Source organism: Oryctolagus cuniculus, chromosome 5, assembly GCF_964237555.1.
Source record: "Oryctolagus cuniculus chromosome 5, mOryCun1.1, whole genome shotgun sequence".
NCBI classification, from domain to species: domain Eukaryota; kingdom Metazoa; phylum Chordata; class Mammalia; order Lagomorpha; family Leporidae; genus Oryctolagus; species Oryctolagus cuniculus.
Window position 1 is genome coordinate 102189574 of NC_091436.1, and position 1153433 is coordinate 103343006.

At 38.8% G+C, this 1153433-nt stretch overlaps 4 protein-coding genes, 2 long non-coding RNA genes, 1 other non-coding gene and 3 pseudogenes across 28 annotated transcripts; 5 read left to right on the forward strand and 5 right to left on the reverse strand.

Annotated features, from left to right (window-relative positions):
• Positions 1–5730: 5730 nt before the first annotated feature.
• On the reverse strand, positions 5731–131552 carry FAM135A (family with sequence similarity 135 member A). Of its 17 annotated transcripts, none has more exons than XM_070073902.1 (24): positions 131458–131552; positions 131087–131143; positions 129391–129479; positions 114824–114917; positions 112974–113086; positions 98724–98803; positions 68151–68290; positions 67974–68044; positions 67068–67241; positions 62948–63074; positions 62127–62280; positions 58090–58167; positions 54971–55020; positions 44785–44940; positions 34401–34474; positions 32528–32682; positions 29979–31722; positions 28795–28955; positions 25695–25786; positions 25108–25205; positions 21908–22059; positions 19438–19548; positions 8413–8526; positions 5731–7157 (listed from the first exon to the last, which is right to left on the reverse strand). In XM_070073902.1, exons 5-24 carry the CDS (start codon positions 113048–113050, stop codon positions 6952–6954), a joined length of 4014 nt encoding a protein of 1337 aa, XP_069930003.1. In that variant the 5' UTR covers positions 113051–113086; positions 114824–114917; positions 129391–129479; positions 131087–131143; positions 131458–131552; the 3' UTR covers positions 5731–6951. The 17 variants fall into 17 exon arrangements, with proteins under 17 accessions (XP_069930003.1, XP_008261312.3, XP_069929999.1 ...); XM_008263090.4 differs by having other exon boundaries at positions 29979–32310; XM_070073898.1 differs by lacking the exon at positions 131458–131552 and adding an exon at positions 131343–131386 and having other exon boundaries at positions 29979–32310.
• On the reverse strand, positions 105480–105646 carry LOC127493291 (U2 spliceosomal RNA; annotated as a pseudogene).
• On the forward strand, positions 106335–106440 carry LOC127489544 (small nucleolar RNA SNORA49). The gene has a single exon (XR_007917452.1). It is a non-coding gene; the product is annotated as a small nucleolar RNA SNORA49 (small nucleolar RNA).
• A 133276-nt stretch (positions 131553–264828) lies between the features above and the next one.
• LOC103349842 (zinc finger protein ZPR1 pseudogene) lies at positions 264829–265824 on the reverse strand (annotated as a pseudogene).
• A 7274-nt stretch (positions 265825–273098) lies between these two features.
• Positions 273099–374013, forward strand: COL9A1 (collagen type IX alpha 1 chain). Of its 4 annotated transcripts, XM_008263089.4 has the most exons (38): positions 273099–273112; positions 273577–273650; positions 274819–274896; positions 275025–275157; positions 282430–282826; positions 297873–297956; positions 298646–298666; positions 299916–299990; positions 300275–300310; positions 300407–300469; positions 306900–306953; positions 307191–307226; positions 309591–309614; positions 309938–309991; positions 311225–311278; positions 311937–311969; positions 312718–312774; positions 314064–314117; positions 322060–322113; positions 324332–324385; positions 327783–327836; positions 329142–329195; positions 329316–329369; positions 329500–329553; positions 329986–330039; positions 331547–331591; positions 333599–333652; positions 333756–333809; positions 341726–341779; positions 342365–342436; positions 343296–343331; positions 343974–344018; positions 345675–345707; positions 355775–355921; positions 356098–356152; positions 357865–358053; positions 364385–364462; positions 373469–374013. In XM_008263089.4, exons 1-38 carry the CDS (start codon positions 273099–273101, stop codon positions 373651–373653), a joined length of 2766 nt encoding a protein of 921 aa, XP_008261311.2. In that variant the 3' UTR covers positions 373654–374013. The 4 variants fall into 4 exon arrangements, with proteins under 4 accessions (XP_008261311.2, XP_017200717.2, XP_069930009.1 ...); XM_017345228.3 differs by lacking the exons at positions 273099–273112; positions 273577–273650; positions 274819–274896; positions 275025–275157 and adding an exon at positions 281294–281416; XM_051855529.2 differs by lacking the exons at positions 273099–273112; positions 273577–273650; positions 274819–274896; positions 275025–275157 and adding an exon at positions 281443–281866.
• A 159-nt stretch (positions 374014–374172) lies between these two features.
• COL19A1 (collagen type XIX alpha 1 chain) lies at positions 374173–789513 on the reverse strand. Of its 2 annotated transcripts, XM_051855527.2 has the most exons (54): positions 786974–789513; positions 777595–777721; positions 766728–766802; positions 764330–764429; positions 730012–730135; positions 728106–728381; positions 723251–723331; positions 718915–719040; positions 717970–718032; positions 680591–680644; positions 663224–663268; positions 660936–660980; positions 603905–603958; positions 593170–593223; positions 591626–591661; positions 563312–563365; positions 528125–528178; positions 504978–505031; positions 495532–495573; positions 487356–487418; positions 482558–482593; positions 481041–481076; positions 480892–480945; positions 480147–480200; positions 477939–477992; positions 476862–476951; positions 475742–475786; positions 475526–475603; positions 468152–468187; positions 467992–468036; positions 467843–467896; positions 466417–466458; positions 460248–460352; positions 460112–460165; positions 459803–459856; positions 455024–455077; positions 453572–453625; positions 450959–451003; positions 447637–447687; positions 447496–447540; positions 447035–447061; positions 443194–443247; positions 437657–437701; positions 430930–430974; positions 430765–430827; positions 424336–424371; positions 424165–424209; positions 421444–421614; positions 418943–419009; positions 404646–404774; positions 390447–390524; positions 390197–390313; positions 374702–374782; positions 374173–374289 (listed from the first exon to the last, which is right to left on the reverse strand). In XM_051855527.2, the coding sequence occupies exons 1-53, from the start codon at positions 787067–787069 to the stop codon at positions 374724–374726; spliced, it is 3645 nt and encodes a 1214-aa protein (XP_051711487.1). In that variant the 5' UTR covers positions 787070–789513; the 3' UTR covers positions 374173–374289; positions 374702–374723. The 2 variants fall into 2 exon arrangements, with proteins under 2 accessions (XP_051711487.1, XP_051711488.1); XM_051855528.2 differs by lacking the exons at positions 374173–374289; positions 374702–374782 and having other exon boundaries at positions 383179–390313; positions 786974–789512.
• Positions 785728–787316, forward strand: LOC103349791 (uncharacterized). The gene is made up of 2 exons (XR_007923241.2): positions 785728–786238; positions 786557–787316. It is a non-coding gene; the product is annotated as an uncharacterized lncRNA (long non-coding RNA).
• Positions 789514–869373: 79860 nt separating the features above from the next.
• Positions 869374–872509, reverse strand: LOC138849649 (uncharacterized). Its single transcript, XR_011388652.1, has 2 exons — positions 872375–872509; positions 869374–869460 (listed from the first exon to the last, which is right to left on the reverse strand). It is a non-coding gene; the product is annotated as an uncharacterized lncRNA (long non-coding RNA).
• Positions 872380–1021354, forward strand: LMBRD1 (LMBR1 domain containing 1). 2 transcript variants are annotated; one of them, XM_008263085.4, is made up of 16 exons: positions 872380–872925; positions 879237–879413; positions 891035–891095; positions 913755–913852; positions 918555–918622; positions 924802–924890; positions 930235–930308; positions 952093–952218; positions 955102–955254; positions 976773–976837; positions 977183–977285; positions 978140–978244; positions 984741–984890; positions 986610–986688; positions 1020446–1020537; positions 1020681–1021354. In XM_008263085.4, the coding sequence occupies exons 1-16, from the start codon at positions 872848–872850 to the stop codon at positions 1020792–1020794; spliced, it is 1632 nt and encodes a 543-aa protein (XP_008261307.2). In that variant the 5' UTR covers positions 872380–872847; the 3' UTR covers positions 1020795–1021354. The 2 variants fall into 2 exon arrangements, with proteins under 2 accessions (XP_008261307.2, XP_069930010.1); XM_070073909.1 differs by lacking the exon at positions 872380–872925 and adding an exon at positions 873077–873207.
• On the forward strand, positions 879997–881312 carry LOC127493182 (tRNA N6-adenosine threonylcarbamoyltransferase pseudogene; annotated as a pseudogene).
• Positions 1021355–1153433: the final 132079 nt, after the last annotated feature.

Sequence of the window (1153433 nt, forward strand, 5' to 3'; positions counted from 1 at the left end):
CTCAATAGTTTTGCTCACTGAACTATTCAGCTCACTAAACTATTCAGCCCACAATGGATTGCGTTTGGTGTTTAGAAGCCCTCAAGGGGGCCGGCGCCGCGGCTCAATAGGCTAATCCTCCGCCTTGCGGCGCCGGCACACCGGGTTCTAGTCCCAGTCGAGGCGCCAGATTCTGTCCCGGTTGCACCTCTTCCAAGCCAGCTCTCTGCTGTGGCCAGGGAGTGCAGTGGAGGATGGCCCAAGTGCTTGGGCCCTGCACCCCATGGGAGACCAGGAGAAGCACCTGGCTCCTGCCATCAGATCAGCACGGTGCTCCGGCCACAGTGGCCATTAGGGGGTGAACCAACGGAAGGAAGACCTTTCTCCCTTTCTCTCTGTCTCTCACTGTCCACTCTGCCTGTCAAAAAAAAAAAAAAAAAAAAAGCCCTCAAGGCACAGTAGAAGGGAGAAAAAAAAAAATTCCCCGGAGGGCAGAATTTGGTTTACCATCTACACCTTACCCTAGATGGTGATCTGGCTTGAGATAAAGATCTACATCACTTCACAGGCAGCAGGGAGTGGCATATTCAGCTAGTCAGGGACAAGGAAAGGTTTTGGAAGAGGATCTCTCAAATCGGTCCCAAAGCATGAGCATTTGGGTCCCACTGAATGTTCAAAAAAGACTCCCCAAAGGGCTCATCATCAGAATAAGATTATAAATTAAATAGTGTTGTTTAACAAATTATACCAACATTTTGTGGATCTAAACAATAATTATTCTCTTTTTTTTTGGGGGGGGGGTTAGGAATCCAGAAGCCACAGTCCCTGGCTTGAGCAGACTCTGGCTTCAGGTCTTAAGATGTAGTTGCAGCCAGTGTGTTTGAGTAGTCAGGAGTAGGTGAAGATCTACCTTCAAACTCACAGGATAATTTGCAGGATTTAGTTTGGACTGCAGACTTCTCTCAGTTCCTGGCCACGTGGGTTTCTCCAAAAATCATCTCCCAACATGGCAGCTGCCTTTCCACAAAATCACCTCAAATGGAAGGCATGACTGTTATGTAATCTAATCGCAGTAGTAGCATCCTACTTCTTATTCTATCTTCAGGTCCAATCCCCTCTGAGAGGTGATTACACAAGGGCTGCCTGCCGCAATGGCCCATCAATCAGACGACTCCTACCACAGCTGAATTTTCTCAGTGGAACCACTAACAAGGTAGCCATGGTGCAAAGAATGGAGACATACATTTAGTTCTAACATCCTCTTTCCTCTGCAAGGTCACCATTGGACAATTACAATGACCAGCTTTCTTCCCTGATACTGTTTAGTAGCCTAGGTGGCAGATACAATTACAATGAAATCCTGCTAACAGGAAAGAGGGAGCAATTTATTCTCATAGGAATAATCCATGCAGCTTGTCTGTTTTCCCTGACTTATGCTTCTTCCTTTTTTTAAAAAAAGGATTAATTTGAAATTCAGAATTACACAGAGAGAGAGGAGAGAGGGGAGAGAGGGGAGAGGGGGAAGAGAGGGGGGAGAGGGGGAAGGGGGGGAGAGGAGAGAGAGGAGAGAGAGGAGAGAGAGGAGAGAGGAGAGAGAGAGGCGTCTTCCATCCGCTGGTTCACTCCCCAGTTGGCTGCAACGGCTGGAGCTGCACCAATCTGAAGCCAGGATCTTCTTCGGGACTCCCACTCAGGCGCAGGGGCCCAAGGAGACTGGGCCATCCTCCACTGCTTTCCCAGGCCATAGCAGAGAGCTGGATCCGAAGTGGAGCAGCCAGGTCTCGAACCGGCGCCCATATGGGATGCCAGCACTGCAGGCAGCGGCTTAATCTGTTACGCCACAGCAGTGGCCCCTTATGCTTCTTTAATATACTCTGAGTTTACTGAATTCTTTATACTTCATATCCCTTATACAACATCGCATACAACCTTGCTTCCAACAAAGAACTCATTTCCTGCAAAAATGTTTAGCAGGGACTGATACATACACACAAATATCCCCAGTTTTATCAAGTAGCTCACCATCCAGAAGCAACTGAGGGTTTAGTGTTGCAACTAGGTAGGAAAATAAACTTTGAGATTATATCCTAAAATATGTTATATGCCCCCAAATAAGTTAACAGTATTCAGTGATACCTCTTCTCTTGACAGATTAACAGAAGCCAGAGTAGAGGACAGATTGGCTGTTACATCTACCACAATGCCCATGTTATCTTTCTTTCCATTGTGGGAAAAAAAGAGAGTCTGCCATGGGTCCTAAGTATCCCTGTATTTTATTGTCAATTGGGCCACTCTGCAAGGACCAACTGAACCTGATACTGAACAGTTTCTACACCTGGTCATTTAGGCAACGAAGTAGGGCAAGGCAACTATAGAACTACCGCCAATAAATTGCCGTGATGGAGAGTGGCTTATTTATAACTTATTCAAAAACTGCTTGGTCCTTGGCTGTGACTCTCCCTGTAATGCAACTCACCATGAGGGCAGGTGTCATCAGGCCCTCTGCAGCACACACTGTGGCAATAGGGCTCCAGGAACTGATGCAAATGTGCTGATAATAGAGCTACTTGTTTCTTACCCAGGATGTGAGCAACTATGCAAAATAGGAGGCAAACATGTTGGCTTGCAAGTAGGCTAAACTCTGATCCACTCACTGCTCTCATAACCCATTTCCATGATTTCAGGGTCTGTTGGTGTAATAGTTTTTGTACCCAGAGGAGGAACACTTTCATAAGGGATTTTTTTTTTTTTAATTGGACATTGGAGTTGCCACTTCACATTTTTAGCTTCTATCTTAAAGTAAGGAAGTCAGAAAAAGTGATCATGGTGCTAGCTGGTGATTGGCCCTGATGACTATGGTAGGAAAAAAGAAACAGGGAGAAGAGTACAATTAGAACTCAGGAAATAGGGAGAGGAATACAGTTAGTAGTGCATCTGGATACCTCTTCACATGCTATATTTATTTTTAAAATACCATGCTAAGTTGTGGCCAACATTGTGGCACAGTGGAGTAAGCTGCTGCCTGCAATGCTGGCAACCCATATGGGTGCCAGTTCAAGTCCTGGCTGCTCCACTTCTGATCCAGCTCCCCGCTACTGACCCTGAAAAAGTGGCTGAAGATGGCCCAAGTGTTTGGGCCCCTGCCACTCACGTGGGACATCAGGATGGAGTTCTGAGCTCCTGGCTTTGGCCTGACCCAGTCCTAGCCATTGTGGCCACAAACGTGAACTGGCAGAGGGAAAATCTATGTCTCTCTTTTTTGTTACAGGTTTGAACTGGTGCCCATATGGGATGCTGGCATTGCAGGTGGCAGTTTAACCTAGTGGGCAAAAATGCCAGCCCCAAAATCTTTTTTTTTTTTTTTTTTAAAAAAGGTGCACAGTGGGACTGTGGCATAATGGGTAAAGTTGCTGCCTGCAGTGTTGGCATCCCATATAGGCGCCAGTTCAAGTCCTGGCTGCTCTATTTCCAATCCAGCTCTCTGCTAGGGCCTTGGAAAGCAGAAGATGGCCCAACTCCTTCGGCCCCTGCATCCACGTGGGAGACGATGAAGCTCCTGGCTCCTGGCTTCAGATCGGCTCAGCTGCAGCCCATTGCAACCATTTGGGGAGTGAACCAGTGGTTGGAAGACACCCTCCCGCCGCCCCCCCCAACTCTGCCTTTCAAATAAATAAATCTTCAAAATGTAAAAATGAAGGAAGGACTATCGTAACTGTATGTAGACAGGATCATGAATACCTCAGGACATCCCCTAAAGAAATCTGATCAGCTGAAGTGCTGGTTGAACATGGAGGAAATGGCAAGTAGGTGGTCGTGGCAGAGACCAATTAGCAGCCAAGTTCTAACCATCTAGAGCTAAGATCAGTAGCAGAACTGAGAACTGTATTTACTATAGTCTCCCCCCCCCCCCCCCGGCCCCTTAACCAGAGAAATCTGGGCATCGTCTATCTATATGCTAGCCTGGAAATTCTGATTCAGTCTGTAATGGGGCCCTAGAATTTGTATTTTTAACAAGGAGTCCAGGAGATTCTCACCAAGGAAGCTTGCAGCACACTGCCCTGTATTTACTTACTGGCTCATGCATGTCAATATTTTTTCTTCCTGTCTTATACTATTATTGAGTACAGGGCTAGTGGTTAAGTCACAATTTTGCCTACAGGTTGTAAACAATTGAGGCAACATCATTACAGAACCAGCAGACATTTCACTGAGATTTAAAATTTGAAGCTGGATGTTGGATAGATATTACATCAGGGGGCAGCATTTTTTTTTTAAAGATTTTATTTATTTATTTGACAGGTAGAGTTGCAGACAGTGAGAGAGAGTGTAGAGAGAAAGGTCTTCCTTCCGTTGGTTCACACCTCAAATGGCTGCAACAGCCGGAGCTGCGCTGATCTGAAGCAAGGAGCCAGGTGTTTCTTCCAGGTCTCCCATGCAGGTGCAGGGGCCCAAGCAGTTGGGTCATCTTCTACTGCTATCCCAGGCCACAGCAGAGAGCTGGACTGGAAGAGGAGTAACCGGGACTAGAACCGGCACCCATACAGGATGCCGGCACCACAGGTGGAGGATTAACCTAGTGTGCCACAGCGCCGGCCCCAGGGGGCAGTATTTAAAATAAATATGTGTACTGGGAGGATGGTACATGCAGATGTTAGAAAGATAAAAATATGAATTATATTAGCCCTTTGTTATGTTTTTATATTTGATGATGTCATCAAACTAATTTCCTGTTTGATGTATCTTGGTAGAAGACACTGTCTCATTTTCTACTGTGGAAGCTGAGAGGCTCACATACACAAATACTTGACAATCTTTGATGACAAAATGTCAGAGCAACACAAGACTTTTCAGTCAGCTGGACACTCCCACTAGATTTTGATTCTGGTGTAAGTAAACAGTAAGTATTTTGAGCCAACCCAGTTTTCAGGAGGATTACTGCCAGCAGTATACACCATTCTCTAGGTCGTCTTGAAATCAGAACTCAGCTATGATTTTGGTCATCTCGATTTCCTTGGTTTCTATCTGTTGTTGGGAACCTGTTTCTCCAGTCTGTCCAATTCTATGAACTACCCGATATTCTGCCAATAAACTTTTTTCTGCTTAAGGTAATCAAAATTGCTTTTTGTTATCTGCAGCCAAGACTCCTTATTGGTATACTTCAAGGAAATGCATTCTCTACCTATTATCCTATTTCCATTATCCTACTATTCTATCTCCATTACCCTATATCAGATCACTATTTGCTTTCCTCAATCACACATAATCTGAATTCAGAGGTGAATAGCATATGATGGCTTCCCTTCTAAATCAGATGTTAAGTCCGATTGTAAATGATGATCACTGATATGCCTTTAAAACTGTATTAAAATAAGCAACAATCAGTCAACCAACTATGATCCTAAGAGTAATTTACCATTAAATTTTATATATATTATTAGGAGTAAGAACGAGTCCTCTGACAAACCTGGAAGTCATCCAAAGTTATAATATGCATGCTATTTCAAACCCACAGCCAGGATCTATGAAAATGAAAAATGTCTGTGACAAAAATACAAGGATGGATATAATTATATCTTCCAGATACAATGCACTTGGTATATTATTGTTTAGTTTATGGAATTTTCAAGTATTTTCAAGTTATATAAGTGTTAATTTTATACTGGTCTATATAGAGAGTTAATTAATATGGTACTACCAATTATAAATAAATTTATCTCTAGTATTCTGAGAATAAACAAATGATTACAAGCATTTTAGCTGTTCCTCCAAACAGTCATTTGTTCATTTATTAACACGAGGCAATAACATGATGCTAGAAAACATGCAACAATTATACAATACATATTACAAAACCTCTGTCCACCAGACGTGGTGAATGCAACAACCTTCCACCCATCCTTAGTGCATCATTAGTTTCACAAGTAGAACAGGAAGGGAAATAGTGAATTTTATGCTATTCAGCACCTTTAGTAAAGTCAAAAGACTCTATATATCTCCATATATCAAAAACATTTGCATCTGTTATCACCAAACATGTAAAGTCACTTTGCTTCATTTTCAATGTGAATTATTTTATTTACACTACTCTTGAATTCAATAAATTTTAACATTTAAAAAGTAAATTCATAAAAGATTTTCATAAATTTCAACATTTACTTATTATGTACATAAAAGGAAGTCCATGACAAAAGTTAAAGAAATATAGTCAGAAAGTTCAAGCAACATTACCAAATTTAGCAAAATTCCAACCAAATCAAGGCAGAGGGCATTCAGACATTCAAAAATCTTTATATGCAGCCAGTATGAACATGAAAAGTTCCAGTAGTAAAAGTCAATGAGAAATAATGTTGAAATCACCAGTAGAAAATATACTTTAATAGGCATGACATATATTTAACAGAACAGTAATGACTATAGAAAACTTTTATGACATCATATATGAACTACCTGGTTTGATCATATGATAAAGTTTACTTTAGGACTAAAGGAGTTGATTTCAAAAAATATAGTTTAGCAGCCATAATTTAATTTCCAGTTAAAATGCAGTAAAATGTTAAAAGTAAAATTTATAACTAACTGAACAATATCCCAATACTAGAAAATTTAAAATCCCATGCTATTCTAGCAACAATGGCAAATATGATGTCATCTGACACATAGAGTGTGGAAAGCCAATAATAAACAATCAGACATATATAGGGGTTTAAAGTTTCACTGAAAAACTTAGGTAGCAAAATATATGAAAAAGTAATAGAAAAGTAAAAAGATAAAATTAAAAAAATATTGCACAGCCACATTACCTAGAAAGTAAAGTTGACGTTTAAAAAGCTCTAAACATGGATGATATAAATTATCTTCCATATAAAAAGGTATAAATATTTCTTAGAACTTCATATCTACATTTTAATATAATACATTATTTGAATCATTGTTGAATGAGGTAATTGTCAAGTCTCTAATAATATTTTTATTCTATTGGAAATATTTGAGGGCAGCCACCAGGAAGAATTTTTCCAAAAATATTTCTGAATCCAGAACAGCTATATGTGCAGCCCTCCCAATAAGTGAGTCAGCTGTATTAGGCAATGCATTGATGACATTATAGCGAACCAAATTACAGTCCTTGCTTTGCAGAACTGGGCGAAGCAAATTGTGAATCATTTCTGAATATATCTGTCCTATGGAATAAACAGGAAAAAGGAAAATTAGTTCATATGAGTAACTGAAAAAAATTTTATGTCAACTTTTATATTATTTATAAAATAGTTACATTTTTCTAAAAGTATGATATTTTTAAAAAGGTTTCACTTTTCTTCAGCTATAATTTTTGAGACTTTCTTATAGAAAAGATGAATAATCATATGATTTATCAGGCCAAGTAAAAACAGCACATTTATTATACTCTATTCTTGTCGAGTTGATAGTTTCAACTCAAGGCAAGACATACAATAAAGTAAATAAATTTTCTTCCACATAAAGTTACTTATAGCTTATTAAATAATTATGAAAATAAGCTGGCTAGTGTGAGACATTAAAAAGTCTACAGCAAGTACTTTAACAGTGTTTGTATGGCAGTCAACATTTACAAATTATTTTGAGAAAGAATAGAACTTCCTAAATAAGAACAATGTGAATTTGGCTCTACTCAAAGAACAAACAAGATTCATTCTATAGTCAGAAGATTTATTTAATATATGGGTCTGCTTTTAATTCAAAAATGTCATTCTTACAATGACTTTAATGAGTTGATGGTAAGCTTAAAAGATAAAGACTAGATTTACATACATAGAAATGTACAAGCTGCCTGATAAGGGGCAAAATATTGTTTACAATGCTTATGCACAACTCTTATCACTAAAAGATGGTTTAACCTACCCACGGAATGTGTGAATTTTAGCAAGGGAGACATTAAATTTCAGAGGAGAGGTAGGATGCAGCTCTGATGAAATGATAAGAAGGCAACAATACATGGAAGTACAGTCAGAGAGCTTGCGAGTTTCTCAAAAGATATCGCACAAGTTAGTAAACAATACTTTTCATTCCCACCTCTTTTCTTGCTTTTCATTGTGAATCAAGTTGGATTTCTGGTTCCATGCTATTTAAAAAATATATTTACACAGGAATAAGTCCAAATAAATCTTCATTAGACTCCCTCTGTCCCCAGAGTCACTGAATCTTATTATTAAAACAAAAGACACTTATCTAGTTTTAGCTATTGATTTGAAAGGTTAAGACTTTTCTGAATTTTTCCCTAAGTGGACTCTAGCTTGCTGAGAGAGAAAGGAAACAAAATGTACCGTAGAGTTATTAATATCCAGCGTGTAGAAAAGGAAATAAAAAGAGAGGGGAGGGTGAGAGAAAGGAGAAGGTAAGTTGATAAGAAAAGTTTGGGGAAAAGCTAATTTACAGGTATAACTTAATTTACTTCCTTACCTGACTGTTTGTCCTTTAATGCTGTCTTACACATTTCAATGCGGGCAGAGTGGTAAGGAACATAGCGATCCTGTAGAGATCCCACCAGCACAACATTTTTGAAATAATGAAGCCCTATGAACAGAAAAATAATGAATCATAATGCAACAATTAACTAGATTTAATACAGCTTACTACTATCACACTAAATGATCAAAATATAAATTTCTCCAGCAGTACTATTTGTGACTCCATATTTCTGATGAACTCTTTCTCCAAATTTCTCTATGTTCCCTACAAACCTTACCTTCACTGTATGTTGTCTTTGTGTTAGTATGAGATATGTGCACTGCAAGCAAACATTGTGGTATGGTGGTGTAGAGGTAGGGAAGAAATTAAATATGGTGGACTAAGGTTCTTTTTGAAGTATTTCATGACATTCTTACCTGCCAAATACATGTATCCATGTATTTTTCAATATTTAGGAATTTTTCCAAAGAAATATGTAAGTTCTTATTATTTTTATTTTTTAGTAAACTGGGTGAATTGATTTTAGGACTTTAGGGTACTTTATTAAATGATTTAAGTACTGAAATCATGTTCTTTATCTTTTTAGTATCACTAACATTCTAACTTTATTATTGGCTCAGACTAGATGTATACAAAATTTTATGTCATTATTAAATGACATACAACTAATGGTAATATATTAGACCTGGGGTGTATAGTATGTGAAATTTTGTCCTGGAATGGTCCAGGGTAAAATTTTGGTATTTATGCTTAGTGAAATTCAAATTCTTAGAGATAGACCAGTTTTGGGAACTACTGTGGATCCTTAATGGTAGTCCTTTGTTGATGCTCTTCTTCCCTACAACTCAAGTATTCTTCAAGAGAACAGTATGGTCTAACACAGTAAGGTGACACTGTATGATAGACATAAGGCCAAAAATCACAACATCCTATTCTTTGTTTTCTAAGAGAAAACACCATTTTTTGGGGTGTGCGTGTGTGTGTAATGATCTGAATATATACAATTCTAGGGATATAAGTGTAACAATCAGATATTTATTATAGGAATTAAACAGCTGCATACACAGAACATTTCATGTATTAAGAAAAACAATTTTTCTCTTTATTCTACCATTTCATGAACAAAATTTGCTCCAGTTTTGGCAACAATTAGCACACCAATGTCTTCATCATCATTAGCACTACTTTGAGAATCATCCATGTATCTAAGAATATTAGGTCTTCAAATTAGTGTACATTTACCACTGAATAACCTTAAGTCTCATCATGGTGTACTTGGGCATGTACAACTATTAAGAGGTCTGATTTCCAGATTCTAACCTACATATGAACCCTTTTCCAAAAATGACTTGTCTTTCCTACTTTACAAGACAAAGGTATTTATTTCACCAATCTATTTTAGATCTTATCAAGGTATATGGCCCTAGGGTGTAAAAGCAAAGTATGAAGTCTTAACTTCATCTCACAAAAAGTAAGCTTGAGTTGACGGATCATTTAGCAATGAGAAATGAATTTTCCAATTAGATTTTATGACACACACTCTCCATGAATTAACTGAACAAGCTTCATCTGTAACTTCAATAGAATGAACTGAGTTTCTATATTTTTATGAAAATACAACTAAAGCATATGTGTGTGTTTGTGCGTGTGTATGTATCTCAGCCAAAATGCCAGAAAAAATATATATATTTCAGCCAAAATGCCAGAAAATAATCTTTGGAACTATTTAAACTTATAGTATATTTTTTGGGTGTCATATTAAAATTATACAAGGGGGTACAGACTTTTTCAAAATTCTTTTAAGGGGTAAACAAGCAAAGGACGTAAAAATCACTCTCTGTAATCTTCACTTGTATCCAAACTGTTTCATCACTGTACTTTTTGAATCTTCGTATTCACGTGTATCCAACTTGTTTTAGGCACTGTACTTTTTGGATCCTGAATATGACGCCATTTCTGAAATTTTATTCCAAGCTGCACTGAACCAGTTATACAACATCAGCACAACTGGCTTTTTTATTTATCTAAAAGCTGTATGCTGATGTTCTCCATAAAGGGCTCCCATACTGCATAACTCCAGGGGTGCTATTCATGAATAAAACTCCTTGGAGCCGTGTACCTCATGGCCTGTGGAAGCATGCTCAACAAGTTCATTTTTATACTTCTTATTTCTCCTCAAACCATCGTCACCTTCTTCCTACTTTTCACTCTTAAGAGGCAGAGAGAGACAGAGAATGAGAGAAATGAGTGAGAGCACAAGTGCTTCCGTCTCCTGGTACACCGAGCAAATGCTCACAATGAGTGGGTCTGGGCTGGGCCTAAGGTGGGGAGCCGGAATGCAATCCAGGTCTCCCACACGGTTGGCAGGAACGCAGTCATTTGAGCGATTACCACTGACTCCAAGAGTAGCAGGGAGCTGGAGTCAGGAGCTGGAGCTGAGCATCAAACCCAGGCACTCTGATGTGGATGTAGGCATCTGAACCACTAGGCTACAAGTCTACTCCCTTTATAGCTCATTCTTATCAGTATACAGAAAACTACAATATCATTTCTTAAAACATAAAAAACAATCAATGAACATGTCCCAAGATCTTATATTCTACTTCTTGGCACTACTTTATGGTAAAATTCACCAGGAGTTCTATATATGTTTGTTGTCTCTTTTTTTCTTTCCTTCTACTGAACCTACTCCACAAAGTCTTTCTTCCTCATTATTCTGGAGAAATGTCTCTAATCAATGGCCTAAAAATCTACTGCTGTATTCTCAGGCCTCATCTTATTTCACCAAGTTTTAGTTCTGTTAGATAGCCTAAATTTGCATACAAATGTTTATTTTGAGCCAGCATGTCTTCTCCAAACAAATGAAAATAAAGCACTGAGAGATCACCGTGTATTAGTGATTCTGTCCGCAACTAGAAAAAACTCTGCCCCTCATTTGTGAGGGACAATTTTTGGACAGAGGATATAAATATACCTTGTTTCTAGGTGTTTGTGATACTCCTCTCTTTTGTTAAACCCATCTATTCTACTTTCAACTATCACTTTTATATGTGATTCCCAAATTTGAATTTCTGGCCTGCTTTGTTGGCCAGATAATTTGATATGAAACTTTGCGAAATGTTAACATTCACCATTTCTAATGCCAAATCCTATTTTCCAAATTTTGCTTGCTACCCTGACTTATATTTTTAAGCTTATCCTTATTCTAGTAAAATAAGAAATATTCATCTTTAATTTCTCTGCAGTTCCCTCCTGTCTAGTAGGTCATCAAGTTTTGCTTTCTCCATTATGTAACATCTTTCTTCCCACTCTCACTACTAGGTCGGTCACTTTGTCTTCATATTAATATCACTGCAATTCTCCACTTACTAGGTTCACTAATTCTAATTTGTCTACTGACAATTTTATATTTCATGTGGTATTCAGGTGCTTCCTTTTAATAAAAGGATGGCAACTTTTAGAAAAATTCATATCCATTATAAAATATAAGTCTGCAATATTTCTGGGAGGATAAAAAGAGTGACCTATCTTTGATTTGCTCCAGTTAAAAGTGATCAGAGTGGTTTTTTTTTGTTGTTGTTGTTAAGATTTATTTATTTATTTGAAAGAGCTAGAGAGAGAGAGAGAGAGAGAGGTATCTTCCATCCACTGGTTGACTTCCCAAATGGTCACAATGACCAGGGCTGGACCAGGCCAGGAGCTTTCTCTGGGTCTGCCATGTGGGTATAGGGGCCCAAGGACTTAAGCCATCCCCGCCGCTGCTTTCCCAGGAGCATCAGCAGGGAGTTGGATTGGAAATGGAGCAGCCGGTACTGATATGGGATACTGGCATTGCAGGCAGTGGCTTTACCTTCTACACCATAATGCAAGCCCTTGTCAGTGTGTTTTTTAACTAATATAAAGTGCATGCTTTTCCTTAAAACCAAACAATATTGGCTCCCAAGTATTTACAGACTAATGCTCACTCAAATTAATTAAGTAGTCTGTAACTTCAAATTCTAACTTCCAGTGGTAGAGAGCTTATTCAACCAGAGACAGACTAATTGAGAGGAAAGAAAACAGTGTGCTAAGGGTCACTTGACTATTTCATGGTTACAGTGCTTAAAGTATTCCTGTTAACATTATATTTCAGCATAGTCTTGTAACTAATGCTAATGAACATCAACATAAATTAATCAGCAGGTAAAAGGAGAAAAAGTTTCTATGGTGTACAGAGCTGAGTGGGACCAGAATTCGATCCCCTCAGCATTCTCAAATGACTGAGTTGAGAAGTTTCCAGACAAGTCCTCTCCTGCTGGGGAAGAACCTGGTTGGTTTATCTCACAATAAATTCTATTGTGCTTTCAAAATACAGTAATTTGTTATGAATGCCTGCCTTAATGTGAAAAATTGGGCTGTGGATGAGTGTCATGTAACTGTACACTTCCCTAATCCATTCTTGTGTCATCTTTCTCATTTTAGAATCCAAGCATTTTTATTGTTTCTTTTTACCTAATGAAAAAAAAAATGTGTTTTAAAGTATTCCCTCCCCCTTGATCACCTTCTCTTGCCTACACCCTTCATTTGCCAATGACACAGCTAATGGTTGCATGTATCATTCCAAACTCCTTTATAGGAACACAGAAGACTTAATTTGAAGACATATAAATGGGATTATATTATTTATACATAAATTACTTTGTGTCTTGCTTTTTAAATATTTAAGGGACGGCTCTTCTACAAATATATGTACCCCATTTTTTAACGTATCTCCATATCTCCATAATTACATTTTAGTATATTTCCTATTTCTCTACTAATGGATATTTAGATCCATTGCTTTTTTTTTTTTTTTTATTTTTTTTTTATTTTTGACAGGCAGAGTGGACAGTGAGAGAGAGAGACAGAGAGAGAAAGGTCTTCCTTTGCCGTTGGTTCACCCTCCAATGGCCGCCGCTGCAGCCGGCGCACCGCGCTGATCCGATGGCAGGAGCCAGGATCCAGGTGCTTTTCCTGGTCTCCCATGGGGTGCAGGGCCCAAGCACCTGGGCCATCCTCCACTGCACTCCCTGGCCATAGCAGAGAGCTGGCCTGGAAGAGGGGCAACCGGGACAGAATCCGGCGCCCCGACCGGGACTAGAACCCGGTGTGCCGGCGCCGCAAGGTGGAGGATTAGCCTATTGAGCCACGGCGCCGGCCTGATCCATTGCTTTTCAATGGAGAGGGGACATAAAAACAAAACAGAAGCACTACAATGAAAAGCCCTTACCTAAATCTGTGTGAAATTTTTGTAGGAAAAATTCCTAGAGTGTAACTGCTTAGCTTAGCTCATTCTTAAAATTCTCATAAATGGGAGCCAGTGCTGTGTCGCATAGGTTAGGCCTCTGCCTGCAGTGCTGGCATCCCATATAGGCACTGGTTCGAGTCCTGCTGCTGCACTTCTGAGCCAGCTCCTTGCTAATGTGCCTGAGAAAGCAGCAGAAGATTGTTCAAGTCCTTGAGTCCCTGCACCCACATGGGAGACTCAGAGGAAGCTCCTGGCTCCTGGCGTCAGCCTGGTCCAGCCCCAGCCATCTAGGAAGTGAACCAGCAAATGGAAGATCTCCCTCTCCCTCCCTCTTTCTCTCTGTATCTCTTTCAAATAAATAAATAAATCTTAAAGAAAAATTCTCAAAAATGTACCCTCCAAAAAGGTCACATAATTTCCCCTTCTGCCATTAGCAGATAAACATATCTGTTTTCCCATTTACTCTTCCATATTGGATATCATCTTTTTAATTTCTATCAACCTAACTGGCAAAATGTCTAAATTATAACTCTAATGTGCATTTCTTTGATTATAAATAAAGTTTTAGAAACTATGTTTATTGCTTTCTGTATATTTTTTTTCTGGTCACTTCTTTTTTTTTAAATATTATATTTTTTTAGTTTTATTTTTTATTTTTGACAGGCAGAGTGGACAGTGAGAGAGAGAAAGAGACAGAGAGAAAGGTCTTCCTTTGCTGTTGGTTCACCCTCCAATGGCCGCCGCGGCCGGTGCGCTGCAGCCGGCACACCGCGCTGATCTGAAGGCAGGAGCCAGGTGCTTCTCCTGGTCTCCCATGGGGTGCAGGGCCCAAGGACCTGGGCCATCCTCCACTGCACTCCCTGGCCACAGCAGAGAGCTGGCCTGGAAGAAAGGCAACCGGGACAGAATCCGGCGCCCCGACCGGGACTAGAACCCGGTGTGCCGGTGCCGCAAGGCGAAGGATTAGCCTATTGAGCCACAGTGCCGGCCTTCTGGTCACTTCTTTATCTTTAATCTACTTTTTTCTGTTGGGTTGTGTTATGTAGCAGGGACAGTACCACACATAAAACTAACACACAAAGAACGTGATGTCACCTTCAACTATGCTCTATAAATCATGCATTTGTCAGATTACATGATCTGTTTCTTCATAAATTCTCCACTGATCAAGATTTTAACAAGCTTTATTTCTACAGTTTATACTATGAGAATAATAGATACTACATCTTTCCAGGTAAAGTCACATTCATATAGTCTTCAAGCTAGCAGCTCTTTGCAGAGATCCTGAATGCTTCTCCAGAGAAAGGACACTGAAATTGGGAACTGCTGCTTTATTCGGAGGTCCTAGAGGGAAGTATCTGGACCTCCTCAGGTTCAGGCAGCTCAGCTGAACTATGCAAAATCAAGACTAACTAGATGATAAAATTTCTAAGATATTCTTTCACTTTCAGATACCATGATGATGAAATAAACTGAATAAAAATTTCTCATACTGACATAACATACACTATAATGTCTAATTTCTAAACATAACTCTTAAATCACATATTTTAAAAATGTATTTTATACTTAGTAATCAATCTTTTAAAAATTTCTTTTTTTTGTATCCTTTTTTTTTTTTTTTTTGACAGGCAGAGTGGACAGTGAAAGACAGAGAAAGGTCTTCCTGTGCTGTTGGTTCACCCTCCAATGGCCGCTGAGGCCGGCACACTGCGCTGATCCGATGGCAGGAGCCAGGTGCTTCTCCTGGTCTCCCATGGGGTGCAGGGCTCAAGTACTTGGGCCATCCTCTACTGCATTCCCGGGTCACAGCAGAGAGCTGGCCTGGAAGAGGGGCAACCGGGACAGAATCCAGCGCCCCGACCAGGACTAGAACCTGGTGTGCCAGCGCCACAGGAGGAGGATTAGCCTATTGAGCCGGGAACCGGCCTTTAAAAATTTCTCAACCAAAATGTATCAATACCAGCATTGTTCTTTTCACACAGTTTTACTTTTTATATTAGCTAAAGGCCAATATAGTTGCATATGGCCCATTTTGAATCTTTTGGTTTCAACTTCTTATCTAGCAGTATTGGCTAGAAAGGACAGAAACTCAAAATGAAGTATGGCCAATTGGTTAATCTTCCGCCTGCGGTGCTGGCATCCTATATGGGCGCCGGATTCTGTCCCGGTTGCTCCTCTTCCAGTCCAGCTCTCTGTTGTGGCCCAGGAGGTCAGTGGAGGATGGCCCAAGTGCTTGGGCCCCTGTACCCGCATGGGAGACCTGGAAGAAGCACCTGGCTCCTGGCTTCGGATCGGTGCAGAGCGCTGGCCGTAGCGGCCATTTGTGGGGTGAACCAACGCAAGGAAGACCTTTCTGTCTCTCTCACTATCTATAACTCTGTCAAATAAACAAAAGAAAAAAAAATGAAGCATGGCAGGCCCCAGAGTTGCAATGCTGGCAGCAATTACAGCAGTACCTCATCTGAGCTGAAGTCCAGCTAATAAAAATGTCAAACGGCTTTATTTTGGGAGTCATTCTCTGTATCCACCTTGATTCCGCCTGCTCAAACACAGCCCAGTTCACTGGACAGAGTGTTAATATTTTACTCAGCCCCTGAGGTGATATTTAAAATTACCTTTAAATTGTAGAAGTTACAAGATTTCCCCATCTACAGAATTAGAAGGGTTAGCTGGAAATAGTTTTAATCACTTTACTTTTCAAGATACCAAGAAAAGGATTAAAATAAATCTTTGATGTTTCTCTGGCTGATATAATAACATCATTTATGTACAAATACCTGAGTAACAACTTTTATCCTTGGTATTCTTGACACTTTGGCCATTAATTTTTTCTGAAATTTTACTGAGTTTTATAGCAATTCATGCTGTCATTTTATGGTTACTCTCTGGAACTGGTTAAAGCAGTGGTTCTAAACATGATGAACACGATCCAAATGTAAGAAGACATTTTTGTTCATCACAACAAGAAGTGGGAAACCAGAAAGGTATGGTTTGCTATGTTGGCACAGGATGGATAGAGGTCATAGATGCTGCAAAATATCCTACAGTGGCACATGACAATTCCTGACAACAAAAGAACTATACATTCCAGAATGCCATTAGTGCTAAGAGTGAACAAATCTTGTACTTTCTGACATACTCTAAACAATATTATTCTTATTTTTAGCAATTTCTTTTAAATACATTCAAAAGAATTTACCTCCAAAATAATTAGCTGATTCTAATTATCTTTCAGAATTAAAATATAAGTATTATTTATAAATAAGTATTTTTATAAATCAAGTGACATCTATTATGAAACATTTCTGTAACTGGAAAAAAGATTATCTTGAATGGTACTAACACAGTAGGAGATGTCTTTAATTGTTATACTTTATTTGTCAAAATTCATCTACTGATAAAGAGATTTTATGCAGATGTTTTTAGGAAAATCTTAAAACAAGGATATTTTGTTTTTAAAATTTCAATAATGAATATATTACGGCCATTTCTGTGCCCTAATTAAGGAATGTAAGTGTTGCCATGATCTCTCTCTATACTCTAGTAACGTCTTGTCTACTTCAACACTGGTGTTACCTAATCTATATATATCACACATTTTGCCTGCTGTGTCACTCTGGCTACTTCATTTTCTTTTTCCCTTGATAGTCAACACTGAGATGCTAGTATACTAGTATTTTTACATTGTACACAATACTTATATATTCTATCAGAAATCTGATGAATGCCATAGGGTGTTTTGGTCAAAAGTTGCAATAAAATTTTAATGAATATTTAAATCATGTCTTATTCAAAAAAGGGGTAATTTTCTTTTAAAAGTAACATTTCTGAAACCTTTAACCAGATTTATTTTGTTCACAAAAAATACTAAAAATTTAATGATTTTGGGCTGTAAAAGCATAGAACATATATGATAGGGAATATACTTAATAATCAGTTATTAAGGGATAAAGAATAATATTCATCCAGTAGTGAGAACTGTAGAAGGGATAACTATTAATAGTTTAATTTCTAACATTTTCAAAAAATGCTTGATAGTCCTGGAAATGGAAGATAGAAAAATATGGTAAAGCCACTATGGAAGACAGTATGGAGATACCTATTCCACTACTTGGAATTTACCCAAGGGAAACGAAATCAGTAAATAAGAGAGTTATCTGTACCCCAATGTTTACTGCAGCTCAATTCACAATAGCTAAGGCATAGAATCAATCTATGTGCCTGTCAACTGAAGACTGGATAAAGAAATTATGAGATATGTACACTATGGAATACTATGCAGTGGTTAAAAAAATGAAATCCAGTCATTTGCACCAAAATGGATGAATCTGGAAAACATCATACTTAGTGAAGTAAGCCAGTTCCAAAAGGGACAAATACCATATGTTCTCCCTGATCTGTGAGATCTAATAGAAATCTGTAAAAGTAAAATTGACACTTCCAGAAAGGATGACTAGAGCTGCCCTTGTATTTACTGTCAAGGAACAGTTTTATTTTTTCTTCATAATATTTGTTGAACTTTTTACTTAACATAGTTAATCATATGTATATAAAGTCAATTGAGGCTGGATCTCATTAAAAATAAGAGTGAGAATAAGAGAGGAAGGAGGAAGTTTGTAAATGGAAAGCTGTATAGTTCTACATACATTACTACAGACTTACTTCTAAGGGTACAGATTAAAAACTTGCCAAGGGACCCCAAATCCCATTAAGCTGGGTGGTAAAAATGCCATCTTAAGTGTTAAAGTGAACACATAGATAGGATCAAGTGTTAAAGTGATCACATAAATAGATCAAGTGTCTGGTAATAATAATAGATAGAATGAAAGGAGAGAATGTTCCAACATGGAAAGCAGTCCACACAACAGACTCATAGAACGATAATCACTTTAAGTAGCATTCTGACCTTTAAGGCATCCTAGTCTGGCTGAAAAGCCCATGAGAGCATTTCAGGCATGGAAAGCCAATACACTGTGGCAAAAAATGTTCTACATGAAGGATCTCTGTGAGTGAGACCCCAGTGGAAAGAAGTGGCCATCACAGAAGGATGTACTTTTCTTTAAAGGGAGGAGAGGACTTCTACTTTGTTTATGGCTGTGTCTAAATACTGACAGTTTGTGGATTCAAAAGGCTTCCATAGGCTAGGAAGGTCATGTCAAGAGCCTCAGGAGGTCAGGGACGTCAAACATAAGAGTGTTAATTGTTAAATTAACAACAGGAGTCACTGTGCACTAACTTCCCATGCAGGACTTCTGTCCTTAATGAGTTGTATTATGAAAGTTAACTATAAAACTTGTTCCCAACAGTGTGTGTGTATGTGTGTGTGTGTATGTAAATTGCTGAAATCTTTACTTAGTATAGGGTTGGTCTTCTGTGCACAAAGTTAACTGAAGATGAATTTTAATGGAGAATGAGACTGGAAGGGGAGAGGGAGGAAGATGAGGGGTGGGAGTGTAGGTATGGTGGGAAGAATAACTATATCCTAAAGTTGTACTTAAGACATTTGTATTCATTAAATAAAAGGTTTCTTTGGGGAAAAAAGAAAAAAATGTGCAGTTCATAAAATATAAATACAATCACTAACAGTTAAAGAACTACTCCATCAAATCCCAGTTGTGAGTCTATTAAAAGAAACTGCAGTAGACTGAGACCTTCTTGAAAACCAGAAAGACATGTTGGTAATTTATTTGCTAACAGCTTTTTTAAAAAAAGGTTTCTGTGTTCATGTTTTCCAAGCTGTTACTTACCTGCTTTATTACTAAGCTTATATAAAAAAGTTTGACGAGGGTCTGAGTGATCTCGACATGTTAATTGCAAAAGAGAACCTGATTTTTTCCATTTCTGCATAAACCAGAGACCTAGAGAGTTATACATGATATATCAGTATAAGTGGAATATATAACATGACAAGTTATTAATTTTAATATATATTTTACTTCAAAACATGCCATTTGCCAAATTAGCATTTTTCTGGCTAATAATGAATATATTTTCAAAATATTTCCATGTTCTAGTAACAAATATAAACATATACATATACACATAGTTTAACTATGGGTTAATGGTAGTTGTTGAAAGGAATGCTATTTCTTTCAAAAATTCTTACCAATATAAAGAGAACAGATTTTGTACATTTCATAGATACAACTCTAAGATGACCTTACGTCCCTCTCTTCTTCTTCCGTCCCTCATCCCCCTCCTTCCTTCCTTTTAAAAAATTTTTGGCAAAACATAATTTCAGTCCATTCTATAAGCACAGGCTTGCTGCACCACAAACCATAATATTCAACAAGTAAAATAAATAGAAACACAATTCCGCAGGAATTTAAACAAAGCTAAAAACAATAATCAAATCTCAAAAGCATATGAAGAACAAATTTGGGAAAATTATACTTTTAGATATATTTGTCCATATTATAAAGGAAAAGAGGGTTAAATACTACATGTACAGTGGTAGTTCCAAATGCTAAGACTGAGTTTTCAGTCTATATAATTATACTTAAGTTATGGTAGACTAATTGTAAAAGGACCAACTCTTTCTAATAGCTTAAGTTTCATATTTCATTGTATTTCATTAAAATTTTAAAAATTCATTTAAAATTTATTTGAAAGACCAAATACACAGAGAAAGAGAGGGATCTTTTTTCTGTTGGTTCACTCCCAAAATGCTCACAACAGTCAGGGCTGGGCCAGGCTAAAGTCAGGATCCTGGAACTCAACACAGGTCTCGCATGTGGGTTCCAGAGACCAAAATACTTAAGCCATCACCTGATGCCTCCCAGGGTGCACATTAGTAGAAGTTGTAATTAGAAGTGGAGCTCAGATTTGAATGCAGGCATACCGATTTGAGATGTAGTTGTCTTAACCACTGTGCCAAATGCCTGCCCCTAATTCTATTTCTTTATATTATCAGTAAGGCATATTTAAATGTACCTTCCCCTTGTATATATGAAAATAAAGTGAAATCCCCATTACTCTGGAGCACGTTTCAAGACTGTGGAATATTCATTTCACTTTCATTGTTTCTGATATTATAAAGGGGAACAGGAGAAAGAGATGGCAAAAATGCTTTCATGGATTAAATATGATAGTTATAAACATTATCCTATTCATGCTGGGTTCTATTTCATATTATAAAAGGATTTCATTTTTCTTATCACCTCTTTTTTAAGCTGCAAAAATCCAGAACTGGCTATATTTTGAAATCACCAATTTGAAATGAGATATAGAAGAAAATGATATGGTTTGTTTGTCAATGAAAGGAAATGGATATAAGAATTTCAGAGCTCAATGAAAAGAGACAGAATGGAATAAAATTTGTTCTCCAAATGGAAATGAACTGACTCAACAATGAAACATTTTTAAAAATCTAAGGGAAAAATCAAGCCAAACAAAAAGGTAAACCAAGTACCAACTGTTTCTCCATGAGAACATTATGAATCTTCAAAATTAGGGTCTTAATTTTCATTTTAATTTCTTTAGAAAATTTGGATCAATTTCTTCAATATTATTTTCTCATAATCGGTTTTAAAGTTACCAAACCAGAGAGTCAATATTCTACATAATATTTTATAACTTTATAACAAATATAGGTATTAGTTAGCTGCTCAACTAATTAAATAACGGAATAGTTTCTTTAAGTTAAATATTTACTGCAAACATTTAGAACTTAAGGGGAAAATGCTGCTATAACTATTGACAAATGCCATCTCATTGAGAATAATTATTTTCAGAAATGATTTTTTAAGGTCTTATTTATTTATTTGAGAGGTAGAATTGCAGACACAGAGAGGGAGGGAGGGAGAGAGAGAGAACGATCTGTTGGTTCACTCCCCAAATGGCCACAACAGCCAGGAGCCGGGAACTTCATCCAGGTCTCCCACAAGGTGGCAGGACCCAAACACACTTAGGCCATCTTCTACTACTTTCCCAGGCTATAGCAGAGAGCTGGATCAGAAGAGGAGCTGCCGGGACATGAATTGGCATGCCAATGCTGCAGGAGGAGGCTTAGCCTACTATGTCACAGTGCTGGCCTCCTGAAATGACTTTTATTAGCTTATTTTAAGTGTATAGCAAAGTAGAAAATTATCTGCATGTTTTGCTCATGAAATTCCACGTATGTGCCTGGCTGGCTCTAACATAAACATCGGAAAATGCTAAATTTGTGTTTACATTTCCTCCCTATGCCATATTTTTTTTGTATAGAATAAAACTTACCTGTATTAACAAGAGCGCTGCTATTATAGAGCGTACCAAGGTGAGGTCCAGAAAGAGACAGAAAGGTATGAAGTTTGTTGAGGTAATATTTAAACCTTGGTCTTGTAAGCACTGAACGGATTATTAAGTTGCCCAAAGAATGTCCAATAAAACTTTAAGAGAAAAACAAAAAACCAAGACATTTATCCCACAGTACTTTTTTAATAACAAAAATAAAAGCCAATATACCATACATAGATATAAAATGCTAAGAATTTAAAAATTCTCATTATGTTTAAAATAGTTTGACATTTCAAAATGATATAGTCTACATTTTAAAGGAAAAAAGAAAGCAGGTAAGATTTTTATTACTGTATAAATTAAAAGGTTATAGAAACAAGATAATATCTGACAAATTTTGCTCAAAGTTTCTAAATGCTTAGTAATGAAAACATTTATAAAATAATATAATGAATTGACAATAAATTTGCATCCTTGGGGACACAAATCATTTGCTTGTTAAATGATAATTTCAAACAAAATAATGAAGTTGTACTTATAAAGGATAACTTAGGAGAACCTGTTCCTCTTACCAAACACTCTTGTCTATACTTCATAGCTGGACAGTTTTGCAACTAACAGTACTCATGTTTTCGAGATATAGGTAAACACATGCATTCTTCTACTATAAGATTAAAAGAAAACACTAGGTGATAATATAGAGCACTTCATTTCTATTAAGGAATAGCTCAAAACAAAAAGCCCGTTTCCTTATATTATGTTATGATAGATGATGTAAGAAACCCTGGGGAGAATTAACAGTGAAAAGAGAACTTGAAAGTTTTCTAGGTTGGCGCAGCGGCTCCTAGTCCTGGTCGGGGTGCCGGATTCTGTCCCGGTTGCCCCTCTTCCAGGCCAGCTCTCTGCTGTGGCCAGGGAGTGCAGTGGAGGATGGCCCGAGTACTTGGGCCCTGCATCCCATGGGAGACCAGGATAAGTACCTGGCTTCTGCCATCGGATCAGCGCGGTGCGCTGGCCGCAGCGCACCGGCCGCAGCGGCCATTGGAGGATGAACCAACGGCAAAGGAAGACCTTTCTCTCTGTCTCTCTCTCTCACTGTCCACTCTGCCTGTCAAAAAAAAAAAAAAAAATTGTCTAAACACTGGGTTATAGGTTAGTGAGAGCTCATGCCAACTTCTCTTCCATACTGAAATTCCTAAAGCTGCAGGATAGGAATTACAATGGCAGGTAATTGTTTACAATCAACCAGATCAGGCTTTTGGAAAAACAGGTAGTTGATTATCATAACTGACAGCTTAATTTAAAAGAGGGAATTACTTTCATGGATTGAATGAAAAACAGATAGTTGATTATCATAAATGACAGCATAATTTAAAAGAGGGAATTACTTTCATGGACTGAATGGAAAAAACTGAAATATCATTTCTCATCATATAGTAATAAATCAATAAAAGTAATACAGAATCGCTGTAGAGAATTCAGCAATCAAAATGCTTATTAAGGGCTGGTGTTAAGGCTCAGCAGGTTAAGTTGCTGCTTGCAATGCCAGCAGCCCTTTGCAGAGTGACAACTTGAGTCCCTGCTGCTCTGCTTCTGATCCAGCTCCCTGTCAATGCACCTGGGAAAGGAGTGGATAACGGATTTGGGTTCCTGTTACAAAGTGGGAAACCACAAAGTGGGAAACAGGTTCCCGCTGTAGCCATCTGGGGAGTGAACCAGGGAATGGAAAAGCTGTCTTTCCATCTCTCTCTCTCTCCTAATCACTGTGCCTTCCAAATAAATAAGTAAATAAATATTCTAAAAAAAAGTGTTTTGACATCAGGACATGAAAAGAGTAAATGGAACAAGAAAACAGCCTCTTCTTCAGATATATAAGCACTTCCTCCCATATTTTAACAGAATTCTGTTCTTAGAAAATGTCTTCAACTAAATACTGCATGTCTCTTCTCTATATTTCAAACTTGAAACAAAGTTTAAAAAGCTTACTGTAGCAGAGCTAGCTGCTTCTTCTAGCTTAGCTGTATATGAATATAATGTTTATGTAACTTTCCTGAAGTAGGAAGAACAGTTTTGTCTTTTTAATTCCCATGAGACATCTTTCTTCCCTAACTATTCACAATATCTAATTAAACAATGAGACATTAACTTGACCATCATCGCCTGCTTGTGGAAAACTGACTCATGTCGTTTTTATATATGTCATGAAATTTTGCAAATATTTTGTTTTCTCTCTCTCTCCTCTCTCTCTCTCTCTCTCTCACACACACACAAGCATATGTGATTTTAAAAAAATTCATAGAAAATGAGTATTATGAAAAAGCTTGCACGGATTTCGAAATTTTTTCAACAAAATAAACTCATTTTCACTTACTATTATTTCAATTTTAAAATTTCTTTTTATTTATTTGAGAGGTGGGGAGAGAGGAGAGAAGACAGAGCAAGAGAGCAAGAAAGAAAACAAGTGCACCCATCTCTTGGTTTACTTTCCAAATGCCCACAAGGGCCATTGGGACAGACCTAACGCCAAGAACACAATCCAGGGTCTCCCAAGTGGATGGCAGGAATCCAGTTAATTGAGCCATCACTGCTGCCTCCCAGGGTCTGCATTAGCAGGAAGGTGGAGCCAGGAGACAAAGTCAGAGCTGGAAACTGAACCCAGGCACTCTGATGTGGGACATGGGCATGACAAAACATCTACCTGAAACTTATTATTAAATCCATTTTCCATCAACTTCTTGACCTGCCTTCATACATATTTGAAATATATGTCCATTTCTCTGTAACCTTTTCTTGGGGTAACAATTTTACTGAGGTATAATTCACATGTCATATAATTTATCCATTTAAACTGCACAGTTCAATTAACAGTTGAAATCATCACTGTGATGAATTTTAGAGCATTTTTACCACCTCAAAAGAAAAACCTATATATTTTAGCTATCACCCTCCCCATTCCTTTCATCTTCTACAGCCCTACCCAATCACTAATCTACTTGCTGTCTCTATAGATTTGCTTATTCTGGACATTTCAAATTAATCAATCAATTAATCAATCACATAATATGATCTTTTCCTAAAATGTTTAAATTTTTAAAAAATTAACTCAAATTGCAGATTCTAATATTTCAAAATAATACACTGTCAAATTGTTTAGTTTTTTATAATTCATAGAAACAAAATTAAACTATTATAGAAGTTACCTTATTTTTGAGACGTTTAGACTATATATCTGAATATATTGAATTATCTCATCCAAAAGTCGATCAGTCATGCTATCAAAATCAGCAAAAGTATCATTCTAAACAAAAGCAAAACAGATACATTATATACTGAAATAGGTATAATCACATAAAACATTATTTTTAATTTAGGTATTGAAAAAGTTAAATTTCTTAAAAGGGAAGTTAATGAATATTAATATTCATTATATTAAAATAGGCAAGAAGAATGAGTTTCTAGGGAAAGAAAGATTCAGTGGTCCTAATAACAGTTGCTTCTTTGGTTATTTAAATTTTTAGCCTGTTACCAGAATTAAACAGTTATTTCTGATGGCTTAATTGCTGAAATAGTTGTATAGAATTGTGAAATTCTAGAAATAGTTCATGTAAAAACTTTAAAGTCAAAATGTAAATCATGCTTTTGTACATGTGTTTAAGTTAAATGTCACAGAAATTAGAGAAAATTATTTCTATTATTACAAGCATTTTATAGGAAGCAAATATTAAGGTATAAATTGGTAAAAGAAAAAAAAAAACTTTGCTCCTATGAAAAGACTGTCAAATTTTACCTGATTTCTTTCAGACATTAAAAAATCAATTCTTCCCCCAGGAAGTCCAAGCTCAATATAGGTTTTTACTAAGCGAAGATCTGCACTATTACCTAGAAAATGAAAAATGATGTTTAAAAGGATGAGATCAAGTAAAAGGTATATTATCATACATTTTTATAATTTTTAGAAATAAGCTTACAGCTTACATCATTTGTGAACAATGTGCTCTGAAATAAACACATCATCATTATTAAGCCACAGCTGAGTTCCATAAGTTAGACACTGTCTTTTTAAAGATTTTATTTATTTATTTGAGAGGTAGCATTACAGAGAGAGGGAGGGAGAGACAGAGAGACAGGTCTTCCATCGGCTGGTTCATTCCCCAAGTGGCCACAAGGCCGGAGCTCAGCCAGTCGGAAGCCAGGAACCAGAAGTTTCTTCCAAGTCTCTCACCCAGGTGCAGGGGCCCCAGCACTTGGGCCATCTTCTACTGCTTTCCCAGGCCAAAGCAGAGAGGTGGATGGGAAGTGGAGCAACCAGGACATGAACTGGCGCCCATAAGGAATGCCGGAACTGCAGGTACTATGCTACAGCACCCGCCCCAACACTGTCTTTTTAACAATTTGCTTCTCGGAAGGTTTTGGTCATATTGATGTTTTCATTTTTCACCTGACAGTATATTTGTTTATCAAACTATTAACCATCATTTTGCTAACTGGTGGCTCTACTAGCTGTAAATGACTGATTCCCTACCATCACCACTTTAGGTGAAATGTTAACAAACCTGAAATGCATTTTGTATTTAATCTGTTGACTTTCTTTGATGGTATTGGTACAGACTGAGAGAAATAAAAATCCATTCAAACATTTGAAGGAATTTATTTTAGTAACTATTTACTTGAATATATTTATAATGTAGATATAAAATATATAAATATAAACGATTTCTAAAAACTAATTTCAGTAAACTAACTTGGTTAATTCTTTTGGTTTATTAACAATAAAAATTTAATTTAAAAGGAGCATTTCTAGTGCTATTTAAGGCTTGCAGTTTTATGCTTAGTTGTCATAATTGGGAATGGGTATTGAATAGTTTCTTATTTGATTTGCTGATACAGTATATTTTATTAACTTTTTTTAACTTTATGAGACTTCAGTTTTGCAAATACATAGCTGTTACAGCACATGGTATTTACACGTCAAGGTCTTTTTACAAAATTATGTATGCTATTTTGAGAGAAACTGTTGAGATCATGATCTCATGGAATCTGGTGTGCACAAATCTCCCTTATAATGATTTAACAAAATAATGGTGAATGTGAGGGCTCACCCATATATAAAAATACTCAGTGGTCAGCCAGAAATGGTCTGTGTCCAGTTGCAGGGGCAGGCACTGTGGCACAGTGGGTTAATGCCCTGGCCTGAAGCACTGGCATCCCATATGGGCACTGGTTCATGTCCTGGCTGCTCCACTTCCAATCCAGCTCTCTGCTATAGCCTGGGAAAGCAGTAGAAGATGGCCCAACTCCTTGGGCCCCTGCACCCGCGTGGGAGACCTGGAAGAAGCTCCTGGCTCCTGGCTTCGGATCAGTGTAGCTCCGGCTGTTGCAGCCTATTGGGGAGTGAACCATTGGATGGAAGATTCTCTCTCTCTACCTCTCCTCTGTGTAACTCTGACTTTCAAATAGATAAATAAATCTTTTAAAAAAAAATCCAGTTTGGAGCCTGTTTTTGTACAGAGCTGCAAGCTAAACATTGTTCTTACAATTTTTGAAGAAAAAAACCTAACCAACAAAGAAAAGTATGTGACAGAGACGTATAAAGCCTGCAATCATTTATTATCTGGACTTTTAAATTTTTTAAAATGTTCTTACCTGTGCAATCTCAGAATTCAATTCTGTTTGTCATAGTAATGTACTTTAATATATTGATTCTATTTGCTAAAGTTTCATTAAGTATATTTATTGTCAGAGTGTTCCATTGTTTTTTTGGGGTGTTGGTGCAATATCTTGATAACAAAGTTGGGTAATAAAGTTAGATTAACTCTCAGGAAAAATATGGGGTGCATTCCATATGTTTTCTATTGCTCTAGAAGACAGGAATAATATGTCTTGAAAATTTCAAAGAAGTATTTGTCAAAGATAATGCTAGGTCAAGTCTTCTGTAGGAAATATTTTAAACTTTCTATTATTTCAGGAGGAAGTAGAAAGGTTAGTCTGTTTTTTTTTTAAAGAAAAATATTCAACTTCATGAGGATTTAGCAGCATAAACCTTTGCTTAGTATTTTATTATCTATAAATTTATCATATTTTCACAGAATCACATTATAATACTGTAATAGCCTGTTAATCTAGATATTTGCATCTTCTTTTTTCAGAGAGAGAGGTCGGTTCACTCCCTAGATGGCCGCCAGGGTTGGAACTGTGCTGATCTGCAACCAGGAGTCAGAAGCTTCTTCCAGGTTTCCCAGGCAAGAACTTGGGCCATTGTCTACTGCTTTCCAAGGCCATAGCAGAGAGCTGGATTGGAAGTGGAGCAGCATGGACTTGAACCGGCACCCATATGGGATGCTGGCACTGCAGGCAGTGGCTTTATTCACTATGCCACAGTGCCGGCCCTTTGTATCTTCATATATCCAGAAAAAAATATATATCCAGCAAAAATATATCCAGAAAAAAAATTTGATTGAACATAATAGTTGTCAAAACCACAGCACTGAAGCCAGGAACTTAAAATTTAATTTATATCTAAATTAATTAATGAACCTTTAATTTTTTGGAATATTGATTTTTCTAGCCTGTAACATTTAAAGTAGCAAAGTTAGAGGGAACTAGGAAGACTATCAAAAAGAGATAAAATAATTGCCATGAGGTTAACAGCTGACAAAAGCAACAATAAGAGAGAACAGAAAAATAGAAAAAACATAAGTACAACATTGGAATGAGTGTTTCTACGGAAAATGTCCTTAATAGGTCAAATATTACACTTAGTAAATTAGGCATCGTAAATTTAGAATGTATTTAGGGTTCAAATAGTTTAAGCAACCCAAAAATTGCCTTTCATTTCAAAGATTAAATACACTGAGTTGCTATGGGTCACATCAATGGATGTCACATACCATCTAAGCCATGCACACAGACAATGAGATGTACTCCATTTTCAGAACCATCCTCCTCTTCCATGCTAAAATAAGGTACTGAAGATGCCAACAGAGGAACATCACTGTACATGAACCCAGGGAGTTTAAGTTGCTTTAATTCTTCTTTTGCCTGAAGGAAGCTGAAGTAAAATATTATTAAACAAAATAACACAACAGAAAACAAAACCAAATCTCTTTACTGAAGATTATATTCAGTTTTTAGAACACAAAATGTAGAGATCTACAGAGGAGGAACCTAGTAATATTTGGTTTTAAAATCAAGAAAATATGTGAGATCACTTAATGAGTTATAAGTCAGGGGACAACTGTTATCATTTTCAATGACAAAAGAACAACTCAGAGCCTGATGAGCACTATACTGAGTAGGATACATCGGGAGAAGACATGCAGTCATTGGTTTCCGAGGAGTCACAGAAAGTTAGAGGCACCCAAAAGGTGGAACACCCTTCAGCTTCCCAGTATATTACAAGTTCTAGTTGGCCATTGTTGCCTCACTGGCTTCACTAGCTTTATTCTTTACAGATATTAATTTTATGTATAAATCAGAATAATTGGGAATTTAAATAATAAATTAATTTAAAACTCCATTGTACACATGCCCAGACAATCTGGGCTGAGGCAGTAGATATTCTGAGGACCAGTACCTGCTATAAGCCTAGAAAATCTATATAATCCCTCAGTTTTTCTAGATATTTTACTGGTTCATAAAATTTTAATTCTGGACATCACTAACTTAGCTGAGGCAATTAAGGTAGGGCAGATTTAAGAGGTTTCTACTAACCTGTTCTTCATGTATATAGGTATATTTTCCTAGGTGTACTCATAAAACTTTTATCTGGGAGTTACTGGAGGAGAATTGAGTTACTGATGAAAAAACAAATTTCTAATCTCAATTATTCCATATTTCAAACACAAAATGACCAATGGAAGATTTGTATGAGGAATGTATAGACTACAGAATAGGGCAATCATTTGTGAACTAGAGATCTATCTGTGAAATGATGCAATGCATTCATTTCTAGATTTTCTGTAATAAAGAAGTGCTAATCAGAGAATGCTTTTGGTATTGTAGAAACTGGAGAACACAGACACTCAACCCTTCAGCATTACAGTAGCACATGCTACTGTGCTCCTTTACTTACGCCTGTATTTGAGGTTTTGGTGCATTTTCATACCAGGAAATCGAAGAAGTGGAGTTGTAAGAAGTGCTGCTTGGCTGCTTTGTAATGGCATCAGGTTTACTTCTAGAGGAATATTTAACACTACAAGGAGACTCACGTGGTGCAGATGGGAAGGACAAACAACCAGAAGTGCAGACGGTAGGCATATTTATACCATCCCTCAGATAGTCACTCGTTATTTTTTCAGATTTTGTAAGTCTTTCTTCTGCATCTCTGCTTGCATAATGAGCATTTATTGTTCCATCCAAAGCTGAATAATCTGTTTCTTCATAATACCCATTTTGGACCATTTGTTGATCCTGCTCTTCCTCCTCATCTTCTTTTCCCTGCATGTGCTGAAGATTGCTAATTTCTTTTTCAGAAGTTTCCTTCTGAGGACTAACTGAACTGCTGTAGCTAACAGCACACGTGTCAGAAAAATCCGTACTGCTTTGAGAACCAAAATAATTTTCCACAAGCCCTTGCTTTACCACATCAGTACTGGGGTCACTCATACTCAGATGAGTTTCACTTTCAACTGCAGAGGCTTCCAAAAATATCTGTTTACGATTTAAATCGTGACTATTTTTTCTTCTAACTTCACTAACTTCTGTGTTAGTAGAAACAGAACCTGAAACAACACAGGGGGTGCCTACACAAATCAGTTTTGGATTTAATGTGATTGCTGTCCCTGCAGAGTCATCAGATTTATCAGGACTCTGGGAGCCTTCAAACCTAGTGTCCGAGTTGGGTCTGCAGCTGCAACTACTTTTCACATCACTGGAAGTATCTTTATCTGGAAAAACAAATTGTAAAGCGTCTTTAGTGCTTGAATTTAAGGAATGTATTGCTAAAGTTTCATTGTCCAAATGCCCTGAAAATACAACACTCTGCTGTTGCAAAATAATACTTGATTTTTTAGTGTCATCACATTTTGGCAAATCGATTGTTCCTAGATTTAAAACAGTTTTGCTATCACTTAGATGGCACTCAGGTACAACAGATTTCTTAGAATTTTCATCAGGTGACAGTTCATCATCAGAAGGTAAAGAGTTTATGGATGTCAAAGATGACTGTATTTCACTTAAAGCACTTGTACTCTCAGTGCAATGACTTCCTAATGAAAATTTTACGTTATAATCAGGTTTCATCAAAAGCTGAGGAAATAATCTTTCATTATTGTAAGGACTTTGTCCCTGTACAGTTTCAGAGACTACATCAGGGTTTGGATGTGTTGCAAAAGAACTTGGTTCACTTTCAATACCTGAATCTGAAAATCTAGATGAGGCATATGTGACATTATCTGGTAATTTAATTGTGTCTCCACTGACTACCACATGATACTCTTTTGTAGAAGCAGCAGGCAGATTACTTCTTAATTTACTTAATGAGTCTCCAATAGAAGGGCACTTAGCTTCTTGCAAACCTTCTTTTTCCACTGTTATTTCTACAGACTCAGATTTACTATCAGATTGTAAGGACTCAAAGTTGGGTAGGGAATTATCCACAGATATTTCATCTTGCTGAAGCTCTGTCCAAGGTCCTATTTTAACAGTTATTCTCTCTCCACTTAAAGGATCCTTATTATAAGGCTTTACTTCAGTTGTTCTAGCTCCTGAAGATGGAGTTGTTTGATGATCATGGCAATCGTCTGATGAACTTCTGAATGCCAGATTATGTTCCATGTGTGTAATTTCACTATCATCATGGGAGATATCAAGTTTACCTGAAATGGACAAATTTGCACAAAGATTTAGGCTGCCAGAGTTCAAAGGATCAAACTGGTCTGGTTGCATATTTTCAGTATCTGGAGACTTTTGTTCAGTTGCCTCTGTATTAGTTGGCAAATAGCTAGCTTCCTTTTGACTTGTCTCTCTGCTGTAGGTCTTTGGGTCAAAATTATATCCACATATTGTGGGATCCAGACCTTCCTTCTGACTATGCGAAGGATTGCCTTCAAAGCATTTAGTGAGATCATTGGATGCTGTACTTTTCAAACATTTGTAGCCTACCAAAACCACAGAATCCTTAGAGTTCTGTTTTATTAATTTTTTTGGGTTTTCGGGTTTCATTGTTTTCATGAGCTTAGTAACCTTAACCTTGGACTTAATTGATTCTTCATTCTTTCCTTTTAGAGATTTTGTTAGCTGCTTTTCACCTTCTGTATACCAAATAGTGGAGGCACCAGCAGATTTGACTTTCAACTCTGGGCTAGAAAGTCCTGCTACAAAGCTTTCTTCAGTTTCATATTTATCCATTCTACTGGATTCTGATCTCTGAAGACTCTGAATTCCCATCCAAGGTGCATCTAAGTCTTTTATCCAAAGAAAAAAAGATTCAGGTTTAAAACAAAATGTGAGAACTCATACGATTAAGACTACTTTTTCTGACTATAACTTTCTAATAATTTCCTCAAAAATAAGTAACACTAGTGGGGAAAATTGTTTCATATTAGGGAATGGTTGTATGGCTATTAGGAAGAATATACTGAAAATTGTACACAAAGCTTGTATATTTTAGATTATACTTACCTTCAATAACTGAATCTAAATACCTATCTTCAAAGATTATAGGTAATGAATTGAGATCTCCATCTAATTCACTACATTCAATAGGTAGGGGTGGAAGAGAACTGCAGAAGGAAGTATTTTTGATAGCGGTGCACATCTGTAGATGACTCTGAGCACTGAAAAATATTTCTTAAGTCAGATTGTAATGAAAAAAATTATACTCAGCTCCATTTTACATATTACCCCTCTCTCTTCCCCAACCATTGCTATTCCTCCTCCTCAAGATGTAACCTCATCATAAAATAACTACTTAGTCAAAGAAAAAAAAACTGGTAAAATAAAAATTATGATTTGTTAACAACAAAATGATAGCTTGTGGATGAATTATTTAATTTCCATTATATTCTTTTATAAGTTCTTATATTACTTCCAAGTGAGCACCTATTCTTAATGTTTGAACTTCATATTTAATATGAAGAGCACACAGGAAAAATACCAGAAGCCCAAATGCTTACTAATAATTTGATAGTGCAGTAAAAAAAAAAAAAAAAAAAAGTGCTCCAGTGCTACTGTTCTACTGAACATATATTAATGGATAAAATTAACAGCTACTTAAAATAAGCTGCATAAACTTTCCAGTTTTTTTAAAGCCCCTTTCCATGAAAATTTCAACAAATCAAAGTAAACAGAAGAGTATAAAAAACTCATGTAGCCATCAGCCAGTTCCAACAATTAAATTGCCTTTCTTGTTTTATCTATACCTTAGCACTCACTACCTATATCCATACTCTACAATTATCTACAGTTTTTTTTTTTTTGAGGTATAATTTATATGCATGAAACATATAAATGTTAGCTATGTGATTTTGACAGACACAAGACACAGCACAATTCCTTCTACTCAAGGTTCCCTGAAGTCTTCTCAATCTCCAGCCCAAATCAACCCTAGACAACCACTGTTCTGATTTTTTTCACCTTAGTTTTGCCTGTTCTAGAACTTCATATATATAGAAACATACAATATTCACTCTTTTATATGTCTTGGTTCTTTTATTCAGTGTAAGATCCTTAAAATCTTCTTTAAAGTCAAAGAATACCACATCTAAATATATTCAGTGGGAAAGCGAGAAGGCATTTATTCTATACATTTTAATCATAAATCATTTACATAATGAAGGGAAGTTGCTGGTCAGCCTACCTGTGAAAATCTGTAATAAAGATAATGAATATAAGAGATTCTGACCTGTGAAAATATTTTTAAATGCAGAACAAGATGGCCTTGGGTTTGGCGCTGTGGCGTAGTAGGTTAAGCAGCTGCCAGCAGTGCCAGCACCCCATATGGGTACTGGTTCAATTTCTGACTGCTCCACTTCTGATCCAGCTTCCTGCTAATGTGCCTGGGAAAGCAGTGGAAGATTGTCCAAGTCCTTGGGTCCATGCCACCCATGTGGGGAGACCTGGAGGAAGCTCTGGGCTCCTGGCAGCCCCAGCCATTGTGGCCATTTGGGGAGTGACCAGCGGATGGAAGATTTTTCTCTTTCCCTATGTATCTCTGCCTTTCAAATAAATAAATAAAAAAAAAAAAAAAAAAAAGAACAAGATGGCCAACTGGAAGGCTGGAGCCAAAGCTGTAAGGTACTACACCAAAATTATAGGAGAGTTGATATAAGGGGAGGGGATTGGTAGGGTATATCTCATTAAGCTTCTTTATAAAATATGGGAGATTCATTAAGTAATTAAATCACAACTTGATTAAGAGAGGCTTTCAGGAACTTCAAATTCTCCTAATTTCTTCTACTGTAAATTCTGTATATTTTGTGACCAATACATTTTGATAGGTATATTATATAAAAAAAGAATTAAATAATTTAAATTTTGTATTTATGTTACTCACTGAAGTTCCTGGTATGCAATGGCAGCTTCTCTTGGATGTTCAAAACAAAAGAATGCCTCAGAGAACCTGCGTACCTAAAAAATTCCAAAAGGGAATATTAATAACATGGTATATTTTAAAAGTCAATTTGGCATAATATGGTTAAGAGAAAAAAAAAAAAACACCCCTATTCCATTAGGGCTTCTATAACTACCTCAGTGAGAATTAAACACTGTATTTTTGTATTACATGGAATAAAAGGAACAACAGAATCTAGAATGAGGTATTTAGGTTTATAGTCTGGATCTCATTTATCTTTCTTGAAGACAGAGATTGTGTTTTCTTACCTAGAACAGTGTCTATGACATGGGAAATCATGATAAAATCTTCTAGCTACCAGGTGGCTAACTTCTAAAATGCCACGTGCTAGGTATTCAAGGCCATTTGAATTGACAGACTTACTAGTGATAACTTTTCTAATTATGGGTAACATATAGGCTTATTGTGAAGAACAAACAAGATAATGTATGTGGTAGAAGTTTATAATCTAGAAAATGTACTTAAATAAAAGCTATTATAACTGCATTATAATAGCATTTACCACCTTTCACTTTAGAACAACTGTTTATGCAGGTCATCTCCCCTCCTAAAGTGTAACCTCTTTAGAGTTGGAGCTATGTTTTGATGACCTCTGTAACCCTCAAAACATATTACATGCCATGTATGGACATAAGTGCTTGGTAAATACATACTGAACTTAGCTGAATATTTCTTCCAATATACTTATATTTTGATCTGTTCATTTTAATAATAAAAGTAAAGGTTTTGTCAGCTGTTGGGGTATTATTAAGCAACAGTTAGGCAACAGAAACGATACTGGAATTATATAACATTGGGGGCTGTCGCGGAGGTGTAGTGGGGAAAGCTGCCAGCAGCAATGCTGACATGCCCTATGGGCAGGGGTTCATGGTCCGGGTACTCCACTTCTGATCCAGCTCCCAGCTAATAGCCTGGAAAGAGCAGCAGAGGATGGCCCAAGTGTTTGTTCCCCTGCCACCCATGTGGGAGACCTGGATGAAGCTCCTGGTTCCTGGCTTTGGCCTGGCCCAGCCCTGGTTGTTGTGGCCATCTGGGGAGTAAACTGGCAGATGGAAGCTTGCTCTCTCTCCCTTTAATTTTGACCTTCAAAGTTAATAAATCAATCTTAAAAAAGAAATTGTATTACATTTAAGATTCATTTCTAAAGAAAACTATGATTTAGGGATCTAAATTTAAATGCACAATGAATCAGAGATCTATTTTAATCATAATCAAAATCCAGTCAGATGAATTTTTGATTTACAAGTTAAACTTATTTCCCTAAACAGATGACCCTGGGTCTAGGTAGTAAGAGGGAAGAATGAACAATTAAGAAGAGATGTCACCTATGTCTTTGTTTTTAAGTGGTATCCAATGGCCTCTTTTTTCTTTCCAACACTAAGAGAATGAGGAAAAATAACTGTCTGTCTGTCTATCTATCTATCTACCGGAGATGTTTATCTTGGATGCTGTAAAGCATGAAGACAAGTATCTATGTGTTACCTGGATTCCTGCAGTTGCAGCTGGGCCTGCAGAACTGGCTAGTTGCAGTTGCATCTCTCCCTACCATCTCTAATTCCTAGCACAATTGATCATTCTCTACAAATATCCAACCTACTAGGATTTATGCAAAGAGCTTTATTTTCATTCTTTGATTTAAATCACAGAAAATTCTATGAAATAGATATTATCATCATTTAATAAAGTGAGGAAAACTAAAACAAAAAGAGGTTAATTACTTAGCCAAGATAACAAAGCTAGTAAGTGATCAGGCTGAGATTAAAAAAAATTTGAAAAACTCCAAATCTTGTGCTCCAAACTATTTTTCTCTTCTGCATTTCAACTTGCTGTTATTAGAAATCTTTCTTTTCTTCTATACACCCATATAATGTTCTCTAAAACTCTCTCATATTAACCACACTGTGGCAATGTGTAATTAACAATCCCACTAACTGAAGTATTATGTAGTCATAACTACAGTATGACTGCCACCTGATGGCAACAGAATTAAGCTTTAGACAAAAGACATACATAGAAAAAAATGTTAAATTTATAACTTTAGGCTGGTGCCACAGCTCAATAGGCTAATCCTCCGCCTAGCGGCGCCAGCATACTGGGTTCTAGTCCCAGTTGGGGCACCGGATTCTGTCCCGGTTGCCCCTCTTCCAGGCCAGCTCTCTGCTGTGGCCAGGGAGTGCAGTGGAGGATGGCCCAAGTCCTTGGGCTCTGCACCCCATGGGAGACCAGGAGAAGCACCTGGCTCCTGGCTTCGGATCAGCGCAGTGCGTCGGCCAGGCAGCGGCCACTGGAGGGTGAACCAACGGTAAAGGAAGACCTTTCTCTCTGTCTCTCTCTCTCACTGTCCACTCTGCCTGTCAAAAAAAAAAATTTATAACTTTAAACCTAGGGTATATATGTTTATAAAAATGGGTTTTATGTATGTTCTCTAATTTTCTTCTTGTAACTCAGTTATTGAGCAATATCAACTATTCAAAATTTAGCAACCAGCTAGGAAGATGAAAACCCTGAGCATACAAAATAGTATTTACTAATAGTTCAATTTTCTTTCATCTGTGTTCTTCCTAGTATGCTGTTCAAATTGCTAATATATTGGGGCCAGCACTGTGGTGTAGCAGGTGAAGCCTCTGCCTGCAGTGCTGGCATCACATGTGGGCAGCGGTTTGTGTCCCGGCTGCTCCACTTCCAAACCAGCTCTCTGCTATGGCCTGGAAAAACAGCAGATCTCCCAAGTCTTTGGGCCACAGCACCCGCGTGGGAGACCTGGAAGAAGCTCCTGGCTTCAGACTGGCACAGCTCTAGCCCTTGCGGCCATCTGAGGAGTGAACCAGCGGATGAAAGACCTCTCTCTCTCTGCCTCTGTCTCTCTGGAACTCTATCTTTCAAATGAATAAATAAATGTTTAAAAAAATTGCTAATATAATAATTATTATAAGGTAGTTTTACATGTGTCCATCCAGGTTAGATATTAATCTACTGAGTACAAGGTCTATATATGATATATTATAACATCTCTACTACATTGAAAACAGCAGGTATGTCAGAAATATTTAGCAAACAATCTTTGAGTGCTGGCATTATGCTTATAGCAAGATGCCATAAATCCTTTTTATTACACAATTGACTAATGCTTATAAGTTATTTGGTATCTCAGTCCACAGCACAGGAGGTACAGATGGAGTTCCAGGCTGATAGCTTCAATCTGGCTTATGTCTGGCTGTCACAGGTATTTGAGGAATGAACCAGCAGATGGAAGATCTATCTCTATTTGTCTCTCTCTGGCTCCTTGCCTTTCAAATAATAAAAAAGAAACAAATAAATTTAAAAGCACAACTTTAAATAAATCAGTGAATAAATAAAAGAACAAAGTAAACGAACTGTAGAGGTAAGTACAAGAGAATGCCAAGAAGTTCATGAAAAAAATGGAGAGACCATTTGTATTAGCATCAGGTAATTTAAAATGCTCAAAAATAAATGTAAGACACTGAAAACTAAAACAAAACAAACACTTCTAAGATAAACTAAAGTCCTAAAAACATAGGGAACTGAATAAATGGGGAGCTATTTCATGTCCACAGATTATTTGACTCAATTTGGTTTAGGAGGCAACCCCTAAACTAAACTACAGATTTTACTCAATTTATATCAAAATCTGAAAAGGACTGTTTTTTAACTGGAAATTGACAAATGGATGCAAATTTATACAGAAAAGGAAGGGATCTGGAATAGCTAAAACAATCTCATTAAAAGAAGGAAAACTTGAAGGACCTACAACTACCTGACTGCAAGACTTAGCATATATTGGGGCCAGTGCTGTGGTACAGTAGGTTAATCCTCCATCTAGGGCACCGGCATCCCATATGGGTGCTGGTTCTAGTCCCAGATGCTCCTCTTCCAACCTAGCTCTCTGCTATGGTCTGCAAAAGCAGTGGAAGATGGCCCAAGTCCTTGGGCCCCTGCACCTGTGTGGGAGACCCAGAAGAGGCTCCTGGCTCCTGGCTTCGGATTGGCACAGCTCCTGCCATTGCAGCCATTTGGGGAGTGAACCAAAGGAAGGAAGACCTTTCTCTCTGTCTCTTCCTCTCATTGTCTGTAACTCTCTCTCAAATAAATAAATAAAATCTTTAAAAAAAAAGACCGTATATAAGAGTAATAATGAAGTTAGTATGATATTAATATAACAGGTCAATCAATCAGAAAAGAAAGTCAAGAAATAGATCCACACTTATTAGTCAACTGACTTTCAACAAAGATGTTAAGGCAAATTAACAGAAAATTTTTCAATAAATGATGCTGCAACAATAGAATGGGAAAAAAAAAATCATGAAATCCCCCACCCTCTACTTCATATCACAAAGGTCATGTAATATGATTTATATGAAACATTTAGAATTAGTAAATGAGACTAGGGGTTGCCAGAGAGTGGGGAGAGGGAAATGGCAGATGACTGCTGAATGGGTATGAGCTTTCCTTTTAGAGTGATGAAAATGTGTTGGAAGTAGACAGAGGTGATGGTTGTACAATATTGAATATGCCAATGCCAATTTACTATAAATGTTAAAATAGTAATGTTTGATTCATTATGTAAATTTTTTAACCTCCAAAAAAAACTATCACCTATGCTTTTGACTCTTCTACTCTGGTGGTACTGTCAACGAGTGCTCTGAATCTGTAGCTATTAGACAATTACTTTAGCATGTTCCACAGTATTTTTTTTATGATTAATTCTAGCAATTAAAGACAAACTGTATATTCTCTTTTGTATTAAACTGAGAAAAAAAGACTTAATTTGTTTAATTTTTGATACTTTGCAAATGCATGGGCAATAGATGAAATATGGTGTTATCAGGTTTGCATAAACTGTCTGGGCTTATGTATCCCATCTCTGTGGAGAGTAGCTCCCAGAGATTTGGTAGAGTCCCCTAAGACAAAAAGAAACTCCCAAGCTATGCCCAACCTACAAGGGATAACTCCTGGACCACAGAAAAGTTTTCCTAACTGAGGAAATCTGCAGTTGCAAGTACACTACTTTGATTGTAGTTCATACAATCTCTGTCCTACCTATTGCTTCCTTATGAGCATACATTAACGGTCACCCTAACCAAAAAGGGATTGCAGCTATAGGTATATCCTCAAGTTATGTTCCACAATGTAGCAGTTGTGAGCCCCTACCTGGCCTGCCTGCAGCGTCCTTACAGTGTATTCAATAAATTGAGTTCTTCTATGTCCTCTGGTGAATTCTTAATCTGTGATGCCTGCCTCAGTTGCTCATGTTCTGCAATAATCTCTACTATGCATAAGCTGTGCGACTTTGGCCATATTATTTTACCTTCCTGACCTACCTCAATGATCCTTCTGTAAAATAGGAATGATACATATTTACTACATTGGATTATTCTGGTGATTAATGTGGTTAATATTTGTTAAGCAATTATTACCTGGTAGATAATAATTACTACATACATCATTTTTTCGAGGTAAAATTACAGAAAAAATTATCATGGTCTTTGCATGAACATTCTACGGCTTAAGAAAAAGCAAACCCAAAATGTTTCCCATCCAACCACTAAAAGAAACACATTTCTTTCCTTCTAATCTGTGGATGAATTCTAAGGTTTACAGTCAATCCTCCTAGAAGGATAACTATAATTTCAACAAAGTGTTACAGCTTTTTGCTATGTACTAAATAGGCAATCATAAAGCGAGAGAGAAGTTAGCCAAAGAAAAAGAAGAAAATAAGCTTATGGGACAAATGATTGGCACAGCTATGAAAAAAAAAACAGAGGTAACAAAATGGCATATAATGAGGATAGAATGCCCAAGGAAAGGTTTTGCTAAACTCTCATTCTGATGATTGTACATATTGTATGAAGGCTTACAAAGCAAAAGATTTTCATCATATAGTCCAAAGAAAGGTATAGTAATGTGAAGAGTTTAAAGGAGCAATATCACAGAATATTAAATAACTGAACAGAAGAGTCACCACTTCAATTAGGATCTCTTTGCTCTAGAACACAAATAATAATGCATATGAAGTAAAGGCATGTGTTTACCACACATTCTGCTTCAACAGAAGGATAATAAGCACAAAATTAGTTTTCTTTTTGACCAAAGATTCTGTTTTCTGCACCTCCTTAAGGCATACTTCATTTATATAGAAATATATAAAGTTCAGTTAAATCTTTTTTTGATGCTTTAATAGGCTATTTGATAGAGCTGTATTGAAAAATACTTATAATGAAATAATATTTACTGTTCATTTGAAATCCAAATTTAACTGGGAATTCTATATTTATCTGGCAACCCTATGTATTTGGCCTGGGCATCATTATTTATGAACATCTGGCATGACAGAACTAAAGATTTATAAAAGATGGCAATAAATATTTCTTCAAAAAGTTTGCTAAATCAACTGTTATTTTGACTCCACTAGCCCTAAAAAGAGCTTGTTCAGAGCAGGATACAAGTCTGTAAATGCTAGCAAAAACCAGTCTAGCTCTCTAAGTCCACAACTGAATACACTGATCACCTCAGTAATAGACTCATACAATATAACTCCAGCTTAAGTTATAATCAACATTATATACTGCATCTCTGATGCTATAATTGGAAAGCTTTTAACACACAAGTGTTACTAGTGCTTCTAAAGCACCAGCAACAAAGATCAGGAAAATTGTTGAGGGAACAAACTTCAATCAAAGTAAATTCTCTATGAGACTTACTATTGAGGGGGCTGGCATTATGACACAGCAGCTTAAGTGGTTGCCCTCAACGTCAGCATCCCATATGAGGCCAGTTCAAGCCCTGGCTGTTCTACTTCCAATCCAAATCCCTGTTGATATGTACTCGAAGGCAGAGGAAGATGGCTGTGTACCTGGGTCCCCGCCACCCATGTGGGAGACCCAGATGGGGCTCCAGGCTCCTGGCTTTGGACTGGCCCAGCCATTTAGGGGAAAAGCAGCAGATGGTAGATATCTCTGTCATTCCCTCTAACTATTCCTTTCAAATAAATAAAATTAAAAAAAAATTAAAGACTTACTATTGGGAGCAATTCTCCTGCATTTTTCGTATTGTGAGCAGAAGCACTGATTGTCTTTGTTACAGACTATCTTTTTAAGAATGCCTGTACTGGGAAGAACCTGGAAAGATAACTATGTCTCCCTTTGGAGCAAAGGACAGTTCATTTTCAGTACTATAGGTACAGATCCCTTGGAGCAAGGAGCAAATATGTTTCCCGTCTATTATAAAACATGTGCAATCTCTAAGCACTGAGTTTTTCCTCTGTACAATAACTCACTGATGTGAACCTGATGTTCTTTATGTTTGGATGTGGAAACTGAGGACCAATGAACCAGCACAAATAATACTCTGGCTACTGTTATTAGTGACCCACAGCTCTCAGATCTTCTGCTAGTAACCATGAATCAAGCAATGGTAGACTAAGGTATGGGTAATTGTATGTAGGATGAAACCTGATTCTTTGTAGCTCTCTCTCTCTCTCTCTCTTTTTTTAATATTTATTTATTTGAAAGGCAGAGTTAGAGAGAGAGGTAGAGACAGAGAGAGGTCTTCCATCTGCTGGTTCACTCCCAAAATGGCTGCAATGAGTGGGGCTGGGCCAGGCCGCACCCAGGAGCCAGGAGCTTCTTCTGAGCCTCTCATGTGGATGCAGGGGCCCAAGGACTTGAGCCATCCTCTGTTGCTTTCACAGGCACATTAGCAGGGAGCTGGATCGGAAGTGGAACAGCTAGGACTTGAACCCACACCCATATGGGACGCTGGCATTGCAGGCCAGGGCTTTAACCTGCTGAGCCACAGTGCCAGCCTCTCTTTATAGTTCTTGATACACATAATATTCAGTATAATTTCAGAATTTTTTGCTTTTTATAAAAGTCATCTCACTTGACCATTTCATTTTGCAGTTTGAAATGACAAAGACCTCTTTCAGTTTACCACAAATATCTATTATCTTTTTAATTAGTTTGAGACACTAGGAAACATTAATACTCAAGCTTATATGCTGTAGTATGATGGCATGTAATTACAGAGTTGAACAATTTTAGATGACTTAATTTGCCAAAAATTGGAAAACCATCACTTTCAGAATCTCAGTATCAAATAATATGGTTGAACCAATATTAAAGTATTCTTTTCGAGTACAGATTTACATGTCTTGTTTTTAGTCCAATTATCTACTTCATTACTTGCTTTCACATCAACGAGGAAAAGATTTCATATCAGAAGTTCACTTATGAGACTTAATTGTACCACTTCTGAATACAGTATCAGAAGTATCAGACAACCTATACACTTTATTAAGGTCAAGCCTGTTCCTATATGAATGTTGAATGACCTATGGACTGCTTTGGTTACTTTAAGTCTTGCACCATACTCTTAGAACTGCAAGATACTTGATGAGCAAAGTTCCTATTAAACTGTTTAAAAGGGAGCCAGAGGACATAATATACTACCATTTCCATTATTTGTGATAGACCGCAGGGAAGGGCAAGACTTATTCCTGTTTAAGTAAAATTAGAGCACTTTCTCTGCTTCTTAATTACTCCTCTTGGATTCCTTTAGGATTTAAAATGGGCTCTACCTTGGTATCTGCAATGGGGTGAGAAAAGAGAAGCTCCAGGTAAAATGCTGGCAGTTTAATTTTCTGCAAACCTGATTTTTGTCTTGGGCTCCCTTCTTTGCCCATTTTCTTTTTTGAAATTTTATTTATTTGAAAGTCTGAGTTTCAGATAAGAGAGAGACACAGAGTCTCCTATACACTAGTTCACTCCCCAGATGGCCACAAAGGCCAGGGTTGGGACAGGCCTAAGCCTGGAGCCAGGAGCTTCTTCCAGGTCTTCATTGTGGGTAGCAGGGGCCCAAACACCTGGACCATCCTCCGCTGCTTTATCCAGGCTATGTGTTTCCCCCCACCCTCCCTGTAGCTCTGCCTTTCAAATAAATAAATCTTAATCCAAATGTCCGTCAAGAGTAGACTGAATAAATAAAGTATGGTGTATGCAAATGGAATATATCACAGTCATGAAAAAGATCTATAGCTACCAACAAAAACATGGATTAATCTCACAAAGCCTTGAGTGAAAAAACAAAGATACAAAAGAATACAAACGTTATGATTTCATTTTATGTAGAATTCATTAACAGGTGGAAATAATCTGTATTATCTAGTATGCATCACAAAAAAGAAGGGATGGTGATTACTTATATTTATCAGGAAAGGATACTAATTGGAAAAGCTACGTGTTGACAGTGTCCGATTCCTTGATCTAGGTAATAACTGCAAGGGTATAATGCTTTTAATTATTTGATAAAATATGCAGTGCAATGCACTTTTATGATTTTGGTCATGTTATATTTTATAATTAAGAAAGAATAAACATCATATTTGGAGTAATTCCTAGTGGGTGAAAGAAAATTAATGTATATGCAGGGTATATAAGGAAATGAGACCGAAAAGGTAAGTCAAATATATAACATGTCAAAGTCTCTTGAGGACGTTACACTATAAAACTGTATAAAGATTTCATCCATACTAGGCCTCCAGTAAACACGAGTCTGTAATACACATTCCTGTATGAGGAGAGGAGAAAGGAGGGAAGGGAAAGGGAGGAAAAGGGGAAAGAGAAAGGTTCTTAGTTCCTGGTTCCAATACCTGATAGATCCTGAGTACAATCCCTGTTCTTGGGTTCTGGGAGCTACACTATCTCCTATATTTTTATGAATGGGTGGCTTATTATACTAGCAGGAGTTGTAATTGAGATAGGTCATGCTCTCAACTATATTGCTCTATGATTATCTTTGGAAATTAAACAATAACACAATGATATATGTGTCTTTTCTGATTTATCAACACATACGTACAAATAAGGCTTTTTATTAATAAGAAATTTCTAAAAATAAATAATACTTAAAATGTTCTACCATATTTCTTTTTTTGACAGGCAGAGTTAGACAGTGAGAGAGAGAGACAGAGAGAAAGGTCTTCCTTTTTCCGTTGGTTCACCCCCCAAATGGCTGCTACGGCTGGCGTGCTGCGGGTGGCAAGCTGCGCCGATCCAAAGCCAGGAGCCAGGTGCCTCCTCCTGGTCTCCCATGCAGGTGCAGGGCCCAAGCACTTGGGCCATCCACCACTGCCTTCCTGGGCCACAGCAGAGAGCTGGACTGGAAGAGGAGCAACCGGGACAGAATCCGGCGCCCCAACCGGGACTAGAACCCAGGTGCCGGCGCCACAGGTAGAGGATTAGCCAAATGAGCTGCGGCACCGGCTGTCTACCATATTTCTTTAACTTACCCTCAAGGTATGGTGTTCTTGTGCTAATAATATTCTTAGTTCTTCATGTAGTGTTATAACTTCCAGAAACTGTCCCCATAAAGCCATTAGAAGTGAACAAAGTTGCGCAAGATTCATGTTTATAAGTTCTGCCAGCTCATCAGGATTTTCTATTTTCTGAAATGACAAGAAAAAAATAACTTCACTGCTTCGGGAAACTTAACATAACTACACATAGTTTGTTATCAAGAATATTACATAAAGACAATTTATGGTTAAAAAAAAGTGTGTGTTTGTGTGGTGTATACATATGTGCAGAGAAAAACCAACTTTTCTGCCTCATCATTCATGAAGCAATTTTCAACAACTTAAACCAGTATTTCAATATCTGAGATATTTTATGACACTAATAATATAAAATACAAATCAAGGTTTGAACTTCCAATTCTAAAGTAATGGTAACTTTAAATACAATATACAAATCATGATGCAACTAAACAATTTTTCTGAAAGATAATACAATCTTCAAGTATTATTTTCTTTATCAGCTAAGTAAAGCACCTAAAAGACTTACACTTCTTAGAAAAGTTGAGATACTTTTTCTTTTAAATGAAGATTTATATTTATTTGAAAGGTAGCGTTGCAAAGAAAAGCGAAGAGACATTTTCCATGTGCTGGTTTACACCCAAGATGGTTGTTGCAGCTGGGGCTGGGCCAGGCTGAAGCATGAATGGCAGGGGTTCAAGTACTTGGGACACCTTTGGCTGCTTTCCTAGTCACAGTAGCAGGGAGCTGGTCTGGAAGTGGAGCAGCTAGCATTCAATCCAACATCCTTTTGGGATGTTAACATTACAGATGGCAGTTTAACCCACAGCACCACAATGCCAGCTCCCAAGATAACTTTCTGAAGTATTGTTCCGTAGCCTCTACTTTCTTAGGTTCTTAGCCTCTATGTTCTTTCTTCACTTTTGGGTAAAACTTTTACAGAATCATTCAACACTTTCTTTCTCTTTTCTTTATTATTTTTTTTATTATTTTTTTTTATTTTTTGACAGGCAGAGTAGACAGTGAGAGAGAGAGACAGAGAGAAAGGTCTTCCTTTTGCCGTTGGTTCACCCTCCAATGGCTGCCACAGCCGGCGCGCTGCGGCCGGCGCACCGCGCTGATCCGATGGCAGGAGCCAGGAGCCAGGTGCTTTTCCTGGTCTCCCATGGGGTGCAGGGCCCAAGGACCTGGGCCATCCTCCACTGCACTCCCTGGCCACAGCAGAGAGCTGGCCTGGAAGAGGGGCAACCGGGACAGAATCCGGCGCCCCAACCGGGACTAGAACCCGGTGTGCCGGCGCCGCAAGGCGGAGGATTAGCCTAGTGAGCTGTGGCACCGGCCTCTTTCTCTTTTCTAACAACATTTACTATTGAGTATATCTTAAATGCTAGGGCCTATATTCTAGAGATGCAAAGATTACTATAAGAAATTCATAGTCTAGTGAGGAAAGAAAAGCCATAAACAAACTGATATAAAATATTATGAGTATCCTAATGGAATAAATTATCCTATTATGAGTATCTAATAGTGGAATAAATTATCCTAATAGTGGAGTAATTATTTCTCTTACTAAAGTAAAAAACTATATATTGAATGCTTCTTTAGGGGGCAAGTGTTACTTTTATGAGGATATGATTTTCACTAATTCATTGCAGGTACAGCCAATTTTCAGGCAGATAATATCGTGTTGCAAATATTAGTATTTTAATTACTGGAAACACTGGTAAATCTAGCTTAAATAAAGGGGGTCCTTAAAAGTTCATGGAAATGCACTTTACACAAACACTATGCATGCATTTCAAATTCTTTCTGCACCAAAATAAACTTGGACTAACTTGTCACAACATGTCTGTACAAGATCTAGTTTGAGGCACTAAAAAAACACAGGATATCAGTTTGCAAAGCAAACTAACAGAGCAACATGAATTCTACTAAAATTAAGGCAAGAACAAACTTCAAAATTGTGAGGAGAACAATGGTGAAATCTTTGATCTCAAAGTTCATGGGGAAAATCTCCTAAAGAAACCAGCAGTTTAACACATTTTGAAAAGCATGAGACAGTGATGAAGACGAAGCCTGAAATGTCAGGCTATCCACATCAATTTGTGACCAAAAAAATTATCATTGTCCATGCTCTAAATAAAGCAGATCAAGGATTAGCAGCAGAAAATATAACCAACACCACAGACTTCTCAATTAGTTCAGCTTACACATTCTGACAGAAAATTGAAGCTGAGCAAACTTTCTGCTTGACTGATGCTGAAACTGTTGTGCCCAGAACAGCTGCAGACAAGAGCAGAGCGTTCAGTGGAAATTTTACACCGGTGGATCAAGGTCCTAAAGCATTTCTTCCAGGAATTTTTAAACAGATGACAACATGGCTTTAGCAGGATGATCTTGAAGACAAAGCACAATCAAAGCAACAGGTACCCAGAGGGAAGTGATCGAGTTACAGAAAAAGTAGACCAGTCAAGAGCAAAGGTCATGGCAATAGTTTTTGGGTTGCTGAAGGCATTTTGCCTGCTGACTTTATGGAGGGCAAAAGAACAATAATGTTTGCTTATTAGCAGAGTGTTTTTGGAAAGTTAGCTCAAGCCTTAACAAAACAAAAACAAGCAAACGAAAAACTCCAGAGGGCACCATCTTTTGTTAATTCATAGTATTTTTAATAGAAAGATTTTATTTAATAAACATAAATTTCCTTATTACAACTTTTGGATTACAGTGGTCTTCCCTACATACCCACCCTCCTACCCGCAAACCATCCTATCTCCTACTCCCTTTCCCATCCCATTCTTCATTAAGATTCATTTTTAATTATCTTTATATATACAGAAGATCAACTGCATTGACAGGGTTAAATTTACAGGACCCTTAGTTCATTAAGAATATATACTAAATAATTCGATGGAGCTTATGTTGAAAAAAAGTTTAAATTTTTAATCTTTTAATTTCCTTTTACCAAGAACTTTTTGATGTCTCTCATATATGGATGGATGCTGACTTCATTTCTCTACTAGAAAGCAGAAGTAGCCTATGCAAGTTAAAGTTGAAAGCCACTCCTTTAGTTTTAATTACCACCTATATATCAACCAATGACTGCTGAATCAATTTTTCTCCTGCACTCCAGATTCATTACCTACACCTGAACTAATTATAGCTCCACTCTCCATAGATTTTGCATTTAAGAAAATTTTGATAACATATTAAATATATTTTGGGATATATAGGGCATTTTAAAAATACATACAAGTATACATCCCTAAATGCTGCTTATCACAAATGTCACTCTCAGATTTTTAGTTCATTCCCTAAACATCCATGACTAAACCGGAAGTTAGAATTCAATCAAGATCTCCCACACATATGGCAGGAATCCAACCTGAGCCAAATTTGTTGCCTCCCAGGATCTATGTTGAAGGCAGGAGTCAGGATCCAGAGCTCAATATTGAGTCCAGGTAGTCATATATGGAACATGTATCTCATCACTAGGCCAAAAGCCTACCCCAATTTTTGCTTTTTTTAAAGCCTACAACCACACATGCTTTTCTTCCCTAACCCAAATCAAGCTTCCATTTATTTATCTTACTCAGAAAACATAAATAAAAAATCAGCAAAATTATCAAGAAGGGTAGGGATTATAATCACGAACTATTCACTTTTGTGACTATGGTTTCTGGTATACAGTAGTTACTCAATATTTACTGAGTGAATAAATGAATGATTGTGGAATTACAGACTCAAACTAAGAAAAAAGCTCCCAGAATTTATGAAAAACTCGGAAAATGCTTACAAGGTCTAGAATTCTGTAATGGATGCTAACAGGGTGAAGATGTATTTTACCTCAAGGAACAGTCTAAAGTAAAAAGTTTTTCATGTTTCTCTTAAAACACATATAGAGATTACAATGTATGCTAAAATAAGCTGACAGCTGCAGTGTTACTGTTCCACAGATGTTTTTATTTTTAAAAGATTTATTTTTATGTATTTGAAAGGCAGAGGTAGAGAGAGGGAGAGACAGGAAGAGATTTTCCATCTGCTGGTTCACTCCCCAAATGGCTGCAATGGTTGGGACTGGGCCAGACTGAAGCCAGGGTCCTGTTACTCCTAAGGAACTGGATCAGAAGTGGAGCAGCTAGGACACAAACCACTGCTCATATGGGATAATGGCATCACATGTGTCAGCTTAACCTGCTGTACCAGCCCCCAATCATGTTTTTACTGTAGTGTAGACAAAGAAGAGCTAGAGGAACATTTGAGAGTAATTAAATAGTATAGTGTAATGCAAGCAATATACTTAGTGTAGTGAACACAAAAGTAGAAATAATTCTTTTGGCCTTACCGTAAGCTGAATGAAGTATACACTTTGTCAGTCTCTTCAAGTATAAATAATTGGGGCTGGTGCTGTGGCGTAGCAGATAAAGCCGCCTCCTGCAGTGCTGGCATCCCATATGGGCACCAGTTCGTGTCCCAGCTGCTCCACTTCCTATCCAGCTCTCTGCTATGGCCTGGGAAAGCAGCAGAAGATGGCCCAAGTGCTTGGGCCCCTGCACCCACGTGGGAGACCCAGAGGAAGCTCCTGGTTCCTGGCTTTGGATCAGCACAGCTCTGGCTGTCATGGCCAAATGAGAAGTGAACCAGTGGACTGAAGCCCTCTCTTTCTCTCTGCCTCTCCTCTTTGTGTGTAACTCTGATTTTCAAATAAATAAATAAATCTTAAAAAAAAATAAATTACTCCCCCAGCTTATACAAACTTCAAAAGTTCATTTTAGTATATACAGTTCCATTTTTTCAACCTTAAATCATACAGTTTTAAGCTATTTTCACCTACTACAGCATCAAACATTTTTTGAGAATACCATTTTTGAGGTAGTCTAGATTTGTTAGATTATAAATGTCTCAAAATTTGTTTAACCATACATTAGATATCTAAGTTACCATTCTCAGAATCATAACTTTCCATATGTGTGGGGAGCAACTGAGACTAGACTAATTTATTGGAACTGCTAGGACTAATTCTATGCATCTGATCTCCCACAATATGGCGCTGGGGAGGAGTAAACAACTTCTACGCAGCTGCCTCGCCAATTTGACTGATAAGCTGCAGGAGCTGATCCTGCTCCGGATTGGAGGAGAGCAGCGTGCTCGGCGTGTGGGCAGCAGAGCATGGATTGGTGGAAAAGGACTATAAAGGAGGAGAGAAACAACATGCACCAGGAACATCTGAGGGAAACATCTGAGGAACCCCTGAGAGCCGGCTGGCGGTGTGCTGCTCCTCCGTGGAAGCAGGAAAAGCGGCAGGGGTGCCGCCCCTCCGCAGGGAGCGGGGGACCGGCAGCTAACCCGGGAAGGGCCGGGCAAAAGGAACAGCGCAGGGTCTGGTGTTGTTCCTCCGCAGGAGGGGGAGCGACACATATGAATCTCTGATTACTTCTTTGGTATATTATTTGTTTGCTACATACTGAGAAGAGATATTCTTGGGCTTTAGAGATATCCTGCCAAACTAATCTCTGGAAAGGACTACAAAGTATGAGTATCTGTAAAAATCCTCAGCCAATAGTAGGCTAAAACGGTCCTGGAATACACTGTTTCTTTGATAATAAGACTGAATATTTTTGATTTATTACTTAGTCTTTCTTGTAATTGGAAGTCGATGCTATGCTAACACGAAAAACGATTATTACATGTTTGGTAAGAGCTCTTTAAATATTGTCATTATACCATTTTTTATCAATTCTATGCTAATATGAAACTAGCAATTACATGTTTTTATTAAGAGTTCTTTACTGTCACTTTACTTTGTTGATGCATATAGTGTCACACACATACTAAAATTTAAATGTGTACTTAAAAAATTATCAGCAATATATATAAAAGATTTAGTAAAGATGTATATAATATAAATTCTCTTCAGAATCTTCATCCTTCATGCCATTCTTTTCTGTATTACTCTTGTATTTTAAAAAATTATTTTTTTTTATTTTAAAGGCACAGTTACAGTGAGAATGAGAGACAGAGAGGTCTTCCATCCACTGGTTGACTCCTCAAATAGCTACAACGACCAGGGCTGGGCCAAGCTGAAGCCAGGAGCCAGGAGCTTCTTCCAAGCTTCCCACATAGGTGCAGAGGCCCAAATTTCCACTGGTTTACCAAGCACATCAGCAGGGAGAGGAATTCAAAGTGCAGCAGCTGGACCTAGAAAAGGTCAGTGCCCATTTGGGATGCCAGCATCACAGGCAGCATATTTACCTGCTGCATCCCAATTCTGGTCCCTTCTGTATTTATTTATTTATTTTATTTATTTGACAGGTTATGGACAGTGAGAGACAGAGAGAAAGGTCTTCCTTCCGGTGGTTCACTCCCCAAAAGGCCGCTTCGGCCGGCACTGCACTGATCTGAAGCACTGATCTGAAGTCAGGAGCCAGGTGCTTCCTCCTGGTCTCCCATGCGGGTGCAGGGCCCAAGCACTTGGGCCATCCTCCACTGCCTTCCCAGACCACAGCAGAGAGCTGGACTGGAAGAGGAGCAACTGGGACTAGAACCTGGTGCTCATATGGGATGCCGGCGCCACAGGCGGAGGATTAACCAAGTAAGCCATGGTGCTGGCCCCCCCCTTCTGTATTACTCTTAAGAGCTTGAACTATATCTTCGAATATTTCATATGTAATTATATAATCAATTTCACACATAGCTTTTTGGGATTTTTTTGCATATATGAAATATTTGTTCATAATTTTATTCACTTTTGATTCCCTATTAATATGTCCTGAAGACTTTCACCATAAAACCAGTACCTGACCAACAAATACTTCTGGAATTAAATGATCCATGGTGAAACAGAGAGATTCACTTGATTCTTTTAAATATATTTCTCTTAAATGCATTTATAATAATTAATGTTGAAATTTTTGCATTAAAGATGTCCTAAATAACACTCTGGCCTCAGAATCAGCCCTTAAGGCATTCAGATCTGGCTAATAAGCCCACGAGAGTATTTCAGGCATGGAAAGCCAAGACACTCTGGCAAAACAAAAACAAAAACAAAACCTAAATGAAAGATCTCTGTAAGTGAGATTCCAGTGGAAAGAACAGGCCATCAAAGGAGGCACCTTTCTCTGAAGGGAGGAGAGAACTTCCACTTTGACTACGACCTTGTCTAAATAAGATCGGAGCTGGCAAACTCAAGAGGCTTCCATAGCCTAGGCAACTCATGACAAGAGCCTCTGGTGATTCCTGATGTCATAAATAAGAGTGTCAATTGTTAACTCAACAACAGGAGTCACTGTGCACTTACTCCCCATGCAGGATCTCTGTCCTCAATGTGTTGTACAATGTGAATAACGGTATAACTAGTACTCAAACAGTACTTTATACTTTGTGTGTCTGTATGGGTGCAAACTGTTGAAATCTTTATTTAATATATACTAAATTGATCTTCTGTATATAAAGATAATTGAAAATGAATCTTGATGTGAATAGGATGGGAGAGGGAGTGGGAGATGGGATGGTTGCAGGTGGGAGGGAGGTTATGGGGGGGAAAAGCCGCTATAATCCAAAAGGTGTATTCTGGAAATTTATATTTATTAAATAAAAGTTAAAAAAATAAAAAAATAAATAAAATAAATTTTTGCATTCATTTTTTCACACACATGAGTATTTTTTAAAAATAGAATATTAAATAAAAGCTGCTGTGTGGAAGGTAATGTGCATTTAATAAATGCTTTTAAAACAGATTGATAAATTGAAAAAAAATTATACTGACTTAAACTGTCACCAATAATGTATGCAAATACTAGGTTCCCTACACCACGAACAATAGAGAATAGTAGTCACTTTGTTTTTTTACAAATTTCATGAGCAAAAAACCCACTTTACTATTTAAATCTGCATTTTGGTTTTCAGTAAGAGCAAGTATCTGCTAAGAACTGCTTATTTGTACATTGCTTCTATATATTGCTTCCTCACAAAAGGTAATGTTTTGAAATGGATAGATGGCAGCTCCTTAATGTTGTGAGCATTAATCATTTGTTTTTGATACAGCAAAGATTCTCTTATTTATTCCTTACTTTCAACTTTATTTATGGTGCATTTTGTTATAAAGACATTTCAAATCATCAATATCTTTTTTTCTTTTTTTTGTTCTTTACTTTAGTCTGAAGAAAGTATTCCATATTCCAAGATAAGATTGCTTATATTTACACACATATGAAGCTAATTTCCTCCTAGTATTTTTGGACATTTAACTCCTTAGTTCATTTAGAACTGCTTCTGTAGCTTGGAAAGCAGAGCTAAGTTTACCATGCTATTTCTTTCCTTTTTTTCCAAGATTTATTTATTTACTTAAAGTCTGAGTTACAGAGACAAAGGGAGACAGAAAGAGAGAGATCTTCCATCTGCTGGTTTACTCCCTAACTGACTGCAACACTAGGAGCCAGAAGCTTCATCCAGGTCACCCACATGGGGGTTAGGGGTCTAAACACTTGGGCCATCTTCTGCTGCTTTTCCCAAGCTATTAGCGGGGAGCTGAATCAGAAGTAGAAAAGCCAGGACACGCACTGGCACCCATATGGGATCCCATGGGATCCCAGCATCACTGGTGGTGGCTTTACTTGCTACTCTATGCCGGCACCTACCACACCATTTATAAACTTCAATATTCTTGACATTTTATTATAAACTCAATTATTAAATATACTGATGACTATTTTCAAGATATTTAGTTCCATTTGTCTTTAAATTTTCTTAGAGTAGAAAAAAAATCTACCTTTTTAAAAATAATTCAATCATTTAAAGATTGATTTATTAATTTGAAAGGCAGAGGTATAGAGAAAGAGAGAGGAAGAGACAGAGAGATCTTCCATCTGCTGGTTCACTTCCCAAATGGTCATGACAGTGGGAACTGGGCTAATCCAAAGACAGGAGTTAAGAGCTTCTTCTGGGTCTCCCACGTGGGTGCAGGGGCCCAAGCACTTGGGCCATCTTCCACTGCTTTCTCAGGTGCATTAGCTAGGAGCTGCATTGGAAGTGGGGCAGCTGGGACTAGAACTTGTGACCATACGCGATGCTGGCGCCATAGCACCAGCCCCTTACCTTATTTCTATTATTATAGTCTTATAAATACTTTAGTGTCCACTTGGGTGAGTTCTTATACATTTATGTTATTATTTATTTAAAGGTTTTCTCTTAACTATCCTTATGTTTTTTATAATGATTTCAAAAATAAACGTAAAATTCTCACTGGGATTTCGATTTAGACTTATTAATATGATACAGTTAAAAAACATACTTTTTGGTGATTGTCTATGCTGGCATATCATCTTTACTCAAGTTTTATTTAAATTCAGTGAATCACTAGATTTTTCATATTAATTAGATACATTGTAACATTATTTTTAAGCATTTACTATTCTTTGGAGCAACAATATTATAAGAACATTGGTGATTTCTCAAAGAAAATATTTATCTTCTTTGAATTATGTTAAAATTTCTCGATAGTTAACAAAATTTCTTATATAGCTTGCACATGTATAATTTTTAAGAAGATACATTTATCAAAAGTCTAGTTCTCATTCAAATTTATAATAGAAATACATTCCATATCAAAAACATATTTTCGTTTGATTTATATCGCTGATTTTTTCCCTTAATAGTTGACCAAAAGCAAACAGTGAATTTAAAATAATGAAAATATTTAATTTCTTGACAAAAAAAGAAAAGAAAAATTTACTCATGTAATTGCAAAAATGAACTGGAAAAACAGTCTGATACAAAAATTAATTTGCTGAAATAAAACAATTTTCATTTTTAAACAATAACATTTTATAAAATTATGCACGTTTAAGTGGCATTTTAAAAATCTGTCCAGAAAATGTTCGACTGAAGTAGAAGAAATATACAAGAAATATACACTTTTGGTTGGTTGATATCTTTGTTATATCATTTATAATAATAATAATACAGTTTTAAAAAGATAAGTTAACTTCATGGTAAAGTCAAATGCATTTAACCAACTAGGGTGTGGTTCTACCATAGTTGACCACTTCATATTTGTATTTTGGGAAAGATAAACAATTACTTAAAATTCTATCTTTAGACAAAATATTTAGAATAGGAAACAGTCACTCAAATAAGTTAATAATGTGAATTTCAAAAATCCAAGTACCTTTACTTCTTCACATAGTTCAGTAAGTCGAGCTTCTACATCCATTTCCTCTGAAATGAGTAAAGAGTAATTAGAGGAAATATTTCAATGTTAGATCCAAAAATTATCTTGGAAATTATAAAAGTAAATTAAATTCCCTTTTAAAACTCCATAATATTAAGAACTATCTGGACTATATTCACTGAATTAAATTTCAATGTAGTGTATTTTCATGAACACACTCATTATGTATATAATGGGATAATCAACTTAATTCTTTGTTGTGATTATAAAATAGTGTTTTATTTTTCACAAGAAGCCAACGTTATCAAGAAAACATTGACTGTATCTGTAAAGTAACTTGCACAGCTGTGTCACAGTAAAGACAAAACATCTAAGTAGGTTTTACTGCATTTCATATTTTGTTATCTCCACTAAAGTTTTGTGTTATATGTATGTGTGCCTGTTTTAACAAATGCTATTCCTAAAAAGTTCAAATAAATTTCATTTTTATAACAGAATCATTTTTAAAAGATATGTGGAGTATTGGCTATTTAATAAAAATGAAAGACAAAATTCTTTTCAATAAAAAGTTCTTCATTTGGTTTAATAAATTTAGCTTTCCATGAGATTCTTAAACTTGGGCAAATTTTTGCCTAATATCCTGGCTTAATGAATGCCACAATTATCTATAAAAGAGTGTAGGGATTTGTAATTAAAACTGATAATATAGAGTACTTCAAAAGGTCCACAGAAAACTCAAATTTAAAGTTTGTTTTAGTGCAGATGAATTCTGAAATCCACGCATACAAGGGGTCTTCAAAAATTCGTGAAAATGAACATTATAAAAAAAGTAAGCAAGGATTTAAAGAATTCCTTGTACCAAATAAATCTGTCTTTTAATTCTATTTTCCATGAACTTTTGAAGTTCCTTCATAGTTATAAAGGCTTACAAAAACCAAATACAAAGATTTATTAATTAGTTATTTTTATGCAGGGAAGGACTCACACTAAGATCTGAAACATCACCTTTAGATATACTTAATTTTTAACTAGAATTCAAATTTAAATGCATTCTTGTAAAGAACTGTAACAGCATAGTAAATCATTTCATTGTCAGAAAAATCAGTGACTTCTAATATCGGCTTTTCCAAAACTATACGGATTAGCATTTGACCCTACATTAAATTCACAACTTCTATACACTAATATCCATTTTCATATTATTCATGATCTTTCATATGGTAGAAGAGATTCAGTAAAATTGGGTTTAATAGGTTATATTTCAACTTCTGAATTTAAAAAATCAAAAATAAACTCAATATATTTTTCTAATATTTACACACTAGATCCTGAATGCATAAAGTGGTACATTTGATGTGGCCAGTGTTACTTCAGAGTTATTTCAATGCAAACAGTATTTTAAAGAATATTTAAAGGCAAAACCTAATTTCTAAATTTTAGAATTGAAATGATCTCAAACGACTTAGAATTTTTAAATGAGTTTAAAATCTAGTTGTACACAAATGTATAAATGTGACAATTATCTTATAGAAGTCCTTTTGGGGAGGTGGAGGTTGGCTCCTTCTGATAATCCAAAGTTACAATCTAAAACATATCCTTCAATATTTTTCAAATACACACACAAACAAAATTAGTTTTGGAGTCAGATTTTGTAAGAATAAGATAGCTACATAATATTTCTTGATGTAGGTGCATCAGAATTTCTTTATTCCAACCTTTACCCAAGTAATGAGAATTTTCTTATTTATATTTGTAGTGTTTTGCCACTATCAACAATACTACAAAATGCTTATACATCTATCTTTATATACTAGTACATCATTTCTCTGATATAGGCTTACAAGAAATGGGGCTGCTAAGACAAAGAACCTTATACTTATTTTCTAACTCTTTCCATCCATTCATCTATTCAATCTCTCAGCAGGTACTCATAAACACAGTGCTACGTTTTAAGGATAAAAGACATCTCAATAGAAGTGTTTGTAAAGTAACTTTATTGTGTGTTTTAGTCAAGTCCTTTTCCACTCAACTAAATCTGGTTCTTTCTGTACACATATCTTAATAATGATATTAAGTGGCATTCTGTTCTACTATTTAGAATGCTCACACACAAATCAACAGGAAGGCAATACAACAGTTTAAACTAGTAGTATGTTTAATCACTAAAAAGAACAATAAAACATGTTATAAATAGCCACAATTTCATAATATGAATTCTATGATTTTACAGTAATTTTATATGAGAGTATAAAGCTATATTCCAAAAAGGATTATAATAAATTTTAACTTTTCTTTTTTCCATTCCAAAAAAAAATTGGTTTCTCTTATTAGTTTTACTGAAAACTACACAATTTAAATATTTAGTTTTTATCTGAGAAATACTGAGGAATCTGGCTTCTTAATTTCCTTGTTTGTATTTCTGAAAACCGAGAAATGTATATATTGATTCTATTTCATTTTTCAAATTTCTATAGCTCTCATCATTTAAAAAAATGCAACTGAGAGTATACTAAACACAAAATAAAAGCTTTCACATTCCTGTAAAGACTAAATTATGTACTAGCACTATTTAAGAAAATTCTAAAATATATAAATATATAAATAACAAGAATAATTCCTGTAACATATGTAACATATCTGGATAGTTGTGAGCCAGTGTTATTTTAGCTTTTTTTTAATTTAGAATGAAAACATCACTGCAAAATGATTAAAACATTTAAACCAAATCTTTATTTCTGAAAACCTTAAAACTAGCTTTACTTCTTAAATCACATTTCATTATTATTAAGTCTATCCAAAGATAAGATTACTTTGAACAAATTTTAGACAGTATAAACTATCAAGTTCTTGCAAATTTGAAAGAGCTGAGTAGAAACTGTAAGACATTTTTACATTTAGCATTTCCAGTTTTAGATAAAAAATTCAATATTACAAATTAATTAAAATAATCAAAACTTATTTACAAACCAAATTGAATCTAGAGGTAAGTTCTCAAATAAAAGTGGTGGGAACACACTGTACCAATATATAAATATTGATGAAATTTGATACTAATTTAAAGAGAACTCACAAACTAATTAAACGGGATTATTTACTTAACCTAATTGTAAACGTACCTACACAGGTGTCTTTCTGGGTTCGAGGCTGTTTTCTTCTGAGAAGGCGTTCATATAGGACCTGCATGTTGGTCTTGGCTAGTTATAAGGATTGCACACAGTACTAGTTACCATACTCCTTTTATAACAAAATTTACTAGAATTTTCCAACCTGTTAATAATAGACTTAGTATTGATCTGACAATGCAGTGTTAGTTAATTAGCATATCAGAATTACAAATGATGTACATTCAAGGTTATATTACTTGTTTTTCTATTTAAATGAATGTGCTACTCAATATTTTCATCATTCAATTTTTTTTTTATGTTTTAATCTCTTAGACTCAGAATTTTAGTGTTGGCAGGGATCTCAAGATCAGCTAGGACAACTCCTTGCTTTAACAAGTGGCTCAGATGGTTATTTGACTTGCCAAAAAAAAAAAAAAACCCTAGATTCCAGAACACCTGATTCTCATTTTTTCTAAGTTCCTTACAACAAAACTGCTACTCCATTACATGTCATCAAAAAAATGTACATCATTTATTTAGGGCAAACATAAAGGTAAAGAAGAAAGGAATTTAAAGTAGTATTATTTTAAAAGAGGGAACAAAGTTTAGATAAAATTTTTAAGCATGGTAAAGTTTAAGAATTCTAAATATATGCTTGAAAACCCAGGGAAAGTGTTGAACAACAGAAGGAAAAATACATTCTCTAATCAAGAACTATTTTATATTCACTTATTAAAATTGTGGGATATAGAAGTGCTTATTAAATAGTGTATTATGGAAATATATTAGTGTCCACAATTTTATTTTGCTAGGATAAAAATAAGCCATGTAGATAGTTCACAATATGCAACAAATGCTTTTATTTTGAATTGTTAATAGCATTTTTAGATGTTCTCCTAGAGGATGCATTTAGGAATAAAGTAAAATTCCTAAGAAAGAGACAGGAAAACATAATGGCAAAGTAAAGTCTAAGAACAATGCAAAGTATCACTAATAAATATTGCTGAAGATGAATATTGCTTTTAGAAATCTCTAGGAAGCTGTATAAGCTATGTGTTGATGCCTATACTTTACCAAGTAATGAGAACACTACTGTGCTATTCCATTCATCCATTCATTCATACAACAAATCTTATTCCATTATTTACTAAACTAAAACTAAAGTTTTTTTTCACAGGCAGAGTGGACAGTGAGAGAGACAGAGAGAAAGGTCTTCCTTTACCGCTCGTTCACCCCCACAATGGCCTCTGCGGCGGGCGCACTGCACTGATCCGACGCCAGGAGCCAGGTGCTTATCCTGGTCTCCCATGTGGGTGCAGGGCCCAAGCACTTGGGCCATCCTCCACGGCACTCCCGGGCCACAGCAGAGAGCTGGACTGGAAGAGGAGCAACCAGGACAGAACCGGTGCCCTGAACGGGACTAGAACCCGGGGTGCCAGTACCGCAGGCGGAGGATTAGCCTAGTGAGCCGCGGCACCGGTAAAACTAAAGTTTAAGTTTGCTTTAGAATTCTACTTCCTGATCAAATATTTTAAATAAGTGATTTGGAATAAAGTTCACTTCATTTAGTAACTGACTCCTGACTCCTGTATTAGATCTGTAAGCCCCAAGTAATATAGAGGACACAAAAGCCAGCTGTACCTGAGAAAAAATTGAAAATCTTATTAATAAATGAATTACCATACTAAAATTAGGTAAACAAATTGGTAATAATATGCTAACATTAGGCTGTAAAAATAAATATTTGCCTTTGCAAAGAGAAACTTTTAAATCACTAGTTATAAATATTACTAATAAATATGTTTCCTTTCAGAGAAACACTTTTTCTAGGTTAGGTTGTGGTTCATGTGTTTATTCATTTGTAAATATTACATATTAAGTCTACCTGAAAATTATATGCATACATCTTTCTTACATAACCATTGTCATATACTAAAACCATAATAAGCCTTGTCTTCCTATGAGTTTCTCCTGCCCACTCCCGTGTTGGGCTGATTTCTTACTACTTTTGCTGTGAGAGGACATGAAGATAAAATTCTTAATAATAGTGACTTAAAAATAGTGCCCATTGTTCCTGGGCACCTAGAACAATGCCTTACACAGTAGGTGCTCATAAAAAACTCAAGGGAATTATACTGTTCAGAAGTGTTATTCCTGTAATTCCTTGACTTCCCTTGCCTTTGGGTATCCTTACCTTTTCTTACTCCTGTACCACTCAATTCTTTTCAATCTCCTTACCTTGCAAAGGGAAACTACTTCTTATTTATAAAACCAAAATGAGTAAGTGACATCACTGTCTCCAAACTTGCACTTTTAAGCACAAGATAATGATTCCTGAATTCTACTGCAGTATTCCACACTGAAACCATTAACACATTTTCTTGTAGAAACATCATTAAAAATGGCTTTTTAGGTTTTACATTATTACTTTTCAGGTACATGATTTTATCCTTCATTAATATTCTAGTTTAATAAATCTAACTAAAATTTATAATGCAATTCTCCAATGAAAATGTCTTGGAATTACAAATCAGTAAATTAAAAAATATTGGTACATAATTTTTTTTGTTTACTGAGGATAAGGGAAAACCTAAATTAGCTCTACTTCACAAATGATTCTTTTGTTTTCAAAAGAGAACATTTAAAGAAAATTTACATTGGAGACAGTAGGCTCCTCCAGAATTTATCTGAAGTGGTAAGGAAAAAAGAGAAAGTTTTAGAGAATAGAGATCAAAAGGTGATCCTTTCCCCACTACCATTTTTATTTTGAAGAAGAATGCATGGTCAAAAATGAATTAACTCATTTTCCTACTTCTTGCCTATCAGCGTAAACTTTTGGATTACTGACTCCAGCATTCCAAACAGTCAAATTAGTGACATCAGTCTGGTCAAGTCACAGCACTGTGACCTGAACTGACTGAATAACTGGATTAACCAAACCCATGTAGTCCCTCAGAGGCTGTGCCACAGAATCCACCATTTTTTCAGGTGGAAATGAAATAGGGTACAAAATTCTCATACTTTCTGGCAGTTCTTTTGTCACCTAAAACAACTAAAACACCTAAAACAACTATAAACACCTATAAACACCTAAAACAACTATAAAAATTGCCTAATTAATCTCAAACCCAATAACTATTTTCACTGACAGTGATTATTTTACAAAGTACATGAATATTATTAAAAGATCATAAGGAACAAAGTTATAAACAAAGAATTTTGATTAAGTGAAACTTGAAAAGTGATTCCTGATCTATTCAAATATATAATAAAAAATGTAGTCTGAAGAGATCAGTAAAATGTGTATTTTAGTGATAAGTTGATACATGAAAATAAAAGCTTCCAAACTAACATAAAAAGTCTGAATAAAAACATGTTTTACAAAATCATAACAATTTATCTTCTATGAAATGATATATGTAAAAACATTTTTCAAAATACAAATGGTATAAAAAAGGAAATATGATTTTTCATTATGAACTGCAGCATATATGCAGATACTACATTTGGATTAAAACTGAAGCTTGTTTTTTTAATGATTTAAAAATTTCTCAAAATGTTAAACCACTGAGTAATGTCATTATCCCCTAAAGTAAAATAAAAGGAATAGAGATTTGAGAGATCTTAAAATCAAATGTATATAAAAATGGCCCAAGTATTTATACTCTGTTTAGATTGTAAAATATCTGAAAGTATCGATTTAATTTACCTTCCTATGATTCTGTAGGCAATTACATTTGTTTTCTAGTATATTTCTTGCTTAAGTATCAAGAGGAGTAGTATATTAAGATGTTCTCTTTAAAAAATTTATCAAAAGACTCAGTTCAAACTTAGCACCAACATGTTAATTCTCAGTAGAATGAAAAAATTTTAAAAATTGGATAAAGTGATTATTAAAGTTTGAAAAAGAAGAAATAAAGAAGCAAAAGTGAATCATGTGAACATTATAGTTTTAGTATAGAAAAATTATGGTGAAGCTGATGACTAGCAATCTAAGAATGAAGGGAATGGCTTGAAATGTATGATAGGTCTGGCTACTTTTAACATACCCAGTTCTAGTTTCTGACAAGAGGGAATCTCTTCTGTTACCGTAATGAAGTAGCTGTGCAATCCCTTGAAGGCCAGCAGCAAAGTGGCACAAAGTGTATAATGAAACCGATAGGCATGATGCAGGAAGGAATCTGCAATGATGAAGCTGCAACCCTAAACAAAGAACAGATTCAGGATACAGAGTGTTAGTAACTAAACATTTAAAAATACTACACGTGAAACTTGGGAAAATAAAAAACATATGCCAAAGTATCTGTCAGTTACAGTTATTCTAAAACATATATGACATTCAGCAATACTTTAGAATTATTCATACAATTTAACAAATAACACTATAAATTCAGTTATAGTAATTTTTAATAAAAAGCAGACTAAATTAAGATTTTTTTAAAATCACATGAGATTCATATTATATTTGGACTAAAGGGCAAGCACTCTGCTTTTATAGCATATTGCTCCTTTCCTTTGATAGTAATAACTATACATGCGCTACTCTAAGCTGGGTTTCAATTCTAACAATTGTTCTTTAAAGGCTCTTTAGGAATAATTCTACCAGGTCTGTAAGGAAGCAAGGGATGACAGCACAAGTCAATAAAAGAAACTAGCTGTCAAAGATCTCTTGTACAAAATGTTGTAAAATGTTGAAGTATCAGGTTAGTTCTCATAATAGTCAATTGGAACAAACCAATTTATAAAAATCATATGTAATTAGTTGCTGAGCTCAAACAATGAAAGAAATTACATCCACAGATAAAATAACTATAAATATTCCTTTCAAAATAAGAAAGAAAAGTAATTTATAAACATATTCAACTCTTACATCAGGTGATAACTGTTTTGTGTAGTTAATACCAAAGACCACACTTTCAAGAGTAGGAATCACAGAATCTTTGTTTTGTGCTGGTGCAGTTCTATTTAACCAAGTAGTCTTCACAGGGCGAGGAAAGCTGGAGGAGTAAGTTTTACATTATTACTGTCTTAATAGTATATTTAAATGTAAGTCAAATATTTATAAAAGAAAATATCTTACAAGAACAGAAAAACAAGGGTTTTGCAAGGTTATGAAGGCACAAGAATTCTTAATTTTATCTTTAATAATCTGAATAGTTAAGAAAAAATTCAATAAATATTTTTTAAAACCCAAAACTAGATGCTTAAGATTATTTCTCTATGACTGGGTTTCAGAAAGTCTCAAAGAACTCTAAAGACAAAACAGAATGGATCCAGAGTAGCTAAATAACAAATAAGAATCTAACTTTAATTTGGAATCCTGTCAGAACTAATTATCAAAATTTAAAATAAAAAAGCTCTTACTTGAATGTAGCAAAATTGCTAAATTTCTCTGATGACTATTTCTCAAAAATAAGATTTTCTTCCCCTTAATTCTCTTCACTAAAAAGCTATTAGCTCTATCGAGACAACTTTCATAAAGTTTCAAGGTATACTTTCAATCATACATTACATAAACTACCTCTGTTAGTATAAACAGTGCCTTTAGCATTCCATACAGTCCACAGAGTAACAGTATATTTCTTTTTGAATGTTTAAAGGTCATAAAAAATTATAAGCATTTGGGCAGTTTGGGAGTTTAGAAATAGGGAAAAGACAGGAAAGTAAATCAACGTTGACTTAAGCAGAAAGCAGCCTTAGCAAAATTAATTTGCCTTGCAAAAATAAAATATCTTTACCCCAGCAAAAAAAGGGAGTTACAAGTCAATGATAAATTCTACTTGCTACAGTATAATTTTTTTTTTTTTTTTTTTACAGGCAGAGTGGACAGTAAGAGAAAGAGACAGAGAAAGGTCTTCCTTTTGCCGTTGGTTCACCCTCCAATGGCTGCCGCAGCTGGCGCACTGCGCTGATCCGATGGCAGGAGCCAGGTACTTCTCCTGGTCTCCCATGGGGTGCAGGGCCCAAGCACTTGGGCCATCCTCCACTGCACTCCCGGGCCACAGCATAGAGCTGGTCTGGAAGAGGGGCAACCGGGACAGAATCCGGCGCCCTGACCGGGACTAGAACCCGGTGTGCCGGCGCCGCAAGGCGGAGGATTAGCCTAGTGAGCCGTGGCACCGGCTCAGTATAATTTTGAAAACTGAATCACTGGGGCTGGTGCCATGGCGCAGCAGGTTAAAGCCATCGCCCGAAGTGCCGGCATCCCATATAGGTGCCGGTTCTAGTCCTGGCAGCTCCACTTCTGATCTAGCTCTCTGCTATGGCCTGGGATTGCAGGTCCTTGGGCCCCTGCACCCATGTGGGAGACCCAGAGGAAGCTCCTGGATCCTGGCTTCGGACCGGCATAGCTCCGGCTGTTGTGGCCATCTGGGGAGTGAACCAGCAGATGGAAGACCTCTCTCTCTGTCTCTACCTCACTCTGTTAACTGTCTTTCAAATAAATAAAATAAATCTTAAATACATAAATAAATAAATAGAGTGAAAGAGTGGACAATGATTTAAAAAAAAAAAAAAGGAAATTGAGCCATAAAAGCTACACTTTAAAAATTCAAATATAAGACATGTAAAACACAGGCTAAGAAAGAAATATGAAACCCATCTATTTCAAATAATTGATGTAATCTCCATAGTTGGGGTGACCATAGAAACTGTTTTATATAAAGCTGACATTTTAAAAGGGAATGCTATCACTTAAAAATGTTTACGTGTATTTAGAGGGTAAAAATTTATGATAAGAGAACACCAGGAAAACTTGTTGAAGCGCAATAGTGAGCAAAGTGACCCTCAGACATGACCCCTCTACCAGCAGGCCACCAGCAAACGCTTTCCCTTCCCCTTCCCTTGCTCCCCATTTCCAACTCCTCATTTATGGGCAGAGGAAGTCAGGGAAAGATGCTGCTTCTTTCAGGGCTAAGTTCCAGCAGCAAAAGAGGGGAGACAAGGGCCCACAGCTGTAAGGTAAAGAACAGCAACCTCAGCTGCTGCAGGCACCTTGTTTCCCTTTCCAGTCACTGACCACAGCCAACAGTTCATTCTCTTGGCCTTTGATTCCCAGCCAAAAATGTCTTCTTCCAGCACATGGTTTCTAAGAGATGAGCTGCCCCTTTCTCCCATTAGTCTGTGGCAAAAACTGCTACGTTGCAAGAGGAAGCAGACATTTAAACCACTAGGATTAGTGATGTGAATATCACCATTCTGTTTAACCAGGCCATTAGAAAGCAACATTAATAACCTGTGAAGAGTTCTATGAACTGTTTGCATAATCTTCAGGAGAAAAACTCAGCCAGTTTTTTAAAGACAGTCTTGGTAAGTTTTTTAAAAGGAATGATGAAAACAGTTTAATTAGGGATTCTTATTGAAACTACAAAAAGAAGAGATTCAGAAAACTACAGTAATGTATTTCGTAACAAGACAAACTTTTAGCATTAAAACCTAACACATAAATCAAATAAAAGCAATACTGTATGTTACTTATTTTAAAGTTACATTGCAAAAAAAAATTTTCTTATACAATTAGCTTCATTTAGTTATAATCATATTACATACTAACCTATTCCAGAACTTCCAAAAAGTTTTATAGAGGTTTACAATAGAATTACATGTAATAAATACCTTCACATTTACAAAAGCTGTCATAACTGAGGACAACCTCTCAAAGGTCTAAGAGCTAAAACAAAGATGGCAAAACACTGGTAAAAAATTTCACTATAGGCCGGCACCGTGGCTCACTTGGCCAATCCTCCACCTGCGGTGCCGGCACCCCGGGTTCTAGTCCCGGTTGGGGCACTGGATTCTGTTCCCAGTTGTTCTTCTTCCAGTACAGCTCTCTGCTGTGGCCCAGGAAAGCAGTGGAGGATGGCCCAGGTGCTTGGGCCCTGCACTCGCATGGGAGACCAGGAAGAGGCACCTAGCTCCTGGCTTTGGATCGGTGCAGTACATCAGCCATAGTGGCCATTTAGGGGGTGAATCAAGGGAAGGAAGACCTTTCTCTCTGTCTCTCTCACTGTCTAACTCTGCCTGTCAAAAAAAAAAAAAAAAAATTCACTATAGAAGACAGAAGGTAAAGCAAGTAATCAGGAGAAATATTTTTCCTGGCCACGTGCTCTTATGGAACTGGATCAACATGATCTCTATGTAAGAGATTAGGGAGCAACACAATGGAAAGGGTTCTCAATTAGTTTTTAAAACAATGCAAAGATCTGCAGGAGGCCATTATTTGTGATTAATATATTAAATTATGTTGGGTTTCTACAAATTCTGAGGGTAATTATGCAAAATGACCAATTTAGGTTCTGATAAATCAGCCTACCATCACATCCCTTAAACATCATCTCTATATTAGTTGTTGCAATCAGATAAAGTCTACATTTCAGAAATCAAATAAATTTTGGTGTTTTACATAAAATACTGCTTTTATGTGTCAATCCATACTACAAGGATGATGTTTCATTGTAAGAACTGAAGATCTTGAATTGTATTCTTAAATTAACAAAAGGTAACCTATCACCCCATGGAAGTAGAAAGAAAAAACAACTATCTGAAAACATTACAATTCAAATTATTATATACTTTTAAGCTAGAATATTACATGGTATCATTTTAAAAGGCTTAATAAAAAGAATCTATAAAACTGGCAAATAGCTTACAAAGAAATAATTACTGTGGGGGATAGAGTGAAGGAGGTAAAATCAGTCTATCCAAAAGAGACAAAGAAAAAAACTAAGGGAAAAAATTAATATATTTTTCCAGAGAATGAGCAGCAACTGAATAGCACTGCACAAAAATACAGGTATAGACTAACAATTTTGTATGGTTACTTCTAGGTCACATTTTTTTTCTTGGTCAAATTATTTGGGATTGATAAAGATTACCACAAACTTCCATAAAAAATTTATCAGTCTAATTTTCCATACTCTTGATTTTTATTATTTTATTCTTTTAAGCAAAGATACTACATTAGTAATGACCAAAGTATTGGTTAAGTTTACCTTATTAGTGGCTGGTGTAGTGCAACCAATGATGCATGGATTGTAACAGACACAACAGAAAGGTGGAAATAGTCAAACATAACATTAACATGATGATGGAGGCCTCTATGGAGGTTAAAGTGCAGCTTCAATGTTCGGCTACTTATTAGTTGCAAGGCATTCAAATCGTCTGCCCTATAAAAACACAACATATTTGCATGTAAGCATGAAATATTTAGTATTTTAAACTATTAAAAACAATTAATTTTTTTAAAAGATTACTTAAAATTTATTTTTTTTGCCTTTTTCAACTTTTATTTAATAAACATAAATTCCAAAGTGCAACTTTTGGATTATAGTGGCTTTTCCCCCCATAACCTCCCTCCCACCCTCAACCATCCCATCTCCCACTCCCTCTCCAATCCCATTCACATCAGGATTCATTTTCAATTATCTTTATATACAGAAGATCAATTTAGTATATATTAAATAAAGATTTCAACAGTTTGCACCCACACAGAAACACAAAGTGTAAAATACTGTTTGAGTACTAGTTATAGCATTAATTCACATTGTACAACACATTGAGGACAGAGATCCTGCATGGAAAGTAAGTGCACAGTGACTCCTGTTGTTGAGTTAACAATTGACACTCTTATTTATGACGTCAGTAATCACCCGAGGGTCTTGTCATGAGTTGCCTAGGCTATGAAAACCTCTTGAGTTCACCAACTCTGATCTTATTTAGACAAGGCCATAGTCATAGTGGAAGTTCTCTCCTCACTTTAGAGAAAGGTACCTCCTTCTTTGATGGCCTGTTCTTTCCACTGGGATCTCACTCAGAGAGATTTAGGTAATTTTTTTTGCCACAGTGTATTTTCAACAGTCCTGAGTACCTAAGGAGTTTTTGTTTGATCATCTACTTACGAATAATCTCCATCTGTGAAGTGTAGATCTAAGGATAACAGAAAATTCATTTCCTCAAGAGTTTCTTCAATCTGAAGAGAAATTGTAAGATACTTTTTGAATATTTATAGAAATTTAGAAATATGCCTTCAGACTTTACAAAAAAATGTATCTAAATGTATATAAGGACATGCTTACCTTTTTTTCATCCAACAACATTTTAACTTTGAAGATCATAACATCATTTAAAACAACCTCTTCATTTTTGTAAAGAATTTGAAATGTTTTACTACAAATCAGAGAATCATGAACTGAAGCTGGAAAGGCTAAAGTTATACCTAAAACAAATAAGATATATAATTGACAGGTAAAAGGCAAAGTACAATACTGTATGTAAATTAATACATTTCTTTAAAATACTTTAAGATTGAATATATTATTATTCTGAGGGCATTACTATTTTATATAGTATTGGAACAATTCTGAAAGTTTACTAATTTCTTTGATAAAATGGAATAAGTTATAATTACAAAATTAGTTTATATCTTACCTTAATTTGCAAGATAAATAAGTAGATATTTAAGTGGTCTGTATATCAGTTTTCTACAGCTGAATGGTAAATAATTTGGCTGGGGAGCCAGCACTGTGGTATACTGGGTAAAGCTGCTGCCTGTGATGCAGGCATTCCACATGCGTGCTGGTTCTAGTCCCAGCTGCTTCACTTCTAATCCAGCTCCCTGCTAATGAGTCTGGCAAAGCAGCAGCAGGTGACCCAAGTCTTTGAGCCCCTGCACCCACATGGGAGACCCAAAAGAAGCTCCTGGCTTTGGTCTGGCTCAGCTCTGGCTGTTGCAGCCATTTGAGGAGTGAGCCAGCAGATAGATGATCTGTTTCTATAAAATAAATCTTAAAAAAAAAAAAAAAAAAAAAAGAACCACAAAGAATTTGGCTGGTATTTGTCCTGATTGCTAGGAAATAAGCTCTAAACTCTCAGGATAAAAAATGTGGCTAGCCAAATTTTCCCCAGGTTTTGGGATGTAGCCTCTAAATATTTGGTGAACTTTGATAGTTTAATAATGAATTGAATCATGGTTGCCCCTAGATAGTTTATGCTAAGGAGATGATTCAAGATGGGGGCTGGTTATACCCACAAGAGCACCATGTGATTAGAGTTGTTTCCTAGCCAGATGATGCAATTTCAATATCCAGAGAGGAAAGGAGGACTGGAGACTGCTCCGTGGTGGATGATTCAAATCATCTTGCCTACATAACGAAACATCAATAAAAACTCTGGATGTTGCAGTGACTGAGTGTCCCCAGTTGGAAATATCCTGTATACATACTGTTACTTATCAATGTTAAAGGATAGGAGGGGGAATGCATCCTGACTCCATGGGGAGAAAACAACAGTTCCCATCTAGGACCCTCCCAGACCAGCGCCATGCAGCTTCTCTTTTGGCTCATTCTGATTTGTGTCCTTTGACTATAATGACACTGTATCAAGTACAGCACTTTCTGGAGTTAGCTAAGTTGTTCTAGTGAATTATTACCCATGGGGGAATAATGGGAATATCTGCTTGTAGCCAGGTAGTAAGAAGTGAGGTTAGATGGTAGATTACTGGACTTTACTGATATCTGAAGTGAAGGCAGTGTTGTGGAAGTTCACATTCTCAATTTGTGAAATTTGGTTTATCTTTGGTCAGTCATGTCAGGTCATTGCAATAGTCCACTTATTGTCATCTTAATACCCTATCTTCCAGAAACTACATGAGAAACAACTGAGGGAAACTGTTAAGTATTCAAGGTAGAGAACAAGCAAGGCAGCCTTGGAACCAAAAGTGGCATATCAGAGCCCAGCTGAAGAAAGCAATGTGTCCATGTTGGGTGGCAGCCTGATGTCACAGTCCATGTGAGTAAGAAGGGCAGCTTGGAATGAAGTGTCAAAAGCTGATCAGGGTGAGGAGGGCAACCTAATTGAAGGGGTAACTGAGAGTAAGATACTGGAGCCAAAGTAAGACAAGGAGAGAAAGTGAATGGTAGGGCATATAAGCCTTGGGGGATGGAACCCAAGTAAGGGTGTTCTTGCAGAGAAGTGGCTTGGTGAAGGGTATGGGAGTCCAAAGTAATGAGAACATTTCCACATGCAGATGGGGGTAGAAGGGTTGAGAGAGGCAGCTTGACACTCTACTGGAGTCTAAGTAAGGTGAGGACACACCTGAAGAAAGATCTGGCACAAGACCTTGGTGAATCCAAGTCAGGTAAGAAGCGTATCCACAAAAGAACATAAAGTGGCCTGAGATGAGTCAAAGTAGAACAAGGGAAGCATCCATGAAGGAGAAGGAGCACTGACAGGAGACTGGCACATATAAGGAGTTGGTCAAATAAGAAAAATAGACTCAGGATAATAGAAGCCAGTTTTCTTAACCATCAGAGAAAGTGTATACAAATGTTGAAAAACTACTTTTAAAACATCAAGAAGAAAAAGTTCTTTATATTGTAACTTTTCTGTAAGTTTGAAATGCTTCAAAAATAAAGGGAAGGGAAACACAAGGGGTCAGAAACTCAATTTCTGAATATTTCAGGGAAGAGTTGAGGAAAGGAAGAAATTTTCCTCTATAGAAAGAGCACATTTTGGGGTTGGTGGTGGGGCGTAGTGGGTTAAAGCCCTGGCCTGAAGCGCCAGCATCCTGTATAGACGCCGGTTCTAGTCCCGGCTGCCCCTCTTCCAATTCAGCTCTCTGCTATGGCCTGGGCTAGCAGTAGAAGAATGGCCCAAGTCCATGGGCCCCTGCACCCGCGTGGGAGACCTGGAGGAAGCTCCTGGCTCCTGATCGGCACAGCTCTGGCCACTGTGGCCACTTGGAGAGTGAACCATCGGATGGAAGACCTCTCTCTCTATGCCTCTACTCTCTCTGTGTAACTCTAACCTCAAATAAAGATAAATCTTTTGTTTTCTTTTTAATATACTTTATTATTCAATGATCAATACCACTCAATGTGTATATATATATATATTCGAGGCACACATCTAAAGGTCAATATCACTCAATCTGTCATTAGTCCACAGGTCATAACACACATCTAGGAGTAAGGCGATTTCCAGAAGTATCCTATCCAGCAATGGTAATAAGTATAAAGCATAAAAGCATAACCAGCTTGAACACTCATGGCTTAAGGATGTAATATAGGGAACGGCGCTGTGGTGCAGCGGGTTAATGCCTTGGTCTGAAGCTCAAGCATCCCATATGGGTGCCGGTTCTAGTCCCGGCTGCTCCTCCTCCCATCCAGCTCTCCGCTATGGCCCAGGAAAGCAGTAGAGGATGGCCCAAGCCCTTGGGCCCCTGCACCCGCATGGGAGACCTGGAAGAAGCTCCTGACTCCTGGCATCAGATCGGCGCAGCTCCAGACATTGTGACCATCTGGGGAGTGTACCAGCGGATGGAAGACCTCTCTCTCTGGCTCCACCTCTCTCTGTAACTCTGTCTTTCAAATAAATAAAATAAATTTTTTTTTAAAAAAGGATGTAATATGAATGCTGCGTTCTCAAGGTTGGTATCATGGTCACAAAAAAGTCAAAGTTCAAAGTCTCCCTTACTACTTGGAGAAACAGATCTCAGAACAGTCACTTACAGGCAGGAGTCATGGGACAACTGGCACTATCTTTAAGAAAAAAAAGCACATTTTATTTAAAACATTCAAACAATGGATTCTCTACTTGCTCTTCCCTAGGAAGGCTGCTTCTCACTCCGGTTGGAGCTGTTTCCTCCTCTATACTCCTTTTACTGATGAGTTAGAGCTTCTTTGTTTCGTACTGATGCTTTCAGATGTTCTATGGCATCTCGGAAACCACCTCCATCAGTAGCTTTGAGCTCATGTGATCAGGCAGTTCAGGACAACTCCACATCTTGCTCACGTTTGCAGTCTCTACAAACCTCTGACAGCCTTCCTTTCTTTTTTGTCCTTTTTTTTTCTTTAAGCCTTCATTTCTTGAAGGTACTGTTTCCTTATTCATTACTTTCTCCAAAACTACTTTAGTCATTCCTCTTAGTGAATTCAACAGCTTATGTAGATAAACCTTCTAATCCTTGACTTTCTAGGTTCTTTTTCTAACTCTCCTTATGTGTTCTTGCCCTCCAGTCCTCCTTAGTTCCTTACCCCTAGGGTCACTTCCTAGACTTTCATGTTATGCAGGACTGTAACTCATTTGTAATGTGAATTTCAATCAACTCCTCCTCTCATACCTCCAATCTTTTCAGCTTGCTTACTCTACCACAAATTCAAAAATCCTTTGAATCCACTGAGGAGTTTTTATGAATCATACTCTTTACTATTATCCCTTTATTTTCTCTGAAGTTCTCAATTTCTTCCTTAAATCCTATGATCCATCATAACCACATACTCTTGCTTACTTCCTATTAAAGACATATGCTACTCTTGTTTTGTCATAGTGGCCTAGATCAATCCCAGCCTTGATAAATGCAGCTCTCTGCCTAATCCATACTTTTACTCATAGCTGATTGTGCCTGGGGAAAAATATCTAAGTATTCTGACTGGCTATACTTTAAATTCATGACCACTAATCTTAAGTGAGTCCCTAGGCTGCATAGCAATCACACTATATTTTCCAAATCCACTTTATTCCCACATTCCTAAATGACCATTTCATATTTTTTTTTCTTCTTCTCAATCCTAGCCATCAGACTGATACCTTTGTTTCTTATTTCATGAGAAAACAAAAATAATCAGAATTTCTGTTAAGTTCTACCACTGCACCTATCAGGACAAACTCCCTATTTCACTGCTTTCCTTTCTGGCAAAACTCCTCAAAAGAGTCTTTGGCATTTAGTACCTATAATTCATCTCTCATTAGTCCATTTGGTGATAGCCAGTCTACAAAACGGCCACCAGTGACAGTCTACAAAACAGCTGCCAGTGATTCTTACTTCCTGGAATTCACACTCTTGCATAACTTTCTCCTACAAAGTCCAGGGTTGATCTGTGTGCATACAGCAGAAGTAATGGTTGATTTGTGTGAATGAATGTAGCAGAAGTAATTGACTACAACCTCATGAGAGACCCTAAGCCAGAGCTATCCAGCTAAATCACTGACACAAAGAAACTGTTTTGTTGTTTTAAATTAAGTTGTAGTTAAAGTTTTACATAGCAATACTTAATCCACATCTCAACAAGCCTTTTATCTTGTCATGGACACTAATGACTTCTGCTTGTTCAATCCAACAGTCAGTTCTCAGATCTCATCTTACTAGACTTATAATCAGCACCTGTCACAGTTACACATTCTCTCATTCTTGGAACAAATCTTTACTTTGTGTTCACCACAATCTTGTGATTTTGCTCCTAACTTTATGGATCACCCAATTTTCCTTCCTCCCTCCCTCCCTTCATTCCTTCCTCCCTTTCTCTTTTTTTCTCGTATTCTCTCCCTCTCTCTCTCTCTCTCTCTCTCTCATTTCTTCTGGTTTATTTCTCATCAAGAAGCAGTATAATACAAAAGTTAAACACACAGACAATGGAGCCAGACTGTCTGTGTTTAAATTTGGATTCTGGCTCTTCCTACTTCTATGATCCTTATTAATCCTTTTCTTTCTTCCATGCCTCACATCCCATTCTTCAGTAAGTCCCACTGGCTCTATCAGCATATACAGTATTAACTGAGTCAGAATGCTAGAAATGCTCAAACAGAAAAAAAGAAGAGTGCTTAAGAGAATGCCTTAAAAGGGACTCTAGCACCAGAGTAAGAAATTCTGCACAAAATAAGTAATTCTAAATTGCTTTGAAATGAAGAACAATAATTAACCTTCAGTTAAAGTTACCTCTTTCCTCACTGACATCAAGATTTAAAGCTTTTTAAAAAAGTTAACAATCTCTGGGGCTGGTGCTGTGGCACAGTGCCGGCATCCCATATGGGTGACGGTTCAAGTCCCAGCTGCTCCACTTCCAATCCAGCTCTCTGCTGGCCTGGGATAGCAGTAGAAGATGGCACAAGTCCTTGGGCCCCTGCACCCATGTGGGAGACTGGGAAGAAGCATCTGGCTCCTAGCTTCGGATAGGTACAGCTCTGGCTGTTGCAGCCAATTGAACCAGTGGATGGAAGACCTCTCTCTGTCTCTGCCTCTGCCTCTCTGTAACTCTTTCAAATAAATAAATAAATCTTTTTAAAAAAAGATAATAATATTTTAAAGTTAATAGACTTGTTTTTCATTCATTCCCAAATCAATAACTATGGGCAACTGATGTACAACTCCCTTCTAGTCATTCATACACCCATCTAATCAATGGATATTTGTTGGATACCTATTATGTGCTAGATTCTTGCTAGGTGTTGGGGATACACACTAAAAGGAGGGATTGTTAAAAACAAGCTGATTCAGAATTTACATTATAATGAGGGAAAAGTGGAGGAGATTCCAAGATGGCAGATTAGGGAATGACATACTGCACTAGGCCAGGGATAAACAGTCAAAAAAAAAAATATATATATATATATAGGAAATGCACTCTCAGGGGGAGAATTGGAGAGAAAACCATATTGGAAATCCAACAAGAGGAAGAGGAATGCTGTGGATCTGTGTGGAGGGTGCAGATACGCAGCAGGAACATGGACACAACACACAACTGTAGTAGGAAGAGCCACAGTGAGTGGCAGCTTTGAGACAGAGGTGAGACTGGACTGTAGCAACCCATGGGGATATAGCCAGAGAAGAGCATGGTGTGAGTCCAGAATGGAGCCCTGGTGGGCTAGTGATTGCTAGTAGTTGCCAGTGGACCCAGTGGAAGTAGAGGGGGCCTGTTTACCCCACAATAGCACCCACTGCCTGGCTGAGAAAGGGCAGCTGCCATTTTGTGTTTGAATGGGAGCTACGGAAGCCTTTGCGCATGTGTACACCAACCAGCTGAGACAGGACACCATCTTCTCAGCAGTACTGACAGCAGTGGCAGGGAGAGAACATTTGGCCAGCAGCTCTTGTGTACGTGTGTGATCCAGAGATTCTAGCGGAGGGAAAAATCCACAATCCCAACTGACTTTGAGCCTGGCTGGGAGGTGCCGCAGTCACCCAGGATCAAGATGCCTAAGCAGAGCTGGTTCAGGGAACATCTGCCTTTCTATTGACTGAACAGGCTGGCAGGGCAGAGCAAAACATCTGCACCCAGCAACTGTGGGAGCCTTGTGTACTGAGAACACGGGGGACTCGGCAGTTACATGAGAGGGCACAAGGTATAGCTTGGTCACTGGGCAATCACTGGGTGCGGCTGCACATGCTTGGGACTCCTTGATAGCCTGGCGGTGGGGTCATTGCAGCAGGAACTCTGCTCAGGGAAAGGTATGTGCAGATCATCTGTGCGGTTTGTATGGCAGCACGGATGAGTGCTGAACACACTGGGGCTAACACCCAGGTATTGTTCACTTTGGAGGAGAGGAGGTGAGGGTATAATTACACCAACATAAGTGATTACCTTCTGTTAACAAGAGGATTATATTCTGTTAAAATTTTACCCCTTCTGTTAACAAGAGGCGATCTACCATATTCAATCTGGGTGCTACCCTGGATACTTACCCACCCCTCTAGCACTGACCAGAAATCCCTGGCCACACCGACCACCCACCACTTGTTATTCACTGAAAGTGCAGAGATTCCAGTAAGCCACAGAGGCATAGCTCAAAGATAAAAGTCATCAGAGGAAAAAAAAAATTAACTCCATAAATGCCTAGAAATAAAATAAACACAGAAATTTAAGAACCAACAATGAGGAAGACACCATGAAATTCCCAAAGGAACACAACAATATTTCAATAATAGAATGCAAAGATAAAGAGACTGATGAAATGTCAGAAATGGAATTAAAAAATTAATCCTAGGAATACTCAAAAGCAATCAGAAGCAAGTCCATGAACTAAATAAAACCATACATGACACGAATGAAAATTTTCCCCATGAAATTAAGATTTTAGAGAGAAATCAAAATGATTATTAGAAATGAAGAATTCCATTGATCAAATAAAAAATGCAGTGGAAAGCCTTAAACAGCAGACTTGGTGAGGCAGAAGAAAGAATATCCACACTAGAAGGAAAATCTTTGGAAATCTTTTAGACAAACAAACAAACAAAAAAAAAACAACCAGCCAACCAACCAAAAACTCAAAACCAAAACAAAACAAGAAAACAACAAGAAAGTAGGAAACTTAAAAACAGTGTTGGAGATTTAAGGTATACTATCAAATGACCCAACACATGAGTCTTAGGAAGTCCTGAAGCTGTGGGAAGGGAGAATAGACTGGAAGGCCTACTTAGTGAAATTAGCTACAGAAAACTCTCCTGATTTGGAGGAAAAAAGGGACAAGCAAGGAGAGGAAGCACATAGAACTCATAACAGACATAACAAGAAAAGATTCTAAAATGTGCATGACTGAAATGCCAGATTACTTTCAGAGGATCTCCAATTAAGACTCACAGCTGACTTCTCATCCGAAACCCTACAGGCTAGGAGAGAATAGAGAAACACAGTCCAAGTCCTAAGGAAAAAAAAAAAAAAAACAAAAACAAAACTGCCAACCCAGAGTACTGTACCCTGCAAAGCTCTCATTTATGAATGAAGATGAAATAAAGACCTTCCATAACAAACAGAAATTGAATTTGTCACCACTCATCCAGCCTTACAAAAGATACTTTAAGATTGTGCTACACATAAAAACACAGAAACAGGGTCATCACTGAAAAAAAGTGAAGGAAGAAAATCTCCCAGTAAAGGTACAAAGGAAATCCAAAGTAAACAGTAAGAATATTTATGGAAAAATAGCAGGATGAAGTCATTACTTATCAATTAACTACTCGAGACACTCTGAAACATATGCGAACACATGAAGTCTGAACAACATGCTCCCGAATGAACAGTGGGTCACAGAAGAAATCAAGAGAAATAAAAAAATTTCTGAAAACAAATGAAGATGACAATGCAACATACCAAAACTTAAGGGCAGCAAGAGCAATGTGAATACTGAAAGTTATAGCAATTGGTGCCTTCATCAGAAAATTGGAGGGGGCCAGCACTGTAGCAAAGTGGGCTAAGCCTCTGCCTGCATCGCTGGTATCCCATATGGATGCCAGTTCAAGTCTCAGCTGCTCCACTTCCAATCCAGCTCTCTGCTATGGCCTAGGAAAGTAGTAGAACGTGGCTCAAGTTCTTAGGTCAATGTACCTGCATGGGAGATCCAGAAGAAGCGCCTGTCTCCCAGCTTCAGATTGGCTCAGCTCTGTTGTGGCCATCTGAGGAGTGAAGCAGCGAATGGAAGACCTTTATCTCTGTCTCTCCCTCTCTTTGTAACTTTATAGCTCTCAAATAAATAAAACAAAATCTTTTAAAAAATTTAAAAAGATACAGACTGGCCAAATAGATTAAAAATCAAGACCCATCAGGCTGGCGCTATGGCGCAGTGCGTTAACACCCTGGCCTGAAGCACCGGCATCCCACAAGGGTGCCAGTTCAAGTCCCAGCTGCTCCACTTCTGATCCAGCTCTCTGCTATGGCCTGAGAAAACAGTAGAAGATGGCCCAAGTCCAATGGCCCCTGCACCCACGTGGAAGACCTGGAACAGGCTCCGGGCTCCTGGCTTCGGATCGGTGCAGCTCTGGCCATTGTAGCCAACTGGGAAGTAGACCATGGATGGAAGACTTCTCTCTCTGTGCCTCTCCTCTCTCTGTGTAACTCTTTCTAATAAATAAATAAAGCTTAAAAAAAACACACACACCAAGACCCATCAATTTGTTGCCAACAAGAAACACATCTCAGCAACAAAGATACATGTAATAACCAAGACAGAGGCTGAATCAGTAATAAAGACCCTCCCAACAAAGAAAAGTCCACGATTGGAGGGCTTCACTGAATTCTATCAGACATTTAAAGAACTAATTCTAATTCTTCTCAAGCTATTCAATCAATTGAAATTGATTTGAAACGGGATCCTCCCAAACTTCTTCTATGAAGCCTGCATAATTTTAATTCCTAAGCCAGAAAAAGATACAACAGAGAAAGAAAACTACAGGCCAATATTCTTGATGAACGTAGATGCAAAAGGCCTCAACAAAATATTACCTAATCAAATCCAGCAACACATCACAAAGATCATTCACCCAGAACAAGTGAGACTTATCCCTGGCATAAAGGGATGGTTTAATATTTGCAAATCAATAAATGTGATACACTGTATTAACAAACTGAAGAACAAAAACCATAGCGTTATCTAAACAGATGAAGAGAAGGCATTTGATAAAATACAACATCCTTTCATGATGAAAGCTTTAAACAAATTGGGTATAGAAGGAACATTCCTCAAAACAATCAAGGCAGTTTATGGCAAACCCATGGCTAGCATCCTATTCAATGGGGCGAAAGTTGGAAGCACTCCCCCTAAGATCCAGAACCAGACAAGGATGCCTACTCTCAGCACTGCTATTTAATATATTCAAGTTTTAGCCAGAGCCATTAGGCAAGAAAAGGTAATCAAAAGGATACAAACTGGAAAAGGAGGAAATCAAACTATCTCTATTTGCAGATGACACGATTCTAAAAAAGGGATGAAAAGACGCCACAAGGAGACTATTGGAACTCATAAAAGTGTTTGTTAAAGCAGCAGGATATAAAATCAACACAGAAAAATCAATAACCTTTGCATACACAGACAATGCCATGACTGAGAAAGAACTTTTAAGATCTGTCCCAAAGACCTGCCTCCTTAGTGCAGTAGGTAGCACATCAGTCTCATAATCTGAAATTCTGTCCCATTCACAATTGCTCCTCAACAAGGATGTCAAAGATTTCTATGATGAAAATTATAAAACATTATAAAAAGAAATAGAAGACACTAAAAATTGGAAAAATCTTCCATGTTCATGGATTGAAAGAATCAATATCATCAAAATGTCCATACTACCAGAAGCAATTTACAGATTCAATGCAATCCCAATCATAATACCAATGCCATTCTTTACAGATCTAGAAAAAAATGCTAAAATTTATATGGAAACACAAGAGATTGCAAATAGCTAAAGCAATCTTATACAGCAAAAACAAAGCTGGAGGCATCACAATACCTGATTTTGTGACATACTATAGGTCAGTTAAAATCAAAACAGCATGGTACTGGCACAAAAACAGTGTTGTAGACCAATAGAACAGAACAGAAATCCAGTGATTGATCTACAACCATCTACAACCAACTTATCTTTGACAAAGTAGCTAAAATGAATCCTTGGAGCAAGGACAGTCTCTTCAACAAATGGTGCTGGGAAAACTGGGAAAAGCTGTACCAAAAACAAACAAACAAAAGAAACACATCTATCTTTTGCAACAAGATGGATGCAATTGGAAAGTATTATACTTAGTGAAATAAGCCAGTCCCAAAAAGTTCTCCATGTGCAGAGGTATAAAACTAGACTGCTACCTTACACCTTACACAAAAATCCACTAAAATGGATCAGTAACCTAAATCTACAAATCAAACTCTGTAAAACATCAGCATAGGGAAAGATTTCTTAGATAAGAACCCCAAAGCACAGGCAATGAAAGCCTATATTGACAAATGAGATTACATCAAGCTGAAAAGAAAGAAACAGCAACCAAAAGAATGGGAGAAAATATTTGCAAACTACGCAATTGATAAAGGATTAATACCCCAAATATATAAAGAGCTCAATCAACTCAACAACAAAACAAACAATCCAGTTAAGAAATGGGCAAAGGACTTGAACAGGCATTTTTTCAAGAGAGGAAATTCAAAAGGCCAACAGGCATATGAAAAAATGCTCAGGATCAGTAGCAAATCAAAACCACAATGAGGTTTCACCTCACTCTAGGTTACAATGGCTCTCATACAGAAATCAACAAACAATAAATGCTGGCAATGATGGGGGATGGGGGAAGGTACCCTAATCTACTGTTGGGTGTATATAAACTAGTGCAGCCACTGTGGAAGACAGTATGGAGATACTTCAGAAATATAAATATAGGCTTAGCATATGACCCAGCCATCCCGCTCCTGGGAATTTACCCAAACCAAAAGAAATCAGTAACTCAAAGAGTTATCTGTACCCCAATGTTTACTGCAGCACAATTCACAATAGTTAAGATATAGACTCAACCCAGCTGTCCACTGTTGACTGGATAAAGATTATGGTATATATACACTATAGAGTACTACTCAGCTGTGCAAAAAAAAAAAAAAAAAAAAAAAATCTTGTCTTTTGTAACAAGATGGATGCAACTGGAAACAATTATACTAAGTGAAATAAGCCAGTCCCCAAAAGACAGATATCATATGTTTCCCTGATCCAAGGTTAACTATAGAGTACCTGACATGTAACATATTGGAGTGAAATAGACATTTTGAGATTCGATGATTGTTTACAGCCTTTGTTTCTTCCATTAAGGAACAGTGTTTTTTTCTTCACACTATTTGTTGAACTCTTTTACTTAGTGTAAGGTTAACTTTAGGATCATTAAGTAAAGTGAAAATAGATCTTTGTAAATATGTGAATGGGAGAAGTGTGAATGGGAGAAGGAGAAGGAAGAAGGGTTGGAGCGTGGGCAGCAAGGAAAGTGGGGTGGAAAGTATCACTATGTTCCTAAATCTATATTTATGGACTACATGAAACTTTCATAACTTAAATAAAATTTTAAAAAAATAAGAGCTAAAATTATTAAAGTCTTAAAAGAAAATAAAGGCATAAATCTTTATGACTCTGAATAAAAATGAGGGAGAAGTGATAGAGAATATAGTAAGAAAGTAATGATACAGTATGCTTGGAAGTAGTAAGTGCTATGAAGAAAAATAGAGAGGAAAGAGGTAAAAAAGATAGCAACTTTAAACAGAAGTCAGGCAATGCTTTTTGAGAGGTGATCTATCAGCCAAGAACAGAACAGGGTCCTGTATTCTTTCCCAGACTGCATGCCATTCGCTTGCAACCACTATCAGCCAAGAACAGAACAGGGTCCTGTATTCTTTCCCAGACTGCATGCCATTCGCTTGCAACCACTATCAGCCAAGAACAGAACAGGGTCCTGTATTCTTTCCCAGACTGCATGCCATTCGCTTGCAACCAGTCTAGAGGTTTACTCCTTGCAGAAGATACAGTAGAAGCCTTCCAACTTCAAAGATACCTGGAAAAACTGAGAGTATGAGTATATAAGCATGGGTATATTGAATTTTAAATGCAGATTCCCAGACATCCTCCTTTACTGTGCTTCTAGAAGGCTGGCAGCAAGATTCTTACTCTCCAGGAAAGATACAGACAAAAGCTTTCTCTGGTAGTTCTAGAACTATAGAGTCTGAGACTTTATCCTACTTGCAAGCTAACAGCTAGCTTGCAAAGGTTTCATAGATTCTTGGAAGAAACATGAGACTCCTGGGTGAAAAACAAAAGATTTTACTAGTCATAGTAACAACATCAACTTCTGTTTACACTAGCTACCCTTCTACTCACTTCCCCAAGTCCCATGGCAGGGATATTGCTACACATGTAATGGGTTTTTGGTCATGATCAGAAACTCTAGGCTCATATAACTTCAATCTTTTTTTTATTTTTTTATTTGACAGGTTGAGTTATAGACAGTGAGAAAAAGAGACAGAGAGAAAGGTCTTCCTTCCGTTGGTTCACTCCCCTAATGGCCGCTACAGCAGGCGCTGCGCTGATCTGAAGCCAGGAGCCGGGTATTTCCTCCTGGTCTCCCATGTGGGTGCAGGGCCCAAGCACTCGGGCCATCCTCCACTGCACTCCTGGGCCACAGCAAAGAGCTGGACTGGAAGAGGAGTAACCAGGACAGAATCTGGCGCCCCAACTGGGACTAGAACCTGGGGTACCGGTGCTGCAGGTGGAGGATTAGCCAAGTGAGCCACGGCGCTGGCCGCCTCAATCTTTTATAAGGGAAGGGGCTATAAGAAAACCTTTCTAACCTTTGCATTGGAGAGGAACATCATCAACATTATACTGGACAGTAAGCAAATGTGCCTTCTGCTCCAGCCATTTGTTACACAAGCATCCATAAAAAATTAGTTTGTAACACAATACTGACAAGTATCCCTGTTCACAAATGACAGAATCATGGGAATTCATGCAGAAGAAATTTCAACAACGAATAGGGTAAAATTTGAGATTCTTCACAGTTCTTGACATGGGGAATTTGATAAACCCAATTAAAAAGTGCATGGATATTGCCTTTAGAGATTTTGTAGTTAATGACTATCACCTTAAAGTGAAGCTTAAATAGACTGTCCCATGTAAGCCCTCAGAACTTCCAATGAGCCTTTCTATCAGTCATGTAGACAACTGGGGCCCATAAGACATCTGAAGAAAGTTTTTAACATTTAAGTTGGAATCCGAAACAGAGCAAAGAAAGCAACTTGTAAAAGCAAACAAACAAAAAATACTCAAAAAACCCATCTATTAATCTATGAGTATTGTTCTTAGAGAAGATATTGCATTAACTAAACAAGAAAACACTGCCATAACAAAAGAACAGTCAGAAAACAAAGAGCACCTGACTTTAAAAGAAAGAGAAGGATATGTATTGTGGCACGATAATTAAGCCCAAGTCTGGGACCCCACATCCATATCAGAATGCTGGTTTGAATCCTGGTGTATCTGCTTACACTCCAGCTGTCTCCTAATGTGCACGCACAATGGGAAGAACAGGTAATGGCTTAGGTGCTTAAGTCCCTGCCACCCACGTGGAAGACCCAGATGGAACAGATGAAAATAAATAAACATTACAAACAAAAGAGAGAGAAGGGATAATAAAGAGGGAGGGAGGAAGACAAAGAAGGGAAGAAAGGAGGGGGTAAGGAAAAGTGGAAGGAAGGGAAGAGAGAAAAAGCACAGCAAAAAGCTAAAAAACAAAAAAAAAAAACAAAAAAAAAACAAAAAAAAACCCAAAAACTGGCTAAAGATAAAGTTGAGGAAATATGCCAGCAAGAAATGGGAAAAAGAAAGGAAAAAACTAAAAATTCAAAGAATCAGTAATGATCCACCATCTAAATCACAGAAGTTCCAAAAACAAAAGAAGACAGGAGACAGATAGGAGATAATCACCAAGAAAAAAATAAAATCAGAGCCGGCGCCGTGGCTCACTAAGCTAATCCTCCGCCTGCGGCACAGTACCCCGGGTTCCAGTCCCGGTTGGGGCACCAGATTCTGTCCCGGTTGCTCCTCTTCCAGTCCAGCTCTCTGCTGTGGAGGATGGCCCAAGTGCTTGGGCCCTGCACCCACGTGGGAGACCAGGAGGAAGCACCTGGCTCCTGGCTTCGGATCGGTGCAGTGCGCCGGCCGTAGCAGCCATTTGTGGGGTGAACCGATGGAAGGAAGACCTTTCTCTCTGTCTCTCTCTAACTCTGCCTGTCAAAAAAAAAAAAAAAAAAAAAATCCCAGAACTGAAAGACATGTACACACAGATTAAAAGGGCTTAAAGAGTACTGAAAGACCTGAGGTACATTATTATATACCATCAGAATACAAGAGACAAAGAGGATATTCCACAATATTATTGAAATGGATAAAGGATTAGCACTCACAAGGCTTTTGGAACTCTAAATTACAATCATGTAAGACAAAAGGCAATGGAGAAATATTATGAAAATCCTGAAGGAAAATGATTTTTAACCTAGAATTCTATTCTTGGCTAAACTTTCAAACAAGTGAATAGGACAGACCAAAGACATTTTTAGACACTGAAAGCTTAAAAATATTTATGTTCCATGCCACTTTTCTCAAGTTATCTGGAGAATAAGCTCCATCAAATTGAGAAAGTCAGTCAAGAAAAAGGCAAAACAGATGTTAAGAAACAAGGGATTCAACACAGGAGAGAAGCAACTGGGGAAGATGATGAAGGAAGACCCCAAACATCTTCTATAGACAAAGAAAGCAACCAGTATGGATTGGATTACTGTACTTCAAGAAGTGTAAGATCAGTCATCTCACATTCCTTCTGCCATGCTATCATTTTTTTACCCTAAAGACAGATTAAAAGCTTAGCCAAATTCTTTTCAATATTTGTGTCGCTAGATGGTGTACTAATGGAGTTTGTGCCCTATTACCTATATTATCTAAGAACACTTTTCATCTCACAAAGTTTTCTGCTTTGACTTGTTCCTGAGAGTTAAGAGGAAGGCCATGAAAAGTTTAGATGCAAAACAGCCGACTTCATATGTTGGATATCTGACAGCTGATCGCATTACAACCTTGCAAGAAGCTTCCAATGTAGTTAAGCTCTAAATTTTATACAATTCACACTGCACCTTGCCTACTAACTTACCCAAAGGGAGTCTTAAAATCTTTCAGGTACACAGAAGTATACCATGTCCCAGAGACCCTGTCAGCTTTCTTTTTGGTAACCTTCTTTTAATAGTAGTACTATCATGCTTTCCTACATAACTGAGTTTGTGCTTACTACTTAGTTTTTCCAAAATTCAACTAGATATTTCCTTGGGATACACTCATAAGTGAAAAAAATATAAAAGACCAAAAGAACAATCAACACAAAAGTCAGGATGGACAAACAGGAGAATTTTTAAGTTACTAGTGGTTTCTTATTTCTTTTTTTTTTTTTTAAGGTTTATTTATTTATTTGAAAGGCAGAGTTAGTGAGAGAGAGAGAGAGAGAAAGAGTTCTCTTCCATCCATTGGCTCACTCCTCCAAATGGTTGCAACAGCAGGGGCTGGGCTGGTATGTAGCTAGAAGCCAAGAACCTCTTCCAGATCTCCCAGTGGTTTGCAGGGGCCCAAGGACTTCGGCCATCTTTCCCGGTAGCAAGGAGCTGGATGGGAAGTAGAGCAACTGAGACTTGAACTGGTGCCCATATGGGACTGTCAGTGTTGCAGGCAGCATGTTTACCAGCTATGCCAACAACACTGTCCCAGTTTTCTATTTCTTAAATGAAGGGTTGAGTACTTAGGTGTCTACTTACTGTTTTATATAGTTTTTAAAACGTATGAGGAGCTGGCACTGTGGCATAGTGGGTAAAGCCACTACCTGCAGTACTGCCACCCCATATAGGCACTGGGTAAACTCCCGCCTGCTCGACTTCCAATCTAGCTCTCTGCTATGGCCTGGGAAAGCAGTAGACAATGGCCCAAGTGCTTGGGCCCCTGTACCCACATGGGAGACCTGGAAGAAGCTCCTGGCTCCTGGCTTCGGACTGACGCAGCTTCGGCTATTGCAGCCAATTAGGGAGTGAACCAGCGAATGGAAGATCTCTCTGTCTCTGCCTCTCTATAACTCTGCCTTTCAAATAAATTCATAAATCCTTAAAAAATGTATGATATACTTCACAACAATTATTTATTTATTATACAGTAGTAACTCTGTGCCATGGGTTATTCTAAGCTACATGGTCTGAATCACATTAAGCCAAACAAGCTACTTCCCTGTCCTCATCTAATTCTGTAAATTATACTTGGATTAAGTGTTACCAAGGTTAGAGTGTCATAACAAGTTATAACATAGGGCTGATCCTAGACTGTAGAGCCAGATAAGGCTTTGTTGACAATATAATAATCCAGGTGAAATAGTCAAATGAAGGTAAGAAGGAAGAGCATTTCAGGACAAAGGAATGGAAACTTCTTGAAGGCAAGGTCCGGCACTCATTCGTAAGTATTTCTTTTTTCATACAGTGTTATGAACATGGTTGGCACTCAGGGATGTGGAGGGGCTGGAACCTTTGTGTACTGTTGGTAGCAATGTGAAATGGTGTAGCTGCCATGGAAGAGAGTTTGGAGGTTCCTTAAAAAGTTAAAAATAATTCTACCATTTAACTCAGCAATCACATGTGTAGCTATTTATCCTGAAGAATTAAAATTGCAAACAGGTATCTGTACCGCCACGTTCACTGAAGCATTTTTCACAAGGGACTAGAAATAATCTAAATGTTTATCTACAGATGAGTTGATAAAGAAAATGTGGTATACACATATATGAAATATGAATCATCCTTAAAAACAGAAATCCTGTCATACGCGGGAACATAGATGAACTTTAAAAACACTAAGTGAAGTGAAAAAAGTCAATCACAGAAGGGCAGATACTGTATGATTTCACTTACATGAATTATCTGATCAAACTCACAGATATAGAAAATAGAATGGTGACTACCAGGTCCTAGGTGGAGGGTAAATGAAGAATTGCTGTTCGATTGTACAGTTTCAGTTATGTAAGACAAAAGGGGTCTAGAATCTGCTAACAGTGTGTATATAGTAAATAAGATTATAATACATACCCTAAACATTTAAGAGTAGGTTTTATGTGTTTTTTTTACCACAATAAAAAACTAAAAAGAATGAATGCTTTACTCTAGAGTGTTAATGTCCCATGGCAACTTAGAGAAAAGCCCTGAGGTTTTTGGCCCAAGGTAAATAGTAATCTTCCTAATATTCTGCCCTTGAAGTCGAGATTCTCAACTACCATAGCTGACTCAATTACAGGCTTCCAACTTGTCTCAGTTCTCAGGTCTACCTCTCACTTCCCATTATCTACTCTACCTGCCCACTTTAAAGCCTGAAACCTCCTCAGAGTCGGGGCAGGGAGAAAGAGAGGTATCCCAAAAGGCAGCTCAGCTCCCACTTCCACTTCTCTTTTCCTCCTTTCAATGACTTATTGAAATATTTTTATTCTATTTTAGTTTAATTTTTGGCTGACACGTAACAATTACACAAATTTATGGGGTACAATATGTTTTGACACATATATACATTGTGTAATGAAGAAATCATGGGGCCAGCGCCGTGGCTCACTTGGTTAATCTTCTGCCTGCGGCGCCGGCATCCTATATGGGCACCGGGTTCTTGTTCCGGTTACTCCTCTTCCAGTCCAGCTCTTTGCTGTGGCCTGGGAGGGCAGTGGAGGATGGCCCAAGTGTTTGGGCTCCTGCACCCACTTGGGAGACCAGAAGGAAGCACCTGGCTCCTGGCTTTGGATCGGCGCAGTGCCGGCCATAGCGGCCATTTGGGGAGTGAACCAACGGAAGGAAGACCTTTCTCTCTGTCTCTGTCTCTCTCTCTCACTGTCTATAACTCTACCTGTCAAAAAAAAAAAAAATCACAGTAATTACAGTAGCTGTTACTTCAAATTATTTTGTGGTAAAACATTAAAAATCCTCTTAGCTATTTTGAAATACGTATACAATATGTTACTGACTATACGCACCCTTTTACTGCAAGATCGATAGAACAGCAGAATTTATTCCTCCTGTCCAAATACAGCTTAGTATCCACTGACCAACCTCTTTTTCCTCCACCTTCCCTTCCTTCTTCCTTATCCAGTATTATAACCATTATTTTACCCTCTCTCTTTATGATACTCCTTTTGCACTTTTATATTGCCATTATAAAGGGTCTTGCCAACAAGATCAAAGCAAGTGTAGAAGCACGTGATGATAAAATGTCCTGACATTTGTTTTTCTCACAGTTTTGAGACTGAGAACTGCCTTACACCTAACTGGTACCCAACAGGTATTTACTGAATAAATGAACTTTCATCCAGCTAATTCAGTGCCCCTTTTCCTTGTTCAAATAACTGTTTTCATTTTGCCTATCAGTTTTCTACTAAAACAAACATTCAGATCTATACTTTTAGAGAACTGTGATAGAGGCCTACAAATACTTGTATTAAGTCATGATCATTTACATTTATTCTTATCATTATCTTCCTACATTTTCATTTCTTCTGGTTAAACAATTAGCATTGGAATATCTTATTTACTTTGCAAACAAGTAAGTATTCATTTAACTTTAATTTTTTTTGTCTCTGAGTTTCAGGAACTAAGAGGTAAGAACATAAATAAAAACCAGGCCCCTTTTTCAGAGTTCCTAGTCAGGTTTGGAAACACTAAGCAAATAATTGCAGTGTAATGAGACAATCTCTTTAAATCCCTATTTCAGCAGGCCAAAACAAAAGACAACATAATTATCGCTTTCTTAAGCCAGGTAAAAAATATAATTAGTGGCTTCAACAGAAGGAAGCTGTAGAATCTGGGGAAAGCAAAACGTCATATAATGACAAATGAAAATAAGTTTCACCATCTGTGCAAGTTTACCAAAAGATCTAACTTTACAGTGAGTTTTCCATTCATGACTACTGAGGTTATTCAGTTACTGGTAACAGTAATGAATTAATGACATAGTATGATCTGTCTCTAGCTGTGCATTTCATTAAACTTTCCTCACTTTTTACCCTGGCCTGAAGTGCTGGCATTCCATATGGGCACCGGTTCAGGACCCGGCTGCTCCACTTCTGATCCAGCTCTCTGCTATGGCCTGGGAAAGCAGTAGAAGATGGCCAAGTCCTTGGGCCGCTGCACCCACGTCGGGGACCCGGAAGAAGCTCCTGGCTCCTGGCTTCGCATCAGCGCAGCTCCGGCAGTTGCGGCCAACTGGGAAGTGAACCATCGGATGGAAGATCGATCTCTCTCTGCCTCTCCTCTCTCTGTGTAACTGATTTTCAAATAAATGAATAAATCTTTAAAACAAAGAAAAAACCCCACTGTTCTATAATGTGCTTGAAGTCTGATTAGATTTCTATATTTTAAAAACTAAACAAGGGGCTTGCACCATGGCTCACTTGGTTAATCTTCCACCTGTGGAGCCGGCATCCCATATGGGCACCGGGTTCTAGCCCCGGTTGCTCCTCTTCCAGTCCAGCTCTCTGCTGTGGCCCGGGGGTGCAGTGGAGGATGGCCCAAGTGCTTGGGCCCTGCACCTGCATGGGAGACCAGGAGGAAGCACCTGGCTCCTGGCTTCAGATCGGCATAGCTCCGGCCATAGCAGCCATTTGGGGGGTGAACCAATGGAAGGATGACCTTTCTCTCTGTCTCTCTCACTGTCTAACTCTATCCGTCAAATAAATAAATAAAAATAAATAAAAAATAAAAAATAAACAAAACAAAACATATTTTAGGAGCCAAGAGAGTTACATAGAAAGTGCTACAACAGCACGGCAGAGGAGACTTCTAACTGCCTAGTAGAATTATCTGACTTTAAAACAAGTAGGCAATGAAGAGAGGAAAGCATCTACATAATATGAGGTAAGTTAGAACCCATCAAATTTGAGAAACTGGAAGTAGTGCCATAGAATCCAAGGTAGAATGATGGGAAAGAAACTCAAACATACAGGATAGGGTAAATCATGAAAAATCTTAATAGTTCAGCCTAACTATCCAACATTTCAGTGACTCTAAAAAAGTGGATGGGCAAAATTTAAGGACACAACTAATAGAGGAGAAATACAATTCTGCTAGCAGCACACAAAAGTACTTGATTTATTAAAAGTGGCCACTGGTAAGGCAAAACAACTGGGACAACGTCCATTTACTTTGATAACTAGCCCTTATTTATAGCCCTCTTTTTTGCTTGATACTGATTTTTAAAAAATTTATCTGAAAGGCAGAAAGACAGAAAAGAATGAAATGTCTCATCTGCTGGTTCACTTCCCAAATGCCTGCAACAGCTGGGGCTGGGCCAGGCTGAAACCTGTAGCCAGGAACTCAATTCAGGTCTATCAGGGTGGTGGCAGGGACCCAAGTACTCGCGGCATCACCTGCTGTCTCCCTTTGTATTCATTGGTAGCGAAGCCAGAGCTCAAACCAGGCATTCCATTATGGGATGTGGGGTCCCAAGCAGTTTCTTAACTGTAGTACCAAACACCTGCCCCTGATGTTTTGTTGTTGCTGCTGTTTTAAAATTTCTATCACCTACATGAAAGCTGGGTGTTAGCAAGGAAAAGAATGAAATCGATTTATAAAGAGTATTATCCAGGACCCAGGGATGGCCTTGGGAAAAACCCTGTCACATACAAGTAAGCGGAAATTTCTTTTTCTAACCAATCCAGGTTGATTTCTTGTCAATGTAAATGCTTATGCGGCTGTAAAGCTGCTAATACAATGGGAAATATTTTTTAGTAGTAAGACTTTCTCCACACATTATTGCTCAAATTTGTGTGCAATTTCCCTTTCCTTGTCCTCATAAGTGGTAGTCTTAACACTACTACCTACAAATACAGGGGACTTGCTTTGTCCATGGTACTGTGCTTCCCATGGTTATCATTACTACCCTTTTGGCAACCTTATTTTGCAGGGTTTTATATCCATTTTACAGACATCGCAAGACTATGATCATGTAAATAATCTGCCAGGAAACAAATGCCACAGCTGTTTACCCCAAAGCTTGTGCTTGGCCTTCTCTGTCACAGGGATACACTAGTTCAAACATTTGTTTTCTCATCCATTTCACAGAACTAGTAGAGAACAGCTGTCTTATGGGGAAGGAAAGACTCAAAGAGGTGTAAAAAGATTAAACCATATGAAAGGCCTTCAGAAAGTTCATGAAAAATGGCTTAAAAAAAGATGCATAGATTTCATGTTTTTTTTTTTTTAACAGCTAAATAAACTGCCTTGTATTACATTTTCCGTGAGTTTTTTGAAATCCTCTCCTATCAATCAGTAATCCTGCCCACAAGCAAGGCTAACTCTTGAAAACTAAAATTGGAAAAAGATATAAATGGCTCCTTCTTCACAGGCTAGCTTTCCTTAAATCAAGCTAGTTCTGAGATCCTGTCGTCTACTTTTATTTCCACACGGGGAAATTCAGGACAGAGAGAGCAAGACAAATGAAACCAGTATTTATTGAGCATTGAACTAGGTCTCTACACATCTGTAAACTGTATTTTCACAAACATACTATGAGACGGGAATTATTTTCACTTCACTGATTAGGAAAAAAAGGCTCAGAAAAATTACACAATTGGCTAGCCCATACAGCCACAGTAGCAGAGCAAGGCCTTAAACTAGTTATGTCCAAATTCAACCATCTTCTTCAGATTAAGCTACTTTTTATAAGCATAGAAATGTAAGCCCAAGTACCTAGATTTCTTTAATATGTTGTAAAATCAGAAATCTTTTCAAGTCCTCTTCTTTAGTTTTCTCTTCTTGCCCTTGGCCATTTTGTTCATACTTATCTCAGAAATGGCCTTTTTTTTTTTTTTTTTTTGACAGGTAGAGTTATAGACAGTGAAAGAGAGAGACAGACATCCCATAGGGGCACCCGTTCTGGTCCCAGTTGCTCCTCTTCTAATCTAGATCTCTGCTATGACCTGGGAGGGCCCCTGAACCCACGTGGGAGATCCAGAAGAAGCTCCTGGCTCCTGACTTCGGATAAACTCAGCTCCAGCCATCGCGGCCATTTGGGGAGTGAACCAGCGATGGAAGACCTCTCTCTGTGTCTCTACCTCTCTCTGTTAATGCTGCCTTTCAAATAAATAGAAAAAACTGGTAACATAATTCCAAGTTGCTATTTTAACCATATCAGAGCTACATGTCTGAATCAACAGTTTGAAAAATATATATCTTACTATCTCTATATTACAGTGACTCAGATCAACACCAAAACCAGACTTGCCTTAGCTGTCCTAAAAACTTGAGATCCTTTTTCATGTCAGATATTTATGTTAATGCTGTAAACCATTTGTTTTTGCTATTTACTTTTAACTGTTTTGAAATCAAGCAACAGACAAAACACAGAAGACTTGTCTACAACTGCCAAAGAGGATATGTATAATAGCAACCTTAATATAAAAGAAAGTATATGGAGCTGGCATTGTGGCATAGAAGGTAAAGCTGTTGCCTGTAACACCGGCATCCCGTATTCGTACTGGATTATGTCCTGACTGGCTCCACTTCCAATCCAGCTCCCTACTGTCGCTCCCCCTCTTCGTGGAGGAACGACACTAAACCCTGCCTAAGTTTCCTATCCGAGTCACGGCACCATTATGTCGCTCCCCCTCTTCGTGGAGGAACGACACAAGACCCTGCGTTGTTCTTTTGTCTGCTCGGCCCTCCCCGGGTTTGCTGCTGGTTCTTCCCGGGTTGGCTGCTGTCCCTTCCACCTCCGTGGAAGGGCAGTTCCCCCTGCCACATTCCCCACTTCGGCAGGGGAGCAGCACACCGCCGGCCGGCTCTCTCGGGGGCTGCACAGGTGTTCCCCTTAGATGTTCCCCTTAGATGTTCCTCTTAGATGTTCCTGGTGCATGCCGTCTCTCTCCTCCTTTATAGTCCTCCTCCGCCAATCCTAACTCGGCTGCCCACACGCCGAGTACGCTGCTCTCCTCCAATCAGGAGCAAGTCCTACAGTTTATTGGCTGAACTGGAGGCAGCTGTGTAGAAGCTGTTTTCTTCTCTCCCAGCGCCATATTGTGGGAGAGCAGATGCATAGAATAAGTCTTAATTCCAGTAACTTAGTCTAGTCCGAGTTGCTCCCCACACCTACTAATAACCTGGGAAAAGCAGTGAAAGATGGCCAAGTCCTTGGGCCCCTATACCCACATGGAAGACTCCTGGCTCCCGGCTTTGGCCTGGCCCAACCATGGCTATTGAAACCATTTGGGGAATGAATCAGCAGACAGAAGATTCTCTCTATATAACTCTTTCACATAAATAAATAAATAAATAAATAAATCTTAAAAAAAAAAAGTAAGAAAGAGGCTCTAACAGAGGGTGTACATGAGAGAAAAGTTGAAGAAACAGGTAAAAATGCTTACATCTTTTTTTTACAAAACGAGGGGTCTGTTGTCACTGTTGAAATAGGAAATGTAGCTTTACTATATTGCTTGAAGCTACAGAGATGGTCAGAGAAAGATATAAGAATAACAGTATCTTTTGAAAGATGGGGAAAGAGAGACAGGAAGTTGTGTAAAAAAGATAAATTGTCTTTTGTCATAACAGGAATGTATTAACAATGTCTACATTGCAATCAACACAAGGACTGCAGAAACAGTTAAAACCGGCTACATCTAGAAAATGAGATAAGGTTTTCACTGCAATTTTTTTCTGGACTAACTGATCTTAACTATTTTCTTGTATTATTTGGATACAATTTTTTTCAGAAAAATAGCTGGATGGACATTAAAAAACAAAATACATTTTGTTTTAATAATACTATAACTAGAAATGGAAAGTCATTATTTGAACTTTTTATTAAAACTGAACATAATATTTCAAAATGAGTACAGCTTCCTAGAACCAGCAGTGACTTTGCTGTTAAAAGTCTATGAATGCTTTCTTATTAATCAGTTTTAAACAGCCCAAAGCTACTCGTTGTCTTTCATGGCTGATGTTATCACAGATGACAGATATTTCCTGACCAACTCTCTCACTGTCAGCAGTCTTGCACAGGAAAAATTTTGATATATTACAATGAGCTGTAAACTACCATCTACTTCCCATGCCATCCAACCTGTCCTACTGCAACTCACAGACAAAAGTCATCATTTTTTTCTCCCTTTCCTAAAAGTTTTCTGGAAATATACAAAAGGGATACAAGTTATGGTGAAAACACAATGCTAGAAATAAAAGATATAGAGGTGAAAGTAAAATTAGAGTCAAAACAAACAGGGTAATTAAAAAACAAGCAAAGAGAAAACCCAAGCGTTTAGAAGAAATCAAGAATTTTCAAGGAATAGAAAGAATAAAGGGAAATTATCTTATATGAGAGCTTCTACTTTGCTTGTGGCCTTATCTGAATACTGTTGGAGTCTGTAGATTCGCAGAGCTTCCATGGCCTACGCAGCTCATGTTGGGAGCCTCAGGTGGCCACTGACGTGGTAAACTGGAGTGTTCACAGTTAGGTTAGCAGCATGGGTCACTGTGCACTAGCTTCCCATCCAGGACCTCTGTCCTCAATTAGTTGTATTATGACAGTTAACTGTAAAACTTGTTCTCAAACAGTTTCTCTGTGTGTATGTGTGTGTGTGCAAATTGTTGAAATCTTTTACTTAGTATGAGTTAGTCTTCTGTATATAAAGTTAATTGAAAATGAATCTTAGTGGAGAATGGGACTGGGAATGACAGAGGGAGAAGGGGTAGGAGTGTGTGTATGGTGGGAAGAATCACTATATTCCTAAAGTTGAACTTATGAAATTTGTTTCCCTTAAATAAAAGGTTTTTCTGGGGGAAAAAAGAGATACTTGTGTTATCAAGGATGAGGCTAGAAATCTATTATATACATTTATTAAAAAAAAGTTGGGGCCTGCAGTGCCAGCATCCCATAGGGGTGCTGGTTTGAGTTGTGGCTGCTCCACTTCCAATCCAGCTTCCTGCTAATGTGCCTGGGAAAAGCAGAAGATGGCCCAACTGCTTGGGCCCCCGCATTCATGTGGGAGACCTGTAAGACACTCTAGGTTCCCAGCTTTTGTTAGCCCAGTTCTGGTTTTTGTGGCCATTTGGGGAGTGAACCAGCAGATGGAAGACCTCTCTCTTTGCCTCTGCCTCTCTGTAACTCTGGCTTTCAAATCAATCAATCAATCAATCTTGGAGAAAAAAGTTAATTAAATATATAGCAGCAGGTACTGGAGGCAAAAAATATTCTGGAAGGATGCCTCTGCCTCTGTAACACTGCCTTTCAAATAAATAAATAATTTTTTTTTTTTAAAAAGGGAGAACCTGACTTAAGATTTAACTACTACTTCTGAGTCTCTAGCAAACTGCCACACTCCATCAATCACTGTCCTCTATAATTTACATATTAATTTAATATGATAGAGGCCGTTCTGGAGTACACTGGCAAGAAATACCAGATCCCTTATCAGATTTACTTTATCATAGAGGATGAAACAAAATTCAAAAGTAATGGAATACCACACATACACAACAGGTGACCATGCTGGGAATGGTGGTGGTGTTTTTTTTTTTTTTTTATGATTTTATGTATTTATTTGAGGGGGTAGAATTACACACAGTGAGAGGCAGAGACAGAGAGAAAGGTTTTCCATATGCTGGTTCATTCCCCAAATAGCTACAACAGCTGGAGCTGGGCTGTTCTGAAGCCAGGAGCTAGGAGCTTCTTCAGGGTCTCCCACGTGGATGCAGGGGCCCAAGGACTTGGGCCATCTTCTACTGCCTTCCCAGGCCATGGCAGAGAGCTGGAGCAAAAGAGGAACAGCTGGGACTAGAACCAGCACCCATATGGGATGCTGGTGCTGCAGGCAGATAATTAATCTACTGTGTCACAGCCCTGGCCCAGTGGTAGTTATTTTTAAAGTTGTTTTCATAAACAAGAAAACCAACATATCCTAAGTTAGAAATTTAAAAACAAAACATGCTGACATAATATACTAGGAATAAAAAATATTGAGAAGTCATATTTGGTAATACATTTCAGATATGACACACAAAAGTTTGTTATTTTGAAAGAGAAAAAAAGTATGAGGGATTTTATGCATACTTTTTCTTCTATTCAAAATCTAGTTACTGTGTTTGTTATTTTGCCTGCTATAAATTTAATAAAATAATGCAATTGCTTAAAATATTTCTGGTATAATGCTATAAAAATACACACATAACATTTCACATAACAATTATAGGGGCCGTTGCAGTGGTACAGTGGGTTAAGCTGCAGCATGCAATACTGGCATCCCACCTGAGTACCAGTTCAAGTCCTGGCAGCTCCACTTATGATCCAGTTCCCTGCTAATACACCTGGGAAGGCAGCAGAAGACGGCCCAAGTGCTTGGACCCCTGCCACCCACGTGGGAGACCTGGGTGGAATTCCAGGCTCCTGGCTTTGGCCTGACCAGTCCCAGCCTTTGTGGCCAATTTGGTGAATGAACCAGCAGATGCAAGATCTCTCTCTATAACTCTGCCTTTCAAATAAATAAATAAACCTTTAAAAAATTTAAAATTGTGTATCATGGAAATGAATAGCTTTCTAAAACTAGGCTTCTCCTTCACAGAGTGATGTCATCCACATTTATTTAAAAAAATATAATATTGTAATGTATATTATTAATATATATATATATAATATTTCTAGGACAGGCATTTGGTGTAGTGGTCAAAATATTCCTTGGGACACCTGTAACTCATACTGGCTTTCTGAGTATTTGAGTCACAGCTCTGCTTCCAATTCTAGTTTCCTGATAATTTGTACCCAGGGAAGTAGTAGTAATGGTTAAGTACTTGGATCACTGTTATTAATATAAGAGATCCAGGAGCTCCTGGCTCCTGGCTTCAAACTGGCCCAGCACCCATTGCAGGCATTTGGGGAGTGAACCAGTAGATGGAAGCTCTCTCTCTCTAACTCTGCTTTTTAAATAAATAAATAAATCTTTAAAAAAATTAAAATTACATATCATGGAAGTCCATAGCTTTCCAAATATTTATTTTTTTCCAAATACTTATTTCTCAAACATTTATAACGTATTAATATGTATCATTAAAGTATATATTAATATCCCAACTCTGCTTCCAATTCGTTTCCTGCTAATTCGCACTTTGGGAGCTAGTGGTGGTGGTTCAACTAAATGGGTCACTGTCACCAATCTAAGAGATCCTGATTGAACTCCTGGCTTCAACCTGGCCCAGCCCCAAGAGCCATTACAGGCATTTGGGGAGTGAACCAGTAGATGGGCAATATGTCTCTCTCTTTTTCTTTTTAATAAATGAAAAACAAATGTTATAGTTAAATAGAAGAGATTTCCTTTCCACACACTATTACACCATCAGACCATCCATATAGTAGTCAATAAAACACAGTTGATAATGTCAGAATCTAGAAACTGAAGTGGCAGCAATAATGATTAATTCTGGACTCATAATTAAGAAAAACAAAAATGACTGTCTCTAGGAAAAGGTTAGGAGATGGTACCCTATCTTTGCATTTCTGAAACAAAATTTGTCACAATGCCTAAACAACAAAATTTGTCACAATGCCAAAATACTGTAAATTCATTACTTTGTATTTCTGCCATACAAATGGCCTAGATATTATAAACTATAATCTGTGATGATTTTTGCAATTTATGTCAAGTATCTTGCTATCTTAAAAAATATCTCACCAACTGAAATCTAAGGTTTTTTTCAACTGGCAATTTCAGGAGATAAAATGAATAAAATATCTAGTCTACCAGTTTTAAGGAAGTTCATAAGGGGGAACTAAGTCTAAATCTTGTAACATCAATTATTTTACTATCTATGTGTTTCTGCAAAGTAGGTTTACGAAAAGACTCCATGATGGCAATAAACAGATACAGTAACACATATATCAGGACAAAAGTTTAGCTTTTTTTTTTAGGTGGGGGGTGTGGAGGAGAGGAAGTTGTAAACCACAGGCCTCCCTGAACTTCTGACCATTACAGGAAGATAGGGTCAATTCTCTATTGCGTACAATTGATTAATATGTAACATGAATCAGCATTACTATCTATAGTATGATACAACTCAAAATTCTTCAAACTCTCAACACATTTTAAAATTCTTTACTTTGATTTATTTAAAAGAGCGAGAGAAAGAGAAAGGAGACACAAAGAGAGACCTTTCATGCATGTTCATTCCCTAAATACCTACAACACCCAGGGAGGGACCAGGCCAAAGCTAGGAGTCTAGAAGTTACCCAAGTCTCCCGCGTGGATGACAGGGACCCAAGTACTTGAGCCATAACCTGCTGCCCCACAGGAAGCACATTAGTAGGAAGCTGTATCACAAGTGGATTGAGAACTCAAATCTAGGAACTATGATGTAGGATGCAGGTATCCCAAGAGACATGATAACCAATGTGACAAACACCTACCCAGCAATATATTTTCTTTTTAAAATGGTCTAATTATGCTCTGTATAGCTTTAATGTTAGGGATATTTTTAAGATTTGAAATCTAGTAATTCACGTAAGGCTTATATAACTTTTTAGAACATTTTATTAACCATTTCATTTCCTAACAATGTGGAATAAAACAGCTTCCAGGCATGGTTGTTTGACCTAGTAGTTCAGAGGACTACATCCCATAGTTGCACCTGAGTGCAACAATGGGCTCTGGCTTATGATTCTAGCATCCTGCTAATGAGAACCCCAGGAGGGTCAAAATGTACTGAAGACCCAATTTTAAGACTTGAAACTATGAAACTACTGGAAGAAAACATAGGGGAAGTGCTTGAGGACATCGGGATGGGCAAAACCTAAAACAGACAAATAGGAGTTCATCACACTAAAAAGCTTATATACAACAAAGCAAACAACAGAGTAAGACAACTTGTAGAATGGGAAAATATTTGCAAAGTGTACATATCACAAGAGCTTATTAAAAAGAAAAAACAAGGTGGCTTCAAAGTATTCAGGGAAATTTTTGTGTTATCTTTTAATTTCATGTTTAGATTTTGTTTTTCTGTATATTCAATCTTTTTACCATAGTGAGAAAGCAGGAAAATGTCCAGTGATGTCAGGACCACTAGTTTTAGCTCAAATCAATGCTGGTGTCTCTCCTGAGAATATGAGTAAATAACAGAGCTGCTATCATGTCTATCTTATACCTTCCTACACTGCCTTACTGCTCTTTGTTCTCTAATTAAAGTAATTAACCCAGGAAAAGTTTTGGTTAAAAAAGTACTATCAAATATATGCCATAAACTTATCATAAACAACCTACGCAATCAGAAGTCAGATTATGTGTTCATATTCACTGTGTATCTTTTAAAATTGCATCTGATGTGCTCTGTTTCCAAGGAAATTTCATATGTATTCTTTCACATGCTCATTGTAAGAAACTTAAGGATACATGGTATATATAATCAGGTCTGTTTTACTGAGGTTTCAAATTTATTTCTTATAAAAGACATCATAATGATACTGTTTGGCTTCTTATATCTGTAGTGAAAAAATACTTACGAAAAATTATTGACAATTATAATGTTACTTCAGTTCTTTTTGAAAGAACTTGAAAATATTTTCTACTTACCTGTTGCATGTAATAAACTAGCTTCTACTCTGTGGGGGATTCTTGGTGGAATTTTCATAGATGCACGAATCTGGTAAAAGCTAAAATAAAATAAGGAAGTCATTTCAAAACATTTTTAAAATATGCAATGCCCCACTTCTATGTACAACTAATAAGGTTGGTCTAATTGTATCAGTCTCTCATTACTTTTACCATCTGTGGAAAAAAAGACATCAGATTCACACGTCAACTATTAGCTAGGCATAAAACCAAAAGGGAATGGCAGCATGTCCAAAGGTGAATGAAAAAAAAAAAAAAAACAGAAGCAATATACTCATATATGGTATTTAGTTTATATGAGAGGGTTGTGATAACAATCTGTGGGATCAGAGGCATTTATGACTTTTTTAATCTGGCTTATTTATTTTTTCTGTAAATAGCTAATAAAAAGCAAATCACTCAAACATTTTGAGAAAATATGGGATTAATCATAAATGGTTCTTAAAACTTGGCTTCAACAACAAATAACAAAGATGTATTTGGTTTGAAGAATTCATTGTTTTCAAGGTGAGAGCTATTTGTTTATGTATTTTTATTTGCTTACTTATTCTTCAAAGATCTTGAAACATTATATATATTCAAATATTTCCCAGTCATTAGTAGTACTTTAAGTTAGAAAAAGTATGAGCTAAAAACATAACAGGGTTATTTTATCATTATTACACTATAAATTTGTGTATGTTAACAGAGAATATACACATATGTGTATATATGTACATATACATATACACACACAATTACCAGATGTTAAATAAACTTAGAAATCAGGGATAACTTTAGATGTTATCTAAATAAGTACTAGGGACCTGAGTATCTAACTTTTTTCTTTAATAATTTCCCAGAAGGGAGTTTAAAGTTAAATTTGCAAATAAAACAAAGATTAGAGCAATGCATGCTCACGTTGCAGTGGCAGAATTAAACAGTCTTTGAAAGTAGTGAATTTAGACTCTTGGGACCAGACTTGTGGCATAGTAGGGAAAACAGCTATCTGAAAACGGCATCCCATATGGGTGCTGGTTTGCATCTCAGCTGCTCCACTTCCCATCCAGCTCCCTGCTAATGGCCTGGGAAAAGCAGTGGAAGATGGCCCAACTCCTTGGGCCCCTGCCACCCATTTAGCTGACCCAGAAGAAGCTCTTGGATCCTGGCTTCATTCTGGCTCAATCCTGGCTATTGTGGCCACTTGGGGAATAATCACAATCCTAAAATTTGTATGGAAACAACAAAGATCCCACATAGTCAAAGCAATCTTGAGCAAAAAGAACAAAGGTGAAAGAAATCACACTCTCTAATTTCAAAATATATAAACAGTTACTGTAATCAAACAGCATAGCATGGGCATTCAAAGAGACACATGGAGCAATGGAACAGGATAAAAAGCATAAACATAAACTCATGCTTTATGCTCAACTGATTTTTGACAAAGATTCCGAGAACAAATAATAGAGAAAAGACAGTTCCTTCAATCAATGGTGTTGGAAAGTAAGATATCCAAACACAAAAGGATGAAATTAGGCTCTTAACTATCATATAAAAAAATGAACTCAAAACATAAGACCTGAAATTTTAAGACAACAAGAAAAAAACATGAGGGAAAAACTCTACAACATTGGTCTGGGCAATTTTTTCTTGGATATAACACCAAAAGCACAGGAAACAAAAGCAAAAATAGACAAATGGGACTACATCAAACTAAAACTTTCTGCATAGCAAAGGAAACAATTAACAGAGTAAAGAAATAATTCAAAGGTAAGAAAAATATTTTTGCAAGTAATACATGTGATAAGGGGCTAGTACACAAAATATATAAGGAGGAGCCAGCACTGTGGCATAAGGGGTAAAACCACTGCCTGCAGAACCAGCATCCCATATGGGCACTGGTTCGAGTCCCGACTGCTCCACTTCTGATCCAGCTCCATGCTAATGCACCTGGGAAAGCAGCAGAAGATGGCCCAAGTCCTTGGGCCCCTGCACCCACATGGGAGACCTGGAGGAAGCTCCTGGCTCTTGGCTTTGGATTGGTGCAGCTCTGGCCATTGTGGCCAATTGGGGAGTGAACCAGTGGATGGAAGACCTCTCTCTCTCTGCCTCTTCTTCTGTCTCTGTGTAACTCTGAATTTCAAATAAATAAATAAATCTTTAAAAAATAAAAATGAACACTATGAGAAACGGTGACTTGGTCAGCCCTTGCCCTGATGTTGATGAACAACTTAATACGTTATCCCTCTTAGTACTTTTTTTGTTTGTTCTACTTAATAGTTTTGGTTGAATACTGTAATCAATACACAGTTATTCTCAAGTGCTGAAATTTAACTGAAAAGTGATCGCTGTTAAATATAAGAGCGGGAATGAGAGAGGGAAGAGATGTGCAATTCGGGACATGCTCAAGCTGACTTACCTCAAACGGTAGAGTTAGAAACATACCAGGGGATTCCAATTCAATCCCATCAAGGTGGCATGTACCAATGCCATCTCACTAGTCCCGGTGATCAATTTCTGTTCACAATTGATCATAATGATAGGACTAAGAGCCAAAGGGAGCACATAAACAAGACTAGTGTCTGTAAATACTAGCTGATAGAATAAAAAAGGGAGAGAACGATCCAACATGGGAAGCGAGATACACAGCAGACCCATAGAATGGCAGATGTCCTAAACAGCACTCTGGCCTCAGAATCAGCCCTTAAGGCACGCGAATCTGGATGAAAAGCCCATGAGAATATTACAGGCATGGAGGCCGGCGCTGCAGCTCACTAGGCTAATCCTCCGCCTTGCGGCACAGGCATATGGGGTTCTAGTCCCAGTCGGGGCGCCAGATTCTGTCCCGGTTGCCCCTCTTCCAGGCCAGCTCTCTGCTGTGGCCCGGGAGTGCAGTGGAGGATGGCCCAAGTACTTGGGCCCTGCACCCCATGGGAGACCAGGAGAAGCACCTGGCTCCTGCCATCGAATCAGCGCGGTGCGCCGGCCGCAGTGCGCTGGCCGCGGCGGCCATTGGAGGGTGAACCAATGGCACAGGAAGACCTTTCTCTCTGTCTCTCTCTCTCACTGTCCACTCTGCCTTTCAAAAAAAAAAATAATAATAATAACTTACAGGCATGGAAAGCCAAAACACTCTGGCAAAAAACAAAAACAAAACAAAACAAACAAACAAACAAACAAAAAACACAACTAAATGAAAGATCTCCGCGAGTGAGATCCCAGTGGAAAGAACAGGTCATCAAAGAAGGAGGTACCTTTCTCTGAAGGGAGGAGAGAACTTCCACTTTGACTACGACCTTGTCTAAATATGATCAGAGTCGGTGAACGCAAAAGGCTTCCATAGCCTTGGCAGCTCATGACAAGAGCCTAGGATGATTACTGATGCCATAAACAAGAGTGTCGTTTTGTTAAGTCAACAACAGGAGTCACTGTGCACTTACTCCTCATGTAGGATCTCTGTCCTTAATGTGCTGTACATTGTGATTTAATGCTATAACCAGTACTCAAACAGTATTTTTCACTTTGTGTTTCTATGTGGGTGCAAACTGTTGAAATCTTTACTTAATATATGCTAAACTGATCTTCTGTATATAAACAGAATTGAAAATGTATCTTGATGTGAATGGAAGGGGAGAGGGAATGGGGAGGGTTGCGGGTGGGAGGGAAGTTATTGGGGGGGAAGCCATTGTAATCCATAAGCTGTACTTTGGAAATTTATATTCATTAAATAAAAGTTAAATATATATATATATATATATATATATATATATATAACTCAAAAACTCAATCCTCAAAAAACAAACAATGCAATTGAAAAAAACCAATAAGCAAAGGACCTGAAATGACATTTTTCAAAAGAAGACATTCAAATTGGCTAACAGATTAATGAAAAAGTGCTCAAAATCTATTCATAAGGGAGATGTAAGTTAAAATCACAATGAGAATCAACTCATACTTATTAAAATAGCTGTTATCAAAAAGATTAAAATGATCAGAAAAGGTCGATTCTTATTGCTTGATTATCTAGCCAAATTTATTGGTTACTTCTTTGAATACATCTTTTAAGTTGTAGGTGGAACTCTAAGATCCACACACATAGTAGCTGTGTTCAATAATACTCGATTCATAAGTAAATTTATCCTTATGTACATTGTTTCATAAATTATATATTTACAGAGATGAATATTCAGCAATAATATGGAAATAGACATTGTATAGATTGTTAATTAATACAAAAATTCATGTCTAATTTTTCTCTTCCCATAAGGGTTTGCAACACATTGAAGTTACATCATTCATGCTTTGATTTTCATGTAGACAGTCTTCGTAATAGCACACTGTCCTTTAATGCAAAGGTTTTCTTACAGTTAACTGATAATTAAGTAATACTGAACTTTTTCTGTTTTCTGTGTTTTTTTTCTCCTGCAAAGCTCCTAATTTGATCTCTTTTATTTATTTATACTTTAAAAACAGTTCAAAGCCAGTAGTGGCAAAATATTGGGATATTCAATTACTTTTGATTCTACCAATGACTACTATGATCCATTACTATGTAGACACCCTTTCTTTCCTACATCAAAGAATGACAAAAATAAAAACAAAAGGAGTTTGAGACTTTGAGAACAAGGGGGAAGAAAACATATTGACAATTATGATTTTTTACAACTTTTTTTTCATATCTTTAAACTATAAAAAATTCCTAAATTATATAACAAATCATAGCAACACAACCAACTAGTCCCTTGAATCCAATGACCCTGGCACTGCACTGTATCTGTAAAATGTTGACTCAGGCTAAATGCAGACCTATACCATCACACAGAGTGAATCAATGAAGGACTGAAATTAGTGCAATGATGAAATATTTTTGTTCTAATAATTGATGTGAATTGTCATAAGAAAACAAATTACTGAGTATAGAAGTGGTTGATTTCTAAAGCTGAGAAAGTATTCAAATTCTTACACAGTATTTTTCTTTTATTTTACTGAAGACACTTGACATTTTTGGATAGGTTACTACTTAAAACAATACATATACTGATGCATTTCTGAAATGTTATCAAACTGTATCACAAAGTCCACAATTTATTTCAGCTGATCATAGCAAGACTCTTTCAATTAAGAAAGCAGTGTATTAATTTACATTCTGGAAAAATTAACTCATCTCTTTCTGAACCAGTAACAAGCCACTTGGAGATGAGCTACTATGAATAGCAGTGACCTAACAAATTGTAGAAAAAGATATCTAATGATTTTTGCAATGGTCTCCAAAAAGAGGAAATTTTTACCCCACTTTAACACCTAATTTAACTGTTACAGCTTCAACTTAATCCCATTCTTATTCTTTATATAAACGAGAATAGACATTCAGATATAAATTTTTCCCTATGTATTTTGAGGTTAGTATTTCCTCCCCTTTTGGAGTCCTCTTGAAAAGTTACCTGGGAAGTCTATCGTCTTATAATCCGGTAATCAGATTACACTTCTATTACAATAAAAACCCTAAGATAAGTTATATTTTTTATGTATAAGACACATACCCATATTCTATTTGATAAACAAATTTATCATCAATGATATAGAATTCTGATTTTGTCTTCAATATTTATAAATCTACTATATTACAGGATAGGTTAAAATTAAAATAAAACCTTTTTTTAGATTGTTAGTATCTGATTTATTTTTAAAACTTAAGTAAAAGTAATGTAGTTAAACTACTATGTAGATAAATAAAAAATGCATTATTTCTAAAAGCAAGTAAATCTTTTCTTTTTTTTTTTAAACAGATTTACTTATTTTAAAGATAGAGAGTTATGGGGACCAGGAAGTGGGTTGGGTGGGTGGGATGGAGAGAAAGACACAGAGAGATTAATATTCCATTCGCTGGTTCAATCCCCAACAGCTGGGGCGGGGCCGTGCCAAAGCCAGGAGCCAGTAACTCCATCTGGGTCTCCCACATGCGTGGCAAGGGCCCAAATACTCTGCCCATCTTCCACTGCTTTCTCAGGTGTATTAGCAGGGATCTGGGTTGGAAGTGGGAGCAGCCAGGACTCAAACTGACACATGGGATGCTGGAGTTGCAGGCAGCAGCTTAACCTATATGCGCCACAACCCTGACCCCAAGTAACAAATTTTTTTAAATAACTTTTTAAACCACTATCATATCCAACAATTTTAGGCAAATAGGTAATTTTGCAATTCAATTAAAAACAAGAGTTGGTAAGTTCAGTCTGGCCGGCCAAAAGATGAGACTGTAAGGAGAAGTGAGTAATCCCATCCAACATCACTTTAGACCCACCTGCTGACCACAGATGCTTGAGCAAGCTTAGCTTATATCAGCCCAGCCAGCCCCATCATCTAGGAGACTCAAGAGAAACAACAAATAATTATTGTTTTAAGTAACTTTAAAAAAAAAAGTTGAGACTTGTTTAAGGAATTTGATTATACAAGGATTCCTGTATGCCCTATCTGCAGAACTTTTAGTTTTCATCTGTTGGCTGGGAATATTATTAACAGTATCTTCTTTCATTTTAAGTGTCTTCTTTCATTTTAAAAAGTATTCAGATTTGGTCAATAAATTATTTGGTCACCCTATCAAAACATTTGTGTTTGACCTTTACAATTTGAAATATCTACACAATTTATAAGCTATATAATTTCCTAAACCAGATGCTATTAACTATTTATCAATAGTCTCTACAACTCAGGAAAATTAAAAAGAAGTAACTATTATGTTAATAAAGTTAGAATCATAAAAAGGGAAGTATAACTATTCCTAGTTTTAGGCTTCTTTTAGGACTCAAAAGGGGATTATCAGAAATAAAACCTATAGTAATTACTAAGAATATTAAGTTGCACAGATATAAATGCTACACTTGATCTTAGCCAAAAGGCCGAGAAGCGATGCACAGATATAAATGAATATATGAAAGCGAATTTCTTCCTTTATATTAAAAAAAACAGAAAATACTATGGAAGAAAATATTTGAATTACAAAAAAATGTATAGATAGAATCAATTTATCTATAAAGATTCAAACACAAAGAAATAATCACTCAGGTGATCTATTTTTCTGTCATTTCTTTCTTTTTCTTTTTTTATTTGAGTTGCACAGAGAGAGGGAGAAGGAAAGAGAGGGAGAGAGAGGGCTTCCATTCATTGGTAAACTCCCAAAATGGCTTCAATGGCTGGAGCTGGACTGGTCTGAAGCCAAGAGCCAGGACCTTTTTTCAGGTCTCCCATGTGGGTGCAGGGGTCTAAGCACTTGGGCCATCCTCAGCTGCTTTCCCAGGCACACCACTAGGGAGCTGGATTGGAAGTGGGCCAGCCAGGACAGGCACCAGTGTCGTGTCACAGGGAGTGGCTTTACCTGGTAGGCCACAGCTTCCCCTCCTCTGTCAAAACATATCTTATTTATTTCCCACATCCTGTTAAATAAAACGTAAAGACTAATCTTAAGCAGGAGCATTTAAGGAAATAAAAATGGCGCTTTATGAACAATGTTGTGTTAAGTGCTATTAATCAGAATAGTATGCAAGAAAAAGTTGCAAAGGACCATAAAACATAGTCATAATGTTTTATTATAAAAATTTACTGTTTTAGTGCCCTGGCATTGCCTAAGGATAGATAAGAAAGCACAAATCCCTTCCCACGAAGATTCAAACTTCTTCTTCTGAGGCCTACAGATTGACCTAATAGTAAAAAAGAAAGAAAAAAATTTGTTTTGCTTTTGCTTTTCTTATTTTCCCACTTCGTATTCTTTCACATAAAGGAGAAGCTAAAATGGACAATGATGTTACTAAATCTTGAAAGAATAGTCAAATGAGAAAGTACTACTCCTTAGTACACTTTTACAGAGGTATAGCAGATGGTGAAAGGAAAAAAAATTAAATGTCTATTTTTTGTCCTTTTGTGGAAAGCTGAATTTACTTTTGAGGAAAGAATAAGAAAACTGAAACTAGTGGCTAAAAAAAAATGCTTGTGAATATTCTATCACTATTTTTTTTCTCTAAGAACTCTGATAGTATTATTTATAATCTATGAAATTAAAAATTTAAGTGGTTAAAAACATGTATAAACATGATTTTAAATCACTATTTAGAAATAATTTCATATTTTATGTTATATAATTTTATATATAAATTTTTGTTCTGTATTATAACCTTATAATTTTATAAGATTTTATAACATTATAATATAAAGTTTAGAAGAAGCTACATGAATATAAAGTGTCTTGTAAATGGCAGTTAATGATTTTCAAAGAATCATTTTTTTTCTTTAAGTAGGCAATTTGTTTTCTACCTACCCTCAAATCCAGCTACAACACTGAACTGTGTTTTAAGTATTTGGTTTTTAAAAATCATGAAGGGAGAAGGAAAGGAAGAAGGGAATATCATTATGTTCTTAGAATTCTATCTACAAATCACACTGAGTCTGTTAAAAACTAAATAAAATAGGCCGGCGCTGTGGCTCACTAGGCTAATCCTCTGCCTGCGGCGCGGGCACTCCGAGTTCTAGGCCCAGTTGGGGCGCCAATTCTGTCCTGGTTGCTCCTCTTCCAGTCCAGCTCTCTGCTGTAGCCCGGGAGTGCAGGGGAGGATGGCCCAAGTGCTTGGGCCCTGCACCCACGTGGGAGACCAGGAGGAAGCATGTGGCTCCTGGCTTCGGATCAGCACAGTGCGCTGGCTGTAGCGGCCATTTGTGGGGGGTGAACCAATGGAAGGAAGACCTTTCTCTCTGTCTCTCTCTCTCTTACTGTTTAACTCTGCCTATCTAACTCCAAAAGCTGTACTTTGGAAATTTATATTTATTAAATAGAAGTTAAAAAAAAAAAAAACAGATGGTATTAAGAGACACAGTATTAAGTTATGTAATTTGGTACTTAAGAAAATGTCCAAAAAACATTTGACATAATGTTAAAATTAAATGAATGAATGAATAAGACAGGCAAAATTAACCATATAAAGTACATGTTACCTAAAGCAAGCTACAGATTCAATTGAATCCCTATCAAAATATCAATGACATTCTTTACAGAATTAGAAAAAAACAATCCTGCAATTCATATGGAATCACAAAAAAACAAAATAGCGAAACTGATCCTGAGCAAAAAAAAAAAAAAAAAAAAAAAAATCAAATGGGAAGCCAACTGACTTAAAAGCATACTATAACACTGTAGTAATTAAAACAGCATGATACTGGCATAAAAACTGACACACAGATCAATGAAACAGAATACAGAACCCAGAATTTATTCCACATATACAGCCAACTGGTTTTTGACAAAAGTGCCCAGATCATACAATGCAGAAAGGATAATGTCTTGAATAAATGGTGCTGGCAATACCAGATGTATTTATGAATAAAATCATTAGGGTTTTGATAGGGATTACACTGAATCTGGAAATCAGTTTGGATAGTAAACATCTTAATATATTAACTCTTCTGATCCATGAATACGATATATGTATCCATTTGTCTTAATTTTTATCACTATTTTAGTTTTATTGTAAAAGCCTTTCATTTCCATGTTTAACTCCTAAGTACTTTGATGTCACTTTAAAAGTGACTGTTTTCATAATTTCCTTTTAAAAAAAAGATTTTATTTATTTATTTGAAAGTCAGAGTTACACAGAGACAGAAGGAGAGGCAGAGGGAGAGAGGTCTTCCATCCACTGGTTGACTCCCCAACTGGCCACAACAGCAGGAGCTGCACCGATCTGAAGCCAAGAGCCAAGAGCTTCTTCCGGGTTTCCCACGCAGGAGCAGGGGCTGAAGGACTTGCACCATCTTCTACTGCTTTCCCAAGCCATAGCAGAGAGCTGGATTGGAAGTAGAGCAGCTGAAACTTGAACTGGCGCCCATACGAGATGCCAGCATGGCAAGTGGCAGCGGCTTTACCTACTATGCCAGAGCACTGGCCCCCACAATTTCCTTTTAAGAATGTACATTGTGGCTGGCGCCGCGGCTCACTAGGCTAATCCTCTACCTGCAACGCTGGCACCCTGGGTTCTAGTCCCGGTTGGGGCACTGGATTCTGTCCCGGTTGCTCCTCTTCCAGTACAGCTCTCTGCTGTGGCCCGGGAGTGCAGTGGAGGATGGCCCAGGTCCTTGGGCCCTGCACCCGCATGGGAGACCAGGAGGAAACGCCTGGCTCCTGGCTTTGGATCAGCGCAGCACATCTACCGCAACGCACCGGCCATAGCGGCCACTTTGGGGGTGAGCCAACGGGAAAAGGAAGACCTTTCTGTCTCTCTTTCTCTCTCTCACGGTCTAACTCTGCCTGTCAAAAAAATAAATAAATAAAAAGAATGTACATTGTTAGTGTGTTTGAGAAATACAACTAATTTTTATTTAAAATAAAAAGAAATGAGGATAGTGGTTTCCTTGGGTAGATGAAATGAACAGAAAGGCAGGGAGACTTAAGAAGTCCTATTTCTTGACCTGGATGCTAATTACAAAAGCATATTCACTCTGAAAATTCACATAATTTTACACATCAACAAAAAGGTATATATAAAATTCAGAGGCTGGCACTGTGGCACAGTGGGTTAAAGCCCAGTCTGCAGTTCTGGCATCCTATATGGGCGCCAGTTCAAGTCTCAGCTGCTCTACTTCCAATCCAGCTCTCTGCTGTGGTCTGGGAAAGCAGTAGAAGATGGCCCAAGTCATTGGGCCCCTGCACCTATGTGGGAGACTCGTAGGAAGCTCCTGGCTCCTGGCTCAGACCCACACAGCTCTGGCTGTTGTGGCCAATTGGGAAGTGAACCAGCAGATGGAAGACCCCTCTCTCTCTTTCTGGTCCTACCTCTCTCTGTAACTCTGTCTTTAAAATAAAAAAAAAAAAATCTTAAAAAAAATAAAATTAAATTAAAAAATTACATTTTCAAAAGACCGATCCACAAAATGGAACATGTAGATTAAATTAAAAAATCTCAATTTTTTTTTTTTTTTTTTTTGCTCTTCACTACATTCATACCTCTTAAAAGGTGACCTTCACTAGGAACTTGAATGTACTTTCCATCCTTCTTAAAGGTCATTTCAGCTGACATTATTTATGACTTGTTTAGGCCAATACACTGTGGTAGAGGTGACACAGTGTGCCAGTTCCAGCCTTCCATATTAAGAGGTATTCTTGCATAGATTAGGATCCCTGCCTCTAAATGAGAATAAGCTACAGAACGAGAGACTGTAAAAAACAGCTGAGTCCGTCTAGTTGAGGCTATCTGCATTAGTTAGCACCAGGTAAACCTGCCAGCTGACTGACTGCAGATTCATGAAAAAGTCCGGCAAAGATTAGCCAAGCTAGCCCAGATCAGCAGAACCATTCAGCTCACCTACAGACTTGTAAGCAAAAACAAATGTTTACTATTGTAATGTCATTGAGGCTTTGTGCTTGTCATTAGCTCTTACCTATGGTTAGCTGCATTAATGAGGCAACATATATCTAACAGAGAAACTGATATCTAAAAGTGGTGCATACCATAATAAAAATGTAGTCATTGACTTTGGAGTCCAATTATCAATTAGAGAAGGTGGAAAAATAATGAAGAAACCTACAGGAGACTAGAACACTGGTAATCCATGTTATGTTGTGATGCTATATCCCATTTACAATAACTTGAAAGAAGTCAGACAATGTACGAAAGAAACTTTTGGACTTCAGCAAACTAATTTCCAGGGAGAATGCTGAAAATGCCATCTGGTTACTCTTAGCTAAGTGTATTAGGTTCTCTAAGAGATGTTCTAAAGAAAGAACATGTTATTTCACATGAGAATCTAGAAGGACCAGGACTTGCTGGGATGGAAAATAAGTGTTTCCATCTCTTAAGAGATTTTCCAAATAAGGTGAAACTTGTGGAGAAAGATCAAATCAAGGATGCAGCTGTAGATTCCTTCCTTAAAATCACCAAGAGTTAAGGCAGGGTCTAAGTAGAAACTCTCAGATTAACACAAGGGTTTTTAGGAAATTAATGGGCATTACTGCACAGAATCCAAGTCTCCAAGTAGTAGGGATTATATTAGAGAGCAAGCATATGTCAAAAAACAATTGTGGGTATGATTTTTAAAGCATAAAAACGGATTATATCAGCCATCCAGAAAGCCCACAACATTTTCTAAGTGAATTGTACCTGCCAAAAGTCAACAGTCTGGACTCCTAGCCAGGCCTCCTGACTTGCTTGGCCAACATAAGCAGTGAAAGTAACACTGTGTCAATTCAAAGGTCTTGCATCTTCTGCTCTCTTTATTGGCTTCCTGCCTCTGCTATGATAAAAAGCACAGGTTGGCCTGCTAAGTGATGAGACACTACAGCATCAGAGCACAGCACAGCTGTTTTTACTTTTTCAAGATGGCAAAGCCAAGCCAGAAATACAGAAAAGCTCCCATCCTACTCCTCCTGTTTGTCAGCCTCATTACCACCATTCTTAGTGCAGATCTTCAGATTTACTTTTTAAGTTACTACAAGTGCCTCTAAATTGTTCCCTGTGCTTTTCTTTTCCATAAATTTAATATACCATCATCTCCATGTGATAGTAAGTGAACTAACAATAATCTTTTTTTTTTTTTTTGACAGGCAGAGTTAGACAGTGAGAGAGTGAGAGAATGACAGAGAGAGAGAGAGAGAGAGAGAGAGAGAGAGAGAGAGAGAGAGAGAAAGGTCTTTCTTTTTCCGTTGGCTCACCCCCAAAGTGGCCGCTATGGCCGGTGCGTTGCGGACGGCACGCTGCTCTGATCCAAAGCCAGAAGCCAGGTGCTTCCTCTCAGTCTCCCATGCGGGTGCAGGGCCCAAGCACTTGGGCCATCCTCCACTGCCTTTCCGGGCCACAGCAGAGAGCTGGACTGGAAGAGGGGCAACTGGGACAGAATCCGGCGCCCCAACCGGGACTAGAACCTGGGGTGCCAGCGCCGCAGGTGGAGGATTAGCTTAGTGAGCTAGTTTCTTTACTTGGAAACTACTGATGGTTATTTTTCTTTTTGACAGGTAGAGTTAGACAGTGAGAGAGAGCGAGAAAGGTCTTCTCTCTGTTGGTTCACTCCCCAAATGGCCGCTAGGCCATCATTATGCCGATCCAAAGCCAGGAGCCAGGTGCTTCCTTCTGGTCTCCCATGCTGATGCAGGGTCCCAGGCACTTGGGCCATCCTCCACTGCCTTCCCGGGCCACAGCAGAGAGCTGGACTGGACAGCCAGGACTAGAACCGGTGCCCAGGACATAGAACTGGTGCCACAGGCGGAGTATTAACCAAGTGAGAAACAGCCCCATCCCCTTGATGGTTATTTTTCTCCAAACGTTTAAAGTCCTGCACAAACACAACCTTGCTTTTCTTTACTACCTTTTATAATTCTCCAAGAAAATATACAAACTCCTAAATAGTCTCAAAAATAACACAGTCATGGGGCAAGTATCTGGCAGAGCAGTTTAAGTCATTGCTTGGAATGTAAGCATCCCATCAGGGGTGCCTGATTCAAGTCCTGGCTACTCTGCCTCCTGTTAACGCACATTCTGGGAGGCAGCAGATGATTGCCCAAATACCTGAGTCCCTGCCACTTAGGGTTCCTGACTCCTGGTGTCGGCTTGGTCCAGCCCTGACTGTGGCAGACATTTGGGAAGTGAAATAGCAAGTGAAAGATCTCTTTCTCTGCCTTTCAAATAAACTGGAAAAAAATAGCAATAAAAATGTGTCTTTAAAAAAAATGTTCATTCTTATTTCCAATACGTGATTCGTACTGCTCTCTGACTAAAGGCCTCTCTCACTTAATCCTTTCCCTAAATCTTACCCATACTTTGATCCTGTTCTCCATGTCTTTCCTATGATACTAACCCAAAAAGATAGCTTTCTGCTCTGATTCCCAGAGTACTTCCTGTATATGCTTATTGAAGTATCATTATTTATGCCTTTTTTATTTCTACATAGCTGCTTTTGTGTATATAGATTATTTTCAGCATTATAAATTAAGAGCAAAAATGGAATCACACACACTTTCATTAAAGTCCTCTCAATGCTCAGAACAAATTCATAAATATGTTACATATATTCTGCATTATCACCAAATCCATGTGAGGAAATCCTAACTATGTATTTAACAAATAGAATTTCTCTGATAAAACAATTACTTGAATATAGTTCATTATTTTTATTACATATGCTTGAACAAAAGTATGCAATTAAGCTTAAATTAAAAGTACATCTTATCCTATGCAAAATATAAGATTTTCACATTAAAATACACACCCTCTCTGAAATAAATCCACATTGTAGAATTTGTTTAGCTCCACGGAGAATTCTACCATTGCTTGAACTTCAGTCATTTTTAATTTAGACCCAGAAGAATCTGGTACCAGCACCTTGGTAAAGAAGGGAAAAATCAGGAAAAGCAAAATAAAGATGCTAAATTATAAAACTATTATTTAAATATATTCCTGAGTATAACACATATGCAGAAGACAAAAACGGAGCAAATTAGTTCATTGTTCCCCAACTAAACAGCACCAGAATCTTTATTTTCTAAATAGCACTTTTCTCTATAATTTAAAAATTATCCTGTTTGAGTGCTTTTCTAAAATGTTTCCCCGATAACATCTATGTAATAATAAATAATTTAACAAAGGAATAAAAGAAACTTTTGACTTTATCTCTTATAGATAATGATTTTTAAAAAATTAAGCTACCTACTCTCTTCTATTTCTGTCTTGCATTTAAAGGTAATTCCAGAGTCAAAAAGAGAATTACTTTTTTTTTTTTTTTTTTTTTTTTTTTTGACAGGCAGAGTGGACAGTGAGAGAGAGAAACAGAGAGAAAGGTCTTCCTTTTGCCGTTGGTTCACCCTCCAATGGCCGCCACGGCCAGCGCACCACGCTGATCCGATGGCAGGAGCCAGGAGCCAGGTGCTTATCCTGGTCTCCCATGGGGTGCAGGGCCCAAGTACTTGGGCCATCCTCCACCGCACTCCCTGGCCACAGCAGAGAGCTGGCCTGGAAGAGGGGCAACCTGGACAGAATCTGGCGGCTCGACCAGGACTAGAACCCAGTGTGCTGGCGCCGCAAGGCGGAGGATTAGCCTAGTGAGCCGCGGCGCCGGCCTGAATTAACATTTTTTTAATCTCAAGTAAATCCACATAAAATTTTTCTGCTAGGTTAAGAAAGAGTTCTTAAATACCTATTCTATTTTAAATAAAACATATTTGTATCCTCCATTACAAAAATTTAAAATATTCATTTTCAAAGAGATTTTTTAAAACCAGACAAGAGAAAGAGGAAACACAACTCCATTCTTTTAAATACACACGTTGGTATGCTTTCTTTATGTGTGTACATTTAGTATAGCTTTTATAAAAGTGGGATCAAACCATATACACATTTTATAATATGCTTATTTCACTTAATTTTCTCATGAATATCTGAATAAATGTAGTTTCACAATTTTTTTTAAATTATAACTATTTCACTGGGATATGTAATAATTTAGACAATCATCTATTGTTGGGTATCTCAGTGGTTTCCATCTTTTTACTATTTCAACATAACAATTTAACAATCATCCTTAACAACAGTACATATTTTAAAAACAATAAAGATAGCAGTTGGAAGGTAACTCTCCCTGAAACCTTGGTGTTGCTGCATGTCTTGCAAGCAGACACAGACAACCTTTGTTCCAAGCTATCTTTTCAAAGACAAGCAGTCTTGAGAGTCAGAGGCAGGTTGCATACTAGAACAAAGGGCAGATTTATTTACTGTTCCGTACAATAGAAATAAACTCTCCCATCAAAGCAAAAATCAGGTGGGCTTACTATCCATTATAAAAGATTCAGGTCCCTATTCTATAATACAACCTAATTAGTATGTAGGTTTTAAACGGTGCTCTAGCTACTGTTACTGTGAGTATAAAACAACTTTTCTTTGAGCTGTGAGTCTCATGTATTCTGCCAACACACACTGCACTGAGCCAGACTAATCTATTAGCTCGCAAATGGGGTAAAAATTTCAGACCTTTCAGTTCTTGAAATGGTTCTTCATAGACATTTGTTAAATGCTCATATTCTAATCTATGATGAATTAAATGCAAAAGAAATGTCATATTCTTACCTCTGCCGATCAAAACTTCATTTTAACATTATCAGGTAAACCAATCTGGTACTTCTAGTTACTGATTCTCGTTGTTAAAAATATATCGTTTGTCCTATAAGAAAAAATAACATCTCAAAATAGTAGGCATAAAAAAAGTCCACCTTAAGGAACCCTATATTTTGTTAGTTACTTAATAGTCTCAATTTATATAATTTGAGTCTCAATTTATATAAGGTTTAGGAAAATAGTTACAATTTCACTGATATCAACATTAACTATTATTTCTTTATTAAGGAGTCATTTAAATATATTTCGAAGTACTACAGCAAAGGAACACTTTCTTAGCTCAGTGGCACAGAAACAATCTTCCTGAATAACTAAAACATCATAAGCTTATTAATTTTTAAAATTCAGGGTAATTTTTAACTCCCTGATTTCTGAAAATTCATATAAATGTGTGTATATGTAATACATATGTATGTTTGTATATACAAAATTAGCTATCTAAAACATTTTGACAAAAAGGTTGCCCAAGGGGCTGACATTGGCCTAGTGTATTAAGCTACTGCCTGCGGCATCTGGCATCCCATAAGGACATCAAATGGAGTCCTGGCTGCTCCACTTCCAATCCAGCTCCCTGCTAATGTGCCTGGGAAAGCAACATAAGATGGTCCAAGTGTTGGGCCCCTGAACCCACAGGAGACTCAGAAGAAGCTCCTGGCTCCTTGCTACTGGCTGGCTCAGCCCAGGCTATTGTGGCCATTCGCACAGTGAACCAGCGGATGGAAGATCAATCTCTTGTTCTCTCTCTGTAGCTCTGCCTTTCAAATAAATAAATAAATCTTAAAAAAAAAAAAAAAAGGTTACCCAAATATGCTAAAGTGACTTTTTTCACATTTCAAATACTACTTAAATTTAAAAATGTATGTCTTTTGCCCTTGGCATATTATTTTATCAGCTAATAAAACCACATTCAACAGCTTTTTTTCTTTTCTTCATCATAAAGATGTATGTAGACGTTACCAACTTCCATAACAACTACACTAAACTTTAATTACCACATAAATAACTGTCATTATCAACGTAGTAACTAGTCCTAAGAAGATAAAAAAGGCTATCTTCATATAAAATGTTCTCTATTTCATGGAAACGACATCCTAAGATAGCTTCTATACACCTATTTTTGTGTGCAAAATTTAGAGTATGGTTCTTTCCTGAGGCAAGTTTGATAAAAACTTAATGCTTTAATTTACTCAGATTAAAAAAACAGGTATTTATTCAAACATTTATTGAGTATCTACTATAGGCTAGGAATTGCAATAGACACAAAGTACAGCTTAATTTTCGATCTCAAAGAGCTAACTAATCATCAGGAAGCAATAAATATATACAAGTATAGCATAATGGTTAAAATAGGGGCTTAGGGCTTAAGCTCATGCCCAACATTTTGGTAGTTGACTTCTCTGCATTTCCTGTGTGGAACACAGCACCCCTAGCACCTAGATCAGTAAGCCTGTTTCAAGGGAGAGAAATAGACTGTTTTATCATGTAAACCATTTTATTGGTAGATCCCTAATACAGCTACTTGGCCTTTTTTTTTTTTTTTTTTTTTTTTTTTTTTTTTGACAGGCAGAATTAGTGAGAGAGTGAAAGGTCTGCCTTCTGTTGGTTCACCCCCGAGATGGCCCAAAGCCAGGAGCCAGGTGCTTCCTCCTGGTCTCCCATGCGGGTGCAGGGCCCAAAGACTTGGGCCATCCTCCACTGCCCTCCCGGGCCACAGCAGAGAGCTGGACTGGAAGAGAAACAGGGACAGAACCGGCGCCCCAACCGGGACTAGAACCCGGGGTGCTGGCGCAGCAGGTGGAGGATTAGCTTAGTGAACCGCGGCACTGGCCATGGCCTCTTCTTTAATAAGGAAATAAATACCAGAATCAGGTATTACTGTAACAAAATCCTAAAATACATGGCACTATTTTAGTTTAGGCACCAGACAACAGGGAAACATAATACTGGAATAATAGAGACCTATATTATACTTAAAAAAACTGTTCTCTATAATAACCTGTAGTACTAAGTAGCCATAAAAAGCCCATAGCCCTCTGGAAAAATGGATAAAAACTGCCATGATATTGCTTGTGTTGGTAGTCCTCTGTTTCATTTGCTTATGTAAGAACTGGCAGTCTGTAAGCAAAGATGGAAGGAAAGACAGCAGAAATGTGGGGTCTTGCAGCCACCACACATCGGGATTAAGTATCTTTTTCAACAGCATTCTTTTATGACTCCATGACAAAGCAAAAATTAGATTAACACTAGGTTAAGGTTAGATTAACAATGCTGCTATTCCACCAATGTCCACTGTATCAAGCATCAAGACAGTGACCATTAAGGAGGGATGAGGATGTATCTCATTAAAATGAGAACATTAAAACATGCTGAAGGACTAACCTTTGGCCTAGTCAGTAGGATGCTGGTTAAGATGGCCATGTCTCATATCAGAGTATGGGAGTTCAATACTAGCTCTGGCTTTCTATTCCACATTCTGCCAATGCAGACCCTGGGGAGCACTGAGTGAGTCACAGCTCAAGCAGCTGGGTCCCTGCAACCCAGGTGGGAGACCTGCATTGAATTCCCAGCTCTTGGTTCTGGCCCCTTCCTCAGCCCTGGTCCAATCTCAGTTGTTGCAGGTATTTGGTGAATACACCAGTGGATAAGGGGTCTCTTTGTCTATTGTCCCCTTCTCCCCCCGACTTTCTAATAAGGAAAACTTTTTAAAAAAATTGTATATATAGAGAGAAATAAGTAAGGTAGACTTATGGACCACATCGAGAAAAAACACTGGGTAGCATTACTGGCACACAGAACTGAATGGAGGCAAACATGTAAGAATCCTATTACATTTCTGACAGAATTGTAGCTGTCAAAGAAATCAGCTAACCTGCAGGCTGGCAAAGTGGAACTTATGGGAAGTAGGCAAAGGAAATGGACCCAACTTTGAATACTACCTTCAAGTGTGGCAGTGGAGGTTAATGTGAAGAACTATCCAGTCGTAAAGTCAAGGAACACAATGGCAGCAAACACAGGCATTCTTACCAGAAAGGAGAACTAAAGTTATTATTCCACTGTCAGGACATGGAATCATCATCATTCCAAGCCAGCAATGCTCTCAGTTTATTTCTCATTGTTCACTTTCCCAACGGGGAGATTTCATTACCATTCCCTGTTTCTCAGCCCACTACAACATGTTGGGTACATGTGGGAAGGATAGAGAACAGAAAATGATGTTTTGTTTATAGGTGACCAGACTTGTTGATCTGACAAACAGTACTGTTCCTCAGTGAGCCTGGATTAATGTGACAAGCGGATGGCACCTAGGACTGTTTCCCCAGGGGAAGGTAGGAGTCACTTCCAATAGACAGGATGAAGGAGACACATGGATATCTGGCTGGCCAGAGTGGCAGATTGTGGTAGACTGCTTGTCATTTTCATGTTCCTCTTCTTCCTAGCCAGAGGGTCACCCAGACTGAGACCCCATTTCCCAGCCTCTCTGGATGCCAAGTGATCCCACCCAGGAATGTGGCCAAGTGATTCTACCCATGGAATGTAAACTGAAGTGATACATGTTGCACCTGCCTCACTTGTTTAAAAGGAAATTCTTTGTGCTGACTTCATCTACCTCCCTTTTACAGGCTGGAATACTTTTCTTGAAAGAAATCTAGTTTTAATGACGTGGATTATGATAATACTCTGAAGAACGGTAAGCAAAAAGATGGAAGGATTCTGGATTCCTGAGTGCCTTACCTACCTAGACTGTTTAGACTTTTTTCATGTTTTATAACTCTGATACAGCAGATACACCAATTATATATATACTGTAATATATTCCTATTCTTCAGGCTATTTTCAGAACTCTCTCTCCTTTACTCCAAATCCTCAGAGACTTCCCACCTCATTTAGTAACAGTGACTAACACTGGCCTATAAAATGGCATTATGAAGTCTGGATCTTCCCTAACTTCTCTGACCTCCATCCTACCACCCTGCCCACTCCAGCCACACTTACTTCCTTTCTATTTCTCAAACACACCAAATGTATTCCTGCCTCAGGGCCTCTGCACTCATTCCCCCGATCATTCCTCCCTCCTGCCAGGTACACACAACTCATTCCTTTCCCTCTTTTTGGTCTTGACTCAAATACCAACTTCTCAACCAGGCTTTTCTTGGACAGACTAACTAAAGTCTTAGCTCTCTGCTCCTCCAACATTCTATTGCTTTTCTTCATCAGCACTTACACTGAGTTAATTTACTAAAGATTTTACATATTAATTTTTGTTATTTCTTCATCACTAAAATATAAGCTCCATGAAGGCAGGATATCCTGACTAGTCTGTTCACTGCTGTGTTTCACCACCCAGCACATGGTAGCTACTCAATTTTATATCTAAGAAAAAATTAATAAATTAACATTAAAACCTCCATAAATGGGGCTGGAACTGTGGCACAGTGGGTTAAAGCCCTGGCCAGCAGCACCGGCATCCCATATGGGCTCTGGTTCTAGTCCCTGCTGCTCCTCTTCCGATCCAGTTCTCTGCTACAGCCTGGAAAAGCAATAGAAGATGGCTCAAGTCCTTAGGCCCCTGCACCTATGTGGGAGACCTGGAAGAAGCTCCTGGCCCCTGCCTTTGGATGGGCTCAGCTCCGGCCGTTGTGGCCATCTGGGGAATGAACCAGTGGATGGAAGACCTCTCTCTCTGTCTCTACCTCTCTCTGTAACTCTTTCAAATAAACAAAATAAATCTTTAAAAAACTCCATAAATATTATTATTTTCCCCTATTTAAATGAAAACAACTTGGAGAAAGGCATTATTACACTGATATACTGAAAACAGACATGCAAGAATAAATTTTGGTCATGATATTCCTTTATAATTTCAGTACCTGCTAGCAGTACCCTCTACTCTTGCATTCTGCTATACTTTTAGGTCTATTATTGCTTAGTTTTCCTTAAATCTACCTCTTTTATTGATCATCCTCTAACTGGAAAAAAAACCATGTATGCACAGATACATGAGGAGTCTTTAAAAGTTCACCGAAAATGCGCGTTATCTTTTATCTAATGTTTACATGAATTTGCTGAAGTCCCCCTTATAGACAGGGTTGCTGACAAACCTGTTTTTTATCCTTCCTCTTAAAACAAAATCAAGCAGGAAAGAAGAATTATTTTTATTTCCATGTACAGAATAAAAAATTCAAAGAAGGAGCTAAAGAAAGGGAGAGTAGATCAAGAAGAAAGGAGGGTTGCTGCTGTGTTGTAAGAGGCTAAGCCTCCACCTGTGGCACCAGCATCCCATCTGGGCACTGGTTCTAGTCCCGGCTGCTCCTCTTCCGATCCAGCTCTCTGCTGTGGCCTGGCAAAGCAGTAGAAGATGGCCTGCACCCGCATGAGAGACCCGGAAGAAGCTCCTGGCTCCTGGCTTCAGATAGGCCCAGCTCTGGCTGTTGCAGCCATTTGGGGAGTGAACCAGTGCATGGAAGACTTCTCTATCTGACTCTTTTCTGTAACTCTGCTTCTCAAATAAATAAATAAAATCTTAATTTAAAAAATGGAAAAAGGAAAAGAAATTCAGCAGTCTCTCCTATCTATAGGAGGCAACTACTACTTAGCTCCAGCCAATCTTTGCTGCCCTTATAACTATCAGGGGATTCTACGTTTTCAAGAGTAAGTTACAAGTTTGTTTTTTTTTTTTTTCTTTTCCTAAAGGCAAAAAGGTCTGCCTGCTCTCCTTAAGTGTAGATGTTGCCAACTATTTAACAGACAAACGGAAAAACTTGTGTATTCCACATCAAATTGACCCACAGAGCAATAGTCAACCTGTGTGCTAACAATTTGAAATCTCTGACAGATTTTTTATGCCATTCGTAAACCAGGAAAACTCTGGTCTGTCCTTTCAAGAAGTAAAGCTGTAGAAAGGACTTCTTTCCTTTTACCCAGCTAATGCATAGGAGACTCTGCTAGAAGGAACTCTGTATCCTCAAGAAGTCATAAATTTCATGACGCTCCCGTACAACCTGCTGGCAGGCTCAGAACCTTCACTTCACTCTGAGCCTTTGACACAATCAGCAGACTTACCTGAGAATAAATCCTTCATTCTGTTTTTCTGGCCCTAGGAAAATGGCAAACACCTGAATAATCTGGCAGTCTAGCCAAATAGCGCTCTTTCCTGGGCCATTTCATAGGACACTAAGAGAGAATTCAGCTGAATAAACTATGAACCCCAATCCAAGAAGCCAGACAGGAATCCCAAACAAGAATTAACTCTAACGTTAAAGACGGCTGCCACCATGGCTCACTAGGCTAATCTTCTGCCTGCGGCTCCGGCACCCGGGTTCTAGTCCCGGTCATGGCACTGGATTCTGTCCTGGTTGCTCCTCTTCCAGTCCAGCTCTCTGCTGTGGCCCGGGAAGGCAGTGGAGGGTGGCCCAACTCCTTGGGCCCTGCACCCGCATGGGAGACCAGGAGAAGCACCTGGCAGAGAGCTGGACTGGAAGAGGAGCAACCAGGACAGAACTGGCGCCCCAACTGGGCCTAGAACCCGGGGTGCCGGAGCAGCAGGCGGAGGATTAGCCTATTGAGCCGCGGTGTCAGCCACATCTTGAATATTTTTATACACTGGCTAAAATTAACTTTACCTATTTACTTTTACTTTTAAAATGTAGATACTAGAAAATTTTAAATTACACATCTCACATATTTCTATTGGATAACACAGTTGATCTAGTATCAAGCCATCTCCTCAACTCTTGGAGTATACAATAACTGTCCCAGACATAGTTCTAGGTACATAAAACCATGCATAGCTCCCAAGACCACAGAGATGCTCTCTCCCATTGGATTAGCAAAGACATAACTGCGGTCCACAAAGGATAGTTCAGACATGGATATCTGGAAAAATATGGGAGATGCTCCTGACATCTATACTAAGCCTAAAACAGCAGCTAACAACTTTGAACTCAGAATTCACCCATCAGTGCTTCAGAACCTAACAGAGAATGTGGAAACATCCTAAGAGACACAGCTCCCAAGATGGCAACCATGGGACAAATGGGTTCAGAGTCTGTAATACTGATACACTGAATATGATACCCAAAAGATACTACATGAGACAAAACTCCACTATGGGCCAACTTATCCTTTACAATCTCTCAGAAAGGCTCCATGTTGGCAACTGATCCATCATTTCTCGTTAAGTACAACAGACTAACTTCTTGCTCCAGCTTTAGGAAAAACTTCAGTTCTTTAACTGATCGTTACATAATGTAGCAAACTTGTACCCAATGACCATATCATACAAAAAAAAATACATACCTTTAAATGTTCATAATGTAGCGAGAGGCCTGCATTATGACAGATATATTAGAACTGACAGCAAAAGAAGGAACAGTAGATTCGCATTCAGTCAGATGAGGAATTCACAGTATGACAAGTTATGTGGGAACTGAAACTGACATTTATGATCTTGGACCAACAAAAGGAATAACTTCTAAATTGTGTAGTTAAATTAAAAATGCTAAATAGGAATACCATAGGAACAGAGAAATTTCCTCGATCTAGAATGAGGTTAACTCAATACATTAAATATTAGCTAGTGTAATTTTGGCTCAATTTCTCAGCCTTTGCCAAAGGAAAAAGTTGTAAGCCCAAAACAGAAGCACTCCTAAAGCCGTCAGAATGCTGTTTTGCTGTGAATAAAAGATTCTTACGATAGACAATCTTTAGCAGATTGAGGAGAGGAGGGAGACAGGTCTGTGGTGAAGGTATACTTGACTGCCACCTTTCCTGAATGCTCACCTAGGATACAGAACTCCAATTCACATAAATCTCTGGCCCTTACCGTCTTTGAGCTAACTGTGAGCAAGCCAGACCACACAGCAACAAACTATAACCAATCAGCCAGCAATATCTGTATTAACCTTGCTATCTGTACATTTTGGCCATGTGACTAAGTCAGCAATGATCAGTTTCATCTGGATTCCTGAGCTATGATTTTATTTCCCAATATACATTCAGTTCCCTTTTTGGCTGGTTGAGACCCTGACACCTTACCATCTTTGTAAAGTCCCTCTTGCAGGAACTAAACACACTGTCACTGGATTCTTTTTTTTTTTTCCTTAAAGATGTATTTATTTACTTGAAAGTCAGAATTACACAGATAGAGAAGGAGAGTCAGAGAGGGAGAGAGGTCTTCCATCCACTGGTTCACTCCCTTTGGCTGCAAAGATCCAAAGCCGGGAGCCAGGAGCTTCTTCCCGGTCTCCCATGCAGGTGCAGGGGCCCAAGGACTTGGGCCATCTTCTACTGCTTTCCCAGGCCATAGCAGAGAGCTGGATGGGAAGTGGAGCAGCCAGGTCTCAAACGTGTGCCAATATGGGTTAGAAGCACTGCAGGCAGCAGCTTTACCCACTACGCCACAGCGCCAAACCTGGATTCTATCTTGCTCTAAAATGGACAAGCCATCAGTCACTTATCTGACTTTAGATTACCACCATCCAGATGGCTTTTAACCTTCTTTCTGCCTTAAATTCACACATGCACGACATTCCTTTACCAGTAACGTATCTCAGTTTAAAAAGTGATTCACAGGAAAACTGACCTTTGATTACAGCAGAGAATACTTAAAGGAAGGAAAATCACTTATCTAGAGAGTGTTGAAGGGGGCCGGTGCTGAGGCATTGAAAGTAAAGTTGCTGCCTGCAGTGCCAGCATCCCAAATGGGTGCTGGTTCCAGTCCCAGCTCCTCCACTTTGATCCAGCTCTCTGCTATGGCCTGGGGAAGCAGTAAAAGATCATCTTGGGCTCCTGCACCTGAATGGGAGACCCAGAAAAAGCTCCTGGTTCCTGGCTTTGGATTGGCCCAGCTTCAGCAGTTGCAGCAGTTGAGGAGTGAGCCAGCAAATAGAAGACCTTTCTCTCTCTGCCTCTCCTTCTCTGTGTAACTCTTTCAAATAAATAAATAAATCATTAAAAAAGAAAAAAATAAAGTGTTGCTGCCTCTTCTCACATATCAAAATGAGTTCCTGAGGGACAGCAGTACATCACATGGCACAAATTACAGAAATTAAATTAAATTAAATAGTACTCTACTTAAGAAAACAGAGTACTATTTTTTTTTCCCTTGGGGAAAGGAAAAAGAAGAGACTCAAAAGAAAACATGAGAAAAGCTTGACAAATTACATTTTGAAAAGCAATTTATCTGTTAATGATATAAAATACATACTAAATAGCAATGCTAAACAAAAACCAAATACAGACACTGAAACTGGCACACACACTCTTGCACCAGTATCTTTAATTATGCTATTTCATTTCATTCTTGTAAAAATCTAAATTGCAATTATTACTCTATTTTATAGGCAACAAAACTAAGAAACAAAGTTAACATATCCAAGGTCACACAGTAAGAAAAGAATAAAAAGGAAAAAAAGCTAGACTGTGTCAAAGTTTATGCCTTATATCTGTACCTGCATACCTCTAAAATCCATATCCAAATTGCTGGAGGAAATAGTCAATGATACTGATATATGTGCTCCCACCAAAAGAAAAACTGAAATTAGAATGTTAGTGGGAAAAAAAACCCCACTCAATAAACAATTTATATTCAATTTGTCAGGTAATTAACATTATTTCCTAATTATAAAATCTTCAAGTTTCTCATCTGACGCCCACAAGCACAAAATTGTAGTTTAAAGGCAATGTTCTTGTCCAATCTCTTTAACAGTTGTATTTAAACAGTTGTTTTCTAATTGTTATGTATCTTAGAATTGGCATTTGAATTAAGAAATATTCAGGGGCCAGCATTGTGGCATAGTGGGTTAAGCTGCCACCTGTGACACTGGCATTCCATATTGGAGTGCCAGTTCAAATCCTGGCCAACTTCCTGCTAATGCTACTGCTACAAAGTGGTTGGGCCCCTGCCACCCATGTGGGAGACCAGAAAGGCATTCCTGACTCCTGTCTGGCACAGACCTGACTGCTGTAGCCATATGGGGAGTGAACAAACAAATGGAAGATTTTCTCTCTGTCCCACCTATCTCCTCCCTCGCACCTTTTTCACTCTGCCTCTCAAATAAGTAAATAAGTCTTTTTTTTTTTTTTTTAAAAAAAGATTTATTTATTTACTTGAAAGACTTACACAGAGAGGAGAGGCAGAGAGAGAGAGAGAGAGAAAGGTCTTCCATCTGCTGGTTCACTCCCCAGAGAGGCGCAATAGTTGCAGCTGCCCCAATTCAAAGCCAGGAGCCAGGAGCTTCTTCCAGGTCTCCCATGCGGGTGCAAGGGCTCAAGGACTTGGGCCATCTTCTACTGCTTTCCCAGGCCACAGCAGAGAGCTGGATCAGAAGTAGAGCAGCCGGGACTCAAACTGGTGCCCATATGGGATGCCAGCACTGCAGATGGCAGCTTTACCCACTATACCATAGCATCAGCCCCAGTAAATAAATCTTAAAAATAAAAAAAAAAACTCAAAAAAAAAAAAACATGGTTAATTTTGGGTAACTATATTAACATGATGGAAAATCCATAATAAAGAATTTTAAACATAATATAGCAGGAACTTTAGTAAACTCAGAGTATTTTCATGGTTCACTCATTACATGTGCATTAAATAAACAACTTTTATTGCTCAACATGTGACAATGAAAGCTACGTCTGACATTATATGGATTATGGGAAAATAGTATTTAATTTATTAAAAGCAGTTCACACTAATTTTTAGAGACACACTTGTTACAAAACAAACCTACTAGCAACATAAAATGGAATAACTTTGATTATGTCATGTTATTATATACCTTAAAAATCTCAGAATATCTAAGATCACCAAAAACTTGTTATTCCTTTCCAAAGAAAGATGAATTAAGAAAGAACCACAGTCATCATCTACAATCTAGTTCCGCTATCTGTCTAGCATTGTTCAAAATATTTTTCTAACTGGTTATCTTAACATAAAACAAAGCTCAGAGCCAGAATAAGAATTACAATCCTGTTTCTAAAAAATAGTCTTAAACAATATTGTCTTTTTTTTTTTTTTTTTTTTTTTGACAGGCAGAATGGATAGTGAGAGAGAGAGACAGAGAAAGGTCTTCCTTTTTGCTGTTGGTTCACCCTCCAATGGCCGCCACGGCTGGCGCAAACAATATTGTCTTGACATCTTGTGCTTTCTTGTTTTAGTCTACCAGGAAGTTTGCTGAAGCCTTAGTTTTCTGAAGTGGAAGTAACACTCCTAACTTAAATGGTAGGCCTTAAAAAGTTAATATATATTCCAAGCACTAAACACAGAACTTGGTACATAATGGTTAGTACAGAGGTAACACTGTAGTTTTATTTCATCTCAACTTAAAAATATGATTTTATTCAAGGAAATATCTACTCAAAATAATGCAGCTGAAGTGAATATGCTATTATAAGTTTCACCAGGACAGCTTGGAAATATTTTCATTTATAGGCCATATGACCTCAAACGGAGATTTTAAGTGTTATAAAGATTAGGACCATCTTAAGTGTTGGGGAAAATCAGGAAAAGACCAGTGAGTACTTCAACTGTCAATTCAAATAATTTTACTGATTTCATTTCTTTTCAGGTCTCTGACTCTCCCTGTCTAGAACTCATCTACTGAAAAGGGGTCCTTCACATGCATTTTTGTATTCTTCTGTTTTTATACTTTGACAGGGGTGGGCCTGGTGGTACAGTGGGTTGGGCTGCCGCCAGGGACACACACATCCTATATCAAAGTGCCAGGGATTCAGTCTTGCTTCCACTTCTGATCCAGCTACGTGTTAATGTGCCTAAGGTAAAACATATGATGCCTAAGTACCTGGGTTACTTGCTACCCATGTGGGAGAACTGGATGGAGTTCCTGGCTCCTCATTTTGGGTTGACACCAATCCGGCTGGTTGCTGAGGACATTTAGGGAGCAAACCAGCAGACAGAGGTCTCTCTCTCTCTCTTCTTGCTCTGTCACTCCACTTTTCAAATTTATACTATGACAAAACAATTATTAATTTTACAGAAATGGTCTGGCGACAGTGTACATTTTAACTGCATCTGCCTGGGAGGGGGGTAAAAACACTTTTCATTCATAATGTAAAGGTAAGTAAGGAGAGTATTCAAGCTCTCAATTCCAAAAGACAAAAGTTAAGGCAAAGGGTACACAGGCTTCCATAGTCTTAAGTTGTAGCAGGCAACAAGTCCTGATTTTGTTGCAGAGAACTTAGTAATGTTTCCAATGACTTACTGGCAATTTCAAAACATCAAAAGCAGTTATCACTCTCTGTGATAACCACTCAAGATAACCATGAATGAAGATAACAGTGAATGAAACAGCTGCATCCTACAAGGGAAATTCAGGGGGATTTAAAAAAACGGGGGTAGGGGCATACTTAATCTAATCCAATTAAGAACTGTGGCAAAAGGACATTTCCTAAAACTTAACAGAAATATTGCAAACTATGATTAACAGGCTTCGATATTGACAACATAATTTAGAAATACTTTTGATATTCTGGATGCTCGTATAGAAACCTAATACCGTAAAAGAAAATATGCTATAATCTCAGAACAGTTTTTCAGCTGAGAGACAGTTCATAAAGTCTGTTTCATCAAAATAAGAGCTAATATTCAAATAGGAGATATCACTTAATGGCACGATATGTCTGATTCATTTATATTTCTATTAAGAAAAAAGAGATTTGTCGAGTACTCAAACAGTATATTTCACTTTGTGTTTCTATGGGGGTGCAAACGATTGAAATCTTTACTTAATGTACACTAAACTGATCTTCTGTAAAAAAAAAAAAAAAAAAAAAGAAATTATCAATTCCCAACTTGACTCTCACTGGGATTAAACATGACAATAGGTCTGATCTGATTTCAAAAAAAAAAAAAAGAGATTTGTAATTTTAAATTTAGCATATCATTGTTAACCAAAGATACACCTGTTAAAAAACGCCACCATCTTTTTTTTTTTTTTTTTTTTTTTTTTTTTTTTTTGACAGGCAGAGTGGACAGTGAGAGAGAGAGACAGAGAGAAAGGTCTTCCTTTTGCCGTTGGTTCACCCTCCAATGGCCACCGTGGCCTGCGCGCTGCGGCGGGCACACCGCGCTGATCCGATGGCAGGAGCCAGGAGCCAGGTGCTTCTCCTGGTCTCCCATGGGGTGCAGGGCCCAAGCACCTGGGCCATCCTCCACTGCACTCCCGGGCCACAGCAGAGGGCTGGCCTGGAAGAGGGGCAACCGGGACAGAATCCGGCGCCCCGACCGGGACTAGAACCCGGTGTGCCGGCGCCGCTAAGCGGAGGATTAGCCTAGTGAGCCGCGGCGCCGGCCAAAACGCCACCATCTTTAAAAATTAAATGATGAAACTCATCGTGGGGCTGCTTCAGTTCTGAAAAACCTAGACCTATATAACAGCTTGTGCCTTGTGACTTTTTTGGGAAAATCATTAGTTTCATTAAGAATGCTTTCTTCTATATCATTCTCTGCTTCTTAGTCCTATTAATTTATTCCTACCAAAAAAAAAAAAAAAAACCCTCAAAGGCAAAAAATAACTCACTTCAAATCTGTACGTCCCCATCACTGCCATTTCTCTCCCCTAAACAGCCACATTTATTAACCCATTCTCAAAGGTCTACATTTTTAGTAAACAAATAAAAAATAAAAAGACAACAGAAATTAAGAAGGTAACCACAGACGTATATGTAACTCTTACATCTCTTTTCAGTTTCAAATTCTGGCAAACAAGGAGTATATCCCTTGTACATACTGAATGCTGCAGTGTCTACGCCACAATATATGAACATTAATTAACGTTAGTTCTCAGTTTTAACATTCTAGTAGACTTTTCACAAAAGTCTGAAATAAAACAAAAAATTCTAAGTTCCAGTTTGAGCTGAGATTTAAGCTGTAAATTATACTCTAATAAAGTCTAAAATTAAGAGATAAAAAAATAAGTATTTATGCAGCAATTTTTGTCTGTGGTTGCCCAGAGCAAGTTTAAATGATCATGGCTTCACTGCTCACAGATTACTGATGGGCCACCTTTATTATCCACATTTCATAGGTGGAGATACTAGGTTTAGAGGTTAAGTGGCTTCTGCAAACTAATGTCATGAGTCATAAGAGTTTAGAACTTCTGACTTATTAGTCCTATGCCGCTGTCTACCACTAATCTTACTTTAATTTCTAAGAGCACAGAATCAACTTACTAAAAAAACCAAGCATTGATATTTATTTCTTGTAATGAATAGTCACCTAAAAATAAAAACACCAGCATTTCAAGAAAGAGGAAGTTTCTTTATAGAAGCAGCAGTAATCTCTCCATATGCATTTGAAAAATCATTTTAAAAAAAATCTGAAAAGCTGAGGAGTTCATCATCTCTTAAACATACACAGTAATTACTGGTTCTTCTAAGAGAAGTGTGGTTCATGAAACTAAAGATCTTCCTATGTTCACCTCAAGTCACTCTGAATAAAGAACTACATTCCTTTTGCCTTGGGATTTCCCTTCTTAGAAACAGAAAAACTTAATTCCTACCTGACATAGACAACATAAGGAAGAATTTACTGTTTGTGGACTGCTTTGAGATTCCAGAACGAAATACATAATCCAGATGATCTTCAACCCTAGAATAAAGGCAAACTTCACTGAGAGTAGTTGCTTCTGCAGATGCCTCCAAAATAAGACAGCATATTTATACAGAGGTACGTTTTACTTAAACCAAGTCTTCATCACAATAAAGTAAGGAAACAATTTCCAAAACCTTTTTTCCCAAAACTCTTTAGAAAAAAGTTCTGCCCAACTCAAAAATGTAATACTTCTGTTCTCACGCATTTCTCCTTCAGTAAGCATACTAACTTTATTCTTAAGTTAGCAGAAATCATATGCATTTATTAAAGGGAACAGACTCTCAAGAAAATGATGCAATCAACTGCAACAGCATAAGTTTAAACTGTCTAATAATACATTTTGTTAAAATTCATTTAAGATTAGTTCTCAGATAACTACATGTACTGGAGGACAGTAACATTTTCAAGTGTTCAGCATATGTTTGTAGGTTCTCCTTTAGCAAATCTCAGCCCTTCGTTAGTTTCCTGAAATCTGAACTTGAACTCCTTCTCCTGAGTCAATGTCAGATAAACATAATTCTTAAAAATTAATGCATCAGTCACGAAGTTTAACAGGTTTATTGCTACTGTCACTCGTTTGATGATATTTCCAGGTGGTGAAGAAAGAATGAAGAGACTTTAAGAAACTGGAAGCTGAACTACATACAGAGTGGATACGTAGCTTAGGTAGAAAACAGAATAGAACAGATGGGCATGTTAGAAAGAATTCTCCGGGATTTAATGAGAAAAAAAAAAAAAACCATACGTTTGAAGTTAAGAGGCTCGACCTAGGAAAATAAGATTGGTGGTGGGGAGAGATGGATCAAGATTAGAGAGCAGAAATGGGACGAGGGTGGAAAAAGACAAGGGAGGCAGGAGCTATTAGGCAGTAAGCGAAGTACGGTACCCAGAGAGGGGCTTCCGAAGCTAAGGTGGGGCACAGAACCAAGTCTGGGGCAAAGCGATGCTTACACACACACACACACACACACACACGGCAACCAACAGAAGAGAATGAAGTTCCGAAAGCCACGGAAGACCAATTATGGAGGTAACAGAGTGAGCACCCAGGTGGGCGAGGGTAAGACGCTCCGGGTAGGGAACCGCCAGGCTGGGCAGGATGCACAGCGACAGGAAAGAAATCCAAGGGAGCAAAAAGCGTACACCGCTTCCAACCGAGGGACCACCAGGACGAAAAGGCACGTGGGAGGCGCGGGATGAAAACGCAGAAGCACGCAAGGCAGGTAAAGCAGGGGCCGGGGGAGGGTCGAAGCTGGAGCAGGGGGCGAAGGGCAGGCTAAGGTTGGGGCACGGGAGGCGGGAGGCTCAGGAAGAGCCGGCCGGAGGGACCCGCGGCTGGGGCAGGGGCGGTGGAGAGCGCCGGGCGAGCGCAGCGCCGCGGTCCCTCGCCTCCCAGATAGCGCCCAGCACCGCCGTCCCCACCGACCTTCAGCGGGGCCCGGGCCGGGTTTCGGCCGCGAGCAGCCGGGACGCGGGCAGCAGCGGGCGAGCGCGGGACGGGGAGAAGGAGGCCTCTTCCTGCCTGGCCCCTGGGAAAGAGGGACGGAGGGAGGGTCGCGGGTGTCTGCAGCCGGGGGAGCCGGAGAGGAGGGTTACGGGCTTACCTCTCGCCGGGCTTGGCCTCTTCCCTCGCCCGTCGGACAGAGGAGCTCGTCGTCCAGCTGGAAGAAGAAAGCCCTACCCGGGTCAGCACCATCCCGTCCGGGGCCCCCTCACTTCGCCATCGCAGCAACCGCAACCACCGCAACCGCCGCAACCGAGCAGCCTGCTCGTCACCGCCGCTCCGCGACTGGCCCAGCGCCACTAACGAGCATGCGCAGTCGCCCCACTCCCGAGGGATCCCGGGCCAGCCGGCTCTACCTGCGATCAACAGGTCCGTGGCCGCACGGCCCCGCCCCCGGTCTCTCTCACCTCCCCCTCCCGCCTCGTCCCTCCCCTCTCGGAGACGAGGCCACGCCCCTCGCAAGCTCCGCACCCCGCCCTCAGGAGCCCCAGCGGCCGCTCCACTTCCAGCGCCAACTGAGATTTCGAGATTCGTTCGCCCTGCGCGGCTCTCGCTCCCAAGATCCCGCGAGAATGGGAGTTTTGCGTCAATAAAAAGCGCGAGCCCAAGCAAAGGGCAAGGCTGTGGGTTTAAGGGAGCGCTCCGGGGGCCGGTGAAGACTTGGGAGCTAGAGGGAGGCCTGAAGAGGAAAGGCTGAGGCTCCAGCTGTTTTTCTCACTTTGTTCCCTCCACTCTTCTCAGCGCTATCCTGCCGTCTCCTGTAGAGAGCCCGGTCCCTACCCTACCAAGTTTGCACAGTAGGGAAAGGAAGCCGCGGAGCATCCGCGCTGGCTCGGGACAGCGGCCTTTGGAGACCAGGACCGAATTGCGTTTTGGCGAAATGTGGGTGCTGATCCAGTTGCTTCTCGGTTGTGACGCCCGGAAGGGCGAAAGAGGATTGAGGAAGTGAGCCTCTAGCTCTTAAACTCCATTAACACAAGGCCTTGAAGGCTAGTCCTTTATTGATCTTTTATTTCACTTGTTGGGACTCAAAACAAAAAATACTGGGACTTTGACATGCCGACAGGTCTTGAGAACCTTCAGAATTAGGTGCCTCTGACCTTTGCTTTTCGCATTCAAGCGTGAGGAGAGGCTTTCTGAAAATATTTTTTGCCCAAAGACAAGACCTGCTGAAGAAGAAACGATCACCTGTGGTCTCCTTCCCACTCACTCCAACGCCCCCGAGCTTTTAATAACTAAACTCACATCACTGAAAGAAAGACACACCTGGAAGTCTGTCAACACACTGGACTCACCTGTCCGTTCTGCGGGCAGATTCACAAACCATTAAGTTTCCCTAAAAATCATTTACTATGCCCCTCAAAACTGTCTAAATTCCTCATCTTCCCCTGCTCCATAAAAATGGGGTATATAATAACTTATGAATAATTGTGATAGTGTATAATCGCTCGTATATTTTCCCCGTGCTGTGATTTGTCCCTTTTACATGTTAATAAATTTGTATACCTTTTCTCTTGTTTTGATTTTTCCTTTGTGTGTCGTTCCTTGTTTCTGAATGTAATCCAGTAGAACATTTTCTGGTGCATAAAACTCAATATGTAGCTAAAGCAGGGTTAATGAAGAAAATTATGGCTTCAGCTTATAGTTAAAAATGAATTAGAAGGGGCAGGTGTTTGGCCCCGTGGTTAAGATGCCACTTAGGGCACCCGCATTCCATCTCAGAGGGACTTCCTGCTAATGTGCACCCTGGGAGGCAGCAAATAATGGCTCAAGTGCTTGGGTCCCTGCCACCCATTTGGGAGACCCAACTAGAGTTCCAAGCTGCTGGCTTTGGTCTGTACAAGCACTAGCTGTTACAGACATTTGAGAAGTGAACCAGCAGATGGAAGGTCTCTGCCTGTCCACCTTTCAACTAAAAAATGAAAATAAATAACTAAAAAAATGAGTTAGGAGGCTGGATCATGGTGATGGTTGCACAGTAATGCGAGTGCACTCAATGCCACCAAACTATGCACTTTAAAAATGACAAATTTTATGTATATTTTACTACAATAAAGATTAGAAAAAGCTTTGCGTATTCATACAGGAGTAGTGGTGATGTCTTGTAACCTAGGCGGTTCAGGGAGCAGGCTTGTACTAGAGTTTGACCTCTTGTTTATCTTCATCTTTGTATGTGTTTGGAACATGATTGGAAGTGATGTTCTCCAAGCATTTGCGAGAATGACTTGACTTTCCTGGTTTCTACTCTGTCCCTTCCTCTATAGCCCTATGCCATTTTACTGCCCTGTCTATAAAAGTTTCTATTGCTGGTTTTGTAACTTAAACTGTAGCTTCACAATGAAAGGCTTTTTCTATTATTCTAGACCCAACTGTCTTTTGGAAAGATGTACTAAACAACCAATTATGTGCATTTCCACTTTCATCCATCCACCCTAAAATATAACCTGTGCCAAGTTTATTTCCCTGTTCAATGTTATTTTTATTCAAATCACATTTTCGAATTATCCATGTACCAGGCAGTGTACAAATCTTGGAAGACACCAACATGAATAAAACAGAATTTAGGTGGAATATTTGCATAATTACCTTATGGAGTGGTATGTGTAGTGCAGAAAAACACACAAGGAATTATGAATCTCAGAGAAGCAATAATCCAATTTAGGTTGGCAAGAGGTCATGAGTCAAGAAAGACTTCCAGAAAAGATATGGTTCCAGAGAGCTAATGAAGTAGAATATTTGGTGGTTGGGCAGCAAAGAGGACTGTTAAAAAAAATGCTACGCAAATGAGAAACTAATCTTTTCACTGAAACAAAACTAAGGGCACTTTGATATCACTGCTTGGGGATGTCAGACAGAAATGGGCAAGGATCATTGTGAGCCCTTTAATGAAAAGTCAGATCAAGATCAATTCCACTGTTATTTTTTATTACTCGTGTGTGTCAAAAACTGCTAGTTATTGATGGAGCACTGAAGATTAAGTCAGTCTCAAGGAATTTGCAATCTAGTATAGGGATACAGACACATAAAATATCAATAAATTCTGAAAAAAAAGTTAAAACTGGGGTAAGTTGTTTGAGAACCCAGAATCAATTAACCTAGAGATTTAGGCAAGACTTCTTGGAAATCATCCGTTGGTAGAAAGAGTTAAATAATTTATTAACGAAAAATAGAAAAATCAGGTGTGTAGCACACTTTAAACTGTCAGATTACCAGGGTCCCAGTTCAAGATTCTCTGATAGACTGTGTAACATTGAATTTCTTAACTATTGTAGGTTTCAGTTTTGTCTCAACAGAATTTAAATTCCTTTAAACATTTCTCCAATAATATGATTCTAAATTTGCTTCCCATTTATCTCCCCAGGTTTTATATCACCTTTTATGCTGCTAATAAACATTTTTATGCCATATTTAATGTACATTAGGCTAAGTCTTATATGTGTTGTTTCCAGTCTAAGAGCTCAAAGAATGCAGGGTTTGGAATTCTTGCCTTCCTGTAATTGGTTTACATGATTTGACCCTGGTGCAGAATGTTTTTGAATCTCTAGTAAACCCTTGTTAACTGGAGTATTCTTGTAGGCTAAAGATTAAGTTATCTCTCCCCTGAATATTTGCACAATATTGACTCAAAGATTGAGACGGTAGAAGAAATGTATGTTGTAAATTTGAAAACAGCCTCATGGAAAGATAGCTCAGATTTGTCAGAAGTTAGACATTAATTCCCTAAGCAAATATGTTTGCCTTCCTGAGATTTATGATCCTTAAAATATTCCTGTTGCTTTAAATGTGGTCACTCTCAACTTTGAAATTTTATATTAAAAATAAGATATAATCAAAATATTTTTTTTAAAAAAAGATTTATTTATTTGAGAGGCATAGTTACAGATGGGGAGAGGGAGAGACAGAGAGAGAGGTTGTCTATCTGCTGGTTTATTCCCCAAATGGCCAGAACAGCTGGAGCTGGACTGATCTGAAGCCAGGAGCTTCTTCTGGGTCTCCCACCCAGGTGCAGGGGCCCATGGACTTGGGCCATCTTCTGCTGCTTTCCTAGGCCATTAGCAGAGAACTGGATTGAAAGTGGAGCAGCCAGGACTCAAACCAGAGCCCATATGGGATGCTGGCACTGCAGGCAGAAGCTTAACCTACTGCGCTACAGCACTGACCCCATAATCAAAATGACTCTACAACTTCTTCCAATAATGTGATTCTTTTTGGAATTTTATACAGGGGACTTGGAATTCTATTTTTGATAAGAATTAGGTTATTCTCTAATAAGTAAAGTATTATAAATATTAATTAAAGTATTAACCCTCTGTCGCTCCCCCTCTTCATGGAGGAACGACACTAAACCCTGCCTAGGCTTCATATCCGAGTCACGGCACCATTATGTCGCTCCCCGTCTTCACGGAGGAACGACACAGGACCCTGCGCTGTTCTTTTGTCTGCTCGGCCCTCCCCGGGTTTGCTGCTGGTTCTTTCCGGGTTGGCTACCGACCCTTCCACCTCCGTGGAAGGGCAGTTCCCCCTGCCACTTTCCCCACGCGGGGGAGCGGCACACCGCCAGCTGGCTCTCTCGGGGGCTGCTCAGGTGTTCCTTCAGATAGATGTTCCTGGTGCATGTTGTCTCTCTCCTCCTTTATAGTCCTCTTCCACCAATCCCAACTCTGCTACCCACACGCCGAGTACGCTGCTCTCCTCCAATCAGGAGCAAGTCCTACAGTTTATTGGTTGAACTGGAGGCAGCTGTGTAGAAGCTGTTTCCTCCTCTCCCAGCGCCATATTGTGGGAGAGCAGATGCATAGAATAAGTCTTAATTCCAGTAACTTAGTCTAGTCCGAGTTGCTCCCCACAGATCCCCCTTTCTTTTTATTTTTGGCGTTGATATGCGCCTGTCTTTGGTGCCCCGCGGCACACACTCTGCTCTGCTTGCTAGAGTTGCCCACAGGTGCTTACAAGCCCTATCAATCAGGCAAACCGAATCCGGGTCCTCTCTTCGCCATGTTGTGAGGAGGTTTTTAGGCGCTGATGCGTGCCTGTGTTCGGTGCCCTGCAGCCACCCACAGGTGCTTATCATCTTACTAATCAGGCAGACTGAATCCAAGCTCCCTCATTGCCATGTTGTGGGGAGGCCTTATTTTTCTCTATTTCTCTATCTCCGGGCATTCCTATTTCTCCTATTTTACTTCTATCTGCCAGCATTCCTATTTCTCTCATTTTACTTCTAAACTTCTGTTTCTCTTATCCCCGTGGCTTCTCGGCGCCTTGCCCCGCGGCGGCTTCATCCTCCCTAACATATTTTTCTCTACCCGGTATGTTTCCTAACTTTTCTTCCAACAATATTCCCCTCTCATTTCTCCTGGCTTCTCCCCACAGTCCATATCCGAGTCTAAGTTTCTTCTAGGTTTCACTTTCACTTTCAATCTCCTAGCTTCCCGGCCATAGTCCGCATCCGAGTCTATGAAAGCTTTCACTTTCGCTTTCAATCCTAACTTCTTTCCCACAGTCCATATCCGAGTCTATGCCTAGGCTTTCGATAGCTTTTTCCGGCACCTTTTCCGTCCGGCTTTCCCCTAGGCTCTTTGCTAATCTCTCTCTCTGGTATTTTCCCACTTCTTCCCGTTTCTTCCCTCCTAGGTTTCCTATCCGAGTCACAGCACCATTATGTCGCTCCCCCTCTTCATGGAGGAACGACACTAAACCCTGCCTAGGTTTCATATCCGAGTCACGGCACCATTATGTCGCTCCCCCTCTTTGTGGAGGAACGACACTAAACCCTGCCTAGGCTTCCTATCCGAGTCACGGCCCCATTATGTCGCTCCCCGTCTTCGCGGAGGAACGACACAGGACCCTGCGTTGTTCTTTTGTCTGCTCGGCCCTCCCCGGGTTTGCTGCTGGTTCTCCCCGGGTTGGCTACCGTCCCTTCCACCTCCGTGGAAGGGCGGTTCCCCCTGCCACTTTCCCCACTTCCACGGGGGAGCGGCACACCGCCGGCCAGCTCTCTCGGGGGCTGCTCAGGTGTTCCTTCAGATAGATGTTCCTGGTGCATGTTGTCTCTCTCCTCCTTTATAGTCCTCTTCCGCCAATCCCATCTCTGCTACCCACACGCCGAGTACACTGCTCTCCTCCAATCAGGAGCAGGTCCTGCTGTTTATTGGTTGAACTGGAGGCAGCTGTGTAGAAGCTGTTTCCTCCTTTCTCAGCACCATATTGTGGGAGAGCAGATGCATAGAATAAGTCTTAATTCCAGTAACTTAGTCTAATCTGAGTTGCTCCCCACAACCCTCCTTTAGGAGCACTCTTTCTTCGAGCAAATTCTAGATTTAATCATTTGCAGCTATTTCGGTTGGTGTCCACAGAACTCAATAAGTTTTTTTAAAGGAGATTCTGTTACTTTAACAACAGATATGAGATTGAGCAAAACAGTTTCAGTATGGAACTTTCATGAGTTAGTAACAACTACAAACCAGAACGACAAATGTTATTACTTCATAAGTTAATATTATTTCATGACTTAATAACCATGGCCTTTCTGGAAGAACCATGATAGAAAATTCAATTACCGCTGGCACCGCTGCTCACTAGGCTAATCCTCCGCCTGTGGCGCCGGCACCCCAGGTTCTAGTCCCAGTTGGGGCGCCAGATTCTGTCCCGGTTGCTCCTCTTCCAGTACAGCTCTCTGCTTTGGCTCAGGAAGGCAGTGGAGGATGGCCCAAGTGCTTGGGCCCTGCACCCGCGTGGGAGACCAGGAGGAAGCACCTGTCTCCTGGCTTCGGATCGGCGCAGTGTGCTGGCCGCAACGCACCGGCCATAGTGGCCATTTGGAAGACCTTTCTCTCTGTCTCTCTCTCTCTCACTGTCTATAACTCTCTCTCTCTGTCTCTCTCTCACTGTCTAACTCTGCTTGGCAAAAAAAAAAAAACAAAAAAAAAAAAACCAAAAAACCTTAATTAGCACGTTTTCTTCCTTGCAATGTATTAGCAATCCTGTAGTCTTTTTTTTTTTTTTTAAAAAAAAACTTACTTTCACCTATTATTATTATTATTATTATTTTGACAGGCAGTGTGGACAGTGAGAGAGAGACAGAGAAAGGTCTTCCTTTGCTGTTGGTTCACCCTCCAATGGCCGCGGCCAGCGCATGGCACTGATCGGATGGCAGGAGCTAGGTGCTTCTCCTGGTCTCCCATGGGGTGCAGGGCCCAAGCACTTGGGCCATCCTCTACTGTACTCCCTGGCCACAGCAGAGAGCTGGCCTGGAAGAGGGGCAACCGGGACAGAATCCGGCTCCCCGACCGGGACTAGAACCCAGTGTGCCGGCGCCGCAAGGCAGAGGATTAGCTTATTGAGCTGCCGCGCCGGCCCACCTATTATTTTTTAAAGCTAACAATGTTGGTTGCTTCTCAGAGGAAAACCTAGAAGCTACAGTGTTTCATGAAGGAAGAGAAGGGAAACTTCTGATTGTACGCTCTAAGTTGCACTCTAGTAGATGCGTTAAAGTGAAAAATTGTATGATGAGTAGTTTAGAACTTGGTTTTAATAAGATATTAAGTAAGAAACTCATACTGCATATTGTGTGAACTGCAGTTATCTTCACAGTAAGGAGTGAAAAGGGGCAAACGGTGGCCTCTTTGTTGCAGTTCAGACTACCTAGGTTTCCCGGTGACAGAGTGCTTGGATCCTTCAGCGTGAATCTGTCAGACAGAAGACATTCCTCCCACCACTACCCTGCTGAACATTCTTGTGAAGTATAATTATCCAGGATCAAGTGACAGCCACCAAATGATTTCTAAATTATTCTCCTCTTTATATACCTGAAGCTTACCATGCTTGTTTTTTTTTCTATGTAATATTTATACTAATTATTATTCACTCTGTGATAGCAAACACATGAGGACAAGTTTCTTTCCTAAAGATGCACACATTCTTATCTAGAGTCCTGATCTTTAAGCCAATTCAAGTCGTGTACCTTCTGCCTCACACCAGACCATTTCACTTAGGTAGCCTGCTGAACCTTCTTATTCAGCGAATCCCAAGGTGGACTCATTCTGCTGTCCATTCCCCATCACACACAGCTCCAGCTCTTTCCCAGCCTGCTGGTTTGTCATTGTCCTCTCCCCTCCCATTTACTAAGCCTAGAACCTCACAGCCACTTCAGATGCTTCCCTTCATTTCCATGCCCTATTTCAGTGTTCTTGAAAAGTATCACTGTTATTTCAAAATTCTTTTCTACTATGAGGAAAATCTAGACTTGGACAAAAGAGGAACATTTCTTCTCATGAAACTGGAGGAAAGGATTTAAGTCACAGTCTGAATGGAAATGAAGGATATGCAGCAATTTTTTTAGCTGGATTTATTTATTTATTTGAAAGGCACAGTTACAAAGGGAGAGGGAGAGACAGAAACAAAAAGACTGATCTGAAGCCAGGAGCTTCTTCTGGGTCCCCCATTCAGATACAGGGGACCAAGGACTTGGGCCATCTTCTGCTGCTTTCCTAGGCCATTAGCAGGGAACTGGATCGAAAGTGGAGCAGCACTTATTTTATTTATTTATTTTTTTGCCATCCACTAGTTCACTCCCCAAATGGCTGCACTGGCCAGAGCTAGGCAGGGCCAAAGCCAGAAATCAGGAGCTTCACTGGGTCTCCCACGAGGGTGGCAGGGGCCCAATTGATTGGGCCATCTTCTACTGCTTTTCCCAAGTCATTAGCAGGAAGCTGAATTGAACATATAGGCTCCAGGACATGAACTGGTGCCTACATGGGATGCCTGTTCTGCAGGTGGCAGCTTAACCTGCTATGCCACAATGCCAGCCCCAATTCATCAATTTAAAATCTACAGTTTATAGCAAAAACAAAACAAACAGGAAAGAGTTTAGTACAACCGTAAGCTAACTTAATCACATAAGCTACCATAATATCTTCTAATTTTCTTATGTCAGTGAAAGTAATAATAGATAATTTTTATTGAACTCTTATCAAAATCTTAGTATTTTACCAGTATCATTTATGTATCTCACAAAATTTCGACAAGATAGACATTATAAAAACCACATTTACATGAAGAAACTGAGCAAGCCTACAGCCAGTAAGTGGAAGACTGGAGTTCTAACCCAGTAATGAGAGATCCTATCCAGACACTGTGCCACCACACTGCTTCTGAACAGATGGCTGTCAGTAGACTCATTTTATTATGTTGTCTAAATAATCAAAGAATTGTTTGAAAAGGAACTTAAACATGATTACTTATTATTTAAATGTAAGTTTATACCTAAATTAAAATCTGAATGAAATATTTTACCCTCAGAAATCAAACTGTTTTCATTTGTAAAAAGACATTTATTTATTTATTTGAAGGGCAGAGCAACAGAGAGAGAGAGAGACAGAGGGAAACATCTATCCACTGGTTCACCTCCCAGATGGCTACAACAGCCAGGTCTGAACCAGATGGAGGCCAAAAGTCAGGAACTCTGACCTTGTCTCCCACATGGGTGGCAGAGGAACAAGCACTTGGGTCATCTTCTGCTACCTTCCCAGGCATATTAGCAGGAAGCTGGATCAGAAGTGGGGTAGCCAAGACTCAGACAATAGTCCAATATGAGATGCCAGCATCTTAAACAATTGTTTAACCCACAGAGTCACACCATCAGCACCTGTTGCTGTTTTTGTGGATGTTCCTTCTCATAGATGCTTAAAATAAATCCATATTATATTTTTGTTTTCTTGGGGCCAGCACTGTGGCATAACAGGTAAAGCTGCCACCTTTGGTGCTGGCATCCAACATGGGCACTAGTTTGAATCCCAGCTGCTCCACTTCTTATCCAGCCGTCTGCTATGGCCTGGGAAAGCAGCAGAAGATGGCCCAGGTCCTTGGGCCCCTGCACCCTCATGGGAGACATAGAGGAAGCTCCTGACTCCTGGCTTTGGATCAGTCCAGCTCTGGCAGTTGCAGCCATTTGGGAAGTGAACCAGTGGATGGAAGACCTCTTTCTCTCTCTCCCTCTCTCTGTCTGTAACTATGCCTCTCAAGTGTTAAGGTTGAGATGCGTCTACCGCCCGAGAAACGACTCCAAGAGACTCTCCCATGCAAATTGCAAAGGGTTTGTTATTTTTCCAGCATGCTGGGGCTCTCTGATCATGCCAGAACAGAGCAGCCCCGAGGAACTAAAGTACAGGGTTTATAAAGGCAAAAACCGCAAAATCGGGAGGGGGGCTACACGGTTGCTAAAATCAAAAGAGAGTACATAGTTACTGGGGTCAACATAACCTAAGACCTCAGTGAAATTAATATCCATTATAATCTTGACAATACTAGTTACAATCTTAGAATTATCAATTATGATCTTGACATTAATCCAAATTATAGGTAAGACATAGACAAATCACATCTTTATCATTAACCCAGGTGCAACCTTTCTACTTTCAAGCTTGAGCAATCATGCTAGGGGGTTTTTGTGCTCTGCCAAGGGTGATGTAGTGCACTGCTATTGTCCGACTATTTGAGATCATAGTTTCAGACCAGAGTCTCATGGTGGGGGGGGTGCTTTCCCAGAATGGAGTCTCAAGTGCTCCAAAATGGAGTCCCTACTGTCAAGGTGCTACTTCACAAGTAATAAATAAATCTTTAAAAAATAAATAAAAATGTATAAATTTCTGGGTATTCCTGGCATTAGTAGGAATAATGAGAAGCAATGATAGATTAATAGATAAATTGCACTTACACTAGTGCTTAGATCCCTCTTAAAAATAAGATATACAACTGTAGCTGCTCATGTCCACATGCAGACTTCCATACAGAATGAAAAATTAGTCTCACATGTTTTTTTAAAGGTTTATTTATTTATTTGAAAGAGTTACACAGAGAGAGAGGAGAGGAAGAGACAGAGAGGTCTTCCATCTGCTGGTTCATTCCCCAGATGGCGGCAACGGCCGGAGCTGTGCAGATCCAAAGCCAGGAGCCAGAAGCTTCTTCCCGGTCTCCCATGCAGGTGCAGGGACCCAAGGACTTGCACTATCTTCTACCGCTTTGCCAGGCCATAGTAGAGAGCTGGCTTGGAAGAGGAGCAACCGGGACTAGAACCAGCCCTGTATGGGATGCCTGCGCTTCAGGCCAGGGTATTAACCCACTGCACCACAGCGCCAGCCCCAGTCTCACTTGTTTTAAAATCTCTCTGGCAGAAAAACTTTCCTTTCTATTTCTTAGTTTTTATGGGAACATAGTTGATATAAAAAACACAACAATAAACTCATATTTCTATATTCCAGTTTTCATTATGGTCAATGACAAATTTACTTATTCTTAGATTTTTAAAAAATATGTATCATTTGCTATATTTCTTGGGTACAGAGAAAGAAACACGAAAAACATGAATGTAATTATTTCTATCATGTCTTTAAATGCTGTTTAAGTCACTTTTTTAATGTTTCTTCAGCTAAAAGCAATTTAAAGTGATCTGAGTAGTGACCACATTTTTAGCTTTTGGGTGATTATATTTGTACCGACTCCTTAAAAAGTATGCCTATGTGCTTGGTTTTTGTAGGGTAAGTGAAAATATTCTTGGCAATTGATCTTTCTTTCTTTCTTTCTTTCTTTCTTTTTTTTTTTGTTTGAGAGGCAGGGGGGAAGGGGAGCCAGATGGGGAGGGCTCCTATCTGCTGGTTCCCACAATAGCCAGCCTGGAGCCAGAAGCCAGGAACATAATCCAAGCCTCCCATGTGACTACCAGGAACCCAATTACCCATCACTGCTGCTTCTCTGGGTCTGCCTTGGTCGGAAGTTGGCATCAGGAGGCAGATTCAGGAAGCAAGCCCAGGCACTCCTATATGGCACACAGGTGCTGTGATGTGTCCAGCCTCATTTTTTTCCCCTCAGGATCGCTTTGTCTATTCGTGGTCGTTTGTGATTCCATATGAATCTTAGGATTTTTTTTTCTTTTTTAAAATTTATTTACTTATTTATTGGAGAGGCAGAGTTACAGGGAGGCAGGGGCGGGGGAGAGGGGGAGGTTTTCCATCTGCTGGTTCACTCCCCCAGATGGCCGCAATAGCTAGAGCTGCACCAATCCGAAGCCAGGAGCCAGGAGCTTCTTCCAGGTCTCCAATGTGGTTGCTGGGGCCCAAGTATTTGGGCCATCTTCCACTGCTCTTCCAGACCATAGCAGAGACCTGGATCAGAAGTGGAGCAGGGCCGGCGCCGCGGCTCACTAGGCTAATCCTCCTCCTGCGGCGCCGGCACACCGGGTTCTAGTCCCGGTAGGGGCTCCGGATTCTGTCCCGGTTGCCCCTTTTCCAGGCCAGCTCTCTGCTGTGGCCAGGGAGTGCAGTGGAGGATGGCCCAAGTGCTTGGGCCCTGCACCCCATGGAAGACCAGGATAAGTACCTGGCTCCTGCCATCAGATCAGCGCGGTGCGCCGGCCACACGGTGCCGGCCGCGGCGGCCATTGGAGGGTGAACCAACGTCAAAGGAAGACCTTTCTCTCTGTCTCTGTCTCTCTCTCTCACTGTCCACTCTGTCTGTCAAAAAAAAAAAAATTAAATAAAATAAAAAATAAAAAAAAGAAGTGGAGCAGTCGGGACTCGAACCGGTGCCCATATGGGATGCCTGCACTGCAGGCAGAGGCTTTACCCACTGTGCCACAGTGCCGGCCCCAGGATTGTTTTCTCTAACGAATGCCATTGATACTTTGACGGAATTATGACGGAATTGCATTGAATCTGTAATTGCTTTAGGTAGTATAGACATTTTACTGATATTAATTCTTTCAATCCCTGAATAAGGAATATCTTTCCATTTATTTGTTTCCTTAATGATTTCTTTCATCAATATTTCATAATTTTCATGGTAGAGGTTTTTCACTTCTTTAGTTATATTTATTCCTAAACATTTGGTTTTTTTTGTGGCTACTACTCTTTCTTGAGTTCTCTTTTGGTGAGTTCATTATTAATGCATAAAAAAGCTACTTGGTTTTGTGTGTTGATTTTGTAACCTACAACTTTGCTACATTGGGTTATCAGCTCTAACATCCTTTTGGTGGAGTGTTTAGGTTTTTCCAGGTATAACATCAAATCATCTGCAAGCATGGATATTTTGACTTCCTACTTTTCAATTTTGATGCCCTTTATTTCTTTCTCCACCCTAATTTCTCATCTTAATACTTCCAGTACTATATTGAATAAGAGTGGTAAAAGTGTTATTCTTGTCTTGTTCCAGATACGAAGGGAAGTGCTTTCAGCTTTTCCCCATTCAGTATGATGTTTGGTGTGATTTGTCATAGACAGCCTTTAAAGTTTGAGGTTTTTTTCCACTTATACCTAATTTGTGGAGGTTTTTTTCCATCTATACCTAATTGTGGAGGTTTTTTTTTTTTTTTTTTTTTTTTGAAGTGTTTGAATCTTATCAAATGCTTTTTCAGCATCTATTGAAATGCCCATATGGCTTTTGTTTTTCATTCTGTTGATGTGATTTATGAAATTTAATGATTTACAAATGGGACCAACTCTTGCATTTCTGGGATAAATCCCAATTGAATGTGATATATGACTTTTTATGTGGTATTGGATTCAGTTTGCTAGCATTTTGTTGAGAATTTTTGCATCTATGTGCATCAAAGATTTATGTCAATAGTTTTCTTTTTGTGTTGTGTCTTTGATTTTGGTATCACAGTGATGCATGCCTCCTAAGAGTTTGGAACAGTTCATCCTTTTCAATATTTTGAAATAATTTGAAAAGTATTGGAGTTAATTCCTCTTTAAATGTTTTTAGAATTCAGCAATAAAACCATTAGGTCCTGGACTTTTCCTTGATGGAGGACTTTTAATTACTGCTTCAATCTCATTGCTTGTAATGGGTCTGTTTAAATTTTTCTATATCTTTTTAAGGTAATCTTTATAGGTTAAATATACACAGAAATTTATCCATTTTTTTGAGGTTTTCCAATTTGTTGTCACATAGTTGTTGTTGATAGTTGCCTCTTACTTGTATTTTGGTCCTGTCAGTTGTAGTGTCTACTTTTAAATCTCTAATTTTATTTGACATTTTCTTTTTTCTCTGTTAATCTGGCTAAAGCTTTGTCTATTTGTTTTATCTTCTCAAAAAACAAACTTTTTATTAATGTTTTTTTTAGTTTCAATTTCATTTATTTTTGTTCTGATCCTTATTATTTCTCACCTCCTGCTAATTTGGGGCTTGGCGTGCTCTTGGTTTTCTAAGTCCACAAGATGCATCAATAGAGCATTTTTTAAAGATTTATTTGGGGGGCCGGCCCCGTGGCACAGTAGGTTAATCCTCCTCCCACTGCACTGGCATCCCATATGGGCGCTGGTTCTTGTCCCAGATGCCCCTCTTCCAGTCCAGCTCTCTACTATGGCTTGGGAAAGCAGTAGAAGATGGTCCAAGTCCTTGGGCCCCTGCACCCACATGGGAGAACAGGAAGAAGCTCCTGGCTCCTGGCTTCGGATTGGTGCAGCTCTGACTGTTGTGGCCATTTGGGGAGTGAACCAGTGGAAGGAAGACCTTTCTCTCTGTCTCTCCCTTTCACTATCTGTAACTCTAACTCTCAAATAAAATAAATAAAATCTTTAAAAAAAAAGATTTATTTGGGGCCAGTGCTGTGGCACAGCATGTTAAAGCCCCAGTCTGTAGCTCTGGCATCCCATATGGGCACTAGTTCAAGTCCGGCTGCTCCGCTTTTGATCCAGCTCTCTGCTATGGCCTGAGAGTAGAAGATGGCCCAAGTATTTGGGCCTCTGCACCCGTGTAGAAGACCTGGAAGAAGCTCCTGGCTTTGGATTGGCACAGCTCTGGCCATTATGGCCATCTGGGGGGTATACCAGCAAATAGAAGACCCTCCCCCCATTTCTCTCTCTGCCTCTGCCTCTCTAATAAATAAATAAATTTTAAAAAAAAGAAAAAGAAAAAAAGATTCATTTATTTATTTATTTGAAAGACAGAGGGGCAGAGGAGGAAGAGAGAGAGAGAGAGAGAGAGAGAGAGAGAGAGATCTTCCTTCTGCCGGTTCACTCCCTAAATGGCCATAAAGGCCAGGCGGAAACCAGAAGCCAGTAGCTTCATCTGGGTCTCCCATTTGGGTCCAGGGGCCCAAGTACTTGAGCCATCTTCCACTGCTTTCCCAGGCACATTAGTAGGGAGCTGGATCAGAAGTGGAGCTGCTGGGACTCAAACTGGTGCCCATATGGGATGCCAGCACTGCATACAGCACCTTTACCCACTAAGCCACAGCACTGGCCCCTATATCATTTTTTGAGAACTTTCTTTTTTAAATGTAAGCACTTAATGCTATAAACTACCTTCTGAATACTGGTTCTTCTGTATCCCACAGGTTTTGATATATTGTGTTTTCATTTCATTTATTTCATAGTAGCATGTTGTTTAAATTCCATGTGTTTGCAAATATTCTGTTGTTCTTGTTGCTGATTTCTAGTTTTATTCCTTTGTGGTCCGAGAAGATACATGCTATGATTTCAATATTTTTAAATTTACAGAGATGACTTGACTTTTGGCCCAATATATGGTCTATCCTAGAAAATGTTCTATGTGCTAATGAGAAGAATGTGTGTTCTGTAGCTGTTGGGTGAAAAGTTCTGTAAATTTTTGTTAGGTCCATTTGCTCAATAGTGTGGTTCAACTCCAACTTATCTTTGTTGATTTTCTGTTGAATGATCTGTCCACTGATGACAATGGGGTGTTGCAATTTCTCATGATTTTATATAAGTCTATCTCTCCCTTTAGGTCAAAAAGTATTTTCTGTATATCTGGGTGGTTTTGTGTTGGGCATATATACATATATATATGTATATATTTATGATTGCTATATCTTATTGGTGAATCAATCCTTTGTCTCTTTTTACAATTTTTGATTAATATCTGTTTTGTCCAATGTGAGTACAGCTACTTCTGCCTTTTTTTTTTTTTTTTTTTTTTCCCCGGGTCCCGGGTATATCTCTTTCCGGACCTTCAGTGTATGTGTATCTTTCTTTGTGAAGTGAGTTTCTAATAGATAAGAACTAACACTCATCATTTTATTGTTTGGTATTTGATTTGTATCTCCTTAGTGAATTTTTCATTCATGTTACCTGTTGTTTTCCTCATTTCTTTGAGTTGTCTATCTGTATTCTCTTTCATTGCATTGAGTTCCCTAACAATCATGATTTTGAATTCTGCTTCTTACATTTCCTAGATTTCCTTCTGATCAGGATCTGTATTCTGGAAAACTATTGTGTTGTTTTGAGGTGTCATGGTTCTTTGCTTCTTCAAGTTTCCTATATGTTTCCCTATGTTGACATTTGCAACCTCATGTAATACTCACTTCTTCTTTATGGAGTAGGTTTTATTGGGACAGAGTTTATTGTTTAGATGGAACGAGGGGATCACTTGGCATGTTGCTTTGTCTTTGGTTCGAGGTAAGCCCTGAAGTATAATTTCTGAGTGATTGCTTTCACTTGAATCAATGTCAGCTGTGTCTATAAGTGACACAGTGGTATAGTCTGCAGCAATTTGTAGGGGTACAGGTGTGACTTTGAGGTGAACGTGGGCTTCCTAGGGTGTGAAAGGACACAAAGGGGGATGTCTCCTTGTCCCATTGGCAAACCTGAGTAATGCTTATTCTGAGTGATTTTTATAAAATATAAATCTTCTTGTGTTATCATACTTATGATTAAAATTATTTGGTGGGTTTCTAAGGCCAGTGCACATTTCTTAGCAAAGCTTAAACAGTCTTATAAAGTACATACCTGGGATGGAAGGAATACTGGTAAAAGAAGTAAATAGGGTTCTTGGAGCAAATGAAAACAGGAGTTTTAACTGAGATGGGCTGAGGCAGCTTTTACAGAGATGAGAACTTCAGTTGTTAACTGGAGAGATTTTAGGTTGTTTTTTAGGCAAGAATTTCTTCAAATTATGAAAACAAAAGATGAACATAAAAGACAAAATGGAGTTAACAGATGCAAAGTATTAAGTAGTACTCCTCTTTTATATCAAAGGGCTGTGTGTGTGTGTGTGTGTGTGTACACAGGAATAGCTGGGTGATTTAGAAGAGAGAGAATTTCACAAGGCTTTCACAACCCATCCCCTCTTCCCATCTACATTTCCAGATCTTCTGGATGTTATCCTTTCTTCCCTTCACCTTAAAACCTTTGCAAATGTTGTCTTCTCTTCTGACACTCACATTCTTTCTAACTGAAACTCTTCCTGTAAATATCCACTGCTTGCCCGCATTCTCCTTGCTTGCTTTCTTTCTGGCTGCCATACACACCATTCACACCTCTGCCATCCTCACACTCTTACTCATATATAGGCTGTCCCCAGTATTAGATCCACATTCCTTGAATTCATGGCCTATGTCTTATTAATTTTTTGGCCTAAATATATATTGCAGTGTTGATGTATAAAAGTTAACACATGAATTTTTTAAAAAATATTTTTATGTATTTGAAAGTCAGAGTTACAGCGAGAGGAGAGAAACACAGAGAGAAAGATATTCCATCCACTGGGTCACTCCCCAAATGGCCACAATGCCTGGGGTAGGGCCAGGCCGAAGCCAGGAGCTTCTTTCCGGTCTCCCATGTGGGTGCAGGGGCCATCCTCAGCTGTTTTCCCAGGCACCTAAGCAGGGAGTTGGATTGGAAGTGAAGCAGCTGGGTGCCCATATGGGAGGCCCCCATATGGCAGGAGGCGGCTTAACCTGCTGTGCCAGAGTGCACGTGACTTTTAAATGAATGTGTTTAAAAGTTCCTAATTTGTTAACTGATTAATTGCCTCCATGGCTCAAGTTAAAGTTTGTCACGGTCTGACTTTCCTTTCTGATCCTGTCTTTTGTGTCTTGGCTCTTTTTCCTTGCACTCCTGCAGACCAGCATCTCATGCCACTTCCGTTTTTAAAGGCCTCCATTTTGCCATTTTATTCTTTTTCTTTGCTTAGACAGACTCAGCGCCAGGAGTGGTGGTTTAACAATAGGACTGTTGATTCTGTTGTATCAAGGAGATTTAGGTAATTCAAACCAAGGTATGAATGGTGCTTAACCAATTCTCAAGATATTTACATTTTGGTTTGTTTTTAAAATTAATAACCTTTTTATTTTTTAAAAGTTTATTTGTGGCAGACACCCAGAAAATATGACAGCAGAGGGAATAAAAATACAAACATCTGCTACCACAGAGTTTTAAGTTCTAGTGGAGGGTGATGGACAGCATACCAAACAAATAAAACAGGCCATCCAGTAAATTATACCAGAGTGCCTGGGTTTGAGTCCTGGCACCAGCTGCTGACTCCAGCTTCCTGCCAGTGTAGACCTTGGGAGGCAGCAATGATGGCTCAGGTAGCTGTGTTCTTGCCACACACTCGAGAGATCGGGATAGAGTTCCTGGTCCCCAGGTTTGGCCCTGACCCAGACCTGGCCATTTTGGGCATTTAGGAGTGAACTAGCCAATGGAGTACTCTGTCTCTGCCTCTCTGATTAAAAATAAAAGGCATTAATTATTATAATGCTTAAGTGCTTCTGCAGAGAGAGACAGAGAGAGAGAGAGAGAGAGAGGGGTGAATAGATATCTCCTCATTGTAGTTGGTAGGTTGCTGAATTATACAGGACCACATCTCTACCAGATGGCAAAAGAACTATGCCTCACTCGTATTAGGAGACCCTAGATTTTGAACTGAACACAGTGAGTAGCTAGAATTTTGAATTGTCTCTATTGGGAAGCAGTAAGTAGGTACTGTGTGGGAAGAAGAGTAATGAAAACTATATGATAAATAGGAAACCAGACTCCAAAAGGGCTGGACAGCTGTTCACCAACACTTTTTTTCCTGTTCTCCTGGCACACAGGTAGATGACATTTCCTGGCCTTCTTTGCATGTGACTAAGTTCTAAGTGGGATGTTAGTTTACTGTGGGTGTTTAAAAAGTTAGGATTGGCAGGGCTGGTGCTGTGGCATAGCGGGTAAAGCCGCCACCTGCGGTTCCGGCATCCCATATGGGCGCCAGTTTGAGTCCCAGCTGCTCCACTTCCTATCCATCTCTGTGCTAAGGCCCGGGGAAGCAGTAGAAGATCAGCTCCACTATTGCAGCCATGCTGGGGAGTGAACCAGTCTATGGAAGACCTCTCTCTCTCCCTCTCTCTCTTAGTCTCCCTGCTGTCACTCTCACTCTGCCTCTGCCTCTCTGTAACTCTGCCTCTCAAATAAACAAAATAAAACTTTTTAAAAGAAGTTAGGATTGGCTTTAAATTTGTTAGATTCTCTTTTAAAATCTATTTTTACTTTCTCCTTTGGCCTGTAAAGACCATGTGTATGTCTAGCCTCCTACACTAAACTAAACTTCCATTTCAACAATAAAATTTCCTAGATATCGGTTGATTTTTCTTTTAATATATTTTTGAGTTTAAGTCATCAGAAATTTACATACATAGCACTTCTCTATCTATGTTCATAAATGCTACCATGTGTAATTTCCTTTTCACCCTTTTTTTGTCTCCATCCCTCTTATATTTCCTTTTTCTCCTCTTCTCAGCATTTATAATCTTAATATAATTTTAAAAGTTGTATGAGGTTTGTAACAACTTTTAAAATAAATTTGCAAATGTTTTTAAGAGTTATATCACATAGTATTTTAAAATAATTTATTGTTACAACCATGGGGCCCTACAATCCTTTTATATTTTCCCAGAAAAAAAAGTTAGTTAAGACAGGCTTCTATCTAGTGTATGTCCTTTCTAATATTCTTGGTTTTGCCTGAGTTCATACACAGAGTTAGAGCATATGGTTCCCTAGGCCATAAGTAAGGTAAGGGTAATGCCCAGAAGTTTTGCATCGATATTAATCTCAGCTTTTATAAATATATTTTTATGTAAAATATTTTAGCACAAATAGAGAAAGGAGAAATGCAGTTTGGTGAATATCTGAGCCACAGAGGTAACATTCTTAGTTCTTTTTGTTTATAAACTTCAGTGGATCATGGCTTTTTTGAAAATGAATCTTGATTCTGCCTTATTACGAATTTATCTATGTTTTATAGAATAATTTCTCTTTGCCTTAGAATATTTACTTCGGAAATGCCATCATCTTTTGATTTTAAAATGATTAAATTTACATCAAACAGGTGATTAGGTGTAGAAATTTGTATATTTATATTGAAATATTTATATTATATATTTAACACATTATATATTTATATATTATATGCACTATATTAAAGTATATAAACTATATATATTTATATAGTCTATATATATGCTACATGTTAATAATGTTAGTTTCATTTTATTAGTTACTATATAGGCAATATAACACCCTTATCAATAGTACTGACTAGGGCCGGCGTCATGGCTCACTTAGTTAATCCTCCACCTGCAGTGCCAGCACCCCGGGTTCTAGTCCCGGTTGGGGCCCCGGATTCTGTCCTGGTTGCTCCTCTTCAGTCCAGTTCTTTGCTGTGGCCCGGGAGTGCAGTGGAGGATGGCCCAAGTGCTTGGGCCCTGCACCCCATGGGAGACCAGGAGGAAGCAACTGGCTCCTGGATTCGGAATGGTGCAGCATGGAGGCCGCAGAGCCCATTTTGGGGGTGAACCAGTGGAAGAAAGACCTTTCTTTCTGTCTCTCTCTCACTGTCTAACTCTGTCAAATAATAATAATAAAAAAGGCAGTTGATGCTCCTTTAAAAAAAATAGCACTGACTTTTCAAAACGAATGAAACCTAATGCTCTGCCTTTTAAAAACAAGTGAAACAAAGTCTAAATTCTGGCTCAGTTATGCAACCCTAGGCAAGTTACTGTCCGAAACTTCTTCACTTATAAAATGGTAATAATGGCAACATAGAGGGTTGTTGTGAGCAAAAACATGTAAGGTGCTTCACTCAGCACCTATTGCACAGTAAGAATTCAATATAAAATTGAACCATTATTTGATTTTAGGAAAAATTTTCTCCTAAAAAAAAGAGTAAATGTCCTTTATGTCCTGACACTTAGAATTGTTTGTTCATGTTGTCCTTGTTTTCCAAATAGATACGAATACAACACATTTGTCCAATTTCCTGTGACCTCTCAGATTCTTCTTGCTTCCCATCCCCCTCCAGCTTCTCCCTTGGAACAAGTAGATGCCTGGCTGGTGGAAGGGGTGTTTTTGAAGTTGTGTCATTGTTACATACAGGGCCGCTACAAGGAAAGCATGGCAGTAATACCGGTCTTTTCTCTTAGTGGAGAGAATGAATAGCTTACACTCAGAATGCTCTTTCTTTCTCTACCAAGGGGAGGAGCAGTTTGTTAGTTCCATTTAATCACCATGGGTTCTCACTGGAGAATTCCCACTTCCATTCTCCCAAAGTTAGGTTCTGTGTTTGATGATAACAGCTCACAGCTTCATCAAATTTTTTTCTATTTTTTTTTTTTTTAATTTGACAGGTAGAGTTAGACAGTGAGAGAGAGAGAGACAGAGAGAAAGGTCTGCCCTCCGTTGGTTCACTCCCCAAATGGCCGCTACAGCTGGCACTGAGCCGATCCGAAGCCAGGAGCCAGGTGCTTCTCCTGGTCTCCCATGTGGGTGCAGGGCCCAAGGACTTGGGCCATCTTCCGCTGCCCTCCTGGGCCACAGCAGAGAGCTGGACTGGAAGAGGGGCAACTGGGACTAGAATCTGGTGCCCGCAGCTTCATCAAATTTAAGTGAGCAAATATTTATTTATCTTTGATAACAAAACAAGGCAGTGTTGCTTAAAACACAACAAAACAGAAATGATTCTGTTGATAGTAATCTTTTCATTTGTTGGGCACAGTGCTTTTGTAGCGATAGAAATGTAATGGTAAACTTTCCAAGGCATTCAGCCCTCAGTCACAGCACTGGAGGCAGATTACTGGTTGCTGAAATATGAATATAAAAACACCTGACTCACCAAATTATTTCCTAGAATAGTTAGCTGGGCGGAGGCTTACCAAGCTAATAGCTAAACCCAACCCTCAAGTGTATTGGCAAAGGGCATATTTCAGTTTAATGACCCTGTATCCGCCCAGAAAGATAAAGGAGGCTTTGAGTTCCTGCCCGGTTGACTGGGAAGAGGAAAATGACTCATTGGGCACCTGGGACACTGCATAAGTGGCCTGCACTGGAAACATTTTGAAAGGTGAGCTGAAGTTCTAAACCAGTCTGTCAGAGCCTGGACTCCGTGAAGCCTGAGGCACAGGATGAGTCAAGAAATAAGACTTATAAGAGAGAGAAAAATCTTACACAAGAGAAACACAGGGCGGAATGAATAATGCATTATGAACATGTAAGTCAAGGATTATGCTGGCTTGGAAAAAGAAACACTACTCAAACATCTCTACAACTTTAAAACATTTTCTATGTAATTAGAATGTTAAATGTTTGTAAATAGCCTCTATTCCAGTGTCTGGCTGGTATGTAGTGTCACTCAATATATATTTCTTCCCTTTCTCTCTTATCTTTGCCTTTTTTATTTTTGTATTTTTAAAAGAGAAATAGTACTTTAAGATGATAACTCTAGGGGCCCGCACTGTTGTATAGCAGGTAAAGCCACTGCCTGCAGTGCTGGCATCCCATATGGTGTCCCGGCTGCTCCACTTCCAATCCAGCTCTCTGCTATGGCCTGGGAAAGCAGTAGAAGGTGGCCCAAGTCCTTAGGCCCGTGCACCCACGTGGGAGACCTGGATGAAGCTCCTGGCTTCTGGCTTCGGATTGGCCCAGCTCTGGCTGCTAAGGCCATTTGGGGAGTGAGCCAGTGGATGGAAGACCTTTGTTGTCTCTCTCTGCCTCTGCCTCTCTGTGACTCTATAACTCTGCCTTTCAAATACATAAAATTTAAAAACAAGATGATAACTCTATATAATTTCCTGTAAGTTCACATTAATATTTACAGTCTCGCTCTCTTTGTTGGTTTAACTGTTAACAATAACCAAAAAATGACAGCAAATTTAGTCATCTATGTCAAACTTATGCCATATGGTTCAGAAATTATTTGGAGAGAACATTTTGGGATGAAAACTGTTAGCTAACTTTGGTACACTTAATTATGATTTTGCAAGAAAAAAACCTGTACACATAGCCAGAATATAAAGTTTTAAAAAATCACTGGCAACTCTGTAGTAACTCACTTTTGAATGTTAGATTACCAGAGTTGACATTTAAATTTGGAAGCAATCTGCTTGGATTTGATCTCTGAGAAAATAATTGGTGTTTTGAAATATTAGCAAATTATGGCAGCTTTTCAATTCTTGCACAATAAATTACTTTTCAAGCTAGAAAAAAAATTATACCACAAATACCATCACAAGACATTTCATTCTGAATCGGGGTGACAAATGCTCTCATATATAAAATTAAATATGTATGAGGAATGAACAATTCAAAACATTTGTGTGCCTCTTTTTTTTAACTTCTTTTTAATAAATATAAATTTCCAAAGTACACCTTTTGGATTACAGTGCCCCCCCCATCACTTCCCTCCCACCCGCAACCCTCCCATCTCCCGCTCCCTCCCCCATTCCATTCACATCAAGATTCATTTTCAATTATCTTTATATACAGAAGATCAATTTAGTCTATATTAAGTAAAGATTTCAACAGTTTGCACCCACACAGAAACACAAAGTATAAAGTACCATTTGAGTACTAGTGATAGCATTAATTCACATTGGCCAACACATTAAGGACAGAGATCTTACATGGGGAGTAAGTGCACAGTGACTCCTTTTGTTGACTTAACAATTGACACTCTTGTTTATGGCATCAGTAATCACCCTAGGCTCTTGTCATGAGTTGCCAAGCCTATGGAAGCCTTTTGAGTTCACCGACTCTGATCATATTTAGACAAGGTCATAGTCAAAGTGGAAGTTCTCTCTTCCCTTCAGAGAAAGGTACCTCCTTCTCTGATGGTCTGTTGTTTCCGCTGGGATCTCCCTCACAGAGATCTGTTATTTAGGTTTTTTTATTTTTTCCCCAGAGTGTCTTGGCTTTCCATGCCTGAAATACTGAAATACTTTCCTGGGCTTTTTAGCCGGATCCGAATGCCTTAAGGGCTGATTCTGTGGGTACCTCTTTTTTTTTAACTCTACCTAATCAACTATTTCATGTTTACTGTGTAATACCTTTAAAATATTTGGGACTTCATTAGCCTTAAGTGTATGAGATAATGTCCAAATAATTTTTTGTGAACAACGTCTAACTGTATATCTCTCAATGATGTTTTATTGAAATAAACTTTTTGCTTTCTAGAATATGTTAATATTGCTATTTTCTAGAAATATTGGTTTAAAAAAATCAAGATTTTACTTGACTGAGAACAGATAGAATTTTGATCAGTCGCATTTTAACTCTTTAGAATCTGCCTTCCTATTTCACACAAATCCCTTCTCTCTCTCTCCTCACCTTCCCCCAGAAAGAACCCATCACTCTTTGGGGCAATTTTAACTTCAACAGATACAAGCCTGTTGTTGGGCCAGTCTGTCTACAGGCAGGATGTAACTTGCAGGAAGGGGCAGTCCTGAGTGCCAGGAGGATTGAGCTGCCAGCTGAGACCAGTTTCCTCATCCTTTCGCTTTGCTACCAAGTGTGCGTCTACAGAAGTAGGCCGTGTAACCCAGGAGCTCAGCAAGGGGAGCTGCGGCTGACACTAGGCTCTTTGTAAGGATAGGGGGGAACACAGGCTGCAGGACCACTGGCTCCTGAAACGAGGAGAAAAGAATGGATGGTGTGAAGAATTCAGACTTGGTAACTCAATTTTCTTCCCAGGCCCTGTGTGTGTGTGTGTGTGTGAATGTGAATACAGGAAGGAACCAGCATTGTGAAATGACCCCAAGCACTGCAAACACTGCTTCCGTTTGAAAAACTACAATAAAAAAACAAACTGCTTTGAAGAATCTCATAACAGGAAACAACACAATGGACATTGGAGAACTATTATGCAGAAAAAAATCTAAGAACTTAGAACAATAAAGGCAAAATAATTGATTGAAATAATGTGCACACATGAAGTTGAAGTTGAGAAAAAACATAAAGGGAGTCAGGCAGATAGTTTAGTTTAATAGGCCTCAAATAAGCTGATCAAAGTAAATAAAAGTCATCCATTTGCTAGGTTTTCAGATGTATCAGTAGATTTTCATGCTTTCATCTTCAGCTATATTTTCTTTACATTGCTTTTTTTTTTTTTTAACAGGCAGAGTGGACAGTGAGAGAGAGAGAGAGAGACAGAGAGAAAGGTCTTCCTTTGCCGTTGGTTCATCCTCCAATGGCCGCCATGGCCGGCGCGCTGCGGCCGGCACACCGCGCTGATCCAAAGGCAGGAGCCAGGTGCTTCTCCTGGTCTCCCATGGGGTGCAGGGCCCAAGCACTTGGGCCATCCTCCACTGCACTCCCGGGCCACAGCAGAGAGCTGGCCTGGAAGAGGGGCAACCGGGACAGAATCCTGTGCCCCGACCGGGGCTAGAACTCGGTGTGCCGGCGCCGCTAGGTGGAGGATTAGCCTATTGAGCCGCGGCGCCGGCCTGCATTGCTTTTTAAAATTCAAATAGTAGCAGAAAAGAACTGAAAAGGACTGATTGCATTGACTTAAGAAAAACTAAAGTGTTGGTAATTTTGATAATCTGGTAAAGATGAATGAGTTATTGCATAATAAAAAGGCCTGCATGCCATATTTTACTTTAATCAAATTAGACAAAATTTCTCCCATTATTACAGTAGTGATAGGATGTTCATTAGTTTTTGAAGAGTCATTGGTTTATTGTGATATGACCTGTGCTAAGAACATTATGAGGGGCTGGTGCAGTGGCATAGCGAGTAAAGCCGCTACCTGCAGTGCCAGTATCCCATATGGGCATCAGTTCGAGTCCTGGCTGCTCCACTTCTGATCCAAATCTCTGCTGTGGCCTGGGGAAGCAGAAGATGGTCCAAGTCCTTGGGCCCCTGCACCCACATGGGAGACCCGGAAGAAGCTCCTTGCTCCTGGCTTTGGATCAGCACAGCTCTGGCCATTGTGGCCAGTTGGGGAGTGAACCAGTGGATGGAAGACCTCCCTCTCTCTGCCTCTCCTTCTCTCTCTGTGTAACTCTGAATTTCTTTTTTTTAATTTCTTTTTATTTTTTATTTTTATTTTTTGACAGGCAGAGTGGACAGTGAGAGAGAGAGAGAGACAGAGAGAAAGGTCTTCCTTTTGCTATTGGTTCACCCTCCAATGGCCGCTGCGGCCGGCGCACTGCTACCTGAAGCCAGGAGCCAGGTGCTTCTCCTGGGGTGCAGGGCCCAAGCACTTGGGCCGTCCTCCACTGCCCTCCCAGGCCACAGCAGAGAGCTGGCCTGGAAGAGGGGCAACCATGACAGAATCTGGTGCCTCGACTGGGACTAGAACCCGGTGTGCTGGCGCCGCAGGCGGAGGATTAGCCTATTGAGCCACAGCGCTGGCCTCTCTGACTTTCAAATAAATAAATAAATTTTTTTTAAAAAAAAGAACATTATGAAAATCATTTAAATCCACATCTAACCTGGATGACAATAGGAAGAGTATACTTAAGTTAAGTACCACTGGCTGGCGCCGCGGCTCACTAGGCTAATCCTCCGCCTTTCTCTCTGTCTCTCTCTCTCACTGTCCACTCTGCCTGTCAAAAAAAAAAAAAAAAAAAAAGTTAAGTACCACCACACAAACAGTACCATGATAGGACGTGCCAACAAATAAAGTTCTTTCCCAATCAATTCTAAATAATTTCTTTTTTTAAAAAAAGATTTATTTATTTATTTGAAAGGCAGAGTTACAGAGAGGCAAGGGAGAGAGAGAGTCCTCCCTCCACTGGTTCACTTCTCAGATGCCTGCAATGGCCAGAGCTGTGCTGATCCAAAGCCAGGAGCCAGGAGCTTCTTCCAGGTCTCCCACATGGGTGCAGGGGTCCAGGGACCACAGGGTGCACCATCTTCTACTGCTTTCCCAGGCCATAGCAGGGAGCTGGATCAGAAGAGGAGCAGCTGGCACTTGAACCGGCACACATATGGTATGCTGGCACTGCAGGCGGTGGCTTTACCCACTATGCCAAAGTGCCAGTCCCTCTAACTAATTTTTTTTTCTGACAGGCAGAGTGGACAGTGAGAGAGAGAGAGACAGAGAGAAAGGTCTTCCTTTGCCATTGGTTCACCCTCCAATGGCCGCCGCGGCTGGTGTGCTGTGGCCGGTGCACTGAGCTGATCCGATGGCAGGAGCCAGGTGCTTCTCCTGGTCTCTCATGGGGTGCAGGGCCCAAGCACTTGGGCCATCCTCCACTGCACTCCCTGGCCACAGCAGAGAGCTGGCCTGGAAGAGGGGCAACTGGGACAGAATCCAGCACCCCAACCGGGACTAGAACCCAGTGTGCCAGTGCCGCAAGGCAGAGGATTAGCCTAGTGAGCTGCAGCGCCAGCGCCCCTCTAACTAATTTCAAGACCTGCACTTCCCTGTTCTTTTTTTAAACACAGAACACCTCTGTTGTGTTCCCATGACCTCTTTTTCAAGTGGCCTTTGCCTTGTTTTATTGACCTGTTTGGTTTTGAAGAAGAATGGCAATAAAGGTAGAAGTAGGGAGAGGGACTAGAAGGCGTGCTGTTGCTGAAAACATATTTTATCTACTTGCCAGTTTTACCTGGCAGGAGGCCTGCTAATTGTTATTTGAACTGCCCTCCCATAGTTAGTGGAAGTGTATGGGGAACTCGAGCTCCTCATAGGTGCATTGACCAGAGCTTGTTTATTTTGAAGAATTTGCCTTACACATTTTGGTATGAAATATACTTTGCTATTCTTGCATTAATTCCTTTGTTCTCACTTTATTCTTCATTCTTTCTTTCTTTGCCTCAGTTTGAATCAGTATCCTTTAGTAACTTATCTTGTCCCTCTTTATGGATTCAATTTCTAAATATACATATATTTTTAAAAGCTTTATTTATTTGAAAGAGAGAGAGAGAATGAATCTTCCATACAGTGGTTTACTCACTAGGTGGCTACAACTATCAGGGCTGGGCCAGGCCAAAGCCACATATTGGGAGCTTCATCTGAATTTTCAACATAGGTGGCAAGGGCCCAAACACTTGGGCCATCTTCTGCTGCTTTCCCCAGGCCATTAGCAGGTAGCTGGATCAAAAGTGGAGCAGCCGGGACAGGAACCAGTGCCCACATGGGATGCTAGTGTCACAGGCAGTGGTTTAAGCTGCTGCACTGGGGCTGGTATTGTCATAGCAGGTAAAGCTGCCACCTGCAGTACCAGAATCCCATATGGACACTCTACTTTTGATCCAGCTCCCTGTTAAAAGCCTGAGAAAGAAGCAGCAGATGGCCCAAGTGCTTGGGCCCCTGCACACACATGGGAGACCCAGAAAAAGTTCCTAGCTCCTGGCTTTGGATTGGCCCAGCTCCAGTCATTGTGGCCATTTGGGGAGTGAACCAGCAGATGGAGGATGTCTCTCTCTCTCTGTGTCTCTGTCTCTATCTCTCTGTAACTCTGCCTTTCAAATAAAATAAATAAATCTTAAAAAAAAAAACCTGCTGCACCGTAGTGCTGGTCCCCCTTAAACATGTTTCTTTATATTGACATCTACCTCCTTGAAATGATGGAATAAAGGATTAATTCTATTGACTAGGAGGCTTTACATTAATCCTATAATATTATTTTGTGAATAACTGAGATATCTAATGAATTATATCCTTGAAGTGTTCATTGATGAGCTTGCCTATTTACACTCAAACAACTTACAACAAAGTACTTAATGCCCACACTAAACAAAGATGCATTTATTTACAGGAGCTCCTTGTAAGGATTAATTTTAAAGTGTTTGTTATGCCAGTAGTGCACTGTGTGAGACTTAAGCCAGAAAGTTATTAGACTGATGTTTCCTTAACTAACTCCTGTACTTTATATAGCTTGTTATACAATCAGTTATGTAATCTTTTAGAGTGGCTGAGAGAAAGGTTATTAAAATAATAATCTTTCAATCTTGCTTTTCTTTTTCAATAAGTAGCTTACAGGTTAATCAGCATATTCAAGCTTCCTTCTCATTCATTTTTTAAAATTCTAGGAAATACTTTCCATTGAATGCTGTGACAGATTTTATTATAGGTTTAAATTTACTTTGGCAATGAAATGATAAGGGATACAGGCAGGGCTCAGGTATTCTGTCTCAGAAGCAAACACTATATGTCAGGTAGCATTTAAAATGGACTACATTTAATGATTTTCTACTTTGTTTCATGCAAAAGTAGGCATGTTGTAAGTTTTTTCATTCTGTATCTTAACTCAAATTCTCCATCATGGACCAATCTGTCTCATTTCTGAATTCAGAACATCAACATAAGGCCTAGAAAAAAATGCAAAAGCAACTTTCTGGCTTGCAAAACTGCAATTTATACTTTTCATTCAATGTTTCCTGGGCCTTCAACATGACTTATGCACCTTTTTCTTGAGAGAGGATACTTCTGCCCATCTTCCCTTCATTAACTCCACCTAGCCCTTACTGCATCACTGCTTTCCTGTACTTGGTCACAGATGGCTTCTTTCTTACTTGACAGGTGACACTGAAGTACCAGGGGCAGGTGCAAACTCTCTGAGCTTTACCCACCGGAATCCACAAATGTATCTGCTTCCTCACACACCCTTACAGTTTTCCTTCTGTCTCAGGGGAAGAAGTGACCTCCTTTTGAGGAAAACTAACCCATTCATCCGTGCTCCTGGCCACAGAATCTCCAGTGGCATAGCATTCATCTTCTCCCGCTTCTTTGTTTTTCACAGGTCCTTTGTCACAAGCTTTGATTCTCTGCACTGCACATAAGTGAGGATGTTCAATTCAAAGTCATTTTCTTATCTTGTTGTGTATATCACAAAGAAGATACTATCTATATTCACATTAAAGATACCTATATCTAGTCCTGACTGCTCTCTATAACCCTGGGTATTTCTACCTGTCTTCCTGAAAATACCTCAATCTTAGAATGTTCAAAATGGTGCAATTATAATTGGTAAATTTTAAAAAAGAATCTTCTCATGAGTGAATGGCACTATGATTGTACAGTCTTGAAACCTACATGTCATCTTTGTCTATTCCTTCTCATTCTGCCACCTTCAGAGAATTATTGACTTTTGTTAAATTTAATTATAATAAATAGTGGTGAATATAGGCAAGTAATTTCTTTTCCTTTTTTAATTTTGATTTTTTTATTTATATAAGGTGAACAAATTCATGTATTTCATATATACAGCTTTGGAACATTGTGAAGTTTCCTACCCTACTCATACTCCCACCCTCCCTCCTCCCTCCTTTCTTATTCTTTCTTTTAATTTTTACAATGACATACTTTCAACTTATTTTGTAATTATAAGATTAACCCTCCACTAAGTAAAGGATTCAAGCATAGCAAGAAAAAAAAAACCCACACTGTCCCTCAACAGTAAAGACAAGGGCTAGAAATAGTAATTAATTCTCAAAATGGGGGCTGGCACTGTGGCATAGCAGGTTAATTTTCTGCACGTGGTGCTGACAACCCATAAGGGCACCTGTTCAAGTTCCAGCTGCTCCTCTTCCAATTCAGCTCTCTGCTGTGGCCTGGGAAAGCAGTAGAAGATGGCCCAAGTGCTTAGGTCCCTGCACCAATATGTGAGACCTAAAAGAAGCTTCTGGTTACTGGCTTCTGATTGGCACAGCTCCGGCTGTTGTGACCATTTTGTGGTGATCCAGTGAATGGAAGATCTTTGTCTCTGTCTCCCTTTCTCTCTGGCTGTAACTCTGCCTCTCAAAAAAACAAATCTTTAAAAAATTCTCAAAATGACACTTTGTTCACATATCTTACATTATTTTGTACTCTATTGGTTGCCACAGATCAGGGAAAACATATGGTATTTATCTTTTTGGGGACTGGCTGTATTCACTAAGTATAATGGTTTCCAGTTGGATCCATTTTATTGCAAATGGCAGGATTTCATTTTTTATAGCCTCGTAGTATTCCATAGAGCATATATACCACATTTTCTTTATTCATTGGTTGATGAGAATCTGGGTTGATTATCTTAGCTACTGAGACTTGAGTTGCAATAAACATTGGGGTACAGATAACTCTTTAATATGCTGATTTCATTTCATTTGGGAAATTCCCAAAGTAGGATGGCTTGGTCATATGGTAGATGTATTTTTAGATTTCTGTGACATCTCCATACTGTCTCCCACAATTACTGTTCTAGTTTGCATTTACATCAACATTGGATTAGGGTAATTTTTCTACCACATCCTCAACAACATTCATTGGTTTTTTTGTTTGTTTTCTGTATGAGAGGCATTCTAACTGGGGTGAGGTGAAACCTCATTGTGGTTTTTACTTGCATTGCTCTGATGGCTAGTGATACTGAGCAGTTTTTCATGTATGTGTTGGGCATTTGAATTTCCTCTTTTGAAAAATGCCTGTTCAAATCTTTTGCCCATTTCTTAACTGGGTTGTTTGTTTTGTTGTTGTGTTGAGTTACTTAAGCTGTTTATAGATTCTGGATATTAATCCTTCATCAGTTGCATAGCTTGCAAATATTCTCTCCATTTCTATCAGTTTCCATTCACTTTGCTGAGTGTTTCCTTTGCAGTGCAGAAGCTTCTTAGCCTGATGTAATCACATTTGTCAATTTTTGCTTTGATTGCTTGTGTTTCTGGGGTCTTTTTCCAAGAAGTCTTTGCCTATGCCAATGTCTTGCAGAGTTTCTCCAATGTTCTCCTCTAGTAATTTCATGGTTTCAGGTCATAAATTTAGATCCTTGATCCATTTTGAGTTGACTTTTGTATAAGGAGAAAAGTAGGGGTTTTGTTTCAGACTTCTGAATACAGAGATTCAATATTTCCAGCACCATTTGTTGAAGATACTGTCCTTTCTCCAGGGATTGGTTTTAGCTCCTTTGTGAAAGACTAGTTGGTTGTAGATGCATGGATTGATTTCTAGGGTTTTTATTCTGTTCCATTGGTCTACATTGTGTACCAGTACCAGGCTTTTTTGTGTTTAACTGCCCTGTAGTATGTCTTGAAATCTGATATTGCGATGCCTCCACTTTTGTTTTTGTTGTTGAAGATTAATTTAGCTTTTTGGAGTCTCTTGTGTTTCCATATGAGTTTTTTTTTAACTTTTATTTAATGAATATAAATTTCCAAAGTACGACTTATGGATTACAATGGCTTCCCCCCCATAACATCCCTCCCACCCGCAACCCTCCCCTTTCCCATTCCCTCTCCCCTTCCATTCACATGAGGATTAATTTTCAATTCTCTTTACATACAGGAGATCAGTTTAGCATACATTAAGTAAAGATTTCAACAGTTTGCTCCCACACAGAAACATAAAGTGAAAAATAATAGATGGTTTTTTAAATGATGATGAAATCAGATCAGACCTATTGTCATGTTTAATCCCAGCGAGAGTCAAGTTGGGAATTGCTAATTTCTTCTTCTTCTTCTTTTTTTTTTTTAACAGAAGATCAGTTTAGTATACATTAAGTAAAGATTTGAACAGTTTGCACCCCCATAGAAACACAAAGTGAAATATACTGTTTGAGTACTCGTTATAGCATTAAGCCTCAATGTAGAGCACATTAATGACAGAGATGCTACATGAGGAGTAAGTGCACAGTGACTCCTGTTGTTGACTTTACAAATTGACACTCCTGTTTATGGCATCAGTAATCTCCCTATGCACCAGTCATGAGTTTCCAAGGCTATGGAAGCCCCTTGAGTTCTCCGACTCTTATCTTGTTTAGACAAGGTCATAGTCAAAGTGGAGGTTCTCTCCTCCCTTCAGAGAAAGGTACCTCCTTCTTTGAAGACCTGTTATTTCCACTGGGATCTCACTCACAGAGATCTTTCATTTAGGGTTTTTTTTTTTTTTTTCCAGAGTGTCTTGGCTTTCCATGCCTGAAATACTCTCATGGGCTTTTCAGCCAGATCTGCATGCCTTAAGGGCTGATTCTGAGGCCAGAGTGCTGTTTAGGACATCCGCCATTCTATGAGTCTGCTGAGTATCTCACTTCCCATGTTGGATCACTCTCCCCTTTATTTATTCTATCGGTTAGTATTAGCAGGTACTAGACTTGTTTATGTGCTCGCTTTGACTCTTAGTCCTTTCATTATGATCAATTGTGAACTGAAATTGATCACTTGGACTAGTGAGATGGCATTGGTACATGCCACCTTGATGGGATTAAATTGGAGTCCCCTGGTATGTTTGTAACTCTACCATTTGGGGCAAGTCAGCTTGAGCATGTCCCAAATTGTACATCTCTTCCCTATCTTATTCCCACTCTTATGTTTAACAGGGATCACATTTCAGTTAAATTTCAACACTTAAGAATAACTGTGTATTAATTACAGAATTAAACCAGTCAAATTAAGTAGAACAGACAAAAAAAAAAACTACTAAGAGGAATAATGTATTAAGTTGTTCATTAACAGTCAGGGCTATGCTGATCAAGTCACCGTTTCTCATAGTGTTGATTTCACTTGAACAGGTTTCCTTTTTGGTGTTCAGTCAGTTGTCACCGATCAGGGCGAACACATGGTATTTGTCCCTTTGGGACTGGCTTATTTCACTCAGCAGCATGTGTTCCAGATTCCTCCATTTTGTTGCAAATGACTGGATTTCATTGTTTCTTACTGCGGTATAATATTCTAAAGAGTACATATCCCATAATTTCTTTATCCAGTCTACCGTTGATGGGCATTTAGGTTGGTTCCAGGTCTTGGCTATTGTGAATTGAGCTGCAATAAACATTAGGGTGCAGACCGCTTTTTTGTTTGCCAATTTCATTTCCTTTGGGTAAATTCCAAGGAGTGGGATGGCTGGGTCGAACGGTAGGGTTCTATTCAGGTTTCTGAGGAATCTCCAGACTGACTTCCATAGTGGCTTGACCAGTTTGCATTCCCACCAACAGTGGGTTAGTGTCCCTTTTTCCCCACATCCTCGCCAGCATCTGTTGTTGGTAGATTTCTGTATGTGAGCCATTCTAACAGGGGTGAGGTGAAACCTCATTGTGGTTTTGATTTGCATTTCCCTGATTGCTAGTGACCTTGAACATTTTTTCATGTGCCTGTTGGCCATTTGGATTTCCTCTTTTGAAAAATGTCTATTGAGGTCCTTAGCTCATCTCTTAAGTGGGTTGTTTGTTTTGTGTTTGTGGAGTTTCTTGATCTCTTTGTAGATTCTGGTTATTAACCCTTTATCTGTTGCATAGTTTGCAAATATTTTTTCCCATTCTGTTGGTTGTCTCTTCACTCTCCTGACTGTTTCTTTTGCAGTACGGAAACTTCTCAATTTGATGCAATCCCAATAGTTGATTTTGGCTTTGACTGCCTGTGCCTCCCTGGTCTTTTCCAGAAATTCTTTGCCTGTGCCAATATCTTGAAGGGTTTCTCCAATGTTCTCTAATAACTTGATGGTGTCAGGTCGTAGATTTAGGTCTTTAATCCATGTTGAGTGGATTTTTGTGTAAGGTGAAAGGTAGGGGTCTTGCTTCATGCTTCTGCACGTGGAAATCCAGTTTTTCCAACACCATTTATTGAATAGACTGTCCTTGCTCCAGGAATTGGTTTTAGATCCTTGATCAAATATAAGTTGGCTGTACATGTTTGGGTTGATTTCTGGTGTTTCAATTCTGTTCCATTGGTCTATCCATCTGTTTCTGTACCAGTACCATGCTGTTTTGATTACAACTGCCCTGTAGTATGTCCTGAAATCTGGTATTGTGATGCCTCCGGCTTTGTTTTTGTTGTACAAGATTGCTTTAGCTATTCGAGGTCTCTTATGCCTCCATATAAATTTCAGCACCATGTTTTCCAGATCTGAGAAGAAGGTCTTCGGTATCTTGATTGGTATTGCATTGAATCTATAAATTGCTTTTGGGAGAATGGACATTTTGATGATATTGATTCTTCCAATCCATGAGCATGGAAGATTTTTCCATTTCTTGGTATCCTCTTCTATTTCTTTCTTTAAGGTTTTGTAATTTTCATCGTAGAGATCTTTAATGTCTTGGTTAAGTTTATTCCAAGGTATTTGATTGTTTTTGTAGCTATTGTGAATGGGATTGATCTTAGAAGTTCTTCCTCAGCCATGGCATTGCCTGTGTATACAAAGGCTGTTGATTTTTGTGCATTGATTTTATACCCTGCTACTTTGCCAAAATCTTCTATGAGTTCCAATAGTCTCTTAGTAGAGTTCTTTGGGTCCCCTAAAGAATCATGTCATCTGCAAAGAGGGATAGTTTGAGTTCTTCCTTCCCAATTTGTATCCCTTTCATTTCTTTTTCTTGCCTAATAGCTCTGGCTAGAACTTCCAGAACTATATTGAATAGCAGTGGTGAGAGTGGGCATCCCTGTCTGGTACCAGATCTCAGTGGAAATGCTTCCAACTTTTCCCCATTCAATAGGATGTTGGCTGTGGGCTTTTCATAGATTGCTTTGATTGTATTGAGGAATGTTCCTTCCAAACCCAGTTTGCTTAGAGTTTTCATCATGAACGGGTGTTGTATTTTATCAAATGCTTTCTCGGCATCTATTGAGATAATCATATGCTTTTTCTTCTGCAGTCTGTTAATGTGGTGTATCACATTGATTGTTTTGCGCACATTAAAGCATCCCTGCATACCAGGGATAAATCCCACTTGGTCTGGGTGGATGATCTTTCTGATGTGTTGTTGCATTCTATTGGTGAGAATTTTATTGAGGATTTTTGCATCTATGTTCATCAGGGATATTGGTCTGTAATTCTCTTTCAGTGCTGCATCTCTTTCCGGCTTAGGAATTAAGGTGATGCTGGCTTCATAGAAAGAATTTGGGAGGACTCCCTCTTTTTCGATTGTTCTGAATAGTTTGAGAAGAATTGGAGTCAGTTCTTCTTTAAATGTCTGGTAGAATTCAGCAGTGAATCCATCTGGTCCTGGGCTTTTCTTTGTTGGGAGGGCCTTTATTACTGTTTCAATTTCTGTCTCAGTTATGGGTCTGTTTAGGTTTTCGATGTCTTCCTGGTTCCATTTAGGTAGGTTGCATGTGTCCAGGAATCTATCCATTTCTGATAGGTTTCCCTGTTTGCTGGCATACAAGTCCTTGTAGTAATTTCTGATGATTCTTTTTATTTCTGTGGTGTCTGTTGTTACGTTTCCTTTTTCATCTCTGATTTTATTGATTTGGGTCTTTTCTTTTTTTAGTTAGTTGGGCCAATGTGGTGTCAATTTTTTTTATTTTTTCAAAAAACCAGCTCCTCATTTGGCTGATTTTTTGTAATTTTTTTTGATTCAATCCTGTTGATTTCTTCTCTGATTTTAATTATTTCTCTTCTCCTACTAGATTTGGGTCTGGTTTGCTGTAGGTTTTCTAGATCCTTGAGGTGAATTGAAAGCTCATCTATTTGGTGCCTTTCCAATTTCTTGATGTAGGCACCTATTGCTATAAACTTTCCTCTTAACACTGCTTTTGCTGCGTCCCATAAGTTTTGGTATGTTGTGCTGTTATCCTCATTTACTTCCAGAAAATTTTTGATTTCTCTTTTAATTTCTTCTATGACCCATTGTTCATTCAGGAGCATGTTGTTCAATCTCCATGTGTTTGCGTATGCTCTAGGGATTCCTGAGTTGCTGATTTCCAACTTCATTCCTTTATGGTCTGAGAAGCTGCATGGTATGATTCTAATTCTTTTGATTTTGCTGAGACTTGCTTTATGGCCTAGTATGTGGTCAATCCTAGAGAAGGTTCCATGTACTGCTGAGAAGAATGTAAAATCTTTAGCTGTAGGATGGAAAGTTCTGTATATATCTGTTAGATCCATTTGGGCTATAGCGTCGTTTAAATCTACTGTATCCTTGTGGATCTTCTGTACTATTGATCTGTCTATTTCTGAGAGTGGAGTATTGAAGTCCCCCAGTACTATTGTATTGGGGTCTAAGTCTCCCTTTAAGTCTGTTAACAAATCTTTTAGATAAACCGGTGCCCTGTAGTTAGGTGCATATACATTGATAATTGTTATATCTTCTTGTTGTATTGATCCCTGAATCATTATGTAGTGCCCCTCTTTGTCTCTCTTAACAGTTTTTGTGGTAAAGTTTATGTTGTCCGATATTGAAATGGCTACGCCCGCTCTTTTTTCATTTCTGTTGGCATGGTATATCTTTTTCCAGCCTTTCACTTTTAGTCTGTATGGATCTTTGTTGGAAAGATGCGTTTCTTGTAAGCAGGAAATAGATGGGTTTTGTTCCTTAACCCAATCAGCCAATCGGTGTCTTTTAACTGGACAGTTCAGGCCATTAACATTCAATGTGACTAATGATAAGTGGTAACTTTGCCCTGCCATTTGCCAAAGATAAGTTCTACTATATGCTTTGAATTCCCTGTGATCTTTTGCTGTGAGGTTTCCTTCCTTTACCTTCTTTCATATTGATGACCGTGTTTCTGTGTTTCTGTGTGTAACACATCTTTAAGCATCTTTTGCAGGGCTGGATGAGTGGCAACAAATTCTTTCAATTTCTGTTTGCTATGAAAAGTCTTTATTTCACCTTCATTCACAAATGATAGCTTTGCAGGATATAATATTCTGGGCTGGCAGTTGTTCTCTCTTAGTACCTGGCTATATCTCGCCATTCCCTCCTAGCTTGTAGGGTTTCTGATGAGAAGTCAGCTGTGAGTCTGATTGGAGATCCTCTGAGAGTAATCTGACGTTTCTCTCTTGCACATTTTAGGATCTTTTCTTTATGTTTCACTGTGGAGAGTTTAATTACAACGTGTCGTGGTGAGGATCTCTTTTGGTCGTGTTTATTAGGGGTTCTGTGAGCTTCCTGTACTAGGATTTCTCTGTCCTTCTCCAAACCTGGGAAATTTTCTGCTAATATCTCACTAAAAAGGCCTTCTAATCCTTTCTCCCTCTCCATGCCTTCAGGAACTCCTAGAACCCGAATGTTGGGTTTTTTAGTAGTATCCTGAAGATTCCCAACAATATGTTTTAGATTTCTAATTTCCTCTTCTTTTCTTTGGTCTGACTGTATCCTTTCCTGTTCTCTGTCTTCTAAGTCCGATATTCTCTCTTCTGCTTCACCCATTCTGTTTGTAAGGCTCTCTATTGTGTTTTTCATTTGATCTATTGAATTCTTCACTTCATTATGATTTCTCGTCACTATCACAGTTTCCTGTTGTACTAGTTGTTTCATTTCATTTTGATTCCTCCTTAATATTTCATTTTCACGAGAGAGATTTTCTACCTTTTCCATTAAGGATTTCTGTAGTTCAAGAATTTGTTTTTGAGAACTTCTTAATGTTCTTATCAATTTTTTGAGATCTGCTTCTTGCATTTCTTCTATCTCATCATCTTCATAATCTTGAATTGGGGTGTTTTTCATTTGGGGGCGTCATGGTGACCTCCTTGTTTCTATTATCTCGGTTTTTGCGTTTGTTATTTGGCATATTGGAGATATTTGGTTTCTTCACTGTGGTGCTTTTTCTTGTTATACTATGACTCTAGATTAAGTGGACTGTCTGTTTTTGATGGAGCCTTAGAGGCTTGAGATGGGTGTGGCCTGAGAGCTCTGTTTGGTGTGCCAAAGGTGACACTCCCAGGTTAGGCGTGATAGATCTCTCTCTCTCTCTTTCTTTTTTTGATTCAAAAGGGAAGTAATTCCGCACAGCTGAATGAAGTTGGAGGTAGTTAGCAGGCAAGTGATATACCCACAGGAGCCAGAGATCAGAAGGTCTTTCCCAAGGACCACACAGGGAATCTGTTCTGCCTCAGAGTGGGCTCAAATTCTCCTTCAGTCTCCCACTGGGTTGCCAAAGTTACGGAATTGTAGCGTCTCTGGAGAGTACTCACGTGAATTCTGTGAGTTCTCTCCCCCACCGTCTCTGTTTTCACAGTCTCAGTTCAGTAGCACCACAAATTTACTAGGTCCTAATCTCCTGTTAATTTCGCCCCGCCCAGAGTCAGGTTTTTCTGCTAGGCTCAGGGCCGGTGCAGACCTGAGGTCGCTCTGCTTATGACGTATGTCCAAGATGGCGCCTGCTCTTTGTCTTGCTCGCCCTTGAGAGGTGAGCGGAGAGAGAAACCCGTGTCCTTACCAGTCACCTTTTTTTTTTTCTCTCTCTCTCTCTCTTCCAGTTAGCCTGGTGAACTCCATCCCCCCCCCCCCCCGCGGGTCGTTCCCTCTAGTCTCCTCTCTTCGCTTGCCTGCCCATGTCTTGGGCTATTGAGGTTCGGCTCACCTCGCGTTCCAGCGCTGGTGTGTTGAGTCTGCCGCTGGTGTCCCGAACTGTGGGTTCCCACGCTCTCCATGCGGGTCCACTGTGAATCACGCGTTCCGGAAGAGTTTCTTCTGCTGTTTCCTCCCCTACTCTTCCTTGAACCTACAGTATGTCCACTTTTATTAAACTGTCTCTCCCCGGACTATCAGTGTGCTCCCTTCCTATTCCGCCATCTTGCCTCTCCTCCATTTGAGTTTAAGTATTGGTTTTTTTTTTCTAGATCTGAGAAGACTGTCATTGGTATTTTAATTGGGATCATGTTGAATCTATCAATTGTTTTCGGTTGTATGGACATTTTGAATATATTAATTCTTTTTAAAAGATTTGTTTATTTATTTGAAAGGCAGAGATACAGAGAGAGAAGACACACACATGTGTGAGAGAGTGATCTTCCATCTGCTGCTTCACTCTCTAAATGGCCTGAAAGGCTGGGATTCAGCTAGGCCAAACCCAGGAGCCAGGAGCATTTTTCTGGGCCTCCTATGTGGGTGCTGGCACACAAGTACTGGGGCCTTTTTCTGCTGTTTTCCTAGGCACATTAGCAGGGAGCTGGATTTAAAGTAGAGCAGCTGGGGCTTAAAACAGTGTCCATAGGTGTTGCTGGTACTGCAGGCTGAGGTTTAACCTTGTATGCCAAAGTGCTGGACCCTGAAGATAATAATTTTTCCAATCCATGAACACAAAAGATTTTTCCATTTCTTTTTCTATTTATTTCTCTGATGTTTTATAAAAAAATACATGGTTAAATTTATTACAAGGTATGCAAATTTTTTGAAGCCGTTGTTAATGGGACTGATCTTACAAGTTCTTTCTCAGCCATGGCATTCTCTGTGTATATTGATTTTTATATGTTAACTTTATATCTTTCAACTTTACCAAAATCTCTTATGCATTCCAATGGCCTCTTAGTGGAGTCTTTTGGTTCTCCTATATATAGAACCATGTCTTCTATAAACAGATAATTTAACTTCCTCTTTTCCAGTTTGTATCTGTTTGATTGCTTTTTCTTGCCTCATGGCTCTGGCTAACACTTTCATAACTATATTGAATAGCTTTCATAACTATATTGAAGAGCAATGGTGAAACTGGGAATCCTTGTCTGGTTCTGGATCTTAGTGGAAATGCTTCCAACTTTTCCCCATTCAATATCATGCTGGCTGTGAGTTTGTCATGTAATGCCTGAATGTGTTGAGGAATGTTCCTTCTACACCCAATTTGCTTAAGGTTTTTACCATGAAAGAATGTTGTATTTTCCTGAATGTTTTTTGTGCATCTATTGAGATAATATGGTTTCTGTTCTTAAGTTTGTTAATGTGATGTATCACATTTATTGATTAGTGAATGTTGAACTATTCCTGTGTACTAGGGATAAATCTCACTGGGTCCAGGTGATTGATCTTTCTGATGTGTTGTTGGGTTCTATTAGTTAGTATTTTATTGAGGATTTTTACATCTATGTCCATCAGTGATATAGTTCTCTTTCTTTGTTGTATCTTTTTCTGGTTTAAGAATTAAGATGATGCTGGCTTCATAGTGGGAGTTTGGGAGGATTCTCTCCCTTTTCAATAGTTTTGAATAGTTTGAGAAGAATTTGAATTAGTTCTTCTTTAAAAATCTGGTAGAAATCATCAGTAAAGCCATCTAGTTCTGGGCTTTTCTTAATAGGGAGAGTCTTTATTACTGGTTCCATCTCTTGTTTGTTGGCTTGTTTAGGTTTTCTATGTCTTCATCAGTCACTTTTGGTAGATGATATATATCCAGGAATCTATCCATTTCTTGCAGATTTTTCTATTTGTTGGCTTATAGCTGTAGTAATTCGTGATGATTCTTTTTTATTTCTGTGGTATCTGTTGTTACATCTTCTTTTTCACTTCTGATTTTGCTGATTTGGGTCTTCTCCCGCTTTTTTTTTGATTAATTAGGCCAATGGTATATCAGCTTTTTAAAAATTTTGTCAAAAAAAGCAGCTCTTCATTTCACTGATCTTTTGTAATTTTTAAATTCAGTTTACTATTGTTTATGTCTCTATTTTTCATTATTTCTTTCCTCCTACTAATTTGGGGTTTGGTTTATTGTTGTTTTCCTATGATTTGGAATGCATTGATAGCTCATTATTTGATTCCTTTCCAATTTCTTGATGTAGACAGTAATTACTATAAACTTCCCTCTTAACACTATTTTTGTTGTATCCCACAAGGTTTGATATACTAGACTGTCATCTTCATTAATTTCCAGGATTTTTTTTATTTCCTTTTTGATTTTTTCTATACTTACCTCTAATGCAGGAGGGTGTTGTTCAGTCTCCATGTGTTTGCATATGTTCTAGAGATTCTCCAGTTGTTAATTTCCATCTTCATTCCATTTTGGTCAGAAATGATACATGGTATGATTTCAATTTTTTGAATTATCTGAGACTTTCTTTATGTCCTAGCATATGGTCTGTCCTAGAAAAAGTTTCATGTACTGATGTAAAGAATGTGTATTCTGCAACTGTGAAATGAAGGGTGTAGATACCAGTTAGGCCCATTTGATCCATAGTGTTCATTAGGTCTGTTGTTTTTTTGTTGGTTTTCTGTCTAGTTGATATGTCCATTGATGAAATTGGGGTTGAAGCCCCCTATTACTATTGTGTTAGAGTCTATGTCTCCATTTAGATCCATTAACATTTTTTAATTTTTAATTTTTATTTATTTATTTTTATTTGACATGTAGAGTTAGACAGTGAGAGAGAGAGACAGAGAGAAAGGTCTTCCTTCCATTGGTTCACCCCTCAAATGGTTGCTACAGCTGGCACACCACGCCGATCCAATGCCAAGAGCAGGTGCTTCCTCTTGGTCTCCCATGTGGGTGCAGGGCCCAAGCACTTGGGCCATTCTCCACTGCCTTCCCGAGCCACAGCAGAGAGCTGGACTGGAAGAAGGGAAATTGGGACTAGAACCTGGCACCTATATGGGATGCCGGTGCCACAGGTGGAGGATTAACCAAGTGAACCACAGTGCTGGTATGTCCATTAACATTTCTAAATAGCCAGGCACCCTAAACTGTTGAAATCTTTACTTAGTATAGAGTTGATCTTCTATATTTTGTATATAAAGATAATTAAAATGAATCGTAATGAAGAATGGGATGGGAAAGGGAGTAAGATGTGAGATGGTTTGGGGGTGGAAAGGAGGGTATAGGGGAAGAACCGCTATATTCCAAAAGTTGTACTTAAGAAATTTATTTTTATCAAATAAAAGCTTTCTATAAAAAATAAAGAAAGAGTAACTAAAAAAAAGATAAATAAATAGCCAGGCACCCTGTCACTGGGTGCATATATATTTATTACAGTCACATCTTCCTGTTGGATTGTTCACTTAATCATTAATATTGACCTTTTTTGTCTCTTTTAACATTTTTTGTGTCAAAATCTATTTTTCTGATGTTAGAATGGTTACCCTTACTTGTTTTTGCTTTTCATTAGCATGGACTATATTTTTTAAAGATTTATTTATTTATTTGAAAGTCAGAGTTACACGGTGGGGGGGGGGAGATATTGATCTTCCATCCACTGTTTCACTCCCCAATTGGCCCAAAGGCTGAAGCCAGGAGTCAGGAGTTTCCTCTGGGTCTCCCACGTGGGTGCAGGGGCCTAAATTCTTGTGCCATCTTCTACTGGTTTCCCAGGTTATGGCAGAGAGTTGGATTGGAAGTGGGGCAGCTGGGACTTGAAATGGCACCTGTATGGGATGCCAGCACTGCAGGACGCAGCTTTACCTGCTAGGCCAAAGTGCCGTCCCCAGAATATCTTTTTATATGCTTTCACTTTCAGTCTGTATGTATTTTTGTTGGTGAGGTGTGTTTCTTCTAAGCAGCAAATAGATGGGTCTTGTTTTTAATTCATTCAGCCAATCTGTATCTTTTAAATGGAGAATTTAGGCCACTTACATTCAAAGTTACTGTTGATAAGGAACAACGTGCCCCTGCCATTTCCCCCTACATATTCCTATTGTTTGCTTTGGATTTCCATTGTACTTTGATAAGAAGATTTTTTGTCTTCACATTCTTTCATAGTGAGGACTATCTGTGTTTCTTTTGCAGCACATCTTTAAACATCATTTATAAGGCTGGACAAATTCTTTCATATTCTGTTCATTATGGAAGGTCTTTATTTCACCTTCATTAATAAATGAGAGTTTTGTAGGGTACAGTATTCTGGGCAGATCTGTTTTTCTTTTAAGACTTGGACTATGTTTCTCCATTCTCTTCTAGCATGTAGAGTTTTTACACAAATCAGCTGTCAGTCTAGTTGGAGTTCCTTTGAAGGTAATCTGGTGTTTGTCTCATGCACAGTTTAGCCTTTTTCTTTAAGTTTTACTGTTGAAAGTTTAACTACAATGTGTCATGGTGAAGATCTTTGCTGGTCATGTCTATTAGGAGCTCTGTGTTTCCTGTACTTGGATGTCCCTTTCTTTCTGCAAACTGAGGAAGTTTTCTGTTATTTCACTGAATAGGCCTACCCATACGTTTTCTCCACACCTTTAGGAATTCCTAAGTTCCATATGTTGGGTCGTGTGTTAGTATCTCATAAATCTCAAACACTGTGTTTAATTTTTCTAATTGCTTCTTGTGTTTTTGGTCTGACTGATATATTTCGAAAGATTTGTCTTTTAGTTCAGATATTCTTCTGCCTCACCAAGTCATTTGTTAAGGCTTTCCATTGTATTTTTTGTCATATTGAATTCTTCATTTCTGATATTTGTTCGATTTCTTTTCAAAATCTTTATATCACAGGAAAGTTTTTCATTCATGTCCTGTATGGATTTCTTTGCCTCCTGAATTTGTTTTTCATTGTTTCTTCTTTTTTTTTTATGAACAATAATTTTATTTGTTTAACTTTTATTTAATGAATATAAATTTCCAAAGTACAGCTTATGGATTACAATGGCTTCCCCCCCAATAACTTCCCTCCCACCCGCAACATTCCCCTTTCCCACTCCCTCTCCCCTTCCATTCACATCAAGATTTATTTTCAATTCTCTCTATATACAGAAGATCAGTTTAGCATATATTAAGTTGTCGCTCCCCCTCTTCATGGAGGAACGACACAGGACCCTGCGCTGTTCTTTTGTCTGCTCGGCCCTCCCTGGGTTTGATGCTGATTCTTCCCGGGTTGGCTACCGACCCTCCCACCTCCGTGGAAGGGCGGTTCCCCCTGCCACTTTCCCCACTTCCACAGGGGAGCGGCACACCGCCGGCCGGCTCTCTCGGGGGCTGCTCAGGTGTTCCTTCAGATAGATGTTCCTGGTGCATGTTGTCTCTCTCCTCCTTTATAGTCCTTCCACCAATCCCAACTCTGCTACCCACACGCCGAGTACGCTGCTCTCCTCCAATCAGGAGCAGGTCCTACAGTTTATTGGTTGAACTGGAGGCAGCTGTGTAGAAGCTTACTCCTCTCCCAGCGCCATATTGTGGGAGAGCAGATGCATAGAATAAGTCTTAATTCGAGTAACAGTCTAGTCCGAGTTGCTCCCAGTTGCTCCCCACATTAAGTAAAGATTTCAACAGTTTGCACCCACATAGAAACACAAAGTGAAAAATACTGTTTGAGTACTAGTTAGAGCATTAAATCACAATGTACAGCACATTAAGGACAGAGATCCTACATGAGGAGTAAGTGCACAGTGACTCCTACTCCTGTTGTTGACTTAACAAATTGACACTCTTGTTTATGGCATCAGTAATCACCCTAGGCTCTTGTCATGAGTCGCCAAGGCTATAGAAGCCTTTTGAGTTCACCGACTCTGATCATATTTTGACAAGGTTGTAGTCAAAGTGGAAGTTCTTTCCTCCCTTCAGAGAAAGGTACCTCCTTCTTTGATGACCTGTTCTTTCCACTGGGAGATCACTCGTGGAGATCTTTCATTTAGGTCATTTTTTTTTTTTTTTTTTTTTTTGCCAGAGTGTCTTGGCTTTCCATGCCTGAAATACTCTCATGGGCTTTCCAGCCGGATCTGCATACCTTAAGGGCTGATTCTGAGGCCAGAGTGCTGTTTAAGACATCTGCCATTCTATGAGTCTGCTGTGTATCTCGCTTCCCATGTTGAATCGTTCTCTCCCTTTTTTATTCTATCGGTTAGTATTTGCAGACACTAGTCTTGTTTATGTGATCCCTTTGACTCTTAGTCCTATCATTATGATCAATTGTGAACAGAAATTGATCACTTGGACTAGTGAGATGGCATTGGAAACTTCGCTCTAACTCTCCCTTAGGAATGCACTTCCTCTGCTTTTCTTCTGCTATATTCCCTTGGTCAAAATCATGTATTTTTCCTATTCACCCATTTTGGAATCCCCAGGAATTTATTTTTCTAAGAGAACTAAATGTATTGTCTTATTTAATATTCACAGTTACTGTATTATGTGGGTGTCTATTATTATGATCTCTTTTTATTTAAGAAACCTGAGGCACACAGAGACAAAGTAAGTTACTTACACATTTAACTATAGAGCTGGCTTCTTAACAACCACACCATGCTGGACTTTCAACATTCCAGGATCCTAACTTGCTCTTCAATTAATTTTCTACTATTCTTTCTCATTTTGGTAGACCTTGTATATATATTCCTTATTTATTGCCTGTGTATCTTCCTACAGTCTGTTACCTGAGATCCATTTTGTTTTATATTTAGTCCTGATAAAATTTGGGAGGGGGGTGTTGGCTAAACTGCTAACTTTATAATATGTAGATTTGAACATTCATTTTAGGAAATTTTATTCAATTATGTATTTGAAGTTTTCCCATTCTATGTGTTCTTGTCTTCCCCAACAGTGAATATTTGTATGTTGGCCATATTCACCGTCTTCACTATCATTTTATCTTTGTCCTTTCCCATTTCATTTTCTGTTATTTCCTCAAGACTGTCTTCTTTGTCCTAGACTATATTTTTATCCTTATCTTTTTTTTTACCTTTTGTTGATTTTAATGAGAATTTCATCTCTGTAATGATTTAATTTTATTCTTCTATTCATCCCTGAGCTCCATGGGCTCACTTTTCATCTCCTGTTCTCTCCTCATCTCTTTTAGGATCTGTTGTTAGTCCCTGAGGTTTATTTTTTTAAGAAATTCCAACTTGCTTTTAAAATCTCTGGGTATAGGGAGAACTATTTGCTTGAAATTAACTTTTTTTCTAGAAAAAGGTCCTGAAATTCTGTGTTCCTCATATGCCTATCTTTTTTTTTCCCTTCAGTTTCTAAGCTTCCACCTAGGAAATGAATGTGTCAGAAAGAACAAAAAGACAAGTGATAGCTTATGAAATTAAAACATAAATGTATATGATGAGTTTTGTGAGAGCTAACTTCATAAATTCTTTAATCATTCCATTTAACAAAGCAAGTCTGAGTCTGAATGGTGTAGCATTTAGAGTTCTCCTGTAGTATAGAAAGGATATCCTTGGCCAGTGGTAGTGAAGTGCTACTAAGCAGAGAGAGGAGATAGAAGGCCCAAGGACTCCTGTCAGGAGTAGCTAAGAGGAGGATGTGTTAGGACTGCCTGTCTCAGAAGAAAGGGGCAGGAATTCTTTTTAAAAGACTTTATTTTTTAGATAAGTCCTAGATTCACAGAAACATTGCAAGGAAGGTACAGAGAGTTCCTATGTATCTAACATTTCAACAGGTGCACAACCCCCCCCCCCCCCCGCAATCTTCAACATCTACCCCACCATGGCACGTTTGTCACAACTGATAAACCTAAATTGACACAGAAGAATAACCGATAATTCACAATTTACAATGGAGTTCACTATTGATCTGGTACTTTCTATTGGTTTGGACAATTGAACAATAGCATTTATGCACTGTTACAATGTCATACAGAGTATCTTTTGTGCCCTAAACCTCCTCTGTGCTCTGCATGTGTATTCTTCTAAGCTTCAATCCCTGGTAACCATAAAACTTTCTATTGTCTCTGTAATTTTCCTTTTCTAGAATATCCTATAGTTGGACTCATACAGTATGTAGTCTTTCTAAATTAGCTTCTCTCACTAATACGTATTTAAGGTTCTTCCATGTGCTTTTATAGATCGATAGCTTATTTCTTTTTAGTGCTTGTCTTAGTACATTTTGTGCTGCCATAACAGTGTATTGGAGACTAGGTGATTTGTAATAAGCAGAAATTTGTTTCATGGTTCTGGAGGCTGAAAAAGCCCAACACTGAAGAATTGGCCTTTGCTGAGGATCTTGTTACATCATCCCATGACAGAAGGTAGAAGGCAAGAGAGGATGAGATAGAGTAAGAGGGGTCAATATCATCTTTTCCTAAGGACTCCAGTCCTTAGAAAGATATGAAGAGGCCGGCGCCGCGGCTCACTAAGCTAATCCTCCGCCTTGTGGCGTCGGCACACCGGGTTCTAGTCCCGGTCGGGGTGCCGGATTGTCCCGGTTGCCCCTCTTCCAGGCCAGCTCTCTGCTGTGGCCCGGGAGTGCAGCGGAGGATGGCCCAAGTGCTTGGGCCCTGCACCCCATGGGAGACCAGGAGAAGCACCTGGCTCCTGCCATCGGATCAATGTGGTACGCCGGTTGCAGCGCGCCGGCCGCGGCGGCCATTGGAGGGTGAACCAATGGCAAAGGAAGACCTTTCTCTCTGTCTCTCTCTCTCACTGTCCACTCTGCCTGTCAAAAAAAAAAAAAAAAAAGATACGAAGAGTCACTCTCAAGGTAATGGCATGAACCCACTCATGAGAACCTGCCCCTGCCTAATCACCTTTTAATGATCCCATCTTCGAATTGGAGGTTGCTATGAATTTCAGGTACAAGTGTTTGTGTAGACATAAGTTTTCAACTCCGTTGGGTAAATATCAAGGAGTGTAATTGCTGGATTATTTCTAGTTGTTTATTGTTATTTTTCAGAAATTGGCAAACTTTTTCAAAGTGGCTGTGCCATTTTTACATTGCCACCAACAATGAATGAGAGCTCTTCCCCAGCTTCAGTGTTAACCCCGTCTTGGGTTTTGACCATTCTGAAAGTTGTATGGTGGTATTATGTGTCAATCTGCATTTCCACGATGAAATACGAAGAGGGGTATCTGTTAATAAGCTTGTCATCTGCATATACCTCCTCTGGTAGGGTGTCTATTAAGGTCTTTAGCCCATTTTATTTTTTAGAAGATTTATGTATTTATTTGAAAAACACAACATCTGAGAGAGAGAGAGAGAGAGAGAGGTTTCCACCTGCTGGTTACTCCTCAAATGACTACAACACCCAGAGCTGGACCAGGCTTAAACCAGGAGTTGGGAACTCCATCCAGGTCTCTCACATGGTTGGCAGGAACCCAAATACTTGGGCCATTCTCTGTTCCTTTCCCTGGTGCAGCAACAGGGAGCTGGGTTGGAAGTGGAACGAGCAGGACTCAAAGTGAAACGCTGAAATGGGATGCCGACATTGCAAGCAATGGATGGCTTAACCTGCTATACCACAAAGTCAGCCTCATAGATAACATTTTTTTTTGAACAAGGATATCTAGTTCCAGTGCCATTTGTTGAAAAAAATTATCTTTGCTCCATTACCATTATATTGTCTTTGCTCCTTTGTCAAATATACGTTGGCTCTATTTATGCAGACCTGTTTATGAGCTCCCTATCCTGTTCCATTGATCTACTTGGTCTATTCTTTCACCAATACCACATTGATTATTGTAGCTTTATATTGAATCTTGAAGTTGGGTAGTGTAAGTCCTCTGAATTTGTTCTTTCAAGATTGTGTTGACTATTCTGGATCTTTTGTTTTTCTATGAACTTTAGAATTAGATTGTTGATAACACATAGTAGTTTTCTGAGATTTTGATATGGATTTCATTGAATTATAGATGAATTTAATAGCACTGAAATAGTGAAAATATTGAGTCTTTCTATTCAAAAACATGGAATATATCCCCATTTAATTAGTTCTGTAATTCATTTCTCTAGAATTGCTAAATTCATCAAATAAGTGGAAGTAAAATGTAAATTTAGGCAGTAAAGAATAAAAACTTACATAATCACTCTGGCCAACAACTTGGGATTGTCTGGTAAAGTTGAAGATATACAGACCTATAATTTAGGAATTCCACCCAGATATTCAATCTAAAGAAAGTTCTGTAAATCAGCACCAAGAGACATGTCTAAGTATGTTATACTATCATTTTTTGAATATAAAATCTAAAACTGGGAGCAATCTCAAATGCCTTCTTTATAAATTAAGAATGCATAATCTGAATGGGCATTGTGGTGCAGCAGTTAAGCCACTGCCATAGGTGCCCACATTTCATAATGGACTGCCTGGGTGTTAGTCCAACTCCATTTCTAATCCAGGTTCTTGCTAATGCATACCCTCGGAGGCAGTATGTGATGGATCAGGCACTTGGGTCCCTGCCACCCAGATCAGAGATCTAGATTGAATTCCTGGCTTCTGGCTTCAACCCGGCCCAGCCTCAGCTGTTGTGAGCTCTCTCTCTGCATTTTAAATACATTTTTAAAAATAATTATTTATGATATATATTTAATATGCTGCATTTAAAATAAATGAAGTAGAGACAGATTTGTCAACATGTAAATTTCAAAGGTATAATGCTGGATGAGAAAAAGGTATTTAAGAATATTACCATGTCTTACATTTTATAAAGTTTAAAAATAAGTAAAGAAAAATTATATTTAGCACATATAATGCCTGATATAATGCTTTTGATGCAGATGCTATATATTTTCAAGTCCTACTCTCTAGCTTCCTTGCCTTTGCTTAGAATTTCCTTGCCCTTCTTTTATGCTTGCAAATTAACCTTTTATAAAAATTAACCACTCAACTGTGGAAATGGTGGAACTGGCCTATGGATCCCTGATTACAAGACTCATGAGGTCATTTATCTCCCCTACAGATAACAACTTGGTATTCAGTAATGATTTGAGGTTTTGTTTTTTATTTTATCCAGTGTGGGGAGCAACCCGGACTGGACTGAGTTACTGGAATTAAGACTTATTCTATGCATCTGCTCTCCCACAATATGGCGCTGGGAGAGGAGAAAACAGCTTCTACGCAGCTGCCTCTTGCCAACTTGAGTGATGACCTCCAGGAGCTGATCCTGCTCCTGATTGGAGGAGAGCAGCGTACTCGGCATGTGGGCAGCCGAGTTAGGATTGGCGGAGGAGGACTATAAAGGAGGAGAGAGACGGCATGCACCAGGAACATCTAAGGGGAACATCTACCTGAAGGAACACCTGTGCAGCCCCCAAGAGAGCCGGCCGGCGGTGTGCCACTCCCCCGCGGAAGTGGGGAATGTGGCAGGGGGAACTGCCCTTCCACGGAGGTGGAAGGGACGGTAGCCAACCCGGGAAGGACCAGCAGCCAACCCGGGAAGAACCAGCAGCAAACCCGGGGAGAGCCGAGCAGACCAAAGAACAGCGCAGGGTCCTGTGTCGTTCCTCCACGAAGATGGGGAGCGACATAATGGTGCTGTGACTCGGATAGGAAACCTAGGAGGGAAGAAACGGGAAGAAGTGGGAAAATACCGGAGAGAGAGACTAGCAAAGAGCCTAGGGGAAAGCCGGACGAGAAAGGTGCCGGAAGAAGCTATTGAAAGCCTAGGCATAGACTCGGATATGGACTGTGGGAAAGAAGTTAGGATTGAAAGCGAAAGTGAAAGCTTTCATAGACTCGGATGCGGACTATGGCGGGGAAGCTAGGAGATTGAAAGTGAAAGTGAAACCTGGAGGAGGCTTGGACTCCGATACGGACTGTGGGAAAGAAGTTAGGATTTAAAGTGAAAGCAAGAAGAAACTTAGACTCAGATACGGACTGCAGGTTGAAAGTGAAAGTGAAACCTATAAGAAACTTAGACTTGGATACGGACTGTGGGGAGAGGCCAGGAGAAATGAGGGAGGAATATTGTTGGAAGAAACTTAGGGAAACATACCAGGTAGAGAAAAATGTTAGGGAGGATGAAGCCACGAGTGCAGGCTGAGGCGAAGACGTAAGCCATCTTGGAATTCTTCAAGTCAGCCTGGGGAGCAAAAGGTGAAAATCTGGAACCAGAGGCAGAGACGTGGGCCGCCAGGTTGGAATTCGCCAGGTTAGTCCGGGGAACTTGGACTGAAGGCCGATGGCGGAAACATAAGCTGGGGCTGTGTGACTCACGGAAGCCGCCGCGTGCAGAGAGAGCACGGGGTGTGAATAGATAGGGAACGCGGGGCTGGCGCGAGGCCGTGGTGTGGACGCGAAGGGCGTGGAGACCGCAGAGCGTGTGAAGCCAAGCCACGCAAAGCCGGGAAGCCGCGCAGATGGGAGAAGCGCGGGCTGAAGCGGTTCGGAGCCGGGAAGCCGCCGAGAAGCAGCCTCGGGGCGGGCGCCGGGAAGCCGCAGGGATAAGAGAAACAGAAGTCTAGAAGTAAAATGAGAGAAATAGGAATGCTGGTAGATAGAAGTAAAATAGGAGAGATAGGAATGCCCAGAGATAGAGAAATAGACAAAAATAAGGCCTCCCCTCAACATGGCAATGAGAGAGCTTGGATTCGGTCTGCCTGATTAGGGAGGTGGTGAGCACCTGCGGGCGGCTAGCAGCTTATGCGCCGCAGGTCACCGAAGACAGGCACGAATTAACATCAATAAGTCTCCCCACAATACGGCAATGAGAAGGCTTGGATTCGGTTTGCCTGATTGCTAGGTTTTGTAAGCACCTGCAGGCAGTTCGAGCAGAGCATGCGCTGCAGGGCACCGAACACAGGCACGCATCAGCGCCTAAAAACCTCCTCACAACATGGCGAAGAGAGGACCTGGATTCGGTTTGCCTGATTGATAGGACTTGTAAGCACCTGTGGGCAACTCTAGCAAGCAGAGCAGAGTGTGTGCCGCGGGACACCGAAGACAGGCGCGTATCAACGCCAAAAAAATAAAAAGAAAGGGGGATCTGTGGGGAGCAACCCGGACTGGACTGAGTTACTGGAATTAAGACTTATTCTATGCATCTGCTCTCCCACAATATGGCGCTGGGAGAGGAGAAAACAGCTTCTACGCAGCTGCCTCTTGCCAACTTGAGTGATGACCTCCAGGAGCTGATCCTGCTCCTGATTGGAGGAGAGCAGCGTACTTGGCATGTGGGCAGCCGAGTTAGGATTGGCGGAGGAGGACTATAAAGGAGGAGAGAGACGGCATGCACCAGGAACATCTAAGGGGAACATCTACCTGAAGGAACACCTGTGCAGCCCCCGAGAGAGCCGGCCGGCAGTGTGCCACTCCCCCGCGGAAGTGGGGAATGTGGCAGGGGGAACTGCCCTTCCACGGAGGTGGAAGGGATGGTAGCCAACCCGGGAAGGACCAGCAGCCAACCCGGGAAGAACCAGCAGCAAACCTGGGGAGGGCCGAGCAGACCAAAGAACAGCGCAGGGTCCTGTGTCGTTCCTCCACGAAGACGGGGAGCGACAATCCAGGAGCCCCAGGCCTCTACCACCTGACTGACTAGAGCCCATCTTACCACCATCAGAATTGAAATGAAAATGATGTTGATGACTAACTGAAGGGGGACTGTGAGCAAGAGGCCAACCAGGAACATGGACATGAGCTGAACACATACCTTTCATCTTCAACTTCAAAGCATAAGAACTTTTACTCCAACCTCTGGAGGAACCCCAGGATTAATAACTGTATGACTTCTTGCTCTGCCCTATGCAGTAAATGTTTTCTTCTACTATGCTGGTGTAAGTAGTTGGCTTGCTATGCACCAAGTAAATAGACCCAGTTTAGAGGATTGTACGGCAAATTCTCCAACCAGTTCTGGGAGTGTTCTATAACAGATTGGCAACTACGGAGTGACTATAGTCCAAATAAGCATCTTGCCCATGGCCCACAGTCACCCTTGGGAGCTGCCCTGTAGCTTGGGATGGTCTAGAAATGCTGACAAGGTGCTGTTGGCCTATTGCACTTTTTCGGTAGAAGAAACTAGGTCTGAACTTGGATTGGAATGTGGGGAGATGAGTCTGGTACATAGCAAGCATGACAATGCTAGGGTACATTCTTTTTTGCTAATTTGGTTCAGTCACTGCCAGCCATTGGATTTTAAAGAGATTTTCCTTATTTTAGTAGATGAAAAAAAACATACACTGATCTGACAGAACACTTTGTAACTTAGTAAACGTAGAAAAAATTCGAATCAATATAAAGTAATTAAAATTCAAACCGGGGCCTGCGCTGTGGTGTAGCAGGTAAAGCTGCCGCCTACAGTGCCGACATCCCATATAGGCACTGGTTCGAGTCCTGGCTGCTCCACTTCCGATCCTGCTGCCTGCTATGGCCTGCGGAAACAGTAGAAGATGGTCCAAGTCCTTAGGCCCTTGCACCTGTGTGGGAGACCTGGAAGAAACACCTGGCTCCTGGCTTCGGATTGTTGTGGCTTCTGCTGTTGTAGCCAACTGGGGAGTGAACCAGTGGATGGAAGACTTCTCTCTCTCAGCCTTTCCTTCTCTCTCTGTGTAACTCTGACTTTTAAATAAATAAATAAATCTTTAAAAAAATTCAAACTATAAAAGGGAAAACAATTGTGTATGTAAAAAAGTAAAACATGATTGTAATAGGTGAAATTATGAGAAATAAGAGATGTGCTTAGGTTAAGGGAAAAAATGATAATTTTTGTCATAAAGGAAAATGACTATTGTTTCACAAGGAAAAAAAGGAAAAGTGTAGGGCAAATAACTAAAGGAATATAATAAGGCTGTAAAAGTTTTATAATAGATAAATCTTGGGGCTGGCACTGTGGCATAGAAGGCTAAGCCTCTGCCTGCAGTGCTGGCATCCCATATGGGCACCAATTCGTGTCCCAACTGCTCCTCTTCTGATCCAGGTCTCTGCTTATGGCCTAGAAAAGCAGTAGCATATGGCCCAAGTGCATGGGCCCCTGCACCCACGTGGGAGACCCTGAAGAAACTCCTGGCTTCTGGCTTTGAATCTGTCCAGCTCTGGCTGTTGTGGCCATTTGGGAACTGAACCAGCAAATGGAAGACCTTTCTCTCTGTCTCTCCCTCTCTATGTCTGTAACTCTACCTCTCAAATAAATAGAAAATCTAAAAAAAAAAAAATTTGTGTGGTAGGCTGGCTGAAGTTAAAAGGGAATTATTTATAAGATTTTCTAAAAAATGAGTAGTAATGAACAAGGTACACTCATATAAAACTAGAATTTGGTTTCCTGTATCAAAGCAATAAGGTTTTCTTAAAATTTTGATGTATTAGTGAAATTTTATAAAAAGTTTTGATCTTTAAAATTTATTTTTTAATTCTTTCAAACTTCTGAATTTCTTTTTGTTTTTATTAGCTTCTATTTAATTGGTGTCTCCCTTCTTCAACTTTATATTAAAGTCCTATAAACTCTTTTCCTCTCCAGTTCTGCTTTAGTATGACCTAACAGTAAACATCTCTTATGAATTGTTTCTTCGTTAGTGGCTTTTCTTGATGTATTTAAATTGTTCTATGTAAACAAGCAATATCTTGAGTTTTTACTGTCTGAGAATCTTCTTTTACTCAAGGTTTTCCTTTTTATTATCTGACCACAACAATGTTTGTAATAGGGGAACTTGATTCTTTACTCATGGCTTTACCTTTTAGTTACTGCATAAGGAAAAAAGTTAGGTAAACTCCTGCATTTTCTGCTATTTTTATAGGTTTAGATTGCTTTGGAAAATTGAGTCTTAAAGTAGCTAAACTTTTTTTAAAAAAATATCTATTTTGAAATATTTAAGTGATGGCTTTATAATTGATTGAATCTGGCATATAACTGTAGTGACATCATCCTGATTAAATGTATAACTATTGTTTCATAATGATCGAGGATCCTATTTTGACCAAATGTTCTAAACCATTTGACATCACTGGCAAGCTTTCTCAGATTCAAAGTTCTAAATCAAGTCTTTTAACCAAGATTTCCAGCTGGGCCCCTGGAGATCTTCAAAGGATGTATCTTTCATCTTGAAGAGACAATAACTAATTAGGTTTATTTTGATTACATAAAAATTGTGAAATATATATATATATATATATACACACACATATTTGAAAGGCAGAGTGACAGAGAGAGCAGAGGGTTTGTCTGCTGGTTTGCTCCCCAAATGTCTTCAATTTCAGGGCTAAGCAAGGAAGAACTAAGGTTCCAGGAATTCCATCCAGGTCTCCCATATGGGTGGCAGAAACCTGAGTACTTGAGACACCATTCACTGCCTCCCAGGAGTATTAGCAGGACATTTGGTCAGAAGGAAAAAAACAGCTGGGACTTGATCCAGGTACTCTGATTTGGGTAATGGACATTTCATGCAGCAGTTTAACTCACTGCATCACAACACCCGCCCCTTAGTTATACTGGCTTGTAATTGTTGTAAATATTCTAGGAATTATATAAAACTTATGAAAGTCTGATGGTCCTGATTTGATGTTATAATGCATAAATATTATATCAAAAAAGACCTTGGGGGCCTTTCAGGTATTTTTGGGACTGCCCCTCTCATCACAGGCCATGGGGCCTAAAAGGACAAATATTTTGTAAAACCCTACAGGTGCTTTCTAAAATGCTATATGCAATAAATAAGCAGCTCCATTTGTCAATTGCTGAGCTATTATCAAAATTTTAACACTGGCAATTTTAAGTGTTTTGTCCATGGTTCTGATTTTTTCTAAAAATATGTCCAATCAGATTCATGAAAAAAATTGTCAGAGATACTTTTGAATACAGATTTCTGACAACTTTATTATCAATGAATTAAGTAAGAATTTCTAGGACTCTGATAAAAACCTGATGAATTCATAAAATTGCTTTATCAAAAAAGACAAGAATTAACTACAGGAGACTGAATGAAATGATGAAATTTGTAGGTTTCTGCGTACCTTATTTGAAATAGTTTTATCTTCTATGTTTAATAAAACCTTTCCTTGAGATTTCCATGGTTTACAGCACTTAATAAGGCATTCTTTTGTACACAAAGATGGAAATGTTTACTTTTTATACTACTTAATTCCTCCAAAATTCAAAAGCTGTTTATGAATATGTTTGTTTTTCATGGCAGTGTGATTATTTACACTAGTTCAGGAAGAGATCTGTTCATAACAGGATACAATTGTAAACACTGATAAATCAGTGGTTCCTAACCTCATAGTGAAAATGATAATTGTCACTTAGTAAATTCCAAAACACTGAAAGATTATGTATTATAAACAAACCAAAGAAACTAAAAAAAAAAAAAAAAGCCCTAAGCCTCCCTTAGTCAGGCTTCTTAACATTCAGAATTTTCTAAATCTGAGATTATTATTTAGTTAAATAAACTTTTACTACTACGCTTACTACTACGCTTACTACTATGCTTACGCTTACTACTATGCTACGCTTAATAGTCAACCCCAAAGCTGTAATAAACCTGCTATCAAATTGAAAATCTGCTTGTTTTTATGATGCAAACTTGATTTGTTATGCTTTTTTTGATTTTGTTTTGCACTTTAATTTTGACTTTTATGCTTGCTGATTATCAGAATTCTACAGAAGTACAATTTCTAACAAAATAATGCTGGCCCAGTACATTCAGATGATGACTAGCCCCTATGGAACTGATAAAAGTCACATTTAACCATAGATTCCAAGTAAAGTTAGCTTAAAAACAATGCCTTCAAAGTTTCCTGTAGCTGAAATATGGTTAAAAGGGTTTTTTGACACTGACACCTGGCTGTCAATCACTTCCCTCCAATGTGGGACCAGATTAGACCAACAACCAGGGCAAGTCCATCTGAAAGCAAGGGATAAACACAACCCAGCTACATGATCCATTGTTGATGTTTTCAGAAAAAGATCTTGATCAGAAGGAGGTAATTTAAAAGTTGTCAAAATGAAGATGGAGTCACTGGTGTCAACCCTAGACATAGATAAAGCTCAGAGGTTATAAACAGAGGGTTCTTATGCATGATTGCCTGATAGTAACTATCACATATGATTCTGACAGAGTTGCAACCTTTACAGAAGGCCACCACTTCAAAAAGAAATGCTAGCTGGATATGAAGATTGATATTTTCAGACCCAATGCTAGAATCCATAAGTGGCTCTCACACTGAGATGTTGAAGAAGTCCTTTGACCTCTGTACATGAGAAGCAAGAATTAGGACTCAAAATTTGGGGAAAATTAAAAAGCCTGATGACACACTTTTAAACCAATCTGGACTTTATCTTGCAAGGCTGGCCGATGTGTCTGACAATGACAGCAGCCACTTGCAATGCACTACAGGAGGCAGAGTAGTTCATTCTGGTGCATCCCACCACAGTGCATACAGCTTCCTGTGTCCAGCCACTTCTTGAACAAAAGGGCTATTTCTCGCTCACTTCTAGCTGCTTTGGGAAATACAAAGTCTTATTATTTAATAACTTAAATATTACTATAAAAATTGTATAATCTTTACATCTGGCTATTTTGTCACTAGACCTCACTTGGGAACATATGCATGACTGCTTATAGGTTATTCCACAAGTATATTTCACCAGGCTAGACCTGACGAATGTCCCTGAGAGACTCCAGATCTGGAATGGTTTGCAGATGGAAGTAGCTTCATTGACCAGAAAAATCAAATGGCTGGGTATGCAGTAGTAACTCTCCAGAAAACTTCAGAAACAGAAGCATTGCCATCAGATATACTGGCCCAAAAGTTTGGACTCATAGCCCTCACATGTACCTGATGCTTGAAAGAGTTAAGACACTAAACATTTTTACCAACTCTATGAGGGAAATGGAATTTTGACATCAGGAAAGCAAGAAATAAAACACGATCAAGAGATTTTACTCAATTGAAACTGGACTATTCCCCAGGGGGAAAAGTGATCCCAGAGTGGGGTTTTCATTCCACAGAACTGAAACCTGACACCTGGCTAATAACAGCCAAGAAATAACTTTGGTGCCTGAGCACCTGGTGGAGGATACAACTAAGCTTATACAATAGAATATCCACTATGGACAGAATGCAACACTCCAACAGATTCAAAGGTATGTAACTGGCTCAATGTCAGGGCTCAATCAGTAGCCACACCTCTGTGGAAGTAATCAGAGCTGCACATTTGTAAGGTATTAGTCAATAATAAGAGGTAAAAATGAGTATTTCCAAACATGGGATGAGTATATATGTCTGACCCTTACTTTAGGGCATTTAAGCCAGGAGATCCCCTAAATTAGGAACAGAGAAACCATTTTTATGATAGCTGGCAAAATAACCCCCTAGAAATGAGTGGAAACCTATACATCACTGTCAACAACAAAAAATAATATTATGGTCTTATAGGCACATGACTGGTTTACAACTGACTGGAAATGCAGGCCAAGAATACAGTGGCCAGCTCTGAACAGAGCCCAGTGGCTATGTGGTATCAGCTTGTAGTCTTGCATCCCCTGGGATGATAGAAAATGCACCATTAGCCTCCATTAGGTTCAATGAAGATTGATAAACATATCCAGATGGCTGGCCACCTTTCAAATTTGCTTTATAGATAGGCCAGATCTGTCTTCCATGGCTATGATCACTGCCATCCATCTTTGTGCCACTGACAGGACGAGAAAATGTGATTTGGCACATTGAAGCACTGACACATTATATTCAATGTGTGCTAAATGACAGTTCCAGATGACTGTCCTTATTAAATACTGAGGTTTTCCTAATAAGGAAAGCAGTTCTCTGAAATCAAATGGCTCTGTATGTCCTCATGACTGCCCAAGGGGCAACGTGTTCTCTCACTAAAATATAATGTGAGGTATACATCCCCAGTAATTCTGGAAACATTTCCTTAGATTTCCAAGATATACACCAGATTAATGCTATGTCTGACCAGATTAATGCCATGTCAATATCTTGCAGAGTTTCCCCAATGTTCTCCTCTAGTAATTTGATGGTATCAGGTCGTAAATTTAGATCCTTGATCCATTTTGAATGGATGTTTGTATAATGTGCAAGGCAGGGATCTTGTTTCAGACTTCTGCACGTGCAGATCAATTCTCCCAGCACCATTTGTTGAGAGACTGTCCTTTCCCCAGGGCCTGATCTTAGCTCCTTTGTCAAAGATTGGCTGCCTGTAGATGCATGGATTCATTTCTGGGGTTTCTATTCTGTTCCATTGGGCTACATGTTTATTTTTGTACCAATACCAGGCTGTTTTGATTATAACTGCCCTGTAGTATGTCTTGAAATCTGGTATTGTGATGCCTCTAGTTTTGTTTTTGTTGTTTAAGGTTGCTTTTGGGGGGCCAGTGCTGTGGCATAGTAGGGTAAGCCTCTGCCTGTTATGCTGGCATCTCATATTGGTGCCAGTTCGGGTCTCCGCTGCTCCTCGTCTGACCCAGCTCTCTGCTATGGCCTGGGGAAGCAGTGGAAGATGGCCTAAGTCCTTGGGTCCCTGCATCTTTGTGAAAGACCTGGAAGAAGCTCCTGGCTTCTGGCTTCAGATCAGTTCAGCTCCGGCTGTTGAGGCCATTAGGTGTCGCTCCCCCTCTTCGTGGAGGAACGACACAGGACCCTGCGTTGTTCTTTCGTCTACTCGGCCTTCCCCGGGTTTGCTGCTGGTTCTTCCCGGGTTGGCTACTATCCCTTCCACCTCCGTGGAAGGGCAGTTCCCCCTGGCCACATTCCCCACTTCCGCAGGGGAGCGGCACACCGCCGGCCGGCTTTCTTCGGGGGCTGCACGGGTTCCCTTAGATGTTCCCCATAGATGTTCCTGGTGCATGCCGTCTCTCTCCTCCTTTATAGTCCTCCTCCGCCAATCCCAACTCGGCTGAGTACGCTGCTCTCCAATCAGGAGCAAGTCCTACAGTTAATTGGTTGAACTGGAGGCAGCTGTGCGGAAGCTGTTTACTTCTCTCCCAGCGCCATATTGTGGGAGAGCAGATGCATAGAATAAGTCTTAATTCCAGTAACAGTCTAGTCCGGTTTGCTCCCCACAGATCCCCCTTTCTTTTTATTTTTTTGGCGTTGATACGCGCCTGTCTTCGGTGTCCCGCGGCACACACTCTGCTCTACTTGCTAGAGCTGCCACAGGCTCTTACAAGTCCTATCAATCAGGAAAACCGAATCCGGGTCCTCTCTTCGCCATGTTGTGAGGAGGTTTTTAGGCGCTGATGCGTGCCTGTGTTCGGTGCCCTGCAGCGCATGCTCTGCTCTGCTAGAACTGCCTGCAGGTGTTTACAAAACCTATCAGGCAAACCGAATCCAAGCCTTCTCATTGCCGTATTGTGGGGGAGACTTATTAGTGTTGGTTTGTGCCTATCTTCGGTGACCTGCAGCTCATACTCTGGTAGAGCTGCTTGCTGGCGCTTACCGCCTTAAACCAGGCAGACCGAATCCAAGCCTCCTAATTGTTGCATTGTGGGGAAGCTTTACTGATGTTAATTCGTGCCTGTCTTCGGTGACCTGCGGCGCATAAGCTGCTAGCTGCCCGCAGGTGCTCATCGCCTCACTTGATTAGGCAGACCGAATCCAAGCTCTCACATTGCAGTGTTGTAGGGAGGCCTTTTTATTTCTCTATTTCTCTATCTCCGGGCATTCCTATTTCTCCCATTTTACTTCTATCCTCCAGCATTCCTATTTTTCTCACTTTACTTCTAAACTTCTGTTTCTCTTATCCCTGCGGCTTTCCGGCACCTCGCCCCGCCGGCGGGTTCCCGGCTCTGCGCCGCTTCAGCCCGCGCGCCTCTCTGATCTGCGCAGCTTCCCGGCTTTGCGCAGCTTCCCGGCTTCGCGCGCTCCGCGGTCTCCACGCTTAACCCTTTCGCGTCTGAACCACGGCCTACGCCAGCGTTCCCTATCTATTCACGCCCCGTGCTCTCTCTGCACGCGGCGGCTTCCGCGAGTAACACAGCGTAGCTTGCGTCTCCGCCACTAGGATTCAATCCAAGTTCCCCGGGCTAGCCTGGCGAATTCAACCCAGCGTACGTCTCCGCCCCACGGTTTGGCTTCCCGTCCTTTGCTCCCCGGGCTAATCAGACGGATCCCAATCTGGCTTGCGTCTCAGCTTCTGGTTTTAACTTTTCGCCCCCTATTCCCGGGCTAACTTGAGAATCCCAAAGTGGCTTCCATTTCCGCCTCGGCCTGCCCCCCGCGGCTTCAATTTCCCTAACAGTTTTCTCTACCCGGTATGTTTCCCCAAGCTTTCCTCCAACAATACTCCTCCCTCATTTCTCCTGGCCTCTCCCCACAGTCTGCGTCCGAGTCTGTTTGTTCTAGCTTTCACTTTCGCTTTCGACCTTAGAGATTTCTCCCAGCTTCCCCCCGTAGTCCGTATCTGAGTCTATGCCTAGGCTTTCAACAGCTTCTTCCGGCTCCTTTTTCGTCCGGCTTTTCCCTAGGCTGTTTGCTAGTCTCTCTCTCCGGTATTTTCCCAATTCTTCCCGTTTCTTCCCTCCTAAGTTTCATATCCGTCCTCGGTTTCCTATCCGAGCTAGGTTTCCTATCCGAGTCACGGCACCATTATGTCGCTCCCCCTCTTCGTGGAGGAACGACACAGGACCCTGCGTTGTTCTTTCGTCTACTCGGCCTTCCCCGGGTTTGCTGCTGGTTCTTCCCGGGTTGGCTACTATCCCTTCCACCTCCGTGGAAGGGCAGTTCCCCCTGGCCACATTCCCCACTTCCGCAGGGGAGCGGCACACCGCCGGCCGGCTTTCTTCGGGGGCTGCACGGGTTCCCTTAGATGTTCCCCATAGATGTTCCTGGTGCATGCCGTCTCTCTCCTCCTTTATAGTCCTCCTCCGCCAATCCCAACTCGGCTGAGTACGCTGCTCTCCAATCAGGAGCAAGTCCTACAGTTAATTGGTTGAACTGGAGGCAGCTGTGCGGAAGCTGTTTACTTCTCTCCCAGCGCCATATTGTGGGAGAGCAGATGCATAGAATAAGTCTTAATTCCAGTAACAGTCTAGTCCGGTTTGCTCCCCACAATTAGGGAATGAACCAGAGGATGAAAGACCTTTCTGTCTGTCTCTCCCTGTCTGTCTGTAATTCTACTTCCTAAATAAATAAGTAAAGATTGCTTTAGCTATTTGGGGGTTTTGTGTTTCCATTTGAATTTTAGCAATTATTTTCTAGATCTGAGAAAAATGTCATTGATATTTTGATTGGGATTGTGTTGAATATGTGAATTTCTTTTTTTAATATTTATTTTATTTATTTGAAAGACAGAGTTACAGAGAGAGGTAGAGACAGAAAGAGAGGTGTTTCATCCACTAGTTCACTGCCCAGATGGCTGCAACGGCCAGAGCTATGCAGATCTGAAGGCAGGATATAGGAGTTTCCTCCAGGTCTCCCGCGCGGGTGCAGGGGCCCAAGGATTTGGGCCATGTTCTACTGCTTTCCCAGGCCATAGCAGAGAGCTGGATCAGAAGAGGAGCAGCTAGGACTAGAACTGGTGCCCATATGGGATGCCGGCACCTCAGGCCAGGGCTTTAACTTGCTGCTCAACGGTGCTGGCCCCTGTGAATTTCTTTTAGTATTGAAATTTTTATGCTATTAATTCTTCCAATCCATGAACATGGAAGATTTTTCCATTTTTCATGTCTATTCTTCTCTTTCTTTAATGTTGTGTAATTTTTTATCATACAGAGCCTTCACCTCCTTTGTTAAATTTATTACCAGGTATTTACACATCTTTGTAGCCATTGTGAATGGGATTGATCTTACAAGTTCTTTCTCAGCCAAGGCATTGTCTGTGTATACAAACAGCATTGATTTTTTTATGTGTTGATTTTACATCCTGTTACCAAACTCTATTATGAGTTCCAATAGTGGAGTCTTAATGGAGTCTCTTGGTTGCCCTATATAAAGAGGCATGTCTTCAGCAAACAGATAATTTGCTGCTTCTTTTCCAACTTGTATCCATTTGTTTGCTTTTTCTTGTCTAATGGCTCTGGCTAACACTTCCAGAACTATGCTGAACAGCAGTGGTGAAGGTAGACATCTTTCTCTAGTTTTAGATCTTATGGAAATGCCTCCAAAATTTCCTCATTAAATATGATGCTGGCTGTAGGTTTTTCATATATTGTCTTGATTGTATTGAGAAATAAATAAAACTGCAAGGAAAAGCATGGACTGATAATTACAAAATGTAAGATGGTGTTTGCCTTTATAATAGAGAAAGTGAACTAAAGGTTTTGGTTATGTTCAGTTTTTTAAGCTGAGTGGTAGGTATAAGGATGTTTGTTTTAGTGTTATTCTTATTTAGTTAAAGGAAATCTAATTAATTAATTTAAAAGTAGTATCTTAATAAGTTATGTCTATTTTTCTGAGAAAATAAGTTATAGGAAATTGGAAACATTTTAAGAACTCAGTTGCATAGAAGCAGATATCACCATCTCCAATACCAAATTGTTTTTAAGTTCCTGATTATTCTTTAACTTAAAACAATTGATGCAGTACACATAGATACACCATTCAAAAGACTCTTATCTAGGTGTCAAAATAGTGCTGTTCAATTCAAGTAATGAAAGCATGAGCCACAGTCACTGACGCTATTTTCAACCTTTGCTATTATGGTCAAAGCTTCAGTGTAGTCTCCGGTCAAACACACATAGATAAACATAGATTGAGGGATGTTCTCAAAATGGCAATGTGACAACTTTTGCCTTTGGAAAACTCAGAAAAATTCCTCATCTTTCCCTTTAGGATACACAGTGTTTCTTGATATGTGTTTGGGAACCACAGAAACCATGGCTGAATACACTGTTGGAACAATTAAACATGACTGTTTTTAAGACTGAGATGATTCTGAATATAATCAGAGCTGAACTGGTGAGTCATATGGAATTAGGTTGATGATATATTTAGTGTTGAATGGATCCTGGCAACCTCTGATCAAATGCCTTCCAATTAAACATCACAACAGCTCTAGGGTGTGAGTCCTCTGGGCCAGTACACAGATAAATATTTACATAAACCTGCTGCACAGCTGTACTTTATTATCTCAGTAGTCCATCTGGAATGACAGCCCACATATTTAAAATAGGAATGTCTATGCAGGAATATTGGCTTTTTTTTCTGTAAAATTGTCTCTTAAACATATTTTAAAAACTATGTTTTGAAATATAACACACACACACATATACATATATACATATATATGTATAGCAGTGCAAAAACAGCCACAATTATTTCTAAAGAATATTACTGTAATGACCACTCAAGTCAAGAAGTAGAATATGGCCAGCACTGCAGTGGCCCCCCTGTGCCTTTCCTCATGGCAGCCTCCTCTGAACCCTTCAGCAGGAACCACTCTCCTAGAATTTTTATCCATTCACTCCTGGCTTCACTTTATAGTTTTGCTCCTAATGTGTATATATTCCAAAACAATATAGTTTATTTGTGTTTATCTTAAAAATTTTATAAATGGGATCACAGTGTTTACGGAATGTGGCTTGCTTCTTTTGCTTATTATTCTGCTTCATTAGCTTCATCCCTGTTATCATCAGTGGATGTTTTCCTAAATTTGCCTTGCGTCATCTTGCTGCTACGCTAAGTGTTAATAATTCTGTTTTAATGTGTATATAATTATAATATCCCTGGACCTTCTACTATGTAATAAAACTTGAAAAGTTACATTTATTGAGTATTCACCACGTGCCAGAACTAACTAATAATATACATATAGTATAGCTGTATTCAAGATAATACTGCATGGTATATAGGTTTAGTTTACTGTTTTTTACAGACAAGAAACTGAAATTCAGAAACATAATGTAAATTCAGGATCCAGCATTTTCTGAGATTTGGTTAACACAAATCTTGTGTGTGTGTTTTTTTTTCCCTGCTACTTTACTTGTGTTAAGTAAGTAAAAGAATAGACTTGCCATTTCATAGTAGCCTTTTTTTTAATCACACCAAGCTCTTGGTTCTTGCTTTCACGTTCTTTTAACATTCTCTTTGTACTTGTATACAGATAAGAAACTAATTTGGAAAGAAAAGGGTTAACAGCCTTCTTTCGACAATACACAGGTGAAAACTGCTCTCTGGTCTATGGCATCTGCAGAATACTTCCTGTGAACCTCCTGTCATGGGAGCAGAGGGAGGCCACCTTCCCTGGTGTAAGAATTGAGGAGGACTGCAGTCGAGGCTGGGAAGAGCATGGGGCTCAGCGTTAGGCTACAACAGCTCTACACCTGATTGTCATCATCCATCTATGTGGCCCTCAGAAGTCATTGATCCTCTCGGGGGCTTAGTTTCTCTATGAGTGAGGGTGTTAATCAGGATTTTCAAACTGAAGTTCAAGGACCATCCTGAACAGATTAAATCAGGTTTCTGATTCTCTTAAAACATCCCAGCTTGGAATTTGTGTGTGTGACATGCTTCCATTGAGATAGTTTGTGTTAAGCTCTAGTTCTAGCCACCAGGAAGCAGGTTGTAAAAAAATAAATTCAGGCAAAAGTTCAAATCAGTTGAATCCAACATGGCATCCAGATTAATCTATACCTGACCTCCAGCCTCATTATGTCCTCATTATATTCTCCTTTAGCATAGAAGAAATCACACCTGCTCCTGCCATGACAGTTTACAATTGCCATTGCAACCTGTAGAAGTGACCATACAAGGAGAGACAAGAAGTAGATCCCTAATTCCTGGACATAACTCCCATTTTCAGAAATAAGATGCATATTCCAGGTAGATAGTAACATATATTTTCTGGATCATCTGAATATAGAACCCCAATAGCACATGGAATAGCCTGTTCCTTGCTACTTTGTTTAATAAAACATTCTTGATTTTACTTTGCTGGTTCATGATTGATTTCTACACCTCACTAAAGATGAGGACCTCCTGAGGCTGCCAGGGGACAGTGGAGATGGCTACAGAAGGGTCCCCAGCTCTCAAGTATCATCATGAATGAGAACCAATGAAACCGGTGATGGTTCAAGTTCCCTCTGATTTAAAAATTCTGGATAGAACTTGAACTTCTGGAACTTTGTTATCTTTCATCAGAGCTAAGCACCTACTTATTTCAGAGTTCTATGTGTTTTGTCAATAAAAATACATACAGGGCCATTAAAATTCAAGATGTGAAGTAAACATTGATTATTATTGCTATAAATAAACAATGATAATACAAGTCTAGGATGCTAGTTGTCATATTACCTTGGAATTGTTTGGTGTTCATAAACTGAATAAAAAATGTACTGCCCCAATGGCCTTGTATCCTTATCATTATAAACTGTTAATACAGTGTAGCAGGAAAAACCAGCATAGTCTCACTGTAGTACACAGCAGCATCAATATGATTAACAATAGATGACAGTGTACTATACAGTCTTGTTAGGAAGACTAAATAGTTGTTTATACTCTCAAAACAACTCTACAAGTCAGCTCATTTAATTATAAAATATGCTAAATATATCACCCAACAGATTGGAGACATTTTGTTGGCTGATTTATTTTTACTTTGCTGTTAAATTCCTTATATCTTTTTCTCTTTTATTATTTGAGAGAAAGAGATTGATTTTGCATCTGCCGGTTCACTCCTCAAATGTCCACACATGTGCTGGGAAGGCCAAAGCTGGGAGCCTGAAACTCAATCTAGTACTCAGGTGACAGGGACCCAAGTACTTGAGACATCACCTGCTATCTTCCAGGGTCCACATTAGCAGGAAGCTAGAATTGGGAGCTGGGACTTGAGCCCAGGTACTCCAACATGGGATGTGGATATCTTACCTGGCGTCTTAACTGGTAGGCTAAACAACCACCCTTTTAAATGTTTGTCAAATGCTTTGGGGACTAGTTGAGGAGCCTTTCATAATATTTAGTACTTTCCTGGGCTCTTTCTTTATAGTCTGAGCAATTGGAGTCATCTAATTATCTGCTTGTTTTTTTCTTTTTCATCGGAATAACCAAATTCAAATTTTAGTGCAATTTTCTTTCTTCACTCAATTTACTCTGCGGAGGTTCTCAAACCTACACCTGAGGAAAGGTGTGAACTCCTGCTACGGAGGGGTCTTGAAAGGTGGCAGGGATTCTCAGCCAGGGGGCACAGCCACTGAGGGAGATGAAAACAGTCCTCCTGGAGCGTGTGTAATTTCCGAAAATTCCCCAAGTATTTCTAGTGCTTAAATTGCAAAACAAGATTCCAAACCTGTCAAACAGCAATTATTCTCTTATTTAATAGTAGGCTAGAGACCTCAATACTGTAGGTTGCTGTTTCCCACTGTGTAAACAAGACATTCCTATTTGAAGTACGCAAAGAACTTTAATATAAAAAGTATGTAAATGTCTGGTCAGGAGAGATGCTATATCAGAATTATAAATTTACTGATCTCTACATCAATGTTGACATTATTATTTTATGTATTATAGTTTCTTAAAAAGTTCCCTGCCTTTTCTCCCTTCTCTCTTCTTCCTAACTCATCAGTAAGGTAAATTAGATAGAATTGTTTTAGAATTATTCTCATTTCCTTCTCTTACTTCTTTTACACAGAAGACATGGAAATTAAGTTAATTCTTGCAGGACAGGTAAGGCTGATTACTCGAGAAAAAGCAGATGGTATACCAGTCAGCAGGAAGAGCACACTCAGTGGCTTGGAATGTCAGAACAGTGGGAAGTCTCTCCCACAGACACAGCGAAGGAAATACAGGATGACTAGGGAGAACCAATGTTGTTCAGTATGATGTCAGGCCGGAGAGACAGAGGAAATGGGGCCGTCTTGACTTTTTTTGTGTGGCAGAATCATGAGGTTACATATTCTAGGATTTTATTCCAGCTAATGGAGAATGACTAGAGAGAAGCACAAGAGGAAGTAGGGACAGTGGTTGGGAGGATGATAGCAGGTCAGAGACGAACTCTGGCTGCAACTGAGCAACTGAAGAAGAGATGAATGTCAGTCTTAAAAAGAAGTCAAGAGACCAGTGTTGTGGTGAAGCAGGCTAAGCCATTGGTTGAGACACAGGTACTCTGATACTGGCATCCCATATTGGGATGTTAGCCCGAGACCTGGCTGCTCCTTTTCTGAGCCAGCTTTCTGCTAACATCTGGGGAAGGCAGCTGATGATGGTCCAAGTCTGGGACCCTTGCCACCTGTGTGGGAGACCAGGATGGAATTCTCGGCTCTTGGCTTGGGGCAGGCCCAGACGTGGTTTTTGTGACTATTTAGAGAGTGAACAAGAAGATGGAAAAATCTCTCCATCTCTCCCTGTCTCTCCCCTCCCTTCTCTGTAAATCTGCCTTTCAAATAAATAAATTAATAAATGAATGTTTAAAAGAAGATTTGAATTAAGTATCAACAGAACACATTTGTTGCTGGGTTGAAAAAATAAGTAAAGATAAATATTCTAGGTTTTCAGTCTGAGACTTGTTCAATACTTGCCATTTTATTTCTTTTCTTAGGTGCTAAACTTCTTGAAAGAGTTGTGTTCAATTGCTGTCTCTGCTACTTTACTTCTGCTCCCACCATTCCACTAAAACTGTTCTGGAAAAATCAATGACTCAGCTGGTCCATAGAGTTCCCTTTCACAGTTCTCACTCTCTTAGCCCACTCTGGAGTATTTGGGAATATTGACTCCTCTCTTCATCCCCAAATATTCGCTTCTATTGGATTTTTTTTTTAAGATTTATTTATTTATTTGAAAGAGTTACACAGAGAGAGAAGGAGAGGCAGAGAGAGAGAGAGAGAGAGAGAGAGAGAGAGAGAGAGAAAGGTGTCTTGCATCTGATGGTTCACTCCCCAGTGGGCCACAACAGCTGGAACTGTGCTGATTCGAAGCCAGGAGCCAGTAGCTTCTTCCAGGTATCCCACATGGGTGCAGGGGCCCAAGGACTTGGGCCATCTTCCACTGCTTTCCCAGGCCATAGCAGAGAGCTGGGTTGAAGTAGAGCAGACGGATTTTGAACCGTTGCCCATATGGGATGCTAGAGCTGCAAGCCAGGGCATTAACCCACTGCACCACAGTGCCGGCCCCTCCATTGGATTTTACAGTACTGTACCCATTTCACTCTTTTCCCATACTTTTGATTTTTTTGATGTCTTTTAATGGATCCTGTTACTTGGTCATCACTTTAGATATCTTGAGTCCATAGAATGCTATTTTCCATCTTCTTATCACTTCATTCTCGGAATGTCTCCTACCACTGCCAATTCTGACTCACAAACTTCTATAACTTTCTCCATTTTCTATAGCAAATCCTGAAGTTACACCATATGCCCATATGGCTCTCTGGAACCACAGACTTGTGGTTTTTATTGCCTTCCTCACATGTCTTCTTGGATTACTCACAGGTATTTCAAAATCAGCATGTTCAAGACAACTTGCAGTTTAAGAAGGCTTGGATGTTCAAGTCTCATGACTATAGAGGAAGATTATGTACTGAAGAGACACAGTCTGCTCTGCAATCTAGAAAAAGGGACAAATGGATTTTCTAGCCTGTGAGCCCTGTGATTGCCAAGTGTCTGATTGGTCTCCCTCCCTGTCTGACTCAGGAACTTCTAAGAATGCTTAACAGTACCCATGCATAAAGTATGGTCATATCAATAGGCTGTAATCATTTGTAGCTAACAGGCCTCAATACTTCCAAAGATGCACAGCTCCAACTCAGAATTCTGCTGCCCTTGCATTGATGACCTACTACCTAATGAGAACAGTGGACATCATTTCTCGCCCGAAGTACAGCATCTGAAAGGTCCTCCTTAGTCCACTTGGCTCTTCTGCAGTCTTTCCCTATGCATCAGCCATAGTAGTTGTTCAAAATCATGTCAGATCACATCACTGCTAGGCTTCTAATGGCTTCTCATCCCACTCAAGAAAGTTTTTTAAAAAAATTATTATTATTATTCTTTCCCCTGAAAACTGCTCCAGCCACACTAGCTTTCTAGATGTTCTATGAACACAGCAGGAACACTCCTATTCAGGGCCTTTCCGCCTGCCGTGGTCTCTGCCTGGCATTCTCTCCTCCAGAGAGCCTCTTGTTCTTTGCTACTCACTCTGTCTAAAACAAGCTTCTTCCGTATCCCCCTTCCCTGCTTTAGTTTTCTTCATAGAACTTAGACCATCTGTTCCATTATACATTTGCTTACTTGTGTGTATCATTTGCATTTTGCTACTGGATTATAAACTTCCTGGGGCTGAGGTTTTGTCACTTTTGGTCAATGTTGCATTCCCAATGGACACTGGGATATCACCGGTCTACCATGTAGTAGGTGCTTCATAAACGTGTGTGGAATAAGTGAAACCAGTCTTCCCCTTCACTGCTTTCATGATAATACAGAGGTTTAAAAGTAATGAGAGGACAGGCATTTGCCTTTCTGTCTTTTTCTTAGGACGAAAAACTAGCTAATGCAAGAGAGAAAGTGCCTCTTCTTTGTTCCCTCTTCCTCTTGGAAACCTCAGTCTGTTTTCTCATAAGGCCTTCAACTGATAGAGTGAGGCCCAGTTACATTATAGAAGATAATTTGCTTTACTCTATTAAATTTTTTCAAAAAGTTTTCTTTTTAAATTTTCATTTTATTTGAGAAGGGAGATGTGGTAGAGGAAGAGATAGAGAGAGAGAGAGAAAGAGAAAGAAACATTTTCATGTGCTGGTTTATTTTGCAAACAACTGCAACACTTGGGGTTAGGCCAAGCTGAGATGAAGCCAGGAGCCCAGAATTCAATTCAGGTCTCCCATGTGGGTAGCAAGGAACTAAATGCTTGAGCTATCATACATTAGCAGGAAGCTGGAGTCGGAAGCAGAGCTGGGACTCTGACATGGGTTGTGAGGATCTCAAAGAGCATCTTAGCTGTTGTGCCAAATAATCGCCTCATAAGTCTACTGATTTCCGTGATAATACTCCCAGCAATACCTTCACAGAAGCGCAGAGTGTTTGACCAAGTCTGGGTATCATGGTCTAACCAAGTGAGTTTATAAAATGAACCGTCCCTGTCCCTCACTCCTGGGATCTGCTGCGAGATCTCAGTTGAGAGCTCTACTGAATATTGCTGGTAGTTTGTATTAAACATTGTGGTTGCTTTTATTTTTTTCTGACTTAGCAGATACAGAAGCTATTCACTTGTTCTACCTTCGTTTATGCAATGCTTTCTGATCAGCAGCTATTATAGCTCTCATAACAATGAACTATTAATTCACAGTCTTATATACTGATTTTAGTAAAATTACCTTTTTAAAGGATAGAGATTTTTAAAACATACATAAACAAAACTTCAAGTTTAAAAAATATATACAAAATTACCTCATCAGAAGCTACTTGAGGTTTAAAAACAAAACAAAGTATTTTGGCATGCTTTGAAAGAGGACATTGACTTTGTACTCTACTATTTTCTATCCAAATTTACAATAACATACTTTAAATTTTATTTTCTAAAGTACTGTTCATCCAATTGTTATTATCCAAAGTTGCTTTTATCTGAGCAGTTGCTAGTTGATTATTAACTCTTTATTATAGCTTAGTGGAGGCCAAGGTCATGGGTTCAATTCTCACATAGTCCAATTAGCCTCACTTGCTTTGGGGCCTGCAGCATGGTTCCTCCACTGTCTGTAGCCATTGTGCAAATGGATGTTATTGGACGCTCAAGGCACTGTCTGAAAGAATGAATGGATGCTTGCAAATCCAGAGTTATTAATGGAAAATCAATTGGAAGGCCATAAACCTCATTCACAGTGATTCAGTAATGTACACAAAAGCACACTGCAAAAAGAAGTGTTTGTTGATCGATACCCTTAATTATTTATTTTTACTTTTCCCTTGAAAAACAAAAGAAAAGAGGAATCTCCAGGGAAATTTCTCTTAGTATTCTTTCTGTAGACATTCTGAAGATTTATCTAACATTTTGCATGTTTTCACAGAGCTATCTTTTATTTTTAGCACAAAAATGAGCTCTCAGATTTCACTCCCAAACACCTTTGGTGAGATAGGCAAGATAGCTGCAAGGCACATGGAAATAAATATGGCTTTATCTCATGCTAGATTAGGTCAAGATTTTGCAAAAGAGACACTTAGCACATAAAGAAGATAATCTCTCACAATTTTTTTCTTTTTTACAATGTTTTGAGAGTGTCATTGATATTCTGATAAATAGTTAGGGAAATTTTTGGTGTGCTGTTAGAAATTTCAGTTTTGTTTTTCCGGCTTAGGAATTAAGGTGATGCTAGCTTCATAGAAAGAATTTGGGAGGATTCCCTCTTTTTCGATTGTTCTGAGTAGTTTGAGAAGAATTGGAGTTAGTTCTTCTTTAAATGTCTGGTAGAATTCAGCAGTGAATCCATCTGGTCCTGGGCTTTTTTTTGTTGGGAGGGACTTTATTACTGTTTCTTTCTTTCTTTTTTTTTTTTTTTTTTTTTTTTTTGACAGGCAGAGTGGACAGTGAGAGAGAGAGACAGAGAGAAAGGTCTTCCTTTGCCGTTGGTTCACCCTCCAATGGCCGCCGCGGCCAGCGCGCTGCGGCCGGCGCACCGCGCTGATCCGATGGCAGGAGCCAGGAGCCAGGTGCTTTTCCTGGTCTCCCATGGGGTGCAGGACCCAAGCACCTGGGCCATCCTCCACTGCACTCCCTGGCCACAGCAGAGAGCTGGCCTGGAAGAGGGGCAACCGGGACAGAATCCGGCGCCCTGACCGGGACTAGAACCTGGTGTGCCGGCGCCACTAGGCGGAGGATTAGCCTAGTGAGCCGCGGCGCTGGCCTTTTATTACTGTTTCAATTTCTGACTCAGTTATGGGTCTATTTAGGTTTTCTGTGTCTTCCTGGTTCAATTTAGGTAGGTTGCATGTGTCCAGGAATCTATCCATTTCTGATTTCCCTGTTTGCTGGCATACAAGTCCTTGTAGTAATTTCTGGTGATTCTTTTTATTTCTGTGGTGTCTGTTGTTATGTTTCCTTTTTCATCTCTGATTTTATTGATTTGAGTCTTTTCTCTTCTTTTTTAGTTAGTTGGGCCAATGGGATGCAGCATTGAAAGAACATTACAGACCAATATCCCTGATGAACATAGATGCAAAAATCCTCCATAAAATTCTGGCCAACAGAATGCAACAACACGTCAGCAAGATCATCCACCCAGACCAAATGGGATTTATCCCTGGTATGCAGGGATGGTTCAATGTTCACACATCAATCAATGTGATACACCAAATTAACAGACTGCAGAAGAAAAACCATATGATTATGTAAATAGATGCAGAGAAAGCATTCGATAAAATACAAACTGGGTATAGGAGGAACATTCCTCAATACAATCAAAGCAATTTATTAAAAACCCATGGTCAGCATCCTATTGAATGGGGAAAAGTTGGAAGCATTTCCACTGAGATCTGGTACCAGACAGGGATGCCCACTCTCACCACTGCTATTCAATATAGTTCTGGAAGTTTTAGCCAGAGCCATTAGGCAAGAAAAAGAAATTAAAGGGATACATATTGGGAAGTAAGAAGTCAAACTATCCCTCTTTGCAGATGATACGATTCTTTATTTAGGGGATCCAAAGAATTCTACTAAGAGACTATTGGAACTCATAGAAGAGTTTGGCAAAGTAGCAGGATATAAAATCAATGCACAAAAATCAACAGCCTTTGTATACACAGGCAATGCCATGGCTGAGAAAGAATTCTAAGATCAATCCCATTCACAATAGCTACAAAAACAATCAAATACCTTGGAATAAACTTAACCAAGAACGTTGAAGATCTCTACGATGAGAATTACAAAATCTTAAAGAAAGAAATAGAAGAGGATACCAAGAAATGGAAAAATATTCCATGCTCATGGATTGGAAGAATCGATATCATCAAAATGTCCATTCTCCCAAAAGCAATTTATAGATTCAATGTGATACCAATCAAAATACCAAAGACATTCTTCTCAGATCTGGAAAAAAATGATGCTGAAATTCATATGGAGACACAGGTGACCTTGAATAGCTAAAGCAATCTTGTACAACAAAAACAAAGCCGGAGGCATCACAATACCAGATTTCAGGACATACTACAGGGCAGTTGTTATCAAAACAGCATGGTACTGGTACAGAAACAGATGGATAGACCAATGGAACAGAATAGAAACACCAGAAATCAATCCAAACATCTACAGTCAACTTATATTTGATCAAGGATCCAAAACTAATCCCTGGACTAAAGACAGTCTATTCAATAAATGGTGCTGGGAAAATTGGTTAAAAAAAAAAGAAATTTCAGTTTTGTGTTAAGCTGGCTTGAATGGGGTGATGAATAAATGTCAAGATGAATAATTATTTGATATTTCACTTTTAGGCTGTGTTGTACCAGTGATTCTTACAACAGGTCTCTTGTCATGTGTTGTTTCCTCTTTGTCTACTGCTAATTTATTGCAAGGGAGTCAGCTCAGACTTTAAGGGTTCCTTACCAGTCCTAATGCTTCAGCTAATATTTTACCAATCTTTCCACATTTTATCTTGGTTGGGTGAGAAACAGCTAGGATTATTCATCTTTGGTTAGAATGGAACTATAAGGGAATCTAACATCCTCTAAGTAATGCAATTTTCTCATTTGGCAATATTTAGATAATTCTATCCCTTCTCATTTCAGTCAAACAGCTGATAGCAGAAATTCGCAAAAGTTTTGTCAGGGGTGAACGTTTGGCTTAGTGGATATGACACTTGAGTCCCACATCAGAGTGTCTGGGTTCAATTTCCAGCTCCAGCTGCTGGCTCGAGCTTTGGGCCAGTGCAGACCCCCAAGAGCAGCAGTGATGTTTCAAGTAAAGCTTCCTCACTCCTGGCTCTGGCTCTGGCCCTGGCACAGCTCCCAGGTATTGGGGCGGGCATTTAGGGAAGTGAATCAGGGTTCTCTTTCTATGTGTGTCTCCATGTCTGTGTCTGCCACCTGCCTTTCTGTCTCTCCTTATTCTTGTGCCCCCTTCCCCATATGCCAATGAAGGAGGAGGAGGAGGAGGAAGAAAAAGAAGGAAGAAGGAAGAATAAGAAAAAGGAGAAGGTTTTGTTAGAATTTGTTAGAATTTGGTAGCATGGGCTTGTAACGCTGGCAGTTCCTTACTCTAACTTTTTCTTTTTTTAATTTTCAAGTCTTTCTTCATGCTTTGCTCAAATGATTAAAGAGCATGTTAGTTTATATTACTCATGAGTACATTTTTTTAAATCAAGCATTATAGTTAAAGCCCAAGTTCCCATGACAACCCACATTCCCTAGTAGTTTCATAGACAGATAATTTTCAGAGACAGGGCAGGTACCCCTAGTCAATTCTGCCACTAGGAACAGATTCAACTATTGAAATAAAAAGCCCTCTGGTAAATATCACAAAAGAGTTGATTTTTTTCTTAAAACAAGACTAATGACATCTTTCTTTCTGTGCATGGCACACTGGGACAATGAACTTGATTATTTCCAATAGAGGCATGGTGTGATTAAAATTGTTGGAAGACACAAGCTGATGTGATAATGGTAAAATTATCAGTGGGAGCCAAGGCTGGGAGGCCCAAGAGGGGAAAACAGAGTTATTCTTCATATTTGTTTAAATTTACTTAGCAAATTTGGAATTTTCCTTCTGCTCAACAAAAATAGAAGTATGAATTATGTTTCACACAATTTAAGTACCCAGTTTCATAAAATTAAATATTCTTTTTTTATATCCTATGTATCTGATATTTCAGCAAGATCTCTGAGTTCTACTAAAATATATCCTGAATCTGACAACTTGTTACCATCCATCCAATGACTATGTTATTTCTTTGCTTAAGATCTTCTAATTTCTACCCACAGCAATTAGAATAGTCAGATTCTTTATATGATCTAGCTGCTATAGTTTGGTTGTGACTTGGCCCTCAAACCCAGGCAGACATTTGAACCCCAAAGTCATGTTAATGGTACTAGGAGAGTAAAGACTTAATCAAATTCTGGTATTTAGGAAGTCAGCTAGTGGGAGGTTTTTGAGGTTTATTTATTTATTTATTAAGATTTTTTATTTGAAAGGCAGAGATACAGAGAGGTAGAGGCAGAGGCAGAGAGAGATGGAGGTCTTCCATCGACTGGTTCACTCCCCAAATGGCCTCAATGGCTGGAGCTTGTCTGACCCAAAGCCAGGAGCCAGGAGCTTCTTCAGAGTCTCCCATGCAGGTGCAGGGGCCCAAGCACTTGGACCATCTTATACTGCTTTCCCAGGCCATAACAGAGAGTTGGATCAGAAGTGGAGCAGTTGGGTCTCAAACTGGCGTCCATATGGGATGCCTGTACTGCAAGCAGCAGCTTTACCCACGATGCCACAGCGCTGGTTCCCAAGTCCTTCAGGTGTTGGAATGTGCCCTTGGAAGGTAGTTCTTGTGAGAGGGTTGGTTATAAAGTCCGAGTTGGATCCAACCTCTTTTTCTGTTTCCTGGCTCATCAGGTGGTCCTTCCTCTACAAGTGCTTCTCCATTGCCATCTTCTGCCCTCAGCAGATGTCCAACCAATGGGGTTGCCAGATCTTAGACTTGAACCTCTGAAGCTGTACACTAAATAAACCACTTCTCTTTATAAAGTTGGTTGCCTCTTACATTTCATTGTGTTAAGTGAAAAAGTTAACTAACACACCAACTTCAGCCTGTCTCCCACTCTTCATCTCCTACCTTCTAACCCTCTTCTAATCTACTGTGTTCCATCTCATGTATTATTCTACCTCTTCCGTCAACAGCTAAGCTCACTCCCACCTCCATGTGTTTTCACTTGCTGTTCCCTCTGCCCAGAACTGCCTCCTCCCAATTTTGATGGAGCTTGCTCCTTCTTGTCTTTTTGGCAAATGTCATATTCACCTAGATACCTTTTCAGACTCTCTGTCTCAAAGTCACTCTTCCCCTTCATAACTATTTCATCATCCTTTTGAATTTTCTTCATAGTTTTTTTTCACCATCAAAAATGATCTTTTTGTTTTTTTAGGTACCTCTACTTCTTATCAATACCTATTCACTGCAAAGGCAATCCAGGAGTACAAGAATTTTGTCTTGTTTATTGATGTATCTTCAGTGCCTTGATAATGTCTAGTTCATGATCAGTTCTAAATGCTTGAATAATCGAACAAAAGAACAAATAAATGAGTGAGTACTGTCACACTTGAAATTGTATTTTCTGTTTTACATATATTTACGTTAAGATTAGGTAGGGAAAATATTTTGAAATATTACTCAATATGCCTCAATAGTACTATTATAGACATACATCTGGTCGGTTTATTTATGGATGTATATATTAGGTATATATTGGGATATTTAATACAACACATACTAGATCAAGAAGAAACAATAGAGAGCCCAAAAATATTGTTCTTGGAGTCAGACACAACAAGGTTTGGATCTATAACACAGAGCTTAAATCTCTTTGTCTCCTAAGGTGAATAACTTAACAGATATGAAGTCCTTGGTGCAAAACTCAGTTGTAGGTGGTAGTTGTTATCATCCTCATATAATAAATCACCTTACTTAAGTACACTCATAAAGCATTTTGTGTAGATTAGGGCAAATTTGAAAAATGTCACTGGTGAAAAATGTTTAAAAAATCCAAGTAAATTTGACCAATTAGTCTAATAGTGATTCCACGTAATTAGTCTTCTAAAAATGTTTCTTTATAGTAATAACTTTTTATTAGAAACATAGTAGATATAAATAAGATTTCTGGTGAATTTGCTATTGAGATGTAATATGAAATATCAGAATTTCCTAATTTATGTGCAAAATTTACAAAGTCAAAAGGAAGGTAGAGATACATAAGTTGGTTTTTGAAAACAAATATTAATAAAGCAGTTTTGTGTTTATTCATTGATAAACACAATCTTTTTACTGATGAATTGAAATCTGTTGATACTGGGCATAATGCTACGCTGAAATCACAAATTTTAAATATAAAAATGAATAACCTTTGTGTGTTTGAGACTGATTAAAGCATCTGGTATAACATCTCTTTATTTTACCTTCAATGCAAATTATTTAAGACATAAAATAGTACTTATATCAAGACAATTCAATAACAGGGTGAGAAATGGAGTTAGGACAATTGGATATCCATATGCAAAAGAACCCATTTGAAAGCCATCCCTCACATTGTATACTACAGTTAACTCAAAATAGATCATCAATTAGTATAAAAGTGAAAGCTACTGGGGCCTGCGCTGTGGCATAGCAGGTAAAGCCACCACCTCCTACAGTCCCATATGGGCGCTGGTTTGAGTTTGAGTCCTGGCTGTTCCACTTCTGATCCAGATCCCTGTTGATGTGCCTGGGAAGCAGTAGAGGATGGTCCAGGTACTTGGGCACCTGTATGCACTTGGGAGACCCAAAAGAATCTCCTGGCTCCTGACTTCAGCCTGGTCCAGCCCCAGTTGTTGCGGCCATTTGGGACATGAGCCAGTGGACGGAAGATCTCTCTGTCTCTGCCTCTGCCTCTCTCTTGTAACTCTGCCTTTCAAATAAATAAATCTGTTTTTAAAAATTAAAGCTATCAAACTCCTAGAAGAAAATAAAGGAATAAATTTTCATTATACAAGTCTTTCTTAAGTATGACACCAAAAGCAAATGTGACAAAAGATAAACTTGATTAATTAAACTTACATAAAATAGAAAAAAGGCAAAATATAATAAACAATATGAGAAAATGGGAAAAAAATTTGTAAATGGGAAAAATATTTGTAAATCATATTTCTGATACGGGACTTATAGCCATAATATATAAAGAATTCATGGAACTCAATAACAAAAAGACAAGCAACTCAATTGTAAATGGGAAGAGATTTGACAGATACTCTTTCAAAGAAAATATTAAAATGACCAACAAGCACATGAGAAATGCTATACATCATCAGGCACTATGGAAATGTAAATCAAAGTGACAATGAAATATACTCAGGTGTCGCTTACTGATACAGATTTTTTTAAAAAGATTTTTGTTTATTTATTTGAGAGGTAGAGTTATAGTCAGAAAGAGGGAGAGACATGAAGAAAGGTCTTCCATTCACTGGGTCACATAGGCCAGAGCTGGGCTGATCTGAAGCCAGGAGCCAAGACTTTCATCTGGGTCTCCCATGCAGGGCAGGAGCCCTACCACTTGAGCCATGTTCGCCTGCTTTCCCAAGCCATAGCAGAGAGCTGGATCTGAAGAGGAGCAGCTGGGACATAAATGAGTGTCCATATGGGTGCCGACACTGCAGGCAGAGGCTTAGCCTACTGCACCACAACTCCGGTCCCTGATGAGAATATGTTCTAAGATATGCTTCATTAGTTGATTTAGTTGTGTGAGCATCATAGAGGGCACCTTACACAAATCCAAATGTCAACACTTGATGTGGCCTCTTGATATAATCAAGAGATGATGTTGAGCGTGCTGCCCATGGAAAACAGCATACTGTTTTACAGTAAGCTTGCCTTTTTACAAGTAGGAGGAATACTCATACACTCTAAACTAATAAAAAGCATAGTACAGTAAACACATAAATCAGTAAGTCATTTTTATCATTCTCAAGTAGTATGCATTGTACATAATTTTATGTGTTATACTACTTTTTATACACAGTGGAGTGAGTTTGTTTATACCAGCATCACCACAAACAAGTGAGTAATAGATTGTAGTACAACATTATGATGTTAAGATGTCACCAGGTGATAGGGATTTTTTAGCTTCATTATCTTTTTTTTTTTTTTTTTTTTTTTTGACAGACAGAGTGGACAGTGAGAGAGAGAGAGAGAGAGAGAAAGGTCTTCCTTTGCCGTTGGTTCACGCTCCAATGGCCACCGCGCATCGCGCTGATACGGTGGCAGGAGCCAGGTGCTTCTCCTGGTCTCCCATAGGGTTCAGGGCCCAAGCACTTGGGCCATCCTCCACTGCACTCCCGGGCCACAGCAGAGAGCTGGCCTGGAAGGGGGGCAACCGGGACAGAATCCGGCGCCCGACTGGGACTAGAACCCGGTGTGCTGGCGCCGCTAGGCGGAGGATTAGCCTGTTGAGCCGTGGCGCCGGCCATTCATTATCTTTTTAGGGGAGCAGAGTTCTAAATGCATGTCATCCTTGACATAAAAGCTGCTATGCAGAACTGGCCTGATTATACCACTCCACACCCTCTAAGATGGCTATAAAAAATAAGGAAACAAAAAAACCCAGAAAGTAACAAGTGTTGACAATGAAAATATGAATACATCAGAGTGTTTGTGCATTGCTGGTGCGAATGTAAAATGGTTGAGTTGCTGTGAAAAACAGATCATCAGTTTTTCACATAAAAAGAATTGCCAGCAATCAATTTCTAGGTATACACTGCATAATTTGACAACAGAGACTCAAATAGATACTTGTATGCCAATGCAATTGTATCATTATCATAATAGCCAAAAGGTAGAAACAAACCAAAGATGCAGCAACTGATGAATGGATAATGAAAATGTGGAACGGCCATAATATAGAGTTTTGAATCCCCAGTTACAAAAATGAATTAAGTATCATGTATTAACGTGCTATAGCTTGAATGAATACATGCTACAACATGGAAGAACCTTAAAACTATTATGCTGCTGGCGCCGCGGCTCACTAGGCTAATCCTCCGCCTAGCGGCGCCGGCACACCGGGTTCTAGTCCTGGTTGGGGCGCCGGATTCTGTCCCGGTTGCCCCTCTTCCAGGCCAGCTCTCTGCTGTGGCCCGGGAGTGCAGTGGAGGATGGCCCAAGTGCTTGGGCCCTGCACCCCATGGGAGACCAGGAAAAGCACCTGGCTCCTGGCTCCTGCCATCGGATCAGCGCGGTGCGCCGGCCGCAGCGCGCCAGCCGCGGCGGCCATTGGAGGGTGAACCAACGGCAAAGGAAGACCTTTCTCTCTGTCTCTCTCTCTCACTGTCCACTCTGCCTGTTAAAAAATAAATAAATAAATAAATAAAAAACTATTATGCTAAATGAATGAAGCCAGTTACAAAGGAGCATATATTGTATGGATCATCCACAATGGGCAAATTATGTGAACCATCCAGAATGGGCTAATCCATAGACATACAAAACAGAGATGTGGGGGCTGACAGGACGGTGGTTGTAGGGGGAATGGGTACTGACAGCCAGTGAATATAGGATTTTTTTAAAAGAAAAAAACATGTTTTGAAATTAGATTGTGGAGCTGGTTGTACAACTCTGAGACTATACTAGAAAACATTGAATTGTGTACTTTAAATGGTTGAATTATATGAATTTTTGTCTAAATAAAAGTGCTAAAAATGTGTTTTGGAGTGAACATGTATAAATATGGAAAACAATTTAAAGGCATTTAAATTGCTCAATAGATCATCAGATGGTTTCAATTTAAATTCAACTAATTCATTAATCTATAAGTGCATGTTCCTAATAGTTGCATATATTTTCTGCGTTCATTCCAAAGTGGGGAGGATCATGAGTTTTAATCCCAAGTGTCCTCCTTATTGCTATTCTATTGTAATGTTTATTATAGTAAAAAATAGATAAATTACAGGGAAAATACTTTGTCTTTCACCACCTGTTTCACCCTATTTCCCTCTGTGCAAAGTTATAACTCTAGTATTCTAAATTTTCACATGGGAAACCCAAATATAGTGTAAAGAAATTCTCCTTAGTAATTATTCTTGTCTTCATTGACCCAAAGTATCATAAACTTTACTTCTGCATGTCCACCACACTCTGGAGAATTTTCTGTTTTGTATTTTGTTTTAAAGACCTTTGGGCCAAGATTGAGTCTCCAAATCTACGCCACCTAGTGTCAAGAGTGAAGAAGTACTAGTTTGTACATTTCTTTTGAACAGTCTGGTAGCCAGCCAAGAAATGTTAAGAACCATCAACAAATTAATGACTAATCCTTATGTTTACTTTTTAATTCACAGCACTAACCTGTGTTCACATAAATTTTTTATGACTTTATCAGAGCTATGTTGGCTGTCTGAAATATAAAAGCTGGGAATTCAAAACACACTATCTTATTTCTAGTTTCTAACCATTTATAATTGAGGCAGACTTGATTGAACAAAAATGTTTTTGTTTGCAATATAAACATCAGACAAAGAAGAATGTGTTAGCTTTTTTCCTATAATATAAACTATATTCAGTCATAAATTCTGATACAGGCACATATTAAATGTTGGTTATGATTAGTTTTAAATTAAACTTTGAATATGTTTTCCACATTTGAATGGCAATAAGCTTCTATACCATGTGTTTATTTACTTGATGGATGAAATTCTGTCTGTCACACTCAGACTATTTTGGATGGGTGTCAAGATGATGGGTTGAGATTTCTATATCCTATATTGGACTTCCAAGGTTCAAGTCCCAGCTCCATTTCCAATCCAACTTTCTGTTAGTGTGCACCCTGGGAGGCACAAGGTGGTGACTCAAGTACTTGGATCTCTGTCACCCACATGAGAGGCCTGGATTAAGTTCTAGACCCCTGGCTTTGGCCTGACTGAGCCCTGGCTGTTGTGGGCATTTGGGGAGTGAATCAGCAGATGGAAGATCTCTCTCTCTGTGTCTCTATCTCTCTGCTTTCAAATAAAATCAATCAATAAATTTTTAAGAAGACTAAAAAAAAAGGAATAGACTGTGTCATTCCTTAGAATATGTAATATCCAATGTTGGTAATGTCTTTACTGGCAACACTGTAATAAAGTTATTTTTAAATTGTGTTATAATAAATATATTACATTATTTATAATTCTGTGCTTACTTCAGAGTGATCTACTTTGATAAAATAGACACATAAAAGTTGTTTTGGTTTAGCCCTTTTTTCCCAGTGTTTGAAAAATATTTCTCTATTACAAGTGGAAAATGCCTGGGGTTAGTTTAAAAGGTAAAATAAAGTACAATTATGTAAAGAAGAAATGAGGTGATTTGTTTGTATTGTGGACTCATTTTAGCTCACTTTGGAGTATACTTAATTTACATTTAGAAAAGTCCTGTCAGACATGTTGGCAGCATTTTCAGTAAAAATTTGGGTAACAATTTTAATAAATCCAGCTTCCAGATACTCAGCTGTAGCATTTATATTCAAAGGAGGCAAAATCTTATTACTATGGGTGAATTTAGAGAGGCTTAAAAATTAATCCTCAATAGATCATCCGATTTGGGACTGACACTGGTGGACTGAATCTTTCCATCACTTTCAAGGATAGCCTAATTAGCATGTGCGTGTGTTTGTAAATTATAAAGCTGTTCATTCTTAATAGGACTGCTCAGGGGTGAAGATAGTGAGGTAGGTCGTATATCATTTTTTTTTTTTGTCTAAATGCCATTGAGTAAGTGCTGCTGTTTTACTAGAGACAGTCATAATCCTAATTTTACAGAATTCTGTATGGGAATTGAAAGAAGTCATCAAGTCTACTCCTGATATTTCTGGGTCAGCATTTTTCTGGTGGAAAGAACCGTTTGTTTCACCTGCACATCTGAACTATGGGTTACTTGAAGTAGGGTGAGGGCTTCCAGAGCAAACCCTATGCCAATGTCCATACTAGGGCAATGTTTGACTTTCATTTTTGTACCAGTATGTGCACGTATTTGCCTGGTCTTTGGATGTGATCGACCATCAGGTTTTCCAGTGTTGATGGAAGTTTCCTAGACATCTACATGGGAAGTAATATGTGTGTTTTCTCAGAAAGATCTGCACAACTTGCCCTGAGAGTCCTGAATCTTATAATCTCATCATTAGGCTATCAGGACTAGGCCATCAAGAGAAACTATTAACTTCAACCTAGAAGTCTCTGTTAATGACCAATGTAGGACTGTAGAGAAAATAAAATGTTAGGCCTTGTAATGGAAATCTATTACTTCCATTGAGACTTCTGGGGTATTTCTAAGGGAGTGATTTTCCCTTTTGGAGACAGTATAGAGGGAAAGAGGCAGATGTCCTTGAATTTCCCCTTTGAAAATATTCATTAGTAATGTGATAAAGAAGAGGAAATTTGGGAAAGGACTCATAAGCATTAATAAAGAAACTACGAAAAATTCCAGGAGTTATCGTTGTCTGATACCAAAGCAGACTACAAAGTAGGACGAGTTGTCAATGGTTCACAGAAACAAGTGAAGGCTAGAAAGGGAAGAATAGAGAAATCAGTGGTTTTGAGTGAAAGATTTCTGGTAACTTTCACTTCCTGTCTGAAAGAAGGGCTGCTATAGTCATTACTGCCTGATGACAGAAGGGGGCAGCAGAGAGCTACCAGGTGGACTGATTCATAGTCCATTGAGGTGATGAGAATGCAAGGGTGGAGGAGAGCCAGAATGCCTCCTAACGAGTGATACAGAAGTGCCAGACTGGCTGATTAAGTGGGAAAGGCCTGCCGAGGAAGCTACCAGCACAGTTCTCCAGCTCTAGAATGCTTTTCCTTAAAGACCATTGGAATACCTGCTTTTGCATGACTAATGAGAAAATGGCCCAGGTTCTGGGAGACTCCAGACTGTAATACTTTTCCCCAAGCTTTTATCCATATTCCGCTACTTTAAGGGGCACAATACCATTGGAGATGTTTGCAGCAGAAAATTAGCCTTTGTATGGCAGAGACCTAGATAGGCATTCCTGTGAATGCCACTAGAGCTTCCAACTAAGCTCCTCTCATCATTCAACGTTATCTCTGGGTGTAGCATTTGACGTTGAGTTTTGCATAATCACTACAAGACTACCATCTGCTTGATTTCAATATAATTTCAGCAGCAGGGCTGGATGACTTAAGTGCTCCCCAAACAATCTTTCCACTGCTTTTGTTGCTCTTGTTCCTGAAGGTGTGGTGGGCGTTAGTACCTTACAGATCAAAGTTGAGGCCAAGCCAGTGAACCAAGGTAGGGAGGAGTAGATTAGTGCAAGGAAGGGAGGGTTATTTGCTTAACAATGTTGTGAAGTGCTGTACTTATTAGCTAGACAGAGTACCTACTTCATTTTGTCTGCCAGGAGTGGGCAGCCTCGTGTTGACCAATGACTGAAACTGGAGGAGGCTGAAGGCCCTTTCTGTGGGGGCTGGCTGGTAGTTGATGGACTCACTGGATGCCACTGAGGTCTATTAGGAGTCATGCCTTTGAATCATTTTGTGCCGTGAACATCTCAATCACAGCATGTGGGTAGCTTGTACTCAGTCATCCAGGGCATATTTACACCACAGAAATTGGGGATTCCTACAAATGACCTCCCCGCTGCCGCCCCCCCCCCCCCAAATGCTGGTTGTTAAACACTTGCCGGCACACCACTGAGACACAAGCTAGAACCGCAGGCCTCTGTTCTGGGATGGACAGAGATAATAGGATTACTTCACTTTTTTGTGTCCTTTTTTTGTTAGAATTTCCAACGCTTCTCAGTATTATAAGCCATTAAAGTGAAAATTATTTTTATCATCTACCCTCTGACTTACTACACACTGGGTTTATTTATTCATTTTTCTGAATGCCTTCGTTACTATAAGAGGTTCTGTGGCATGGGGCTGCATCAAGCAAAGCTTGGATGAGAGGACTCAAAACCCAGTGTTGACTTTGCCCTTAGTTAACTTGGGGGAGACAAACACCCTATTCAAACCTTAGCGACTTGGTCTGAAAAACAAAGAGATTTAGTCAAGCAAGTGTAGGGCACCACCACATGGCCCGAATTCTGTTAAAGGCCTAGATTTCGGAGACCTCCGCATGACCTGAATTCTGCTGAAGGCGTGGTTGGCCAGATTGCCAAGGTGACTGGTCAAGTTGCGTCAATGGCAAAGGTCATTTGACGTGATGCTGAGGCAGCTAAGGAAATGCTGTGGGCTCTGGTTAGCAGCACTTGCCCCAGTTACTAAGGAGCCCCCTGAAGACCCCTCCACACTGTGATTGTTCCCTTATTCCCAGCTTTCAAGCAAACAAATCCTTCCTGTAAACACAAAAACTCCCCATTGTTCCCTGTTCCGCTATGTTTAAACTCCTTCATCGTGAAATCCTCTTTTCATGAAACCACACAGTTTTTGATTAATTGATCACATCACCATTGACAGTAAATACTTGGAGTAACCAGACACGTGGACCTCTGCTTCTGCCTCCACCTTGGCAGTGGACAGAGTGCCCCCTGGTTTCCCCACATTCAAATCTCTAATTTGAGTCTGCTTCCTTAATCTGTGTGACATCATTCCTCTTTCGGGTTAACCTGAGACCCTGCCGTGCTGCATATAGCAAGCACGCTCTAGTTATTCCTGCTCTAAAATTCTAAATTAGCCGGCGCCGTGGCTCAATAGGCTAATCCTCCACCTTGCGGCGCCGGCACACCGGGTTCTAGTCCCGGTCGGGGCGCCGGATTCTGTCCCGGTTGCCCCTCTTCCAGGCCAGCTCTCTGCTATGGCCAGGGAGTGCAGTGGAGGATGGCCCAGGTGCTTGGGCCCTGCACCCCATGGGAGACCAGGAAAAGCACCTGGTTCCTGGCTCCTGCCATCGGATCAGCGCGGTGCGCCGGCTGCAGCGGCGGCCATTGGAGGGTGAACCAACGGCAAGGGAAGACCTTTCTCTCTGTCTCTCTCTCTCACTGTCCACTCTGCCTGTCAAAAAAATAAATAAATAAATAAATAAAATTCTAAATTACATATCTAACCTGCTTTTGGAGTATGGATGTCTGTACACTCAGGGAGGCTATCTGCCATAATCTCTAAATCCTTTGCTCCATTCCTCTGTCACTCTAAACTACTTTTTGATGCTCAAAGCCTGGGCAAAGGACCCTGGGCCTTTGCACTGGATGTTCCTTTCTAGGGATGTTCTGCTTCCCTTCTGCGTCCCTCCCATGTGACGAAATTCTGCTCCTCTTTGAAGGGTCCGTTTCTATGTGACCACTATTAAAAAGCCTTCCAGAATGCTCTTGCAGATTTTCATGGCTTCTGTCCTTTCGCTGTTTCTTGGAGTCCTGGCAGCTGTCTCCTACCCGTACAGCAGAGGCTGTGTAGAAAGGAAACTGGCTCTGTGCATGGACAACACAAAGCAGCTCCACTGGCTCCACTCCAGTCAAACCCTTTGAATCCATTTGCACCAGCTAGCTAGGCTGAACTTGGATGCTGCTCCAGCTTGGTTTTTACTTCTCTGCCCTTCACTACTCTGTGAACTTTATGTGTTACAGAGTCTCCTCGGGTGTTTAAGTCTCCTTTTGTTCTTGACCCTTAAGAGCCTCTTCTTTCATCCTATTTGGCCAGCTTTCTTAGATTCCTGAAATACTGAGCTCAGCCACAGCCCTGAGATCCCCAGCACCTTAGAGGGGGAGTTCTGGGGGTCGGTTCTGTAGCATAGCAGGCTAAGCCATTGCCTGCAATGCTGGCATCCCACATGGGCATCAGCTCCAATCCTGGCTGGTCCACTTCTTCTTCTTTTTTTAAAGATTTATTTATTTATTTGAAAGTCAGAGTTACTCACAGAGAGAAGGAGAGGCAGAAAGAGAGAGAGAGAAGTCTTTCATCCGCTGGTTCACTCCCCAACTGGCCACAACTGCTGGAGCTGCATCGATCTGAAGTCAGGCACCAGGAGCTTTTTCCAGGTCTCCCATGTGGGTGCAGGGGCCCAAGCACTTGGTCTATCTTTTACTGTTTCCCAGGCCATTGCAGAGAGCTGGATTGGAAGTGGAGCAACTGGGACTTGAACTGGTGCCCCTGTGGGATGCCTGCATTGCAGGTGGCGGCTTTACCTGCTATGCCACAGCAACGGCCCCTGCTCTACTTCTTTTACTTCTTTCCTTTTTTTTTTTTTTTTTTGACAGGCAGAGTTAGACAGTGTGAGAGAGAGACAGAGAGAAAGGTCTTCCTTCTGTTGGTTCACCCCACAAATGGCCGCTACGGCTGGTGCACTGTGCCTATCCGAAGCCAGGAGCCAGGTGCTTCTTCCTGGTCTCCCATGCAGGTGCAGGGCCCAAGCACTTGGGCCATCCTCCACTGCTTTCCCAGGCCACAGCAGAGAGCTGGACTACAAGAGGAGCAACCGGGACAGAATAGGCGTCCCAACCGGGACTAGAACTCAGAGTACCAGCGCCACAGGTGGAGGATTAGCCTAGTGAGCTGTGGCGCTGGCCCTTGCTCTACTTCTGATTCAAATCCTTGCTGATGTGTTGGGAAGGTGCAGAAAATGATGTAAGTCCTTGGGCCTCTGCACTCACGTGGGAAACCTGGATGAAGGTCCTGGCTCCTGCATGCAGACTGGCCCAGCCCCAGCCATCACAGCCATTTGAGAAATGAACCAGCGGATGGAAGATCTAACTATCCACCCCCCCCCCCCTTCTGCCATGGCTGTGACTTTCAAACAAACCTAAAAAAATAGAGAGGGAGTTCTGATATAAGCTTGGAAATCCCTCAGGGAGGAGACAGTTACTACATCCTTGTGTCCTCAGCGCCTATAATCATGTCTGAACCATAGAAGTGCTCAATGAATATTTATTGAATGAATGGATGGATGAGTGAACTGTAGGCTTACCCTTATCTCTTGATTGCTGGTCACTGAGTCAGGATGTTGCCCAATGGACTGGTGATTTTCTTTCTTCTTCTTCTTTTTTCTTTTTTGACAGGCAGAGTTAGACAGTGAGAGAGAGAGACAGAGAGAAAAGTCTTCCTTCCATTGGTTCACCCCCTAAATGGCCGCTACGGCTGGTGCACTGCACTGATCTGAAGCCAGGAGCCAGGTGCTTCTTCCTGGTCTCCCACGTGGGTGCAGGGCCCAAGCACTTGGGCCATCCTCCACTGCACTCCTGGGCCACAGCAGAGAGCTGGACTGGAAGAGGAGCAACCGGGACAGAATCTGGTGCCCTGACTGGGACTAGAACCTGGGATGCCAGTGCCGCAGGCAGAGGATTAGCCTAGTGAGCCAAGACGCTGGCCATGGACTGGTGATTTTCAAGTGGGGTTAGGGCCTCGAGGAGGATCTAAAAAAAGGATAATTTTATTAGCAAGATAATGCACAACACATAAAAATTTGCACAGAATTTCAGTGACTTCATAAATCCCATTTAAGCTCATGTCATGAGTGTCAGCTATATAGCCTCTGTTACACATAGTAGAGAAACACTGAAGATTTTAAGTCTGGAGATGGCGTGACAAAGACAATGCTTTAAGGAGGTGTTTAGGATCAACTGGAGATCTGGGCATCAGGTGATGAGGGGCTGGAACAGAGTGTGATACAGTGTCAACAAAAAAAGTGGGCAGATAGAAGAGATTATAGCAAGGAGAAATAGAGGGGCTTGATTATCAATTATATGTAGGAACCAACTGATAATTTTTCTGTGCTCTTGAAATAAGATTCTTGAAGATGATTGTTGGATGTACAGATGTGACAACTGACATAACTATCATCTGTTTTTAAAGAGTGATACTGCCACATATAAGTTAATATTTCCAAACCTAGTGAGAATTTATTGATGACATGTTTATATGCGCACATATCCACTGAGTCGATCATTATGGGTTGAAGAAATTGGTGGCATTTAAGGCATTCGGATCTGGCTGAAGAGCCCATGAGAGTATTTCAGGCTTGGAAAGCCAAGACACTCTGGGGAAAAAAAAAAAAAAAAAAAAAAAAAAAAAAAAAAAAAAAAAAAAAAAAAACAACCCTAAATGAAAGATTTCTGTGAGTGAGATCCCATAGAAAGAACAGGCCATCAAAGAAGGAGGTATCTTTCTCTTAAGGGAGGAGAGAACTTCCACTTTGACTATGACCTTGTCTAAATAGAATCAAAATCAGCAAACTCAGAAGGCTTGCATAGCCTTGGCAACTCATGACTAGAGCCTAGGGAGATTGCTGACACCATAAACAAGAGTGTCAAATTGTTAAGTCAACAACAGGAGTCACTGTGAACTTACTCCTCATGTAGGATCTCTGTCCTTAATGTGTTGTTCAATGTGAATTAATGCTATAACTAGTACTGAAACAGTATTTTATACTTTATGTTCTGTGTGGGTGCAAACTGATGAAATTTTTACTTAGTATATACTAAATCGATCTTCTGTATATAAAGATAATTTTAAATGAACCTTGATGTGAATGGAATGGGAGAGGGAGTGGGAGAAGGGAGGGTTGTGGGTGGGAGGGAAGTTATGGGGGGGGGGGAAGCCATTGTAATCCATAAACTTACTTTGGAAATTTATATTTACTAAATAAAAGTTAAAAAAAAAGAAATTGGTGGCATGGAGCAGGAAATAGGAAGTATGGCATCTTATAACTTACCAAATTTTAGAGCTAGAATTTTTCCTTCTTATTTAATTTTTAAATTTATTTGAAAGGGTAGGATGGAGGGAAGGAGAAAGAGAGATCTCCCATTCTGTGGCTCACTCTTCAAATGCCTGCAACAGCTGGGGCTGAGCTGAAACCAGGAGGCTGGAACTCAATTCAGGTCACCCATCTCGATGTCAGGGGCCTAACTACTCAAGCCATTATGTGCTACCTCTCAGGATGTGCATTAGCAGTGTGGTGGGATCAAAGTGGGGCTGTGATTTGACCCTGTGCACTGTGATACACGATGTAGGCATCCCAAGTACTGTTTTAACTACCTTGAGATCTGGCACATTTCCCACCCTCCCTCCATCTCTCCCTGCCTTCCTTCCTGCTCAATACAAGCTAGGATATTTTCTGTAAATGGTGTCTTTCCAACGTTTTTTCAAATGCTATATATCTTTTCATTCTATTTGATGCTCAGTTCAAACAAATTTACCTTCCCACAAAATATGTGCGTAATGCTGTTGTACTTCTACTGAGTTCAGGTTGGTAAGCTCCCTCACACTTCAGAAAATACCTGTCTGATTTTGTGATATTGCTAGTGTGCACGGGGCATGAATAACTCTGCTTAGAATTGCACTAAAAGCATGTACAATTTAGAAGATATCAGGCTTACCATCAATTAAGAATAGATATTATATGTGGTCTGTGGGGGCAGAGCTGCACAAATTTAAATGAGAAAAGATTAATATAAGTTCAGCCTTTTGGAAATATCTTCAATTACACCTTCACAGAAGTGGGTAAACGTGGCCTATTTCATTACTTTATGTGGTCTGCGACTTTTAATAATTTCATCTCTCCAATTTCTTTTTTTCTTCACTTGTTTTACTTTCCTTTTGTCTTGTTTCTGAGCAAGACTGTAAGACTTACATCTTCCTTTATGTCCTTAATTTCAGGTTCATTTCTCCTTATGAAAACAGATTCCTTTATTATCTTCTGTCTTGTTTGCAGTTCACTTTCTTTCTCCCCTGGCTCTTTCTCACTTGTCTCTTAGTAAGCTCACATGAGTTTATCATGTTTTCATACCATCATTTTCTGTTTCTCCTCCTTTTGGTCAGATGTCTGCAGAGTAACCTACTTTTTTGCCCTCTGTGCCTCACCTCGCAGGTTTTCTTCGCATTAATCAGGATGGGATAGATAATGTTGTGGTGATACATTCCCAGCGGCTTAGCAAAACAGGGACGCATGTCCCTTCATGTCACAGTCTGATGCAGCTGGTCTGGCGGTGGTCCTACACCACTCCCCTTCCAGTGTCAACTCAGGGTTGTCTGCTCCTTCTCTCCTTCAGCTCAACACTGTCATGTTGGAGTTGAACCCTTTGTATTTGTCCAGTCTTAGGAGAGAGTATCCATGAGAAGATACTCTTGATTTTAACTTCTCAGACTAGATGGGACATGTCACTTCTCCTCACCTTTCCACTGGTGAGAACTAGTTATGGTACCCTGCCCTTAAGCTTGAGGGCTGGGAAACGTGGAGAGGCACAAGAATATTGCATGAGAATGACCAGTCTAGCCACTACTCCTGTTTCTTCATTATCACATTTCTGTTCCAGTGGACCATGAGTGGGGCATACTCCATGTCCATACACTTGGAAGCAGACAGAGTATAGGAATACCAAATTTAACATAGCATTTGAGATGTTAAATGTGTTAGATTAGCTTGGATTTTAAGTAGGTCACCAGGAAGCTATGTGATCTGCCCGAGATGCTAAAGTTTGGGAAAGGGAGATTTGGCAAAGCACATTGAAAAATAGTAACTGGGGAAAAAACAAACAAAAATTTCATATTCCTACCTTACTAGGTTCACGACTGTCCAATATGAAAGTTGTGTTAGAGAATATTATTAGACAAAAATAAAAGTATGTGATGTTTTATTGTCAAATTGAAGCCACCAGAGGAAACACAAACTAATAAAGTTGTTCTTTTGTCTTTGAATAAGCTTAAACAACATCCTTTCTTCAGTTTAGATAATAGCAAAGGGAATTTAATCACATTTTAAATTAAATTCAAACATGAAGCTTCTAAAAATAATTGAAGTTTTGTGAATGCCTCTCTGCCAAGAGTGCTGTGAAATTCATAATTAGATTAATGTGTTTAATCCCCCTGGAGAATGGCAGTGAGGGTGAATCAGCGCTAATAACCCAGTACATCGCAGCTAAACAAAGTAAATGCCCTTTAATGTACTCTCAATGACCTCCTGAGTGGAGTTCTCGAATTCTCATAAATTCTCATCCACGCTTTTAACTTCTGGGGACTTGAGCATGAATTATGATTCTAAGATAGAGTTTGATTAATAATGTATGTCCATGGATAATTAAAAGGAACTCTTCCTTTATAGAAAAAAAAAAAATACTTTAGGTAGGAAGTAAATGTCTCAGATAATGTTCAGAGACCTGGAGCATATCTGAGATTTCATTTCAACTTTTTCTTAAGTCATCCCATTGCTCTTGGGAATCTGTTTTGAAGATCTCCAGAGAAAAATATTTTAACATCCCATAGCTTAAGCCATCCTTCCTGCCATGACTAAAGCTGTGTATTATTATACTGAACACTTCTCATATCATATTCCTTAAAGTCAAGTCCTATTGAATCCTTTACATTTTTCTTCTTATTTTTATGGACTTTATACACAGATGATTCTAAATTTATTCATCCTTCTGGAGGACACAGATTTTATTTATTATGAATTAGCACACTACTTGGATCTAAAATAATGCTGAGATTGGAAAGCTATTCATAATATGATTTTAAAATTGGAAGAACCCCTATAAAAACTACTACACCACTCCCTGATTTCCAGAGCTTAAAGAACTCTGGAAGTTCATTTTCTTAGTGGGAAACCTGGGTGTGAACTGAATGACTGTCAGCCTAGCGCTTTGTATGTTACATAATTTCTCCGTTGTGTACACAGCTTAATGCACATATAATGGATGTAAAGGCTTACTTAGGATCCAAGCAAGTTTGTAAAAGCAGTAACTAGAAAGTACTATGAACAAATTACTTAGAGAGTAAAGACAAAATAAAATCCAAATTATTGTTTGTAGTTATACTTTAACTTGTCTAATTATTAATATCTCTTTCCGATTTTAAGCTCCAAGGAAGCATGAATTACATTTAAATTTATATTTTGGTAACAAGAATATTTGTCTTTTTAAAAATAAATATTTAATTTGGCAACTTATAATGTATATTAATATACTTTCCCTAAGAACTGGCAATTTCAAAGATGATTTCCAAGGTCTGAATTTTGTGAAGCTTCTTTTTAATAAAGTCATCCCTTAAAGTAATCGCTGAATTTTATATTTAGCTAAATGTCATCAGATGAACAGCATTTTTACACTCTTGAATTCTTGTTAATTGCATCACTTTAAAATAGACAAGCTGATCAATGAGACATCTTATAAACTGGGAGTATTGGTGTCTTTCATTGATGGCTCATTCATCCCCAAATCAGTGCAATTCTGAAGTTTAAGCAATAAGTGAAGGTATTACTCCAAATGAATTAAAGGTATTTTTTCTTGATTTGGCTTTATTTTAAATTATAAAATAATACAACAATATATTCTCGTTGTACAAAAGTTAAATAAAACAGCAGTTACTGAGCAAAAAATTAATATTCTTCCTTAATAATTATATTAATCTCTGGGTGCCAGGACAAAATACCAGAGACTGAATGACTTAAACAACAGAAACACATTTGATTCACAGGTCTGGAGGTCAGATCAGGATGCCACTGTTGTTGGGTTCTAGTGAGGGTTTTCCGTCTTGCAGGCCATCAGTGATCTTTGCACTGTGTTCTTATGTGGTCAGAGATCAGACAGCCAGGTCTTTGGTAGCTTTTCTAACTAATCTCATCATGAGGGCTCCACCCCCCTGAGCTCATCTGAACATAATTATTTCTGAAAGGCCCCATATCCACATAACATCATTTTGGGAACTAGATTTCCACACGTGAATTTGGCAGGGATGGAGGGTGGCGGCGGGGAGGTGGTTATTCACAATTCTGTCTGCAGCAGAAATACCGATGATCTAGTACCTGCTAATTTCTATAAAGCCTATTATGGGCCAAGGTCTGTCCTAAACAATATTTGTTCACACACACACACACACACACATTTTCCAGATGAGGAAATGGAAGGATCTTGAGAAAACACACCACTAGTAAGTGGTAGAGCCAAGAATCAAAGCTTGGCAGTTTGGCAATGAAAGCCCAGGTTCTTAAACACTACAGCATAAAGCTTGAAGAGGCATAGCCCCACTCCTCTCCTCAGAGGTCATAGTGCCATCAGGTGGTGTGCATTCTTCTAAGTGCATTTACGTATAATTTTGGGGGTCTCTTTTCTTGGTTACTAAATTCACCAGGAGAGTCTCCTAGCATGTGGCATATTAAGCTGAGCCTTTGGACTTCTCTGCCCCTTGCATGGAATCCCACCTACTTTGCATCATTAATGTTATCACCCCTAGGGCTTGTGCTGTGGCATAGAAAGATAAGCCTCTGCCTTCAGTGTCACTCTGCCTTTCAAATAAATAAAAATAAACTATATAAAAAAAGTATTTGTGGGGTTGGCACTGTGGCATAGCACAAAGCCACTGCCTGCAGGGCTGGCATCCCATATGGGCACCCTTTCAAGTCCCAGCTGCTCCACTTCCAATCCAGCTCCCTTCTAATGCGCCTGGGAAAAACAACAGAAGATGGCTCAAATGCTGCACCCACGTGGGAGACCTGGAAGAAGCTCCTGCTCCCTGGCTTCAGCCTGGTCCAGCCCTGGCCATTGTGGCCATTTGGGGAGTGAATCGGGGGATGGAAGACCTCTCTTTCTCTCTCTTCTCTCTGTATTTCTGCCTTTCAAATAAATAAATAAATCTTTTAAAAAATGCTACCACTACTTCAGATGTCAACCAAGCAGTACTGCAGCACAGAAGCCTGCCTGGTCTTCCATTTCCTACAGTTTAAAGAAGAAAGAAATGAGATCCAGAGAGGTTAATAGCTTTCCTCAAGAGAGGCTTCCTAACTCCGGGTGCCAGCGCTGGGGCTAGAAGGAGACCTCTTGATTTATCCAAGAGCTCTCTTTCAGCACGCTGCTTTGGTTTTCTGGAACTCAGATTCACCACTTAGGCCTCAAGGGAGAAATTCGTAAGAGTACTATGGTATTGTGATTTGACTACTTTTGAAGTAGTACATGTTAGATCTTGAATCTGTGAAAAAGATAGTCTAAAAAGAGGAGAAAATAATACGACTGTTCCAGATTTCAGCACAAAATAAAATTTTAAAATAACTTCTGTGAAAGGCAAAGTCATTTAAAATTATCTTTTGATTAAAACATTATTATACTATTAGGAACATAAAGATCAATTTTTTAAAGTAATTTCCGTGTATATAAATGAATATGTAGCAGTAGCTTACTGTTGTCTTAAGAAATTGTCACAAACTCAGCAGCTGAAAATAACACAAACTCGCTATTTCAGTTACAGAGTCCCGAAGTCCAGTAGGCTCAGCTGGGTTTTCTGCTCTCCCTGCTACAAGGCTGAACTCAAGAGCTGGCTGGCCTGGCGTCTTCCCTGGAAGTTCTGAGGGGAACCCACTTGTGGGCTCATGCTGCATGTTCGCACACTCCAGTTTGCTCTGATTGCGGGAGTGAGATCTTCATTTCCTCCTTGGCTGTTGACTGGGAAGGGGACATGGGTGTGGGTACGCTCTGCTTCTGGACTTGAGGCTGCCTGCAGTCTCTGGCTTGAGGCCCTTCTCTGCATCGTTAAAGTCAGCAACAATGGGTCCAGTCCTTCTGGGCCTTAGGTCCTCTCTCACTGGCCATTTTGCCTCATCTTTCTTCCTTCTTTTCTGCTGCATCTCTCTGATGAATTCTTCTGCTTCCCTAACTTTGAAGGACTCAAGTGGCTATATTGGGCCCACCTAAAAATCCAGGATAATATCCCTATTTTAATGTCTCTAATCATAATCGTATTGGCAAGCTCCCTTTCCTTTTTTTGTTATCTAAGGTAACATTTTTCTGGTAAATAGGATGATATGGTTTGGGTATAGTTTGAGTGACTTCCAGCTCTCCATGTGTTAAAATTTGGTCTCCATTATGATATATTAAAAGGGTAGAAACATAGTCCAATCATGGTATATTTAGAGATGTGACCTTTAGGAGGTAATTAGGATTGTAGAAGGTAATTAGGGTACAGCCCTCATGATTGAGTCCTTGTGGCTTTATGAGAGATCACACACACACACACACACACACACGTTTCCATCTTGATGTAATGCGGCCAAGAGGGTCTTTGCCAGAGCTGAGCTGATGCCTATTCCATGCCCCTGAACCTCCAAAACTATGCGCTAGTAAATTCTTTCTTTTTAAAGCTAGCCTTCTGCAGTATTTTGTTACTGTAATGCAAAGGGACTAACAGAAGAGATCATTGTACTATTTACCACACTTCACCTAGATCTTATTCCATATTCAGATATATCTTGAATTACAATAGGGCTATTTCCTGATAAACTCATTGTAAGTTGAAAATATTAGGGGCTGGCTGCTGGGATGCAGCAGGTTAATGCCCTGGCCTGAAGCGCCGGCATACCATATGGGCGCTGGTTCTAGTCCTGGCTGCTCCTCTTCCGATCTAGCTCTCTGCTATGGCCTAGGAAAGCAGTAGAAGATGGCCCAAGTCCTTGGGCCCCTGCAACCATGTGGGAGACCCAAAAGAAGCTCCTGGCTCCTGGCTTCGGATTGGCACAGCTCCGGCCGTTGCGGCCAATTAGGGAGTGAAGCATCAGACGGAAGACCGACTTCTCTCTCTCTCTGCCTCCCTCTCTATGTGTAACTCTTTCAAATAAAAATCTTTAAAAAAAGTTGAAGATATTAAAGTAAAAAAGCATCTAATAAATTTAACCTACTGACCTATACAGTTGAGCAACACAATGCATTTTAGAGTGCAGGTTGTTTACCTTCATGACAATTTAGACTAGCCTGGGGGTATAATCCTTCCTGGAGCACAACTCTTCTCCATCTTTGGACCTGTAAGATTAATGAAAGAGGTTATTTGTCCCAAACATACAATGGTGTGATAGGTATTGGATACTACTTATAGACATTCTGCTTCAAAATGAAAGGATAAAAGGAGCCACTGGCCCCAAGTAATTTTGAAATCCAGACAGATGAACTCCACTAGGTTTCAAGGCTTGGGAAAAATAAACTCTGGCTCTTGGCTGCACCTTTTGGGCCCTTGGTTCCGCACTCTGAGTCATGCTTCCTTTTTCATTACAAGTAGCACATATTTGCAACTCGGTACTTTTACTAACTTGTATCTTAGTCCATTTGAGTTGCTTGTAGATAACAAAGATTCATTTCTGATGGTTCTGGAGGCTGGGAAGTTCAAGATCAAGGCACTGGCAGTGTATGGTGAGGGCCCATTCCTCATGGAGCCCACCTTTTTTGCTGCTTCCTTACATGGTAGAAGGACAAGGCAGTTCTAAGGGTATGGCACCTGCTCATAAAGGCCCTGCTCTCATGACCTGGTTCTCTCCAAAGACTCCATTTCCTAATACTATCACCGTGAGGGTGAGAACTTTAACAGAATTTTGGGGGGGATGTTACCATTTAGACCATAGCATTCCAGCCAGGGTCCCCCAAAATTCATATGCTTCTCCCATGCAAAATACATTCATTCCAATTTACCTCATCCTAGTTCTTAAACTCATAAGTCTAAAGTCCAGAGTCTCAGATAAGTATCATCTAAATCATGTATGTATCACACTTGAGGATTTATTCTGAGGCAAATAAATCTCCAGCAGTGAGTTCATGAATTTAAACACATCACATGATTCCAATGCACAAAGGTGCGACAGATGAAAGGGAGAAAGAGGGAAAGAGAAAGAGGTAACAGGTCCTAGTAATCCCAAAACCCAATAGAGCAAAAGACATTAAATTTTAAGGCTCAACAATCAGGGCCAGTGTTGTGGCTGAGTGGGTTAAGCTGCCACCTATGACACTGGCATCCCATATGAATGCTGGTTTGAGTCCTGGTTGCTCCACTTCCAATCCAGCTCCTTGCTAAAGTACCTAGGAAAGAAGCGGAGGATGGCCCAAGAGCTTGGGCACCTGCCACCCATGTAGGAAACCTGGATAAAGTTCCTGGCTCCTGGTTTTGGCCTGGTCTAGCCCTAGCCATTGTGGTCATTTGGGGAGTGAACCAGTGGATGGAAGATCTCTGTCTCTCCATTTCTCTGTAACCCTGCCTTTCAAATACATAAACAAATTAAAAAAAACAATCTTTTTTTTAAAGATTTATTTATTCATTTGAAAATGAGAGTTACATAGGAGAGAGAGGGAGGCAGGGAGAGGGGGAGAGAGGGGAAGGAGAGTGAGAGAAAGAGAAAGAGAGGTCTTCCATCCACTGGTTCACTCCCCAATTGACAATTGGCTGGAGCTGTGCCGATGCGAAGCCAGGAGCCAGGAGCTTCTTCTGGGTCTCTCACTTGGGTACAGGGGCCCAAGGGCTTGGACCATCTTCTATTGCTTTCCCAGGCCACAGAAGAGAGCTGGATTGGAAGTGGAGCAACTGGGACTTGAACCAGCCCCCATATGTGATGCTGGCACTGCAGGTGGTGGCTTTACCCACTACGCCATAGCACCAGCCCCAACAATCATATTTTAATCCATGTCCAGTCTTCCAGCACACTGAGGCAGGAATCGAGGCTCCAAAGCTCCAAGTGGTCATGCCACTGTGTCTTTGTTGTGGAGTCGCACCAAAGTTCTCATGTTTGGAGGAAGTGTCTGCAGCTCTCCCAGACTACAACTGTTTTCTAGTGCCTCTACTTGTCTGGTGGCTCTGCGCCTGTGGCTCTATCCTAGTGGAGAGTCTGAGTCCCACCCTCTTCCCTGTTCTGTGCCTGGATTGAATGTCTGAGGCTCCAAGGATCTCCATCCCTCCAAACCTAGGTACAGGGAGCCACATCCCCACAGCTCCTGCATTCCTGAAGCAGGCAGAGTCCTCGGTGATGATATTATGATGGTTTACTGCCTTTGCCCTCCAGTGTGGTGTCCACCATGGCCACTATCACAACTGGACCCAATGGAACCTGGGGCTGCTGGGTGCTGTGCCAGAATGCAAAGCTCTGTGTCTTGGGGCCACACTGAGCAGAAAGCATGGAAGTTTCTCAGGTGCCCATAGCCCACGGTTTGAAATCACTGCTCCCCAGACCCTGCTATTCTGGGCTGGTGATGGGGCAGGGTTGGCTTGATAATCTCCAAAATACCTCCAGGCTCATTTTCTCATTGTTCTGATGAATAGCATCTGGTTGATCTACCCCAGACTCCTTATCAAAGGGTTGCTTGGCCATACCCTCTGTATTCTCTCTCAAACATACTTTCTCACTTATAATATAGGCAGGGTGAGAATTTTCTAAATGTTTAAGTTCTGCTTCCCTTTTAATCAAAAATTCCATCTTTAAGTCATTTCTCTATTTTTATATTTTACTATAAGCGTTCAAGAGAAGCCACACTAAAACTTCAATACTTTGCTAAGAAATTTCTTCCTCCAAATAGTCCATCTAATCACTTGCAAGTTCTACCTTCCATAAAACATTAGAATACAAATGATTCAGATAAGAGAGGGAAGAGATGTGCAATTCGGGACATGTTCAAGCTGACTTACCTCAAACGGTAGAGTTAGAAACATACCAGGGGATTCCGATTCAATCCCATCAAGGTGGCAGGTACCGATGCCATCTCACTAGTCCCAGTGATCAATTTCTGTTCACAATTGATCATAATGATAGGACTAAGAACCAAAGGGATCACATAAACAAGAATAGTGTTTGCAAATACTAGCGGATAGAATCAAAAAGGGAGAGAATGATCCAACATGGGAAGTGAGATACACAGTGGACCCATAGAATGGCGAATGTCCTAAACAGCACTCTGGCCTCAGAATCAGCCCTTAAGGCATGTGGATCCGGCTGAAAAGCCCATGAGAGTATTTCAGACATGGAAAGCCAAGACTCTCTGGGGGAAAAAAAAAAAAAACCTAAATGAAAGATCTCCGCGAGTGAGATCCCAGTGGAAAGAACGGGTCATCAAAGAAGGAGGTACCTTTCTCTGAAGGGAGGAGAGAACTTCCACTTTGACCATGGCCTTGTCTAAATATGATCAGAGTCAGTGAACTCAGGGGGCTTCCATAGCCTTGGCAGCTCATGACAAGAGCCTAGGGTGATTACTGAGGCCATAAACAAGAGTGTCAATTTGTTAAGTCAACAACAGGAGTCACTGTGCGCTTACTCCTCATGTAGGATCTTTGTCCTTAGTGTGCTGTACATTGAAATTTAATGCTATAGCTAGTACTCAAACAGTATTTTTTACTTTATGTTTCTGTGTGGGAGCAAACTGTTGAAATCTTTACTTAATGTATGCTAAACTGATCTTCTGTATATAAAGAGAATCGAAAATGAATCTTGATGTGAATGGAAGGGGAGAGGGAGTGGGAAAGGGGAGGGTTGCAGGTGGGAGGGACATTATGGGGGGGAAGCCATTGTAATCCATAAGCTGTACTTTGGAAATTTATATTCATTAAATAAAAGTTAAAAAAAAAACACAAATGATTCAGATAAACTCTTTGCCACTTTATAACAAGGACTGACTTCCCTTCAGTTTCCAGGAACAAGTTCCTCATTTTCATCTGTGATCTCATCAGAACGGTCTTTGCCATTCATATTTCTACCAATGTTCTGTTCACAACCCTTAGATAGTCTCTACAAACACTGAGACTTTCTTTACAGCTTTCCTCTTATTCTGAGCCTTCAGCAGACTGACTTTTTTTTTTTTAAGATTTATTTATTTATTTGAAAGTCAGAGTTACACAGAGAGAGGAGAGGCAGAGAGAGAGAGAGAAAGAGAGAGAGAGAGAGAGAGAGAGAGAGAGGACTTCCATCCGATGGTTTACTCCCCAGATGGCCGCAACGACTGGAGCTGCACCGATCTGAAGCCAGGAGCTCTTTCTGGGTCTTCCACCAGGTGCGGGGGCCAAAGGACTTGGGCCATCTTCTACTGCTTTCCCAGGCCACAGCAGAGAGCTGGATTGGAAGAGTAGCATCTGGGACTAGAACTGGCACCCATATGGGATACCAGCACTTCAGACCAGGGTGTTAACCCGTTGCGCCACAGCGCTGGCCCCTTGCAGACTCACTCTTAAAAAAAAAAAAAAAAACACCGATGTATTTATTTACTTATTTATTTACTTGAAAGGCACTGAGAGAGGGAGAGAGCGCAAAAGGGAGATTTAGAGAGATCTTCCATCTGCTTGTTCACTTCCTAAATGTCCACAAGGGTCATGGCTAAGGCAGGCTGAAGGCAGTAGCCTGGAACCCCATCTGGGTCTTCCACATGGGTGAGAAGCCCAAACACTTGGACCATCTTCCGTGGCTTTCCAAGATGCAATAGAGCAGCAGGTGCAAGGAGTTAGAAGGGTTGGTAGGCAGTTACGAAAGGCCCCTGTGGGAATAAGGAACTAGGTGTGTGTATGATATCTGCCATCTGTTGATTAGACAAAAGACATTGACCCAAGCAAATGAAAAGATTGAGAGTTAGGAAACACAATGGGTCCCACACCCATAGGTAACCATATGAGAAATTAGGACCTGGAATCATACTAGATCACACCACAGAGCAGCATGTCTAAAGTGCTTAGGAACTGATCAGGTAGGCATAACCTGCCTTAACTGGTCAGGTCAACAGTTTTTCTCAACTCTAACACGTCTTCCAAGTGGTTGACATGGTAACATTTGTTAACTGATCCTGATCAGGAACCATGACTGCTGTGCAAGACACATAAAAAGGAAAAAAAAAAAAAAACAAAAACAAAAAACAAAGCAGATCCCTGACGTATTGAAAATAAGTAGAATTGATCAATTGATATGCACTGCTGAAATAAACTCCCAATACTCAGACCTGAGTGGACCCTCCCTTGGGGACTCCTCATGGCAAGGAGGAATCCCTGTTTCGCAATAAAATCTACTTTCATTTGCTTTGCTCACCCCTTTTATTGTTCACATTGTAATTCTTCATCGCAGTGAAACAGAGAACTGACTCTGATTTCCTGTAACACAGGGACTCCAATCAGACCTCATATGGGATGCCGGTGTCGCAGGCAGTGGCTTAATCTGCTCCAGCACAACAAAGGCCCCCAGAGTCACTCTTAATGCTGTGTTTACAACAATATAGAATTTTTTCTAATATGTGCTTAAAAATTCTTCCAGCCTCTATTCAGTTCCCAGTTCCGAAGCTGCTTCCATATTTTTAGGTAGTTAATACAGAAGTACACCCACTTGTCTACACCGATTTTGCCTTTGTCTATTTGGGCTACTCTATAAAAAATACCACAAGCTACATAGTTTATAACAACAAAGTCCAAGACCAGAGTTTGTACATAGGGAGGCCTGTCTCTTACAGACAGCACCTCCTCATTGCAGCCTCAGGTTGTCAAAATGCAAGGCTCTCCTCTGGAAGAACACCTTTGGTAGAGGCCTCAACCCCATTCACAAGGATTCTGCCCTCACCACTGACCTGAAAATAATCCACTTGCGGCTTAGGGCTTAGACGTAGGAATTTGGAGGGTACACAAACGCAGTCTATAGCAGCCTGCTTTCTAAAGGTAGGATTTGGGGGATCTCATGGCCTTTCAAAATTCAGTACTCACCCTGCCCTTTTCAGTCCTTGCTGGCGATGCCTCTACTGTCTTAATATTCTTAAGAACTTGACAGGCCTCCCTGGCATGGCACGGAGGTTCACCATGAATACAGATCCCACCTGTATAATCTCACCTCTGTGGCTTGTGCTGAGGTGATAGGGAGGATCGCTGAGTCACACCGTTAATCCCCTCGAGTACCCTGCATGTAAGTGAATATCATGGTCTTCTGAGCTTTCCTAGGTCTTAGTGAAGGAATTTACAGATACCTTGCATTGTTCCTCTCCAACAGGGCTTGCTGACAGTGAATTTCTTAATTTCAGTCGTTTTCAATTTGCATAGTCCTGGAGTTTCTAAAATCATCAAGTCTTATAAACACCAAAAATTCACTCAAGGAAATGTTTCTTTTTTAACAGTTCTCCCTCAATTTCTCTCTCTCATGTGGCATTCTAGTAGAAATAATAAAAACAAACAAAAACCCAGGTCACACCTGCAACATGTTGCTTAGAAACTTCCTCGAGTAGACGACCAGATTTGTCATCTATGAGTTCTGATTTCAATAGGAATGCGTATATAACGCTGTCTCCAATCTTTGTACGCCAGGAACCCTCCTTCCTTCGTTTTCCAATAATGCATTTATCATTTTCTTCTCAGACCTTACCAGAAGCATCCTCCACGTCCATATTTCTCCTTGGAGCCTTTTCCGTCTCCCAGCACACTGAGGCAGGAACTGAGTCCCCGGAGCACAGAGTGGCCATGCTGCCATGTCTTGGTTGTGAAGCCGCACCGCAGAGACAAGTGCCTGGGGATTTCCCAGGCTAGCATTGCTTTTTCTGTCCTGCCCCACACCATTCTTCCTAGCCTCATTCCCTGCTTGATTTTAAAACCATTTCCACATATTTAGGCATTTGTTAGAGCAATACCCTATTCCTGGTAAGAGACTTAGTTGTTTTGCATTGTTGCTATAAGTGAATTACCACAAATGCAGTGCTTAAAACAACACAGGTTTATTAGTTCACAGTAATGTAGATTAGAAGTCTGCTGGGCTCAGCTGCTTTCTCTGTTCTGAGTGCCACAAGGCTGAAATCAAGGTGTCCAAGCACTTTGATCTTATCTGGAGGCTCTCAGTAGGGGAGGCTGGGTGGGGGAATTCAGTTCCAGGCTCATTCAAGTTGTTGGTAGGATTCAATTGTGTGGAAGTAGAACTGAGGTTACTATTTCCTTGCTGTTGTTGGCTGGGTCGTCAACTCTCAGAGGCTGTCTGCATTTCTTGGCTCGTGGCTCCCTCTGTCCTCAAAGCTAGCAATGGTGGGTCCCACGCACTCAGGTTTGGGGTCTCTTTGTTCTCCGCTTCCGCCTCGCCTTTCCACCAGCTGGGGAAATCTCTCTGCTTTTAAGTACTCAAGTGATTAGACAGGGCCCACCTTGAGAATCCAGGATAATTTTCGTGTTTAGGATTCTACCTTTGCCATATTTTCCAAATCTCTTCTGTCAGGTTTTAAAAACAAAAATCACAGGTTCTATAGATTAGGGAGTGGAAAGCTTTGGGGTCTCTTTATTCTACCTTCTATAGAATATAATCACATAAATCTATCACGTCATGGGTGAGAATAAGAAAGGGGACTTGGAATTGAAGAGAAAATAGACCCTGGGGGCCAGGGGAACTAGGAAAGCAGGCAGCGGTGTGTGGCTCTCAGCTTTCAGTCCTTGCAGAGGCTGAGAGTATTGATCAACTGCTCAGCAGCCTGACAAATCCAGAAAGGCCTTCTGGGCCTGATCCGTGAACACCCGGATAGTAACCTTGGGCAGCAGAGAAGCCCAAGTTGAAAAGACGTGCTTGTCCTTTTGCTCATCATGAGCAAGCCTGATCAGAAGTTTGTGAGAGTAGAGAGATGCAGTGCCTTTGCAAATGAGCCATTGAATAGGCTATTTTTTAAATTAATTAATGCTTCAATTTAGTTCTGTGAGAAGAATCCTGGCAGGATTACCTCATAGTCACATTTCAGTGTTGTTGTAAGTTTGAGCGTAAGGAGGGACAATAAACCAGCAACATCCAATTCTGTGAAACTGTTGGCTTGGAGCCCTCCTGTTACACAATCATAAAGCTTTACCTGGTTAGCACGCAGGGCTGTGCAAGCCGCTATGCCTCATCAGAATAATGGTGCGGTAATTATACAGTGATCTCTCTCGCAGAATTATACACGTGGCTCACATCATGTGTTCTCTAACCTGGCAGTGCAATAGCAATAGCACATATCACAAATAAATCATATTAGAATGGCCTATGATACTCAAGTAGAAGACTTGTGAGTGCAGAGTGTGCAGGAATCTATTTAAGGATGCTGCCATTTCCATCTGCTGCAATTCAAATTACTTTGCCAGTATGATATTTAAGATACTTGTACTAGAAGATTAATCAAAAGATCTCATTCATCTTCGTTTGCTTTTCTGTGGTGTTGGCTCACAAGTACAGAAATGTGATGAGATGCCATATTTAACTTAGCACTTAAATCAAGGTTACAAGGCTCTCTTAAGTATATATACCAACTTTCATATGTTAATGCTCTTTTTGCTGCCCTGATGACTTGATTTTTATATGGGATTCTTTCCAAATCCCTTCCACAGGGAATACAAAAGTAATTTAGAATTTGAGACATACCTGTATCTAGTAGTCCACACAAGTTTAATATGGAAGCAAAATGTTAAATTACAAAATTATATCCAGTTATCAAGGAATTGGCCTTTGGCCACAGTTATATCTTAAATATTAATTTTGGAACTGTGGGAGCCAAGATGGCGGAATAGTGAGGGCGCGCACCGATAGTCCGGGAAAATTTAGTTTAATAAAAGGGGAGTTACGGTAGCCTCAGAAAAAAGAACCAGGAAAATATTGCAGACAAAACTCTTCTGGATCCAGTGGGCGTGAATCGGAGGACCTACTGGGAGAACAAGGTCGCCCACCGCGCGCGAAAGCCGAGCCGCAGGACCGAGCCGCGGGACTGAGCCGCGGAAGCCGAGCCGCGGGACTGAGCTGCGCGGTCTGCGCGCAAGTGCTCGAAGGAGAGTGCAACAGCGGGGAGACTTGGGACGTCCAGGGCTCCGAGTCCACACATCGGCGCTGGAAGGGGAGCAGACCTGCGTGGAGAGCGTGGGAGCCCACAGTTCGGGACACCAGCGGCAGACTCAACACACCAGCGCTGGAACGCGAGGTGAGCCGAACCTCAATAACCCGAGACACCGGCAGGCAAGCGGAGAGAGGAGACTAGAGGGAACGACCCCCGGGGCGGGGGGAACTTCACCAAGCTAACTGGAAGAGAGAGAGAGGGAAAAATAAAAAGGTGACTGGTACGGACACGGGTTTCTCTCTCTCTGCTCACCTCTCAAGGGCGAGCAAGACAAAGAGCAGGCGCCATCTTGGACATACGTCATAAGCAGAGCGACCTCAGGTCTGCACCGGCCCTGAGCCTAGCAGTAAAACCTGACTCTGGGTGGGGCGAATTAACAGGAGATTAGGACCTAGTAAATTTATGGTGCTACTGAACTGAGACTGTGAAAAAAGAGACGGTGGGGGAGAGAACTCACGGAATTCACGTGAGCACTCTCCAGAGACGCTACAATTCCGCAACTTTGGCAACCCAGTGGGAGACTGAAGGAGAATTTGAGCCCACTCCGAGGGCCGAACAGATTCCCTGTGTGGTCCTTGGGAAAGAGCTTCTGATCTCTGGCTCCTGTGGGTATATCATTTGCCTGCTAACTACCTCCAACTTCGTTCAGCTGTGCAGAATAACTTCCCTTTTGAATCAAAAAGAGAGAGAGAGAGAGAGAGAGAGAGAGAGAAAGAGGTTTACCACGCATAACCTGGGAGTGTCACCTTTGGCACACCAAACAGAGCTCTCAGGCCACACCCATCTCAAGCCCTAAGGCTCCATCAAAAACAGATAGTCCACTTAATCTAGAGTCATAGTATAACAAGAAAAAGCACCACAGTGAAGAAACCAAATATCTCCAATATGACAAATAACAAACGCAAAAACCAAGGTAATAAAAACAAGGAAGTCACCATGAAGCCCTCAAATGAAAAAGACACCCCAATTCAAGATTATGAGGATGATGACATAGAAGAAATGCAAGAAGCAGATCTCAAAAAATTGATAAGAACATTAAGAAGTTCTCAAAAACAAATTCTTGAACTACAGAAATCCTTAATGGACAAGATAGAAAATCTCTCTCGTGAAAATGAAATATTAAGGAGGAATCAAAATGAAACGAAACAACTAGTACAACAGGAAACTGGGATAGTGACTGAAGTGAAGAATTCAATAGATCAAATGAAAAACACAATAGAGAGCCTTACAAACAGAATGGGAGAAGCAGAAGAGAGAATATCGGACTTAGAAGACAGAGAACAGGAAAGGATACAGTCAGACCAAAGAAAAGACGAGGAAATTAGAAATCTAAAACATATTGTCGGGAATCTTCAGGATACTATTAAAAAATCCAACATTCGGGTTCTAGGAGTTCCTGAAGGCATGGAGAGGGAGAAAGGATTAGAAGGCCTTTTTAGTGAGATATTAGCAGAAAATTTCCCAGGTTTGGAGAAGGACAGAGAAATCCTAGTACAGGAAGCTCACAGAACCCCTAATAAACACGACCAAAAGAGACCCTCACCACGACACGTTGTAATTAAACTCTCCACAGTGAAACATAAAGAAAAGATCCTAAAATGTGCAAGAGAGAAACGTCAGATTACTCTCAGAGGATCTCCAATCAGACTCACAGCTGACTTCTCATCAGAAACTCTACAAGCTAGGAGGGAATGGCGAGATATAGCCCAGGTACTAAGAGAGAACAACTGCCAGCCCAGAATATTATATCCTGCAAAGCTATCATTTGTGAATGAAGGTGAAATAAAGACTTTTCATAACAAACAGAAATTGAAAGAATTTGTTGCCACTCGTCCAGCCCTGCAAAAGATGCTTAAAGATGTGTTACACACAGAAACAAAGAAACACGGTCATCAATATGAAAGAAGGTAAAGGAAGGAAACCAAGGAAGGAAAGCTCACAGCAAAAGATCACAGGGAATTCAAAGCATATATTAGAACTTATCTTTGGCAAATGGCAGGGCAAAGTTACCACTTATCATTAGTCACATTGAACGTGAATGGCCTGAACTGTCCAGTTAAAAGACACCGTTTGGCTGATTGGGTTAAAAAACAAAACCCATCTATTTGCTGCTTACAAGAAACACATCTTTCTAACAAAGATCCATACAGACTGAAAGTGAAAGGCTGGAAAAAGATATACCATGCCAACAGAAATGAAAAAAGAGCAGGCGTAGCCATCTTAATATCAGACACCATAAACTTTACCACAAAAACTGTTAAGAGAGACAAAGAGGGACACTACATAATGATTAAGGGATCAATTCAACAGGAAGATATAACAATTATCAATGTATATGCACCTAACTACAGGGCACCGGTTTATCTAAAAGATTTGTTAACGGACTTAAAGGGAGACTTAGACCCCAATACAATAGTACTGGGGGACTTCAATACTCCACTCTCAGAAATAGACAGATCAATAGGACAGAAGATCAACAAGGATACAGTAGATTTAAACGACACTATAGCCCAAATGGATCTAACAGATATATACAGAACTTTCAATCCTACAGCTAAAGATTATACATTCTTCTCAGCAGTACATGGAACCTTCTCTAGGATTGACCACATACTAGGCCATAAAGCAAGTCTCAGCAAATTCAAAAGAATTAGAATCATACCATGCAGCTTCTCAGACCATAAAGGAATGAAGTTGGAAATGAACAACTCAGGAATCCCTAGAGCATACGCAAACACATGGAGATTGAACAACATGCTCCTGAATGAACAATGGGTCATAGAAGAAATCAAAAGAGAAATCAAAAACTTTCTGGAAGTAAATGAGGATAACAGCACAACATACCAAAACTTATGGGACGCAGCAAAAGCAGTGTTAAGAGGAAAGTTTATATCAATAGGTGCCTACATCAAGAAATTGGAAAGGCACCAAATAGATGAGCTTTCTATTCACCTCAAGGATCTAGAAAACCTACAGCAAACCAGACCCAAATCTAGTAGGAGAAGAGAAATAATTAAAATCAGAGAAGAAATCAACAGGATTGAATCAAGAAAAACAGTACAAAAAATCAGCCAAACGAGGAGCTGGTTTTTTGAAAAAATAAACAAAATTGACACCCCATTGGCCCAACTAACTAAAAAAAGAAGAGAAAAGACCCAAATCAATAAAATCAGAGATGAAAAAGGAAATGTAACAACAGACACCACAGAAATAAAAAGAATCATCAGAAATTACTACAAGGACTTGTATGCCAGCAAACAGGGAAACCTATCAGAAATGGATAGATTCCTGGACACATGCAACCTACCTAAATTGAACCAGGAAGACATCGAAAACCTAAACAGACCCATAACTGAGACAGAAATTGAAACAGTAATAAAGGCCCTCCCAACAAAGAAAAGCCCAGGACCAGATGGATTCACTGCTGAATTCTACCAGACATTTAAAGAAGAACTAACTCCAATTCTTCTCAAACTATTCAGAACAATCGAAGAAGAGGGAATCCTCCCAAATTCTTTCTATGAAGCCAGCATCACCTTAATTCCTAAGCCGGAAAAAGATGCAGCACTGAAAGAGAATTACAGACCAATATCCCTGATGAACATAGATGCAAAAATCCTCAATAAAATTCTCGCCAATAGAATGCAACAACACATCAGAAAGATCATCCACCCAGACCAAGTGGGATTTATCCCTGGTATGCAGGGATGGTTTAATGTGCGCAAGACAATCAATGTGATACACCACATTAACAGACTGCAGAAGAAAAACCATATGATTCTCTCAATAGATGCCGAGAAAGCATTTGATAAAATACAACACCCGTTCATGATGAAAACTCTAAGCAAACTGGGTTTGGAAGGAACATTCCTCAATACAATCAAAGCAATCTATGAAAAACCCACAGCCAACATCCTATTGAATGGGGAAAAGTTGGAAGCATTTCCACTGAGATCTGGGACCAGACAGGGATGTCCACTCTCACCACTGCTATTCAATATAGTTCTGGAGGTTCTAGCCAGAGCTATTAGGCAAGAAAAAGAAATTAAAGGGATACAAATTGGGAAGGAAGAACTCAAACTATCCCTCTTTGCAGATGACATGATTCTTTATTTAGGGGACCCAAAGAACTCTACCAAGAGACTATTGGAACTCATAGAAGAGTTTGGCAAAGTAGCAGGGTATAAAATCAATGCACAAAAATCAACAGCCTTTGTATACACAGACAATGCCATGGCTGAGGAAGAACTTCTAAGATCAATCCCATTCACAATAGCTACAAAAACAATCAAATACCTTGGAATAAACTTAACCAAGGACGTTAAAGATCTCTACGATGAAAATTACAAAACCTTAAAGAAAGAAATAGAAGAGGATACCAAGAAATGGAAAAATCTTCCATGCTCATGGATTGGAAGAATCAATATCATCAAAATGTCCATTCTCCCAAAAGCAATTTATAGATTCAATGCAATACCAATCAAGATACCGAAGACCTTCTTCTCAGATCTGGAAAAATTGGTGCTGAAATTTATATGGAGGCACAAGAGACCTCGAATAGCTAAAGCAATCTTGTACAACAAAAACAAAGCCGGAGGCATCACAATACCAGATTTCAGGACATACTACAGGGCAGTTGTAATCAAAACAGCATGGTACTGGTACAGAAACAGATGGATAGACCAATGGAACAGAATTGAAATACCAGAAATCAACCCAAACATCTACAGCCAACTTATATTTGATCAAGGATCTAAAACTAATTCCTGGAGCAAGGACAGTCTATTCAATAAATGGTGCTGGGAAAATTGGATTTCCACGTGCAGAATCATGAAGCAAGACCCCTACCTTACACCTTACACAAAAATCCACTCAACATGGATTAAAGACCTAAATCTACGACCTGACACCATCAAGTTACTAGAGAACATTGGAGAAACCCTTCAAGATATTGGCACAGGCAAAGAGTTTCTGGAAAAGACCCGGGAGGCACAGGCAGTCAAAGCCAAAATCAACTATTGGGATTGCATCAAATTGAGAAGTTTCTGTACTGCAAAAGAAACAGTCAGGAGAGTGAAGAGACAACCGTCAGAATGGGAAAAAATATTTGCAAACTATGCAACAGATAAAGGGTTAATAACCAGAATCTACAAAGAGATCAAGAAACTCCAAAAAAACAAAACCAACAACCCAATTAAGAGATGGGCCAAGGACCTCAATAGACATTTTTCAAAAGAGGAAATCCAAATGGCCAACAGGCACATGAAAAAATGTTCAAGGTCATTAGCAATCAGAGAAATGCAAATCAAAACCACAATGAGGTTCCACCTTACCCCGGTTAGAATGGCTCACATTCAGAAATCTACCAACAACAGATGCTGGCGAGGATGTGGGGAAAAAGGGACACTAACCCACTGTTGGTGGGAATGCAAACTGGTCAAGCCACTATGGAAGTCAGTCTGGAGATTCCTCAGAAACCTGAAGATAACCCTACCGTTCGACCCAGCTATCCCACTCCTTGGAATTTACCCAAAGGAATTTAAATTGGCAAACAAAAAAGCGGTCTGCAGCCTAATGTTTATTGCAGCTCAATTCACAATAGCTAGGACCTGGAACCAACCTAAATGCCCATCAACGGTAGACTGGATAAAGAAATTATGGGATATGTACTCTTTAGAATACTATACCGCAGTAAGAAACAACGAAATCCAGTCATTTGCAACAAAATGGAGGAATCTGGAACACATCATGCTGAGTGAAATAAGCCAGTCCCAAAGGGACAAATACCATATGTTCTCCCTGATCGGTGACAACTGACTGAACACCAAAAAGGAAACCTGTTGAAGTGGAATGGACACTATGGGAAACGGTGACTTGATCAGCATAGCCCTGACTGTTAATGAACAACTTAATACATTATCCCTCTTAGTAGTTTTTTTGTCTGTTCTACTTAATAGGACTGGTTTAATTCTGTAATTAATACACAGTTATTCTTAAGTGTTGAAATTTAACTGAAATGTGATCCCTGTTAAACATAAGAGTAGGAATAAGAGAGGGAAGAGATATATAATTTGGGACATGCTCAAGCTGACTTGCCCCAAATGGTAGAGTTAGAAACATACCAGGGGACTCCAATTTAATCCCATCAAGGTGGCATGTACCAATGCCATCTCACTAGTCCAAGTGATCAATTTCAGTTCGCAATTGATCATAATGAAAGGACTAAGAGTCAAAGGGAGCACATAAGCAAGTCTAGTACCTGCTAACACTAACCGATAGAATAAATAAAGGGGAGAGTGATCCAACATGGGAAGTGAGATACTCAGCAGACTCATAGAATGGCAGATGTCCTAAATAGCACTCTGGCCTCAGAATCAGCCCTAATGGCATTCAGATCTGGCTGAAAAGCCCATGAGAGTATTTCAGGCATGGAAAGCCAAGACACTCTGGCAAAAGATCTCTGTGAGTGAGATCTCAGTGGAAAGAACAGGTCTTCAAAGAAGGAGGTACCTTTCTCTGAAGGGAGGAGAGAACCTCCACTTTGACTATGACCTTGTCTAAACAAGATAAGAGTCGGAGAACTCAGAGGGCTTCCATAGCCTTGGAAACTCATGACTGGAGCATAGGGAGATTACTGATGCCATAGACAGGAGTGTCAATTGGTAAATTCAACAACAGGAGTCACTGTGCACTTACTCCTCATGTAGGATCTCTGTCCTTAATGTGCTGTGCATTGAGATTTAATGCTATAACGAGTACTCAAATAATATATTTCACTTTGTGTTTCTATGGGGGTGCAAACTGTTGAAATCTTTACTTAATGCATACTAAACTGATCCTCTGTAAAAAAAAAAAAAAAAAAAAAAAGAAAAGAAAAGAAAAGAAAAGAAAAGAAACTATCAACTCCCAACTTGACTCTCACTGGGATTAAACATGACAATAGGTCTGATCTGATTTCATCATCATTAAAAAAAATCATCTATTATTTTTCACTTTATGCTTCTGTGTGGGAGCAAACTGTTGAAATCCTTACTTAATGTATACTAAGCTGATCTTCTGTATATTAAGATAATCGAAAATGAATCTTGATGTGAATGGAAGGGGAGAGGGAGTGGGAAAGGGGAGGGTTGTGGGTGGGAGGGACGGTATGGGGGGGAAGCCATAGTAATCCATTATTCGTACTTTGGAAACGTATATTCATTAAATAAAAGTTAAAAAAAAAAGTAACAAAAAAAAAAGAAAAAAAAAAGAAATAGAAAAAAAAATATTAATTTTGTTTTTTCTTGGTAAAATAAAGATTGTGGTCAGTCAGTTGTTCTAGTTATTTTTTTTTGGCATTTTATCTTTTGTGAAGCTGTATACATTTGTAGATGCGTGTGCTGTCCATTTTTCTGATTTATGTCTTCCTTAACAATGCAATACTTAATTTTTACATGTACTGGTACTTCTTGGAGCATTGTATTTGGACTTTATCCCAGAATACTGTTTAATCTTACATGGAACTGACTTTAATCAAGTTAAGATCATTTGGGGGCAATGTGGAATGGGCCAGGAGATAGGAGGAGGGTTCATCTCCTAGCTTACCTAAATTTACGGCCTTTTAATTTTATTCCTTATTTTTCATTCCCTAAGGGTAGTGTATCTACAGTTCATATTCTAAACCCCAAAGCATCTGGGCCAACATGCCAAGCGGAAGGAATTTATGCCACAAGCTTCAGGGCTTTAAGATTCAAGACCACTGTTTAGAGCTCTGTAGTTGGCAAATAGTCCCAGTTTAAGTTTCTTATCATTTGCTTCGCAGCCTATGGCAGGGGGCTTTCCCTGTCCCTGACCCTTAGTCACCTTCAACCCACAGTTCCACTTTGACAACAACTTTAGAGCATAGTTGATAATGATAGGCTTAAAAGTTGTTTGTGGGAAGATGTGAGAAGTGAGTTTTTCTCATAGGTGCCCTGTTACTGAAATGTGTATCAGTTCTACTCATCACAAGCATATGCTCTTGGAGGGGGATTTTTTGGAGGGGTGGAGCAGGTGAGAATTGAAGAAAGGTTTGTACTTTTATTCAGACTTGTGCCCTAGTGAAGTAAAGGCACCTATGTCCATGCAGCAACTCAACGGCAGAGAAGGCCTTGAGCATATCCCTGTAGATCAGCAAAGTCCTAAAATGGGCTTTGAACTTGCTCAGATCAGAGAAATTTTGCATCAAATTGAAAGAGTGGAAGACTCCAATCACCATCTGGGTTATTTGTGTTAGCATAATAATGCTTTATTTATTTATTTTGTTTTTTTTTTTCCAACTTTTATTTAATGAATATAAATTTCTAAAGTACAACTTTTGGATTATAGCAGCTTTTCCCCCATAACCTCCCTCCCACCCACAACCATCCTATCTCCCACTCCCTCTTCCATCCCATTCTTCATCAAGATTCATTTTCAATTATTTTTATATACAGATCAACTTAGTATATACTAAGAAAAGATTTCAACAGTTTGCACTCACACAGACACACAAAATATAAAGCACTGTTTGAGCAGTAGTTTTACCGTTAATTCGCATAGTACAACACAACATAATAATGTTTAAATGTCCCTATCACAAACCTTAGGACAGGGTCACCAGCATTATGACACAATGGATTAAGCTGCCATTTGTGATGCTGACATTCCATATAGGAGTCCTGGCTGCTGTGTCTCTGATCCACATCCCTGCTAGTGTGCCTGGGAAGGCAATAGAAGGTGGCCAAAGTGCCTGGGCCCCTGACACTCATGTGGGAAACCTGGATGGAGTTTCAGGCTCCTGGCTTCAGCCTGGCCCAGCCCTGGTTGTTGGGGCCATTTGGGGAGTGAACCAGTGGATGGAAGAGCTCTCGCTCGCTCTCTCTTATTCTGCCTTTCAAATAAAATAAATGAATCTTTAAAAAAGGGAAAAAACTTTAGGATGCAGTGCAATTGTAATCTGTGATCTCCCAACAGAGAGCTCCAAATACCATCACTCAATCTGTGAAGATTTGGTTAAAGCAGACCTGGGTCTCCTTCCTGCTCTCTCTGCATCTAATTCCAGCCCTCATATTATTTCTTTCCTTCCTTCTTTTAGGAATTCCCTGCTCTTATTCTGTTCTGTACATGAAAATTGCATGAGGTTCTTTTCCTTCTTGGCCAAAAGTGAACTGTTAATTACAACTAAAGACAGGCTGCTGGTGGGGCAGCCATAGTGGAGTATAACTACACTTCGCCAAGTCTTTGATATAGCATCAGCAACTTGCACAAAATGTTCCCGAATGTGTGCACTTTGGACACTGAAGGTTTGTTGTCTCTTCAGGATCTCGGAGCAGACTTCTGGGAGCTAGGGGTTTGCTTCTTGTTTGCTTTCAGGCCACTGTACAGTGAAAGTAGTTTTAAATATAAAGGAGGTTCTGAGTTTTTAATTTTTCACTGAAAGAAAAGCTTTTTGCTGCTTACCCTGACCTACTTAGACTTTACCAAGCAGACGTTGCAGGAAAAACAAGAACTTCCCTTGTCTGCTGCGGAGAAGCCAGAAAAATGATGAGAAGAGCACAGCGGGTCCATTTATAAAACAAAACTGTTTTAAGTCACAACCAACAGAATCCCAGACTTCATGAATTTCTGTCAATTTGCAGAAACATTTTTCTGACATGCTAAAAACTCTCAGATTCGAGATTTTTTTTTTTCACTTGGAACTTCATTTAAGATATAAATAGGAAAGGAGTTAATATGCATGTAGAAGTTGCTAGTTTATTTGAATAGCACGTTAAGAGATCTTTTGAAATGTGTAAAACTGTGGCTATAAATACACTGTGTTTAAAGTGGGATATGTCCTTGATGGGCTCTGCAGGTGTGGAAATAATTCACAACAGTATTTCCTGCAGTGGCATATTTGTTCTACCCAACTGTCCTGTGCTACCAGGTACTGGAAATAAAGAGAGAGTAACACCCTGCTAAGAAAGATAAGGTCATTACATATTCATAAAGTTTTTTTTTCCTTTTTGCTAATGGGCTGCAGCTGAGAAAAAGAGAAGATGGCAGACTATGTTAAATGAATCCCAGGTGTTTTTTTGAATCTTGGTGGAATCACTGTGGGTTTAAAGTCTTAAATTTTGCTGGTGAACCCATGTGAGTTGATGGAGCATCATTGGGCCATGCAGTGTAAATCGTTAGAACCTCACTCTGTTTTCCCCAGTCATTTCCACAAGTTGAAAACGCTTCTGTTGTTAAAATATTGCTTTAATAGTAATTTAGGAATAACATCTAAGATGTGCTGAGTGCTTCCATGTGTTGTTCTCATTGAGCAATCTGTTCCCTTGACCCTCCAGCAACCCCAGGCAGTCGTGTTTTTAATTGGTGTAACTGGCTCTGTGAGGTTAGGTGACTTGATCATATGGCTGGTCAGTTGTGTAACTGGGATATAATAATAATAACTGAGATTTACATAGCAAATAATGTAACACATGAAGTCTTCATATCAACCCAGCAGTAGAAAAGAATGACAGAATAAGAGTGAAACCAGAGTTTGGACCTCTCATTTCCCTAAATAAGAAGCAGGAAAGCTGTGCAGTTCAATGTGGTAGCCACTAGCCACGTGTCACAGGTTGAATTTAAATGCACTGAATATTTTACAGGTTAGCTCTTCTGTCACTAGCTGCATTCAGCCGCTCAGTAGCCACAGGGGGCCAGTACTACCCTATGGAACAGCGCAGGTTACAGTGCACTCCCATCACCACAGAAAGTTCTACTGAACACATTGCTCTTACGGGTCCATGCTGGTGCTTTCCTGATGAAACTGTAGTGAAATAATGTGAAGATTGGGGAAACACTTCATCTTCATCGGTGACATATGAGTTGAACATCATGTGGGGTGGTCTTATTCTATATATGGCTTTTCTTTTTCATTTTATTTTTATTCTTTTTATCATAAATTCTGACAGAAAAAAAAATCTTGACCTTGTCCTCACATTCTGAGAATTCACTTTATTTTGGATCTGTGACTCCCTCTGCCTTGGCAACATAATTCCTAATTAATTTTTTGGTAATATTAAGTGGTTAAGTATTTTCAAAGAGATAAATACAAGAGAGTATTAGAATCTGCTCTAAAATTTGGAATTATTCCAATAAATGTACCCATAGATTTCTTTGTTAAGGAGAATAATGTTGTTTAAACGAGCGATTTCTCCCACATTGCATTCTCAGTGCTGTTAAGTTGTCCTTTTTAAATGGCGATGCAAGAACAAAATAAACCAAAAGGAATGGTCTTACTTTGAATATCTTCCTATTTCCATGCATTTGTAAGTTGGATACTTTACCCTTCCTTTCTTGACTTTAAAATAATTAAATAAAAGGAGCAATGCAGCTTATTGCCTAAATGTTGACACTCTGCGTACTGTTGGATTCATTCCAACTTATGAAGGTGTTCTGAATGATAATTTCAGAATTGATTAGATGTATTTCAAGGAGACTTGTTTCTATGGCAACATATTGGGTTTACAGACTGAAAGACTATTCCAAACAGCATTAACTAAAATTGCATATGCACCAGTTGACTCCTCTCCAGTTTTAATGAAAAAACTCATTAAAAAAAAAGGAAGAAAGAAAATCGCCACGGCAGGCTGAACCCAATGCTGGTTGCATATAATGATTATCTAGTCACTTACAGGTTGTCTTACCCCATCCCAGAATTGATCAGTTAAATAGTCAATGTGAGTTCTCTGATGGTGAGGTTTCCTCATCAGGGTCTCTGATGGTGAGGTTTCCTCATCAGGGTAGTGCTGGAGCCGCAGCACTGGTTAGGTTGGAAAGTTGTTACCGACAGGTTACCTGTGTGAGCACCTTGCAGAGAGTATGAGCTAGATGCATGAGTCAGAGTGGAATCTCGGATCTGGGGCTGGGAGTCAGTAGTAAAAATAAGATTGAGAAGTACTGGACAAAATATGGAGGGACCTCTGGGCAGCAAATTGCAAAAGCTAAGCGATTTGGAACTGGGGTGGTGAGTGTGGAGTTTTGGAGGAGGATCCTGCTGGGTTGTCCTGGGACTCAATCGGAGATCTTAAAGAAAAACTCATGAGCCATACATGTATATCTTAGAGTGGAGTTTCACTTCCTGGTCAGTGTTGGGAGGCATTTTTCCACAGATCTCTTAGGATTCTGCACGTTTTATGAGCAGAGATATTGATTGCCTTTGATATATATTATCTTTTCAAGGATGTCAGTATATTGAGTCGCCTTGGGAGATACAGTGCTTTTTTTATTTTTATTTTTTTTTTGTGGAGCAAAGTCAAATTTGCTTACTCTACAATGTAATAAATATGTCCTTTCTCTAGAGCAAGATCTGACAGGAGTATCACCCATTTTAAAATATTTTGGTTTTCTAAACTCTTGCGTCAAAGTGCCCTACTACACGTACCAATATCACTTGACCTTCTTCACATCACCTTGTGGGAAATGGGGCTCAGGGCACTGGCACAAATGCTTATACTCTGGCTACAGCTATTGCTATGAATAATGAACTGTCCTTTGTCTCTGACCCAGAATCTTGTGCTTCTGCTAGCATTTGTGAATCTAAGAAAACTTACCATATTTGCTTCCAAGTAAAATCTCAGCTGCTGCACAGTTCATCAGTATGGTGGGGAATGGTATTTGGTTCCTTCAGCCTGAGGATAAAATACTTTAAAAGGTAATATTATCATCAAAATTATACACAAAACTGTACTTCATGTTCCCCGAACATCTCTCATTGTAAGGAAGGTGTTAAGGTGAGTAGAGTTGACCACATTGACTAGGTGTGTGGTATCTCTGGCTGCCCTGATTCCCAGTGTCTCTAGTTTAGGTGTAGAGAGACATAATCTATAATCACACATATGTGTTACTTGTACTGTGTTTGTATCTAGTCATAGTTCCCAGTTTTAATCTCTTTTGTCATGTTGGTATATTTATGTAAAATTACTGTGAAATAATTTTTGTCCATTTGTTTGGGTAGCTAATTTTTATCATCAGTAGATTATGTTCTCTCACTTGGATACTGACATCTAATTTGAACTGCATTTGAGTTTTTCCACTCTTCTTTAGATATGGCTACTGTGCACTGCCATTCAATATACATTATGTGAATGGCTTGGGTATACCAATGTGTTTGATAAGTCCCTCTTAGTGGACTTTTTATGACATAATAATATTCAGGATATGGATAAGACATTTATGGGGCAACTGAGAAAGTTTAAAATTTTAAAGTCAAAACTCTACAAATGTACAACAGGAAAGAAACATTAAGAGATTACAAAACACTTTCTGTTTTCACACCTTGTAAAGGAAGAGATTTGACTTAGTTTGCTGCTAGCAGATAGAAGGCCTGTTTAGAATGTTTTAACATGACTTCAATTTGTTTTGCCATGGGGTGAATTTCAAAACACTTGTCCAGTATTCTTCTGGCTTACTCTTGCTTCCCTTACCCCTGTTTAACTTCTAAGTTTCTAAAAGAAGATGTTTGTGAAAGTTTCTACAAAAAAGGAACTGTAAAAACCAACTCTCCCACTCATTAGCTAATGAGTTATTTCTGTTCTTTTCAAGTCCTAGTGTAACAATGTGGCCTTTAAAAAAGAAGCACTAATTAGTAGTTCTAATTTGAAATTTCATTCACACACTATAGAAATATGGGAATTTTAATGGAAAGGATGATTAACTTGTCCATTTGTGCCCAATTTCGTCTTGCTAATGCAAAATGATGGTGCATAAAACAACATATGTAAATAGGAAATATGACCCATAATTTACAATTACATATACGTGTTGGCTTGTACTAACTCTGTATTTGGAAATAGTGTCTAGCTTTTAATATTTTGCATTTAGTTTTTGTGAAAAATCATTATTTTATTGTCGTTCCTCCGCGGGCTCGTGGGAGAACGATACTGGACCGGACGCTGTTTTCTTTCCCTGGTCCTTCCCGGATTCGCTGCCACTCCCCCGCCTCCACGGAGGAGTGGCACCCCCGCCGCTCCCCTGCTTTTGCAGAGGAGCGGCAGTAATGAGCTCTCCAATCGACTCTCTCAGGGGCCCTCGCATGTTGGCTCTCTCCCCCTTTTATAGTCCTCTCCCACCAATCCGTGCTCTGCTGCCCACGTGCTGAGCCCGCTGCTCTCTTCCAATCAGAGGTTGGATCAGGAATCAGCTAATTGACAAAGCAGCTGTGTAAGATTTGTTTACTCCCTCTCAGCGCCATATGATGGGAGATCAGACGCATAGAGTTAGTTTCAGTCCACAGTCTCAGTACTTATTTGTCTCCCGGGTGCCCCGCCATGTTGCGGGAGACGGACCCTGTTCCCCACATTTTATTATCTCATTTTAGAGCTTTTTTCTGTTTATATGGCATAACTTGTATTGCTATTTGGGATAACCATCTGTTATTTGTGAGTTCCTGAAATAAAGTGAAGCTTACAGCATATTATAAAGATGAGGCAGGAGTAACTAAGGAGAGAACACATCAGCATATTTCTTAACCAAATTTAAAAAATACAGTTACAATCACTGAGATTTTCAGGAGCTTATAGGTATTATAACTACAGCATTTGCTTTGCTTTTTCAAGAATTTACTTTTTATTTTTTCTTTTGATAGTGCAAATGAAACAGTTATAAGGTTTTTTTTTTAAGTGTCAACACTCTTAGATTAGTCTAAATCTATTTAGTGCTTAATTTAGAATAAAAGGAAACAAACTCCTTTCCTCACTTTTGATTCTTTTATATTTTTCATCAGCTGGTTGATGAGTTCCCTGCCCTGACTATTCAAGCCCACAAATAACAGTTTAAGATGCTGTGAGAGTCCATTTAATTTACACAGAAGTTCACAGGAAGTCATCCGTGCTACCAAGAAACCTTTTACATCTTCTAGAGAATATCTAATCCAGACAGGCTAAATTATAACCATTATGCTCTGTCACAGCTGGGTGATAAAAGCTGCCAAGGAACACCTGAGTCCACTTTTGACAGCACGTACCATGTCAGTGGTCTCTCATTTCCATAACAACATGAAGACTATGCAGGCTTTTCCTCAGAAAAAGACGTTATAGGAAGCTCTCGAATGTGCTAAGCCCAGATCTCTTCAGAGAAAAAGGTATCCTAGAGATGGAAGAAAATGCTACCTTAAAGACGTTTTACTAAATATTTCCTGAAGATAGAAGTAGACTTTGGTTGAGACAATTTTAGAATTGATTGTTGATCCAGCCACTTGTAAATCTGGTAGTGTGACAGCACCACTGGTAATTAAAAATTATTAAAATTGTTGGACAACTGTAAGATGGAGTAAAGTAATAGCACATCTTAAAAATAATCAATTAAAGATCAGCACCAAAAAGTCCCCCTCTCAGTTATCCTGCTGGAGACAATGCCTTTGCCAGTCGCAGGTTGTCAAGGCTCATTCTTGTTACATCATGGAGGTGAGTTTCTTTTCTTGAAATGTATCTGCTAGCAGGACATCTCCTTTGATACAAATCTTTACCAGGATCCAGTGAAGAGGAGTAGTCAACAGGATTGATATGGTGGAAAATATTTGGAGCACGTAAGAATGTCAAGTTAAAAGCAGCAGACATGTAGCAATACCCTTGAAATCATATTAGTGCAAACATATGTGCTGATTTAACTCATTTATGTACTGAGGAAACATCCACATTATTAGGGTTTAAATTATAAATCAGCAGCTCATTGCACCTTTCAGACAGTTCTTAAATAGCAGCTTTATGATCCTATTTTTCTTCATAAGCATTTAGTACAAATAAAATATAAAAATTTAAGTAACAAATCATATTTATATTAGACATTATTACTTTGAGGGAAATAACTAAGAATAAAATATTTCATACGTATGATTATTTTTACCTAAAGTGGTATTTTATTCAAGTGCTTGAAAGGATGTTATAAAGAATTCTATGAATTTGAACAATTTACAGTCTATCAATTAAGTACAGGTTGCCTTATACTTCTATATTTGATAGACTGTACATAGATTCTGATTTTTTTGTTTCTATTCTTCCTCTATATTTTATTACTTGGTTTTTATTTGGCTCTTATCAAATATCCTCCTTTATTATGGCTGATGGACTTTAGAATTCAAGATGTGGAGAGTGAAATGGGCTGAGCACCACCTTCACATTTAGACAGTAGTAGACCTGACTCCTGATGCCACCACTAACTACCAGGGTGGTCTTGGACAGGTCACTTAATTTCTCAGGCAGTCAGATAGTACTATAATATTGGGACAATAGTAGTTATCTTACAGAGAAGATTCCAAATAATGCATGGAAAGCATGGTGGGAGTTCTTCCATGAAGGTGAGTGATATCAATCTGGCCCTCTTTGGCATGTATTATTTATCAATATCAGTTAAGAATACCTGGCCTGAATGATGTGTCCAACAGTGTAAAGTCTACTCTAGACTGGATTCTGAGTGTAGTTGTCTTGGGGGTAAACCAACCACCAAGGTTTGCCTAGGTTGGGCATTGAATGGCAATTCCTAGGAGGTGGACTTTCAGTGCTAAAACTGGGAAAGTATTGGACAGGCACACTGGGATGAGTTGGTCATCCTGGATATTTTGTTTATATATTATTAAGATAAAACATGAAAAGACAGCAAGACATGAATCTAAGCCTACACGTTTTACATGACAAAGCGCCACGCAAACTGATTTGGGTTTCAGTGCTTTCTGTGCATTACAGGAAGAAAGACTTTGCCCTTCAAAGAAAAAGACCTAACATAGCTGCCTAACTTGAAAACAAAACCAACAAGGAATGAAATGCACCTTCAGAAAAAGGTTCCACATCTGCATAGAGATCATGCCTGCGGTTAGTTCACAATTAAGACTTGGAAGAGAGCTTTATATTAAGTTTGCAATATCCAAATTGGGATGTGATTCTACAGCATCCACTAGTAATTGAAAGTGAAAAGTTTTGGTATTTTAAATACAGACATTTTGTGCATTGACTTCCTAAATGTTGATATATGAAAGGCTTGGAAACTAGCAACTGAAGCAAGGAATGCATTCCATATGCCAAAGCTTCTAATAGATCCTGATGTTCAAGGTCAGAATTATGTAGCCTCTTTTTGGATGATTTTTTTTTTAAGTACTAAGTTTTGTCCTAATTATTCTCAGGAGTAATAGGCTTCTTTTGCTTTCTTGGTTCAGAGTCTTATTAGTATGGAACGATAATTTTTCCTCCCAAATTACTTTGCTACCTTGTTAACAAGTTTTCTGATACCATATACAGTGATACGAAGGTATGTAGGTCAGATTGCTTGGTTAGTCCCTTGAGCAGCCTTGGGAATGCTGTTTTAGTTTAATGTTTATATGCGTATTTTAGAAAGGAAAGATAATTTGGTGAATAGCTTTGACTCTGTTTTAACCTCATATACAACCTTATTTTAATGAAAAAGAAACCAGATCTAGAATGCATTCCAAGATCCAAAGGGGACACATGTGTATGTAACTATCTCCCAAGTTTTTAGGTGTTAAGACTGGCTCTACATCAAAGGAGGAGGTACCTTTCTCTGAAGGGAGGAAAGAACTTCCATTTTGACTATGACCTTATCTAAATTAGATCGAAGTCAGCGAACTCAAGAGGCTTTCATAGGCTTGGAAACTCATGACTAGAGCCTAGGGAGATTTCTGACACCATAAACAAGAGTGTCAAATTGTTAAATGAACAACAGGAGTCACTGTGTACTTACTCCTCATGTAGGATCTCTGTCCTTAATGTGTTGTTCAATGTGAATTAATGCTATAACTAGTACTCAAACAGTATTTTATACTTTATGTTCTGTGTGGGTGCAAACTGATGAAATCTTTACTTAATATATACTAAATTGATCTTCTGTATATAAAGATAATTGAAAATGAATCTTGATGTGAATGGAATGGGAGAGGGAGCGGGAGATGGGAGGGTTGTGGGTGGGAGGGACGTTATGTGGGGGAAAAAGCCATTGTAATCCATAAATTATACTTTGGAAAATCATATTTACTAAAAAAAGTAAAAAAAAAGGTATTTTGATGATTAAAAAAATTTAAGATATGAAAGTGTCTGGAAATAATAAATTATCCATAAATATTACCAAAAAAAAAAAAAAAGACTGGCTCTATATCAATGAATGTTTCTCAACCTAACTGGGGGTTGGGGTAAAGGATGGGGGTAGGGAGCACTTAAGAAATACTGATGCTTATGTATGCATCTCAGATTCATTAAATCTATAATGCTGTGGATGGACCCAATAATTTTAATACTTTGAAAGATTTCCAGGTGATTCTATTAAGCCCCAACAGCTACAATGTCTCTGATGAATCCAAATGATCAGAGGACATATATTTTCAGAATATAAACACTGTGCAGCAGCTTGAGAGTAGAACCTACATTCTATTTTTTTAAAAAGATTGATTTTATTTATTTGAAAGAGTTACAGAGAGAGGTAGAGTCAGAGAGAGAGAGAGGTCTTCCATCTGCTGGTTCACCCCCCAAATGGCCGTAACAGCCAGAGCTGAATTGATCTGAAACCAGGAGCCAGGAGCTTCTTCTGGGTCTCCCACTTGGGTACAGGGGTCCAAGCACTCGGGCCGTCTTCCACTGCCCTCCCAGGCCATAGCAGAGAGCTAGATCAGAGGTGGAACAGCCGGGACTCAAACCGACACCCATATGGGATGCCAGGCTTTAATCCTTTGTGGCAAAGAGCTGGCTCCCCCTACATCCTATTTTAAGTGGCTCCTCATGCCACTTTTCTTGGAGTCTCCAATATGAGCTCTAAGAAGAAGTGTGAAGAGCCACATACATATAACATCTTTTTTCTATCGTGAGTGTGTTAAACGTAGGTCTGTACAAGGGCCAGCATGTGGAGAGAGGCAAGAGGCTTGTCTTTATTCCTCCCACAAGACTGTTCTTCCAGAAAAAACCCTGCTGGACTTGCATTGGCTGTTGGGAGGAAGTGATTCTCCTGCATGCAAACTGGGAATCTTGACTTCTTTCCTTAAATACTTAAAATCAATTTTTTTTAAAAAATGAGTTTAGGAGGCAAAGAGACAGGGAAAGAGAGAGCTTCCATGTGCAGATTCACTCCCACAAATGCCCTCCATGGCTAGGGCTGGATCAGGCTGAACCCAGGAGCTGGGAACTCAATTCAGGTTTCTTATGTGAGCAGCAGGGACCCAAGTACTTGAGCCATAACCTGCTGCCTCCCAGGGTCTTCATTAGCATGAAGCTGGAGGCAGGAGAAGAACCAGGGCTTGACTCCAGGTACTCTGATATGGGATGGGGCATTCCAAGTGGCATTTTAACTGTTAGGCCAAATGCTCACTTCCATCCTCTTCCTTGGATCTTAACATAGAGTGGTGAGGAAGCTAAAATGAGTGAGTTCTTATAGGAATAAAGAGAAACACCATGGATGAATCTGTTAAGAGGGTAGGAAGTAAAAGAGGGAATGTCATAAATAGTGTACAATAATATGAAAGTTAAAAAAGACTTTCTATGTGCAGATTCACTCCCACAAATGCCCTCAATGGCTAGGGCTGGATCAGGCTGAACCCAGGAGCTGGGTTGCAATTCCAATGCCGGCGCCGCGGCTCACTAGGCTAATCCTCCACCTTGCGGCGCCGGCACACCGGGTTCTAGTCCCGGTTGGGGCGCCGGATTCTGTCCCGGTTGCCCCTCTTCCAGGCCAGCTCTCTGCTGTGGCCAGGGAGTGCAGTGGAGGATGGCCCAGGTGCTTGGGCCCTGCACCCCATGGGAGACCAGGAGAAGCACCTGGCTCCTGGCTCCTGCCATCGGATCAGCGCGGTGCGCCGGCCGCAGCGCGCCGGCCGCGGCGGCCATTGGAGGGTGAACCAACGGCAAAGGAAGACCTTTCTCTCTGTCTCTCTCTCTCACTGTCCACTCTGCCTGTCAAAAAAAAAACAAAAAAACAAAAAAACAAACAAAAAAACCACAATGAAGCCATTGTAATCCATAAGTCGTACTTTGGAAATGTATATTCATTAAATGAAAGTTAAAAAAAAAAAAAGACTTTCTAATGTTTTCACCACAAAGAAGTCATAAGTATTTGAGAAAATAGATGTATTTATTCTGCTTTGAACATTACATAATAAACACATGTATTGAAACATTACACGGTACCCCACAAACATGTACAGTTTTTTGTGTCAAAACATTTAAAGGGGCTGCCACTGTGATGTAGTGGGTAAAGTCTCTGCCTGTAGTACTGTCATTCCCATGTGGGTGCCGGTTTGTGTCCCGGCTGCTCCACTTCTGATCCAGCTCTCTGCTGTGGCCTGGGAAAGCAGCAGAAGTTGGCCCAAGTCCTGTATCTGGGTGGGAAACCTGGAAGAAGCTCCTGGTCCTGGCTTCAATTGGTGCAACTCTGGCTGTTGTGGCCATCTGGGGAGCGAACCAGCAGGTGGAAGACCTCTCTCTCTCTCTGCTTCTGCCTCTCTGTAACTCTGCCTCTCAAATAAATAAGTAAATCTTTAAAACAATTTTAAAAATCCATCTTTACTTTCTCCTTCCCTAAGCAACAGTGTCAACAATCAATTTCAATAATCAATAGTGGGGCTGGCGCTGTGGCATAGCAGGTAAAGCCCCGGCCTGCTATGCTGGCATCCCATATTGGCGCCTATTTGAGTCCCCGCTGCTCCACTTCCGATCCAGCTCTCTGCTTCGGCCTGGGTAAACAGTGGAGGATGGCCCAAGTCCTTGGGCCACATGGGAGACCCAGAGGAAGCTCGAGGCTCCTGGCTTCAGAAAAGCACAGCGCAGGCCATTTGCAGTCATTTGGGGAGTGAACCATCAGATGGAAGACCTCTCTCTCTCTCTGCCTCTGCCTTTCAAATAAAATAAATAGATCTTTAAAAAATAGCTTGACAGAAATCTAAATTAGTTTTTGAAGGCTTATTTTATTTATTTGAAAAGCAGAGGGGCTGGGGTCGTGAGGTAACACCTGCATCCCATATGTCTGCCAGTTCAAGTCCTGGCTGCTCCTCTTCTGATCCAGCTTTTTGCTATGGTCTGGAAAAGCAGCAGAGGATGGACCAAGTCCTAGGATGGCCCAAGTCCTTGGGCCCTTGCACCCACATGGGAGACCCGGACGCAGCTTCTGGTACCTGGCTTTAGTCTGTCCCAGCCCTGGCTTTTGTGGTCATTTTGGGGAGTGAACCAGTGGATGGAAGACCTCTCTATGTCTTTCACTATCTCTCTGTAACTCTTTCAAATAAATAAAATAAATTGTAAAAAAAAATTAAAAAAGAACACTACTTCTTAATATTGTGAAACTTTTTTTTAGAAAGGCAGAGTTAGAGAGAGAGGGAGAAGGGGAAGGGGGAAGAAAGAGAGAGAGAGAGGGAGAGAGGGAGAGAGGGAGAGAGGGAGAGAGGGAGAGAGGGAGAGAGAGAGAATGATGGGCTGGACTAGGTTGAAGCCAGGAGTCTGGAACTCTATCAGGATCTCCCACCTTGGGGGTAGTAGGAGCCCAAGCTCTCAAGCCATCTTTTGCTGCTTCCCAGGTACAATTGCAGGGAGCTGGATTAGAAGCAGATGAGTTGGAATTCCAATTGGTGCTTGAATGTGCTGCTGGCTTTGCAGTTGGGGGCATCACATATGGGAGCTGGTTCGAGTCCCGACTGCTCCATTTCGCTCTTCATAGCTCTCTGCTCTGGCCTGGGAAGGCGGTAGAGGATGGCCTTAGTCTTTGGGCCCCTGCAGCTGTGTGGAGGACCAGGAAGCAGCTCCTGGCTCCTGGCTTCGGATAAGCACAGTTCCGGCCATTGCAGCCAGTTGGGGAGTGAACCATGAGATGGAAGACCTCTCTCTCTCTCTCTCTCTCTCTGCTTCTCCTTCTCTGTGTAACTCTGACTTTCAAATAAATAAATAAATCTTTGGAAAAAAAAAAAAGGACATACAGTGATGCAACAAGAACTCAATTCTAGTTTTTTAATTTTAGATGCCCTTGCTTTCTTTGCTATATTCTTTTGCCCACAAAACCAAATGTAACTTGATTTCACATACATAGTTTTTCCTACGAATGATCAGAATGAGTAACATCTAGCTGGAGGTACCAGGGGAAGTTTATGGAAGAGGTGGGGCTTGCTTGAGAAGGGCTTGGAGTATTGGGCATGCAATGTGATTGGCAGAGAGAAGTGCATGACCCTATGGAAGATATAGTACTTGAAAAATCTTGCATTAAAATTAGTATTACTATTTTTCATTTGAGAAATGGCAGCAATTGGGTTAGACATAAAGTATTTATTTTTAAAGTAAGCACATGAATTACTACTGAACAAGGACTTGGCATTACAGTTGAATTACAGTTGAATCTGCCACCAGAGTAACTGGGCACAGAGTAGTGGAAATGAACATGGTGGGCTCTGTGGACTCTGAAGAAAAACCTTGAGGCTTTTAAAAAATCTTTCAGTTTCTTAAAGATGTCTTCTTATGGCTATTTATAGTCCAGAAAGTGTCAACTGATGTGTTTTTTTCAAAATAACTACTCACAATAACATAGCCAGGGTCTATCATTTAAGTTATTTATTTTCTCACCTTCTATGTTTACAGAGTATATTTATGGACAATATTATTATGGTACAAATGTGTACCCAAATGGCATTTCCCAATATTGTGCCAAAGGATCGATTTCTACTGGTTATTTCTGTGATTCTTGTAACAACATTTCACAGGTTCAACAGTGTCCCGCCAGATAACAAAGCTTAAAAGGCTGTCTTAGTGATGAAAGCCTTGCGGAGCTGTGATTTCTCTACCTCTGCCTTTGAAGCCAGGCCCATGCAGCAGCTTACGCTTGGTGAGGCCAATAATTCTAGGTCATTTATTCTCTTATTGCTTCTTTACTATTTTGTTCTACTTGACTGAAGAGGTTTTAGGAAACACAGCATGGGCATGCTGATTTCCATTTGAGTTACTTCAGCTCCATTCTGCATTTTTCTCTGCCTCCCTTTTGAACTCCACTTGAGAGCTCATTTCATCGTTCAGAGCAACTTCAATTTCAAATCTTTTCCCTGCACATAACACATCACCCATTCTTGGCTTTGTGCCTTCATTCTTGCAGGCTGAAGCCATTGCTTAATATGTACCCAGAATTCTCCTGGATTTTTATTTTTTAAGTAATGTACATTTTTATATACACACTAGCTTTTTATTTGCCTATCAGCTATCTCTCAAGAAAAGGAAGGCATTGCTAAGAGGAGGCTTCAAAAAATTCATGGAAAATGGAATTGAAAATTTGTTTTGGTGGAAAAAAATCTTTGAAACCTATGCATGTTTTTTCATAATATGCATTTTTCATGAACTTTATGAGGACCTTTGTGTCTGCCTGTGCCAATGACCCTTCCTAGCACCTGATTTCAGGTAAACTGAGAGGCATATTGCTAGTATTAATGCAAACAAAAATGACTTGTAATTTAAGAGATGGCAAATAACCTGTTGCATCCTGGAGAAGATATCCTGGAGAAGATATCCTGCCTTCTCTTGGTGTAGGCGTCATTATGTCTCTGTGGAATCATCCCCAAACTGAGAATCATCTGTGGACAACAAATGCTTCTAAAACTGTGTCATTCTGTAATTGAAATCCTTATTTTCAGAGTTTTCACTATTAGCAAATGGACTGTTGGCTTGATTTTGGTGACAAACTATCAACGTGGAAAATAATTTAACATAAGAAACTCATGAACATTCCTAGATATATTATTTATTTACTTACCTAATATAGTTTTATGGTACTAATTTTCTCAGCCTCTGGGTTAACAACACACAAAGAATATTTTCAAAAAGCTAAGTGATGGAACTGGCGGTGTGGCATAGTGCCGGCATCCCATATGGGCACCAGTCCAAGTCCCGGCTGCTTCACTTCCAATCCAGCTCTCTGCTATGGCCTAGGAAAGCAGCAGAAGATGGCCCAAGTCCTTGGGCCCCTGCACCCACATGGGAGACCTGGAAGAAGCTCCTGGCTCCTGGCTTTAGATTGGTGCAGCTCTGGCCGTTGTGGCCATCTGGGGAGTGAACCAGCAGATGGAAGAACTTTCTCTCTGCCTCTCCTTCTCTCTCCGTGTAATTCTGCTTTCAAATAAATAAATAAATCTTTTAAAAAAAACGGTGTCACATATTAAATGCAATTAACTTATGCATTTTCATGTTTCTGAATTTTTCTTCACATTATTCTAACTACCTTGTAACAGTTCTGCCCGTTAAGCTAAAATGTCACTTCCTTTGCGAGTTGATTGAATGTTTCTGGACACTTATGCTTCTCTGTCCTTAGAACACTGTTTATGGTCTAATGTAAATTCTTTTGTGGTTCATCTGAGTGCAAAGTGTGTTTCACACTTTTGGGGTGTGTGTGTGTGTGTGTGTGTGTGTGAGTGTGTGTCCCTCCTTCTCCCTTGCGAAGGAGAAAGCATTATTCAGCTCTACAAATCTCCTTAGCAGTCAGTGCTGTATTGGAAATGTGGCATCAGTTGAAGTTTTTACTGCCTAGGAATATGCAGAATGATTGACTGAAGGTAACAGATGAAGTATGGGAGAGATACGTAATCAAGGTGTCTACCCTTGAATGTGAGACAATATTTGATAAGGATAGAATCATAGGGGAATATAGAAAAGAATGCCACAAACACATAAGAAAAAATAGCAAGCACCTCTATAAACTGAGTTGATAATAAAGAATTTATATAAGGGATGGGACATTGAAACAAGAATGATTGCAATGCATGTGATATTTTGTATGAGAGGCCTTTATGACTACATTTTTGTGGCTTTCAGCAAAGTGTACTCAGGCATAGTTTTCTCAATTAGGGTGACAAGTTGGTCACAATATGAGGAGAATATCTTCTTGTTAACCCGTGAAAGTTCTTAAGCTTGGACACCTATGAAGAAAAAAAAAACCCAACAACAATGAATGCTTACATGTGGAATGAAATGGAGAATGTATCTGAGTGTGTGTGCCTGTGTGCACACTAGGAAGTGACATATTATATGAAGAATACCAGCTCTTGTGTCAGAAAAACCCAGATTTGTTTTTGGCTAGCCATTTGAGATTTTTTTTAAGCAAATGATTTGATATCAGTAAGCCGCCCTAGCCTCATCTGTAAATAGCAATGACGACTGGTGTAGATTAAAGGCCATCACTTTTTTTAAAGTATGAAGCATAGTTCCCAGCATAGTGGAGGTGTCCCTTCTTTTATTTTCTCCTTATATTATGCTTTTAGAAAAATGCCTGGGACCCCTAGGGAAGCCCTTGGCCAGGACAGATTGGGTCATACCAGTCCTGATCCTACCCAGTCTTTGTCACCATCCTGGTCCTCTCTGTTCACCTTCCCATCCCAGCTGGTCCTGCCTGCACGATCATTCCCTGGAATCACCATGAGTCGGCTAATGCCGGAGTCCTTTCAGCTTATAATGGCTCTGAGGTCAACCTTTGTGAATAAGGGCTCTTTCTCACCTGCCCATGTGTAGTTGCTACTGCTATTCCTGGCGTTCGTCATGGTTTCAGAAACATTGGAACCAAAGGGATGGTGGGAGGAAGGATTCTCCTGTGCATGCCTTTTGGTGCCACTGGAATGTCCACACATGCCTTTAGAGCTTTCTGGTTGGCTGGGAGTTTACAAACCCACATGGCTTTGGATGGAAAAAAAATCTTTCCTAAATCAAGACCTGCTGGAAGACGCTTTCCCAGTTTTTCAAATGTCTCTTTATAGCTATTTTTCTCCCTAGGTTGCAGTGTTAAAATGAAAAACTATAACCTTGACTTCAAGGCAAAGCTCTTACATCTGGGCTTTGTTCTCTACTGTGTATGTGCTAAATTATTATATTGAGATTTAGATTATACTTAGATTTATATATAGATTATACTTAGATTTAGATTATATTTAGAAAAGAAATGAAGTTGTCCTTTTAATGACTTGCATTTAAGGTAGTTGTAAACTGTGTATTGTGTAGACTATGACCACAGCTTATACACAGAAAACATCCTAAAATCTTACAGTGAGTTTTCTGTGGGAAGTAAAACTGATTTTCCCCCTTCTTTTCTGCTTCTATATTTTCCACTTTTCTATAATGTTCACATTTGACTACTAAAATGAAGACAACAATTATAAATGTCTGTATATGATATATATATGCATTTATTATTTATTTTTAAAGATATATCTATTTAAATTTGGAACAGAGAGAGACAGAGAATCTCCTATCCACTAGCTCATTCCCCAAATGTTTGCAACAGTCAGGGCCAGGCCAGGCTGAAGCCAGAACTCTATTCTGGTCTCCCACATTGAGGGCAGGGACTCAAGTCCTTGAGGTGTTACCTGCTGCCTCTGAAGGTGCATATTAGCACGAAGTGGAATGGAGGATGGAACTAGGACTTGAATCCAGGCACTCTGATATGGGATGCGGGCATGCCAAGCAGTAACTTAATCACTGCGTCACAAATCCGCCTCCATAAATATTGTTTAAAACAAAGTTGCAGCACTTGCTTAATAGAGGACTCATCAGTAGGCGCTGGTTATTATGCATGCAATGCAAGCAGCTGTTTCACTGAATCTACAGTGATTGTTGGAGTTGCCTTTCCATGATTTAGTAAATGGGCACTTTTTTTTATCACTAAATAAACATGTACTCATGCAGGTCTCTTCACTTAAGTTTCTTCACCAGGAAAACCGAGTAGTCACATCCATGTTCTTGGATTGTTGGGAGGTACAAATGAGGTTATGATCCGAAACATTCTTTGGAAAAACAGAGTATTATGAAAGAGAAGGCATTATTGATGATGAGGAGAGTTGAAGGACTTATTGTAGGCAGTTTTATCATAGAAGAGTTGCAATCAGCTGAGGATGTGAGTACGACAGGGAGGAGGGGGCTTTCAGTTGATCAATGTTCATTGGTACCTATAGGTGGCTTTTTCAAGTAGTTATGTTTTGCCAGGTTAGTTGTTAGCATTTAACATGAACATGATCTTTTCTAAGAAGATCCAAACGAGCTGCCATTTACAGAAACACAGGAAGTTTGAGTAGGAGTAGAAGGTAAAGGAAAGTAGACTAACATAACTGAAAAATGTCATTAAAATGTATCGAGTACTAGATACTATTTATTTGAAAACCATCATTTTAATAACTTTTCCGCCTGTGCTGGATCCCTTCCCCTGAGAAGACTCCTTTCCTTTCGAAAGTCAGTACTTTCTATCCTCAACACGTCACCACTCCAGCTGCAACTCTTTTCCATCTTTGCCAACTTTGGAGCTGCAGCTCTAGAGGATGGAGTATTAGGTGAAGGGAGGGTTAAAGTTGGTAGAAAGATGTGGTAATGACATGCCTCCTGGTTCATGTCTGCATTTCTTCCCAGGAGAATTCAAAACCTCCAAAATAAGAGTAAATAATACAACAGGTTGCTCTTGCATCACAAGCTATTTAGAAAAGTATGCCTAGATTGCTGACTCAGACTAGGTGTGCACCCAACCATGGGCAAGGGCTGGTAGGCAGGCCTCTCCCAGCCTTTTTCGAATATATTAAATAACCCTGTAGCGTGAGCAGTGCTAGAGGCTTGCCATGGTGAACCTCCCACTGCTTTTGCTATGGGACCAGGCCTGCCTTACCAACCCTCTGTCTTCATGTCATTGACCCCTAGCTCCTTGTTTTGGTCAAAGGTATGCTTGGTGCTTACACTTTCTACAAATAGCTGTTTCCTGTTGGATCACTCATAGTGAAGTGGGCTTTCATGTTGCCCTCCATGATCTGGCCCAACTTCTGGCTAATCTCCTGCAGTTCCTCCACCTGGCCAGGACTGGCACTGTCGCCCAGGGTAAAAGGGTTCTTGGTTACCAGTTCCTGCACGTCTTTCTGGGGAGCATGTGCGTTTTCCACAAAGCTGTTCCCTGAAGGATCATCAATGATGAAAGTGGATGGGGAAGCCATCTGGATTTAGCTCCTTCTCTTTGACACTGAATTCATTGATTCTTTTGGCTATGGGCATTCATTTGCCCTTCGGGTGGGTTATTCCTGCTCCAGGCCAGAGATAGCTAGGTTGACCAATCCTTCACACCACCCAGTGTGGTGAGAATTCCCTTCTGGCTGAAGGCAGCAATTTCAAAACTTAGCTCAAGGATCCTTGTGATAGCAGGGTTCTTCTTCCCCACTTTTCTGCTCCTGTTCTCCAGAGACTTGAAGACCAAGGCATGAAGTACTCCCTGGTGCTGGATCCTGCCTGCCGACTGGATCTCCCTGCTGCTTCAGCCACAGAGCTCACAGGAAAAGGCGCGCACCGTGATTTCTCCGAAGGGGGGGTAGGGATCTTGGTAAGCAGGAGGTGTGCCATGCTGCTAGGCTAACAGTTCATGCATAGAAACTTCATCTCTGTGGGCTGCTGCTCCTTGTCCTCCCCGCTGTTGGGCAGGACAGGTGCCCTGTGGGGGTGGCAGAGTCTCAGTGCCCCGCAGGGATGAGGCCCCACAGCCCCGCTGCCTGACACCACCACCACTGCCCGGCTCCTCCAGGTACTGCTTTAAACTTCAGTGTAAATCTTGTAGTATACTTATAAGGGAATGCTTCTATTATTTTTATAGCCAGGAAACTGAGGCAGTGAGATGAATTGCCTTTCTATTTTCTTCTAGCTAGAAAGTGGCAGAGCTGAGATTTGAACCTGAGCAGTCTGGCTGCCGAGCCCATGCTCTTAACCTTGGGTTTGGTTCTGTTTCCTTTTGAGGCTCCGATTGGTGGTGGTTAGTGAGGACAGAGTAAATGGCTTACCTATGTGGGCAGTTAATTTTAAGTGTTCATTTAGTGTCTTTCTTCAATGGGCTTTTATGAACAATCAGAGTGCATTGTATTTGTACATTTATTCTGAGAGCAACCCTGAAACAGAATCAATTATAATAATTTATACATACAGAAAAAGACCAAGATGGAATATTTGCATAAAATCGAAGTTTAATCCTTGAAGACTGTAAATCAAATTCCAGTTTGTCTTTAGCACAGGTTTCAAATTTCGGGGTCACACTGCCATCTAGTGCAGAGCAAATGCATGCAGTATTCCATAGGATGCAACAAAAGTGTATATTTAAGGTTTCTGTCTTTAAAAAATTACTTTTGGAATCATCTTGATAAGGGTTAACATGCAATTCAGGAATATACTTTTATTAGTATTGTTTATTGTTAAGTTGATAGGAAGAAGGTTTTCTATATATTTTGCCAAGTACATTTCCTTAAGAGGTGTTCAATATGGAAATAAGCATAATTTTCTTCTCACAAGCCTGAATGTTCTTAGAAGGTCCCATGAGTTCAACTCAAATTTACTTTGTACAAATTAAAAAAAATTTTTTTTCTATTCTATTTGAAAGGCAATGTGAGAGAGTCCATTTGCTATTTCTCTGACTGCTGGTTCACTCCCCAGATCTTCACTACAGCCAAGGCTGAGCCAGACTGAAGGCAGGAGCCCAGAACTCGAATCCTGTTCTTCCACTTGGGTGTCAGGGACTCAAGTACTTGAATCATCACCTGCTTCCCTGGTTTTACTTAGCAGAAAACTGGACAAGGAGCGGAGTGGCTTGGCTTCACTCAAGGTGTCCCAAGCTGCAATTTAATTCCTGTGCTAAATATTAAATTCGGTCAGAAAATATGATATCCCTAAGGGTTACAAGTCAGCACCAGTTGTAACAGAGGAGAGGCAGCTTGAACACAGCTGAAAACATGATCTACATGAGCAGCAGTTCCCAGCGGACCAGCAGCCCCCATCACCTGGGAGCTTGTTAAAAATGCAAACATTTTGGACCCACCTTAAACTCCTGAATCGGAAACATTGAGGGGTCGAGGCAAGAGTCTGCTTTTAACAAGCCATCGGGTGATTCTGGTGTAGCTTTGGGAGCCACTGTTAGAAAAGAAGCATTGACAGTCGGCGGAGTAACCCGCTGATGGGCCAGCATGTGTGGTTTATTGGAAGGAGTGGAATGAGGTTTAAGAGGAATCAGCTGCTAGAAACTTGCAGCCCAGCAAGGCAGCAAATGTAGCAATAGCTCCTGGAAGCACGCATGCTTGGGGGGAAGGCGGGTTGATTTTTCTCTTTGGAGAAATGGAAATGCTCATATTTTAGAGAAAGCATAAGTAATATGCCGAAAGGCTTGGGTGTGAGGTAGCTTATGTGAAGTCACACGTTTTTGTATTAATGCTTCATAGAACACATTTATTTGTGAGTGGTTTCAGAGAAAATGGCTCTCACTATGGGGCTCCATTTGCCTGCCATGGGTGATTAGGCTACAATTACAAGTATCAAATCAAAAATAAGCAGATTTAAAAAATAGATCTTTGTGAAATTTCTTTACAATAAAACTGAACTTGGTGCAAAATTGTGGGAGTCCTAGTTTTAGCAACTGTCTGATTGTTAATCAGCCTCTCAGCCAGAGATTTTGATAAATTTCAGGCCCTAGCTGTGGCTAATTTGCAGCATCTCCACACATTTGATAAGCAACTCTAGGCATTTTGAGTCTTATTTTAAAGTAAAGATAGAATGCAGCTTAAAACTAGAGACTATTAGGAAGCTAGCATTTAAAATGCCTGTTCTTTTATTCTTATCTATAAAATAATTAAATACAAGGGTCATGACAGATTAAATTATCAGCTTATGGCTACCTAAAAGGAACATTTGAAAAATACGGTTGTGTTAAAACTAAGAAACTTGTTCTAGTATTTTATGAGTTTCATAGGGCATCCTAACTATTGTTCCCATACCGGGAAACAAGAGGGAAGATATCTCTTGGCATTTTTGGTGCTTACTTTATTATAATTCAATGTTTCTCAAATCATGGGTAGCAACCCATTAGCTGATCCTGAAGTCAGTTTACTGTTAGTTACCAACACTAAGAAATGAAATGGAATAAAGCAAATAGAGTGTATTCCCTTCATGTGGTTAAGTGTTTTCTGACAGTTTTGTTGCAATAAAGTGTATGTAAACATATTGGTCAAATCCATTCTATCGGCTGGTGCCGTGGCTCACTTGACTAATCTTCCACCTGCGGCGCTGGCACCCTGGGTTCCAGTCCCAGTTGGGGCACCAGGTACTAATCCGGGTTGCTCCTCTTCCAGTCCAGCTCTCTGCTGTGGCCCAGGAGGGCAGTGGAGGATGGCCCAAGTGCTTGGGGTCCCTGAACCCGCATGGGAGAGCGGGAGGAAGCATCTGGCTCCTAGCTTCGGATTGGCGCAGCGACCCCGTAGTGGCCATTAGGGGAGTGAACCAGCAGAAGGAAGACCTTTCTCTCTCTCTCTCACTGTCTATAACTCTATCTCTGTCTCTCTCTCTCACTGTTTAACTCTGCCTGGCATAAAATTAAAAAGACATCCATTCTATCTCCAAGAAACACCAGAACCATCTTTCTAAAGACACTCCTAAACAAGTCGGTTTTGGCTTCAAACTTTTCTCCAGGTTCCTGTCACAGGCAGAATAAAGTCCTAATTTCTTCAGTGTTGTTTCAGATCCCCTACCCAGCAGCTCCTCATGGTACTCCTAATTGTCAGAAAGTGACATCTCCATCTGCTCTGTGCTCAAGCTCAAACCCATGCAGTTCTTGCAGGCTACTCCTTTCCCAATCCACCTTCAGTTCTTGCCTCTTACCTGATCTGTATTAAAATTCATGACTTCAGAGCAGCCTTTTCTAGCCCCTCAGTCTAGATCAGCCTCTAAATCCACTGCTAAAAGCCCTAAACAGCACTCTGGCCTCAGAATCAGCCCTTAAGGCATGCGGATCCGGCTGAAAAGCCCATAAGAGTATTTCAGGCATGGAAAGCCAAGACACTCTGGCAAAAAATAACCTAAATGAAAGATGTCTGTGAGTGAGATCCCAGTGGAAAGAATGGGCCATCAAAGAAGGTACCTTTCTCTGAAGGGAGGAGAGAACTTTACTTTAATTATGGCTTTGTCTAAATAAGGTCAGAGTTTGAACTCAAGAGGCTTCCATAGCCTTGGCAGATCAGGACAAGAGCCTCAAGTGATTATTGACATCATAAATAAGAGTGTCAATTGTTAACAACAGGAGTCACTGTGCACCTGCTCCCCATGTAGGATCTCTGTCCTTAATGTGTTGTACTTTGTGAATTAACAGTATAACTAGTACTCAAACAGTACTTTATACTTTGTTTTTGTGTGGGTGCAATCTGTTGAAGTCTTAGTGTATACTAAGTTGATCTTCCGCATATAAAGATAATTAAAAATGAATCTTAATGAAGAATGGGATGGGAGAGGGAGTAGAAGATGGGATGGTTTGTGGGTGGGAGGGTGGTTATGCGGGGAAAACTGCTAATCCAAAAACTGTATTTTTGAAATTTATATTTAGTAAATAAAAGTTTTCTTTAAATCTGCTAGTACACATTGCCCCTTTTATATTTTTGACGGTCCAACTGGAGTTCTTTATTTTTGCAAATGTGCCTAGTATGTGTCTCATCAGCCTGTGTATGAGCTCCACTGGGGGTAGGGGGCAGAAACCGGGACCCAGTCATTGTCTGCAATATCACTGCGGTTCTGGGATGTGCTGAAATAGGCAACAGTAATTGTCAGCAGAGTTCTTGAACTAAACTTTGTTGTTTCCCTAATGGTTGCTTCTACCTTTTTGTCATGCTATCTGCCTTTTTATTCTCTGCCTAAAATAAATTGATCAAAAAATCTCTTTGGAAGATTTTTCATAAAGGGACTGAAATCTTAATGCCCTTGACCTAAGTTCATACCATAGCCTTTTTTTTAAAAGATTTTTTAGTGATTTGAAAGACAGTTATAGAGAGGTAGAGACAGCAAGGTCTTCCATCTGCTGGTTCACTCCCCAGATGGCCTCAATGGCCGGAGTTGTTCCGATCAGGAGCCAGGAGCAGCTTCTGGGTTTCCCACGAGAGTGCAGGGGCCCAAGGACTTGGGCCATCTACTGCTATTGCAGGCCATAGCAGAGAGCTGGATTGGAAGAGGAGCGGCTGGGACTAGAACCCGCGCCCATATGAAATTCTGGCGCTTCAGGCCAGGGCTTTAACTCGCTGTGCCACAGCGCTGGCCTCACCACAGCCTATTTATTCACAGTATTGTAGTAACTTCTATTGCCTGTTAGAATATGAACCTCCTCAGGGCAAGAATGTACTTATGCTTTTTGTCTCCTCAACTCCTAACACATACTAGGTATATATAGTTATCCATAAATGCTTGTTAAATGATTGAATAAACAAAAGAAAATAGATCAAGTAAGATGATTGTGATTAAATTGAGAGTAAATAACATTGTCAATTTATTGGAGCAGATAATTACAGTGCATGTATGATTTTTAGAACAGTGTGCATGTGGGGTGAGGATAAAAGTATAATTATTCAGTTTAAAATACTTCAATTTCTAAATGGATCATTTTGAATATCAAGCTGTCAGTGCATTTAGTTATAATGGATCATATTTCATTTCCAAGTGACTTCTTCAGAGGAGAATTTTCAGGAAAAGTAGAACAGTGTTAAAAGTGAATAAATGTAGATGCCAATGACTTTGGGGGGACCACATGACAGAATGGCATGGGGTTTGCATTTCTTTATGTGAGACATGAATGTATATATATTATGTTTCCCTCTGGATTCATAAATACATGATTTATTTTTTAATAAGTCTCCTCACTTTTTGTTACCTTAAATCACCAAACTGGAAGGAAGCCAAATGAATTAGAAACAAAGCTTCAAAAAATTCTTGGAAAATTCAACTGAGGGGTGTTTGTTTTGGCACAGCTTTTAAAACTCAATTTTTTTTCATAATATACATTTTCCATGAACCATTTGAAGACTTCTTGTGTGCATGGATTCTGAAAATGTTTGTACCAAAATAAGCACTTTTTAATGCCATTTCTATGAATTTCTTGAAGTACTGTCATATTTTCCTATCTATCTTTTCATCTTTTATTAAAAGGCCCTTTCATCTATTAGCAGAACTTAGCTGTAGGGGGTTTTTAACCTGGGGAGAGGCAAATGCAGAGAAGAGGTCTCTGAATCACTTAACTGCCACTTTCTTATCAGAGTGTGATAGGAGAAGAAAATGTGGATCTAGGTTAGCTTATCTCACCTGATTTCAGAATGTCAGGAAGATTCTCTGTTGCACAATCTCTCCTCTGAGGTAAATAAACTTCTCCTTTCACATAAGCCCTGACTTAAACACAAAAACTAGGCTCTGACCATTTGTGTTCCTGTCATTGCATCAGGATGGATGTCCTAAGGATTGGAAGTCTATTAAAAACTTATTCATTTGCAAAGTAGAGTTAGAGAGAAAAGTGCTGGTTCACTCCCCAGATGATGGAAGAAGCCTGGAGCCTAGAGCTCCATTGGGTTTCCCACATGGGTGGTCGGGTCCCAGGTACTTGGGTCCATCTTGCTGTTTTCCCAGTATGTTATCAGGGAGCTGGATTGGAAGTTGAGCATCCAGGACTTGAACTGGTGCTCATATGGGATGCCAGCATTGTAGGTGGCCAGTTAAAGTGCTGTACTGCACTACTGGCCCCTTGAGTGGGAACCTTGGTAGAAGACGAATGACAGGGCTTTGTAGACAACCTCAAGCAGTATGAGGAAATGGGTGTTCCTCTGTGATGGGATGCTCTGTTCCTTGGCGACCAAGACAGACCAAGAGGTGGGCAGTGAGTAGAAAAAGATTGGGAAAGGGTGTGGATATCCATGTTTGTCTAGTTAAGGTCACCTGAATGAACTCTCCAGTGATCTAATGGAGGTGAAAGGGGATAGACTTATTTTCAAATGAAAAATAAGCAATGATGTTTGTTTATAATTCAATAAATTAAACTGCAGTAATTTTAGGGAAACAAAGCCACCTCAAAAGTAGTCTTTGCTGGACACCACACTGAGATCAGTGAATCTTCTGCCCCGGAGAATCTGCTTTCTGGACAGACACTGGTGTCCCTAAGATAGTGCCAGAAGGAGGCTATTCTAAGTGGGTGGCTGGTGGTGGTAGCTGTGGGGCTTCATGGGCCTTCTCCCAAGATGCCCAGGTTTTGGAGGGAGAGAGCTGGCACGTCTGACTGTTGTGCTCTCCAGTTCTGTGATTCTTGTGACTTGCTCTCAATTTGTAAATGATGACAGTCTAAGAAGAAACAAGAACTAGGGGTCTTGCTATTATGTTTTATCAAGATCTTCAGACATTGAGAGAGCTTTTCAGTGTCTCGGTTTTTTAAATCTGGTGGATAAGGATAATTTTAGTCTTATGATGTTGCTGCAAGAATTAAATGTCACCAGGCATCAGGCATTTTCAACAGAGGGAGGTACATAATGAAATATTAGCTAGGACAAAGACTGACAATGACAAATGACTGTTGGGTGTGAGACTGTTTAAGCCACCTTGTTTAATTCTCAAAACCATTGTTTTTTATGTAAGTACTTTGAACCTGTTTTACTCGAAGACATACAAGTAGCCAACTCCAGAGCAAATGGAGATTCAAACGTGGGTTAGTTGGGCACCAAGGCTCCCCTGAGTTTGCCCACCTTTGAAGTCCCATGTGCATTTCTTAACTGGAACCTCTAAAAGCTTTGACTGTTGTATTCCTAGAGCGGTTCTGAAAGCTCCCACTATATTCCTATCGCAGCCTGCCTGGAGCTTTCTTGAGAATTTTCCCACATCCCGATTTTATTATTTTTTTTTCTTTCAGCAAACGTTCCCCTGTCAATCCCTCCTTCAGTGTAACCTTGTTAGCTTTGAGGACACACCCCTGGCTAGGCCTGGCTTACAGAGCTGTGTCTCTCCGCCCCTTTCCTCTACTTTGGTTTAAAGTGTCACCAGATGCCTCTGGCACTCTCCCTTTGCATTTAGCCCTCACAGGGGCAGGAGGAACGAAGGCTGGACCCAGAACTCGTAGTCCTAGGGTGATAGTGAAGGGGTCCCGGGGAGCAGTGACTCCCCTCCCACCCCATTTTCCACTGGTGCCTGAAGAAAACCAGCTGGGAAAATGAAGAACTGCTGGTAAGACCATGATGTTGGGAAGAGTGGTGGGGAGATAAGGCTGTGGTCTATCAGAACCAAAGTTCTGTGTTTTTTGCAGTGAAGAGGTGAGGAGAGAAGTGACAAACGGTGAGAGCAGGGAAAGAAAGAGATGAGAGAGCAGGACAAGAGAGTATGCGTGAGAGACAGAAAAAGCAGTGATGGAGACAGCCATAGGAAGAGAAAGGCAGAAAATCTAAGATAAAACAGATAAGGAAATAAGTACAAAAACAATGAGGTAGGTAATGAGAAAGGGAAGTTGATAATCTATTAGATAACGGAAATGGGTAAAAATTCATTAAACATCTCAGGCTTCAAAGTCAAAATAAAGACGATATTGGGATTTGAACACCTAAATTAATAAGGTTTATCAGGCTTAAAAATATGAAGGCAGCTCCTATCTGAGGAACTCCTTTTTGAATCATGTTTGCTTCTGTCCTCTTCAGGAAAATTCCAGCTTTCTTCTTCATCTGCAGTTTCCTGGGACCCTGGGCATCTGCGGCAGTCAAGCGTCGCCCAAGTAAGAGCTATAATTTCTGGATTCTGAAATAATTCCTTGTTTCCAGAAATGACCAGATAGGGCTGTGGCTAAGTGAAGACTAAATGGGGTTCACTTTTCATTCCTTCCTTGAGCCGTGGGCATACCCCAGTGAATGGTTTTCTGAGGCCAATGTTGGCTATGGGAAGGAAGTCCTGGTTGTGATGACTGTTAGCAGAAAGACTGATCTGTTTGTTCCAGTGCTTAGCACAGTGGCTGGTTCCTATGGTGACTGGCTTCCTATAATGATTGATTCCTATAGTGATCCAAATGTTGGATGGATAGATGGATAGATGGACGGACTCCAAAAATCTGGAGTTAGGGGAGGTGAAGAGTATATATCACAATGACTAGGCCAAATCATGTAACTGGAAAATGCTTTTTCTGAAACTTAGGAAGTCTTTAACATTAGGTGAGTCTCAGAAAAGCACTGAGTTTGGACAGTTACAAGAAGCCTTCTTTGGTGGTGAAGAATGGTTTCTTCCCTACAAGCTGCCATGTATAAGGAGCTCCCAACTCTAGCTACAGATTTCTCATACTGAGGGTTTATTTCTTTTTATGATTATTTTCTTCTCATTACTCTTCTAAATTCTATGGTTCTAGCAGTAATCTAAATGGAACCTTTATTCTCTTAAAATGAATTAATAAACTTAAATGAATTCTTTCCATTTTAACTAGTGTTAGTGAATCCAAAGAGTTCCCCAGCCACCTCCTGTATTTGCAAATAGACCCAAGAACTCTACTCTCCAGAAGCTCCATTGAATTGGTTCAAAGTTGGCTCTGGATTTGTGGTGTTTGAGGAATATTTTCTCGCCCAAACCATGAGAAGTTTTCCAGACAGGCTTCTAACCCTGTGCCATTCAGGACATTGTACAATTCTGGTTCCAAAAGGAACAGATTCTTAATCTCTCAAATGAGTATTTTCCCAGCACACAGTATAAAAGCAATTTTGTGCCTTGTATCTATTGCAGGATGATTTGAAGATGAAAGAAAGAAACATAATTTTAGAGGAACAGAATTAAATCCAAATATACTACTGATAAGCAGTCTGGTATAATCCCATATTTTAAATAGTTACTCAGTTGTTATTGGTATATCTTGCCATCCCTGTACTGGCATGAAGTAGGATGACATACTATCTCTTTTGCAGGATTTCCTGTCAATTCAAATTCTAATGGTGGAAATGAACTCTGTCCAAAAGTCAGGATTGGTCAAGATGATTTACCTGGCAAGTAGCAAGTATCATATTGAAAATGCATGCTTTTTATAACCTGATGTATTTTTCACAACTTTCCCAAATAAAAGAATATAACCAATCTCATTTTCGGACTTTTCACTTGTATTCCCTTTCAATAGGGTTTGACCTGATTTCTCAGTTCCAGATAGATAAAGCAGCATCTCAAAGAGCTATCCAGAGAGTAGAGGGATCAACTACATTACAAGTGGCTTACAAGTTGGGAAGTAATGTAGACTTCAGGATTCCAACCAGGTAATATACTTCAAAAGCATTTTTTTATAATGGATAATTATCCAGGATTAGGAAATTGTCTCATGCTCAGTGTTTCTTGGCTTGTGATTTTATTTAAAGCTGAAGGAATTTATTCACTTACCTACTGCTCTTTATGTTTTCAACATGTAATTTACTTTCCATTGCAGTTTTTTTTTTTAAAAAAAAAAAAAAACATTACTGAGACTATTATACATTGATTCAGGATATGTTCTTACTGCTTGCTTTCTGTTTTCCTATAATTTGTCTGGTTTTGACTGAAAGGACCCTCTGTGAAAAATACCAGAGGTTAAGCATAAATTTAACTAGGAGCCACAGAGTGGTTAAAAGACTCACAATGGTGCTGTTCAAGTACTCTGGTGCTGAAACAGAAATAGACATCCAGTGCTTGGCTCCTGGCAGACACAGAATAAAAGCAAAGCTAAAATTGTGATAACAGAAAAAAATGAGTAATAATAATTACCCCAAACACTTTACTGTTCTCCTTCTTGGAAGCTAAGCCTTTAATTCCTTAGATTATTTACAACTGAGGTACGTTATGTGTAAATATTAAGTCGTGCTATCATCATGAATGAGCTTCAGTGGTTTAGTATTTCTATCACCTTCATGCCTTATTTGTGTCTTCTGATTATTTCATTTTACAATACCAAAAAACAAACAGTTCAGCCTCCTTTGATAAACAAGAAAATTAGGACTGGGATAGAAATTAAGGTAAAAAAGTAAAGAATAATTAATGTTCTCATAATCTCAATAAAAGAATATTATAGAAACCTAAACTTCCATAAAAGAATTTTAATCAAATTAGAATCTGCTATAATATAGTGCCATAGTGTAGACAGAAATAAATATTTTGAATGTACTATATATTAATACATTGTTTTTATGAGTTTACTAATATAAATCTCATTATTATAACCCTGTGATATAGGGAAATTATTAACCTTATTTTTGGGCAATAAAGCAGACATATAAAATGCTTAATTTACTTGCATAAGATCACAGGGTTGGGATGTGAATTGAATTCCAGGTAGAATGGTCTCAGAAGTTGTGCTTCTAACGACTACTTGATACTATTTCTGGGAAAACCATTCACATTTTGCAAGAATAAGGGCATGAAAATGGCTATAATGACTTTATTTCTTATTGTTTCTTATGTACAGAAGTTCTAGTTGTGCTTTTAAATAAGCTTTACAATTTTTGTTTTTTTACTTTAATAAAATTATTAAAATTAGAACCCCAGTGGTGATATAATTTTCTGATTGAGGGACCATCAGGACTGTCAATTTTAAGTTTACAGATTGACCAACTTAAGGCCTAACAATCTCATCTTTGGTTTTTCTCTAAGTGTCTAGGGCTATCACTAAGTACTATGCAAAGGCAATAAAACTAATGTCTCATAGTCACTATATTTGACTACCTGGTCCCATGAAGATCAGAACTCAAGTTTTCTTGTCTAAATTTATCAAAAGATGAGGGAAGAAGAATAAAAGAATTAGGAAAAATGAGAAAGAAATAAAAAGAGGGGGAAGGAGAGGGCATTTGACCTAGCAGTTAAGGTGCTGATTAAGACACCTATGTCCCACATGGGAGTTCCTGGATTTGATTCCCAGCCCTGGCTACTAGATTATTGCTAATGCATACCTGGGAAATGGCAGGTAATGGCTCAAGTGCCTGAGTCCCTGCCACACATGTGGAAGACTTGTTTTGAATTGCTGGCTCTTGACTTCAGCCCAGCCCAGTCATAGCTGCTATAGGCGTTTGGGGAACGAATCAACAGATGGCAGATGCTTTGCCTTTCCCCATCTCTGTTTCTCAGCGTCTCTCTGTCTCTGTCTCTTTCTAATTATTTCAAGAGGTAGATAGGAGGAGAAGGAGGAGAGTTAGAAGGCTGAGATACATAAAATACCAAATGGATTGTAAAGTCTATTCTTGGGAAAGTTACTTAAGCCATCTTTGCTTCACTTCTCAGTTTAAGATTAGAGGTGATAGAAACAATGGAGTCACTGTTAATAAATGAAGAGTATTCAAATGTAGTCTTGCATACAGTGGTGTTCAGTGATGACTACCTATGTTAGAGAGCACCAGATAGGAGCATGTACACGAACGAGTCTTTTTCCTTAGTGGATCCTTTACTTTCAGGGGTTGTCCAAGCAGAGAGTTAGGGATTGGAATTGTTCTCAGGCCATACATGGAGTAGACAACTGTCATTCTAAAAGACCTCCTAAGGCTCTAAGACAGTAGGAGAAAAAAAAAAAAAAAACTAATAACAGGAGTCCCTCACGAGAAAGAAGACCCATGGTATAGGAAACCAATGTGATAGTCAAAATTTATTACTTACCTTTTCAATCTTTTTCTGATACCTTATTTTTTCATGTTGCTGCATTTTAGTACAAATTGAATCTATGAACAGATTCAATACAGTTCATAGATAGAATTCTAAGAATATAATGATATTCCCTTCCTGTCTCTGACATTTCATTCCTCTCCCTTTCTTTCAATTTTAATTTTTTTTAAAATTGAGTTTTTTGTTAGTTTGTTTTTACAGTTTTTTTTTTTTGTTTAGGCACAATGGTTTCACCTTCTTAGCCACTTAAAACATGTTAAGTTTGTTTGTCAAAAAAAGCCCCTAACTTTGTTTGTGTTAAGTTCATTAGGAAACCTTTCAAAGTCCAAGGACTTCTAAAGCTTTTATTCAAACCCTGTAGCTCTCCATTTTAGGTACTCTGTGCAGATTTTAATATAATGAAATAAATCATTCATAGATCCAACTTTTAAATCGTGTATGCTGTCAAGTTTACTTACAGTGTGCATAGCATATTTGCAAGAACAGAATTTCAAGTGTTCAAAACAGACCATGAGGCTGCCTGTACTATAAATTGGAGTTGTGAAAGTGTTACATGACTCTAGGGATACACAAATACATGTGTTTTATTAATGCAGACGACAAAATGAATTTTCTGCTTTTACATATTGACATGCTGTGCTAACCTAATTTGAAAGGTGAATATGATTATGATCATGTGTGTATAAACATATGTACACACATACTTGCAGAAATACTTGGAAAATTTTATGGGAAATGTCATTAAAGGTAAATTTATTTTGAAATTACATAAAATTTTAAAACCATGCAGAGTTTTTTCATAATATGCATTTTAATGCACTTTTTGAAGACCACTTTTGTACATGGATTTTCAAAATTTTTTTGCACTTAATCCAATTCTATAAATTTTTTAAGTATTCATATATTCAAAAGGTTCATGGAAAGTAAGTGTGTGTGTGTGTGTGTGTGTGTGTGTATAATCTTTATCTTTAGGAAGAGATGGACAGATATTCTTGGCTTAACAATATGACTATAGACGAGATTCTTTTAGTAACCCCACATGCGTCACTGTCTTTAACTTTTATATTTTTAGTTTTTGGCATTACATACTGTAAATCAGAGGTAAATGGAGATATGTTCTATTTTTTTAAAGATTTTATTTATTTATTGGACAGGTAGAGTTACAGACAGTGAGACAGAGAAAGGTCTTCCTTCCATTGGTTCACTCCCCAAATGGCCGCTATGGCTGGTGCTGCGCTGATCAGGAGCCAGGTGCTGCTTCCTGGTCTCCCATGTGGGTGCAGGGGCCCACGCACTTGGGCCATCTTCTACTGCTATCTGAGGCCATAGCAGAGAGCTGGATTGGAAGAGGAGCAGCTGAGACTAGAACCAGCACCCATATGGGGTGCCGGCACCGCAGGCGGAGGATTAACCCAGTGCACCACGGCGCCGGCCCTGATATGATCTATTCTGCCTTCAACACATTGCCTCAATTCATTGAGTCAGTTGGACGAAGCATAGAGTGGGATGTATCTACATAGGTGTCACCTAAGCATGGTACTGGGACTTCTGTAATAAAGACAGAAAATAGATTTTTTTAAAGATTTGAGAGGCAGAGTTACAGATAGAGAGGCAGAGAAGTCCCCAAATGGCTGCAGTTGCTGGGGCTAAGCCGATCTGAATCCAGGAGCTTCTTTCAGGTCTCCTACATGAGTGAAGAGGCCCAAACACTTGGGCCATCTTCTCCTTTCCAAGGCCATTAGCAAGGGACTGGATTGGAAGTGGAGTAGCTGGGACTCAAACAGGAACCCATACTGGATGCTGGTGCTGCAGGTGGAGGTTTAACTTATTATGCCACAGTGTTGGCCCTGTTCTTTATTTTTATTTTTTTAATGGACTGAACAAATTCTATGATTTTATTCAGTATATCTGTAGATACACAGGTAAGAAACAGACATTTTTTAAGTCTAGAAAAATAATTCTTAAACTTCATATTTTACCTTCATCTTCCTTTCACAAAAATTTCATGCCTCAAAAACACTGATCATGAATAAAGGCAAATCCACATCATTATTTAAAAGAATGAACAAAAGAACCTATTTATAATTTAAATGGATACTTGCTGAATATTATCTTTGAGTAAAGCTTCAAAAACTTATCTCCTAGTTCCAAATTTTTTGAAGTCAGTTAAATGAGATGTATAAACTTTCTTAAGGCTTTACAATTATGCAATAGGCAGTATATTGTCAATAGGAAATCTTAGTTGTTTTTCCCTAGAGTTATGGAATGGCAATGATTTAGAAAAAGTCAAAGGAAATATGACAAAGCAATAGAAAAACAGAATATATATTAATAAGTACTTGGAGCTATGTGGCAGACAGTTATATTCTTGAAAACAGGACAGTAGGTGGTTCTTCAACTCTAAACAATATTTTTAAAAGTACATGTTTAAACTTCTGGCACATTTGACAGATATTAGTGAACTGAAAAATTTGCAGTAAGAATAATGCATATCATCAGTTATATGATCCAGTACCAAAAATACAAACCAAAATGTTCTATAATAGTGACAAAGTAGGACTTGGATGATCAGAGTACTGATAAAAGGTTTTACATTTTTGTTACCTTTACAAAATCAACAAAACAGTGAAATTTGTTGAAATGATTGACCCCAATTTATTGAAAGTCTATGAAAACAGTTGCAGAAAAATAAAACTTTATCAGTTTATAAAGTTTCAATAACAAAGTAAAGATAGAATATCTTAGTAAATTGAGTAGTTGCATTCATTGCTACATATCCTTGGAACTCAACAGTTTTCTGGTGTGGGAAGTCTTGAACCCAACAATATATGTAACTGGCAAAAACATGTATGCCAATACAACATATTTGTATATTTTTTTAAAGAATTATTTATTTGAAAGGCAGAGGTACAGAGGGAGAAGGAGAGACAGAGATAGAAAGGGAAAGAGAAATCTTCCATCTGTTGGTTCACTACCCAAATAGCCACGACATCTGGGGCTGGGCCAGGCCAAAGCCAGGAGCCCAGACCTCCTTTCAAGTTACCCATGTCAGCGTAGAGGCCCAAGTATTTGAGGCCATATTCTGCTGCTTTTCCAGGTGTGTAACAGGGAGCGTAATTGGAAGTGGAGCTGCCAGATTTCAAATTGGTGTCCATATGGGATGCCAAAATTGCAGGTGGAGGCTTACCCTGCTATGCCACAACACCTACCCCATATTATTTTTAGTTTGTAACAAATTAAATCAACACAGTTTTAATTTAGATATTCTTCTTGCCTTTCTCTTAACTCATGAGAAAGGGGCTGCGGGACGAGTTTAACCTGGAGGAAGATTATTTGGGACTCCAACTGTCCTGGTCTATAACTGTTTTTAGGAAGATAAAATTTTACTATTTAGCAAGCACAATTCTTTTTTTAACTTTTATTTAATGAATATAAATTTCCAAAGTATAGCTTATGGATTACAATGGCTTCCCCCCCATAACTTCCCTCCCACCTGCAGCCCTTCCCTTTCCTGCTCCCTCTCCCCTTCAATTCACATCAAGATTCATTTTCATTTCTCTTTATATACAGAAGATCAGTTTAATATATATTAAGTAAAGATTTTAACAGTTTGCACCCACATAGAAACACAAAGTGAAAAATACTGTTTGAGTACTAGTTATAGCATTAAATCAATGTACAGCACATTAAGGACAGAGATCCTACATGAGGAGTAAGTGCACAGTGACTCCTGTTGTTGACTTAACCAATTGACACTCTTGTTTATGACATCAGTAATCACCCTAGGCTCTTGTCATGAGTTGCCAAGGCTATGGAAGCCTTTTGAGTTCACTGACTCTGATCATATTTAGACAAGTCGTAATCAGAGTGGAAGTTCTCTCCTCCCTTCAGAGAAAGGTACCTCCTTCTTTGATGACCTGCAAACACAATTCTTGGCATTTAGTTTTCCTAGCCTCCTTGGTCAGGAATTTTTCTATACTTAGGAGGAAAAAGGGATAAGTAGAAAATCTTCAAGTCTTTGAAAGGTGGTGCTTACATTTAAAAGGCCTCAAATTAAAAAAAAAAAAAAAACTCAGTATTCAGCTTTTAGCAACTTACTGTCAACAGAAGATCCAGGTAGCTGGTACAGCTCCAGGTTAGGATTTACAGACAGGCGATGCCTTAGGAACACTACTTGGCCTAACACTACCATTTAAGGGAGGTAGAAATGATGCAGCCTTAGTTGGCAGACTGAAGAATAACTGAGTTGGAGTAGTGAAGTAAGAATTGATCACTTTTCCCTAGTTACAATCCAGTGACAAGCAAACGGATGCCATTTTAGCATCATGCCTTAACTCCCCAGAAAAGGCAAACATCTTCGGTCTGAATAAGTTTCTAAATAGTCAGCATAGCTAGTGATTCTCAAAGTATGTATGTGGGCCTGAGATATAGTCATAGAAGGAAATACCCCAGCAATCATGGGAGTAAGAAATATTCTATTAAAATTAAAAAGTAAAAATAGTTTCATAAACGAGTAGAGTTTATTTGGATTCCAGATGATCTCCTGTCTTCCTTGTGAATGAGATGCTGCCAAGGCCTTTGCAGGAATGTGTCTTTTGGCTGAGAGGGAATTGCTGAACAGTAGCTCTTTGGGGAGCATAAATAGTAACACTGATGGGATTATGCGGCCTTGGGAGTCTTCCTTACCTATGAGGGAGGAGTTTTAAAAATATGTATTTGAACACAGGGCATTAATGTACGTGAATGAACTATGAAGGTCTGTATGAAGTCATGAAAGAACAAACAGTACACAGTTTTTCACACTGTAGCCTCTCTGTAGGTCTGGAATCTAAAATAGCATGATGGGGAAAAGGGTAAGTAAATGTGCATGAGTACAGAAAACAAGATTTCCATTCATTCTTTCTACCCAGGCATTTATATCCCAGCGGACTGCCTGAAGAATACTCCTTTCTAACTACTTTCCGGATGACTGGAAGCACACTTGAAAAGAACTGGAGCATTTGGCAGATTCAGGATTCCTCAGGGAAGGAGCAAGTTGGTGTGAAGATTAATGGCCAAACCAAATCGGTTGCATTTTCATACAAGGGACTGGATGGAAGCCTCCAAACTGCAGCTTTTTCAAATTTGCCCTCCTTGTTCGATTCTCAGTGGCATAAGATCATGATTGGCGTGGAAAGGAGTAGTGCTACTCTTTTTGTTGACTGTGTCAAAATTGAATCCTTACCCATTAAACCAAGAGGCCAAATTGATGTCGATGGCTTTGCTGTGCTGGGAAAACTTGCAGATAATCCTCAAGTTTCTGTTCCAGTAAGTATAAAACCACACATGATGGCATAGAACAAAACCAGATTCCTAAAAATCAAACATCTTTGATTACTAACAAGTTACTCATTTAAAAAATTTACTCACTATTCAAAATGATTTCAGTTCTATTTTGGACATGACGTGTACCAAATGGAATGTGAAATTAGAGGAAGGTAAGCAGATAGCCCCCAGTCTTGGAACTTAATGGGTATTTCTCATTTCCCCTTGTTATGCTTCTTAGATTCTAAATCCAGCACCCATTTGAGGCAACTTAAAAAGAAACCTATTCTGATGTGGCACATATCCTGTATGTGTAGGTAATCATAATAGTCCAAGGTTAAGAAGAGTGGTGGATTCTGTTAGTGAAGAACTCCATGCTTCTTGGAAGCATTGAACTTTGATGTGCAAGGATTTTCATTTGCAAAAGAGGAGGAGAAAGTGTATTCTAACCAAAGGAAAGATCATTAAGGGAAAAAGGATGGAATAAGTAGGCCACATTCAAAATTCCTGAGATGGGCTGATTTGGATGATTAATGTTTATGCAAATCTGACTGTGGAAGGGAGTGAGGGATACTAAGAGCATAGTGGTACTAGATGAGATTAGGAAGCCATATGATACCTGATCAATAAGAATGAAAATTGTATACGTAACATAGCGCTTATTTCTTTAAAAGTACATGACTCAGAGTAAAGGATTTTAAAGCTCTGTTCATGATTTTACTACAGGGATCCGTGGAAACAAAGGTAAGGAGTTATATTTAACACAATGATTTCCAACTTGTACCATACAGTTCATTCATTTTGATTTGATGCACTCTAAATAATCCTTTAAAAAGATTTATATATATATCAATATATAAATAACAGCAATTAAAAATATACAGTAGGGGACAAATGTTATTTTGGGAAAACCAAAGAACTTAAAGTTCAATAAGCAAGCCAGATGCCAACTATCTTCTCTCTCTCCTCTTGTTCTTTTTTTCTTTGTCATACTAGTATGGAGTTGTTAAATTCTAGTCACAGAATCCCTATCATGGAGTGTAGCCAAGGCAATACAATGACTTTGAATTCTTTCTGTGCTCTTCTCCAAATAAAAAGGTTATTGGGGATCTCAGTAATGGAATTGTTCAAATAACTTGTTTTCAAGGGAAGAATTGTGATTGGTGTGAAGGGTAGTGTGAAATTTCTATATTCTGTGATGGACAGGAAGCAATTTGTAACTGCTACGTTATTTTTCTGGCTTGTAGACTCTTGAGAAAGCATTTCTCCATCTAATAACTTATCACACCTCAAGTGGCTGGGTTAGAAAGCTGATGGGACTACTGTTGTGCCATCTTGAAATTTTGTACAGTAAGATCTTGGCAGTGACACTGGAGAAGTTTTCAGACAACACTGAAGTTCTGTAAACTTATGTCATTTCTGGTTCATGGGTGAATGGAAAGACACTAGGTTACCTCTTCAAATTGATCAATATCAGTAAAATATTTTAAAAATTATTGATTCATGGAACTTAAGACATTTAAAGTCTTTATGTTCTGGGTTCTGGGTGCTACTAAGTTGTCTGATTGCCAGAGTGGTGAACTAAAGTCTCAATATTGGTTCACTATATTATCATCTTACCAGTATTGTTATGGCTGATTATCGGTTTTCTGTAAGTCTAGTCTTACATCGTAATGGAAATAAGTTTGTACCAATGATCTTCTATTTTATTCTGCCATGTGCAGGAATACAACTAGAACCTGGAAGCTGGTTATCTTTTCTAAGTTGATAAACCATAGCCAATGTTAAGAGTATTTAAAATAGGCATGTACAGATTTGTTACACAGACTGAATTTTGACTCTTGAACCAAGAAACAGAGATACTTGAGCATAAAACTCTATTAAAGTTCCATATAACGTGATGGTGGTGGTAGTGACTATGATAACTAAATTAGATCAAGATCATAGACCAGGCCGGTGCCATGGTTCACTAGGCTAATCCTCTGCCTGCGGCACCAGCACCCCAGGTTCTAGTCCTGGTTGGGGCGATGGATTCTGTCCTGGTTGCTCCTCTTCCAGTCCAGCTCTCCATTGTGGCCTGGCAAGGCAGTGGAGGATGGTCCAAGTGATTGGGCCCTGCACCCGCATGGGAGACCAGGAGGAGGCACCTGGCTCCTGGTTTCGGATCGGTGCAGCCCACCGGCTGTAGCAGCCATTTGGGGGGTGAACCAATGGAAGGAAGACCTTTCTCTCTGTCTCTGTCTCTCACTGTCTAACTCTGCCTGTCCAAAAAAAAAAAAAAAAAATCATAGACCAAAGACTATCTACATTCAAAGACTAGAAGTGAAAGTGACCACGTCAGACTCAAATTCTCTCCAAAATACATTTATCAATCTTCACCTTATTTCAAACAAAGAAGTAGAAAACTGTAAGAAGGGCCTATTTAGTTTTTTTTTAAAATCACCTTGATACCTTTAATATATCAATTTAAAGTTTTCAAAATTATTTCATTCCCATTAGCTTGTTTGATCCTTGCAAAACTTTTATTATATAGCAATTACAGATAGCATTGTCTCCATTTCTCAGCTCAAGAAGTGACCACGGCGAGTCTATTGGCCTGTAAGAAACAATGTTAGGCGTACGATTTCTACTCTATTTTCTGCTATGCTAACTAGCTTTCCTTTAAGGAAAAGAAAAATGAATGTCATTATGTATCTTTCCTTATAAGCATCTCAATATTCTTACTTTGTAAGGCATTTGGATTTGCTTAGATTTTTCAGGATCTGTTTTACAGTACAAATTAGTGTTATGAAAAATTGTCCAGTGTAAACTTAGTCTGTAATCCTACTTGTTTTTCATTTAGCATGCTCTCATTGTGTGACTGTATACTAGGTATACAAAGGCAGATAAATCTATGACTTGGTCTTCTGTCTACTGAAAATGAGGACTTCAGTAAACAGTCACAATATAGCATGATAAGGACCATAACTGAAAAATGCTGAGTGTCAGAGAGGTACCTAGAAAGGCTCCTTTCTCAGGGCAAGGCAGCATGGGAGTGGAGGTCAAGGATGTTTCATGTAGAAGGTGCTGTCTGAGAGGAATGCTGGGTAGGTGCAAGTTATCCAGAAGACAAGGCCTGGTGTTCCAGGCAGAGGTGTCTGCTTTGCAAATTCCCATGGGTGTGAGGGATCTTCAGAAAGTTCAGGGAAGATGCACATTATGAGAAAGCTGCATGGATTTGAAAATACTTTTGCACCAAAATTAACTTACCTTTTATTTTTACTTTCCATGAACTTTTTGAAGTCCCTGCAATCCAATTCTTTTCATGCTTTGTCTTTCCATGGTGCTCTATACTTTTCTCTTTTTAAATGACAATTTCTTTTTTGAAAACTCTTTAGTAGAGAGCGAGCGAGTGCCAGCCAAAGAGAGGCTGGTGCTGTGGTATAGTAGGCTAAGCCTCTGCCTGTGGCCCCCCGGCATCCCACATGGGCGCTGGTTCCTGTCCTGGCTGCTCCCCTTCTTATCCAGCTCTCTGCTATGATGCTATGGCCTGGGAAAGCAGCAGAAGATGGCCCAAGTGCTTGGGCTCCTTAACCTGTGTAGGAGACCTGGAAGAAGCTCCTGGCTTCTGATTGGCCCAGCTCCTGCCGTTGCAGCCATTTGGGAAGTGAACCAGTGGATGGAAGACCTTTCTTGTTGTCTCTCCCTCTCTCTGTAACCCTACCTCTCAAATCTTTTCTTTTTTAAAGATTTACTTATTTGAAAATTTGTTATGCAGAGAGAGAGAGAGAGAGAGAGAGAGAGAGAGAGAGAGAGGTCTTCCATGTGCTGATTCACTTCCCAGTTGGCCACAATGGCCAGAACTATGCTGGTCCAGAGCCAAGAGTGAGGAGCTTCCTCCAGGTCTCCCATGCAGGTGCAGGGGCCCAAGTGCTTGCTCCATCTTCTGCTTTCCCAGACCATAGCAGAGAGCTGGATCAGAAGAGGAGCAGCCAGGACTCGAACCAACGCCCATATGGGATGCCTGCACTGCAGGCAGCAGCTTTACTTGCTATACCACAGTGCCGTACCCTCAAATAAATCTTTAAAAAAAAAAAAGTGCAAAGACAGAACGCCCATTAGCTGATTCACTTCCTCAAATGCTCACTATGTTTGGTCAGGGCTGAAGCCAGGAGCCAGAAACTTGATTCAGGTCTGCCATGTGGATGACAGGGACCCACGTGTTTGAGTCATTACCTGCTATTTCCTAGGGTCTGCGTTGGTAGGAAGGTGGAATTGGAAGCTGGAGCCAGGAATTGAATCCAAGCAATGTTAATATGGAACATGGGCGACTTAACTGGCATTTTTACTGTAGGCTAATTGCTTGAACTGTTTCTCACTTTTCCAGACTAAAGGTAGTCAAATACACAAACAAGTCCATGAGTCCAAGTGTCCACACCTTGTGCCTAGGATCTAGTTTTGACTTTCATAGCCTATAATCTTGGTCACCTCACAAATTTGGCTGAAATCTGAAACTGTTGACAATTACTTAAAAGCAGTGATGATTTCCTGGCCCTAGAGGTCTTAGTGGAGAGTAGTGATATGCACATTCAGGTAGGTCACAGTTCTCTTAATTTGGAAACTGCAGTTTTGCACCTGTTACTGTGTAAGAAATGTCAATTAAAATGAAATTGCGGTGTGGGCATTTGGTGTGGAGGTTACATTGTCACTTGGGATGCCAGCATCCCATATCAAAGTCCCTGAGTTCAAATCCTGGCTCCATGTCTGACTCTGGCTTCTTGCTTTAAAAAAATAAAAGCAAAAAAGCAAACAAAACAAACAACAAAAAACCACACTGGAAGGCAGGAGGTTCTGATTTATTTTTTTTAAGATTTATTTATTTGAAAGTCAGAGTTACACAGAGAGAAGGAGAGGCAGACAGAGAGAGAGGTCTTCCATCTGATTGTTCACTCCCCAACTGGTTGCAATGGCCGAGCTGCGCCAATCCAAAGCCAGGAGCCAGGAGCTTCTTCCAGGTCTCCCACGTGAGTGCAGGGGCCCAAGGACTTGGGCCATGTTCTACTGCTTTCCCAGGCCATAGCAGAGAGCTGCATTAGAAGTGGAGCAATGGGACTCGAACCAGTACCCATATGGGATGCTGGCACTGCAGGCAGCGGCTTTACCCACTACACCACAGCTCTGGCCCGCAGGTTCTGATTTAAATGCTTTGATCCCTGTCACACATATGGGAAACCTGGACTCAGTTCCTGACTTCTGGTTTCTGCCTGGTCCAGCCCTGGCTCTTGGGAGCATTTGGGGAGTGAATCAATGGGTGGACCATCTCTCTGTGTCTCTATCTCTCCCTCTCTATCTTTTAGATAAAACAAATACAAGTGAGAAAACATGAAAAATAGTACAAAGGTTAAGGAATAGTCTATTTGTCAATTTTTCTTTATGCAATTGTATTTATCCTAATCTTTCACATACTACATTAATTGAATATTTTTAAAAATAATTATTTTATTTTTTTGAAAGAGTTACAGAGAGAAGGAGAGGGGGAGGGGGGAAATGGGGAGAAGGTACAGAGGAGGAGGAGGGGAGGGGAGGAGGGGTGAGATCTTCCATCCACTTGTTCACTCCCCAGTTGGCTGCAATGGCTGGAGATGCACCGATCTGGAGCCAGGAACCAGGAGCTTCTTCCGGGTCTCCCACATGGGTGCAGGGGCCCAAGGACTTAGGTCGTCATCTACTGCTTTCCCAGGCCATAGCAGAGAGCTGGATTGGAAGTGGAGCAGCCAGGTCTTGAACCGATGTCCATATGGGATGCTGGCGCTTTAGGCCAGGGCATTAACCCACTGAGCCACAGTGCTGGCCCCAAAATTGAATACATTTAAAAGGATAACTCTTGGTGTTCTTCAGTAAATCATCAAAAGCAAAAGTACCTTCTGAAGGTGTAAAAAGGTAGCCCTAGGAACTGCATGATTTAAAAAAAAAGCAATTAAAAACAACATTTGATGGATCACTAATGCTAAAACACTTACTTATAGCATAGTTGTTTGACTTTCCCCTGTTTATCCAATTTTTTTGTCCCTCTCTTTTCTAAATTGAAAAAGGAAGCTAATTTCAAGAGGTTTTCATAAGGCTTGTGATATAGCTGCTTGTCGGACTGCAACTCAAAAAGCTCCTCATCATTCATGGTTATTTAGTGGGCTCAGAGCATTTTATATTTTTTCCCAATGTACTGCTGTAATACATTGTAAGTTTTATTTTTAAAGCAATAAATCCCAAATTTCCCATTCTTCTTTGTTCCTCTATTTTAGGATGGTGCCATTTATCCCACTGCAAAGCTTGGCTTGCTGGCAGCATACCATAAAAACATGTTATTTTATGACAGATTCTTTATTGTTTGTTGTCAGCATGATTGCCTAGGAGAGTTATTTGGTACAGCTCTATTAGAAAACAAAGTTAACCTTTCTCCCTTTTCAGGGATGTGCACTAGCAGTTTGAGCTTGGTTGAGGGGGTGGATAAAAGTTTATATTGCTTTGCAAATAAATAGTTCAACTCGTTTTCTCTTAACCTATGATATGTCAAGACCAACATGGAACACGACTAATCAGAGTTAATGCTTTCAGAGGTATATTTCAAACGGGCTCAGCTTATTTTCATTCGATTCAGAGAAAATGTGGAAACTGGCAAAATTGTTCATGGAAAAGTTAACTGTCCTTTACTCTAGAGAACGGAATCAAACTAGCCTCAAAGTGTTAAAACAATGAAAGTTCCATTAGTGATAATATAGGAAAAATAAGTTATGAGGTTGTGATACTATTATTCCAGATACTTGAGAAACATTATAGGAATGTTTTTAGTGATTTAAGAAATGTATTTCTACCATGCATGATAACTAATCTATTGTCTGCTAGGTTTAAAAGATAAAGAAGAAAAAAAAAAGTATAACTTTTACTAATGGTTTCCCCCCAAGGTATTAAACTAATACTAAGAAATTGTATAACCATAGAAAATACTTTATTTGAGAGGCATAGTTACAGGAAGAGAGAGAGTAAGTGAGCTAGAACTCACTCCCTTAATGCCTGCAACTGCTGGAGCTGGGGTGATCTGAAGCCAGGAGGCAGGAGCCTCCTCAGGGTTTTCCACATGGGTGCAGGTACCCAAGCACTTGGGACATCTTCCGCCGGTTTCCTAGGAGTGTTTGCAGGGAGCTGAATTGGAAGTGGAGCAGCCAGGACTTGAACTGGTGCCCATATGGGATGCTGGAGTTGCAGGTGATGGCTTTAACTGCTATGCCACACAAATATTTTTTTTAGAATTTATCTATTTGAAAGGCAGGGTGGGGTGACAAAGAGATAGATGATATATACTTAGGAATCTTCCGTTAACTTGTTCACTCCCTAAATGTCAGCAATGACTGGAGCCGCACCAGGATAAAGCTAGGAACCTGGGTTTCCTAGGTTGATGGCAGGCACCCAACACTTGAACTGTCACTGCTGCTTCTCTGGGCCAGAATTAACACAACTCTAGAGTCAGGAACCTGGACTTGAAAGCAGCTACTTCGATACATCCCAATGGGAGGTTTAACTGTTCGACCAAACGCCTACCCATAGAGGGATTATTTAAAATGGTGGAAAAATTAGAAGTTAATGCTTCAGTATAGCTTACATCCTGGATAGGAAAGTTAGACACAATGAATAATTAGATAAACGTATTCCTGGTGGTCATAAATGCTATAGGGGTGGGGGAATGAAGCTAGAAATTGGAGTGCCTGGAGACAGGGCCTCATTGAGAAGAAGAAAACATCTTAGTAAAAGCCTGAAGGAGTTGAGGGAATTTGTGGGTATCTGAGGGAGGAGGATTCCAGTGAGAGGGAACATTGATGAAAAGGGATTAATGTGGGTGTTGTCTGCTGTTTGAAGACTTCTGGGAAATCAGTGTGGCTGGAATGAGACTGAGAGAAGTAGACAATGAGGATAGAGATGGTGTGGGGAAATTGTACTAATGCTTTGGCTTTCTTTTAAAGTTCATTTATCACTATTAGGCATCTAAGTAAAGATGCCGAGTAGAGAGCTATATGCTCTGGAGTCCAAGAGATGGTCCCAGCTGAGACTAGAATTCTGGAGGTTATCAATGCATTTCTGGTATGTAAGGACATGAAATCACCAAGAGATGAGTGTAATAGAAAAGTGCTAGTACTGAGTTCTGAAATAACCAACACATACGGGTTGCTGAGGTGAGAAAGTCTATCCAAAGAGAGGAAGTGAGTCAGGGACTGGGATGCAGGAGAGGGCCAGAAAGTCAAGGGCACGCAGCATTTCAAAGAACATGGTCTCAGGAACAGATTCAAATGCTGTGGAAAGATCAAATAAGATGAGGACAAAGAGCTGCCCATTGGATTTAAAAACCAATGAAGGTGACCTTGAGAAAAGACCCATGGGCATTTGGAGATTCAAAACTCAGTGGTAAAAGGTTTGAGAGAAAAAGGGGAGGAGAAGAATTGGAAACAATGAATACAGACCACTCTTAAGTTTTGCATAAAGGGGAACATAAAATAGCCGGGGAGCTGAAGGGTAATGTGAGGGAGAGGATTTTTTTTTAAGGTCTTATTTATTTGAGGGGTAGAGTTAGAGGTCTTCCATCCACTGGCTCACTCTCTGAATGGCCACAATGGCCAGACCTGGGCTGATGCAGAGCCAGGAGCTTCTTCTGGGTCTCCTATGCAGGCGCAGGGGCCCAATCTATTGGGCCATCTTCTACTGCTATCCCAGGCCATAGCAGAGAGCTGGATCAGAAAAAGAGCAGCTGAGACATGAACCAGTGCTCAAATGGGATGCAGGCATCACAAGTGGTGGCTTAGCCTACTCTGCCACAGTGTGGACCCCAAGGATTTTGTTTTAGTTGGCAGATAAGGCAGGAGGACTCACTGTGGCTCAGAGGAAAACACTTCTTGGTGCTTTATCACAGTGGCCTCCTCTGCCTTAGAGGTCAGCCATATGTGCCCAAATGAATCTCCTTGAAATGCCCTTCAGAGTCTAAACTTTCCCCATCTCTTCCCATTGCAGAAAAATATTTGATGACAATCCAGTAATATCCCCTAAACAACATTCAACTTCCTTGGCTTAGGAATCCAAGGAGGAAAAAAAAAAAATGTGATGCCTGCTTTTGTTCCTGTGAGTCTGGTCTCTTCTCTGCATACCTCTTCCCATTCTTGCTTTTTAATTTAAAGACTTATTAATTATTTAAAAGTCAGAACTGCAGTGAGAGAAGGGGAGACAGATCTTCCATCTACTGGTTTACTACCCAGATGGCCACAATAGCTAGCACTGGGCCAGGCTGGAGTCAGGAGCTTCATCTGGATCTCCCACCTGGGTGGCAGGGACCTAAGTACTTGAGCCATCTTCTCCTGCTGTTCCCCGGTCATGAGAAGGGAGCTGGATTGGAAGTGGAGCATCCAGGACACAAAGATTGTGCCCAGATGGGATTCGGGTTTTGCAGGTGACAGTTTTTATTTGCTACATCACATCTCACTCATTCTTGTGTCTTACTGTCATCATCCGCAGTCCAAAACCCTAATCTTTATGCTCCCCTTCTCTGCCTATGGAAATATATTGTTCTTCAGGGCCCCACTCACCTGTTAAGTGTGATACAATTCCTTCATTGATGACTTTGCACAAAAATGTTTGTCATATCAACTGTGATAATATAGTCAAAAGTATATTTTTATCTTACCATCTTGCTGTACATGCTAGACATTTTTGTGTCTTCCATAGGATCTACAACATGACTGTGTTATCTGAAGGCATGTTGAATAAGATGTGATTACATCTCAGATCTGCTAACCCTAGGTCCTTTGCACCATTCTGCCTCAGGCTTTGGTATGACCCAGAGGAGTACTTCCTACTCATGTTTATCTATTTCTAGCATTCTGTACCTGAATACCTTGTCCACACATAATTTGCTGATATTGAGGCAGCTCTGAGCCTACCTGTTCAGTAACCAGGAAGCATCATTTGGAGGAGGTCTTGCCTGATGGTAGAAACCAATATTTTGTCAAAAACTGTAAGGAAGAGATCTGAGCAAGTAGTTCTTTATATCTTTGTTGCTACTGAATAAGATAATAACCTAATGACACATCTGTCCTGTTTAAAAAAGATAACCTTTGGAGAGCTGGGTTTTAGGTGTTTTATATTCATACAATTAATCATAATTCAGTTAGCAAAAATCAAGGCATGTGCCATTGCCCTTGATATTGAGCCAAGTTCCATAGCTTGTTACCAAGTTTCTCTTGGTTGTCTGGTTAGTTTTTTAGTTCTAATGGAGGGCTTAAATACTTCACTACTTGCATTCTTCTCAATTCTTAAAAATTGTTGATCTTTCTTGAAAACTTAGCAAAATAAATGAAAATCAATACCCCTATTAAAAGTGTATGGAGGAGGCTGGTGTTATGGTGTATTGTGTAAAAATACTGCCTGCGACATGGGCATCCCATATGGGTGTGGGTTTGTTTCCCAACTGCTCCACTTCCAGTCCAGCTTTCTGCTGATGTGCCTGGGAAAGCAGTAGAGCATGGCCCAAATACTTGGGCCCCAGCACTCCCATGGGAGACCCAGATGATGCCCCTGGCTTTGACCTGACCCAGCCCTGGCTGTTGTAGTCATTTGGGAAGTGAACCAGCCAGTGGACATTCTGTCTCTGTCTCTCCCTTTCTCTAACTCTGCCTTTCAAATCTCTCTCTTTTTTTAAACAGATTTAAACTCAATTACTTGCTTAAATATGTAATTCAAGAGTGTAATTATACTGTAGTATTCAATAGAAAAAAATTAGATAATGACAAATCTGGGCAGATGGGAGGCATCTTACATCACTTAGTTTTCCTTGAGAAAATAGAGAAGTATTTAAGTCAAGAAGACTGGAGTTTTGCTAGTGCATTTTGTATTTTGCTTAGTATATTAAACTGATTTTTCTATTTGTATTTTCAGTTCTTACAAATGAGAAACTTCTGTAGGGAAGGGATATCTTTGGTTTAATTAGGATGTTTCTTTAGTCCTGCTTTATACTGGGAGTTCAGAAGTTTTAACTGGGGTAGGTGTTTTTGCTCAGTGGGTTAGTGGGTTGGTCACTGCTTGGGACAACTGCCTTCCATATCAGAATGCCTGGGACAGAGTCGCACCTCAGCATGTAATCCAGCTTCTACTAGTGTGCACCCTGGGAGGCAGCACATGGTGGACCAACTAGGTGGCCCCCTGCCACCCACATGGGAGACCAGGATGGAGCTCCTGGTTCCTAGTTTTAGCCTGGCTCAGCTTTGGATATTTTGGATATTTGGGAGTGAACCTGCAGATGGAAGCTCATTTGCTTGCTCGCTAGCACTCTCTCTCTCTCTGCCTTTTAAATAGATAATTAAGTTTAAAAATATTGACTGAAGGACTAAATTAAAATTGTTGCCTCATCTTTTGTCAATGAATATTCAAAGAGAAGCATGATTCTAGGTCTAAAAATGAGAAACATGTGGAAATCAGAATTTTAGATGTATAATGAAAGTGACTTTTACCAAGGCACTCTGCCAATATTCCTTCAAAATAATTAGCAGGCAAATTGGATTTCATATTGCATGCCAAAAATGGTTGCTGTATAGATGATTATTAGTGTGTAGGTGGTGTTTATGTGGATGCACAGATGTGTTCAGAAACCCTTGATCTATGTGGCCCTGTGAACAACCCAGCCTGTATTCACAGCTGAATTACATTTCATTGCTCCATTATCCTGTGCCACAACTGCAGCTCTCCTTTTTAAACAGGTGTACCAATTTATCCAGAGAAAATTATCTTTTTGAGAAAACAGCTTAATGAATTATTTAACATTTGCAATCAGTAACCTCAATGAACTTTTTAAACAGAGGATATAGATTTCCTGGTTAGCCATGAAATTAAAATTTCATGAGGTGATTAAGGTATGAATTATTTTTGAAAATGAAGAGCTCAGAGATACAATGCCTTTCTAGTTTGAGTTACCAATCACAAAGGACTTAGTGAATAAAATTATGCGAGTGATTTTTTTTTGTTTTGAGAAATGGGGAAGAGGAGAGAGATCATTTTTTTCATCTGGCAAAGTTCTTAACCAGTCACTGAATGAATAGAACTACGATTCTCTTTCCTGTGTGATACTTTGTTATACACATGAAAATAACTGCATATAGGCATAACTGTCAATTTTTAGAGGAATGCTAGTAATTTTCCTTCTGGATGTATTTCTATAACAAGCAGAAAAATGAGGAAAGGTCTGAATTCTTATGAAAGTTTCTGAGTTTAATGTGGATGTCTTCTAATAGATGTTGGAAATCTAAATCTTTCTTCTTTTTTATTCATCTTAAATACAAACACTATCACCAAATGTCTTGGTTACCTGTTTAGAAAACAAGGTTCATTGTGGAGACAGTAGTTATTCTTCAGGGAGACTGAATGGGGGTAGTAGTAAAAAACCCTTGATTTAATGTCAAGGAAGTTTGGACGGCCAGCTCCATCATTTTCTAGCTATGTGAACTGTGGCAAATAAACTAATCTCTCTGTCCCACTTTACCCATCTGGAAACTGCCTCAAATGCCAGGTATTTAATAGGAAGGAAAAGTTCATTCCATTCTAGCTTTCTTTTTCCTTTTCAGATTTTAACTGTAGTTTAGAACAAAACACAAACAAGATTCCTCTCAAGTAAAGAAAGCCACTTGATTTCCTTAACTCCAAGGTATCTGTAGTTGGGGAATAGTTCTTCTGCAGAGAGTTAGTATACTGCTGTTAAATAAGTCACACCATGGATGCACAGATGGGCAGAATTCTCGTGTAATTTACAGATAAGTTTCCACCTAAAATGAATCTTGATTTAGCTGCTCACTTTTCTTTTACCCCATTTAACTCATTAACCCAGATGGTCACATTATCAGTAGAAAAGGGATGGTAGGGTTGAGACAAGAATCATAGAGCATGAAGAAAACTTCAGGACAGTCAGAATCCTGTGGTGAGGCGTGCCTCTGCAGGGATATGAAAGCGTAACACTTTCATTACCTCTTTATAAAGTGGAAAGCTTCCTTTTACTTATCTTTCTCTTCCTTTATGGGTAGAAGGGAAGGACTTCACCTTTCACTACCTCTAATTTTAGTCTTCCATCTGATCATTTCAACTTTGGGTATTTCTGCTGCAGTGGAAGAAATATATCTAACTTCATTCTAGGTCCAGCAGGTCTAGCATCCATTTGGCAGGTGTAGTGGAATGGAAATCACTATTGGATGAAAGAAAAGGGATAATGTTTAGACATGGGTCTTGGACAGTAACCAGGCATTGGCATGATGCCACTAGAGCTACTGACCAAGAGAAGGGATCCAATTTGAAATGCCTAGCAAGAAACCTCCCCACTTAAGAGGGGCCAGCATGACAGATGGCTGCAGGCTTCCTGTGGGATATGACTTTTTTTTTCCTTGTCACCTGAGGCTCTTTTCAGATTGAGACTTGGCAATGACTCCTTTTCTCTGTTTCTTTCCTGTTACCCTCCTCTTCCTTCCTTAACACTTGCTTAACATGTTAGAAGTTGTCAGGGCGCTTTAGATTTAAAGTGTCTAGAAATTTGTATTTCTTCAACCAATGAGTAAGATTATGCAAAATCAATATATTTTAATAATTTTCTTCAAAATCTTAGATCTCTTTTTCACTCCCTTCACTTTCAGACTTCATCATTTTTTTCTTGAATTCTTTTTTTCCCTTTCTTTAAACAAATTTAAGGTATACAAATTTCATGTATGTCCTATAAATGGATTCAAGAACACAGTGATGCTTTCCACCCTACCCCCTCTCCTCCCTACACTCCCACCCTTCTTCCTCGTCCCTCTCCTGTTCCCATTCTTAACTTTTACAAAGGTCTCTTTTCAGTTAACTTTATACTTAAAAGATTAATCCTACACTAAGTAAAGAGTTCAACAAAAAGTGTGAAGAAAAAACACTGTTCCTCAACAGTCAGGACAAGTGCTATAAACAAACATTGAATCTCAAAATCTCAATTTCACTCCTATAGATTACCTTTTAGGTACTCTATTAGTTACCACAGGTCAGGGGAAACATATGGTATCTTTTTGAGACTGGCTTATCTCACTAAGTATAATGGTTTACAATTGCATCCATGTTGTTATCTGCAATCACTTTATGGAGTATGTCTTATATACAAATTTTCCTTCAGACCTGGATTTTCTTTTTTTTTAAAGTACTTATTTACTTATTTGAAAAGCAGAGATACGGGGTGGGAGGAAGAGGAAGAGGAAGAGGAAGAGGAAGAGGAAGAGGGAGATGGAGAGGGAGTGGGGGAAGGAGATACCTTCTATTCACTGCTTTGCTTTTCAAACCACTGCAATGGCTGGGGCTGGGTTAGGCTGAAGCCAGAAGCTTCATCCAATTCTCCCATGTGGGTGCAGAGTCCCAAGGACTTGAGCCATGCTAGCTGCGTTCCCAGGTATATTAGCAGGGAGCTGGAACAGCCAAGACTGGAACTGGCACCCATGTGGAACACCAGCATTGCAGACAGAGGCTCAACCTTCTATGCTGCAGAGATGGCACTTGGATTTTCTTTCTTTCTTGTCCTCCTGTCACCTCTTTGCTATCTCTGTCTCCACGTTCCTGTCTAAAATCTGAGAGCATGTATTTTTTGTGAAGTACAATAGGCCTGAGTTCCAATCCAGACTGACATGTCCTGGCTTGTGACTTACACAGTTCCTTTTTCTCTCCCAACCTCATTTTACTAGACTCTACCTCTTGAGTTTGTGATGGGAACAGAAATAAGCTAGTGATCTGATTCCTGGATAGGGCCATGCTGGAGTAAATCAGAGATAAAGACAAATACATTCCATGATTAGAGAAACTTGGGAAGGACTTCCAGTCTTAGAGCATTTGTATTCAAGGAGAGCAAGAGTGGTAGTCCTGCTGAGTTTAGCACATTTAAGTTAGGGTCCTGACACTTAATGATGAGACTACACTTGCACACATCTCTCTCTTAAAAGACCTGCTCTGTCTTCCAAAGCAACATTAATCGGCTGCTGCTTTTTTCCAGTTTGAACTTCAGTGGATGCTGATTCATTGTGACCCCCTGCGGCCCAGGAGAGAAACTTGCCATGAGCTGCCAGTGAGAATAACGGTGAGACTTTGCCCACCTGCTAAAGCAGTTTCACCCCAGCTCACCAATCCCGCCCTTGCCTCCCCCCCTTACTTTCTTTAAAGAGTCTGTGCATGGACCAAACAACTACAAGTCTTGCTCAAAGCAGGGGTGGCTGTGTCAAAGTCCCCTGTAGTGTCTGGTGCTCCCAAACACTGCATGTTCACTGTCCAGAGGTGACAGGCCACCTGGGAGGCTCCGAGGTCAGCCACAGGCTGAGCTGGTGGCCTGCAGGGAGAGAGCCGCACACTCAGGTCTGGCTGTGTAGCCGCAGGGAAAGGGTTAAGGGGACTGTTGTCATTCTATCCGTCCTTGCTGCCCTGCTAGCTCTCCTCCAATCCCCAGGACCCTCTCCAGGGCCATTCATAAAGGGCTGGAACACACTGCCCCAGCATCTTTACAACCGCTACTCCTGGGGACGCATTATTTTCCGGGGGGCAAAGCGCCACGGATGCGAGTGGCGGTCCGGAGTGCTAACCGGGCTCGCAGGTTGCAGAGCCAGGTGGGGCAATAGCAGAGGGCTGCGAGCATGGCCTGGACGGCTCGCGGCCACGGGGCCCTCGGGCTGCTGCTGCTGCTCTCAGGGCTCTGCTTGTGTGCAGCGCAAGTAAGTTGTGTGCGAGGGTACAGGTGGGTGCCTTCTCACTCTATCCCCATCTTTTCTTCTCCAGCCCAGCCAGACCACTGAAGAGGTAAGCTAGGGGCGAGAAATGTTTGCATTTTTCAAGCGCACAACAGGAAAGTTGGGGGTGCTGTGATGGGGTTGCCTTGCTGGAGGCGTGGAGTGTCCCCAGGGCCCTTGCCCCCGGGCTCCCTTCTGCCTTGAGCGGCACCTGTGGTGAGCGCCCTCTGAGTCTAGTCGGGGGCCCCAGGTGACCTCTGGGTCCGGGAGAGAGCACCTTCACCTCCCTTCTCCCTCTTCCCGACCATCGCCTGCCAGGAGCCTCAACACTGTAGGGTCAGGCACCGAAGGTGAGCAGGTTTTAAGTTTTTGGTCTCCATTTCTCCTCCACCTCTTCGGGCCCCATTCTGGTAGTGATCAGGAGCGGGCCTTGCTTGGAGCAGATGGGGATTCAGCAAGCGCCCTTTCTCGCGCCTCCAGCCCCAGGTCCTGCTAGCGTGCAGTGGCTCCGGAGTGGACGCAAGCGACCCTAGGTCCCATCGCCAGTACAACAGCTCCTCTAAGGCTCTGGCGTCTTTCCCCCTCCCGCGCCGGAGAGCCCCAGACGGGGGCAGACAAGCCCAACCCAGGTTTGAGGTTTCTCTACAAAGACCCCATTGTAAACCTGTCTGGTCACTGGAGTTCAGAAAAACACAGTTCTCCTTGATGAAAGAGGCTTTCTTCTTTAAAATTCAGAAGCAGGGGGAGAAATTTGCCCAAGCAATCCGTTCATCCTGTGTTAGATGCCAGGGTTCCCCCTCCCAGTGCCATCAAAACGGAGCTGTTTGCCAGCGATAAAAGGGGTCATACCTTAGGGTCAGTCTGAAATCTGGAGGCATTTGGAAGCCAGGCGAAGAGACCTTCTTTTGAGAAAGCGGCCCTGCAGGTACAATGGAAAGGAGGTCAGCCTCTCTCTCTGGGTTTCACAAAGAGAGAGTGACAATGTCCTGCTGTCGTCTGTCTGGCCTGGGGCTTCTCTTGGCAACTCTGTTCTAGCCCAGACCCCGACCTGCACTTACTGATTACATGGAAGTAGCTAACGGAATCCCTTCCAGGCCCACCCTCCTCTACAGCGCCCCCTCTGGTGGACGCACTGAGTGAGTCTAGGCGAGAACTCCACCGTTTACCTCCTTGGGAATGAGACAGAGACCGCACCGGCTTTGGCGTTTGAAACTCATTTATTTTATCCTATCTTTTAACTATTGGGTTTTAAAAACTCGACCTCCACAGAGAGGGGCTCCATCCCCGTGCTCCACTAACCCGTGTACTGTTTTTGACAGCGAGGTCCCCCAGGTGAGCAGGGGCCTCCTGGGCCTCCGGGGCCCCCTGGAGTTCCTGGCATCGATGGCATCGACGTAAGTTCCTGTTTCCAGGCCCTGGGTTCTGCATCCCAGCCCTTTCCAGCTCTTTGCCAGGAGGCTTCCTTGAGTCTTTAGAGGGTGTCAGGTGCCCTCCATTCTCCCGCACCCCTGCACGGGTTGGGGTGGCGTTGGATCCCAGGAGCCAGGGGATTTTCCAAGAGGGGAGGTAGTCGTGTTCCCGTTTTTCCCAATCCCAATCTGCCTTTCACCCCCTGTTGCACGTGTGGGGTTGTTCCAGTTTCTCCCCCTCACCACTGCCTTCTCTTCTCCCCTTCCAGGGTGACAGAGGTCCCAAGGGTCCCCCGGGCCCCCCGGTGAGTAGATTGGCACAGTCATGCCCCACTTCCTTCCTTTGCAGCCACCCGTGTCCTAAGGGTCTCAACTTTGCACCTTTTCCTCTCCTTGCTCAGGGTCCAGTTGGAGAACCAGGAAAGCCAGGAGCTCCAGGCAAGCCCGGCACGCCTGGTGCCGATGTGAGTAGGTGGGGAGGGCTGTGAAGAGCTGGCTGGCAGTGGGTGTGTGGGGTGTGGGGTGTGGGGTGTGGGGTGTGTGTGAGAGAGAGAGAAAGAGAGAGAGAGATACCAAGCGACTGACTGACCTTGGCTGGGGAGTGTAGCTAGAGATGGAGACAGAGGCAGAGAGATAGTGACAGAGAGAGACAGAGACACAACAGCTGTACCAGCAGAGAGACAGAGACAGTGACAGAGCAAGCCAAGTACTCTGGCCCTGCCCTGAACTTGGCCTTGTGCCACTGTCTGGTCATGGAGCTAGCTGCTTCTGCAGAGGGGCGTGGGAAGGTGGAGGTGCCTCTTAGCTTCCATGGGATGGGGTGGGGTGGGGAAAGAGCATGCAGTGCTACCTTTCCTTGGAAACAGTGGGGAACTGGCTGCTGCCTTAACAGTGAGCGCCCTGCTGGCTCAGCCTGGATGTGGGCACAGCCTGCGGCTGTGGCTCCTAGCAGATGGTCTTCATCCTTGCCTGAACCTGAATGCAGACATAGGGACAGAGCCCTCCTAAATCCTGTGGAATATGAAAAAGAAAGATGTGCTTGGGGTATGTGTGTTGATGGGGGAGAGGTCTTGGAATGAATAGGGGTATGTAGGGATGGTGCAGGGACACCAGAATGCTCACCACACATCAAAGAGGAAATGCAAAATTAGCTTAGCAAAGTGGTTTTCTGGTTGGCATCCCTGATAGCGTTGAGCTGACCAGGATTGCTTGAACCCTAGGATTGGGACTTAGCAACCCTTCCATCTTAAAGTCCCTAGTTTGAACTTGGTCTGTATGTCAAATAGCAGTTCATTTAGCACCAGGGGACTGATACTTGGATAGTACAAACTGAAAACCAAAGTAATATTTGGATAATACAAATTGAAATGATACCTGTTGGCTAGCAACCTCTTCTTTGGAGCATCATGTCACACTGTCCTAAAAATATCTAAATAGAATAGCCTAGTACAAGTTGAATTTATTTCTATATTCTTTGGAAACTTCAGCCAGCCTTTGTTTTGGATGAAAAGAAAATTTCTGATTAAATTAAACATTTTTCTTTTTTCTGTTTGCCAGTTGAAGCATAAACCCGCCTCTGAAGTTTGCTTTGGTATTGAACAGCAATATAATTGCAGAGAGATACTTTTTCTGTCTCTCAGATTAATAGTGTTTTTGTAGTTTGCCTAACAAATTCTTCTTTATACCATAATGTCATAAGGACAGTCCCTGGTTTTGCTCTGTAATTTCCCCACTTTGACAGAAATTTTGGGTAAACAAAGTACTTTGGAATATTTAGAAGTAAATCGTAAAAACATTTTCAAGTAATTTTTTTCTTTGTATATATTTGCAGTTGTTTAGTACAAAAACAAGCCAGGTTTCAAATATTACAAGTTGTGGAAGAGTAAGGCTTCGTAGATCATTCAACTTTGACACCAGAACGTTCTCGAGGGAAAATGGATGATGAGGGCTTGTGTCAGCCTCTAGGGTCAAAGAAGGAAAGCAAAAAAGAGAGGGAAGGAGAAAACAAGGACTCATGCATGTGCCAATATTTTAGACATTTCTTAGCTCTAAAGGAAAAAATATTTGCATTTGTGTAGAGCTTTTCATTCAAACACTGTCACGTTATTTCCTTTAACCCTAAAATAATGTGGAAAGTAAGTTGTCTAATATTTTCCATGGATAAGGGAAGCGAATAACTATGAGGACAAATGGTTTCTTCAGGGATGCAGAGTTATTTAGTGATTAAGATGACAAATCCATAATTTTTAAAATTTTAAATTTTTTTATACGCCTCAGGCTTGCCTTATACAGATGCAACATGATTTTTTTTTAAAATATTTTTCTTTTAAAGATTTATTTATTTGAATGCAGCATTGAAGAGAAGGAGACATAGAGAGGTACTTCCTATCTGTTGACTCACTCCCTAAATGGCCATAATAGCCCAGGCTGGGCCGGGCCAAAGCCATGAGCTTCATCCTGGGTGCAGGGTCCAACAAGCACTTGTGCCATCCTCGCTACCTTCCTAGGCTACCAACAGGGAGCTGGATCAGAAGTGGAGAAGCTGGGGTGCGAACTGGCACCTGTATGGGATGCCAGTGTCACAGGCAGTGGCCCAACCTGCTGTACCACAATGCTGGCCCCAGTAAGGTTCTTAATGAGGAACTGGGGGAGAATAGAGAGGAAAAGTGACAGTGGATTATTACTACCTAAGTTCCCAACCAAGAATGATATGGAGAATTAAATGGTTAATAAATTCATTTATAGTTAATATTTTATTATTTATAAAATTGCTGTATTTTATGTCATCAAACTTTTGGAGAGACTTTGGAATTGGAGTTTTGTTACTCCACTCTTAGGTTGATTTGACATTAAAAAAAAAAAACTTTCACCGTAAATTGAGAATGAACAGCTTTGAGAATAATGAAGCATAATGACTAGATCAGGGTTTTCTGTCTCTGGCCACTGGGGAGCTAAGTCAATAGGAAAACTTCTACACTTCTACAGTCCTTTCTTGGCAATGAATCTGAGTGTGGTGATAGGAACTTAAACCTTTGTCTTTACTTCTTGGTTTTATTTTAAAGCTAAATTTTTTATAATATTAACAAAATGGTTTAATTGAATGATACTCTCAAAGGAACAGTTTGAAGTTTCTTTTCCTGTGTTGAGTGGCTGGGTTAGCAGAACAGGTGAACAAGTCATAGCAGCTGTGCTTGTCGACTCTTAGCTGCTGAACTGTTGGAATGCTGGCAGGAAATTGCCACTGAGGACAGATATTATCTGCCAAACAGTGGCATGAAGTTCACAGCCAGCTTCAGTATCACCCAGGATAGAACTTTGCATAAACGTTCATATGAAGGCAATTGTTTATACCACTAGTACTATTTTCTTCTAAGGCTTAGAGTTTTATTACGAATTGGGTTTTGAAAATTGTATAGATGTGATGTGTGTATATATATATATATATCTAGATATATATATATATCTAGAGAGACTCATATATATTCCAAGTATCTCCTTTTTTTTTTCTTGAAGATCGATTTATTTATTTGAAAGTCAGAGTTACACAGAGAAGGAGAGGCAGAGAGAGAGAGAGAAAAAAAAGAGAGAAAGAGAGAGACACACACAGAGACAAGTCTTCCATCCTCTGGTTCACTTCCCAATTGGCCACAATGGCTAGAACTGTGCCGATCCGAAGCCAGGAGCTTCTTCCAGGTCTCCCGCGCAGGTGCAGGGGCCCAAGGACTTGGGCGATCTTCTACTGCTTTCCCAGGCCATAGCAGAGAGCTAGATTGGAAGTGGAGCAGCCGGGTTTCAAACCGGTGCCCATGTGGGATGCCAACTCTGCAGGTGGTGGCTTAACCTGCTACACAACAGCACTGGCCCCAGTATTTGCTTTCTTAGGTTGAATTTAATTCTTCTTTTCCCATATGAACATATGAAAATCAAGAAGTCAGACCTTGGTTAGAATCCTGCACCCAAAGGCCAGCTGTGTTATTATCAATAATATCAAGAGATACCTTTTTATTTTAATTTTTTAAAAATATTTTAGTTATAAGGCAGAGTTACAAAGTAAGAGAGGCAGAGAGAAAGAGATCTTCCATTCACTAGTTGACTCCCCAAATGGCTGCAATGGCCAGGGCTGGGCCAGGCTGAAGCCAACAGCCTGGAGCTTCTTCTGGTTCTCCCTTATGGGTGCAGGGGGTGCAAGCAGTTGAGCCATCTTCCACTGCTTTCCCAGGTGCATTAGCTGGGAGCTGGATCTGAAGTAGGGAAGCTGGGTCTCAAACTGGCGCCTGTCTGGGATGATGGCATAGTAGGCAGAGGCTTAACCTGCTACACTACAGCACTGGCCCCTAGAGACATTCTTGTAGGTCATATTTGTTGTGACATGCTCAAAGAGCTTGTGGAACAGTATCTTATTCTTTCTTACAGTGTCCACTTGAAATAGGCAGAGGTGAATTAGGGTTAAGTATGGGAATTATAGTTAAACCATGACACTTTTTACAGGCAAGATATTACATGCACGATATCCTTTAAATGTATACAATTATGAACCCCAGAAGCTGTTTTATGAGTTGGATAGTGTGTCAAGAAATTATTCTGAAAGGTCAATGAAGGTACAAATGGTGAGGCATTAAAAGAAAGGTGAAAAGGCCAAGAAGTACAGTGCTGAGGTTAATATCGAATTGTTTTTTGTTTTGTAATACCCTTTTTGAATGGGGAACAGCATCTAGAACACTGCGTAGTTAAGCCACTTGCCTATGACTGCCCATTTACTAAGTGGCAGAGTCTGTAGTTGAGCCAAAAATAAAGAAAATGTGGAGTGATAGGTGTAATGTCCTTCCACCTAAAAGGCTAAGCTGAATAATTTGATACTCACGTGTTGAGTGTGTCTAAGATGCTAGGGGCCATGTGCAAGAACTCAGGGAGCTTACATTTTCCTATATAGCTATTTCACACTAGACTTTGTTGTAATACCTGACACCAGAATCCATGTTCAATTTTATGCAAAGAATTTCCCTGCGAGAGATGGAATTTATCTTTATCTTATGGCAGATACTTAAAAAAAGTGTCTCAAACAGGATGTGCAGCCGTTTACTGGGTTCTGCCTTACGGTATTGCAGCTGAAATTTGAGCATATATAGCAGATAGTATTCTCAAATCTTGCCAGTTATTCCAGGTACAAGATTGAAGAAGGTGAGATGGTCATGTGCATGAAAATTGACCAGGATTGGTTTTAGAGGGTATATGTGTTAAGTGGGAGTTAGGGATCCATTAGTTAAATATGCAATGAGTTTTGTAAAATTTATGTGCTATTTGTGCTTCCGGTGGTACTCAACAGCTAATCATGCTGGGGCTTGCTGTCATCCTGCAGTTGGTCTAGGGCAACTGGAAATTCAAACAGACTGTCAAAAGTTCTTTTACGTGTGCTTAATGTTTTTCTTTAAGATTTATTTATTTGAAAGTCAGAGTTATAGAGAAGGAGAGGCACAGAGAGAGAGAGAGAGGTCTTCCATCCAGCAATTCACTCCCCAAATGACTGCAACGGCCGGAGCCATGCTGATCCGAAGCCAGGAGATTCTCTGGGTCTCCCACATGGGTACAGGGGCCCAAGGACTTGAGCCACCTTCCACTGCTTTCCCAGGCCATAGCAGAGAGCTGGATTGGAAATGGAGCAGCTGAGACTCAAACCAGCACCCATGTGGGATGCTGGCACCGCAGGCAGTGGCTTTACCTGCTATGCTGCAGTGCTGGCCCCAGCTTAATGCTTTTTTATTTTGGTAATTTTCCAGTGATTTAACATTTTTGAAATTTTTTTCTACTTCCTTTGATTGATTCTATAGAATCAAGCAAAGGAAGACCTTTCTCTCTGTCTCTCTCTCTCACTGTCCACTCTGCCTGTCAAAAAAAAAAAAAAGACTTCCACATTCTCAACAGATTATTCCCTTAATTAGTATTCACATCTTTTAAGAAATGTTGATAATTTTTATCAGATATTTATGCATACATGTGCATATATGTATATGCACAGACATAAACATAAACATTTATATTTGGGAAGATATAATTGCAAGATTATATTGAGAATGACGAGATTTGAAAGTGTCAGCAAATTTTTAAAATGAAAGTTCATGTTCGACTGTGGAAGTTCAGGTGTACATGTATGTAATATTGTCATGTATTAATATCTATATTGAGGATGATAACAAAATAAGTACTAGAAGAAACACAGGGGATGTTTAAAAGATTTATTTAGTAACTGCTTTAGTGTTAGGTATGATAATTTTAAATGCATTTCATAATTGGCTTAAATTGTTCATAACAAGAGGACACACATGAACATATAGACTTAAATATAAACATTTTTGCTAAGGAAGATAATGTAAAAACATGCATGCCTTCAAATATCTGAACTTTAAGAGTTGATATTGTTCCATAAGCAATTTGCATTGCTAGAAGATGACTAGAGGGCTTTTAGTGGTTATAAGGCAGTAATGAGATTATTTGTGTTTCATTCCTATCAAGGAAACATTATATTAATGATTAAGACATGATTGTATGTAGTTGGAGAGACACCTGGTATTTTTATTTCATAGTAAAATAAAGGAGGTACATAAACTTATGTAAATGGCAGAGTCAAGACTCACCAGACTTGACTGTCAGAACGCTATATTTGTTATATTGCATTTTTTCAAAGCAGTGACATTAAAACACCACAGTAAGCCATGCATTTAGTGGGCAGTTAGTAATACAAAATTTAGCAACAGAAAACAACTAGCAAGCAAATCTCATGCTAAACATTAGCTTCGAGTAAGACATAAGCATCCAGCAGTTAATAAATGAGATGAAAATTTTTCACCTAGTGGTTTGCCTAAAGATATTACTTCTAATATCACTATCTTTCTTTCTTAGGGTTTAACAGGACCTGATGGATCTCCTGGCTCTGTTGGACCAAGGGGACAAAAAGTAAGTTAGCTAACAGTATTAGCTGCTGATATTAATCAAATGCTGAAGTATAATTTTACTGTATTTGCAAATCAGCTGAGAAATTATTATACAGAAGCTGAAATACACTTGTTCAGGTAAAACTGTTTGAAAACACCAGGATAGAGTGGTTTAATGATCTCAGTGTTTGCATAGTTTGCATACTTGCATATTCATGCTACCAAAAGCCCAGTACGATAAAGCTATGTTTGTTTTTAGGGAGAACCTGGTGTGCCTGGATCTCGTGGATTTCCAGTAAGTAGTTGCGTAGCAAAAGAATTGAAAGTATCCTAATATTTTAGGTAGAATTCTGCCGTTGTGAAATTTTTAAAATGCAGTTCTCTGCATACCATACATGCCAAAGAGTTTGATTTATTTGGTATGGTAAACATTCCTGCTGTGAATAGAAAAATTTTAGAGAAACTTGAATGTTCAGTATAGAATACATGTCTACTTGCAGGTGTATTTGTCAGTAGGCAACTCTTCCTTTACCTCATTGATAGAAAACATATCTTGTACACAACAGCAGATCTAAGTATTCAATGTGTAACCCTTTCATCATATCATTTTCTTCACAGCTGGTTTTATCTTGAAATATCAACTAATCAGATATTATCACCTGCCTGATTCCCTGCTAATCTTTTATATTGCACAATCCAGCAGATTTATGTCTCCTGTATGTATGAGGACTATATTCTCATCAGCCCTTTCTATTTTGTTCTTCAATCTTGTTTTTTTTTTTTTTTTTTTTTAAGATTTATGTATTTGAAAAGCCGAGTTTACTGGGGAGGGTGAGGGAAGAATCTTCCATTTGTTGGTTTACTCCCCAAATGGTTGCAACCAGAGATAGGCTGATCTGAGGGTGGGAGCCAGGAGATTCATCAAGTACTTGGGCCATCTTCTGCTTTGCCAGGCACATTATAAAGGAGCTGATCAGAAGTGGAGTAGCTGGGACTAGAACCAGTGCCCGAAGGGGATCCTGACATCACAGGCAGTGGCTTTACGTGCTATGCCACAGTGCTGGCCCCATCTTTGGTTCTGTTTTGATCTTTTCTTAATCTGTATTTTTCTTCCTTTTTCCCCATTTCTACTATTTTCTTTGCTATAATTCAGCATCTGTCAACTTTTCCATTATAAACCCATTTTCAGAAGTGAATATTGGAGCTGGCGCTGTGGCGTAGCAGGTAAAGCTGCCGCCTGCAGTGCTGGTATCCCATATTTACGCCAGTTCAAGTTCCAGCTACTCAACTTCCAATCCAGCTCTGTGCTGTGGCCTGAGAAAGCAGTAGAATTTGGCCTGAGTCCTTGGGCCCCTCCAGTGGTGTGGGAAACATAGAAGCTCCTGGCTCCTGGCTTCAGATTGGCACAGCTCTGTCCGTTGTGGCCGTCTGGGGAGTGAACCAGTGGATGGAGACCTCTCTTTTTGCCTCTGCTTTCTGCCTCTCTGTAACTCTGCCTTTCAAATAAATAAATCTTAAAGTGAACAGACTTTGTCCCATGTTTTTTCAACTCGGATCTCAAAATCTTAGAAAGATTTCTTTTTAAATATTTAGGGACATTGGTCAAACATCTAGGTCTCTCATAATGAAGTAACTAATTGATTACTTTGGAATTTCCAAAGTAATCTTTCCTAAATTGATTTGTTATTAAAATGTTCAAATAGGAGAAATTTTTTCCAAAAATGCTTGTAAAAAGTCTCACTTATTATTAAAACATACTGCCTGTGTGAAGCTGTTGCTTGTTTGACTGCCTAAATAACTAGAAATAATAGTATAATTATGGGAGAATATGCATTGATTTTATTTGGGGTGCTTTATATAGGATTATTTTAGGAAAGCACGTCTGGAGTAAAAAGCTAACATAAATATGGCATCACAGGCAGCTGTGAACACAAGCTATCCAAGACTAAGCAGGAGAGAAAAGATGAAATCCCCAGGGGAAAAATTGAAGTTAGAAAGTAAAAAAGAATATGGAATTTCAGAAATATAAGTTTCAACAAGCATATTGGTTAGTTTATTATATGCTAGGCCCTGAGTTAGGAATTGGAGGAAGGTGAATAAGATACATTTCAAACCTTGATCGTATCGCTTTAGCACACTAAATTACATACAAAGTGTGAAGAGGGAGGTGGGAAGACTAGCTTTAAAACTGAATTCCGTGTATTCAATTAGAATCGCATTTTGGGTTACTTCAGGAGTGACACTATTTCATTTACAATGCCTCCTAGACTTAGTATCAGGAAACATAGGAAATTCTATTGTAAACTGTATAACTATATTGCCTTTGATAAAGATTTCATATGAAATACTTTATAAAATCTTGAAGTGGTCCAAATGTGATGCACCTTTTTGTGAGCACCTTTTTGTAAGTTCTCCTGAGGACAGGCATGGATAGATTCTTTACTTTTGTTTTTATTAAAAGAGAAGTATTGGAACAATTATTTCTGGTTAACTCAGAGAGCAAAGAAATGTTTGAAGAGCTGAAACAAGTTTCTCCTTGCTTTAGAAACCCTCGTGTTTGCGTTTCTTTAGAATGAACATCATATGTTTGTTTATTGATAGTTTATGGCATGTGACTTATACCATAAAACCATAAACATTTTTCATTTTAATCTTTTAGGGCCGTGGTATTCCTGGACCCCCTGTAAGTATGGCCTGTTTCACAAATCTTGACGATACTCCAAGCTAACACCTGCTCCAGTGGTGTTTCTCGTGCCTCTGCCTACCTGATCTTAGGTGGCTACTAATGCCAATGCTGCTATTCTGCTAAACGAAAGATTTTTTAATTTAGGAAACTTCTGTCTCACTCCAAGTAATTAAAGTTAGGTCAAATGAGTTATTGTCTCATTGGGGAAAAAAAGCTAGCAGAGAAACAAATTTCTAAGTCTGGTGATTGATCATATTTGGTATTATTGATGTTATAAAATTGTCCATAATTACAATATTGTTTTGGTTTACTGACTTCAGGGTCCTCCTGGGACAGCAGGACTCCCTGGAGAGCTTGGCCGAGTAGGACCCATTGTGAGTACCTCAGTGCATTTTAATAGACATTTGCTGATTTCATAGATGGTTTTATTAGGGAATAAAAATTATGCTATATGTTTCTCCCTAAAAATCCAAAAATGGTAGATGAAGTTCATTTCATAATATTGATGTGGACACTTTTGTAGACTGATTCTTTGAATTTATTTTTTTCTCTGAAGTTTTTGGCTCAACTTCTCTTTCTAGCTTCCAGATTCCACATAATGGAATGCCACCTGTATTTAACAGACTGTGAACAAGGACTGGGGTCTAGTGGCTTTTGTATTGGACTCTGTACATGAAATTTAAAAAAAAATGAATATCTTAGAATTATTACCATGTATATTTATGTTAACAGCATTAAATTATAATCAAACCAATAGCACTTGGACATTAAAGGGCTGAACTTCATAGAACAAATAGCTGATAAAAAGTGCATGTGTTGGTAATTCAGGAAATACTTTAAAAAGGTTGAAGGAGTGATATTATATTAAGACAGATATCTGTAAACTTGTTAAGGGAAAGAACCACGTGTTACATAGTTCTTCTCCACATGTGCTTACTGTTTCCAAATTTATTAACTGAACAAATGAATGTATTTGAAATAATTATAATTTTAATCAACAATAAGATGCTTTTGATTTCTGTTGGAATAACCTTAAGGAAAACATCTCAAGAGTAACCACTGAATGTTAAGACTAATTGGAACCCATTTGCACCTGAATGGCTTATTTGAATTTAGCCATCTTGAATTTTCTGTACCATTGCAAGTGAGTGCATGACAGGCCAAGTGATAGACGTGGGTGAACAGCACCAGCCAGGGGGTGGGCATTGCCGAGACAAGCCTTCCATTTCACAGCCTCAGCCACTGAAGCCTGCTTCCTCTCATTAGCTGGCTGGCACTGGCAGTATTGACAGCTCTGGTTTCTCTGTAAATTAACTAGAAAAAAATGTTTCTAGCTTGTTTCCCAAGTAGATAAGCGATCCTCCTATCCTTAGGAACTGGGTTTGTTTCTTTCCCTGTCTCCTTTGGTAAGATTGGTACACCTTTATGATTCTGGTTTTATAGAACTAATTAGATTATGGGCCACCCATCGATTCGGATGGCAAGTTTATACGTGGCTGGACCCTGTAGGGGTTTCTGGTAATACCATTCTCTGATGCCTTGCCAGTTTTTTTGTGCTGTATTTGACACATGTATAACCACTGTGCCACCATTTTCATATAACTTAGGGAGACCCTGGGAGAAGAGGACCACCTGGCCCCCCTGGACCCCCAGGACCCACTGTAAGTTATTAGCAGCTTGAAATTTTCTTTGCATTTGAGAGGGAGGACTGAAGACATCTAAGAACCAAAAATGGAAGTGTTTTTTAATTGAGTCATTGTTCCAAACTTCCAAAATGGCTACCAGTGCTTTCACTCACTCCAAGCATAGTTCTCTTTAGGCCAAGAAGTAGAGGAATCACAGTAATCTAAAAGGTGGCTTTCACAGCACAAGTCTTACTCTTTACATTTGAAGTGCTTTGAACTTGTGATTTCCCAAATGCACAAAGCTTTGATACATAAAAGGACAATTTTCAAATGATCTATTTTTTTTACAAAGATTTTCACAGTAAGAAATTGAAGAAATAGAAGTTTAGGTAGGAAAGAATTTGTGTTTTTAATTTGTGATTTAGAGCACTCTGTACTTCCTCTTCTGCCTCATTTCATTTCCCTTCAATTTCCTGAAAGAAATAATCTATTGCTGTTTAGGGTACTCTGGAATGTTCCTTTAGGATTATGCCCATGAGTGAAGTTTTTAGAATATTAGTATATTATATCCTACTATTTGTTTCTTATATTTTATTAAACCAACATACTTCTTATATTTTTGTCCAACAAACATTCTCTTATTAGTAACTTTGAATTAATTTAATTATATTCTTTAAAATTTCATTTATTCTAGGGAGCAATCGGCTTTCATGATGGAGATCCACTGGTAAGACGCTTTCCTTGGAATAAAATGTAGCTTTAATTCAAAGGCCATGGAGTCCTCAGCTGAGTTTTCTTTAAAATTCTCTCCGGGATCTACTGGCCTTCTATGTTTTCCTTTAACTCAGATGGCTGAGCCATCTGTAGCACTGGCGCACTGGTGGTTTGTGTGTACCCAAACTCTGACAGGTTTTCATTATGGAAGTATTTTTGTTTTTCTGTAATTTTTTTTCACTTGATGACTAAGGCATACTTTTCACCAGAACACTTTGATTTTAGAAGCCAGAAACAAATAAGTCCTCCTAAACCTTATCTTATATGCAGATTAATAGCTGGATGATGGTAATAAAAGGGCACTAGATGCAATGCTAGCCCATTTGACAAGGGGATGTAAACCTTAGGGTAGAGCTGTTCCTGTATATGTGGGGGAAGCAAATGGGGTCGTGATATGAAAGATTGTACACATTTTATTTCTTTAATAAATTAGATCTGAAATAAGTATGGCACAATAGTAAATATTTATTAAATCCGGATGGTGGATACAGGAGGTTATTTGTTACATTTTCTATATGTTTTTGTATATAGAAATATTTCTGAGCTATAAATGAAATGATAGGAAAGAAATGGTTATTTCATGGTTATTATTGCATTGAATTTCTGTTGCTGAAGCCACTAAAAAATAAAAGAAACCACATACTTTGTCACCATGTGGGGCTCTAGCTTATACTCTGTCTTTTCTCCCCTCTCTCTGGCAGTGTCCCAATTCCTGTCCACCAGGTCGCTCAGGATATCCAGGCCTACCAGGCATGAGGGTAAGAGAATAATTTCTCTGTTTGCTTTTCAAGATATTATCCAAAGACGAAATGGAGCCTTCATTTTAAGCACTAGCCTTTCTGGTGTGTAGACCCCTCTTGGATGAATTAGTCAAATCCATTTGCTTATCCTCTGGTGCTCCAACTGATATACAGGTGACTAATTATACGATGCCTCTGCCAGGCAGAAAAGATGTGCCCATAAGATACACCAGATTGAGAGACTCCAGAACCCCAAAGCAAGTTTCATAAGTTACTCTCCTATGGCAGAAGATGGTGGTGCAACTGACAGATTGGGCACACTGTGTATTTGAAACTGTTTTAGCATTTTACGAAATTGGAAAAATGGTGCAAAACAGACAAGGAGAGAAACTTTCCTAAAGGGTTTTTACTCACTTATCACAATTACTTTCACATTTTTCCATGAAAATTAAAAAGTCGACACGAAATGTTGGGGCCAAGGGTTTCTTCTTTGTAGTTTCTGAGTCTGAACTCATTTTGAGACCTTTGATACTAATGGAGTTTGCTAGGGTCCAAAGGGTCCTAAGGCACTGGCTTTCCCTGAGGTTTTCTCCAAGTGAGTTCCCTCTACTGTGAAAGTTTGGGCCTGTTGATATCTTATTTTGCAAAAAAACCTTCCGACAGGTGGAAGTTTTGACAAACTTAACTTTACGTAGTTTGCCTCAAGAACAGTGGCCTGACAAGAAAAGACAGGCATCTTGATTTTTCACGCTGTGCAGCTTTTATTGCCTTCCCTTTGCAGGTAAGATTGCATTCAGGAAGGGGCACATCTGGGAAGTCTCCTTCTTATACCGCCCCTTCCCCTCTCCAGAGACAGGGTTGGTAATAGAGAAAGCTAAAGTTTTTCAGAGAAGCCTCCAGAGAACTGGCCAGTTGAAGTGGATCAGTGTTGTCACTTCCAAAAAGTTATCAATGCTGAGGATTTAATGCTCTTAGCCCAAATGCAAGAAGAAGATGGTGAAACAGGATCTAGGGAACAACAGAAACTATTAATGAGTCATGTTGCTGAACTAGATAAAGGAATGCATGTTATTCTAGAATAGTGTTTTTCTGTTAACAGAAACATTATATACCTCAGTCATGTAATACACATGATCTGTTCGGGCCATTTAAAGCATTATTTTTATTTGTCAGATCATCTTTTCTTGGTAGTACATTGACACAGATTTAGGGAAGAAGGATCACCCTGTGAACTTCTTGTTTTCTGTGCCAAGTGTGATAAAATTCTATTTATATATTTACATATGTATTTATTTTTTATTTTTTAGGGCCATAAAGGGGCAAAGGGAGAAATTGGTGAACCAGGAAGACAAGGACACAAGGTAAGGAAAATGAACACAGTATTTAGTGGACAGAATTGGTGAGGAGGTACTGATTACTTTCATTATTAGAAAGTATAACAAAGTATGATATTTTATCTTTATTTTCCAATTAATGATAAGTTCTAAGTAGATGCATCAATATTCTATAAATAAGACCAAGTGTCTGGTAATAACAATAGATAGAATTAAAAAGAGAAAATGTTCCAATATGGGAAGCAGTTCACACAGCAGACTCAGAGAATGACAAATGCCCTAAACAGCACTCTGATCTCAGAAGCAGCCCTTAAGGCATTTGGATCTGGCTGAAAAGCCTGTGAGAGCATTTCAGGCATGGAAAGCCAAGACACTGTGGCAAAAAATGATCTACACAAAGGATCTCTGTGAATGAGACCCCAGCGGTAATAAGGGGCCATCAAAGAATGATGTACTTTTCTCTGAAGGGATGAGAGAACTTCCACTTTGCTTATGGCCCTAAATACCAACAGAATTTGTGGACTCAAAAGGCTTCCATAGCTTAGGCAGCTCATGTCAAGAGCCTTGGGTGATCACTGACGTCATAAATAAGAGTGTCAATTGTTAAATCAACGACATGAATCACTATTAACTTACTCCCCATTTAGGACCTCTGTCCTTAATGAGTTGTACTATGAGAATTAACTGTAAAACTTGTTTTCAAACAGTACTTTATACTGTGTGTGTGTGTGCACACATGTGCAAATTGTGGAAATCTTGGAGTTGGTCTTCTGTATAGAAAGTTAATTAAAAATGAATGTTAATGAAGAATAGGGTGGGAGAGGGAGTAGGAGGTGGGATGGGAGTGGGGGTGGGAGGGTGGATATGGGAGGAAGAATCACTATATTCCTAAAGCTGTACATATGAAAATTGTATTCATTAAATAAAAGCTTTTTTTAAAAAAGAATAGTATTCTAAAGTTATTCAGTTACAAAAAGCAAGGCATCGTACATTTTAATATTTTACTGTGTTGACTGCCTTGCCTTTTACTTTCCTTCTCAAATCAATCACACTCACTTTTTTCCCTTAATGTTTACAATACACAAACATTGTTCAACTCCAGAAAACATAATTTTGTTATTTGTAAAATTTTATATCAGGTGTTTTTGAGACAAGCAAATAAAGAAGCTGGTATTTTGGCTTGTAGCTTCTCAGCTCAAGTTCTAAAATAATTTGTTTATCTATGACCTGATGTCAACATATCCTAGATTTCAAGTAAGCTAGGAGTGAGTGATAACCTATGTTATTATCTGGATAGAAGCGTGGAATCTCATACAACTTGCAATGGCACAGGCAAGCCTTGCAGAAAAACCAAAGCTGAGATTTAAAGCAAGGAAACCTATATGCTCTTTTGTCATCTACTGGACTGAATAATCTAAGTATCTACAAATTTGTATTTGTGCACGGTAGAATTTTTGTCCTGGAAAGTGTGATAGTGTTTTACAAAGTCACTGTTATCACACAGGTCCTCTACACTTTAGTGACTGTGTTCTGCATTGTTATAGGCTTTCTGGCAGATTAGTCTTTTTCTTCGGAAGTCAAGTGCTGGAGAGGCCATTTATTAATGTCTTCAATCATTAATATCTTTGAACTCCTTAGCTAAAGATCAGCCTGGCTGACTAAGCTTACATAATCAGAATAAATAGGCCAATTTTCTGTACTCTATTACATTTAGAGTATGTATTTTCAAAGGAATTTTATTTATCTGGAATGTGATGGCTGGGTTCCTGATGCCAAACTGGAGAAAATAAGAAAAAAAAAATCATGTATTATGGAAATGTCTGTGTGTGTTCATTCCTTCACTGAATCATGAAATTTATAATTTAAAAATTCAACAAATATTTATTAAGTACCTGCTATGTGCTGGGGTTTCTTCTAAATGCTGAAGGCAGAGAAGTGAACAAAATATGTCCAAGTTACAGGGGGTTGACTAAATTAAGCATGACACATTCAGATGGTAAAATATTAGCTAACCCCCAAAGAACAGATAAGCAAGAATATTAAATTACCTCAAAAGATACTCATGAGGAAGTAAGTGTAGGGAAGGAGATTGAGTGGGTTTTCATTGCTTTTGATTCCCTGCCTCCCTCTCTCCTCCTTTTGGTGACCCTTTCTTCCGGAGAGCCTTCACTCCCCAGCCCCCCAAAACTTTGGTGATGGAGCTGTCAGTCGGGGTGTTTTTCCACTTTCCCCCTGAGATTCGTATTTCTGCTACTCATACACATTAGCTATTTGGACTGTCAAATTTAGTTTGATCTTCAGTGGGAAACCTACAAGTTGTTTTTTGGTGTGTCAGGAAATTCACCGAAATTTTCTTTGGAAGTCATTGAAAATCCCTTTAATGTATTTTACATTTCTGTATCATTTCAAACTTTAAGTAGTATCTTTAACAATTCGCATAAGACGGTTGAATGGCATTAGTTCACTGAAGAATGAACCTTGAAAAAGCTCACAGATGGACTGAACCTAAACTGAAAGCAGATGATAAAGACGTGCCTGAAGTTTGCATTCAGATACAAAATTTTGCGTTGAATGTACTCTGTGAATTAGTTAAAACTTTTAGCAGTTTTTTAAAATATAGGAATGAATAATAAAAATTTAGATTTCTTTTTATATACATTTAATTTTTGTAAAATTATTTCCAAAACAATTTTAAAGATTTATTAATGTGAAAGAGGAGAGGCAGAAGTAGAGAGATCTTCCATCCGCTGATTCATTCCCCAAATGGCCACAATGGCCAGGACTGAGCCAGTCTGAAACCAGGAGCTTCATTCAGGTTTCCCAGATGAGGGCCAGGGCCCAAATTTGTGGGCCACCTTCCAGTGCTTTTCCCAGGCAATTAGCAGGGAACTGGGCTGGAAGTGGAGCAACTAGAATACAAACTCGCACCCATATGGGATGCCAGCATTGCAGACAGTGGCTTTACCCACCATGCTACAACGCCGGCCCCCAAATTTAACCTTTCTTTATGGTGACAACATCCAAAATCCTGTCTCCCTGTTGTTTTACTAGAGAAGTATTCATTATATTAACATTATTTATAGTTTCCCTATTGTGCATCGAACCCCAGAACTTCTTACTCCTATCCAGCTATAATCTAATATCCATTAATCAACCTTTCCCCATACTTCTTTCTCTCTTCCCTCCTAAGCCTCTGGTAACCACCATTATACTTTTAACTTCTATGAACTCAGCTTGCTTTTTTTTTTTCTTTTTTTAGGACTCCACCTATGACTGGTATCACATATTACTTGTCTTTCTGTGCTTGGTTTATTTTACTTGACATAATGACCTCCGATTCTATCCTTGTCACTGCAAATGACAAAATTTCATCCATTTTAATGGCTGAGTAATATTCTGTTCTGCTTTTTTAATCAATGGATAGACACTTAGGTAGCTTCCATTTCTTGGCTATTGAGAACAGTGCTGCCATGAATATGGGAATGCAGATGTCTCTTCCACAGATTGATTTCATTTCCCTTGGCCATAATACCCCATAGTAGGGTTACTAGATCATATGGTAGTTCTATTTTTAGTTTTTTGAGGAAACTCCATACTGTGTTCCACAATGATAAACTATTTACATTCCCACCAATAGTGTGGAATGTAACATTTCTGTCTTTTTGATAATTGCCAATGTAATTATAGTGAGTTGATATCTCATTGTTTTAGTTTATATTTACCCAATGATTGGTGACATTGAGCATTTTTCTTTCTGAATATTGACTATTTGTATGACCTTCATTAAGAAATATATATTTAGATCTACTGCTCATTGTTGAATTATTTGTTTTGTTTTCCATTCAATTGTTTGAGTTCCTTATATACTGTAGATATTAACTTATCAGCTGCAGGGCTTGCAAATATTTTCTCCCATTCTATAGGTTGTTCCTTCATTCTGTTGATTGTTTCCTTTGCTGTTCAAAAACTCTGTACTTCGGGCCGGCGCCGCAGCTCACTAGGCTAATGCTCTGCCTTGTGGCGCCGGCACACCGGGTTCTAGTCCTGGTCGGGGCGCCGGTTCTGTCCCGGTTGCCCCTCTTCCAGGCCAGCTCTCTGCTGTGGCCAGGGAGTGCAGTGGAGGATGGCGCAGGGCCCAAGGACCAGGAGAAGCACCTGGATCCTGCCATCGGATCAGCGTGATGCACCGGCCGCAGCGCGCTGGTAGCGGTGGCCATTGGAGGGTGAACCAATGGTAAAGGAAGACCTTTCTCTCTGTCTCTCTCTCTCACTATCCACTCTGCCTGTCAAAAAAATAAAATAAAATAAAAAATAAACAAAAACTCTGTACTTCAACAAAACCTCATTTGTCTATTTTTGCTTTAGTTTTCTGTGCTTTTCGGGTCTGATCTAGAAAATCCTTACCCATTTCAATGATCTAGTGCGTTTTCTCTGTTTTCTTTTAGTAGTTTCAGAGTTTCAGGTATTGCATTAAACATATCCATTTTGAGTGGATTTTTTTTTTACATGGTAAGAGATAGGAGTCTAATGTCATTCTTACACATATGGTGAATTCTCAGTTTTCCTAGCAACATCTATTGAAGACTATTCTTTTTTCCAGTGTGTGTTCTTAGCACCTCTGTCAAATATCAGTTGACAGTAGATGTGTGAGTTTACTTACAGGGTTTCTAGTCTGTTCCATTGGTCTACAGATCTCTTTTTAGGCCACTATGATGCTGTTTTAATTTCTGTAGGTTTATAATATATTTTAAAATCAGGCAGTGTAATACCTCCTGCTGCATTCTTTTTACTCAAGATTGCTTTGGTTATTGGAGTCTTTTGTGGTTCCATACAAATTTTAGTGGTGTGTTTTCTAGTTCTGTATGTTTGGAAAATGTCATTGGAATTTTGAAGGGATTTCATTGTACCTATAAATTACTTTGGGTAGTATGCACATCTTAATTATATTGATTCCTCCAACACATAAACATGATGTGCTTTTCCATTTCTTTCTGTCTTCAATTTTTCTATCAATGATTTAAAATTTAAATTGTAGAGACATTTTACCTCTTTGGTTAAATTAATTCCTAGATATTTTTTGTTACCTATTAAAAAGATACCTTGCTATCTTTTTTGGATGATTCACTATTGACATATAATAACACTACTGATTTTTACACATTGATTTTGTATTTCAATAGTTAAAATGTGTCAGCAGCAGCATGCAGCATGTCACTATTCATTCAAATATCTTTCAGTAAAATGACAATAAATTGCTACTCCTAAATTTCTTATTAAATATTATAGCTATTGACTAGTTATGTGGTTTTCATTAGCAGGTGAAATATTTAATTCAAATACATTACTCCAAAATTTATGGAGAATGTTTGGAAAAAGCCCTGTACCCTGTTAGGGAAAGATTGCAATGGGTAGTACAATCATTGATGCTTTATCAATTTTAGAGGTCTGTAGGGAAATACAAGTAGCACTTGACTATATACATCTGGTAATCACTCACTCAATGAGCTTGCTGTTTCACTGGCTTTCGTATTGAGAGTATTTCATTCCACTGTGAATTGTAAGTTCTAATGAGACTAAAACTGACATCTGAGAATCTCATAATTTACTTTAAAACCAAGTTTAAAGGATTTAGGCACAAACTAGTTCTTTGCATTATATGTCTAAATGTTCTGTATTAATGTTGTATAGTATATCAATTATAAAAAAATAAAACCCTGTCAAAAAGAGACTAACTTTTTTAAGGGACTATAATTTTTTTCTAAGAGATGAGTTTGACTTTTTAAATTTAAATATTGAAAGTTGATTAGAAGTTATAAAATTAATAGCAAAAAGTCAAACCAATAATTAGTAAAGTGTAAAATAGAAAATCTCATTGTCAACAGCAACCAAAATACCTTGAAACTAACAAAGAATATTCCAGCCAGAGAGAGATATTGAGTTTTATTTTTGAAAGATTTATTTGAAAGTCAAAGTTAAACAGAGATCTTCTAACCACTGGTTCACTCCCTGATTGGCTGTAATGGCTAGGGCTGGGCCAGGCCCTGAAAGCAGGGGACAGGAGCTTCACCCTGATTGTCAGGGACTTAAGTACCAAGGTCATCTGCTGCTTTTCGGAAGCCATTAGCATGGAGCTGGATTAGAAGTAGAGTAGCTGGGACACAAACTGGTGCCTGTGTGGGATGCTAGTATCAAAGTATCAGCTTTATCCGCCACACTACAGTGCCAGGACCCAATATATTGAGTATTAAGATAGATTCTAAGCCGGCGCCACGGCTCACTAGGCTAATCCTCTGCCTTGCTGCACCGGCACACCAGGTTCTAGTCCCGGTCGGGGCGCCAGATTCTGTCCCGGTTGCCCCTCTTCCAGGCCAGCTCTCTGCTGTGGCCAGGGAGTGCAGTGGAGGATGGCCCAAGTCCTTGGGCCCTGCACCCCATGGGAGACCAGGAGAAGCACCTGGCTCCTGCAATCGGATCAGCGCGGTGTGCTGGCCACAGCACGCCAGCCGCGGCGGCCATTGGAGGATGAACCAACGGCAAAAGGAAGACCTTTCTCTCTGTCTCTCTCTCTCACTGTCCACTCTGCCTGTCAAAAAAAAAAAAAAAAAGATTCTAATTCTCATCATATTAATCTATTGATTTGATATAGTCCTAATACTAAGTAAGGAATACTTTTGTTAAGCTCTTCTCAGCAATTCTAATGTTCATCTAGAAGAGTACACGTATAGGAAGATCTAAAAGAAATAAGAGAAACTACAGAAGCAGGCATCTGGCCTATTGGTGAAGATGCCACATCCATATCAGAGTGCAGTGCCTGGTTTGCGTCTTGGCCTCTCTGCTTCTGATCCAGCTTCCTGTTAATGTGCATCCTTGGAGAAGCAGATGATGGCTCAAGTATTTGGGTTCCTGCTTCTCATGTGGGAGATCCATATTGTTATAAGTTCGTGCCCTGATTGTTTAAGGCATTTGGGGAGTGAAGCAACATACAGAAGATAAATCTCTTTCTCTGCCTTTCAAATAAAATCTAAATAAATAAAAATGAAAGAAAGATTAACCAGTGAAACATATGTAAAATATAAAATGCAGTAAGGAAATTCTTAACTGAGGTTAAAGTGTATCGTAAAATTTTAATTAAAATATGTGCTATTGGCAACACAGCAGGTCAGAAGAGTAGAATAGAAGTCTAACACCAAGTATATGTAACAATTTAGTATACATAGAGAGTATCTATTATTCAATAAATGATACTGGAACAAGTGGCAGAATGTATGCAGAAAATAAAGTATGCAGAAAATAAAACAAGTATGCAGAAAAATAAATATTTCTTCATTAAATTTTAGATTAAATTACTGATAATTCAAGATTTCCATGAAAGAGATTTTAAACTATTAATTACTTGAAGAGAAATATATGGATATTTCTGTATTTTGAGAGTAGAAAAACGCTTTTCTATGAGTGATATCAAAGGTATAACCCATTGAAGAAAAGACTGATTCAAATACATTAAAAGTTGTGTATAGCACAAAAGTTATAAGGGGAGCTAAGATGCAAATCATGATTTAGAAATACTGCAGCCTATGGAAGTTTCTATGCTATCACATTTTCCTAATAAGACATCCCCCCATATACACAGACATATACACACAGACTTGCCACAAGAATACAGGTTTCTCCCCTTCTGTTGTCCCTCCCTACTTCCCTCTAGAAAAATTGTGCAAGTATAACATCTGATTTGTTACTAGTATTTATAGTAGAATGGTGGGGATTTGAGTGGTTTTATTTTATTTGTTTAGTTCTCTGTATTTTGTGAATATTTTACAATGAACATGGATCACCTCCATAAAATGGGAAACTATAGCAGAATAATTCAGGGGATGTCAGATGAATTTAAAATGTGCTGAATTAGACGGAGCCTACTTTATGTTCATTTGATAGAATAACATGTGGTGTGCTTTTCTTTGTTGTTTTTTAGGGTGAAGAGGGTGACCAAGGAGAACTGGGAGAAGTTGGAGCTCAAGGACCTCCAGTAAAGTATTTTTAAAAATATTTAGCTTGAATATGCAAATACTTTAAATAACTCGGGATATTTCTGTTTAGTGTTTGGATTAATAGCATTGCATTAAAGTCATGCTCTCTGTTTTTAAATCAGGCCAACAATAGGACCTAGCCACTTTATATTAAAATAAGAAAAGGTCTTCTTTGTGCATTTAGGCACTTTTCTAACAGAGAAATTCTACATATAATTACATACATTCATTTAAGGGCCAGCAACAGAAAGCAAATATTGAGCACAAGTGGATGATATAGTTTTTACATTCTATGGTTCTATCACCTGATATAATGAGAAAATTTTGTGTACCCTGAATGTAGTAAGTGTATAAGCCACTAGATTAATGTGGCTTAATGCAGCATGTAATCATTGTAATTAGAACATTCTTAATTGCTCATAATCACATCTTTTAATAAAGAGCTGGCCCCTTGTGCTTTGGCAGATTGCTACAATAATAGGTAATATAATTTGGAGGCATTAACATACTTCAATTTTGCAACTTTTATTAAATCAATTTATATTACTTTTGTACTATATGGAAGTGGAATTGTTATACTTTTTTTCTTATCAAAATGTGTATTATCAATTAAGGCTATAATAATCGCAGAATATTCACTGGACTAGACAGCAAGGAAAGCACAGACAATGTAAAGGAAAAGCACAGGTAGTATTCTCAGAGACTAGAGTTAGGGAAGACTAACACAGGGACACCCGTCACCTATTCTACCCTTCTCCACTGAGTTGGCCTTTAAAAGAAGGTTCACGGAGCTGTGTAGTTTGGCTTTGAACCTAGATGTAAAGCAAATGAGTCAGAATTTGGAAGGAATGATCTCCGTTTGCACATCAAGTGAGAATCTTAAGGGAATCTGTGGAGGAGACTAAGTATTTGTTCCATAAGCTTAACATCCCTGATTCTTTGATATAAGTTGGTCAGGAGCTGGACTCTCACAAGTTGAAGATAGTGATAAACAGTGTGAGTGACATAGCCGTTTCTTTCTTTCTTTCTTTTTTTGCCTAATGAAAAACTTGTAGGCATTTAAAGATACTTTTTTTAAAAAAAAGATTTATTTATTTGAAAGAGTGACAGAGAGATAGAGACAGAGAGAGAGCGAGGGAGAGAGAGGGAGAGAGAGAGGTCTTTCATCCACTAGTTCACTCCCCAAGTGGCAGCAATGGCTGAAGCTGGGCCGGAGCTGAGCCGGTCCAAAGCCAGAGACAGGAGCTTCTACCAGGTCTTCCACGTGGGTGCAGAGGCCCAAGGACTTGGGTCATCCTCAACTGCTTTCCCAGGTGAATTAGCAGGGAGCTGGGTTGGAAGTGTAGCAGGTGGGACTTCAATCAGCACCCATATGGGAAGCTGGTGCTGCAGTCCAGGGCTTTAACCCCCTGAGTCACAGCACCAGCCCTAAAGATAGTTTTAAAACCTGAAAAGTGTTTTTATGGATATATGATCTATATTGGGTGTTGCATGGGACAAGTGATTTATTGGGGGAATATCATGGGTGCTTTTGACCTACTGGTGTCTGAAAGGCGTGTCAAATGTGTCTATAGAATTCACACGTTTTCACTTTTTAAAATATACACATAGAAACATAAAATAGTGCATAGATTTTCATCTTTATTTTTTAAATATTTGTTCATTTGAAAGGCAGAGTTTAGAGAGGGAGAAAAACATGGAAATAGTGAGCTAGAGAGAGAGAGAGAGAGAGGGAGAAATACGGATCTTCCCAAAATGTCCACAATGCAGGGGATGGGCCAGGCTAAAGCCAGGAGTTTGTTCTGGGTCTCCCACCCTGGGACGCAGCTGGTGATGGCTCAATTACTTGAGTCCCTATCACCCATGTGACAGACCTGGATAGAGTCTGTGCTTTTGGTTTTGACTTGGCCCAGCCTTGATTGTAGCAGAAATTTGGAGAGTAAACTAGTAGATGGAAGCTCTCTGTATATCTCTCTGTTTCTCTGATTTTCAAATGAAAATAAATAATAAAAGTTAGTTAAAACAACAAATATGATAATTCCTCTTACACTAATGCTTATTGTTGTTGTCAGTAATTGTGCCAACCCCCAGTGATGTCACTGTTTATGGTAGCTTGGGTCATAATGACATCCTTCTTTTGGAGAAGCTTTTGTGATGAGACTGAGAAACCTTCATGTTTCCACTAAAATAATTCCCTTTTCCTTTTTTCACTTCTAGGGAGCTCAAGGTTTGAGGGGCATCACTGGCGTAGTTGGAGACAAGGGGGAAAAAGTAAGATGATGATAATGATATCAAAATGTATTAAATACTTAAAAGTTTGGAAATTTAAAAGTAACTTGTCTTAAGCAGCACCACTTTTTACTTGATGCTTTGTAGATGTGGGTTAGGTTCTCAATTCTGTTGTAAGCGCAGGTGACAGAAAAGAGCAGTATGCATAATACTTGTCATGTACCCTTGTCTCTTGGTGTCCAAGAGGAATTGGTTATAGGACTCTCCCTATGGATATCAACATTTCTGGTTGCTCAACTCCCTTATATCAAATGGCATAGTATTTGTATATAATCTACAAACATCTCGCTATATACTTTAAATCATCTCTATTATTACTATTAAATACCTAATAAAACTGTACATGTTTCAATACAGATACAATTAAAAATAGTTTCTCTCTGCAGTTGGTTGAATCCATAGATACAGAACTCATGGATATGCAGAGCCACCTGGGTTAGATATTTTAAATTACTTGTGTAAGTTAAAGTGGAGTTGCTGCATTTTCTCTCTGTCATTGTCAGTACTTAGTGGAGATAACACTGACACATTGCCTGAGTGCTTCTGGCCAAGCAAAGCCAAGAAAGGGCAGGCCAGAGAGAGAGGTGACAGAAGGCAGGATATCCCCAAGGACACTAGGACCTTTTAACAGGAGTCCCCCACTGGTGGCTGGAGCCCGGCAACCTACTCTTAGCACAGTCTCAGAAACCAGTCTCTTGGCATTTCCATCGCAAGGCACTTTGCAACTTCTGGGAAGATTGGCAGCACAATAAGGTCTTCAAGGAGTACATTGTTTTTTTTGGGAGAGACATTTAAGTAGATAGCTCAATGTAATAAAAGCAACCGAGACTTAGAGTCCATCTGAGGGCAAATGGTATGAGGGAGTGCAAATGAAGCAGTAGCTCACTTGGATGGGGAACTTGGAGGGCCTATGTAGGAGGTGGCATTAGAAGGATGCTGGGTCTGGAAAGGTGACATGTTGCCACTGGTGATGGAAGCAGGGCAGCCAATGCTTGGCAGAGTGGAAACCTGAACATTCATAATATACTTAGAACTTTTCTTTTGGTGTGTATATATGTAGGAGTGTGTCTAGGTTCTTTATCAGGTTTTAAGAAAAATGGTTACTAGTTCATAGAAAACATTGTTAGGCAAGGCCAATTTGTAAGCCCTGAAAAAAACCCAAAAAACGTCTTTGTCCACCCTGACTTCTGCCTGGCCTCCATGTAAGACGCTCAATGGCTGACTGTCAGTTCCATGCGTCAGCACTGAGCCTTTTATCACCAATGAAATAACAGTAAATTGCACATTGTTGATGCTCAATGAGTGGAATTAAAGTTTGTTTTCTTTTTACAAGAGATGCGCATTTTGGATTGTGCATCTCCCTTTCAATTTCACATTTTTTTCAGGCTCTTTGTCTCATTTAGGTGTTTTGATTCTGCCTGCCTTTCTCTTCCATCTCCTTTACTATATTTTTCTTGAAATACATGGTATTCTTATAAACATATTAAAGGATTGTGTACTTCTGTATTTATGTTACCATGTGTATATCTTCTTGTATTAAGTATTGAAGCCAATTTATTTTGAAGCTGCTGATATTTAGGCATTCACTTTTTCTGGATTTAAATCATCCCGCAAATGTGTGACCCCTCTCTTTGAAACCAATTGCTATTAATGATATGCTCTTACTTAAAGGTATTTTTATTTCATATTTTTCCAAATTTCTCATTTCTTTTGATTTCTGTCAAATTGCTTTTTTAAAAAAAGCTCTTCTTGTGAACTCAGACCGATGGAGTGGTTACCTAGTAACAGCAGTTTGGGCCTGAGCTCACGCTGAACAGCAATAAGAGAGACAGAGAGCGAGTGCATCAAAGCCATTTCTATAATGCAAAGGCCAGGCTCTGCTCTGGTAATGCAAGGTGAATGATGAATTCAAGGTCTTTTTCAGGTCTTCCAAATCCTTTCTTCCATGGTGAATGTAGATGCCTTCTGCTCTGTTCTCGTTTTTAAGGATCAAAGAATTTCAAGGCTTTATGGTCCCTCTGCTTCCATTGTCTTTTTTTCTTTGATTTATACCTATGTCTGAACCTTCTACGACCTTCTGTGAAAGGTTTTCTAATTTTTAATTCTTACTGCAGACACTGTCCACCTGGTTTTCTTGGCCTGACATCCATCCAATTGTCATCCAATGCTTTTGACAGTTCTCCATTTATTTTATCATCTCTCCATCTCAACCTGGTTCATGAGGAAACGGCCTGTTCACCCAGTTGTCCTTTACCTTTTCACTTAATAGTCGAGAACAAGATTTAAAGAAAGGGGTAGTGTTTCGTCAGGCAACATGTTGAGAGCACTAAAAAACACTGTATTTTGTTTTAAAATCACATTTTAATTCTTAAAATGAAAATAAGGAGATCTACATAGCACCTAGGCAAGTCAGGACTCATTCCAAGATGATTAGGTTTATAAAACCTTGGGGGGGTAGTTTTTTGTTTTTTGTTTTTTGTTTTTTGTTTTTTTTTTTTTTTTTGACAGGCAGAGTGGACAGTGAGACAGAGAGAGAGAAAGGTCTTCATTTTGTCGTTGGTTCACCCTCCAATGGCCACCACGGCCGGCGTGCTGTGCTGATCGGAAGCCAGGAGCCAGGTGCTTCTCCTGGTCTCCCATGGGGTGCAGGGCCCAAGGACTTGGGCCATTCTCCACTGCACTCCCGGGCCATAGCAGAGAGCTGGCCTGGAAGAGGGGCAACCAGGACAGAATCCGGCGCCCGACCGGGACTAGAACTCGGTGTGCCGATGCCTCAGGTGGAGGATTAGCCCATTGAGCCGCGGTGCCGGCTGGGGGTAGTCCTTATGTCTCACTTGGTAGGATGGACCTGTTGTTGAGAAAATATGAGAGCTATTTTTCTTTATAAATGGAACCAAACATGTACCCAGACTAGGAGAGAGTATGCTCAGGTCCTTCTACTGTTCGGTCCTGAAATCTCAAGCCTGGACATTTAAGTCTAGATCTTTGTGGGTGATTTAAAGTCCCAGAGGTCCCTACCACAACTGTGGCAGCACAGAGTCCATGGCAGCTATTTGTAGTATGGGACCATGGCCTTCACAAATGAGAACCCTCAAAGGTGCTGGACATCTGATCTAGAACAAGTATTGTTATCTCAAGACAGCAGATAACAATGGATGCCATGTTAAAATATCTAGTGTGGTATCAAAGATTGGATTTAAGATTGTGATGAGTGGTTGTAAACTAGTACTTGCATAACTGAGATGTCTGGTTAAATATGCTCCAAATAAAAAAAGCCTCTTGTAATCTGTCTGCTGTATTTCCTTAGACAGGTGTGCCGTTTAATATCCATGACTTATTTCCATTTCATTTTTATTTTATTTTATTTTTTTTTTTGCAGGGTGCTCGCGGCTTAGATGGAGAACCTGGACCTCAGGGTCTTCCTGGTGCACCTGTAAGTGATCTTTCTTACACAAAACTCAATGGGATATTTTAGGCAATGATCTTTTTTTTTTTTTTGCTGTACATTATATATTTACATGTTTGCAAATATCATGTACATGTGAATAAATGAAAACATGGATGTAAGTTTTTATTTAAAAATTGCTAAGTAAGCCAATCATCACTTGCAGACAGAGGGTTGATATGTTTCTCTGTGAGTTAAATTGGTAAATATTTATATTTGCCTTTTGCTTTGGTTGTCAGGATGCTTAGAGTCACAGTGACTGTCTCCTGCACAGACTTTGGATAATTCTACCCTTTTTATTCCCTATAGTTTATGCTTCACTTTTCTATATTTTGATTATCAGAGTTATGGGTGTCATTGTTACAGGCTACTATAAGCCTTTTTTGAAGGTAAACAGGCAAAGAAGCCATCCATCACCCATATCACATAAACATTGAAAAGGTACAAGTAAAAAAGAGTTTCTAGTTATCAAGTTCCTATGAATGAGTGGAAAGACAGAATGTAGCTCAGTGATAATCTATAGGGTCTAGAAAGTACTAGAGGTAACCCATGCAAGGGGACCTTAGAGGAAGGCTGACCTGGAAAGCCATCCCGGGTATGCTGTAAGAGGGACCCTGTCTGTGGTGGTAGGGGTGTGTGTGCAGTCATAGAGGCTGTCACTGTGTTTGTGTTGGAGATTGAATAAAGTAGAGCCACAATTTGGGGAACATGTAATGCCAATATGAGCAATCAGTACTGATCTAGTGGTCATCGGGAGCTATTTGAGCTTTAAGAGTAGGTAAGCAATTCAACAAAAGCTGTTTTTACAAAGACGTGTCCTCTCCTCTATGACTACCTAAGCCATCCAGCAATGTTAGCTGGAAAATTTTGGCAGACACTTTTTGACTTAGGAATGAAATAAAAATGGAGAAAAGATTGGCAACTCATCTAAACCTCAAGCCACCCAAATAGTCAATGAGATTAGCTGATGTTTAGATGTAGTAGTTACTGATGTCATTGCTTGCACTGTGGACCAAATGTTGTTATATATGTACATCCAAAGAGTATGGTAACATTATGTATTTAAAATGAAAGCAAAAGACCTGCAGGTCTCAGTTGTACAAATGGCTGCCTCAATTTTTTAGACAAAATGATTTTTATAAAAACTGTTTTTGAGGTAGGTATCTAGGATAGATAGACCAAAGCCATTGTGGTGTCTGAACAATAGTTAAATAATGTGGATGATTTCCAGTTTTAAAAAGTCTATGAATGAATAACCTTGGATTATATTAACGAAATTCTATTTTCATATAGGGTGATCAAGGACAGCGAGGACCTCCTGGAGAAGCAGGTCCCAAGGGAGATAGAGTGAGTTCCCTACAAGCATCCTGCTTTTCAGTGTCTTCTGTTGTTTATGTTTATCTATGTGACTTGTCCTAAGTATTGTGATTACTGAACATGTCCTATTCTTTCTCTTCTGTTCTACAGGGGGCTCAAGGTTTGAGAGGAATCCCTGGCCCCCCTGGACCCAAAGGAGATGCGGTATGTACTGAGCTGTAGTCGTCAAACTAGATTTTTTTCAAAGTGATTACTGACTTGTGCTAAAACTTTAGAAAATAGTAAGAAGAATGTGACTGTTTTAAAGAAACTATTTTTCTGTGTATGTCCTTAGGGCTTGCCAGGTGTGGATGGCCGTGATGGAATACCTGGAATGCCTGGAACAAAGGTAGCTGTGTGGTTTGGTACAAGAGTGAATGGGGCTGCTTTGGTCTTGGCTGACTGGCTTCAGCATTTCCATTACCACATCTCCAGGAAATTTATTTAGCCAGCTTTGGCTTTTTTCTTCCTCTTAATTTTAAAATCAAGTTTCAAATCCAAAACGTACTAGAATAGCATCTTTATTTGCTTGTTTTTAGGAATTCAGTAAAAGTGCCCCATTAGTGAAAGTAGACTGAGGAAAAGAGTGTTTTAGCTTGAATTTATGTACCGTGTCCTGCGCTACCCTTGCCCTGGATTAAGTCACGTTGTAAAAGTGCATATAAGGACAGCTAATGGAATAATCCTTTTACTTTGGTCTGTGCCCTCATTTTCTTAGAACAAATAGTGGTACAACAATTCATCTGGGTTCAGTGATACGATCACTTTTTTTTTTCTTCAGGGTGAACCAGGGAAACCTGGACCTCCTGGTGATGCGGGACTACAGGGATTACCGGTAGGTATTTGATTCTTCACATGTTTATTAGTTTCCATGCATGTTTTAAAGATCTGACCTTTGGGAACAGATGTATAATTTGATAAAATCTAGGAAAGGTATAGAGTTTTACTTTTACATTTACAATCAATATTTTTGAGCTTTTTCTCTGAGTAACTAGTGATGCCTCTATTAACTATGTAAAGTAACTCTTTATTTTATGTTTTGGATCCCTTTTCTTTGATTAGTTGACTATGTTGTCTTTGTTTATTTTTACTGACCCTGAGCTGTGGGCCAGTATCAGATACTTTGTCCTCTTTTTCACCAGTTTTGGAGGTCTTGTTAGCAGTCCTGAGCCACAGAGGGTTGAGAGTATTTTTAGGGCACAGTGTGAAATATGATTTTTGGATTATGTACTATTTGATGTGCTAAAATAAATGTTTCCCTGAATTGATGTGGTTGGACCCTCAAGTGAATTGTACCACATGTGTTCTTGGCTCTTGAAAGGCAAATGTCTCAAGCTAGCAGGATGTCTGGATCATATGGTAGGTCTGTTTTCAGATTTCTAAGCAATCTCCATACTGTCTACCATATGGTTGTATGAGTTTATATTTCTACCAACAGTGTATTAGGGTACCTTGTTCTCCACAGCCTCGGCAGCATTTGTTATTTTTGCATGACAACCATTCTAACTAGGGTGAGGTGAAACCTGGTTGTGGTTTTTATTTGAAAATGCAGGCATCTTAACTGTTGTTTTAACCACAAGCCTAAATACCCATACCTGCCCAGAGTCTTTGATAGGACCTCACTTTATTATTCTGTACATAAAGTCATGTCTTTTTTTTTTTTTTTGGACAGGCAGAGTGGAAAGTAAGAGAGAGAGATACAGAGAGAAAGGTCTTCCTTTGCTGTTGGTTCACCCTCCAATGGCCGCCGTGGCTGGTGCGCCGCGCTGATCCCAAGGCAGGAGCCAGGTGCTTCTCCTGGTCTCCCATGGGGTGCAGGGCCCAAGCACTTGGGCCATCCTCCACTGCATTCCCAGGCCACAGCAGAGAGCTGGCCTGGAAGAGGGGCAACCGGGACAGAATCCGGCGCCCCGACCGGGACTAGAACCTGGGGTGCTGGCGCCGCAGGCGGAGGATTAGCCTATTGAGCCGCGGAGCCGACCTGAAGTCATGTCTTACTCCTATAAGGATTAATTTGCAAGAGCTCCTGTTGATGTGAAAATGGTACCAAATTCTAATTTGAAAATTCATCTTTGAGGAAAAAAATCCCTTTAGTTGAGGGTAGGATTTCCCTTATGGTGTTCAGCCTTACTAAGCCAGATACAGCAGTGTAATGCCATCCTACACGCTGGGTAGTTCTAGAACTGATTTGCAGAGTTTGGGATCTAGGCGGCGTCTCTCCCACACTAAGCTTCGAGATTGTCATGATTCCTTCAGCCTCTCAGCAGTGTGTGGCAGGCTTGGCATCTCACGGATTCCCAGATGAGGTGATTAAACCCAGATTCTTGTGTGCCTGCTTTCAGGGTATACCTGGACTTCCTGGTGCAAAGGGTGTTGCCGGTGAAAAGGTAAAACATTCAAACCTTTACATTAACATTTTTCTTTATTTCTTTGTTCTTTTATTAACATATTTTCTTTATCTTTTTGATATTTCCAACCTGCCTTTTATTTTGTATTTAACCCTATGGAGAAATTAAAAAGTAAAAGCTTTATAACTTCAAATGCTAATCTTTTCCTATCTGCAGAAAGAAGACTTTGATCAAGTGTTGCTGACTAGACTTCCTTTATAAGAATGTCATGCTTTGCCTGTATAAAACACAGAAAGTTTTGTTTCTGATCACTTAAAATAAGGAAGATACTAAGCCATTGAACTTGTCAGAGTGTTGGGATAAACTAACTTAAAATATATTGCATTTTGTTCCTGTACTGATAAACTGATGCTTATAGTCTATACACAGAATTATAGCACAAGCAATTAAAAATAATAGATGAAAGAAAAAAATGTAAGAGATAAAATATAGCTTGGTTTTGGGATCAAACAGATCAAGCGTGACTAATGTAGAACTTGATCATTATTAGATTATATGACTAGAGCCCTCCCATCATAGTCTTCTGCATTGTCTTGAACAGAAATGGTCCCCAACAAGCAGATGGTGAGGGACTGATGTGGAGATGGAGTCTCCACACATATGCTTTTTTTTTTTGACAGGCAGAGTGGGCAGTGAGAGAGAGAGAGATACAGAGAGAAAGGTCTTCCTTTGTCGTTGGTTCACCCTCCAATGGCTGCCATGGCCAGCACACCACGCTGATCCAAAGGCAGGAGCCAGGTACTTATCCTGGTCTCCCATGGGGTGCAGGGCCCAAGTACTTGGGCCATCCTCCACTGTACTTCCCTGGCCACAGCAGAGAGCTGGCCTGGAAGAGGGGCAACCGGGACAGAATCCGGCGCCCCGAGCGGGACTAGAACCTGGTGTGCCGGCACCACAAGGCGGAGGATTAGCCTAGTGAGCCGCGGCGCCATCCTCCTTGAGTCTTAATCATTTTAATAGTGTCATTGTGAGGCAAGAGGGCCCAAAGAAGTATATTGGTGGTGGGAATGGTAAAGACATATATAATTAATTTTATGAAGAAAAAATCCTCAAATGGAAGGAAATTCTTTTATTTTTAAAAAGACTGTTATTATTTTAAAAAAAAATTTAAATTTATTTTTATTTCAGAGGGAGAGAGAGAGAGCCTCCATCTGCTAATTCATCCCCTAAATGCCTGCAACATTTGGGGGTGGGGCAGGTCAGAGCTACGATCTGGGAACTCAGTGGAGGTCTCCCATGCGGGTGGCAGGGATTCAACTCCTTGAGCCATCAGGTGCAGCCTCCCAGTGTGTGCATGAGCAGGAAACTGGATCAGGAGCTGAGCAGGGACTTGAACCTAGGCACTCTGATTTGGGGTGCAGGTATCTCAAGTGACATCCTGATTGCTACACCAAATACCCTGGGAATCCCTTTTTGAAGGCTAAAGACCTTCATTTTCTGATATTTAAATTTAATATACTTCTGGGACTAAAAGATAGTATCCTAAATCTAAAGGACTTTGATATACCTACTCTTTAAAAGATTCTACATACTCATAAATTCTCAAAGAACATCAGAAAATGAATAATACTTAAATGTAAGAAATGCCTAATTTGAATAAGATAGTTTTTTAAAAAGATTTATTTATTTATTTGAAAGGTAGAGTTAGAGTTAGAGAGACAGAAATCTTACATCCACTGGTTCACCCTGCAATGGTGGCAATGACCAGGGCTGGGACAGGCTGTTGCCAGGAGATCCCTTTGGGTCTCCCGTGTGGGTCCAGGGATGCAGCTGCTTGAACCATTTTCTTTTGTTTTCTCAGGAGTATCAATAAGTGGCTAGATTGGAAGTAGAGCAGCCTGGACTTAAACTGGCACCCATATGGGATGCTGGCACTGCAGGCCATGGCTTAACCAATTGTGCCACAGTGCTGGCTGAATAAGACAGCTGGATGATCATGCTTATGTACAAGACAAATTAACTTTGCATGTTGTATTTTGTCTCTAGGGTAACACAGGTGCTCCAGGAAAGCCTGGTCAACTGGGAAATTCTGGCAAACCGGTAAGATGCTGTCTGACCCCTCATAAGTTAAAACCTGTTGTGATCATGAAGCAAAGGATTAGTGGTTTTTTAACATTTTCTCCACCTGTCTGCCTCAAAACAGGGCCAACAAGGGCCTCCAGGAGAAGTGGGACCCCGAGGACCCCGGGGGCTTCCTGTGAGTACTCATTTTTCTACAGTGCCTTTCCAAAATGCCTTCTCAGGATTTTGGTGGACCTCCCTCCACTCATCCATTCATCCATCCATCCATCCACCCACCCATCCATCCATCCATCCATCCATGAATGCCTTCTCATGTTTGAGTATGTGCTGGTGCAGATAAACAACAAAATGGGGATGCTATATAGATATACACTATGTCTTCTTTCTGAAAATAATAACAAAAATGAAGTATTTAAAAGAACCATGATGACATTTCCTGTTCTCATCCTATATTGAAAGATATATTTTAGTAAGGTTTAAAAAATCTTTTTACTGAGATATAACTCACATACATGTAATTTGTCCATTGAATGTGTACACATTTTAGTGTAGTCATATAATTAACCATCATGACAGACAATTTTAGAACACATTTATCACTCAAAAAAGAAACCCTGGGCCCATCTGCAATTATTCAGCATTTCATCCCAATTCCTGCAGCTCTAGGCAAACACTAATCCATTTTCTGTATCTATAGATTTGCTGATCCTAGAAATTTTACAAAAATAGAATCATACGTGGATTTTTTAAAAAAATAATTTGTGTCTCAGCATAATGTTTCAAGGTTTATCTATGCTGTAGCATATATAAATACTTCATTTCTTTGTATGGCTGAATAATATTTAATTGAATGAGATATTTGGATATGTCACATTTGATCAGATCATTTGGTGAGAGATGTTTTGATTTTTTTTTTCTTTTTTTGGCCATTATGAACAATGCTGCTATGAACATTTGTATACAAGTTTTTGTGCAGATATGTTTTAATCTATCTAAAGTATATAATTACAAGTGAAATTTCTGGGCCACGTGGTAAATCTATTTAATCTTTTGAGGAACTTCTAGACTTCTTTTACTGTGAGTCTACCGTGTAGCAGGTATAGCAGTGTATATCTTCTCACAAGATACAGTCAAACCCTTAGAGAGAAAGTAAATAAGAAATTAAATTTCATGTACTTGTATTTGACTTAAAAATTCTCTCTGGCCTTCAGTTCCACTTTTTATTTTCAAAGTCTGATGACAAAAATGACAACACAATTCCCAAGACCCTGAGGAATGGTGGTGCCCCTAGTCTGCGCCCATCATCATATGGTGTTTCCCACTTAATTGTCAGTGGATTTCTACAGACAGTAGAAATCCTAGTTTTCCTTATTTCTACCTGGTTCAGATCCTGTGTTCAAGTCAGGCTGTGCTCCATGCTAATTCCCAATTACTCTGCATTCCCAGCCTGCCTGTTTGCTTTTATGTTAGACCCTGCATTGAGATGGCTCATTTTCCCATTTCCGATTGAACACTCCATGTACCCTCCTAGGTATAATGAGATGTTAATTCTACAATGAACACATCTCTGATTATACCTTAACCCCATAGAGAATCGATCTCTTTATTCTGAATGCTGTAATCTTTAATTCTTTTGTACCCCACCCTGTGGTGACTGCAGGAAGGCGGGGACACATCTGGGTCACCTCTGTGTTCCCTGCATCTCTTTAGCCAGGGCCTGCCAGAAGGCAATGCTCAATAAATATTTCCTGAAATGAACTGGCTTGGAGGCATAATAAATCATACTATGTTGCTTTTGTTGGTAATAATTGCTTTCTCACCTGCTATAAATTTTTCAGAAAAATGTTATGATAGGTCATAAATATTGTAATTCTGGGGTGGAGTTTTAACACCAAATCTACTTACTTAAAGATACATTTGTTCTTTCACTTTCCATCATTAAGTTGAGGTTTATAGATAAGTTCACACACTTTCAACTATGCCTCACAAGTTTGATGAGCTTTTCCTGCAAATCTCAAGTCAAGCTGAGTAGAAGGAATGAGAACATAATTCCAACGTGTCCTAGGAGCACATCTTCAAAATTAAGTGATATTTCCATCAACATTTGTGAATATCACTGCAACAATATTATTTCTTTGGCACTCCAGTGATTTGGTACAAGCACCTTATCTTTAGCACTTAGGCTACACTTGGTCCAGCACGCTCTGCTTGTTTTGTACTTGGTCTGAGTGGCTCCTGGTTGAGAGAAGACAGATTCTACCATGCAGCGGCTACTGGTCCATCTGTGTCTTCCAGGCTTTTCAGAACTTGAGGGAGCTTTTGCTGAGTGTATGGTTTGTTCTGTTCTCTTCCTTCAGACTGGGGTGAATGCCAGGCTGATCTGTGTTCTGAGTTCTGAAGATCACATGTTCCTGGGGTGCAGAAGCCTGTCTCACTTCTCTTATTTGTTTTTTAAAGATTCATTTATTTATTTGAAAGTCAGAGTTACACCAAGAGAGGAGAGGCAGAGGGAGAAATCTTCCATCCGCTGGTCCACTCCCCAGATGGCTGCAACGGCCGGAGCTGAGCTGTTCCGAAGCCAGGAGCCAGGAGCTTCTTCCAGGTCTCCCACATAGGTGCAGGGGCCCAAGCATCTTCTACTGCTTTCCCAGGCCATAGCAAAGAACTGCATCGGAAGTGGAGCAGCCGGGTCTCGAACCAGTGCCCATATGGGATGCCGGCACTTCAGGCCAGGGAGTTAACCTGCTGCGCCACAGTGCTGACCCCCTTACTTCTCCTATAATCTCTTGCTTCATCCCAACACCAACAACCTCAAGCACAGAAGCCCCACAGAGGGTGTGGTTAGACACATTGGCTGCCCTCCCATCACACCTAGGACCTGATGGGCTACTTCTGTGGATAATTCATGAAGCTGCTGTGTGTTACAGTTATATTTTAGATGTATTTCTTTTTCCTTTTTTAAAGAAAGATTTATCTTTAAAAGTTTATTTATTTATTTGAAAGTCAGAGTTACATAGAAAATGAGAGGCAGAGAGAGAGAGAGAGAGAGGTCTTCAATCCACTGGTTCATTCCCCAATTGGCCACAATGGCTGGAGCTGTGGGAGCTCCGTGAATCCGAAGCCACTAAGCCAGGAGCTTCTTCTAGTTTTCCCACATGGGTGCAGGGGCCCAAGGACTTGGACCATCTTCTACTGCTTTCCCAGGCCATAGCAGAGAGCTGGATCGAAAGTGGAGCAGCCGGGTCTCGAACCAGCGCCCATATGGGATACCTGCACTAGAGGTGGCAGCTTTACCCACTATGCCGCAATGCTGGCCCCCAAAGATTTATTTATTTGAAGGGCAGGGTGACCCAGCAAGGCAAAGACACAGAAAGGGAACTTCCATCTGTTGGCTTCCTCCTCAAATGACTACAACAGCTAGGGCTGGGGCAGGCTGAAGCCAGGAGTCTGGAACTCCATCCAGATCTCCCATTTGAGGTCCAAGTTCTGGGGCCATCTTCCACTACCTTCCCAGGCACGTTTGCAGGAAGCTATGTCAGAAGCAGAACAGCCAGGACTTGAACAAGCACTTCTATATGGTATTCCAGTGTTGCAAGCAACAGCTTAACCCTCTGCACCACAATGCTGGCCCCCTACATGTATTTCTTGTGTGTCTCTATGTGAAGGAATATTTAAACCTACACAGGAAATGAAACACAAACTATGTAATGTTGCAAAACTGGATTTAAAAATTACCTTTGTGACAAATCTAAAAGTTATCATTATAGAGTTACTATTAGAATCATCCAAGGCTGATGTGAAAGTGGGTTTTTAGAAGTTATAACTTATCTCTTGAGTTATCAGCATTCCTCTTGCCACAGAGAGGCACTTAATACATGGTACAGACTAGGTATAGTTACTTATAATTTCCTACTTCTAAAATTGATAGGCTATGAAGACAGGGTTCATTCTGCTGCTAGTTGACATTTTGGGTAATTGGAGAAATACAACAGCCATTGCAAGCTAGGGCACAGTGAAATAAAATCCATTTTTTTGGGAAGGTAGAATTAATTTACTCAAATTTAATTATTTTCTGTGATCATTTAAAAGTCACTTAGTTTTGTTTTGAAAGGGAAACATTGTATATATTTATGGAGATGATTTTTACAGAGCAGTACCCAGGACTTATGTGTAACAAAGGTGTCTACTGGGTGATCAATGTATTGAAGAGATAAGAAATAGGAATTTTTTTTTTAAAAAAAAAAGCACAAATTGTGCTTTTAAACAGAGATGGGTGATTCAAAAGGCAAACATTTAATTAGACATTTAATTGTAGCAAATAATTTTGAATGACGTCTTTAGTAATTACCTCAGTTAAAAATAAAAACTAACACTACTGGAGTGCTTACTATGAGCCAGGCACTGTTCTATGAGATTTACGTGTCATTACTTATTCAGTCTTCACAAAACTGCTATGAAGTCTGTCCTGTTTTAATCTCTGTTTTATCAATAAGAAAACTTAGACGCAGAGAGTTTAGATTTCTTGCCTGAAAGTTATCAGCTGGTACGTGATAAACGCAGCTTCATCCCTGACAATGGGGCTCTGTGTCCACATGTGGGCTCTGTGTCTTTGTCATGCCTCAGCAGCTCAAGTTGTAGGTCTGCAAGCTGTGTTTCATTTGAAGGTTGATTGCCAAATTCTGATGGTACAAGACATTCAGCACATTGTAAATTTAGTATTTGTGGAACTTGAGTGGTGAGCATTTAACAGCGTCTAAGCAAAGCTCCTAAAGACAAACAAATATGACAGAAACCCAAAGAGATTCCTGGGCCTTTCTCCAAAGGGAGAGAGGGGGTTGAATAAAGATAGTGAATGAGGAGACGAGGTGGTGGAAGACACACAGTATATACTCCTGTTTCTAAGAAAAGGGATTCTTATACCCAACCATAGTTGGTGATCATGATAGAGGCTCTGCATTATGGTTTCCCCCCAGAAACCTTTTAAGGTATATATACTTCATTTATTTTATAAATACAAATTGAGGAGCATAGTGATTCTTCCCATCCTACCCTCCCTCCCACCTGTACCATGACCCTTCTTTCTCTTTCCTCTCCTATTCCAATTCTTTTTACTAAGATCTATTTTCTATTAACTTTATATAGATAATACTGATCCTACACTAAGTACAGAGTTCAGCAAACAGTATAACAAAAAACTGCATCATTTTTAAAACTTTGATTGGCTTGCTGCATGGGGATGAATTGGCAGATGTGTCTGAACATGTTGGAAATGTGTGTGGCAGACCAGTGCCTCCAAGAAAAGCATAAAGCCTTTTATTATAGTCTAATATTTCAAAAATTCTATTTCTCTTCATGAAGTGCTTTACAAAAATTGTTGATTTATTAGAGACAAGGGTGGTAGGAGCAGGGAGGGAGAGAGACTCCTAGTTACTGGTGCACTGCCAAAATGATTCCAACAGTCAAGACTGGGCCAGGATGAAACTGATAGCCAAGAACTCAACCTAGGTTTCCCTGTGGCTGGCTAAGACCCAACTACCTGAGCCGTCATCTGCTGCTGCCTCCTAGTGTCAGCTTAGCAGAAAGCTGGAGTCAGGAGTTGGAGGTAGGTCTCGAACCATGTACTCTGATATGGGATGCAGGAGTCTTAACCACTATGCCAGATGCCCATCCCTGTTCTCACATTTTTGATGGTGGGATTTTGCCTTTATTCTGGCTTCTTCTGGTCCTCTTGTTAACTCAAGACAACATGAGTATTGATTTTTTTCTTTCCCACTGGGAAGAATAGCTGCTTCCCTAGCAGCCTCCCTGACCCACATTCAAGGATGTGGTTGTCACTATAGCTGCTGAAGTGTAAGTTTACCATTTATTGAGCATACTTGCAGTTACTAAGGCCATGACTAATGACTCTCTGCAGAATGTATTTATGTTTTTAGAGATTATTATTTGTATTTTGATTACTCATGTAAGTCTTGGTTTATTTGGTGAAATTCCAGGATTTAGAGAAGGTGTATGCATGTTTTTAGAACACACAGAAATCCCAAGAATGGCTGCCAGAACTCTTGTCCCAATATCTTGTTTGTAACTGTTTGGTGACTGTTGTGAGGATAAAAATTACTGGTTTTCATAGAGTAGAAATAGCTACAAGTAGAACTGCTGAGGATTTAAAGGAGAGGAGTGAAATAAAAATGAGGAATCACATTGCTATTTGTGCAGTAACAGAAGAGTAAATGCCAATAATTTCTTTGCTTCTTCTCCCAGTCCTACACGTGTTGGACTCCAGTGGGTTCACAAATTCAGCAGAGCAGTCTCTGTATATGCTGTGGCTCTGAGCCATTCATATGTATTACCAAGGACCTGCTAGTGGTGGGAAAGAACCTATGAACTAAATAATAAGAATTTATGAAAGGCAGAGAAAATAAGATTCTAGCAGAGAAAATTTTTGTCTTTGGCTTAGGGGATAATTAATCCTTACAAAATTAAATCAAAGATTATAACAGTCCTTTATTTTATCCTGTTGGTTTATGGAAGAGAAAGAAAGTACATTAATCATCTTTATTTTGGATGAGAGAGCATAATGCTAATTTAGTTAGGAGTGAAGACTTACAATTGTGTGAAGCACTGAGCTTTCCCCTTTGGATATTACTAATTTGTTCTTCTACCAATGACTAGTGGATTAAACTCATATTAGCCAAATAATATTTAGGGTCTCAATCATGATACAGTTGAGAAATTACTTGAAAATGCCATTAGAGCATATATACTGAAGGAAACCTGTCTTGAACTTTGAAGTTCTGAGCTAAATTAATGGGCTGAAACCCAATCTTGTTATTTATAGATGGATTGAGGGATCTCACTGTGATTGGTTTTCATCTAGACTTACGTCTTTACAGCATCAATGCTCACAGGGCACTGTCTCTGGTTCCTAAGCTGTTTTAAGGGCTCAGCACCAGTATTTCAAACTTACATATCAGACAAGTTGTTAATACAAAAATTGCTGAAATGTATTTAAGAGCATTTAGTTTAAATTATCTATAAATCACATGAAATGATTATCATGAAATTAGCACTTACTGCTAGAGCTATAATTACAATTTGGCAAACATTTCTTAATCCTTTAGAGAAATTGAAAATTCAAAATGTTTATAGATGTTGACACCTTCTTCAACTTAGATGAATGAAGAGAATATGAGTCAGAACAGTATAATCTTATTAGAAGCTTTTATAAATAATAAGCATTAATAAAGAATTATGCTATTTTAAAGAAAAACAACTCAAGGGACTCTTTTAATATCGTTATTTAATAACTTGGGTTCAGCTTAGTTGAATGTATGTTGTAAATAAGCTTTTATCAGAACACGTAAAATTGTATGAAGTCCTGGGGGAAATAAACTGAACAGTTCCTGTAAATTCTTTTCTCAAAAGTTTCAGAAAACTTAGATTTTAAATAAAAATTTGAATACTTAGTTTCAAAAAAATTGAAATTGACTTACAAAATCAATGTTGCTTTTAGTATATCCTCATTATGACTTGACTTTTCAAAGTCTAGTCTTTTAAGACATATTTAGAGCAAGAATGAATAGAACAAAGAATTTTTTATTTCAATTACTTTGTAAATGTCTACTGTCTGTGTCTTGAGATTACAATAGTAATTTAAAGACAGACATCCATCTTCCACATTTCTCTTCTCACTCTTTTGAGGTCTTAGATAATTTGCATGATGTTGCTTTAAAAGTTTGTGTCCTGAACATTTACTTCTTATTCTAGACACTGTGTAGAAAGTCAAAATTGATATGCCTGAGGAACATATAGTCCAAGTGAGAGGATAAAATATGTACACAAATACCCACACTATAAATTAGAATCTGATGTAGATGCTTAAAGTTACTAATTGCTATTTCTTATACATGTATCAGATATTAATTTTAAAAGTCTATAATCTCAACTAGAACGTTCAATGAAAGATATTGTAGGTACCTTATATGATGGACAGATACTTTGAAGACCTTAGCGAAAGCTCAAGCATATACATAGGAATTAAGCATGTGAATTTTAGCAAAATATCCAGTTGACAATGATGTTTGGTTTTTACAGGGCAGTAGAGGAGAAGTAGGACCAGTCGGAGCTCCAGGCATACCAGGCAAATTGGTAAGTGATGCTTCCATTCCTCAGATGTATGCTTTCTACAAAACACATTCTTACAAATGAGCAAGGAGAAAAAACCAATTACAGAAGGCCACTTAATCAGCTGTACTGGATGTCTGTGGTATGAATGTGTGAAAATATAGGTGTGTAATTTCAAATTATTTCTAGGTAAAATTTAACCCATGTGGGTTTTGCAGTACAGGGAAATATTGCTAGAGGCATTTTGGCCTCTGGTTGTTCTTGGAATTGAGGAAGTCCGCAGGTGAATGGTGAATGCTGCCTTTGACTTCTTGCACAGTCTTGTTTACACAGAAGGAGCAGCATCTGTGCTCTTGCAGGAGCTTGGCTGAAAGAGCCCACTGTTGCGCAGGAGTGCACAGCGATGTAGGGCCTTCAGGGTGGGATGGAGAACAGGAGGGCACAGGCCCTTCTGAGAATGTGGGAGAAGAGGCAAACGCCAGGAGCAGAGTTAAACCAACCACAGCACATTTATTTTAGACATGAGTCAGTATACGCAAGGTTGTGTCTGGCTCGTGTGTCTCCGGTACTGCTGTGACAGTGACTCTGGGGACTTTGTTTATTTTCCAGGGTTCTGTTGGCAGCCCCGGCCTCCCTGGCTTGCCTGGCCCTCCTGGACTTCCTGGAATGAAAGGTGACAGGGTAAGCTTTTCAGCAATCCACACAATTCTTTTTTTAGAAGGGTGATTTCTACTATGTCAAGAAGTCAAACTTTCTTTTGACCCAATGGAGAATTTTTCTAGAATTTATCATAGAAATCTATCAAGAAAGGTATTTTAAATCACTCAGAGTTGAGAGTACGAATCAAAATTATTAATGTAATAATTCATCAGATAGAAAAAACTGAAATAAGTTCGATTTTTAGTTTTTTTTAATTTTTTTTTTTTTTTTTTTTTTTTTACTTTTTGACAGGCAGAGTGGACAGTGAGAGAGAGAGAGACAGAAAGGTCTTCCTTTGCTGTTGGTTCATCCTCCAATGGCTGCGCGCACCACGCTGATCCGATGGCAGGAGCCAGGTACTTATCCTGGTCTCCCATGGGGTGCAGGGCCCAAGGACTTGGGCCATCCTCCACTGCACTCCCTGGCCACAGCAGAGAGCTGGCCTGGAAGAGGGGCAACCGGGACAGAATCCAGCGCCCCGACCGGGACTAGAACCCGGTGTGCTGGCGCTGCAAGGCGGAGGATTAGCCTAGTGAGCCACGGCGCCGGCTAGCATTTTAGTTTTAATCATGTGTTCTATTCATTCTAAATTTGTATTCCTGTATGCTAAGTCTTTCATGGCTGTAATCAGAGGATGCCCCAAATTACCAGCAATTCTGACAACTATCAGTTTCTTCAGATCTTCTTGCTTCTTGTTATATTAGGTGGGGAGGAGTGGGGAAGTTCTCTCTAATCACATTATCCATATTTATACCATCCACCAGCAAAATAAGGGAGGTTGATTCATTTGAAATTCTATAAACACCTCAAAATACTGAAAAATGTATTTTATTCTTTGCAGGGAGCAGTTGGTGAAGCTGGGCCAAAGGGCGAACAGGTAGGTTCTATTATTTGATTAGTGTGAAATGCAGCATTTGATACACAAAACTTCAGGGCAGTGGCAGGTAGAGGGTATGATGAAAATGATGAAGGTCAGCAGTTTTTCTCAACATGTTTAATAAGGAGTGAAACCCAGCTCTGAGTTTAGTTTGTGGCCTTATCTACTGTTTTAATAAGCTGGCACTAATGATGGCTCTCTTACTAGGATTGCACAGTCTTTCCTTCCAAAAGGGTGGCCTTGTCTCTTTGGTTCACTAAATTGGTTTACTCATGTCTGATGGAGCCTTCCATAGTCGCATCATAATATTTTAAGTTTCTCTTGGCCCAGAGCTTAGCACATAAATTGTACATATGAATTAGGTGCATTCCTTTCCCTGAGTTCCTTTCTCTACTGTAAGAGCCTTGTTTCAAGGATTAACTATTAAAATCATCACGTATGGTCATTAATCCTTACCTTTAGCTGAAACTCAGCCACACCCTCTGGCTTCTCAGGTTACTCACTGAGTTGGACTAGCCATAGACCTGTAGATGGGAAAGCCATTGAAAGCATATTTCTGCATGATCCTAGGACTTTATCAATATGAACTAGTTAAAGTTGAACCATTGGTAGAAACTTAAAACTATAATCTTTCATTTGCAGGGTGCCTCGGGTGAAGAAGGCGAAGCAGGAGAAAGGGGTGAACTTGTAAGATATTTTCCTTCATAATTTTGAAACCTTCGTAATTTTGATGCAGTAATACATATAGATTTTTTCCCCTGAAACTGTTGTCCTCACTACTTTCTTAAAGGCTAAGATGTTCTTTCTATGAGCTAACAAAAGATTCCAAAGATGATGGCCAAGATTAAGAAAAACTTAGCTGTAATTTATGGGAACCTGAAGTGTTTTTTATAGATGAGTAATTCTCTTGTGGATTTACATCTAGACATTCTGGGTGATCTTTTAGGACTATAGAAAGTCCATGAACAATGCCTATCGTGGAAATAAAATCAAAGTTTTACTGAAGTTGGCTGTGGCTTACACATCTGACTGAGGACATTCTCTCTAGTCTGAAGTCCTCAAAAAACTGACCTGTGTTTCCAGAGGATGCCACTGCTAAGTCTTTAGGACGGCAAGGAAAGCAAGAACAAGCTCTCTTTACTGGGAGAGCTGTTGGCTCATCCTTGTGGTTTCGACACAAACTAACATAACCTCATCCACTGTGGAGACTTGTGTTTTGGTCCTTAGAGGTCAAGGTAATAAATTACTAATCAAATAGCTTTAGGGAGCTTTTAGTGCAGGAAAAATTCTGGTAACTTTTTTTTATAAAGATTCTCAGGATTTAGAGTTAATAGAAATATAACATCTGAATTAAGCAACATTTCCTATCGATTAAGTAATTTCAAAAGAGGGTCATTCCATTTTATTTTCTATTAAAGTTGCATATTTAATGGGCTAAGAGGATAGTTTACATCATTCTGTTTTTGAGTGGAGATTAACTGATGTATTAACACTTGAACTGAATTTGTATACAGAATTAGTAATGGGAGATTTTCAGTATTTTTTAAGCCTAAAAGCATTTATATTTGGTTTGACAGACTTTTTGAGATGAATTAAAAATACTGTTGCAGTTATAAACATGAACTTTTTTTAAAGAAAGATTTATTTTAAAGGCAGAGTTACATAGAGGTAGAGAGAGAGGTCTTCCATCAGCTGGTTCACTACTCAGATGGCCGCAATGGCCAGAGCTGTGCCCATCTGAAGCGAGAAGCCAGGAGCTTCTTCTGGGTCTCCCACGTGGGTACAGGGGTCCAAGGACTTGGACCATCTTCTATTGCTTTTCCAGGCCATAGCAGAGAGCTGGATAGGAAGTGGAGCAGCTGGGACTCAAACCGGTGCCCATATGGGATGCCGGCACTCCAGGCAGTGGCTTTACCCGCTATGCCACAGCACAGGTCCCCAATGTGAACTTTTAATAGATGAGCTTAAATAATTTATTGTTTACGACAGAATGTTTTTGAATTGCTTTTGCTTTATGCATTTTAATTCTTAATGCCTAACATTTGAGACCTGGGTAGAACCTTGGTGAGCTCTGATTCAATCCTGTTGCTTAATAGAGAAGTTCGTCAAAGGCTGGGAAGGTATTTAGCTCATACAGGATCACAGAGCAAAGGAGCAGAACTGAGACTAGAGTCCACATTTTGAGTCCACTATTTTCTTTCTTTTTTTTTTTTTTTTGGAGTGCCAGGGTTAATTTGTTCATAGTTTTCAATATTTGAGCAGCACAACAACCTTTTCAATGTTTTTCAGAAACTATCAAATGTGAATACATTGTTCTAATATAATTTTGTTTTATTGATCTAGGGAGATATAGGATTACCTGGCCCGAAGGGATCTGTAAGTATAATCAACACTAATGCTATACAAGTTTAAAATATCAATAATGCTGTGGAAAATGTCATGCTTTGCTTTATGAAATCATCCTATAAAAGTCAATTCTTAAAAGACCTGCCTTTAAGGAAATAAATGTCTAAATTTATCCCTTAGGTAATGGATTAATACAATAGGAAACAAACCTGTGTAAATAGATTTACCTTTTGAACTAACCACTCCAAAGGAAGTTTTTATTTCATATTAAAAATGGCCCAATGAGTATTACATGATAATTCTCTAATTTTGTCCCCAAATGGGTCATTTTTTTTTAGTTAACTGATTTGTGTTTCGTGATGAAGTGAATGTAATTGAATTTTGTTGGCAGTTATACCCTTGCAAAATATGTCAGTAATCTCCCTAATATCTTGTGTGTCCCAGTAGGGGAAGTAATGGAGTCATAATGGGTAAAAAATGTGGTAGAGAACTATTAGAACTAGAAAGTGTTCATCTTGTTCAATTTTATCTTTTACAGAAACTAAAATGATAGCCTTAGAGATTAGATGTATTTAAGATTATAGAACCAATTAATAGGATACCTGAGATGATTTGGTACTTAGAAGGGAATGTGTATCAAATACAATTAGAAACTCAAAGCCTAAGGAGAAAAGATGGCACTCAGACCTCAATCTCAAATGCCACAACCACCAGTTTTCAGTTGCTTTCCAACTTCTATTTCTAGAACCTCTCCCACTCCTTAGTCTCTGCCAGATATCTATCCTCATGGTGACCATGTAATAAGTAAAATTAGAATGCTCTAGTATCCCTCCTCTGCTTAAAACCCCTCAAGAATAATTTGGTATAGAACAAATTCAGATTCTCAGAAAGGTTTCCAGAGGCTTTAGGGAAATGTGCTTTGTTTCCCAGTCTCATCTCCTATGTTCTGGAACTGCACCCATTTCCAGTTCTTACATCCTGTGCCCTTTAGTTTCCTAGTGTGTAACACTCTTCCTCTTTCCTTAGGATAGTGACCTTCTACTTAAGCACTGATTAAAAAAAAAACTTATTCAACTTTTTGAATATTATATAGTACCTATACATTTTATGGTGCACAGAGCAATATTTCAATACATAAACAGTGTGTAACCAATCAAACCAGGCATCTAGCCTTGCTAATTCCTTATCTTTTTTAAAAAAAGATTTTACTTATTTGAGAGGTAGAGTTATAGACAAAGCAGAGAGACAGAGAGAAAGGTCTTTTATCTGCTGGTTCACTCCCCAAATGGCCGTAATGACTGGAGATGGGCTGATCCGAAAGCCAGGAACTTATTTCGGGTCTTCTACATGGGTGCAGGGGCCCAAGCGCTTGGGCCATCTTCTGCTTTCCCAGGCCATTGAAGAGAGCCGGATTGGAAGAGGAACAACCAGGACTAGAACCAGTGCTTATATGTGATGCTAGCTGCCGCAGGTGGAGGATTAACCTACTGTGCCACAGCATTGGTCTCTCCTTATCTTTTCTTATTGTTTGGAGCCTACCAGCTCCTCTCTTCCAGTTATTTATCCAGAATATAATATATTATTGTGAACTATACACACCCTTCTATGCTGCAGAACACTAGCCTTGCTAGTTTTGACTGTGTTTTGGTACCTATTATCAAGCTCCCGGAGTCTTCCTCCACTCATCCCTTCCCAGCTTCTCATACTCAGTGTTCTAAGTTTAAATGTACTTTTTTTTAAAACTTCCACATTATGAAGAGAATGTATGGTAGTCTTCTTTCCAGGTCTGACTTATTTCACTTTACATAATGACCTCTAATTCCATCCATTTTGCTGCAAATGGCAGGGGTTCATACTTTTTATGGCAGAACAATCTTCTATGTGTGTGTGTATACACACATAGATTATACACAAATACGTTATATATACACACATGTGCATATATACACATACACATACACACACACACAATTACTATCTCACATTCTCTTTATCCATTCATCCATTGATGGATACCTAGGTTGATTCCCTATCTTGGCTATTATAATGAGTTCTGCAATGGACATGCAAGTATCTCATAGGCTGATTTCATTTCTTTTAATATATGCTCAAAAGTAGGGTAGGTGAATCATACAAAAGACCTATTAGTTTTTTGAGGAACTTCATACTCATCTCCATAATGGCTGCACTTATTTGCATTCCCACCAACATTATAGGAGGGTTACCATTTTCCCACATCCTTTGTAGCATTTGTTACTTTTCTTTAATCTTTTTAATAATAGCCCTTCTAACTGGAGATGAGAATCCACTGTGTTTTGATTTGCGTTTCCCTGATGGCTAGTGATAGCAATATTTTTTTGTCATTTGTATTTCTTCTTTTAGGAAATATCCATTCAGATTCTTTGCCCATTGCTTAACTGAATTATTTTTTGTTTCTCTTTTTGAGTTTCTTATATATTCTGGATATTAATCCTTTGTCAGATAAATAGTTTGAAGATATTTTCTTCCATTGTGTCAGTTGTCTCTTCACTCTGTTTCCTTTTCTATTCTGAAATTTCTTAGTTTGATATAATCCTGCTTACCTAGTTTTGCTTCTATTGCCTGTGCTTTTGAGGTCTTATAAAAAATTGTTGCTATACCAATGTCTTGAAATGTTTTCCCTGTTTTATTAGGTAGTTTGAAAGTTTCAGGTCTAAGTTTAGGTCTTTGATCCATCTTTTGGTTTTTGTATAGGGTGAGAGGGAGGGGTCATTTCATTCTTTGGCTGGATATTCATGCAGTTTCCAGTACCATTTATGGAAGATGCTGTTATTTCTCCAATGTATATTTTTGGCACCACTGTCAAGAATCAGCCAATTGTATATGCATAGACTAATACTGAGATGTCTGCTCGCTCCATTGGTGTGTGTGCTATTTTTCTGATGGTACCATCCTTTTTTAGTTATAATAACTCAGTAGTATATATCTTGAAATCAGTAATTGTGATGCTCCTAGCTTTGTTCTTTTTGTCTGAGATTGCTTTGATTAATCAGGATCTGTTGTGTTTTTGTGTGAATTTTAAGATTTTCCCCCCTACTTCTATGAAGAATGCCGTTGTGTTTAATCTGTAAAATTACTTTGGGTAGTATGAACATTTTTTTTATTTTTTTATTTTTTTTAACTTTTATTTAATGAATGTAAATTTCTAAAGTACGACTTATGGATTACAATGGCTTCCCCCCCCATACCGTCCCTCCCACCCACAACCCTCCCCTTTCCCACTCCCTCTCCCCTTCCATTCACATCAAGATTCATTTTCGATTATCTTAATATACAGAAGATCAGCTTAGCATACATTAAGTAAAGGTTTCAACAGTTTGCTCCCACACAGAAACATAAAGTGAAAAATAATAGATGATTTTTTTTAAATGATGATGAAATCAGATCAGACCTATTGTCATGTTTAATCCCAGTGAGAGTCAAGTTGGGAATTGAAATGAACATTTTAATAATACCAACTGTTCCAATCATTTAACATGAGAGATCTTTCCATTTTTTTGTCTTTATTATATAAATATTTCACAGTTTTTATTGTAGAGGTCTTTTACTCCTTAGTTAAATTTATTCCAAGGTATTTTTTGTCAGTTCTGTGGATGGGATTGTCCTTTTAATTTCTTAGTAAATTCATTATTGTTGTATAAAATTGTTATTGATTTTTTTTGTGTGTGTTGATTTTGTTATACTGTAGCTTTACTGAATTCATATATCAATTCCAGAAGAATCTTGGTGGAGTATTTAGCATTCTCTATGTATAAAATCACAATAATAACAAGTGGAGATACTTTGACTTGGTTCTTTCCTATCTGTATACCTTTTCTTGCCTAAAGGCTCTAGTAAAACATCTAGTGCTATATTGCACAATAGTGATAAGAGTAAATATCCTTCCTTAGGTCCAGATATTCAAAAAAATGCTTTCAGTTTTTTTCCCCTTTCAATAGAATGTTGACTGTGGATTTGTTGGATAAACTGTTAATTTTTAGTTGAGGTATGCTCATGCACACCTAGGTTTTTTTTATTTTTTTAAATCATGAATGAATGTTGACTTTCATTAAATTTTTTTCTACATTTTTGAGACGATCTGATGATTTTTATGCTCCATTCTATTGATGGAACATATTATGTTTATTGATTTGCATACATTGAACCATCTTGCATCCTAGGGATAAGTCTGAATTGGTCATGATGGATAATTTTTTATGTGTTGTTGGATTTGATTTGCTAGTATTTTGTTGAGAATCTTTGCATCCATGTTGTATACTTCTTTTATTGTTGTATCTTTGTCATTCTATAAGGTAATTCTGTTAATGCATTCTACAAGGTAATAGTTCAAGATCATGGTGGCCTTATATAAGGCCATTTCAGTTTTTTGGAAGAGTTTGAGAAGAATTGGTGTTAGTTTTATTTAAAAAAATTTTGTAGGAAATAAGCTTTTAACCTAGTGATTAATATGCCCATATCAGATGTCAGAGTACCTGGGATCATTTCCAGTTCTGACTCATGACCCCCGTTGGCTATTGCAAAACCTCAGAGGTAGCAATGATGGCCCAAGTAGTTTGATTCCTTCAACCCATGTGGGACACCTGGATTGTGTCCCTGGATCATGGATTTGGCTCTGACACAGCATTAGCCATTGTGTGCTTTAGAGAAATGAAATAGTGGATGGGAACTCTTTGTCTCTGTCTCTGCCACTTTAATTAAAGAAAAAGTTAAAATTAAAAAAAAAGTTAGATTTGTTAGAATTCATCAATGAAACTGTGTGGTCCTAGGCTTTTCTTGATCAAGAAACTTTTCATTACTGATTCAACCTCATTACTCCTTATTGGTGTGTTCAAGTTTTCAATCTAGTATTTAGGGTTCATTTTTTTTGGATAATTTATAATGTATCCAGGGGTTTATCCATTCCTTCTAGGTTTTCAACTTGCTGAAGCAGAGTTGCTCATAACCTTCCCTAATGCTGTTTTGTATTTCTATGGCATCAATTATAAAGGTTTCTTTTAATCTCTGATTTTTGTAAGTCTTTTTCTTAGTGTAGCTTGGGGTTTTTTGATTTTATCTTTTCAAAAAATCAATTCTTCATTTCATTATTCTTTGGTATTATTTTTAAAATTTGTATTTCACTTATCTTTATTCTAATCTCTATTACTTATTTCATTGTCTTAGTTTAGACTTTGGCTTGTTCTTTTTTGGTAGGTCCTTGAGATGCATAATTAGCGTGCCTATTTGATATCTTCCAATTTTTTTATTTAGTTGCTTATTTCTGTAAACTTCCTTCTTAATATTGATTTTGTGGTATCTTATAAGTTTCAGAATGTTGTGTTTTTATTTTCTTTAGTTTCAAGGAGTTTTTAAATTTCCGTTTTGGTTTCTTCAATGACCCATTGTCCATTCAGAAGTATGCTCAGTATGAATTTATTTGTATAATTTCTAAAATGACTTGTTGTTGATTTCTAGTTTATTCTATGTGGCTAGAAATGATACCTGACATGATTTTTATCTTTTAAAATACATTGAGGCTTGCTTTATGGTCTGATATATAGTCTATTTTAGAGAGTGTTCCATGCAATTATGAAAAGAATGAATTTTCTGTGGACGTTGGATGGAGAGCTCTGTAAATGTTTGTTAGTTCCATTTGGTATATACTGTAGTTTAACCCAGATGTTTCTGTGTTTTTTTGGTCTAGATGATCCATCTATTGATGAAAGTGGATTTTTGAAGTCCTATACAATTAATGTTTTGGTGATTATTTCTCCATTTAGATCTAATGATGTATGCTTTATTAAATTGGATGCTCCAGAATTAGAAGCACGTACATTTATAGTTGTTTTATAGGGAATAGACTTTTAACCTAGTGATTAATATGCCCATATCAGGTCATCTTGTTGACCTGATCCTTGATTGTTGTATAGTGACCTTATTTTTCTCTTTTTAGTTTTTGTCTTCCATTCTGTTTTGTTTGCTATTAAATATAGCTATTTCTTATCATTTTTTTGAGTTTGTTTTCATAGGATATTTTCCTATCCTTTTACTTTCAGTTTGGGGCTTTAGGGGCCTCCTGAAGTTGTATGTCCATATCTCTCTCCAGCTTGGATGTTCTCCAGTATTATTTCACTGAATATATTCTCTATGCTTCTGTTCCTCTTTTTCCACAGGAATTCCTCAAATTTGAATGTTTGTTCATTTGCTGATGTCTCACAGGTTTCAGAAACTGTCTTCATGATTTTTGCTCTCACTGGGATATTTCAAAAGATCTATTTTCAAGTGTACACACTATTTTCTTTGCTTGATCTAGTCTGTTGATGAAGATTTCAACTATATTTTTTATCATTCATCTTTACCCTGGCCCTTGCAAGGGGGAATTCCCCACGCCTTGGGGCTGACGTCCTGATTGCTGATGCACTTTGCTCCTCTCTTTAATCCTGCTGTCCCAGGTATCTGTGTCCCGTGAAATTCCCAGATCTCCCTTGATGAGTTCTAGCACTTATCCTGAACTGTAATTATTTACTTGTTGTTTTTATTTTGGTAGATTGTGGAGATGGGGATGAATGCCAGGCATATTTATTTGGCCATTCATTGAATCTGTACTTAAGCATTTATACCGCCCCTCAGCCCAACTTTCTCCAGGAGGACCCACTCAGACTTGTTACAGGGCTCAGCCTAGGGCTTGTGGATATTATTACATTGTGTTAACTTACCTGTCTCCAAACACCATAGGTTAAGTTTCAAGTGACATTTTATGCATCTTTGATAGGAATGGTTTATGATTGAGCAAAATGTAAACTATAAACCTTGGTAGAGTTTGTTAATAAAAAATCCTACTTCACTATTAATAATACTCAATGGAATGAATTCAAACCATAAAAGAAATGAATAAGCAGTGCAGCTATCAAAGTAAGTTAATTGCATTCAAATTTGGATATAATATTAGAAATGAATCTTTGCTTCCTCATCTTATTGCTTACCTCTTTCTTAGCTGACACTGCCAAGGTAATACAAAATTGAAGTGTACTCTGCCAATTTCAGAGGAAGTCCTTACTAACACAAAGTTCTTTAGTTACACTGAAACCAATGGGCCAAGTAAGCTTGTCAAGTAGATGTCTGTACCCTGATTTCTACATCTGCGTGTTACTCCTCAACAGAGGGATTCTTCCCCAAAGATTCCAGGCTCTTAGGACATCCAGGCATATTGGTTTTTGATCTCTTCATCTAGCAGTATTTCACTCATTGCCAGAAAGATAATACCCTCAAGTGTAGTCTTTAGTGCTTTTCTTAACTTGATATTTGGTTTCCATTCTGGGAAGTCTTATATGTTATGCTTTTACACTGTGTAACTGACAGTTCTGCAGCCTTTCATTGCATATAGCTCTTCTTGCCAATACTGTCTTTCAGGAAGTCTTTTAAGCCATAATTTCTTGATAGAAGCAATGTTGGCAAGTTGACTTAATGAATATAAATTTTTTTGAATGAAGAGAGATTGAAAAAAGGTATAGTTGCTGAGCTTTGAGTCAGAAGCATTTCTTCATTGCGTTCTTCCCTTCAGTTCAAGACATTTGGAAAGAAAGAGTCAGCTCTTTCAAGATAAATGTTGTCTGTAAAACAGAAGCAGGATCAAGTTGCTTTATGAACATTCATATCTTGAACACTTGCATTCTCTTGCGGCCTCCTGTTCTTTTATTTTTCTCATTCTTATTCTAAGAAACAGTACATTATAACTTCTCTGCCACAAATTCTACCAAAGGGATTTAACAAAACTGTAACTTAACAAAAAGTGAATTAATTTTGACTCTTTTTTAAAAGTTATTTATTTATTTGAAAGTCAGAGTTACACAGAGAAGGAGAGGCAGATAGAGAGGTCTTCCATCCACTGGTTTACTCCCAATTGGCCCCAACGGCTGGAGCTGTGCTGATCCGGAGCCAGGGTCTCCTGGGTCTGTCACGTGGGTGCAGAGGTCCAAGGACTTGGGCCACCTTCTACTGCTTTCCCAGGCCATAGCAAAGTGCTGAATCGGAAGTGGAGCAGCTGGGACTCGAAGCAGCGCCCATATGGGATGCTGGCACTGCAGGCAGGGGCTTTACCCTCTACGCTACAACGCCAGCCCCGATTTTGATTCTTTTAAAAGTAATTATTGTAGGTGAGGATTCTTTTGATTTTATTAGTCTTCCCTCATACCCCCTCCCAAAAAATTAATTTGTATATGCTTTTGTTCTAAGGAAACGAATAATCTATTTTTAACTTCTGTAATATTTAGATTTTTAAGTTCCTTAAAGTTAGGGTTTTTTATCACAACTGAGAACGACAACCTAGGCCATGCTGAGCAAACAAAGTTTTATTAGGGTGAAGAACTGCCAGGAGCAGCCTCAGAGGGAGAGGAGCTCGAGGCTCAAGTGTAGGGCTAGAGCTTTATAGAGAATTTGTGTCAAGGGAGGAGGAAGATAGGTGGGAGGTGAGCTGGAGCGGCCACAAAGGGATGTGAGATGCCGGCTGGAGCCGCTGCAAAGGGTACCAGATAACATCATGAGACAGGGTGTCCCTGAAACAGGGAGTGTCCGGGGCTGCCTGACTCATAGCTGGGGCAATGACAGGGACTGGGAGGCACAGGATGTTTCCCCAAGTTGCAGTTGGGACAAATTGTGAGAACAGCGAGGCTCTGCAGGTGCATGGTACCTCTGTGTTTTTGTTTTCCTGATGCTAGGAAACAGTGGAAGAGATGTTTCAGACCCGAGTGGATTCAGGACTCTCAGACTTAACACTCACCTGAATTGTTAACATACTTTGCTTGTCCAGTTTTTCAATTTCTTTTTATTTTTAAAGATTTATTTATTTTAAAGGCAGAGAGAGGGGGGAGGGACAGGGGGTGGGAGAAAGAAATAGATCTTCCATCCACTAGTTTACTCCTCAAATGGCAACAACTGAGGGGGCTGGGCCAAGGCTGAAGCCAGGAGCTTCACCCAGGTCTCCCTTGTGGGTGCAGGGGTCCAAAAACTTGGGCCATCCTCTGCTGCTTCCCAGGCACATTAGCAGGGAGCTGGATTGCAAGTGGAGCAGCCATAACTCAAATCAGAGCCTATATGGGATGCCAACACTGGAGGTAAAGGGTTAACCTTTTTATGCCACAGTGCTGGTCCCTGGTCCAATATATATATATATATATTTTGACAGGCAGAGTGGACAGTAAGAGAGACAGAGAAAGGTCCTCCTTTTCTGTTGGTTCGCTCCGCAATGGCCACTGCGGCTGGTGTGCTGCAGCCGGCGCACTGTGCTGATCCAAAGCCAGGAGCCAGGTGCTTCTCCTGGTCTCCCAATGGGGTGCAGGGTCAAGGACTTGGGCCATCTTCCACTGCACTCCCTCCTGGGCCACAGCAGAGAGCTGGACTAGAAGAGGAACAACTGGGACAGAATCTGGCGCCCCCACTGGGACTAGAACCTGGGCTACCGGCGCCGCGGCGGAGGATTAGCCTATTGAGCTGCGGCGCCAGCCTGGTCCAGTATTTTAAATACAGCATCTTAAATGTGGTATTTTGAATGCATCAATTTAGTTTTTGCTACTATTTCGTAATTCCTGGATACATGTACTGTCTTCAAATTCTCTATAAAGTTATAAAGGCTAAGTAACTTTTTCTTGGAAATATCTTTATTTTATGCTTGCTTTATTGGTGCTATACAAAGTAACATCTTATAAGAACTCAGTGGCTGTGCTGTGGCCAGCAACTGTTAGGAAGCCTTATTATAAGCAAACTTGCTCTTCTTGGGAAGTAACTTAAGGTATGGAGAGTATTTTTTTTAAAACATGTTAGTCTCATGAACATTTTAAAATAACAACTGTACCAAAAAAATTTTTTTTGAATCTGCTTGAACAAGAAATCTAAGAATCTGTTGAGTTGTGTGGCATTTTGAATCCTCATCTTGCAGTACAAGTAAATGTAAAGTATTTGTAACCTCTGAATGAACGCCTCTCAGGAGACAGCGTAGAAAACCCCAAATTTCACCTGTTTGCGTTAATAATAAATAGGCTTATTATTTGTATTTAGCCCGGGTTTTAGTGTGTGCTACTTTCTTTCAGGTGGGTAATCCTGGGGAGCCAGGCTTGAGAGGGCCTGAAGGAAGTCGGGGGCTTCCTGGAGTTGAGGGGCCCAGAGGACCACCTGGACCCCGAGGTGTGCAAGGAGAACAGGGTGCCACAGGCCTGCCTGGCATCCAGGGCCCTCCGGTGAGTGGTGTGTGTTCCCATGCTTCCCCATTGGAGGCTCCAACCCACAGCAGCGAGTTCTGTGGTAAAATCCAGCCACATGGCTGCTTGCGGAGTCTATCAGTTTGGAATTTAACAGTGCTCTCTTTATGGTTCTGGGTATAAACTGCCTTTTTGTTTTTTTCTGCCTGTCCCAGGGTAGAGCACCGACAGACCAGCACATTAAGCAGGTTTGCATGAGAGTCATACAAGGTAAACAAATCACAGTGGTTCGACTTTTTCCACCATAAACTTTCTTCTTGAGGTTTTATTCTTTAGGTTTGCAAGGGTGAATAACTGACTCTATGAACGCTTTAAACGTGGGAGATTTTGCATAATATTAATGCCAACTGTCTTATCCATGGATACCATTCACCGTAGCTTGTAGCCTAAAAGTAAATTAACACCTTTGTTTGCTAGCATGCTTTTTCTTCTTTTGCTGAGGGGGTTAATTTGTAAGAAAGCACAGACACATAGGAATAGACACACAGAGTTTTTCCTTTGGAACACACACTTTCCCCTCCTTCTCCCTAAGCACTGCCTCAGCTCTCTTCAGATGACGGGAGAAGCAATGACAGGCTCTGTGCCTGTAAGCAGCACAGACTACCTCCACGCATGTTCCACTTATGTAAAAACTCAACTATAGCATTGTGCCAAAATGGTGAAATATTTTTAATGTTTGTTAACCTTCATCTAAATTCATCTATAGCTATGGCAATTGTTAATTTTTTCAGAATCGGTCTAGTTTTGAAACCTCACAGAAAATGAAGATGGGTGCCAACACTCTAAAGCTGACAAGATCACTTAACATTGAGACCTTCTCACATAATGTTCTTACTGTGTTGTAACCAGTCCTGCCACGATGACATGCTTCTCTCTCATGTGTTCACCAGGCAGTCTAGTTTGTCTGATGGAGATGTACGGTTTTCCAGAGTCAGGCTGGAATGAAGTTATCACTTCTTTTTTTGAAAATCATTGTCACTCTCTTCATTTCTAGCATTTTTATCTGAAAGTGTATTTCAGTTATAAATAATGCATAGCTAGAAAATTATGATTTTTATCCTAACTTCCTTAAGTAAAGCAAATTTAGAATACTTACATTTAAACAGTTTTAAAATGTCAGCTGGAAATTTATTTCCAATTAATATTTGCTTTCAAACTCCAAAGCTTTAAAAAATGCAATAGGATATTTCCCTAGAATATTTTAATGAGGAAATTTTTTTTGTATTCTATGGCTTCAGTGGGTGGTTCTCATTCAATTCACTGGTTCCTGAAAATGTCTACATGGTTATTAATTTTTAAGACTGTGACCATTCCCAGGAAATGAGTTATTTTTAAATGTTGGTTGTTTATTCCAAGCATGAAATTGGAGAGGGAGAATTTAGAAGAAGCCACGAATCCCCCCGGATATTTCAGTTTATGCAATATCTTCAAACTAAAAAACCTTTTAGCTTTGAGACTAAGTCTCAAATGGCATCCGAGTACAAATTCTGGACAATGTCCTTGGCTTTTAAAGAGCTTGTGCACATCCACTTCTGCTCATGTTCAGAAACCAATTTCTCTTCCCATCCTGGGTTTTCAGATACCCAGCCACGAATCCCGCAACATACGCATCCTTCCAGAATATCCCTCCGCCCAAAGCCCTGCAGTTTACTTTATTTTTATTTTTTGGTCCTGTCACCTCCTGCTCTTTGACCCGGAAGAGCAGGACCAAATATACCCAGGGAGAGTTGAATGAAGCAGCACCTGTGAAGCTTCCTGATAGAAAGCCCATGGAAATGTTACCCAACTGGAGTCATTGCTCACCCCCGGTTTTGAAGTCCTGATGACTCATTTAGAGAAAATGGCCTTTGGAATACCTCTCTTCATTGGGATCGCTTTCATGTTTCTGACTTTGCTGGGTTGTTTCCTTTATTGCCTTTTAGAACATTTTGCTGAGATGGCTGCTAGTCTCAAACGTCCGGACTCAGGTGCCTCGGGCCTCCCTGGAAGACCTGGCCCCCCTGGCCCCCCTGGTCCTCCTGGAGAGAATGGTTTCCCCGGCCAGATGGGAATTCGTGGCCTCCCAGGCATTAAAGGCCCCCCTGGTGCTCTTGGTTTGAGGGGACCTAAGGGTAAGTCATTGCGCCCAGCAACATGTGCTGTCCTTTTTGGGGTATGTAATCCATGTGTGAGCTCAAGGGTTCATGTTTTACCAATTACAAATGTCCATTGAGATAAGAAGTGAGGACAAAGATTCAAAAACTATTATGTGATATTCCCTTGATCCTGCTGTACCATGAACAGTAGACCAAATGCTAGAATTAAGGTCCCCCGACTTCTAGTGTACTGATCTTTCTTATTTGCTCTCAGCTTTAATTGTGGCTTCAAATAAACTTCACAAGATCTGGTAAAGGATCATTCAGCTACTTTTTTTTTTTTTTTTTTTTTTTTTAGAACTTAAAGTCATTGTAGAACTTTTCTAATGTGTCACCCATTCTTAAGGTTGTATTTATCTGCTACCTACACTTAACAAAATTTTAAGCAGCAAATAAGAAAAAAAATATATGTTGAATTGGAGCTTCCTTGCACTTCCTTTAAAAAGCGGTTTTGCATATTTAGTCCTGATGATTTACGTTTTCAACTCTAAAGGACAATCTAACTTGATTCCTTGTTAAATGTGAGAGAGAGTTGTATTATCCACTTTTCTGCAGAGCCAGTGGGGCCCTGGCATCCAGTATTTTGCAGAGAAGCAGGGCTGTGAGTGTGAGGTGGGTATTCAGCAGGACTGCTTGTGTCAGATGGTGCTTGCTGGTTGAGGGGAATATTGCAGCTCAGGATGTGTATGGCCTCACTAGTTTATAGAGATGATCAAATCATGTGAGGAGTTTCTCTATTGTGATGAGTTACTGACAGCTCTTAGGAAACTTCAGAAAAATATGCCACCAAAAACAAGAGAGGGATTTTTCTGTAATACGATGGTGTTCCAATTAAGAATAAATGTTTTGGTGTGAATGGTCAGAGGGCGAGCAAGCTGTCTTTTTGGATCTACAAATGAATTGCTGATGCACTTGGCTAACACTACCCTCAGCTGGAACAATTTATTTGATTACTTGATTTTTTTTTTTTTTTTGGCATTTACAGAGCTGCATGTTAAAAAAAAAATGAGCTCTAATTGGAGCCTCTTGTGAGGCTGGCCCAATTTCAAAGCTTTCAGAGGCTGGACAAATTAGAGAGCATCAAGTAGAGTTCCTCTTAATGAGAACTGGTAGTTTTTTCTGAAGAAATCATGGATTTATTCATCTTTGACCTGCTTTTAGTGACTAGTTGAGGGACTTGGGTGTAGGTGCTATCTCCATGGTTAGGCCTAGTTTGCTCTGGAGACCATTTCTAAGAAACTCTGCTGTTTGGGATAACTGTTGACTTGGGTGGATCTGTGGATGTTGATTCAGTCTTTACTGAGGTTCACGTAGAGGAGTGGTAATGAAAGAGAAGTGCCTGGAATATCAGCATCTCCAGGGACCTAGAGCTGAGTGTGAATCCTCCACGTGCTCCAGACCCACTGATTCAAACTCTGCAAGTGGGGTCAAGCACTCCGGTTTAACAAGCCCTCCTGGTGATCCTGAACGCTGCTGCTGTATTGGTGTAATAATGCAGTTGCCCATTTTCCTACTGAAAAGAAGTACCTTGTAGGGGCTACAAAAATCGCAGCTCTATTTCTTTGGGTGCAAGGAAGTCCTTGCATTTGGGGCAGAGCTTAACTTTAAGAAATGAAAATGTCTGTTTCTTGCTATGTTGGGAGAGTGCTTCACCCTCTCTTTCTCAGCCCTTGACTGCACACTGGAATCACTAGGGTAGTGGTCCCATTCCAGAGATTCTGACTTAATGGGTCTGGGTATTGGAAGCAAATGATGTTCCCCAGATGATTTTAATGTGAAGCCAGTGCTGAGAACCAATGGACACAAAATAGAGTTGATCAGAAAGCTTTCTGGGAAGCTCTTAGCAACGCTGAATTGTACTTAGCTCGAGCAGTGTTGACTTGAGGGGAGGAAACTCGTTTTGAAAGGAAGACAAGTATATTTCTATTCTTGCAGCCCAGAAATTTGCTCTAAATTCATTCACCAAACAATTGTTGATTATATGAGGTATTTCCTTCTAATTTTCTCCTGTTCTAGATAGTCTATAATCTGAAGTGATATAATTGTTTTAAATGATTTTTTTCTCTCCTCCCTCCTCTAACTCTTTCTTGTCTTGGATTCCTCTAAATCAGTATCTACTCTTAGTTTGACATCTGAGGATTTGGGATGGAGGCTATGAGAGGTACTCAGATTGTGTTTATCAATCAGTACTTTCACACTTCAGGAATATGTGATGCTGGGTAACTGGATTTGACCTTTCTTGTCCTGTCACACACATGAACAGTAGTATTTAATGGAAATCATATAGTTTCCTACTAACCAAGTGTCTGTAGCTCAAATTTTCCCTGATAATTAACACTCCACCATTTTGAAACTTAAATTTTCAGCCAGTTTACTGAAGATATGTATTTTAGTATTGCATGTTCCTTTCTTCCCATCTCTAGAAAAGAAGGGAGAGGATGAGGCTTGCTTTTAAGTCACTTTCAGAGTCTTTTTCTAGAGAAATTGTGACATAAATAACCAAGTTTTATTATTAATGTTTTTAGCAGTTCAGGCTATGTCTTAGTCACTCTTTTCATTCTAAAAAAAAAAACACTGAAAAACACAGTGGGTTTTTTTTCAATAGGAGCTTATAGAAATATACCTCAAATCACATAGATTAGATCTAATTATTCTTCATTTTTCATTGACCTGTTTTATATCACACAAACATGGGAGCGCCAATGTCCATGCTGCATGTCTATTTTCTGTATATTCAGGCAGAAACATCACAGACAGCTGACTGGTCTTCTGTCATTTTTGTTAAGCATTACATCAGTTTTTTATGTCATATTTTAAGAAATATTCGTGATTTGGATTAATTTTAGATTCATTTGGGTTAGGCTGTGTATTTTTAGATATTTTAGTGTGAGTCAAACAGATGTGTCAATATGTAAATGAAGACTTGAGAAAATGCATGTTATAACCGTGACTCACATTTCTTTCAGTTTTAGTCTGCTCCCATGGAGACTGTCAATTATAGCTTGTGAATAAATGCAATAAAAAGCATCTATAGTGCCATGAGGATTTTTGTTCTGTTCAAAATAAACCGGATTTTTTCCCTCAAACTGTGTATTTTCCCTCATCCCTTATTTTGCAAGGATTTTTTTTTTTTTTAGCTGAAAGGGCTAAAAAGGTGGATTTTTCATTACCTGAGCCAGTTTTGATACATCTTAAAAGCAGACATGACCAGGGTTGGGAGGAGGTGATTAACCCTGGTGATGGACAGAACCAGCCTGCGGGCACGGTTTGCTGTGGGGCAGCCATTTGCGCAGAGTGGCTCTGTCTTTCAGTGCCCATCTACAATTTGCTTTTCTGTGATTGCTGACCAAAAGTATCACAACTGCGACATCAGTGTTATTCCTTGCAGTGAACATTTTAATGCTGTGGCATCGTGCTAGCATGTGTAAATAAGTTTCTTTCACTACCAGTGAGAAAACTACATTTTAATTTATAGTGTGCTTCTCCTGTCTTCAGAAAATAAAGCACACTTAGAGATTCTTTTCTCATCACCAGTCTTCAGAATTACAGTGATATGACATTTAAATTGCTAAGTTAACAAGAATGCTTAAGCTGTTAGTTTTTAAAACACTAATTGTCACAACATCCTGATATAGTAAGGCCACACTGATGATGAATATACTAAAAACAAAGCCCCAGCCAACAAAACCGAAACTAGCTAATTTGAATATGAATTCAACCTATGTCATTAGGAAGTATTTAAATAAATTTCAATTATCTTGAAATGTATTGATTCATCTTAAACATTCACAGTTAATATCAAAAAATGGTGTCTATTTAAACATTCATTTCATAGAAATTTTTGTTGACTAAGGTGCATATTGCGTGTACAAATAATTTTTCCATTTTTGTGCACATGGCTATTAAATTATAATAAACTTGACTCAGTATAGAAGTGAGGCTCATATAGATGTTTTGGACAAATGCTTATATACAGAGCTGTTGTAAAATGCTATTACCTCTTTTAATAGTGTAGTGGAATAATAATATACTACTATACCAATGGGATAGTAGAATGATGTCTTTCTCTAAGAAGTCATTTAGGACCAAGTTAGCTAAGATATTAATGCACTTTGTTAATGGGGCCAAGTTTCACGGGTTTGGTCTCTGCAGGAGTCAGTATAATTAGTGCAGGTTTGTTCTGTGGCTGCTAAATCCCAAATTTAATCAACTGTCTTTTAAATATCCTGAAAATACATTTGGTCGCAATCCAAAGTAGAGTCCATAAAAATAATGAGTCAATAGTGATACTTTTGACAGCATACTTTTAATTTTTAAAGTTCATTAATTTATTTTTGGTAGTAGTAAATTTACATTGTTCAAAAAATTTTAAATGTCTAGGAGGTATTTAATGAAGACATTCTTTCCCACCCCTGTATCCCATCTGCTTAGTTCCCTATACCCTTCACATTAGGTAATTGCTGTTTTTAGTTTCTTATGTATCCCTTCAAGTAATGCTATTTAAGGATATATAAATATGTATTTTCCCTATATTCTTTAATCCTTAAATCCTAATAGAAAGACCAACTTGAATCTGATGTTCTATAAAATCATTCTTTGTTTTCTTCTCTTTCTTAAATTGATCTTTTTATCATTTCTTGTTATTATACTTTAATTCACGTAAGCTAGTTTTGCTGATACAGTGGAAAAAAATAAATCTTTTGGAACATGAAAACCTAGAATCAATTCCCAACCTTTTAAATTTCTGGTTATAATATCTATGTGAAGTTCTTATATTTCATATATAAGTATATGATTTGTAATTTATCCTGGAATATGGTGTGAGGTACAGTTCTTTTTCTTGCAGTTGACTACTCACTTTTTCCAACATCATGTATTGAATTGTTCAACAATTTCCCATTTTAAGATGCTACTTTATTATAAACCAAATTTCTGTATGTAGTGAAACTTGTTTTGGGGGGTTTTCTATCCTGTTTCAGGAGTCTGTGGACTGGTACCATACCACTTAAACTTGTTTTGGGGGGTTTTCTATCCTGTTTGTGGACTGGTACCAGGCCACTTAAACTGTTATATTTGGGATTAATTCCTTTCATGCTGCTTTTCTTCTCTTTCTTTCTCTCTCTCTCTCTCTTTTTTTTTGTTGGGTGGCTATTCTGGCTTACTATGTTTTTAAGATTTTATTTATTTGAGAGGTAAAGGTACAGTGAGATGGAGAGATAGAGAAAGGTCTTCCATCCACTGGTTCACTCCCCAAATGGCTGCAATGGCAGGAGCTGGGCTGATCTGAGGTCAGGAGCCAGGAGCTTCTTCTGGATCTTCCATGTGGGTGCAGGTGCCCAAGTGGTTGGGTCATGTTCTACTAGTTTCCTAGGCCATAGCAGAGAGCTGAATTGGAATAGGTGCAGCAGGGACTAGGACTAGCACCCATATGGGATGCTGGTGCTGCAGGCGGAGGATTAATCTACTGTGCCACAGCACTGTCCCCTTATATGTGTGTGTGTATGTGTGTGTGTGTGTGTGTGTATGTTTATTTTTATACAAACTTCAGAATTGCCTCTTTTGATTAAAAACTCGTGTTTGCATTTTTATTGATCATGATGAAAATACAACTGAGGGAGAACTAACAACTTTTTATCATGACATCATTCCATTTAAGAACATTTTTCAAGTCATCTTCTATACTTTAGACTTGTTAAAAATTGTTTTCATATTAGACATGATTATTTTGGATTAAATTCATTCCTAGTTATTTAATAATTTAATGGCCATTGTCTATCTGTTTTACTATGTCTTATTACAGGTTGCTTGTGTATGGTCTTTGTATTTTGCTAGCTTAATGGATTCTCATATTGTTTGTAGTACATTTTGAGTTTATTTTCTAGAGATTCAGGGTATATACTAGGGATTTTTTTTACTCCTCAAACCAAATTATATGATGAAGATAATGTTGGAATCTGTGTTCACACGGTAGTAGAACTGATTCTTGTGTTTCCCATTATGTATTTCACTAGATTTGGTTGAGATGTATCTTATATTAAGGAAGTAGTCAGTGATTCTTTATTGAATTTTAAGTTTTGAATTCTGTCAAATATCTTTTTAGTGTCTATAGATATGATTTGATTTTCCCCCTACTATGATCTATTACTAATATGACCTTGACTTTTGACTTGCTGTATACTTACAGTCTTGTCTGTGACAACTTTGTGAAATTTTGGTTTCCTAATTTTGGCTTTGTCTAAAGTTTAAAAATGCAGATGTTTATTTCTATAGACTAATATAAAAATAACATTTCTCTAATGAAATGCAGGTGACTTGGGAGAAAAGGGGGAGCCTGGTCCTCCAGGAAGAGGTCCCAAAGGTTTGCCTGGAGCTACAGGTCTCCCAGGTAAGTGTCTTATGTGGCAGGGCCAAGTAGAGAAATTGATGGCAAGTGAACAGTGTGAATTGAATAACGTTTTAAAAGAGTTACCATTGGATTACTTATCAAGTGATCATTATGGCTGGCATAGATTTATCAAGACCAGCCAAAAGGAAAAATTAAATGACCTATAAATCATATCATATTCTTTGTGAGAAAACAGGGTCAGCACTTGAAATATTAATTTCTTAAATAGATGCTTTAAGAAGACTAGTGTCCAGTTCCAGACACAGCACACTTATAAAATTCTGGATGAATGGGTCCTTTCCATTTCTAGCCCAAGTGATAGTTTCCTGCTTTTCATTTTTTTAAATTAAAAAGCCAGAGTAGTAGGAAAAGTAATCTAAGTTATCAGCTACAACTGAAATTTTATTTTAACAGCTACTCTTTCAAATATCCAAACTCTCCCAAACCTCATATCCAAGCCCCATCCCTGGAAACCTGAACATTCCTACTCGGTTACAAAGAGCCACACACAAGCCACTTCCCCAGCTGTGTGGACAGAGGCGACAGAGCAGCCTCTGTGAAGAGCCAGCTCCTCTCACTGGCCTTCTGTTCTCTCTCTACACACTGGCTGCTCTGTCACCAGGGCCCTGGCTGGAGCACGCTCTACTGGGAAATGACTTAAAAACACAACCACAGAAGCAGCATAGCCGGGCTAAAAGCCAGTTCAGTTTGAAGGTGTGAATGACGTGCAGGCTTCCAGAGCGCACTCTCTCTTAACAGTGGCTGAGGCAACGATGCCAGACCCCTTGGTGTCTGTTGCTGGAGATAGCAGAGGTGAGAGAGCTGCTCAGAGAGAAAGAAGTGAAATGGTACTTGCTGCCATAATTGATTTGGAAAAGTTGGTTTAGGGAAATTTAGAAAAAGAAGTTATCGTTTTCTGATTCTGCCAGAAGCTTACATATTTAATCACAGCTATAATTATGGCTCAAAACATCATTTCTTTCCAATTATGCATTTTATTGCTCCTGTGATTGCTTTCTCATTAAAATGTTTTTTTTTTTTTTTAAGTGAGTACATTTAAAGATAGCTCAAACACTGCCTTTCTCAAACTGATTCATGGGCCTGTCGAGATGTTTTTACGAATGAATAAATTGTTGTGATTGGAAAAGGAAGATTTTTGTGATTGAAAAAGGCTAGACAATCTATCTGGAACTAAATGGGATTGAGAGAAGATTTCAGTGTACGATTAAGTCTGGATTCATTGATGGATGCTTAGAAGAGAGAAAAAGGAAATAGGATTTACTAAGAGAGCTTTTCCTTTACTGGTAGTAGTGATAGGAGGTTTTAGAACTGATGAAATATCATTATCACAATTTAATTAGTTGCCTATATAGGGCAGCTAACAAGTTCTACTCTCGCTTTTTTGGACACATCGTTCAGCAGTTGGAACCAATGACTTGACCCCTGGCCACATTTCTCTTTAAGAGCTCATGGTTTCTGGTGATTGTTCCTCACAAGACTATGTTGGTGAACTCTATTTTACCTTTAAAAAAGGGAAGAGGGAGGAAAACCAGCTGACAGCTCAGTGTTCCTGACTGCGAAGAGAGAACACATTCCCCACACTCAGGGCGGAGGAGCAGAATCTGATGGGACAGGTAGACGAGGCTTTGCTGACTGTCTTTTCAGTAGCTGAGACCCGCCATGGATAGATAACATGGCGAGGTGGGACCAGTGCATTGTTTGCAACCCCCCCTGACCCTTGTCTTTTCTCCTATATGGAGAAAAAAAATTAGATTTATTGTAGCTGGCCTTGGATTGAATACTTACATCTGATTAGTTAACACATTCTGTGGCTACCCTGCCTAGGATCTTGAGACCTGCTCATTTTCTTCCTGCCTTCGGCCAGTCCTCTCCCCTCCCTTCAAGGACCCACTTCCAGAATCACCCTCCTCCTTTGGGCTCTTCCTCTCCCCCTCCCCCAGGCATGCAGGCGCACATGTGCTCACACACATACACACATACTCACACTCTTCTTGTTTCCCCAACCTCTGAGTCTTTCTTTTCAGGGGCTTTAGTTACTTGTTTAATGGAGAGGGTATCTGACATTATTTAGCCAAAAATCCAAGTTCTAGGTCAATTTTCAAAAACAGAGGCTACTGTTGAAGGCCAGATGCTGGCAGTGCAGGGGTCAGTCCTTAGCGTCCTCATAGCAGGGCCAGCCAGGGAGTGGAGCTTCTAGGCCAGCTCCCTGTCCATATGCTCAGCTTAGAATTTCTCAAGTTCATCAAGTCCCTGACAAGAGCGTTTTAGGCCCTTGGCCTACTAAAGCTGGTGCTCTGAAAGTGGGTTGTGCAGAGTGTGGGCTCCTTGATGCAGGCATCCTGGGTTCAGACCTTGACTCTGTCACTCACTTCAGTTGATGACATTGGCCAAGTCACTGATCCATGCCTCAGTTTCTCCATTAATAAAATAATGAAAAGAGACATTGAGTGTGAATCTGAGAATAAATAGAACTCGATCCATATCATGTGCTTACAATAGTTTAGACCACAGTAGGTGCTCAAGACATGTTGATTATTAGTACTAGTAACATAACATATACATTTTGCTTTTTGAGATGAGTGAAGAGGAGCTGTGGGCAAAGTTGGACCCCAGTTAAACTTTTCAGCTTTTGTTCTTGATCACCAGGAATGTTTCTCTTTTCTCTGGACACCATGGCTCCTCAGACCTTCCCTCAGTGAAAATCTCCTTCAGGTCCAAATTGTGAGTGCAAAGCACTGGTTTGCAGCATACCATTTTGCTGGGTAATTATCCATTGAGAAGTTGGACCATTTTTGTTTCCTGGTAGACCCTGGGATGTGGTCTCTCTGAAACACCATAGTAAGGGATTTAGGACCTGGAGGAGCCCTCAGTGGGGCTCTGTGGAGAGTCTGGAACCTTCTGGGCAAACACATATCCTACCTAGATGAAATAGAAGAGTGGCAAATTCTGCGACCTTCCTTGTTGTCCCTACTTGTGGAATTTGGGAGTCAGATCTTCCTAAATGCTGGAAAGATTTCATGATCATTCTTTGTGCTAATATATCTAACACATGTGAAAAAAACCTATTGAAGACTTTCATTATCAGTTACTAGAATTCCTTTATTCTTTCTGGACAGTATTAGTTTTCTGTCTCTCCTCCACAGTGGTATGTCTCTCAGTTGTCCCTTGTCGAGTGTTACATGCCCTTTGGGATCATAATGCCACGTTGACTGTTAGAGACCATAGGCCATTATGATAACCATTTCACTGAATGTGGCTTTGGCGCTTTATTGTTTAAAATGTGCACATGCATGTTATCTAGTTTGTTTCTGGCAGCCAGAACAGCAGGCAGGGCAGATACCTAGGAAATGTGGACTTTGCCAGGCTGTGAGGTTCACATGCTGCTCTTCCACTCACTTTAAGCGACTTCCTGCTGGTGCTTCATTTTCCTCTTCTGCAGAATGGGGCCAATAACCACATCTCCTTAGAGAGTAATTTAGGGGATTGTGCACATGTTAATGTATTTGCAGAACCACGAAGAGCACCCAGCACCAGGCAAACACTGCAAATTCAGCTGTTCTTGTTATTGGTCTTCCTCTTTTTATATTTGAGGAAATAGACATTCACAGAGGTCCTCCGCCCTCACGAGTCTTGTATGAAGTAAATAGTCAACAGAGATATCCGTTTCCTGAGTCCAGATCCACACAGTGGACACAATGATGGGCTGGCTGTCCAAGAAGATGATTCATTTGGGTCTGCCCCTTGAGTCATGTGACATGGGTGTGCCCCCTAACCACTTTGACAACTTAGGGTCTTACTTCCTTTTCCACCCATCTCCCAAGGCTCTACAGGTCCCATAAGCATAGACTCCATCTACATCATAGGCCAGTTAGTATTATTGCTTAGTTAAGTTGACTCATTCAGAGCAAATCTCTGTACCTGTTGACAGTGAACTTATTTGGGACTACTTCCTTGGCTCTCTGAGGATTTTAAGGAGAAACTCTTGTTCTGTGCATTCAAGCTCGCTAGAGAGAGAGAAATTCAGCGGTGAATCATGTGTATGTGGTCACTGGGAATGTGACCTATGAGTTGAGATGCTTTACCTTCTTGGATGTGAAGATATGGCTGGCTTTGTGCTGGATCACACCAGGTTCCAAGTCTGTTTGGTTTTCTTGGGCAAGGTTTGCAGACAGATGAGCTTTGCCTGTGAATAGTGACTGAAAAACAAATGCTCATCTTGGACTTAAGTTTTGTAGTAGCCATTTATGCTATGATCATTGCTACAGTTATTTAATTTGGAGGTCTTACATAAACCAACTTAAACAAATTCCTTAGATATGTTTGTCAGACACCACAAAAGTAAGCTTAACGTAAGAAATGTAAGTTTGTGTACATACAAGTTTGCATAATCACTGGATTAACTATCAAATGCTGTAATGCTGAAAATTATTTGTAGTTTTGTTGTTGCGCCACAGCATTTTGAGGGAAGAGACTGCCTCTAGAGGTTCTAGCCAGGATGGGCCTTCATCAGTGTAACATGACTACCCTCTAGTGTTCGCAAAGAGAATGACACATACTCATTTTTAAAAATCTTGAATTGTTCCACAATGACATTTATAGGTACTTTACATTTTAGAAAACCATGCAATCATTAGGCAGTTAGTGTAGCGAACACACCCATGAGACAAGCAAAGCAGAATAAAAAGTTAAGATCCATCATTTCTTTTCTGAAAAGTTGCATAGTAGTTTATGGATATTCTTTAATGCAGCTTTTGAGCCAGACATTTATGGCCATTTTGTGGGTGATTATAGTGAATTTGTACTGCTTTTTGAACGACTTGGTTTGTGACATGGTGTCACCAAGATATGAGGTTCCCACACAGCAAGTTTAGGACATCCTTGAGAACAAATGCTCTCTGGTCAGGGCTCGCTAGAAACTGACAATCTGTCATGGTGAGGTTGGTTTCTTTACAGAGACAAACCACATACAGTTCTCAATTTCTTCTAAAGTTCTGGAAAAATCAGTGCTGTATGTAATTGTGTGGTCAACTCGGGCCCAGTGAGACACACATCTGCAGAGTTAGAACATTAATAGGCATGGAGATACAGCTGGTAACGTCAGAGTAGTGGTTATGCGCCCTTGTGTCTAATTCCAGCACTTTCTAACGAGATCACTAGGGACAACGATTTATCAACCTTCCTCTCAGGAAAATGGGCTCAGTCATGAGCATAGGCATGTCACGTGGAGGGAAAGCATAGCTTTATGTGTTAGTGATGATGGAAATGATGTCATCCAAGGCCCCCAAAGGCAAATGGCTGCATTTGTCAAAGGCAGAATTGGACTCTGATTTTCATAAAATAAATTGCAAGTAGACAGAATGTCTTATCAACTATTAAAGTATAAGCAGGAATTTGGAACAAATTAAGTTACTAAAACTCCTGGAATGTGTTGAAATGGACAGCTAAACATGAAAACCAAGTTTTCCTTCTATTACTTAATGTTACTTGTGTGATACTACTTCAAAAAAGCTCGTGGAAAATGCACTTTATGAAAAAAAGTGGATTTCCAATTACTTTTGCATTCAAATACACTTAACCCTTTAATTACGTTTTTTCCACTAACTTTTTGAAGTACTCTTGGATCTTAGAGGAGGAAATTTCTTCAATTTAAGGTTTTAGGCAGGATTCTAGCTCTATAAATGTTAAAGGCAAATTTGAATTGATTACTAATGTTTAAAAGTTGAGAGATTTCAACCCAACTCCTGGCTTCTCTTGAAAATTAAAAGTTCTGAAAACACCAGGGCATATTCCACCATAGCAGCTGTACATAGGCTGGAGCATGGCTGTTGCCAGCATCTACACCCCAGGTCACCACAGTCCTTACTCCTCCATGCTGATGTGGTATATCATTTTCTGTTTTCCATATTTGTATTGCATGTTTTCACATAGTAAGGGTAGCAACAAATTCTTGATTCATGTTCATTATATTTTATAATACTACTAATTAGCAAATTTTTTTGTACAGTAGATTTTTTGGCCTTGTGAGGATCACAGGTGGTGTATGTTCTCTGTTGCAGTTAATCATCTTTGCCCTTGTGGTGCAAAAGCAGCCCAGATTAAATATAAACCCATGGCCATGGTTGTGCATGTGCTAATAAAACCACAAGGGCACTTCAAAAAATTCGTGGAAAAAAATAGCACATACTTTCCATGAACTTTTTGAAGATCCGCCTATTTACAAAATCAGGGTTTGGCATATGGGCTGGAGCTAGTCTATGCCTGATCTATATTAGCTACTAGCCCCTTTGGCCATTTGGCTTTTGAATCTCTCCTTCAGGCATTTTCTCCTCCTAATACTGACTTGATTTTGTCAAGGCGGATCCGGCACATCTCAACGGGGATGTTTGTACTGAGAAGGTGCATGAAAATTAACTTATATACATTTAGATCTGGGCCATTTTTTTTTTTTTTAAACCTTGTAAGCTATCACTTAACCTTTCACTGTGCCTGGTGTGAGGGGATGTGAATGGACCCTGCTAAGGGCACCCTGTGCTCCAGCCTTATCTAGAGATGCTGGCCATGTAATCTCTCGGGAGCCTCGCCATCAGAAGCAAACGTAATCACCTACTTCATCACAATGTAATATAGCTGAATGAAAACCTATGGGATAAATTAGAGGAATTACTGACATCTCTCCTTGTCTACAGCCAGGAGATGGATAAATTCCAAGTTAATTATTCTCTTTGAACTTGTTAGTGTTTTGCCCTGTGACCTTGCTTTGTATGAATTTGATTGTAAGCACATGAGGAAGGATGAAATGTGAGATGTGAAATAGGTCTCCAGCCTACCTTCCTCCTAAAAGTCTGTGAGGATTATATAATAAGATCGGGCTGCTACAGATGGATAAGCCATATGTAATAAGGTCACTAAGATGGAAAAAGTGGAGAAAGGAGGAAAGCAATTAAATGTAAGCAAATGTGTCATTGAATAGGAACATTTGGCTTTCAGCATTTTGGCTGAATGGCCAAGAGGGCAGAGAATGGAAGGTGAATCTCACAACGACTACATTATCATAGCATATATAACTCATTTTATACTTAATATAACCACTTTTGCAGTAACATTGTAAAGTCCTGCCAGTGCAATGGGGTGTTTTGTTATGGGGTGCCAGGCCTCTGAGAATGTGCCTCATTGGGTGAAAAATACAACCTTCGAACATGATAAAAGGAAGACGTGTCCCCCAAGGAAGTTGCTATTATGAAGCTTTATGTTGGGGTAAGCCCCTGATAAGAAGAATATGTTGGAATTTTGTAGGGTGCATGGCAGACCTCTAAAAGACAGTCTTCATCTTACTAATTGTAATAGTCTCCATTTATCAGGTGCTTTCAGTCACAGCATGTCATTATATGGAAGGCATTTTCCCATATTATAGATAAAGGAGAGGAGACTGACTTGCTAATGTCATAAAATGGCAGAGTTAGAACTTTAAGCCATTTGCCCCCAACATGTGTTTTTAACTCCTGAGCTTCACTTCTCACTTCGTGAATATTGATCACTTAATAGAAATAAGGGAAGATGCCGCTGCAGCACTGTCGAAAACAAAATAACATGAACCACAGTATGAATTGCATGTAATCTTTTTTTTTTTTTTTTTTTTTTTTTTTGGACAGGCAGAGTGGATAGTGAGCGAGAGAGACAGAGAGAAAGGTCTTCCTTTTTTGCCATTGGTTCACCCTCCAATGGCCGCCGCGGCCGGTGCACTGCGACCGGCACATCACGCCGATCCAAAGCCAGGAGCCAGGTGCTTCCCCTGGTCTCCCATGGGGTGCAGGACCCAAAGACTTGGGCCATCCTCCACTGCACTGCACTCCCGGGCCATAGCAGAGAGCTGGCCTGGAAGAGGGGCAACCGGGAGAGAATCCGGCACCCCGACCGGGACTAGAACCCGGTGTGCCAGCGCCGCAAGGCGGAGAATTAGCATATTGAGCCGCGGCGCAGGCCATGTAATCTTAAATCTTCTGGTAGCCAATTTAAAAAGGAAAAAAGAATTCAGGTGAAATTAATTTTAACAATTTAAATGGTCTCAGATTTACAGTGGTTCAATTAGGATGTTACAGCTTTATGTGAAAGAAATACACATGCAGTAAGAAACCACAGATTTGAATTTTGAATTTTGATCCTTTCCTGGGCTAGTGACACATGATTATCTTGCATGATGCTGGGCAGCAGAAGGGAACTAAATAACACATGCTCTACAGCGTGCTGTATTGCTAAGCTAGCTTGTTCAGTAGGTTCCATTTATTGAATGCATTTTCAACTTACGGGGTTATTGGGATATAACCCTATCATAAATTGAGAAACATCTGTATATGGGTGCTTCAAAAATTTCATGGAGAATGGAATTAAAAATAAGTTTTTATTGTGGTACAAAAAATATTTGAAGTCCGTGAATGGCTTTTTTTCTTATCAGATCTCCATGAACTTTTCGAAGACCCCTCTATCCATGGATTTCAATTTTTTTTCTCCAAAGTAAACTTTAATTCCACTTTTCTACACACTTTTTGAAGTTCTCTCAAGCAGTTTAAACTGCTGGGTATGAAATGTTATTTCATCATATAAAATAGAAATGATTATTAATTAAATATTCTACATCTTTATACTATTTTCAATATCCAGGTGTGTTTTATATACTCACAGTTCATCTCAATTTGGCCTGGCTACATTGTAATGCTCAATACATACATGGCTACAGGTTACCATATTGGACATTACCACTTAATTGATGGGAATACTCAAGTCTTTTTTACACACTGAAGTCTTTTTCTACTTTTAATTTATATGAAACCCAAGCCCAGTGAAGAAATTTTATATTTTTGTCCTTCATAATAACCAAGCATCATCATTTATCATTTATCTGCCCCTGCTGGGTGTGAGTCTAGTGCCTCCCACCAGTTTGCAGCTGCGGCGATTCTCTTGTTCATTTGTGTCATCTTTTGTGTGTTTCAGGTGACCCAGGCCCTGCCAGCTACGGGAGAAATGGCCGGGATGGCGAGCGAGGACCGCCAGGGGTGGCAGGAATTCCTGGTGTGCCTGGCCCTCCAGGTCCTCCTGGCCCTCCTGGTTTCTGTGAGCCAGCTTCTTGCACCTTGCAGGCGGGTCAGCGGGCATTTAGTAAAGGGCCTGATCAGTGAGGGGCTTAGTACCATGCGGCCGTTTGCAGAATCCACACTTGGTGAAGGAACTTGGCAGAGGACCACCCCCAAGCCCCCAGAGCTGGGGCAAAGATGACAGTGTATTATGTTCAACGTGATTACGGAAGTCCTACAATCATATCTAGAACAATGGTGCTATTCAACAAGTCCTCTTTCCTTTCTCTTGGGAAGAAGATAGAAGATTCTTTTTTTTAAGTGAAAGCAAAACCAAAAACCTCCCTTTAGATAAATGATAAATTTACAATCCTCTTCCTAAGGTCTTGAACTTTAGTGTGCTATATACATACGTGATTTATAGTGGGCCACTGTGCCAATAAACAAAAATAACTGTTTGGTTTACCTCAGTTAAAGTAGTTATTTTAATTTTCACTTGGATGTTGTTCTCAGATTATTTCAGTTATATGGAGGCTTACTAGACTGGTTATAAAGAAACCCCACTGTGTATAAGAGAATGGTGCTTAACATCCCCATCAATGTGCTCTCAAGAGTGGCAATAAAGAGCTGTGTCACCCAGAATGATTTCCTTATATCTCATGTTGGTTTTCATCTTGAGCCTGAATTTTTGTTGAACTGTATGTACTGTACTCCAAACTTGTTAATATCTTGAGCTCTTCTCTGTGAAAGTAAAGAAGAAATTTTAATATCCTGGCAATCGTAAGTTTTATTGATGAGTTTATTTATTCTTAAAGGGTTGAGGTAACATCGCTGGTTGTACCAAAGAAAAAATAAATATGGTTTCTTAATATCTTGGATGTTCTCTTATAATTAAGGTGTTCAATGAAAAGAAGTCACTGATCTTATTTACATACAATAAAATTTGTAATTGCTGGTATTTCCATAGGTAAAAATTTTTAATATATTATTTATTTATTTGAAAGGCAGAGTTACAGAGGGGAGAGAAATGGATCTTTGACTTGCTGGCTCACTCTCCAGAAGGCTGCAATAGCCAGAGCTGGGCCAATCTGAAGCCAGGATCCAGGATCTTCTACCAGGTCTCCCATGCAAGTTCGGGGGCCCAAGTACCTACCTGGGCATCCTCTGCCACTTTGCTAGACACATGAGCAGGGAGCTGGATCAGCAGTGCAGCAACTGGGACCGGAAGCAGCACCTATATGAGATGCAGGCACAGCAGACGGTGGCTTTACCCAGTATGCCGCAGCACTGGCCCCAAGATTTTTAATATTAATGCTTTCTTCTACACAAAGAAATTAAGTTTTTTAAAAAAGCCCTTTACTCTTCTATGGAGGGTGTTCCACTGTGACAGATACTGTGTGCTTTAGTGTGCATGTGTGTATTGTGAGAGGCTAGCTTCATGGACCTTCATGAAATTCTAATGAAAACTATGGAACCATCTCCCATATTATGCAGATTGCATTGCATAGTGTTGGAGATTTTGTAGACTTGTAAGTCCAGCCTCAGTTGGTCTCTAGGTTAAGAACCACAATGTCTTCATTTCAGCAGTTTGTAAGCTCCATTTACCAGAATTTTATGACTGAAGAAATAATTTGTTTCAGCATTCTTAGAAATTTCATAAGGCAACTCAGTTAAAATAGTGTATTCTTAACAATAAGATTGGGTATTTCCTGACATTTCCAGTACTTTATTACTCTTTGTATAGTCACATTGGATTGCTGTTTGATCAACATCACTTTATGTCACTGTGTATATGAATGACCTGTACCAGGGAATAGAACAGAAGCTCAAAATAGTCAATATGTTCATTTAGTTTATGGCTCTCAGTTCCCTAAAGGGATTTTTAAAATATGAATTTCTTCTCCCATGTGTACTTTCATGCATTTTAAAATTCTAGTCCTAGTTGTTTGCTTAAATCAATCATGGTACAATCCACATTTGAGTTTCTTGAAAAACTGCTTACACCATCCAATACTATGCCTCTAGCATGAATTGTTCTTAAGAAGCAAGATTCTGATCTGTGCCTTTTCCATAGACGGAAAAGATGTTATTCCTCCCACTTGGAAGAACAGTTTTGGAAACGGAGCCGTCTGCTTGCAATGTTTTGCATATTTGTCCTCTAGAGGTTTGTTTCTTTTTTTTTTTCTTTTTTTTTTTTTTATTTTTTTTTTTATTTTTGACAGGCAGAGTGGACAGTGAGAGAGAGAGACAGAGAGAAAGGTCTTCCTTTGCCGTTCGTTCACCCTCCATTGGCCGCCGCGGTAGGCGCGCTGCGGCCGGCGCACCGCGCTGATCCGATGGCAGGAGCCAGGAGCCAGGTGCTTTTCCTGGTCTCCCATGGGGTGCAGGGCCCAAGCACCTGGGCCATCCTCCACTGCACTCCCTGGCCACAGCAGAGAGCTGGCCTGGAAGAGGAGCAACCGGGACAGAATCCGGCGCCCCGACCGGGACTAGAACCCGGTGTGCCGGTGCCGCAAGGCGGAGGATTAGCCTAGTGAGCCGCGGCGCCGGCCTAGAGGTTTGTTTCTGCCAGCTTAGTCTCCAGTGTGGTGATCTGAGGTGGTGGAACTGTTCAGAGGTGGGGCATTTAGAAGGTAAGTAGGTCCTGGAGTAACCACTCTTTTTCCTGTTCTGTGTTTTTAAAAATTGATTTAACATACATGAATTTCATGTATTTCCCATATACAGATTCAGGAGCATAGTGATACTTTCTACCCTCCACTCCCTCCTGCCCACACTCCTATCCTTCCTCCTCCTCCTTCCCCTACTGGCACTCTTAATTTTTACAACTATCTACTTTCAGATTACTTCATACTCCTAAGATTAACCCTATACTAAGAGTTCAACAAAAATATGAAGAAAAAAACACTGTTCCTCAACAAGAGGAACAAGGGCTGTGAACAATCATTGAATGGATAAATCTTAAAAAAAAATCATTGAATCTCAAAATGTCAGTTTTACTCCTATACACTACATTTTAGGTACTCTATTATCACAGATCAAGGAAAACATACAGTATTTGTCTTTTTGGGACTGGCTTATTTCACTAAGTATAATGGTTTCCATTTGCATCCATTTTGTTGTAAAAGACATGATTTCATTTTTTTAAACGACTGAGTAGTATTCCATAATGTATGTATACCATAATTTATCTAGTCCTCAGATGATGGGACATCTGGGTTGCTTCCATATCTTAGCTATTGTGAATTGAGCTGCAATAAACATGGGGGTACAGATGACTCTTTCATATGGTGATTTCATTTGAGTAAATTCCTGGGAGTGGGATAGCTGTATCATACGGTAGGTCTATAGTCAGATTTTTGAGGTATTTCCTTACTGTCGTCTATAGTGGCTTCACCAGTTAAAATTGCCACCAACAATGGATTAGGGTACCTCCCGTCCTTGTCAGCATTTATTGTTTGTTGATTTTTATATGAGAACCATAATAACTGGGGTGAGGTGAAACCTCATTGTGGTTTTGATTTGCATTTCCCTGATGGCTAGTGATCCTGAGCATTTTTTCATGTGTCTATTTGCCATTTGGATTTCCTTTTGGTCTTCTTTTACCACTGGTTCACCCTCCAATGGCCACTGCAGCCGGCGCACCGCGCTGATCTGAAGCCAGGAGCCAGGTGCCTTTCCTGGTCTCACATACGGGTGCAGGGCCCAAGCACTTGGGCCATCCTCCACTGCACTCCCGGGACAGAGCAGAGAGCTGGCCTGGAAGAGGGGCAACCGGGACAGAATCCGGTGCCCCAACCGGGACTAGAACCTGGTTTGCCGTCACCACAGGCGGAGGATTAGCCTATTGAGCCACGGCGCCGGCTGAATTTCCTCTTTTGAGAAAAGCCTGTTCAAGTCCTTTACCCATTTTGAAATTGGATTCTTTTGTTGAATTTCATGAGCTCTTTGTACACTATGGATATTAATCCTATATCAGTTGCATAGTTTACAAATAATTTCTCCTGTTTTGTCAGTTGCCTCTTCCCTCTCCTGAGTGCTTCTTTTACAGTGCAGAAGCTTCTCAATTTGATGTAATCCCATTTTTCAATTTTGGCTTTGATTGCCTGTGCTTCTGGAGTCTTTTCTAAGAACTCTTTGCCAATACCAATGTCTTGCAGGGTTTCCTCAATGTTCTCTATGATTTGATAGTATTGGGTCAGTTGTAAATTTAGGTCTTTGATCAATTTTGAGTGGATTTTTGTGTAAGGTGTAAGGTAGGGGTCTTGCTTCATACTTCTGCATGCAGAGATCAAGTTTTCACAGTGCCGTTTTTTGAAGAAACTGTCCTTGCTTCAGGGATTGATTCTAACTCCTTTGTCAAAGATAAGTTGGTTGTTGATGCATGCGTTGATTTCTGGAGTTTCTATTGTGTTCCATTGATCTATCTATGTGGTATTGTACCAGTACCAGGCTGTTTTGATTATAAATGACCTGCAGTATGTCTTGAAATCTGGTGTTATGATGCCTGATGATGTTTTTGTTGTATAAGATTGTTTTAGCTATTCAGTGTCTCCTGCATTTCCATATGAATTTCAGCATCATTTTTCTATATCTGAGAAGAATGCCTTTGGTATTTTGATAGCTATCACATTGAATTTGTAAATTGCTTTTGGTAGTATGAATATTTTGATTATATTGATTCTTCCAATCCATGAACATGGAAGATTTTTCCATTTTTTTGTATCTTCCATTTCTTCAATGTTTTCTAATTCTCCTTGTAGAAATCATTGACCTCTTTGGTTAAATTTATTCCAAGGTATTTGATTTTTTTTTGTAGTGTTGTAAGTGTGGTTGATCTTAGAAGTTCATTCTCAGGCACAGCATTGTCTGAGTATACAAAGGCTGTTGATTTTTGTTTGTTAATTTTATATCCTGTCACTTTACCAAACTCTTCCATGAGTTCAGTAATCTCCCAGTGGCTTCTTTTGGATGCCCTATGTATAGAATCATGTCATATGCAAATAGGGATAGTTTGACTTCCTCATTCCCAAGTTGCATTGCTTTGATTTTTTTTCTTGCCTAATGACTCTGCTGAAACTTCCAGGACTATAATGAATATCAGTGGTGAGAGGGGGCATCCTTGTCTGGTTTCAGTTCTCAGTGGAAATGCTTTGAACTTTTCCCCTTCAATAGGATGCTGGAGGTGGGTTTGCCATAAATTGCCTTGATTGTTTTGAGGAATGTTCCTTCTTTATGCAATTTGCTTAGAGTTTTCAAAATGAAATGCATTGTATTTTATCAAATGCTTTCTCTGCATCTATTGAGATAATAATATGGTTTTGTTCTTCAATTTGTTAATGTGATATATCACTTTGATTTGCTAATGTTGAACCTTCCCTGCTTAACAGGGATGAATCCCACTTGGTCCAGGTGACTAATCTTGCTGATGTGTTGTTGGATATGTTTGGCTAGTATTTTGTTGAAGATTTTTGTGTCTATGTTCATCAGGGAACTTGGTCTGTAGTTCTTTCTCTTTTGTTTCTTTTTTAGGTTTAGGAATTAAGGTGATGCAGGCTTTATAGAAGAAGTTTCAATTGTTTTGAACAGCTTGAGAAGAATTGTAGTTTTTTTTTTGAACTTGTATTTTTGAAGTTTATATTAATTAAATAAAACTTTTGGATTATAGTGTATTTTACCCCCATAAACATTCTCCCACCCGCAAACCATCCCATCTCCTATTCCCTCTCCCATCCCATTCTTCATTAAGATTCATTTTTAATTATATACAGAAGATCAATTTAGTATATACTAAAGATTTCAAGTTTGTACCCACACAGATACACAAAGTATAAAGTACTGTTTGAATACTAGTTTTACCATTAATTTGCATAGTACAACACATTAAGGACAGAGATGCTATATGGGGAGTAAGTGCACAGTGACTCCTGTTGTTGATTTAACAATTGACACTCTTATTTATGACGTCAGTAATCACCCGAGTCTCTTGTCCTGAGCTTCCAAGGCTATGGAAGCCTCTTGAGTCCACAAACTCCGATATTATTTACACAAGGCCATAATCAAAGTGGAAGTTCTCTCCACCCTTCAGAGGAAGGTACCACCTTCTTTGATGGCTGGTTCTTTCCACTGGGATCTCACTCACAGAGATCTTTCATTTCAGTCACTTTTTTGCCACAGTGTCTTGGCTTTCCATGCCTGGGAAACTCTCATAGGCTTTTAAGCCAGATATGAATGCCTGAGGGCTGATTCTGAGGCCAGAGTGCTGTTTAGGGCATCTGCCATTCTATGAGTCTGCTGTGTGTCCCGCTTCCCGTCTTGGATCGTTCTCTCCTTTTTATTTCTATCAGTTAGTATTAGCAGACACTGGTCTTGTTTATGTGATCCCTTTGACACTTAATCCTGTCTTTATGATCTATTATGAACTTAAACTGATCACTTTAACTAGTAAGATGGTATTGATACATGCCACCTTAATGGGATTTGGAATCCCATGGTACATTTCTAGTTCTACCATAAGGGGTAAGTCCGAGGGAGTGTGTGCTGAACTGTACATCTCCTCCCTCTCTTATTCCCACTCTTATTTTTAACAGGGATCAATTTTCATTTAAATTTAAACACATAAGAATAATTGTGTGTTAAAGAGTTCAACCAATGGTATTATGTAAAACAAGAAAATACTAAAAAGAATAAAATAGTAAGCTGTTCCTCAATAGGACAAGCACTGATAAAGTCATTGTTTCTCATAGTGTCAGTTTCACTTCTACAGGTTTCCTATTAGTAGTTCTTTAAATGTTTGGTAGAATTCAACAGTGAAGCCATCCAGTCCTGGGTTTTTCCTTGTTGGGAGGATCTTTATGACTAATTCAATTTCTATCTTGGTTAATGGTCTGTTTAGGTTTTGTATGTCTTTATGGCTCAATTTAGGTAGGTTGTATGTGTACAGGAATCTATCCATCTCTTCTAGGTTTCCTGGTTTGTTGGCATACAGCTCTTTGTAGTAATTTCTGGTGATTCTTTTTGTCATGTCTGTTGTTACATTTCCTTGTTCATATTTAATTTTATTGATTTGGGTCCTCTCTCATTTTTTGGTTAGTTGGGCCAATCTGTATCAATTTTAGTTTTTCAAACTCCAGCTCTTTGTTTTGCTGGTATTTTATATTGTTTTTGTGGTTTCAATTTTGTTTATTCTCTAATTTTGTTTTCTCCAACTAATTTTGGGTTTGGTTTGTTGTTTTTCTAGGTCCTTGAGATGCATTGATAATTCATTTATTTGGTGCCAAATCTGTCTTCTAGATTGGATATTCTTTGCTTTGCCTCACTAAGTCTGTTAAGACTTCCCATCATATTTCTGACACACTAAAGTCTTCATTTTTAGTGTTTCATTTTTATTTCTCTTAATAATAATCAATTTCATGAGAGAATTTTTCATTTATGTCTCATGGATTTCTTTAATTCATAAATTTGCTTCTCATTGTTTATGAGTAATCCTATGATTATTCTTTTGAATTCCATTTCAGGCATTTTGTTAATCACTATCATTTTTACATTCTTATAATGAAGTATAATGTGTTCCTTTGGTGGGGTAGTCATGTTATCTTATTGTTTCTTGAAATTCTGCATTTATTTTTAGGCATTTGTGGAGATACTTGTCAATTTTTCCCTCTGATGGTTTTTATCCTCAAACTATGCATCTGTGGCTTAGTGTGGTGTCTGCTCTTTCAGTGAATACTCAGAGGCGTGTTCTGGGTGTGGCCAGGGAGCTCTTGTCAGTCATCTATGGTGGGATAGTTCTCTTTGTTGGTAGAAAAGAGAGCACAATTACCTCTGTTGGTGTAATCACATGCTGGTTCCTCTCTTCCAAGGTGATCAATGCCTGGGTGTTATCCCACAGTGGGTCTAATACTCAGCAGTGCTGGCTTAGAACCACACAAAGGATCTGTGCAGTTCTGAGTGTGAGCACGGATCCCACTGCAAATGACCCAGTTCAGGCAATCAGGGAGCTTTGAGCTCGTGAAGCCGTGCACATTGATTGCTTGAAGCCCCATTTATACCCTGCACCCTCTCTTGCAGTCACAGAATTCCTACTGTCTCCACACGCAAGGCTCTCACAGTCATGGGGTACACAGGATGCACTCCATCCCACTAGTATGTCCTGACCGCAGAGAGGCAGAGGTATTCCCAGAGCAAGATGCCTGTGGGTGCTCTGCCTAGGCAATTTGAGACCTGGAGCCTGTACTATGTTGAGAGGCTGGGGGCACCTCACAGTCTTACGTGGGTCCCAGCCCCTGTCATTCTTCCCAGACTGAAAGTCAGTAGGGAACATGGATTTTTCCTTGTGCTACGATCTCTGGATTACACACATGCACAAGAGCTGCCGGCCAAATGAGGCCTTCTTCCTGCCGGTTGCTGAATATGTGCACCTGTACTGCTGCCGCCAGTACTGCTGATGGCGCCTTGTCCCAGCCAGTTGTGGGCACATGCATGAGATTCCACAGCTGCTGCTTATGCCAAAAATGGTACCTGCTCTCTGTCTGTTGCTGATTGCCTTCGTTGGGGAGGAGATGGGGAGACAGAAATGTGCCCCCCCTTTTTTCACTGGGTCAGCTGGAACCCTATCCCACTTAGGCCTCTTTAGGCCATGCTCTCCCTCTAGCTATACTGCCAGTGGCACAGGGTACTGCAGTCTGATCTCACCCCACTCTCCAGAAATGGTGCTTTCTCCAGCTCTTGGCTGCTGGGCTCATGTGTTGTCTGTGTTTTTGCCTTACATCCACACCTGCCTCACCAATCCATGGCATTCCTCTTCCTTCCATAGAAATTCCACTGTGTGTGTGTTTTTTTTTTAGTGGTTCTTTTTCTTTTTTTTAAGGTTGATATATTTATTTGAAAGAGTTACAGAGAGAGAAGAGGCAGAGAGAGAGAGAGAGAGAGAGAGAGAGAGAGAGAGAGAGGTCTTCCATCCAATGGTTCACTCCCCAATTGGCTGCAATGGCCGGAGTTGTTCAAATCTGAAGCCAGGAACCAGGAGCTTCTTCCGGGTCTCCCACATGGGTGCAGGGGCCCAAGGACTTGGACCATCTTCTACTGCCTTCCCAGGCCATAGCAGAGAGCTGGATGCGAAGTGGAGCAGCTGGGTCTTGAACTGGCACCCATATGGGATGCCAGTGCTTCAGTCCAGGGCATTAACCTGCTGCGCCACAGCTCCGGCCCCTCCACTGTAGTTTTCTAACTCTCTCGAGAATGTACTTCCTACACTTTTACACATTATTTCTTTCAATATTTACCCCTAGCCTAGAGCAGAATGCTCTTCTCTGTTCTGCCATTTTGGAATATCCCCCTCGTCAGTCTCAAGATGGATTAATGCTGTCTGATGGGAGTGGGTCCTGTGAGAATGGGTTGTTGTGAGTGTGGCACACATCCTCTCTCTCCCTCTTGCAAATGCACCACTTGCTATTGTGATGTATATTGAAGTTCTCACCAAAAATGTACAGATGCGCCATACTTTTGAACCTCCAGAACTGTGAGTTAAGTAAACCTCTTTTATTTATAATATATAATGAATAATTATGACTAATGAATAATTATGCCAGGAGCTGTGACACATAATCAAATAATTGCAATGACATCATCTTTGACCAAAGTGCTTTTATTTGCACTGGAGTGACATAATAAAACAAAAGAAAAATCAGATAATGAAACATGTCTCTCAGTTCTATAATTCATAAGAAAATTAAAAAAATAAAATTTCAAAGAATAGTTAACTGTTTTACAAACCTGATATATATATATATATATATATATATATATGTATGACAATGAGCTCCATAAATACAGTAAGCAATATTGAAACTACCACTTACAAATAGATTATGTAAAACTAGCACTTTCCAAATGGTGGGAACAATCAATTATACATTTAATTAAGTGAAATAGTTTACAGAAACAAACACTTGAGAAATTGCAAAGAAAATTGACCAATAAATCCACTCCATTAAAGACAATTGATAAATACTGAATTAGATCAACCATATATTTCTACTAGCACAATTTCCAGATTCTGAGATATTTTAAGAAGTTGATGAAGTGACAACTCAAGCACTCTCCAAGAGAGAAGCATACAAATAGTTAGTTAGAATTTGGCATATTAATCAAGGGCAAATGATTTTTGATTTATTTCTAGTCAGTGCTTCCATGGCAGTATCATATGACTTTCACCCCAGATGTCAGGTTGGTAAAGAACTATGGAAATCACTTCCCAGTCCGAGCACATAAATTCCCTGGCATAGTTTGGGGTAATTGACTTCTATCTAGTGGAAGAGTATGAATACAAGTACTACTACCAAGTTTAATGACTGATTTAATTATTTATGGGTCCTTTATATTTTCAAGCTAATAATATAAGTGTATATATATAAGTATATATAATAATAGTGTAACTATTCTTAAACATCATTAATAAAAGCTGATTCATTTGTAACCTGAAATGAGCTCTGTACAAATTTCTCATTTAGAAAGTTGACCTCTGATTTTATTAATGTTGAGCTATAATGGTTTGTTTAAAGTACAAAAATCTGTTTAAAAATAAACTAACACATGTGAAAATTTTACTAGCGATACATAAAATCACTCCAAATATGAAAATTACTTTAAAATATTTTCTGGTAGCCCTGGAAAGAATAAAAAAAAATCTCAAAAACACATAGCACTGGCAAACTAGTATTCTTGTTGACAAATGGATGATGACTGTATGTGATATATTTTTAAGAAACGTAGCTTGTCTTTTTTTTTCAAATAGTAAAATATTTTTCACTTGTATTCTTATTCTTTCTTAGTGAATGTGTGATCTTGAACATTACAGTTATAGTACATATGGCTCAGTAAAAATTGATTCAAACTGGCTAAGTGTAATGCTACCTGTGAATAAATGACATGCTTAAATGCTCTTTAATCAATCAACTGGAGGAAGCATCGCGTATTTGATCTGGTATCAGCAAGAAGATGCTGACTGATAAATGGCAATTCATTCTGCTTGTCAGCCTTTGCACCTTGCTGTGCACTCCAAGTTTCCTATGAATAACTGCAGAGAACAAATGAAGAAAACCTGCTACCAGGTTTTTAGTTTCTTTTTCAGATTTATTTGAATGTCTTTGGCTTACAAGTTAAATTTGTATATGAAAAACAACATTCCTTGGAGAGCACCCAGTTACTTCATCATAAGGGGACCTGAAGAGAATAGTTGAGAGCTGAGTCATTACCTGGTCTCAATAGACACATAAGTCCCCTGGCATGTTTTGACGTAATTAACTTCTGTTAAGAAAATGTGCTTATGTATTTAACTACTTATTGCCTATTTTCTTATCACTAATGATTTAAGAGCTTATATTTTTAAGAAAAGTTAAGTGTGATATTTATTATCTCAGGGACTTCTGCAATAATGAATCTCAAATATTTTTAGTGAGGCCATCACTTTGGGAGGACAAAAGTCACAAAGGACTTGCTTCTTTTTGATCTTTGTTTGTGCTTATAATTCTTATCTACAATCATTAGATGAGATTCGTTATGAGCTGCCAAGGAGATGGGTAAAAATTTTATTGCAAGGTGAGCAATGATTCATGTTGCAGGCAAAATCATAACTACCATGGATCCTCAACTAGAGGAATTCTAGGTTCACTGGACACCTGTGGGACTTCTCTCTTGCGTGAGAGCACTCTGGGGGCACTGCTGTGGTTGAGACCTAACACAATGGAACTGACAGGTGGCGCTTCAGCCACAAGAAGTGGTGAAGAGCAGACAGAGCATGAATGACTGCCCCCTAGAATTCCCTGATTGAAGGTCAAATCCTTTATTGCTGAGATAGGCGACAAGCTCATTATGCATGATGAACATAGAGGAATCAAGGCCTCAAAGCATTATATCCACATGGCATTCTGAATAAAACTAGTCCATTGCATTTAACATTGAATATATTGAATTATTCTAAATAGTTTGAGGTACAATAGAAAATACATACCCTTTAAAAATAAAGTCACAAAATATGCCATAATGCAATCTGAATTTAAATACATTAATACACTGAAAAATCCTTATACTTTAAATAAGTCAGCAAAATAAAATGGTATAAAATAGCTAGAATCTTGACACTCATAATCTTATTATGGTTCAGCAACACACTTTAATCTTAAATCTTATTTAACTACTCCCTCAGTTTAGTGGAAACCTCCCATTAGTATTTACTTTTGACAAATTCATGAATTAAGTAGCTAATTCCTTCAGTTGTACCATGAATCACTCAGTATTGAATCTGAGCTTGAAATTTTCTTCTAGTTCAATTTTTTTTGTAGACTTAGTTTTGGTGTTATAAGCCTGTCTGAGCTTTCAGGTAAATTTTTACTGTGCTGGGTCTAGTTGTCTGAATGACTTTTTTATGTCTTTATCTAGTGCTTCACTCAATTTAAGCAAACTGATCACTTACTCTGGCTACACCACAGAATATAGAAATGAACACAACTGTTTGTTCTGTTTCCTGAGAGTCCTAGTAGTTAAATAAATTTAATCAATGCAACTTCTATCAGCCAAGTAATAAACAAACACAATTCAATGGGAAAAGTCACTTTGAAGTACATAGGCATGAAAATACAAATTGAATTCTTTCCTGCATTTTCTCCCCTTTGGAGCATAATCTTTATGAGTAGAGAAAATCCAAAGGGGGAGTGCATGCCTCAATGCTATTTAATACCCTAAAGTATTGAATAACAACACTGGGACACCATGAAAGTAAACACTTGTGTCTTAACAAGGTGGCTACAAACAAGTGAAAAAAAAAACTTAAGGAAAAAAAGCAATGAACAAATCTGCGAAAACTATTCTGAAGATTCATTAAAAGAACCTCAGTATAAGACTTAATGTAGAATTCTGTTTCAGGATACTATTGTTCCTGTTAGTAAAATGATATTTTGAAAAACTGTTCCCAATCTTTAGTTTGTAAGTACATATTTCTAGAAAAATACACAATCACACAAATCTAACTGTAAAATTTGAAGTACCTTGAACCATGTGGAATTTGGTGTATAATTTTATAAATTGTCACATCTTGTGATAAGCTAAACTCTCTTTTCCTCATCTGTCAAAAGAGTATATCATGTCTAAAAGGTAGAATGATTACTCAGGTTTCACCAAAATAGGAGGGTGTTATACAGTTACAAGTAGTATATGCATACATTAACTAGGTAATAAATTATGTGTCTACTGAAGAGAAAAAAATGAAACTGTCATTCGAAGGCTATTGTGCCTGCTTCAAATATACTTAAAGTTAGGAAGAAAACACCATAAACTAATAAAAACTTATAAAAGTAAAAGTGCAAGGGCCTGATTGAGCTGTCCAGTAAACTGTTCCTATGTTTGTATTTCTGCCATTCTGTTCAGTTTCCAAACAAAATTGTTTTAGACACCATCTTGTGGACAAAAGGAGGTATATCATAGGTTCCCAACAGATGAGACTGCAGAAAAGCTACACCCTATTTAATGCCTAAAACATTCAAAAATTACCTTAAATCAAACAATAATTTTTATAGACAATATCTTAATATAAATTCTGTAATTGACCAAAATTTTAAGGTTTCAACAATGTCATGAAATACAGAAATAAACATGAGATTATTCTGAGGTTATTAATTAACTTATGTTAATCACAAGGTGAAAATATTCAAAAGGTTAAGACTGGCTATGTTTCCTTTATGTTTGGAGTAGTGGTTAAAGTCTTCATTTAGAAAAAAAAAATGAGAAAACTGAAAAAACTCCCTTTTTCTTTAGATTCCAAAGGCCATAAACACTAATTGAAGCCATACTTTTTTCTTTGCATAGAAAAACTTCTATCTGAAAGTGTTAATTGATCTTGGCACAAAACATGAGGCTGGAATTTAAACTACTTTTACATGAACAAGTTTTTATATAAATTGTCGTCATGGCCATGATTTTGTATTTAAACACATGTTGTCTGTAGTACAAACGAGGTAATTTGGGAAATTTGATAGTTATTCTCCCCTGCTGTGGACATCACTGATATCTATGTGGAAGTAAACAACTGTTTTGGAATGGAACACAACGGTACAAGAGATTTGGCAACCACTAAGTTATCTGGAAGAAAATTTCCCACCCTACTTAGGGACCCAGATTATCCCCCTCTCTATTACAGGAACTGGACAACTGCCAAATCTCCACTTCATTTGATGCTTTATCGTTTGGACCCAGTGTTTCTTGCTGCTCTTTGTTGCATATCATGTGTAGAAAACTCGGGCAGAAAATAGTGGAAGGTAAATAATACAGTAGGGTGAGAGAAGCTTGTTCCATACACACATAGCCCTATTTCTCTCGTTATTTCAGATTTATGTATATGTTCCAATTATAAAAAGAGCTTAAATCATTGTAATAGTCCTTTGTAATATGTGTCACACAACCTAATGTTCCTGCTTTCCTCCTTAGCTCACCTGAATAAGCCAGTCAAGCATTTGTGGAATTAAAAAAGAATTCTAAACATACAATTTGTAAGAAAGGGTGGATGACATAATCTGTAAAAAATGTACAGAATTTATAAAACAAAATGTTATGTATGTGCACCAACTCAAAAAATACATTGATCACTGTCAGAAAAACAGTTCAAGAAAATATTAAAATGGTAAGATATTTTTGAATCAGCAGAGTTAAAATGATAAACAATCTATGAAAAAATAACCTTTGAAAACATAATGTTTATATGATAAATTCAAGTAAATAAGAGTAGCAAATTCTAAGCTTTCAGAAAATTTGGCAAATTATAAGCTCAAGATATACATATAGCACCAAATTTTAGATCTATGTACATTTTTTAGGGATAAATTATTTTTACTAAGAAAACATGTATATTCCAATTGTGTAATTTTAAAATACAGCACCATTGTAGGTATTGCACAGGAAAAAAAATGAATAAAATCAATTTAAAACACTTAAATAAAATAACCGTGGAAAATAAATAAACTCAGAATTGAAATATACAGCAAAATTCAATATGAAATAACCAAAAGGTTGTTTGTACACACAACCATGTAGACAGTACCTGACCAGCAGTTAGTTCATTTATCTATAATGAAAACCAGTTCAGAGCATGGGTGCATTTGAATAAACCCTTTCTTCATTTAGGCATGCTCCCTTAGACACAAATTTGTGTTCATAGTTTTGTCCACTTTCAGTGGGCTTGCTTTTTTGAACTCACTCTTTAATTAACAGACCAAAGTGAAGATCCTACCCTGCACTTGGCAAATTGGAATCTGCACTGCTCCTTGGAGAGCTGTGAACCGATTTCTACAACAGGATCCGTTGTCTTGCTCTCAACGTGGCAGGAACCCACAGCTGGATTTTAACAACATTCTCATTTGTTTTCAGCCAACACTTTACCTAAATAACGTACAGACAGGCAATGAACATTCCCTTTAGTAATTTGGTTGATGACTTTGCATTTTTGCTTCCTTGGAAGATGTAGTTTTGAAATGAGTGTTAACTCTTTGGTCTGTGTGCAGGCTGCAGGTTCAGTCCTATGGTTTTCCTTTGTCGTGCTCCTGCTGCAGCCTTGCAAGAAAGACCATTTCTCCTTGAGAGCTTTTGGGTTTCACCTTGTCAGTGCATGTTTGCTAACATCACCCTTTCATCTTCTAGGGATTGTAAATCCCATTCTTGGTTTTGATGGTCGTTTCTTGTTTTAGAGTCCGAGGGTGATGAGGTCAGAAGGAGGCTGGATAAGAGGGGTCCAAAGTTCCTGCCAGGCCAGTTAAGCTTCAAGAGTACCAAAGACAGCCTGGTGCCTTCACTATCCAACACTGCTTAGGGGAAATAGTTTCCTGTTTTTACCAAATGGGAAACACAGTGATGGGACCACAGGACGTTAAGTTTTGCTCGTGGAACTTCTATACAATCGGAATTTGTTTCTTTTCATGCAGTATGTGTTTAGGTCAGTGCCAATAGCTTTGAATACAGCTCATGATAAAGAATTAAATCATTTCAGTAGTTTGTTATCGTGTTTTTGGAGCTTCCTGATAAAATAGTCTCCTGTATTTTTTCCAAAGAATGAAGTTCTTATTGCCTATCTACTTTTTGGCTGAAGTAGGATGGTATAAGAATTCTCAAGTTGTAAAAAACAGAAAACATTTAACAGGAGCAATGCACTATAGCAAAAAGGGTAACAAAATTTTTAGCAATGATAATAAATTTAAACACAAGAGTCTGAAACTTTAAAATTCGGAAATCAAAGGCCAAACACATGTTGATGAGTCTAGGAAATGTACATCATTGTAAGTCTACCAAATCATAAGATGAAACTTCTTTCTGAAGAAGAGCTGATAAGATTTGTTTGTGTATTTCATATAATACTTTGAACAAAAATCACAGTAATGGTGAAGCAAAACCTATGGAATGAATTTGGAAAAAACCTAAAAATGCTCATCTGAAATTAGTATAGGATTTAAACTGCTGTTTTTAATGTCTGGCCTACACCAAAAAGAAAAAAGGAAAAAAAAGCAACCCACATATCATGAGTGAAGGTTTGCCAGTATCAAGATAGCTTCAATAGCAAGAAGGTGTCACTAGGAGCCAAATCTTCCACAGGTGTTTGTTCATTTCCCACCTGTCTGCTGATGGGCAGGAGACACAGGATATAGGCAATCTTCTGGATTGCATCTTCCACTGGGTCCTGGGGGGCCTTGGGGTCCTGGGACACCTGGTGATCCTGGCAAACCCAGAGCTAACAAAATAAAAGACCCCATTAGATTGCAGACCACACATGGATTACCCACTTTGACATAGAAATCCCATAGGGTAGAAGCCATGATTCCCACTCTTAGAGGCTTGGGCTGTGAAGATATGAGCCTTGTTACCTGCAGTTCCAGGAAGCCCCGGACTCCCTGGTAGCCCAATTCCAGGTTCACCTCTTTCTCCCTTCTGTCCTCGGTAGCCTAAGAGAAACATTAAAAAAGGATACAAAAAGTAAGTGTTCTACAGAAAATACACACATACAAGAACCATTTTCTGACTGATGTTTATGTGATTCATTCACTTAAATAGTATACTAGCTATTGTTTTGATGTTAAACATATACGTTAAACAGGATAGGTACACTAAAGAAATCGAAGATTTTAAAAATACGTAACTACTATAAGAAGTTCCAGGTAGCCACACTCTTGACGGTGAGATTTTTGGCACTGAAAATGATGTCTGTATAAATCAATCCTTCAGGTCTACATTCGCTTGGTTGTGACAAGGTGCATGAGGAGTCCTCTTCAGTAGGAATTCTGACTGGAAGCTAGGCGCAGACTAAAATATACTAAAAAGGGTTCTGCTTCCCATAAGGACAAGATAATATGACAAGAATCGACACTGTAGTCCAAGAGTTAGAGAATGAAGGCAAAAATTCATGATTTTGATCAAGCAAGAATATAAATGTATGTGAGTCAATTCACCCCACGTCAAATCTTTATTTAAATTACTGATTGTAATAGCATGATATCCTTTTTAAGAAAAAACTGCAGTCCCATGGCTTAACACATCACTTTGTAAGTCTGATGGGCTGGGGGCTTCCATAATGCCAAAAAATAAGAGGAAATTGTGGGGTCCTCCCACATACATTTCAGCAACTTAGGTTTTTAACAAAAATGAATTGGTTTTGAGACCTGTGTAGACATTAAGATAAATCACTGATTCTTGAATATGGTTGTCGTTGCATGGGCTAGGATAATAGAGAAATTGGTGCCTCTAGGAGCCCTTAGCTTTGCCTTAAAAAGAAGCATAAAGCACATTGTTCTGTGCTTCACATACTGGCATTCACGTCATACTTTGAAGAAAAGGTTCTGTGTTCTAAGAGATTCAGGGATGGGAAGCAGAGTTTTAATTTCCACCTTTTTCATACTTACAACAGTGGCTTAAAAATTTCTCCTAGACCCAAATGTACAAAGTAATCAAGTAGAATCAGCAAGGATGTTAAGGAGGAGAGCTTCCCAGCAGGAAATAGTGGTCTCAACTCAGTTGTACCTTTTCATAAAAGTGTTATTACAGCAGAACATGGCATGAGGGAGAAATATAATGCTCCCTAGAAGGAGTACCTATGTTAAGCTATTTGCCTTTATTGCCGACAATTAGACATCAATTCTGGGATCAATCTCAGTTTTGACAATATCTAAATAATAATATTAGTATTACCTGAATAACATTAGCAATGTAATTATCCCACAGTTAGTTATTTCCTTTGGAGATGTGACCTAAACATGAATATGGAAGTAGTGGGAAAAGAAGTATGGTAAGGAAATGTCTGGCTTATCAAAAGTAATTTATTTGTGTATGTATTTTTATTTGGAAGGGAGAGAGCAAGTGAGGGAGCGTGCTCACCCACTGATTTACTCGCCAAATTCCTGCAATAGTTGAGGCTGGGCCAGGCTGGGTCAGGCTGAAGCCAGGAGCTTAAAACTCCATTTGTGTCTTCCATGTGGGTTGCAGGGACTCAGGTACTTGAGTAATCACCTGCTGCTTCCAGGATATGCATTAGCAGGAACCTGGGGCAGAAGCACAGTAGCCTGAACTTAAACCAGGCACTGTGATGGGGGATGCAGGTGTCTCAAGCAGTGGTTTAACCCATGGTACCCATAATACCTACCCCAGTAAGGAAGTATTTGAAGTATATTAAGGAAATACATGAAAGACTTCACACATATACACTGGAAAATACGTTAAGTGGATACACATTCAGATTTAAAATATTTCCAGGATTTCTTTGTTGTAAGTGTCCTTCATTTAACATAAGTGAACAATAAGGAAAAGTGTACTGGAATCATTTGAAAGCATGTTCCAAACTGATTATTTAAACATTTCTAGAATAAAGTAGCATTATCTCAAGTTTGATAATCTACCCAGAATTCACTTACATACAGATTGTAAAAGTTGACTGTTAGGATATCTCAGTAAGTTAAGATCACAGACTAAAAAAATGAGGAATCAAGATACATTAATTTATGATTAACAAGATTGTAATACAATTACAAATGAATACACCTGCTAAAACTATCCAGTTTAAATTTAGTTCTATTTTGATGCAAAAATATATTATTTCACATGAATTTCAGCATATAAAATCACAAAACAATGATCATTTGTATATATTTGTATAAGGCAATATTTACCTTTTTCCTGTCAAATATATTAATTTCTGTGAACAAATTTAGTTTCTGTGTTCAGTAGTTTAATAATATCCTGTTATTAACAGATAAAGCAATTGAATTACACAAATACAGGAAATACTTTCACCCTTGAATTTTCTAATAAGGTCTTAAACTCATTCATTATGAAGGCTGCCATGAAGCATTGGGGTCTTGTTTTATAATTGCTTTATAACACAGCTTCAGTTAGGAATGCTAACACAGTAACAGTTTTACCTTTTTCTAAAATTAAATGATTCATTTCTTCAGGGCAGATCTCTTTTGAAATTGAGAAGAGACTGACCTATTTGCAAACAAATGTATTTCCACAGACTTTAAGTGTACAGGTACAGAATGCTATCACTGTGCTGATGTAGGACAAGAAATCAAACAGCAGCAATGAACTCATCTGAAGCACACATGGGTACTAGTCATTGAGCAAGTCGGTGCTTGATGATAGACCGTATTTAACTCTAGCAGGGAGATTTTAGATTTGATGGCAGGGATTTATTTCTAAGGCAGGCAAGTCCGTGGCCCGCAAAGAGGTTCTGTTGGCCTTTGGGGAGGAATGTTTTCATCTGTGGTGCCCACTGTCTCATGACTTAAAAATTGTTTAGCCTCCCTAGCTCCACTCCACTAATTGACAGGTGCACCCTTCAGTATTCTGATGCACTCCCACATCTGCCCATTACCAAAGGCCGCTATTGCTGACTCATTTGAAAGGTTGAATCTATACCCTTCACATAAACTACCCTGTGGGTCACCAGTTTACAAATAGCAAAAAGTTTTTCATTGTTCATAAACCATCAAAGGCTAAACTTCAGAAGTTTAAAAATTAGAACAACTACTCTCAATATCACTCTTTTAATAAAACTGACGGTGGGCACATGGAGTGCTTGCATCTGTGTTTTCTAATAATTCCACTTGTGGGGCTCTTTCTGAAATTACCAGGGCTTTCAAATGAGGTGTCTATTCTTCAGTGTCCCCCCCCCATCAATTGAGTTTATTTTTAAATTTTTCATTAACATGGAATATCTGTATAATTTTATGGGGTATAATATTTCAATAGGTATGCACAGCACAAACCAATCTGATTAAGCAATTAGCTCTTCTGTTTCCTTCATTGTGAGCTATTGTTACCCTACGCTTTGGCACCAGATGCATTATCTTCTTGTGACTGCATTTTGGTTTTCATTTTAAAGGTTAAAATGTTCTTGGAGCATTCATCCAAGAAAATAGGATGCTGGGAAAATTCATCTCGCAGTTTATACAGGGCAACTCCGAGGATCATGCATCACAGGACTTTTTTCTTTTTAAAAGTTTCACTCTTAATTGATACACAATAATTATGTATGAAGCACAGAGTGGTATTTTGCTTCTTGTACACTTTATGTAATAATGATGTTTAGCAAATCCATCACCTCAAACATCAATTTCTTTGTGCTGAGAATGTTCAAAATTCTCATTTTGGTTGTTCTGAAATTCATAGCAGAATTTTGTTAAGTCTAGTTACTGTACTGCACAATATCACACCAGAATTTATTTTTCCTAATGAACTATACTTTTTTACCCATGGCCATACTTTCTGAATTCCCCCCATTGACAGGCAGAGTTAGAAAGTAAGAGAGAGAGACAGAGAGAAAGGTCTTCCTTCCATTGGTTTACCCCACAAATGGCCACTACGGCCCCGCGCGCTACGGCCGATCCAAAGCCAGGAGCCAGGCGCTTCCTCCTGGTCTCCCATGTGGGTGCAGGGCCCAAGCACTTGGACCATCTTCCACTGCCTTCCCAGGCCATATCAGAGAGCTGGCCTGGAAGAGGAGCAACCAGGACAGAATCCAGCGCCGCAACTGGGACTAGAACCTGGGGTGCCGGCGCCACAGGCGGAAGATTAGCCTAGTGAGCCGCGGCGCTGGCCCAAATTCCCCCCATTTTTAACCTCCCCAACTTCTATAAACCATAAGGGTGATATATATGCATACACTTATCTATGTATATGTTAGAAAAAATTACATATAAGAAGGAAGACACTAGGATCCTCACAGAGATTCCCGACAAGGGCTGCATTAAATACTAGTATCTATAGATGATGTCTCTATGTAGATATATACATCTCCTTATCCACAGCAGAGCTTTTCTCTGCAGTCTTGGGCTTCTCTGGTCCCAGTGTGGCGCATTCTTGCTCACCCCCACTCCCTAGGCACCTTAGCAATCAGGTCCTATGCTGCAGACCTGAGAAAAGAATGAAGAACACCCAGGAAAGCTCTCTGCTCAAAGCCTAGTGGGCAATAAAATTAGAACTCTACAGGATGGTTATAACTTTCTTGAAATGCTTTTGAATGAAATTATGTATCTATCAGGGTTGGCACTTGCAGTTAAAATGTCTTTAGGGAAACCTGCATCCAGCAGGCCTGGGTTTGAGTCTGAATTTACTCCTGATTCGAGTTTTCTACTAATGCAGACTCAGGAGGTAGCTGGTAGAAGCTCAAGTACTTGGGTCCCTGCCACTCATGTGGGAGACATGAATTGAGTTCCCTGCTCCTTTCTGGCTTTGGTTTGGCCCAAAGGAGTGAACCAGTGAATGGGCACTTTCTCTGTCTCTGTGCCTCTGAAATGAATTTATTTAAAAAGATATCAACTTGTATGTATGTCTGTATGTGAATTTAGGAAAAATGCAAACAAGGCAACTCAGAACCATAATGGTATCTATTCTTTTTTAAATTTACTTATTTATTTGACATAGAGTTACAGAGAGAGGGAGAAACAGAAAAGTCTTCCATCTGCTGGTTCATTCTCCAACTGGCCATAATGACTGGAGCTGGGCCTATCTGGAGCCAGGAGCCAGAAGCTTCCTCTGGGTCTCTCATGTGGCTGCGGGGCCCCAAGCACCTGGGCAATCTTTTACTGCTGTCCCAGACCATAGCAGAGAGCTGAACTGAAAGAGGAACAACATGTGGGATGCCGGCACCACAGGCAGAGGCTTAGCCCACTACACTACAGCGCCACGCCCAACAGTCTTCAAAAAAAAAATCAGTGTGCTCAAAGAGTATCCACAGAGGCCAGCATTAGGCACAGTGGGTAAAGCCACTGTCTCTGTTGACAGCATCCTATATGAGAGCCAGTCACTGTCCTGGCTGCTCCACTTCTGATCCAGCTCCCTGCTAATGGCCTGGGTAAAGCACCCTACCACCACATGGGAGACCCAGATTCAGCTCCTGGCTTCAGTCTGGCCCAGTGTTGGCCATTGCAACCATCTGGGGAATGAACCGGCAGATGGACAATATCTCTGTCTCTTCCTCTCTCTCTGTAACTCTAACTTCCAAATAAATAAATCTTAAACAAGAAAAAAAAAAAAAACACCACAAAGAGCATCCCCACCTCCCTTTTCCAACTTGAATCAGGTTCTTCTAGAGGTCTCATGTCAATTTCCTCATGGCAGTCTATATGTCTCCTGCCTCAGAGTAGGTACTTCATGAGACCTCTTCATGTTTTGTCCTTCTCTAATGATAAGAAGGTATTACAGGACTCATTCCATAGTGTGCATTTCAAAACAAAACACCAAATTTTACTTGAAATGGATTTCTTTCCTGGTAAACATTGAAAATAAAAAAAAATTTTCTGTCAGGAATTGCAGAAGAGCCACTGTCAAACAACATTCATGATTGGGCAGAACATCTGGCAGCTGCATCTCCTTCCCCTTTGTGTGCTGCACTTCTCAAACTCTCAGGTCAGCCCTTCTCAGGCTCTTCCTGCCACGTGGGGACTGCCTCAGTCAACGGCCTTTGAGGTTTGCATAGTCGCCAAGACAGCAGGTTTATATACGTTTCTCTTTCCTTTTCAAGAAAACATTTCCATCGAGCAGAGAAAAGCTTTGAAGTAACTTTATCTTCTGAGCACTTCACACTATTTATCCATCAGAGAAAAACCCTTCATCCATTATGCACTCCTGGAAGAGGCACTGAAATAGCAGGTTTTTTTTTTTTTTTGTAAACTTTCATTCAATAAGGTTTCTTTGTGTCATTAGAATTACCAGCACAGTACAACCATAGACAAGGATTCCTTAAAAAAATGCAGCCTACTTTTTGCAAATTTTATGCTATGTTGACAAAAAAAAAATTAACAAATACTTAGAAGACTGAGGAGGCAAATATTTAGAGTGAAGATATGTCTAATGTCAAAAACCCTATGGTGGAGCAAAACAAAAGTTTGTCAATTTTAGTAAACTTTGATTTAAAAACATCAGAAAATCATATGGGGAAATCTTTCAAATTCAGGCGCTGCATCCAGAAGCTGTATCAGGATATCTACAATGTCTTCTTGGCAGAGCAGCAGATAAAACCCATAGAAATCCTTTTGAAAAGGACAGGCAAGTCAAGTGGTGAAAGATGTCTCTTTTTCCAAAAGTTTCACTCATACCAATAACTAGGAATTGCCTCTGACCAAAAGTTTCCCAACTGTGCCCTCCCAACACTGATGAGGGTGCCGGTGAGAGCTGTTCGGATGGAACAGGTGACTCCAGTTCCAAAGCCATTTTCCCTGAACATCCCAACTTTGCACTATTCTTACTTTCTCAGAGTGCCACATTTTGAAGAATCTCTAATTTTTCTCCTGTTGGCGTTACCAATTTATTTTTCATGTGATCTGAGGCATCATACATCTTCACATGGGCTTTCAACATCTTTGTTCCAGGCTTACATTCTCTGACTTCAGACAAACCAAGCTAGTGAAAGACAGTCATCACCCATTCTTGACCCAGGAGTATACACACAGAAGGCTCCATAGACTCTACACTTCCCTCTTTCCTGCAAACTGTCTGCCAAACTTACTTATATTCTAAGAGAAGGGTAGAAAATATGTTTAGTTAAAAAAAATCAGTTACTTTTAATATTGTGCTACCTAAACCAAACAACTTGTCAGTCATGACTGTAAGTTAGGAATCTAACAGAAGCTGTTATTGTTGACTGAAGACCCATTTTTCTTTTAGATGAGAGAGGACATATTAACCACCTTGGGGCACTATCTACAGAAAACAATGCTTAATATAACAGACAAGCAGTAGAAGGAATGAACCAATGAAAGAAAAATAATTCACTGCACATACAGATTTGGACTATATTCTTATGTGATTTTTGTGTTCCTTTTTTTTTCTCGTTCATACAATTTACTTTTGGTTATTTCAAGCAAAGTACTTGAGTTCTTCCATGGTGACACATGATCTTATCTTCTATGATACACACTCCCTGGTTTTAATATTTCATTGCCAGATAGCAAATCTTCTAAACTAGGCTTATTTGGCCACTTTGCTGATTGTTTCTTAACGATATTTCTTCAAAATGGAAATAACTTGGAGTCAAGTTATATGTAAGATCATCTCTCTTATCAAGTTGTCATAAGTGAAACAAAATGTTTTGCCAGTCTAAGTGAAGTTTGGCTTTAAAAACTTTAGAAATCAAATTAAGAATTCTTTAAAGCTCAAAAGTTATCATCTCCAAGTTCTGTTGGAATGATTCTAAAAATTCTTAAAAACATATTTTGGGGGCCTTGATGTAGTGTAGTGGGTAAGGCCACCGCCTGCAGTTCTGGCATCCCATATGGGCACTGGTTTGAGACCCAGCTGCTCCACTTCTGATCCAATTCTCTGCTATCGCCTGGGAAATCAGTAGAAGATGGCCCAAGTCTTTGGGCCCCTGCATCCATGTGGGAGATCTGGAAGAGGCTCCTGGCTTTGGATTGGCCCAGCTCTGGCAGCTGTAGATATCTGGGGAGTGAACCAGCAGGTGGAAGACCTCTCTCTCTCTCTCTCTGCCTCTCTGTAACTCTCCCTTTCAAATAAATAAAAGATTTAAAAAATATATATATTTTGGACAAGTGACTAGTATAGTCTTATAAGGGTCTTTCCTCAGTTTAAGACACTAAGATGGTGACTCATATTGTCTAACACCAAAAGTGAAGCACAAACAACTCGAAAATTACTAGATCATAAAAATATATGAATAACATTATGGCTGTTACTGTTTTCATTTATTTTATTACTAAAATGCATTTGGGGGGTGGGCATTTAGCCTGGTGCTTAAGACACTGAGTGGGACACTTGTATCCCATATTGGAGTGCCTGAATTTGATTAATGGCTCTAGCTCCTTACTCCAGCTTCCAGCTAGTATAGATCCTGAGAAGTGCTGATGGCTCAGGCGACTGTGTCTCTCTGCTACCCACATGGGAGACCTGCACTGAGTTCTGGTTCCTTGCCCATTATAATACAGTCTGGTCTACTGCAGAAGTTTGAGGAGTATACAGACTGATAGAAACTCTCCCCCCGCCCCCCGCCAGCATCTCTCATATAAAAAAAGTAATGCATTTACAATAGCAGTTATCAGTTTTAAATTTGATGCATAGTTAATAATCTATTTCTGGGACATAAAATATTGAGACGTGCTGTCTAGTATTCCTGCATCTATACAGAGGGCTCCTGGCTGAGAAGGGCCATCTTGCCAGGGTAAGTTGAAAGGATGCTGCTTCAGCCACCAACACCGGCATCCTTGATTGAGGAAGAATTCCACAGTCCCCACTGGCTTTGACTCTAATCTGGAGAGGTGGCAGGGGCCTCGGTGACTACTCTCCTCCATCAAAGGAGGCCATGTTGCTTCCTTTCCTCCCCCCCCCACCAAAATCTCAGGCTGTGATGGAGCTACAGCCAAAGCTGTCCTGAATTGGGGACAGCAGGTAGTCCTGCTGCTGCTGGAGGTGGTTGGGTCTAAGGATGGGGCAGCTTGCAGAGTGGAGAGTGAACCCTGTGACTGGGAATTCTGAGCATAGGCACAGAGCTGAGAGCGTGTGGTTTGCAGCTGAGTACCCATGCACCTGCATGGTTGGACAGTGGAGATTCAGAGTTCCCTGCATGCTGGAGATGGATCTCACAGAAGGGTGGGGGACACATTGTGGGGTGGGTTGGTGCTGTGGATGGTGCATGTACCTGGGTGGGTGAGGTGCACTTGGCACTGTGAGCTCACTCCATGCTGTGAATCAGCTGGATCACCCTGGAACAGAGAAGAGCTGGGACTCTGAACACAGAAGCAGGCTTCAACATCCCCTCACCTCATTGTACCTAGAGGCGCTCCAACACATCCATCAGGAGTGTCACTCTGGACTCTTGCCCAGCCACAAACCATGGCCAAAGCTTCCTGTTCCCACCATGCAAACACCCCAGGAACTCAAGAGTAAGCCTTAGGCACTCCACCAAGCCTCAGAACATGTTGCCAGGAAAAAGTCCTTCATTAACAATGATAAAATACTGGGATCTTTTTTCAATTAACTTTATATAGGTATGATTAATTCTATGCTACATAAAGAGTTCAACATATAATATGAAGAAGAGAAAAGAAACAGAAAGAAAACAAAAAAAAGGAAATACAAAATAAAAAATAACAATAAAAACTATCTCTAACAGGACGAAGGCTATTTAAGCCACTGTTTCTAAAAGTGTCAACTGTTGAAATCTGTACTTAACATATAGTTGGTTCTCTGTATATAAAATTAAACTGAAAATGAACCACAATGAAAAAGGGGATGGGAGAGGGAGCAGGAGGTGGGGTGGGAGTCTGGGTGGGAGGGTGGTTATGGGGGAAAGAACCACTATATTCCTAAAGTTGTACCTATGAAAAATGCATTCATTAAATAAAAGCTTTAAAAAATAAAAACACAAAAAAAATCCTCCAGAATAGATGGTAACAAGAGATTCCCTAGATGCAGAAAAATCAATGTAGAAACAGAAGAAACATAAACAAGGAATTCATTTCAACTCCCCAAAAGGAACACAATAATATATTACTTCTTTGCAAGAAGAGGAGACTGACAAAATGCCAGCCAAAATAATTCAAAGGAATGATTGTAAAGTTATACAAAAACAAAGAAAAACAGTTAAATTAAATAAGGAAATATGTACATGACGTGGATGAGAAATTCTGCAGAGAGGGTATCCAATCTACAGCCAACTTATATTTGATCAAGGATCTAAAACCAATTCCTGGAGCAAGGACAGTCTATTCTACAGAATATTTCATCCCACATATAAGAATACACATTGTTTTCAACAGTGCATGGAACATTCTCTAGGATAGATCATATACTAGCCCTTAAAACAAATCTCAAAAAACTTTCTAAAAATGGTATCATAGACCACAATTGAATGAGGTTGGAAATTAACAACAAAATAAATTCTAGAAAACATACAAATCCATAGAGACTGAACAACACACTCCAGAATGAACAGTGGTTCATAGAAGAAATCAAAAGGGAAATAAGAAAATTCCTAGATATGAATGAAAATGAAAACACAACATATCAAAACTTATGGGATTCAGCATAAGCAGTGTGAAGAGTAAAGTTTATGGTAAAAATTACCTACATCAAAAATTTGCAAAGTTCAAATAAATTATCTACCAATGCATCTCAATGATCTAGAAAAAGAACAAGGCCGGCACCGCGGCTCAATAGGCTAATCCTCTGCCTAGCGGCACTGGCACACCGGGTTCTAGCCCTGGTCGGGGCGCCGGTTCTGTCCCGGCTGCCCCTCTTCTAGGCCAGCTCTATGCTGTGGCCCGGGAGTGCAGTGGAGGATGGCCTAGGTCCTTGGGCCCTGCACCCGCATGGGAGACCAGGAGAAGCACCTGGCTCCTGGCTTTGGATCAGCGTGATGTGCCGGCTGCAGTGCACCAGCTGTGGCGGCCATTGGAGGGTGAACCAATGGCAAAAGGAAGACCTTTCTCTCTGTCTCTCTCTCTCACTGTCCACTCTGCCTGTCAAAATAAATAAATAAATAAATAAAATAAAGAACAAACCAAACCCCAAAACTGTTGGCAGGAAATAAAGAATAAAAATCAGAGAGGAAATAAAAAAAATAGAAATAAAAAAAAAACCTACACAGAAGCTCAGTGAAATAAAGAGCTAGCTTTTTGAAAAAATAAGCAAAATTGATAAGCCATTGGTGCAACTAATAAAAAAAAAAGACCTAAATTAGTAAAATCCGAGATGAAAAAGGAAATTTTACAACTGAAACCACAGAAATACCAAGTAGTTGGAATTCAAATAGCTATAGGCTAATAATTTGGAAAGTCTAGAAGAAATGGATGCATTTCTGGATACTTATAATTTCCAAAATTGAAGTACAAAGACATATAAAACCTGAATAAACCAATAACAAGAACTGAGATTGAGTCAGTAATAGAGTCAACAAAGAAAAGCCCAGGACCAGAAGGCTTCATTGCTGAATTCTATTAGACTTTTAAAGAAGAACTAATACCAATTCTCCTCAACCTATTCAAAACAATTGAAAGAGAGGGACCCCTTTCAAACTTATTCTCTGAATCCGGCATTACTTTAATTCTAAAACTTGAGAAAGATACAACAATAAAACAATAGACCAATATCTTTGATGAACATAGATGCAAAAATCCTCAACAAAGTACTAGAAAATAGAATACAGCAACACATAAAAAAGATCATCCACCAAGACCAAGTGGGATTTATCCCAAGGATGCAGGGATGGTACAATATTTGCAACTCAATAAGCATGATAAATCATAACAAAATGAAGTATTAAAACACATGATTATCACAATAGATGCAGAGAAAGCATTTGATAAGATACACAATCTTTTCTTGATAAAAGCCATAAGCAAATTGGGTATAGAAGGAACATACCTCAACATAATTAAGACAATGTCTGACAAACATTCAGCCAGCATCATATTGAATGGCAAAAAGCTGGAAGCATTTCCACTAGGATCTGAAACCAGACAGGGATGCCTACTCTTACCACTATTATTCAATGTAGTTCTGTATATAGGGGAACCAAAAGACTCCACTAAGACGATACTAGAACTCATGACAATTTGGCAAAGGCGTAGGATATAAGATCAGCACACAAAAATCAATAGTACTCTTACATGCCAACAACACTGTGGTTGAGAAAGCATTTATAAGATCAGTCCCATTCACAGTACCTACAAAATTTTTAAACATCTTGTGATAAATTAAACGAAGGATGTTAAAAATCTCTACAATGAAAATTAGAAAACATTAGTGGAAGACATAGAAGACACAAAGAAGTGGAAAAACCTTCCATGTTCATGGATTAGAAGAACTAATGTCATCAAAATATTTACATTATCCAAAGTAGTTTTCAGATTCAATGCAATTTCAATCTAAGTACCAAGGACATTCTTCACAAATCTAGGAAAAGTAATCCTAAAATTAATACTGAAAAACAAAAGACCCCATATGCCAAAGAATCTTAAATAATAAAAACAAAGCTGGGGGCATCATAATACTAGATTTCAAGAAATCCTGCAAGGCTGTTATAATCAAAACAGCCTGGTACTAAGAGAAAAATTGATATGCAGATCAATGGAACAGAATAGAAACCCAGAAAGTAACCCATGTATCTACAACCAACTATCTTTGAAAAATGAGCCAAAATTATTCCCTGAAGAAAGGATAGTATCTTCAATAGCTGGTGTTGGGAAAACTGGATTTCTACATGCAGAAGTTTGGAACAAGACTTGTACTCTACACCCTATACAGAAACCAACTCGATTTAAACCTAAGACCTGAAGCCATCAAATTACTAGAATAAAACATAGGTAAAATGGTGTAAGACCATTGTCCTTAGCAAAGATTTCTTAAATAAGACCCCAGAAGCACAGGCAATAAACACAAAATAGACAAATGGGATCACATCAATCTAAGAAGCTTCTGCACAGTAAAGAAAGTTATTAAAGTGTAGAGACAACAGAAGGAATGGGAGAAAATATTTGCAAATTACATATCCAATGAAGGATTAATATCCAGAAAATATAAGGAGCTCAAGAAAGTCAACAACAGCAAACCAAACAATGCAATTAAGAAATGACTAAAGGCCATATGAAGGAGTGCTCAGGATCATTAACTATCAGGGAAATACAAGTAAAAAGCACAAATGAAGTATCACCTCATCCCCGTTAGAATGACTACCATCCAAAAATAAAAAAACAAAAATGAAAACAAACAAACAAAAAAAACAAAAAAACAAATTGCTGCCCAGAATGTAGAGAAAAAAGTACTCTAATACACTGTTAGGGGGAATGCAAATTCATATAATCATTGTGGAAAATACTATGGCAAGTTCTCAGAAAACTAAAAATTTATCTATCATATGACCCAGCTAGCCCATTCCTGGGAACATATCCAGAGGAAATGAAATTGGCATAGGAAAGAGATGTCTGCACTCCTATGTTTATACTAGTTCAATTCACAACAGCTAAGATATGGAATCAACCTAGATGCTCACCAACTGATGACTGGATAAAGTAAATGTGGTATATATATACACAAAGGAATATTAGTCAAAAATGAAGGAAATCCTGACTTATACAACAAAATGAATGTAACTGGACATCACTATGCTATGTGAAATAAACCAGACCAAAAAGGACAAATATCACATATTTTTATTATTTGTGGTAGTTAATATATACAGAGTATAAAATTGTGTGGATACCATATCACTTGGTATGCAGTTATTAATACTGCTTCACTGAATCATACCATATACTCTTCTTTTGCATGTTAGAAAGAAAGAAATGGTAAGGGGGAGAATAGTGAGGACTCTTTGGGTACTAGTAAAGTTTTGGTCTTAATTTTGGTGTTGCTTACGAGTGTGATCAGAGGACAAAAAGATTCATTTATCTGTATATTTATGTTCATTTCTTGGTATGTATACTGTATTTCAATTAAATGCTCCAAAAATAAGACATTTTATACGAATTCCTTTTATGCATTTTACATATATTTATGTATCTATGATTAATACTGAAGGTTAAAATATTGGCAAACAAATAATATACTTGAAGACCTACCTTGGGGGCCAGGATCTCCTGGTGGCCCAGGTAACCCATCCTTCCCTGGTGGGCCGGGTCTCCCGTGGGCTTGAGCAGCTAGCATTGCAGCAGGCAACTTGAGCTGAGATAGGAACACAGCCATCCTCTCTTCATTTATGAAAGAAAAAAATAATATATCACATTAAAAATATTGCTATGTCAAAAATTTTTCAAAAATGATTTGATGTAGTTAAAAAATCCAGTGTTTAATGTATGCACATTCATTTATCAACTTGTTTGACTGCTGAGTTGTTACAATGAAATACATAAAATTGACTGCACAAAGTTGTTTGACTATATATGCAGACTTGCTTGTTTCTCAGAGGGTCTGAGAATTTTCAGTGGTTCTGAGAGGAGTGAACTTGCAACTGACTATTGAGTTCCAGTTGAGCCTTCAGATGATTGCAGCCCTGACCTACATCCTGGGTGCAACTTCATTATGGAGCCTGAGCTAGAGTCACACCACCAAGCAACCCTTCAAGTCCTTGGCCTATAGAAACTGTAAGCTAAAAAATTTTTGTTGTTTTAAGGCACTAAAGTTTATAGATATCGTTGCTATGTGGCAGTAGATAATTTATATAGCACGTAACAGTTGCTATTCTTTAACAGCATTTCTTTATTAATAAAAATATTATTTATTGAAAAGATTATCATTGGTTCCATATTTTACATGATTTTGCTGTTTAATCACTACAGTGGGCAAATATTTTGCTTTATCAATAGCTAATTTTTACTTTTTGAAGACAACATATCATAAGCCCTCATTGTTATTCATGTTTTTCTTGCTGGATTTCCAATTACTGAGTCTGTTATTCAGTCAAGATTTCCAATAGAAAGGATGTCTAATTTGACCAAAGGAAAAAAAAATCAGCACTGGTACAGATGAACATCTTCTCTGAACTGCAATTTTAGAAACCATGAAAACAACAAAAATCCTTCTACAAATTTATGTGAACCTGCAGAAAACATCGAAACTAAGAACACACCAATAATGAGGAACTGACAAATTAACCAGCACATTTACAATTCAATAAATACTACAAAATCTTCTGTAAGCTTTGAGTGGTGTAATATTTATGAACTTAATATTTCCTAAATAAACAATGATGTTTTCTCAAGGAATATGTCATTGTTATTTGCCCCTTTTTGTTCCTCTAGAGCCTGAAATATTTCATTTGGGTTCTGAAGAAAATGCCCAGAAGTTAAGAAAGCATTAATTAAAGGTAGTTAAGGTCAGCTCCATCTTTGGGTCATGAGTAGTTGACATAGTGGCATGCAACTAACAATACTTAGAGAGTTATTACTAAGTCACAATGCTTTTATATGAAAGTGATATACATCTTAAAATAAACTCAAATGAGATATTAATTAAACATTCTTTGTGAGCAGAACTTTGAATTAGGGATTTTGTAGTTTCTGTGTTAAGCGCTCTTATTTAGGAATCAGGGAGAGACTTGCATTTAAATAAGAATTATTATCTATATTTGATATGTCCCATATACTATAAGGATTATCTGATAAGCTTTAGCAGTCCAGTAGTAGTATGATACAACAGACTTCAAATCTATTATATAATTACAAGATACTACTTCTCTAAAGTACTTTTTTGACTAATCACTGTACAATTATACTTATCATTATTAAATTCTTGGCTTTTAAACCCATATAGGACATTGTTCAGTTATATTTTACCTCAAAAGCATAGCATATCCAATATTTCACTACTACATGGAATTAATGTTTGTTTAAATCATTGAGTCATTGAAGTTTCATTACAAATGCAATCTATTATTTGATTCTTTATTTAAATTTTCTTTGTTTATATTTTAGAAACACAACATTTAAAAATCTAACATACGGATAGCTAGGTTTAAAACAGAAAATCACAGCAGGTTGTATACTTGACACTGAAAACTAGTTACACTGTTTTCATTTCACATAACTTCTTCAAAAAGCAAATTCTCTTAGAAATTCAAATTATTTCATTTGCAAAACTTAGACATAATTCTTCAAGTGTACATGTTAGGTTTTACAAGAATCTTTCACGTAAAAAAATCCATTCTGGGATTGGTACAAATCTTCCAGAAAAGTTTCTTATTGATATATGTGGTGTTTATTTTGTAGTTGAAGACCAAATGACAGCAACATACTAGAGATGACAGGTGTTAGTTAAAACAAAAAAGGCCAAATCATATAGACTTGTAAAGAGGCACTTTGATTTTTTTCAGTCTTTTCACTCAGTTCAGTTCATTTAGTTGAACTGCAAAGCCTATTTCACTTAAATAGACTTATATTTCTTATAACTTTTTTGATAAACAGTAAATTACTTGTGAGTAAAACCTGTTTTCCTATGGGGTTTCAATTTTTAAAAATCACTTAAAAACAATAAGTACCCTTCTGAAGAGAGTAAAACATGCTTTTTTTGACACAGAATTATGAAGGGAAGAACATTAGCTGTAGTTACCCTAAGAGTAGTCACCCCACACTCCCACTCTGAAGTCATAAACTCAGTGGAACAGAAACATTACAGCACCCACAGGACTAGAATCTTTGGCTGTCATCTGAGGACAATTGTAAAAAAATGGGGATCTGATAGAGGCTGGTCCCAAAGAGTGATGCTAAATTACTCACCTTCCAGTTAAACTTTTACTATCTGACTATCTTAGCTATTTGATTGATGCTAATACATTTTTTCCAGGAACTCAACAGATCAAACAAATAGGCAATTAACATCATATAGTCAATTTGCAAATCATTGTGTTGAATACAATATCTTACTAGGTAATTTATAATAAACATAAAAGTCAGTGAGTGATCAATTTGAAGCTTTTCATGTTGACTGTCTTTCACTTAAAAGATAATATATTTCACTAAAATTTTCTTAATTTGAGACATAACTCTTGGAAGTCATTCAATGTCAAAACAGAAATTCACAGTGCTAATTTTTTCTCTTTAGGGTATGACTTGAACTTACAAGTGCTTTCCTTCATGTTATTTGTAGCATTTTTAGCAAAAAAGAAAACTATTTTAAATAATTACTTCTAGCTGTAAGTGATCTAGCTTTAAGATGCCTTCAGAAGTACTCATTTAGCATAAAGGTAATTACCTCTTCCAAGCCCTAACCTAATGTTCTATAATTTAAAATAATATGCTTTTGAGCATTTAAATGAACTATAAAGGCTCATATTCTTAATTGCTTTTCCTCTGTTTTCAGGAATCTTTAGTCAATTAAACTGTTTTTGGCTATGCTTTCTAATGAGGCAAGAAATTAAAGAATTTAGATAGAAGCAGCTGTAAAACAAATATACATATCCATCTGCCAAGGCAAAACCACAGCCGTCATTCTACATGAAACCAATGGCTTGCTTCCTTGGAGAATGGGTTCATTCATATAACAGACATTAATATTAATGTGATGATAAACTGTATTATACTAAGGAGGAAGAGATACTAGGATGTCACCAGGCCCATGTCTATTTTCTGTTTAATGGATAGAATTTTAAAATATTTTCAAAGAGAGAAATTCACCTTTTTCTACTATTATCCATTCAAATGTTTAATTGCCTATTTTCTTGATACAACTTCAACTTATTTTCCTTTGTTACCCCATTATGGAAACAGTATTCAATGAGTATTTTCCTTGTGAAGTCATTCATATATTTGAAGATATTGTTATCTGTTAGTCTTCAGATTAAATAGCTTTTACTTACAGATTGGTAATATATTTTCTTAATCACTTTTTGGTTCCATCATTACAGTACTTTTGCATATGTCTCTTAAATGTGGAAACCAAAATTAGATATGGTTTTACCTCAAGGAGTAAAAAAATCAGAAGAGTAATTTCTTGTGTTGCCTTAATTTTATTTTTTAGTCTCATTTAACTGTTTACTAAATAGGATCACTTGGCAGATTCATATTTATTTTGTGGTTTGTCATGACCCAAAAGTTATTAATAATGTATTTATCTCTGGCCCAATTCTTTGCCATCTTTGTAAGCATGGTACTTTGAAAATGATGGAATGGGTGAAGATGGTGGATTGAAATATATCTTCTTTAACTACCTCCTGAATCCCTACAAAAAATAGTGAGATATTTTTAAAGGTATAAAACCACAAGAATATGGAGGATATGAAAGGAGACAATAGAAACAGAATTTTGAAAGATGAATTTGATTGAGTACTAGGTTATAATTAAATAGGATTAAGAAGTTCTGGAGTTCTATCATGTAGTATGGTAACAACAATAAGGTTAATATACTATACATTTCTCTCTTTAAAAAATATTTATTTGAAAGAATTACAGAGTGAAAGACACACAGAGAGAAACATAGAGAGAAAGGCGAGAGAGAGAGATTGAGAGAGATTGAGATATTCCACTCACTTCCCAACCGGCCATAATGGCAAGGGCTGGCACAGGCCAAAGCCAAGAGCCAGGAACTTCTTCCAGGTTTCCTACATGGGTGCAGGGGCCCAAGCTCTTGGTTCATATTCTACTGCTTTCTTAGGCACATTAGCAGGGAGCTGGAGCAGAAGTTGAGCATCTGAGACACAAATATTGCCCATATGGGATGGCAGCCTTGCAGGCAGCAACTTCAACTGCTATGCCACAACACCAGCCCCAGAATATTTCTTTATCAAAAAACCAGAAGATAGGATTTTGGATGTCTTTACCTTTAAGAAATTAGAAATGCTTGAAGAGATAAAGATATTTGTCTTGATTGGACATTGTCAAGTATATGAATGTAATGGGTGCATAGGGCCCCATAAGTTTGTACAATTTTTTATTTATTAAAATTTTGAACATAAAAACATTTTCAATTTAAAAATATAACAAATAATCTTAGAAATCCTGTTCTCTGAACAGTGTCCCCTCCCCAACACTAGCACAAGGCTTAAGGTTTGTAATCTGGAAAGGATAGGAAAATAGATTGTATGGGAAACTCAGACTCCCTTGAGACTTGGGCTTCGATGCTGAAAAAAGGACAACAAATGAATACTTTCATGTTCAGTGCTGAGCTGGGAGCCAGGCAGGAGACACTGAGGAATCTGATCAGATGAAGAGGAGAGACTTAATGGCACTGAAATGGAGAATCCCTAACTTACAAAACCCAGCTAGTAACCCTGCCGTGAAGCTCGTGGCTGGCACGCCCCACCATCCACTAACAACTTTCAATCAAATTTTGGAACCTGCTCTTGTGATGACCAAACAAACAAGGATTACTGGACAACGCTGAAATCCTAGAAATTTAACAAAAGAATATCAAACACAGAAACAGGAAGAAACAAACTATGTTGGGGAAAATATTTCTAAAAGCTATGCTTCTCCAATGATGCCTATCTATCAGATGATGTGCACACACATGGATATGTGTATATATACATATAAAATTTAGCCTTAAATATAGGGAGGCAAGAGAAAGTGCTACAACCTTAAAACAAGAGAAGAAAGGAGATCATGGATATTCATGCATTCATAAATACTCATGTGTATAATATGGCATCAATCCTTGCTCTATGCAGTTACCTTCCTTGAAAAGGACTTGGTCGATTGGTAAATGAAACTGTAAATTTAATGTAACTTTGGAATGCATGTATGCCTGTGCATTGTGATTCTCCTGGAACCCAATCTTGAGACTGGTAGAAAGACACCTGCCCCCATGGAATGCTGAAGGAGGGCTTAGTGGCCTAAGGAACAGCTCAAAGTGTTAACTCTGTGGGGTGTTGTGTCAGTGGGGTCACTTGAGAAGCCTCAAGACTGCTCAAGCTTTGGGTCTTGGTCTTTGGTTTCATTGGGTCCTCTGAACACCTGGCATGATGCAGGGGGTTGACAGCAGGATCTCCTGACGACTCCCTTGAGCTGCCACTGACAGTCTGACTTGCTGAGCAGAGAGAACGGCGCCTGTGGCTGTAGAAGCGCAGGAGGCAAGGTAAGCCTTAGCTTCCATTGACAGAGTTTCTTCTCAAACTGCTAAGGGACAAGGGAGGCGGATGGGTGCTATTTTCCACATGACAAAGTTAATCTTTGCTTTTAGAGAGAAAGCTTTCTGAAAAGGGGAACTGTGACCTTGGAGCCCTGTGATTTGTGTAAATGGAATCTTTCTTTTTTTCTTTCTTGCTAATGGTGTTCAGAAGCCATGGAAAAGGTGACTTCTAAGTGGAAAATTAAATTGCCTGAATTGAAATGATCTTGGGACAAATTAACTTAAGTGCTAAATAACTAAATTCTGGGTTTCAGGTACAATTTTGTTTGGAGGGAAGACAGTTTCGGTTGCCTGGTGTCAACAGAGATAAAAGGAGAGGGATATCACATGGGGAGTCTTAGAGTCTAGAAGCTTCAGGAAAACAATTTCCTTTTGGGTTATGTTAGAACCTTGCCTTGAGGCTCAAACATCTGGGAGGGAGGGAGGTACCCAGGAGAGTGGTGTCCAGCCACTCACCTGGATCTAGCCAGGCTGGAAGAGAGACAGGGGGAAGGACAGAAGCCCGGGAAAGACTGCACCTGTCAGAGGGTGACTCTGAGGAAACAGGTGGCGCAGAACACAGCAGGGGAGGATGCAGACTCAGAAGAGGAGCTGCTCAGAAAGTGCAAGCCAGGTGAGCCTGGCCCAAGACAGGTAGAGAGTGGCCCCACCCCCTGACCTCCCTCCTGAGGAGATGGGCAGCTTTCATGACAGGAGCCACAGAACGGTCTGGGAGTAGCCACGTAGAGCCTTCCTCAGTGGGCAGCAGTGGTGTCTCCTCTGTTGAATATACAGGACAGATTGCCAGGGGCCAAACCTTCATCCAGTGTCTCTGGGACTTGGAGAGTGAACATCTTGCTTAACACCTCATTTTTCCTCTGACAATGCTTAATCAAACATTTTCTGATTCTTTTATTTTCTGACATTCTCAATCAGCTTTCAAAAATTTGGACTGATGAAATCCTGAACTGTTAAATCTACACTTTCATCTAAAACTTTTTAAGAAATTGAAGCCGGCGCCGCAGCTCACTAGGCTCATCCTCCACCTAGCGGCGCCGGCACACCGGGTTCTAGTCCTGGTCGGGGTGCCGGATTCTGTCCGGGTTGCCCCTCTTCCAGGCCAGCTCTCTGCTGTGGCCAGGGAGCGCAGTGGAGGATGGCCCAAGTGCTTGGGCCCTGCACCCCATGGGAGACCAAGATAAGTACCTGGCTCCTGCCATCGGATTAGTGCGGTGCGCCGGCCGCAGCGCTCTGGCCGTGGCGGCCATTGGAGGGTGAACCAACGGCAAAAAGGAAGACCTTTCTCTCTTTCTCTCTGTCTCTCTCTCTCACTATCCACTCTGCCTGTCAAAAAAAAAAAAAAAAAAAAAAAAAAAAAAAAGAAATTGAAATTCATCATTAAAGCTGGCCTAGACAAAAGCCAACTAATGACTAATGACACCAGAGCCCATGGAAATTAAGAGTTAAGGAGAACTTTAGATTTCAATTCCAAAACATGCATTTTCTGGTGTTTCCCCTCTCATGCCTGGGTCTACTAAAGGCATGGGTGCTATGTGAGATCCTGGGTGTCCTGTGCCCAGAACTATCTTCAAGGACATGCTACCTGTGCTGTCCCACAGGGCCCCATGCCCAGATGGGTCTCGTGCTGGGTTTAATGCCCTACTCTTCTATTTTAAAACTCTTAATCATTTTTAGACAAGGGCATTTGCTTTTTCCTTTCACACTGAGCCCTACTACAAAATTTGCAGCCACCTTGCTATTCTTCAGTGTTTCCCTGGAGAGCTTGAAACATCTTTTTCTCTCAGTTGATGCTGAGAGATCCATGTTGAGAGGGAATAAATGTTTGGATTGCAAAGATTAGAGCCTATCCTATGAAGCTTGATTTAAAGGTCGAAAAAAAAAAAAAAAAGAAAAATTAGAGGAGATTTCTAGATTTAAGGGTAATATTAAAATTGCAAAGAGAAAAACTGAGCTTAAGGAAAAAGCAGACAACTACATTAATAAATTATCATTCAGAACAAAGTAAAGATATTTAGTAGATATCAAGGTAAATTGAAATCAGTAGCATGGATTCAAGATCTTTAAAAAATTTCTTTGTTCTCACTGAAACAGCCGAAAGTCCTTGTGTTACTCTGCTGCATTTCCAGCGCTCATGTGAAATAGGATGATGATCACCCAATCACGGAGATTTTGGCCTCTACTAGTTATTATTTTAAATGATCAGAATGCATTCCTTATTGAGTGTGGAGTATTGGACTCCCAAAGACCCAAGATGGACTTTAGGCATCTTGTAATCTTATTAAAAAAATTAACAACCTATTTTTGGCTTATGGGTGCTTAGCAGTAGAGGTAGGTGCTTAATAATGGAGGTAGGAACAATGACAGCCAAAGTGGATTTATTTGCTAAACACAAAAAGTTCCCATTTTATTAATCGTAGAATTGAGGGAGTGACATTGATTTTAGAAAATCACTTGACAGAATCAAGTGATATCTTTGTGAACAGCAAAAAATATATGGTAGATTTTAGGATAGCTATATAGATTCAGAGTTTACTAAACAATAGATTAATAGATGATTTGCAAGTGGGATGAAGGGCTTCTCTTCTTCTTTGCCCTGGCCTCTTACCAGGAGTGGGGCTTTCTGTAGCCCTGTGCCTCCAGGGTGCATGGGCTTCGGGCCACCAGCCCTAGGCTTCCTGGCCTACATGTTCCTCCACATGGCTGGTTTCTGGTGCTCGGTATGAACCCAGATTTCCCTCTCTTAGATAAAGCTCTCACTCTCCTATGCATCTTTCTCACTAAATAAAAGCCTAAAATGTACCATGCTGCTGGTATTTAGAATTCTCTAAATATAAGGCAAGAAACCTCTTGGGCTTATTACTATCGGGGATTTATTAATAAGCATATGGTGATATTGTATGGCACCCCAAATTCCAATAACGTATGTGGCACCCCAGATGGCACTTCTGGGGAACTTTAAGGGGTCACATTTTCATATAATTTTTAGGGATCCATTTTCTGATATCATATGGCAACCACAAAGGGACATAAAAATGTGAAATTTTTACGAAGGGATTTAAAATTTTTACAAAGGGATTTATAACATGTAAAATTTAAGAAGGGACTTCTAAAGTGGATTTTTAAGAAATTTTCAAACTAGGCAGCATGGTGGGAGCGGACTTCCTGTGGCTTCTGACCCTATCTCTCTGCCTGCACCCTCTCTCTCCTCCATTTGGGTTGGTGCTTTCCCTGTGTGCCTGTCCATAGGAACGCAGGGCTCCAAAGCGCCCGTCCTGGTGGGTCCTCATGGACTTCACTGGGGAAGGGTGTGTCTTTTTCTTCAGCCCTGGTGCTGGCTGCAAGGCAGGGATAGAATGGTCAGACTTGTGGTACGAAGTGGCCCCAGATCTGGGCACCATGGGTGCCCTGGATCTGGCCTCCCAGTTTTGGGTTTGCTTTTAGGGTGACTCACAGGGAGCTGCACTTCCACCTGCAGCTTGAGCTAGCCCCCACTGGCTTGGAGTGTTAAGGTGACAGCCATAACACATTCACAATGGGCTGAGATCAGTGCAGGGAGAGGATCCTAGTGGACCACCTGTAGTGAGGCCAGAGCCGCCCTGCCCTGGGGCAGGAGAGCAGCTCACTCAGGCGAAAGACAAGGGAGAATTTTTCCTTTCTTTTTTTCTCTTTCGTTTTGCTGGTAGTTTTCAAAAGGAAGGCATTGATTGGCTTTCTTTCGTGGTTTCTGGCTTTAAGGACTTTGGTGTTGCTGCTAGTGAAATATAATAAAAGAGATGAAACAGATTTGCATGGAGGAAAAACTCCTAAGGATTCTAGATTGGCTGTAGCGTGTTTCAAAGACAATTTACATGCTTTTCTAAGGTTAAGTTTTTAACTAGTATCAGCAGCTAAAAAAGTTCTAAAACATTTCTCCCTGTCTCTGGGCCTTATCTTACAAGCTTTCAATTGCTAATTTCGAGTTGCTGAACCAGTCTGGTTGCTTAGAAACGTGTTAGTGTCAGGGAGGAGGAGCTTTAAACATGGAGGACCCCCTACTTCTGTTGTGGAAGGTGGAACTTCCGCCCCACAGGAAGATGGGCAACAGACTCCACCCCAAGATGGCGGCCCCCATGGCCCACCACATGCTACATGCCTGAGAAGCAATATATATTAAACCATGTTTTTTATCATTTTAATTGGTTTACTTTCATGTCTGTGCAGGATTTTAACAGTCTGGAATGGTATTTTTCAGTTTGGGTGGTTTATTTTCACATCTGAAGTGGGATTTTAACAGTCTGGAATGGTGTTTCTCAGATTGGTTGGTTTCTATTTCCTTGGTATGAGATATATATATATATATATATATATATATATATATATATATATATATATATTAAGCTCTATAATAGGCATGGTAGCTCCAGGATTTTAGATTACCGGTTAGGGTAGATGATCAGAGGTATAACTGGGCCAAAGCTTAGCCCTATTTACCTCCTATCTCACCAGGTTACAAGGTTTCACCTGCTCCTTTGGAGACTCCCTGAAAAATCTACACTTAATAATTGGGAGACCCTTAAACTAGATGAGATTAAGAAATTATAGCTAATACAACGTATCCATGTAAAATGCTTAAGAATAATTAATCTCGTGAAGAGCTGCATCTGTTTTTATTTTCTCAGGTCCTACAGAGAGACTGTAAAGCTATATAGCTCTACGTGCATTCTTACAGACTTACTTCTAAGGGTACAGTTTAAAATTTGCTATGGGATCACAAATCCCCTTGGCCTAGATGGTAATGGTGACAACTTAAGTTTTAAAGTGATCATATAGGTGGGATTAAATGTTAAAGTAATCATGTCTATAGCATTAAGCATTTACTACTACTACTAATAAAGTTAAAGAGGAGTAAGTGGTCCAACCTGGGAAGGAGTCCTGACAGCAGACTCATTGAGCGGCAATCAGTGACCTCAAAATCAGTCCTAAAGGCATTCTGGTCTGGCTAGAAGCCCACAAGAGCATTTCAGGCGTGGGAAGCCAGGACTCTTGTGGAGAAAGTGTCCCTACGTGGAGAACCTCTGTGGGTGAGACCTCAGTGGAGAAGAGTGGCCATCAAAGAGAGACGTGAGAACTTCCACTTTGCGTATGGCCTTGTCTAAATACTGATGGAATTTGTGGAACTCAAAAGGCTTTCATGGCTTAGGCAGCTCATGTCAAATGCCTCGGGTGATAACTGACGTCACACGAGTCACTGTGTACTAACTTCCCATGTGGGATCTCTATTCTCAAAAGAGCAACAGTATTAACACTGATGGTAAAACTTAATTCCAAAGATTTACTTCGTTCTATTGTGTGATACTATGCATAAGTTCTAGTTATGTCTAGATGTCAAACTCCATTGCCTGTGTTTTTAGGTATTTATTTAAGGTTTAGAAAGTGCCTCAAACATAAAATCTTGGATACATGTCTCTCTGTGAGATTCCTATCTCATATGTTTTAACATAGGCTCAGATATTTAAAGGCAGCTGAGGAGATTTCTGAGAATGGCAAAATTCTGTGGACTTTGGTCCAAAATTTGGATTGCAAGCTTTTGTGTATAGCTTTAAAGACACCCTGATACAGACCCCATACTGAAAAGGGTAGCAGCAAAAGTTGTTCGAGAACTGAGGAGCTTCTAAATAAAAGCTCCGGTATTGGGAATTGCTGATGACAGGATTCTATGGCAGTTGAATTCCAAAATTCGGATTCCAAGCTTTTGTATATAGCTTTAAAGAGGCCCTGACGCCTCTTTACTGAAAAGGGTAGCTACAAAAGTTGTTATGGATTCCAGGATTTGGATTCTAAGCCTTGTGTTTGCTTAAAAGCCTCTGAAACAGACACTGTGCTGGGCAGGGGAGCTGCAAAGGTGTTCCAAGGAATCAAGGAGTTTTTAACAAAAACTCCAACATTAGGAATTCCTGAGCAAGCCATTCGTAAGAAGATCCTCTTCAGATCAGCTTCAGCGTAAATGAAAGGGGCCTTACCAGGTGCTATTGAGCATGGCTACTTCTGTGAAATTAGCATTAAACTTCTACCTCTTAAGTCTTCACAGGTGAATGAGAAAGACAAGCCTGACTGTTCCTATAAGCCAATCAGAAACCTTAAGTACTTCAAAGCAAAAAGGATAAGTAAAGCTTTTGCCTTTGTCTCCTTAACGCGCAAACATGCTGTACCTGCCTTTCTTAATTATCTCTGGGAACTGTTATTGATGATAAAGCTACCTAATGATTTCTTCTATTATTCTCTATACTCAAGCTAAATGGGTTTATAATCTTCATAAGGATATCCTTATGAAGGATATACCCACTACCTGGGAATCTCTAAGATATTTTGTTTCATCTAAAGGGGCACCCCACCTAAAATTGGTTTTGTTCCAGTTTTACTTATACTAATTAACAAACTTTTATATAAGTTTCAGAACTTCTGGGAGTAACTGACCATGCAGGGGACACAGACGTTGGCAATGATCAAGACTGCTCCAGCTCACAAAGCAAATTTGTTAGATAGGATAAACAGAGATTTCCAGACCCTGGATAGGCAGGGTCTGCACTACGCCCCTCATAAGCAGGAAGCAGTTACAGAAGAGATGATTCAACGTCCATCAGCTCCCCTTAGGATTAAGGGATGGAGTTTCTGAGGGGGGAATGAAGTGGGCAGGCATACAGGTTAAAATCGATTAGGTTTGTGAGCTGGAAGACCATGCCTTCACCAAGCCCCTGTGTGACCTCAAGCCCTACCTGATACCTTCACCACGCCCATGTGTGACCTCATGCCTCTACCTGGCCACACCTGAGTGCCCACCGGCCAATCAGGTTAATTAACCATTCCCCTTTGGAAGTGGTTTAAAAGCCTGGCCTTCTCTTCTTTACCCTGGCCTCTTGCTAGGAGGGGGGCTTGCTGTAGCCATGTGCCTCCAGGGCACATGGCCTTCAGGCCACCCGCCCTAGGCTTCCTGGCCTAGATGCTCCTCCACATGGCTGGTTTCTGGTGCTCGGTATGAACCCAGATTTCCCTCTCTCTCTTAGATAAAGCTCTCACTCTCCTATGATTTCTCTCATTGAATAAAATCCTAAAATGTAAAAAAAAAAAAAAAAAAAAAGTGCTGAAGGAATCCAATGTCATTTAGAAAGGCAGAGTCCTGACTCTTGACTTTTTAATTCAACATTTCTATCAAAAACTAGAATGATGACATGCTTAGAAAATTTGGACATGACACAAAGTTAGGAGGGCCAGCAAACCTGCTCTCCCAGAGACAGTATTAGAAAACATGTTTCCAAACTGAAACAATGCATGGACACAGATCAGTTGACATTTAATAAGAATATAAGACACACGCTTAGATTTTAAAAATAAACACACTGTCCACACATAATGAGAAACAATTTTAAAAAACAGGTGTAAAGAATATCAGGGTGGCTAGTTATTTGAAAATTTGAAATTAATTAACAGTATGATATGGTTACTTAAAAAAAAGCAATACTATCTTAACTTGAATTATTGAAGTGCCTAGGGCAGAGGTCAGAAAACTTTTTTCTGTAAAGGGCCAGATGATAAATATTTCAATCTTCATGGGCTATTGTGGCCTCTGTTCCAGTTACTGAATTCTGCTCCTGTAGCATGAAAGCAGCCAAAGAAAATACATAAAGGAACAGGCTGGTTGTGCTCCAGTAATACTTTATTTACGAAGACACATTTGAATTTCAGATCATCTTCACACAACATGAAATATTTTTCTTTTGATTTTTAAAAATCATTTGAAAGTGTGAAGCCTTCCCCCTGCCATAAAAATGTCAAAACCACTCTCAGCCAGAAATAAATAAATAAATGGCAGGAATATTTGGCTGACAGGTCTAGATCAAAAGATGTTGTAATTACCCTTGATATAAATATGTCTGGGTGAATGAAGGTCATGTATAAATTAATCATTTCCCAAGGGTGGCAATGGTGGAGGAGCTAGACATGTTGACTCCACAGAGCAGGGAAATAAGGAGTAGTATAATGGATATTAAAAAATACTCAAAGGGCTATCATGTGCATAGAGGGTACATTGCTCATATTGTTTTCCATTTCAGGAATGATGACAGAAAGTTACAAGGAGGCAGATTTAACAGTGCAAGGAAGAGCTTTCTATTGAACACTGCATTCCCATCATAAAATGGATTGCCTCTCAATGCTGTTGTTGCCTAGCCCCCTTTCGAGAGTGCAATTGAAGGGATTCCCCACAGTGGCCAGGCAATGGGAACTACTGAGAAATTCAGAAATGTTATTAAGCAAACCTAACCTTCAAAAATTCTTAGGACCTCTTGATTAATATACTTCTTTATTTCTTCAAATGAAACTGCATCAGCCTAAAGAAGGGAAAAATATTCCATTAAAATAAAGTATAGCACAAATGAATAAAGAATAGAAACAGACTTCTATAGACACATTAAGCAACAAGCATTTGGAAGTTGACTATATAGGGCAATAAATATCTTGTTTTGATTAAATTCTGTGAATAAGTTGAAGTGCATTATTGCTTTATAAGTTGTGGACTGGCATTATAACCAGACATCTACATATTTACTATTACATGGAGAGACATGGATTCACATTTCCTGTCACATAATTTTACTGAGTTAAAGAACTTGAACCAAAGTATCATGATGTTAGTATCTCAGCTACAATTTAATTTTTAACCAATCATTGAACATTGGCAAAATCAATACCTAACTGATATTACATATCTTCAAAGGAAGTGAACCTAGCAGATAACTTCAAGTATGTTGGATTGTTCCTTAAAATGTTTTTAACTAAGGTTTGCCCATTTCAGGGTACATTTTATTCTGTAATTTACACTTTCCAAGTATACATGTAGTAAGCAATTTTATTTTCTTAAGAGAAAATGTTCAAGAGACCAGGTAAAAAGTAGGTAAATGAAGTCAGTTGAATTTTTAACCCCTTAATAAACAAATCTGCATGTATTTCACAATCTAACATTTATAATAGTAATTCTCTACTCTTGTATTTTCACATTTTTCAAAAGGGAGCTGTTATTTCTCATGATGCTCAGGATTCCAAGCTATTTTGTTACTGTTCCTTGCATCTGATGGTTATTATCTGGAGGTATATGTTTGGTAATAACAAGAATGCAATGAAGATTAGAGGTTATTACAAAGGGAATTGCCCCCATTACAAACATCCCCTTTGAGATGTATACATGAACAAAGACTATAATGAGATATGGTTAGATATGAGACTCTGAAAGTCTACAGAAAATCACATTGCATGTGATTGGAATGTGACCTGAACTCTTTTCTATAATTAGATGGTGCAACTTCATCTATAAAAGTTTCTGTCTTGGTACACTGCCCATCATTCTTCACTGCAAATTCCTCTATCCCCATTCTGGGCCTGCGTACGTAATAATAACATTGTGTGTTTTCAGAACACAAGGGTGCTAATTCGGTTTTAACAATAAACTCATTTGGAATTCAAACAAAACAAAACAGAACAAAACAAAACCAAATTGGATCATGTGAAAGGATCATAAAGTGACAATTTCGTTTGGACAGAGCAGTTTCAAGAATGCTCTATTTCATTATCTCATTTTCACCATAGAAGGGACAATGAACTTGAATGAATGCACCTACTATCAATTACTCACACAGCACAGAGAGTTCAAGGTACACAGTTTGATTCAAGTAGAGTTTAGGGAGAGTGGATAAAAATAAAGGAGTGTGAAAATTGTAGGAATGCTCAGGTTTGCTTTGGATCTAGTATAGGCCTATTATGTGAGGAAAGTATGGTTTTAACGCCCCCAGTTCATTCCAGGACACTTCTTTCTTCCTGACATGGATATTTTAATATTAAATCTCTGTTGAATGGACACTCATTATTCCTTCATGAAGACGTTAATACATATATGGGTTTCCTTAACTAAACAATGTTTCTTGCCCTGAAACCTGAATGGTTTCCATTTCAAAGCGCTGCTTGGGCCTGATTTGCTTTTCTGACATTCAGTAAAATAAGAGTCCTAATACAAAACAGACAAATGTGATTCCTGCATAGTATCAGGAGACATTATAGATAGCATTTTAAAAGCATGAATCGGGAGCAGTCATTTGGCCTAGCACTTAAGCTATTGGCCGTGATGCCCACATCCCATATCAGAGTGCCTGGGTTTGCATTCAGCTCTGCTCTGATTCTAGTTTCCTGTTAATGCCCATCTTGGGAGGCAGCAGTGATGGTTCAAGCAATTGGAGCTTGCCACCCATGTGGTCAGTCTGGATTGAGTTCCCAGCTATAAGCTTCAATCCAGCTTATTCTTGGCTTCTGTGGGTATGAGAACAAACCAATAGACAGGACCTCTCCTTGTCTCTCAATCTCTTTGTTTTCATCTCAAATAATAAATGAGTAAGTAAGTAAATATATTTTAAAATAGCTGAATTTTTTTTAAAAAGCCATGGTTTTGAAGTCGGCCACATCTGAGTCTGACCCACATAACAACTCTGTGACCTTGGGCAAGTCAATTCTCAGGTTTCTGAGTTTGTAAAAGTGGAATGGGAAGAACACCTTTCTTTCCAGTTTGATTGTGAGGAGCAAATAAAGTAATGCGTACTAAATGGTTAGCAGAGGATCTAGCAAACACTTGATAGCTATCTCCACCCTCAGAGACTAGTTTAGGTTTGTCTTACGTATTTAAAACATTATCATTGCTTTTTAAAATGTAAAATGTAAAACTTCTTATCATTGCTTTCAAAATGTAAAATGGTCTTTACTACACAACCCAGAACCACTTACCGGAGTGCCAGGTACACCTGGTGAGCCTGGAGGGCCTTGTTGGCCAGGGGAGCCCATGGAACCCTTGCTTCCAGGTGGTCCCACAGGACCTACGGCCCCCTTCACGCCTGTAAGGCCTGGTTTCCCCCGTTCACCTTGCGGGCCTCTGTCTCCTGGAATTCCCTGATCACCCTATTGAGGGGAAAAATGATCTTTACTAGAATGACACCAGTTGTGGTTAAGAGCAAAGGTTCCATATTTATACTAGATTTATTAGCTGTGGCTTCTTGGATAAGGGACTTAAACTATCTGTGGCCTAGTTTCCTTAGCTATGAAATAGGTATATTAATAGTACCTACTAAGCAGGGTGTTGTTGAGAAATAAATGACTTAACCCAAGTAAAGTGCTTCAACAACATCTAGCACCTTGGGCGCATTCAACATATAAATGTTAGTGACAATGCTAGTTGTACTCTGTCTACTATGGTGGCCCTTTTGAAAGTTGACACCAGCTGTTACTTCAGGTCTGGATCTCTTTGTAGTAATAAAGGAAGATTGCCAAGAGGATCTCACCACAGAGTTTTCACTTAGAAAAACTCAAGGACACTCAGAACCTCTCCTAAATCATGTGCTTCCCTCCTCGTCTTTCTACTGTTGTATGGTCTTCAGTAGACTCTTTTGGTTTGTGCTTATGTTCTATGTGTGTGCTCACGTTGTACATGTGTGTGAGGTATTTGCTCACTGTGTCTTAAATTTAAACAACTTATGAGGGTGAGAAAGGAGAGTCTTTGAAAAGTTCAAAGTAGGTAGCTAAGGAGGAGGGTTCCCACTCAACAGCAGAGGTGATGTATAAGATTTTGTTGAATAAGCTGTCATAACAAAATAGGAATAAGACTATATTAGCTATGTCTAAATCTGGTATGTGGTTTCTTTAATGTTGTCTTTTATCCTTCCATGTATCTCATACTGTATGTTTGTGCAAGAAATGATGGGGAGGGGAGAAAGAAATAGAGGATGGGGGTGGTGCCGTGGTGCAGGTTAATCCTCCACCTGCTTTGCTGGCATCCCATATGGGTGCTGGTTCTAGTCCCGGCTACTCCTCTTCCGATCCAGCTCTCTGCTCTGGCCTGGGAAAGCAGTGGAAGCTGGCCCAAGTGCTTGGGCCCCTGCACCCGCATGAGAGACCCGGAAGAAGCTCCTGGCTCCTGGCTTCGGATCGGCACAGCTCTGGCCGTTGAGGCCATATGGGGAGTGAACCAGCGGAAGGAAGACCTTTCTCTCTGTCTCTCCCTCTCACTGTCTGTAACTATGCCTCTCAAATAACTAAATAAAAGCTTTAAAAAAAATAGAGGACAGGCCTTTCATGGTAGGTGTTTCAGACAGATTTTCAAACATTCAGTTACAGAACCCAGGAGGTGATGCTCACATCAAATACAATAGAATTGTGCTTAAGGCTGCCCTACATTTCACTATTATTCTTTCACTTGTGACTATTCTGAAATAAAAAAAAAAACAAAAATCAAATTCTTTTTCTCTTGCTTTAGAAAATAATGAAAATAAGTGAACAACTGCCAAAATCTATGTGATCATGGAGTGCAAAGATATATAGAAAGAAGCCATGTAGGAAGAAGAAAAAAGTAGATGAATCTAACATTAACACTACTCTCTTAGCTACAAAAATGCATCTGCACACAGGCCTATCAACCAAGTGCACATTTGGAGAGATTTCTGAGAGAACTGAAAAAAAAAATAGTAGGACACTTTAGTCAGTGATTGATACTCTGCAATCTCTAACATGTTAAAATCCTTTCATAAGTTAGGTACAGAGATGTTAACTTTTATGATGCTTATTAATATGGAGATTGGGAGAAGATTAATGTCTCAGAAAAAGGGGGCTAGGTAAGTGAAATAAGGCATATCCCTAGAGTACAATAACATGTAGCCATTAAAAAGCAGATGAAGATCTGTATCTACTGACAGAGGAAAGGTAGTTATTATGTTTTGTTAGGGGAAAATCACTTACATAGCAGTGTGAATCATTTTTTTAGAACAGCATATATATTTACTTACATTGATACATATAAGTAGAGGTGTACATCATGTACAAGAGTAAGAGAGGTGGAAATATGTCTGATATCAATGGTGTTTATCTTTATGTAAGGGGACAAGGTAAATTTTTCTTTCTTTTATATTATTTGTATTTCCTTTAGCTATCATGGATTACTTGTATAGTAACAAATAAAAACTAGTAAGCTAGATACCAGTATGCAAATGTACATGTGCCTACCATCACACACAACAGCAACCCTAAATAGAATTATAGTAAGCATTGATGCTTGAGTAACCTTTGCTATGGAGTGACATTAGTTCTACTAGAAAAAAGATATTAAAGCAAACAGGAAGTAACAATATCAGCGACCCAATTTACATAAAAGTATACCACCTAATTGGCATTACTAGTAACTTCACTGCATATGATGAAATTTTGTAAACCAGATCAGCAGGGTAGACTTAGCTGTGTGCAAATGCAACCATGTAGGTGTACCTGCCAGAAGATCTGCTTCTGCATCCTTTAATTGTCACATTTTCTGCCTAGTAAGAGATCTTGGGTCACATACAAGCTAGTCTTCTTTTTACATATTGAGAAATTTTCAGGAACCTACATACATAATTGTATAGCCCAAATGAAGAGACAGATGTAATAGACAGACTTGAATAGCAATCATAATAGTAATATACATACACGTTCTCCTTTGGGGCCTCTATCTCCAGGCTTACCCATGATGCCCTGAAAAACAGATGTCATGCTAAAAATCACTGTCTGCCAAAGATTTTTCATCAATCTGGTTGATATAAATGTTGGTAGGTATTCTGGATGCAATACAATTTTTATTTTAAATGGTATTTTCCATACCTGAGCACCTGGTAATCCATCTTTTCCATTTATTCCCTATAAAGATAAAAATTGATTAATATTTCTAAATCTGCATTAATTGATACAATTAAACACAATGAATGAATAAGGTTTCAAGGACAGTCCCTTAGTCATACTTTTTAAAACTAGATTTACTTATTTATTTGAAAGTCAGAATGATGGGTGGTGGTGGTGGGTAGGGAGAGAGCTTCCATCTATTGGTTTACTTTCCAAGTGGCTGCAGCAGCTAAGGCTGGGTCAGGTTGAAGCCAGGAGCTAGGACCTCCATCTGGGTCTCTCACATGAATGGCAGAGACTCAAGTACTTGGTCCATCATCTTTGCTTCCCAGGTGCATTAGGTAGGAACTGGATTGGAAGCTGACTAGTTGGAACTTATAAACCAGCACTCCAATATGAGATGTGGGTATTCCAAGTGGCAGCTTAACCCACTATGTCACAACACCTGCCCCTCCTTAATCAAATTTCTATTGAGATCTTGGTGAGCTAATTTGGTAATAGACAACAAAATCAGTAGAATCAGCACTGAATTCAAATTCTGACTCTGGGGGCACAGTGGTTCAGATGCTGCTTGGAATGCCTGCATCCTATATCAGAGTGCCAAGGTTCAAGTCTAGGCTGTGTTCCCGATTCCAGCTTCCTGCTAATGTGTCTCCTGAGAGGCAGCAGGGAGGGCTCAAGTAGTTGCATCCCTATTACCCATGCAGGAGATCCGTATTGAGTTCATGGCTCCTGGATTTTATCTGGTCTTGCCCTGGCTGAACCAATGGATGAGAGATCTCCTTGTCTGTCTCTGGTTTAAAAAACAAAAACAAAAACAAAAACAACAACAACAAAAAACTTATGTCATTTAGTGGCTTCATTAACTTGCTTGGACAATTTCCTTAACCACTATTAATATCAACTTAAGGTAAGGATTAAATAAAATAACATGGAAAACGTACAGCACATTTTGAATAGGCAACAACATTTATTTTATTTACTTATTTTCCTCTTAGGTATATCCCGAGGAAATAGAAGGTATCCCATGACACTAGCTTGCTGGGGTATGGAATTTTTGTTACCTTCTAATAAGAAATTTTCCAGCACAAAAAGTCATTCTCAGTAAATGATCTCAGTTATAGCTGGGAAAATTTGATAACATGGCCAGAGCATGAACCTACTATGAAATAAACTGTCAGCTGGAGAACAATTGTTATATTTTGGTTGAAAACAGGAAAGGAAAGCAAGAAATCTGTAATCATGGCTTTTGAGAGTATTAAATAGGGAGTTTTATTAGAAAACTAGAAGCTTCTTGAACTTTAAAAGGCAGTTATGGAATTGGTAATAAAGCTGAGTCCTGTCTGGAGATTTATAAGACGGGGAGAACTACTGGCTAGGAGATATAAGAAGGAAAAGGACTTGGGGTCAAACAAATACCTAGGGCCCAAAGCAGATGTGTTTTTGAGATGTGATTTGAAGAGGGAGATCAAGGTGAGGAATATGATTTCTTAGCTAGCAGGCAATTGCATGGACTTGCTCCTCTGAAAAGCCGCAGAGTGTTTTATTGTGCTGGTATGGATTCTGTGAGAATGGAACTGCAGACAACTGCATGTTTTCGTTGCTGTAAATTACAGTGAAATCTGTCACAACTGATAACCCAACCTTAGTCCCCCAACCTCTCTGGAGCATCCTGGGGATTATTTAGAATACTTTAAGAACGTGTGATCTGAAGTGTACAGTTCAAAGTATTTATTACATCCAGGAACACAAGCAACAGAGACAAAGCTGATTAAGGACAGGATGTGAAAGAAGCAACTGTGTTCCTGGAATGAAAAATCAGTCCAGTATAAAAATGTAATTCACATTTTTAGAAACAATGTAAGGAAAGGAATAACCCTATAATCCATTTTTTTCTTTTTGTTCTCTAGTAATATATCAAAGACTTTTATGAGGGTTTGTATATGAGGGAATTACTTCCTACCCAGGTGGGGGGAGTTTTGCTTTCTAAAATTTTTTAATTTTTAAAAAGGTTTTATCTTATTTATTTGAAAGGCAGAGTGACAGACAAAGGAGAGGGAGAGAGAAGAGGAAGAGGGAGAGGAAGGGATAGGGAGAAGGAGAAGGGGAGGGAGAGACAGGGGAAGGGAGAGGGGAAGGGAGAGGAGGAGGGAGAGGGGGAGAGAGGGAGAGAGATGTTTCATCTGATGATTCATTCCCCAGTTGGCTGAAATGTATCATTATAAGGTCATCCTACTGTATTTCCTCAATTGATTCTTTTTTCTTCTCTCTAAGAGTATACTTTCACACCTTTCCCTGTCTTCAGACATACAGTATCACCTTCCTGCTCTCCATGCTTAGCTGACCTCGATTCTTCTTTAACTGATAAAATAAACAGGAGGCAACCCCTACTGTCCGTTCAGCAGATTTAATGACCTACATGTGTTGGTACCCCAGCTTACACACCCCCTTGCATTTAAGAAGAATGACTTGCTCCTATTCTTCCTTAGAACCAATTTCCACTGATGAATAGAATACCAGTCCTCATCATCTGCTTAATCTTCATTTTATTTATTTATTTATTTATTTTTGACAGGCAGAGTGGACAGTGAGAGAGAGAGACAGAGAGAAAGGTCTTCCTTTGCCGTTGGTTCACCCTCCAATGGCTGCTGCGGCCGGTGCACTGCACTGATCCGATGGCAGGAGCCAGGTACTTATCCTGGTCTCCCATGGGGTGCAGGGCCCAAGCACTTGGGCCATCCTCCACTGCACTCCCTGGCCACAGCAGAGAGCTGGCCTGGAAGAGGGGCAACCGGGACAGACTCCGGCGCCCCGACCGGGACTAGAACCCGGTGTGCTGGCACCGCAAGGTGGGGGATTAGCCTAGTGAGCCATGGCGCCGGCTGCTTAATCTTCATTTCCTTGTATCACCAAATTTTCCTCTTGCAATGGGGTTATTCCTAATCAGGAAACTACCGTGTTATAATTTTTGCCATGAATAACCTCCATAGTATAAATACAGTGGAGAATTACCAGTTCATGCTACTCATCTGTGGTTGACCCCTCCTTTCTCTTAAACTCTTGGTTCACTTGTTGTCTAGGAAATCTCACCTACCTGGTTTTCTTCAATTATCTCATTAGCTATAGTTTCTAGTCTTCTCTGCTAGATCCTCTTCCTAACATGTGAAGTAGTCTCCTCCCTTTCTCTCATACTGACTTCATTTCATCCAGATTCAGGTTTAAATACCAAATTCAATCTCTCTAAATCTGGTCTCTCTATTAATCCTGGGCAAGTATACCCACCACATACTTTTTTTTTTTTTTTTTTTTTTTTTTTTTTTTTGACAGGCAGAGTGGACAGTGAGAGAGAGAGACAGAGAGAAAGGTCTTCCTTTGCCGTTGGTTCACCCTCCAATGGCCGCCGCGGCCGGCGCGCTGCGGCCGGCGCACCGCGCTGATCCGATGGCAGGAGCCAGGAGCCAGGTGCTTTTCCTGGTCTCCCATGGGGTGCAGGGCCCAAGCACTTGGGCCATCCTCCACTGCACTCCCTGGCCACAGCAGAGGGCTGGCCTGGAAGAGGGGCAACCGGGACAGAATCCGGCGCCCGACCGGGACTAGAACCCGGTGTGCCGGCGCCGCAAGGCGGAGGATTAGCCTAGTGAGCCGCGGCGCCGGCCCCCACCACATACTTTGTACTTCCACTCGGATAGCTACTAGTGCTTCAATCTCATAGAGAACTCTTGGGTTTCCCTCCCAAGCCCACCTATATTCAGTCTTCACCATTCCACCCAGCAGCACCTCTCTCTTGTGGTTGCTCAGACTCCAAGCCACAACTGTGAGTTGCCTCTTTGGCTGATACTTCCATCTAGCCTATCCACACGTCTTCTTGGTGCTTGCTTCAATGTCCATGCTAAATCACCATCCTTGTGACCTCCATATTCTCACCACTGTTCTCATGGAGTTTATGGCAATGCTTCCTCACTGTTCCACCTGCTTCTATCCTGCTTCTTAAAGCCAACTCGCTACTAAATAGTCAAAGGGAACCTTAAAATGTAGTCTGATAATTTTTATTCCTTGCCACAAAAGCTCTAGTTTCTATTATATTTGAAATGAAATCCAAACTCCATTCCCTTAGGAGCTCCTTATGGTCCAGACTCTGCCTGCTTCTCCCTTAGTGTCTTCCCTTCTGTTCTTTTGCTTAGTTCATTCTTGATTTCATTCCTTTTTCTGTTCCTTGACCTCACTGGGCTCATTGCTGTACTCGCTATTTCTTTTTCCAGATATTGTATTCTCCTCAACCTTCCCATGGCTTGATGTTTTTACTTCATAGAGATTTCTGCTCAAGTATTGGGTATTCTCTGACCATCTAGATTAGATGATACTGTACTTAGACCTACCTAGATCTTCTACCTGAAATTGTGTGTGTATCTATTTGTTTGGCATCTGTGTTCCTATATGACAATACAAACCTCATGAATTGTTAGCAACCAGAATAGTGCTTAGCATTTATTAGGTACTCAGGAAAGGTTTGTTGAGTGAACAAATTGGTTTTTGCACAATCTCAACAGCAAAATGGCTTATAGGGGTTGGATAGGAAGTTGGTAAGGGGAGCCGAAAAGGGGACAGGGAATGAAACTACTATTTATCAAGTAATCCCCATGACCAGGCAATGGAAATGTTTTCTGTATGTCATGTCAGTTGAGTGACTTATAAAAGCCTCTGCATCCTAGTGCAGACCTAGATCTCCCTGACTCTAAGGTGCATATACCTTCAGTTTTTTCCCCATGTTGCCTTCTCTGAGGAGATGGTGGCCCAAGAATGCACCAGCCCTGAAGGCTCACAATGCATTGAGCCGTCTCATGAGCTCTGTGCTGCTTGTTCATCTTCAGTCTTTGCCTCTCCCTAAACATTCCACAGCAAATAAATAAGTAAAGGGAGCAGTCGCCTTCCTGAAAAAATAAATCTGAGTGTGGACAATGTCTTATTCATCTTCATACCCCCTTCCCCAAGGGCCCAGAACGTCCTCAGCCAGCAGCAGAGACTGCATGAATAAATGTGGAATTGAATTAGGGGTGATAGTTACAATGTCACATCAATACTATATATCAGTAGCCAAGAGTTCCTTTAGGACACAAGGGAATGATACAGGCAGTAGCGGTGAGTTATGAACGTGTAAGAACAAGGCCCATTTATAAAGGGGGGAGTTCGAGAAAATAGCTTTTACTTCAGCTTAACATATAGGTATTATATCTGTAAGCTTTGGTTTCTTTTATACTTTAGGATGTGACCAGTCATGTAATGTTTTAACTCTGCTGAGAACATTAGACATAGGCAAAGTGATCAGTTTCAGCTCACAATTGATCATAATGATAGGATTAAGAGTAAAAGGGATCACATAAACAAGACTAGTGTCTGCTAATACTGATAGAATTAACAAGGAGAGAACAATCCAACATGGGAAGCAGGATACATAGCAGACTCATAGAATGGCAGATGTCCCAAACAGCACTCTGGCCTCAGCCCTTAAAGCATTCAGATCTGGCTGAAGAGCCCATGAGAGTATTTTGGGCATGGAAAGCCAAGACATTCTGGCAAAACAAAACAAAAACAAATAACCTAAATGAAAGATCTCTGCGAGCGAGATCCCAATGGAAAGAACAGGCCAAAGAAGAAGGTACCTTTCTCTGAAGGGAGGAGAGAACTTCCACTTTGACTACGACCTTGTCTAAATATGATCAGAGTTGGTGAACTCAAAAGGCTTCCATAGCCTTGGCAACTCATGACAAGAGCCTAGGGTGATTACTGATACCATAAACAAGAATGTCAATTGTTAAGTCAACAACAGGAGTCACTGTGCACTTACTCCCATGTATGACCTCTGTCCTTAATGTGTTGTACAATGTGAATTAATGCTATAACTAGTACTCAAACAGTATTTTACACTTTGTGTTTCTGTGTGGGTGCAAACTGTTGAAATCTTTACTTAATATATTCTGAATTGATCTTCTGTATATAAAGATAGTTGAAAATGAATCTTGATGTGAATGGAATGGGAGAGGGAGTGGGAGAGGGGAGGGTTGCGGGGGGGAGGGAAGTTATGGGGGGGAAAATTCACTGTAATCCACAAGCTGTACTTTGGAAATTTATATTTATTAAATAAAAGTTTAAAAAAAGAACATTAGACATAGGAGTTTTCTAGCCCTTGAAACAAAAATCTCATCTTCTTCACCATTGTTTAAGATATAAAGATACTGCAGAGATCTGGGAAACATGGAGAGAACACCCCCTACCTACATCCCCAATTGTATTTCTGAACCCTGCTCTTACTTCCCTGAAGCCACTGATTCAAATCAGATTTTGAATAAAGGTGAAGAGGGTAATGCTCAGACCATTTCTCGAAGTGGCAAATTTTAAATAGTAAATGGTTCTTACTGGCTTTCCTGAGGGTCCTTCTGGTCCAGGGAAACCTATATCTCCAACAGGTCCTCTTTCACCCTATAAACAAATTCATAGGAAAAAAAAATTCCAAGAAATTCTTTAAAACTGTAGCCAAATAAATCACATGTGCAACTGTTATAAAAGAAAGTGGCCACTCACCGGTTCCCCTGGAACTCCTGGAGGCCCTGGGACACCAGGTTTTCCCTGTGGGTCAAGCAGAAATGTTAGGAACCCAATTCCTGAATGATGGCATTTGTATGCCTTGACACATACCTAACTCTGCAGGTGGTAAGGTACAGATGGAGTGCAAGTTAGTGTGGATAATGGAAGGGTGGGAGGGGAGAATATTTTTGAAAGTATTAAACCAACAGATCTTCATTTTGGGGACCCACTTTTTCTCTTTTTATTTTAGCAGGAGGAAGAACATACAGGGTAAAAGAAGTCTTTCTTAGGCTTTGAGTTGTACAAGAGGGGTAGGATGGCATGAAGAAAAACACCTCTGACTTGAGATGCTGAGTTCTGTTGAAAGGGAGAGGAGAAGGTGGGTTTGTTCCAACACTCCAAGGCCTGGCGTTGAGAGCCCACAGGAAGGCTGGTGGGGATGATCCAGCAGAGGTCTGAAGAGGTCCAGACCGGTGAACAGCGTAGCTTTGGAGAAGGAGCCACCTGCTCACATTCAAGAAAGACACACTACAATGTGTGGACGTAGGAGTGGGGCTGACTCCAGAGAAATGACAGCAAGTTTTGGGAGAATATGAAAATGAACAGCTATTTCCCTACTTGCTGTTTGGAATTTTGGGAGGACTCCCTCTGGCGGGAACAGCTATGGCTCAGTGGTGCAGCTGGGTAGACACAGGATCTGAAAGGGCAACCCTGGGTCTCCACGGTCAGTGTGGACAAGAAGGAGCCTCTGTGGGTCTGAGTGGAAGGTTATGCTAGCGCTGAGATGGCCAACACCCACAAGAGTCCTGGGGTGTAACAGGGGTAATGAAGTACCTGGCCTTGTGGCCTGAGAGAAGGCCCCAGGATGCCGATGGAAGCATCAGATGGGACCAGCAGAGAGCTCAGAGAACAGAAGGGAGAACATGCTGACTGAAGGCCCTACCCACTGCCAACACTTTGAGATACTTCTCCTTTATGCCCACATACGACCTGAGATAAAAGCAGCTCCAGAGAAATCCCTGGTAGCTCTGTACCTACTCCCAGAGGTCAGACAGGTCTGTTCCAGGAAGGGCATGATTGGGTCCCCTTGGTACTCAATCAAGTGACCATAATGTATCTGCATGAGCAGGCCCTGCCCACCTTCAAGTAGAAGAACAATCTTAACACTTTTTTACTGTGGTAAAATATCCATAACCTTTGTACTGTTTAACCATCTCTAAGGATGCAATTCAGTAGCACTAATCACATTTATACTTGCCATGTAACCATCAGCACTACATGTTATTTCTGAGCCAGAGGAAGTAACAGGACTAAAAAGTGAGGGTGTATTTTTAAGTGCACAGTTGCATGGTTGCAGTATGTAAAACGTTTACCCAGTCTTATTTCTGTAATGGTCAGTTATGTGGAAACTGCTTTTTGAGTAAATGTCAGGAAGTGGCAGGCTAGCCCCTTATTTCAGTTATGTTGCATCCTTTAGAGATATCTGTGGAATTCCTCTTTGGATTGCCTTTCTTGAGTCTGGTGCATATCGTTAAAAGACTTTCAATGGGGACCAATATTTTTTCTTTGAAGAAAACTTTATTTAGTGTAAAAAGCAAAAAGTAATTTGTAGTCACAGTTGGGGGAAATTAAACTTCTATTATATGACATAGAAACAAGAACTGGATGTGCAAATAAGTGGGACATTCTGAAGGCAATTCCAGAAACAAAGTTCCATACAGGTGCTAGGACTGGTGGATGGTAGATGGAGTGGGGAGAAAATGGGATTCAGGGTGTGGTGAAACTTCATGTAATAAAAAAATAATTATGGAGTGATTTCTAAGGAAAATATATCCATGTTAGTTTTTAAATTGTTTTTTATTTTGACAGAGTTATAGACAGTGAGAGAGAGAGAGAGAGAGACAGAGAGAAAGGTCCTCCTTCCATTGGTTCAGTCCCCAAATGCCAGGAACCAGGTGCTTCTTCCTGGTCTCCCATGCGGGTGCAGGAGCCCAAGCACTTGGGCCATCCTCCACTGCCCTCCTGGGCCATAGCAGAGAGCTGGACTGGAAGAGAAGCAACCGGGACTAGAACCTGGCACCCATATGGGAAGCCAGAGCCGCAGGTGGAGGATTTACCAAGTGAGCCACAGCGCCGGCCCCCATGTTACTTTTTTTTAAAAAGATTTATTTATGTATTTGAAAGGCAGAGTTACAGAGCGAGAGCAAGAGAGTGAGTAAATGAGAGAGAGAGATATCCTTCATCTGGTGGTTCACTCCCCAGACAGCCACTGCTGGAGCTGGGCTGATCTGAAACTAGGAGCCAGAGTCCTCCTCTGGGTCTCCCACGTGGGTGCAGGGGCCCAAACACTTGGGCCATCCTCTGCCGCCTCCCCAGATCCATTAGCAGGGAGTTGGATCAAAAGTGGAGCAGCCAGGACTCAAACTGGCACCCATATGTATGCCAGCACCAGAGGTGAAGGCTTAACCTACTTACTGTGCCACAGTGCGGCCCCCCCCATGTTTCTTTTATGATCATACAAATATTTAACTTGACTATAATAGCCAAATAAGGGAATGTTGTCTAAAAATTACAGATTATGGATGGTGTTTAATTTTTTGTTCAGACTTAGCAGTGAAATGGAGTAAGGCACTTTAAGGGATGGGGTAATGGCTGGGGCTTTGGGTGTATTGTGTGGCCCTGGGTGGGTAGGGTTCCAATAAGTGTCAATGGTTGGTGGGTGGTGATTACAATGCCCTTTCCTATCTTTCTCAGTTCCTATGATTCAAGCACATGGTTTCCATTGACTTTCTTATAATGTTTCCTGGACCTGTCCTGCAGAGGCAGCTAGCAAGAGGATAAATGGCCCCTTATTCATAAAGCGTGACCACAAAATTTTAATTAGAGCATCATGAATGAAGACCAGAATGATCCCTGGGGCTCAGAGAAATGATTTCAACCTTTCCTGGAGCACTTGCTATTCATTTGAAAAGACCTTGATGAGATTAAAACATTTGACACCAGAGAGCAACAAAAATGATTGAGAGGATTGAAGGGCTAGTTTACGAGGAAACATTAGTGGCAATAAAGCTCCGCTAATAACAGCAGGCTAAGGGATAACTCAGGCAGGCTGCAGCTTCATCTAAGAAACGTGAAGTAGTTGCCTGAGGAGAACTTTTCTTTTTTCACAACTGAAGAATGTTGAAATATGACAAGAACTAAGAAACATAAAAGCTCTTCAAAGCTGTGGTCATACATTAATGCACAGTCACAGGTAGTAGGGGTTCCCCTTATCCCCATGAAAGTGACTTGGGAAGAAAAAAGTTAAATAATGGAAATAAGCCAATCCCCAAAAGAGAAATATCATGTTTTTACTGATTTGTGCTAATATAGAGTGCAAAAAAATTTAATGCATGTTAGAAAAATTGACATTTTGAGATTTAATTATTGTTTACAGCCCTAGTCTATACTCTTGAAGAACAGTGGTTTTTCTTTTTTTAAATTTTTTAATAAATGTGAATTTACAAAGTGCAACTTTTGTATTGTTGTGGCTCCTCCCTCCCCCAACCTCCCTCCCTCCCTCGGCCCTCCCCTCTCCCACTCCCTCTCCCATCCCACCCTTTGTCGAGTTTCATTTTCAGTTACCTTCATATACAGAAGATCAACTTAGTATACACTAAGCAAGGATTTCAACAGGCTTCCCTCACACAACCGCACAAGGTATAGGGTATTGTTTGACTAGTAGTGTTGTTTTTAAGTTTCATAGTAAACCACATTAAGGACAGAAGTCCTACATGGGGAGCCTGTACCCAGTGACTGCCGTTGTAGATTTAACAATTGGCACTCTTATTTATGGTGTCAGCAATCACCCGAGGCTCTTGCCATGAGCTGTCTAGGCTATGGAAGCCCCTTGAGTTCACCAACTCTGAACTTGTTTAGTCAAGGCTGTATCACAGTGGAGGTTCCTTCCTCCCTTCGGAGAAAGGCGCCTCCCTCCTTGACGGCCTGTTCCTTCTGCTGGGGTCTTGTTCACCAGGATCTTTCATTTAGATTGGAACAGTGGTTTTTCTATTTCCTACTTGTTGAATTTTTTATTTAGTGGAAGGTTAAACTTTGGTTATCTTATTAGAACTGTACCTATGAAATAAATGAAATCTATTCTCTTTATATTAATACACAATTTTTAAAAAGACTAAAAAATAAAAAATATGCCATTGTAAAAATTAGGAGAAAAAAGGAAAGAAGAATGGAGAGAGGGAGGGAAGAAGAATAGGATGGGAAGTATCATTAAACTCTTAAAACTGCATATATGAAATAGATGAAATTTGTTTCCTCTATAAGTAAGAAAAAAATTTAAAGAGAAAAATAAAAAACAAAATGAAATCTGTTAAAATATTTGAAAAAGAGGACTGGCATTGTGGCATAGCAGGTAAAGCTGCCACCTACAATGCTGACATCCCATATGGGCACTGGTTGAAGACTCAGCTGCCTCATTTCCAATCCAGCTCCATGGTGGTGTGCCCTGGGAAGGCAGTGGAAGACGGCCCAAGTACTTGAGCACCTGCACCCACGTCAGTGTCCGAAAGAAGCTCCTGGCTTCAGACTGGCCCAGCACAGGCCATGGTGATTATTTGGAAAATGAACCAGCAGATGAAAGATCTGTCTCTCCCTGTCTCTTTCTCTTTCTGTAATTCTGCCTTTCAAATAAATAAATAAATTTTTAAATAAAATAAAATGTAAATAAGAAATTAAAAAATGGAATACTCTTGAGGTAGGAGACAGGCAGCTTTATTTTTTAAATTGGGGATTTTAGGAATATGCTGCCCTAGAAATTATGATGCACTCCCAGTCATTCTTATTACTTGGACATAGGTTGATGGACTTAGGAATGTTATCTGTGATGGGCCAAGGACCAAAATAGATGTTTTTCAAAAGATGAAATCCAAATGGCCAACAGACACATGAAAAAATGTTCAGGATCACTACCCATCAGGGAAATGCAAATCAAAACCACAATGAGGTTTCACCTCACCCCAGTTAGAATGGCTTTCATAAAGAAATCGACAAACAACAGATGCTGGAGAAGATGTGGGGAAAAAGGGACACTAACCCACTGTTGGTGGGAATGCAAACTGGTAAAGCCACTATGGAAGTCAGTTTGGAGATTCCTCAGAAACCTGAACATAACCCTACCACATGACCCAGCCATCCCATTCCTCGGAATTTATACAAGGGAAATTAAATTGGCAAATAAAAGAGCTATCTGCACCTCAATGTTTATTGCAGCTCAATTCACAATAGCTAAGACATGGAATCAACCCAAATGCCCATCAATGGAAGACTGATAAAGAAATTATGGGATATGTACTCTGGAATACTACGCAGCAGTAAAAAAATGAAATCCAGTCATTCATAACAAAATAGAGGAATCTGGAAAACATCATGCTGAGTGAAATAAGCCAGTCCCAAAAGGACAAATATCACATGTTCTCCCTGATCAGTGACAACTGAGCACCTAAAAGGAAACCTGTAGAAGTGAAACTGACACTATGAGAAGCAATGACTTGATCAGCCCTTGTCCTGACTGTTGAGGAACAGCTTACCATTTGATTTTTAGTATTTTCTTTTTCTATTTAATACCATTGGTTGAAACCCTTACTTAACACATAATTATTCTTAGGTGTTTAAATCCAATTGAAAATTGATCCCTGTTAAAAATAAGAGTGGGAATAAGAGAGGGAGAAGAATTACAGTTCGGCATACATTCCCTCAGATTTACCCTTAAGGGTAAAGCTAAAAACTTGCCATGGGACTCCAAATCCCATTAAGTTGGCAGGTACCAATGCCACCTTACTAGTTAAAGTGATCAGTTTAAGCTCATAACTGATCATAAAGGTAGGATTTAGTGTCAAAGGGATCACATAAATAAGACCAAGTGTCTGCTAATAATAATTGATAGAATTAAAAAGGAGAGAAAGATTCAACATGGGAAGCAGGACACACAGCAGACTCATAGAATGACAAATGACCTAAATAGCATTCTGGCCTCAGAATCAGCCCTTAAGGCATTCAGATCTGGCTAAAAAGCCCATGAGAGCATTTCAGGCATGGAAAACCAAGACACTGGGGGCAAAAAATAACCTACATGAAAGATCTTTGTGAGTGAGATTCTGGTGGAAAGAAGGGGCCATCAAAGAAGGAGGTACCTTTCTCTGAAGGGAAGAAAGGACTTCCAATTTGATTATGGCCTTGTCTAAATAATATCGGAGTTTGTGGACTCAAGAGGCTTCCATAGCCTTGGCAGCTCATGACAAGGGCCTTGGGTGATCACTGATGTCATAAATAAGAGTGTCAATTGTTAAATCAACAACAGGAGTCACTGGGCACTTGCTCCCCATGTAGGACCTCTGTCCTTAATGTGTTGTGTTATGAGAATTAATGGTAAAACTAGTTTTCAAACAGTACTTTATACTTCGTGTATCTATGTGGGTGCAAACTGTTGAAATCTTTACTTAGTACAGAGTTGATCTTCTGTATATAAAGATAATTAAAAGTGAATCTTAATGAAAATGGGATGTTAGAGGGAGTAGGAGGTAGGATGGCTTGGGGTTGGGAGGGTGGGTATGGGGGGAAAACCACTATAATCCAAAAGTTGTACTTATGAAATTTATATTTATTAAATAAAAGCTTTCTATAAAAAAAGTAATGTTATCTGTGAGAATAATAAAAGGTAATCTGAACTCACCGATATACCAGCTATTCCTGGGGGACCTGCAGGGCCTCTATCTCCCTGTGGGGATTAAAAATAAATTATTACGTTTAATATTTCTAAAACATTTATGATATAAAATTAATGCTCAAATATAATTTTGATTTTATAACTGTTAATCAATATTAGCTGACGTAAAGCTAGAGAGTAGATGGGAAAACAACAAGATGAATAACCAATTGAACCTGTTAACAACTTTCATTTTCACAAAACCAATATTAATAAAGTATTAAAACAAGAATTCATATAACTTTACAATATTTTTTTAAAAATATTAATTTGAAAAGAAAGAGCTAAAAAGAGAAAGACAGAGAGACAGAGAACCCACTGGTTCACTTCCCAAATGCCAGGAATGTCAGAGGCTGGGCTTAGGCCAAAGCTGGGAGCTAGGAACTTAATTCAGGTCTCCCACGTGGGTGGCAGGAAGCCAATTACTTGGTTCATCATTGCTGCTTCTCAGGGTCTGCCTCAGCAGGAAACTGGAGTCAGGAGCCAGAGCTGGGAATTGAACCTAGGTACTCTGATGTGGGACATGTGGATCATAACCACTAGGCTAAAAGCCTGTTTGATAATGGTATTCCATATATACTTATAGCTAAAATTAATATTTTTCCCAACACATTGAGTATCTTCTGATGAGCTTTTCCTATACTTGACTCAATGTATATAAGATTAGAATAAAAAGGTAGAGAACTAAGAATCTGTAGTTCTTGTCATTTGACCCATCAAAAAATCTTTTGAATTTCTCTGAACAACACAGTGAATTCTTTCTCAAGAGGCAGTGTGGTGTTTTAGATAAAACTGATAGTGCTGAAAATAGTAGTGATTATATATGGGGTAATAAAATGGCAATTTGTTGGGCAGAACCTATATTAAAAAAACATCATAACTTCGCTTGGGGATATAAAAGAAGACTTGATTAAAAGAAGAGATATACTTTGTTCTTGGTGGGCAAGACAATGTTGTAAAGGTGTCATTGTTGCCCACACTGATTTATAAATTTAATGCAATTTGTACAAAATTGTAGTTTGATCAAATGATATTAAAGTTCACCTGGAATAATAAATGAATGAGATAAGAGAAAAAAGAATAATAAAGAGATACCAGCACCATCAATATTTAAACATGTAATAAAGCTGTGATAATTGGAGTAATGGCATAAAATTAGCAGTGTAACAATAAAAAATAATGTATCAGATATAGATAAGAAATCATAATAGGACTTTAGTAAAGTTTGCATTATTCAACAAATAGTGCAAATAAATAATTACCTTGCAAAAAGTTTGATTCCTCTCTTTATATTAAATCCCACATAAATTTCATATAGATTAACATAAAAAATAATGTGACCATAAAATAGTAAGAAGACTACACTAGCTGATCTTTGTTGAAATGAATGTAAGTCATTTTGTTCATAAAAACAAGAAATCATAAAGAAAATTTGTGTTAGACATGACTATGTTAAAGTTACATTTTTAATAATATTAAACAGAAATGAAAGGCAAAGGCCAACTAGAATAAAAAATCCAACATCCAAAATGGAAGTAATATCTTTTGGGACCAGCATTGTGGCATAGGGGGTAAAGTTGCCATCCCTAAGGGAGCTTGTTTAAGTCCTGGCTGCTCCACTTCTGATCCAGTTTCCTACTAGTTGCCTAGGAAAAGCAGTGGAAGATGGCACAAGTGCCTGGGGCCCTGCCCCCATGTGCGAGACCCTGAGGAAGTTTCTGGCTCCTGGCTTTTGCCTGGCCCAGCCCTGGCCATTGCAGCTATCAGGGAGTGAACCAGTGAATGGAAGATCTCTCCCATCTCTCTCTCTTTCTCTAACTCTTTCAAATAAATAAATCTTAAAAAATTAGTTATCTTTCACATATGAAGCATAGACACTGTCAAAAAGAAAAATGTAATGGAAAATTTGGCAAAGAATGTAACAGGTAATTTTCATCAGTTTCACTTTATTCCTTTTTAAATAATTTTTTTCACTCTTGAAATGAATATACTAGAGCTTTCTATTTAATATTTTTATACCTGATAGATTAATATTGACTACTTTATTTTTTATTTATTTTTATTTTTATTTTTTATTTTTTTGACAGGCAGAGTGGACAGTGAGAGAGAGAGACAGAGAGAAAGGTCTTCCTTTCCCGTTGGTTCACCCTCCCATGGCCGCTGTGGTTGGCGCACTGCGGCTGGCACGCTGATCCGAAGCCAGGAGCCAGGTGCTTCTCCTGGTCTCCCATGTGAGTGCAGGGCCCAAGCATTTGGGCCATCCTCCACTGCATTCCCGGGCCACAGCAGAGAGCTGGACTAGAAGAGGGGCAACCGGGACAGAATCCGGCGACCAGGACTAGAACCCTGTGTGCCGGCGCCACAGGTGGAGGATTAGCCTAGTGAGCCTCGGTGCTGGCCAATATTGACTACTTTCAACATTCAAGTCTCTCATTTCCTAATCATTCACCTATAATGATTTTGATTCTTATTCTCATAGTTACACCTGAAACCTTATCAACAAAAATATACACCCCTTCCCTAATCTTAATTTTATGCATTTCAACTTTGGACCACATCTTCCCATCATTCTAACTCACTCCTTTTATTTCCTTGAATCCCAAGACCTTTAATCTATTTATGGCACAATGTTCTTATTATTCCTCACTCCCTGGATGGCTGTCTCCCTTCTTTGCCAACTTTAAAGTCCATGGTGGTTGTTACAATTGCTCCTTTGTGCATACCACTAACCCTGTCACCACATACTTGCACTTAGCACATCACTTGTCAAAAACAGAACATTGTTTAAATCCAACACCCCTCCTGTTCTGAGCCTTTACTTGAATGTTTATAGATGACACAAGTATCTCACCAGCTGGTCTCCCTTCAGTTCATGATTGTAAACTGGAAGGGACCCTTAAGGCTACTAAACCATCATGTTTCTGAAGTCCCTGAGCTAACAAACCCTTCCTGCCAGAAGATTTTCCCCTGACATCCCCAACCTCTTCTCCTTACCTCACTGTCATGTGATTACTTGGCTTTCTCCATCTCAGAAAAAACTTAAGTGATCAGAAAGAAAAAGCTGTTATAAGTTCCAACAATACATCTTTCTCCATATCAGTACCTGTCCCCCATCCTCACTTTCCAACTGTTACTCTAGGTAAGATATCCCTGTTCTTCTCGGAAATCAACCCCCACATTCATTCACTAGGCTCCTTTCTCTTGTAGCTGTTTAAAGATATTATTCTAGCCGTTCTCTCTTCTCTTTCTCCCTGCCCCCATATCACCACACCAATTCTCTTTTCTACTGGATCATTCTTCAGCACATAAGCATTCTGGAATTTGTATGGTCTTAAAGAATTCATCTTATAAAATCATGACTCTACTTCCTCCAGCAGCCTCTGGATCATCTTTGCTTTTCTTTGCAAGAAAACTCATTGAGCACTATTTGTACTGTACCTGCTGTCTCTAATCAGAGTTTCTCATTCTTTCTTAAATACATTCAAGTCCAGAAGTTGCTCTTGCCAATACAGTCAAATACTAATAATATCTCTGGTCAAGGTCACCCATGATTTCTGTTGTTAAATAAATTGTCAATATTTGGATGTTCTACTTGACCCCATCCCCATGCTACTTTGACCTATTTGCAGTATTTGGGACAGGTGATCAATCCCTTTTCCTGAACTATCTTCACTTGACTTCCATGGAACCAAAATTTCCTCCTACCTCCCTGGTCATATCTCCATCTCCTTTCAAAATTTCATTTTCTTTCTAATCTCTTAATGTTAGAGGTTCTCAGGACTCAGTCTTTGAAACTCTTCTCTCTTTAAAAAAAAATACATTATCGTTCCCTTGATCATTTTTTCTAGTCTCCTTGCTTTAAGAGAGCATGCATATGCTTAGGACAACCCACTTTCTATCTCCACTTAGATTTCTTTCCAAAAGAAATCTGCCAACTCAATACCTCTACTTTGCTGTCCAGCAGGTATCTCCCAATTTGGCCTCATGTCCAAAATTAAACTCTTGATCATCCTTGCCCCTAACAATCAGCTCTGTGCACAGCACTCCTTATTTCAGATGATGACAGGTTTATCAGTTGCTCATGCCCTAAAATTTGAAGACATCTTCTCCTCTTTATGCTCTCATATCTACATATAATCAATCAGAAAATCCTACCGGGTCCATCTTCAAAATATATCCAGGACCCAGCCACTTTTCACTACCTCCAATGTTTTCACTCTGATCTGAGACCTTCTCCACTCCCACTCAGATTACTACATAGTTTTTCTAACTGGTTTTCCTGCTTCTGTTATTGCTTCCAATAGCGGGTTGTATCATTTTTTTTTTTTTCAGAAACCACCAATGGCTCTGTGTTTCACTAAGAGCAAAAGATAAAGTCATTACAATGTCTGATAATCTTCTTTATTAGTACTTCTCAAACCACCTGGGGTAAAGGAACAGTTTCTTAGTAATTTTCCAATATTCACAAACTAAAGTAAGTCTACTGATTACATGTTTGTGAGGCAATTTGAGACAAATTACTGGGCATACTTTTAGATGCTTATTCTCAACTACTGTACTGACCTTGGTGTAGAACCTACAACAAAGTTTGCAGACTGGCAATGGTCCTCTGCTGGTCACACTTTGAGTAATATGGCTCCTCTGATGGGGCCACTCCTTCCCTCACCTCTCTGACCACTCCTACAACTCTCTCCTCCCTCACTCAGCTCGCCTTCTTGGATGTAACAGAACACCCCATGTCCCAGAGTCTTTAGACCTATTGTTTCCTCTTCTGGGAATATACTTCATTCAGACGAGAAGGGACTTGGCTGCCTCCTGTAACCTCCTTCAAGTCTTGGTTCAGATCTTGCCTTTGGAGAGCACCCTATTTAAAAACACAACCCTTCTCTCCACCCCAGTACTCTGATTCCCCTCAATGTGTTCTACAATTTCTTTCTTTCTATAGCACTTGCCAACAATATTATTTACATTTTATTATGTGTATCCTTTTAGTTTAGGTACTCTTGTTAGAATATATGTTCCCTGACCATGGAGAGTTTTGTCTGTTTTGTTCCTTTATGTATGCCCCCTATCTAAAACAGGTACACAGTAAATATTTTTAAAAGAGATTTTGCATCTGCTTTCTAAAAATCATTTTTATTATTGTTCATTTTATTGGAAAGGCAGAGAAACATAGAAAGACTGAGATAGAGAGACAGAGAGAGATCTTCCATCTACCTGCAACATCTGGGGTTCAAACAGGCTTTAACTATAGAGCCTAGAACTTTATCTAGGTATCCCATGTGGGTAGCAGGAACTCAAGTCCTTGAGCCATTGTCTGCTGCTCCTCAGGATTCCCATCAGCGGGAAGTTGAATGAGAAGTGGAAAGGCCAGACTAGAACCAGGCATCTTAACATGAGTTATGGGTGTCCCAGGCAGCATCTTAACCACTATGCCAAATGCCCACCTCAGTAACCATTTTTAATGCTTAATGAATCAGCAGTTTTCTAACCCCTGTGCTTACCTTCACGCCTGGAAATCCTTCTAGTCCCGGCAATCCCATTGCACCAGGCTCTCCCTATTAGATATGAACATAAATGCAAGAGCAATGATCAAACAGCTATTAAGTATTGGTTTCAAAAGCAAAGATGTTTTGGTCTATATTTTTTACCCCAAACATGGCTTTGTAATTTAGTAAGTAAATTATACACTCTATTTTCAAGCAATGCATTATTGTATTTGATGTTCAAAAATCGTTTGAGAATGCACCCTATTCTCCAGAGAGGTATATTTTCTAATTAATCATTTTTATTCTGATTAAGAATCTAATTAGAATGAATCCCTCTAGTCAGTGATAACTCCAATTTCAATAAGAATTAGAAAGAAAAGCTGAGCTTTAATAAAATTTGCTAATTTGTGAGATATCTGGGCCTGCTAGTTCATCAGAGAATAGGATTAAATTCTGTAAGAGTATATGAACAGGAGGATCTCAAAGCATAGTTTGTCATCTTTAAGTACTCTCTGTAGCTGGACATGAGTTGCAAACACTTAAGAGGATAAACCCAGAGAAGCATCTTCAGGGATTCCTTAAGTCATTGCTCAAGCTGATAGGTCACTGAAATGGGACAGGGAAGTGTTTTCCATTAAAAAACAAATCAAAAAAACAAACAAAAACCCTTTTACAGGTTCCCAGGCTGACTGGACCCTATAGTCCTCATGAACACATATAGAAAATTGATGGTGAAAAAGGCTGCTAACTCTGAACAAAGCAACATTAGGGTTTTATTGTTATCTTATTATATTTATGTTTTTGTATTTAATAATTGTTAACATTTTGCCATAGTCACTTCATATGTAGATATTTTATACATACACATACTGTTTTACTTGAAAGCAGGGATATTACTATCACATAATGTGGGCTTCAAGACAGTGATCATAAAATGACAAAGTGTATATTATTACGTTGATGGTACGATTCAGTGATGCCAACATTTGCAAATATCTATATATCAAATGATATGACATCCACATATTTTTACACAGTGTTTTTTAAATCAAGAAGGATTGAAAGTGGGTAGTTGTTTGATACTTTATTGTTAATGAATAACTGTTGACTATAAACATTTCCTTAGGACTTTGGATATTTTAAACATAATCACATAGAAAAGACAGCTTCCAAACTTTATTCTCTGTAAATGTATTTTTACACATTTTACATAATTTCAGTCTGCTTAAAAATATTATCCATGTTCTAACTTCCAATATCATTTATTATATTGCCCTTACTACAAAATACTTAGTGAATAGGCATATGACTTGATACTTTTTTATGTTCCAGAAATCTTTTTAAATGACCACTAATATGCAACCAGTCCATGAGAAAAAAAAAAAAAGAGTTTCAGATTCTATGCTGCACACAGCTCTGTAAAAGGGACCTTGGCTTATCAACAAAGGAAATCCATTCTTTGATTCTCTGTTTACATTTTCAACAGTCCTTAGCACAAAGCAGGTACTCAATCAATATTTGAAAGTTGTTACTAATTAAATATTTAATTGAAAATTACTTACAAATTGAATACCAAATGAATGAAATGGTTTGTCTTAGAAGATAATAAATTCAATTAAAGGTAATTTTCCTCTATGGGGGTTTACTGAATAGATTAGAAAATGTGGTATAGATCTCTCATCACTGGGATTTGAAGGGTACTGAAAGAGGAAACGTCCCCCTACCTGCCACAAAAAACCTTTCAGTCTTCTTCTCTGCGACTCCCAGTCTACCATTCCTGGCTTATTTCTACAGCAGGAGGTATTGTTTTACATACAGGGCAACACAGTGGATGGTGAGGGTTGCCCATGGTGTTGATGCAAACCATGAAAGAGTAATTCTACAGTTTTGTTCTAGAATAATCATGAATATTTATACAATCTTTATTCAATTTCCATTTTTGTGCTTCACTCACTCAACCTCACGTCTCTAAAAGCAGGGAACATCCTACATTAACTTTTTATTTTTTACTCTTGGTTGCCACTAAGAAATCTGAAGCCCCATCATTTCCAGTTCTACCAAAACATGTCTATATTTTTGTTTCCAGTCACTTTCCAATGTGGGTGAATTATAATTTAAAATTTATTTTGAAACTTTAAAAAAAAAACTCTCATCTAAATCTAAATTACTAATGTAAGAACTTGGCTTGGGCCCTGCACCCACATGGGAGACCAGGAGGAAGCACCTGGCTCCTGGCTTCGGATTGGCACAGAGCGCCAGCCGTAGCGGCCATCTGGGGGGTGAACCAACGGAAGGAAGACCTTTCTCTCTGTCTAACTCTGCCTGTCAAAAAAAAAAAAAAAAAAAAAAAAAGAACTTGGAAAAATATTGCAGAAAAGTCAATGGTCAATGAGAAGTCTAGCTTTATCTAGATGATTCAGATGGGTTGTTTTGTGTGTATGTGAGTAGGAGAGGAAAAGATCAGCAGAAAATTTCACCAAAAAGATGAATGAAAATTAAAATTAGAGTGAAGGATATAGTTGATGAAAACATGAAATGTCCTAAATAAAGAAAGGGTGGCGGGAAGAGCAAAACAAAGGAAACTTAAATTACATATTTGGGGTTCAGAATATGACAGTGAGTAGCTGAAATACTACCTTCCAGGGAAAACAAATTGACTTCTAATGTATATTGCCCAGCCACAACAACAAGCTCTTTATTACATCTCCTTTGGAAATACACTTAGATGTAAAAGGATTACTTTTTATTGGCTTGTTTCTTCTCTGGTTTAAAACGTATTCATTGAGCTTTATCAACCTGTGCTATCATGAAGGAGCTTTAAATTCTTTCACATGGCTATGGCAAATGGTTTGAAAGTTCATTTCAGTTTTAGATATATTTGAGTTTCAAACATATATCCAAAGGCTACAACATGGGTGCAACTGGAAACCATTATGCTTAGTGAAATAAGCCAGTCTCAAAAAGAGAAATATTATATGTTTTCTCTGATATGTAGCCTGTGATTATAGAGTAGATTAAAATTATGTCTTTGCAAAAATTAAAGAAAAATGAATGAAAAAGGAGAGGGATTGAGTGAGGAAGAAAAGGAGGGAAGAAAGTATGGTTATCTTCTTAGAACTGTATCTATGAAGCATATGAAATCTGTTCTGTTTATATTAATAAGTTTTTTCAAAAAAGATACTCATATGGAACACAAAGGGAGGGGCAAATGCTTGAAAGGGACATGACAGGAAAAAATGCCAAGCAGTCAAAGGAATCTAATTGAATTTGGCAGAACTTTTACAGTGAGGCTCTGTGCTGAGAAAGATGCTGAGGACAATTATCATCCTTTGAGAAGCTGGAGGACACACTCTCCTTCCGTGCAGAGTGCTAACCTCCTGATACATTCCTTCTAATAGCAGGTTTATGACAGCACACATCTCCTGCAGAATAAATTCCTCAGACAGTCAAAGCAAATCAACAGTCCCTTCCTTCTTCTGTTGGGGAAGATGTGAAACATGGTAAGGAATTCCTTTCTAGTAAGTATTTTTCTTCTACAATCTACTTAAAACCCAATCAATCATCAGAAGAGGGCTATTAGAAGAAAGTGTCCCATTTATCAGGAGTTTTATATGTGCCTTCCTCCATCACAGGATGATTTTAAAACAAACTGATGGAAGTAGATGAACCTTAGGGCAGTGACAACATCAGGACTAATGCATTTCAAAAATAAAGAACACACTCCTGGCCTATTTGTTGCCTCCAAAACATTAATTGATGAACGCCTAAGACAGCAGACATCTTTGCCTGATGCTCTGCTTTCAAACGTTAACAGAGACCCTTTGCTAAATGACAGAAGATGTGGAAACAGACATACCGCTGGCCCAGGATCTCCTTTAGGGCCCTATATTAAAAAACAAGCAAACAAAAATCAAGTTACTTTTAAAATAATGACCAAAGCAAAATTACAGAATACATAACATTTTTGTCCAATTTTCTTTAATACACATAAGAATATTTGCAAGTTCTGTTTTTGTTCCAGTTTGGGCATGAAGAATCAAGTTAAAAAACATAACTTATGGGATTCCCAGGAAAGCGGTTTCTTGGGCATTATTTCAGTTCTTGGATTTGCAATTAAAATGGTGACAGGATTATGGAAGATGCTTTATTAACTTCCTTGGGTCCATTTTCTCCATTGTATTAGAATTTTATCTTGTAAAATTTGGTTATAGTTGTAGCATGCATTTTTCAGGGACTAGGTTTTTTTTTTTTTTTTTTTTTTTTTAATACTGTGGCTGTTGAACTCGAGTGTGCTTGAAGAAGAGCAAGTATACTCACAGGGGGACCAGGTGGCCCTGGGTAACTGGGCACATTCACACCTCCCTTGAAAGGAAAAGCAAACAAGAAAGGAAAAGATGAGAAGAATTTGTAACAACCTCTATCTGTAAAACAATTTTGCACTCTTATAACTGTGCATACCTGGATTTTATATAAACTGCTCATGCCGTTTCCTTCATTGAATGGTACACCCTTAGGAAACAAATGAGATACAGAATTATCCTTTCAAGTTAATTCTTTACCTTTCATCATTTTACCAAAAGATAGTGCACCTATGCTACTTTTTAATTTTTCAATTTTTGAAGTGTTTCCTGTCTCATTTTAGACAGTGACTTTAATAAAGTAAAATAATACAAAGTTTTCATTTTTAGCTTTTTCATAGAAAATATAGGGAAGGACATGACAAGACACTGAGCTACACCTGGAGCTCACACACTCTCTGTTGGGGTTTGATTAATGCTCAGGTTTGACAGAAGAGACGCTAATGTATTTGCAGAAAAATATTATTTGCTCATTAAAATTCAGTTTCTGAATTGCCAATTTACGCTAACTGTTCACAGCCTGCTGACCTGCCGGGTATAATGTGGTTGCGCTGATGAAGATGTGAATAGGGAACAATCTGCTCCTGAAAAGTAATTTTTTCCCACAGTCTCTTCATAGAAAACAGAAAATGAAGGCAAATGCGATGATGCCATTACCTAAAGCCTGTGTGGATGTTTTTACAAAAAATGTATTCTTTAGAACAAAGCAGAACAAGAAGTTCCTATAAAAAGTTGACATTGGAGTTGGTGCTGGGACATATAGGTAAAGCCACTGCTTGCAGTGCCAGCATCTCTTATCGGTGCCAGTTTGAGTCCCAACTGCTTCACTTCCAATCCAGCTCTCAGGTATGGCCTGGGAAAGCAGTGGAAGATGGTCCAAGTCTTTGGGCCCCTGCAACCGTGTGGGAGACCTGGAGGAAGCGCCTGGCTCCTCGCTTTAGATGGACACAGCTCTGGCATTTGCAGCCAACTGGGGAGTAAGCCAGTGGATCGAAGACTCACTCTCTCTCTCTCTCTGCCTCTCTGTAACTCTGCCTTTCAAATAAATAAATAAATCTCTTCTTAAAAGAAGTTGACATATAAAGTCACTGTGTAACCAACACTTATGAAGAACTTGGAGCCAGTATTGTATGGCAGGTTAAGTCACCGCCTGCAGCACCTGACATCCCCTGTGGGGGCTGGTTAGGCCCGGCTGCTCCACTTCTGATCCAGCTCTCTGCTGATGCACTTGGGAATGCAGCAGGGGTGAGGGGTGGTAGAGATAAAGGCCCAGGTTTTGGGGCCTCTGAACCCGTATAGGAGACCCAGAGAAGGCTCCTGACTCCTGGCTTTGAACTGGCTCAGCTCCAGCTATTGGCATCATCTGGGGAGTGAACCAATGGATAGAAGAGTTTTTCATGTGAATTTTTTAATTTATTTTTTGACAGGCAGAGTGGACAGTGAGAGAGAGAGACAGAGAGAAAGGTCTAACTTTGCCATTGGTTCACCCTCCAATGGCCGCTGCGGACGGCGCGCTGCGGCCGGTGCAACGCGCTGATCCGATGGCAAGAGCCAGGTACTTATCCTGGTCTCCCATGGAGTGCAGGGCCCAAGCACTTGGGCCATCCTCCACTGCACTCCCTGGCCACAGCAGAGAGCTGACCTGGAAGAGGGGCAACCGGGACAGAATCCGGCGCCCCGACTGGGACTAGAACCCGGTGTGCCGGTGCCGCAAGGTGGAGGATTAGCCTAGTGAGCCGCGGTGCCGGCCAGAAGACTTTTTCTGTCTCTCTTTCTTTCTGTAATTCTGCCTTTCAAATAAATACATTTTTGAAAAAGAGAAATTGTTCCATAGTTTGAAGAAATCATATTCTACTATTTTATAAAAAATGCACATGAAAATTTTAGTTAGAATCTTTTAGCTTTAAGTTTCCATAGAATCGACAATCTGAGTTGCATTTTCCTTTTTGCAATTCTTTTCACATTTCAGTTGCAAAACTGAACAAGCCATTAATTCATTGTTCTTAGATAATGGTAGCCAGTGCTCAGGGAACACAATTCACATGCATCATCAAAATACTAGTTATGGAAGAAAAATGCTTCTTCTATCCACTCCTTTATTAGTTCACTCGTTCACTTGACAGTTACTGAATGCATACTATATTTGTGTGTGTTACATGCAGAGAGACAATGGATACGTCTATATGATATTTCTAGAAGGAGTTTCTGAGAATATATTTTGTCTGTGTCTTGAAGGATGAGTGGTTCTGGAGATTCAGAGGGAAGGGGGAGATTTCTTAAGTGCATTTTAAAACCAGAGGCTCCTTTCACGAGCTCATGCTGTATTTGCTATTCCGTCCACTGCGGAGGGAGTACACTTTAAGAATCACTATGTTCCTAAAGTTGTACCTCCAGTGTCTCCAAAGTCCCAGATGAATTCTATACTTTCTCTTTTGAGTTTGGCTTCTTAAACCGTCCTGTGAAGTGGGATGGAAAAGACAGCTTGTCTTGCATCTCAGCTCTGTTGCGATGTGAGCATGGCCCCACATGAGGGCAGACTTGCCACAGACAGAGGCACCTCTCCAATTCATAGCCTCCCTGACAGAGAGCGCATCTATCTCAATCACCAGCATAAAAATCATCCATGGCTCTTGTATATTTTGTTCACTAGGTGCTATAAAAATAGAATTTCCTTGCGTCTCAGACATCATGGATGGGAATGAACACATTTAAGATATTACTAAATTTTCTCCTAGCTTGAATTGCCAGAAGGGCTCTCTCCTTACAGCCCCTCTCTCCCATGAATGAGGTTCATTGAGGTTCAATCACTTTCCAAGGGTCCCCAGGGCATGAAATGTGGAGCCAGGAAGCACACAACCAGCTCTCCTGAGTCTGGGGAGTCTACAGTCTGCAATTTTGCAGGACTGAGCTAAAGGGGGAAGAAACTCAGTCTCCCCAAACATGCACTGGCCATCATTTATATTTAAACAGTAAAACTCAGGATGCTTTTATCTTGAAGAATATCTGTTTTTTAAAAAAGATTTACTTATTTATTTGAAAGTCAGAGTTAGAGAGAGAGAAAAGGAGGGACAGACAGGGATCTTCTATCTACCGGCCCACTTCCCAAATGGCTACAGCGATTGGACAGGGCCAAGCCAAAATCAGGAGTCAGAGGCTTCTTCTGGGTCTCCCATGTGGGTGTCGTGGCCCAGGCACTTGGGCCATCCTCCGCTGCTTTCTCAGGCCATTAACAGGGAGCTGGATCAGAAGTGGAGCAGCTGGGACTCAAACTAGTACCCATATAGGCTGCCGGTGCTGTAGGCTGTGGCTTTATTTGCTACACCACAACATCGGCCCCTTGGATAATATCTGATATGATCTCTGAGTTATAATCATGTTAAGTAAATACATGAATGTTCAATTTCAAACTTGAAACAACTCACAGGTGGTCCAGGTGGTCCGGGTTTCCCAGGGGGGCCTTCACTGCCCTACAAAGGACAGAGAGACCAAAATCAATGGTTTAGAATTTCTAGCCCAGAGTTATAAACAAGACTGTGCTTGTTCAGAGAGCTAGCTTCTGAAATCAATTTTGTTTCAGCCCTGCCAAGTCTTATTCAACTTGGTTTTTTCCTTGACCCAGGAAAGTGCATTTCCAGACCACAGGAGAAGCAAATGACTTCTCCCAGATCACATAGACTCTCATTGTGGGAGCTCCAGGCTTACTTTAAATGGAGGCAGACAACCCAGGTGATCACGTCCTGGACTTGAAACGCTGTCAGGAGATCTTTCCCAACATCAGGGTGCAGAGTGGAGTTCCCACAAGATGGGGCTGGGCTCTGGGACAGAAGCCCTTGGGGTCAGCCATCACTTTTAGTCTTACCTCCACCACCTTCATCTTTTGGGAACCTCAAAGGCCACGCACATAATTTGACCAAAGTAGAAAACCACAGCCTGTGTTGTGTTTGAAGGAGGAGAAACTTTTTCCATTTCCCAGGTTAATATCAGACTTTATATCTAACTCAGATATGTCCCACTGAACAGAAGTGGCTGTGGTGTCACACTGGTTAAGGGAAATGGTCTATAAATTTAAACAGCCTTGGAAACTCTGCTTATAGGAGCAGCAGATGGAAAATGGAATTTAAGAAAAATGAATTCAAGTTGGAACTTGAAAAAATACACTTGTTTTACTTTTACAAAACGTGGAAAACTTTTCAGTCCACAATAAGCAGAGTTATTGTCATCCCTCTGGTATCTTTCATTCTTCCTATAATTGTGCTCTTCTTTTAAAATAACACCCTCATAAATCTTTTAAGTTCCTATATATTAGGAGAAATGGCAACACATGATTACTTAAAGAATCCAGGGAGAGCAAAATTCCTACTCCCAGTGCCCAAGAACTTTGAGGAATTTCAGTTCCTTTTCATAAATATGATGGAGGATTTCATTCTAATATCTCCCCATTTCTAATAACAAAATACAGGTCAGACATTTTTTATTTGCATGTTTATCAATAAACTGTAAAGTTTTGTTTGCAATGTATTTGCCTGAAAATGTGTGACAAAAAATGAGTTCATTCTATCTTTCCCCACACTGCTTTGATGGTGGCTATCTCTCTAAGACACATCATTTTCTGCTGGCTACTGTCAGAGTCCTTCAGAGAATTAAGTTCTCTGGAGTCAACAGACAAGGAAAAACATGTGCCTATTGAGCAGACATTTTTCCCCCTGGCACAATTAAAAGTCATCCTTTTCCCTCTGATTTGTGCCCCCAAGCTCATCTCAGTGTGCAATTCCCATTAACTTCAAAGGCAAGGCTATGACTGAAGAATTTCCATAAAGAACAGAGAAAAAAGGCTGGTGGGGTTGGGCAAGCTCTTTAGGATATTGCCAGAAAAAAAAAAATGAGCTGAGATGATCTGGAATAAGCATATTGTTTCCTTTAAAATTTCCTGGGATTCTTTTGCCCCTGATGCTATTATGCACCATTTTGGTCAGGGATCTTGAACCCTGACAAGAGGTAAAAGTTACTTGAGTGGCTCATATACACATGTGATTCTTATTTCCTTAATCTGAATAGCTAGGCTTATTTCATTCATCTGTTCTGTTTTGCCTGGACTCACACTTTGGGACCAGTTTAAACCCCACATTGGGTAACCCCTTGAAGCCCTGTGGTCTTCCTGGGACTTTTCTATTGCTGGTCCTCCTCATGCCCACAACAACCCATATGTCTGACAACTCTTCTCCTTAGAGAGTAAGTTGTCCTGGTTCCTTAGTGAATTTCCTCCATAACCATCAATGGACAAAACTTGTAGATTACCTCAGCAAGCCCTTTGTTATTGGGATCCTGGTCCTAATAGCCAGCATGCTATCTGGAGCCTTGGCACCTGCTATGTTCTAAATGTTTGTGTCCCTTGCAAATTCATACAATGAATCCTAAACCTCTTGGTGATATTAGGAGGTGGAATTTTGGTGAGCTGATTAGGTAATGAGGTGGAAGCTTCATGAATGGGATCAGTATCCTCATAAGAGAGACTTGTGGAGCTTGGTTGTCCTTCCACTATGTGGGGACATAACTTAGCAGGTGCCACCTAGAATAAGACAGCAAGTCCCAGATCATTAAATTTGCCAGCTTCTAGATTTTGGAGTTCCCAGCCTCTAGAACTGTAAGAAATAAATATTTGTTTATAACCACCCAGACTAAGACAGCACCTGTGGCTGGCACTGCCTGATGCTAACCACTTGACCTGCACTCCCTCGGGAGGCTTCCCTCACCCCACTCTACATACAGACAGATGCCCAGGACCCTGAGTCCAGTTTGCATCTTTGCTATGTGGCACCAGTATTCTCCTCATCCTTTCCCCTAGGGATAATATCTGTTTTCAGGCAAACTTTGGCATCCATGTCATTCTTAGTCCACCACAACGTGAACTACTCCCTGCCATCATCTGTATTTTCAGACTTTGCTCGATTCCATGGATCTCTTTGTAACAGGTCTCACACTGCCCCTCCTCTACCCCAATCCCAGATTCAGATAGTGGGTGAGGCTTTTCTTCTTACCTTGTCACCCTTTGCTCCCATTGGACCAGGGTGTCCAGTTCTTCCCAATAAGCCCTGCAAAACACAAAGCCAAGTTTGTTACAGAAACAACACTAAATGGCCGAAGGGTCTGGGAAGTTGGTTGCTAAAACTTACACATTCTGAAGGTCATTCAATCCTAATTAAATCAGTCTTATAAGCTCAGTTTTCTTTAGGCTGATATAGCAGCTGTATCCTGCTGATAAGCGCTCAGAAGGGTAAAATTTGTATTTTTGGTCACTTTTTCACCTTGACCAACCACATTTAATGACCTTAATTGGAACCTTTTGATACATTTAAGAATGTAGCTTTGCTGTTTAAATGGCAATTTACATAACATTATGCCTTTCTAAATGAGCTATAATTTTGGAGTGATCAACATTTTAGATACGCCAAGACAGCAAAATTAACAATGTGCATATTGACTAATGTGATCTGCATTTTATGAATGAGAAGTAAAATTTAATTTTAATTCTTCTTTAGGAAGAGAGTTAGATATAACTTTCAGGATTCCTTTCACAACGTTTTTCATAACTTTTAAATTCAGTGTGCAATTTAAAGTCACCTTTGTTCTACATACAGTTGTGAAAGCATAAATGATAGAACTTTTATTATCACCAATCCATGATTTTAAATATTAAGTAATTAAGGCTCATTTCTACTTGTGTAGTAAAGAATCTATAGAAATTTCAAGAAGGGAAGAGATGGAGAAGTTGATGAATTGAGATGCTAGATTTAACAAATAAAAATATAATATGCGGGATAAACTTTTACTAAGAACTTATTTATTTGAGATTAAAATTTAGTTGTGTGTCCTGTATTTTATTTGGTGACTCTAGAATGAATTCTGCCTGGAAAAGAGATTGTGCTTTGGAGGTGGGAAAGGAAAAGAGAGTCTATCCTTGGAAAACAGAATGGCTGTTTTCCACAAAGTCGCAGTGGCTATGGTGGTGTGTTTGAGGGGCAGTGCAAGCTTTCAGTAAAATTGAAGGTATTTTAGTTCACATGTAGGAATAAAAATGAATTAAATCTGATCATTCTTCACCCATTTTTTTCCCTTCTAGAAACTAAATTCTCAGTTTATAGTGCTATCTGAATATCTCATTCAAAGATTGGAGCTAAAAAAATATAATTAACAAATTGAATGCTCTTTTATATCCAATTCCTATTTCAAATAGAATAGCTTAAATAACAGATTTCTTTCTGGCCTAGTGAAATTCTGATTACAAGTCTCCAGGATGATGAGAAGCCTTAAGTAATCCTAAATGGAAATCTGAGTTGCTGGATAAGGCTTGTTTTCTAGGCAATAGCTAGGCAATAGCTGGACATCTATATTGAGGCACAGCCAACCCAAAACAATGAGAAATATTAATTCATCTTGGGTCATCCCAGTAAATATGAGCTGTGAGCACAATCATTTCAACAAATACTTACAGGGGGTCCACTTGGGCCTGGAGCACCTGGAAGGCCTGGAATTCCTTGAAGACCCTAGAACAGATATTTGCTATCATAAAATCTGTTATATCATTGGAAATAAATATTTATTTTAGTTAACCAAATATCTTGATCATTGAAAATTGGCATGTATTCTAATTGAGAATCATGATTTATGGCATATACCTATAACCATTTTCAAAGCGTAAGGATGGAACACCAAATGCCATTTCATGGGCTCTATCACAAACATGACTTAAACTGCATGATGATTCATGGAGCATTTCTGTTCCTATAGAGCCCCCCCCCCCCCCCCATCAGCAGCAGCACCACTGAGAATCCCATATGGCTGAAGCATGGAGATACACATGTCAGACTGGCAGAAGGCCATTGCAGAAATATACAGTTATACTGCAGGTAGTGGAAAAATGGAAAATACTTTACAATATAATATTTAGCTTAGTGGTTCAGGCTCATTCGTGAATTTAAATTTAGAACCCTTTAGAGGCTTGACCATAAAAACAGATTTCCTCTACCTTCCTCCTCTTAGATTTACCAAATAATGCTAATTTTATGGGATAGGATTTAAGAAGTTGATATGTTTATATGTCAAGGAAGAACTGGCAAGATTAACTAGTAACTTGTGTAATTAATTTTTTCCCTTTACCAAGTGTACCAAGAATATAGTATTAGTTAAATAGATTACATAAAACTCAAAACATGAAACATTTTTCAAGTATTAAAATAATGTTTTAGAAAACTATTGGGTAGCATGGACAAATAAATGTCAAATATTATATAATGTAGGGTTTAAATTTTTAAACAATTATAAATATATTTCCTAAAAGACAGGAATGGCAGATTTTTATTATTTTATTATGACAAACAGATAAATGTTTTATTTGGAAACTTTAGTGTCATGGGTGTTTCAGCATTCTGGATTTTTTTTAAACAAAGGTAACACATTCTGTAACACTCTTGGTGGTGCCTGAGGCAGCACCTTCCAACAAGCACACAAATATTTCGGTAGCAGAACATGATATTCTGATAGAGTGGAATAAATAAGCCAGCTCTACATGAGGAAGGGTAATCTTTTACTGCCAAATGAATTTGCTGCAAATGGGAATATTTCCAGTGTTTTAGGGCTTTTGGATTTTGGAATTGTGAATAAGAGATTATGAATCAGAATATTAACATTCTCAACAGTCCTTCCAGGGCAGTGGGAATAAGGATAGCTTTGATCTTTTTCATACTTTTGTGTGATTCCCAATTTTTCTATGATGAGCTTCTATCACTTCAGTAATCAGAAAAAAGTATTATAAAATACCCTTTTGTTATTTCAGATAACCATGTTATACACGAAGTTCTAGATTGAATAGCTTCATTCTTTCAGAATTTAATTCTCTGTATAAAGTATTTCTGATACTGCCAAACCATTTGCTCTTACAACAAAATTCCTTTCCTCTTTACTTTCTTGAGTTGTGAGTTTATTATATATTAAAATATTAGAAGAAGTGATTATATTAAAATTACTGTGTATCTATGAGAGGTCTGTAGAACCAAGAGCTGGATCATGGTTTTTCGCATCAATGGGCTCAAGAACCACACTCTGCCAGGCCCGTACATCCAATGCCAAACGGGATTACCTATGACTTCAGGTTTTTTCATGTTATATAATATGAATAAACACTGAAAAGAATTATCTTGCACATGGTGGGACACTTCATGTAATGTTTTGGGCAAAATCTTGTGGTAAAGAATGTGGGCAAATTTTTTATTCAAGATTCTCTGAATCTCATTGGCGATGCTGTGTGTACAGGCTTGAATACTCATAGTGAACTATATACCTCAGCAAGTTATCCTGGTTCTTGTTAATCTCCTACCATTAACTTGTTTGTAACTTTATAAATGGAAAGGAAAAACATTTCCTTTGAGGATGGAAATTTTAAATGGCTGGACATTACACATTATACCATAAATTACTTTATTTCAAAATATATACATTTCCATAAAATTACCTCTATATGTATATGTATAAGAAATATATTCATATATATTCCCTTTTTTGCTACGTTAGGTCTCAACTCTGAATTAGTCTAGAGATGCTGAGTTGTAGGTAGTCAAATTTATAAGCTTGGGACTCATTAACCTTTGATGACCACATTACACTTTAAAATAAACCTCAGTCTATAAATTAAAAAAACCTTCTCAGCAGTCTTTCTATGAATAAGCTGAAATTTTGTAGTAAGGGTAAAAGTTACTATGGGTGCATAAAGGGCAATAAGATAATTTCCGACGACAAGATGGTCATTAAAGAAGACAAATATATATTAAACTGGACAGTCAATTTAGCATAGAATGCCAAACTAAAATACAAATGAAAACTTATTGCATACTTATTCAGGGGTCACTAGAGCCAAGTTTTTCTCTGCTCTGATATTTTAAGTTCTAACTCAGTTGCTACTAAGAATATTTACATTCCTGTTGCTATAATTTATGGCTAGTAACATTTTGCATATCCTATTTGTCATCTATTATTCTGACGTATTGCAGGAAGATCTGTTCTCCAATTCACTCTTTCTATGAGAAGTGAGTTTGTGATCTAGCAGCATCTTACGAGTTGCTATCTTGAATTGTGTAACAAAATTTGGGAAAAATACCCTGTGGAGGATGTCACTTTTCTATGAGCAACAAACAGGGACTTCCTCTCTCTCATTATCAAACCAATTCAACTGAAGACTTAACAATTAGAAGCCTTCAAAGAGATGGACTGTCCTTCTGTATCTTTCCAGTAAGAGCAGAATAGATATTTGAGAGTTTGTTAAGATTAGCTGCTACACAGATACATTAAAAAGAAATTTATTGGGTAGTTGGAAATGCATATATTCTTGGTGAAAACTTTGTTCATTTAAACAAATCACTAATTTTTTTTTTATTTTATCTTTGACAGGCAGAGTGGACAGTGAGAGAGAGAGACAGAGAGAAAGGTCTTCCTTTTGCTGTTGGTTCACCCTCCAATGGCCGCCGCGGCTGGCGCACCACGCTGATCCGATGGCAGGAGCCAGGTGCTTCTCCTGGTCTCCCATGGGGTGCAGGGCCTAAGTACTTGGGCCATCGTCCACTGCACTCCCTGGCCACAGCAGAGAGCTGGCCTAGAAGAGGGGCAACCGGGACAGAATCTGGCGCCCTGACCGGGCCTGGAACCCCGTGTGCCGGCGCCGCAAGGCGGAGGATTAACCTATTGAGCCACGGCGCCGGCAACAAATCACTAAATTTTTATTTCAGGTAGTATCTGAGTCCAAGTGGAAAACAGATTATATTTACAATTTTTTAATTTATCTGAGAGATGAAAGATACAATACCCTATTCCTCTCAAAAAGCATAAGTGAGTCAAGCCATTACTTCAGGATTATTCATATTACTCATGCGATGTGAAGACGTAACAGAAACAATCTCTTGAACATGTTGGAATATTCTCATGTAATAAGTTCTGAGAAAAATTTTGTCTAGTCACTGTCAAAGAATCCATCAGGTGTACCTAAGAGTGAACACACTAAAACAGTGGGGAGTGTTAATGGATTTCAGTTCCCCAAGAGAGCAAAGTACCAGCAAAAATCAATAGAAATTAACTTCTAGTGAATTTAACTTCAAGTCATTTATAAAAAAAACCTGAATTCCAATTATTTCCTGGTCTTTCTGTTATTACTTTCTCAACTGCCTCTAAAACCTGCATCTTGAATCTAGGCAGTTAAAAGCTGTTGCACTATGAAAATCACTTATTGTGCTGGTACTTTAGTGAAACCTGTGGAACTTGAGAAAGCAATAGCTCATTAATTCTTACTTATTTTGAAAATAAAGTGCCTTTACTGTTTTATTTATGGATGCAATGAAATGTTACTTTTCTTTGTAAAAGAAATGGAATGAAATCTCAGAGTTTTCCAGAACAGAATTAATATTAACTAGAAACAATAATATGTGATGGTCATTTGTAAGGTGAAATTTAACTCCCACTAGAGAAATATATTTTATATCATTATGCTTTTCTGCATTACATGAAGGTTAACATAGGCCAGATGGCTTACTTAACTTTCATTAAGAACTGTTAGGATCAAAGCTGTTTAAACTAACAACAATTCATCATTCTAATTGGTTTTTCTAAAATTTAATGTGAATTATGCAGGAAAAGAATGATATCCTGAACATCACATGGCTTTAAGTCAGAAAATTATACCATTAGTTCAAAAGCACATTTGACTCAGGGCCCTAATCTTGGGTGTTAGTAGCTAATCTAAACTAGTTCAATTAGATTCTTCTGATTGTTTATTTCTCCCAAGAGTTTGGAAGTTGAGCAGAGATGCAGACAAACCAAGGTCACTGGATTTGAACCATGTTAGAGCATCGTCCCAGACAAGACCTGCTGACTTCTGGAGCTGCCTCACTCCTGGGCTGGTTGTTCAACTACTCCATCAATTCTTTTTGTCTCCCTGGAATTGATTTCAGCAAATTTCCCCTTCCTGCTTCCCCTTTTTTATCTTGATATAATAAATTCGTGCCTTCTTTGTCTCAAAAATCTGGACCACTAGTAATAGATATGAATATATATTATTATTATTATTATTAAAAGTGTACTAATGTTTAAAAAGGCCTATCTCATCTTTTTTAAAAAAATTTATTGGTCTTAGCATTAAGTGTGAGCTATTGGAAAACTGTCTTTGCCTTATGGAGTCAAGTAAAGAGAACCAATAATAATAGGGATGTATCATCAGAGAAGAACCTTACCTCATCACCTTTCTCTCCAGGTATTCCAGGGTAGCCCCGCTCTCCTTTGCTTCCCTAAAAACATAATAAATTCAGCCAGTACACTCAGTCATGTTGTTACCCTTTAGAACAATGAAAATAAAATCTTGGACATTTGGGATATTTAATTTGGACAGGCTCAGGGAACAAATTAATGATAACGTGTAGTTGTCCCTTACTCCCGTATACAAATATATGCAAATATTTTAGAAAGTACATTTTAAGATGAGTTTTTCCTTTTTTCCCCTCCATGAGGGTCTCACATAGGAGAGGAGGACAGACTGCCCTTACCTTTGGTCCCTCTCTGCCTGGGATTCCTGGAGGACCCCGGGGTCCTATATCACCCTGGAGGACAGGGGAGTAAGAGAATTGAGAGATCGCACTGTGTGAACTATGGAGTCTGCACACATGCAACTAAGCTTCTTACCTTCCGGGTCACGGAATCGTACTTTCCAGGTTCACCAGCTCCTCCATCCTCCCCTTTGTTACTTTTCAGCCCAGGGACATTGGCTTGGCAGTTGCCACAGAAGTTCTGAGGAATGAAAGAAAAAAGTTATTGACAGATTTATAAAAGCATCTGTAGAAGTGAGGTTGGATCTGGTTTAAAGCTGTGCTTGAGCCTTTGCCAGAGAAGAGTTATATAGCAATTGTCAATTTACTGTTTCCAGGGATGAATGCAATTTGAAAAGATTAGTTTTTGTGAAGTTAAAAATTATTTACAAAACTAACCAACAACATCTGCCTATGATCAGGGTGAGATTTATTTGAAAAAGTCTGATGATACCTAAATGAAAATTACAAATATACATGTAGTATACAGATTTAATTGCTTAGCCACATATTTAAAATGGGAGAAAGGAATAAAATGTGGAATAGCTAGCAAGATTAAAGAACTCATACAACCAATAGTGTAAATTATTAAAAGACAAAGAAAGGAAAAACAAATATAAATAAAAGATTTCTCCTTTTGGGAGCAAAAAAATCAGCAAGGTAACTATCACACAATTCACTAATATTTTACGAGTCAGTGTAAGAAATAATTACATGAGTGACTTGGACTTCACTCCTCTGTCTAGTCTAAGTGGAGACAGGATATCTAAGTGGAATTTCAGTTCCCTAGCTTTCTCTATAATGTTTATCTAATTTAGAATGACTTGAATTGAAGTAAGCTCATAAGATAAACATGTCTTATCACTGAGCTAAAGAAAAGTATCTGTTAAAAGCTCTATAAAGGATCTTTTAAATTTTTTTTAAAGATTCTATTTATTTGAGAAGCAGAGTTACAGACAGAGGGAAAGACAAAGAGAAAAGTCTTCCATCTACTGGTTCACTCCCCATATGGCTGTAACTGCCAATCTGAAGTGATGAACCAGCAGCTTCTTCCAGATTTCCCATGTGGGTGCAGGGTCCCAAGCACTTGGGCTGTCTTCCAGTTTTCCCAGGCCATAAGCAGAGAACTGGATCAAAATTGAGCAGCTGGTACATGAGTTGGTGACCATATGGGATGCCAGTGCTGCAGGTAGAGGCTTAGCCTATGCCACAGCTCCTGCCCCATAAAGGTTCATTTTTTTTAAAGATTTATTTATTTATTTGAAAGTCAGAGAGAGAGAGAGGAGAGAAGCAGAGAGAGGTCTTCCATCCAAGGGATCACTCCCCATTGGCTGCAATGGCTGGAGCTGCACCAATCTGAAGCCAAGAGCCAGGAGCTTTTTCTGGGTCTCCCGCATGGGTGCAGGGGCCCAAGGATTTGGGCCATCTTCTATTACTTTCCCAGGCCACAGCAGAGAGCTGGATGGGAAACGTAGCAGCCAGGTCTTGAACCTGCGCCCATATGGTATGCTGGCGCCTCAGGCCAGGGCGTTAACCCACCGCACCACAATACCAGCCCCTAAAGTTTCATTTTTTTTTTTTTTTTTTTAATTTATTTGCAAGGCAGAGTTACAGAGGGAGAGGAGGAGAGAGAGTCAGGGGGTAGGAAGTGACAGAAAGAGAGAAGATCTTCCATTTTCTAGTTCACTTCCCAAATGGCCACAATGGCAAGGGCTGGGCCAGGTGGAAGCCTGGAGCCAGGAACTTCATCTGGTTCTCCCATGTGGGTGCAGAGGCCCAAGCACTTGGGCCATCTTCTGCTGCTTTCCCAGATACATCAGCAGGGAGTTGGATAGGAAGTGGAATAGCTGGGACTCAACTCAGTACCCATATGGGATGCCAACTTTGAAGGCAGTGGCTTAATCCATTATGTCACAATGCAGGACCCTAAAGGTTCATTTTAAAATATATTGTTGAAATAAAGATATGACCAGGGGCCAGCGCTGTGGCTTAGTGGGTAAAGCTACTGTCTGCAGTGTCAGCATCCTACATGGGCACTGGTTCTAGTCCCAGCTGCTCCTGTTCCATTCCAGCTCTCTGCTATGGCCTGGGAAAGCAGTAGAGGATGGCTGGAGTGCTTGGGCCCCTGCATCCACTTGGGAGATCCAGAGAAGCTTCTGGCTCATGGCTCCTGGCTTTGGATAGACCCAGCTCCAGTCATTGCAGTCATCTGGGGAGTGAACCAACGGATGGAAGACCTCTCCTTCTCTCTATATCTGCCTCTGCCCCTGGCCCTCTAACTTGGCCTTTCAAATAAATAAATCTTTAAAAAAATATGACCAGAAAGTCACAGAATAAGGACCACAGATGGGGGAGATATTTTAACCACTGACAGACAGCAAGAAAATAGAAGCCTCTATCTTTCATCCTTTTCAACAGAAAGATCTTTAAACATGAAAAGGGAACCCCTGTAGATGCCTATGATGAGAAGTTGGCCAGAAAGTCCATGGGTATTCAATAGTGAATATACATGCAAGTCTGATTTCTAAAAATACGCTTCTTGGAAGATAATTTTTTGTATTGAAAAGGTTCTGAAATCAGTTGTCTCAAAAATGCTGGGTTAAACAGTTCTCTTCACGGTGGCCTTACTTAGAGCCGGAATACATAAAATTGAACTGGATGACAAGTGCTATTTCCCAAACTAACCTTACCACCTGGAACATTTTGCAGGGCTAATGTGTTGGTAGGGGAGTTAAAATGCATATATAATTTTATAACCATCACTGATAATATCTGAAAAACTATGAATTCAGAGAAATGTCTGAAAACTTAACACAATTAACAGGATTTCCAGGGGCCAGTGCTGTGGTGTAGCAGGTAAAGCCACTGCCTTTAGTGCTGGCATCCCATATGGATGCCGATGTGAGTCCTGGCTGTTCCACTTCCAATCCAGCTCTCTGTTTGCAGCCTGGGACAGCAGTAGAAGCCAGCCCAAGTTCTTGGGCCCCTACACCCATGTGGGAGATCTGGAAGAAGCTCTTGGCTCCTGGCTTCAGATTGGCCCTGCTCTGGCCACCATGGCCATTTGCTTTGACCAGTCCCTAGATGATAACCAATGCTGCTCAATAAACAGCTAGTTTACAGGTTGAGTTTTGAAGTCATGAGAGCAAACATTTGCTCTAAAACCTGATGCTCCATTAACTAAAAGGTATCTATTTAGAGCATCTTTTGCTGTCCAAACTAATTTCTTGGGTTAAGACACAATGGGTTAAGCCACTACTTGGGATACAGTAAGCAGGGTCAGGTTTTACAGTAGTGAGCCAGGGCGAGGAAACACCCACTAAGAGAAAGCTGTTGCTCCAAAAGAGAGAGTGATCCAGGCCAGGCACTCATGACATTGTTTTGTCTCCATGGCTCCTCTCAGAACTACCATTCCTGACCTCCACAGCCCAAATGAGAGGCTGGCATAGAAATGAGTGAAGGGAGGCCAGCGCCGCGGCTCACTAGGCTAATCCTCCACCTAGCGGCGCCAGCACACTGGGTTCTAGTCCCGGTCAGGGAGCTGGATTCTGTCCTGGTTGCCCCTCTTCCAGGCCAGCTCTCTGCTGTGGCCAGGCAGTGCAGTGGAGGATGGCCCAAGTGCTTAGGCCCTGTACCTCATGGGAGACCAGGATAAGCACCTGGCTCCTGCCATTGGATCAACGCGGTGCGCTGGCCGCAGTGCGCCAGCCGCGGCGGCCATTGGAGGGTCGACCAATGGCAAAGGGAGACCTTTCTCTCTGTCTCTCTCTCTCACTATCCACTCTGCCTGTCAAAAAAAAAAAAAAAAAAATGAGTGAAGGGATTAGTATAAATGGCACAAGACACACAAAGACACACAAACTTTTTTCTTTTTTTGTTTCTTTTAACACTATTTTAATCTTTGCTTTAGCATTCATATTAGTTTTGCTTGAGTTTTCAGATAGGGGTTCCAGGTTCATTTTTTCCCCAGTTACCCAGTTATTCCAGCACCACTTATTGAACATTCTTTTCCCCACTTGTTTAGTAGCAAAGACTATCCTTATAAGTGTAGAACTATTTCAATACTTTATTTACTTATTTACATGCATTTTGTAAATACAACATTAGGAACATAGTAATTCTTCCCACCGTATCAGCCCACCCATCTGCTCTCTCACTCCTCCTCTTCCCTCTCCCATTCTCTGTCCTGCTTTTTACTAAGATCTATTTTCATTTAACTTTATATACAGAGGATTAACTCTATTATAGGTAAAAAGTTCAACACTTAGTATGAGAAAGAAAAAGAAAAAGAAAACAACAATAAAAAACTGTTCCTCAATAGTCCAGACAAAGGCTATTCAAAGTTATTGCATCGCAATGATGATTTCAGTTTTTTCTCTTGCTCTTTTCCCTTCCTTCTTCCTCCTTCTTTCCTTTTAGAAATTACCTTTAAAGAAGAACCCAAGAATGACACATCTTTTGTGAGCTCTTAGAGATAACTATAACTTATGAGACATAAGAATATCCTCCACCTAATATACTAAAAGGAGGTGATTCTTGAGAACAAGTTTTACTATTAAGTCTCTCTTTTTTTGTTTGTTTTATTTTATTTTTTATTTTTATTTTTATTTTTGACAGGCAGAGTGGACAGTGAGAGAGAGAGAGAGAGAGAAAGGTCTTCCTTTTGCTGTTGGTTCACCCTCCAATGGCCACCGTGGCTGGCGCACCATGCTGATCTGATGGCAGGAGCCAGGTGCTTATCCTGGTCTCCCATGGGGTGCAGGGCCCAAGCACTTGGGCCATCCTCCACTGCACTCCCTGGCCACAGCAGAGAGCTGGCCTGGAAGAGGGACAACCAGGACAGAATCCGGTGCCCCGACCAGGACTAGAACCCGGTGTGCCGGCGCCGCTAGGTGGAGGATTAGCCTGTTGAGCCACGGTGCCAGCCACTGTTAAGTCTCATGATAGAACTCTTTGAGGACAAAGGTCCTGCATGGGAAGTTAGTGCATAGTGAATCTTATTTATTTAACAATTAACACTCTTATGTATGACATCAGTGATGACCCAAGACTCTTGACATGAGCTGCTTAGTCTGTGGAAGCCTTTTGGATCCACTAATTTGATAAGGCCACAAGAAAAGTAGAAGTTCTCTCCTCCTTTCAGAGAAAAGTACATCCTTCTGTGATGGCCACTTCTTTCCACTGGGGTCTCACTTACAGAGTTCCTTCATGTAGAACATTTTTGCCAGAGTCTTGGCTTTCCATGCCTGAAATGCTCCCCTGGGCTTTTCCACCAGATCATTATGCCTTAAGGGCTGATTCTGAGGTCAGAGTGCTACTTAAAGCGATTGTCATTCTATGAGTCTGCTGTATGGATAGCTTCCCACGTTGGAGCATTCACTCCTTTTTAACTCTTCCCATTATTATTACCAAACACTTAGTCCTATTTATATGATCACTTTAACACTTGATCCTACCCATATGGTCACTTTACCACTTAATCCTATCCATATGATCTCTATAATACTTAAGCTGCTATCTTTACCAGCCAGCTTAAGGAAATTTGGGGTCTCGTGGCAAATTTTTTTTTGACAGGCAGAGTTAGACAGAGAGAAAGACAGAGAGAAAGGTCCTCCTTTTCCATTGGTTCACCCTCCAAATGGCCGCTATGGCCGGCGCACTGCACCAATCCAAAGCCAGGAGCCAGGTGCTTCCTCCTGGTCTCCCACGCGGGTGTAGGGCCCAAACACTTGGGCCATCCTCCACTGCCTTCCCAGGCCACAGCAGAGAGCTTGACTGGAAGAGAAGCAACCAGGACAGAATCCGATGCCCCAACTGGGACTAGAACCCGGAGTGCTGGAGCCACAGGTGGAGGATTAGCCAAGTGAGCCGCAGCGCCAGCCATGGCAAATTTAAACTGTACCCTTAGAAGTAAGTCTATACGAACGTATGCAAAACTATACTGCTTTGAAGTTGAAAACTTCATACATTTCATGGTTACAACTTTAGAATCTTCCACCATACTCACCCTGCCACCCACACTCCCACCTCCCTTCCTCTTTCCTTTCTTATTCTCACTCTTATTTTTTACTAAGATCTATTTTCAATTAACTTTATACACATATGGTTAACTGTAACACATTCCTTTTTCTATTTTAAAGATATTCTGCCATTCAAATATCAAGCTGTAGTTCAACTAAAGCAATGAACTCAATTTCTGGTAAAGATTTTCTTTATTATTTTTGTCCTGGAAATTAACACATAATTTCTTACAGACAACAAAGTACCTTGAGCAAGGCACCGATGTCTCCCAAGAGAGGAAGTGCAATCTGCAGTTAAGGAGAAAAAAAAAACACACACAAATGTATGGATTTATACATATAGATGCATATAAAACAATACAATGAAAACTTACAGTAGGATGTTGATATTTTTCCTGAAAATGCCATGCCATTGAGATTTGGTGCAAGGTGCTTCTAAGGTCTGACTGTCAGAATCATTGTTATATCAATATCAATACATGACACTGTCAGAATTCAGAATTGCTTTCTAGAAATACTCAGTATTCTCCTGAATTAGTTCATATATTCATATTCTGTGAATATGTAAATGCACACAGACCTTTGGATTCTGCACCTTTCTATTTTCATCGCAATCTTTATTCCATCCCTAGTATATTATTGGATTTAAATAATAAAGATCAAACATTTACTGAAAGGAAACCACCCTTTGGCCAAGAACATTATCAGACTGTTGAAGAATATGAAACGTACAGGGGTAAGTTTACCTTAAGGTTATTTATCTCGGAAATTCAGATGAGGTTAAAGCTAGCTTAAGTGATGGAGACAACACAGACACTGAGACAACCTGTGCCATTTTGGCCAAGTGTCTTAAAAAAAAGTCCCTTCAGAGAAACAGTCTATAAACCCAAGTACCATTTTATGAGATTCCCAGATGATACACACATGATTCACTCAGTGAGGGAGTGACGGTGAGGCCAAAATATGCTTCTGCATGCAGCTTATAAAGACACATAAGGCCCAAACAGTGGAGCAGTAGAATGGATTTATGAGGTTAGAACTGAGAGGCGATTTGGCTTTTATTTTACAAAACTCTTAATACAATGTCATGTACCATATGTTCTCTGAAACTATAATCGCCAAGTCTGAAGCTATGTAAATGGACTTCAGTGTCGCTCAAAGCAAGGTTTAACTTAAAATAAAACTTTGGAGCATGGATTTAATGCCTAAATGCATTTTTAAAAAGCCCACTTGAGCCAGCTTCCATAATTTAATCATCCCAGCATTTTAAAGATGCAGAATCAATTAATATGTGCCATATTGTAGATAACTTACCTGTAGACTTCCATTTTAAAAAATGAAATTCCTTTAGTCACCAGCATTAGACAGAATGGAAATTGTGGCAATATATTTTAGCTCAATTTTCCATGGGATTGAGACATTATATGCTAAGGCTCAGTTTGGGGCAGAATTGTACAGTTGAATTATACCCTTAGGAAATAAGTATTCATCACACGCACAAAAATGCTGACCCAGCTTGAGTTTTTTCCTCTACAAAATACTAGGGATAAACAAAACCACCAAGCAGTCACTGAGCATTCTAATTAGTTTGGACAGCAAAACCTGCTTGGTAGGCTGTTTGGCTCATGGGTGCATTAAAGCTATATAAATCAGAAAAAGTCTGTTTACGTACTGGGTCACCTGGGGGGCCTGGCAGGCCTGGCTTTCCATCCCTCCCTGGAGCTCCCTGAAAACAGAGGCATCAGGTTAAAATTTTTGCAAACTGACACAGGTGCAGATTAAATGGGAGTGGGGACAGGAGTAGGTAAACAAGGTCCTTACATCATTCCCTGGGGTCCCTGGCAGCCCGGGGAGACCTCGAGGACCCTAGAAAATGAGGAAAATAAAAAGAGCTATTTATAGGACAGTCTTTCAGTATATAATTTCCCTCAAGTCAGCAAGCTAAATTTGCTGCACTAGGTAACTTAATTCAGTACCTTACCTGGATACCCGGTTCTCCAGCTGGTCCTTGGGATCCCTGAGTAAAATGAGATTCAATAATCAAAATTCCACCACGAATGCCCATAAGTTATTCAAACAAAATAAAAAACTAAGTATTGTAATTTACTTAGAAGCAAAACAGGGTTTGCCACCATACATACTCTCTGCAAAGTCAGCCAAGACTTTTGAGTAGTAAATAAGCATTCACCTATTGCTGGAAACATTAAGGTAATTTTGATCAGATACCTGGAACATCTCTCTCATTACCATCATCTGATGCTGCATAGTCACGTGTGCACAAAGAGTGCACTCAGATGCTACCTGTTCAGAAACTCAATGACCACATAGCTACCTAGCTGGCTGAGGGCTTCCTCTCTTTTCTTCTTTCCAGTTTGAGTCATTTCTCTCTTTGAAGAAATAAGCAGAACCAGTATTCAGTAACAGGAAGAGGAATTAAAACTTCAATAAGTTGTTATTTTCTACTTTGAGAAAATAGGAATTTGGGGTAACTAAAATGAAGCTAAGAGATGAATCTCTATTATAAAACCATGAGCCCCTGAAAGAGGAATTTACAACCTAACCAAGCAAAGATCTAATTTCTTAGCAGTTGACATAAGTAGTTTTTATGTTATTATCAGGTTTTTTTTGCTCCCTTTCTATTTATGTTGTGTCATTAAGTGATACTTTTCCATTCAACCTTATCATCTCCTTATTAAAGATCTTATTTATTTATTTGAGAGGTAGAATTACAGAGAGAGGGAGAGACAGAGAGAAAGGTCATGCATCTGCTGATTCACACCCCAAATAGCCCCAGTAGCCAGAGATGGGTCAGGCTGAAGCCTGGAGCTTCTTCCCGGTCCCCGACATGGGTGCAGGGGCCCAAGTACTTGAGCCATCTTCCACTACTTTCCCAAGCCTTAGCAGAGAGCTGGATTGGAAGAGAAGAGCTGGGACAGGAACTGGCACCCATATGGGATGCCAGCACTGCAGGTGAAGGCTTAGCTTGCTGTGCCACAGTGCCAGACCCACTGATATAGTTTTTTTTTAATATGAAAGACAGAGTTATAGAGAGAGGTAGAGACAGAGAGAAAGGTCTTCCATCCACTGATTCACTCCCCAGATGGCCACAATTGCCGGAGCTGCGCCTATCCGAAGCTAGGAGCCAGGAGCTTCCTCTGGGTCCCCCACGTGGGTGCAGGGGCCCAAGGACTTGGGCCATCTTGTACTGCTATCCCAGGCCATAGCAGAGAGCTGAATCAGAAGAGGAGCAGCCAGGACTAGAACCAGCGCCTATATGGGATGCGGGCGCTCCAGGCCAGGGCTTTAACCCGCTGTGCCACAGCACTGGCCCAGCTGATATAGTTTTCAAAACTTGGTTTAATCATCCATCTCAGCAGCCTTTTATGCTGATATGGTTTGGATGTTCATGTATTGGAAACTTAATTCCCAAAGCCATATGTTTATGGTATTTGGAAGTGTGGGCCCATGGAAGGTAATCAGGATTACCTGAGGTCAGGAGTAAAGGGTTGGTGCTCAGGATGCAATTAGTGACTTTATCTGAAGAGGAAGGGAGACCCCCTTGGGCACACTTTCTCTCTCACCATGAGATGCCATCCCCCATGAGATGGTGCAGCAGGAGGGTCCTCACCAGGTGCCAGTGCCCTGCTCATGGACTTCCCAACCTCTAGAACTATGAGCTCAATAAATGTTTATTCCTTATAAATTACCCAGCAACAGCAACAGACTCACATCCTTGCCCTGGACAAGCAAACACCAGTCCTATACAACATCACCATTTGCTATTTATGCTTGCTTTAAATTTTCCTGACAATTTGAATCCAAGGCTGTAATACTGTGATATAAAAAGACACACACAAGCACACTTGGCCTCTGCCCCTGGTACCTGGCACAGAGCTCCTAAAACTCATGCAATTTCCTTAGCAATAAGAGTATTGGGAGAAACTTCTGTTCTAATATTTGGTTTTTGACCCTGGCTCCTGACACAAAATTCCTAATATCTTGAAGTTTCCTATGATAGGAGTGTCTTTTGTTCTAATGAGGTGACCCTTGGTGGGTTCTTGGGTGCGGGCCACTTACCAGCAAGATCAATACATATTAGAAGCCTGAAACTTTTGGTCTCTCTATTTCTCTAAAGACAGGAATAGAGCCGAAAATGGAGTTAATAATTGATAATACCTACATAAATGAAGCCTCCATAAGAATCACAAAAATGTACGAGGTTCAAGGAGCTTTTAGGTTAGTGAGCTCATCCGTATGCTGGGAAAGGGGTGCACCCCAATTCCCGGGAGACTCAAGCTCTGGTGCTGGAGACCTTTCCAGATCTCAGCCCCTCTACCTCTTCTAACCATTTGTCTGTAATGCTTTATTGTATATTCTCCTATTAATGACAAACTAGTCAATAAAAGACAGCACCTTCCTGAGTTCTAAGAGCAAATGAACAGAGCATGAAGCAGTTGTGACAGGAACCCGCAATCTAAGCCTGTTGGTCAGAATTCTGGAGGCCTGGAGTTGTGACTTGCATCTGAGATAGGGTTAAGTCTCTGGGACTGAGTCCTTCATCTGGGAGGCCTGACACTACCTCCAAGTGGACAGGGTCAGAACTGAATTGACACCTAGTTGGTATCTGCTAGAGAACTGATGTGTGGAGAAAACGGGAGTCGCACATTTGGTGTCAGAAGTGAAGTTTTGTGAGCAGAGAAAAATCATTGGTTTGTTTTTCCAGTACCACAGGCTAATTTCCTAAATTAATGTCATTAGAATCACTTTATTTTTCCATTGTTCTTGTTTCAAAATCTGTTGTTTTTTCACAGGAAAAAGTTTCATCTCTTATCATCATTTAATCAATGAGCATGTATGCACTACATTATCATCAGAAACTTTTTAGACTATGTCCTTGTAGTTAAAATATATTAAAAAGCTGTCTTATTTGCTTCAATTATTAAAAATACTTGTTCTTCATAGATGCAAAAATACTCAACAAAATTCTGGCAAACCGAATCCAACTGCACATCAGAAAGATCATTCACCCAGACCAAGTGGGATTTATCCCTGGTATGCAGGGATGGTTCAATATTCGAAAGTCAATCAATGTAATACATAACATTAATAAATTGAGAAACAAAAATCATATGATTATCTCAATAGATGCAGAGAAAGCATTTGACAAAATACAACACCCTTTCATGATGAAAACCCTAAGCAAATTGGGGTTAGAAGGAACATTCCGCAACACAATTAAGGCAGTCTATGATAAACCAATGGCCAGCATCATATTGAATGGGGAAAAGTTGGAGGCATTTCCATTGAATACTGGCACCAGACAGGGATGCCCAGTCTCACCACTGCTATTCAATATAGTCCTAGAAGTGTTATCCAGGGCCATCAGGCAAGAAAAAGAAATTACAGGGATACAAATGGGAAAGGAGGAAGTTAAACTATCCCTATTTGCAGATGTCATGATACTATATATAGGGGACCCGATAAACTCCTATAAGAGACTATTGGAACTCATAGAAGAGTTTGGTAAAGTAGCAGGATACAAAGTCAATGCTCAGAAATCAACAACCTTTGTATACACAGATAATGCCACGGCTGAGGAAGAACTTCTAAGATCAGTTCCATTCACGATAGCCACAAAAACAATAAAGTACCTTGGAATAAATTTAACCAAGGAGGTCAAAGACCTCTATGATGAAAATTACAAAACACTAAAGAAAGAAATAGAAGACGACACACAAAAAAAATGGAAAAAACCTGCCATGCTCATGGATTGGAAGAATCAATATTATCAAAATGTCCATTTTCCCAAAAGCAATTTACAAGTTCAATGCAATACCAATCAAAATACCAAATTCATTCTTCAAAGACCTAGAAAAAACGATGCTGAAATTCATATGGGGAAACAGAAGACCAAGAATAGCTAAAGCAATCCTTTACAATAAAAACAAGGCCGGAGGCATCACAATTCCAGACTTCAAGGCATACTACAGGGCAGTTATAATCAAAACAGCCTGGTACTGGTACAAAAACAGATGGATAGACCAATGGAACAGAATAGAAACACCAGAGATCAATCCAAACATCTATAACCAACTCATATTCGACAAAGGACCTAAAACCAACCCCTGGAACAAGGACAGCCTCTTCAACAAATGGTGCTGGGAAAACTGGATGTCCACATGTCAAAGTATGAAGCAAGACCCCTACCTTACACCTTATACAAAAATCCACTCAACATGGATCAAAGAATTAGAGATGCGCCATGACACCGTGAAACTAATTGAGAGCATAGGGGAAACCCTTCAAGATATTGGAACAGGCGAAGAATTCCTGGAGAAGACCCCACAGGCACGGGTAATCAAAGATAAAATAAACAAATGGGATTACCTCAAATTGAAGAGTTTCTTTACAGCAAAGGAAACAGGAAAGTGAAGAGGCAACCAACAGAATGGGAGACGTTATTCGCAAACTACACAACAGATAAAGGATTAACAACTAGAATCTATAAAATGATCAAAAAACACCACAGAATCAAAACAAACAACCCAATAAAAAAATGGGCCAAGGAACTTAACAGACATTTTTCAAAAGAGGAAATCCAAATGGCCAACAGACACATAAAAATATGCTCAGGATCCCTAGCCATCAGGGAAATGCAGATCAAAACCACAATGAGGTTTCACCTCACTCCGGTTAGACTGGCTTACATACAGAAATCAACCAACAACAGATGCTGGCGAGGATGTGGGGAAAAAGGGACACTAACCCACTGTTGGTGGGAATGCAAACTGGTAAAGCCACTATGGAAGAGAGTTTGGAGAGTCCTCAGAAACCTGAATATAGCACTACCACAGGACCCAGCCATCCCACTCCTTGGAATTTACCCAAAAGGAATTAAAGGGGAGAAAAAAGAACCATTTGCACCTCAATATTTGTTGCAGCTCAATTCACAATAGCTAAGACATGGAATCAACCTAAATGTCCATCAATGGATGACTGGATAAAGAAACTATGGGATATGTACTCTATGGAACACTATACAGCAATAAAAAACAATGAAATCCGGGCATTTACAACAAAATGGAGGAATCTGGAAAACATCATGCTGAGTGAAATAAGCCAGTCCAAAAGGGACAAATATCATATATTCTCCCTGATCGATGGCAACTAAACGAGCATCTAAAATGATACCCATTGAAGTGAAATGGACACTATGAGAGACAATGACATGATCAGCCCTTGTCTAGACTGTTGAGGAACAACTTACTATTTTATCCCTTTTAGTATTTTTGTTGTTGTTGTTGCTCTGTTTGTTCTACATAAGACCACTGGTTGAACTCTGTAATCAATGCACAATCATTCTTAGGCATTTAAAATTAACAGAAAAGTGATCTCTGTTAAACATAGGAGTGGGGATAAGAGAGGGAGGAGATATATAGGTTGGCACATGCTCACTCGGACTTGCCTCCAATGGTGGAACTAGAAATGTGCCAGGGGATTTCGACTCAATCTTACCAAGGAGGCAGGTACCAATGCCAGCGCACTTGGTAAAGTGATAAGTATAAATATACAACCGATCAAAAAGATAGGGTATGTGTCGATGAGATTTCACAAATAAGACCAGTGTAAGCAAGTAATGAAGGATAGAATTAAAAGGGAGAGAATGATCCTGCAGGGAAAACAGGACACACAGCAGACTCATAGAATGGCAGCACTCCTGCCTCAGAATCAACCCTTGGGACATTCGGATCTGGCTAAAAGGTCCATGAGAGTCTCACAGGCATGGAAAGCCATGACACGGTGGCAAAAAACAATCTAAATGAAAGATCCTGGTGAACAAGACCCCAGCAGAAGGAACAGGCCATCAAGGAGAGAGGCGCCTTTCTCTGAAGGGAGGAAGGAACCTCCACTGTGATATGGCCTTGACTAAACAAGTTCAGAGTTGGTGAACTCAAGGGGCTTCCATAGCCTAGACAGCTCATAGCAAGAGTCTCGGGTGATTGCCGACGTCATAAATAAGAGTGCCAATTGTTAATCAACAAAGGGAGTCACTGGGTACATGCTCCCCACGTAGGATCTCTGTCCTTGATGTGTTTTACTATGAAACTTAAAAACAACACTACTAGTCGAACAATACCCTATACCTTGTGCGGTTGTGTGAGTGCAGCCTGTTGAAATCCTTGCTTAGTATATACTAAGTTGATCTTCAGTATATGAAGGTAACTGAAAATGAAACTCGATGAAGGGCAGGATGGGAGAGGGAGTAGGAGAGGGGAGGGCCACGGGAGGGAGGGAGGTTTGGGGAGGGGGAAGCCACAACAATACACAAGTTGCACTTTGTAAATTCACATTTATTAAATAAAAAAAATAACTACATAACAAACAAACAAAAAGAACGTAATACTTTACCCCTTTGGTATTTTTTATGTTCTACTTAAAACTATTGGTTGAACTCTGTAATTAATACACAATTACTCTTAGGTGTTTAATTAATGCTATAACTAGTACTCAAATAGAATTTTACACTTTGTGTTTCTGTGTGGGTGTAAACTGTGGAAATCTTTACTTAATATATGCTAAATTGATCTTCTGTATATAAAGATAATTGTAAATTAATCTTGATGTGAATGGAAGGGGAGAGGGAGTGGGAGAGGGGAGTGTTGTGGGTGGGAGGGAAGTTATAGGGGGGGGAAGCTATTATAACCCATAAGCTGTTCTTTGGAAATTTATGTTCATTAAATAAAATAAAATATATATAAAAAAATACCTGTTCTTCCAAAAGATACGATATACAGGTTTTTGGCATCATTTCATTTATACATACTCCAACCACTTTATTTTTTAAATATTTGTTTTGAAATTATTCATATTTATGGGGTACAGTGTGATACTACAATAAATGTATGTTATATATACTGATCCAATCAATGTAATCAGTTTTCTCATCTACTTATCTTTATATTTGGGGATAGCCACTTTAAAAATTATTTTTTTACTTTCTTTTCATTAAAAATAAGCAGTAATATATAACTACCTGATATTATAATTAGGTATTCTTATCATCTTGCAAACATGCACTCATAGTTATCAATATATAGACCTGGAAGGATTAAATTGATTGCTTTTAATCTAAAATCAGTGCATCTGTGATCAGCCCATGTAAGTCAAACAAGAGTACTCTCTCTGTGCTTAGCTGTGTAATCGCAACGCTGATCAATCCTCTCTGGATAGGGTTGATTTATACATCTTCCTCTGACCTTTCTTTTCTTTTCTTCCTATTAAAATTTGCCACAGGATTTTGTCTCATAATATTAAAGTCAACAAGGTTACAAGAACTCAACTGAATTTCACTTACAGCTCGGCCAGGAATTCCTATTCCTGGTGGGCCTATGTCTCCTGGGGAGCCATGGACACCTGGCAGTCCCCTTTCACCCTGTGAAAGGAGATGTTTCAATTAGGGCAAGGTTCACGTGAGAAGAATATTTCTGCTGTGTTTAATTAATTATTAATAATTAATTATTAATTATTAATAATTAATGTTCTTTTTAAATTAAGTATGATATTTTTCTACCTTTGGCCCTCGTGGACCGGGTGCTCCAGGATTTCCATCTAAACCCTAAAGGAAACAGAAAAGGAGGTGAATGAATTTCTTTTTCTAAAAAGGTTAAAAACATCTGAGAAGTCATTACTGAAAAATATTTTATTCCTTTATCTTACTTGAATAAAAGCTTTTTTATAATAGGAAAAGGAACCAGGAACACATTTAAATAGGGTTTACATTCTGTATAGTTACTTTAAATAGAAGAGGTGCTTTTTCCTATAAAACAAGGCATCCAATATTGAGAACTATTATTATAATTTATTAATGCAAAGAATTTAAAGAGGATGAGGCAAAAAGACAATACATAGAAGAACACTGGTTATTTAAACTTTCCCAGCAATGCAGTTTTCTATATCTTGGGAATAGTCTGGATTACAAAGTCATTCTCTGCAAATGACAACCTACGGTGCTATGTGCAAAGCTTTTTTTTTTTTTTTATAAATATTTACTTATTTATTTGAAAGGCAGAGTTATAGAGAGACAAGGAGAAATTCAGAGAGAGAGAGAGATGGATACAGACAGACAGACAGACCGATCTTCGCTCTCTTGGTTCACTCCCCAAATGGCTCCAACAGCAGAGACTAGGACAAGCTAAAGCCAGGAGCCTGGCCCCTGTCTAGTCTCCCATGTCAGTAGCAGAGGTCCAAGCACTTGGACCATCTTCCCCTGATTTTCCAGGCACATTAGCAGGGAGCTGGATCAGAAATGGAGCAGCCAAGACTCGAATCAGCACCCACATAGGATGCTGGTGCTACAGGTGACAGCTTAATCCACTGAGCCACCATAGTGATCCAAGTTCTTCTGTTTTAAGATAGTGTTCTAGGAAGAGTTATGGTTTAAAATTAGGGCTCATTCAACAGAGTTCAAGGGACCTTTGCATTTTCCAAAGTCATATGCAAAATGTGTGCATATGTATTTTCTTGAGAGACCTTGCAACAAACTTTCAACACGGCTATTTCTCTGATCTAAAGAACAAAATGGACAATTCTTTTTTTGTAGACCTAAACTTATTTCTATACTTGTGCTTTAAAACTAGGGGCTCATAACTGTAACTAATAAGTTAAAGTTACAGTAAAAGTCTGGTACTTACTGGTTCCCCTGGCAGGCTTTCCCCTGGAGGACCAGCCTCACCTTTTGGACCTGGAAGTCCAGGAGGGCCTATAATCCCACCAGGATCTCCCTGAAAAACAAAAGCAAAACAAAAAAACAATGTGAGATTCTTACTTCTTTGCTCAGGTTTACAATGGGAATTAGTTTCCATCATTTTAAGCTCTCATCATAGCTAAAGTTCATTCATTAATTTTTTCCTTCATCAATTGTATTTACTGAGTGTCCAATCATGTTAGACACTGTTTTATTAAAAATTATTTATTTAACTGGGGGGAGAGAGAGTGGGACAGAGAACACACGAGCACAAGCCAGCTTTCATCTGCTGGTTTGTCCCCCAAATGCCCGCAATGGCCAGGCCAAAGTGGGGAGCAAAGGAACTCAATCCAGGCCCCCCATGTGAGTGTTAGGAACCCAACTGCTTGAGTTTTTATTATTTCCTCACAGTGTTAGCATTAGCAGGAAGCTGGAGCCACGAGCCAGAGCAGAGCCAGGTACTCCAATGTGGATATTGGATATGGGCATCCTAACAAACATCCTAACCACTAATGGTTAGGATGCCTGCTCCTAGGCATTATTATAACTTTCATAAATTAATTATTTTAGTGAGTTATATTATAGTAAGTCTAGCAGTATCACAAAATATTCATGTATATAAGTATATGCACAAAAGACATTTCTATTCATAAAGTTGTTTCAGTGATCTGTATGGGCCTCTTTTTTATTCTCCAATTATTCAGCAATGTTATTTTAATGTAGATATCAAGAAATAGGTTATGAAAGATTAAGGTATTTCTTCAGTCTGTCGTAAATTGAGAGTTGAGCCTACAATAGACTCTCTGAGTCAGTTCATTTTTTCATTTAGTGATTCATTGTCAGAACTAGTGCTGTGTTGTTACAGTGCACAATTCCAGGGGACGCTGTTCACATCATAGGTGACTATCTATCTTCTGTACAACCCCTGAAGCCCTGTGCTAGCCTTTCACTTCCCCAATGCCATTATGATCTTCTCTTTCTCCTAATTACTTAGTATACAAAATGAGTAAAATACAAACAATACCTTTTCTCCTTTAATTCCTTGTTTTCCTGGGATACCATGTTCTCCTGGCAAGCCCTGGAAAAATTCAAAGTAAAGGCAAAGAGTAGTTATAACATCTCTTTTTATAACATTTCTATCTATGAATATTTATTAAGAAAACAGAATCTCAACATATAATCTTTAAGGGGATGGATTGATATTGGCCTGTTAGGTAGAGAGAAACACTGGTGAAAATATGTTGCTTCTCGTTTCAGGTGAAGTCATTTGGATGTAAAGGGCAAGGAACTAAATAAAGGAGAATTGAACCAAATGTCCCACCCACAGCATTGCAAGGAGTGGAAGGATGATGGTTGGTAGCACCATATCATGATTCAGGACAAAGGAGTAAATAGGAGAATATGGTTCTATTATATTTTGTCAACAACGTCTTTGTCCCTTTTGATCTCATTCTCCTTTTAGCTCCAGCCCTTACCACTTAATCTCAATTCATGGGAGTCTTGAGGTTCTGCCAATGCCATCAGCATTTTCTCTTTCCATAAGATCTCTCCACTAGGTATACAAGCAGTAGTAGTATATTAATTGGTTTGAGAGTGCAATAAAATGCTTTGCTCTGTGAACTTTTTGTTCAAACTACCAAGAAGAATATATATGCTGACCAATAGATCCCTGGAGGCTCAGGTAGTGATCAGTCTCTAAGAAGTTACAGTCCTAAATAGCACTCTAGCCTCAGAATCAGCCCTAAAGGCATTCCAATCTGGCTGAAAAGCCCATGAGAGTATTTCAGGCATGGAAAGCCAAGACACTCTGGCAAAAGATCTCTGTGAGTGAGATCCCAGTGGAAAGAACAGGTCTTCAAAGAAGGAGGTACCTTTATCTGAAGGGAGGAGAGAACCTCCACTTTGACTATGACCTTGTCTAAACAAGATAAGAGTCGGAGAACTCAGAGGGCTTCCATAGCCTTGGAAACTCATGACTGGAGCATAGGGAGATTACTGATGCCATAGACAGGAGTGTCAATTGGTAAAGTCAACAACAGGAGTCACTGTGCACTTACTCCTCATGTAGGATCTCTGTCCTTAATGTGCTGTGCATTGAGATTTAATGCTATAATGAGTACTCAAACAATATATTTCACTTTGTGTTTCTATAGGGGTGCAAACTGTTGAAATCTTTACTTAATGCATACTAAACTGATCCTCTGTAAAAAAAAAAAAAAAAAAGAAATTATCAATTCCCAACTTGACTCTCACTGGGATTAAACATGACAATAGGTCTGATCTGATTTCATCATCATTTAAAAAAAATCATCTATTATTTTTCACTTTATGTTTCTGTGTGGGAGCAAACTGTTGAAATCCTTACTTAATGTATACTAAGCTGATCTTCTGTATATTAAGATAATTGAAAATGAATCTTGATGTGAATGGAAGGGGAGAGGGAGTGGGAAAGGGGAGGGTTGTGGGTGGGAGGGACAGTATTGGGGGGAAGCCATTGTAATCCATTTTATATTCATTAAGTAAAAGTTAAAAAAAAGAAGTTACAGTCAAGTATTTTTCTTATTTTTGCTAACATGTGGATGATGGTGAGCTCCTAGCACCCAGTTTTCAGGAATGTAGGAAGGTTGTATGCAGGACAGAAAACTGCTCTGGAAGCATGGGTGGAAAAGCACATTTAAAGAGTGTGTGTACGTTGGGGGTGGGTGGTGGGTGTGAGTCCACTAAAGCTAGGTTATAATGCAACCTGAAGCTCTTCCTCCAACTGTACTATAGAAATACTCTCAACCAAGATCTGCTTTTTGGGATGGTGCTTACTAGAAGACAACAGACACTCTCAAAGTGTCTTCCCTAGATGAAGACTTGAACAAAAAGTCATGCATATTGGAAATTGTTGCTTTTTTCTCTAGTTTTCTTTAATTTCTTTTGATTTTTCCAGTCTCCTCTACTGCTGGTGCACCACTGACAAGCATGTCCAGGATGATAACTTAGTTCACTTGAGTTCCAAAGACAAATGTATTAGAACAATGATACTCAAAAGGACTTCACATGAATACATGAAGGGACTATTCTTCCCGATAGCTCTGACATTCGATGTGATCAGTTTATGTGGTGGAAATGAGCCATGCCTTTGGGAAGTGGTGCATAACTGAGTCACAATGAGCAGATGCTGACATTGTTTAAAACAAATCTTAGTTTCCATTTCATTTCAAAACATCAAAGACACTATACATACAACATCTCCAGGTGGTCCTCTGGGCCCCATGATGCCTGCAGGTCCTTGCTGACCCTAAGATAGAAAGTGATATGAACCGTTACTTTGTTATTAAAAAAAGACACTATGCCCGACTGTGTGTAAAACATGATGTGGCCTTTATCAATAGAAAGTGAACTTCCCAGCTTTCCACCTACTCTGTATAGTGCTGAAATGTAAATATACTTTGGCTTACCAAGATAGTTTCTAGATGTTATCATTTAATGGGTCTGTGTTCACCAGCAGGTGATGATAACTGAATAACTTGCCTTACCCACGGGCTGGGAGCACACCACATTAATCTCTGCTGCATCTCTCCAAAGCTGCTCTCTTTCTTGGGTCACTCCCAAAGAATCCCACAAGGGAAACCCAGTATCCAGGACTGCATAATTTTGGCTTAGAAATTGAATACTGAGCTCTATCCCTTTTAGGAGTACAGTTCAGTGACATCGATTTAACTCACATTGTTTACTCTTAAAGCTTTTAGGGATGCTATTGTGACTATGCTCTGAAAGAGAGTTTAAAAATAGTATTGTGAGCAAAAATGGCAAGTCAGTATGTGTATAATAAATGTAGCCAAGGGGGGGGGGAATCACTATGGAAACGGGAAAAAAGCTCTGAGCGCACTTGTGAAGCAAATGAGAGGCACATCAAAGTATCTTGTTTTACACAGAATGGCTATGATTCCCAAATTATTTCTGATGTATCTTAGATGTGTCTTCCGTACCTTTAGTCCTGGGCTGCCTATTAAACCTGGCGGACCAGGATCTCCAGGTTCTCCCTAAACATATAGGTGGGAAGGAAAGTTAAATGTCACTGTAATTTTCCCAACCTCATGAAGGTTAGAGATAAAAGTGAAGAATACCAGGACATTACCTTTACTCCTTGTAAACCTACTGTCCCAGGTTCTCCCTGTAAATCAAATGAACACCATTTGTGTACTCCTTAAATTCAGATGAAGATTAATATTTTTGAAACTTTAATTGAATTTCTACTAATTAACATACAATAAAGGGGGTAATTCTATAGGACATGATGAAATCAAGAGAGGGTCCATTCTAAAACATGATTCATTGCTGATAAATAACACTACTTCCCTTTTTAAAAATAATATTTTCTTCTCCCAAAGCCACTTTGACACCATGTTTCATTAGTAACCACTGAATTTTCTACTTAACTGACAATGTTATGATTTTTTTTTAAAAGATTTACTTATTTATTTGAAAGTCAGAGTTACACAGAGGAGAGGTGGAGAGAGAGAGAGAGGTCTTCCATCCACTGGTTCACTCCACAACTGACTGCAATGGCCGAAGCTGCACCGATCTGATGCCAGGAGCTAGGAGCTTCTTCCAGGTCTCCCACACGGATGCAGGGGCCCAAGGACTTGGGCCATCTTCTTCTGCTTTCCCAGGCCATAGCAGAGAGCAGGATTGGAAGTGGAACAGCTGGGACTTGAACTGGCACCTATATGGAATGCCGGTACTGCAGGTGGCAGCTTTACTCCCTACACCACAGCACCAGCCCCTGTGATTATCTACCAGTTATTTTCATATCCCAGAGAATTAAAACTAGAGGGCAGTTGAAGGGCCAACATTGTGGTGCAGTGAGTGAAGTTGCTGCCTGTGATACCTGCATCCCATATGGGCACCGGTTCATGTCCCCATTGCTCCACTTCCAATCCAGCTCTCTGCCAATGCACCTGAGAAAGCAGTGGGAGATGGTCCAAGTGCTTGGGACCCTGAACCCAGATGAAGTTCCAGGCTCCTAGTTTCTATCAGGCCTAACCTTGGTCATTGCAGCCGTTTGGAGAATGAACCATTGGACAGAAGATCTCTTTCTCCCTCTCTGTAACTGCCTTTCAAATAAATAAATGGTCTAAAAAATCTATCAGTTGAAGGGTGAGGGGTAGTAGAATATAAGGTGATATGTGTTATTGATTCTACTATCAGGTATATTTACTTAATGAAAAAAGAAAGATAACTAAGACTATACAGAAGACAATATTAGATATCATGATATCCTTTTCTATGACTTATTTGTGTTTGATAAATCAAATTTGGGTCATTCATAGAATTCTTGAGAAAAGCTGTATCTTCTATTTTAGTTTTTTATTTCAGCTATCCCAGGTAAATGTCTTTTATGACTTTTATTCCCAATCATCAATAGAAGCGAGTTAAAGAAAACAAATGTTAAAATATCATCACATGATAGCATTTAACAAGGTTTAACATTTCTCATGTATCAAAAGAGTCAAAAGTCCCCAAAGACAAAGTAAAATGCTCAGGCAGCTTATTTTATCAAATCTATTAGATCTAAAGTAAACATAACAGAGATCAGGGGGAAAGAAATCAATGAAGTAGAAAATCCAAGATAGTGAGAAAATATCTACTTACTCTGTCTCCTTTTTCACCTTTTGTAAAAGGTTCCCCCTAGGAAAATGGGGAGAAAATAGAATCAATTATGAACACTTTTAGGAAAGAAGTCTCCAAAGCTAGAAATGGATAAATCCTGCTGGCCAAACTCAGGCCTCCATTATAAATGATTCAGAGTTGTCACAGAATCTTGCAGCTTAAAAGGAGCTCAAGAGAACTAATTTACAAATTATTCAAATTATTTCATATTCCCAAAGAATCAATGAAAAAATCATCCTAATACCAACTAGAGAATACTGAGAGGCTGACACACTGGAATGATTCCCAGGGCCAAAGCTTCCTATGGCCTTGTTCTAGAAGATGTCACACACATCCATTTGGAGGCAGAACAGGAGTGATGGCATCAAAGGGTTGAATGGAAAAGCATTCATCTCAATTCTTCTAGTTGAATCATTTTAATAAGTAAAATTAATTTTAAAATTAGTTTTCTAATTTTCATTTTTAGTTTAATGAAAATTACTTAAAAAGGTTAATTACTGGGTGAATAAGAGTTCAAATGTGTGAAACTGATAATGGTTCTTGTTGGGTTTATGAAGCTCCAAGGGGATAACTATTATTAACCAACACTCTCCCCGTCACTGATCTACTATCACCCCAAGGTAGCCTCAACATATAGCCACATACATACATACACAAGCCAGCCTTCTCTTACTACCTTCTGTTCTTGAAGTTATATGTACATGGTCCCAACATCATAGCAATACTGTCTAAAACACAGTATTGTTACTTTAAGAATGAAGGAAGAGAATCAGGTTGTCACTCTTGTCATAATTCCCTCTACTTCTCTAAAACAGCATTCATCACATGTCATGCTTCCTTTTTCCACTTGGCTGTACACTCCGTGAGTCTTGGTTGTAATTCACCCTGTCTGTCATGGCATCTCTAGTGTGTCACACACACCTTCACACTGTTGGTGTCAAAGGTTCATTAGATAATTTATAGTCATGCAAATACAAAAATAATAGCTAGCATTTATTAAATTCTTACAATGTACTAACCACTGTTCTAATCACTTTATATCTAAACATAGTGAATCCTTACATGTCAGTGGGGTAGGTGCTGTCAGCATACCCATTTACAGGTGAGGACACTAAGGCACATGGAAGCAAGATAATTTTTCCAACATCACAACACCAGTAAGAGGTGATCCAGGATTTAAATTCAGGCAGTCTTATTTCCTTCCTAGTTCCAGCTTGTTTAGTCTGTTTGATTTGATTTTATAATTTGATTTATTATTTGCATTGAGTTGTAAAATGGAAACTATAAATTAAAAAAATTCATACAAAAGTCAAGAGAAAATGTAAAAATCATTACGGTAGATTTTGCAACCATGGGTTTTCTTAGGGACTGCTATAGTCAAATACAGCACTCATGACAGATCAGTGAGCACTAAGTGGGCCTCTGCTTTCACCACATGTCACATGTGTTAGGGACCATAGGGCTCACTTTCTTCTCTCCCCTTAGTCCTAGTTGCCATGCAGTTCCACAGGGCCATGCAGCTGGTTCTGACAACGGAATGTGAACAGAGGTGACCAAGGCAATGAGAAACCCCCTCCAAATCATCCAGTCACTTTCCAGTCATTTTCCTGCGGTGGTAGCTAGGAGGGTTGTGTGTACCTGAGAGCATAATTACATGACGGTCATCAGTGGTGTGGAGAAACCACCCACCTCTCTCAACTGAACCACACCAGACATATAATCTGTGTAAGAGATAACCTTTCTTAAGCTATGCCATGGAAATTTCAGGGTTCATTTGTTACTTAATATAAGCTGACTATTATACTCCATGACTGTTCAACATGATCAAATCTTTGATCATTGGTTAATTTCTACACATTAGATTGGGATTTTATTTATATTCTTGCTTTTCAGGATTCATTACAAAAACTGTTTATTTTTCAAGATAGGAAATGGTATCAATTAGATATAAGCCTCTTTTGCTTATATTACATTGCTCATATCATTGCTTCCTTAGAGTTGCTGTCAAACTCAAAAGCCAAATTGACGAAAGTAAATGGTTGTAAAAGAAAACAAACATAAAACAAAACCAGGGGCCTAGATATCTAGACATGTGACATTCAGACATTGAAACTTGGTGCCAATGGCTACTCTGCAGACCAAGTCACTTAAACCTTTTATAGTCTCCTTTTCCTAATCTATAAAATCAAGGAGTTCAACCAGATGATTTCCTGAGAATATTTCAACTCTCATGTATTACACATCTAGCCATATTTTAAATGTCCAGTAGTTGGGGACAAAGTGCCTCCTGAAGAGTTGCCACTCAGGACTGGAGATTCAGGATCAATTTTGGATGAAGATTTCCCATCGTTTGGGCCTCTGGTTACTATGCAAAATCAAGTTTAGATTGTGTTCCGGAATAGGAAGGTTGAGAACACAAAGAGTTAAACCACTCTGTATGATAATGTAATTTTTTATGTGGGGTAGGGGAAGAAAGTAGGCAATGATGTATGGAGAAGTTGGAATAATTTAGGATTAGGAGGGAGCTGGCAAAGAGAAGAGTTAGTAGGAAAGGCAGCCTGTTTGTCTTGAACAAAGAATACAGTGCTAAAGGCAGTCTCAGTGGGATGGGGGCTGACCTTGAATGCTGATAGTAAGAAAGCTAGAGGGGATCTCTTAAGGGGAGAAAAGACCTATCACACCTGGCAACTGTGAAATCCTCCAACCCTTGCTACTCAAAGTGTTGGTTCCCAGTCCAATAGCACCAGCATCATCTGGGAGCCTGCAAGCCTCAGGCCCCATCCTAGATCTACAAAATTAGAATCAGCAGGATTCAAGTGGATGTTTGTATTTAAGAAGCACTGTTATAACTCAATGAAAGTTTCTCTTTTCTGCTCTGTAATTTCCTGATTTTCCAGCAGAAGCTTAGTAAAGCTTACTGTCAGGTCCTCCAAGTATTACATGGAAATTAGAAAAGGTGGGTGTCAGAGCTCAGGCTTGGCAGGGAGACAGTGAAGACCAAAAGGAGCCCCTACAGCCTGCTGGTAAGAACCCCCAAATGGGGGACATCAGGAGGGAGTGGGCAGGTGGCAGGGGCAACTGGAGGCTGAATTGGTGAGAAAGATAAGATTTCCCAGACCTTGGAAATCCTCAGTTGGGGAATCCTGTTAAAGACTGTTACTGTCTACAGTTGCACAGAGGCTTGGATTAGATACTAAGGGCAGGTACCAGTCCTCAAGGTACCCAGGTTATGGTGCTGATGGTAAAGCTGCCTGAGAAAACTGTCCTGACTAAAGATGCTTACTTTCAAAAGCTGAAGCAAGAAGGAAAATTTGGCTTTGCAACATTAAGTACTTATTGTTCCTGTTTGTTATGCTGGCATTTTAGTGACCACTCCCTTCTATATTTCCTGGTAAACCAATATTCCTTATTCACTCTGGCAAGGAAAGATAAAAGAGATTTAAAAATACATATTAAATTTAAAAACCTCACAAAGATAAAACATTTGTTAAGCCTGATTCTTGCTGATTCTTGGGGGCTACTTTTTGGGGCCAGTATTTTTCTGGTAACTAGGATCATTATTATCTCTTTAGGTGGTCCTATTTTACTATAAATCATATTATAGTTTTTTTCTTTTTTATGCTACCCAAAGAACTAAATTTTAAAAGAAACTAGCCATAGTAATATTAGAAGGTGACTTCGGGGGGTTGGAGCATGAGGTTAATCCTCCGCCTGTGGCGCCGGCATCCCATATGGGCGCCAGGTTCTAGTCCCGGTTGCTCCTCTTCCAGTCCAGCTCTCTGCTGTGGCCCGAGAGGGCAGTGGAGAATGGCCCAAGTGCTTGGGCCCCTGCACCCGCATGGGAGACCAGGAAGAAACACCTGGCTCCTGGCTTCGGATCGGCGCAGCTCCGGCCTTTGCAGCCATTTGGAGAGTGAACCAACGGAAGGAAGACCTTTCTCTCTGTCTCTTTCTCTCACTGTCTGTAACTCTACCTGTCAAATAAATAAATAAAATCTTAAAAAAAAAGTGACTTGGGAATCCACTTTCATCTTAGGAAAACCAAGAAAGAAAAATAACTTCAGAAGATATGCTGAGAACAGTTGCCTGATCAAATGGATAAATGCTCCTGATTTTTTGATACATTGTTATTTATTATTCATGTTGCTATAATGTTTGACTGTAACAGGACAGCAGGGTGATTTTAAACCCTAGGTTCTAGAATCAGTCCACCAAGATGTGACTCATGGCTCCAATATGTATTAGCTGTGTGACCTGGGGATGTTGCTATCTTCTATGCTTCACTTTCCGCATCAGAAGAATGGAGGTGCTAAACTCTACCTCAGGACATTTTTAAGCAGATTGAGTGAGTTAATACATGTGTGGACATAGTACCTGCTAAAGCATATACCTGCTTCTGGATCTTATCTATTTTTCATTCACCATGACAGAGACAACCAAGGTATATGGAATTGGGAATGCTTTGGAAAAATATTTTTCATTATATTATATATATGAAATATATATATTTTATTTCATTCACTTCATTATTTCATATATACTTTGTTTTAATAATTATGCACCTATAATGTTAAATATATATTTAAATATTTTATTTTATAAATTATATTTAATATATTCATGTGTATTTAATATAATTATACATTAAAATTTTAAATTAGTTCATTATTTCATATACATATTTCATTCTCTCTATATTATATATTTCTATATATTATAAAATTATATATATATACATATATATATATCCTTCATCCGCGCTTAACACTTTATTACTTACAGGTTCTCCTTTTTGCCCTTTAGGGCCAACAGATCCTGGAAATCCTGGTAGTCCAGTTTCACCCTTTCAGGACAAAGCAGAGGAGAGATTTTGCATGAAGTTAGATGAACAACGCTGCTTCAACTGACAGATCCAGCCACAGACTTTATCGAACAGTGAACAAGAGACATGGAAGTTCTGAATCTTGGGCTATTTGCTTAATAATGTGTTTGTCAACACCTTACATTGCCTTTAGGACTTTTAGAAATTCACAATATTTCATTATGGTATTTGAAATTAATGTGAAACAGAAGTTAAGTGTTTTCAAGGCCAGAACACCTACAGGAGAAAAAGTTACAAATTTGATCTAGTGTACTACAAAAATTATGGATTTTTGTGATCTCAAACAAGTGAGATTGTCTAGCTGACACAATCGTGCAGGCTAATTTTATTTCAGACATTCTTTCTTTTTTTTTTTAGGTGGGAGGAGTTGGTAGTTATAGGCAGAAAAAATTCTCTCTCAGCTGTTCCCAGCCTTTGTGTTACTGCTTAGATCCTGTGGACAAAGAAAGCGTTCTTGTCAATGTGGTGACAGCAGCCGCTTCGAAATGTCAATGGCGCTCTGGTCAAGAATCTTGAAGAGGGATTCCTACATGACATAGAAGCTGTTCTCAGAAGACACAATCTGAGAGATAATACTCGTAGGAGGGAACTATAACACTAATCATGTATCAGAGGAGTCCAGCATTGAGTTTCCTTTTAGCATTTACCAAAATCCCTGAGTAACCACATCTTAGACAGCCACTAGGACATAAAGAATGCTGATTTTTCCAACATCCAAAGTACTTTTGCAAAATAATAATCACATTACATTTCTGCACATACATCTTTCTTGCTTATTTTTTAAATCTGAAAAAAAAATACAGAAAACACAAAGTAGGATACATGAAATCTTGATGTATCAGGCAATTGAAATAAAAAAAATTCTCATCAAAGAAGAAACCTCATATGTCTCCCACTTGACTGTCATCCTTGAGGGAGCCACACTCATGATACTCATGGGATACTCAGGGAGCCACAGATACTCATGATCTGAGTATCTTTTCAATCTATAGTTTTGTACCTTTACTGCATATGTGGTATTTTAACATTATTTTGAATCGTTTTAAAAATTCATAAATAGCTTTATCTTGCATATAATACTCAAGTGGCTTTTTCAATGTTGTTTTTAATATCCATCTGCATTGATGTATGTGATCTAGCTCCTTCATTGTGTCTGCTGGATAACACTCAAATATGCTAATGTATGAAGACATATCTCAACCCCAGACAGGCACTTGTGTTGTCTCTAGTTTTATTTGCTATAAACAAAGTTGCAGTGAACACCCTAATTCTGATCCTTTGTGTGGACAAGTCTGTTTACAGTGTAGCCTTAAGCAAGAATCTAAAAGTTCTTCAAGTACAGATTCATCATAGTCCTAAAATCTTTGGCTTATTTCCACATTTCTATCCTAATGTATATTTTGTGATTTTGTGTAATAGACAGACATGATTTTTTTAAAGATTTTATTTATTTGTTTGAGAGGTAGAGTTACACACAGTGAGAGGGAGAGACAAAGAGAAAGGTCTTCCATCCGCTGGTTCACTCCCCAATGGGCCGCAATGGCTGGAGCTGCACCCATCCGAAGCCAGGAGCTTCTTTTGGGTCTCCCATGAGGGTTCAGGGGCTCAAGCACTTGGGCCACCTTCCACTGTCATCAAAGGCTATGGCAGAGAGCTGGATAGGATGAGGAGCAACAGAGACTAGAGCCAGCGCCCATATGGGATGTCGGTGCTGCAGGCAGAGGATTAAACTACTGTGCCATAGTGCCAGCTCCAGCATGATATTTTTTATCAATTTGTCTCGAATTACATATTTGTATATGTTAGGAAAATGGCACAGTTTTATCTATGGCACGATCTACACCCTGATTTACATCCTAGGCTCTAGTCCCCGCTGCCATTGCTGAAAGCCAGGTAGTCACATGGCCTGACCACCAGTGTCAGCCCCACCCCCATCCTAATGGGATTCACTGCTCTTGCTTCCCTGCCCACCCTCCAGCAAAGTTTTCAAAGGACTTGTTCCTTAACCCGTGGCTCTCTAGCCTCCTCCTCGCCTCTCTCCTCTTTCTCTCTTACTCTCCTTTTCCCTCTTCGCCCTTTCCCTCTGGTCTGCTGGGTTTTCCCCAATAAACCCTTTCCCTTACTCTGGTGTTTGGTGTGTTTTGTGATGGCCTAACAGTATGTGTAATCTTGATTTTATTATTCTTTTAGATCTCAGTATTAACTTTTCTTCCTATCAAGCTTTTAGCAGGTAATATTGAAACTGTGAAAGGCAAGGAAGCACATGGATAAGAAAGCAAAACTTCTCTCTGCTGTGGCCCGGGAAGGCAGTGGAGGATGGTCCAAGTGCGTGGGCCCTGCACCGGCATGGGAGACCAGGAGGGGGCACCTGGCTCCTGGCTTCGGATCAGTGCAGCTCCGTCTGTAGCGGCCATTTGGGGAGTGAACCATCAGAAGGAAGACCTTTCTCTCTGTCTCCCTCTCTCTGTCTATGACTCTACATGTCAAAACAAACAAACAAACAAGAACAAGTCAAAAAAAACTTCTGGGGTCCACACTGTGGCTTAGCAGGTTAAACTGCCACCCATAGTGCCTCTATCCTATATGGGTGCTGGTTCAAGTCCCAGCTGCTCACTTTGGATCCAGCTCCCTGCTAATGTGCCTGGGAAAGCAGCAGTCAAGATGGCAAAAGTTCTTGGGCCCCTGCACCCATGTGGGAGACCTGGAAGAAGCTCCTGGCTCCTGGTTTTGGATTGGCCCAGCTCTGGCCATTGCGGCCATTTGGGGATGATCTCTCTCTCTTTCTCTTTCTCTCCTTGTAACTCTGCCTTTCATGTAAATAAGTAAGTCTTTAAGAAAGCAAAACAGCAGACTTAATATGCATATTCTAGGACCGTGTTTCCTGAAGTCCTGTAATCTGCATACCAACTCCAGATTTTTGCTATGCTCACATGCCACTTATATATTTTCAACTTATTTTTTCTCTAAATTAACTCACATTTTAAATGTAAATACACCCTACATTCTTTGATATAATAACCAGGAAATTTATAGTATGCCGAATATACATTTTTTGTCCTAAAGCAAAGCAAAATACAAAACTATTTTTCCCTCTAACATCTAAACCCCTAGTGTATCATCTGTCTTATACTTACCACACTGTAGGAGAAGCCTTTTTCCCCAGATATAACACATTGTATCCAATGTCAGAAGAAGGAGAAGCTGGGAAATACTTTAAGGGACCAGTAGTTGTCCCCAACAGGAAATAAACAAGTTGCTGGTATAAGTGCACTAGGGCACATAGCATGACCTCCTCCGTGTTACTTGTCTGGTAGAGCTAAAATATATTGTGTGAAGGTGTGAAGGAAAAATGTACCTACTAATTGCACTTGCCTAATAAAATAAAAGTATAAAATGAGGAAAGGGTCTAGAAATTACTTATAACAATGACATCTGCAGTATATCAAAGGGAGAAGGTCAGAGAATATATATGGATGAATATGAGTAATTACCTCCATAGCTACTACATATTTGGACTGATACAAACATGAGATGGGACTTCAGTGCACTAAACAGGAAGGACCCAAAGGACACTGGTACATCTCTCCTTGTGCTCCTTGGGTGAGCCTGGGCTTGGAGGAAATTTTTTTTTAAAGATTTATTTATTTATTTGAAAGTCAGAGTTACACAGAGAGAGGAGAGCCAGAGAGAGAGAGAGGGAGAGAGAGCTTCCATCTGATGGTTCACTCTCCAATTGGCTGCAATGGCTGGAGCCGTGCCGATCCGAAGCCAGGAGCCAGGAGCTTCCTCTGGGTCTCCCACGTAGGTGCAAGGGCCCAAGCACTTGGGCCATCCTCTACTGCTTTCCCAGGCCATAGCAGAGAGCTAGATCGGAAGTGGAGCAGCTGGGTCTTGAACCAGCGTCCATATGGCCAAGGTGTTAACCCGCTGTGACACAGCGCAGGCCCCAAGGAGGAAATCTTCAGGCCTTGTTACTTCATTTAAAATTCTGCAGCAAAAGCATCTTTTACCTGAATCTTAGGCGTATATGGGATTTTTTTTTTAAGATTCATTTATTTATATGAAAGAGCCACACAGAAAGAGAAGGAGAGGCAGAGAGAGAGAGAGGTCTTCCCTCCCCATCTGTTGGTTCACCCCCCAGTTAGTCGCAATGCCTGGAGCTGCGCTGATCCGATGCCAGGAGCTTCTTCCGGGTCTCTCGCGTGGGCACAGGGGCCCAAGGACTTGGGCCATCTTCTACTGCTTTCCCAGGCCATAGCAGAGAGCTGGATCAGAAGCGGAGCAGCCGGGTCTCGAACCGGCTCCCATAGGGATGCCAGCACTGCAGGCGACGGCCTAACCTGCTACGTCACAGCACCAGCCCTGGGATAATTTTTAAAACATGTTTAAGATGGATGGATGCTCAGTGATTTATCACTGTGGCTGTGAGCTGAAAGACAAGGGCTGAATTTGCCCACCATTATTTAGTCACTTCTGATGTTATTTGAAAGGTCTGATGTTGAGACCATCTTTCTCCCCTGAAAGTCTGCCCTAAAATATATCTGTTATTTTCTCAGGAATCCATAGAACCTCTGCCACCTTATCCCACCGTCTCTACAAGGCCAGCAGTTCTCCTCGAGCATCTTGCGAATTCACTATCCTTTCATCACAACCTGTCAGTCCCAGCCACACTGCAGAAGAGCAATCAGCATTTCGATACTGATTAGCTGGTCACGCAGGACGTGGGAGCTCCACTCTCATTTACCATTAATAACAGCTGTGTTCCATAGTGGTTCTCACTGTATCTCAGTGTTCTTGAAGCAGGATGTGGTTGCTAACCCAGGAACAATCTGTGTATATCCCAGGGCTTGTTCCCATGCTTCATTGTAATGCTGGGTTCCAAACAGCAGGCTGATTTGGTAATTCTCTTTTGCTGGTCTGTGCACTGAGAAGTGGCATTTACATAGCAATGATCGGTCACTTATTGTTGAGGAGATGAACTTGGGAAGGTGAAGTTACAGTTCCCACACCTTTTGTCCCTTTATCACTTTGTATGGTAACTGGTGTCATGGCAACCGACTGCTGCGCTGGCTGCCCACAAGTCTGTTATGTAAGAGTTTGGCTCTGAGCCACATTTGTCTGTAAAACCATACAAGCAGTTGGGGGACATGGCTAGACACGGCAGGTGCTTGTGGATGGATATGGACACACATATGCAGCTATTGTATGTATGTAAGTGGCTGTGTGGCTGTGATTGTAGATGTCTGTGTGTGTTCAAATCCCACCACGGACACAAAGGCAGGGGCAAGTTGCCATTCCTTGCACATCTCTCACCAGCACTCTGAGTATAGGAGAGAGAAATCCACACTCTGAGTGACTCTGAGTTCTCTGACCCATCAGAATCTGAATCTGCTTGTCGTGGGTCCGAGGCCCCTGGCATACACTTATGTGTTTAAATTCTGCATCAAGTTAAATATTTTATATACAACAGAAATTGGGCTCCTGCTCTGTTGAAATTATGGCAAGAGATGCCAAGAGGGACAAAGCCAGGTGCTAAGGATGGTAATGATGATTAATTCCAAAAAGAGCTAAATGAAACCTCACAAAAATACACAAGAACAAACTTTTCCTAAAGATTGAATATGTCAGGTGTTGTGCTTTCGGATAAGTTGATCTTATCTGATTTTAATCCTCTCATCAACTCTGTGTATATATGAATATGCCCATTTTACAAATGAAGAGCCTGATGCTTAGGCAAATGAATGGGATTCCCGAGGGGACCCAGCTGTTAATGCCACATCAACTTCTGATCACAAAGCTAATGCTCTTGGTGCCACACCGTGGTTCTCACTCCTGGCTGCGTATTAGAATCATTAGAATTACAGTTAAATAATGATCTAGGGGCTGGTGCTCTGGCATAGTGGGTTAAGCCTCTGCCTGCAGTGTTGGTATCCCATATGGGTGCCAGCTCAAGTCCCAGCTGCTCCACTTCTGATCCAGCTCCTTGCTAATGTACCAGTGAAAGCAGTGGAACATGGCCCAAGTCCTTGAACCCCTGTCATCCAAGTGGGAGACCCAGATGAAGCTTCTGGCTCCTGGCTTTGGCCTGGCACATTTGGTGAATGAATCAGTGGACAGAAGCGCCCCCACCCCCCCCTTCCTTCTCTCTCCATATCTCTGCCTTTCAAATCAATCAATGAATCTTTTAAAAAGTAATGGAGCTGAGCACTCCATCCTGGATCCGTCTGTGTAGTTTAGGGCCTAGCACAGGTATTGTCTCCAAGCTGTCCCCGTAATTCTAACGTGAAGCCAGAGTTGAGCACCACTGGGGTCCACTACAGGCATGATCAAGACCTGTGAGAACAGCTTGAAGGAACTTTAAATCTTCACTATGGTAACTCACACACAACATTATAAATTTGAAAATGAATACTTTGACTTACAATAGATACCAGGTGGATGTGTATAGTTAGGGTTGTTTTCATTCTCCTAGTAACAACTTTCATTCTTTTATGCATTATTTATTAGCAGAATCTTTCCCCTGTTAACTATAATCATAAAAATCATTTTATATGTACATTTATATCAGGTACTGCATCAGATTCCCTGTGGACTCTTCCAGGTTATTTATTTGTGTGGGAAGACAGCACAGTTATGCCACTGGCTTCTTCTAATCCCACTTAAGATTCTGAAGCAATTAGAGAGGATTTTGAGCAATAGAAAAGGTCCTTAGAGTTTCAAATACACCTGTTTTACAGAATCAAATTTCTCATCAGCGAGGTCTTAAGAATTCCTAAGCAACATATGTTTTCTAATGAACATAGCAAAACCGAAGCCAGCTGTTTTGTCTCAAGAAATGAATCATCATTTAAATACTTTAAAAGTGTCACAACTCTCTTCGTTGCTCAGCTGTCCTGTGTGACAAGCTTTGGGGCTTTCATTTGCTTCCCTTCCCCCAGCCGCATGTGTCCAGTAGTTGTTTAAAATGTAATGCGTTTGTTATGGTGGGACATGGTTTCTGTAAGTGATTGGCTTACAGGAAATGATACTAATGTGTTAGCAGTAAAATCCAAGACACATAAATGGCTTATCATTGCTGGATAATCAATTATTTTTGGATGTCTTTTTCAGAATGTCAAGGTTTTATTTCTTTAGTTATTTTGCAGAAAATTTAATTTTCAATGGTCAATAGCTCCTAGTTTCTGTAGGGACTATATTTTAGCAGTATTTTCTGATCTTTTGAATAGGTGTGTTGCATTGATTTATAAGGCACAGAAGTCCTATCTTCTTGGTCTGATGTTGAAAAACCCTGCCCTCAATCAAGGGAATTTTTACTGGATGAATGAATCGAGGTAGCATTCACAGGCCACGTTCCCTCAAGAGTATTTTCCATCCTACACACCTCTGTCTGTAGATTTAATGTGTACTTTTTTTTTTTTTTCTGACAATGGCTCATTCACACTGAATCCAAGGTCATCACAATTTCAGAATCAAATAGGAGTGACACCTCTTTTGGAGTGGGCAAGTGAATCTGTCATCTTCACAGTTACCATACACAGCTAATATAATTAAACCAGTGAAAGATGACGATGAGAAAGCAATGGAAATTCATCAGTGTTTTAATTTTAAACTGTTTTGAAATAATTATTTGCTTAAACTGCAGCTGCACATTATAAAACACCTCCAGAAAACCCTCCCATAATGTCTTCTGTTTGGCTACTTAAAAAGACACAAAGCAGTGAGTTTGAGACTGAGGCGCTTTTGCCAAAGGGGTCTTCAGATAACTTTTGCCACCAACATGGATTTAGGAAACATCTCATTTGAACCAAACTTGGGACTGAATTTCTTTTATGTTAACAGCTATTTCCCCTTGGTGCGTTCCCTCCCTTGTAGCCAATTGCCACTCATCAGTTCTCACCAAGAAGCCCCCTCTGCCGCAGATGGCAGTCCTGCACGTGGAGGCTGCTGCCTGCTGCAGGCTGCACAGCCTCTCAGGGACCGAACCTACTGCTGCAGCTGCTCTACCTCTGACCTGTGAATGTGCAAGTTGCTATTCAACACGTGACCTTTTCCTTCACCTTGAAAATCGTATTACCTTTTCTCCTTTGGGGTTGCCAACTCCATGTTCACCATTTCCCTAGGTAAAAATACAACAAATTAAAGCACCACTCAAAAAAGTCCACTTATTTTTACTGCATCCAGTCTTTACTTTAAAAACATATGTAGTCAGACGATTGAAGTGTAATCACTTTTTTTTTTTTTAAGAATACTGTGACTTTTGCAGACATTTTTGTCTCTCACCATTTGCTGAATATTCCTGTGAAATAAAGTCTGTGAAATAACTCCAACTTTTAGGACCCCATCTGTCTTCTCTGTGACTTCCCAGGGAGACGCTTCTGGAGAAGTAGTGCACCCCTGGGGACAAATCGTCCAGACTCTAAATTCACACCTTGCAACCTCAGTGGGCAACCCTATGGCTGAGCTTCTTTGGCCTCCTGTTTGCACCATTGTCAGATCTTTACTATCTTCAGACCACTAGCTGGGGGTCCACTTTCCCTGGGCAGATGAGCTTACCATACTGAGAAAATGCAATTTCTCAGGGACCACTTGAAATTCCTGCCCCTAGATCTACAAACCAATGTGCATGCAACATTTGGCTCCAGCTGTCCCTCCTCTGACCAGTGGCCATTTCTTCCATAAATTCTCTGAATCCCATGCTCTCTGCCTTCTTAGGAGATTTTTCTTATTAATGTTACCCATACCATTCAGTGAAATTGGCCAATTTGGTAAAACTAAGTAAAATATAGCTGAAATTGGCCAATTTCTTTCTCATTTCTCTTTCTGTCTGCCTACCTATTTTGCCTTCTTTCAACTTAACCCAAACAAAACACACAGTTCCCTGGGCACTCATTTCATTTGAGCTCCTCTCCTCTTCCATTCGTGGACAATTTTCTCAAAAGGGCAGCTAATGCTTCTGTGTTCACTGACCAAGGTGGCCTTAATGTTCCCCTCAGCTGGAGTCAACTTCTGAAAGGCTTCTTACTGATCCAGTCTCTGCCCTTCCTTTTCTTAGAGCATTTACTTTAGGAAACCACTACTTGTGAATTCCTTCTGCTTCCCTTTGAAATGTAAATCTTTTAAACAGCCTTGTGTTAGTTTTCCAATCCAGGAAAGTCTTTCTCAAGAACCCTGGAGCCCTCCCTTTGAAAGGGAATCACTAGGCTAATCCTCCGCCTTGGGGTGCCAGCACACCAGGTTCTAGTCCCGGTTACCCCTCTTCCAGTCCAGCTCTCTGCTGTGGCCAGGGAGTGCAGTGGAGGATGGCCCAAGTACTTGGGCCCTGCACCCTATGGGAGACCAGGAGAAGCACCTGGCTCCTGCCATCGGATCAGCGTGGTGCGCTGGCCGCAGCGCACTGGCCGCGGCGCACTGGCCGCGGCGGCCATTGGAGGGTGAACCAACGGCAAAGGAAGACCTTTCTCTCTGTCTCTCTCACTGTCCACTCTGCCTGTCAAAAAAAAAAAAAAAAAAAAAAAAAGAAAAGAAAGAAAGAAAGGGAATCATCAAGGAAGATAGAGCCCCTATCTCTGAACCTTTGTGGGAGCATGAGTATAGGAGCCTAACTTAAGCCTTGCTCCAAGTTCTACACCTTCTTTGGTTTACAGAGATGTGAGAACATTTGCTTTTCTGTTGAGTAAAACCAATTAAAAAATACAAATAGTCATTCCTTGGTATCCATGGGGGACTGGTTCCAGGGATCCCTCATGGACACCAAAATCTGTGCACTCTCAAGTCCCTTATATAAAATGGTATAGTATTTGCACATAACTCACTCACATCCTTCCATATATTTTTAAGTTCTAAGATGACCTATATAAAGGTCCTCAAAAAGGTTGTGGAAAATTTGAATACAGGGATACGTTTATTTTGGTGCAAAAAATGAAATCCATGTATAGTTTCTTTCTTTCTTTTTTTTTTTTATAATTTTTTCTCTTTTCTTTTTTTTTTCTTTTCTTTTTTTTGACAGGCAGAGTGGACAGTGAGAGAGAGAGACAGAGAGAAAGGTCTTCCTTTTGCTGTTGGTTCACCCTCCAATGGCCGCCGCGGCCGGCGTGTTTTTTTTTTTTTTTTTTTTTTGACAGGCAGAGTGGACAGTGAGAGAGAGAGACAGAGAGAAAGGTCTTCCTTTTGCTGTTGGTTCACCCTCCAATGGCTGCCGCGGCCGGCGTGTTGCGGCTGGCGCACCGCACTGATCCGATGGCAGAGCCAGGTGCTTTTCCTGGTCTCCCATGGGGTGCAGGACCCAAGCACTTGGGCCATCCTCCACTGCACTCCCGGGCCACAGCAGAGAGCTGGCCTGGAAGAGGGGCAACAGGGACAGAATCCGGTGCCCCGACTGGGACTAGAACCCGGTGTGCCGGTGCCACAAGGCGGAGGATTAGCCTTGTGAGCCGCGGTGCCGGCCAGAAGACTTTTTCTGTCTCTCTTTCTTTCTGTATAGTTTCTTTTACAATATTCATTTTTTATGAACTTTGAAGACCCTTTGTTATATCCTAATACAATGTTATATAGAGTTGTCAAACTGTATTATTTAAGGAATAATGGCAAGAAAAAAGTGTGCACGTTCAGTACAGACACATGTTTTAGAAAAAATATTTTTGATCCATGGTTGGTTGAATCCATGGACACAAGAGCCTACTATCTTGTGGCCTCTTTCTCACTTCAGCACTTAAAAATCCTCCAGCTTTCATTTCATTGGAGTTGCGTTTAGAGTCTGGCTTCTCTCCCTTATTGCAATGGTCTTGAATAACCTCCTCCTTGCCTGTTTAACTTCCTGAGGTACAATTTTTGCTTCCACATCACTTTTTCATTTCCCATTTACTCCCGTGCTCAGAGCAATTTGGCTTTTGCCCCAACCACTCTACTTCAATGGCTCTCTAATGTTATTAATGATCTCTTTGTTGCACATCTAATAGATTCTTCATTAATTGACCTCTTGGCTGCACTTGCCTCTCTTGGCTTATATGATATCTCTCTCTACAGTTTTCTTCCTATCTCAATGGCCACTATTATTCCTCCTCCATCTATCAAAGTTTGGGCTTCCTCAGAATCTCTGTCTAGGTTCTCCTCTCTTGTGACTCGATGCTTTTTCCCAGCACTCTTATCTTATTCCCATGGCTTAGGCATCATTTAGACAAAAGCAAATTTGTTTACTCAGTGAATACTTCACTTCTGAGTTTTAATCCCATATGTATAATTTTCTGCTTGATGTATTCAGTTGTTAACTTCTAGAATCAATTCATATTCAACAAGTTCAAATCTAAACCTAGAATATACAACATACTCATGTATGAGAGAAAAAGAGAATCACATCACACTATTAACATTGGCTCGTCTAGAAGTAGAGGAATGATAATAACTTCTTAACATATCTGTGCTATTTATCATATTAGGATGATCAGTAATTTTACTTTACAATTGAAAAAAAAAATCAAGGAAAGAAAAAATCTGGACTCATCCTCTCCCTTACATAGAGCTCTTTTCCTTTACTCTGGGTGTCATTCTTAACACCTTCATCTTTGTTTCTTCGTGCAGAATCAAGGTTGACTCTGTCTCCTCAAATCTCTTCCATTTCTATGACTTGCCTTCAACGCCTGACAGGCTACCATTCTTCCTTCAAAACCTTAAAGGCATGACCTTGGCTCCTTTTCCCATTCTATCAATATACCTTATTGTTAATTTTCTGGTGGCTTTCATACCCAGAGTCTTCTGGGCCACCGTGCTTTGACAGATATTCCAGCATTAACAATCTTCTGTCTGATCCTCAAATGGGCCAATATCCTTCCTGTCTTTGTCATTAGATTACCACTTGTGGTCCCCACCTTTTAGTCTGGCCAGCAACTAGTCACCCTCCAGGCCACATGTATAAACAGTCACTCATGGGAGCTTCTTCTGGGTCTCCCGTATAGGTTTCCCTGTCGCATCTTCTCGTTACACATTGCATTTTTCCCTTCTTTATTCCTAGAGTTTTCTTTTTTTTTGTGATTGTTTCCATGTTTTTCATCTCTTGCACTAGAATTTTAGCTCCATAATAACCTGGAATTGAATTTCCCATGCCTAGCACAGTACCTAACATATAGGAAGCATTCAGTAAATATTTGTTGAGTAAATAAGCCAATAATTATAATGCATATGGTTTTATTCACTAAAGTTTGTTCAGATTAAAAATACACATTAGTAGAAATCTTTAAAGTACAGAGATTTTTAAACAACCAAAATACATAGAACACATTGCCATAGTTTGATATTTTAAGTGTTATCATGTTATCTGTGTTACTCAAATAAAAACAAGTAATTGATAATTGACATTATTATTGATGTTGTGACAAATAGTATCATGTCTCCTTCTTTGTTTTGAGATCTCTAAATTGAAGATAAAAATTTCAAAATCCTAAGTTATAAATTATCACCACACATTTAAATCTCTAACAGACATACACACATACATAAACAGTCATCAGTTGCTTGAATGCAAACTCCACAGAAACAAAAATTTTAGACATTTCCTGAAAATACCAGTCATTCGGTCATGGTATCAGTCAATAAGCACAAAACATCAACATCTCTCCTCAGCTGTATTCATGTTAGGGCATTTTTGCAGAAACTTGAACATACCTTTGTCTAAGATATGAACTGCACAGAGATGGTCTTTGGCTTGGAAGGCCCCTACCAGTTCATTGCACAGAAGAAAAGTATGCAAAATGCTTCCAGTAAGTGCATACCCCAGTGCAGCCCACCTTACCCCCAACCACCTAGAGGGCATCAGAGATGTTGCAGTTAGGATGAAGAAATGCCTCTGCAACACTGAACCATACTTTTCTATCAATGTACCTAATTGTTGATTTTCTGGTAGCTCTCACACCCAGAAAAGCAACAGGGCCCTATACTGTCTATTAGAACACCTTTGTTTGCTTCACTTGATGGTTCTGCCAGGAAATCTATCTAATTAAGGCCCTCAGGGGCCTCTGGTGATGTCTGCACTCCTGAGTTATCAATACCTGAGGCAGATTCAAAGTTGAACTTTAGTAGCATTTGTTCACTGACACATGAGATTCCCTCCTCCAGTTTCCCTAAGCTAATGGCACTAGATAACTACTGGCTTTGCAGAAATAATAAGAGACATAGTATGCGATTCTGGAATTATGGCTTTGCTTCAGATGCTTTTCTATTTGTACTTGTTTAATTCATATCCTGTTGCCATGTTAAGAATTCTTGTAATTCTTCTAAATAAATAAATTGTACAGTTTTGATTAAAAATTACTGTGGTGAAGTGGTGAGGGTCATGGCATGTATGTTTTTGGGGGGGGGGGCACTAATCTTCCCGCTCATCTTAAGCAGTCTGGGATGTCAGCATTTTTCTTTTGTTTCTTCTGGGAAATGCTGAATGGAAGTTTTGAACCTGTGGTCAGGCAAGTGGGAAGACTCAGGCTACTCTAACAGTCTAAATATGTGTGGGTTCAACTCTAAGAGATGGCCATTTCTGGAACCCTCCCACCCCACGAGTGAAATATCAGCAATCTCCTATGGCTTAATGAATAAAAGAAAACCAAGAACTTGAACTCCTTCCCAGGATGTGAGGTCAATGAAAATCCTCCAGTTCAGCCCTTGGAGAACTTGCCATAATATTCAAGGTATGGGGGAACATAAAGTTAAAACAACCTAGGTATGGGTTGAACTCTGTCTTCCCCAACCCTTAATGTTGAAGTCTAACTGCTAGTACTGCGGAATGTAGACTTACTCAGGAATAGAATCATTGCATATATAATGAATTAAGATGAGACCATAGAGGAAGTAGGGTAGGCTCCTAATCCAAATGCACAAAAGGATAACGCCCTGTGTTCATGACCAGGGAACTCCCAGAAGCTAGAAGAGAGGCTGGAATCCATCCCTCTCTAGAACTTTCAGAGAGACCATGGTCCTGCTGTCTTCCAACCTTCAGAATTATGAGACAACAGATACTTGTTTTTAGGCCACTCAGTGTGTGATATTTTGTTCTGGTAGCCCTAGAAAGTTAAAACGTGTTATGTGGCTGAGAAGGCTGTGCTCAGTTGAAAAAAGATCCAAGGCTGATTCAAAGTCCAACCTCACAGTTGCCAGCAGAACATTTTATAACTCCCAAGTATGGTGGGTCATAAAAGGGAGGAGGGCATAGATGAATGTTGGAGCTCTCAATAATCAAAGCAGGACCCAAAGTTCTTGTGTCTGTGCCTAATTCCACAGTGTTCCCCCCAAACCAGTAGACCCTGGGCACGGGGAGAGAGAGGGAAAGAGAGAGGGGGAGGGGGGGGGAGAGGGGTGGAAAGGGAGAGAGATGGGGATGTGGGAAGAAAGATATTGGGAGAGAGAGAAGGGGAGAGAGAAAGAGAGTATTGAAAGAGAGAATTGAGGAGACAGTGGCCGGGGGAGAGGGAGAAAGGGAGAGAGGGAGAGAGAGACAGACAGCAAGTTAAGACCTAAGGTGTATTTCTAAATCTTCTGGGTCTGGAAGAGTTGCCTATGATGTCGGCAAGGAAGGCCTCTTAGCTGCTTTATATACTATCTTTGGGCTTAACTCACTGCTTGCAAAGACATTGATTATTTGATTGGGATAAAGATTTTGTCCTTTCTAGTCTGTGGATATTAAAATGAAGTTATGATTTGACACACGAGAGAAAAAATAGATTATTTTGCTAGCAAATTGGGTTTCTTGGATCAACAATTTGGAGAAGTGAACACTAGAATTGGTTGCTGGCAGGCACAGCATCAATCACCAGCTGAGACCTTGTGGTGATGTAAGATAACACAACTATGCATTTTCAATGTAAATCTTTAACACAATATCAAATGTAAAATCTACCAGTACTTGGCCTCCACAGATAACACTGTTTTTGCCACATGCGGTGTTGTAAGGACCTCTGGAGCTGATGGCTTTAGTTGACAGACCCTATCAAATTTTTATTAAAATCCCTAGGGCTGAAGACAATGAATACCAGTTGGCTGGATCACGGGCTGATTTTTCTTATGAGAAAGAATCTGCTCAGCACTGATGCTTCTTTGCAAACAATTTTGCAGAATGGGAGCAGCTGTTTTGCACGCTGTGCTGTGGTGGAGAGAGAAATCTTCCACCTTTATTCCTTGCAGCCCTAAGTGGCCATGCAAAGCACACATAAACATATTTATGCACGTATAATCTTCCCAACCTCTCTCCTTGGTCTGTCTCTCCATATCTCACTTCATTTTTGGCTTTCCTTTTCCCTTTTTCATGTGTGCTAGGAGGGAAGAGGGTGTCTTATGTCGAACTCCATCCCAATGGCACAGGAACATTGTAGGGGAAAAGATCAACAGGCAACTGAGGATTCTGGGGATGAGACATTGAACTACAGCTCTTTTAGCTTTAGAACGGGAAGCGGCTGCATGAGTGCCGTGCTGCTCACCCTCTCCTGGGAAGCTGCTGCAGCAGAATCTGGGCTGTGACCGCTGGAGCTGCTGCCAGCTGAGGCGCTGAGGCCCCGGGGCTCCAGTGCAGATATTACATAAATCAATGCCAATTTAAAAGGGAAGATTATTTTAACCTTGGAGTGTCACTTTATAGGTCTCAATACATGGTTGGTTATTTAACCTCCAGGAAAGTTTCACCCACTGCTCCCTCCTCCACCCACTCCTTCCAATCTCTGTGTTCGCTTGCTACAGCCAGCTGAATAGGCTTGCAATAAGTTGCAAAATGAAACAACATAGAAATCCAAAAACAGAAGGGTAGTGGGGACACTGCCAAGTGACAGCATGCATTGTGCTCATCTTGGCAAATTTAGGGCCCTCTGTGAAGTTGAGGGTGAGAGGAGGTGGTCTAAGTTCTTTAGATGCCAATGGTTCTAGTGCATTGCTTATGAAAAAAATCTATAGTTTCTCTTCTTATCCAGTTATGCTTCATCTCTTAAGTCACCGTGGGGGGCACATGTGTACTAAATAGTGTGAACTTCAATTCTGTAATGGCAATAATGGTATTGGGAGCTATTTTTTGGTAAGTTAGTAGCTAGGTTCAAAGTACTGGTTTGTTAGTACCAAGACTCTCCACTTGGCTGCTCCAGTCAGCTTTCACTTTTGCTAAATGCTAAAGTTTAAGAATGTACATTCTCGGCTGGTGCCGTGGCTCAACAGGCTAATCCTCCGCCTTGCGGCGCCGGCACACCGGGTTCTAGTCCCAGTCGGGGCACCGGATTCTGTCCCGGTTGCCCCTCTTCCAGGCCAGCTCTCTGCTGTGGCCAGGGAGTGCAGTGGAGGATGGCCCAAGTGCTTGGGTCCTGCACCCCATGGGAGACCAGGAGAAGCACCTGGCTCCTGGCTTCGGATCAGCGCGATGTGCCAGCCGCGGCGGCCATTGGAGGGTGAACCAACGGCAAAAAGGAAGACCTTTCTCTCTGTCTCTCTCTGTCAAAAAAAAAAAAAAAAAAAAAAAAAAAAGAATGTACATTCTCACTTCAGACTCTAAAATATAAATGCTCCGTACATTTTCATTTAAGGGAAAACTGACTCATCGGTAAAATAAACTATACACAGAAGTGCCTTGTGAGACCTGTAAAGATATGAGCTTTAAAAGTTTTGCTAGGGATAGCAAATATTTAAGTAGCTGAGTAGCAACTTAGTAAATTTTATACCAAGGGTGATAGTAATATAGTGTTCTTTAAGTTTTTCTAGCTGACACTGTGGCATTAGAGCCAACTTATTCTCATTATTTTAAAGCATTTATGATAAATCCTATTTTCTGACAGTAAATGTTATCATATTGATTAAATTTAGACATGCTTCAGTGTTCTTTTTACTTGTGCCAAGTCCCAAGTTTCTAAAAGCTGATGTAGAGCTATTAAATTGTTTAATAAAGAATTAGAAAAATATACATTCTTCATAGTATAATATTCCATGGAAGATCTAAATAAGGGAGAAAATTTAAGATAGGATTGCTATTTTAAATTAAAAAGTATAACACTTCATCTATAAATTTTATTTTGATTTATCAATGACTAGTTATTTAGGTATTTATGTCAACCTTAATCTGATGAAGAAAGGATTGGGATTTTGAATTAGTTAGCTCATCATTTAACAAACTTTTTTTTTTTTTTGACAGGCAGAGTGGACAGTGAGAGAGAGAGACAGAGAGAAAGGTCTTCCTTTGCCGTTGGTTCACCCTCCAATGGCCGCCGCTGCAGCCAGCGCACCGCGCTGATCCGATGGCAGGAACCAGGATCCAGGTGCTTTTCCTGGTCTCCCACGGGGTGCAGGGCCCAAGCACCTGGGCCATCCTCCACTGCACTCCCTGGCCATAGCAGAGAGCTGGCCTGGAAGAGGGGCAACCGGGACAGAATCCGGTGCCCCGACCGGGACTAGAACCCGGTGTGCCGGCGCCGCAAGGTGGAGGATTAGCCTATTGAACCATGGCGCCGGCCTTCCCCAAAAATATTATCACATAAAATCTCTAGTATATAAGTTTTTTTTTTTTATAAGCCATACCTTGTTATAATGTTCATCAAAAGCCTGTTGTATTCCTTGCAATCCTGGAGGTCCCTGTATGAGAAACAAACCAAACATGTAAGTATTTATCAAAATAATATGTATTTAAATAATATATCTTACAACTCCTTGGTCAAATATCTTAATTAAGCTAGAGTTACAAATGCATGGACATTAACTTATCATCAGGTTCCTAAAGGTGTTTCTAGGTTAAGTTCTGCATGAATGCAGAGAACTCCTAAGTGGGACAAGTAATGGTGTATCAGAAGGTCAACCATCATCGTGTTCTTTATTAACAGCAATTGCACCCCTAGGACTCTCTCAGGGAAGATGTTATAGCTTTGGTTTATTTTTGGCACTTCTCACACAGCTTCATTAATGTATTATAGAAATGTGTGCCTCCACATGTTATTAACTTGGGAAATATTTTTTCTATTGCCTTCCTCTTTTGAATTGTATGAAAATGGGCTGCACATGGGTTTTGGGATCAGAAAAAGATGTTTGCTATAAAACCTCAGACTTAAGACATTTAAGTAGATAGACATGTAAGTAGATTTTTTTTTAGTTAGGCTGGAACTATTCAATAAACACTGTGCCGAGCATGGGGTAGTTAGAAGACATGTTTGTCTCTAAAGATTCTATGAAGAGAGGAAGAAAAGAGTTTTTCAACTTTTTTAGGGATTAAATTTTGGGAAGAGAGCCATGGACAAATATGAAGCTTAGCATTATTTTAGATCAAGTAGTTCAGGCCAAAATGGATTCAGCTATCTCATAAAAGAGATCACGTATTTCATTCAGACCTTGAAAGCTAGGAGGAGAGAAAATATTAGAGTGGCAAAGTCCTTAACCTTTCCCCTGGGAAGACAAGACACAGGAAGAAGAAAACTGAGCAGATCAAACTGCGCCATTATACAAAGATTATTTTTTAAAAACAGAATGAAAGCTTTGAACAGTGAACAAAATTTGAATGAAAAATTTCTGGCTGCATTCACTAATACAGGTAAAACCTTGGACATACAGAAAAAAATTAACATTGGTTAACATTTGTGCTGGGTGTTTGTTATGAACAGCTTGCAACTAAAGCTTTCTTTTAACAGGAAATCTTTGCATTGTGCTACTGAACATAAAGGACACAAGGATATGGTGATGGATGCTTGGAAGCAGGTTGGTATAGCTCTTGAAGATAATGAGCCTCACGAGTAATGGAGCTGACTATGATTGGAAAGACAAACGAGGCTGTTACCTTGTTGAAATCAAAAGAGAGGTAAAGTCAGAAAAGAATTCTAGCGGCATCATATATTTTTCATGTTATTGTTCCATCAGCCAGCTTTGTGTAAAGTATTCTAGGTCAGTTAGATGAATCAATGAGCAAATTAATCACTGATTTGGGGACTGTTGTAAAAAGTTTCTTGCCAAGAAGATGCAAGTTAAGATCTCATTCATAAAACTCAGGAGATACGAGGTTCCATACATACTGATACTTCTGCAAACAAATCATAAGGAGGAATTTTGGATACCATACGAAGTAGCATCATCAGGAATGCATATGGATATATGCACAGATATGAATGATAAGGCCAATTGTATCTAAGAGTAATGATGAGGTGGGGAAATTTACCTTCACACACTCATTTTAGTTAATAAAGTATTAATTATTAGGGATCACAAATTAATAACACAGTGTCTATAATAAAGCAGAGGAATCAAATAATAGCAGCAAACATTTATACAGTGTTTACTGTTTGCCATGCAATCTAACAGGGGTTTTATATGAATTAAATCATTTAATCCCTACAACACTGAGGAAAGCAGAATCATCACTTCTATTTCAAAGAGAAAGAGTTTGAAATGTTAACGGGTTCAAGATGTACCACTGGTATGTGGCAAGGCCAATATTTAAGATCAGCATTGAGCCCAAAATAGGTTCTCATCTACTGCTTAATTTGATCATGAATGTTTATGAGAAAATTTTCTTTCTTACTGTTTTAGTAACTGGGATACTTTGAGTACATAAATTTTGAGCTTAATGTAACAGATTTACAATCTACCCTGCAAACAAAACTTTACACAAGTTCGTGCAGAAGACTGAAGGAACCTTGTAGAGGCTGAAAGGAGTTATTAGATTAGAGTCTTTGGAAAGTCTACTGCTATACTGATGGCAATCAGTGTAGCAATGACCCACTTTGTGGGTTTTTTTTTAAGGTTTTTATTTAATGAATATAAATTTCATATGCACAGCTTTTGCTTTTAGGAGTATAGTGACTCTTCTCCCCATTCCTGCCCTCCCACCCTGACTCCCATCCCACCTCCTACTCCCTCTCCCATCCCATTCTTCATTAAGGTTCGTTTTTAATTGACCTTATGTACAGAAGATCAACTCTATACTAAGTAAAGATTTCAGTAGTTTGTACCCATAGAGACACACAAAGTATAAAGTACGGTTTGAAGACACGTTTTATAGAACTGTCAGAGAGAAACAACCTCCATCAACACAGGAACCAGTGGCCATAGAGAAACTGCATATAAATGCCAAGAGAAACTCTTTGTTTACAGTTAGAAAAACAATGCAGATCTGGGATTTGGAATTGGTGGCTCTATGACAGTCACAGTATCAAGAAATTTGCTATTTTTCTATCTTCTGTTCTGATATGTAACATAGCTGTAGAAGATCCAAGGAGTCATTTATTTCCAAGGTTAGTAAGAGCCATCAGTCTTGAGGGCTGTCAATTAACTCTGAGGAACTTAAGCACTTGTGGAGAGTGACAGGTCTCCAGACATCACAATATGTTAGTAGATGTTCTGGGGCACTTGAGAGGTTACTTTCCCTAAGGTTTCTGCTTATAAGGACCTATCAAGGAGACATTTAGATCACCCAAGTCTAGTGAATAAAAAACAAACAACAAAAAAAGTTTAGCTACAGAGGCCATTTCAGCCTTGGCTAATGCTCTTAGGAGCTTTATTAGGAAAACCAGTTGAAGGTTTACAGAAAGGAAAATTGTCCAAATACCTTGCTCAGAACAATGACTCACAACATAACTACAGAAATCATGGCTACACAATGCCTATCTTTTATGGCACTCTTTTTCACTCCACTTAGATTGGAAGACACAGGATATTCAGGTTAATGTGATGAGTACACAATTATAGAACTGCTTTAAAATGATAATGAACTCCAGGGAGACACACCTGTTCAGAACCCAACTGCACTGATGTAAAATACTCTAAGAGGTCTATAAACCTAGCCTGTAGAGCTCCTGATGGTGTTTCCTATTCCAAGAAAACATTCTTGCTTTGGTGAATGAATAAAGTGATTTTCAAGTTGGGAAGTACATACTTTCATAAATAGTTTCAGTAGCATTTAAGAAATTTTTGGTTAAAATCTTGCTATGGGGGAGAGAACAGAGAAATACCATGATGTCTGCCACCTTAGTTATGAGACGTATAGTGCAAAAATGTTGAGTGTTTGCATTATCATTTCCTGAATAGATTTGGGTTTTGGCTGCATATTCCCAAGTCTAAAACACAGAAAGAGTTCTTCCTATTAAACAACCGAGCTTCCTTTGTGCTGATCTTAGCTGCACTCTCACTTTTCAGTCAATTCACCTTGCTCAAAGAAACATTTTTGCACAATCCCATTGTTTACCATTGTTTATCATAAACTCTATGTGCAAATCATGGCTTGAGCCTTCTGTTTGAGGTTTAACAAACCCTAGGCACTGTGAGTTGAGCTCTCCATGGCTGCTCAGTCAACTCCTTTGCACACTCTCTCATCCTCACTCCTGGACTTTTTTTTTTTTTTCTTCATTCTACCCTTTTCTCTAAAAGCACCTTTAGATTTTTGTAACTCCGCTGGCAGAGCCTCCTTGAGCCATCTGGATGCCACTTATCTCCATGAACCACAGCACTTCAGTCCCCTCCCAGGATTCTCAAACACATATTTTCAGGTTACACACAACTGCCTTTGGCCCTGTGGGTTTCTAATTAACTTCAGTAACAACCTTTGAAATATCAAAAACCTCTGTGAAAGAAGCTTTACTAATCAACTCCCTCCAAATCATGCAAAAAAAAAAAAAAAAAAAAAAAGAGAGAGAGAGAGCTTTGTTTAAGAATAGACAGACAATTTGTTTCTGGAAAGTCATTTGGATTAATTTTCAGGGAACATTTCCAATATGCTAATGGCTAGTAGAAAAGGCAGATATCAGTCATTATTTTTTCTTTGGTGTTTTAAATAAAGCACTAGGAAGTCTAAACTCAGACATTGGAATTAAGAGATGAAGCAATGATAATGGTTGGAAAAACTAATGTTGAAATGAGATTTTTCTCTCATACATGTTTTCATTTATAACATATCATACATATCTTCAGAAAAGCACATTTATACTGGTTATAGTGGCTTGTATTAGGATCTATATTCTCAGTTAGAATGAAAACTCCTTGAGGCCAAGAAGGTTCAATCCTTTCAAATTCATCTTTACATAGATCTTGGTACAAGGCAGTTTCCCAATTTATGCCCTACCCTCTCTGCCCCGCCCCCCCTTCCCCCCAGGCCCTGCCAGGCTCCACCAAACGTTTGCTGAATGCAATGGACTCATTGCTTCTACAAGAAAAATTCCCTGGGGAAAGCCAATTTCTTGCTTGCTGTTTTTGGTTTCAGTTATAAATAATAGCAAACAGAGCAAAGGGCTTGCTGCTTCCAAATACACAGAGGACAGGGCCAACAGGTTTAGATTAATCTAAGAATTTGACTTCTTAATTGAATGCAAAGCTGTAGGGAGCTCCAGATCAGTAGGAAAGAGTTCATGGATGGATTCTGGACCAGAATTATAGTACATAAACTTGTACTGTAACTCAGAAAAAAGAATCAATAATGTTCTTTAGACAGAAAATATTTGAGAAATCATTTTATTTCCTTAAAAAAAACCACAGATACTTTATTTGTCTTAATATTTGACATAAATGAATTTTTAGTGTCTCTGGGATTTAATTATATAAGTTAAACAGCCATAATTTTATAACATTATTTTTCTTGGAACCATTCTGCTATAACATTTTAGTGTCTGAGGAGATGCCAATACTTCCTCTTCCCAGTTCAAATTCCTAGAAACTCTAAAAACTGTAAAACATGTGTCTGGAATCCAGGAGATGATTCAGTGAGTGTCTACATTACTTTCGAATTTCAATACAGAAACCTCAAGCTCTCATGTTTGGGATTACAAGCTACCAGAACAGTGAACATGGGCCAGATAGTACATACCGAGTGAAATTTTAGCTTCCTGGAAGGAGCTCATTTTCCTCAAAAATATCTCTCACAGGCTCTATTTTATGTCCAAAACTTTTTAAAGAAAGACTTATTTATTTATTTGATGGCTTTTTTTTTTAACTAGGCCAAATGCACACTCTCTTGAAAGATGTAATATGAATGCTTCATATTTACACAGTTCAAGAAATTCTAGAATTATTTTCAGAGACGGCAGGGTAATGTGATTGCAAAACACATTATCTTATTTGAATGAGATGGGTACTATTAAATTTTTCACCTGATAGATGCAAATAACCAAGAGATTTGCCCCAAAATCATATAATGAACAATGTGTAGAACCAAGTCCCAAAGTCATTCCTATCTAATGTATTAGATTGTTCATCCATAATTTCCTGAGAAGTTGAATGGGACAGAAAAAGAGAGTAAAAGAAGGGGCACATTGGAAGTAGCGATGGGAGAAGACAGCCCCAAAACAGGAGAAGGGTTCAGGAAATGGGATAGAAGACTCCAAACCTTCTCTCCCTACATCACCATCAGGGTAAGGGTGCTTGCTTTTCTGGCATGAGGCTCTGAGAAATGCAGTTACTTCTTTTTAGTCAAGCCTTAAAGTTAACTTCAATTTTAAGAGGTGGGGACTAAAATGGAAAAATGCTCATGGAGAACTCAGGTCTCCATGCTAATTAGAAGACACAGTCATAAAATCTGAAGTACTGTCATTTTTTTTTTTTTTTTTTAAGATTTATTTACTTAAAAAGGGAGAGTCAGAGAGAAGGGTGAGGGAGGGAGAGAAAGAGAGAGAGAGAGAGAAATTGAGAGAGAGATCTCTTCCATTTGCTGGTTTACTCCCCAAATGGCCACAATGGCTGGGGCTGGGCCAGGCTGAAGTCAGGAGCCTGGAACTCCACCTGGATTTCCCACACCAGAGGCAGGAACCCAGACACTTGTGTTACCTTCCGCTGCCATCTTAGGCACATTATCAGGCAGCTGGATCAGAAATGGAGCAGCTGTGATTTGAAACAGTACTGATATGGGATGCCAATGTTGTAGGCAAGCAGCTCAATCCGCTACACCACAATGCCAGCCCCAATGTTCTTAAACAGTTATTTTTTATTTTATTTATTTATTTGACAGATAGAGTTAGACAGTGAGAGAGAGAAACAGAGAGAAAGGTCTTCCCTCCATTGGTTCACCCCCCAGATGGCTGCTAAGGTAGGAACTATGCCGATCTGAAGCCAGGAGCCAGGTGCTTCCTTTTGGTCTCCCATGTGGGTACAGGGCCCAAGCACCTGGGCCATCCTCCACTGCCTTCCCGGGCCACAGCAGAGAGCTGGACTGGAAGAGGAACAGCCAGGACTAGAATCTGGAGTGCTGGCGCCACAGGCGGAGGATTAGCCAAGTGAGCCTAGGCGCCGGCCCCTAAACAGATATTTTCATTTACATTGACTATTGAGTCTGATGAGTTTTTCTGAGTGATTATAGCATCAATGTGGATGTTTAAAGGCCACCATTCTTAGATGGCTGACATTTCTTTATAAAGACTTGACTAGAGGAAAATAGAAAGGAGGGGAAAAAAGCAGATAGAAGAAGTTACATGCACATGATAATGAAAGAATTAAGAAAAGTTTGAACACTTTTGCCTTGGAAATAGTAATCCCTGGGCTAACTCTTTGGAAAGACAAACAAAGCAATGAGAAGATGGCAAGGAATGCTAAAATGTAGTAATAATAATATTAATAACAATAATTACCTTTTGAAAGTAACCATTGGGTGGCAAATTGTCTTAGTCCATTCATGCTGCTATAACTGCACACCCCAGTCTGGGTAATTTATTACAAAAGTAGAAACTTATTTTGTCATTCATCTCACTGTCTGGGAGGTCCAAGATCAAGATTCTGGCATTTGTTTTGGTTAGGATCTGCTTGCTGTGTCTTCACATGGCAGATGGCAGAAGAGCAAGCTAGAAAGTTAGCTAAACTTTGTGAAGCCCCTTTTATAAGGGCATTAATTCCTTTAATACAGGAGCAGCCCTTGTGGCTTAATAACCTCTTAAGAGCCAGACCTGTTAATACTCTCACCTTGGCAGTACCTGAATTTTAGGAACAGAAATATACTTGAACCATGGCACAGGTATAAATATTGGTGCGCTTACCTCTTATAACAATCCAGCAAAGAGCAGTTTTCCTTATTTTACATATAACAAAACACAAAATATCTTACTCAAGGTCATACACCTAGTAGACAAGAGGTAGGTTTCAACCAGGCCTACCAGACTCCGTGGCCTTGATCTTTTAATTCTGCTTTCAACAGTCTCACAGTGAGAGAGATGACAGTAAAATAAAATATCAGTCATCTTAACGTTATTTAAAATAATCAGGAAGAGCATACTGTGGTAAAAGATCACAGGATCCCTTAATGAAGTACACAATCAATATAGGCCATGAGAGGGAACTCGGAGACATTGTGCAGGTGTGTACTTTCAAAGACTTGGGTGATACGAAAGATCAAGAGCCAAGTGACCAGAATGGGAGGATGGTGAGCATCAGGAAAGGAACTACTGGAGATGCAGAGAAATAATAAAATCACAGGGACTTGGATTAGCGAGAAAAGGAGAGAAACATGTGAACAGACTGAGAAGGAAAAGGAAGTCAGCAAACTCAGCATCTTCAGTAACTGTTGAGGATCCAGTAACACCAAATAAATGAGGGATAAAGAAAAACAAAAGGAAAAATAAAAATGCTCAAGGAAGGAGAATAAAAGAGTAGCTAACCTAGAGAATATTGCCCGTAAGCGATAAATGATTTTGGTGAGCTGCAACTCCTATGAGCACGCAATCGCAGTGAACAGTTGTGAGAAAGTGGTCACACACAAAGGAATTGAAGTATCCTAATAAAACCAGAACAGCGCCATTGTACTCCGTTGTGAAGAAGAGATGTGTATATCAGCTTTGTGGGAATCTGAAGGATGCAAGTGGCACAACAATATGCTGGCTTACACAGTCAGCAAGGACACCTTTTGGGAACTTCCCTTCAAAAGCAAATAGAAATTTGGTTGGAAGCCAGCAGCCATGTGCTCCTTCTGGGGGAATCATCGGAAATTCCGAGCAGCACTGTGATCCATGATCTTCTCTTGTCTTAGCCAGTTTCTTCCCCATAGCCATACTTAAAAAGATCTATAGCTCCTAGGTGTCTCAGTCTAGGCGATCACCAGCATTCCTGGTTCAGAAGTTCAGAAGCAGTGTGATTAACAGGTGAAGGATTGCAGTGAAGGCAGATTCCGGATCTTGAATGAGAATTTTTCACATCTGCCACTTTGGACATTTTTCAAACTCATTCCTCTGTGTATTCCAGGAAAGTGCTCGCTTGCGCTGGGTTTGTCTGCTTCTGGCCTGCATACTGAGCTGTGTAATTGAGGGAACTCAAGCACAGGCAGTTTATGGTTGTATGAATAAGCAAAATACTCAATATGTGACCCGATTGTTTTCCAAAATTGCACAGTCCCTGGTTTCACTTGTCATTTTGCAACAAGAGTAGGAGGACAAGACTGTGACAGTGCATGCATTCAATGGGTATAATTAACCCATTTCATAAAAACAGATTTTCTAAATTATGCTATGAAGCTCATTGGTTTTTTAACACTTTATTTTCCAAGCAGAGAAACATCATTTTTCAAGATTCTTATTTCCTCAGATAAAAATCCACTGCATTATTGAAAGAGTGGGACTCTGATTTCCATGGCATGATGGTTAGAAAAAATATCACTCCCTCCTAATGCTGCCCTTCTGCTTATCCATCCATGAAATGTTTCATACTCGTCTCTCCCCAGTATGTCTGCTAAAGGAAAAATATTATTTGTCAGCTTCCTGCAGTATAAGGAACAGCAGGAATCTTTAGAGTGCCTCGCCACCCACAGAAGCAACATCAATGACCCAGCGCAAGGTGATAAAAGCCACAGGGGCACAAAAACTAGGAAGGATGAGGATGTGTGAAACAAGTTATTTGTATCCAGGGGTGTCCTCAAAAGATCACCACCAAGAAAAACCATACCCTGGGAACAGCTTTGCCTCCACCTCCTTGTCTGACCTTAGGATTCTCCGCATGTACTACCCAAACCAGGAGGAAAGTCAGCTTATGCACACCTCAGAGGCGCACAGGCAGCCAGCACCTAGCAATGCTTTGAGACTCCCTTTACTGTAATTAAGAGATCATGTTCACTGTCTTTAAAAGTGCAGGGGAAAATGTGCTTTCTAAGGCACACGGCTGGGACTTAAGATAAATGGGCTGATGTCACTGGCTTATATGATAACAAGTTACATACAAGCTAAGAGCATGTACAAAATTTGAGTAGGTGGGGAGATTCTGTATGTTTTATTTCAGGGTGATGGTTGTCTCTACTTTCAACTTGAATGTGTGGTTTCAATGCTTCTCTCTGTTCTGTAGGCCATTCTAGTGAGCAATTCTTTACTCAACTGAACCTCATGTTTACTAGAAGTAAACTCAGGGAAATTCTAGGAAAAAATACTTAATAAGTTTAGTTCTAAAACACATAACCCCATTATAAAAGGAATTTCAGGCAGAGGAAAAAACACTGGTGATCATGGCCAGGAAAGAAGTCATCATTGACATTAACCTCTACTAATCCCATAGGATGCTCTTCTTGTTTCTTAAAGTTAATTTGAACTATTTCAAGTATGCTATAGAAGAATATGGTAAATTCCCATGAATCCACAATGCGCCATTGTTGAATATTAACTATTTTCAACATTTGCCTCAAATTATTTTACTATTTAACAAAATCATTCCAGATATTCCTGAAGCCTTGCTGGATCTTACTTTCTACTAGATTTCTTTGTTTTTAAAAACTTGCTGCATCTCTAGTCAATAACTTCTTTCAGTCTTTCCCTTTATTCTAGATATCACTGGGCAAACAAAAATGACCATAAGGATTTAGTTGAATTTCTATATGCCAGGCCCCAGAGCTTTCTTACTGTTAAAACGAAGACAATCTTTTTTGCCTACCTCACAAAGTTATACAACAGTAAAATTAAATATTGTGTCAAGATCCTTTTAGATATCATCATATGCAAACTATAGGATTATTTAGGAAACAAGTCTGCCTTTCTAAATATTAAAGTTCTAATACATCTGATCAGTCTTTGATTTCTCAAACCTTAATGTTTACCTCATATGAGGAAATGAGGATGAATCTGCACATGGGCCCAACCATTATAAGTTTGGTGACCACAAATTAAAGATTTAAAATATTATGTCTCATCATAGCCATAAATAATAAATCAGTCTAGAAGTCTCAGTAGTTGGTTTCAAGAATATGATCCTAGATGGATAAAGTAGTCAGTGTCCAAAGACAAAATCCTTTTCCAAGACAATGTAACCAAAATTAGTAAAAAGATTTAGGCACCCAGAAAGTGACTAATTATATTCCATTACTACTATTCATAACGAGAGAAAAAGAATTAGGAAATCAAATCCAAGGGCTAGTTTTTGGAATCTCAACCTGATACCCTCAGCTGCTTCAAATGCACGTCTATGTATTTTGTGGTCACATAAGGTGACACTAGAATTTTAGCAATGTTGGCAACAGCTGCTTTGTCTGGGACTACAACCCTAGTGGGGGACAAGTGGTAATAAAAATGATTAACAAGCCACATCTCCACTTTGTACATCTTTTGTCTCTACATTTTTAAATCTAGGAATGTCATCTTGTCTTTATTAAAAATGAAATTACTATTCCCATTGACTCAAATAAATGGTTTGGCTTATTTCACCTAAAGATACTATCATTACAGAACATGGCCTTTAGTCATTAATAGATGAGACTGAGGTTCTTCACTGAAAGGAAAACCTAGAAACATGACAAAGTCCTGATTAACTGAAGGCTTCTAGAAGGGATAGTGAGACTATGAATTGGTTTTCCGTTGAGATACGGTGTGCCTTCAACTGAGTATAGTCACTTGCAGGGTGTTTTAAGAAATCCATGGTTTCAATCAGATATTTTTTGTCATCTGCTTTATTCAGCAGCCCAAAATGTGTTCGGGGATACCAACTTGTTTGAGAGGCAGACCTTACTATATGCAGGAAAATTGACTTTGCATCTTAGGGTCTCAGGGCACAACATAAAGTTGGAGATGGGAGCTAGGCAAGCTCAGGATGGTACAAGTGCAAGAAGGCATTAGTTCTATGGTATTTTGAGGGCACATATTTTCATTGCTGTAACTGTTCACCTGATTCAATGTGTAGCTGGCCTCTCAGTAGATTCAGTCAAGACCAATTTAGGCAACAATTATAACTACCAGTTTTCTTTCAGCAAGCAAGTCTACTGAAGCACCAAGAATGTGGGCTAGACATTTTAGAACAATTTAGTTGAATTAATAGAAATAATAATTCATCAAAAAATAATCTAACTGCCTCAAATGAAAACACACACACTCTAAGAGGAAGATGTGACAGCTGATTGCTTTCATGGCCACTTTTACTCCTATTTCCACTCTTGGATGACGCTATGTGAGAAAGCCACTAGCTCTCCACTAGCTCTTCCTGGCACTATTCGTCTCCTAGCTCCTTTAGATTTATTGAGTATATCAAGTTTCTTCTCATCACTTGCCCTTTGTGTGTCTTGATTTTGCTGATTGGAATGTTTCTGCTCTGTCTCTCCCATGGCCAGCTTCTTCTCAAGACAGATCATCTTTCCAGGGACACCTGCTTGGACCACCTTAACCAGAGTAACACCTCTTGTTCTAAATCATTATCACATGACCTCATTTTTCCCCTACAGCAACTTATACTAAACTGTTTTGTCTATTTATTTAATAGCTTATTAGCCATTGCTAACTCCTCATATTATAGTGTAGGTTATTAAAGGTAGGGACCTTGTCTGTAGTTTGTTGTTTTGTCACTGTATATCCTATGCTTGTAATTCTGATTTAAATATAGATGATGAATAAATATTTGTTAATTATAGTAATTTCCCCCCTATTTGTGGGGGATATCTTTTAAGACTCCCAGTGGATGCCTGAAACCAGAGAGAGTGCTGAGTCCTTTAATTCAATGCCTTCTCCACTTAATTAAGCAGTTACCATGCATCATGGTTGTAACTTTCACAGTTTCAGGTGAGACAGCAAAACCTGTTAGAATTATTTTTTCACAAATGGAGGATTTGGTTTTACCATAGACCTTAGGTACTTCAACATATGATTTCTTTTTTCATTAAGTTGAGAAGTTCAATCTTTTAGCTTTAAGGGAAGCACTTTACGGTTTCTGTTTAGCATGTGCTTTGGAGCTATTATTATGTAAAATAAGGGTTACTTAAATGTAAGCCCTAGTGCTATCCTGGGACAGTAGCACAGAGTACAGATATGCTGTATAAAGAGATGACTCATGTCCAGGTGGGATGCTGGGGGATGGTGTGAGAGTTCATTGTGCCACTCAGGATGGTGTGCAATTTTAAGCTTCACAAATTGCTTATCTGGACTTTTCCATTCTGTATTTTTGAACCTCAGTTGACCACAGGTAACAGAAACAGAAGAAAGCAAGAATCTGCAAATGTGGAGTGGGACAGGGACTACTGTAAAGGCACTTAATTTTATACCTTTAATCTTTTAAAGGTATAAATGGCTATACAATTATAACTTTTAGGACTGTACAATGATTGACATGTTAAAGGTAAAAGAAATTCTGCTATAATGAAAATAACATTACATAGTAAAAACCATGATATTATGTATTTTAGATCCGATTGCTGTTTCAGAAAAGAAGCACAAATTTTATTGGAGTAAGCTCCTATGAAATTAATGCTTTAGCTTCTATTAGTATTTTATAATATATGGGTATTTTAAAATATACTTTTAAAATTGTATTTATTGGAGAGGGAAGGAGGGAGGGAGGGAGGGAGTGTGAGAGAAAGAGAGAGACAGAGGTAGGGAGGGGAAGAGAGAGGAGAGGGAGGGAGAGGGAGAGAGAGGGAGGGAGAGGGAGGGAGAGGGAGAGAGAGGGAGAGAGACGGAGAGAGGGAGGGGGGAAGGGAAGCTCCCACCCATTGGTTTATTTGCCAGATGTCCATGATGGTCAGGGTGGCATGGGCCCAATTCCTTGAACCATCATCAATACCTTCCCAGGATCTTTAATAGCAAGAATCTGGCATCAGGAACCAAGAATCTGGCATCATGGATGCAGCTCCAGGGACTATGATATGGGACACAAGTGACTAACCAGTGTCTTAACCACCAGGCCAAACACCCACCCTAAATGGGTATTTTATTTTGAAGATTTATTTATTTGAAAAGTAGAGTTATGGGGGATGTGTGTATGGGGGGAGATCTTCCATCCACTGGTTCATTTCTCAAATGGCTGCAATGGCCAGGGGTGGGCCAGGCTGAAGTTAAGAGCCAGGAGCTTCATCTGGTTTCCCAGATGGATGCAGAAGCCCAAGGATTTGGGTCATCCTCCACTGCTTTCCCAGGTGCATTAGCAGGGAGCTTGATTGGAAGTGGAACAGCTGGCACTCGAATTGGTGCCCATATGAGATACAGGCATCGCAGGTAGCAGCTTAATCTGCTACCTCAAAACACAGGCCCCCTAAATAGGTATTTTAGAGATCTACAGGCTAAGTAAGAACTTTCATAAAGTTGACACTGAAAACAACTGTTGCTGAAATAGTATTTGTATTTAAACTACAAGATAAACAGAAAATGCAACAAAATTAAAAAATAAATTTTATTATCATTTTGATACGCAATTAAGTCTCAAACACTGGACAATTTCCATGCCTACAACTTCTAAGAGGGCAGTTATTCTTTGCATGAAGCTTTTCCAGCAGTAACAGTAGAGGGAGCTGCTGCTCCATGCTACGAATTCATTGAATTTCTGTTTTCAACATAAATTGCTATGCACTGAAATGTGACACAGTTAAACCCACTGCTCACTTCTCATACTGCAATAACAATGCACAAAAACAATACGAGAAAAAAATGAAAGAAAACCAAAAGCCCTGCCTGTGAAAGACATAATACACTTTAAAATTAATGTGGTTTTAATAAACACTTTTTACGGTAATGATGAATGAGAAGTAAAGTTAATGTCAAATGGGTGGGCTAATACACGCTTCCTTTAATGGCTCATTAGTTAAATTCTCCTGCTTTCCTTCTGCTCTGCCTCATTTACAGCTGCTTTCCTCTTTTCTAAAGAAACTACAACACAGAATACTCTGAAATAAACTAAGGCATTCCAAGTCTTGAGGCTTTCCAGGTCTCATTATATAAAACACAAGGCCACCATTTTCCATTGCTTATGCTACTCAGATAACCGGAAGGCTTTTTTGAACAAAGAAATTTTATTAGCGTGTGAGGGATAGTAGTTGAGACTTAGAACATCACAACTAATAAAATGCAATAGCACAGATCATGGATGAACAAGCCCCTGATCCTTAACAAGGAAGAAAGAGGGGAAAAAAAATCCTTAGACCCAGTCATTTTTATTACCTAATTGGGACTCATTTTTATATCTCTTCAAGAGTGGATATACACATCTAGAAGAAGTATTCCATCTATACAGTGATCTTTCAACAATTCATTGATTGACATTCAAATTTTGATTAACTGAGTTTTAGGAAATTTATAGAGAGTACTAAAATATGTTGGTTTGATTATAGATTCAAGATCATCTTTTCTATCTGCCATGTGAATGGAAGGTTGAAAGAGTAATAATGGATCTAAATTACATTAGAAAAAGCTTTATATTTAGAATAAAATTCATTCGCATACTAGGCAAGTGACCTTTCCAATGAAATGGATGGAGAAGGTGTTATCATTTACAATTACAGAGAAGGAAATAGAGAAGCAGAAATGCCAGTGACTTGTCCCAGGCTGGGCTACTGAGGAAGTGGCTTAGTTGCCTCACTGTTATCCTACACTATCCCAGTGTCCTGAGGCAGAACAGTGATATGCATTATCATGGAAAAATCTAATAATGTTTTGTGTAGGATGTTTAAGTATGGCTGATCCAAGCCAAACTGTAAACTAGAAGCTCGTCTTTCATACTCGTAGTCTCAGTTCCTGCGATTCAATTCTAGCACCCTTTCTCGTCGGATTTTAGCAAGTTACTTGATGCTTCTAAATGTCACTGACCCAGTTATAAAATAATTAAAAAAATGTTTTTATTTGAATGCAGATTGATAGACAGATCTTACATACAGTGGTTCACTCCTCCAAAAGCCTGCAATAGCCAGGCTGAAACCAGGAGACTAGAACTCCACCCAAGTCTTCCTCATGGGTAGCAGGGACCCAAGTGATGACCCATCATTTGCTGCCTCCAAGGATGCATCGTAGCAGGAAGCTGCACTGGAAATGGAGTAGTTGGTACCCAGGCACTCTGATAAGGCATGCAGGTGCACCACACACTCAGTTGGCCACTGAGCCAAACACGCACTCCAGAATAATTTCTCATTCTCAAGACAGCTGTGAGGATCTCAGGAGACACTGTAAGCATAGTATTAAATAGAAAGCTACTACAGTGACAAACTCCCCCAGGGCGGTGCACTTCTGTCTCTTCTGAACCTGTTTCCTCGGGGGCTAGTATTATTTCCTCCCACAAGAATTTGCCTAATGCTCCCATGCTTCATCTTCCTGAAAAAGTCTCAATCAGAATCTCTGTGTATTTGAAGGTATCAATCCTGCCATCCGCATGTGATGTTTTTCCATCTGCTACGGCTTGAATATGGCTCCCCAATATCATGTATTGGAAACTTAATCCCCAAAGTCATATATGAATTGTATTCGGGACTGGGGATTGTAGGAGGTAATCAGGAATTGATGAGGTCCTGCAAGTGAGGCTCCCATGACACAACGGTGGGTTTATAAGAAGAGGAAGAGAAACCCAAGCCAGAAAGTTTGTTCTGTCTCACTGTGTGATGTCCTCAGCCAGATGCCTGTCTTATACTGTGCACCTTCCAGAATCAAGAGGTAAATTACCCAGCCTCTGGTATTCACTTACAGCAACAAAATGGATTAAGACACCTTTTAGTAAAGAGTACTCATTTGAGAAAAGATGGCAGAAATTCTTTGGAAGAATTGGGAGATTTTTCCTCTTCATAGTTAAGATTAGTTTTACCCTTTCACAGAAAAATGAGCAAACACTTTATAAATAATATGTTCAAGCAAGGGGTTATAATACACACACACACACACACACACACAATTAGCTAAATAGAAAGTTGTGGGGGGCCAGCGCTTTGGTGCAGTGGGTTAATGCCCTGGCCCAAAGTGCCAGCATCCCATATGGGCACCGGTTTGAGACCTGGCTGCTCCACTTCTTGTCCAGCTCTCTGATATGGCCTGAGAAAGCAGTAGAAGATGGCCCAAGGGGTTGGGCCCCTGCACCCACATGGGAGACCAGGAAGAAGCTCCTGGCTTTGGGTCAGCTCAGCTCCGCTCCTGCTGTTGCGGCCATCTGGGGAGTGAACCAGGATGGAGGACCTTCCTCCCTCCCTCCCTCCCTCCCTCTCTCCCTTCCTCTCTCCCTCCCTCTCTCCCTCCCTTTCCCTCTCCCTCTGTAACTCTTTCACATAAATAAATAAATAAATCTTAAAAAAAAGAAAGCTGCGGGGGATTAGTTTTGATAAACTACTTGTGTTTCTCATACAAACATTTTTAAATTGTGCAAAAGGGGCCAGCATCGTGGCATAGTTGGTTAAGCTGCCGCCTGTGATATCAGCATCCCAAAGGGGCACTGGTCTGAGTCCTGGCTGTTCTACTTCTGATTTTGCTCCCTGCTTATGTGCCTGGGAAGATAATATAAGTCTGTGGGCCTCTGCACTCATGTGGGAGACCCGGAGGAAGTTCCTGGCTCTTGGCTTCAGCCTGGCCCAGCCCTGGCTGTTGTGGCCATTTGGGGAGTAAACCAGCAGATGGAAGATCTGCCCCCTCCTATCTGTCTCCCCTTTGCTCTACTTGTAACTCTGCATTTCAAATAAATAAAAATAAATCTTTAAAAATAAGTAAGTAAACTGTAAAAATAACCCACACATTTGACTTCAGAATTAAGAGTCTTGGGCAGAAGAATTGACTAAAATGTTTTAATTATTTGAGAAGCTTCCGATCATTTCTTTTAATCTTCATAGACACTCCCCTAACAAATAACACTAGCTTTGACTTTGGGAACACCTCTAAATCCCCAAAGGGCAGAACATTTTCTTGAGGAAACTGAACAAAGAATGCTGTTATCAAAGGATTCTTTTATTCTTTTCAGAGAATGACACTGACTAGAATAAAATTTTTCTCCCACAGATTTTCTGAAAATGAATTGCATCCTATATGGGCACTGGTTCAAGTCCTGGCTGCTCCTTTTCCAATCCAGCTCTCTGCTGTGGTCTGGGAAAACAGTAGCAGATGGCCCAAGTGCTTGGGCCCCTTACACCCACGTGGGAGACCCGGAAGAAGCTCCTGACTCCTGGTTTTGGATCGGCTCAGCTCCAGCCATTGTGGCCATTTAGGGAGTGAACCAGTGGAAAGAAGACCTTTCTGTCTCTCTCTCTCTCTGTGTCTGTAACTCTACCTCTCAAATAAATAAAATATTTTTAAAAATGTTGTAAAATACTCATTTGCGGAATAGTGCATATTATGTAATTACTAATTGGTAAGAGAGATAAAATTAAAAATTAAAAAAAAATATTTCATGTTATCATAAGAAATTCTAACACATGCTTTAGGAAGCTCACATCCTGGCCACTAGGGTGAGTCACACACTATCTCCAATCCCAATTAGTAGAATTTTAGCTGCTCCAAACCCTTTTCTTGCTCTCTTAATTGTATTCCTTCCTGAGGTGAAGTATGTCACATAGGGTACAATAAATGAAAACCAAATAAATGAAAAACAACAACACTTTGATCTAAAAATATCCACAAATAAACTTGGATGTCTCTTAAGCTAAATAGTAACAAAAAACAAACAGACCCATGGTACAGTTCACAGAGATAACAAATACTCTTCAGATAAACTTCAAAAAATTTGCAGAAAAATAGAATAATAAGGTGTTTATTTTGGTACAAAAACTTTTTAAAATCCATGCATACTTTTTCCCATGAACTTTTTGAAGATCCCTCATATGCATGGATTTCAAAGATTTTGCATCAAATAAACATCTTTTCATGCCATTGTCAATGAACTTTTACCTTTATACTATGATAGCTACAATGAATCTTGCTTATTATATCCTTAATCTAGCTTTAATCTAGCACTCGAGTGACCTCCCGGTGAAATCTGGTCATGAGACTCCAGCTTAGAACTCTACCTGCATTCTTATAGCTTCCATAGCTTATGAGCCCTCATACAAATTCTGCCAGGATTCCTCCCCGGCTTGATTTCATCGCCGCTGGCTGAGTGCTGTATATCTCACCTGCCTGAAGCTGCCTACCTGTCCTGTCTCCAATCTCCAGAGATTCCATACTCTATATTTTTGCGGCGACTGATTCATTCCACCAGCAATACCTGGCTCATTTACCCCTTCTTTTCCATCTCCTTATCTGGAGAAACTTCTTCAATTTGCTAGTTTCTGCTCTAAGTTCCTGAGGGAAACCACCTTTAACCATTCTCCTCCTCCATTCACACTTCTGCAAATTAGATTTGAATCTCCCAGAAGACAAGGATCATATCATATTCAGTTTTTGCAAGCCAGCTCCTAACAGAGTGTTAGGCACATAGTAGGACCCTAAATAAATATTTGTGAAATTCTTGAACAATGTGAATTAGAAACACTTAGACTTTTTTATGAGTTTATTTTCTTAAAATGTTCATTATTATGACCTTGAAAAGACTGCTTTTGCAAAAGCTCTCTTTGCTTCTAATCATTTGGGAAATAGCAGTTCTCTTTTGAAAGTACATTATGTTTAGAAAAATTAAACATGAAGGTGGCACAGAGAAATGTAGGGAGCCAATTATTTCTCCTTTCTTTTCAATGCTGTCCTCAACTAAGCTTTGTAAGTACGGATAGGTGCTCCATAGGATTTTTTGCAGCAAACTCAAATGCACATCATCTATTTAACCTATGATGTGAACAACTTCAAAAAACAGAATGGCTGATGAACATTGTACCCCAAGGTGAAGTTTTGATGATACTTATAGAAAAGATATTTCAATCAATTAGAGGAGTCCCAGAGTCAGAAAGATAGTTTTCAGAAACTATAATTCCTAAATAGAAAATGAGCTGATGATTAGCCCAATACTTTCATTTTACAAAAGAGCTGATCCATGTATAAATGATTTTCTTTTCTTTTCTTTTTTTTTTTTTTTTTTTTTTTTGACAGGCAGGGTTAGACAGTGAGAGAGAGAGAGAGACAGAGAGAAAGGTCTTCCTTTTTCCATTGGTTCACCCCGCAAGTGGCCGCTATGGCAGGTGTGTTGTGGTCTATGCGCTGTGCCGATCTGAAGCCAGGAACCAGGTACTTCCTCCTGGTCTCCCATGCGGGTGCAGGGTCCAAGCACTTGGGCCATCCTCCACTGCACTCCCGGGCCACAGCAGAGAACTGGACCCGAAAAGGAGCAACCAGGACAGAATCCAGTAAATGATTTTATTTTCAATATAGATTGTCCCTCATTTCTTTAGTCTAACGAATTGGGTATTTTACTATGTTAAAATGTTAGTAGGAGCTGGTGTTGTAACACTGCCATTCCATATGGAATTCTGGCTCCTCCATTTCTGATGCAACTCTCTGCTAATGACTGGGAACGCATCAGAGGATGGTCCAAGTGCTTGGGACCCTGCACCCATATGAGAGACCTAGATGAAGCTCCTGGCTCCCTGTTTTGGCCTGGCTCAGCTCTGGTCATTGCTGCCATTTGAGGAGTGAACCAGTAGATGAAAAGTCTCTCTCTCTCTGTCACTCCTTCTCTCTATGTATGTAATTCAGCCTTTCAAATATTTATAAATATTTTAAAAATACATAATTTATAATATAAATTATTTATGTGTTTAAATTATATATTTACATATATATATTCAAATGTAAATATATATAATTTATAATATAAGTATTTATAAATATTTTATAAAGTTAATAAACCACTTTTCTTTCAAATACTATATACTCAGGATTTAATTAAGGACTATGGATCAAACCCATAGCTGATTTTACCATTGAAATTTAAACTTTGAAATAAGTAAACACTTCTCACTTTTAAATACTCTGGCAATAAACTAGAACTTGTGGAATTGAATGTAACAGATCCTTTCAGATAGTTATGTTTTTCTTAAGATTCTAAATCTTTAGTAAACTCATTTGATCAATAGTTGAGAACTTATTTCAGAATTCAGTGTAATTCTCTTATTTTTTTCAGTGTAATTCTTTCCTAGACATCTGGAAAATTTGTCATAAAGACGTTCTATATTCAAATTCATCCTGTGAGACAACAATCACCCAGGTTTAAAAGCAGCATCATTTTTCTAGAAAACTACATGAAGGTCTAATCTTGCCTGTTAGCATTCACCAGCTTTCTTCCTTAAAGCATAAAATAATTGTTGACAATTTTTTTTTTTTGACAGGCAGAGTGGATAGTGAGAGAGAGAGACAGAGAGAAAGGTCTTCCTTTTGCCGTTGGTTCACCCTCCAATGGCCGCCGCGGCCGGCGCGCTGTGGCCGGCGCACCGCACTGATCCTAAGGCAGGAGCCAGGTGCTTCTCCTGGTCTCCCATGGGGTGCAGGGCCCAAGCACCTGGGCCACCCTTCACTGCCTTCCCGGGCCACAGCAGAGAGCTGGCCTGGAAGAGGGGCAACTGGGAAAGAATCCGGCGCCACGACCAGGACTAGAACCCGGTGTGCCGGCGCTGCTAGGTGGAGGATTAGCCTATTGAGCCGTGGCGCCGGCCTTGTTGAAAATCTTACAATATGTTTTCTGTTTTGCAAAAAAGGGAATAAACATCAACAAAGCTGATTTTTTTAAAGACTGGATGCCAAGATACCCAATTTCATCTCCCTTCCCTCTTGATTTTATACTCAATGTTAATTAACACCAATGACTTGTCAATAGGCAATCTACTTGAATGGCTAAAGTGAAATGAAATCAATGACACAGACAGTAATCTTGCTCATTTTTAGCATATGACCACATTCTAAGAAACTCCCAAGGTATTGGGTCCAGAGCTCTTCAGTGGTAGTGCAGGATTCTGTTCTTTAAAATGTCACTTATTTGGTCTTCATTTTCTTATCTATAAGCTATATTCATTTGCTTACTCACTTGTTAAACATTCAATAACCACATGCCACAGTCCAGAAATCATGCAAAGGAAGGGCAGGGAAGATTATGTTATAGATTACAAAATAAAGAAGGCCACAGAGGAGAACAGGCAAAGGCAGAAAAGGCAAACCATGAAGAGCCTAGAATGGCATATGGCATCCATCTTTCTTGAGGCTCTAGATATAAAGCCTTAAGTTACATGGTCAGAGTTATGCTTTTAGGTATTATTCCACTTGGAGAAGGTATAGGAAGGAGAACAACTTTTAGATGGCTTTAAACATATAGACATAACTTCACTAAGGCACTGGTGAGAAGGATGGAGAGGAAGAGAGGGATTCATGAGCTGTTTGGATGTAATATTGACATATTCTAGGTTGATAAGGAGGATGAAGGAGAGAAAAAATATCTAGTGTTATTTTTAGAACTTAGTTTTGGGCCTGCTAATTTTTTAGTACATAGGAGACCTCCAAGTAGAGACTGACAAGAAATGGGATGTATAACCCAGCAGGAATGAAAAAGACTGGGATTCTTCAGTCCATCCAAAATACAAATGCAGACTGACGGGAAGTTGTTGATGAAGGGGATAAAAAGAATGCTCCTAGAGTTAGAAAAAAAATCCATGTCAGAATACTAAGAACACAGAGAATTTCAAGTTTAGACCATTCAATTGTGCAAATTTCTGTGTAGTAGTAAAGTAAGATGAAACCTGGAAAGTGCCTAGGGAATTTGGTGATTAAGACACTATTGGTGACATAGAGAGTGTAGTGTTAGTACAGTAGCTTGAATGCAAACAAGATTCTGGTGGGTTAAGGATTTAACAGAACCACAAACAAATGGAATTTTTTTTTCTAGAAACTTGGAATAATGTAGTAAGATAACTGGTTAGAAGATCTTGTCAACAACATAGTGTGAAATTCTACTAACAAAACCATTTGAATCAAGAAAGTAAATGCGCATCTCCAGATATCTGTCTTACTACTAGCCTTCATGTTAAGAAATCAAGGAAATGTTGTGGCATAGCAGGTTAAGCTGTCACCTGTGATGTCAGCATCCCATATAGGCACCAGTTAAAGACCCAGCTGCTCCACTTCCAGTCCAGCTCCCTGTTAATGTGCCTGGTAAAGCAGCAGAAGATGGCCCAAGTGCTTGGGCCCCTGCACTCATGTGGGAGGATCAGAAGCAGATCTGGGCCCCTGGCTTCAGCCTGGCACAGCCCTGGCCATTGCAGCCATTTGGGGAGTAAACAAGCAGGAGAGAGATCTATTTCTGTAACTCTGCCTTTCAAATAAATAAAAAATCAATCTTAAAAAAAAAGTAATCAGGAAATGGAGGTCATATAGATTCAAAACAGGACTCATCTATTTGGACACCTGGTTTAGGGATATCCAGGGAGGCAGTGCACTTATTCCTAACCATGTAATAAAGAAGTGGGTAAACTGTATGGACAGCTACTGGCCTCCCTTCTCACTTGGTTTGCAGTAGTGAGGGTATGGTTTATGAAAAACAAATTACTCACCCAGGTACTGAAATCCTCATTTAAACAGTAGAAAGAATAAAGTGATTATTCACAGGGGAGTAAAGTAAACCTTGAGTAAACACATAGAAATAAAGAGGGTCACTCCAAAGGGACAGTCATCCTATGGTTTACTCACAGGTGGTCCTGGGGGTCCCGGTTTTCCTGGAGGTCCTGGTTTTCCTCGTCTTCCCTTCAAACAAAAGAAAAAATGGATAAAAGCTGTGATTCTATTTTAATATAACATTAAGTGGCAACATCAAAGATAGTAAAAATGAACAAAATACTAAAAACATTTCCAAGTCCACATTATTTTTAAGCATTAATGAATTCTTTTTTTTTTAACTTTTATTTAATGAATATAAATCTCCAAAGTACAGCTTATGGATTACAATGGCTTCCCCCCCATAACGAACCTCCCACCTGCAACCCTCCCCTTTCCCACTCCCTCTCCCCTTCCATTCACATCAAGATTCATTTTCGTTTCTCTTTATATACAGAAGATCAATTTAGCATACATTAAGTAAAGATTTCAACAGTTTGCTCCCACACAGAAACATAAAGTGAAAAATACTGTTTGAGTGCTAGTTATAGCATTAAATCTCAATGTACAGCACACTAAGGACAAAGATCCAACATGAGGAGTAAGTGCACAGTGACTCCTGTTGTTGAGTTAACAAATTGACACTCTTGTTTGTGGCATCAGTAATCAACCTAGGCTCTTGTCATGAGCTGCCAAGGCTATGGAAGCCCCCTGAGTTCACTGACTCTGATAATTTTTAGACAAGGCCATGGTCAAAGTGGAAGTTCTCTCCTCCCTTCAGAGAAAGGTACCTCCTTCTTTGATGACCCGTTCTTTCCACTGGGATCTCACTCGCGGAGATCTTTCATTTAGGGTTTTTTTTTTTTTTTTTTGCCAGAGTGTCTTGGCTTTCCATGCCTGAAATACTCTCATGGGCTTTTCAGCTGGATCCGCATGCCTTAAGGGCTGATTCTGAGGCCAGAGTGCTGTTTAGGACATTTGCCATTCTATGGGTCTGCTGTGTATCTCACTTCCCATGTTGGATCATTCTCTCCCTTTTTTATTCTATCAGCTAGTATTTGCAGACACTATTCTTGTTTATGTGATCCCTTTGGTTCTTAGTCCTATCATTATGATCAATTGTGAACAGAAATTGATCACAGCTCTTGTCCTGACGGTTGATGCACAATGTAATACTTTATCCATTTTAGTATTTTTTTTGTTCTAATACCATTGGTTGAACTCTGCAATTAACACACAATTATTCTTAGGTGTTTATATTTTAACTGAAAAGTGATCCCTGTTGGAAAACATTATGTTGAGTGAAATAAGCCCATCCCAAAGGGACAAATACCACTTGTTCTCCTTGATAGGTGACAACTAACTGAGCACCAAAAAGGAAACCTGTTAAAGTGAAATGAACACTATGAGAAACGGTGACTTGATCAGCCCTCACCCTGACTGTTGATGAGCAACTTGATATGTTACCCTCTTAGTATTTTTTTTTGTTTGTTCTACTTAATACTTTTGGTTGAATACTGTAATCAATACAGAATTCTTTTTAAGTGCTGAAACTTAACTGAAAAGTGATCGCTGTTAAATATGAGACTGGGAATAAGAGAGGGAAGAGATGTGCAATTCGGGACACGCTCAAGCTGACTTACCTCAAACGGTAGAGTTAGAAACATACCAGGGGATTCCAATTCAATCCCATCAAGGTGGCATGTACCAATGCCATCTCACTAAGCATTAATGAATTCTAAAAGTTGTGCACCAATTGCTAATGAGCACAATGTAGACATGGTACCTGAAAAAATAAATCTTAACTTTTATCAGTAGACCTTCAAGAGCTATCTACTTATTTTGATACTCTAGCAAAGCAATAAAATGTATCTGAAAGATGATCTAAGATTGGCATTTTATCTGATGATTCTGTGGTTTCAGATACAATTATAAAGGCATCTGTTATCTTGAGTTGATGTTTATCAAAGAGGGTTTACACTGATGATGGGATTGGGTTTTAACTTGAATATTTTTGCACATCCTTTTAGACTTAACAGTTTAGAATCTCTGGGGATGGGAGTCTTGATCTGAACTTTTAAAACCACTCCAGTTAATTATTATGCTTGCTAAAATTTGAAAAGCACTTCCCTAAGTCTTATTCTTAGTATATATTTTATATGAGCACATGTATGCACTAGTTCTTTTCTTGCCTTTGGATGGTTAAGTTGCTTTGTAGGTGAACTAATGTGTAATTCTTTCACATAAATCCTCATTATTGCAACCAAATAGGAACTCCCAAGTTTACAAATAGCTAAATTTCAGTGGTGGGAGTGAGAAAGATAGTTTTGTGCTAACATCTCTAAGTAACTGGGTGGTGAATATCATTTAAAAGCATTTATCTATTTATTACAAAATTATTTTCTTAAACTTTTTTCCAAAAAAGGACAGCACAAGTACTGAAAACATTCATTTTGAATGATAAGTATTTCTAAGCATATATTTTTCAATTTCATCATTACTAACAATTATTTAATCACTATATGGATAGAATATTAACACAAGTACATATTAAAGTTTATTGATATTTGAAAACTAAAAGTATTAGGTTGATCTTTTCAATGATTATTTTTTTGAGAAGTGTAAGCTTAAACATACAAAGGGCCCTTTCATTCACTAATTTTCTTAGTCTGAAAGTGTCAGGCAAAGTTACTCAATCTCTGTTTTTCACCTAGGCTTGGAGTAGAGCAGAAGTCTAAGGCCAGGGTAATTTTTGGGAGGTAAGCAAAAAATATGGTAAGAATGGGTGAGAAATATATCCACAGTTTCTGAAGGCAAACTAAGGTAATACCACAAAGGGCTTCATATAAACAGAGCAGCCTTTTCCATAAATAACCCTAGTTAACATCTACAAAATAGATTTGTAAAAAATTTACTAAGAACAGAATTATTTTTAGTGTATTTATTTACTGTCTGTCTTAGAGACCTAAACCTTGAAGTTCTTTTATGGAACTGTAAGATGGGAATGAATACATAATTTAATATTCTGTGTACTTAATACATATACACCATTTTTTAGTGTTGAGTTTACATTTTCTGGAAATCAATGTATTCCATCTTTTAGTAAATATACATCAATTAGCCTGTCAGGAGTAATCAATGATACAGTGATTACTTAGACAAAGCACTGTCATTTATTAATTCACAGGTGCACAAAAAAACTGAATCAATGGTATCTAAGCAATTGGCTCTTTCTTTCAGCATGCCATAGGATGAGGTAAGTTAAACCACAGGACCAACTTTGCTTATGTTCCCTTTTCTCCAAAGGGATCATATAAATTGATTTGGGCAGGAAGTGGGGAAATTGAGACCGGTTATTGATCAAACTCTGTCAGAGTGCATGTTTAAGAGTAACCAGGTGAGATATAAGAACATAATACTGACAGTGTAAAATGAGGAGTCAAAAGCTTCCAACATTGGGTATTGTAAGGGCATGCATCTAAATTCTTGCATCTGCATCTCTGCCAATTTCCATGATCATATGAGTCAGTTGCCTCTCAGAGTCTTCTGAATGTGTACAGCAGAGGAGTGTAGAGAGGAAGCTGATTTTGTATATGTGTCCTTGCCCGGGTGTGCATATGCAGGTAAAATACTTTTGAAGGTCATTTAGTTAATGAGACACATTGTATGCAGATCACTTGAACTAGCACAAATTTTCAGCTTAAGCCTGGTTTTTAGACTTGAATTTCTAGTAATACCCTGAAGCCTATTTGAACAGTTTTAAAAGATGTCCTTCACAAAGCAACACAGTCACATTTTTCTTAGCCTGACACCAAGTATATTCTCAGAAAAGGGTTTACTTTAAAGTCCACTAAGTGCTAAGTCTCAGTGACCTGTAGAGGGGGCCCTGACAGGACAGTAGAGGGAAGGATGGATGAGAAATAAAAGTGGGAACTGCAGGGGTATGAGAGGGCTGTTGAGGACTGCAATTTCTATCAATATAAAGCTCCTAGCCTACTCTCAGACACCATTTTTCTTCTGCTCTGGAATTAACCCACTTGTCCATTTCCCTCCTTCGAGGGCCCCAAATGCTCAGAACATTTGCCCAGTGGCACCACCTCCTATTCCCCTCTAAAGATTTTTTCTCTTTTCACTTATAAAAAGGCTTAAGGATAGGCAAACATGTATTTAAGAGTTATGGTAGATTTTTGGTAGTTTGACTCTTTTATTATTTAATCTAAGACAATCTTTTTGTCTTATTATTAGTAATTATGTCAGGACATGAGGCACAAACTATTATCCTTGGACTAAAATCAGATTCCTTAACTTTCAAGGGAAAGTGTAATCTGCGAATCTTTGCTCTTTTCCACTCGGGGCTCTGGGGAACTGGACGAGGACACCTCGGGTCAGGGCCTGGGTTTAGGAGCTGCTGATGGCAGGCCTGTGGAGAGCATTGCAGTGCTCATTTGAGGAATGGCTATTGTGCATTTGTTTCCATTTCTGTCCCCTGCTATTTCAATCCTTATATTACAAGGCTCACTTTAGAGCCATTCTAAAATGAGGCAAAAAATGAGGACTCGGATGTGACTGGAGATGAAAATCCTGGCAGATAATTCAGAAAACTGTTAAACTGGGAGAAGTCCTTTTGGTTAGGGTGGCTGGTTTTTCTACTTTTTACTAGTTGAATGCTGTGGTTAGTGGTGAATTAAACCTGATTATAGAGTAGATTAAAATTATCTCTGCAAAAAAATAAAAAGCAACTGTGACAAATTAGAGTCTGGGTAAATCTCCAAATGTAGTGAAATCTATTGTTCGAGCATTAGTACAATCAGGCTAATCTTACACTTGCCTGACAATTGGGTAATAAGGCACAACATACAGATTTACTCTATCAGGTTGCCCTGGAAACATCAAGGGGCTCAACATGTCAACTTCCTAATTGGCAACAAAGATTATTGGACAATAACTTAGATGCCTGCCTACTGATCTATACTCAATAGTATTCTGACCAGGCTATGCATGAGTATCACCGTAGGGGCTGGTTTAGCAGACTGTTAAAAAGTGTTGAGTTTTTGGATTGTGGGGCTTGGGTGAAATCTGAGAACTTGTATGTCTATCAAGCTCGTGGGCTGGGGACCACATTTTGAGAATCACTGCTCTAAAGCTAATTTATTTAATATATATAAAGTCAAGCAATTATATTGAGCCCCTTATAGCCTGTAAAAAATTGTAGCTCAGAACAAAAAGAACTTTGTGAAATTTTGAGAATAAAGTGTTTATTGTAAAGATCAGAAGAACCTGGACTCCATGGAATTCCTGCCTACCATAAAATTTTACTTCTACTTTGCAACAGGATTGTGGAGGATTACAAAGGAGATCAGGATGGGTGTTTGGCCTGTTGGTTAGGATGGTTGGAATACCTGCATCCTTTATTGGAGTGCCTGAGTTTACTTCCCAGTTCTCCTTCTGATTCTAGTTTCCTGGTAATGCAGGCTCTGTGAGACAGCCGGTGATGAGTATCTGTGACCCCCCCACCCATGTGGGAGACCTGCAATGACCTTCAGCTCCTAACTCTGGCCTGGCCCAGCCTCAGCTGATACAGGCATTTAGAGGTGAACCAGCAGGTAGGGAGCTCCCTTGTTGGTTCTCATGTCTTCATCTGTCTCTTTGGCTCTAAGTAAAATTAACTTTTAAAAAAGGAAATTCATAAAATTTCTACTGCATATACCCATGAGTATGGCTACTACAAAGATTTAGAAAATAAGTATTGGGAAGGATTCGGAAAGGCTGGAATACTTGTGCATGTTAGCAGGACTGTGTAAAAATGAAGCCACTATTGAAAACAGCATGAAGTTAGAATTAGAAATTAGAATTAGAGATAGAATTACCCTGATTCAGAAATTCCACTTCTGGGTACAGACCCAGAAGAATTGAAAGCAGGACCAGGAAGAGACATTTGGGTTGGTATGTCCATAATAGCACAGCACTATTCTCAACAGCCAAGAAGTAGAACAAATGGACGAATGCATAAACAAAAAATGGGGTAAAATATACAATGGAATTTTTATTCAGTATTAAAAAAAGGAAGGAAATCCTGTCACATGCTACAAAATAGAGGAGACTTGAGGACATTATACTAAGTGAAAGAAAACAGCCATGATAGGAAAAATACTGTGTGATTTATATAAGAGACCAAAAATAGTCAAATTCACAGTGACAGAAAGTAGAAAGGTGGTTCTGAGGCACTGAAGGAAGGGGGAAAACAGAAAGTTATTTTAAAGGAATTGTTTCAATGTTTTAAGAGGAAAAAGTTCTGGAGACCTTTTCAAAACATGTGGATAGACAATATTACTGGACTTATATATTGGTAATGTTGTTAAATTTGATGCTAATCTATCTTTTACTACAATTGCAAAAAAATTCCTACCACAAAGTCTGGTAATATGGTGGTAATAATACTAATAAATGTTAGAACCTTTCCTCCATGCCCGTCTATAATCTTCTATCCAATTTTTTAATTTCTTCATATAAAATGTTTGATAATATTTCAAGGAAATCTTCTAAAATATATAGTTTACAGCTTTTAAAAAGGTGTGGTCAACACTTAACTGTGGATATACATTTTTAAAAAATTAACTTATTTATTTATGAGAGAGATGGAGAGGCAAAAGTAAGGGAGACAGGCAGACTGATTCCCATTTGCAGGAATGCCCAAATGCCCACAATGGCAGAGGCTAGCTTGAACCAGGCCAAAGCTGGGATCTAGGAGTTCAATTTAGGTCTCACATGTGGGTGTTGGTGACCCAATTACTTGATCCATCACTGCTGCTTTTTAAGGTCTGCATTAGTAAGAAGCTAAGAACCACAAGAACCACAACCAGATATGAACCCAGATATTAACTCAGATGTGGTAGAGTTTACTAACTGGCACCCCAACTAGATGAGGGCAAACATCAGCCCCAATGCATTTGGATTCAAAAAGAAATTTAAAATAACAATCATGATGGCCATTAAAAGTAGAAATAAAAATAACAAATTATAATTTACTCATATAATGAAATAGTATAACAGCAATGGAAATAAATACAAGTGTTTGATGTATAACAATATAGATGTTTCCTATGAATATGATGTTGATCAATTTGTATGCAGAACAAAACCAAACTGATCTATGCTGTTAGAAGTTGTAACGAGTTACCCACATTGGGGTGGGGAGTAACAGAAAGAAAGAATAAAAGAGGGTATGGAAGATGGTCGGTGATGTTCTGTTTCTTGAACTGTGTGCTACTTAAATGAGTGTATTTATTTTGTGAAAAAGTTTCAAATTGTATCTTTATTATATATAATTTTTTCTGAATGCATGCCATATTTCAATAAAAATTTAAAAAATGATAAGGGGTTTCTATGACAACACAATTTTATTTGAATGATATAATGACTTCATGTATGGTGTACAAGGCCACTATTGTCAGAAAAAAAGTGACTTAAATAGATAACATCTACAAATTTTCAACAGTAAAGGTAATGTTCCCAGGATAACTTGCAGTATGAGAGCACATGTATCTTAAATTAGACACTTGACTTATACACACTTGGCCCCTTCAGGGGCTTTAAGAAGAGAAGAATGCAAATTATGGCCTATTGCTACTTATCTGACAGATGGTTTTTGCTGTTGACAATGTTGATGATGAAGACGAAGTTACAGTGAAAACAGACTTAAATAAAGGACAGTATGCAGACCTCAAACCCACAAGACGAAACACATGTCTAAGTAGTCTTTATAAGTTGCCAGGTATTGCTAACACACAGCTGGCTCCTCCCAAATAGTTCCCTGTTTCCATGTGTATAGTTCACACACTCTCAGGCATCAGCTCAGCCTGAACAAGGCTCAAGGAAATGTCAAGGAAGGGGAGACAGAGCCTTGACTGGCACACACAACTGTGAATGAGGTGTTAATTACACAGGAAAACATTACAGACTATCTGGGAAGCTTGGTTTTCTTTTTTTATATTATGAACGGAAATAAGATTTATGACTGATGTTGTAAAGAATCACCACATTTAGAAATCAATGATATGTGCAAAAATGGGAATGGGATACTTATGTGAGGAATGCATAATAACCCAAGTGCACTTTATTTCTTAATAGATATTTAAAAATACATCTATGACAGCAACAATGCTAGTCATAAAGGTCTCATTACTTCAGGGATCAGACAAGTGGCTCTTGTAAGGACAGGGGAAGAGGCTGTAATTCAGTATCAACAAACAATTTAAAACAAGTTTAGAGCTAAAGAAAGATGAATCCGTGCTATTGCTTTGCTCAGCAAGATTGGGCTCAGGGCACAGTTTCCATATCTCTCTGCCCCTTTCTTTCCATATCCTTGGATGGAACCTACCAGGAACTGCTGTGACTTTCTAAAACAAGTTAGAAATTGTTGTGACATTATTGTCTAATCCCCTCTGAGCCAACAATGGAATAAATAGTAATTTGAATAAATGATGACATTTCACTAAAATGGGTATCCTGATTATTCACAATTTAGGTTATTTTGATGCTATAATTCTTGACATTCTCTTGTTTTCTTATAATCAAGGCATACTTTTAAGTGTCACATTTGCTTAGAATTTGGACTTTTAAAAAATCTGCCACTCGGCCTGATTTCTGCTTGCCCTCACCTCACACCCTCCCATGACTCTGTAGGCCAAATGAAACTTCCCATTAGATCTGCCTGGACCCTGAACCATCTCGCCAAGCCACCATGTCTCAGTCCTGATTTCTGGATCTGTTTTCTAGGCTTGTCATCGCTAGTCTTTGCCAAAGCACATGATTCATCTTGGTATCACTGGTTGGGCAGCAGTAGGGTATGGCTAAACAATTTCTTGAACATGCCACAGTATGTTTTAATATCTCTGTGTGCCACATTAAGAGGATCAAAGCTGGACTAGTGAAAGTGTTCTTTCCTCCACATTTGGAAGTTCACAGGAGGCATGCTTCCAGACCGCAGAAGGGGAACCCCACCATATACACTGCTTTCCTGTTGACAGTCATGACACTGGGCTTCCTCGTCTCCAAACTCAAGCACTTTCAAAATGTGTCTTGAGTGTAGATGTTTAGTTCTAACATTTTTACATTTAGGGTAGATATACAATGGTAGTGTCTTATTTACTAGAAATATTAAAAAGAAAACAGGTTCATCTCAGACAAGTCAGAATCTAGGCCAGGTAAAGAGGATAAAGCTCAGTATTACCAGCCAGCATTTTAATAAACAAACTGTTAATGACTTCTTATGTCAAGATTTCAACTAATGTGAGGACACAGAGCATATTTTCAGGATTTGAGCTGCACACTTTAGAAGATATATTCTCACAGGATATATTGTATTTTCATTGTGAAGGATTGAATGGACAAGTGCCAAATAAATCCATAAACATATTTTGCAGTTATTCAATAACTTCCTGAAACATGAAGAGAATTCCAGAGGATCCATAAAATTAACTATAAAGGCCAGTTAATCTTGAAATTGAAAAAATTTCATCATGTAACTCTCAATTACTTGAAGTGAATTTAATGAGTTAAATTCATTTGGATATTTAAATGCCAGAAAGAAACCATGTCAAAAAGATATGAGTACATTTTATTCAGCAAAAATTACTGTCACTGTTTTACATACTATGCTAGAGGAAAATGTATTAAGATAACTGAGAGAGCTGGATCTTGTCTTCATGGCACAGATTTCTGGATAGATTTATTCAAATGGTTATAGGTGAGCTTAGGAAATCCAGGGAGAGGAAGTTAGAATTAATTTCCTTCCCAAAAGTGCCAGCTTTAATAACTCTTTTTGGGCATCCCTTCAGGGAGGAGGAATCACAATGATGGGCAGGAAATATGGACAGAAAAAGTCCATACATTCGCATCAATAAGATAGGACTCTCTATCATAAAACAGCCCCGCCCCCCAAAACAGGGATGGCTTTCAATGGACACTTCTGCACTAACATGTTTTAGACACATGTGTCCTCTTTGATCCTTTTGAGCCTTGGATAATCCTCATTAGCCTTTAGATTAAATGTGTTCAGAAAGCATTTTTCAGCCTACTAATGCTTTTCATTGCACAATTGATTGAAATATTGGGAAAATGTCTTGATGATCTTCAAAAATGGGACAGTTAAGGATATACTGCTAAGTAAACACTGGTAATATTTTTTCTTCATTTCCTTAAACTTAATAGCCAATGTCACTTGAAATAGTAATTGAATAAAAGTAATTTGAACTCTTTTCTTATCAGTCTACCTTCCCTTAGCTCCCATCAGTGTCAACATTTCCCACAATAAAGTTAGGGTTTCCTGGGAAAGGTACTGCATTTAGTCCAGCAAGCCCTGACTGTGGCTCTCTTGCCAATTCTCTTTGTTTTCTTCTTTTTCTCTATTCCCTTCTAGAGAAGAACCTCTTGGGCAGAAACTCCAAATGCTTATTGTTCCTGGCACCTTTAAATATCTACTACATAAATATATACATACATAAAGCTCTAGTAACCAACTGAGCTTTCTCAATCATAGAGAACTCATGCTATGACTTAATTTGTAGCTTTTCATTTGTTCAGTTGCCAACTTTCCATTGTATTTTACACTTGATCTTAGCCAAAAGGCTCAGAAGAAATTCCACTGTATTTTTATAGGACATTCACCCCAATTTTGGCAGGCAGGTAGACAGAATCATTCATTAATTAAGAAACATTTGTCATCATGAAGCTTATATTTCAGTATGAACAATAACAATAGATAACACAAGGCTCTTACTATAGGCCAGAAATCATTCAAAGCAATTTATACATATTTCTTCACTTAATCTTCAAAATATCTTTGAAGTAGTCCTATTTTCAGGTGAGACAAATGAGTGAGAATTAGTAATTTAATCTAGGCAGCTTGGTTGTACCTCCTCTTATCATCTTCATTCTGTTATCCTCATTACATATCTCATAAGTAAATGCATGACCTATGAATAGTGATTGGAATTATGAAACATAAAGAAGTACAAGGAGATAATATAGAAAGGTGTACAGTTTTAGACAGAAATATCAGGAGAAGCCTCAGCACAAACCTGAACCAAGTGAGTCCATGGGCCACACAAAATCTGAGGAAGAACTTTCTGCAGAGGGGAGAGCAATAACAAAGCTGAATAGGGTTTGCTGAGGGAAGAGTAAGAAATCCAGATGCTGACAAAAGAGCAAGTAAGTTTGTTGATTGGTAGGCAGGCCAAAATGTGCTTGGCCTTGTAGATTATAGTGAGAGTGCTGAGTTTAATTATTTTGACTATCATGAAAATCTGTGGGGAGTTTTGCCTTAAAGAAGTCATATAATGTAGGTTATATATGCCCCTGCCTACATAGTTAATAGCCTAGAAAACGAAACTGCTACAGATTCATATTTCAATACAGAGGCTCAGTAAAAATAAGTTTAGGTTACCTGATTTAGATTGCTTATAACAATTTTTCATTATGTTTGTGCAGATAATCTGGAGTGAATTATATGTACAACATTTCCACTTACTTGTGTAAAATATGTCTGACTTTATGCTACTGAATATAGTATCAACTTGTTTCTGATATTTATCTAGCTATTTTTTACTAAAAATATGGTACATAAAGAAGTGAGCTTTATTTCACTCTTCACTATAAACTATGGTTTTTAAAAGAGAGAAAGATGCAATGTGTAAGTAATCCTATAAGACTTATACAAGGATATTAATGAACTCACACTCAAGGGGAAAAATGTTCTTGAAACATGTCAGGATGAATTTTCAAGGGATAGACCTAATTAGCAGTGTCTGAAGCATACGCCATCACATTAGAAAACAAGAACTAGTCTCTGTGGACAGAATAGTAAGTTGGATTTTAAAACATTAACTACTCCAGTTAATATGTATGATTAATGAGCAATATGTCAGTTGGCTGGCCTAACTCAAGCAAAAGACCTTGCAAGGAAAAGGAAACAAAAGGATGTTTAATCTCACGCACAGAAACATGCTAATATAATTTATAATCCCATTTATATTATTATCAACCAATAACAGAATCCTTTGAGAAATAATCGCATAGTTTAGACATCTTTCAAGATATAAAATCAAAGATATAAAGATGCCTTAAACTATTAGATGACAGAAAGTGCCAATGATTTTGCACTCAGAGGCGCTAATGAAAGAAAAATCCCTCAATCATGGCTCATGACTGAGAAACCAACAACTAAAAGGAAACTATAAATTTGACTATTTTTATTTTTCTCCATATGTCAAAGCGCTTTTACTAGATGATTATTTGGAGAAGTCATATTGAAGATTTCTTTTGATCCAGTCACAGTGAAAACACATGCAGGTGAAATCTATTTGAAGTCAAGCTCTCCGGAGGCATGAGAAAAATTCAATCACTTGCGTATGAAACTCTAAACATGCAATAACCTGGTAATATTCACATCTATTTTGGGTATCTTGGTTCCTGAAGAGGGAACTTTAAATTGAATCTTTGAGAATCATTAATAACTAAGAGTACAGGAGCCAACATTGGAAACATTCAAAAAGATAGATTTGGTTACTGCTTTAATGAGCTATCACCTGCCAATGATGAACATAAATAAGTGGGGAAAAAAGAAAACAGATATCTTGTTTCGATCATAAGCATTTATTCACTTATTAAGACATTATTATTTCCTAGATCTTGCCAATTAAGGAGAAAATTAAATACAGATCCTGCACTTGAGGGACTTATAGTCAGGTATTAAAATATTTCTCATTTTCCCACTGCATCAGTTTTGTTACCCACAAAAATCAACATTATTTAAAGAGACCCACAAAAACAGCAGAGTAGTTAACAATTACTCCCAAGAGTTCCACCTTGTTTTAAACTAGGGCACTGTATCACAGTGGGACATGAGTGGCTCTGGATGTTTAGAATAGCAATATTCTTATTTGGCCATACTTTAAATATGTGATGTATATATTTTATATTCTATAAAAGTATATATTAAGTTGACATGAATAAAGATTTTTAATTCATGTAGATCTATGATCAAAATAATTGATCATTGTTTTAACAATAAAAAACAGCATGGAAAAGAATGTGCAATGTATTGAGGCACCAGGCAACTGTCCATGGGTATTTTCTTTTTTGTTTATTAACTAAGCAAACCTGACCAAGTCACCTAATCTCTCAGTTTGAGATATTTCCTCCTCAGGAATAGAAAAAGGAATAAAAATACACTTGCCTAAAGATAGCAGGCAGGACTATGTAAACACACACCTGAGAATTATTTACTTTGCGGGAGATATCCAAATTTGAAAATAACTTTCTGTAATTTTTTTCTCCATTATTAGACTGTAAATTTCTTGAGGGAATGAGGGCATGGAGAGGGTAGTCAAATACATTGAGATATAGACCTAGTGTATCAATTATATTCCCAGCAATTACATAAGAAAAACATACCCAATTGCTCAATTGGAAATTTAGTATTATTGACTTGAAGTTAAACCTTTATATAGAATATGCTGGCACTAGTATGTCATCACAGATAACTTACAGGAAAGGGATATCACAGAGATGCTTTTCAATCAGCAGAAACACGTAATTAGTAGCTATCTTGTTCTCTTTTAGCAATGGCAAGGGTTGACAGGATGAGTGGCAGAGGTTATGTTTGGAGACTTCTGAGGCATTTTACTTAAGGAGGTGGTGTCCATAGGTTTGACCCATTCTCTGAATGAAATGACTATTCTAGATTTTATACAGGACCAATTAGAGCCAGTGGTCAGGAAAAGCCCCATGAAGTTTCTTACAGTGATTCTCAGGGATAAATCCAACATCCCCATGGACCTCCTCACCTGTCTTTCCTTTTCTCACACCATGCCAGCCACACTGGATTCCTCAAGTTTCTTGAAATTTCTACCTCACATCGTTGCACTTGCAGCTTCCTTACCTTCTAGATTCCCACAGGACCTGCTCCCCTACCTCTTTTCCATCTTTGCTCAAATGTCATATTTTCAACATGGCTTTCTCTGACTTCCTTGCAACAGTCCCTATCCCCTTCCCCTGGTTTCTTGGCTGCATGTTTCAACCCTGACCACACTCAAATTTGGCTGTTTCGCTACTGTCTGTCTCTGTACTTGAATTTGAATTTCACAAAGGCAGAGCTTCTGTCTGTTGCAGGGATTCACAAACTTTTCCTGTAAATCTTTTAGACTTTATGAGCCATGTAGCTTTTTTTCTTTTTCTTTTCTTTTCTTTTTTTTTTGACAGGCAGAGTTAGAAAGTGAGAGAGACAGAGAGAGAGAGAGAGAGAGAGAGAGAGAGAGAGAGAGAAAGGTGTTCCTTCCGTTGGTTCACCCCCAAAATGGCCGCTACGGCCAGTGCTGCGCTGATCCAAAGCCAGGAGCCAGGCATTTCCTCCTGGTCTTCCATGCGGGTGCAGGGCCCAAGCACTTGGGCCATCCTCCACTGCACTCCCAGGCCACAGCAGAGAGCTGTCCTGGAAGAGGAGCAACCAGACAGACCCTGGCTTTCCAACGGGGACTAGAACCTGGAGTGCTGGTGCCACAGGCAGAGGATTAGCCTAGTGAGCTGTGGCGCCAGCCCCGTAGTTTTTGTCCTAACTATTCAGCTCTGCTGCTGAAAAGTAGCCATAGAGAATAGGTAAATAAAAAGGACATGAACATGTTCCAATAAAACTTTACTTACACAAACAAATGATGAGCCAAATTTGGCCTAAAGGCCTTAGTTTGATGGTTCTGGATCTGTTTGTGCATTTCCATAAACTTTTGAAAGATTCTTTGTGTGGATGTGGGTCTGTGTATAAAAATATATGTTTGGTATGCAATCTTCTATTTACAGCATATATCCTTTGGGTATATATGTTTGTGGGGCTCACTAATTTTATCTGTTAATGTTAAATTCTACTATGGGTAGAGAAAATTACAAATGAAAATATTTCCAAAGTGGTAAAAAATGAACAGATATATATAAAAAGTTGAAGGCCATTTATTACATTGTAGACCAAAGTTTCAATTATTTTTTGAGGTTGTTCATTTGGGGGTCTTGTGTTGCTCAAGTATTTTGTGCAATAAAAGAACTAACATCCCAAGGAATCCAAATATTTAGTATTCTTTTTTCTCTACAGAAAAATAGCCTGTAAGATTTCAATTATTAGCATATGGTAGTTATTGCAGTATCATAACCCATTATCAATATTTTAATCTATCCAGCTGAGTTTTAAAATATAGAACTAAGTTTCATATGCAACTTCTGATAGCACAATGGCAAATATTTTCCAATAGAGTTTAAAAGGTAAACTGAAATTAAATCTGGGTCTACTGATCTAACGCATCAGATTCTTAGAGCTTTGAAGTATATGTTTTCAAGATGCTAGATATATGGTGACCTTCAAATAGCCTTCTGACATATTTTACAACATCAAGGGATGGAAGAAAAGAGAACGAAGAATCTTTATGAAGCATTTGTAGTCCATAAAACATTTCAAAGGGTACTGTGGTACTGTGTCAACCTATGTTATAAATAGTTTTGTCCTGATGTGTTGCTGGATTTACAAGTGTCTATATAATGCGCAAGAAAAGAAACTCTCAAAATTGTTTTTAGATTATCATTAGAAGTACAAATACTTCTTTGGGCGGCCAATTATAGTAAAAGCTTACTTTATAACATTCTGTTGAATAGAAAAATCCACCAAATAGCACTTCTAAACTTTTACAGGACAGTCCTTGCTAATTTTAGTGGCCCAGGACACAGGGTCACCAGTAGCAGATATGGTGTTTCTGGACTAATGAGAAAAAGGCATCTTCCTACATAGCTGCAGCCCTGCAGTCATGGATGCGGTCCTACATCGAGGCATAGTGTTGAGTAGGGCATAGGCTAGATTTTATCTTCTAAACACCCGCTAGTCGGTCATGATTCTTCAGAATACCATCTAGACAACTATGCTAGATAACATGATAACAAATCCAGGAAAGCCTCTGGAATTCTAACGAAACACAAAAGCTTTTGCACAATTTCAGTGCTAGAGGATTTTTATTGTGTCCAAATTCTTAGAAATTATTATTCTAGATATAACAATTAGCAGCTATTAAATGCATAGCTTGTGATGGGCACTGTACTGACTACTTTACACATCATGTATTTTTACATGTATGGATTTAGGCTGGGTATCATTAATATTATCTCAGTTGTATAACCGAGGAACTCAGAGAGGTTAGGTAGCCTTCCCTAGGTAAGGACCTAGGGCTCACTCAGAGTCTTCAAGACTCCAGAATCCATAATCTTTGAGCACTGGTGAAACCACACAGAGGTTAACATTTTATTAATAAAAACTTCAAAGAACCAAATTCCATATAATACTCTAACAGCTAAGCGATGAGTGGCCCTCCTTCAAGCATTAACAACCCACAGGTTGCTCTGGCTCCATGAAGACCACTGCAGGTGAGGAAGCACCTTCACCCTCCAGCATTCCTGTTCTCCAGCTGTAGGTCGAGGAAGACGAAGAAAAGTCAAAGAGGTTTGAAGGGAAATGAATGAAGGCAGCCTCCAGAGGGGGAGGGGATTGGACAGAGGTGACTACTTCTACACCAACATTAGTGCAGAAACTTCAAGAAACTTCTGCTCCAACATTAGATGCGGTCTCTGACAACATTAATTCCCCTCTGCACTGGTTAAACTCTTTTGTATCTTCTATTGTATTGTGTGCATGCTTTACTTTAATTCACCAAGGAGATTGCAGACCTGAGAGTGAATCATGGCCTGCAGTTTGAAGGCATGGCTACCATGAGAACAGAACTTGGCAGCAGACTTGCATTAGGACCTCACTCTACTGATTTCTTGCTCAGTGATCCCGAACAGGTCCCTTTAACGTCATGTTTCAGTGTCTATATGAAAAGCAGAGATAATAATCTTTAGTAATACGGGTGTTGTGAGTAACCAGGATGACACAGAACTTCCATATGTGTTGTTTTTGTCACCGAATTATTGCAAGCATTATTATTATCACTATAATATAGTACTCACAACTGAGGAGGAAGTTTGACATTCTGCTGCTTTGATTTCAAGTCAGCTTTCGCCAAGCCAGAAACTGGCTATGTTTATCTTCCAAAACCAACCAAGCAACCCAGTCAACCTGATCCTAAACTGAGTCGCCAATTGGTTATCTTTACAAACTGTTCCCTGGATACCTTTAGCTGTGTCTTCCGTGTGCCTTTCTCTACCTCTCAGTCCATCACATAACTGCCCTTTGAGCTCAGTTTTAGGGTGTTTTAGCTCTGAGTGCTCATATGACAAGCATCTACTTAAATCCATGTACAGTGGATCCTCAGATCTTAACAATGTAATTCAGACTCTTCAAACTTTGTCCACTCACTTTCATCTTCCATGGAGGAAAAAAGGGAGGGAGAAAACAGCTCTTAGTTTTCCAGAAATTCCATTTACAGAATTGCTTTTAGCCTCACCGCGTCTTGCCCTTGCTGTGGATTCCTAGAGAATTCTTCTAGGTAGCCAGAAACAAAGCCACACTGTGCGACAGGTGCTCTACACTTTATGTAGAATGTGGGTGCCTGCACTCCAAGCCTGGCAGCATGTATTGCACAGCTGAGAACTCACTGTGTCTTTTACTGGTTGACTGTGATAATTCATCTGGCTTAGTGCACCTTTCCCCTAATTACTACATGGTTAAATGATTTTTAAAAGCTAAACCAGTAATACATCCGTAAGAGGAATTCCTTCTGGTGGTTTTGTTATAATTTCAGCCTACTTACAATCAGTGCAGCTCACTGTATCAGCGTTTCTGTAACTCTGCGGGGAAGAACTAGTTTTTAAAATTTCCTGTTGTGACCAGTACTTTCAGAAAATTAAATTACTAGAAAAAATTAAATAAGACATACAAAGTTTATAATTCCCAAAGCTTAGTACTGGAAGTAAATTATGTTTAATCAATATAATAAGCATAATATAAAAGGGAAAACACAAAATCATACACCTTGTGGAAAGTATGATAATAACTCCATATGAACACAAACATTTTTATCATTTTGCGTAATTCTCCATATTAAGTTAAGTGCCTATATGTTTTCTCTCAACCAATAAACATTACGGTATCAGTGTAACATATTTAAGGTAAAAAATGAGCTTGTTCCTTACTTGTTACATATCTAACTCAAGTTGAATTGACAACATTTCTTGTGGGGATAACTTTTACCTACAGTGCCTCATTGTTTCTTTTGATGACATGCAATATAGGAATCAGTTTGACAGAGATAAGTTAAGGGGATGGAAGAAGAGATCTCAAACTGATTTCAGAAAGTTAGAATAGTATTCTTTGTAATTCTTACTTTAAAATGGAATAAAGGATGTTGTATTTTCAAAATTCCTCTTCAGTCTTCCTTTTGCAGCCAGTTGTAGCATTCTACTCTACCAATATTTTGTTAAGTTTAAATTGTGTCCCACTGAAATAAATGGATTTGGCTCCCTGGACTTCCCATGGATTTCATTTTTTAAAAATAAAATTCAAAATATCCTATAAAATTTAAAAAACCATTTGCTGATAACTTTTCACTGATATAGAATATTTTATAATTATTGTAAAACTATAGGAATATATGACAATTTCTGAAAACGTCAGTTCTTGCCCTTTTTCTGTCATTGAAAAACATTATGTTCTTTCTTTGCATGAATTATTGATGTTACTAAAAATACTGCAGATACACAAATAGGCAAGACTGTCTATCAAATTGTTCAAATTTTTTAAAAGGTAAGACCAAATCATTTTTTTTTCTCTTGCAGAAACAAGGAGTTCATTTTTTAACCAGTATTCTTTTTAAAAAAGTATTTATTTATTTGAAAGGCAGAGTAACTGAGGTGTGTGGGTTGGGGGTGGGGGGAGAGAGAGAGAGAGAGTGAGTGAGTTTGATTTTGAAAATGAGAATACCTTGTTTCTGTTGGTTCCCTCCCTAAATGGCCACAACTGCCTGGGCTGGGCCAGGAAAAAGACAGGTGCCCAGAACGCCAATCGAGTCTCCCACATGGGTAGAAGGTATCCAGGTATTTGGGCCATCATCTGTTGCTTTCGTAGGCACATTATCAGGGAATTGGATAGGAAGTGGATAAGGCGAATAGGAAATAGAGCAGCTGGAACTCAAACCAGCATTTCGATATGGGATATCTATGCTGAAAGCGGCAGCTTAAGCCACTGTGCCATAATACTGGTCTCAATTCTAGCATTCTTAGCAAAATTTTTCTATTTTATAACCATTATACATTGGCATAATAGCTGTAACCATTTTCCACATTTTCTCATATACAAAGATCTCAAATTTAACATATGAATGTATGAAAATTCACAATGTCCATGACGGCATTAAGCCTATTACTTAGTTTAGCTGACAGTTCTTTATTAACAAGACTTTCTCAGTGGCATGGATTGAATAGGACTTGGCTCCTCCAATTCATGCAGATGTTTAAAGCCCAGTATCTTAATAGTTAATGGATTAAGGCTAATTGTTGGCAGATTAGGGAGACTGGATCTAATGAAGGCATATGAGAGGTGAGTCTGCTGGGAGATCTTTAGGTTACTGGGGGCTTGCCATTGGAAGGTAGTTCTCACAAGAGGGTTGGTTATATGAGCAGAACTTGCTCCCTGCATCTCTCTGATTCCTGGCTCACCACAGGATCATTCCTCTGCACACACTCTGCCAATGCCAGCCTCCACCAACTGCCAGAATAACAGGGCCTCCTGCCGTTGAGCTGTGAACCTCCCCACTGCAAGTCAGAATAAACCTCTTTCTTCTCAGAAGGAAGCCCTCTCAGGTATTCTAGTTGAAACAATGAAAATCTGACTACAGGAAACAAGTGAGATGATTTACATTCTGTTGCAAACTTTTTAATTAGGACAACTGTTTCAGAAGATTTTTGTTATCATTTCAGCTGAAGCATAAAAAACATTCTCACACAAGAACTGAACTTCAAACCATACTTGTGGACAATGTAATCTGTCAGTTTCCTGTAGTTCAGAGCTGGTTATGTTTTAAGCAAAGAAGCTAAAGAAAAAAAAAAAACTCTTAATATCAACATCATCTGCAATTGCATGTATACCAAAAACATTGCAAAATCGGCCGGGGCACTGTGCCGATCTGAAGCCAGGAGCTTCCTCCTGGTCTCCCCTGTGGGTGCAGGGCCCAAGCACTTGGGCCATCCTCCACTGCCTTCCCGGGCCACAGCAGAGAGCTGGACTGGAAGAGGAGCAACCAGGACAGAATCCAGCACCTCAATCGGGACTAGAACCCGGGGTGCTGGCACCGCAGGCGGAGGATTAGCCTAGTGAGCCGCAGTGCCGGCCGAAGATATCTTTGATACTATCATTTACCATATTAGTGTTTCAGCAATTTCATGTTTGTGTTTGTCTCAGCAATCTAAGTAAACCTTTTATAAGATATATCCATATCACTAATATTTAAATATAAAGTATTGAGCATTTGCTTCCATTGGATTGCTAGAGATTCATTTATTTATTCATTTATTCTAAGAGAGGGCAAGGGCGAGAGAGGAAGGAAGACACAGGGAAATTTCCCATGTGTTGGTTTCTTCAGGGCTTGGGCAGGCCACAGCCAGCGGTCCAGAACCTCAGTGCAGGTCTTCCATGTGACTGGCAGGTCTTCAAGTACTTGAGCCATTACCTGCTGCTTCCTAGTGTGTGCACCAAGAAAAAACTAGAATTGAGAGCAGAGTTGGGACTTGAACCCAGGTACTCTGATATAGACCACAAGCATCCCAACTGGCAGCTTAACTTCTAGGCCAAATGCCTGCTGCTCAATTCACTTTTTAAATTGATGTTCATTCTATCAAAAAATTGTTTTGGCTTTAAACATACTTATGTTTAAATACTGCAACCTTTTTGTAGTTTCATTGCTTCAATTGCCAGCATATTGCTGTCAATATCATGCCATGGTTTAGTGCTTTAACATCAATTAACTGAATTCAGTATATGAGTGATCATACTTCCTAACAAAACTAGTATCAATTACTTTAATCTTACTTTCTTTTGATGAGGCTGCTGCTGTGGTAAGGAGGGTAAAGCCCCCGCCTGCAGCACCAGCATCCCATATGGGTGCTGCTTCAAGTCATTGTTGCTCCACTTCCAATCCAGCTCTCTGCTATGGCCTGGGAATGCAGCAGAGGATGGCCCAAGTCCTTGGGCCCCTGCACCCACATGGGAGACCCAGAAGCAGCTCCTGGCTTCAGTTTGGCCCAGCCCTGGCTGTTGCGGACATTTGGGGAGTGAACCAGCGGGTGGAAGATCTGTCTCTCCTCCTCTCTCTGTAACTCTGCCTTTCAAATAAATAAATAAATCTTAAAAAATTTCTTTGACTCACTCCCAAAGCTATAATTCAGTTTATTTCTACTGTATGATTGTGTCAGTAAAATTTACTGACATGGTTTTTGTCATTAGCTATGGTTTAAAATACATTTTACTTCTCTACCCTTATTAAAAGGTAAAGTAATTAATATTTATAAAAATAAATGATTACATTTCTCAGCTATTTGCAGATTACATTTTACAGGCTCACCTTACAATAGCACATGTTATGTGGTCCAGCTCTTCATGACTCAGAGGCAGTTAGCAGCAGCTGTCACTCTCCTTGTGAGTCCAGCAATTCAATGAGTCACCTTTGACCAGTTCAACTAGGTGACTCCAACAGTCACACACTAAATTACACAGAGTTTTTATAAGAGTATTGAAACATGTATTTTCAATTTCCATACTTAGCACGGCCTCATGACAGCTTTCCCAGACACCACACTTGAGTAGTACTGCACTAATACTTCACTGTTGTGAAAGTTTATTAACTTCAATCTTATTTAGGGGTACAATCTTAATTGCTCTACTTCCTTTCAAATCCTTGTAATTAGGTAAACAAGAGTTTGTCTTAAAAGAAAACAAATGTGGGTGAGGGTTTGGTGAGCAGTTAAGTTGCCACTTGGGATGCGCACAGCTCATATCAGAGTGCCTGGATTTTAGTCCTGGCTCTGCTGTGTTCCACTTCCTGCTAGTGCACACTTTGGGAGCAGCAGGTTGTGGTTCAACTATATGGAGCCCTGCCACTCACATGGGAAACCTGGATTGTTTTCTGGGTTCCTGATTTTTGACTTGGCACAATCCTGGCTGTTGTGGGCATTTGGAGAGTGAACTAGCAGATGGAAGATGTCTCTATCTTTATCTTACCCTGCCTTCCAAATAAAATGAGAGTAAATAAAGAAAAAAATCACCAAAATAAAGATAAAGAAAAAAATGCCATGATAGTTATGAGGAAGATCCACTTTCATCCATCCTCGTCCTCTTTTCCTTTTTCCCTTACCTAGTTCTCACAGAGATTTGGAGGCACAGTGACGTAACGGGCTTGTGCCATGGGCTGCCTCTTCCCAAATTCATTAACCATCAGCCTTACTGATGGTTTAGCTTATTCCAAAGTGAGGATGCTGACATTTTTGTGATAGAATCAAATTGAAGTTGATTAGTAAAATAATTCTAAGTCACAGAATATTTTACAAGAACGTCCTAATTTGATTTGTTAGGAAAGTCTGCAAGACTTTCAAAACATGAGCATGAACAGTAATGAGCTCTGAGAACATTCTGTAGATGTGTTCATTTTTCTAATTTTGTTCATGCTGGAAAACGTGCCTAACTGTTGGAAATGATGTGGCAAAGCAGATAAATTATTTGTTTTTAGGAAACTCTATTATAGGTAATTAGATTTGAAATTGAATAGCAATATATAAAGGAGTAAGAATCTGAATCATGGGTGGAAGATAATCAGGAATATTTTAAGTCTTAAGAATGAAAGATTAAAAGTGAAAGCTCTATACTATGAAATGCTATGGGGAATTCACCTTTTCCATTTTTTGCTTTAGTTTTTCTTATGCTAGAAATCACCCAATTGAAGTATATTAGACACACTCAAGTCATGCTTCTTTGACAAAAGAGAATGGTGTGCCATTTTAATATTAAATTAGAAGCATAACTTCTTTTGAATTAGTAATTTTTATGCCATCCTACTTTCCTTTGAAAAGGTTTTATCTCTATGGCAACAACTGCAAAGAAATACACCATATTCATTTCCATCATATCTCAAAGAAAGAGAATTTTAAGCCCACAGTAAGTTACCAGTAAAGAATACAAACATTTATAGCTATAACCAGGGCAGGCAGGACTATTTACATGATAAACCAGTTCCTTGACATTTCCTAGCTGGTGAATGATACTTAATTAGCATGCTTCAACATTTTTATATCATTCGAGAAAAAAATGACAGTTTACAGAATGTGTGCAAAGATATAAAAAGTGAAAATTGCCAGAAGCAATAAAGATAAGGACAATTTAATCTCAATAATATTTTACCCTGACATCATTATGCTGTACCAACAAAAGAGTTATCCAAGAAGTTAGAGTTGTATCATAGCAAAATGGATTTGTAAAACAAAATAAATGAATTCAAACAGCTGATAACAGAAATGTTCTTCTAAGATATTACTGGGGATCTACAAAGGAAAGGAGGTGTAGATGGAAAAGCTGAAAACTAAATGCCCAGATTTTTAGTATTGCTAGATGAATCTAGAAAATTCAAGATGTGGTACATTAGCTTTTTCTTCTCCCAATGCCTCATTTCCTCCATTTTCTTTTTAGCATTGTGTCTTATACTTTTATATTATTTTCTCTTTTACCTGACTGACTTGGGCTTGCCATTCATGAAGGAAAAAGTAGTAGCTGTACATGTTTTCAGTCTGAACATATTGAACAATCTTGAGATCAATGACTGTTATGATTAACAAGTTTTATTAAGTAATATCTACGCTGATAAATTCTTCCTGTGTGAGATGAAATGCATATGAAATACGAATATACAATGCACCTTTATTACAAGTTTGCCCACAACATGAATGCTCCTGCCCCCTCGGCCCCTTCTCTTGTGCCTTTCAGGTACCAACGCATGTTTACAATTGAGCCTTCTTTTTCAAATTCCTCTGGTTTGGAGGTCAGATTATTTATTTTGGTTTCCCACTGCAATCCTCAGTTTCTTCCTACACATTGTTTTCTTGCTTCCATTGGTAAAATACATTCAAGTACTAAAAAGAGTCTTTTCCTTGACTTCTCCAAGTATAGTCTTAGGCCATCTCCTTTCATACCTCAACTTGTGAAAACAGTAGTTTACAATCCCCTTTCTCAATACTTGTTACATTCCAAACACCTGTGGAATGTCACTTCTGCCTCTGCACAGCACAGCTACTCTTAGAAACTGGATTCTTTCAAGATCACTGACAGCTTTTCCTCAGATTTCATCCTTTCTGGAATCTTTGAAATACTTCCAATCGACCGGCCATTCCCTCTCTTTCCAAGCTTTCTCCATATTCTCTTATTTCTCCATACTATAATCTTCTTGTTCACCTCCCCACTGCTCCTGCAGGTCTACCCCGATTTCAAGGTTCTGCACTCAGGTCTTTTTTTCTATAGAGTCTCCCTTGATCATTCTACCCATTCTAGCTGCCTTCATTATCACCTGTAAATGGATGACTTCCTAAGAGTAAACTCAAGATTTCAACCCATGTTGAGTTGCACCTCAAATGTACTTCAAATTGTAGGTCCCTTCACCAGCTCTAACCATGTGAGCTTCAAACTTCAAAAACCCAATCTTCCTCAAAAGAACATTTTCCTCTAGTGTTTTGGGTAAATGTTCTACCATCATTTCAGATATGATACAATAGCAATCGTTTTTGATATTAAGTCCATTGTGTATCTTTCTGCTTATTTACTTTCCTCAATGTGTATTCTATCTGGCCATTTCACTTGTTTTTAAAGTATGCCCTGAGTTTGCCCATTGTCTCTTCTTAATTAGACTAAAAGAACGGTTCTGTTATTTTCTTTACTATTAAGTCTTTCCTTCTCTCTCTCCCTCTTCCTCTTCCTCCACCTCCTTCTCCTCCCTCCTCACTCCCCATGATGAGATGAATATTATTAAAGTTTTATTTTTATCATGTCTTCACTTTTTCTTGAGGACTTTACACTGCTAACACAAAGGATTATGTTTTACTCCATCTCTGGTACAGATGTAGGGGGGGCAGGCATGGCTAGTCCTCATTTGCCAAGGATGTTGGCTGCTCCTGGCTTCTGCCTGTACTTTTTCCAGGTTACCTTAGTCTATAAAAACTGCCTTGCTTGGCGGTAGCTAGGAAGGTACTGCCCTTCTCTCCACCCAGTTGGGGCATCACATCCCCTTGCCTTATGGTAGGACAAATTCTGTGATGCTCCTGGGTTGCCTTGTGGGGTCATTATGAGAAGATATGTCTCCTGAAACCATATTTTAACCTTCATTTTATCTTCCTTTTCCTGCATTCCTCAATCTGTTACAGGTTTCTCCCATGAATCATTTACATAGGAATTTCATCTTGCACTTTGCTTTTAGGGAAATTTAACACAAGTCAATATCCATAGCAACTTACTTTTTTTTTTTTTTTAAAGATTTGTTTATCTGAAACACAGAGTTACAGAGAGAGGTGGAGACAGGGAGAGAGGTGTTTCATCTGCTGGTTCACTCCCCAAATGGCCTCAATGGCCAGAGCTGAACTAATCCCAAGCCAGGAGCCAGGAGCTTCTTCTGGGTCTCCCACATGGGTGCAGGGGCCCAAGGGCTTGGGCCATCCTCTGCTGCTTTCTTGGGCACATCAGTGGGGAGCTGGATTGGAAGTGGAGCAGCCTGGATTTGAACCAGTGCCCATATGGGATGCCAGCCCTGCAGGCTGGGGCTGTGCCACAGCACCAGCTCCCATAGCACCTTGCATAAAATAGGCACTCAAATGCTTCTTGAGTAAATAAATGGGCTTTCAGATCTCTTGGAGAGGTTTTTTGTTCTACTGTAAACAACATTATTGAATAAACACACTCACTGGCCATTGAAATGTTCTGGAAAAGATGTGGAACATGGCATAAAACACATGGCCAATGAAGACTACAAAATGACAGCCTTAGCAGAATGAAAAGTGTAGATTTTTTCTTCAATGATATCTTGCTTTTTTCATTACATTATCAATGGTTAATTTTCTTAATGTGGAATCACTATTTAACATATATAAATTATGTGTTTACATTATTGAATTTTAAGTGTATTCAAGGTATTAAATATATTTTGGATATTCTTTAGTCAGCCTTTGTCATGGCCATGTAGAAGTATTATTAATATCTTTTACTTCAGCTATACAAATATCAATGTTTCCTAGTGTTCAAGAAATATATTGATTAGTGATTTTAAAACCACAAATGACAAATGAAAAAATGTAGTGATAACATCATGTGATACATGTTGCTACAAATTTTAAAAGGATAATGGAGGGGTTAGCGCTGTGGCATAGTAGGCTAAGCCTCCACCTGTAGCACCAGCATCCCGTATGGGTGCTGGTTCATGTCCTGGCTATTCTTCTTCCAATTCAGGTCTCTACAAATGGCCTGGGAAAGCAGTGGAAGATGGCCCAAGTGCTTGGGCCACTACACCCATGTTGGAGAGCCAGAAGAAGCTCCTGGCTCCGATTGGCCCAGCTCCAGACATTGTGGCCATCTGGGGAGTGAACCAGTGGATGGAAGACCTTTCTGTCTATCCCTCTCTGTGTCTATAACTCTAACTCTCAAATAAATAAAATCTTTTTTTTATTCAAAAAGAAAGCAAGGATAACACACTCATCTATTTATCTATCTATTTATGTGGAACATACTAAAAATCTCAAAAGAATGCTTAGTATATTGAGAACTGTCACACAAATGGAAAATGAAGAAAAATAGATTCTAAACTGTTTCTATAAAATTCATGGTCTAAAATGACCATTATGCTTAGAAGCATAGAAATGAGTGTACTGTATAGTCCATTTTTCATAAACAGAAATTTCCAACCTTTCTTAAAAGTGTTGCATTACATTTGCTTATAATATTCTCCCCTGAAAACTGAAACATAACATACTATAAAAAGCACTGAAGAGCTATAAAATTTAATCTGCTTTGAAAATTCTGTGCTATTAGTGAAAGTAACTCAAAACACTTTGGAGTTTTACAAAGTCAAGGCTTTAATTATTTATTGGAAAAATAATTTTGTGACTTTCACAGTCAGTAGGTCATAAAATGTTTCATGTTCCAAACATTTTGCATTTCTGAAAAACTTATATGTCTATATTTCCCACACTGATTAATAACTATTAAGTATGGGTTTTGGCAGCCACGTATGGTCATTGTGTCCCAAATGGATAAGTAACTTTCTATTTGACATTTCCAGTGGTAAATGTAGTGAATAGCTACCAATATGTTCAATGTGATGTTCTGAATAAAGATATTGATACAAAAGTCCCAGCACAGTGCCACTTTGGCCGAAAGTGTCTTTTTTTTCCATCTGCTTTAAGGAATTCTGTGGCTAAGTCGCTAATATTTATAAGACTCCTTCATAGAATACCTGTCACCAGAGTTCATCCAAAGTGCTTTGGCTTAATCCCATAATATACCTGAGGGCTAAGCTGTGATAAAACAAATCAATTTAGATTAGAATCTTGAGTGGTTTGCCTGAATTCACAAATCAATCCAATCCCACGGCTGTAAAAAGAGTAATGGTGATTCCCACCCCTGTTCCTCACTGATCAGGCAATTCCGCTTTGTTAGCAAAGAACAGGTAGAGCATGATAACTGAATGTGCATGCCTCAAGACATGCAGAGGCCACAGAAGGACCAACTCGGGGATGGTGCTATGGTGTAGAAGGTTAGGCCTCTGCCTGCAGTGCTGGCATCCCATACGGGCACCAGTTCGAGTCCCAGATGTTCCACTTCTGATCCAGCTCCCTGCTAATGTGCCTGGGAAAGCAGTGGAAGATGGACCAAGTACTTGGGCCCCGATACCCACATGGGAGACCCATAAAAAGCACCTAGCTGCTAGCTTCAGCCTGGTCCTTTAGGGATTGAAGCAGCAGGTGGGTGATCTCTCTTTCTCTCCCTCTTTCTTTCTATTTCTACCTTTCAAATAAAATAATATATATATATTTTTAAAAATGACCAACTGCTTGTTTTGGTTTAGATTGGACTTGTCCCTTCACAAGTTCATGTGGTGGAAGCTTGGTCCCAGTGTGATGGTGTTGAGGTGGTGACATCTTCAAGAGGTGGGTTATTTTTTAATTTTTTTTTTTTAATTTTTGACAGGCAGAGTGGACAGTGAGAGAGAGAGAGAGACAGAGAGAAAGGTCTTCCTTTGCCGTTGGTTCACCCTCCAATGGCCCCCGCGGCCGGTGCGCTGTGGCCGGCGCACCATGCTGATCCGATGGCAGGAGCCAGGTACTTCTCCTGGTCTCCCATGGGGTGCAGGGCCCAAGCACCTGGGCCATCCTCCACTGCACTCCCTGGCCACAGCAGAGAGCTGGCCTGGAAGAGGGGCAACCGGGACAGAATCCAGCGCCCAGACCGGGACTAGTACCCCGTGTGCCGGCACCGCAAGGTGGAGGATTAGCCTAGTGAGCCATGGCGCTGGAAAGAGGTGGGTTTTTATGGAAAGTCAGGGCCAGTGGTGTGGCTCAGTAGGTTAATCCTACGCCTGAGGCACTGGCATCCTATATGGGCACCAGTTCTAGTCCTGGCTGTTCCTCTTCTGATCCCATGCTTTGCCTATGGCCTGGGAGAGCAGTGGAAGATGGCCCACGTGCTTGGGCCCCTGCACCTGCATGGGAGACCCAGAAGAAGCTCCTGGCTCCTGACTTCAGATCAGCTGCAGATCTTCACAGCAGCCATTTGGGGATTGAAACAGCAGATGGAAGACCTTTCTATCTCTCCCTCTCACTGTCTCTATCTTTCAAATAAATAAATAAAATATTTAAAAAAGTTATTAAAAATAAAGAAATAAGGTCTACTTGAAATACACACACACACACATATGAAGAAAGAAAGAAAGAAACTCGGCCATGTGGGCTCCATGCTCATGAATGGATTAATGATTAATGCTATCTCAGGAGAATGGATGAAGTCTCATGACCCTCAATTAGTTTCTGGGAGAATGACTTGTAGCAAGGGAGCCTGGCATCTTCTTGGAACCCCTCTTTCACTTGTGCTGCTCACAATTCTTGCACATGCTTCTGCCATTGTGATGGGCATCTGTCATAAGGTCCTCATCAGGGCCAACCAGATGCCAGTGTCATGCTCTTGAACCTCCATAATATGATCTAAATTCACTTTTTTCTTTATAAAGTACTCTTCGTTATTCTGTTATAGGGACACAAAACAGACTAAAGGAGTGTCATTAGTATTTGTCCCTTATAATGTATGGCCTTAATTAGAAAAATAAAATGGGTTTCAAAGTAGTGCTTTGGTGAACTCCTCAATATTCTCTTTTTTCAAGTCATGCAAACTTGGATTTTGGTAAGAGGCCACAAAAGCAAGGGCAGATGTTTCTTAGTATCCAGAAGAGTGAAAAAGAATAAATAGCCCTTGGGCCAGTGCCGCGGCTCACTAGGCTAATCCTCCACCTAGTGGCGCCGGCACACCAGGTTCTAGTCCCGGTCGGGGCGCTGGATTCTGTCCTGGTTGCCCCTCTTCCAGGCCAGCTCTCTGCTGTGGCCAGGGAGTGCAGTGGAGGATGGCCCAGGTGCTTGGGCCCTGCACCCCATGGGAGACCAGGAAAAGCACCTGGCTCCTGCCTTCGGATCAGCGCAGTGCGCCGGCTGCAGCGCGCCAGCCGCGGTGGCCATTGGAGGGTGAACCAATGGCAAAGGAAGACCTTTCTCTCTGTCTCTCTCTCACTGTCCACTCTGCCTGAAAAAAAAAAAAAAAAATAGCACTGCGGTGTTGGAGAATAGCCAGATGCTTCTGGACCCAGTTTTCTTAGTGGTAGACTAGAATGACACTAAGTTCCCCTTGCCATTTAGCAGTAAAATGTGTTAATCTGATGTTCCTAGGTCCCTCCCTCCAGAAGTCTCAGGGCCTCTGGGCCTCAGGCACTGGGTGTGTCCAGGGAAGGGTGTGCTTCTTTCATAGCAGAGAACAGCTCTGGGGTCAATTCAGATTAATAAGCCTTTCAGAGTCAGAATTCTCTTGGAAAAAACACGAAACATTTCTTCTTTCCTAAACCAAACAACAGAAAACTTGTTTTGTTTCAATACAAATAGCATCATTTGATCTTTCACTTATATGAATATAAGAATTTTTAAAAAACCTCAGCTCATTGTAGTTTTACTACCTATATGAGTATTGGAACAAAATAATTTGTCATAATGTTATTTTTCCCTCGTTGACAGCCTTCTCAGGGTATTTTGTTTCTTCTGCTTAAAGTGCACTGCAGAGACCGCTAATTAGAGTGAAGTTTCCCACAGTGGACCACAGGCACACTGTCATTAACTAGTTGTGATATTTAACTTTAAGGGATGGCCTGTTAGCACAAAGTCTGCGCTACATCTTGTACTGTATCTATTTTTCACTTGACTTTAATTAGATTGAGCTAGGCATTATCTCCTAGTATCTTGTTCCTTTGATTTATCTTTTCCCCCAGTAATAGAATGTGAGCATATTTGAGGATTTTTATCCTTGCAACACAACCATACTCCTGCTGATATTTGTTTGATGCAAACATATATGAACTTCTTTCACTTCTTCTTGTCTTACTTCTTTACTTCAGCAACTGTGTTCAATCCAGATTTGGGAGACACCAAATATCTAATATCTACTGTACAGCTCTGCAAACAGGAATGCATTTATAAATGTAGACTTGATCACTTTTGGCCTCTTAGTTGGTTACAGCACTCCTGCTTGAGATCTGAACAGGATACACAATGCCTCATTTATCCATCTAGAAATGTCAGATAGCATCTCAAGGTGATCCTCATAGAGACATCCTGAGGTAATTTCACAGGAAGTGAATGTAAAAGTAAAAAGATGTTGACTGTATGCCAGTAAGTTTTAACAAATGCAATAAATATCAACCACTAGTTATAAAATCCAGAACCTCTGCTGTTATTTATAACATGTGCATTTACATGGTCATGTATAGATACAAGAAAAAAGAGGGTCCTTTAGATATTTTTGTCTTACCTAAGACCAGAGTTAAAACTATCATTTTAAATATATATTTTAACATTTATTGTTAGTAATAGAATTTCTTGGTACAAGAACACCAATCATTGTTCTAGTGAGTAAGCAGAATTGTGGATGCATTCACATACATTTATAGGTAAATGTCAGTTTTGACCCATAAAGATGAGATGACAAATTTTACCTCCCCCCTCATTTTATGTGAAACTAATCAAATTACTTCCTGAGGCTGAAACCCGATCCGTATACATAATCTTCTCTGTAAGAACCTGTCTCCCCACGCAGATACAAGCCCATGTCACGATATGAATCAACGGTTAGTGGTTTCTACTGGCCCCGAAGTCTCTTCATTGGGACCTTAAGGTCATTCTCATAATTGTGAAGTTAGCCCTCTGGAATAAACTAAAAGCAAGGAGAAATATTACTTTGTTTTTACTTTTTATTGCACTGAGAGGTAGGTCTGATCTGCCTCATTGGCTTGCTGTGTTCTGTAAAGCTGTCGTTGAACACAGCTAGGCCATAGAAGCATAATTTCACTTGAAAATTATATCCAGCCCCATAAAAACAAATCAGCTTAAGGAACATTTTGCTTAGCTGAGACTCGTAGTATGTGCTGGGTTTCCTGAAGCAATGACTTTGACGTCTTTTTTCCTAATGGGAACAATATAACCCAGAAATCATTAGAATATAATTTATGTTACTTCTGTCATCTGAGGTAAAGCACATAAACCAGTTCTGAAACAAACAGGCCTAAAGAAAACAAAGTGTGTTACCACGCAAGTCCTGGTAAATTTGGGCAAGATCAGCGCCATTAATTCCTAAGACAAACAGATCTGAGCAACTGTACAATGACAGCATCAATCTCATCTCTGCTTTTTTAAGAAAGAGAAACCAATCTGCTCCATGTCTGGAAAATTTTTACTTACTGAATTTTATTATCAAGCTGGATAAGTACAGGACATCATGAAGCAGCGGGGGTATCAGAGCAAGGGGACAGATGTCCAGATAAAGGAAGAACTCTGATCCAAGTTAAATAACAGGTTCAATGAAGTAGCAGTGAAAAGGGTCATTTTACCTGAGATTTTCTTGATCAAATACATGTTCTCCTTAGTTAACAAGTTAATGATTTGTCTAAAATTAAATACTACATTTATTAAAGACACTATGCCTAGGAGTAAAGTGCCTAAGGCTTGCCTGGTCAAACATATGTAATCAAAATATAGGAGTACACCTTACCACACACAGACATAACCATACAACTGCTTTTTTTTTTTTTTAATTTATTTATTTACTTGAAAGAGTTACACAGAGAAGGAGAGGCAGAGAGAAAGAGAGGGAGGTCCTCCATCCTCTGGTTCACTGCCCAATTGGTGGTTGGAGCCGCGCCAATCTGAAGTTAGGAGCTGCTTCTGGGTCTCCCACACGGGGGCAGGAGCTCAAGGACTTGGGCCATCTTCCACTGTTTTCCCAGGCCACAGCAGAGAGCTGGATCAGTAGTGGAGTAGCCGGGACTCCAAATAGCGGCCATATGGGATGCCAGGACTGCAGGTGACGGCCCTGCAACTGCTTTTATATGTCCAAAAGCTGAGCTGTGGGGCTCGTACTGTGGCACAGTACGCTAAGCCTCTGTCTGTGACACCAGTATCCCACATGTGCACGAGTTCATGTCCCAGCTGCTCCTTTTCCAATCCAGCTCTCTGCCTATGGCCTGGGAAAGCAGTGGAAGATGGCCCAAGTGCTTGGGCCCCTGCACCCATGTGGGAGACCTGGAAGAAGCTCCTAGCTTCTAATACCTTCTCTGCCTAGGCTTTAATAAATATGGTATTTGTCAAAGAGCAGTAGCAATAAATACAAACTATGTCTATAAAATTCTATTATATTTTTTAGGATCTGAGATGACATTACTCTTTTTGTAGAAGATGAAAATAAAAATAATATAAATTATCTGGACTATACACATTTTTAAATGGGGGTAAATTTACATAAAATAGTGATTGAATTTTAAAATCTGAATAATTTACTCCATAATTATGAAAAAATACATAAGATTTATTCTTTAACCTACATTTTCTGATAGGTACAATTTCAAATTGAAGCATTATTATTTTTAAAAAGCCTCATTTGAATATTTTTTCATTTTCAGCTAGTATTTGACAAGTCTCTCACAATTATCTTCCACATCAAATTAAGAAATGGGGGGGGGGGAGATAGAGTTCAAATGCAGATGTATGTGACTGGATTATCGTGCCACAAGAACATCCATTGTAGAAAAGATGGCCCACTCTGCCAGTGTTACATAGCATTTTCAGGCCTGTTCTGCTCTGGATTTATTAATGATTTGAAGAAAGGTGGAGGCTACCTTTTAAGGTGACATAAAGCTGGGAGCTATTCCACTGAAAAAACAGCATTCAAGTTCTTTGAAAGAAATATTGCCCTATAATGAAATGCTACTAGGGACTAAAGTCTAGAAGATGGAATTTAAGAAGGATTTAAATTATTATTGTGTGATTTAACAAGGCCAACACGATTTTTCTTTAATGAGAATACGACTTGATAGAAATTTTCATGAAAATAAAAGACGGGAGTCTTTACTTGAGCACAGGTCAGTAAAAGTCAATAGTGGGACACTAGACAAAGGATCACAGACTCAACCTGAAGCTGCAATACAAGGACACTGTCCCTGGCACAGGACACACTTGCTACATATTACCCTGCTCTAAATGAGACCACACATGTCCAGTTCCATTCCTGACATCTCCAGAAGATCAATGTGTCCTTTCTGAGAAGGACCATTAGCAGGTTGGGGTTGGGGTTGGGGTTGGGGTGGGTGGAAGTGTGAGGAATCCATATTATAAGCAAGTTAAGAGAATTCAGATTTTGTTAACCCAGTAAAGTAAACCTTGGTAAAATATACAATATGACCTCAAATATTTGGGGAACTCAGATGCCTTTTTTTTTTAAATTTTTTTATTTTATCTTTTTGACAGGCAGAGTGGACAGTGAGAGACAGAGAGAAAGGTCTTCCTTTTGCTGTTGGTTCACCCTCCAATGGCCGCCATGGCTGGCGCATCGCGCTGATCCGAAGGCAGGAGCCAGGTGCTTCTCCTGGTCTCCCATGGGGTGCAGGGCCCAAGCACTTGGGCCATCCTCCACTGCACTCCCTGGCCACAGCAGAGAGCTGGCCTGGAAGAGGGGCAACCGGGACAGAATCCGGCGCCCCGACCGGGCCTAGAACCTGGTGTGCCAGCGCCGCAAGGCAGAGGATTAGCCTATTGAGCCATGGCGCCGGCCCTCAGATGCATTTTAACAAACAGACTTATTTGCTAGCAGGACAAATTGCGAATAACTACTGGAAATGACTAAAAATCAGATATGGGGTTAATAAACGGGCACAGTAGAGAGGACATGGGGACCAGAGTCAGAAGCCCAACTTCAGCAGTCACTTGAACACTCTAACTCACATAATCCTCCTTTGTAAGTAACAGAAATTGATCAGACCTGTTCTATTTAACCCAAAGACTTCATGAATAATCATACAGGAAAGCACACATACATAAGTTCTGAGACTTTAGAATGATCTGGACATAGCGATAGTGGTGAGCCATAAGAATGAAATCCTCAGTGTTCAGGTGAAGACAAGCCGTCATCACTACACAGCAAGAATTCCTCTTAGCAGGTGATGAGGAGACTCGACTGGACCAGAGACACATGGTCATTACTGTAACCTCAGCTGAAATTGCAATCTATTCACTTACTGTATATTTTATCTCAATGATGAAAGGGGAGTTAAGGAAGAGTCACTGATGTTAATGATTTAATTTGCTAAAGAATGCATTTAATGTTCACAGTCTTCATAGACTTGATGAATGGGTTGAACCTCCACAAAGATACTCATCAGCTTATCACAAGAACTAAAAACATGACCAAAGTACTCTAGATCAAATTAGGGTTAATTCGTTTAGCCCAAACAATACCTCTGCACTTGTGCTGCCAGTTGTAAAAACATATAGACTATTCTGAATTGTAAAACTCTGTTGAAATCTCAAATCTGAAATTTCAGCCTTTGGATACTCAATACTCTCCTTATGTCCATTTACTTGCTATATTTTGATTTCATTTTTATCAGTGTTCAGAAATAAGTAACCCCTGGGTTAGTAATGCCCACCAGTTGTTCCAAGTTTACTTACCCTCTGACCTTCTTTTCCAGGTGGACCTTGGGGGCCTTGCATGCCTAGGGAATCCTGTGATGAAAATGAGACACATGTCAGTAGGCAGTTTCAAGTACATCTGCCTCACCAAGAATGTTGTGAAAATAATACTTATTTCATTTATTAAACCAAACTTTTAAAGTAACTTGAGCTCTGCCAAGGTTAAGCTACAGAATACATTAATAATGATGAATTGCTCTTCTATGATTATCTTTGTAGCTAACTCCAGAAAAGGACCAAAAGAGTAATTCCAAACCAGCTGTGAGATTTAATGTTCACTCCCAGTGAAAAGCACCATTTGACTGGAACCACACTTCATGAAACTACCACAAATAAATGGCAACAGTATTTCCAACAACAACAACAAAAAAACCTGTCTGTATATTTAAACTCTATAAAGAAAACTACATTTTTGGTGGAGAGTAGATCTGTAAGTATCTTCTAAGAAAACATATTGATTTAGAGCATTTAACTTTCGGCATCACGGGCATCATTTAAAGCTTTCTCATAGTGTTGTCAAGTGTTACAGAAAACAGTCATTTTTTTCAGTGCTAAAACTGTCTAGGAAACCCTAGGTGTTGTTAACTTGGAAGTCCTCTGATTTTTACTGTTACACAGGAATCCCTAGTCAAAACATGAAATTCAAAATGATGATGTTACTATATTTTTAAAATCGTATCAGTTACTGTGGCTTCTTCTGTTTTTCTAGCTGCTTCCTCCTTCCATTTTCAACAGCTCAATGTGGGGGATTTCAAGTTCATTTTCTTCTCAGTTCACATTTGCTCTCCATTACCTCATATACTTGAGGGTCTTGGGCTCTTGAAGCCAGTGATCCTGGGATCTGCAATCCCAGTTTATCTTCGAGTTGCATGCTAGGCAGACCCTCAGCTATCTCACAGGAATCCATCAAACTCTGATCTCAGCACCATCTCTCCCAACTGGGTCCTCTTCCAGCATTTCCCAACTCAATAAACTCATACAATACCCTCCTAGTGCTCTTGCCAGAAATCTAGAATTCATTCTTCATCCACCCCTCTCTCAAATGTATCCCTCACACCTGGATACCATCTCTGACTGATCTGAGCTCTAAAAAGTGTTTGGATCCATTATTTCTCTGTATTACATCTCTTTCAATAATCACTTCTGCTCATCTGAGTTTCCTGGTTGACTCTACACATTTTCCCTAAATTGTCCACATCACAGCAAAACTGATCTTCAGAAAATCTGGCTTACTTTTCCTGATTCTCTCCACAAATGCCTTGTTTCAGTCTCACAGTCACCATATTTTACTTTTCTTTTCTTTTTTTCTTTCTTTCTTTCTTTTTTTTTTTTTTTTTTTTTTTTGGTGACAGAGTTAGACAGTGAGAGAGAGAGACACAGAGAAAGGTCTTCCTTCCTCTGGTTCACTCCCCAAATGGCCGCTAAGGCCAGAACTACACGGATCTGAAGCCAGGAGCCAGGTGCTTCCTCCTGGTCTCCCAGGTGGGTGCAGGGTCCCAAGACCTGGGCCATCCTCCACTGCCTTTCCGGGCCACAGCAGAGAGCCGGACTGGAAGAGGAGCAACCGGGGCTAGAACCCGGTGCCCACATGGGATGCTGGCACCGCAGGCGGAGGATTAACCAAGTGAGCCATGGTGTGGGCCCCCATACTTTACTTTTAAAGTACTTAACATATTGAGGCTGGCGCTGTGGTGTAGTGGTTAAAGCCACCACCTGCAGTGCCAGCATCCAATATGGGCACTGGTTTGAGTCCTGGCTGCTCTACTTCTGATCCAGCTCTCTGCTATGGCCTGGGAAAGCAGTGGAAGACTGCCCAAGTTCTTGGGCCCCTGAACCCCATGTGGGAGACCTAGAAGAAGCTCCTGGCTTCGGATTGGCTAAGCTCAGGCCATTGTGGCCAATTGGGGAGTGAATCAGCGGATGGAAGACCTCTCTCTCTGCCTTTCCTTCTCCTTCTGTGTAACTCTGACTTTCAAATAAATGAATAAACCTTTAAAAAAAAGTATCTTACACAAATTAATTTCTATATCACTCACGTGTTATTAACCTGTTAGTGAAAGCAATTCACAGTTGGAAGTCAATACACTCTAATAAAATTACTGGGTAAAGGCTTACAAGGGTTTTTAAATATTTATAATTAATATATCATATGATAAGTGACTCTAATGGTTTGGAATAACTGAAAAGTCTAATGATACATATTCAAATAAGTCAGAATTAATCTTCATTTCAGAAGAAATATTTTTGTCTTTCAATTTAAAGATAATTAGTACTCATTTTTATAATATGACCTTTATCTTTAAAAGTCACAGCTAGCCTTTAAATTAAAATACCAGATGTGCTTATGATGACCCTTTGTCATCACACATACATCCATTCATTTTTTTTTTTTATAGAAAGCTTTTATTTAATAAATATAAATTTCATAAGTACAACTTTTGGATTATAGCAGTTCTTCCCCAATACCCGCCCTCCCACCCACAAATCATCCCACCTCCTACTCCTTCTCCCATCCCATTCTTCATTAAGATTCATTTTTAATTATCTTTATATACAGAAGATCAACTCTATACTAAGTAAAGATTTCAACAGTTTGTACCCACACAGACACACAAAGTACAAAGTACTGTTTGAAGACTAGTTTTACCTATAATTCTCATAGTATAACACATTAAGGACAGAGATCCTACATGGGGAGCAAGTGCACAATGACTCCTGTTGTTGATTTAACAATTGACACTCTTATTTATGATGTCAGTAATCACCCGAGGCTCTTGTCATGAGCTGCCAAGGCTATGGAAGACTCTTGAGTCCAAAAACTCTGACATTATTTAGACAAGGCCATAATCAAAGTAGAAGTTCTCTCCTCCCTTCAGAGAAATGTACCTCCTTCTTTGATGGTCTTTTCTTTCCACTAGGATCTCATTCACAGAGATCTTTCATGTAGGTAATTTTTTGCCACAGTATCTTGCCTCCCATGCCTGAAATGCTCTCATGGAATTTTTAGCTAGATCCAAGTGCCTTAAGGGATGATTCTGACACCAGAGTGCTCTTTACGGCATTTGCCATTCTATGAGTGTGCTATGTGTCCTGCTTCCCATGTTAGATCGTTCTCTCCTTTTTTAATTTTTCATAAAAACAGTGTCATATTTATATAAATTGCCAAATACTTTTATTTCATTTACAATTGTTTATTTTTCATCTACTTGAAAGGGGGAGGGAGAGAGAGAAGGGAGAGGGGAGGAGGAGGGGAGAGGGAGAGATTTTCCATCTATTGGTTCACTTTCCAAATGCCTACAAGGGCTGGACCAGGATGAAGCCAGGAGCCTCAAATTCCATCTGGGTCTCCCACGAGTGGCAGAGGCCCATGCATTTGAGCCATCATCTGCTGCCTCCCAGGCTGCATTATTAGAAAGCTGGATTAGAAATGGAACAGCTGAGCACTCTGATATGGGATACAAGTAACCCACGTGGCAGCACAACCCACTGTGTGGCAAGGTCTTCTCATATATTTTAACTTTGAATAAAAGATAGATATTTTAGCTTTCATTCAGATACTTTTAACTTCATAAAACTCAAAATTCAATATAAATTATTGTAACTAACTTTCAAAAACATTAGCACCAAAAAATCCTGCATTTGTCATCAGTTCGGAGTTCCCCTTAATCTTTGTATCCTCCATAAAAGATGAATAAAAATATCTTTATCACTTTCACTTTTTAATCTACTTTTGGAACAATTTAACATTTCAGCAGATATATGGAGGCTATGCTTTATTGATTAAGGCAGGAATACCACCAAGGGGTGAAAAAGTAATCAATTTTATTTGTAGTTTTTAAGACAACTGCCAAATGATAAATAACCAAGAGAAGCTGGCTAATGATATGAATTTTAGGGTGGTAAATTCCTAATGTACTAAGAAGAACAAGTCAAAATCCAAATATATCAAAGTATTTATTATAATAAAGTTATAGAAAGTTGTAACTTTTTTTTTTTTATAAAACTGACACAACCTTGGCTCCAGATGAAAATTTCCCCTTTTACTTTTAGGAAAACTATTATCATTTCATGAATAGTCAAACTAACATGTAATATTTTTGATATTCATCAAAATGCTGATAGCTCTTTGAGTATTTTTAAACATGAAATACCAAAACATTTATACACCAAGCATCTTCAAGGGAGTATGCTTAATTCTGAATACATAGGATCAAAAAACCCACTCCTAGTTGGAGTTATAATGTAGCAAAAGCCAACATAATACAAGAATATTAAATTTGATTTAGAATGTATTCAACAGATGGAAAATATTTATGAGAAGCTTTTGTGTGCAAGGTCAAAATAATAAGCTAAGGCACCAACTGCCCTCCATAAACCCACTAGCATGCTTTCTGAATGTTTTGCCAAGTCTGAGACCCAGTTAAGAATCTGATGGACAATTTGGAAATTATTTTTTTTTTAATTATTGATTTGAAAGGCAGAGTTACAGAGACAGACAGGCAGAAGCAGATAGATATAGACATACAGAGAGTGAGAACAAGAGATCTTCCATCTGTTAGTTCACTCCCCAAATGGCTGCAACAGCCAGGGCTGGGCCGGGTTGAAGGCAGGAGCTAGGAGCTTCATCTGGGTCTTCCAGGTGGGTACAAGGGCCTAATTACTTGGTCCATCGTCCACTGCTTTCTCAGGCACATTAGAAGGGAGCTGGATCTTAAGTGGAGTAGCCAGGACTCAAACCAGGGCCCATGTGGGATACAAGTATTGCAGGAGACAGCTTAACCCACTGTGCCACAGCACCGGCTCCTAGAAATTCTTTTTAATCTGTATAGAAGAATATTTTTCAAGAACTAAGAGATTAAATTTTGGGGATAACTGTTCACTGTTATCCAGGTCATTATCCCCACTTAGTAAAGTCAAATAATGGATTTATTTATCACTTACTACATGCATTAGATTATACCTAAGCTCCAGTTAATCAGATTTAAACTTGGACAGAGCTCAGCAGTTGTATCAGAACTCTTTCCATATGTCTTTTATATTGTGGCTTTGAAAAGGTCGTTGTGCATCATTTATCCTCCACCGATTGCAAGTCCTAGAGGAAGGAGGCTCTTTTCTGCTATGCCCTATCCCACTTCCTGACGGAACGCAATGCACATTTGTAACAATACTGAGTGTTGGCCTCAAGACACAGGTTTTTGCTCTCCATATATTCACTTTAATATTTAAAATTTTGTCTTCTATACAACATTGGAGAGTTTTTAGTGCTGTCTGCTTTCTTCTATATGAAATGGTCATTACATTCTCTGATGTCTAAGAGTATGCCTTATGGTTCATTTACGAATCAATTTTTCATCTGTAATATCATCAGTGTTATAGACATTATTCAAGTTTTTAACTACTGCTTTGCATTTAAAGATTTATATAATTTTTTCTAGTTAGAATAATCTTTAAATGTCTGTGTACACATGGTACATTTGTATAATCTGTACAATTTAAAATTTAACTTCTAAAAATGACTATCCATTTTTGCTAATTTTCCCACTGATTTTGACCACTATAAAAATAGCAGTAAATCAGACTATTTCTAGAAAATTCACAAATGTACAGATTTATCACTTTTCTGAAAGAGAAGCTTGAGAACATATTTAGGATATTCACAATGTGAACATCTGCCTGTGTCTATATAGACACTCTTTCTGTTTTTAAAAGTGGAATTCTGGATATTAAAAATGTTGACAAAGAAAGGAATTCATAAGGCTGTTACTTCTTTTGACTGGGATAAAAATATGCAAAAGATACTCTAAGCCAGCTAAACCATTTCAAGTTGCAGTGGATAGCTATTACAATGTGCTACTTTTCACTTAGCTCTCTCTGGACAATCTGCTGATTATATAAGACAAACCAAGGCTTATCATCGTGGAAGCCCATGTAAATATTTAACTGAGAAATTACTTAGAATTAACTGGTTCGGAACGGGATTTTGAAGTGTTTAACAAACACAGCAGATGTTTAGTACAGTTAATATGGTAGATTAATTGCATTTCAACACATTTGCATTTGTGAAAAGAGGCAAGATACATTCATAACTTCTCAATAAAGGAAAGGAGCTGGAGTAAAAAAAGAAGCTTCATTTTAAAGCATTATTTGTACTCTCTTGCTAGGGATGCTGAGGTACATATGATACCTAATACCCACTTCAATAAAATTGTTGTGTGAGTAAATGTATTTTAAATGTTATGATTATGGATTTGGAGTATGCTTCATAGACTTGAAATGTAAGATTAAGAATATGAATAAATTCTTAAAATACTACTAGAAGATTTTCTATGTTTCAAATAGAATGTACAAAATTAAAACGGAAAACAGTTTATCTGTTTCATGTCTTTAACATGAAATGGTGGGAACAACTTTTCTAATCTGGGACATCAGAGTGAAATCTCATTTTGTATTTATATTTGGTTCTTCTGAAAATGAATTGTTCTATGACAGGAAATAAGTTTTAAAACAGCTTAAGCAAAGTAAGTAAAAATATAATAGACATCTAGTCTAGTCATGGGAAGTACTTTTCATATTATTTGTAAGTGGAATTTAAGAATGTGCTAACAAATTAAAGGAAGACTAGTTATATGTTACTTCACAGAATTATTCTGATACTCAAAAGAATTTTCTTTAGAGTGCTAAATATTCAGTAAAGGAATTCTATGTTTATCTAAAAAGTCAATCATATCATAAGCAGCTGTCAATGTCTAATAGAAATTAGATATATTTGAAGTACAGAATATTAGACTCTCTTCTGCATACTTTTAAAAAGCCCTTACAAACCATCTCTGTAACACTGATAAGAGAGTAACAGGAAGAGGCATCACCAAAGAAAATCTCAGGAAATATTAGCGTGGATGGGAGTGATTCAATCATTACCAGCTGCAGTCAACAATTTCTGAAATTGGATGGACAACTTTTTCCTGCCTTCAACAATTTAAAAAGTAGAGGGTAGACATAGCCCTTCTAAAACTTAACCATTTTCTTTGAAAGCCCTGGAAGCATTTCAGGCATGGAACACAATGAATTATGATTGTTCCTTGTGGTTACACACATATATATTTTCATAATCACCTTTTTCCCATATTTTCTGGAGTCAGAAAATACATCTCTTATTATTCTAAAGATTACAAATAGATTGTTCTCAATGACTATGGATTCTACCAGTAAAACTGAAAATACTATAAATGAAATACTAGGTATATAAAATGTGGATCTAGAAGTCGTGGAACATCTGTACTTCCCACGAACTTTCCTCTAACAATGAACTTTGTTCCAGTTATGAAACTTTCTATTTTGCAAGCTGTATATACCATGTTCCTTTCCACTGTGCATATTACCTAGCAGTGTGCATTGCTTGCATTTAGTAGGTATTGAATGGGTTGCTCAGACTTTGATTTTTTACATTGCTCTTGATAATGAAGTAGCGACAATATTAATTTCAATAGCTACAAAAAATCTAATTTAGATAATTATATTCTTTGTCTAAAAATTCCACTTGATACCACAATAATCCAAATTATTTTTACATCTTTATGGGGTAGCATTGAAAAATGAATCCTATACATTTATTTAGAGGAGTTTGCTCTTCATAAGAGGAAGAAATATAAATGCATTCTTTAATTTTTCTTACCCTGATGAGGATTAACTACCATTTTTTAAAAAAACAACATGAATTTAAGAGATCAAAGTGCCTATATAAACCATTAGTTAATAAGAAATGAACAGTTATTTTAAATGTGTCTGTCATTTTAAATCATAGTTTCATATTTGATAATTATTCTTGATTCATTTTCATTTATCATAAGCACTTCCATATATTAGTAATTTCATATTTGTAATTATTCTTGACTATGAAAAACTTTATGTAGATTTGTTTTTGTCTGGCCTTAACTTAATAAATGAAATGGTTTGATTTAACTCAAGGCTCTGTTGACAAGTCAAAAATGGGTAGGTCATGGTCTGTCAAATCCATTTGTATCACCTATTTTGATGATTTATCCAAGGGAATATGATAGATTCAGTTTGAATGGTTAGTATGATATGATAATAGTCTGAAATTTTGGACTTTGACATAGATCAGTTGCTACATAGAGACTTGGTTTTACTGCAGACAGAAAGAAAATTCAATATGTATGTTGTTTTAAAATGCTTTTCATCATCTTCTGAAGAACGGAAAACATGTACAAATATAATAGCAAATTTAATGTCATCAATGACTTTTTGTATTTGGGGTTCACAATATGAGGGACCAAACTGCAAGAAATTTAATCTACTAGTTTTAGAATTAAAAAATAAATCAGTAAAGAGATGATTACACACAACATGAAAGGCTTAAATTTTTAATGCAGACAACTATGAAGATGGTTTATACAGTAAAAATCAGATAAAGTAATTGCAATTAAGTAGTGAAAACTATAATTTTATGAGAGAAAAGTACTTCATACTATAATAAAGAAATTTGAAAGGTATTAAATCACATACTAATGTACTTTTATTTTACAAAATTCTTTCACCTGTCTTCCTTCTTTGTTCTGGAGGTATCTGTTTTCTCTAGGAGTGTTAATATTGGAATAACAAATTTAAATACAGTGGGAGCACCAATGTTCAACTTTTGATATCCAACAAAGTACTGTTGAGTTCACATAAGATAATAGCCTGGAAGGTAGAACCCAGGAAGTGAAGAGTATCTCTAAATGGCAAATACTTGCTCACCACATATCAAGATATCCATTAATGACATTTTAATAAATAAAACTTATAAATAAAAAAAGATATCTTCACATCTAAAGTTTAACCATGACTCATGGGGCACAGAGAAGGAGATCTCAATGTAACTCTACCCAAGAAGAAATGGAAAGTAGAAAATGTGCTTCTCTTCTGTTTTCTTGAATGAATAGTTTTAGAAGAATGATGAATATTAGATACCAGTATTATTGTTTTCTGTCTTCTTGGAAAACCAAGAACAAATATCCAGAAGGTATTAGACTTCTCAGCAACAACACTGATGTTTAAAGACAATGGAGTGAAACCTTTATAATTCTGAGGGAAGTAATATTCAACTTAGAATTCTAAGCCATGTTATCAATTAAATGTCAAAGTAGGATAAAAACCTTTTAAGACAAATCTAGGAAATTTATCTTCTTTTTACATTTTTTTTCGAGATTGTTTAAAGATGTGTTCACACAAATGAAGGAATAAAGCCAAAAAGGGAGAGGACAAGCAAAGGAGGAAGCAATGAAATCAACCAAGAGTAAAAAACAGATGGAGTCAGGGCTAGTGCTGTGATGCAGTGGATTAAAATGCTACTTGCGATGTTGGCATGGCATCCTATATTGGTTTGCTTGTTCAAGTCCTAGCTGCTCCACTACCAATCCAGCTCTCTGCCTATGCACCTGGGAAAGCAGAAGATGGTCCAAGCAGTGGGATGGTCCATGCCACCCACATGGGAGAACCAGATGGAATTCTAGGCTCCTGCTTCAGTGTGGTGCAGCCCCTCCAGTTTTGGCCATTTGGGGAGTGAACCAGCATATGGAAGATTTCTCTCTAACTCTTTCAAATAATAAGTAAATCTTTAAAAAATAAATTGAGTCATAGACTGAAAATTTTGCAGTTGCACTAGAAAGTTACTGAGAATGGATTTAAAGCTTTGACTAGAACTCCTAGAACACAATGAGAAAATATGAATATTTATAAGATAATCACAGGGGAGAACAGACAATTGGAGAAACAAAAAACAGAACAAATAACAAACTACTCGAGAAGCAATGTAAACTACTTGGGTCAACAAATAATATTTAAAGTCATGAAAATGTGAATATTTTATATTTATTTAAATAAAAGTAGTATAACTTAACTACTAACTTGGAGCTGGAAAGCTGGGTTGTTTCTGTTAATACATAACTGCATAAACAAGTGACATTGTTTATAGCAATAGCTTCTGGTTTGAAGCAAAAGGTTTGGAAATTTTGACAAAGTGTCAAATTGCCCTCCAAGGAGATTATATGCACACACACTTACTCCAGAATGCATAAATGTTTTTCCACATTCTTACTGACACATAGCACCAACAAACTTTTTGACAATCTCTAGTCTTATGAGTGAAAACTAATATCTCAGAAGTTTTAATTTATATTTTTCTTATTATGAGTGAACTTGGGTATCCTTTACATGATTAACAGCCAACTTATTCTTCTTTTCTATAAACCCTATTCATATTCTTGTCCATATTTCGAAAAAACTGGGTTGCTGATCTTTTTCATTGACTCCTAGGAGCCGTTCTATAGATTAGGAAATCCAGTCCCTCTTTTAAAAATTTATCTTATTTATTTGAAAGGTAGAGTTACAGAGAAAGAAGGAGAGAGAGAGAGAGAGAGAAAGAGAGACCTTCCATCTGCTGGTTCACTCCCTAAATATCCCCAAAGGCCAGAGCCAGGCCTATTCGAAGCCAGGAGATTCCTCTGGGACTCCCACATGGGTGGCAGGGGCTCAAGCACTTGGGCCATCTCCCACTGCTTTCCCAGGCCCATTAGCAAGAAGCTGGATCAGATGTGGAGCAGCTGGGACTTGAACAAGTGCCCTTACAGGATGTTGGCATTACAGGCAGTGGCTTAACCTGCTATGCTACACTGCTGGCCCAGGAAATCCGGTCTTTTATTATGATGCAAATCATAAGTATTTTTTTCATTTTGTCCCTTGACTGATTTGATGATTTTTTCTTTGCCATATAGGCGTTTATGTGGTTAAATATACTATTTTTAGTTTATGCTTGTTTTTAATATTTAAAAAGTTATTCTCTATTAATTATTTTTAAAATGCCTATATTTTCTATAGGTCTTGTCTTAGTTTATCTTCTTCAAAATCTTGATCCATTCAATATTTTTATTGGTACAGTAATCATGAAGGGATCCAAACTTGAGTTTTCCAAATGCTAGGTATTTCAATCGAATTATTAAAATTATATTTTTACTGTGAGACTTTCATAATACTGTTTGATATTCATGAATAAATGTTAAATGAATGAAAGGATAAATATATTCAACCTGATTGGACATTCCACAATGTGTACACACAATGAAACATCACATAATATTCCATAAATAGGTATAATTTTTATATTCCTATTAAATTTTTAAATCAAATTTTTTAAGTTTTAAATTTTATTTGAAACACTAAGTTAAGCCAAACAAAATGATACTTATCTTTCATTTATTGCATGCAGCTTCAAATTTAGCTCTTGAAATTGTAAGGATTTGCCCTCATTTTCATATCTGGCTAAAGTATACAGAAAATGAGTTGGCCATAATTGTTAACAGAAGCTGTTCTCAAATTGCAATGATTTGCTACTAATTTGGATAACACAGAGTGGCTATTAATATTATATAAATTTTTTTTGACAGGCAGAGTGGACAGTGAGAGAGAGACAGAGAGAAAGGTCTTCCTTTTCCGTTGGTTCACCCTCCAATGGCAGCTGCAGCCGGTGTGCTGTGGCCGGTGCACCGCGCTGATCTGAAGCCAAGAGCCAGGTGCTTTCTCCTGGTCTTCCATGCGGGTGCAGGGTCCAAGCACTTGGGCCATCCTCCACTGCACTCCCGGGCCACAGCAGAGAGCTGGACAGGAAGAGGAGCAACCAGGACAGAATCCTGTGCCCTGACCGGGACTAGAACCCAGGGTGCCGGCGCTGCAGGCGGAGGATTAGCCTAGTGAGCCTAGGTGCTGGTCAGATAGTTAATTCTTAATTCACAAAATTAGCGAGAACTCTATGAATTAAGAGGAACTATAAGGTGAATTTTGTTAATTTATGTCTAACTAATGTGAAACATAGTTGCATTGATTATTTAGATTTTTGTGGTTGTTATGTGGGAAAAAGTGTGCTAGCACTTTTTAAAAGATTTATTTTATTAGAAAGGCAGAGTTACAGAGTGAGGGAAGAAAGAGAGAGAATGAGAATGAGAATCTTTTATCTGCTGGTTCACTCCCCAGATGGCTGGGCCAGGCTAAAGCCAGGAGTCTCTTCTGGGTCTCCCATGTGGGTGCAGGAGCTCAAACACCCACATCTTGGCCATCTTCCTATGCTTTTCCACGTGCATTAGCAGGGAGCTGGTTGGATATGCAGCAACTGGGACTGGATGCCGGTGTCACAGGCAGCGGCTTTACTTGCTACTCCACAATACTGGCATGGCTAGCAATTGTTTTCCTGACAAAAAAGACTTATCTTTAAAAATGATAGGATTCTGAGAGTTAACTAAATACATCTGAATCCTAACTAATATCTGGTAAAAATTATATGGCAGGTGAGTGGAAAAGTAGTCTACATAAAAACATTTGTTTAAATATAAGCTTTTAGAAATAGGATTAAACTGTCCAGTTACATGGCTGCATCTATTTTACAGACTGAATAGGTTAAGACTATGTCAGTGTAGCTCCAGTTCTGTGCAAGGAGCATTAATGACATAAGTCATGATACATCACAGAGACCTCCAGGATGTTCCTGTGTTACTTTTCAGTTTATTGGGTTGGTAAAATGGCTTGGAAGTTTTCTCCAAATATTTAGATTATGAAGATATCAAAGCCTGGAATAAACCCCCTAATTTTCAATTTTCAATTTACCAATCAAAGACTAGAATGTTGGCATGAGAGTAAATTACAATTAGTGTTTTCTTAACATTTTGATTGGAACAGAACAATCAGTTATTTTCAAGCTTGTGAAAAAGATTATCTCATGTACTTAATGAATGAATCAAGATAACTTGAGGGTCCAGGTACCGTATTCTTAAGTATACAGAATACATTACAGAGCTATAGCTAGTAGACAGCAACAGTGAAGAAAGGGTTAATGCAAAAAATATATAGACAGAGACTCACATTAGTGCAGAATCAAGAATACTTAGGCACGACATTTCATCATCATCTTGATAATTTTTTGATAATTAACATAATAAATTAGGAAGGAGATGGAGAACTGACATTTATTGAATATCAACTTGTGGGCCAGGGATTACAGTAGTCCTTTCATACATTTGATCTAATTTCCTTTTAACAACTCCAAGAAATAGAAGTTTTCCCTTTATAGACAGGAGATGAGTTCTCTAGAGATAACACTGAAAATGGTGAGGTGAAGCTCTGAACTTAAGCAGGTCTGATCTTAAAACTCTATTTTACATCTTATAAGTCTACTGTCACTTCCAAAGAAATTTTTGGAGCATAACATATATTTGGATATGCTTCATTTTAATCCATGAATAGGTATTTAGCTCAATTATTAAATTTAAGATATAAACTGACCCACAATAGTATCTTTAAAAATTATTTCTATAAAGGGAACAAAGTTCAAGTATTTAATATAGAGTTTTGAGAACATGATACTTCCCTACCCTACATTCCCTCCCACTCTCCCTCCTCCTACCTTTCTTATTTTTCTTTTAATTTTTATAAGGACATACTTTCAATTTACTTTATAATCACAAGCTTAACCCTCCACTAGATAAAGAATTCAACGAGTAAATACAAAAACCACTCATGTGTATAGACAGGGCTATAAACAATAATCAAATCTCAAAATACAAACACATGGAGACTGAATAGTATGCTCTTGAATTAACAGTGGGTTATAAAATAAATTGAAAGCGAAATGAAAAAATCCCTACAAATGAATGAAGATGATACTATAACATATCAAAACTTATGGGATACAGAAAAAACAATGTTATGAGGAAAGTTTAAATCAATTAGTGCTTACATCAAGAAATTGGAAAGACATCAAATAAATGATGTAACAATGCATGTCAAGGATTTAGATCCAACAATTTCACTCCTGGGGATTAACCCAAACAAAATGAAATCAGCTTATAAAAGAGTTATCTGTACCCCCATGTTCATTGTAGCTCAATTCACAATAGCTAAGATATGGAATCAACCCAGTTGTCCATCAATTGGCGACTGGATAAAGAAATTATGGTATATATATACCATATGTAGTAGCCATGAGTTAAAAAAAAAAAAAGACTAGATGGTTTCACTGCTGAATTCTACCAGACTTTATTTAACTTTTTTTCTTTTGTTGCAACAAAACAGATGCAACTGGAAACCATTATACTTAGTGAAATAAGCCAGTCCCCAAAAGACAGATACCATGTTTTCTCTAATCTGTGGTAACTAATAGAGTACCTAAAATGTATTGTACTGGAGTGAAATTGACATTTTGAAATTCAATGATTGTTTATGACTTTGTTTCTACTATTTTTTCTTCATACTATTTGTCGAATTGTTTACTTAGAGTAGGGTTAATATTACAAGTATAAAGTAAACTGAAAATAGACCTCTGTAAAAGTTGAGAGGGAATAGGAGAGGGAGGAGAAGGAAGGGTGGGACCCTGAGTGGGAGGGAGTGGAAGGAGGGAAGTATCACTATGTTTCTAAGTCTGTATATATGTAATACATGAAACTTGTATAACTTAAATAAAATTTGAAAAAAGGACAAACCAAACACAAAGTAAGCAGGAGAAAATAAATAATAAAATTATTAATAAAAATTAGAGAATAAAACAGAAACCAAAATTATAAAAATGATAAAAACAAAGATCAGTGAAATGGGAGTTTATTTTTGTTAAAATATTGGCCCAACTAACCAAAAAAAAAAAAAAAAAGAGGAGGAGGTAGAAGACTAATAAAATCAGAGATGAAAAAGATGTAACAACAGATACCACAGAAATAAAAAGAATCAGGAATTACTACAAACAACTTTATACCAATAAGCTGGAAAATCTAGAAGAAATGCATAGGTTTCTGGACACATATAATTTACCAAAATTGAGTCATGAAGACATGGAAAACCTAAACATACCAATAACCAAGACAGATTGAATCAAGCTAACTTGTCCCAAATGGTAGAGTTAGAAACATGCCTTGGGACTCCAATTCAATCCCATCAAGGTGGCATGTACTAATGCCATCTGGCCAGTCAAAGTGATCAATTTCAGTTCACAATTGATCATAATGATAGGATTAAGAGTCAAAGGGATCACACAAACAAGACTAGTGCCTGCTAATACTAACTGATAGAATCAAAAAGGGAGAGAACGATCCAACATAGGAAGCAAGATACACAGCAGACTCATAGAAGGGCAGATGTCCTAAACAGCACTCTGGCCTCAGAATCCGTCCTTAAGGCATTCGGATATGGCTGAAGAGCCCATGAAAATATTTTAGGCATGGAAAGCCAAGACACTCTGGAAAAAAAAAAAAAAAGAAGCCTAAATGAAAGATCTCAGCGAGTGAGATCCCAGTGGAAAGAACGGGGCCATCAAAGAAGGAGGTACCTTTCTCTGAAGGGAGGAGAGAACTTCCACTTTGATTACTTTGACTATGACCCTGTCAGAATAAGATCGAAGTCAGCGAACTCAAGAGGCTTCCATAGCCTTGGAAACTCATGACTAGAGTCTAGGGTTATGACTGATGCCATAAACAAGAGTGTCAAATTGTTAAGTCAACAACAAGAGTCACTGTGTACTTACTTCTCATGTGGGATCTGTCCTTAATGTGTTGTCCAATATGAAGTAATGCTATAACTAGTACTGAAACAGTATTTTACACTTTGTGTTTCTGTGTGGGTGCAAAGTGATGAAATCTTTACTTAATATATACTGAATTGATCTTCTGTATATAAAGAGAATCGAAAGTGAATCTTGATGTGAATGGAATGGGAGAGGGACCGGGAGATGGGAGGGGTGCGAGTGGGAGGGAAATTATGGGGGGGGGGAGCCATTGTAATCCATAAACTGTACTTTGGAAATTTATATTTACTAAATAAAAGTAAACAAAAAAGAAAAATATTTTAAAGGATTATTAAATGGTATGCAGTTAATGGATTACAATTCTTTAGCACAGTGAAGAAGGAAATAGAATTTTTGAGTTGGAAATGACGTTAACAACCTTCTGTTTGATTCCCAGATGTCAAAAATTGACATGCCAATATAAAAATAAGCAAATAAACAAAAATATTTGCACATTTAAGTGGAGAATCTGGACTTTCTGATCTCATACCCAGTGTTAAAGATGACCTATTGATGAATTAAACTTTATAAAGCTTCTGTTATATCTGTAGAATATTGAACAGAAGATTATTCAGTCAAGGAGATAATTCCCATTGTCTATAAACAATGTGACTTCCCCACTTCTGTGTGGGAGCAAACTGTTGAAATCTTTACTTAATGTATGCTAAACTGATCTTCTGTATATAAAGAGAATCGAAAATGAATCCTGATGTGAATGGAAAGGGAGAGGGAGTGGGAAAGGGGAGGGTTGCGGGTGGGAGGGACGTTATGAGGGGGAAGCCATTGTAATCCATAAGCTGTACTTTGGAAATTTATATTCATTAAATAAAAGTTAATAAAAAAATAAAAAAAAAGAAATTAAGGCTTAGAAAGATTAAAAGAGGCCAGCGCCGTGGCCTGCAGTGCCGGCACTCCTGGTTCTAGTTCCAGTTGGGGCGCTGGGTCTGTCCTGGTTGCTCCTCTTCCAGTCTAGCTCTCTGATGTGGCCCGGGAAGGCAGTGGAGGATGGCCCAAGTGCTTTGGCCCTACACCCGCATGGGAGACCAGGAGAAGCTCCTGTCTCCTGGGTTCGGATTGGCTCAGCGCGCTGGCCGCAAAGCCGTAGCAGCCACTTGGGGGGTGAACCAACGGAAAAAAAAAAGGAAGACCTTTCTCTCTATCTCTCTCACTGTCTAATTCTGCCTGTCTAAAAATAATTTTAAAAAATTAAAAAAAAGAAAGGTTAAAAGAAATGGTCAGGTATCAAACCCAGGCATCTAGTTTCAGGATCTGTATAACTCCTAAGCCATACTTCATGGGTTTTTGGTTTGTTAAAATCAGTGGAACAGTTAACTGGAATGACTATAATTCAAAACCTTTTAGAGAGAAATTGTTTGTGAGTTCCACTTTTATAGATCAATATAAGGCTCTACAACAAAGATTTTTAAAATGCTTAAATAGAATGGAATTTAATTAGACTAATTTTAATGTAGATCTATGACTTAAATAAATACTTGTACATACTTTGCTGCATATGAGTTTTAAAAGGATCCTAACTGTAATGGATTTGAAATATGTTACAATTTATTTTCCTAGATTACTTATTTTAACATGAAATAAAATAATTCTTTAATAAAAGTCCCAAATTGCCAATGCATTACACTTTCAGGATAGAAAGTTTTACTGTTGAAGTTTAAAATGCATAATTTAGACTTTTGATGCAAACAATTTGAAACTTCTTTTGAAGCAGAAGTAAACTATAAACAGAATGGTAGGAGAAGCTATTCTTGCTTCATTCATCTAATGAAAGATATGTAAACTGTTTCTATGTCAAGTGTTCTGACTGTAAGTTCTTCAGAAAACATAAATCTGAGGCTGCACCAGCAATCTTTCCAGGGCCTTAAGCATTCAACTCACTTGTATTTCTGTACAGAGAAGATAAAAATAGCTTTGTATTACAAAAACAGCATCTATTTTAATCAACTAATTCACTTATTTGTATTTTCCCTCCATATTTTTTAAATAAAAAGTCTGATTTTAAAGAAATATTTCAACTGAAATACTCTCATGGGCTTTTCAGCCGGATCCAAAAGCCCATGAGAGTATTTGAGGCATGGAAAGCCAAGACACTCTGGAAAAAAAAAATGACCTAAATGAAAGATCTCTGTGAGTGAGATCCCAGTGGAAAGAACGGGCCATCAAAGAAGGAGGTACCTTTCTCTGAAGGGAGGAGAGAACTTCCACTTTGACTACGACCTTGTCTAAATAAGATAAGAGTCGGTGAACTCAAAAGGCTTCCATAGCCTTGGAAACTCATGACTGGAGCATAGGGAGATTACTGATGCCATAAACAAGAGTGTCAATTTGTAAAGTCAACAACAGGAGTCACTGTGCACTTACTCCTCATGTAGGATCTCTGTCCTTAATGTGCTGTACATTGAGACTTAATGCTATAACGAGTACTCAAACAGTATATTTCACTTTGTGTTTTTACGTGGGCGCAAACCTTTGAAATCTTTACTTAATGTATACTAAACTGATCTTCTGTATATAAAGAAAATTGAAAATGAATCTTGATATGAATGGAAGGGGAGAGAGAGCGGGAAAGGGGAGTTGCGGGTTGGAGGGAAGTCATTGGGAGGGGGAAGCCATTGTAATCCATAAGCTGTACTTTGGAAATTTATATTCATTAAATAAAAGTTAAAAAAATATTTCGGGGCCGGCGCCGCGGCTCACTAGGCTAATCCTCCGCCTAGCGGCGCCGGCACACCAGGTTCTAGTCCCAGTCGGGGCGCCGGATTCTGTCCTGGTTGCTCCTCTTCCAGGCCAGCTCTCTGCTGTGGCCAGGGAGTGCAGTGGAGGATGGCCCAAGTGCTTGGAGCCTGCACCCCATGGGAGACCAGGAAAAGCACCTGGCTCCTGGCTCCTGCCATCGGATCAGCGTGGTGCGCTGGCCACAGCGCACTGGCCGCGGCGGCCATTGGAGGGTGAACCAACGGCAAAGGAAGACCTTTCTCTCTGTCTCTTTCACTGTCCACTCTGTCTGTCAAAAAAAAAAAAAAAAAAAAAAAAAAAGAGAAAAAAATATTTCAACTGATTTCTTTCTCCTGGTCCAATAGTACCCTAAAAGTTCCAATATTGTGTTGGATCACCAGTTTTAAATAATTAGAAGTGAATTAAATATGACTTACACAACTTCTAAAGACTAATGCTACTGGTTCAAATTTAGGTAACTCATAGAAAGAGTATATAAATTTTCCGATTTTGATATGTGAAGAATTTAAAATAATCTTAAACTGAATCACTTGTTAATTACCATGCTGTAATACATACATATATATATATACACACAAACATGTATAATACATGCATGCCATAGAATATTTTTCCTATTCAGAACAGAAAGAGGAATTATGTTCTTTGGGTAAATCACAAGAACTTTCCCATATTATTCACTTAAAAATTGATGGTTATAGTTCCTTAGGAATTTTAACAGGAAGTAATTATTTACTTATTGAGTCAATTCAACTGTACTTAAAATAACTGTTTAAATTATAACTCAAAATTGTACTAAAAACTATTTTCTCTGAAATAACTAGATGTTTGTATGTACCATCAGTATAACCACTGTTGTACGAATACTTGCTGACTATTTATATACTAATTACAATGGTCATTTTAAAAATGATCAGCTTTAACCACCAAATGGTTGCTTACACCAAAGAAGTTTGATGAAGTCAGCAACAATTAGTATTGTTTATATGTGTGCCCCCATTACTTACTTAGCACTTAGCACAGTTTCTAACATCTAGTAAGTATTCAACTAAGTGAATGAGTGACAGGGAGGAGCAAGGCATGGAAAGGGTCCATACCTTTTATTTAACAATTATTTTTATGTCCTCTACATACCAATTTAGGAAAAAAGATTTCAAATCTTCCCCTGTGTGAATACTCCAGGATTTCTTATGCGTTAGAGCCATCTGTTAGTCGAATGTCTTTTGGTTTATAAATGATCAGCAGAGATTTTCTCTCAGTTGTTTATAGTACTTAAGGTAGTTTTCATCAAGTGAAAGCTATATTCCTTCTCTGTGCCTAATTTTCATTTAAGCTGGGTTTATGTGACCCCAACAAACTGACATTTAAGTATCATATAGTAAGCGTGTTTAAGGCACTTCTGCTGTTGACTGACTTAACCTTTGGCTTCTGTGCAAACCTTTGGTGCCATCTGGATGAGTATTTAATAACTCCAAAGAGACAGGGCCAGAGCAACACAGTCGTTTTCCTGAAAACTAACAGTAGCGGATATGTTACATGAAATAAGCACTGTTCAACCTTCCTTCACCTGTTTCTCTTTTGACATGACAAGCAGAGGCCAGAGGGAAAGAGGAAGGAGGCAGAAATGTCAGGCAACTGCCTCATTTCACTCAGGATCTCTGCCTGCTTCTGAAGGCTCAGTCTTGTATTTCACTAAATTTATTTAATTGAGGGGAATCTGGGAACAATAGAAAGGATCTGGGAACAGTAGAAAGGATATGAAGCATACACAGTTGCAAGAAGATCCACTGCATTTATATCAAATTAAGATTTTAGCAAGTCATGACAAATAACCAAAGAATTTAAATTTATATTTGTATTTTTAAATGTTAGGGAAAACAGCTAATATAAATAGCATAATTCAAATACCTTAAATAAACCAACTAATATTTACCTTTAAGTATTTTTATTCAAAATCATTATGATCTAAGAATAATTTATCAGAATCTACCTTTAACATGGATTTGCATTATGATCTTTAGATAAATTACAGTTGAATCAAAGTATGTATGTAGTATGATACATGAGTTTTTCTTATTCAGTGTTGCTTTTAGCTCACATAAATCTTGTCAGTTATAAACATTGACAGAAAAGATACTTTAAATTCATTAGTAACTCACTAGCTAAGTGCCTTCCTGACATTAAATCCTTTAGTTTTCCCACAATCAGCTAATAATATCTTAGGAAAAAAATACTGATTCTGAATACAGTTTTGTTAATTTATTTAAGTTAGAAAATAAATTTCTACTAGTTAAAAGGTTATTTAGAAATGGCTTTTATAATCAGTTATTGAGACTCAATACAAGACAATGAAATTAGCAGTTTGACCATTCCACTCATGGTGGCAGCCAAAGATCTTTTGGAAAAATGTGATTGGTGGCATTTCCTAAAGTAAGAATGTTTACATATCATGTATGCAAAGGATATTCATGAGAAATTACCCTTTGTCGTTCATAAGGCAGTTGCTTAGAGAATTTGGTAGAATCATGGTGCTATTTGACTTTGTTTTTTATTTGTGCTATTCAAAGCAAAATTCCTATATACAGAAATCTATTTCATATTTTTATGGGCCAGAAGGCTAAATTTTATCATCTGAGAGTTAAAGTGCTGAGAATGGATAAATGAACAAGGAAAAATATGGTAAAATCTACAACTTTTACCATATCCTTTATATAATAAATGTTAGGCAAATCACAGGCAATTATAGCTTAACATATGCTCACTCTTGACTGCAGACCTGAAAATGTAAGCAGAGCCAATGGCTGAATCAGACAACAGATTTATTCTATCTGGACTCTTAAAAAAAAAAAAAAACTGAACAATTTCATAGGAAACTGAAATCCAATAAAAAAGTGACCTTGAAACACTAAAAAATGAATTTGGTGGCACAAAAAACAACCTTGTGCTAAGAGATATATGACCAAATGGTTTTACCCAAATTATTGGTAAAAAACTAATTTGCGTCTTATACAAACTATTTAAGAGTAGAGAAAGAAAGTTAATAAACTAGTTAGTCTAATACAACAAAGATTAAAAAAAAAACTAAGAAAAAATATTTCTTAAACATCAATTATTCCTTGAGGGCATACTATGTATCAAGCACCCTTCTATATCCCTGGAATTTAACTGTAAATAAAACTCATGAAGACCCTTGCCAATTTCATGGGATTAATATTCAAATGAGGAGGGAAAGTTACAACAAACAATACGCACTCAACATAGGCATTTTTTGAAAGATCTCTGTGAGTGAGATCCCAGTGGAAAGAACAGGTCTTCAAAGGAGGAGGTACCTTTCTCTGAAGGGAGGAGAGAACCTCCACTTTGAATATGACCTTGTCTAAACAAGATAAGAGTCGGAGAACTCAAGGGGCTTCCATAGCCTTGGAAACTCATGACTGGAGCATGGGGAGATTACTGAGGCCATAAACAAGAGTGTCAATTTGTAAAGTCAACAACAGGAGTCACTGTGCACTTACTCCTCATGTAGGATCTCTGTCCTTAGCGTGCTGTACATTGAGACTTAATGCTATAACGAGTACTCAAACAGTATATTTCACTTTGTGTTTCTACGGGGGTGCAAACTGTTGAAAGCTTTACTTAATGTATACTAAACTGATCTTCTGTAAAAAAAAAAAAAAAAAAAGAAGAAATTATCAATTCCCAACTTGACTCTCACTGGGATTAAACATGACAATAGGTCTGATCTGATTTCATCATCATTTAAAAAATCATCTATTATTTTTCACTTTATGTTTCTGTGTGGGAGCAAACTGTTGAAATCTTTACTTAATGTATGCTAAACTGATCTTCTGTAGATAAAGAGAATCGAAAATGAATCTTGATGTGAATGGAAGGGGAGAGGGAGTGGGAGAGGGGAGGGTTGCGGGTGGGAGGGACGTTATGGGGGGGAAGTCATTGTAATCCATAAGCTGTACTTTGGAAATTTATATTCATTAAATAAAAGTTAAAAAAAAAACACATAGGCATTTTTAATGATACCATAGAAAATCATAAGAACAATGAAAAAAGAAAATACAAGCATGTAATGAGGATTAAAAATGCCAGTTGTGTGGTGCTGCCATGGCATAGCAGGTAATGTTGCTGCCTGTGATGCTGGCATTCCATATGGGTACCGGTTCGAGACCTGGCTGCCCCATTTCTGATCCAGCTCTCTGTTAATGGCCTGGAAAAAGCAGTGTGAGATGGCCTGAGTGCTGGAGCCCCTGCTACCCACTCAGGAAACCTGGAGAAGCTCCTGGCTCCTGGTTTCAGCCAGGCCCAATGGTGGCCATTGCAGCCATCTGGGGAGTGAACCAGTGGATGGAGAATCTCTTTCTCTCTCTCTGCTTTTCTGTCTCTAACGCTGACTTTCAAATTAATAAAGAAATCTTAAAAAGAAGTCAATTGTGCATGTATGTAATTTTACATAGGATAGGCATAGATGATCACCATTGAGAATCTGAAGTAAATATTACAAGTTATTAACAAGTATTTTGAATAAATATAAAACCTCTAAGTAGGTTTAAATTTGAGTTTATACTCTGAGATAGACATATTATTATGGTCATTATTATGGTCATATTATCATTCATCCAACACGCTCTTTTATCTTACACTGAGCCTCATGCATTTATTTTACCTCATCATCTCTAGTTGGTACTTTTTTTAAAAAAGATTTATTTTATTTATTTGAAAGACAGAGTTACACATTTTCTTTATCCATTCATCTGATGATTGATACTTTGGTTGTTTATATATTTTGGCTATTGTGAACAGTGGTGCTACAAACATGGCAGATCAGGTATCTCTTTGATACAACGAGTTTATGTCTTTGGGGTATATGCCCAGCACTGGGATTGCTGATCACATGGCAATTCTATTTCTAGTTGTCTTTTTTTTTTTTTAGGATTTACTTGGTTTTCTTCAGAGTTATGGGGAGAGGGGCAGCGGAGGGAGGGAGAGGAAGGGAGGGAGAGAAAGAGGGAAGAAGAGAGAGAAAGAGAGAGAAGAAGAGAGAGGGGGAGATGCCTTCCATCTTAAACAGTGCTGATCGCTATTTCTAGTTTTTAAAGAAATCTCCACACAGTTTTCCACAGCAGCTGTACTAATTTAAATTTCTACCCACATTTTATAAGAGGCCCCCTCTCCCTTTTCTTTAAGATTTACTTACCTGAGGCAGAGTTACAGTCAGAGAGAGGGAGAGACAGAGAGAGAAGTCTTCCATCCACTGGCCCACACCCTAAATGGCTACCAACAGCCAGAGCTGAATGGATCCAAAGCCAGAGCCATGAGTTTCTTACATGTCTTCCACGTAAGCACAGGAGCCCAAGCATTTGGACCAGCCTCTGCTGCTTTCCCAGGCCATTAGCAGGGAAGTGGATCGGAAGTGGAGCAGCTGGGACTAGAACCAGAGCAAATATGGGATGCTGTCACTACAGGTGGAGGATTAAACTATGATGCCACAGCACTGGCCCCCAGTAAGAGTTCCCCTTTTGAGGTCTGTGTCTTGATGCAGATTAAGCCACCACCTATGACATCAGCATCCCACAATTGGAGTGTGGGTTTGAGTACTGGTTCGTCCACTTCTGATCCAGTTCTCTGCTAATGTGCCTCAAAGATGGCAGAAGATGGTCCAAGAAGTTAGGCCCTCATGTAGGAGACCTGGATGGAATTCCAGGCTCTTGGCTTCATTCTGGTCCAGCCCCAGTCATTGCAGCCATTTAGGGACTTAACCAGAGGGTAGAAGAGCTCGCTCTCTCCATCTTCCTCCACCTACAACTGTCTTTCAAATAAATAAATAAAATGAATCTTTTAAAAACATTGAAACAAAGAGAGTTCCCCTTTCTCCATGTCTTTGCCAGAATTTGTTGCTCTCTTTTGAATGACAGCCATTGTGTTAGAGTGATATCTTCTTGTGGTTTCAATTTGCTAATGATACTGAGCATTTTTTTTTTTTTTTGTATATTTGTTGGCCACTTGTAGCTTTTCTTTCGAGAACAGTCTATACAGGTCCTTTGCCCATTTTTAAAGTGGATTTTTTTTTGTGGCTATTGTTGCTGAGTTGAGCTGTTAATATATTCTGTATATCAATCCTCTGTCAGATAAATAGCTTGCAACTATTTTCTCCCATTCTGTTGGATGTCTCTTCATTCTACTGATTGTTTCCCTGGATGTTCAGAAGCTTATGAGTTTGATGTAATCCCATTTGTCTAATTTTTGTTTTTGTTACCTGTGCTTTGGTGGTCTTATACAAGAAGTCATCACTTATACCAATGTCTTAAAGTGTTTCTCCTACATTTCTTTCTGGCAATTTCATTATCTCAGGTCTTAAATTTAGTTCTTTGATCATATGTTGAGTTTTTTTTTTTTTGTATATGGTGAGAGGTGGGGATATAATTTCATTCTTCTACATATGTATGTCCAATTTTGCCAGCACCATTTATTGAAGGGATGCTTTCTCCAATGTATGGTTTGGGACTTCTGTCAAAAATCAGCTGGCTTTATGGGTTTAATTTCTGGGCTGTCTATTCTGTTCCATTGAGCTATGTGTTTGGTTTTACATTAATACCATGCTGTTTTACTTATGATAGCTTCATAGTATATCTTGAAATCAGGTATTGTGATTCTCCAGCTTGGTTTTTGCTCAAGATTGCTTTGGTTATTCTGGGTCTTTTGTGATTACACATGAATTTTAGAATTGTTTTCTAATTTTGTCAAGAATATCATTGATATTTTGATAGGGATTGCATTGAATCTATAGATTGCTTTAGGCAGTACAGACATCTTAACATTATTAATTCTTCCAATCCAGGAGGGACACCAAGCTAACCTCAACATTTACAATGTTCTTGAACATTCTGCATCAAAAAGGAATTGTCCCTACATCAGTAATCTCAATGTTGCCTTGTACTCAACTACCACTTCCCTCATTTCTCATTAGACAAAATATGAATAAAAGTAAAGCAAATATAAAATATATGACCCAGAGAGGAGCAGGGTATTTTCTCAGGGCAGCTCAGCAGCATATGCTTGGCCAGCTTCTAGAGTTCCATACCCGGGAGCTGCCAGTGCTGGTGGTCCTGCTCAGGAAAGGGTCATTGCGGATTTGCTCATAGATTCTAAATATGCAGGTGGAATTTAGGCCTCTAGAAGAAAGTCATCAGAAACCAAATCTTAGCCTCTAAAGGGAGTCAGATTGGGTATTTCTGATACAATTGCTGATGTAAGGAGTAATTTTAAACTGCACAAGAGGTAAAAGGAGAAGCTGTAGAAGAAAGTATTAGACAAGCTTTGAGAACAGTAGTTCTCAAACTTGTCTCCACAGTAGAATCACTTAAAACAAAACAAAACAAAACAAAACTTACAGCAACTGTTGCCTGAGTCCTTCCCTAGAGATTCTGACTATATTGGTAAATGGTAAAGCCTGGGAATTAGATTTTTTAAAGCACTTTGGGTGACTACAATGTGCAGTCAAGATGGAGAACCGCTGACCTATGGGACAAAGCCAGGAACTGGGAAGAGGGTTCTAAGCCCTTGTGACACAGTTTGACTGGAGGAGCAGCAGTTTCTGCATCTTCTAGGGTCTTGCTAGAAGTGTAGAATCTCAGGCCTCAGTTCAGACTCTCGAAGAGGGAAAACACACAATTGAACAAGACCCCTGAATGGCTTCGATACCTAATAAGCTTTTAGAGGCATAAAGGCACCTGAACCACCGAAGTGCTTGAATGGCTGGATTAAGGCTGTAATTAAAATTGTCTTCCTAGCTTCAGTCCCTTACAGTTCATCAAGCTACAGGTCTTCTATGTTAACTTAGTTTTAGTCCCTAATGGAAAGATAAATTTTTTATTACTACACATAAAGTTGAATTTCAAATAAAAGCTAGACATATCAAAAACGCTAAAATAATTAGGTAGAAAGTTTGATCCATTATACTATCCATAAATAATGGTTAACTGTAGCTGCATATATAGATCTTCCTTAGGGAGCTTTTGAAATTTATCTTACATCACATCTATTGAATCAGAATTTCTAGAGGTGGAACACTTGACATTGGTAAATCTCTCCAGTGGATTTTAGTGTGCAGCTGGTTTTGGGGATGAACTCTAGTTTACTATATATCAGTGCCTCATTCAATCCAAATATACTGCAGTCAGTCATTTGGTTTTCTGGAAGACTATTATCAATTACTTCATTTAATAATGTAACACTTATCTTATAAGATCAATTAAATATTTAGAACATGTTAAATTGGATTCATTTCAGTTCATCCCTATTTCATAGGTAACAGCTGATCACCTACATTAATAAAGGAAGTAATGGCAAGCATATGAAATAGTAAAATCTAAATCATATTAATATTTTACTTAATGAAATGAAACATTTTATTTCGTAGTGCTTGTGGTTTTAGGCAAGTATAAAAATTAGCTTGTACTCCCCAAGTGCCTGCCAGCTGAATGGTGCAGAGACATCTACAAGGTGTTCCTTGGCAGAAAGAAAGCTGCTATGGAAAATCTACCAAGTAGATATAGTCCAATATAATTTTCAGGGAGGATCCAAAATTACATTTGAGAAAAAAATGATACATGCAGACTGCATATTGGTCCTCAAGCATGAATGGAAAATAGGAAATCAAATCACTAAAACTAAAGTGGTTGAGCATATCACTTAGCTGAAGCGAAACAGGCATGTATCCTGAATAAAATGAGTAGGTTTAACTCTAAATTACTGCCCCAAACTTTTAAACTCCAAAAAAGTAGAAAAATATTAAATATACAGTTTCCATTTCATATTGAAAGTATAAACCAAAGCTTAAACACAGAATTTCACTGATAATAGAATCCAGTTATTTCCAGGTAAGTCACCTGATTGTCTCCTATCAAGAAACATTTGTTTTTCACTAAGAGATGCAAAGATTATTTAAGATAGTATTAGCATATTGTTCATAATGGGATTTTTCAAGTACAACGATAAATACAAATATTATAAAATTCACACAGCCTTCGAGATTCTGGTGCTCTTCCTGACCATAAAACCCCATCCAGCTCATTAGAAGACTCCTTTGAGACAGGCTTTGGATTACTGAGAATTTAAATGCTTAATTTATTTCTCTAGCAATATCAATTATAAAATCAAGAGATGATATACTCTTTAGTTTATTTTAGTAATATATAACTTCTAAATTTTTTTTTTATTTTTTATTTATGTAAGGTGAACAAATTTCTAACTATCCTCTTTTCTGAGGTTTAGACTCTTTCTTAGACCCACTGAAAACCTTTAAAAACCCATGAAGAAAATCTGTGATAGTAAGTTGTATCTAAATATAAAAATATTTTTAATTATATATAATTAAATGTTTAATAAATGATGGATCATTTGAGAACACTCCTATAACACACATACTAAAAACTTTTCTTTTCACATTCGTTACACAAATATCACCTGCAAAAATTTGAGATCCAAATTACACAGGAAATCTACAATGGTGTTGGACAGGTTTGGGGAAATATGATAATAAATTAGCATAGACAGCTATCAGCCATTGTGTGATTATGGTTTCATTTATTAGCTTTTAGAGTAAGTAGAAACTATCACTGTTTCCACTTACTTTAAATATGATGTTAAGAATGTATAATCAAACACTGAAGGAGAAGATGATGAGCCTTTCTGAGGACAGAGAAAATTGCTCATGGTAGGTACTGAATCCAGACTTTTATAGTAACTCCCTTATGACCCCTGGTCAAGTGCTTCACTGTTGTGGGCAGATGTGCCATTTTTAAAATATAAAGTCAAATTAAATGTACTTGAAGATCATTCTTAATCTGATTTAAATTTTGGTTTGGTCATGATGTAGTATGACTAATAAGTAGGATAACAGATTTAATTGTTGAGTTTTTGATTTCAAGAATACTTACTGTTAAGGCTGGTAGTCCTGGAGGTCCCATGTCTCCCTAAAATAGATTAAAGAAAAGCTGCAGTTTCCAATAAATTTCTGAGTGGATAGAAGCAATATTCATAGATAAATCTTGAAGGACAGAAATAAAACTTCATCTTCATAGTAGTCTCTGCATAACAAACTATCACGTGCCCATTACCTCTCACTATATAAAAATCATCTGGTGCATCCCTGTGTGTGTGTTTTTTTTTTTTTTTTTCAGCAGCAGAACTTGTTCTGAAATGCTAGAATAATCTGATTTTCTATTCTTTTATTAATCCAAAATTAGAATATCTTTTAAAGTATGGTTACATGCTAATGGAGCAGCTGGAACGCATCAGAGGTAGAAAACTTTTCTGACAAAGTTAGCATGAGGATCAGCAGAAATAATAAGTGGATCTCCCACTTCATGCCTCCCAGCTGCCATAAGCAGTTCCCATGACCTCCTCTAAAGCTCTGCTGAATTGGCACTGCTGTTGCCATCAACAGTAAGAGGCTTTGCCTGTTTATTTTTAATTATTAATTTTCTTTTCTGACCTACATGAATACAAACTTTAGGTAGAAATATTGATAAATTATTTAAAAGTCTTTACAAATCGTTCAACTGAAAGTTCACTATTTTCCAATTTGAATGTAATTTGCACACTTTATTGTCTCAGGAACTCTATTTCATAAGAACCCTCGTTCATTAAGACCAAGCATAGTTGCTGTGCCTCTCATTTAGATGAACACTGTGGAGAACACACACTGTGTGGTGTGTGGTGCCGTGATGCTGGATTCCTACATTCAGAGTTTCCTCAGCACTTGCTCTTTCTCAACAAATATTTTCAAATGTTAAGTTTTAGCATTATATCATCATTAATTTTTAGAATTGAATTAAAATAACCAATAGTTGTTAAGGAACAACTGAAAACCAATTTGTAAGGTCACTTGTAACACAGAGATAAAATATTGCAAAGAGGGATTTCTAAATGTGCTGAGAATGAAGGAAAAACTAGAGTGCAATACACAATTTGCACTCAATGACCTTATTCAAAATAATTCCTCCTATATTATTTGTTAATTTTCTGTTTAAGGTCACTGCCAATATGCCATTAGGAAATTGCATATGAGAAAAAGTGACAAGAAATGGGACATTTAGACTAAGACTGAGATACAAAATTAGCTTCCTTTCCGGAAAAGCCACCTGCTTCACCATGATGGTAGCAGCTCAGTGTTGTTGGCTGAATGCCCTGACGCAGGACACATTTGCTAACTTGGTGACTGAATACGCAATGCTGCTAAGCACGGGTGAGAAAAGGGAAGTCTTATAACCACAAGTGAATGTCAATTAGCAATTGTGCATTTAGTCTCTTCAAACTAATTAAGTGAACCAAAAGGTTTTTCTTGTTCAGATGCTTTTAAGATAACAGCCTTTGGTTAATTTTAAAATGTTTCTGGCAATTAGTATCAACAAGAAATCACTGCATAGATTTTCAGAGCATTCTTAAAAAAGGAAAAAGCTGACACTTTTTGGGTCAATACCTTTTCTCCTTTTGGGCCAGGTGGACCACGAGGACCCAAGTCACCTTTCAGACCCTGTGCAAAGAATATAACCAATATGATTTCTATACACATTTCACAGAAAGCTTCAATTTATAACAAGTTTATTAGTAACAGAATAAATCATAATTTACTGAATTCCCAAATCCCATTCTTCCCTTTGTAATATAAAAAGAAAGAGAGACAACTGGCACTAAAATGATAAGCAACATCTGTGCTTTGGTGGGTACAGATACATTAAATCAGCACGAGTCCTCAATACTGCATATTTGTGCAACTTTGCTTCCTGCTAAAATTACATTAATTCACCATCTGGGAGAACATCATTTAGTTCTATATGGGCTTTTAAGTATCCACTTTGGATTAAATTTGTGGATGTTGTAAATACCTCTGATTTAGCATTAATTTGGCCTTTATCAAGCTTGCCAAAAAAAATTCAAGAGCTATCAAAAACATTTCCATGTCTCTATCAAGATATCTAATTGTGTGTGTGTTGGGGGGAAGTGAAGGAATGAAGGATGCATTTTTTTTTAATCACTCACAAAGCTAGAGTTGTAGTATCTTATTTTAAAGTATACTTTATTTCTTGAATTTCTGTATTTTAACCTGGATTTATAAAGATATCAAATGAAAGTATAAAAGGTGTAGACAGACTATCTGATATTTTCATGAATCCTCAAAGACTCTTAGATGTTTTAATGGATATTTTAGTTGATCCGACTCAAAACTGACAGCTTTCAGGAATACAATAGAGGAGTCAGTTCTATAGCTGAACATATCCACAGTGTAAATAGAAGAAAAGTTAGATAGACACATCCTCACTGTGTGGTACACAGGAAAAACATCTTCTTTCATCTTTAATTTGACACATTAGATGAAAAAAGAACAATGATGAAAATGGAGGGGGAGAGGGAGAGAGAGAGGGAGAGAGGGACGTCTTCCATCCACTGATTCATCCCTAAGTGGCTGCAATGGCCAGAACTGTGTCAATCTGAAGCCAAGAGCTTCTTCCCAGTGTCCCATGTGGGTGCAAGGGCCAAAGGACTTGGGCCATGTTCTACTGCTTTCCCAGGCCATAGCAGAGAGCGGAATTGGAAGTGGAGCAGCAAGGACTTGAACCAGCAGCCACAGGCTGCAGCTTTAACAACTACACCACAGTGCCAGCCCCACTTTTAAATTCTTGAAATGTGATTAGTCTGAATTGAGATGTGCTACTGGACTTCTAATATCTGGTATACAAAGAAAATATAAAATATCTAATTAATACTTTTTATATTGATTATATGTTGAAATTATAATATTTGGTATATTATATTAAATATTAAAAGTATTTTCACTCATTTGTTTTTGCTTTTCTTAATATGGCTATAAGAATGTATACCATGTTCACATTTGTCTTAAATTTGTGGCTATCATTATATTTCTATTGGATTTTACTGCTTCAGAGATCCCAAAACAAGAAGTTGATGTGTCCTTTTCTCAATTAGGCCTGGACCTTGGCCTCCAGCCTGCCTATGACCTGTCCAGCTTGGTTACAGCAATAATCACGCTAAGCTAGTTTAGAGAGAATTCCTAACCCTTGATATCTTTTCTTTCTTCCCTCCCTTTGAAGAGATCAAATTATTTATGCCTAAGCCCCTGGCCCACCTTTGGCAAGATTCATCTTGGATCAGTTTAGCAAGATTCACTTTACACTTGATGCCTCCTCTTTAACATTCCACCCACGATCCCCCTCACCCTGCTCTTTGTATATAAATCCCCACTTCCCTGACTGCAGTCCCCTTCTTGCAATAGTCTTGAATAAAAGGTCTTTCTTACCACTTAGAACTAAAGCTGCAAGAATAATTTTTTCTTTAATGCAACAAGGTTCTTTCCTCCATGGAACTTAGAAGAGTAACTGACAATAAATGGGTCATACAGTTGAATATGATGAATAAACATGGAAAGAGCTACTAAGTCAGGTGAGTAGTCAGAGTGACTTGTGTGTGAAAGTGACATGCATTGTTTCAGAAGGATACAAACACGTAATGATTGTGGGGAAAAGTGTATGATGCCCCAAATTTCCCAAGGAGAAAAGACTATCATGAGCATGCAGGTAAGTAGGAGAGGATTAAGTCAAGGTTAGCCGGAAGTTATGGTACATGAAGGATTGCAAGGCACTTTGAGGAAGATGGATTTTGTTCTAAGTGCAAGTAGAAAGCCTCTTAAATATTTTAGGTGGACAAATAGCATGATAGGGCTGCTTACCCGCCCCCTCCCCCATGACTACAATGTGATGTGAAACAGATTGTAGACAGCAGGAGTGAAAGCCGAAAAGTGTCTATAACAGCTTTCTTCTATATGTGTGTATGTATATATATATATATATGTATATATATATTTAATATAACAGCTTTCTAGACAAAAAGCAGAATGGCAGGATTAGGGTAGTCACAGTGGATATGGAGCTGGGAGGCGAGCCAGGCAGATGTGGTGAAGGCAAGGGTGGGAAACAAAAGTTCCAAGACTGACTGGTACTTGATATAGATAATTGGATGAGAGGTTATGCCACTTTCTGAGAAATGTTTTAAAAGATTATCTCACTTCTTGCTCATGTAAAACTGTACAGTGTGGACAAACATGGAAAAAGAAATGGCTAATAATGATTCCATGTAATTATTGAATATCTACAGACATATAAGACTAAGCTATATACTCCTTATAAATAAGTGAATATGAAGGGATAACTTCTTTTTTTTACTTTTATTTAATGAATATAAATTTCCAAAGTACGGCTTATGGATTACAATGGCTTCCCCCCCATATCGTTTCTCCCACCCGCATCCCTCCCCTTTCCCACTCCCTCTCCCCTTCCATTCACATGAGGATTCATTTTCGATTCTCTTTATATACAGAAGATCAGTTTAGCATACATTAAGTAAAGATTTCAACAGTTTGCTCCCACACAAACATAAAGTGAAAAATAATAGATGATTTTTTAAATGACTATGAAATCAGATCAGACCTATTGTCATGTTTAATCCCAGTGAGAGTCAAGTTGGGAATTGATAATTTCTTCTTCTTTTTTTCTACAGAAGATCAGTTTAGTGTACATTACGTAAAGATTTCAACAGTTTGCACCCCCATAGAAACACAAAGCGAAATATACTGTTTGAGTACTCATTATAGCATTAAGTCTCAATGTACAGCACATTAAGGACAGAGATCCTACATGAGGAGTAAGTGCACAGTGACTCCTGTTGTTGACTTTACAAATTGACACTCTTGTTTATGGCATCAGTAATCTCCCTATGCACCAGTCATGAGTTTCCAAGGCTATGGAAGCCTTTTGAGTTCACCGACTCTTATCTTGTTTAGACAAGGTCATATTCAAAGTGGAGGTTCTCTCCTCCCTTCAGAGAAAGGTACCTCCTTCTTTGAAGACCTGTTCTTTGAAGGGATAACTTCTAAAAATGAAAGGGACCATTAGCCATGCCGCTCATGAGAATAGTTAACTCTGGAGTAGAGTGTAGAATAGGAAAGCAGCTTACACCAAGTTCTTGGTTCACTGGTTCCAATTAAGACTATAATTCATAACAAACATATATATATTATTTTGTAGGAATAAATTAAAATTTTTAAAGATTCCTTCTTGACAAATTAACTCTAAATGTAACATCTAGAGAATAACTTATTGGTGGTTTAATCAACTAACTGTTCAATCAACTATGGTCAGGAAGGAGGAGAGGGTAAAATATAATCAATTACAAGTTGATGTGACTATTAATCATTATCATTGAAGAATATGGCGGAAGTGAAGGAATTAGTTTCCAGGGATGCCTATGTCTACAAAGCACTCAAGACTTCAGATATGTGTAGTTTAGGAGCCACAGGAGAAGAATGGCATTGCATACAGCACTTGGGGTAATTTATTTAGGCATCCAAATAGAATAGGTATAAGTAATAGCTATTTTGAAGGGTTATTCGATGAATCATAGTTGTAAAACCATTTAGCACATGGCATGAACTCAATAAATGTTGCTTTTACTTTTCAAGTCTAGGTTTATGGATAATTAATAGTTGTTTCTGCTCAGTTTTATACTTCATTTGATGGATATGAACAACTGTGCTTTTGCTCACATAGGATCGAATGGAATTGAGAAGTACTATATTCATCAACCTTCTACTTTTATGGCCAGTAAAGTGGACCCATGTAACTCATGTCCTCCTGTGACAAAGTACAATGTTGTTAAAGCCATGACATTGTAATAGGCTCTGAGGAACAGATCAGTAATGCTTTTTTGAAGTGCAATTTTTCTGCTCATGTCATACCAGTGCTATCAATGGTTATTGAGTTCTAGGCAGAAAAGGCACAGCATTTACCATCAAGCATCACATGGAGCAAACTTTGAATCCAATACTGAATAAGATGACTACCTATTATTAAGGGTTCCAATATAACTCATGGATATAAATGATTTCCAAAACACAGTGGTTGACTGCATATAATGTGCAGAGAGGCACTTTTATCTAAGGACAAGATGGAAGCAACTAGAGTCATTAAAGCAGGTAGACTATGAAATTAATTCTTATTGGAAATCCTACTTCTTATGGGATGTAGCATCTTTAAAACTCAGATTATTAAAACAATGCTATTTGTTAAAATTTTTAACCCACTAAAATTAATCTTTTGCCCCAGCTTCCACTGACTGCATCTTTTCCCCCTAACAATGGCAACAGCTGTGCCAGTTACTAGCTCTACTTTTGTGATTTCAATAGTTTCGTACTTAGTAATGCAGACTGCATTTGTATAAGGAGATTATAACATGATTATTTTAGAAACATCAGATGTTGTCATTCTAATAAAGGATGTTTTAAAGACCATAATGAAGATGCAGAAGTGAAGACTAAACTCAAAGACTGAATTCTATTTTTTCGAGGTTATATAATCCAAAAACACCAGTAAATGCAGACAAATCTGTTGGAGTTAAATGTGCCTTGCTAAATCTCATTTCTATTAATACTAGATATTTATCTAACTCTTACTATATGCTACACACTGTTCTAAATGCTGTATGTCTGATAACCCTTTCAACCCTAACCAAAAAAGAACTATAAGGCAAGTAATATTGGAATTATTATCCCATTATTAAAATAAAGGCATGAAGCACAAAAAAAGATTAGTATAGTTTGCCAACAGAGCTGGGATTTGAACCCATGTAGTCTGGCCTCAAAGGTCAAAATAAAAAAACTTATGATACTCTTTCATGTCTGTTCTAGGATACCATTGTGGAATGTAACTCATCTTAGATCACACTCAAAATCATGTAATTACACACTAGAATGTGTATAAAACGGAGGTCTCATATTCTGAGGGTTGAATTCTATCTCTGACAATTTTAATACATGTTTGGTAGGCATTAAACTATGAGTACGCATGTGTTTAGTAACACTATGGAGATCTACCAAAATTTTAGACATAAACAATCTGTCAATGATGCAATTAGAGAGATATCAGAACATTTTGTTGTTGTTGTTCAGTGGCTAGGGGCTGGTGCTGGCATAAGTTTTAAGTTTGTGTGTCTCAAGGACGGTAAACATTCTGCTCTTGCAAGACAGTCCCACATGGCAAGGAATTGTCTTGCCGAAAATGTCAGTAGTGCCCATGGAAAAAATCTGAACTATGGTATTCTTCCCTTTAATTTAAGGCTTACACTTTTTTTTTTTTTTTTTTTTTTTTTTTACAGCCACAGTGGACAATGAGAGAGAGAGAGACAGAGAGAAAGGTCTTCCTTTGCAGTTGGTTCACCCTCCAATGGCCGCCGCGGCCGGCGCACTGCGCTGATCCAATGGCAGTAGCCAGGTGCTTCTCCTGGTCTCCCATGGGGTGCAGGGCCCAAGCACTTGGGCCATCCTCCACTGCACTCCCTGGCCATAGCAGGGAGCTGGCCTGGAAGAGGGGCTACCGGGACAGAATCCGGCTCCCGGACTGGGACTAGAACCTGGTGTGCCGGCGCCACAAGGCGGAGGATTAGCCTAGTGAGCCGCGGCGCCGGCTGGCTTATACTTTCTAAAGTGAGTTGCTCATTTCATGGGAAAGTTGGCACAGAAGACATCACTATAATATACATTAACATCAAAATGTATGTAATGTATAGCAATAAAGACTATTAAATAAAAGAAGGTTGGATCCATTTAGCAGAAATATTAAATCATTTCAATTTATTCTGACTTGGAAAGTGGCCTCAGTGAGCTGGTTCATTGAGTTTGTTCACTATGCATTCTAAGGGAATATTTCTGAAGTTACAATCCCATCATGGCTTGACTTTAATTCAAATTAAATAGCCTTTATAGCACCTTTCACTTCCTGAGAATGTATACCTGTGCTTATTGAAAGTCAGAGTGAACTGTCATAGATACCAAATTATTTTAGCTTCCAAAGTCAGTTTTTTTAAGCATTGAAAAGTAGGCAATGACATATGGCATGATTTAGTGAGAAAAATGAGATTCTTCAGCCATTCAGGGTCAAAGGCTGATTTTTAGTATTTTCTAAAATAAACTTGTTTAATTTTCTAAGCCTCTATTTCTTGCCTCTGAAAACAGGGATGCTATTCTGCCCGCTCTAGCTAGCTCATAAAGCTGAAGGAGGGATGAGTTTCTCCTCCTGAAAACGGTTTATAAATTATAACTCAATATTAACCACACCACCACCACCAATAGTGTAATAAAAGAGCATTTGATTCTTTACTTCCAAGGATAGCAGAGGGGAAAGAGGAGAACGTTCATTACTTTTTATTTCTCTTTAGTCATGACTCCTGAATATCTCTGGCAAAATTGAGGAAAGGAAAACAACATCATCTACATATTAATTAAGGAACCAAGTGAGAAAAGTTAATGTACTTTGTCATGCTTTATGGCGCACTTAATGAACTACATTAGACAATTATGGTGCTAAGGAAATGGCACCCCTGTGACTGGGACACGTGAGGAGAAAGGGTCACACATGCAGGCTGTGAACTTGCTCAGCAAGCTGGTGGGTCTTACTCTGATTCGGAACTCATACAGTGGCTGCCAGAAACTCTGACTTAAATACGTGTGTACCAATTGATTAACTCTAAAAAGCTACATTTATTTTCAGGCAACATAAAAAATGTTTCCAAGTCTCTAAATTAATGTGAATATATTTTAGGGTCCAACCCCTCAAATAACCTTGCTTTTATTCAGAGAACTTCCACTTTGACCATGGCCTTGTCTAAATATTATCAGAGTCAGTGAACTCAGGGCACTTCCATAGCCTTGGCACCTCATGACAAGAGCCTAGGGTGATTACTGATGCCACAAACAAGAGTGTCAATTTGTTACGTCAACAACAGGAGTCACTGTGCACTTACTCCTCATGTAGGATCTTTGTCCTTAGTGTGCTGTACATTGAGATTTAATGCTATAACTAGTACTCAAACAGTATTTTTCACTTTATGTTTCTGTGTGGGAGCAAACTGTTGAAATCTTTACTTAATGTATGCTAAACTGATCTTCTGTAGATAAAGAGAATCGAAAATGAATCTTGATGTGAATGGAAGGGGAGAGGGAGTGGGAGAGGGGAGGGTTGCGGGTGGGAGGGACGTTATGGGGGGGAGCCATTATAATCCATAAGCTGTACTTTGGAAATTTATATTCATTAAATAAAAGTTAAAAAAAATTATTTGAAAAAATTCTTTATTTCAATCCTAACACTATATCTGTGAACTTCTGAGAAAAATCTTTGTTTTGCCCCCTCTGTCTCAGAGAGCCTACATGGGTTGTCTTTTACAACACTGTAGTTAACTTCTTTTGATGAGTCTACCTCTCTCACAAGTTACCACCTTCCAGATGGTTGAAATGTTGGGCTACTTGTGAGTTTTCACTCTAGTCAAGGGCTAAATCATATGTATTTTATTTGAAATATCATCCCCTGTATCTTTCTTTCCACTGTTATCCTCATTTAGGCCATAATTACTTACATTTTAAACTATCATAGTAATTGCTCAAATGAAAATTCAGGAGGTAGTTCATTGAAAACCTACTCCAAATAGTTACTAAGTACTAGGGATTCCAAGCCAGTGTCTTTGCTGTCATACAGAGTACAACAGAAAGAATCGAAAATACAAAGTTCTATCCATTTGAGCACTCATTGTGGAATGAATATTTATTTAAATACTTTATTTAAATAAATCTCTGGTCAGAAGAGGCAGTGTTATGGGACAAATAATCAGGCCCTTGCAGCTCTCTGCCTGGATAGATAGCCAATGCAGCAGAGGTGAGTGTTGATAAGAAGAACAAGTTTATTTAAAGAACCCAGCACCTTGGGGAAAGAGATCTCTTGATCCAAATGTGCTCTTTCTACAGAACAAACCACAAAAGGGGTTTTAAAAGACAAGGCTAGCTTCTAAGGGAGGTTAGAAATACTCGGCTGGGTTCCTGTTTTGTTTTTCCACAATGCCTTCCATGTAGCAGAGATTCTAAAAACATGAATGGAGCTGGCTCAGTGGGTTAAACCACCAACTGCAGCACCAACATTCAATATGGGAGCCATTTTGAGTTCTAGCTGCCCCACTTCTGATCCAGCTTCCTGCTAATTCACTTGAGAAAGTAGTGGAAAATTGTCCAAGTCCTTGAGTCCTGGACCCACATGGGAGACCTAGATGAAGCTCTTAGCTCTTGTAGCCAGGTGGGGAGTCAACCAGCTATCAGAAGATCTCTCTCTGCTCTGTCTCTCCCTCTCTGTAATTCTGCTTTCAAATAAATAAATAAATCTTTTTTAAAAATCTGAATGAATGCTCAAATCTCATGCCTTTAAAATCTGTAATCTTAATAATCTCATTTTATTAGGTCACAGGACATTACAGGGTCTTTAGAATCAATTCTAAGCCTATCACTTTATAGATTCTGAGAACTAATTTGCTCAGTTAGTGACAGACCTGGGACACAAACTGAGCCCCAATTTTCTACTCTAGAACTTTTATTACCATCCCTGGTTCCTCTAGTGACAAGTAGAGAAGGGAATCAAATGCTGTGTTTACGTGCATGGGCCATTCACTGTTCTGATGTTTGAGGTACTTTAACAGTTCATGGACATTGGAATTAAGGTACAAGTTTAGTCTTATTTTTCTTTTAAAGATTTATTTGTTTATTTGAAAGGCAGAGACATAGAGGCAGAGGCAGAGAGAGAGGTCCTCTCTATCTGCTGGTTCTCTCCTCAAATGGCCACAACAGCTGGAGGTAGGCCAATCCAAAGCCAAGAGCTTCTTCTGTGTCTCCTAAGGGGGTGTAGGGGACCAAGGACTTGAGCCATCCTCTAGTGGTTTCCCAGGCCATCCAGAGAGCTGGATCAGAAGTGGAGCAGCAGGGACTTGAACCAGCGCCCACATGGGATGCCAGCACTGCAAGTGGTGGCTCCATCTACCAGTTACAGTGCCAGCCCACCAGTTTACTTTGAAGCAAAACAATTAAAATCTATGTAGATTTTTCCCCATAATCTGTGTTTTCTGTAACTTTTTGAGGACTGCTTATAAGCATGGATTTCAAAACGTTTTTTGTGCCAAAATCATCTTATTTTTTATTTCATTTTCCATGAACTGTTTGATGAGCCCTTCTATAGGTTTCAAGAAGATGCAGCACTCCTCTAGCCACCAGCCACTGGTGGTAGCGCCCATTCTCTAGTGTGGGAACATAATTTCAAAGGGGGAGAGGACATAAAGGTTGTGTTCAGGATGTGAGTGATGCTTCTTAGAAGACGGTAATGCTGTTGGGGGAGGTGACAATTGATGTTCATTTCTGGGGTATTTCTCTTTTGGGGTATTCAGGTATTCCCTTACTTTGTGCACAAGTGATTGGTCTTTAGCCTCCTTTTGTACTCCAATGATCTGTCACCTACAAGTCAGTTTCATAAATCTTCTAGAGTCCTAAGGAATTGAATATAGCCTCTTATGGTGTTCCCTTATCCTTTATCCTCGGAGTAAGTAGTGGGGCCATTAGGTTCATTTAAAAATATTTAAATGAGAAAAGGAAACTGAGGAAAACAATAACTCTCATTATGCACATTTTCTCCAGTAAAATTAGCATATCTGCAATATAATAAACAGTGAGTTTCAAGGGAAGACTCACTTTTGGTCCATCCTTCAAATTTCACCCTAAGAACTGGAATGAAGTTCTGTTGGGACAGTTGTCGTAAGTAGAGGGAGGGAGCTGACTGGGGTGCAATATGTCACAGGCAACGGGATCCCTGCTCTTGAGGAGCTGGCACAGCAGGAAAAGCAACACATATACACAGTTTCCCTTTTCTTCTCATCACTGCAAAGCTATCAACACAGACTTTCTGATTGTACAGAGATATGGGGTGAGGTAAAAGGTGCATTCTGGGTGACAACACAGGCACAGTAAGAAGAAAATCTGTAATAATATAAGAAAATGGAAAACTGAAGCCTCAAAAAAAAAAAAAAACACAAATCAGAAATAGCAAAGAAGGAAGGGCTGGTAAGAATAAACCCACATGTGAAATATGCATGTATAAAACAAAGAACTACCTATAACAAAACTAAAGACCTTGGGCCCTAATGAACCAAGAAGAAAAACAATCTCAATTCTTAATTTTGTGTCATCATGGCTAGTTGTGCCAAGGATACTGAAATCTTAATAGCATTCAATAGTACAGTATATGGGCAAAATGTAAAAAGAATATTAGAAACAGAGTTAGGCTTACATCTTGTCCATTAAGGCCAGCCAGACCTGGGTCTCCTTTTGATCCTTTTTCACCCTAGGAAAAAACAATTGTGCAATGAAAAATGTTATATCTGAAAACCTTCATGAGGAAAAAAACGGAAGTCTTACCTCGTTTGGGTATTCCTAACCATTTGATTACTCTGCTAATCCCTTGAAAGAAACATTTCTGAGTCCTAAAACCAAATATAAGTTTAAAGTCTAAAAAAAGAAAAAGCTATACTTACAAAAATATTTAAAAGGTAGAAATGGAACAAGGATCGTTTATTTTTTATAAGCAAGAAAGAACTTTCTAGAGGGCAATTTGATGACAGGTGTCAAGGATCCTACTTGGCAATATATATCAAGGATTTGTTCATTTCATTAGGCCTAGTGATTTTGCCTCTAAAATTAAGTACTAAAGAAATAATCAGAAATGAAAAATTTTAGTATCAACATGTTGAGTACAATGATATTTATAGAAGTGAACAAGAAACATCTGAATGCCAAGAAACAGAGAACTGACTAAATAACTTATGGTATATAGGCATGAATGGACTATCATCCAACTATTAAAATGTTTATGAATTTTATTATATACTATGTAAAAATTCTGACTTGTAAGACACAATGGATTGACAAATACAGTGAATGAATGTTAACCAATGTCTATTTTTATTACCTTCAAGTTAAAATATAAAACAGTGCCCTATATGATGCCTTTGACATAGATATTCTCAGGCTCTGTTCTCTCAGACTCTATCCCTCAGCATAGTCTTTGCCTTGCTTTGATGATTACAAATTAACCTTGTACTAAAGACTAATGCATTGAAATGAGGGGGTTTTGTATCAGGTCCAGTCTTTGCATAGGCTCTCAAATCACAAGACTCATGAGATCATTTATCTCCCCCACAGATAACATCCTGGATTTAGATTCTGTGTTGGTGCTGGTGGTGTTGTTTTAAACAGGAATCCCTGGGCCTTCAGCAAGCGAGGTGTTAGGCATCTGCATGTTTTCCTCAGATTGGCTGGAACCCAATATGCCATCCCCAAATTCCTGAAAGAATAGAACAGCCACCCTACTGCTGACCAAGCAAAGGAGTAACACAAATACTACAGACCAACCAGAACCTGCACGTGGGCTGATCAGATACCTTTTGATTCCAACTTCAATCTCTAAGATTGCTTCCTGTTTACCCCTCCTTGGAGTCCAGGAATTAATCCACTGCTGCCCTACTCCTTGTTCTGTGATTTGCAAAGTTAAATACCTACTTTCTTCTACCACCCCAGTGTCACTGATTAGCTTGTCATGCAACAGTCGAACAGAGACGGGTTTGGGGTTTCTGCCCAAAAAAAAAGGTTCAAGATGGACACAAATACAATTGTCTGACACTACCCAAAGTGACATAACACTGTAGATTAATTACATTAGAAAAGGTGTGGCCGGCGCCGCTGCTCACTAGGCTAATCCTCTGCCTAGCGGCGCCGGCACACCGGGTTCTAGTCCCGGTCGGGGCACCGGATTCTGTCCCGGTTGCCCCTCTTCCAGGCCAGCTCTCTGCTGTGGCCAGGGAGTGCAGTGGAGGATGGCCCAAGTGCTTGGGCCCTGCACCCCATGGGAGACCAGGAAGCACCTGGCTCCTGGCTTTGGATCAGCGCGGTGCGCCGGCCGCAACGCGCCGGCCGCGGCGGCCATTGGAGGGGGAACCAACGGCAAAAGGAAGACCTTTCTCTCTGTCTCTGTCTCTCTCACTGTCCACTCTGCCTGTCAAAAAATAAAAAAAATGAAAAGGTGTAAACTTTCATTGGCACATCCTGGTGATCTATATTTGTAGTCATGATCTCTATTTTTTTTTTAGGTTTATTTTTATTTATTTGAAAGACACAGCTACAGGCCAGTGCCATGGCTCACTAGGCTAATCCTCCGCCTGCGGCGCCGGTACTCCGGGTTCTTGTCCCGGTCGGGGCGCCGGATTCTGTCCCGGTTGCTCCTCTTCCAGTCCAGCTCTCTGCTGTGGCCCAGTAGTGCAGTGGTGGATGGCCCAAGTGCTTGGGCCCTGCACCCACATGGGAAACCAGAAGGAAGCACCTGGCTCCTGGCTTCGGATCGGCGCTGTGTGCTGGCTGTAGTGGCCATTTGGGGGATGAACCAACGGAAGGAAGACCTTTCTGTCTTTCTCACTGTCTAACTCTGCCTGTCAAAAAAAAAAAAAAAAAAAAAAAAAAAAAAAAAAAGCTACAGAGAGAGGTAGAGGCAGAGAGAAGGAGAGGTCTTCCATTCCAACCCTGGTTCAATTTTTAAATTGCCACAAAGGCTGGAGTTGATCCAATCCAAAGTCAGGAGCCAAGAGCCTCTTCTGGGTCTCCCATGTGAATGCCAGGGCCATCTTCTGCTGCTTTTCCAGGCCATAGCAGTGAACTGGATAGGAAGTGGAGCAGCCAGGACTTGAACTGGCGCCCACATGGGATGCCGGCACTTTAGGGTGGGCTTTAACCTGCTGTGCCACAGCATGATTTCTATTTTGTGCCACTATAGTGACTGTTATTCTTGTCTTTCTATCTTCTATTTTTCTTCCTTCATATTTTTCTATAATGAATATTTCCATTTTCAAAATTATTAATGACGAGAAAGCATCCAATTTTAACAGATGATATATTAGATACTCTATAAAAAAGCATGAATATAGTCCTGATCATCTAAGACTATATATTATTATCATATTAGAAAAACAGGGACCAACACCATGGTGCAGTAGGTTAATCCTCTGCCTTTGGCACTGGCATCCCATTTAGGTGTCAGTTCTAGTCCTAGCTGCTCCTTTTTTTTTTTTTTTTTTTTTTTTTATTTGACAGGCAGAGTTAGACAGTGGGAGAGAGACAGAGAGAAAGGTCTTCCTTCTGCTGGTTCACTCCCCAAATGGCCGCTATGTCTGGAACTATGCCAATCTGAAGCCAGGAGCCAGGTGCTTCCTCCTGGTCTCCCATGCGGGTGCAGGGCCCAAGCACTTGGGCCATCCTCCACTGCACTACTGGGCCACAGCAGAGAGCTGGACTGGAAGGGGAGCAACTGGGATTAGAACCCGATGCCCAAATGGGATGCCAGCGCCTCAGGCAGAGGATTAACTGTGAGCCACGGCGCTGGCCCCACTGGCTGCTGCTTTTCCAATCCAGCTCTCTACTATGGCTTGAGAAGGCAGTGGAAAATGGCCCAAGTGCTTGGGCCCCTGTACACACATGGGGGGTTTGGAAGAAGCACCTGGCTCCTGGCTTTAAACCAGCAAAGCTCTGGCCATTGTGGCCATTTGGGGAGTGAACCAATGGAAGGAAGACCTTTCTCTCTGTCTCCCCTCTCACTGTCTTTAATTCTCTCTCTCAAATAAATAAATAAAATCTTAAAAAAAAAAAAAAGAAAAACAGGAACTAGTTAAAAATAACTTGATCACTATGTGTTTGTGTGTGTTATCCTTATAAACAAAGGTGCATAAAACACATTCAGTGAAATATATGTAAGTTTAAATGAAGCTGGGTATTTTAAACTGAAAATGGAAGGGTGAGGAGTTACTCTACATGTATGCTGTCCATTGTAGTATTCACTAGTTTGGGGCTGGTGCTGTGATGTAGCTGGTTAAGCTGCCCCCTGTAGCACTGGCATCCCATATGAGAGGCAGTTTGAGTCCCACTTCCGATCCAGCTCCCTGATAATGCACCATGGAAAGCAGCAGAAGATGATCCAAATACTTGGGCCCCTGAACCCATGGGGGAGACCTGGAAGAAGCTTCTGGTTCCTGGCTTCAGCCTGGCCTAGCTCCAACTAATACTGCCATTTTGGAACTGAACCAGCACATGAAAGACCTCTCTCCCTGCCTCTCTGTAACTCTGCCTTTCACATAAATTTAAAAAAAAAAAAAAAAGTATTCACTAGCCATAGTGCCTATTTAAATTAATTAAATACACTTTGAAATGCAGTTCCTCAGGTGCCCTTAGATACATTTTAAGTGTTCAATAAAACCTACTATATTGGACTGTGCTGATTAGAATATTTCTATCATCACAGGCAATTTAATTGTACAGTACTGATGTAGAGGATGCTATATATGATAGAAAGTAAAATATTAATTCAAATGACCAGGGAAGGAACTTGGCACAGTAGTTAACTTGCACTCGGAATGCTCACATTTATCAGAGTGCTTGGGTTCAAGTCCCATCTCTACTTCCAATTCCAGTTTCCTGCTAATGTGCATTTTAGGAGGCAGCAAGGGGTAGCTCTAATAGTTGGGTCCCTGTGACCTACGTGCAAGACCTACATTGAGTGTCAGGCTACAAAAAAGTATTCTGCAGCCACACAATGCACAGCAAATCTAGACATCTTACTGTTGCTACTTAGGGATCCAGATATTACTGTTCTACATTTTGTAGTGAATAAATCAGGCCAAATGCCATCACCTGTAAGTACTCAATTTATTTGAATTCAATGATAAATTGAAAAAAAAAGGAAATTAGATACTGGAAATAATCTTGCTACAGAGAGTATGTGAAAATACTAGTCTTATAAGAAAAAAATTTTAATGAGTGATAACAACAACTGACAAAAAATTTGTGGATGCATAAATGTCTTTGTGAATAAAACTTACAACTACTTTTTGTTTTCCTTCTTTACCTTGGAATATTTATAGCAAAAGACAGTGAAAAATTAAATAATACTTGAGATATGGTATTCTCTTATTTGAAATATTTATTACTTTTGCTGGCACCGCGGCTCACTAGGCTAATCTTCTGCCTGTGGCACCGGCAACCCGGGTTCTAATCCTGGTCGGGGCACCGGATTCTGTCCCGGTTGCCCCTCTTGCAGGCCAGCTCTCTGCTGTGTCCCGGGAGTGCAGTGGAGGATGGCCCAAGTGCTTGGACCCTGCACCCGCATGGGAGATCAGGAGAAGCACCTGGCTCCTGGCTTCGGATCAGTGCGATGCGCCAGCCGCAGCATGCCGGCTGCAGCGGCCATTGGAGGGTGAACCAACGGCAAAAGGAAGACCTTTCTCTCTGTCTCTCTCTGTCCACTCTGTCAAAAAATAAAAAAAAATAATAATAATAAAAAATAGAAAAATAAATATTTATTACTTTTCAAATCAAGAACTACTCTATCAGTTCTTCCAGAATAAAACTTGGCAGCACATTCTAAACTCATGGAGAAAGGAAGCTGCCATTTATGTGAATATTTTTATTATTTCACTCACGCATTCAAAGAAATAAATACTAAAAACAAAGTCAGAGGATCAGAAACACAGAAGAAAATATCTGTTTAGTTGGGGATCAGGAGCAATGTGGTGTTTCAATGTTGGCATAAAATGTATTCAAGTTAATAAAATCAAGTGAAACTTCTGACACTGGAAGATAAATGATGCTATTGATATCACCAGTAATTTATGTATTTTAACCACAAATGAATACAGTCATTACTTAAAATAATAGTTTCCATGAATGGAAAAATATTTATTAAAGAGGTATGTGCCTATGAGGAAATTTGCAAGCTTGACTGTCTAAAAATGTTAAATAATGATAATATGGAGAATAGTTTATTTTATTTATTTTATTTTTTTAATTTATTTTTATTTATGCTGTGTGCAGGAAGATGAGAAATGTTGGAAAAGCTTAAAACAGAAACATTCATATTGCTTTAAACAAATCCTTAGCATATATCTGCAATGGCTTTTTTAAATTATAATTTTTAATAAAAATTAAATATGAGGCATTGTGATGAAATAACATTCATAAAGCAAGGTATTTATTATTTTTATGATACTTCTATAATGTTTACTATGTGCCTTGCACTGGTTTAATCATCTTGAAATTCTATGACAACTTCTGATAAAAACAGGCCTAGTTCTTTCATTTTCTAGGTGAGGGAACTAAAGACATAGGGGTTAAGTCAAGTGCCAAAGGTCCTTAGTTCAACCTGGATGGTATGGCACAGAGTCTGTGCTCTGAAACTGTTAAGTTCATTGTTTTTAAAACAGATCAGGGATAACTGAATATTGAGTATATTCATAATTCTTCAAAGGAGGCACAGTCTCTCAAGTTATCCTCCAGCATAGGGAATAAAAATGTAAGCTGGGTACTGCTACTATCACTGGTGAGTATATAACTGGCAGAGGAATGGTACCCAAAGTCTGACATTTATTTAACTATGTTTAACAATCAGAGGCAAGTGGCCAATCTCTCCTTCAACCCCTTCACCCTCAGTCCCGCCAAATACAAATGTCTCCAGGCATTGTGAAACATTCCCTAGAGGGCCATTTCACCTCCAGTTAAGAACTTCCAATATAATAGATATAATATGCTGCAATAAACATCAAATTTATTAGGAATAAAATGTGCCATCTTGTGTTCAAGTGAATTCTGCATGGATTAGAGAATCAACTTAAAAAATTATTAAAGCACAAGAGACAGCAGAGGTGAAGATAGTTCAGAGCTCATAGTAGGGAAGTGATCTCTAGGCATGGAACTAAAAATATAAATTCACATGAGAGAAAAAAATTAATACACTTGACAAATTTTAACATCAATTTGTAAAGCAAAGATTCTGTAAAGTAAACAAAAGGTAAAATGATAAATTGGAGAAAACATCATATGGTAGTCTAATATTCAATATAATTAAAATGCAAAGAATTTTTATCATTCATAACTAAAAGCATAATATTCCCACTGGTATCTGGCAAAGGATACAATAGCCAATTTATGACCAGAAATGCAATTCAAATGCTAGATGACAATTGGCAACATTTTAACTGGTATTAATCAGGTTATTCACTGGGTCCAGGTGATTGCTAAAACGTCTCCTTATTAAATTCTAACACTCTTTGAAAAAAAAGGAGTGGGGATTCTGTACCCAGATAGGAGAAAAAAGTATATGTTCAAGTGATGCATAGCCAATAAATTCCAAACAAAAGAAAGTTAACAATAGTAAACATCTGTTCCTTTCTTCTCCACTGAAAAGAAAATGAGTAAAAACAAAACCACAACATTAAAGATTTAAGCTAGAATTAAAACTTATTTGACATCAGATGTTAGAATGAAGAGTGAATTTAGATTGTTTCATGGTGTCTGACATAACTTCAAAAAGAAGAAAGATTCAAAAACAAAACCATACAACATCTCCAGAGACTTCTCTGAAAATACAGTAAATTATTCAAGTCTGGAGGAAACTTAAATGCAATTCTAACCAAAGAAAAGAGGGTACAGGGGATCTAGATTATATTTAAGATTTTTCCAGTATTTATCCTTGTTCAAACCAAATTCAAAAGTAAATCAAAATTTAATAACCATGCACACAATATTTCAATGCCTTGGCCTACAAAATACTACCCTTGGGTATTTTAGTAAATCTACAGATTTACAGAGTTCAATTTTTATTATGCATAATGCTGATAGTTATTAATATTGATAAGTGTTTTATTTATATACCTGCAATAATGTGATAGCTTTTGTCCCATCAGCCTAACTATTGCAAACTCTGTTAAGTGTTTTATATACTAAGGGTTCCTTTCAATTTTAGAAGGAACCTTACAGGAGCTTTCGTACCTGTTTATTGATGATAAACCAATAGCTCAGAAGACATAAATAATTTCAAACACAGAGGATATAAGCAACTTTCATGGTCAAAGAACTCTTATTATTCCAAATATTTTACTCAATTACTATGACCCCAGAGGAACTTTTATTCAATAGGTTTAACTTTGTACCACATCCCTGTGGCCCACTTCAATTTTCAGCTGAAGCTGTGGCGAACAGTTCCTACAGAGTCTCAGATGCTTGGCAACATTTCACCTTAAGCTCACCCCTCCCTACTAACTTTGGATTGCTACCTCTGGGATTTTTCTGAAGTCAGGGACTTTGCTTTTCCTGGAAAAGTAGCCTAGAATGGTTGGGGGGTTAGTGATCCTAGAAGTAGTCCTCCATCAAAGGGGCACAGGGGCTAGTGGATTAATGTATCAGTTTTCTGTCCTGAAGAGGGACAGTTCCAGTGTGTACTCTATGGGCTTTTTTAGGTCACCAATAGGCCTCAGTCCCAGTTGCCCACAATGGTAAGCAGCTCAAATATGCACATTCTAATTAGCTTTCCCTTGGATCCTGACTTTTTCTTTCCCATTCTCTCACTCTTGAATCTTGAGAGCCCTCCTAAGTAAATTGTCATTAAATTATGGCCTCAGGGGTTAGAGTTGGGGCATAGCAGGTTAAGCCACCATCTGAAACAGGCATCCCACAAGTGCCCAGGTTTGTGTCCTGGCTGCTCCATTTCTCATCCAGCTCCTTGTTAATGCATCTGTGAAAGCAGCGGAAGATGGCCCAATTGTTTGGCCCCTGCACATACGTGGGATAACTGGAAGAAGCTCCTGGCATCAGCTTTGCCCTATCCTGGCCATTGCAAATATTTGGGGAGTGAACCACCAGACAGAAGCTCTTTCTCTGTAACTCTGCCTTTCAGACAAATAAACAAATCTTTCAAAAAGGAGATACTTTAAAAATCATAGTCCCAGATTTTGTTTATGGGGAACCTAAGTGAAGAAAGTATCCATTTTCACTAATATCTTTTTTTCTTAAAGATTTATTTATTTGTAAGTCATAGTTAGAGATACAGGTATTCCACCCCTTAGTTCATTCTCCAAGTGGCCACAACAATCAGAGCTGAACCAAGCAGAAGCTAGGAGCTTCATCAGGGTCTCCCACAAGCATGGCTGCGGCCTAAGCACTTGGGCCATCTTCTGCTGCTTTCCCATGCAATTAGCAGGGAGCTGGATTGGAAGTCGAGCAGCCAGGACATGAACCGGCACCCATATGGAATACCAGTGTTACAGGAAGCAGCTTTTCTGCTATACCACAACACGGGTCCCAGTCCCAAATGGCTTCATTTTTGTCCATATCCCTGTACCATCAGATGGACTGCTCTTCAACCATTCCTCTAAACATTCTCCCTCCAGATCTTTATAATGTAGCCAAATCAATTGAAGCTAATTACCCATATTTGCTCTTGTTCTAGACTGCTAACTATGCCCAAAGAAAAACTATACAGTTGGGCAGACTGGTCCAGGTATAAATTCTTGACTACTACCTTCATCCTAGGCTCTTAAACTCTACTATTCCCTTCAAAGTTCTGGTATTATGATTTATGCTCTTACTCTCAGATAATCTTGCTTCCTTCAGATAAAATAGAAACTGTCACAGAAGCCTTCCCTTACTGCCATAAAACTTACATATTCACTTTTATGAATACGGTCCTTTTCCTTGTTTTATGCGTTGGTCCATATTATTCAATGTTAATCCCTTACCCCATCCCTTAATCCTATCCTATTCGGTCTTTTCACAGAATTGATGGTTAAAATTATATACCCTTTTCTGAATCATCAACTTCCTTTTCCTAATCACTTCTTTCTAACCACAGCGAAATATGGAACAGTGGAACAGAAATCTCACACTTTCATCTCCTATCATTTCCTGCTTCTTCTGCCAGCTCCCATTTCAGATGCACTAAAAACAGCCTCCCCACACTTCCTTTATGCATTATATTGTCTCCTACTTTGCAGTGCACTTCACACTGACTTGTTCCCTCACTGTTCCTCAGACACTGTTCACATCAAGGTATAGATGACCTCTATCAGACACCTTTCAGTCTTTTTCTTTTCTTTCTTCACCTATCAGGAGCATTTGGTGGTTTTTTTTTGTTTGTTTTTTTTTTTTTTTTTGTTTTTTTTTGTTTTTTTACCAGAAATACTTGGCTGCTGAGACAATGTGTTCCTTTGTTTTTTATTTTGCTCCTATAGCCATGTTTTCTCATTTTCATTTTTGTCCTATCCTTTAAACATTGCTGTTTCCCAAGGATCACTCCCAGCTTCTTATGTTTTCTCTCTTTTTTAAAAGATTTATTTGGGACAGAACCCTCCCAAACTCCTTCTAAGAGGCCAACATCACCTTAATTCTAAGACCAGAAAAAGATACAACAAAGAACTATAGACCAATATCCATGAAGAACACTGATACAAAGCTCCTCAACAAGGTACTTGCAAACTGAATCCAACAACCATGAAAAAGACCATCTACCCTGACCAAGTGGAATTTATCCCAGGAATGCATGGATGGTTCAACATATGCAAATCAATAAATGTGATACCTTACATTAATAAACTGACAAATACAAACCACAGGATCTTCTCAATAGATGAAATCTTTTCTCAATAGATGAAATCTTTTGATAAATACCTAAGGCAAAATGGGTATGGAAGGAACAGTCTTCAACACAATCAAAACAATACATGACAAACCCACAGCCATTCTTATTCAATTGGGTAAAGCTGAAAACATTTCCACTGAGATCTGGAACCAGACAAGGATGTTCACTTTCACCATTGCTATTCAATATAGTACTAGACATTTTAGCCAGAGCCATTAGGCAAGAAAAAGAAATCAAAGGGATAGAAATTGGAAAGAAGGCAATCAAATTATTCCTGTTTTCAGATGACATGATCTTATCTATAGATGAACCAAAAGATATCACTAAGAGATTATTGGAACTCATAAAAGAATTTGGCAAAGTTGTAGGTTATAAAATCGACACACAAAAATCAGTAGTATTTGTATACAAAAACAACTCCATGGCTGAGAAAGATCTTGTAAGATCAGTCCCATTTATAATAACTATAAAAATTTAAGTACTTTGAAATAAATTTAACCAAGATGTGAAAGATCTCTACAGTGAAAATGACAAACCATGAGGAAATAAATAAAGATACAAAAAAAAATGGAAAAAATCTTTCACGTTTGTGGATTGGAAGAATTGATATCATCAAAATGTCCACACTACTAAAAGCAGATTCTATCAAAATACCAAGGACAGTCTTCTCAAATCTAAAAAACAGATTGTAAAATTCATATGAAAACACAAGAGCCTCTGGAGAGCTAAAGCAATCTTAAAGACAACATAAACAAAGCTGGAGGCAAAACATTACCAAATGTGAAGACATACTACAGGGCAATTATAATCCCATGGTACTAGTACAAAAATAGACATGTTGACTAATGGAACAGGATAGAAACACCAGAAATGAATCCACGTACCTACAACCAACTAATCTTTGACAAATGAGCTAAAGTCACTCCCTGTAGAAAGGACAGTTTCTTCAACAAATGGCACTGGGGAAATCGAATGTTCATATGCAGAAGTATGAAATAAGACCCCACCTTTAACCTTATAAAAATCAACTCACAATGGATCAAGGATCTAAATCTATGACCTGATACCATCAGCTACTAGAGGAAAACATTAGGGAAACTCTGTGACATTGGCACAGGCAAAGACTTCTTAGAAAAGACCCCAGAAGCGCAGTCACTGAAAGAAAAAATAGACAAATTGGATTACATTAAGGTAAGTAGCTTCTTCACAGCAAAGGTAACACTCCAAAAAGTGAACAGGCTACCAACAGAATGGGAGAAAATATTTGCTAACTGAGCATCTATATCCAGATATATAAAGAGCTCGAGAAACTGAGTAACAAAAAAGCTAAATAATCCAGTTAAGAAATGGGTAAAGGACATGAACAGGCTGAAATACAAATGTCCAACACACATGAAAAAATGGTCAGGATCAATATTCTAAAGGGAAATACAAGTGAAAACTACAGTGAAGTTTTACTTCATCACAGTTAGAATGGCCATCATCCAAAAATAAAAAAAATGATAAATGCTGCTGAGGATCTGTAACACATTGTTGGTAGGAATGTAAACTAGTATACCCATTATGGAAGACAGTGTGGAGATTCTTCAGAAATCTGAAAATGTACCATATGACCCAACCATCTCACTTCTGAGGCAGTGGCGCTGTGGTGTAAGCAGGTAAAGCCGCTGCCTGAAGCATAAGCATTCCACATGGGCACCTTTTCCACTCCCAGATGTACCACTTCTGATCCAGCTCTCTACTAATATGTCTGGGAAAACAGTGGAAGATGGCCCAAGTCCTTGGAACCCTGCCCCCATGTGGGAGACCCAGGTGGAGTTATTGGCGCTCTCTCTTGCTCTCTCTCTCCCCCTAACTCTGGTTTTCAAATAAATAAATATATCCTTTAAAAAATTTATAGAAAAGGGAACTCTAGCATGCTGTTAGTATGAATGTAAATTAATACAGCCATTGTGGGAAAACTGTGTGGCAGTTTTCAAAAATTCAAAAATAGAACTACTATATGATCTAGCAATTCCACTTCTGGGTGTACATACAAAGAATATGAAATCAGACTGACAAAGAGATATTTGTACTTCCATATTAACAGTATTCACTACACTCCAGACATGGAAACAATCCAACTGTCCATCAGTAGACAAAATGAATAAATGAGTGGATAAAAATGTGGTAATACAAACAATGGAATACAACAGTCATAAAATATGAAATCCTGTCATTTGAAATGATATGGATAAAACCGAAGATCATTATAGTGAGTGAAGCACTGAAAGATAAGTACTACATGATCTGACTCATTTGCAATCTAAAAAGGCTGATCTCATCACAGAAGTTGAATGGTGGCTACCAAAAAAGACTGGAGAGAGTAGGAGGGAGGAAGAAATGGGGAAAGATTACTTAATAGGTACTAAGTTATTGTTAGATGTGATCTCAGAGAAGTTGAATGGTAGTTAGCAAAAGCTGGGGGGAAATGGAGTGAGGAAGGGCATGGGAAAGATACTTTAACAGGTATCAAATTACAGTTAGATGAGAAAGAAGCCTGGTGTCCCATTGCACAGTAGGGTGACTTCTAATGTCCTATGTCTTTTTCTAAATGAAATGCTCAGAAAAAAGATTATGAATGCTTTTAAAATCATAAATATTGGAGAAAATATGTTTATCCCAAATGCAACTTTATACAACACACACAAGTATTGAAACATTTCACAGTACATCATTAATATGTGTAATTTTATGTATCTGTTAAAAATAAAAAATTACATTGTAAATAAATGGTGAAAAAATCATTTATCATATTCATATAAGTAATCTATATTATCTCCTAGTAAGTATGTGGCTCATCATTCCATTAGCACTTTTTTTTTTAAAGATTTATTTATTTATTTGAAAGGCAGAATCAAAGAGAGGTATTGACAGAGAGAGAGAGAAAGAGAGAGAGAGAGAGAGAGAGGTCTTCCATCCACTGAGGTTCTCTCCCCAGATGGCCATAATGGCTGGAGCTGGTCAATCAAACGCCAGGAGCTTTTGCAGGTCTCCCATACGGGTGCAGGGGGCCAAGGACTTGGGCCATCTTCTTCTGCTTTCCCAGGCCATAGCAGAGAGCTGGTTAGGAAGTGGAGCAGCCGGAACTTGAACTGGCACCCATATGGGATGCCAGCACTGCAGGCAGCTACTTTACCCACTATGCCACAGCACTGGCCCCTAACACTGTCTTGCAATTGAGACACATTTGATTATCCTTTTAGTGTCATACCTAACAAATTTTTGCCTAACCCAAAGTGACAAAGAATTTATTCTATTTTTTCTTCTAGGAATTTTATAGCTTTTGTTCTAACAATTATTTATATTATCTACTTTAATTGAAAATAGACTGTGTTTTTTTTAAAGATTTATTTATTTATTTGAAAGGTAAAGTTACAGAGACAGGGAGAGAGAGGGAGGGAAGGAGGGAGGAAAGGAGGGAGGGGGGGGAGAGAGAGAGAGAGAGAGAGAGAGAGAGAGAGAGAGAGAGAGAGAGATCTTCCATTTGCTGGTTCATTCCTCAAGTGGCCACAATAGCCAGAGCTGAGCTTCGTCAAAGCCAGGAGCCAGGAGCTTCATCCAGGTCTCCCACATTGGTGGTAGGGGCCCAAGCCCTTGTGACATCTTCTGCTTCTTTTCCCAGATGCAAACCAGCGCCCAGATGGGATACCAATAGTGCAGGCAGCAGCTTTACATGCTACACCACAATTTCACTCCATTCTTTTTTATTGATCTACTTGTCTATATGTTAATATCATACTTTCTTGATTATTATATCTTTACGATAAATATTAAAACCAGGCAGCATTAGTTCTTCAGAGGTTTGTTTTGTTTTGCTAATTGCTTTCTCTCCCGAGATGCCCATTGCGCGTATGTGGGTATAACTGTTGTTACCTCAAACTAAGCTCTTTGTGGCTCTGTTCATTGTTTTTTCAATTTTTTGGTTTGTTTTCTGTGCTTTGGATTTGAGATTTGATAAATTTACTGTTCTATATACAAGTTCGCTTAGTTTTTTCTTCTGCCCCTTTGGGTCTTCTATTGCCTTCTAATTTTTTAACTTGGGTTATTGTACTCTAAATCTCTAGACTATCCATAGCATCTATGTCTCCATTGATATTCTCTATTTGTTAATCATTATAATTTTTAAATTATTTATTTGAACAGAGCATTCTCTAATTCTTAGAATATATTCATAATATTTCGGTAAACTTTCTGCTAAATGTAATATATGGGACTCTTGCACACTTAGTTTTTACTGAATGCTTTTAACTCCAAGAGTATCAGTCACATTTTCCCATTTCCTTTATATGTCTATTAACATTTGAGTTTACTTGTCTGGACATAAACTGTTGAATCTGTCTCAGATATGGTGAGAAATCATTAATCTCTTTAATTTACCATTTATTGTTTTTCAACTGATATCCTTGGGATCACTGTGTATACAAATATCTTAGTCATTATCACATAGCTCGGACAAGTCCTTAGCGTCCACCTTCTTCTAATCAATATGGGTATGTTGAAGAATAAATTCAATGGTGCAGCCCTTTCTCAAGTCTTCTTTAGCTTTTTCTTTATTGGGCTAATTTTGTCTCCCCTACTTTTGTATAAACTTTTCTAGTCATGCTTCTACTCTTTCCATTTTTAGGTTCTCTCTCTCTCTCTCCCCATATATATTAACTTAAAACAACATAGACAATGTTGTAAGCTATGTTTCATGTTCTTTTCGTCTATTTAGATGGAAGTAAATCTACTAGATAAAGGACATCAGAAACACATTTCTGGCAAAAAATGACCTAAATGAAAGATCTCTGTGAGTGAGATCCCAGCGGAAAGAACAGGCCATCAAAGAAGCAGGTACCTTTCTCTGAAGGGAGGAAAGAACTTCCACTTTGACTATGGCCTTGTCTAAATAAGATCGGAGTTGGTGAACTCAAGAGGCTTCCATAGCCTTGGCAGCTCATGACAAGAGCCTCGGCTGATCACTGACATCATAAATAAGAGTGCCAATTGTTAAATTAACAACAGGAGTCACTGTGCACTTGCTTCCCATGTAGGATCTCTGTCTTTAATGTGTTGTACTATGGGATTAATGGTAAAAATAGTCTTCAAACAGTACTTTATACTTTGTGTGTCTGTTTGGGTGCAATCTGTTGAAATCTTTACTTAGTATATACCAAGTTGATCTTCTGTATATAAAGATAATTGAAAATGAATCTTGCTGAGTCTTGGGAGAGGGAGTAAGAGATGGATGGTTTGCAGGTGGGAGTCTAAAAGTTGTACTTTTGGAATTTATATTTAGTAAATAAAAGTTTTATTTAAAAAAACATTTCTTGTGAGAATGAGGTTTAATGGTTTCAAGTAAACAGGTTCTAGTTAACTGTTTAACAATTTAACATCTAAAAATACTTTTTAGTTTTCATTATTAAGAATAAGTTATAAAAATATTATTTTAAGCAAACCTACTTCATCTAAATGTTGTAAAATTTGAAAATGATATCTATATACTTATGCACAAAGCACTAATTTGCATAAAGGAATTTGTTGAACAAAGAAAGCTTTAAGGTAGATTTTTCCAAATAAATTGTTTCTAACTTACAGATATTTATAAGCTTAGCACCTTATACAACTTTCATTTGAAACTAATTCAGTGCTTTGCTATTACTGATAATAATAAAAATGATGATACAGAAGTGACTGATTATGTCTCTGGCAGACAAATATGCACTAAGATAGATCACAGGAGTTAAAAAAACTGCCCACCCAGGGCAAAGGCTCCACCTGGGATCTATTAAACTGAGTCTAGTGCTCAGAAACAGAGAGTCTGATTCTCATTCTGTATCTGCTCCAGTTGCTGTCTGAATTTTAAAAAGCTTTTTGCACTGTTAGCCTTTGGGATTTTTAACAGATAAAAGCAAGTAAATACTAAGCCTTCCTCAACAATAATGTTAAAATACTAAGATAAAATAGAATTTTTACTCATATTATGGGGCTATTCTATGAATTACATTCACTTAGGTTCATTGAAAATGATGACATCATTGTACCACAGGATGAATTGAGATAAAATTTAAGATAAATGTGTGTTGAGAGTTCTACTGCTTTTTGAATAGCTGATCTCAAAGAGACTTTGTCTTGATAAAAAACCTATTTGGTTATGTAATGAAGTATTTATAATTCTTTTAACACAATGGATGAGTGCTAATTACATTTATGACATGGACCTAATTGAATATTTTAAAGAACTTTAATTTGACAAAACAAGTTCTATAAAATCAGCTTATATAAATTTCCTTTAGCAATTACAAATATAGGTATCTTTATAATAATAGATGGCAAATATAATTTGGTTCATATTTTGTGTATGGAGAACAAATCTTTCATTGATGTATCACAAATTATTTCTGTTTCTTCAAATTATTCTTAACACAAGAATATCAGTATAATTATTTTAGCTGGTCCGTGGAGTTGAAAATGCAAACACTTTTTTTGTTTTGATATGCTAACTTACCCACAGCATAGTCTGGTTAAACAACATATTGTTTGACTTAAACCATTACCAAATTTTCCTAGTCTTGGCTATTCATGGTTGATTTGGCTAATTATTGTGACAGAAAAGCTACCGACTGACATTTACGTGAACTGTTTAGAATTCTCAAGTCTTTTAAAAACTAGCCTTTGAGAACTAATTATTTCACATCTGTTAATGTAGACTCAGAATTTCAAGGTTTCTTAACTGATTTTGTGGTACAGAGCAACTTACTGTTGCTATAATTTCTGTGGATACTAACACATGGTGGTAAATTAGTGCATCTGTAGATGGTCCCCACAAACATGTTGGCAAGATGGTACATCACAGTCCACCCTTTCATTTTACTTAGAATTGTAGTTAAGTACATCAAGACTGGCAAATAATAAGAAGCAAGTTATTTGTAGATTAGCTAAAGGGGAAGAATGGGGGAGGGGGAGAGAGGGGAGTGGGAGAGGGAGAGAGGGGAAGAGAGGGAGGGAGGGAGGGGGGAGAGAGGGAGAGAGATTTGAATTTAAGGAGGGAGGCATCAAAACAGTAAGTCCTAAGTAGTGAACTATTGACAACAGGGTACTTTGAGGAAGCCAGGCCAAAGAGGTGACAGACCATGAGGAGGTGGACAGACCATGGACAGAGCATAGCAGAATCTCAGATGTGCTAATACAGGCCCATTCCTAGAAATTATTAGGCTCGTCTGTCTCTTCTCAGATGTTCACAAGCAGATACACGGTAGGCTGTTCACAAATGTCTCCTGAATGAAATATCAAGATAATCTTGAGGAAAATAATGTCATGTTAAATGCCGACTCTCAGGCTAATTTGGGACCACCACCACATCTAGAATACATTCTCAAAACTGCCAGTTCATCTATGTGCCAGTGCTATAATTTCCAAATTACAGCAATGTCTGCAATAATATTTCAGGCCCTTTCCAAAATTCTCCATTTCATTTCATTTTGCTGATGAGGAAAGGAGATGAAAATTTATATTCATCTGGGAGTGGCAATTCAGGCTGCAGCAGCTGTTGCCTGGGAATCCGGTGGGAATGACAGCTCTAGAAGGAAATTCTCCACAATCATCACAAGCAGTCTCAGTGGGGTCCAAAATCATTGCTCTTCTTGTTGGCTCTAACTTGTTCTTGTTGGACCAGCACACATGTTTTAGGGCTCTCTCCTTTACTTGTTTGGGCATTAAAACTTCTGTAACTTTTCTGTAAATTACACTCAATGTGAATTAATATGTAGAAAGGAAAGAATTTAACACCAGTAAATCCACAATTTACTGAGCTTTGGTTTCCTTATCAATAACTTGATCCAATACTATCATCAATCTCCTGCATATATCATATGTTCTCCCTGATTGGTGACAACTAACTGAGCACCAAAAAGGAAACCTGTTAAAGTGAAATGAACACTATGAGAAATGGTGACTTGATCAGCCCTTGCCCTGACTGTTGATGAACAACTTAATACGTTATCCTTCTTAGTATTTTTTTTTGTTTGTTCTACTTAATACTTTTGGTTGAATTCTATAATCAATACACAGTTATTCTTAAGTGTTGAAACTTAATGGAAAAGTGATCGCTGTTAAATATAAGAGTGAGAATAAGAGAGGGAAGAGATGTGCAATTCGGGACATGCTCAAGCTGACTTACCCCAAACGGTAGAGTTAGAAACATACCAGGGGATTCCAATTCAATCCCATCAAGGTGGCATGTACCAATGCCATCTCACTAGTCTCAGTGATCAATTTCTGTTCACAATTGATCATAATGATAGGACTAAGAGCCAAAGGGATCACATAAACAAGAATAGTGTCTGCAAATACTAGCTGACAGAATGAAAAAGGGAGAGAACGATCCAACATGGGAAGCGAGATACACAGCAGACCCATAGAATGGAAGATGTCCTAAACAGCACTCTGGCCTCAGAATCAGCCCTTAAGGCATGCTAAACTGATCTTCTGTATATAAAGAGAATTGAAAATGAATCTTGATGTGAATGGAAGGGGAGAGGGAGCGGGAAAGGGAAGGGTTGCGGGTGGGAGGGAAGTTATATGGGGGAAGCCATTGTAACCCATAAGATGTACTTTGGAAATTTATATTCAGTAAATAAAAGTTAAAAAAAAAGAATTTCATTGAAATTATTTATGTAAATTTATGAAGTTGACAACTGTTCTGTGGTTTAAAAGAGAATGTACATATTAGTAGAAAATATGCACTGAAGTACTTAGTTGTAAAGGTCCATGATCTAAGGAGCTTAATGTTAAATCATCTAGAAGACACACACAACACACACATACACAAACAAGAGGACTTCAGAAAGTACATGGAAAATGAAATTAAAAGATAAGTTTATTTTGGTGCTAAACATTTTTGAAATCTCTGAATAGCTTTTTCATAATATATATTTTCCATAAAATTTTTGATGGCCACACACACACAGAAGGGAGCAATATACTAAATATATATAATATATACACAATAAATACAAATATATGAGAAATAACACAATGATTCACTATATGAGATAAAGGAATTATAGGCATTTTCTGTACTATTTTTGTAAAACTTCTGTAAATTTAAAATTATAATATAAATTATTACAAAGTTTTAAAATATTACTTTGTCAGAATTATAAAATTTGTGGATCAATTTTTCTTATTGAATCTGAGGAAACTCATCCAATTTTATGTGTGGAACCAGAAAATACATTAAATTACTTCAGATTTTCAAACTCCATACTAGGCAAATTATTCTCATTAAATTCTTAAAAGGTTTATCTAATTATAAATCAGCTTACTATTGCAGTATTAAATTATTAAACAAAATGGATTGCATGACAACTTCATGTAAGGCACTATGCCAAGCACTGGGGATATAAAGACCTAGTGTTGCTGTTGGAGAAGACCAATATCCGATAATTGCCAAGGAATCCACAATGTTGAGAGTTAACAGGGATGAGGGAAGTACTACAGGTATATGTAGTCAGGAGCCTTTATGTTGCAGGCAAAATAAAAAAATTTTATTCCTTGAAGTGTGGTTAGATCATAAATAATATGCAGGCTCCTGAACACTCCTTACAGAGAAGCTGTCAAAGATGCCTGTTCCACTGAGTTGTGAGCTGAAATCTCAGGCAGTCCACTCTGACCCTCTTGGGATATAAAGCATCCCTTTGTCCCAAGTGTCCATGCTGCATAACCTTTCCACGCATTGTTCACTTAGTTATTACTAGATCAGCTGTGGTGGTATCACAATGATTGGGTTTAAGTAACCGATATTTTATTTAACCATATCCTCAAAGCACAAGAGGAGTAATGATACTCATAATTTTATTATGATGTCTTTTTTATAATTGTTCCACTTTATTACTGATGTTAATATCTTATTATTTATAAATTAAGCTTTATCATAAGTATGTACATATGTGAACAAATACATTATATACAGAGCTCAGTACTATCCACAATTTCAGGTACCCACTAGGGGCCTTGGAAAGTATCCCCTTGAAAAGAAAACTATTGCAACTATTCTGTCTTATGGGATAGTGTTATTTATGGTGAGAGTGATTTTATCAGATACTGGAAAGAGAATCAACAGATATGTAGTAGGGGTCCCTTTATTATATATTTGTAAGTGTTCTTTAATTGAGCTGAACTTGAGATGGTGAACTTTTAAACAAAATTGTTTAAGATATTGCAGAAAAAGAGATGTATGGTTCATGTTTAAGGTATTCAAAGGCTAACAGAAAAAGCTCCTACTGACCAAAAATGGAGCAATTTGAGATCAATGAGCCCACCTGAAAAAAATTAAAATAGGGTGGCACTACTAATGAACAAACAAAATGAAATATAATTGGTGATCATTTGAAAATGCTAGAGAACCAACTCATTACACTGAAAATGATATATAAATGGGAATAATCAAGCATTAATCAAAACTTTTTTCTTTGACCCACACCTTTGAGTAATCAGAGAATACACGAGGGGGAGTTCCTCCTTACAGAACTATCCTAGGTAATAAAAGTAGAGGGAAGGATAATATTCAAATACCACCATTTTGCAATCCTAACTGAATAAATTAATACTGGTAGCTACTAATTATCACGAAATCCTTAGCAGGCTAATTGTTAAGCTGATAATTTTGTGTGGCCCCTGAATGATGTTATGAATATCCAAGAGGCCCTTGGCAGGAACAAAGGTTTCCCACCCTTGCAAGAGAAACACAGAGGAGAGAATAACACATTAAATTACATCATAGAGATGCAATGAGCAAATCCAGACTGTGCTAAATTCTTCAAAGCAAATAACTGATTATACAACAAATAATGTAATAAAAACAAACAACAAAATGACAGAGAAATAGAGAGAAAATTGCAGATTAATAGACACTTAAAAGCACAGCAACCAGCTGCAATGTAGACCATACTTGGATCCTGACTACAGCAAAAATGTTAAAATATTTATTGTTTTATAATACTTCTAGAAATATGAACACAAATGACTACGTAATGATGTTAAATTATTTGTTAAAAATTTTAAGTGCTGACACTATAATATGTTAAGTAACAGAAATTGATACAATCTAGAGATGTATGCTGAACTGTTCATAGATGAAGTCTGTGTTATCTGGGATTTCCTCAAAATAATGCAAGATGAGCTCTGCTGAAACAAGATCGGCCGAGAACTGAATCCAGCTAATTTACATAGGGGTTTACTGTCCCATTCTGTACACTTCTGCATGTATTTGAAATTGTCCATAGTAACTTACTATTGCAAAATACAGGTCCATCATTTACACAAATATAAGTGAAGTGTATTTCACATGCCCACAAATATACATAGACCATTCATACACATTCATTATTTTGTTACCTAATAATTTAATAGGATAAAACTGTAGACATTACGGTAAAAAAAAATGTGTTGGGACTTTGGTACAGCAGTTAAGCTGCTGCTTGGGATGCTCATATCCCATAACAGATGACCTGGTTCACGTCTTAACTTTGCCTCCAATTGCAGTTTCCTTCTAGTGCACCCAGGGAGGCAGTGGGTGATGACTCAAGTACTTGGGTTCCTGCCACCCATAGAGGAGACCTGGACTGAGTTCTGGGCTTCTGGATTCAGCCTTTCCCAACCTAGTGGTTGCAGACATTTAGGGAGTTAACCAGAAAATGAAAGATCTCTCCTCTTCCCACTTCAAATACATAAAAATAAGTAGATAAAAATACTTAAATCCTCATTCACAACTGATGCCTAGCATTTATATAAGATCTTTTATGACTAAGACACTATTCAAAGAGCTTTAACTCATTTATATCATTACAGTACTGTGGGTTAGATACTATGTTTTTTTAACTTTTATTTAATGAATATAAATTTCCAAAGTACAGCTTATGGATTACAATGGCTACCCCCCCCATAACGTCCCTCCCACCCGCAACCCTTCCCTTTCCCACTCCCTCTCCTACTATTTTTCTCATTTATAGATGAGGAAAATATAGTAGAGAAAGGTAAAATATTTTAAAATAGTTAAGAAATGGCAGTATCAGGGTCTGAACCCAGGCAGTCCTTTTCTAGGGATTGGTTCATTTGTTGAAATTTACTTTATATTTGAAAGGCAGAGATAGAGATGATGAGGGATGATGAGAGATGATGAGAGATGATGAGAGATGATGAGAGAGAGAGATCCTGCACCTGTTGCTTCACTCCCCAAATGGCCACAGTGACCGCAGCCCAGGCCAGTCTAAAGCCAGGAACCAGGAACTTCCTCTGGATCTCCCGTGTGTGTGTAGGGGCCCAAGGGCTCAGGCTATCCTCCGCCACTTTCCCACATGCAGCAGCAGGGAGCTGGATTGCAAGTGGAGCAGTCGGGACTTAAACCAGTACCCACATGGGATGCCAGCACAGCAGGTGGAGGCTTAGCCATCTACAACACAGTGCTGGCTCCAGGATTGGTCCCAAACCTTCATATCTAATTCTTTAGCTAATTATTGAGCAAGTTCCCCTGGCTTAGGCAGGATCTACATGCAAAGAAATGAGGAAGGATATTCCTTGAGCAGAAGGAAGGAAGAAGTAAAAGCACAGATATAAAGACCAGCAAGTTACTGGGTTGGGTAAAGTACAGGTTCTGAACAAGAGAAATTCTATGAAATGAAACTGGAGAGGCAGGTAGGATTAGGTCGTGGAAGACCATGAAGGTGGCTGGACATTTTGTAGCCACTGGGGAGGCACTGATTCTTTTTGAGCAGATTCCTGACATTCTCTCTTTTTTGGAAAATAATGGAGCGAAGTGTATAGGAAAAACTACGGGGATGAAAAGATAAAACATATGTAAGAGGCTTCTCCAACCATCCAGGCAAAGACAAGGAATCTATGGTATAGGGATGAAAAAGAGAAAAGGAAGAGTAGTTGTAAGAAATATGATACAGAAAGCCGGCGCCGCAGCTCACTAGGCTAATCCTCCGCCTTGCGGCGCCGGCACACCGGGTTCTAGTCCCGGTCAGGGCACCAGATTCTGTCCCGGTTGCCCCTCTTCCAGGCCAGCTCTCTGCTGTGGCCAGGGAGTGCAGTGGAGGATGGCCCAAGTGCTTGGGCCCTGCACCCCATGGGAGACCAGGAGGAGCACCTGGCTCCTGCCATCGGATCAGTGTGGTGCGCCGGCCGCAGCACGCCAGCCGCGGCGGCCATTGGAGGGTGAACCAACGGCAAAGGAAGACCTTTCTCTCTGTCTCTCTCTCTCACTGTCCACTCTGCCTGTCAAAAAAAAAAAAAAAAAAAAAAAAAAAAAAAAAAAAAAGAAATATGATACAGAAAGAGAGGAGTAACAAGAGTTAACAAAATTCCATATTTTAGGCCTGGAAAAAGCCTGGCAGGGTGGTGATAACACCAAAAACAAAGGTAAATGCAGGCAGAGATGCAGGTGCAGGAGAGAAGAGGATGGTTTGTTTTGGACATACCAAACCAAAGGAATGAATTAAATGGCCAGGAAGGTACGCATGGTAGGTAGTTGGGTACAGTGGACCAAATTCCAGGAAAGAACTCAGGTTTAGGATATAGATTTGGGAAGCATCCTCTTGAGAGATGATGGTTGAACTAAGACAAATCAAGACTGTGAAGAAGAAAGGGGAGAGGTTTTGCTGAGAATCTCCAACAGGATTGTCAGTACCTTTATGCATGGACATTGTCTTCTAGTTCCCTTTTATTCACCCACAGCATATAGCACAGAGCTCACCTCCTCCTGACTCAGAGATGTAAGAGGTGCTGGGAATCTTTTCTTAAGCACTGTGCTAATCCCCCAATTGATCCCAGTGCAGCCTCTGTTTGTCAGTAGTGAGGATGGATTGTTTTTCTTATTTCGTCATCTGGGAGCTAACTCACAGACAAAGGCCAAATCTCCAAAGCAAATTCATAGTGGCAGATGACAGAGCCTTTTCAGATAATTCATTCAAAGACTTCTCTTTAGACTGAGTCATCCCTATCATTTGGCATTATATTACTCCAATAGACGTGGTGTCACAATTCACCATTGAATCTTTAGTCAAGTCTAGCCAACATAAGAAGTAAGGAAATGACATGTAAGTTATTTTCCTGCCTTTGGTGTACTAAACCACTGAAAATCCTGAAGTTGAGAACAAACCTACAGGAATGGTAAAAGAAATGACAATAACACTGTACTTCTCATATTTGAATACTTCCTATTTGTAATATTCCTTTAAAAACTAAAATAAAGACCTACTTCTCAGAGCAGGGCCAATAGCAAATCATCTTGGGGCTTTTTTCAGAACTACGTAAGGCAGATTACTTAGTTTGACTGCTAATGGACAACTTAATACATTATCCCTCATAGTATTTTTTTTTTTTTGTCTGTTCTACTTAATATGACTGGTTTAATTCTGTAATTATCACACAGTTATTCTTAAGTGTTGAAAATTAACTGAAATGTGATCCCTGTTAAACATAAAAGTGGGAATAAGAGAGGGAAGAGATGTATAATTTGGGGCATGCTCGGGCTGACTTGCCCCAATTGGTAGAGTTGGAAACATACTAGGGGATTCCAATTCAATCCCATCAAGGTGGCATGTGCCAATGCCATCTCACTATTCCAAGTGATCAATTTCAGTTCACAATTGATCATAATGAAAGGACTAAGAGTCAAAGGGAGCACATAAACAAGTCTAGTATCTGCTAACACTAACCGATAGAATAAATAAAGGGGAGAGTGATCCAACATGGGAAGTGAGATACTCAGCAGACTCATAGAATGGCAGATGTCCTAAATAGCACTCTGGCCTCAGAATCAGCCCTAAAGGCACTCGGATCTGGCTGAAAAGCCCATGAGAGTATTTCAGGCATGGAAAGCCAAGACACTCTGGCAAAAAGATCTCTGTGAGTGAGATCCCAGTGGAAAGAACAGGTCTTCAAAGAGGGAGGTGCCTTTCTCTGAAGGGAGGAGAGAACCTCCACTTTGACTATGACCTTGTCTAAACAAGATAAGAGTCGGAGAACTCAAGGGGCTTCCATAGCCTTGGAAACTCATGACTGGTGCATAGGGAGATTACTGATGCCATAAACAGGAGTGTCAATTTGTAAAGTCAACAACAGGAGTCACTGTGCACTTACTCCTCATGTAGGATCTCTGTCCTTAATGTGCTGTACACTGAGGCTTAATGCTATAACGAGTACTCAAACAGTATATTTCACTTTGTGTTTCTATGGGGGTGCAAACTGTTGAAATCTTTACTTAATGTACACTAAACTGATCTTTTGTTAAAAAAAAAAAAAAAAAGAAAAGAAACTATCAATTCCCAACTTGACTCTCACTGGGATTAAACATGACAATAGGTCTGATCTGATTTCATCATCATTTAAAAAAAAATCATCTATTATTTTTCACTTTATGTTTCTGTGTGGGAACAAACTGTTGAAATCCTTACTTAATGTATACTAAGCTGATCTTCTGTATACTAAGATAATCGAAAATGAATCTTGATGTGAATGGAAGGGGAGAGGGAGTGGGAAAGGGGAGGGTGGTGGGTGGGAGGGACGGTATGGGGGGGAAAGCCATTGTAACCCATGAGACGTACTTTGGAAATTTATATTCATTAAATAAAAGATAAAAAAAAAAAGAAAAAAAAAGAAAAAAAAAAAAGCTTTACGGCTCCAAATAATTGTCTTTTATATGTACTCATTTTATTCCTCCCATGTTAGAACTGGATGTGCACACTTAATTTCAAACTTCACACATTTTCCATTTACTGCAACCCTGGGCAGAGAAAGCCCACTACTTGAGTAGATTTTATAGGGCATTTTTATGGTATTAACAACTGTATTGCAGTAGGGGTTCTCTCCAGGAGAAGGAAGAATGCTAGTCAGAGGGCTCCTAAGTAAGCACAGTTGGGGTTCCTTAGCAACAATCAAAAACCAGCCCCACAAGGCAGTTAGGCACAGCTGGGAGGCATTGGGTTAGATTCATCTCTAAGAAGCCAGTGAACAGAAGAGCTGGGTGGGATACAAATGCTTAGGTCTTTAACTTTTGGAAAACTTCACAGGCTCATAGGACCTCTACATGATTCTTTGTGTTACAAACACTGTGCTGATTGTGAAACCAGCAGCTAGATCATCCCCCGAAGATCTCTAGTCATTCTAAATTTATTTCAGCCACTAGAGTTGAGGCTTCTCTGTAGCAAATGAAGAATTTCATTCAGTGTAGCATTATGTCTGGGCCACAGATAAGTGTAATTTGTACAGAGTCAAGGACTAGTGTTTGTGCTTCAAAAAAAGGGAAAACTGGAAAAGAGCTGTAGAGATAGGGTTATTAGTTAATAGTTCTATTACCTTAATCCAGTTTTAAGGAATACTATAAAATGAAAGCACATGAGATAATATTTTTTTGTTTGTAGCTAATGGTATATTGTAAATAAGAGGCTATTACATAGGATCTGAACATCCACAGACCTCATGTGGACACCTCTGGGGTGGTCCTTTTCAACTGTGAACCTTTGGAAAGACTTTCTTAAAATACAAAAGTCTTTAAAGTGGAAGGAATTTCTAATAGACAAATCCACACAAATATCCACTTCATAAATTTCCCAGCAGCTTCTAGAAAATAATGAAAGCCACAAAGCTCAATGACTTCCTATATAAGTCCAGAGCAGTGGAGACCAGGTCTGGTTTAAAAACAGGCATCCTTAAGGAAACTTGAAGCTGTAGCATACTCTGTAGAACATCCAGAGAGAAGAACTCATTCTAGGTAGGACTTCAGGTGGTTATATCTTTATGGGTATAGAGTTCTAGATCAAAATGACCACTGCTCTCAAACTTTTGTTGTTCCAGGATCTCTGATGGAGGTTATAAAAATGAAAATTCCTAAGGCACTAGATTGATGATACAGAAACCGTGGGAAGGGCTCAGAAAAAAAAAAAAAACATTTAAAGCAATCAGGAAATTTCTGATGTAGGGTGTGTCGAACATGTATGAAAACACTAGGTCTGATTTATATCTGGAGCTTCTTATTAAAGTGTAGCCATCAATAATTAACAATAACTTCAATTTAATGTTGGAAATGCACACATCTTACATTTCTGACACATGAAAGGAGGATTTTTAAATACATAGTAATGTGTAAGTCACTTCTATTGGCATTATTTTAATTAAAATTTTTCCACTTTATGTTATTTGAAAAAGAAACAATGCATTTAAGTGTAAAATTTGTTTTCTTTCTGACTTAGGAAACTGTCTTAATGAAAAAAATTTACTTTTCTCTTAGTTTCTTATAGCCAAGGAAAAACAAACATACCTAAACTTTAGGTAACCAGAGAGATCTCTCTACATAGACTATGACGTGAAGAGGATATGTGTTTTAACAAGCCCCTGAACTATGTTTTGAAAAACCCTAATGAGCCCACTGAAGTTGTTGTGTGTCTGTTAAATTCAGTTTATGTAAGTGAAAAGCCTTTAGGCATGCACTTTCTGATAATATGCATTTTAAGATGTCCCATGGTATATATTATACAATACTAGAATACAACAGCTATTAATGCAATAAAATTAATAATGTGCATTTTTAAATGGCCTCAACTTCCAAAGACTCTCAGGACAGACATTATTGAGTGAAGTTTGTGAAATAAGGGGAATTTTAACAATTTTGTGGACAAAGACATACAAGTTTAAGGGATTCTCAAAAATGTTCAGTAAAAGAAACTTAATTCCAGATCCTGGCTATTTGCATTTATACTCAGCTATGTTTTAGAATTCATATTTTAATCTTAGCACCATGCCTCTACTTTCTACTCTCAATATATTCATTTCCAGTGGTCTTAATTTTTCAAAATATGCTATGTCTTCAAGATACCTAATGAAAATTCTCCTCTCAGCCTCTTTTTTTTTTAAAGATTTTATTTATTTATTTTAAAGAGTTACAGAGAGGGAGCAAGAAAAGAGGTAGAGAGAGAGAGAGAGAGAGAGAGAGAGAGAGAGATCTTCCACCCTCTGGTTCACTCCCCAAATGGCTGCAACAACCAAAGCTGAGCTAATCTGAAGCACATGGGTGCAGGGGCCCAAGGACTTAGGCCATCCTCTGCTGCTTTCCCAGGCACATTAGCAGGGAGCTGGATCAGAAGTGGAGCAGCCAGGACTTGAACTGGTGCCCATATGGGATCCCAGCACTGCAGGCTCGGGCTTAAACCCACTGCACCACAGCACTGGCCCTTTCATCTCCTTTTCTAATGGTGACGAACCTGCCACTGGACCACAGGCCCTTTGACAGCAGAAAGGGAGTGGTGTTTATTCAAAGGAATGAGTAAAAATAATGATTACATTGCCTCTATGTTTGGCAGTAGTCAATTCCTATTGATTGCCTTAAGTTATCTTTTTCTGAAAGTGAGAACCTGACTAACCAAGGAAAATCATTTGATTAAATATTGTAAACCAATTTCACACAACAAAACATTTAACCGTGTGCTACCAACATTTTAATAGTAAAGAATTCATTTTCAAGTCTTGTAATTAAGACTAGGAATTGGGCCGGCACTGCAGCTCAATAAGCTAATCCTCCGCTTAGCAGCACCGGCACCTCGGGTTCTAGTCCCGGTCAGGGCACTGGATTCTGTCCCGGTTGCCCCTCTTCCAGTCCAGCTCTCTGCTGTGGCCAGGGAGTGCAGTGGAGGATGCCTGCACCCGCATGGGAGACCAGGAGAAGCACCTGGCTCCTGGCTTCAGACCAGCGCGGTGCGCAGGCCACAGCACGCTGGCCGCAGCAGCCATTGGAGGGTGAACCAACGGTAAAGGAAGACCTTTCTCTCTGTCTTTCTCTCTCTCTCACTGTCCATTCTGCCTGTCAAAAAAAAAAAAAAAAAAAAAAAAGACTAGGAATTAATGCATCCCCTAAAAGACATGTTTAGAGGTATACTTTATAGTTTGACCTCACCTACAAGTAGATAGGGAAACTTTTAATACTTAGCTAAATTAAACTTAAAAAAAAAACACTAATTCTCTAAGCTCTTAACATGCATACCTTAAATTAAATTTAATACATTTGCATTAATTATTTTTTAAAGGGGACAAAATTAGCAGTCTACCATGGATAAAGTTTAGACTGGTTGCTTTCAGGCCAATCCACAGCAACATTCAACACTCAGTGATTCCAGACTAAGGGTTAAAACAGCCCCCCAAAAAATAAGGACTGTCCCAAGGCCTATAAACACAACATATTATCATTAAAGTATAAAGTGAAATCAAACATTAGTAATCTTCCATATATTCCACAAATATATTTTCAATGAACGTTTTGCGAGGAAATTATAAGACAAACATGAACTAACAAGTAGAATACAGAAATTGCAAGTAAAGAATTGACATGAACATAGAATCCGTATCACTGTAGGGTTAAAATTAGAAGAAATATTAGGAATTGTGACCAAAGACCAAAATGCAGACATTATAAATAGTGAAAAATGTTGAAATTATGTATCTAAGAATAGGAAGGGATAGGAGAAGAGAATGCAATAACTGTGAAACAAGTACTTCACCATTTGCAATTAGATGCTACAGTATTGTGTTTAAAGCCCAATTAAGTTGATTTTAAAACCAAATTAAGGGGCTAGTTTTATGGCACAGTAGATTAAGCTGCTACCTACAAAGCTGGTATCCTGCATAAAAGCAGTTCAAGTCCCAGCTACTCCACTTCCAATCAAGCTTCCTGCTAATGAATGTGGGAAAGCAGCGGAATGTGGCACAAGTGCTTGGGCCTCCTGCCACACGTATGGGAGACCTGGATGGAGTTCCATGCTCCTGGCTTCAGCCTGGCCTAACGTAAGTGGTTACAGCCATTTGGAAAGGCAACCAGTGGACAGAAGATTGCTCTCTATCTCTCCTTCTCTCTAGCTCTTTCACATAAATAATCTTTAGTAAACCAAATTAAGTAACAACAATAAGGATAATAGTAGCATGAAGGTAAAAACTAAGAAAAAGTATTCATTGGAGTCAGAGTAGGGATGAAGTATATGGAAATTTATTAAATCTGCTATTTTAAAAATAGAAATCAATGGATACTGAATAGTGAAGCAGAGAACATTGTGTATTTTATCAAATTCTTGTTATAAAATAAATACCAGAATAAAAATTTTTGGAAGAACACAAAACAAAGCACTTAAACAAAACAAAGTAATTGCAGGTATGATTTAAATATTTTCACAATGAAAGCTTGATGCCCTGTTGACTTTTCTGGTAGATTCTTTAAAAACACTGAAGGAAGAATGAAATATTACACATACTTCTTCAGAGAGCAGAAGAGGTAACGGTTCTTAACTCATTTTATGAGCTCAGCATAATAATTTATAATTTAAAATTGTTCAAAATAGCATTGAAAACATCAATTACTTGATAATAAATCTAACAAATTATGCATGAACGCAATGTCAAAATTATAATACATTATTAACAGGCAATAAAGAAAATCTAATTAAATAGGTATGCCACAGATTGGATGATTCTATACTACTACACCATAAATTCCTGCCAAACAATCTATAGACTGAAAGAAAAGTCATTCAAATCTTAGCAGGTTATATGTGTATGAGTGTGGAAGCTGCACAACATGCTCCTCAATGAACAGTGGGTCACAGAAGAAATCAAAAAGAAAATTAAAAAATTCCTAGAAAAAATGAAGATGAAAATACAATGTATTATAAATTACAGGATATTGCAAAAGCAGTGTTAAAGTTTACAGCAATTAGTGCCTTCATCAAGAAATTGGAAAGTCATCAAAGGTATGATCTAACAATGCATCTCAAAGTCTAAAAAACAAGGAACAAACCAAACCCGAAATTAGGAGGAAAGAAATAAAAATTAGAGAACAAAATTGTCCAAAATGATTTAATAAAAGATCAGTAAAATGAAGAGCTGCTTTTTAAAAAAATAATTAAAATTGAAAAACCATATGCACAAATCTAAATAAAAAAACAAGACTCAATAAAATCAGAGATGAAAAATGAGATGTTAGAATACCACAGAAATAAAAGGAATCATCAGGAATTACCACAAACAACTTTATGTTAACAAATTGGATAATATCCAAAGAATGGACAGATTTCTGGACACATAAAATTTACCAAAACTGAGTCATGAAGATGTAGAAAGCTCAAACAGACAAACAACCAATATAGATATTTAACCAGTAATAAAGACTCTCCCAAAATAGAGAAGTCCAGGAAAAGATAGCCCCATTGCTGAATATCCCCAAACTTTTAAAGAAGACCTAATTCCAAGTCTTCTTAAACTATACAAAGCAACTGAAAGGGAGGGAATCCCCCAAACTACTTCTATGAGGCCAACATCCCCTTCATTCCAAAACCAGAAAAAGATACAACAGAGAAAGAGATATATAGACAAATATCCCTGATGAACACAGATGCAAAAATTCAACAAAATACTAGGTAACTGGATCTAACAACACATCAGAAAAATCATTCACCTGGACCAAGTGGGATTTGTCTTTGTTATGCAAGGATGGTTCAACATACATATATCAATAAATGTGATACATCACATTAACAAATTGAGGAATAAAAAGTGCATGATTATCTCAGTGGCTGTAGTGTCAGTACTTGCTAAAATACAACATCCTTTCATGTTAAAAACCTTAAGTAAATTGGGTATAGATGGATCATACCTAATACAATCAAGGCAACATATGATGAACCCACAGCCAACATCATATTGAATGGAAAAAAGCTGGAAATAATTCCACTCAGACCCGGAACCAGACAAGGATGCACAGTCTCACCATTACTATTAAATATAGTTTTGGAAGTTTTAAGCCAGAGCCATGAGACAAAGAAACAAAATCAAACAGATACAAATGGGAAAGGAGGAAGACAAATTACCCCTTTTTGCAGGTGACAAGATTCTACAGAAAACAAAACCAAAGGATTCCACTAAGAGATTATTGGAACTCGTAAGAGTTTGGCAAAGTTGCAAGTTATAAATCAAAACACAAAAATCAATAACATTTGTATACACAAACAATGCCATGGCTGAGAAAGAACTTATAAGATCAGTACCATTCACAGTATCTACAAAGAAATTTAAATACCTTGTAATAAATTTAACCAAGGAGTTGAAAGATCTCTACCAGGAAAATGACAAAATATTTAAAAATGAATTAGAAGAAGATGCACAAAAAAGGAAAAATCTTCCACGTTCATGGATTGCAAGAATTCATATCATCAAAATTTCCATACTACCCAAAGTTATTTACAGATTCAATGTGATCCCAATCAAAATACCAAAGGTATTCTCAGATCTGGAGAATACGACCACAAAATTCATATAGAATCACAAAACACACTGGATAGCTAAAGCAATCCTAAATAATAAAAATAAAGCTGGAGACATCACAATATCAGACTTCAAGAAATTTTACAGGTCAATTATAATCAAAAAGCCTGGCACTGGCAGAATAATTGGCTTATGGACCAATGGAACAGAGACCCCAGAAATCAATCCATGCTTCTACAACAAACTAATCATTGAAGAACAAGCTAAAATCACTCCCTGGATAAAGGACAGTCTTTTCAACAAATGGTGTTTGAAAAATCGGATCTCTGCATGCAGAAATATGAAACAATACCTCTACTTTATACCCTATACAAAAGTCAACTCACAATAGATCAAGGATCTAAATTTAAGACCTGAAACCATCAAAGTTCTGGAGGAAAACAGGTGAAACACTGCAAGACACTGGCACAGGCAAAGACTTCTTAGATAAGACCCCAGCAGCATAGGCAATAAAGGCAAAAATAGACCAATAAGATTGCATCAAGCTAAGATCCTTCTGTAAGCAAAAGAAACACTCAACAAAGAGGCAACCAACAGAAAGAGAAAATTTTGTAAATTATACATCTAATAAAGGATTAATATCTAGGATATTTAATGATCTCAAGAAACTTAATAATAAAAAGCAACCCACTTAAGCAAGGGACTAAGGTTACGAATAGGTGTTTTTCAAAGGATGAAATGCAAAAGGCCAATAAAACACATGAAAAGATGCCCAGGGCCACTAGCCATCAGAGAAGTGCAAATAAAACCCACAATGAAGTTTCACTTCATTGCCAGTTAAAATGAGTATCACCCAAAAATTAAAAAAAAAATGCTGCCAAACATATGGGGAAAAAGATATCCCAATAAATTGTAGGTGGGAATTAAACTAATAGAACCATTATGGAAGAGTATGGAAATTCCTCGGAAATCTGAAAATAGGCCTACCATATGACCCGATCATTCCAATCTTGGGAATTTACCTAAAGGAAATAAAAATCATCATATGAAAGAGATATTTTGCCCTTTCATTAATAGCAGCTCAACTCACAATAGCTAGGATATGGAATCAGCCCATATGATCAACCGAGATCAGTTCATCAACTGATGACCGGATAAAGAAATTGTGGTTGTAGGTACACAATGGAACACTATTCAAACACTGAAAGGAATGCAATACTGTCCTTTACAACAAAATGGATACAATTAGAGACCACTATGGTTAGTAAATAACTCAGTCCTAAAAGGAAAATATCATGTTTTACCTGATTTGTGGCAACAAATATACAGAGTACAAAAAATGTATAAAAGTGAAATAGAAATTTTGAGATTTGATAATTGTTTATAGCCTTTATGTACACTCTTGAGCAACAGTGGTTTTCTACTTACTACTTGTTGAATTCTTTATTTAGTGGAGGGTTAAGTTGTGATTATGAGATAAATTAAAAGTATGTCATTGTAAAAAGTAAAAGAAAAATAAGAAAGGGGGAGATTCCAAGATGGCTAAACAGGGAAAAGGCATGCTATTTTTGAACAGGGGAAACCAGCAGTAGAAAAACAAAGTGCATTCCCAGGGAAGAGTTGGAGAGATGTTTGCAGTGGAAATTCTATAGAAAGAAGAGGGGCACCGTGGAGCAGTGTGGAAGTTGTGCACATGCAGCAGTGAGCTTGGACATCACACATGACCCCTGCAGCTGGGAGCTGGAGGAGATGCCAGCTTGAGAGGACGAGATGAAAGCAGGTGTGGCAGCCCATGGCTGGTTCTAATGCCTGAAGGAGGGTTTAAGGGACTACACTGTTTGAGTTAAGCCTGGAGCCCTTCAGGAGGGGCAGGATACTTGCCTAATCCCATGAAAGAAAAGCATTTTCTTTCTCCCCATCCCCCACAAAGGCACTCAGCAATTGGTGGGGAGAAAGTGCCATTTTGATGCTAGTAGAGGCCGTGGCAGCTCTTGTGCATGCCTGTGAGCAGAGAATTTTACCAGAGGGGAAAAAGGTCACATTCCCCACTGACTTTGAGTCTGGCTGGCAGTGTTGACAGGGGGATGGGGACCCACATAGGACTCTGAGACATTTGCATCCTCTCAATATATCGTAAGATCTGGGGCTCAGACTGCCAAGGTGGAGCACTGAGAGGCAGCTGGCTCTGAGGACATCTCTGCTCTCTACATGGACAAGGCAGGTACGCAGGACCAAGCAGATCTTCTGAACCCCATGACTATGGGAGCCTTTAATGCTGTGACTGTGTGAATGGTGTGACTGCATGATATGGCACAGGGTATAGCTGGCTCTCTTGGCATCACTGTGTCTGGCATCAGTGGCTCAGAGTTCTCTAAAATCCTGGGTAGGGAGGAGGGCAATCATTGCAGGGGATTCCTTGTTCACACTGAGGACTACACAGATTCTTTGTATGATTCATGTTCCAGGGTGAATAGGGGTTGTACCACTGTGGGCTAACTCTGGTCATTGAACACCTCTGAAGACAGGAGATGAGCTTGTGAGTATGCCAACAGGCATGATCATACCATCTCCCTTGCTGAAAACAGAAATCTACCATGCCCAACATGGGTGTCACTCTAATACTTGTGCCATCCTGGAGCACTGACCAGAGCTCCCGGGCCCCAACCAGCACATGACTTAGGGTATTCCCTGAAACAGCAGAGACTCCACTAAGCCACAGATACATAGTTCAAAGACAAAATCCATCAGAGGAGCAAACCAACATGTATTTCCACAAGTGCCTAAAAGTAAGCATATAAATTTAAAAAACAACAATAAAGAAGACAATATGATTCCCCCAAAGGAATATAACAATACTGCAATATTAGAATGTGAGGACGAAGAGATTGATGAAATGTCTGAAAAAGAATTCAAAAGAATGATCATAGGATTACTCAGAAGCAATGAGAAGCAAATTCATCAGTTAAAGGAATCCATACATTACATAGATGAAAAATTTCCCCGTGAGATTGAGAAGTGAAAACAAACTGAAATATTAAAAATGAACAATTCAATATGTCAAATAAAAATACAATGAAAAGCCTTAACAAGAGACGTGGTGAAGCAGAAGAAAGAATATCCAAGCTGGAAGACAAATCTTTGAAAATATCTCAGACCAAACAAAGACATTAGAAAACTCAAAAACAGTGCTGGATATTTATGAGATACTATCAAATAACCCAAAATACTGGTAATAGGAGTTCCTGAAGGTGTGAAAAGAGAGAATGGACTAGAATGTCTATTTAGTGAAATAATTACAGAAAACATTCCCAAATTGGAGAAAGAAAGGGACGTGTAAGTACAAGAATCACAAAGAACTACTAACAGACACAACCAGAAAAAATCTTCACCACAACAAATTGTAGTCAAACTTTACACAGTAAAACAAAAAGAAAAGATTCTGAAATGTGCATTAGAAAAATGCCAGATTACTTTCAGAGAATCTCCAATTAGAGTCTCAGCTGACTTCTCAACAAAAACCCTAAAGGCTAGAAGAGAATGGGGAGATATAGTCCAAGTGTCAAGAGAAGTTATGGGGGGGAAGCCATTGTAATCCATAAACTGTACTTTGGAAATTTATATTTACTAAATAAAAGTTAAAAAAAAGATAAAAAAACCTGTCAATCTAGAATATTGTACCCTGCAAAGCTCTCACTTAAGAGTGAATGTGAAATAAAGACCTTCTATAACAAACAGAAATTGAAAGCATTTGTCACCACCCATCCAGCCTTACAAATGAAGCTTAAGGATGTCCTGCACACAGAAACACAAAAAGATAGTCATCATTATGAAAGAATGTGAAGGCAGAAAATCTTGTAGTAAAATTACAAAAGAAATCCAAACAAACAATAAGAATGTTTTGAGAAAAATGGCAGGACCAGGTCATTATTATCAATAGTAACCTTGAGAGCCTGAATTATCCAATTAAAAGATAGACCGTCTGAATGGATTAAAAAACACTACCCAGCTATTTGCTGCCTACACAAAGGAGACAAGAAGAGCATTATGTAATGAGTAAGGAATCAATTCAACAGGAAGAAGTAACTATAATAAATGTATATGCATCCAATGCCAGGGCACCTGGCTATTTAAAATAAGAAACATTAATGAACCTGAATGGAGACATTAACTCCAATAATACAGTAACAGGGGACTTTAACACCCACTTTCATCAATGGACAGATCAATCAGACAGAATATTAACAAAGAAACAACAGAGCTGACCTACACTATGGACCAAAGGGACCGGATATTGACAGGCCATTTCATCTCACATATGCATAATATGCATTCTTTCATCAGTGCATGGAACTTTCTCTAGGATAGACCATATAATAAACCATAAAGCACATGTCAGCAAATTAAAAAAATTAAAATCATTCAATTTTTTTCAGACCACAGTGGAATGAAGGTGGAAAAAAACAACTCAGGAATCTCTAGAGAATTTGCAAACACATGGAGACTGAAAAACACTTTCCAAAATGAAAGTCATAGAAAAAATAAAAATGGAAATAAGAAATTTCTTGTAAATGAATAAAGATGACAACATGACATACCAAATATTATGGGATACAGAAAAGCAGTATGAAGAGGGAAGTTTATAGCAATTAGTGCTTACATCAAAATATAGGAAAGGCATCAAATAAATGAACTATCAGTGCATCAAAGACCTATAAAAAGAACAATAAATCAAATCCAAAATTAGTAGGAGGAAATAAATACTTAAAATTAGAGAATAAACAAAATTGAAACCAAAAAAGCAATACAAAAGATTACTGAAATGAAGAGTTGGATTTTGTAAGAAAAAATATACCATTGGCCTGAATAACAAAAAAGAGGGAAAAGACCCAAACTAATAAAATCAGAGATGAAGGAGGAGATGAAATCATGGATATTACAAAAATAAAAAAAGATTCACTTAGAATTACTACAAACAGCTATATGCCAACAAATTTTAAAATCTACAAGAAATAGATTCCTATGCACATATAATCTATCAAAAATTAGTCATGAAGATACAGAAAACCTAAAAAGACCAATAACCAAGGTGGATATTGATTAGTAATGACTCACCCAAGAAAGAAAACCCCAGGACCAGATGGCTTCACTGCTGAATTCTATCAGACTTTAAAGAAGAACCAGTGCAAATTCTTCTCAAGCTATTCAAAACAATTGAAAGGGAGGGAATCATCCCGAACTTTTTCTATGAGGCCAGCATCACCTTCATTCCAATACCAGATGAAGAAGTTCAAAGAAAGAGAAGTATAGACCAATATCCCTGATGACCATAGATGGAAAAAATCCTCAAAATACTAGCTAATTGAATCTAATAGGACATCAGAAAGATCATTTGCCCAGACCAAGTGGGATTTATTCCTGATATGTAGGGGTGGTTCAACATAGAAAAATCAATAAATGTGATATATCACATTAACAATTTAAGGAATAAGAACCATATGATTAACTCAAAGGATTCAGAGTAAGCATTTGATAAAATACAATTTAAGGAATAAGAACCATATGATTATCTCAATGGATTCAGAGTAAGCATTTGATAAAATACAACAACCTTCCATGATTAAAACTTTAAACAAGTTTTGTATAGAAGGAACACTCCAACACAATCAAGGCAACTTATGACAAACCCACAGCCAGCATCACATTGGATGTGAAAAGTTTGAAGCATTTCCACTAAGATACAATACCAGACAAGGATGCCAACTCTCACCATTGCTATTCAACAAAGTCCTGGAAGTTTTAGCCAGAGCCATTAGGCAAGAAAAAGAAATCAAATAGATACAAATGTGAAAGGGGGAAATCAAATTATCCCTGTTTGCAGATGACATGATTCTATATATAGAAGGACCAAAAGATTCTACTAAGGGGTAATTGGAAATAATAAGAGAGTTTGGTAACATGGCAGGATATAAAATTAATACACAAAAATCAACAGCCTTTGTATACACAGACAATGCCATGGCTCAGAAAGAACTTGTATGATCAGTACCATTCATATTAGCCACAAAAATTTTTAAATACCTTGAGATAAATTTAACCAAGGAGGTGAAAGATCTCTACAAGGAATCTTACAAAGAATTAAGAAAGAAATAGAAGACACACAAAAAAAGGAAAAATTTTCCATGTTTGTGGATTGGGAGAATTATATCAGTAAAATGTCCATACTAGCAAAATCAATTTACAGATTCTAGATGACCCCAAACAAACTACCAATGACATTCTTCTCATATCTAGAAAAAAGATGATAAAATTCATATGTGAATATAAGAGCCTGAAAAGCTAGCGATCCTGAACAACAAAACAAAGTGGAAGCATCACACAGATATAGTTTAGGGAAGTTATAATCAAAACTACCAGGTACTGGCACAAAAACAGACATGTAGACCAATGGGGCAGAAGAAAAACTCCAGAAATAAATCCAGACAGCTACAATCAACTAATATTTGACAAAGGAGCTAAAACCAATCCCTGCAGAAAGAACAGTCTCTTCAACAAATAGTGCTGGGATAATTGGATCTCCACATGGAACAGGACCCTTTCATTACACCTTATAAAAATAAATTCTAAATAGATCTATGATCTAAATCAATGACCTGATACCATCAAATTACTATAGGAGAGCTTTGGGGAAACTCTGCAAGACATGGCATAGGCAAAGACTTCTTGGAAAGAGCCAAGAAGCACAATCAGAACCAAAATTGACAAATGGGATTATGTCAGGCTGAGAAGCTTCTGCACAGCAAAGGAAACACCCAGCAAACTGAGGAGGCAACTGACAGAATGGCAGAAAATATTTGCAAACTATGCATCTGATACACACTATATTCCTATATATCTGATACACATTATATTCTTAAAGTTGTGCCTATGAAATTTGCATTCATTAAATAAAAGCTTTTAAAAAAGGAAATGAGCAAAGGAGTTGAACAGGCATTTTTTTTTCAAAAGAAGAAATTCAAATGGCCAACAGACACATGAAAAAATACTCAAGATCACTAGCCATCAGGGAAATGCAAATCAAAATCACAATGAGGTTTCACCTCATCCCAGTTAAAATGGCTCTTCTATAGAAATCAACAAACAATAAATGCTGGTAGGATACTGGGAAAAATGTACCCTAATCCACTATTGGTAGGAATGTAAGCTAGTACAGCCATTGTGGAAGACAGTGTGGAGATTCCTCAGAAAGTTGAAAATAGCTATGACATATGACCCAGCCTTCCCACTCCTGGGTATTTATCCAAACAAAATGAAATCAGCATATGAAAGAGTTATCTTTACTCCTATATTTATTGCAGCTTAATCCACAATAGCTAAGATATGGAATCAACCCAGATGTCCAGATGACTGGATAAAGAAATTGTTATAATTTTTAATTGAGGATATATATGTTCTCTCTCTCTCTATATATATATATATGTATGTATATATATAAACATACAGTATGAAATACTGCTCAGTTGTAAATAAGAATGAAATCTTGTCTTTTGCAACAATATGGATGCAACTGGAAACTATTATGCTTAGTGAAATAAGCCAGTCCCAAAAAGTCAAATACCATATTTTCCCCGATTTGTAGTTGCTAATAAATTATCAAAAAATGTAATGTACATGAGTGAAATTTACATTTTGAGATTCAATGATTGTTTACAGTCCTTGTCGGTACTATTAAGAAATAACCCACATAGGAAGCGGGATACACAGCAGACTCATAGAACGGCAGATGTCCTAAACAGCACTCTGGCGTCAGAATCAGCCCTTAAGGCACTCAGATCTGGCTAAAAAGCCCATGAGAGTATTTCAGGCATGGAAAACCAAGATACTCTGGAAAAAAAAAAAAGACCTAAATGAAAGATCTCTGTGAGTGAGATCCCAGTGGAAAGAACGGGCCATCAAAGAAGGAGGTACCTTTCTCTTAAGGGAGGAGAGAACTTCCATTTTGACTACAGCCTTGCCTAAACAAGATCGGAGTTGGCGAACTCAAAAGGCTTGTAAAACACACATTTTAGGATAGAGCATAACATGCATTCTTATGAAATATTTGCTACATGTATAAGAATGTTATATATATCTGAATGTATAGATGTATACAATGTAATATAATTGCAAATATATTTATATATTTATGGATATAAATTATAAATATAAACATTGCATTATACTTTTCAAATATAAAGTATACATGAGTTTTGAATTATAAATCAGACTTCACACTCTTAATTTTTTAATCCCTTCTCTAAATATCAGGCTTTAGTTATTAACTTTGTAGGTATCCATCCAAACTTCTCTCTCCAAACACGTAGTCATAGCTGGGTACACACACAAGATAGTCTTTCGTGTTTTAAAAATTGATTATATGTTTTTATGTACTTTTATTTTCTCCCTCAACATTACTTTCTATAAATCAATTTAGATTACCCAGTGCACTCCAAAGTTATTCTTCAATAGTCTCATAATAGTCTGTGACAGTTATATCACAATTTATTCAAGTTTTTTCATGGTAATGCATTCATTCTGTTTCCAATTTTCTGCCCCTACAAATCATGCTACAACAAGCACCATCACATTCCACATCAGTAAGAACTCTGTATGGTCTTTGTGTCTCTAACAACTAATATTTACATTTTCATATTTGTGTGCAAGAACTCCATAAATGTTTGAATTTAATTTAATTTGTGTTTGGAATCAGACTGTAGTATTATACCATTTTAAAAAAAAACTACACACCATCACATGCATATGATACGCTTTATATAGACCTTAGTCTCAAAAAGGTGATTGCTAGATAACAGGATTACAAAGTTTTCATTGTTGAATAGATGCTGCTAAACTGCTTTCCAAAAGAGATTGCAGTGCAAGCATATCACCAACAATGTATGGGAATGCCTTTGTGCTGAGTCATATGCAGCAACAGGTGCCAGGGTGATGGGTGTGAAGTCCTGTCTCCTAATTGCTTTATATTACACATCAGTGACTGCTAGTGAATATCAGCCTTGTTTGTGTTTAACAGTTGAGTTTACTCTGTAGTGAACTTGTTCATATTTTTTGTCCATTAAAAAAAATGAGTTCTTTTCTCATCGAATTTTAAAAACTCTCTGAAAAGAACAAAGGTTAATTGGTTGCCTATTAATTACTTTATAAATTTACCAGAACTATCATTTTCAAACTGATTTTATTATGGTCCTTGACCATTGAAATGTTTAATTTTTATCAGCCTAATGCATCTTTTACTTTATATTCCCTAGGTTTCAATTTTAAATTTACTCTTGTCACTAAATTTTAAAAATTCAAAACATTCATTGTTTTGACTTGTATAGAAGCCCTTCATCTATTAGAAAATAATTTTGCTATAGGAAGTAAGATTTTCTACATGAATGGAGTCAGTCACACCAGCACATCTATGGAATGAGTCATTTTTCCCACTGAGTTGAAATACAAAATGTATTGAATTCACATAAATTCTGAGGTCAATGTCTCAGTTTTATTTCACTTATTTTTATCCTGTCAATTCAGTACGCACATTAAGACTCTTGTAATGTTTGGTGAAACAAATACATCCTTTTTTTTTTCCTCCAAAACTTTTTGGCTATTTTCATGTCCACACAACTATTAACAGACTTTTTCCAAATTCAAAAAATTTTAAATAATGTAGAAATACTGTTCAGCATTGCCTTTACTGTTGAATTTGAAATATTGAACTTTTTAAAGTGTCAATTTTAGAAAATTATCTTGATATATACATACACATTTAGATCTTGTTTCATATCTTTATTTTGTTCCTATATAGCCTGTCCCTTTGTGATTCAAATTTTTTTAAAAATTCTTACACTTAAAACTTACAACAAAGTATTTCCCACTATTCCCAGGTGTTTTTGTGGCTAGAAAATTTATTATTTTTTCAGTATATGCCTGGTATACAACAATTTACATTGTATGATTAATCTTTTCCTTCCAATATCTCTTAACTTTTCTGCTCATACATTAAAATCATTACTAAGATGGGATAGGCTTATCTTTATTTCCCCCCTCAAAGCTTTAAACATTTTTTCAATGAACTGTGATGACAATCTTATCCTCTTTGGTCTTAATTTTGCTTGTTTATTTTCTAATCTAGCTTACCCCTTTTTGAAGAGTAATATTTACCATTGGGTTATAATAAAATATTCCATTCATTTCTGTTTTACTTTGAGATTTTCCTGGGAATGATTCCTATATGTTGTCAAGAGCTTTTATTTGTTGATACTTTAGTCGGTTGCTATAATTAGTTTGTTGATGTAATTCCTTAACTTGTATCCTCCTTGACTTCCTAGTATTACCTAAGTTGATGTTTCTCTTGCTGAATGAATTTGTCTAGCCAAAATTTTAAAATATTTGTGTCCGTACTCTATTTCAATTAGATTTAGTATGAAAATTATGCTGATATCTTAGAAACTGCCTATCTTTTCTTTGGCCTAGAACAGTTTAATTAACATTGGTTGGATAAATCCTATGGAAAAACCCAATTAGTCATGGTGCTTTATTGAATGGTAAATTTTGGATTACCTCTCCAGTTTCTTTCACAATAATTAATCAGTCATATTTTCTAATTTTCTTGGTCAATTTTTACATTTTACATATTTTGGATGAAATCATCCATTTTCTCTAGGCTATCACATTGTACAATGTAATACTTTATCCATTTTAGTATTTTCTCTTTGTTTTGTTCTAGTACTATTGGTTGAACTCTGTGATTAACACACAATTATTCTTAGGTGTTTAAATTTTAACTGAAAAGGGATCCCTGTTAAATATAAGAGTGGGAATAAGAGAGGGAGGAGATGTACAATTTGGGACATGCTCAATCAGACTTGCCCCAAATGGTGGAGTTAGAATCATGCAGGGGATCACAATACAATCCATCAAGGTGGCATGTACCAATGCCATCTCACTAGTCCAAGTGATCAATTTCAGTTCGCAATTGATCACACTGATAGGTCTAAGAGTCAAAGGGATCACACAAACAAGTCTAGTGTCTGCTAATACTAGCTGATAGAATCAAAAATGGAGAGAACTATCCATCATGGGAAGCGGGATACACAGTAGACTCATAGAAAGGCAGATGTCCTAAATAGCACTCTCGCCTCAGAATCAGCCTTTAAGGCATGCGGATATGGCTGAAGAGCCCATGAGAGTATTTTAGGCATGGAAAGCCAAGACACCCTGGGGAAAAAAAAAAAAAAAAGGAAGACCTAAATGGAAGATCTCTGCAAGTGAGAACCCAGTGGAAAAAATGGAGGCATCAAAGAAGCAAAGAAGGAGGTACCTAGGCCAGCACTGTGGCTCACTAGGCTAATCCTCCACCTTGCAGCGCCGGCACGCCGGGTTCTAGTCCCGGTCGGGGCGCTGGATTCTGTCCCGGTTGCCCCTCTTCCAGGCCAGCTCTCTGCTGTGGCCAGGAGTGCAGTGGAGGATGGCCCAAGTCCTTCGGCCCTGCACCCCATGGGAGACCAGGAGAAGTACCTGGCTCCTGCCATCGGATCAGCGTGGTGCGCCGGCCGCAGCACGCCAGCCGTGGGGGCCATTGGAGGGTGAACCAACTGCAAAGGAAGACCTTTCTCTCTGTCTCTCTCTCTCACTGCCCACTCGGCCTGTCAAAAATAAATAAATAAATAAATTAATTAATTAATTAATTAAAAAAAAGAAGGAGGTACCTTTCTCTGAAGGGAGGAGAAAACTTCCACTTTGACTATGACCCTGTCAGAATAAGATCGAAGTCGGCGAACTCAAAAGGCTTCCATAGCCTTGGCAACTCATGACTAGAGCCTAGGGAGATTACTGATGCCATAAACAGGAGTGTGAAATTGTTAAGTCAACAACAGGAGTCACTGTGTACTTACTTCTCATGTGGGATCTGTCCTTAGTGTGTTGTCCAATGTGAAGTAATGCTATAACTAGTACTGAAACAGTATTTTACACTTTGTGTTTCTGTGTGGGTGCAAACTGATGAAATCTTTACTTAATATATACTGAATTGATCTTCTGTATATAAAGATAATTGAAAATGAAAAAAAAAAGAATTACACCTTCTCAGATTCTCAAAATTCTTTTAGTCCGTCTACTATATGTGATCATATCTTCTTTATCATTCCTTGTCTTATTTCTGTTTTATTAACTGAATATTTATTTCATTCATCATTTATTAAATTGGCTGTTTGATTTATCCTTTCTATAATTTTAAAAGTTTTAATTTTAGGATTATATTTATTCCTTTCTATTTTATTTTGAGGCTACTTTTATTATTTGTATAAATTCTTATATAGCAATAATGTGTAGGATAAAACTTATTTCCTTTACTTTTGTTTTTTTTCCTTCATAACAAGTTTTTTGCTATGAATTTCCATTTTCAGTATGATTTATGATATAATCCATGTTTTGATATTAAGTATTTTCTTTCATGTTTATGTATGTGTTTTTCATTTAATCTTTAGCTGAAGAATTATTTAGAAATTTGTTTTTTCTTCAACTTACAGTTTAGTTATTACCGTTTATTTCCAGGAATATGTATTTCAAAATGTATACATTTTGAATATGTTTTTTCCCATGGGACCATAGACTTTTCTAAATGTTCCATGAACATTCAAAAAGTATTTATTGAATGGAATGAAAATATTTACTATATATCTCTTCATCTATTTGCCTATCTCAACAGCAGTGTTGAAATCTATATCTCAATCTATATTTCAATCTCACTGGAGAGAGAACAAAAACCTCAGATGCCAGCTCAAATTCTATCTGAATGTTTTTCTCAGAAACCAAGAGAATGACAGCAAGGTCTTCAGTGGACATAAACAACTCTCCTCTCATCTGGAGGTGGGGGGTGAGGAGAGGAGTGTGATGTGTGTTCTGAGGATGCTGGAAGTGCAGGCAGACCCATATCCTATATATGGGTATATGTATGCTTTCCTACAGACATATATTTGTTATAAAGTTTAATTTCTAAATTAGGCAGTAAGAGGTTAACTACAATAACCAACAATAAATAGAACATTTATAACAATATGGAAGATAGAAGCTATTTAAAACTTGTGATTTATTTATTTCTGGGATTCTCATTTATATTCCTTCACCTTGGTTGCCTATGGGTAATTGAAACTGCTAAAAGGGAAACCTCAGATAAAAGCAGACTAACATACTGATCAGTTCACAGAGGTAACACACAGAATCCCTGAGGATTCTTTTGATAATTGAGAAGCAACATCGCAGGGAAAGACTCAACATCTGGTTAGTGAATTATTAAGTTCTTTTATAAATATGACCATGGATTATTTATTACAGGTAAAGCCAGGAACTCATCCATTACATTTGATGATCAAATGCTAAATAATAAAAGACTTGGCTATATTTCATGTGTTTTCTTTCTTAAATCAAAGAGAGAATTGTAGGTGTGTGGTGCAGTGGGTTAAGACACCCATATAATGCACACATTCCATATCAGAGTGCTTGAATCTGAGTCTTGCCTCCACTTCCCATTCAGATTTATTGTAATGTGCACCTGGGAGACAAATGATGACTCAAGTACTTGAGTCCCTGCCACCCACATGGGAGTCCTGGATGCAATTCCTGGCTCCTGGCTTTGGCTTGGTTCAGCCCTGGCTGTTGCAGGCATTTGGGGTATAAACCAGCGGATAGATTTCTGTCTCTTGCTCTCATTCTTTCCCTCTCTGCCTTTCAAATAAATAAACAAGTAAAAATAAATAAGCTTTAAAAAAAGAGAATAAAAGATTTTGCATTAAAGTGATTTAGAACCTTAACTAGTAGAATAAGCCTAGACTAGAGGCCACATTTATTTTGCCTTTTATGGAAATATTCAGTTTCTATAAATTGCTAGAATAAAGGAAATAGAGAGCTTCAGAAATTCCCAGGCAATGCCAAGTGAAAAGCGTAACTAGACTCCACATTAAGCCATCCTGAACATTTCAAAGGGATGGCAGCCTCTCATCTTTTATCTGCAGGTTTCAGATGGGTGTTCAGTGACATTCTCTCAGAAGCATCAATATTCCCCACTGTACTCCTAGCATGGGGCGTTAGGCGGTACCAGTTTTAGGAGAGTGAGCGCCAAGCACGTGGTCAACTGAATGCTCAGAAGGACGCTCTTGATGTTATCTTTCCTGGCAATTCTCCCCCTTGGTCATTCTGCCAGAAACTATGCTTCAGTCAGTGTTTTTAAGTCTTCTGTTTCTCACTGGGGCTAACTGCTTTCATTTCATCATACAGTACTCTCCATCTGGGTCCCTAAACATCTCATATTTTGTCCCCCCTATACTTTTGAATGAACTATTTTAATGTTCTCTTTCTTGTTCTAACAACGCTGACTTATTTTTTTTAAGACTCGCTCATGAATCTCCCCCAAACTCTAATCTCTCTCCCAGGCAGAGTTAGGCACTCCTTTTTCCTTCCTATGGTGCCCCGTACAAACCACCATTAAGCACTTCACACACCTTTTGAAAAGATGTTTTGTCTCTTTCATCCATGTTATCCTAGGGCTGAGCACAGTATCCGGTACAGAGTAGGTATTAAATGATCAAATAGATGGATAACTGAGCAAACAAATGCGTTCTAAAACCCAGCATGTGTTGAGTTCCACTTGGCATCAAAATGCTTTGAAACTACATTGAAGAACTTTTAATTAACTGGTTGCAGCTAACCACCCTTGAGATCAAGATAAACACAAAGACAGGAGAGGACAGATTAAGGACTGATAACTAAGACCTCACAGAAATTATTCTTCGAAATATATCCGAGACTCTTGGAGAATGAAAGACTTGGATATAACAATGTTTCCTTATTTAAAGGAATACACATGAACAATGAGTTTAATATTGATCCTTTGCAAAATTCTAGATTTAATTATTAACAATTTGGTCTTGAGCTATCAGTAAAGAAAGAATAACAAGAGGAAATGCCATGTCAAAAAATAAATGGGGCTGACACTGTGGTGTAGCAGGTTGTGGTGCTGCATCCCATGTGGGTGCTGGTTCAATTCCTGGTTGTTCTAGTTTCTATCCACCTACCTAACAATGCAGGTAATGAAAAGCAGCAGAAGATAGCCCAAGTGCTTGGGCCAATGCCACCCACACATGGGGGCCTAGATGAAGCTCCTGACTCCTGAGTTCAGTCTGGCCCAGCTTTAGCCATTGGGGCCACTTGGGGAGTGACCGAGCAGATGGAAGATCTCCCTCTGTCTCTCCCTCTCTAACTCTGCTATTCAAATAAAATAAGTAAATCTTTAAAAATAATCATGAATTGTGAGCTTGTTTTTTTTTTTTTTTAATTCAATGAGATTTAACAAAAGAGTATTAGGCAACAGCAGGTTAAATTTCGGTAAGTGGTTACTTTAAGATATTTATTTTATTATGCTGCTACAGGGATATATGCAGCTCCCCACCCAGGAGAAAGCAGCTTGAGACATCGCCCTGTGCCAGTGAAGAGTACCTCGTCACCCAGTGACAGCAGGTAGTAGCTCTATAGATAGATTGTAGTCCCTCTACCCCTCCTGGACTTTTGGGGCTAATGTAATTCCATACAACTACTGCTTTATAAAAAACAAAAAGGGGGAATGCTAATAAAATGGCACAGTCTTATCTAAGGCACGATCTACACCCCAACACCATCCTAGACTCCAGCCCCCACCACCATTGCTGGAAGCCAGGTGGCCACATGGCCCAACCACTGATGTCAGCTCTGCCCCCATTCTAATGGGATTCGCTGCTCCTTCTTCCCTGCCCACCCCCTGGCAGTTTTAAGAGGACCTGTTCCTGAACGTGTGTCTGTCTTTCTCTCTCTTCCTCTCTGTCTCCTGGTCTCTGTCTGTCTGTCTCTCTCTCTTTTACACTGTCCTTCTCTTTTCCTTCTTCACCCCTTCCCTCTGGTCTGTCAGGTTTCCTCCAATAAATTTCCATTAAAAAAAAAGTTACTCACTTAATTTTGAGTCATGTCTGTCACCTAGAAAGAGTACTCCAAAGGAGGGCCCACAGCCCTGCACCTGTGGCCTCACCTTATTCAATATTTATCTTAGTCAAAGATCCAGGATTCATGTTTTCAAAATTCATTAGTGTCACAAAGCTAGAAAAGGGTGACTGCTGAACTAAATGCCGGAATCAAGAGTTTAAAGTTGATAAGTACGAACCCCAGGTTTAACACCTCAAAGCAAAAGTTAGTATTTATAAATGCAAATTACTACAATTGCTTTGTTTTTTTTAAAGAAACATTTTATTTTAGAATAAAAATAGTAGTGCAGACTCTATTTGAGATTCATTCTAACTTGTTCCAACTCTGTACATTTGTAATTATAGAGGTTATTTAACTTGCCTTGTGTTTTAGAAATGAAGACTTTGAGACAGCCTGGCAGTCAGCTGGAGTTAAAGCAAGGTTTAGGACTCAGTTCTCCTAATTCAAAGTTCCTTGATTCTATTGTAATGCCTAGATTGTTCACTGCTCAAAACACACAACTAATTGCTTTCACTTCTGAAAATTACACTAACAGTACACTGAGACATCACAGAACCATGAGATGAAGGCCACAAGGAATCTGATCTGTAAACTGTGACCCACGAAGCACAGTAAGATACCAGCTGAAATCTGATATACTAGCATGGTAATGTTCAGGAGAAAAATATCAGCTGTCCTAAACTTTCTAAAACGTTGTCAGTGTAATGGAAGAAAGAATAATCTGAGAATGCAGTATTCTAATTGGTTAGTTCTGGGAGAGATTGGTCAAACAACAGAGTGGATTTTGGCATAAACAAACAACTTAGAATTGTAAAGATTAGCATTAATGAGAAAAGCCTGGTGGACCTTTTGCAAAAATCTGAATAAAAGATGAGAATAAAAATGAGTGACCCCCTAAATAATAAATGTGGGTTACCAACACCCCTGCCCCCTGCCAAAACACATACAAAATGCCCCTTGATTTGGTAATTATTGGTACTATCACGTGGTTTTCACCAATATCAAATTCATGATTCATCTCTACACACAAGTAAAACTTAAGTGGGAGGCAGGATTACCATCAGTGAGCCCTTGGAATCTAGCCAGTGCCATCTGCATTGCCACGCTCCTCCCAGGGCTGGACAAGTGCAGGTACTTAAAGTAACATTCCACAAAATGTTTGCATGAAGACATTAATACTCCAGCATTTTGTCTTTGTTTTTTGATCACATGGTATGACTGTCAGTAGACATGAGAAACATTAAAGAGAAATGTAGAAAAGACAAAGCCAGTGCTAATTGCCCTCTGATTCTTGTCTCATGCAACCTCTACTGCTGTGAGAGCTGACCAGTGACTGGGAGTTACTTATGTGGCTTAAAGGGGATTGTAAGGATTAGCAAGGAAAAATAAAAATCAAGGATAATTTCTCTAATATATTAGACTGAGAAGCAATTGGAAATCATAAGCCTAGAATGATAACAACATCCACTTGGAACAGCAGCTGAACTAACACCTCTGCTCTCTGTGCAGTGGAATCTGCTATTTGAGTCTAGTGGGACACACTTGTTCAGTGGTTCCTATACAGTGAATTGCTTTTACATCGATTGTGAATGAAGTCCACATGCCACTGGCTTCTAAATAAAAATAATGCACCTGTCCCCTAATATTTGGCGGTATTGAATTAATTATCTTGTTACCATCTGGAATATAGTTCCAACAAAGAGATTTGGTTAAGTAAGTATTTTTATTAACTGAGGTTTACTAAAAACAGAAACTGTATTTGATGAACATATTAAGCAGAAACAATTGCTGTATTAATTTAAAAATTGATACGATTTTTAATACTTAAAAAAACTAATAGAATGATTTAACAACTGAACATGCGTATTTATGGGGTTCAATGTGATGTTTCACTTCACAAACACATTGTGCAATAATCAATGCATGGTAATTAATTTTTTTGTCATTTCTTTATGGTATGTTCAAAATCCTCTCCTAGCTGTTTATTCATCTTAGCATGCAGTAGAATACCAGAACTTATTCCTGTTATCTGTTATTGAGAGAGGTTGGTCAATAACACTTTTTATGTACAAAAACTGGCACTAAATGTGAGAGATGCTTTTAATTCAAAGCTCAGTCTCATTCAGAAATATTCAGGGTTGTGTGTGGGATGGGAGAATTACATAATAGGTCTTCTCATTTTGAATTAAAAAAATACGCCCAGATCACCTGCTCATGAATTCAAATATTTATATTAAAATTTCTCTTCTCTTTTAGAGTTGTCTGAAATGAATAATGAAAGGAAGTAACCTGAAGAGGAAATCGTACATGAATGAGATGAAAGTAGAACAAGAGGGAAAGAAAGCAGTGGGGGTAGCCAGATGGATGTGAAGCTGACAAAGGGGGCACAGCAGAGAGCAAGGGGTACTGAATCTGTGGAACAGGGAGGTCCTGAGAAAGCAGGAATCAAAACCCAATGAAGTTCCAAATCCTGGAGTGAAAGACTGGATAATTGGAGTAAAGTTTAAAAAAATTTTTAAAAAAACACAAAATTTAGACAAATTGTAAAACCACTCTTGTACTCAGCATTGATTAAGGAGAAACTACCAAGTCAAGTTGCTGTGATCAGGACATAAATGAGGATCATGATTTTCTACTTATCCCTTATTATTTGCCCCATTTCTACATGCCTTTGTTCTTAAATTACATAGAACAGTCAAAAAAAAAAAAAAGAACAAATTTCCTTAACAAAGCCAGTATGAAGTCGCAACAATCAACAACCTCCAATTCCACCATAATTACAACTAAAAACTATGTGAAGGACTCAGGGGATGACTTTCAACAGTACTGCTAAGTTCAAAAGCCATTTAATGTCTGGTACAAAGGGAACTGTATTATTCCATTTTATAGAATAAGAGCTAAATAGTGCCTGTCAAAGGCAATGTGATTCACAAATAGCAAAACAAGTGGAAATACGTTAACTAATTTATTCTATACAAATTTTTATATACTAATAAATGTTGATTCATCTATTATCTTTTCTGAAACACAATTGCAAATTTTATCCAGAAAAATCATTTGATAGATTAAATATATATATATATATATATATGAAATACCTGTACTTTACCTCATAAATCTAGTAGCAGGAATCTGAAACAATTGGGCAGGTATTAAATTGAATGTGTCAAAATAATTATTAAATATTTCAGGAAGCTGAAAAGATACACTGCTTAGTTTTGTGTATACTACTCCCCGACAGTAATGAAGTAATTGAATTCTTTTAAATGCTAGGCATTGCACTGGGTGTTGAGGATAAAAAACACACAGAGACAGATGGTTCCTGTTCTCATGGAGTTTCTACTCTACAGGGAAAACAGAAAAACAAACAAAAACATCATGTGTAATTTGTGAAAAATACCTTAAATGTGTAGTGTTAAAAGTATAATGAGAAATTAAAACAGAAGGAACAAATTTTGATGGGAGAATCAAGTAAGTATTGAAGAGAATGACTTTAAGAAGTAATAACATTTAACAGGTAAGCCAACTGAAGGACAGAAGTAAGCCAAATGCTGTTGATAGGGACACCAACGGAGAGCTCTAAGGCAGGGGAGAGCTTGGTGAATTCAAAGAACAGAAAGAAGGGTTATGTGGCTGGTGCAGAGACAGAAAAGGAGAATATGAGGAGAGATGGGTTTAGAGAGAGAAGGCTAGGCCAAACTGCTCAGCATTTTGTTGGCTATATCAAAGATTTTGGATTTTAACTTAATGGGGAACAAGTAAAAGGTTTTAAAAACAGGATCCACATGATTGATTTGGTAAATAACCACCTGGCTATGATTTGGACATAAGAATAAAAAACAGAGTGGTTAGGAGGAGACAAATGATTATGTGATTTGGTGGCAGATGGAGAAAAATGGACAAATTCAAACTATATCATAATTTAGAAGAAATATTGACACTGGACAGAAATTGCAGAATATTGCTGGCACCATTGTTGGAATGGTGATCTGTTTATTTTAAAATTTATTTATTTTATCCGAGAGGCAGAGAAACACAGAGAAAGATGCAGAGAGAGAGAGAGAGAGAGCGAGCGAGCGAGCAAGCACACTCCCATCTACTAGTTAATCCCTCCAAAATGTCAGCAACAGTTGGAGCTGAGCCAAACAGGAGCCAGGAGCCTGGAATTCAATCCACATCTCCCATGTAGGTAACACGGACCCAATTACTTGAGCCGTCACCTGCTGCCATCTGACATCTGCATTAGCAAGAAGTTAGAACTCGGAACAGAATTAGGACTAAAATCTGAACCTGAAGTGGGATGTGGGCTGAAGTGGGATGTGGGAGTCAAAAAGGAGTCCTAACTGCCAGATCAACTACCTTCCTCTCTTATTCTTGATTTAATGAGAATTACTTAAATACAATATTATTACTGGCCTAACTATGACATTCTTCAGAAAGTATAAGACATCTTCAATTCTCTACTTAACTGATCTTACTCTATATTTTGGGTCCTATCTCGTTAAAGAATATTTCTTGGGGCCAGCATTGTGGAGTGGCCAGTTAAGCCACCCCTTGGCCTGCTACCATGCATAATTGAAAGTTGGCATGGTTACTGCCACAGCAATTGTCACTGGCCACAGATAAATTGCTCTGATTTTTGAAATTATAGTTTTTTTTCTATTCCATCTGTTCTATTCATTTTTCAAGTCAGCTGTCAAATCAAACCAGTGACTCCTTACTAAAAGTTGTAGAAGTTTATATATTACTGGGTAAATGAAACAATTACATAACAGGCTGATGTTCAGTAGAATTCTACAAGGTGAGCCAAGAGAGAGTTCACAGTAAGTAAGGTGACATGTTGACAGTTGCTTTAGAGTGATGATTGGAAAGTGCTGTATTTATAATAGCATTATTTAACACTCTTGCATTAGTTTTGAATATGAAGCATAATTGCCAAGAAGGTTTAAAAGTGAAATCCTAAACCTACATTTCAATGCTGACCTTCTTTTTCCATGTATTCTAGTCTCAATTCTCTTTTAGCTTAAACTAATAAGGATAATATGTAAAAGTGCAAAATCATTTCTTGGCTTAATTGATATATTGTTTATATTAACATTCTAATGAAGAATTTCATTTTTCTGTTTCTACACTTTCAAGTTTGGAAAATATGTTTTGACACAGTTTTCAAATCCCCCTGTCTAAATATAACTTTAAGAACTGCAGGTCATAGGAGATTGAAAAGAATGATATAAAGTTGATAAATCTGTTCAATATTTTTATTGTAATATATAATTTAATTTCTTAAAAATATTTATTTTATCGGAGAGGGAGGGAGGGGGCGGGAGGAGGGAAGGAGGGAAAGAGAGAGAGACTGACTGACTCCCATTCACTGGTTCACTCAACATTCAAATCTGCGCCAGGCCAAAGCAAGGAGCCAGGAACTCAATTCAAGTCTCCCATGTGAGTGGCAGGGACCCAAGTCCTTCATGTATTACCTACTGCCTCTCAGACACACAACAATGAGAAGCTGACACACTAGGAGTAGAGCCAGGACTTGAATCCAGGCTGGGATGCTGGGGTCACAAGCAGCATCCTAACCCTAAGGCCAAATGCCCACCTCTAATTGATAATCCAAAATAAGAAAGTTTCATCTCATTGTGTTGGAAACACAGAAACCAGAACCTAGATCTCAGAAATGAACAGTGTCTTTCCATCTTTATTCATGAGCTCTGCTATCAAAGAGTACAAGGGTCCTCTGGTAAAGCACATCTAACTTCGCAGGCAAGGGATAAGAAGTGGCACAAGGTCGTTCTTATGCGTCCATGTTATTAAAAAAGAGCACAGAAAACTTGAAATTAGCTGTCTTCTGGGACAGGGGTCAGAGAAGTAATTTTTGAGAAAACTGATTATTCCTGCAAACAGCTTTTCACTTCTAAACTGACTTAGCTGAACTGCAGTCGCACATAAGATAGGAGATTCCATTCTCTTGCTGCCAGTACTTAAAGATTCAGGTGTATACTTTCAAATGAAGTTCTCTGTAAATTGCTCAAGTTCTGTAAATTCTTCCCTGGATTACGGACAGCAGGCTAAACATTTTAGGAATCACTTCATCTAGTGAGACGTTTTCTAGCTGCAATGAAGAACAGCAGGTATCTAAACTTTATTATAGAAATATAACCTAAAATAATCACATGGTAATCTTTTCCATAGATAACTAATTTTTATTTTTTTTGAAACTAGTAAGAATGGTCTTTGAAAAATAAGACATTTCTCACAAAGAATAAATCCTTGAATTAGCTTATTTTGCAGCTCGTCAGTTGTATCACTCAAAACAGTCAAATTTTAAACAGAGTGAAAGCCATAAAGTGGTTATAAAGAAAAAAAGATTAGTCTGTTTATATTTATATACTGTTTACCGCAAAGAATTGAAATTGAAATTACTGACTTCATTCAGAAAACAAGTATGTTAAGAATAACTCAAGAATCTCATGCTATGTCACACCAAAGGGAGTGCGCTTCCCACAATTTTTTTAAATCTAGAAATTAGCTCTCAGATGACCTGAATTATTGATCTTATAGAAAATATGTGTGATTATAGGTCAGAGTACAAAGCACATAAAACTATAAAAGTGTCAAGCATTTAGCACATAGTAAATAATAAAGCAGAATGCATTTTTTAAACACAGGGTTATTTTGGAAATCTTAAATCTGACTTGTTATTGTAATTCAACATATTGTCCTTCCTGTTTGGCACTTCATCTCCATAAGTATTTTCTCCTTATGGTTAAATAGACAGACTGCAACAGTTAATGGATATAAGGACCTACATGGAAAATCACTGAAGGCAAATAAAGCAAATATTTTTTCTATACCTCATAGCTCCTGAGAATCAATTTATTACTGAGCAGTACCAACTATGTACACATATATAATATATATACTGTCCTTGCTTAGTCTCATACAGAAAAAATTCCAGTCTTAACCAGGAATATATATAAGGAAAGTATTTATTTGAATGCTTGGCATCACAATGTCTATTATTCTAAAACAAAAGTGTTCAAGGGATTGCTAAGAAATAAGACCTATTGTAAAAAACTTATAATTTGATGAAATTCACACCAACTTTATGGTTATTATCTGGCCATCCTTTTTTCTTCCTCACAGTTCAGTGAGGAAAAGTAATTACCATGAAGCTTACAATATGTGTAATTTGTCTTACAATTATAGTAGATGTTCATTATCCCCATAAACACTTATTAAAGAAGCAAATTACTGATCACTGCCAAGAAAGCTAAACATAGGCAATATTGTCTAATTTGAGATTATCCATTCCTCTTTCTAGTTCTTCTGGTCATCCAATTACACGACACTGAATGCATACATGAGTTATGAAGCAAAGGAATGGTATTGTTCGAGCTTTATTTGGAAACTAAGTTAGATTTTTGAAATGCAGAAGGATTCAAGCATCAACCGTCTGAAGGGAAATCGTGGACACTCAGGCATTTGTATTCTCCACACTTTTGGTTGAAATCTGTGAAATAATGGTTGTTTAAACATTTTGCCGTAACAACCTAGCAAATGACTTTGGCAGTTATTTGTTAAAATAAAATCTCTAAAAAATGAAAAATTACCAACCTAAAATTTAGTTTTGTGAGATGGCAATTTAAGATGATAGCACTTAGGTTAATGGTGTGGCTTCTGCCCTTAGCTCCTTAAGATCCACCAGTCACCCTTTTTATTCATCCTGCTCTGACGCTGGGAGGATGCTCTGTGGGGCTCATCCACCCTACTGGCTCTCAATTTGATTTCGCCAGTGGAAGTCGCCAGCTTTAGAGCTGAGGGCTGGAGGAGAGAGATACAGAGGTATTCATAGCCCTGGCTTCATGTGCTATCCTGGGTGGATTGCTTCCCTCAGCTACTGTCTGTAGCCTTCTCCAAACAGTTTTCTCCTCCTTTGGGATTCTCAATCATTGGAGGTTTATGATGCCTGCTGAAACCTGACCTGAGATACTCCACAATCCTTGTGGTTTTCTTATGCCTTGCCCATATGTTCTCTATCATTCCTTTACCAAACTCTTTGAAATCATTCTAATATTAGCATGCCATTTATTTTCTGTATTACCCTGTTACAGTTAATTACTTTTATTTATACCTCAGCGAAAATTCCACCAGTAAACTAAATTTTTATTTAAAGATTTTGACACTTAGTGGATCAGCAATGTAATAAAATAACTGTTTAATACTTAATAAAAGTTTAAATCATTCATGTATCCACAAATTTAATTAAAATGTCTATGTCCAAATAAGTTTAATTTTTTGTCTACTTTAATCAAATCTCAAATATATTTTAGTTATTTTTATAAAGTTATTGAATTGCTTACACAGAATGCACAAGTCAGATATTCCATTTCCAAATATTTTCAAGAACACAGTTTATTTTTATAGATGCATATGTAAATAGAGATACTACCTTTTCACCAATTTCTCCTTTGTTGCCCTCAGAACCTTGCTCTCCCTATAGAAGAGAAATATGATGTGTATAGTAATAAGAACACACATAACACATACTTTCATGTTTCTAGCAATGATATGTCTAATATGTAGTTCTAACCCAATGTTAAGTTACATATTTAAATATTTCTAAATATTAAAAGGAACAATTTATTAGTAGTTTTACTACTTCCAAGGCATTTAATTTTCTCCATAAATAAAAAAGCATGATAATAATATCTTCATTGATTTAAGAATCGAATGTATCAACATAAAGCCTGGTACAGGCTAACTCAGCCCTTCCTGCTATTATTGCCATTTATTTCACTAGATCCAGTAGGGACAGCCTTCTTAGAAAGCTGACTCCTATGCAGTACTGTTCTAGTAAGAGTCCCATGATGAATAAATTCAGGTTTGAACTCTGGCTCTCGTCCCAACACCAGCTCCATGCCCTTCCCTGGAACTGGTGGCTGTAGGGCTGTCTATTCTCAATCGCTATCTTTATTCTCAATAGTGTAAGACTCCTTTTCTTGAGCTAAAATCTCTCTGATCTGACAAATTTATTTTTCACTTCATTCTGCATGGAATTTAGCGTACTGATGTGCCATTCACAATTCTACAGGCAATCACTGAAGAACTCATAACACTGCCAGGACCTGAGTGCTAGCCTGTTCCTGTGTACTTGTCCTCTCACAGTGGGCTTGAGCATAAAAAGCATTCTGCAAGCACTAGCTCAGTGCATAGAGGCAAAGGATGAAGGGGTTGTTATCTGCAGTTTTTACAGCAATGCTTCAACAAGATAATGCTTGGTATAATTAAAATTCCTATTAATTATATGGCAAACAATGCCAGCTGTTTAATAAACACATATTTTCATATATAGATATATCATTGATGAATACATATATACACACATACACGTCATATGCATGTATTTGAGTATTGTGTGCATATATACACACAGACATATCACGGAGAAATTATTTTTGCTTTATCTACGTTAAAAAAGTTAATAGGAAAGAAAACAGGCTGGCTTGAAAATATACCTTTTTTCTACCACTTCTCCTAAAATACATACTTCAACTTGATCTGTTAATTCCAGCTGACATCGAAGCTGCTAAACGCCTCCAGGACATCAGCCACAATGTCAGCAGGATGCAGCCACCACAAACAGCTGCTGGAAAGTCCAAAACCATTTCCCAGCAGATAAATCTGAACATCCCTTGGCTTGCAGCTCAGCTCACAGACGTAGCACATGTTGGATCACTGGGTTCTGTCTAGTACTGCTGTGCAGAAATTCAGAAGCTGGCTGTTTCATTGCTGCCAGTTCAGTCTTATTACGGTGATGGAGCCAAGTTAAGGAAGATTTTTTTCTTTCAAAAGCTGTTACTATAAATAAGTGTCCATCTTTTAAATGGTATTTTCTGATAGCAGGGAGAAAACCTGGATACATAGTAACTTCAGATGTCTTGTTGCTTAAAACCTGTGAACTTTTCCAGAGCATAGAAATTATATGGTTGGACCTAGTGGACAGCTAGTGCACCAGTAATGCTCTCCCCTGTGGTGGGATTATCTGGGTTGTATCTTGACAGCTGGCCCCACCTGAAGGGGCTTCCCATCTCTCCAGGAAATTAGAATATACCATTTCTGTGTTTCCAATGGATCTGGCCACATAGAATCACGCTCCTTCCCAGAAGGAGAAAGTAGCCTATAGACAATAAATGAGTGCAAAGTTCACCTTGATAAACAGAAAGATTCTAGGCACAGAGAGTTTGCCAAATGTCTTATTTATGATTAATTTATCTTTCTAAAAAATATTTTTGAAGAGAGTAGTTGTCTGCAGCATCTTTTTAAATATTTAATATCTATATCTTCTAACTACTATTAGGCTCAATTTGGGATACACAAAAGGGAAGAAAAGCAAGAAGTAACCAAATCCATCCAAAGGCAATAAAAACGGTTCTATTCCACATGTTAGACTCTGGCTAATAACAACGAAAACATCTCCAGAGCTACATACACCCCCATGACAGATGACTTCTTTGATGATGTTGCATACACTCTGATAAAGACCGCTCCCAGAGTGGTCCCTTTGAGACCACTTAGAGAGGGGACTGCTTGAGGAGTCCTCTGTGGAAAGCTAGGAGTCTCTGAGGGAATTCAGTTTTATGCAAGAAAATTTCTGAGTCTTTAGTATATCATGTACCAATTCAGTTTTAAAGATGTGAAAAGTCTTAAACCATATGAACATTTAAGAAAACTCTTTACCTTTTGACCAGGTAAGCCTGGAACACCATGTAAACCATTTTCACCCTAAAAGAAGGATACAGAATACATTTAATTAGCCATAAAAACAATCAACCAAAGACTTGATTATTTTTTATCAACTAGTTCTAGTGTTGGGGGGAAAGGGACCCTAACACTGAATATTTATCATTTGCACGGAATTGTCCACTAACTAATTCCACAACTATCACTTCAATTTTTAAAATAAAGAAATGGGGACTCTGAGGAGTTTGGTGACATATTCAAGGTCATTTCACCAGTAGCATTATCTGAGATTTTAATAGAGGTCTCACTGATTCCACAGACGCTCTTTTCCCATATGATATTTAGTATCACTAATTCATTTTCTTTCTTTCAAATCTGGGCATTATATTAAAGACTAACAGTGCTTTTCCTGGACTAGCCACTGTTCTCACAACAAGCTTGTCAGGTAGATATCACTATGACCGTCTTACAGACAACTGTACAACAGGTAGTCGGAGGAACTAGAATTTGAATGCACACACTTCTGAGACGGTATCTAGCCGCCTTCATTCATCCTCTCTGGGAAAAGACTTAATACTGCTCTGGAAGTGACTTCTTGTCTAAAATACAAATCACACATACATGAACATGTTTACCTTCTTACTCATCTGCTAATCATCTTTAGAATGATTATAAAGACATACTCAAGGCCGTTTTCATGAGACAATTATTGAAAGAATTTTTAGTTTTTTCCATTCATCTTGACCCTGCCCTGCCTTAGTTACAAAGGTTTTCAGGGAGGCTTATCAGTTTCCTTCACTGGAATTCATGGGCCATCTCTTCGACAAATCTGGTTTGTAACTAACACACCAGCTCAAATGAGATATTCCTGGGAGGATGTGCACATTCACCATGGAGCCTTAGGAATTTGGCTGCTTATAAGAGTTTCTTTTGACTCCTGCGTTTCCAGATTCTGAGAGCCAAAAATAAACAATTCTATTAACCTGCTCTATTTACTATTAAACATCTATAATTTTTAAGATATCAGTTTTTAAGCATTATCTAGAATGTAGTGAGATGTCATTTCCAATAATTAAACAAAATTCAAATATATAGAGGAAAAAAATCACTCTTCATATTTAAAATAGCAATGATATTTCCTGTCTAAATGTAAAGAGATCTCCTTTAATTAATGAATACATTTTGGACAGTTTTAGTGATCTTTAGTAGGTGTATATTGCTACACACATATACATATTTAAGGACTTAGTTTTTTTAGATTGTTTCAAAGTATTCTATAGCATAATTGCTTTTATCACAGTATATATTAAACACTCAAGGCAAAACTGTGCTGCTAAATATAATTATTATATAGATAAAATATGACACTTACCTATGGATAAAATATGATGCTTATGTAAGGTTTTCTAGATTTAAATTATTATTATAGTTTTGGATTTCAGGCATCACTGAAGTCTATCAGACACTCCTATTTGGTAAAATGATAGTAAAAGCACATTGAGTATTTAACACCAGGGGACATTCTATGGAAATGGAGATTCTGTTACTCATCACGGAAGTATGCCCACTTGTCCCTAAGAATCAGATTAATTTCATCAGTTGATCCAAAATGTTTTATATCATATTACAAGTTACACATAACAAAATTTGGCATATCCAGTGAAGTACACTGATACAGAATACATTGCCAAATATACATTTTTTTAAAAAAAATATAGTGGCAGTATCTTCGCTCTTTTCTCGCAGCCTACTCAAAGTACCATGTATTCTGGCACCCACAGTCCTATCTTGGCCATGTGTCAGATTACGGTTAAACCCAGATACACAGTTATTGGATACCAAATGTCTCTAAAGCTGTGCTATTGTGAATGTGTCTTTACTGGACACAGGGTTTTATGATTATTATACATAAGATGTTGTGTTTTCTTGTGGCTACTGTTAATTGATCTCTGCTCTAATTAAAAACGTCACTGTTAACTTCTCTCTGCTCTGGCTGGGAATTTGTTTTGTGAACGTTTTTCCAGAACCAATGAAACATCACTGATTATCTCATGGGAAATGAATCATCCTCACATGACACACCAACATGTGGAAGTTTTTTGAAATGTTGTGACAATGTGAGGCTCAAATTCGTACCTTTGGAATTCAGAAACCTAATTTCTTCTTGTGTCTTTTCTTGATATTCCTGGAGGCACCCTCAGAAACTTACAATTTAAACAATTTGTTTAAAAGAATTTGTCATTATTCTAATCCCCAAGGGATGAGTTAGCATTTTTATCTCTTTCTCAAAAGACATTATTTAGTACAAAATTAATTAGTATAAAAAATAAAGAAAAAATACTCCTGCAAGCAAACTTTTGTTTCAATAGATTAATGGCTGATGATATTTCTGTTGGGACATTAATGAAAGCCTAACTTATGACAGCAGTAGAAATACCTTTCTCTACTCTGACTCAAAAATGAAGGCTCAAAGCCCTGAGTGCTACAGGTAGTTTGTGATCAATTCTACCTATAAAATCAATACCTGCCTAAAATAACTAGAAGTATACCCATTGGCTGCTTTCTCTGAACTCATGCTGTTTCTCTTTTCTTTGACTCTCAGCTCAAAAGAAAAGATGTATCTTCTTTGGTTTCCAGTCAATATTTTGGCTTGTTATTGAAAAAAAAGTACAATCAATGGTTCCCATAGCAACCACAACTTTCAAAACTTATTTCTGGAGCTTATATTTTATACTATAGATTTTTATGGTGAAGGGCTTATATCCTTTTCCAGTTACAAATTACATGCTGGCAAATGAAATATGTGTAACATAATGCAGGGCAAAAGCTAATGATGCTGCTGCTGTTAGTGTAGCCTATACTACTACTGTAATGCAAGGATGCTTCCAAACATTTATGGAAAGTGTAATTAAAAGCTATGTTTAATGTGGTAGAAAAAAATCCAAAATCCATGCACAGTTTTTTTATAAAATGTTTCCATGAATATTTTGAGGATCTCTTGTACACAACATGTACTCATCTTCCCAGAAAAATCAAAAACTGCCACTTCCAGAATCCAAAGGAAATTTTGAGAAGTTTTTGGAAAAATTTAGGTGATGTTTAAGGCTAGGTGGTGGCTTTCTGGAAAACTGATCCAAGGATTTCATTTTACCTCCTTTTATCACTTCATATTTCCCCAGTAAGCACAGCTACATGTAAAATATACATTATTGTTTTTTCTGATTTGACGTTAGAATCAATCTTTCTTATTATGCAAAAAATACATGTTTTCTAAAGGACATTTGATAAGGAATCAAACTCTGTAGGATATAGTTTGCAAACCTATATCAGGGAGACCAAGCAAAGAAAGGTAGAGTTTGCAATTCAGCACAAAATTTGAAAATAACTAGAATCAGGCCAACAGAGTGGAAACTATGCTATAGTGGTTATTTCTTTAAAAAGTTAAGCAATCGTCCCTATAACTCATAAAAAAAACTGGACCTCTCATTTTACTTAATGGTGTATTTCCCAGGAACATAATTTTCTGTGTGAATTTAGTAAAAAACAGGAAATATATCACTATTTCTCCAGTAATTAATTCATATTCATTAAAAGAAAATTTACTTAAATTGAATGTTGAATGAAATAGTTGGAAAAGATATCTGAAGTGCAATGCCAGTATTCAAACACAAAAGCTAATAAAACAGGCAACAAAAAAGTAAATCTGGCTTTGATTCGTCACTTCTGACTCATCCTGCTTTACTCAGCAAATTCTTCAAAATTTTAGTTTTTACATGGTTCTTAAGTTGTTAGCAATCTGCTGCATATTTCGGGGAATTAAAAAAAGACACCTATTTTTGTTCAGCTATATTTTCCTTATTTTTGAATGTGAGCCATTATAATTTAGGAAAGATGATTTTTCCCCCATATTTGGGAAGTAATGTTAGGTTAAAAATATTACATTGCAGAACAAAAAATATTGTGCTTTGATATTGTTTTTGTAATAAAGATGTCTTAACTGGGGACTGGCACTGTGGCATGGCAGGCTAAGCCTACACCTGTAGTGCCAGCATCCCACATGGATGCCGGTTTGTGTCCCGACTGCTCCTCTTCTGATCCAACTCTTCTTGCCTGGGAAAGCAGAAGATGGCTCAAGTTCATGAGCCCCTGCGCCCGCATGGGAGACCTGAAAGAAGCTCCTGGCTTCAGACTTGCTCAGCTCAACCCATTGCAGCCATTTGGGGGTTGAACCAGCAGATGGAAGACCTTTTTGTCTATCCGTCTCTGACTCTGCATCTCAAATAAAATCTTTTAAAAAAATTCCTACCCTTATCTATTGTATATGTGAATATGTAGCTCTGTGTGTTTGACATATATGTATACACACATGCATAAGTAACTAGGATACACACCATACTCACAGATAGAAAAATATCTAAAATACCAGGTATTAACAGTAAATGCTTCTGGTGAGTAAGATGTTCATTTTTTTTTTGCATACCTATGTATTGTAACAATTTGTTATAATGAGCAATTAAAGTATTCTGTAAAAAAAATTACTGCATAGGGTTTAAAACTTCAATCTTTTAAAATCCATTGTGTATTTGTTGGGTCCTTAATACTGGTAACACATGGGCATATCTGATGTATCTTCAAAAACTTATGGAAATGTATTTTGTCTTTAATTCTATTTTTCCATGAATTTCTGAAGTTTTTTTGTATGATAACATTAATTTTAAGGATAAGGTCAATTTAAAACCTCATAAAATGAATGAGATATTATTGCTTATTCTTATGCACCGTTTCAAAAAAGGGAAACCCAGTTATCAAAGAAATATATATTGAAACGTTATTCATATTAATATAAATACAAAGGTACGGGTAGCTAGGAGCAGCTGAACTCAATGTCTCCTCTCTCAAAACCTGCTATCCTAAATGTACATATTTGTACACAAGGATATGTATGCTCATGTACCTAGAGGACAAGCAGGGTAAATAGCCTTATACATACAAACAAGCGTAGATGCATACATTTATATCCACCACACCTCTACCAAGTAATCTGATGAGATACTAAAATCTTCAAGTCAGGTACTTTTACTATTTAATTTGTGCTATGGAGAACAAAGGGAAACAATCCTATGTGTGATATCTGAACGCAAATTAATCTTCCCTACATTTCTACCCCTTATTCTTAATTCTCCTGTCACTTGCACACAGGGGAAAAAAAATCTTATACATATGATACATGGCAGCTTCTGTGCACCTAAAAAGCCTTCTATTTAATATAATTATTTTCAAATAATAGCAAATAACCTCTTAAGAGTACATCCCTTGCTCACACAAACTGGTCAGTAAATTATCTTTGAAGATGTAACACTCGGGCTTTCTGATCTGTCACAGGCAGGGGGAGAGCCTCCAAGATGCAGATTTTGATAAAATCCCTTATGGAGAAGACCATAACACTTGAGGATGAACCTCAGATACAACAGAAAATGTGAAGGCCAAGATCCAGAATAAGGAAGGCATTCCTCCTGATCAACAAGGACTGATCTTTGCTGGCAAACAACTGGGGGATGGATGAACTTCGTCTGACTACGACATTCAAAAGGCATCTACTCTTCATCTTGTGCTGAGAATTAACGGTTGTGCTATGAAAAGGAAGTCCCAATAAGAATAATTATAAGTTAGAGAAGGAAAAAGATAAGATCCATGTAGAACCCCACGGGGGAAATAAGGGCAATAGTTGGGAGAAATAAGGGCAATAGTCAAGGTTCTACTCCTTAGCCAAGATGGACCGGTAAATATATTTTTGGACAGCAAATACTCGGTACAGGTAGCAGAGACGATCCCTTTTGCAGTCTTTAACCCGACCAATAAGCCAATTGACCAGATGTTCACAACACTTAAAGAGCTAACTGAGAACAGAAAATACCCATGGTATATCTCACACGCAAGATCACATACTGGGTTACCTGGCTTTATTTTCCAAGGCAACAGAAAGGTTGATCGTCTTATCACCTGCAACACGGCTTCCATTGGACACTTAGAACAAGCCCGTATTTTACACCAAAAATTTCAAATGTCAGCAAGCAACATAAAATTGCTTTTCCCAGAGCTAACAATGAGCCAATGCAAACACCTAGTGCACTCTTGCAAGAATTGTGCACCCCTCGCCCCGTTAGGCCCACTGCAACAAGTAGGAGTGAACCCGCGAGGCCTTACTCCTAATAAGCTATGGCAAGTGGACATCACCCACATTAACTCCTTTGGTAAACTTAAGTTTGTTCATGTGGTGCTAGATACTTATTCAAAGGCTGTGTTTGCAACAGCCCAATCCAGAGAAAAGGCCAGTAATTGATAAAGGCAGTTAAATCAGCCATGCTGGTCCTTGGTGTCCCCTGTGTCACTCCCCGTCTTCGTGGAGGAACGACACAGGACCCTGCGCTGTTCTTTTGTCTGCTCGGCCCTCCCCGGGTTTGCTGCTGGTCCTTCCCGGGTTGGCTACCGTCCCTTCCACCTCCGTGGAAGGGCGGTTCCCTCTGCCACTTTCCCCACTTCCGCGGGGGAGCGGCACACTGCCGGCCGGCTCTTTCGGGGGCTGCACAGGTGTTTCTTCAGATAGATGTTCCTGGTGCATGTTGTCTCTCTCCTCCTTTATAGTCCTCTTCCACCAATCCCAACTCTGCTACCCACACGCCGAGTACGCTGCTCTCCTCCAATCAGGAGCAGGTCCTACAGTTTATTGGTTGAACTGGAGGCAGCTGTGCAGAAGCTGTTTCCTCCTCTCCCAGCGCCATATTGTGGGAGAGCAGATGCATAAAATAAGTCTTAATTCCAGTAACTTAGTCTAGTCCGAGTTGCTCCCAGTTGCTCCCCACACCCTGGACCATAAAGACTAATAACAGGCCAGCGTATACATCACAGGAATTTAATTCCTTCCTGAAATCCTGGAACACACAGTCTGCCACAGGTATCCCATACAACCTAAAGGGACAGGCAATCATTGAAAGAACTTATAGGATGATTAAAGATCTCTTACAAAGACAAAAAACAATCATATGCCCTTAGACCACAGCTTGCTTTGACTGGGGTCCTTTTCACTATCAATTTTCTTACTTTTGATTCCCAAGGGATCAGTCCAGCTTATAAACACTGGGGATCCTTTCCATCCCAGACTCCAGCCCCTGTGGTTAGATGGAAAGACCTCCTGACAGGGGAATGGAAAGGACCACACCCTCTGCTAACCAAAGGTCGAGGATATGCTTGTGTCTTTCCAGAGAATGCGGAACAGCCATTTGGGTACCAGCAAGAAACATCAAGCTTGCAACTGACAGCCAATCAGAATCAGCTGAACAAGACTGAGAGTCCACCTTGTTAGCAGACGGACCTGCCCTATCACCCTACCCTGAGAAACTGCCCATAGCCACATCTGTTACTGTTTTGTACCCCACTAACTCTGGTCAGCCACTCAAACGGCCCAACCTATGTGCGGTCATGCCATTCCTGATAACCATTATTCCTCATTCCTACCCCTATCTGAGCAAGCAATCCTGTGGTCTCTCTATTTGAACACTGGTTAGTCAATGATGGGTAAGATCCCCTGGGGAACAGGCACAGCTGCATACGGAGACCACATGGAAACGGGGTCAACAATGATATGGCCAAGAATCATGCCTCCCATTGCTCAAAAATAAACGAAAAGGGGGAAATGTGGTGGAATGAGGTGAAAAGGTCATATCAAGATGGCCGTTGACAACAGAAACTGCCTGGCAACAGGCCGTGATTGGATGGCTTCGGAAACCACGTGACAACAGAGCCTGACTGACATCAGGCCGTGATTGGATGGTTTCAGAAACTGCCTGGCAACAAGAGCCCGACTGGCAACAGGCTGTGATTTGTTGGGACATAGACCACCCCTTGACCGGATTGGCTGGTCTTGACTATATAAGCTGTTGTACTAACTGAAATAAATGAGTCTGCAGGCTGCTTGCCTCAAGCCCGCTTTCACCAGACTCCCGGGGTCTGTGTTGTGAATCCGCACCTCTTGCCCCCACCATGCTCCTCCTCTCAGAAACAAATCCACTGCAACATTGTTGAGAAATCAACTGCAACAGGTTAAGCTGGCTATATGAGGTGCATGTGAACAGCAGAGCAGTCCCCTTCGGTGGGAGTGCCCTTTGGACGAATGTGGGCCTGGAGTGTTTATGGCTAGCCACTTCCACAGGCACTACATGGCAAATGTTGTCTGACTTACTGCTCTAGCAAGCTAGAAGACAAATAATTGTATATGATGAGTTAATAAGAGACATGAACAATAAAATGTAGCACTCGGAATTCAGCATATCACCCAGTAACTAGTCTTACACAGAAAAGAGGGCCATCTCTCTCTCTCTATCTCACATACAGATAAAACACACACATATACACACACACACACCCCTCCTTGTTCTAGCTACTATACTTCAATATAACTTGTTTGCTTTAAATAACTGATAAATAGCATATATGTGCTACTCTTGTAGTCAACTATAACCACTAAGTTTTCCTTTAAATGGCATTTTGCTTTACAGTTCTTTTGGATATTAAATACAAATTATGTAGAGTTATTCAAATAAAAAATAAATAATATTGAAATAATCTGGAAAGGCAAAAGTTTCTTTCCAAAAATAACAAAGATACAGAATTGAGCCATAGGCAATGTTTACAACTCATTACAAATCTTGTCTCCTGTGTAACAGAGATGATTTTCTCAAAGTAGATCTGTCAGAAACAAATGTTTGAACATTTTACTTTGTTGTGAAACTAACTATAGATAGTCTTTAAATGAACCTGAAACATAATGAGACTAACAGGCAAATAGAAGACATTTAATGTAAATGATCTACTGAATTATCTAAAGTGTAGTAAATGGCATCTAGATCAACTATTCTATCAGGAGAGAAGCGAGTTAAGGTATAAGGAGGACAGGGTGATCAGTCAGCTCCTAATTGAGGACAGTATGACACCAGTAACTGCAAAGAACTTCCTGCCCAAAGCAGTCCTCGTGATGAGTAATTTATAGTTCCACTCCATATCAGTTACTTCTACTGGAACTTAAATGCACTAAAGCCATTCGTTACTTATCTTTAGCTCTGAGAAAGATGGTTATGCAGATACACAGAGGAACATGCCCCAGCAGTGCTGTAGGAAAGCCAAAAGGTTTTCAAACCAAATATGGTCAAAAGAACAAGGTACCTTGAAGACCGATGCTTGAGAGAAAAAGGAGAGCATATTTTTTTCTCCAAGAGACAATGGAAAGTAGATTTTGAAGATGTTCACACTTCTTGCTATTAACGTTTTGTTCTGGGAAGCAACACTTAGCAGCTTGGCCAGGTAGAGAAGTCCGTTTCCCTCCTATTTTCCTGAAGCATGGCTCCGCAGAGCCTGGAGGATTTGGATTGAAGCATTTTGGCCATGGAGGGGGGACAGATTTCCCAATTCCACTCAGCATAGTTTTCTAGCAGTTGTCTCTTATTTCTCTTCTCTCTTTCTGGCCTAGGGCTAATTACTCTTGAGTTCTGAACAACGTAGACGACATTTATCCAGAATCAATCAGGGGCCCTCTGCTGAGCCAGTTGCTTGGTTGCTCTCCTCCAGAAGCTCACATTTTAGCAGGCGATACAGACACACACTACATCGGTACTGTAAACCAAGTGCTAAATGAACAGAGTGTTGGAGCTGTTAATTCTGCCTAGAGGCCAGGGAGACTTCATGAAAAGTTTCAGAAGCTTCAAATTTCTGTGAAAAATTCAGTGACAGTGAAAGGGAAGAAAAGATACCAGTTGTCTGTGATCATCCATTCCAATATTCTACTCTTCCCTGACAGATTTATCCAGTACCATATACCTGTTATGGCTGTCCCTAGGTTGGCTACTAAAAGCTCCTTTAGACAGAGTCCCTCTAAGAAAACTCTAATATCAAAAATCATAGATGTCTTCATAAAACAGCAGTTACATCTTCAAACTCAGTGTTGCAAACTTCAGCAGTCTACACCAAGAAAAAAATAATTAGCTACTAAACTATGCAGAGAAACAGAGCATGTGTGATCTTTTTTATGGCAATATTTTAATATTTATGTGCTAGTTGCTGGTGGTGCACTAAACCCAATAGGAATGTTAGCAGACTAGGTTCTTGAAATCTGGCTGTTTAGCAAATAAAAATCAAGTGCCAGGGAGCCAGATACATGGCATGTGTTGAGCTTGCCATCCATCTGTTGTGTTCTCTGCCAACTGTTCTACTTGGGGTGCGAGTGCAAGGCATTAGAGGGAATAAGAAACCATTAAGAAATAAAATCAGCTGCAGAGTAAGTTACTTTTTCTTTTTCCTGCCCTTTTATCACCTGTGTCCTGATTATATTTCTGAATATTTTAGTGCTACATTGTATCAATACATGTCTACAGGTGAGACAATTAACACTCCATGTAAAAGTAAATTCTAATTCAAATCTCATTCTTGTAGCATGGATAAGTCAACAAGTGGGTTGGCAAAATTGTTTTCTTTGTGGCATTTTTTTTTCCTGTGAACATGGGGCCTGATAAGAAAGTTAAATTCTATATCTGAATCTGAGTGTATCTTCATTCATTACAGAATTTTATGAAATGCAAGTATACAGATGATTATCTTTTTAAGAAGTTTTTTTTCCTAATGTAAAGCTCAGATTTGTTTTATAGATCTTGATAAATTCATCAGAAGGGAAGTTATCTCATCATTAGAATGAAGTTGGTTGTCCTTTTTTTTCTTCTCATTTAATCATTTTAATTTCAACCATAAAGTTTGTCATAAACAAGTAGATACTTCAACTTTTTAACTTGGGAGGAACTCCAGAATTAATCTTAATTCTCATTGTCCATTGAAACATTTCATGAATCTGGAAATGCAGAGGAAGCAGATGACTTAAACAGAAATTCTTTTCACTAAACGCCTATAAGTTTCAGAGTCTCTGAGGCATTAGTGCTACATCTGGACCAGGGCTGTGGCAGCATTCATTGTAATTCACAACAGCTACCAGCCTTGTCTGTGCCGAAATAAACTATAACAGCATCTGCCTTTATTCCTGAGGCTGCAGTCTTGTCCAATAAAATGTATTTTTAGGGAAAATCAAGACTCAAAGTTCAGTCATTTCATTTTACAACAGAAAAGAAATACAAAGAATGTTAGCGAACAATGGATCTGCCTCTTTCAGTCTCATCTCAATGACTGAGGGCTTCAGAGTTTATGGTGAAAAAGACTCATAGTACAAAACTCCTCACAATGAGGAGAGTTAGTCTGGCTATTTTTAAGCCAGGCAGCTTGGCAAGTATCTCATCACATGCTCAGGTGCACTGCTCCAGTGCCTTGGTGCCTGTGGCTCTAACCTCAAGAAGCTCTGTTCCTTCCTTTTTGTATAAAACAGACATAGTACTAAGACCAACACCTTTGTTTTTGTTAAAATGGGCATATTGCATTATACATAAATACATGTGTAAAAATATATCAAAAGCATTTATGGTGAAGAATGTAAAAGGAGAATTTTCTAGGTTCAGTGTCAAGGTTAATTTGGAGTTGCCAGGAAGAGTAAGCATTTCCACAGAATAAGGCATGGAGCTTGAAAACATATTTCAAACATGATTTTCAATCTGGAAAACAAATGAAATAAACGTGCTTCGTTTTCATGCTAGTTAGTTCCAGAGGTAAAGCTACATAGAATCTTCTCATTTGTTGAGGAAAAAACACACATGTGGTGATTCTTAAAAGGTAGACATGATCTACAGGAGGAGGAGTCAGCATCTCAAAAGTTAGGCAGAGTCTAAAAGGGGTCTGTGAGTTTAAAGACAATGTTTCTTAATCAGTGAAATAGTGACAATAAACCTTGGCTCTCCCAGGTGTTATAAGGATTGGTAAACTAATGTAAAAAATTCTCTTGATAATGTGTGGCACATAATAGTTACCAAGCAACGGCTATTGTTACTGCGAAAAGTTCAAACCCTGACTGATACTTCTTTAAAGTAAGGAATTAAGTAGTTTCCTAAACACCCAGTTTAAGAGATGACTTAACATATATGACTTCTGACTTTTTTTTTCACTGAATATAGTTTGACTAAATAATATAAATTTCCTCAAATGATATTATCTCATAATAAGAAGTCAAGGTTTAGAATAGAATCAAACTATTTTTAAAATTATATATATATATTGTTTACCAAATATTTACATATTATTAAGTTGCACTTTCATAAATAACCTCATTAAATCTTGAAACAAAGCTAGAAGTAGGTACAAAATAATCCACAATTTATAAAGGAGAAAATGACATAGAGAGATCAAGTGTCGTGGTCTAAATTAGAGTAAGATTTTGAGCTGCGGTTCAAACCCAGGCAGTATAGACTGGTGTTTTTGCCCCAGAGTTACATGTATTGCAAGGACCAATAATGAAGACTACCACTGGCTGCATACCTACTCCATAAAATTAGCTTGCTAAAAGTTTTTCCACTAAGTGCACTTTTTTTTTTTCCAAGGTTTGTTTATTTGAGAGGTAGAGTTACAGAGAGGCAGAGGCAGAGGCAAAGAGAGGTCTTCCATTCGCTGGATCACTCCCCAATGGCTACAATGGAATGAGTTGGGCCCATCCAAAGCCAGGAGCCAGGAGCTTCCTGCAGGTCTCCCACGTGGGTGCTTGGGCCATCTTCTACTGCTTTCCCAGGCCATAACAGAGAACCGTATCTGTAGTGGAGCAGCCCGGACTTGGGCCGGCAGCTACATGGGATGCCAGCACTGCAGAGGGTGCCGTTATTTGCTCTGCCACAACACTGGCCCCTAAGTGCACATTTGAAAACAAATTCTTTTCTAAATATTATTTATTTTCATTTGAAAGGCAGAGAGATAGATTCCTAAGCATTAAGTAATTCAGCAGATGGAATATTTAGCATAAATTAGTCTCTGTATGCATTTAATTTTGATGATCACATTAGGATTACAATTACTGGAAACAATTGTTCATTTTAAAAAAATCATAATTTAGCAAGAATTTATCTGTTACACTGACGAACCTAAGTGAAATAAGCAATGGGACAACTTTTCAGTTTAAATATTAGGTTTATAGCAAGCATGATTTGAGTGTTATGTTGGGGGGTTAGGTGGCAGCATTTGCTCCCACTGCCCAAATCCTCATCTCATTTTCCCACTTCATACCAAGTTGTGATTGTAATTGTGTGTGTGTGTGTGTGTGTAATCTTATACATTAAGTCTTTCACTTCTCGGAAACTGAACCAGCCAATTTACTCACTTTGATTGACAGTGGCTTCTGTCCATCCAAGCTTACTGAAGTCACCAGTTAATGACACTTGCTACATAGAATAGATTTTTCTTATATGAACCCATAATAGAAAATTTACCAAGTCTGTCAGGCAAAAATCATAGCTGTGTTGAATGAATGCCTACTGCTAGTCTGTAGTGGGTGATAATTATTATAATTACAAAAGAGCATAACTAAATGTTATACTTTATGCTAAAAGTCCCCATGACTCCACTCCATAAGTAGATTTCACAAAATATTGTTGTTTAGTGTATTACTTTTTCTCCTGAATCTCAAAAGAAAAATGTCACCTTATACCAATACTCTGTTCACAATGTTGATTTAATATATATATCTCATGTAGGCAAACTTCAATGTGTAGGTTTGTTTAGAATAATGGGATTTACATGCACATCACTTCATTTTATTAATCACTTTGGAAATACTTATAAAGTGATCCTAGTATACTAATTTGAATTTATACTGCTCAAAATGCTTTGTTCTCTTAATAGAAGTCAGTTATAAGGTTTAAATACCAAACTTTCAACAATTAAGAAAAAAAACCCTTCACTTCGAGAATATTATACCTAAGATGTATGTTCTATGGCACTTTGAATATGTTCTTGCTAAGTGAGACATTTAAACATTTCTATTTTTAAAAACTACTTTTAAGTACTTGTAATTCTAAGGGGAAAAATATAAAAATCACAACTGCTAAGAGGAAGAGTGGAGGTTAGTAACTATGGAAGATGTGCATATCACATTAAGGCAAATGTGGAAGCCAGAGCCTGAGCCTGAAGGTACATATGTTTTCAGAACAAATAAGGGGTACTTTTTGGCCATTTACCTCAAAAAATCAAATAAGGTATTTTCATCATAAAGCAATCGAAGTATTTTATTGAAAACATAACTTTACATGTGGAATTTTAAAATTCTGAAATTTAAAAAAATGATTTACTTTCTTGGGGTCAAATATTTTACAATTTACCACAACAATAGATAAATGCTATTCTCATTTTACATATATTAAGCATTTTAAATGTGGATTATGGAAGTGGGAAAACATCCTTGAGGTATCAGTTTTCCAATGAGTGCCATATCTCTTCCTCAGCTAAATGAAGTTACATGTTAGAAACAGAGCTGGCATTACCAGATACTGGGACCTAGGGGAGAGAATTTTGTCAAAGGCTCAGTGTTTCCATAGATATTGAGAGGATTTTAGTCGCTAAGTGAGAGTCTCCAAAAAGGCATGAAACTGGGAACCAGGGCCTAAGTGTAACGTGATGCTACATTTAGCACAATCAGAAGTTGCAAGAATTTTCTAAATGCTTATGAGACTGTTTAAGAGCCACTCAAGTAAATTAGACCCAGAAGAAAACAGCTTGAGGAAACATGGGAGAGTCTTTGACAGGACAACTTTGCCATGGTTTTAGAATACCTTAAATAGAACTGCTTCTCTATCACATTCACCTTCTCTCGAGGGCATCTTCACACGGACACTGATGATCATTAACCGAGTGCAAGACTCAGTCAGGCACATTTTGATGGGCCCTAACGTTTGCTGCTTCCAGGCCTCAAAATGACTTGTCCCAGCCAGATTATCAGTAGCTGATATATTCCTTTATATTCTTTGACTTTTACTGTATGTAGAATATAGAATGAATGACTGCACAGGATTCTTCTCACAAAATGGGGCTTCTAGAAAAAGAACTACAGTCCTGAGTTCTCAGCACCGTTCGACTCTGCAGTATGATGTCTGTGCCAGTTCTTTCACAGTGCCTCAAATGTCCTCTCTCCCAAGAAATTCATGTTTTTCCTAGTGAATTTCTTGGCCTGAACACCTAGTTTTCTAAACTGTTATTATTACCACAACCCTTGATTGCAACTGAATTGATTGACCTTGGCCTGGGTTGAGTCTGTTGGCTACTTTATCAAGTCCTTGCATTGAACCCTGTCTGTTGCTATCACCTTTTTCAAGAGTTGAGAAGCTGATCCATAGCCAATCATAGCAGCATGCAACTGTTTTTCACACATTAAGGTCCATGATCTGTTGCTTTGGAGTGTTAAAAGTAATGGATTTTTATATAAATCTGAACAAATTTTGTTTTCAAATATTCCAGGGGGATTTATCCTGCTTTCCATAACTTATTATGTAAACATATATAAGTTTGACTTTAATTCCACATTAAAGAAGTCCTAGCATTTGTTTCATGGTCCCAAATCTTTAGTCATTCTGCTTTTGCTTAAAAAAATAGAAGTGAAAGATTCTCATATTCAAAACAATTTGAAAAATTCCAATGATTTAAAATTTAAACAGTCAGATTTGTACGATGCATTGTAGGAACAGAATGGTGGAATAAGTATGTAAGCAAAGTTGTACTGGAACTTTTCTTTAGGAGTTGGGGTATTCTTTAAGAAAAAAATATTTAGAATGAATTACTTTTCAGCAAGAATTTGAAGGAATTTTTACTTGTGATAAAAAGTCTTCAATTAATGCCAAACAAACTTAAGCCTGAGGATTTGCAAGAAAAACAAGCATTAACTTGTAGCAGAATGTCATTCAATAAAATTTGCTACATTTTACTAAGCCCAACAGTTATATTTTAATAGGAGTAAAGAATTTTTATATTGGACTAATTTTTTAAAGAAAAGCAGCATTATCAGTAAAGCAGTCAGCTATCGAAGACACACTTAAAAATATCTGACAAGGTTTCAACCTACCACTTCAGCTTCAGTTATTCCTGTGCCAATGTTAAAGGGAAAGAACCCACAAGGGTCATGGCCTTATAGATATGAGCCACAAAGAACCCTGTGACAATTAGTACAGCTAGAACAGCTATTAAAACCTACGCTGAATTTATTTTACCTAAGAAGATCATTTTCTTAGCATCAGCACATAAAACCTTAAATGATTCCTAGATGCGGTCTGGCCTAACTGTGATGATGTGACTGGGTATATCAGTACCCAGTGAGTGGTACTGGGCCAAAAGTGTCTGGGGCCAAGCCCTGGCTCCACTCCTGATTCCAGATTCCTGCCAATGTGCACACTGGAATGCAGCAAAGGACAGTTCAAGTGCTTGAACCCTTGTCTCCCAGAGGGGAGACCTGGATTGAGTTCCTAACTCCCCAAAATTTGACCTTGCCCATCTCTGGCTGTTGAGGGCACTTTGAGAGTGAATCAGGGAATGGGTGCCATTTATCTCTTGCTCTACATCTCAAATAAAAATAAGTAAGTAAACGTAAGCTTTAGAAATAAGTAATCAGCAAAGTTATTAATGTTACTTTGCACAGAGGCTACAAAATGTTCATGGAAAATGGATTTAAAGTATAATATACATTTCCATGGAACTTTTTGAATTCCCCCTGTGTGTGAAAAATAAGAAGTAATTGCAGTTAAATATACAAATGTAATAATTTTAAATATTCTATGGAAATAAGATGTCGAACTGTAATGCTAACCACTTGTGAAAGAGCTCACTATTTAAAATGATTTTCATGACATCAGAGATGAAAACACAAAAGTCAGATATTTTAGGAGCTAGAAACTATATTATAGCATGGTATGGAAGAATTAAAACATATTTCTTGCGTTTCTAACTATGGAACCTCATATAGTACCATATTATATAGTGTTTAGGTTACTTAATTTTTCTCTGCAGTGAAATATGTGTTTAGATATTGTATCCATACACAACATAGTGAATTTGAGAAGCCTTAGGGCTGTTAGCAGAATAGTGATCAATGTTCTGGACTGCGGACAAGCAAGCTTTTTCTCTACATGACCAGACAGTAAATATTTTACCCATTTTGAGCCACGCTGTCTCTGCCACAATTATTTAACCCTGCAGATAGCACAAAAGCAGACTTAGAGAACACAAAAACAAATGAATGTGACTGTTGCCAATAAAAGTTCATTTACAGAATCATACATTGAGGGGTCTTTTGCAGCCCTACTGTAGGACGACAGTTTGTTGACCTCTAAACTATAAGAGTTATTCTTTATATTTTTTATTCTATCTGATAGAATATGACAAAACATCCACAAAGTTTAATCAAATAGCAAAACAATGTACCTTTTCTCCAGGAATTCCAGGAACACCAAATTCACCTTTACTGCCAACTGAACCCTAAAATATAGAAATACTCATTAGGATTTTTAGGAAAGATATATTTACTGCTAATTTTGTCAGAGAGTGTACCATTTCATAGATAAATAGCTTTAGCTTTCCTTGTGTCTCAGCTCATCCACAAGTCATTAAAGTATATTTTTTACAATTAATTGTGAAACAAGTCATCAGTGGATTTCTAAATACCAATCAGAACTAAAACTATACACTATCCACACATTAAAATGTATTTCTATTTACTAAAGATAAAGAATGACTCTACTGCTGTTAACTCAATTATTACCAAGACAGAGTTTGAGTTAAAAACTATTTCCTACATGATGCTTGTAATTCAAATATGTCTTGACTGGTAGTCTCTAACATGCCCATATTTGTTTTGTTTAGTGTGCCTGACTTATATTCTCCAGCAAAACCCCTGCAGCAATGTCAATCCAATTGCCAGCTGCCCTACTCTTCCAACTACCAAATAGAGCTGGAGAAGAATCTGCCCAATTAAGCCTACCACCTCTGGCTGCTTTAACAACTCTATCACAAATTTGATATAATAAACTTATCTTTGGAACAGTGGAAAACAATATAAACTTCCTTTTTATTTTTTTATTTTTTGACAGGCAGAGTGGACAGTGAGAGAGAGAGACAGAGAGAAAGGTCTTCCTTTGCCGTTGGTTCACCCTCCAATGGCCACCGCGGCTGGCACGCTGCGGCCGGTGCACCACGCTGATCCGATGGCAGGAGCCAGGTACTTCTCCTGGTCTCCCATGGGGTGCAGGGCCCAAGGACTTGGGCCATCCTCCACTGCACTCCCTGGCCACAGCAAAGAGCTGGCCTGGAAGAGGGGCAACCGGGACAGAATCCGGAGCCCCGACCAGGACTAGAACCTGGTGTGCCGGTGCCGCAAGGAGGAGGATTAGCCTAGTGAGCCGTGGCGCCGGCTTATAAACTTTTAAAAGGAGTTTTTCTGACCACCACTAAATTCTTGGTAGAAATTAACAAATATAAGTTTGTGAGTATAAGATGTCATTATTACACTGACTTGTTAAAAGAATTTCAGATGCAAGATACACAAAGAAACTTCACCTTCAAATTCTTAGATTAAATTATATTACATTGGGTAAAATCAATACCAGAAAAAGACTTTGCGATTTGTCCAATATATTCAATATGGTATTAGAAAGCATAAAGAAATATTTCTTGTTCTTGACATAAACAAAGAAGTTAAAAGCATAGTATTTGACCTAATTTTAGAGAGGTTAATTACTATGGGGAGATATTCCTTCTATTAAAAATTATGAAAACATTGTGATCAATTCATTTTCATTGGTGTGGGATGGCTTACAGAATGGGCAGATGAGTAATTTAAGATTGGGAAGACAACAAGCCATTACTTGTAATGGCTGAATTAGAATGGAATTTTCCACAGTGGGAATGGAAGGCAGGGGAAGATAAGAGGAATACATACCAGTTTCTGACTAAGGAATCAAGTAAGTTAACCCTGTCAATTTTAAATTTTTTGGTTTTTGCTTTTTTTTTTTTCTCAAAATACATCAGCAAAGCAATCACTTCCTAAAACTGACACAAATCAACTGGAGGTATGGAAAATAATAATGCCATAATAAACTGAAACATTATGAACTGAAAAATACAGCTCAAACTGCCCTATAGCTTCAGAAACATTGAAATTGAGCTATTTTATAAATCTCCAGAATTTTAATTCTGAAGTGGGTGAGGGTATGAACAAGGGTCTTAATGAACAGAGAAACTAATGTGGTTGCTAAGTAATTAGATTGCTAACTACATTTCTAAGAAAAAGAAATTAAAAGATTCAGAAAATTACAATAATTGAGTCTAAATGAAAGAAGCATGTTAATTATTATTTCAAATCATGTCAGAAAGAGTTTATAATGGGCAGAGAGCATGGCTAGAATAGTCTGATTAGGTGTCCTGGTGTCTAAACAATTATGTGTTTAGAATACAAATAGTAATGTTTCAAATTATATTACTGCATGAGAGGGGGCCATCAACTTTGTGAAAACCAAAATCAATATAACTGTAAAGAGGCATCACAGTATGGATGAGAAAATAGACAAAGGTAAACATTAAATCATGCCAAAACCTGTGGCTTTTTTCAAACTATGTCTGATTATTAATTGACTGGCAATATCAAACTAAAAGTGACGATCAGTACATTGAAAAGAATTTGCACTCTTTAAAGGAAAAATGGTAGAACAATAGTGAATAACAGGTTTCTTCTATGGTTATCATATCTAATCTTTCCTTGCAAATTGATTCTTTGCTTTTCATAGCAGAGTCCCCTGGGCAACTAAGGAACAGAACTTATAGATTCTAGAAAAAGCTAAGTTGATAATTTAGATTTTTCCTGAGGTACAGTTTTAATTCATTCACTCAACAAAGCTTACAGAGAAAAACAGATATATAATTATAACATATCAAGTGGCAATAAAAATGCCATGTAAGAAGATACAAGTGGAATGGAAGATGATTTTTATAAAGAAATGTCAGGATAGACCTCTTTATTTTAAAACGATTTTTAAGCAAGGGACTAGAAGAGATGAAACAGAGTACAGCTGGTTCCTTGAAGAACATTACAAGCGTATGTAATGTGATGAGAAGAGTTTGGAGCTGAAGTAAATTAGGGGACAGCGAGGGATACATTCTAGGGAGCAGTGAGTTGAGGATGCAGAGTTTGACACATATGAAGATTTGTGGCCCGTGATTAGAGATACCAGATTTATCTTAAGGGAGATAGAAAGTCACTAGTGGAACAAAGAAATGTTGAATATATTAAGTGATTAATCCTAACTTGATCATTAAAATGTATGCATGTATCAAAATATTACACTGTACTCTATAAATATGTATAATTATTATGTTTCAATAGAAACAAATAATCTTAAAAAAAAGGAAAGTCTTTAGTAGAGACTGCCACAGGTGGGACAGGATTTACTTACATAATTATTTGGAATAACTAATAATGTACTTGTACAAATAAAAGTATAATTTGTTCTATATAAAGTTGTTTCATTGAAACTGATACAAGTACATACAGTCAACTCATTTTTGACAAAAGTGCTCAGACCATACATTGGAGAATGGATAACCCCTTCAACAAATGGTGCTAGAAAAACTAAACTACATATGTAGGAGAATTAAATTAGGTCCCCGCCTTTCCCTATATACAAAAATCAACTCAAGAAGGATCAAAGAACAAAAGTTAAGATCTGAAACTATCAAGCTGCTAGAGAAGAAAAAATAATGGAAACACTTCAATATATTGATATAGATGATGACTTCTAGGATAAGACCCCCAAAGCACAGACAACAAAAGCAAAACTAGACAAATGGGATTATATCAAACTCAGAATCCTCTGCACAGCCAAGGAAATGATCAAAAGAGTGAAGAGACAAGCTATTTAGCCAACAAAGAATTAATATCCATGATATATCTGCAATTCAAAAAGCAAGCAATACAATTAAGAAATGGGCAAAGGACCTCAATAAACAGCTTTTAAAAGACAAAATACAAATGGCAAGTGAATATATGAAAAATGTTCAACATTACTAGCAATAAGGGAAATGCAAATCAAAGCACCAATAAGATATCACCTCACCACGGTCAGAATGGCTACTATCCAAAACACAGAAACTAAAACACACCGAGAAGAATGTGGAGAAAGAGACGCTCTCATATACTGTTGATGGAAACGCAAATTAGTGTAGCTCCTGTGGAAAACAGTGTGACGATTTCTTAAAAAACTGAAAACAGGCTTGCCATACGACTCAGGAATGCTACTACTGGATGTTTGTTCGAGAGACATAAACACATTGTATCAAAGAGGTACCTACACCAACATGCTTATAGTTGCACTATTCACAATAGTAAAAGAAAAAATGAAAATGTTGCATGTGTGTATGTATGTAGGTATATGTATGAATGCATATGTGTGTGTGTGTATTCCACACAATGGAATATTATTCAGCTAAAGTGAAATTCTACCATTTTCATCAAAATGAATGCAACTGGCCAGTGCCGCGGCTCACTAGGCTAATCCTCCGCCTTGCGGCGCCAGCACACCGGGTTCTAGTCCTGGTCGGGGCGCCGGATTCTGTCCCGGTTGCCCCTCTTCCAGGCCAGCTCTTTGCTGTGGCCAGGGAGTGCAGTGGAGGATGGCCCAGGTGCTTGGGCCCTGAACCCCATGGGAGACCAGGAGAAGCAACTGGCTCTGCCTTCAATTCAGCGCGATGCGTTGGCCGCAGCGCACCAGCCGCAGCGGCCATTGGAGGGTGAACCAACGGCAAAGGAAGACCTTTCTCTCTGTCTCTCTCTCTCACTGTCCATTCTGCCTGTCAAAAAAAAAAAAAAATGAATGCAACTGGTGGACATCAGGTTGAATGAAACAAAGCAAACACAGGAAGGAAAACATAAAACAAAAAATAACTGTATATATCAATATTACTGCAAGTTTGTTTTGTCAAGCCTTGTTTTATATCTTTGTCAAACCTAAAACCAATGGTTAAAAATGACGTACTACTATACTTTTAACCATCTGTATTTAAAGTTTACTGCATATGAGTGAAATGGACATCTTTTTATTTGATTAATGTTTATAGCTCTTGCGTATATTCTTGCTGAACTAGGTTCTTTTTACTTTTTCTTTGTTAAATTCTTTATTTAGTGGAGCAGTTAGCCTTGACTATAATGTAAATTAAAAACATGTTATCTCAAAATTAAAAAAGAAAGGAAAGATGTTGATTAGGATGGAGATAAAGGAAGGGAAGTATCATTATATTCCTAGAACTGTACATATGAACCATATGGCATCTGTTCTGTTTGTATTAATATCACATTTACTTGAGAATCGATAAAAATAGTATTTTAATAATTACAGTGCATTTGCTGTGACCCACCCCAGGAATTTAATGTATTAATAAATTCTCTAAAATTAAAAAAAAGTAGTTGCTGCATTACATTTGATTCTTAAAATTCAACACCTCTAGAAATAGTAATACAATTGAAAAAAGATCTGGAAATTATATTCTAAACTTTTCTCATTGGACCAAACGCAAAACAGATCAAAAGCCTGGGTATGGTATCTCTCACAGGTAAAGAGAAAATCATCTCCTGGAAAGATCTTTTCCGGAGATCCAAGGTAGCTGCATAGGGTAGAGCCACATTAACTTATGCTGCTCTGGACATGAAAAGAACAAAGGAAGGACTATGCTTTCAGGGGTCTGACTGCCAGAAATTTTCAGCAAAGACGTGAAGAAAAAACAAAAACAAAGACTCCATGGGACACAATCAGAGAAGACAGAGACACCACTGTAGCCAGCAGCATAGCATAGCCAGCTGCTAGCTGTGAGTTACTGTCTTACCAGGTCAAGGCAGGAAACAATTGCTGTGCACCCCTTCATTTGCAGTTTTAGCTGAGGGGGAATTCCACAGCCACTCACCCACTGACTTTTAATTCAGCCTGGGGCCTGAGCAACTGCCGAGCTTGACTTAGGGAAGCCACCTCGCTCTTCCCTTCCTCTACACCTGCAGAATGCCCTACTTGGCAGCACAAAGTTGTGCAATGCACCTCTGTTCTCTACTAGCATCCTAGAGTCAGGGCAACTTGTGGGGCACAGGACAGATCCTCTGCAACCTGCTACCGTGGGAGTTTCAGGGCACTAACACCAGAGCTACATTACACACTCTACATGAGCAAGGGGGACTCACCTTAGCTTCTGGGAGGTAACACCAGAAGCAACCCATAAAAAAATCTACTCCCACTATAGAAGATGTGGTAATGACCCCACTATACCCTGTAACACCAGAGCTCTAACAAATCATTCTAAATTTCTCAGTGTCACTGGAATCTACTTGGTAGACATAGGGAAGAACCTACCTCCATTCCACTTCTCTGGACTCATACCCTCTAGGATAAAATTGCCTGTATATCTTGTAGTCAACCTGTAGTACTGGAACAGGCTTCAGTTCACATTCCCTAACCCTAAGACTATAGCTGTTGATAGTATAAACCACAGCACCTGTTGAAACTCCTCTAGCAGGACTTCGAGAAGGGCACATCCATATCACACAGCCTTAGAGCCACAGCAACTGGTGCCACAAGCCAGTGCAGCATCACTCAGAATTGCCTGTAAGACAAACAGGCAGCCACTCTTGTCTCCCTTGGCAAGAGGACAAGGCCCTGGGGCTGACATTATCACATCATGTGTAAAGCTGCTGCCTGTAACTCCAGAATCCCATGTGGTTGCCAGTTCAAGTCCCTACTGCTCCACTTCTGAATCACTCCCTGATAATGAGCCTGGGAAAGCAGCAGAATATGCCCAAATTTGGGGGGCCCTGCACCCATGTGGGAGACCTAGAAGAAGCTACTGGCTCCTAGCTTCGGATTTGCCCTGCTACAGCCATTGCAGCCATGTGGGGGAGTGAATCAGTGGATGGAAGACACCTGTCCCCCTCCCTCTCCAAATTTGTCTTTCAAATAAATACATCTTAAAAAAAAAAAAAGTACTGGATATTATAGTCACAGTCACCGGGGAGACGGACACTAAACTCTCTTTGGACCGAAGATACACACCCAAAGAAACACTTCTGCATCTCAAAGCCATACTCCTATTCCTAGCGGACTAGCAGGCTAGTGCACTGTGTCACTTAAAGATACAGCTAAGACTGATGAGGACAAAAGAAATCACTGAGAGACTATACTCCTGGGCTCACCTAGAACCAAAACCAAAGCAACAAGCCAGGTGATACCTTGCATTCCAACTAAACCATAAACTCTTTTACAGTAAACCTACTCCATAAAGAAGAAGGGAGGAATACACCAGATGGGCCAATATCAACATAGGGACACAGGAGACATGAAGAAACAGGGTAGCATAATGCCTCCAAAAGAACACAATAATCATCCAGAATTAGATCCTGAACTGAAGGAAATCTATGAAGTGATATAAAATTCAGAATAATAATTGCAAAGATGAAATAAAATACATATGGACAGACTAAGGAAATGAAAAAATGAGTGACATTAAAGAAAATATTACTAAGGAGTTAGAATTCATTAACAACAACCAAGTAGAAATTTTCAAGATGAATCTTTAATCAGTGAAATAATAAAACGTGATTGACAGCTTTAACAGCAGAATAGACCAAGTGCAGGAAAGAATTTCTAACTCCAAGGACAAGAATTTTGAAATAACCCAATCAGACAAAAAATAAAGAGTACAGATTAAAAAAGAATACAGTTTGCACAGAATATAGGATACCATTAAACTACCAAATATTAATATTACAGGTACTCCTGAAGGAGAATAAAAGGAAAAAGTATTGAGAACCTACTAAATGAAATAATAGTTGAAAATTCTCCAGGTCTCGAAAGAGACATGGACATCCAGATACAAGAAACTCAAAGAACTCCAAGCAGACTCAACCACAAAAAATGGTCTTCTCTGAGGCATATTGTCACTAAACTGCTGAAAGTTAAAGACAGACTCGGGTAGAGATCGCAAACCTCACAACATGACTTCAGGCCTCCTGATCATTAAGAATATTAAAGCCGCTTTATCAACACAAACAAACACACACACACACACACACACACAAGTTAAGGACAAAGAGAATCCTAAAGACAGTAACATAAAAGTATAAAGTTACACATAAAGGAAAACCAATTAGTTTAACATCAGACTTCTCAGTGGACACCCTATAGGTTGGAAGAGAGTAGGAGGAAATATTCAATGCTTTAAAAGAAAAAAAACCCTTCCAACCAAGAATATTATATTTAGGGAAGCTATTCTTTAGAAGTGAAGAAGAAATAAAATATTTTCCAGATAAGCGAAAGCAGAGAATTCACTACCACCAGACAAGTCTTACAAAAAATTCTGAAGAGGTGATTCCAAGATGGTGAAATACAGAACAAGATACAATGCTAGGCTAAATAGTTTTTTTTTTTTTTTTAAAAAAAAACATAGGCAGTGCATTCTCAGGGGAGAATTAGAGCAAAAACCACAGTGGAAACTCTACTGAAAGAGGAGGAACATCGTGGACCTGTGTGGAAGGTGCAGATGCGCAGCACAAACATGGACAAAACACACAACTGCATCAGCCAAGAGTGGAGCCAGCGCCAGCTTGGCGAGGGTGGTCAGATCACTCTGCAGCAACCCATGGTGATAACCCAGAGGGCGATTTTGGCGTGATCCTGGCCTAGAGCCCTAAGGTATGGAGCTAGTAATAAAGGTGGGGGGGCACTTTTCTCTCACCCTATCCCCTCTACATCAGCACCCGACAACGGTCAAGACAAGGCAGGCACCATTTTGGGCATAAGCAGCAGTTGTGGAAGCCCTTGCGTGTGCACACAGCAACTGGCTGGGCCAAGACGAGATCTCAGCGATACCAGCAGGAGCAGTGCCGATGCAACTGGTGGGGGAAAAGACAGCATTCAGCCAGTGGCTCTTGGGTATGCATGTGATCCAGAGATTCTAACAGAGGGAAAAATCTGTATTCCCCACTGACTTTGAACCTGGCTAAGAGGACTGACAGGGGGCTGGGCACAGGTGTAAGACTGTGAGATCTCCCCAGCCTCCCAACATGCCACAGGCTGAGGGGCTCAAGCTGCTGAGGTGGAAAACCAATAGGCAGCTGGCTCTGGGAATGTCTGCCTCTCTGTGGAAGAGATAGGTTGGTGGGGCAGAGCAGATACTCTACACCCTTGTCTGCTGAGACTGTGGGTACCCTGTGGTTGCACAAGAGGGTACTGGGAGGAGCTGGGTCTCTGGGTAATCACTGTGGGCAGTTCCACATTCTCAGAGCTCCGTGGTTGCCTGAGGCAATCATTGCAGCAGGATCCATGCTTAGTGTGAGGATGCACAAATGATCCTTTGTGTGGTTCATATTGTGGCACATATGAGTATTGTACCCACTGGGGGCTAACTCCAGGGCATTGATAAAATTGGAGAAGAGGTGGTGAGGGGGTGATCACACCAACAAAGGTGACCATCCCCTGCCTTCTATTAACAAGAGGAGATCTACCATGCCCAACTTGGGTGTTACCATGAATATTTGCCCAAACCTGGGGCACAGACCAGAGCTCCCTGACCACACCCAACACACACCTCTGGATAGTCACTGAAAGTGCAGACATTTCACTAAGCCACAGAGGCATAGTTCAAAGATAAGAGGAAAAACAAACAAGTATCTCTACAAATGCCTAAAAATAAATGCAGAAATATAAAATATAAGAATAAGGAAGACAACATGACCCCCCAAAGGAACAGAAAATTTCAATATTAATGTGAAGATGAAGAGATTGAGGAAATACTGGGAATGCAATTTAAAAAATTAATCAAAGATTTACTCAAATGTAATCAAAACCAAATCCATGAGTTAAAGAAATCCATACAGGACATGAATGAAATTTTTTCCCATGAAATTGAGATTTTTAAAAACAAATCAAAATGAAATATAAGACATGAAAAATTTAATAGATCAAATAAAAATGTAGTGGAAAGCCTTAATAACTCTCTAGTTAAAAGACACAGATTGGCTGATTGGATTAAAATACCCATCTATTTGCTACCTAAAACAAACACATCTCATCAACAAAGATACCTGTACATTGAAAGTGAAATGATAGGAAAAGATTTCCCAAGCTGACAGAAAGCAAAAAAGAGTTCGTAATCCTAATATCAGACAAATATCATCCTAATATCAGAAAAAATAGACTTTAACACAAAAACTGTTAAAGGAGACAAAGAAGTGCATTATGCAATGATTAAGAGATTAATTCAACAGAAAGATGTGACTATAAAAGTATATGCACCCAATTACAAGGCACTTGGCTATTTAAAAGAAATGTTAATGGACATAAAGGGGGACATAAACTCCAATAAAATAATAATGGGTGACTTCAATACCTCACTTTCAGCAATGGGCAGATCAACGAGACAGAACATCAGCAAAGAAACAACAGTTAATTGACACTATAGACCAAATAGACATAATGAATATCTACAAAACTTTTTATCCTACAGTTGCAGAATACATACTCACCTCATCAGTACATGGAACTTTCTCTATCATAACTCACATGTTAGCCAATAAAACAAGTCTCAGCAAATTCAAACAAATCATGCATCTTTTCTAACCACAATGGAATGAAGCTGGATATCAACAATTCAAGAATCTCTAGAACATATGCAAACACATGGAGACTGGATAACATGTTCCTGAATGAACAATGGGTAATAGAAGAAATAAAGAGAAATCAAAAAATTTCTGGAAACAAATAGATATCAAAACCTATTGGATACAGAAAAAAGCAATGTTAAAAGGAAAGTTTATAGCAACTGATTCATACATCAAGAAATTGGAAAGGCACCAAATAAGTGAGCTATTAATGCATCTCAAGTACAACAAACCAATAACAACAAACCAAACCCCAAATTAGTAACAGTTAAGAAATAATTAAAATTAGAGAACAAAATTAAAACAATGACAACAAAATAATGATCAGCAAGTCAAGGAGATAGTTTTCTGAAAAAATAAACAAAACTGATACACCATTGGCCCACTAATCAAAAAAAGAGAGAGAAGGCTCAAATACCACATGTTCTCCCTGATAGGTGACAACTAACTGAGCACCAAAAAGGAAACCTGTTAAAGTGAAATGAACACTAGGAGAAACGGTGACTTGATCAGCCCTCACCCTGACTGTTGATGAACAGCTTAATATGTTATCCCTGTTAGTATTTTTTTTTGTTTGTTCTACTTAATACTTTTGGTTGAATACTGTAATTCAATACACAATTCTTCTTAAGTGCTGAAACTTAACTGAAAAGTGATCACTGTTAAATATAAGAGTTGAAATAAGAGAGGGAAGAGATGTGCAATTTGGGACATGCTCAAGCTGACTTACCTCAAACGGTAGAGTTAGAAACATACCAGGGGATTCCAATTCAATCCCATCAAGGTGGCATGTACCCATGCCATCTCACTAGCCCCAGTGATCAATTTCTGTTCACAATTGATCATAATGATAGGACTAAGAACCAAAGGGATCACATAAACAAGAATAGTGTCTGCAAATACTAGCTAATAGAATAAAAAAGGGAGAGAATGATCCAACATGGGAAGTGAGATACACAGCAGACCCATAGAATGGCAGATGTCCTAAACAGCACTCTGGCCTCAGAATCAGCCCTAAAGGCATGCGGATCCGGCTGAAATGCCCATGAGAGTATTTCAGGCACGGAAAGCCAAGACACTCTGGCAAAACAAACAAACAAACAAAAAACAAAACAAAACAACAACAACAACAAAAACCACCTAAATGAAAGATCTCTGTGAGTGAGATCGCAGTGGAAAGAACGGGTCATCAAAGACGGAGGTACCTTTCTCTGAAGGGAGGAGAAAACTTCCACTTTGACCATGGCCTTGTCTAAATATGATCAGAGTTGGTGAACTCAGGGGGCTTCCATAGCCTTAGCAGCTCATGACAAGAGCCTAGGATGATTACTGAGGCCATAAACAAGAGTGTCCATTTGTTAAGTCAACAACAGGAGTCACTGTGCACTTACTCCTCATGTAGGATCTCTGTCCTTAGTGTGCTGTACATTGAGATTTAATGCTATAACTAGTACTCAAACAGTATTTTTCACTTTATGTTTCTGTGTGGGAGCAAACTGTTGAAATCTTTACTTAATGTATGCTAAATCGATCTTCTGTATATAAAGAGAATCGAAAATTAATCTTGATGTGAATGGAAGGGGAGAGGGAGTGGGAAAAGGGAGGGTTGTGGTTGGGAGGGATGTTATGGGGGGAAGCCATTGTAATCCATATTCTGTACTTTGGAAATTTATATTCATTAAATAAAAGTTAAAAAAAAGAAAAGCAAGAAAAAATAAAAGTTAAAAAAATCAAAGATGAAAAAGAAAATAATACAACAGATACCACAGAAATGAAAAGAATCTTCAGGAGTTACTACAAAGAGCCATATGACAACAAATTAGGAAACCTATAAGAAATGGAGAGATTCCTTAACACATAAAACCTACCAAAATTGAACTATGAAGACAGAAAACTTAACAGACCAATAACCAAGATGGACATTGAATCAGTAATTAAGACCCTCCCAACAACAACAAAAAAAGCCCTGGACTGGAGGGCTTCACTGCAGAATTCTACCAAAAATGTAAAGAACTAAGTCCAATTCTTCTCAAGCTCAAATTCTCAGTTCAAAACAATTGACGGGGAGGAAATTCTCCCAAACTTTTCTATAAGGCCAGCATCAGCGTAATTCCTAAACCAGAAGAAGATATGACAAAGAAAGAGAACTATAGATCAACTTCCCTGTTGAACCTAGAAACAAAAATCCTCAATAAAACTAGGCAATGAAATTCAACAACACATCAGAAATATCATTCATTAAGAACAAGTTGGATTTATTCCTGGTATGCAGGGATGGTTCAACATTCACAATTCAATGACAAACTGAAGAACAAAAACCTTATGATTATCTCAATAGATTCAGAGAAAGCATGTGATGAAATGCAACACCCTTTCATGATGAAAACCTTAAACAAATTGGGTATAGAAGGAACATTCCTCAACACAATCAAGACAATTTATGACAAACCTTGGGCCAGCAACTTACTGGATGAGGAAAAGCTGAAAGCATTCCCACTGAGATCAAGGACCAGACAAGGATGCCCACTCTCACCACCACTATTCAATATAGTCCTGGAAGTTTTAGCCAGAGCCATTAGGAAAGAAAAATAAATCAAAGGTATACAAATTGGGAAGGAGGACGTCAAATTATCCCTATTTGCAGATGACATGATTCTATAGATAGGGCATCCAAAAGACTCCACTGGGAGATTATTGGAAGTCATAAGAGAGTTTGGTAAAGTGGCAGGATATATAAAATTAATACAAAAAATCAATAGCCTTTGTATACATAGACAATAGCGTGGCTGAAAAAAAATTTCTAAGATCAATCCTGTTCACAATAGCTACAAAAAAATCAAATACCTTGGAATAAGTTTAACCACAGATATCAAAGATCTCTATGATGAGAATTACAAAACATTAAAGAAATAAAAGACTCCCAAAAAAATGGAAAATTCTTTCATGTTGGATTAGAAGAAAAAACATAAAAATGTCCATATTGCCAAAAATGTGACCCCAATCAAAATACCAATTACATTTTGTTCAGATATAGAAAAAATGATGCTAAAAATAATATGGAAACACAAGAGACCCTAAATAGCTAAGGCAATCTTATACAACAAAAACAAAACCAGAGGCATCATAATACCAGATTTCAAGACATGGTACAGGGCAGTTATATTCAAAATAGCCTAGTACACTGGCAAAAAACAGATGGGCAGACCAATGGAATACAACAGAAACTGCAAATATCAATCCACACATCTATAACCTTATCTTTGACAAAGGAGTGAAAATCAATTCCTGGAACAAGAACATTCTCTTCAGCAAATGGTGCTGGGAAACTAGATCTCTGCATGCAGAAGTATGATGCAAGACTCCTACCTCACACAAAAATCTACTCAAAATGGATCAGATACCTACATCTATGACCTGATACCATCAAATTAAGCCAGTCCCACAATATAGATATATGTTTTCCCTGATCTATCTCTAAAATATAATGTGTTGGAGTGAAATGGAAATCTTGTGATTTGATGACTTTTTTTTGCTTTTTAAAAATTTTACTATTGAAATAGCATTTAAACAGAAAAGCCAGTAAGTCACAAATTTCCCACTCAGTAAGTTTTACAGAGTGAAGGGTGACCACCAGATTCAGCCCCATAGCTATTTCCATATGTGCCTTTACAGGGACATACCCCTTCATGTTTTCCTAAGTGTAGCCACTCTCCTGCACCTTCTTACATGGTAATATTATTTCACCTTTCCTAGAATATTATATATGTGGAATTATGTAGTATGCACTATTTTGAGACTACTTTTTTTCAACAAACATTACACTTCTGATTGATGGTTGTTTATAGCCCTTATCTCTTCTGTTGAGGAACAGTGCTTTTTCCTTCATACTATTTATTAAACACTTTCCTTAGCATAGGGTTAACACTACTCCTGTTAAGTACACTGAAAATAGATCTTTGTAAAAATTAAGAGTGGGAATAGGAGTGGGAGGAGGGAGGAGGAAGAAGGTTTGGAGCGTGGGTGGGAGGGAAAGTAGAGTGGAAAGTATCACTATGTTCCTAAATCTGTATATATGAAATACATGAAACTTCTATAACTTACATAACAATTTAAAACAAGAAATTTTGAAGGGCATCCTGCATTAGAAGTAATTATCATGAAAACATAGAACCACCAAATTTACTGACAATCATTATTCAATCAACAAAATGACAGGTCTTAGTTCTTAACAATCAATACTAACATTGAATGTAAAAAAATTAAATTCACCAACCAAGAGATTTAGGTTAGCTGAGTGGATTAAAAAAAGCCACGACCCTACTATATGCTGCCTACAAGAAACTCACTTCACAAAGATACACTTAGACTGAAAGTGAAGGGTTGGAAAATGATATACCAGGCAAATGGAAGCCAAAAGCGAGCAGGCATGACTATCTTGATACAAGATAAAACAGTCTTTGAATGGAAAACTGTATAGAGATAAAGGACATTATATTTTGATAAAATGTTCAATTCAGCAAGAAGACAATAATCATAAATATATATGCATCCAACACAAGACCATCCAGATATATACAGAAAGTACTATTAGATCTAAAGTAACAAATAGACTCCAATATAGTAATTGTGGTGACTTCAACACCCCACTTCATCAGTGAACAAATCATCCAGATCAAAAACTCAATAAAGATATCTCAGAGTTTGAAACATACTATCAAGCAAACGGACCTAGCAGATATTTACAGGACATTTCACCCAACAGCTACAGAATACACATTCTTTCCATTGGCACATGGAACATTTCCTAGGATAGACCACATATTAGGCAACAATTCAAGTCTCAGCAAATTTAAAAGATTGAAATTATATCAAGTATCTTCTCAGACCATAAAGAAATAAAACTAGAAATCAACAAGAATAGAACACCCGTAAAATACTTGGAAATTAAACAACATGCTACTGAATGATCAATGGGTGATTGAAGAAACTAAAAATGAAATAAACTTTTTGAAATAAATGAAAATGGAACAATAACATATAAAAACATGTGGATACAGTAAAAGCAGTATTAAGAGGGAAGTTTATGGCTTTAAGCGCTTATATTAAAAAATGAGAAATGTCTCCAATTAAAGATCTAATGATACATATTGAAGACTTAGAAAAACAAGAACAAACCAAGCCCAAAATCCACAGGAGGCAAGAAATAATAAGGACCAGAGTAGAAATAAATGAAATTAGAACTAAACAAAATAAAATACAAAAGATCATCAAAACAAAATGTTGGTCTTTTTTAGAAAATAAACTAAATAGGTAAACCTCCAGACTAACAAAAAAAGAGAAAAACTCAAATAAAATTAGAGATGAAAAAGACACTACAACTGATGCCACTGAAATATAAGGATCATAAGAAGCCATTAAGAAGAACTATACTAATAAACTGGAAAACCTCAAAGAAATGGATAGGATTCATGTAACCTAACAAGATTAATCAAAAGACACAGACAATTTGAGCAGATCCGTAACAAGTATTGAGATTGAAGCAGTAATCAAAAGTTTTCCTTTAAGGTAAAGTCTGGGACGTAATGGTTTTACTACTGAATTCTACAAAACAGAAGGTAATTCCAATACTCTTCAAACTATTCCTAAATACTGAACAGGATGGAACTCTGCCAAACTCTTTTTCTGAGGCCAGCATTACTTTGACACCAAAACCAAAAACATGACATGAAAAGAAAACTATAGACCCATATCCTTAATAAACATAAATGCAAAGACTCTCAATAATACATTAGCAAACTGAATCCAAAAACACATCAAAATGTCATATATCACAATCAAGTGGGATTTATACCAGCAATGCCAAGATGGTTCAACAATTGCAGGTCTATAAATGCCATAAATTACATTAGTAGAATGAAGATCAAAACCCATATGGTCATCTCAATAGATGCAGAGAGAACGTTTGATATGATTCAACACTCCTTCTTGATAAAACCCCTCCACAAATTAGGAATAGAAGAAACATTTGTCAAAATTATACAGGCTATATATCACAAACCAACAGCCAATATGCTGAGTGGGAAAAAGCTGAAAGCATTTCCCCTCAAATCTGGAACAAGACAAGGATGTCCACTTTTGCTGGTCTTATTCTATTTAGTACTGGAAATTTTAGCAAGAGCAATTAGGGTAGAGAAAGAAATAAAAGGAATAAAGATTGGAAAAGAGGAAGTCAAATTGTCCATATTTGGAGATGACATGATGTTGTACATGGAAAAACTTAAACATTCCACCAAAAAGCTGTTAGAATTGAAAAACCAATTCAGTAAAGTTACAGGGTACAAAATAATATAAAAAACAGTAGATACTTTGTATGCTAATGATGAGCTCACAGAAAAACAGATTTAGAAAGAAATCTTATTCACCATAACCATAAAAAAAATCAAATAATTAGGAATAAGTTTAACCAAAGAAGTGAAAGAGCTCTACAGTGAAAGTTATAAAACACTGATGAAAATAATCATCAAGGACACACACACAGAAAAATGGAGATATTCCTTCTCATCATTAACAATCAATATCATTAAAATGTCTATACTGGGGCAGCACTGTGGCACAGTGGGTTAATCATCTGCCTGTGGTGCTGGCATCCCATATAGGTGCTGGTTCTAGTCCTGGCTGCTCTTCTTCCGATCATAGCAGCTCTCTGCTATGGCCTAAGAAAGCAGTGGAAGATGGCCCAAGTGCTTGGGCCCCTGCACCCGCAAGGGAGACCCAGAAGAAGCTCCTGGCTTCAGATCGGCATAGCTCCAGCCATTACAGCCATTCGGGGAGTGAACAAGCAAATGGAAGACCTTCCTCTGACTCTCCCTTTCACTGTCTGCAACTCTCTCTCTCAAAAAAATAAATAAAATCTTTTTTTTAAAAAAATATAAACCATCTATACTACTTTAAACAATCTATAGATTTAATGCAAACCTTAACAAAATACTAATGACGTTATTTACAGAATAAGAAAAAGCAAACCTTAAATTCATATGGAATCACAAAAGATCCAGAATAATCAAAGTCATCCTGAACAAGAAAAGTCAACCTGGAGGCATCACAATACTTGATATCAAAGCATTCTGCAGAGCTATAATAATTAAAACAGCATTGTATTGGTGTAAAAATCAATATACAGATCAATGGAACAGAATAGAAAGCCCAGAAATTAATCCACATACACACAATTTATTTTTGACAAAAATGTACCGATCTTACAGTGGAGTGAGGCTAATCTATTCAACAAATGGTGCTGGCAAAACTGGATGTATATTTATAGAAGAATGAAATTAGATCCAAACTTCTCACCATATACAGAAGTCAGATCAAAACCAAATTTAAGACCTGAGACGATAAGGTTGCTGGAACAAAATGTTGGGAAAACACTCCAGAACACTGGTGTAGGGGATGATGTCTTGTACAAGATGCCAAAGCACAGGCAACAAAAGCAAAACTAAATAAATGGGCCTATATCAAATTCAGAAGCACAGCAAAGGAAATGATCAGTAGAATGAAGAAATATCCAACAGAATGGGAAAAATATTTGCATACCATCTATTTGACAAAGGATTAACATCCTGACGATATCAGCAACTTTAAAAAATAAACAACAAAGATGGCAGAATAACAACAGAGAGGTCTGCTCTAGTCTTTACAACTTAGCAGAACAAAAACAAAAACAGAGAAGGTACACTCTCAGGGAAAAGTTGCAGGGAAAATTGCAGTGGGAACTGGACCTAAGGCAAAGGCAGCAATAAACACAACAAAAGAACCAGCAGCCTGCTCTGGATAGCAAGGTGAAGTCAGACTGCATGGGCCACACCACTGTTGATACAGCTGGAGGGAGAGCCTAGCAGAATGTACCATGTCTGAGTCCAGAGGAGGGGACAGTGCCCTGCAGTTAGCTAGCTGGGATAAGGCTGGCACTATTTATTTATTTTTGCCAGGCAGAGTTATAGTGAGGGAGAGACAGAGAGAGAATTATAGACAGTGAGAGAGAGACAGAGAGAAAGGTCTTGCTTCCATTGGTTCACTCCTCAAATGGCCACTATGGCCAGCGCTGCACAGATCCAAAGCCAGAAGCCCGGTACTTCCTCCCGGTCTCCTGTGTGGGTGCAGGGGCCCAAGCACTTGGGCCATCCTCCACTGCCTTCCTGGGCCACAGCAGAGAGCTGGACTGGAAGAGGAGCAACCGGGACTAGTACCTGGCACCCCAACTGGGACTAAACCCAGGGTGCCAGTGCTGCAGGCGGAGGATTAGGCAAGTGAGCCACGGCCCCAGCCAGGCTGGCACCATTTTTGGTATAAATAAATTCTCCTTGCAGCTAGTGTAGACTGTCAGTAGGGGCAACCATTGTAACCATAGCAGTCAACTGGCAAGGTCTGCCCCACCCTCTCATCTGGGCAATAACACCAGCTCTGCTGTGCCCACCCAGCAATGGGCGGGGAGGGGGAGCCATCCCCATCGAAGGAAAGTGCTGCCCGAGGGGACCCATAGAGTACCTCTCCAGCAAAAATGTGAAAGGTGTAGGGCTGCGGATGGCAGTACTGTACTTGCTCGTGACCCAGCTTGTGACCCAGGGATTTTACCAGAGGCAAAAATCTGAGTTCCCCGTGGACTTTGAGTCTGGCAGAGGGGATCAGACTGGACCTGCCTGAGGTGAAACACACAGAGACAACAGCTCTAGGAATGCCTGAGTCTCTCTGTGAACAGGGCAGGCTAGTGGGGTGGAGTGGACTCCCTTGCATCCCTTGATTGTGGGAGCCCTGGGTGCTGAGACTGTGAAAATACTGTGACTGTAGGGTATAGCTAGGGTTCTGGGCAAGCTCTGTGTGCAGAGCCATACTCTTGGAACTCTTCAGTTGCTGGGGGCAGCTAGAACCATGTGCACAGAAAGGTCTGCACAAATCATTTGCACGAATGAGTACTGAACACACCAGGGACTTACACCCAGGCATTGCTCAGCTTGAAGGAGAGGAAGTGAGGGAGTGATCACACCAGCAGATGTGATCATCCCCCCTTCTTCTGTTAATAAGAGGAGAGCTACCACTCCCAACTTGGGTGTTACCTGGAAATCCGCTCCACCCTGGAGCACTGATCAGAGCTACCCAGCCACAACCACCACACACCTCTCAGTATTCACTGAAGCACAGATGATCCACTAAGCCACAGAGGCACCAGCTTAAAGATAAAGGCCATCAGAGGGAAAAATAACAAAATAACTACACAAATGCCTAAAAATGAGTGCAGAAATTCAAGAAACAAGATTAAGGAGGACAACATGACCCCGCAGGGGAAAACAACATTTCAATATTAGAATGTGAAGATGAAGAGATTGATGAAATGCTGGAAATGGAATTCAAAAAATTAATCATAGGATTACACAAAAGCAATCAAAAGCAAATCCACAAGCTGAAAAAAACATACATAACATGAAAATTGTTCCCATGAAATTGAGATTTTTAAAGATAAATCAAAATATTAAAAATGAAGAACTCAATAGATCACATTTTAAAAAGTGGTGGAAAGCCTTAACAACAGACTTGGTAATGCAGAAGAAAGAATAATGAGAAGATAAATCTTTGCAAATTTTTCATTCAGAGCAGGAAAAAAAAAACTTAAAATCAGTGTTGGACTCTGGCCTCAGAATCAGCCCTTAAAGCATTCGATCTGGCTAAAAAGCCCATGAGATCATTTCAGGCATGGAAAGCCAAGACACTGTGGAAAAAAATGACCTACACGAAGAATTTCCAAATGAGATCCCAGTGGGAAGAAGGGGCCATCAAAGAAGAAGGTACCTTTCTCTGAAGGGAGGAGAGAATTTACACTTTGACTATGGCCTTCTCTAAACAAGATCGGAGGTGGGGAACTCAAGAGGCTTCCATAGTCTTGGCAGCTCATGACAAGAGCCTTGGCTGATCACAGACATAAATAAGAATGTCAATTGTTAAATCAACAACAGGATTCACTGTGCACTTGCTCTTCATGTAGGACCTCTGTACATAATGAGTTGTACTATGAGAATTAATGGTAAAACTAGTCTTCAAACAGTACTTTATACTTTGTGTGTCTGTGTGGGTGCAAACTATTGAAATCTTTACTTAGTATATAGTTGATCTACTATATATAATTAAAAATGAATCTTGATGAAGTATGGAATGAGAGAGAGAGTAGGAGATGGGATGGTGTCGCTCCCCCTCTTCGTGGAGGAACGACACTGAACCCTGCCTAGGCTTCATATCCGAGTCACGGCACCATTATGTCGCTCCCCCTCTTCGTGGAGGAACGACACAGGACCCTGCGCTGTTCTTTTGTCTGCTCGGCCCTCCCCGGGTTTGCTGCTGGTTCTTCCCGAGTTGGCTACCGTCCCTTCCACCTCCGTGGAAGGGCGGTTCCCCCTACCACATTCCCCACTTCCGCGGGGGAGTGGCACACCGGCGGCCGGCTCTCTCGGGGGCTGCACAGGTGTTCCTTCAGATAGATGTTCCTCTTAGATGTTCCTGGTGCATGTTGTCTCTCTCCTCCTTTATAGTCCTCCTCCGCCAATCCCAACTCAGCTGCCCACACGCCGAGTACGCTGCTCTCCTCCAATCAGGAGCAGGATCAGCTCCTGGAGGTCATCACTCAAGTTGGCAAGAGGCAGCTGTGTAGAAGCTGTTTCCTCCTCTCCCAGCGCCATATTGTGGGAGAGCAGATGCATAGAATAAGTCTTAATTCCAGTAACTTAGTCTAGTCCGGGTTGCTCCCCACAGGATGGTTTGCGGGTAAGAGGGTGGTTATGGGGGGAAGAACCACTATACTCCAAAAGTTGCACTTTTGAAATTTATAATTATTAAATAAAAGTTTTCTATAAAAAAAGAAACCCTACAAGCTAGAAGGGACTGGAAAGATATACTCCAAGTCTTGGGAAAAAAAAAAAACTGTCAACCTAGAATACTGCACTGTACAAAGCTCTCATTTACTAATGATGGTGAAATAAAGACTTTCCATAACAAACAGGAATTGAAATAATTTGTAACCACTAATGTAGCCTTACAAAAGTTGCTAACAGATGTGCTACACACAGAAAAATAGCCATCATTATGAAAGAATGAGAAGGCAGACAATCCCACAGTAGAAGTACAAAAGATATCCAAAGTAAACAATAGGAATAATTATAGAAAAATGGTAGGGCCAAGTGGCTACTTCTCAATAGTCACTTTGAGTGTAAATGGCCTCAACTTTCCAGTTAAAAGATACAGACTGGCTGAATGGATTAAAAAATAAGACCCATCTATTTCTTATCTATAAGAAACACAACTCACCAACAAAGACACATGCAAACTGAAAGAGAAAGAATGGAAAAAGATATTTCATGCTAACAGAAACCAAGAAAGAGCTGGAGTTGTCATCCCAATATCAGACAAAATAGACTTTAACATAAAAACTGTTAAAAGAGACAAAGAAGAGCACTATGTATGATTAAGGGATCAATTCAACAGGAAGATATGACTATAATAAAAGTATATGCACACAATTACAGAGCACCTGGGTATTTAAAAGAAATGTTAATAAATCTAGAGGGAGACATGGACTCCAATACAATAGTAATAGGGGAGTTCAATACCCTGCTTTCAGCAATGGACAGATCAGATGGAAAATCAGCAAGGAAACAACAGAGTTAATCAACATTATATTCCAAATGGACCTAATGGATATCTATAGAACCTTTAACTCCACAGTGGCTGAATATACATTCTTCTCATTGGTGCCTGGAACTTTTTCTAGGATAGACCATGTACTAGGCCATAAAGCAAGTCTCAGCAAATTCAAAATTTGAAACCATACCATGCATCTTCTCAGACCACAATGGAATAAAGCTGGAATTCAACAACTCAAGAGCCTCTAGATCATGTGCAAATACATAGAGAGTGAACAACATGCTTCTGAATGAACAGTGGGTCATATAAGAAATTAAAATATAAATGAAAAAATTTCTGCAAACAAATGAATATGACAATACATCATATCAAAACTTATGGGAGGGCTTGGCGTGGTGGTACAGTGAGCAAAGCTGCTGCCTGCAGTGCCTGCATGCCATATGGGTGCTGGTTCAGGTCTTGGCTTCTCCACCTTCAATCCAGCTCTCTGTTATGGCCTGGGAAAGAAGTGGAAGATGGCCCAAGTCCTTGGGCCCCAACCTGTGTAGAGACCCAGAAGAAGCTCCAGGCTTCTGGCTTCAGATTGGCCCAGCTCTGGCCAATATGGCCTATGGAGGAGTGAACCACTGGACAGACAACATTTCTCTCTCTCTCTCTGCCTCTTTGTAGCTCTGACTTTCAAATAAATAAATCTTTAAAAAATATGAGATACAGCAATAGCAGTGTTAAGAGGGAAGGTTATAGCAATCAGTGCCTACATGAAGAAATTGAAATGCAGCAAATAAATGAGCTATCAATGCATCAATGCATATCAAGGACCTAGAAAAACAAAAACAAATGAAACACAAAATTAATAGGAAGAAAGAAATTATTAAAATTAGTGAATAAATAAAATTGAAACAAAAATACAAAAGAAATCAATGAATTAAAGAACTGGTTTTCAGAAAAAATAAAGTTGATATACCATTGGAACAACAAAAAAAGAGAAGAAGACTGAAACCCATAAAATCAGAGATGAAAAAGGAAAAGTAACAACAGATACCTAAAAATAAATACAATCATCAAGATTTACTATGAAGAGCTGTATGCCAACAAAATGGGAAACCTAGAAGAAATGGACAGATTTCTAGGCACATAGAATCCCTCAAAATTGAGTCATGAAGAAAACCTAAACAGATCAATAACCAAGATAGAAATTGAGTCAGTAATAAAGACCCTCCCAACAAAGAAAAGCCCAGGACCAGTTGGTTTCTCCATTGACAATCTATAAGACAATGAAAGAACTAATTCTAATCCTTCTGAAGCTATTCAAAACCAATAAAAGGGATGGAAATCTCCCAAACTCCTATGAAACCAGAATTACTTTAATTCCTAAGCCAGAAAAAGATACAACAAAGAATAAGAGCAATATAACAGTATCAGTGATGAACACAGATGCAAAAATCCTCAACAAAATATTAGCCAATTGAATCCAACAACACATCAAAAAGATCATTCACCCAGACCAAGTGGGATTTACCCTGGAATGCAGGTATAGTTGCAAATCAATGTGATGCATCACATTAACAAACTGAAGAATAAAAACATATGGTTATTTAAATAGATGTAGATAAAGCATTTGATAAAACACAACATCCTTTCATGATGAAAATCTTAAGCAAATTTGGTATAGTAGGAAAATTACTCAACACAATCACGGCAATCTATAACAAACCCACAGACAGCATACTACTGAATAGGGAAAATCTAGAAACATTCCCATAAGATCCAGAACCAGACAACAATGCCCACTCTCACCATTGCTAGTTAGTATAGTACTAGATGTTTTTGCCAGAGCCATTAGGCGAGAAAAAGAAATTTAAGGAATACAAATTGGAAAGGAAGAAATCAAACTATCCCTATTTGCAATGAAATGATACTTTATTAGGGGATCCCAAAAACTCCAATGAAACACTATTGGAACTCATAGAAGAGTATGGTAAAGTGCAGAATATAAAATTAGCACACAAAAATCAATAGCCTTTGTATACACACATAGGTCATGGCTAAGAAAGAACTTTTAAGATCAGTCTCATTCATAATAGCTCCAAAAAGAATCAAATACCTTGGAATAAATTTAACCAAGGATTTCAATGATCTCTAGGATGGAAATAACAAAACACCAAAGAAATAGAAGACACTAAAAAAATGGAAAAAGAATCAACATCATCAAAATGTCCATACTACCAAAAGTAATTTACAGATTCAATATAACACCAATCAAAATACCAGCAACATTCTTTGCAGATCTAGAAAAATGATGCTAGAATTTATATGGAAACACAAGAGACCTCAAATAGGTAAAGCAATCTTATACAACAAAACAATGCCAGAGGCATCACAATAACCTGATTTCAAGACATACTACAGGGCAGTTACATCAAAACAGCCTGGTATTGGCACAAAAACAGACTTGTAGACCAATGGAACAGAATAAAAATCCAGAAATCAATCCATGCATCCACAACCAACTAATCTGAAAAATGAGCTAGAATAAATTCCTGGAGTGAGGACAGTCTAACTAATGGTGCTGGGAAAACTGGATCTCCATGTGTAGGAGTATGAAACTAGACCGCTTACACAAAAAATCCACTGAAACTGGATCAAATACTTCAATCTATGACCCAATACCATCAAATTACTACAGAACATTGGGGTAACTATGCAAGACACTGGCATAGGAAAAGACTTCTTGGAAAAGACCCCAGAAGCACAGGCAATAAAAGCCAAAATTGACAAATGGGATTACATCAAGCTGAGAAACTTCTGCAAAGGAAATGGAACACTCAGCAAAGAGGTAACCAACAGAATGTGAGAATATATTTGCAAACTCTGCAACTGATAAACAGCTAATATCCAGAATCTATAAAGTGCTCAAGAAATCCAACAACAAATAATCTAGTTAAGAAATGGGCAAAGGACTTGAACAGGCATTTTTCAAGAGAGGAAATTCAAATGGCCAATAGACACTTGAGAAAATGCTCAAAAGAACTAGCCATCAGGGAATTGCAAATCAAAACCATAATGAGGTTTCACCTCACTCCAGTTAGAATGTTTCACATACAGAAATCAACCAATGACAAATGCTGCTGGCAATGACGTGGGAAAAAAAGTTACCCTAGTACACTGTTGGTTGGAATGTAAACTGGTACAACCACTGTGGAAGATAGTATGGAGACACCTCAGAAACCCGAATATACACCTACCATATGATCCAGCCATTCCACTCCCAGGAATTTACCCAAACCAAAAGAAATCAGTATATGGAAGAGTTATCTGTACCCCCATGTTCACTGCAGCACAATTCACTAAAGATATGGAATCAATCCAGATGTCCATCAACTGATGACAGGATAAAGGAATTATGGTATGTATACACTACAGAATACTACTCAGCTATAAAAAATGAAATCCTGTATTTAGCAACAAGATAGTTGCAACTGGAAACCATAATATTTAGTGAAATAAGCCAGTACCAAAAAGTCAGATATGTTTTCCTGGATTAGTGGTAATAAATCAAGAACCCAAAATATAATGTAATGAAGTGAAATAGACATTCTGAGAATCAAAGATGGTTTATAGCCCTTGTCTCTTTTGTTGAAGAACAGTTTTTTTATTTTCTCTTTATATTATTTGTTGAAGTATTTTACTTTTGCTAGCATTAACTATATGATCATTAAGAGTACTAAAAAAGAGCACTGTAAAAATTAAGAGTAGGAATCAGAGGGAGGGGGAGAAAGATTTGGAGTGTGGGTTGGAGGGAGGTTGAGGGGGGGAAGTGCAACTATGTTCTATAGTGGTATAAATATATAAAACTTGTGTAACTTAAGTAAAATAAAAAATTAAAAAAAAACTAAATAACCAATCCAGCTGAGTAATGGGCCAAGAACTTCAATAGACAGTTCTCAAAAGAAGAAACACAAATGGCCAACAAATATATAAAAAAAATGTTCAACATAACTAGCCATCAGGGAAATGTAAATCAAAACCACAATGAGGTATTCCCTTACCCCTGTAATAATGGCTAAAATCTAAAACACAGAGAATAGCAAATGCTGTCAAGGATGTGGACCACTGCTGGTGGTAATGTAAATTGGTGCAGCTACTATGGAAAACAGTGTGGAGCTATCTTGCTAAACTTATTTGGTGAAGTATTAAGTCTTTTTACTGTAATGTAAATTTAAAAAATGTCTCAAACTAACAAAAAAGAATGAAAGGAAGAAGGAAGGATTGTTGGAGGTAGGAAGAAGGAAGGAGGGAAGAAGTGAATATTATTATGTTCTTAGATTTGTATCTACAAATCACATTAATGCTGTTAAAACTAATTAAGACTAAAATAAGAACATTAACATTTAAAAAATAAGGGAAAAGATGACGTACAGAGGGAAAAAAATCTATGCGGTGCAGGGAGGGAGCGAAAGGAGTATAAATAGCTCTGTTTCAGCAATCCATTACTGTCCAAATATATACACCAAAATGTAAGTCAATAAAGAAAGGTAATTTCCAAAACAAATAAGAGGTAGACAGGGATTCATTCTAAATGATTTAGGCTCCCAGGTGGTACTCTTTCCAATATACTGTCCTACCTCCCCTAAATATTCCTTTTGGGCTTACAGATCAAAAAGAAAACCTTCAGAACAACATCTGGTGTTATTAGTAACAACTCACTTTTAACATTTCACAAAATAAACTAGTCAATATGCCTTAGAGCTAAATGACTTTTAATCTTCAAGTTTATACAGTCATTGTTTTGTAGACCTGCCTCAATAATGAAAATTATGTCAGAATCAAAGCATTAAGATCCCCCCCTTTTTTAAAAATATTTTATTTTATTTGAGAGTTAGAGTTACAGACAGCAAGTGAGAGAGACAGAGAGAAAGGTCTTCCTTCTGTTCGTTCACTCTCCAAATGGCCACAAAGGCTGGAGCTGCGCTGATCTGAAGCCAGGAGCTCCTTCCTAGCACCCAACTTGGGTGCAGGGGCCCAAGGTATTGGGCCATCCTCTACTGCTTTCCCAGGCCATAGCAGAGAGCTGGACTGGAAGTGGAGCAGCTGGGACTAGAACTGGCTCCATCTGGATGCCAGCACTGCAGATGGAGGATTAACCTACTACACCACAGCGCCAACTCCAAGACCCCCTTTTTCATATTAAAGTTGCAGGTTCACATAGGACAATAGGAAGTCAACATAAACTCCTTACAATAAAGCACCATATCCATGTTTATTACAAGTAGCAGGAAAAGTGAAAGGATTCATGGATAATCATCTGAAGTCTTTTCTATAAAACAAGGGTTGTGCTGGCATAATTAAATGCTGGTTCATGTGTTGAAAAGGTAAAAAATATACTTTTCTTTAACAAAGGTTTATTTTTTCATTAATTCATTCAAAAAGTAGAGTAGAATAACAGAGAGACAGGGGGAGAGAGAGAGATCTGTTGTGTTACTTTCCATATGGTCATAACGCTTGGGGTTGAAGCAGGCCAAAGCCAAGAGCCAGGAACTCCTTCTGGGTTTCCCATATGGGTAGCAGGAAACCAAGTACTCAAGTCATCATCTGCTGCCTTCCCAAGAACGTTAACAGGGAGCTGGTTTGGAAGCAGAGCAGCCAGGATTTGGACTGGTGCTCTATTATGGGATGCTGATGTCCCAAGCTGTGGCTTAACCCACTATGCCACAACACCAGGCACTTGATTATTTTCTTTATCTGAAAATTTCAATTTGTTTTTTCCCTCCCACTAAAGTTTTTTGCCATCATAAGTTTTTTGTCTATCCTTAAACTTAAAGCAAATGTCAGTATTTTAAAAACATCATATGTAGGAAGTCATCTAATGCATTATGACTTGAAGATACATTTTTGTGTGATATATTTTATAGAGTTGTTTTGCAATAAATTTGCTAATATAATTTTTATTACTTCCCTCCTAGATCTTCACTAAAATATTTATTTACATATTCATTTACTTATTTATTTTGAAAGGCAGAGTAACAATGGTTAGATGCAGAGACAGTGGGAGAGACCTTCCGTCTGCTGGTTCATTCCCCAAATAGTCACAAAGGCAGGGTCTCTCATAAAAGTGGCAGGGACACAAGAACTTGGGTCATTTTCTACTACCTTCCCAAGTGCATAAGCAGGGAGCTGGATTGGAAACATAACAGATAGGAATCAAACTGGAACTCATCAATATGAGATGACATAGTTGCTTTAACCCTGTGTCATGATGCCAAACCCCTTCTTGTTCTTTTCTATTGTTTTTCATTTCTATAAAAATAAAATAAAGGAATGTTCCCTAAACAAATTCTCTCAAGATCATAAACTCAGTGAGGACAAGCTGTGTGCTTTTGGATACTGCAGTAGTTCCAATTCTAGTATGAGTTCTTTATAGTCTAACTTAGTAGGAACTCAATAAATAGTTGCTGACAAACAAAGATAATAAAATGAATATTCAGATATTAAAGTAGGATACACCTCTTTATGATTAAAGTGAATAGAGGGGAAATTTGTGTTTAAAGGGTAAAGGCTCCAACAAGAGTGGTTCAGTATTTAATCTTTTGAAATATTTAAAGCTGATACAATGATTCTTAATGATTATACAAATAAAATCATTCTTCTGACACAGAGACTTTTTTTAAGGGATAAATGTCTTTGGAAGTATTTTATCATTCTAAAACCACCACGTAAAATTTCTCCCTTTGCCAGTGACCCTGAATATGGAATTAGCAAACCAAAGAACTGGAAATTCAAGTTAAGAAATCTGTGTCTGCAGGTATATCATATTACAATCTCTGATATTTAAGTCAAGTATGCCTTTCCAAGCACTTTGGTGTCACGTTCTGATGTAGGCAGAACAGACAGATGATATATCTCACATACAGATAACCTGGGGACACTGGTGGCTCGGCCAAGTTCACACTACTAACCAGAAAAGAGTCCAAATTAATCTGGAGATCTACTCCATAAGTCTTCTTAATTATGCTGCCTTGGGAACATTGTCTTATGTACATGGTATTATCTCAGCTATAAAATAAGGATAAAAACAGTGACATTTTTCATGAGGTCTTTAGGATAAAATAATACAAACACAAAAAATGTTGAAGTGCTTTTATAATATAGAGGAGACTTCAAAATTGGCACTATGTAAAAAATGAATACTAAGGAGGACTGGCCTACATTCAGAACCCAACTTGGCCACAAGCTACCTGGCCTTGGGCAATGATTTCACCCCCTAAATCACAAATTCCCCATCTGTAAACTGATACCAACAACATGCAGAGCTACCACAATGATCAGATCAAATACCCAGATCACCCTTCTTAGTGTCCAACATGTGGTAAGCATTAAATAAACACTCATTATTTCTATATTGATTTATATTTGCAGTTTCATTCAAGTAATCTCTAGGACTATACATTTTTCAATTATTTCAAATATTATAATGATACAGAAAACAAAGTTACCGCCAAGGATTGTTCCATAAATGGCAACAACAGACACTTTATCCCTTCTCAAAAATCTCTTTTCAAGCACCTGCTGGGGTGCCAGAGATACACCAGGGAACAATGGGCAGACACATTCCTTTGGGAGTCAGATGATTGTAGCCTTGTAGAAGTTTTAAGGAATCAGTCATCTCTCAAACGTTAGTCTCCCATTCTTCAAAAAAGTCCAAATAGATGACATAAACACTTCAGAATGACAAAGTTCCAAATTAAGGCATGAGTTAAAATCTGTTTCACCTCAGAAAAGATAGTAGCAACACCACCTACAACAAAAATCAACAACTCCTAGCCCTATTACAAATTTATTACTTCAGGCTGGCGCCGTGGCTCACTTGGCTAATCCTCCACCTGCGGCACTGGCACCCCGGGGTTCTAGTCCCGGCTGGGGCACCGGGTACTGGTCCCAGTTGCTCCTCTTCCAGTCCAGCTCTCTGGTATGGCCCGGGAGAGCAGTGGAGGATGGCCCAAGTGCTTGGGCCCCTGCACCCACATGGGAGACTGGGAGGCAGTACTGGGCTCTTGGCTTCAGATCCATGCAGTGCCGACTGTAGGGGCCATTAGGGGAGTGAACCAACGGAAGGAAGACTTTTCTCTCTGTCTCTCTCTCACTGTCTATAACTCTCTCTCTGTCTCGCTCTCACTGTCTAACTCTGCCTGGCAAAAAATAAAAATTTATTACCTCATTGGCTACCAAAGAAATAAATACAAAAAGTGGAAAACAGGGGCTGTTTTGTGGCACAGGATGTTAAGCTGATAGCTGTGATACCTGCATGCCATCTAAGCAGTGGTTCAAGTTCTGGCTGTTCCACTTCTGATCCAACTCCCTGAAAATGTGCCTGGAAATGCAGTGAAAGATGTCCCAGATGCTTGGACTCCTGGCACCTTCATGGGAGACTTGGATAGAATTTCTGCCTCCTGGCTTTGGCCTGGACCAGACCTGGCCATTGTGGCCATTTCGGAAGGGAACCAGCAGATGGAGGATCTTCCCATTCCCTCGCTTCTCCTCCTCCTCCTCCTCCCTCTCCCTTCCTATCTCCATATGCCTTCCAAATAAATAAAATATTTTTTTTAAATGAACACATTATAGGTGAGTTTGAAGCAGGAAGAAGGGAAAAGACAAATCTTTATGCATGGAATTCTGCCTAGAATTACAGCCCACTTGCAATCTACTCCATTAATTCTTTTTTTTTTTTTTTTTTTGGACAGGCAGAGTGGACAGTGAGAGAGAAACAGAGAGAAAGGTCTTCCTTTGCCATTGGTTCACCCCAAGGCCGCCACGGCCAGTGCGCTGCAGCTGGCGCACCATGCTGATCCGATGGCAGAAGCCAGGTGCTTCTTCTGGTCTCCCATGGGGTGCAGGGCCCAAGCACTTGGGCCATCCTCCACTGCACTCCCTGGCCACAGCAGAGAGCTGGCCTGGAAGAGGGGCAACCAGGACAGAATCCGGTGCCCCGACCGGGACTAGAACCCGGTGTGCCGGCGCCGCAAGGCGGAGGATTAGCCTAGTGAGCCACAGCGCCGGCTCTCCATTAACTCTTAGAGGAGGACATCTCTCAAGACAGATCCAACTACTACCTAGCACCTAACATGTACCACCTTATAACATCTCTCTATCTCACTGTATATGTAAAATTCTTGAGAACAGAAATATATCCTCTTCTTGATATTCCCTACAATATCCAGTAACACACCTGAAAGAAGATATACAACAAAGGTTGACTATCTACATAAAGGGTACTGAGATCCAATATGGTTGAATATGGAAAGGATGTGCTGACTTTAACAACAGGAATTAAAAGAAGAAAAGGGGAGGAACTGCATTCTTGGGGAACAGTTGGAAGTTCTAAAAAAAGAAGAGAGACATCATGAAGCAGTAGTGGAAAGTACAATCACATTGTAGCAAACAGGATACCACCACCAACTCCCACAACCAGTGGCTAGAGGGGACAACATTTTATTGAGGCAATGCACCTAGAAACCAGCTAGGAAGAAACATTATCTTAATAAGGTGCGTAGAGGTTGTTGCAACCATGTGTGATGGGGGGAGTATTTTATTAAAGGGATAAATATGTGGTCCCCACTGAATTTGATTCTGCCCTGGAGGGTTGGCAGGACAGGGCACCCACTTAAGGCCAGTGAAGCACTACCCCCCTCACTCAATCACGGTACCTGGACCCAACTTGCCAAGGCAGAACACCAACCAATCTATCAGTTAGGCAGCAGGCTCTTTTCAGGGAGCAGGGAGGCTTGCAGGGCTAAGTGGATCCCCTACTCCCTCTGATTGTGAGAGATCTGCTCCCTCTGACAGTGGAAATTCTGTGACTGTGCAATACTGTGTGATGGGGTGTGTCTGGGTATTTGGGCAAGCACTGCATCTGGCCTCAGAGACTGAGGGCTCCACATTTACTCCAAGTAGCACACAGATCCTCTGTGTGGTTCATGAGCCAGCGTGGGTGAGGTGCCTCGGCACTGTGGGGTCAATCTGGGTAGCCAGTTCACTTTGGCAGGGAAGGGCTGATGCTGTGATCACATCAGCTGATAAAATCATACCCTCCCCCTGCTGATCATAGAGATCTACCATACCCAATTTGGGTGTCACCCTGGACACATGCCACATCCTTGAACACTGACCAGAGTTCCTTGACCCAACCCAGCACATCCCTCTGATATACACTGAAGGATCAGATATTCCACTAAGCCACAGGGGCATATTTCAAAGATAAAAGCCCTCAGAGGAGAAAACCAACAATTATTTCCACAAATGCCTAAAAATAAATGCAGAAAAACAAAGAGCATGAACAGGAAGACAATATGACTCTCCACAAGGGACGCAACACTTCAATATTAGAATTTGAAGATGAAAAGATTGATGAAATGCCCAAAAAAGAATTCAAAATAATGACTCAAAAACACTGAGAAGCAAATATATGAATTAAATAAATTCATGTATGACATGGGTGAAAATTCTGCTGGGAGACAGAAATACTGAAATTCAACTGAAATTTTAGAAATGGAGAATTCAATCTGTTAAATGAAAAATACAGGGGAAAACTTTAACAATAGGCTTGGTGATGCAGAACAAAGAACATCTAAACTATAACAAAACTTTGGAAACAGACATAAAAAAGAAATTAGAAAAGAAAACAAAAAATAGTGTTTGAGATTTATGAGATTCTTTCAAATGACCAAACATACTGTATCTTATCCTGAAGTTGTAGAAAGATGGAATGGATTAGAAGAATTATTCAGTGAAATAATAGCAGAAAACTTCCATAATTTGGAGAAAGACATTCAAGTACAGGGAGCACATAGAACTCCTAAAGACATGATCAGAAAAGATCTTGAATATTACAGATTATAGTCAAACTTTCAATAGTATAACATACAGATTCTCAAATGTGCATGAGAGAAATGTTAGATTAACTTCAAAGAATCTCCAATTAGACTGAAAGCTGATCAGAAACCCTATAGCAGAGGAGAGAAAGGAGAGATATAACCCAAGTCCTCAAAGAACAAAAAATGTCCAGACATAATATTATACCCAGAAAAGCTCTAATTTATAAAGGGAGGTGAAATAAAGACCTTCCAAAGAAAATAGAAATTGAAAGAATTTGTCACCACTCATTCAGCCTTACAAATAATACTTAAGAATGTGCTATACCAAGTCCAATCTTTGGCCTTGACAAAGGCACTCGGGCTGCAAAAGACCAGCAAGGCCACCTCACCAAGGATGGGTGTTTCCTTCTCGGCTCCTGCTGCTTTCTGATACCATGTGTGGGGCTGGTGCTGTGGCTTAGCAGGTAAAGCCTCCAACTCCAGTACCTGCATCCCATATGGGTGCTGGTTTGAGTCTCAGCTGCTCCACTTCCGATCCAGCTCTCTACTATGGCTTGGGAAAGCAGTGGAAGATGGCCCAAATGCTTGGCCCCCTGAACCCGTGTGGGGGACCCAGATGAAGCTCCTGGCTCCTGGCTTCGGATCAGCCCAGCTCCAGCCATTTGGGCCATTTGGGGAGTGAACCAGCAGCTGGCAGCACGCGCGCTCTCTCGCTCTCTCACTCTCTTTCTCCATCTGTAACTCTGCCTCTCAAATAAATAAATAAATACAACTTTTTTTAAAAAAAGAATGTGCTAGACACAGAAACAGAGAATGAAAGTCATAATTATGAAAGAATGTGAAAGCTGAACATCCCTTAGTGAAGTACAAAGGAAATCCAAAGCAAACAATAGGAATATTTATGGAAAAATGGCAGGACCAAATTGTTACTTATCAATAATATCCATGAATGCAAATGGCCTAAATTCTCCCATTAAAGTTACATACTAAACACACTAAAAAAACAAGACCCATGCCTGCAAGAAACTCATGCCTACAAGAAACACACCTCACCAACAAAGATATACACACAGACCGAAAGTGAAGGTATTGGAAAAAGATATCCCAAACGGATGGAAAGAGAAAGGAGCAGGAGTAGCCAAACTAATATAAGGCAAAATAGACTTCAATACAAAAACTGTTAACAGAGACAAAGAAGGGCATTACTTAATGACCAAGGGTATGATTCAACAGAAAGATAAAACTATAATAAATGTTTACATACCAATGGCAGGGCTGCTGGCTATGTAAAACAAATGCTAATGGATTGAAAGGAAGACATAGGCTCCAATACAGTAAGAATGGGGGGACTTCAATACCCCACTTCAATCAACTAGACCAAAAAGCAAAATAGAAACAACAGATTGGGAGAAGTTAGGAGAAAAGGGCAAGTATGGTTATCTTTTTAGAGCTGTACATATAAAATGCATGAAATCTGTCCTATGTTAATAAAAATTAAAAAATAAAAATAAACAACAGAGATAATCTACATGATGGACCAAATGGACCTAATTGAAATCTATAGAACATTTCGTCCCACAGCTGTAGAATACATTCTTTTCATCAGTGCATGAAACTTTCTCTAGGATAGACCATATGCTAGACCATAAAGCAAGCCTCAACAAATTCAAACAAACAAATCATTCCATGTACATTTCCTGACCACAATGAAATGAAGCTGGAAGTGTGGGGAGCAACCCGGACTGGACTGAGTTACTGGAATTAAGACTTATTCTATGCATCTGCTCTCCCACAATATGGCGCTGAGAGAGAAGGAAACAGCTTCTACACAGCTGCCTCCAGTTCAGCCAATAAACTGTAGGACTTGCTCCTGATTGGAGGAGAGCAGCGTACTCGGCGTGTGGGCAGCCGAGTTGGGATTGGCAGAGGAGGACTATAAAGGAGGAGAGAGACGGCATGCACCAGGAACATCTAAGGGGAACATCTGAAGGAACACCTGTGCAGCCCCCGAGAGAGCCGGCCGGCGGTGTGCCGCTCCCCTGCGGAAGTGGGGAGTGTGGCCAGGGGGAACCGCCCTTCCACGAAGGTGGAAGGGACGGTAGCCAACCCGGGAAGAACCAGCAGCAAACCCGGGAAGGGCCGAGCAGACGAAAGAACAGCGCAGGGTCCTGTGTCGTTCCTCCACGAAGACGGGGAGCGACATGGAAGTAAAAACATGAAAAACTCCAGAAAATATGCAAACACATGGACACTAAACAACATGTCTTTGAATGAATGATAGAAGAAATCAAAAGGGAAATAAAAAATTCTTAGAAATGAATGAAGATGCCTACCCAACATATAAAAACTTATGATACAGCAAAACAGTGTAAAAGGAAACTTTATAGCAATTAGCACCTACATCAAGATATTGGAGAGGCATCAAATAATTGGTGTAAGAATATATCTCAAGGAATTCAGAAAACAAGAACAAACCAAACCCAAAATTAGAGGAGGAAGGAAATAATTAAAGAATAAACAAATTTGAAACAAAAGATACAAAAGATCAGTGCAAAGAAGACCTGGTTTTTGAAAAAATAAACAAAATTGATAGACCACTGGCCCAACAGACCAAAAGAGGGGGGAAGTGGAGGGAATATCCAAATTAACAGCATCAGAGATGAAAAAGGAAATGCTACAACAGAGGCCACAGAAATAAAAAGAATCATCAGGAATTACTACAAACAGCTATATGCCTACAAATTTGAAAAATCTCAAAGAATTGGATAGATTTCTGGATACATAAAATCCACCAAAACTGAGTCATAAAGCCATGGAAAACCTAAATAGACTAATAACCAAAAGGGAGACTGAATCAATAATAAAGACCCTCCCAAAAAAGAAAAGCCCAGGACCAGATTGCTTTATTGCTGAATTCTACTAAGTTTTTAAAGAAATAGCTTCAATTCTTTTCAAACTATGAGGCCAGCATCAGCTTAATTCCAAAACCAGACAAAGATAAAACAAAAAAGAGAACTATAGATCAATATCCCTAATGAACAGCAAAAATCCTCAACAAAATACTAGCTAATCTAATCCAATCACACATCAACTCATTCACCTGGACCAGGTAGAATAAATCTCTGGTATGCAGGGATGGTTTAACATATGAAAATCAGTAAATTGATACATCACATTAAATTGAAGAATAAGATCTCATGATTATCTCAAGAGACACAGAGAAGGTATAAAGGACTAATATAAACTGATAAAGGACTAATATACAGGATTTACAAAGAACTCAAATTCAACAACAAAACAAGTATCAAATTATGAAATAGGCAAAGGACATGAACAGGCATTTTTCAAAGGATGAAATCCAAATGACCAAACATGAAAAAATGCTCAGGATCACTAGATATCAGGGAACTGCAAAGAAAAACCACAATGAGGTTTCACTTCTTCCCATTTAGAATGCCTATCATCACAAATCAACAAACAACAAATGCCAGCAAGGATGTGGGGAAAAGGGAACCCCAATACACTATTGGTGGGAATATAAAATACTGCAACCACTTTGGAATACAGTAGGGGATTCCTCAGAAAACTGAAAATAGATCTACTATATGACTCAGCCACACAACTCTTAGGGATTTACCCATATGAAATGAAATCAGCATATTGTCTATACTCACATGTTTATTGCAGCTCAATTTACAATATCTAAGATATGGAATCAACCCAGATTTCCACCAACTGATGACTGCATAGAGAATGTGGTATATATACACTATGGACTACTACTCAGCTGTAAAAAAAGAATGAAAGCCTATCTTGCAACGTAATGGATGCAACTGAAAACCATTATGCTTAGTGAAATAAGCTAGTCCCCCAAACACAGATATCATCTGTTTTCCCAGATATGTGGTAGTTAATATAGAACAAAAAAATTGTATAGGAATGAAATGGATATGTTGTGATTTGATTGCTGTTTTTAGTCATTGTTTATAATCCTATGGAACCGTCATCTTTCTAGTTTTTACTTGTTGAATATTTGGGTTAGTGTTACATTAAGGCTGTGATTATTGATGGGATTGAAATTATATTTTTGCAAAAAATTAAAAAGGATGGAAGGAAAGGGATTGAGAGAGGGAGAAGAGGAGGGAGGGAAGCATGTTTATCTTCTTAGAATTGTACCTATGAAATATATGAAATGTATTTTCCTTATATTAATAAAAATTTAAAAATAAGTAAACAAATAAAGGGTAGTGAGCTAAAGAAAACTCATGGGTTACATTCTGGCAGCAAGAGAAACAAGAGTTCATCAGCATTTATTAGTACTTCTAGGTATGAAGAGCAGCATTTCCAGATCTTTTCAAATTTCATGTCAATCTTCTAAAATGATTTCAGAAGCAGCACTGAATATTAATGTAGTATTCCTTATTTCAGTGTTCAGCATTTCAATATTGTCCTTGATATCCTTTCACAGAAATGTACATTTGCATGGAACATAGGAAGCCAGATGGACACAGTTTTAAAGTCACTTTTGAATAAACCCCTCTCATCCCAACAGTATTCGGTGGTCTTACCGGCTCGCCTTTGTTCCCTTTCTGTCCAGGTGAGCCTGGAACTCCAGGTAATCCTGCTTCTCCCTGAGCAAAAAAAAAAAAATGAATTTCTATATGAGAAAACATTCTGTTGCACTAATACAAAGCACTAACATAAATATGAAGCTGGAAATAGTAAAGCTAAAGCTTGGCTCTTCTTTGAACTGATGCTCATCTCCATCTGAATGCCTTTTTCCCATTGTTCCTGAGGCTCCAACACCATTTGGAATCATCTCCTTCAGGTACTTAACATGAAATGCTGGCCACCAGAATATATGAGAATTTCCTCTAAACTTTCACCCACTCAGATCTCCATGATCCAGGAAGGAAGGAAGTAAAAGTGGATGGGTCAAGGCTAAGGGCACATTAAGTCACAGAGTGCTAGAGTACTCTGTTGTAGGAACTAGGGAAAGCTCTCCTTTCCTCAACCATGAGGCCACTCAGCCTACTTTCAGCACAGTCCTTACGATTGCCATTATCATCTATAAGAAGTTGATGTAGGTCCATGGGCCCAGACAGTGACCAGGGGGCAATACTGGCACAGGTCAAACAAATTATTTGGAGTAGTCTCCCTAACAACCTACGGAGAGGAGAGACAGCTGGTTGAAAATACTATGGAAAGTATTTTTGTATGTTTTTTCAACTGATTTCCAAGAACTGCAGCCTATTCTTGACACATGTTAAGTACTCGATATTTGCCTGTTGTACCGGTGGTTCCTCCCTTCATCTTTTTATTCATTCTAATTTATTTGGGCTTAGAGCCATCCACATAAAAATGCAGGAAATCCTACCTCCCATCTCTTTCTTTAGCCTTTAGAAATGGAGTGGCTTAGGCAGTGAATTCAACAATCACCGAAGGGCAAGACACATTCTGTGTACCAGCCAAGAAGCCTGGTTGTCTGGAGTGGCTTTTCAGTGGGCACATACCTTGTTTGGAATGCACTGGCACAAGTCTTGAAGTTCTTGCTTTGCTGGAAGATATGCAGACATTTTACCAGCATAAGTTGTTACTGATGATGATGCAGTACTTCCAAAGTCATCCTGCTCGGAGCACTAAAATCCAAGAAGAAAATTCAGGAAATGAAGTCAATTCCAAACATTGGCTACTACCAAACTAGGTATGGGGCTGTCTGCAAGAACTGCCTTCTTACTAACTCAAAGTTGACACCAGTGTGTGAGCCTGTCACTAAGACTCCTCTGTTGACAACACAATAAATGTATTATAAATACTGCCGTCTTAGTGAGGAATTCTAACACTATATTAGGTGACATTATGATATCTATAGCAAGACCATACATTTATAAAAATTATATTCTTACAGTAATTTATACAAATAAAAGTGTATATTTGGGGAATAAAAATGAAATCAAACCATGTCATGAACCCATAAAACACAGTTTACTTCTATAAAATGATTGCAAAAGAATTGTAAAGTAAAAATTTCAGTTTATACTCAATGTTTAATCAAAATATACTTTGTTCTAGTCTATTATCCTTTAAAAATATTGAAAAGTTCTTCACTGAAATAGACAAGTGATGGATTTTGTACCTAGTGGGTTTAGAACATGCTGGACATGGATTACAAAGCAATGAATGTGTTTCACTCAAAAAATTAATCCTTACAGAATGTGAAGTGGAAAATACATCTTTACTTCACAGCACCTCATACCCAGGGCCTCACATGTTTTAGGACTCTAAATTTGCAGTTTCAGAGAGGGTGAAGATATTAAGGGAAGAGTTCATGTTATTTTGTATATAATAAATTGTTTATGCAGACAAAAGTATTTTTAGGGCACAAAACTAAAATATTGCCAGTGGTTATGCTCTGTTTGGGAGCATGGTTTTTATTTATTTCCTTTTTTGAATTTGACTACATTTTCCAGGTTTTCTATAATAAATATGCATAATTTGGTACAAAAATTATTTTGAAAATAAGTAGTATTCTAATCCTGTATGCTATTAAGGCAAACCATAATAAAACCAGCACCAAGAAATAAAACAAATTAGCTTCCTATCCTTACCATTAGTTCTTTCATATCCATTTTCTCCAGATTTAATGATTATTTAGTTATCTAAATGTTTCCAAGTCTAAAAATCCAAAAATCATATCCAAAAGAAAGAAGATCATCACTAAAACAGTCCATTCATCTCGTATGACTTGATTTTCCAGGCAGTTATAGCCCCATGGGTCCCAAGTCAGATAACCCTCTTAGAAATTCACAGTTTTGCTCTGCATAAACGAGCCATTAAATTAGAGACTTAGGCTTTTAAAGAATGTCTCAGGATTTGCTATAAAATTAGTCAGACTCTCCAAAGAAAGTATGCAAACTTTTAATTTGGCACATATTCAGTTTATTAGCCCTTAAAATTTTAATTTCATATATAACTTATTTTCAACAAATGTGAGTTTCTTTCTTCCTATTTGTTTGCCATTCCCTCTATGTCTGTACTCATGAACCTCGACTGCTTCAGAAACTGAAGTTCTAACAGCTCTAATTGGAGTAGAGAGGCGTGTTTACAGAGCCACTTGAATAAGTCACCTCTGAAATGCTTCAAGCAGCAACACCCAAGAAACATGTATGATTTAAAATTTCAGGAAAAACTGTATTTTTATAACACATACATTAATACTTTCTGAATGAAAGACATTTTGCAAAGAGTTGAATATAAGAATAGAAGATAAATTTAGATGACTTCTATAAAATTATTTGTCTTCCAAATTGTTTACTCCTATTGGTAATATGCAGCATGTTTTAATTTAAGTTAATTATAAAATGAATGGTGATTTCTACCCCATCTCCCAACAATAATTACCAACAGGGAAACATACACTTTTATTTTTACATGGTTGGAAATAAATTCCTCCCTTATTTTAAAACTAAGTGCCAAATAATTTTTTAAAATGTGATTTTTTGCAAGTTTTGTTCTTAAATATATGATTTGTCACTACTTTCAATAATAAACTACTACCTATAATTCATCAGTAACTTAATTTTTTTCATAATTCAGGTTGAAGAAAATGTCCATTTCATAATGACACAAGGAAGCAATTGTTGGTCTGGATATACCACTTAGATATATCAGGATATCATCATTACTTTTTGATCAAAGAAAATTACTATTTTAAGGGCTTTTACATTAAAAAGCATAATTTTAAAATGTTTTAGAAATTAGTGTCTTCAAGATTTCAATGTGTGGCTCCAGGAAGTATAGGTATTTCAAGTCTGTAGACTGGCATCCTAAATTATCTTTTTAGATATTTATAGAAAGTTATTTGGCTGCCTTTCACTTTACTTGGAATGACAGCCATAAGCTAGGTTGCAGAAATGCATTAGAAAGCCAAGTTATATAAGTGAATGAACCTATAACATTTGAAAGACAAAGCTAAACTTTCAGACACTTGGTCACATTTCTTGTTTCACCATCCAAAGTATACTACAGAAATTAAAAATATATTTTTTAAAAGATGTATTTTTACTTTAATTGAAAGACAAAGTTACCGAGATAAAGGGAGAAGCAGAGAGAGAGAGAGAGAGAGAGAGATCCTTCACCCACTAGTTCACTCCCCAAATGGCTACAGTGGTTGGAGATGGGCCAGGCTGAAGGCAGGAGCTTCCTCCTGGTCTTCCAGGTGGTGCAGGGCCTCAAGAACTTTGGCCATCCTCCGACACCCTCCCAGGCACACCAGCAGAGAGCTGGATCGAAAGTTGAATAGCTTGGACTTGACCAGGCGTCCACAATGGATGCTGACACTGCAGGCAGGCAGCAGCTTTACCCGCTACAACATAGCACTGGCCCCTAAAAATATTTTAATCACAAATGCTTAAAAAACTTTTCCCATAATTTTCTATGGCAATTATGGGATTTCTGGAAAAATCTAAGACCCAAAGAATCACTTTTTCACCTTTTACTAATTGTAAGTTATTTTAGTAAGTTGACTGCATTTATTTTATTTTGGGAAGTTAACTACATTTTTTATTGACACAAAATATATGTATGTATTTATAATGTACAATATTGATGTTTTAATTCACCTAAATACCGGGTACTAATCAATTCAGGTTAATTAGCATATCTATTACCATAAAAATATATCATGTCTTTATGGTCATCACAAAGTCTTCTCTTTTAGCTATACTGAGACATATTGCATTACAGTTAAATTATATTCACCTTGTTGCACCACAGGACACCAGAACTTATTCCTCCTACCAGGTTTGTTTTTAGAATTAATCCCTTTCAAAAACCTGTGTGTCCCATCTACCTCCTTTAGTGGTTGATAAGTCAACACATCAAGAAACAATGCTATAGTCATGAACAAAATGCAAGGCACAAAAACAAAACATAGAAGTGTAACTCTCCTTAGTGAGTCTAAATTGTACTTGAATAAATTAAAGACACATTCAGTCACAACTAATCACATAAATGGCACACGTGACCACGACAATGAGAGAGATAGAAAGTATCACACTCAGCAATTTCTTGGAATGGGAGACTGGTAAAAGAAAACAGGTTCAGAATCTGTAGGAGTGATTAAGGAGCTGTATTTACATTTTGCCATCACCATGGAGTCACTTGAACTTTGAGAAGAGATCAATAAGGAGCAGGGAAGGAGCTTTATTCATATTTGTTAGTGTAACATCTTAAGGAGCAGTGTTTTTGAGTGATAGATATTTGTCGTGGAAAAAAAGTGAATGAACAGATTAAGCCATGTTTCACAGATGTTTACCACTGATGTTACAAAGATAAAGGACTAGATATGAGGAAAGCAGTTGACGTGGAAAAGCCCAAGTATGAGGTAAAAGTGGACTTTGGCAGTTACAGGGAAAAGGTAGTGCACTTTGTAATAACAGAACAATGGAAGATGAGAATGAAAAAATCGACCACAAAAGAAAACTAGCCAGGATGGATGACAGGCTAGAAAAAGCGGCTGAATGGTATCAGGTGTGATCATTGACGAAAGCTCACGTAACTGCTAAGTGATGATGCCACTGTCAGAACAGTTTACACAGAAAGGCATAAATTCTCTTTTAGGTATATAGAGGCCAAAGTGAGGGCACGTCAGGCCTGAAATTCAGAGAGCAATGTTGGGATTTAAACTGTGAAAAGGCACTATGGGAGAGCATAAGGAGGCTTCTATCCTTGAAATGAACTACTCATTCAGCATCAGCAGAAGGCAGCCAGTGCCTTTGGACTCCACAGTTCATGTAGCCAAAGGTAACTGGCATTGTGCATGGTCACATCCCAAGAGAATTAGCTTACCTTGGTATCTGATATTTCACAGCATGATTCTTGAGCTATGAAGTTTGCATTACAGTAGATTTTAAGTTGGTGAAGTTCAATCTATCAAAAAATTAGTAAAAAGTATCATCAGGTTTTTTTTTGAGAAACATATTAAGACAGTTAAGAACTCTGATAATGTAGCTGGAAAGAAAAAGAAAGCTAGTAAAAATAGCTAGTAGGTATTTTCAATGTTTTTTGTTTAATTTAGGATTCACTACTTTTTGGACCAGTTTTAGAAAGAGACAGTCACATATAGCAAAAGATCTAGACAAAGAAAATCAGGTAATAAAATTACTGTAAATCTTGGCTAATTGTTTAAGAATATAAAAGTATTTAATTAATGAGAGGTATTATTATACACTACAATGATGTTCACACAATAACAACAAGTATAAAATTCTGGATAAATCCAAGTATAAAATTCTGGAGAAAAAGTCAGTGGTTCAAGATCATGATGGAGAAGGTGTATGTTATCTGCCATTCCAGACCTCCTTCCTGTATGAGGCACTGAAATTGATGCACAATTCAAAGTAAGAAAAATAAAGGTAATTATTTCACGAATTATGTCTAAAACCTATGGATTATGTATTATACTGGTACAAACCTGAGCAAGAATCCACAATCTTTAAAGAAAAACAGATTTCCTTATATTTGCTAAACAGTTTGATGGAGTTTTTTGACATTTGAATATGAAATTAAGGAAAATAAAGGAAAGTATAATTGTGCCTTTAAGTGGAAGAACCACCACCTAAGTAAATAGTGCGAATTATTGAAAATATGTCAACCTGATAGATGCTGAGAAAGACTGAATTCCTTAGGAACTGATATTGCTTAATATGCTGTATTGAATAACACTTTATATTAGTAGCTATTGATGGGAGCTTTGAAATTAGCTTGTAGTTGCAAATTTAATAATTTAATAATTCATTATATGATGATTCGACATAAACTATGTCAGAAAACAATCCTCTCCACCTTCCTCCTCCAACTCCTTTCTGTGCTTCTGTGCTTCTCTTTCCCTCTCCCTCCCTCCTTCCAATCCTTAATACATCTTTTGCTGTCTCTCAATATAAGAGAATTAGAGTTTACATGACTTTAAAGTCAAGGACTAAGTATATAGAAAACAGACAACTGTGTTTAACTGTGACTCTCTACCCCAATACCAAAAGGCAAAAGACAAACAAAGTTAATTTAACTCATGGAAAGCATTTGCCAACTCCAGGAGCAGATTAGCCTAGCAATTAAAATGCCCATGTCCCACACTGGAGTGTGGTGCCTGGATTTGATTCCTAACTCTGGCTCTTGATTCTAACTTCCCCATAAAGGAGACTCTGGGAGGTAGCCATGATGTTCAAATAATTGGGTTCCTGCTACCCATGTGGGAGATCTGTAATATGTTCCTGATCTAGTTCCAGCCATTATGGGCATTTGGGGAGTGAGTCAGTGGATAGGAACAAGCTCTTTGTCGGGTTCATGTTCTCTCAATCTCCAATAAAATAATTTTTTAAAAAGAACTACAGACATCTTATGGATTCATAAGCAGCCCAAGATTTGCAGCAATGCAAAATTCTCTGACTCAATTAATTTTAATTATTTCTTTTCTGTGACATCTTGAAAGGCTTTTTAGGTTAACTCTTACTTATACAGTTTTTTTTTAATTATTATTCTTTTTAAAATATTTATTTGAAAGGCAGAGAGAGGAGAGAATGCACACACAAGCTTACCCGCTAGCTTCCATTCATAGGTTCACTTCCTAAATGCCTGCCACAGCCAGGACTAGGCCAAGTCAAAGCCAGAAGCCAGGAACTCCATCTGAGTTTCCTATGAGGGTAGCAGGAACCTAAGGCACTTGAGCTATATCATCTGCTGCCTACCAGGATATGCATTAGCAAGACCTGGATCAGAAGTGTAATACAGCTGGTACTTGAACCAGGTATTCCAACATGAGATGCAGGCCTTCCAAGCAGCAGTCTAACAGGCTGTGCTTACAATGCCCATTCCTGTTTATTTGCCTTGATCCACTGTATCACAACGGCCATCCTTAAAGTTTAAATGTCGTATCTCACATAGTCTAATGGAACACTGACAGTAATAAACCAGTTATGTAGAAGAATGGAGACACCAATTAATACTATTCTTAACTAAAACTTACCATCATTATCAAAATAACCATTAAATATTGAAGTCTTATTATGTATCACCACCTGCATATGAATTATGTTATTTTAGTAAAAACAGATTTTCAATTATTTAAAGGATTAGAAATTAGGTACCCATGATATTGGAACTATAATCAGCCTAGTTCAACCATATTTTCTTTATTCATTAGTTAATTTGGAATTTAGAATGACAATGCTTTAGAAAATCCAGTTAGGGCTAAATCTATATTGATGCTTGTCAACCTGAAGGCTTATTTTTTAAAAAGTTCCTTCATATCAGTCTTATCGCCTTTCTCTCACACAAAAGCCAATCATTAGAATGTGTTTTCAATAGCATGCAGCCTGAAAAACTAAAACACTCTCACAGGACAGCTGATCTCATGGATCGCAGAGCTTAAAGGGAGATGATGAGAATTTAGCTCACTTGAAATTTTAGAACCAAGAATTATTTAAAATGATATCTTTTGTTTGTGTAACAGTGACTGTGTCCTTTAAAAGCTGCATGATGACATGCCTTCAATTTTATCCTCAAATGAACCAGAATTTGCCTTAAATGCTGAAACCACTATAATATTGTACTATAATTTTCATACTGTGTCCTTTTAACAAGGACACACCTGATATTCTTCATTTGTACATTCTGGATCAGTTCTTTCCTTGGTTAAGAAGTCAATGAGGGCCGGCGCCGCGGCTCACTAGGCTAATCCTCTGCCTTGCGGCACCGGCACACCGGGTTCCAGTCCTGGTCAGGGCACTGGTTCTGTCCAGGTTGCCCCTCTTCCAGGCCAGCTCTCTGCTGTGGCCAGGGAGTGCAGTGGAGGATGGCCCAAGTGCTTGGGCCCTGCACCCCATGGGAGACCAGGATAAGTACCTGGCTCCTGCCATCGGATCAGTGCAGTGTGCCGGCCACAGCGTGCTGGCCGTGGCGGCCATTGGAGGGTGAACCAACGGCAAAGGAAGACCTTTCTCTCTGTCTCTCTCTCACTGTCCACTCTGCCTGTCAATGAGACAAAGGACATAGATCACCCAACTTTCAGAGGCTGAGCAACAAGACTGGATTCTAGTCTTGCAACCCATTCTTCTCTTGCAGCTTATCTCAGTGTGTTCTTGCGTTCTTCTAGTTCCTCTGGATCCAGAGCCCCCTATGATCTTACTAGCCCTGTGAGAATAGATTTGAATTTCAAGCTCTTGTACTTAAGGCAGGTCCTAACACCACTCCCCCACTTCTGGCATTAGAATTCTCTGAATGACTTCCTACCTACCTATAATCCACCTATTGCTACAAGTCACATCCCTGATGTTCTAGGTACTGGTCCTGACTTGCTCCTTTTGCCTTTGGATACACCTTCTGCAAGTTCTCATACTGTTGTTTTTGTGATTGTTATCATTAGCAGCCACATGTACTGCTACAGATTTTAATCCTTCTATTAGCCTTCGAGATCTCTGAAAGGAAGTTTGGTAGTTTAGTTTTGTTTGTACCTTCTTATAACAGAGTTGGATATTATGTGTCTGATCCTGAATAGACAAATAATTCTTCAGAGAACTGACCACATTATAAGGTATTATCTACCTACTCTATCACTGAGAATACTGAGGTTCAGATAAATTAATAATTAACAGAATAAATGAACAGATGACAACAATTAAGCAGCTTGGCTAGGATTTAAAACCTCATCTGTGTGACTCCCAAGCAGCCTGCTGTCCATGATGGGATGTCACCAGGATGGGTAGACTGCTGCTACTCTGGTATAGTTTGCTGGTCATCACTGAGCCCTAGTTATGAAATTCTCACTGATTTTAAAATAATATTTATTATTTTACCTATATCTGTCCATGGGGGCATTTAGAAATAAGGTGGCTAAATGTGTATTTGTACATATCAAAAGTTGTACTTATGATAGAAAATTAAGCTATTTATTGCTTTGTGTGTTCAGATCATTATTTTCTATGCATGATCTGTATTGATTATTTTTGTGGCTTTTCCTATCACTCTATTCACACGAAAATGTACAGATATCAAATTAATATATATATTTCACTTTTTAAGATTAAAGGCCTTTTCTCTAGGAAAAATCTATATCACCTTATTTCAAATGTAATTTTAAAGAATATTTTCATCTGGAAGGGATTTGCTAGCCAATTTTTCTCATCCATATGACCTATTGATACTTAGTGATTGTATTTTCCTCCTATAGAACTCTGGAAAGTCATTATAAGCTTATGAAAAGTAGTCCACAACACAAAGCAATTACTATTGTGAGGATGAATAAATAGCTTATTGTTCTTGAATGAAAACACTAGATAATCTGGAACCATTTAATTTAAAGTTCATCTTTTCCCAGTCCTCTCTATTCAAAACATATGAGCTTAGATCAAGCTTACATTTTATATTGTATTTCCAATTCTTACTAAAATTTACCTTACCTAATATTATTTTAAAGGCATGACCCAGTTCTTTTAAATTCACAGGCTCGAGAAAATAGGTGAAAATAGAAAGAAGATAATAAATGTGAAAATACTGTCAGAAATACATAGCTACCCTTCATGTATCTGACAGCAAATTAAACAGTGAGAGAAGGGAAGCTATTTCCTAGTAATTAAAGAGGTTTCTAATACGATGTTTTGTGTAACATAGAATGCTACTATTCTCTTTTACAACCAACAACACAACTTACGTCCACAGGCTTGCCATCTGACGCTCGTGCAGCAATGACTGTCCTTCCCTGAAGATCCATGGTGTCCTTTTCGTCAGTCTGCCGGCTCACAATTAAATTACAATCCATATAGAGCGAAATGACCCTGGGTTGTACACTGATGCCAAGTTTATGCCACTGACGATCAAACAAAGAACGCAGTTCTCGGTTTTTAAAAATGTAGTTCAACATATCTCCCTCTGTAGCTTGGAACATAAATTCCACCACCTTCTTTCCACCATCAACTACGATAGAAATCTGTAAAATTAAAAATTATGTTTTATAAAGCAATGTTTGAAATTATTAAAACACAATAGAAAGCTCAAAATACATGTTAGTAAAATGGAAGCACTCAGTAAAGTATTTTAAACACTTGAGTACAACAGGTTTGTTAACAAAAAAGAACAGCAAACAACCAGCTACAAAAATTGCTTAGATATTGAGTATTTTGGTGAATACATTTGTTCTTGAGAGATCTAAGAATACATGTGTTGTATATATTTTATTTTGTAATTGTATTAAAATTCTATAATTATATTTGTAGATATGATACAAGTTTATAATTTTAAATTGTTGGATGTTTCATGTAATTTATATATATTATTTATATTCTATGTGAGCAATTCAAGGTTATTCATGTAAGAGTAATATAATTTTTGTTAGCATAGAAACTGAGATCAACTTTTTTAACCTTTGAAGATTTGCTTGGTGCAGAGAAATTCCTTTATAGAGGACATACTTTTTCCATTTAATTCATCTTCCCATCATAACATTGCGACTATGTTAATAGGTTAAAAGACCAGGGGAAATTCAAAACATTTCAGTGGATATACATATAAACACATATGTATGGCTCCATTAAGTAATTTTGAGGTTAATCTCCCCTCCCTAGAGTGCCTGCACCCCCCTTTCCAACCCAAAGGTTATTTCTTCTACAGACTTTCTTGGGTTCTTATTGTCTTCATGCCTTTATAGGCCCTACTCAATGCCAAGTTTGTCTCTACTACTGCACTTATTCCACTGTATAATTATGTTGTATTACATTGTTATCATAGATGTTATTCTCTTTAGACATATGTTAATGAGAAGTAAGAATTCTGCTTTATAAATCTTTACACTTTTCACACCTAAAATATAGTCTACCATAATTTTTTTTATTGATGGGACAAATATTTAAATCTCAATTCACCAAGGATTGTTAAACGAAGCAACGAACCATGTTAAAAAATAATATATAACAACAAACATGGTGGGAGGTAAAGAAGTCATTACCTGGGGCCAGAGTTGTGACACAGTGGGTTAAGCCACCACCTGTAATGTTGGCATCCCATACTGGATGCCAGTTCAAGTCCCAACTGCTTGTGTTTTCGATCTAGCTTTCTGCTAATGAGGCTGGGAAGGCAGTGGAAGATGGGAAACAGTGCTTGGGTCCCTGCCATCCACATGAGACCTGAACGGAATTGCTAGCTCCTGGATTCAGCTTGGTCAGCCCTGGATGTTACTCCATTTGGGGAGTGAACAGGCAAATGGAAAAGTCTCTCTGTGTGTCTGTCTGTCTCTCTCTCTCTCTGCCTTTCAAATAAATACATCTTCTTTTAAAGAATGGGTTAAGAAGTTAGTGGTGAGCTAATTAATGAAGCTGCTGTGAAGGAAAATCAGTGCAAGCATAATTAGATGAAATCTGGAAGTAAAAAAACACTAACCCTGTCTTGCCAACTAGCTTCTCATACTACAGCCTCAGCAAGACCTTCCTAACGATGATGATTCTTGCATTTCCCTATAGAGGACGCCTCCAAAAGAATATCTGGATGCTAGTTCTGCTTCCAAATTTGAAATAACTGTTCAAAGACTCACCTGACCAAATCGCACAACTCTTGTGATTCCTTACCTGTGGCATATTGTGCTGGTTTAAAACCTGCCATAGAAACCAACGTTCCTTTTTGGTGCTTCTGCGTACACGAAATGTGGCTGCTACAGAGAACTCCTCAGGAAGGCCTGTGGGAAATATTGTACTGTGGGAGGAAAACAAAGGACTTTTGTGGGAAACTGAAGATGGCAAGGAAAGAAAACATAGGTATGAAGTTCTATATAGTAAAGTATCTCAATGTTTCTCTTGATAAATGTACAGCTGTAGTAACCTAATGGAAATGTGGAAGCAGTCATGCTATCTATGTGATAGTAATAGTCATATTACCTATGTAATTTTCATTCTCATTCTTTTTAATTTTTAAATAATTACTTAATTAGAGGGGAAGAGAGACAGATAGTTAAAAACAGAGCTCCCATCTGTTGGTTCAATCCCCAAATGCCCAGAACAGCTGGACTTGACCAAGGCTGAAAACAGCAGCCGGGAGCTCAATCACACATGACGGGAGGTTCCCAATTACTGGAGCCATTCCTGCTGCCTCCCAGAGTTTTCATGAGCAAGAAGCTGGAATCAGGCCCTGGAGCTGGAATCAGGCGTTGGAGCAGGTATCAGAGTCGGGCATGAAACCCAGGTACTCCGATATAAGACAGGGGCTTCTTAATCTGAACCTTACCTGCTAGGCAATGCCCTCACTCTTTTTTAAATCACTGTTTTGGTATTTCTAAACCTTAGGGCATGTAAAACTGAGTTTTTAGGCCACAGTGCTATGTTGTGATATCCCTTATTAAATAAGATATTCCAACAGAGGAAAATCTCAGAATTCACCGCAGTCTGACAATAGTAGATTTTAAAGGAAATAAGCAGTGTTTTTGATTTTGTTGATAGAAGTGTGTAGAATTTCAAAGAACACTGACAAAAGGTAAATATGTACTTTCCAAAGATGTTTTATTCTATTAAACTCTTGCAGATTAGTTCCCAATACTGATCACCTAGTACCAATTTAAGACTGATACTACTCTCTCTCTGTCTATAACTCTACCTGTCAAATAAATAAAAAAAAAAGACTGGTACTAAATGTAGCAAGGAACTAGTAGCTTATTTTTCATTACCACAGAAAAAATTAATTTTTATATAAAGTGAATAAATTTCATGTATTTCATATATACAGATTTAGGAGCATAATGATACTTCCCATCCCATCCTCCGTCCCATACTCCCATTCTCCCTCTTCCATCCTTATTCTTTCAATTTTTACAATAACATACTTTGTTATTTTATAATCATAAGCTTAACCCTTCATTAAGTAAAGAATTCAACAAATAGAAAAAAAGAACTTCCTCAACAGTGGAGGGCAAGGGCTCCAAACAAGAATCAAATCTCAAAATATCAATTTTGTTCATATAGGTTACATTTTTGTACTCTATTAATTACCACACAAATGTTTGTCTTTGGGGAGTGGTTTCTTTTTTTTAACTTTTATTTAATAAATATAAATTTCCAAAGTACAGCTTTTGGATTACAGTGGCTTTTTCCCCCCATAACCTCCCTCCCACCTGCAACCATCCCATTCACATCAAGATTCATTTTCAATTCTCTTTATATACAGATCAATTTAGTATATACTAAGTAAAGATTTCAACAGAAACACAGAAACACAAAATGAAAAATATTGTTTGAGTATTAGTTATACCGTTAATTCACATAGTACAACACATTAAGAATAGAGATCCTACATGAGGAGTAAGTGGACAGTGACTCCTGTTGTTGACTTAACAATTGACACTCTTGTTTATAGCATCAGTAATCACCCAAGGCTCTTGTCATGAGTTGCCAAGGCTATGGAAGCCTTTTGAGTTCGCCAACTCTGATCTTATTTAGACAAGGTCATAGTCAAAGTGGAAGTTCTCTCCTCCCTCAGAGAAAGGTACCTCCCTTTTTTTTTTTTTTTTTTTTTGACAGGCAGAGTTAGTGAGAGAGAGAGACAGAGAAAAGTCTTCTTTCTGTTGGTTCACCCCCCCAAATGGCCACTACAGCCGGCCTGCTGTGCCGATCCAAAGCCAGGAGCCAGGTGCTTCCTCCTGATCTCCCATGTGGGTGCAGGGCCTAAGCACTTGGGCCATCCTCCTTTGCTTTCCCGGGCCAAGCAGAGCTGGACTGGAACAGGAGCAACTGGGACAGAATCTGACGCCCCAACCCGGACTAGAACCCGGTGTGCCAGCGCCACAGGTGGAGTATTAGCCAAGTGAGTCACTTCGCCAGTCCATACCTCCTTCTTTGATGGCCAGTTCTTTCCACTAGGATCTCACTCACAGAGATTTATTTATTTATTTATTTATTCATTTTTTTTTTTTTTTGCCAGAGTGTCTTGGCTTTCCATGCCTGAAATACTCTCATGGGCTCTTCAGCCATATCTGAATGCCTTAAGGGCTGATTCTGAGGCCAGAGTGCTTTTTAGGACATCTGCCATTCTATGAGTCTGCTGTGTATCCCACTTCCCGTGTTGGATCGTCCTCTCCTTTTTAATTCTATCAGTTATTATTAGCAGACATTTGTCTTGTTTACGTGATCCCTTTTACTCTTAATCCACTTTGATTTGCATTGGGGACTGGTTTATTTCAATAAGTGTAATGGTTTCCAGTAGCATTCATTTTGTTTCAAAAGAGGGGATTTCTTTCGGAAAATTTTTAAAAATTATTTCTAGGTAGCAGAGAGAAGCCACAGTCCAAATATCTTTCTACCTTGATCTTACTTCAAATTTCTGGCTTTATTGGACCATGAAGAAACTCAGGGGGAAATATCACAAAACATCTCTCTAATTCAACATTCATTGAAAACCAAAGAGAAATATGTTCCTCTAAGCTGACTTTTAACATTACTCACACTGTATGGGAAAACCATGCAAGGCAATAATCTTGCTTTAAAAAAATGATGGATAACAGGTTAAAATGCTCTTATGTTCAAACTTAGTAAAAAGTTTCTATTCACAAATTAAAATTCAGTACATTGAGATGGTAACTATTAACTTCAAATATGGCACTCAGCTATACTGAAACTGACAACCAACTACTGAAACCAACAATCAAACTGTCAACAAGAAAACTGAAATTCAGTTTTTATCCTTTGTGTTAGAGACAAACTCAGATATGGCAGGGAAATACACACACACACACATACACACACACACAGTGCTTGCCTAAAGTTCTTATTTACTTACTTACTTGATTATGCAGAATACACACATAAATATACTTTTATATATTTCCATCTCCTTCTACTTTGGAAGATTTCTCCTTGATTTATTTCCTAGTCTTGTGTCTCACATCAAATTTTGTTTTGTATTTTTATTTCTGACATCACCTTTGGGTATTTCTTTCAAAATATCCTGAATGCAGTTTTTAATCTTTTTGATTTTAACAATCAGCTGGTTTTAATTTTAATGTTTTTTTGGGGCCAGCGTTGTGGCGCAACAGGTTAGGCTGCCACCTGCGACACTGCCATCCCATATGGGTTCCAGTTTGAGTCATGGATGCTCCACTTTCCTTGCAGCTCCCTGCTAATATAATATGTCTGGGAGAACAGTAGAAGACGGCCCACGTGCTTGAGCCCCTGCATCCATGTGGGAGATCTGGACAGAGTTATGGTTTCTGCCTGGCCCAGCCTCTGCCACTGGAGCGATTTTAGGAATGAAGTAACAGATGGAAGATCGATCTCTCTCTCTCTCTGTTTCTCTCTCCCTCACCCCATAACTCTGCCTTTTAAATACAATAAATCTTAAATATTTTAATCCTTTTCTCTGCATATCCAAATACTTCTACTTCATCCAAGTTAGCCTTTCCTATTTGACCATTCAGCCTCTTCCATGTTGGAAGCTGTATTCTAATTTCTAGTAATTTTTGGTAATCCATTCATGTTTAAGAATGAAGTACTGTAACTGGGACTGCCAATTACATACACTGTGGTAGTATGCCAATGAGCAAGCCTCACTTGGAGCATGATCAGCTGCTGGGTGTCACTAAGGGCCTTTCAGATGTTAATACAGGGTGATTCATTCTCTGGAGATACTCAGTTTAGCCAAAGAATCTTCCTGTTTTGATTGGTAAATGATGTTCAGTTGGCTGCGAGTATTCTGGAAGCAGAGCAATTTGTGGGAATCTTATAGTTTGCTCTGTTAACCTTTTTTAGTGCCACAGCTCATTACTGCCCTTGCTCCTCTGCTTGCTCCCAGTCTAGGGACGCTTTGTCATTAGACATTCCTCCACCTCCTGTCTGGTTAGATGAGAAGGGAAAATGGAAATGGTAACCTGGGGCCTACACACACACACACACCCCTCCATCACTGGCTTCTGCAGACCCTGCTTCTTCCTGAAAATAACGAGTATCTCAGGGGTTTCGTCAGGTTAACTGGTCCACTTCCATGCCCTGACACACTTTCTTATCTGTTAAGTCAGATACCATTTTTCCAGCTGCTTTCTGTCTTCCAGAATGTATTGTAATCTTCTTTGTTGTATCATACTTTATTCTATAGTGATGTTTCCATTTTAGTTAAGCCTCCTTCTAAATCTTCAATATATACAATGATACCTCTATGTTAGTTTACACACACACACACACACACACACACACATTCTTTGCTATAAAACAGGTAAAACTTCCCTCAACCTTGTTACACCTACCAAGTATTTTAAATGAATTCTCTGAACAGTGACATCGTCAACATCTATTCACTCCTTAACTTACCTTAAAGAAATCCCAATCACAAAATTCCCAGGTCCAAATGGGCTGTACCCAACTCTCATCCTCCTCACTCCTTCTATAGGTTTTAACAATGCTGACATCTTTTCTTCATTCAGAAAACCCAAGAGTGAAAGTCAGGAGTGAAAGCACTCTGAGCTCCTTTGCCTAACCTGCTTACCTTTTTGTTCCCAGTTTCTAGGAACAGTGAGTGCACAATATAGGTGTCTAATAAATATTAATAAATGCCCTGAGAATCAATATAAACATTTTTAAAATAAAAACCCATGAGGCTGGTATTGTGGCATAGCAGGTAAAGCCACCACCTCCAATATGGGCATCCCATACACCACTGGTTTAAGTCCCAGCTGCTCCATTTCCTACCCAGTTCCCTGCATGCATCTGGAAAAGCAGTGGAAGATGGCCCAAGTGTTTGGGCCCCTGCACCCACATGGGAGACCCAGAAGAAGCTCCTGGCTTCAGCCTGGTCCAGCCCCAGCCATTGCTGCCAGTTGGGGAGTGAACCAGTGAATGCAAAAATCTCTCCCTCTCCCTCTGCCTCCCTCCCTCTTCCAAATAAAAAAGTAAATCTTAAAAAAATAAAAAATAAATTAAAAAACACATGGTTCTCTCCATATAGCACTGGTTTTTCAACATTGGATAATGTGTGTGTTGGAAAATTTATTTTCTTTTTAATTCTTTCATAAGGAAAATAAAAAGAGTAAGACTTAATAATATCAACTGACATTTTGTCATTATGTAGAGGACACACGTGTGGACTGTGAGAAGCCAAGAATCCAGCCCATATACGGGGGTGGGGGGGGCAGCTGCTGCTTAGTTTCAGCCAACTGTCATCATATGTAAATGTGGTTCTACATTGTCAGATCATCCTAGTTGTCAAGAGAAGACAAAACCCCAGATTTTTATCAGAAAAGTTCAGTGTTTAAATTTTGGCAATTAGTTGAAATTTTCCATAAACTCTCTCCAGATCAATACAATGCAAGCCAAACAAAACCCATGACTGCTTGCTGACCAGACTGGATTTACACAAACATCTGCTGAATACCCACCATGTGGAGAGCACACTGAGGTTCACAAAGATAGAAAAATTAAGGACCTTGCCCTAATTTTTTCTTAAAATTGATTTTAAGGGAAAACATTCCTGAGAAATATAAAGAATTGATTTAAATAGGAAGGGAGTAGGGAAATTTTGAGCATGACCAAAATTAGAACTCAAGCTTGTGAATGGAAAACCCTAGTGTTAGGAATGGGATTGATTTAAAAATACCACAATAGTAGAAAGATAGATGTTACAGAATCCTGCACCAGTCAGAGAAAAGGAGAGCAGCCACACAAAAAGGGGTGGAGATGCTGGGGGGGTGGGAAGCTCACTTCAAAGTCATTGGTCCTTGGGGATAGCACTGTGGCACAGTGAATTAAGCCACTGACTATGATGCCAGCATCCTACATGGGTGTCAATTTGAGTCCTGGCTGCTGTACTTCCAATCCAACTCCCTGATAATGTGCCTGCCAAGCCCTTGCCCAACTCTCCTGCATGGGAGACCTGGATAGAGTTTCAAGCTCCTGGATTTGGCCTTTCCCAGCCCCAGCTGTTGTGGCTATTTGGCGAGTGAACTAGCAGATGCTATCACTCCTTCACGGAGGATACCCAAGTCGGTAGCTCCAGGTATAGCACATGCATCAAACCCCAGACCCACATTTAAATACAGAGTCATGATGCACTTCTTACATGGAATGTACTATAAACACCTCAAATACATGTGATGAAAGAGCCCTCAGAATTTGCTCCTCCATTTTCCCCAATATCTGCTAGTAACACCATTTTCCCCACTCACTAACCCTGGAGTCATTCTTGACTGTTTCATTCACTCAGGATCTCACATTTAATCATTTATCAAAATATGTAAATTTTGTTTTTATGTTCTTGTCCTACACAGCATATCTTCTTGGTTCTCCCATGACTACTATTTTAGCTCTGCCTACCTTTAATTCTCACCGGAAAAGCTGCATTCACATTTCCACTCACTCTCTCACCTCAACTCTCTCAACTCCATTATAAACTACTGTTAAAGAAATATTTTCCTTTTTTTATCTGATAGGCAGAGAGAGAGAGGGAGTGAGCTTCCATGTTCAATTTCAGTCCCCAAATGCTTGCAATAGTCATGGTTGGGCCACGCTGAAGGCAGGAGCTTGGAACTCAATTCAGGTCTCCCATAAGAGTGGGAGGGATCAACTACTTGAGCCATCATTGCTTCCTCCCAGGGTGTGCATTAGCAAGAAGCCAGAATGAGAACTGTGGCTGGGACTTAAGTAGGCACATATGGGATGTGGGCATCCCACATGGCATCATAGCCCCTGTGCCAAATGTCAGCTGCTGGATGCAAACTTTCAACCAAAGTTCTTATGACACAAACTCTTTGCACCAGTGGTTCCTACTATTCACCTCCTCATCCTGGTGTTGTGGGTTGGATATAAGTTGAATGTGTCCATATGAGTTCACATGTTAAAAGCTTAGTCTTTAGTGTGGCAGTATCAGAAGATCGTATGGATCTCTAACAGACAGGGCCTAGTGAAAGGTCCTTGGATCACTGAGTGCATTCATCTTAAATAGTCCTTTGGTTTCTTGTCTGACAGTGTACCTGATTCCCAAACATGTGTCCACCATAATACAGTCACCATTATGCACTCAGTAAATGCCAGATCAATGAGGGCTGCCCAATCTGTACCTGCAGCCTCCAAAAATGTGTGCTAAATGAACTCCTTAATAATCTGCCTGAATCATTTCATTATAGTAATGATAAACTGACAACACATCTGACATTCAAGATACAGACAATTCAAACCTTGTACTCCCTGGCTGGCTTTAGTTCCACATCTTCCCTAACAAATATTAAATATCTAGTATCAAAACAACAAAAACTTATTTTAATTCCTCCTGTGCTCTGTACACTTCTCTTTCTCTTTGCCCTTGTTCATACTGTTTTCTCCTCTCAACTGCTCTTTAATCCAACTCCATCCATAAATTCAATCTTACCCACCATCTAAGATTTCAACATAAAGTTAGTTATACACTGTATAACTTTTCCAACAGAGATAACCTTCTGATGTGTCTCAGTTTTAGTAAACCAAGGCTATGAGAGAGCGATTATGGTATGTACTTCTTAGAAGCATAAGATCTGATGAACACAAGACACTGCTGCCACCTTTTGTAGTATTCTTGAAAAAAATCTACATCCCACATGACTTTTGCAAAGAGACTTTGCCACTTCTTTCATCAAGAGATGGAGTCTATGCCTTCACCTTCCTTGGCTCTATGATAACTCTGACTGCCTTTGACCAACAGAATGTGTCAGAAATGGTGTTCTAGAGTTTCTAAAATCAAGTCTTCCTGAGGCTAGTGGCTTCTTGCTTTTACTTGTAAACCAGTCACCATGTATAATGTGTCACTACCCTGAGACCACTACATTATGGAGAAGTCAGAAACATGGAGAAAGAGCATTGATATTTCAAACACAGCAATGATGCCTACTTTAACAAGATCATTGAGACATAATTCTTGTATCAGGACATTTACATTTTAAAACAGTACAATGAATGGTTTTGGTATATTCACAAATGTGGGCAACTATAAACACTACCTAATTCTATAATTTTTTAAATCACTCAAAAAAAAAAAAATAAACCCACACCAATGATCAGACCACTCCCCATTTTCATCTCTCCTCCAACTTCTTGGATATCACTAGTCTACTTTCTATCTTCATGGATTTACCAACTCTGAACACATCACATTAATAGAGTTACATGATATGTAGCCTTTGGTGTCTATCTTTTTCATTTTTCATAAAGGTTCCAAGATTCATCCAAATTGCAGAATATAGCAGAATTTTGTGTGATAATGTGTTCTCAATTCTCTTGAGTATACACTTGACCTATTATATGATAGATTTAGAGTTGCTAGGTTAAAACTAGGTTTAAACTTTTGAAGAAATGTAAAACTGTTACCTAAAGTGCTGCATAACTTTTTAAAAAAATATTTATATGAAATAGTTACAGAGAGTTAGAGAGAGAGGTCTTCCATCTGCTGGTTCACTCCTCAGAAGGCTGCAATGGCCGGAGCTGCGCCATTCCAAAGCCAGGAGCTGCTTCTTGGTCTCCAACATGGGTGCAGGGGCCTAAGACTTGGGCCATCTTCTACTGCTTTCCCAGGCCATAGCAGAGAGCTGGATGGGAAGAGCAGCAGCCAGGACTAGACCCTGTGCCCATAAGGGATGCTGGCACTTCAGGCCAGGGCTTTGACCCGCTGAGCCACAGCACTGGCCCCAATGTGCTGCATACCTTTCAACTCTCCGCCAGCAATATTTGAAGCTTCTAATTTGTCTACATCCTTAATGCATTTATTATGGTACATTTTTATTGATTATAGTCATTGTAGTAGGGGTGAAATGGTATCTCACTATTGTTTTCATTTGCATTTCTCTAATGACTAGTGTTGAGCATATTTACATATGACTATTTGTTATTCATGTATCTTCTTTGGAGAAAAGTCTATTCATATTTTTCCCATTTTAAAATCAGGTTATTTGGTTATTGCTGAGCTACAAGAATTTTTATTCATTCTAAATACTAGTCCTTTATCAGATACATGATTTACAAATAATTTTATCAATTATATGGTTGACTTCACTCCTTTATGGCGTTAAAGTACAAAAGCTTCAATTTTGATGAAACCCAGTTTATTTTTTCTTTTGTTGTATGTATTTTAGTGTCACATCTCAGAACTTATAGTTATTTAAGATCAAGATTTAAATCTGCATTTTATTCCATATATTATACTTTTAGCTCTTAAAACTAGGTCTTTAATCCCTTTTTAATTTTTGTATATAATGTAAAGTTCCAATATCACTCTTTTGCAATATCCAATTATCTTCCTACCACTTGTTGAAAAGATTAATTTTAGGCATCCATTAATGCATGAGTGTATAAAGTAAATTTGGTAAATATACATGATAGAATACATTAATCTTTTTTTTTAATGGAAACTGACCATTGCAGCAAAATGGATGAAACTCAAGATGATTATGTTTAATTATACAAGCCCAACATAAAGACAAACATCACGTATTATTTCATATGTGTGGCAGTTTATAAAGCAATATGAACTTAAAATAGTGATTACTAGAGGCTAGGAAAAGATAATGGGGTCAAAACCTCAGCTTGATGGAGACAACAGGTTCTGGTGTTCCACACGAAGTGGAGTGACTGAGTCTGCAATAATGTATTACACACTGAATTTTTATTTGTTATGATCTATGTAATCTATGCTGGACAATGCTCTGTGTGTACTTGAGAAGAATTTATATTCTGCTATTCTTATGTTCTACCTTGGTGTAAGATTTAGTTTCTTTTTTTTTCTTTTTAACTTTTATTTAATGAATATAAATTTCCAAAGTACGATTTATGGATTACAATGGCTTCCCCCCCCATACCGTCCCTCCCACCCACAACCCTCCCTTTTCCCACTCCCTCTCCCCTTCCATTCACATCAAGATTCATTTTCGATTATCTTAATATACAGAAGATCAGCTTAGTATACATTAAGTAAGGATTTAGTTTCTTATAGATTTGTTCAAATCTTCTATTTCCGTGTTGATTTTCTCTCTAGCATACTATCAGCTTTGACATTTGGTATTATGTCTTCAGCTATTACTATTGAAGTGTCTATTTCTTTCTTCAATTTTTTTCACTTTCATTTCATGTATTTTGTGGCCTTGTTGGCAGGTATGTACATAACTCAAATCTTCTTGATGAATGGGTACTTTATTATGAGAATATATTTTCATTTCTCTTTTAATACCTTTTCTTAAAGTCTATATTTTTTTTTTTTTTTTTTGAGAGGCAGAGTGGACAGTGAGAGAGAGAGACAGAGAGAAAGGTCTTCCTTTTGCAGTTGGTTCACCCTCCAATGGTTGCCGCGGCCGGCTGACTGCAGCCGGCACATCGCGCTGATCTGAAGCCAGGAGCCAGATGCTTCTCCTGGTCTCCCATGGGGTGCAGGGCCCAAGGACTTGGCCATCCTCCACTGCACTCCTGGGCCATAGTAGAGAGCTGGCCTGGAAGAGGGGCAACCGGGACAGAATCCGGTGCCCCGACTGGGACTAGAACCCGGTGTGCTGGCGCTCCAAGCCAGAGGATTAGCCTAGTGAGCCACGGCACTGGCCTAAAGTCTATTTTTCAGCTATTAGCATTGTCACTCCAGCTCTCTCAATTTTTATTTACATGACATGTCATGTTTTATGTTGATCAATCTTTTTACTTTGACTTTGAACCTGAAATGTCTTTTAGACAGCATAGAGTGGAATCATTTTCTTTTTTAGTCCATTCTACAAATATTTGCCTTTTTTAAGTGTGTAAAGTATACATTTAATAAAATTACTGATAAGGTAGTATTTTTAAATACTTAAAATTATTTCAATTTATTTCATTTTTTATTTGAGTAGCAGAGAGAGAGAGAGAGAGAGCAAGGACTCCTATCTGCGGGCTCACTCCCTACATGCTTGCATAGGTCCCAGGCTGGGTGCAGAGAATTCAAACCAGGTTGAGCCATCACAACTGCCTCACAGAGTCTGCATTAAAAGGAAGCTGGAATCATGAACCAGGTATTAAATCCAGGTGTCTGGGGCTGGTCCTGTGGCGTAGTGGGTAAAGCCACTGCCTGCAGTACCAGCATCCTATATGGTCACTGGTTCAAGTCCCGACTGCTCCACTTCCAATTCAGCTCTCTGCTATGGCCTGGGAAAGCAGTAGAAGATGGCCCAACTCCTTGGGCTCTGCACCCACCTGTGAGATCCAGAGGAAGCTCCTGGCTCTTGCATTTGGATCAGTGCATCTCCAGCCATTGCAGCCTTCTGAGGAGTGAACCAGTGGATGGAAGACCTCTCCTCTCTCGCTGACTCTCCTTCTCTGTGTAACTCTTTCAAATAAATAAAACTTTTAAAAAAATTCAGGTTTCTGATATGATACATGGACATCCTAAGTGGCATCTTAGCTGCTAGGTCACGTGTCTACCTCCGAGGGTAGGATTTGTCATTTTGCAATTTGCTTTGTAAATATATTTTGTCCTTTTTTGGTTTTTCTATTCCATGATAACTATTTTCTTTTGTGGTAAATAGATATTTCATAGTGTGTTATTTTAAATTCTTTTTTAAACTATTTTTAAAGTTATTTACTTAATTTCCCTGGAATTTACAATTAACACATTAAATTTACAAAAAATATAATTAGATTAATACCAATTTAATTTCAATTTATAAAAAAACTCTACTCCCATATAGTAATCTCCCCCAATTTGTACTACTACTCACACAAATCACACCTTTATATGCCTATCAACATAGAATTGTAATTATGCATGTAGGCATGCATGGTATATTTATAGTCTGGTAAGAGAATAGAAGAGTTATAAAATGTATTTATAGTTATCTATGTAATTAAGTTTACTGATGCTCTGTATTTGTGGGGATTTGAGTTCCAGCCTAGTTCTCTTTCATTAAGTTCGACAGAATTCCTTTAGTGTCTTTGGTAGAGCAGATGTGCTACTGACAATTTCTTCACTCCTCTATTTCACTTTTATTTCTGAAGGATAGTTTTGCTGGTTACAGGATTCTTATTTGATGATATTTCTTTCAGAACTTGGAATCTGTTACCCCACTACCTTCTGGGCTCCATGGTTTCCAAATACAGATCAGCTCATCACACTGAGAATACCTTCGTATATTATGAACCAACTCTTGGTGCGATCAGGATTCTGTCTTTGTCACTTGGAAGTTTATTATAGAACCACTTGTGAATCTTTGTGTTTAATTTTTCAGAGTTTGTTGGGCATCTTGAATATATAAATAATTTTCACCAAATTTGGGAACTTTCAGTAATTTTTAGGATTTATTTATTTTGAAAGTCAGAGTTACATAGGAGGGAGAGGGGTAGAGAGAGACAGTGGGGGGAGAGGAGGAGAGGGGGAGGAAAGGAGAGAAGAGAAGGGGGAGGAGGAGGGAGGGGGAGAGAGAGAGAGAGAGAGGGAGAGAGAGAGAAATCTTCTATCTGTTGGTTCATTTCCCAGATGGCTGCAGGGGCCAGGGATGAGCCAGGCAGAAGCCAGAGGTGCCATCCTGTTCTCCCAGGTGCTTGGCAGAGACCCAAACAGCATCCATCTTCTGCTTTTCCAGGGGCATTAGTGGGGAGCTGGCTAGGAAGTGGAGCAGCCATGACACAAATCTGTGCAGTTATGTCATTCCTGTGTCACAAGTGGTGGCTTTTACCACCTGTGCCACAATGCTGGCCCCATCATTTTTTTTTTTCAAACATTCTTTTGTTCTCTTTCTCCTTTCTGTAATTCCTATTATGCCTATGTCGATCCTGATGTTCTACAGGTCTTGAACTTTTGTTAAATTTTATTTCCTTATTCTTTTTCCTGTTTCTCAGGCTGAATAATCTCAATTGACCTACCTTCAAGTTCTGATTTTCTTTCCGACCTCAAATGTATTTCTGATAGCCTCCTGTATAATTTTGTTTTGAACTTTTAATGCCAACGTTTTAATTTTCTTACAATAATTTATATTTATTGATAGTCTATATTTGGTGAAACAATGTTCCTATACTTTGTTAGTTCATTGGAGTCCCATTAATTACTTGAAGACTTTTTAAACAGCTGATTTAAAGTCTTTGTCAAGTAAGCTTTCAGAAATAGCTTTTTTATGTATACCTTTAGATATTTTGTTTCTTTACACATCTTGAAATTTTGTTTCATTGTGTATCTTGTGACTTTTTAATTGAAAATTAGTTACTTTAAATAGTCCAATATGGCAACTCTGAGAACCAGACTCTCCACTAGTCAATGCTTTAGCTGTTGGTGATATTTTGTTTCTGTTGTCACAGTTGTTGCTGCCATCTGTCTGCTTAGTCACTTTCCTGAACCAATTCTGTGAATTCTTTGTCATGTGTGGCCACTGGCATTTCTGCTCAGTATCCAAGTAATGATCAAGCAGTTATGCGCCTTTTACCTATAAGCATCCCAGTCTCTCCTGAGGGGCTATATGTGCCTGCTGGACAGCACTGAAATGTTTCAGCATTTGAAACAGTTTCCAGCTATCCATAGCCTTCACGTTCTGCTTGTTCAGAAGGTCAAGCTTGGCCAGTAACTGGATTCCCACAAAAATCGGAGCTTTCTGATGTCCTCTGTCGCTCTCTCCTTCCTCAGTTTTTCCTTTTTAGTTTTTTAGGATAGTGTCTTGCTTCCTCTACCTGTATTTGCTGCCGTAGGCAGATGCAATACTAAATAAATGGCGCGAAAGACTTCAGCTGATGCCCAGAGGAAAAGGCTGTTCTTACTAAGCAAGTTCTTATCAGGTGAAATAAAGACAAACTGTAAGCAAGGGTTCCAATGAACCACCAGTATAAATTAACAGAAAATCTCTGGGGAAGAGGCTTCTAAGACTGCAAAACCATTCTTCCCCATCCAGGGTTTGCTGGGCAGCTAATTTTCATTGATTCTGGAGCTGCCCATTTTCAAGCCTACTGTTGTGGTGGGGAGACACGATATGAATAGGACACATTAAAATGCCCCCCATCCTGCCAGCCTGAGATGCAATGTTTTTTTTTTTTCTAGAATAAACACTCAGACTGTGTAAAGCCTTTATTAACAGACTTATAAAAATATTGATTTTGACTATTTTGGACTGTGTTCTCACTACTTTCATGAGAGATCAGATCTGAAATCCTTAGGAAAGAACAAGTTGTTGCTTTAAGCTACCATACATTTTACAGTGGTTTATGACAACACAAAAAATGAAAAATTTTTCCCTTATTTTCCACTTAATATTGTGGTTATGCAGGCACCTTTCACATCTGTTATTGAAGGCAAGAAGGCCTTCTTTGAAGGCAAGAACATTATACACATTTGTATCACCCAAAAAGCTTAAGTACAGTGTATGCTTTAATCATATTTCAATGAATAATTCAACAAATGAAATGCATTAAGACATCAATTTTGAGGTGATATTATAATACTTCATAAATAAAAACTAAGTATATTTTCAATAACTAATTTAAAAAATTAAAATATTTTAGTTCCTTCTGTGTCAAAAATACCAAAGCAGAATGTTATCAATATTAATAATTATACTCTAAAAGTTTGCATTGAAATAAATTTAGTTTTAAAAAATATAATTTTTCTAAGTTATTAATCTTTGAAAATCCTTATGAATGCTCTTTCCTTTTCAGAAACTTATATTCTGTTTTCACGATTAAAAAATATTTGCCTTGATTATAATTTAAGAAAAATCACTGTATTTCAAAAAATGTTATAATATTACTCTTGTAAACTATGCCTCCTGTTTATACCACAGAAGCTCAAACACTCAGGGTGACACAGAAAATTTCCTTAGGACTTGCCAATGTTTCTATTATAAAAGAGGCCATATTGGATTACTGATCTGTTACCAGAGAGATACAGTGACAGCTCGCTATGTCCAAGATATCCACGCTTGAATATTTCTGAATGGAGTGTAATTTCCTATAAGAAATCCTATCTGTTCAGTGATAGCCCCATTAAGAAAAATATCGTTGATCCAATACTTGCCCAATTCATTCATAAATGTGATAGTACTACAGAAAGTTTATTGAAAATGGAATTAAACTATAAGTTCATTATTGGTGCAAAAAATTTAAAATCCATACATTTAAGGAGTCTTGAAAGGTTTCATGGAATATGCTTATCATGAAAAAAATCTACATAGGGATTTCAAAAATTCTTTCCACCAAAACAAATTTATATTACAGTTCCTTTTTTTCAAGAATTCTTTGAAGGACACTCATATTTGGATTAGAAATTCTCAAGGAGGGAGCCAGCATTGTGGCACAATGGGCTAAGCAGACACAGTTCTTGTTCAAATCCCAGCTGCTTAGCTTTGGAACCAGCTTCTTGCTAGTAAGTCTCAGAAGAAGGTGGAAGATGGCATAAGTGCTTGGGCCCCTGCCACCCATGTGGAAGACCTGGATGGAATTCCTGGCTCCTGGCTTCAGCTTATTCCAAGGTGTAGCTGTTGTGGCCATTTGGAATGTGAACCAGTGGAGGGAAGATCTGGCTAGCTAGTGCTTCCCTCCTCTCCCTTCCCCCGCCTGCCATCCCTCCCCCTCTTTTTCATTTCTACTTTTCAAATAAATAAATTTTTAAAAACAAATTCTCGGGGCCAGTGCTGCAGCTCACTTTGCTAATCCTCCACCTGCAGCACCGGCATCCCATGTGGGAGCTGGGTTCTAGTCCCGGTTGCTCCTCTTCCAGTCCAACTCTCTGCTGTGGCCCAGGAGGGCAATGGAGGATGGCCCAAGTGCTTGGACTCCTGCACACCCATGGGAGACCGGGTGGAAGCACCTGGCTCCTTGCTGTGGATTGGCAAAGCTCCAGCTGTGGCGGCCATTTGGAGGCGTGAACCAATGGAAGGAAGACCTTTCTCTCTCTCTGTCTATAATTCTACTTGTCAAATAAAAAATAATTCAATGGGATTGTTTTCTGCCTTCCCTATGTTTTATATGTTTATTGTATCTAGCTTAATGTCATAAATGGAAAATATATCCAAATAAAGTAATAGTAACTCACATTTGAGGTGCCTAGATTTGGTGGCATTTATTTTCTACTGTCTACATTTTTACACATAAATGAAAGCCACCTACATTTTCATGGACAAGTGCATCACAAGTATAGAAAACAAAATGTTCAACATGAAATCAATATTTTAAGAATATGCCTAAATGTCATGGAAAGCTAAACTAAAGTTGTTCCAAATTATCCACAGGTTTCCAGAGAAACCTGTGGCCTGTTTCACACTGGCCACTGAGAGCTGAGGCCAGTCCCAGATACAGTTTGGAGTGTCTCAGAAGCCTTTTAATTTGCACATCTGAGATTCCTTCAAATTTGTAATTTACATCAATGTTGCAAAAATCTAAAATGCAGTTTGCATTTGCTCTCTGAGTACAGCAGTCCTCTGTTTAGTAGGAATTGGCATCAAAATGTAGAAGCAGCAGAGGATCAAAAATGAAGCTCCCTAGAAGTGACCACTTCCAGCACAAGACATAACCAGATCTACAAACAGTGGCAATGAGGCTCCTACTCCAATACAAAAATTGACTTCATACAATCTTAACATTCCATTGTTTCCTTCTAGATGTTAAATTGACAGATTTTAAAGTTTATTTTTCCTTTCCCAATTTTTATAATGAGCATTAAATATATTAATGATAATTTAAAAAGAACTACAATTATTTGTATTTGAAAAAAAAAAAAAAAACCCGACCTCCAAAATGATCTGTAATTCAATCCTGTGTTCTTGAAGGACAGATAGGAGGGAAAATTAATACAGACTGACCCCAAACCCCAGGGGAAAGGCCATATGCTTCAACACTATGGTGAGACACATTCTTTAAAAATTGATAAGGGGACTAACAGATGATACTGCTTTCCATTATGGGAAATAAGAAAAAAGTTCAAATGAAAACACCTTTGCTAACATTTTCTCCATAAACTTAGATCATTGTAAAATAATAGTACCTATTGATATGGAATTGGGTAAAAATTAACATTTTGTTAGCCTTGAAGGAATTTGCTGTCTTAAATTTGAAGGAGGGTTTATAGTTGTACAAACTCTGCATGAAATGCTTTCTCTAGATTTTATTTCCCATCTGATTAATGAAAAACCTTTTCTTTGCCAGAATTTATTTAAAACTATTAGGAAATACAAATAAAATGTTCAAGTCTAAAATATGTATGTATTACAGGAAAGAACTTGGCATGAAATTAAGTATTTTAATCACTACATATATGTATAATTTTTATTAAACAGAATTGCACATCCAAAGAGTTTTCTACACTTGGTACAAACTCAGAAAGTGTTGGAAGATGCCAACATTCATATAACTATGAAATACTTTCATTAAGAAGACAAAATACCTAATAGTCCAGTACTAGAACTTTCTTCCTCTGTGGAAAATGCTTGTGTTTATAAAACACAAAATCTGTTAACATTAAGAGTCCCAAAATTCCAGTCACACATTACTGACAATTTATCAGAAAGTTTGTTCTCACTTTGGAAAGCACAGAGCAATGATCTGTGGGAACTGTTACAATGTAAGGGAATTTTAATGAGGAAGACAGAGTTGGAAGAGTAAATTGAGAGCAGGAGACATCCTGAGTTAGGCAGACTAGGTGAGATGCCATGGCTGTGACCCTGGGCAGCAAAAATCATCAGCTGAAGGCTCTGGGAGTTTGAGGAGAGTTCCAGAAAGGAAGAAGGCCAGAGAGTAGATGAAAACCCAATGAAACTCATCTATTTTCTTTTACATGCTGTGCTCTGCTCTCACTGGGTATCTCCTTGTGGAGGTTGAAGACATCTCTAATTAAATAACTGAAATTGAACTTAGATTTCCCCACTAAAATACATCCCTTGACAAGGACTCCATATTTCGATAGAAGGCATATCCATGCATATCATCGTCCAGGTGCGCCAGTCAAATCCCTACAATCACCTTGACCATTGCCTTTCCTTTACTGTCCAACCTGCATACAAGTCATATTCCTTTTACCACCGGAATAGACCTGGGCTCTGTCCATCTCTCCCCATTCCTACTATCAACACTCCAATCCAAGTTCTACCATTTCTCCCCAGGACTCCTGTTATGGTGTCCCGATTGTCCCCTTTTGTCCTCTCCATTACAGTACAGCCTGCACACAGCAGCTAGAATGATCCTTTAAAAATCAGACCAGGTCCTTTTCTTAATTACAATCTTCTGTAAGCATCCAGTGGTTCCTGGAATACAATACATATCCCAGATCATGGCTCATAAGACCCAATACGATCTAACATCTGCTTCCGACACATCTATTACAGTCTGTGGGTGACCAGTCCCAATCAATTGAATTTTGTTCCTTGAACACACCAGGGTCACTGAGACCTCTTTGTCTCTCCAGTTCATTGTCTCTGGGACTTTCTTTCCTGAGGTCTTCATGGAGAGGCCTTCTCCCCACCATGCAGGTCTCTGCTCCAATGTCATTTCCTCTGAAAAGACTAAAGCTGCCTTCACCCCACTCACACACTACATGCTCTTTTCTTGGCTTCTACCTACCTGAACTTTAAAAATCTTCATTGGCTTAGACATCTACTGCCCATATCCCACCTTTGAAATGTAATTTTAAAGAAAACAAAGGGCACTTCCAAGGGTGTTGCTGTAAATCAAGCATCTAGACCAGTGCTTGGCATTTAAGAAGCACTCATGAAAAGTTGTTCCATACATGGAAAATCCACAGCATAACCTTGGAGTTCTTGTAGGTGCCAAACACTAGTATTGCACTTGAAATCTTCATCTATTTGCCTATGCCTCAAAACTGAGGACTTGTGGGACCATGCTGCATCACACTCAGCAGGAATAAAGCAGAAAGAAGAATCAAGTCCTATGTGATTGTAAATCAGGTCAATCAAAAGCTTTGACACAAAAAGAATCCAAGAACCAATACAATCTGTCTCTTAATTAAAAAACAAGTTTCCTATCTCTATAGGGGACTGCGAAATAAAATAGCTGCTCCAAAAAAACTTCACTTAAAGTGTCTTTCAGCAGATGTCTTTCAAGTGCTTGGAAATGTTTCTATAATGGGAAACCCCACTGAAGTTTTCAGTAGTTCTACACACCTAAATGTGGAAGGAACCATGATTGTAACTTAGATGAACCATCATACTTCATGAATGAGAAACTGAAGCTACAGAATTCAAACAACTATCACTCTGCCAGACAGAAATCAGGATGGGACTTGAACTCATGACTTAATTACAAGGTCAGTTTTTTCCAATATCAAGTTGCTTACATCCTCCGTGTTAAGAATAAAATTCCCCTCATCATTACCAATTTGACTTAAAAGTAATCTTTTGGGAATATGATGGAGAAAATGATATTTTACTATGGTGGAGGATGAAAATAAATATGAATCATTAATTTTGATAAATAACTAGTGTGGTTACAATGGTTATGATAGTAACAGCAACAATAAATCATATTTTGGGCTTCAAGTATTATGACATTTGTACATCCTAGGTGACCAGGAGCCCTGAGAGGTAGAATATTACAGTTCCTTCCCCTAATGATATTTTGAGCACAGATCAGGAAGTATCGCAAAACACACAGTAATATCTAAAATAGGGATTACTTTCTGTTGGGTTTTAGGAAAGACATACATGCTAAAGAAAGTGAAAACCAGTTGGGAATATTTATTCTCTATTCCAGAAAGATCATGGGAAAATTAAGAGTTTTCACCAAATATTTCTTTAAAACAAGTGTAATTTAAGGAAGCAATGAAAATTATGTGAACAGTATATGAGCATACGCTAAGTACTATGTAATGTGAAGAAAGGTATGAAATATTCTTATGTAATTGCTTTCCTGGCATTCAGATCAGTGCACATTTCCATTCCATTCATTTCCTGAGTTGGGAAATCATTGCCTGACACTGCTATACACAGAGCTAAGTTAACGAAACTGAAGTGTCTGGCCTCCCAGCAGCAGAGGGTGTCAGCTGAACAAATAATGGGCACTTCTGGCTGCCTAGTTAATGAGCAGCCAATAAGAACAACCTGAAGAGAATATGCTCGCCTTACACGTGGTGAGCACTGCAAGCATGGAAAAACGAGACAAAACCAGAAATTTAAAAATCACGCAAACATACATGCAAATAATTATGGAGACACTGGCTTTACGAAGAGCTGGAAGTGGAAAATAGATTGCATTTATTCTTTATGAGTGGACCCTGGTAGTTTCTTATCAAGAAAAAGACCACAACAAAGCTCATAAATGTATTTACTTCTTATGTTAAGTATTAGTAATTCCATTGTACAGAAAGTCTAAGTTGATGTGTGTGTTCAGCATTCCTAAAAGAATCATGGTTTGTCATGTGGCAAATAGCTCCTCTGTCTCACACTTACAAAATGTAAAGGAAAAAGACAAAATACTGGGGCCAGTGTTTTGGTATAGCCAGTAAAGCCACTGCCAGCAACACTGGCATCCCACCTGGGAGCCAGATTGAGTTCCAGCTGTTCCACTTCAGGAAAACCAACCAACCAAAATACAGAGGTAGACATTGTGATGCAGCTAGTTAAATTCCCTCCTGATAGCCCCACATCCTATATGAAGTGCTGCTTTGAGTTCTGGCTACCCTGATATAGCTCCCTGCGAATGTGCTTGGGAAGCAGCAGATGATGGCCCAAGTATTTCAGCACTCAGGTGGAGTTCCAGGCTCCTGACTTGAGGTTTGCCCAGTCTCAGTTGTTATAGCCATTTGAGGAGTGAACAGGAGATGGGAAATCTCTCTCCTCTTTCTCTGCCTTGCAAATAAATAAATATTTTATCTACATATATATGCATATACATAACATATATTGAAAGGATTGGTAAGTTGATTTCATGACTTCAAGTCTTTTTCCTTTTGCTTAAAAATAAGGACTGTGAGTCAAGAAGTAAAATAAAAGGCCAGCAAACTTTCACAATTTCAGTACTCCTAAACTGAAAACCAAGAGGGCATTATTATTCAAAGGAAATTCCATTTTGCAAATCACATTCCAAAAATTGAGTGCAATACATATTCAGAGTGTTCAAAAAGTTTAATTACAGTGGTTCCAGAGGTAATTCTTCTACTAATTCACAGTACAAGCCTTGAAGCCAAGTTCTTTTTTTTTTCTAAGTGCTATTTTGGTGGAGCTACAGTGAGTTTTCCAGATCATATTTAATAAGACCAACCTTTACTTATTTTGTGCTTTTAAAATGAAATGGCTAAGTGGAAAAAATATCTATTTTTAAATATCAAGAACTTGCTTCCAAATTAATTCTTCCACTCTGAATAAGCATGAGGCAGGGTTTATGAAGAACTTCCGTATTTACAAGTATCAGTGGGGCCTCTGACTCGCTGAATGTCTTCCAGGAAGAGAAATAGGATACAAGTTACATTTCCTGAGAGTGAAGTGAGAGATGCTTGGCGTTTATAGTAAGTCATTTCTCTCCCAGCTGACATTCACCATCACCTGTCACATTACAAGCAATTTGGCTAACTGGGCCTGGAGGGTTTGTTGAAATGCCATCCTCCCAGGCTGGGTGGTGATGTTTGAGTTCAACTGAGATGCTGAAATCTTAGCCTTTTCGTGTTTGTTGAGGGGATTCAGACAGATAGGTTGTTAATGGGAAAACAAAGCTTGGATGACTCTCTACTAATCTCACTATGGTTCTTGGTGAGCATTTGTTCATTGTGGCACTGTAAATGACTTCTATTGAAAGCCCTCTGACTGGATGACATTAGGTGGCCAAAGCTGAGATCAATTAGGGAAGTTACTCTTCAAAAAATGGGGACCCTTTGAAGGTGAGAGTCTTCAGAGTCTTCCACCTAAGAAAGATAAGGCAAATTGCAGTCCACAGAAATCCTCAGAACTTTCAAGTGTCCTCACCCACTTCTGCATTGGTCTGGGAGGTCCCAGACTTAACTGACAGCTGTGATTTCCTCAATAGCATAGACTTGGCTATTTTTTTCTAGAATGTAATGCTATTGCTCCCATACCTTCATTTTTTACATAAATAAAGTTTTAACCCATCAGGCCAGTACTACTGCTTTCCGAAGCCCACATTCTCCAATTTTTCCAACTCCAGACCCCCTCCCCATGTGTGTTTATCAGCCATAGAGAATTTCTCTTTCTCATCTGCCTTGACCTTTAAAACCACCATGATACGCTAATGACCATAACACACAGGCTCTCAGGCTCACCTGGAAAATTCTTATTTTGAGTCTCAACTTTATACTTCCTCTGTGAAGCTTTTTCTGGCTTCACAGGTTCTCAGACATTATCATACATCTGAGAGCATTTCACAAAGTTCATGGAAGATGGGATTAAAAGATATATTTGGGTTCAAAATAATTCAAGATCAATGCATTTGAAGGGTCTTCAAAAAGTTCACGAGAACACATTATAAAAAAACTTGGCATGGATTTCAAAAGTTTTGCACCAAAGTAAACTTACCTTTTAATTTCAATTTTCCATGAACTTGTTGAAGTTCTTCACATATCTTAAAAATTGCTACTGCATTCCATAATAGCTAACTGTTGATCTCTCTTCTCAAACAGAAATAACTCTATGGCAGGGCCCAGGGCTTTCTCCCTTAAATTCTTTCACTGAAACTCATTATCATTTGGAAATTGAAAAAAAAAATACCTTTTTGTAATTTCTTCTCCTACCATCCTCAGAGCTGAATTTAAAATTAATAATGACAAAATATCATAAAATGTTTTTATATAGCCCCCTTAGGCAAAAGGTATGGTATGTTCTTATTACAGGCAGATCAGGCGAGAAACATACAATCTAGGACAACAGAGAGGGATGTCTGGAAACCATAGCTACTAGGCTTTGAGCTTCCCAGGGAAATGAAAGGCATAAAAGTGTACTTGATAAAACCAACTGTTAAACACAGATTCAGCAGAAGCAGTGTTGCCTCAGGGCCCAGGGGATAGTTACAGTGACATTACACCCTAGACACCACCCTCCGAAGCACACAAACACATGGAAAGCACAGAGTTATAAGTCACAAGGCACCTAAAGGCTGAGGATAAGCAGCTGTGAGTCAAGGCTCCTGGGCCTTGTGGAGCAGCATGTCCGTGGAGGGGACTACCGCCAGCGGCAAGGGTGACATGACTGACAAGCAGACGAGGAAACAAAATGCTTTCAAACATCAACACATGATTGACACCCTCAGAGCTCCCAGAAATAACAAAAGTAGTCTTTATGAGGGAGCAGAGTTCCTACAATTGTGTGGGTAGACAGTAAGAATAACAATTTAGGCACTGACTTTCATACGTTATCACTTGAATCCACATACTAACGAAGCCTAGGGACACTTAGATTATACAGAACAAGATCAGAATTGTGTTAAAATTATAGAGAACATTTTTTGAACCACTTGAAGTCCTCACTGAAGATGCTGTATTTGGTGGGATGTATATGAAACTCACTAGGATACAGAGGATTCCCGTGGGCAGAGAAGGTGGACAAGGTATGACAGATAAAGGGAAATGGGTTCACAAAGGCAGTTTAGTGCAATACTAATGCCAGTGGCACTGGAGACAGAACAATGGTCATCAGCAATTTTTTTGACAGGCAGAGTTAGACAGTGAGAGAGATAGAGAGACAGAGAGAAAGGTCTTCCTTTTCCGTTGGTTCAACTCCCAAATGGCCGCTATGGCTGGCACTGCACCGATCCGAAGCCAGGAACCAGGTGCAGGGCCCAAGCACTTGGGCCATCCTCCACTGCCTTCCTGGGCCACAGCAGAGAGCTAGACTGGAAAAGGAGCAGCCGGGACAGAATCTGAGGCCCTGACTGGGACTAGAACCGAGGGTGCTGGCGCCGCAGGTGGAGGGTTAGCCAAGTGAGCCGCGGCACCGGCCCTGTCATCAGCAATTTAAGATGTGCATTGATTGACAAGGGGAGACTTAAAAAAAAAAAAAAAAAAAGATGTATTTGAGTTACAGTGACAGACGGAGAGGAAGGGGGGGGAGGGGGAGAGGGACAGAGGGAGATATTCTATTCATTGGTTTACTCCCCAGTTGGCTACAATGGCCAGGGTTGGCCAGGCCATAGCCAGGAGCTTTGTCTGAATCTCCCACATGGGTAGGAGGGGCCCAAACACATGGGCCATCCACTGCTGCTTTTCCCAGGCCATTTGCACAGAGCTGGATCAGAAGTGGAGCAGTTGGGACACAAACCAGTGCCCATATGGATGCCAGCATCCCAGGCAGCAGCTTTACCCATTATGCCACAATGCCAGCCTTGACAGAGATCTTCTATCTTCAGGCTTACTCTACAAATGCCCACAACAGCCAGGGTTGGATGAGGCTGAAGCCAAGAGTCAAACTCCACCTGAGGCTCCCACATGGGTGGCAGGGTCCTAAGCACTTGGACCATCATCTGGTGCCTCCCAGGATACATCAGCAGAAATTTGGATAGGAAGCAGAGGAGCCAGGACTCCATCCAGCACACCAATATGATACGTGGACATCCTCAGGGGTTTCTTAACTGCTGGGCCACAACATCGCCAAACTTTTTTTTTTGAGAAACAGAGTGAAAGAGAGGAAGCCTGCATTCCCATCTGCTGATTCACTCTCCAAATGACTGTGAAGCCAGGGCTGGGGGGAAGCCAAAGTTGGGGGCCAAGAACTCAATCCATGTCTCCCTTGTTATTGGCAAAGATCCAGTCACTGGAACCATCATTGCTATCTCCTATGGTCTGCATTAACAGGAAGCTGGAATTGGGAGCAGACCTGACCGCGAACCCAGGTACTTTTATATGGGGTGTGGCCTTCTAACCAGCATCTTAGCCCCCAAGGCCAAATTGGCTGCCTTCACCAGCAACACTGAAGGAGAAATTTTCAGTGTTCAAGAAGTCCTAGTCAAATTTGAACGGGTTAAGGGATGTGTGAGAAGGAAAAGTGGCTGAGAACATTATTTCTTTGAAAGTCAGCAAGTTAGGGGAATGGTCAAGGGAAAATATTTCTAGAACAGAAAGATTAAGTATATTTGTAGACTAAGAGGCCAGTATACTGTGGAGAAAAGTATTGAAGACACAAGAGCAAGGGGATCATGGGGGATCAAGGTCTTAGAGGAGGCTGGCTAGGAGGGGATTAAGAGCACAAGTGAAGGGTTAACCTTTGAGAGCAGGAGGATTGCCTCTAGAGAAGACAGCTGAAGCAGAGAAATTCTGAGAGAGAGGAAGTTGAGATGGCTCAAATAAGAGGAATAACTTGGGCACAAAACATCTGGTCAACTCAATCTCATTCAGCCAGCCAGATGTTAATTCTACACACCACCACCTGTGTCCACATTAATTAAATTTTCCACTGAACTGTGATCACTTCCAAGTTGCATAATTGTCACCAAATCCATTATAAAAAGACTTAATCAACTGAGTATTTTTATTCTTTTAAACTTATTAAAATGTCACCTTAACTGGAGTAAGCATATTTTAGAAAATGTAAATGCTGACTAAAATGGCATAAACTATATCAAACTTGCATCAGTTGTGTGAAGTAACACAAGCAGTTTTTATTCTATATCATCTTCTTTTAAAAGAATTGAAATGATATTAAATTAACCATTTCTTTCAACCTGGCACAATTTCTATTCCTAATTTAACATATGTCGGTTGGTCACCAAAATAATAATTATACCCTACTATCCATGTATGAGAGCGAGGCTTATACTATTCAGTGTTGTTTCATGAAATAGTCCTATCAACCTAGAAAAAAGTCTCCAGAGTTGTCAGAATTATTCTTAAGCACTAGTGTATAACAAAACATCATGCATTACCATAATCAAGTCTCCAGCTAAGTCATAAATTTAAAGTCATGCTTATCTGTTCAAAGGTTTACAATCATTATGAAAGCAATACATTTACAACCATCCTAAGTTTATAAGTAATTAACCTTCACAGCATTTTTATGGACGAGATGAAATTAAAGATTACTTAAATATTCACTTATCTGCCTGTTTTCTTTTGTATACTATGAGAACTACAGTGTATACTTCATAGATACATTCAGACATCACCAAGCAAAAATTTGGTTATTTTTTGCATGACTTGATTCATTTGATAAAAAGATTATGAATGAGAAAAGAAAATCTGATAATCAAAGCCCATTAGATTGGTCCAATTACCAAAACAGAATTGATTTTATTACTTATGATGGCATTTGCCTTATTATGATTCCTGAGTTGGACATTCAGTTTTATGTCATTATTCTCAGGGTAAACAGTATACAGATACTTAGTATAAGATAACTTAAATATAATAAGTCATAATAAAAACAATAAGTTATTCTGAATTTGGAGATAGAAGACCTGAGTTCTAGACCCAAATGCCCATTTACCATTTCTGAAATTTTAGGGTAATTATTTCAATTAACTCCAGTTTTTACATCTATACATTGGTGATTCAATTCCCTACATCATAGCACCAAATAACATGAGGAAACGAAGCATTTCACAAATGTAAAGTCGTACTCTAAGGATTATTTTAATTATTCATACTGCATATTTATATGTCTTATCCTGAAGTTCTCTATGGTGAAAAGATCTAGTAATAGAGATAGAAATAAAGTACCTTATTTTTTGATGTACTGGTGAAAAGAAATTCTTATTTATCTAAAATATGCAAATAACTATATGGTCTACCAATGAAATATAAAAATTCCTTAAAATGATTAAATCTCAGATCACGTCAATACAATTAGTACGTACTAGGGGCTACTATATATTAGGAACCATGATGGGAACAAATATGAAACAGTTGGATTTAATTCTTAATTATTCAGATTTATAAGCTTAATAACATATCTACCTCACCCAAAGAATGGGAGTTGTGATGTGGGCAATGTACTCTAAAGAAAATAATGATCATATAATATTGTATGAGAAGCCTATAACCCTATATGAATGGCCACAAATTTTCTAAGAACTTAACTTGCTGGGTGTTTGGCATAATGGTTAAGATGCTATTTGGGACACCTGCATCCCATATCAGAGTGTCTGGGTTCAAGTGCTCATTCATCTTCAGACTCTAGCATCCTGCTAAAGCATACTCTAGGAGGCAGCAGTAATGGCTGAAGAAGTTGGGTCTCTGGTACCCATGTAGGAAAAACCCAGATCAAGTTCAGGTCTTCTGGCTTTAACCGAGTCTAGCCCCAGCTTTTGTAGACATTTGGGGAATAAACCAGCAGATGGAAGATATCTTACTGTTTACCTGTATCTGTCTCCTCCCTCCCTCCCTCCGTCTCCTCTATTCTCTCTCCGTCTCCTCTCTCACATATTATATATAAAATTCCTTTTAAGTAAATAACTTTGAAAAGAATTGAAGTCATCTGAGTGTTATGAGGAAAACTGCAGCAGCTTAAGCGATGTCCATGAGCATTAGACAAAAATCAAGCTGTCTGCCATCTTTGATATGGCTAACTTGTAGTTTGTGAACACTTTTAGTAATTATCTCACAGAATGTTTATTAAACTTATCTATGTCTTCACCTTATGGACCCCCGTGGTGTGGTTTATGGCGTTCTCACTGCAATGTCTTCCTTCTCCCTAGAACCTGATCTACCTTTGACTCTGAATATTCCTTTCCGACTTCAAATTCTCGTTCAAATCCCATAGTCTAAGTTTTTTCTCATCATCCCAATTATGGGGGATTTTGTTCTCCCCTGAACATTTAAACATTAACTGTGTGCTTTGAACAGTAAGTTTGTTTTCACCTTTCCCCTAAAAGACGACAACGCACACTCTTTATGGGCAAGAACCATCTTAAATTTCCTTCTATCAACTCTTTACTGCTAGTGAGAGTGAGCCAATGCTCACTTGTTGGAGTTCCAACAAGACAAATGTGAAGCTATGTTTTTATCTTCAGAAATGAAACTCTTTTCCCTTTTCCTTAGAAAGTTATATACATTTGAGGCTAGGAAATGGTTAGCTTAAAAGTAAATTGCAGCTTCTCACTTTAATTTTATGTGAGCTGTTTTTGGCAACTTAATTATTTAGAATACATTATTTGAAGGCATTAATGAATGCACAATTGTTTCTTATAATAAGAACTTTAGGCTTTTATACAAATATAAATGATGGCTTCCCATCTACAACCTATGTGAATCACAAAAATATTTTAACTTTAAGATCTTGTCTATTAGCCCTCATAAGTATATATTAGAGATTTCTGCACCTTTTACATAAAATTCGCTCAAGGTAACAGAACAAGTATTCAAGCCCAAGAAAAAAGCTTTTTAACTAAAGTGATATGTTATCAAATCTATATACATATGATCAAATACTGATACATCAACCTTCTTAAAACAGATTACATGCAATTTGTAAGAGGAAAATCATATTCTAAAAAAATTTTATGACAATACAAAACATTTCAAAATTGGTAAATTAAAATACTGAACTGATAGTACTTCATATTATTAAATTACATTTTAGTCATGTTTATATAAAGAAATATATTATTGGTACATATTCATATCCTTAAACTTTCTAGGAGAAAAAAAAAAGCATAGGTTCTGTGACTACCAAGAAGTAATTCTAAGCCAGCATTGTGGCATGGCAGGTGAAATCACTGCATACCATGTCGGGATTTCAAATGAGTGATGGCTGGAATCCCAGCTGTTCCACTTCTGATCCAAATTCCTGCAAATGTGCCTGAGAAAACAGAATATGGTCCAGTCCCAGGCCCCTGCAACCCATGAGGGACACCTGGATAGAATTCCAGGCTCCTGGCTTTGGCCTGCCCAGCTCTGGTTATTGCAGCCATTTGGATAGTTCACCAGTGGATGAAAGATCTTTTTCTCTGTCTCTCCTTCTCTTTAACTCTTTCAAACAAATAAATAAGTCTTTAAAAAAAATGGGAGATGGAATAAATCTTCCCATACATTCTTAAAATCTATGTAATGATAACCTTAAAACTGTTTTAATTAATACATACAGTTTTGCTAAATTGTATCAAGGAATTCAGTAATTATAACAGGCTTTTCTTTTCACCCTAAGAATGTATGACCTAGTGATTCACTCTATGTTCCTGGTATGCCAAACTATAATTAAGGAAATACAGTGATGACATAAAGAATTATGTGTAACAGTCAATCTCATAAAAACAGCTGGGCAAGTTTTTAACTAAATTACATGTCCTTATATAGAAAACTTCCTGTCCACAAAAAGAAAGAATGCCCCAAATGAAAACCCAAGGGATGTATAAATAGTCATTCTCTGTAGCTTAGTGGAATTGTAAAATAATCCTGCTAAACTGCCCAGCAATTAGGAGCTTCAGTATTGGAGTTCAGAATTTAGTTTTGAGCCTCAGAGTTTAACTGGTTTTGAGGACTTGGAGAAGACCCAAGAAGAGAAATAAAAAATGAAACATGAGTTAGAATTTAGGACCTTATGAATGAAGGAACAGAAATACTGAAAATCAGTCCTGATAATGCATAAGGAAGGTCTGTCTTTAATAAAAGATGAGATTTGAGTCATGAGTCTAAGCTAGCACGATAAAAGGCAGCAGGTCTCACTTTCTTCAAGTCAAGAAAAGAGGGAAGTATAGTTTTTCCTTCCACTCTAGAAGGTCCCAGGAAGACAGACTGGAACAATATTCTTTCCTCTGTGTTAAGTTCAGGGCATAGCAAAATTCCTGTTCCATTGCAATACCCAACAAATGCTTGTTGAATAAAAGGATAAGTTCTAGACACATTGCATGCACTTAAGTGACACACTTTAGGAACTTTTGAAACATATTGTAAACTAAAGATTCTATTTGAAACAGCATGAATTTTAAGTTAAAAATCAAAACACAAAATTTTAAAATGATTATAACAAATGATTCTGAAGACATTTGAAAACATTCAGAATAGATGGACAAGACCATGATGGAATATATAATTAAAATATATTATAAATGTCCCTAAAATTAAGTAGTAATTCCATTTCTAAAAGTCAGTCTTATGGAAGTAATCCTAAAGAGAAAAAATTTCCCTATGTTAGTGTTATTTATAAAAGTTGTTTATAATAATAAAGTTACATGAAGGCCCATATAGAAAAACATGCCCAAGAGATAAATCATTCAACAGCAGCAAAAGCAAGGCACAAATTATGCTACAATATTCATAATAGCATTGCCCATACTTAGGATTATTTCCAAAGGAATTATTAAAGTCCAGGAAATTTGAAAGACTTAAACATTTTACACATCTTCCAAATCTTTAATTTGGGTTTTCCTATTTCCCAAGGACTATTATGCATATAAAATGTAAAATGCAAATTAGAATAGCTCCTAACATCCTACTCTTTTTTATGTAAACCTATGAAACTAAATAGCTTTTGCTTCTATAAAGCAACCAGTAATTTAATCAGGGGCAGAGAGAGAGCATGAGCGAGCATGAGCAAGTGAGTAAATGCAGACTTCTTCACTGGATATTTGTCACAAAAGGTAAGTGATTCTTTCACTTATGTCACTGTGTCTAGCTACATTATCCAATCTCACAAAATCTCATGAAGTTTAATTGGTGTTGATTATTTTTCCACATAAGCCTCATTTCCTCCCATTTTCACAAACTGCATCAATTTCAAAAGCCCTAGGTTTATAGGGCTCATCCTACATTAGAAAGGCTATAGACTTGAAGCCTTTAAGAGCACACTTCCCTTGCTCATTTTCCCTCATCAGTTATGGCACTTTAACATGCTAAACACAAAATAGCCTCAATCTTTCTCAATGCTGTATTCTAGTCAGTCACTAGCTATCAAGACCCTGAGAAATATGACTTTACCATACTTGAATTCATTCATCAATAAGCAAATTTACTTCCTTGGTATCTTTGAAATTGATTTCCTAATTGGCCAGTTGAACTAAGGACACATGGTTCATCATGAATCAACAGTGTGTGGAAATTCAACCTTCATAATTTTCTAAAATGTTCATTACTAAGATATTTTTATTTGAAATGAGTTTCTATAAAATCAACCTATAACGGGCTGGCATTGTGACATGGTGGGTAAAGCTACCCCCTGCAATGCCAGCATCCCTTATGGGCTCCAGTTCATAACCCAGCTGCTCCACTTCTGATCCAGCTCCCTGCTAGTCACCTGGGATAAATCAGAAGACAGCCCAAGTGCTTAGGCTGCTGTTAACCACTTGGGAGACCTCGAAGAAGCTCCTGGCTCTAACCTGGCCCAACTGTGGCTGATGTGGTCATCTGTGGAATGAAACAGGGGATTGAAGGTCTCACTCCTTCTCTGTCTCTCCCTCTAATTCAGATTTTCAAATACATAAATAAATCAAGTAATAAAAGATAGATAGGGACTATACATGCAGAGAAAATAAGATGCTCCATAGTTGTGTATGTATGGTTGTGTGTGTTATTTTTCCAAATTTCACCAATTTGTACTGATCAGTGCCAAAGCACAATTAAAATTAATCAGAGGATACGATTCTGGAATGTACCTCTCCATAAGTATAAAAATAATGATTTCTTTCACTTAACTAAGAATACTTGTAGACAGAAGCAGTCAAGAAATTTTCTTAGAACATCATTATAGAGAAGTAGATGGCCCCTGAACCTGTGCCACTTCTACATATACAATGATGTTCATCTTAAGGGCCCCTAAAAAAAAAAAAAAAAAAAAAAAGCCTTCGGGAGTTCCATGTTAGGCCAAGCTCACATCATTGAATGTACTCAACAGGTATCTGACAACACATTCATTAGGGCTCCCCCTTCCAGAATCTCACCTGGAATATGCCAGAACAGTACAAACGAGCTCATTTTCCACATAAAATAGCATCTGTTTTTTCCCATGCTTACTCTGCAAGGCAGCTTATTTACAAATATATAAATAGCTGCAACTTTACTCCAGTCTCATTGAAAAATCAAAATGGCATCATGCAAGAGACGCATCCTAGCATACTTGGCTCACTGAGAGAAATGTAAGAGGAGATGTGCCAAGCTACTTGACACTCGCCAGTCAGCTTAACCAGATACCCTCCAGTTTCCTGTAGTGGAGCTACCAGGGTTCTGCTCTGAGGAGCCAGAGAATTCACTTACATTGATTGTCCAGGGATTGAACAGTGATTTAGAGCCAAAGGTCAGAAAAATATATTTTAAGTCATGCCTAACATTTACAATCACATGGATTCAATGGGGAATAGTGTTGCCTAAATGTGCCAGCATGTTTTCCAGTGTGGCTGCTTAAAATCAGCTAAGTCTTCTTACATACAGACCCAATGAACTTTCAAAGTTTTGATTCCATTCCTTTTGTCTTTTGGCCAGAATTATAGGGGTTTTAATTGGTAGGAAGGGAGGGGGAGAGAAAGATCAAAATTGTTGGAACAGAATTTGTCTTTCTTAAATTCATTATTTAAAATTATCTACTATAGTTAATAGTATAGCATTTTTGGTATTTCTTTACTAATATGCAATCCCAAACATGGAACTGTTATGTCCTGGGGACTTTAAGATTTATTTGAAAGTTAGAGACAGGAAGACAGACAGAGATTCCATCTGCTGGTTCACTCCCCAGAGGTCCATAATGGCTAGGCTGGGTTGAAGCCAGGACCAAGAGCATCATCTGGGTCTCCTACATGGGTGGCAGGGGCTCAAACACTTAGGAAATCCTCTGCTGCCTTCCCAGGCCATTAGCAGGGAGCTGGATGGAAGTGGAACAGCCAGGACACAAACTAGCACCCATATGGGATGCTGGTGTCAGAGGTGGTAGCTTTACCCACTATGCCACAATGTCAGCCCCACGTCCTGGGGATTTAATGTTGGCTCATGAAGGCACATAAATAGCTGCCCACTAAAGCACATGTACATACAGTTAGATCTGAAGTGTCCCACATGATAATCACCCATTTCTTCACCCAATGTCAAATTACTCTCTAACATTCTTCACTTCTTACCAGTTAATGAGCACTTTACATTTGAGAAGCCATGTCATTAAGCTAAAAGTATGTGATGTATCACAAAATCAGGAGTTTAAGAAGAAAATTTCTCAAAGAAAAAGTGAGTTACTAACTAGTTTATCTGATGCTAGGCAATGAGAGGATATATGCTATTTCTCTCTGAGAATTCAAATGCTGAAATTTTCAACAACCTTGTCTGCAACTTAAATGAATATTTTCACTTCCTTTTGTATATAGTAGCATTAGTCTATCCATTAGGATGTGAAATTTTTGTTACATATTAAATCAAATAGTATTGCAATGCTTTTTTTCATTTCAGTGTGTTCATACACGAGAATGTTCACTTGGGACTCAGGGAATAGATGTCTTGACCATATATGCTACCTGCCTTGCAGTGACCCAACTTTCTGAATGACAATTCATTTTTTAATTACTGCCAACCGTATGGAGAATTACTATTGCTCTGTATAGTAGCTGACCAATTATCACTATTTAAATGGCAAGTGATTCCTTTTTTAATCGTTGCAGTATCAGGAGAAAAAAAAATGGTAAAATAACAAAGCAGAAACTTGGTAAACACCATTTCAAGCGAGTTTCAAGTTTAAAATTTCAGGGTTTTTTTAACTACATATTTTATGCAACATACAAGATGAACATCTGAGGGCTGTTTTTTAATTTATCATGAAACAGAGTAAATAAATATAATAAAAGTTTCTTAGTCCACATTGTGTTTTATGCTTTAAAGTTTCACATTTTAAAAACCAATGTTGTTTATGTCTACTTTAAACAAATTTCTTCCAAAAATGTATTTAATTACCATTCTCTACAGATTATACTTTAATTTGTACATGTAAATAGTATTGACACTATAGAACAAAGATCAGATTGCAAAAGATTTGCATGCAACAAATACAGAAAGAGCACGTTTACCTTAGCATTCAGGCGAGAATGACACGATCATGATCTTTTTAATTCTAAGCAAGCTATTTGGACTCCCCATAGCAGTTTACATATTAAGTGGAAGAAAGATCATCTTACTTACGTAGTATCTCTAATAAGAAGTGAACTTCCCAACTTGAAACAGGTTTTATCACCTTCACAAAATGCACGTCTCAGAGAAAATCTCTCTCCTAGATCAAAACCTGTAAAATGGACAAATGATGTAATCCAGTAGTTTTAGTATTTAGTAAACTTTTGGAAATTTAATGTTCTTAACGTTCTTTTTGATGTTCTTAACTAAAGACTGATATATTTCTAACAAAATCATATTGTTTGGGATAAGTAGAATTTCTGGATTTCATTTTGCTCCTTTTAAGATACAGGAGGAAGAGGTTCACACTGAAGGTAAAATGTCATGTTTTCTGGAGAAAACATGACAAATATATTTCAAAATATTCACATGTTAATTTCCTTTGCGTTATGAATTATCTTAAATAATTAGTATAGACTATTGTAATAATTCCAAAGTCTGAAGATAGAAATTAGATTTAAAAAGAATAGTCATTCAGTTGAAATCTAAGGAGCTTTTTTCTTTTTCTTTTTTTTTAACTTTTATTTAATGAAAATAAATTTCCAAAGTACAGCTTATGGATTACAATGGCTTCCCCCCATAACGTCACTCCCACCCGCAACCCTCCCCTTTCCCACTCCCTCTCCCCTTCCATTCACATCAAGATTCATTTTCGATTCTTTTTATATACAGAAGATCGATTTAGCATACATTAAGTAAAGATTTCAACAGTTTGCTCCCACACAGAAACATAAAGTGAAAAATACTGTTTGAGTACTAGTTATAGCATTAAATCTCAATGTACAGCACACTAAGGACAGAGATCCTACATGAGGAGTAAGTGCACAGTGACTCCTGTTGTTGACTTAACAAATTGACACTCTTGTTTATGGCCTCAGTAATCACCCTAGGCTCTTGTCATGAGCTGCCAAGGCTATGGAAGCCCACTGAGTTCATCAACTCTGATCATATTTAGACAAGGCCATAGTCAAAGTGGAAGTTCTCTCCTCCCTTCAGAGAAAGGTACCTCCTTCTTTGATGACCCGTTCTTTCCACTGGGATCTCACTTGCGGAAATCTTTCATTTAGGTGTCCCCCCCCCCCCCCCCGAGAGTCTTGGCTTTCCATGCCTGAAATACTCTCATGGGCTTTTCAGCCGGATCCGCATGCCTTAAGGGCTGATTCTGAGGCCAGAGTGCTGTTTAGGACATCTGCTATTCTATGGGTCTGCTGTGTATCTCACTTTCCATGTTGGATCATTCTCTCCCTTTTTTATTCTATCAGCTAGTATTTGTAGACACTATTCTTGTTTATGTGATCCCTTTGGTTCTTAGTCCTATCATTATGATCAATTGTGAACAGAAATTGATCACTGGGACTAGTGAGATAGCACATGCCACCTTGATGGGATTGAATTGGAATCCCCTGGTATATTTCTAACTCTACCGTTTGGGGTAAGTCAGCTTGAGCATGTCCCGAAAGTAGCTTTTTTCTTAAAAAAATCACGCTTTAGGAAAATCTACATTGATAAAGGAACATGTTTGGATGTATTTACAGAGTTACACAGAGATTAACTGAAAAGCAGATGACAGAAAGAGTTCTTCTACACATTGGCTCATTCCCCAAATGGTCACAACTGCTGTGGCTGGACCAGGCTGCAGGCAGGAGTCTGGAGCGCCATCTGAGTCTCCTATATGGGTGCAGGGACCCAAGCACTTGAGCCATCTTCTGCTGCTTTACCAGGCAAAATAGCAGTGAACTGGATTGGAAGTGGAGCAGCCAGAACTCGAAACAGTGCTCATATAGGATGCTAAGGTTGCAGGTGTTGGTTTGACCTGTTGTACCCCAATGCCAGCCCTGAGAGAGCTATCTTATACCTACTAGTTCACTCCCCAGATGCCTGCAGCAGCTAGGGCTGGGGCTCGGATTTTAAATGCACTGTAAGTCTTAACAATTATGTGTGAGAGAAAGAGAAGGGAGAAGGGGAGAAGATGGGAGGGAACAGGAAGGAGAAGGAGGGAGTGAGGGGGAGAAGAGAGGGAAAGAGGATGGAGAGGAGGAGGGGCAGGAAGAGCAGAGAGGGATAAATGAGAAGCTGAGACAGCAAAGGACAAAGAGATAGGAATGTTACATGAAAATAATAATCATGACTACCTGGCTGGTGAGATCTTATAATTTTTTTCTTTTTTCAAGGTGTCTACTATGGAAACAGCTTTTAAAATTTTAAACAAATTTTTGTCACAAAATAAGTTAGGCGTTGTTGATTAAGCAATACTGAACTCTGCTCTCAGCATTTTGTCTACATCATCTACTTTCAATTTTTATGTTGATGCTATGATCTTAAATTATTGTAATAACCAAGAATCAGCTACATTATATTTCTTTGGATAATTTTACGTAAAATTCTATTTTGCAAAAACTATAATGATTACCTGAGGCTTCAAGTTTATTCCTGCTGTCTTGTATAAACTGATGTCCCTCTGTTCTTAGTATAGGACATGATTTTTCTATGTAAAAAGACAAAGGATAGATGATATTAAATACATTTTCTATCAAATTTGAATCACACAATACTATTAGAAGGTTAAAATAAAAATAAATTAAGTCATTTTATGAAGTTTCTATGAAATGGAGATGACAATATCATAGACGTCCTGGTGAGGAATACATGGGGTTATTTATGTAAGGTGCTTAGAACGTTGCCCAGTGAGTAATTTGTGTTAGATATTATAATTATTAAACATCATTAAACTTTCATATATAAAGTATAGTCTAATAGATAACATGTGAGTTACTACTATACTTTAATACAGCTTTGACTCAGGTTTTGTTTTCAGGTGACACTCTACATTTAAAATGGATCAAAGTGACTAAGATAAAAAGAAGCAAAAGAACTTTGTCAAAAAAAGTGGCTTATAATGAAAAAAGATAAAACAATTGAGAAAGTACTAATTATGTTTTAAAGCCTTTAATGATGAAGAAATAAAAGATACAGTCAGTCCCGATTTACAGTGAGTTTACATGTTCAATACTGCAACACAATCATTTAGTAAGTGAAATTACTACACTGAATAATGTTGGCAGTTCCTGAGCTACTCTGGAAATTCTTATTTCAGAGGCAGGATTTCAGGTCCCAAGATATTTTGTAAGCAATGCCAAGTGTTAATCTTAATTCATAGCCAATTTCACAAACACCAAGTATCTCATCTAAGACTTCTGCACTAAAAACTAGAGACTATTGCTGAGAAAAATTGAAGACCTAAATAACGTAAGGTAAACCAATTACTTTTATTGGAAGACTCAATATGGTTAAAATATCAATCTCAATTTTATCTCAAGATTAGGTGCAATGTGTATGTGTGTATAAAAACAAATGGATTCTCAAAGTTTTACAGAACTATAACAAAAAACTAAAATAGCTAAAAGAATTAAATAAAAACAAGATAAACTAAAAGATATCAGGAACTTTTATAACAGTGTTGGTGCACATATAGATAAACAAATCAATGGAACAGAGTATTTTATGATCTTATTTACACTAAGAGCCACTGCAATTCAGTGGAAAAAATGATGGTCTTTTCAATAAGTAATGCTGAATTAACTAGATAGCTACATAAAAAAAAATCACTGAACTTTGGCCCCTACTTCACATGCACAGAAATTTTAAATGATCACAGACCTAAATATGAAAATAAAAAATAAACCTTCCACAAATTGTTTTCAGAAACTTAGGGTAGTAAGATTTCTTGAAAAACCTCTGAAATCAATAATCAAAGGAAAAAGATTGCTCTGTTGGATTTCATTAAAAACTTTGTTAATCAGAAGACAATATTAAAGGAATAAAAAAGCAGGCCACAGATTAGGAGACAGTATTTTTAATACACGTGTGTTGCAGAAGAGACAATGAGCTCTCACAAACCAATAAGTTTAAAAGCCTTAATCTGACAGCATGCAAAAAAGACATCATGAATAAATATGCAAAATATGCAAATACAAATTGCTAACCAACATATGGAAAGATGCTCATTAGTAATCAGGAAAATGCAAAATAAAAACACAAGAAGACGCTACTAAACAATGAAAATTAAAGAAATTACAGCACCAAATGTTGATGAAGTTGTAGAGAAAAAACTCTTTATTGCTTGTGGAAGTGGAAATGAGCACCATTGCTTCAAAAAACTGAATGGCATTATTTAGTAAAGCTAAATACATAGGACCTCTAGGACTTATAAATTAAGTGACCCTAGTGCAAAAAATAATAAATGAGTATAAAGACATTCATAGCAGTCTAAAACTGGAAATAACATGAATGTTTATCAACATGAGAATACATGAATAAATTCTGGTAGATTGAAAACTGTAGGGGCAGCAGTTTGGCCTAGTGGTTAAGAAACTTGGTTGAGATGCCGGTATCTCCTATCAGAGTGCCTGGATTGGAGTCCTGGCCCTTTTTCCAATTCTGGCTTCCTATTAATGCATATCCTGGAAGGCAGATGATGGCTCAAGTAATTGGGTTCCTGCCATCCCTGGTAAAGACCTTGATTGAGTTCTAAGCTCCTAGTTTTTGCTTGGCCAAGCCTCAGCTATTGCAGGCGTTTGGAAATGAACCAATGAATGGGACCTCTCTGCATTTTAAATAAATGAATTATAAAATAACTTTTAGAAATCCATTGCTATAAAAAACAATGAACTGATATGTAACACCTGAGTAAATCTGAGATTTAATATTAAATGGAAAAATGTCATTCCCAAGAGAATAAATAGTACATAATTCTATTTATATGAAGCTCAAGAGATTGTACGACTAACCAATGTCAGAGTAGTAGTTACTTTGCTGGTTGTCAACTGAGTGTAGAGAAGTTTCTGGGGTGCTAGAAATGTCTTATATTTTGATATGAGCAGTATTTACATGGGTAAAAAAATGCATAAAAATCATTGCATTGTACACTTAAGATTTACTGAACTGAGTAAAAAGAAATGAGTGTCTGAGAAAATATTTTAAGATAAAAATAATTCTTGCAAAACTTTTTAAAAAATCTAAATTCTGATCAAATTTTGTAATAAACATGAGTAATGGTACGTAATAATAAATAAGATTGATTTATTCACAACATAGGGAATTTCCCAGTAAATGACTAGCAAAACAAATCAACACAGCAGAAAGGGACTTTTCTCTATGATACTTTGGTAATGACGGGAAGGTATGCTGGCCTACTGCCAAATTGGAAACAGTATATATCTTATTTAAATTCTTCTGAGCACTTAATGAATATATGATGATGTCTGTCACTTTTAAATGAATGGAATTTAATATGTCCAGCAATATTTAAGGCAGTATTTCTCTATCAAATGTCTTTAAGAGAATCAAATGCATTTTTAATTTGTGGATCATATGTTTTTTGTGAAAAGTAGAGCAATTTTTATGCATTAAAAGGAACCAAAGTAAACAAAAAAGAAGGCAGCTAGTTTATATTTGATTATATTATGATTTTACCTAGATTGCATACACAGAAAATATTTTTCTTTCAATTTTTACTCATCTCTTCCCCCAAAAATTAGAATTTTGAGCATCTAAGAACAAGTCATCCGAAAAACACTAAGACCGAATAAACCCTCAATGGCAGAGTTGAAATAAAGCCCATGTTTCCTATAAGACAGCTTTTTTTGCCTTCTGTATTGAAGATTGCTGCTAAAATAATTTAAACAATATCATACCTAATAAACTCTTCCTTAGTAGAAACATATTTTGTACTCATCCTTAGTTCTAAACATGTGCTTAGAATGGAAATCCCCTCCCTCACACACACAGTCATGTTTACCCTGAATCTCTAATTCCTTGTACTGTGTTTTTACCAGCTGCCTTGGCTTCCTATTATATTGCTGAGCATTCTAATCTTGAGATTAGATAACTTTTGATACAAATTTTTCCTACAATTGTTAATTTTTATACTTATATACATGTAAATGTTTGGTTTAATATAGTATTCAGTGGAGACATGTCAAAAATCCCTTTTTCATTTTTCTTAATCACCAAAAGCACATTGAATTCTCCCTTTCTGCTCTCAAATAGCTAAGAAGTCCAGACTAATTCAAACCTATCCTTTTAATTTTTGGCTTTTTAACTGATGTAATATTTAATAGATTAGTGTATGTTGTTGATGCTCATATTAAATGGAGACTAGCAGCACAGAAGCCTCCAGCCTTAGGAAAAATAAGAGGTGAGGCAATTCCTTGTACATAATAAAAAACAAAAGGGGTAAGCAACATTGTAAGTATCATGGAAAATAAATGTGAATGTGTTCTGTTACACGTGTTACCACTTGTTGAGCCATATTAAGTTGGTTTCATACTAAGTTATAGCATACATCTATATCAGTTATACTATATATTTTTTTTGACTGGAAGGGAAGAAAGCATAGAATTTGGTGAAGAAACAATTTATATTTCTACTCACTTGTACCTAAATAACAGCGTGTGTGAGTAATACAGTATCACAGTCTCCCCTTATCTACCGTTTGTCCTTCCATGGTTTCTATTACTTGAGGCCACTCATGGTCTGAAAATATTAAAAAAATACAAGGGATGAACAGCTCAAAAGTTTAACTGTTTTATTTATTGTTAATCTTTTACTGTTCCTAATTGGTAAGCTAAACTTTATCATAGGCAAAACATAGTACATTTAGTGTTTGGTACTGTCTATGGTTTCGGACTTCCACTGGGTGGTTTGGAACACATTTCCAAGAATAACGGGGCACTATTGTCTTACAATATTCAATTAACTGTGAATTAAATCTTGCTGAGATAAGCTAGAAGATAAAAATTCAGAAACCTATTTTTTTCAAATTCTACATAGTTGAAAGGCAGAGCAACACAGAGAGAAGGAAAGAGAAAGCTCTTCTCCTAAATGGCTGTAACAGCCAACATGGAGCTAAGCTAAATCCAGGAACCAGAAACTCCATCTGAGTCTCCCACATGGACGGCAGGGGCCCAAGCACTTGGGCAATGTTCCACTGCCTTCCAGGCACATTAGCAGGAAACTGGATCAGAAGAGGAAGCCAGGACTCAAACCAGCACTCAGCTTCACAAATGGTGGCATCACTCACATTGCAACACCAGCTCGATACCTGCCTTATTCACATGATACCTAGAAATACTTGCACGGAGCAAGGGTTGACCCTTTCCCAAAAAAAAGGATTCATAGAGCAGTGTTTGTTTTTGGTGAATTCACAACAGTCCAAGGTCTAGTCTTTGACCTTGAAGGCTTAGAAATCAGACTCAGACAACACACAAAGCACAGATACACTGCTCAGAAGCAAATTCCTCCTGCTTCCCTTTCATGCACTTCACTGGTCTCCTGGCCTTTCTCAATACTCCTCCCGTACGTTGAACATGCCTTTGCCTCAGGGCCTTGATGCCGACTGTTCTCCAGGTGCTCGCAAGCCTCCCTCTCTCACTACCTTTTGTGTCTCTGCTTAAACATTCCCACATGAGAGCAGCCTTCCTGACCCCTCTAAGATTGCTGAGTTTAGCAAACAATATAGCATTCCTCATTAAATTTAAATATCAAATAACAAATTTTATCATACCTATCTCATGTGATATTTGGCACATGCTTTTACTAAAAAGTTACTCATTGTTTATCTATACGTCAAATTTTACTGGGCATCCTGTATTGTGTCTGGCAATCCCACTTGCATGCCTTCAGTCTATTGGGCCAGCCGTGATAGGAGTTCAGACTGATGATGACAATAAGGATGGAAGAAAGGAAAAAGAATTGAGACACAAGAATAAGCAGGACATGATTAAACACTTGATTGCAGTTAGGAGGAAGAGTTGGACTGCTTAGCTAGATGAACATTTAGTTTACTGAAAAGACTCTCCCAAGAGAAATGAAGGGAGATTCGCCAGTATAAATGAATCTGTGGTAGAAGAGAAGTGTTAGAAATGCTAAGTTTGAGGTGCCATTAAAAAGTTCAAACAGTAAAGTTGTCAAATAGGCAGCTAGAAATAGAGATATGGCACTCAAAAGAAGTTTGGAGTGTGAAATTTGGGAGTGATTGCTATATGAATCACATTTAAAGCCACAGGAACAGATGTGATCATACAGAGTGTGAAACAAGGAGAGAAAAGGGGCAGGGACTATCCCCTGAGAATCTGCAAATTCCTTTTGTCCATTTTTTCATTTTTGGTTTTCCTATTTCTTCCTATCCTCAGGAGTACATATAATAAGTACACGATTATTACCTGTAAAATCACAATTCAACTCTGCCCAGTTAAGTAGAGGTCCTATTTACCAACCCTCACTAACATGCATTAGAGAAGAGCGTTTTCTTTACCCACAGGTACAGAACTGGTGACACAGCACTTTCCTGAGGACTAGAGCTGAGGAAGACAAAGAGGAAAGATGTACTGCAGATATGGAACTAGTTTGCTTTCACTTTGTAAAGGGAGCAAAACAAGAGCTGTCAGAGGTCTTGGATTTTTTAAAAGGCTAGAGCAACCTTCTCAGGGTATGGAGAGGAAGCAGGCCTCTTCATTTCCTTGATCCTAGTTGCCCTCCCACCTCTCTATACTTCATACTTTGCAATTCCTCTGGTAAAGGAATATTGAGTAGCTAAGCTTGGGAGAAAAACATTGATTAACACAAATAGATAAAGTGTGCCAGACCAGAATATAACAGAGACAATATGAAATGGTGACTAAACAAGAGTAAAATGGGGGGGACAGGGAGTCCCTGGCATTGTAGCACAGCGGGTGAAGCCTTTACCTGCAACACTTACATCCCATATGGGTAACGCTTCGAGTCTCGACTGCTCCCCTTTCAATCCAGCTCCCTGCTAATGCGCTTGGGAAGGCCAGCAAAGAAGGCCTCATGCTTGGGTCCCTGACACCCACATGAGAGACCTGGATGGAGTTCCAGGCTCCTGGTTTCAGCCTGGCCCAGCTCCAGGCTATTTGGGGAGTGAAACAGGGATGCAGGGATGACAAATTCTCCAACTCTGCCTTTCAAATCAATAAAATAAGTCTTAAGAAAAAAAAGTATGGGAACACAGCTATCTTAATGGAGAGGTTACAAAAGGTCATAGCACCTTTACTGCTCATCTCTAGTACAAAACTACTCCACAAAAATAGGTATTATGAGGCTTTCCTCCACTTTCAAATTACAGGAGTTACCAAGTATTTGTCAACTAGGGTTTTGAACAAATTCTAGACATACACACACACACACACGGTAAAATTCCCTGTATGGCCACACTCTGAGAGTGAGGTGTTTAGGAGCCAGTGTTGTGGTGTAGCAGATTAATCTGCTGCTTGTGATGCTGGCATAACGTATGGGGGCCAGTTTGTGTCCCAGCCACCCCACTTCCCATCAAGCTCCCCGATAATGGCCTAGGGAAAGCAGTGCAAGATGGCCTAAGTACTGGGGCCCCTGACACCCCTGTGGGAGACACAAATAGGGTTCCTGGCTCGTGGCATTGGCTTGGGCCAGCCCTGGCCATTGTGGTCATCTGGGGAGTGAACCATTGAATGGGAAGCTCGCTCTCACTTGCTGTTTCTCTCCTTCTCTTTGTAACTCTTTCAAATAATAAATCTCCACACACACACACACACACACACACACACACACACAAAAAGAAGAAAAAGGAGGTGTTTGCCAACTAGAAGAGATTGTATTTCAGCATAATAGTTTTCCCTTGCAATTATCAGAAAACTAAGGAGGGTTTCTTTGAATACTTTTGGACCTAAATGTGTAATTAACTCCATCTAGATACTTAACCTGAGGCTTTACCAGCTTTACCATACAAAAGAAATTTGTAATTTATGTGGCCTTCTGTCATCTGTTTACTTAGCCTTTTACTTTTTTTTTTTATAATTTAGAACTTTTGCCTTAGAACAGATTTTAAGAAGAAGAAACTTTAATTATTTGACACATTGGCTTGTATAATGGAGAAAAAAGTGCCAAGCAACAGATTAAGGCAAATTTTGAGTTTATCTAGTGTAGCATATGTTTTAATACAATTCTGTCTCATTTCTTGACAACCAACTCAGCTGAAACTGTCACATTGGGATTGAAGTTCATCTGTAGTACGGAAATACACAACTTGCTTTACCACGAAATCTCAACATAACAAGTCCAAAATACCTTCAAGACTGTAAAGATCAAGTTGCTATTGAATCTTTCCAAATTACTCTTGAATTCTATCCCAACTGGGATGATATTCCAAGTACTCATTAAACAAACCATAGAGTTGAAGTAAAATGATTAGAAGACTTAACTCATCCTTCATATATTTAGGTTTAACAGTAAACTGTTGACAACTTCACAGTCCTGAGAGCTGCAACTCTAGCCTCTGCTTCAATTTGTTGTATTTTATTTTTAGATGCAATCACTTCCCTCCGGTAAATGGTTAGTGACCACACACGCAGGTCTGCACATGAGGACACTAAAAAGGGAAGCTGGTGCTGTGAATCAGACACACAAGACACTAGAAGAGCACCCTGCCAGGCTATGCCCCGCATATCACATACTCCAGTAATCCCTCGGCTAGTGCTTTGCTGACGTTTCCAATTAATGCAAGTGACACGTGACGTTAAGCCATTTCCATTCATGTTCACATGTGTTTTTTTGTGAGCACCTTCTACCAAATGACATAATAAAAATCAACTCTTAAGTTTTTTTCTTTATGATTTCCTTTAGTGCTTTGTGATATATCAATCTTGTGAGAGTTCAGATTAATTTCGAAGTCTTGCTCTTAGGAAAATTTTTCAAAAAGATTAATTTGGTTAAATAAATTGGAATAGAATATATGCATTTTGGTAGACATATATACAAACTAATTAAAGAATTAAGACACTAAAGATACAAAAGCAAAATATTTAGAAAATCCTAAAATGAGGAAATCTCAGTTATGCAAGATGATTAAATGGTACTCAACAACACTGTGCTGACAGTTAACACAAGTGTGTTGCATACTGAAAATATTTAATAGGGTAGATCTCACACTGTGTTCTTAAACCATAATTTTTTAAAGAGTTACTGAAGGCAAAAATAAAAGAGAAAAGGAACTTGGTGGCATAACATGCCAGATAATCTACAGAGGAAGAGGGTAGGAAATGAAATGTTAATTATCCCAAAGGTGAGTATTTCTCCAAGTATTTTCCCCAGACATCCTGCATTCTATTCACCTAGGGACCTTATTATTACTGGAGAGGCCGGCGCTGCAGCACAGTGGGTTAACACCCTGGCCTGAAGCACCTGCATCCCACACAGGCGCTGGTTCTAGTCCTGGCTGCTCCACTTCCCATCTAGCTCTCTGCTATGGCCTGGGATAGCAGTAGAAGATGGCCCAAGTCCTTGGGCCCCTGCACCCACATGGGAGACCGGGAATAAGCTCCTGGCTTCAGTTTGGCCCAGCCTTGGCCGTTGCGGCCAATTGGGGAGTGAACCATCAGATGGAAGACCTCCCCCTCTCTCTCTGCCTCTCCTCTGAGTAACCCTGACTTTCAAGTAAAATAAATAAATCTTCTGGGGCTGGTGCTGTGGTGTAGTGGGTAAAGCTGCCACCTGCAGTGCCAGTATCCCATATGTGCGCTGGTTTGAGTCCCAGCTGCTCCACTTCCAATCCAGCTCTCTGCTGTGGCCTAGGAAAGCAGTGGAAAATGGTTCAAGTCCTTGGGCTCCTGCACCTGCGTGGGAGACCCAGAGAAAGCTCCTAGTTCGGATCAGCACAGCTCTGGATGTTGTGGCCATCTAGGGAGTGAATCATTGGATGGAAGACCTCGCTCTCTACCTCTACCTCTCTGTAACTCTGCCTTTCGAATAAAGTCTTTAAAAAAAAAAAAAAAAAAGATGTAGTTACTGAATCCTACTCTACTTTGACCTGTATTGTGGTTATCGCTGAGAATAGATGGCAGGTGATTCTTGTTCAAACTGATACCAGAGAACCTTTTATGTAGATACTTCAGGTCATTGTTTTCATCAGGAACAATTGCAACAATTATACCCCAGCTTGTGCCTATGTCCTAGTCAACCAAAGATTCATTCTCCTTTTTAACTTAAACAAACCAAAAAGGAAACAAAATAAACCTATCTTCTCTGAATAAATTGCAAAGCACATTACCTTCCAGGTTTCCCGAGCAGTCATGAATGTGCAAGAACGGCAACATTATCACAATAAAATCCTCTCTCGTGCTCAGCAGATATGTAATTCATAAGTCACTGCAGATGTATTTCTCAAAGTGTATGCCCCTAAAGCTGTATGACAGCCACACGAAGCTATTTATCCAGTAAAATGTTTAAACCTTCCTGTGGATTATTCTAGGAAACATACCTCCTACTAAATGAGCAAACACTGTAAAGACCATTAAGTCTTATACACCATGAAGACCAAGATTGGTTATGCCTTTATAAGTGATTTTATTTTATGTTTCAAACTCAAAAGTCTCTACTTAATTAGTGAGATTATTCATGCTATTCAAAAATTAAAGAAGATTTCAAACAAATAAGCACAATAAGACCTAGTCTTAGACTATGTCCTGTATAATCATCATCAGAATATACTATATATAATCCTTTTCATGGAAGGGAGCTGGAGTTTTATCTTAGCAAATGGTTTCTCCAATGTGTCTCATTCAAATTGTAACATGGAACAAACCAATGCCAATAATTTACACATACTCAATGTTCAAGAATATCCTCCAAATCGAGCACATTACCCATTTTAAAAACCAAATATGGAAATAGATATTTCAAATTGCTGTAAATCCATTTAGCAAGATGTATTAGATGATTAATTTAGCAGCTGCAAGTAAATATGTTTAGCTCAAAACATGCTCTAAAAATCTGTCAATTTTGTGTTTGCCTCATAAGATACAAAACTAACATAAAATTAAAATATATTCCCTTTATTGCTATTTTCATTTTTCCCTTATTAAGATTAGATGTGTCCTCATTAATCTTAATTGGTGATGAGCTTCCTTTTAACTTGAATGCAGTAGTTAGAAGGGAAATGATATATATATATATAAATTTACATACACACATTTATATTTTTAAATATCAATGACAGAAAGGACAGGGGTAGTTACACTAATATAATACTTGAGAAAAATCAGGTAATTTTAAAATTAATGAGTATGATGTGAAGAGCAGTGGTATAAATGAATTATTTACTCTGTACTAATATATTTATAATCTATGGTTTCTGAAGTCTTAAAAAGATTTGTATTAATATTTTCTTAAAGATCTAAAGGCTATAAATAACATCTGGAGTTTGGGTAAGGAGGTGGCATAGATACCTGGCTTGTCCCTGACTGACACGGAAGTGGAAGCAGGAAGCAGGAACATTGCCATCCAAAGCCAGAGTTTCCAAGAGCCAGTGCGCCTCATTGTGCCTTGAAACCATGTGAACAAGTGGACACAAATCTGCAGCAGGGAGAAAAATGTTCCAATAAGCTTAATCACATGTAGTTCCTCTCATTGTCTCCAGAAAAACTTAAAGATAAAACAGATCTTTACCTTATATATAAATACATAATAGGGTATATGATTACATATACATATTAATATATACCTTAATCTGTATGAAAGAATTCCAAGAATATTTTTGGATTAGTTTCTAGTTAGTTATCAGGGTTGATACAGTCTCTTAGAACTTAAATTCTCTCAATTTTATATTTTTTTAAATTGTGGTAAACTATACATAATATGTTCTTAGCCATTTTTTAGTTACAGTTCAGTGGAATGAATGTGCTCACATTCTTGTGCAATCACCACCATCATTCATCTCTAGAACCCTTTCGTCTTACAAAACTAAAACTCTAGAGTCATTAAACTATAGCTTCCCCTCTCCCTCAGCCTCGGAAGCCATCATTCTATTTGATGCATTTATGATTTTTGAATACTGTAGGTACCTCATATAAAAGGAACCATTTTTTAATCTTCTGTGACTTCAGTTAATAAACTAAAAATTTATGCATGTTGTGGCAATGTGTCAGAATTCCCTTCCCTTTTAATGCTGAATAATACTCCATTGTATGAATAGACCACATTTTATCAATTCATCCACTGGTGGACCTTTAGGTTGCTCCCATCTTTTACTACTGTGAACAATGCAGTTATGAACATGGTTGTACAAATAATAATTTGAGTCTTTTCTTTCAAATTCTTTGCACTTATATCCAGGAATAGAATTGATAGAAAATGAAAAACAGAACTACTGTATACTCATATACTCTAAAGAACTACTATACTGCTTTCCATGGCAGTTGCATCACTTCATATTCCAACAACGCTCAAAAGTTCCAACTTTTCTGTATCCCTAGTAACATTTGTTATTTCCTTTCTTTTTAATAGTTGCCACACAACTATTAAATGAATTGGAGATGGTGTCTCATGGTAGTTTGGGTTTACAGGTCCCTAATTATTAACAATGTTGGACATCATTTCACATGCTTATTGGCCATCTGTATAATTTATTTGGATTATCTAATTATTTGTATTAATATATGCAAACAAGTTTGTTGTTGTTGAACTACAGGAGTTCTTTATATATTCTGGATATTAACTCCTTATAAGATTTCTGATTTGCAAATATTCTCTTCCATTCTGTAGGTTTAGTTTTCATTCTGTTGTTTGTGTCTTTTGATACTGTTTTTGTTTTTGCTTGTTTTTTAAAGACTCATTTTAGTTATCCGAAAGGCAGAGTTACTGAGAGAGAGAGAGAGAGAGAGAGAGGACAGGAATAGGGAGGGGAGAGGGAGACAGGAAAGAGGAAAGGTGCAGGAAGGGAGGGGGAGAGAGACAGACAGAAATACAGATCCTCCATTCACTGGTTCAGTTCTCAAATGGCCACTACGGTATGGACTTGGCCCAAGAACCAGGAACTCCATTTGGGTCTCCCACAAGAATGGCAGGGGCCCAAGCAGTTAAGCCATCTTCTGCTGCTTTCCCAGTTGCATTAGTAAGAACATTGGAAGTAGAGCAGCTAGGACCTGAATGGGTGCCCACATGGGATCATCACAGGCATCTATTTTTTGTTGCTTATGCTATTGGTATCACATGTAATGATTCATAATTTTAAAATTTGATTTTACTACCCACAGTTCAGTTTTCTATTAGTTCTGCATCTTTTGGCTTAATTAATGTCAGAATATTTTCTATAAATTTAAGTATGTTATTAGAATTAAATCATCAATGCTATAAAAAGTCATTACGGCACATGTGAAAAGCAATCTTGTATTTAAAAAGAAAAAAATGGATGTATGTAACACCTACTTCCTCTGATAGCTGTCTTTCTGAATGCATACCTCTTGTCTATGGGTATTACAATAAGACTTGCTAAATAGAATCTCATAATGAAAAACAACTTTTTTATAGTGAACTAGCATGGAAGTAAATTACAAGTAAAAATATAATAGCTCAGTGTATTTGACAATCACAATACTATTAGAATAGCTATCCTAAGAGGTCTAAGTATGAAAAAAATGTTATATCACTTTATAATCTTTCAAAGTTTAATCAAGTCTACTATAAATTAATTCATATCAGGGTTTCAGTTACATTGATAGATTCTCTTTAGAATAAGAAAGTCACCATTTGTCTGCCTTGCTCTCTACCTTTCAAGTTAAATGAAAATAAGTAAAACTTTTGAAAAGTTTTACTTTTGGTCAAACCAGAAACTCAAATATCACTTTGATTCTTCTGTCTTCTTCATCCCTTTTCCCTACATCCAAACCATCCACCAGTCATGTTACCCTAAACACATCGCGAAGCCATCCACTTCTATTCCTGTCATTGTCCTACATCAAATCACCCTGGTCTTGACTTCTCAACAGCATCCTAACTAGTTTCTCCCCTCCATTACTGACTCCTCATCAAATTCGTCCTTTGTATAGCACTAGAGATCCTTATTTAAAATGAAATTTGGATCATATAACTTCTGATCTTTAATGGTTTTCCATTGTACTTCAAATATAATCCAAGAGCCTTTCACGGCTGAACAATCTTCTGCTCTCTTCACAGATGTCCTACTTCTCAAGTTCCCAGAGTCTTTCCAACCTCACGGTTTTTGGGTATACTATTTCCTCATCCTGAAACATTTTGGGTCCTGTTCATCCTTCATCTTTCATCAGTGTTCCTGTGTGGGAGAGCTCTTATCTGACCAAGAAGTGTTGTTGCTCCATAATTCTGTATCTCAGACTTTATTTTGCTGTGTACACACATTTATTGTACAATTGTAAGATCTATGAGTACAGCAACTGTGTCTTGTCCTTCACTGTATAGTGGATACCTAGCATAGTTTCTGGAACAGCAGAGACTCAATAACTTTGTCGAATTTTTAAATGTTAATAAGTTAATGAAATACAATGATTGGGAGACAGTGAAATACATGTATAATTCTTAAGGTATTTCAAGATCTCATAATATTTCCAAGGTTATTTATGTGCATTCTTCCTCTTTGTGTTTCCTAAAGTGTGTTTACTAATTGAGGTTTCTGTTGTTTAGATAATGATTAAATATGTACTCCATTCAGCTAAAAACATTTTTTAAACCTTTTATCAAAGTTTCTAAATAAATCCTTGTATAAACACGTTTTTTTTAAGAACTGGAACCTCTGCTGGAGGCATTTACAGGGTTGGAGCCAACACAACTGTCAAAGGCAAGAAACTTCCTTTGACCTTGGTACCTCTCTAAACTTCTGCTTTTCCCAATCTTTCTCATCATTCCCATACACTTACTGTTCTCAGGCTGCTTCTTGCTGCCCTGGACACTCACCTGGAGCCCTTTTAGGATTTCTTAATCCTGGGCTTTATTCACAGTCTCCTTCCTCATCAAACCTGGGTAGGTTTCTATTCTGTCTCCTTAGGTCCTAACTAGCTGCTTATCAAGGTAATTTTACAAATGAATCCAAGTCAGTGTTATGACAATTATGTATTGCTCTTTCCAGATAAAAGAGTCAACATAGAACTTCAATTCTTAAAGTAACTAATGAAGACCCTCAGAATAAAATATGAATTCCAAGGTTTCTTAATGCCCTCAAATAATTTTTTCTAAAGATGGCTCATGATACATTTTAAGCAGAATATGGAGAATATGGGTCACATTTCTGAAGGAATTTTTTACATGTGGATTTTAGTATTCATAACTTGAAGGACAGGCATTAACATAGCATGAGGATAGAGATTTAAATACCATGTGTCAAAATATTTGAAAATCAAAAATAAAGCCAATAATACTGATACAGACATGTTTTACCTCAGCACATAGCTTCCAAAAGACCTAAAAGGTCCAGGTCAAGTTTAGAATTAAACAGATCAGGCTTTCTGGGATGTGCTGCCTTCTGATCTGAACCAGACATAAATCCTCCATCTTTTTCTATTTCTGGATCCATCTGCAGAATGAAGAGTCTCACTCACACAAATGTGAACCTTCCACTAAGTTTACACTCTGTCCACAGCACCTGGAAACAGCCACCTCTTAGTCTGCCTTTAAATTTCCTAACACCATCCTTGAAATTTATAAGGCAAAACTATCAAAACTAAGAATATTTTAATTAGGGCACAGATTTTTAAACACATTCTTTCTTACTCTAAATTTGTATACAGAATACATAGAAATATTATAAAACATTAATATTTCATTCCATTAGTAGGATGAAGTCCCTACTATGAACCAGTGACAGTAAACAGCGAGTCAAGCAGAAGTCCCTGCATCACTCTGGTCAGGGAGATCAAAGGTAAACACACACATAACCCTTCAGACAGATTCTAGGAAGTAAAAGAAAGGAAAATATGAGACAGAATGATGGAATGGTGGGTTTGCCAAAATGGCAAGGGCCCTCTCGGAGCAAGCTTTTGAGTAAAAACAAATCAAATCTGCCATTGGAGCTCAAATAATTTTACTGTTATGTCATGTACAGTTTTATCATGCTAAGTATCTTGGAAACTTAGTTTTAGGTAAAGGGTAAAGACAACATCAAAACAGAAAATAACATAAAAGAACAAGTGTAAGAAAATAGAATTACTATTTTAAGAAGATTGTTAAATGAGCACAATGCAACACTTCTACTTTCAAAAAGGTAGGTCTGATTTGTTAAATTACAAAACATTTGTCAAAAATAGAAATGCTGTGTGACTCGGTAGGAGTCCATCTTTAATGCACACCTTCTTGACTACTCTCCAATATGCCTATACGTAACGCCACCAGGAAAATCTGGCCATACTGTTATTAAATGACACATCATGTAAATGAGCAAAAACAACAGGTGTGTCATACATCTGTTCTTTTACCAATCTTGAGAATCTATCTTTAGTAAAGCTATAGTAGAGTCTATAAACCATTAGGGAGAAAAAAAAAAAGATCAAAAGCTAAACCTTTAGAGTTAAAAATCCAAGTAAATAATCAAACAAATATCCCTATTTAGAACTAGGTAGAATACAATTTCACAGTTGTATCATTGCCTGGAGTAATGAAATTGAAATAAGGTTACAGAGTTGGTTTTTTGTTTGTTTTTTGTTTGTTTGTTTGTTTTTTTCTTTTTTTTTTGGCAACTCGGGAAAAGTTCCTTGCCTTACTGTGTTCAACAGAAACCTCTTGACCTTCAAATTTTAATTACATGCATCATCATTAATTTAGGAACCCAAGTTAGACATTTCAAAATCATCTTCAATTCTTTATTCATCCCCTTCCCATATCAAATACCTAGCAAGGTTTGTCAAATCCCTAGGTCTATCAAACTCATCTTTCTCAGCCTCATGTCTTGTTATCTCCTCCAAAACACTGCTCCATCAAAGTGTTCACAATTCTCACAATTTGTCAGACTTCTGTGAATGTGTTTTTGATGGCTGAAAGGTCCCCAAATCCTTTCTCCATTTGAAGAGCACTTATCCTAACTTCGCCATGCAGTGTGAATGTCACATCCTCTGTGAAGTCCCATAGAACCATCCCAGGCAGGGTTCATTAATCACTGCCTTTTGATCCACCTGAATGTGGCACCAACTTTGCTTCAGGTCAGACTATAGAGGTTGAATATTGCTAAATTGAAGTGTCTGACATCCAAAATGCTCCAACATGGCACCACAAATGGAAAGTTTGACACCTGACTTCATATGAGATGTTGTAGTCAAAACACAGGGGCATTAAAAATAATAGCTGAAAATGCAACATATCATTGCAACATCATGTTTAGACTTGGTCCCCATCCCCAGGGTAACTAATATATATGTGAAAATATTCTAAAATCTGAAAACATCCCAAATCCCAAATACTTCTGGTCCCAAGCATCTCAGATAACAGATGCTAAACCTGTACTGCACTGTAATAATTGATTTGAAATCTGCCTTTTTTCTCCAAGATGTTCCATATAGACTATTTTATTCACACATCTTCTTTAAACAGGACATGTAGTAGGTGCTTGTGTTCAATTCATAGGTTGACTATGGTCTAAGGCAATATATTTGGACTGAAATTAAATCAAAATTTTGAGAACTGTTAAGTAATACATCTATGTAAGGAACATTTATAGAAGTATATTTTGAATTAAGGAATTATATTTATAAAGAAAGCTCATTGAACATCATTGAGACAAAATACTGTTAAAATTAATTCTCTGCTTCCTTAGAAAACATACTCCAATTCCTAGTGTTTGTACTACTCTTAAACTATCACATTTATTCAAAGTTCTATATTACTTCTCCTGTTAAACTAGTACTTACTTCCTATAGGGTCTAAACCTCAAGTTCCTTCTAAGCATGCATCCCTAATTACCTTCATTCTCCCAATCTTGTCTGTTTTATTGACTCACTTCTCTGAACTATAATTACCTCCATCAACTTTTCTGATGACTCTCAATTTAAACCACCACATCCAGCCTGCATTGTTTCTGACTACGATTATCTACATTATTTCCCACAGCTATATTAGTGATTCAGTGTCACAAAACACTATTCTAATTCATCAAGTTTTCCTACTCTTTTTGAAGACTTTTTTTATCTAGTCATTTCCACAACATCAGAATTTTCTATCTCTCAAAAAGAAGGGTCAGCAGCTCTGCTCTTCACATCCATGCATAGATAAATCAGGTCTATTGGTTAACTGTTGCATTCCCCAACTTTTAAGTTGAACATGCAACTTCCTCATCTGTTATTATTGGCCTACAAACAAAGCACCCAGAAGAGCCTGCTGCCTCTTAGCTTCTCCTTTCCAGTCTCTTGCTGGCAGGTCCTCCTTCAGGTTTCCCTCCAGCTTGGACTCTATTAGTAGGCACAGGACTGCTCACTCCCACCTCTCAGGCTTCATCCATGCCATTCCTTCCTGCTGGAATGTTCTCCCTGCTCTCTTCTGTTAAACCTCAGTTATTCTCTGCCCATTTACAATGAATGTGTTCAATGTGGCCTCAGATATCACAACTCTGACACCACTCATTTCGTCTTTTCCCAGCTTCCTTTCAGGGTTATATATAGTCATCTGTATTGCTCCATTTCTTCATCTTCCTGTTTATTTTCCATTCTTCACTTGAATTTGCACTTAACGATGCCAATTAGCCACACTACCATGATTGCTATCTCCATATCATTTTCCTCTAGAACAACCCACTCTCTGCACCCACTGGTCATTTCTCATGCATCCACTGGAGAAAATGAACTAAAATTGCATCAGGAGAAACTGGAGGACCAAAAAAAAAAAAAAAAGGAAATTCTCCATTTCTGAGAATATAGCATGGGCTTCCATCTGCTTTGGATAGTTTTCTTGGGCGGCAAGGATTCAGAGCCAGACAAACTGTCCCCATTGCAGTAATAATCGTAGGTCATTTGCATATGTCATTTACTTTCTTTTTGCTCTTTCTCTGAGCTGTCTATGCAAGTTCAGGCTCGCTCTGCTCTACTGCCACACCTTCCCCTTTCTCTCCCAGGAAGCCCCACTTAGATGCCTTACCATTTTAAGAGATTAGCATGGAAATACAGGCCAAGTACTTTCCTTTGTGATCCCTAGGGAGAGAATTTTCTACTCGCTGTCATCTTTTCCACTCTGAAGAGTTATTCCTACCCAAAGGACCCCATGTCCCCTTCAGAGGGGACATTTGTGTACGCTTTAACCACTTGTATGCCTGAACATCTCAGCCACTCCTTCGCAGGGACCCATCAAAGATCTCTCAGCTTCTACAGGGTTCTCCTGGTTTCACCCCACCCACAGCAAGGAGACCCTGAAAACCACATATGTGATTAGGGTGTCTCTCCTTCTCTAAGAACAATAGTGCTTGATTTGGGCAAGAGAGACGATGATGGCGGGGTGGAAGGTAGGAGTCCTCCCCTCCCAAGTTAAGCAGGTGTAAAATCCTCTTGAGCGCCCTGATCACTCCATCTTGTTCTCCTCAGACTTCCCCAACCAGAAAACAGTCGGAAGCCTTGTTGGGAGGTGGCGTGGGGGGAGGCAGCACAGTTTATTTCCTGCTATATGCATTTTCAGCATTCTGCCCCCCAAGTGCTTCTTTCCCAGAGACTGGCGATGCCTCCCGGGGTCCTTCTTCCTCTCCCCACCCTCTCATCAGCCGGGAGGCTCGTGTTTAACCTGGCCTGTCCACCAGCTCACCCGCCCAGGCGTCGCCCCCGCTCAGTTAGCCTGCACCGGGCAGGTCTCGATCCCACGGATCCCACGCCTGCCTGCTCCACCAGAGCGGGCGTGCCCGGCGGCGAGCTTGGTTCCGGGCCAACAAACTTCGTCGGGACCCCGCAGCGCCCGAGCCGGCTGCGCGCGCCGCCTGCTTCCCACGGCCGCTGTGGCAGTGGCGGCGCCAGCGCGCTGAAGGCGGGGGCGGCCGGGTTCCCGCGGCCGAGGAGGGGGCCGCGTCGGGCGAGCGCCCGGCGCGGGACGTTCCCGCGGAGACGGCGAGGACGGCTGGGACGGCGGCGGCGCTCTGTCGGGCCGCGCTGCGCAGGCTGCAGGGTAATTAGGAAGCAGGGTGGCACGCTCCGGGGCTCGACTGGGCTGGGGTGGCCGGAGCCCCGGGATCCGCGCCCGCGCCGCCCCCTCTGGTGCTGCCATTGGGAGAAAACGCCCGCAGGTCGGAATAGGTAGCCCCTGGCCGGGGAGCTGGGCACAGGAACCTCGCTGCTCCCCGTTTACGGCCCCAAAACTGGGTAACATCTCTAGGACAGGCTCCCCACCCTCCTCCCCCACTTCCCCCCAAAAGCCCTAACGGCGTGAACTGATCTTGAGCTTACTTGATTTGTGCATTTAACCCCACGGGTATTTTCTTCTTAGGTATTTGATGTCGGGTTTCACCTGCGTCAGCATTGCTCCCTAGTTGTGCCTTACCAGTGCACAGAGCCCGAGAACCCACCTGGGACGGAAGTGGAACGCAGAAAGCCTGCATTATGCGAGCATGCGAACGCGAAGTCCAGTGTAGGTAGCCTGGAAAAGCGGCCGTGTCTGCCAGTCGTTTTCTGGCCCCGTCTCTGAGCTACCTACGGGCATGCGGAATTGCAGGTGTGCGTTATCCAACCCGCCGAAACCAACAGACATGTGTGGCACGGTTTTTTTTTTTTTCTTTTTTGAAATATGTTCTTGAAAAGCAGATGCACGCCAAGTGAGCAGACTCGCGAGCAGATGACCCAGACCGGGCATGTGTGCGGGCTGGCGAGCGAGTGAAAGGGCCGGTGGCCAAGCTGCGCAGCTTACCTTGAATTGGTGGGAGAGCCCTTCGGAGGCGCCGTGGAGTCCGGGCAGGGCCGCCGCACCGCCGAGGAGTGGCCCGAGTGGGGACGGGGGACGCATCTCTGCCCTTATTAGTCTCTCCCAGTGTGGCCCTCCCACTCCGCCAGGACGAGACTCCGCATTTCAGCACGCCGCCAACTCGTGCATAGGTTTTTGTGATGGACAACAAGGTCTCGCCTTCCAGCTGGGAATAATGCCTTGCAGGTTGAGGTTTTCTTCGCAGTTTCACGGAGACGATGCTGCCCAGATGCAGATGCGTAGGGCTTCCCACTCCTGACTAGAAACAAGTGTTGCCAAAGTCGTGTGTGTGGCGTGTTATTCACCCTTCACAGGTAGATAATTGGCTTTTCAACAGCTGAGCTAAAAAAAGGTATCAGCTAGGTTTCATTTTTCACTTTTCTGTCGGCAGTGTGTGTCCTCCAGCTATGCTTGTGTGTGCAGGTTTTTTGTGGCTTAGTTTGTCTCAGAGTCCACAAAAGTGTTTTGTGATTTTAAATATCCTACCTTTCCGTGGATTGGTGCTACCGATCTTGGCTTTTGAACTCTTTGGGATCGTTTCGGATACGTAAGGCTGACGTTTTTCTTTGCAGATCTGTGTAGGTGTAGGGTGTGTGTGTATGTGTGTGTGTAGACAGAATATTACATATGCACGTATATGGATACATAGATAGCAGGTATATGCGTATTTGTAGGCATATTTATGTGTGGATGAGATGCATGTGTATATACATAACATGTGAAAAAGCCAGTGTGGAAGTCAGAAAAGTATGCCAGGTGTTAGAAAACAGATGAATTGGTTCAATACTTTCATTATTTGTTTTTGCTCCACTTGAGGGAATAGAATAAACTGTATTGTTGAAAACCATTAAACTTAAAAGTTACCTAGGACCATAGAAATAAGCTTCACAAATCAGGACTCACAGATGAGGGAGTAGGTGAAATCAGGCTGACAAAACTAAAAATGAGAAGAACAATTTATCAAGATAGTTCGGTTCCATGTCATTGGGGTAAAAGTACTAATATATCAACTCGTGGTTTTTAAACCTATTTTCTTCCTAATCACAGTGGTGCAGTGTTGGAGTCTTGGCCTCCATAGTGATGCAAACCATGTTGGTATATCAGGATTTGAAGCCGCGTGGTGTGTTTCCTTCAGTTTTCATCACAAATTTCTGGTGAACTGTGGACAGAGGCCAAGGAGGGAGAACATGCCATGCATGAGTCAGCCTGCTTAAGTGGCCATTTGAGAAACACGATTCACAAACTTTCATTAGACTTTTGGTGATCATTCTCAATTTTTTAAAAGAATTTTATCCCTATTTGATTTATTTCCCTAAGCCATTATACTTTAAATACCTTTAGAATTGAATTGACACCATCCAGGCTTGATTTCTGATAGACTAAGTTTATCTTATTAGCATTTAATTGATACTATTTAAAATAAAGCTTTAGAACTTACCTAAGAAGAAAGCCACAATGTTGGTTTTGTGTTTTAATAAAAGTCGATCAGTTTCATATTAGCATTATTTTGTTAAGTACTTTAATAATTTTAGATACAGGTATTTATGAAAGAGCCAAACACTTATATTTTTGTTTCTGTCTCAAAATGCTCATTTCTCTAAATACGGCATTGAGCCAAACAAGATCTTGGAAAAGAGCAAGAAATGAATAAATGACACAAAATTATTATTATCTGTTGCTTGCTGTGTTCCTAGATTCACCCGCATTGCAAAACAAACAGAGATTTCCTTATTTTTTTTTTCTTTGCATCTAGGCTGGTTTCATGATTACAAACTATTGTATCCCTAGATTTTGGTCCTTTAGCCAATTCTTTCATTGAATGTTAAGCTGACTTCAAATAGAAAGAGCGTTTGCCCAAACACCTTTGATTTATCTAAGCCAACTACAATTATAAATGATCAGCTTTCCTCCTGCTTCTGAAACTTGCTGGTGAACAAACGTGAAAATCATGGGGAAATCTGACAGGACTCTAAATTCCAACAAACAGCTTGCAGCGCTGCTGGCTCCCAGTTTAGCTGTGTGCTCTGTGTACTGAAAAAGAATATAAGAAATTGAAAAAAAAATGCTTTCAACATTTATGCTCCATGGAAGGCAGAGTTAACTATTTTTATGTCATAGGAGGAATAAATTCATTTAAAGTGTTTAAAAAAAAAACCCAGTTCCATATTTGTAATGCTCCACTTACAGAAACTGAGTCATTTAAAATGAACACTGCACCATATTTTGATAACTCGGGTATAATAAATTCAAAGAATGTGTTTCTTCTCAGCCTCACTTCTCAAGCTCTGCTGTTTAATGTGTATTTCTTATTTCCTTTTTTCCCCCTGTACTTCTGTACTCCCAGCTATGTTGGTTTTCTTTTTGTCTTTCGTAATTATTTTTCCACATTTCTTCCCCTTCATAGTTTCTATTTTCCAAGAAGAAAGAATTTCATCATTGCCCCCAGCCAACTTCATAGTTACCAAGCCATAAAAGTGTTCATTCTTTATTGAATTTGTGGGGCACAGCCATATATGCCTCCCATACATATCCCATGGAAATACTTCAAGGCATCAATAGTGGATGAACAGACGTTACTGTTGACTGTAAATACCAAATCTGACTTGTCATTGCTAGCATGCACTGCCCATTCTGTTCCTTTTGAGATCACTACTATGAATGATATTCTTAAGGGTAAAAGGAAAGTAGTTCTGTTGGTTTGGGAACTGTCAAAAGTAAGGGCATCTTTTAAACTTAAATGCCATTTTTACCATGTGTCAGAAAATACTTCTCCTCCTAGAGAAAATAACATTCCACTGGTTGTTTTCATATTTGCTTCCATTCCTGGAAGAAATTCTACCTCGTGACATTGACTCAGTTTAGAAGTGAGAGGAGAAGTGATCATAGATATGCCTTTCACTTAGTTTATTAGTCCCTCTTCCCAGGGATCAGTGACTCTGAAAGGAAATATGGGAAAAGACAAATGCCTGACTGGGGAAATGTTTATTAATGTATATCTAGTTCTTAAAAATCATGAGAGAGAGAGTCAAAAAATAGAGAGGCAATTTCACAAGGGAAATATAAAAGGACAATAAATTCATGAGAAATACTCTTTAATTAGTATGCAAAAAATGCATGTTTATAAAGGAACCAATTTCTCCTGCCCGTTTTGCCAGGATTAATCTTCGTGATTATGCATGGTGTTGGCTAAGTAAAGAGCATTCTCAGCACCTCTTGAGTAAGTATAAATAGTGTAGTCTTTCTAAAGGGCAAATTAGACATGAGTATTAAAAGTAAAAAAACCAAAATGCATGAATCCTGCATCATGAACTCCTCTAATACAGTAACTATGGTTATTTCTGTGTCAGGATTTTGATTGCTTTCCTCTGCTTATCTGTAACTTAAGAAGTTTCTACAGGAACATGTATTAGAGTTGTAATAAAAGTACAACAGACAAGAGAAAGTGATGTTTTATCTCCAGAAAATTAATAAAACAAGAGTCAAGAAATTGATTTTTCAAGTAGTGGTTTTAATAATTTCCAACAAGAATTTTCCAGGTAGACATTAATATATGACTTATACCATATAAACTGAGTCTGGTAATCTCACTAGGAAGCAGATATTAAGCAGTGAATTCATTCAATACATACTTTCGAATTCCTCTTAAGGGGAGAACTACAAGAGTATACAAAGAGAGGTTGAATGTGGGCCCCACTTCCTGGAGTTTAACATTTGGCAAGAAAAAGAAGACATGCATACTTATGTAATAATATGAAATGGAAATGCAAAGTGCAATTAAACATTATACAAAACCCTAAGAATCCAAATGCAGAGAAGCTATGTTTGCATGTAGAAGTGTTGGGGTCAAAAAATTTCAGTAGAAAGAGACATCCATTTTTTGTCAATCTAAATAAACTTATTGTCATGGAATCATGGTGCTGGAGAGAACTTGCGACTACATAATTATTTATGAAATTATGGGATTATTATTTCTTTAACAAATTTTGAAATAATCAAAACAGAACAAGTGTACTTGTTTTCTTTTTCACAAGAGGAACATGAGATCTATTTCCTGTTGAATTAAATCCTTTCTCTGGAATTCAACAGTGTCACCCAATCTAATCTTATCAGTTCCTGTAAGTGTACCTTATATGACAACAGGACTTAAGATGTTTAACCACGGAGGGAGCGTGGCTCATGCTTGCTCACGTTGCCACCTCCAGCTGAATTGCAAAGAGGTAGTTGAAATGCTGCCGCTCATTCAGAGGTTTAGTTCAGGTATTCTCTGTAACATGCTTCCCTTCCTGCCCTCTGGCCACCACACAAACCCTCCCCTTCCTCCACACAGCTCAGAACAGGATTTGTGCTGCTTTCATGGCAATCCACATTCCTCTGCCACATTTGACAAACATTCCTGTACTTGGCCTTCTGACTTGATTCTAAGCTCCTTGAGGGCTGGGCTAGTGTCCTCTCATATTTGATAATGCCCAGAGGGCCTAGCTTAATAAATTATTTTTTAAGTGTAAGCTTCAAATATTTGTTGAAATTAGATCTGTAGAGGTTAAGTAACCAAGAATGACCAGTTTTTAAATGACAAGGTACAGCCTGAGTCTCAGAACTTGCGTGGAAAAAATGATAGCTTCATTTTTATGTTATATATAAGGGGGTTAAGTTATTCTATGGATTAAATAATAACAGGAAAAATGATTCTCAATTATAAAAGACTCCCAGAACCAGGGCTGTGGGGATGGCAACACGGCAAGGCAAACTGTCATTAGCTGAAAATGTCCTTATCATATGTCCTCTTCACATCATTTCCAAACTGAAGGTAAAGTTACATTATCCCTGTTTAATCTTTTATTCTCAGCACATAAAAAAACTAATTAAACTGTTCTAACTCCTGAGTAGTTTTAAACAACAAATTATCAACAAAAAAATATTTAAAAGAATTCAATGTTGGTACATCATAAATGATTAGTTAGATAATAGGCTATATCAAGTTTATGTTTATAAAATTGTGATTCTTTTCACTACAACCTCTGACGTCTTAATTTAGAACTTAGATTATTCCATTATTCTCATAGATTTATCTTTTAAAATCACTGTGTCTCAGGCACAGTGCTAAGTGCTTTACAGATTTTTCTTTTAAATCCTTCAACAGCCTTATTGTCCTATTTTTACAGTTTAGGATTACAGGCTGTGACAGAGCTGTGATTTGCACCCAGGTCTGTCTCATTCCAAAATCCGGGTGTTATTCACTAGGCTTTAGTACCTTACGTTCAATCACTTTTTCAATAAGCATACCTCAAGCAGCTGTTTGCAACCCAGTACTACAACTGCCAAAATGGCTCAGCAGGTGCTCAGGCAAAGCAAAGTCCTCAAAGATACCTGTCAAAGCTACATCATTTCCTTTGTCGGATATTATGAGAAAGGAAAATATAAAACTGTTTCTGTTTAAGACAGGAAACAATTTTAGTGAAGAGAAAGCCATGACATGAATTCATTGGACCTCAAATCATTTTATTTAGTCACATGTAATACTGCGACAGCAACAGTCTGTGCTGACTTAAGAAAAGTTGCAAGCTAGCAAACTAGGCAAAGAGCTTTGCTTGGTTGAGTACTCAGCTAAGACAAATTTGACCAGACTCTGTTCTCTATCAAAAGTGACAGATTCACCTGTGTTTCTGAAAGTCAAGGACATTCTCTCTGTCAAATTATTTTACCATAAGCCCATTTTTGCCTATCTGAAATATAAACTTCTATGTTTATAAAACCCCTTTCCAGTAATTATGAGAAGTCATAAAACATAGTTAGTGAAAGAAATAATGGTAGCTCATAAATCTATACTTATTTTAAATTACTTAAAATGTTAGATGAACTACAGAACTTCTTTTTCCATATAGATATATACTATTTTTAGCAGAAAACTCATAATAACTTTGTGTTTCAGGTGGCCACATTAAAATCCCGTATGTGCAATCCTTTTTATGGATGGACTTGCTTGCCCTGCACCGATGCTCCAATTCTGATCCCATCACTAACTGTGGTCACTGCTCAGCTGGTTCTGCTACAGCATCATTGCCCAGTTTTTGGCCCCAGCCCTCAAAATGCTGACTACATCAGGAACCACCTGCCATGGAAGCAGAGTGCCATGGTCTGAATGTATGTGTCCTTCCAAAGTTCAATGGTGCAATTCCATCCCAAGGTCATGGTGGTAGGAGGTGGGGACTTAGGAACGTGAATAGGTGATGAAGACAGTACCTCATGAATGGGATTAGTGCCTGAACAAAAGAGGCCCAGGAGATACCCTCACCCCTTCCACCATTTGAGGGCACCACAAGCAGACGTCAGGGGAGATAGATCAAGCACTCCAATACGGCGATGAGAGACTCCCCAGCGTATCTTCAATCATTTTTCTCCCAGAAGTCAGCTATTATTTTCCAGCTCCCTTGCTTTATTGGTGACAGACTATCAAGACAGTTTCAGCTTTGTTCAGATCATGAGGGGCATGGGAGAGTAAGGCACCAGAAACTTTTGCACTTAGCCTTTGAAAATAAGTATCCTTTTAAAAAACTAATTTCCCTGTCTATAATAAGGTGGAGGTAATAAACGTTTCTAAGCGATCACAGCAGTTAATCCACTGTTTGGGGTGCATACAACCCACATCAGAGTCCTGGTTCAAGTTCTGGCTCTACTTCTGAGTCCAGACTCCAGCTAATACACACCCTGAAAGGTTACAGATGATGCCTCAAATATTTTGGTTCCTACTATCCACATGGGTAAAGAAAATTGAGTTCCAGGTTCCTGGCTTCAGCTTGGCCCAGCTGTAGCTCTTGTGGGCATTTGGACTGGCATATAGAAATTGGTAAACTGGCATATAGAAGAAATGTGTCTGCCTCTCCACCTTTCAAACATAATGAAAACAATTTTTTAAGAAAAGTTTCTAGGGGAGGGTGCAAGAGACAAATTTAGGAGATATCCATGGAAGGCATGTCTAAGGTGGTGATACAGAGCTGAGCTCTCAACACCAAGAAGGGCCAGCTCTGCAAGGATCCGAGGAAGGCAGCAGCTGCTGCAGAGGCTCTGAGTGGAAAGAGCTGGGCCTGTTCAATGAACATAGAAGGGCCTTCATGCCTGGAATGGGATACAGTAAGAGGGCCTACTAAGAGATCTGTGGTCTGGCCCAGATCCTACAGGGCCTGTTAGGTCCCAGTAAATTTATATTGCACACTACAAAAGTAGGGATGTGTTGGAGGTTTGAGAAGTGGAATGATACGGATTCATTTTCATTATTAAAAAAGCTCTGACTTCTCTGTGTAAAATGAATGGTAACAAGGCAAGACTATATAAGGAAACCATTTCTGAAATTGTTTAAGTGAGAGATGATGGGAACTACAATGAGGATGGTAGTTGAAGAAGAAGCGAAGAAATTCAAGACATTTTAGAGGTACACTGACTCTCTGAAAGGCCAGATGTAAGGGCTGAAGGAAACAGAGACGCACAGAACAAACCTATGGCTCAGGGAATTCAACAAACCTTAAAAATTGTTTGGGGCCGGCGCCGCGGCTCACTAGGCTAATCCTCCACCTAGCGGCGCCGGCACACCGGGTTCTAGTCCCAGTCAGGGCTCCAGATTCTGTCCCGGTTGCCCCTCTTCCAGGCCAGCTCTCTGCTGTGGCCAAGGAGTGCAGTGGAGGATGGCCCAAGTGCTTGGGCCCTGCACCCCGTGGGAGACCAGGATAAGCACCTGGCTCCTGCCTTCGGATCAGCGCGGTGCGCCGGCTACAGCGCGCCAACCGTGGTGGCCATTGGAGGGTGAACCAACAGCAAAAGGAAGACCTTTCTCTCTGTCTCTCTCTCTCTCACTATCTTCTCTGCCTGTCAAAAAAAAAAAAAAAAAAAAAAAAAACTTGTTTGGATCTGGGACCATTGCTGTAGTGCAGCAGGTTAAACCGCTGCCTGCAGTGCCAGCATCCCATTTGGGCTCCGTTCCAGTCCCTGCTGCTCCATTTCCAATCCAGCTCCCTGCTAATGGCCTGGGAAAGCAGCAGAAGATGGTTCAAGTGTTTGGGCCCCTGCACCCACGGGGGAGACTGAGATGAAGTTCCTGGCTCCTGGTATCAGCCTGGCCCAGCCCCAGCAAATGTGGCCATTTGTGGAGTGAACCAGTGAATGGAAGATTTCTGTCTCTTGTTCTCTCTGTACCTCTGCCTTTCAAATAAATAAATAAATCTTTTTTAAAAAAATTGTGTGGATCAATTTTGTTCTTATTAAATGTAGTATTTGAAGTGTTAGCAAGAACAATTAAGGAGAAGAAAGAAATAAAGGTCATCAAAATTGGAAAGGAGGAAGTCAAAACATCCTTATTTATAGATGATATGATGTTGTACATAGAAAAACCTAAACACACCACTAAAAATCTGTTAGAACTGATAAACCAATTTACTAAAGTTGCAGGTTACAAACTAAAGATATGAGAAACAGTAGCTTGTAAACGTATTTTACATGATTATGAACTCATCACAAGAAAAATCAAGAAAGAAATCCCATTAACAATAGTAACACAATAAAATATTTAGGAATAAATTTAAACAAAGTGGAAGATCTCTACAATGAAACTATAAAACATTAATCCAAGAAATCATCAAGGACAAAAAAATGGAAAGATATTCCTTGCTCATTGATTGAAAGAATTGCTATAATTAAAACGTCTATACTCATTTTATTATTTTTTGACAGGCAGAGTTAGTGAGAGAGAGAGAGACAGAGAGAAAGGTCTTCCTTTTTCCATTGGTTCACTCCCCAAGTGGCTGCTACGGCCAGTGCGTTGTGGCTGGTGCACTACACCGATCCAAAGCCAGGAGCCACGTGCTTCCTCCTGGTCTCCCATGCAGGTGCAGGGCCCAAGCACTTGGGCCATCCTCCACTGCCTTCCCAAGCCACAGCAGAGAGCTGGACTGGAAGAGGAGCAACCAGGACAGAACTGGTGCCCCAACCGGGACTAGAACCCCGAGGTGCTGGTGCCACAGGCGAAGGATTAGCCTAGTGAGCCACAGCGCCGGCCAATATATTCATTTTAATAGACAAAAATTAAATCACATGTTATTCTCAAATGTTCATCAGGTAGGGAAGAAGGGAAAGAGGAATAACTTCCTATACAAATGATAGACAAGTCCATGTGTTACAGTTTGTGTTTGAGTACCAATGAGAGATACAAGCCCTCCCAAATGATTCCCGATCTCATTGTGGAAGAAAGGGGTACCAGAGATAAAAGGAATGACCAAGAAGCACATGTGTTTCTCCATCATTAAACAGACTGAAGCAGAAAGTTCTGTGAATAAAACCATATTTTTCCCATGAAAGGTAGGACATTAATAACTCTTCTTGTTCCCTGAACTTGACCTAGAGTTGCTATGCCCTGGATGAGTCCCATACACTGTTTAGGTTTCTTTACCACTAAAATTGCTTGCATAAGACTTGGCAACCTACTAGTTTAATAATCCAGCAATTTGAATCTTGAATCAGTTTTTTGAGTTGTGCAAATCACAATTTATACTTACATAATTCCCTGATACAGCAAGAAGTGAACCAGGTGAGTGGCTGAGGTAGGAGCTGCTTCTCAACTGAGCACCTTCAGTCCTCTTGGAGAGTTCTGATGCTCTCTAATGAACCAGGTCTACTATGGTGTTAGTTTGCAGTCAGTAGGAGAAAGATTTTATCTCCTAGCATTACTTCCTTTATTTAATAATCCTCCCATGTTTTCAGTGGGTTTAGTTTTGTTAAAAGAGAAGGGAATAATAACCCACTCATGAGAAACATAACTGGTACAATATGTTTTTAAATATCAACATCCCTGTGGTGTTCATACGAACAAGACTGAGTTTAAAATTTTTAAATTGTTCATATCTTCAAATCAGTTATGTACACGAAGTAAAACATAATTTTGAAGCTGTTTACAAAGAACAAGATTTATTATTGAAATCATCAAAAGTAAATCAATTCTTAGACTTTTTTTGTATTTTTCTTCTTTAATGAGTGTCTCCAAGGGTGTGGCCTATAAAGAGAAAGATCTGGGATGACTCCTGACAAGATTTTCACTTAGTTGTCTAGAGGGGAGTTTCAGTAGAGTGGCCAGATAATTTATTTTCAAACAGGAACACTTTAAGAATAAAAGGATGTTTTATGAATATAATAACCAAATATTAAACATAAATGCCTTTATGGTGGCCAAGTACTGAAAGCATACATTGGACCAACAAAATGTCAAAAGATAGAAGAACCTGCTATTGATACCTATGTATTTAGAATTTATCTCCAAGAATCAGATTTGAAACTGGAGTGCTACGTGTCAACAAAAGTCCCTAATCACTGTTCTGGTATCTTAAGTGCAAGCTTTTTTTACAAGTGTTATTATTCTGCAACCCTATCTCCGGTGCCTAACACTCCCTTAGTGCCTGTGTTACTGTACTGTGTATCTTAACTGTTTTAAAATAACTCCCAGGATGCCTGCAATAGTTAAGTGCTTCTCTAAGCAATTTCTACCAAAATGTAACTTGTGCTCTAAGCAAAATTGAAGACTCCTGTTCTGACATCTGTTTGTTGCATATTTAAAGCAATACTGTTGCTTAATTTCTTCATGGTTTTATATTGGAGCCTATAGAAATGACTTAATTAGTATCACTGGTACTTTTTTGTATAGAAAGTAGAAAGTTCAGCCCTATGTTATGTTGTCACATGCTTTGTAAAACCAAGGGAGTTTAAAAATGAATGTGTGCATATTTTCTTCAGACAATGTTGAATACATTGTTGGGCTTAAGGAATCCTCATAAACACAGATTGTGTACTATAAAAAAAATTGGAAGGCATGAACAAGAGAGATCAAATGCTATGTAATACCATGGAGAACAAATGCCCAAGTTGACTTCTTATAAAAGGGGGAGCATTTATAAGTTGCAGCTGGCTTTGGTTAATACCTTGGTAGTTTACAAGGTTGGAGCATTGGGCTTTGTGTTTGAATTGGAAGCACAAGAGAAAATAGAATCTTTGTCAGATAATAAGTAAGGTTCTAATGTCGTACAGTTTTGTAAAAGTGGGATAAATTCCTACCATAGGTATGTAAACATATATGTATTCTAAATCAACAAATATAGGTCTGCACACTGTTTTTACTTTTTTGGAAACAGCCATCAACAGTCCAGACAAGCTTTCATATTCCTGACATGAATTGTGATGGAAAAGTTCTTTGAAATGAAAATAGTTCCAAATCTTTGGTTTAATGAGTTATGAGTAATAATAACTTCCTATCTGAAATGAGTGCATGGCAGTCATTTCACATGCCAATGCTCTCTTCTAATTTGAAGATTTAATTTATACTTGTGAATAATTATGTCCTAATGGTTTAGAAGAATTAAAACTCCTGAAAATACATCATTATTTTGCATTCAACATCCATTTATTTGCCAAATATTTACTGAGTACAACTAGTGCCTGGCACTGTTGTTTGCTTAAAACCTTAGGATCTAGAAACAAACCCATGTAAGGGTGATTTACGTCAAAAAAAATGGCAGACAGAAAAGTAGAGGAAGGAAAGACTATCAAAACAAGTTTTCTGTAAACAATGAAGTGGTGACTGCCACATGATACCACATTTTTAAAAATATCAAATCCAACTGTACTATGGATCTAAACATGAAACAAAAGAAAGCTTTGAGAAAACGATATAGCAAAAATATATTCACTTTTATCTAGTGATAATGAAGTATTTTTAAATATGCAACAGACTTTCCTTTCCCCAGTATGTGTTTTGTCTGTAGATTCATGGGTTCATTTCTTTTTTTAAAAAAAATATTTATTTATTTGAAAGGCAGATTTACAGAGAAGTAGAGGCAGAGGCAGACCCAGAAAGAGAGGTCTTTCATCCTCTGGTTCACTCCCCAATGGCTGCAATGGCTGGAGCTTAGTGGATTTGAAGCCAGGAGCCTGGAGCTTCCTCTGGGTCCCCTACGTGAGTGCAGGGGCCCAAGGACTTGGACTATCTTCTGCTGCTTTCGAGACATAATAGCAGGGAGCCAAGATCAGCTGGAACTTGAAGTGGTGCCCATATGGGATGTCAGCACTACAGGCAGTGGCTTCACCTGCTACACCACAGCACTCTCCCCATGAATTGATTTCTGAGCTCTTCACTCTGTTCCATTGGTCTATGTGTCTTGTTATGCATATGTTATGTTGTTTTGGTTATAATCACTCTAACAGAATGGGAGAAAATATTTTTAAACAATTAATCTGACAAATGACTAATATATAAAACATATATGGAACTCAAAAGACCCAAGAACAATGACAGCTAAACAAATCAACAAATAAAAAATTCCTGGAAACAAATAAATGTGACAGCACAACATATCAAAATTTTTGGGATATAGCAAAAGCAATGTTAAGACAGAAGTTTATAGACATAGTGCCTACATCAAGAAATTAGAAAGGCATAAATAAATGAGCTGTCAATTCATCTCAAGGACATAGAAAAACAATAAAACAAAAATTAGGAGATAAGAAATAGTTAATATTAGAGAAGAAATAAAAAAATTGAAACAAAAAAATACTAAAGCACAGTGAAGAACTGTTTTTTATAAAATAAACAAAATTGATACAACACTGACACAACCAACTAAAAGAAAAGAGAGAAGACCCAAATCAATAAAATTAGAGATGAAAAAGAAAATGTAATAATGTTTACCACAGAAATAAAAGAATCATCAGGAATTACTACAAACATCTATATGCCAACAAACTGGAAAATCTAGAGGAAATGGATAGATTCTTGGACACATACAATCCACTAAAATTGTAATAAAGACACAGAAAATGTAAACAGACCAATAACCCAGTTGGAGATTGATTCAGTAATAAAGACCTTCCCAACAAAGATGCTCAGGACTGGATGGCTTCACTGCTGAATTCTATCAGACATTTAAAGAAGAACTAATGCCAATTCTTCTCAAACTGTTCAAAATAAGTGAAAGAGAGGAAACTATGAGGTCCTTAATTCCAAAATCAGAAAAAAAATGCAGCAAAAAGAACTATAAACCAATATCATTGATGAACATTGGTGCATAGATCCACAACAAAATCTAAGCTCATTGAATCCAACAGCACATCAGAAAGATCATTCACCCAGACCAATTGCAATTTTTGTCCCTGGTATGTATGGTTGGTTCAACACTTGCAAATCAATAAATGTGATACATCACATTAACAAATTGAAGAATAAAAAGCATTTTATTATCTCAATAGATGCAGAGAAAGCATTTGATAAAATGTAACATCCTTTCATGATAATAACCTTAAGAAAATTGGGTTTAGAAGGGACATTCCTCAATACAATCAAGGCAATTTATGACAAATCCATAGCTAGCATCATATGGGATGGGGAAAAGTTGGAAGCATTTCCACTAAGATCTAGAACCAGACAAAGGATGCCCATTTACTATTCAATATAGTCCTGGAAATTTTATCCAGAACCATTAGAAAGAAAAAGAAATCAAAGGGATACAAATGAGAAAATGAGGAAGTCAAATTATTCCTGTTTGCAAATGACATGATACTATATAAAGGGGAACCAAAAGACTCCACTAAGAGACTACTAGAACGCATAAGAGAATTTAGTAAAGTGGCAGGATATAAAATCAACTCACAAAATCAATAGACTTTATATATACAGACAATGCCATGGCTGAGAAAGAAATTTTAAGATACATCCCATTCATAATAACTACAAAAAATATAAATACCTTGGAATAAACTTAATCAAGGATGTCAAAGATATCTACAACGAAAATTATAAAACATTATAGAAAGAAATAGAAGACACAAAAATAGAAAAACCTTCCATGTTCATGGAAGAATTAATATCATCAAAATGTACATACTACCAAAAGTGATTTACAGATTCAATATGATCCCAATCAAATTATCAATGATATTCTTCTCAATCTTGTAAAAACAATGCTAAATTCATATGGAAACACAAGAGACTCCACATAACTACAGCAATCAAACAATAAAAACAAATCCAGAAGCATCACAATACCAGATTTCAAGACATACTACAGGGCACTTATAATCAATACAGCCTGGTAATAGTACAAAAATACACATGTAGCCCAATGGAACAGAATAGAAACCCCAGAAATCAATCCATGCACCTATAACCAACTAATCTTTGACAAAGCAGCTAAAATCAAACCCCAGATAAGAATACTCTGGGAGAACTGGATCTCTGTGTGCCGAAATATGAGAAGAGATTCCACCTTACACCTTATACAAAAATCAACTCAAAATGAATCAAGGAACTTAATCTTTGATCTGATACCATAAAATTACTAGAGGAGAATATCAGGGAAATTCTGCAAGAAATAGGCATGGGAAAAGACCCCAGAATCACAGGCACTAAAAGAAAAAATAAACAATGGAATTACAACAAGCTGAGAAGCTTCTGCACTGCAAAGGAAACACTCAACAAAGTGAAGATCAACTTACAGATAGGAGAAAATATTTGCAAACTATGCAACTGGTGAAGGATTAATATCCAGAATCTACAAAGAGCTCAAGAAACTCAATAATAACAAAATAAACAATCCAGTTAAGAAATGGGCAAGGGACTTGAATAGGCATTTTTCAAAAGAGGAAATCCAAATGGCCAACAGACACATGAAAAAATGCTGAGAATCACTAGCCATCAGGGAAATAAAAATCAAAACCAAAATGAGGTTTCACCTTACCCCAGTTTGAATGGCTCTCATAAAGAAATCAACAAACAATAAATTCTGGCAAGGATGTGGGGAAAACAGGTACCCTAATCCACTATTGGTGGGAGTGTAAACTAGTGCAGCCATTATGGTATACAGACTGGATATTCCTCAGAAATCTGCAAATGGATTTACTATATGACCCAGCCATCCCACTTCTGAGAATATACCAAAAAATGAAATCAGTATATGAAAAAGTTGTCTGTACCAAATGTTTATTGCAGCTCAATTCACAGTAGCTAAGATATGGAATCAGCCCAGATGTCTATCAATGTAAGCCTGGATAAAGAAATTGTGATATACACACACACAGTGGAATCCTACTCAACTATAAAAAAGAATGAAATCCTGTCTTTTGCAACAAAATGGTTGCAACTAGAATCCATTATACTTAGTGAAATAAGCCAGTCTCAACAAGACAAATAATTTATGTTTTCCTTGATCTGTGGTAACTAATAGAGTACAAAAAAGTAATGTATATGAACAAAATTGCCATATTGAGAACTGATAGTTGTTCGTGGCCCTTGTCTCTACTGTTGAGGAACAGTATTTTTTTCTTATTATTTGTTGAATTATTTACTTAGTGAAGGGTCAAGCTTATTATTTAAGAATTAAATGAAAGAATAAGAAAGGAAGGTAGAGGGATGGTGGGAGTGTGGGCAGAAGAGGGGGGTGGAGTGGGAAGTATTATTTTGCTCCTAAATCTGTATATATGAAATTTGTCCAACTTATATAAATTTTAAAAGATTGAAAAAAGAGAAATAATTCAAATTTCTCTCATAAGTGTATGAGGTTTCCCAGGCTATACATCCTTGTATTACTCTCTGCTATCACTCTTATTTATATTAATAATGGGCTAAGCTTCTTTAAAAAAGAAACTATTATAAGAAAATGCTAGAAGACAGTGCATCATGACATTCATATTGGAAAGGATTTCTAGGATAAGACCTCAAAAAGACAGGAAACAAAAGCAAAAAATACAAATTAAATCTCATCAAACTAAAGAAATTCTGCATGCCAAAGAAACCAACAGAGTGAAGACACAACCAATAAAGTGGGGAAAATATTTGCAATTTATTATTGACATATCACATGGAACCCTATAAATATGTGTAAATTTTATGTGCTTGTTAACAATGTTTGCAGGGTGGATCAAAAGGTGAGTTTTTTCGAAGGTAAAATTTTTGAAATTCATGCATTAGTTTTTCCAAAATATGCATTTTTTAAACTTTTATTTAGTAAATATAAATTTACAAAGTACAGTTTATGGATTACAATGGCTTCCCCCCCATAACTTCCCTCCCACTCTCACTCCTCCCATCTCCCGCTCTCTCTCCCATTCCATTAACATCAAGATTCATTTTCAATTATCTTTCTATACAGAAGATCGATTTAGTATATATTGAGTAAAGATTTCATCAGTTTGCACCCACACAGAAACACAAAGTGTAAAATACTGTTTCAGTACTAGTTATAGCATTACTTCACACTGGACAACACATTAAGGACAGATCCCACATGAGGAATAAGTACACAATGACTCCTGTTGTTGACATAACAATTTGACACTCTTGTTTATGGTGTCAGTAATCTCCCTAGGCTCTAGTCATGAGTTGCCAAGGCTATGGAAGCCTTTTGAGTTTGCCAATTTTGATCTTATTTAGACAAAGTCATAGTCAAAGTGGAAGTTTTCTCCTACCTTCAGAGAAAGGTACCTCCTTCTTTGATGGCCCTGTTCTTTCCACTGGGATCTCACTCGCAGAGATATTTCAATTAGGTCTTCTTTTTTTTTTTTTTCTTTTGCCAGAGTGTCTTGGCTTTCCATGCCTAAAATACTCTCATGGGCTCTTCAGCCATATCTGAATTCCTTAAGGACTGATTCTGAGGCCAAAGTGCTGTTGATGATATCTGCCATTCTATGAGTCTGCTGTGTATCCCGCATCCCATGTTGGATCATTCTCTCCTTTTTTATTCTATCAGTTAGTATTAGCAGACACTAGTCTTTTTTTGTGTGATCCCTTTGACTCTTAGACCGATCGGTATGATCAATTGTGAACTGAAATTGATCACTTGGACTAGTGAGATGGCATTGGTACATGTAACGTTGATGGGATTGTATTGGAATCCCCTGGCACAATTCTAACTCCAACATTTTGGGCAAGTCTGATTGAGCACGTCACAAATTGTACATCCCATCCCTCTCTTATTCCCACTCTTATATTTAACAGGGATCACTTTTCAGTTAAATTTAAACACCTAAGAATAATTATGTGTTAATTACAGAGTTCAACCAATAGTACTAGAACAAAAAAAATACTAAAAGGGATAAAGTATTACATTGTATATCAACAATCAGGACAAGAGCTGATCAGGTCACTGTTTCTCATAGTGTCCATTTCACTTCAACAGGTTTCCCCTTTGGTGCTCAGTTAGTTGTCGCTGATCAGGGAGAACATATTTGTCCCTTTGGGACTGGCTTAATTCACACAGCATGATGTGTTCCAGATTCCTCCATCTTGTTGCAAATGACTGGGTTTCATTGTTTTTCACTGCTGTATAGTATTCTATAGAGTACATGTCCCATAATTTCTTTTTTTTGTTTGTTTTTTTTTTGTTTTTTTTTTTTTTGACAGGCAGAGTGGACAGTGAGAGAGAGAGACAGAGAGAAAGGTCTTCCTTTTGCCATTGGTTCACCCTCCAATGGCCGCCGCGGCCGGCGCACTGCGGCCGGCGCACCGCGCTGATCCGATGGCAGGAGCCAGGAGCCAGGTGCTTTTCCTGGTCTCCCATGGGGTGCAGGGCCCAAGCACCTGGGCCATCCTCCACTGCACTCCCTGGCCACAGCAGGGGGCTGGCCTGGAAGAGGGGCAACCGGGACAGAATCCGGCGCCCCGACCGGGACTAGAACCCGGTGTGCCGGCGCCGCTAGGCGGAGGATTAGCCTAGTGAGCCGCGGCGCCGGCCCCATAATTTCTTTATCCAGTCTACTGTTGATGGGCATTTGGGTTGGTTCCTGAGGTGCAATAAACATTAATGTGCAGACCACTTTTTTGTTTGCCAATTTAATTTTCTTTGGGTAAATTCCAAGGAGTGGTATGGCTGGATTGAATGGTAGGGTTATATTCAGGTTTCTGAGGAATCTCCAGACTGACTTCCATAGTGGCTTAACCAGTTTGCATTCCCACCAACAGTGGGTTAGTGTCCCTTTTTCCCCACATCCTCTCCAGCATCTATTGTTGGTAGATTTCTGAATGTGAGCCATTCTGACCGGGGTGAGGTGAAACCTCATTGTGGTTTTGATTTGCATTTCCCTGATTTCCAGTGATCTTGAACATTTTTTCATGTGTCTGTTGGCCATTTGGATTTCCTCTTTTGAAAAATGTCTATGAAGTCCTTGGCCCATCTCTTAAGTGGGTTGTTTGTTTTGATGTTGTGGAGTTTCTTGATTTCTTTGTAGATTCTGTTTTTCTGTTGCATAGTTTGCAAATATATTTTCCCATTCTGTTGGTTGCCTCTTCACTTTCCTGACTGTTTCTTTTGCAGTACAGAAACTTCTCAATTTGATGCAATCCCAAATGTTAATTTTGGCTTTGACTGCCTGTGCTTCTGGAGTATTTTCCAAGAAGTCTTTGCCAGTACCTATATCTTGGTAGGTTTTCCCAATGCTCTCTAATAATTTGATGGTGTCGGGTCGAAGTCTTTAATCCTTGTTGAGTGAATTTTTGTGTAAGGTGAAAGATAAGGGTCTTGCTTCATGCTTCTGCATGTGGAAATCCAGTTTTCCCAGCACCATTTATTGAATAGACTGTCCTTACTCCAGGGATTGGTTTTGAATACTTGCTCAAATATAAGTTGGCTGTAGATGTTTGGATTGATTTCTGGTGTTTCAATTCTGTTCCATTGGTCTATCCATCTGTTTCTGTACCAGTACCATGCTGTCTTGATAACAACTGCCCTGTAGTATGTCCTGAAATCTGGTATTGTGATGCCTCTAGCTTTGTTTTTGTTGTACAAGATTGCTTTAGCTATTCGAGGTCTCTTGTGTCTCCATATGAATTTTAGCATCATTTTTTCCAGATCTGAGAAGAAGGTCTTTGGTATCTTGATTGGTATTGCATTGAATATATGAATTGCTTTTGGGAGAATGGACATTTTGATGATATTGATTCTCCCAATCCATGAGCATGGAAGTTTTTTCCATTTCTTGGTATCCTCTTCTATTTCTTTCTTTAAGGTTTTGTAATTTTCATCGTAGAGATCTTCAACATTCTTGGTTAAGTTTATTCCAAGGTATTTGATTGTTTTTGTAGCTATTGTGAATGGGATTGATCTTAGAAGTTCTTCCTCAGCTGTGGCATTGCTGTGTATACAAAGGCTGTTGATTTTTGTGCATTGATTTTATATCCTGCTACAAGAATTTGAGTATTTCCTCTTTTTCAATTGTTCTGAATAGTTTGAGAATTGGAGTTAGTTCTTCTTTAAATGTATGATAGAATTCAGCAGTGAATCCATCTGGTCCTGGGCTTCTCTTTGTTGGGAGGGCCTTTATTACTGTTTCAATTTCTGTCTCAGTTATGGGTCTGTTTAGGTTTTTATGTCTTCATGGTTCAATTTAGGTAGGTTTAATTTGTCCAGGAATCTATCCATTTCTGATAGATTTCCCTGTTTGTTGGCATACAAGTCCTTGTAGTAATTTCTGATGATTCTTTTTATTTTTGTGGTGTCTGTTGTTACGTTTCTTTTTTCATCTCTGATTTTATTGATTTGGGTCTTTTCTCTTCTTTTTTTAGTTGGTTGGGCCAATGGGGTGTCAATTTTGTTTATTTTTTCAAAAAACCAGCTCCTAGTTTGGCTGATTTTTTGTAATTTTTTTTTATTCAATCCTGTTGATTTCTTCTCTGATTTTAATTATTTTTCTTCTCCTACTGGATTTGGGTCTGCTTTGCTGCAGATTTTCTAGATCCTTGAGATGAATTGAAAGCTCATTTATTTGGTGCCTTTCCAATTTCTTGATATAGGCACCTATTGTTATAAACTTTCCTCTTAACACTGCTTTTGCTATATCCCATAAGTTTTGGTATGTTGTGCTGTTATCCTCATTTACTTCCAGAAAAATTTTGATTTCTCTTTTGATTTCTTCTATGACCTAGGGTTCATTCAGGAGCATGGTGTTCAACCTCCATGTGTTTGCGTATGCTCTGGGGATTCCTGAGTTGCTAATTTCCAACTTCATTCCTCTATGGTCTTAGAAGCTGCATGGTATGATTCTAATTCTTTTGAATTTGTGGAGACTTGCTTTATGGCTTAGTATGTGGTCATTCCTAGAGTAGTTTCCATGTACTGCCGAGAAGAATGTAAATTCTTTATGTGTAGGATGAAAAGTTCTGTAGATATCTGTTAGATCCATTTGAGCTATAGTGTTGCTTAAATCTACTGTTTCCTTGTTGATCTTCTGTCCTGTTGATCTGTCTATTTCTGAGAGTGGGGTATTGAAGTCCCCCAGTACTATTGTATTGGAGTCTAAGTCTCCCTTTAAGGCCCCTAACAAATCTTTTAAATAAACCGGTGCCCTGTAATTAGGTGCATATACATTGATAATCATTATATCTTCCTGTTGAATTGATCCCTTACTCATTATATAGTGCCCCTCTTTGTCTCTCTTAACAGTTTTTGTGTTAAAGTTTATGTTGTCTGATATTAAGATGGCTACGCCCGCTCTTTTTTCATTTCTGTTGGCATGGTATATCTTTTTCCAGCCTTTCACTTTCAGTCTGTATGCATCTTTGTTGGAAAGATGTGTTTCTTGTAAGCAGCAAATAGATGGGTTTTGTTCCTTAACCCAATCAGCCAATCTGTGTCTTTTATCTGGACAGTTCAGGCCATTAATGTTCAATGTGACTACTGATAAGTAGTAGCTTTGCCCTGCCATTTGCCAAAGATGAGTTCTAATATATGCTTTGAACTTCCTGTGATCTTTTGCTGTGAGGTTTCCTTCCTTTACCTTCTTTCATATTGATGACCGTGCTTCTGTGTTTCTTTGTGTAACACATCTTTAAGCATCTTTTGCAGGGCTGGACGAGTGGCGACAAATTCTTTCAATTTCTGTTTGCTATGAAAGGTCTTTATTTCACCTTCATTCACAAATGATAGCTTTGAAGGATATAATATTCTGGGCTGGCAGTTTTTCTCTCTTAGTACCTGGGCTATGTCTCGCCATTCTCTTCTAGCCTGAAGGGTTTCTGATGAGAAGTCTGCTGTGAGTATAATTGGAGATCCTCTGAGAGTAATCTGACGTTTCTGTCTTGCACATTTTAGAATCTTTTCTTTATGTTTCACTGTGGTGAGCATGATTACAATGTGTCGTGGTGAGGATCTCTTTTGGTCATGTTTACTAGGGGTTCTATGAGCTTCTTGTACTAGGATGTCTCTGTCCTTCTCCAAACCCGGGAAGTTCTCTGCAAGTATCTCACTAAAAAGGCCTTCTAATCCGTTCTCTCTCTCCATGCCTTCAGGAACTCCTAGAACCCGAATGTTTGGTTTTTTAATAGTATGCTGTATATTCCCAACAATATTTTTTAGATTTCTAATTTCCTCTTCTTTTTTTTGGTTTGACTGTATACTTTAATGTGCTCTATCTTCTAAGTCTGATATTCTCTCTTCTGTTTCACTGACTTTGTTTTTAAGGCTCTCTAATGTGTTTGTCATTTGATCTATTGAGTTCTTCATTTCATTTTGATTTCTCTTCACTATCACACTTTCCTGTTCTACTGGTTTCTGCATTTCAATTTGTTTCCTCCTTAAGATTTCATTTCCTCAAAGGAGATTTTCTATCCTGTCCAGTAAGGATTTCCATAGCTCAAGCATTTGTTTTTGAAAACTTCTAATTGTTTTTATTATAAATTTTTTGAAATCCGTATCTTGCATTTCTTCCACCTCATCATCTTCATAATCCTGGCTTGGGGTGTCTTGTTCATTTGGGGGTGTCATAATGTCTTCCTTGTTCTTGTTTCCTTGGTTTCTGTGTTTGTTGCTTGGCATTGTGGAGATATTCTTTGGATTCTTCTTCCATCACTGTGGTGTTTTTATCTTGTTATACTATGACTGTATTAAGTGGACTGTGTGCTTTGGATTGAGCCTTAGAGGCTTGAGATGTGTGTGGCCTGAGAGCTCTGTTTGGTTCCTCAGGGTTAAGGGTGTGCCTGTGACACTCCCAGGTTAGGTGTGGTAAATCTCTCTTTCTTTCTTTTCTTTTTCTTTTTCTTTTCTTTATTTTATTTTATTTATTTATTTTTTTTTTTGATTCAGAAGGGAAGTCATTCTGCACAGCTGAGTGGAACTGAAGGTAGTTAGCAGGTGAATGATATACACACAGGAGCCAGAGATCAGAAGCTCTTTCCCAAGGACCACACAGGGAATCTGTTCTGCCCTCAGTGTGGGCTCAAATTCTCCTGCAGTCTCCCACTGGGTTACCAAGGTTTCCAAATTGTAGCATCTCTGGAGAGTACTCACGTGAATTCTGTGAGTTCTCTCCCCCACCATCTCTTTTATTCACAGTCTCAGTTCATTAGCACCACACATTCACTAGGTCCTAATCTCCTGCTATTTCACCCCACCCCACCCCAGAGTCAGGTTTTTCTGCTTGGCTGAGTGCAGGTGCAGCCCTGAGGTCGCACCGCTTATGATGTATGTCCAAAATGGTACCTGCTCTTTGTCTTGCTCGCCTTTGAGAGGTGAGCGGAGAGAGAGAAACTCGTGTCCATCCTGGTCACTTTTTTTTTTCTGTCTCTCTCTCTCTTCTAGTTAGCCTGGTGAACTTTTCCCCATGGTGTTTCAAGCCTCGTTCCCTCTAGTCTCCTCTTTCCACTTGCCCACCGGTGTCTCGGGCTATTGAGGTTTGGCTCACCTCGAGTTCCAGCGCTGGTGCATTGATTCTGCAGCTGGTGTCCCAAACTGTGGGCTCCTACGCCCTCCACACAGGTCCACTGTGAATCACTAGTTCCGGAAGTGTTTCCTCTGCTGTTTCTTCCCCTACTCTTCCTTAAACCTGCAGTATCTCCACTTTTATTAAACTGTCTCTTCCTGGACTATCAGTGTGCTCCCTTCCTATTCCACCATCTTGCCCACAAATGTCCAAAATATGCATTTTCATGGAATTTTGAAAATCCTTCATATGTACAGATTTGAAAAAACTGCACCTTAAGAAACATATTTTAAATCTATTTTCCATGAGCTTTTTGAGGTATCTTCATATTTTTAAAAATCATATTGAATATTTAATCTTTTGCTTTTGCTTAATAACCTTTTCTCCTTAATATAGTTTTTCTATATTTTATGAAATATTTGTGCATCTGAAAACCTTTAAAATGCATTGTTTATTTTCTTATTTATAAGCTCTCCTACCATATGTTAATAATCCATTTCCAAACAATTTTGGTAACAATAATTGGAGAAAATCTAAAACTAAATCTCTCCTTATGCTCATTGTAAATAAAAAGTAGATTACAGAACTTTAGAGTCTGAAAGGGTTGTACTGAGTCACATCTGTATTGAAGAAAACAGGTTCATAGATGTTCACTTTTCTCTCCATAGTCACTGAGATGGTTAATGTCATGCCCAAGTGAGAAGCCACTGTTCATTATACTAGATGGTGCTCTTTAGTTCTTTATACATTTTAGCCATTTAAAAAAATACCTTGACTGTTGTGAATGTTTAGGAAATAGAAGATTAATGGCTCTACTATTCTGACATAACTTGTAGAATATTCACTCTATATCTGATACATTTTTAAAAAGTCTTCACTCTTTTCTTTAGATGCTATTACTATTTCCATTATATGGTGATCCAATTTTTTTAAATTATAATCTTACTTAATGTACCTAGAAGAAAATGCAACTAATCACCTTTAGTGTTAATAAATTTTCCTTCTTTTTCTTATGTTGGATAAGTACCCAAAGGCATTGGATTGTGTTCCATTTTGAAGAGATCAGTCTTCAGTCACTTCATAATAGAATTTAGGAGGTACCAGTTCATTCTTATATGACAATAATATCATAGTGGAGTCCAGACACATGTTTTTGAGTAAATTAATTGATCCCATACTAGAGGCCTGTAAAATGAATTTATATTTAAAACTATTTCATGTACATCAGAATTGAAAGTCCCCCTAGACTACAACTTGAATGTACATTTAAGGTGACTTCTTAATTTCTCTTTATTTGGTCTAATCTTCATGGCCATACTTCATGTATGCACTAGGAAGTGGTGTTGAAATATCTAGTTTAATCCCCTTGTATTAGTCCAATCCACCTACCTGAAAGCACATCTCATTCTATTTTATCTAAAAAAAGAGAGAGACAAAAACACAGTCTAGGTTTCTCACATGCACGGCAAGAGTCCAGTCACTTAAGCCATTACTACTGCCTCCCAGAATCTGCATTAGCAGGAGCTGGAGTCCAGAACCATAGCTGGGTGTAGAACCCAGAACTGTAATATGGGACACAGATGCCCCAGCAAGCATCTTAATCACTAGGCTAAATGCCCACCCCCAAATTTTTATTCTAGAGCATTTTTATATTCCTAGATTATGTGCCAATTAATTAACTTTTAGTAGCAGCAACAGCTCTTAACTGCTATAAAATTATCTCTAGATTATAGTTTCTATAAATTCTGCAAAACTAAAGATTTCCATTTTTAATAATTCAACTATAATAATGTGTGTGGCATCCTGATCATAGACTTAGATACCAGCAAAATTTTAGGGTATAGAGTAACTCATAATACTTTTCTTAAAGGTAGACCATTCATTACACCTTCAGGGTGATGGAGGATGGGAAAAGAGAGTCTAATTATAGCATTATCATTTTCCAAATTTTTTTGACAGGCTAAACACATTTGCCATGGAATTGTAGCATTCATATTATGTATAGAGCCCTGTATATACTCTGTTGTGAAAATTAGATATGCTAGACCTGTTTTCAAGTCAGCTTAATGCATAAAGTCTCTGTGTAGTCTCATTAAGAAAGTATACACTTTTCATGAATTTTTATTGCTAGTTGTATTTTTAAAAGATAAAAAAATCAATGTTTTAATAAAAAAGAGATTGTGTAAACTATCATAAAAATTCTGATATAAGAAAGCATCATAAACATAAATCAAATTTGTTTACAAACTAACATTATGAAATTAAGCCAATTTTGAAACATGGCCTTTTTTATTTCAAGAAGCATATGATAGTACTTCAAAAAACTCATGCAAAATGTAATTAAAAGATAATTTTTATTTTGGTGCCAAAATATTGAAATTCATACCTATGAGAAGTTTTCAAAAAATTCATGAAAATACATATTGAAAAAACTCGGTATGGATTTCAGAATTTTTGCACCAAAATAAACTTATTTTTAATTTCATTTTTCTGTGAATTTTTTGAAGTACCCTCATAAGTGTGTGTGGGGGAGAAAGAAGGTCATATATTCACTGTAATTGTAAACTGACTTGGACTCAACACTGTGTCTGAACTCACTAATAAACCTATATGCTGCTTTCTTTTTACTCCATGTAATTAAGTTAGAAATGTATGATAAACAATAACCTTATATCTTGTTTAGTAGAAACTGACTACCAGAGTTGGAACTTTTTTCATGAATATTTGGTATAAGTAAAACATGAGCTTTCATAAGATAATTTACAAATTATGCTAATTTAAAGCAGCAAAAATAGTACCACCTCAAATTCTAAGTGTTTCATAAAGGAAAAATAGTAATATATTATGTACTAAAATGAGCTGTTTTTATGAGCCATTTTCCTGACGTTTTAATAAAAATAAATCAATTATATAATATACTGTAAATTGCTTTTTAAAAATTAGATGACAGTGACTGTTGTTGTGGTGTAGTGGGTAAAGATGCTGTCTAGGACTCTAGCATCCCATATGGGCACAGGTTCATGTCCCAGCTGCTCCACTTCTGATCTAGCTCCCTGCTAATGTGCCTGGGGAAAGCATTGGAAAATGGCCCAAGAATTTGGGCCCCTGCTACTCATGTGGAAGATTCAGAAGAAGTTCCTGGATCCTGGCTTTGGTCTGGTCCAGCACTGGCGATTATGACCACCTGGGAGTGAATCAGTGGATGGAAGATCTCTTTCTCTTGTCTCCCTCTCTCTCTGTAACTCTGATTTCCAAATAAGTAAAAAATATTTTTAAAAATAGATGATAGGATTTTGAATAATTTTTTACCATAAAGAAATGTTAAATGTTTGAAGACATAAGTATATTTACCCTGATCAGACATTACACAATGTATACATGTATCAAAACATCACATTATCACATACAATTTTTATATGTAGGTTAATGTGTTTGAAAATTAAAAAATAATAAATCCACCCTTGTATTCATGCCAAAATGGTAATGAAACAAAACATTTCCAGTAAAATTTTTTTCTTCTTCCACATTTTTAGTAACAAAAACATAAAATAAAAATCTCTATGTGCTATCTAAAATGTTGTTGGCAGCTTTAAATATAAACTGTTAGAATTGTTGTAATATGATCCAAACCTCTTATTCAAAACACAGGAGGCACCGCATGCAGCGCCGGCACCCAGGTTTCTAGTTCCAGTTGGGGTGCCCAATTCTGTCCCAGTTGCTCCTCTTCCAGTCCAGCTCTCTGCTGTGGCCCAGGAGTACAGTGGAGGATGGCCCAGGTTCTTGGGCCCTGCACCCACATGGGAAACCAGGAGGAAGCACCTGGCTCCTGGCTTCAGATCAGCGTAGTGCGCCGGCCGTAGAGGCCACTTAGGGGGTGAACCAATGGAAAAAGGAAGACCTTTCTCTCTGTCCCTCTCACTGTCTAACTCTGCCTGTCAAAAAAAAAAAAAAGAAAAACAAAAACAAAAAAAACAGGAGGCGGACAATGCACAACAATGTGGATCTGGGAACCCCCTCCCCCATTCCACAAATGTAATTTCTCTTTTTCCTATACCTTAATGTCTTTATTTTGTTAGCCTGTCAATTTTAGTTTGTTGTACAAGAACTATTTTGAAAACAAATGGTAATTTATTTTGCATTCTTAATGCTTTGTATACCCAGTCCTACTCAAAGTCCTGTTAAAGGAATGAATAAATAGATGGAAAAGTGAACAAAAAACTGAAGCACCAAAGTTTGCATTCTTGGTCTGTCACTTAGATGATGCGACACTTGGTAAATACCTAAACCCTCTGGGTTTCAGCGTTCTAATTTCTAAGAGACCTAGTTGGATGACTCTAAGATTTTCCAGTCTTAAAGTTCTGTGGATTCCTGAGATGGCTACAAACAATCAGATACCTTTGAGGAAAACACCCTTAAAACATGTGTCCTCGTCTAGCTGTTGGTGGACACAAGGGATCTGCCTGCCTGAGGTTTTGCTGAATGATCAGCCACTGGAAGAAGGCATTACTCAAAGGAAAGCTTTCTTTACTTGTGACAAGTAAATGAGATGGGGGAAACGTATAGTTGCAGAAGTAAACTGTCTCCCTGATAAGCAGTCTGCCAATGTTTTTATAGCAGGGTTAGGACAGTGTTGGAGATGCAGGAAGGGAGGAGCAGGAGGAACTTTGCCATTCAACCATCTCACATCTTCACACATCCTGTTTGAAAACTCTAACTCAGACTGGTTTTTTGGAGTTGTCCTTGTTTGTGGTGGTCTGGCCTAAGTACAGAGTCGTAATTATAAGCTTTCTTAGAACACCCTCTGAAAACAAGCTCGGGAGTAAATGATTTCAGAGTCTCTGGTCCTGTCTTTGTGTCCCACTCCTGCCTAAATCCTACATTCTTACATAATGTTTCATAACTTTATGAAAATAAAATTCCCTGACTTGATATCTTACTATCTTTTATGTACATAAAATCTTCCATAATGTCTTTTATCCACATCTATGTGATACCAACAGTAAAAATAAATTTAAAATGATAGTGAGCTCTGGGAAGACAGATACTATTCAGAATTCTATTTCCTTAACAGCTCCTTTAGTGATTGCAGATGCTTCTGATTGAACATCTGTTGATCTTTAGGCTTTTTTCTTAACTATTTTATAATGCCTTATATTCCTTCTATTTTTCAATCAAAATTGCCAATTTTAACTATACGAGAGTTCTACATGCTAAATTTCTCTCTCTCTCTCTCTCTCTCTCTCTCTCTGGCATAAATTTAAAAATTTCAAATGCAGATAAATACTGACCCATGAGTCTTGCAAACAATCATCTATGTGTTTTCCTAAAGCAAGTATAACAACATGGGGTGAATAATTATATTTCACTGCCTAATTTTTGCTTTGGCACAACTGAGCCTACACACATCTGCTACTCACTGATTAAAATAGAGAAAATGATTAAAAATAAGAGTAAGAAAATAAAGAAAAACCACTCTAAGAATAAATTCAAACATGAGAATTAAGATGTCAATAACTTTCTTTTAAGATTGAAATTATTTAAGACTTGTGTACTGGGGCCAACTGTGGCATAGGAGGCTAAGCCTCTGCCTGGGGCACCAGCATCCCAAATGGACTCTGGTTTGTGTCCCAACTGCTCCTCTTCCAACCCAACTCTCTGCTTTGGCCAGAGAAAGCAGTAGAAGATGGCCCAGGTGGTTGGGCCCCTGCACACCCACATGGAAAACCCAGAAGCTCCTGGTTCCTGGCTTCAGATAGGCCCAACTTCAGCTGTTGTGGCCATCTGGGGAGTGAACCAGCAGATGGAAAATCTCCCTCTTCATCTCTCCCTCTGTCTATAACTCTGCCTCTCAAATAAAAAAAAAATCTTAAAAAAAAAAAGACTTGTGTATTGTTAAAAGTAGCACATACAATAGAAAAAAATCAACTATCTGGAAAACAATATGAAAATATCTACAAATCCAAACCTATCTTAGCTATGAACATCTTAGACCTAACTCTTCTTGCCATGTTTATTTTCATATATCAAAGTAATGCAATAAAAGGAAGTGATTTTTTTGAATTATTAGTAAAACTGTGATTTTGCAATGCTCTTAAACATTATGACTTAGCTGGAATGAAAAAAAGTATTAAGATGCCCCACTATGGAACCACCTTAGAATAAGGGAGCTAGAAGACTGAGAAAGTTAAACTTGTAGTGCATATGGAGAAATTTAAGACACATGGCCTCATCAAAGTCAAGGGTGTGGAAGAATGATAACGATTTGGACATATTCAAAACTGAGATAGAGAGGAGGCAGTTCTGTGGATAACAGGTTGAGATGTTAGCAATTTAGAACCTCGATAGTGCTAGGAAGAAGAGAGGGAGAGGGTAATGCAGAGAGGAAGAGAGAGAGAGAGAGAGAGGAAATGGCACCCAGATTGAATGTGGGTGCCTGATTATATAGAAATAGATACCAACAAAGGAAATGGGACAGAGTTCATCCTAGTATAATAAAGAATTGTAGAGTGTAAGTGTTACCAAAATGATCTTGTGGAATGACCTTACATCTGATGGGAATGTTGAGGACCTGGTTGCGAGAGTCTCAGCCCAAAAACAAATGTCTGAGTGACTACAGACAAGTTATTTACTGTCTAAAGGCATTCAGTAATATACACATCCAGTTGCATTTTCCCAGCTCTGAGGCAACACCAGCAGAATTGGGAGGGAAGAGAAAGCTGCAGAGATGAGTGTGGTCTTACATTGGCCTCCCAGAGCTTAGATTCCGATGGAGTAGACAGATATGTGACAAGGGCTTTCTAGTTTAGAGTAGGAAGATATGAATAATAAATAGCACACTGAATCTAGCATACAGAACTAATTTATTCTTTCTTATGTAAGAAGAGAAAGGTTTAAAACTGAGTTAAAAATACAGCAAAAGCAAAAGCTCAGAAGTAACAGAGTACATCATCATTTCGGAGGCTACCTGGTAGATTGATGTAACCGAGATTTGGGGAGGGTGCAGATAAGTTTGGAAAGTTATTAAGGGTTTGGCCATAAAAGAAATGCCAAGCTTTATTCTTTGAGCAACCTATTGCAGTGACAATATATTCTGCAATGCATGTAATCTGATATAACCATGAATCACAAAAGTATTTTCATATTTGACTACTTCAACAGCTGAAAGTGCATTCTTACCTATTCCAAATGCCATTCGAATAATTGCCATGACATTGGGAGATGGAAAGGTATTAAATTATATTGTTTAAGGACAAAGGCTAGAGTTAGGTTAACTTGGTTCAAATCCTATGTCTGCCACTTACTGCTTGCATAACTTGGACATGCTATTTAACCTCTTAGTTCCTCAGTATCTTCATCTGTAAATATGCATGTAAAATGCATGCATGACATATGGCAGTAGTTCCATAAGGGTAGGCTCTTTGAAAGAAAAGATGATGACCATTGCAATGATCACATGAGAGAGAGAGAGAAGAAAGTTAAAAATGTGTTAATTGCTTTTCATTATTTTTAACATCTTGATTTGTAAAATTTCACTTTTCTGTCAAGATAAGAAAATAACATGAGGAACATAAATATACAATAATCAGTAATAGACACAAGGATGCCTCAAAAGTTTGTGTAAAATACATCTTTATCATAGATACACATGTCATGAAAGAGTACAAAACCGTGAGAATAAGAATATATTATTACAAAAGAAGTTGCACATGTTGTAAATAAACAAGATCTATCTCTTTTTTATTATTATTTATTTATTTGACAGATAGAGTTAGACAGTGAGGGAGAGAGACAGAGAGAAAAGTCTTCCTTCTGTTGGTTCACCCCTCAACAGCTGCCACGGCCGGAGCTACGTGGATCCGAAGCCAGGAGCCAGGTGCTTCTTCCTGGTCTCCCATGCAGGTGCAGGCTTCCAAGCACTTGGGCCATCTTCTGCTTTCCCAGGCCATAGCAGAGACCTGGATTGGAAGAGGAGCAATGGGGACTAGAACCTGGTACCCATATGGGATGCTGGTGCCGCAGGCAGAGGATTAACCAAGTGAGCCACAGCGCTGGCCCCGATCTATCTCTTTTGTCTCTAGAAATGTTTATGGAAAATGAAATTAAAATATTATTTTGGTGCAAAAAATGAATCATCCACATAAGGAGTCTTCAAAGAAAGGTTCATGAAATACATATATTACTGGCCAGCGCCACGGCTCACTTGGCTAATCCTCCGCCTGTGGCACCGGCACCAAGGGTTCTAGTCCCTGTTGGGGTGCCGAATTCTGTCCCGGTTGCTCCTCTTCCAGTCCAGATCTCTGCTGTGGCCCGGGAAGGCAGTGGAGGATGGCCCAAGTGCTTGGGCCCTGCACTCGCATGGGAGACCAGGAGGAAGCAACTGGCTCCTGGCTTTGGATCAGTGCAGCACGCCGGCCGTGGCGGCCATTTTGGGGGTGAACCAATGGAAAAGGAAGACCTTTCTCTGTCTCTCTGTCTCTCTCTCTCTCTCACTGTCTAACTCTGCCTGCCAAAAAAAGAAAAAAAAGAAAGAAAGAAAGAAAGAAAGAAAGAAAGAAAGACAGACATTAGTAAAAACTGTATGGATTTTATTTTTTGCACCAAAATAAGCTTATCTTTTTAATTTCACTTTACTGTGAACACTTTGAAGTACCCTCATATGCATTTTTATCAAGAACAAGAAAAATAATAATAAATAAATAGCTTTATTTTCATGAATAATAGTAGTAGTTTAAAGTGTAGTCCCCAGAGCAGTAGCAACAATGTTACCTGGGCCTTCCTCAAAATGAAAATTCTCTTGTCCCACTTACTGGATTCACATGCTGTTTCAGAAAACCTGGGAGTGATTCCAACACTAGGTCATTCAAAAAGCTCCTGAGGTGTTTCTGACCCTAATTTCTAAAAATAAATGTATTAGAATTAAAGCTTTGCCTCAACTTATGAGGACTATATCTGTAGATACTCAGGGAGAGTAATTCTTTCCCTTTATTATGAAAGGTTATGTAATCTAATGTGTATGGAGTATATAGGATTTTTTAATTTGATAATATAGCTTGTGTTCCAATGAGAATACCCCATGCCAGTTATGTCAAATATATTTACATATCACCTTCCCAAGAGACGCATTTTTATGTGAATGTATTTATAATTATCTATATTCTTTGTTAAGTTCTTTCTTAGGTAATTTCATTATAGTGCCAAATACAACTTGATATCTGTGCTGTAAATAAGAAAAAATTTAACAAGAATAAATAATAAGAATCAATCTACACCCTTACTAAAAGAAACAAAAGGAGGAAAGTTCCTTTGATATTGGTATTAACAATGATTTATTTTTGGTATCACACCAAAACTTTGAGAAACACATACAAAAATAAGCAAGTAAGCTTCATCAAACTAAAAAGTTTTGTATAACAAAAGAAGTGATCAACAAAATGAAATGATAACCTATAGATTGGGAGAAAATGTTTGCAAACTGTGCATCTGGTAAGAGGTTAATATACAAAATATTATTGATTTCAAAATTTATTAAGTCCAAAAATAGATTTCCTCAACTTAAAAATGACACAACAAATCTAATGTAACAAGAGGCCAAGGAACTGATCATACAAGTGACCAACATGTATATTAAAAGTTGCTCCAGATTCCTAATCATGGGAAAGTGCAAACAAAACTACAATGAGATATCAACTCACACCTGTGAGGATGACAATCATCAACATGGCAAGAGATAGTAAGAACTGACAAAGGTGTGAAGAAAAGGAAACAATTTTACACCCTTGGTAATAATGTAGATTGATGCAGCCATCATGGAAAATGTATATGTAGGATCCTCAAAAATTAAAAAAAGAGCCAGAAATCCCTCTGTTGGGTGTACACCAAAAGGAGATGAACTCAGCACCTCATGAAAATATTTGAACTCCTATATTAATTGCAATCTTATTTTCAGTACCTCAGATATGGAAACTGCCTAAATACCCAATGACAGATGAATGAATAAAAATTGTTTTGTATCTGTAATGAAATAGTCTTTAAAACAGAAATACTGTAACAATATGGGTGAACCTAGAGGAAATTATTCTAAATAAAATAAGCCAGATGCAGAAAGAAATATAACATATGATTCCAGTTATGTGTGGAATCTTAAAAAAAAAACCTGAAAATAGAAACAACAGTGGTTACCAGAAGCAGGGAGTGAGGAGAAATAAGGAGAATTAGGTGTAAAGGAACAAATTTGCAATTAGATAGGATGAATTAGTCTGGCGATCTAATGTACAACATGACTACAGTTAACATATTGTATACTGAAATGTGCTGAGAGAATATATTTTTAGGGGCTCTTCACACACAGAGACATATACACACAAACACACCTAACTGTAGAAGGTGATGTATATGTGAATTTATTTGACTGTAGTAATCATTTCACTGTGTCTAATTTATCAAAGCATCATGTTGTACACAACAAATAGACACAATAAAAATTTTAAAAGAAACGATAAAAATAAGTGTTAAAAGGTGATGCTTTTAAAAGCACCTATAATCCAGCAAAAGCAACCAACATTAAAATTCTGTTTCAGCTCTTAAATCTTAAAACACAAATGGAATTCACTGGCTAGAAGATACTGAAGCAACTGGTTTTGTAAGAGTGAAAAAATGATAACACGTTTATATTGCTAAGAATAGAACTAGCAGTTATAGTACCTAAGATAAAATTACAAGGACCATAAATCTTTATCCTTTAGGGTATACTGCTGGGATTAGGGGAAAAAAATCTACTTATGATTTATGCTTTTAGTAGTTATGGGATGTCTAAGCTTTTTTTTTCTTTTTCATTCCAACCTTACTATGGCACCTGGAGGATTCATTCTATAGTAGACATATACCATAGGAGTACCACCTATGCTCAGTGTCTCAGTGACAAACACCCTATTAATACATATTATCAAAATAAAGCTTCTTGTGAAAAAATTGAGTCCAAATCTTAAGTATTTTAGAATATGCAGCAGCAGGAAGTGGAAGAAAATGCAGTTAGCTATAAATGTGAATTGAGGTGTCTGTCAGCCAGATGAGAGTCACCATGCTCATAGAACACAGTAGCCAACGAACATCTATGTAGGTAGGTTATATACAGACAAAGCACAGTGCAGCAGGATTACAAGAATACGTAAGAGAAAGGAGTTGTTTCTTTAACGTCACTGATGAGCCCTTAAGTTCTATCCACACAGAAAATAAAGTACTACAGAGAGACAATGACTTGGTTAGACTGGGTAATAAATGCTTAGTTTTTAAAAATAATTTCAGCCTTTATCATCTATTTTAGTTGTTTATATTGACCAGATTCACTGAATAATCACCCAATTCCCTAGGCAGTTTTGATTAATAAATGGACATAAGCTGTTTATCCAGACGAAAACAAATGAGTTTTCCACTGGAAGATAAATCTAGTGATTCAGAATAGAAGTTGGCAAGCACTAAGTATCAAAAAAAAGCTTGATGTAAAAATTTGGTCAAAATTGCAGTGACACACAAGTGGAAATAATATAAAATACTTCTAAAATAGAAAGAAAACTGAATCTTGTATTGAAATTTTAAGAATTATAGAATCTGAATGCAAAAGGTACTTTTTAAACATTTCATTATAAGTCTCTTGAATTTCCAAATAGGAACTCATCAACCGAGTCTTGATGAGAAGGTGATAATTTAAAAAGCAAAACCAGGAGCAGTAGAATATATTAACAGCAATATGGAATAGATCCACAACCTGCAGTTATTTACTTTCCTGACTTAGTTTTCTCATCTTTATTCCTTAATTACCTAGAGTAAGTTCTGAAGAGGAGATGTTAAATGAAGGGAAAGCTGCTCTCAGCACATGGGCTCTGATTCTGTCTGTCGATGACAGGTTTTTTCCCAGAAACTTTTTATTTAAGGTTTACAAACTTCATGATTTTCATAAATACAACTTTAGGAACATAGTTATTCTTCCCGCCATACCCACCCTCCCACCTGCATTCCCATCCTTCTTCCTCCTTCCTCTCCTATTCCAATTCTTATTTTTTACTAAGATCTATTTTCAATTAACTTTATACACTTAAGATTAACTCTGTACTACGTAAGGAGGTCAACAAATAGTATTAAAAAAAAAAAACCCTCTTCCTCAACAGTTGAGACAAGGGCTGTTCAAAGTTATCACATCTCAAAGTGTCAATTTCACTTCTATAGATGATCTTTTTGGTGCTCTATTAATTACCATATGCCAGGGAGAACATATGGTTTTTCTCCTTTTGGGTTTGGCTTATTTCACTAAGTATTATTTTTGTCAGTTTCATTCTTTTTTTGCAAAAGACAGGATTTTGTTATTTTGACCGCTGAGTAGAAATCCATGGTGTACATATCCCATAATTTCTTTATCCAGTTTTCAGTTGACTGACATTTGGGTTGATTCTATGTCTTAGCTATTGTGAATTGAGGTGTAATAAAAATGGAGGTACAGATAACTCTTTCATATGCTGATTTTATTTCCCTTGGGTAAATTCCCAGGAGTGGATTGGCTGGGTCATATGGTAGGTCTATCTATATTCAGATTTCTGAGATATCTCCATACTGTCTTCCACAATGGCTATACTAGTTCACATTCCTACCAACAGTGGATTAAGGTAACTTTCCCCCACATCCTCATCAGCATTTGTTGTTTGTTGATTTCTGTATGAAAGCCATTCTAACAGGGGTGAGGAGAAACCTCCTTGTGGTTTTGATTTGCATTTCCCTAATGGCTAGTGATCCTTTTTTTCATGTGTCTGTTGGCCATTTGGATTTCCTCTTTTGAAAAAATGCTAGTTTAGTCTGGTGCCGCGGCTCAATAGGCTAATCCTCCACCTAGCAGCGCCGGCACACTGGGTTCTAGTCCCAGTCGCGGCGCCGGATTCTTTCCCAGTTGCCCCTCTTCCAGGCCAGCTCTCTGCTGTGGCCCAGGAAGGCAGTGGAGGATGGCCCAAGTGCTTGGGCCCTGCACCCCATGGGAGACCAGGAGAAGCACCTGGCTCCTGCCTTCGGATCAGCCCGGTGCGCCAGCCGCCGCCAGCCGTGGCAGCCATTAGAGGGTGAACCAACAGGCAAAGGAAGACCTTTCTCTCTGTCTCTCTCTCTCACTATCCATTCTGCCTGTCACAAAAACAAAACAAAACAAGCTAGTTTAAGTCCTTTGCCCATTTCTTAACTGGGTTGTTTGTTTTGTTATTGAGTTTCTTGGGCTCTTTATAGATTCTGGATATCGACCCTTTATTAGTTGCATAGTTTGAAAATAACTTCTCCCATTCTGTTTGTTGTCTCTTCACTTTCCTGAGTGTTTCTTTTGCAGTGCAGGAGTGTCTCAATTTGAAATAATCCCATTTATCAATTTTGACTTCGATTGCCTATGTCTCAAGGATCTTTTCAAATAACTCTTTGCCTATGCCAATGTCTTGCAAAGTTTCCCCAATGTTCTTTATCAATTTGATGGTATCAGGTCATAGATTAAGTCTTTGATCCATTTTGAGTAGATTTTTGTATAAGGTGTAAGGTAGGGGTCTTGCTTCATACTTATGCATGTGTGATCCAGTTTTCCCAGCAACGTTTGTTAAAGAGATTGTCCTTGTTCCAGGGATTGATTTTAGCTCCTTTGTCAAAGATAAATTGGTTGTAGATTGGTGGGTTGCTTTCTGACAATTCTATTCTGTTCCATTTGTCTTTCCATCTGTTCTTTTATCAGTACCAGGTTGTTCTGATTATAACTGTCCCATAATATGTCTTGGAATCTGGTATTGTGATGCCTCCAGCTTTGTTCACAGACAATGCCAGGGCTGAGAAAGGACTTTTAAGAACAGTCCTATTAACAATAGCTCCACAAAAAATTAAATATCTTGGAATAAATTTAACCAAGGATGTCAACAATTTCTATGATTAAAATTACAAAAAGGAAAGAGATAGAAAAAGAAATTTAAAAATGGAAAAGTCTTCCATGTTCATGGATTGGAATAAATATCATCAAAATGTCCATACTACTGAAAGCAATTTAGATTCAATGTAATACTAACCTAAATACCAATGGAATTCTTCTCAAATATGGAAAAAACAATGCTGAAATTCATATGAGGGGCCGGTGCTGTGGTACAGTGGGTTAACACACTGGCCTGAAGTGCCGACATCCCATATGGGCGCCGGTTCAAGACCTGGCTGCTCCACTTCTAATCCAGCTCTCTGCTGTGGCCTGGGAAAGCAGTAGAAGATGGCCCAAGTCTTTGTGCCCCTGCACCCACGTGGGAGACCCAGAAGAAGCTCCTGGCTCCTGACTTCGGATTGGCGCAGCTCCGGCCGTTGCAATCAATTGGAGAGTGAACTATCTGATGGAAGACCCCTCTCTGTCTCTCTCTGCCTCTCCTCTCTCTGTGTAACTCTGACTTTCAAATAAATAAATAAATCTTTAAAAAATTCATATGGAAATACAGGAAACCCAGAATAGCTAAAGCAATCTGATGACAGTCTTTTTTTTTTTTTAAAGATTGATTTATTTTATTTGAAAGGCAGAGTTACAAAGAGGCAGAGGGAGATAGAGAGAACTCTTCCATCCACTGGTTCACTCCCCAAATGGCTACAATGGCCAAAGCTGAGCCAAGAGCCTTTTCCAGGTCTCTCGCACAGATGCAGAGGCCCAATGAGTTGGGTCGTCTTCTGCTGCTTTCCAACACCTTAGCAGAGCACTGAATCGAAAGTGCAATTGCCAGGACTCAAACTGGCACCCAAATGGGATGCCATCAAAACTTTCATGAGCTACATAGACAATTAGCAGAGCAGAGTTAAGCTTGGGTTTCAACAAAGGTTCTACCACTTACTAGCTTGGGTTTTTGAGATGTCACATAAATTTTGGCCCCTCCCTCAAAGAGTTGCTGCAAAGTTTGAATTAGTTAATGCTCATCAAATCCTAGAGTTATGCATAGCACTTAGTAGTTACTAAATAAATAAGACCTATTCATGCTTGACTTAGAGTTAAACTTAGTTTTGAATCCTAGTTCCATGGAACTTTCCAACTGTCTGTCTTTGGAAACTCCCTTATTTTATCCTCCTTTACCTATTGAGTAATTTTGGAGATGTTTTAAAGAAAAAATCAAAAGGAAATCCGACTTGTCATGAATATTTAATAGAATGAAATGTATCATGGCTATTTATAACCTACAAAGAACAAATGTTGCTTATGATGGCTAAGAATTTTGATTTCACAAATTAAATGTACATATGATGCCAACCTACCTAGATACCAATGTTCACTGACTTTCTGTGTATATTCCAGATTAGTATTGTACTAAATGAAAGTAAAATTGGTCCTTAACCCATCAGGTTAACCTGCACCTACCATGAAAAATGGCACTATTAAAAATTGTGCCTGTAACAAAAGTTACATGTTTACAACAGCTTCGTATGAGCAGCATTCCCAGTTATGTGATAATAGTGCAATCAAATGTTGAGAAAAGCTAATGAAATATTATAAAATGTCAACTGTAAAATTGATTTTAGTGGAACAAATTCAAGAAGTGGAAAAGCAAAGTTGGTAGGGAGTAAAACCATCCTAATAATTAAGCGTCAGAAAATGTCTCAGTGAGCATAACTGATGTCTCCTAAAGGCCAGCTGTTATGATTTTGAATTATTATGAATCAAAAGGTGGTTGCTATTCAGAAATCAGTCGAGGAACTAAAGGCTTTAAATTATGCCATATGATCAATAATGAGTTATATTTTAAATACAAATGCATTCTTCAAGTGTCCAAAATGTATGGCAATCATAACAAGCTAGACAGAAACAAAAGAATGGGGAGGGAAGAAACATAGCATTACATATGCTTGAGGGGCAGTTATAAGGCTCCCTATGCAGACAGAGGTTGTTACATAGCAGGGAGGAAATAAAGATCTTATCTTGAAGTCAATGGCATTTCTCCCAAATGGCAAGTGTTTTCTCCAGAATTATGCGCAGACCAAAAGCACCATGAATGGGTGCAGCATAACCTGGACAAGTCCTTGTTCCTCAGTCCTTTTGGTTAGGAGAGCTGACTTAGTATTCTTTATATCTCTTACTGTATCTAGAAAAGATTTGCATATAATTGTCAGTAAATCAATGCTTAATGAATAAATCTTTTACACATGTCTAAACCACTTATCAAAAACCTGAAGGAAGAAAGCATGTATTCTATTTCTTTGTGTTCTCCACAGTGTATATATTACAATAAACATAAATGCACAGTTTGGCACATGCTCAATCGGACTTGCCCTGAACGGTAGAGTTAGAAACATGCCTGGGGATTCCAAATCAATCCCATCAAGGTTGCATGTACCAATGCCATCTCACTAGTCCAAGTGATCAATTTCAGTTCACAATTGATCATACCAATCGGTCTAAGAGTCAAAGGGATCACATAAACAAGACTAGTGTCTGCTAATACTAACTAATAGAATTATAAAGGAGAGAACGATCCAACATGGGAAGTGGGATACACAGCAGACTCATAGAATGGCAGATGTCCTCAACAGCACTCTGGCCTTAGAATCAGCCCTTAAGGCATTCAGATCCGGCTAAAAAGCCCATGAGAGTATTTCAGGCATGGAAAGCCAAGACACTCTGGCAAAACACACACACACACACACACACACACACACACACAAGACCTAAATCAAAGATCTCTGCAAGTGAGATCCCAGCAGAAAGAACAGGCCATCAAAGAAGGAGGTACCTTTCTCTAAAAGGAGGAGAGAACTTCCACTTTGACTATGGCCTTGTCTAAATAAGATTAGAGTTGGAAACTCAAAAGGCTTCCATAGCCTTGGCAACTCATGACAAGAGCCTAGGGTGATTACTGATGCCATAAACAAGAGTGTCAATTTGTTAAATCAACAACAGGAGTCACTGTGCACTTACTCCCCATGTAGGATCTCTGTCCTTAATCTGTTGTACTATGTGAATTAACTGTATAACTAGTACTCAAACAGTACTTTACACTTTATATTTTTTTGTGGGTGCAAACTGTTGAAGTCTTTACTTAGTATATACTAAATTGATCTTGTGTATATAAAGAGAATTGAAAATGAATCTTGATGTGAATGGGATGGGAGAGGGAGCGGGAGATGGGAGGATTGTGGGTGGGAGGGAAGTTATGGGAGGGGGAAGCCACTGTAATCCAAAAGCTGTACTTTGGAAAATTATATTTATTAAATAAAAGTTTAAAAAAACATAAATGCAGACAGAGTTTAAATTTAATTAGAAAATATTTTGTTTATATTTTTGAGAAGTTGCTTTATGTTCATAACATATTATTGATAAATAACTGAATAGAAAAATTGTGAATTAAGAGAGTTTGTAAAAATCGTAATAAATAAAGAAAACAACAAAGATTTACAAATTGACCATTTTCTTATTTTGAAGTTCTACCTTAAAACAACTTATCAAGAGACTTAGGCATTTTCTAGGCACTGCCACTGATTGGTGATTTGAACTTTGAAATTTCACTTTCAATTCATAACACAATAAACGGATAATTAGATCAAGTGCTATATACTATATACGGCAATACACTGAATGGTATAAACCTATAATTAGGACATGCTCATCACAGACAGGAACAAGAAAGTAAATTGTGATTAATGTACTTGGATGTCCCAGCAGCAGTTGTAGTACCCCATCGGTTATGCAATTAGAGTTGTGGCCACATCCTTAATCAGCCACTTAACGACTTTGAAGAGTCATTCACTTGAGTGGCAGAGTCTTTACATGAAAAACAGAGGTCATTCATTGATACTTACTTTGATTGCTTCAAAACATCAACTAAGAAAATATATACAGTACTTAAATCAGCACTTGGTGCATGCAATATGCTTTCCTGTCGTCTTCATGTTCTTTCTGTTCTTCTATCAGCAGATCCTTGGAGAGGTGGACAGGGGACCAGGAGGATATTCAGCGATGGCAATAGACAAAAGCTTCTAAGATGATAGGAGGAACAGGAACAACCAGGTTTCATTTCTGGATCTTTTAGCTCTCTCCCATCAATGAACTTAGTTTTACTATACCTGTACTCACATGAATGCATGAATGGAGTTCACTTTTTTTTTGCACAAAAATAAATGTATCTTCTAATTTTGTTTTTCCATGACCCTTTTGAAGTATGCTTGTACTTTCCTGCCTTGCTAGATATGACAGCTATATCCAATAGGTCAGAGGCTTGAACATTGATTCTGGCAAAGTATTTTGCTGGTTCTGTAACACTATTACTTTAGGATTCAAGTTCTTCTTTAAAAAAATATATTTCAGAATAATTTTAAATTTACATGGCAAGAGTTTCCTTATACCTCAACTCAGATTTCCCTGTTGGTCTCATCATTTTTTAGTATGATATATTTGTCACATTCTATAAACCCAGCCCAGATTCTCCTCTTATTAACATCTCATATTAATAGACTATATTTGTTACAATTAATGAATCATATCCAGCTTCCTTTATATTTTTTATGCAAACTCCCCCCATTGTTCCCACCCCTCTCATCCTCTAGTAATCAACAGTCTACATTCAGATTGAGGTGTTTTAGTTTTTGCTTTTTCTATTCTCACAAATGAAGGAGAACATGCAGTATTTTTTAAAAAAGATTTATTTATTTATTTGAAAGTCAGAGTTACACAGAGTGAGAAGGCGAGGCAGAGAGAGAAATAGGTCTTCTGTCCAAAGGTTCACTCCCCCAATTGGCCACAACAGCTGGAGCTTTGCGAATCTGAAGTCAGGAGCCAGGAGCTTCCTCCAGGTCTTTCCATGCTGGTGCAAGGGCCCAAGAACTGGGCAATCTTCTACTGCTTTCCCAGGCCATCGCAGATAGCTGGATTGGAAGTGGAGTAGCCAGGACTTGAACTGGCACCCAAATGGGATGCCGGCACTGCAGGCGAAGGCTGAGCCTACTATGCCACAGTGCCAGCCAAGAGAACATGCAGTATTTATCTTTCTGTGTCTAACTTATTTCAGTTAACCTCTAGTTCCATCCATTTTGTTGCAAATGACAGTATTTCATTCTTTTTATGGCTGAGTAGTATTCCATTGTGTGTGTGTTTGTGTGTGTGTGCTTCACATTATCTTTATCCATTCATCTGATAATGGACTCCTTGATTGATTCCATATTTTGGCTATTGCAAATAGTGCTGTGATAAACATTGTGGAGCAGGTATCTCTTTGATGTAATAAATTCATGTATTTTGGAAAAATACCTAGTAGTGGAATTACTGGATCATATGGATATTCTATTCTAGCTTCTAAAGAAATTTCTATAGTGTTTTCCATAGTTCTGTACTACTTTACATTGCCACCAAGGGTGTCTAAGAGTTCCCATTTCTCCACATCCTAGCCACCACTGGTTATTTTCTGTCTTATTTTAATAGCCATTTTGACAAGAACAAACTGATATCTCATTATGGTTTTAATCTGCATTTCCCTGATGGCTAGCGATATTGAACACTTTACATATTTTTGGATCATTTGCATTTCTTTGCTGAGAATTGTCTGTTCAGGTTCTTTGCCTATTTATCAACTGGTTTGGTAGTTTTTTGTTGTTGAATTTTTTTGATCTCCTTATATATTCTTAATATTAATCCTTTGTCAGATAAGTAGTTTTAAATAATTTCTTCCATTATTTTGGAGGTCCCTTCACTCTAGTAATTGTTTCCTTTGATGTTCGGAAGCTGCTGTGTTTGATGTAATCCCATTTGTCCAGTTTGCTTTTGTTCTCCATGCTTTGGGACACTTAGTTAAGAAATCATCAAGCACACTAATGTCTTCAAGTGTGACACCTATGCTTCTAGTACTTTCATAGTTTTGGGTCTTACATTTAGGTCTTGGCTCCATCTTGAACTGATTTTTCTATATGACAAGAAATTGGTATCCAATGTCATTCTTCTACATATATGTGCTTGTTTTGCCAGTACCAGTATGGTCTTGCCACCTTTGTCAAAAATCAGTTAGCTTTTTGTGTGTGCATTAATTTCTTGATTCACTATTCTGTTTCAGTGATCTATGTGTCAGTTTTCATGCCAGCACCATGCTGTTCTAATTATTATCCAGTGTAGTATGCTTTGAAGTCAGGCATTGTTGTGCCCCAGCTTACTCACGATTGCTTTGGCTTTTATGGATATTTTGTAGTTCCATATGAATTTCAGAATTTTTTTCTAATTCTGTAAAGAATACCATTCACATTTTGATGGGGATTGTGTTGAATCTGTATATTGCTTTAAGTAATATGGACATTTTAATGATAAAAATTCTCCCAATCCATAAATAGGTAATATATTCACTTTTTAATTTTTAGTGTGTATATTATTGATGATTTCTTTCATTGGTGCTTTGTGATTTTCATTGTAGAGATCTTTCAATTCTTTGATTAAATTTATTCTTAAATATTTACATCTTATAGTATTGTCAATGGGATTTCTTTATCTTTCAGCAAAATAATTATTGATTTATAAAAATGCTACCATTTTTGTGTGTTGATTTTGTATCCTTTGACTTTATTGAATTGGTTTATTTTTTGTAACAGATTTTTGATCGAGTGTTTGGGTTTTCTGTGTACAAAATGATCCATAAATATGGATAGTTTGATTTCCTCCTTTCCAATTTTGATGTCCTTTATTTCTTTCTCTTCCCTAATTGCTAATATTTCCAATACTATATTGAATAAGAGTGGTGAAACTGGACATTCTTGTTTAAATCTGAAGGGAAATTCTTTCAGTTTTCCCCCATTCAGCATGTTATTTACTATTGTTTTGTCACATTTAACCTTTATAATTTTGAGGTATGTTCTTTTTAATACAAGTACTTCTGAGAATTTTACAGGTAGTAAATCAGGATTGAGAAGTGGGGCAAGAAATAAGGAAGACAATAAACAGGGGAAACATGTCTCATCCCCTAAAATGTCTGTGGAAGAAGAAGGAGTGAGGGATTGAATCTGAAACTCTTGAACTATTTCTTTGTCCTTAGTGTGCTGTACATTGAGATTTAATGCTATAACTAGTACTCAAACAGTATTTTTCACTTTAGGTTTCTGTGTGGGAGCAAACTGTTGAAATCTTTACTTAATGTATGCTAAACCGATCTTCTGTATATAAAGAGAATTGAAAATGAATCTTGATGTGAATGGAAGGGGAGAGGGAGTGGGAAAGGGGAGGGTTGCAGGTGGGAGGGACGTTATGGGGAGGAAGCCATTGTAATCCATAAGCTGTACTTTGGAAATTTATATTCATTAAATAAAAGTTAAAAAATAAAAAATAAATAAAAAAAGAAGACTAAAATCAACTGCTCTAGAGGTCTGGAAATTGGGAGTACTGACAACTGTATAGCACCATCTAGTATTTGTCTCTAGAACTGCAACTGAGTAATTCCCAGAGGTATATAAAGTAAATTCTCTAGAGGTGGAGAAATGTACTTTTTAGTGTTTTGAGTCCTTTAATTATTAAAATTCTAAATTTCAGCTACTGTTTCCCTCTCTGAGAAAAATAAGCATGCTTTGCAACAGCTGTTCTTCATTTCATATTTTAGAGTGTCTTATGAAATATAAATGATCCATAGGTAAAATGACATATAAAATAGATCATAATAGCAAAGGGTCATGTATATTTAAGATGATGTTAATGTTTTCATCATAAGCTGATTTTCTCAGAGCTTGTGAATCAATTGCATACATTTATCGTAAATTCAGCCTTGAATGTAACAAACTCAAATATATTTTAGAAAAAGGTCTAGTTCTTAATAAAACTGGCATTTCATACAAAGAACAAGGTTTCATTTAGCTCAACAGTGTTAATTGCAAAAGCACCTTTTATTTTTGAATGAAAAATCAAGTTGTACTTCTCTGAAAACAGTCTAAAGAATGTTCATTATGTCTTCATTTTTCTTTGATTTAGAAATAATATTTAGCTAATCATGTACACTGTCCTGTATGGCCAATTTCAGTACAGCTTCAGTTAAGTCTACTATACATATGTGATTATTTAGAAATAATTAGAAATAATGGAATAAACTTTTACAAGAAGGATTTTCAAAGAATGAGAATACAGATTGATTCAGTTAATGTGAATTTTGCTTATAAAACGACACCCTCCATGCTTGGCAACTCACCCTAATATTCATGCTGTATTTCTGCATAAACTTCTAAAATACTCATTACCTATAGTGAGGATAATTGCCTAAATGTCAACAATAATCTTTCAAAAAGTTTATGTTCAAAGAAAAAAAATATACAAGACATCAATCCTTCAAAATCTCAATACTCTGACTTTATATAGTAGTGTGGGAATTCAGAACAGTATTTAATAATCACTCATTTAAAGAGGAAGGATCATTTCTCTGACAGATCAATTGCTTTATGGGAGAGACCATTTCAACCACTTTATCTTTTCTGTCTTCCAGTTGTTCTATCTACAATCAATTAAACTTCCAGGACATAATTTTTTCGCTATTGTAATTTAAAATGTGTTTTTCCAGGAAATTAGTTAACTACCAGAGGTGGTTAAAGTTTGGTAGTTTGAGGCCAGAGTTTGGTAGTCACTGCGAGTAGTGAAGTGCGGTACTCAGGTATCATAGCTGTAAAGCTTCTCAGGAGCAGAAATGCAATGAGAGCAAATTGAATCTGATGAAGGGCAAAACAAAGCACCTTGCAGTAAAATCACTTCCATAGAACCCTAATGAGTTGATTCCATCCCACCTGACCCAAACTTATGCTGCTGTGAAGAAGATGTGACACGTTTGTCAGTTATTCTTTAATTATCACCATTGTTCCAGTTTCAACCCTTAATGATTGTATTCTTTATTAGTTCCTATAGAAACTACATTTCTAATCTTCTCCAAAGTAAAACTTAGCACTATAATCCAAAGCAAGAATTACTGAGTCAGCTTTGGGTAAAAAGTACACCTACCAGACAATCAGCAAGTAAATGCAGGAGGACAGTAAAGACAAAATGATCAGATCATTGACTTTCCAGATCACACAAAACTCAGTTGCAACAACCTGCAAAATGATCAGCTCTGTCAAAATTAAACTAGAATGTTTTCAAATTCTAAATGAAATTCACAGGTATATTGCATTATTCAAAGCAAACATTTGAAATATCAAGAACTTTATTTAAATAATTTACAAATGTAGATATATCTTACTTCACAGTTACCTCCTATATTCTTTTCAAAAATATAATTAATTTGTAAATATTCATTTCCACAAAAGATAGTTACTTTCATTTTGTGGTCTTCAACTATTCAAGTACTATCTTTGGAAACATAATATTTTAATCTTTATTCATCTATATAGAAAATTTAAAGATAATATATTTTTATACCATAATACCTCTATGCAATGAAGGCTCAAAAAAAAAGCATATTTCTTAGAATTAGTGGAAACACAAAAATTAAAGAACAAATCTTTTAAGGGATCTGAAAAAAATTCTAATCATATTGTACATCTGTCTTTTGCAAATAAGACAATTAAGGTGCATGAATAGAGAACTAAATGCAAAAGCACACAGAAATTTGAAAAATTATCTATAATTGTTTCTGTTAAGACAACGATGAATAAATTTGTAATATCTATCAGAAAGGATACTAAAACAAGTTTTAGGAACTTCTATTTTTTGTTTCCTATTTCTTTTTTTAAGATTTTATTATTTATTTGAGAAGTAGAGTTACAGACAGTGAGAGGGAGAGGCAGAGAGAAAGGTCTTCCCTCTGTTGGTTCACTCCCCAGATGGCTGCAACAGCTGGAGCTGCACCAAAGCGAAGCCAGGAGCCACGTGCCTCCTCCTAGTCTCCCATGCAGGTGCAGGGGCCCAAGCACTTGGGCCATCTTCTACTGCTTTCCCAGGCCATAGCAGAGAGCTGGATTGGAAGAGAGGCAGCCGGGACTCAAACCAGCGCCCATATGGGATGCCGGCGCAACAGGCAGATGATTAACCTACTGCACCGCAGGATGGGCCCCTGTTTCATATTTCTGAAGATGAAACTTGTCCCTGGCTATTACTAGAAAGAATTTCTCTCACCCTAAAATTACCCTGGGATAGCAACTTTATTAATAAATAAATTTAAAAAATTGTAAATGCTAGTTGCCAGTGATATCTTGAAACTAAAGTTGTGTCCTGATAAATGTGTATATTTTATAAAAATACAAGCACTCAATCTTGAGTTACATGGAATCTTTTTTTTTTTTTTTTTTTTTTTTTTTTTTGACAGGCAGAGTGGATAGTGAGAGAGAGACAGAGAGAAAGGTCTTCCTTTTGCCATTGGTTCACCCTTCAGTGGCCGCCATGGCTGGCGCGCTGCGGCCGGTGCACCGCACTGATCTGAAGGCAGGAGCCAGGTGCTTCTCCTGGTCTCCCATGGGGTGCAGGGCCCAAGCACTTGGGCCATCCTCCACTGCCTTCCCTGGCCACAGCAGAGAGCTGGCCTGGAAGAGGGGCAACCGGGACAGAATCCGGCGCCCCGACCGGGACTAGAACCTGGTGTGCCGGCGCCGCTAGGTGGAGGATTAGCCTAGTGAGCTGCGGCGCCAGCCAAGTTACATGGAATCTTGTCTACCAGTGATTTGGCATTGGGAGGTGACCAGACAGTGACAAGAGGAAAAGATGAAAAGCAGGAAAGAAGAATGAGCAAAAATGCAGAATTCTAAGAGGTGCAGAGGCCAACATAAGCAGCAAATCATAGCTGACAGAATGCAGAGAGCCTACCTAACAAGATGAGATACATCATTTCATATCTCTTAAGAAACATGACAGGGCCGGCGCCACGGCTCACTAGGCTAATCCTCCGTCTTGCGGTGCTGGCACACCGGGTTCTAGGCCCGGTCGGGGCGCTGGATTCTGTCCCGGTTGCCCCTCTTCCAGGCCAGCTCTCTGCTGTGGCCAGGGAGTGCAATGGAGGATGGCCCAAGTGCTTGGGTCCTGCACCCCATGGGAGACCAGGAGAAGTACCTGGCTCCTGCCATCAGATCAGCGTGGAGTGTCTGTGCTGGCCGCAGCGCGCCGGCCGCGGCGGCCATTGGAGGGTGAACCGACGGCTAAGGAAGACCTTTCTCTCTGTCTCTCTCTCTCACTGTCCACTCTGCCTGTCAAAAAAAAAAAAAAAAGGAAACATGACAGTTCCATAGATACACAATTTCCCATTGATTTCTAATTTTCCCCATCATCAAGATTAGGCAGCACAACCCAGAGCTATAGTATTCTATCCTAACATTTTTTCCATTATATTTACATTTGTCATTAAAAAATAAATTCAATGAAACATGAAAACTAAAGAAAATACTGAGGTTAATGGAGAAAGTCAAATCTATCTAGCGAAATTTAATTTCTCCTTGGTTTGTATTCTTCTTGTATCTATTGGAATGTTTAGGAGTTCCAGAATGTAGGCTCATCCATCAGTGACAAAAAGATTAATCAAAATTCTACTTCATCTCTCTGGAACTTTTGTTCCATCCCTTTATCATAAAACTAAAGACCATGTTTTCCCACTTTGTTGTTATAAATTTATGTATAACATATGGAGGTAATTATTGTATAGTATGTAAGTTGTTCAAAACTGACATATGTGCTAATATAAACTATTAAAGAATATAAGCCAAATTACAATGTCTTTTGTCTGCCACAGTATTAACTGAAGATAGTATAGTGGACCTTATGGCTGTCTCACACATATGCTACATTTCCATATTTGGAGAATTCCAACCACACAAAGCAAAAACTGCTTTCCACTGTAAAAGTTGAAAATATGAGATATTCTGTTCCCCAGCTGAGGCATAATATGCATGACAGTATTATCTCCACTTTTATGGTGTTAGCTAGTCATTGTTCTTTGCTGAATAGCGTTGAAAAAGTTGCATATGTTATGCAGTATCTAACAAATCTGTTTTTTGCTTAAATCAGGCAGAATTAGATTCCTTTGCTGAGTGAGAAAGAGAGCAAATGAAGAGGCTCGCTTGTAAACCATAATCTGTCATGGGAAAGGAGGAGAGCTAAGGATGTAGTATCTCTCCTTGTCAGAACTGAGAGCAGTAAAAATCCCGTTTGCATGAGTTGATGGAACTCCAGATCTCATAGCATTAAACTATTGACTGGATGACCTGGGATGAAAAATCTATTGAAGATAAGGCAATAGGGAATCAAGTAGCCAACCCTCTGGATTTGTATGAAGGGCTTGAAGAATTAAAGGATTTAATTCTTGGGAAGGGATGGGATTTCAAATAGTACCACACAGTTTATACATAAAGAGAATGGCAAGGTCAAAGTGGCAGGCCAAGAATCTCTATGTTCTACATTTATGGAGCAGATTCTGCTTGACTTCCTTCTCTGACCATCTATTTTCCTCAAGAACACTCACAGTGGAATGGGTGCTTGGTAGAGCACTAATAAAGGAAATGTCACTCCTTTCATAAAATGTTCAACTCGAATTTTGCATTACCTTTCCCCATGTTGGAAAGAGACTGACATCATGAAATTATAATTAAGTTCAAGATCAGTAACAGAATATCTAATCATTAAATGTGACCACATTTCCAGGTCCAGGTAAGTGGACAGATGACATTCTGTCATTAGTTAGGAAAGTTAATATATAAGACATGCTTTAGCTCATGAAAAAGCAATCACAGTGATTGATACAAGGAGTAGAGAATTGACTTCAAATAAACATCATGTGAGGAAACTAACCTGCCTGTAAAGATTCACCTCACTAATGCTAGCAGTGCTCAAAGGAGACCCAAACAAGACTCAAGAAAGCACCAACTTAATCTCAAATGTAAGGTTTAGTAGCAAGGGAATCTGGTTGGTTGTCAAGTTCAAAAGTTAACAGAATCCCCAATTGTGGACACTTCCTAAAGAAAGAGTTCTTAATAATGAGGCCTCGACTACTGGCTTGGGCTCAAGTTGATGTCTCCAAGAGAGTTATTTAGTTAAAACAGCAAAAGAACTAAAATAATTAAGTACAAATATATAGATATGAAAGTGGGAACTCAACCTGTTAACTCTGATACAGAAACCGAATAGAGAATACTAGGATTTAGCATTGCTACAGGTACTCGGGTATCTGTGTATTGCAACCAGATTCTTAAAGTAGGAAATGAGGTTACTGTTAAAGTCCCTAATAACAGAATGTCCTGTCCCAACTGTGTAAGTAGAGTCTTCCTGACCTACATAGACATGGATTTTGAAAATTATATGGCAACCATTTGTATGGCTCCATGATGACTTAAGAAAGCAATGCAAGGCAAAGACTGAAAAATCACCTCAAAGGTAACCTTAAAGATTTTGGTTGCCACATTTTAGAGATCAGAGACAAAGAGAACATTGCCAAAGACCAGAGGTGAGTATATTTAACAACTACTTTCAAAAAGAATGATTCAAAAAATGATTTTAAGGTTTTAAAAAATAGACAATGAAATGGAGATATAGCTTGCTTCCTGGAAAAATTCCATTTGGATCCATCAGTAGAGGAATGTTAAACCTTGAAAAATAACATAGTTAACACTAAATCAACTGATGAGTCACGTGGATAAGATACACTAATATGTCATCATTCCCTTTAAAAAGAAGAAGTTTCCTTAAACTAGTGGTAGATAAAGTAAAAACTCCTTGGGTAGTGCATCTTTAAAAGAAGGTATTTGATTCAAATCCTTCTTGATAGTGCCATGAAAAAGAAGGTGAAGTGTTAACTGGGTAATACCGTGGATATTAACAATGTAAATTGTTTGGAAACATGTTACACACAAGGTATGAAGTTGAAACTTCTGCCTACAAATGTCCTCAAATATTAAGTACATTTTGTACAGAAACAATTTAACCAGGCAGTCTGAGATGGAGTTAATACAAGTAGTTTATATAATCATTAAGAAACTTAAGATTTCTCACTTCTACAAAATTTTGACATCATTGAATAATTTCACGTTTTTATATTTCTTCATAATTTTCAGATCTTTATGACACTCTTGTTAAGCAGATTTTGATGGAGGAGAATCAGGTGGAACTGGGATTTTTATCTTGCTTCAGCCTGCATTTCATGGCACCCTTGGGGTTTTGTTAGATGTGTTACAATGGATAGCATTTTTTCCAGTATCCTGAAATTTCTCTTCTACAGACAGGACCACCTGGAGGACATTCTGCTTGCTCTCTCTCTCTCTTTCTCTCTCTCTAATTTTAAACAGGTTCTGACAAGAGTGAACTTTGAAGGCAATCTCTCTACTTTTGAGAATGTTTTTCGTGACCCTGTTGCTCCTCTTTCTCTGTTAAGTGGGTATTCATCCCGAGTAGAACACTTGGAATGCAGAATCTTCAGTGCCTGGGAGATTCTGAAACTTTTACCAGACTAATAATATAGTTCAAGCAGACAAGTAGAAGTCACAAATATTAAATGGCATCCCACTCACTTCATCATCTGGTAATTGAAATGGAGCTGGAGAAGATACTGTATCACAGTTCAAGATTTCTCTTTTGGGGCTGGCGCCATGGTGCACTGGGTTAATCCTCTGCCTGCGGCACCAGTATCCCCTGTGGGTGCCAGTTCTAGTCCCAGTTGCTCCTCTTCCAGTCCAGCTCTCTGCTATGGTCTGGGATAGCAGTAGAGGATGGCCCAAGTGCTTGGGCCCCTGCACCCACATGGGAGATCAGGAAGAAGCACCTGGCTCCTGGCTTCAGATTGACACAGCTCCAGCCATTGCGGCCATTTGGAGAGTGAAGCAACGGAAGAAAGACCTTTCTCTCTGTCTCTCTCTCTCTCTCACTGTCTATAACTCTACCTGTCAAATGAATAAATAAAAATCTTTTTTAAAAAATTATTTCTCTTTGTAAGTTTATTTCCTAGGCTTGTGCCTGCAGATGGGCATCCCACATCCTTTACATTTCACAAGTACTGAGATTTTAAAATGTAACTCTCCTCTTGATTTTCCATTTTTCTCTTTTCCTCATATAATTATTTCTCTGTTTATTCAATTGTTTACTCTTGTTTGCCAAGGGTGGACTTCCACAGTAAGGAATTGTCTTTTATTATTTTTTATTGCTACTGACCAGCACCTTGTTTGATGATTTTATCTAATTTCATGTCTCCTACTTCTTCTTTTTGAGAATGACTCCCAACTCCCATTTCTGGTTCTCCCCTCTTTCCCTAATCTCCAAGTTTACAGTTTCAACTGCCTGTACGGCTCACAGAGCATTCAGCATTTCCATGACTTATTCGTTATTCTCTTACCCTCGGTTCTCAGAAATAAAAAAAAAGAAAGAAGTGTTTGTTTTCCAATTAAAAGAAAACTTTAATAAGTGTTATCATCAGCATTTCATTTTCTTTCACTAGACATAAAAGCTCAGGTTTTTGTTTTAACTCCTTTGTCAGAGACTATGTTACTTACTCTAATTTATTTTATTTTTGAATTATATGTCAATATAACCTTATAATTATATATATATATACACTGATATATACAATTTTTAAATGGCATTTATGTATAGAGAGAGCCCCTCCTGTTCATTTGAAAGACATTATCTATGTCAGGCCCATTTCTACTGGATCCCCTACTTCCAAACATGCTATATGTTGTTGCAACATTTATTTTTAAGGTCTAGGAGGAGTCGTGTCATTTTCCTGCTTGTAATCCTGAATAGCTCCTTGTGGCCCATCAAATTCAACACAAAATCCTCACCTGATATGTTCACAGCACTTTTTTATCCTCCCCTTTGACTTCATCCTCTGCCGGTCAATAGAGATATGGATGTGGTTTTTGCACCACTTATACTCAAATATTTGGGTGTTGGGTATCAGTTAGAGGTTAAAATTTGTATTTTTCTTTAAAGATTCACTTATTTATTTGAACTGCAGGTTTACAGAGAGAGAGAGAAAGAAAGTCAAAGGGAGAGAGGATGAGAGAGGGAGAGAGAGAGAGGTCTTCCATCTGCTGATTCACTCCCAAAATGGCTTCAATGTCCAGGGTTGGGTCAGGCTGAAACCAGGAGTCAGGAGGGTCTCCAACATGGGTTCAAGGTCCCAGGGGTTTGGGCCATCTTCTGCTGTTTTCCAGGCACATTATTATGGAGCTGAATTGGAAGTGGAGCAACCGGGGCTCTAACTGGCACCCATATGGAATGTTGACATTGCAGAAGACAGCTTAACCTGCAATACCCCAGGGCAGGCCTCTAAAATTTGTATTTGTAAGGCCTAGCATTTACATAGAAGTGGAGACTTGGAGTTTTTCGATTTTATAGCTTCTTATACACTATGAAGTTTTAGAACCACTATCCAAAATTCAAGCAAAGAGTCAAATTTGTCCTAAGCATTCTTACCTTTTACCTTTTGTTCATGCATCTCTGCCTTTTTGGAGTGTACTCTTCCTTCCAATGTCTTTCTTATTTAAGTCCTACCCATTCATCAGAAATGCTTCAGGCCCACTCTAGTGGTTCCCAGTAAATAAATGACTTGTTTACTTGGTAAGTTCTTCAGCCTCTGTAAGTTATAATTTCTTCAACATCAAAAAGATTAGTTTGAACTAAATGGTCTGTAAATTAATGTTTATCTTCTAAACCATGATTCTCACTTTTATGTCCCTGTTGATGATGATTATAGTCTAATATTATGTATTTATATGTTGTCTTTTTACTTTTATATTACAAGAACCTGAAGAATACAAACTGCCTGTTCCTATCTGTGTCCTGCAGTATTTTGAAATTCATCTGTCACATAATTGGTATTCAGTAAATGACTATTTCACTGAACTAATTGAAAGGACATAGATACTTAGGTTTATGCTAGATTTTCCCAGTCTTGACCATAATTTAGGCACAGGAACTTAATTTATATGGAGAATGAATCTGAGGTTCATTCTACAAAATTAAATGAGTTACTGCTTATTAATTAGCTACTACTGTCTTTGTGATATTTACTGTGATATTAGCATAAAAGAATGTGAAGTAAAAGACATGGAAACCAAAATTCCATTGGAAAAAGTGATTTTTTAGTTCTCTTTAGATATATTTTGATAGTTTAATATGTTTGTGATGCTAGTGAAGACTTATTATGCCTAATATGATCAATTGTGATGCAATATCATTAAAGAAAAAGGTTCATGTGAAAGAAATTGACACATACAAGTTAATTACATTGAATTCTGAAATGTAAAATTATTAAGAGATTGTGCTTTATATTTAAGTATTTAAAGAAATGTGTCTGAAACAGCCAGCAATATGACCAGGCTATCAAGGGATTTGAAACTTCCTGAGTATATTCAGATATATTTTCTATTTTTTAAAAAATGTTATTTATTTATTTGAGAGGTAGAATTACAGACAGTGAGAGGGAAAGATAGAGAGAAAGGTCTTCTATCCGCTGGTTAACTCCCCATATGGTTGCAATGGCTAGAGCTGAGCCAATCAGAAGCCATGAGCCAGGGGCTTCTTCCAGGTCTCCCATGAGGGTGCGGGGGCTCAAGCACTCGGGCCATCTTCCACTGCTTTCCCAGACCACAGAAGAGAACTGGATTGGAAGAGGAGCAGCCGGGACTCGAACCTGTGCCCATATAGGATGTTGATGCCACAGGCAGAGAACTAACCTACTGAACCACAGCGCCAGCCCCCAGATATATTTTCTGATAATGAATAAAGATTTCCACTTTGGTATTCAAAAAAAATTAAACAAGTAAGCTGTTATAAGAAGGAATTTGGAAAACATTATGCTGAGTGAAATAAGCCAATCCCAAAGGGAAAAATACCACTTGTTCTCCTTGATAGGTGACAACTAACTGAGCACCAAAAAGGAAACCTGTTAAAGTGAAATGAACACTATGAGAAACGGTGACTTGATCAGCCCTCACCCTGACTGTTGATGAACAGCTTAATATGTTATCCCTGTTAGTATTTTGTTTGTTTGTTCTACTTAACACTTTTGGTTGAATACTGTAATCAATACACAATTCTTCTTAAGTGCTGAAACTTAACTGAAAAGTGATCACTGTTAAATATGAGAGTGGGAATAAGAGAGGGAAGAGATGTGCAATTCAAGACATGCTCAAGCTGACTTACCTCAAACGGTAGAGTTAGAAACATACCAGGGGATTCCAATTCAATCCCATCAAGGTGGCATGTACCAATGCCATCTCACTAGTCTCAGTGATCAATTTCTGTTCACAATTGATCATAGTGATAGGACTAAGAACCAAAGGGATCACATAAACAAAAATAGTGTCTGCAAATACTAGCTGATAGAATAAAAAAGGGAGAGAATGATCCAACATGGGAAGTGAGATACACAGCAGACCCATAGAATGGCAAATGTCCTAACAGCACTCTGGCCTAATAATTAGCCCTTAAGGCATGCGGATCCGGCTGAAATGCCCATGAGAGTATTTCAGGCATGGAAAGCCAAGACACTCTGGCAAAAAAAAAAAAAAAACCTAAATGAAAGATCTCCGTGAGTGAGATCCCAGTGGAAAGAACAGGCCATCAAAGAAGGAGGTACCTTTCTCTGAAGGGAGGAGAGAACTTCCACTTTGACCATGGCCTTGTCTAAATATGATCAGAGTCAGTGAACTCAGGGGGCTTCCATAGCCTTGGCAGCTCATGACAAGAGCCTAGGGTGATTACTGATGCCATAAACAAGAGTGTCAATTTGTTAAGTCAACAACAGGAGTCACTGTGCACTTACTCCTCATGTAGGATCTTTGTCCTTAATGTGCTGTACATTGAGATTTAATGCTATAACTAGTACTCAAACAGTATTTTTCACTTTAGGTTTCTGTGTGGGAGCAAACTGTTGAAATCTTTACTTAATGTATGCTAAATTGATCTTCTGTATATAAAGAGAATAGAAAATGAATCTTGATGTGAATGGAATGTGAGAGGGAGTGGGAAAGGGGAGGGTTGCGGGTTGGAGGGACATTATGGGGGGAAGCCATTGTAATCCATATTCTGTACTTCGGAAATTTATATTCATAAAATAAAAGTTAAAAAAAAAAAGAATGATGGCTGGATAGCAGGGGGAACTTGCTAACACTATAAAGTCATTTAAATAATATTAGAGAAAGGATGAATGCAGATTCTCATAGAACATGAAAATATTGTTATTTTTTCAGAGAGGGGGGGTCACAGGTAAATGCCACTTATATCATGTGCACAGATGAAAAATAAGACTTTTTATGGAGAAACTTAGAGAAAGACGTGGCAAAGGGCACACAAACCCCTCAATTCTCATTATCCTATTGCATAGGCCACACAAAGACAGTTTTCATGTAGCATGCCTGATGGTCAGGTGAGACTCTCTTCAAAATTCTGCTGAGTTACAGGGTAGAGGGTCTGGAAGCATCTATGTGACCACCTAACAGTGGAAGGGCTTGTTGAGCAAGTGGCCTTGTAAGAAAGGGGTAACCCGGGGGGCTAAGGCCATGGCGCAGTAGGTTAATCCTCCCCTGTGGTGCCGGCATCCCATATGGGTGCCAGTTCTAGTCCTGGCTGCTCCTCTTCCAGTCCAGCTCTCTGCTGTGGCCTGGGAAGGTAGTGGAGGATGGCCCAAGTGCTTGGGCCCCTGCACCCCCATGAGAGACCAGGAAGAAGCACCTGGCTCCTGGCTTCGGATCAGCGTAGCTCCAGCTGTTGCGGCCACTTGGGGAATGAACCAATGGAAGGAAGACCTTTCTCTCTTTTCTCTCTCTCCCTCTCTCTCTCTCACTGTCTGTAACTCTGCCTCTCAAATAAATAAAAGTCTTTAAGGAATAAAAAGAAAGGTGTAACCTGGGAACCAGAATCCGGTATCAGCCGGTCCTTCAGTTCACTTACTGAGCTCTGGAATCTGCTCTTGTACAAACCACTGATGGATGAGGAAATGAGCCTCAGAGAGCCTTCCATTTCATCTCTCACAGTTCATCCCCTGGCTGTTGGAGATTCCTTAAACCTAAATATCTCCATGAGATTCAAATGAGTTCTGGTGGTGATATTTGTCACCGTGTTCTTGGGAGTGCAGTAGCTCAGCAGCATTGTCTGGGAGAGAGGCATCATCTCAGATCCTGTGGCAGATTCCCAGCATCCTACACACAGCTGTCTTACAAGTCGAAACCAGAAATTTGGACAAGATGTAAAAGAAAGTACTTGAGAATTCTGAAAAATGGCAAATTGAAGAGAAGCAAAACTTGACAAAATGGCGAGTACTACAACTAGAGTGGAAGAGAGTTTCCTTCCTTCCTCCCTTCCTAACTCCCTTCCTTCCTCCTTCACCCCAGTTTTGATCCAGGGATGGGCTGAGTTAAATGGCAGTAGACACAAAAAACTCTTTAAGACACCATCTGAGGGCCAGAAAAATAGTCCCCTGCAAGCCAGAGAGCTTCCTGGTGGTGGTGGTTATAGCGGTGGTGGTGATCCTTATTGTTTTCTTTTACTTTTTAATCCAGTCCCCCTGAGAACAGCACTAGTTGCAGAACTGAACTGCAGTAACTATGAAATTTATAACCAAGAATTTCATACCACAGTGAAGGGGTATGCCTGTGGTGATGATACAGGCACCTAAAACCCAGAGAATTTGGATAGAGGAATTTGAAAGGGGCAAAAAGCAAGCAAACGAACAAACATTAAGGTGTAGAGATCTGTGTTACTTTGCTTACTTTTTTCTTTTTTTTTTAATTTGTACTGAGATTACCCCAGTCACACAGAATTGCACAACAGTATGGGGAGCAAAAATTCTGAGAATCCAAACTTTTGGGCTAGAAGAGCCAGTGGTATCTCAGAGTCAGAGAATGTAGGATAAAATCCAAATATTAAAAGCCTAAATTGACATGAGTCTCGTTCTCACTCCCTAGCAGAATGTGCAGAACATAGCCAAAAAGCATAACAAAGGCTGAGAACTAAATTGTGAGACAAACCACTATTGAACTTTCAGACTAATTTCTGAGTGGCTCAGACACAAGAGCAAAGCAAAAGCTCTGCTACTAAACCAATATTTCATATAAAAGATAAATCAGTACTTCCCCTGTTTGTGGGGGGACTCAACAAAGCAGATACAATGCAGAATTACTCAACATACAAAAATAAGATAAATATTCAAGGGAGAAGACTATCAACAAATGGAAACTCAGATGTTGAAATTATCACACAAAACTTTGCAGAAACAATTAAAACCATCCTTGATGTAAAGCAGAGCACTTTTTTTTTTTTAAAAAAAGAGATTCATTTATTTGGAAGACAGAGTTAGAGGCAGAGAGAGAGAGAGATCTTCCATCTGCTGGTTCACTCCCCTAGATGGCTGCAACAGCCAAGGCTGGGCCAGACCCAAGCTGGGAGCGTAGAGCTCCATCTGGGTTTCCCACATAGTGCAGTGGCCCAAGTACTTAGGTAATCTTCTGCTGCTTTCCCAGATACATTAGCAGGAAGCTGGATTGGAAGTGGAGCAGCTGGTACTTGAACCAGTGCTTATATGGCTGCTGTGCCACAAAGCTGGCTTCCTACTAAGAAGAGCTAATTCTGTGAATATTTTCTATGTATTTAGAAGGAAGGTATACTCCATGTTTGTTGACACGTTCTGCATGTGCCCATTGTAATGCTCAAGTATCTTTTTTAAAAAGTTTTATTTTATTTATTTATATTATTTATTTTATTTATTTATTTGGTATAGAGTTATAGAGAGAGGTGGACAAAGAGAGAAGGTCTTCCATCCAATGGTTCACTCCCCAAATGGCTGCAATGGCTGGAGTTGAGCCAAGCCAAAGCCAGGAGCCAGGAGCTCTTCCAGGTCCCCACATGGGTGCAGGGGCCCAAGGACTTGGGCCATCCTTCATTGCTTTCCGAGGCATATCAGCAAGGAGCTGGATCAGAAGTGGAGCAGCTGAGATTTGAACCAGTGCCGATATGGGAGGCCAGCATTACAGGCCAGGGGTTTAACTCACTGTGTCACAGTGCCGGCCCCAGTGCTCAAGTATGTTAACTGCATTTTTTAAGATTTATTTATTTGAAAGGCAGAGATACAGAGAGAGAGAGGAAAGAGAGAGGGAGATCTTCTATCTGCTGGTTTACTTCCCAAATGGCTGCAATGGCCAGGGTTGGGCCAGGCCAAAGCCAGGAGCTAGCAGCTTTCTCTGGGTCTCCCACACAGGTGCAAGGGGCCAAGGCATTGAGCCATCTTCCACTGCCTTCCCACGCACATTAGTAGGGAGCTGGACAGGAAGTGAAGCAGCCAGAACGCAAACCAGCACCCATATGGATGCCAGCACTGCAGGCAGTGGCTTAACCTTCTACACTACAGCACCTGTCCCTTCAACCACATTCTTAAAACCTTCTGTATTCTGGGCTGGCACCGTGGCTCACTAGGTTAATCCCCCGCCTGCATCCTATATGGGCGCCGGGTTCTAGTCCCGGTTGCTCCTTATCAAGTCCAGCTCTCTGCTGTGGCCCGGGAAGGCAATGGAGGATGGCCCAAGTGCTTGGGCCCCTGCACCTGGAAGACCAGGAGGAAGCACCTGGCTCCTGGCTTCGGATCAGCATAGCTCCGACTGTAGCGGCCATTTGGTGGGTGAACCAATGGAAGGAAAACCTTTCTCTCTGTCTCTCTTTCTCTCTCACTGTCTATCTGTCAAAAAAAAAAAAAAAAAAAAAAAAAAAAAAAAAAAAACAAACTTCTGTATCCTGATTATTTTGGCTTCATTTATTTTATAACAATTTTCTGAGAAAAATTCTGCAATTGTAGTTATTGTTTATATAGCCTTGTGGCTCTGCCAATTTTTGATTTATAAATTTCAAATTCTATTAGAAAGTACATGAAATTTCATATTTTATATCTTGTTTAGAAATTGAGATTTATTATTATAAAGTTACTCTTTTTATCCTTTGCAAGTACAAGATGTCTTCATATCATTCATGATAAATATATACTATGAAAGATGTTTGCATAGATTTCAAAAGTTTTTGCAGCTAAATAAACTCATACTAACTTGTTATAACAGGATTTGGTTTGATGCCTAAAGAATGATAGGTTATCAGTTTGAAAAGAGCCCTTACCAGAGCAACACGGATTCTGCTAAAATTGAAGCAAGAACAAATATCAAATTTATGGTGAAGCTTGGATAGAAGGATGGTGAAATCATTGAAGCTTTATGTAAATTTATGGGGACAATGCCACAAAGATATTAGCAGTTCACACATCAATAATTCATTTTAAGAACAAGATGATGTTGAAGATGAAGCTTGTGGTGTCAGACCAACCACATAAATTTGGAAGGGAAAAAAACATTGTTTGTGCCCTAGTTGTAGAGGACGAATGATTAACAGAAGAAATAATAGCCAATGCCATGGACATCTCAGTTGGTTCTGCTCAAATGGCACTTTAAAAATTTTTTATTTTTATATTTGAAAGGCAGAGAGAGTGACAGAGACAGAGAGAGTCAGATGTAGGAAGAGACAGATATTCCATCTGCCAATACACTCTGCAAATCCCCACAATGGGCAGGGCTACCCAACCTGAAGCCAAAGCTAAAACTCAATCAGCATCTCCCACATGGGTGACAGGGGCCCTAGTATTGGGCCAATAGCTGCTGCCCCCTAGTGCACACATTAGCAGGAAGTCTGAATCAGGAGTAGACAGGACTCAAACTGGTATACCAGAAGTCCAGCTTGTGAATTACACAATTCTGGCAAATTAAAATTAAGTGAATTTTTCACAGATGTGTATCAGAACTGTTCTGCCCAGATCAGGTACAGACAGAGCAGAACTTTCAATGGAAATTTTAAAAAGATCAGGATTGTGATGGATTTTTTCAAGGAATTATGACAAGAAATGATATATGGCTTTACCAGTATGATCCTGAAAACAACACAATCAAAATAATGACTACCAAGAGATGGAAGAGGTCTAGTCAAAGCAAAAGTGAACCAGGCATGGAAACAGTTTTTGGGGATGCTGAAAGCATTTTGCTTGCTGATTTTCTGGAGGGCAAAGCACAATAATATTTGCTAATTAGGAGAGTATTTTAAGAAACTTTGACTAAGTTTGATGTAGGAACATGATAGAATGTAGTTCTACAAGTGAAAATAGCAATAGTATCACTAAGTGATGCTATTTTCTGGAAACACTGTCATATAAATGATCCTTCACTGACCAAAACATTTTGTGGTTCATGGCTATACATAAGTATATAATATATATTACACGTAGTAAATCTATTGGCCAGTGCTGCGGCTCACTAGGCTAATCCTCCGCCTGTGGCTCCGGCATCCCGGGTTCTAGTCCAATTTGGGGAGCCAGTTCTGTCTCGGTTGCTCCTCTTCCAGTCCAGCTCTCTGCTGTGGCCTGGGAAGGCAGTGGAGGACGGCCCAAGTGCTAGAGCCCTGCACTCACATGGGAGACCAGGAGGAAGCACCTGGCTCCTGGCTTTGGATCGGCGCAGCGCGCCGGCTGTAGTGGCCATTTGGGGGGTGAAGCAACGGAAGGAAGACCATTCTTTCTGTCTCTCTCTCTCTGTCTAACTCTGCCTGTCAAATCTATCTATCTATCTATCTATCTATCTATCTAAGTAACTCTCTTTCATCAAGAATCTGTCAATTTAAGTTTTGTTCCTTTATTTTCTACTTTAAAGTTGCTTCTTTAGTTTATATATGTCTGTTATAAAGAGCATGCAACTGGAATTTTTAAAATCCACCCTGACATTTGTCCATTATAGAGGTATTTGACCCATGAACATATAATGTAATTATTATTTTCTGTTTTTTACTTGTAGCCTATTCTGTATTTTTTCTCTTGTCCCTTTGAATTGATTATTTTTAGCATTTCATTTTTTTCCAGTTCTAGTTTGGAAATTATTGTGGTTTTATTTTGAGATCATTCTAGATATTATAGTACGCATCACCTCTTTAAGTCTAATGTTAATAAATATTTCTATTCTTTGTCAATAATTAAGGTGCTTCAAAAATTTCATGGAAAATAGAATAAGAAGATAAGCTTAAGGGCATTTAGTCCAGTAGTTAAGACACTGACATCCTATATCACAGTACCTACTTTCAATATTCACCTCTGGATCCTAACTCTAGCCATGGTGATGGCTCATGTGATTCATTCCTGACACCCACATGGCAACCTGCTTTGAATTCCTGGCTCCCAGTGTCATGCACCTCAGCTCTGTCTACTGCAGGCATGTGGGGAGTGAACCAGCAAGTGGGAGTTCTTTGTTTCTGTCTCCTTCTCTCCCTGTCTCATTGCCTCTCAAATAAATCATTTTTTCTTCAAGGAAAAGGAAAAAATGATGTGTATTTTGGTGCAAATATGTTGGAATCCATGTATAGTTTTTTGTGATGTACATTCGCATGAACTTTTTTGAACACCAATAGGCCCAGGATAGCCAAGCGAACAAATTAGAAAAAAACAGTAAACTCCAAAATTATTGTATAAAGCAGATATAAAATTAACATAGTCCTTTTTTTGACAGGCAGAGTTAGACAGTGAGAGAGAGAGAGAGACAGAGAGAAAGGTCTTCCTTCTGTTGGTTCACCCCCAAAATGGCTGCCACAGCTGGCGCGCTGCACCGATCCAAAGCCAGGAGCCAGGTGCTTCCTCCTGGTCTCCCATGAGGGTGCAGGTGCCCAAGCACTTGGACCATCCTCCACTGCCTTCCCTGGCTACAGCAGAGAGCTGGACTGGAAGAGGAGCAACCGGGACCAAACTGGCGCCCCAACTAGGATTAGAACCCGGGGTGCCGGCACCACAGGCAGAGGATTAGCCTAGTGAGCCGTGGCGCCAGCCTAACATAGTCTTAAACTGAATAAAAAGTGACTGCTTCTAGATTATTCTATGAAAGACATATAAAATAAACTCATAGTCTTAACATGCATAAAAAATAATCAGAACACATAATGTAAGAGAAAATTCTATTTACAATCAAAACAAAAAATGAAATTATTTAGTAAAAAACTTAACTATAAATATGCCAACCGTAAGCCTTAGCCTATCTGGGCTGCTATAACAAGTGCCACAAAGTGGGTAGCTTATAAACAAGGTACATTTATTTCTCACAGTTTGGAATGTTGTGACAGCAGATTCTGTGTCTGATGAGTGCCAATTCCTCATAGGCAGCAACTTCTCAATGTACCCATATACAGTGGAAGGGTGGAGCAGACCCTCAGCACTCTGTGATAAAGGAGGGCTATACCACCTCCACAGCTCCCACCTTTGCATAACATCACCTTGTTGGTTAGGATTTCAACATATGAATTAAGGGCGGGCACATAAGCATTCATAGTATAGTGCTCTATATGAGTCAAGCTTTAAACATTCAAAATATGCATATATAAGAGTAAACTTGAAACTTTAGCACACAGTAACATCATGTCTAAATGATGGCCAGTAGACTTTATTTTGCAGTCAGTTTTAAGTGAAATCAATTTCAAAGTGCGTATAAAAGCAAGAATATCTAGATTAATCTTGCAAAGGAAGAGCAATAAGGGATATATTAGTATGCTAGAATTGTCATAATAAAGTATCATAAACATGTGGCTCAAACAACAGAAATTTATTGTTTCACAGTTCTGGGGGCTGTAAGTTGAAAATCAAGTTGTGAGCAGGGTTAGTTATTTCTGATAGCTGTGAGGGAAGGATTTGTTCCAGGCCTCACTCCTTGACAGTCTTTTCCCTGTATCTCTTCACATCATCTCCCTTTTATACATGTCTCTGTTCCAATTCTTTTTTTTAACTATGTGTTTTATTGATGAAGCAGAGAGACAAGGGAGTTGGGGGAGAGGGAAAGAGAGAGAGACTTATCCTGTGATTCACTCCCCGGTGTCTGCCATAGCACCTGGGTGAGGACAAAGCTGGGAGTTGGGATTGCAGGTCTCTCATCTGGGCAACAGGGAACCAACCACTTGAGCCATCACTCACTAACTCCCAGGGCGCATATAAGCAGGAAGCTAGGATTGGGAGGGGAGTCAGGACTGAAACTCAGGTAGTCCAATATGGGACACAGGCATCTCAGTTGTTGGCTTAACCATAGACCAAATGCCTATCCCCAATTTCCTGCTTTTCTGAGAATACCATCATACTGGATTATAGTCCATGCTGATGACTTCATTTTAGTGATAACTCTGTAAAGACACTATCTCCAGGGGCCAGTGCTGTGGTTAATGCCCTTGCCTGCAGCACTGGCATCCCACATGGGCACCGGTTCAAGTCCTGGCTGCTCCACTTTCTATCTAGCTCTCTGCTATGGCTTGGGAAAGCAGTGGAAGATGGTCCAAGTCTTTGAGCCCCTGCATCAGCAAGGGAGACCTTCAGGAAGCTCCTAGCTCCTGGCTTTGGATCAGCTGAGCTCTGGCCGTTGCGGTCATTTGGGGAGTGAACCAGTGGATGGAAGACCTCTCTCTCTGGCTCTACCTCTCTTTGTAACTTTGTCTTTCAAATAAATTTTAAAAAAATCTTTATTTAAAAAAAGACACTATCTCCAAGTAAGGTCACACTCTGAGATACTGGGGGTTAGGACTTCAAGATATGAATATTGAGGGAACATAATTCAACTCGTAACTTGATAGAGCTAGCATTGTCAAATATTGAAATATACCTTAAAGCCAGTATAACACTGGTATGAATAGACAGAACAGGTACTTTTGAACACAATAGTGAGTACAGAAACAGACCCAAGTACATAAGCAACTTTGGTGTCTGATAAGGATGGCACCTCAAATCACAAAAGGAACAATGTTCTTTTAAACATAACATTGGATCAAGTGATAGCTATTTGAAAAAAGATAAACTTGGATTTATATCTCAAACTATATACCAGAACTATACTTTCATTAAGTAAACTTAAAATAGATCTTTGTAAAAATTAAGAGTGGGAATGTGAGAGGGAGGAGGAAAAGGGTTGGAGTGTGGGCAGGAGGGAAGGTAGGGGGCAGGTGTCACTATGTTCCTAAATCTGTATATATCAAATATATGAAACTTATATAACTTAAATAAAATTTTAAATGCCATATATATGTTTTTTATATAAACACCATATACTAGAATAAACAACAAATATGTCTGAGGTCTACATGTAAAAACCCAAATCATACAATCACTGGAGGAAATTATGGGTGAATTATTTTATAACCAGGATGTAAAATAAAACAAAAAATATTAATTACATAAAATCTTGCAAAATTTATTTGGTTGAAAACAAGAGCACAAAAAGCAGCATCACTGCACTTATGCTACTGTTGGGCTAATTTCCTGAATATCTGAAGGAAGGACCTTTAAAAATCAGCAGAAAACAGACTCAAATCAATAGATAATGAGTTTCAACAAAACTCAAATACATATGAAGAAAAAACTAAAATGGTTCTAAATGTATGGAAAGAAAACTCAATCACAGTCATATTAATCATATTAAGAAAAATGCTTAAGAAAACTCTATTGAGATATCAGTCTTAACTCCCAGATTAGTAGATATTCAGATGCTTGGCTACTAATCATGAAGTGCTATTTGTAAATAGTTAAGGACAAATACATATGAATTTTTCATACCAAAAATCCACTTTTGGGAATTTAGCATAAGATTCATTTCCACTGAAGCAATATCTATTATACCATACATACAAGGTTACTCATTGCAGTTTTTTTTTTTATTGTTGTAAATTTGTAAATAAATGAATAGTAATGCCATTAACTCCTGGAGAATAAGAAGCATTTTGTGAGAGCAGATGGTGAGTTGATATCTAAATATGTAACCCCCAAGGCACTCCAAATAGAATATCCGTGGTATGTGTCTCAAAGGCTACGGAAACTCCTGAGGAGATTGGCACTGCTATGATTTCGATATGATCTTTGTGTCTTCCAGTGGTTCATGTATTGGATGCTTGGTTTCTGGGGTGGCAGTTCTGGGAGGTGATGTGGACTTCTGGGAGGGATGGCCCAGCAGGAAGTCCTAATGCCCAAGTATGGGCATGCCTCAAAAGTTATTAAGGTGTTACCCTTGGCTAATTCTTCTGAGAGAATTATTATAAAAACCAGAGACTGGCTTCTCTCTCTCTCCTTCTCTCTCTCTCTGTCTCTCTCTTTCTCTGGCTTCCCATTTGAGATGTGATGTTTTGTTATCATGTGTACTCACACCATTGCCATCCGCTGAGAACACCTCACCAGAACTGAACTAATTAAAATTAAGTTCTTTGTAAGTAGCTTTCACCCATGTAATTTATCATAGAAACAAAAAATGATAAATGGAATAGATGCTTGAAGCCTGTGTTAAAACTTACAGCAATAGATAGGAGTCAATAGTAAAAAGACCATGATATCATGAAGTAGTGTCATAAATTTAACAAAAAATGGGTTTGTGGACAGTATTGAAGTACAGAATAATACATTGCAAACAACGTATACCTGTGATGTATTAATAAAGAAAATCAATATCTCTGAGATGAAGCACTAAACTTCAGAGACTATAATCAGGGCACATCACTTGTGCCATGTTCTGAGACAGAATAATGGGGGGAGATGGACTCATAGCTCCCAAGAGAAGCCAATGATTGAAGTGCTGGGAAATTTGGAATTTGGAGACTTCCAACCTATCCTTTATGGCCACTGGCTAGAGCAGGAAGGTCAAGAAAGCATGACTAGAAGCCCACATATGGCATAGAGAATTTTAAAACCTGGCATCTGTGGAACCTCACAGCAAAGGCAAATAGAGCAGATGGGGCTAGTGATAGTGGGAGGAGGGTGCATTGGGAAAGACTGCATGCTGGCCCATGCCCAGGATGTGTGGGAGTAACAAGCTGGATAGCACAACACAAACAAGACAGATAACATTCTCTTTTAGAAACAGGTTCAGAAAAGCAGTAGATAAATATTTTCATAAAGGGAATAAATTATATGAAGAAGTATTTCTAACCTACTCCATAAAACTGAGGTAAATTATAATCATGTCTTTTGTTGTTGTTGTTAAATGACTAAATCACCAATGTGTCTATTATCAATAAGATTAATATCACCCTTCAGTCATTTCCCATCCACCTGATACATCAATCCTCTAATAACTCCAAAGGCATACTCAATCTGAAAGTGTTATATTAGTCCATTTTCAATTACTATAGCCAAATACCTGATACTGGGTAACTTCATAAAGAAAACAGGTTTTTTTTTTTTATGTAATGAACACACGTTGCTCACAGTTCAGGAAGCTGGGAAGTTTAAGACTGAGGGCTGGCATCTGCAAAGACCTTCACGCTTCTTCATTCCACTGCAGTAGGCAGAATGGCAAAGGGGGCAGGGGGTGCTGAATTCGCCTTGCTGCCATGGCAACAATCCCACCCATAATGGTGGAGCCCTGGAGGCCTGAGCACCTCTTAAAAGCCCAATCTTGTAACACTATTACAATGGCAATGAAGTTTCAGCATGAGTCTTGGAGGGGACAAGCATTCAAACTATAGCAGACCTCAAATATCAGTTCTGAATGTTAGGCTCACTTCTGCTTGGGATCTTAACCTTAAGTTTTAGCTGCCTTGGAGGTAGTTCCACTTGTATCTATCTCATGAGCTTGTTTTTAAGCGCATTTTCAGAATTTCTGCCTCTTAACAGCTCCCTCTGCCCCACTTTTTAGCTTTTTGCTCTATACTAACAAACAACAAATGCCCACAGGTGAAAGCAGTGTGCAGAGTTGGGTTCACCTCAACAGACTTCTCTTCTACAGGATCTATCCCCTTACGTCTTAGTTGTTTGACACATTTCCAGTGCTTTCAAACAAAAAAAAAATTATATTCTCCTGGCATTTTGTCTCATGGTTCTGGGAGTTGAAGACTGAGGTGCTGAATGACCTTTCACTGGCAGAGTCCCAAGGCAGCACAGAGCATCACGTGTCAAGAGACAAGGGGGCCTTCTGCTCTCTTTCATATCTCACAAAGCTGCAATATTTAATCATGCAGGCTCCACCTGGTGACCTTCTCCAGTCCCACCACCTCCCAAAGGCTCCACTTCTAATCACCATTGTCAGATTAACTTCCCATTCCCTTTTCAAAAACTTTACTTACTAGAGAGAGAAAGAGAGAGACAGAATAATGGGGGGAGAGAGAGAGAGGCCCAAAACATCTGGGCTGAGCCAGGCTGAAGCCAGGAGCCAAGAACTCCACCCAGGTCTCCATGTAGGTGGTGGGGTGGTGGTGAGTCAAATACTTGAGTCATCATCTGCTGTCTCCCAAGGTATACATTAGCAGGAAGCTGAGCTGGAAGAGGAGGCCGGACTAATTCCCAGACTCTTCGGTGTGGGATGCAGGCAGCCTAAGCAGCAGCCTAACCCACCGCTAGCCTGTTTCCACTCTTAAAATCTCCCACTGGGGATCAAATTTCTATGTGTGCTTCAGAAGGGCAAGCTACATACAAACCATAACAGAGTGCATCTAATGTATCTGCCGTATCAGGCATTCAATTTTGTACAAATGAAGCACTACAGCTAGAAATGATTAAAGACGTGTGTGTGTGTGTGTGTGTGTGTGTGTTGAGTAGCTTTCATTCACTTATCTGACAAGAACTTACAGATAACTTCCTATGTGTCACCTCTGAATATGTAGCTGACAGACCTAGCCCCAGGCCAAGAGGCTCAAGTGGAGCTTATTGATAAGTAAATAGGCAATTTGCATGTTAACATATGTTATATAGTAATTGCATATGCTAGCAAAGGAGTATAGTGTTGTGCAATTATAAAAGGGTTGCATTAATTAGGCCTTTTTTGTTGTTGACAGAGGTTCCGTGAGACTGTCTTACGTCATGTGGTATTTATTAAGAGGCTCCATGTGGAAATAAGTAAAACAGAAATCATGATCATCCTTGACCTCCTGGAAATGGCTCCAAGTGAGACCCCACAAGAAGAACTGGCATTTTCTTCAGTAGGCTGGGTTTCATGAACCTCAAGAAGAGAGTGTCATTCAAGATTTAATCAATTCTACTCTGTAATTTTCTTATCCCCTACTCCTATTTAAAGATTCAAGTACTGCCTTCCTTCTGCTTCATATCTTGTGTTGCTGCTCCTTTTCTCCTGATTTCTGGCAACTCAGTACTTTTCCTTTGTTTCTTCATTTGCAGATGGCTGTCATTGTCTTCTTTCTGTATATCTTTCTTCTCCCCTGTTTACTAAGTTGACCATTCATTCAGTGATTGTTGGGCAAATCTCTTGGGTGTGCCCCCTTCATTTCCTACCTATGCGCTCAGCTCCTGTCCTACCTATGCGCTCAGCTCCTGTCCTCTTCTTGGGCTTCATCATACTCTGAACAAGGTATCAGATTCATACAGGGCTCAACACACCCTCTACTTTGTTTTACTATTGCCCAAAACAAAAGGTTATGGGCAGATTGGAAGGGGTGTGTGGACATGAGAAGCACCTGGACACTAGGTCTGACCAAAATAAAGATAAATGTCAATAATAGTAATTATGCAACATTCAAATTACCAATTACAAAATTTGTTGGAAATATAGTACTGGTAGAAAGTCAAGATATTTTTATAAGGAGATGTCTAAAAGAGTTAAGGCAGGCAAGGCTTCAGCAGAAGTCAGCTTTTGAAGAGCCCTGGCAGTTCTGCTAGCCAGGAGTTGGGTCACCGGAAATGAAGCTGCCCTGGAGTCGAAGGACACCCAGGTCAGAGGCACAGATCTTGTTGGCACTAAGCTGGAAAGCCTTTCACTCGGCCCAGCTCCCAAAGTAATCACCACTGCTAAGGGTACGGTCAAGTAGGGTCAGTAACATTGCAGGTAGAAAATTCCACCTGCCTTTACCTGGACAGCTCTCCTCCCAGGCCAGCTAGGAAATAGAAGTCAGTACAGTGCCTTCCCCAAGGAGGTTCACACCTCCCTTAGAATGTACCCCATGTGAAGAGATAGATAGGTCTGGGCCTTATAACTGACAAGGCCTTAAAGCCCATCTGATTTTTTATTATCAGGCCTCTTCTTGTCAGTTTATTTTTGCCTCTCAATTGGGTGTAGCTTAGCACCTTTCTTAGGTCCTCTAATATTGACTCTGTCCTTTGTTCTAGACCCTGTCTAGCCCACCTGGGTCTCATTCCTTTGCAATCATAGCCTCTACTCAAACATCAATGGCTCTTCTCCTGACCTGTGTGTGTTGATGGTCCTCTCCCCCACTTAATGTTGTATGATTGTTCAGAATTTCTCTACAAACTCCTCTACCCACAAAAGATGAGTGGCTCTTCTCTCAGTCTTGGTTGGGATAAGCTTTAAACCACATCCATCAAACAGTCTTCACAAGGGTGCAGAGACCCCCCCTCATTTCCTCTCCTCTCTGAAATCCTTTCTTTACCTGGTTAATGCCACTCTTAGGATCATTGGTTGCTATTCTCACCCTGTCTTATACTACAGTGTCTGTTTAAGTGTTTACAGGAGGTGATAATGGAATGAACCAAGGCCTTCACCAGCCAGGCAGTCAACCAAATGCTGCTACATGGATATACTCGGCTCCCCACCCAGGAGATAGCAGCTTGAGACATCGCCCCATGCCAGCAGGAAGTAGCTCTAAAGACAGATCATCGTCCCTGTACCTCTCCTGGACTAATGTAATCCCATACAACTCCTGCTTTATAAAAAACAAAAGTGGTAATGCTAGTAAAATATTACAGTCTTATCTATAAGCACATTTCCTGTCCTATTTGTACAGAATAAAGGTTAGTTGACAAACTGAATGTATGAAAGTGGTTCCTTGGTTGAAACAGAAAAAATGTGATGGTATAATTGACAGACCTTGTGAAACCTGAAATTCAAGCATAACAAACTCACAAAAACCTCTTTGGTTAATCAGTGTTATATTCACATTGTGAACAAATGGTTTTAAGAATCCTCTTGGGTATATCCCATTTTGTAACACTTCATTAGCAGAAAAATACAATGACAAATAGTTTTATTTCCAATTCCAAGCAATAATGGGATTACATATCCATTTAATGCATATTTCAGTAGTGCCAATACTCACATTATCTGCAAGTGAAGAAGAAAATTCATGCAATTATCAAGTGACTCCACTTTAAAACTGGCACACAAGGGTTGCTCACTAGCAGAGATTTAGTAAAGCATAAAGTCTGATTATACCTAATTAGCAAACAAAGACTAAGTTATTAATACCATTTGTACCACATACTTATGGGAATAGACATTTTCTAGATTTGCATTATTGAAATCAAAATCCCAAAACAGATTAATTATAAAACCAGCCATGAGTCTGCATCTTTTTACTGTTAAGGACTGAATGATTTTTTATTTCAGCAAAATAGCATCATGAATCACATTTAAATAATGAAATAATATTATTAACATGGATTTTACATTTTCAATTTTTTTCTTGAATTTATTTTAAAGTTGTATAAGAGCTACAAACCCATGGTGCTTACACACAATTTTTGCTTTTAATTATTTAAATAGCATCATAAAACCAAGTTGGCACTGGATTTTCCCAAGATGCTTCACCCTTTAGAAGGGATCCATTCATATGTACTCAAGTTCAAGAAACATTGGCTAACTATTTATGTTGTGGAAGATTTGTTTTTAATTAATTAATTTATTTTAATTCCAAAGAAGAAGAAAAGAAGAAACAGAATAATAATGATAATAAAGGAAACCAGGATAGGTAGCAGGATGTTTGAGAGTAGGAGCAGTATACATGAAAATTCAATAGAGCGATTGAAGAGTTGAGCAGACAGTGAGTTTCAGAGTGAAAGGACATGCTGTTTGAATATTAGAAAAGTTTTTTTGGAAGGAGCCAGGGACAGGAAGGTGAGATTATTTTTTTTTGCCTGCAAGACAAATAAATGAAACTGACTTTTAACTTTAATCAAGGGTATCTTCCTTAAGAAAGAGGATAGAAAACTTTGAATACAAAGACTCAAAAATAAATTTTTATTAGAATGAAGAAAAAGCAGTCAAAAAACTTTAACAACTGACAAATACTACAGATATCACACAATTCAGGAATAAAGCCCAGACTTGATTCTGGCCCCACACTTTCAAAACCCAGGTTACGTAAGAGTAACTACGAACCACATAACTATACTCCACTAAACCTGAACTAAATGGATTCCTAGCCCAACTTAACCTGAGCTGGATCTTCAGAATGCCTGTGGCCACTCAAATGACACTCAAATGAGGGGGAAGTGTGATGGAGGGACAGTCAAATAGAAAGAGTTGTCTCAGCAGATTGGAGTGAAAATATATCATGTACAAATAAACAAGGGATCACGAGAACACATTGCTAGAACCTCTTTCCAAGCCATGGAAAGCTCCTAGGCAAGTGGGTCATTTAAGTTTTCAGCTTCATTAGCATCATGGTAAATCTCTCCATGTGAGAGTAAATGAGAGTAAGGTCTAAAGAGGACTTTAAAGAAGCTTAATTATTCTAATTACCCTTTGGTAATTTCTCAAGAGACTGAATAAAGATTTCACTTTTTTTCTAATTATATTTTTATGCCCAACTTGTGTTTCTTCAAATGTGAGTTCATGAGACTGGATTATGAGTAGTCTCAGTATCACACAGGTTACAAGGCAATTAGATGATAGCTTAACTTGGTTGACTTCGGTAGATGGTAAATGTACAAATGAAAGCTTGTCAAAAAAGATGTGAAACCCTGTGTTTGCATGTGGTTATTAGAAAACCAATCTGGCCTAAGGAAAATGAGTTGTAATTGTCAGAAATGGGACTCTAACTTTTCTTTGATATCTATTTGGCAAATTCTAGTGATGGTCAGACATTAATTTGTATAAAGGTTTAGCAAAGAAAAAGTAGTGTTTTTTTTTTTAAAAAAAGATTTATTTGAAAATCAGAGTTACACACAGAGAGAAGGAGAGGCAGAGAGAGAGAGGTCTTCCATCTGGTGGCTCACTCCCCAATTGGCTGCAGCGGTCGGTCGGAGCTGGGTCAATCGAAGAAAGGAGCCAGGAGCTTCTTCGGGGTCTTCACATGAGTGCAGGGGCTCAAGGACTTGGGCCATCTTCTACTGCTTTCCCAGGTCATAGTAGAGAGCTGGATTGAAAGTGGAGCAGCCGGGACTCAAACCAGCACCCATATGGGATGCCAGTACTGCAGTGGCGGCCCCAAAAGTAGTGTTTTTTGTACGTTTGTTTAAAAGATATGAAAGAAAATTTACTGTGGGACTTCTATCATTTTTAACCACCAAAGCTACTTCCACGTCAATATAAGAAAGGGTTTCTCTGCAACGACCATCAGTATAGAAAGTATGCATGTTGACATATGTTTGTGTATTGATGAAAGTAATTTTTAAAATCTAAAGTTGATATCCTATTTGTCCTAGATCCTTTTTTCCTAAGGTTTCATTTGTAGAAATAGCCTTTGCTTTTTATTGGTACAATGCTTAATTGTCTGCTAGCTAAAGGCTATGAATAATTGGTGCTAAACATGAAATAGTTATAGAATCAATAATGCTAAGTCACTTTTTCTAGCAAGATTTGATTATATACCACGGAGCCTAAAAGAAAAAAAAAGGACTAAATTTAAATGAATAAACATTTCATTTCAAGTTTAAATGGAAGTATTAAATATCTACAGAAAGTTTTAACACTTTTTTTTTTAATCAGGGCTAAACCTAACTAGTAGTAGTTATTTTATTTTTTTAAATATTTATTTACTTATTTGAAAGAGTTACACAGAGAGAGGAGAGGCAAAGAAAGAGAGAGAAAGGTCTTCCACCTGATGGTTTACTCCTCAATTGGGCTCAATGGCTGTAGCTGCGCTAATCCGAAGCCAGGAGCCAGGAGCCAGGAAATTCGTTTGGGTCTCCCACGCAGGTGCGGGGGCCCAAGGACTTAGACCATCTTCTACTGTTTTCCCAGGCCATAGCAGAAAGCTGGATTGGAACTGGAGCAGCCGGGTCTCGAACCGGTGTCCATATGGGATGTCAGCGCTTCAGGCCAGGGCTTTAACCCACTGTGCCACAGCGCCGGCCCCAAGTTATTTTTTTTAAACACCAATTTATTCATATTTTTGAAATGTGAAACATCCTTTTAATATGAAATCTGTATCTGTATTTTAATATAAAGATGAAACTTTACATGAATAGTTTAATTATTCTGTAGAGAATTAAAATTTTTTCTAAACCATAAATGTCATTGGCTGTCTTCATTATGAACAGTACAACATGGACAACAGACTTTAATTAAAAGAGGGATATTGGGCTTCTCTTATTTAGAAATATCAGTTTTCATGAATGACACAAAATTAAAACCACTTTTTTCTGCTACTGTCAGAACAGGTATAGAATCTGTATCTTCTTTGTCTATCTCAGAAGTCTTTTTTATCTGGGTGTTACTGCTGTTTTGACAAGTCTTTCCTCTTCTGCTGAGTATGTTCCATTTGCTCCTCCAGATGCATTCCCCACCCTCTCCAATCCACTCTGTGCCTCGGGGATCCATCAATATGCTTTGCTTCAAACTGGATGAAAGGAGAGAGAGGTCCCAATGTTTATTCCCTGGTGCTCTCCTTGGGATACTGCAGGTTAACAATGACTGCTAGCTCTTTTCAAAGCTTATATTCTTGCCAGATTCCAGTAGCTTTTACTCCTGGGAAAACAAGGGGCCATTCAGGGGTGATAGTGATTTCCTGCTGTTGACAACCCTACTGTTAGCTTCCTTTTATCCTGCTTACATCTTTGTAAACAGACCAGTCATTAAATGCGTTTGGATCCCTGCTTTGGATGTACTCTCTCTTTTTTTTTTTTTTTTTTTGCTAGAATCTTGCCTGCCTGACTCATATCACTATGACCTAATTTATTTCTTCAGCATTCAAGTTGTCAAAAAGACTAATCAAACAGGTCGATGGGCCAAGGGTTGCGCATTTCTATTTATCTTAGACACTGGCTCAAGTCTGAGTCACTTCTAACAAAATCACTGTGTCCCTTCTTTGTTGTTTTCGTTGTCCCATGTCTTTGGTCAAGCTTCCTGAAAGTAGTTTACATTCGTGACTTCTGCTGTCTTAATTTTTCACTCCTCAATCCAATTCTTCATAATCACTCCACTGAAGTCATTCTGAAAGTCATCAATGACCCATTGGTATCCCCCCACACACCTATATCCTACATTTGGTGGGAATTTTACTGCATTTGACATTGGCAATTACTCATAAGTTTTTAAAATTATCTTTTCCCTTTGCCTCTATGACATATTATGAATTTTTTTCTAATTAGTCCTTTCTGTTCCCTGCTTAGAGTCTGCTGTATCCAAGGTGCTTCAAAAAGTTCATGGAAATGTTATTAAAACATAAGAATATTCTGATACAAAAATGTTTAAAACCCATGCATAATTTTTCCATAATATGTATTTTCCATGACCTTTTTGAAAAGACTCTCTATCTGACTGTCACTCTCATTTTTAGTTGTTTTCCTTGGGAATTTCATCCATTTTAATTGTTTCAACTTTTGTTTCAATATAGATTAATGCAAAAGTCTTTTGTCTCTGAAGCAGGGCTCTTGACTGAGTTTCTAGCTATAAAATCTATCAACAATTAACTTTAAATTCAAGATGCTAAACCCACTAGCTCACCACTTCCTTTTATCTGAGGAGTCACTGGTTGTAAAATGCATCATTTCATAAACTAAGAAAAAAATGATGCCCATTGTAGTGATAAAGTCCCATCAACTTTAAGATACATCTTAATATCTGTGGGGAGCAACTTGGACTAGACTAAGTTACTGGAATTAAGACTTATTCTATGCATCTGCTCTCCCACAATATGGCGCTGGGAGAGGAGGAAACAGCTTCTACACAGCTGCCTCCAGTTCGACCAGTATCCTGCAGGAGCTGATCCTGCTCCTGATTGGAGGAGAGCAGCGTACTCGGCGTGTGAGTAGCAGAGTTGGGATTGGTGGAAGAGGACTATAAAGGAGGAGAGAGACAACATGCACCAGGAACATCTAAGGGGAACACCTGAGGAACATCTGAGCAGCCCCCGAGGAGCCGGCCGGCGGTGTGCCGCTCCCCCGCGGAAGTGGGGAAAGTGGCAGGGGGGCTCACCCTTCCACGGAGGTGGAGGGACAGCAGCCAACCTGGGAAGGACCAGCAGCAAACCCGGGAAGGGCCGAGCAGACAAAAGAACAGCGCAGGGTCCTGTGTCGTTCCTCCGTGAAGAGGGGGAGCGACATAATGGTGCCGTGACTCGGATAGGAAACCTAGGAGGGAAGAAGCGGGAAGAAGTGGGAAAATACCAGAGAGAGAGACTGGGGAGGAGCCTAGGGGAAAGCCAGATGGAAAAGGTGCCGGAAGAAGCTATCGAAAGCCTAGGCATAGACTTGGATACGGACTGTGGGAAAGAAGTTAGGATTGAAAGCTAGGATTGAAAGTGAGAGCGAAAGCAAGAAAAAACTGGATACGGACTGCAGGTTGAAAATGAAAGTGAAAGCTAGAACAGACTCGGATATGGACTGTGGGGAGAAGCCAGGAGAAATGAGGGAGGAATATTGTTGGAAGAAAAGTTAGGAAACATACCGGGTAGAGAAAAATATGTAGGGAAAATGGAGCCGCGGGGGCAGGCCGAAGCGGAGAAGTAAGCTAGGTTGGGATTCATCAAGTCAGCCCGGGGAGCAAAAGGCGAAAAACTAAAACCAGAGGTGGAGATGTAAGCTAGGTTGGAATCCATCAGATTAGCCTGGGGAGCAAAAGACGGGAAGCCAAACTGAAAGGCGGAGACGTAAGCTAGGTTGGATTTCGCCAGGTTAGCCCGGGGAACTTAGACTGAAAACTGAGAAGCGGAAACGTGAGCTAGGCTGTGGTTCGCGGAAGCCGCCGTGCGCAGAGAGCGCATGGGGCACGAGCGGGGAGAGCGCACGGGGCGCGAGTAGATAGGGAACAAGGGGCTGGCGCGGAGGTCGTGGTGCGGGCGGGAAGGGCGCGGAGACCTTGGAGGGCGCGCGAAGCCGGGAAGCCGCGCAGATAAGAGAAGCGCGGGCTGAAGCAGCGCAGAGCCGGGAAGCCGCTGCAGGGCGAGGCGCCGAGAAGCTGCCTCGGGGCGGGCGCTGGGAAGCCGCAGGGATAAGAGAAACAGAAGTATAGAAGTAAAATGAGAGAAATAGGAATGCTGGCAGATAGAAGTAAAATAGGAGAAATAGGAATGCCCGGAGATAGAGAAACAGAGAAAAATAAGGCCTCCCACAACATGGCAATGAGAGAGCTTGGATTCGGTCTGCCTGATTAGGCGATAAGCACCAGCAGGCAGCTCGACCAGAGTATGAGCTGCAGGTCACCAAAGATAGGCACGAATCAACATCAATAAGTCTCCCCACAATACGGCAATGAGAGGGTCTGGATTCGGTTTGCCTGATTGGTAGGGCTTGTAAGCACCTGCAGGCAGTTCTAGCAGAGCAGAGCATGCGCTGCAGGGCACCGAACACAGGCACGCATCAGCGCCTAAAAACCTCCTCACAACATGGCGAAGAGAGGACCCGGATTCGGTTTGCCTGATTGGTAGGGCTTGTAAGCACCTGTGGGCAACTCTAGCAAGCAGAGCAGAGTGTGTGCCGCGGGGCACCGAAGACAGGCCCATATCAACGCCAAAAAATAAAAAGAAAGGGGGATCTGTGGGGAGCAACTCAGACTAGACTAAGTTACTGGAATTAAGACTTATTCTATGCATCTGCTCTCCCACAATATGGCGCTGGGAGAGGAGGAAACAGCTTCTACACAGCTGCCTCCAGTTCGACCAGTAACCTGCAGGAGCTGATCCTGCTCCTGATTGGAGGAGAGCAGCGTACTCGGCGTGTGGGTAGCAGAGTTGGGATTGGTGGAAGAGGACTATAAAGGAGGAGAGAGACAACATGCACCAGGAACATCTAAGGGGAACACCTGAGGAACATCTGAGCAGCCCCCGAGGAGCCGGCCGGCGGTGTGCCGCTCCCCCGCGGAAGTGGGGAAAGTGGCAGGGGGGCCCGCCCCTCCACGGAGGTGGAAGGGTTGGCAGCCAACCCGGAAAGAACCAGCAGCAAACCCGGGAAGGGCCGAGCAGACAAAAGAACAGCGCAGGGTCCTGTGTCGTTCCTCCGCGAAGAGGGGGAGCGACAATATCAAATATGTTAAAGTGTAGAAGAACAAAGTACCTATTAGCATCTACAAAGTATAGTACATGCATTTCTCATTCCTTCCTCACTTTCAATCTTTGTACACTCTTCTTTGCGTATTCTCTATCTTGATTAGTGGCCCTGTCTTTCTGCTTCTTTCTTGGCTCAGAATCTACTGAGGCATCTCTACTGGTCACTTTTATGTGCCACCTTGGCTGTGCTATAGTTTGATTATTCAAACTCTAGGTGTGGCTGTGAAGGTATTTTGTAGATACTATAACATGTACAACCATTTAACTAAGTAAAGGAAATTATTGTCAATGAGCTGGAAGGGTCTGATCAGTAGAAAGGCCTTTGAGCCGAAGCAAGGCTTCTCTCAGAAAGAAGAGATTCTATCCATGGACATTCAGTGTCAGTTCCTGCCTGAGAATTTCTAGCCTGCTCTTCTTGATGGCTTGCCTGCCTGCCTGCTCAAGGGATTTCAGACCTGTTCAGCCTGTCCCCTACCAATTGCATAAGCCAACTTCTTGCACTAGATCAATCTCTCACCCACAACTGGTAGAATCCTAATACTACATTCTACCTCCTATCATTCCTTCCTTCCACACTCCATACTTGGAGAGCATGTCTAAAAAGTTAGTATTTAGTACTATTTTGTACATTTGTCTTCTTCCATATGACAGTCTCAGTTTAGCTTTCATCATCTCTTGAGTATAACAACAGCATCTTAATTAAAATAACCCCCTGCTTTAATATCTTCCTACTGCCAACCAAGTATTCAGAATAGCCAAATTGGCCGGCACTGTGGCTCACTAAGCTAATCCTCCAACTGCGGTGCCGGCACCCCAGGTTCTAGTCCCAGTTGGGGCACCGGGTACTAATCCCAGTTGCTCCTCTTCCAGTCCAGCTCTCTTGCTGTGGCCCGGGAAGGCAGTGCAGGATGGCCCAAGTGTTTGGGCCCCTGCACCCACATGGGAGACCAGGAGGAAGCACCTGATTCCTGGCTTCAGATTCGCGCAGCGCCGGCTGTGACGGCCATTAGGGGAGTGAACCAACGGAAGGAAGATCTTTGTCTCTCTCTCACTGTCTATAACTCAATCTCTGTCTCTCTGTCTATCACTGTCTAACTCTGCCTGGCAAAAGCAAAAACAAAAACAAAAAAACAGAATAGCCAAATGGGGCCTTCCTAAAATGTAATTGCGATTGTATCTCTCCCCTGTTTAAAACACTTCACTGGTCCTTATCACCTATAGGATGCCCAAGTTTTCTAGCAGGACATTTGCTTCCAGTTATTATCTAGTCTCTACACAGCTAATTCTGCCACTCTCCCACTGATTGCTGAGAAACAATACTAAATATGGTTTCTTAGGCTTTTCTGCCTTTGTACATGCTATTCCAACAGTTTGTTCACTCTCATAGTCTGGTTAACTCCTTCCCATCTTTTAACACCTGGTCAAATGGTACCTCCTCCTAAAAGTTTCCTAATCTCAGTGAAAGTTTTTCATAGTTTTAATTAAGAATAGTTTTAAAACAGGATTCAGATGTAAGGATTGAAATGCTCTAGTTTGTATATTTATTTCTTTAAAAATTACAGAATTTGACAAGTGAAAATGTAAGAATGTGGGCTGGCATTGTGGTGTAGCTGGTAAAGAAAATGTAAGAATAAAAGTCTTTTGTCTACCAACTGTTTAAAAACTTGAAGATCAACTTCAAATTATTTGACATTGTGCTACAGATATGGTTATCTAAACATCAGCTACTTTGTCTCTATAAATTCTAACAAGATCAATGATTTTTATTAAAATTTTCTGACCCATAAATCATTAAGATGTGGGAATTGGATACTATATGTTATGCTTGGAACTATAATTTCAGGTTAGAAACTGTCCCGAAATGAAACAAACAGAATTACACTATAACAAAGAATGGATGCATGAGTAGAGAGGAACCCCATTGGGAAAAAGAGCAACATGCACTACAAAGCAAAGAGAAAAGCATACTTTGTTAAAGCTATTGAGTGTGCTATATATCATTTTAAATGTCATAAATTTAAAAGCAGTTTTTATATAATTTCTACTCATATTAAAAACTGACTTTGACATTATCTTATGTTTGAGTTGTATATGCAAGTTTGTTTTTTACATCTTAAAGTACATAAACATCAGGTATAAGAATTGACACAATGGAAAACACTAGGAGGTATTAAATGACATTTTAACAACTCTAAGCAACCAATAAGTCATTTTCCTCATAGCCAGAGGAAAAATCTTGGGAAGAAAACTAACACATTTTACCAGTTCATGTGAGAATGCTTTTTCCATTAGGAGAAAGGAAGTTTATAAACAATATCCATCAACAGTTTATAATTATGGAAATATGGAAATGAGAATTTCACAATTCACATTATCACACTGTGTGCAAACTAATTTTAGGATGACAAATTGGAAAGTTGTCTCTGTGTCCATAAATCAAAAACACTGAAATTTTAACATTTAAGTGGTCTTCTTTTCTTGAAATTTTTTTTCTGATTCAATGAAACACATGTACTAGGTTTTTTGAATCTACCTTGTATATTTGTGCTAAGAAAAATTGTACACCATTAATATCTAAATATTTAATTCTAGTTTTTAATGGATTGGCTCTTGTGCAAAACACCTCTGGTTCCCCACTGGGTTATATATAAATGAGAAAATGTTCTATCAGAACCAAATATGCTTCTCAACATAAGCACTAATTACCTTATAAATATAGTTTAAACCCTTTTTCTAAGAAGGTAAGAAACTTCTTGGGACTATAATGATTGGCTGACAGCAGAAAGACTGGGTAAGAGAGGGAAGGTGATAAATTAGTACTGAGAAAAGCAGGCAGACATACTTAAATGTCCTCACTGCTACATTAATGTTCACCTGGATCATTGTTTAATTCTTTTGATGGAAGATCAAGTATGTCGCTCCCCCTCTGCGTGGAGGAGCAACACAGGACCCTGCGCTGTTCTTCTGTCTGCTCGGCCCTCCCCGGGTTTGCTGCTGGTTCTTCCCGGGTTGGCTACTGTCCCTTCCACCTCCGTGGAGGGGCGGTTCCCCCTGGCCACTTTCCCCACTTCCGCAGGGGAGCGGCACACCGCCGGCCGGCTCTCTCGGGGGCTGCACAGGTGTTCCCTTAGATGTTCCCCTTAGATGTTCCTGGTGCATGGTGTCTCTCCTCCTTTATAGTCCTCCTCCGCCAATCCCAACTCGGCTGCCCACACGCCGAGTACGCTGCTCTCCTCCAATCAGGAGCAGGATCAGCTCCTGGAGGTCATCACTCAAGTTGGCAAGAGGCAGCTGTGTAGAAGCTGTTTTCTCCTCTCCCAGCGCCACATTGTGGGAGAGCAGATGCATAGAATAAGTCTTAATTCCAGTAACTCAGTCCAGTCCGGGTTGCTCCCAGTTGCTCCCCACAAAGTAGAGGTGGTACATGGAGTACTACAGAGTTAAAAACTGAAAACTGTGGATTTGAACAGACATGTGCAAAGTCACCAGGACCTGCGACCAGAAAGGCTTAACTGTAACATGAATAAAGAAATCAAAATAGCTAAAGAAAAGATTTGTCAATTGTAAGGTGGGTTATTTGTTAGCAATAGAAACACAGACAACATGACAGTGGGAAAGACAACAAATTTTAAGGTTAAGTATTTTATGTGAACTTGGATAGCCCAATGTTTTCAGTTTTAGTGAAAGGAATACATTTTAAAATTTTTAGATATAGTATGCATTTTTAAAAATGAATGTGTTAACATACAGTGGTGTAATATACACAATTAATTTGGATGTCTAAGTAAGCTGCAGCTAAATAGAATTTCATAGTCCAAACCATATCACTGGTTTAGTTTCCACTAGGGTTACATTAATGAGGCTACATTCTGAAGTACTTGTTTGGGAATCTTTTAGACTCCTCCAGGAGACCTGAATTGCCCACCTTTCTACTCCCCAGTTCTAGGTCTATTTTAGCATCTTTGTTCTACATCTTGATTTTCGAGACAAACCACTTTCTTTTTTCTCTTTACCTCCTTTGTGCTCCATGGATAATTTAAAAAATTATTTAGTTATATGTATTTCACGTATTTCACATACACAGATTCAGGAACACAGTAATATCTGCCCTCCTTAGCCTCCCTCCCGCCCATGCTCCAACCCTTCTTCCACCTCCCTCTCCCATTCCTACTTCTATTCCTTACAAAGATCTATTTTCACTTTAGGTTTTATTTTTTTCTTTTCTTCCTTCTCTCACATTTTTTTAAACATAGAAACCTTTTATTTAAGTATACAAACTTCATGCATTTCATATGTACAAATTTAGGTGAGGGAAACTATTCAAAAGCTGAGGGAGGGAGAAATGAAGGGAAGAAGAGTTGTTCTTTTACAAACTTTGCTTTTCTCTAAGGCCTCAGTTTTCTTAACAAAGGAGTCTAGGTCTTGTTAGGTTTTCTGGAATGTATCCTCTTATTAAACCCCTAGAATTGACTGGATTTTATGGATATGTCTTTGAATTTAAAATGAACAGAGTTCATAGGAATCTCGGTACCTTGTCTTGAGTTGTTGGTTTTGGAATAAAGTAAATACATTCTACAGTAACTCTGGAGGAGCAGGAAAAGATGATTTATTGATTTTCAACATCTTCATCAAACATATTTGAAAGCACATGCAAAACCTTTCGAAGTTCCTAAAAGGAAGTATCATAGAGTAAGAAGGATTGGTTGAATTAATAAATACTTTTTCAGTTTTTAAATTATTCATGTTTGGAAATGGCATAGATCATCATACATTCCCTTTGTAATTATAAACAATCAATAAAGATTATATTTTTAAGGAACTCTGGTCTGATTGAGGCTTTTAGATTTAAATACATAATTCAGGAAACCAGTCCAGTCCTTGCTTGTCAGGTCTATATGTTAAAAGAATAGCACGGCTGGTGCCATGGCTCACTAGGCTAATCCTCCACCTGAGGCGCCAGCACCCCGGGTTCTAGTCCCAGTTGGGGCGCCGGATTCTGTTGCGGTTGCCCCTCTTCCAGTCCAGCTCTCTGCTATGGCCTGGGAGTGCAGTGGAGGATGGCCCGGGTTCTTGGGCCCTGCGCCCGCGTGGGAGACCAGGAGGGGACACCTGGCTCCTGGCTTCAGATCGGCGAGCACGTTAGCTGTAGCAGCCATTTGGGGGGTAAAAAAAAAATATATATATATATATATGTATATGTATATATGTATATATATATAAAATGAATAGCACTCCTGATTAGACTGCAGAATGGAGAGAAGATTGATGTGGATGTATTTGTCACTATCTGTCCATGTGTCTCACTTTCTCTTCTGTCTCCCAGTTTTCATGATGCAAACTGTTACTCTCCATGAAACTAACTAATCACTGTGGCCAGCAACAAGATTTTGAGGCTTTTGCAACCTGAAAAATCAAGTAACTGCCTAATACTACCCCAATACTCACACGATCAGCAGCAGCAAAAGGGCCAAACCTGCTTATCAAATGGGCTTAATTTGATGAACAGAAAGAATACCAGATACTAAAACAGTCAGTAAAAGTTGTTATTTCACATACAATTTAAAGAAGTGAGGGAAGATTATGGCCCTTAATTCTTAATTTTGTTTTAGATTTTATTTATTTGAGAGGTAGAGTTACAGACAGTGAGAGGGAGAGACAGAGAGAAAAGTCTTCCTTCTGTTAGTTCACTCCCCAAATGGCCATAACAGCTGGAGCTGCGCTGATCCAATGCTGGGAGCTAAGAGCTTCTTCCAAGTCTCTCATGCAGGTGCAGGGGCCCAAGCATTTGGGCCATCCTCCACTGCTTTCCCAGGCCACAGCAGAGAACTGGACTGGAAGAGGGGCAGCCTGGGCTAGAACCTGGCGCCCATATGGCATGCCGGCGCCACAAGCGGAGGATTAACTACTGTGCTATAGCGCTGGCCCTAGTCTTTAATTCTTTCTCTCCATCCTAACCACATCCTCCTCTTAATATGCAGTACTGAAAAAGAGAATCAGGGGACATATTCCATAACCCTCAGACCCCTTGGCCAAATAAAATGTTAATAAATGTATTAGAGAGGAGAGAAGAGACAGCACTGAAGAGATATATTTAATGTGAACTATTGCCAATCTTGGAACCCACCTTTGACCTCAAAGAGTGGTGTGTGTGGGGAGGAGAGCCCTGGTGACTCCCTCTAATCGCCAGCCCAGGAAGGAGGACTCACCGGGGCTATCTGCAGAACTTGAAATATGGCTGCTGAAACTGAGACATGCACAAGACTGCCGACTCACACCTAGGTATCAAGGTGCAGTGGCTAATTCCCCTGGGATAGCCAAGAAGGGCTGATTTCTTTGATGGTACAACTAAGAGAATTGCAGCCACATTAAGACTGGCCTGTACTCTCAAAGCTGATAGTGTGAAATGTGTATGGTCATTTCCTATGGAGGAGGTTGAAGTCATGCGGGAGTACAGGAACCGGCCTGGGGTTGTCTTAGATCTCTCCTCCAAGTCAAGCAGGCTTGTAGCAGAGGACTAAAAGATCTTAGCCTCTAGAGCTGAATATAAATGTACCCAAGCGTGCCCTGGGGCAGGTGCCAGAAATGTCTTTACAAAGTTTAAGAATAACAGAGGCAGAGGTCTCCAGAGAGGAGAAATGTACTACAGGAGAAAGTCAAGTTCAAACACTTGCCGATCAGTCTAGAGATCTTAAAGCTATCTTACAATGGCATAGTTAAAACTGCATTCTCTTCTTTCTTTTTATTCTGCCCTGGCAGGGTAGATCACGCTATCCCTTCTTTACTGTAGGTTTCTAGGCTCAAGCAGGCCCTAAGTAGGGGATCATTTATGACCACATAATAAAGAGATGGTGGTATTCCTTCAGAATTTTTTTTTTTTTTTTGACAGGCAGAGTGGACAGTGAGAGAGAGAGACAGAGAGAAAGTCTTCCTTTGCCGTTGGTTCACCCTCCAATGGCCGCCGCGGCCGGCGCACCGCGTTGATCCGATGGCAGGAGCCAGGTGCTTCTCCTGGTCTCCCATGCGGGTACAGGGCCCAAGCACTTGGGCCATCCTCCACTGCACGCCCGGGCCACAGCAGAGAGCTGGACTGGAAGAGGAGCAACCGGGACAGAATCCGGCACCCCGACCGGGACTAGAACCCGGTGTGCTGGCACCGCAAGGCGGATTAGCCTAGTGAGCCGCGGCGCCGGCCTTCCTTCAGAAAATTGTGTTGATTACATCGCAAGCCTTGTCTGTTCAATACAGAGGTGAAATAGGCACCACACCCCGTGAATCCAGGCAAGCCATTCCAGGAATTCTCCCCTCAGCCTCACCCTGCTTCATCACTGGCTTATGCGTTTTGTTCACTTATGAGTAAAACAACAGTGTGCAATTTCATTATGAATACGATCACAAAACCAGATATCTTTAGTGTACAGTCGTCATGGAAATTCACAGGCACGCACAGACCTAAATAGAAAAGCCATCACATCACGTGATAAGGCATACCCAGCCAAGCAATTCCCCCTGGCCGTGCGCCAGCGCCAGCAAATTAGAACGTCATTTGGGCAGCAGGAAAACTTTCAGTCAGCCATTCCTGTCACCTGCTAATCACATGGCCCATTCTGCCTTGGACGCAATACACAAACTTCGTTTTCGCGATGAAGTGGAAGCACTTGGATTGACTCGGATCTTCAGAACCACCTGGCTCATCCTTTGCGGATTTCCCTGGATGCTGCGGTCCCTCAGTATAGGTTAAAACCCTTGACAGCCAGCGCCTCAGGGAGACGACACCAGAGCTGCCAGCGCCAGCACGCTGCGGCCAGAGCTGTCAGCGCGGTGACGTCATGGCGTCCCGGACGCGCCCCGCCCATAGGCAGTCCTTCCCGCCACGCCTCTACCCGCCTCGTCGCCAGGGGACGCTGGTGGGTCGGATCTCCTTGGCAACCGTTTGCTCCGCCCCCTCCGCCCCTTTAACCTTTAGGGCGCGCGGGTGCCGCGTCCAGAGCACTCTCTCCCCTCTCCCCCTCCCCTTCCCCTACCCCCTGCGCTCAGGCCTGTCGGACCGGAAGCGAAGATGGCGGCGGCGGCGGCTGCTGGCGCTGCTTCGGCGGAGCTGGTGATCGGCTGGTGCATATTCGGCCTCTTACTACTGGTAGGGGAGGCGCCTGGAGTGGTCCCAGTGTTAGGGCTGGCGGGAGGAGGGAGGGGCGAGTCGGGCAGCTGGCCTCGCCTGGTCCGGAGACCCTCCTCGCCCCGCCCCACTTTTCAGCCTGCACGGTGCTGAGCTCCTCTGCCCGGGGGCGGGGGCGGTGCTGGCGACGGGGAGGAGCCTTGCTTTCTGGACGCTTTTGCCTTCTAGTCCCTGATGACGTTTAATGTTGCAGGTTTCATTTTTGGAAACTTGCCTTCTTCCCTTACTTGGGCACCGGGGCCGGTGGGTTTGGGGACGCAGACGAGCTGAGAAGGGTGTGGTGACTTTGGTCCCCTGTAGGGACAGGGGCACTCCGTGTGCGTCGATGTTTGCCAGTTCCGTAGGCGCTGGCGTTGTTTACTTGTCTGCTTTCTAAAGGTTGTTTTCCTTGTTTCCTCGCCTTGGGGTGAGTGAGTCTCCAGCCTTCTGTGCCCATTGTGCGATTCTGCCTTGGTGACGTGAGCCGCTCGTTCTGACTTCCAGGTGTCACGTTCCTTTTCAGTCTGGGTAGGGTAGAGCTGGAGCCCTCACAGTGTCAGTGTCAGGATGTGTTAACTGCCTGTCTGACTTCAGGTGCCTTCTTTCCCAGCCATTTCGTTTCTGCTCACTCAGTGAGCAAAACGTGGACTGTAATGGTTCCAAAGTAGCATGGTTATTACTTCCATACCCCGGGTAAACACTCTTGGTTGTATTCTGTTTGGGAGTTCAGTTTGCTTCTGTCTCTTCGTATTCTTCAAGACCCTTTTCCTCCTCATCTTTATCTTCTTCTCTTGTTAATTCTTGTTCCAAGGTCTTTTGACCATTTGCATCACACACACACACACACACACACACACACAACAACAACCTCCAGCTCCGGAAATGAGATATGTTTATTTTCCTTTAATGCTCAGGTTCTCTAGGGTGTTGACACCTTTGTGTGGGATGTTCTAGTAAATTTTTGCAGGGAAGACAACACAAATTTTTTAAAAGGATGATTGTGTGAAAATTTCAGAAAAAGCATTCTTGATGCTTCTCTTGCTACCTTCATGTTCACAGCTAGTAATATCACCTTTGAACTGGAGCTTGCTTTAATCTTATCATGGAGAAAACGAAACCCTGATGGTTGCTGGTGGTCTCCAGAGCTATCCGGTCTTGTACTTGGAGAGGTCCCTGGGTTTTCCAGTCCCATCAGATTCCATTTGTTTAGAAGAAAACAGACAAGGATGTAACCAGTATTCCAATCTAGTGGGACTGACGTGGCAGTTATTAATAACCATTGAAGGTATAGCAGTTGTGCTGTGAATCGCAGGAGGAGACGAATACATGGCCTTTAAAAAGTTCTGACGTTAGCTGGGGAAACTAACATTCTTGAAACGTGCATTTTGAGCACTGAAAGTCAAAGTATGATTTTGTAGGAGAAATACGACTTCAGAGAATAGAGATCGATACTGAAAAGTGATGAGAACTGTAGTAGATTTTAATTTTTTTGTTTGTTTGTTTGTTTGAAAGACAGAGAGACAGATGGCAGAGATCTTCCTTCTGCTGACTCAGTCTCCAAATACTTGCAGCAGCCAGACCTAGCCCCGGCTGAAGCCAGGAGCCTATAACTCAATCTAGGGCTCCCACGGGGGTGGCAGGGACCCTACAACTTGAGCCATCACCTGCTGCCTCCCAGGGTGCACATTAGCAGAGAGCTAGAATGGAGAGTCGAGTTGGAACTCCAACTGAGGCGCTCTGAGGTGGGATGCTAGCATCCCAAGCTCTGTGCCAGAGCCTACTGCTGAGGTAGACTAAAGATAGATGAAGAAGGGAAGCCATTTCAGTTGATGAAATTCCAGCAGGAACAAATAAAATGGGAGGGAAATAAGCAGTTTGTACTCAAGTGTTGAAGTGGGGGGAATTAGTAATATGGGCTATTGTTTAAGTCTCTGCAGTTCCCTAATTGCTGGTTTATTTAAACAGCTGGATTCTCATGTCTGCTTCTGCATTCAATCTTTTTGTTCATTTTGTGTGTTTGCTTATTTAAGAGGCAGAGAAAGATTGAGAGCTCCTATCTATTGGCTCAGTCCCCAAAGGTCTGCAACTGCCAGGGTGGGTCAGGCCTGGTCATCCTATGAAGTCATCCTGAACTCCTATGTGGATGGCAGGAACCCAATTACTTGAGCCCTCACTGATGTCTCTGAAGGTCTGTACTGACAGGAAACTGGAATCAGGAGTTGGGCATTAAACCCAGGTATCCGTGACCTAAGATGCAGTATCTTTTTTTTTTTTTGACAGGCAGAGTGGACAGTGAGAGAGAGACAGAGAGAAAGGTCTTCCTTTTTTCCGTTGGTTCACCCCCCAATGACTGCGGCGGCCAGTGCAGCGTGGCCAGTGCACCGCGCTGATCCGAAGGCAAGAGCCAGGTACTTCTCCTGGTCTCCCATGGGGTGCAGGGCCCAAGCACTTGGGCATCCTCCACTGCACTCCCGGGCCACAGTGGAGAGCTGGACTGGAAGAGGAGCAGCAGGGACAGAGTCCGGCGCCCTGACCGGGACTAGAACCCGGGGTGCCGGCGCCAGCCAAGGATGCAGTAACTTAACTGGCATCACAGCCACGAGGCTGAATACCCGCTTCTATATTCAGTCTTCTGAGATAAGTTATTTTGGTTGAAGTAGATGAAAAAAATTCAGTTTCAGTGATGCATAATCTGAAATAGAGTGACGGGGTGGGTGTCATGGCGCAGTGAGTTAAACCACTTTGAGACCCTGGCATTCTATATCTGATGCCAGTTCAAGTCTAGCTGCTCCACTTCCAAACCCAGCTCCCTGCTTATGCACCTGGGAAAGCAGCAGAAAATGGCCCGAGTGCTTGGGCCCCTGACTCCTGTGTTGGAGACCCTGAAGAAATTCTGGGCTCCTGGCTTTGGCCTGGCCTAGCCTCTGCTGTTGTAGCCATTTGGGGAGTGAACCAGTGGATGGAAGATCTCTTTTTGTCACTGTCTGTCCGTTCCTCTATCATGCTGCCCTTCAGATAAATACATAAATCTTTTTTTTTTTAAAAAAGGACATAGATTATTTTTAAGATACTTTGATACTATGCCAAAACTCAACAATATTAAAATCTAGTCCAACTTGCACTTTGAATGGCTCTTGTACTCATGCATGGTTTAATACCATAATCTATTTTTATTCAAAAAGTACTGATTCACTGATTTATAGGCATCTTCCAAATTGGTATGTTTCATTACATGATATCAAAATATCGCATTCATTAAGTCATCACTGATCTTTTTAGGAAATTTCCCCCAAATTCTTAAGTATTGAGGCCTTGTCAAGCTCATAATAGTCAATACAAGTTTTCTAAAATTCTGATTCTCATTTGAAAGCTTGAAGTTTATCACTAGTAACAAATATTGTCAATTTTTCTTGAATTGATTTTGTTCATGTGACATAAATCTCTCAAACATCCAAGACTGAATAACCATAGTTTCAGTTGTTCTTTCAAATGAAAATGGTGCTCATGAGGGGCCAGCATTTATGGCATAGCAGGTAAAGCTGCTGCCTTCAAACCTGCATCCCTCATGGGCGCCTGTTCAAGTCCCACCTACTCTACTTCTGACCCTGCTCCCTGCTAGAGGCCTGGGAAAGCAGCAGAGGATGACCCAAGTGCCTGGGCCCTTGTACCCAATTGGGAGACCCAGATGAGGCTCCTGGCTCCTGACTCTGGCCTGAGCAAGCCATTCTGTTACGGCCATTTGAAAGAGAGAATCACCAGATGGAAGATCTCTCCCTCTCTCTCTCTCTGTAATTCTGACTTTCAGGTAAATAAAGAAATATTCAAAAAGAAAGAAAGAAAGAGAAAAAGAAAATGATGTTGTTTGAAAAGAGTGGCCAGTCTGGCTTTCAGCTCTTAAGTACTTTGATGCTTTTCCTGGAGACGGCTATCCCACCTCCATCTGCAATAGAATACCCCATAATGTATTAAAAAAAAATGCAAAAGCAATGCAGTGTCAAAGCTTGATAAAGTAAATTTTTACTGCTTTTCAAGCACAGTCGTAAGTTAAATTGTGTGTGTGTGTGTGTGTGTGTGTGTGGTGAAGAATATAATGAGTACTTGCACAGCTTGGTGCCATTTTCTTGATTTGTCCTAATGCACTAGCAGTTTTGACCGTTGTGGCTTATGAATCAGGAGTGCAAATGTTAGCACAATGAAGAAGGTAACTGACATCTTAGTATGGTGAGAATAAACATTTTAACTCTAGAATTTTTGGCGTCTGAGGATTTAACACTTTGCAAACTGCTTCCAGTAATCTGAAGAATCAGGACATGAATGTTTCTACTTTATGATTTTGGGCAAACAGAATAGGCTTCAGTTTCTACTACCGCATAAAGAATTGTTAGATTTGGTCTCTCATGCTTGTGATCTGTCTGCGTTTACCGTATCAGACCTAAGCGGTTCTAACATGTTCCCAAGGCTCACGCCGTCTGTACATTGCATTGTTGATTACTGATGAGACAGTCTTCATTTCTGTGACACATATTTACTCTTGTACTTTACAGTGTGAGCATCACTTGGGAACTTGTTAGAAATACAAAATATATGGTTGTAGACCTACTGAATCAAAATCTGCGGCTTAACAAGATCCCAGGCAGTATCTTTGCTTATTAGTTTAATAAACACTCATTCATTTTTATTCTTTCCTCTACCCCAATGGTTCTCAGCCTTAGCTGCTCACTAAAACTAGAGAGATTTTAAAATCCCAATGACCAGACCAGTTAACTCTGAATATCTTGGGAGGGATTGGGAAAACTATTCCAACTCTTTCTTTAACTGCCAGCAGTTATTTGTTAGTTTCTTTTAAAAATTGCTCTAAGGTGTTATTTCATTTAATAACAATTAATATTAGATATATATATATATATAATATTAAGAAACACTTAGAAATAATTACTGCTGTTGGTTAGGAGTTATTATGACCAAGCACTGTGCTAAATTTTACATTTCATTTAGTCCTTTCATCCTTCTGATTTCCATTTTATAGATGAGGACATTTGATTATTTTATAGTACAGTACCTGTTAATAGATACATTGTAAACTACAGAGCAAAAAACTCTTTGGAGTTTTTCTAAAACTATCAAGGGATTCTGAGACCCCAAAGTTCCAGAACCCTGAATGCTACTTGGTTCCCTTTTTCAGCTTGCCTGCTTAGTTACTCTTTCCTTTGCAGGAAGGCCTAGCACTTTGAACTTTGTAAACGTGCAGGTTTCCTTTTATTCCTGACATCCAGCAAAAACTGTATTGAACGTGCTGTGTCAAGTTCTGTCAAGGATAGAGACAAAAAACTAAGCTTCCAGGGACTGCAAAACAAATTTGATAAATGCTTGCAATACTTATTAATTCATTTTTAAAGACCCTTTAAAATGTTAATGTAAATGCATCCTATGAAAAATAGCTCTTTTCCAAAACAATTGAAACATTAATAAATACTGAGACCAGAATTTGAGCCGAGATTCCCAAGTTTTAATTCCCTTGTCACTTAATTTTTTTTCCTGCTGTTCTGTCATTTGAAATGCTAGCAGAATGAAGGAATGACAAAAGAACTTGGAGTATGGATTTTGAGTGCATTGTGCCAAGTGAAGGAAGCCAGACTCAAAAGATGATACACTGTATGAACACATTTATGACATTTTAGAAAAGGCAGAAGCTATAGGGACAGATAACATGTATAATGCTTGTGAGGTTAACTACAATGGGACAAAGGGAAATCTCTAGTGTATTGGAACTATTCTTGTATCTAGATTGTGGTAGGAAAAGTTGAAAGTTGTGAAAGTGGTCAGTTGGTTTCAGGCTCCTGAATTAGGACATCAGAAAGGAAATGCAGGTGGATCTTTTCAACAGGTGAAAGGACAAAACAGAGCTTTTGTCCCAGTGCTCTTTCTGAGCTTATTGAAAACAGTGGTTCTCAAGTTTGGCTCTAATTGTAAATCCTGAGGCATTTAGATGCCTGGAGGAACCTCACTCCAACTGATTGAATTAATGGGGAGCAGGTAGAGGAGTGTCTAACCTAACCTAAGGGTATTATAAAACTGCCCAGGTGATTCTTAGAGGCAAGGCTGAGAACCACTGACTTATTATCTGTCTGTGTTGTCGCTTGGATTAAGTACAGCATAGGATCTCAAAATGTGATCCCTTGACCAGTAGCAGACTCATCTGGGGATCTATTACAAATTCAGATTTTCGGGTCCTACCTCAGAGTTCATGAAAATACTTAGGGTGGTAACAAACATTTCTTTCTGTTCCATTTTAGGCTATTTTGGCATTCTGCTGGATATATGTTCGTAAATACCAAAGTCAACGGGAAAGTGAAGTTGTCTCCACCATAACAGCAATTTTTTCTCTAGCAATTGCACTAATCACATCAGCACTTCTACCAGTGGATATATTTTTGGTTTCTTACATGAAAAATCAAAATGGCACATTTAAGGTAAATATTATTGTACTGTGTTTCTATGTTTTTTTTTTTTCCCTTTAAAATTCTTGGCAATCAAATGTTATCATTTACCAGTCCAGTCTGTATTGTGTTCTAATTTTGTATCTGGGATTAAATGAGACCAGAAATGTAGCTTAGACACTGAGAATGCAGAAACTAACATGGCAGACTAGAAACAGACAATTAATTGATAAAAGAGCTCTTAATTTGACAATTGCAAGTGTGAGATAATGACTTGCTAATCATATAATGTTCTCAATAATCATAATAGGTTTTATTTTTGAATCTGTTGTAAATATGCTTCCCTTGAGCGTTATTTGGTTTTGATTTGCATTAATGCAATAAGTGAATGATTTAGAGGGGGTTTTGTTAATAGTAGATCAGAATTTTTTGGGGGTTGTAATTTAGGAGACAGGAAAGACAGCAAGCTCAGAGAGCTTTGTGGTTCAGTCCCCCCAAAGCCCATAGTGGCAGGACCGAACCAAAACCAGGAGCGAGGAACCTGATGCAGGTCTCCTAAATGTCTGGCAGGGACCCAACTACTTGAGACATCACCTGCTAGCAACCTGCTAGTGTCCGGGCACGGTTTACTGTTTACCAACAGCGTGCCGGCACCACCCACCGAGGGCTGCCGCAGCTCGGTGTTTGGTGCCTGGGCGTTCTCTCTCAGGCGGCGCCATGCCGACGGTGCTGGGGTTTGAAGGCAGCGCCAACAAGATTGGCGTGGGAGTGGTGCGGGATGGCAAGGTGTTGGCCAACCCACGGTGGACCTATGTCAGGCCTCCGGGCACAGGATTCCTTCCAGGTGACACTGCCAGGCACCACCGAGTTGTTATCCTAGATCTGCTACAGGAGGCGCTGACCGAGGCAGGATTAACCTCCCAGGATATTGACTGCGTTGCCTACAACCAAGGGTCCTGGCATGGGTGCTCCACTGGTTTCTGTGGCTGTCGTGGCTCGTACTGTGGCCCAGCTGTGGAATAAGCCATTGCTAGGCGTGAACCACTGTAAAGGCCACATTGAGATGGGCCGTCTCATCACTGGAGCCACCAGCCCAACTGTGCTGTATGTCAGCGGGGGAAACACACAGGTGATTGCGTACTCAGAACATCTTTACCGCATCTTTGGGGAGACCATCGATATTGCTGTGGGTAACTGTCTGGATCGTTTTGCCCGAGTGCTCAAGATTTCTAATGACCCAAGTCCTGGCTACAACATTGAACAGATGGCAAAGAGAGGCAAGAAACTGGTCGAGCTGCCCTACACTGTAAAGGGGATGGATGTCTCATTCTCAGGGATTCTGTCTTTTATTGAGGATGCAGCTCAGCGGCTGCTGACCACAGGCGAGTGTACTCCTGAGGATCTGTGTTTCTCCTTGCAGGAAACCATGTTTGCAATGCTGGTAGAGATCACGGAGCGAGCTATGGCGCACTGTGGCTCCCAGGAGGCCATCATTGTGGGAGGTGTGGGGTGTAACATGAGGCTACAGGAGATGATGGAGATAATGTGCCAGGAACGCGGAGCTAAGCTTTTTGCCACAGATGAGAGATTCTGCATTGATAATGGAGCCATGATAGCCCAGGCTGGCTGGGAGATGTTCCAGGCTGGACACAGAACCCCACTCCGTGATTCTGGGATTACACAGAGGTATCGGACAGATGAAGTAGAAGTGACCTGGAGGGACTAGCAAGATGAACAGGATCAGAGTAGATAGTTTCCTAAGGGGAGCCCACAGGAACCTGGGCCTTACTCTCCTTCCTGACATGGGAGTCATGGCAAGGCTATGGACTCCTGTCCCTCTGGCAAAGCTGGGGCCTGCAAGCATGGTTGGGAGCCCCTGTGGAACCTTAGGATGGCTCACAATAAAGAATTTTTGATTAAAAAAAAAAAAAATTCCAGCGACAGGAAGCTGGAATTGGAAGCAAAGCCAGGACTGGAACCCAGGCACTCCAACATGGGGTGTGAGTGCCTTGGCTGCTGGTGCTTAGCTGTGGGTGCATTATACTGAACACCCATCACTAGATCAGAATCTTTATCTAGGTTTCATAGTAAGTACTTTGAGTTGGGATAATAGGGTAGCCTAGGATTATGACTGATATGTACCTCACTTTTCTGGACTTGAAGTTCCTCACTTTCAAAATGAAGGGCGTGGACTGGAAGACTTTCAAATTTCCTTTGAATTATGCAAATTATTTTTAGGTTTCTTGTTAGCTTAATCCTCTATGAGGCAGGAACTATTTCTGTTTTATTCAGAGTATCCAGCACATGATATATAAATATTTAAATGGAATAGTATCATTTCAGTTATCTCAGTAATTGGCTCATTTTTGCAGAATAGTTTCCAAATGGCTTAAATTATTTGATAATTATCTTGTAGTTAGTTTTAAATTCATTCTGATTGCTGTAAAATTTCAAAATCTGTTTTTTAAAGGTCATTCACTAAGCAAGCATTAATTGCACACTTAGTAGATGCAGAACACTGTAGTATTATGAAGATAGTAATGGACATCTATTGAATATGTACTAATATCGTTTTATATTTTAAGGAGTTTATGTCTAATAACTGCCTTCGATCTCCCAGTCAACCCTATGGGTAGACACTATTCTTTATGTTTCTATGAGCCAGAAACCAAGGTTCAGAGAGATGAAGTAATAAAATGGCTAGGATTTGAAGCTCTGCAGTCTGGCCTCAGAGCTCTTCATTTGCTAGGTTTCTTTGAGAAAAATGAACTCTTGAGGCTGGCGCTGTGGTACAGTAGGTTAATCCTCCACCTGCGCTGGGATCCCATATGGGACATTTTAGTCTTGGCTGCTCCTCTTCCAATCCAGCTCTCTGCTGTGCCCTGGGAAAGCAGTAGAAGATCACCCAAGTCCTTGGACCTCTGCACCCATGTGGGAGACCTGGAGGAAGCTCCTTGGCCCCTGGCTGTGGATTGGTCCAACTCTGACCATTGCGGCCATTTGGGGAGTGAACCAGCCAAAGAAAATACAAAGTTGTAGTTAGTGCCCTTACCTTATATCTGTTAAATACAAATGTAGCATCAGTAATTAGGGAGGGGAAACATCTTTGTTAATGGCTTTTATCCACTTTATAAAAAATTTTATTATTATAGAATTATTTATCCAGCAATTGTAAGTTCTATTTTGTTTTTCTGTTCTTCAGAGTTACTAGTGCTTTCTTTATTTTCAGAGAATAACCAGGTAGCTTAGCTAGTGTATCATGTTTTTTCTTGGTACTTTGATACTTTTTTCTTGATATTTTGACTCATTCTTAGTATGTGGTTTTCTCATTCCCATCTCTTCTTTCTCATTTTTTGATTAGTGAAATTCATGCTTTACAATTGATGGTCTCCTATTTGCCGACTCTCAAAAGAAGTGAAAAAATTAAATTTTTAAAATATTTTAAAGGGAGGGAGGGAGAAACAGTGATCTTTCATATGGTGGTTCAATCCCCAAATGCCTTCATTGCCTGGGGTTAGGTAAGTAAGAAGCCAGGAGCCCACATCTCAAAAGGAGTCTCCCACATCAGGGCAATGACACAAGTACTTGAACTATCATCTACCACCTCCCTTGGTGCACATTAGCAGGACGCTGGAATATAAAGCAAAGTTTAGAAGCTAGGCACTCTGATGTGAAAAATGGGCATCGTAAGTGACTTCCTTACTATTGCGCACCATTTTTTTAAAGCAACTTTTCCCCAATGAACTTTTTTTAAGATTTATTTATTTGAAAGACAGAGTTACAGAGAGAGGTAGAGACAGAGAGAGAGAGGTCTTCCAACCACTGGTTCACTCCCCAGGTGGCTGCAACAAACAGAGCTGTGCCGATCCGAAGCCAGGAGCTTCTTCTGGGTCTCCCATGTGGGTGCAGGAACCCAAGGACTTGGGCCATCTTCTGCTGCTTTTCCAGGCCATAGCAGAGAGCTGGATCAGAAGAGGAGCAGCTGGGACTAGAACTGGTGCCCATATGGGATGCCGGCGCTTCAGGCCAGGGCTTTAACCCGCTGTGCCACAGCACCGGCCCCATGAACTTTTCTTTAGGTACTTAAAGATTAGTGCCAATATTTAACAGTTACGACTTGATGCCACAGTTGTAGATCTAGTCATGTTAAAGATATGCCACTTGGCTCTAATCTATTCTACTTTTATTAGGTAGAGTAAGTGTGTGAATTCACATTGTTTTCTATGATGATTTGTACTGTATCCTAGCTTTTATACTGTGCATTTTATTCTTTTTTTTTTTTTTACAGATTTTATTTATTTATTTAAAAGAGTTACACAGAGAAAGAAGGAGAGGCAGAGAGAGAGAGAGAGAGAGAGAGGGAGGGAGAGAGGTCTTTCATCTGCTGGTTCAGTCCCCAGTTGGCCGTAACGGCCAGAGCTGTGCAGATTCAAAGCCAGGAGCCAGGAACTTCTTCCGGGTTTCCCACGGGGTATAGGGGCCCAAGGTCTTGAGCCATCTTCTACTGCTTTCCCAGGCCAGAGGCTGGATCCTGAGTGGAGCAGCTGTGACATGAACTGGCTGCCCATTTGGGATGCTAACACTGCAGGCAGAGGCTTTTACCCACTACACCACAGCTCTGGCCCTGCATTTTATTCTTAAATGAGTATCTGTGCATTGCCTATAAGTTTCTGCATTTCCTCCTTAAATATTTTAAAGCTGCTGCACTCATTATGAACTTGGTTGCAACGTATGATTATGTGGAAACTGTGTGTATCATCAGTGATTGCCAGTATTTTTCTGAAGAACAGAAGGTAGCCAGGCTGTTCTGTGAGCAGCCAGTCAACGCCACTTTCTTTTTGTCTTAGTTACCATCTTAGCTTATTATTACCTTTATTATATCCTCTCTGTCTTATCATGGCTGGTGTATATTATAATGCCTGAGATGTTTCTCTTAACTTTTCTTCAACATACAGCATTACTAATAATTTTAGCTAGAAGATTTTCTTCTTTTTTTTGTGAAATAATTTTTTAGCTAAACAAGGACCTTAAAACATAGCTAAAGGCTCTCTAAAAAAATTTTGTGTAGTTGGCCAGTAGAAAGTGTTATACAGAAAGTCTGCCAATCAAAAATAAAACATACAAACTGACACTAGTGTGAACAATTATTCTTTATTTTATACAACATATAAACTTTTTTTAAAATTGGTAGTAAAGACCAGGCATCACAACAGTTAGTGTTTGAGTGTATTTCATAACTTTTTCCCATTCTCTAATGATTAATCTCTTTATGTGTTTGACAAGTGTCTAAGTTGAACTCTACTTTTGCCTCATTCCTATTTTCTAATTATGTTCATCTTAGAACTTTGTATTCTTCGTTGAGCCTTAACTGTATTTACTTACTCATTAAGCCCATAGTACATGCCTGACAATTGTAGGTGCTGGAGAGTAACAAGCAGAACAGAAGAGATTGCTTTACAGCTTTCAGTCGGTGAAGGCCAGACCAATAGTCAGTCAATAAATATAACAAGGTAGAAATTTTGAGGTTGTTGAGACCTGGATGAGGAGCCTATCAGGTGAGGAGCCACAGGGAGACCATCTAGAGAGAAACAAGCAGAAAATGCAGAGACTCTCAGACAGGGATAAAGTTGCTTTATTTGGCTGAAGTGTGATAATGAGGGTTTTGTTTTGGTAAAAGCTAGATCCAGAGAGTGACAGGGGTTAGATGGTGTATCACTTTTGGGTTATGTAAATGAGTTTCTCCTTCTGCAATGGGAAGTTAATACAAATAAAAATAATGATAATTTGGACTAAAGTAGAGCTGGTTGAGAGGAATGATTAAGAATGGCATATTTTTGGAGGGAGAACTGTTTAGATGTACTAAGAGGTGGTGAGTGAAAATGAAACTTAGAGCACTGATGCATGGGGTTGTATACACCTGAGAAAAATAGGGAAGTGCAGAGGACTAATGACATGTATGCACGTAGGCAAGTGGAGAAGTCGAGATGGAGCTGAAGTCTCCAAGGAGAGCTTAGTACTGGAGAGAATACTTGAAGGTCAAAATGGATGATATTTGGAGTAATGGACTGATCAGTAGCTGGAGAGACTGAGCATTTAGGAAAAATTTGACAATGGATTACGGACTGAAGTGCTCCATTATGTAGAGGCCAACTAAAGGGGAGAAGCTGTAAACTGAGAGATAGGAAGGAAAACAAGAGAAATTCAGAAGAAGAGTATGTTTCAGGAAGAGAGAATGATAGCTCTTTTTGATTGATGTTAAGAGGTGAAGTTAGAGGACAAGAAAAGAGAGCCTTGGCTTTGGCCATTGGTGGGTATGAAGAGTAATTTCATTGGGGCAGTAGAGTAGTCAGATTGGAGTGGGTTAAATGTTAAAGAGAGATGAGAGAGTAGTGGTAGAGAATGCTGACAACTTTTCAGGAAGTTTTGTCCTCTAGGGGATTAAGAAGTGGTGTTTATGGGGATATTTTTTATGTGTGCTTATGCGTGAGGTTACTAGAGTTTGCATACTTTAGAATTCAATAGAGTAGAGAAATTTTTGAGTGAGGAGAAAAATACCATTGCAGGTGTAATGTCCTTGAGAAGGCAAAGGAGTTTGATTTCTAAAAGTGAAAGAACTGGAACATAATTAGGAGTATGGGCACTTTGGAGGAAGGAAGACTTAGGATACAGATTGAGCTGGGTTTCAAATTTAGTAGGGAGTTGAGTGAGCCTCTGTGTTTTGGCTTCAAATTATTTTAGAGTATCTAAGCCAGTGTTTCTCAATCACTGACATCTTACAATGAATAATTCTTGGTTAGAGGGGACTGTCCTATGCATTGTAGGTGTTCAACAACATCTTTGGCCTCTATTTGCTAGATTCTTGCAGCACTCTGCCTACTCCCCATTCCCTGACCAATTCTCTAGACATTGCCAGATGTCCCACGGGAAACAAATTGGCTACTGAATAACAGTCATTGATCTAAGGTGAGATTATCAGGTAAAAGTGAGGAGAGTCATGTTGGAGCTTATGTTCCACAGAGGGTCTTAAAAACTCATCAATCTTGAAGAATGAGAAAGGGAAATTACACATGTGACCCACTATATCTTTGTTCAGTGGAATGCATATCTTTTCCCTTTCTTGTGAAATATGCTTTATTTAATACCTTTTTAAAACAGTCTTTCTCATATTCCTTTGTGTTTTGAATGACTGAAGTTCCTTTTAGTTTCTGGGGTGGAAGATGATAGTTTATAAAACATACCAAGGGCATACATAGTACTTCTCAAAATGTAGAATAAGAAAAGTTTCATAAAATAAGCTCTCTTGACAGGACATCAGATATTTTGGAGGGAATAGAATGTATAAAAGTCCAAAATACTAATAGTACTTGAACGATGTACATTTTACACATATTTGTAGCTTTAAGATTGTAGCAGTTATATTTTCTTATTACCATAAGAACTGATTAGACAAAAAAAACTTGTTGAATAAACGATGTTACATTTCAGTGATTCTTGAGACTTAAATGATCTCAGATTAAGAAAAAAAAAGATTTTACTGCAATCTAGATTTTTCTTTTTTTAAGGTTTATTTACTTATTTGAAAGTCAGAGTTACAGAGAGAGGGAGGGAGAGGGAGCTCTTCCAAACTCTGGTTCACTCCCCAAATGTTCACAACAGCCAGGACTAAGCCAGGCTAAAGCCAGGAGCCTGGAGCTTCTTCTGGGACTCCCAGGAGGGTGCAGGGGACCTGGGCCATCCTCTTTGTTTTCCCGGACACATTAGCAGGGAGCTAGAGTGGAGGTGGAGCAGTCTGGACTTGAATCAGCTCCCATATGTGATGCCAGCGTTGCAGGCGGTGGCTTAACCAGTCATGCCACAATACTGGCCCCAGATTTCTGTCTTTAATTTTGTTTACCAAGATTGGGCTCTTATCTGATTTTAAAGTTTAACACTTAAGAAAAAAATTGAGATGCAAAAATAGAGGTACACACACACACACTCACAGAGAGATAGCTTCCATCTTCTGGTTCACTCCCCAAATGCCTACAAGAGTTGGAGCTGGACGAAAGTGAAGCTAGGAACCCAGAACTCAATCCTAGTCTCCCACCTGAGTGGCAGGGACCCAAATACTTGAGCCATCATCTGTTGCCTCCAGGGTGCGCATTTAACAGGAAACTGGAATCAGAAACTGAGCCAGGACTTGAGCCCAGGCAGGTTTAAGTTTTCTAAAAGATGAATTGGTTAATTTGCAAGGCAGAGCAATAGAGAGAGGGGAGACAGAGATCTCCCATCTGCTGGTTCACTCAAAAAGTGGCTGCAGCAGCCAGGGCTGGGCCAGGCTGAAGCCAGGAGCCAGGAACTCCATCCTGGTCCCCAACATGAGTGGAAGAGACCTAAGTACTTGGAACATTTTCTGAAGCCTTCCCATTTACATTAGCATAAGCTGGACCAGGAGTACAGTTGCAGGGACTCTAACCAACACTCCAATATGGGATGCTGGTGTCACAAACCGCAGCTTAACCAGCTGTGCCACAGTGTTGGCCCTCGTCTCATTTTTAATGTCTGCAATGTATTCTATGTTGAGTGTATAGCAATACACTTTAACATTTCTGCTCTGGAAATTGAGATTATCACAGATTCCTTGTTTGTTTTTTCTTTTTAGAGATATTCTAAACAACATTCTCGTGAATACTGTTTGGCAAAAGGCTCTTCAGAAAACCAAATAAATATTACTTGATTCAGGTTTGAATTTACTGAGATAAGGTCAGCAAATGTGTAGGTTCTTTTATAATTCAACATTATGAACAGATAAGCTCTCTCAAAGTGCAGCGGCCTTAGCACAGGTGCCTCAACTTCATCTTCTTTCTTATAGGGTCAGCAGAAGGGTGGTCTTGCAGGTAGACAAACGCTGTGGACTTGGATGTCAAGTAATTGCAGCTGAGGAGATACAGGCTATTCATGGAGTGCTAGAATAGTCTGGTTGCTAAACACCTGGGGATACTTTGGCTTCCTTGGTCTCATGAGTAATTGAAATTGCGAGTATCTTTTCCAACGTGGGAAAGGGAGACCACATTTGGACTCTCTTAGTGGGAGCAGCCCAGGAAGAATCCCGAGGTCATTTGTTGGACAATATTGCTTGGCTTTAAAAAAATGTATCTTTAGGGGCAGGCATTTGGCTTGGAGCAGGGGATGGGAAATCTTTTTTTATGCAAAGGACCATTTGGATATTTATAACATTATTTATTCATGGGCTATAAAAAGTTACCAGCTTAAAAATTAGCCTGCTATAGATTTTTTGAATTTCGAGTCCCAGAGGCGATTGCCTTGACAGGGTCAGACCCAGTGATTACATGGGCCTTATGTACCCGTGGGCCAGACATTCCCCACTGTTGGCCTAGTGGTTAAAATCCTACTGGGATGTCCATGTCCCATTTTAGAGTGTCTGGGTTTTAGTACCTGCTCTGCCTCCAATTCCAGCTTCTGATAATGTGTACCCTGGGAGGGAACAGGTGATGGCTTAAGCATTTGGGTTCTTCCCACCCATGTGGGAGACTTGAATTGAGTTCTTGGCTCCTGGGTTCAGCCCTGACCAAGCCTGGCTATTGTCATTTGGGGATGCAGCAGTGGATCAGAGGAACTCTTTCTATTTGCCTGTCTCTGTCTCTCTGCCTTTCAAATAAATAAGTAAGTAAAGAAATATTGTTCAAGCCGGCGCCGTGGCTCAATAGGCTAATCCTCCACCTTGCAGCGCCGGCACACCGGGTTCTAGTCCCGGTTGGGGCGCCGGATTCTGTCCCGGTTGCCCCTCTTCCAGGCCAGATCTCTGCTATGGCCAGGGAGTGCAGTGGAGGATGGCCCAGGTGCTTGGGCCCTGCACCCCATGGGAGACCAGGAAAAGCACCTGGATCCTGCCATCGGATCAGCGCGGTGCGCCGGCTGCAGCGGCGGCCATTGGAGGGTGAACCAACGGCAAAGGAAGACCTTTCTCTCTCTGTCTCTCTCTCTCACTGTCCACTCTGCCTGTCAAAAACAAACAAACAAACAAACAAACAAAAAAAACCAAAAAAACAAACAAACAAAAAAAGAAATATTGTTCAAATAAAGTAGGATGGTAATTTTTAGGATAGATTGGAGAAAAGATGCCTAGGTCACCGACGATTCTTCTTGCCATCACTGAGTAGGAGATAGCTTTTCCTCCATGTTTTGCCTCAACTGGACATTATCAACTTAAATTTTACCAATTATGTAGGTGAAAGATTACTGTAAAAATAACTTTTCATGTTTCACTAGTAAAATGTAGTTGTTGGTGAAGTGCAGAATTAATTAAGCGTAGTATTGTTAGTCTTTTAAACATTTTTTTCCTGGCCCTTGCCTAGCTGTGTTTTCAGATGTCTTTTAGAAGCAATATGTCAATATATTCTACTTCCTAACAAATTGGGATTTTGATTGATAATATATATTGTTTTAGAGATTATTTTAGAGGGAATTGGTATTTAAAATCTTTACATTTGGGAACAGGTGACCTTCCATTTATTTAAATCTTTTAGGTGCTATCATTAATAGTTGTCTTTGTGTAGCTAATATGTTTTTACTTGCGCTTAGTAGTCTTTATTGTCATTGGACAAATATTGTATTCTTTTACATTGTGTATTAAAACTTTGCATTTATATAAGTAAATTTGTATTATATTTTCTTTTCAGCATTTATCAACAAGCAATGCATAAATGTTCTTTGGTAGAGGTGTCAGTAGGCAAAAAAGGAAAACAAAGAGAAATAAATCTAAAATTCTTTTAAGGGAAATTTAATATTGATACCCTTCTTAAGAACAGTTACACTGGGGTGTTACCACTGACTTGAACTCAAAGTATTTATAAAAACTTGTTGACCTGGATTATAATTTCAGTCTTTATTAAATAACAGTGATCACTTCCTTCGACTCTCCCAGTTTAATTTTTCACAGAATTTAGGCATTAGACAAAAAAATCTATGACATACCTCAGTTCAGACTAATGTGCATTTTTCTGTTTGAAAAGACAAATTTGAATCACTTTTTTTAAGTTTAGTAGTTTAAAGAGCACTGTGGGATGGATGCAAAGGAGTCTAGACTAACTTTTAGGTATTTCTTTAAAATTGTGTAACATACACAAATAAGTTATTTTTGAAATACAAATCAAGTTTGTTACTCTACATAAAATATATCATGATTTTTTCACTGACTTTAGGATAAAGTCCAAAATACTTAGCATGACTCCCCAGTGCCTCCTCATACCCCCTTACCTCCCTCTCTACACTTGCTTTTATTTACTTTTCCAAAATCTCTAGTGAATGTATTAGGCTCTTACAGTTTTTTCAAAACCCTCTTTTATATTTCTTTCCTTCCTGCTATTTTCTCCTTTTCTCTGAGAATATCATTTTTCCTTCAGGCCTCAGTTTAGAGTAGGTTTTGAAAAGCCATCCTCTGATCTTCAGTCCGAGTTAGGTGCCTTTATGTATGTGTGTGTTATTTCCTCAGAATTATGTTGTCATCTCAGAGTTCACTGATTGAAAATTATGTGTATTTGTCACTTCTTGAAGAAATGATAGATTTTAGAAGTGACGTTTAGTCCTATGAAAAGTTAACTATATTTGTTAGATGAATGGATGTTTCATTAGTATTTTTATTGTTTCTATTCTAGGAATGGGCTAATGCTAATGTCAGCAGACAGATTGAAGACACTGTATTATATGGTTACTATAGTAAGTATCAGTTTTATTTCCTGCTTGGGAAGCTCACCAAAATGTAGAATAAAGCTGGTTATGGACTTTTACATTTTGATGTTACATATAAAGTTAATATTTCGTATACCAGAGTATTTCGTATACCAGGAGTAAATAATATGCCTTCATTTCAACATCCAGAAACTTTAACCCGTTTTGCGTTAATTAGGTTCACCTTTAACATTTGTTTGTGGTGGTTGTTTCAGTCAAGTTACTTTAAATCTTGCAAATCTAGTTTTGTTATCATTACTAATTTCCTTTGCTTGAGTTCTGCTTTTAAAGTCTCAGTTCTCAGTTCCTAAGTGTTGATAGCAGAAGAGTGCATTCTGGGGAATTAGTAGCATCCACCGTATTGTACTCTGTAGAGCCATTCTAATCCAGGAATTATGGTTGATTGAGTCTCCTTCCTTCCTGCTCTGTCCCCCTCTTTTCTTGTTATTAGATAATGAAAGCTATATGATAACCACCTGAATGTTTCTAACATTTTCTCTTTGCAAAATCATGAGAATCATGTTTTTACAACAATGCATAATTACTGAGTTAGGGAAGTGATGCTGTTTTTTTTTTTTTCCAATGATGAATATTAAACTGAGACAATCTACAGAAATGTCTGTTGATGAGACTTCTTTTTCAAGGTTTCTTTGGATTTTAATTTAGCTGCTGTGGTTTTGACCTTTGCCTTTTCCCCTGATTTAAAATCTTAAAGACTCATGACATTCTATTGCTTTGATATAGAGTTTAGAAAATTTTTTGTGGTATTTTAGTATAGAGTGTAATATTCATGATGAAAACATTAGATATAATAAAACCTAATTTTAAGCCCAGTAAGTTAAGACTTTCAAAATGGTTCTATTTTAAGTATCATGTTTCCTTTTTAGTATAGATTTATTAGAAGGCTCTAAAACACTTTTTAAAACATTTTAAAGTGCAAAATATGTCATCTGTGAGATACTAAAGTATAGTCATCCTATAGTAGAGAACATATGACAAGATAAGCCAACTTACATGTCAGTGAACTATGGCCATGAGCAATGCTTTACCCTTGAACCTGGAGGAAACTGGACTAATCCATTGTAATCACGAGACTTATAAACCAAAATGTCAGTTTGTGAAGCTTTTCAGTTGTTTGGGTCCATGGAGAAAATTAAGTCTATAGAATGGATTTTATTGAGTATTTTTCTCAATCCTTCCAAGTATTATGTTTACTTAGTACCATTTCAAATGTGTTGAAGATAAGCTAATCATTATAGACAGACACTTTAAGGACTTTTGGGATTCTCTGCAGCATTTAGGTTATAGTGAGAAATTCATTGAGATAGGATAGTTGAGACACTTGGTTTAAGTTAAAAATTTGCATGAAAAGCCAGATTCCAAATCGAAGATTCTATGATGACTATGGAAATAAAACAACATCTCGTTGGATGATGTTAATGGTTATTTTCATGTTAGTCATATCCACCTCAGCTATAGATACTAAGAGAGTATTTTAAAAAGTTAATAGAAAAATAGAATTAAAAGTTTATTTGGATGCAAAAAACTTCAGAATATTTTTTATAATACATATTTCTCATGGAATTTTTTTTTTTTTTTTTTTTTTTTTTTTTTTTTTTTTGACAGGCAGAGTTAGACAGAGAGAGGGAGACAGAGAGAAAGGTCTTCCTTCCATTGGTTCACTCCCCAAATGGCCACTACGGCCAGCACGCTGTGCTGATCCATAGTCAGGAGCCAGGTATTCCCTTCTGGTCTCCCATGCTGGTGCAGGGCCCAAGCACTTGGGCCATCCTCCACTGCCTTCCCAGGCCACAGCAGAGAGCTGGACTGGAAGAGGAGCAACCAGGACAGAATCGGCGCCCCAACCGGGACTAGAACCCAGATATCATGGACTTTTTGAAGACCCTTCAAATGCATGACTTTCATTTTTTCATCAAAATAAATTTTTAATCCTATTTTCACAAAGTTTTTGAAGTATTCTCATGGGCCTTTAACTTTGGCTTGGTGGTGACCTACAGCTGGGAGCATGAAAAGATTGCTCAGCTTCTAAGATAGCTTATATCCTCAAGCCCAGCTGTTTTCCTGAAATGCTAGATGCTACCTATTAGATAACTTTTTCTGGTTCCTGAGAACTATACAAACTCAGGTAGTCCAAAACACTGTTTCTATATGTTACCTGTGTCTGATTCTACAGTTCATCTACTGTTTCCAAATTGATCAGCACTTTCTCATTTTCTCACCTTTCCAGGTAGTATGTGAGAATTCATGTTCAACGTCTTTCTAAATTTTCCTTAATGGTTATCTCTTTTTAAAAATTTTCTACCTTCTAGTGATGAAGAAATTGATGTTAAAGATCACTTTTTTTTTTTTTTTTTTTTGGTAGGCAAAATTATTACAGAGAGAGATACACAGAGAGAGATCTTCCATCTGCTGATTTACTTCCGGCATGGCTGTAACAACCAGGGCAGGGCCAAGTTGAAACCAGAGGTAGAAACTCCAGCTGGGTCTCCCACAGGGTTGCAGAGGCCCAACCACATCTAACACTGCTTTCCCAGACTCATTAGCAGGGAGCTGGATCAGAAGTGGAGCACTCTGCACATGAACCAGTGCCCACATGGAATATTGGCATTGCAGGCAGCAGTGTAACCCACTGCACCAGAACACTGGCTCCAGAGATCATTTTGTTAATGAGTTCCTAAAGTAGATCTTAACATCAACAACTGGAGCTGCCTTTTAGTGAGTGGTGTGGGAATATTAACTGTGGCAACGGCTAGCAACTTTGAATCCCCCAGAGCAATCTGAAATCATCTGGGGATCTTTTAAATAATACTGAATACTCAGTTGTGTCCAGGGAGATTCTAATTTACTTTGGTGTGATAGACAGTCTGTAATCTATTACTAGAAAGTTAATAGCACCAATTCTGCATTTAGCACAGCCAGGTTTAGGAACCTGTGGCTGGGGACAGTGGATTTTTTACAAGGAGACTCATACGTGTGCAATGAGAGAGACTTTTGGGTGAATAGGGAGGCTGAACATGGAATCTGTGAGACAAAATATGCTTTTAATTGTAGTTTATGTTGGAATTCCATGTGTATTTTCAAATGGAAAGCTTCCTACAAACAAGTCGTTAGACACTTTTTTAGAGTATTGAAATTAATGTTCAGTTACTTAATTAATGCTATTGTAGATTGTATGCATATTTTCTTCCAAAGAGCCACTGTTGCAGGGTTTTTTCTATATTTGTCAGATTATTTTAGGTGCCAGTTTAGATGCTAGCTTTCTATAGAAGAGATTTTGGTTGAAAAAGTTCAAGTTCTTAAACACTCTGATAAAGTGATTTCAGCCGTCTTCCTCAGTGAAAATGTGTAGAAGTATTAACCTTCTTTATATTACTGATTGAAATCTGTACTCTCACTGCCTTTTCACACACCATTACACTAAGCTCCCTTGGTCTATTTGCACTTGGAATGTATCTTGCATCTATGCATGATTTTTGACATCTTGCTTTATTCATTTGGAAGATATTGGCTCACTTAATAATATAGGTCTTCCAAATATTGGCACATATCATTATACATTGAAAAATCACATTCATTAATGTCACCACTATTTTTTTCTCAAAACAAGTTCTTATGTACTAGAAAGTTATAAAGCTCAAGGTGGTGAATTCAGGTCTTCCAAAATTCTGATTTTGTCTTGAGTGCTTGAGTTTTATCATCAATAACAAATGCTATCACTTATCATTTTTAAAGTGACAGTCTCATCATTCATTGCTTAATATTCAATGGTCTGGTTAACCATTGCTCATCTCTCAGTGGTACCTCCAAGTAAAAAAAAAAATTTTCTGGAAAAAAAAAAAAAGCAAGTGTATCTCATAATTGCTAAAATAGCAATAATGTTGAGATATTGTGAGACACAGTATTCTTTATATATATATATATATATATATCTACAATTAGATTATTAAACAGATATATACTCACTTCCATAGTCTTGGCAGTTCATATCAAGAGCCTTGGGTGGTCACTGACATCATACATAATAGTGTTAATTGTTAAATTAACAACAGGAGTCACTGTGCACTTACTCCCCATGCAGGACCTCTGTCCTCAGTGAGTTGTACTATGAGAATTAACAGTAAAACTTGTTCTCAAACAATTTTTTTCTATTTTGTGTGTGTATGTGTGCAAATTGTTGAAATCCTTACTTAGTATAGAGTTGGTCTTCTGTGTAGAAAGTTAATTGAAAATGAATCTTAATGGAGAATGGGACTGGAAATGGGAGAGGGAGGAGGAAGTGGGATGGGAATGTGGGTGCGAGGGCGGGTATGTTGTGAAGAATCACTATATGCTTAAAGTTGTACTTAGGCTGGTGCCGCGTCTCACTAGGCTAATTTTCCGCCTGCGACGCCGGCACACCGGGTTCTAGTCCCGGTTGGGGCGCCAGATTCTGTCCCAGTTACCCCTCTTCCAGGCCAGCTCTCTGCTATGGCCTGGGAGTGCAGTGGAGGATGGCCCAAGTCCTTGGGCCCTGCACCCGCTTGGGAGACCAGGAGGGAGTACCTGGCTCCTGGCTTCGGATCAGCGCGATACGCCGGCCGCGGTGGCCATTGGAGGGTAAACCAACGGCAAAAGGAAGACCTTTCTCTCTGTCTCTCTCTCTCTCACTGTCCACTCTGCCTGTCCAAAAAAAAAAAAAAAAAAAGTTGTACTTAACAAAATTTGTACTCATTAAATAAAAGGTTTCTAAAAAAAAAGACCTTAAGGTATTAAAAGTCACAATGGCTGAGCAATGGGGCATCTACTGAAGTGAGCTACTTTTAAAAGATTTATTTATGTATTTGAAAGTGTTATAGAGTGAGAGAGTCTGACACTTTAGACTGCTTGGCCATCCTGACAGAGAGAGAGAGGGAGAGATTGATCTTCCTTTTGGTTTGTTCATTCCCTAAATGGCTGCAATGACTGTGGCCAGGCCAGACTTTTGTCAGGAGCTTCTTCCAGGTCTTTCATATGATGCAGGGACCCAAGCATTTGGGCAATTCTGTGCTGCTTTCCCAGACACATTAGCGGGGAGCTGGATCAACTTGGAGTATTAATGTCTGTAATACTCTGCTTGTAGTTCAAGGATATAGAACCCATCTGGCACAAAGTTTCATTTATGGGTGGGCCAAGTATTACAGCTTCCAGCTGTCCAAGGTTTGGGCTAGATGGTTTCTGAGAAATTGTGTTAAAATAGATATTAAGCCGTAACTCTTGGTTTAAGCTTTTGTTAGTGGAGTTCCATGTTTGCCAATGATATGTCTGTGGTAACTTTGGGTTTCTGGATTGCAACCAGTGAATGCATCCAGACCAAGAGTAATGAGATCTACAGTCAGCAGAATGGTGTCTAGCTGAAATTAAATGGCTTTTCTTATTTGCTAGAGGGGTGACCTCCTGCCTGACATCTGGACATAGACAGTAGACATTGGAGGACATCCCCTCTGCCAAGTGGAGTATGCCAAGTTTGGGTTGCAGTAGCCGTGCTCAGGTTTGACTGTCCTCTATCCATGGACAAAGTCCTAGTAGACAACATGGTTTGGAGAATCACATTCTCAAATTGTATGGGAGACTATATTTCTAGTATATCAGTTAATAGTCATCTAATTTAATTTTACGGGAACATAGCAAGGTTCCAAGAAAAGTAATTTCTTGCATCATAACCCTTGAGAACTAATGGACATCATAGATGATCCAGAGACTTCAGAAGGCTTGTGCACCCCTACAGTGAAGAAGTCACTGAGAGTACTAAGGAGAGTGCCTATAGAATTTATTTTGACTGATTTTTAGCCCCTTTCATTGGAGAGTGGCCCATATAAGCTAGTGTGATTTGTAGCATCAGTGACAATTAATCTTTTAAATGAGGCATGCATTGCACCAAAACTCAAGTAGGATGATAAGGTATTAACCTTGTATGTTCTTCGCAAGTATGTCAAATAGTTGCATATAGGGAGGATGTCATCAATGTGTGTGTGCTTGTGTTCCTAATAAATGACGGGCACAGTTAAATTCTTTGCAAAGTAATGTATGTGATGGCAAAGTCAATGAGGTGCCCATGTATACCTTAGAAGAAGAGTCCTTTCAAGGTGAAGGCAAACTGAGACTGAGGGGCTGTTGGAAAAGCTTTGAGCAAAACACATTTGCCACACTTGTAATAGTGAAGAAACATCATTTATCTATTGAAAGGCATCAGATATGTTAATATTAGGTATAAGGTATGGTGAACATAATGGATGGCATATAGCATTAAGATTTTTATAATCTACAATGGGTACTATTTTTTTTTTCCAGATTTAACAGTTAAAATTGGGCTGCCAAATGGGGAATAGTTGGAATAATCACCTCTTTGTTAATTAAGTCTAATGTAATAAATCTTAATACATGAAAAACAGATATATACTCTAAAGTTGACATTTATAGAATTTTATTGCTTCAAAGTAGACATTCATGAATAAAAGTTTCAGACTTCCCTCTGCCTCCAAGAATTCAATTTGGGTCCGTGGTCTTGCAGTTTCTTTCCACTGTTGTTTTACCATCATCAGCTCAAATATAAGCATAAGTGCAATGGCAGATAACATCGTGATACCACAGTGAAAATCGTTTCTCATTGTGGATGCTCTAAAAGGATCGCTACAACTCCTAAGGTCTGAAAACCACGTTTTTGAGGCTCCTCTACTAATGGGATTTTGGTTGTTTTTTCCTGGAAAGATTGTTGAAGGCAGGCTGATTGCTGCTGCTGCCTATTGCTGAGTGGCTTTCAACAGTCCGCAGTTAACTGAAGCTGACTGGAGGAGATACAGTTGCTAGAGCTTGTTGAAGGGTGAGAGGGTACTGTTGTTCTTTTCTGCCCCTCTGCCCTGTAGTCAGAAGGAGACACTCATATCTGGAGATGTTGTATCCTTCCCCAGAAATTTAAGGATTTATTCCTTTCTTCCTTCTAAATGTTTTCATTAATTTTTTCATTTTTAAAGCATCTTTCCTAGGTTCTTTTATAAAAGCGTTCTTGTGTGAATTTTTTAGTTCTTGGTGAGGTTTTATTTCATGTTTAAGCTTATTATGCAATTCTTCTATATCTCTTGCATGTTTTAATGTTTATCTAAGTTATTTGCTTTTAATGGTTCAATTTTTGTTTAAATTTTTACCTCTTTACTGTATTTTTTGTGTTTATTTATTCTCATGCTTGCTGTAACTATACTAAAAAATAAGTGTAGTAAAGCCATAGTGGTTTTCACTTTTTTTAAAACCATTTACCTTTTTAACATTTAAGTGAATTTTCCTTTTGTTTGATGTTTTTCTTAAATTATTGCTTTGTTTTTACATGCATGCAAGGGTTGTACAAATGTAGGGCTTCCTAAACAGATTACTTCTGGCTGTTTTTGTTCAGCTCTTCTGTGGTTGTCTGTCAGTTCCCTCCTCCAGAGACACATTCTCTTCTTGGCCCTGGCTCTCAGGTTATCATTTTGTGGGTAGATATAAATGGAAACACATATTGCATTTTTTAAATATTTGGATTCTTTAGTGATTGATATATTTAAGGTTTATCTGTATTGAAGTAAGTAGCAAAAAAATCATGGAAAAACAAAATACAATACATTTTACATGAACTTTTGGAAGACTTCTGTATTCTGTTGGTTTTTTATTGCTGTATTAACATGCTGTAGTTTATGTATACATGCTAAAGCTGTTGATTAGTGGTGTTGTCTATAGTTTTTGATTGTTTCAAATATTTGTGCTGGGACCTTTATGGCCTAGCCTATGGTCTATCCTAGAGAAAGTTCAATGCTTGATGAAAAGAATGTATATTCTGCAGCTGTGGGATGAAATGTTCTATAGATACCAATCAGTTCTATTTAATCAATAGAGTGGATTAGCTCTGTTGTTTCTTTGTTGATTTTCTGTGTAGTTGACTTGTCCATTGATGAAAGTGAGATGCCAAAGTCCCCCATTATTACTGTATTGAAACCTGTGTCTCCCTGCAGATCTATTAACATTTTTTTAAATATCCAAGTGTCCTAGCATTGGGTGCATTGTACATTTACTCTAGTCATATCTTACTGTTGAATTGAACCCTTAATTATTACATATTGCCCTTCGTTGTCTCTTTTAACAGTTTTTGTGTTAAAATCTATTTTGTGTGATATTAGGATGGCTACTCATGCTCATTTTTGCTTTCTATTAGCATGGAATATACTTTCACTTGCAGTTTGTATGTATCTTTGTTGGTGAGGTATGTTTCTTGTAGGCAGTAAATAGATGGATTTTGGTTTTTAATCCATTAAGCCAGTCTATCTTTTAATAGAATAATTTAGGCCATTTCTTTTCAAGGTTATTATTGGTACATAACAACTTGGTCCTGTCATTTTTCCATAAGTATTCCGATTGTTTATTTTGGATTTCCTTAGTTCTTTTATTAAGACATTTGCTGCCTTCTCATTGTTTCATGATTCTGTCTTTCTCTGTTTTCTGTGTATAGCACATCCTTAAGTGTATTTGTCAGGTTGGTCGAGTGGTGACAAATTCTTTCTGTTTGTTTCGGAAGTCTTTATTTTACATTCAATTATAAATGAGAGCTTTTCTGGGTACAGTATTCTGGAGTGATATTTTTTTCCTTTATGACTTCAACCATATCTCCATTCTTACTTAGCCTGTAGGGTTTCTGATGAGAAATCAGTTTTCAATCTTTTTTTTTATGGTTTATTTATTTATTTGAAAATCAGAGTTACAGAGAGAGGACAGAGAAAGAGATCCTCCATCCACTGGTTTACTCCCCAGATGGCCACAGTTCCCCACAATTCCTGCAATGGCCAGGGCTGGGCCAGTCCCAAGCCAGGAACCAGGAGCTTCCTCGACATCTCTCATGTGGGTAGCAGGGGCCCAAGCACATAGGCCATATTCTTCAGCTGTCAGTCTAATTGGAGATCTTTTGAAGGTAATCTGGCATTTCTCTCATTCATCTTATGATCTTATGTTTATGTTTTACTTTTAAAAGTTTGACTATACTGTGTTGTGCTGAAAATCTTTTCTGACCATGTCAATCAGGAGTTATATGTGCTTCCTGTATTTGGATGTCCCTATCTCCAAATTAGGTAAATTTTCTGATGGTCGTCTAATCAATTCTCTCTTTCCACACCTTCAGGAACTCCTAAGATGTGTATATTTGGCCGTTTGATAGTATCTCATAAATCTTGAACACTATTTTTGGTTTTTCTAAATTTTCTTATTTTTTTTTTGTATTTCCAAGGATTTGTCTTCTTAGATATTCCTTCTCTGAGTACCAAGCCTGCATATTTATTTTACTTTTTTTGTTTGGACATATGAATTCTTCATTTCTAGTATTTCAGGTTGATTTCTCTTCAGTGTATGTGTCTCCTGGTAGAATTTCTCGTCCATGTCATTGATGGATTTCTTTTTTTAAAATATTTATTTATTTTACTTGGGAAAGTTACACAGAGAGAGAAGGAGAGGCAGAGAGAGAGAGAGAGAGAGAGAGAGGTCTGCCATCTGTTGGTTTACTCCCCAATTGGCTGCAACAAGCGGAGCTGTGCTGATCCGAAGCCAGGAGCCAGGAGCTTCTTCTGGGTCTCCCAGGCGGGTGCAGGGGCCCAAGGACTTGGGCCATCCTCTACTGCTTTCCCAGGCCATAGCAGGGAGATGGATTGGAAGTGATTGGAAGTGAAGCAGCTGGGTCTCAAACCGGCGCCCATATGGGATGCCAGTACTGCAGGTGGCAGCCTTACCTGTTACACCACAGCGCTGGCCCTTTATGGATTTTTTTAACTCATGTATTTGTTTCTCTGTGTTTTTGAGTGATCTTCTGATCATTCCTTTTCAGGCATTTCATCAATCTGTTCATCTTCACATCCTGTCACATTCTGTCTTCTTGTTCATGTTTCTTTCATTCCTACATTTATTTTTTAGGCATTTGTGGAAACATATGTTGTTTTTCCTTCTCTGACGGCTTTTATCTTTGTAATATGCTTCTATGGCTTAGTGGAGTGTCTGCTGCGTCAGCAGATATTCAGAGCCGCGTGCTGGGTGGGGCCGGTGCTCCAGAGTGGGCAAGAGTCCAGAGTGTTCCAGAGTGGTAGATCTCCTGTATCTTTAGAAGTGGTGAGAGTATGATTGCATTGGCTGTGGTTATCAGAGCCTCAGCCACTCTCTGGGAAGGTGAACCAGCTACTCAGGGTGGGTCACAGCGGCTACATCCCCACCCAGGCAAGTGCACAAACCACACAAAGGATCTCTTGCTCAGTGTGATGGCTGAGCCCCCTGCTATGACTCTTCCCAGCTCTCAGGGAGCTCTGAGACTCGGAAGCCGGATGCTTCACAGAACTCCTACAGTCACTGTTATATATTTCTGTTAGGCCGTCACAAAACACACCAAATCTGGAGTAAGGGAAAGGGTTTATTGGGAAAACCAGCAGGCTGGAGGGAAGGGGTGAAGAAGGAAAAGAGAGAGAAGGAGAGAATAAGAAACAGAGAGGAGAGGAGCTAGTGAGGAGAGAAGAGAGACGAGAGAGGGAGAGGAGAGTAGAGAGGACCCAAGAGAGCAGGAGAGAAGAGCCAAGAGAGCCACATGTTCAGGTACAGGCCCTTCTAAAACTTTGCCCGAGGGCGGGCAGGGAAGTAGGAGTAGCGAATCCCATTAGGATGGGGGTGGAGCTTGACAGCAGCAGTTGGGCCATGTGGCCACCTGGCTTCCAGCAATGGCGGTGGGGGCTAGAGCCTAGGATGTAAATCAGGGTGTAGATCGTGCCATAGATAAAACTGCACCAGTTTCCTAACAGTCACAGGGAGCAGGGGACCCACTCTTAGCCCCATGAGCCTCCCTATCCACGGAGCAAATTGTAGCATTTCTGAAGCCAGCTGCCTGTCTGATAGAAGCTGAGTGGTGTTCTGCCTTGGCATGTCGAGTCTAGGTGCCTTGATAGAGTGAGGGAAGGGGAGTGCTTTGCAGTCTTAAGTGGGCGCCCCTCCCCCACCAACCCTCCAGTCCATACTGAAAGTCAGTGGGGACCACGGATTTATCCCTCTGATAAAATCTCCCAGTTGTGTGCAGGCTGTGGTAGCTTGTACTGCCTTATTAAGATGGTGCTTTTTCCCTGCTACCTGCCAGCACTCTTGTTGGGGGATGGGAGGAAGCAATGTGCTGCAGGGTTAGGTGGGCCCTCCAAGCCAGACTCAAAACTAGTAGGATTCTCAAGGTTCTCTCTCAGGCATATCACCAGTGACTCGTGCTGCCACAGGCTCTTCTAGCCTTGCCCCAAGAATTCTTATGGCATCCCCTCGAGGGTGGTTTCTTTATAAAGAAAAGAGCTTTATTTAGCTCATAATGTGGAGGCTGGAAGTCCAAGACTGGGTGGTCCCATCTGTTCATCTTCTGGTGAGGACTTCTCTGGCTGCATCATGGCAGAGAGAGGCCAGTGCCATGGCATAATGGGCTAAGCTGTCACTATGCAATGCTGGCATCCCGTATGGGTGCTGGTTCAAGTCCCATCTGCTCCACTTCTGATCTAGCTCTTTTCTATGGCTTGGGAAAGCAGTAGAGGATGGCCCAAGTGCTTGGGCTTCTGCACCCATGTGGGAGACTGGGAAGAAGCTCCTGGCTTCAGATCGGCCCAGATCTGGCAGTCGCAGCCATCTGGGGAGTGAACCAGCGGATGGAAGACCTCTGTCTCTTCTCTCTCTCTCTCTCTTTCTCTGTGCCTCTGTGTCTCTGTAACTCTGCCTTTCAAATAACAGATATCTCAACAACAAAAAAACAACATGGCAGAGAAATGGAAATGGAACCAGCCAAGTTGCAGAAAGGGCCAAACACATGGAGTAGCCCTGCTTTGTTTTGTAATAGTCTCCCTTGTGAGAGCTCACTCACTCTGTGAGACATCAACAGTCCCTTCCCAGGCAGCACCCTCCTGACCTAATACCCTTCTTCACTTCTTAAAGGTTCTACCACCTCAACCCACCATACTGGGGAGCAAGCTTGCAGCACATGGACTTCTGGGATACATACTTGAACCATATCCAAACCATAGAAATTTTATATTGTGTGTATAGTTAAACATTTTTACTTCACTGCTTTCCATTATATGGCTATTCTTACAGCTTAGTCAAACAATCCCAAAGTATTAGGTGTTTAGGAAGTTCCTATTTTTTGGTTACTAAGCAATCCTGTAGTAAAAATCGGAGTGTGTCACACCATGCACATGTTTAAATAAGTTATGCTATGGAACTAGGAGACAATAAAGTGGGCCAGGAAGCTTTCAGACAGTTTCTATACCAGACCTTTAATGGCATTTAAAAGAGTTTTTAGGAACTTTCTCCTCACTTCTATTTTATAATTGGTGATCATTTGTACCGGTGTCATTCCTATGTGTTTGAGCTCGGGGTTTATCTGAGTACATTTTGTGCTGCTGTGACAGAATACTGAGACTGCATAATTGATAATGGACTGAAGTTTATTGGTGCGTGCTTATGGAGGCTGGTAAATCTAAGGTCAAGAGGCTGCCATCTGCTAATGGCCTTCTAGGGCAAAGAGAGGCTGGGTGGAGGGAGAGAATAGAACTTGTTCTTTTATATTGAACCCACTCCAGTAATAATGGCATCACATCCGTTTGTGAGTGACACCTGCCTGACTTAGCATCTACCTCCCAACACTGCTGCATTGCTGATAAAGTTTCTAGCACATGAAGGTGGTGGGCAGGAGTACTTTCAAACTAGAATAAGCTTTACAATTCCTAGAATCTAATTTGAAAGGAGCACATGGGAGGGCCAGCGCTGTGGCCTTGCGGGTAAAGCTGCCGCCTGCAGTGCCGGCAACCTATATGGGCACTGGTTCAAATCCCGGCTGCTCTACTTCCAATCCAGCTCTCTGCTGTGGCCTGGGAAAGCAGAAGAAGATGGCTCAAGCCCTTGGGGCCATGCACCTCCATGGGAAACCCAGAAGAAGCTTGAATCAGCGCAGTTCTGGCCGTCGTGGCCAGTGGGGGAGTGAACCAGTGGATGAAGACTGCTCTGTCTCTCTGCCTCTACCTCTCCTTCTCTCTCTGTGTAACTCTAACTTTCAAATTAATAAATCTTTAAAAAAAAAAAAAAAAGAAAGGAGCACATGGGACCTTGAAGTCATTTAATTGCTTTGTGGTTTGTCTACCTGTGAAATGGTGACAAAGTAGTACCTATATTGTAGTATTAAGAGTGTCGTACATGTGATTAGTGCTACATATGTGTTATTTGTTGTTCAAGTCAGATAAAAGAACAAGAGACCTTTGCTGTTAGTGAAATAATTTTGGGTTGGTGAGACTTGACTTAGCATCTCATCAAACTTCCATCCTTTTCATTTTATTGTCTTGAAAACATCTCTAATGATATATTCCATTACAGTGCTTTTTAAGGCAAGATGGAAAGACTAGCACTAATGTTGTAAATTTCATCTTTCTCTTTTTCCTTTTTGATAAGATATAGTTGTGTCCTGTCTCTTAACCCCTTCTCTTCCTTTTTAAAATACTGGGTGTGTTTTCTAAGTGGCTGCTGGTTGTTTGCTCAAGATATTATCTTGATAAAGATTCCTTAAGACTAAGTAGCCAAAGAATTTGTTTCCAAGTAGAAGCATCAGGAAAAGAAATGACCTCTTAGACTTAATTGCTAGTGTGACTTGTATTTTCTACCTCTAAGCAACCCGCTAATTTGTCACATTGGTGTCATAAACCTGGTATACTGAAGATTTTGGAGAAAGAGACAGGTACTTTTGATTTTTCTTCTTCCATTTGTGGTTGTTCTGTAGACCTAGTCTGTATCTCACTAAATTCCTTGGTGATTTTGTACTGTTGCTTGGCTCTAAATATCATCTCCCAGATTCAAATATATGTATAAACCTCTCTTGAACTTCATATTTCTGTGTCCAGCTATTAGATGATTTTCTATCAAGAAATCAGAAACTTCTCATTTAGCATTTCTAAAACAACTGATGCTCTTCTAGTTATACTCTCTAATTTTCCTTATAGTACATAGCAGTAAGAGAGTTGCACAAGCTAAAAACCATGCAGTCATCTTCCTATCTTTATTTTGTCACGTTTTATATGAAGTTTGCTAGAAGATTCTCTTATGCTTGATTTTTAGGATTTATCCAGAATCTGATCACTTCCAGAAGTAGTCTTCTGGCTACTTTCCTATGCAAGCCGCTGTGGTCTCTTTTTGGGTTGTTTTGCAGAAGCTTCCCAACATATTTCTTTTATACCTTTGTTTTATCCATGGTACAACAGTTTGAATGATCCCTTAGAAACATGACAGATCCTGTTCATCTTCTCAAAATCCTGCTTCCCGTTTTACTCTCATGAAAAGGGTGCAGTCACTATTGAAGCTTGTAGGCCTTATATGATCTGGCATTCTTCCTCATCCTAGAAACTGACCTGACCTCATGTCCTCCTACTACTCCAACTCCTAAGATGCCTTATAATGCTCCCCACCAGCTAGTACTCATGCATTTATGTAATACCCTATTGTTTTGTGTGTTCTGGACCTGGTAATTTGTCTGTAACAGAGACAAGTGGTAAAAAAAGATGGGCTGTCTTTTCTGAGATTAAGTTTTAAAGCAGAGTTACTTTGTATTGCTCAGACTTTCTGATTCTTTTCTATTGCTTGCTTTGCCTAAGCAAGCTCCCATGTTGTTTCATGTCTGATAGAGGAGGCTCCCATAGCAGAGAGTAGAAAGCAGCCTCAAGCCAACAGCCAGTAAGGAACTGATTTTGCCAACAGCTATGTGAGTGAACTTGGAAGCAGGTTCTTCCCAAGGCTTAGGGTAACTGCTTGATTGCTGCCTTGGGAGAAATCCCGAGATAGAAAACTTAGCTGAATTATGTTATTACTGAGCCACAGCATCTGTCATAATAGTCTTTTAAGTGTGGGGTCATCTGTTACACGGCGATTGATAACTAGCACATTTTCCCTTCACTGAGTATATCAATGTTACTATTAAAAATCCTTGAATATTTGCAGGTTCACTCTTATTGTCATGCCTTTGTTTATGTTCTCTTTGCCTGGAATATGTTCCCCCCTTCCCAAATTATCTGCTGGCTAGTTTCTTTAACTCATTTAACTTTCAAGTCTTTTCTTAAATGCAGCCTTGTGAATGAGACCTGTTCTTCAACTCATGGACCGTTTCTTGGTCTACTTTATTTTCTTGCTGAACACAGTCATCTTCTAATGTGCTGTATAATTTAGTTCTATTCATTATTTGTATCCGCCTGCTGGAATCTGCACTCCACTAGTGCAGGAGTTGTTTTCTCTTTTGGTCCTTAATGGATCTCAAGCACTTAGAACACTTGGCTCATGAGCAAGTGCTCAAATATATGTAAAATGAAGAGACTTTTATTTATTATGTAACTTTCCAGGAAACTCATTTAAGTTTCCCCTTCTGTTCTTGAGAGAGGATAGTGTATACTTCCATGTTGTTAAAATTGAATGAGCTTGGGGTGGGATTTCTGCCTGGTAAGAAGTTTGGCAGATTTCCCTCCCTCCAAAACAAGTGTAAAGCTGGACAAAATGGAACAGAAAACAGCTTTAGTGCTTCAGTGCTTTGTCTTAGTTCTGAAGGCTGGGAAGTCCAAGATTAAGGTGCCAATAAATTTGGTTACAGGAGAGGGCATCTTTCCTGGCTTTCAGAGAGCCGCTTTGTTGCTGTGCCCTCACGTGACTGTGGGGGTGGGGGGCACAGGGGCAGAACGAGAACACATACTCTGATCTTTCTTGTTTTATAAGGGCAGCTCATCATAGGCACCCCATCCACATGTCCTCCTAATTACTTCCTACCTGGTTATTTCCTGAAGATACCCATCTTTAGATATCACCACACTGGAGCTAGTGCTTCACATATGAATTTTGGGGAATAAATTCACTCTGTTATATACCATTCCCTGATCCCCATGAAAAATTCCTGTTTTTCTCCCATGTTTTTCTCCCATTTATTCCATCCCAGTAGCCACAAGAGTGTTTATTTTATATTATGTATTTGAAAGACAGTCACACATACACACACACACACACACACACAGAGTAAGTAATTTTGTATCTGCTGGTTCACTCCCCAAATTCCTACAACAGCCCCAACCAGGCAGAATTCAGGAACTCGAAGTCTCCAACATGGGTAGCAGAGACCCAGGTACTTAGGTTATCATCCACTGGTTTCCCAGATGCATCAGCGGGAAGCTGGATAAAGGAGCACAGCAGCCAGGCCTGGAACTGGCTTTCTGATGTGGGATGTAAGTGGTAGTTTCACCTGTGGTGCCACAATGCCTGCGCACCCGCAAGAGTTGTAATTTGTTCCAGCATCACTTCTAATGTCCAACTTCCTACTTAGATATCATCTAAATCAGATCCTGTGAGACTTGAAGTACATTTCATCCTGAGGCTAAAATTCTGTTTCTCTGATCCTGTGAAAACAGAAAAGGTAGCTGCTTCTAAAAGACATGGAGTGGTGATACAAGCCTAGGTTAGACATCCCCATTCCCCAAGGGAGGCCTTAGAAGGAAGAAAGGATCTCAGATAGTTGTACAATCTGGCAAGATAACTGCCGGGTTTTGATTTGATGCTTTGTCTTCTGGACCCACTGGTTCAACAGCCCACTTACAAGGCTTCAGGTAGTCATCATTTAGCCTGATGAAACTTAGGCAGTATCCTCTTCCCCTTCTTTGAAACCTCTTTGGAGGTAATCTTTGATGATCTCTGAATAGCCTTTAGGATAATTCTTTCTTTATCTTGTGGAGTTAATATACTCTTAGCCAAACTGCTCTGTAGTCTCATCCTCAGATCCATCAGCCTCCCCTTTTGTTATCCCATCTGTATTCCTTTCAGTTAAAAGAGGCAGTTGTTTCTACTGGGGTGACTTACTAGGTCTGTGGTTCATACTTGCACTAATCTGCTTATCAAATAGTGAATTTTGGGGGATCACCAACATGCAGTTCATTATAGGCTATAATAACATATACAGATAATATCCAGGTGTTAGCATGAATATAGAGAAACTAGTTTCTTCAAATGCTGCTGTTGGGAATGTAAAATCGTCTAGCTATTTTGGAATACTTTTAACTTTCTTAAAAAGGTAAGCTTGCTTTATGGCCCTGCAATTCTATCACAGGTGGCAGCTTAACCAACTGCACCGCAACACCGGCCTCGACACCAGATTCTGCTTCACTAGTTATATGTGGCACTTATTAGAAGACTGGAAATAAATGCATAGCTTAAATATTGTTTTTCCATCTCTGTTAAAATAACCCTGGAGATAGGCTAGCTAAGGCTGTTTTGGCAGCATCATGACATAACCGACAGTGCCATTTCTTTCTTGTCAACTCTCCACCCTTAGCACAAGATTTCCACATTAAGGTTACCACAGACTCCAGGCTGCTGAGGTTTAATCCATTATCTGTCAATTTCAGGCAGGAAATAGGAGGAAAGGGGAAAAGAGAAAGACAAAAGGAATGCCAGCTGAAAGAAAACCAGTCTTGACCCTAGATTTGTTCAGCTGGGTAAATGGTTAATTTTAGAAGGCTTTTAGAGTTCTAAGAATATCTTTATACTTTGACCTTCTTAAACAGAAAGCTTTGTAATGACTATTCTATCACAAGATTGAGTAAGTTATTTGTTATCGTAGTGTTTTCATTTAGCTATTTTCATTGGTAGTATTTTTAAAAAATCTTTAAAAAAATTCTAATGTGTCCCAGCACATTTTCACATGAGTTATAATTTATATTATTATATAATATACAATATACAACTTTTAACAGGTACATTGCTTGCTTTGTATTTATTTTAAAATCATGGAAGTTGTATATTCTTTGCCACAGATTTTGCCCATAACCTTTTAAGAATTGCTGGCTCTCTGTTCACTGGATTTTCCAAGTTCTTGATAAGTTCTTTTTAAAAAGGAACTTGATTTATGTGTTTAACTTTTGTTAATTTCTGTGGACATGAGGTTTTAAAAGTTTTTCTTAATGTGTTCTTTGATGTTAATGGTCGTATAAGCCACAGACTGCTTCTATTTTATTTGCTAGTAGTGTTCTTTTACGAAAAACATTTACAAGTAAAAGCATACTTTATGAAGATGTCAGAATATGAAAATGTCATAACTGTTGGAGTTAAGAATAATTTTCCTTGAAAATGGCAATAAATTTGATGCATAACTATAAAAGAAGCAATTTCTCTTCTGTTGATGATAGCAGCTATACATAGGTATATTTATATACATTTTTTCCATTTACAGATATTTAAGCCCAACTTGTCATTAGAACTAATACAAAACATATAAATGTTAATTTAATTTTTGTCTTAATTTAATTGAAAGGAAAACATTTTTATGAAGGGAATTGAAAAAGAGCTTTCAGATTACCAGAAAATAGCATGAAATGTGGGCTCAGGAAAACAAAGGATAATCATTTGAAAACTGTGTGGAGTCATAGACTACTAAAGAAATATCAGAGTCTCTTCAGAATTATATCTGCTGCTTACTTCCTCCATGTGCCTGCTGATTGCTAGAAACTGTGTTTCTGGCCACTGCTACGTGCAATATCTCTATAGCCTTTTTGTCTTCCAATAATGGATTAGTTTCGCTAGTTATAGAATTTCTATAAGTTCAGACAGAAAATGTATTCTTGTTGGTATCATGGTCTGGATGCCACTTGGGAGAGCCATATGCCAGAGTCCTGGCTCTGCTCCTGATTGAGGCTTCCTGCTAATGTGCACACTGGGAGGCAGCAGTTGATGGCTCAGCTACTTTATCCTTGCTACCCACTGGGGAGATCCAAATTGAATTCATGGCTCCTGGCTTCTTCATGACCCATTCTAGATTTTGAAAGTTAGGGAGTGAACCAGTAGGTGGAAGATTTGTTTCTCTGTCTCTCTGTCTCTCTCTCTCTCTCTCTCTCTCCCCCACACTCCCCCCCCCTTTCTGTTTTTAAATAAATAAATAAATTTTAGAAGTGTGCTCTTGTTGCTGGGTTTTTATTGCTGATCTTTTATGTTTTGTTCAGCATAAGGTTTGTGAGAGTCATCTGTGTCTCATGTATCTTTTTTATTACTTTGTAATAGTCTTTTGTATGAGTTTGCTTTTCCATTCATTTGTTGATGGAGATTTGGATCATCTCCAGTTTATCATCACTGCAAACAATGAGGCTGAACATTCTGTATCATCTATTGTGAAGTATCTGTGTAAGTCTTTTGTCAGTTTTGAAAAAAAGTTGTCTTTTGTTTTATGAAGATGCATTATTTATTGTCACACAGGGTGCTTCACAATATAGCGTTAGGTCAAAGAAGCAGATTTCAGGACAAGAGATGCAGTATGATAAATTGGTTTTATTTTTATTGAGTTTGAAGAATTTTTTTGTCATGCCAATTGACTGATGGTAACTTATACATGTAAGAGATCATATGTTTCATAAGTGCCCTCTAAATAAAGGAGGCAGTGCCAGCAAGTGTTAACATCATGGTTAACCATTCTATAATTTTGTATTCCTTCCTTCCAGCAGAATAAGTAATTGAGTTTTTATTATATATTACTAGCAACTGCTTTCTTTTTCTCCATTTTTTCTTGTAACAATATACATAACATAAAACTTTATATGGAACCATTTGAAGTCTATACTTCATTGGTGTTAAGTGCATTCATCATGGGTAATCTTCACCAGCATCCATCTCTATGATTCCTTTTATCTCGTAAAACTGAAACACTCTAGCCATTAAACAGTAACTCCCCATTTCTCTCCCCTTCCCCACCCCGGCTTCTGACAACCACATTCTACTTTTTCTATGATTTTGACTATAAGTAATTCACGTAATTGGAACCACATAATATTTGTCTTTTTGGTGCTGACATTTAATGTAGCATAAAGTTTTCTTTTTACGATTTATTTATTTATTTGAAAGGCAGAATTACAGAGGAGAGAGAGAGAGAGAGATACATACATACAAGGGAGAGAGAGAGAGAGAGTCCATCTGCTGGTTCACTTCTCAAATGGCCACAATGGCTGGGGCTGGGCTGAGGCTGGGCTGAGCTAGGCTGAAGCCAGGAGCCAGGAGCTTCTTTCAGGTGTTCCATGTGGATGCAGGGGCCTAGGTACTTGGACCATCCTCCACTGATTTTCCAGACACATTAACAGGGAACTGGATAGGAAGTGGAGCAGCTGGGACTTGAGCTGATGCTCATATCGGATGGTGGTGTCACAGGTGGCATCTTCACTGGCTGTGTCACAGTGTCGGCCCACAGCATAATGTTCTTGAAGTTTATCCATGCTGTAGCTTATGTCAGAATTTCCTTTTTTTTAAGGCTGGATATTATTCCATGTTGCTATTCTCTTTATCCATTGATGGACACTTGGGTTTCTTCCATCTTTTAGCTATTATACATAATACAGCTATAAACATGAGTCCACTAATAACTCTTTGAAACTCTGTTTTAAGTGGAATTGTTGAATCACATGGTTATTAAAATTTTAAAGATTTTATTTATTTGAAAGAGTTATAGACAGAGAGAGGGAGAGACAGAGGTCTTATTCTTTTTATTTATTTATTTTTATTTTTTGACAGGCAGAGTGGACAGTGAGAGAGACAGACAGAGAGAAAGGTCTTCCTTTTGCCGTTGGTTCACCCTCCAATGGCCGCCGCAGTCGGCGCGCTGCGGCTGGCGCACCACGGTGATCCAATGGCAGGAGCCAGATACTTATCCTGGTCTCCCATAGGGTGCAGGGCCCAAGCACTTGGGCCATCCTCCTCCACTGCACTCCCTGGCCACAGCAGAGAGCTGGCCTGGAAGAGGGAAAACTGGGACAGAATTGGTGCCCCGACCGGGACTAGAACCCCGTGTGCAGGCGCTGCAAGGTGGAGGATTAGCCTAGTGAGCCGTGGCGCCGGCCTGAGACAGAGGTCTTCCATCTGCTGATTCACTCCACAAATGACTGCAATGGCCAGAGCTGGGTCAATCTGAAGCCAGGAGTCAGGAGCTTCTTCTGGGTCTCCCACACTGGTACAGGGGCCATACACTTGGGCCATCTTCTACTGCTTTCCAAGATGATAAGCAGAGAGCTGGGTTGGAAGTGGAGCAGCCAAAACATGAATCTGTGCCCATATGGAATGCTGGTATCACAGTTGGAAGCTTAATGTACTACAGCACAGCGCTGGCCCCTGTTGTTAATTTTTTGAAGAAGCATGTTACTGTTTTCCATAGCAGCTGTACCATTTTATATTCCCATCAACAGTGGACAGGGTTTCAGTTTGTCTACATCCTTGAAATATTTGTTATTTTTATTTATTTCTTTATTTTTAATATTAACCTTCCTAATGGATATGAGGTGATAACAAATGCTTTATTTTACAAAGGAACACAAAAATTAGCATTCTGTAATTGCTTTATGTATTTATAATAGTACCGATATTTTTCATGAACTTATGGTATATATAAATAAAAGTGAATACACAGATTTAAAAATTAAGTTTCTCAGGCCTAAGTCCCAGAAAGTTGCTTATGTTGTTTTATTATGAAGTATACTATGTCTTTGCTCAAGTTTTAATTTAATTTATGTTTCATTAAATCTTTTGACTGAATACTGGCTATAAGCATTTCAAGTCTAAATCACTTTTTTAAATTTTTAAAGCTTTATTTATTTAAAAGGAAGAGTGATATACACACATGCACAAACACACACACACACACACACACACACAGAGAGAGAGAAGGAAAGAGAGACCTTCTATCTAGTGGTTTACTTTCCAATTGGATGTAACAGATGGGCCTGGGCCAAGCCAAAGCCAGGAGCCAGGAATTACATCCCAGTCTGCCACATGGGTGCCAGAGTCCTCAGCACTTGGGCTATTTTTTAGTGCCTTCCCAGGTGCATTATCAGGGACCCGGAATGAAAATGCAGCAACGGAACTTGAACAGGCGTTCATATGGGACACCAGTTTGCAGGTGGCTGCTTTACCCTTGGTGCCACACATTGGCCCTTCCCTTACATCATTTTAAAGCAGATAAATATGAATACCTATCAGTTAACTTTAAGTGTAAACATTCTGTTGTTATATTGCTCTTTTTAGTTTCTCTATCTTGATTTGTAGAAGATCAATTTCATAATACTGCATATTTAAACTTAGATGGGGAAATTATATGAAAAGGACAGCATCATTTTTAGTTCTCTCTTTAACTTGCCAGAGTGACTAGCAAGTGTTGGGTGAATTGTGCTCCACTTGAATTGGAATGAATACAAAAGTTAACATTTATATTAGGTGCTTCATAGGCAGTTCTTAACTTCATAGTTAATATATAACAAGAGCTCAGGTGTTAGCAGCCACAGTTGTTGGTGGCACAGTTATTATCATGATTGTTGGAAATTGCCCCATATTTGATTTGAATTATGCTTTGTTATTCTAATAGTGCTGTTGATTTCATGGAACAAGAGACAGCAAACACTGTTGGGATATCACATATAGAGTTATGAGTATAGGAAATCCAGTAAGAAAGTGAATTTCTTAAATGAGTGTATGGGTGAATGGCTTTAAAATTTTTTTGAAGTACCACATATAGATGACATTGATTAAATATATACATATTTAATAGAACTGTGTTATTTATTTCCACAGCTTTATATTCTGTGATATTGTTCTGTGTGTTTCTCTGGATCCCTTTTGTCTACTTCTACTATGAAGAAAAGGATGAAGATGACACAAGTAAATGTACTGTAAGTATCTTTATTTTAGAGTTCTCCATTTAGTTTTTAAAAAGATGGTATTTCCTCCCTTTTTTAAAGAATAATAAAACTGTTTGAATTTATTCTAGAGCAGTGTTGTCTAACAGAAATATAGTATTAAATGTGATATTCTAAATTTTCTAGTCACCACATTAAAATGAGTAAAAATTTGACATTAATTTTAATTAGATTGAATTTAATATCATAGGTTTCAAATATTAACATTTTATATGTAGTGATAACATTAATAAGATCTTAAAATTTAGGTTATGTTTTTACACTTGCAGGAATTTGACTTAAGAATATTTCAGGTAGTCAGTAGCCACATATGACTTATGACTAGTCAAAGCAATTCTAGAGTGGGGGTCAACAAACTGTTTTCTGTAGAAAGCCAACTAGTAAATGTATTGGGCTTTGTAGGCTAAATGGTTTTGGCTAGTCAACTCTGTGATTGCAGTGTTATAGTATCCTGAGATAAAATTAGGCATTTGACCTAGTAGTAAGACAAAGTTAAGATGTCTGGGCTCCACATGGGAGTACTTGGGTTTAATTCCTGGCTCTGGCTTTCTATTTGCCTTCCTTCCAGGGCACACCCTGTACGACAGCACATGATGTCTCAAGAAGTTGGGTTCTCAGCTCCAGGCTTTGGCTTGGCCAGTCCTGACTGTTGTGGTTATTTGGGGTGTGGACCAATGAATGAGAGCCTCTGTGTCTCTGTAGCTTGCTCACTGTTGTGCTCGCTTGCTCTCTCTCTCTCTCAAATTTAAAAAAAAAAAAAAAAAAGGAAAATATCTCAAGGCAATACTTAAAGAACATTTTGTGACCTAATAGAACAGGAAGTGGGTAAGACACGGCACATAGGACACAGTTTGCTAACTCATCCCTAAGAACATAAAGAAGAAACACTTGCAAGTAATTCTTTCTAATTCAGGATAATACAACTACAGAAAGCTGATAAACACAGCACACACACACAAGTTCAGAATTACAGAATGGTGTCACTTAAGTGTTAGTATGAAATTCTTAATTAAAATATTAAAAGGGCCAATGTTGTGGCATAAGGGGTTAAGCCATCATCTGCAATGCCTATATAGGTCCCACGTGCTCCACTTACCATCCAGCTCCCCGTTAATGTACCTGGGAAGGCGGTCGAGGATGACCTATGTGTTTGGACCCCTGTACCCCTGATTCCTGGCTTCAGCCTGGCCCAGCCCCAGCTGCTGTGGCCATCTGGGGAGTGAACTAGTGGATGGAAGGTCTCTCTCTGTCTCTCCATTTTTCTCTCTGTAACTCTGCCTTTCATATAAATAAAAATAGATCTTTAAAAAATTAATAATTTAGGATGATCTTGAGATCCCAGTGGAAAGAACAGGTCTTCAAAGAGGGAGGTGCCTTTCTCTGAAGGGAGGAGAGAACCTCCACTTTGACTATGACCGTGTCTAAACAAGATAAGAGTCGGAGAACTCAAGGGGCTTCCATAGCCTTGGAAACTCATAACTGGTGCATAGGGAGATTACTGATGCCATAAACAGGAGTGTCAATTGGTAAAGTCAACAACAGGAGTCACTGTGCACTTACTCCTCATGTAGGATCTCGGTCCTTAACGTGCTGTACACTGAGGCTTAATGCTATAACGAGTACTCAAACAGTATATTTCACTTTGTGTTTCTATGGGGGTGCAAACGACTGAAATCTTTACTTAATGTACACTAAACTGATCTTCTGTAAAAAAAAAAAAAGAAATTTTCAATTCCCAACTTGACTCTCACTGGGATTAAACATGACAATAGGTCTGCTCTGATTTCATCATCATTTTAAAAAAATCATCTATTATTTTTCACTTTATGTTTCTGTGTGGGAGCAAACTGTTGAAATACTTACTTAAGGTATACTAAGCTGATCTTCTGTATATTAAGATAATCGAAAATGAATCTTGATGTGAATGGAAGGGGAGAGGGAGTGGGAAAGGGGAGGGTTGTTGGTGGGAGGGACGGTATGGGGGGGGAAGCCATTGTAACCCATGAGTCGTACTTTGGAAATTTATATTCATTAAATAAAAGATAAAAAAAAAATATATTGGTATTGGAGGCCAGTGTTGTGGTTCAGTGAGCTAAGTAACTGCTTGTAACACTGGCATCCTGTATCGGATCACTGATTCCAGTCCCAGCTTCTCCTCTTCCCACCCAGCTCCCTGCTAATGCATCTGGGAAGGCAGCAGAGAATGGCTCAGTTACTTGGGAGACTCAGATGAAGTACCCAGCTCCTGGACCACCCGCAGCCATTGCAGCCATTTGGGGATAGAAGATCCTTCTCTCCGACCCTCCTTCTTTCTTACTCTGACTTATAAATAAATAAATAAATAAATAAGCAAACATACCTTTTTAAAAAAGTGTATGTGTATTGTATAGCCAAATTTGCATATTTCTAACTTGCATGAATAGTTTAGAAACAGGAAATCTATTAATATATAGTAGTTAATAGGTCAAAGAAAAATGGTATGTTGAGATATTTGTCAAAATTGTTACTTTTCTTGGACTAAAGGGGGAAAAGAGTGCAAGCATGGATGTGTTATATTTCTGTTGAGTTACTGGAATTTTTTATGCATTGTTTATGCTGTATACTTAAATGCAAAAACAAATATATTCATTCAGAAGTCAGCATCATGCTTAATTATGACTGAAATCTTAACAGCATTTGTATTAAGACTCAGAGCAAGTAAATGGTATTTTAAATGACTCCTGGGGTGATAATTAGTACATTTGTTAGAGGAAAAGTAAGGATTTTTTTTTATAAAGAGAGCCAAAATTATTTGCAGATACTGTGTAATTCTATATTTGGAAATAGATATATAAGGTAAGGTGACTGGTTATAAAGCAAAATCTCAGTGATATGTTGGGTCAGTTTGTTGCTTCTAAACCACAGCTTCCTCCTACCTTTGGCTTCTCCTTCCCTTTTTTAAAAAATGTCTTTGAAAGGCAGAGCAACAGAGACAAAGAGAAAGAGCGAGACAAAAACAGATCTCACTTTTACTTAACGATTTTTTTCCACAAAGAATATTTTACCTCTTTTTGAACAAAATGACATTTGAAACATGAGTTTAAATTTTAAATGGTGATTTTTAGAGGCTTAATTATTGCGATAGGACAAATAATGCTATTTTTGATTAAAGCTTTCTTTGAGATTGCTATACATTTTTCAAGTGTCCAGCTTTGTGTTTTTGTTTTTCCCTTTAGATTATATTATGAGCATCAAACAAACATAGCCTTTAAATTCCTGAGCTCATAATTTCAAATTATTGTTTCATCACTTCTGACACAATGTAACGTAGGGCATTTTTAAACCTCTTTGGGCCTCAGCTTCCTTACCACTGAATTGGGAATGAGGGTTGTGAAAGTTAAGTGTGTTAACATGTAGGGGGTGGTGTTCTGGAGCAGTGTGGGACACCAGCATTCCAAATGAGCACTGGTTCAAGTGCTGCACGCTCTATTTCCAATCCAGTTCACTGTTAATGTGCCCTGGAAAGCAGCAGCAGATGACCCCAGGGATTGGGTCCCTGTACCCACGTGGGAGACCTGAATGGAGTTCTTCGCTCTTGTCTTCAGGCTGGCCCAGCCCCAGTCATTGCAGCTGTTTTGGGAGTGAACCAGTGGGTGGAAGATAGCTTTCTGTCTCACTCTGTCTCTCTCTTTTTTTCTGTACTCATTCAAATAAAATAAATAAATCTTTAACAACAAAACAAAAATATATAAAGTTCTGAGAACAGTGCCTGGAAATAGGTTATATGAGGGTACTTCAGAAAGTTTGTAGAAAATGTAATTAAAAAATAAGTTCATTTTGGTGCAAAAAATTTTTGAAATCTTTGCATATTTTTCCAGAATACACATTTTCCATGAACTTCTTGAGGACTCCTCATATAAATATATAAAATACATACTAAAGTATGTAAGCATATATACACACCTGTATATATACAGGTATATTATAACCATTTTGATGAATTGGGTTGGGACATTAAAGATTCTTTTTTTAAAAAAATTATTTATTTATTTGAAAGTCAGCGTTATGTATAGAGAGGGAGAAACATATATCTTCCACTCACTGGTTCATTCCCCAGGTGGCTGTAGTGGCCAGAGCTGGGCCAAGCCAAAGCCAGGAGCCAGAACCTCTATCTGGGTCTGCCACATAGGTGGCAGGGACTCAGGCACTTGGACCATCTCCCACTGCTTTTTTCAGGCCATTAGCAGGGGAGCTGGATTGGAAGTAGAGCAGGTGGGACATGAGCAGGTGCCCGTATGGAATGCCAGTGTTGCAGGCAATAACTTTATCCATTACGCCACAATGCCAGCCCCAATATTGTAGGCTTTTGCTGTTTCCTGTATGATGAGTATTTCATTAAATATTCTGATATTTTATTAAAGATGCCTACTGGAATATTAACTATACTTTAGGTTTATTGCCTTTCACAAGGGACTAATGATTAAAAATATTTTAAGATCTCTTTTGTGCATCTTGCAAAGATATTTAAAATGTAGCATATACATATTTTTCCTGAAAATTTGAGATTTTTTTCAACAAGCAAAACTACATTGTTGACAATAAATGTATGTTTGATATGAAAATACTGTTATACTGTTGCAAGAATATTTTATATAATAGTTTGCTAAATGATATACTTTTTTCCTTTGGTATCTAGCAAATTAAAACTGCTCTGAAGTACACTTTGGGATTTGCTGTGATTTGTGCACTTCTTCTTGTGGTTGGGTAAGTCTTGATTTTTTTCATACTGATAATGGAAATGGAATTAATTTAATAACAATAATGATAATAGATTCATTCAGAAAAGTCTAGGAAAGGGAAAAGCAGAATATGAAACCAGACAGACTTCTTTAGTGTTACCCCTGAGCAATAGCTATAGTTAGCGATCTTCCTCTGGTGTTCCATGTAAACACTTTTTATGTGCTTGAAATTGTGCAAAATGCCCCTGCCCCCATGCATGCACTCACCATGTTTGTTATCTGCAAATGTGATTTTATTTTATATAATTCTTATATCTACTTGTAATATACTATGCATATATCTTTAGGATAGTAAATATGGATCTCTCAGTTTTGTCTGTACTTTTTTGTTAATTATTTTTTAAAGAATACAAATTTCTTAAGTACAACTTTAGGAATATAGTTTTTCTTCCCACCATACCCACCCTCCCACCCACATTCCCACTCATCCTCCTCCTCCTCTCCCCTTCCCAGTCCCATTCTCCATTAAGATTCATTTTCAATTAACTTTGTGCGCAGAAGACCAACTCTATACTAAGTAAAGATTTCAACAATTTGCAAACATGCATATACATGAAAAACTGTTTGAGAATTAGTTTTACAGTTAACTCTCATAATACAACTCATTCAGGACAGAGGTCCTGCATGGGGAGTTAGTGTACAGTGACTCCTGTTGCTAATTTAACAATTGACACTCTTATGTATGACATCAGTGACCACCTGAGACTCTTGACATGAACTGCCGAGGCTATGGAAGCCTTTTCAATCCGTGAACTCTGTCATATTTAGACAAGGCTATGAGCAAAGTGGAAGTTCTCTTCTCCCTTTGAAGAAAAGCATATTCTTCTTTGAAGGCCACTTCTTTCCACTGGGGGCTCAGTTACATAGCTCCTTCATGTAGGACATTTTTTGCCATAGTGTCTTGACTTTCCATGCCTGAAATGCTCTCATGGGCTTTTCAGCCAGGCCAGAAGGCTTTAAAGGACTGATTCTGAGGTCAGGGTGTGACTTAAAGTGATTGTCATTCTATGAGTCTGCTATGTGGACTGCTTCCCATGTTGGAACATTTTCTCCTTTTTAATTCTATCTATTATTATTACCAGACACTTGATCCTATTTATAGGATCACTTTAACAGTTAATCCTATCTATATGTTCACTTTAACATTTAATATGATAACTTTTAAAACTTAAGATGGCATTTTTACCACCCAGCTTATTGGGATTTGGGGTCCAATGACAAGTTTTTAAACTGTACCCTTAGAAGTAAGTCCATAGGAATGTATGCAGAATTATACAGCTTGACAGTTAGAAACTTCCTCTTCCCTCTCATCCCCACTCTTAATTTCTTAGAAGAGTTCAACTTATTTGATTGGTCCAGTGATAATTACTGGGATATTTATGTTGTTTGTAGTTTTTTCATTATTATAAACAGAACTTTGGTAAAAATCCTTGTCTGTGCATCTTTTCAGATTCAGGTTAAATTTTTATACTAATATCAATACAGGTTTGTGCATTTGATTCTTTACCTAAATTTTGTCCTTGTTAACAAGACACATTTATCCTTGTTAAAAATAGGTCTTGATTCTTTCAAATTTTTGTTAGGAAATGCATTAGGTATAATAAGTCATTTAAAGTTTTTATTTATAATTTGATTTTTCCAATTTCAGTCCACAATTTTCAATTAATAAAAAATTTACCTATTAAATGTAATTTGTGATGGGAATAAAATTGGTCAGTAATTTTTTGTAGTTCCAGGAGTTCTTAAGACTGCAAATGTTTATAGTCAAAACATGTTTCCAATTCCTTTTTTTTACCTTGATATGTGATGAAAAAGAGTATTTGTTGACATTTTTTAGTGGTTTTGCTGTTTATTTTAGCTACTGAATATATTTTTTGCTTTTTTTTTTTTTTGCATTTTAGACATTTTTATTTAATTTACTTGAAATGCAGAGACACAGAGGAGAGACAGATAAAAAGAGCTCCCATCTGCTGGTTCACTCCCCAAATGCCTACAACAGCTGGGGCTGGGCCAGGCCACATAGGAGCCAGAACCTCTATTCCAGCCTCCCATTTGGAAGTCAAGACCCGAGTTTTTGAGGCATCACTTGCTGCCTCATAGGGTGTACATTAGCTAGAAGCTGGAATTGGCAGCAGAGCAGGACTCAAACCCTGACACTTGAATATGGATATGCACCTCCCCATCCAGCATCTTTTTTTTTTTTTTTTTTTTTTTTTTTTTTTGTGACAGGCAGAGTGGACAGTGAGAGAGAGAGACAGAGAGATAGGTCTTCCTTTGCCGTTGGTTCACCTTTCAATGGCTGCCACGGCCGGTGCGCTGCGGCCGGCGCATCGCACTGATCCGAAGGCAGGAGCCAGGTGCTTTTCCTGGTCTCCCATGGGGTGCAGGGCCCAAGGACTTGGGCCATCCTCCACTGCACTCCCGGGCCACAGCAGAGAGCTGGCCTGGAAGAGGAGCAACCGGGACAGAATCCGGCGCCCCCAACCGGGACCCTGACTGGTGCTAGAACCCCGGGGTGCTGGCGCCGCAGGCGGAGGATTAGCCTAGTGAGCCGCGGCGCCGACCCCCATCCAGCGTCTTAACTGCTAGACCAAACACCTCGCTGTGCCTCTTTTTTCTTTTTACAGAAATCAAACCTACTTATGTTGATTTGCGTTGTTAATGTAGAAATTTTTTGTCTGTAAACCTAAAATCTAGAGGAGGGATGGAGAGAAAAGAGAAAGAGAGAGGGGAAAGAGATGTCTTCCATCCACTCATTTACTCCCCAGTGGTCACAATAACCACAGCTGGGCCAGCCCAAAGCCAGGAATCTGGCTGCATTCTGGTATCACATGTGGGTACAGGGGCCCAACCACTTGGGCCATGTGTCTCTGCTTTCCCAGGCTCATTAACAGGGAGCTGGCGTGGGAGCGTTGCAGCTGTGACTCCAACCTGAGCTTCTGTGGGATGCAGGCATCACAGGTGGCAGCTTAACCAGCTGGCCATGGGTTTCTAACTTTTCTGTACCCAAGTAAACTAATCTTTTAATTCCAGTTTACCTTAAATTTTTTGAAGTACCCTTATAAATGGTAGGTAGGAAGATCAGCTAAGTAACCACTGAAAGAATTTAGGTGAGTGATGAGGGTCTGAACTAGAGCAGTTATAAAAAGTCGAGAGGAAGAAACAGATCACACATTTGAAAGATATCTTAATTTCAATTCTGATGAATTTATAATCTCCATTTTATATCTACTGAAATTCATTAGTCTTTGTCTCTTCCTGAAGAGGTAATCTGTATCAAGCTTATTCAGTGAGTTATGTTTGGTATACAATATTTTTACTAAGCAGTTTTCAGTTTTTTTTAATCTTCAAGGACATGTAAACAAATTATAATCTTATGAGGCTCCAGTTCCTATTTTGATCTAGTTCTTTGTGTTTTGGGCTGCTGGAAGTGTATACATATATATACACATACACATATACATATACGTATGTATTTTTTGAGAAGAACTCAGATTAAGAAAATATCTTTCTACTACACAAATCCCATTTTACTTTAACTCTTGATTATTGTAGTATCAATACTATTTGGTAAATGTCTGGTGACCTTACTATTTCTTCCCTCCTCAAACAGATATATTGATATTCCATCCTCATTTTTTAAAATTTCAGTAGCCTTTTCATGTGTTAGAAGGCATTCTTTCGTCTTTATAAATCTTTGTCTACAGGGCTGATGGAGGCCAGTGAACGGTGGTTTGTTCCTTTAGGTAGTTAAAACGTTGAAATGCTTCCATATTAGTGGACTGCTTTTCTGCCTTCCTGAGTCTTCCTATCCCACCCCAGCATCATTTAAAGGATCAAGCTGAGCTCATGAAAATTCTCCAGAATTATGGCCCTGGTGTGTGCTGATTGATTACTGCCTTTGCCATATTGGTTGTAAAATACTTTGAATATTATTGCTCAAAATTTATAGACACATGTAGGTGTAGTTGTTTTTGTGTTGTGTGGGTATTTCCCTTTGTTTATATAAAAATATTTGAGGTCTGTTTCTTAGATTATAAAATCCTGGTAGTAATGGTACTGAGGAACCTGCTTTTAGTTTATTCTCTAGTTTCTGACTGAAATAATAGCAAGTACTCAGTTGTTAACTCTAGTGTATCTCTTCAGAATAAGTGTTTTCCTGAAGCCATAGTTTTTGTGGGTTTAAAAAAATATTTTGATCATATGTAGTTTTTTCTGGTATTCTTCATTGCATATTTGAACTGCTGAATAACGTTGTTCAGGAATTTGAACATAAAAGTATCATAAAGAACAGGAGTTAATTTTCTTCCTGTGGCATACAATACTTTTGATTACCCAAAGCTGACACATTAAGATTGACTTTCCTGAGTAGAATTGCTATTTTTGGATATTTATGTTTCTATTTTAGTAAGTCTATAAATGATATTTTATACAACATAATTTTCCCTTCAGACTCACAGGTTTACAAGTAACAAATTTGAAATATACTTTTAAGGATATCCAGAAAAAAAATCCTGTTTAGATAAAATAGAGAAATATTATATAGGAATTTTTGTTTATATACTTTTAAGGATATCCAGAAAAAAATTCCTGTTTAGATAAAATAGAGAAATATTATATAGGAATTTTTGTTTATATACTTTTAAGGATATCCAGAAAAAAATTCCTGTTTAGATAAAATAGAGAAATATTATATAAGAATTTTTGTTTATATGTGTTTTAATTAACTAGTAATATTAAATTATTTAATATTGTAAATATATAATAGATAAAAGTAATAGATAAAAGTTATTTTAGATGTTAGCTTTTATGACTAGGGCAACAAATAATTTAGTTTCTACCTTTATTGCTGTATGCCTGTGAGTAATCACTTTTCTTTCTGACCTGGAGAAATAAGTCTTCAAGATTGAGAAGAATATAATAAGCTGAAATCAATTGAAATCGTTAGAAATTTAAATAACTCCTGACATGCTCTCCCCACTCATCTTTTATAAGAATTGCCACTAGTGCCTCAGTAAAAGCTTTTAAAACGGACAAGAAAATTTTAGAGTTATTAGTTTTACTTGAAATCATTATAAGAGCAGATAGCCTTCATACATTGTTTAGCTCATTGAGTATTTCCTCTTTACAAAAGAGGATAGGTCTTGGCATATAACTAAAATTATATTGTGGAGAGGGTAGCATTAGAGTTACTTCTTACATTCCTGTTTGATTCTCCGTATATACTGTCTAAGGGATATTTGACGCAATACTTTATAATCTCTTGATCTTCCTGTTTATTGATCTGGGTTAGATAATAAAGTGACCTTTTATATATTCTATTTTCCATTTTCTCCCAGTCTAATCTTGTAGAACAAGCCTAGGAAGCTAGCAATAGATCTGTTATTTTGATGGTCTCTGTTTAGCTGTAGAATGAAAAGCAAATAGAAGCTGCTTTCATTATGTGTATTGAATAGAATCTTGAAAAATATTAAGAAGAAAATTAAAATCACCCCTAACTCCACAGTAAGATATTTTCTATTTATTGTTATATATTTCCTTTCTATTTTTATGTATATAAATATATTTAAATAATTGCATATATATATATTTTCTGTTCTGCTGCGTTAGCACAGATATTCATAACTTTTTTAATGTATGCTTTGGACATTTTTGATAATCTTAATATCTGTTGGGCAGGTGTTAACGACACAGCAGGTTAAGCAGTGGCCTAAGACGCACACCTGCATCATACACTGGAGTGCCATTCAAATCCCAGTTTCTCTGCTTCCAATACAGTTTCCTGCTAATGCACTTGGGAAGGCAGTGGTTGATGACCCTGCCACCTGCATAGGCAACCCTGATGAAATTCCTAGCTCCTGGCTTTGGCCTCAGCTATTGGGGACATCTGAGGAATGAACGAAGGGATGGAAAATCAGTCTCTGTTTCTGTCTGTCTCTGTATCTCTCACTCTGGCTTTCAAAAACATTTATTTATTGTTTTTCTCAGTTTAATTAAGGTATAATTGACAAATATTTTAAGTGCAATAAATAAAATATGTAGTGATACATATTTAAGAAAATGAGTAAAAATCGAGTTTCATACTATTTTCTTTTATTCAACATCTATAAAAACCATTAAAAAGATTTATTTTCTCCTTTGTAGTGCTTTTGTTCCATTAAATGTTCCAGATAACAAAAATTCTACAGAGTGGGAGAAAGTGAAGTTCCTGTTTGAAGAACTTGGAAGTAGTCGTAAGTATTCTTTACTCTAAAAATATCTATGCTGGGGCTAGTACTGTGGCATAGTAGGTTAAGCCTCCGCCTGTGGCGCAGGCATACCATGTGGTCACAGGTTCATGTCCTGGCTGCTCCTCTTCTGATCTGGCTCTCAGCTTATGGCCTGGGAAGGCAGTGGAGCCCTGCACCCACGTGGGAGACCCGGAGGAAGCTCCTGGCTCCTGGCTTCAGATCAGCCCATCTCTGGCTGTTGCACCATTTGAGGAGTGAACTGGCGGATGGAGAACCTCTCTCTGTGTCTCTCCCTCTCTCTCTGTAAGACACCTCTCAAATAAATAAATAAATCTTTAAAATAATCTATGTTGATTTATATTTCTGATGTTTTGGGATTTTTAGAGAAGTTGCTTGTTTTTATTTTTGTTTAATAATTAAACACACAGTCCGAACTTGTTGTTAAATGTATAGTAGATAAATTATGAGCTTTGTATAAAGGCTTACTTTATACAAAACTATCGAGCTATTATGTAGCTAATTTTTTGACTTCTTAATAAAATTACTGTGGGGGAAAGATTTACTCTTCAAAAAATTTTAGTGGGATAAGTCTTATAATTGCAATGTGATTTTTAATTCACTTAGTATAGTAAAGAATTGCAAATGTACTGGGTATATTGGCTTCATTTTTAACTTTAATAACAGAGAATCCTATACTATTATTTGAGATTAAGTCTTTTATGCAAGATTAAAATTAAAGAGGCGGCCGGCACCGCTGCTCACTAGGCTAATCCTCCGCCTTGCGGCACCGGCACTCTGGGTTCTAGTCATGGTCGGGGCACCAGATTCTGTCCCGGTTGCCCCTCTTCCAGGCCAGCTCTCTGCTGTGGCCAGGGAGTGCAGTGAGGATGGCCCAAGTGCTTGGGCCCTGCACCCCATGGGAGACCAGGAGAAGTATCTGGCTCCTGCCATCGGATCAGCGCGGTGCGCTGGCCGCAGCGCGCCGGCCACGGCAGCCATTGGAGGGTGAACCAACGGCAAAGGAAGACCTTTCTCTCTGTCTCTCACTGTCCACTCTGCCTGTCAAAAAAAAAAAAAAAAAAAAAAAAGAGGTTTCATATGAATTAAACAGTATTTTATTTAAAAATGAACTTAACCAAAGCATTTTGGTATTGCTTGTCCGGAAGTTCTCCTTAATCAATTACCTAGGTTTTTAGAAGAAGACACAACTTTAGAGGGTTAATAAAGTTGCTTAATTGTTGAAAAATACATTTGACATTATAAACTGATATCAAAAATATGTACTCCAACTATCATGTGCTTTGAACACAGTGGATTTATTTCCAAAGAAGCCTAGAATACTTTTTATAGACATTACACTGACAAATGTTATTGCTTTTGTGAATGTTTCTCTAATATTTACTGTACATTCTTTGTTCAGTTCTTTCTTTTTACCCAGATGTAATATTGAACGATGATTAAATTAAGACTTGGAAGCTGCTGTGGGACTTCTTAATTTTCTTGCTTTCCACTTAAGATTTCATCTTGTAAATTGTGGTCCATTAATATCTTGCTGATACTAGCAAGAATAAGGATAGCAGTTCTGGCATCTACTAATACTGAATTATCAAGATTTATACATGTTGATCCTATTGCTGAGAAATAAATTGATTCTTTTCTTGTAGTTAACTCCTTCAGGTGTTTTGAGTATCTTCTCTTCTGCCCTAAACATCATTTCATGTTATACTTTGCTTCAACTTAGTATATTTTTTATCAATACTTATGTGGTTAGGATTATTCCATTTCTGTGATTTCATTATCTTGAGACAGATAGATGGATAGAAAGAAGTCCCATTCATTGGTCAGTTTCTCAAGTGCCCAAGTGGCCAGGGCTGACCCAGAACTGAGAGCTGGTTACTCAGTGCAGGTGTCTCATATGGGTGACAGGAACCCAGGTACTTGAGCTGTCACTGTCTGCTTTGGCTAGAAGCTGAGTCAGGAAACCCAGGCACTCTGAGATGGGACACAGATATCTTAATTGCTGGACCAAACACATGTCCTTCTCATTAGTATTCATTTTAATTTTTATCTCAATCCTTAAGCACCATATTCTAGAGTACATTTCACTCATTCCAGTGGATCTGCTGTTGTTTTATGTCCAAAACAGCCATCCAGCTATTCTTTATATCTAATCTTACTGTACATCACCTTACCTCTCTGTGTATTTTAGGCAATAAAATGCATAGTTCTTATATGTGTGCATGCAATCAGTGTAAGTGATTGCAGTCAAAGAATAGAACATAACCATCACTCCAGAAGTTTTCTCAATGTGTCTGTTCAGTTAGTATCATCTCCCTTGACAGCTACTCCAATTGCAGTTTTTGCCACTCTGTGCCAGTTTTATGTTTTTTTGAGTATCATTAATAACATCATATATTATGATTCTTTTTTGTGTATGTCTAGACTAATGTTTTAAAATTCATTCATATAAGTGGTTGATTTATTTTTGATGAAGCAATGCATTACATTGTTTTTAAAGATTTATTTATTAATATGAAAGGCAGAGTTAGAATGAGAGATTTTACATTAGCTGCTCAAATGGCCCCAAAGGCCAGAGCTAGACCAGGCTGAAGCCTGGAGCCTGGAACTCCATTCAGATTTCCCATGTGGGTGACAGGGGCCCAAACCTTGACCATCTTCTACTGCTTTCCCAGGTGCTTTAGCAGGGATCTGGGTTGGTAGTGGAGCAATCAGCACTCGAGGCTGAGCTTATATGGAATCCCAGCATCACAGCAAGTGGCTTAATCTGTGTGCCACAGTATCAGCCCCAGAATAATGTATTTTATAAATAGTACACACTTGTTTATCAGCAGTATCTATTTTATATATGTGCTCAAATCATAGGCCCTACCATATCGAGGACATTTATGGATGTCTTTAGTACTCATTTACTCATCCTTTACCCAAATATGCATACTTCATAATAATTAACTTTGGGTTCTGTGGTTTAGATTATTTTGAACATTAGTAATATTAACTTTTTGATTTGTCAAATGTACCATAATATTTCATTTTTTTAAATCTAAGACTTTTTTTCACATTTATATGTCTCTTATTTAATTATGTGCTAGTTGTATGAACACCTTCTCTTCGTAATTCTGGTAAGATCAAGAAAGTAATAGCATCAAAATGTCTTTAATTCTATAAAATAATAGTTTTTTTAAGTTAAGGCTTAAAAAGCTACCTTGTATAATTTGTGAATTTTTTCTCATATACTCCTTACATGTTATGTAAAACTGAGGTATGAGTTTTAAGACAGGTCATTATAATTGTATTAAAATCCTTGAAAGGATTAACATGAATTCAGGAAAATAATCAAAAATTGTAGTTCATCCCACAGAACCTGCATTTAAACTAGATCAATATAAGCCTGATAGGACTTGTATGAAAACTAGAAAAATTACTACTATCATTTGAAGATACTCAGATTAAAGTATTTCATTATATAATCTGATATATTCATTTGAAAGTATTGATCCTGTCCTCATTTATTGACTTTCTTTAAATATGTCCTAAATTCAACTTGCTTGCATAGTATTTCTTTTTTGGTGTCACATTTGAATCTATTTTTATTTTTCTTAGTAGGTGGACAGGCTAGCCCTTCTAAACTAAAAAGTGAGAAAAACTTAGAATTTTAATCTTAGGCTATATATATTAAAAACTTACCTGGAAATTAAGAACAAAGAAACTGGAAGTATTAAGATCGAAGGGAAAAGCAATAAACAGTCAAGGCTCATGGCTTTCCCATGTAATGTTATTTATCAGAATCCATCCTTGAGAAAGGCCAATCTTTTCATTAAGTTTTGAGCATGTGATATTTTGTTGCTTCTTTAATAACTGATAATTGGCTAATAATTTTCTTCTTAAGGGATAAAGGAAAGAAAATCTTAGCTAGTTTGCAAGATCTTTTATAAATCAATTTGTCAAGAGCCCTTTTTTATATTTTTTATTTATGGGCCCAGCATGCTTCCACTGTGTGACTCTGCTTCCATTATTTTTAATTTATGTAAGTTGAACAAATTTCAAGTATTTCATATACGCTATGCTCCCTACGCTCCCTCCCATGTTCCCACCTTCTCTCCTCATTTCTTTCTTATTCTTTTAGTTTTTATAATGACATACTTTCAGTTTATTTATTTACATATTTTTAAACTTTTATTTAATAAATATAAATGTCCAAAGTACAACTTTTGGATTATAACGGCTTTTTCTCCCCATAACCTCCCTCCCACCCACAACCATCGCATCTCCCACTCCCTCTCCCATCCCATTCATTAAGATTCATTTTCAGTAATTTTTACATACAGAAGATCAGTTTAGTATATATGCTAAGTAAAAATTTCAACAGTTTGCACCCACACAGAAACACAAAGTATAAAGTACTGTTTGGGTACTAGTTATACCATTAATTCACATAGTACAACACATTAAGGACAGAGATCCCACATGGGGAGTAAGTGCACAGCGACTCCTGTTGTTTGGATCTGGCTAAAAAGCTCATGAGAGTATTTCAGGCATGGAAAGCCAAGACACTGTGGCAGAAAAAAACACACACACACACACACACACACACACACACCTAAATGAAAGATCTCTGTGAGTGAGATCCCAGTGGAAAGAACAGGCCATCAAAGAAGGAGGCACCTTTCTCTGAAGGGAGGAGAGAACTTCCACTTTGACTATGGCCTTGTCTAAATACTGATGGAGTTGGCGAACTCAAGAGGCTTCCATAGCCTTGGCAGCTCATGACAGAGCCTCGGCTGATCACTGACATCATAAATAAGAGTGTCAATTATTTACATATTTTTAAGAGTTTTGTTTTTTTTTGAGAGGTAGAGTTCACTCCCGAAATGGCTGCAACAGCCGGAGCTGAGCCGATCCCAAGCCAGGAGCCAGGAGTTTCTTCCAAGTCTCCCACGTGGGTACAGGGGCCCAAACACTTCAGCCATCTTCCACTGCTTTCTCATTCCATAGCAGAAAGCTGGATCAGAAGTGGAGCAGCCGGGAAAAGAACCAGCATTCATATGGGATGCTGGCACCGCAGGTGGAGGCTTAGTCTACTATGCCACAGCACTGGCCCCTCAGTTTATTTTATAATCATAAGCTTAACCATACACTAAGAAAAGAATTCAACAAATAGAAGAAGAAATTTTATAGTTAACACTTCAGGGACATGGTAACATTTATTTGTTTTATTCTTTCAGAATGTATTCAGAGATCTGGATTTTGTATTTTATGTTAATTAGCTGAATATATACTTTGAGTACTATAGATGTGTATTTTTAACAGAGTTTTTCTTTCTTCGCAGATGGTTTAGCTGCATTGTCATTTTCCATTAGTTCTCTGACCTTGCTTGGAATGTTGGCAGCTATAACTTATACAGTAAGTGCAATGGTGATAATTGACTTAACATTAAAATCACCTTGGAAGGTAATGTTTTTTTAACCTTAGTAATCTATTCAGCTTCATTATATTTTTGTATTTACTATTTTAGTTCTTTGTTCAATCTTCACTTGAGAAGGGTAAGGTTTTAATTACCAAGTCATAATCATGTTGTCTATGAAATTTAATATTCAGAAAGAGATTTTATATTTTACAAATATTGAAGGTAGTTTTATACTATGAAATAATAGATTTAGTGATTTATAAGCATACTAGAACTCCGAGCCATAGATCAGTATCTGTTACTGATATAGTAGACTTATCTTATTTGAGATATATGGCTTTTGAACCCAAATATTTTATATAACTTGATATTTTTTAGTATACGGGATAAAATGTTATGCTCTCAGATGCTTCAAATTTTTTCCATATTTCTAGAAATAGTAAGGCATGAATTACAAATGACTGACAAACTTACAGACTACATTTTTCTTTAAAAAAAGATTTATTTTATTTACTTGAAAGGCAGAATTACAGAAAGACAGAGGCAGAAAGAGAGAGAAAGAGATCTTCCACCTGCTGTTTCACTCCCCAAATGGCTGTGATGGCCAGAGCTATGCCCATCTGAAACCAGGAGCCTCGAGCCTCTTCCCACATGGCTGCAGGGGTCTAAGGATTTGGGCCTTCCTCCACTGCTCTCCCAAGCCATAGCAGAGAGCTGGATCAGAAGTGGAGCAGCCAGGACTAGAACTGGTGTCCATATGGAATGTCAGCATTGCAGGCTGCAGCTTTACCTCCTTTGCCACGTGGTCAGCCCCCAGGCTATAATTTTTTTACATGTTAAACAAAGTTTATTGTCTTTTTTAAAAATTTATTTTAACTTATTTTTAAGGCATACAAATTTCATATGTTAGCTTTAGGAATATAGTTATTCTTCCCACCATACCCACCCTCCCACCCACACTCCCATTCATCCTCCTCCTCCTTTCCCTTTCCCAGTCCCATTCTCCATTAAGATTCATTTTCAATTAACTTTGTACACAGAAGACCGACTCTATACTAAGTAAAGATTTCAACAATTTGCACACACACAACATACACACAGACAAAAAAAACCCCTGAGAATTAGTTTTACAGTTAACTCTCATAATACAACTCATTGAGAACAGAGATCCTGCACAAGAAGTTAGTACACAGTGACTCTTGTTGTTAACAATTAACACTCTTAGGTATGACGTCAGTGACCACCTGAGGCTCTTCACATGAGCTACCTAGGCTATGGAAGCCTTTTGAGTCCACAAATTCCATCAGTATTTAGACAAGGCCATAAGCAAAGTGGAAGTTCTCTCCTCCCTTTGAAGAAAAGTACATCCCTTTTTGATGGCCACTTCTTTCCACTGGGTTCTCACTCACAGAGATCCTTCATGTAGGACATTTTTTGCCACAGTGTCTTGACTTTCCATGCCTGAAGTACTCTCACGGGCTTTTCAGCCAGATCAGAATGCCTTTAGGGCTGATTCTGAGGTCAAAGTGTTACTTAAAGTGATTGTCATTCTATGAGTCTGCTGTGTGGACTGCTTCCCATGTTGGAACATTTTCTCCTTTTTAATTTTATCTACTGTTATTATCAGAAACTTGATCCTATTTATATGAGTTTGATTCCAATGTGTTATGGTGAAGATCTTCTCTGTTCATGTCTGTTAAGAGTTCTATATGCTTCCTGTACTTGGATGTCCCTTTCTTTCTCCAAATTAGGGAAGTTTTCTGTTAGTATTTCAACAAAAATGCCTTCTAATCCTTTCTTTTCATGCCTTCAGGAGCTCCTAGAACTCATATGTTGGGTCATTTAATAGGATCCTGTAGATTCCGAACAGTGTGTTTTAGATTCCTAATTTCCTCTTTTTTTTTTTTTTTTTTTGGTTTGACTGTGTAATTCCAGTATTCTTTCTTCTGCTTCACCAATTCTGTTGTTAAGGTTTTCCACTGCATTTTTAATTTGTTCTGTTGAAGTGTTCATTTCATTTTGATTTCTCTTTAATGTGGGGAGCAACTCGGATTAGACTAAGTTACTGGAATTAAGACTTATTCTATGCATCTGCTCTCCCACAATATGGCGCTGGGAGAGGAGGAAACAGCTTTACACAGCTGCCTCCAGTTCAACCAATAAACTGTAGGAGCTGCTCCTGATTGGAGGAGAGCAGTGTACCCGGCGTGTGGGTAGCAGAGTTGGGATTGGTGGAAGAGGACTATAAAGGAGGAGAGAGACAACATGCACCAGGAACATCTAAGGGGAACATCTATCTGAAGGAACACCTGTGCAGCCCCCGAGAGAGCCGGCCGGCGGTGTGCCGCTCCCCCGCGGAAGTGGGGAATGTGGCCAGGGGGAACCGCCCTTCCACGGAGGTGGAAGGGATGGTAGCCAACCCGGGAAGAACCAACAGCAAACCCGAGGAGGGCCGAGCAGACAAAAGAACAGCGCAGGGTCCTGTGTCGTTCCTCCATGAAGACGGGAAGCGACATAATGGTGCTGTGACTCGGATATGAAGCCTAGGCAGGGTTTAGTGTCGTTCCTCCATGAAGAGGGGGAGCGACATAATGGTGCCGTGACTCAGATATGAAGCTTAGGAGGCATAATGGTGCCGTGACTCAGATATGAAGCCTAGGCAGGGTTTAGTGTCGTTCCTCCATGAAGAGGGGGAGCGACACTTTAAGATCTCAATTTTGCAGGAGAAATTTTCTTTCTTGTCCTGTACAGATTTCAGTAGTTCATGCATTTGCTACTGATTACCTCTATGTAATCTTATGATAATTTTTTAACTCCATTTCTTGCATTTCTTTAATCTCATTATCTTCACAATCTAGTATTGAAGTGTTGTATTCTTTTGGGGTGTCATGTTGTCTTCCTTATAATTATTTCTTGAATTGGTGTGTTTATTATTTGGCATTTGTAGAGATACTCATTGATTCCTTCTTTGCTTTTTTGCTGTGGTGGCTTTTATCTTTGTGCTGTGCCTCTGTAGATAAGTGGAGTGTGTACTTTCAGTGAATATCTAGAGGCTTGTAGTGGGTGTGGCCAGGGAGGTCTGTTCATTGCTCCAGGGTGAAGGGTATGTTTGAGGTGACACACTCAGGTTTGCTGTGGTAAATCTCATTTTTTTTTTTTTAATCAGAAGGGAAGTTTATTCTGCCCAGCTGATGTCCTCTATTCAAAGGAGACCATTGCCTGATCACTATCCCCAATGGGTATAATATTTGTCTGCTCTGTCCCAAGGACCATACAAAGGATCTGTGCAGTCCTCAGCATAAGCTCAGATTGCCTAGTAGTGTCCCTACTAGCGGACAGCTCTGAGTCTGGAAGCCTCCCACAGTGACTGCCCAAGGTGCCAGACACAATGTGAGTCCTCCCATACAGCCTCTGTGTTTTTCACAGTCCTGACATACAAGCCTCCCACAGTCACGAGCACTCAGCCCTCTGTTAGTTCTCCCCACCAGAGGAGTCTCTACTCAGCTGGTTGCTGGGTGTGGATAGGAGCTGGCACAGCTGTTAATGCATGTCCAAAATGCTGCCTGCTCTATCAGCTTGTTACAGGATGCCATTGTAAAGTGATCTGGGAGAGAGAAACATGTCCCTCCTTTTTTACCTTTTTTCCCCTCCTCTAGTTTGGCAGGTAGGATATCCCCGATGGGGCTCCAATCCAGGTTCCCTCTAGGCTCTTCCTGCAGCTTTATCGCCAGTGGCTTGGACTGCTGCCATCTGGTCTCACCTACTTTCTAATGCTGGTGCTTAGGCTCTCAGCTGCTGGAGTCCTGAGTTGTGGGTGTCAACACCCTCCACGTATGTCCACCGTGTCCCTCTAATTTGCCATAGGGTTTCTTCTGCTGTTTTCTCCCTAACACTTCACTGAGACTGCACTCTTTCCACTTTTTCCAGACTACTTTTTATTCAAAATTTTACTTGACTTATAGAGGAACCCCAAGTGGAAATGCTTCTTTCTTACCTAACCTTCCCCCAGAGCTGTGCAGGAAGCTTCAAATATATCTCAAACCTTTTTGGATTAGTGAGGTTATGTTTACAGCATTCTTGGTTTTTACAAGGAGAAAATGCTATTTATAATAATGGAAACATTTTTATGTGTTTTCCCATTAGGTCTCCTTTAGACATAAATGAAATGAGTTATTAGTACAATAGCAGAATCTAGATTTTTAGACATTTAAATAAGTATTTTGTTTATTTAAAAGAAACAGAGATGGTGGTGGGGGAGCTTAGGAGGCAGTGTGCTCCCATTAGCTGATTGATTCACCAAATTTCCGCTAATGGCCCTGACTAGGGTTAAAGCATGGAACCTAGAACTTAATCCGGGTCTCCCATAGGGGCATCAGTCTCCCAGTCATTTAAGCTGTCACTTCTCAGGCTTTGCATTACCAGGAAGCTGGAGTCAGAAGCTGGTGGTGGGCATTAAACCCAAGCACTCCAATACAGCACATGGACATCTCAACAGGTATCTTAACAGTGAGACCAAATGCTTGCCCCCTACATTAAAAGCAAGTTTAAAAATTCTAAAATTTATTTGAGAGGCAGAGAGAGAAATGGATAGCCCAAGAATGGCAGAATCTAGTTTTATGTACATGATTATTTTATGTATATCATTTATGTACATGATTATTCATGTACCCTAATGTATCATAAAGGAAGCATTAGTGTTGGGCATTTTGGCTGAACAGTTATGACGTCAGGTAAAATACCTGTAAATTATTTTGGGATGCCACGGTTCAAGTTCTGGCTCTCCTTCTGATTTCAGCTTTTTACTAATGTGCCTCCTGGGAGGTAAACAAGTGATGCTTCAAGTAGTTGGATCCCTGCCACCCACAAAGGAAACCGGGATTGAATTTCTAGCTGCTGCTGCCGTCTGGTCCACTCCCAGGCATAGTGGGCCTTTGGGGAGTGAGCTGGAGTGTGTGCAACTCTTTCTGTCTGTCTGTCTCACTGTCTTTCTCTGCTTTCGAATATGTACATAATTTTTTAAAAAAGAAGTCTTCATTTTAATATCTCTCATGTTCTTATTTGGAGACTCAATTTTACTCATTGCCATTTTTGTATTTATATATGTTAGCATATAAGGAATTTGCCATCTGGTATCAGTGGTGCTTATCCTCCCATTGTACAGAATACATACACAGCATGTTAATTAGTTGTCTTTTTTTTTTTTTTTTTTTTTTTTGACAGGCAGAGTGGACAGTGAGAGAGAGAGAGAGAAAGGTCTTCCTTTTTGCCGTTGGTTCACCCTCCAATGGCCGCCGCAGCTGGCGCGCTGCGGCCAGTGCACCGCGCTGATCCGATGGCAGGAGCCAGGTACTTATGCTGGTCTCCCATGGGGTACAGGGCCCAAGCACTTGGGCCATCCTCCACTGCACTCCCTGGCCACAGCAGAGAGCTGGCCTGGAAGAGGGGCAACCGGGACAGAATCCAGCGCCCCGACCGGGACTAGAACCTGGTGTGCCGGCACTGCAAGGCGGAGGATTAGCCTAGTGAGCCGCAGCGCCAGCTAATTAGTTGTCTTTTAAGAAGCTGTCATAAATTAATAATAAATTAGGAGTTAGACCTGGTCTCTAATTGCTACTCTGTGATTGATTTATTATGTTTATCTGAGTTTGTCTTTTAAACTTCCTGGGTTTAGTGTCTTCCCAACTAAAAGGGGGAAAGAGGCATTTTTGAAAAGTCAAATGATATTGCTTGTAACAGTACCCTGAAAAGTATATGGAAATAAGGAAACTGCCATTGATGAAAGATTACTTTGGAGAAACTAACGGGAAAAAGAAAAAAGTAATATGTAGTGTCACTTTCAAGAACCATGAAGAGGTTAGGGTTTTACCTTACTTGCAGCCTGCCATAGTTCTGTGTATAGTTGCCAGAGATGCGAGATTTCATTGTCACAGACAAAGAACTTTATTACTTACAGCAATGGCCATAGGATCAGCATTTTCTTGTGCTGATTCCCTAAGTCTCAATACCCGTGGGGCAATGTGAATAGAACCTGATAAAATTGCACATGGTGGAGAGCATTACAGAACCCTGAGCTTGGGGAAGCTGAACCCTTTATAATGAATAGGAAGCTTGCTTTCTCTTTACTCCAGAGAAAGACACTATCTGTCTCTTCCAAAAGTATTTGTTGTATAGACATCCTTAAAAAGATAGCACAGAAAAAAGAAAAAAAAAAGGAGTGGATGTGGGGACATAGACTGCTAGGCTTGCAAAATATGCAGAAATGAAAGACTCAGGGAGGAAGAATTGCCTCTCAGTGATCAAGTTGTAGATGCTATGCAGAAAATAAGGGAACATAAGGGAATAGATGGTAATGGAGGCTGTTACTGCTATTAAGGTCAAGAGTTCATGGCCCACATTGTGACACAGCAGGTTAGGCCTCAGCCTGTGACACCTGCAGTTGGCTGCTGCACTTCCAATTCAGCTCTCTGCTAATGCTTCTGGGAAAGTAGTGGGAGATGATCCAAATGCTTGGGCTCCTGCACCCTCGTAGAAGACCCAGAGGGATCTCCAGGCTCCTGATTTCAGCCTGGCCCAGCCTCGGCCATAGGGGCCATCTGGAGAATAAACCAGCTAATGGAATATCTCCATCTCCCTCTCCATCTCTCTCTGTCTTTCCTTTTCTATCTGTAACTCATTCTTTCAAATAAGTTGAAAGAAAGAAGGAGGGAGGAGGGATGAGGGAAGGGAGGGGAAGGGAGGGAAAGGAAAGGGAAGGGAGGAGAGGGAGGGGAAGGTAAGGGAAGGAAAGAGGGAGGACGAGGTCAAAGGTGGTTTCTGTAACATTTGAAAAGAGGCCTGAATGAACTAAAAGCAAGCCATGACAGAGGAGTAAGTGCAAAAATCCTGAGAGGAGCACATGTATGGTATATTCAAATAGTAGTAAAGAGGCAAAACCGTTGTGGCTGGAGCTCAGTTAACAATGGCAAGTATGGCAGTAATTCAGATGAGCTAGTGAGACCATTTCGTGTGGAGCCCTGTAAATCATAGTTAGGATTTTGAATATTGTTATTATTAGAAACCACCAGGTATTTTGAATAGAAAATTAATGGTTCTGACAAACATTTTAGCAGTATTACTCTGATGGTTTGGAATTAAGTAGCTATAGGTAAGGAGTGTGAGGGTAGAAAAAAATGAGTGAAATGATTAAAAATGTTTGAAAGAGGACTTTCCTGTAGAAACAATATTATTATAAAGATGATATTTTAAACTAATATTTTATATTGTAATTGAAACTTTGAAAATTATCATTTAAATAATTAAACCAAATATAATACTCTTAGTGAATTATTTAAGGTAGCCTTAAAAGAGATCTTCTCTTCTAGAATACAGTGGGCTGTGCTGAAGAACATTGATTAAAAAACTAGATGAACCAAAGCAGGGTGAGAACTGCAAAGACATGAAAGTTGCTGAATATGTAGGGAAGGGCCACTTATGGGTTAAGGCCAAAGAAAAGTTTCCAATATAAAAGTGCAAAATCAGACTACCTAGGAGTTACATTATATGTATTCTTCAAGCAGCTTAAGCATTAAAGTTGTATGCTTAGTGGTGAAGCTTAAATGTGGACCTCAAGTTCATAGGTTCCTTGAGCTACTTGACCATCTAAATTTTTCTGTCTTTAAAGTGGGAATCAAATTTCAGTAATTAGGTTGTGAAGATTTAAACAATCCACCATCTTAAAATATATTGGCACTTAGTAAATAGCCACTGAAATGAGCTGATTATTTCATTTCAGGTGGTTCAGACTATAGTGCCTACATTTTTCTTATCCCAGTGAAAGTAAACCAGATGGCAAAGCAATTATAACCAATGACAATATGGATTATTCAAAGATGAGTATGTCACAGAAGCATTCATAATTGGTGGCTAGCTGGAGTGTTCGGGTGGGGGGGGGCGCATGGGGACTGCCGTGGATAGACAAATAAAATCATTTAAAATGCACTGTAAGTGTGCTCAAAGCTCAGTCCTAGCATGCGTGGGTCGTTTTAGGACTCAGTGTGGGTAGAGAGAGGAAGGGTGTTAGAGGAGATGCTGTTTGAAGGGGTACCATCATGCATGCACAGCTGAGCTTCAGTAACAGTCTGATCCAACTCCCCTGTCAAAATGGACCCATAATACCTATAGGAAAAACTATAGGAAAAGTTCATTGAAAGTCAACTATTTGGGCCTGCATTCTGACATTGTGGCTTAGCAGAGCCGAGATCCCGTATGGGCACAAGTTTGAGTCCTGGCTGCTCCACTTCTGACCCAGCTCCATGCTAATGGCATGGGAAAAACACTGGAAGTTGGCCCAAGTGCTTGAACCCCTCCACCCATGTGGAAGACGTGGAAGAAGCACCTGGCTCCTGGCTTGCACTTGGCCCAGCCCTGGCCATTGTAGCCATCAGGGGAGTGAATCAGTGAATTGAAGATCTCTCTCTTTCTCTTCTTCTCTCTCTGTAACTTTCAAATAAATAAAATAAATCTTAAAAAAAAAGTCAGCTGTTCATAGATTGGTGGTCTTATTGTAAGTAGGTGATTAACAGTACTAATTATTATATTAGTTTGCAGTTGAGATACAAAGTTTTCTCCTAACCTAGAAAACCTGAGAGTTGGGTTTTTCATTTGGTAAGGCATTAAAAACGGGCATAATACATGTCAGAAGTAGAAGATTTGTGGTACTGTGGGTTAAGCTGCTGCCTGTGATACCGGCATCTCATATGGGCACTGGTTTGTGTTCTGGCTACCCTACTTCCGATCCAGTTCCCTGCTAATGGTCTGGAAAAGCAGCAGAAGATAGCCCAAGTGGTTGGGCTCCTGACACCCATATGGGAGCCTGGATGAAGCGCCTAGTTTTAGCCTGGCCCAGCGCTAACCATTGCTGCCATCTGGGGAGTGAACCAGTGAATAGAAGATATTTCTCTCTCTCTCTCTCTCTCTCTCTGTAACTCTTTTAAGAATAAATAAATAAATATATTTTTTAAAAAGTAGAATTTTAATTTTAAAGTACCCAAAGTGGAAAATTCATACTTAACTATACTTTGAATTATTAAATTAAAATGCCTGTTACAGAATCTTTACCTAATTTTCTCATTGTGACTAGAGAATTTTTGTATTTCATGTTCCAGTTAACTCTCAGTTTCTTAGATATGTATTATTATTTACTTTATAAATTAGTTGATTATTTAAATTTTACTAAGATTGTGACCACTGTGTAATGTCTCAAGGAATAGCCAAATAACCGAGCACTCAGTTTTAGGAGAAAAATAAATAATGTCACACAGTATCTTTTTCTTTTTTTAAAGATTTATTTATTTAATTAAAAGTCAGAGTTACACAGAGAGAGGAGAGGGAGAGAGAGAGAGAGAGGTCTTCCATCCACTGGTTCACTTCCCAGTTGGCCGCAACAGCCGGAGCTGCGCAGATCTGAAGCCAGGAGCCAGGAGCTTCTTCCGGGTCTCCCACATGGGCGCAGGGGCCCAAGGCTTTGTGCCATCTTTTACTGCTTTCCCAGGCCATAGGAAAGAGCTGGATCGGAAGAGGAGCAGCCGGGACTAGAATTGGCGCCCTTATGGGATGCCAGCACTTCAGGCCAGCGCTTTAACCCTCTGAGCCATAGTGCTGGCCTCCCCACAGCATCCTAATTTGCTTGTTGTTTTAAGTTTAAATTGAAAAGAGATCTGATAATACTTATTTTTTTTTTTAAATGAGATCTCTAGGCACAAATATCTAAGTAGATATTTTAATTTTTTGGTGCCACCAAGTGGGGAAATATTGAATAATGATGTCCTCAAGCAAAATATGATATATGGGCTAGTGAAGTACCTGTAGAAGCATTGACTGCTAAACTTATTATATACCAATATCAGTAAAGTTTTAAACATGCCGTCCAGGATGTTTCTGAATTATAAATACATACTATGATGTTAATATGTGTATATTTACTATACAATATAAATTAACAAATGTAATTATCTGAAAACAATCCAAATATAGATATGTTTAATGTTTTCTTCTAGTGCACATTAAAAATTATCTCACTCTCATGCCTTAATTCAAGCTATTATAACAGACATGCCCTAGGCTCAGTGGAATAAGCAACGACTATTTATTTCTGACCATTCTGGATGTTGAGAAGTCCATGATCATGATTCCAGCAGGTTGGGTGTCTGATGAGGGCCGCTTTCTGTTAGTTGACTGGCTTCTCAGTGGATCCTCACATGGTAGAGAGCAGAAAGGAAGCAAGTTCTCTTGTGTCTCTCTAAAGTCACTAACTCCATTCCAAAGGGTACTCTCATGGTTTAATTTCTTCCAGAGAGTTCTACCTCCAGATTCCATTATATGAAAGATTAAGCCTCAGCATATATATTTTGGGGTATACTGACCTTCATTATGTAGCACCCTGTGGGTTAGAGTAGTGATTGTAGTAATATTTGGAGATAGAAATCCCCTTTAAGAATCAATGTTTCCAATTTTTCATGTGATACTGTATTTAGTTAAGCTTACTGATTGTAACATGCACCATGATTTTATGTACTATTTTTAATCCTTGAAAGTTTTTTATTATCTATACTTTTTTGATACTTAAAGAGTATAAAAATTTAAATGTCCTAGTGCATAACCAACACGGAAAATATGAGTGAAATAATTCAGAAAACTACCTTTAAAAATTTACACTTGGTACTGAGTCACTTTTTCTGTTGGTTATTGATGTTCATGTTTTCTTAACACATAATATTGTATTTTATGCTCTAAAGATTTTGATGACACAGCTTTTCTTAAGTACTCTACCCTTGTCTTTGGGATTTTCTTTGAAGTAGCTAACATACGCATTCTGCAGATATAAATAGTTTGGTGTTGCTTTTTACTTTGCCATGTGAAAGGCAGTCCTTTTGTGTGTGTATGTGTGTGTGTGTGTGTGTATGTAGAAAAAATGCAAGATGATTTCAACTTTGGTTATATCCCTTTTCTTAAGATCATAAATCGCTTAACTCATTGTTCCAGTGAATATTTGCTTTATTGTTTCTGCTGCTTTCTTCTCTTCTTTCTTATATGTTAACTTTTTGTTTCAATGTCAGATCATAATATTATCTTATAAATGGCATAAGCTCGATAGTTTTACCAGCTCAACTGAAGTGATTGTAATCATAATGTGATCTACTTTGACCAAATTTTTGAATATGCAGGTAATGATAACTATATCATACTTCTGCCCAGCCACTGTTTATAACATGCCTTCAATTTCAAAATGCATCCAAATTTCACTGCTTCCAGTGTGAGAAAAATACATGAATATAAAACCACTGAGTATTTAAAAGAAAAATATTGATACTTGTTAAATGAGTTGTTTCATTGTACATATCCTTGAATAATAGATTCCACAACTATGCAGAAGAAATGTTTTTCAGTGTACAGATAGTGCTTGGTGTTGGCACTTGGTAGTAATCCAAGTTTTATAAATGGAAACGATCATTCTAGATAAAAGAGAAATGGTAGAGAAAAGGTACCATTCTAAACTGAGCAGTGCAAATAGATATTAGACATGTTTTTATTAGTTTGTGTTGTTATAAAACATTTTAGTTGTAAAACAGAGCTGGTGATTTATTCTTGGAAGTTCAAACAAATAAAATTGAAGGCAATTCTGGCTTACCTAGAAGCAATTTGAAATAGTGTAAAATCTCTTTACCTTTGTTGATTTTCCTGAAATTCACTAGAGGGCAGTAGTAAGCAATAGAAATTTTTAGTTTATGAAAAGGATAGTCTTGTAAAACATTTTTTTCAGAGAAATTTGAGATTAAATTCAAAAAAAATTATTAAGATTTCAAAAGTTGTAATGTTTTATATAATGTTTATATTAAGCTTGCAATCATCTAAATGTTATAGTTAAATTTTCTGATCATCATTGAAAGTTCAAATAAATATGAAAGCTTGGTAAACAGATGATGTCTGTTTTATTTGTGTCTTTAGACAACTAAAAATTGTAAGAAAAAGATCTTTTGTTCTGGTCCCTTGTTACCTCAAATTTTTACCAAGGCCATATTTTTATTTTCTAAAATCTTTTACATTAAACTATGAGTAAAAATTCAGTTCAGCTCTTCTAATAAATATATCAGTTCTATGTAGGAAATAACTGCATGTGAATTAAGAGCCCTCTTTTAAAAGACTTTTGGTCAAATATTCTCAGAGAAATTATTTTATTAGTAAACAGTGGGAGGGAAAAGAATTGGAACCTAGTCCTTACATACCAAATAAGTGTAATGCAGTTGTTGCTAGCCTGGCTCAGAAATGTGATTACCCAACTTTGGCAGACACAGGATAAAACAAATGTGCAGAGCAATAATGTTAATGTACATTGTTACGTGTTATAATTGAGTTATAAGCAAGGCATATTTAAAAGTCATGGAAGGTTTCTCAGACATGCTGTAATTAAGCTGAGACCTGAAAGCCACTGAAATTTGCTAATGAAGTATGGGAGGGAGGTGGACATTTTAGATGAGGAAACTGCCTGTATTAAAGTGTGTATGCTGGATAGAGCCTGAAGTAGCATAAAAATGGAGAGTTTTGAGAATTGTGAACAATTCTAAGACATGAGATAAAGTTTACAAGTTCATGATCAGGTCATTGGCTTTGTATGCAGGATTACATTAACTGGAATCTATTCACAAGACCAATAATTATACCTCTCCTTGAAAAAAATAGAAAAACAACTTTTTAAGAAACAATCTATGTGAAATTTTATAGCGGTAGGTTGTTGACATGATGAGAGCTGCTCTCTAGGTGCTCCTAGAAGCACCTTTCCAGAATCCTAGGAACTCCTACAAGGAAACTTTGAAAAACACCCTGATTATTCCTGACTATCTTAAAGGATATTAATGAGAACGATATGATCTGCCTTTGGGGTTAGAGTGAGATCGCTTTGGAAACAGTGTGGATGATGGTTTTGTAGATTGTGAAACCAGCAGACCAGTTAGATTTTGGATGACCTTTTATTTGATGGTAAACTCTAAGTTAAACAGCCATATTGTTATTTCTGACTAAAGCAGAATTTTACTTGGGAAACAGAATTGAGTACTGAAGTTAATATTATTGAGGAATCCAAAAATCACTCAACACAGAATAACGAACATTGAAATTAAAAATCAGTATTTCTGCAAATATAGTTTTGCCAACTTTGTTTCATACCTTGTCAAACCAGTAGAAAAGAATGTTTTACCATAGTTTTAATGATCTGGGATTACTTTAAAATTTACTGTATATGTGTGAACTAGTCATCTTCCCATTTGACTACTGTTTATATTCCTGCTAAAGTAGGATCTTTTTGCTGTTTCACCTGTTAAACTCTGTATTTGGTGGAGAATGGAGCCCTTGACTATAATGTAAATTAAAAATACATTATCGTATGCTGGCGCTGTGGTGTAGTGGGGTGGATCTGCCGCCTGTGGCACTGGCATCTCGTGGGTTCTGGTTGGAGTCCCTGCTCCTCTACTTTTCCTGGGGAGGCAGTGAAGGATGGCCCAGCTGCTTGGGCCCCTGCACCCACGTGGGAGATCTGGATGAAGCTCCTGCTCCTGGCTTAGGTCTGGCCTGTCCCTGGCCATTGCAGCCATTTGGGAAGTGTACCAATGTATAGAAGACCTCTCTCTGCATCACCCTCTCTGTAATTCTACCTTTCAAGTAAATAAATAAATCTTTAAAAAAATATCTTATCTCAAAAGGTAAAAAAGGAATAAGGGAAGGAAAGAAACAAGGGGAAGGAGAGAGGGGGGAAGGAAAAATCATATTTTTAGAATTGTATCTATGAATTATATTGAATCTCTTAAAAACTAAAAAGAAAATAAATGTTGAAAAAAGGCTAGTTTCAAGGTGGTTTGGAAGACAGGGAGGCATACCTAGGAAATCATGAGAGCAATAACTTATGTTTTAACAGTATTTAAAATGTAACGTAAAGGTGGGTGTTGTGGCACAGCTGCTTGAGCTGCTTCTTTGAATTCTCGTATTCAGTAATGGAGTTCCTGGTTCGAGTCCCAGCTACTACACACTTCTAACTCAGCTGTCTGCCTAGGAGGGAGTGAATGATGGCCCAGGTTCTTGGCATTTGGTTGTAGACAATAACATGTTATTGGATTATTAAAATAAAATATGACTGTGTAATTTAGTGAATTTCAAGTTCTACCCTGCCTTGGCAGGGCTGGACCAAATGATTTCAGGGGCAATAAAGGACCTGCAAGCCAGATGTTCCTCAGCCTTGGATTAATCAATGTGGAAATAGTGGGACAAATAGAGCAAAATCAAGATAGGGAAAGGAGAAGCCCTATAAGGAGAAGACAAAGGAATCATGGACTACTTTAATTCTCATGGGGTTTATTCTTCTTATTTTAATGTTTAAGAATATAAAATTTAATATTAAATTTTAATCCAATATTTTTTCTTTCTATATTTTACCAAGATATATATTCTACAAGTATTTGGTAAAAGCTGGCACTACAGCTCACTAGGCTAATCCTCCGCCTGTGGTACAGGCACCCTGGGTTCTAGTCCCGGTCAGGGCACCAGATTCTGTCCTGGTTGCTCCTCTTCCAGGCCAGCTCTCTGCTGTGGCCCGGGAAGGCAGTGGAGGATGGCCCAAGTGCTTGGGCCCTGCACCCGCATGGGAGACCAGGAAAAGCACCAGGCTCCTGGCTTCAGATCAGCGTGGTACGCCTGCTGCAGTGCGCCGGCTGCAGCAGCCACTGGGGGTGAACCAATGGCAAAGGAAGACCTTTCTCTCTGTCTCTCTCTCTAACTGTCCACTCAGCCTGTCAAAAAAAAAAAAAAAAAAAAAAAAAAAAAAAAGCATTTGGTAAAAACTGATCTAATTAGAAGAAAATTGTTCTCTATCCAAATTTCATTTTCTTCTTTTTTTAAAAAAAATTTTTTTGTACATCTGTTTCATTCTTCTTATATTTCTTGACAAACAGTAATTGTCGTATTTATGGGGCACAATATAATATTTCAATACATGCATACATTTTAATGGTCATATTAGGATAATTAGCATCCATTGCTTCATATATTCAAGGTTTCTTTGTAGTGTGAACATTCAGAAGTCTTTCTTCCAGCTATTTAGAAAAGTACAGTATGTTATTGTTAACTGTTACTTCCCTATTGTGCAGTAGAACACCAACAGGATTGTTGTTGAGTTTCTTGATCTCTTTATATATTCTGGTTATTAATTCTTTATCAATTGTAGAGTTTGCAGATATCCCCCCATTCTGTAAATTGCCTCTTCACTTTGCCTAGTGTTTCTTTTGTAGTACAGAAGCTTCTCAATTTGATATAATCCCATGTGTCAATTTTGGCTTTGATTGTGCCTCTGGGATCTTTTCTAAGAACTCTTTGCTTATGCCAATGCCTTGCAGAGTTTACACAGTGTCCTCTAATAATTTGATGGTATTGGGTTGTAGATTTAGGTCTTTAATCCGTTTTGAGTGGATTTTTGTGTAAGGTGTAAGGCAGGAGTCTTGCTTCATTCTTCTGCATGTGAAGATCCAGTTTTCCCAGTACCATTTGTTGAAGAGACTATCATTGCCCCAGGGATTTATTTTGGCTCCTTTGTCAAAGATTGAGTTGGTTGTAGATTCTTGGGTTGATTTCTGGAGTTTTTATTCTGTTCCATTGGTCTATTCATCTGTTTTTGTACCAGTACGAGGCTATTTTGTTTATGACCAATGTGTAATATGTCTTGAAGTCAGGTATTATGTTGCCTCTGACTTTGTTTTTGTTGTATAAGATTGCTTTAGCTATTCGGAGTCTCCTGTGTTTCCATATGAATTTCAGTCATCATTTTTCTCTATCTGAGAAGAATGTTCTTGGTATTTTGATTGGTATCAAATTTAATCTGTAAATTGCTTTCAGTAGTATGGGCATTTTGATGACATTGATTCTTCCAATCCATGAGCATGGAAGATTTTTCCATTTTTTGTATCTTTTTTTTTTAAGATGTATTTGACTTTTTGAATTTGCTGAGACCTGCTTCATGGCCTAGCATGTAGTCAGTCCTAGAGAAAGTTTCATGTACTGGTGAGAAGGATGTGTTCTGTGGCTTTAGGATGGAATGTTCTGTATATATCTGTTAAATCCATTTGGCATATAATGTCAATTACCTGTGTTCCCTTGTTGATTTTCTTTCTGGTTGATCTTTCCATTGCTGAAAGTGAGGTATTGAAGTCCTCCATTACTATTGTATTTGAATCTATGTCTCCCTTCAGGTCCCTTAACATTTCTTTAATTAGCCAGATGCCCTGTAATTACATATATAAACATTAATAACTCATTTCTTCCTGTAGAATTGATCCCTTGATCATTACATAGTGCCCTTATTTGTCTCTTTTAACTGTTTTTATGTTAAACTCTATTTTGTCCAATATTAGGATGTCTACAGCAGCTCTTCTTTGGTTTCTGTTAGCATAGAATATCTTTTTCCATCCTTTCCCTTTCAGTCTGCAAGTATATTTGTTGGTGAGATGTGTTTCTTGTAGGCAGCAAATAGATGTACTTTGTTTTTTAATCTATTCAGTTGGTCTGTGTCTTTTTACTGTATCATTGAGAACATTTGTATTCAAGGTGACTGGATGGATGTTGACAAGTTCGTTCTTTTTTTTTTTTTTGAAAGATAGAGTTAAACAGTGAGAGAGAGAGAAACAGAGACAGAGAGAAAGGTCTTCCTTCCGTTGGTTCACTCCCCAAATGGCCACCACTGCTGGCGCTGCACCAATCCGAAGCCAGGAGCCAGATGCTTCTCCTGGTCTCCCATGCGGGTGCAGGGCCCAGGCACTTGGGCCATCCTCCACTGCCCTCCCGGGCCACAGCAGAAAGCTGGACTGGAAGAGGAGCAACCAGAGCTAGAACCTGGCACCCATATGGGATGCTGTCGCCTCAGGCGGAGGATTAACCAAGTGAGCCATGGCGCTGGCCCAACAAGTTCTTTCAGTTTCTGTTATGGAAGGTTTTTATTTCACCTTCATTCATAAATGAGAGCTTTGCAGGGTACAATATTCTGAGTTGACAGTTTTTTTCTCTTAAGACTTGAAATGTATCTCACCATTCTCTCCTAGCCTGTAGGGTTTCCATTGTGAAGTTTGATGTGAGTCTCATTGGAGATCTTCTGAGGGTAATATGGCATTTTTCTCATGCACATTTTAGAATCTTTTCTTTGCGTTTTATTGTGGAGAGTTTGACTACAATGTGTCTTAGTGTAGATCTTTTCTGGTCATGTCTATTGGGAATTCTATGTGTTTCCTACTTCTCTGGTCATGTCTATTGGGAATTCTATGTGTTTCCTACTTCTCTGGTCATGTCTATTGGGAATTCTATGTGTTTCCTATATTTAGATGTCTTTCTTTTCCAAACTAGGGAAGTTTTCTGTTATTATTTCACTTAAAAGGCCTTCTAATCCGTTCTGTCTTTTCACACCTTCAGGAACTCCTAAGACCTGTATGTTGGGTTGTTTGGTAATATCCTGTGGATCTCCAGCAATATTCTTTAGTTTTCTCATTTTTTCTTTTTGTTTTTTGCCTAACTGTAAAAGTTCCAGGGATTTGTCTTCTATCTTGGATATTCTTTCTTCTGCCTTGCCTGCTCTGTTGTTAAGACTTTCCACTGCATTTTTTATTTGATCTATTGAATTCTTTGTTTCTAGTATTTCATTTTGATCTATTTTTAAAAATCTCAATTTCATGTGAAAAATTTTTATTTTTATTTATTTATTGATTGTTTTATTTGACAGGTAGAGTTATAGACAGTGAGAGAGAGAGACAGAGAGACAGAGAGAAAGGTCTTCCTTCCATAGGTTCACTCCCCAAATGGCTGCCACAGCCGGCGCACTGCACTGATCCAAAGCCAGGAGCCAGGTGCTTCTTCCTGGTCTCTCATGCAGGTGCAGAGGCCCAAGCACTTGGGCCATCCTCCACTGTCTTCCCAGGCCACAGCAGAGAGCTGGACTGGAAGAGGAGCAACCGAGACTAAAACCTGGCGCCAATATGGGATGCTGGTGCTGCAGGCGGAGGATTAACCTAGTGCCCCATGGCACTGCCCCTCATGTGAAAAATTTTCATTCATGTCATATATAGTTTTCTTTAGTTCATGAATTTGCTTCTGATTGCTTCTGAGTAATCTGATGATTAATTTTTTGAATTCCATTTCTGGCATTTCCTCAATCTCTTCATTTTCATATTCTAATATTGAAATGTTGTAGTGTTCCTTTGGGGGACTCATCGTGTCTTACTGATTTTTGATTTTTGTGTTTTTGCTTTTGTTTCTTTGCATTTGTAGACTTCTTTTCTCTCTGGTTATATTTGTGGTTTGCAGTTACTTACTTGCTTCAGCCCTGCTCGCTTCTTGATTGTACTTTAGGAGTAGCAGGCTCCCTCATGTGGCTTTTCCTGTCCCCTCCCATTGCCAGGCAACTGGTGAGGTGCAATTGACAGCAGAGCTGGGGCTGCTCCTCCCTGCCTGTGTCCAACAGTGGTGTCAGCTCCCCCTCTGCTGGCCGCAGGTCTCTGCTGTAGCCGTGGTGGGGGACAGGAGGGAGATGTATGGCTTTTTGTTCCCCCTCTGTTTTTTTTTTTCCTTGCCTGTGGAAAATCCTCATAGAACTCCAATGTCAGTTCACTAAGCTTTCCCTTCCAGTGGATCAGCCATGCCGTGGGCCTGTGGAGTCCTCTCTCACCTGGCTTTCCAGGGTGGGCATCCTCCTCCCCAATCCAGATTGGCTGATCTTCTGTTTTTTTGCTTGTTTGTTTGTTTCTCTCTCAGCACAGGCCTGGATTACCTCCACTACTTGGGGGGGGGGGGGGGCTCCGATTGTGGATGTCCTGCAGTTTTATCCTATGAATGTTCTCTCTTTACTTACTTTTAAATATTAATTTACCCCTATTTAAGACAAACCATCCTGTCACTATCTGTCACATTGGAACCTCCCAAATTTCATTTTCTTCTAATTCAAACAGTATCTATCTCCACTCCTCTGTTTCTTTTTAAAGATGTATGTATTTGTTTTGAAAGGCAGATTTAGAGAGAGAGAGAGAGAGAGCAAGAGAGAGGGAGAGAAAGAGAGAGAGAGGAGAAAGTGCAAGATCTTCTATCTGTTGATTCACTCCCCAAATTGTTGCAATGGCTGGAGCTGGGCTGATCCAAAGCTGGGAGCCTGGAGCTTCTTCCAGGTTTCTCACATGAGTGGCAGGGGCCCAAGCACTTGGATCATCTTCTGCTGCTTCCCCAGACCATTAGCAGGGAGATGATTGGAAATGGAGCAGCTGGGACTTGAACTGGGACCCATATGGGATGCCAGCTCTGCAAGCAGTGCTTTACCTGCTGTGCCACAGTATTGCCCCCACATTTTTTTTGAATGATTGGAAAATCATGAGAGTACTATCTTGTGTATTAATAATATTTAAACTGCAAGCTCTTAAGTAATTCTCTTGTTGCAAATACAGAGATTAGCCTGTTTGGTAAGAGCTAGTTAATTATCCAAATGTATCATGCCATAGAGTTGGTATTGCCTGATAGAACTAGTTGATTTCTGAGATTTTGTTTTATTCATGTTCTTTGTTCTTATTCTCCTTTTATTAAGAAGACACACCTGATCAGTCAATTTGTGCTTTGTTATTTGAATTGTAGGTTAATCAATGTTTAATCAATGTCTAAAGGAGACTCAATTAAGAATATTGAAGGAGTTTAAATTAACACTAAAGATACCTGAAGTCACCTTGGAAATTGACAACCAGATAGTAGAGATCGTGAGAGGAAGCATGTAGGATAGCCCATGATAGTTGGTGGTTGGGATTATTGAGCCTCAGAAGGGCGTGTGTTGTTTTGAGCCATATCCATTGTTCTGAATTCAATCTCAGGGCACTACCTAATGACATGGGGGCCTGAATAAAGCAGGTTGGTCATGTGTTAGCAGAAAAGTGAAAAAAGATTTAATACTTGTGTACCCAGGAGGTGGTAGTTACCAGTGTTCCTTTTAAGGATTTCAGTTCAATAGCAATATTGAATAACAGTTACAAACCAAATGCCATTAAGTATTACTAATGATTATAATAAAAAGTATCTTTTGGGGAATGGGAGATGGAATTTATGGGGCTGAGTAGTGCATACACTAATATACTAATTAATAGTTTTTAAAATACTTGCAGTAAAGTATTTCAAATATCAGGAAGGTTAGTTATAAATATCTAGAACTTTTAAATAAATTATATATAAAAATTGGTATATTTATCAAATATGTATGAATATATTAAAATACTTAAATGTCCTAAAGTCATGCTCTATATAGTTGAAGAAAATTCAGTTTTGTTCTGCTGAAAATAGTTTTATAAATTGCTTTGTGAACTTGTAAATTTTACAGTTTTTTTAAAGATTTATTTATTATTTTATTTGTAATACAGAGTTACAGAGAGAGGGAGAGAGAATCTTCCACCCAGGGTGGCACTGTGGTGTAATATGCTAAGCCTCAGCCTGTAGCACTGGCATCCCATTTGGGTGCTGGTTCGTGTTCCAGCTGCTCCTCTTCTGATCCAGCTCTCTGCTAGGGCCTGGGAAAACAGTAGAGATGACCCAGGTGCTTCGCCCCCTACACCTGTGTGGGAGACCTGGCATATGCTCCTGGCTCTTGTCTTTGGATCAGCTCAGATCTGGCCATTGTGGCCATTTGGGAGTGAACCAGCAAATGGAAAACTTCTCTCTCAGTCTCTCCCTCTCCCTGTCTTTATAGCTCTCAAATAAATAAATAAAATCTTAAAAACAAAAAAAAGAAAAAAGAAAAAAAAAGAAAAAGAAATGTCTTCCATCTACTGGTTTACTCCGCAAATGGCTGCATAGACTGGAGCTGGGCCATTCTGAAGCCTGGATCTTAGAACTCTATCCAGGTCTCACATGTGGGTTGTGGGGGCCCAAGCACTTATGCCATCTTTTGCTGCCTTCCAGGCACATTAGCAGGGAGCTGGATCAAAAGTGGAGCAGGGGCCAGCGCTGTGGCATAGTGGGTAAAGTCACCACCTGCAGTGTTAACATTCCATTTAGGTGCCAGTTCAAGTCCTTGCTGTTCCACTTCCAATTCAGCTCTCTGCTGTGGCCTGGAAAAGCAGTAGAAGATGGCCCAAGTCCTTGGGCCCCTGCACCTATCTGGGAAACCTGGAAGGAGCTCCTAGCTCCTGGCTTTGGATCGGCCCGCTCCAGCCATTGCAGCTGTTTGGGAAGTGAACCAACAGATGGAAGACTCTCACTGCCTCTGCCTCTGCCTCTGCCTCTCTCTAACTCTGCCTTTCAAATAAATAAATAAATCTTAAAGTAAAAAGTCAGAGCAGCTGGGACTTGAACTGGCTCTCAGTTGGGTTACAGGCAGCACATGTGTGGCCTAACTGGTTGTTCCATATCCTCGGCCCCTACTAATTGTTTTTACTAATTCACATTGACTTAACTCTTGATTAGCCTGAAGTTGTAAATTATTATTTGATAATGTATTATATTTACATTAAATTTGTAACTTCCCAGTTGATGAGTAGTGTTATAAACATAATCCTGTATGTGTATAAATGTAAATAAATAGAGTTATGAGACAGTATAATTATATTTCACTCCCATGTATACCATGTTTGTGATTGTACTTCTTTACCACCACTCACTTTTAAGTTACTGCTGGAAAGAAATTTTTTTAAATCCTGAAAATTGTATATAATATATTTAAAATATGTTTACCAAAACATACTTAAAATTTGTTTCTCTTAGGCCTATGGAATGTCTGCGCTACCTTTAAATCTGATAAAAGGTACTAGAAGTGCTGCTTATGAACGTTTAGAAAACACTGAAGACATTGAAGAAGTGGAGCAACACATTCAAACAATTAAATCAAAAGTGAGTTCATATTCTGTTATAATTGGGAACCACACAATTACTTTGTCTTTGAACTATTTTGTGATGTGACTTAGGGATTGGCAATCCCATAATTTTTTTTACTGTTTGAATTTTTATAACCTGTCCTTCAAGAACCATGTCCGTGCTTTTAAAAACTTGCTTTTTGTATAATTTCTATCAGTGTTCTAAAGTTATGCTTATGATCAAGACCTTGCTACTCAGGAATTGTAATACCACATATGACATATTTTAGTATATCCCTTATGTTCAGGTTAATGTACTAGTTGAATAAAGTAAACATTACATTTCATCACTTGCCAATTAAATGGATTTCTAAAAAGACAATAAAAGTTTTTCTTGTTTTATTACCTTCAAGATGATGAATTTCAATTCTGGCATTTGTTTCTGTGACCAGTGTTAATATAGTGGTTTAGTTAATTGGCAATACAGAGTGAATCGTTCCTTCAGTCCACTGAAGTGTTCACCAGATAGGTAGATAACATGGGTTTATTTTTTCCCTGCTATTTTTTTACACCCCTAAGAATATTCTTAGTGGACCCTTTTTTCTCAAATAGTGATCAGCAGTGAAACAAAGCTGCCTCATTGTTGGCATCCTTTTGATATTATAATGGAAGTTTTGAGAACAATTTTATGGTTAAAAGCTGCTGGATCCTTCTTGTACCACACATTTGAAATGTTATTGGCTGGATCTCTCTTCCAGAAGGGACTGTGCGTTTTGTTTCTCTGGTCTTCAGAAAGTTCTGTAAGTTCTGTTTTCTGGGATTCAGTAGGATAATACCCAAGATAGTTGACTTAATGTACCTGAGTTAAAGAAGTGAAGATATTTAAATACAGTCTAGTGTTTGTAAAATGGGATCTCTAGATGAGTAATGTTAGTATTTCCTGGGAATTTGGTAGAAATGCAAATTCTAAGTCCCTCTTAGGACCCACTAAGTTGCATTCTTTTGTGGGTAGGGCTTAGAAATCTGTTTAACATACTTTCCAGATAATTCTGAGGCATGATAAAGCTTGGAAATGTTGTGATAATATACAGAAAGGTTGATTCCAGGAGAGCATAGTGGTACAAGTATGTACAGATATGTAACTGTGAACATATATTTATGAAAAAATATTTGGTTATTATCTTATCTGTGATTTCAAATTGAGGCCTCTCTTGGATATACTGAAGAGAAAAAATTTGTGTATCAGTTTATAACCTATTTAAAACATCACTAGCAATCTTAAAGAAGTTATCTTATATAATATCTTTGCATAGTCATTTCAGAGACAGAGAGAGTGAGCTCACATTTACATATTTAGTCTCCATATGCCTACAATGGCTGAGGTCAGGTCCCAGACTGGAAGCTGGGAACATAAGCCATGTAGGTAGCAGGAGGTGAATTAGTTGAGCCATCACTGCCTTCTCCCAGGATCTTCATTAGCAGGAAATCAGAGCCAGGAGCCAGAGCCAGAGCCAGAGCCAGGAATCTAACGCAAGCACTCTGATGTGGGACATAAGCATCATAGCCACAAGGCTAAACACCTATTTCCTCTTTGTAGTAAAATGTAGTCCTGTTTACATGTTTTTCTTGTTCCATTAAAGCAAATTTACAGCTCATTTTTTTTTCATATATTTATCAATGGTCTTATTATTGTAGTTTATAATTGTACCCAGTTGAAGACACTTAGGGTGTAGGGAGTTCAACTGGGAATGTCTGTGCGATATCATGGAAAAGGTGTTGTTTATAGTTACAGGAAGCATCACATAAAAATAGATGGAAAGCTCCTGGCTCCTGGCTTCAGATCACCTCAGCTCAGGATTGTATCAGCTCAGGCCATTGCAGTCATTTGGGGAGTGAACCAATGGATGGAGACCTCTCTCTCTCTCTCTCTCTCTCTCTCTCTGTAACTCTGTCTTTCAAATAAATAAAGTAAGTCTTAAAATAAAATAAAAAATAGATGGAAATTACCTTTCAGATATTGATCAAAGAAAGCATGACTTAGTTCCAAATGCATTTGGAGAGCAAAGAAGTGGCAATTCTTAGCAGTTGCTAGAAAACCTGCTGCAAGCCACATATTCTTTTTTTTTAAAGATTTATTTATTTATTTGAGATATAGAGTTATAAACAGAGAGAGGGAGACACATAGACAGGTCTTCCATCTGCTAGTTCACTCCACAATGGCTGGAGCTTAGTTAATCCTGAGCCAGGAGCCAGCAGCTTGATTTGGGTCTCCCACATGGTTGCAGGGGCCCAAATGCCTAGGCCATCTTCCATTGCTTTCCCAGGTCATTAGCAGGAACCTGAATTTGAAGTGAAGCAGCCAGGACTCGAATTGGCACCCATATAGGATGCTGGCACTGCAGGCGGAGGCTTAATCTACCACACCACAGCACTGGCCCCAGCCACACAGTCTTGCATTGCATTACTCTGCTGGTGTGTGAATTAGGCTGAGAAGTATCAGTTTAGGTAACCCAGGTATTTGAACAAGGGAGAGAAGGGGCAGGGCCATGTAAATTAAAATAAGGACTAGGAGGAGGTTGGAGGGAAGAGAGAGTAACTAAACAGCATATGTAGTAGTTAAACAAATACCTTCTAATGGGGTTGTTTTCACAAGTAGTTCTCTCCACATTTGTGAATATTCGGAAAATATGTACCAGGAGAAGGGTTAGTATTAAATGTGCGTACATCTACATTGTGAGGGAGACCTTTGTTCAACTATACTTACTGTCATATAACTGTTGTCAGTGTTTTTCAGTTTATAAATTTTGCCTGGAGTGCCCAATCCTAAAAACATTTTGTTGCATGGTCACTAAATCTGGTGGGAACTTTAGTAATATTTTCATCATAAAAAACCTGAATTTTGTACCATCATCATTTGCAGAGTAAAGATGGTCGACCTTTGCCAGCAAGGGATAAGCGTGCTTTAAAACAATTTGAAGAAAGGTTGCGAACACTCAAGAAAAGAGAGAGGCACTTAGAATTCATTGAAAACAGCTGGTGGACGAAATTTTGCGGTGCTCTGCGTCCCCTGAAGGTAAATATGGTCTTCAAAATTATGCTGATCCTCTTCTCCCAAGTTTATGTAGCAACTCAAAAGGAGATTGCGTTCTCCTATTGTGGCATCACATCATAGTACTTAAGCATGGATTTTGGATTTTGTAATCTTGCTTTGAATCACAGTTCTCTTGTTTGGTCATTCAGGCAAGGTGCATAACCCTTCTGAGCTTCGTTTACTCATTTGTGATATAAGCATTATGGGGAAGTTACCTAGAACTGAAAAGCATAGATGTATAACAGCTGCTAGCATATTTTGCAAGTTTGTACTTTCCTATAAAGAAGAGACCTGTGACTCATATTAGCACTTGGGTACCTATCAGAGTAATAGAATTTGCCTCATTGTGGAATTATGCTTTGAAAGTATGCAAAAAGGCATTATTTGAGATGGGAAACCATTGTTTTCTTGTTTTGGAAATTGTTGTCTTCCAGCCTTGAATTCTTGAGACTGTAGTACCTAATCTCTTAACTATAGACTGAGCTAAGGCCGTTATAATATGACCCGGACTGAAAAGTAACTAAAACTGCTGGCCACAGACTTCCAAATATGCCCATTCTGTATTGGGGACATTTCAAAAAATACTGGCATTTTGTGTATAATAGTGTGCAAATTGCAATTCAGAAAGTGCAGTAAATAGATTTATTTGATGTTGTTAGGCAAGGTGAGGCTAGAAAGTAGATTCTGGCTAAATTGTAAAAGAACCATTTCAGAGAACGCCATCGAAGATGAGTCAGACAGGTTGAGTTTCTAGTATTTTGTCTGCTTTTTATTTTTGGAGAAGAAATACTCTAGATACTCACCCTAGAAGACTTCTCCTACAAAAGTGTTGTTTTCAAAATTATTCCATAATTAGTTTATCTTTGTAGGTGATCACTTTTTTTTACAATTAGGATAATTTCTTTAAAAAAAAAAAAAAGATTCATCCCAGCCTTTTTTTCCCATGGTGATTTGTCTTCCTAGCACCAAAAGTCTGATGAAACCTCCAACCCTTATTTTAATCCTAAATTGCATATAAATTCTTATAAATATTCATAACCTTTTTTCTAACATCAGCTGCCTTGTTTTAAACACACTGTCCCATTTCACTGAACATATGTTTAGAAGGATTTTAAAATCTATTAAGTATATAGATTAATTTTGCCAAATATAAATATGTACAACATCTAAACCATCCCCCAAAATGTACCTCGTGCTCACCTCTGCTCCCTCGAGCTCAGACCCCAGATAGTCATTGATGTCCTTTCTCTCATTAGAGTTGAACTTTACGTGTTCCAGAATTTCATGGACTCATAGAGAATACAGTTTTTTTCTGGCTTCTTTAGCACAGATACTGTTCCTGGGATTCATCCATACTGCTGCAGTAACTCCCCCCACTCCCCCACCCCCATTGTTGTGTTGCATTTTATTGCTGAGTGCTGTTATGATGTATGTCTGTACCACAATTTGCTTATGAACTCTCTTGTTAGTGGACATTTGGGTTTTTTCAGCTTAAATCTATGATGAGTAATTCTGATTTGAATGTTTTTGTAGAAATCTTCGTGTAGCTGTGTGTTTTCATTACTTTCTCCTGGGTAAATACTTAGGGGATAGAATTTCTAGGCCCAGTGTTTATTTGTTTAACTTAATAAGAAATTGTCAGTGTTGCCAAAATGGTTGTATCATTTTGTGCATTCACACAGCAATATGAGTTGTAGAATTGTTTCACATCCTTATCAGCTCTACCAAGTATTTTCTAAGTTATTTTAATGGCTGTGCAATGATTTTGGTTTACATTTCCCTAGTGACTAAGGATATTAGATGTCTTTTTGTGTTCTTACTGGCTATTTGTGTGTCTTCTGTAAAATATACATTTAAATCTTTCAACTGAACGGCGCCCTGGCTCACTAGGCTAATCCTCCGCCTGTGGCGCCAGCACCCTGGGCTCTAGTCCTGGTTGAGGCGCCGGTTCTATCGCGGTTGCTCCTCTTCCAGTCCAGCTCTCTGCTGTGGCCCGGGAATGCAGTGGAGGATGGCCCAAGTGCTTGGACCCTGCACCTGCATGGGAGACCAGGAGAAGTACCTGGCTCCTGGCTTCAGATCGGCTCAGCATGCTGGCCGTAGCAGCCATTTGGGGGGGTGAACCAACAGAAGGAAGACCTTTCTATCTGTCTCTTTCTCTCACTGTCTAACTCTGCCTGTCAAAAAAAAAAAAAAAATCTTTCAACCATCTTCTAAATATTTTTCTATTATTACTGAGTTTCAAGAAGTTTTACTTTATTAAAGACATGTACTATGAATATCGATTCCTAGTTTATGGCATATTTTATGTCTTTCATCACTGACATCCAAACAGATTTCTAAAAAATTTTATGAAATTCAACATATTTTTGTCTGCCTTGTACTTTTGTGTCCTTAGACATGTTTGTGTATCCTAAGACAACAAGCATTTTCTCTTACATTTTTCTGTAAATTTTGTGGTTTTAATTCTTATATTTATGTTTATGTTCCATTTTAAGTTAATTTTGTGGTGCTGTGTCTTAAAGGTTACAATTTGTTTATTTTCCATTTGTATGTCCAATTTTTCCAGCACCTTTTGTTGACAGGACTTTCTTTCTTGGTTGAATTTCCTTGGCAGCTTTGTTGAATTGATTGATTATATGTGTGTGTCTCTCTTCTGCTCCATTGATCTATATGTCCTCATGCTAATTCTTTATTATTAGAGCCGTCTAATAAGTCATGAAGTAGGGTACTGTATAGTCTTTAATCTGTTTTCCTTTTTCAAAATCATTTTGGCTATCCTAGATTCTTTGCATTTCTATATAAATGTTAGAATCAACTCATAATTTCACCAAATACCCACTGGGATGTCTTTGGGGATTACTTGAACTAATGGGTAAATTTTGGGAGACTTAACAATATTGAATTTTCTAATCTAGGAACATGAAATATTCTAATTTATTTATATCTAATTAAATTTCTGTCAACAGTATTTTATTTTGTTCATAATTACTTTTTTCCATAACTGAGATACAAAAATTGTTTGTTATTTGTCACTCCTGTGTTTGACTACATGTGTTCTAATTCAGAAATGGGAAACCACATGTTTGTTTACTATTTCTTAAATGCCAGCATCCAGGTTAGCCTAGTGGTGGAAGGTAGAGATTGGACCACTCACCCCCCTACACTGTTCACTTAATGCTGAAGTTGATTTAAGACCTTCGAGAAGTCAAATACAAAATTTCTTCACAGTTGCATTGTTTTCCAAATTCTGTGCTAGAGTTGCCATTTCCTCTGTACTATAATCCATATTTGTTTTATTACAAAATGTACTTGATTTAAATATTTACAAATATGAAAGTTCAAAGTTATTTTCTACATTTTTCCATAAGAGTAAAATATTTTTTCTAATGAAGATGTCAAGTTGATCTTGTGATTTCACATTGCTCTACTTCCTGTGGAACACGCAGCCCTTGTTTCAGAAGCACAGTGGTCCAGAGCATGACCTCTGCTATTACATACCTCCAGGTTTGAGTCCCTGCTCTGCTTCTCACAGCTTCCTAACGTCTTGTTACTTCAGCTTTCTGCACCTCAGCTTTCGGTTCCTTAAAATGGACTTATATACTCATCATATTTTTGTTATGAGAGCTAAATAAATAATGTGTATAGTACAATGTCTTTTATGTAAATAGCTGAAAAAATTGTAGCTGCTGTGTAAACACATCATTTTATATAGAGGATTTTTTCAACTTAAATGCTAAAATGGAACTTAAAGGAGATGAGTTTTGTTACTAAAGACCTTTATAAACACAAGCATCTAATTAGAATAAGTATGTGGTGCCTTAAAGTAGTTCATATATACTACGAAACACATTTCTAAGCATAATTTTGAGCTTGTATGACAATGGCCCCAGTTAACTTATAGATCTGTAGGCTTTAAATACTACTTGAAATTTTGATGTGTCTACCCTTATTGTATTTATGTAGAAAGTTATAAATTCATGTTTGTAATTATATCACATGTATTTTTTCAGAAATTTTCATTGTGGCTATATATGTGTGTGCATATATATATGTATATACTATAAAATTTACTCTTTTAACTATTTTAGGTGTACATTCAATTATTAAGTAAAGTCACAGTGTTATGTAACCATTATCACTGTCCTATCTTTTCTGTAATCCCCAACAGAAATACTGTACCTGTTAAATAAAAATTCCCCTTTCCCTGGAGACCTCTATTCTACTTTCTGTCTCCTGCCTATTCAGGGTATTTAGAACAAAGCACACAGGGAATGTAATAAGCACAAAATTATCTAACAGTAAGGCCTTATTGACTCTAAAAGTGTCAGTCATATCTATAGAATAATAGAACTAATACACCACTTAAAGAAAAAATTTTAATTTTCTTCACAAAGAAAGATCTAACTACATCCTGTTTAGAAGAGACACACTTAAAACAGTAATTTGAAAAGACTGAAAATAAAGAACTGTTTAAGGATGTACTAACCAAGTAGAAACAAATGAAAGTGGATAGTGATCCTGATAATAGAAAAAATAGAATTCAAACAAAAAAAATAACCAAAAACAAAAAAACAGAAAAAAAAACCTTTAAATGCACCAGAAAAAGAAGACACATTTTTAAAAAATTTTATTTTCCATGAGTGTTTAAATTTTTTTAAAATTTTATTTTATTTATTTTTTTTTTTTTGACAGGCAGAGTGGACAGTGAGAGAGAGAGAGACAGAGAGAAAGGTCTTCCTTTGCCGTTGGTTCACCCTCCAATGGCCGCCGCGGCCAGCGCGATGCGACCGGCGCACCGCGCTGATCCGATGGCAGGAGCCAGGAGCCAGGTGCTTTTCCTGGTCTCCCATGGGGTGCAGGGCCCAAGCACCTGGGCCATCCTCCACTGCACTCCCGGGCCACAGCAGAGGGCTGGCCTGGAAGAGGGGCAACCGGGACAGAATCCGGCGCCCCGACCGGGACTAGAACCCGGTGTGCCGGCGCCGCTAGGCGGAGGATTAGCCTAGTGAGCCGCGGCGCCGGCTTAAAATTTTATTTAAGATATACAAATCTCATGTATTTCATATATACAGTTTCAGGAACATAGTGATATTTTCCACCCTAACCTCCCACCCACCCATGTTCCCACCATTCTTCCTCCTCCTCCTCCTATTCCTACTCTTAATTTTTACAAAGATCTATTTTCAGTTTACTTTATAATCATATGATTAACTCTACACCAACTAAAGAGTTCAATAAATGGTATGAAGAAAAAAACACTGTTCCTGAACAGTTGAGACAAGGGCTATAAACAAACATCAAATCTCAAAATGTAAATTTTGTTCCTATACATTACCTTTTAGGTACTCTATTAGTTACTACAAATCAGGGAAAATATGGTATATGTCCTTTTGGGACTGGCATATTTCACTATAATGGATTCCAGTTGCATCCATTTTGTTGCAAAAACAGGATTTCCTTTTTTCTTTTTGTTTTTAAACTGCTGAATAGTATTCCATATTATATATATATGATATATATATATATATATATCATAGTTTCTTTATCCAGTTATCAGTTGATGGGCATCTGGGCTGATTCCATATCTTAGCTATTGTGAAGTGAGCTGCAATAAACATCTAGGTATCTCCATACTGTTTTCCACAGTGGATTTACCAGTTTACATTCGCACCAACAGTGGATTAGGATACCTTTTCCCCCCATTCTCATCAGCATTTACTGTTTGCTGATTTCTGTTTGAGAACCATCCTAGCTGGGGTGAGATGAAACTTCATTGTAGTTTTGATTTTAATTTCCATGATGGCTAGTGATTCTGAGCATTTTTTCATGTGTCTTTTGCCCATTTGAATTTCCTCTTTTGAAAAAAGTCTGTTCAAGTCCTTTGCCCATTTCTTAACTGGATTGTTTGTTTTCATATTGTTGAATTTCTTGAGCTCTTTATAGATTCTGGATATTAATCCTTTATCAGTTGCATAGTTTGAAAATGTTTCCCATTCTGTCAGTTGCCTCTTCACTTTTCTGAGGGTTTCTTTTGCAGTGTAGTAGCTTCTTAGCTTGATGTAGTCCCATTTGTCAATTTTGGCTTTGAGTGCCTGTGATTCTGGGGTCTTTTCCAAGAAATCTTTGCCTGTGCCAATGTCTTGCAGAGGTTCCCCAGTGTTCTGTAGCTATTTGATGGTTCTGGGTTATAGATTTAGGTCCCTGATCCATTTTGAGTGGATTTTTTTATAAGGCGTGAGGTGGTTTTTTTTTTTTTCCTATTTTTGCATGTGGAGATACAGTTTTCCCAGCACCATTTGCTGAAGAGACTATCCTTAATACAGGGATTGATTTTTGCTCCTCTGTCAGTGATAAGTTGGTTATGGATATGTGGATTGATTTCTGGAGTTTGTATTCTGTTCCATTATTCTACACATCTGTGGGGAGCAATCCGGACTGGACTAAGTTACTGAAATTAAGACTTATTCTATGCATCTGCTCTCCCACAACATGGCGTTGGGAGAGAAGTAAACAGCTTCCGCACAGCTGCCTCCAGTTCAACCAATTAACTGTAGGACTTGCTCCTGATTGGAGAGCAGCGTACTCGGCGTGTGGGCAGCCGAGTTGGGATTGGCGGAGGAGGACTATAAAGGAGGAGAGAGACGGCATGCACCAGGAACATCTATGGGGAACATCTAAAGGGAACCCGTGCAGCCCCCGAGAAAGCTGGCCGGCGGTGTGCCGCTCCCCTGCGGAAGTGGGGAATGTGGCCAGGGGGAACTGCCCTTCCACGGAGGTGGAAGGGATAGTAGCCAACCCGGGAAGAACCAGCAGCAAACCCGGGGAGGGCCGAGCAGACGAAAGAACAGCGCAGGACTCTGTGTCGTTCCTCCACGAAGAGGGGGAGCGACATAATGGTGCCGTGACTCGGATAGGAAACTTAGGAGGGAAGAAACGGGAAGAATTGGGAAAATATCGGAGAGAGAGACTAGCAAACAGCCTAGGGAAAAGCCGGACGAAAAAGGAGCCGGAAGAAGCTATTGAAAGCCTAGGCATAGACTCGGATACGGACTACGGGGGGAAGCTGGGAGGAATCTCTAAGGTCGAAAGCGAAAGTGAAAGCTAGAACAAACAGACTCGGACGCGGACTGTGGGGAGAGGCCAGGAGAAATGAGGGAGGAATATCGTTGGAGGAAAGCTTGGGGAAACATACCGGGTAGAGAAAAATGTTAGGGAAATTGAAGCCGCGGGGGGCAGGCCGAGGCGGAAACGGAAGCCACTTTGGGATTCTCAAGTTAGCCCGGGAATAGGGGGCGAAAAGTTGAAACCAGAAGCTGAAACGTGAGCCAGGTTGGGATCCGTCTGATTAGCCCGGGGAGCAAAGGACGGGAAGCCAAATCGTGGGGCGGAGACGTACGCTGGGTTGAATTCGCCAGGCTAGCCCGGGGAACTTAGATTGAATGCTAGTGGCGGACACGTGAGCTACGCTGTGTTACTCGCGGAAGCCGCCGCGTGCAGAGAAAGCACGGGGCGTGAGTAGATAGGGAACGGGGCTGGCGAGGCCGTGGTTCAGACGCGAAAGGGTTAAGCGTGGAGACCGCGGAGCGCGCGAAGCCGAGCCGCGCAAAGCCGGGAAGCTGCGCAGATGAGAGAGGCGCGCGGGCTGAAGCGGCGCAGAGCCGGGAACCCGCCGGCGGGGCGAGGTGCCGGAAAGCTGCGGGGATAAGAGAAACAGAAGTTTGGAAGTGGAGTGAGAGAAATGGGAATGCTGGAAGATAGAAGTAAAATGGGAGAAATAGGAATGCCCGGAGATAGAGAAATAGAGGAATAAAAAGGCCTCCCTACAACACTGCAATGTGAGAGCTTGGATTCGGTCTGCCTAATCAAGTGAGGTGATGAGCACCTGCGGGCAGCTAGCAGCTTATGCGCCGCAGGTCACCGAAGACAGGCACGAATTAACATCAGTAAGGCTTCCCCACAATACAACAATATTAAGCTTGGATTCGGTCTGCCTGATTTAAGGCGGTAAGCGCCAGCAAGCAGCTCGACCAGAGTATGAGCTGCAGGTCACCGAAGATAGGCACGAACCAACACTAATAAGTCTCCCCCACAATACGGCAATGAGAAGGCTTGGATTCGGTTTGCCTGATAGGTTTTGTAAACACCTGCAGGCAGTTCTAGCAGAGCAGAGCATGCGCTGCAGGGCACCGAACACAGGCATGCATCAGCGCCTAAAAACCTCCTCACAACATGGCGAAGAGAGGACCCGGATTCGGTTTGCCTGATAGGACTTGTAAGAGCCTGTGGCAACTCTAGCAAGTAGAGCAGAGTGTGTGCCGCGGGACACCGAAGACAGGCGCGTATCAACGCCAAAAATAAAAAGAAAGGGGGATCTGTGGGGAGCAATCCGGACTGGACTAAGTTACTGAAATTAAGACTTATTCTATGCATCTGCTCTCCCACAACATGGCGTTGGGAGAGAAGTAAACAGCTTCCGCACAGCTGCCTCCAGTTCAACCAATTAACTGTAGGACTTGCTCCTGATTGGAGAGCAGCGTACTCGGCGTGTGGGCAGCCGAGTTGGGATTGGCGGAGGAGGACTATAAAGGAGGAGAGAGACGGCATGCACCAGGAACATCTATGGGGAACATCTAAAGGGAACCCGTGCAGCCCCCGAGAAAGCTGGCCGGCGGTGTGCCGCTCCCCTGCGGAAGTGGGGAATGTGGCCAGGGGGAACTGCCCTTCCACGGAGGTGGAAGGGATAGTAGCCAACCCGGGAAGAACCAGCAGCAAACCCGGGGAGGGCCGAGCAGACGAAAGAACAGCGCAGGACTCTGTGTCGTTCCTCCACGAAGAGGGGGAGCGACACACATCTATTTTTTTTTTTTTTTTGCCAGTACCTGGCTGTTTTGATTATAACTGCCCTGTAGTATGTCTCTTTTTCTTTAACCTTTTTTTTAAGATTTATTTATTTATTTATTTGAAAAGAGCATCCTCTAGGTCTCCCAAGCAAGTACAGGGGCCCAAGTACGTGGGCCATCTTCCACTGCTTTTCCAGGCCACAGCAGAGAGCTGGATCAGAAGTGGAACAGCCAGCACTTGAACCAGTGCTGATATGGGATGCTGGCACCACAGGCAGCGGCCTTACCCGCTATGCCATATATGTTTTAATAGACAAACCACTAGCTAACTTCATCAAAAGGAATGTGAACTGCTTGGAGAAATTGTTGATTCTTGTTTATAGCCCTTGCCTATATTCCTGTTGAACTATATTTTTACTTTTGAACTGTTTGTTTATTGGAGCATTAAGCCTTTGACTGTAATGTAAATTTAAAATATGTTATCTTAAAAATTAAGAAGGAAGAAAGGAAAGAAAAAAGAAAGAGGGAAGGAGAAAGGTAGCTATCATTATATTAGAATTGAATCTATGAACTACATTGAATCTGTTCCCTTTGTATCAATATCACATCAATATGAGAGTTGATGAGAATTATGTTATAATAATTATCATGTATTTCCTGTGACTCTGAGAATCTGATGTATTGATAAATTCACTTAAACAAATAAAATAAAAGCTAAATGGGGAAAAAAATCTTGGCACAATTTATGTTTGGAGCCCAGTAATTCTTTGGCAAGGTGGCTGCTGTCCTATACCCTGTAGGATGATAATCAGCATCTCTTGTCTCTCTTCTCTTAGTGCCAGTAGAACTGTCCCCTTCTCCCAAAACCATGGTAAAATGCCTTCAGACATTCCTAAATATTGTCTGGTGGGTAAGTCATACCCCTGTTAAGAACCACCAGTTTAAGTGAAAACAATGCAGGGTTTCAAAATTATGTTAAAGGGAGAGGTAAGAGATTTTTGAAGAATAGTGTTCTCTTAGGTAGAGGTACTTCAGTATTTTGAATGCATTGCAGGAGAGACTTTTCTGGAGAGTTGCTTCTTCATTGGTTTATGTAACATCACATAAAGTTAGTAGCTAGTAGCACTAATAGTATTTTCACTTTGTCTTACTTAGTATTCTTCATAGAATATCACATGTCACATTTTATTATAGTTTAATAAAAGTTCCATAATTTATATTTGGTTAAATCATAGAAAAATTACTTTCTGTCGTACTTATTCATGTTTCTAAAACAGAACATTTAGTTCTTAAAATGTCAGTTCTTTCTAAATTGATCTGAAGATTCAACATAATTCCAGTTAAATCCTATCAAGTTATATTGTGGATATTGACAAGCTGATATAAAATTTCCATCGAAAGGGAAAATATATAATCTCATATATATTGAAGAAGAACAAAGATGACTAACACTATCTAATTTCAGGGTTTACTATGAAGTTACAGTAATCAAGATAGAATGGTATTAGTGGATCAATGGTCATATAAATCAAGGGAACTGAATACTGAGTCCAGATATAGAACCATACCAGTACAAACAGCTGGTTTTTGACATAGGATTTTAATAGATGGTGGCTAGAACAATTGTATATCTGTATAAAACAAAGTGAATCTAGACAGTACCTATTCCTTTTACAAAAATGAACTGTAAAAGCTAAAACTATAAAAACCCCAAAAGATTACATAGAAAACAGGTGACTTAAGTTTGGCATGGAGTTTGCAAATATAATGCCAAAAATACTATCAATGAAAAAAATAATAAATTGGACTTTATTAACAAATTCTGCTTTATCAAAGACATTGTTAAGATAATGTTAAGGGGGCCGGGGCTGTGGCATAGTGAGTAAAAGTCTGCTGTGCCGGCATCCCATATGGGGCTGGTTCGAATCTCGGCTGCTCCACTTCCAATCCAGCTCTCTGCTAATGGCCTGGGAAAGCAGTGGAAGATGGCCCAAGTGCTTGGGCTCTCGCACCCATGTGGGAGACTTGGAAGAAGCTCCTGGCTTTGGACTGGCCATCTCTGGCCATTGTGACCATTTGGGGAGTGAACCAGCAGATGGAAGATTAATGTCTCTCTCTGTCTCTGCATCTCTGTAACTTTGCCTTTCAAATAAATAAATAAATAAATCTTTCAAAACAGAGAGAGAGAGAATGATAAGACAAGCCACAAATTGGGAAAAAAATTATTCACAGAATACATATTTGGTAAGGATTTATATTCAAATTATATAAAGCATTCTTAAAACACATTAATAAGGAAACATTCAACATAACACATGCACATACCTTCTGAATAGATATCACACAGAAGAAGATACAGTTGACAAATAAGGAAATGAGAAGAAAGGCAACACTATATCATTAGATGATTACACATCCCAGCTTTGTGTCCAATTCCCGCTTCTTGGCTGGTGTGCATCCTGGGAGGCAGCAAGAGGATGGCTCAAGTGCTTGGGTTACTGTCATCCATGTGGGAATCCAAATTGAGTTCCCAGCTTCAACCTGAGGCAGTCCCAGCCGTTGCAGGCACCTGGGGAAGGACCAATGGAGGAAATATCCGTCCTCCTCTCTCTGCTTTTCAAATTTTAAAAAAATGAGATAACACTTTTCACCTATTGAACAGAAAATGCGATAATACCACATGCTAACAAGGTTGCTGAGCAGCAGAAGTCACTCCTTGTCCTTTAATATAAGTAAGTGGATAAACTGTGGCACATTCATGCAATGGAATATTATTCAATGATAAAGAGAAATGGAAGAATCTTAAATATATTACTAAGCAAAAAGTATCTGGTCTGAAAAGACTATATTCTTTGCGATTCTAACTTTATGACATTCTTGGAAAACTCAAAACTGTAGGGGAAATAAAAAGATCAATGGCTGTCTGGTGTTTAGAGTGAGATAGGGTTGGATGAATAGTTAAAACCCAAGGGATTTTAGGCCAGTGAAACTTGTGTACCTTGCCCTAATGGTGGATACGCATTATCATTTTTCAAAACCCATAGAACTGTAGCACACAAACAATGAACCTGAAACTGTAGACTTTAGTTAATAAGAATGCATAGGGCTCCCCGCCCTGTGCGGTGCACCAGCGACAGAACCCGCTCCCTCGGGCCCGGGCCGCCCTCGAGAGTGGGGCGTCACCATCGCCGCCGCCTGGGGAGCCCGTGAGCAGTCCGCGCAGCCCCGGCGCCATGGAAACTGAAGACTCGGGGTGCGGTGGGGGTGGGGGGGGAGCGGGCTGAGCTGGGGGCTGTGCCGTGTGCTCCAATAAAGTCTGCTTTGACGAAAAAAAAAAAAGAATGCATAAACATTGTTTCATCAGTTGGTACAAATGTACCACACTAATGCAGGATGTCAACAATAGAGGAAGTTATATAGCCATAAACCTAAAAATATTTTGAATAGCAAAGCATATTAAAGTTTTTCAAATAATTGTTTGTTATATCAATCATATGAATGCTTATAATAACCATATAGTGAAAACAGTCCCATCAATAGGAGACTAGCTGCTGATTTGTTATATCAATATTAGGAAGTAGTACACTATACAGCCATTAAAATGAATGCAAATTCTATTTATATAAAAGGAAACCCTATCTTGAGCAAGTGTTAAAATGTTATTCAGACTGTGTTGTATTTTAAGTGAAATTACTGTCCAGGTTACAGATGTTATATGTGGTAGAAATAGTACACCGTTTGTTGATATTTTGCATGTGAGCACATGTGCATACTCACTAGGATACGGCCTTACTGGAAAGATTCATAGGAAGCTATTAATGATAGTTACCACTGATGAATGAAAGTAGACACACAGGGGTGGAAGAGAGACTTATGCTTTAATTTTTTAGGTAAGCTTTTTTCTTAATTTTAAATGTGAGGTTTTTAAAGTGCTTCTACACCCATTTGATGATAGACCTTCTATCTCTCGAGGTCTATACTCCAATCTTTCATATTTCCTGTCTCCCCTTAATCTCCATTGTTTTATTCCTAGTAGCTTTATCATCCCATATATTTGGTTTTATCTACTTTCTTACTCAAAGTATTTTTAAAGATTTATTTATTTATTTGAAAGTCATAGTTACACAGAGAGAGAAGGAGAGGCAGAGAGAGAAGTCTTCCATCAGTTGGTTCACTCGCCAGTTGGCCGCAATGGCCGGAGCTGCGCAGATCCAAAGCCAGGAGCCAGGAGCCTCCTCCAGGTCTCCCATGAAGATGGAGGGGCCCAAGGACTTGGGTCATATTCTGCTGCTTTCCCAGGGCATACCAGAGAGCTGGATTGGAAGTGGAGCAGCCGGAACTCGAACCGGCACCTGTAAGGAATGCCAGCACTGCAGGTGGCGGTTTACCCACTAAGCCACAGCACCAGCCCCACTTATTCAAATTATTAAGAAGCAACCAAAATGGTTCCATTCTTCCTTGTTCTGTATCCACATGCATTTAAAGTGTGATCAACAGATTTGTCTTGGCTTATGCTGCTATTAAAAATAAAGATGAACTGAATGGCATTTTTAATATTTTCATTTAAGGTATACAAACTTCTTGCATTTATAAATTCAAATTCAGGAACATAGTTGTTCTTCCACCCTTCCCTTCCTTCCACCTGCAAACAGATATTTCTTGGGGCCAGTGTTGTGGTGCAGCAAGTTAAACTGCAGCATCTGACACTGCATCCCTCATCAGAGTGCCAGTTTGAGTCATGGCTGCTCCATTTCCAATTCAGCTTCCTGCTAATGTGCCTGGGAAGGCAGCAGAAAATGACCTAAGTACCTGGGGCCCTGCCATCCATGTGGGAGACCAGGATGGAGTTCCTGGCTCCTGGAGTGAACCAGCCATGGAAGATTGTTCTGTCTCTCTGTCTCTTCCTGTCTGTTCTTTCAAATAAATGAAATAATCTTTTTTATAAAACAGACATTCCTCTTAGTTCTGGAGGCTGGCAAGTTAGGAATCAAGTGCTGGCTGATTTGGTTCCTGCTGAGCTCTGTCTTCCTGATTTGCAGGTAGTTACTTTTTTGCTCTGTCCTAGCATAGTGAAGAGACAGGGCTATCTGATTACTTTTCTTCTAATAATACTAATTCCATCATGGGGATTGCATCGTTGTAACCTCATATAATCTAATTACTTCCCCAAAGCCCCACCTCCAAAGCCATAATATCGGGTGTTAGGCTTCAACATATGAATTTGCCAAGAATTCATTCAGTCCATAATAACATTATACATCCTAAAATATTTCACCAAGATCCTTAGGTCAATTCAGATTTTTTTTTTTTTTTGCCTTTTTAGAATAGCAGTGTACAGTACATATTAAATAAAACCCTAACAGGGTCCAGGGCAGCATCCCACTGATCTCCCTTCAAATTCATTACTAATTCTGCAATGAATATATGAATATTTACAATAAGTGAGTTAAATACTTTGTACGTCCCATGTTAATTTAAACCAGATTTAATCAACAAATGAGTTAGAAACAAAGTTTTGATTTCTAAAACATTTTGGATTTCAGAATTGTGGTTTATTGTTGTGGACCTTCATAACTAGTTTTTCCATTTAAAAATAAGATTATTATCTATTTCTACATGATTTCATCTTGTACTTTATATATAGAAACTGCTAAGAACACTAGAATAAAGTAAATACATAAATTCAGCAAGTTTTCAGGATACAAGATCAATATACAAAGGCAGTGATATTCTATCTGCTAGCCATGAACAGTACGTAATGAAATTAAGGAGACAATTCCATTTAAAATACAATCAAAAATAGTAAAATACTTAGCAGTAAATTTAACCAAGGAAGTCTAAGACCTGTACACTGAAATCTATAAAGCATCACTGAAAAAAATAGCTTGAATAGATTAACACTTGTAGACTTAATTTCAAGGTGGCAATACTCCCTGCACTGATCTAAAGATCCAGTGAAATTTCTATCAACATCCCAGTTGGCCTCTTTGCAGAATTTGACAAGCTGATTCTAAATTTTCATGGTAATGTTGGGTGGGCACTTGGGTCAGCAGTTAAGATGCCTGTGTGCCATATCAGATACCTGGATTCAATACCCAGCTCTCGCTCCTGACTCTAGCATCCTATGTATGCATATCCTTGAAGGTGGTGATGATGACTCAACTGATTGGGTTCCTGCTGCTCATGGGGGAAACTTGGATTGAGTTCTTGACTCCCAACTTCAGCCTGTCCCCAGTCTTGGCTGTTGTGAGCATTTAGAGCATCTCAATTTCTATTCAACCTTGCTAACTTCTCTTTTCTGCCTATTAAGTTGTTGTTCAGTCCTTCCAATGAACTTTTAACTTCAGTTACTGTTTTTTTTTTTATCTCTAAAATTTTGAATTACTCTTTAATAACTTTTATCTATTGATATTCTGTGGTGAAATCATTCTAAGACATGACTTGTTAAGTTATTTGAATGTACTTAAAACAACAGATTTAAAGTGTTGTCTAATAAGTCTGTTTGTTGATTTTTTTTTCTCCCTGCATATTAGTCATACTTTCTTGTTTTCCTACATACATCATATTTTGTTGTTAATACCTGGACAATTTTAAATAATATAATGTGTTATCTCTGGAAATCAAATTCTCTTCTATCCTCAGAGTTTTCTGCCCCCCCCCCTTTTTTTTTAGGATTTATTTATTTATTTATTTGAAAGGCAGAGTTAACAGAGAGAAAGAGGGAGTTAGAGAGAGATCTTCCATATGCTGGTTCACTCCAACAGCCAGTTCTGAATTATCTAAAGCCAGGAACCAGGAGGCTCTTCCGTGTTTCCCACATGGACCGGGGCCCAAGCACTGGGTGATCCTCCACTGCTTTCCCAGGCACACCAGCAGGGAGCTGGATCTGAAGTGGAGCACCCAGAACTCAAGCCAGCACCCACACAGGATAGTGGTGCTGTAAGTAGCAGCTTAACCCTCTACACCACAACACCAGCCCCCAGTTTTCTGCTATTAATCTTTGTTATTTTTCATGTTGTGTTTGTGAACTACCTCTATAAAGTCCATATTCTTCGTAGTATATACTCATTGTTGTCTCTACTCAGTTGGTTTGTTAATGATTGGATACACATTAAAAAAAAAATCTGCAACCAATGAGTCTCCTAGTTTTTGCCTAGGAATCTGTGTGTCTATGTATAATTCATCAATACTGAGGCAGGCATTCTACAAATCGGCCTTAGTCTTCACTTGCTTCTCTGTAGAGTCTCAGTATCAACCAGATCTTTCCTGATCATAGACACAGCCCTCTGCATGCACAGCACCTTCCAGATGCCCACAAACGTGTCAGTGCTTTTCAGTGCCCTATTGATACCTCCTTTCCTCATTTTAAAAATTTTATCTTAAGCTTTTTGGTTAGTTTAATTTTAACTGTTGTCCACTGATGCTGTGGTCATGAAGTTCATAGACTGCTTGTGATTTTTTTTTTAATACTTTTAGAGAAAGGCTTTTTGTACTCTTTAAGTTTGAATTCAGTCAGATAGAGCTTGGGATCTCCAATTAAGGAAGCTTTATACCAAGAAATAAGGAATACAGACATGAAATACAAAAATAGAGTACAAAATAGGATATCAAATCTTAAAGATGCAAGAAATCCAGATTTAAGGAAAAATGTATTGTGTGGGAATATCCCTCCTGATTTATTTCCTAGATTGATGGCAGAGGAGATGGCTAGAGACAAGCTCAAGGAGATGTGGAAAAATTTGACGAAAAAAGCCATTGGAGAACCAAAGAATTGCTCCTACACTCAGGTGCAAACCCATAGTGCTGATGAACCAATGACCACATTTGTTTGCAATGAATGTGGAAACTGATGGAAGTTCTATTGAGGTGGAAGAATTGGCTAAATACCTGGACCATTAAAAAAAGCGAATTTTGTAATAGCTTTTAAACTAGGCCAAGCAACTGGTTTTCCTGCAAAACAAATGTTTAAAGCAACATACATCTTTTGGGTTAATCTGTTTTCATCTGAACATCCCTTCCTTAAATGCCTTTTGTAGTCAGATCAGTAGGTCCACCATATAATAATTGTATGGCATCTGTTTTCTAAGTAAATTGATGTTAAACTTTCAGTAATTTAAGTTTTTTTCTCCTTAAGAAAAGTTCTTGAACTTTTACATTCTGAAACCTATACAGTGGACATTTTCTGTCACTCTATTAACCCATAAATGAAAATTACATTGTTTCCTATATTGGCATGTACTTAGACAAGATGTTACAGGAATATAAAAGGTAATATAATTTTAAAATATGGTGTGTATTCAAATGATACTTGACCAGCTTATCTAATTGTGTATAATATTTGAACTAGCATATGAATTTGATTTTAATTATTCACAAGTCTGGGATAATTAGATATTATTTTGCATCTGTAACTAACCATGATCATTATTTCTTGTAATTTCTTGTACATGTATATTACTTGTTCTTTTTTTTTCTTTTGTTTTTATCATTTTAAAAACAAAACAAGTTTTTGACAGAGTGAATTTAAGAATAATAAAATAAAAATAGTACCACTTTTAAATTAAGTGATCCATTTTAAAATTTGTAATTCAATAAAGATTTTTGTTATTGAAAAATAAATAAATACAAAATAAAAGAGGTTCTTCCTCTTTCTGCTTCCTTAGGTGTCTCCAAGGCTCTGGGCTTTTTATATCTATTTTTCAAGGCTACAAAGCACTAGAGAGGTAGCATCAGGACTAGAGCAAATCAAATGTTACAGTGTGCTTTGTTCTTACTGGGATTTAATCATCTTCCTTAAATAAATGCTTCTCGATTACTGCATATCTTTGATTAATTCCCAGAGTGTTGAATGAGTTGATTCAGACAACTTATACCAGTTTTCTTACAACTTTTTTGAAGGATAATATTTTCAGAGGTTTTTACACTACTTTGTTACTGGTGTCATTTCCATAACTTAACTTTTGTTTTAAAATTGACATCATAACTTGAATAGAATATGTGATATTTTTGGCAGCCCAACATGATCATCACTAAAATGACCATATCAATATTGGTTTAAATCCTCATATTTTATTTTATTTTTTAATTTTTATTTATTTATTTATTTATTTTATTTTTTGACAGGCAGAGTGGACAGTGAGAGAGAGACAGAGAGAAAGGTCTTCGTTTGCCATTGGTTCACCCTCCAATGGCTGCCGCGACCAGCGCGCTGCGGCCAGCGCACCACACTGATCCGATGGCAGGAGTCAGGTGCTTCTCCTGGTCTCCCATGGGGTGCAGGGCCCAAGCACTTGGGCCATCCTCCACTGCACTCCCTGGCCACGGCAGAGAGCTGGCCTGGAAGAGGGGCAACCGGGACAGAATCCGGCGCCCCGACCGGGACTAGAACCCAGTGTGCTGGCGCCGCAAGGCGGAGGATTAGCCTAGTGAGCCGCAGTGCCGGTTATGTTTTTATTTTTTAACTTTTATTTAGTAGATGTAAATTTCTGAAGTACAGCTTGTGGATTACAATGGCTTTTCCCCCCCATAACTTCCCTCCCACCTGCAACCCTCCCATCTCCCGCTCCCTCTCCCATCCAATTCACATCAAGATTCATTTTCTTTTTCCTTTTTTTTTTTTTTTTTGACAGGCAGAGTGGACAGTGAGAGAGAGAGACAGAGGGAAAGGTCTTCCTTTGCCGTTGGTTCACCCTCCAATGGCCACCACAGCCTGCGTGCTGCGGCCAGCACACCGTGCTGATCCGATGGCAGGAGCCAGGTGCTTATCCTGGTCTCCCATGTGGGTGCAGGGCCCAAGGACTTGGGCCATCCTCCACTGCACTCCCTGGCCACAGCAGAGAGCTGGCCTGGAAGAGGGGCAACCGGGACAGAATCCGGCACTCCGACCGGGACTAGAACCCCAGTGTGCCAGTGCCGCAAGGCGGAGGATTATCCTAGTGAGCCCCGGCGCCAGCCCAAGATTCATTTTCAATTATCTTTATATACAGAAGATTAATTTAGTATATATTAAGTTAAGATTTCATCAGTTTGCCCCCACACAGAACACAAAGTGCCAAATACTCTTTGAGCACTAGTCATATCATTAATTCACATTGAACTACACATTAAGGACAGAGATCCTGCATGGGGAGGAAGTGCACAGTGACTCCTATTGACTAGTGATCAATTTCAGGTCACAATAGACCATAATGATAGGTCTAAGAGTCAAAGGGATCAAATAAACAAGACTAGTGTCTGCTAATACTAACTGATAGAATAAAAAAGGGAGAGAACGATCCAACATGAGAAGTGGGATACACAGCAGACTCATAGAATGGCAGATGTCCTAAACAGCACTCTGGCCTCAGAATCAGCCCTTAAGGCATTCAGATCTGGCTGAAGAGCCCATGAGAGTATTTTAGGCATGGAAAGCCAAGACACTCTTGGGGGGGAAAAAAAAAGAAAAAAAGCCCTAAATGAAAGATCTCTGCAAGTGAGATCCCAGTGGAAAGAGCGGGCCATCAGATAAGGAGGTACCTTTCTCTGAGGGGAGGAGAGAACTTCCACTTTGACTATTGCCTTGTCGAAATAAGATCAAAGACGATGAGCTCAGGGGGCTTCCATAGCCTTGGCAGCTCATGACTAGAGCCTGGGAAGATTGCTAATGCCTTAAATCCTCATATTTTAAAATATGTATAGTTTTTCTCTTGTCTTTATGAAGCATTTATGTTTTTTTACACTTATCCTGTATTCTGTAAGTAACTTATTCAAAAGTCCAACTCTGGGTCATTCATCCCATCAGACTGGGAAGATAGTTAAGCATTTTAAAAAATTATTTTTATAATTTTTTCTGCAAAATGGACACCAAGGGACTGGAATCTTCAAGTGTTATTTCTATGTCATGTTTCTCTACTGTTAATTGGCATCCGACAGTAATACTGCCTCACGCTATGAAGTATTTCATGTTAACAGGCTATTGAGAAGTTATGTTTCACTTGTGGATCCTCAGCATAAAGCTGTTGCCTTCCAGCTCACCGAGGCATCAGATACAGAAAAAGAATGTTTAACTCCTTTGTACCCTCTACAAATGAACATTTATAATTATAAAAGAGTCACTGCAAGGTTCTGTAGTAGTGAAACTCTTCGTGAATAATTAATTATCATGTGGAATTCTAATATGTAAGAGATTTATATGGAATTACTCCATTTTAAGAGATGACCATAGTGTTCTTTGTCCTCTCTTATTCCCAATGGTTTCCTTTCCTACAACCCCCAAAAGGGCTATAATAGAATTGAAGAATTCTTAGAACAAAGGCCTAAAATTGCTTTTAAAAATCAGCTTTACATGGTGGGTAGGTCAGTATGTTGTTACTTTACTTCTTTTATCCCTTCTGCATTCTAACATATAACTCAGCAATCATGTAAAATGAGAGGGCAAAATCTCCTTGACATTCATGATTTTATTCACCTAACTCTATGAATCCCAGTCAAAGGAGAAGCCAGAAACACTTAACTATGGTTGGGTGAACTCTCACTTTTTGCTGTTACTTTTGCAACGCTAGCCCAGTTGTCCCTGGATCTCGTGGAAGATAATGGTTGGGTGGTGGTGGAGGAAGTGTGTGTTATTGCTAACATAGATTTCACCTCTTTTTTTTTTTTTTTTAATCCTGAAACTATTCCTTAGAGATTCTGTTTCAATATTTTTTCCTTTTTTTTCTACCATCCCTAATAAGAAGTTCATACAGTAGAAAGAATTGTGGGGTTTTTTGTTTGTTTGTTTGGTTGGTTGGTTTTTTTTGACAGGCAGAGTTAGACAGTGAGAGAGAGAGAGACAGAAAGAAAGGTCTTCCTTCCGTTGGTTCACCCTCCAATGGCCACTACAGCCGACACACTGCGTCGATCTGAAGCCAGGAGTCAGGTGCTTTTCCTGGTCTCCCATGCGGGTGCAGGAACCCAAGCACTTGGGCCATCCTCCACTGCCTTCCTGGGCCACAGCAGAGAGCTGAACTGGAAGAGGAGCAACTAGGACAGAATCTGGCGCCCCAACTGGGACTAGAACCCAGGTTGCCGGTGCTGCAGGCGGAGGATTAGCCTAGTGAGCTGCCTCGCCGGCCAGAATTGTGTTTTACCAGTTACAATGCTTATCACATTTCCCCCATAGAAACATGTTTGATATGACAGTGTCTTCAGTGCTCTTGGTATTCTATTTCAGGAATAGTTTCACTTATACTCAGACTTTTCTGGTTGTGATATAATTTAAGTACTATATATTATTACTTCTATGGGAAAATGTTTCAAATTCCATATTTTAATAAACAGGGGAATATAACTTGATGAGTTTCCTGGTTTTGTGTGTGTGTATCCTAATGTTTTTTCAGTTGTTGAATATATATTTGAGAATAATAGAATAAAATGTTTATATTTGATCTAACAAAGTTTAATTTGTTTACTTATTAGTGAGGATTTTTCATTTTAACATTTCTGTGTCCGTGTTCTCAACTAAATAGTCTCATAGTGGAAATTTGGGTTACAAATGCCTGGAATTATACACTAAGTTAAAATGTATCTTTGTTTTAGATTGTTGTCATATGTTAGCAACTGAGCTTAAGCATAATGGTTTTTGAACTTTGAGTATCAATGTCTAGAACTACATTCTAATGAATCTCTTTTTACTTTTAGATCATTTGGGGAATATTTTTCATCTTAGTTGCATTGCTGTTCGTAATTTCTCTCTTCCTGTCCAAGTAAGTACAGTAGAGACATTTTCTAAAGCACTTAAACAAATCCATTGATATTACACATTTTTGGTGCTGAATTCTATTAGTGTAGCCTGTTCATCTTAAATACTATTTTACTAGATGTGTTCTTTACAACATTAACTCAATGAATTATCCAGTCATTAACAGTATTTATTTATATCAATTGAACAATATCCATAAGACATTTAAGATATTTAACATTTGTTATCCATGGGTTTTTTTGACTCAGCTGAATTTGCATGCTTAGGATATGATGATATGCTTTCTAAATTTACTGAAAATGTGAAAGTATAACATAAATTCATTCTTTATAATTCTTTTTTGTTTTAGTTTAGATAAAGCTCTTCATTCAGCTGGAATAGATTCTGGTTTTATAATTTTTGGAACTAATCTGAGTAATCCACTGAATATGCTTTTGCCTTTACTACAAACAGTAAGTAAAATATTAGTCATTTTATATTCCAGCAAATATTCTCACATACTTTTGTATAAAATTATCATGCTGTAAACATGTTAGTACTTTGACATATACTGTACCCTTTACTCATTTGATTTTTATCTTCATATAATTTCTACATTGATATGTTGCTTTAGACATTACAGAGACATATTGTTGAACTTTATACCTAAGTTGATTTGGAAAATGTAACTTAAAGTGAACGTTTCCACTCAATTTTTTGTTTATAATTTTTCATGAATTATTACTGTTAATATATAAATATGAATTTTAGTTTTAGGATTTGTCTTAGAACAGTGATATTAATTTGGTAGTAGTTTGATACTAGTTTTTTTTTTCTTTTGGAAGATGTCCTTTTGTTGATATTTTTTAAAACCTAAATCAAGTTGTTATTTTAAACATATGCAGGGCCAGCGCTGTGATGTTGCAGGTAAAACCACCACCTGCAGTGCCAGTATCCCATATGGTCACTGGTTTGAGTCTTGGCTGCTCCACTTCCAATCTAGTTCTGTGCTATGACTTGGGAAAGCAGTAGAAGATAGCTCAAGTCCTTCCATGGGCCCCTGCACCCGAGTGCGAAACCTGAAAGAAGCTCCTGGCTCCTAGATTCAGATCAGCCCGGTTCTAGTTGTTATGTTCATTTGGAGAGTGAACCAGCACATGGAAGACTTCTCTCTTTCTCTCTGCCTCTGCTTCTCTGTAATTCTTCTTGTCAAATAAATAAATAAGCTTTAAAAAATAATTTACAACTATAACTAATGAAGTTTTCAGATAATTTTATATGAATTCCCTTATGGTTTGTTATTAAATTAATTTTTTTCTTTTTTCAGGTTTTTCCTCTTGACTATATTCTTATAACAATTATTATTATGTACTTTATTTTTACTTCAATGGCAGGAATTCGAAATATTGGCATATGGTTCTTTTGGATTAGGGTAAGTATATTTACATTATTATTTTGATTTTTTCTTATCATTTGTGTATAACCTATATTATTCCAAAGTTTCTTGGATTTAGAATATAGAAATTATGATTATCTTGAAATTAAACCTGTTGAAGTGGCTTCTTCACTTCATGTTGACATAAAATTACTTGTTATCCAAGAGCAGTGATTTGGTTGTATAAGGGGGTGCTTAGTCCCATCGCTAATCTTTGGTGGCCTAAGCTGGAAGCAATAGTCACAGGCATGTTCTGGTAGTGTTTTTTTCTGTGAGATAAACAATGCCCATGAGGAAAGCTATGGTCTTTAACATCAAACATGATGACCACCTTATCTATAAAATTTGAAGTCATTAGTAAAACTTTCTGTCCCTTCATTTGGTCTGAAAAGGAGGTTTTTCCTGTTTACTGTGCCCATGGCAAAGTAAATCTAGCTGTGAAATCATAATTTAAGCTTTCATTTTGGCTATGTTATAATTACAGAAAAATTGTTAGTCAGCCCTTTTATAAGGTCTAAAGATCAAACTGTAGATCATGGGGAGTCCTTCGGTATAGAGTCAGTTTCCCATCCTGAAGAGAACAGAGAAATGAAGAAACAAGTCAGCCTTCCCAGATTGCTTGCTGTCAGTAACTTATATCAAATGAAAACTTAGCACACAATTTTAACTTAAATAACAACTTAGGAAAATATTTACCAGAAGGTCCAATGCCTTCTATAAATTTCAAGACAAAAGTACCTGTGTTGGGAAACATCACTTAAATATCTAACACAAATATAAGTTGTTGGACCAGCAAACCCAAGCACAAACATGTCAATGATTTAAACATTTTTAATTTCTTTCTACCAACACATTTAAAACATCTGATACAGAGATTTATTTAGGGCATGTGAAACCAACAAAAAAAGGGTACCTTTGATTAATTCAGCAGTTTATTTATGAGCAATCTTTTATCTATAAGCCAATTAACACAGAGCTCTTAATAAATTTTCCCATGTAGTCATACAACATATATACACATATAACATAACATACAAGGTAGAACAATAAAGCAGTTTCAGTAATAGCTTCTTAAAATCTTTAGCTGTTTTTTCTTAAAAAATAGACAAGTTTAAAATTATAAACTCTTTAATCAACAAGAAGTAGCACTTGCTTACTCCACACAGTATTTTGAAAGCACTTGGGCTGGCACTGTGCACAACAGGTTTAAGGCCGCAGCCTGCAGTGCCGGCCTCCCATATGGGCACTGGTTCCAGTCCTGGCTGCTCCTCTTTCAATCCCGCTCTCTGCTATGGCCTGGGAAAGCAGTAGAAAATGGCCCAAGTGCTTGGGCCCCTGCACCCACATGGGAGACCTGGAGTAGGCTCCTGGCTCCTGGCTTTGGATCAGCTCAGCTCTGGCCATTGTGGTCATTTGGGGAGTAAACCAGCAGAATGGAAGACCTCTCTCTCTGCCTCTCCTTCTCTCTGTATAACTCTGACTTTCAAATAAATAAAGTAATTATTTTTGAAAAAAGAAAGCATTTGTAAGATTTTATAAAAACATTTATCTCTTTTAGGCCACTGGGCCTTTCTCATTAAGGTAACCATCATGTCTGTTAACAACACAACAAAATCATTAGATTTTTGAAACTTTTGGATATTTGTATCAGTGGCATTTTACATTATTATAACTTAAAATTTAACACAACTTCACATCTTGACAGTATCTTTAATGTAATCCAAATAGTCTTATTAATTTGGTATCGCTGCAAGATGAAAGATAGATTCTTTGATATTTCCAGGGACCCAACTGGAAATATCAAAGTCCAAAGAATTTAGAATTTTGATTTTTTAAATGCTTGTCAAAGTTGCCAAGAATACTTAAAATATTTGTTAGAAACAGGATCCCTTAACATTAGGACATAATACAGACCAGATTTGATCATTGTTGCAGAGTTATTACTCAGATGCTTTAGAATGGGTATATATTTAAACAAACTATAACTCTCTTAATTAAAAAAAAACTTTTCAGCTGTTTTTAAACAATCAGAACTTAATGGAGACATTAAGAACAAAATAGGTCACTTCAACAGAAAACAAAATCTCTGTCTCTTTGGTCATCCCTAAATTCGTAAATAAAACCTTAAATGTATGAGTGCATGGAATTGTCTCGTAGCTTGGCACAATTTTAACAGAGTCAGAACTAGGGAAGAGAAATAGCTTACCTGAGCTGCCTGGAAAACTGACAGAAGGTCACCAATTAAACAAAAAGTATTAAAAGGAGATGCTGTAGTCTTTAAACAGATTTTTAAGGCTATTTCAAAATATTTATTAATGTATAAACATTGCACAAACCTCATTGCTTTAATCAGATCCTATTTCAAAGAAAAATAGATTAATTGCTTTTTTATCCAAAAATTTCTTTCATAACTTTCTGTGACATCCTAATACCTTCTGCAACTTACTTAAGCCTTTCCATCTTTTCCATTCCAGTCCAGAGTAAAATAGCCATTAGGATAAATTCTTTATTTTTTTAGGATAAATTCTTACAAACCATGTCCTTTCTTTATTCAAAAAAGTATCTTTCCTTCTTAATCTTCCTTACCAAGAACACATTTTACTTGTGACCTTTTTCTATGTGCTGATTTCCTTGATTTACATTTTGAAATAACCCCTTAGAAATCTCCAAATTAAGACAACATTTTCTAAATAAGATAACACATCAAATTTCAACCTTTGTTACTTTCAAGCGGTGTTAAACTATTTTCTTATGGATAATTTATGAAAACAGATGTTAGCAAACCCAAATAGTTTTTCCATAGACTATAAGGTGCTAAGAGTACCAAAGTTTACATTTAGATACATTGATCTTATTTGCATTTACCCAGTTTATATTTATCAATTACAAAGACATCTTTAGGTTCTAATTGAATTTGATTCTAGTTTTCCTTTGACACTCCCGCCCCCCCAAAACAAAACAAAACAAAAACTTGGGCTAGTGATGCCTAGTCAGCAGTCAGCTACTTGGGACTGTCTCTGAAACAGAAGGTTCAGCAGCTGCCAGATGGGTCCCAAGGATGACTGTGGGCCTGGGGCTGATGTGCCAGGGACAAGATGAGCACTGGAGATTGTTCACCATTATGTTAGGTTTAGTGGGAGAGGGAAACCATCAGAGCAGATGGGCACCCCTCTGGAGATTCCTAAGGAGACTTCATGGGAAGGCCCAGACAGAACTGAGCCAAAAGAGGGAACTGAGGAGGTAGACAGGGGATACCAGAAACACGCTGAGACTTGTCTATACAAGTTCAGGCCACATGGGGACTGCATCTAATGGGAGTCTAGATCGAAAAGCTACCTGTCTACAAATGTAATAATTAAATTTAACCCAGAGCTAATGAATGAAATATCTAGGAAATACCCACTAGTGGGACTAGGAAATTGAGTTTGTATGAGTTGAGAAGACCTGGCGAGGTATGAAAATCATTTAGAGGGACCAGCGCCACGGCTCACTAGGCCAATCTTCCGCCTGCAGTGCTGGCATCCTAGGTTCTAGTCCCGGTTAGGGCGCCAGTTCTGTCCCGGTTGCTCCTCTTCCAGTCCAGCTCCCTGCTGTGGCCTGGGAAGGCAGTGGAGGATGGCCCAAGTGCTTGGGCCCTGCACCCACATGGGAGACCAAGAGGAAGCTCCTGGCTTCAGATTGGCACAGCGCGCCGGCTGTAGCGGCCATTTATGGGGCAAACCAACAGAAGGAAGACCTTTCTCTCTGTCTCTCTCACTGTCTAACTCTGAAAGAAAGAAAGAAAGAAAGAAAGAAAGAAAGAAAGAAAGGAAGGAAGGAAGGAAGGAAGGAAGGAAGGAAGGAAGGAAGGAAGGAAGGAAGGAAGGAAGGAAGAGAAAGAAAGAAAGAAAGAGGAGAGGAGGGGAGGGGAGGGGAGGGGAGAGGAGAGGAGAGGAGAGGAGAGGAGAGGAGAGGAGAGGAGAGGAGAGGAGAGGAGGCAAAGCATTTAGAGGAGCAGAGACAGCGATCTTGTTAGGATTTGGGGTAAAAGAAAAATTCATTGAGGAATGGAGCCTGGAGCCCATAGCCTTGCTCTAAGCTGTGCCCAGTCTTGCTGACAAATTAATCTCTAAGGAAGGAAGAACAAAAATCAGTTTTCAGCCAATACCCTAATGGGCTGTCAGAGTCTGGTGTCTGGTCAGGAAGTCCTTGAAAAATGCCAGAGTCGCCCTGGCCTGAATTTCAAGAGTACTCCAAGTCCTTCCCCGAGACCCGTGTGTCGGGCTGATCCCTGCGAAAGGAAGCTGAGTTGGACCAGGCCAACGTTCCGAGAGCAGAGACGAGAAGTGTGAAGTGCGGAGCTTCTTGCTTTACAGCTCCTGAGGATTCCAAAACAGCAGGGGACTTGCTCCCTGCAGGAAAGTGCCTTTCCTGGTCCAACATCATTTCTGCTGTTGGGAGTCTGGTGCGCGGCCATGAGACACGGAAGCACTGGAGTGTTGCCCCAGCCAGGATCCGTCAATTGTCTCAAGGCTTTCTCCCAGTCTCCCACAAAGGGCCGATCCATGCACGAGGGAGGGAAAGTGGTTCACAGCCCAACACCATTTCAGCTGTCGGCTTCTGGTGCCAGGCCAAGAGACCTTCTGGAAGCACTGGAGTGTAGCACCAGCCAGAACCCGTCAGTTGTCTCGAGGCCTTCTCCCAGTCCCATGCAAAGGGATGAACCACACCAGGGAAGAGAGGGGTTAGAAGAGTCTCGGCCCCAGGAGTTTGCTCTGGCCTCTGAATCTTAAGTCCAGCAGCTACACTAATAGCTTTTAACTGGCTGACAGGGACCCTTTTTTTTTTTTTTTTGAGAAAATGAGAATTGCTACGAACGAGAGTGAAATTCTCCTAAAAAAAGCAAGAGCCACCTGCATGCTCACCAGTCCGGTGGGATGATCCAATGCTGGCTGGAGTCAAACTCAAGTAGGATCCGTGTCACATTGGAGTTGCTGTCCAAGTCACGGCACCAACATGTTATGGGTGAAATGGTGGCAGAGAAAATATTATTACCTCAATTCTTTGTCTCACATGGAAGAATTTCCAAGCAGACAAACAGAGATTTGAAAGTAAAATTTATTAGAGTCAAAGACCTCCAGCCAGAGTGGCATGGAGGGGGGCTGGAAAAGAAGCAAAAACCCTGTATTATGTATTTAAAAGTTTTATTTTGGGGGCCTGCATTGTAGTGTAGTGAGTTAGGCCACCACCTGTTCTACCAGCATCCCATATGAGCACTAATGCCAGTCCTGCCTCCTCCACTTCCAATCCAGCTCCTGTTAATGCACCTGGGAAAGCAGCAGAAGATAGCCCAAGTGCTTGGACCCCTGCATCCATGTGGGAGACCTAGAAGAAGCTCCTGGTTTCCAATGTAGCTTGGCCCAGCCCTGGCTGTTGTAGACATGTAGGGAGTGAACATCAGATAGAAGATTCTCTCTCTCTCTCTCTCTCTCTCTCTCTCTCTCTGTTTCTCTCCCCCCTCTCCCTCTTCTCCTCTCCCCTCTTCCCCCTCCCTCTTTCTCTCTGCAACTCTACCTTTGAAATAAATAAAATAAATCTTTGGGAGGGGAAATATTTTATTTATTTATTTAAAAGGCAGCAAAAAGAAGACAAAGATCTCCCCTCAATTAGTTCACTCCCCAAATGTCTACAATAGCCAAGAAAGCCAGCCTGAAGCAGGGAATTAGGAACTCAATCTAGGTCTCTGACATGGGTGGCAAAGACCCAAAAGTCTACATTAGAAATCAGAAGTGGAGCCCGGGACTTGAACCCCTAGGCACTATGATATGGAATATTGGCATCACAAATGGCATCCTGATCGCTACCACAAACACTCAACCCAGTTACTGTGTATTTTCATTCCCCTTTAGTATAGACATACATGAAAATATCTGTAGTCAGATTATTGTAAATTATCATAAACTAAATTTTATAACAAAATTTCTAAGACTGAAATATGAGAATGTCATGGGTATTTCATAGAATTGAGTGTTTATAATTGAGACTTCTGTTCTTATTTTGTAATATTAAATAAGTTGTGAATATATAAAATATATCACTAATAGTTCTAATTTAAACTCAGATATTTAATCTTCGGATAGAACTAGAGATATTTCAGAATTCTTTATAGCTCTATAATTTTCTAGCAGATGCTCTTACACAGTAATTTTAGGTTTGTCTGGAAGCAGACTATGTGAATACTAATATAGTCTCTATGTCCTGGGTTTTTCATGGAGCATTTATAGGATCCTTTTTATATAGATGCATTGCCATTATTTTAAAATAAACATAAAGCTAAATCTAAAAGCTTTTCAGAAAAGGAATTGTATTTTTCATTCTTTTAATTATTTGGAATAACTAAGAATACTTGGTATTTATTTTAGAAAAAAGATGGTTGAGCTGTGTAAATTATTCTTCATAACACAAGAGCAAGTAAAATACATTGCTAAGATTTTGTCCCTGTCTTTTCTTCCAGTTATATAAAATCAGAAGGGGTAGAACCAGGCCCCAAGCACTTTTATTTCTCTGCATGATACTTCTGCTTATTGTCCTTCACACCAGCTATATGATTTATAGTCTTGCTCCACAATATGTCATGTATGGAAGCCAAAATTACTTAATAGAGGTAAGTGCAATATTTATAACTCAATTATTTAGATAATATAAAGAGTATTGAAAATCAAATTTTAATTATGATACCTAGCCTACTAATTCACCAGATTAAATTTAATTTGCTGTGTTTTTCATTCCACTTTTGAGAATATTTATATTTGTTTTATACTGTTGTTTTTAAAAATAACCCAGAGATTTTCATTATAATCAGTCCTTACATGGATCCATTGGTGCTAAACCACTGAGATTTATGTCAGTACTTTATTAAAACTCATAATATTTCTTTTGAAATAATGTTTGAAGTAATTTTAATAATATGACAACCAATAACATTTTTGGTGAATACCATGTGTCTGTTCATTGCTACTATGAGTCCTATAGGAGAAGCTTTGTAAGTGTTTTATCTGCAGATAACTGAGCTTTCTTTCAGCATGATGCATATCCTCATATCTGTTCCAGTGATTTCCTGATGATGTTGACCTCTTAGTCTTAATCAAACAGCAACTTTGGATTTTTCTGATAATTTAAAATATTTTAGCCAAAATAATTCAACCTGTATGTGTTTTTAAAAGGATTTATTTATTTGAAGGGCAAAGTGACAGAAACAGGGATATCTTCCATTTGTTAATTCTCTCCCCAAATGTCCACAACAACCCAGGCTGGGTCAAGTGGAAGGCAGGAGCCAGGTATTCCTTCCGGGTCTCTCATGTGGGAGGCAGCAAGTCACGTACTTTAGCCATCATCTACTGCCCACCAGGCACGTGAGCAGGAAGCTGATGTGGAGTAGCCAGGACTGGAACTGGCACTCTAATATGGGATGTGGGACTCCCAAGCTGTGGCTTAACTGGCTGTGCCACACCACCAACCCCTTCACTTTTGTTTCCCTTTCCTAAAATTCTTTCTGCTCTACTTCATAAAAATGTAAACCATATCTATACTTCAAGTTCTAGTTCAAGTATTACTTTTTTTTTTTTTTTTGACAGGCAGAGTGGACAGTGAGAGAGAGAGAGAGAGAGAAAGATCAAGTATTACTTTAATGAAGTATTAATCCAGTCCAAGATCACTCCTTTACTTCCCCCATTCCTTCTTTATTTGAACAATTAATCAGAAACAAGCAAAAAAAAAAAAAAAAAAAAAAAAAAACCACTAAACATTGAACTCCCAATCAATGTCTTCTATAATATTATTAAGTATTTAAGAGGCTAATTCATTGAGAAATATTTGGTAAAGTGTAGGTGGAACAGATAACACACAGGTCACGATGGAAGTCCATGTCTGACCTGAGTTTGGGAAATAACATACTAGATCACCTGCACAATATTTTTCATTTGTTTGACATTTCATTCTCTTCCTGCCTCATCCCTTGCACCTACTTCACTGGGTCATGCTTATTACATACTGAATAAATGAAAGAAGATTATGCCGTCTGCATAGACAAAAGACAGTCTGCTTGCTGCAGTTGGGATGCCATGGTTGGACTATAAATGGAACTATTTTATTCTGTGAAGAAGCCTTGTGGTTCAAGAGAGGACCTAAAGGATTGTTTCAAAAAGCCTAGTGTTAAATTTACACTTTTTCTTTTAATTGCAGTTTTGTTTAAAATTTACTCTTTAGAATATTAGATAATGTAGTTAATGGAAAATGGCTTAAAATTCACAATGTGATTACTTTTTCACTCCGGATATATTTATTATTGTAATATTTGTCTTCTAATTATATTTTATTCTTTCAGAGCAATATAACTTTTGATGACCATAAAGGTAACTCAACCCTCTCTGTGCCAAAGAGATGTGATGCAGATGCCCCTGAAGGTAAAGCAGTTGTTATCATTTGTCTTAGGTTCATAACTTTAAGAGCAGAATCATCCCTCATTTTGTTGTGTTACTCATTTGATGTATTTGACTATGTGGTAACAAAGGAGATTTTAGCAAATAGAAGTTGGTAAGTCTCTAAACAAAATTTATTGGTGATAGAATGACTTCCATTAGATAAATAACTACCACAAATTAGTTAAATAAGTCGTAATAACCAGTAGTTATTATCCATCATGTTTACTAGCATTAAAAAACACTGTGAAGTAATTTAAAAACTTCAAGAAGTTTTGATAGAATCTACAGTTCTTAGTCTGACACAACAAAATACTTGTGTCATAGAATAACTTTTAATGGGGCCGGCGCCGCGGCTCACTAGGCTAATCCTCTGCCTTGCGGCGCCGGCACACCGGGTTCTAGTCCCGATCGGGGCGCTGGATTCTGTCCCGGTTGCCCCTCTTCCAGGCCAGCTCTCTGCTGTGGCCAGGGAGTACAGTGGAGAATGGCCCAGTGCTTGGGCCCTGCACCTGCATGGGAGACCAGGATAAGTACCTGGCTCCTGCCATCTGATCAGTGCCGTGCACTGGCCGCAGCGTGCCAGCCACAGCGGCCATTGGAGGGTGAACCAACGGCAAAGGAAGACCTTTCTCTCTGTCTCTCTCACTGTCCACTCTGCCTGTAAAAAAAAAAAAAAAGAATAACTTTTAATCTAAGTCTGATCACATTAGTTGGTAATAATAATAATAGCATTAATAATAGAAGTTAACTTTTATGAACATACAGTTGGGCTTCAGGCATTGTGTGAAACATTTTATGTATACTGGCAAAATCCGATTCTATGTGTATTTTTAGGGAATCATTTTTTCTGTGACTTGTTAAATAATGTTTTTTCTTTGAATATTATAGTATTCAATTCTGTGTGTGTGTGTGTGTATGAACATCACAAGTAGGATTGGTAGTTGAAGTGCTTTGAGTTGTCATTTTTAGCTAGATGAAAATAGAATGAGAAGTTAATATTGAGTTACTTTAGAATTTTTTAAACTAAGACCTTGAAGATCTAAAACAGATTCTGATCCTCAAAATGCTATAGCACTACTGAGGCTTTAGTAGGAAAACAAATAAAAACAATTTGAGGTTTCAAAATTATGTTGTACTGGTAAAGGGGACTTTAAAATACCCCTGCATTGCTGGAGTGAGTGAATTTGTGTCTTGGAGATCAATAAACTTTAGTCAGATGACACACTTGACTATAACTTTTATATGAATCATGTTCAGTATTTTTGTTTTTCCATCTAATCTAATTTACAGTGGTTAGAATGACTCGCTTTGAACTACTAAATTTTTTTGTAAATGTTTCAGTTGACTCATCCTTTGAAATGTTACTTTGCAGCACAAAAACATGCCCTTTAGGTTTATAGATTTGATTTATTTTTCCAACCTTTCTTGTTTTTATTGTTCTATAGCATGTCTCTAAACATTAAATTTGCCTGTGCATACTTGGCAGAGGATATTAGAAATAGGACAATTGAATTGGGGAAGCAGAATATGATTTTTCAAGAACATACTTTAAGTAATGATAGAGAAAGATGAAGGAGCAGATTGGAACATAACATTAGAGACCTAAAGGTAGAGATGGGATGATATCATATGGCATGGCAATATTCATTTAAATGGGAACTGAGGAATTTCAACACGGGAGGAAAAAGTCCACACTATACATTGTGACATTCTGGTAGGAACATTTGTCTTGTAATAAATGATGTTATAGCCTAAGGAACCCATCAGGCAGTTTATGGCACCCTTGCTATGTATTTTTTGCAAACATTAGAGTTTTAGAGAATGATTTTTAGATCTAGAAACAAACATTAGAATTATAGTGTTATTATTTATTTTCAAGAAAAGATCATCTGCCTAGAATATAGTAAAAGTAAATAAAATGATCTTGTTGCAATAGTAAGCATGCTTTAGAGACTTCTCAAAATAAGGTTTTGCTCATATATGGAGTGGTCTGACGTGTATTAAACTTATAGAAAATAGTTACTGAAACCTTAGTTTTAAAGTATTTACAATAAGTGGGGTTCAAAAGAGAATCTTTATCTAAAAATAATTTAGTTCAGATATTTTTCCCTTAAAATAATCTGTTAAAGTATAGAATGATCTAACGGTTAAACAATGCCTGTCTTACTATGTTTATAAAGTTCTCTTTAAATGCCAGTAGCAGCTGATTTATCCTGAAAGGCAATGCATACTTTATGTATTTAAAGTTAGTCAACTAATCAGAAGTCAGGTTTTAAGTTTTATATACAAAGGGACCTTTCCATTCCTATTTTTATATTATTTAATTGCTACTAAATCTAATAACCATTAACACATAGACAATTCATGTATAACTGTGAATAAAATAGTTAAAGAATTAGACATACGTATTTGGGACTAAATATTTTTGTCAAAATAGAAGATGAAAGGTCAGTGTGCCTTGGTGAAATCAGTCTGGAAGAAACTTCTGCACTCCAGTGTTTATTGCAGCACTTTTCACAATACCCCAAAATAGAATAACCTGGGTGTCTATCCGTTTATGAGTGGGTAAAGAATACGAGGCACGTATACACAGTGACATACTATTCAGCCATAAAAAAGGACGAAGTTGTCATTTGTAGCAGTGTGGATGGAACTGTGGGTCATTATACTAAAAGGGAATTTAGCCAGGTATGAAAAGAATAGTACTAATAATTTCACTCATGTGTAGAGTAAAAAAAAAAAAAAAGAATTGATCTCATAGAAATTGAGAGTAGAAGGTAGTTACCAGAGGCAGAGAAAGGTTGGGGGGAGGAAGGAATGGCTGAAGGTAATTAATGGGCACTAAGTTTGATAGGAGAAGGAAAATCTGGTGTTCTGTGCACAGAAGGATGACCAGCAATGATAACAGACTGCATATATGTGTGTATTGTTTTAAAATCAGAGAAAGTATTTTAAATGTTTTCACTATAAATGAATGCTAAATATTTGAGAACATTGATACTTTTACACTGATTTGAATATTATATCATGTATACATATATCAAAATATCATATGTACGCCTTAAATATGTGCAGTTTTATATATCAGCTGATATAGCTTTTAAATGGCCAAATGCATTAGGCATTGTAAGTACTAGATTATAATCGGCAAGAGAAATTTTCAGAGGAAACACATATATGGTCCTACCTTCAAAATCATACAATCTAATGGAGCTGGGTATGAAAATAAATCATTGAAATAAGAATAAAAATAAATAGCAAGCCTTAATGAAATTAGAAACAAAACTCTGTGGGGAGGCAGAGGGGATATTGATTTATTCTGCTCAGGGGCAGTATATTTCAGTTGGGTCTGAAAGAGTAAGTTAAATTTAAATGAACAAGTAAAACAAAACAAGTATATTCTAAGTAGAGAAAAGGCCTGCATTAATGAGGCATAAAAACAAAAATATATTTGGCGTGTTATAGAAAGTATGAAGTATGGTAGAAGCTTTGAATATTTAGACAATACAGCAAGAAATGAGCAAGCTAGTATGTTCCCAAATGATCACTTTAAAAAAATTCTTGAGCCAAAAATGTTCTTTCTGGGGTCCTACTTAATTATGTTTTTTTTTTTTTTTAGTAAACTTGTATTTTTTTATTCAGACATTAAAGTAACTGGAAATGGAATGATCTCTATAAGCCAAACTTTATTTTTTTGTAGTTTATTCTGATTAAATATATTATTATTAATATATAGAAATGAAATCTTTAAAAATAATCATGTAGTCCTTAGGTTTTAGCTTGAGGATATGATATTACTAGGACAAATGGTTAAGATTACTTAAGTTAGAAGATGTTGAAATAGAAACTGCTGTATTAAACCAAACTACATAAAATATAAAAAACTGAATAGAAAAAAATTAAAGCTACAGCTTTTATATAAAAAATACAAAGGGGGAAAATGAGAATCATTTTGAATAACTACCAATAATGTTAGAGAAAATGTGGATTGATGTCTTACTTTAGAAAGTATTTAAATAATAAGTTTTGGAGCAGATACACGCATCATCAAGAGGTGATTCAAACAAGCCTCCATAAATAAAACTTGTTTACTCAGTTATTTTGCTGTTGTTAACAGGTAAGCAAGTTGACATATTTTCACAGAACCTCAAAGAACTATCTTTCTGAAACCATTATCTGAAATATTATGTTGGTCAGTGTTGGAAGATCTCCATCTATCTTCCCCACCCCCATACTAGACCAAATTTTTACATAAGTCATAGCAATGATGATAAAGGCCAAAAAGAACCACATTAAGTTATAAATAATTTTGGCCAGCACCGTGGCTCAGTAGGCTAATCCTCCACCCTGCGGCGCGGGCACACCGGGTTCTAGTCCCTGTCGGGGCACCAGATTCTGTCCCGGTTGCCCCTCTTCCAGGCCAGCTCTCTGCTGTGGCCAGGGAGTGCAGTGGAGGATGGCCCAAGTGCTTGGGCCCTGCACACTATGGGAGACCAGGAGAAGCACCTGGCTCCTGCCTTCGGATAGGTGCGGTGCGCTGGCCACAGCGCTCCGGTCACGGTGGCCATTGGAGGGTGAACCAACAGCAAAGGAAGACCTTTCTCTCTGTCTCTCTCTCTCACTGTCCACTCTGCCTGTCAAAAAAAAATTTATAAATAATTTTAAAAATATGAACTAGAATGTTGGAAAAAAAAAAAACTGTGGATACAGTGTGTAACTCGTTTAATCTTCTCTTTCCTGGAGATGCAGAAACTAGGTACCTAAGAGTTGAGAGTTTGAGTTGCAGACAGGACTTGGGACCCTCTTGCAAATCTGCAGATTCCAACACTCTTCCCACCCCCCACCCCCCAACCCCCAACCCCCACATTTAACATGTTTGTTTTATAGAGAGAGAAAAGATTAGCATTATTGCACAATCATTCCTTTGATTTTAAAAATGAAATGTTATTGCTGCTTTTTTAATGTATGGAGCAGTTGTTTGAAGCCCTGAGGGAAGTAAACTAACAGAATTTTTAAAAGGGTGCAAATCAAAAGGCTAACCATGGGTATAGAAAGAGTATAGAAAACAAGATATAGCCAGAATAATGAAGCATTATAATATCCAAAAACATCATATCCAGTAGTCAGTAGTGTTGGTGCTTTGGAGAGAGAGATTTATCAACTAACAGATCTTAAACTTTTGAGGATGCAGTGTTAGGATAGTAGGGGCTGAGGTAATAAAGAGAAGTAAGTGAATAAACTTTGAAATGATGAAAATCCCTTCTCTAAATGTGATTTTTGTGCTTTTTATGTGGTTTTATTTTAAGTGTGGTTTGGAATTTTTATAGTACTTTATTTTTAAAAAATATTTTTTGCATAAACCTTTTATTTCAAAATAGTTTTAAATTCACAAATCAAAAAGTGTGAAGTATTACAGAGTTCCTATGTACCCTACACTCAGGTTTCCCTGTTATTAACATATCATTAGGATATATTTGTGACAATTGTTTAACTTCATCTGGCTTCTCTTTATTTTTTAAAAAAACTAAACTCCCTGTATCACTTCTGCCCCTCTCAGCCTCTAGTAATCAACATTCTGTGTTCATATTGATTTTATTTTCTTAAATGCCTGCATATGGTATTTGTCTTTCTCTGTATAGCCTATCTCACTTAACATAATATCCTATAGTTCCATCTACTTTGCTGCAATTTGCAGGATTTTATTTTTTGTTATGGCTGGATAGTATTCCATTGTGTGAATGTGTGTATATCATCACATTTTCTTCATTCATTCATCTGGTGATGGACATGTTAGTTGATTCCATATGTTGGCTATTGCAAACAATGCTGTGATAAATATGATGGATGAGACTGGCATTATGTCATAGTGAATTAAGCCACTGCTTGCAATTCCATCATCCCATATCAGAGTGCAGATTCAGGTTCTGGCCACTCTGCTTCCAATCCAGATCCCTCCTAATGTACCTGGGAAGACAACAGATGATGGATCAAGTGCTTGGGCCCCTGTCACTCATGTAGGAGACCAGGATGGTGTTCCTGACTTCTCACTTCAGCTTGGTCCAGCCCTAGCTGTTGCAGCCATTTGGGGAATGAACTCGCAGATGGAACATACCTCTCTCTCCCTTCCCTGTCTGTACCCCTCATAACTGCCTTTCAAATAAATAAACAAGTCTTTAACAACAAAAAAAGAGAGATAAACAAGGTGGAGCAGGTACTACTTGAGTACAATGTTTTCTTGTTTTTTGAATATACACCCAGGAATGGAAATTCTGGATCATATGATAGTTCTGTTTCTAGAGTTTTTTTTTTCCCCCGGTAGGGATCTCCATACTATTTTCCATAGAGGCTGTATTAATTTGCATCCCACCAGCAGCATTTAAGAGTTGCTGTTTTGGGGCCAGCATTTTAGGGTAGCGGATACAGCTGCCCTCTGCAACACAGGCATCCCATGAGGGCACAAACTGAATTCCTGGCTGCTCCACTTCCAAACCAGCTCCGTGCTCATGCTCTTGGGAAAGCAGCAGAAGATGACCCAAGTGACTGGGCTTGTGCATCCACTAGAGAGACCTGGAAAAGCTCCTGGCTCTGGGCTTCAGTCTGGCCCAGCCCTGGCCTTTGTGGCCTTTTGGGGAGTGAAGCAGCAGATCTCTCTCTCTCTCTCTCTCTCTCTCTCTCTCTAGTTCTGACTTTCAAATAAATAATAAAAGTAAATCATTTAAAAAAATAAATTGAAAAAAAGAGTTCCCCTTTCTCCATATCCTTGCTGGCATTCGTTACTTTCTTTTTTGTAATCACCATTCTGATAGGTATGAGGTGAGTGAGGTGAGATCACTTTGTGGTTCTGATTGCATTTCCCTGATGGTAGTGATACTGAACATTTTTGCATGTATTTGTTGGCCTTTTGTGTTTCTTCTTTTGAGAACTGTCTATTCAGGTCCTTTGTTCATGTCTTAACTGGATTGATTGGTTTTTTTGTTTGTTGAGTTTTTTGAGTTCTTGATATATGCTGGACATCAATCCTCTTTTGGGTAAGTAGCTTGCAAATATTTTCTCCTGCTCTGTCAGATGTCATGTTACTCTGTGGATTGTTTCCTTTGCTGTGAAGAGTGCAATATGGTCCTATTTGTCTAGTTATATTTTTGTTGCTTATGGTTTGGGGGTCTTATGTAAAAAATCATTGCCTACATCAACATCTTGAAGATTTTCCCTTATGTTTTCTTCTAGGAATTTCATACTTTCAGGTCTTAACTTTTAGGCCTTTGATCCATCTTGAGTTGATTTTTTATATGGTGAGAGGTAGGGATCTGGTGTCATTCTACTTATACATATCCATTTTACCAGCACCATTTATTGAAAAGACTATTGTCCTTTCCCCAATGTGTATTCTTTGTCAGAAATCAGTTGGCTATATGTATATAGATTAATTTCTGGGCTTTCTATTCTGTTCCATTGATCTGTATGTCAGTTTTCAGGTCAATACCATGCTGTTTTAATTATTATAGCTTTGAAATCAGGTATCTTGAGGCCTCCTCAGGATTGCTTTGGCTATTCTGGGTCTTTTGTGGCTCCATTTGAAATTTAGGATTATTTCTTCTAATTTTATAGAAAATCTCCTTGGTATTATGATGGAGATTGCATTAAATCTACAGATTAATTTAGATATTATGGACTTTTTTAAAAAAAAGATTTATTTATTTATTTGAAAGGTGGAGTTAGAGGCAGAAGCAGAGAGGGAGAGAGATCTGGTTCACTCCCCAGATGACTGCAATGGCTGGAGTTGGGCCAAAACATGGGTGCAGGAGCCTAAGGACTCAGGCCATCCTCCACTGCCCTCCCAGGCCATAGCAGAGAGCCAGATAGGAAGTAGAGCAACCAGGACTCGAACCAGCACCCACATGGGATGTCGGCACTGCAGGTGGAGGCTTTACAAGCTATGCCACAGCACCAGCCCTATTATGAATATTTTAATGGTATTAATTCCTCTAGTTCATGAACAAGGAAAATCTTTTACTGTTTTTTTGTATCCTTGGTAATTTCTCTCATCAGTGATTCATATTTTCAGTGGAGGGATCACTTACTTCTTTGGTCCAATTTGTTCCTAAATGTTTAAATTTTTGATGCTATTGTGAATGGAATTGTTTTCTAGATTTCTCCTTCAGCAAGATCATTATTGAGTATAAAAATGCCACCATTTATTGTATGTTGATTTTATATCAGTAATCTCACTGATTTAATTTATCAGTTCTAATGTGGTTTGTTTTTTTTTTTTTTTCTGATGGAGTATATAGGTTTTTCCTGTACAAAATCATGTCATCTGGAAATGTGGATATTTTTACTTCCTCCTTTCCAATTTTGATGCCCTTTATTTCTTTCTCTTCCTCCCTGATTGCTCTTGCTAATACTTCTAATATTATTAAATAAAAATGGTGAAAATGGAATCCTTGGTTGGTCCAGATCTGAGGGGAAATGCTTTCAGCTTTCATTCTTTCAGTTTTTTGGCTGTGGGTTTGTCATAAAAGCTTTTGAAAAAGTCCCACATACTGAATGCTATATGAACTAAATACATAAGCCTTATGTTTTAACCTAGAAACCTTTTATTTAAGGTATAAACACTTTATGTATTTCATATATACAAATTTAGGAACATAGTGATTCTTCCCACCATTCCCATCCTCCCACCCAAATCCCCGCCCTTCTTCCTTTGCTCTTTCCTATATCCACTCTTATTTTTTTTTATTTATTTAAGAGGTAGAATTACAGACAGTGAGAGGGAGAGACAGAGAGAAAGGTCTTCCATCTGCTGGTTCACTCCTCAAATGGCTGCAACAACTGAAGCTGTGCCATTCTGAAGCCAGGAGATGGGAGCTTCTTCCAGGTCTCCCATTCGGATGTAGGGGCCCAAGCACTTGAGCCATCTTGTATTGCTTGCCGAGGCCATAGAAGAGAGCTGGATCAGAAGAGGAGTAGCTGGACTTGAACCGGTGCCCATATGGGATGCTCTGGCTGCAGGCAGAGGATTAACCTACTGTGCTACAACGCCACCCCCCCCCTTCTTATTTTTCACTAAGATCTATTGTCAATTAACTTTATACACATAAGATTAACCCTACACTAAGAGTTCAACAAATAATAAAAAAAAAAAAAAAAAAAAAAAACCTGTTCCTCAACAGTGGAGAGAAGGGCTGTTCAAAGTCATTGCATTGCAAAGTGTCAATTTCACTTCTGTAGATTACCTTTCAGGTGCTCTATTAGTTGCCACAGATCACGGATAACGTATGGTATTTGTTTTTTTGGGACTGACTTATTTCACTAAATATAATGTTTTCCAGTTGCATCCATTTTGTTGCAAATGACAGGATTTCTTTTTTTATACCACTTTGTAGTATTCAATGGTGTACATATACCATAATTTCTTTATCCAGTCTTCATTTGATGGGCATCAGTGTTGATTCCATATCTTAGCTATTGTGAACTGAGTTGCAGTAAACGTGGGAGTACAGATTACTCTTTCATATGCTAATTGCATTTCCACTGGGTAAATTCCCAAGAGTGGGATGGCTGCATCATATGGTAGGTCTATATTCAGATCTCTGAGGTATCTCCATACTATCTTTCACAGTGGCTGTATCAGTTTACATTCTTACCTTTTTCACCACATCTTTGCCAGCATTTGTTATTTGTTGATTTCTGAATGAAAGCCTTTACAATTGGGGTGAAGTGATACCTCATTGTGGTTTTGATTTGCATTTCCCTAATGGCTAGTGATCCTCAGCATTTTTTCATGCATCTGTTGGCCACTTGGATTTTCTCTTTTGAAAAATGCCTATTCAGTTCCTTTGCTCATTTCTTGACTGGATTGTTTATTTTGTTGTTGAGTTTCTTGAGTTCTTTATAGATTCTGGATATTAATCCTTTATATATTCTCCCGTTATGTCATCTGCCTCTTTGTTGAGTTTAACCTTATTTTTTTAATATGGAATGATACCAAAAGGCACTCAGGAGGTTATTATTTTACTAATTTCTCTTCAAACTTTTTTCAAAGTGAAAATTTGTAAAGATGTCTTTCTTGTCTTTTTCTTTGACAGGCAGAGTGACATAGAGGGAGAACCATCTATTGGTTCACTCCCCAGATGGCCCCAACAGTGAAGTCTGGGCTAGGCAGAAACCCAGAGATTAGGAACTCCATCCTGGTCTCCCACATGGGTAGCAGGGACCCAAGTACTTGGACAACCATCCACTGCTTTCCCAGACACCTTAGTAGGAAGCTAGGTCAGAAGTAAAGTAGCTGGGACTCAAACTGGTGCACTGGTATTGTAAAGCAGCAGCTTAAATCCTGTGCTGCAACACTAGCCCCAAGTAGAGATCTTTAGTCACCAGTCGGGTTGTATCTGCACTTCTGGAAAAGAAGTTTATGTCATATTAGCCAGGGATAATTGGAAACTATTGCTGAGAGACTGGTTGAGAAATCATCAACAGAATGCATATAAATGGAGACTTGGAAAGACGTGGCATTGGAGTTAGACTGAGCTAAATTTTGGCAAGAAACAAAGAAATGTGTCTGTGTGTATGAATACTGAAGGGATGAAAGAACAATTGAAATCCTAGCATATTTGTAAATAACCATATAAAATATTTAGAAGTGAAAATACTATAGTAATTGAAATTAAACTTATTATAAGCTGCTACAGATTAAAACCACAATGGAGTTTCTCCATAGGTTTGATTTTATTAATTGTAAGAGGAAAAAATAGTAACTATACCTCAAAAAAACTGGGTAACATCTCCACCAGTTGATCAAAATTATTATCATTGGGGACTGGATATACATTATGTTTCTTATGATATACTAAGTTGAAAAGAACGGATGACATGAATCAAATAATGAGAAAATATCAGATAAAAATAAACTGGGAAACATGATATAAAGTAATTAGCCTGTATAGTTAAAAAATGTCAATGTTATATGAGATAAAGGAACTGAGGAACTGTTACTGATTAAATATTAAAAAGATATGTTGAGGGGATGGCACTGTGCTATAGCGGGTAAAGCTACTGCCTGCAGTGCCAGTATCTCATATGGGTATTGGTTGGAGTCCCAGCTGCTCCACTTCCAATCCAGCTCTCTGCTATTGCCTGCACCTGCGTGGAAAACCTGAAAGAAGCTCCTGGCTCCTGGCTTCAGATTGGCACAGCTTTGGACTTCCCAGCCATTTGAGGAGTGAACCAATGGATGAAAGACCTCTTTCTTTCTCTCTGCCTCTGCCTTTCTATAAAATATCCCTTGCAAATAAACAAATAAATCTTTAAAAATAAAAAAGAGGCATGTTGATCAAATTTAATACTTGATCCTGGGTTTCATCCTTTACTGGAGAATGAAAGTATTATAAGAAGTATCACTGAGATAAATGAAATAGTAAGAAAATGGACTGTATAGTAAACAAAAAAATAGTATCAACGTTAGCTTTCCTACATTTAATAGCCATACTATGGCTATTTAAGAGAATATTCTTCTGCCTCAAAAGTACTGAAAGGTTAAGAGATCAAGCTCCAGCATCTTAAGTGTTATTATTATTTTACTGCCAGCTTAAGGGGTTTTGGGGTCCTATGGCAATTTGTTTAGCTGTACCCTTAGAAGTGAGTTTGTAGGGGAGTATGTATGATGATACTGCTTTGCAGTTATACTGTTCATGCATTTCAAAATTACAGTTTTAGGATCTTGGTAATTCTTCCCACCATGCCCACCTTCCCACCCACATCCCCGCTTTCTCTTCCCTTTCTTATTCTCACTCTTATTCTTTACTAAGATCTATTTTCAATTAACTTTATACATATATGATTAACTCTGTGTTAAGTATAGAGTTCAATGATTTTAATGGAAAAAAAAAAAGATAAGGAGACTATTATTAAGGAAAAGAAGGGGAAACATAACCAAAAATACAGAATAAAAAGCTGTTCCTCAACAGTCAAGAGAAAGGCTGTTCAAAATCATTGTCTGTTATAGTGTAAATTTCATTTCTAAATGTTGCCTTTTAGGTGCTCTATTAGTTATCAGATATCAGGGAGAACATATTGAGAATAGCTTGTTTCACTAAGTATGATGTTTTCCAGTTTTGTCCATTTTGTTGCAATGCACCAACATTATTTTTTGTTTTTTTGTTTTTTGTTTTTTTACTGCTGTGAAGTATTCCATGGTGTACATTTCTTTATCCAGTCTTCAGTTGATGGGCATTTGGGTTGATTCCATGCCTTCCTTATAGTGAATTGAGTTGCAATAAACATGGAGGTACATACAGCTCTTTCATATACTGATTTCATTTCCCTTGGGTAGATTAAGGATGGAATTTTCTCTGAAGGGAGTAGAAAACTTCCACTTTGCATATGGCCTTGTCGAGCTAGGGGATCCAAATGGCTTCCATAGCTGAATCAGATCATGCCAAGGGCCTTGGGTGATTACTTATGTCATAAGTATTATTTGTTAAGTAAACAAGAGTTAGAAATGTGCCAGGGAATTCCAATTCAATCCCATCAAGGTGGCATGTACCAATGCCATCTCAGTAGTCAAAATGATCAATTGCAGTTCACAATTGATCATACTGATAGGTCTAAGAGTCAAAGGGACCACACAAACAAGACTAGTGTCTGCTAATACTAACTGATAGAATAAAAAAGGGAGAGAACAATCCAACATGAGAAGCGGGATACACAGCAGACTCATAGAAAGGCAGATGTCCTAAACAACACTCTGGCCTCAGAATCAGCCCTTAAGGCATGCGGATCTGGCTGAAGAGCCCATGAGAGTATTTTAGGCATGGAAAGCCAAGACATTCTGGGGGAAAAAAAAAAAAAAAAAAAAAAAAAAAAAAGAAGCCTAAATGAAAGATCTCTGGGAGTGAGATCCCAGTAGAAAGAATGGGCCATCAAAGAAGGAGGTACCTTTCTCTAAAAGGAGGAGAGAACTTCCACTTTGACTATGACCTTTTCTAAATAAAATCAATGTCCACAAACTCAAAAGGCTTCAATCTTCCATAGCCTTGGCAACTCATGACAAGAGCCTAGGGTGATTACTGATGCCATAAAAAAGAGTGTCAATTGTTAAGTCAACAACAGGAGTCACTGTGCACTTACTCCCCATGTAGGATCTCTGTCCTTAATGTGTTGTTCAATGTGATTTAACGCTATAACTAGTACTCAAACAGTATTTTTCACTTTGTGTTTCTATGTGGGTGCAAACTGTTGAAATCTTTACTTAATATATACTAAACTGATCTTCTGTATAAAAAGATAATTGAAAATGGATCTTGATGTGAATGGAATGGGAGAGGTAGCGGGAGTTGGGAGGGTTGCAGGTGGGAGGGAAATTATGAGGGGGAAAAAGTCACTGTAATCCAAAAGCTGTACTTTGGAAATTTATATTTACTAAATAAAAGTTTAAAATAAGTATTATTTGTTAAGTAAACAAGAGGCACTGTGCACTAACTAACCACTCAGGACTCCTGTTCCCAAAGAGTTGTACTGTGAAACTTAATAGTAAAACTTGTTCTCAAGACTCAATTCCTGTTATTATATTAAAAGGAGGATTTTAGTATGTCGCATAAGTTATAGTTACATCTAAGAGCCCACAAAAGATGTAACATCCTTGGGGTTCTACTTTAAAGACAATTAAGTTTCTAAATGGAAAGAAGGGGGAGGAAGGAAGGGAAAAGAGGAAGGCAGAGGGCGAAAGAAAAATAAAAGTGAAATCACCCTTGAGAAGCAATAACATACATCAGCCTTGTATAGACTGTTAAGGAACACCTCTCAGGTTTTTTTTACTCCATTTGTACTTTTTTCTTTTTCTTTCTTTATTTCTCTTTCTCGATAAAACAGGAGAGAGAGCAGGAAGCAGAGAAGAATAGGTGGGAGAGCGGGTATAGTGGGAAGAATTACTATGAACATAATTTATTTATGAGATGCACAAATTAAAAATAAATAAATAAATAAAAATAATGACAAAAGGCAGAAAAATACAATGGGAACCACCAAAGAAGCTGCTATTTTAAAAAATTTAGAATAGCATTATGAATAGCAAGACAGGGAACTACCAAAGATAACCATCTCTAAATGCCATCTTTGGGGTATTATACACTATATTTACTCATTATTTATATACATTTAAAATATTTACATTTAAATACATTATTTTGCTTTGATTCTATAAATTTAAGGTTTGTTTTAAAGATATTTATTTATTTATTTGAAAGGCAGAGTTACAGAGAGATAAAGAGAGGTCTTCTATCCACTGGTTCACTCCCCAGAATGGCCACAATATCCAGAGCTGTGCCGATCTGAAGCCAGGAACCTGGAGCTTCCTCCAGGTCTCCCACGCAGGTGCTGGGGCCCAAAGAGTTGAGCCATCCTCTACTGCTTTCCCAGGCCATAGCAGAGAGCTGGATCGGAAGTGGAGCAGCTGGGACTCAAACGGGTGCCCATATGGGATGCCGGCACTGCAGACAGCAGCTTTAACCACTACATCACAGTGCAGGCCCCATAAATTTTTTATATACCCAGTGGGTCAATGTGATCTATTTTATTCTACAAAATTACAGAATTTATATTTAACATAAAAATTGGTAAGTACAGTGCTACCTGATAATTCTCAAAGCAATTTAGATTAAAAGATAAAACTTTATGAAAGTGAATTAATCGTTCTTGTTTACTTTTAATTTTGAATCAGCTACAAAAATAATTCATCTGTTTTCCTGTCATTTCAGTTATAAGTCTCTAGCATCAAATAATTTTTATTTAATCATAGGTATATAATTAAATCATGGCATGTAAATTAGTCTTTCTTTGACCAGGTTTACAGGGCACATTCCTTCTGAGACATTATGCCGAACAGTTTAATCCACACAGAACATATTAAAAACTCTTCAGAAATTGCACCTCTTCTCTAAATACACATAGTACTTTAAAACCTACTGGAAAAAATCTTTGTATTTTTTAATAACTCAACAATTTAAGTAAAACAATGATATTTCGTGTTTGGCCATATAATCTAAAATTCTTAAGCAATTTAAGATTTTTCTATAAATTTCTCACCTATATTTTATGATAGGGCAATTTCTACATTTTCTTACACGAATCTTTTGCTTTGAAAGGTGGATTTTACAATAAAGGTTGTTTCATATGATAGCACCAGCAAACTAACCTTGTGTCTGGTTATTTTCCAAATTTACTTTGACAACTCCAGCATATTGCCCATTTCAGAATACCACATTTAATTTTAATAATTCATAAAAAATTTAAACCATTCTAAAATGCTAATAAATAAATATGAAAAGCCTTTTTACCTTATGAAGTTTGGGTCCCTGACACCCACAGAATGTTTCTGTGTTAAACAATTCTGGATTCAGACCTATTTCCCTGCCACTGTGATAAAGAATATTAAAAACACACATAGTTTACTTGCTCTGAGAAATACTACTGGCTGTGAAACAACTAAAACATCTTATTTATCAAGATTCATGGCTCAATGAGACTTGCTTCAGGACTTCATTTCATTGTGCCTACCAATCCAAAGCTGTTTGATCATAACTTAGCCCAGTGCTAAGCAGTTCCCCACTTTTGCAAGACCTTGATTAAATTGGTCCAATTTGCCTGATCCCATAAAACCTTGTAAATATTCTTCTATGTCTTTTGTCTACTGTTCTCCCTCACTGCAGTTAAATCTAATAAACTTAATTTTACTGGATCAATGAGGTTTTCTAGGTGTCTGGAGAGTTGAGGGTTGACAATATATTGGCTAGTCATGCTGAGGATTTTAAAGGCAAGGAATCAAGAATCCAGAATGTTAGATTTCTGTTCTGTTTTCTAATGGACTGCTGGTTTATTTGAATGGACACACATGTCCTGGCAAACCCTGAAAACTCAAATACAAGGTACAACTCTTCTCTCATTTTCTTATCTTTCTCACTCCTTTTCTAATTGTTGGCTGGGGAGAATTGTCCCATTCCTTTTCTGTTCCCTACTGTTAATTCTAATAAAAAATATTTTGGAATTATATTCATATTGTTTTCTTCACACCCAATAACCAACCAGTTTCTAAGGCTGGATAAGAAGTAACAAATAGGGCTGGTGCTGTCACATAGAAGGTTAAGCCTCCGCCTGCAGTGCTGATAGCCCATATCGGTGCTGTTTTGAGTCCCAGTTGCTCCACTTCTGATCCAGCTCCCTGCTAATGCGCCTGGGAAAGCAGCAGATGACCCAAGTGCTTGAGCCCCCGGCTCTGGGCTTCAGCCTGACCCAGCCTCAGGCATTGAGGCCATTTGGGGAGTGAACCAGCAGATGGAAGATCTCTCTTGCTCGCTCTCGCGGGCACGCTCTCTCTCTCTCTCTGTCCCCTTCTCTCCCTGTATATCTGCCTTTCAAATAAATAAATAAATCTTTTAAAAAAAAAAAGACAAAAGAATCCTGAGAGAAAATTCTAGGTGAACACTGAATTTCAAATAAGTGGGTTGTTAGCAATGTCTTTCTATATTCATATCTTTAAAAAAAATAATAAGATAAATAACTAAAACGAAATGACTGGATATTTATTCTTTAATGAGAATTTTAAATAACAATGCATCCAATGTGGTATATAGCTTTGTATGTTTTAACATAGAAAATTAAACATATGGTGGTAGATGAAGAGAATAAACAGAAGGTATCTTGAAAAATTTCCTGGAAAATGTGTATTATCTCGTTTTTAAATGATTTTGTTTATAAACAAAGTCCAAAATTCTGACTGTAACTCAGCTGAGAAGGAGATATCCACTCTGTGCTTTTCAAAATAAATAACCTATTTCTTCTATGATTAAAAACACTGTGAAACACTTTTAACAGTGAAGTGAAAGACAAGATAGTGACATGCATCTGCCAAGTAGATATTAATTTTAGAGAAGGCTGCTTTTCTTTCCTCTCTTTTGAAAAATTAGGTGGGGAGCATAGTTACTGAGACTCTTTATTAAATTTGGCTTTTAAGTTCTCAGTACCATCTTTTCTCAGAAAATAGAATATTTATTTTTCCTTGAACTTCTGAAGTTCCTGGAATTCTGTTTCAGAGTCTAGGTGCCTAAGCAGTACTGTTTAAGTACTTACATAAACACTAACACTGGATTGAGGTGATTTTTTTTTTATCTTCTACCCCTAATTTGGTAAGAAAAAAAAAATGTGTTATGCCAGAGAGTTTTAATTCCACTTAAAATCAATGTTATTAAAAGAATTACTGCACTAGCTGATTGCTTGGCATTGATTTATAAAGTTATAGATAAAATGTTCATTTTAAGGAAAGCTAGTATTAATAGGCTGAAAAGAAGCTGGTAAAGGGATATTCTGAGAATAGCCTTAAGGGCTGGGGTAAAAAAAAAGTGACATGGATGCTTTGTGATGATAGCATTTATTAATGTCTTCTGTGGTGCGCTGTGTGTGCTTAGTGGTGGACCATGGTTACAATTTGCAATGAAAATGGTGCCAGGTTGTTAAATCTAGATTCAAAAGGCAACTTTGAATGCAGACTCACAGTTTACTCCTTATTGAGTGAAGCTAATTCACTCTATCTTCCCTAAATTTTGTAACTAATAAGATAACCCCCTTCAAGAGAACAGAAGTCATCTGGACCCTCAGACACAAGAACATGGGACAATTGCCTTAGAAAGCTAGATGACCTTTTTGTTCTATAGTCTTTAAACTTCGTTTTCAAATATTTATTTATTTGAAAGGCATAATTACAAAGCGAGAAAAGGAGAGACAGAGAGATCTTACATCTACTGGTTCACTTCCCAAATGGCCCCCACAGCCAGGACTGAATGAGGAGGAAACCAGGAGCCAAGAGTTTCTTCCTGGCCTACCACTTTCTTAGGCACATTAGCAGGGAGCTGGATCAGAAGTGGAGCAGCCAGGACTCAAACCATATTGGGTGCTGGTGATGCAGGCCGGTTCTTTAACCCACTGAGCCACAGCACTAGACCCATTATAGTCTAAATTTGAGGGTGGGATGGATAGTTAAGGTAGTTAGATTTTGCTAATAAGGTGAGGATATGTCAACTCTACCAGAATTATAATTTTAATAGCCTTATTTACAAAGTTACTCTATTTGAAAAATATGGCATGAAATAATGTCTGTGTTATGATCCAAAATAGTGACAAATCTTCATGAATACTTAGAACCACAATCCGAATAATCCTGAACCTTAAGATAATTTATAAATGTCTTAAGTTTGAGTATTCCATCTCCTAGTTTATCCTTACCTAGTATTCCTCGACTTTTTCATGTAGCAAATATTTGTTGATGTCTGCTGTATGCCAGGTACCATTCTAGGTGCTAGGGATGCAACAGAAAACAAAGCAAACATTCTCCCTGTAGTAGGAAACAGACAAGTTAAGTATATTAGGTGATAGTTATTATGAAGAAAAATAAAGCGTCAAAGGAATATAGACCCAAAGTAGGGCTGGTTTGAAATTTAAAGTATAGTAGGAAGGAAATTCTTACTGAGAAGATGACATTTTTACATAGAGACCTTAAATGAGAAACAAACACATGTGTCTGGGGAAGTGCATTCCAGATTTGGACAGCAGCAATTGTAGAGTCAGTGTATGTTTGAGAGGTAGAGGAACAGCAGGTAGATAAGTTTGAGGACTTCAGTTCCTATTTTCAAATGGAAAGTGCCTGGAAGATTGTGATAGAGCAATGGCATGATCTGACTTAGGTCTTGAGGGGTCATTCTGACTACTGTGTTGCATATAGAGTAGAGCTTAGCAAGCTTTCTCTCTAAAGGACCAGGTAGTAAATATTTTAGGCTTTATAGAACATAAAGCAGTCAGTCACAACCATTCAGCTCTGCCATTGCTGCATGAATGCTACCATAGACAAGACACAATGATGGCTGTGGCTGTGTTTCTAGAAAACATAAAAACACATGGTAAGTCTGATTTGCCCTGGGGGCCATGCCATATTTGTTACAATTTGCCTGAAGTAGACATAAAGTACTAAAGGCAAAACCAGTTTCACAGAAGGGTTGCAGTAATCCAAAGGAGAATTAATGGTGGTGCTGGTATTGGCAACAAATGGTCAGAATCTAGGTATGTGTTGTATTTTAAGGAATTTTTTAACTTAATATTTTGTTTATTATTTTTTGAGATAACTTTTTTTTTGGACAGGCAGAGTTAGACAGTGAGAGAGAGAGACAGAGAGAAAGGTCTTCCTTCCATTGGTTCACCCCACAAATGGCCGTGCTACGGCCAGCACGCTGCACCAATCCGAAGCCAGGAGCCTGGTTTTTCTTCCTGGTCTCCCATGCAGGTGCAGGGCCCAAGCACTTGGGCCATCCTCCACTGCCCTCCCAGGCCACAGCAGAGAGCTGGACTGGAAGAGGAGCAACCGGGACAGAATCCGGCGCTCTGACCAGGATTAGAACCCAGTGTGCCGGCACTGCAGGCGGAGGATTAGCCTAGTGAGCCGCGGCACTGACCGAGATAACATTTTTAATCTACATCATAGTCAGATAAATGTTTTTAAGATTTATGTATTTATTTACTTATTTGAAAGGCAGAGTGACAGAGAGGGAGAGATGGAGAGAGGTCTTCCATCTGCTGGCTCATTCCCCAAATGACCCTCACAGTTTGGGGCCAGGAACTTCACCCTGCTCTCCTTCATGTGTGGCTGGGGTCCAAGTACTTGGGCTGGGTTCTAGTGCCTTCCCAGGTGCATCGGCAGGAATCTGGGTGGGAAGCAGAGTAACCAGGACTTAAACCTGATATGAAATCCCATCGTCACAAGCAGCAGTTTAACCCACTGTGCCACAATACCTGCCCCCGGACATGGTTTAAAGGTATAGTCAACATGACCTACTGATGAGTCTACTAGAGGGCCTTAAAAAGCAACAGAGAGAGGAGTCAGGGGTGATGCCCATGTTTTTGCTTTTTGATTTGCTTAGTGTTTCATGTTCTGGTTTTGATAATACCTGGAATAATTGTCTTTAAGCCTGTTTGTACCTATTAAAGTTATACATTTCTCTTTTCCTTTGAGCCTGCTTGATTTTGTTTTGTTCTGGATATTACTTCATAAATAGAGAACTAAAAGGATAACCTAATAACTTTCCAGTGCCATAGTTGAGCATTGCACATTATCTTATTAGATTTCTCTCTTGACTGAAAGCAAGCTTGTGTATAGTTGTAATTTGATATGTAGGTTAGGGTGTTAGTTTATGATCAAGGAAGGAAGTAAAATAAGATATTAACCTTTTACCTATTTATAAGTAGTTCTAAATGAGACTTAGAAAACATGAAATTGATATACCAATCCTTGCCTTAATTGACTAATGTATTTATTAGGATATTTAAAATGAATAATTCTTAGATAAGGACTTTGGACTTTACTGTCATACAGCCACTAAAAGCACAGCTATCTTCCTTCACTCTTTATCCAAGCCTAGTCAGTTGTTACTAAGGCTACAGAGACTGCTGCCATAATAACCTTCACATCTCTCCCTCATTACATCACATTTAAATTGCTATTCATTCAGATTATCCCTCTGTTCTGATCCACACTACACAGTGATGTTAGCTTAACTGTTCTAAACAGTTACCAAATTTTTACATGCATCAGAATTACTTGAAGGTTTCTTAAACCAGATTGTAGAGTTGTTAAATTTAGTGGTTCTGAGGAAGGGCCCTAGAATTTTCTGGTTTGAGAACCACACTGTGGAAACCACTGTCCCAAAGTACTCTGATAATGCTGTTTCTCCAGCAGAAATCATTCAGAGCTCCCCAGTCATCAGCTGATACTCAGGATTGAAGACATATTACTATTTAACCCATGCTACACATTCCCACTTTTTTTTCCCCAAAAACTTTCTAAATATAGCCATTTTTCACTTTTACTTTTCACCTATTTGATTTTGGAATTTAACAACCATTGTTCACCTCACCCACCCCATTTTTCTCAATCCAGATCTCATCTTTCAGGGTTTATTTCAAACCTGATATTTGTTTTTTGAATCTCTCAAGCAGCTGTGAGTTCCCTTTATTCCTTTGAATTCCTATAGCATTTATACTTCTTATAACATTACCTTATTCTCTCTTAATTTGTAATCATTTATGTATCTTTTCTCTAGCTTGCTCTTTTATAGGAACGTAAGCTCCTTGAGAATAAACATCTATATTATTTGTCTCTCCCCAATAACATAAAATTGAGCCACATTTTTTTCCATTTGTTCATTTTTTCTCTTTGAATAATGTTATTAAAGTAATAGAAATGGCTGGTGTTGTGGTGTAGCGAGCTAAGCCACCACCTGTGACACCCGCATCCCATGTGGGCACTGGTTCCTGTCCCGGCTGCTCCACTTCTGACCCAGCTCCCTGCTAATGCACCTGGGAAGGCAGTGGGAGATGGCCCAAGTGCTTGGGCCCCTATCATCCATTCAGAGACCAGGGTGGAGTTCTTGGCTCCTTGATCCTGGCTTCAGCCTGGCCCAGAACTTGGCTGTTGCAACCATTTGATGAATGAAACAGGATACACATCTCTCTTTTCTGGCACTCTTTCAAACAAATTAACAAGTAAATCTTTTTGTTTTTTAAGTGCATGTATGAAATGTGACAGTACTTCAAAATGTGCATGACAAATGGAATTATAAGGTAAATTTATTTTGGTGCACAGAATTCTTGAAATCCACAAATAATTTTTTGATAATACCCTTTCCATGAACTTTTTGAAGATTCCTTTTGCATTGATTTCAACTTTTTTGCACCCAAATAAACTTACCTTTTAATTCTATTTTCCACAAACTTTTTGAAGTACTCTGCTACATATGTAAAAACTACATGTGTCTATAAAACATTTTGTCCCCAAAATTAATGGATATTTCAGTTGTGCTTAGAATTCTATACATACATGAAATATTGTTCTCTTTTAGAACTTTAAAGGTACATTGCATGATTTTTTACTTTGATTTTAACTGATGAGAAGTCTAATGCCAGTCCATTTCTTCTTTTGGTGCTAACTTCATGCTTTCTGTTTTCTCTGTTTTCCTTTTTGGGTGCTGTTGTTCATTAGCTATTAAATATCTCCAGTTGATCAATTGTGTCATCATATTTTCTACCTACTGTTTTGTGCTAGATTCTGAAGTATATAGTCTACTTTATCAATTCTGAATTTTTATTTTGTAGATTACTTTCTTATTTTCCATAAAAAATTTATTATTCTGATTACTTTGTTTTGCTTTTGCTTTTTGAAAGATTTATTTGAAAGGTAGAGTTACAGAGAGCGAGATTTCATATGCTGATTTACTCCCCAAATGGCCAGTCGGGGCCAGGTCAGGCTGAAGCCAGGGGCCTGGAATTCCATCAGAGTCTCTCACATGGGTGGCAGAGGCTCAGCATTTTAGACATCTTCATTTCCTCCCCTGGTGCATTAGTAAGGAACTATATTGGAAATGGAGCAGCTGGGAATCCAACCAACCAGTGCTTGCAGGGAATGCTGTTGTAGGCAGCAGCTTAATCCACTGTGCCACAATGTCAGCCCTGTTATTCTGACTTTTTTTAAAAGCATCCTTGTTTTATGTGTAATAGCCTCAATATTTGAAGATACTAAAAAATTTTCCTAATGATTTTCTTTAAGTAAAATTACCCTTCTGGTTATCTCAAAACAGTTCTTTTTCTCTTCTTTCTTCTTCTAGCTGGTTAGTTTTCGGAATTTATCTCATGATCCCTTCTGATTTATATCAGTTCATATTTAAGTATCAGAAACTAGAAGTCTCATTGCTGGGAACTCTGTGCATGTAGCCAGGGGCTTCTTGATCCTCAGATTATGTTTTTAAAATATATGGGAGAGAAATCAGCTGCTTTACTGGAGTCCATTTAAATGTGGCTTTCCATCTTCAAGATTATTGTTGGAACTTCTCATCAGCTGATGGCCCTACTTCCATTCTCTTTGCTGTTAAAAGATTGCTCCTGGCTTTAATTCTGTACTCTAATATCCGTGAGGTCTTTGGAAGGACAAGAAACAAATGACTATGCTTTGTGTGTCATCTTGAACTGGAAAGCTTAGTTTTCAGCAGTTTAAAATGGTTCTTCATGGTTAATACATATATAGTATTTGATTTGACAAATGAAAATTTAATTTGATAACTTCATTTTATTTGATTCCAGCAAATTCATATTTTGTGCAGTATTGAAGTTACGGTAATGAGATAAAAGTAGTATCTAAGAACTGCCATACCTTGGATTCTAGCATCTATATTTAGTTTCATATAACTAGAGAATAAACTGATATATCAGCCAGATAGTTGCTTATTAGTTTACCTATAAGAAGTATAAATATTAAGGAAACCAGAGGCTCAGGGTTAGTGAATTCTCACCAGAGATAAATAATCTGCATGGAAAACCAAATCTGTAGTCACACAGTGTCTTAAGTAAACATAAAGTAAGAGAGCTCTATTGATCTTACTGGCAGGTATCATATAGCTGTTATAGCCTGCACTATTATGACCATGCGAACCAGAAAGTTGAGTGTTGATTAGAACATCATTTTTCTTGGATTTTGCTAGTGAGCTATAAAGTTTCCTAATGTTGAAGTTCTCTTTCTAGGTGATATTTTTGTTGTGCTTCCAAAAGTTCAACCAAGACGGTATAGTGAAGTCAATTAGATATGAACTTTCCAAATTCTCTATACCAAAGCCAACTTAAGTACATCTGTGAAATTTCTCACCTGCTCATTAACACATTGTTGATTAAGGTTGCTGACTCCTAAAATATCAATATTTTCCATTTTTAAATAAACCAAATGTAACTTCTTCTCTAAACTTGAATCAGAAAATTGTTCCTATCCCATTACACCAACAGTAGGCATATATTTTCTGCATGTCATTCACAAAGAAATTGATGGTTAGAGGTTAAATAACTCACCATGGAGTCTCACAGTACTCGTATATTAGTGGCAAATTCGACAAGTAAATCTTGATCTTCTGTTTCTGACTTTGATGTTTTCTAATATGCTCCTTCAGCTATTTTTGTTTAATAAAAAGTAGTGGAAGCTAATTGTTTTATATTTGAGTATTGGACAAATAATGTATCAAGTAGTAAATCTCAATAATTTAAAATTAACTAATATAGTTTGTGATTATGCCGTTTCTACAAGTAGTATAGCTTTTCATCCCTTTTAATATGTTTTATATAGCCAGCTGGTAATGCAAATGAAGTTAGGAGCATTCTTTCTTTAAAAAGCTGGACAGTGCTAACTTTATAAGGCTGATAATGATTTGAATTTTCTCAAGATATAATAAAACTGTTTCCTTTAGAATTTCTATGACTTTTGTTATGTATCAGTTCTCTTACCCCATTACCCAGTTTTCCCAGTAAGATTTAGCAAAGCATTAGCTATTTACCATCTGTTAAATTAAAGATATATAACTTTGGTTTTTGTTACATGTTTTTATTTGTTTCTGCCCTCCTGTTTATATGGATGTATTTTGCTAGTCTCTCAGGTCTTTCCATGCAAATATGTTTCATAGGCTTCAAGTCCATTTGACTGTAAAATAGGGATGTTACTTCCTAAAAGTCCCTCAGATTTAACTTTCCTTTCTAACCATAGGGCTCTTTTTCTTTGCACTTGAATAGTCTCCTGACTTGGTGAACCTCCTTCTACTGTCAGTACCCTCGAGGCTGTACACTATTCACGTTATGGTCTCAAAGCCAATCATATCACAGTAAAATCTAAGCCTCTCAGAGTGTACGCAGTCAAGATTTATGTTCAATGATAGCAAGATCCTAACCAAACCAAAGTTAGCATAATCAGACAACCCTGGGAAACGAAGTAGCATTCTAAACAGTGCAGTCTTCTGACAGTTTTTTTGTCATTGGTCAAACAAAATGCTTGCTTTATTCTCAATAGTTTGAGTTTTGTCATGTAATATAAGAATTTAGTTAATAAATAAATATAAAGAGTATAATAAATCATAAATTGATTTCATGTAAAGGTCTAACATGATGACTCAATTGTGGCTTAAATAAACACTTTTTAAAAAATATATTTAAAGAGAGAGTGCTATTTTGTTAGTTAATAACTGCAGTTATCTTAGTGGCAATCAAAATACATTAAAAATAGCATGAGTAGCCAAAAAGGAAAAAAAATAATATAAAAGTTATAAGGTAAATTGATAAAAGTTGCTGTTGTATGAAAAACAATGATTTGATTGTGTTTTATGTTATTATTTCTCTGCTTGTTGATATACAAGGAGAGACAGAGGAAAGGTAGTGAGACCAGGATTGAATTCAGGTACCCAAGATGCCCCTCCTTGGCCCCTTTAATTTTGATCTTTGCTATAGTCACTCTATCAGCAGAGAATAAAAAAAATTATGTGAGGTCCCTATTTTTACTTTGCATTGTTAACTTTAATCTTTAGTTTAATTGGAAATTTTTAATGTCCTTGTGAAGAACAGCAGGAAGAAATCTCTTGAACATTTGATTTTAGAACACAGTCCCTTAATGAAGAAAGCAATAATTTATATTTAGTTTGAAGCCAAATTAAAGTATTTATTGTAATTCTCTTAGGGCTCTTTTAAAAGAACTCTGCAGATACCCTAGATATCTGTGATTCAGGTTAGCAGCTGAATGAGGGCAGATGGTGAAGAAAGAAGCTCCTCTCCACTTATTCAGTGTGGAATTATCACTTGAATATGAAATAAATACATGGAACTTCTTAAGAAAAATTTGTGGTTATGTGTCACTTTATGTGAATATAAATTTCTAATATACTTATAAATATAACTATAAAGAGTCTATACCAATGTGCATGAAATTTTAGTTGTGTTACTTTTCAACAAAGCATAATGCTAAGAATGATTTTGTATTTCTTTGTTATTTTGGAAGGCTTATATCAAAGTCTACAATCTTTATAAATGATAAACATAGAATACTATGATAGAAAAGTATTTAAGATATTGTTTTGGTTGTGGACAAATAAAGCAGAGCATAAGCCCATTTAAAATGTCACTGAGTGGATTATTAAATCTCTGGGAGAGAATGATTTGATTTTACTTGCTTCTCCAGCTCTGCCTCTTCTGTAATCTCTACTCTGGCCCTGAAATTTCTAATTCAGTGAAGTTCTTACTCTCAAAATATCTTTACATATGGAAATGAGTAGTAAAACTTCTATTTCTTAAGTTTAGAGCATGACGATACTGAGAAGATTGAGTGAGTGGCTTTTGTCAAGTAGCTTCCTTATAAAATGAAGCTCATATAATACTTGTGCCACGGACCGTGCTGCTCGTATTTTTTTAATAGTGACAAATATTGCTGGCATTGGTCCCAAGCTATCCCTCTATCCATGTTTTCAAACATTCAAATTGGTAATTTTTATTTGAAAGTGTGTTATGAATTAGCAGTATTTCCTACATGCATTTGAATTTTGTCATATCCATTTGTATCTGTTTTAGCCATAAATACAAAAATATAATGAAATGCAAAGAGTAGTCATGATACCAATGTCAGCAATTATTTTTTTCTACTGCTATCAGGCATAACTTTCTGAAACCTAAACATTAGTGTTTCTTGCAAATATTTGAGCAACTCTTCAGAACTGCATTCTTTATCATGGGTTTAGGTATACCTTTAAGAGGAAAAACGTTGGCCATTTGGATTTACTCTTTTGAAAAATGTCTGTTGAGGTCCTTGGCCCATCTCTTAAGTGGGTTGCTTGTTTTGTTGTTGTGGAGTTTCTTGATCTCTTTGTAGATTCTGGTTATTAACCCTTTATCTGTTGCATAGTTTGCAAATATTTTTCCCCATTCTGTCGGTTGCCTCTTCACTTTCCTGACTGTTTCTTTTGCCGTACAGAAACTTCTCAATTTGACGCAATCTCAATTATTAATTTTGGCTTTGACTGCCTGTGCCTCCAGAGTCTTTTCCAAGAAGTGTTTGCCTGTGCCTATATCTTGCAGGGTTTCTCCAATGTTCCCTAGTAATTTGATGGTGTCAGGTCATAGATTTAGATCTTTAATCCATGTTGAGTGTATTTTTGTGTAAGGTGGAAATCCAGTTTTCCCAGCACCATTTATTGAATAGACTGTCCTTGCTCCAGGAATTGGTTTTAGATCCTTGATCAAATATAAGTTGGCTGTAGATGTTTGGATTGATTTCTGGTGTTTCTATTCTGTTCCATTGGTCTATCCATCTGTTTCTGTACCAGTACCACGCTGTTTTGATTACAACTGCCTTGTAGTATGTCCTGAAATCTGGTATTGTGATGCCTCTGGCTTTGTTTTTGTTGTACAAGATTGCTTTAGCTATTCGAGGTCTCCTGTGCTTCCATATGAATTTCAGCATCATTTTTTCCAGATCTGAGAAGAAGGTCTTCGGTATTTTGATTGGTATCGCATTGAATCTATAAATTGCTTTTGGGAGAATGGACATTTTGATGGTATTGATTCTTCCAATCCATGAGCATGGAAGCTTTTTCCATTTTTTGGTATCCTCTTCTATTTCTTTCTTTAAGATTTTGTAATTCTCATCATAGAGATCTTTAACGTCCTTGGTTAAGTTTATTCCAGGGTATTTGATTGTTTTTGTAGCTATTGTGAATGGGATTGATCTTAGCAGTTCCTTCTCAGCCATAGCATTGCCTGTGTATACAAAGGCTGTTGATTTTGTGCATAGATTTTATTTTATTTTTTTATTTAATAAATGTGAATTTACAAAGTGCAACTTTTGTATTGTTGTGGCTTCCGCCCCCCCAACCTCCCTCCCTCCTGCGGCCCTCCCCTCTCCCACTCCCTCTCCCATCCTGCCCTTCATCGAGTTTCATTTTCAGTTACCTTCATATACAGAAGATCAACTTAGTATATACTAAGCAAGGATTTCAACAGGCTGTCCTCACACAACCGCACAAGGTATAGGGTATTGTTTGACTAGTAGTGTTGTTTTTAAGTTTCATAGTAAACCACATTAAGGACAGAGATCCTATGTGGGGAGCATGTACCCAGTGACTCCCGTTGTTGATTTAACAATTGGCACTCTTATTTATGACGTCAGCAATCACCTGAGCCTCTTGCCATGAGCTGTCTAGGCTATGGAAGCCCCTTGAATTCACCAACTCTGAACTTGTTTAGTCAAGGCCGTATCACAGTGGAGGTTCCTTCCTCCTTTCAGAGAAAGGCGCCTCTCTCCTTGATGGCCTGTTCCTTCTGCTGGGGTCTTGTTCACCAGGATCTTTCATTTAGGTTGTTTTTGCCACCATGTCGTGGCTTTCCATGTGCATTGATTTTATATCCTGCTACTTTTCCAAACTCTTCTATGAATTCCAATAGTCTCTTAGTAGAATTCTTTGGATTCCCTAAATAAAGAATCATATCATCTGCAAAGAGGGATAGTTTGACTTCTTCCTTTCCAATTTGTATCCATTTAATTTATTTTTCTTGCCTAATGGCTCTGGCTAAAACTTCCAGAACTATATTGAATAGCAGTGATGAGAGTGGGCATCCCTGTCTGGCACCAGATCTCAGTGGAAATGCTTCCAACTTTTCCCCATTCAATAGGATGCTGGCCGTGGGTTTTTCATAGATTGCTTTGATTGTATTGAGGAATGTTCCTTTTATACCCAATTTGCTTAGAGTATTCATCATGAAAGGGTGTTGTAGTTTATCAAATGCTTTCTCGGCATCTATTGAGATAATCATATGCTTTTTCTTCTGGAGTTTGTTAATGGCAAATCCAAATGGCCAACAGACACATGAAAAAATGTTCAAGATCACTAGCAATCAGGGAAATGCAAATCAAAACCACAATGAAGTTTCACCTCACCCCCAGTTAAAATGGCTCACATTCAGAAATCTACCAACAACAGATGCTGGAGAGGATGTGGGGAAAAAGGGACAATAACCCACTGTTGGTGGGAATGCAAACTGTTAAAGCAACTTTGGAAGTCAGTTTAGAGATTCCTCAGAAACCTGAATATAACCCTGCCATACAACCCATCCATCCCACTCCTTGGAATTTACCCAAAGGAAATTAAATTGGCAAATAAAACAGCTGTCTGCAGCTTAATGTTTACTGCAGCTCAATTCACAATAGCTAAGACAAGGATCAACCTAAATGGCCATCAACAGTAGACTGGATAAAAAAATTATGGGATGTGTACTCTATATAACACTATACAGCAGTAAAAACAAATGAAATCCAGTCATTTGCAACAAAATGGAGGAATCTGGAACACATCATGCTGAGTGAAATAAGCCAGTCCCAAAGGGACAAATATCATATGTTCTCCCCGATCGGTGACAACTAACCAAGCACCAAAAAGGAAACCTGTTGAAGTGAAATGAACACTATGAGAAACAGTGACTTAATCAGCCCTTGTCCTGTTGATGAACAACTTAATACTTTATCTCTTTTAGTATTGTTTTTGTTCTACCTAATACTATTGGTTGAACTCTGTAATTAACACACAATTATTCTTAGGTGTTTAAATTTAACTGAAAAGTGATCCCTGTTAAATATAAGAGTGGGAATAAGAGGGAGGAGATATACAGTTTGGGACATACTCAATCAGACTTTCCCCAAATGGTGGAGTTAGAAATGTGCCAGGGGATTCCAATTCAATCCCATCAAGGTGGCATGTACCAATGCCATCTCACTAGTCAAAGGTATCCGTTTCAGTTCATAACTGAACATAATGACAAGATTAAGAGTCAAAGGATCACATAAAGAAGACTAATGTCTGCTGATACTAACTGAACAAATTAAAAAGGAGAGAATGATCCAACATGGGAAGCAGATACACAGCAGACTCACAGAATAGCAGATGACCTAAACAGAACTCTGGCCTCAGAATCAGCCCTTAAGGCATTCGGATCTGGCTGAAGAACCCATGAGAGTATTTTAGGCATGGAAAGCCAAGACACTCTGGAAAAAAAAAAAAAAAAAAAAAAAAAAAAACTAAATGAAAGATCTCTGTTGGCTGGCGCCGCAGCTCAATAGGCTAATCCTCCACCTAGCGGCGCCGGCACACTGGGTTCTAGTCCCGGTCAGGGCGCCGGATTCTTTCCCGGTTGCCCCTCTTCCAGGCCAACTCTCTGCTGTGGCCAGGGAAGGCAGTGGAGGATGGCCCAAGTGCTTGGGCCCTGCACCCCATGGGAGACCAGGAGAAGCACCTGGCTCCTGCCTTCGGATCAGCGCGGTGCACAGGCCGCAGTGTGCCAGCCATGGTGGCCATTAGAGGGTGAACCAATGGCAAAAGGAAGACCTTTCTCTCTGTCTCTCTCTCTCACTATCCACTCTGCCTGTCAGAAAAAAAAAAAATCTCTTTAAGTGAGGTCCCAGTGGAAAGAATGGACCATCAGTGAGGAGAGAACTTCCACTTTGACTATAACCTTGTCTAAATAAGATCAGAGTTGGCGAACTCAAAGACTTCCATAGCCTTGGCAACTCATGACAAGAGCCTAGCGTGATTACTGACGTCATAAACAAGAGTGTCAGTTGTTAAGTCAACAACAGGAGTCGCTGTGCACTTAATCCCCATGTAGGATCTCTGCCCTGAATGTGTTGTACAACGTGAATTAATGCTATAACTAGTAATCAAACAGTACTTTATACTTTGTGTTTCCGTTGGGTGCAAACTGTTGAAATCTTTACTTAATACATACTAAATCGATCTTCTATATATAAAGATAATTGAAAATGAATCTCAATGTGAATGGAATGGGAGAGGTAGCGGGAGTTGGGAGGGTTGCGGGTGGGAAGGAAATTATGAGGGGGAAAAAGTCACTGTAATTCAAAAGCTGTACTTTGCAAATTTATATTTATTAAATAAAAGTTTAAAAAATAAATAAATAAAAAAGAGGAAAAACGAAGAAAATTTTGCATGGGGCTTTTGATATACCTAATTTGGCCTTTACTATGATCCTATGAGAAAAGATGGTGATATCTTCCCCCCTTTTTAAGAAAGATTTGTTTATTTATTTGAAAGAGCAGTAGAAGAGAGAGAGAGGTAGAAGAGAGGAAGCAGGGAGAGAAAGAGAGAGAGAGAGAGAGAGGAAAGGAGGGAGAGAAAGAGAGACCTTCCACCCACTGGCTTTTTTCTCAAATGTTCACTACAGTCGAATGAGGGCCAGGTAAATGCCAGGAGCCAGGAACTTCATCCGGTTCTCATGTGAATGCTTGAGCCATGATGTGCTGGCTTCCCAGGCACATTAGCTGGGAGCTGAATCAGAAGCATAGTGGTTGGGACTCAAACTGGCATTCTAGCATGGGATGGTGGTATCACAAGTGTTGGCTTAAACCACTGTGCCACAGTGCTGGACCCTGCTAACACCTTCAAAAGTGCAGACTTCCCTGATCAAATGTGCCTGTTCACCTGGCAAAGAAAGAGCCAAAGGATATTCACCTCCAAGTGAGAATCCCAAGCCTTTACAATCCTGGACATTTATTGCTTACTTTCATTCACATGACGTATCCAAGTGTCTTGTTTTGCTATCCTTAGTCTTGCCAAATTTTAATTTAAAAAAACTGGAAAATGTACTATTTAGCAATATAAATTTTAAATAAGGCAGCCTCTCCTTTAAGATCTATTTTACCTCCACAGAGTTATATTGAATATGAATGCCTATGAATACTCTGGTGGGTACTCTAAAATACTCAGGTGTATCTAATTGGAAAACTATGACAAATTGAATAATTATATTACCACAAAATAAGTTCTGTCATAGAAGTGAAACTAACATGTGCTGAAAGCACAGTGTGAGTGATGAAGGAATTTTCTCTCTGGCAGCTAGTTTCAAGCCATAATCTTGGATGCTAACTCCAGGAGGGGAGAGAAGCCTGTGTTCAGCCACTGCTGTGGAAGGTCTTTGCTTTTCCTAAAGGATACTCCTGGTCTAGTTGACACAGAGAGTAAGGAGTACGAAAGAGGCCCGTGGGGGCTCAGTAGATAGAAATTAGAGTGGTTGCATTTTTGTTCAACCGCATGTTTTCATGCCAGAAGAGGAGGTGTCTGTCCATTTTGGTACTGAGAAATTCAGAAGTAAATATTGAAGTACAGTGGAAGAGATTAGTCAATGAGATTTAGATTTTCTAAGTCTTTACATAACATATCTAAAGCTTTTTATACAAGTCTTACATTTTGGTAAAATATAAACCTAAACTCAACTTTTCAGAGAAATCATGTGACAACTCACAAAAAATCCTTATGTAATAATCTGGACTACAAAGCTCCCAGCTCAATCTTATGTTTTAAGAGAAGGTAGCACTTACATATTGAAGCTGAGGACAAAGTTCATAAAAATAGAAATAAAAGGTGTATATTCTTAATCAGCAATAGGATGCGGTATTGGTCTCCTGATTGTATGAAGGAGCTTTCCATTATCCTTCTTGAATAAAAGTATTCTGAAACTATTATCTCTTTTGTAATTAATAGAGGAAAGGCCCACGCCGCGGCTCACTAGGCTAATCCTCCACCTGCGGTGCTGGCACCCTGGGTTCTAGTCCTGGTTGGGGTGCCAGTTCTGTCCTGGCTGTTCCTCTTCCAGTCCAGCTCTCTGCTGTGGCCCGGGAAGGCAGTGGAGGATGGCCCAAGTGCTTGGGCCCTGCACCCGCATAGGAGACCGGGAGGAAGCACCTGGCTCCTGGCTTTGGATTGGCTCAGCATGCTGGCCATAGCGGCATTTTCAGGGGGTGAACCAACGGGAGGAAGACCTTTCTCTCTGTGTCTCTGTCTAACTCTCTGCCTGTCAAAAAAAAAAAAAAAAAAAAAAAAAAAAAAAAAAAAAAAAAAAAAAAAAAAAAAAAAACAACCAAATAGAGGAATTAGAAGTTGCCTTGCAAGATCAGGATTTTTTTCTAGAAAGAATATAGGCCTGAAATTTGTGATGTTATCCTTTATCAGCTGCTGCAAATGCTTTTTTTTTTTTTTTTTTTTTTTTTTTTTTTGCTCAGTTACAATGTATTGTGCTGCCTAGGTCCTCCTTGAAGACTCAAAGAAATATTTCTTTAGACATCTTCTACCAGATACCTGTCAGTATATTTAGATGACTTTGTAACATAATGGAATAATGGATTTGGGTAAAACTAGTTTGGGAGGCTGAAGAAAATAGCAAATAACTAGTATGTGACTTTGTCTTTTAAGAGTTACATTTTCTTTGAAAGGGAGACCACATGATTTAATTTTAAACTCCAGCTTTCATGCTATCCAGAAGTTAAAACAGGAAGCATATCAGTAAATAATGACTTTTGTATTTCTTTTTGAAGAAACAGCTGTCTTCTCAGTAGCATTCTTTAAAAAAAAAAAAAAAGGCTCAGAAAAAACTTCAAGTTTAAGCTGTACTGAAAATTGACTTCTTAGAAAAGTGCAATTATTCTTAACCACATCTCATCACCTTGTTAATTTTTTTTTTATATTTCTCGGGAAGACTTTATCTTTGTTCTTGTTTTAGGACATTTCTGGCACTCCAGGTTAAAATGATTATCCTATTCCATCCAGTATAATCTTTTTATACTGAAGATCTAAGAGTGGCATTCATTTAAAAAAAATGTGTCATATTGTGGCAATTTAACAATATATTAAGATGGTCCAAAGAGGGATCTTTGGAGGGATACCTAGATTTCAGACCCATTTATAACATTTGCTTCTGAATGACCTTGATCATTAGCTTTGGCTAAGAACCTTCTAGATAGAATATTAATGACCAGTTTTAAATAAGAAACTCCCTTACGATAGTCCTTTATTTGCTTTTACAGATCAGTGTACTGTTACCCGAACGTACCTGTTCCTTCACAAGTTCTGGTTCTTCAGTGCTGCATACTATTTTGGTAACTGGGCCTTTCTTGGGGTAAGTACAGACATCCCAGGCATGATGCAACCTTCTTATAAAGTGTCCATTTGTGTCACACTACTGCCTTTGAATTTTAATTGCATTTCTGTCTGAATGAGTATAAATTTAAGATATAACATATAGCTTATTTGAATTTACAGGTGTTCTTGATTGGACTAATTGTATCCTGTTGCAAAGGGAAGAAATCAGTCATTGAAGGAATAGATGAAGATTCAGACCTAAGTGATGATGAGCCCTCCGTCTATTCTATTTGACAGCCTTCTGTCTTAAAGATTTTATAAAGCTGACTGAATATCTGTTATGCATTTTTAAAGTGTTAAACTAACATTAGGATGAACTAGGTAGCTTTCATCAAAAATGGAAGCATGGCCATTAAAAAACTATATTTTTATGTTTTCTGAAATAACATTATATCATAGATGAACATTTAAAATTGCTATAATAATACTATGTAAATATAAAACTGCCAGCTTTGTGAGGGAATGTTTGTGGAAAAATTTTTTCTTTAATGTATAATAGTGGTAAATTGATTAAAAATCTTCCAGAATCAATACTCCCTTTTGTCACTTTTTAAAAACATAACAAATCTCTTGTATGTGTGCCTTAGGGTCTCCAGAGTAAAGTGGAGTTTTAAAGCATCTGTACTTGATTATCTAAAAATAATATTTGCAGTATAGCTGTCGAATAAAGCTCATGGCATTCTAAGATGTATTATAGGTCTTCAAATAGTTCATGAAAAATGCACATTATTAGAAAACTGTGCATGGATGTCAAAATGTTTTTACAACAAAATAAACTCATCTCTCTTTTTGAAGATGTATTTATTTATTTGAAATGCAGGGGTGAAGAACACAGGAGAAAAGAGAGAAAGATCTTATGTCAGCTGGTACACTCCCCCAAATACGTGCAACTCTGGCCTAGACTTTAGCCAGCAGCCTGAAATCCCATCTGAGTCTTCCACATGATTGGCAAGAGCCTAAGTACTTGGACCATCGTCTGCTACTTCCTAGGCACATTAGCTTGCAACTAGATCAAAAACAGAGTTTACACTCAATTCCAAGCACTCCAATGTAGAATGCAGGCACCCCAAGTGGTTACTTGACCTGCTCTGCCACACTGATTCTCCCAAGTTTACCTGTTAATTCCACTTTTCCATAAACTTGAAGTATCCTTATATTTTTCAAATAGTAATCCATTAGATATCTTATTACCCCAAAATATTCAAAAACATATTCAGTATTCAAAACAGTATTCAAAACATGTATATTTTGATAGTTTTGTTTTATGACTGACCTCCAAATTTGTATCCCAGCAAAAATGAGGATATTTTCAAAAATAATCCTGAAAAAAATCAGTTTACTGATCAGTTTAAAACAATGACATAATATTTTGACTTTAGAGACACTTTCTCTTTCTAAAAATTTGAAATTTGCAAAAGGTGCAATGCAAGCTATAGATGTCAGTAGAGTATTTTGAACACATTCTAGGTATGAGAAATAATCAGAAACATTAAGCAAATTAGAACTCATAAAAAAGTAAATATCATGACCCCTAAAGTAAAATATCATTAAGTTTCTAAAAAACATGTAGAAATTAACAGCTGTCTTGAACTGAATTGTTCTCTCCCTTAATTTTTTGTGTTATTTTCTTGTTCTCATTCCCTGGCTCTTTCTTGATACACCTTCACAGCTCTCATTTTTGGCTTCTACCTCTTCTCCTACCCTTTAATGTTTTCCATCAGAATTCCAATCCTCCCTGTTCTTACTTTCTGAACCATCTCATATACTCTCCGTTTCCATCTGTTAGTTCCAAACTTGTACATATCTGTTAACTGGAAATTACTGCTTCAGTCACAGCATATTGAAAAATAAGACTCCTCATTGTTTTTGAGCATACTAGGCCCCATTTTGTATTTTTTTGACAAATGGTGCAATTTACCAAAATATGGCCCAAACAATTGCCAAACCAAACATGAGACAGACCTTCTTATCCCTTCCTGACTCATCAACCAGTCAAGTCATGTTGATTTCTGCATTAAGGAAAAAAAAAAAAAAAAGAGGTATTTATTCATTTGAAAGAGTTAGAGAGAAAGAGCTCTTACACCTGCTGGTTCACTCACCAGATGGCCGCAAACCAGGAGCTTCTTCTAGGTCTCTCACGTGGGTGGCGGGGCCCAAACACTTGAGCCATTTTCCAGCTGCTTTCCCCAGGCCATTAGGAGGGATCTGAGTCTGAAGCAGAGCATCTGGGACGTGAACCACCACCCATGTGATATGGGCATCGCAGGTGGTGGCTTTACCCACTACACCCCACACCAACCCCTGACTTCTGCATGCTAACCATACTTCCACTTATCCCCTCTTCTCCATTCCTACTGCCGCTTGCTGTGCTAGGGACTCAGTTGTGTTCCTCATGATTCATGTTGATGCCCAGACCCTCAGTACTTTACAATATGGGTGTGTTTACAGATTCCGCCTTTAGAAAAGGAATTAAGATAAAATGAAGCTGTTGGGTAGAGCCTAATCCATATGACTGGTGTCCTTATAAGAAGAGGAAGGGACATCTGGAATGTGCATGCTCAGAGATGAGGCCACGTGAGGACCTGGTGGTCTACAAGCCAACAAAAGAGGCCTCGAGGGTCCGACCCTGCCAACACCTTAATCTTGGACTCCCAGCCTCCAGATTTGTGAGAAAAGAAATTGCTGTTGTTTAAGTCACCTGGTCTGTGGGGTGTGTCTGTGTGGATTATAAATTATGGCAGCCCAAGGAGACTAAGACACACTGGTTCTTAAACTTCCTCACTGGACTTTCGGCCAAGTCTTGACTTCTTTCAGCCTTTTCCCAACATTTAAAGTGCAAATCTGGTTATTTCATTTCTTTTCTATGTGTGAAAGCTTTTACTTTGGGACAAAAACCCTAAACCTTTTGTGATGCATAAGGCTTTTTTGGTATATCTCTTACCTCTCTCTAGTTTTGTCTGCCTTTCCTACTGTATTTATATGAGCTGAACGAATACATGTCTCACTGTTGTCTGCATGACTATAGAAGCACATCTCCACTCTGTTGAACTATTGGTTCTGCTTCTGATTTTCTTTCCTTTCTTCTATCTCCTATGAAAATCGTTACTCTTCAAATCTCAGCCTTTGCATTATCTCATTAGACTCTTCCTCCCTGAAGTTCCTGGTCTCTACTCACTTGGCATATTCTACAGTGTGTATGGTAGATCATGTTCGCTTCTGCCTCCTTTGGACAGCAAATTCTTGAACAGAACTTCTAGTTAAACCTAGAGTAGCGCCTTATCCATGGAAGACACTCCGATGACAGATGAATTTGCTAGCCAGAAGCTTTTAAGCCTGTCTACATGGTTTAGGACTTAAGGAGCTGTATTTTAATATATAGCCTGATTTGAGATTGATTTTTCTACCTAGAGTTTTAGAAGTATCATCAAGGGTGGGTATTTGACCTAACAGTTAAGATGCTGACTGCTTAGGATGCTTGCATCTCATGAGAGTGCCTGGGTTTGATCCCTGGTGCTGGTTTCTGTTCCCAGCTCCCTGCTATTGCAGACTCTGGGAGGCAGTGACAGTGGCTGATGTAGCTGGATTCCTAACAACCCTGTGGAGACCTGGATTGAGTTCTGGGCTCCTGGTTTTGCTCCCTGCCCTTGAAGGTATTTAGGGAATGAGCCTGCAGGTGGGAGCTCTTTTTCTCTTTCCCTGCTCTCAAGTAAATAATAATTTTTTAAAAAATTCAAAAGCATGATTATCTTTGCTTGAATACTGCATATACTTTTTATTATTTCTAATGAATATTTTGTTTTTGTCAGACCAATTTATTAGCTTTTTATTTTGATTTTTTTCTTCTTAGATTTTAAAAATTTACTTCCTACATATTTAGATGTTTACTTTTATTCTAACATGGAAGGTTTTCTTTTTCCTTCCTGATCATATGGAATGCCTTTACTTTTATATTTTCATGAAGCTGATGTGTTATGACTTCTACTAATGGTGAACATATTTCCTTTGAATATGCCTAAATAAGAGATCATGTAGAGTAATAACTTTCCAGAAGACTAGAGCCCTCATGTTCCATGCAAACTTCAAACAAGTGATTAATTTATTCAGCCATGCAGCAATAATGAGGACCCGGGAACCAAATTCTAGCTCAGGTGACTATATCAAAGGGAAAAAAAAAAGCATAAGAAGAGGAAAGAAAGGAAAATAAACACAGGAGCTCCAGGATAACAAAAAGCAATGCAAAAAAAAATGTTTTCTTGCTGAGCTCTTCAAAGAATGCTGTATACTCAGTTACAGTTATGTGTTGCCTTAGAATCAATCCATAGACAAAGAATTGTAGACACTGATAATTAGCAGCAAATTTAAGTATTAATTTTGACCAAATTACAAGATGGTTGATAAAAATTGGAAGATTGAAGGTGAGGGCTGGAGGGAGACTTAAGAGGAAAAGGTCTATTTCCTCTATGAGGGAGGGAGGGAGGGACATGGAGGGAATCCAAAGATGCTATCTCTGGAAGAGGGAGTTTGGCTATTGAAAGGTGGCAGACCATACCACTCCAAAACATGCCTTTTAGCTTCAGGGTTATTTTTGTGTAAAAGCATGTAATAAGAAACAACAGGTGCAAGAAAAGTACTGTGACATCCCCTTTTTATTCTAAAAGCAGGAAATCTCTTCATTTGAAAGATGCCCTCCCTAAGCCAGAAGGAAAGCAATATTCTTTTTTTTTTTAGGGGATTTTTTTTAACTTTTATTTAATGAATATAAATTTCCAAAGTACAGCTTATGGATTACAATGGCTTCCCCCCATAACATCCCTCCCACCCGCAACCCTCCCCTCTCCCACTCCCTCTCCCCTTCCATTCACATGATGATTCATTTTTGATTCTCTTTATATACAGAAGATCAGTTTAGCATATATTAAGTAAAGATTTCAACAGTTTGCTCCCACACAAACATAAAGTGAAAAATAATAGATGATTTTTTAAATGATGATGAAATCATATCAGACCAATTGTCATGTTTAATCCCAGCAAGAGTCAAGTTGGGAATTGCTAATTTCTTTTTTTTTTTTAACAGAAGATCAGTTTAGTATACATTAAGTAAAGATTTCAACAGTTTGCACCCCCATAGCAACACAAAGTGAAATATATTGTTTGAGTACTCGTTATAGCATTAAGCCTCAATGTACAGCACATTAAGGACAGAGATCCTACATGAGGAGTAAGTGCACAGTGACTCCTGTTGTTGACTTTACAAATTGACACTCCTGTTTATGGCATCAGTAGTCTCCCTATGCACCAGTCATGAGTTTCCAAGGCTATGGAAGCCCCTTGAGTTCTCCGACTCTTATCTTGTTTAGACAAGGTCATAGTCAAAGTGGAGGTTCTCTCCTCCCTTCAGAGAAAGGTACCTCCTTCTTTGAAGACCTGTTCTTTCCACTGGGATCTCACTCACAGAGATCTTTCATTTAGGTTTGTTTGTTTTTTGTGTGTGTGTTGTTTTTTTTTTGTTTTTGTTTTTGTTTTTTTGTTTTTGTTTTTGTTTTTGTTTTTTTTTTTTTTGCCAGAGTGTCTTGGCTTTCCATGCCTGAAATACTCTCATGGGCTTTTCAGCCAGATCCGAATGCCTTTAGGGCTGATTCTGAGGCCAGAGTGCTGTTTAGGACATCTGCCATTCTATGAGTCTGCTGAGTATCTCGCTTCCCATGTTGGATCACTCCCCCCTTTATTTATTCTATCGGTTAGTATTAGCAGGTACTAGACTTGTTTATGTGCTCCCTTTGACTCTTAGTCCTTTCATTATGATCAATTGTGAACTGAAATTGATCACTTGGACTAGTGAGATGGCATTGGTACATGCCACCTTGATGGGATTAAATTGGAGTCTCCTGGAGGAAAGCAATATTCTTACCAGCAGAGCCCAATCTGTGCAAACTTTGCTAAACTAATCCCCCACTTCCCTTCCACCATTAACTACCTTTGCCCAAGCCTCTTTACCTTGTCATGTTTTCATAGTTTATATACTTTGTCTAGTTCAGTAGATAACCTTTCAACTTGAACTGCTTCATTGAATCTTCATTTCTTTATGAGGGCTCCCATGTCATGTAACACTTAACTTTAAATAAATTTATATGCTTTTCTCCTGTTAATCTGTCTTTTGTTACAGAATCCCAGCCAAAATCCTAAAATGGATAGAGAAAACCATTTCTTGCTCTCCTACAGTTTACTAAAGTTGTGAAAAGAACTTAAATTGGTTAAATAGATCATCTAAATTGGTAATATAACAATATTAGGAGATGGGCAAAAAAAGAGGAAGCAATGGGAAAATGTCTCAAGCAAGCAAAAATTTGTTTAACATAGGAAGTCAGTAGATAATATTTAAAATAGATAAATTGAGAAATAGCAGCATATTGAAATCTATAAAATATATTAAAGATTTTGAAAACCAGATATTATTTAAAGGATAAATTTTATCAGAAGATAAAATAGTTCTTGCAGTTATACATAAATATGTCATTGAATTTCCGGGCAGCTAAGACAAAAAAAGAGATGATGAATGATGAAGCTTTTATATTTGATAATAGGAAGCATTCAAATTGCCTGTAGATAATTTTTCTGGCAGTAAGATTTAAAAGAAAGTTACATTGTAAATTCTTATGTGAAGAATGTTAATGAGCAAATGTCTTCACTAAAGTTTAAATAGAAAGGCATATGCAAGGAGACCGAATTTGGGATCTCCAGGGAAAATCTGACTGACTCTCAAAAGTCTCAATATGAATTAGTTTTGTATGTACATCATTTATTCCACTCAGAATATATCCAAGCTCCTACATACTCCAGACTACTGAGTTTCTAGTGCCCATTGTTTCTAAACTTGGTCTAGAAATTTGTGGCCCAATGGCCCCTGGCAGTAATTAAATTTTATTAATATCTTCTAAGACTGTGTCTGAAGGCATGAATAAATATACATCAGAAATCACTTTATCAAGTTTGAGTTACTATAGAAAAGATTCTGGTAACTGTAATGCTCACCTCTGCAAACCACAGCCCATCTCTACTAGTGTCATGGCCCGAATGTTGTTAAGTATGATGTTGGTTGAAGTGATGTGCCACAGGAAGTTGTGAGGAGCATTTCAGGCATGTCGGGGTGATGCTTCTTCAGCAGAGACCACCTCCAAGATAACCAACATTTCCAAGTTACCTCCATTGAGCTGCCCCAGACCTTCTAGACACAACCAGCTGTTGAAATCCCAACTAACGCTTTTTATTAGAGTTGTACATAAAGATTAGCTACACCCTGTTTCTACAAAATTCTATCTCACCATTTCAGAATATTAATAAATTTTATAGAGGGCTATCTTCTTCCCTTCATTAGCAAGTTATTGGAAAGCACTTCTGTAACTACCATAATCTTCAACTGTAATTTGACAAAGAATGTGAAGATTTTCTCTTAGATCAAAATAACTAATAATTGTGGGATGGACTTTGTGTTAAAAACTAAGCTAGTATGGTCAGGTGTACAGCTTTGTTTTTACGTGATTCTCTCATGGACTCATACTTATCTGAGCTTCACACTGAAGCCGTGGACAGTACTCAAGGTTGAGTTCTCTGATAAGTGGGTGTGTAAACCAATCTTCAGGTGTTTGTAGAGAATATATACAAAGCAACTTCAAAAAGTGAATTGAAAATGTGAATTTCAAAAATTTCTGTACCAAATAAATGTATTTTTTCATTTCATTTACATACAACCTTTTTAAAGTGCCCTCATTACTTTTGAAGCAACAAATTTAGATGAGATTAGGAGACACTCAGAGCCACCTTGTTTCCACATCAAGAGGAGAGGGGTCTGTAGACCAAGATAAAATTTGTGCCCAAAAGAAATGATTTTTTTTTTGCACTGAGGTCATTAAGTGATTACCCAACTGTGTCTATTGTGTACCAGACTCAGTTCTGGAACTTATCCTAGGATTTATGAAAAGCATGATCAGACTTGATAACAGGTACTGTCCTCACCTGCTGTAGCTTCTATTTTATTTTTAAAATAATACTTTCTGTATTTACCTGAAGCTTTTTGAAATCTTCAAGTATGTGTGTGACTTAAACACATTTATACATATAATATATATGCACATAAACATATATGCACATAAACATATGCACATTTATAAATATGTACACACAAAATCTCATTTTTTCCAGAAAAAGAGAACTTAATGAAAATGTAACTTTTTTCCTGATGTATACAATAACTCAAATGCTAACCAAATTAATTAAGCTTGAAGGCCTTCTGTTATTTTGTGTTCATTTTTTAAACCAGTATTTGAATGCCTAGTACATATCAGAAACTGCTATAATCTGGAGACCCACAAAGCAAAAAAAGAATAAAATGGTATCCATTTTCTTTTTTAAAAAAGATATATTTATGGGAGGGAGAAGCTTTGTGGTGTAGCAGATAAAGCTACAGGATGCGACACTGGCGTCCCATGTGGGTGCTGGTTCATATCCCAGCTGCTCCGCTTCCGGTCCAGCTCTCTGCTAATGTGCTTAGGGAAAACAAAGGAAGATGGTCCAACTATTTGTGCACCTGCCACTGACATGAGTGACCCAGAAGAAGCTCCTTGCTCCTGGCTTCAGCCTGGCCCTGCTCCCAGCCACTGTGGCCCTTTGAGGAGTGAACCAGCAGATGAAAGATATCTCTCTCTCTCTCTCTCTCTCTCTCTCTCTCTGTGTGTGTGTGTGTGTGTGTGTGTGTGTCTTTCCTCATCTCTCTTAAATTCTGCAGAGCCAGGAGCTTCTTCCAGGATACCCACATGGGTGCAGGGGTCCAAGCAGTTGGGCCATCTTCCACAACATTTCCAGGCACATTACCAGGGAGCTGGATTGGAAGTGAAGCAGCTGGAACTTGAACCAGCTGGTGGTGGCTTAACCTGCTATGCCACAACACAGGCTCCGGTGTCCATTTTCAAAAGTTGTTCAGACTCCAGAGCAAAAATAGGTTCAAAAAATAGAAAATTATAAAGTAACAAATGCTATAAAAGAGGTATTATAGAATGCAATAAGGCTGAGAGGGGTATCTTCTTAAACTTAGGGAAGCCCTAAGATTCTTGAGATAAGCAAATGCTAAACCAGTTACAGGCAACAAATTGTCCAAATAGAAACTGACTTCTCTTTAGTGCTTTTATAATGGCCTTGCACAGTGGAGACAGTCTTGAAGTGGCTGTGCCAATAGGAAGCAGGGCTGCTGTGTCAGAGGTCAGGCAGACCCAGGAACCCCAGGAGTGACAGTACTACCTGGATCAGCAGCACAAAGTCCTGGTACTGGGTACCCGGTTGTCCCCTTCAATGTTGGACTCACTTTTGGGAAAATGGGAACCCTAAATTGACTGATATTAACTTGGAATGAAAAACAGAAATTGTCATTATAGAAATATGATTTCTTACATGCTTAAGTTGGCAAATAAGTATTTGTACATACCGAATTTGAGTAGTTAGTTATAATACCTGAAAACATTCTGATTCAACTTGTCACTTGATTCTGTAAACTAGTTACCCTGAGAGTGAAAAGAAGAGAACAATTTCATATTTCTATTGTGAAAGTAAAACCTACTTAAGCCAGCGCTGTGGCTCACTAGGCTAATCCTCCGCCTTGCGGCGCTGGCACACTGGATTCTAGTCCTGGTCGGGGAACCGGATTCTGTCCCAGTTGCCCCTCTTCCAGGCCAGCTCTCTGCTGTGGCCCGGGAGTGCAGTGGAGGATGGCCCAAGTGCTTGGGCCCTGCACCCCATGGGAGACCAGGAAAAGCACCTGGCTCCTGGCTTCGGATCAGCGTGATGCACTGGCCGCAGTGCACCGGCCACAGCGGCCATTGGAGGGTGAACCAACGGAAAAAAGGAAGACCTTTCTCTCTGTCTCTCTCTGTCTCACTGTCCACTCTGCCTGTCAAAAATAAAAAAATAAATAAATAAAAATAAAAAAAACCTACTTAATTATATTGTGTGCATTATTTCAGAATGTTTGATTATTCCAGGTGTTTCGAACTTTCTGTAAGGGAAAGGGTTGGGGGGTGGCTAGCATTGTGGTACATCCAGGATGAACCTTCGCTTGCTGTGCTGGTATCGCGTGTTGGAGCGCCAGTTGGAGTCGTCGCTCCATTTCTCCTCCAGCTCCCTGCTGGTGTGTGTAGTAAAGTAGCATATGGTGGCTCAAGTGCTTGGGCCACTTGCTATCCATGTGTGCAACCCAGATGGAGTTCTGAGCTCTTGGCTTTGCCCTGATCCAATGTGTGTAGAGGAAATCTCTCTCTCTCTCTTTCTCTCTCTCTCTCTTTCTCCCCCCCCATTCCTCCCTCTCTTTCTGTGTGTTTCAGTCTGTTTTTCAAATAAATAAATCTTCAGAGAAAATTTGCTATAGAGGACAAGATAATAAATACTTCAGGCTTTGTAGAGCCATGTAAGGACTCTCGTCACATAGTCTCCATTCTCCCTCTGCCTCCACCCATCAGCCTTTTACAAGCCTTAAAATTTTTAAAGCACATGAAGTTTGGATTTGGTCTACGCTCTATAGTATGTCTATCCTTGAATTGTTCCTTAATCATTTTGCTTACGCTAGTTTGACAAAACAAGGACAAGTTGGCTAAAGACAAATATAAAATTGGAAGAGGATTGTTAATGAAAAAAGTAGTTTCAAATGCTTTTTAGTGTGTTTCTTAGTTTTTAATAACAAAACCTTTATTAAGTTTAAAGCAATAGGAATTTGTAAAAGAAATCGATTCAGAAATTGTGACTAAATGAGATAGTGAATATAGAATTTGCAAGGGGGTCTCCACATTTATTTGACCAGGGATCCATTTCTCCCACATCTTTTCCTATCAAGAAGTGAAGAACAAAATTATTTGTTACCTTCCACCTCTAATATTTGTGTCCTATTTCTCTTGTGGCTACAAAGAATTATAAGTGACTCTTCAGGATTTAAAATTATGAGTCCTAGTCAATTTTCCTCTCTGCCACAGTTTGCTCATTTGTAAAATTACAATACTCCTACTCTCCTCTTGATGGGACTTCTGGGAGCCATGGTTTAGTATAAAGTGGTTAGTATAGCGCCTGTCAGGTGCTAAGCTCATTAATATTTATTAGGTATTATTATCATCCCTAAGATGCTTTATTTCATGATGCTTTTTTTAATTTATTGTTATTTGCTTATTTGAAAGGCAAAGCATCAAAAGGGGAGGGAGGAGAGGGAGAGAGAGAGATTCTTTCCACTGGTTCATTGCCCAGTGACAGCAGCAGCCAGGGTTGGACCAAGCCAAAGCCAGGAGCAAGGAACTCCATCCTGGTCTCTCACATGGGTGGGAGGGGCAGAAGTACTTGGGCCATTTTCTGCTGCCTTCTCAGATACATTAGCAGGAAGCTGAATTGGAAGTGGAGCAGCCACTCTGATGTGGAATGCTGGCATCACAATGACGGCTTAACCTGATGTGCCAAAACCTGGCTCTCAGAATGCTCTTTACTCATTAGGGTTCCAGACACCTCATTGCATTTAAGAAATAGCTTTGTACTTTAACCTCTAGATTAAGGACTTAGTGAATCAAAAACAAGTATTCCATTCTATAAGGAGAGTACCAAGTGTAAGAAAACCTAAAGAGTAAATGTTTTTAGACTAAAAGAAAAAAATTCTAACGTAAATTATTGCTATCAACATAGCCAGTTTTTTTTTTTCTGTTGAAAGATCTTAATTCCTTCAAACTCTTTGTCAAAACTCTAGTGAAATGTAAGACTAAAACCTCCCAATTATTTCAAGCATGGAAGCAGTCAGAGCCCTTAATTAAGAAGCCATTGTATTCCACGTTCTTCACGGTGCTCTCTGGCTTGATCATTTTGAAAAGACTATAGTATAGTCTTTGTCTCCAGTTTTTGTTTTTCTGTTTACTTTAATGTACAGCCCGAAGAATTTCTCTTCAGTTCCTCATGGGAACATTGTGAATTCAAAAAATTACATTTGTAAAGCTTTTTTCCCCCTTTAGGAATGAGTAAAATGTGAATACACACCACCATTGCAAAGTACAAAAACAAAGTAAAATTCAGTGAAACACTGTCTGTCACTTTGGAGGTTAGAATTTGTAATTCAGTACGTGAGTTTCTGTTTCTCTGTACACCTGCAACAAGCTTGCTGCCATCTATAGTGTGGTGAAAGCAGAAAGAGAGGATGTGCCTCAATCAAAATCCAACCTGGGGGTTGCTAAATGAGAATTATAGGCAAGTTTTTTACTTATATATGACTGTTTCTTTGGCTCAAAGTGAACACTTTTTACCCCATTTCATTGTGAAAAGAATTCTCAAGACTCTATATAGTACATATCCAGCCAGTATCACCAAGAAACACTCTGCATATATACAACCTTGGGGACACACATGGTTTTAAACCTAAAATGAATTTGAATCCTTCTGTGTGGTGGATATATTACTCCACCTAATGGCATCATACATTTGAAAATACGTGTTCCAAGAAGGATTTTGAATTGGATCTCAGGCCCTGGATTCTGTCCCTAGAGTTCAAATGGATGAGCTTCCCAAACTAGTAGTTAGGCTCAAGCCATACTGTGAAATTTCATAATACAAACCAAACACACACACACATACACACACACAAGCATAAGGAAGGATTACTTCCCAGAAACTACAGAGGGAGCCTCAGACCCTACCTGAAGCCATGTGCAATGGAGAAAAGTAGTTTACAGGTCTCAGCTCTATCACAGAGAGTGACTGAGGACTTTGGAGCCAAAAAAAAAAATTCATTTAATAACCACCACAGATAGAATCTAATTAATTACAGGCCATGGCAGAGAGCTGGATTGGAAGTGGAGCATCCAGGACACGAACCAGTGCCCATATGGCATGCTGGCGCTGCATGCTGGGGCTTTACCCGCTTCCCCACAGTGCTGGTCCCAACTCGAAACATCTAAACCAATACATGAATTTGGTTCCTTGCCATAAAGGTTTTTTTTTTTTAAACTTTTATCTAATGAATATAAATTTCCAAAGTACAGCTTATGGATTACAATGGCTTCCCCCCCATAATGTCCCTCCCACTCGCAACCCTCCCCTTTCCCACTCCCTCTCCCCTTCCATTCACATCAAGATTCATTTTCATTTCTCTTTACATACAGAAGATCAGTTTAGCATACACCAAGTAAAGATTTCAACTGTTTGCTCCCACACAGAAACATAAAGTGAAAAATACTGTTTGAGTACTAGTTATAGCATTAAATCTCAATGTACAGCACACTAAGGACAAAGATCCTACATGAGGAGTAAGTGCACAGTGACTCCTGTTGTTGACTTAGCAAATTGACACTCTTGTTTATGGCATCAGTAATCACCCTAGGCTCTTGTCATGAGCTGCCAAGGCTATGGAAGCCCCCTGAGTTCACTGACTCTGATCATATTTAAACAAGGCCATGGTCAAAGTGGAAGTTCTATCCTCCCTTCAGAGAAAGGTACCTCCTTCTTTGATGACCCGTTCTTTCCACTGGGATCTCACTCGAAGAGATCTTTCATTTAGGTTTTTTTTTTTTTTTCCAGAGTGTCTTGGCTTTCCATGCCTGAAATACTCTCATGGCTTGCCATAAAGTTTTAAGTGAAATAATAAAAAACTAAACAAACAGAAAACACAGTGTGCCCTCACTAGGTAAAAATCACAGCAACTTCACAATAACACTGCTTTGTCCTTCTTTTAAAAAATACAAATATTATATATTTATAACATTAACCACTTTTAGGATCATCAAAGAAATGAAAAATAATTAGAATCCCTAAACATTTCCAGAAGCTTTTCTAAATTCTCTGTATGTCGTGGCTGTGGCCTCAAGAGCCTCACTAGAGAACTTTCCAGTTCTGCAGTGGCCATTTACACAGCTCTCCCAGGAGTGTAGCTGATGTTTAACAAGTAGCATGAAGATTCTTGCCCTTGTCCTTCTCAGCTCCGGATTTTGCTTAGCCTTCCTCCTGAGTTTCTATCTTTCTTATCGTCTTTCCCTGCTCAGCACCTTATTGCACTTCTCTTTGGTTTGCTGCTGCTCAGCAGCCTTGCTTGATCCTCCTCAACTTTGGCCTTCCCTGAAGAGCCCCTAGGTAAGCCCACCAACCCATGAGGCAGACCCTAGCCTGGTATTCGGATCAGTTAGCTGATTGACTGTGTGATCTGGGGAAGCTTGCTATAAGAATTGGCAAAATGCATGGAAAATACCTAGTGTGATGCCTTGGTTTTTAGTAGGGTTTCAATAAAGCTAGTTGCCATTATTTTACACTTGGGCATTTCTGCAAACACAACTGATTCTACCCCACCATCTCTTTGTCTTAGTGGGTGGAAGAGTGGCTTGCTAATTGATTACATCCATCACCACCACCACCATCCTTGGATTAAAATGATCTCTGTTGGGAATATTTAGACATTTAGACACGGCAGACTGCTGTGAAAAGAAACATTTGCAGCTGTTTCAAGAGTCGTTTAATTTTAGGGAGTGTAGAATCCTTACTTAGGTAGCCTTGTTCAGTCTTCAACTAACATATACTGTGAGGGGGTAATCTAGTTATGGCTATATGAACATTTCAGGATAAATCTATATTTTCAGCAGTGTTGCTGTGATATTATTGAGTGAGAGCAGTATAATTCTAGGAAATTATAGTTACTTACTGTCGCTCCCCCTCTTCGTGGAGGAACGACACAGGACCCTGCGCTGTTCTTTCGTCTGCTCGGCCCTCCCCGGGTTTGCTGCTGGTTCTTCCCGGGTTGGCTACTATCCCTTCCACCTCCGTGGAAGGGCAGTTCCCCCTGGCCACATTCCCCACTTCCGCAGGGGAACGGCACACCGCCGGCCGGCTCGTCTCGGGGGGCTGCACAGGTGTTCCCTCAGATGTTCCCCTTAGATGTTCCTGGTGCATGCCGTCTCTCTCCTCCTTTATAGTCCTCCTCCGCCAATCCTAACTCGGCTGCCCACACGCCGAGTACGCTGCTCTCCTCCAATCAGGAGCAAGTCCTACAGTTCCTTGGTTGAACTGGAGGCAGCTGTGTAGAAGCCTCTTTCTTCTCTCCCAGCGCCATATTGTGGGAGAGCAGATGCATAGAATAAGTCTTAATTCCAGTAACAATATAGTCCGAGTTGCTCCCCACAGTGGGAGAGCAGATGCATAGAATAAGTCTTAATTCCAGTAACAGTATAGTCCGAGTTGCTCCCCACAGATCCCCCTTTCTTTTTATTTTTTTGGCGTTGATACGCGCCTGTCTTCGGTGTCCCGCGGCACACACTCTGCTCTGCTTGCTAGAGTTGCCACAGGTTCTTACAAGTCCTATCAATCAGGCAAACCGAATCCGGGTCCTCTCTTCGCCATGTTGTGAGGAGGTTTTTAGGCGCTGATGCGTGCCTGTGTTCGGTGCCCTGCAGCGCATGCTCTGCTCTGCCTGCAGGGGCTTACAAGCCCTAACAATCAGGCAAACCGAATCCAAGCCTTCTCATTGCCATATTGTGGAGGAGACTTATTAGTGTTGGTTCGTGCCTATCTTCGGTGACCTGCAGCTCATACTCTGGTCGAGCTGCCTGCTGGTGCTTATCGCCTAATCAGGCAGACCGAATCCAAGCCTCCTAATTGTATTGTGGGGAGGCCTTACTGATGTTAATTCGTGCCTGTCTTCGGTGACCTGTGGCGCATAAGCTGCTAGCCGCCGCAGGTGCTCATCGTGCTCATCGCCTCACTTAATCAGGCAGACCGAATCCAAGCTCTCACATTGCAGTGTTGTAGGGAGGCCTTTCTATTTCTCTATTTCTCTATCTCCGGGCATTCCTATTTCTCCCATTTTACTTCTATCTTCCAGCATTCCTATTTCTCTCATCTTACTTCTAAAACTTCTGTTTCTCTTATCCCTGCGGCTTCCCGGCGGCGCTCGCCCCGAGGCTGCTTCTCGGCACCTCGCCCCGCGGCAGCTTCACGGCTCTGCGCGGCTTCCCGGCGCCTCGCCCCGCCGGCGGGTTCCCGGCTCTGCGCGCATGCTCCGCGGTCTCCACGCACTTCGCGCCCGCACCACGGCCTCGCGCCAGCCCCGCGTTCCCCATCTATTCACGCCCCGTGCTCTCTCTGCACGCAGCGGCTTCCGCGAATGTTTCCGCCACCACCGGCATTCAGTCCAAGTTCCCCGGACTAACCTGGCGAATTTCAACCTGGCGGCCCACGTCTCTGCCTCTGGTTCCAGATCTTCGCCTCTTGCTCCCCGGGGTGACTTGAAGAATTCCAAGGTGGCTTACGTCTCCGCCTCGGCCTGCACTCGCGGCTTCATCCTCCCTAACATTTTTCTCTACCCGGTATGTTTCCTTAAGTTTTCTTCCAACAATATTCCTCTCATTTCTCCTGGCTACTCCCCACAGTCCGTATCCGAGTCCAAGCCTCCTCCAGGTTTCACTTTCGCTTTCAATCTCCTAGCTTCCCCGCCATAGTCCGCATCCGAGTCTATGAAAGCTTTCACTTTCGCTTTCAATCCTAACTTCTTTCCCACAGTCCATATCCGAGTCTATGCCTAGGCTTTCAATAGCTTCTTCCGGCACCTAGGCTCTTTGCTAGTCTCTCTCTCCGATATTTTCCACTTCTTCCCGTTTCTTCCCTCCTAAGTTTCCTATCCGACCTAGGTTTCCTATCCGAGTCAGGTTTCCTATCCGAGTCACGGCACCATTATGTCGCTCCCCCTCTTCGTGGAGGAACGACACCAAACCCTGCCTAGGCTTCACATCCGAGTCACGGCACCATTATGTCGCTCCCCCTCTTCGTGGAGGAATGACACAGGACCCTGCGCTGTTCTTTCGTCTGCTCGGCCCTCCCCGGGTTTGCTGCTGGTTCTTCCCGGGTTGGCTACTATCCCTTCCACCTCCGTGGAAGGGCAGTTCCCCCTGGCCACATTCCCCACTTCCGCAGGGGAACGGCACACCGCCGGCCGGCTCGTCTCGGGGGGCTGCACAGGTGTTCCCTCAGATGTTCCCCTTAGATGTTCCTGGTGCATGCCGTCTCTCTCCTCCTTTATAGTCCTCCTCCGCCAATCCTAACTCGGCTGCCCACACGCCGAGTACGCTGCTCTCCTCCAATCAGGAGCAAGTCCTACAGTTCCTTGGTTGAACTGGAGGCAGCTGTGTAGAAGCCTCTTTCTTCTCTCCCAGCGCCATATTGTGGGAGAGCAGATGCATAGAATAAGTCTTAATTCCAGTAACAATATAGTCCGAGTTGCTCCCCACAGTGGGAGAGCAGATGCATAGAATAAGTCTTAATTCCAGTAACAATATAGTCCGAGTTGCTCCCCACAGTGGGAGAGCAGATGCATAGAATAAGTCTTAATTCCAGTAACAGTATAGTCCGAGTTGCTCCCCACAACTTACCAAAAGCGAAGTTCTCCACTCAGAAACATGTGGTGAACTTTTACTGTGCGCCAGATTCTGGGCGATGCTGAGATTACCAAGACATAAAAAGTGTAAGACAGAATCCCTATATACCTTCAAGGAAGTTTCTTCCCTCAAGAAAGTCACATTTCACAGCAAGCATTTGGTACAGTGTTTTAAACACTGCTTGGGATGCCCACATCCCATATCGGAGTGCTTGGGTTGAGTCCCAGCACTGCTCTCCATTGACGCATCCTACTGTGCACACCCTGGACTTCATACTTGGTTCCCTGCCACCCATGTGGGAAACCTGGATGGAGTTCCTGGCTCCTGATTTTGGCTTGGCCCAATCCTGGCTGTGCTGGGATTTGGAGAGTGAGCCAGTGGATGGAAGCACTCTCTCTTTCTCTCTCCCTAGATTTCAAATAATTTTTTTTAAAAGCGTATTTCATAAACAGGGTCCCTCTTTTGCTCTCAAAGAATACAAATATGGTGACTCTGTTGGCAGAATACGAGGCCATTAATGTCAGCATGGCCTTCATTGCCAAGTCTCCTGTCCACTTTTGGCTTCATAGGTGTTACTTCCGGAAACCCTCAACACTTTCACTGCAAATTACTCCTAACCTTTGTCCAAAGAAGTTCTTTATGTGCCCGAGAGCCACGTGGTGTGTAATGATGTTTCTAAGCGATCAGCAGGTATCCTGGAACCCACTTTGTGAAGCATGTGCATCCCTCTCTTCAAACTCATAACTGTACCCAACAAGCTGGTAATCAGTGTTCCTGATCACTTTCTTTAAAAAAAAGTTTATTTTTTCTACTTAAAAAACAAAGCAAGAGCGAAAGAGAGAACAGTCAGAGAGTCAGAGTCAGAGAAAGAAGGAGAGAGAGTTCTTACACATGTTGGTTCACTCCCTAAATGTCTACAAAATCCAGAGTGGGGCCAAGCTGTAGCTGGGAGCTTGGAAATCCATCTGGGTCTTTCTATAGGGTGGCAGGGGTCTAAGCTGGGACTCGAACTGGCATTCCAATACAGGACAGGACACAGGCATCCCAACTGGTGGCTTAGCCTGCTAAGCCAAAATGCCCACCCTTAAAAATAATTATCTATTTATTTACTTGAGAGCAGAAAGACTGAGAGAAAGACCATGGGGAAAAGAGAGTGAAAGAGAGAGAGAATTCCAATTCAGTGATTTATTCTCTAAAATGGCCACACATCTGGCTTAACCAGGCCAAATCTGGGAACTGGGAATGCAATCCAGGTGTTCCATGTGAGTGGCAGGGACCCAAGTATTTGAGCCATCACCTGCTGTCCTCCCAAGGACTCCATTAGCAAGAAGCTGGAATGGGGAGTGGAGTTGGGACTTGAGCCCAGGCTCCAAAATGGTGTGATGGTTCCCCAACTGGCAGATTAACTGCTAAGCTAAATGCCTGCCTCTCTAGCAACTTTTTTCTGACCAGAATGCCAACTAGGTCTGTTTATTTCATCTCACTGATAATCAAGCATAAAAGAAGTCAGGATTTTTGCATATAAATTACAAGCATGCAAACTTTTAAATAAAAGGTAAACTGTTAAAACTTAAAAGATTAGGAAATATTAACATTGGGCTTTGACTTAGGATGCTAACATTTTAGAAATAATTGTTTTATAGACAATAAATGAATTATTTCACACCAGAGAAAAGGATGGTGCTCCATTGGCTTGCCTATACAGGGCATAAACAACACATAAAAAAACCAGAATTATTTATTTGAAAGGCAGAATGACAAAGACAGAGAGGGAGACACACACACACACACACAAAGAGAGAGAGAGAGAGAGAGAGAGAGAGAGAGGGAGAGATTCCATCCACTGGTTCACTGCTCAAATGGCTGCAAAGGTCAGGCTGGGACAGGTCAAATTCAGGAGCCTAAAACTCCATCCAGGTCTCCCACACGGGTGGCAGAGAACCAGACACTAGACCATCTCCCACTGATTTCCCAGGAGCACTAGCAGGGGGCTAGATCAGTAGTGGAGGAGCCGGGACTCAAGCCAGTATTAATATTGCATGTTGGTGTCGCAGCTGGAGGCTTAACTGGCTTCTCCACAGTGCTGCTCCACCAATAGCTCTTGGACTTCTGGCTCCCAATCCCTGCTCCTCATGTCCTACAACTCTGCAATTTGGGTACTGTGTAATTTGCACTTTATTATATGCAATGCTAAAACACTTAACCAAACTCACCTTTCAAAAAATACTATTTATCTAAATATTCAATCTTAACATCTCCATTTTTAGTGAGATTTGAAATCAACAATTTTAAACAGAAAATCATCATCTCCTGTTAAAAGGTTCAGTTAAAAGGGGAAATACGACTTCATTTTCAGAAATTCGCTATGGAAACAACTTTTTGGAAATTTATTTTAAACTGCTCAGCAAGATATATCTGGGGTATATATTAGCCTCTGAGGAATGCATTAGCAGCCAGGGCATATATTAGAATCTGGTTTATGCTTTTTTGACTTTTAAAAAAGTCTTGCAAACTTGGACACTTTCATGTCAAACTTCTTGTACTATGTCCTTATTTTTGGAAAAGAAGTAAAAATTGATTGATACAGTAAAATTTAATATTTCTATGCTCATTCTCGCTAAATACCTTCAAATGTTTTTACTTTTCATACGAGAGATTTTTGGGTGAAGTTTCTGTTATTAAAAACAAAGTGACATTTACAAGGCAAAGAGTGAAGCTTTTGTAGCTAACTTTTTTGATACTATGACTTCTGTGGCATCATAATGTTCAAAGTTGGACTCTGGACCAGAAACATAAGAAAAGTGATGAAAGGAGGAAATTAAATTTATGGAGATGATTGATCCAGATAGCTCCCTGAAAAGAAAGCTTCCATACTTGGCAGGTTGTCAGAGTAGCTTTGACTTTGTCCTTTTTATCATCTTCAGTATTTTCCTACTTTTTGTTTTGGGCTTTAAAAAAATGTTTTTTTCATCATTTGTTTAAGAGACAAAGTGTGAAACATAGAGTGAGATGATGGGGGTGGGTGCAGAGGGAAGAGAACTCCCATCCATTGGTTCACTCTAAAATGCCTGAGGTTGGGCCAAGACCAAAGCCAGGAACTGGGAAAACAATCCAGGTCTCCCAATGTGAGTTGGATGTGTCAGGAACCCAATTATCTGAGTCATCACTGCTGCCTCCTAGGGTCCACATTAGCAGGAAGTTGGAATCTGGAGCTGGGAATCCAGACCAGGCACTCTGATGTGGAATGTGGACATCTTAATTACTAGGCCAAATGCCCACCCCGGGCTATTTTTTAATTTTGCTAACTAATAATGCTGTTTCCTACTATTACCGTCTTCTCTTTTAGTTTATCTGTTGAAATTTTAAATTACTTATGATAACAGCATTATGTAATTGTATGTTTAATTAATTTTTTATCAAATGATTATACTCATAGCATTTTTAATTAAACGGCTATATGGCAAGTATATTATCATCACTTATTTAAATTACATACACTTTTCTCATAGTTATTTTATGATTTAATTTATTTAAGATTTATTTTTAATTTCTTTGTGTCTTCCTCTGAGGGAATTCCTTTTTCTGTATGGTAAGTATTACCTTTTTTTTTTGAATTATGCAGTTTCTTTGGGTGTGTTCTGGTTTTGCTTCGCTTATCCAAGAAAATAGGTCCTTTAACAATCAGATTGCTTTGGAACCTCCATCTCCATCAGCAATGAGTGTCTGTTCTCATGCATCAGCCATGAAGGAACAGGCCAGTCACTCACTTCTGCTGATCTGCTGGGAGAGGACTGATGTCGGTGAGCAACCTTTCATATGTTTATCTGCCCTTTGTGAGGTCTTTAAGTTAAATATGCACACTCTGCATACAAGTCCTTTATGTGGTTGGCAAATATTTTCCCTCAGTCTGTGACCTGACCTTTCATTTTCTTATCTATATATTTTAAATATCAATGCTTCTTAATTTTTATGAAATCTGATAAATCTGTTCTTTTGTGAAGTATCTTAGCTAAGAAACCTTTGCCTAAATAATTTTTACAAATATTTTCTTTAAGTTTTCTTCTTAAAGTTTTATAAATTTAGATTTTAGAATCAAATCCATGATCTATTTCAAGTTAATTTTTTGCATGTGTGTGTATGATCCACAGTATGGATTGAGTTCCATTATTTTTCATATGTATATTTAGTTTTACCAGCATCACTTGTTGAATTGACTATTCTTTAGTCACTGAATTACTTTTGCTCTTTTATAAAAATTTAGCAGGTCATATGTGGTTGGATGTGTGTATCTCTTCTATTTAGCTATCATTCTGTGTTTACACCAATATTACACCATTCTTGATTCCTTTGTAATATCTTGAACTAAGCTGTTATAGGTTCTAAAGCTTTTATCCAAAAATTTTAGGCCCTTTTTATCCCCATAAATATTTTAGAATCACCTTATCAATGTCTCTAAAAACATGTACTGGGCTTTTGAGGAGATCACATTACATCTATAGATTGTTTTGAGGACAGTGCACATGGAGTCACTGAATTGAGTGTTTTGGTTGACATATTGAGCCTTCTCACCTAATATAATGCTATCTTTCCACTTATTTGGGTCTTTTATTTTTCTCTGCAGCATTTTGTAGCTTTGTCATTGATTCTTCTACATATTTGTCACACATATCCCTCCATATTTAATATGTTAATGCTTTTTTGAATGGTAGTACTTAATTTCAGTTGTTTGTTTCTAGTACATAGAAATAATCTAGTGTATTATACTGACCTTGAATTGTTCAGTCTTATTTTACCTGATGAATTGTTCCACGAAATTTTTAAAATGAATCCCTCTGCAAAGACAGTTTTATTTTATTTTTCTCTTCCAGTCTGGATGCCTATAATTTGCTTTTATTACTTTTAGAGTCATCCCTTTGAAGTACAATTTAGAGGTCTGCCAATTATTGGAAAAGAGTTCTCTTTTTTATTCCTCATAAATTTGGGGCTTCACTTAATGAATATCTTCCTCATTTCAGAATTTTCTCTCGCAGTTTCCAGCCTTTTTGACATCCATAAGTTCTGTCTTTGACATCTCAAGCAATAAGCTGTTTTCTGCCTGTGTGCAGGTAGTTCTGCTCCTTGTGGGTTGAAGAGGAGCCTCATAGAAGAAGCTACCTAAAAATGAGCATTATCCAATGCACTCTTTCAGATCTTGAATTCCTCCCCATTTTTGGTAACTTTTGGGCATTCTTCACTCATTCAAATATTTTGAATCTTTTATTTTGTTTGGAATTGGTAAATGTTCTAATGAAGGAGGGAATTGGAGGGCAAGTCTCCCATGATACTCCTGGACATCTTATGACAACTTTTGTCCAAAAAATCTTTACAAGGATGTTAGAATAGAAAATATCTCGGAAAGTACAGAGACTACATTGTGTTATGAATAATAAAATCCTTTATTTTTGATCTCAGAGTTTTGTTTCTCCTGCCAGCACCTTTGAAACTACAGCAGGCAAACTTGTTACCTCCCAAGAATGGTAAGCTCAGATCCTCCACAGCCCTTGGCAGAGTGCTGGTCCTGTGTCTGTTACTCCACTATTATTATTGCTAGAATGGAACCAGTTTCATTATTATGAACCACATATGCTATCCCATGATGTGCAAATATAGTTTATTCAATCATTCCATACTGATGAGTTTCTAATTGCTTTTTCTCTCTCTGTCCCTCTGCCACTACAAACAATACAGCAATAAATATACAGTTAAAAAAAAAAAAAAAACCCTTTCTGTCTTCATGTGTTCTGGTCTAATTACTTAGAGATTCAGGACTATAATGATTTTGTCCTTGTTCTAATTCTGTTTGTTTACTATGTGTAACATCTATTTTGCTGTAAAGGCATGTTAAATTTTATGTAATCAATTAGATTCTATCTGTGGTGGTTATTAATTTTTTTTTTTTTTTTTTTTTTTTTTTTTTTTTTTTTTTTTAGGCTCCAAGGTCCTCAGTCACTCTGTGCTAGAGCTGAGATTCTGTAAACTACTTTTCTCCATTGCACATGGCTTCATGTAGGGTCAGAGGCTCCCTCTGGAGTTTCTAGGAAGTAACCCTTTCTTACGCTTGTATCCCCAGTGGTTGCCACTGGTTCTGCTGTTACTTACCATAAAGCTGCATTACTCCAGTTTCTGCCTCCATCCTCACGTGACCATCTTCTCCCTGAGTGCCTGTCTGTGTCTCTATATGGCCTTTTTAATAAAGACATTGGTCATTAGACTTAGGGCCCACCCCAGTGCACAGTTGCCTCATCTTAATTATATTTGCAAAGCTCCTATTTCCAAATCAAGGCACACTCACCAGGAGGAACTTAGGATTGTCTGGAACTCAGGACTCCAGTATCTCTTTTGTGGCTCATAGTTCTATTCATGAGAGTCCATGGCTCTGTGCTTCATCCTTTGGGCCCTCAGCAATGGTGAAAGAACTATTTTCTAGGCTCAATTTTTTATTGGAACACTGCTACATGTATTTATTTACTTGTTTATAGCCTGAAAAGTAAAATATTTACTGACCATCTCTTTATAGAACAAGTTTCCCAATTTCTGGTTTAAGGGAAGTATAAATCTAGATTGTAAATTGACAGAGTATGAAGTAAAATAGTAAGAATCAAGAGTATAACTCTTGGGGCTGACGCTGTGGTGCAGCGTATTAAAGCCTGAACCTGCAGTGCCAGAATCCCATATGGATGGTGGTTCTAGTCCCAGCTGCTCCACTTCTGATCCAGCTTTCTGCTAACATACCTAGGAAAGCAGTGGAAGACAACCCAAGTCCTTGTGCTCCTGCACCCATGTAGGAAACCTGGAAGAAGCTCCTGGCTCCTGGCTTTGGATCAGCTCAGTTCCAGCCATTGCGGTCATCTGGGGAGTGAAACAGCAGATGGAAGACCTTTCTCTGTCTCTACCTCTCTCTCTCTCTTTTTTAAATTTTTTTGACAGGCAGTTAGACAGTGAGAGAGAGAGACAGAGAGAAAGGTCTTCCTTCCATTGGTTCACCCCCCAAATGGCCGCTATAAATAACACTTTCTCAGCAAGTCTAAGAACTAAACCCATTCAAACTGAGCTTTCTTTCTTTCTTTTTTCCTTCCTTCCTCCCTTCCTTTCTTTTTTTCTCTCTCATAGATGCCCTCTTTGAGGTCTCTGCTGCATTTTTGCTTGAGTAAAGTCCTTTCTAAACTATTATTTTCAATTGGAGTGTGTGATCTGCTTTTCCAAATTATGTTTTATTTATTTATTTATTTATTTATTTGAGAGAGAGAGAGAGAAAGAGAGAAAGGTCTTCCTTCCGTTGGTTCACCCCACAAATGGCTGCCATGGCTGGCGCTGCACCAATCTGAAGCCAGGAGCCGGGTGCTTCCTCCTGGTCTTCCATGCGGCGCCTAAACACTTGGGCCATCCTCCACTGCCCTCCCGAGCCACAGCAAAGAGCTGGACTGGAAGAGGAGCAGCTGGGACTAGAACCCGGCGCCCATATTGGATGCCGATGCGTAGGAGGAGGATTAGCCAAGTGAGCCATGGCGCCGGCCCCTGCTTTCCAAATTCTTGCATACATACAGATACTTTTCAGGCTCCCAGACAAGTAATTTGGGGTGCGGGGGGGGGGGACTGGCATGGGACTTTGGGTTGCAAAACTTTCTCCCAAAAGCTATTAGAACTCAGTTTACCTCTAGGTTTTCACAAGCAAAACTGGCGACAAGAAAGATGTGAGCTACCAGGGTCTAGATTTATTTTATTGCCTTTTCTTATTAACAATGATGTGTATGAGAAGTCTGATGCTAACATGAATCCTTTTTTCTTCTATGTACCTTATTATTTTGTTAAAAGTTGAATTTTTTCTTAGTGTTAACAACTTAAAAATTATATCAGAATATGCCTACTCCCATCATCCTGCCTGAACTCATTAAGTCCTTTGAATATTCAGGTTCAAGCTTTTTTCAGTTTAGATCATTTTATTTTCCTAGTACATGTGGAATCAATTTCTTATCCTCCTTGTGTTCTTTTTTTCTCCTACTGGAAACTTCTGTGCTTTTCATGTTGTGTCTCTCAACTCTGTCATCCACCTTTGCTTACCTTTCCTTTCTTCTAACCATGGCTGTCTAAATAATGCTGTCTTGCCAAAAAATGTCTGTTTCCAATCCCTGCCACCTGTGAATACATTACTGTGCAGGTGTAACCATATGGGAGATTATCCTGTGTGATCTAGGTGGGCAGAGTAACCACAGGTGTCCTTTCTCTTGTATAAGGGGAAGCAGGATGGCAGAGAGAGGAGGCGATCCTCAACGGCTAGCTTTGAAGAGGAAGGCAGGGACTGTGAACTAAGGCGTGTGGCACCTCTAGAAGCTGGAAATGGCAAGGAAGCACATTCCCTCCTGGAGCCTCTAGAAGAAATGCAGCCTTGTAGATCATGTTTGGCTCTGGACTGCCGGAACCATAAGGTAATAAATTTGTTTGGTTTTAGGACACTCTGCTTGTGGGAGTTTGTTACAGCAGCGATAGGAAATCAATAAACCATCTTTTTATATTTTTAAGCTGCAGCTTGAGATACTCCTTGTAGTGGTTTCCCTTGCCTCTAACTCAAGTGTCAAAGCGTCCACCTTTCCTTCACTTCTACTAAAACAATTAGTGGAAAACAATTTTCAGAACTCTGAAACTCTTCTGTGTATGTTTCTGTCTCCTTAAGTGTACTTCTAATTGTTTCATTCATGTTTCCGTCTGCCTTAAGTGTACTTCTAATTGTTTCATCCATGTTTCCGTCTGCCTTAAGTGTACTTCTAATTGTTTCATCCATGTTTCCGTCTGCCTTAAGTGTACTTCTAATTGTTTCATCCATGTTTCCGTCTGCCTTAAGTGTACTTCTAATTGTTTCATCCATGTTTCCGTCTGCCTTAAGTGTACTTCTAATTGTTTCATCCATGTTTCCGTCTGCCTTAAGTGTACTTCTAATTGTTTCATTCATGTTACCGTCTGCCTCCTTTGTTGGGTACTCTGTCCTGCTGATACTTTTCTTTGTACCTGGACCCCAGGAGATGTGGTGCCAGTTTGTCTTTATTAGCCCACCGGGCATTCCACTCATTGTGGGGGAGAACCTGGCCGATGTCACCTGTGTAGAAGCAGTTAGGAAGCTCCCTTGCTGTATGGTCACTTTATACTCTCCAGGATCCCAGGCAAGGATGACCCCACCCACCATTTCAGCACCTCCTTGGTCTCCTTCAGGCTAGAAAATATCCTTAAAAACTCACTCAGGAGTACTCTCAACCTTTCCACCTGGATTCCTACCTCCCACCCCCTCCTGAGGCTTTTTATGCTAGTCTCCAGGTGCAAATCCAGTCTCTGGGTTAGCCTCATAGCACTTTCACATGGATGCCCACTGAACACCAGACTTCATGTGGATTTAGCTGCCTATTAGATTTGGCAGCCGTTTGAATCAAGTGGAGCGGAATGATTAGAATTAGTGGTAGAGAAGAAGGGTCTTAGCTTCCTGTCATTAGTGCTAGAACCTCAGAGTTCAGGATATAGTTATTATAAGCCTGTCTTTCAATTCTGTTTCCTTGAGGGAGAGAGGGAACCCCAGTCTGCTGGTTCACTCTCCAAATGTGTGCAATGGGCAGCGAGCTCAAAGCCCTGAAGCCAGAACCCAGGAATTTAATCCAGGTCTCCCACGTGGATGGTAAGTACTCAACCTCTTGAGCTATCACCTCTGCCCCCAAGAGTCTAAACCAGCAGGAAGCTGGAATCAGAAGCCAGAATCAGTTATTGAACTTGGGCACTCTGATACAGGATGTAAGCACCTCAACCATCATTCCAGTCACTAAGCCAAATGCTTGTCCCAAGGGGTTAATTTTATATCTTTTAATTTGGTTTTTCCTATTAAGTTTAACTTATAAACAGTGTATTCTCAGTGATGTCATCTTTATTCAAAAATCATCTTCAGATCTAGTATTCCATTTCTTCACTGGGGCCCTCAAGAGAAGGCTAATACATTCAGATATTTTAGAAATCTGGGAGTTTCATTTTGGTAACTTTCCACACAAGCAACACCTGGAATCATTCTTTTTGACTGTTTATATGGGTGATTGCTCCATCTATAACTCCTTTGTTCTGGCCTTGATTAGCTCAGAGGAGAAAAACGTCTCTGATTTTTCATTTTCTATCCCTTTCAACATAATGCTCTTTTCAAATTGTAAATTAACAAACCCATTTTTACTTGTCACCTATTTTTAAAATAAGCTGGTATATGGTAATACCTATTTCTAATCTTAGTTGTGATTTTACTTATGTTTGGAACTTTTTTTAATTTACGTTTTTATCCCTTACACTAACATGCATTCATTCTGTGTTCCTTGGAAAATGTTGCCATTTCTATGTTAGATTTTTGAACTTACCTCTGCACAGCTGTCAGTTTTTTGCAAATTTCCAATATTTGTAATTATATCTTCAGTGCCAGGATATGGTGATCACTTGTCTATTCAGCTGATTCAAAATTTTGTCATCAGTCCTGCATATTATGGTCAGGCAAAATTAACCATGTTTAAAGGATCTACTATGTGCTGTGAATATGTTCAATAACATTTTTCATGGTAGAGTTTTAGCCTATTGCATTACTCAACTTAAGGTTATCATCAACTTTATATTCCCCTGGGTTGTATAATAGGATGCTTCTGATCAGACTAGAACATGCCATTACCCTGTTTTTATATATGAAGAAACTTATACTCAAAGACATTGAATGACCACATAGCGAATAAATAACCAAACCAGTTTTAATCCAAGTATTTCAGACTCCAACTTTTACCCTCTCTGTAATCCATCATACAGCAGCTTCCCATAATACCAAGTTCTTCACTGCTTCCAACAGCAATTTTATTGGGTCTGTTGTAGATTTCATTTTGTTTTTATTTTATCCTGGACTTCTCTTGTTTAATAGATGCCCTGTCCATTTTTGTATTTTGAAATAGATTTTATCCCTTTTCTAAAGTCTTCTTGCTGCAAATCTATTTTGGGGTTATGATTATCTCTGAGCTCCCACAATTTTGTTCTATTTTGGTGTAGATAAAACACTAGTGAAAAACAAAAGTTTGTCAATGATCCAGATGACTTTTTTTCTATTGATTCATACTACTTGAATGTAACCTATGGAACTCTGCTTTTCTTCTGAGAAGGTTTTTATGTCAACTATTAGATCGTCCTTTAAATTCCTTTAAGACAAAAATGAAATGTGTTTGTTGTTTACTTGAGTTTTAAGAGATCCACATCTGGGTAATATAAAAATTTGCCTAGATTATGTTAATATTCCAATGTTTTTGAAAAGGATGATTGCCCTTTTGAGAAATAAAATTCCTTTTGTTGTCTATCCCTCAAAATGACATAGGGCTACTTTCCGTCATGACTACTAGCATCCCATGACTTCTAAAAAATTGTTTCTATTATTATTTTTGAATTCTGCCTGCTAAAAAATCCTTTTTAAATAATGGGAGTTGACTTATTTTTGAAACTAGATTCTCAGTAGATGCTCTGAAGTTACTATGAATAAAAATTGCTCAGTACCTGCAAAATATTCAGTTACCTGACATATATTCAAAATGGATATGAGCTTATTTTATTAAGTTTCTTGCCTGTCTGATAACACCAGAAGAATATTCCATTTTTTTATTCAAACCACTTTGTTTGGAAGCATTTAGCCTGCAGCACAAAAGAAACTGGATTAACCAGGGTTGCAAGTTCATGTCCAGTAACTTATATAAAAGGCAACCGATGGCCTTTACTTATGTTATTCAGGTGGTCCTTGCTATTGAAATAAGCTCTGCATATAAAAATTCACTTTAACCAAATATGTAAGGAAAGGAAAACATATATCTATCGTTCCAAAACCCAGTTTTGGTATTATGGTGTCTTGTCTTCTACCTTATTTCTGCTATCAAACTATTCTGGCTAAAAATCATTAGAATAATTCCAAATGACATCTGTATTGTATCCATTTAAAATCTATTAGATGCCCTTCACTGATGAATAAAGGGATTAAATCTTCAGGTTGAATTATTTCCTTTCCTTGGTGGTAGAGAATTTTTATTTTTTATGTACAAAAATCTTAACAGTGTACATTTGATGTAGTTTATTAGTGACTTCTCCACCCCTTGTGTTTTTCAGATTGACAATGCAAGACACAGACTTTGTCCCAAGGGTTTTGCCTCCCCAGGGTTGGCAAATCTCATTGTGTCTATCACTGAATATGGTTCTGATAGCTTCTATCCGCCTAGCCACAGCACCTTTGTCTTCAGAGTTCACCTGTCTGAAGGTAATGGTGTTGCAAGGCTTCTGTGGACCAGATATTCCAGTCTGGCCTTCACCTCCATGATCCCTAGGGAACCTCTTCTTTAGTACACAGTGCAGGCAGGAAAGCAGCCAGTTCACTGAGTTCCATGCCATGTTTAATCACCACCAGCTGAGTCTTCATGCTGGTTACAATGATAGTGACATTATTGTTCCCCACCTAAAGGATAGGTGATCTACTATTGGGAACATTCCTTTTGTCAGCAACCTTCTTCCTTTCCCAGGCAGGCCAACAGGCTCTGCTCCTTCTCCTGCTTTGCCCTCTGGTCTGCACTTTCAGGTGAACTTAACCAGTTGAGTAGTTTTTTGGGAGTCCAAGGTGTGAGTGAACTGATTAATCATTGGAAGCACTTTGCCACTGCAACCAGATGTAGTGGGGCCATTTGACAACACGATTCATGTTCCTTAGGGGCTAGATGTAATTTACAGGCCAAGATACTCCGGCTTTTTTTCAAATAGTAGATTCACCAACTTCTTAGTCTCCTGTTTTTTCACGATACCTGAGGCTGAGACCACATTCTTCCCCTTGTTCTTCTTTCCTTTCTTCATCTTGGGTGGCTGGAGGAAAGAGAAAGGGGGTGAGTCATTTTCAACTAAATATAAACCAAAGCTTATCAAGCCCTTTCTGATTATGTTTTTGCCTTAAACAGTATCCCAACTGTTGATTTAAGTAAGCTTTTAACTAAGATTCAATTTTGGTATCTAGATTCCTCTGCCTTCCCTTCCAAGGATATATGCAGTGAGATATAGGCTTACCAAATCTACTGAGCTATATTACCTGCGAAATCCATGAAGCAGGTCACCTAAAAATATCAACTAGTTGAGCAGGCATGACAGGGATCTTGAGTTGATCTATTAAAAGAAGTGATGAGAAGTAAAGGCAAAATAGACAAAAAGTATGAAGAGTCAAGACATAGAGTGACAAATCTCAGAATGGGAAGGAAATGACTGATAATGTAATCATTCATAATGATTTTAACATCTGAGCTTGCACCAAACCCAAGCAAATGGGTATACGACATCAAAGACACCAAATATTAATAACTTATTAGGAGACTTTTCATCTTTATATATTTTGGGGAAGGAGGCATAGGTGGAATGGGAAGACTATTGGGAACTGAGGAATTTTTAAACATGGAATTAATTAGGAAGATTTGTTTCAGGAAGTTTGAGTTTATTACTTATAAGGAGTTAAAAACCACCTTTCACACATCTGTTAGTTTCCATGAAAAATTCCAATAGTACAGCTTCACTAAATTATGCCCTTTCTTCAGCAGTATGGGCTATTGCTCATCACTCTTTGGGTATAAATAAAACAAAAAGAGGAATTAAAATTTGTGAGTAGGAAATTATTATAAAGAAAATAGCAAAGAGGAAAAGCTATTTTTGTAATACAGTCTTAGCAAGCTAAAGGAGACTGAAGACTTGGAACTGTATTGAGATTTAGCTATACTGTTAGGACATTCGTAGGAAGACAGATAAACTACATATCCATGAGACTTGGAAAGGAGCCTTGAGAAAGACTCTTAAAATATCCCAAATATTTAAATTTTACCCTAATTGTCTGTTCAATCCTTAGAGTTATCTACATTTGAACACTGGAACAAGCCTATTCTTCTGTAAAGATTCAGCAAATGAACAAAAGGAGTTTCAGGGAGCAAGCATTTAGTCTAGCGGTTAAGATACCTACTTCCCTGTTGAAGTACCTGAGCTTGGTTCCCAGGTTTGGCTCCTGACTCTAAATTCTGACTGGTGTACACCAAGGGAGGTGGCAAAGATGGCTTAAAAAATGGTTTCTTGCCACTCATGAGAGAGACCTGGATGCATTCACAGCTGCTAGCTTTTCCCCAGCATACTTGGCTGTTGTGGGCATTTGGAGAAGTGAACCAACAGATAGGAGCTCCCTCTATCTCTGTTTCTTTCTCTTCCTTTTCTGCCTCTCAAATAAGCAAGTAAAATCTAAAAATTATAAATGTGGGTATGCAATTCCTACAGGCCCCTTCAGCTTTTGCCCACTTTTGCTTTCTAATTTCCCTTTCTAGTTCATTAAGGATTTGGTTATCCATGTTCAGTTTGGGCAACATCATTATTTCTTTCCAGTAGAACTTCAGCCAGAAATCCTCCCTCTTTCTAGTCAGTACAAGGAAACTTCAAAAAGTTCATGGAAAATGGAATCAAAGTATAAGTTTATTTTATCACAACAAAAATTAAAGTCAATGTATAGGCTTTTTAAAAAAGATTTATTTATTTTTTTGAGAGGCAGAATTACAAAAAGAGAGGGAGAGACAGAGAGAGAGAGGTCTTCCATCCACTGGTTTACTCTGCAAATGGCCACAATGGCTGGAACTGGGCTGACCTGAGGCCAGGAGCCAGGAGCCTCCTCTGGGCCTCCTACATGAATGAAGGGGTCCAAGCACTTGGGCCATCTTCCATTGCTTTCCCAGGCCATCAGCAGGAATATGGATTGGAAGTAGAGCAGCTGGGACTTGAGTCAGCAACCATATGGGATGCTGACTCCGCAGGTGGAGGCTTAACCTACTACACCACAGTGCCAGCCCCCATAGTTTTTTCATAATGTACATTTTCCATGATCTTTTTCAAGAATCTTCATATGTAGGTTACTCTATTTCTGCAACTTGGATGTTAGGTCTTGGTGCAGGAAATAGGAGTTCATAATTAACACATCAAATCAGAAAGGAATTGAAAGTTTCTATATAGGAGCAGCAAAGAAAAAAATATCCCTTAGAGTGCATTTTATCTTAAATTCGGAGTCCTACCCAAAATCCAACATGTAAATGAAAAATTGGAGGGGAAACACATATGTTGTATGGTTCTCTCTAACACCTAGATGACCAGAGACACATATAAAATTCTCAGGACCATGGGCTGATTCTCTTGGAGGAAATACTTGCTCTGGTCTTCCTAGATCCCCATCATTCATTCTGGTCTACAACAAGGAAGAAGCAAAAATCTTTCTTGTGTCTGGAGGAAAAAAAGATTGATTCTTCTTTCTTTTGGGTTATCACTTCTCTTCACTAGGTTTCTTCCAGCAGGATTTCTTCACATGCCTCCTGTCTAAAGTTAATGGTGGAGGACCTCAAATTTTTCCTACAGCCAAAGACTTAATATTCAACACAGAACTGGAAATCCCGCCATGATTTTGTCTACCCTCTCTCTTAGCCTCAAAGATGATGCATTTCTTCACAGTCTTTGTACTGGCTATCCCTTTTGCTTGGAATGCTGACTTCAGCTCTTGACATGACTGACCCTTCTGATCATGTTGAATTTAAAGGAAAAAGAAGCCTTCTAGGACTACTTTTTCAAAACTAGCATCCTCTCACCCATCAGTTACTTTTACCACCCTGGCTTATTTTCTTCATAGCATTTGTCAAAAGTATTGGGTGTTTTGATTACTTTTTGTCTCTAGTGCTAAACTATAAGTTTCATGGGATCAAAGCTTTAATTTATCCTGCTTATGACTGTATTCCCAGTATGTGGCACTATGCCTGACATATCATCAGTGCTCAGAAAATATTGTTGAATCAAGGAGCTAATGGAAGACCCAGCATAGCACCTTCATTCAAATTGTCAGCAAAAGCCAGGAACTATGATGTTGCTGGCAAAGTCTAAAGAAGCACAGGCTATTGAATAAAAGCATGGGCAATGGAGCTGAACAACTGTTGAACACCAGTTCCTTCACATACCAGTTGTGCAACTGAATAGTATCAACTGCTCCACGGATAAAATAGGACCAGAGAGATGTGTTGTGTGCATTAAGTAACTTAAGCTGATACGCACCAAATGCTTAAAAAGAATGCCTGGCAATAGTAAGTCCTCAGAAAGCATTAGTTTCTTCCTGGCTTCCATGTCTTGATTATGCTCTAGTTCCTAAATTCTTAAAACTGGCATCAACATGTACGATAAATTGTTTGAGTCAGCAGCTTAGTTACAGGACCTTAACCAGAACAGTTGTCAAATCCTTTGAGATTGGGTCCTGGTTTTTGGCTTCCTCTTTCTCACTAATGTCCCTGTCCTGCACGGATTTAACCCCAGGCTAAATCACAGGAGTAACTGACTCTCTTGGAATGTCTTCAAGCTTCCTCTGAAGCATTTGCTCCAATGCCACCTTTATTCATAATGAAATGGTTGGGTTTCATCTGTTCAGAGTTGAAGCTCATTTCTTATTGTAACTTCCTAGAGCCCTGTAGATTTTTTGCTTGAGTCCCAACAGAATGGACATTTGTCAAAGGCCAAATCCCAGAAAGCACAATGCCCTGGAGAGAGGATGGTCAGGCTCTTTCAGGGTCCTCATAAGGACAATGATGTCATATAAATTAATTATTCCAGAACTTATATCTAAGGTCTCTTGTCCATCAACAGCTGGAAGGTGTCAGGGTCATCAAAGACTCATTGGAGTGTTCTTCAAGTTCCTCACAGGGATGTGAAAACTGTTCTTTATTTTTTCTGCTCTAGCATTTTCTAATATCCACTAATCAGATCTAGCACTAAATCCACTAATTTTCTAGTGTTCTAGGGAACATTGTAGGATGCCATTCCAAAGCTCACTGATGCACACATACCTGGATTTTTACACAAATTCTTTCTTAATCATAAAAGCCTCTGTCTGTATATGTCTATTTTAAAAAGGACAACAGATTTTGAAATGTGTAGCTGTGAGGGGGCTGGCGCTGTGGCTCACTTGGTTAATCCTCCGCCTGCGGCGCCGGCATCCCATATGGGCGCCGGCTAATAGTCCCGGCTGCTCCTCTTCCAGTCCAGCTCTCTGCTGTGGCTTGGGAGGGCAGTGGAGGATGGCCCAAGTGCTTGGGCCCTGCACCCACGTGGGAGACCAGGAATAAACACCTGGCTCCTGGCTTCAGATCGGCACAGCGCTGGCCATAGCAGCCATTTGGGGAGTGAACCAATGGAAGGAAGACCTTTCTGTCTCTCTCACTGACCTTAACTCTACCTGTCAAATAAAAAAAAAAAAAAGAAAGAAAAAATAAAGAAATGTGTAGCTGTGTGTATAAGTCTACATTGAAGCAATCAACAAAACCACTTTTATAGCTCATTGAAAAAAGATGTTAGCCCAACAATAAATGACAAGGTGGGTATCAGTTATACAGAATTATTATTAATTTTTATAAAGGGCCCAGTTTGCCTTTTTAGTAAATATAAATATTTATAGGCTTTCTTGATTTCATTTTCAACATCCATCCCCTTAACTCTGACACCTCAAACTTCTCTGTCTTCTATTTCTAGGTCTGCAGGAATTTATTCAGGGATGAGGACTACCATACCCTCATTGGAAAAACACAAAAGGCCAGGGGCTGGCTCTGTGGTTTAGTGAGTTAAACTGCTGCCTGCAGCACAGGCACCCCACATTGACGCAGATTCGAGTCCCAAATGCTTGACTTCCGAAGCAGCTCCCTCCTAATGCACCTGGGAAAGCAGCAGAAGATGGCTCCCTACACACACGTGGGAGACTCAGACGAAGCTCCTGGCTCCTGGCTTTTGCTTGGCCCAATTCCAGCTGATGCTGCCATTTGAGGACTGATTCTGGTTGGAAGATCTCTTTCTCTTTTTTCTCTTGCTCTCTGTTTCTCCTTCTCTCTGTAACTCTACCTTTCAAATAAGTAAATACATAATCTGTTTTCTTAAGATTCATTTTATTTATTTGAAACAGTTACAGAGAGAGGTAGAGCCAGAGAGGGAGAGAAAGGTCTTCCATTCCGCTGGTTTACTCCCCAAATGACCGCAACAGCCAGAGCTGAGCTGATCTGAAGCCAGGAGCCAGAAGCTTCTTCTAGGTCTCCCACATGAGTGCAGGGGCCCAAGGACTTAGGCCACCTTCTACTGCTTTCCCAGGCCACAGCAGAGAGCTGGATCCGAAGAGGAGCAGCCGGGACTTGAACTGGTGCCCATATGGGATGCTGTCGCTGCAGGCTGGGGCTTTCACCCACTGTACCACAGCACAGGTCCCTACATAACTTTAAAAATAGAAGCCACCCTTAGTAAGACAATATCCACAAATGCCAAGAATCATATATTCTTTAAGATTTAGTATCACATGAGATGATAGTGGGAGGTAGGATGGAGGGAAAGGTAATTAAACATGTTTTGATGTCAGAGTAAGTGGAAAGCCCAAGATAATTAATGATCCTAAAATGAATTATCAAAATTTAAAACCCATGGAGTTCCAAAAAATATTAAATGTTCATCTAGTCAAGGTATTAAACATAAATTTAAGCAAATAGCACAGAAAATCTTAAGAAACCTAAAAATTTGCAATACAAATGAAACTTTGGTATAAATGTGCTCAGTATTTATTATATCTACAGAACTGACAGTGTGCATGGTATTTTTCTAACGACATGTGAATACATTTCCTGCCCCAAATACAAAAGACCATAGCTCAGTAAATACGAAAGTACATGTTACTCTACTTGCAGTTTGTGTATAATACATATTTTAAAATGTCAGCCTACAATTTTACTCAATTTTATTTTTAAAATTCACAATAATGCAAACAGTAAGTACATTTAATTCTATATAATTACAGTGCAAAAATACTTTCAGAAAAATATAAAATTCATTTTTATTATATGGGACATGTTTATTACTTTGGATTTAAAATATAGACCACAGTTTCTTAACAACAATATCAGGTTCCAATTTTAAACGTTATTCTGTTTTCTGGAAGCAAGTAAAAGTTTCCAATTTAATGAGATGTTTGACATCCAAGGTTTAATATTCTTAAAGCTTCAAGAAGCTACTCCTCCACGATGAAAAGCAAAGTATTATTTTGATAGATTTTTGAAAAAAGAAGACAGAGATTAAAAGCTGAATATTCTCTATTCCCAGGTTTTACTGTTTGCTGAGCAGCTCTCAAAGATGCTGACAATAGTTTTGAGAAAACTCTATTTTTCTTACATCTTTTCATCATAGGAATCTATCCTATTTTCTGAGTTCTTAGAAAAATTTTTTGATAAGGGGTTTATTTTGTACTGTGCTATTAACACATATACGAAACATCTACTCTTTCCTCTGGCATAATTAGAGTCATTTGCCAGCTAGTAGTTTCAGCTGGGCTCTGAAGTAGTAACTTAGGACATATTTTATTGTTATCTAATTACTTGGCTGCAAATTAAAGTGTAGATTTGGATAGTTTGGGTTGGACTTCCCATACTTTGCCTATAAAGACAGAATTCATTAGTTTTCCTCTTTGAATATAGGGTCTGGTCATTTCCAGCAGGGACAATTATTTTTATGTGTTCAGTTTGCTAGAAAAATGCAAGCATGGCCTATTTAATGTACCTTATTATTCTAAATTGCTAAACTGGGGTTCACACAAAGTGGTAGGCCTCTATAAAATTAGAAATAGGGTAAGCCCAGAATGCATTACTAGAGAAGGAAAAATTCTATTTGACATTTAGATCAGCTTCTGGGGATTTAGGGATTTGGATGTTTGAGATTTGAAATGGTAGTATCTTTCTTGCATGATGACCTTCCTAATGCCTGCCGGCGGAGGGGGGGTGGGGGGAGAAACAAAGGGAAAAAAACACCACTTTCTATTTGGGTAGAGGAATCCGCGTGGAGAAGTAGCAGTGGGTGGCTTGGGTTGAAAAGCCAACCTGCCCCATGCAATATTTCCCAATTGTAGTTGCTTCTTGAGTTCATTGGCGTTCAGAAAAAAAAAAAAAAATATATATATATATATATATATATATATATATAGCCGGCACAGCGGCTCAATAGGGTAATCCTCCACCTTGCGGCACCGGCACACCGGGTTCTAGTCCCAGTCGGGGCGCTGGAGTCTGTCCTGGTTGCCCCTCTTCCAGGCCAGCTCTCTGCTGTGGCCAGGGAGTGCAGTGGAGGATGGCCCAAGTGCTTGGGCCCTGCACCCCATGGGAGACCAGGAGAAGCACCTGGCTCCTGCCATCGGATCAGTGCAGTGCGCCGGCCGCAGCTCGCCGGCCGCGGCGGCCATTGGAGGGTGAACTAACGGCAAAGGAAGACCTTTCTCTCTGTCTCTCTCACTGTCCACTCTGCCTGTCAAAAAATTTTTTTAAAAAAATATATATGATTTCATGTCAGCTTAATGACAGTGAGACTTGGGTGATTGGCTTGGCTTCTATAAGCCTCATTTTCCTGATCCAAAAAATGATGATAAGCATATCCTGTGTGGCACTGGATCATTCTGGGGATCAAGTGAGATAAGAGGCTTAGCAGGGGCCTCACACAGTGGAGGCTCGATAAAAGGTAGAATTCTCAGGATCCTTTGTTTTCCCTTGTGTATTGTGCAGTTTCAATAGGATGATATATAATTTGCAGTATTTATTATATTTTATAATAGCTTTTATATTTTTAAATCATGTATCCAAGGGATTATCATTTTGTGGAAACAATCTTTAGAAAACACTTCTAAGGGATAACATTCTATATACAGCATTGTAAATGTGTATTATAAAAGAAATCTCACATAAATAAAAACATAAATCAACTTAAAAACAAGTAATAAAAATTCTGATAGAAATGTCACTTCTCTTAAGCTTAATCCCAATTATTTTAAATATTCAAATGACAACCACCTAGATATTTTTCTTCCAAGTCATGAGGCAACATTACGTCCTGCTTTGATTCCTTCTCACTTCACAAAACCCTGATCTCTTTCACATACTGGCTTTTATTCTTGGTCACCTCCAGAATGGACAATGGCTTCTTCTTCTAAAGGGCCTGCAAATCTAGGCATTTTTTGATGTTATCTTCAAGATCATACAGTCACTATGATTTTATATTTATTAAATGCATTATTTTGTCACTTAACACTTTTTGAATGTGTTCTATTTTAATATTTTTCCATTTTCCAATATAGAAGATGGGGAGGGAAGAGTGGAAAGGTCAGGTCTCTACCTGTGAGTGGCTGTATACTTAATTACTCTACACCCTAGATTATGCAGGCCCCTGAAGTATGCTATGTACACCTTGACCTCACCATGTTGCCGCCTCCTCAGGGTTAATTGGGACTTCATCATCCTGTAGCGTGCTGGGAGCTCGAATAGGTCGTGTTTTCTCTACACTTCTTATTTACTTTATTCCCCAGGAGTACATCAGTGTCCACATGCTGCAGAGTCTGCCCTTGTATCTGCCCTCTGATCTCCACTGCTCCAGTCACCAAGCTAATTCAAAATCCTTTTTACAACCCTTTCCTGACAATAGCTTCCTACTTGCTTTTCTTATCTCTAATCTCTTCCTATTTTTACTATTAATAGTGTTTCCAGAATAAGATTGGAAACATGACCTTGACCTGGTTAAGTGCCCTTCTTAAAAATATCTACAGCTCCCTTCCAACCATTAAATAAGACCCGTATTAAATCAATGTTAGTTCATCATAAATTATCACTTCTCACATGTCTCTACACATTGGAAGACATTCACACCCAATCCCAATAAAAGCCATTTCTTTCATGAAAGTACTCTGATTCCTTTTCTTCTGCCATAAGCACTTAATCTTTGCCTTTGAATGCATACTTACAATACATAGATATATACACATATACCAGGTGTATAAATATGTAAAAGTTACACATATAAAATGTATGTGTACATATGTATCACATATATTTATATGTATTTATATATATGCATATATGCAGAATGAACTAGAAATATATAAATGTTTATCAGTTAAACAAATGCATGCACATATATGTGTATGTGTGTGTACAAATTTAATATACACACATATAATATCTATGAGGATATATTTGTACTTATTCACACATGTATTTATAGATAAATTTTCTCAATTATAAGCACCTTAAGGGTGACCCTTTGAACCATTCTCCTCCACAGTTGTCGCTCCCCCTCTTCGTGGAGGAATGACACTAAACCCTGCCTAGGTTTCCTATCCGAGTCACGGCACCATTATGTCGCTCCCCCTCTTCGCGAAGGAACGACACAGGACCCTGCGCTGTTCTTTTGTCTGCTCAGCCCTTCCCAGGTTTGCTGCTGGTTCTTCCCGGGTTGGCTACCGACCCTTCCACCTCCGTGGAAGGGCGGTTCCCCCTGCCACTTTCCCCACTTCTGTGGGGGAGTGGCACACTGCCGGTTGGCTCTCTCAGGGGCTGCACAGGTGTTCCTTCAGATAGATGTTCCTGGTGCATGTTGTCTCTCTCCTCCTTTATAGTCCTCTTCCACCAATCACAACTCTGCTACCCACATGCCGAGTACGCTGCTCTCCTCCAATCAGGAGCAGGATCAGCTCCTGCAGGTCACCACTCAAGTTGGCGAGAGGCAGCTGCGTAGAAGTTGTTACTCCCTTCTCAGCGCCATATTGTGGGAGAGCAGATGCATAGAATAAGTCTTAATTCCAGTAACAGTCTAGTCTGAGTTGCTCCCCACACACAGTGTGTAATATAGAATGTGATTACAAGTAATTGTATAAGGGTTGAACAAAATAGAGTATCCTATCTGCTGATTAAAGAAGTGAACATGAAATATGAATGTAACTTTTACTTTTTAAAGGATTTATTTATTTATTTATTTTTTGGAAAGGAAGAGAAAGAGAAAAAGAAATCTTCCATCTGCTGGTTCCTTCCTCAAATGGCTGCAACAGCAAGGGCTGGGCCAAGCTGAAGCCAAGAACCAGGAACTCCTCTGGATCTCCTACATGGGTGGCAGGAACTCAAATATTTGAGCAATCATCTGTGGTGGAATGAGAAGGCCATTCCAAGATGGCCACTGGCAACGGAAACTGCCTGGCAACAGGCTGTGATTGGTTAGGGCATAGACCGCCCCTTGACTGGATTGGCTGCCTTGGCTATTTAAGCTGCTGTACCAACTGAAATAAATGAGTCTGCAGGCTGCTCGCCTCTGGCCTGCTTTCACCTGGATCCCGGGGTCTGTGTGGTGACTCCAGCCTCTTGCCCCCACCACGCTCCTCCTCTCAGAACAAATCCACCTCAGCTGCTTTCCTCAAGCATGTTAGCAGGGAGCTGGGTCAGAAGCACAGTAGCCAGTATTCAAACTGGCACTCTCATATGTCGACTTTACCACTGAGTCACAAGACCAACCCTAACATAACTTTCAATATTGTCAGTTTAGAGAGTCACAATGCAACGAAAATGTGCATCCTTCCTTCTTCCATTATATTCTTTTTCACACACTTATTTTTAATAATTTCTTATAATTTGGAAACTACAAGTCTGGTTGTAAGTATCTTGAGCAAGCAAATTAAAAAATGCTGCCTATGTCCATCCTTAAATCAATATTTCTATATGAGGCCAAGATTCCAAAGCTCTAAATTGAGTTGAGTCAGCTCTCTTTGCTGCAGGGGAATTTATAGCTGGAAACCTCCTCACTTCTCAGAGGAGTAATTGAAGCCCAGAGACCTAAGTGTGGGACCAATAGCTGTATAATTATCACAATATTTAAGACTAGTATGCAGCACTGATCATTCATATTTCAGTGGCCCTTCTCGATGGATGAGTGTGGCATCCATGGATGAGTGTTGGATGGGTGCAGGCCTGTCTTTTGTTTTTGTTACCCATTCTGATACTAGTGCACCAGCAGAGATATACTATTAAACGTGGGCTGGATCATGTAATGTTTCTTTAAAGCTAAATCTTTTATCCTTTGGGAAAAAATGCATTCCTTTTTTTCCTTTTAGATTGTAATTGTTCTATACTCCAAGGAGTTGAGGGCAGCTAAGAAACTATTATGAGACAGAATAAACAATACTAGGTTCCAGGCAGTGTATCACAGAGAAACTAGAGAAACTGGAACTAATGAGTTTTATTTTAGCTGTATGGGAAAATGAACAGAATTCCATGTGCCTGGTAACTGGCAAGTTCTGCTTTAATTATGAATGTTGAATCACCTTCTATGCCAGCCCAACTCTGATTTATGAACTAAATGGGACTAAAATAAATTTGCCTGTATCAAACATGGCTTAATGAGATTCCCTTATATAAAAAGATATTATTGGCCTCACACTTAACAAGAATTTAAATAATGTCTTGATGTCATATGATCAGTAGCCATCTTCCACTTTTTTGTTTACTAAAAAAATTGCCCTGGTTTCTCTTTTATGTCCTTTCATTTATAATTTATTGAACACCTACTATGCTGCTCTTTAAAGAAATATCCGTCATCGTCCTCAGAACTGTTACTGAAAAACTATATTCAAGCTGATGTCTGCTACTTCCTGACAAACAAATGAAAACAGTCCTGTCACTTCAAAGCTGGTTTCTCTTCCTGTGCTGCCTCAGGTGACACAAGTGAGCTTGCATCGCTCTTCTTTTTTCATCCCTTCTTCTTTTCATGGTCTACTGTGGTTTGTCAGTATCCTTGCTGCTTTTTCTTCCACATCCTTCTTTCATAAGATCAAGTTCCTGAATCACTCCTATCAGCAGGGAGTCAGGTTGCATACAGAATAGTCCGAAGCAGACTTTTGGAAGCGTGTGACTTTTTAATTTAAAGGTTGACTAGGTTACCCTGCAGCAGAGAGTTGTGAGGTGTGTGTGTGTGTGTGTGTGTGTGTGTGTGTGTTTTCTGGTTTTCTTTCCAAAGACTCACAAAAAGGAGATGGGCCAGATGGTTTCTGGAAAAAAAAAGAATAGGAAATTGCAGTACTTAAAGCCCTGGATATAGGTAATAACAAAACTTTGCCTTGAGAACAGACTGAACTTAAGCCACAGGAGTTGGGTTTTCCCTTTCTTGGATGATTTGGCCAGCTTCTCCCTGCAGCGCTTGAAGGGCAGCCGCAAATATCTGCAGATCAGCTTCAGCTCTCCGGAGCATATGAGAACATCAGTTGCCACCCTTTCCATTTTCTGCTTTCTGCTTCCCAGAAGCTTGGGCTGGGCTTGTATTCTCCCCTGTAAGGACTCGTTCTTCCCTCCTAAATGGTGCCTCATGTGCAGAATTAGAAAAGGAGAGCCTTTTGTAGGGACTGAATGGTCACTGCCCTCAAGCCTGCCTTAGGTGCAAGAGACTCTAACGTAGGAGACTCTAATGTTAGAGACCCTAACGTTAGGAGAGCAAAGGGAATAGAAAGGGCACTGGAGAGGGGAAGTAATTAAAAAGTGGTGAATGGGGTGGAACACAAACCTACCGCATTAATTATTATACTGCTAGTTGCTGTAACAGAGAAATCCACAAATTTAAGTTGCTTAATCCAAGACAAATTTATTTCTTGCTCACATGAAGTTCAAAACCAATGTTTCTGATTGGCAAGCAGCTGTTTCCCCAGCTATGATTCAAGAACATAGATTCCTTCCATTGTTTTTACAAGACTAATTTTATTTATTTGAAAGGTAGAGTTACAGAGAGAGAGGGGAAGTGACAGTGAGATCTTCCATCCATTTCATCACTGCCCAAAAGGCTGCAATGGCTGGCATTAGGCCAGGCCTAAGCAAGGAATCAGGAGTTTCTTCTGGGTCTCCCACATGGGTGCAGGAGCCCAACCCCTTGGGTCATCCCCCAGTACTTTCCCAGGCACATTAGCACGGAGCTGGATTGGCAGTGGAGCAGCCAGGACTTGAACCAGTGCCTACATAGGATGCTGTTGTTGCGGGTGGTGTCTTAACCCACTACATCATGACACAGGCCCCAGATCTGCATTTCTTCATATGTGGCTTCTAAGCTTCACATCAAACCAGAGGAGGAAATAAGAACCTGGTAGATCAAGTGTGAGGGCTTTTATGACTTGGGCCTGGAAATGTCACATGTCAGTTATTTATTTTACTCTCTGTTGGTTATAACTCAGTCATGTGGCCTGATCAATGACTTGGGATGCTGGGAAATGTAGTTTAGCTGAGTGTCCAAGAAGATGAAAAGATGAGCAATTAGTTAGTTTAACTTTACCAATTCAGTTTTGCACAAGGAAAACAAACCCTGGATATAGTTATAAAATACAAATATATTGTTTAGAGTTGTCATACTACTGGAATTAAAGAACTATTGAAAAATTGAAGAAAATATGAAGAAACATTGGATTGTGTGTGTTGCTATCACTGTCTTTTCGTCACCTGAATGACTTCTGCAAGGTGTACTAACTCCAACTGTGGCCATCAGAATGATGCAGAAACAAGGACCTGAGTTTATTATATTGAAACTTGCCTATGTTCTTTATGAAGAGGGCCAAGCACTCTGTTTAATTATGAGTAACAGCGGCTTTTTGGAATAGTTCCCCTTTAGGTTAATCCTACCACACATACCTCTTTGATGAGATTTTTGTTGTTTTTCTTAAAAACCTTTATTTATTTACTTGAAAGGCAGAGTTACAGAGAGAGATTGATCTATCTCCCATATGGTGGTTCACCCTTCAAATGGCTGCAACAGTCAGGGCTGGGCCAGGCCAAATCCAGGAGCCTGGAACTACACTCAGGTCTCCCATGTGGATATAGCCCCAGCACTTGGGTCAGCTTCCGTTGTTTTTCCATACACATTAGCAGGGAACTGGATTGGAAGTGAAGCAGTTGGGACTTGAACTGGCATCCATTTGGGATGCCGATGTTGCTGGTGGTGGCTTAACTTGCTGCACCACAACACCGGCCCTATATGACCCCTGCCTCTAGCAAGATACACATAGGTTAATGATAGGCTGATGATTTATAGATCTTACTAACGTCATCTTTAAGATAAAATGGCAGAAATTTATGATGCCCTAGGGAAGATACTTTGTTAACAAATTTCAAGATGTATCCTCTTACGTGCTAGGAACTATGTTAATCAGATATGTATATGTCATCATTACTTTTTCTAGGGCAGTACTCAGGAGTCTTTCTAAATAGACATTTTCATTGTAAAGAATTCTGGGTTAAAATGACTTTTCTTTCACTACTTGAAAAAGATTGTGTCACCTCCTAGTTGTCTCCATGGTTTCTGATGAGAAGTCTTTGTCATACAGTCAAGTTGTTCTTCCCCTATATGTTAGCTATCATTTTTCTCTGGTTGCTTTGAAGATTTTGTCTTCCTCTTTTTAGAAGTTTAATTTTGATGTATCTTAGTGTGGATTTCTTTGGGCTTATTCTGTTTAAGGTTTTCATCATTATTTCTTTGAATAGTTTTTCAGCCTCAACAGTTTTCTACTATATCCAGAACTCTGATGACACAAATAGTTAATCTTTTGTTATAGTCCCACAGATACCTTGAGAACAGATTTTTTTTTTTCAGTTTGTCTTCTTTTTGTTGTTCATATTGGGTAATTTATTTTTTTTAAGATTTTTTTATTTATTCATTTGAGAGGTAGAGTTACAGACAGTGAGAGGGAAAGACAGAGAGAAAGGTCTTCTTTCCGTTGGTTCACTCCCCAAATGGCCGCAATGGCAGGAGCTGTGCCTATCTGAAGCCAGGAGCCAGGAGCTTCTTCTGGGTCTCTCATGCCAGAGCAGGGACCCAAGCACTTGGGCCATCTTCCACTGCTTTCCCAGGCCATAGCAGAGAGCTGGATGGGAAGAGGAGCAGCCGGGACTAGAACCGGCACACATATGGGATGCTGGCTCTGCAGGCAGAGGATTAATCTACTGTGCCACGGCACTGGCCCAGATTGGGTAATTTCAATTGCTTTCTCCCCTAGTCAGTTAATTCTTTTCTCTGTTCACTCCATTCTGTTGCTGAGCCCATCCTCTGGACTTTTTATCTTGGCTATTGTATTTTTCAGTTCTAAAGTCTCCTTTTGGTTATTATTTACATCTTTTATTTCTTACAAAAATATTTTATTTTTTTCATTTGTTTCAATACGTTTATGATGGTTACTGAGCCATTTTTATCCTGGCTGTTCAAAATCCTTGTCAGATAATGCTAACATTTTGTCATCTTGGTGTTCACATCTCATTGTCTTTTTTTTTTATTCTGTTTGAGATTTTTCTGGTTGTCATTATAAGTGATTTTTATTAAAATTTGTATATTTTAATATTGTTGAGACTCAATCTTATTGTAACTGACTTTCTCTGTGACTGCTGTGGCAGAAGTGGGTATGATAGAATGATAAGTTCAAGTATCTTGCTCATTCTCTGTTGACATATCAAGTGGGAGTTCCTTATTACTCACAAGAGTGAGAGATCCAGATTCCTATGTGGTTCCTAACACCATTTTGGGGTTTGTTATGATGTCAGCGAGCAATGTTGAAAGTCCTAACTCTTCAGTACCCTCCCCTGACATCATGACAGTAGGGAGGGGGAAGGGCATTCCATTATGTTGTGTGGGAGACCCAGCTGCTATGGAATCTACAACTCATACCAGGGGTGGGGATCCAGAAAATGGGAATGATATTGCTGACTCCCTGCTTGGCCTTCTCTAACAGAATCCTAGTAAGGACGTTGAGATGCTTTATTATAGCCTTGTGAAGGGAGAAATTCAGGCTCTCATTTATTGCTGCTGGGTAGCGGTAGGGCCATATTTTTTCCTCTACTGTTTGTCTGGAATAAAGAAGTTATTGTCTTAAAGTTTTCTGTCTTCCTAGGCTGTCCCTTTCCAGGTCATTTTCCTATAGAATGGACTTTTGTTTCAGGGTGTTTCTGTTTGTTTTGGTCTCTGACTTTCTGCATGCTGGGCTACTGGTCTCCTCAGGACCAAGTCTGGGGCTTACAAGGCAAAAAGGAAATACTGGGAATCAAATCACCATCATGTCATTTCTCAAATCAAAGCCCCTAGCCAGTTTGCCTTCTCTCTACCAGAGATAAATATAATCTTTTTAGAGGATTTTGCTTCCCATTAGAAGCTAATATACATGTTACTATAATGTTACTATAGTTTAACTGTGAGAGAAATCTCTTACATGCTTTCATAGATAGGAAGCTAGTTTATTGAAAGTAGATTTGCCAGTTGGCCAATATATTCTTGAGTATAGTATTGAATGTGTTTTTACTATGAGGCAGTCTATGAATAAATAAATAGTGTACTTGTAGGTATTCAGCACATACAAGACTGTAAAAATAATATGAATTGATAAGAATTACATATCATTATGGTGAACAAGATGAAGTTTTGAAATGGGTAAATAAAATAAATTAACATGTATTATCTCACATATTTATTTATGGTGAAAACACTTAAAATCTCTCTTGGCAATTTTCAAGAATAAAATATATTATGCTTAACTATAGTTACCATATGTACAAAAGATCTCTTTGGACTCATTCTTCATGTCTAACTGAAATTTCATATGTTTTGACCAATATCTCCCCAGTCTCTCCCCCATATGCTAATCCCTGGTGACAACCCTCCTGTTTTTTGCTTCTATTGAATTCAACTCTTTTAGACTCTACACGTAGGTGAAATCATGTGGTAGTTGTCTTTCTGTGCCTGGCTTATTTCACTTAGTATAATGTCCTCTAGGTTTCATTCATGTTGTTACATAAAACAGGATTCCTTCTCTTTTAAGGCTAAATATTATTCCACTATGTATGTGTATCAATTTTTCTGTACTTGTTTGTTGGTGAACACTTAGGTTGATTCTGTCTCAAGGCTATTGTGAATAACAAAGATAGCTCTTTAACATACTAATTGTACTTCCTTTAACTGTATACCCAATGGTGGGATTGCTGAGTCATGTGATAGTACTTTTTTTAAAGAAACCTTCATACTATTTTCCATAATGGATATACTAATTTACATTCCTAGCAATGGCATGCAAGGCCTCCCTTTTCTCCACATTCAGCACTTTATATTGTCCACCTTTTTTTATGACAGCCTTTTAAAAGTATGAGGTAATATTTCATTGTGGTTTTAATTTGCAGTTTTGTAGTGTTGTGATGTTTTAGCATTTTTAAAAACACCTGTTGGACACTTGTATGTCTTCTCTGGACAAATGTCTACTCAAGTGTTCACCCAATTTTTAATTGTGTTTTCTAACTATATTTTAGTTATATTTCTAACTTTATTTTACAGTATTGTTATTACCTGAACTCTCTCTTCCCCTTGTCCCTCAGTCTTACTCTCTGATGAGTGTTCCATTCTAACCTTTTAAATCTTTATGACAGTGGAGACTAAGTTGGAGACAAAACATTACATATAAAAATTTTATTAAAAAATGAAAACTAGTAAATTGAAACTAAAGAATTAAAAAATACCAAACACACTTGCAAACTAGATATTTCTTGAATTGATATCCAGTGAATTAATCTGCAACTGTTTCACGTAGTGTAAACCATGAGATGTAGTAGGTATAATCTTTAAGAAAATACAATAACTGATTTCTTATTAATCCTCAGTAAAACTTGGTAATTTAACTCTTAAATTTGACTCAGTGGAAGTCATTTTTAACAAAAGATTTATTTATTTGAAAGATAGAGTTACACAGAGAGAGGAAAAGACAGGGAGAGATCTTCTATCTACTGGTTTACTCCCCAAATGGCTGCAATGGCTAGGGCTGGGTGAGATCAAAGGCAGGAACTAGGAGCTTCTTCTGGATCTCCCATGTGAGTGCAGGGGCCCAAGTACTTGGGCCATCTTCCATTACTTTCCCAGGCTAATTAGCAGGGAGCTGGATTGGAAGTAGAGGTGTCAAGACTCAAACCTGCAACCATACTGGTTGCTGGCATCACAGGTGGCCGCTTTTCCCCACTATGCCACAACTCTGGTCCTGATGTAAAGCAATTTTGAAAAAAAAAATACTAATACATGAAATATTAAAATTCATAATTATATAAGATGGTCAGTTGAATTATAATGCTTTCCACTGTCTGACATGATCCACTGAAAACTGGTTTGGTAGCTTTTCTGGATCACAGACTTTGTGAATCTAATGAACACTAAAGAATTCCTGAGGAAAACAGGTTCCTGATATTCAGTTGGGACCCACGATGATTTGTGTTAACAACTGTTGGGACTGGTCAGATAAACACTCTGATTGGAGAGTGCCCGAGCCATACTAGTTGTTAACTCTTTTTAATCAGCCCTGCATTATTAGCACTTAACTTTGTATAATCAGGATGTTCTTGAGCTCCTCCAAATCTCTTCCTGGAATACTGAGGCTCCACGAACTTTAAGATATAATCCCCTAATTTAGAGGCTGAGGTAGATGTGGACTCCTTTTGTTTCAAGCCATTTTTCCATAAACGTCAATTTTTTGACTCATGTGTATATTATTTGTTACTTATCTCAGGTAAAGGTTGTACGCTATTAGAACTGGCTTCAGTTTGTTCTCAATCACTATTTAATCAAAATTTGGCTATATTCCCAGCGTTAAGCATAATTCACTTATCCTGATTCTCTTCTGAGACTTAACTCCTTGACATTCAGCAGCTTTCATGGTATCAAGCCTTGCACAGAATTGCTTATGTAAATTGCTTTACCCTGGTTCCTCGCTTCTCGGAGTGGTATATGGACCAGTAGCTTTGGAATCACCTGGGAGCTTGTTTGAAACATAGACTTCATTCCTTACTGAATCAGAATCTGCATTTTAACAAGATCTGAGGGTGATTTGCACACTTTTAAAGTTTGAGAAACAATTCTATAGTTAAGTTTACTTTGATTTCCTCAGCAAGACTGTGGTTGCCCCAGGTCACAGAGCAAAGTCAGTGACATTCTTTGTACATAACGCCAAGTTTCTCAACAATGAATTTAACTCTAGTTCCAACTGAAAAATCAACTCAGTTGCTCTAATGATTTTGTTTTCCAGGTAAAAACTGGTTCTTGGGATTGACTTTGGAAGAATGTATATAGCTGGCCATTGCTTAGCAATAGCCCTCTTGAGACATTGCACTAGAATTTTGTACTTTCCTGTTCAGCAAGAATAGAAATAACAGAAATGATGTTAAAAGGTTCACCCCCTTGGTAAGCCACAGGAGCTTTGCCTGTAATGTTGGCATTTGGGAGGGCTGTGGTTGCCAGACAAAATACAAGACACCGCATTAAATTTGAATACATAAAATGTTTTCAATGTGTGTTTCTCTTTAATATTATGTGAGACATACTAGAGATCCATGGAGCACACTTAAAAGTATTATTTAATATTCTTAAAATATTATTCAATAAAATATTAAATGAGGTAAATTAATGGGAAATCATAAAACAACATTTGACTATTAATCTTTATATTTAGATTTTGACATAAAACATAAAGGCTTCTTTTGAGATTCCTGAGATAATTTTTTTGGTGTTGAGAGAGCCAAATTTATTCTTACTAAGTTGGTGAAGAAAGCAAATAAAAAAGACTTTGATATTGCATTAGTATGGGTTTTACTTTTCGGAATGCATATACCCTTGATGTAATACATCAAGCATCAGTCCAAATCTCAAATCAGTTGCTGTGATGTTAGACAACCAGGTATGCACCAGGCAATTAGCTGTTGACAGCTGCTAAATTCAGGAACGATTTCTGCAGCTATGTCCTTTGAGATAGTAAATTCTAGTAGCCTTGACTGCACAGCTGCAGAGAGCAGGATTAGTCCTTCATATTACAACCAACAGTCCTATAGAAGACACATCTGTGGCTTCTTGGGCATAAGAAATAGGAAAAGGCTGATTAATTCTGCCATAAAACTCAACCAAATTAAATTGACAAGTATTCCAAAAATACATAATTTTCCAGGTAACCAGTTTCTTCAACAGCTTAGAAGATATAAGTAATAAATTGGATGGTAATTAATTCCTTGGGTAACTTATTCCTATGAATTTAGACTATCTTGGGCTAAGAAGTGCTCCTGGGTAATTGTAAAGTGAATTATGCTGGAGTAATGTTTCGCATCAGCAGGTTTTATTTTTTTTTCTGATAAATTAAACGCTGCAAGCAACAGGAAAGGTTTTTCTTGGTAGGATGGCAGAATTGAACACTCAATTGCTAAATCCATACTTCAGTTTGTATTTTCCTTTAGGATTTAGTTTCTGCTGGTTATTTCAACCATCATTACTTTCATTAGAATAAGTTACTGCTATGTCTAAAAACTCTTTAAAAATATATTCCCATGTTTAAAAATACCCACAAAAGTAGGGAATCATATAATAAACACATCCTTATCACAATATTTGCTGCTTTTACTTCCTGTCTCAATGTGGGATTATGTTGAAAAATCCAAGACATCATTTTCTTCTCTATATATTTTAGATGTATTTGAATAACAAGAAATTCCATTTTAAAACATAGCTTTTATAGTATCATCACATCTTCTATCAAGTAAATAATATTTAATATCAAATATCTAGTCACATTTCCTCTATTTTATAAATATCAATTTTGCTTTTGTAGTTTGCTCAAATTGGTATCAAGACAAGGTCTTACTTAATATACAGGTGTCCCATCCTTTACTTTTTTTTTCAACTTATTATTTTTGGCTATTTATTATACACAAACAAAATATTTATCCAGTAAAATTTACTGAATACACACTGGTGTATCATTTGCCATGTTCTTCTCTATTTCCAATAAAATGGAGACTTCATCAAAGTTAGTTTTAATTAGTTTTTCAATATTACTTTATAGATGGTGTTGTGTACGTATATCAGAAGGTACCTAAGTCTTATTGTTTGTGTTTGTATCATGTTAGCTGAAAATAATTCTGAAAAGTTGTGATATAAAAATATATTTAACAGCTGGAAGAGTTCTGTAAAGAGAAACTTTCCATTATTAACCACTCGCTTATGTTGAAGAATGCTACAGAGAGGAAAGCAGAAAAATACTGTATTGTCTCACTTTGGCTGGGCTGGGTTTGTAACAGTTATTTTTAAATCTATTTATTTATTTATTTATTTTTATTTATTTATTTTTTTTGACAGGCAGAGTGGACAGTGAGAGCGAGAGAGAGAAAGGTCTTCCTTTTTCTGTTGGTTCACCCTCCAATGGCTGCTGTGGCCGGTGCGCTGCACTGATCCGAAGCCAGGAGCCAGGTGCTTCTCCTGGTCTCCCATGCAGGTGCAGGGCCCAAGGGCCTGGGCCATCCTCCACTGCAGAGAGCTGGACAGGAAGAGGAGCAACTGGGACAGAATCCAGCACCCCGACCGGGACTAGAACCCGGTGTGCCGGTGCTGCAGGCGGAGGATTAGCCTAGTGAGCCGTGGCGCCCGGCCTATTTTTAAATCTTAATGTTAATATCGGTGTTTGTTGGGCCAGTGCTGTGGTATAGCTGGTATGTAATACCAGCATGCCATAGGGGAGCCAGGTAGAGTCCCAGCTGCTCCACTTCCGATCCAGCCCCCTGATAATGGACCTGGAAAAGCAGCAGAGGATGGCCCAAGTGCTTGAGCTCCTGCACCTACAAAAGAGACTCAGAAGAAGCTTCTGGCTTCTGGCTTTGGCCTGTCTCAGCCCCAGCTGTTGTGGTCATGTGGCAAGTGAACCAGCAGGTAGAAGATTGCTCTTTCTCTCTCTGTAACTCTGATTTTCAAATAAATAAACAAATCTTTAAAAAAATTGGTATTTGCCTTATTTAGTCAGAAGGCCTAAAAAGTAAATAAAATTATTTAAATTTCACAATAGAAAATATAATAGGAATATAAAAATATAAACATGTAAATTATTTTTGTGAGCTGGTTGCATGTGTAATTCTGAAATCAGTAATGCTTAAAAGTGTTCTAGACTTCTGAGTCACTGTTATACTTTGTTAGTGAATTAGTTTGCTAAGGCTAGCCTAACAAAATACTAAAACTGTGTGTATTTGATAATTTGTTTTCTCATAGTTCTGGAGGCTACAAGTCAAGAGATTGGCAGGTTTGGCTTCTTCTGGGGTCTCTCTCTTTGGCTTACAGATGGCTGCCTTCTCTCTTCTCTCATGGTCTTTCCATTGTGAGAATGTACCACCAGTGTCTCTCTGGATACAAGTGTCCCCTTAAGAGGCCACCAGTCAGATTAGATTAAGGCAACCCTAATGACCTAATTTTAACCGAATCTTTCCTTTAAGGGGCCTATCTGCAAATCAAGTCACAGTGTGAGGCACTCTTGGAGATTGGCACATTAGACAGTGGCGTCATATTCTTCTGCATAGGAGTTCTAACCTACTGCATTCCCCTTTCTCCACAGCTTCACCAATAGAGCATGCTGTCGAATTTTGCATATTGGACAAGCTGGTAGGTGAGAAATGATCACTGGCTACAGTGTAGTTGTTTCTGTACTTTCACTGAGGTATAACATGCAGAAAATTATACAAATGGTCACATATTCAGGAATGTTTACAAAGTGAGCAGAGATATGGGTATTGACCTCCCAGAACTACATAGACTATTGCCATTATCTCAGAAATACCTGTTATGACCTCTCTCATTTACTTCCTCTTTAAGATGACACTCATCTGTGAGACCTCTGTCAGTATAGGTTCTTTTTTACCTATTTTGTGAATTTTTCATATAAATAACATCATATGGTAGGCACTCTTCTGTGTCTGGCTCATTTTATCCATTTCTGTAAAAATCATTTATATTGCTCATATAACAGGAGAATTTCTCTTGTTATATAATAATATTCCATTATGTAAAAATACAAGCCATTATTTATACATTTTATTTGTTGATGGGGTTTAGGTTATTTCTATTTTGGGATTATTATGAAGAATGCTGATCATAGGTTATAATTATATTTAGCTTTGATAGATAGCAATTGGTTTTCCAAAGCAGTTGTATCAATATACCTTCAAACAGCAGTGATTAGGACTTGGAATTGATACACATCCCCACCAACATTAACACTGTTAGTTTTACAAATCATAACCATTTGGGGGAATGTGAGATGGTTTGTTATTATAGTCTTAAGTTTCTTTATCTTGATAAATAATGATGTTAGACACCTTTTATTTGCTTATTATCATTTGTATATTTTTTTGTGAAATGTCTACCCAATTAAATCATTTTTCCTTAGCAGGTAGTCTTTTTCTTCATACATTCTCATACAGATCTGTATTTTACATATTCTATGTGTAAGTCCTTTCCTAGATATAGGTATTATAAATATTTTCCCTGTTTTGTGTTGTAAATTGTTTTAGAAATGAATTTCTATTTTAGAATGAGTTTAAGTTTCCAGAAAAATTGCAAAGATAGTGCAGAAAGTCCTCATATATCTCATACCCAGCTCCCTCTATTATTAACTTCTTACATTAGTATGGTACATTTGTTCTTATTAATGAACCAATATTGATCTATTAATATTAACTAAAGTCCATATTTTATTCATGTTTCTCTAGTTTTTACCTAATGTTCTTGTTCTGTTCCAGAACTCCATCAAAGTTAGCACATTACATTTAAATGTCAAGTCTCCCTGGGCTCCGCTTCCTTGTGACAGAACTTCTTTTGATGACCTCGAGGATTTTGAAGAACACTAGTCAAGTGTGTTGTAGAATGTCCCTCTGCTGCAATTGTTAGTGCTTTTCTCATAATTAGACCAGAGTAACTTATTGCCGTTGACACCAACCTTGATCACCTGGTTGAGGTATTGTTTGATAACACCAGGTTCCTCCCTCCTACTGTGCCCTTTGGAAGGGAGTCACTACACACAACCCACACTTAAGGAATGGAGACTTATGCCCCCCACCTTTAAAGGCCGATGATCTATATATACTACTTAAAATTCTTCTGCCCTGAAGAATTATCTCTTCTCCTTAATTTATTAATTTTTTCTAATAATTTATATCAACATAGAATCAAAAATATTTTATACTTCAGGGTATAATTCAATAGTACTTTTATTTTATTGCTCAAACTGTTCTAGTTTTGGCCATTGGGAACTCTTTCAACTATCTCTTATACCCCTATGTTGTATGCAAATTACAGTGGGCATTTTGTTTGTTTGTTTGTTTAGCTATTCCTTATTTTCTGCCATTACAAAGATATTCCAGCCTCATCTTAAGTATTTTCTGTTCAAGTTCTAGAATCAATCCTTTCTCCAGGGATCTCAAATTTCTTTTGTTAAAGAACATTATTAGAGACCAATGTAAGGGCACACTTGTGCTTGTTGCTACTGGGATGACATTCTTCTAGGCTCTCTCAGTTGGTTAGGCAAGGATCATGTACCTATAGATATGGATGCACACAATATCTGTAAATAGTTCTATATGTGAGCATTTGCATGGGAGAGTTCCTACTGATGAGTTCCTACTCAGATAAATGAATTCTTGTTCAGACACTAATCCCTTACCACATTGATCATGCTGATCATTTATACTTGCCTATCAGTAGCCTCCTACTCCAACAAGGAGAGGGGCTGGCTCCACTTTCTACTATCCTTTTACATTCTTAATGATGTTGTTTGTTGTATTGATGTGCTTGTGAATGAAGTCTAAACTATTAAGTCTGTTGTTCATGGAGTGTTCTTTATGAAAACATTTTCAATTACAGGCTACAGTCCTTTAACAGATATCAGAGTATTTAGATATTCTATTTTTTACTGTGTCTGTTTTGGCAAAATGAATTTTAAAGTAATTTATTCATTTAACAGCATTCTCTTTTAATATCTGGAGGATCTGTAGTGAAGTCTTTTTAATTCCTAAATTGGCAATTTATACCTTCTCTCCTTTCAGTTGTGATAAATTTTACCAGGGGTTTATCAATTTTGTTAGTTTTCTCAAAACCTACTTTTAGCTTAAAATTCCTTGATATTTTTTTTAGTATTTTGTGTATTTCAGGTTTTTTTCTTTTTCTTTTTCAAGTTCTTCCTTTAACTTGTGGGTCTTTCTGTCTGTCTCTCTGATTTTCCTTTTCATTGTTTAGTTTCTTTTTAAGTTTACAAAGAAAATTTTGTATATTATCAGGACCACAGTGAATGAATTCTTACACCAAGCACTGAAAGATATTTTTACCACTCTACACACACACACACATACACACGCACACACAATCTAACATGTACCCTGAGCTGATCTTTTTGTTTTTAAAAGATCTATTTTATTTATTTGAGAGGCAGAGTTACAGACATAGAAAGGGAGAGACAGAGAGAGAGGTCTTCCATCTGCTGATTCACTCCCCAGATAGCTGCAACAGCTTGGAGCTGTGCCTATCCAAAACCAGGAGCCAAGATCATCTTCCAGGTCTCCCACGTGGGTGCAGGGGACCAAGGACTTGGGCCATCTTCCACTGCTTTCCCAGGCCATAACAGAGAGCTGGATTGGAAGTGGAGCAACGGGGACTCGAACTAGCACCCATAAAGGATGCCAGCAAGGCAGGTGGGGGCTTTACCCACTATGCCACAGTGCCAGCCCCAATTTTTAAAAATTATTTTAGAAATACTCAGAAATTTTGAATGGGGAGTTTTATTAGCTTATCCGTGGTTTTAGTTTCCTTGTTATCTATTACTCACAGTCAGCTGTGGTCTGAAAATATTAAGTGGAAATTCAAGAAATAAGTCTTAAGTGTTAAATTGTGTGAACAATGGTTTAGAAATTAGCTTGAGCGTCACCCAAAAGTCATACGTTAAAAACTTTGTCCCTAAAGTCTTTACATTAATAGTACCAGAAGGGCAGAATTTTAATCCAATTATGGTGTTCAGAGGTGGGGTGTTTGGAAAGTGATGAAACTGGATTGGGCTGTTGGGGTGAATCCTCCATGACCCAGCCGTGGTGGCTTCATAGGGGGAGACACACAAACACCTGTACCCCTCTTACCATGTGATGTTCATTAAGAAGTCCATCCTCAGATGCCAAACCAATGGGGCTGCCTGATCTTTGACTGTGAAGCTCCAAAAGTGTGAGCTAAAATAGACTACCTTTCTTCATAAGTAGCTTATTTCAGGTATTTAGTTAGAGTAACAAATAACTGACTATTACATTACATCACTCTATTAGGATGAAATGTCACTCTTAGCACTCCATCCTCCCTGGGACATGTATTATCCTATCATACAACAAATCCATGCGGCACTGTTTTTATGTGCAGGAAAAAAACCAGTAAAATCATTCATTCTCTAATTAGGTACTTGTATAAAGGATTACACTGTGGATTTGAAGCATATTCCTTTCAGAATAAGAGGGATCCATTGTACACATTTTTAAAGTTTTATTTATTTCAAAGGCAGAGAGAGAGAGAGAATATCTTTCACCCATTGGTTCACTTTCCAAATGCCCACAACAGCCAAGCTGAATCCAGGAACCCAGAACTTTGTCTGAGTCTCACAGGTGGGTGGCAAGGGACCCGGATATCTCCCAAGTGCATTAGCAGGTAGTTGCATGGGAAGCAGTAGATCTGGAACTCAAACTAGCACTCCAATATGTGATAGAGGTGTCCCAAGTGTTAGCTTAACCACTCCTCCACAACGCCTGCCTTCTTTTGTATACTTTTATGTCCTGGCCTGGGCAGATATCAACTGGGCTTAACATTGCTTAATTGGAAAAATGTGACTGAGTATTATCTCACTGAATAATATGTTTTAGTATACTCTATCTTTAAGATAGAGTTGATGGGGTTGGCTCCGTGGCGCAGTAGGTTAATCCTCCTGTGGTGCCAGCATCCCACATGGGTGCTGGTTCTAGTCCCGGCTGCTCCTCTTCCAGTCCAGCTCTCTGCTATGGGCTGGGAAAGCAGTGGAAGATGGCCCAAGTGCTTGGGCCCCTGCACCCACATCAGAGACCTGGAAGAAGCTCCTGGCTCCTGGCTTCGGATTGGTGCAGCTCTGGCCGTTATGACCATCTGGGGAGTGAACCAATGGAAGGAAGACCTTTCTCTCTGTCTCTCCCTCCCACTGTCTGTAACTCTACTTCTCAAATAAATAAATAATTCTTAAAAACAAGAGTTGATAATATTATATCTGCTCAAGGTGCTTACAATTTCTTAGGACTGCTATTGCCCATTTTTATCTACAATATAAGATGGAGTGCTAATAATATTTAATGGATTATGGTGGTTAACACATTGCACATATTCAAGTAATATTTCTAAATAAATTATATTCAACACAATTCTATAATATTCCAGAGAAGCAAATGAGTCATGCTGATTGCTCCCAAGGCAAAGGATCTGCTGCAGCTGTGTACTGTGTGCAAGTACAAGCCTTGACGCATAGAGTGAACACTTGAAGGTTCCTATTCAGGCAGGTACACTGTTTCTTAGAACCTACTCACAGATGTGTCCTAATTAATTAGCAAATATATTCCTAAAAAACACCATGTGGAGCTTTGTTGTTTTTTTGTGTGTGTGAATTAAGTACTATAGATAACATAAAACAAGTTTCAAGATTCCTTAGGTTAAAATGAATAATTAGGTTTTAAATATGTTTGTCCCCCAAGACCAGATATTTTAATTTGGCTAAATCTGTAATATTATGGTCTTCAATGCATTTTAAAAATTGATTTTTGGCCGGCACCGCAGCTCAATAGCTCATTTTCCACCTGTGACGCCGGCACACCGGGTTCTAGTCCCAGTCGGGGCACCGGATTCTGTCCTGGTTGCTCCTCTTCCAGTCCAGCTCTCTGGACTCACTCACTGCCTGGGAGTGCAGTGAAGGATGGCCCAAGTACTTGGGCCCTGCATCCACATGGGAGACCAGGAGAGGCACCTGGCTCCTGGCTTTGGATCAGCGCGGTGCGCCAGCCGCAGCACGCCAGCCGCAGCGGCCATTGGAGGGTGAACCAAAGGCAAAGGAAGACCTTTCTCTCTGTCTCTCTCTCACTGTCCACTCTGCCTGTCAAAAAAAATTTTATTTTTACCTCTGTAACACAATGATATACATTAATTTATATTATTGAATTCAGGACTTTTTTTTTTTTTTTTTTTTTTGACAGGCAGAGTGGACAGTGAGAGAGAGACAGAGAGAAAGGTCTTCCTTTGCTGTTGGTTCACCCTCCAATGGCCGCTGCAGCCAGCACACCGCGCTGATCTGAAGCCAGGAGCCAGGTGCCTCTCCTGGTCTCCCATGGGGTGCAGGACCCAAGCACTTGGGCCATCCTCCACTGCACTCCCTGGCCACAGCAGAGAGCTGGCCTGGAAGAGGGGCAACCGGGACAGACTCCAGCGCCCCGACCGGGACTAGAACCCAGTGTGCTGGGGCCGCAAGGCAGAGGATTAGCCTAGTGAGCCGCAGCGCCGGCCGAATTCAGGACATTTAATTCATACAAAAATAGATTATTAGACTACAGAGTACTTGAATTCTTTTCTAGGATTTGTGAAAATTAGCACTTATAATAGGCATATAATGTCATTAATAATCACAAGGATATAGTAAAACAGAAAGGAAAGTCTTTGTATTCCATGTTTATCCCTTCTGCCTCAGCCCCTCTGTGGTGACTGGCAGTCCATTTTATTTGGCACCTGCTAGCTTCCTGCTTTTCCTTGCACTCTGGAAAGCATCCAACTTCACTCTTTCATGGAAAATCTCTGTAGTGTTATACGAAAAGATACAATATCTTCACTTTATTTTCTGATACAGCAAGACCGGGGCCATTGAAGGGTTAATTAGAGGATATACACATTTATAAAGCACTTCCTACAAGAAAAAAGGTTCTACAAATGCCAAAGTTATTAAGATATTTGGAAGCATATATCATAAAGTGGAAATTTTTATGCTGGCTTTGGGTTTGCTTTCCAAAAGGAGGTATCAACTAGTCAAACTCCAACTTAACACATGTCTATTGAGCACATCAGATTTTCAAAGTTTTGAAACAAAGAAGAATAAAATATGTTCCTTCTCTTTAAGGAGTTTACTGTTTAGTAACTGGATAGATACATGGCTCAATATAATTCAGGATAAACTCCAAAAGTTTCTCAAAAAGGTACAGACTGGGTACTGTGGGATGTCAGAGTTAGAGTTTGAGTCACAGAGACAGACTATTCAATCTTTGCCTTGAAGAATGGTAAAATTTTCATAGATCAGAAACTGAGAAAAGGTTATTTTAAGCAAGAGGAACTGTGAGTTGCAAGTTTTGAAAAGCATTTCAGAGAAAATGCAAATAACTCAATTTTGTGCGTTAAGGGCAAAGACTGGACTAAGAAAGTAGAGTGAAGTCAGATGATAGAAGACCTCTATTACTGGTTTAGAAAGCAGTAGAGAGCTGCTGAAGGTATTTGAGAAAGAAGGAACGAGGAGGGTGGCACAGGGTATGGCTGTAGACACAAAAAGTAGACATTCAACAATTTTTCATGGAGTAGGGAATGTATTACATTATTTTAGGTACATTTTAATGCTGATAGTAGTGTCATTAGGTAATTCCATATTTCCATTCAAGGTCATGGGCCAACTTTTTGTTGGAATCCAAGTTGTGTTTTAAAAATGTCTGTTCTCATCTTTGCAAAAATACTTCTGTCTGTCCCTGTGATCTCCTCCAACTTTGACCTTCAATTAGCCTCCCTCAGACTGATTCCTCACAATCCTCTTGAAAACAGGACCACTTTCCTAATCTCTTGAGGACTGACATCTCTACTGGGGTCACTGTTATTTTCTTCCTGATTCTGGGTTCTGTTGTTTTTCTCCAGATAGTGGTGACCTAGATGGACCTGAGAAATTTTGTGATTATTCTAAAGTTTCAATACATAGCACAAAACACTCTAGAAGACAACGAAAAGCACTAGTGAAACAAAAACAAAATCCCGAGGGAATATAGAGCAGAAGAAAGAAGCACAAATAACTATTAGCAATAAATCACTGTCCCAGCTCCTTCATGTGTCAAACTGAGTGTAATAATATTTACTGCACAAGGTTGTCACAAAAATTAAATGAGGTAATATTTTGAGAAAATGTTTAGAGAACTGACTACTGTGTGGTTATCAATCAATATGGCATTAACTTAAAAAAAATTGACTAGATATTCCAAGATAATTTTAATATGAAAAGTTTACTTTTCTATTACCTTTGTTCTCATTCTAGTTGCCTTTATTTCCTTTCCATCTTGTTCTAGATCTTTCAAATATTTGTGCTTTTGAAAAAATAGATCACAACCCTCTGCTCACCTAGAAATCATCTAGCGAATGAAAGCTCAAATGACAATTGAAGAAATAGGCTACTAAATTAAATAATTGATTCATACTGAAATCCTTCTTGTCTCAAAATATAATTGACTGCCTCTTTTGTAGGAAACATGAGACATCTCTATATACATTTCAGAGTTCAGTTCTAATAGCTTAGTCATTGATTCTCAATCAAGACAAAGTTTGCCTCGCAGGGAATATTTGAACACTTTTTTGTTTGTCACCACTGGGAAGTGCTGCTACTGGCATCTCATGGGTAAATGACAAGGATGCTGCCAAATATCCTGGGATGCACAGGCTAACCCTACCCAGCATGGAACTCTCCAGCCTCAAATGTCGGTAGTGCTAAGTTGAAAAACTCTGGCTTAGATTGAATCAGTTTATCCCACTAGTATCAGGTGATAGTGACATTCTGAGGAGCTGGCTGTAGGGGATGAACAGATGGAAAACAAGTTGATTACTGGCACACCTGATGGGGACTTGAGAGCCAGGGCAGGTAAAAGGAGGATCTTGTAATCCAGGGAGGGGTGCTGCCATCTGGGTCTGAAACAAACATTGCTTATCTATAAATTTGACTAAGATAATGGGTGTAGACACTTAGGGAATCACTTGACTGCAGAGCAGGGCTTAGGGAAATAACTACCGTTGTGTCTTTGTGTTTCTTCTGGTGGGAACTCTTCCAAGGGTACTGTTTCTCAGTATCCATCCCTGATTAGCACAGTATTTCTGGAAACATTGCAATGGAGTCAGGGGAAAAGAAAGAAAAGATAGCCTTGAACCAGGATGTTTATAATATTATAAGGTGTAAGTAATCAGAACAATTCTGAGAATGACAAGATAAAATCGAATTTTGATAATAAAGAGTTGGACAATGAAAGACAAGTTTCTCTAGCTGAACTAGACTAAATGTGGTGGTGTAGTGGTGTGTTTAAAAAAATCCAAAGTTCTTTGAGACTCCATCCAAAGGGTGGAGCCTAATTTTCTTTCCTGAGTTTGGGTTGGACTTAGCAATTCATTGTTACTGACCCAAATGAGTTCTTTCTTGGAATATGAAAATGAACATGCACTCAGGACTCTCAGTTAAGAAAGATTTATTGTGAGCTTGCAGGCAAGGAGACTCTGGGGATAGATCCCAAAGCAGTGCCTCCCTGATGCAGGAGGTAGTGAGGTCTTATTTTCATTATAAGGGGCCTGAAGCCATTGCATGTAGAGGTGATCTGGTGCAGGTCAGAAGTTTGTCCTGCTTCTGCATACCTCCCATGTTCAGAAAATGTCCTCCAAATCCTGCCCAGAGGAGGAAATTTTTGTATTCCAATGAGAGAACTTTACTCTGCATTCTTTGGGCATGTCCTCCTACCTGGGGTCAGTTAGAACTGGTTCCTCAAAACTTCTTACCATCCCTTACTTGTGATCTAGCACCTGACATCTTTTGGAATGCAGTGTTAAAAGATCAGCTTCCAGGCACGTTCTCTGAGAAACAAGCTCAAGACAACATGTACTTACGAATTGTTTCAGATCCTCTGTCTTTTGGTTCTGACACTTCTTGTGAATAAGATAAAAAAGAGGCTAGGTCACAGAAGCCACAGGGCTTCTGCCTCACTCTTCTTGCTCTGGGGGGCCTCAGCTGCCATGGTCCTTAAGTAGCCTTAGAAAGAGGTATGTGTGGCAAAGAACCAAGGATGGCAGCCAATGGCTGTCGTGATCCTCAGCCCCATTCCAGTATTTAAATAACTGCTTGACAACAATATAAGAGACCCCCGGAGCAGAACAGTGCAGCCAAGCTGCCTTCAAGTCCCTGACCCTGAGACTCTGCTATTAAAAGATTATCGTTCTAAGCTGGTAAATTGTGAGTAGATGTGTTAAGCAGCAATATATAACAGACACACAAGCAAACAGAAGTGAATTGTTTTTTAAGGACTGTTATAGATACTATGCATGAGGTTTGGCTTTGTATTTTAAGTATAAGAGATCTTATTCTCTAAGTGAGAGGATTGTAGTTTTTTAGAATTGTGCTGCTAGGTTACAGGCTGTTGACCTAGACTGCCAGGATTTCAGTACTGACTCTCTCACTAGTTCTGTGACTCTGGACCATTTACTGAACCTCTCAGGCTTCAGTCTCTTCATTTTAGAACTAAAGATAATTCTTAACAGTTATGAAGTGCTTATTAGAGTGTCTGGAACATAGTAAGCCTAAAATAAACATTAGCACTTAATACTATTTCTGGAGTTACATACCCTGTACTCTGATGGTGATTTTAATTTATAAAATCCTCTGCATATATTATCAGAAACCACGGAACCAGATTCAAAGTAGGCTCAGGGAATGAACCTTCAAATCGAGCTGTAAGGGCTATCTTCTGGCCCTCGGCACCCCCAGCTCTGGGGCTTGTCTTGAGGCTGTGACACTCAGGTGGCATTTGCTCTTAACAGCCTTCAATGTGTTAGTGTGAAAGGCAAATTAATAACATGTCCATATTTTTGACAGATTAACTGTCAGGGAATGTTCTTTCTCCTAAACTCTTCAAGGAAATGTATCTAATTTTGGTACTAGGTGAGATTAACTACTCAAAGAAAGAGATATGGTCTGAAATGTTGTGCGTCCTTGCCTATGATAAGCTTTTACGTGCTGGTTAATCTTGATGACGATTGTATATGCATTTAAGCAGCTGGCACATATGTGGGACTTGAAATATGGCAGCACAAAATGAAATTTAAGTTTACAAACACTTTCCTCAGAACTATCAATCTGCTAAAAGAGTAATCTTGGTCTTGCTCCTGGCCGTTTGCTGCCATTATACCCATGAACTTTAGAATAAACCATATTTTCTAGATAGTACCATATTTGGGTTAATAGTGTGCCTTACAAAGTGAAGATAAGGCACAGCAATCTATAATTTTGGATATTTTTAAATCATTTTTAAACACAATAAGTGGAGGCATGTTTTAGAAAATTTTGTGAAAGAAATAAAATATGAGAAAATATACCAATAGTCTCTTTTAAGAGCAGGGAATGACAGGTTTCTTCATGTTTATTAGAAAGTGGTAAGAATAAGATCAAAGCATTTTGAACTGTATACTCTTTTAAATACAGAAAGGAATCACAGTGTTCAAGAGGCACAGTGAATCAAAAGCAGACAACTTGGCACCTTTTGTTTTGTGGGGAGCGAACTTTGCTTCATTAAAACTGACATTATTTAGAAAATCGCAATGTCACCTCTAATCACAGTGCATTTTGTGTGAAGCTAATCTGTTCACTTCTAAGATTTTACAAAAATAACTCACACTATGTTTTGTCATTTTTCGTAGTATAAAGCCTTTAGCAACTGCAGTTCAAATCCTTTCTTGATGTAAATTGTAGAAATGATGAAATAAAGAGAGAAAACCATTTGTAAAAAAGTACTCTGTTTTGGAAGAAAGCGATTTTGAAACAAATTATTATAGTTAAAATTTTCTATAAATAGAGATAATGATAGTTTAAACTTTATAGGGTTATGAGGATTAGTCATCATGTTGAATTAATATTCATAAAGAAGTTAGAACAGTTTCTTATACATAATTCCTGTTATGTAAGTGCTTAAGTGCATAAATATTTCTTGGGATGCAATAATGTAGGGTAGAAATAAATGTTGGTAATAATATGTTGAGAGAGAATGTAAAAGAGCTATGTAAATAATAAGCACCTGAACACTTATTTGCGTAATTACACATATTTGCTGACCCAAATTACTCAGACTGTTCTATAAGGTCTTATAGGCAAAGTGTAACACCAGATGGTTTTCTTGAATGTTGAAAATGCTTTGTTGTTTACTTTGTTAGCATCTAGTTGCTGGGTCCTAGGAGAGACTTAGATTTTTCTTTAAAATTTTGGTATTAAATCCCTTTTAACAGAATGTGCCCAAGACTTCTCGTACTGCTCACTGAATTTTAACATAGTGCATCCCCCAAACATACACTCACTCACACCTACACAGACTTGCATACACATAGGAAGGAACATCTTCTAGCATGAATGCTAAACAAGTTGGCACCAAAGTTTGGAGTTTTTCATTGCTGGAATTTGCTTTTCTTCCAGGGGAAACTTTCATTCAAGGGAGGAGTGGTTGGATAGTCTGCTTCTTTCTGAAAGAAGCTTCAACTTCCTGTGGTAATTTAACAAGTCATATATGTTTGTCTTACCCCTTACTGTTTACAAAGCATCTTTTTTTTTTTTCTTTTGACAGGCAGAGTGGACAGTGAGAGAGAGAGAGACAGAGAGAAAGGTCTTCCTTTGCCGTTGGTTCACCCTTCAGTGGCCGCCGCGGCCAGCACGCTGTGGCCGGCGCACTGCGCTGATCCAATGGCAGGAGCCAGATACTTCTCCTGGTCTCCCATGGGGTGCAGGGCCCAAGGACTTGGGCCATCCTCCGCTGCACTCCCTGGCCACAGCAGAGAGCTGGCCTGGAAGAGGGGCAACCGGGACAGAATCCGGCGCCCCGACCGGGACTAGAACCAAGTGTGCCGGCACCGCAAGGCGGAGGATTAGCCTAGTGAGCCGCGGCGCCGGCCTACAAAGCATCTTTTATAAATTATCTCACTTGGTTCTCAAAGCGACCCTACATGCTTCAATATTAGTCACTTTTTCTCTGAGGAAGTGAGAGGAAACTGAGCCTCAGAGACTAAAGGACTTACTCCAATATCACTGCTATTTGTAAAGAGTCCCCAGAGTGAAATTTTATTTTCATCTTACTTCCCTTCTTTCGTTCCATCACTTAAGGTTTCAGATTTAAAACCAAAATCAAGGCAAAAAAAACTTAAAAATGGTTAGCATTTTCTTTAACAGTTATTGTTTCAATTTTATATATAATAGGGTATTTGTCATAAGTTCATAATTATTAAACATAAGTGAAAACATTAATTACTGTTTCTGTATATTTAAATATTAAACAATTTCTTAACAGTAATTGTACATATTTACAGGATATATTATATTTATAGGATATGTATCATTTTAATGAATGTACACAATGTTCATTAATCAAATCAGGCTAATTTACATTTTCCTTTTCTTGTCATTAGTTTATGATAGGAGACTTCAGGCTTCTCTGTTCAACTTGTTCAGAAAATATGTGGTAGTTTATTGTGAACTATAGTCACACACACAGTATTATACTAGGAACTTATTATCCAAACTCACTGTGTCCCCTTCTCATCATCTTAGCTTCTAGCAATCACTATTTTATGTTCATACTGACTTTTATTTAAAGCTTTCTCTTATGAGGGAGAGTGTGTGGTATTTGTCTTTTTGTGTCTGGCTTATTTTATGTAATTAATGTCCTCTAGTTACATTCATTTCACTGCTGCAAATAATAGAATTTAATTTTTTTATGGCTGAATAATATTCTACTGTATATATACCACATTTTCTAAATACAAATGGCTAACAAATATATGACAAAATTCTTAATATTACTAGCCACCGTGGAAATGAAAGTCAAAACCACAATGAGCTATCACCTTATTCCACTTACTCTAGTTAGAATGACTACTATTAAAAACATAAAAAGTAACAAATACTGCTAAACATGCAGGAAAATTGGGAACTCTTATACAAAGTTGATGGAAATGTAAATTGATACAGCCACTGTGGAAAACAGTATGAATAATTCTTAAAAAATAGAAATAGAATTTACATTTGATCCAATAATCATAATACTGGATATATATATTCAAAAGAAATTAAATCAAGGCTAGGTGTTTGGTGAAGTGGTTGAGACACTGCTTGGGATACCTGAATCCTGTATCAAATTGCTTAGGTTCAAGTCCTGGCTCCAGTCCTGATCCTAGCTTCCTGATAATATGTACCCTGGGAGGCAGCAAGTGATAGCTTAAAAAGTTGGGTCCCTGCCACCCAAATGGGAGACCCAGGTTGAGTTTCTGGTTCTTGGCTTTGGCCTGGACCAACCTTGACAGTGTGAGCATTTGGAAAGTAAACAAACAGATGAGAGCCTCTTCTCTCTCTCTCTCTCTCTCCCCCTCTACAAATAAATAAAATAAAAATTTTAAAAAGAAATAAAATTGATATATCAAATAAATACCTGCATTACCGTGTTTTTTGTAGCACTACTCACAATAGACAGGATGTAGACTCAATCAAGGTGTCCACCAGATGAATGGATACACTTTCTTATATAATGTTTGTGTGCTTATAGTTGCATAAGATCACAAGCTTGAATACTAACTAGCTGCATATTAATGCCCTTAGTCTGAGCAGCTGCCACATTTCTAAAGAGCCTCACCACCCCCAGGTCCTATTTCCTGTTTATTCAGTTAGACACTTACTTACTTCTGCAAAGGGACTTTACAAATGTAATTTAGGTTACTAGTCAGTTGACTTTATAATGGGGAGATTATTCTGTAATCATGAGTTTTTTAAAAGCCAAAGAAGAAATACAATAGGAAACCAGAGAAATTCAAAGAGTCATAACTCAATACTGGGCTTGAAGATGGAGAAGGCCACATGGAGAGCAGGAGAAGGAATTCTGCCAACAGCCTGGTTCTGAGCCTCAGATGGGAATTGCAGCCCTGGCTGCAACCTTGGTTGTAGAATGATGAGAATCTGAGCAGAGAATCCAGTCATGCTGTGTGGGAATTTTGGCCCAACTGTGAGATAAAAAATAAGTGCCCTTTTGAGTTTCTGTGTTTGTGATCATTTGTTATGCAGTGATATAAAGTGAATATACAACTACAAATTTAAAATCCACACAATTCAAAGGAAAAATATATGATCTTGATCTTTTTATTTATTACATTCTGAACCATACTCATGTGATTCCCTGAACACTATGATGAGAGAGTAGCAGCAACCTCCGCTCATTGTTGTGCATAAGCACATGGCTTCAGGAAATTCTAAATAACTTCTGCACATTTTACCAGGAGACTTTATTACACCCTGAGCAAGACCTTGTTCTTTCGGTAAATAAGAGGAGTCTGAACCACTTCAGGATGTCATGCATTTGGTTACTTCCAACAATGATGATGGTATCTATCAAATTACCTACATGCTATTTCATCCACCTGCATTTTGTCCAGGGGCACACATTTTTCACAGCAGGAACCTGGTGGACTCAGAATGCATTTTCCTCCATTTTTATGCACCGTAATTGATCTTCTGTCCCTGGACCAAAGATTCCTGCCTCTTTTATACATGTGTGAAAAAATAGTCAGGATTTAAATCCCAAACACTGGTTATTTTGTCTGGACCGATAGTTCTATTCCTGTGTGTTATGAGTTAAATTGTTTTCCCAAAAAGCTCACATGTTGAAGTCTCAACTTTTAATACTGCAGAATGTGACCATATATAGAATAGAGTCATTTTGCAGATGCAACGAATTAAAATGAGGTCATACTGGAGTAGGCTGAGACTTTAATCCAGTTTGACTTGCCTTCTTACAAAAAGAAAAAAATTGGACAGAGAGAGAGAGAGAGAAGAAGAAGAAGAAGAGGAGGAGGAGGAGGAGGGTAAGGAAGAGGAGGAGGAGAAAGAAGAAAGCAGGGACTGGAGTCTTGCAGCAGAAGCTTAGAACACCCAAAGTTGCTGTCAAATCCAACACCAGTAACCTGGGGAAGTGGCCCGAAAAAGATGCTTTCCTCACTGAGCTCAGAAGGAACCAACCAGCAAACATCATGATTTTTGACTTCAGGCCTCCAGAACTGTGACATAATAACCTCCTGTTTTTAAGTCACTCAGTTGGTAGTACTTTGTAATCGCAGTCCTAGCACGGCAGTACACTAGGTGAGATGATAACTGCCCCTGGACAGACCCTCCTGTAGCTGAAGGATGATGAGGATAACCTGTACCAATCCTCATGTCAGCCATGTAATGTTGGCCTTTGTGGTAAAATTTTTTGAGATTCCCAAAGTGTTCTACAATCTGGTGTCATCTTTGTATGTTTTCCAGGTCAAGTCTATCTTAGAACTGCATATTCATCAGATACACAGAAGCTCCATCAGGGAGTAACATCAAGTAACAAATCCTAAATTTTATTACTATCATAAAAATGCTAATACCACAAGAAACATTTTCAAAGAATTAACAATTTCAGGAATAAGCATGACAATGGAATAGGCTTTCTGATGTTAACAAAATCACTTCACTGCTTCTTTATGTCAATATAAAGTTTAAAACAAGAAAAATACTCAGGACTAAGTTTTCACTAATCCTAATAGTATCACACAAAAAGGTAATAAAATGTAGAGTATATTAAAAACATGTATTTGTCAGAGACAGGCATTATTTTAGCAAGTAAATTGTCATTTCTTATCTATGTACTTATCATACAGAATAGTAAAAGTCTAAGATTTGGGGAATGTGGGTTAGATGACCAGTTTCTTGACATTCTGCAAGATTTTGAGCCATAACTGTTGTCTGACTTCATTTGCGAAGTGAGAATGGATAAGTTACCACTACATTCTACCCAAGAAAGTTAGAATATAATGGCTATGGAAGTTCTTCAAATTCTTTGAAATATATGTCCAATATATATTTTCCCAAGGAAATATGAAAACTATTTTTGTGTGTATGTGTGTGAAAAAAATCATCTGTCACTGTGAATGTTGAGTCACAAGCTTATTGGAATCATTTTCTACCAGGATTTGGTTGAAGACAGGAAAGTGAAAAGGCATGTAGGCTAGAAAGAATTGGAATAGCAGTGGGCAGGGCCTGTATCTAGGCACTAAAACTGGAAGTAGATGGGCGAAGCAGTTTAACTATTAGGAGGGTCTATATCTAGTACTAATGTCAGATGATATTTTGCAAAATGCTGAGGCTATGGTGGTTGTATGCATGTGTATATTTGTGTGCGTGCATATGTAGAGAGTGCGTGTGTGTGTGTGTGTGTGTGTGTCTTTATGCGAGGACACTTCAAAAAGTGTGGAAAATTGACTTAAATAGATAAGTTTATTTGAGTACAAAATATTTATAAATTCATATGTAGGAGGAGGCCTCAAAAAGTTCATGGTGGACCAGGCATTTTGTACAGTACTTAAGACACTGCTTGGGATGGCTACATTTTATATCAGAGCGCCTGAGTTCAAATTATGGCTCCACTTCTGATTGCAATTTACTGCTGATGTGTACCCTGGGAGGCAGGAGTAATGGCTTAGATATTTGTGTCCCTGCCACCCACATGGAAAATCTGGATTGAGTTTTGGCTTCCAGGGTTTTGCCTGGCCCAGCCCTGGCTGTTCTGCCGTTAAGGAAGTGAAACAGTAGTTGGAAGTTCTCACTCTCTCTGTTTCTGTCTCTTTGCCTTTCAAATACATTAAAAATAAATAAGTAAATTTTAAAGTTCATGGAAAATATGTGAAAACTATACATTAATTTGAATTTTGCAACAAATAAGCCTATCTTGTAATTTCAATTTCCATGAAATTTTTGAAATGCCCCCCATGTGTATAATCATGAATACTTTGGAGCTTCTTAGAATGAGGCCAGGTACAAAAACTATTTTATATAGACTGGAGCAATCTGGGAAATACATAATAAGATTATCCAGTTTTGAAAGATTTACCTGTAACATACACCCTTGCATCTACTAAATTGTATTCATTGATTCAGAGCCTTAAGAAACCCCTAACGCACAAGGTTGCGACAAGAAATTCCAGTAGGCTAATGGGACCCATTTGTCTAAAATCCTCCTTATAAAATCTTACTCATCCTCCAAGGCTTTTTTTTTTTTAAATTGATTCTCACTTCCTCCTTTCTGAAACCCCCTGCAGAATTTATTCATTCCCCTACAATACAACTTAACATATTTCTTTCTTCCTTCCTCACACAAATACTTCTGGGGTTTGGCGCTGAGGCCACAGCAGACACCAGCAGAGACTGATCTTCACCTCTCTTCAACTCCATAGAGCGGCTGGAACTCAAGGCACTCAATGAACGTACTTGATCCCATTGCATTCATTATGCGTGGGTGTTCATAGAGCCGGAAGAAACTCAGTGTGCTCCACTAGGGGGAATAAAGACATGAGGCAACCACTTGCTTGTTTTATATGCAGGAATTTTGCTGATCTGCATGAAACATTAAGATGGATATTGAATCTTCTGAATATCAAAAATAAGAAATTGACTGTTATAGCATATGTTGAAGCCTAATCCCCAAGTTATTGGTATTAGGACATGGAGCCTTTGGGAGGTGATTAGCTCAGGATGGTGGAGTTCTCATGAAAAGGATCACAAAGAGATTCTTTGCCCCTTTCTGCTACGTGAGGACCCAATAAGAGAGCATCACCAATGAACCAGAAATCAAGCCCTCCCCACATACCACATATGTTGGTGCCTTGATATTGGACTTTCCAGCCTCCAGAACTGTGAGAAATAGAGCTCTGTGGTTTGTAAGCTAACCAGTTAACGGTGTTTCATTATAGTAGCCAGACTGGACGAAAGAAGGAGGAAAAGAGGGGAGGGCTGCAGGGAGGAAAGGAAGGGAAGAACAGAAAGGAAAGAGACTTGGAAACCACGCATTGGAGCTTCAAGTATCTCTCCCTGGATTTTATCTGAATTTCAATGGCTTATACCTCAGATATCCCATAACAATAGGGAAGATGGACTACTTGATTTTAAATGAGAGCTTAAAAGAGGCAAGAAATTAGTCTGCCATTCAGGAAGGAGATGTCTGCACTCAAATCCTCAAGAAAGCACATTTGAGTCTCCTGGATATACTCAAAGAAGAAAGCTCACATACATTTTTCTCTCAGAGTTATTTCCTGTCAGGACGTGAGCTCTTCAAACTGGGTGAACATTTCATGTTCTGCCTTAGGCCAGGTCACTCTGACCACCAGTTACCAATGAGACTATATTCTACCAGCCTAAGATCCACATCTGTCTCACCTGAGATAAGAACATTTCTGAATTTCTTCCTCTGAGGGAAAAGAATGTTGGCAGATTGTGAAATTGCTTCTTTAAAGTCAGATACAGTCTGTCTTTTAGGATCGGCTCAATATTTTCCAGAATTTACAGAATTATTGAAAACACAATTACTGACAATTTTACTTTATTCTGAGGTTGGAGGTAGCTTACACAATTCTCAAATGCAAAATTTTAACATTTTCATAGAACTAAAAAATTATATATACATCCTAAGAAAATTAGAAAGTGGCTGAAGGTACAAAGATAATAAAAGTCATATATAAATATTCTATCTGGATATTGATGCATTTATTGATTCATTCTACATATTGGCCATAGACTAATGTTTGTATTCCACAAAAATTCGGAAGTTGAAACTTAATACCCAGTGTGGGGGCATTTGGAGTTGGTGTTTGGGGAGGTGGTATTCGCGAGGGCAGAGACCTCATGAATGGGATTAGTGCTCTTTTTTTTTTTTTTTTTTTTTTTTTGACAGGCAGAGTGGACAGTGAGAGAGAGAGACAGAGAGAAAGGTCTTCCTTTGCCGTTGGTTCACCCTCCAATGGCCGCCGCGGCCGGCGCACCGCGCTGATCCGATGGCAGGAGCCAGGAGCCAGGTGCTTTTCCTGGTCTCCCATGGGGTGCAGGGCCCAAGCACCTGGGCTATCCTCCACTGCACTCCCTGGCCACAGCAGAGGGCTGGCTTGGAAGAGGGACAACCGGGACAGAATCCGGCGCCCCGACCGGGACTAGAACCCGGTGTGCCAGCGCCGCTAGGCAGAGGATTAGCCTAGTGAGCCGCGGCGCCGGCTGGGATTAGTGCTCTTCTAAAAGACATCCCACCCAGCTTCCTTGAGGAACAAACCAAGCAGTGGGCTTTCAGCAGACACTGCAGCCTAGGCAACTTGATCTTAGACTTCTCAGTCCCCAGACTGTTAGAAATGCATTTCTGTTATGTATTAGCTACCCCGTTATGGTATTTTTTATAGCTGCTCAAAGAGACTAAGAGAATCCCACCATATCACCTTGCTAACTCTATGACACTTAATGAGGTAAATACAAATAGTCTTCCCGTTTCACAGATGAGGAGAATGAGGTTGAGACCTTTAATGAAGATTAACTTCCTACAGAAAGCTGTGGACTGTAAATTTGAACTCAAGCAAATTGATTTACTATTTGCATATTCTTGTTAACTCAGACTTGTGATTCTTTGTTGTTAATCTCTACAGTGTATGTAGTGTATATGTATACACATATGGGCATGCATGTACACATTTGGGGTCATATTGTATATATTCTATGGAAATCTGCTTTTGTCAAATGTTTATAAATATTTCCGGATGTCATTGTGGTTTGTTCGGTGACCTACTTTTGAGAAATGGCATGGCCATCTGTTGTAAAGCACAGTTTGTCTAAAACCTTACGGTTAGACATTAAAAAGCAGAATTATACCCATATATAATTATATACCTTTCTTATCTCTTTTTATGATTTTTGTCATGAATTCAATATTATATATTCACCTTTGACTTAAACTAATAGTGTGTGTGTAATGTTTACATATGAAGCAAATATGACAAAATGTTAAAATTGTTGAATGTATGTGTGCTCATTGAACTCTGTCTGATTTTACTATTTGAAATATTTTTAAATAAAAACAAATCTTTTAGAGAAAGGAATTATTTAAAGGATAGAATATGTTCTGAGAAGAGAATTGCTTAGTTAAATGAAAAGCATGTTTTAAGACTTTCAATATATATTGGGCAAGTTGATCCACAGAACTGTTGCAGCTTTCCCTCTAAATCAGGGGTCCTTGAACTATGGCCCACAGGCCAGATCTGACCTAGTCTCTGTGCTGGGAAATGACATTTTGTTGGAAGACAGCCATATCCATTTATGTTTGACTGCTTTTGTGCTACAACAGCAGATTTTACTGGTTGCAGCAGAGACCATATGGCCCACTGAGCTGGAAATATTTACTATCTTGCCTTTTCTTGAAAAGATTTACAATCCCCATTCTAATAGATTAGTAAAGTAAAAATTTCCCTGCATTCTTGAAGTCTTACATACAAACAGGCAAATGGTTGGATAGCTAGATAGATAGTCAGGAATCCAGCAAAGTGAATTAGCATTTCATTGTTAGAAAAAAGTTATGTTTACTGGCCATTTGCATTTCTGCTGTGTACATTATCTCTTTTGTAATGAGTTACTCACTACTTATTTATTTGCCATTTTGTTTGTACAGCTCTTCATAAATTAAAGACATTTACACATTACCTGATATATATTTCCGTTTTAATCATTTGTCTTTTATATTATTTATAATGGCTGTTGACATATGGAAGGTTTTGATTTTTTTGTAGCAAATGAAACAAACCTTTTTAATTTAGGATTTCTTATTTTAATTAAGTTATACTGAGAAAACACTGTTGTTCTTTGAGCTTTGTGCATATTCACATGTATTTTCACCTGGCTTTCAGTTTATCTACTTGTTTGTTTATTCCTTTATTATTGTTAACTCTTTAATTCATCTGGGTTATATTTTGGATGAGACTGAAAATGCCAAACTAGTTTAAAAGTTCTAGACTCTTAGGTTATTATTCCAGAGTGTTTGTCAGGCAGTCTTATTTTGCTATCAATTGATAATTCTACCATCAATATGTGCTAAATTGTGAATTATAGTAGCATCTGCTTCTGTCTTTTCTGTAATAATTCACTTATTCTGTTTATTCTCATAGTATTCAACAAAATTCCTCAGCTTTAATTGAAAAATATTCTCATTCATTTTAAATAAAAATTTTTGGCCTCTTCCATCCTATTTGTAAGTTGAATACACTATAGAATCACTTTTACAGCATAAAAATAATTAGGATCAAAATTGAAATTCATTACAATAATTAGTTTGGGAGAGACTGCAATATTTACCCTATTAAGCCTTCAAGTCAAGCCAGCTGTTTTTTAATATATATATTTTGGAGTAATATTTATATCTGGAACACATTTTCAAGTGTTTATTCCTAGAAATATGAATTTTTCTCATACTCATAAACTTTATCCCATTACATTTTCTTTTTTTTTTTAATTTATTTGACAGGTAGAGTTATAGACAGTGAGAGAGAGAGAGACAGAGAGAAAGGTCCTCCTTCCATTGGTTCGCTCCTCAAATGGCCACTACGGCCGGCCGGCGCTACTCTGATCTGAAGCCAGGAGCCAGGTGCTTCTTCCTGGTCTCTCATGAGGGTGCAGGGCCCAAGCACTTGGGCCATCCTCCACTGCCCTCCCGGGCCACAGCAGAGAGCTGGACTGGAAGAGGAGCAACCGGGACTAGAACCTGGAACCCATATGGGATGCCTGCGCTGCAGGTGGAGGATTAACCAAGTGAGCCAAAGCACCAGCCATCCCATTACATTTTCTAACTGGATATTCTTGATATCTCAGAAAGCTTGCTGTCATTTTTGTAGCACACAATGTTATATATTCCCTTGGTATTTTAAAGTTTTTAGTCAGTAGATTTATTTGTTTTCCAGCTTGCCAATCCTTCAAATTATTCTACTTCTGATTTAGTCTTTCAATACATCATTCAGAAGTTCCAGGTGGTGTGAGGCAATAGCAGTAGTATACACATGTTACATGTGTATAGTTCCTCACTTAAAGTAACTTCACTCAGACTTCTCAGTTATTGGTGGGATTCTGGGTTAGACTATGTTTTTCTCTATATAACACTGAGGAAGTATTCTGCTATTCCTCTTTCATTAGGAGTTTTGTTACTTAAAAAATCAGGAATACTAATGGGGATATTATATTAACAAGTCCCTAATTTTAAAATATCTTTGCTTTCATTAAATAAACTCTACTTTCCATAGGTATCTTTCGTTTTTTTTTTTAAATGTCTTATTAATTTTTTTTTTTGAAAGGCGGAGTTAGAGGCAGAGGCAGAGGCAGAGGCAGAGGTCTTCCATCTGCTGATTCACTCACCAAATGGCCACAGCAGACAGCTGGGACGATCTGAAGCCAGGAGTCAGGCGCTTCTTCCGGGTCTCCCACACTGGTGCAGGAGCCCAAGGACTTGCACCAAAGGTGGAGGCTTTACCTGCTCCACCACATCTCTGGTAATTCTTTTCTTTCTTTCTTCTTTTGAGAGGTAGAATTACAGACAGTGAGAGGCAGAGCGAGAGAGAGAGAGAGAGAGAGAGAGAGAGAAAGATCTTGGATCCACTGGTTCACTCTCCAAATGGCTGCAGCAGCTGGAGCTGGGCCAATCAGAAGCCGAGAGCCAGGAGCTTCTTCTGGGTCTCCCACATGGGTCCAGGGGCCCAAGCAGTTGGGCTACCTTCTGCTGCTTTCTCAGGCCAAGGCAGAGAGTTGGATCAGAAGTGGAGCAGCCAGGACTAGAACTGGTACCTACTTGGGATGTCGGCATCGAAGGCGACGGCTTTACCTGCTACGCCACAGTGCCGGTCTTTCTTTTCTTTCTTCTTTTTTTATTTTTAAGATTTTATTTATTTGGAGGTAGAGTTACAGACAGTGAAAGGGAGAGACAGAGAGAAAGGTCTACCATCTACTGGTTCACTCCCCAAATGGCCACAACAGCTGGAGCTGGGCCGATCTGAAGCCAGGAGCCAGGAGTTTCTTTCAGGTCTCCCAAGTGGGTGCAGGGGCCCAAAGCCTTGAGACATCTGTTAACTGCTTTTTCAAGCCAAGACAGAGCACTGGATTAGAAGTGGAGCAGCCAGGACTTGAACCGGTGCCCGTATGGGATGCCAGCACTGCAGGCAGAGGATTAACCTACTGAGCCACAGCACCAACCCCAGTATCTTTCTTTTAATATTGTGCCAAATATAATTTACTAGCACTTTATTTATTATTTTATCAGTACATTTATGACAAGTTGTGTTTTTCTTTTTGTTTTGTGTTTTTTTTTTTTTGGTGTTGTTATTTAATTCACACCAGCATAGTAAAATAAGTTCAGAAAACTGAATAATTAAAAAAGAAATTTTAGAACAGTTTATAGAGCATGTGAATCCCTTAAAGTTAACAAGACTTGGTAATGAATTCTTTGGATCTAGTATCTTTTTGGGGATGGCCAGTGTTGTTTGGTAATTGTTTTTCTCCGGTTAGTGGATTCTTACATAAAGTGTTCTGAGTGTTGGAGAATTGTATAAGTATGCCAGATCACAATGTGACAAAGTGTCCTGGGTACCCAGCTTGAGAAGGATGGACTTAGATGTGTGTTAGCTTTTTCTTAAAATTATTGTTTTACCACTCTTGACATACCCAGGCATCTGCCAGTGCAGACACCACCCTCTGCTTCATTGCTTCTGGAGGAAAATCCTTTAGTTTTTACTGGGAAGGAGAGAAGGCGTAGAGAAGGGAAAGAAGGTCGCACTTCTGAAACAGGCTTACAGCTCCTCTTTCTTTAGTTCCATCTTCAGAGCTATGTGGTACATAAGATGTGGTGCACACATCAACTCTTAGGCACTTGGGAATGCTAAGTACAGGACCAGTACGATCGAAATAACTTGAAACAATCTTCATGGGGTACACTTTGTGTCACAGTGGATTAAGCTATTGCCTGGGATACCTGCATGTCTTATCTAAATTTGCCTGTTCCAGTCCTGGCTACCCCACTTCTGATCCAGCTCCCTGTTAATCTGCCTGGGAAGCAGCTGATGATGCTACAAATACTTAAGTCCTTGCCATCAAGTGGGAGACTTGATCAGAGTTTCTGGCTCATGGCTTCAGCTGAGCCCAGCCTGGCTATTGCAGGCACCAGAGGGGTAAACCAGCAGATAGAAGACAGATTTATTATTTTTCTCTCTCTCTTTCCCCCTCCCTCCTTTCCTTCTCCTTCTCTCGCTGTCCCCTCCCTCTCTCGCATCTATCTCTAGCTCTGTAGCCCTGTCACTCCTTCAAATAAATAAAATAAATATTTTAAAAATACTCTAAAAACCAGAAATAAATATTACTCACAAAATAGACATTCCTTGAAATGAAATGGAAGCCCTGTTCTATGCTCAGAAATATTCTTTTAAAGTGGGAATTGTTGAATTACATCACTCAAAATGATTTGTTAGATAAAATAGAATTAATATTTAGTGAAATTAGATTACGATGGCAATGTGAATGAATAATAGATGAAAAAATCAAGAAACAACACTTAACATTTTATTTACAGATACAAAGAAGGTCAGAAGAAGCATTTAGAAGCAATTTGCATTCATTTGCTTTGCTTTTTGTTTTTTTGTTTTGTTTTGTTTTTATTTTTTGACCCCAGAATCTGATAATTTTGTGCTTTGTAACATAGTATCTATTCTGCCTCACTGGGGAGAGGGGTTTATGGGGACTGGGGCTGAGCGAAAGTGAGAATAAAGTCTCAAGGAAATGATACAGTTTTGCCACCCACCACATTTAGGAACCCAGCTTTTGTTGATAATCCTTTTTGCTATAATTAGACTTACAGGAATCCGAATGTCACCTGGGAATGCCAAATTTTCTCTACACCACGTTTCACATGTTATCTGCAGAGACAGTGCATTCAGGAAACAACCAGCTTTAAGAATGTGCAAGTTCACACCACTGAATTGCTGAGAAATTCTTTAGCTCTAACATAGGAACTGTCAGAGTGAGCTATATTTGCTCTCCCTGACTGATGTGTAACAGGAGTTCAAGAAGTCACTTATTTTTCATTCCATTATTACAAACGTGACTAAAAATAGAAGTAGAACTCAGGGTTTTCAGTCCACAGGTGAAGAAATCAAAGTGAGGAGCACCTGCCACGCAGGGCCTGGTTAATTAGCTGGGAGATTCCAGCTGGCCTCTCCTGGACTGTTGAGGATATCTAGACAGCCAATGAGGGTTAAATTATCCCCTGGGCAGGAAAGCTAGTGAGAAAATGCTTTCCTTTAGCTAAGAAGACTCATCAGCAACATGGCTGGCCTGGATAATCTCATTAAGGCAGGCCACTTTTCTGCACAATTTTAATTTTGTCGTAGTCTCCAAGATATTTCTTCCGGCTTTGACATTTCCTGGGAGTAATTTGAAAGAGTGGAGGCATAATCAAGGAAATGAAATATTTCTACTTCTCTACTAACTTTAGAACTGTAGAGCAGATAAATGCCAAGGCTGAAACTTTGCAGGAAGGCTTACTGTTCCCAGAAGAGCGGCAGTTGCCACTTGATGAGAGCAAGGGGGAAAGAAGCAGGAGAATGCCATCTAGCCAGAGACACATCAAAATTGAGCACAAGTTTAGGAACACTGTGGGCCTCAAAACATAATCTGAGTATTGAATTTAGCTTTAATTCATGGAATCCAATATGGCAAGAATTTAGCCTAGGATCTAGGTGAACCTGTCTGGAAGAAGCAGGATCCTATGAAGTTATGCTTTTTAATTTTATGCCTCTTAGCATGTTGACAGCTCATGTCAGACAACCAGAAGCTAGGCGAAGTAATGGTGAGGGAAGAGAGCCAGTGCAGCAAAGCTAAAAAGGGCATGTGGAGCGAGCCTTGCCTCTCAAACAATGGGGATTCTTCAGAGCAGTTGTATTGAATTAGAGCCACTGGCTTATGTGCTAAAGTAACACTAAAACTCTGCCTGCCCTTTCTCCTTCCCTCCCTCCCTCCTCCCCTCCCTCCCTCCCTCCCTTCCTTCCTCCCTCCCTCCCTCCCTCCCTCACTTTCTTCCTTGTGAGAAAAGCCATGATTTGTACTGCTTCAGTGCTAAATGATGATGTGAGCAGGTTAATCTTTGGTATTGTATCAAATTTGGCTCATGCTGGTTTCGTTCTGCTGATAAAGGAGGTATGGTACAAGCTTCACGTTCCATTCTTTCTATCTGTCTCCCTCCAAACTCAGAATGGTCTTCTATTTTCTTTACTCTTTACCTCCTCACAGGTTTGTACACTTTATTTATCAACAGTGACGCACTGTCTGAATCAATCTCTCTAGAACAGAGTCTTCCAACTGCAGGTCCTTCCCTGTTAGTGGGTCTTGAAATCAATTCAGTGGCTTGCAACCAGGATTTAAAAAAAAAAAAAAAAAGATATTTATCTGAATTTGCAAAAGTAATTCTGCTTCCTAACCACTTGGGTTGCATTAATTTCTGCCTGTTTTCAAGTTTTGCCCTTCAGGCATTTCTTTTTAATTTTTTAAAAAAAATTTAACAGACATATAGCAAATATACATATATATGTGATACTATGTTATGCTTTATACATATGTACATTGTGTAATGTACAATCTAAATATATACCTAGTCCTGGGTTTGCTGGGTCATCAGTACTTCTACTTTAATTTTTATTTTAGAAACTTCCATACTGTTTTTCACAATAATTATACTAATTCAAATTTCTATCAGTAGGGTGCTAGGGTTCCTTTTCCCCAAAATCTTGCAGACACTAGTGGGTTTTGTCTTTTTGATAATAGCCAACCTAATTGGATGAGGTGGTATCCCATTGTGCATTTCATTGGCATTTCCCTGATGATAAATGATATTGAGCATTTTTCACATACCTGTTGTCCATTTGTATGTCTTCCTTTGAGAAATGGCTGTATAGATCTACTGCACATTTTAAATTGGATTATTTGCTTCTTTGCTATTGAGTTGTTTGAGTTACTTTTATATTCTAAATAATAACCCTTGGTCAGATGTGTAGCTTGAAAATATTTTCTCCTATTTTATATGTTGTCTCTTCACTCATATTGATTGCTACCTTTGCTGTGCAGAAGCTCTTTAGTTTGATGTAATGCCATTTGCCTGTTTTTTTTTGTTTTTTTTTTTTCCATGCTTTTGGGATCTGATCCAGAAAATCTTGGCCCATTCCAAAGTCTTGAAATATTTTCCTGTGTCTTCTGTTTCTTCTTCTATTGTTTCAGAATTTCAGGTCTACATTTAGGTTTTTAATACATTTTTGAGTTGAATTTTGTACCTGGGAAAATATGGAGATTTAGTCTCATTTTTCTGCACATACATATAAAATTTTCCAAGACCCATTTATTGAAAAAGACTATCCTTTTTTCAACACATAGTCTCAATACCTTTGTCAAAGATCAGTTGGCTATAGATGTGTGAGTTTCCTTCTAGGGTCTCTGTTCTGTTTCACTGATCTATGGATGTGTTTTTGCATCAATACCATGATGTTTTGATTACTGGTCTTGTAGTATATGTTCTTAAGTCAGGTAGTATAATGTCTCCTGTTTTATTCTTTTTGCTGAAGATTGTGCTGACTATCCAGGAACCTTTGTTCCATACAGATTTTAGTACTGTTTTATTTTTCTAGTTCATTGAAAAATGCATTGGTATTTTAATAGGGATTGTACCAAACCTGTAAATTGCTTTCAGTAGTATGCACATTTTAGTGACACTGATTTTTCCAATTCATGAAGACAGGATGTATTCTCATTTTTTTGTGTTTTCTTCATTTGCTTTCATCACTGATTTATAGTTTTCATTGCAGAGATCTTTCACCTCTTCAGTTAAGCTCTTTGTATTTTATTATTTTTTGTAGCTATTGGAAATGATATTGCTTTTTTGATTTATTTTTCATCTGGTTCATTATTGGTATATAACAATGCTACTGATTTGTGCATGTTGACTTTGTATCATGCAATCTTGCTGAATTTATTACTTTTAATAGCTTTTTAATGAAGTCTGTGGGAATTTCTCTATATAAGACTATGTTATCTGCAAATGGTGACAATTTGACTTCTGCCTTTCCAATTTGCATGTCCTTTATTTCTTTCTCTTGCCTAACTCACAGGTTAGGATTTCCAGTATTATACTAAATAAAAATATTGAAAGTGACAGCTTTCTCTTTTTTTAAGATCTTAGAAAACCTTCAGCTTTTGTCCACTTAATTTGATGCTAACTCTTGGCTTATTACATATGGTCTTTATTATGTTGAGGCATGTTCCTTCTATACCTAATTTTTTCATAAAGTTTTATCATAAAGGGATTTTGAGCTTTATCAAATGTCTTTTTTGCATCAATTGATATGATCTTATGATGCTGCTGGTGTGGTAGATCACATTTATTGATCTGTATGTGTTAAACCATGGTGGCATCCTTGGGATGAAATCCAGTTGATCATGGTGAATAATCTTTTATTATGTTGATGAATTTTATGTGTTAGAATTTTGTTGAGGATTTTCGCATCTCTCTTCAGCAAGGATATTGGTCTGTAGCTTTGTTTTGTCATTGTTGTGGTGTCCTTATCTGGTTCTGGTGTCAAGGGAATGCTGGTCTCATCGAATGAATTTCAAAGCATTCTCTCCAATTTTTTTAAGTAATTTAATAAGGATTAGTTTTTATACTTAAGTGTTCTATTTCTTTATGATTCAGTCTTGTTCATGGGCATGTGTTCAGGAATTTGCCTATTTCTTTTAGGTCATCAACTTTGTTACCATGTAGTTGCTCATAGTAGCCTCTAACAATCCTTTGTATTTCTGTGGTTTTAGTTGTCATGTCACCATTTTCATCTACGAATTTATGTACTTGAGACCTCTTTTTTATCTTAGTCTAGCTAAGGAGTTTTCAATTTTGTTTATCATTTCAAAGAATCATCTCTTCATTTCTTTTACTTTTTTAGTCTCTATGTCATTTATTTATGCTCTGAGTTTTATTATTTCTTTCCTTCTCCTAATATTGGGTTTGATTTTTTTCTTGTTTTTCTACTTCCTTGAGGTAAAGCAATTTGAGACTTTTCTATTTTTTGGTGCAGGAGTTGATTGTTATAAACCTCCCTCCTTGTTTTGCTTTTCCTGTATCCTACAGGTTTTCCTTTGTTGAGTTAGCATTTTCATTCATTTCAAAAACATTTTAAAATTTCCTCCTTGATTTCTTTCTTGATCCGGTGGTTGTTAAAGAGTAAGTTGTTAAAGAGTAAGTAACTTGTGGCATTAAAAGATGCTCAATATTATTTCTATTCCTTTAAATTTGAGACTTGTGTTGTGACCTGCCATATGAATGGAATGTTTTGTAGATGTCTGTTAGGTATAATTGATCTAAGGTGCAATTTAAATCTGTTGTTTTTTTGTTGCATATCTGTCTGGATGAATTGCCTATTTCTGAAAGTGGGGTGGCAAAGTCCTTTACTATTATATTAGCGTATATTTCTCCTGTTAGGTACCTTAATATTTGCTTTATGTACTTGGGTACTTTTATATCATATATATATATTTATAATTTTTACTTTCTATAATTGAATTGAATTCCTTGTCATTATATAATGAACATCCTTGTCCTTTTTTACTGCTTTTGATCCCAAATCAATTTTATATGATAGAAATACAGCTATTCCTGCCTTCTTTTGGGTTCCATTTGCAGGAGATATCTAATTCTATCCTTTTACTTTCAGTTAGAGGTAAAGTGATTTTCTTATAGGCAGATTATAGTTAAGTCTTTAAAAAATTCATTAGGTCACTCTATATCTTTTATTTGTAGAATTTGCATTTGAGGTAATTATTGGTAGGTGAAGTCTTATTATTGCCATTTTGATAATTGTTTTCTAGTTATTATGGCTCCTTTTTTTCATTGTTCCTAAAGTACAATCTTTATTTGTGGTTAAGTGATTTTCTCTAGCAGTGTACTCAACTAGTTGTTTATTAATTTGGTAAATCTATTATCGATATCTACTTTGTGGTTACCATGAACTTCTTTTGTTAAAACAAACTATTCTGAAATGATTATAAGTTAATATTGATTAAAAATATAGGGAAATAGGCAAACAAAACAGAGATTAGAAAAACTAATAAAAGAATTATATTCTTGTATTCCATTCCCCCTATATTTTTAATTTTTTACTGTTCCATTTTACCTCTATCTATATAGCCTCTCACAATATTTTAATGTGGTAATTAAAAGTTTTTGTATTGGCCGGCGCCATGGCTCACTAGGCTAATCCTCTGCCTGTGGCCCTGGTACCCTGGGTTCTAATCCTGGTTGGGACGCCAGATTCTGTCCCAGTTGCTTCGCTTCCAGTCCAGCTCTCTGCTATGGCCCAGGAAGGCAGTGGAGGATGGCCCAAATGCTTGGGCCCTGCACCTGCATAGGAGACCAGGAGGAAGCACCTGGCTCCTGGCTTCGGATCCCCACAGTGTGCCCGCTGTAGCAGCCATTTGTGGGGTGAACCAACAAAAGGAAGACCTTTCTCCCTCTCTCTCTCTCTCTCTCACTGTCTAACTCTGCCTGTCAAAAAAAAAAAAAGTTTTCGTCTTCATACTAAGACATGTATGGTTTATGTACAATATTTGTAATATTAGAGCATTCTGAATTTGTTTGTGTAGTTACTCTTGCCAGTGAGTTTTCTACCTTATGATGTTTGCTTCCTACCCATTAGCATCTCTTTCTTTCAGTTTAAGAACTCCCTTTTGCCCTGAAAAACAGGTCTGGTGGTGGCAAAATTTCTCGGATTTATCTAGGAACACCTTTATTTCTCCTTCATATCTTAATGGTGGATTTACTGAGTATATTATTCTTGACTGACAATTTTTTTCCCCACATTACTGTAAAAAATATCAATTTTTTCCCTCTTGGGTAATAAGGTTTTTGCTGAGAAGCCTTGAGTGAATGAAGCAGGTGAATTGGGACTCTTTCATGTGTTATTAATTCCTTGTGTGTGTGTATGACTTTGAGAATCCTCTTTAAACTTTGGAGAGCTTAATTATAATGTGTCTTGAGGTTGTCTGATTGGGTTGAATCTGACTGGTGACCTCTGATCTTCTTGTACTAGGATTACTGTATCTTTCTCTAGGTTTTAGAAATTTACTATCATTATTCTTTTTTTTTTTTTTAAGATTTATTTATTTCGAATGTCAGAGTTACAAAGAGACAGGGAAAGACAGAGAGGTCTTCCATCCACTGGTTCACTCACCAGATGGCCACAATATGCAGTGCTGGGCCCGGGTGAAGCCAGGAGCCAGGAGCTTCTTCCAGGTCTCCCACATCGGTGGCAGGGGGGTAGGTACTTGAACCATCATCCACTGCCTTCCAAGGCACATTAGCAGGGAGCTGGATCAGAGTGGAGGAGCTGGGAAATGAACTGGTGCCCATATCACACTGGTCTCACAGGTGGCTTCTTTACCTGCTATGCTCAAATGCCAGCCCCCGTTATCCTTTTGAATATGTTCTCTACCCCTCTGACATTCTCAGGTCCCTCTTGAACTTTAAGAACTCAGATGTTTGTTCTTTGCCTTTCTTCATTCTGTTGATTCTACTCCTCCCCGACCCCCGCCATGTATTTTGAATACCCTGTCTTCAAGCTCATTGATTCTTTTTCTGTGTGATCTATCCTGCTATTGAGGTCTCCTTTGCATTTCCAACTTTATTTAGTGTACTTTTCAGTTGAGGGATTTCTATTTGAGTTTCTTTTCATTACTTCCAAAACTCTGTCAGATTATTGAACACTTTCTCTGCATTCTCTTGAAGCTCATTGAGTTTCCTTAAAGCTGCTATTTTGAAATCTTTAGCTGAGCATTTGAAAATTTCAGTTCCTAGATGATTGTTGTCTTGTGTCTTATTTTGCTTTTACGTGAGGTCATGGTTCCCAGGAGGTTTCTGGGGCTTATTACTTTATGATCTCCTCTATTTATCGAAGGATTAGTTAGAGTAATTTGGCTTTGTTTGTGGCTCTCCTAGAAATTCTGAGCAGCTGTTTATTTTATCTGAGTCTATGAATATTTCTGCTATCTCAGCACTAGACAGTAGGTTTGCCCCAGGTCAGCTGTTGGTAATATTTTAGTGACTCAGTCCTAAACTACTACCCAAGCTCAAACTTTCCCCAGTCTAAAGTTGATGCATTATTCAGACTGAATTGAGGAAGTATCTAAAAAGAGACCTACAAGTCTCTTCCTAGGCCTGTGGTAGGCTCAAACTCCTTGTCTTGTATCCACCAGTGCCACAACACTAGACCACACCCAGAGGCCACCTCCAAGGAGACCAGTGTAGCATGGGAATAGCAACAAAGCTCATCCTGCAATGGTGTGTCTACTGCTAAGGTGGATTCATTGTGCAATGCTGCTACTTACTAGCTACTGGTGATGCAGGTTGGGATATAAGGCTGATCACCTAGAACCACAAAACTCCACTTGGCACTGAAGCAGGTCCAACAAGCTCTGTTTGTAGGCACTGGCGTGGGGACAGTGATTGTAAAGAAAAGAGTGCAGATTGGTATGTCCTCGCATGAGGCACCAAATGTAAGGAAAAGAGGCACAGGAAAGAAAGAAAAAAGAGACAGAATATGAACTCCTAGCCAGACCGAATTTATTCAAAGATAAACTAACAGAGGTTGACCGACTGCCAACGTGTACACAGACTGACAGAACATGTGGCAGAGAGCCCAGACCCCAGCACGTGGATCTGTGTATATCTTAGGTGGGCTAGGGGTGGGGGTGGAGTTGAGTAGGTGGAGATGAGCTTCTCCATCCAGGTTCAAGTTTGGCCCACTGGCTTGAAACCTGGGGAAGAATGCAGGAGGTGGGGTAGGGAACAATACAGGATGTGAGTCTGAACTGGTCTCTTGAAAGAAGACAGGGGTAATAAGAACCTAAAATGGCTGAGGCTTATGTCCTTGTTCCGTCAGGGACTGTTAGAATCTGCTCAATGTTCTTTTTACACTTGATCTTAGCCAAAAGGCTGAGAAACGATTCAGTGTTCTTTTTTACCAGCCTGTCACTGAGTCCCAAAACAGTCTTGTCCTTACTGCCTAGCCAAGGTTGTAGGAGAGGAAGTAGAGGCAGCCTCTCAGCTATGAAGTGTCTTACTTGGTTCTCAAAATCATTAGGCCGTGTGCAATCTTGGGGATGTATGCCAAGCCCAGGTGAAGCTGGTGGTTATATGTAATGAAGCAAATCCATCCCACCTGAACCTGATACTGGGCCAAGTCCAGAGACTGCAACCACAGGCACCTGCCTCTGGATAGAAACCATCAGAATCTGCCCAGTGTCAGGATTTTTCAGCCCAACATTGAGTCCCAAGACATAGTCTTATGGCTCTTTGCTGTCTTCCCAAATCTGGAGGAGAGAGATAAAGGCATTCCCTTGGCTGCCTAGACTGGCACCATGGTGTGTCACACTCGGGTCCAATGGTCATCAGGCCTCATGAAGTCCTGGGGTGTACACTAGGCCCACCTGAGACCACCTATGAGACTCACTGAGATTAGTCTGTTCTACGGGGGCCCAGGTCTGTACAAAAAGCCAGGCAAATCTGGAAGCTCTGTCTGTGGGCACTAGACTAGGGGATGGAGGCCTTTGGCTTTATTTGCTAGTCTTGGGGCAGCAGGCCCTAGGACTGAGGTCCTGGATGTGGCGCACAGTCCCCTCTGCATAGCTGGTGGAGGCTTCCTCTGTTTTGTGGTGGTGACTGAGGAGGAATGCCACAACGGGCCTGGCTGTGCAGCCTTCAAATCTTATGGCCATGGGTACAGAATTTTTTCACAGTGGACCTGGCACTGAGATTCAGTTCCCTCTCACTGCCCCCAGATGGGAGGCATCTCTCTCCCCAGGATGCACTACTTGGAGCTAGAGAAAGGTAACTCAGGTAACTCTTCCCTTCCTGCTGTCTTCAACAGGATTTTTCTTATGATTCTACTAAAGCCCACTGTGGTCTCTTGCCAGGCCTCTTTAGGAATTGGTGTGTCTGTGTGGAAGTGGTCACCAGAGTGTCTTAGCCTTCATCTCAGTTCCTGTCTCTTTCAGGCCGTTTTATAAGCTCCCAGTAAGTTGTTTTGTGGCCAAAGTGAGTCATAGTGGAACCCAGTCATTTGTAAAGCCTCTAAATTATGCTCTAATAGAGAAGAGCTAGTGTTAATCCACCTGGTACTCATGCTCCAAGAGTTCTGAAATGGTGAAAGTCTATCAGAACTGGTGTCACAAGTTCAAAATTAATGCGGTTTACTAACCTCCTCACCCCCCCCGAAATCCAAAGAAAGACAGGCTAAGTTCTCTAATTAGGGTCAAATAGATTCTCAGATGAAGGCAAAACTCTGACTATTGGTAATGGCATTTAGAATTTTAATGAAATTTAATATGCCATATCACCCTTAATTAATGTTCACTTAGAACCTACTGTTAAACTTGGCAATTAGAGTTGGAAAGGATTGTAAAGGGTAAAAATGAGCAGATGAAGTAGTTCAAGTATGACAGTGTGCCTCTGCTATTTTACAAAATATATTAATAATTTTGGAATTTAACATCTAAGCAGGGTTGTAGGTATCAGAATTTTATATATAGCTGTATTTGTTTATAATAATGTGAGAAGCAACCTACATATTAATCCATATAGAATTTTACCAATCAATTAAATATCTATACAACAACAACAGAAATCTTTTTTCCTTAATATGAAGATGAAATGACCTCAGGTAAGTGAGAAAGGAAAGCTGAGGAATGATGCATTAGTATCCTGTTTGGTTGAAAAGAAGAAAGTTACCTCTTTCTTGCTCAGTCATAGAATTATCTCTGGAGTGAGCCACAAGAAACTGATGCCATTGGCAAAGGAAAGGGGCTGGGAACAGGGAAGACTCATTCCTATTACCTTTTGGATATTTCAAATATTGTATTTTATTTTATTTTTTCAAAGATTTATTTTTATTCATTTGAAAGAGTTACAGAGAGAGAGAGAGAGTCTTCCATTGGCTGTTTCACTCGCCAAATGGCTGCAGAGGCCAGAGCTGAACTGATGCAAAATCAGGAGCCAGGAGCTTCTTCTGGGTTTCCCATGTGGGTGCAGGGGCCCAAGGACTTGGGCCATCTTCTACTGCTTCCCCAGGCCATAGCAGAGAGCTGGATCAGAAGTGGAGCAGCTGGGGCCAGAACTGGCACCCATGTGGGATGCCGGTTCCTCAGGCCAGGGCTTTAACCTGCTGTACCCCGAATTTAGTATATTACAAATCTGGTAAATTGAAAAGGAAAAGCACCTTTTTATGGTGATTTTTACTCTTTTTTAAGGCTATTTTCTCCCTCAGCCTTAGCAAAAAGTATCCATTTAAAGAAAGAGGATTGGAGGTGGACTAATGAGCCTTGATGATTACTGAAATACAAGAGACCCTGAAGCCTGTGCCTTTCCAGGCTGAAACTGATCTTGGTACTTGGATCAAGTACATTTTGGCATATTGTGAGCAAGCAGCAACATCTGTTTTGTTGTTTTGCATAGAGCATAACCACTTGTAAGTGTTCTACAAATGTTATTTAAACAAACACAAAATAAAAAAATCCCCAATGATGGGGACTCCGTTGCTGTCATAACTCAGTGTTGCTCATGAAGCTGTTTTGTGACACCAGCATATCATGTGGTAATAGTAAACTCTCGTGCTAGTGTCTACTTCTCACAGGCATTGCTGTGAATATATATGATGCATAAAAATTATATTTTATATTTACGAACAAATTTAAAAATTGGGTGCAGTATACTGATTTTTAAAAGTTTGCTATAGCCTACAGAAACATAAACAGTAGTTGGACTAAAATCTTTCAAAGAGACCAAAGGAAAAAAATATGCATATGACTTTTAATAGGATGCATATTTATGTGTTAGTTTAAACATTATAGTGTCTGTGCTTTCCACAATTTCTATTCTGCCATGTTCTTTGAACTTATTCAGTATCCATATTAAAAATAAATCCCACACTACTCTTTATTTCTCTTTGCAGTCTTATGTAGATATTAGGATACTAGGGTACTTCAAAAAATTCATGGAAATGGAACCAAAGGGCAAGTTTATTTGGGTCTAAGAAATTATTGAAATCCATGTATAGTTTATTCAGGATGCATATTTTCCAAAAACTTGAGCTAAAGAAATCTAAGTGAATTTGTTAATAACATTTCATATGCTGTAGTGTTTTATTAGTAGAGACATAATCAGATGATAAAATCAGCTTAAACTTTAATGTTCAATCCTAAAATGTCTGACTCATTGTATGGATTTCAAAGTGTCGTATTTTCCAAGGATACAACTTGCATGCCATCTGTTTGGGAAGGGAATCTTTGAAGCCACGCCAGTTGGCAGCAGTGGTTATTGTTGAAACTGAATATTGGCATTTAACCCCTTCCTCTTCTCTACCCCTACTACTTAAATACTTATAAGCCAGTGTACCTGAGCTAAAATGGAGAGAGTTAAACAGCTCAGCCACCCAGAGAGTTTCTCTCCCTCCCATCGTCTCCCTGCCCCATCCCTCCTTTTCTCGTTCTCATAGATTGTGATCATGATAGACAGGTGAAGATGATTACCATTCCCAGTACCACCTATGGATGTTGGAATAAAAGGTGTATTACTATGGAACAAGACTCCAGAAGAAGGAAACAGAAGGTGTAAAGCACTGATGTGAGGAATGATGAAAATGCTACACTGAAGGAGACTGGTGACTCTGGGGAAAAATGAGGGAGGAAGGAGCAGGAGAGAGGCCACTTTCAGAGTAACAGATGCCTTAAGACAGAAATAGATCTCAGATTTGGCAAGAATTGATAAAAGCTTCAGAGATAACCTCTCCTCCTAAAGTTAACATTATCTTTCTTTGTAGAGCAGTCAATTAACTTCAACAGTAATAAAGCTTTGGGCCAAAAATTTGGCAAGGAAGCTGATTGAACTTAGAATACAGATATTAACTTTCAAACAGAAACACCCTGAGGTTTTATCTGGTTATAAAATTATTTTAAATAATGTAAACAAATGAAAAATTCAAATTAGATATTTCTAGAATTACCATAATGTCAATTTCTTCTTAGTAATAATGCATGCCTCATGGCGCTTTTGTGGATTCAGAATTTTTTGGGTGGTTATTGTTACTTGGCCTCTGGCTTCCTGGTAAACTGCTAGATAGGATGGAGCAGCATTCAATCAGAAATGCATTTAGTTCTTCCCTTCTGAGATATTTACATCTGTTTTTCCATATGTACTCCCATAACATAAACTCACACGTGGATAACACTGTACTATTTCACTAGCAAATATGGTAAGGGCGTGCCCTGAATTTATTGGGAATGATGAGAGTAGACTCAGAGAAGCACTGTATCAGTTCATCAACTACATGCACGAAAGAGATTTCTTCTCTTTAACTTTTGATAGCAATATTCCCTTATTGCTATGTGACATATCTATTTAGACAGTCTCCAACTTATGGTTCAACTAACACTTTTTCAACTTTGCAATGGTGTGATACTTAGTAGAAATCCTACTTTGAATTTGGAATTTGGAACTTTTCTCAGACTACTGATTGGTGGTACCGTACTCTCTTGCAAGCTGGGCAGGAGCAATGAGCTCCATGTCCCAGTCAATCAAGTGCTCACCAGGGTAAACCACTGACATCAGCAGTGCATTGCTGAGTTGCTAAGCTATTGTGTTCAGTAGGTTAGTTGTGTTAAGTGTGTTTTTTACTTATGATACTTTCTGTTTAGGATGGACTTAGCAGGTTGCAATTCCTTCATAATCAGAGGAGGATCTGTATAGAGATATGCATCATTATTCACAGAATGGAGCCAGGATTTCAAAAAAATTACAGCTCTCTGCTCACAACTTATTGGCTACTTAATCTGAGTGTCAGTTTTCCTCTATAAATGGGGAAAATTGTATCTATATAAAAGATAGAATTAAATGAGTTATGTGTGATTTATATTTTTTCCTGTGGTCAATTCATTTTCTTTTCTAGATTTTCTTTGAATAACTTATTGATGTATAATTATATCTTGCATACAATGCTAATAATTCCTGATTTTATTTTTGATGAATGAGTATCCCTAATCATGGTCTTGCATTTTTAAAAAAGACTTGCTTATCTATTATTTTGAAAGGCAGAGTGGCAAAGAGGGAGAGAGAGAGACTGATCTTCCATCCACTGGTTCACCCCCCAAATGCCCTCAATAGACAGGGCTGGGACAGGACAAAGTCAGAAGCCAGGAGCTTCATCTGAGTCCCTGACATGGGAGGAAGAGGCCCAAATACTTGGCCATCATCTGCCTCTTTCACAGGCATGTAAGCAAGGCGCTGAATTGGAAGCAGAGTAGCCAGGTCTCAAACTGGCACTGATACGGGGTGCATGTGTCGCAAGCAGTGGCTTACCCTGCTGTACCACAACACCAGCCCTACATTTTGGGTATGACATTTTTTTTTTAACAGGCAGAGTAGACAGTGAGAGAGACAGAGAGAAAGGTCTTCCTTTGCCGTTGGTTCACCCTCCAATGCGCACTGCGCTGATCCGAAGCCAGGAGCCAGGTGCTTCTCCTGGTCCCCCATGCAGGTGCAGGGCCCAAGCACTTGGGCCATACTCCACTGCCCTCCCTGGCCACAGCAGAGAGCTGGCCTGGAAGAGGAGCAACCGGGACAGAATCCAGTGCCCCAATCGGGACTAGCCGGCGCCGCTAGGTGGAGGATTAACCTATTGAGCCGCGGCGCCGGCCGGGTATGACATTTTAAACATGGACTTTTAGACTTTTGATGTTGGCAAAGTTGCCTGTCCTCTCATGATTATTTCCTCTATTGTGCTTTCTGTTAAGAAAACCCTTCCTGGCTTGGACGTTGCTGCACAGTTCCTTCAGCCTCCACTTGTGAGACCTTCATCCCATATCAGAGTTCCAGTTGGAGTCTCAGCTGCTCTGCTTCTTGTCCAGTTCCATGTTAGTGAGCCTGGGGTGGCAGCAAATGATGGCATATGTACTGGGACCCCTGCCACCCACGTGGGCGACTCAGATTTCCTGGCTCCTGGCTGTGGCCGGCCTGCTGCCACTTGGAAAGTGAACCACTGGATGGAAGATCCTGCAGGCTCAACCTGTGAGCCCCCTTGCACTGCCGGGATGATGGGGCACTGCGTTCTTCCACAAGAGGCATGAGACAAGTTTCACTGAACATACCCGCTTTATTAACAACCATGCCCATCTCTTAAAGGGCAGGCAGAAGGGGCGTAGCTAATTCAGGACAACACTAATTTTATAGGCTAGAAGTGAAATTGGCACCGCTACGCTTCTCCAATCAGCTTGAAGGTCACATAGCTAGGATAGCTTTCCAGGTGGTCCTAAGGAGCCTGGGCCACACCGGGAGCCATTTACCTTGATTATTTTAAAATTTACTGCATAAAGGTGAAATGGTCATTTTTTAAAAAAGATTTATTTATTTATCAGAAAGTCAGAGTTACACAGAGAGAGGAGAGACAGAGAGAGACAGAGAGAGAGGTCTTCCATCCACTGGTTCACTCCCCAATTGGCCGCCATGGCCGGAGCTGTGCTGATCCGAAGCCAGGAGCCAGGAGCTTCTTCCGGGTCTCCCATGTGGGTGCAGGACCTAAGGACTTGGGCCATCTTCTACTGCTTTCCCAGACCACAGCAGGGAGCTGGGTCGGAAGTGAAGCAGTCTCAAACCGGCGCCCATATGGGATGCTGGCGCTTCAGGCCAGGGTGTTAAACCACCGTGCTACAGTGCTGGCCCCTAAATGGTCATTTTTGCTTCAATTATTGTTTATAGCCATGTCTGTATCCTCACTAAACTAGGATCTTTTGCTTTTTACTTGTTAAACTTCTTAATTGTGGAAGTATTAATCTTTTCTGCCATAATGTAAATTTAAAATATGTTACCTCAAAAATAAAAACAAAAATTGAGATAGAGAAGGAAAGAGGGTGGGAGGGAAAGTGGGAAGGGAAGGGAATATCATGTTCTTAGAATTGTAACTACAAAGCACATTGAATATGTTAAAAACTAATTAAAAATTAAAATTGAAAATTAAAAAATAAGTCTTTTTAAAAAGAGAGAAAGTCCTTTCTTATCCTGGGAGCAGGTTATCTCTTGATTTTTATACTTCAGTTTTACATTTATTTCTTTAATTTATTTGTCATTTAATAATGCTTCCACTTTTTAATATTTTTTACATTTTTATTTTGCTGGCACTGGCTTTTAAGTTATTTTTCCCATTACACTGCTCTCTCTGTTAATTCTTCTGTCAGTTCTTCACTGAGTAAATTTTTCTGTTTTGTTGCAGGCTTTACCATCTGGAAGTACCAGTTTTTCCTCATCAGACTTTATGAGAATTTTGAGTTTTCTTCCCTCCTGTCTCTTCAGATATGCTTTAGAATTTGTGATATTTTTAAGAATTTTTATTTTCTTGTTTTGATCCAAATAGTACATGCACATAATAAAAAGACAGAAAATAAAGTAGGAAGTAATTATTTCTTCCAAGCCTCATTCCCAGTTCGCCTCCCCCAAAGATAAGCTATTTCATGGTTAAAAACGCTGATTCTGGAGACAGACTGTGTTAAAATCATAGCTCCCAATTGCTAATTATATGACCTCAGGCAGATTACTTATTTGCTCTGTGCCTCAGTTTCTTCATCTGGTTGCACCTTACACATGGAATTGTTTTAGTGAGAAATCTTATTTGTGTCATACAGTTAGCAGGCAGTCAAATTTCCCCCTGGATCTTGCTTCTGTCTCCTGCCTCTCTTTTGAATTGTGAGTTTGGCAATAAGTCACGTTTGTTGTTCTCTGTGTCTTCTGTGTGATAATGAGAAATTTAAGACAATCAAGGGTTAGAAATAAGATGTTCACCTCTGATGGCAATCTGCCCAATTTAGCAGGTTTTAAGGGAATCCACCAGGAGATTAGAGTCATGGAGTCAGAGGAAGGCAGTCACTGTTACATGTGTCATGGGAATGCACTTAGCACCTCACCTTCCAGACGAAGGCTGCTTGCTGATGGATAGCCCAAGCCATAGGCCATGAGATAAGACTTCTTTTGGTCTTACTCATTAGAACTTATTTCTAAGATTGCCACTGTATGTCAGAGACTTTCAGTAAAATATGAAAAAAAAATCTCTTTTTTTCTAGTGTGTTTGAGTATGTGTGTGTTAGAAAATGTTTGAATATCAATAACTTACATTATCATTGTAGATTAAGGTAAAAAGTGATGATGTCTCTTAGCTTTCCAGAGAAGAATCTCTTTAGTGTATTGATACTGATAGTATTCTTGAAATGCACAGAAAAGAATACAAGAAAGAAAATACAGCGTGCTTGGATTGTTTTTCTGCAATACTGGGCAAGTAGATACAGGAAGATGGATTTGTATTTTTATACAGGAATGCAGGATTCATTTCTCTTTTTCTATCCCAGCAGACTTACGCTGTCTTCTCTTTCCTCCTCCTCCTCCTCTTTCTCCTGCTCTTCCTCCTCACCTCCTCACCTCCTCCTTCCCCTTCTCCTTCTCCTCCTCCTCCTTTTTCTTCTTTTTTATGTTTATTTTTTTTAAAAAAATTATAACTTATTAGAAAGATTTACAGAGAGAGAGGGAGAGACAGATCTTCCATCCACTGGTAACTTCCCAGGTAGCTGCAACAGCCAGGGCTGGGCCAGGACAACCAGGAGCCAGGAGTTTCTTTCAGTTCTCCCACATGAGTGGTAGTGACCCAAACACTTGGCCAATCTTCTGCTGCTTTCTCCAGGCCATTATCAGGGAGCAGGTCAGAAGTGGAGCACTCAGTACATGAACCTGTTCCCATTTGGGATGCAGGCATTGCAGGCAGCAGCTTCACCTGCTATGCCACACCACCACCCCCTTCTCCTCTTTTGAATCCATGGAAACTGTTCTTGGAACTGCTTCACTGAGCTTTGAGCAAGCTTTTTTCTTCCTCAAATTTATGCTTATTTTTGTGTCCAACTTACTTGTTTCTTACAGTGATATTTTGCGAAAAAAAAAAAGTCAAGTTCATTAAAGCTAAATTCATTACCAATAGTCTTTAACATTTTGAAAATGAACAAAAGCTCTAAGAATATAATAAATATGTTCTTAGTTCATTTTCCCTGGCACAATCTTAAAGGTCATATAGTATTTCTTCATTTGGTCTTTTATGACCCAGTTATTTATGTTATTTTATTTTAAAGATTTTACTTTTATTATCAATATCAGCGATAACAAGATTGCACATACAGTTTTATTTTCCCCTTGATGACTCATTTTCTTTCACTAAATTATTGAAAGTGAAATTCTGGCTTAAAGAATAGGTAAAACTTAAGGTTCTTGATGCCTTTTCATATAGTTCTCTCTTAATTCATAGAAATTGATACCAATAATCAATGAGAGTCCTCTTTTCTAGAGCCTTTATTAAGACTATTAAATTTTAAAATCACTTCCAATTTGTCAGTGAAATATATAATCCTGTTGGTGGTATAAATTACTTTTATTGGATATTAGTGAGGCTAAAATATTTTATTTATTCTATTTGTTCTTTTAGAAAATAACTATGTGCTTTAGTTACTTTGAATTTTATGTTGTTGAATTTCTTATTATTGATTTATAAGTGCTCATTGTATATTCACATTCTAACAGTCATGCAGTATACTGAATATTCTATGACCCAAAAGTTCTAGATATTTTGCATGTGTGTATACACACTCCATTTTGTTTTCTTACACATGTTTATCCATGCATTATTTCATTTTAGATTTTGGATAATATGTGATTTAAAATAACATGAATTTACTATGTATATTATTTTAAACATATTTTTAAAACAGAGTAATTATCAGTGTCTTAAATATGTGAGTTTTAAATGTTATATCCTCCTGAACTTATTCTGAGGGTTAAGGACATTTTTCCTCCATAATGTTGCTTCAGATGGTTTCTTTTATTAAGAAACTACTTTTAAAAAATCTGCTATATTTTAAAATATGCTTCTTCAGTTACTTTCAAGATGAAAATTCTTCTGCCTTGCCCACAGTTTTATTTATACTCGGTTTTGAAATTAAAAAAGCTTACAAAGATTATTCTTTGGGATGGCATGTGGTGCACCAGTTAAGATGCCCCTTGGGGTGCTCGCATCTCATATTGGGATGCCTGGATCAGGCCCTAGCTCCTCTGCTTTTGATCCAGCTTCTGCTGATACACATCTTGGGAGTCAGCAAGTGATGGCTCAAATGCTTCAGGCCCTGCCACTCCCATGGGAGACTGGGATGGAGTTCTGGGCTCCTGATTTCGCCATGGTCCAGCCCTGGCTGTTGCAGGCGCTTGCGGGGTGAAACAGTGGATCAAAGATATCTCTCTCTCTCTCTCTCTGTTTGTCTCTCTGTTTTTCTGCCTTTCAGACAAAATGAAAATAAAAATCTTTTAAGAGTTTACTCTTCAGGTCATTGTGCATTTGCAATGCTCTCTTATAGTAAATAATCATACTGGAAGTTTATATAATTCATTTATCTACTGCACACAAATACATCTTGTTTAATTTTAAGGCATTTCTCTATGTTTATTTTTGAGCTTGCCTCACAGTTCCAAAGGCCAGTTTTTCAAATGGAATAGCAAATATCATTAGTACTAACACCTAATTACTGTGTCAGGTACTGTTACAAGTACTCTAATACATTGTCATTTAATCCTTATAAAAATTCTATAAGGTAAATTATATTATTACCCACATTTTATGGATAAGGGAGTTTAGGAACAGAGTTACTTGTCCTAGATCATTCAAGGGTAAGATCAGAGCTAGGATTAGTCCTGCAGAGATTCTAAAATTTATACATCTGTTAATGTTAGTGATTAACTCAAATAAGCTTTAAATATTGAGTTAACAAAATGCAGGCCAAAGGCAAAATACTGGCTCAGTGAGTGCAGCTCATCGTACCAATCTGTGATCAGTCTCAGGATGCCTTACTCATTTACATCTTCCCAGTGCTCTGTCCATCACTGCTGCTGTTCCGGGATCTTTTTTGTGGCACTGTCATACTCTGGTTCTATGTTATTATGTTAGCCTTGTCTATTAGTTTTGTTAGGTTTTAGGATTTTTAGCATCCAAAGAAGGTAAGGAGGCAGCCAGTTAAAGTAGAAAAGACTTCCTTTTAGAGGGGACAGAAAGGGGGTAGAGAGTATGCAGGTTCAGCCTGCCCTGGACAGAGGGCAGGGGGTGTTGAAGTCAGGCTTCCTTTCATTTGGACAGCAGGAAGAGTCCCTGCTTGAGCTGCTTGTTGGGGGAAGTGGAGAGAGCCGCACAGATGCTGATGAGGGGGACAGGGATATGCAGAAAGGCTCCTTGGCAAACTGTACAGCACATTGTCCCAGGAGTTTGGAAGGTCCCAGGTTGGGGGGCTTTCCCTAGCGAGTGATACACTTCACATTAGAGTTTGGATTATCCATCTGCACCTAGTTTCATTGGGCCTGGGGGTTCAGGACCAGTGGCCCCAGAGGTTCCAATAAGTTTCTTCTCACATTTTTGTAAGTAGTTTAAAAGGACAAATATTCATATCTGAAGAAGCAGCAAGGAAGTGGATGAAGGAAGTGAAATGAACTTGCAAAAATCAAAATATTGTTTTAGACAAATCAGGCATTCTGGTTAAGGAGCTATGCCTTGCCTTTTCTCCTTGTTAGAAGTTCTGTGGGCCTGCCTTCTGCTATGCTGAATTTCATTAGGGGAAGGCATCACGTGTATCACAGGGTTTTGTTACTTCTCATCTCTATCCCGGTGTCTATTGTCTTTTCATACAGCTTGAAAACTGCTAATTTGAATCTCTTTCACCATGTTCTTTCCTCTGTGATACTGGTTGCATTCATACTCCTTTCTTTCTTCTTTGCATTTCAACTGCCCTTTAATTGGGATATTTCATTGGAATCCTTAAGCTTGTCAGTTTTACGCTGTCTTTGCTGTCTTGCTCACAACATCCAGCAGAGAAATCGGTCCCATCAGCTCTCAACTTGCAGAGTTGACATGGTTGAAGTGCTCTACAGGCAAGGGAAGCTTTTATTCCAGAAATAGAGAGAAACTTCATGAACTGAAGGGCTGGTGTGTGACCTGCAAAACAGAAAATGGGATTGACTAAACTGGGACATCTCTGCTCCTCCTGCTGCACCAAAATAGAAATATTCAGCCAACCCCATTTGCAGTCTTATGTTTGAGTGTGCCTGTGATAAGAGTTACAAAATGACATGGGATGAAATCTAAATGATTGCTAGCATTTGAAATATATATATATATATAGATAGATAGATAGTTAAGGAATTCAATTAAAGAGATAATTGATGCTGGTATTATATTTTCTAAAAGATATCGTGGTTGAGAATCTACATTTTTGTGGTTGAAAAAAATCTTCCTCTTCAATTTTGGTAAAAGACTTTTGATTCTTTATTGTATAAAGCTAAGCAATATAGATACATAATTTAAAAGTTGCATGTTTTCTCTGTATTTTTTAAACTCTCCATTTATATTTATCTCATATTTGGGAAAAAGACTTATCAGCAAAGAAAAAGAGTTGGGGAATTTTTGCAGCCTTTGTCTTAACTTTACTAGCATAAGCCCATTAACCTTCTTTCTGCCTACATCTATGCTGAAAAGAGACTGAAGCTGCACCTAAGCATCAATAGAGTGTACAAGAAGAATTAGAAATGAGATTGGTTCCAGGAAATACACTCTTCAGTGTGTACCAAAGGTTAACTCTTTTATTCGGATACATCATGAGCTGATTGAAGCTACTTGACATGCCAACTTGCTCTCAGCAGTAATAAACAGCATTGACAGTGATGTATAATATATATTCTGTATTCTTAATAATAGCAGACAATGCCTCTCTATCCTTTTTTTAAAGATTTATTTATTTATTTGAAAGGCAGATTTACAGAGAGGAGAGGCAGAGAGAGAGAGAGCAAGGTCTTCCATCTTGCTGGTTCACTCCCCAGATGGCTGCAGTGGCTGGAGCTATACAGATCTGAAGCCAAGAGCCAGGAGATTTTTCTGGGTCTCCCATGTGGGTTCATGGGTCCAAGGAGTTGGGCCATCTTCTGCTGCTTTCCCAGGCCATAGCAGAGAGCTGGATTGGAAGTGGAACAGCTAGGACTAGAACTGGTACCCATATGGGACGCTGGTACTGCAGACTGGACCTTTAACCCACTGTGCCACAGAGCTGGCCTTTCTCTAATTATTCTTGTCCTAACATACCTTCTCATGTCTTCTTCTTTTTTCTTTTTTTAAGATTTATGTATTTACTTGAAAGTCAGAGTTACACACAGAGAGAAGGAGAGGCAGAGAGAAAGAGAGAGAGAGACATACAGAGAGAGAGAAAGAGAAGGAGAGGTCTTCCATCTGCTGGTTAACTCCCCAGATGGCTGCAATAGCCAGAGCTGAGTTGGTCCAAAGCCAGGAGCCAGGAGCTTCTTCTGGGTCTCTCATGTGGGTGCAGGGACCCAAGGACTTGGGCCATCTTCTACTGTTTTCCCAGGCCATAGAGAGAGCTGGATTGGAAGTGGAACAGCCTAGACTCAAACCGGTGCCCATATGGGATGTCAGCACTGCAGGCTGCGGCTTTACCCACTACGCTGCATAGCCGGCTCCCTCATGTCCTCTTTCGACATTTTCTCCCAGTTATGTATCCTGCACTTCGGCCACAGCAAGCCTTATACTCTTCCCCAGTGTGTCTTGCCTAATCTCTATCCATTGTTCTATCTGGACCTCCATGCTAACCATTATCAATCCATATTTTTGAATGTGCTCAATATTTTGCAGTGAGATCATGCTATATCTTGGATCATATATCACTTTGCTTCATCAGTTTTCAATGCCACAAAAATTACAGGGCTTCAAGGTCAGAAACATTTTAACGAATTTTGTCAACTATTTTTCATTGAATAAATGTCCAAACATACTTAGATATTACTCTTGTATCTGGAGATAGAAAATGGAAATCTTAGGTTCAGATCTTTTTTTCCTTGTGTTTGAAACAATGGATGTGGGGCACAGAATGCAGTGTGTACAGCGAAGCAGAGAGTTATAAGCCTTCCACTGCAGCAACTGGTAATGATGTCTTGGTTCTCTCTTATCCCCCTCCCTCACCTCCCTAGTCCCAGGCAGAAGCTGTGATTTCTGATGAAATTACTTGCACCTGGGAGTGGACACATGGCCTGGCAGTTAAGATACGGTTTGGGAAAATCGACACACCACCGCCCAACTAACCAAAAAAAGGAGATAGAAGACCCAAATCTGTAAAATCAAAGATAGTAATGGAAATGTAACAACAGACACAACAGAAATAAAAAGAATCATCAGACACCACTACAAAGAGATGTATGCTAACAAATTGGGGAACCTGGAAGAAATGGATAGATTCCTGGACAGATACAACCTTCCTAAACTGAGCCGTGAAGATATAGAAAATCTAAACAGACCCATAACCATGGAAGAAATTGAATCAGTAATAAACGCACTACTGAAAAAGAAGAGCCCAGGACCGGATGGCTTCACCGCCGAATTTTACCAGACATTTAGAGAATAACTAACCCCAGTTCTTCTCAAGTTATTCAAAACAATTGGAAGGGAGGGAATCCTCCCAAATTCTTTCTACGAAGCCAATATCACCTTAATTCCTAAGCCTGGAAAAGACACAACAGAGAAAGAAAACTACAGACCTATCTCCCTGATGAACACAGATGCAAAAATACTCAACAAAATTCTGGCAAACCGAATCCAACTGCACATCAGAAAGATGATTCACCTGGACCAAGTGGGATTTATCCCTGGTATGCAGGGATGGTTCAATATTTGAAAGTCAATTTATGTAATACATCACATTAATAAATTGAGAAACAAAAATCATATGATTATCTCAATAGATGCAGAGAAAGCATTTGACAAAATACAAAACCCTTTCATGATGAAAACCCTAAGCAAATTGGGGTTAGAAGGAACATTCCTCAACACAATTAAGGCAGTCTATGATAAACCAATGGCCAGCATCATATTGAATGGGGAAAAGTTGGAGGCATTTCCATTGAAAACTGGCACCAGACAGGGATGCCCACTCTCACCATTGCTATTCAATATAGTCCTAGAAGTGTTAGCCAGAGCCATCAGGCAAGAAAAATAAATTAAAGGGATACAAATGGGAAAGGAGGAATTTAAACTATCCCTATTTGCAGATCACATGATACTATATATAGGGGACCCGATAAGCTCCTATAAGAGACTATTGGAACTCATAGAAGAGTTTGGTAAAGTAGCAGGATACAAAATCAACACTCAGAAATCAACAGCCTTTGTATACACAGATAATGCCAGGGCCGAGGAAGAACTTCTAAGATCAATCCCATTCACGATAGCCACAAAAACAATAAAGTACCTTGGAATAAATTTAACCAAGGATGTCAAAGACCTCTATGATGAAAATTACAAAACACTAAAGAAAGAAATAGAAGATGACACACAAAAAAGTGGAAAAACCCGTCATGCTCATGGATTGGAAGAATCAATATTATCAAAATGTCCATTCTCCCAAAAGCAATTTACAAGTTCAATGCAATACCAATCAAAATACCAAAGTCATTCTTCAAAGACCTAGAAAAAACGATGCTGAAATTCATATGGAGAAACAGGAGACCAAGAATAGCTAAAGCAATCCTTTACAATAAAAACAAGGCTGGAGGCATCACAATTCCAGACTTCAAGACATACTACAGGGCAGTTATAATCAAAACAGCCTGGTACTGGTACAAAAACAGATGGATAGACCAATGGAACAGAATAGAAACACCAGAGATCAATCCAAACATCTATAACCAACTCATATTCGACAAAGGACCTAAAACCAACCCCTGGAACAAGGACAGCCTCTTCAACAAATGGTGCTGGGAAAACTGGATGTCCACATGTTGAAGTATGAAGCAAGACCCCTACCTTACACCTTATACAAAAATCCACTCAATATGGATCAAAGAACTAGAGATGTGCCACGACACCATAAAACTAATTGAGAGCATAGGGGAAACCCTTCAAGATATTGGAACAGGCGAAGAATTCCTGGAGAAGACCCCACAGGCACGGGTAATCAAAGATAAAATAAACAAATGGGATTACCTCAAATTGAAGAGTTTCTTTACAGCAAAGGAAACAGGCAGGAAATTGAAGAGGCAACCAACAGAATGGGAGACGTTACTCGCAAACTACACAACAGATAAAGGATTAACAACTAGAATCTATAACATGATCAAAAAACACCACAAAATCAAAACAAACAACCCAATAAAAAAATGGGCCAAGGACCTTAACAGACATTTTTCAAAAGAGGAAATCCAAATGGCAACAGACACATGAAAAAATGCTCAGGATCCCTAGCCATCAGGGAAATGCAGATCAAAACCACAATGAGGTTTCATCTCACTCCAGTTAGATTGGCTTACATACAGAAATCAACCAACAACAGATGCTGGCGAGGATGTGGGGAAAAAGGGACACTAATCCACTGTTGGTGGGAATGCAAACTGGTGAAGCCACTATGGAAGACAGTTTGGAGAGTCCTCAGAAACCTGAATACAGCACTACCACAGGACCCAGCCATCCCACTCCTTGGAATTTACCCAAATGGAATTAAAGGGGAGAAAAAAAGAGCCATTTGCACCTCAATATTTGTTGCAGCTCAATTCACAATAGCTAAGACATGGAAGCAATCTAAATGTCCATCAACGGATGACTGGATAAGGAAACTATGGGATATGTACTCTATGGAACACTATACAGCAGTAAAAAAAACAATGAAATCCGGGCATTTACAACAGAATGGAGGAAGCTGGAAAACATCATGCTGAGTGAAATAAGCCAGTCCAAAAGGGACAAATGTCATATGTTCTCCCTGATCGATGGCAACTAAACGAGCATCTAAAATGATACCCATTGAAGTGAAATGGACACTATGAGAGACAATGACATGATCAGCCCTTGTCTAGCCTGTTGAGGAACAACTTACTATTTTATTCCTTTTAGTATTTTTGTTGTTGTTGTTGTTGCTGCTGCTCTGTTTGTTCTACATAAGACCACTGGTTGTACTCTGTAATCAATGCACAATCATTCTTAGGTGTTTAAAATTAACAGAAAAGTGATCTCTGTTAAACATAGGAGTGGGAATAAGAGAGGGAGGAGATATATAGTTTGGCACATGCTCACTCGGACTTGCCTCCAATGGTGGAACTAGAAATGTGCCAGGGATTTCAACTCAATCTTACCAAGGAGGCAGGTACCAATGCCAGCGCACTTGGTAAAGTGAAAAGTATAAATACACAACCGATCAAAAAGATAGGGTATGTGTCGATGAGATTTCACAAATAAGACCATTGTAAGCAAAATAATGAAGGATAGAAATAAAAGGGAGAGAATGATCCTATGGGGGAAACAGGGCACACAGCAGACTCATAGAATGGCAGCACTCCTGCCTCAGAATCAACCCTTGGGACATTTGGATCTGGCTAAAAGGTCCATGAGAGTCTCACAGGCATGGAAAGCCATGACACGGTGGCAAAAAACAATCTAAATGAAAGATCCTGGTGAACAAGACCCCAGCAGAAGGAGCAGGCCATCAAGGAGAGAGGCGCCTTTCTCTGAAGGGAGGAAGGAACCTCCACTGTGACTTGACTAAAGAAGTTCAGAGTACGTGAACTCAAGGGGCTTCCATAGCCTAGACAGCTCATACCAAGAGTCTCGGGTGATTGCTGACGTCATAAATAAGAGTGCCAATTGTTAAATCAACAACAGGTGTCACTGGGTACATGCTCCCCACGTAGGATCTCTGTCCTTAATGTGTTCTACTATGAAACTTAAAAACAACACTACTAATCGAACAATACCCTATACCTTGTGCGGTTGTGTGAGTACAGCCTGTTGAAATCCTTGCTTAGTATATACTAAGTTGATCTTCAGTATATGAAGGTAATTGAAAATGAAACTCGATGAAGGGCGGGATGGGAGAAGGAGTGGGAGAGGAGAGGGCCACGGGAGGGAGGGAGGTTGGGGGTGGGAGCCACAACAATACAAAAGTTGCACTTTGTAAATTCACATTTATTAAATAAAAAAATAACTATATAACAAACAAACAAAAAAAGAAATAAAAGAACTTAATACTTTACCCTTTTAGTATTTTTTTTATGTTCTACTTAAAACTATTGGTTGAACTCTGTAATTAATATACAATTACTCTTAGGTGTTTAATTAATGCTATAACTAGTACTCAAATAGTATTTTACACTTTGTGTTTCTGTGTGGGTGCAAACTGTTGAAATCTTTACTTAATATATGCTAAATTGATCTTCTGTATATAAAGATAATTGAAAATTAATCTTGATGTGAATGGAAGGGGAGGGGGAATAGGAGAGGGGAGTGTTGTGGGTGAGAGGGAAGTTATGGGGGGCGGGAAGCTATTGTAATCCATAAGCTGTACTTTGGAAATTTATGTTCATAAAATAAAATAAAATAAAATACTACAAAAAAAAAAAAGATACAGTTTGTGATGCCTGTGTATAAGAGTACCTGTATCGAAGTTTTAGCTCTGTTCTTTATTTCAGCTTCTTGTTAATGCATTCCCTGCATACCCTGGGGATGGTTCAAGTAGCTGAGTCCCTGCCATTCATGTGCAAAAGTTCCTGGCTCCTGGTTTTGTCCTGATTCAGCCTCAGCTGTTATAGGTGCTTAGGAAAGTGAACTAACCAAAGAGGTTCCTCTTTGTCTCTATGCCTTTCAAAAAATAAAATAAAATTTTAAAAATAAATTACCTGCATCTTCTTTGAGGGCTAATCCTATTAATTTCTATCAAGAGAAAAGGTTTTAAGTGAACTCTTAAAATACTGGAGTAGCATTGGCCATCAAGGACCTGGGAAATGCAAACTTAGGCTGGAAAATTTGAATGTGTTATTCCTCATTTGTGGAGGCAGACAAACATCTCACAGAAGACAATGGGTATAGTAATCTTTCATGTGTATTGCTTTATAACTGTGGTCTTATGTTTTTAATACTGTTTATTCTAATAAGACAAAAATGTTGTATAGCAGAGTGATAGGAGCCTTGGAATTTTCTTTAAAATTTCAGACAGCAGTCTTACGAATTCTACTCATACTTTAAGGTCAACTTTTATTATTCTCCTTAACTTTACCAGGCAGAATTAATTACTAATCATTTCTGCTCCAAAGCATTTTGTTCAGTCTTAAGTTATTGTATTGTAATTTTTATTTCTGTCTCTTAAAGTGGTCTGTGAGCTTCTTGAAGAATATGTGCTATATTTCGGCAAAGAAAAAACCCATTAAAATGTCAGTTTGAAATAGTAAAATTAGTTATGACTCTTTAGTAGAAACCTATTTTGTTCTGTTTAAATTTTCTATTTTGGTATTTTTAATATTTTTTGGCAAGTATGTACTGATTTGTACCATTTACCGTTCTAGGCATTAGGTAATATGCAGCGAGTAGAACAGAGCCACTACTTCTCTGCCTTTGTGTAGTTTATATTTTGGAGAGGTAAAAGACAAAAAAAAAAGTAAATATAAAGGAGGAAGACAGAGGAAAGAAGAAGGAGAGAAGAAGAAGAAAGAAAAGATTGTAACCGTGTGAGTGAGAAGTGATCAACGATAGCAGATCATTTGGAAGAGCCTTGATTTTACCTCCAAAAGATTTACAATCAAGGAAACAGAGAACTTACATTGTATGGCTTGATTTTTCTCAGAGAAGTGGAATATTGGCTCACACGTTAATATTTTTGAGCTTGAAAACAAAAGCTTTGGAGTAGCAGTGAGTCATCACATAAGTGAAATACATTTGAATAATGTGGTTTATAGGTATTCTCAGCTGTCATTGCTATGTTCTAGGGCTTTTGTATTTTTATTCCTTATCCATAGTAACAATACTTAATCATTTTTGCTCCTGCTCTCCAAATCTCCAACTACGATTTTAACTTTGGTCTTGGAATATTTTTATCATTATTTGTGTTATTTGTATTTGCACGTATACACTATTCACCTATAACACAGAAGTGTATAGGGTTGAACCACCTAGATGGAAGCCAATGAGAGTAAACTTCAAATGTAAGGTAGAGTTAATGCAGCTCCTTTCCTGCACTAGGAAGAATCCAAGAGTTGGCCAATGACAAAGAATCCAAGGTTTTGGTAGCTTATCACTATTAGCATCAATTCTGTACTGTGACCAGGATGATAATAAACTATTGTCTGTCTATCCAAGAAAGATAATTGTTAAATCTAGCAGTTGCTTAAGGGAAGAATAGGATGTAATTCTTAGACTAAATTGATGCTTCTATTCTGATGCAGGTCTGGGACTAGGAGTTTAGTGGGTATGACAGCTCCTTTGCTGTGCAACACTGCTTTTTAGACTTGGAGACAGAAGGCAGCTGAAGGGACCAGTTTAGACCAGGTAATATTTGAATTCTATTTTTTTTCACTCAGAGAGATTGCAACTGCTTTCTTTTGGTGAGAGCACAATGTGATCTAGATAACTATAGAAAAAAGAAATAAAATAATCAAGCCTCCAATAAGAGTCCCTTTAAAAAGTGGAAAGTTTTACTGTGTTCCTGAATCTGTGTATATGAAATACATGAAATTTGTATACCTTAAATAAAATTTAAAAATAAATAAATAAATAAATAGAAAGAGTGGACCTGTCCTGTATAAAATCCCATTATATTCTGAGTTAAACATCAGCCTCTCCCACTTCTTGGCTATTCTCCTCCTCAATGAGTCCTCCTTGGAATAAACACATGCAGGGGCAATCAGAAGGTAGAGTAGACACAGCTTCAGATCTGTGATGCTCTTGCATGTGGATTCAGCAATGCCTCAAGTGGGTCAAGGATTTGTTAGTTGTGTGTGTCAGTATGTCTCTCCTATGTTTTGAGTGGTTTCTGTCACTTGCCACCCACACTGCTGAGCCCTTCTTTGTTGCTGACTTGTTTGTACATAAAAAGTTAGGCATCCACATTTCTTGTATATAAAAAGCACATTAAAAAATCCATGAGGCCGGCGCCGTGGCTCAATAGCCTAATCCTCCGCCTTGTGGCACCAGCACACTGGGTTCTAGTCCCGGTCAGGGTGCCGGATTCTGTCCCAGTTGCCCCTCTTCCAGGCCAGCTCTCTGCTGTGGCCAGGGAGTGCAGTGGAGGATGGCCCAAGTGCTTGGGCCCTGCACCCGCATGGGAGACCAGGAGAAGCACCTGGCTCCTGCCATCAGATCAGCATGATGCACCAGCCGTAGCGCGCCAGCCGTGGCTGCCATTGGAGGGTAAACCAATGGCAAAAGGAAGACCTTTCTCTCTGTCTCTCTCACTGTCCACTCTGCCTGTCAAAAATAAAAAAAAAAAAAATCCATGAAACGTTGTTTTGAAAGTAAATTAATATGTTATTTTATCTGGGAATATTTGAATATTGGAATGACATAAAATAGAAGGTTGATGCTAAGATGTTCTTATGTATTTGATTTTACTTGTGTTAGAATATTTTAACTATCTAATAATCTAAGTAATCATTAGTCAAGCTTTATCTTGTTAATTGCAATTTTTTGAAATTATAAAAAAGGCAGGACTATGTTTAATTCTTGCAAAATATTTAAATAAGTTAGCAGAATCTCAGATTACCTTTAAGTCACCTCATGAGTGCATTTAAAAACCATTTAATTTAGTCAATTATCTGTACCTTTATTAGAAATAAAATGGTATCTAAAAATTTGTTAATAATAATCAAATAATATCCATACTTAATGTATACTAAGCTGTTCTTCTGTATATTAAGATAATCGAAAATGAATCTTGATGTGAATGGAAGGGGAGGGGGAGTGGGAAAGGGGAGGGTTGTGGGTGGGAGGGACGGTATGGGGGGAAAGCCATTGTAATCCATAAGTCGTACTTTGGAAATTTATATTCATTAAATAAAAGTTAAAAAAAAAATAATAATCAAATAATCGATTTTTCTTCTTAAATATTTATTTATTTATTGAAATTATATTTTAAATGCAGAGAGATAGACAGATCTTCCATCGCTGGTTCACTTCTCAAATGCCTGCAACCAGGGCATTGCCAGGGTGAAATGAGGAGCCAGGGTTTCAACCCAGGTCACCATGTGGGTGGCAGGAGCCCATGTACCTGAGCCATCACCTGCTGCCTCCAAGAATGCACATTTGCAAGAGCCTGGAACTGGAAGTAGAGCTTATACTCAAACCTATACACTCCAATAAGGGATACATGTGTCTTAAACGGGAACTTAACACAGTGCCAAATGCCTGCCCCAATTTTTCTTTCTTTCATTTCTTTTTCTTTTTTAGCTCAGATATGTATCACGCATAATGTGTATAACTATATTTTTTCTTTTTCCCCGCCCATGCTCCCACCCTCTCTTCTCCTTATTTTTACTTTTTAATTTTTACAATGACATGCTTTCAGTTTATTTTATAATCACAAGCTTAACCCTTCAGTCAATAAAGAATTCACAAGTAGTAAGTAGAAAAACCACTGTTCCTCAAGAGAATAGACGAGTTCTGTAAACAATAATCAAATCTCAAAATGACAAAATTGCACATATACATTACATTTTTTGTACTCTGTATATTAGTTACCACAAATCAGGGAAAGTATATGATATTTGTCTTTTTGTTTCTCATTCTTTCATTGCTATTTATCATTGTTTGAAATTTGCAGTAAGCTAGGGATCATTTTTGTTGTTGTTTCTGTTGCTTTACATTCTCTTTCTCCTCTTTTTCCAGGATGGGGACCTTGATTTTGAGAGAAGGTGATAGTGATGGGAAATGTGTTCATTGGATTGTTAAAGTGTTTGCAGTAAAGTTGGGTTTCCTGGGTGAACGGTTCTTTCTAAAAGCAAGCAGGAAGGCTGTTTAAAAGCCCTTTGTGGACTCTGTGCTAATCATACTAATGAAAAGGAAATCAATGAACAAAGCTTTTTAGTTTTTAATTGGAAAGGTATCAGAAATCATCTCTATTATAAGTTTCTACTTGGAAAAATTGAAGATCAATAAAGCTGAAAAACTTGGATAGATGAATGTGTTTGTTGATTTTATCCATGCCATTATAATTGTAAAATGTTTATTATAAATAGGATGACATTTTTGATAATGGCATAATTGCACATATTTACTGCTGACAGGACCTTTATTTGGATTTAATAAACTCTTTATCATTGTTAATGACTTAGCTTGAATCAACATTTTCTTTGTAAATGAAAGGCTTATCAATTTACAAGTAAAACACTTTCCTCAGAATAATAACACAACATAATCTTCCTGTGATAGGTAAAGGTCAAGCACAGGAACTTCCTGTTGCTATTACAAGATATTTTCAGTGTGCCATTACAAGGAAAATAAAGTTCAGAATAGAACTGAGCCATCATACAAGTGAAGCAGAGGGAAAAATGTCAGAATCAGGATAGTCGAATTTATTTACATGACACAGGGGTGACCCCATCACTCTTGAATGAGGCTACAAATTGGTAGTGAGGACACTTCTGTACCTAATGAATGCCAATTCCTCACCATACAGTATTTGTGACATATTCAATTTATGAAGTTCTCCATCTTCACACTTTTAGAGTTAAATTTAGTAATCGTCACTCCTAACACTTCACTCTTGGGATTCAGCATTGTGTCAGAAGTGACCTTCAGAATTATGAAGGAAAGAAGAACAAGAAAGAGAAGTACTTTTTTTTTTTTCCCAAAATGAATCAGTAGTTTTATAAAGTTACTTACCTATGTTGTCACCTTGACTTCACATCTTGTTTTCACATCATAGAGATTTCCGATTATAAACATTAGTTTCTTAAATACATAATATTCCATACCCTGTTGAAATACAAAGTTATTGTTGAGAGAAAATTGTTCCAGGGTCACTGAAAGTAGGATCAAAGCATCCATAATTCTTAAGCTCAACCCTCCCCCCGCCCAATTGCAAATTGCTTGGACAATTTTCTTTTACATCAAATAAACTTCAAATAGACTGTCATCCATCTGATTCTGACTGTGTCCGAAAATAGAAATTACATTAGTTTCTGTAGAAACTTCATCATCTATACCAAAAATCTCCTTTATCACTACTGTAAATCTCTTTTTGGTCACACTATAAATCCATTTTCCCACCTTAGATAGCCTTCTTTTTAAAGTAATTGTCATTCCATTACCATCATTTCTGAAAATTAAATAACCCCAATTTCTTTACCTTCCATAATAGGCATTATTATCATCCTATCCATCATTTTGGCCCATTTTCTTAGGCTCTCTTAAAAATTCTCCAAATTGCCCTAGAATATAGAAATCAACATTAAGCCTATACAAATATAAGGGAATCATTGGCAAACATCTGTAAGAATGGATGTTGAAAGAACCTAGTACTAACTCATAACAAACTCATGGTTTGTTATCAATTTCCATTTTTTACAAGTATTGTTCTACTGTCTATATCCAGTGATTTCCACAATTAGGGCTATGTTTCGTTTAGGACTCAACAGATTAGAGATACCTGATAAAATCTTCTTTTCTCTATGGCTAGGCATGTGTTATGTATTTTACCCTTATTAGAGAACAAATTCCTTTCTTCTGTTTTGGTGAAGGTGGCCTATTAAGAACATGAAATGTTTAACTTATTCAGGAAGAAGAAATCTTTTGTCAGGCCACTTGACACTACAATGTGGAATACCTTGTCAATAAGTTAAAACTAGTGGTTAGGTTTAAGAAAAATTTCCAATCTATAACTCTTTTCCAAACCTTGTATGTATTTTAATATAACTTGTACATGACTGTATCTATGACATTAATATGTATATGTGTTTATTCTATACCCTCCGTGCAGTACATTGTGTGTAAGATAATCATAAGTCTTTGGTTTCCTATCAGGTTGAAATACTGCCACATATAGAATATGCATATATATAACTGTATTATGTAATTTGGTCATATGTACTCAAACTAAAAAAATATATATGCTATGGTTTTGTTTTTCTATTTTAGACTTTATTTCTTATGTTTTTCTTATTAAGTAAACCAAGGTATAACATTGTTAGACACTTGAATCGAAATGTGAGACATCTCAGCCTTTTCCAAACTCGTATTTTTTTCTGAAATGAGCTTGAATTTAAGGAAGAGTTTTAATGAAGAAGAAATGATGGCTTAACAGATGGCAGATGGGAGCTTGTTCTGGGCTTTTGAAATAGCATAAACTGTCCTGTAAAGCATCTATAGAAGGAGAGAGACAGACGGGAAGATGAGTGGTGCTTCTTGATTAGAGTGTTGGAAGCAGGTGGGGAAAATGATGGAGGTGATATAGGTAGGCGGGCTGTTGAGAGTGATATGGTGCCCAGACTGATTGGCAATGCAGGATGGAGCACCGCTAAACCTTTGAAGAGGAAGATAATTTTTGCAGCAGCAAAGGAAGAAGAGCTAATTACTTTCTAAGTGGGAAACAAGAAGAGGAGACTTAGCATATGGTGAACACTCAACCCATTAGAAAGCATGCCAGCAACAATTTATAACTTCCCATTGTTAATTTCTCCACATAAGAGAAGGCCTCTGCATTAGGCACAGTGAGAAGCAACTTTGAGAGTCTCTTCTTTCCAACAGCACATATCCATCCACATTCCAATATGCACGGTCTGTGACTACACAGTACTCTGTTTACAACAGCAAGCAAAACAATGATGGGCCTAGTTCTTGAGGAACTTCTAGTTTAGTTGGGTAGGGATCCAAACAGAAGCGAGCAAACAAGTGAGCACATTCCTAATTGTGCTAGATGCTGAGAAGGGATTGCAGCAAGGTTTAGTAAGAGACTATATGGAAATGTAGGAGAGTGAGAAAACTTCTTTAGACAGAGTGATGACAATAGAAGTTTCTCTGCGATGCTAAATCAATCTTCTGTATATAAAGATAGTTGAAAATGAATCTTGATGTGAATGGAATGGGAGAGGGAGTGGGAGATGGGAGGGGTGTGAGTGGGAGGGATATTATGGGGGGGGGAAGCCATTGTAATTCATAAACTGTACTTTGGAAATTTATATTTACTAAATAAAAATAAAAATAAAGGATGGGGGAGATAATTTAAATAAATTATCAGATACTCATTTTATACAGATGAGTACTGCTAATTACAAAAAAAGAAGTTTCTCTGATTATGTGACCTTAGATTAGACATGAAATATTTAAAATTTTTAATTTTATCCCAAGTAAAATGGCAGTCATCAGTAAGCTTTCAGCAGAAATATGGCATCACTTACTTACATTTTTAAAAATGATTTATTTATTTGAAAGGCAGAGAGAAAGAGAAGCGAGAGAATCTTCCATCCACTGGCTCACTTCCCAGATTGGTCACAATGTCCGGGGCTGAACCTAGTAGAAGCCAGGAGTTTCATCCGTGTCTCCCACATAGGGGCAAGGGCATAAGCACTTGGGCCATCTTCTGCTGCTTTCTCAAGGCACTAACAAGGAGGTGGATCAGAAGTGGAGCACCCAGAACAAGAACTAGCATCCAAATCGGATGCCAGCTTTGTAGTTGATGTCTTTACCTGCTATGCCACAATGACAGCCCAAGAAATTATAATTATTTAAGCAAGAAGTAAAGATGGATTTTATCATGGCAGTGGTAGCTACAGTATCAAGATACGTATGTAGTTGAATTGACAGGACTTGGAGATGATATGACTCAGAAAGAATGAGGAATCAAAACCAACTCTGGAGAAACTGAGTAAATAGCATCTATGGGAATGTGGAAGACACATAGGAAAAATTGGGGTGAGGCTGAGGATTATAGGTGCTAGTTTTTAGATAAATGAAACTTGAGGCACCCGTAAGATATCTAATTAGAGATAGATGCTTAATATGTGAGTATAGAGTCCAAAAGAGATGTCTGAATTACTAATGTCCATTTGGAAGTTAGTTACACATAGTTGATATAAATATATCATATAAATGTTTCATATATATACCTGTTATGCAATTGTGCATTACTTAGGAAGCAAATATTTATTTTACCATAAAGTGGGGTTTGCCATCCTTGATATCTTGGGAGGTCATATAAGATTCAGATTTTTAGGCCGGCGCTGTGGCTCAATAGGCTAATCCTCCACCTTGCGGCGCCGGCACACCGGGTTCTAGTCCCGGTTGGGGCGCCGGATTCTGTCCCGGTTGCCCCTCTTCCAGGCCAGCTCTCTGCTATGGCCAGGGAGTGCAGTGGAGGATGGCCCAGGTGCTTGGGCCCTGCACCCCATGGGAGACCAGGAAAAGCACCTGGCTCCTGGCTCCTGCCATCGGATCAGCGCGGTGCGCCGGCTGCAGCGGCGGCCATTGGAGGGTGAACCAACGGCAAAAGGAAGACCTTTCTCTCTCTGTCTCTCTCTCACACTGTCCACTCTGCCTGTCAAAAAAAAAAAAAAAAAAAAAAGATTCAGATTTTTACTATAGAATGAACACTATTAACCTATCTAAATTTCATTTAAACAGAGTTTTGAAAAGGTAATAGTATACATTTAAAGATAGCGTTCTTGTTGGATTTTGAAGATTATATTTTGCCTGGCAAAAGGTTAAATAATCACTTAGGAAGCTCCAGTGTGAAGGTTCAACCCTCATCAGTTTTGCACTTACTTCCTGGGTTCTGCTTCTGGGGCTGAAGGCTGTTTTTACTTCTCTTTACCCATCCCACAGAAGGTTAAGGACATCTCTGTTACCAGTTAGGATCATTGCATTGTTCTTGCCCCCAGACTATGATGATAATAATCACAATTGGTATTTTGGAATAATCTCTTACCTTCAAATTGTTTTTAACGACATTAACTATTCCTCAGTACAGTCTTGTGTATAAAGAAATGACTTTATGAAAGCCAGAATGGAAGAGCAGGTAAACGGAAGCCACTGTGACATGTGTTGTTTATTAGATCAGCATTGAGATTGTTTACCATGTTGATTTCTTAGCTGGTGTGCACCTTACAGTTGCTTTTTAAAGAACAGAGTGGAAAAGAAGGAGTTCATATTCAAAGTAAAGTTCAACTTCAATTATCCTAAGGCTCAAGGACTGAATTTCGGAGAGCTGTACTACACACTGTATAACTATACAACTATATAGGGTATAACTAAATATAACCATATAAAACTATATAGGACTGAATATATGTAAAATGAATGGTTTGTTTCTTTGTCAGATTTGGAATGTCAACCATTTTATATAGAACATTTTGAGAAAATCTTCCATTGTCTTAATCAGAGCAAATTTAAAATAATTCAATATTTTGGAAATTATATAAGATCAACATTAATTATTGCACTGCACTACAGTAATGTAAGGCCCACCTCCCAGAAGCTATGGAGAGTTTGTCGTCTCATCTCTCTACATGAGATGGCTCTACCCTGGTCTTCTACCTTCAGTGCTGCTTGCTGCCTCTGTTTTTACCTGCAACTCATTTATCTTCTCCTTTATTTCTCATTGGTCTTATCAGAAGAAGCCAATGCCTAGGAAACTTCATTGAGTGAAACCCCACTAATTTCAAAGACATGTAAATCTGTTTGGGCTAGTTTTTTTGTTTGTTTATTTGGCTTTTTATTGACTTTCTTAACTCTGTTTAGAAAGTGAATTAAGTTCTTAAGGATATAAATTCATCATGTTGCTCAGTTATGTACCTACAAAGTGGTTCTAGGTTACTGTAACTAGCTTCTCATTTGAACTGTCCTTAGTATCACAATGCCAAGCTGAAACAGTGATTAAAAAAGAAGTTTGAAAGTAGTAAGTTCCTTAGGGCCATTGACATGGTGAATTTTTTTTTTTTTTTACTTTGGAAGTTTATATTTATTAAATAAAAGTTTAAAAAAAAGAATTATAGAATCATACAATGGAACAATTGTTTTGCAAAACAGCTTTTCAATGTCTTAAACATTAAATGTGAACTACCACATAAGGCAGCAATTTTACTCCTAGACATTTACATAAGAGGAATGAAAGCCCAAAAGTCAGAGTTACACACAGAGAGAAGGAGAGGCAGAGGGAGAGGTCTTCCATCTGCTGGTTCACTCTCCAATTGGCCTCATCGAATGGAGCTGTGCCAATCCGAAGCCAGGAGCTTCTTCTGGGTCTCCCACATGGGTGCAGGGGCCCAAGGACTTGGACCATCTTCTACTGCTTTCCCAGGCCACAGCAGAGAGCTGAATCAGAAGTGGGGCAGCAGGGACTTGAACTGGTGCCCACTGCAGGTGGCGCTGCAGGTGGAGGTTTTACCCACTATGCCACAGCGCCAGCCCCAACATGGTGAATTTAAAATTCTGTCTTATGAGTTTATTCCAAGAATGCAAGTTTGATTTAGTATATTTTAAAATCATTAAGCAGTATTCATCAAATTAACAGAGGATACATCTCAATATACATATGATCATCTCAATATACACATGTAGGAAAAGATTTGCTAAAATTCAACACATGTCCATGATAAAAAATTCTCAGAAAACCAAGAATATAGAAAGACTTTAAATTTTTTTTATTTAAAATTTTTTTTATTTTTTATTTTTTTTAACTTTTATTTAATGAATATAAATTTCCAAAGTACAGCTTATGGATTACAATGGCTCCCCCCCCCCCCATAACGTCCCTCCCACCTGCAACCCTCCCCTTTCCTACTCCCTCTCCCCTTCCATTCACATCAAAATTCATTTTCGATTCTCTTTATATACAGAAGATCAGTTTAGCATACATTAAGTAAAGATTTCAACAGTTTGCTCCCACACAGAAACATAAAGTGAAAAATACTGTTTGAGTACTAGTTATAGCATTAAATCTCAATGTACAGCACACTAAGGACAGAGATCCTACATGAGGAGTAAGTGCACAGTGACTCCTGTTGTTGACTTAACAAATTGACACTCTTGTTTATGGCCTCAGTAATCACCCTAGGCTCTTGTCATGAGCTGCCAAGGCTATGGAAGCCCCCTGAGTTCACTGACTCTGATCATATTTAGACAAGGCCATGGTCAAAGCGGAAGTTCTCTCCTCCCTTCAGAGAAAGGTACCTCCTTCTTTGATGACCCGTTCTTTCCACTGGGATCTCACTCGCGGAGATCTTTCATTTAGGTGTTGTTTTTTTTTTTTTTCCCCAGAGTATCTTGGCTTTCATAAATAGTATCTATTTAAGAATCTATGGGAAAAAAAAAAACACAACATATCTAATGTTGAATAATGGAATGCTTCCTTCTAAGGTTGGAAACAAAATAGTCAGCTGTTACTACTTCTGTTTGATATTTGTATCAATAAAGCAAATAGAAAAAGGCACAATGATTAGAAAGAAAACTGATAACATGATTGAATTCATAGAAAATCTAAAACAGAAATAGCAACAAAATATTAGAAGAGAGGATAGCACTGTGGAGCAGCGGGGTAGACCTCAGCCTGGCCAGCCCCAGCCATCGCAGCCATCTGGGGAGTGAAGCAGCAGATGGATAGCCTCTCTATCTGTAAACTCTTACTTTCAAATAAATAAGTACATCTTTTTTTAAAAAAAGAAAAAGAACTAATAAATGAAGGTATAAAAGTTGCTGAGTATCAGGTCAATGCATTAGAACAATGTTATTGCTATTTACAAGCAACAAACAATTAGAAATTGAATAAAACTAAGATATGGAATCAACTCAGATGTTTGTCAATTGATGACTGGATAAAGAAAATGTGGTTTATCTATATGAAGGCACATTACTCAGCCAGGAAAAGAATAAAGTCCTGTCTTTTGCAACAAATTGATGATACTGGAGACCACTATCCTCAGTGAAATAAGCCAGTCTACAAAGACAAATATCATGTTTTCTTTGATATGTGGTATTTGTACAGAATGCAAAAGCAAAACAATGTATAAGAATGAAACTGACATCTTATGATTTGATTATTATTTTTAGCCCTTGTCTATATTCCTGTGGAACTGTGGTTTTTCTATTTATTACTTTTTGAACATTATGGCTAGTGATACATTAAGCCTGTGATTATAAGGTACATTGAAAATATGTTATTGCAAAAATTAAAGGTAAAAAAAAAAAAGGAACGATGGAGGGGGATTGAGGGAAGCAGGGAGGGAAGTGTGGTTATATTTTTAGAATTTATCTTTGAAATAAACAAAATCTGTTCTCTTTATATTAATTAAAAAGGTTAAAAAATACCATTTAAAATAGCACCAAAATCATTTATCTAGAAGTTAATTTTTTAAATATCATATACATTTTCTCTGACATCTGGGAGTTAATATAGAATACAAAAAAGTATAGGAATGAAAAGGGCATCTTGTGACTTGATTGTTGTTTTTAGCCCTTGTTTATACTCCTGTGGAACGTGGTCTTTCTTCTTTTTAGTTGTTGAATATATGGTTAGTGTTGTCTTAAGCCAGTGATTAATACACTGGAATGAAATTAAGCTTTTGCAAAATTAAAGATAAAAAGGAAGGAAGGAGGGGGGATTTAGGGAGGGAGGAGGTGAGGAAAGAAGTATTGTTATTTTCTGCTTATGAAATACATGAAATCTATTCTCTTTATATCAGTAAAAATTAAAAAAGAAAACAGACCTGCATGCACACAAGGTCAAGAGATACTAACAAATAAAGCTTTCTATTCTTAGGGAAAAACAATTAAAATGCACTAAACATTGCAGAATATTACCAAGAAATTTAGGAAAGGCAAATAGAAATGAAATGAAATGCCATGTACATGGATTGAAAAAATTATTGATAAGATGACAATTATCTCCTAATCAACCTGTGGATTAAATTCAAGCACAAAGTCCTAATGAATGTTTTTGGTGGAAATTTAAAGGGCCTGGAATAGGATAGGCAAGTTTTCTGAGAAGAACAAAACTGGAAAATATACTTCCAAATGTTGATCCTTCTAGTAATTACTTTTCAGAGGTTGACTAGCAGGAGACTGAGTAGTGTAAAGATTCTGTATCTACGTCTGTGTGAGGGTCACATGGTTGTATGCATACGCAATAATTAATCAGGCTTCACACCTAAGATTTGTGTAGTTTACAGTGTATAGATTATATCTTAATTTTAAATTGAATAAAATTTATCATAGGGATGCCTTATAGTCTGAAATGTGCATTTTGTAAGACGAAGCTCACAAAATTGTACAGCACATAACAAATCTACCCCGTGAAAGACAGAACATAACCCTAAAGAATAAGGGATAATAGAGCAATATGAAAGGAAGGTTAAAGTATTGCCTTTAAAATCAAAAGGATAAATCAAATATTTACTAAAAAGAAAATGAAGAAATAGAAGCCATAAAACAATGATGACTTATTCTCATTCTCTCCCTCTCCCTCCTTCCTATTCCCTGTATCTTCCTCAACTGTTTCTATCTCCCTTCATCATATGTATTTAAATCTAGAATCTACAATCTTCTTTATATCACGAAATTGGTATCATGTCATTATACAGATTAAAGAAATGATTTCAATCTCCCTGTGGTTAGTATTTAAATATTTAGAGTTAGATTTTCCTGAAAGAGATAGTTAGTAATTTATAGATTAGGAAGTTGAATACTTATCATTATTAAATCTAGGAAAGTTGAGATTACTTTGTATTCCTATTTATAATATTTCCACACCTTAATTATCATAAAACACAGTGCTATTACATTCGAAGTAGCTACAAATATAAATATTAATATATGTATTATCTCTAGAGGTATCTAGGTATGCGCTAAGATACAAACTAATAATAGCTATTAAATATTTTAAAATAAAATTGAATCTGAAAGTTATGAAATTATCCTGCTTTGTTTTGTTTTGTTCTAGTACTATTGGTTGAACTCTGTGATTAACACACAATTATTCTTAGGTGTTTAAATTTTAACTGAAAAGTGATCCCTGTTAAATATAAGAGTGGGAATAAGAGAAGGAGGAGATGTACAATTTGGGACATGCTCAATCTGATTTGCCCCAAATGGTGGAGTTAGAATCATGCCAGGGGATCCCAATACAATCCCATCAAGGTGGCATGTACCAATGCCATCTCACTAGTCCAAGTGATCAATTTCAGTTCACAATTGATCACACTGATAGGTCTAAGAGTCAAAGGGATCACACAAACAATTCTAGTGTCTGCTAATACTAGCTGATAGAATCAAAAAGGGAGAGAACGACCCATCATGGGAAGCAGGATACGCAGTAGACTCAAAGAATGGCAGATGTCCTAAATAGCACTCTGGCCTCAGAATCAGCCCTTAAGGCATTCGGATATGGCTGAAGAGCCCATGAGGGTATTTTAGGCATGGAAAGCCAAGACACCCTGGGGAAAAAAAAAAAAAAAAGAAGACCTAAATGGAAGATCTCAGCAAGTGAAATCCCAGTGGAAAGAACAGGGTCATCAAAGAAGGAGGTACCTTTCTCTAAAGGGAGGAGAGAACTTCCACTTCGACTACGACCCTGTCGGAATAAGATCAAAGTTGGCGAACTCAAAAGGCTTCCATAGCCTTGGCAACTCATGACTAGAGCCTAGGGAGATTACTGACGCCATAAACAAGAGTGTCAAATTGTTAAGTCAACAACAGGAGTCACTGTGTACTTACTTCTCATGTGGGATCTGTCCTTAGTGTGTGAATTAATGTGAATTAATGTTATAACTAGTACTGAAACAGTATTTTACACTTTGTGTTTCTCTGTGGGTGCAAACTGATGAAATCTTTACTTACTTAATATATACTGAATTGATCTTCTGTATATAAAGATAATTGAAACTGAATCTTGATGTGAATGGAATGGGAGAGGGAGCGGAAGATGGGAGGGGTGTGAGTGGGAGGGAAATTATGGGGGGGGAGCCATTGTAATCCATTAACTGTACTTTGAAAATTTATATTTACTAAATAAAAAAAAACAAACATAAGGTAAAAAAAAAGAAATTATCCTGTTTTTACCTCAAATCATAAAATGTGTAAGTTGACAATTACAAGTTGATTTTTAAAAAGATTTATTTATTTGAAAGAGTTACAGAGAAAGAAGAGGCAGAAAGAGAGAGATCTTCCATCCACTGGTTCACTCCCCAAATGGCCACAATGGCCTGGGCTAGGCCATACAGAAGCCAGGAGCCAGGAACTTCATCTGGATCTCCCACATAGGTGCAGGAGCTCAAGGACTTGGGCCATCTTCCACTGCTTTCCCAGGCACATTAGCAGGGAACTGGATCAGAAATGCAGCAGCCAGCACTTGAACCAATGCCCATATGGAATGCTGGCCTCACAGGCATCAGCTTAACCCCCTATGCTACCATGCTGACCCCACAAGTTGATTCTTAATTTTGTATGTTTAAAAATAAATGGTAATATTTTTCTCAGAAAAACATTATTCCAATAGATAAAATATACAACATCATTGATTTAGTATTTTTCTATTTCTGATAGCTATGTTCCAACATATTTCATTTATTTTGGTATTCTAGCATGGTGTGTATGTATTGAACTGTACAAAGAAAGAGTTACCATATATTAGTTGCTTTGTAGGAATAGAAATAGAAAGTTACAAGACCCTAACAGATTTTATTATACTTATACCAGTGTACTAGATTCTGGGTAATAAGAATCCAGGAATGTAGCTATAAAAATAAGTCAAGATGCAAATATTAGCCTTATATCCAGAAGGTAAATCATCTGAAAGGCTCAGCAGCATATAGAACTGAAAATTCAAAGAACGTGTCAGGATGCATTTCTGTCTTATGTCACTGACACACCACAAATTCAGTCTGGAGGCTCTATTATGTCTTTTGTTTTTGCTTTGGAAACTATCACTGCAGGTGATTTATGGAAAATATTTAAACTAGATAGATTTTTTTACATTAATGATGACCGCCATGATTTGAAAATACTGAATACTGCCTAGTTCCTTTATCGTGTATCCTGCAGATTGTAGATGAAGCTATTCTTAGATCTAGGAGAATACAGTTAATCCCATGAAAGCAGTCATCTATGCTCAAGTATATCTTCCTTGACATTTTATCCATGATTAGCGTTAGCTTCCCTGGAAGGCAGAGACTGGCACATTGCAGGAAAGACAGCCAGAAGACAAGAGTTACCTGGGCCGGGGATGTACTCTCAAAGAATGTCATTCTTAGATTTGGGAAAATTTTTTTTAACTTTTATTTAATGAATATAAATTTCCAAAGTACAGCTTATGGATTACAATGGTTCCCCCCCCCCCATAACATCCCTCCCACCCGCAACCCTCCCCTTTCCTACTCCCTCTCCCCTTCCATTCACATCAAGATTCATTTTCGATTCTCTTTATATACAGAAGATCAGTTTAGCATACATTAAGTAAAGATTTCAACAGTTTGCTCCCACACAGAAACATAAAGTGAAAAATACTGTTTGAGGACTAGTTATAGCATTAAATCTCAATGTACAGCACACTAAGGACAGAGATCCTACATGAGGAGTAAGTGCACAGTGACTCCTGTTGTTGACTTAACAAATTGACACTCTTGTTTATGGCATCAGTAATCACCCTAGGCTCTTGTCATGAGCTGCCAAGGCTATGGAAGCCCCCTGAGTTCACTGACTCTGATCATATTTAGACAAGGCCATGGTCAAAGTGGAAGTTCCTCCAGGATTGGGAGGTCTGGGAAAAGCAAAGGCTTTCCTGCATTAACAGCTGACATGGTCCTATCTGGCTGTCTCATAGTAAAGAACAAGGATTAATTTTAACTTTTCACATTTTTGAGAGAATACTCAGAGCTGGGTCATTTCAAAATGCATTTCTTCATCTGTTTGGAGGCAAATGCTATACAGTTTGGGTCTCAACATTTGGTTTCAGACCAAGAGAATGTTTCCCAATCAGGGAATTCCTTCTGCTTCTACTAACCATATCATTCAATTATCTCTTGAAGCATAGACATTACTTTTGAATAATAATAGTATCTATTATTTATTGAGCACTGACTAAGAAAACCTTGTTTTAACCTAGTTGGTTGAAATTAATGGACTTATTTCCATTTAAGTTCATAATATGTGATAAATCCGTGTACATTTCATGTTTTAAAATGAACATACATTGGTTGTGCCACATTGATGCACAATTTAGATAATTTTGTCATGCATTGCTCCAAAGCAGGCCCAGGGCAATGTTGCTATGTAAGTTATGTTAAACTGTTGTCATTTATAATTAGTTTTATAATCTTGGACCTATCACTTTATCTGCCTGAGTCTCGGTGTCTTCTTTTGCAGAGCTAAGGTAATAATTGTGCCTACTTATTTGAGCTACTGTGACACATTTAGTACAATTTGTGACAAGAAGTAACACATAGAAAGTGGAGACTTAAAAGTTTTTCTTTTTTCTTCTTAACATTTCAGGAAGGATTTATTTTTTTAAATTTTTTTAAATTAAATTTACTTTAGTTTTTCACAAGTTCAATATAGTTCATAGATCTGTTCTGAGACTATAAGGTTAGTCCCTTTCTAACCTCACCATCCCTTCCTCTCCCATGCTCCCTTCTCCCTTCACTTTTTTAAAAAAAGATTTATTTTTTATTTATTTGAAAGGCAGAGTTGCAAACAGAGGAGGACACACACACACACACACACAGACAGAGAGATGGAGAGAGGGAGAGAAGGAGAGAGAGAGAAAGAGAGAGAAATCTTCCATCTGCTGGTTCATTCGCTCAAATGGCTGCAATGCCCGGGCTAGGCCAGTCCGAAGCCATGAGCCAGGAGCTTCTTCTGGGTCTTCCACATGGATGCAGGGGTCCCAGGTGCATTAGATGGAGATGAAACGGAAGTGGAGCAGCTGGGTCTTGAACCAGCACCCACATGGGATGCCGGTGCCACAGATGTAGACTTAACCTGCTATGCTACAACATCAGCCCTGCCCTTCACTTTGGAGATAACATTTCTTTAATATACATGGCAGTCAAGAGCTTAATGCTCCAGTAAATAGAGTTCAGCAAGTAAAAAGCAAGAAGACTCCAGTTTATTAGAAATATAGGCAAAGGTTATAAAACCTCAATCAAATGGAAAAATGACTAACTACCGTTTCTTAGCACTGAACTTCTATTATCTTAAGACTAGCAGGGCTGGTGCTGTTGAACAATGGGCCAAAGCCCCGGCCTGAAGCACCAGCATCCCATGTGGGCGCTGGTCCGAGTCCCAGCAGCTCCACCTCCGATCCAGCTCCCCACTAATGCACCCAGGAAAGCAACAGAAGACCCAAGTGCTTGGGCCCCTGCACCCACATGGGAGACCCAGAAGAAGCCTCTGGAAACTCCTGGGTCCTAGGGCTTCAGATTAGATCAGCTCTGGGCGTCTCAGCCATTCAGGAAGTGAATCAGCAAATGGAAGACCTCTCTCCTCTGTCTCTACCTCTTTGTAAGTATGTCTTTCAAATAAATAAGATAAATCTCTCTTTTTTTCTTTTTGTTTTGGTAGAATTTTTTTTTGGGGGGGGGAGAAGGAGCGGGAGGTGGGATGGGTGAGGGTGGGAGGGAAGTTATGGGGGGGTGGTCATTGTAATCCATAAACTGTACTTTGGAAGGAAGGACTTATTTTTCAGAAGTGAAATTTCCGGAGATCTGGGACAGTATTTATAGGGAAGTTCTTGGTAAAATTTCCAATATGGTTCATTCAACATGCCTTATGGTTTCTGATGAATTTTGTTTGTTTGTGTATTTCTGGATGCTCAGGCATGAAGAACTCAGAAATTAGGAGCTTTCTGCTGCTGCAAATGAATGAGTGGGTAAATCCTAAGCAGTAATCAATTCAAAAATTCCATGGCATAACTTGGAAGCTTTTCCATGATGTTAACTGTACTTTGATAATGGTGTTGTTTTGCCTTAACCAAATTTACTGCTGACATTAAGTGAGGAAATTAAATTCCTGTTCCTACCAGCATCCTATTGCTTAGCATCACAAAGGCAGGGGTTTCTAACAGGACAGGAAGTGTCTCACTTTCGTGGTGGCAGCTTAGAGACCCTCTATTCAACACAAATGCCACCAGCTGCTTTCAGATAGTTTTACTCCTGTGCTTCCTTTGCAAAATAAGCTCTCTGCAAACATATACACAGCATTGTGCTTATCAAATAAACGAAGAAGAAATCCAAATTATTGGGATGTCATACAAGGGAACATAGCGATAATATATTCAACTTCAGATCTGCAGAAATAGAAGACCTTTATGGTCTAATTTTGAGCATCTTCTAATTGTTCTCTAAATAAACATCATGGTTCCACTTGAAACTCAGGATTCAAATTCTTTTCAGATTTTTCAGCTATGTAATTTACTCAGAAATGCTAGTTTTATGAATCTACAGTTTGTATAGGAAGTGCTTGCATTTTCTCTGACTTCTTCAGATATCTAACTGTGTAAATTTAGATAAACCTTTGTGCTTACAAACTTTTAAGGCTTTCTGTTTTTCCTTGTACTCTGATTTCTCCAAAATTACATGTTTAATATGAAGTTTAACTTTTAAACTCAAATAAATTTATTTATCTTACTATTTTATTTATTTAGGTATGGGGAGGCAAAGAGACTAAGAGGGAGAGAGAGAAGAGAGAGTATTCCCATCTGTAGTTTATTCTCCAAATGCCCTCTATGACAGCCAGAGTGGAGCCAAGGCCTGAGCTAGAAGCTGGGAACTCAATCCAGATTTGCCACATCCGTGGCAAGGACCCACTTACTTGAGCTACCACTGCTGCCTCTGACAGTCTGTACCAGCAGGAAGCTGCCATAGCCCAATATTTTAATAGTGGTTAAAGCTAGATGGTAGAAATAAGAATTTTTTTAAAAGATTTTATCTACTTATTGAAAGGCAGAGTTACAGAAAGGCAGAGGCAGAAGCAGAGAGAGAGAGAAAGAGAAAGGACTTCCATCCTCTGGTTCATTCCCCAAACAGCCACAACAGCCAGAGCTGAGCCAGTCTGAAGCTAGTAGCCTGGAGCTTCTTCTAGGTTTCCCACATGGGTGTAGGGTCCCAAAAACTTGGTCCATCTTCCACTGCTTTCCCAGCCCATAGCAGAGAGCTGGATCAGAAGAGGAATAGCCGGGACTCAAACTGGTGCCCATATGGGATACTGGCACAGAAGGCAATGACTTGAGCCACTATGCCACAGCACTGGCCCCAAGAATTTTTTAATAAGCATATAATTGTCAACTTTAATCACACACCTATATGAATAGAATATAGGTAATATATGAATAATATGTATATAACACATCTATTATATTGGAACTAAAAAAAATCATTCTTTGAATTTTAAAATATCTAAAAATTCATTTTAGACACAAGCAACTAACAGAGTTCATGTTGGGGCCAGTTTTGGTAATGATAGAATCTTTTCTACATACAACAGCTATATGTATCCTGATGATGAAGCATGGTCAACACTTGAACTTGTACTTCCATGAGTAATCTTCCGAGTACATGGGAACTCTGTATCATGAAAAACCTATGCAGCAACTTCAACATTTTTTTGTACCAAAGTGCATGTAGCTTTTAAAATTATTTAATTATATTTATTTTAAAATTATTATATTTGGCCTGGGCCAGGCCAAAGCTAGGAGCCCAGAACTCAATCTAGTTTCCCAGGATGGTGTCAGAGACCCAACTACTTACAAAATTACCTGCTGCCTCCCAGGGTGTGCATTAGCAGGAAGCTGGAGTCAGGAACTGAGAGAGGTAAGGACTGAAAACCCAGGCACTACGATACGGGATGCAGATGTTTCAAACAGCATCTTAATCTCTAGGCCACTCACCCCTCCAAATGGATTTTAAATCCTTTTATTTTGATAGTTTCACAATAAACCTTTTAGATTATTGTGAAAACTTGTCCATATGGCTAGAGAACACATATCTATATTTGTAATCTTTTAAATAATACGGACATTTAAATCCTACTCATATTTATTTAGCAAACTGACACACAAAAGAAGAAATTTATTTAGTAGCAAGTAAGGTATAGAACTGTTAACCTCATAGAATGGGAGAACAGATAGCACTGCTGTGTTCTGGACGCACACTACACTTTAAGGGATACTCGCATTCTGTGCTTTACAGGGAGAAACAGGAAGACCAGATTCTAATTGCGAGTATCTACTTTGATTCCAAGATATACTGTAAGTCCTGGGAACCCTCGAAAAACATAATGAAGTTTAGTCCTTCTCCCACTTCTCTGCCTTAATTCACTGTACTTAGAATTTAATTTTGGCAAGTAGAAAACGGTCTGTTTGAAACCTGGCATTAACAGTTGAATCCATTGTTGCATTCTCCTTTTCCCTTCCCATAAATGTCAGAATAACTTCATTTCTGTGTTTTGTTTATTTGAAAAGTAGAGAGAGAGAGACAGACAGACAGACAGATATATTTTTCGTTTGCTGATTTACCCCTGAAATGGCTGCAAAATCCAAGCTGGTCCAGGCTGGAGTCAGGAGTCCAGAACTCCATCTGGGTCTTCCATGTGGTTAGCAGGGACCCAAGTACTTGGGGCAACTTCTGCTCTCCTACGCACATTAGCAAAGAGCTGAATTTAAAGTGGAGCATACAGGACTTGAACTGGCATTCTGATATGGGATGGTGGTATTGCAAGCAACTGCTTAACCCATTGCACCACAATGCTACCTTATTTCTGTGATTCTTTTTTTTTTAAGATTTATTTATTTATTTGAAAGTCAGAGTTACACAGAGAAGGAGAGGCAGAGAGAGAGAGAGGTCTTCCATCCGCTGGTTCACTCTCCAGTTGGCCGCAACGGCTGGAGCTGTGCCGATCCGAAGCCAGGAGCCAGGAGCCAGGAGTCTTCTGGGTCTCGCATGTGGGTGCAGGGGCCCAAGGACTTGGACCATTTTCTACTGCTTTCCCAGGCCACAGCAGAGAGCTGGATCAGAAGTGGAGCAGCCGGGACCTGAACTGGCGCCCATATGGGATGCTGGTACTTCAGGCCAGGGCGTTAACCTGCTACGACATAGCGCCGGCCCCATGTGATTCTTTTTTTTTTTTATGATGAACATAAGATTTATCCCCCCACCTCCAGAAACCTTTTATTTAAGGAATACAAACTTCATATATTTCATAATGCCCGTTAACTGAAGATTGTGATTCCTAATGCTTGTTTCTATTCCACTTCTTTTCTTTTTGTCTCATGCAGATTATTTTTATGCTATTGTTCTGTCACTATCATATTTTAAAGGACAATTTCAAAGATGGTTTTATCATTAGAAATACAGTATAGCCTTCTAATGACCTACTCAAACGCCGTTCCTTCCTATGTCATTAGAAGAAAACATGGGGGATGACGTGGCGTAGTAGGTTAAGCCGCAACCTGGAATGCCAGCATCCTAAATGGGTGCAGGTTGGAGTCCTGGCTGCTCAACCTCCAATCTAGAACCCTGCTAATGTGCCTGGGAAAGCCCAAAGGATGGCCCATGTGGGAGACCTGGATGAAGTTCCTGTCTCCTGGCTTCAGCCTTGGCCCAGCCCTGGCTCTGTGGCCATTTGGGGAGTGAACCAGCATATGGATGATCTCTCTCTCTGTAACGCTGCCTTCCAAATAAAAATAAATCTTTAAAAAACAACAGCAACAAGAAGAAAACCTGGAATTTATTCCCAAGAAGCAACAGATGTTTAATACTTCAGTTCTCCGCTTACAGATAGGGGTGATCATGAGATGTTATTGAGTGAGGCTTCTAAGGAAGCTCCTCAAAGGGGCCTAACCCAGCAAAAGGTGTGCCCTTTGCTGTCCTCTTTCATCCTCCTTCGTGCCTAAAATACACATAGAATGGGTTACGAGATAACCCTGAGAAAAAAAACTACACCCTGCTGGCACTGGTGGCTCTGGAGTTGCCACATCTACTCTGGACCTCTTTTAAGTGCAAGAAATAAAGTTTTTGCTTAGGCCATCTGTTTGGTATGCAGCCAAAGGAAGATTTGTTTTGGCTGTATATCATAGATATGTAGCATTTCATATTTTTTAAAATATCTGTAGTGAGTAGAATGTGTGTACATATATATGTAAACATGCATAATTTTCACTGCAGAAGTTTTTGAAAATATGAAATAGAATAAAGAATCAAGTGGAAAAAACTAAGTAGAAAAATTTCTTAGAGACATAAATTTAGTGTTAAAATGGGTGCTATTTCTGTTCTTATTTTTTTAATATTATTTGAAAGGCAGTGATGGAGAGGAAAGGGGAAGGGAGAGGAGGAGAGAGGATGGGAGAAAAGGGGAGTGGGGGGAGAGGAGAGGAATGTTCCATCCACCAGTTCACTCCTCAGATGGCCACAAGGGCCAGAGCTGGGCTACGCTGAAGCCAGGAGCCAGGAGCTTCTTTAAGGTCTTGCATGTGGTTGCCCAAGCACTTGGACATCTTCCACTGTTTTCCCAGGCCCATTAGCAGGAAGCCGGATTGGAAGTGAGGCAGCTGGGACTCGAACTGGTGCCCATATGAGATGCCAACACTGCTAGCAGAGGCTTAAATTTCTATGCCACAGCGGTAGCCTTTGTTCTTAATTTTTTTAAACTTTATAATATTAAGATTATCATTTATATACTCTTTTACACTCTGACCTTTTTTTTAGCATTTTCCCAAATTATTAAATATTCTTCTGAAATCTGACTCGAATAATTCTATGATTGTTTATTGAAATCATTGCAATTGATTTTCCTAGTTCTCTATTTTTGGGTATTTATATTGTCTCCAACTTCTTACTTGTGTATATGTATGTATGTATGTATGTATATATACATATACATATACATATATATATATATATACATTTTCAATGAGAAGTCCTAGCCAGAATAATAAACCTAAATAAAGCTTAGTAAACTTAGTGAAGGGTTGTCTGAGAAGGACCACTTGTTAAAATCACTAGCCCACTGTGACTAAGGCAGGACAGAAGAAGTCCACAAAAGCAACATCACTCAGTGCTGCATCTGTGAACCCGTGCCCTTCCAGTAAGTGTCAGCTGTGGGCAACAGGCCAAGTGCAGACATTAAAAGTCTTTAGAAACTTTTGTGATACCATTATTTGAGAAACTGAATTTCCTAATAACCATGATATGAGGCTGAATTTCAGTTAAGGATAAGAGTCACTCCCCTTTCTTTTATTTTATTTCCATTACCACACTGATTTTCACTAGTGGTTTTTATGGTTACATTTCTATTCACTAGATAGGGTTATAAAAGATTTCCATTACATGTGGTATGCTTCAAATCATTTATGTTTAATTTTACCTCTGATCTTTGTCCATCTTGCATCCTAAATTCTTTTATTAGACATGCCTCCTTTTTATTCTCCCTTTTGCTTTATATTACATTATATTGCTTTATAAAAATATTCGGTGAACTTTTATCCTGCCCTCCCCACTCTCCACTCATCCCCATTGTGCTTAAGACACTACTTTTAGACCATCTGTTCTTTGCAAGGAAACCTGCTGCCAAACAGTGCTGCCTACCTACCAGGCAATCTTGAAAACATCTTTTGTGGGCTTTCCAGTTTACCTGCAGGTGCTAAGAAATACCCATTTTCTCAACCCTAAGGGTCCAAATGCTATTCAGAAAACTTAGCCTTCAGCCAAGTTTTGTGCTTAATTATTGGTGTTCATCACCTGTCAGCAGAAGTGATGCTCCCCAACCCTGAAACCTACGACACAGAGGTGGGAGGGAGGGAGGAGCCATTAATAGTAGCAGCTATTCTTTCTATTCCAGAAGATTTTTTTCGTTCCATTTTTCAAATGAAATGGACTTTATTTGTTTACAAACTACTAGCATTACATATTTTATTGATTTTCAACTTCTTTTAAGATATTAAGCCAAACTCTCTAGAATTAACTCAACAGAAATTATAGAGATGCTCACATTATTTTACCCCAAGTCAATGGTTCCTAAACCTGGCTGCACAGCAAAATAATTTGGGAAAGTTCTTAAAAATTTCTATTTTCTGGAACTTACTCTTAAGTTCTCAAAAACTGCTGAATGAGAATGTCTGAGGTAGGGCCCAAGAATCCTTACCAAACAGCTCACTCCTCAGTTACAATATGTGAGTGTTCATGAATTGTATCCAAGAACCATATTTGTCACCAAGAAAAGTCTATGTTCTTTCTCCCTGATTTCTCTCCCACTTCCTCATTTTTGGAGCATTTAAATATCTGGTTTCCAGATCAGTCCTTCCTCCTGTTTCATTACACATCATTACTCAAACACTAAGGTGCTAAAGATACTAAAATCATCGAGAAGTCCCTTCAATTTAGAGTGTTTATTTTAGAAAACATGGGATTTAATTTCTTTGTCATCTCCTTTAAATGAATGTAAATCCTTGTGAAAATTAGATGAGCTTTTTTTTTTCTTTATGACCCAAGGACCTGGGAGCCATTTCAATGACATGTAAGCATGAAAGAAATAGAACCCAGGTCTTCCAGTTTCTGTGAAATAGGACTTCCTATTTCTGTGGGAGGATAGGAGTTCAACTTTTGTGGGTGCCTTGCTCCAAGCTACAAAACTGCTCCTTGTCATAAAGATATGAGAAGTCTGTTTTCTCTCTGAATAAAGCTAATTAGCTAATACAGATGGTCACCCCAATTACCAAAGTTAACACAACTATGTGTGACAAATGGTGCTGTCAAGTTCTCTCACTTAAAGACTAGCAATTGTTTATCTTGAAACATGTATGTAATGGACTGCGTCTGCCTGGCTATATGAAGAGTGAGAATTCTTTTTGCCTTTGCCATATCTTAGACAATTGCCTTTGATATGCGTTACATCCTGATTTAATGCTTATTCAATAATAATATTACTTTCTTGCTCTACTATCTTTGTGGGAAGGATTTCAGGGTTGAAAGACTTTGTTTTTAATTATGTTTCCCCAACGTGGTCAGCTAAGGGAGGACTCTTGTAGGAGGGAACAGTGTTTACAATGAATAAGAGAAATCGAGTTCACTGGAGAAGGGCCTGAGGAAGAGAGAAGAGAGATGTGATGAAGAGGGCTGAGCTAGAATATCTAGGAGCAGATAGAGCACAAAATTAGAGGTGACTTAAGACTCCCAAGAACTGCCATGAAGTAAAAATCAGTACCTTTTGCAACTAGATTCGTAGTTACTTTGGGCTAGAAGGCAAAAAAGGAGACTTCCACAGGCTGTTGTTTTCCTAATGGCAGGTGGGTGGGCTGAAGACACAAAACAAGGTGAAGGAGTAAGATTTCTTTCTCACACCAGCACTGGTGAAAATGCTGCAAACAGACAGCATTCTCTTTAGGAAACAGTAAATTTTCTGAGAAGAACTTTAAAAACATAACAGCACTGACAAAGAAATCAAGAAGACTGAACAAAGTGTTCAGTAAAACTGGAAGAAGAAGCTGTTGGAGATACAGACAAGAACTGTTGGACTAAAATAAACAAAAAACTCGAGAGTCACTCTGTTCCCATGCCATCTGACAAGTTTCTGCTGCCTCCATGATCTCATTTTCCTCTACAGACAGGAAACTGACTGCCTCTCCGGGGGAAGTTGGCCATAGAGTGAATTCAAGTTGTAAGTGCAAAGAACTGGGAGCAGGCAACCTTCCTGTGCTCCAAAAATCTATGTTTCGCTTTAACTCAATTTTCTCTTAAGCAGCTCCAGGCACTTGTCTCAAGGTAGGCTTTTGGCTGACACTGGAATCAATTCATTTGTAAGGATGTCCTAAGAGTTCTGCTGTAAGCTAATGTGAATAGACAGACTACGCATCACCGTTTAAGAACTGCAGACTGAGTTTCTGCAAATGGCCCTAAAAAAACAAGATGTGCAGTTCCAAAGGGAGAAAACATGCTGGAGTCTCTGTACATTTATATTTGCTTGATAAATTGGGGAAAGTATAAACAGTATCAAATTGGCTTTTTGTTCCTTAGTTTGACTGTAACTGTCTGATACACAATCAGTTAAGCTGAAGGTGTGGTGGTGTATCTTCCGAGATCATAAAGTATGTCTTAGATAATAGAGAAAGAAATTGAATGTGGAATTAGACTCACTCACTAAAATTAAAGTGCTATGGTTTGAAAGTCTGTATCCTTCCAAAACGCATACCTTGGAACTTAATATCCCTACTGACAGTAGTAAGAGGTGGGGCCTTTGAGAAAGTAAGTCTAGATCAAAGTTAGCAAGCTATTTTTGTAAAGTACTAGCTAGTCCATATTTTAGGCTTTTGAAACTAACCGTACAGTCCCTGGTACAACTACTCAGCTCTGCCACTGTGGTGCAAAAGCAGCCATACATAAGTAGACAAATGATCATGACTGGGTTCCAATAAAACTTTATTTATATAAAAGCAGGTAGAGAGCAAAACTGGACTCACTGATGATTGTTTTCTGATCTGTGAATTAGATTATAAATTTGACACGATCCGTGGAAGTCTTCGAAAATTTCCCAAGAACAATGTGAGGAGATGGCATGCCGCCGTTGGAGGATGCCTGAGCTATTGTTTGGGAGGGAGTCTAGTCCTAGTCTGCCACAAATTAGGTTTGCAAATTTGAGAAAGTCATTTTGTCTCCCAGAGAGTAACAGTTTCCTCATTTTGTTAATGAGGGAATTGAACAGAAACTCTCTAAAGTTATTTTCAATTCTAAAAGTCTGTGGAGATATTGGAATTAAGAAGGCAAATTGGAAAATTGCTGGGGATCCTGATGTGCAATGGTGAAACTGGGACAACAGCAGGGGGAAATGGGAAGATAATTTCGAAGACATTTTGAAGGAAAAACAAACAGAAAACAGTGAG

Bases quoted from the DNA above. Each gene is read 5' to 3' on its own strand.
- LMBRD1 (XM_008263085.4), top strand. From the start codon at position 872,848: ATGGCGGCGGCGGCGGCTGCTGGCGCTGCTTCGGCGGAGCTGGTGATC. The intron at 986,689-1,020,445 runs GTAAAGCAGTTG...TTGCTTTTACAG, and splicing joins TGATGCAGATGCCCCTGAAG to ATCAGTGTACTGTTACCCGA. The intron at 1,020,538-1,020,680 runs GTAAGTACAGAC...TTGAATTTACAG, and splicing joins GTAACTGGGCCTTTCTTGGG to GTGTTCTTGATTGGACTAAT.
- COL19A1 (XM_051855527.2), bottom strand. From the start codon at position 787,069: ATGCGTCCCCCGTCCCCACTCGGGCCACTCCTCGGCGGTGCGGCGGCC. The intron at 447,688-450,958 runs GTGAGTTGTTTC...TTGTTTCCTAAG, and splicing joins CCGGACCACCTGGACCACCT to GGTGTACCATTCAATGAAGG. The intron at 390,525-404,645 runs GTAGGTCTTCAA...TGTTTCTCTTAG, and splicing joins AGGAGATCCTGGCCCCCAAG to GCTACCGAGGACAGAAGGGA.
- FAM135A (XM_070073900.1), bottom strand. From the start codon at position 113,050: ATGACTGAAGTTCAAGCAATGGTAGAATTCTCCGTGGAGCTAAACAAA. The intron at 58,168-62,126 runs GTATGTTAAAAG...CCTTATAACTAG, and splicing joins TTGTCAGAAACTAGAACTGG to CCAAGACCAACATGCAGGTC. The intron at 44,941-54,970 runs GTACTTGGATTT...TTGTCATTTCAG, and splicing joins AACTATGTGAAGAAGTAAAG to AAAATAGAAAATCCTGATGA.
- COL9A1 (XM_008263089.4), top strand. The intron at 314,118-322,059 runs GTAAGGAAAATG...GTTGTTTTTTAG, and splicing joins CAGGAAGACAAGGACACAAG to GGTGAAGAGGGTGACCAAGG. The intron at 343,332-343,973 runs GTAGGTTCTATT...TTTCATTTGCAG, and splicing joins CTGGGCCAAAGGGCGAACAG to GGTGCCTCGGGTGAAGAAGG.